This window comes from Schistocerca cancellata, chromosome 2 (assembly GCF_023864275.1).
Source record: "Schistocerca cancellata isolate TAMUIC-IGC-003103 chromosome 2, iqSchCanc2.1, whole genome shotgun sequence".
NCBI lineage: Eukaryota > Metazoa > Arthropoda > Insecta > Orthoptera > Acrididae > Schistocerca > Schistocerca cancellata.
In genome coordinates this window covers 841,918,600-843,072,032 of record NC_064627.1, presented here as the reverse complement: position 1 = coordinate 843,072,032, position 1,153,433 = coordinate 841,918,600, and the positions used below count along the sequence as shown (strand labels likewise).

Below are 1,153,433 nucleotides of genomic sequence, written 5' to 3'. Positions count from 1 at the left end.
CGGCCCGGTCATGTTAAAAGGCCTTCAGTTGCTGCGACAGGTTTCCATTCGCAGACGAGATCCTGGTTACACATCTTAAAATATTCATAAGACAGTATACGTAATTATCGAATAAAGAAAAGTGCTGCTGAGAGCTATGGCTCCTCCTATCATTGAAGTGTCTAACTGTCAGCTTCGAGTGCTTTCGGAGTAATGAATGAGGCGCTTTGATAATTTGCGGCTTTAGTCCAAGCGTACTCCAAACAAGATACTGCTGATGAAATATTGCATACGAAGGTTACACGTTGTCAGAATCCGATGCTCGTATCTAACGAGAACGACGGTTTTATCGCTTGTGAAGACGTAATGAGGAACTATATATACGTGTACTTCGAAAAAAGTAATGATGAGCAAAATGTATTTAAATAAAGCATTGAGCGAAACTGAATACTCACAGTTGTGATGGGCATGGAAAAGTGTTTGTAAGAAACTGTCCTAATGACTTACTCTGTCAATGTGATCATGATACGTCAGGGCCAAAATTTGATTGGGAATAAAGTTTTTTATATTTTTCGATGTTATGGAAATCATCACGACTTTAGTGACCAGGAAAATACTCCAGTACCTCTGAAAGTAATGTGAGATACTTTACATACCTGATAGAGTTTAGAAAGCTAGAGGCGGATATGTCTACTAATACGTGTGGTCATTATTTAGTTCATTTGCTCCTAACAATGGTATGGATGTTCATATCTACTCTCATGGTATAAACATAGAAAAGTAAATAAATAAAATCTGGAAACGAGGATGAATTACCCAAGCGCTATTAAAGCACACTGGTATTACATTTAGCTGACAACGTCTACTGGACGACAATTTTCTAGAAACTAAACCTTTCGAAAACGATGCATTTTGAATAGGTTTGTAGTGCACCAGTCCTTTGGAAAAGAGTACTTTCATTCAGCTTCAGTTATAGCACAAATACCACAAAACACGACCCTCTTGCTTCAGAATGATACAATCCACCATGACATTCACGCTGATTGGAAAGCTTACTCGTTCCTGCAGCTACAAAGAAACGAGTAATTCTAAGTGGTGAGAAATTTGTCTCGTCTTTCTGAAGCTTACATTTAATAGTTCCTAAGTGATAGGTTGGCGTGTAGTTAAGTAAACATGTTACAGACAAATCTAACGAAAAACTCTGCCTTACAAATGCTCAAACGCTCAAGGCACCTGAAAGACACCAGCTTCAATACAGATAGAGAAAGAGCGAAAACTGTAATGGTTCCTGATCGACCAGTTTCCAATGAAGACTAAAGATCTTTTGTGACATGCATTACAATAAAGTAAAAGGTGAAAATATTACTGAGACTTACGGCGGGCTCGAAACCCGGTATGCATAGCCAAATTTTATGCTACAAGGGCAAATCTGTATGCTCGGGCGAATTGTGTTAGTTGTGGATAATGAAAACGCAAGAGCGAATGTATGTCACAAAAAATACATTCAATTTTCCTAAGAAGCATGAAATGCTCGGAAAGTGGGAGAAACGGTGTGCCCTCAACCGAATAGTCATAATCTGAGAGAATATTAGAAACTGTACATCACAGAGAAATACTCCATTGACAGAAGTCTGGAAGCATAAATGTTTTCATACGATCGAGTTAGCAGTAAAAACATTAATTAAATTTTTTAGATTTCAATTGATGAACACGATTTTGAACGAGTCTCTTTAAGTGAATTAATGGTGCCTGACCAATGATCAAGACTTAGGTTGTCTCTCGCCGTGTATGTGGAGCAGAAGTTACATGAGTTGGTAATTACATTTATTAAGATGCGTGTGAGTGAGTTATGCGTGTAACTCACTCGAAAAGCCACTCTCGATTGAAAGTTTCATAAGAATAAATAATAAAAGTTGATAAAATTGGTGAACGACCGTCTTACCTCCAGTATCGCCGCAAGCAGTGTAAATTGTTTTCGGATGACAAAACTATTTCTTGCTTATTACATCTCTTTCCGCCTTCGAATATCAGCTAAAACATAGCGAAACAAAATCGTATCGCGAATCGACAGACAGAGCTAGTTCGTACATTTTCCAAAATAGGCGCCACTACTGCATTGTACACTTCAAATGTATTGTATAAACCTCAAAGTTTTTTATCGACTACAATTTACGGGCAGCTGACGCATTTAACATTTTCTTACAGCAAATACAGATAATCAGTTTTACTACGTTGTACGAAATTCCGAGTTATTGGTGATTCGAGTTTGAAATAATCCGCGGAAAAGCTGGACGACTCCAAAAGTTGCCTGCATGATTGCGTTTGCTTTCGCCTTGTCGACAGAAGACGTTCTATGACAAGCGCGAGTCTGATTTATGTTCTTTGAAGGAACGCACGGAGTACGAATCTCTGTGGACTGAAAATTCAGATAACGAGTAAAGAATTTTTGTCACTAATATGTATTGACTCGAAGCCTCACCAACCTATGGTGAGGCTAGGGTTTGTCGGTAAACACTCTGCGAATTCTGAACGTTATTACATCGCTAGTATAGACACATGCCGTTCAAAGGTGTCCTGTTTTTTGTAGATTGTTCGCAGGCGAGTGGCACCATTGCGAAATTACTTCCTAGTACGCCAAAGTGGAATTGCCCTGAACAACATTTAATATGCACCTGTTACGTGGGAAAAATTTTGAGTCATGCTTGACCTTTATAAATATCGATGTTTCTTTATTCACTTTTCTCTTAATAAGAGGTAAGTCAAGAATAATATTTTCCATTTTACTGTATTTATCTGGAGCATGTTATGTACAAATATCCAGTACGTTCCAGAACAATTATTAGTTGAAAATAAGTGGAGATGAATAAATATACGAAAAATCCAACTAATTGTGTAAAGTCACAGGAGCACATGCGCATCTCCACAAACTTCATCCTATAAAAACACTCTTCTGTGAAGCGTTGGTATTTTTAGGGACGAAATTCATCCAGTTTTATTTCCTAGTACTATATTTCTAATTTTCTATGTACACATCAGTACTCCGCAGGCCATCTGGCGGTGTGTAGCGGAGGGTACTTATGGTAACACTAACTGATCCCCCCTTCCCTGTTCCACCCGCGAAAGGCTTATGGAAGAATGATTTTCGTTAACCCTTAGGCCAATTAAAGTGGTGATCACATGTAATGATTATCCACATTATAGGTACTAGTAGTAAGGACCTGTAGCTTCCTATTGCGACTATATTAAAACAACGAAAACGTTTTGGCAATTGGCGTAACGCGGCGGAAATGACTCACACTGCAGATGAACATTACTCGAAACTGGTATATATTCATCAAAATTGACTGGCGTCACGATATTTTTCTACACATACAGTGTCTCTCAGTATTGGGGTAACTATAATTAGATCTTTGTATTACCGAACAATGAAAAGCAACTTTTCATTCTTTGATGAATTTCGATTAGCATTCGTAGATGCCACAATTCGCACGACTGCTTTTTCTAAACAAATAAAAGTGTGAAAACAAGGTAAATACGAACAGTATTAAAATTTCTGTCTTAGCTCAAACTGTAAACAACATGGCTATTTCGGTTGAATGTTGGCGACATGCGTAGTGTGCTATTCTTAAATGGTTCAAATGGCTCTGAGCACTATGGGACTCAACTGCTGTGGTCATAAGTCCCCTAGAACTTAGAACTACTTAAACCTAGCTAACCTAAGGACATCACACACATCCATGCCCGAGGCAGGATTCGAACCTGCGACCGTAGCGGTGTGCGGTTCCAGACTGTAGCGCCTTTAACCGCTCGGCCACTTCGGCCGGCTGCTATTCTTACTGCGTAGACATTCCTACTCCGTGAAGGAAATGGATGACTTACTCTACAAATGGAATACGAAGCATTGACATTGTAGAATTACTATGAAAAGAGAGATTTAGCCTACAACAGTTGTTAAGATATTGGAAAATGTCTCTCTTCATGTAGTTCTAAAACAACAAATAACTAGCATTCGTTTCCTGTTTACGTTTGTCGTACACTTAAAAATGATACGGTAACCTATTGCGCCTATTTGAATTTATAATAATGTGAGGGAAACAATGAATGTATCAGAACTTTCAAGCCTTATTTCTGAATAACGTCTTTAACACGCAACAGTAAAATGGCACGACAATATATGAGACAGAAGAATTAAAACTATTGTAAACATATTCAGTCCGAATGTTGTCCTTAAACTCACGCCAGAAGTTTGCACGAGGTGTAGAGAGTTTCTTAAGATATGTTTTACTTTCATGGCTTGTTCTGTATTTTCTCACATTATATACACGTTCGCTTAGGCTACAACAATGACTTATATACTCAACACTGCCTCACTTACATAAGTGTTTGTAGTATTTTATATTATCAAAAGAACTGGCGGATGTTAAAAAGGTAAATTCAAGAAATGAGATCTATTTGTGAGTCAGATAATACTACCGACATACAATATAACGGATATTAAATTTTACGAAAAGGCATAAAAATACTAGACTGCAACTTCTTTCATTACCGTTTCATCACTACTGAACTTTCCAGAAAAATAGTAGCGATGAAGCCTGATATTCATCGAAGAGAGAGAAATCTAAAATTGATAGCAGAGTGAAAAAGGAACTTTTGGTTTGCAATATCAGCATGACATTTTTAACCTGTACAGGTATCACAGAACGTTCAGACACAACCTGCTTTTATATTTTTCAGGAAATGGAACTTAAGATTTAGAGAATATTATATTTTGCACTGTACTGTTCTTATAATTCCCTGGTGGCAGCTAACCAGGATATATGACGCTGAAGAACATGTGGAAATGGCAGATAGTTTTCAGACGATGCAACCAAAGCTCATACACGGGTTAAACTCTGCCGCAACGAGTGTACAATACTTCTTAACAACACGTTTTCGCAGCAGCTGTATATAAATTCCAGTTGTTTCAAAGAAAATGCCTTTTTTGCATGCTGCACACCGAAATTTTTATTTTTATTTATGCACCCAGAAGCGTTTCGCCTTTTTTACTAGGCATCTTCAGTGGTGTCCTGAAATAACCTGGAAGGCGAACCAGAGTTTTCTCGAATATAACTGTGGGAGATTCGTGATTCTCTGGTTCAACAGAGTCCTAGATCATAGCTGTGAGCATTCAATAAACGCCGAGAGCTGTTAAAGAAAGTAAAAGAAACGGAGATAAAATCTGACAATGAACTGTTTCATATAAACATACGGAAGTTTATTGACCGATATGTGAGATCAAATTCCCACGCTACTTTTAATATACAATTGTAACGCCTCTTCAGATCTTTGTTGGTTTGCGATGAAACTTTGTGTGCGGTGCAAAATTCGATTTGTTGGTCAGTTCTGGCTTTCTGCAATACGAGTTTGACCTCATGAAGCACATCTGATCGAAAACATTTGGGATCTTCCAGTGCAAGTACGCGACCTGCAAACAGTGAAACCTGTGATTTTGCATCATGTTCGATGACAGGTGATGCGCAGTACTGCAATCATGAGTCTGCCTCTGATGGGACGCACCTGAATAAAACGGATGTCCCTTCGAGAGTTTTCAGGCGCATTTTCTATGGTGTTTTGGTGGATATTCGCGATTTTGTTATTGCGATGTGTAGCTGGAGTCAGCCCAAACAAACACTGCTTATCAAGCCTCCACGCGACGGCCCAAATCGACAGAAAGCGTCTGTTTGTTTTCCGTTACAAATAAAATGATTTTTAAAGCGGAATTTTACGTGCCCATTCGATAGAGCGGTCCACAATTAGTCGAGCGTGAGCTTCATTTTATCAGTATGTATTAACGGGGATAGTAAAACATGAAGAATAACCAGACGCCAGCGCTGTTTCGGGTATCACATACTTGAGCTTTTATACATTCATCTTTATATTTCAGCATCATTCATCATTTATCGTTTTTATTTTAACGACTCGATTGACGTTCACAAATTTTTGTTCCTTGCGGCATTTCCTTAATCTTGTAGATCTTCTAATCGCAGCTGATTTGCAATTCGTATGTGATGTGTACTGCGATGTTCATGAGGAAAGTGAATTGCTCATCTCTGTTGATCACTATTATAACGGGTCATCTTCATCAGAACCTTTTATCAACAAGTGTGCTGCACTTCCATTATAATATCAGTTTTAAATATGTATTAAGTATCTGAATTTTACATTCAAATGTAATGTCTGATAAGGTTTCCTGCTGATCCGTATCCTTCCTGTAGCTATCATCTGTTGCTTTCTCCTTCAGGATGTATTTCCGATGCTATTGCTGTTACTGATATTTTTTTACTCTGTAACCACATTATTTGAGGCAATGTTATGTGAGAATTATACTTTTCTGGAATCGTTCATGGAAGCACAGAATCCTTTCGTTCTTTTTCTGGCAGTCTGTTTTCTTTCCTCTGTCCATCCACTATTGTTTCTATTCATCATGGAACCTTTCGAAACTGTCGATCACTGACCTGTTCTTTGGCAGTCTGCGACACCTCCTCGTCTTAATCCATCCCGTCTCTTTCTTACCTCGCCTTTGTCGGAAACTTTAGATCTGCTGTCAATATGTCAACCGATTTTCGTCTGTTCTAAACAGATTGTAAATTTTAGTGTTCTTTTTCTAACTGACTCAACGGATCTTCCATTTTCCTGCTACGCTTCCTTTGTTCCTCGTAATTTATACTGTCGATCCCGCGCTGATTTCTCTTAGCCCCTACATTCCTGTCATTCAGAGACATTAATATTAGTTTTATTATTATGGTATCATAAATACGGTGCCTGGGAAAAAAGAGGAGCACCCAAAAGAGATGATTGGATGTCAATGTAACTTCTTACACTTACACACTGTCGGCTGGTATGTAATTTCTCTGTAACTGCTAGAACGGCCACCAGAGTGCATTAATGTGGTTCGTGTTTAATTTTATAACAAAGCCTGGTAGGGCGTATAAGGGGCGTGAGGACAGCCAGATGTACCCGTGTGAAACGCGTTATCACTGCCTGTCAGAGTGTGGTAGGGGCCATATTGTGGGTGTCCATTTGGGTGCTTGATGGAATCCTGAAAATATTCAAACTCATGAGGCATTCGTATGTGACACTGGCCCGTTGTTGCACTGCATTGCTACGTGAGGGCAAAGGTTCTCGTTGTCAAGCCTCCAGTCGACCATGTCTGACCATGACAGGGGACGAACGCCGTACTGTGCACCAAGTACATCATAATCTCTTCACATCTGCTTCCGAGACCAAGTAATGGACTCCCTTCAGCATGCTGTGTCACGCCACGCCATTGGTTGGAGACTTGCAGCAACTGTAGTAGGGAACTACCGTCCCATGCGTAGGCTGCCGCGAACACCACAACACGGACGGCTGCGTTTGGAGAGGTGCCGTGACGGGGAAGCCTGGGCTGTTGATGAATGACGTTGCATTGCGTTCACTGATAAACTGCGTTTCTACACTACCTCGAATGACCATAGTCGACGAGTACGGTGGCGATTTCGAGAGAGTGCTCACGCTCCCAGTGTCTTGGAGGGGTATGACATCTACATCTACATCTACATCTACATCCATACTCCGCAAGCCACCTGACGGTGTGTGGCGGAGGGTACCTTGAGTACCTCTATCGGTTCTCCCTTCTATTCCAGTCTCGTATTGTTCGTGGAAAGAAGGATTGTCGGTATGCCTCTGTGTGGGCTCTAATCTCTCTGATTTTATCCTCATGGTCTCTTCGCGAGATATACGTAGGAGGGAGCAATATACTGCTTGACTCTTCGGTGAAGGTATGTTCTCGAAACTTTGACAAAAGCCCGTACCGAGCTACTGTGTGTCTCTCCTGCAGAGTCTTCCACTGGAGTTTATCTATCATCTCCGTAACGCTTTCGCGATTACTTAATTGATCCTGTAACGAAGCGCGCTGCTCTCCGTTGGATCTTCTCTATATCTTCTATCAACCCTATCTGGTACGGATCCCACACTGCTGAGCAGTATTCAAGCAGTGGGCGAACAAGCGTACTGTAACCTACTTCCTTTGTTTTCGGATTGCATTTCCTTAGGATTGTTCGAATGAATCTCAGTCTGGCATCTGCTTTACCGACGAACAACGTTATATGATCATTCCATTTTAAATCACTCCTAATGCGTACTCCCAGATAATTTATGGTATTAACTGCTTCCAGTTGCTGACCTGCTATTTTGTAGCTAAATGATAAAGGATCTATCTTTCTGTGTATTCGCAGCACATTACACTTGTCTACATTGAGATTCAATTGCCATTCCCTGCACCATGCGTCAATTCGCTGCAGATCCTCCTGCATTTCAGTACAATTTTCCATTGTTACAACCTCTCGATACACCACAGCATCATCTGCAAAAAGCCTCAGTGAACTTCCGATGTCATCCACAAGGTCATTTATGTATATTGTGAATAGCAACGGTCCTATGACACTCCCCTGCGGCACACCTGAAATCACTCTTACTTCGGAAGACTTCTCTCCATTGAGAATGACATGCTGCGTCCTGTTATCTAGGAACTCCTCAATCCAATCACACAGTTGGTCTGATAGACGGTGTTACTCCAGGCGTCACGGTGTTGGGAGCCATCGGCTATGACTTCAGGTCTTACCTAATGGTGGTTTAGGAAACTTTGACGGCACAACAGTACGTCACGGAAATCCTACGCACTCGTGTGTTAACCCTCACCCGACAGTATTGTGGTACCAAGTTTCAACACTACAATACTCATTGCAACTTTGTCATACGATGCCATGGTTGGAGACCGTGGCTGTTATTTGAAAACAGATGTTGATGATGTTGAAACAGCAGCCAGCCACAAATTTATTTTAAGTTCCTTTATTCAAAAGGAACCATTACTGGTTTCGAATCATTACAATTCATCGTCAGACGGGTTTCATGCTTTTATTAGCACATGTGGTGAGTTTTTTTTTATTGATTAGTGTTCGTGAAATGTCGGTATGGAGTACTTGTATTTTTTTCCATAGTTTTCATCCAACAAATGATGTTCGTATTCCTCACTACATTCTTATCGTTGCACACATAAGTTTGTATCACTGATCACGTTATATTTGTCACAGAATACATTTCTAACATGCATCGCATGTTTTGATAGATACAACGTACACGTACACGTTATATTTGTCACAGAATACATTTCTAACATGCATCACATGTTTTGATAGATACAACGTACACGTATCTATCAAAACATGCGATGCATGTTAGAAATGTATTCTGTGACAAATCTAAAGTGCTCAGTGATACGAATGTGTGTGCAACGATAAGAATGTGGTGAAAATGTGTTCTGTCACAAATCTAACGTGCTCAATGATACAAATTTATGTGTGCAACGATAAGAATGTAGTGAAAACTACCAACATCATTTTGTAATGACACATTCCGACGCAGAGACATACAACGCCTTAAAAGCTGCGCCAAAGATTAAATTGAGAGGCATGTAGATTATAATCTTTGTAATGTTCACATTGGATTCTCTTTTGTTTCATACTCCAAGAAGGAGCTAAGAGACACCTTTCAATTGTTGCCTTGTGGAGGATGGACGTGATTTTCGGAGTGTGCGGAAAGGCAGCCATATAGTTAGTAATTATGGTTTGTGAAACGGGCAGAGCAAATCTTATTGTGTTGTGAATAAAAAATAGTGAGAAGTATCTAAGTTTTACGAGAATTATTTAAAGTGACGTAGCATTGTATTTCCTTGTGTTCCACCGTCTTCGTGAAGTGAACCGATGCCGAATCAGGAAGAACACCGATGGCGACTAATGAATTAATACTGTGGCAGAAAGACGAATTTTACGTCTAAGGTGAGAACTTTGAATAAATCAACAATGGCGTAGAATTCAAAAATGTAATTAATCGGAATGGTAAATTATATTACAGGCATATTTCACGCAGCACTGAATTTGTCCGCATTCAAGCCGGTCAATACAGTCCGTAAAAAAGCCCTTAAAAATTTCTAACGTTACAGTTCCATGTCCATAATTGTTCCTCTTTTCTAAAAATCAATAAATTTAATTTTTTTATTTATTTCGCCACAATTTGTTAGACGAAAACTATGAAAACAAGTACTCCAGAACGACGTTTCACGACACCTAACCAATAAAAAATGCACCATATGTTCTAATGAAAGCCGTCTGACGATGAATTGTAATGATTCTAAACCGATAATGGTACCTTTTGAATAAAGGAACTTAAAATAAATTTGTGACTGGTTGCTGTCTCAACACCATCAATAATGCTCATTCATAAACGGAAATTGTCTTTATGAACTTGTAAGTAGGCTGTTTAGGTTTTCTTATTGGTAACGCCACGTAGCGCTTTGTATGAAAATCACTGGCTGTGCTGTGTGCAGTCTGTGGCTGGTTTGTATTGTTGTTGGCTATTGTAGTGTTGGGCAGTTAGATGTGAACAGCGCGTAGCGTTGCGCAGTTGGAGGTGAGTCGCCAGCAGTGGTGGATGTGGGGGGAGAGATGGCGGAATTTTGAGAGCGAACGATCTGGACGTGTGTCCATCAGAAAGAGTAAATTTGTAATATTGGATGTCATGGACTGGCAACGGCCTTGCCGCAGTGGATACACCGATTCCTGTGAGATCGCCGAAGTTAAGCGCTGTCGGGCATGGCCGGCACTTCGATGGGTGACCATCCAGCCGCCATGTGCTGTTGCCATTTTTCGGGGTGCACTCAACCTCGTGATGCCAATTGAGGAGCTACTCGACCGAATAGTAGCGGCTCCGGTCAAAGAAAACCACCATAACGACCAGGAGAGCGGTCGCCCCTCCTATCTGCATCCTCATCTGAGGATGACACGACGGTCGGATGGTCCCGATGGGCCACTTGTGGCCTGAAGACGAAGTTCTTTATATCATGGACTGATATATATATATATATATATATATATATATATATATGTAATGACTTTTGAACACTATTAAGGTAAATACATTGTTTGTTCTCTATCAAAATCTTTCATTTGCTAACTATGCCTATCAGTACTTAGTGCCTTCAGTAGTTTGAATCTTTTATTTAGCTGTCAGTAGTGGCGCTCGCTGTATTGAAGTAGTTCGAGTAACGAAGATTTTTGTGAGGTAAGTCATTTGTGAAACGTATAGGCTAATGTCAGTCAGGGCCATTCTCTTATACAGATTATTGAAAGTCAGATTGCGTTGCGCTAAAACATATCGTGTGTCAGTTTAATGTTGATCAGAATAAGTACAGAGAGAAATGTCTGAGTATGTTCAGTTCTGCTCAGCTGTTTGAAAATCAAATAATGTAAGAGATTTATCAGCACAGTAATTCATTAATTTTTTTCAAAGGGGACGTTTCAAACTATACGCTGATGCTGAGAAACTCACGAGGCCAGCAAGATTCATAGAATACTCCGCGATGGAATACGTGTAGGGCTAGTTCGGACAACTTCGTCCCGTAGCTAGTATCCAAGATATCAACGACCAGTTACAACAACTGTGAGACAGCTTCGCTCAGGAAAGGCTATAAAGGCTTCATTAGTGCCTGCATTCAGACCAGAGGGGTTCCAACGTCATAATGATCGCTCAATTTTGCGATCAAATTTGGTGTCAGGTAGCAGTCCCTGATGAAAAATCTTTTCATATCTTTAACATTGTTTAAGAACTACGCGAAAAGTGTTAGGGAATCCAAAAATGTATGATTGTTGGAAGGACTAACTCAGCATACAGAAAATTCGAAACAACATTTGGTGAAATTAGAAGCAATAACGGTAACATTAAGAGAGCAATTAGAGCTTCACTGTTAAATGCAGAGGAGAGAATACGTTGAAGGCTTCTATTAGAGGGGGGACATTTCTGATGACCTGATAGAAGAAGAAACAGTAGTCCATAGGCAAGAGATAATGGTCCAGTACAAGAACTAAAATTTCGTAGAACTTTGGAAGACTTAAAATCAAATAAGACAGAAGGCATAGAAAACATTCCATCGGAATTTCTAAAATCATTGGAGGCAGTAGCAACAGAACGATTATTCACTTTGGTGTGCAGAAAGTGTGAGACTGACGATATATCATCGCACTTCCGAAAAAACGGCATCGATACACTTCCGAAGAATATAACAACCGACGAGTGCGAGAATTATCGGAGAGTCAGCTTAACAGCTCATGCATCCAATTTGGTGAAAAGAACAATACAAAGAAGAATAGAAAAGAAAACTGAGGATTTGTTGATGAGGATGAGTTTGGTTTTAGGAAAGGTAAAGACACCAGAGGGACAATTCCGAGGTTTCGGTTGATAATGGAAGCAAAACTAAAGAAAACTATGGAGCTGTCGAAGTGGAAATAGCGTTCAGCAATGTCTAATGGTGCAAGATGTTCGAAATCCCGAGAAAAGTATGCGTAAGCTGCAGGGAAAGACGGGTAACACACAACATGTACAGAAACCGAGAGGGAACAAAAGGCTGGAAGACAAAGAACGAAGTGCAAGGATTAAAAGGGGTGTAAGCGATTTAGTGTTTCCCCCCTGCTGTTCAGTATATACGTCGAAGAAGCAATGACGAAAATAAAAGAAAGGTCCAAGAGTGCGATTAGAATTGAAGGTGATAGGTTATCAATGATGAAATACGCTGATGACATTGCTATGCTCAGTGAAAGTGAAGAAGACCTACAGTATCTGCTAAATGGAATTAACAATCTAATGAGTACAGAATATGGATTGAAACGAAATCGAAGAAAGACGAAAGTAATGAGAAGTAGCAGAAATGAGAACAGCAAGAAGCTTAACGTCAGGATAGATGGTCACGAAGTAGATGAGGTTAAGGAGTTCTACTTTCTAGACTGCAAAACATCCGTGATGGATGGAGCAAGCAGGACATCACAAGCAGACTAGCACTGGCAAGAAGAGCATTCATGGCCTAGAGAAGCTTACTAATATCAAAGAAAGATTCTCTTTTCTGAGAATGTGCGTTTGGTGGGCAGCACTGTATGGTAATGAAATATGGAATGTGTGAAAACGGGAACAGGAGAGAATACAAGCATTTGAGATGTAGGGTCACCGAAGGATACTGAAAATTACACTACTGGCCGTTAAAATTGCTACAACAAAAAGAAATGCAGATGATAAACGGATATTCATTGGACAAATATATTATACTAGAACTGACATGTGATTACATTTTCACACAATTTGGGTGCATAGATCCTGAGAAATCAGAGGCCACCTCCTGCCCGCCCTGCCCTGCCCATGCAGCTTCAACACGATACCACAGTTCATCAAGAGTAGTGACTGGCGTATTGTGACGAGCCAGTTGCTCGGCCACCATTGACCAGACGTCTTCAATTGGTGAGAGATCTGGAGAATGTGCTGGCCAGGGCAGCATTCGAACATTTTCTGTTTCCAGAAAGGCCCGCACAGGACCTGCAACATGCGTCGTGCATTATCCTGCGGAAATGTAGGGTTTCGCATGGATCGAATGAAGGGTAGAGCCACGGGTCGTAACACATCTGAAATGTAACGTCCACTGTTCAGAGTGCCGTCAATGCGAACAAGAGGTGACCGAGACGTGTAACCAGTGGCACCCAATACTATCACGCCGGGTAATACGCCAATATGGCGATGACGAATACACACTTCCAATGTGCGTTCACCGCGATGTCGCCAAATACGGATGCGACCATCATGATGCTGTAAACACAACATGACGTTTTGCCATAAGTGCACCCAGGTTCGTCGTTGAGTACACCATCGTAGGCGCTCCTGTCTGTGATGCAGCGTCAAGGGTAACCGCAGCCATGGTCTCCCAGCAGATGGTCCATGCTGCTGCCAACGGCGTCGAACTGTTCGTGCAGATGGTTGTTGTCTTGCAAACGTTCCCCATCTGCTGACTCAGGGATCGAGACGTGGCTGCACGATTCGTTATAGCCATGCGGATAAGATGCCTGTCATCTCGACTGCTAGTGATACGAGGCCGTTGGGATCCAGCACGGAATTCCGTATTACCCTCCTGAACCCACCGATTCGATATTCTGCCAACAGGCATTGGATCTCGACCAACGCGAGCAGCAATGTCGCGATACGATAAACCGCAATCGCGTTAGGCTACAATACGAGCTTTATCAAAGACGGAAACGTGATGGTGCACATTTCTCCTCCTTACACGAGGCATCACAACAACGTTTCACCAGGCAACGCCGCGGTGGTCTAGTGGTTCTAGGCGCGCAGTCCGGAACCGCAGGACTGCTACGGTCGCAGGTTCGAATCCTGCCTCGGGCATGGATGTGTGTGATGTCCTTAGGTTAGTTAGGTTTAAGTAGTTCTAAGTTCTAGGGGACTGATGACCGCAGAAGTTAAGTCCCATAGGGCTCAGAGCCATAGCCGGGCAACGCCGGTCAACTGCTGTTTGTGTATGAGAAATCGGTTGGACACTTTCCTCATGTCAGCACGTTGTAGGTGTCGCCACTGGCGCCAACCTTGTGTGAGTGCTCTGAAAAGCTAATCATTTGCATATCACAGCATCTTCTTCCTGTCGGTTAAATTTCGCGTCTGTAGGACGTCATCTTCGTGGTGTAGCAATTTTAATGGCCAGTGGTGTACAAACGTGCGTACGGTAGACCGTTCTAGCTGAGGACTTTGACGGACAGGGATCCGCCGTTCTTCGGGCCGTTGGCCGGCGCGGAGTGTCCCAGGGTGGGCGCAGTGGCGGCCGTGACCGCGGCTCGAGGCCGTCTTCTGCTCGCCCTGCTCTGCTGGGACGTCCCGCCTCGGCCCAGCGCCGCGCCGCGCCGTCCCAGGCCGTACCACGGCGCCGCGCGCTGCTCACATTCGGCGAAAAAGAGCGTGACGCGCGAAAAAAGGCCCCGCTGCTCCTGGTCTGCAAACACGGGCGTGACCACTACCCAGTCGCCCGCTCTGGCCTTGGATTTGGTCGCGCTCTCGGCCGTTTCCCGTTGGCCGAGCGCCGCCATTCTTGCGTATGTTTCGCTAGAGTTGGTTACTGAGTTACGTCAACCCGGCCACTGGAAAAAAAACCGCGTTACTTAATTTCGTTATGTAAGAAATTGGTTCGCTCGACGGCCACTTTATTCATTGGCCATGAAATTCGTCTTCCTTTTCTTCGTTCTTCTCCGATTCGTCCACACTAAATTACTTTTACAATAGCAGTCGTTTGATCGAAGTCATTGTGTATCACAATTTAGAGGTCTTACGCCTCCTCGGTCACCCCTTCACCCACCTAATGAAATTACGTTTAATTTGCTCAGCTGTCATTGTCACTTACACAGTGATTTTTCCTTTCTATTCTTTCTTCTGAATTGATTACTCAATATTGTGGCCATATCTTGTCTTTTCAATGGAAGGAAAAATTTGCTTCAAACCCGGCTGAAGCCTGGCAGTTACATCCATTTTTCTAATTACGAACAAGTGTCTGAAATATTAAATGCCACCTATAAGAGAAAATACAATGAAAAAATTAGCAGTCAACAAAAACATTCAAGATTCTTTTCACTGTTGCTGACAATGTAAAGTCGATTTTCTTTTACCACGACATCACTGGGAAACAACTTTTGTAGGAGACAGGATGTTTACTGAGTTCCCTGTCGATGCTAAGCGTCTTTTACATTTGGTTATGCCCCTGAGGAACAGCAGGACATAGGCACTCTGCAGCGCTCGAATACAATGCGTCATCTGGTCCGTCTGAAAGGGCGTAGGCCGAGCCTCTAAAACAGGGGCGGCCACGGCGCACTGAACTTCACGTGGACCGAGTGTGCAGGCCTGGCCGGGTGAGGGCCAGCGCTCCGTCTGTCTCGACTTCGCTCGTTTCATTCCGGAAGTGCTCAGCACAGCCCGACATTTCATACAGTATTGCGATTCTTGAATTCGACGAACTCTTGGTGTGAGCGCTGTTTACCCTTTGCTGTTTGTTTGTTGTACACTGAAGAGCTAAAGAAAACGGTACAACTGCCGAATATCGTGTAGGGCACCCGCGAGCACGCAGAAGTGCTGCAACATCACGTGTCATGGACTCGACTAATGTCTGAAGTACTGTTGGAGGGAACTGAAACCATGAATCCTGCAGGGTTGTCCATAAATCCGTAAGGGTACGAGGGGGTGGAGATCTGTTCTGAACAACACGTTGCAAGGTTACAACACATCCCAGATATAGTCAGTAATGTTCAGGTCTGGGGAGTTTGGTGGCCAGCGGAATGTTTTAAGACGAAAGTGTGTTCCTGGTGCCACTCTTTAGCAATTCTGGACGTATGGGATGTCGCATTGTCCTGCTGGAACTGCCCAAGTCCGTCGAAATGCACCATGGACATGAATGGATGCAGATGATGAGCAGGATGCTTACGTACGTGTCACCTGTCAGACCCGTATTTAGATGTATGAGGGGTCCCACATCACTCCAACTGCACACGCCTCACACTATTACAGAGCCTCCACCAGCTTGAACAGTCCCTACTGACATACAGGGTCCATTATTCCCGAGTTTGCCTCGATACCAGTACACATCCGCTCGATGCAAGTTTAAACGACACTCCTCCGACCAGGCAAAATGATTCCAGTCATCAACAGTCCAATGTTGGTCATGACGGGCCGAGGCGAGGCGTAAAGCTTTGAGTCGTGCAGTTTCAAGGATACACAAGTGGGCCTTCGGCTCAGAAAGCCAATAGCGATGATGTTTCGTTGAATGGTTGGCACACTGATACTTGTTGATGGCCCAGCGTTGAAATGGCAGAAATTTGCGCAAGGGATGCACTTGTGTCACGTTTAACGATTCTCTTCAGCCGTCATTGTTCCTGTTCTTGCAAAATCTTTCTTCGGCTGCAGCTTAGTGGGAAAGTTGATGTTTTACTGGATTCCTGATATTCACGATACACTCGTAAAATGGTCGCACGGTAAAATTCCCACTTTATCGCTACCTCGGACTTGCTGTGTCCCATCTCTCATGCGGCGACTAGAACATCGCGTTCAGACTCATTCAAATCTTGATAACATGCCACTGTAGCAACAGTAACCGACCTGATAACTGCGCCAGACACTTTCTGTCTTATACAGGCGTTGCTGAGCGAGCGCCGTATTCTGCCTGTTTGCATATCATTGTATTTGTATACACATCGTCGGGCAGGGTAGCCGCGTGGTCTAGGGGGGCCTTGTCACGGTTCGCGCGGCTCCTCCCGTTGGAGGTTCGAGTCCTCCCTCGGGTTTGTGTGTGTGTGTGTGTGTGTGTGTGTGTTGTCCTTAGCGTAAGTTAATTTAAGTTAGATTAAGTATGGGTAAGCTTAGGGACCGATGACCTCAGCAGTTTGGTCCCATAGTACTGGCCACAAATTTCCAAAAAAATACATATGCCTGTACCAGTTTCTTGGGCGCATTAGTGTGTTTATTTATCTACCTGACAAGCGGCAGGATGTAGACACTCTAACGATCGAATGCAACGTGTCATCTGCTCCGTATGAGAAGGTGTAGACCGAGCCTCTAAAACGGGACTGACCATGGCGTGCCAAACTTCATGTGGACCGGGTGTGCGGGCCCTATACGGGCCAACGCCCTGCTTGTCTCGGCTTTGCTCGTGTCTTCCCGGAAGTACTCAGCGCAGTACGACGCTTCAGGCAGTATTGCGGTGCGGCATTTGTCGGTCGGCGGCACTCTCTTCAATTTGGCAGAATCGTGGCGTCAGTGCTGTTTACCCTTTGCTATTTGCTTGTTGTACAAAGAACGCTCACAGGTCCTGTGACTGTTTACACAAAATGAGGCAGTCCAGTGATCGGTCGTCAGAAACCTTTATAAATGAATGGGAATGACTGAAGAGAGACACCAGAATTCTCGGTATATATTATGCAGTCGCATAAGTGATGGGTACTTAAAATTTGTTGTGAAACGATATTGCAATACCATGCAGAAAGATTTGAAAGATTTAGTCGATTATGAAATAGAAAAAAATGCGACGATCGAAGATCTAGATTAATTGTTCTGTACATCATGATGTATTTTGAGCCTAATTTGCGGGCATGCAGCAGCTGGCGAAATTGGTGGTATGAGTCACACGCTTTATTCCAACGTCAGTTGCAACAGTTTTCGATGGAACTGAACGAACAGTATGTGTACTTCATATGTAACTGCTAAGTATGTTAGTTAAGTAAAGAAACATGCATGGAACAGTATGTGTACTTATATGTTACTGCTAAGTACGTTAGTTAAGTAAAGAAACGTGCATGGAACGACTTTCCGACTAAAAACCCGCCTTTGTGGTATTTATGAAGGAAAAAGGAGTGCAGGGACGAAAATGTGAAGCTATGGAATGGATTGCTGACCTAGCGTTTTAAGCGGGCTTGATTGCACACTGCCAATGGTAAGACACTGCAAAGAAAGAAACAACTTATTTCTATTTTAATGTAGCTGCATTTAAGAAGAAAATCACATTTTGGAAAGGACGAATCACGACCAAAAAAAAAACCTGCAATTTCCCAAAGCTTACTAGCATCAAAGAAAACACGAGATTTCAAGAATTCTTTGAAGCTTAGAAACAATTGCAAAGATAATATCCTAAACGTCTTGAGGATACTGCCAGTCTTAAGTACATCCATTTTAGAAATTTTTTCGAGACCAATTGCCGTGTAAGTTGAAAGCGCCGTTGTGCATATCAAGATGTGACTGAATGATCTGTAATGTAGTTCCCGCTTTAATGACAGTTCCTTTCATGTTAAAAGTGTCCAGAACGTCGACATTGATTTCCTCATATAGAGTTTCTACGTCTCAATAGTGAGGTTGCAAAAGTGTGCAAATTTCAATCGGCATATTTGTGTGAAAGACCTTTTTCGGTCATGAAACTATTTAATTCACGATTAAGTGGAAACCTGAGTTCGAAAATCTGCGAAACTGCGTCTGCACATATACTGAAATTTTGCACCAGATGAAAATTATATTATGTCTTAAGCGCACCGAAAATTATTATATAATAGTGAAAATTTGTTTTGTTTGTGAGCTATATTGTTGCAAAATGTGGAATATAAAACTAAGTCGTACGCAGTGTGGCAACACTGCTGTTTAATTGCGGCACGTTCATGGTTTCACCTCTTCCCCGTCCACATGCCTAGCATGTTAGTGGGAGAAATGTGGAGCTAGTCTTAGTGCTATGGCACTCCTTCCCAGGTACGAGTCGTGAGCCGAATTCTTGGCCGACCCTGCTCTGAAATAGCTTTCTCCACGTAGATACATACATTCTTATGATTTTATTGTTGAACATCTCTCTATCAATGTACCGAGATGGGTAGTATGCAGGAACCTGATTAGTATCACATCACCGTTGTAGTTCGGTGACATCTGTTTGTCCCACGGCCGGCAAATTCAACAAGAATCGCCTGGAGGCGTCACCGAACATTTTGTCTCAAACAAAAATTGTTCCCCATGACGTAAGCTATGGGTCGTACATGTTTGATGCAAAGAATTTGAGTCATCTGTACACAAGTCTGTGTAATATTTACATGGAGCAGAAAGACGATTTGTAGCCTGTGGACCTTGAAAATCTGTAAATCCCTGTGTGGACTGTCACTTCGATAGAGCTCAACCAACAATACGCTACAACACGACTAGAAAATGAAGAGATACAGAGAGTCAAATCTTATTAAAATCTTCTTCCGATCATCCTAGTTTAAGGTTTCCGTGGTTTCCCTAGGGTACTCGAAGCTAATGCCAAAAACCGTTCCTTAAACTGGGTCACGAATGATTTCCTTCATTATCCAATCTAGGATTGTTTTGGAACGTCCTCGGTGTCGATGAAACAAACACAAACGTCTCTTTCTTTTGGATCACATTTAGGAGCACACAAGGCGATTGATGCACTTTCAGGACCTACGTAGGGGAAGAGAGACAAAGAGAAGATAATTGCCCTTGATCGGCTTGAAGTCGCGCTATTACAAGCATTAAGATTACTCCATGATGCTATCTTAGCCGCCATGAAGGGATATGTATTGGCTGACTAAATGCGACCAAGAAAATCATAGCAGCAGTAAATAAGGTACAACGTTGTGTACTTTCAAGTTTGGCGGCGATATATCGCACTGTATCTGTGAAATCTCATCATACACGATATACTGTGCATAACACGATTTACCTGGATGATTGAAACCGACTAGGAACCTAGTGAATGTTGATGAGAGGAGGAGGCTACTATGAAGTGCAGGAGCTCTTAATACCTAAACATGTGAGTAAGACGAAAGTATATTCTTTGATTTGGAAAAAAAGTCTTGAATGATTTCGAAACATGGAAAAGAACTTACGAATTCATTCCAATTATAGGTTAAGGAAATGCAGACTCTTTCCTCTGCTCCATCCACCTAAGAGCAGAGCATACTTTCTTACAGGGCGTGGTCTCTTAGCTACGTATTAAAGACCAAATGAGGTGCTCCAGAACCAGGAAAGCAACTGTGGAGTGCGAAGAAACTCCAAATTACAGCCTTTGGACATACCACCTGTGTGGAGGCGTGGTTTAGTGGTTTTATAGGATCTGAGTCTATGGACTGTAAATATAGGTATTCTCCAGTGCGGTAACATGTTGTTCCATGAACCATGTTGAGCCCGAGTATCAGCTATGGCTTGGCAGACAGTCACTTTACAAGTTCACAAGGCTCGTACAACTGGAGGCTACGAATGGATTGGAAGAAGATAGCAGAGCAGAATTCTGTGCTGGACTATGGGAGGAGACGAATCTTTTAGTGAAGCGACCTTCCTGTGTGATGTGGGAATAGCCTCCTAGTTTATTTAGCACGTCTCTTATCGAAACTTTCTGGCAGATTAAAACTGTGTGCCGGACCTAGACTCGAACTCGGGACCTTTGCCTTTCGCGTGTAAGTACTCTACCATCTGAGCTACCCAAGTACGACTCACGCCCTGTCCTCACAGCTCTAATTCTACCAGTACCTCGTCTCCTACCTTCCAAACTTTACAGAAGCTCTCCTGCGAACTTTGCAGAACTAGTACTCCTGAAAGAAAGGATATTGTGGAGACATGGCTTAGCCACAGCTTAGGGTATGTGTCCAGAATGAGATTTTCATTCGGCAGCGCTGATATCAAACTCACGGGGCGTGAGTCTTGCTTGGGTAGCTCAGATGGTAGAGCACTTGCCCGGGAAAGGCAAAGGTACCGAGAGCGAGTCTCGGTCCGGCACACAGTTTTAATCTGCCAGGAAGTTTCGAAAAGAGACCTGCTAAATAAGCTCGTATGCTATTCCCACATCACATAGGAAGGTCGCTTCACTAAAAGATTCTTGGGTTGTGGAGTAAGATCTGAAGAAGTTCAACGCTTGGTGCAAAGTCTTTGAGATCATTATCAAAGCCTGCAAATGCACTGTAATACGCATAAATAACCTAAAGGATTCTATGTTCTTTGAGTAAACAATCGGCGATCAACCAGTGAAATGAGTTACTAGTGTCAAATACAGGAGTTGGACAAAGACATGAAAACACTGCGAGAAACGCTTCCTAAAACATAAATGCAGATGGTACCCAAAATTGCAGGTTCCGCTGTAATTTTTAACTACGAGTGGCACCCGTGCAAAGTCCTCACAGTATTGCAAGTGTCAGTCGTGGTCAAAACAGTGTGTTGTGTAGTTGTGAAAGCATTGTGCCGGAGCTAACTGACCTCGAACGTGCGCAAACTGTCAGCGTACACACGCTGGGTGCTTCCGTAACCAAGGTACCCGAATTGTTTGGTGTTTCAAGAGGAACCAATCGAAGATGTAGACCACATACAGGGAAAACGGAAAAACATCAGCCGCTGAGTCACAACGCGGGTGGAAGAGTGTGTGGGTGATTGTGACAGACGATCACTAAAGAGGATTCCGACGAAAGATAAGAGGACAACAACTGAAAGAACACTGCAGAAATGAATGTCGCACTCGTGAAACCTGTCAGCACCAAAACAACACGAAGGGACCTCCAGAAGCTGGGACTTGCAGGCGTGTTGGAATCTCAAAACCATTCACAAACGATGCGGAAGCCCGTAACAGGAAAATGTCGTACAGAAGCAATAAAACCTGGACTAAGGGGCAAAGAAAGAATGTCATTTGGTTGGATGAATCTTGCTTCACATTGTTTCGAACTTCCTGCCGAGTTTACGTGCCAAGAGTGAAATGTAGCGGTTGTTTGATGATGGTCTTGGCAGCTACACTCCTGGAAATTGAAATAAGAACACCGTTAATTCATTGTCCCAGGAAGGGGAAACTTTATTGACACATTCCTGGGGTCAGATACATCACATGATCACACTGACAGAACCACAGGCACATAGACACAGGCAACAAAGCAAGCACAATGTCGGCACTAGTACAGTGTATATCCACCTTTCGCAGCAATGCAGGCTGCTATTCTCCCATGGAGACGATCGTAGAGATGCTGGATGTAGTCCCGTGGAACGGCTTGCCATGCCATTTCCACCTGGCGCCTCAGTTGGACCAGCGTTCGTGCTGGACGTGCAGACCGCGTGAGACGACGCTTCATCCAGTCCCAAACATGCTCAATGGGGGACAGATCCGGAGATCTTGCTGGCCAGGGTAGTTGACTTACACCTTCTAGAGCACGTTGGGTGGCACGGGATACATGCGGACGTGCATTGTCCTGTTGGAACAGCAAGTTCCTTTGCCGGTCTAGGAATGGTAGAACGATGGGTTCGATGACGGTTTGGATGTACCGTGCACTATTCAGTGTCCCCTCGACGATCACCAGTGGTGTACGGCCAGTGTAGGAGATCGCTCCCCACACCATGATGCCGGGTGTTGGCCCTGTGTGCCTCGGTCGTATGCAGTCCTGATTGTGGCGCTCACCTGCACGGCGCCAAACACGCATACGACCATCATTGGCACCAAGGCAGAAGCGACTCTCATCGCTGAAGACGACACGTCTCCATTAGTCCCTCCATTCACGCCTGTCGCGACACCACTGGAGGCGGGCTGCACGATGTTGGGGCGTGAGCGGAAGACGGCCTAACGGTGTGCGGGACCGTAGCCCAGCTTCATGGAGACGGTTGCGAATGGTCCTCGCCGATACCCCAGGAGCAACAGTGTCCCTAATTTGCTGGGAAGTGGCGGTGCGGTCCCCTACGGCACTGCGTAGGATCCTACGGTCTTGGCGTGCATCCGTGCGTCGCTGCGGTCCGGTCCCAGGTCGACGGGCACGTGCACCTTCCGCCGACCACTGGCGACAACATCGATGTACTGTGGAGACCTCACGCCCCACGTGTTGAGCAATTCGGCGGTACGTCCACCCGGCCTCCCGCATGCCCACTATACGCCCTCGCTCAAAGTCCGTCAACTACACATACGGTTCACGTCCACGCTGTCGCGGCATGCTACCAGTGTTAAAGACTGCGATGGAGCTCCGTATGCCACGGCAAACTGGCTGACACTGACGGCGGCGGTGCACAAATGCTGCGCAGCTAGCGCCATTCGACGGCCAACACCGCGGTTCCTGGTGTGTCCGCTGTGCCGTGCGTGTGATCATTGCTTGTACAGCCCTCTCGCAGTGTCCGGAGCAAGTATGGTGGGTCTGACACACCGGTGTCAATGTGTTCTTTTTTCCATTTCCAGGAGTGTATATTGTGATATTTCGGAGGTCCCATGGTTTTTCTGCACGGCCGCATTACTGACAAGGCTCTGTGATCGTTTTGGATGATTAAGTGTATCCCATTGTACAATCTTTGTTCTCTAATGGCGACGCTGTGTTCCAAGTCGACAGGGCCCTTCTTCACACATTTCGCATCACGCAGGAATGGTTTTGTGAGTACACTGATGAATTGTTGCATTTCTTCTCGCCGCCACAGTTATCAGATCTCAATATTAATTAGGTTTTGTGGTCTACTTTGGAGAGAAGTGTCTGCTCCGTCGATCTGTCACGCCAAGGGGCCCGGGTTCGATTCCCGACTGGGTCGAGATTTTCTCCGCTCAGAGACTGGGTGTTGTGTTGTCCTCACTATTATTTCATCATCATCAGTGGAAGGCAACGGGAAGCCACCACTGGAATCACTTCCCTAGATGCTCATGCGGTGGACCTCTCTGACGAAGCTTCTCCCATGATCACACCTGCCGTAAGGCAGAACACAAAGTTAATTTGAAGAGAAGTGTGCGTGATCGCTATCTACTTCCATCATCGGCCGGCCGGTGTCGCTGAGCGGTTCTAGGCGCTACAGTCTGGAACCGCGCGACCGCTACGGTCGCAGGCTCGAATCCTGCCTCGGGCATGGGTGTGTGTGATGTCCTTAGGTTAGTTAGGTTTAAGGAGTTCTAAGTTCTAGGGGACTGATGACCTCAGATGTTAAGTCCCATAGTGCTCAGAGCCATTTGAACCATTTTACTTCCACCATCGTTACCCGAACTTGCTACAATTTTGTTGGAATAATGTGTATAAGATTCCCTTGAAATCCGTACAGAATCTATATTTATCCACTACGAGACGACTGGAAGCCAATCTGAATGCCAACGGTTCTCGTGCACTGTATCGGGCATGGTAAAGTGTATGCGGTGTTTCCATGGTCTTGTCCGTCCCCTGCACAGCGACCAGGCGTTCTGCTGGCCGCCGCTGTGGACACGGGAGACGAGCAGTGCGCGCCGCGCAGATCCGTGCCTTGACCTGGGGCTGCAGCTAACCAGGCCGCCGGCCCACATCGGGCTGCGACCAGCGGCCCCACACCACGGAGGAGCGCCGGCGTCGGGCCGACGCAGCGACGTCTCTACACTCTGCTCAAAGTTGTTTTCGGGTTTACATTTTGGCCAGAGCACGCGGAGGCGCGGAGCAGATGCCACATTCCGTTCGAAACGTACGTGTATTCCTACGTTTCATTCACTTGCTTAAAACTGGCAACGCTGGTGTCTAGCATGTTGAAAAATCGTTATTTCCGAGTCTGCTTCAATGACAAAACGAGCAATTTACATACAATCAGGAATAGTCTGCCATAAGGGTCTGTTCGGGCCCCTCTGTCGTTCAACATACACAGGGTGTTCGGAAATTTCCATTACAATTTTTAGGATTGTAGAGGCGAGTGAGTACATAATATTTTGAACATGAACTCATATCCAAAAACTTATCGTTTCAGTTCAGGTTTTTAACTCATCCACTTCTGTCTGAAGTATCGAATTAAGCGTGACCCAGTACATTTGTTAGCTAACAATTCGAAAGGGCGATTATTACTTATCACTTAGGCACATGTGTTTGTACTGAGACTGAAACATCACGTGTTTACATTCATCCAGAACGATGAAGAGCCCATCATACTGTACGTATAGAACGGTACTGATGCATTACAGTCCGCAGCTCGTGGTCGTGCGGTAGCGTTCTCGCTTCCCGCCGCCCGGGTTCCCGGGTTCGATTCCCGGCGGGGTCAGGGATTTTCTCTGCCTCGTGATGACTGGGTGTTGTGTGATGTCCTTAGGTTAGTTAGGTTTAAGTAGTTCTAAGTTCTAGGGGACTGATGACCATAGATGTTAAGTCCCATAGTGCTCAGAGCCATTTGAAACATTTTTTTTTATGCATTACAACAGCTGCTCGATGTGGCAACCACTAACGTAACGATAGACATTGTATCTACGAAGTATGTCCTGGTACACACTCTCCATCCCACAAGCTGTCTCTTCAATTCCTAGAGCAACGGCCAGAACTCGTGCCAGTAGATCTTCCTGTCCCTCTTAAATTAAACTTTACATACGACCCTACAACAGGTAATCCATAGGAGTCAAATCCGGCGATCTCGCGAATAATACGGGTCAATAATATACCAGTTCGCTGTCAGCCGGGGGCCAAATATCTCAGGATAACCGTGGACGAACGTTGGAACTTTGCCTTCCACATCGACGACTTAGCAAAACGAGCACTCAGCTTTCTAATTAAACTAATAAATATCAGGTAAAACAGGTTTCACTTATCACCGGATATTGTCGCGTTATATCACAATGTGTTATATCGCAATCGATTGTAGGATACGGCTCTGTTGGTTGGAGTCACGTGGGTGAGGCCTGTCATGGCCATGCGGAGAGTGCAGAGATGTGTACTGTTAAGTTGAACCGTTGCTTATCGCCCTTCTCATACGAGTGCGCTACTGACGATTACGGTACTTTGTCCACTGCATTTGTTCATTAGACAGCAAGCGGCGCTCTACTGGCTACGGAAACAGAATTACGAAATAATTCAGAGTATACAGGGTGCGCACGCACATGGCTAATTAAGGAAAGAAGGATGGACCTATGGCGGAAATGTTGGGATAATGAAGAGACCGGTAGACGGGTATATAGCTGGCTCCCCAATATAAGAGACAGATCTAAAATTAAACATCTAAAACAAGGGGACTTACGCACTTTCTGACCGGTCGTGGGCCTATCCGTCATATCGTTGGAGGACGGGGAAAAAGGCCACGCCGGCGTGAGGATATGGAGAAATGCACGTCGTGCTCGACTGTTTGTATAAAGCGTTTATTTTGCATTTTGTTTACGACCTTCCACTAAGGAAGGGATTCTATTTGTGTTTATCTGCTCTGCATAGTAACTAACAGTTCTTGATAAAACTTTACGTAGTTTTCGTGTTAGATTTCTTAGTGTTTTCTTGATCGTTTAGAACAGAAAGCGCCCTAAAACCGTCTTTGTTTGTTTCGCGGCCGTTAGCCACTAGTCACTTGAATCAGTAGTTGTCTTGTGACAGCCAGAGCGAGAGCACCAGCAGCAGCGAGTACTGTTTGTATAAAGCGTTTTTGTACTTATTTGCTGCGCTTAGCTTTTAAATAGTTTTTCTGGGAAAACCTAGCGTAGTTTTCGCGTCTCGTGTTTCAGTGAGTGTTTCTTGATTATCAGAGTAGCTCATCAGAAGATTATCTTGGGAATTTGTCACCGTATAGGGTAGGGTAAACATAGTCATGTGTAGGGACTGTGGTTGTTGTGAGCGGACGCAAGGAGAATTGGCCACTCTTCGGGGGCAGGTGGAGGCTTTGTCTGTTAGGCTCATCGAGCTCGAGGCGCAGGCGTCGGCTCGTAGTGGCGTTGGGGCAACTGGGGTGAGACCTATGCCTACTTCGGTGGCCTTGGAATCACATGGAACCCCTGATGTCGCTGCGTCTTCCGGCAGTGAGCATCTTACCGGTCAGCCATCACTCCAGGGTGAATGGCGGACAGTGGTGGGCTCGCGCGTGCCTGGCCGAAAGGCGAAGGTGGGATCTGGCCGCGTGGCAGCTGCCTTACCCCTTTCCAACAGGTACGAGGTGCTTCCTAGTGGTGATGACATCGTTTCCGAGCCACCACAGGATGCCTCGCCTGTTGGGCCAGTGGCCGATTCTCCAGCAAGGTCCCGACAGTCACAGAGGGCGGGCCTATTAGTTATAGGGAGCTCCAACGTTAGGCGGGTTATGGAGCCCCTCAGGAAAATAGCGGGTAGGTCGGGGAAGAATGCCAGTGTGCACTCGGTGTGCTTGCCGGGGGGTCTCGTCCGTAATGTGGAGGAGGCTCTTCCGGCAGCTATTGAACGCACTGGGTGTGACCGGCTGCAGATAGTAGCACATGTCGGAACGAATGACGCCTGCCGCTTGGGTTCTGAGGCCATCCTTGGTTCCTTCCGGCGGCTGGCTGATTTGGTGAAGACAAGCAGCATCGCACGCGGAGTGCAAGCTGAGCTTAATATCTGCAGCATAGTGCCCAGAGTCGATCGCGGTCCTCTGGTTTGGAGCCGTGTGGAGGGTCTAAACCAGAGGCTCAGACGACTCTGCGACTATAATGGTTGCAAATTCATCGACCTCCGTTATTGGGTGGAGAACTGTAGGGCCCCCCTAGACAGGTCAGGCGTGCACTACACACCGGAAGCAGCTACTAGGGTAGCAGAGTACGTGTGGCGTGCACACGGGGTTTTTTTAGGTTAGAGGGACCCCCCTTGGGCGAAACGATAAAATACCTGACGGCTTACCAGAGAGGACATTATCATCGTTGATAAAGAACGTCCGTCCTCAGAGACCAAAAACAGGAAAAGTTAACGTAATATTGGTAAACTGCAGGAGTATCCAGGGCAAGGTTCCTGAATTAGTATCTCTTATTGAAGGAAATAGTGCGCATATAGTATTAGGAACGGAAAGTTGGTTAAAACCGGAAGTGAACAGTAACGAAATCCTAGACACAGAATGGAATATATACCGCAAGGATAGGATAAACGCCAATGGTGGAGGAGTATTTATAGCAGTAAAGAATTCAATAATATCCAGTGAAGTTATTAGCGAATGCGAATGTGAAACAATCTGGGTTAAGCTAAGTATCAAAGGTGGGTCAGATATGATAGTCGGATGCTTCTATAGACCACCTGCATCAGCAACCGTAGTAGTTGAGCGCCTCAGAGAGAACCTGCAGAACGTCGTGAAGAAGTTTCGTGATCATACTATTGTAATAGGGGGAGACTTCAATCTACCAGGTATAGAATGGGATAGTCACACAATCAGAACTGGAGCCAGGGACAGAGACTCTTGTGACATTATCCTGACTGCCTTGTCCGAGAATTACTTCGAGCAGATAGTTAGAGAACCAACTCGTGAAGCTAACGTTTTAGACCTCATAGCAACAAATAGACCGGAACTTTTCGACTCCGTGAATGTAGAAGAGGGTATCAGTGATCATAAGTCAGTGGTTGCATCAAGTACAAGTGTAATAAGAAATGCCAAGAAAGGAAGGAAAATATATTTGCTTAACAAGAGTGATAGGGCACAAATCGCAGAATATCTGAGTGACCACCATCAAACGTTCATTTCTGAGGAAGAGGATGTGGAACAAAAATGGAAAAAATTCAGAAACATCGTCCAGTACGCCTTAGATAAGTTCGTACCGACCAAGGTCCAAAGCGAGGGGAAAGATCCACCGTGGTATAACAATCATGTACGAAAGGTACTACGGAAACAAAGAAAGCTTCATCATAGGTTTAAGAGTAGTCGAATCATAGCTGATAAGGAAAAGCTGAACGAAGCGAAAAAGAGCGTAAAGAGAGCAATGAGAGAAGCATTCAACGAATTCGAACATAAAACATTGGCAAACAATCTAAACAAGAACCCTAAAAAGTTTTGGTCATATGTAAAATCGGTAAGCGGATCTAAATCCCCTATTCAGTCACTCGTTGACCACGATGGCACCGAAACAGAGGACGACCGAAGAAAGGCAGAAATACTGAATTCAGTGTTCCGAAACTGTTTCACTGCGGAAAATCGTAACACGGCCCCTGACTTCAGCCGTCGCACGGACGCCAAAATGGAAAATATTGAAATAAACGATATCGGAATTGAAAAACAACTGCTATCACTTAGTAGCGGAAAAGCATCCGGACCAGACGAGATACCCTTAAGATTCTACAGTGATTATGCTAAAGAACTTGCCCCCTTTCTATCAGCAATTTATCGTAGATCGCTGGAAGAACGTAAAGTACCTAGCGACTGGAAGAAAGCGCAGGTCGTTCCCATTTTCAAGAAGGGTCATAAATCAGATGCGAATAATTATAGGCCTATTTCGCTTACGTCAATCTGTTGTAGAATAATGGAACATGTTTTGTGTTCTCGTATTATGACGTTCTTAGATAATACAAATCTCCTTCATCATAACCAACATGGATTCCGCAAACAGAGATCATGTGAAACTCAGCTCGCCCTATTTGCCCAAGAAATTCACAGTGCCGTAGACACTGGCGAGCAGATTGATGCCGTATTCCTGGACTTCAGGAAGGCATTTGATACGGTTCCGCACTTACGTTTAGTGAAAAAATACGAGCTTACGGAATATCGGACCAGGTTTGTGATTGGATTCAGGATTTCCTAGAAGAAAGAACACAACATGTCATTCTTAACGGTGCAAAATCTGCAGATGTAGAGGTAATTTCGGGAGTACCGCAAGGAAGCGTGATAGGACCTTTATTGTTTACAATGACTTAGTTGACAACATCGGTAGCTCCGTGAGGCTATTTGCAGATGACACGGTTGTCTACAAGAAAGTAGCAACATCAGAAGACTCGTACGTACTCCAGGAAGACCTGCAGAGGATTAATGCATGGTGCGACAGCTGGCAGCTTTCCCTAAACGTAGATAAATGTAATATAATGCGCATACATAGGGGCAGAAATCCATTCCAGTACGATTATGCCATAGGTGGTAAATCATTGGAAGCGGTAACGACCGTAAAATACTTAGGAGTTACTATCCGGAGCGATCTGAAGTGGAATGATCACATAAAACAAATAGTGGGAAAAGCAGGCGCCAGGTTGAGATTCATAGGAAGAATTCTAAGAAAATGTAACTCATCGACGAAAGAAGTAGCTTACAAAACGCTTGTTCGTCCGATTCTTGAGTATTGCTCATCAGTATGGGACCCTTACCAGGTTGGATTAATAGAAGAGATAGACATGATCCAGCGAAAAGCAGCGCGATTCGTCATGGGGACATTTAGTCAGCGCGAGAGCGTTACGGAGATGCTGAACAAGCTCCAGTGGCGGACACTTCAAGAAAGGCGTTACGCAATACGGAGAGGTTTATTATCGAAATTACGAGAGAGCATATTCCGGGAAGAGATGGGCAACATATTACTACCGCCCACATATATCTCGCGTAATGATCACAACGAAAAGATCCGAGAAATTAGAGCAAATACGGAGACTTACAAGCAGTCGTTCTTCCCACGCACAATTCGTGAATGGAACAGGGAAGGGGGGATCAGATAGTGGTACAATAAGTACCCTCCGCCACACACCGTAAGGTGGCTCGCGGAGTATAGATGTAGATGTAGTAGATGTATATATTTAGAAACGGCTGCAGAAATGAGGCAGGCACATACATCTAGGGATGTAAGTGTGCTACTTATAATCCAGGGTCAGTTCAAGATTTTGAACAGCCTATTCAATGTCATTTCAGTAAAAGCTTAGAATTACTTCATTAATAGCTGAAACGGCGTATCTCGCGGTTTTCGTCTCGCGTGGGGCTCGGTCGTCTTAATGCTCGGTGCTACCAACCCGCGGAACAGGGTGAGGTGCGTAATGCAACAATACAGTACAACGAAGACCCGATTACAGAAATGTAGCTATGGTATCGATTTTTAGTGGTAGTAATAGATGTAGTTGTAGTCAAAGGAGGAGGGTGTGAGAGAAAAAGAAGAACAAATGCTGTGTCTTCTAGATAGTAGCAGGGCACCGCTCCAAGTGTCAAGGACGGAAACTCGCCGAGACTAGCCCGGCGAGGCTCAGTGTCCTTCAGATAGATTGAACATCGTAAACAGAGTAGGGTGGTAGCTTTGTAGAGCAAGAATAAATGGCTCAACCAGTAAAAAATACGTAAAATTATAAAACAGAAAATGTTGTAAGGTAGTTAACACTGTAGATGTAGCAAGTAGCAATTGTAATTACAGCTGTTAGCTCGTTTACGTGTTAGGAAACGGGCTATATTTGTAAATGAAAGCATGGAAAAAAATCTCATGAACTATTATCGCTGCGGCCACGCGGTTGGACCAGTTCGCTCTACCCATCTTTCACCATATCGTCTGTCGAAACATGCTGAAACCAAATTTTCTGACGGACATTCAGTGACACAGCTTCCTACAACAGGTCCAATACGTTTTGCTGGAAGATGGAGTATGCAAGGCCAGTAAGCTTGAGTGGGAGGAGGTATGGCCCAATAACATGACTGTCCAGAATACCTGCCCACACGTTAGTACCAAACCGGTCCTGAAATCCCTGAACATGCATGGCGCATGGGTGTGCGGCTGCCCAGACATGGCCGTTTCGCGAATTCAGAACATGGTGCCTAATGAACTTACATTGAGGAGTGAACAGAACTTGACGTGAATCTTCCTGGCGGATTAAAACTGTGTGCCGGACCGAGACTCGAACTCGGAACATTTGTCAATCGCGGGCAAGTGCTCTACCAAATGAGCTACCCAAGCACGACTCACGACCCGGCCTCACAGCTTCAATTATGCCAGTAGCTCGTCTCATACCTTCCAAACTTCACAGGAGCTTCTGAGAAGTTTGGAAGGTAGGAGACGAGGTACTGTCAGATTTGAAGCTGTGAGGACGGGGCGTGAGTCGTGCTTGGGTAGCTCAGATGGTAGAGCACTTGCACCCGAAAGGCAAAGGTCCCGAGTTCGAGTCTCGGTCCAGCACACAGTTTTAACAGGAAGTTTCGTACCACCGCACACTCCGCTACAGAGTGATGATCTCATTCTGAGAACTTGACGTAGAAACAGGGGTGTGTCGATGCCGCGGTACAGTAACCACCTGCAGTAGGCAACGCATTGTGAAAAATCGTTTGGACACGTAGCGTATTCCCTTTGTATGTGGTACGGATGTAATTGTTGCTCATGCAGAACGTCCCAGACGATATTGTGACTGACACCCACTGCACGCGCAGTTGTTCGAGTACTCGTTGATGGGTTCAATTCAACGCGATGGAATACACATGCTTCAAATTTGGGCGTGCGGTGTTGCCATGGAGCACCGCAGTCCACTTTCCTTACGATGACGGTACCCGTTTCTCAGAGCAACTGCGCAACTTGGGCAAAATGTTTGTGCAATGGCTTGCTACTTTACGGAAAACGCTCGTTTTACAGCCGAATAGCAGCACTTCTGTTACCTCGAGCTTTGCCTTACACAAGGAGCATATCTGTGTATTCCGAAAAATTGTACCAAACCATGTTTACTGTACCGGGGACGCACAGGCATTGAATAAGTCTCGCAAAGGCAAACGTTAAATTACATCAGACGACCGTCTGGCGTAGTACACGTCATCCTGTCTGCCCTATTCCAAACCAGAAGAAGCAAATCTGAGACTTTTCTCTTTCCTCAGCAGACACTGACGCGTTGCACTTCCGAATTGAAAACGCTGGAAAATTGTGGTAAGGTCTTATGGGACCAAACTGCTGAGGGCATCGCTCCCTAAGCCTACACACTACTTAATCTAACTTAAACTAACTTACGCTGTGGACATCACACACACCCGTGCCGGAGGGAGGACTCGAACCTCCGACCTGGGGAGCCGCACGGACCATGACCAGGCGCCCTAGACCGCCCGGCTGCCCCGCGTGAAACAGTCGCAGAACGGAAATGGTACGTCTCCGGACATGGGTTACTGTCTACTCCTTGTAGTCACTCCCCTCTACAAGTCGTAAGTGTTTGTAACGGGCATTTCCGAACACCCTGTATAACTCTGACACTCCATACACTGTACTCAGGAAGTTCTGCTACGCAGGTGATACTGTCATTACATTTCAAAGCAAACAGCTAGAGGAGGGAGAAAATGTGCCCACACAAGACCTGAGACTACTTAGTGATTACTGAAATTGAGATTATGACCTAACCCTACAAAAACTGAAGTGACAGCTTTCCATCCCAACAATAGCTTAGCAAACCAGTCACTAAAAGTCACTTTATGTTATGGAACTTCTTTGGGGCCTCAAGGTGACACTCCCCGTACAACGGCCTTGTCTCTTGCATATTCTGTGGCTGAATATTGCGCACCAGCATGTTGCAAGAGTGTTCATGTCAGTAAGCTGGCTTTTCATTTGGAGAATCGTAATGGGCACCTTGAGATCAACTCCTGCACCTTGACTGTCGGCTCTCAGTAACATCGCTCCACCACATTTTGACGACAGGAAGCAGTGAATCGTGAATGGGAATAGGCTACCTGTCCAGGAAATTGCGCTCAGTTCACCAGCACGCGTCTCAACTCATGGAAACCGTTCCGGACAACTCGTTACATCCAGTCACTCAAGCTTTAAGATATATGGAAGGAGAGGTGGATAAACAACACCAGCATACGTCGTTATGGGTTCGAAGATCCCAAACGTATAACACGCTTGCAACAACACGTTGACGAACATGGTGTCAACTGAACAGAATCCGGACACGGAAGAACTAAGTCCTCCATATACAAATGGGGACCTCAGACTCCCAGTTGTGTGACTGTGAAGATTCACAGCAGACCATTGACCACAGCACAGAGCAGTTTCCCAACAGATGTTTCAGTGGAGACTGGAAGGATACGAACAATGCATCTCCAACAACACTGGAATGGATAGACTCTCTTCACATCATTGCGTAAGGCCAACTGAGACCAGAGTTTTTCCATATTTCTTGTGTACATTATTGTTTAAATATTGCTGTAAATTGTAGAGTATATGCATCCTAGTGATAAATAATAATTCAGTTCGTTAAGACTCTCAAACTGCAAAGTTGTACGTTGAAAAGCACTTTAATTTCACTAGCCGTTTTGTTTTTTTAGGTTTCGAAATATTCCTGCTATACATTTCACAAAGATATCCTGTAATCGGTTTTGGGCCACGGCACTGTCCATCATCTATGATATTTAAAAAATGGCTGAATGAATGTCTCATCGATTAAATTTGAACAATGTTATGCGAGATTCTCCGAATCTGATGAAGACAAAAAGACGAAGAAACAGATTGACAGAAAAAAAGACAGCGCAGATGGCTGACATGCAGAGGATCCGTGTTCGATTCCTGGTACAGCCAAGGATTTTTACTTGGTGCAATGACACGTTCGCAGTGCACTCAGCCATACGATCCCAATTGGAAAGCTACTTGAATGATAAGTAGCGGCTCGAAGGTCCAGAGCCGGCCGGAGTGGCCGTGCGGTTCTAGGCGCTACAGTCTGGAGCCGAGCGACAGCTACGTTCGCAGGTTCGAATCCTGCCTCGGGCATGGATGTGTGTGATGTCCTTAGGTTAGTTAGGTTTAATTAGTTCTAAGTTCTCGGCGACTGATGACCTCAGAAGTTAAGTTCAAAATGATTCAAATGGCTCTGAGCACTAAGGGACTCAACATCTTAGGTCATAAGTCCCCTAGAACTTAGAACTACTTAAACCTAACTAACCTAAGGACATCACACACACCCATGCCCGAGGCAGGATTCGAAACTGCGACCGTAGCAGTCCCGCGGTTCCGGACTGCAGCGCCAGAACCGCACGGCCACCGCGGCCGGCGAAGTTAAGTCGCATAGTGCTCAGAGACATTTGAAGTTCCGGAAAGTCAGAAAAACGGTCTGGAGAGCTGATCCCGTGCCTCTCCATACCGCATTCGCCTGATGCCGAATGACAAATGACATGGCGGCCGGTCGACATATCTCCAGGTCCTGGACGAGAGGTTGGGTTTTTGATGTGCATATTACGTTACAGAATTTTCTACATGCGGTAACCTTTCTTCTCGGTATTGAATTTAGGGGATCACAACATATGAAGAACATGTCTTCACCCCACACGGTATCTTAGGATATATTTCTGGAGGTGCTTCTGAGACCACAATCAATTTCTTCGTCCCCTCCCCTACCCCTCCCTCCGCCCATTTCCCAGTTTCACCATTCGTCAGTGGTTCGTGGGAAGGACGGCTGTTGGCCGTGAGTTGTAATGTATGTGGTGTTATCGTCGTGATCATTTCGCTGAACGTATACAGGTAGAAGTAATATGTTGGACCACTCACACTGGAACGCACTCTCTCGAAACTTCAACACTGCCATCGTTGTAGCGGTGCCAGTTGAATGACGAAACGGGCCGTTCTTCGTTGGATCTTCTCCATTTCGTCTATTAATTTAACCCGGTAAGAGAACCAGAGAAAGCGAACGTTTTGTGAAGCATTTTCTTAGCATATGAATTACGTTCCCTGAATTACGCTCTTCCTGTGAACCTCAAACTGTCATGTACTCTTACTAAAATTTGATTTATGCGTTCATTCCACTTTAAATCGACTCAGCCGGTTTCTTCTAAATATTTTGCGGTTGTTGCTCTTTATTATCAACAGTATAGTCGAACTCGCAACGCATCTCTCCCACTATTTACGCGTAATACGTTACATTTGTTAGTGTCCAAGATCAACTGACAGTCGATTCAACAATCTTCAATCATTTGCAGGCCTTCTTGCTATTCGCTACAATGGTATGGCGTTGCAATCTTTCTGCAGACGAAAAGCGACACATGTGTTTATCAGGAGTAAGACTGGTTGCACTTTGAGACATTTATAATAAGCCAATTTACAATGATTTGTATCTATAGGCTGATAGTTGTTACTGTGGTGTCACCGCCAAACACCACACTTGCTAGCTGGTAGCCTTTAAATCGGCCGCGGTCCGTTAGTATACGTCGGACCCGCGTGTCGCCACTATCAGTGATTGCAGACCGAGCGCCGCCACACGGCAGGTCTAGTCTAAAGAGACTCCCTAGCACTTGCCCCAGTTGTACAGCCGACTTTGCTAGCGATGGTTCACTGTCTACATACGCTCTCATTTGCAGAGACGACAGTTTAGCATATCCTTCAGCTGCGTCATTTGCTACGACCTAGCAAGGCGCTATATTCAGTTACTATAATATCTTCAAGATTGTATTCTGAACAGATAATATTGTGAATCATGTACCGTCAAGAGCGACGTTCATCATTAATGGATTAAAGTTAAGTATCAAACTAATTACGTCCGCTTTCTGAACTCTCATTCCTTGTCATGTTCCAGACCTCACGTCAGTATAGTTCTTCCCTCCTCACGCCAGCCTGCGTGAGCTAAAACGCGTGCATTTCGGCCTCCACTCGTAACACGGTGTTGGCTCTTCAGCTAACACAAAAGTTACAATCCGGCTCAGCGTGAATGGGTAGCCTGCTTTGTACCTTGGTTCACAGGGCCCACCTTGAAAGTTTGTCAGTTGAATTAAAACCATCTCGAGGTCACCTTTCGTTGGATTGGTTGTAGTGGAAGACAAATCAGACGTGCGTTGCGTTATCCGTCAGCCGTGAGTGACAATCATGCAGAGGTGGCACCTTTTGTCTTTTTTTGTCATCAGTCTACTGAGTGGTTTGATGCGGCCCGCCACGAATTCCTTTCCTGTGCTAACCTCTTCATTTCAGAGTAGCACTTGCAACCTACGTCCTCAATTATTTGCTTGACGTATTCCAAACTCTGTCTTCCTCTACAGTTTTGCCCTCTACAGCTCCCTCTAGTACCATGGAAGTCATTCCCTCATGTCTTAGCAGATGTCCTATCATCCTGTCCCATCTCCTTATCAGTGTTTTCCACATATTCCTTTCCTCTCCGGTTCTGCGTAGAACCTCCTCATTCCTTACCTTATCAGTCCACCTAATTTTCAACATTCGTCTATAGCACCACATCTCAAATGCTTCGATTCTCTTCTGTTCCGGTCTTCCCACAGTTCAAATCCAGACGTACATCCTCAGAAATTTCTTCCTCAAATTAAGGCCGGTATTTGATATTAGTAGACTTCTTTTGGCCAGAAATGCCTTTTTTGCCATAGCGAGTCTGCTTTTGATGTCCTCCTTGCTCCGTCCGTCATTGGTTATTTTACTGCCTAGGTAGCAGAATTCCTTAACTTCATTGACATCGTGACCATCAATCCTGATGTTAAGTTTCTCGCTGTTCTCATTTCTACTACTTCTCATTACCTTCGTCTTTCTCCGATTTACTCTCAAACCATACTGTGTACTCATTAGACTGTTCATTCCGTTCAGCAGATCATTTAATTCTTCTTCACTTTCACTCAGGATAGCAATGTCATCAGCGAATCGTATCATTGATATCCTTTCACCTTGTATTTTAATTCCACTCCTGAACCTTTCTTTTATTTCCATCATTGCTTCCTCGATGTACTGATTGAAGAGTAGTGGCGAAAGGCTACAGCCTTGTCTTACACCCTTCTTAATACGAGCACTTCGTTCTTGATCGTCCACTCTTATTATTCCCTCTTGGTTGTTGTACATACTGTATATGACCCGTCTCTCCCTATAGCTTACCCCTACTTTTTTCAGAATCTCGAACAGCTTGCACCATTTTATATTGTCGAACGCTTTTTCCAGGTCGACAAATCCTATGAAAGTGTCTTGATTTTTCTTTAGCCTTGCTTCCATTATTAGCCGTAACGTCAGAATTGCCTCTCTCGTCCCTTTACTTTTCCTAAAGCCAAACTGATCGTCACCTAGCGCATTCTCAATTTTCTTTTCCATTCTTCTGTATATTATTCTTGCAAGCAGCTTCGATGCATGAGCTGTTAAGCTGATTGTGCGATAATTCTCGCACTTGTCAGCTCTTGCCATCTTCGGAATTCTGTGGATGATGCTTTTCCGAAAGTCAGATGGTATATCGCCAGACTCATATATTCTACACACCAACGTGAACAGTCGTTTTGTTGCCACTTACCCCAATGATTTTAGAAATTTTGATGGAATGTTATCTATCCCTTCTGCGTTATTTGACCGTAAGTCCTCCAAAGCTCTTTTAAATTCCGATTCTAATACTGGATCCCCTATCTCTTGTAAATCGACTCCTGTTTCTTCTTCTATCACATCAGACAAATCTTCACCCTCATAGAGGCTTTCAATGTATTCTTTCCACCTATCTGCTCTCTCCTCTGCATTTAACAGTGGAATTTTCGTTGCACTCTTAATGTTACCACCGTTGTTTTTAATGTCACCAAAGGTTGTTTTGACTTTCCTGTATGCTGGGTCTGTCCTTCCGACAATCATATCTTTTTCGATGTCTTCATATTTTTCCTGCAGCCATTTCGTCTTAGCTTCCCTGCACTTCCTATTTATTTCATTCCTCAGCGCCTTGTATTTCTGTATTCCTGATTTTCCCGGAACATTTTTGTACTTCCTCCTTTCATCAATCAACTGAAGTATTTCTTCTGTTACCCATGGTTTCTTCGCAGCTACCTTCTCTCTACCTATGTTTTCCTTCCCAACTTCTGTGATGGCCCTTTTTAGAGATGTCCATTCCTCTTCAACTGTACTGCCTACTGCGTTATTCCTTATTGCTGTATCTATAGCGTTAGAGAACTTCAAACGTATCTCGTCATTCCTTAGTACTTCCGTATCCCACTTCTTTGAGTATTGATTCTTCCTGACTAATGTCTTGAACTTCAGCCTACTCTTCATCACTACTATATTGTGATCTGAGTCTATATCTGCTCCTGGTTACGCCTTACAATCTGATCTTACAATCTGATCTTACAATCTTGCCTTACAATCTTATCTGATTTCGGAATCTCTGTCTGACCATGATGTAATCTAATTGAAATCTTCCTGTATCTCCCGGCCTTTTCCAAGTATACCTCCTCCTCTTGTGATTCTTGAACAGGGTATTCGCTATTACAAGCTGAAACTTGTTACAGAACTCAATCAGTCTTTCTTCTCTTTCATTCCTTGTCCCAAGCCCATATTCTCCTGTAACCTTTTCTTCTACTCCTTCCCCTACAACTGCATTCCAGTCGCCCATGACTATTAGATTTTCGTCCCCCTTTACATACTGCATTACCCTTTCAATATCCTCATACACTTTCTCTATCTGTTCATCTTCAGATTGCGACGTCGGCATGTATACCTGAACTATCGTTGTCGGTGTTGGTCTGCTGTCGATTCTGATTAGAACAACCCGGTCATTGAACTGTTCACAGTAACACACCCTCTGCTCTACCTTCCTATTCATAACGAATCCTACACCTGTTGTACCATTTTCTGCTGCTGTTGATATTACCCGACACTCGTCTGACCAGAAATCCTTGTCTTCCTTCCACTTCACTTCACTGACCCCTACTATATCTAGATTGAGCCTTTGCATTTCCCTTTTCAGATTTTCTAGTTTCCCTACCACGTTCAAGCTTCTGATATTCCACGCCCCGACTCGTAGAACGTTATCCTTTCGTTGATAATTCAATCTTTTTTCTCATGGTAACCTCGCCCTTGGCAGTCCCCTCCCGGAGATCCGAATGGGGACTATTCCGGAATCTTTTGCCAATGGAGAGATCATCATGACACTTCTTCAATTACAGGCCACATGTCCTGTGGATACACGTTACGTGTCTTTAATGCAGTGGTTTCCATTGCCTTCTGCATCCTCATGTCGTTGATCATTGCTGATTCTTCCACCTTTAGGGGCAATTTCCCACCCCTAGGACAAGAGAATGCCCTGAACCTCTATCCGCTCCTCCGCCCTCTTTGACAAAGCCGTTGGCAGAATGAGGCTGACTAATTATGGCGGAAGTCTTCGGCCCCCAATGCTGATTATTTATCAAAATTTAGGCAGTGGCGGGGATCGAACCCAGTACCGAAGACGTTTTGGTTATGAATCAAAGACGCTACCCCTTTTTTTCTTTTTTTTTAAATCTCATTTTGTTCGTTTTCGTTTGTTGAATATGCTCGGGGCGGACGTCGTAAGACATCCGTTTAAGTTCGTTGTTGATCGATTAACTCAGTTTTTTTTTATTACAGAGGGCTGCTAACCCTCTGACCGAACACGCTGAGCTACCGTGCCGGCTATCACGAGAACTAAGTATTTCACGTCGGCATTCTCTGGAGACTGCCCGACTACTCATGCTACAAGCAGCGTGCTGTTGTTGAATTTTTGAGTGCAGAGAAGAAACCACGGTGAACATCCATAATCGTTTCTGTTCAGTGTATGGCGATGCTGCAGTTGATAGGCGTACAGTTTGGGGATGGGTAAATAAAGTTACTGCCGCAGGAAATGCAGAAACAGAGCTCCATGATGAGCCACGCTCCGGACGACTTGTCATAGTTACTGCTCCAGACATGCTGAATAGTGCGGATGCTATTATTCATGCCGACCGGCGCATCGCAACTCAGCAATTGGCTCTAAAGTTGTCGGTCAGCATTGGAAGTGCGTCTGCAGTGATCGAGACTCTCGGATATTCAAAGAGGTGCTCACGATGGGTTCCACGAATGCTCACAGCGGACCACAAGATTCAAACAAAGGCCATTTCATCTGAATTGTTGGAGGTTGAAGATTCTCTACGGGGATCACGCTTTGAAGATGACGAGAGTGCCAGTCATGCAGTGAAAATATGTCTACGGCTATAGGACAAGAGCTTTTACCACCAGGGAATACGTGCTCTTCCACACTGTTGGCGTACGGCCATAGAAAATGATGGAGACTGCGTAGTAAAACAGGACATGGACAAGACTTGTTGATGCATATTGTCACCAACTTCTGACTCTTAGCAATGAATATGTTCTGAGAAATAAATGTGGGGCATTACGTATTGAGCGACCCTCCTAATGTTCATGCCGAGGTTTTAAATTATCTTGCACACCACGTCCTTGCTTCCTTTGTGCCTTGAAACGACTGATGCTAATATTAATTTTTTAGTTTATGGTATCTTTTCATTAATAATGAATATACCATGTGTACAACAAATTACTAAATTCTTATCCATGCAGCATTTCACTAAATTTTACGAGGAGGGAACCAAAAATAACCGGACTGAGAGGACGTTGCCATTCGTAGAGGTAGTACAGAGTTTTCTTGCAAGACGGGGTTAGTAGAGACTTTCACGAAACAACTGTGCAGACGGCGACAGTATGCAGGTGAACATGTGAGCGTAGTATTGTATTACTCTGAATGTTGGCGCGTTCCGGTTGCGAAGTTGTTATGGACACTCCAAAAGAAGAAAGATTGTGTGTGAAATCTTGTTTCCCGCTAAAAATATCGGCAACAAAGACTCACCAAAAGCTTCAAGATGTTTTCCAGGAGGATGGAAGAGCCGCATACAAGTTTTAGACTGGTTTGGACGCTTTCAATGTGGTGAGATGAGCGCTAAAGACCAACCTCGTTCTGGACGCCCTGCAACATCGTAAAACAAGAAAAACATTGAAAAAATACCGCCAAAAAAATCAACTGAGGTCGTCGTTTCACGATCGAACAAATTTCAACAGAGACAGCAGTGAGTTGGAGCTCTTGGCAGCGGATTTTGGGTGAGAATTTGCACGAGAGACATGTTGCCGCTAAATTTTTTCCACGACTTCTCGTACAAGAGCAAAAAACCATGCTTATGAGTGTGTGTCTGGACTTGAAAACAGACTGAAAGTGTGAAAGTGATCCAGATTTTTTTGAACAAAGTCATTTACACGTTATGGGAGTTGGTGTTACAGGCGTGCCCCAGAAACCTAGCAAGAGTCAAGCAAGTATAAGACTCCCAACTTTCCTAGAAAATAAAAAATAGCAAGTGAGGTCGAATGTGAAGACCATAATCATTGTCTTTACTGATTTTCACCGAAATGTGTTCGGGAATTTAAACCTCCAACTCTGTCGTTCCCCACTCTCTGTATCTGTCACACATAGCCCCAGGCAACTTTTTTCTACTGCCACGAATGAAAAAAGAAACGCTAAAAGGAAAGCGTAATGATCATGTGGATGTGGTACAAACAACTTCGCAAAGGGCATTGGACGATATCAAAGTTGAAGGGTTCCAGACATGCTTCAAACACTGGGAAAGAAGACTTGACAAGCGCATCGTATCTAATGGAGAGTACTTTGAAGATTACTGAAGGAATTTTGTGAAAAGGTTCATGAATAAATTTTTTATAACAAAAATCCTTTTTTCTGGGTCCCACGTCATATTATTCACTGCACAATTAACAATTTGCTGATGATAATAGTGTAAATAATTGATGCGGAAATATTTTATTTAAAGGAAGGTTCAAACTTTGCTATACCTGTAAACTATATGCTCATCAGATTCTCAGCCCGCTAAAAATTGTTCCTTTCTATTTGGCACAGCTTATTTGAAAGCCCTCATTCTCCTCTTTCAAAGTAACGTTTTACTTTCTCTAAAAATTTAAAATCTTAAAAGTTTTTATTATTGCATATTTTTGATGTACAGAATGTTCCAATCTTAAAATGTAATTCTTTCCAAAATCCAGTGCTACAATTTTGTGACACTGATTTTTCTGTGTCCAAAAGATGTATATTTTTTCTGAAATAATAGTTTCTTAATTATTCCAGTTAGAATAGTTCACTATAAAGAAAATTATTTTCGAACTTTGGCAATCCCGCGGACGTTGCAACCACTTTCCCATGCAATAGTACCTATTATTTTACCATTTCCTAACTATACAGCTCTTCCTTAAACAAGTACTTGATTGGCTGTTTATTTTTATTATTTCTATCTTCTGTGTCAATATCCAAAATATAGCGCCGACGTATTTCATCGTTACATAATTTCTGCCACACGCACGGCTATAAATAGGTGTCGAGCACAAGGGCGCAGTCAGTCGACGGTTGGTTGTTAAATAGTGATGACACGTCAATCAGTCAAACTTCTATGTTAATTCTGTGTGAACATTTTGTCAAACCACCTGTAGGGTGTCGAACTTATTGGTCTGTGTTGTGCTCGAGGTGGTCCCACAGATTATCGATTGGGTTTAAATCCGTGGAGTTTGGTGCTCTTCGAACCACCGATGTACACTGCGAGCTGTGTTACACGTTGCATTGTCCTGCTGGTAGATGCCATTCTGCCGAGGAAAAACAAACAGCATTTAGTGGTGGCACGAAGGACAGACGCATACTTGTGTTGATCCATGGTGCCTTCCAGAATGACGAGATCACCAAAGGAATGCCACGAAAACTTTCTATAGACCATAACGCTCCTTCTTCCGCCCTGGACCGTTCCGATGATTGTTTCAGGGTGTTTGCTTTCAGGCATTTCAAATCTGGTGAAGCATAAAACGTGTTTCGTCTGAAAAAGCCACCTGTCGCCACTCAGCGGACGCCCAGTTACGGTACTGGCGTGCAAATTTCAGCTTCCTTCGCCACAGAACAGCGGTCAGAACGGTGCATGAACTAGGCGCGATCTGCGGAGACCAACATGCAGCAACGTTCGCTGAACAATCGTTGAGGAGACACTGCTGTCCCTTGGTTCATCTGGGCGGTCAGTTGTTTAACTGTTGCACATACATTCGGCCGTACACATCTCTGCAGCCATCTTTCGACCCTGTCATCTATAGCCCGTGTTTTCAGCAGCGGTCCTGGATAGCGCCATTGTGTCACGCACTGTATACTTTAACCACGGCGGCACGCCAACATTTTACAAACTTTGCCGTTTCGGAAATGCCTCCACACGTGGCCCAAAAGCCAATGGTCATGTCCTTCTAGACGTCAGATAAATCGTTCCGTTTCCGCCTTACGACAACGACTGCATTGTTTTCTGTGCCCTCCTCCCCCCTCCCTTCCTCAGCATCGCCACACCAGCAAGCTTTACATAGCCTTCACTACTAGTGCTTTCACCTGCTATCTGCGAATGATGATTATTGGACGCAGACATCGAACATACGGGGTGGCCACATTAGTGTGACTGGACCGTGTACGTACACTGCTCTGCAAAACTTAAGGGCGCGATTAATAAATTATCATATCATATTAACAAATCAGTGGAAGTGAATGGAAGTGCGCGAGCGTGTTGCCAGTTGTCTCCCAGTCGCGCACAGTTGGTGGACGTCACACTGCGTGAGTGTATCGTGACTAGAGCGCCAAACGTGCGTGGGTCCTCAAGACGAGGCAGCGGAAGGAACGCGAGAAGACAGTGTCAATCAGCGAGCAGTTACGTACACTGCCATGGTCATCTATCTGTATCAGAGCATGGACCGGGCACGACCTGTGGGTGACTCACACGGAGAAGAATAATCGGGAAACTGGAAGAAGGCCGGCCGGTGTGGTCGAGCGGTTCTAGGCGCTTCGGTCTGGAACCGCACGACCGCTACGGTCGCATGTTCGAATCCTGCCTCGGGCATGGATGTGTGTGATGTCCTTATGTTAGTTAGGTTGAAGTAGTTCTAAGTTCTAGAGGACTGATGACCTGAGATGTTAAGTCCCATAGTGTTCAGAGCCATTTTTGAACTGGAAGAAGGACGAACTTTGACGAGTGCAGCCCTGGAATTTGGTATTGCTCACAGCATTGTTTCGCGTGCGTGGGGAGGGTTCCGAACCACAGACACTGCTGGGCGAAGGACGGGAGGTGGACCACCACGGTCAACTACAGCAGCAGATGACACTGCGCTACAGCCAAGAAGTGTCCGCCACGATAATTCCGGCACGGTAGCTCAGCGTGTTCTGTCAGACGGTTTAGCTAACCTCTGTAATAAGAAACTGAGTTAACTGATCAACGAACAACCTGAACGAGTGTCATCGGACGTCCGCCACGAACGAAGTCACCGAACAATGAAAAACAAAATGAGATTAAAAAAAACCATAAAAAAAGATAGCTGAATAGTCAGCGTGCCGGACTGCCCTCCTCAGGGGCCCGGGTTCGATTCGTGGTTGGGTCGGGGATTTTTTCCGCTCAGGGACTGGGTGTTGTGTTGTCTTCATCATCATTTGATCCCCATCCGGCCCGCAGGTCTCAATGTTGCGTCGAATGCAATACGACCTACACCAAGGCGGCCGGCCCTGCCCCGTAAGGGGCCTCCAGGCCAATGACGCCAAACGCTGATTTCCATTTTTTTCCACAGGCAAGAAGTGACCCACATGAGCGGGTGCAATTGCAACCACATTTAACAGGACTGCAAGGCACAGAATCTCACGATCCACAGTGCCACTGCCACTGTATGGGGACAGTCTTTTTGTCCGACGACCAGTACGTTGTATTCCGTTGACACCGGCACATCTGGGGTACCGGCTGCGACGGTGGAAAAAACAAAGCCTCTGGATCAACGAGGAGTGTGATGGCGTGCTCTTTTCCGATGAGAGCACAGCCTGACAAGGCGAGATGTTGGGAACGCGTAAGGCACCCATGAACATAAGCGAACATGCTCGTTTGGTAATCCAAGTGTTATGATGTGGCGCGGCTTAATTTTGCCAGGGCACATTGACCTCCGTATCTTTGAACACGGTTCACCCACCGGCTAACTTTATTGTGGTACTCTATCCCTTCCGCAAGTGCATTTTTGGGAGTGGATTCGTCACTGACTTCATTTTTATGGACGACAGTGTGCGACCACATCGCACAGCGCAGTTGTAGAAGCTCAATGAACGAGAGAAAATTCGGCGAATGGAATGGCTTGCTCGTTCTCTCGACTAAAAATCCCACCGAACACGGGTGGGATGCGGTGGGAGTTGTATTACAGCACGTCCACATACGCCAACGACTGTCCACCAGTTGTCAAGCGCATAGGTGGGGAAATGAGACGCCCTGCCACACAATAAGACCTCATCAACCTTGCGCCAAGCGTTGGCGCACGATGCAGAGCATGTATTGCTGTCCGTGGTGATTACACACCCTATTAAGATCTGTGTTCCGCCTTTAATGTACAAGGGACCATCATAAATAGCAGCGAATTCAATCTATTTATTGTTTTTGAATACGTCACTTCCGTTCGCTTCACTGCGCATTTCTTTCAGTTACCTTCTCTACTATAGTGTAACAGCTCTATGTAGGGTTCAAGTTTCATCGAGATATGTCACGCAGTGACACACCATGTGAATGTCACTTTCGACTTTAAGTTTTGCACACCACTGTACTCTCCTATCCCCCTCGTATACTATGAAGTAAAATCTCCGTCTACAATATACGTACCAGTAATTTCCGAGGTTAAAATACTAATACAAATAGAGGACGGTGCTAACGCTGGAAAATACTGTGACTGCCTCGTGTGCGGAAAACGTATTGTGGATTACTTACAACACGGACCAACAGGTTACTTAGTTATCTTACTTTTGGCTCCTGTTACAGCCTCCAGTCATTATTTATATGGAAGTACGTCTCAACATAAAAATTGTTGTTACAGATTCTAGTGTACTTAGAATGGCTGAGTGTTTACTGTTCACATTGCAAAACTTTATAAGTTTGTTTTCTTTGAAATATTTGACGATCAGCTGGTGCATCATAGCTCTAAAAATCACACGTCCCGGGTCCGAGGTTGATCCCCATTAGCCATGAACTGGGTACTTCGCCAACACCGATGCAGCAATTAAAAAATATCATTGATTTAACAGTAACTCTTTTCTGTGTCATCACTGAAGTTAGTAAAACTGTATTTTGACATTGAGTCATTATTAGCTCTGAGCACTATGGGACTTAACATTTGACGTCATCAGTCCCCTAGAACATAGAACTACTTAAACCTAACTAACCTAGGGACATCACACACATCCATGCCCAAGGCAGGATTCGAACCTGCGACCTTAGCAGCACCGCCAGTCCGGACTGAAGCGCCTAGAAACGCTAGGACACAACGGCTGGCTTTGAGTTATTAATACATGTATTAAGAATAACGAGTTAACACAAAAAATAACTGCAGATGACTTAGTCCGTGATCTACTATACGAAATGGATAAAATTACAGCGTAAATAACGCTCTAATGTTCAAAAACTTGTATTTATGAAACATAATCATTTGATAATACCAGTTTTATGTGTTGCAAGTACAATAAGTAAATTTCTCAACGATAGCTCCATGCATTGCAGCTGCAACTTACTTACTACTAGCAACCGCCAAAGCCTTACAAAAAAAGGAAAACGTGTCCAATTAGCACCTTATCGCGAACAGTAAGAGCGAAGAACTTCTATGGAAATTTAAATACAAGCAAGAGTAAGTTGCTAGTAAAACCTGACAGCAATACATACTTGTCTAACGTGTAACGTTAAACTGCCAGTCCCGTATTTTTTGCACTGACGTCGTGGTAACAAATTGCAGACGCCAACATTCTCGTGTGGCGAATCAGAAATTACTTTTTGAGCAACTTCACTGTAGTGTTACAAGAACCAGTACTATAAGGACAATTACCATGGGAGCGCCTAAGCTATTAGCTAGATAAATCTAGAATAACGAGCTGTAAGTTACATCGTTAGATCGTGTCCAAGGCTGTCTACTGTGAGTACGGCATCTAATACTAAAGAACACCATAATAATAGTTCTTCCTCCACACAGTCATATCTCAACACCCTTAAAAAAGAGTTATTCGAATCACTCTTTATGACAAGTGAAATGGATGATGGGGAACGAAAACTGTAAGCCAGAAACAGCAACATAAACATCACTGCGGATGAGCCAAAACAGCACGAAATTCGTCTTGTGCAGGCAAAACAGCTAATATGACGGAAAGTGATATCTGGCGATCCCCAAAGAAGTGTTATAGGATATCTGCTGATACTAATCTGTATGATTCAGGAGACAATATAAGCAGCCTTCTTAGACTGTTTGCCGATGAGGCTATAATTTACCGTATAGTTATCAGAAGATCAAAACCATTAGGAAAATGGTTTAGATAAGATACCTGTATTGTGTGAAAAGTAGCCACTGTCTCTAAATAATGAAAAGTTTGAGGTCATCCACGTGAGTACTAAAAGGAGTCTGTTAAATTTCAGTTACACAACAAATCACAACTCTAAAGGCTGCCAATTCAATTAAATGCCTAGGAATAACAATTACGTGCATCTCAAACTGGAACTATCACGTAGATAACGTTGTGGGCAGGGCGAACCAAAGACTGGGTTTGTTGAAAGAACACTTAATAGATTCAAGAAAACCACGAAAGACACTACTACGTATGTCCGTCCTCTGCTGGAGGACATCGAAATAATCCAAAGAAGGGCAGCTCGTTTTGTACTGCCGCAAAATAGAGGAAGACTGTTTCGAATATGAATATGCGAATTGATGTGGCAGTCATTAAAACAAAGGCATTTTACTTGGGGTAAGATCTTTTCAAAAATTTCTGTCTCTATCTTTCTCTTCCGAGTGCGAAACATTTATTTTGTTGACGCCCACCTTCATAGGATAATTAATCATCATAATAAAATAAGAGCAATCGGAGATCGGACGGAAAGGTTTAAGATTTCATTTCTCCCTACTGTTCGAGAGTGGAATGGAAGAAAAATAGCTTGAAGGTGGTTCACTGAACCCTCTGCCAGGCGGTTAAGTGTGAGTTACAGAATAGTATCATAGATGAGATGCAGATGTAGAAGAAGGAAAATGTTCAGGGCTTTCAACGAAAGACATTTGCATGCACAAAGGCGTTTATTTGATACAGTCCTCTTTCAGATGAATGCTCTTTGTGCACCTAAAGTGCTATTCTGAAACGGCCGCAGAACACCCATTTACGGCTAACATGACAGCTAAGGACTTGAAGAAAGGGAAACGTACGTTTATTGCTTTTGTAGACGTAGAAAAAGCTTTTATGACGTTGTCTGGAACACATTCTTCGAAATTCTGAAGGTAGCGGGATAAAATACTGGGAGACGAAGGCTATCCACAACTTGTAAAGAAACCGCACTGCAGTTATGAGTGGAAGGGCCTGAAAGGAAGTCGCTAGGTAAGAAGGGAGTGGGACAGGGTTGTAGCATACCATCGACGTTACGGAGTCTGTACACTGAGCAAGCTGTGAATTAAACTAAGGAGGTCTTTCGAAAGGGAATTAATGGTCAGGGAGAATCAACAAAAACTTTTGGATTATTTATTCCGTTTCCCGTCTTTCCTTAGCTGCCTTAAAATTCATGGAGATATGTTTCGTCTTTGCAAATGAATGAATGGCAATTTGTTTTTCGCCATATGCGTTTCTCTTGTTTTATTTATGAAGCATAGTTATATAATAGTAACGAGTTATCTTATTATGTTACCTTTTTTCCTGTTTATCTCTTGTTTTTCCGCTTAGAAACAACGATCGCAGCACAACTTTCATGAGGTTAAACCATCGTTTGGTGTTACGATTTTCAATGTTGCTAGTCCATATGTGTGGCCCTGGAAAAATGTTTACTTGGTCCCCATACTCCAGATGGCCGATTCCCGGAGTTTTTCACCTACATTTATTGCATTTGACTTGCGCTTTTCATTATTTATTGAAAATGTTTGTGTTTATAGAATGTCAATATCTTGCGTCTTTTTTGTGTTGTGTGTTGTTTGACATTTGTTTAGTGTTTACTTGTGTGTGTGTGTGTGTGTGTGTGTGTGTGTGTGTGTGTGTGTGTGTCTGTGCGTGTGTGTTTATGTATGTGTGTGTGTTTTGATATGTGTGAATATGTTATTCTTTGTGTGAGTGGATTTTTCCAAATTTTTATGTGTGTGTGTGTGTGTGTGTGAGAGAGAGAGAGAGAGAGAGAGAGAGAGGGGGGGGGGAGTGAGGGAGGAATGGAGGGAGAGAAGGATTTAATTAATTATTTATTCTAATGTCTAATATGACGAGTTGTAGCTTTGAGGATCTAGTCATTAAATTACTTTCGTTTTCAGTGCAAGAGCTCTCCCTATATGAAAATGTTTCTGTAATGTCAGGAGCTTTATGCTGTAATTGTTCACCCTAATAATTTTCGCGTCATGTTCTAATTGGATAGTTCATGTCAGTGTTTTATCAGATGTTCAGCTGAGGTAGAGTGGCTATTTGTTTAGTTCCAGCTTCTTATATAAAGGAAGCGGAACGAGTATGGCAAAAAATTAACTATCTTTCATTTACGTACATATGCCGACGACGTAATTCTGTCACAGACGGGAAAGGAATTGGAAAAGCATTTGACCGAAAGGGGTAGTGTCTTGAAAAGAAAACGTGGATACTGAAATGCAGTAGAATTAAGTCATACGATGGTGATTGAGTAAGACTAGGTAATGAAATACTAAAAGTGTTAGATTAGCTGTGTTATTTGGGCAGCGAAATAAGCAACGATGGCTGAAATAGAGGGGATATTAAGTACAGATTGTCAATAGAAAGAAAATAATTTCTGAAAAAAGAGAAATTTATTAACATTTAAACCAAAGGCCGTTCGACTCATTTAATTATAGTCTGGTTGCTGTACAAGTTGTGAACAACAATCAGCAACCTGTATTTGATCTTTACTATGGTCTACCTTCAGAATTAAAAAAAGAGTGCATTCAGTCAACATTGTTAAAAGCTTTTCTCTAAATCTACAAATGTCATAAACATAGGCTTATCTTTCCTGAAACTATCTTCTAAGATAAGTCGTGGAGAATGTGTTGCCTCACGAGTTCCTACATTTCTCCGGAACCCAAACCGATCTTCTAGCCTCACTATTTTGCAAATACGATTATTGTAAGGAAAGCTCGGAAACTTAGCACATGTCAGCGCTTGATTTCTTAGGAACTAACCATATACGCAGTTTCTAGATCTATAACTGCATCTGTACTCTACAGGCCACCCGACGGTGTGTGGCGGAGGGTACATCTGACTAACTGATGCCCCTTTTCCCGTTCAATTTGCAAATGCCGCGTAGGGAGAACGGTTGTCAGTAAATCTCCGTATTAGCTCTAATTTCACGGATTTTCTAGTCGTGGTTACTTCGCGAGACATTTGGGAGAGGAAGTAGTATAATACCTACTCTTCCAAGAACGTACTCCCTCGGAATTTCAGTAGTAGACGTTACCGTGATGAACAACGCTTTTCCTGTAGCGTCTGCCACTGGAGTTTCTTGAGTACTTCAGTAATGCTCTCACTCCGACTAAACCATCCCTGACGTCATCACACAATGTGTGTCTCTTCTATTAATCCAACCTGGGAAGGGTCCCAGACTGATAACCAGTACTCAGGAATCCGTCAAACGAGCGCCTTGTAAGCCACTTCCATCGTGAATGAGTTACATTTCTTCAGGATTCTTCTTATGGATCTGTCTGCAATCTGCTGTTTCTGCTACTTGTTTTATGTGGTCATTACAGTTACGCTCGTTGCGGATGGCTACTCCTGGACATTGTACGGTGTTTATTGTTTCCAGCAATTTGTCACCAGTAGTGCAGTTGTACAGTAATAGATCTCTTCGCCTAATTATGGGCAGAATGTCACATTTACACTGAAAACTCAAAGGAACTGGTACACCTGCCTAATGTGGTGTAGGTCCCTCGCGAATAGGCAGAAGTGCCGCAACGCGACGTGGCATGCACTCGACTAATGTCTAAAGTAGCGCTGGAGGGAGTTGACACCATGAATCTTGCGGGGCTGTCCATAAATCCGGAACAGTACGAGGGGCTAGAGATCTCTTCTGAACAGTACGTTGCTAGGAATGTAAGGTACGTCGGCCGGTGTGGCCGAGCGGTTCTAGGCGCTTCAGTCTGGAACCGCGCTGCTGCTACGGTCGCAGGTTCGAATCCTGCCTCGGGCATAGATGTGTGTGGTGTCCTTAGGTTAGTTAGGTTTAAGTAGTTCTAAGTCTAGGGGACTGATGACCTCAGATGCTAAGTCCCATAGTTAGAGTCATCTGAGCCATCCCAGGTACGCTCAATAATTTTCATGTCTGGGGAGGCTGGTGGTCAGCGGAAGTGCTTAAACTCAGAAGAGTGTTCCTGGAGCTATTCAGTAGCAATTATAGGCTTGTGGGGTGCCCCATTGTCCTACTGGAATTGTCCAAGTCAGTCGGAATGCACAATGGACATGAATGGACGCAGGTAATCAGACAGGATGCTTACGTACGTGTCACCTTTCAGAGTCGTATCCAGACGTATCAGGGGTACTATATCACTCCAACTGAACACGCCCCACACCACTACAGAGCCTTCCCAGCTTGAGCAGTCCCCTGCCGACATGCAGGGTCCATGGAATCATGATGATGTCTCAATACCCGTACACTTCCATCCACTCGATACAATCGGAACGAGACTTGTCCGACCAGGCAACATGTTCCCAGTCATCAACAGTCCAATGTCGGTGTTGACGGATCCAGGCGAGGCGTAAAGCTTCATGTCATGCAGTCGATCAATGGTACACGAGTGGTCCTTCGGCTCCGAAAGCCCATATCGGTGATGTTTCGTTGAATGGTTCGCACGTTGAAACTTGTTGATGGTCCAGCATTGAAATCTGCAGCAACTTGCGGGAGGGTTGCACTTCTGTCAACTGAACGTTTCTCTTCAATCGTCGTTGGTTCGTTCTTGCAGGATCTTTTTCCGGCCACAGCGATGTCGGATATTTGATGTTATACCGGATTCTTGATATTCACGGTATACTCGTGAATTGGTCGTACGGGAAAATCTCCACTTCATCGCTACCTCGGAGATGTTGTGTCCCATCGCTCGTGCGCCGACTGTAACACCACGTTCAAGCTCACTTAAATCTTGGCCGGCCGGAGTGGCCGTGCGGTTCTAGGCGCTACAGTCTGGAACCAAGCGACCGCTACGATCGCAGGTTCGAATCCTGCCTCGGGCATGGATGTGTGTGATGTCCTTAGGTTAGTTATGTTTAATTAGTTCTAAGTTCTAGGCGACTGATGACCTCAGAAGTTAAGTCGCATAGTGCTCAGCGCCATTTGAACCATTTTGAACTTAAATCTTGATAACCTGCCAGTGTAGCAGCAGTAACAGATCTAACAACTGCGCCAGACCCTTGTTGTCTTATATAGGGGTTGCCGATCCCAGGGCCGTATTCTGCATGTTTACATGTCTCTGTATTTGAATCCCAGTTGCTTTGGCGCTGCAGTATATTTATGTTCAGGGTCAACTGCCAGTCCCTGTACCATCAATCAACCCTCTGCAGGTCCTCCTGCAGTTGTTACTCCGTTATAGGCAACTGTATCATTTGCAAGCAGCCTCATGGGGCTTTCGAGGTTATCCACCAAATCATTTATTTGTACTGTAAGCAGTAACGGTCCTTAATTGAGAGCTGCAAAAATGATGAATTGCTCACTAAATGAAGCGCCACTGGCTAAAAAACCAACAAAGTTACAGTTTAGTAGCGGTCCTGTCACACTTCCTTGGGGATCCTGATGTTAACTGCACACCTGTCGATTTTGTTATGTTAGGAGTGACGTGTTGAGTTCTATCTGTAAAGAAGAATTGAATCCAGCCACAAATCAGATCGGATACTTGCTGAGCTTATATGTCTTTCACTGATGTCGAGGAAGACAGCATCAATCTAAGCGCCGTTGTGTGCAGCGCTATGGATCTTATGGAAGAATGAAGCAAGCTGAGTTTCGCAAGAGCTTTGTTTGTCAAATCCTTGTTGATTTTCATAGCAGAGATTTTCGTTCTCCAAAATCCTCATTATACGTGAGAATAAAGCACACCTCATAATTCTAAAACAGAGTGACGCCAACGATGTAGGATGTTTTGCAACCCGCCTTGGGGAGGGGGGGTTGACCTCATACTTTTTTTAGTCGCCAGATATGCTTCATTGCTCCAGCGACCTACGATTTACTGCTTTAGAAGGAGAACAAGTTCTTTCGTATAATCACTGTAGCAACTTGCAGGTATCTCATCCGGGCCTGCTGCCTTTCCACTACCAAGCGATTGTATTTGCTTTTCCATTCTGCGATCACTTATCTCAGTATCCGTCGTTACGACGTTCGTGCTGTGATTGAAAAGAGGAACCGTACTACAGTCTTCCACGGTGAAAGAGTTTCGGATGACTGAAATCAGTATTTCAGCCTTCTCTCTGTCACTTTCAGTTTCAGTCCAATTATGGTTACTGAGTGACTGAATAGACGATTTCGAACCTCTTACTGATTTTACGTAAGATCAATATCTCTTAGGGCTTTTAGTCAGATAGGTTGACAAAATTTTACTTGCAACGATATTGAACGCTTAACACATTGCTCTCCAGTCCGCCCTGATAGCTGAATGGTCAGCGTGACGAACTGCTGTCATAACGGGCCCAGGTTCGATTCCCGGCTGGGTGTTGTGTTGTCTTCATCATCATTTCATCCCCATCCGGCGCGCAGGTCGCCCAATGTGGCGTAGCGTATAATAAGACTTGCACCAAGGCAGCTGGACGTGCCCCGTAGGGGGCCTCCCGGCCAATGACGCCGAACGTTCATTTCCATTTCCACATTGCTCTCCTTACATTTAGTTTTGCTTCGCTCAGTTTTTGCTTGTCAGCGAGATTTTGACTTATCCGTGTTTACATAGGGGAGACTTGCACAGTACCGGGCACGGCCCAGTACCGGACAGAACATGTTTCTCAAAAACTCTGATAGATGACAAGCAGATGCACTTTTGTACGTGAAGCTCTTTGTCACTGAAGGTCACAGTACGGTTCTCACCAGTTTCGCGTCAGTGTTGTCTGAGCAGTGAGTGGGAGATGTGTTTGTGTTGGAACGGCTGCTTCACGTTGTGAGGTTTCCCGCTGTATTAAACGAGAGTGGGTGAGTAAAATGTGTTCAGCTATTTTCTATGGTAACACCACCTTCATTGGCAGTAGACAGAGGTAATTGAATTTCGGTTTAAAACGCTAGTTCACGATGTTTAATTTGTGTTCTTCCTGCACCTCATCTACTCGTTACGGGACAGACATAACTCGCTCAGTACCGGACTCCTAAACTACAGTATTAGTACGAATGTAAAGTGCAGTAATACCATTTTTCCCTTTCCAGGCACATTCCACCCCTTGGATAAAGAGAAACAAAAAAGGGGGGCTTTCGTCCGAGGATAACATGAAGACAGCTATTGAGCGAGTTCTGTCCGACGACATGGGAATAAAAGAGGCTTAGATTCATTTTTCTGTACCAAAAAGCACTTTGGCAGATAGAATAAAGCTTTTAAAACGTGGTGTGTATGTTGAAATGAAGCCACAGATTGCAAACTTTTTCAGAAGAATTATAGTTAAGCTTAGTTGAGCATATGGTAGATCTAGATAACAGATGATGCCAAGGGATAAAATTTTTTAAAGATTTGTATTTAAAATGGCTGAGAATTTTAAAATTCCGCACCAGTTCAATAACCCGAAGGTAATGGTTCAGTGTGAGTTGAGCAGACGTGCAGGATGCCTCATAAATGTATGAGCGAACCGTACCGTCAAATCAGTAAGTTTGAAAGAGGACTCATTACTGGCATGAGAGAATGTGATGGATCCACCCGGGAAATTGCCTCTCCTGGGGGACGAAGCGTTTGAGCAGTGCAACAGGTGTGTGCAGAATGGTCCACGGAAGGTTATAGAACACAACAAGATGGGTCAGGTCGCACCGCCCAGACCAACGCCCGAGAAGATCGATAGCTCACCCGAATGACGTTGCAGGACAGATCTGCATCATCCTCATCGGCTTTGGCGCCACAGTGAAACAGTGCAACCCATCGTACACCGTCAGGGATACAGTCCGTCGCCGTTTATTACGGCATGGGTTACTTGCATGTCGTCCACTTCTCTGCCTACCTTTGACGAGTATGCAGAAACATGCTTGATAGCAGTGATGTCTAGAACGACGCCACTAAGGAAAGGAATAGCATCAGATAGTGTTTTCGAACGAATCCAGGTTCGTTTGTTTGAAAATGATGGCCGCATTTCGGTGCGCCGCATACAGGGGGAACGGCTCACAGAGACTGCAGTCACACAAGACGAACATTGCCAACTCAGTCTTATGGTCTGGGGTGCTACTGGGTACAACCACAAATCACAGTTGGTGTGTGTCCAGGACACACTTACCAGCGTGACCTACGTTAACGACATCCTGCAACCTGTAGCCATACCCTTTATGCACGACATCCCTGTTTCTTTGAATGACGATCCGTTCCAATTTTTGAAAGGTGACTCAATTTCTTTCTTTAAATAGTGACCCCATCCGTTACGTTAAACAGTGGCCTATTCCAAGATGGAAATATCTTTGAACTTGACACAATTTTAATGGATCACTTTAATACTACACTGATTAAATTCAGAGGTATGTAGCTGCACGCAAATATCAATAACTTTCACAGAAATAATGCAGAACTTCCACATTGTTGCTTAGTCAAGGCTAGGTAACATTTTACTGCTTATCTTTGAACTAGATGCCATTTTTACACAATTCAGTGCCTCATTTTAACACTTCACGGAGATTGGCTTGAAAGAGGAGGGAGGGAATGGTACAGGGTACAATCCATAACTGGGATAGTTCCACAACGTAGATTTTTTAAAAGTTTACTACATTTATTTCTTGAAACTGTATTCTGACTGGCTGCCTCATTTTAATACTACAATCCGACTGTCTGCAGAAATAGAGGAGGGGAGAGGGGAAGGGAGAGCCATGATTACGTCATGTGGTCGAGGTGAAGGTCAAGGCCAAGGTCAAAGACCAAAGGTCACTGCCCAATCCTGGCAAGTAAGAAACAGAAAAGCCAAAGTTCAAAGGTCATTTCTGGTTCAAAATCCTTATTACCATCCTAGGCGCTCTCTTTTTTTTGTTTAAAATCGGGGGATTAACACCAGATGGATTTGTGTCCTCATGCACTGCTGCGATGTCTTTCTAAAGATCTTGTCACACTGAGTGTAACTTCCAATGTGTACTGGAACATACAATGTACATAAGCGAGTTGAGCCCTTGTATGCACATTGTATGTTCTTCTTGAGACAGTAGTTAAAATCATTGTATTATGTAACTACCACAGCTCGGTTTTATGGATCTGAAGATGGCAATTTATAATGCCAAAACTAGTAATTCACTAACGTGTTAACATAGCGGTCTTGGGAAACGAATAAAAGTTTTCAGAAGAAGACTACTGCACCAACTTATCGTGTCAGGCTATGATGGTTGGAGAAGAGTGGGATGGAGTTACATAGGACAAGTGGGTTAGTTTTGTCATTTTTAAATATTTTTAAATATATTTTACTTATTTATTTATTGAAACTACATTCCAACTGACAGCCTCATTACAGTACTTCACTGTGGTTGTCTGATGAAGAGGGAGGAATGTGAGAGGAAGGGGAAAGGAGGAGAGAGGAATTGTTATGCAGTGTGTTCAAGGCCAAGGTCAAGGTCAAGGTCAAAGCCAAGGCCTAGGTCAAGGGCAAAGGTAAAGGCTAATTTCTGGTCCAGAATCCTCATTTCCATCTTACTAGGGCGTTATCGTAAGGATGAAAATTACACGTGCACCCCATAATATAAGAAGTTGTAGTCATGCAGTTAAATTCGTCACATTTATTATGACCTTTGCATGGATTTGCGGTCTTGTCTAGTCGGTAGTAGCTGTCTGTCTGTTGTGTGTCGGTATCCAGCCATACATTTGTTTGCTAGCGACCTTTCGAGCTATAATATTCCCTACTACAACACCGAGTTCACGAAATGGAACAGTATGCACATTTGAGAACGACAGCACATGTAGATGACACATCACTTAAGGTGTATCCACAATGCAGTAGTTGAATAGCAAAATCCACAGTGATTACATTATTCAGATCTTTGTCATGAGAGATCCCTTTCTGCACTGTTTTAATCTACTGATGGGAACTCCACATTTGTACTCTGATGACAGATAAAGGAAGAACTTATAACAACGCAGGAACGTCTATTTTGGAAAATATGATTCCGTAACTACTGCATATGTCAACATGTATTATTTCAACAAGGTGTTCAGCTTTTGGCAAATAATACTTCACGTATGATTCTTGTGAATCTGCTGGTGTCCTGTTGTGCACAATTGTTTCATCAGTGCCTGTGTTTCTCTAGCCTTCAGATTCATTTACCTTCAAGAGTAGTTTGTACAGAAATGCAGAGTTTTAGAGAAACATGACCATGATCGGTGGTTGAACAGATTCATCTTCGTATTTTACAGTCATCTTAATTCTGTTTTAGCCGTAAGAAATGGCGTACTTCTCATGTAAGTAAAATTTACCCTTTACTCATAAAACGAACCAGTTGCCATAGTACCTGAATAGCTATTGTTTTGATATTGTTCGGCACGATGAAAGAGGTTTGTTAAAATTGCAGTTTTCAAGACATTCATTCTTAAGCGAATACTGAATCGGAAGTCTGTTACAATGACGACTGTAGCGGATGGATGTCGATTGCGTAATGTATCACGGTCTTTGACTATTGGAGTGAAGGCATGTCTGCTAAGTCTGTACCGGGTTCCCGGGTTCGATTCCCGGCGGGGTCAGGGATTTTCTCTGCCTCGTGATGACTGGGTGTTATGTGATGTCCTTAGGTTAGTTAGGTTTAAGTAGTTCTAAGTTCTAGGGGACTGATGACCATAGATGTTAAGTCCCATAGTGCTCAGAGCCATTTTTTTGCTAAGTCTGTACTTTGGAGCAGTAGGTACGATACAATCACAGGTCTGTGCCGGTTGTGCCGCATGTCCCATTGAACGGTGGACAGTTCTCAGGCTACGAACTACGAGAAGTATGGTGAGATAGCGGCAAGCATTTTCCAGATTAGCGTAATTCTGTATGCAACATTTCAGATCTTTAAATGCGCCTTCATTTATGTCGAACCGTAATTGGCATTGTTCAACGAGGTAGATCATGATCCATGCTAGTGGTACAGGATCGGTATTTACTCCTTCTTCCGCACGGCAGGCGTATTTCCTACATCACGTTTTCGTTAATTTAAATGTGTTTGTGATTCTTTAAGGTATCTAGGGTTCTGTTTTTTATATGTCCTGGAACGGTATATCATATTGACCATTAGAGATTCAGTGTAATTCTTTGTTCTTTAGTGATTTTGAATTGAGTCATAACGAACCGATCATAAATTTAATCAAACATCTACATTTTATTTCCATTAAGGAGTCATTCATGAAATCCTTTTTCCAATCAGTTCTTAACTCGTATACAAACTTTACTCAGAAATCAACTTTCAGCAAGAATATTAGTCAACGTGGATCCTTAACGGCAGTCAACAGAGGCTTTCAGAACTGAAATTGGAAGAAACAGTTTTTAGTTCTTTGACTGCCTTACAACTCAGAAGGTAGGTGGTTCTGTCGAGGCTCCGAGACTGACTTCTGCTTATCACGCCATGCTTGGCTTGAGTGACGGACAAACTCGCGAAGTTTTGTTAATGTGTGTTCCAGGTTGTCGTTAGTGAAGCATTAGGAGAACGATTCAAGAAAAGGCTCAGTGTGTGGAATGGTTTATTCAGACAAAATATGACAGACTGAGTACAGGAATTTTATGCAGAATGGAAGCATTGGTGTGAAGTATTATACTGGACGACCTGAAAGAATTAAAACCGACACAGAACAGATACGGTTGGTTTTTCAACGTTCACCGCTGAAGTTTGTTTCGAGGTCGTTACAGGAACTGCAAATACATACGAGCATACGGAAACCGAGCAGTAGGTCCTTCAGGGACGTATACACATGCAACTGCTACACGCACTGAAACCAGACGAGAAGCCACAGCGCTCCGGACGTTCTTCGCCCTTTAAAGGAGAGTGTAAATTTTCTAACGAACCCATTTTCTGACGAAGCAACATGTGGTAAGGTAAACACACCGAATGTTGGATCCTGGGGCACAATCAGTCGGCATACTGTAACGGTAGATGTACGTGACAGCCCGAAAGTGGAAGTGTGGTGCGTTTGATGGTTGATTTCACTGTGGAACTATAACAGATAACTCTAACAGTTACCTTGATACATTGTAACTGTTTGCCGTACCACGGCTGGCTGACCACCAAGAAAAAAATGGGTCTAAGCACTATGGGACTTAACATGTGCGGTCATCAGTCCCCTAGACTTAGAACTACTTAAACCTAACTAACCTAAGGACATCACACACATCCATGCCCGAGGCAGGATTCGAACCTGCGGCCGTCGTAGCCGCGTAGTTTCGGACTGAAGCGCCTAGAACCGATTGGCCACAGCGGACGGCCTGACCGCCAAGACAAACTCATTTTTCTACAAGATGGACCCAGAGATGATGGCTGGATTGGCAGGAATGATCCAGTTCCCTGCTGTCCTAGGTCGCCTGACAGGACTCCGATGGACTTCTTTCTATGGGGTTATGCCAAGGACAGAGTCTATCAACAGTGACTAAAAGAACTGAATAGTTGCTGCCGTTGCCCCAACTGATGTGGATACGTTGCGCCGTATGTGGACGGAGTCTGAACGCAGACTGGGTTTGTGCGTGCCACCAACTGTGCACATGTTCAAACTGATCGAATAGCATAAAAACTTTGTGAGATAGTGTGTAGCATAAGCCATACACCATGTGAATATCTTAATTAATTTGAATCAAACAAGGCATTAAATTGACACCATACCACATTTGTGTGGGTAAGTCTTTGGCTATCAGACTGAGGCATGCATCCTCACTGGCGCTTCGTCTCCCTACAAGGAAGGTCAACTACTCTTCCTCCGAACCAGGTTCTGAAATTTCTAGACGTAACTCGGATCTTAAATTTACTCAAATGTTCATTCATGCTCTCATTTCTAACCTTCATCTACATCTACATCTACACCTACATTTATACTCCGCAAGCCACCCAACGGTGTGTGGCGGAGGACACTTTACGTGCCACTGTCATTACTTCCCTTTCCGGTTCCAGTCGCGTATGGTTCGCGGGAAGAACGACTGCCGGAAAGCCTCCGTGCGCGCTCGAATCACTCTAATTTTACATTCGTGATCTCCTCTGGAGGTATAAGTAGGGGGAAGCAATATATTCGATACCTCATCCAGAAACGCACCCTCTCGAAACTTAGACAGCAAGCTACACTGCGATGCAGAGCGCCTCTCTTGCAGAGCCTGCCACTGGAGTTTGCTAAACATCTCCGTAACGCTATCACGCTTACCAAATAACCCTGTGACGAAACGCGCCGCTCTTCTTTGGATCTTCTCTATCTCCTCCGTCAACCCGACCTGGTACGGATCCCACTCTGATGAGCAATACTCAAGTATAGGTCGAACAAGTGTTTTGTAAGCCACCTCCTTTGTTGATGGACTACATTTTCTAAGGACTTTCCCAATGAATCTCAACTTGGTACCCGCCTTACCAAGAATTAATTTTATATGCTCATTCCACTTCAAATCGATCCGCACTCATACTCCCAGATATTTTAGAGAAGCAACTGTCACCAGTGTTTGTTCCGCTATCATATAATCATACAATAAAGGATCCTTCTTCCTATGTATTCGCAATACGTTACATTTGTCTATGTTAAGGGTCAGTTGCCACTCCCTGCACCAAGTGCCTATCCGCTGCATATCTTCCTGCATTTCGCTACAATTTTCTAATGCTGCCACTTCTCTGTATACTACAGCATCATCCGCGAAAAGCCGCATGGAACTTCCGACACTACCTACTAGGTCATTTATATATATTGTGGAGAGCAATGGTCCCATAAAACTACCCTGTGGCACGCCTTGCCCTGTGTAAGCGTCCCCTCCTCTAGAATACAATTTGAAACCGTCGTGAGGTTAAATTAAAAAAAAAAAAAAATGTGTAGTTGGCTTATAACGGTGAGGGGCTGATTTAAACTTACGCGTATGCCGACAGCCTAACATTCTAATGCTAAGACGGTTTTCTGCAGTAAGTAGCAAGCCAGTTCTTTTCTCCCTGGCCTTCAATCTTATTGCTGGCTTGAGTGGCCGAGCGGGTCTAGGCGCTACAGTCTGGAGCCGCGCGACCGCTCCGGTCGCAGGTTCGAATCCTGCCTCGGGCACGGACGTGTGTGATATCCTTAAGTTATTTAGGTTTAAGTAGTTCTAAGTTCAAGGGGACTGATGACCTCAGAAGTTAAGTCCCATAGAGCTCGGAGCCATCTTCAATCTTTTGTCAAAAAGCGAGCTAGTACTGCGATCTCGGTGGTCCTGTTGTTTCCAGTTCCGATAATGTACGCCCTAAGGAGGAAGTAAACAAGACGTGGATAAGAGCAGCAGAGCGTGACGAGAACGAGGCGCTGCTGGTATCCCCGCAGGTTCCGCACCGTCCGTCCTACGCTCGCACGAGCCGGGCAGGCGAGCAACTGGCACAAGGATGTCAGCTGGCGCCACGGTAGGCCAGGCCCTCCTCAGCTGTCGAGGCTGCGATAAGCGGGCGCCAGTACCGCCTGGTGTCCATCACCGGAAGAGCGGCTTGCTCCTTCAGCATGACACTGACAGGCCACACACGAGCGCTGCGACATTTGCGGCTAATGTGGAGTGCTGGAAGCACTTGTTACCATGCATCTTGCAGGGCTGTTTATAAATCCGTAGAGTACGAGGGAGTGGAGTTCTCTTCCGAACAGAACGTCGCAAAATCATCCCAGATATGCTCAATAATGTTCATGTCTGGGGAGTTTGGTAACCAGCGGAAGTGTTTAAACACAGAAGGGTGTTGCTGGAACCACTCTGTAGCAATTACGGACGTGTGGGGTGTCGCATTGTCCTGCCGGATTTGCTCAAGTCCGTCGGAATTCAATACAGACTTGAATGGATGCATGTGATCAGACAGGATGCTTACGTATGTGTCACCTGTCAGAGTCATATCTAGACGTATCAAGGGTATCCATCTGCAAAGGATCCACACATTTACAGAGCCTCCATCAGCTTTAACAGTGCCCTATGATATGCAGGGTCCATGGGTTCATGAGGTTTTCTCCATAGCTGTTTATGGCCATCCGCTCTATACAATTTGAAACGAGACTCGTCCGACCAGGCAAACTTTTTCCACTCATCATCAGTCGAATGTCCATGCTGACGGGCCTAGGCGAGGCGTAAGGCTTTGTATCGTGCAAACATCAAGTGTACACGAGTCGGCCTTCGGCACCGAAAGCCCATATCGATGATGTTTCGTTGCATGGTTCTCACGCTTACGCTTGTTGATGGCTCAGCACTGAAATCTGCAGCAATTTGTCACATTGAACGATTCTCTTCAGTCGTCGTTGGTTCGTTCCTGCAGGATCTTTTTCCGGCCGCAGCGATGTCGGACATTTGATGTTTTACCGGATCCCTGATATTCACAGTACACTCATAGAAAGGTTGTTCGAAAAATCCCCACTTCATCGCTACCTCGGAGATGCTGTGTCCCATCGCTCGTCTGTCGACAATAACACCGCGTTCAAATTCACTCACATCTTGATAACCTGCCATTGCAGCAGCAGTAACGGATCTAACAACTGCGCCGGACACTTGTAAAATATACGCGTTGCCGACCGCAGGGCCGTATTATGCCTGTTTACATATCTCTGTATTTGAATACGCATGCCTGTACCAGTTTCTTCGGCGTTTCAGTGCATATGACTTTGAGACTCATATCAGAATACTCTTAATCATTTTATAACGGCAGTAAGTGTAGTAATGCACGTTCAAGACGGGCAATCGAACAAGATTGTGTCTTTTAATTTGCCTCTAATATGATTTTCTCACAGAACAATATAAATCGCACCTTCTCTGGGCAGACTGCACATCTGGAATTACTGATCGAGAATGAACAGAGGACCGGCCGCGGTGGTCGTGCGGTTCTAGGCGCTCCAGTCCGGAGCCGGGCTGCTGCTACGGTCGCAGGTTCAAATCCTGCCTCGGGCATGGATGTGTGTGATGTCCTTAGGTTAGTTAGGTTTAATTAGTTCTAGGTTCTAGGGGACTGATGACCACAGCAGTTGAGTCCCATAGTGCTCAGAGCCATTTGAACAATTTGAATGAACAGAATGAGTCCAATCGGAAATCTGCCATCTATGCTCTCTGGGGGACAATACTACCTCGCCAGCCACACAACGTGACCACCTGTCAGCAGCCTGAATAAACACCTTTTGTAGCGCGGACCGTTGCGAGACCTGACGTTCTGGGACATACCGACATGGATGTGGAACCATGACACTCTAGTGCTGTTGCCAGATGCGCTGCATTTCTCATCGACGGCCCATGGCGGAAACCGTGCTAGGGCTGGTACCACAGATTCTCAACTTGATTTAAATTCGGATACTTTGGTGGCTAGGGAGTACGCTAAATTCATTCTCGTGATATACGAACGATGTACGTGCACTGCGAGGTACTTGACACTCTCCATTGTCCTGCCGTTAGATGCCGTCGTGCCGAGGACAAACAACCTGCATCTAGGAGTGGACATAGTGCCCCAAGGACAGAAGCATACTTGTGTTGATCCATAGTGCCTTCCTCCTTCAGCCTGGACCCCTCTGACGATTGTTGCAGGGTGCATGCTTTCAGACGTTTCACGCCGATGGAGCATAAAACGTGGTTTACCTGAAAAGGCCACCTGTTGTCACTCAGTCGACGTCCAATCTCGGTACTGGCCTGCTATTTCCAGCCTTCATCGCCAACGAATAGCAGTGAACATGGGCGCGTGAAGTAGACGCCGGCTGCGGAGGCCCATACGCAGCAACGTTTGGTTAACGGTCGTTGAGGAGATACTGTTGATAGCTCCTGGTCAATCTGGGAGATCAGTTGCGGTCAGTTGTATGTCTGCTGTCCTATACACATCTCCGCAGTCTTCGTTCCACCCTGTCATCTATGGGCCGTGGGTTGCCACATTTGCTTCGACGCCTGTTTCGGATAGCACCATTTTGCCATTCACGATATACTTTAACCACGGCGGTAGTCAGATAAGTGGCTTCGTTTCCGCAATACGACGCCAACTGCATTGTTTTCCACGTCCCCCCCTCCCTCTCCCGTGACATGTTTTATGTACCCTGCGCTGCTAGTGCTGTCACCTGCCACTTATGAGTGGTTGTTGCACGTTGACGTCGAACGTTGGCGGTGGTCACACTAACGTGACATTTCACATATTATTGTAGACTATGGGAATATTCTTTAGCCCACAGATCATTCCCGCTGGAAGCGTTACGTATAAGTGAAATAACAACAGCTCGAACAGACCCATATAAAAATGTAGTTAATCACACCGGAGTAGAACGAGAACTCAACATATGGTACCGCAAAAAGTACCGTACCTCATTCTGACGATAAGGTTAATACGTAATAAAGGTCCTGTATCCTGCACGAGCATACCTACAGCTGTGGCAAAACTGTTCCACGTGGTGCTGCGATTCACGGAAAAGGGTCAGCAGGCAGCAGTGACAGCGTGGAGTCCCCGGTCACATGGACAGCCCAGACTGCGGCGCTTTGTGGCTCCACTGACAAAGCCGCCTGCGGTCTCACGTGGCAGCTGCAGTTTCATCACACCGATGGCTGCGTAGTGACAACATTGCTACATCTGGGGTACCACTGATGTGAACCGAGCTAAATGAGAGGTCGCGTCAGGCAATTACTCCGTACGCCCTGCAAAACAATGATTTACGATGACGCTCTGTAAATCCCAGTCTCTTATGACATCGCATTTTGAGATACACTGCATCCTGGATGCTGTTGTTAGTTATTTCCCAAACTGAGCACAAATAAACTCTGACTAGTATTTCCAAAAATAATGAACTATATCTCTTTCATTTTATGACTTTTCTGTCGTTATTAGTCGCCAAACTGGTTATTAGCAGGGAGAAGAAAAAATCGTTTTATTTTATGGCCAAATTCGTGACTTTTTTTGCCAATTTTGGTGTTATTTTTTCCCTTTTCCGTGTTATTTTTGTCCAGTTTCGGAGCTATTTTTGTCTAATTTCGGAGCTATTTTTTGTCTAATTTCGGAGCTATTTTTTGTCTAATTTCGGTGCTATTTTTTGGCCAATTTCGGTTTCTTGGTCAAGTTCGGTGCTATTTTTGTCAATTTTGGTGCTATACTTTGACAGTTTCGGTGCTATTTTTGACGTCACGTCACCTACATCCACATCAATACCCCGCTGACGATGTTTGACAGAGGGCACTTCTGGTACCACTAACTGAGCCCTCCAATCCTGATCCACTCGCAAGTAGCGCATGGAAAGAATGATTATCGGTAACCCAATATATTATCTCTAATTTCGCGAATTTTCTCGTCGTGGTTATTTTGTTAGACGTGTATGGGAGGAAGTAATATGCTGTCCGGCTCTTCCCGGAAAATACTCTTATGAAATTTCAATAGTAAGCCTTTCAGTGATACTCAATACTTCTCTTGTACCGTCTGTAGAGTTCGTTCAGCATTCCTGAAACTCTCTCGCGCCGACCAAACGATGCCGTGGCGAAACGCGACTCTCTTCGTTGGATCCTATCTATCAGTCCTACTTGGTAAGGGCCCCATATTGATAAACAATACTTAAAAATCGGCCGAACACGCTCCTTGTAAGCCACTTCTTTCGTAGATGAGTTACGTTTCTTTAAGGCTGTTCCCATCAATCTCTCTGGCATATGCCTTTGCTATTATTTGTTTTATGTGCTCATGCCGCTTATGGTCGCTCTCGCTGTTACTCCCAGGTTGTTCATTACGTGGAAAACGAACTATAATTTTAAGATTGTACATGAACTTCAGCCCTGAGGAGAAAAGAAGGCAAAATACAGTTTCAGATTTATAACACTTTTTTTATGATAAAAGGACAAATCCCACTATATTTCGGTAACATCGCCGATTTTGCGTTATTTCTCAAAAACCGACAATTTCGCGCTAATTTTCACATTATCGTCTCCGCGAAATCTTCCTGTCCCTTGTTATTTATAACTACTTAGTGTATAAATTCCGTCTCTGCGACTAAATAAAAGGCTGCTTGTTTGGTCGCCAGATACGTTTCGTATTTTTTATTTGCGAAACATTTTCATCGGTGGTTTCGTTTCGTATTTTAAACATGTTTTTAAAGCACACTGGTGAAGGCACGAAGTAAACGTGTAAAATATGCACGCAGATGTCAAGAATGGCAATGCCGGACTGCGTAGAGTAACCAAACACAGTTCTGTCGTACCACATATGTAGAAGGGACCACATCTACATCTACATCCACATGGACACTCCGCAGATCACAATTAAGGGCCTGGCAGAGGGTTCATCGAACCACCTTCTCAATAATTCTCTATTATTCCACTCTCGAACATGGCGCAGAAAAAAAAGAACACCTATATCTCTCCGTACGAGTTCTGATTACTCTAACTTTATTATGGTGATCGTTTTTCCCTATATAGGTCAGCGGCAACAAAACATTTTGGCATTCGGAGGAGAAAGTTGATGATTGAAATTTCGCGAAAAGATTCCACCTTTATTTTAATGGTGTCTATCCCAAAACGTGTATCATGTCCATGACACTCTCTCCTCTAATTCGCGATAGTACAAAATTTTATGCTTTTCTTTGAACTTTCTCGATGTACTCCGTTAACCTTTTCTCGTAAGGATGTAAGGATCCCAGACTGTGCAGCAGTACTCCAAAAAAGGACGGACAGGCCTAGTGTAGGCAGTCTCTTTAGTAGCTCAGTTACATTTTCTAAGTGTCCTGTCAATAAAGCGCAGTCTTTGTTTTGCGCTTCCCACAACATTTTGTATATTTTCTTTCCAATTCAAATTGTTCGTAATCGTCGTTCCTAGGTATTTAGTTGAATTTACGGCCTTTAAATTAGACTGATTTACCGTCTAACCAAAGTTTAACTGATTCCTTTTGGCATTCATATGAATGAACTCACATTTTTCATTATTTAGGGTCAATTGACCATTTTCGCACCATTCATATATCTTTTCTAAATCTTTTTGCAATTTGTTTTGATCTTCTGATGACTTTACTAGACGATAAACGACAGCATCATCTGCAAACAGCCTAAGACGGTTCCTCAGATTGTCTTCTAAATCGTTTATACAGATAAGGAATAGCAAAGGCCCTGTAACTATACATTGGGGAACACCAGAAATCACTTCTCTTTTACTTGATGATTTTCCGTCAATAACTATGAACAGTGACTTCTCTGGCAGAAAATCACGAATCTAGACACATAACTGAGCACGCAATTTCACTACAAGCCGCTTGTATGGTACAGTGTTGAAAGTCTTTGGATATCAAGAAACACATAATCAGTTCTAAATCCCCTGTCAGTAGCACTCAACACTTCGTGTGTGTAAAGAAATGGTTCAAATGGCTCTAACCACTATGGGACTTAACATCTGAGGTCGTCAGTCCCCTAGACTTAAAACTACTTAAACCTAACTAACCTAAGGACATCACACACATCCATGCCCGAGGCAGGATTCGAAGCTGCGATCGTAGCAGCAGCACTATTCCGGATTGAAGCACCTAGAACCGCTCGACCACAGCGGCCAGGGTGTGTAAAGAGCTAGTTGTGTTTCACAAGAACTATGTTTTCTAAATCCGTGTTGACTGTGCGTCAATAGACCTCTCTCTTCGAGGTAATTCATAATCTTCGAACACAATATACGTTCCAACAACGTTAATGATATGGGTCAGTAATTTAGTGAATTACTCCTACTACCTTTCTTGAATATTGGTGTGACCTATGCAACTTTCCGGTCTTTGGGTACGGATCTTCTGTCGAGCGAGCGGTTGTATACGATTGTTAAGTATGGACCTATTCCATCAGCATACTCTGAAAGGAACCTAACTGGTATACAGTCTCGACCGGTAGACTTGCTTTTATTAAGTGATTTAATTTGCTTCATTACTCCGAGGATATCGCCTTCTAAGTTACTCGTGTTGTTAGTTGTTCTTGATTTGAATTCTGGAATATTTACTTCATCTTCTTTGGTGAAGGAAAAGCTTCGAAAATTAAACTAGCGGATACACTGGCGACCAGACAGCATTTTACGTCTCACTAAATGCATTCTGTATATACTGCCGTATCATCTCACAAAATACTTAACCAAGTAAAATGCACCGTCGTTTCGACCGAGCTGCAGAGACCTTCATCAGGCCAGTGTTTGCCTTATACTGTATAAAAAAACGCTTTTAATCAGGCTGACACCGGTCGCGGAAGCCTAAGCATCCTCTTACATCTAAATTTACTATAATATTTACTTATTTTGTCGTCTTCGTAGCCGAACGATTAGTGACACTGCCTTTCGTGTGGAAGGACCCGGGTTCGATCCCGATATCTCCTCGGATTTATCCAAGGCATGAAGGTCTGGTACATCGTCGTCGTGACATTTACCTACTAGCGATAACAGCTGGAGGGATCGCCGACGTGCTGATTACGTATCCCACGACCGTGGATCGTTCCTCGTACTCTCATTCAGGCAACAGTCGACTTGTCGGAACAGATCTAACGCCTAAGTGGTGTTTACCTTTGCGTTTAGTCGGAAAAGCGGAATGGATTGATTAAGAAGATACTAATAACTTTCTACTTTTGGAGACTTGCGTGGGTAGTTCAGTGGAAAAAACAGAGAAGGTTTGAAGATCGCCATCTGACCATTGCATCACTATGTTCAGGGTGTATCATAAGTAATGGCGTGAACGAATACAGTTGAATGTACATAATATTAGAAGCAAATAAGTCTCAGTAAACAAGGTCCTTAAACTTATAGCTCAAGAGTTATGAGCACTTCTCCGCATTCGTCTCTGTGAAACAAATCTCTCCTGTTATAAATGTGCTGGTAGCTTTTAACCCTTTATTTACTGGCAGGATTTGGGCATCACTGGACATTCTGCGCGGAATAATATAAATCAAAAGCCCTTTAGACCTGTATGTTTATATGTGAACTGAGGTGAGTGATAATTTGTACACAGTTACCTTTATACGTACTAATGTTAATTTGGATGAAATGTTAATATAGTGCCCTTGTAATATTTAATTATAACGAAAATGTGACAGACATAGCAGTCACGTCAAGACCAGGGCAATGACTTTACAAGCTGGGGCTACATTGACTTTTGAATACTTTGCTTTTATTTTTATAGCTTTTTCTGCTTGCAGGGCTTCTGTAAATAAAAACTTAACCTTTCTGAGGAGAATATGGCATTTCATTTTATAAAAAACAATATAAATAATGCACGATGTGTAAAACATTAGTGAACTTAGTAAGATTTTTTGTTTTTTGTTCCAGGCTTCGGCTACCTATTACACCAGAGGTCTTACCGATGAAGAAATTCATACTAAGTTAGAAAATTTTTCAGATTATATTGACAAACATCTGAATGTCGTGATGACAGTGAACTTGTAATGATGTGTAGCACTCCACGACATAATAATGTAAAAACTCTTCAGCGTGCGCTAGTACTTCACAAAATATTAGAGAATCTGAAATAACTACTAATGAGGAAGAGGGAGGCAATGAAGAAAATATTCGAAAGGTATCTCTTCATCTATGTGCTAGTGCTTCACAGAATGTGGTTGAACAATCGTGCATTTCACTTTTTTTTAAGTATGCATTGTGTCTAGAACCCAGACAGGTGGAACAAAGATTTAAGTGGGGCACTGACAGTTATACAGGAATATAATGAACACACGGGTAACATGGATAAACCTGACATGGTGAGGTTTTCTTATGAAATAGACAGAAAGTAAGAAATATTCATACAGACTGTTTTGTGAAACGGTGCAAATGACCCTTGTGAATTCCTATATTCCATGCAGTGAAGCAAAAGGAAACTTCAACTGATTGATTTCAAACATGGAATTACGCCTGTCCGACTCACAATTGCAAAGAAAATTTCCAAAAGACGTGGATGGCCCAAAAAGGATGAAAATTCTCCTCTTACAACTCCAAGGAGAAGAAAGACAGCATTTACATTTTAAGAATACAGGATCTTAATGATCAAAATTTGTCGGTTCAAGGGGCAGATGTGAATTTTGCTCATCTACAAAGGTGGAATCCAGATCCCATTAAAGTGTTGAGAGCGAAATTTTTTTGTGTGTGTTAATGAGAAAAGAAATGCCTTTATAAGTATCACCAGAAGCAATAATCCTAGCTGTATGATTCTTTTGGGACTTTTCAGTCCTTTAATGTACTTCGCCTGTATAATCCTATCGGGTCTTACAGTTGCTCTGAATATTTTATGCACTTTAATGATTTTGTGTCATTTCTGAAATAAAGTAATTTGCTATTAATTCAGTAACAGTTAATCAAGTATATTGAAGTAAAAGATTTGACCACTTTCGAGTCCATATTTACAGGGCTTTTCTTTCTTGTGCTGGTAGATACTACCTGTTCCGAAAATATGGAAAGCAAGGAGCTTACAGTAGAAGCGATTTGTTTCACAGTATCGAAGATGAAGCAGTGTTCACAGCTCTTAAGAAATGCGTTTTAGATTCCATGTTTACTGGGACTTTTTCCTTCTTGTATGGTGTACTTTCAACCATATGAAATTACGCCATGAACTGCGATACACCCTGTGTACTGGTTCAAATGGCTCTGAGCACTATGAGACTTAACATCTGAGGTCATCAGTTCCCTAGAACTGAGAACTACTTAAACGTAACTAACCTAAGGACATCACACACATCCATGCCCGAGGCAGGATTCGAACCTGCGACCGTAGCGGTCGCGTGGTTCCAGACTGAAGCGCCTAGAACCGCACGGCCACACTGGCCGGCTGTATACTGGTGCCATTTAAAATCACCACACCATGGAGGACAGCATATAACCGAATTTTATGTATTTTGCGTATACAGTGTAGTGGGAAGAATACTATGCTCCTCTTCCTCCTCCTCCTCGTCCTCCTCCTACTACTACTACTACTTCTACTCTTTCCCCATAGACTCTGAAGCCCAGACAGCCTTGTGATCCTCAGTCTATGGCGACACTGTATGCGGATTTAGAGGGGCGTGAGGTCACCACACCACTCTCCCGGTCGTCGTCAACTTTCCTGACCGAAGTCGCTACTGCTCAGTCAGGTAGCTACTCAATTAGCCTCACAAGGGTTGAGAGCTTCCCTCGTGCCAACAGCGTTTGGCAGACCCTGACGGTCACCCACTGAAGTGCTAGCTAAGCCCGACAGCGCTTGACTTCGTTGCTCGAACGGGAACCGATGTTACCATAGCGGCAAGGCTCTTGGCAGCAGGAAAAATTTATAAATAAATGCATAGGTGACGCGGCGGTATACAGTATGCGTCACCTATGGTAGCAGCACTGGCTGTAAACCGGCTGGGAATCGAGTCGAACTGAGCTACGATGACACATATGGGTCCGTCGCTCCATGCTGATTCAACTCTATCAGTCGTAATGTCTAGCAAGTGGAGACATGCCAGTCTTTGGCAGCCCATGAATAGCTATTTTCAGTAGGTGAGAGACTTGTAGAACGTGGTGCCCAAGGCAACAGTCGAATATCCCTGTATCTAAGTAGGCCAGGACACCAAAGGAAACATGAAGTCTTGCGTTATCCTGCCGTACGATAACGCCAAAGAGACCTGGATCGTACGGCACAGTCACCGGCTTAACACGACAGAAATGAGATGGCTACTGTCAAAGTTACCAGGTATGCGAATCGAGGTGATGGTGCTGTGCACCCAGTAGCACCCCATACCATCATTCCAGATTCTGGACCCCTACTAAAATGACGAAAGTAATGTGCCAATATTCGTTTCCCTTGGAAACAGAACCGAGAATCGTCTACGAGGGTCACGAGGGTCACTCCAAAAGAAATGCACACTATTTCTTTTTTAAATCCATGTTTTATTCTACATGTTTGAAAGTTTTACAGTGTGTAGATACATCCTTTAGGAACAATATCTTCATTTCTACACATAATTTCCATCCCTTTCAACTGACTTACGCCATCTTGGAACCAGAGCCTGTATACCCGCACGGTAAAATTCTGGACCAATCTGTTGGAGCCACTGTTTGGAAGCGTGCACAAGGGAGTCATCATCTTCAAACCTTGTTCCACGAAGAGAGTCTTTAAGTTTCCCAAAGAGATCATAGTCACATGGATCCAGGTCAGGAATGTAAGGCGGGTGTTTCAGTGTTGTCCATCCTAGTTTTGTGATACCTTCCATGGTTTTTTGACTGACATGTGGCCGTGCATTGTCGTGCAACAGCAAAACATCCTGCTTTTACCGATGTGGTCGGACACGACTCAGTCGAGCTTGAAGTTTCTTCAGATTCGTCACATATGTATCAGAATTTATGGTGGTTCCACTTGGCATGATGTCCATAAGCAAGATTCCCTCGGAATCGAAAAACATCATAGCCATAACTTTTCCAGCAGAAGGTGTGGTTTTGAATTTTTTTCTTGGGTGAATTTGCATCATGCCACTCCATTGATTGCCTCTTCGTCTCTGGTGAAAAATGATGGAGCCATGTTTCATCACCTGTCACAATTCTGCCAAGAAATTCATCTCCACCATTCTCGTACTGTTCCAGAAGTTCGCTGCATACCTTTTTTCTTGTTTCTGTGTGAGCCACTGTCAACATCCTGGGAACTCACCTGGCACAAACCTTTTTTTAACGCCAACACTTTCAGTATTCTGCAAACACTTCCTTCCCATATCCCAACGTAGCGTGACAATTCGTTCACTGTGATGCGTCTGTCAGCAGTCACCAATTCGTTAACTCTCTGCACATTGTCTGGAGTGTGTGCAGTACGAGGCCTGCCGCTGCGAGGACAATCCTCAATATTGCCGTGCGCGCTTTCATCACGTAACCTGCTTGCCCACCGACTAACTGTACTGCGATCTACAGCAGCATCTCCATACACCTTTTTCAACCTCTTGTGGATGTTTCCCACTGTCTCGTTTTCACAGCACAGGAATTCTATGACAGCACGTTGCTTCTGACGAACGTCAAGTGTAGCAGCCATCTTGAAGACACGCTGTGACGGCGCCACTCACGGTAACAGGTTGAACTAAGTTTGAAAACAAGCGGGAAGGATGTATGTACATATTGTAAAACGTTCACACACGCAGAATGAAAACTGTATTTTTACAAAAGTAGTGTGCATTTCTTTTGGAGTGACCCTCGTATAAAGACGACGTGGTACCACTCAAGTGCTCAGTGTTGTCGTTGGGCGTACCACTGCCTGCGCACCTGTCACTGCTGCCACATTAAGGAAAGCCACTACAGTGGTCACCTAGCTGACAGCCAGTAGTGCTCACTAAATCATCGCAGTGACAGTGTGGATACCTGACTTTCTGGAAACGAACTTATTTGTAAGATAAGCGACATGATAGCACGAACCTCCAAGTCGTGCGAACAACACGCCCCTACTCGCGAGACCGAGCGAGGTGGCGCAGTGGTTAGCACACTGGTCTCGGATTCGGGAGGACGACGGTTCAAACCCGCGTCAGGCCATCCTGATTTCGCTTTCCCATGATTTCCCTAAATCACTTCAGGCAAATGCCAGGATGGGCCCTTCGAAAGGGCACGGCCGATTTCCTTCCCATTCCTTCCCTAATCTGACCGATGGCCTCGCTGTTTGGTCCCCTTCCCAGAATCAACCAATCAACCTACCCGCGGGCACTTGTCGCGTGGGGCCGTTGAGAACATTTATGGCATTTCGCGTGATCCTCCTGAACCCACCGATTCCCCGTTAAAATGACAGTTTTGCCATACCGAGCGAGTATAGCGAGCAGCAATATAGTGGAACGATTAATCACATTATTGATACGTCTCGATCCTGCCGCTGTCAGATTCCGATACATGCTGGAACACATGTTTCCTTCTTACACGAGGCATAACACGACCTTCTGACAAACTATCAACATTCAGATGGTATTTCTAAATGAGAAATCCCTCGCATAATCTATCCTTGTGAGCAGAGTGTAGATGGAATTAGTCCTAATTACTTTGTGCGTTTGCGCTGGAAAGTTAATCATTTGCATATTGTAAAGCATGCAGAACCTTCAAAAATGGTTCAAATGGCTCTGAGCACTATGGGACTTAACTTCTGAGGTCATCAGTCCCTTAGAACTTAGAACTACTGAAACCTAACTAATGTAAGGACATCACACACAACCATGCCCGAGGCAGGATTCGAACCTGCGACCGTAGCAGTCGCGAGGTTCGAGACTGTAGCGCCTAGAACCACTCGGCCCCCCCGGCCGCCGCAGAACCTTCCATACCAGTCTTACGTTTGTTGCATACCGCCATGATGGTCCTGATGTTTTAATTGCTAGCAATGTACAATGACCTATGTTAACTACATAAAATTAAACCCAGTCAAGATGACATATTATGTGATGGGCATAGCACCTCGAGGTATAAAACAAGAAACAGTAGCTAAGGCTGAGAAGAAACATGACGCTGTTCCACAGATTTTCATTTTTTGATTTGTACAGAAAGGAAAAGTAGCCGTGCTTTATAGATCCGGTTGCGATGAACACGAATATCAAGGTTAAACTTGTGTCCTATCTCATGGTTACAAGTAAATGAGGTTTCCACGCTTCGCAGTCAATCTTATTGGACGTAATAAGAGTTACGTGCAAAGGCATTGTGGCAAGTGTTCCTCTGCCTTGTGATTGAGTTGGAAGCTTCTAGTACAATTTGGCAACACTGCTCTACACCATGGCTCAGGTGGACATCATCCAGTCATGTGAGCATTGTCAAATGTGGAAACCAGACGCGATTTTAACTGTCGTTTGACATAACTATGTGCTCCTGTGCTACTTTAGTTCACTTGTTACGGGAAGTGGTGTTGTGGCAGTTGGCAGTGAATGTAATGTGAGGTGAAGTGTTGAAACTGAAGAACCGTGTTACTGTGCGTGTGTGAGCTTTTACAAAAATGCCCTGCACCTGCAGGAACAAATCTGATAATTTGAAATGTTATTTGTGGTTCAGGAAGATGACCATTGACTAAATCGGTAAAACAGGTAGAAGCCTTGTATGTGAAGTGTCGACTTGGGACTAAGATAAATCGTGGGCTCCACACGTGTGTTGCACCTCGTCTTCATCTACAATGAATGCTTAGATGCGTGGTAAAAACGTCTGAATGAAGTTCGGTGTGCCTGATATTTGATGAGAATCCACTTATCATGCATGAGGATTTTTGTATGGTACCTCTCTTGAGGAAAGGAGTCAATACTGTGAGGAAGAGCAATATTCAGTACCGTGACGTCCCATCTGCCATTCGTCCTATGGCTCATAGCGAAGGATTTCCTGTTCCCCCACATGTATCACCATCAAGTCATAGCGATGCTACTGAACCGACACATACAGCTGAAAAACTGCAATTATCCGCCAGTGACACTGATCCTGCACTTGCACCAACATAGTCATGTGCAGAAACACACAAAATCACACCGTGTGAATTCAGTGATCTGATCAGTGATTTACATCTTCCAAAGCGATAAGGGAAACTCTCGACCTCACGAATGCAACAGTGGAATCTCTTCGCTGACACAGTACGTGGGTCAGTGTTTCGGGGGCGTCAGAAAGAACTTGAGTATTGTGTAAGTATTGAAAGCGCGGTGACATCGACTATTTGTTGGAAGACCAAACCATACAAGTGGAGACTCTTTACAGACGGCTTAGAAACAAACCTGAAGGTAGTACTGTTACACAATACTCATGAAAGGCCATCCACCCCCCAACAAGCAGAAATGGCTGGGATGTTGAGATTTGAAAGTCATCGCGATGCTGTTGTATTTGCAAGGGACTACACTAAGTATTACTGCTACCTGTTTGAGTGAGTCACACAACAGGAAAACACCACACACTTAGGGAATGGCCTCTAGAGACAGCTGTGGTGTATGGGTCATAAAATATTGCCTAATAATCTCTAGTGAATCCGAAGAAAATTCCTCTCCCACCATTGCACATCAAGTTGGGATTCGTGACAGCATTTTTTAAGGCTGTGAACAGGAATTGAGCAGCATTTGAGTATTTGTGTAAGAGGTTTCCATGATTCAGCACAGAGAAGAGATCACAAAGGGTATATTCATTGGTCCTCAGTTACGTCAGTCGTGGGGGCATACACTTTTTGAGTCCAGTCTAACACCTGACCAGCTGCATGCATGGGATTGTTTTCGCAACTTGACAACATTATTCTGGCGAAGCAGGAGAGTCACAAATTACAGGGACGTTGTGGACGAAATCATTCATACATTCGAGGTCACTGGCTACAATATGATCCTGAAGATGAACTTCCTCTACTCCGACTTCGATGTGTTCCTAGAGAGCTGTGGTGCATTCAGTGATGAGCAAGGGGAGTGGCTCCACCAGGACATATCTCTTACAGGACATCAGCAGACAGGATGGTGGACTGCTGACATGTTGGCTGATTTCCCTTGGATGCTTCACAGAGATACCCCTGACGCAACCCACAAGAGGAAGGCAAAGAAACGTCACAAATAAACAAGGTAAGTTCATTTAATGTATCTAGCGTACTGATAATGGTAGCAGCATACGTGAAACGTAAAGTCTCAACCTACTTGTAGCCCTGAGCTAGGAGACAATTTTAATGGTAAATCACACCTTCATAGGCTGAGATCAAGTAGCAATCTCGTGTGGATAACGGAGCCTACTCAAAAGTGTAATGTGATGCGACAATTGCGTCTTGCCTCGGGTTAAATCCTAGGGTACAATTGAAGAAATTGCAGGTCACAACTTGTACGTTTTATGGAAAAGCGAGCGCAAATGGAGAACAGCCGTTCCAAGGAGCAAGGGGAACTTAAAGCAATGCGAATACGTCACACGTGAGCGGTTTTGCAATTCGAATCGAGTAACGGACTGGGGAAAACGAATATTGCGAATTTCTGATCTCTTGAGTAAAAACTAGACAGGTAATGAGAGAGGGGGAGAAAGAGAAAGACAGAGAGAGAGAGAGAAAGAGAAATGAGTGCTTTGAAATGAGAAACCAGAAGTCTGAAGCGAAACGCAATCAGATGTAAGGAATGTTTCCAGAAACACAGACGAACGCAACCCACAAAACCAGATACGATGGCTTTGTTTGTACACTGAGGCAGTCGGGTAAGCTCCATATAATGCAGCTGCATGAAAACGGACTGCTGTGCGGAGCGAAATTTGCAAACATGAATATTTCGAACTAACTGACTTCAGTTGCTAGAGACCTGCACGAGAGAGAAATAATTAGGCCTCCATAAAGCTCAATGTTTGCATAAGACAGTAAGATAATTTTGTTCATGATGCAGAATAAATCAGTGGTTTTATTGTTTGCCTAAAGGGCAGCAGTTTTCCATTTATCACGAAAAGCATCTCAGCGTACGTAACTACGATAGTGTCTCTAACAATGCCACCCGACCACCCACAAAAGACAGCTCTGCACCCAATGGAAACAGATCCGGCCTTTGGTTTCTGCACGCCTCCGTCATCAGTCTCTTATTGAACAGATTGATTATGGACCTACGATGCATAAGCACTTCATTCTGCTTCTATCAAACAGAGCTGCTACTACATCGTCCACTTCAAAGAATCGTTAAAGCCAAGACGAAAGGAAGTGACGTGGTTCAGTGCCAACAGAAATTCGTTTATTTTTGAAATTCGTGTGCTCCAAAGCTAGCAATCTATGTTTTTCGTAGCAGAAAGCTGTACAACAAACAAAAAGGGAAAGCATCATTGACTGTTTCCGAAGCATTCAGCCAAGGACTTTACATCTAACGCACCGTGGGACGAAAACTACTTGTTTGTGACTGCCGATGTTGTCGTGAATATGCCATGAAATTCGTCTAGACAATAACACACTCATTAACTAGGACTTACATGGATGAGCATAAACCTGTGTGGTGGTATTACGATACTGCCACAGAGACGTGTGTCCTTTATAGACCATTGCCGACTGTCGTAACTTCCAGGAGGCATGGTCATCAAAACAACAGCGCAACACAGGTTCTGCTTTTGCTTCCCAACTTAAGCGATTAACTGGCAGTTAATGTTACGCGGACTGTTGAAATTTCCTGGTTGCGTAACACATCACTAAATTTTTATACGTTAACGTTTTATACAATTTTCTGACGGAAGGTGCATTTATTTGATGTGAGTAAATGTTTCGAAACAAGAATCGTCACTACTCTGAGGCGCGTTTGAAGTAGTTTGGCCATTGTAGGAACCTGACAAGGAACCGATACACAATTTTAGTGGCATAGTTATCTGGGGATCTACTAGATAGCATTTTTGACTAGTAATCAAAGTATTCTGGGTCATAGGTTCGAACCCGGCCACTGCTTAAATTTTGAATAAGAAATATCAGCAATGAAGGTCTTATACTTACGGTATAAAGAGTCACTCTCGTTCTGTCAACAGGCTTGTCAAAGAGAGCGGAGGAGTGGACAGTGTTTAATGGCACTCTCTTGCCACTGGTGTGGTAAACTGCCCCTATAAGAATGAAGAATCACGAATGACCAACAGCTTGAAGATGCAGAAGGCAATGACAGCCATTGCATTAAAGACACACAATGCGTATCGAGAGGACATGTGGCCTGTAACTGAAAAATATACCATGACGATCTCTCCATTGACAAGATTCGGGATTAGGTCTCCGGAATGGGACTGTCAAAGGGGAGGTGCCCACTAGAAAAAGACTGAATAACCAATGGAAAATTAGCAGTCTACGAGTGGACGCGTGAAATGTCAGAAATCTGAACGTGATAGTAAAGCTAATAAAGAGAAATCCAAAGGAAAATTGAAATTTACAGCATTTGCCACACGAGGTTGCCATGAAATACCTGTCTACTGTGTGAGCCCCGATATTCTCTAAGTTTCGAATGGCTATCCTATTTTCATCGAACGAGGTAATAAAGGCACTGATTTGGATTAGGGAAAAGCGGAGTTTCAAACGCCGCCCTGCCATCTAGATTAAGATTTGTTGTTCTTTCGCTAAATCACCTAAGGTAATATGTCTACGACATCCTTTGGGAAATGTTACTGCCGTTCTCCTGTTACCTTCTTTCACCAATATTATGATATCGTCCTCGACTATAAAAAATACGATCATCTATATTTCTTTCGAAGGAGAATTTTATTTGGAGATCAGATCTGATGAAGCATCTGGTGTGGAAAGTAATGTTCCATAGCTACACAGCTACAATGTTCCTCAAAAGTGGGTCACAACCCCGAAACTAGTAGCAAGAGTGAAAGCTGAATAAATAAAATAAAAATACTGTTACCGTGGCAAGTTTACCTCCGAAAAAAAAAAAAAAATCTTCCTTCCTTTCCAGGTGCCGGTCCTACCCTGAAGTTAGTCTTTCGGCGTTCACGAATTAGTTTATTTTTAGAATTACTAATGCGTGCAATTGTCCTTTACCGTTCTGTCAGCTATTTTGTTTCTCATAGCTTGTTGAAAGACTTTGAACTTGATTGTACTTCGGTATGAATGTCATCTCTTATTTATTTCAGCAGTTTCTCTGCAGTCCACACATGAAACATAATACGTTTCCTGGGAAGTGAACTGGCAATATTGTCGACAGACAGCTACACTAAACACGAAATGAGGATTAGCCAGTAGTTGAAGAATTGGTCTGAACATAGTTAATTCAGTATTTTCTCCGGTCTCCTATTCCTGCCTGAAAATAGCTGACGATTTTGATACCATATTAGATACTGAATAAAAATACAGAGACTGCGTGTTTTTCCCTAGATACGTCAATGTGTGTGTAGTTCATGAAAAAAGAATTTTGGAAATCAGCACTGATTGGCAATGCGTTCTACTATGAATGAAACTATTTCTTTCAGATGAATTGCTTGAATATAACTAGCAATGAGTTAGGATATCGCTACAGACAATGATTCAATAAATCTTTCCTGTACATAGTGCTTATCATGCAGACTACGGTGGCCTTGAAGCCTTCCCTGATGCAAACATTTTGGATTGGAAGACTTTGAGTATAGCGGAGAGTACAGGTCTACTAGCCAAGGTTCACTATGGTACATTGGTTCCAGACAAACGTTTTAATTTGTCTACAAGAAGAAAGAATAAGCTGAATGCAGACGAGTATCTGTTTATATGGGCCAAAGTAGGCAATAAAAATTGTAAAACAAAGATTACTATTTAAGTGAGACACAGAAATCAGGATGTTAGATTCGAACCAATGTAGTCCTCTGCTAGAAAGCAAACGATGTCATGTAGAGCTCTAACAAACCGTCAGTTACATTGACATCACAGGAAATGCTTGTATAAGGCATTCGTAGTTGACAAAAAACGAAATTCCTTCTGTAAATACGGGAGGTCGTTATTGGAACCTTAACTATAGCTCAAACACGAATGTGGCACTCTACAACACATACTTTCAATACACTTCTCTAAGAGCGTGAAGGCTGTCAGAGACAGACTTTTCTTTTGCAAAGTTCTAAATAAAAACTGGCGATCCATCTAACTGAAATGAATGCAAAAGTTGGAAACTATTGTTCTTTTACATGTTTTAACATCACTTTTTGAAATAAAGGAAGATAATTTAGGGTCCAAAGTCCAGTCAAAACTCAAATCTTTAAAAATGGGGCGCAACCAGAGTTTGAACTACAATGGGACTGAAAGGAAGCATCCTGTCGTTCATCTGAAGTTATTTAGGAGGGCGGCGAAAAATCTAAATCTGTGTAACTGGGCAGGGACTGCAAACGTGTTCACACGGAATGGTCGTTTAGTTGGGTTGGGTTGTTTTGGGGACGTAGACCAGACAGCGAGGTCATCGGTCGGTCGTTTAGTGGCGCCACCATTGCAATACCATATTCATGCTTTCAATACCTGTCACTCACTGAAATTAATTGGGAGTTTTGTAGCCACTAAAAGCCAATGCGAGGTCATTGTTGTGTTCCCTTAGGCCAATTTGACTTATTATATGACCGCCGTTCTTTGATGCGCTAACGATTGTGGAGACAGTCTTCAAAAATGGTTCAAATGGCTCTAAGCGCTATGGGACTTAACATCTGAGGTCATCAGTCCCCTAGACTTAGAACTACCTAACCTAAGGACATCACACACATCCATGCCCGAGGCGGTATTCGAACCTGCGACCGTAGCAGCAACGCGGTTCCGGACTGAAGCCCCTAGAACCGCTCGACCACAGAGACCGGCAGACAGTCTTCAGTATCGATCAATCTTCGTGCGTCTGCCTGTGAATCACTTTCATTGAGACTTGCAATCGTCTTCCGAGTTTCAGACGTCTGCTCCAACAGTCTTCAAGAAAACTTTATACCTTCTAGTTTCGACAGAGATTCTTTTAACAATTCTGTTATTTCTTGTTCTCTTGTCAGATTTTTGTCTCAGAAAGGTCATTAGTGTAAAAATTCCGTCACATTCACACGTCCTACTCTTTTCAAGACGGCTCCCTCTGCCGAGTTGTCAACATGTTAGCTCATGTCGTTGTGTTCCATTTCCAAGGGTGCGTCGGTGTGGTGTTTGTACGCTTCTCCAAATCGTATCATCTTCATATTATCTAAGGTCTCTTCACTTCCTCATTTACTCTGTTCATTTGGCGTAGTGACAGAATACACATTTTACAATCAGTACAGAACCTGTCTGAATGTCATAGGTTTCGGTATTTACTCTACCTGACAAGGAAACTGAAGCACCCAGCTGATATGGTCGGATGTCTACATAGCTTCGTACACGTATACAGTGTCATGACGAGAGCTGCAATCCTTTGTGACAGGAAGAACGGGAACCAGAGTGCGTTCGTGTTGTCCATGTTCAGTGTTGTTACCAGACGTGGTAAGGTATATAAAAGCCGTGAATAGCGTTAGATGTTGGATGATCACTGTGAAGAACACAGAGATGCATACGCGTGTGAGGCAGCGGTATCAGCACCTGGAAGGGGCCCCATTGTAGGTCTCCATTTGACCGCTCGGTCGAGTCATGCAGTATCCAGATATGTGGAGCATTCGGAAAAGACAGTGATCCCATGTTGGACAACATGGGGACGTGAGGGTTTACTACACGTGACCATCGTAAGGGAAGATCGCCAGTTGTACACCAAGCAAATTTGGACCCCTTCACATCAGTGTCCGCCATCCGAGAATTAGTAATGAGCTCCGTGTAACAATCTATCTCATCCTGTGCCAATGGTCGGAAATTAGCTGTAGCCAGACAAGGAGAATTACCGTTCAATGCTACCGTTAACACCACAAAGAAAGGAAAAAGGACTGAATGATTCTTTCATTGATTCCTTCGAATCCACTAGCTACAATTGTGTACATTAATGGTTGCTGCATTCTAGCTGCAACAGAAATATTTTTCATCAGTGGAAACCTCATGTACACAGTTGTTAATGTTCAATATTTTCACCATGCACAAGTGCTGCCACTTGTTGGGCATAACTATAAAAAAATCGAGAAGTGAATGTAGTAGTAAGCAGCAGCTTGTGACCGCCAGAATACACGGAAGTGGTTGGTTAGTTATATTCCATTGTATAATTGAATATCATTATTGTTATTTTGCATAGTAATTACTTAATGATGAGAATTAATTATTTTATTCCATAAAAAGAAGCCAAATGTACAAAGTAACTTTTGAAAAACTGCATCCAAAATCATTAAGAAATCACCTAAGAGCACTAGAGGACTCCTTCCTTCAGAAAAAAATCAGGCATGAAAGGGTTAATAGTAAAAAGACATAGGGAACGCTTTGTCACCAGTAGTAAAGATACTTAGTGAGAGCATGCGTTACAAACAATTCTTAATCAAATACTGAAAATAACTTTAAAATATGCTTCAACAAAAAATATCTGTAGCTATTGTCTTAGCAGTTTAAGAATCTTTCGAATGATCTTGCCAACCCACTTTAAACAACTGTATGAGAAAGGGTGAAGTGATCGTGTTGTGTCTGTTCTTTTACTTTTCGAGGCATATAAGGATATATTCTCATTATATGTAAATGAGAATACTTTTAGATTGTTTTAATATTACAACATACATAATGGTGCAGATTGACATATATTAATCTTTCTGGGCAGAGGCAACGTTATTTTGCAGCCTAATCTCAGTGGTATAACCAGAAAAAAATTCAATGCCTCTTCACATAAGACGGTAACATAACAATTGGTGTATAAACATCATTTAAGATTACAGCAAATATTTCTTTTATACGTAGCAAAATTATAGCGGTCTTAGTATTGATACTTGAGAGAAGGTTGAAGTTATGTCCCTCTGCTGCGTCTATTTCGTTCCATTCCTGTAAGATATAATCCAAATCTTTTCTGGTTCGTGAGACGCAACTAAGATCTTTATCCTAGAAATGTCGTTTTGACCTGACAGTTACGATAGCTCTACTGCATATTTAGTTACTTTAGATACTGTGGTACAATTTTTCATAGTGCTAACGTTTAGTGTGTGTGATAACATCTTTCTGAACATGTCTGACTACATACAACGAATCCATGATTGTGCGTAAACGTATCCACAGTAGTATAATGAGCGCAGGAAGGAAAGCCACTGGAGACCGTTGTCAGAGCAGGCGAAGGCGAGATGGACCAGCCGCACCCGCAAGGCCAACACAACGCTTACGCTGTCCCTCTCTCTCTCACACACACACCCTCCCCCCCTCCCCCATGTCTCTCTTTCTCTTTTTCAGTTTGGGTCATATAGCATGGTTTATGCAGACCAGCCGGCTGACTACCAGTAAATTCGAGGATATGCATCTCGACTCTCCAGTATAAACCTGTAAGTGCATAGGTTACTATTCACAGGAGTAGAAAGATTTCTGTCTTTCAAGAAAGATGAAGCACAGTCCTAGGCGGATACCAGCGTCAACCAAAGAACCGGTGGTCAGCAGTGTTCGTTTTATTACGAATGTTTATGGGAACATGAAATAGGAACCGTGATGTCTGATGCACTTACCAACATCGTGTCACAATTCCTCACTCAACGAGAAGCTGCGGTTTGAGATTCAGCACAAGGCAATGGCGCACATTATGGTGATCACGAATTGTATGCGAACATCTTTTTTCCTTGCAGATAGAATTTTGCTGATACAGTATTCATCCCACCACTAGATCTCGAACCGTCTACCTCTGTCAGGTGCCGTCGCACTTGCATGTGTAGGAGGATAAACAGATGATACACCCATTGGCGATTTTTGTAGCAGTTACAATTAATATTCAGAGCACAAGATCATCCAGAAATTTTCTCTAGATTTCAAAACTGATAAATCATTTTCTTTTGCTAAAATATGTAACTACTTGTCTGCTCCATTTTCACTTTGTTGTGTGTTGGCGATAAGAAGAGAATATTAGAGGTCAAATGGAAACTGACTAATATCTTCAGTGTAAATGATACTAGCCTGTCAAACGAGTCATTAGAAACTGTCTATAAGAGCTACCTTCATTCCTTTTTCTCGTTTCCACAAAACTAAACGGTTCTTCACAAGAAATTCTGTAGTATCTGCTGCTCGCAGCCTGTTGTAATGAATCAGTACTTGCTATTAGGTGCGAAATTCAGGGGAAAAACGAAGAATCTTCTTTCTGAAACACTGATATATCCTTGCAAATGAAATTAAAAGGCTCCTTAGGGGTAGATGCGAGAAGAGTCGGTTAGTACCAACCCGAGATAATACAATGAATCAGTGATTTAAGTCAACTTTTCCTTCCGTTGCAAGACGAATTGTGGATACAGGTTCGAAAGTAAGTATGGTAACAGCTTTCTGTCATTCCGTAATGATCTCTGGTGTTATTTATCTTAACTGACTATGACAAACATTTTTTCAAAAATCTGCAAACTGATGATGGACAGTTCTCAAATGGGGTGAAAGCGGAGCAGAGTTCTGTCAAAAGCTTAATGGAGAAATAACAGCCCCTGAAAGGAAAGTCGGCTAAAATTTAACGTCCCATAGGCATCTACTTGTATCAAAAGTAGGCCATAATTTGAGGAAGGAGTTGCTGAAAATATATGACTGGTAGCATAGCCTTGTATGGTAGTGAAACATGAGCTGTGGAGAAACTGTAATGAAAGAGAATCCAAGCATTTCAGATGTGGCGCTGTAGAAGAATAGTGAAAATTAGATGGACTGATAAGGTAAGCAACGAAGAGATTCTTCGCAATATCGGCGAGGAATGAAATATACGGAAAACAATGACAAGAAGAAGGGACAGGATGACAGGACATCTGTTAAAACATCAATAACTTCCTGGTACTAGAGGGAGCTGTAGAGGGTAAAAACTGTAGAGGAAGACAGAGACTAACATACATCCTACAAATAACTGAGGACGTAGATTGCAAGTGCTGCTCTGAGGTGAGGAGGTTGGCACAGGAGAGGAATTGCAAGGTGGCACAGTGGTTAGGGCACTAGACTTGCATTCATGAGGACGACGGTTCAGATCCCTGTCCAAGAATCTAAATATAGGTTTTCCATGATTTCCCTAAGTACCGGGATGGTTCATTAGAAAGGCCATCGATTTCCTTCTCTATCTATGACGCAGTTCAAGCTTGTGCCTCATCTCTGATGACCTCGTTGTCGACGGGAACTTAAATTCTTCCTTCCAAATTCGTTAGTCGGAGCACTGGTTTTGAATGGGCAAGGGTTGGCAGCTTTTCAAGGAACCATCTTGACATCGATTTTACTTACCCGCCGTCTAAACTTCAACTCCGGTCCCCACGGCTAGTGAGATCTGTTAGAAAAAACATATTTTAAAAAAAGACATTCACGTCTCTTGAACGTTGAATTCACGACAAAAGAGTTTTACGATCTATGATGTGCAACAGCTTATATACTTCAATATCACGCGTTAAAAACGTCTCATATTATAAAATAAAAGTCACTTTAGCAAACAACTACGTGCATTTAACTTGTAGAAGATGTGAGAGGTAATATTGAAGCTAATCAGAACAAGCTGTCTCCGTGGCTTTTCTTCTCACCATAATTCAGTACTTCCGTGTAGTACGCAGTGCATAATTTTTCATATTTTTATTGCTAATTCTAAGGTCAACATCATAATTGGACTGGATACTCACTGTTTCCATTACCTGTTCCGTTAAGGTCTCAGTTCTAAAAATGACCGCGGTGTCTCTAATTAACTCAAGGTAGTGCGTCCCGGAAATGCTTACCGCGAAAAGTGAGAGCAGGGAAGCAGAGTAAGTCTTCTATAATATCAGATCTGTTCTTGAGCTCGATACGCTGCAACGTTTATGCTCTGCAGTAACGATATCGTAAGGTCATCTTGCTTTCCTCGTGGAAAAAGCTAAGGTCGGTTCTTAACGTGTCATTGGCAGCTCGCTTTCCACGATCATTGGCACAAGAAGAAGCAGTCAGCTCTAATCCTTCATAACAAAGGACAATGTAACTCGTATGCAGACATGATTGTTAGTCATTGGTCATAACTTATTGCACAACTACTTGTTTCCATTTCTTTTGAATTTTCTCAGACGTGGACTGTGTGAAGCAGTCTTCGGACTGATTCCTCGTGCAATTCTGAGAGAGGACACAGAAGCCAGTCATTTGCTACGGCAGTCATATGTAGGTGACATCAAAGGTTGCACAAAGTTTGGAAGACACGTAAACAACTTGTTTTCACTTTAATTTTAAAATCAAAATTTTTGAAGTAAGACACGTGCCACTAGGTGCTGTTAAACACCTAAAATACTTATTCTAGTGTTTACTGGCGGTTACGTTCTTTTTCAGCTGTAAAACGATAAACAAGGAAGAGGGAGACACAGACAAAGAAAGAATACGTAAGGTATCTCTTCAGCTTATTACACGTTTCGCTACTAGGTGGTTCGGAGTATTAACCTTCCTTCCACTTTATGCAAAACGTCTTTGATCCTATAACAGTGTTATGGTCCCATTTCGTTACATTAATCAGAAGGTTCGGACCAGGAAATTTGAAGGACGAAATCTTACTGTGTTTTCTAACTATTCCAATTAAATCTCCGCAATGCGTTTAGTACAATATTGCAAGATTCTTGGTCACAGATACATCAGATAAACGCTCTCATCTTCTACATCTACATCTACACCTATACTCCGCAAACCACCTTGTGGAGAGTGGCGGTGGGTACTTTGTGTACCACTTTCACTTCTCCCTTTCCCATTCCAATCACGAATAGTTCGCGGGAAGAACGATTGCCGGTAAGCGTCGTTGTAGGCACGAGTCTCTCCAGTTTTATCTTCATGGTCTCTTCGCGAGATATACGTACGAGGAAGCGATATACAGAGTGGCCCAAAAGTCCGAGTCTGTGAGCTCGTGAAACGGCTTCTGGTGCAGTACACCTGTCACTATTACACAACTACGCCCCACGGTCAGGTAACAGAATAGGAGAAACGAAAGTTCTAATACTCTCCAACAAATTAGTAAAGAAGTCACACAAATGAGTTAAAAAGGTTTAGTTATGTCTGTCACTTGTTGAATGGATAAGTCTGCAACACTGCGTGTAATATAACACAAAAAAGGTCCTCAATGGCTAAGTGCAAATAATGGCTATACTTCTCAGTATATAGCAAATGCAGATTACGACAACTGATGTTCACTTTCAATAATTTACTAAACGACGTTCCCTGTGTAAGTCAGCCCTGGACGACGATCTGTAACCAAGTGGGCGAGAGCAGCTCTTCTGTCTTCCGAGTAGGCTTCCGTCCGTTGTCATCCGGTCATTGACGGGTTGTACTCGACCGGTAATTGGTCGAGGCGAAGTCGATACCTTCACTCTCAGCGCCGCCCGTGGCTCTGGTGGAACTCGGGCAAGTGGCAAGTCTCTAAGGCACCGGCACCACCTCGCAGCTTTGAGCCTGTGGTGCTTTTGCCCTGGCTGTGTCTTCTTCGAACGACACAGTAATGCTGAAGGACAACATCCGACGGCAATTTCTCACAATCCCTACTGACATGCTGTGCCACGCTGTTCACAACATTGACCCTCTGCTATAGGTTTTATTCATGAATGACAGCCGATATGGTGACCATTTGTTATAAAGAGCATCGCGTTTGCTAAAAATCAATTGTTATGATAATTATTGCTTTTGTATCATATGAACCTTCATATGTTGGTCATTTTGTGAATCTTTCAATAAAACCGTATCTTATTTCCGGCATGTGTGTCAATTTTTATCTCCTTACGTACATTATTCCGTGAAGTATTGAATTTTTAATGTTGAAGGACTTTGGGTCATCCTGTATTTGTTGACTGTTCTAAGAACGTGCGCTCTAGATACTTTTAACGACAAAGCATACCGTGACCCACAACGCCTCTCTTGCAGCATCTGCCACCTGAGTTATCTGATCATCTTTTTGATGCTTTCGTACTTATGAATGAACCTGTTATGAAACGCAGTGTTTTTCTCTGGATCTTCTTTATTTCGTCTACCAGTCTTATCTGTTGCTGGTAATCTGTATCACTATTACTATGATCGAGAAATTAACTAGGACACTCACAAAGCTTTCTCTGAAATATTCAGCACTTAGGTGCTCCACGATAATATCAAACAGAAAAAGCGGGTAACCATTTTGTACTCCCCTTTCACATCCAACATCACGCAGATTCTTTCGCATTCGGAATTTGAGTCTGCCCACAACACGTGGGCAACGTTGATAAGCATACTACCACATCTGTTGTCTAGGCCATATGCCCGATGCACGCTCCATTTGGAATTACAGATTTCTTTGTCACTTCTTTCTACTCCAAGCAGCTTTCTGTTGAATCTTTTCGTAGGCGTCACTACTAAGAATAAATGAGAGTAATTCTGAAGGATTACTCAGGATACTAACGTAGTTCAGTATCAATTTTACATTCACTGTCTCTTAACCTACATGAATGTGGATTCTCCTCCATAATTAACACAGGGGAAATAACCGACTCCCTTTAGCTACAGTACTTTAGACACTGCGCAAGTAACCGCTTTTTTCAGTGTAGCGTACGGACGAGGTATGGGGGGGGGGGGGGGTAGGGGGAGAGACAGTAGTCTACTGTTCTCCACTCTCTTTCATATTCTTCATCGAGCGAGGTGGCGTACTCGTTAGCACCCTGGACTCGCCTTCGCGGGGATGACGGTTCAAACCCGCGTCCGGACACTCTAATTTAGGTGCAAATGCTGGCATGAGTCCTTTGAAAGGGCGCGGATGATTTCCTTCCCATGTTTCCCTAATCCGAGCTTCTGCTCCGTCTCTAATGACCTCATTGTCAAAGGAACGTTAAACATTTATCTCCTCCTCCTCTCTTTTCATATTCTTCAGATTGGGAGGAAAGGCTCTGAAATACTTGCGTAGCGATGTGAATCAGTTGTTAAGGAACTAAATTTACATTCGGGAAAAGTGTGCTTAAAGTACCGGTGTGAATACTCAAATTTACATTTTTCGTTGTTTCTCTTCTTTCAATGCGGTCGTGGCCGATTTACTTCCCCATCCTTATTTAAGCGAGCTGTCGCTAACCCTCAAATAATTTCTAAATCCCCAGGACATCAGACTCATATATTTCTATCTTTCCCTTCTATTTCTCAACTCAGTTATGTTATCTCTTGGTTACTGATTTCATTGTTAAAGTCTGACCTATCTTCACTAAGTAGTGCGATGATTTCTTTTCGAAAGTTGTATCTACAGCTCCGTCTAGTCGACAAGAGCCCTCGGTCTTCTGAGAACCGTGAACCGGAATGAAATAATGTCACAGACTGACTTTCAAGAGGAAACGTCCGCCGACAAACCTCCTGCGCCGTTTCGGAGAATGTCGTCATTGATGTAATTATTGGCAAAGTAACATTAAACAAGTGATTAAAAGAATCATGACAAATGTTGCAGCATGAAACGTCCCTTAACAGCTGAGGGCAAGCGTTGTCATATTTTCTGAAGTAAATTGTTAAGTTCTTATTTACAATAGAACAATGCGTAACAGCGCTCCGACAAGCAATAGGTCATAAGATCTTGACACACTGAGTGAGTTTTTTCCTTTTATGTAGGTTGCACCAAATAACATAAAGAAGTGACCATAGATACATATCATCCGTAGCTGCACCTAGAAGTTTCAACCTGCTAATGATAAAGATTAAATTAAAAGCGCTAAATTTACAGCGTTGTTGTTCTTTTGTTACTCCTAGTTAGCTTCATTTTTCTTGTTTATAGACCTAAAGATGACTAGAGATTAGAAAAGTGAAGGGGGAAAGGAATATTAGGGCTTAACGTCCCGTCGGCATCGAGGTCATTAGAGACGAAGGACAGGGTCGGAATGTTTGAAGGATGGAAGAGGAGACCGGCCGTGCTCTTTCAAAGGACTCGTCCCGCCATTTGCCTGGAGAGATTTAGGGAAATCACGGAAGCCTAAATCAGGATGGCCGGACGCGGGTTTGCACAGTCGTCCTTCCGAGTTGCGAGTCCATTGTGCTAACCGTTGCGCTACTTCGCTTGGTATATGTAAAAACTCTTATATGAGTCAAGAGGCGTCCAGCAGCGCAGTGGAGGTTATCTGTAGTTGCGTTCTCCATGTATGTTGATGTGCCAGTTGCGTGATTGCACTTCGTGATGTCAGTTTGTTCGGTATCGCTGTGCGTTTGTGTCACGGAAATAAGAGATATGGAGAAAGCGAAACCCGGTGCTTTCACGTGGCCTGATCGTCTCGTATAGCACTCATAGTGCCACCGAGGGAAACGTGTCCGTCTGACAGACGGTTCACGATCAACAGTATTAGATCAATACACTCAACGTGGCGCTACAGAGAGGTTTGCTATCCAGCCTTGGCCAGTGATGTACTGTCTGGTGATTAGAAGCTGTACACAAAGATCTGCCCACCCCATTTAGGTCAAATTCGAGCTATGAAAAATTTTTTCATCTTTCCAATCAGCTACTTTAGACCAGTCTCACCGCACTAACGTTCGACAGTGAGGTCAGTTGCGAAGTTAGATGTGTCGTAGAGTTACAGCGTTATTCTGTCACTTTCCAAGATTGCGATTTGTTTCTTATAGAAGTTCATCCAACAAGCGGAATAGAATTTTCAGGTCTGTTAACGTCATGCGTATGGGATCTTCAGCTTCCAATTTCAAAGCAACGTAATTAACTTCCTCAAGGAAATTCTTCAGCTTTCTGTCATGATATCGGTTTCCCACTGTTAGCTCTTGTTAAAAAGTCAACTAAGTTTAGTCAGCCATCCGGCTCAGCCGAGTCTGAAACCAGAATGCCTACTTGTAAGGACGTCACAGTCGACTGGAAGGACATCCTAGTACCTCGCCTCATCGCTTCCGTCATCAGCCAGCCGCCCTGGAGTCGAGCTGCTTCCTGTTAGCCCGGCCGCGTGAACGGTTTGTCGCCCGTGACGAAACACTCGTATTTAGCCAGAAATGCATTCATGGGATCTTAAGGATTTTTGATCTATATTCACCGTCTTCGACACATAGAAACAAGAAGCATTATTATTACTATAAAGTTTTTTCCAGTTTCTCACAGCAATTGTGCGGCTTAGCCCAAAACAATGAATGTTGTTTTACGCTTCTTTGTCTACAAAAAAATTCTACTCTCTTAAAAATCTGTAATCGAAAATGTCTTTTTTCTTGTCAAAGCTTATTACAGATCGTCTACAGCCAACGTAGCTTCATCATCAGTTTACGCCCGGCCGATATGCATACTGTGTGGCTGCCATTCTTAAGTGATCACTTCGTTAACGTCCCTAACCTTCTATCCGTGTCAATATACATCTGAGTCATCTCAGTGGTCAGTAGATCAACTGCATTAAAGACTTTTTCCATCGCACAGGGGCGGAGTAATTTTCAGAGTACGAATAATGACAATTTTCTGAGAATTTACACCACTTACTCCAGGCCAAAAATCTATTCGTACAGTTATTAAAGCGAGAGAAACACATCTACTATTTTTTTGTCTATTGTACATGTCCACAGCTTTTATGAATTGCGAGAAAATAATAATTCCAACAGAGCTGCGTTTTAGAAAAATAATGAGTGTTGTTTCACATAATTGCTGAAATACTTCAGCCTGCAGGTCGGAACGAACATTGTCATAATGAAAAAAAAAAAAAACCCTCTCGAAATCGACAGTTGTTTTCTCTTTAGCTACTCTCTAACCACTTATATTCTTAAGCAGTGTTTGTAAGAAATTCCACTGTTGGAAATATACAAACTAAGCTAAGATTACAGTTTTTCGGTTATATTCTAAGGTTACAAAAGGTAACTGAGAACTTCAAAACATTATGAAAAACAAACTAACTAAAAAATTTATGCCCTACACAGATCACACACACGTGCACACACACACACACACACACACACACACACACACACACACACACACACACACACGAAGCCATTATTACATACCAAACAGAACAGATCGATATTCACTAGAGATTAAATCGATGAAATTATCGACGAGACTAAAGATTATATTTGTGATAACTGATAGCTTCTTAAATTAGCAGCAAGGGAGCTGTATGCACATGAATGCAAGAAAGCTTATGCAAGTAAGCTAATACCACTAAGCAAACAATGTAATAAGTTTATTTCAATGAATGGTCACGCAAACTGTTTAATGGCTATGTAATTTTCCACTGAATAGCCCCAGGCAGTCCTCTAGCAAAAGCCTTGTGTAAACGTTGATCCCTAGCATGCTCTGATGGGTCAAATGGCTCTGAGCACTATGGGACTTAACATCTATGGTCATCAGTCCCCTAGAACTTAGAACTACTTAAACCTAATTAACCTAAGGACATCACACACATCCATGCCCGAGGCAGGATTCGAACCTGCGACCGTAGCAGTCGCGCAGCTCCGGACTGAGCGCCTAGAACCGCTAGACCACCGCGGCCGGCAGCATGCTCTGACAAAGTCGTCAGCCAATTACTATCTATGGTATTACTTGTAAATATTTGTAGTGAAGTTACGTATTTATTTGGCTTATTGACGTGATAATGGTAGACGTCTACCTGTATGCTGCTTCTTATACTCGTATACTGTTTCTTATTTCTTTGCCTCGGGAAACATTTTTTACCCAGTCTACTGCTGCCATCCAGATTGTGAATACACAGAAATCGATAGCGCTACGTATCATTTAAGAAAATAACCTGAAGTATTATTTTGAATAGTACGACGATATGAACCGAAGAAACAGATACAATCCATTGTTTTGTGAATATTATGATGCTCAAAGAGCTCTAATCACATTCCATGTTCATTTCTGTAATTAACGAGTGCAGACTGCCTCTCAAATACGGTTGATTGTGAAAACGCGTTTTCCACAATTGGTCTGGTTTAGTAAATCAGATGGCATCCCATTGTGATGTAATCAAGCCTGACACATATTCTGAACTCTTAGATAACGACGGGTATCGTCAATTTCATTTTATAAATCAAGAAGTCCGTATAAAATTACACACACTGAAATTCACTTTTTTCGTACACAACTATTTAGATCTTATGCTTTAGTACAAATTTTGGAAGTTTTAATATGAAATAAATCTGACAGCATATGAAGATTTCTGGAGTTCCTACTCCATGGATCCGTCTCCATACATCAGCTTTGAAGTACGGTCTGAATATGGTCCGTCTTTGGACTGAAACCGATCACCAATAAATGTGGTTTGTGCGATCTAGACTGTTTATCTGAGTACAGTTGAACATAAAAATATGCAAATTTAAATCTACGAAGCTTTGCTAAGTATTTATCGGCTAATGCATTTGATGACGATGTAAACTTCTTTGCACCAAATGCTGTCCTTGTCTTTCCACACTTAGCAGGAAGTTGTGGAGTAATGGAAGCAAATTATGATTATGATGAGGTAGGAAGCAGACATTGTAGTTGGAACTGATAGCTCGAGGATGCAAATGAATGCTACATTCTGATTTTCGATGTTGAAGAGTTAAAGTACTCAAAAGTACAAAGTACAGAGTACAGATACTCAAAAGCGCAGATATTTATTTCAGTTTACAGTTAGGGATCCACCAATCCTTCAGAATCCTAGAATAATTAGATGTTACTCGTACAAACGAGACCTGCGGACATTATCATACCGCGTTAAAAAGACAATGATGACAGTTTCAACACAATCAGTTATGTAAAAATATATATTTTAGTGAAGTGAATGTACCCTTCAATACTATTCCATTCAGAATAACGACAAACACCCGTTCCACGGAGAAGTCTTACTGAATAGGTATATTATACCATGTATCGAGACGTTATTGTAGCATTGTGGTAATATACCCGAAAGCCACTCCGAAACTTACTGTCTTTAAATCGTGTATCGGGAGACACGGAAATTCACTGGGGACATCGCAACAGTTTCAGAAGATATGAGGTAATGAAGCCTCCACCTGAACATCTATGGAAGAATGAAGTGCAGTTTGCTGGACTTTACCTTTGCGGATCATTCAACGTAGCCCCCACATGAACTTTCCGCAAGGTACAACTTACGCGATTAGTGTGTCCGCCGTAGTAATGCATCAAGGCTAGAAGTTAAGAGGGGAAATGGTACACTAGCAACACGTGAAACCGACGGATCGAATGGCAGTCCTCCTGGGTATAGGAGTCGTGGGTTTGGAGCGGCGAAGCTGTTTCGATAGCGTTATTGACTTCTGAATTTGGAATTAGTTCTCCACCATGATCCACATACCTGGTAAGACAAACAGAGGTGATGAAGCCTTTCACTACCGGGTGTCATAGTTGTTGACGAGTCTTCCGGGTTGTAGGGTAGTGACTGAAGAACTTTTCGGTTCCGGATGTTTGGTCCAGAGCTGTGCTGGACATCTTCGGAGGTGCTTCTGGCGATGCTGACTCTTGCCGACTGACGAGTCGGACGTTTGAGAGTGACATAAATACTGTGTAAAGTGGGCGTGGTCGAGTTTACACGTGATTGACAGAGGTAATGGAGATGGAAACAGACAAGGCAATATTCTTCTTGGACTTTTAGTTACGAGGGGCGTTTGAAAAGTTCGTGCAAAGCCCGAGAGTGGCAACACCGGCGCGTATCGAGGTCATGCTTAGTTAGTAGCATCTCTGTAAAGAATGCACAGCAAGTTTAAGCAATATTAGTCTATTTCTTTGTGTTTGGCATTCTTATGGATCAAGGAAGTCGAATGATTGTCAAAAAATGGACGAAAAAGAATTTCGTGTGGTGATTAAAGAGAAGCTTAATAAACATTACGGTGACTCTGCACCTTCGATTAGAACAGTTTATAAGTGGTTTCAAAATTTTCGGAGTGGCCATATGGGCACAAGTGATGCTGAACGTTCTGGACCCCCTGTGGACGTTAGGACTCCAAAAATGGTTCAAATGGCTCTGAGCACTATGGGACTTAACATCTGTGGTCATCAGTCCCCTAGAACTTAGAAATACTTAAACCTAACTAACCTAAGGACATCACACACATCCATGCCCGAGGCAGGATTCGAACCTGCGACCGTAGCAGTCGCGCGGTTCCGGACTGAGCGCCTAGAACCGCGAGACCAACGCGACCGGCTGTTAGGACTCCAGAAATCATTGATAAAATCCATGATATGGAGATGGATGACAGAAGAGTTAAGGTGCGTGAGATTGCTAGTGCTGTGGGCATCTCGAATGAATGGGCACATAATATTTTGCATAAACATTTGGACATGAGAAAGCTATCCGCAAGATGGGTTCCGCGATTGCTCACGCTTGACCAAAAACTAAATCGTGTGAAGTGTTGCAAGGATGGTTTCCAAGTGTTCAGGTAGAATCCGCAGGACTTTAAGCGTCGTTTCGCCACTGTGGATGAAACACGGATGGATACATTACTATACTCCTGAGACCAAACAGCAATCTAAACAATGGGTTACCAAGGTAGAATCTGCACCAAAAAAGATGAAGACCATTCCTTCAGCCGGAAAGGTTATCGTGACTGTCTTTTGGGATTCGCAAGGGCTAATCCTCATCGAATATCTCGAAAATGGTAAAACTAATACAGGTGCATATTATTCATCGTTATTGGACCGTTTGAAAACCGACTTGCAAGAAAAAGGCCGGCGATTGGATCGCAAAAAAGTCCTTTTCCATCAGAATAATGCACCAGCACACACCTCAGCAGTTGCGGTCGCAAAATTATTGAAAATAGGATTCCAACTCGTTTCACATCCCCCCTGTTCTCCAGACTTAGCTCCGTCCGACTACTATTTGTTACCCAATTAGAAGAAATGGCTGGCGGTACAAAGAGCCTATTCAAACGAGGAGGTGATTGCAGCAACTAATAGCTACTTTGCAGACTTGGACAATTCCTGTTATTCAGAAGGGATCAACAAATTAGAACAGCGTTGGACGAAGTGTACGAGCCTAAAAGGAGATTATGCCGAAAAATAAAAAAAGGTTTTCCGCAAACACGTTAGTAGTTTTTATTTTTGCACAGACTTTTCAAACGCCCCTCGTATAAGACAGACTGATGGAAGGTTTTTCGGAAAGTCACACATACCAAAAAAGAAAAAAAAAAAGAAAAACGGTTCAAATGGCTCTGAGCACTATGGGACTTAACATCTGAGGTCGTCAGTCCCCTAGAACTTAGAACTACTTAAACGTAACTAACCTATGGACATCACACACATCCATGCCCGAGGCAGGATTGGAAGCTGCGACTGTAGCAGTCGCGCGGTTCCGGACTTCGCGACTACAACCGCTCGGCCACCGCGGCCGGCGCCGTCTAAGGAAAAATCAACTATAGCAAAGCATGCTCTTTAGTCAGGTAATCATGAAGTGAAATTTTCCGAAACTAAAATTTAATCTACTACGACATACTATTATCCACTACTATACAGTGAAGCCATCACAATATACAGGGTGAACGTTAATAAAACCGAGGAATTGCAGAGACGATTTCCTGACTGAAAATGGAGGAAAAAAGTTTCATGAACATATTTATAGAAATGGACTGCGTGCCTGCAACGACAATAAATCGTCTCGGAACCCCAGATAGAGCTGCATCACATCCACTCACAACAAACGAGATGCAATGCACACGTTCACACGTCGCATCATGGATTGTCGCACTGTTAAGCAGGTTCCGCCCTATCTCCGAATGTCACAGGCATCGGGAACATGCTGATGAAGGGTCTGCGCATCAGCAGCTGCTTCCGAATACACAAAGCCTTTCAGATGCCTCGAAGGATAAAAATAGGGGGGCTTAAGCCCGGTGATCTAGCAGGCCGTGCTACAGGGCCTCCACGTCCTATCCAACGTCTGGGATGGATGTTGATGAGTTGTCCGCCAGTTGTGATGCGGATGTTGTATGGTGGTCCTTCATGCAGAAACCACATAACCTGTCTTATTGCCAAAGGCAGATTGCGAACCAACCTAGGCAGATAATTTCGCAGGAAGTCCAAGTACTTTCCTCCGTCGAGGCGTTGTGGAGTGATAACTGGTCCAGGTTTGTGGTCGACAAGAATCCCTGCCCACACATTGACGCAGAACCGATGATGATGGGACCCCTAATCTTTCCGTGAGGATTACCTGTAAACCTCAGGTGACGATTATGCAAACTGCTGATACCAGTTCTGGTAAAGGTTCCTTTGTCTATGAAGAGAACTGATGAGAGATATCTCATAATTCTGATGGTCTGCAAAAACCATCGACAAAATCCTTGACCGTAGAGAGAAATCCGCTGCTGGTTATTCTTGCGCTCCATGCTGGCGACAGGGATGGTAGCGGTTGTCATGCAGGATACACATACCCTTACTTTGCCTTACACCATGTTGGCGACCCACCTGCCTGGAACTTGTACCAGGGTTCGTTTCAATATCCTGTAGAAACTGGTCCTCCCAGTCTGGTGCACGTACAGTCCGCCGCCTCCCTGCACGTTCGTCTGTCTGAAAGGATCCATGATCACACAAATGTCCAACAGGGGCTTGAAACGTTGTGTGATATGGTTGGTGTCTGTGAGGGTACTTGTTTTGGTATAGGCGTGCTGCCTCTCGACCCTTTCCATCTTCTTGGCCGTGTACAAACACCATCCCGGCTTATTCCTGACATGATTAGCGGACTATTCTGTTGCTTACGGTACGCTGCGTCAACCACACAGCACAAAACATACATGGCACGTGTGCAGAGGAACTTGCATTCGTTAGTGCTATCTACCGTGGCAATGATGCATTTCCAGATACATTTTCATAGCACCTTCTTTCCTCTATTTCCAGTTAGGAATCCGTCCCTACAGTTCGGCGGTTTTATTAATGCTCACCCCATGTAAGCATAGTGATAATTCTAACGGTAAAGAAGAATCCATGAAACTCAGCGATATATGGACAGTGGTTCTCGAGAACACAGTATGTACGTCGCCCTCCGACTTCGGACTCGTCGGTTGGCAAGACGGCATCGCCAGTGGCTCTTCCGAAGAAGTCCACTGCAGCTCTGACCGAAACTCCTGGAACCGAGAAGTTTCTTTGACCATAGCCATACAGCCCCGAAGACTCATATGCGAATAGGAATGAGTTCGTGGGATAAAGAGGCCCAACGACGAGGTTATTACCCCCTAAAAACAAATTAATATGGCGGTTTCTTTGTTATAAAATATAAGGAGCTGTCAAAAACTCTCCATTTGGGGACGTTGCTGCAGCGTATATGTAGTCCAGACCGACTCTGATGCGGGTATATAATCACCGACATGTAAGCAAGGGATTAGTGTGGCCTACTTCCTGAGAGTCACAGTCTTCTGTTAGTGACAAAGTGTTGCATATGGGCAGATGAACATTTTTGTTTTTTAAATTTTTTAAGTTCCACTCTTCTGTCACCCTGTTCAGATGCTGGAGTGTTTCCGTCACCTTCAGCCACGAGTCAAAGGAACTAGTCCTTATTTGTACGCATTGGATGTCCACGGATAGGTGTTCTACGTATTTGGGCGTTGCAGTAAAAGCGTCATTTTTTTTAAGCAGTCTGTTTCGTAGATTGATTTCCCGGTACCCACCACGAATCTAAACCTGAAGTTTGCATTACCTTCAGCGGGGCCTGTGTGACCCTTTCACTCCATATTCCTAGACACTGTTTCTCTACAATGATTGTACGATATTACTTACTCCAGTTGTGGATTCGGTGACACCCAAGTCGAATTCATTAATCAATACTGACAGATATGCAGTTAACTTCAGCGTATTTTCATTACCTACTGTTAACTCAAAATCCTCCAACCCATGCCTTGATTGTGCACTCATCAGCGAGAACAATATAACCTTATCAGGAAGAAACATTCCCATTACGAGCTTCCTAGAAATGAAATTCTTCGGCCACACAAAGAGAATGGAACCAAGGCAAGTGACTCTGTTCCGTTTCCGCGTTGCTCAAGAACGAAGACAGGTTGGGAGTATCGGGTTATGATAATATCAACAAACGCGTGCATGGCACCCCCGGGGGACGCATCGTTAACGGATGTGTTTACCGGCAAAGTGGCGCCTGAGTTGGCTGTACTATTGGGAAATGGCTCTCGCCCTTGGACTACCAGCGGGAAGGAAGTGGTCGTTGGTGCTGTATGTCCTGTTCGTGATGAATCGTCCAAGTCCACCAGCTTCGTTCTCAGCTGAAGATCCTCGTTATACCGGGAAGCAGTTGTTAGCGAACGGGCGCACGGGACCCAATAAAATTAAGTTTCAATGCTCCACCTTTCTTACGGATCCGCACTGTGAAACAGAGCTGGCGAACTTAGGAGGAAAAGTGTTCATTCATCATGCTATTCTTTTACATCTGTATGTAACATTCGTCACCTGTTACGATACTATAGAAGGTTTCCGCCACGTATGTTTGTATAAAAGACCTTTCGTGAAATCTCTGACGATGTTTCAAAATGCAGAATAAAAATTTATAGGTTAGAGAGGTGAGATATCATTTAGGGACTTGTAATCAATGTTTGTATCGGCTAAAGCTATTCCGTAAATTCTGTGGGAAAGTGCTTATATTTAATCACAATATAATTCCTGCATATGCGTATAAGTAGTCATCATATTGTGATTAATTTTACCCTCCTCCCTGTAATTCTCTCTTTTCCACTGATTGCCGGCCGCTGGGGCCGAGAGGTACTAGACGCTTCACTCCAGAACCGCGCTGCTGCTACGGTCGCAGGTTCGAATCCTGCCTCGGGCATGGATGTGTGTGATGTCCTTAGGTTAGTTAGGTTTAAGTAGTTCTAAATCTAGGGGACTCATGACCTCAGATGTTAAGTCCCATAGTGCTTAGAGCCCTTTGACCATCTTTTCCACTGATTTTGTTGATGGTGACTGTAATAAAACTGATATTTAGATCACACACGTTTCGCTTTATTTCAAAGCATCTGCAGTGGTTACCGTAACGATGTGATTTTTTTCATAAATCTGTTTCTTACGATCGTAAAAAGTTCCCACGTTTTACATTTATGTCGTTAAAATACTCAATTACAATTAAAACTCACGAGTTTTTGTTTCTTTGTTACCACAAAAACACCCTTCACACACACACACACACACACACACACACACACACACACACACACACACACTCTCTCTCACACACACAGACACACACACACACAAGCACGAAAATGAGTAGAAAAAATATAAACAGAAACATAGCGGAATAGCAGGCTCTTCCACAGCGAGGATAACGAAACAAAAGACGACCGCCTATCGCAACGTCAAAACAACGTACACTCTGGGTCCGCCTTGATAGCTGCGAGGTCTGCGTGCTAGAACACTGATCGAAGCGTCCCCGGTGCGTTTCCGGTTGTATCGGGGATTTTCTCCACTCTGAGACTGGGTGTTGTGTTGACTGCATCTTCATACCGTCATATCTGACACGAAAATCACCTGCATGGTGTCAGATGATACGTGTAAGCTTTTAAAATTTCGTACGAGGATACTGCTTGACCCTAAAGAATGTCTGAATTGTCGTAACACACTGTCATATAGTCTTGTTGTGACGATCGTAATGGCACGTCTCGAAAGTCAATATTAAAAAAAAAGTACACGAGGTGTAAGTGCACCTAAACAACATGAAAATGAAAATATACCCAGTGTCAATGAAGTGCAGTGTTCTAATAATCGAGCAACAGTCCCTGGAAGAATATTAGGAATGAACTGAGTAGGAAGCAAAAAGTAGCAATAATTGTAATTTTATACTAGTTCGGTAGTGCTAACGTAAAATACGAGAACTGTTTACGATCTTCGCAAACAGATTTGTAAGAGAAACCCATTTTAAGTCGCCATTGAAGATGCTTCAGAAATAAAGCGAAACGCGTGTGGTCTAAATAAGACTCATCGTCGTTGAAGACGGTATACACCCCATATTACTTGTATAACTGTGACTGCGGAAAAAAGGTCTAAAACAAAAAAGACAACATTTGCTGAAGATTATAGCCACAGGAAGGCTAGGGTATACCTTCACATCGACAGCGAGATCATCAGAAGAGAAAAATGGGTAAGGACAGAGAATGAAACCAGCCATTCCATTTCCAAGGATCCATTCCGGCATTTAACGATGTAGAGCAGTGGTTTCTAACCTTTCTGAGACCAAGATCCCTAAGTTCAATCAGATATACGTTAGTAATCTCCCCTATCTGCACCCACATCCCCACACCTTCATCACCCTAAGGCCTAAATAAACTTTAGAATAAAAACCCAATTTGTTTGAACACTTCCGTTTTTAAAATGTTGAAAGGGAAATGACTTTCTTTTTTTCGACTGTGAACTATTGATCAATGAGACAACTGTAACTGTTTATTTCTAAAATTTTTTTTTGTTATTATAATACGAAGTGCATCGTGAGTGCTACCAGTAACTCCTGTTCGGAAAAGGAAGGTAACAATCCACATTGAGGGTAGACACATGTAACAAAATATGAGTCCTCTGTACCATTCTTCTCCTTACTGACATTTGCTACAGCCACACCCCTCATACCCGTTTAAAATAAACTAAATTAAAATTTATTCACTACATTAGTCGTTTGTAAATCACTTAATTGCAGAAGTCCTTACTTCTGAACTAACAGAAATTGGAAGTCTTCAAGCTGAGAATGCTTTGTATCTTACCACTGCCACTGACATTAATAACAATAATAATAATAATAATAATAATAATAATAATAATAATAACGTGTAGGCGCTACTGCAGTGTAGTAGCAATTACATACACTGGGGTGCCAGGGAACATGAACTCCATGGATGACTGAAAATGGTCTCAAAGCAGCCGAACATAAACATTTCCAGAATGAGATTTTCACTCTGCAGCGGAGTGTGCGCTGATATGAAACTTCCTGGCAGATTAAAACTGTGTGCCGGACCGAGGCCCGAACTCGGGACCTTTGCCTTTCGTGGGCAAGTGCTCTACCATCTGAGCTACCCAGGCACGACTCACGGCCCGTCCTCACAGACTTACTTCTACCAGCACCTCGTCTCCTACCTCCAAAACTTTACATAATTCTGTGAAGTTTGGAATGTGGGAGAGGAGGTGCTGGTAGAAGTAAGTCTGTGAGGATGGGCCGTGAGTCATGCTTGGATAGCTCAGATGGTAGAGCAGTTGCCCACGAGAGGCAAAGGTCCCGAGTTCGAGTCTCGTTCCGGCACACAGTTTTAATCTGCCAGAAAGTTTCATAACCATTTCCAGTTAATGGTCGGTTCAGCTGGACCAGAGAAACCAGTTTATTCCTTGTGAGCGCAGGCCACACCATCATTGAGTCACCACCAGCTTGCACAGTGCCTTGTTGACAACTTGAGTCCATGGCTTTGAGGGAACTGCGCCACACTCGAATCCTATCATCAGCTCTTACCAACTGAAGTCAGGGCCCATCTGACCAGGCCATCGTTATGGCAACGAGCCTAGGAGAGGCGCTGCAAGGCGATATCGCGCTGTTAGCAAAAGCACTCACGTTGGTTGTCTGCTGCCATAGCACATTAACGCCAAATATCGCCACACTGTCCTAACGGATACGTTCTTCGTATTTGTCCCACATTGATTTAACGCAGTGTTGCTACTCTGTTAGCACTGACAAACTATACGCAAACGCCTCTACTCTCGACCGTTAAACGTAAGCCGTCAGACACTGCATTGTCCGTGGTGAGAGGTAATGCCTGAAATTTGGCATTCTCGTCACACTATTGACACTGTGGATCTTAGAGTACTGAATTCCGTAACGATTTCCGAAACTGAATAACCCATGCGTCTAGCACTGACTACCATTCCATGTTCGAAGTCTATTAATTCCCATCGTGCGGCCAAACTCTTGTCGGAAACTTCCACATGAATTACCTGTGTACAAATGACAGCTAGGTCAATGCCCTGCTCTTGTATCCCTCTGTATGTGAGACTACCGCCATCTGTATATGTGCATATCACCATCCCCTGACTTTCGTCAACTCAATATATATCAGATATTAACATATTAAAAGAGAGACTCGAAAGCCTCAGCTGGTCAAAATCCAGTAATCAGCCAACAGACGCTTGTTGTCGGGTACCTTGGTGGCTAAGAAATCACTGCGGAAGGTGGGGTACACCGGCCTCGTGGGGCAAATTCGTCACCATTGAGTTATGTTACTTGTTTCTCTCAAGCTTTTGACGTCACCCGTCAGTTCTGTTGACTGGCGTTTTTCATAGCTCCCCATGTGTGTGGTGACAAGTTCCGTTTTCGTAATGGCCTCTCGACCTTCATAGCAGCCTCATCCCGTCCCACAGACGGAAGTCTTATTCACGGAAGCAGTTTGACTTGAAATTGGCAGGCTGTAAAAGGCATACATGGAAAATGCAGTGTAAAGCAGTATCACTTCAAATGTTCAGAGGCGACCTTGAGTCACACATGTAGAGTTGGAGTATATTTGGAGTGGAATTTCAGATGCACAGTACAGAAGTTTTCTTGCAAATAACGTTGCTCCAAAAGTCACTTGACTGCGGTAAGATTAGTTCGAAAGCGCTCTGCAGATATCAGATGACATTACATCGCTAGTACAGAGAGACCCAGCTCAAAAATGCTGCCAACATTGTACACGGGTTTCATAGGCATCTTAATAACTGGAATTCGGTATATGGAATGAACTTCGCTTAAAGCTTTGAAATGGATGAATGAAAGAGAATTTCGCTTTGTCAACTTTCACAGCTCGTATGTCGGCTAATTGTTTTGTTATAAGGAGTATATAGACCACTGCTTTAGGCTTTTTACTGTGCTTGTGTTAACGAGTGCGCATATTGATAAAGTATGCTCCAATGGCATTACGAATTGGCATTCTAGTAAAGTGAGAGAGTTCCGAATTTGGAGCAAAGGCACGCAGCATACAAGCGATTTATCGCCCTTTGAAATATTTTTGGAGACGAGTTTCATCCGCTCTTACTTTCTGGTGGCATACGTTTAATCTTAGTTCTTATGGAAACTACAGTATTTATCGCACTCACTTATTCTCCACGTTGTAGGCGCTAGTACTACAGATATCTATTCTAAGAAGTTTAAAATAAGGACAAAAATTTGAAGATATTTATATTCTGCACATAATGAAACAGATTTTCATACAAAAATCGTATCTGCAAGTGAAATGTGGATACATTCAACGGATTGACTGGTACAACCTTCTGTCACCATCAAATCTATGTTTCACTTGTCGTAAATACATAGCCATACCGTCATACATATTAACTCTACCATTTTTTGCTTTCATCACACTTGCTGTCGTTACTAGTCTACACCTAAATTGCCTCTTACTAGCATGATAAGTGTCAATAGACCTCTGCAGTACTGGCCTATGAAAAGCAGCGCTTTCCACTTTGACGAATTTCGATTTGCATCTGTAGCAGCAACAATCGAGCACCACTACTAATACACACTTGTATGAAAAAGGGAAAATAAGCTTATTGTGAGATTTCAGTCTTAGCGCAAAGTGTAAACAACAATGTCATACAAACGTCACGTGATTATTTAAATTTGATGTTGGTGACATGCGCAGCTCCCTATGATGAGAGAAAAACATTTGTATTCGTAATTCGTTGGCTGGTGAAATACCAGTTTATCTTAATGCTCGGTATTATATGTGCGATAACCGAGAGAAAATATATGAACAAGAAACTAGAGAGCAATATTTGATAATTAAAGCAGTTTTCAAAATGCTGCACAGTTTCATTCTCACTTTTCGTCATTTTCTTTCGTTAAATAAACATTACTTCCTGAAAGCCTTACTAGTAACATGAAGCTTACAGCAATTGTTCTGGTTTGGGTATTCACCCTATTTCTAACCTGTTATCCTTATTACAGTGAATATGTGCAGCGATTTCCCAATGGTTCCTAATGTTTTCGTTAGTCTGATTTCAGAATTATTCTTCGCTATTTCTGCTACGATATCGCCTCCAAAATTAATCAACAACAGCTATTAGAAATGAGATACGTGACTAAATTTTAGGAATATTTCGTGGTCTTTGCTTGATCGGCAACAACATGATTGTCACACGTGCTAGATGAGATAACTGTGAGTGGTAATTCAATAGTGATCTGTTTTGACCTCAGACTGGTTACCAGAGGGAGACGAGTAAAATTTTGTCTTCAATCGAGCTCCCATGTGACACAAAGGACGCTGTCAGATCAGTGGAATTCTTATACAAACAACAACTAGTTATGTAATTTTTTCTGTTATAAATTACGCATTCTGTAAAATGCAAAACACTCTTCTTTGTTTTGGTCACTAAACCATGTTCCAACACCCGTGGTTAACTTCTATGGGCGTCTGCCTATTTCAGAAAATATATAACACAGTTTTATATGGTCTGAGTATTAACAAGGTCTATAGTAGTATTTGTATACCTATTTCTGTTGTTATGCTCACCATATTGAATTCTGTCTCCGCTTTTTACACTTGTTAAGGAAAAAAGATCTCCTTTACAAAGTAATTACGAACCAGTTGACTTTTTTGATGAAATAAACATTTTTTCGCCTCAGATTTTTGTGGCGGTATCATTTGTTCTGTAGTTTCTTCTAATAATGTACTCCCATGCTGTACTGAGTGAGATATCATTCGCGGACGGTATTTTCAGAATCTTATTCAAGACATTGTTGTACTGATCTCATTAATATACACCAAGAAACGACCGAATGTCTGAACGGACCGGGAAAGTATCAAAACTCCTAATGTGAGTATTAGTACCGCAGCTATACATTCATGTAAGAGTAATATTATTGTTTTCCAGTTCTGTGTCATATAGTTCAAGGCACCAAGATAAAGTTATATGATTCACTACGCCCGCCCCGTTGGCCGCGCGGTCTAACGCACGGCTTTCCGAGCGGGAAGGAGCGCCTGGTCCCAAGCACGAATCCGCCCAGCGGATTTGTGTCGAGGTCCGGTGAATCGGCCAGTTTGTGGATGGTTTTTAGGCGGTTTTCCATCTGCCTCGGCGATTGCGGGCTGGTTCCCCTTATTCCGCCTCAGTTACACTATGTCGGCGATTGCTGCGCAAACAAGTTCTCCACGTACGCGAACACCACCATTACACTACCACGCAAACATAGGGCTTACACTCGTCTGGTGTGAGACGTTCCCTGGGGGGTCCACCGGGGACCGAACCGCACAATAACCCTGGGTTCGGTGTTAGGTGGCAGAGGGGTGAAGTGGACTGCGGTAGTCGTCGTGGGGTTGTGGACCATTGCGGCTGCGGCGGGGACGGAGCCTCTCCATCGGTTCTAGGTCCCCGGTTAACATACAATTCAATACAATATATGATTCACTAGTAGACGAGAATTTGTGAGTTATTCTATGCAAGCAATTAAAATAAATTTGGAGTAATAAGGACAAATCACCTCGTGGGGTGGAGGGCGAAGGAGAGAAGAAAAGTGAAGTCCCTGTGCACGTGCAAATTGTGATTAAGTGTTGAGCAACATGAGAAATGATAAAAAGGAAATAAAAAAGAAGAAAGCTAACGTCTGTTGCCAGACAGGAGGAGAGCAAATGACTTATCCTTATAGAATGGGTTTGTCTGAAATGCGCACCCGAAATATTGAAAATAATTTTTTGCCGTCATCTCTTCCATGTCACTTAGCGCTACATATTAAAGATATTCGCATAAGAAATTTAATATCAACAGATCACCCCGTAAGACTTTTCAAAAAAGAAATTGTGTCCAATGAATTGATCTTTATAAAAGGTGTACTCTTTGGCAAAGTACGCCTGTAAAAGTTTGGAAACGGATTTTGCTTGGGCAGCCTGTGAGTACGATGAAGGATGTAAGATCACAAAACATCTGTTTCGTCAAAGCAGTCAGACAAGCTTTTGATAAACCCTCATCAGCCTTCGGATCAATTTGCTCGTTGATATGAAGGAAAAAAGTTTACGATCATTGTACCCTACCCATGTTGGCCTGTGGCGATATGACTGGAAGATTAGCTCAGAACAGTCTAAAGATATATGGGAAGGTCTGTGTTTTACATTAAAAATAGGAAGAGGTCGAGTGGCACTAGATCCGTTACAGAGTTGTTCAACATTCAGAGCTGAAAAGATGCCTTTGAATAGCACTATTCTAAATATATTCACTGAATCAAATATAGGAAATGTGCATAACTGGCGTTGCATTAATGCCACGGAAACTAGCGAAGATCCCGGGAAAGGCTCAAATGGATCTGTGCACTATGGGACTTAACATCTATGGTCATCAGTCCCCTAGAACTTAGAACTACTTAAACCTAACTAACCTAAGGACATCACACAACACCCAGTCATCACGACACGGGAAAGGCCTCCCGTCTTATGAGACACGGATACTCTGAAAATCTCTTGAATTGTCTGTCAGAACAGCCCGAGATCATATTGTCTGAAGAAGACATACAAAAGGAGCCTCATTTACAATAAAGTTATCGAACTTCCTATAGATGTCTCAGTCATCATCTTTAAAACAGAAGTACTGACTACCGAGACTAGCTAGCTTATATGAATTAACGCGTCCAGGAAATAAAGCTCTGTCATCCCTCTCCTTCTCGACGAAAATATAATACTGAGATAGACGTCATCTTGTGACACACGAACCGGTGCGGTGCTCGTTCACAGTGAGACCAAATCAGGAAAGAATCGTCAACGTACCGGAAGAACGAAGTTGTGCTAAGTTGTGAATCTAGTCCTCAGATTGTCACAAATACGCCACAGCTGGAGACACTAGGAATCCCATTTCCATGCTAGTAATAGCGATACAGGAAGTATGTTGTGGTTAGTGCGTATTCGAACAGTTTGGCGAAACTAGATTGAAACTGTTACGGCAAAGGATCCTACACATACCCGTAGCGCGCACTTCATTGTACGGTAAAAATCGCTGCTGGACAAGAAGATGGTCATATTTGGGTCTAAAACTAACAAATTTTGATCTTGCAATAATATTTGAAGGAGAACTAGCGAATCTGAAATTAGATGTCATTTCAAACGTTTTGAAGATTTCCAGACCGTTTGCGAATAAATTACGCACAGCCTTCGTGACAGCAGGCACGCCGAGATCCGGGCCGACGTTTGGGAGCCGTGTGGCTGCTGTCGTGAGAAATGAGCGACTGCCTCCTGCAACAGCCTTGCATCATTCTTCCAGCTCCATTGTTTCTGGCGGTGCTCTCCAGTTTCACAAGTGCAGAGTAACGCAGGGTTATTTACGGTGCGGCTTCACCTGACGCCGGTGTCAGCGTGAAGAGCCAGACGAGACGTCAGCACATAAATGGTCAACAAAAGCCGCGTAAATACTAGCTCACTTCTGGGAGTTTGTCCTGTGGGATGCGACCGTGATCAGCAATAGTTTGTCTTCCACGATTTTCCGAAGGTAATATTTGGGAGCCGAGTGAAATGAACATCATGTACCTCGTGTGCCAACCGTATCATCATTAATTGTGGGCCGGCCGCGGTGGCCGAGCGGTTCTAGGCGCTTCAGTCGGGAACCGCGCGACCGCTACGGTCACAGGTTCGAATCCTGCCTCGGGCATGTATGTGTGTGATGTCCTTAGGTTAGTTAGGTTTGAGAATTCTAAGTTCTAGGGGACTGATGACCTCAAATGTTAAGTCCCATAGTACTCAGAGACATTTGTACCATTAACTGTGGTCTCGGTGAATATGTGGAACATGTTAGTCATTGATAGGTCAAATGAAGAGCAATAGAAAGCGTTAGATAACTGCAAATACATATGATTTCATCTGTCCAAGGGAAATGGCACTTTATGAAGCTTTTAAGACCCTCTCTTCTCGATGATATGTCGCTAATATTCCTATTTTAAATAAAAAGCGATATCATCCCGCTACATTTTGCTTTTATTGCAAAAGGACGTGGGGAGAGCTTGTCACACAACTTTAGTTTTGGAACCTACCTCTTCTTTGAAGCAACCAGTACTAATGTACGATTTATATGTCCGCCTTTGCCGCGCGGAATTACCCGGGCGGTCTAGGGAGCTGCAGTCATGGACTGTGCGACTGGTCCCGGCGGAGGTTCGAGTCCTCCCTCGTGAATGGGTGTGTGTGTGTTTGTCCTTAGGATAATTTAGGTAAAGTAGTGTGTAAGCTTAGGGACTGATGACCTTAGCAGTTAAGTCCCATAAGCTTTCACACACATTCGAACATTTTGTCCGCCTTTACGAAGAATGTATCTGTTTGTTCTTTATCTAAATATGTTTCAGATAAGTTTCCTCGTCGTCATTGTATACTTTAATCATTTACTAGCTCAAGTAGACTTCGAATGACAGCGTAATATGTTAATAAATTAGTTCTGTCACTTTAAATTTAGAGCTAGTGTTAAAGAAGACGAAAACCTTGGCCTCATAATCAAATATTTTAAATCACTTTTATGAGGTATAGCCTTGACATATTACCTAATTACCAAGTTTATGCTACTGTGAAAGCGGTTTCACTAATAGGCAGTGTCTATTTTTCAGTTGCCAGAGTCAGAGGAGTATCTTTCATGTTTTGAATCAAGGCATACGTTCGAAATCTAAATTGTTTTTTTTACAGACACAGACCAATCAACAAAAGAAGAAACGGTATGTAATATTCTATCATACCTATATTTCGACTGATAACTTTCAGCCATTCTCACGATGAGTCACTTGCAAGTTTTTAAATCACTTTACACAATGTAGAGTAAATGCGAATGCGTCAGAGACAATACCGCTAGTAACAAGAGAGTCAGTTATAGATTAAACTTGATGAGTCTAAGACTAAAACAGAACAAGCGCAGAATCTGCGAATCGACAATGCTTGCGGAGTATGTTGTTAATAATTATGAATGGCATGAAGACTTAGATTATTTTCTTTGTGAGCGCAGATGTAAAATGAGAAGTTTACATGAGTTGTCGAACTTGCAACCATAATCTCGGTTGAGCAGGTTGCAGATACTTTGGTGAACTAGGAAACGGCGTCAAAGCTGACCAATGAATCGGAGCTGTTGAGTTTCAAAGTTTTTAACTACTGATAAAATCGGATGAATTACGAGTATGATATTCACATTTACCTAAAAAAGGTCTCAACAAAGAATCTAAATCATGGGCCATCCAATAAATACATGAAATGTATTCGCAGTTGCGCATATGAACAACTATCAGCTGTATAATGGAATGACGACAGTGAAAATTTGTGCCGGACCGGTACTCGAAACGAATTTCCCGCTTATCGCGAGCGATCGCGTTACCATTTTTTTATCTTATTTTGTTCTATATTGTTCATTGAATTTGTTCGGGACGGACGTCCGATGACACCCTTTCAAGTTCTTCGTTGATTCGTTCACTCAGTTTTTATTGCAGAGGGTAGCTAACCCTCTGACCGAACACGCTGAGCTACCGTGCCGGCGCCATTAGGTTAACCGTATACGCTTCACGGCCACACCTATACTTCCGTACGTTATCAGCCATGTGTCTACAACCAACATTGATACGTCCATTATGAAAATCGTTTTCCCGGTGTCGGCGGATAAATGTGATACTGCGGTACCTGTGTTCTCTGAACTCTGCATTGTACTCCTGAACAGCTCAGGTACTGCAGCATTACAACCAATAAGTAGGTGCGTCAATGTTGTATTGTATTGTTGTTAATCAGGGACCGAGAAACGACGGAGAGGCTCCGTCCCCGCCCCAGCCGCAGTGGTCCACAACCCCACGACGACTACCGCAGTCCACTTCACCCCTCTGCCACCCCACATCGAATTGTGCGGCTCGGTCCCCGGTGGACCCCCCAGGGAACGTCTCACACCAGACGAATGTAACCCCCGTGTTTGTGTGGTAGAGTAATGGTTGTGTACGCGTACGTGGAGAACTTGTTTGCACAGGAATCGTCGACATAGTGCAATGAGGCGGAGTAAGGGGAACCAGCCCGCATTCGCCGAGGCCGATGGAAAACCGCCTAAAAGCCATCTACAGACTGGCCGGTTCACCGGACCTCGACACAAATCCGAAGGGCGGATTCGTGCCGGGGACCTGGCGCTCCTTCCCGCCCGAAAGCCATGCGTAGACCGCACGACCAACCGGGCGGACGCGTCAGTGTTACTCACTATTTGTCTGAACGTCAGTGTTCCTTTTTTTATCTACTCCAAGCGTGGTTTATGACTTCCATCTTCCTCTGAACAACTTTTATGCTTCTGTATTACTTTGTGGATCTTGGGATGGCACTATAATCTTGGTGGCACAGAGCTGCGTCCCTTTACTTTGTTGATTACTTCCTTAGATAGAGAGCTAGAACTCCGAAGAAAGTGTGTAATGTTTACCGGAAATACGGGCAGAAATCCCTGTAGTATTGTAAATGTTTTAGAGTTCTGGATGCTGAATATAAATGAAGTTTTGTTATTCAGTTACGAGAATGCCGCTGCTATGGTCGTTTGCGACCTTTTTGTTAATATGTTACAGTGACACAGTGGTCGATATGAAGTTGGATACGCAGTATGGTGACGTATGAAATCAAAGGTCATGTATGGCCCCTTGAGAAAAATACTGAACAGCTTTTACCAAATACTTAATAACGTTTCGCTGTAGACCGTCTTACCATAAAGTTTGTTGTTGCTGATTCACTCTTTCGACTAGTTTCGTAATATTGTTCGTATCTCGATACCTTGTGCTAACCTTTCCATCTTTAATACCATGTGCCGTCTAATGCGCTTCAGTCATGGCCTGTGCGGCTGGTCCCGGCGGAGGTTCGAGTCCTCCCTTGGACATGAGTGTGTGTTTGCTCTTAGGATAATTTAGGTTAAGTAGTGTGTAAGCCTAGGGACTGATGACCTTAGCAGTTAAGTCCCATAAGATTTCACATAAATTTAAACATTTTTGATTTAATACCAGGTCCATCCAGAGTCTTCGATACTTTTTACGTGCCCCTATAAACTGTCCTCTCTGCTGTTGCGTCTGGTGTCAAATTGGCTATTTTAGAAGGCCGTAACACACGTTTCAGTAACTTATTTCTTCTGTTGACTGTGCTTCACCGCACTAGTTGGCAACAAATGATGTCATTCAGCACTGATTACTGGTACGTGACGCGTTCTAGCACCATAGGTCTCTCGGGAAGAATAGCCATTAGCACTTACCGAAGAGCACTCGTCAAGTTCCTCATTTACTATTACAATATTTTGTTCGTTTGTAGACATTAGTCCGACAAGTGGTCTGATGTCGTCCTCTCACTCTTGCTGTCATTCACTAGTCATTTCATTACGACGTGCTATACGCGCACTTGAAGAATTCTTTGGGCGAGGTGACATATGGCTGTGGCTGATTCGAGGGAAGTCGAATGACATCGACCGGTTTGGGCTGCTTAGGAGACGCTCCAACATTAGCTACCACGCAGCATTGCATTGCGTTTTGTGCACATGCATCTACCAAAGCAGAAGCGACAGACGAACTTAATGGTGGCTAAAATGCTTCGGTTGGTAGAGACTGAAATGATATTAGACGTATTAAATGATTTATTCCAAAACCGTGCTTAGATGGCTGAGTCACTAAGAACAAGAAAGTGTCGGAAGTTCTCGGTTAGTGACCGTGTCTGCCACACACTTTTAGTCTCTACGAAGTTTCATATACTGTGTGGTCTGTATGATGGTGGTGATTAGAAAGTATTCGTTACTGCTCAGCGTATTTAGATATATGTGTACTGGGATACTCCTATCTTCCATATCGCCTAGAGTATTTTCTGCACATATATTACTTTCTCAATCCAGGGTCCTTCAAAAATTTATTTTCATGTTGTAAATTTTGTCTGTCAGTATAACGTATTCTGGGCTACTGCTGTTTGTGGTGTTAACTACGAGGGGACGTCAAAGAGCAAGTTACACATTACTATGACAGACCAACTAACTTCTATTGAATGCTGCAGTGCATTTCAAAGCGACAGTATTTTTCAACATAACCAGTAAGTCTCTTCAAACAACGGTCGGAAAGTTCCATCAGTTGTTCGCTTCCTTGACTACAGAAGACCACTTCTTGACCACTGGGTCACTCGACGATCACTGCGAGAACGCCATCATCGTTGGAAAAACTCTTGTTCCCAGAGGTTCTTTCAAAGTGCCGAAAAGATGGGAATCGCATGGAGCAAGGTCTGGACTCACCATTCAGCATCATCTACGTCTGTGCAGTCTTTGTCAAATTGTTGGCACCGTTTCACTACGGCTAGACGCGATATTGCGTTTTGTCCTTATATCGTCAGAATTTCACTGTGACTCTGTGTGAACTTTAGACATTTTGCCACAAGAATCGTACTATACCGCGGACGTCAACTTTGGAGTAAGTTACGAGTTGCCGCACCATTTCAATCGCACACTGTGATGCACATGTTATTCAACCGCAGCAGAACTGTACCTGCAAGAAATCCTGAACATGTTCTCTCTTGTGACAATGCACCACTCGAGTTACTCAATGATCATAGCGTGGGACGATATGTGTAACTTTCTTTCTGATGTCTCCGCTTTTTTTTGGGGGGGGGGGGGGGGGTGGCGTGTGGAGCCCAACTAACACGTATTTTCCATAGGCTTCATTTTTCACCCCTTCTTGATACTGCCTCTTCATTTCGTACCTAATCTGTTCACTTAACTCCTAACACCTTCCTAACATCACGTTTCAAGTACTTCCTCTTCTAGAAAAGTATAGTTTACACACAGTATCGATTCACTTCCATACAGCTTCACATGTTCAATTTCAAATATAGTCAACGTTCAGCTTCATACTTCCACACATATTAAAACAATTAACTGTGTCAGTCACTTTCACACTCGTCCACAACTCGTTTCGAGGGCTTACATCCTCATCTAGAGGTAGATCCGTGGATTACACTAGATTCTTTATTCTGGATGTAGCATGTTGTATCTCTTGACCTTAATTTCGAACATGGAAAAAAAAGAACACTGATGGTCTCTAATAAATACACATTTGTATCACTGAGTTAGTAGAAAGGACATAGCATCGAGACCGGCTGTATCACGAAAAGAATTCTGAAAAAGATGATTTTGTTAACACGTAACATAAACTCATGTGTTAGGAATTCTTTTCTTAAGTTATCTGGAGTGTAGCCTAGAAACGTGGACTATAAGTAGTTCAGACAAGAAGAGGACAGTAGGTGGAGAAGAATATGGTGCTATAGAAGAAAGGTGAACCTTAGATGGTAGAACGAGTAGGTACTGAATCGGAAGGGGGAAAAAAAGATATTTACGACACCACTTGAGTACAAGGAGTGATTGTTTGATAGGACACGTCCTGAGACATGAAGGACTCATCAGTTCAAAAATGGAGGGAGGTGTTGTGGCTCAAATTGTAGATAGACACCAAAGAATGAACATAGTAAGCTTTTTCAAATGGATACAGACTGCAGTAGTTATTCAGAGATGAAGAGACTTTCACAGGACAAAGTAGCGTGAAGATCTGATCCAAACCAGTTTTGGGACTGACGATCCCAACATCATCCCTAATACACAATCACTTGACATAAATGTCCATGTATAACGACCACTAGCGTTAGTATTGCTGCATTTATTTGGCAAAAGGTGCAACAAATCTACTAAAGAGACTGCCTAAACTACGTTTGTCCGTCCTCTACTGGAGTAATGCTGAAAGGTATGACCTTCTTAGAATACAGAAGTTGCAAAGGATAACAAACAAATTCTAAGAAGAGCAGCTCGTATTATAGGCCTGTTATCGCGGAAAAGGGGAGAGAATATCACGGGCATCATAAGCAAGTTGGTGTGGAAATAATTAAAACAAAAGAGGTTTTCGTTATGGCGACATCTATTCACGAAAGTACAGTCACTGTCTTCCATCTCCACCTAAATACTATGATGTCTCCTATCAGCACAGGAAGAAATGACAATAGTGATGAAGTAAGGGAAATCAGTGTTCGCACGGAAGTGTCGGGGGACCAAATAGCTAAGATGGAGGTAATGGCAAGTGGAATCCTCTCCTGAATCCAACGATGTTGTGTAGATAACAAAAATAATCTTAAGCGGCAAAGTGTCATTACATAAGAATCTTTAGTTAAATTAGGAAACATGGTCATCACCAGACCGTCACACAATAGCTTTGTAAGTATGATTACAAAGTGTCTCGGACCGACTTTTCTGGCTCATCAGTCTTTTTCAAATGGTTCAAATGGCTCTGAGCACTATGGGACTTAACTTGTGAGATCATCAGCCCCTTAGAACTTAGAACTACTTCAACGTAACTAACCTAAGGACATCACACACATCCATGCCCGAGGTAGGACTCGAACCTGCGACCGTAGCGGTCGCGGGATTCCAGATTGTAGCGCCTAGAACCGCTCGGCCACCCCGGTCGGCTCAGTCTTTTTAGTGACTGGCTGTGACTTGCTAAGAAATTCTCTACTGTGGCAACTTCTTCACTTCAGAGTAGCGCATACAGTACATACGCTCAACGTCCTCAATTATTTTACTGTTAATATTCCAGTTTCTGTCACCCCTCATATTTTTTGCCTTCTATGCGTCCTCTAGAACCAGGGAAGCGATTCGTTGATGTTTACTGACGGAATCTGTTATTCCGTGAACACTTTGATCTAATGATACCAAGTTGATATTGAAATATTTTCACGTCTGTCTTGTTTGTTCATTGAGACTTTTCCATGCTGTGTTCTAGAGCTGAATGGCAGAGAAATGGTCTGAAAGGGGTTCCACATACCGTCTGCCAGTGTGAATTGCAGAGTATTCATCGGGACGTTATGATTTAAGAGCAGCTACTCACCGACGTCTGCCGGCCGGAGTGGCCGAGCGGTTCTAGGCGCTACAGTCTGGAACCGCACGACCGCTACGGTCGCAGGTTCGAATCATGCCTCGGGCATGGATGTGTGTGATGTCCTTAGGTTAGTTAGGTTTAAGTAGTTCTAAGTTCTAGGGGACTTATGACCACAGCAGTTGAGTCCTATAGTGCTCAGAGCCATTTGAACAATTTCACCGACGTCTCGGCTGTAATAATCGTATGGGAGCAAAAGTTGGTACATACGCTAATGCTTTAATGAACAACGCTGGAAAAAAAAATTACAGTTTTAGCCACCAGGTGCAAACCTGGTGCCGTACAGTACGACATGTCCGGTGCTGCCACTGAACAAATTGTGTAAGCACTGGTTAATAATGAAATGAACATTATACCTTTCTCACAAGTTCGGCCTTTTCTGCCTACGTCCCGTTCGTAATCCATTGCGTTTGGGAACATTTCTTTATTGTATTCGCAGCACCAGATTTACAGCTGGTGGTCAAGATTGGAGCTAAGTTTTTCCACCGTAAATCGTTCCGCATAATGCATTAAAATATTCACCAAGTTTCGCACCCACACGATAATTACAGCTGAAAATAGACCTCTGTGAGCAGCTGCACTTGAATTATGCCGGCCGTGTGGCCGAGCGGTTCTAGACGCTTCAGTCCGGAACTGCGCTGCTGCTACGGACGCAGGTTCGAATCCTGCCTCGGGCATGGATGTGTGTGATGTCGTTAGGTTAGTTAGGTTTAAGTAGTTCTAAGTCTAGGGGACTGATGACCTAGATGTTACGTCGCATAGTGCTCAGAGCCATTTTTAAACTTGAGTTATAAACACGCACTAGGTGTAAATATAGGTGAGTGGCTCAAATGGCTCTGAGCACTATGGGACTTAACTTCTGAGGTCATCAGTCCCGTAGAACGTAGAACTAGTTAAACTAACCTAAGGACATCACACACATGTATGCCCGAGGCAGGATTCGACTGCCAGACTGTAGCGCCTAGAACCGCTCGGCCACTCCGGCCGGCAAATATAGGTGATGGTTAGCTGTTTACATCCATAAAAAGAGATTCTAATACATTCCACTTATTCACCTGCAAGTGAGGGTGTAAGCCCTCGAACCGCGATATGAAAGAAAATGAGTGACTGACACAGATAACTTGTAATTTCTGTCGTCACAGTCCACCGTCTTCGTTATATAGTTCGTACTCCCAACTCCATCGGCACTGTTCTTTCAACGAGATAAACGTCCAAGCCAGACGCCTAGCGCACAGTAAGACGCGCAGTCCAGTGGATGGTGTGGAGCGGCGCAGCTGGCGGGTCGCGCCGCTGCAGACTTACCGGCGCAGCTCGGCGGGCGGTGTCCGCTGCAAGCGGGGCGAGGCGTGGCGAGGCTAGTTGAGGCCGAGCGAGGCGTCGGCGAGATGCAGCGAGCGGCGAGCGGCGAGTGTGGAGTGTGTCGGCGCTGCACTGGCGGGGCTGCGACTGGCGGCCGCCGAGATCTCTCGTGGCTGAGCAACTCGGCAGGTGGCCGAGAGAGCGCGCGCTGCGGCAATGCGGCCCGCCCGCCGGCCCGCCCTCGCCTTTTATACACCTAAGGGTGGCCGCGGCGGCGGCGGCGGCGTCCCCGCGTGGGTGGCCGCCACTGCACGGGGGCCTCGTGCCGGGCCCCCGAGGACGCCGACGCTGCCTCCGCCGCGGTCACGGCTGCCGGAGCGCCGCCCTCGCCGCAGCCACTGGCAGCCCGCCCAGACCGCCGACCGAGGCCGCAACCAGCAACACCGCTTGTGGCGCGCCTTCCTCCGGCGCTCCCCTAACCCGGCTCTGCCTACCTGGCGTCGCAAACACTATCTGACTTAACTTTGCGGTTTTTGTTATGTTCCCTCTTCTCTGCCAACTGCTAGATAAATTGACATCGCCGCAGCATTCGACATTTTATGGTTGCTCTTGTTTCCATAGCTGCGATAACTACAGGTGCACAAGTGTCTACAGTTCGTCTCAAAATCATGTGGGTGAAACTGAAAGTCGGCTGCGGTGGCCGTGCAGTTCTAGGCGCTACAGTCCGGAAACGCGGGACTGCTACGGTAGCAGGTTCGAATCCTGCCTCGGGCATGGATGTGTGTCATGTCCTTAGGTTAGTTAGGTTAAAGTAGTTCTAAGTTCTAGGGGACTGATGACCTAAGATGTTAAGTCCCATAGCGCTCAGAGCCATTTTCTTAACTGAATAACAAAACTTTTTTTTTTTTTTTTTTTTTTTTTTTTTGCATTGCTGAGACAGTAATATCCCTGTTATGGTGTGTCGTGGTTTAAGGTACGCGTGCACATGCAGTGTGCGAGACGTTCCCCCACCAAGTCTATATAGTAATTTCTCTCTTTACTCGGCGGACATCCGTTGCATTGCAGAATGGCACCACCCCCTAGTCTCGAAATATTTTCATGAAGTGACGTAGCAATGAAGTGCAATGCTTCATTTGCTTTTCAAGATTAATGATCTGTCTCCCATTTCTATAAAATAATGAAAGAGGAAGGAAATTATGGTAAGAGTAATAAACTTTACAATATTCATTCATAATATACAATGAGGTGACAAAAGAAATGGGATACCTTTTAATATCGTGTTGGACCACCTTTTACCCTTTTTACTGAAACAGCTGAAAATGGGTCCAAAACCGATTACACAGGGTAAATATTAATAGAACCAACAAACTGTAGTGACGCATGTCAGACTGGAAATGGAGGAAAGAAGACCCCTCCGGAAATGAGTCGTTGCCACGGAAGATGGCGCTGACGAATTACAGTTCCCCTGACCACGTGCCATGTATTCCTGTGTTCCAATGGTTCAAATGGCTCTGAACACTATGGGACTTAACTTCTGAGGTCATCAGTCCCCTAGAAAAATGGTTCAAATGGCTCTGAGCTCTATGGGACCTACCTGCTGTGGTTATCAGCCCCCTAGAACTTAGAACTACTTAAACTTAACTAACCTAAGGACATCACACACATCCATGCCCGAGGCAGGGTTCGAACCTGCGACTGTAGCGGTCGCGCGGTTCCAGACTGTAGCGCCTAGAACCGCTTGGCCACTCCGGCCGGCTCAGTCACTTAGAACTTAGAACTACTTAAACCTAACTAACCTAAGGACATCGCACACGTCCATGCCCGAGACAGGATTCGAACCTGCGACCATAGCGGTCGCGCGGTACCTAAAATCGTTCGGCCTCCCCGCCCGGCTATTCCTGTGTATTGCAGGATGCGTGATCGGCGCAGCGTTCTGTAAGCTGCAGAATGGTCCAGTACTCATGTCGGGAACAACCCGAGATGGTCTTTATGTACGACCAGACAGGTGGAAATGGTCGAGAGGCAGCACAGCTATACTAAAACAAGTACCCTCACAGACACCAACCACATCACACGACTTTTCACGTCCTTGATTGGACGTCTGCGTGATCATGGGTCCTTTCAGACAGACGAACCTGCAGGGAGGCGACGCACTGTGCGTATCTCAGACTAGGGGGACCAGGTTCTGCAGGATACTGAGACGAATCCTATTACAAGCTCCAGACAAGTGGCCCGACAAATCGTGTGAGCCAAAGTACGATTACAGGTACCCTGTATGATAACCGCTACTATTCCTATCACATGCAATCCCATGGATGCCACTTTGAACATCTGTTGCGATATGGATGCGATGCATATTTTTACTGTGTTTCAGGATGATTTGTCGTCGTTGCATGCGCACAGTCCACTTCCATATACACGTTCACAGGACCCTTTTCCTCCGTCTCCAGTCACGAATCCGTCCCTGCAGGTTTTGTTAATGTTTACTCAGAATTGAGATAGGAAACCACTCGTCAGAAATGGATATTTATTGTGTTACGGACATACACAGCTACACTGGTTAATAACAACGTGGCTCATAGTAATTTTTGAAGCTGAAAACCACCAGTCTCAATGCGTGCACGGCAATGACGCATGAAGTTCTGCAGGACTCTCCAAAACATCCATAGTGTCTGTTGTACAAGGAGACAGGCAGCTTGGATCCTGTCACGCAAGTCTTTATTCGTTTCTATGTGGGTTTCAGACACCAACGTCTTGACGTAACCCCAGAGGAGCCCAGGAGAGATATGGCAATCGCGCTGGCCATTGGACAGGGTCTCCCAGTCCAAATGATGAGGGTACAGGTGCTCCAGGACAATAACATCGAAATTGGCTGGTGCACCATCGTGTTGAAACCACGTCCTTCCCCGAATAACAAGGCTTACAGTCCCAAAGAACTGTGGCAGCAGATCTCGCAGGAGCACCAGGTAACGTGGGCCAGTCAAACGGGGGGGGGGGGGGCAGCAAATAAGGCCCTATTAGATGATCTTGGACAATGCCTGCCAATACGTTGACAGAATCGTTGCTGATGGCCTCCGGTACGGGTGGCGAGGGGAGTCTCCCTACTCCACATATGCAATACATGGACTGAGACTGACGGTCGTCACTTTCAACAATTACTACGAGCTACATTGTTGAAACTTCCTGGCAGATTAAAACTGTGTGCCCGACCGAGACTCGAACTCGGGACCTTTGCCTTTCGCGGGCAAGTGCTCTACCAACTGAGCTACCGAAGCACGACTCACGTCCGGTACTCACAGCTTTACTTCTGCCAGTACCTCGTCTCCTACCTTCCTAAAGCTGTGAGTACCGGACGTGAGTCGTGCTTCGGTAGCTCAGTTGGTAGAGCACTTGCCCGCGAAAGGCAAAGGTCCCGAGTTCGAGTCTCGGTCGGGCACACAGTTTTAATCTGCCAGGAAGTTTCATATCAGCGCACACTCCGCTGCAGAGTGAAAATCTCATTCTGGAAGCTACATTGTTGTTAATCGGTTTACGATGTGTATGTCCACTCCACAGTAAATATGCATTTCCAAGCACTGGTTCCCTACTGCAATATAATCGCTTGTGGGCCCACTAGTATTTGTTTCAGTTTGACCCAAAAGATTTGAAGCATCCTACATACTACATATTTACCGACTACTGTAGGGGTAGAGCTGCAGACCTGTCAGATGGTACACAATAATTAATGGATACAATTATTAAGGGGTGCGCACTCAGATCGATTTGCTGGTCAATATTTTGGGATTTAGCAATTAAAACTTTCTTAGTCCAGTAAGGTGAAGATGAGCTCGTCTACGACGTATGCCGACTATATCTAGCAATGGTGTGTAGGTTAAAAATTAACCACAGCCCTAAAGAAAACTACATAAATACCCTTAAGAGGCAAACTTTCATTGGACAAGTGTTCTCTAGTTAGATTAGAAAACATCTCCACCACCAGACAATCAGCCATAGAATACGTACGTAAGTATTTTGCAGCTCATGAATCTTTTAGTGATTAGATGCAGCCTGCTAAGTTCTCTACTTTGCCAACCTCTTCGTCTCAGAGAAGCACATACGCCCAGCGTCCTCAATTATTTGTTGGATATATTATAGTTCTTGTCTTTCCCCACATTTTATGTGCTCTACGCCTTCCCTTGAACGATCGAAGTGATTCCCTGACGTACAACTGCCGGAAAAGAAAAGTGGTAGACCGTGAAAACTTAAACCGAACGGTACCAAACCGATACTCCAGTATTTCCACCCTTTGGGATATGTTGATTAACAGCTCATCATTAAGCGAGCTTATTTTCGGCGCAGAAAATAGCCATTCCTACAAATAAGAACGTTGTAGGTACCTGATGGCTATTGGTTGTGTCTAACGTCACGGGAGCTTTTCAGGTGGAGACCCCAACACAACGTGACCAGAATATGCCTGTATCCACTTTATCACCTTCTTTCAGACTTAGAGAAATTAAAAATTAATGCCCTCAGAAGTACGATAGCATCATACTGATATATTGCACAAACAGCTGGCTGCAGTGCTATGACAGCAAAACAGTTGCTGACGAGAGAAACTCTGGGCCACAGTGCTGCAAGAAGGGAAGCCACGGGTTCTTCATGGACTCCATCACGAGAGCATCGGAGGAATTGTCAGAGCCAGTCAAGCTGATGGGTTATAACATCTGAAACCTGAGGAGAGCTTGCATGCAGGGTCTTACCACGAACCGTCGGGAACAGATTACTGGAAACTGAATTGAGATCTAGAGCTGCCAGACAGTCGTCTGGGACTAGTCTGTGGTGGAATGTATCACTGTTGGTTGTCGTAGGTGGAGTGTTACTCATTAAGGCACAAGCGCATTTAATGTATGATGCAAAAGGATGTAACTCCCGAAAAGCAAAATGAATATGGACAAAAAAGTTTTGCAGTGGATGTCATTGTAATCAGAGGAAATTTTGTCGCCATGGATCGAAACTTAAGAGAAACTGGGTCGTTTGGCTGACGAAGAGGTAGTCTAAGTTCTGAACAACGAATTATTGTCGCACTAGTATTTCATATCATATGGTAGAAGATTCATCAATAACCTCTCATTTCTTTTGTATATTGTTATTTCATCCCCCTCACTCCACACCGGCAGAAGGGGTGGGCTGCCAGGAGTTACAAGTCGCCGCTCAGCTGCCAAAGGATTTTAAAAATGTAAAACATGTTACAATTTTTACGTGACGTTAAAATGAATGATGTCACAAAATAGAGATGGTGAGGTACGTCGCTTAAAAGATAAAAAGCTTACTTGTTGATTGTTTAAAATATTTACACAGATGACTCAAGTGACAAATTTACGTAGACTGGCAGGAGTAAAGTTATGGAACTTTTAGGTTTTTGATTGGTGTGCACTATGGATTTCATGTTGGTTGGTGGATGGTTGAGGAATTATCTGAAGGGAATAAGAATAGAATATGGATGGATGGGAACCTTCAGGACTAGAGGCCTGACAATAATTCTGTTAGACATGGCAGGATGAATATTTATCTGGGTGCATTTCATGGTTAGGTAAGGGAAGGTGATTCAAGTTTTGTTGGAGAGGATGTGCAGTGTGTGTAAGTGTAGTGTTAACGGATCCGGTGGTTCAAAATGATTCAAATGGCTCTGAGCACTATGCGACTTAATTTCTGAGGTCATCAGTCGCCTAGAACTTAGAACTAATTAAACCTAACTAACCTAAGGCCATCACATACATCCATGCCCGAGGCAAGACTCGAACCCGCGACCGCAGCGGATCCAGTGGTATAGGCGCAGCGGGGTACTAGGACTGGAGAGCAGGAGGGCAACTTAAGAGTATGGTTAGTGATAATTTCACGGGTAAAGCAGTATACTCGGGGGCATTAAGTATGGGAAAGAAGGTTGGGGAATTTTATAAGTTGATACAGGACTCGCGGAGGGGAGGGAAAGTGTCTCCGAAAGTCTAAGCGGAGCTTGTTGTATTCTAGAATCTGTAGGGCATGACAGAAATTTGGAGAAACGGAAATCCATGCTACTTTTGTACAGCAGAGGATAGGTTGGATCAGGGATTTATATATGTGGAGGATTTTGGAAAGGTGTAACCGCCTCTACTGACAGTTGGTAACCTTATTTTACTGTGGAATTCTCGTTGAACGGTTAGTAAGTGGGATTTCGATGTTTACTGGCAATCAGCGTTAATCTGAGGTATTTTATTGTAATAGTTAACTGGACAGGACGGTCGTAAATGGTAAGGTAAAACTTGTGGAGGTAAAAGCTGCAGATGGTTCGTAGTGTCATTATTACCTTGATTAGGGAAGGGTTTAGTTTAAGGAGCCACTGGTGGCACCACAAGATGAACTGATTCAGATTTATCTGGATTAAAGGTTGGCATTTGTGGAGGGTACGGTAGAGGACTTGAAACCGATATCATCAGCTACTGGAGGAGATGTACAGGACGAGGTGGCTTAGGAATATCGGCTGTGTGCAGAGCATAGATCAGTGGAATGGAAGATAAGGTACTTGGTGCTGTTGATAGTGACAGAGGATGTGAGGTTGGATAGAAAGTACGCAAGAAGGTGGGCATAATTAATTAGAAATGGATAGCTCTGGAGCTTAAAGAGGAGATTGGAATGTCATGGATGGTCATAAGCTTTTTCGATATCAAGAGATGCACAAATGGTGGACTTGCTTTCGTTGATTCAGTAGGATAGGAAATCTATACGGCACAGGATATGGTCATTATAAGAGAAATGGGGACGGAAGCCAGTTGGCTCACAGGGATGGGTAGGTATTTATGGGCATATTGGAAAAACATGGACTCGAAGAGCTTGCTAAACACTGAGGCAAGGCTGATGGAACGCTAGGATAAGGTGTCACCGGTAGGTTTGTTAGGTTTGAGGAAAATAGGATTCCAGAGGTTTTCCATGGCTCAGCATAGAAACGTTTTTGAAAGATTGCCTTGTAAAGAGTAGCTAGGATTTGGAGAAAGGAGATGGAACATTATCTGTAAGTACTACAGTCTTGACAAGAAGTGCTGATGCATTTTTTGTGTAGTATCTACTAAATACCTTATGGTGTAACTGAAGTGAAAGCTCTGTCTGTGTTGTTTCCTCTCCGTACTGGAAAATAGAAGCAAGAGGTGGTAGGGAGGTATATGTGCAGCCTTGGACTGTTGGGAATAAGGAGTGATCAAAGTGGGGGGTCATCAGGGATTGTGAAGACGTCAGATAGGAAGCAGAGTGGTTGGCTTTTATTATGTTGTCGGTTTAGTGATGATTATTATGCAGGACAGAGTAGGAGGGAGCAGGGTTGTTGTCAGTAAGATGGTTAAAGGCTTCACAGCGACTGTAACACTTTGTGGGTAGTACGGTGTTGAGGGAGGTGCATGATTGGCGCCAAACCAGGCTTTTTTTGTGGTTAGCAGATTTCTGATATGTCTGTCAAATTTCCATTGTCGTGTATGTCTCTGTTACAGGTCTACAGGATAGATCGATAAAAGCGATGAGATTCACAGGTGAGCTGAAGAGCCCATGGATGGAGTGTGGTTTGGCGGGGACAGATGGTTTTGTTTGACAAGGCCCCTGGGAGGAAGATGGCCACGTGGTGGATGTCATTGGGGGGTTGGAAGCATAGCTGGGATGGGAAAAGTCCATTATGGTTTGGGATAAGAATTAGGAGTGAGTGCATGGGTGGCATGTGCTGTGCAAGAGGCTCTGAGTAGGCCAGGTAGGTGATCAGTTCCAACTGCATCGAGGACTTCTGCAGTAATGAGCCAAAAGTGGTTAGGATGGACGCGGATGACATCTGGAGTGGAATTACTTTCAGGGGGCGACGGTCACCGTGGAGAGAGTCAGCAAACCATTGCCACCATTGAAGTTTTGCAAGGCATCGGGTGTATATGTTTAACGTCAAAAAAAGTAATACCATCGAAAAGGTGTGGTGTTTACAGGTAAAGAAATCGTAAACTATGAAATGATGGAATCAGATATATATAGTGACACAGGTAATAGCTATGTTTTTGAGGAAGGGAGTAAGAATGAGGTGTTTAGTAGGAGTATTGTAAAGGAGGTTGTCACTGTACATAGATGTTCTTGTGGTGACCAACTGCACTTCTTGCCATATGGATTGTGTAGGATGTACGGCTAAGTTGATAGGGTTGTATAAAGATTTTATTGAGGACGAAAGTATCTATATAGGATAGCGGGAGAATGTACACGGTTAAGGTTTTGTTGGATGATAAGGAGTATATATTGTGAAAGAGGATATGGTACTGCTGCCGTGCCATGCTTTAAAGAATGAAATGGTTTGATGTGGTTCGTGTCTGGGGTGTATTTAAACCAAGGAGTCGAGGTGGAAGGAAACAGAGTGGCCTTAGTTTTGGGAATAGGTGGACTGTGTATTTAGATGAAAGATAGAGCGGGCACCGAAAGAAATTTGGTTTAAAGTGTGTAAGTTTTGGAATGGATGGACGTTTTGAAGGACTGTGGTCATGAATGTGGTGATGTCTTCAGCTGTGGAAGGCAGGCAGAAGTAGTTGCAAGGATGGTGTGGGTTAGCGGTGGGTTTTATGGGAACTATTAACTCTGGTTTGGATGGGGGGGGGGGGGAGGGTTGGGCCGCGAGGAATATGTGGGATGGAGCAAGTTACAGGTATTTCATGTGGAAGGAGAAGTGAGATTTAGGTATTGCTTTAGAGAATGTTTGGATTTACATTGCAATAGGTGGGAGGTTTCTATAGCTGGTGGTCAGGTTGTTCATAAGATGTCTTTGATAGTGACGATGGTTTTATGGATATTGAGGATAGGATTTCGAATGTTGGACGTTGTGTCTGAGTTTTTATATGAATCCGTTGTCGAGAATGTGGTCGGTCTTGCATGGGGATTCAGTAAATACACGAACTTTGTTGCTTGGATTACAGTCATCATATACACTAGTGAGCAAAACTCAAGGATGAAAATGACTTCCCTGTGATGAGTCACTACCGAGTAAAATAATTCACTGGGACTTGGACCATATTTGGAAAGAAATGATACAGTTCAGTACAATACAGAAGGTAACTGAAAGAAATACTCAATTTGACGAACAAAAATGACACTTTTATTTAAAGGCAATAATTACACAGAATAACCACGATTTATGACGGTCCCCCGACGCTACAAATTGGGAAATTGTTCTTAATAGGGTGTGTTATCATCACAGTAGGCAGTGCATGCTCAGCAACATGGTCCCATGCTGCATACAAGGTTGGTAAGAAGTTCGTGAGGTAGTCAGTTCCATTCTGATTCCAACGCGGTTGACAAGAGCTGGATGTTCATTGGCGTATGTGCGCAATAGGTCTCCTCAACGCATTCCGCACTTGGTCGATGTAATAAATAGGTGGGAAAAAAAGGTCAGAACCGAATGCACCACTGAAAAGACGCATATGGGGAAGTAATACAGTGTCACAATAAAGTTGACTCGTGAGAGTACCCTCTTCAAAGATTTGTAGGTCAGTATGGACATGCAACATTATGCCTTCCTACACCAGAAATCTGAATCACCAAAAGGATCATGTTGGACAATGCTGGAGGTACCCTCATACGGCGAGAGATGAGAACACGTAATGCACTCAATAATATTGTTGAACATGAGTGTTTTAGTGGTCCAGTTGTAACTGTGTGGGGAGGCTTAATACTACATGGGATTACTGACCTCCAGTTCTTTGAACGCGATACACTCAGTCGTCAACGTTATTGTCACACAGTACTCCTTTGCAATGACCATCTTTTCAGGGGTGCATTCAACATTGACTTTATTTTTATGAATGACAATTGGCGACCGCATCGAACAGCGTAGGTGGAGGAGCTCTTGGAAAATGAATTGACCTGCCAGCCCCTCCGATGTAAGCCCCATCGATCACGTATGGAACACTTTGCGGAGACATATCGCAGCACGTCCACATGCACCGACGACCATACAGCAGGTGTCAAACGCGCAGAGGAGAAATGGAACGCCCCACCACACAAGAAACCCTCAACAAACTTGCAGCCATCATGGGAGCACGTTGCAGAGCATACATCGATGTCTGTGGTGATAACAGATCCTATTAAGATCCGAATTCCTTATTTAGTAATGTCCACGTGAGCATAAAAAATTCTGTCTTTGAATAAAAGTTTTATTTCTGTTCGTCCAACTGCGGATTTATTTCACTTAGCTTCTGTACTGTTCTATACTGTAGCCTGTTTTCTACGTATGCTCCAAATTTCATCAAGCTGTGTTACTTCGGAGTGACACATAATGCGAAAGGTACTTCATCCTTAAGTTTTTCACACCAGTGCATATGGAAAGCTTTCCTGGCGTTGAGATCGGGGTGAAAATTGAGAGTCGACTTCAACTACTGGTGGCGAGGGTAGAAAGATGGCGATGGAATTGGGGTTACTTGGCGCGAGGGGCTCTGGGAGACGTTGTGAAGTTTGCATGCGGGCCAAAAGTGACATGGGACGTTTGGAGTGGAAGGTGGGGTCTGGGGATCTTATCAGGACGAGATTAGCTGCTGAATGAGTAAAGAATGGACGTATTTGCTGAGTTCAAGTAGGAAGCTTTTGTGAGACAATAGAGGTCTGGCTGGAATAGGAGGGACGTATGAGATTCTGGTGATGTGAGTTCTGGTGGGCTGGTCTGGTACTTATGTACTCTGCCAAAATATGGGGCCTTCTTGGGTTTAGGGATCGAAGTCAGTGTCAGTACTGAAGCTTTTTGTGGTCTTTTTTTATGGGCGTTGGTAAGGATATAGTTTTACGTATAATTGAGGGTAGCTATAGATGGGTTTCATGAGAGCTGTTGCAGTTTTTTGACGTAGAGGTTACCACAGTCTAGAGTGCTGAATCATCTGATGGTCTTGGTGGTGCTAGCGTAGATGGTTCCGTCTAACGCGGCAATTTGGTTTCAGATGCTGTTCGTGATGATGCTGGTTCTGGTGCTGAATGTAAGCACCGACCAATTTGTCCTTGAAATAAACACTGCGAAGAATACAGAGGGAGAGTGCTTGTGGAGCTGGAATTACATCCCCATCATAAACAGCGTGTGCTAAGAATAGGGTCAAATAACCTAAAAATCAGGGATCAGTTCTTTCGATAAATTAATCAGCCCTTTACTTGAAACATATCTATAAACTGTATTAATACGCACAGAACTTGCACTAAGACGCACAGAATAATAAAAGGACGTGCGGGATGAGAAACTCAGGCGTCGTGTGCCCTATCTCTGGTTAGCATGGCACTGTTGTTACACTCTACACGCTAATTACCGCCGTGAGGCAAAGGCACTGGTAGCAATGACACACATTAATATGAAACTGCTTGGCAGATTAAAACTGTGTGCCGGACCAAGACTCAAGCTCGGGACCTTAGCCTTTCGCGGGCAAGTGCTCTACCAACTGAGCTACTCAAGCACAAATCACAGCCCGTCCTCACAGCTTTACTTCTGCCAGTACCTCGTCCCCTACCTTTCAAACTTTACAGAACCTTGTAGAACTAGCACTCCTTAAAGAAAGGATATAGCGGAGACATGGCTTAGCCACAGCCTGGGGGATTTTTCCAGAATGAGATATTCACTCTGCAGTGGAGTGTGCGCTGATATGAAACTTCCTGCCAGTTTAAAACTGTGTGCTGGACCGAGACTCGAACTCGGGACCTTTGCCTTTCGCGGGTAAGTACTGTACCAACTGAGCTACCCAAGCACGACTCACGCCCCGTTCTCACAGCTTCACTTCTGCCAGCACCTCGTCTCCTACATCAGCAAGGTTCGGAGGAGAGCTTCTGTAAGGTTGGAAGGTAGGAGACAAGGTACTGGCAGAAGTAAAGCTGTGAGGACGCAGCCTGAGTCGTGCATTGGTAGCTCAGTTGGTAGAGCACTTGCCCCCAAAATTCAGAGGTCCCGAGTTCGAGTCCCAGTTCGGCACACAGTTTTAATGTGCCAGGAAGTTTCATATCAGCGCACACTCCGCTGCAGAGTGAAAATCTCATTCTGGAAACATCCCGCATTCTGTGGCTAAGCCATGTCTCCGCTATATCCTTTCTTTAAGGAGTGCTAGTTCTGCAAGGGTCGCAGGAGAGCTTCTGTAAAGTTTGGAAGGTAGGAGAAGAGGTAGTGGCAAAAGTAAAGCTGTGTGGACGGGGCGTGAGTTGTGCTTGGGTAACTGAGTTGGTAGAGCACTTACACGCGAAAGCCAAAGGTCCCGAGTTCAAGTCTCGGTCTGGCGCACAGTTTTAATGTACCAGGAAGTTTCATATCAGCGCACACTCCGCTGCAGAGTGAAAATCTCATTCTGGACGCATTGATCTTTTGGTAAAGGAATACCAAAAACTCAGTTTTACCTTTTAAGGCATTTAAAAGTTGTTTTTGATTTAATCAAATGGAAGTGTACGGTTTCAGAGACCATTTTAAGTCACAAACGTCTTTGATATATTGATGCTGGCTGATGCGATGAATGAAAATTCGTACGACGACTGGGATTCAGATCCAAGTCTCCTGCTCACCAGGCAGACACGCTAACTACTACGCTATCCTAGGACACTGCCTTTGCACAGCTGCACTAAGTACCCTAGCACGGCTTCCTTTACGATCCAAATTCCCATTCACGCCTCAACCTACTTGGCATTCCCCTAAACTCGAACAGCATTGCAGAGGCTCTCTAAATGTATTGACGTAGCACCTCAGCATCAAAAGAAACATTTTCAAGTCTCAAACATCTACGATGTGTATATGCAGACTGAAGAGACGAATGATAATTTGTACCAGTGCCAGGATTCGAAGCTGACGTGTGAATGAGAATTTGGGTTGAGGAGGGAGGCGTACTAGGGTAGTGCCTGCAATTGTGCAGAGCCACTCTGCCGACGCGGCGTAGCGGTTAGCGCAACTGCTAAGTGAACGGGAGACTTGGGTTCGAATCCTAGCTTCAGTACAATTTTTCGTACATCACTTCAGTTTGCATATGTATATCGCAGACGTTGTTGATTTGTAAATAAATATAATGTGATTTTATTTATAACAAAATATTTTGTAATTACGCATATTGTGTGAGAGAGGACTTTTGTGAAGAAGCATAGACAGAATGTTCCTTACTGTCTACATTAGGAAGCGACCATTCTGGGCACCGAAACCATATCCACTTGCAGGCTGTGTAACTAACGACTTACAGGGGAAACAAAAATTTGATTTCCAGCATTTTATAAAAAGGTTGCCGACTTCAAAAATTTGATATAAGACAAGTATTACAGTTAAAAAGTAGAGGAAGCGTAACTCACCGCACATACGTACCATGAATATATTCGTCTAGTATTTGCGATAGATAACATTTACTGAGTTGCAAAACCCTTCACACGTAATTTCAAACTTTTACTAATCTGTTTCGTGCTGACACAGCCTACAAAACGACGAAAGAAGTTTATCGCTTGCTATATTTTCAGTGTTCATGCACTAGAACTGACACATCAGATGTCGTTTTAATTTATTTCTTCTTTACTTCTACCTGCATCCGCAACACATTTTGCAGACAGTGTCCACATATAGCGCTCAGTGTACCTACAAAATTATGTCATTGTACGACACATGGTGAAGGATATATGACGTCACAAACACTGAGCTTTTGCATAAAAAGGAGACCAAATTATCCAGAGTTTATTAATCCACTGTTTGATAATGAGAGCACTTAGCGACTTAGACCTTTTCTATACTTTTCTCGCTCACACGCATAACGTCAAATGCTTAACACAATAACTCATTGTAATCAGAAGTTTGAAGCTGTTTTATGGTTGGGAATTCGATTCCTTACAGAGTGATGGCTTTATTTATAATTATCTAGACCAATGAAATAATAGAGGCAGCAGAGGACCAAGTAGGCAAAGAGACAAGGGCTAGTAGAAATCCTTGGGTAACAGAAGAGATATAGAATTTAATTGATGAAAGGAGAAAATACAAAAATGCGGTAAATGAAGCAGGCAAAAAGGAAGACAAACGTCTCAAAAACGAGATCAAGAGGAAGTGCAAAATTGATAAGCAGGGATGGTTACAGGACAAATGTACGGATGTAGAGGCATATATCACTAGGGGTAAGACAGATACTGCCTACAGGGAAATTAAAGAGATCTTTAGAGAGAAGAGAACCTCTTGTATGAATATCAAGAGCTCAGATGGAAAACGAGTTGTAAGGAAAGATGGGAAGGCAGAAAGGTGGGAGGAGTATATAGAGGGTCTACAAAATGAGGGCAATGTTATGGAAATGGAAGGGGACGTAATGAAGACGAAATGGGAGATGGGATACTGCGTGAGGAGTTTGACAGAGCACTGAAAGACCTAAGTCGAAACAAGGGCCCGGGAGTAGACAACTTTCCATTAGGACTACTGATAGCCTTGGAAGAGCCAGCCTTGAAAAAACTCTACCATCTCGTGAGCAAGATGTATGAGACGGGCGAAATTCAGACTTCAAGAAGAATATAATAATTCCAACCCAAAAAGTAAGTGTTGACAGGTGTGAAAATTACCGAACTATCAGTTTCATAATTAACGGCCGCAAAATACTAACACGAATTCTTTATAGACGAATGGAAAAACTGGTAGAAGCCGACCTCGGGGAAGATCAGTTTGGATTCAGTAGAAATGTTGGAACACATGAAGCAATACTGACGCTACGACTTATCTTAGAAGAAAGATTAAGGAAAGATAAACCTACGTTTCTAGCATTTGTAGTCTTAAAGAAAGCTTTTAACAATGTCGACTGGAATACTCTCTTTAAAATTATGAAGGTGGTAGGTGTGAAATACAGGGAGCGAAAGGCTAATTACAAAATGGGTCAAATGGCTCTGAGCACTATGGGACTTAACTTCTGTAATCATCAGTCCCCTAGAACTTAGAACTACTTAAACCTAATTAACGTAAGGACATCACACACATCCATGCCCGAGGCAGGATTCGAACCTGCGACCGTAGCGGTCGTGCGGCTCCAGACTGTAGCGCCTAGAACCGCTCGGCCACTCCGGCCGGCGGCCAATTACAATTTGTACAGAAACCAGATGACAGTAATAGAAGTCAAGGAGTACGAAGGAGAAGCATTGGTTGGGAAGGGAATGAGACAAGGTTGTAGCCTATCTCCGAAGTTATTCAATCTGTATATTGAGCAAGCAGTAAAGGAAACAAAAGAAAAATTCGGAGTTGGAATTAAAATCCATGGAGAAGAAATAAAAACATTGAGGTTGGCCGATGACATTGCAACTCTGAGACAGCAAAGGGCCTGGAAGAGCAGTTGAACGGAATGGACAGAGTTTTGAAAGGAGGATATAAGATGAACATCAACAAAAGCGAAACGAGAATGATGGAATGAAGTCGAATTAAATCAGGTGATGCTGAGGGAATTAGATTAGGAAATGAGACACTTAAAGTAGTAGATAAGTTTTACTATTTGGGGAGCAAAGTAACTGATGATGATCAAAGTAGAGAGGATATAAAATATAATCTGGCAATGGCTAGGAAAGGCCTTTTGAAGAAGAGAAATTTTGATCATCGAGTATAACAAATCTTTTCTGAAAGTATTTGTATGGAATGTAGCCGTGTATGGAAGTGAAACACGGACGATAAATAGTTTAGACAAGAAGAGAATAGAAGCTTTCGAAGTGTGGTGCTACAGAAGAATGCTGAAGATGAGATGGGTAGATCACGTAAACAATGATGAAGTACTGAATACAATTGGGGGGAAGAGGAATTTGTGGCACAACTTGACTAGAAGAAGGGATCGGCTGGAAGGACACGTTCTGAGGTATCAAGGGATCATGAATTTAGTACTGGAGGGAAGTGCAGAGGGTAAAAACCGTACTGGGAGACCAAGGCATGAATACACTAAACAGATTCAGAAGGATGTAGGTTGTAGTAATTACTCGGAGATGAAGAAGGTTCGCAGGAGAGCTTCTGTAAAGTTTGGAAGGTAGGAGACGAGGAACTGGTAGAAGTACCGCTGTGAGGACGGGGCGTGAGTCGTGCTTGGGTAGCTCAGTTGGTGGAGCACTTGCCCGCGAAAGGCAAAGGTCCCGAGTTCGAGTCTCGGTCCGGCAAACAGTTTTAATCTGTCAGGAAGTTTCATATCTGCGCACACTCCGCTGCAGAGTGAAAATCTTATTCTGGACGTTATTCAGTGTTTTGGTAGGTTTTGCAAGAGTTACAACTTAACAATGTTTTCCGGACCAGTCCCATTATAGTTCTGTAGAGGTTCTGCTGAGGGCGTTTGTGTTTTGCGTCTTAGAGTAAATTTTAGTCTCACTATCCTCCTCCTGAGCGAGACTGGACTGATGTTCTGCGAAATGATAAGTTCTGAGTCGCTGATAGAAAACGAAATGATTAGAGTGACTTTACCTTACTCCATTGGTGCTCTGACCAATGAAAATATCTGATAGGAAACGAAATGATTAGCAAAATATTTGGAAATTTGTGGTAAGTTCTTATGGGACCAAACTGCTGAGGTCATCGGTCCCTAAGCTTACACACTACTTAATCTAACTTAAACTGGCTTACGCTAAGGACAACACACGCACCCATGCCCGAGGGAGGACTCGAGCCTCCGACGTGGGGAGCAGAAATGATTAGAGCGACTTTACTTTACTCCAGCGCAGTCAAAAATCGCCAAATCCAACGAATGGGTTACGGAACTCATGCGGCAGAAAAACTGAAGATATGGGCTTTCTTTAAAACTGATGTGGTCATTGTCATGTTTATGAATCTGTATGGCCTACCTTTACATTGCTGTGTAATTATGGCTTGAAAAACTTTAGTTTTGGAGAGTACTACTGGTCGTTCGTCTAAATAAAAATTTGTAAAGTTCCCACAGTAATTTATAGATTTGAGGGCAGTTTGAACAGCAAATACTAAAGAATGTAAGATAGTTTGGCAGCCTTGGTGTTAAATAAGGTAAACAGTGTAAGTTTATTCGCGAAAGGGGGGTCGATCCCAATATTTTGTGTACTCTGTCCGTCTAGATGACGACTTTAATGTTCTCCAAGAGATTACACTGTTTTCACAACGGAACTATATGCACGACTGACGTTTTAGGAGCACGTGATTACTCGAAACAAAACATTTTCAGTACGTTAGGAAATTTTGACCTACATTTACGGTGACTGCTCACTTCAGTCTATTGACTTTCCTCATTTTTCGGTTGTGCTTAATTTTCGTACAGTAGTTACGAAAGGAATTGTTTCATGGCAAAATGTTTTCAAACCGGGTCCTGAAATGAATTTCGAAATGGGATTCACAAATAGTTGCACAGGAAAGTCATATCAGAGTTTAGTGAACGTATTCCTGTGCGACTGTTGAAGTTACTGACAGTTTACAATTTGTCGATGCAGCGACTTTCAGTTGATTTTCCTTGTCTTGCCCTCCACAGTTCATAATCTTTGTTCATTTGGAAGCAAAATACTTATTACTTGCCATTTAGATTTATGTATTTGTCTAAACCTTCGTTTTGAACACTGGCCCTGTTATCGCATCGACTTTTCTTCCTGACTGAGTGAGTCTGCGACACTATTTAAAAGGCAAAGTGTTTCTCAGCAAGATCTTCCTTCGCCTTCAGTAACAGGTAACGAGTATACGGTTTTCTACAAACCGCCATTTCCTTCTGTACATTCTCGTTAGGTTCTGAGTATCATGAAAATCCGTTCGCCCGGCATTAAACATTAAATATCACCTTCTTTATATGACTGTGTCAATAGCACTTCGCTATTGGTAGTACCAAGTCTGCGGTTAATGCCACAGAGTGCAGCATTTTCAGCTTTGAAAAAGCATATCACGCTTCGTACTTCACAGTCAGCGGGACTTGCAATCGCCACATTTATTGTCACGCCCTTTTCTATACATCACGGCTATTGATATGCGGTAATAACTGTACTAGGAAATTATCTGCGCTATTTTAGCTCGAGACAACGAATGGTCGGCTGCCAAGAAACGGCTGCACCGGGTCTGCGCGCCAACGATCTTTGCTTTCCAAAGATCATAGTTTGCTTCTGTCTAAAACGTTTAGTTTGAGGACCCCACAGTTAGCATGTGATATGTTCCCCTACGGAGGAGTGAAATTTTATTTCAGATTATAACTTATTTTTGCTTCGGGATTAAATAGCAACATGACAACACGACGGATAGCTAGGAATTCTGGGCAGTCAGATATTTTAAGGATAAGTTTTTTTTTTATATTGAAATAATATCTGACTATAATATCAGCAGTTTAGGTATTTGAGAAAGAAATCCAACGACAGTACAACCTTTACTACACGTGAAGTTATATCATCATTTTCTCCTTCTGTTTGAGCTGTTTAACTGTTCGCTTAAGAAGGAGTAGCCATCATCATCATCATCTTTCTGTTTATATATTTTTCGAGGGACGCATTATTGAAGCAGCCTATTTTTCTTTTCTCAGTGTCAAGTTTCTGTGGATCATATCATTTTTTTCTGAAAGGAGAGTTTGGTTGATGTGTTTATGGTCTCGTTTAGCATCATTTGCCCTTTATCACACCAACTAGAAATTTTGTCTAAGTCATCTCATATCCTCCTACAGTCGCTCAACGACGACGCCTTCCCTTACACCAAAGTATCATCCACAAACAGCTGCAGACTGTTGCTCATCCTGTCCACCAGATCATTTATGTGTACAGAAAATAACAGCGGTCCTATGACACTTCCCTGGGGCACACCTGACGATACCTTTTCCTCTAATGATGATTCGCCTTCGAGGACAACGTATTGGGTTCTGTTACTTAAGACGTCTACAAGTCACTCACATAACTGGGAACATATTCCGTATGCTCGTACCTTCGTTAACAGTCTACAGTGGAGCACCATGTCAAATGCTTTCCGGAAATCTAGGAAGACGGAATCTGCCTATTGCTCTTTATCCATAGTTCACTGGTTATGATGTGATAAGAGGGAAAGCTGAGAGTCGCACGAGCGATGCTTTTTAAACTGTGCTGATTCATGAACAGAAGCTTGTTGGTCTGTAGGAAATTTACTATACTCGAACTCACAATATGTTCATGAATTTTGTAGCATGTGATTTTGGTGTTTGGTTTTCTTCCGACGTCGTCCGACCGCCGCTCACATCTTCTCGGGAGCGTTACTGATCAACTACAAGTGTAGTCTTAATAGGAAAAGCTAAAGTAATAATAAGAATAACAAACGCAAAGCACCATGTGGTAAAGCAGGTGATGTACTTTGAAGATTAGCTAATGTAAAGCAAAGACACAACAGTGGCAAGTGGCAGAACTTTGTTAGATTTTCGCTGTCCTGCTTCATATCAGAATCCAGCTTGCAGACGCAGTGGTGGTAAAGCAATGCACCAGTCTTTTAGCAACAAAAACTGTTTTGTAAATAAAACTGTCTAGATCGTTTAGTAAAATACTTTTATTTATTACGCCGTTACAGCTACTGATGTCATCAAATATTAGATGAGTTTAGAACTTGCAAAGAAATATTTTGTGTCAGTGTAAGCCAAAGGTTTTTAATACTAACGTTAGATACTGTTCTTTTAAGCTTTTTGACACATGATGATGGCAGCAGCTGAAACGACATAATACTTTAACTTCATTAAGCGTTCTAGACGGTTTTATTCACGAAATGTCCACAACTGTCGCGGACTTATACAGGAAATTCACAAAAACTGTATTTCTGTGCAACTAAGTTCGTGTATAAACGATTACAATGGGACATTTGAATGCTTAGCTCTTCCACACATACACCATGACTAAAAGCATTAGGCAGTACATTACCTAAGTCAGAGTGTTGCCTGGCAAGATTAATGTCCTGCCATTTGCCCATTTGCAAACTTTACTCATACCTTCCAGGTATGCAGTTACGTCCCTGTCCATTCTCGTCATTACGTTCGATGTAGTAACTTAGTACAAAGACGCAACACTACACATTTGGAGCCCTCAGGAAGAGAGCAGTGGATGCATTACCTGTCGGTCGATCGGTCGGTCTTTCGGTCAGTCAACTTTGTAGTCTCATCGTGTTCCACAAGTCGCATGGATCCAGCTAGGTAATGTCATGTGTACAAGTTTGTTTCTTATTAATTGAACTGTAAGCTCTGAATCCGCGAATTGTGATTCATTACCATCCGTATGGATTATAACAGGCAGTCCATAAAATTCCTGTAAATCGGGCAGTTAATTATTAAGTTGTGAAGACATTGTACACACACTTAAATGTTCCAATCTGTGGCAATATGTAGAGGCTGAAAGTTAAATTCGTGTTCGTAACTGTCAAGTTGGTGTCTAAGAAATGTGTAAAACTTATTTTGAAATCGAAATATTTAAATCTCCGTGATGGGCAACATAACTATGTGAAAATTTATGCTGGCCGCTGTGGCCGAACGGTTATAGGCGCTTCAGTCCGGAACCGCGCTGCTGCTACTGTCGCAGGTTCGAATCCTGCCTCGGGCATGGATGTGTGTGATGTTCTTAGGTTATGAGGTTTAAGTAGTTCTAAGTCTAGGGGACTGATGACCTCAGATGTTACGTACCATAGTGCTCAGAGCCATTTGAACCATTTATTATCAATATCACCGACGTCGCTGGTCCACGTAGAGGTCATTTAGCAGACAACACGTCGCTACGTGGAGGGTAAAGTTCAAATTCCGTCTGGTATGTGTTCATCGAACTATGATTTCGTTGGGTACGGCTAGATATGTTTGAGAGCTTACTTCAGGTAAGCCAGTACCACACACAACATGCTCAGATATGGGGGTTGCTCTTTTAAAGGATTACCACAGTTATTGGTCCACAGTCACTCTGTGTGCTTGCTAGCCACCTATTGAGAAGTAATCTCGACGCCGTGCTACGCATTTAGTCTTGTGTGATTATGGACTTCCTACATCAATAATGTTAGAATACCTTACAGTATCAGAAGGCATATCTACCTGTATATAATATCTAGAAGAAATGAATCTCAAAATTTAAACATGAGTGACTACTAGACTGACAGCGTATGTTGTTCCTCGTTGCTGTTGTGGCCTTCAGTCCGGAGACTGGTTTGATGCAGCACTCGATGCTACTCTACCCTGTGCAAGCTTCTTTATCTCCCAGTATCTACTGCAACCTACATCCTTCTAAATCTGCTTAGTCCATTCATCTCTTGGTCTCCCTCTACGATTTTTATCCTCCACGCTGCCCTCCAATACTAAATTGGTGATCCCTTGATGCCCAGAACATGTCCTACCAACTGATCCCTTCTTCTAGTAAAGTTGTGCAACAAATTCTTCTTCTCCCCAATTCTATTCAGTGCTTCCTCGTTAGTTACGTGATCTACCCATCTAATCTTCAGCATTCTTCTGTTGCATCACCTTTCGAAAGCTTCTATTCTCTTCTTGTCTATACTATTTATCGTCCATGTTTCACTTCCATACATGGCTACACTCCACACAAAAACTTTCAGAAACGACTTCCTGGCACTTAAAATCTATACTCGATGTTAACAAATTCCTCTTCTTCAGAAAAGCTTTCCTTGCCATTGCCAGTCTACAATTCATATCCTCTCTACTTCGACCATCATCAGTTATTTTGCTGCCAACCTAGCAAAACTCATCTACTAGTGTGTCTCATTTCTTAATCTAATTCCCTCAGCATCACCACGTTTAATTCGACTACATTCCATTATCCTCGTTTTGCTTTTGTTGATGTTCATCTTATATCCTCCTTTCAAGACACTGCTCATCCCGTTCAACTGCTCTTCCAGGTCCTTTGCTGTCTTTGACGGAATTACGATGTCATCGGCAAACTTCAAAATTTTTATTTCTTCTCCATGGATTTTAATTCCTACTCAGAGTTTTTCTTTTGTTCCTCATATGATCTGAAATGTGTTACAAGAATTCCTATCTATAGAGTTTCTGGTAACACATTTTTCGCCGACGTTCCATTTCCCGACGTTTTTGTACAATAAATAAACCGTCAATTAATTAGGGATTTTTAATGAGTCATTACATCAAGACGTATTTTCTTAGCACTCAAATTGAAATACGAAAAATCATCAAAAACTGTACTGTCGCTTTGTAAACATTCAATCAAATATTTTGTAAAAAGAACTCAGGTGCTTTAAAAACGGAAAGGAACAGTTTAGTAATGTTCACACTCGAGGATTGCTCTGGCCAAGGAAAACATATGTTTTCCTTGCGCTCAGCAATCGTAATCTTGAGTGTTTCCAGTCCTGTTATTGGGCAATTATTATCTGATGGATTCAGTAGCACTACATTGACTGAACATTGTCAGTTCCCGGTGTTTTTGTAGAATCTATTATTTCTTTGAGCATGACAACAGGTTCTCCTAGAATCAGAGTATGACAGCCTAAACGGTGGCAGAAATTTATCTTTGCCACACAATTGTGAGGAAACTGCCAGGACTGCACGTTTCACCAGCGATCGCAATACGTAAACTCACCATGCGATAGGGAACAGTGTAAAAGCCGCCACGTTTGACCGTGTTACATGTTTAGAGTTAGGGGGGTGCTCTGTCATGGATGTTCATTCCAGCGTTTTTTTCACTTCTCGGCGACATCAGAACGTCTGTTACCCAAAGATCAACCCAAGGTGGTTTTCGTGACTTCAGGCGTATAGATGGTTGATTTTGTGCAACGCTAATTATAAAGCAGTTCTTATGCCACTCTATCTTTTTGAGAGTTTGCACCTTGCCAGATTTCCTTCTGAGATCCGGAGGAGTTATACTGGACAAACAGAGAATCACTGAATGGGAATAGATCTGATAATGTCAGTAGCGGTCCTCATGATGTCATTCAGACATAGACCTATCACAGGTGTAGGCCTATATATGTGTGCAGTTTTTCTGTGCATGGGAAAATATTCAGCAGCTAATCACACAAGTGAAACTGCAGCATTTAGCAGCTTTTCTACATCATCTCCCAATCTGTTCCCGGGTATTTTGTGCAAACTTCTTTGACTGTTTCGTCCAGTGCTTGTTAAATACCTGCGTCCAATCGACGATGACATCTAGATTTTTAGAGGTAAATTTGTGGGGAACTTCGACTCCACTACTTAAACATAACTAACCTAAGGACAGCACACAACACCCAGTCATCACGAGGCAGAGAAAATCCCTGACCCCGCCGGGAATCGAACCCGGGAACCCGGGCGTGGGAAGCGAGAACGCTACCGCACAACCACGAGCTGCGGACGAGAATGCTTTTGTAAAAGTACTTGTTGAGTATGATTAGGCAGCCTGATACTTTCTCAATGATTGATAACAGTGCTTGATATATTTATTCTGCGGTATTAATGCCAGGTCATCTGCATACTTGATTTTCTGGAAGCTAGAAGCTAGAATGTCGTCGACATCCGATTTGAACAGAATGGGCACCAGGATTGAGTCTTGAGGTAAGCCACTGTTACGGGTTCTTCAGCTAGACTGATAGAAACTGACGGTAGTCACAAATGTCCCCGAACGCAATGAGACGGGAATGGCATAGGTTGAGTGCTGACTTGCTTTCCAAACGAGCCCAGTCTCAGCTCCCCCTGCAGTACGATTTAGAGAATGAGCTTCCTCTTATCCTTCATGCGTCTCTCCCTCCCCTTTCCCCCTCACTCAAGCCAAAATCACAAAACATGTGACGAGAAAAACACTAGCCTCGAGAACGAAAGGCGTCACTGCTTCCCTCGCCTGCACGGTCGTCTGACCTGTCCCTGCTGAACACTATTTTGGTACGAGCCTCCAAAAGCTCTACTGATGCTCTGTGGACTGTTTTTCGGCCGCGTAAAAGGATATCCAGGCCACCTTTGATTCTATTCCACCACGTATAAAAGTTCTGATTACATAATGTTGGGCATCCACATATTACTAAATTCTGTGACTTCAGGCAGCTCTTTGATTCTCGTTATTTCTTGAACGCGCACCTGAGTAATTTGCGAGAGAGGTATGTAAGTCAAACGCGGGTCGAATCCATCTGCCGGGGAAACGACTGTTGGTTCGGTACCCTGGCCAAAGCGTTTTTTGGCGGTTTTCCACTCTCATATAGACAAATTCTGGGCTGGTACTCAATCTCCACCTTGCAAAATACGTGTGCAAACAACGAAAATATCGCAACACACAGAACAAAGCTGACACGATTCGGCTCAATATGGTGCACACAACTTCTGTCCTTTCCGTTAGCTGCCGGTGGAACAACAAAAAGGACATCTGACCACAGACTGAACATCAATTTGTCAAATTATAAAAACAGCGGTACGTGTACGATGGGACGAACGCATGGAAAGTTAATTCAGTCTCACGCATCATTCTTGGTGCTCCAGCTTTGACAAATGTTAGCTTACATTCCTCATTTGTACAGACTGAGTATACAGCGTAGTACCAAATGACACAAATGAGAAGACGAGATGAAGACAAGAGAGAAACCAGCCGACGGAGCAGCATTAATTACGACAGGTGATGCAAAGCTTGGTAATAATTTGCGCAGGCCTTCCTGCTTGATGCATAGAAGTGTACAGCACGGTTTCTGAGTAGGAAGCTACGCCAATGAGGAAGTTGGGGACCTGTTCGACTCTGTCTGTTGCAACAGCGATTGCTAACCTCTGGGCAAATACAGAGAAGTATGTTGCAATTGGGAGAATTCAGGCGCCATCCCACAAAGCATGTGGTATGCCAGTACAAGGTTAGAGTGACTAAGTATGCCCAGGTAGCTTAAAGTTGCTCTAAACGTTATGATTTACGAGGAAAATGAAAGAAAATACAGAAATATTGATAATATAGAAAGTTATCTCGGGCAAATTCTGGAGGTAAACTATTTTGAAATGAGTGTGTAGTAAATATGAAAAGGGTTACATCGGTAGTTTTTACACGCACTACCACACACACACACACACACACACACACACACACACACTACTCAAATTTTTGACCTTCTTTTTTAAAATTAGAACTATAATAAAACTTTCTTTAGAGGTGCTGTATGAATCATAGGCTCAGCAGTTCCGTATATTACGTCTGACAGATTTAGAGTCCCTGATAGCCTTTGGTGTCTGTCATTCTTTGCTCGGTGTGTCCAGTCTTAAATGTGCAAGTGATCTGATATCTGAAGTGGAATATTCCATGAGTGTTTACTGCATAAACGAAATAAGGGAGAAGCTACAGATACCACCCAGTCAAAATTATCCCGTCATCTGCTTTTCAGATTTTTTACCGAAGATGTTTTAAGGACTAAAGAAGAGCTTCCGTCGTCACAGGAGCATGTATAACGCTCAGTAACTTAAGAAGAGGGACAATATCCATGCTTTAGAGGTGCTGTAGGAATCACAGGCCCAGTAGTTCCCTATATTACGTCTGACAGATTTAGCGTCCCTGATAGCCTTTGCTCGGTTGTCCAGTCTTAAATGTACAAGTGATCTTTATAAATGTCTTGCAATTACTGTGGGCAGAGATCAGTGGCGCAGCGTGGTTGAAAAGGATGGGGAGACTCTGCAGTGATTATAGGGAGACAAAATGGTGCAATAAACAATAACTTAACAAATGAAACAAAATGTATCAAATAAAACAACAGCAACTACTACTACTACTACTACCACTACCACCGCCCCTAATAATAATAATAACTTGTTCAAGAAACGATGACAAATTTGTAGATCTCCAGCAGCAAAGAGAAGAAGCACTTATATTTTCTTGTGCACAAGTGCAACGCGCCTGACTTTTCTTTCCACGAATAAGTCTATAACTCGGTCTACAAAGATCTGACCACTGGATAGCTCTCCAAATAGTATATTTTCTATTGCTAACGTGCTCAATCACGACATCCGAATGCTGGACATTGAATTCCTTAAATAATTCTTCACTCGTTTAAGAGTACTCATGCTTCGTTCACTGCTTGCTGTAGTTGCCGGTAGGGTCAAAACCAAACGCAGGAACTTCGTTGTTACTTCATAAACGGAGTCCAAATCACTGTCGACAATGTGCTTTAAGAGGATTATTGGAGATAGTGTTTTTTCTCATCAGCGTATATGTTCCACAATTCATTTTCAAGTTGTTCTTGTTTGAAAAAAGGGTACTGTTCTAATAACTGAAGCAGTTTCAACTTTAGGAATTCTTTTTGATAGTTCGGGAAACACTTTTCGTTCAGAAGTTCAACAAACTGAATTTGGGGAAAGTCTTGAAACCTTCTTTCTATCTGAACAAAACTGCAAAACCAGTATCTCGTAAGCTAGTGTCCTGAGAGATATCTTGACTGTCACAGAATGATAAGTTGCCATTCAAACACAAGCTGCATTTAATGCATTCATCAACGATCTTAACTGTCGTAAGTTTCACAAAACAATTCTTATTTCGTCTTGGCAAGCAGTTATACTGACAGATTTTGACTGAAGAACATTAAAGAGTTGATGAACATAAACAAAGCACCCTCGGTAGGAGCAAAGCAAGTAGACAAACGTAGGATCATCCATCCGTCGTTTCATTCCCACACCACAGCTCAAAGATTCTGGGTCCCACTGAGAGTCTGTATCATCAAATATATAATTAAAAACACTATATAGCCCTGAGAAATGACTAGATGTTGTTGAAACTGCCCTGGAACGAATGTTCCAGCGAGTGTTGCTCGCATGTGGCAGTTTAAATCCTTCCTCAGTTAGCAATACATTTCGTTTTGATGATTTGCTGAAAACCGAATGGAATGCAGTAAGATCACTTACAAACATGCGTACTTGTATGATTTTGGAGGAATGTAACAGTACCAAATTCAGTTGGTGTGCGTAACAATGAATAAACAATGAAATTGTAGTTCTGAATTTGAGATTTTATTTTATCATTAACTGCCAGAGTTATCATTTCTATTACATCATTCTGTATATCTGGAGAAGTTCCTTTAAAGGTTGAAGATGATGACAGATGGCCTCGGATTAACTACTCTCCTTGAGCTAGTTAATCCAACAATTCCAGATAGTTACCTTTGTTGCTGGAGGATTCGTCTTCTCGATGGCCGTGAAAGGCTAGTTCTTCTTTACAAAGAAATACAATTGCCTGAATAAGAGGAGCCAATACTTTCCTGATGGATGCAACTTGTTTGTTGTATTTTATTGCAGTCAAACGAGCTGCTTCAGATAGGGCGTGCTCAATTCTACTTTGCCCAATAACTGAAATGATTCTTTGTTCTGCAGGTGACGTTTTGATATCTGATGAATTTGTGCTTTCCTGTCAAAGTTCTTTATTGTACAAATGCCCTCATTGCATCATTCCTTTTCACCACCAAACAGAAGACATATATAAGAATATAATATGTTATTGACTGCATTCGCAGTCAGCCAAGCATACTTTTCGTATCAGGCTGCCTGAAAAGTGCGTTTTTGTTTGGCTTCACTTAAAACTACACTGAGTATAGGAGTAGGTCGTTTGTCCTTCAATTCTCACTTTTTTTCGTACGTTAATGTAAAAAAATGCGTTTTTAATAAAAATTATATAAGGTGTTCAGTTGCTGGCTCATTCATGTTGGCGACACAACGAAAATATGCACTAAAATCACACAATAATGATTATGAACACAAACCGCGTGACTTCACTTCCGCGTTAAAAGCCAGCATAGAAGCGGCAGAGACTAGTCTCGATACCTGCTAGTAAGTGCAGGGCACCGGCCTTCGTGGAAGAGGGAAGTGGAGGGGGCGCAGGCGCACACAGCCAGGTAAGGGAAGGGAGGCAGGGACTGAGAGCAGTCGAGTCTCAAGCAGGCAGGTACACCAATACTCAGGGTGCGGCGGCGCGGGCTACAAAGCTGGTGTCTTCGTACATTTAGTGCTCTCAGTAGAAATTTGTTTATATTTTTGTTATGAATTACTATTGCATCTTTTTTTAAGCACAAATACAGGGGAGACTAAGTCTCAAAGTCTCCCCTCACGCTACGCCACTGGCAGAGATACGGTAGTCTGTCGGGTGGGATCTCAATCGCGAACCTCATCTGGGCAATCTATACGACTCACTCAAAGCAGTAACAGCGTGTGATGATGACTTTGTGCCACTAGACAAACGTAACAGCAGGCTGCAACTGGACACGAACGTTCTGGATCCGGTTCATGAATGGCATAACCTGCGGTGCAAGTGCAGCGCACATTTTTACTGCTTTGCTGACGTGCATTTGATGATACAATAACTTACACTTTGAAAGTTGTATTTGGAAGCCTACTTCTTTATGGGAGTATCAGAGAAAGACCAACCACATACTGGATGAAGAAAGGCAAGTCTCTTAAACAAATGAAATACTTGGGACTCTGACTCTAGTATCCCAATCAGAGATACTGGGTTTATGGAAGGAGAGACAGCATTCCTTTCTCACTGTAAGATGAACATAAACTGGCTGACAAAAAGAGTGAAACACTCGGATTAAATGGTCAGATTTCAATGCAATTTTGGACATGTACACGAAATCGGTCGGTATGTAAGTGGTTGGAGTAGCAATGATCTGTGACACGTAGAATGATCACAAGAGCCCATTAGTGTTGTTCGTGTTTAGTGCTGTTACCAGGCCTGCTTGGATATGTAAGGGCGTGAACAGCATCAGATGTTGACAGATTGCTGTGAACGTCACGGAGATGCCATGTACTCGTGTGAGACAGCGTCTCCAGCACCTGAGGGGGTTTTAAATGGGCCACGTTGATGGTCTCCAGTTGGGTGGTTTGACCAATTGTGCAATATCCAGATTTGTAGGATGTGACACTGGCCCTATATTGGGCTGCATGGAAACATGAGAGCAAGGTTCTGGGCAATCACATCTGGCCAGCTGAAAGGATAATGGCCTATAGTGCAGTAAGAACGTCGCATCCTTTCATATATCGACTCCCTGCAACATTCTGCGTCATCACTGCACCAATGGTCAGAGACTAGCAGTAGTCGGACTCGGGAATTATCGTCAAGTGCGTAGGCTGACGTTAACACCGCAGCACAAACTGCTGAGTTTGGAGTGGCGCTGTGACCAGTAAGCACGGACTGCTGCTGAATGGTGTCGCCTTGTCTTCAGCGGTGTGTCGTGGTTCTGCACTAATCCGGATGACCATCGTCGGCCTTCCTGTTCTTCCAATGTTTTGAAGAGGCACATCGGATTTACTGTGTGGGGAGTTATCGGGTATGATTCAAATGGCTCCAAGCACTATGGGACTTAACATCTGAGGTCATCAGTCCCCTAGACTTAGAACTACTTAAACCTAACTAACCTAAGGACATCACACACATCCATGCCCAAGGCAGGATTCGAACCTGCGACCGTAGCAGCAGCGCGGTTCCGGTCTGAAGCGCCTACAACCGCTCGGTCACAGCGGCCGGCTATCGGGTATGACTTCGAGTCACGGGTGGTAGTGATTCAGGGAACAATGACAGCACAACAATATGTCATGGACACCCTGCTACCTCGTGTGCTGTCTTTCATATGATGGTATCATGGTGCCATTTTTCAACAGGATAATTCTCTTTCTCATATGGCACGTGTCTCTATGAACACTGTGCGTGATGTTGAGGTACACCCATGGGCACCAAGATCCCAAAGTCTGTCGCAGATGGAACGTATGTCCCTGTGCCATTATCGAGGATATCAACGACCAGTTACAACGCTTGTGGGCCAGGTCGCTTGAGAAGAGGATACAAAAACTGTATGACACCCTTTCCAACCGAAGCAGTGCATTCACTCAGCTAGAACAAGGGCACGGCAGTAATGAGAAATGGGCTCTTATTCACAAGTCGTTTGTAAATTTGACTCGATATTGCAATCACTGAAATAGCAACTGGGTGCTTCACTCCTTTTGTCAGACAGTGTATTTACTATAACATGGACAAATTCAAAACAGTTCTTTTTTAATTAACTGCTGGGGTAGTTTATTATTTAACAGGACATGATCACTACCGAGAGTATCTAAATGCTTAAAAACTCTTTTGAGCAACTCTTACAACTTGAATAGTTTTTTTTTTGTTGAAAACCTCTTTTTGTCAATACCTGTCAATACCGTTTTGTGAATAGGAAATCATCACATACATCCACCTACGTAATGGTTCCAAAAGTAAACTTTCCTGATGAGTGCAGATTAGTAGAACACGCTGTGTCGCCAGTCGTGAGCGGGACAATGTAGCTGTACCATAATGGTAGTCTCTCAGAAGCCCTCGAATGGTCATTTGGAGCTTACGCCGTGCTAACTTCGTCACTTTACAGCAATAAGGCTTAACGGCATATGTAGGTGCTTGCCGAATAGGCTTAACATCATGAAAACCGCTATCGTGAAGTAACAGATCTTGAATGTCTGCCTCATAGTGGTAGTTTGCGGTCAGTAACACCAGCTGATGATTGCCACCTTTATATTAGGGCTCGTTGGTACGCCCTAGACCTAAACACCTTCACAAACTGCGGTCTGAACTCTCCTTTGGGCTGTCGCTGCGTTTCACGCTTTGCATCATTTGAAGTGAGGCGAAATCGCTACTCATGCGAACGCAATACACGCTTCCCGTAAGCTGCTGTCCAGTTGCTGGGTGTTTGTCCCATTGAAGACAAGCAGCTCTGTGTGCAGCTGTGGAAAATGGGCTTTTGCGAGTTACGTGTTTTAAACAGAAATTCTTCTATAGAATAGACAGAGTTCTCCATTGGGCAAATGACCAAACACTTTATTGCTGTTTACTGGCCCCCCGTCTGGCAGCTTTAATACTGGGCAGTAAAAGTCATTTTTTCGTGTATTGTTGTAGGAATGGATATCACTATTCTTCTCAAACTATGATTGATTATGTGTAAGGCCGCGAGGAGTGGCCGCGCGGTTTGATGCGCCATGTAACGGGCTGCGAGGCCCCTCCCGCCGGAGGTTCGAGTCCTCCCTCGGGTATGGGTGTGTGTGTTGTTCTTGGCATATGTTAGTTTAAGTTAGTCTAAGTAGTGTGTGTCTAGCGACCGATGATCTAATCAGTTTGGTCCCTTAGGAATTCAAACATTTGAATACTTTTTTTGATTATGTGTGACGAGGTTCATTAAAGAATATACGTATTGCGACGGTGCAGTGATTTGAAGGGGTACTGCAGATGAAGAACACATATTATTTGTATTGCTCGCTTTTGTGTAATCAATACTTCCTTTCTGAGTTGTGGGTTACCACAGAAAATAATTCCATAAGACTTTATGAGTGGAAATACGCGATATATGTCTGGAGGTCAATTAGTTTGTTTCCAAGACTAGTAAGTGTACGAAGAACAACAGTAGCTAAACTTGCTTGAGGTGCTCAGGAATACCCCTCTTCCAGTTCAGATTTTCTTCAGATTTTCATCAACATGTATACCCAAAATTTTGAAGCATTCTACCCTATTAATGAGTCCTGTTCATGTGCTACATCACTTGTTGGTACATCTCTGTTTGTTGTATAGAAATGAAAATAGTGGTTTTTTGCAATTTAAAGAGAGAGTCCGTTTTCAGAGAAACACTTCATAATTCTTTGAAAAACATGATTAACAATCTCTTCTGTTACTTTATCTCTGAGGGATTTATTATTAAACTAGTATCGTCTGCAAAAAGTACCAATCTGCTAACTGAATGTTAAGTGGAAGGTCATTCATAAATACAACGAATAGGAGTGGACTAAAAATTACACTCCTTGAGACTGCCTATGTGATTTCTTCACACCCACTAAGATTTTCTACACCTCGAACATTGTTTGAGTTATTCTGCACAGCCTTTTGCATTTCGTTTGTTAAGTACAGCTGTGTGTGAACGCAGTTCCATAAAACTTGAGTCTTTTTAAGGGTTGAATGTGACCTACACCATTAAATACCTTTGAAAGATCACAGAATTACGAACTGGCGGTATTTTATTATTTAAGACTTCCCATATTTGATTAGTGAATGTGCAACCCTTCCTGCATCTGAGCTTTGTTATGATAAGTGGCACTATTCTTGAGTGCATTACTTTTTCGAATATTTTGGAAAGAGATGACAGTAAGGAAAGATGACAGTAATTATTGAAGTCTACCTTGTCACAATTGTTAAGAAGAGGTTGAAATACTACATATTTTAATCTGACTGCAAAAATTCTCTATCAGTGACGCACTACTTATATTACTAAGGACATCAAATAATAACTTAAAACATTTCAGTACTTTGTTTTAAATTCATTCAATACCATATGAGTTTTGTATTTTAGAGTTTTTATGTTTCCGTTAATTTCAGTGAAGAATGATGGTGCTAATTTTGTTGCTTAAACTTCTGTGTAATGACATTTTTTTTAATTGAACTCTTTATTCCTATTTTTGCTGCTACATTTGGAAAGTGAGTATTAAAAGTATTCGCAACCTATGAATGTTCTCAGTTATGATATCGTCATTTAGTTCAATTGTTATGGCATCTTGCACAGTGACTGGGTATCATGTTTCCTATTTAACATTATCCCGTATAGCTTTATTCTTATTATCTGCATTATTAATTTCCTTCAGTCTTGACATTTTAACGACTTTCCTCAAAATGTTATAGTATGTTTTTGTAGTATGCAAGTAATTTTGGATCTTAACCTGTTATATCCTTTACGTAAATTTCACTCTTCCACTGACACGTCGACACCTGACAAGGAAGTCTTTTCGGCTGTTGAGAAGGGTGCCCCCCCTCTGGTCCTACGCTCCCATGTGTTTGTTTGGCGTGTGTATGTGACCACTCACGAGTGACTTGCCTGATTGCCACACATTCTTGTTTCCATAATTTTATTTTGTGTCATCTGGAGATGAACCTTCGGGCTTAGAGACGGCAGTGCCATAAAAAAATATTATTGGCAACTGAAGCGCATTTTTATCCTATCAATAATTGTGTTCCTCAGTTGCGGATGTTCACCTGATCAAATATTTGGTAACGTGATCCTAACCTAAAACATGTGCCGCTCTGACTCCAGTAATAATAGGGATGTTGTCTTGTGTGCTTGTGGCCCCCTTGCACTTTCTGCAAGTTTCTCAGCTGATCTCTCCTTCCCCCTCTGGTTCAGGTGCAGGCAGTGTGTATCCGCACCTCCGCTTTGTAAGAAGGCGTAAGAACAGCGGTCGTAAGGAGATCCTAGCCGACACCTAACGGAGAAGGCGTAAGAACAGCGGTCGTAAGGAGATCCTAGCCGACACCTAACGGAGGCGATTGTCATGCCTTGTCAGTGACAATAGGTTTCAAACCCGACATGAATTGCTGCTGTCAGTGAATGCTGATCAACCTCAACCAGTTACATGCGAATATTGCAAAGGGAGCTGAGTGCTATGACATTTGGTGTTATGTAACTCGCAGAAGGTCATTTCTTACAGCGGCACACGGAGTTTCGCGTACTCAGTGAGACAAACAATCCAACAACTGGACTGTAGCTGACTAGAGGCGAGTAGGCTGAGAAAAAAGGAAAAAAAAACTCTTTGTTTTTAAGTGTAGTTTCATGTGTAGGGCTATTAAATGATGTGTTCATTAATGTATTAATGTTAACAGCAACATGTACACTGATAAGCCAAAACATTATGACTGCTGCCCACTTCGGCCTTGGATGCCGCCTGATGTCGTTGCAGGCACGTGCCGCAGTAACAAAAGATTGTAAGCGGAGCAGGAACGGACGGGGGATCACTTTAGCGAAGATATGGGCTGCAAATTTGGTAATCCATTGAGATACGGCACTTTGACAAAGGGCAGATTATTATGACGCAGAGTTTGAACGAATCGGCGAATCTCGTCGAATGTTCACGTGCTACTGTCGTGAGCATCTACGGAAAGAGGTAGAAAGACAGTGAAACTACCACTAGGCGCTAAATGGTTGGACGTCCACGACTCTTCACAGACCATGAGGTTCGGAGGCTTGTGTGTTCTGTAAAGTAGGATAGACGGTGATGTGTGGCATCTCTGTCGAGATAGCACAATGCTGGTACACGCACAAATGTTTCTGAGCACACCATTCATCGTACGTTGTTGAACATGGAGCTCCGCAGCAGACCACCCCTACGTGTTGAAATGTTGGCCCAACGACATCGTCAATTATGATTGCAGTGGGCACGAGGCCATTGGGATTTGACCGTCGATCAGTACAAACGTGCCGGCTCTTTGGATGAATTACATTTTTGCTACACTATGTCTATGGTCGTCTCCACAAACGCCGTCATCTAGGTGAACGGCAGCTTGAAACGCGCAGCGCGCCGCGGACGAAGGCTGGTGAGAGCAGTATTGTGCTATGGGAGACATTCTGCTGCGTTTGTATGGCACCTGTAGTAGTTATCGAAGACACGCCGACAGCAGTGAACCGCCGGCGGCACTTCATGCTTGATGTCTTCAGCACAATAAGGTCAACGTCTCGGAGACAGAATCGTGCTACAGTTTGTTTGAGGAGCATTATTGCTATGCCTCGTTGATGCCTCGGAGACCAAATTCACCTGCGTAAATTCTATGGAAGCAATGTGGGTCGCTATCGAGCGCCATCACGGCGTACGTCTGTTATTTACGCGAATTACATAACCTGTGCGTAGACATCTAACGCCACATTAATCCATAAACCTACCAACAAACTGCCGGATTCCTGATTCGCAGAATCAGTGATGTATTTCGTTACAAAGACGGACAAACAAGCTATTAAGCAGGTGCTCGTCAGTGAATAAATCTTGCAAACTCACTCGTTCCACTCATTTCGATAAAAGAATCGTCCAAATTGTAAGTAGGCTGTTTAGGTTTTTATGTTGGTAACGTCATGTAGCGCTCTATATGAAAATCACTGTCTGTGCTGTGTGAAGGCTGTGGTTGGTTTGCATTGTTGGAGTAATATTCGCCATTGTAGTGTTGGGCAGTTGGCTGTTAACGGCGCGTAGCGTTGCGCAGTTGGAGGTGAGCCGCCAGCAGTGGTGGATGTGGGAAAGTGAGATGGCGGATTTTTGAGAGCGGATAATCTGGAGGTGTGTCCATCAGAAACAGTACATTTGTAAGAATGGATGCCATGAACTGTTATATATATTATGACTATTAAGGTAAATACATTGTTTGTTCTCTATTAAAATGTTTCATTTGCTAACTATGCCTATCAGTAGTTAGTGCCTTCTGTAGTTTGAATCTTTTATTTAGCTGGCAGTAGTGGCGCTCGCTGTATTGCAGTAGTTCGAGTAACGAAGATTTTTGTGAGGTAAGTGATTTGTGAAAGGTATAGGTTAATGTTAGTCAGGGCCATTGTTTTGTAGGGATTATTGAAAGTCAGATTGCGTTGCGCTAAAAATATTGTGTGTCAGTTTAAGCACAGTCATTTATAATTTTTCTAAGGGGACGTTTCAAAATGATCTACGTAACTTGTAACTATCTAACTAGGCGGCCGGGGTGGCCGAGCGGTTCTAGTCGCTACAGTCTGGAACCGCGCGACCGCTACGATCGCAGGTTCGAATCCTGCCACGGGCATGGATGTGTGTGATGTCCTTAGGTTAGTTAGGTTTAAGTAGTTCTAAGTTCTAGGGGACTGATGACCTTAGAAGTTAAGTCCCATAGTGCTCAGAGCCATTTGAGCCAACTATCTTCCGTGTAGATAAGTTGGTCAGGTGTCGTTGATACACCTATGATCCGCGAAATTTTATTCACGGTGTGGTCATGCACACGTTCGAACACGACAGCTGATTTCTGCGTCTGTCACGCCTCCATGCATAGCCGTCTGTGCTAACTCATACAAGCATCTGGCGCATACGCCTCGCTTCACAGTCATGACTTACGTGAGCGGTGGATGATTGCATGACTGGTAGCCGTTCAACACCATCCACGGTGCTTCAAAGTGAATATTGTACTCTTTTAAGGAGGCAGCCAATGTTGTACGGTGCTTACTGACAGTACTCATGGCTTAATGCGTTACGCTAAACGGTTTTTGTGTTACCCTTTATAATTCTCAGTAATATAACTCACATATTTCGTACCATAAGGCTTACATCTATTAGTTCCAAAACGTTGATTCCGCCGTTTTGCAATAGACGGCAGTAACGGCAGATGGGGTTCGGGTGGTTCGTCATAGGTGTAATACAATAAGCTTAGGCATCTGTAAACAAAATGCCATAAAAATATTAGTCGATTTTTTTGTATGCCTCCTGGGTCTGCTCTTGTAAACTGAAGGGAAGGTCGAATGTAGGGAGCTAGGAGGAGCACGTGAGGTAGAACTCTCGGTACTGCAATTGAAGTAAAAGTGGTTTTACTATGTCTCAACACAATCATATACGTGAATACATAACTTTGTACTGAGGAGCACGTAGGTGCGAAGCCGGATGTACGAGTATCAAAGCTAACACAGGCAAAATCAGTAGTGGCTCGCCCACTATGAAAATGAAACAATGTTGCTAGGTCGTCTGCTCGTGATCAAATGTACTGAATCTGGAGTGGCGCTCATAAAGGTGCACAGCGCTGGGTAGAGGGCGCTGTGGTGGGCGGAGATCTTCCGCTCTCGTAGTGCCAACCTTAGAAAGGGCACCTACGCTGTGGCATCGTGGTTATCGCTATCGCAGATTTGTGATTGCATCATAAGGTTATTCTCGATTAAGTACGTCAACTTACGTACCCATTTCTCGACATTTGCGGGAATTTTCTGCTTTAAAATGAAGAAATCTGTGGCTGTTGCTCTTAAAATGCTGGGTAAGAGCAAATGGTGAAGGAACAATGAGTGGAAGAGCGCCCAGAGAATGTTTTCAACGATTTAAGAACGGTGATTTTGATGTCGAAGACCGGCATGGTGGTGGAAGACAGAACGTTTTCGTAGCTACTGAAACAGACGAAGACAGTCGCAGGACATCATTATCGAAAGCTATTGATGCGTTCGAGTCCAACACTGAAACATAAACGGCCAAAATACAGCGACAGACACGTAAAGGTAATTTTGCAGCAGGTCAGTGCTCGACCCCGTCTCGAACCCGTCAAAATATACGTGGAAACACTGAAATGAGAAGTCCTATCCCTCCCGCCGCTTTCTCCATACGTTGCTCTTTCTGACTACCACGTTTTTCGGTCAGTGGCATACAGTCTGGCTGACCAGCTCTTCCGATCATATGAACAAGTGCAAAATTGAATCGATTCATGGATCCCCAAAAAAGACGCCCAGTTCTTCCACCACGGGATTCGTATCCTATCCGAAAGATGGGAGAATGTAGTGGATGGCGTTGGGCAATATTATGAATCATAATTTTTTTGTAAGTTTTTCACAATAAAGCCCCGAACTTCCAGAAAAAACGGTGGAAGCAAAGTTGTAGACCTAGCAGAAGTGCATTTTAATTTAATCCTTTGGCCATGCATAATTATTTACAGTCTTCAGTAATGTGCCTCCAGCTGCAAAGAAACCTTTTTGGGTACAGGTAGATAACGATATTCAGGTGTGTCTAGAAAGACTGTCAGTTACTTTTAAAACATAATCGCGTCTATTCAGCGCTTTGTATTAGGCTGTGTATACATTCGTAGCGTTTTTGTTTTGCATTTTGTTATTTCGGTTTCCACGGGTTCATTTATCAATTGTCAATTTTTATTCGTAATTCACTCTTGCTATTTGAGTTTACGCATCGTCATTTTTTCATTTGGAGATAGTGTGTGCAGCTGTGGGCACTAGTAAACGGAGAACTAAGTGGGGAAATCGGAACATTTCTGACATATTCTTGTGTTCGAGTTCAGTAGAGGGGTGACAGCAGTGGAGGTAGCCAGAAACATTTGTGCCGTGTATGGGGATATCGCCACTGGCAGACAACGGCAACAAAATGGTTTTCTCGTTTTAAGGAGGAGCGTTTTGACATTGGTGATTCTATACGATCCGGAAGAGCTTAGTGGTTTGATGAAGATCGCTTAAATGCATTAATCCACAATGATTCACATTAGTATACGCGTAAAATGGCAAATATGATGAACTGTGATCATTACAGCATCGTGCGACATTCGCTAGCAATTGGGAATGTTCAAAAATCGGGCGTATGGTTACCGCATGCTCTAAGCCAAAATCATAAAAATCAGCGGGTGTATCTCTACTTGCTCGTGATCAAATGGTCGTGAACAACACCGAACATTCATATGCTGTATCGTTACTGACGACGAGAAGTGGTGTGTTTGGTTGAGCCCAAACAAAGCAGCAGCTCTGCCTACAAAGACCGGCGCTCATTCACTAAAGATAATGTTATGCATCCAGTGGAATAGCGACGGGGAGGTGTACTGCGAAATGCTTCCCCGAGGTGTAACAATCTCTGTTAACCTTCAGGGACAACAAATAAGACGTCTTGCAGACGCAATTCAAGTACAACGACCAGTAAGACTGCGTGTAGCGATGATACTCCACAATAACGCTCTCCCGCATTCTGATACACTGACAACAAGACTGTTCAGAAGATGGTTTCACCTGCTCTTTCGCCCTCATATTTTCAACTTTTCTGCTCTGTATCGAACGACCTAGAACGAAATTCCTTTCCGGATTAAAATGTGCTCTGATCATGGCTCGACGAGTTCTTCGCCTCAATATCACGTGATTTCCACAGTCACTAAATCGAAAATTACTCCAGCGTTGACAGACTTGTGAGTAGAGAAGTAGAATATGTTATTGATGACTACAATCACAGTTATGTGTTTCTGTTGTGTGTATTAAACTTATGGAAGAACGCTATGAATTTACGCACCAACCCAATATACAGGGTGTTACAAAAAGGTACGGCCAAACTTTCAGGAAACATTCCTCACACACAAAGAAAGAAAATATGTTATGTGGACATGTGTCCGGAAACGCTTACTTTCCACGTTAGAGCTCATTTTATTACTTCTCTTCAAATCACATTAATCATGGAATGGAAACACAGCAAGAGAACGTACCAGCGTGACTTCAAACACTTTGTTACAGGAAATGTTCAAAATGTCCTCCGTTAGCGAGGATACATGCATCCACCCTCCGTCGCCTGGAATCCCTGATGCGCTGATGCAGCCCTGGAGAATGGCATATTGTATCACAGCCATCCACAATACGAGCACGAAGAGTCTCTACGTTTGGTACCAGGGTTGCGTAGACAAGAGCTTTCAAATGCCCCTCTAAATGAAAGTCAAGAGGGTTGAGGTCAGGAGAGCGTGGAGGCCATGGAATTGGTCCGCCTCTATCAATCCATCGGTCATCGAATCCGTTATTGAGAAGCATACGAACACTTCGACTGAAATGTGCAGGGGCTCCATCGTGCATGAACCACATGTTGTGTCGTACTTGTAAAGGCACATGTTCTAGCAGCACAGGTAGAGTATCCCGTATGAAATCATGATAACGTGCTCCATTGAGCGTAGGTGGAAGAACATGGGGCCCAATCAAGACATCATCAACAATGCCTGCCCAAACGTTCACAGAAAATCTGTGTTGATGACGTGATTGCACAATTGCGTGCGGATTCTCGTCAGCCCACACATGTTGATTGTGAAAATTTACAATTTGATCACGTTGGAATGAAGCCACATCCGTAAAGAGAACATTTGCACTGAAATGAGAATTGACACATTGTCGGATGAACCATTCGCAGAAGTGTACCCGTGGAGGCCAATCAGCTGCTGATAGTGACTGCACACGCTGTACATGGTACGGAAACAACTGGTTCTCCCGTAGCACTCTCCATACAGTGACGTGGTCAACGTTACCTTGTACAGCAGCAACTTCTCTGACGCTGACATTAGGGCTATCGTCAACTGCACGAAGAATTACCTCGTCCATTGCAGGTGTCCTCGTCGTTCTAGGTCTTCCGCAGTCGCGAGTCATAGGCTGGAATGTTCCGTGCTTCCTAAGACCCGGATCAATTGCTTCGAACGTCTTCCTGTCGGGACACCTTCGTTCTGGAAATCTGTCTTGATACAAACGTACTGCGCCACGGCTATTGCCCCGTGCTAATCCATACATCAAATGGGCATCTGCCAACTCCGCATTTGTAAACATTGCACTGACTGCAAAACCACGTTCGTGATGAACACTAACCTGTTGATGCTACGTACTGATGTGCTTGATGCTAGTACTGTAGAGCAATGAGTCGCATGTCAACACAATCACCGAAGTCAACATTACCTTCCTTCAATTGGGCCAACTGGTGGTGAATCGAGGAAGTACAGTACATACTGACGAAACTAAAATGAGCTCTAACATGGAAATTAAGCGTTTCCGGACACATGTCCACATAACATGTTTTCTTTATTTGTGTGTGAGGAATGTTTCCTGAAAGTTTGGCCGTACCTTTTTGTAACACCCTGTATACAAGCAATTCGTAAACCAGCAATGACTAAAGTGTGGTTACTTATCTTTTGACGCTAGAGCCTGCTCGTCGATTAGCATACATACTGATCAAATCACAGTATATTTCTTTGGCAACAGTTTCTCTTAACACTCTTCTAGAATTCGCATTTTTTGCAAACATTTCAATAAATATTGATGCAACTCTGTATTCACTCGCACGCAAACTTTCCCGAAAACTCTTATGTGCTGCAAAATAAATAGTATGCGTAAGTAGAACAAGCCTAGGTGGTCCTCTGGAATCGAACCTAGCACTTCCGCAGAAATAGACAGTGACACTGCGGATAGTACACAGGGACTGCTTTGGTTGTCTCTATATGGCCGCATAATTGTTCGTATTCTGTTATTACTGGTAGATGTAGGGAGGGTGTTAAAGGAGAAAGTATTTAAATTGCTTTAATAGTTATCTTAGTAGGTGTTTTTGGTTGGAGGAAATTTGTATTTTGAATTAGGAAGCAACTTTTTGGTAACTGCTACTAAATGAACGAAATTGGACAGGTAGCTTCAAAGACATGTTGTCCGAACGTCCTGGCCAGTCATGTGAGATACGAAAGGTATCAGTCACTCAGCGCCACTAAGAAATTGCGCCACCCTTTATTCTTATACTCAGTACATCCTGTGCCTTTATTAAGTGAGCACCCATCAATGCTCGGCGTTAGTGGCTTACCGTGACTGGAGTAATTGTCCACCTGACATAAATCGCCTGTAGCTAAGACTCAACTCACTATTCCGCTTGACCGAGCGGTTCCAACGCGCTTCAGCCCGTAACCGCGCTGCTGCTACGATTGCAGGTTCGAATCCTGCCTGGGGCATGGAAGTGTATGATACCCTTAGGTTAGTTAGGTTTAAATAGTTCTATGTCTAGAGGACTGATGACCTCAGATGTTAAGCCCTATAGTGCTTAGAGCCATTTGAACCATTTGAACAATTCCGCTACAGATTTCATATTTCCTATTAAGAGTTACGACAAGCATGCAACATGTAGGCTGGAAAGTTTTTACCAAAACAGCACTAAACAGAAAGACCTTCATGTTGTTTCCTTGATTCAGAAACGAGGTGCGATATGGTTGTAGTGATTAGAATAGAGTCAAATTTACAAAGACCTTGGCAGTACGAGCCTATCTATCAGTCTGATGTTGCAACCATTGTGACCTGGACGCAGGCACTAATTGAGTTCGCAAGTGTGTAATGAAGGCGTTGTATCCTCTCCTGAGGTAAACTAGCCGATAACGTTTGTGCAAGGGGCAGTAAAATGAAAACGAAACAGATGCAAAAAAAGTGAGTTCATAGAAAAACGTTTGCAGTTGCCTAAGGAAGCATGATTGCACCCAGGCGTGCTCTACATTTGGATGGATCCACATGTTCCCAAGGTTGTTTCGAGTACACTGCAGAAGTTTCGCAGGGGAGCCCTTATACACTCTCCATACAGTCCCGATCACCTCCCATGCCATAGCCATATTTTTTGGAGATCTGAAGAAAGAGATTCGTGGCCATCAATTTGATTTGTCTGGGTACAATCGTGGTTCCGTAAACAAGAGCAAACGTTTTTCCATGATGGCACTGACAATCGTGTCTCACAGCGGGATGGATGTATTAACAGTTATTGCAATTACTTTTGAATTAATAAACAGTCAACTTAATTTTTTCCCATCTGCTTCGTTTTCATTTGATGGCCTCTTTTGTGACTCGTCCTTGATATCCTGGATACTGGAGCTGGGATGTGTGCTGGCATAAGCTGCCGCCAGCACACTGGTCGGCAAAGAGGTTGCAAGACTATCGATAATAGACGCTAACACAAGCGCGCCCGTCAGGAGAGAGGCCAAAGACAGACTTGCAAGCAATGCACTGCAACGCCATCTGGACGGGCAGTATTTAGATCGCTGCCGCGGACCGGTGGGCCCGTCCGTCACAGACAGTCTGCCCAGTCGCAAACAGAGTACAGTTGCAGTCACAGTCAGTTCAGTTTCAAACTCAGTCACTATTCTAGTTGGCATCTATCAGTTTACATTATCGGCTACGAGAGTTAAGTGTTTATAGCGGGACTTGTACTTCACCAGCAGTGAGGCTAATGTGCGCTATTACGGAAGAGCTTGTACCGCAACAACTTGCTTAAAGATAAGTAGGTTCTTTTTCTTGTTAAGAAAGAAACTTGTTAATACATGCGTGCAGTTCTGTTGCAGAAAGAGGATACTGTCCACCAAACAACATCCTCTCCCTTGCTTGCCCCGTACAAGACTCTACAGTGTCAACGACGACACAAAAGGACGGAGTTGATCTCTGAGCTGGTACTACGCACGTTCTATTGGGCAGATACGAGGATTTTTCTGGGCGTGAGAGTAGTTCGACAGTATGCAAACAGTTCATAGAAACTTGTGGCCATGTATGGACAAGTATTTTCATGTTGAAAAATCGCACCAGCATATTGTCACATGAGAGGTAGCACATGAGGAAGCATGTTGTCTGTGACGTACCGTTTTGCCGGCAGAGTTCCCACAATCACTACTAGCCGTTACCGGAAGTTATACCCGATGACTCCTCACGCCATGGCAACAGGTGTAACACTGCTACGCCTCTCCGAAATACTAGAATAGGACCTCACCAAGTCGCCGCCATACTCGCCGACGGAGTGATGCAGAACCGCGATTCATTGATGAACACAATGTGAGGACATTCGTCAGCAGTCGATGCATCCCGGTGACGGCATCAGTCCACACGTAGCCTTTTGTGCTGTTGCGTTAATGGCAGGCTACGGGGACGGTAATTCACTGATCCTGTTGCTGGTAGTCTCCGATTTGCTAAATGTCCGTTGTGTAGCACTATACGAGCCAGCTTAAGTGACATCTGTCGATGCGTCCGCAGCTAGTGGTCTCGCGGTCGCGTTCTCGCTGCCCGAGCACGGGGTCCCGGGTTCGAGTCCCGGCGGGGTCAGGGATTTTTCACCTGCCTCGAGATGACTCGGTGTTCGTGTTGTCCTCATCATTTCATCATTATTCATGACAGTGGCGAGATTGGACTGAGCAAAGGTTTGGAATTTGTACGGGCGCTGATAACCGCGCAGTTGAGCGCCCAACAAACCTAACTTCATCATCATCACCTGTCGATGCGCAGGCTTACATAGAATGTAATGAGTCCATCACTTGTTGGATGGCAGGCACAGTTGTTATAGTTGGAGGTGGTCAACCGGAACCTTGACAAGTATGTTTGCACTCACCTTCCCACGCAGTCCAGCACCGGATTATATCACGTCTGGATGCCCCATAAATTGAACGATTCATCTAGCCAGCGAAATGGAGGCCCTTTCAAAATCTGTCAGGTGGTGTCAACTCTGTCCCACACGAGTATGCGTCAGCGCTGTTCACGCCCCTTATATATCCTAGCAGGCCTGGTAACAATACTAAACACGGACAACGCTAATTAGCTCTGGTGTCAGTTCTAGCTGTCACAGGGAATTCCATCTCTAATCAGTTATGTACGAACCGATGATGTGCACCTATACAAAGTTACATTGACTTCCGACCATGGCTTCCGTATGCTTCTATTTTTTTTCTGGACAGGGTAGTTGATAAATACCTGTTGTTTGGAGCTATACGACGTAGCTTTAGTGACATCTGTCGCCATTTAAGAAGACAGGTGTACTATGTTTTAACGTTCCATCGATGACGAGTTTGGTAGGCCAGCCGCTGTGGTCGAGCGGTTCTAGGCGTTTCACTCCGGAACCACGCGGCTGCTACGGTCTCAGGTTCGAATCCTGCCTTGGGCATGGATGTGTGTGATGTCCTTAGGTTAGTTAGGTTTAAGTAGTTCTAAGTTCTAGGGGACTGATGACCTCAGATATTAAGCCCATAGTGCTTGGAGCCATTCGAACCATTTCGAGTTTGGTAGGTACTGAGGACATTTTCGAGTTGAGGAAAGACGTGTCTCTTTCGAAGCATCCGTTTGGCATTTGCCGTATGCAGTTCAGAGAAACCACGGAAAAGCTAAGTTTGGATGTCCAGGCGGAGTCCAGCAGCCCGCGTCTCACACATCCAAAGGTGCCTCGGCAGTAGACACTGCGCGCCGTGCTCCTAGCTCACTGCTAACACCCCGCAGCTGGCTGGAAGTGGAGATGGTGCCTTCAGCTCTTCAAGTAGCAGGGCCAGCTCCTACTACGTACAGTCCATCCACCGTTATGCTAAATTACTGACTACAAAGACGAAAAAAAACGTAAAAGCAAAAAACCTTCTTTATGTACGTCTGCAGGCTTTTGTGCCCGTTATTACCAGGGTCAGTTTCTACTAAGTACAGTCCACCCATCTTTGTACTAAAGTGCTGACTGCAAAGATGGAAAAAGAAGCGAAAAAGCAAAACCTCGATTATGTACATCTGCAGGTTTTCGTGTCCATTGTCGCTGAATGTAAAATGTTCTGGATATTTAGGCCGCATCATATTTCTTCTTTCCGATCGACGTTTCGACACTTCTGCTGGAACCATCTTCAGGATATCGTCGTTCACGGTTGACTGAACACTGACCGAGATCATTGTCTCGTTCTCTGATAAAAAGGGGAAGTTTTCCTGCACTTATGTTGAAGTGGGACTATTGGGTAATATTCCTGTGGCTACCATTGGTGGCCCAACATTAATGGATGGTAGTGAAGTATTCCCGGAGAAATGCTGAGAAAGTAGGGTTATTTGCCAACATTCTTGTGGCTGCAATTGATGAGCCGTTATCGTTCCGCATAAAGAAATTTTTCCGGCACTTATGCTGGAGAAGAGTTATTGTCTAAAATTCTTCCTGCTGCTATTCATCGGTCACCGTCATTATCATACTGGCAAGCTACAACTCGTCGGCTATTATGGTTGATGGACTCTTGCCTAGAGTTGAAGCAACATTTATTGATGTATCCGTACTTGTCATCCAGACTTCGCTCAATTTGATACCCAGCTGGATTAGAGCCATTGTCGCTGTCAGTGATGGCAGCTGAGTGTTCATATTTTCGCATCCTTTTATAACCAAATCACCTACAAATGTAATCCCTTATTCTTCGCACTATACAGTACAAGTTTCATTATTTGCAGTACTTCCTTCTATTGCAAATTTCTTGGCCAGAAGTGCATTTTGCACATGTATAATGCTCGAGTCGGAATCGCAACCAAATTTTGCTTTTTTTCCGAAAATAACTGGTTTCTCTGGAACAGTAGTTCAAATTTTTATTCTTACCCTGTTTCGTACTCCGTACTTTCTATAATTTTCATACCAGTAAAAAATGAACGGTGAGATAAGATCTAGTAGAGCACTTTATGCTGTCCAGAGGCCCTGTCATCATAGGACAAGGGCGCCACGAGATGTGATGCGGAATGGCACAAGGCCACTTCGGCTGTTGTAAGCTTACCGAACCTTGCAGTTGCTTCTTTTCTTCAAGTAGCTCCCCAGTTGGACTCACTAAGCTAATTGCTCCTTTCAGTCACCACACCAAATAATAACTGCAGGAGGCATCGGGAATCGAACCCGGATCCACCGCAAGGCAGACACGCTGAGCTCTCTCTAACAGCGGGAGACTTTCCATATAATTCAACACACAGATATCTGAGGTTCCCTTTTGTTTGTTGATTTTCAACGAATGGAACTGGTGTAGGTTTGCACCATCACCGCTTCGTCTTGAAGTTTCAAAGATGCCTGTTCATTTGCACTTTTCTTTTTTGCCCATAATATTTTTGCTTTTTTTTTTTTTAAATCGCGAATTACGTTTCTTTGTTTCGTAATGATCGTCGATTAGTCACAACATGCGCTTCTAGCGATTTCCACGTCTCCCCATTGAAACACTTCATATCTTTGGTGGCGTTTTGGGCCATCAGTCAACGGCAAACTTTTACGCGTGGCGATATAGTTTCGAATGAGTTCCCGCCACTCTGTATCCGAATTCTGTTCCTCGTCTTCGACTTCGAAGGAAGTCTGGTCTGCTCTGCTTCTTGCTTTGCCTGGTGTCGATGTGAGTTGGTTCGTAGCTTCTACAATGACGAAGAATATGGGTGAGATATTTTCAGTTACTTGCCGCGGTATCTAACTGGAGATGTTTAAATTATCTCAGTGGTGCATTCCGAAGTATTAGGACAGTTATCGTGCGATCATCCCGCGTGTAAAACTTGCAGTGGTATTCTTCCGCGAGCGAAACGAAGGTTTATAGTTTGTTCACTTTTCGTGAAATGAAAATTGATTTTAGGCTCGAGTAATATCTTTTCAATCCGTCTCGTTGTAGATACGAACTTACCGTCCACTCTTCCATTTTAAATGGTTTATTCCCTTTGTAGAAGTCGTGTATTTCGAATATGTAAATTCGCTATAGCCAACATATTCATCGCGAGATAACAGCAACTGTATTGATATTTAACAGTTCTAATATATCATTTACTTTTCAGTCCCAGTTGCTATTTTTTTAGAATATGACTAGTTTAGATTTCCCTGGATTATTCTGAAATGTAGGTTATCCGTCATGTCTGCATGAGAACCACACATCAGACCCTGATGAGTGGTTCTGAAACTGACAGGGCGGGTTGCTGGCACAACAGCTGGCGTAGAACAGAAAAATGAACTATACATTAGAACTGTTTTAAATAGTTTGTAAATTCGTTACTCTGTTCGAGAAAACTTATACTGTGTCAGCTACACTGAGAACCCATGTGGAGATTTTGTTCATAAACTATGATCTGGAGTACGTGGTTTAATGAAGTGTTTCAATAAATGTTCTTTTCAAGTCTAAATTCAGTGACTTGAGATACGAGGGATTATCCTGTTTGCACGTACCCAAGATTCTTCTGTAAAGACAGGGTGTTGTCACTCCTGCCGCTGGTGCAGCAGACGTCACCCTCTGCATTACGACAGTTGCACTTGTCTGGTTGAGAACAGGCACATTTCCTGTTCCAACTTAAGTGACCCTTCACGACGGGTGAACATTATGCCTTTCCCCTTGGCATGCCGTTCAGTACGGTATTTTTGTACCCATAATTCCATGTCTTCCTCATTAAACATTTATGGTCAGATGGTGTTTCTAATGAGTTTGCTGCGGCATAAACATTATTTCAATTACAATACAAATTAATAATACAGGGCTTTACTCAAATGCTCATGGAAGTATTTCATTTTTAGAGCTGCGTACCTTAATCAGCGTTTCTGAAGAAGAGAAATTTGTTAACATCGAGTATAGATTTAAGTGTCAGGAAGTCGTTTCTGAAAGTATTTGTATGGAGTGTATCCGTGTATGGAAGTGAAACATGGACGATAAATAGTTTGGACAAGAAAAGAATAGAAGCTTTCGAAATATGGTGCTACAGAAGAATGCTGAAGATTCGATGGGTAGATCACATAACTAATGAGGAGGTATTGAATAGAATTGGGGAGATGAGAAATTTGCGGCACAACTTGACTATAAGAAGCAATCGGTTGGTAGGAAATGTTCTGAGGCATCAAGGAATCAGCAGTTTAATATTGGAGGGCAGCGTGGAGGGTAAAAATCGTAGAGGGAGACCAAGAAATGAATAAACTAAGCAGATTCAGAAGGATGTAGGTTGCATTAGGTACTGGGAGATGAAGTAGGTTGCACAGGATAGAGTAGCATGGAGAGCTGCATCAAACCAGTCTCTGGACTGAATACCACAAGAACACCAACATTAATCAGTAAAAATGGAACCCTTAGAGGATCACTTTGTTGTCCGTCTGTCTGTCCCTTCTGGGTCGAGGTATCATGTTGAAATCTGTGACAAATAATAAGGGCTACGGTCCTTTTGCGGTGTAAAAAAAAATTAAGGTTCAAATACAGTACAGCGAAGACATCGGCGATGTATGTCACGTAATTTTATACTCACAAACTAGGTCACCAAAACCTGTAAGGACAGTTACCCTCAGCGCGCGAGTCCTGCTCGCTCTTGCCCGGTACTTTTATTAGACAACACACACCTTACAAGTTGTTAGTAGCCGGCCGGTGTGGGCGAGCGGTTCTAGGCGCTTGAGTCTGGAACCACGTGACCGCTACGGTTGCAGGTTCGAATCCTGCCTCGGGCATGGATGCGTGCGATGTCCTTAGGTTAGTTAGGTTTAAGTAGTTCTAAGTTCTAGGGGACTGCTGACCACCAATGTTAAGTCCCATAGTGCTCAGAGCCATTTTTGTGACAAGGTAAGACACAGTCCTCCACCAACTTGGTTCCTCCTATGGAACACACGCTACAGATCAGAGGCGCCTCGTGAACGTTGCGTGCATCCGTCTGCCACACGATGTTGATGAAACATTATTTCCGAGAATACAGTGCAACAATGAGCTGACAAGGATGCGAGGGAGCATGCCGAGGAGCGACACGATGGATTGCACAATGGCTTTGTGTGTGTGTGTGTGTGTGTGTGTGTGTGTGTGTGTGAGCGCCATCCATCAAGGGCCGGGCAGCAGACACGTGCTGGTGACTGCCGACAGCGCCTGCACGAGAGCGTGCGCTGCCGCGGGCCGGACCGTTGCGGATCGTGATGCTGCTCCGCAGGGATGAGGTACTGCTAGCAGCGTCCCCCAAGGTCGGCTCTCCAGTTACAGTAGCGTCCCGTATGCAAAACACTCAGCTGGAAGAGACGGACACGCAGGCAGTTAGCGCCGTCTGCTGCTGACTGACAACTTGGTACAAATGGCACTGAGCACTATGGGACTTAACATCTGAGGTCATCAGTCCCCTAGACTTAGAACTACTTAAACCTAACTAACCTAAGGACATCACACACATCCATGCCCGAGGCAGGATTCGAACCTGCGACCGTAGCGGTGGTTCCAGACTCAAGCGCCTAGAACCGCTCGCCCACACCGGCCGGCTACTAACAACTTGTAAGGTGTGTGTTGTCTAATAAAAGTACCGGGCAAGAGCGAGCAGGACTCGCGCGCTGAGGGTAACTGTTCTTACAGGTTTTGGTGACCTAGTTTGTGCGTATAAAATTACGTGACATACATCGCCGTATGTCTGAAGCGCCTGGAACCGCACGGCCACATCGGCCGGCCTTACCTTGTCACAACGGCTACGAAGTTTGCTCTAAAAGAAACGGGAATTTTGAAATTCTACCGTGGTATATTGGGTAGGGATGGCAGTTATAGCTGAAACAACCCGTTTTCAGTCATATTGTTTTTTTCCCACTCCAGTTGAACCTGACTGTTGAAAGCGTGCAAAGTAATCGGTTTCTAAAACAGTCAATATTCAAGTTTTAGTCCTATTATTTACTGTAGTAAAGGTAGAAATCGAACAAAGAGCGAAAAACTTTGACCCTCTCAATTTCAAGATACATTAAATTAAATAGGAAAACGAAAGGAAACTTAGTCTGTCCACCGTTCACCGCTTTTCTCAAAAGAATAAGTGGTCCAATACTACAAAAGATCGCCAATGCTCTCCTATTGATTTTAGTTTTTTGAGACTCTGCTCAAAAATCATGTCGTAATGAGAGATCATCACACTGTTTGAGAATCACGAGTAATCTGTGCTAGGCCGCGCACGATTAGCCGAGCGGCCTTAGGCGCTGCTGTCATGGACTGTTCGGCTGGTCCCGGCGGAGCTTCGAGTCCTCCCTCGGGCATGGGTGTGTGTGTTTGCCCTTAAGATAATTTAGGTTAAGTAATGTGTAAGCTTAGGGACTGATGACCTTAACAGTTAACTCCCATAAGATTTCACACTCATTTCATTTTCAATCTGTGCTAGAGGTGAAAGCTGACGTTTATGATCTCTAGTTTTCGTGTTAATTTGTCCGTTTCAGAGGCTACAAGCAAATAAAAGCACATTATGCAAACACAGCCAGCAGATCAGCTACTTTCTAGCTTTATTATACACTTAGCTGACAAAAGTCATGGAATAGCGGTATGCATATATACAGACGGCGTTACTATAGCGTATACACAGTATAAGAGGGCAGTGCATTGCCGAAGCTGTCATCTGTGTCCCCTTTGATTCACGTAAAAAGATTTCCAATGTGATTACGAGCCCACGATGGCAATTAACAGACTTTGAACGCGGAATGGTAGTTGGAGATGGACGCATGGAACAATCCATTTCTGAAATTGTTAGACAATTCAGTATTCCAAGAGCCACAGTGTCAATAGTGTGTCGAGAATACCAAATTTAGGCATTACAGACATCGCAGTGGACGACGGCCTTTAATTAGCGAACGAGAGCAGCGCCGTTTACGTAGAGTTGTCAGTGCTAACAGACAAGCTAATCTACGTGAAATAGCTCCACAAATCAATGTGGGACGTGCGACGAATGTGTCCACTATGACAGTACGGTGAAATTTGGCGTTAATGAGCTATGGCAGACAGACGACTGACGCGAGTGCCTTTGGTAACAGCATGACATCGCTTGCAGCGCCTCTCCTGGGCACGTGACCATATCGGTTGGACCATCGACGACTGGAAAAGCGTGACTTGGTCATATGAGTCTCGATTTCAGTGATTCAAAAATGGTTCAAATGGCTCTGAGCACTATGGGTCTTAACATCTGAGGTCATCAGTCGCCTAGACTTAGAACTACTTAAATCTAATTAACCTAAGGACATCACACACATCCATGCCCGAGGCAGGATTCGAACCTGCGACTGAAGCAGCAACGCGGTTCCGGACTGAAGCGCCTAGAACCGTACGTCCACAGCGGCCGGCCGATTTCAGTGGTAATGTTCAAGTGTGGCGCAGACCTCCGAAGCCTGGGAACCACGTTGTCAACAAGGCACTGTGCAAGCTAGTGCTGGCTCCATAAAGGTGCGGGCTTTCTTCACATGCAATGGACTGGGTCCTCCGGATGTTGGGCTACTTGGAGATCATTTGCAGGCATTCATGGACGTCATAATTCCAAACAACGTCCACCTGCTTTGCTGGGTGGTAAAGTGCTCGCGTCCCATTCAAGCGGGCCCTCGTTCGATTCCCTGCCGGGTTCGAGATTTTCTCCGCTCGGGGACTGGGTGTTGTGTTTTCCTCATCACTTCGTCCTCATCAACGGCGCGCAAATCGCCCATTGTGGCGTCGACTGAAATAAGACTTGCACTCGGCGGTCGAACTTCCCCGGATGGTGTCTCCCGGCCAACGATGCCATACGCTCATTCCAAACAACGGTGGAATTTTTATGTATGACAATTTGCCATGTTACCGGGCCGCAATAATGTAGTTCTCTATTATTCTGAAGACCATTCTTGACGACTGGAGCGAAGGTTTGGCAACCCAGATCACCGGACATGAATCCCACCGAACATTTATGGGGCATAATCAAGGGGTCAATTCGTGTACAGAATCCTGCACCGGAAACTATTACGATTGTGGACGGTTAATAGAGGCAGCACGGTTCAGTATTTCTGCAGGGGACTTCCCAGGACTTTTTGAGCCTATGTCACTTCGAGCTCTGCACCACGCCGGGTAAAATGTGGTCTGACACGGTATTAAGAGGTATCCCATAACTTTGTTCACCTCATTGTATATTATGAATGCATGTCTGCGTTAATTACTTTTACCATAATTTCCTTCCCCTTTCATTATTTTATAGAAATGGCAGACAGATCTTTAATCCTGTAAAGCAAACGAAGCATTGTACTTCATTGTTACGTCACTTCATGAAAATATTTCCAGACTAGGGATGCTGCCATTCTACAATGCAACAGATGTCTGCCGAGGAAAGAGAGAAATTACTGTGTAGACTTGGTGGGGGAACGTCTCGCACACCGCATGTGCGCGCGTTCCTTAAGCCACGCCACACCACAACAGGGACATTATTGTCTCGGTAATGCAGCGCCAATTCTTACACCATGTGTTTCTTGTTCGTTTCTGCCGACATTGTTATTAAAATGGCACTGATCACTTTTCCCATTTTCTATAATAAAGTAATATGTCAAACCAATCCATATTTTACGAATAAAATTATTCGTTTCTTAAAAAAAAGGTTCATTTAAAAATTTAAAAAAATTGGAGCTTCTACATTTTGCTACAGGTAAATGATATTTCGGATACGTAGGGTTAAAATACCAGCATCTGTTTTAATTGGTCGGTTGTTCCCACTCCTAGTATTATCCCGATTCAGAAGATAACTTCATTGTGTTGTAACAGGACCTGTTCGGGAACACTTTTCCACACAAGCGAGTTATTACTTATGCCCCACTTCTCACTCGTACACTTTCGCCTGAGTCAGTTGTCGCTACTGCTTATGATACACTCTGCGTTAAACAATTTTCGCTACTAATCATCATACGCACAGTGTACTAACATGAACGTGGGTGCCCCTGGTGCAACCTCCCCCTCACCCCTCCCGCGGCGCCACTCCCCCCTCCCCGCTTGGCATCCCATACGGCGGCTTGCGTCGATTGTGCCTTAAACTGGCCCTTGTCAGTAAATATGTCTGCAGGGAATGTGTGAGGTTAGCCATATCGGATATTATATACGCTGTCAGCGGTGAAAAAGGTTACACGTGGTTTGGTAGTAGATGAAGTGCGGATGTTATGTAATACCATTTATTTGTATAGTTATATCTGCGAACTGAACTCATTCTTAGCTCCGAAATATACTTTACCACACACCTCAACTATATGCCTATAACTATTTGAGTTCCTCTTAAAAAATTAAAAAAACTTACCACCGAATTTTGTTTTAGAAGAAGTTGCACTTGAGGGCTAATACGAATTATTGGGAAAATGTGGGATAGAGTAGAAACAAAACAAAACAGATATCTTGTAAATCTGGGATAAAACATATTTTATGTACAAAAAATAAACTTCTGAGATTGCTCTCAAATTAAAATCTGAAAACAAATACTTATCCGTAACAGAAAAATAATCTGATTAAAAAACAAATCTGTTAAGTTTATTGACTTGAAAACATATCTCTTAAACAAATATTTATGTAGTAGAGGTGAATCGTTTTACATTCATCTTTTTGCATAAGTCACAAATCCGCTCTTTCCACCTAACCAGCAAAGGGGGGTTTTTGGGAATACCAAGAATTCCATGTTGTCCGGCACGCCATCTTTGACTTCACAACATCACGACAAGAGTAACTGTATCCACAGCCAAAAATCGAGCAACACGTAACGATCTCCTACTCTTTAATCTAATGAAGTATATAGTACTCATCGTTAGTGTACATTTTAAATAATTATTCGATGTCTTTGTCTTAGGAATAAAATTCTAATATGTTTATCTCAATAAGGAGCACGTAAGTGATATGAAATACTAATTTTAGTTGTTGTGTGTACCACAGCTAATCCACAGTTCTCAAATGGAAAAAAGCAAAACTGAGAACAAGTGACCCAGTTACTGGCGAGTACATAATCTATTTTGATCGTTACACCTTTGTTCTGGCTGCTCTGGGGACGTGGGATTGGGAGCACGAGCTCCGTGACGGCCAGGATGGAACGAGGACTGCTACTCGGAAATTCCGGCTGTAATAACACACTCTGCTCCCATCCGCTTCTGAGCGACTTTGCTTAATGTTTTGTTTGAGTGTCTGATGATGTGGTAACTTAGGACTCTAATGTCAAGGCCACATAAACTCGAGCAAGCATTAGAAACGGAAATTGCGGAACTTTGTTGTCACGATTTCACGGAACGGTGGTCTTTTATGTACAACCACAAAGAGAGAGAGACAGAGAGAGAGAGGGGGGGGTGGGGGAAAGGATTGGTGACACAAGAGTGAGGAAAAAGTGAAACAAGGCAAACAAAACAAAAACAATATTTATCTTATCCATGATGGATCTCGTTGAACTTCGCAGCTGTTGTTGAATTAACAGTTGATGAAGGAGACCTTCAGCAGCCAAAATTCGTTTAAAGAGGGGCGATTTTTCACTGACATTACCAGTCTTGGCTATTATGCCCTCTGTCAGATGGCTGCATTTGTTCTATTACACTGTCAGTAAAATTGCCGACGACACTGGCAATGTAATGTAACACGCGTGACCATTTGACAGATGGGCGCAATGGACGTAAAGTGCTCAGTGTAGTGAATTAAAACTGTTAGAAAGATGAATACATACGAATGATTTTAGCGTTGAAGGTAACCCTCAATAACACGCTGATGGCCGTTACAATTGCAACACCATACTGATGGAAAACAACAAACATCAAATTTAATAATTCACGTCATTTACCGGCAACCAGTTTCAATCTGCGCTGCAAATCAGCTTCAGGTCCGACGCCGCAAAGTGCAGGTTGCCAACTTTGTGTGAAACTATCTAGTTAGATAGTATCACACAACGTTGGCTAACTGAACTGTATAACACGTCTGCAGCGCAAATTGAAACCGGTTGTCAGTAAATAAAAAGTTGAGATCCAGACGGTGTTTGCTGTTTCTTTATTAGAACGTAAATCTGACATGAAGTGTACTGCGGGCTTGGGTATGCAGTTGATTATCATTTCGGCTAAGCCACAGAAAACACATGGGTGTAGCGCCAATTACATTCTGTATGTAGAGCCGTCGCGCACGGACTATGCATTCGAACGTCAACGTTGACTAAGCTGAGTTTCCGACGTCATAGCGAGGAGAAACCACTTTGAGGAGTCTTTTAGAACGTGCAGAGCAATATCTAGCATGTCAGATAATCTAAGCGTGCGTCTGAACGTAAATGAATGAGATGAACGCCACCTATGTCACATAACGCCAGCTCTCTTGAGAACAGAGTCCCGAGACGCCCTACTGGCTTTCTGTTGAAGCCGATGTGTATATATGCTATATCTAAGCACCAGAAAATTGAGGATCTCTTGAAAATCCGGCGTTAATTGTGCGGTTCGTTGCAATAAAATGACGGAAACGTCATATTGGTGAAAAGAATTATCGTAACTTGCTTATTGTCAAAGCATGCCGTTTCGAGGCAACGACGCTTTGAGGAGCCAACAAAAAACGGATTGTTCTTCGTAAAATTTCTTGTAATTGAACATCCGTTAATAACATATCTACGACTAAAGCATTCAGGAGATGGTAAGATTTGAAGTATGGCATTATTTCATTCGTGGTAGTGAGGCGGTTAAGCGGGAGATGTCTCTCAGAGCTGGATAGTGGCAGATGGTGCCACGAGACTGGATGCGCACGTAGTTTATGTATCAGCCAATAGAGGGCAGTATTGAATAGGGGACTGTGATTTAGTTTCGATTGTGCCCACTAGAATGCACTAAAGTAATATAATGTTTTTCATAAACTGTTCTAGTATTTTCGTAAAGTGTTTGTCTTTTTGTGCATGTAAAATGTTATAAATGTGTTTTAGCAGAATGAATGCTGCGTGAGTGTATTTTAAGGTTAATAAGAAGATAATTGTTTAACGAGTTATGTAGTGGGATTTAGTGTGGGAATATTTCGAAGAAGTATGGAAGTGGACAAAGGGGATTTAGTAGAATAGATTTGTAAAGTAAGTTTATGGTAAAGGGAAAGTTAATTAAGGTATAAATAACAATAGTAAATAACTTTATGCATAAACAAAACATCAGCATATTAGATAATTACGTCGGTAAAAAGTGAAGTCGTTAGGTTTACTATTTTGCGATTGGTTATTGATGAAAAGCGCGGACTGACCCGGGAGAATGTTGTTTTGCTATTGGCTGTAGAGTAAACTGACCAATGGTAAAGCAATATTCTCGCGCGCCTTTCTCTGCTGGTAGAGGAGACTTAGAGTATTCTAGAGAGCCGAGAGGAGTCGGAGCATAGCCATGAAACAGTTCGGACGTGTGTTGTAGTAGTTCCGATGGAAATGAGAAGTTGCCGGATCTAGCAGCGTTTCATACATCAAAAGAGTTGTAAAGTGACGACATAATTATTCCGATGAGTGTGTAGAAATTTTGGAATTTTTAAGAAATTTTGTGACGAGAAAATACATAAATTCCGCGTGGCGTACTGAGCAGGTCGGTGGCTAAAAACTGTGACTGAATTTGGTACCGACAGACTTAATATTTGTCGAGTATTCTCAATCAAAAACAATCAGTATTTTTGTAGCTATTACGTTTTCGGGAAATGCAACACCATAAACTTGATAACGTGGGTGAAAGGGATTGTGAGTGACTGTGTTATGGCTAGCACGGGCAGTGATACTTATTCACCTAAGTTTCAGAATATACATATTAATTAAGGACAAAATTTCCAATTTTCCATTTAGTGTGAAAACTTTCTCCCGAAACGTACATTAGTGACTCTAATTGCAGCCTGGTTCACGTCGAAGTACAGTAGGTTTCTCTCGGTTTCACTGCTGATGATCTGCTGAGACAATGTTAACAGGCAGGTGCAGGTACGTCGTAAAGGGACGGAAGGAAACGCGCCGCCGCAGTAGGTGTAGTACAATGAGTAGAGACCGAGAAGTCTAAGATAACAGGTGATGGGTTGCTGGTTAGTGTCTGTCTGGACGCAAATATTTTTACCAACTTCCCAGTTTTTTGATACTTTCTGATACTTTTTTATTTGTTTAATAGAAGTGTATTCTATATAATTCGATGTTATGTGAATATAAGTGCACTCTTTCTCAGAGTAAGTTCGCTCGAATGGCTTTATCTACAAGACAGTTTGCACTACTTGCAGTAAGATATTATACACTTTGTTGTTTCTAGACTGATATTTCATATGTTGCTGAAGATTCTGCTACTGAACAGGAACAATTGTCAAATAAGAATAATCTTAGGGTTTTACTAAACAGTGATGAAATAGTTTGTATGTTGTGGATAACTGACGTTAATTTGTATCGCGCTATTTGTAATTGAACTTGTATATGTCGATGTCCTTACTGACTGGACAAGGTACTTTGATTTGTAACATATTCATGGATTTTGAAGTTTTTATTTGTGTATAGTACAGACCAACCGCGGCTCCTGATATCCATGCGGGAGAAGGCTGCGAAATTTATTGATTGGAACTAACATTCGAATCAGTCTCTCACTATAACCTATATTTAAGGGAAGGGGGGGGGGAGGGAGTGCAATATCTCACCATAGATAAAGGTTTACATAATCTATAATGAACTACTAAATAATATAAAAAGCAGCTTACTCCAAGATAAAATCTATAGATAGCTTAATCCTCCTCCAATGGCACATTTCCCGACAATTTAACGTATCCAATCGTATTAAAAGACGCGCTCTGGAGAGATCTTTAATGTGGTGTGTGTTGGCTTCGCTGCATGCTTAATGTTCTTATCATTTTCATTTCTAAGTTTTATAGATAGAAATCGCGGCGTTTATGATTTCGCTTGACGAAACAGCGATGTAGCCATAACGTCATGGAAAACACTATCAGAACAATAATATTAAACGTCGATTAATGACATATCAAAGCATAATAGAGACATACAGAGACAGTGATTCGATAGCGAAGTTTCACCAACTCTGTTCATTTCCTATAGATGTAAGCAGTGGAACGTGAAAATTGTGTGCAGGTTGGTAGGACACCCTGAGGCTAAAACGCCCACGCCCACGCCCCAAACCGCCGCTACCCAGAGGTAAGCGGCGTTTCAAGGGGCAAGCGTAAGACTAGCTACTACTTGTTCGAAAAACATCGTTTGGTATATCAACAGATCCAAAAACGTTGACTTGCATTATTTAAATGCATGTGGAAAATAACGCGAAATGCGTTCTGATAATTTGAATTCTTAGTACGTTTCTGAGAAATTTATTTTAATTCATATTTTGGAGCGGCGCCAGCTACAGACAGAACAACGTGACTAGGATACGGAAAAGAGATAAAACGTGCGTTTTACTGGAGCTAACGTAGAAATTTTAGGCTCATCCATTCCGTAAACAGTTGATTTTCGAGCGAGATGCAACCGACAACTACCGCTGGAGTGTTCTGCGATCGCATATTCCACGTTCAGGCACACATACCGAATGCACAAATCGCATCGTTTCTGCGCGTTCAGCAGCACACTGAATTCGGCACATCCAACATTAACATCGAAAGCACGGTCTGTGGGCCGACAGCTTCAGGACAGATTGCGCAACGGGTTTCTCATTCAAAAATCGCATTTGAATGTTGTTTGTTTGTGAGAAGATCATGTTATGCCTTGTGTAAGTAGAAAAAACGCCTACTAGCGTATATTGGAATTTGACAGCGGCAGGATGGTGATCAGTAGAGACAGTGATTTATAGTTCCGTGACGCTGCTGCCCACGTTGGTGGGGATCCCAAGACTGTCATGCGAATAGGGAATCGGTGGGCTGAGGAGCGCGGTACGCAACACCACTCAGGATCCATACCCTCGAGGCCGTGCAAGATCTTACAACCACGTCGCACGTTGCGCTTGGCTGCAGCAAGTAAAGATAAGTATCTGACGCGTGGCACTGAGAGAGAGATGCTCCACTAATTGTTGCCTGGTTGGTTGATCGGGGGAGGGGACCAAAGAGCGAGATCATCGGTCCCATCAGATTAGGGACGGACGTCGGCCGTGCCCTGTCACAGGAACCATCCCGGCCTTGCGCTGAATTCAAATGTTGAAATTTGTATGAATTCCTAAGGGACCAAACTGCTGAGGTCATCGGTCCCTAGACTTACACACTACTTAAACTAACTTATGCTAAGAACAACACACACACCCATGCCCGAGGGAGGACTCGAACCTTCGGCGGAAGGGCCGCGCAATACGTGACAGAGCGCCTCAAACCGCTCGGCCAACTATGGTGCTTCGAGCAGAGGGAGGCACAAATTTAAGACTCCAAATGACAACACTGAACACAACAGTGGGCAACACGTCATCTTTTCAGACAAGTATCGATTCTGCGTACTTCATCGGGATGGGTCTGTACCTGTGTTGAGACTTGGAGGAAAAGGAACATTGCCAAATTGCAGTCGTCATCCTCATAAGGGTCTAGGACCTGGTGAGATGCCATGCGGTGTCTTTAGGTACACAATATGAACACCTTTAGGTCTCATAGTCGGTTTCGACACTAATTTGTGTTTCTGACGTGTTAGGATTGGCGACTAGGCACTATCTTTGCGGGCTCCACGACGTTTCGTTTTCGCAAGTGTGCCGATTTGTTGGTCCGCCGCGGCGATTGGAACTCCGGCCACGTTGCCTTTTCAGCGCACTGTGCTGGAAGCACTAGACATCGCCGGTGCTGGCGACGTGCGACAAGCGGACCGACGATAGACGAAGAGTGTACAAAAAAATGTTCAACTCTGCGTGAAATCTTATGGGAGTTAACTGCTAAGGTCATCAGTCCCTAAGCCTAGACCGCTCGGCTAAACTAGCGCGGCATTGGAAGAGGGAAGAGTGCTCGGTTGCTTGCGGACAGGGCAGTTCTGGCGGCAGGACAGGCACAGGGCCTGTGTTGATACCCGGTGCGTTGTGGACTTTGATTTCTGAGTGGCAAGGAGATTTGTTGCTGTGACTCGGACTGTTCACCAACTTTGCCTAGTTTTGGTAGCTCATTGCAGAATTGTCTGCTGTGTAATGTGCCTTCTGTTACTGCACGTGCTGACCAGTTACGGTAGTTTTGATAGTTCGTTGTGGAATGATGTCTGCTGTATTGTGAATGTTCCGTTACTACGAGCTGCGGTCAGCCAAGGTAGTTTTCATAGTTCATTGCGAAACTTGTGACTGCTCTATTGTGGGTGTTCTGTTATTATAAGTGAGTTCGCTTAAGTTGTGTGGCTGCCGGTAACTCGTTACTGCGGGTTGTGGTCAGTAAACGTGATTTTCTTGTGTTTGGTTTGTGGCATCGAACAGTGCGGAGCTTACTGGAAGCACTGGCCGCTGGTATTCGGATGATGTGTATTGTTGCCCGGTTCATGTAAGACGAGAGGTCGTTGGGGGCAGACTATCCATCACGCCCTTGGCTATAACTGGATGTGCTTGGTTTGTTGACTCCGGATGTTGGTGGTATCGTTTCGTATGTTAGTAATGTACACTCCCGAGCAACTCATGACACTGCAGGAAAACAGAACTCTACTCCTTGTAGCGTCGCGGGTTAATCCGTGGCCGCCGTTTTTGCAGTAAGTTTTGTTACGTTATGACAAACTGTATTGGAAGCCTGCAGTATAGTAGCATCCAGCGGAGGCCGAATTGTGGTCTGCCAATTGTGCCATCAGCCACCTACCCTTCTGGCCGAGAGTGGGAATGCTTTTGTGTGCCACGTATAGAGTCCACTTATTCACCTCACCTAAGAAATTAAATAACTATGTTAAATATTATTTGTTTTATTACAAATGTAGTATAGGACCTTTTGTTATTCAGACGAACAGTGTGTCAAGATTTGATACTGGTACCTATAATAGTTTCGGAGATATGAAAAACACAATAAAAATGTACTTGGCTGAAACTTAAGAAAGTAAATTCAGATAGGAACCATAACTGTTTATATTTCTTTTGTTATCTGAAAACAGTAATAGCACACTCAGTGTGCCGTTTTATAAAGATTTCCAGTTCTAAACTTTCGATAATTTTTCTTTCGTAATTAAAATAACAGTTTAAAAAATAATATTTATATTTTGTGTTAGGGTGAGAGTAAATGAGAGTGAATGTGAGTGCGTATGGGAGACATACGTCAAATTTCAAATTAATATGGTAATACACCTTACGTTACTACCAAGTCTTACGCCAGCAGGGTGTCATGGAAATTGTAAATCCCCCTAACTGGCGGATGACGTATGTCTATGAGTGTTTGCTTATGTAATAAAGCAGCCAGAAAGTCGGTAACGATATAATCAGTTTTCTAAAGTTATCGCAAGATTAATTTTCGTTTATTTTCAATTAATAAACATTATAGTAACAATTTGCTTGTCGAAGTGACGCCAATGAATCTGATGTAGTGATTGGCTCAGAACAGTTTTGGCGCAAGTAAGATCTAGAAGGTGTGGTCGGATTGGCTGGCCTTTTCGAATAGCCAATCGGAAGTCAGTATGGTTCCCTCGCACTGCGAGATACTTAGGTTGCATCATTAGCTGGAGGGGAGGAGTCGTGGACTACCTTTTCAGGCGCGAAGGTCATGTTAAATGTGTCCGACCGTAAAATTTTTAAGATGATGAAATGTTTGCGTTCAGATGGATATGATATGGTAGCTTTTGTTGCTACGAACACTTTGTAAAAGTTTGAGAGTCGTGGGATATTTTGGAGATATATGCGTGTGACTTGTTGGACTTAGAAAATTGCGCGTGGCGATGTTCTGTGTTCTACTACAGAATATATTCGGCGAGCAATCTTTTTGAAAGAAATCCACTGAAAGACTTGGGTAAGAAATCAACGTTATGTGTAGAAAGTGACTGTATATATATATGATTATTTTCGGAATGGACTTAGGAAAATTCTGGCTGTTTTGCGTGTGACATATAGCTGTTTTGCATATTAAATGTAGGTTGGTGGCACATGTTTCAGCAAAGAAAATAAAACTTACTTTTTCCGAACTTTCAATGAAGATCAGGACACCGTTTTTCCACCCGAAAATTTATTATTAATATTTGCAGGAACAACCGTAACGAGATTTACGCGGCCTCAGTAATTGTAGATACTAGGTGCTGTTTTCATTAACGCTGCTTTTTCATCACCTTGTAAGTATCTACGTTGCAGACTGAAGGGACACAGAGCAGAAGTCGGTCTGAGGTAGCTGAATATCAATTTGCAGCTTGCTTCAGTGACAGTGGACTAAGAGACAGTTTCCGTCGCATCCTGCGTGAGTGCTTCCTCGTTAACTCTTTGTTGCTAGTTAAAAATACGCTTGTTCGCTGTGTGTCTGAAGATGGTGAATCCACAATTTGTGATTGTTGGCTTAATACCATGTTCTGCCAGTGTTTCTTTGAGCCTGGAGTGGTTGAGGAGGACAGTATTCGGTCAGACAGTCAAACGACGGCAAGTGAAATCATTCACCGAAAGGACAGAATACGTAAGTCTTTTCCGTTATTATTTTAAGTGGTTGGTTCACTGAAGTTGCGAAAGACTGGCGGTTGACACCAAGCGCACCACGTAACGTTACAATGTCCTGGGGTGAAACTCTCTCTGTTGTATTGGCTGATGACGTGAGGTATGACTGTTCAGAATCCGAGCGAGCTTCTAGAGGCACTGTCAACTGTATTAACTGCTGTTTCATCATGTATTACTTGATTGGTTTTGAAAGCACGCGCTGTCGGAGTGCCCAGTGATATCGTTGTCGGTTTGTGCTGTTGTGGCTTTGTTTTTCAGTGTGAATGACTGAGGGACAGAAAGTCTTGGTACCTCAGTTGGCTTTAGGGTTTTCTGTACTCAGTCATAACTGCGTGAGTGGAACGCTGCAGTTGAGTGTTCCTGTTGTTATGTCTGCTAACGTGTGATAACGGTTGTTAATCAACCTGTGGGGCGTGTGTCTTAGTGACGGATTATTAGACAGGGAAGAATTAGCCTTGCTTTTATGCATATATGCAGATTATCGCTTTAAGTACCGGTTAACGCGTGTTAACTGGGCTAGTGCCTACCTAGTGATAAGGAGCTAAACCCCGCCAAGCATTAAGATGTAAATTAAGCTACGGCTAGCGCCGGTACCAATAAATGGTTAGTCACTCTAGTTGTAAATTATAAGAAATAAGTGAGCTTAATGTCTTGCTTTAAGTAGGCCTAAAATTATAGTTTTAAGGCTAATCAGTTGTGAGAGATCTCTAGGTAGGAAGTACTTTGGGTACAGACAAATCAATGACCCTTAGACGTGGGTACTTATAATTTATTGTCCCTAACTGGAGGTTTGGTGGTATATGTTCTGTGTGGAACTGACTTAAGAACCTTCTACGTGGAGTGTGTGTCAATCTCTATCAGGCAGCAAACTATGTAATAAATAAAATGCTAGTCCTGTGAAATGTGACACCCTCGTACAGTGAAGCGTACTTTGGTGTTCACGTATTGAAAGATGTTTTTGAACATGGCGCCACATGATAGTGAAGTTTAAGTGGGTTTTATGATAATTATTAAAAGAACCTCGTTTTAGCATTATATTTTTAGTTGTGGCTTTTAAGAGAGATTTATAATATTAAGTAACTTAGGGTTAGAGTTTACTCGATCCATTTTTTATTCACTCCATTTTTAAGTCTGGTTATTTTATGGTTCAAAAATGGTTCAAATGGCTCTGAGCACTATGGGACTTAACATCTGAGGTCATCAGTCCCCTAGAACTTAGAACTACTTAAACCTAACTAACCTAAGGACAGTACACACATCCATGCCCGAGGCAGGATTCGAACCTGCGGCCGTAGCGGTCGTGCGGTTCCAGACTGAAGCGCCTAGAACCGCACGACCACAACGGCCGGCAGTTATTTTATGGTTTTACCGTTGTACTCCGTTAAAGGGCTCAAATCTGATGGCTAAATGCACAAATTGATGGTTCGTGATTAGTTACTTAGGTTCCAGTTACAGCGCGAGGTTCTGTCCCCCCATAGGGACCCTCACAAAATACGCTGTTCCACGCACCGACGTCGTGTGCTCCAGCGGTGTGGAACTACTGTGCCTGGTGTTTGGTCTCCTTCATTATCACATCGCTAGGCCTAGATGCAAGCCTCGGAGTTCTGTAGAACTGGAAAGCATTAAAATAAAAGAGCTACATTAACAAAAGAAATTTGAATTAACACGAATTATCCTCGATTAAAAACCCAGCACTCCACTCCTCAATTTCCTTGGTATTAGGTGGTGGCACGCAAGATAATGCAAGACCACATGTTGCTGATGTTGTCCCGACCCGTCTCGATACAAAGGGTGTTCGACTGTTTCCCCATTAGCGCACCCTGCAGATCTCTCACCGACTGAAGACATCCGGTCATTAGTTACTCAGAGACAGGCATGCCACCACATGCCAGACACTACGAGTAATGAGCTCTTGTGTAGAGTTGAAGCAGCATGGAATGACGTACCCGCCATTGTCATCCGGGTTCATTTCCACGTAGATGCGTTAGAGAGGTTGTTTCTGCCAGAGGGTGTCAGCTCTGTGATCCAAATTTCGCATCCTTTGGGGGCCAAATAACCTACAAAATTAATCATGTATTCCTTCCACTTTACTACTGTTCATGCACAAGCAAAGATTCGTTATTGGTTTCCATTATTAGTGTTGCAGTTTTAATCGACAGCATGCTAACATTCCTTAAAGATCAGAAAATTGTAGTATCAGTGTTGTTACTTTTGCGAAAGGGCTCGCGAATAACGTATTCCGGCAGAATGCAAGAATATGTCTGTAGTAAACTGCTCGTCTACTGCCACTCATTTGATCGGTTTTCATATAATTTGAAGAGTATAATGAACCAGTTCAGGGCTGAAGAAAGGTCACACGTTAACAGACTGCAACAAGTTATTTAGTGACACAGACAGTCTTTTCTTTTGGTGGTCTCATCAGGTTTGATGTCCCATTCTAAAACCAACACGACTCGATATTTCAGTGATCCATTTGTCTGCCATCTTCAGAAGACCGTTGCTGCTGCTGAGCCCCGCTAAAAACTGATGACAAGGCTGCGGGTTGTCGTCCTGTATAGGCCTCCGTACCGAACACGTCGCATGCGCCACCCACCACAATTGCTGCTCCTACTAAAATACCAACGAGGACGATGTATCGCTCCCAAAAACTTTGTCTTTACTCATTACATTATCTGTCAACCAAATTTCATTTTCCTCCTTGTAAACACTGTTCCAAATCCGGAAGTACTGACAACTATCAGAGTTTTCTCACATTTAAACGACGTTCGGCTACTTCGATTTTGCCGGCCGGAGTGGCCGAGCGGTTCTAGGCGCTACAGTCGCAGGTTCGAATCCTGCCTCGGGCATGGATGTATGTGATGTCCTTAGGTTAGTTAGGTTTAAGTAGTTCTAAGTTCTAGGGGACTGGTGACCTCAGAAGTTAAGTCTCATAGTGCTCAGAGCCATTTGAACCAACTTCGATTTGTCAGCCTGTTGTAGTCAGCACTACACGAAGAACACGAATCTATGTTCCTCTTCATGCACCTACAGAAATGGTCCAAATTCCATAACCCGACGAATCTGCTTGTCACAATATCCATTTTCGTTAAACGCAGCCGTCCTTGGCTAAAATGTCAGCGTCGGAAATAGCATAAGCTCTGCGTGCCAGAATCTAAAGGATGCCATTTTCTTGGTGCCGTGGAAGGTAGCTCTTAGCATGGAGATACATATCTTTCATACAGCTGTTATGCAGACAATGTACAAATGTGTTTGAATGACAAACCAGAAAGCAAAGTCGTATATTTAAACAGTCTTATCAGCTTCTTCCAAGCTGTTTGTGGCTGCGAATGCCTTTCACTCAATAAAAAACTAATGCATGAATCGTTTTTGTTTCAGACCTTTAGAGATCATTGTATAATACTGGATGACAGGTTAACCAGTAATAAGAGAATTATTTCTGCGTGTTGTAAGATGGATATGTCACTTCATGTCTTGCCTAACGCTATAATTTTTTCCACCAACACAAATAAAAGGTTTAGGGCTCTGTGCATCCAGTTTTAAATTTCTATGACGTCGTATAGGGACAACTTCTTACTCCACAATGTTTCACAACATTCGTTATGTGATGTACCCAAATGATACCCCATTTTATCAAGAAATTGTTGCTTCTTGCAGACAACTACCCTGATTATATATATAGCTGTATCTCGTGATTGTTACAAACGTTCTTCGCTCCTTGGACTCAAAAGTAACCACAACCTCTCATATCCATCCAACCTGAATTCCCACATCAACAACTCTCACCAGAAACTTGAACCTTACATTGTAAATCGTTTTCAAAACCACCCCGAACCCTTCCTCATTCAGACATACTAAAAGTGCTTGCATGAAGTAAACTATTACAAACATTCAACTAAGGGATAACCTGCGGTGGCAAAGAATAAATATTTTTCCCTAATGGGCATAATATTCTTCAAATCAATAAATACCTTGTACTACGCACTTTGTAAAGTAGCCTATGTTCATACACAGGGTTCAAGCAGTCTCATCTCAAAAATGCATCGAAATCGATTCAGCGGCGAAGTCGTGAAAACGTAAGAAACAGATTAGCTTTTACATTTATAATATTAGTATGGAAGTACGGATTACTTTGGACTAAACACTTTGAGCATTGTATAAGCGTTGTATTCTGTCACCTGTAGCTGCGCTTGCATATCAGCTATAATTACTATGTAAGTAATTCTGAATTTGCTTACAGTCGTCTAACAACGCAGTTGTTCTGTAAGGAGACAGCATCATCAACGAAGAGCCTATCACATAAATCTTTTATATATATAATGAGAACATCAACGGTCCTATTACATGTACCCACAGGCCGTTACTTTCTGCTAAACATTCACCGCCCCTACAGCGCACTGTATTCCACAAGGTGAAAATTTTTCGTGGCTTTCGTATATCTGAGATTTATTTGTAATGTTGCATCTTTGTTACCAGTAGTCAACGAAAAGTATCAGACGTATTTTGAGAAGTTAGCGAAATGAAGTTATCTTATTACATGAATGTACGAGTGAACTTCAAAAAATAAGCTATACACACTGAAAAATGACACAGATACATAACACTATTTTTCAACATAATCACTACGTCTCTGTAAACAACTGTCCGAAAGTTCTGTCAATTGTTCAGCTCTTCGTCGGTAGTAATCCGCTCCTTGGGGCGGAACCATTCGAGAATCGCTGAGTGAATGTCCTCATCGTCGGAAAATCTGCTAGTGCTACGTGTCAGTTGATCGACTGACTGGCCATTGACGTCTTTGGTCGGTGTCGATGGCCGTCCTAACCTATAAGCATCACCGACGTCTATGTAGTCTTGGTCAAATTGCTGGCACCACTTCATCACAGCTGGAGCCCATATTGCATTTGGTGCGTATATCGCCAGAATTTCGCGGTGAATGTTTGTGCAATTATACGTTTTGTCTACAAGAATCGTACTATCCCGAGCGCTTGATCTTTAGAGTACGTTTCTATTTGGTGCGTCAGTTCACTCGCATACTGTGATGCACCTGTTATCCGTGCCTTAGCTGAATAACGTCTGCAGGAAGCCTGGGACACGTACTGTCTTCTGAAAATGTACCATGCATGTTGCGCTACAGTCTTAGCTTGTGTGATTTATTTTCTTAAGTCTGCTAGTACTTGAAAGGTGGCGACCCTTTGGGCACGCAATTTTTCATGCCTTATTAGTTACGTAGTCCCTGCAGAGGAATTGCAGCCATCTCAACTATGAGTAATGACAGGGAATGACAAAGTTTGTTTGCCGCTAGCAGTAATAGTTGTGGCACTAGATTAAGTCTGTGTCGGCGAGGACAGCGAGAGACGTGACCAGCAAAGCATCCGAGATTCTACAAAAGCGTGCTCACTTTGCTTGTGGGCGCAGGCGGTGGCATGTCACTCTCCACGAGGAGGGCTCGGTCTTCAGCAGGATAATGGCCAACGGCCTGCATGCCAGAGGTGTTTTCTCCACCTCGGGTGTGCGACCGACAGAGCCTTATAGGTATGATTGCTATGGGATGGAGAGCATTGTCTCCCAGAAGAATAGAATTGACGCGCGTTTCTGTGGCGCCAAGTTTAGCTGGGGAGAGCACAGATTTTGGCGGTAAACTTTCCCATTGGAGGATTTCCGGTATGTCGTTTCTAGGCGAGAGTGCTGGGACAGTGTTAGAAGTAAACCACTGGCGCAATTTGCTCGAGCAGTTTCACCGTTGGAGGGGGCAGTTTTTGGTGACTCCAGGAGGCTTTGGTGTCGAGGAAGAAGAAGAAGAAGAAGAAGAAGAGACGAAGGAGATTTTCAAAGCATTCGGTGAGTTTTCATTGTAGAGGTCGGTCTGGGCAGTTCGGCCGAAGTACGTTGTACGCTCGGCAAATAGGTGGCAAGCCGCCACAGAAGACAGCGTTTGTTCTTTCGGCTCACCACTCTAATTCTCTGCACATCTCGGAGCGAGGGTATGCCGGTTGCAGCGTTGACAGCTGCGCACCTTCGGCCAGTCTCCACATCATCCGTTGGGCAGTTCAGTGCTGAGCATATTGGCAGCCTGGGCCAGTTACCGATCTTCATCTGAGGGGTTAGTCTTCACTACAGCGACACCGTTTGGCCTGCAGGCCTGTATTTCAGCCAACGTACTGACGTTCAGCTACCGATTCACAATCTTGGTAAAAACGTCACATATAGTCAGTGAGCGTTGTTGCTATTGACTTGAGGGAGGCATAGTTTTAGCTAGACCCCCTTTCCCCTTTAATAGCTTTGCCAGCCGTCATCTATCAGTGAGTATTTTGCTTCGTGTTTTTTTATTTTTATTTTTTGTAATTTGAACTATATGTTAATTCTGGGAATACACAAGGTCGTTTTGTAACAAAGTAAGTCTTAAAAGAGCAATATTTCATTTCAGAATCCTATTTATCGTGACCGTTTGAATTATAATAAATTTTTGTGAGCTGAGAATACGTAATAAGGGTAGGAAACATTAAATCCTATCTAAAAGCTATAGTGTGTGAGTAAAGTAATATGAAACAGTGCTGGTTGATTCTTGGTTGTTCTCTTCCTCCAACAACGTCGTAATGTTTGAGATTAGAGCAAGACCTGCTATCCTGCAAAAGGCGGATATTCAAGAAATGGCCTTTAATTTTGATAGTTGTTTACCCCTAATCTGTACGTAAACAGTGGTGACACGCGCTCTTTTCCAGTCACGTGCTCTAGAAACGTTTGCAGCGCAAGAGAATTTAAATAAAACATGAATTGCGCCAGGTTCTAACCCCACCGCGCGTTCATCATACAAGCTAATAAGAATTAAGTGCAGCACGGTTTCTTGTAATAAATGAACAAATACCGACTGGACCACCACTTTTTATATTCCGACAACCGTCTGCGTTACACATCATCTTCAGGTCTCGTTTGGCACGGAAAGGCAATAACAGTAATGATTTTAAAGACGTGTGATATTAAGGACACATGTCTCATGGATAGTAGAAGTAACAATAAAATATTATGTACTCACACATGCTTGGTGCTATAAAGTGCAATTTTCAACGTTGTGTGAAACTAGCATAAAAAATAAGAATGTGCCGGTGAAAATTTTTTCGTTTAGTCGCTTGACATGTGCGAAGTCACAATGAGTACATTACAGCACTGTGAAACTATTTTTCTATATATAATTAAACAAATAATTTTAAAAAATTCAGACCGGAAGGACAAGTTAATGTAGTACATTTCAGCATCAATTATTTCGGAGAACTTCTCTGTGCGATATTTGTTCATCCCAACATCTAGATTTATTAATAAAACGTTCGAAATATTTTCTTAAGCTACCCTTTTCTGGTTGTAATATTCAGCACTATATTCCTCTTGACATAATTTTCGTTGTTTACTCGTTGAGCAAAATTTGACTATAAACATTGTTTCGAATACTTCGTACGTTCTACAATGCTCTGCTTCTAGTCCAAAAAGCTGCCTCTCCGGTTATGTGGGATACAATAACTCGTATTTTAATGTGTTCATTCAACAATCTAGGAAAAATATTCCTAAAGCTATCAATGGATATTATGGGATGTGGAATGCCCTTTTTGGACGAATAAGTTTGAAATTGTCTTTCTTTTTATTATAATCTGCAATACCCTGCTCCAATTTTTATAACGAAAACTACGAAACATTGTTTCGCATATCGTCGACTGGATCAGAATAGGTCCTAAACACGCTTTATTCATTCCCGTATCAGATGTCTGATTTAGATACCGGAGAATAACTTTCATTTATTTAAACCTACGGGGAAACGTGTCCTACTTGATCTTATTTTCAACCGGGCTTTGTTTCGTTTGATTCTGACTTAGTCTACTTCGCATTGCCATTTAAAAGAATCTCCAAAACAACTTCGTCTTTGATTTGTTAAAACTCATCTTTAAACCCTTCTATGATATCATGTGTATCAAATCCAGATTTCTTGTTAACGCTTTGCGCTTCTGACGTTATTTAGAAGTCACGTGCGTATTTATTACAGTTTTTTTGTCTTTATCCACTCGAACTTATTGTTCTTTCACTTTTTGGATTGCTTCATTAAATCTGTTTCTTTTTTCTATTTCCATATTTTCCATTTCTGAGTTAGAGATTCTACTGTGTTTTCAGTTTTACTTTGCAACGCTTCAAAATCTTTTAACTTCATTCTTTAATTGATTTACATGCTCAGGTAGGCTTTCATATTGTCTGTTTGCTTCAGATAATTTATGGCGAATCTGTTCTAAATCAGCAAATATTTTTCGGTCTCTTTCAGCTAATTTCCTATCTCGTTCTGCTTCGAGTTCGGCTGATGTTCAATCCCGTGCGGCTTCAAGCTCAGCTTGATTCCTGTGTATTTCCTTATCCCTTTCGTCCAATTTCATTAAGAAGGTGGTAAGTGGATCGGAAGCTCTATATCAAATCGGTAAATTATCTGATTTTTTGGCAATTCCCTCAGTTTCTTCGGGTAATTTACACAAAGTACACTCTGATCCAGCATCGCTACGCTCTATAGTCGATGCAAAGTCATCATTTTCACTGACAGTTACTTTATTTCATACAGGCGTCGGTATATTTTCAATTTAAAGTTCGTCCAAATCTGCCAAATTCTATTCTGATACTAGATCGATTGATCTAAACTCCTGGAAATGGAAAAAGGAACACATTGACACCGGTGTGTCAGACCCACCATACTTGCTCCGGATACTGCGAGAGGGCTGTACAAGCAATGATCACACGCACGGCACAGCGGACACACCAGGAACCGCGGTGTTGGCCGTCGAATGGCGCTAGCTGCGCAGCATTTGTGCACCGCCGCCGTCAGTGTCAGCCAGTTTGCCGTGGCATACGGAGCTCCATCGCAGTCTTTAACACTGGTAGCATGCCGCGACAGCGTGGACGTGAACCGTATGTGCAGTTGACGGACTTTGAGCGAGGGCGTATAGTGGGCATGCGGGAGGCCGGGTGGACGTACCGCCGAATTGCTCAACACGCGGGGCGTGAGATCTCCACAGTACATCGATGTTGTCGCCAGTGGTCGACGGAAGGTGCACGTGCCCGTCGACCTGGGACCGGACCGCAGCGACGCACGGATGCACGCCAAGACCGTAGGATCCTACGCAGTGCCGTAGGGGACCGCACCGTCACTTCCCAGCAAATTAGGGACACTGTTGCTCCTGGGGTATCGGCGAGGACCATTCGCAACCGTCTCCATGAAGCTGGGCTACGGTCCCGCACATCGTTAGGCCGTCTTCCGCTCACGCCCCAACATCGTGCAGCCCGCCTCCAGTGGTGTCGCGACAGGCGTGGATGGAGGGACGAATGGAGACGTGTCGTCTTCAGCGATGAGAGTCGCTTCTGCCTTGGTGCCAGTGATGGTCGTATGCGTGTTTGGCGCCGTGCAGGTGAGCGCCACAATCAGGACTGCATACGACCGAGACACACAGGGCCAACACCCGACATCATGGTGTGGGGAGCGATCTCCTACACTGGCCGTACACCACTGGTGATCGTCGAGGGGACACTGAATAGTGCACGGTACATCCAAACCGTCATCGAACCCATCGTTCTACCATTCCTAGACCGGCAAGGGAACTTGCCGTTACAACAGGACAATGCACGTCCGCATGTATCCCGTGCCACCCAACGTGCTCTAGAAGGTGTAAGTCAACTACCCAGGCCAGCAAGATCTCCGGATCTGTCCCCCATTGAGCATGTTTGGGACGGGATGAAGCGTCGTCTCACGCGGTCTGCACGTCCAGCACGAACGCTGGTCCAACTGAGGCGCCAGATGGAAATGGCATGGCAAGCCGTTCCACAGGACTACATCCAGCATCTCTACGATCGTCTCCATGGGAGAATAGCAGCCTGCATTGCTGCGAAAGGTGGATATACACTGTACTAGTGCCGACATTGTGCATGCTCTGTTGCCTGTGTCTATGTGCCTGTGGTTCTGTCAGTGTGATCATGTGATGTATCTGACCCCAGGAATGTGTAAATAAAGTTTCCCCTTCCTGGGACAATGAATTCACGGTGTTCTTATTTCAATTTCCAGGAGTGTATCAAACTCCACTTTCCCTTTCCTTGTTTTTATCATTTCAAAAGTAAAAGTTATTCTTATAATTACATACGCTGTTACTAGCAATCACAAAATTAAAAAAACCACTTAGAGAATCTCCCTCACGAAGTCCGTATCACAGAATCCAACACAACACACCTAACAAATGAGTGCAGCACAGCCTAATTACAACTAAAATGATTAATTACTGTGTTGCGTTGTTTAACACAAACTATTCTACATTGCTTGATAACTGATCATGTTAAAGCGCGGCAAAAGGCAAGCTGCCCGAATACCAACGCTTTTACTTTTGCTAGACGTGGCTAGATCATCTCAGCTGCACGTCAGTATTCACATGCTTTTCAATAAGGTAATTCCTTATAGTGAGACTCGTTTTCTCCAATAATCAAATGTAGATAGTACATGGAACAGATGAAACTGCAGATTATTGGCATGGATATATACATTTATATACAGTCTAATAAGAACATTTACGTAAATATTTCTCAGTCATTCACAGTCCACAAATCGTTTTAACTTACGGTATTTACCGTAATTCTTCTTTCTTGGTTCATGCCCCACTCTGGCAGCCAGTTGTGGCTTCTCCTCCGGTGCTGCCTGTGCTTAATCCCACTCAAGTCTTGTTTTCTTGACCTTGACCAGGGACGTGTAGGTTATTGGTTAGTCTTGCACAGGAGATGACACAATAATCAACTAATAACTAACTGTATCGACATGTGAGAGTCAATGCCATGACAAAATCACTGATATCAATATAGTCACTTCCAGCTATGAAACATATTTAAAAAGAGTTTTAGTTTATTTTTCAAGTTTCACTGTCGTGGAAACCAACGCTGGCGAGAGGTATCACAAGAACGCGAGAATCGGCAATCTAATGAGACAAGTGAACGGTGCCTACACATTGTATCGTAAATTTGGCAGTTAATAATACTGAATATTGTCTTGTGACAGCCAGAGCGAGAGCACCAGCAGCAGCGAGTACTGTTTGTATAAAGCGTTTATTTTGCATTTTGTTTACGACCTTCCACTAAGGAAGGGATTCTATTTGTGTTTATCTGCTCTGCATAGTAACTAACAGTTCTTGATAAAACTTTACGTAGTTTTCGTGTTAGATTTCTTAGTGTTTTCTTGATCGTTTAGAACAGAAAGCGCCCTAAAACCGTCTTTGTTTGTTTCGCGGCCGTTAGCCACTAGTCACTTGAATCAGCAGTGTCTTGTGACAGCCAGAGCGAGAGCACCAGCAGCAGCGAGTACTGTTTGTATAAAGCGTTTTTGTACTTATTTGCTGCGCTTAGCTTTTAAATAGTTTTTCTGGGAAAACCTAGCGTAGTTTTCGCGTCTCGTATTTCAGTGAGTGTTTCTTGATTATCAGAGTAGCTCATCAGAAGATTATCTTGGGAATTTGTCACCGTATAGGGTAGGGTAAACATAGTCATGTGTAGGGACTGTGGTTGTTGTGAGCGGACGCAAGGAGAATTGGCCACTCTTCGGGGGCAGGTGGAGGCTTTGTCTGTTAGGCTCATCGAGCTCGAGGCGCAGGCGTCGGCTCGTAGTGGCGTTGGGGCAACTGTGGTGAGACCTATGCCTACTTCGGTGGCCTTGGAATCACATGGAACCCCTGATGTCGCTGCGTCTTCCGGCAGTGAGCATCTTACCGGTCAGCCATCACTCCAGGGTGAATGGCGGACAGTGGTGGGCTCGCGCGTGCCTGGCCGAAAGGCGAAGGTGGGATCTGGCCGCGTGGCAGCTGCCTTACCCCTTTCCAACAGGTACGGGGTGCTTCCTAGTGGTGATGACATCGTTTCCGAGCCACCACAGGATGCCTCGCCTGTTGGGCCAGTGGCCGATTCTCCGGCAAGGTCCCGACAGTCACAGAGGGCGGGCCTATTAGTTATAGGGAGCTCCAACGTTAGGCGGGTTATGGAGCCCCTCAGGAAAATAGCGGGTAGGTCGGGGAAGAATGCCAGTGTGCACTCGGTGTGCTTGCCGGGGGGTCTCGTCCGTAATGTGGAGGAGGCCCTTCCGGCAGCTATTGAACGCACTGGGTGTGACCGGCTGCAGATAGTAGCACATGTCGGAACGAATGACGCCTGCCGCTTGGGTTCTGAGGCCATCCTTGGTTCCTTCCGGCGGCTGGCTGATTTGGTGAAGACAACCAGCATCGCACGCGGAGTGCAAGCTGAGCTTAATATCTGCAGCATAGTGCCCAGAGTCGATCGCGGTCCTCTGGTTTGGAGCCGTGTGGAGGGTCTAAACCAGAGGCTCAGACGACTCTGCGACTATAATGGTTGCAAATTCATCGACCTCCGTTATTGGGTGGAGAACTGTAGGGCCCCCCTAGACATGTCAGGCGTGCACTACACACCGGAAGCAGCTACTAGGGTAGCAGAGTACGTGTGGCGTGCACACGGGGGTTTTTTAGGTTAGAGGGACCCCCCCTTGGGCGAAACGATAAAATACCTGACGGCTTACCAGAGAGGACATTATCATCGTTGATAAAGAACGTCCGTCCTCAGAGACCAAAAACAGGAAAAGTTAACGTAATATTGGTAAACTGCAGGAGTATCCAGGGCAAGGTTCCTGAATTAGTATCTCTTATTGAAGGAAATAGTGCGCATATAGTATTAGGAACGGAAAGTTGGTTAAAACCGGAAGTGAACAGTAACGAAATCCTAGACACAGAATGGAATATATACCGCAAGGATAGGATAAACGCCAATGGTGGAGGAGTATTTATAGCAGTAAAGAATTCAATAATATCCAGTGAAGTTATTAGCGAATGCGAATGTGAAATAATCTGGGTTAAGCTAAGTATCAAAGGTGGGTCAGATATGATAGTCGGATGCTTCTATAGACCACCTGCATCAGCAACCGTAGTAGTTGAGCGCCTCAGAGAGAACCTGCAGAACGTCGTGAAGAAGTTTCGTGATCATACTATTGTAATAGGGGGAGACTTCAATCTACCGGGTATAGAATGGGATAGTCACACAATCAGAACTGGAGCCAGGGACAGAGACTCTTGTGACATTATCCTGACTGCCTTGTCCGAGAATTACTTCGAGCAGATAGTTAGAGAACCAACTCGTGAAGCTAACGTTTTAGACCTCATAGCAACAAATAGACCGGAACTTTTCGACTCCGTGAATGTAGAAGAGGGTATCAGTGATCATAAGTCAGTGGTTGCATCAATGACTACAAGTGTAATAAGAAATGCCAAGAAAGGAAGGAAAATAGATTTGCTTAACAAGAGTGATAGGGCACAAATCGCAGAATATCTGAGCGACCACCATCAAACGTTCATTTCTGAGGAAGAGGATGTGGAACAAAAATGGAAAAAATTCAGAAACATCGTCCAGTACGCCTTAGATAAGTTCGTACCGACTAAGGTCCAAAGCGAGGGGAAAGATCCACCGTGGTATAACAATCATGTACGAAAGGTACTACGGAAACAAAGAAAGCTTCATCATAGGTTTAAGAGTAGTCGAATCATAGCTGATAAGGAAAAGCTGAACGAAGCGAAAAAGAGCGTAAAGAGAGCAATGAGAGAAGCATTCAACGAATTCGAACATAAAACATTGGCAAACAATCTAAACAAGAACCCTAAAAAGTTTTGGTCATATGTAAAATCGGTAAGCGGATCTAAATCCCCTATTCAGTCACTCGTTGACCACGATGGCACCGAAACAGAGGACGACCGAAGAAAGGCAGAAATACTGAATTCAGTGTTCCGAAACTGTTTCACTGCGGAAAATCGTAACACGGTCCCTGACTTCAGCCGTCGCACGGACGCCAAAATGGAAAATATTGAAATAAACGATATCGGAATTGAAAAACAACTGCTATCACTTAGTAGCGGAAAAGCATCCGGACCAGACGAGATACCCTTAAGATTCTACAGTGATTATGCCAAAGAACTTGCCCCCTTTCTATCAGCAATTTATCGTAGATCGCTGGAAGAACGTAAAGTACCTAGCGAGTGGAAGAAAGCGCAGGTCGTTCCCATTTTCAAGAAGGGTCATAAATCAGATGCGAATAATTATAGGCCTATTTCGCTTACGTCAATCTGTTGTAGAATAATGGAACATGTTTTGTGTTCTCGTATTATGACGTTCTTAGATAATACAAATCTCCTTCATCATAACCAACATGGATTCCGCAAACAGAGATCATGTGAAACTCAGCTCGCCCTATTTGCCCAAGAAATTCACAGTGCCGTAGACACTGGCGAGCAGATTGATGCCGTATTCCTGGACTTCAGGAAGGCATTTGATACGGTTCCGCACTTACGTTTAGTGAAAAAAATACGAGCTTACGGAATATCGGACCAGGTTTGTGACTGGATTCAGGATTTCCTAGAAGAAAGAACACAACATGTCATTCTTAACAGTTCAAAATCTGCAGATGTAGAGGTAATTTCGGGAGTACCGCAAGGAAGCGTGATAGGACCTTTATTGTTTACAATATACATAAATGACTTAGTTGACAACATCGGTAGCTCCGTGAGGCTATTTGCAGATGACACGGTTGTCTACAAGAAAGTAGCAACATCAGAAGACTCGTACGTACTCCAGGAAGACCTGCAGAGGATTAATGCATGGTGCGACAGCTGGCAGCTTTCCCTAAACGTAGATAAATGTAATATAATGCGCATACATAGGGGCAGAAATCCATTCTAGTACGATTATGCCATAGGTGGTAAATCATTGGAAGCGGTAACGACCGTAAAATACTTAGGAGTTACTATCCGGAGCGATCTGAAGTGGAATGATCACATAAAACAAATAGTGGGAAAAGCAGGCGCCAGGTTGAGATTCATAGGAAGAATTCTAAGAAAATGTGACTCATCGACGAAAGAAGTAGCTTACAAAACGCTTGTTCGTCCGATTCTTGAGTATTGCTCATCAGTATGGGACCCTTACCAGGTTGGATTAATAGAAGAGATAGACATGATCCAGCGAAAAGTAGCGCGATTCGTCATGGGGACATTTAGTCAGCGCGAGAGCGTTACGGAGATGCTGAACAAGCTCCAGTGGCGGACACTTCAAGAAAGGCGATACGCAATACGGAGAAGTTTATTATCGAAATTACGAGAGAGCACATACCGGGAAGAGATGGGCAACATATTACTACCGCCCACATATATCTCGCGTAATGATCACAACGAAAAGATCCGAGAAATTAGAGCAAATACGGAGACTTACAAGCAGTCGTTCTTCCCACGCACAATTCGTGAATGGAACAGGGAAGGGGGGATCAGATAGTGGTACAATAAGTACCCTCCGCCACATACCGTAAGGTGGCTCGCGGAGTATAGATGTAGATGTAGATGTAGATATTTTCAGTTAATAAAGTCATTGCCTGTAAATGTCCACAACACTGTTACAAATTAATTGTTTCCTCTTTTTAACTAAATCACTTCCAGTAAGACTTGAAAATATTAATTATATCTCCAGTTATGTTCACAGGATTTCGGAAGTTGAAGCTTTCACAAACAAAATCCGATACTTTCTCCCTTTTCAATATGTTTCCACAGATCAGAAGCTTTCCAGTACGATAATAGACATCAGTGTTCCCCTGAGCGATTCACAAGCACACAAGAAACAAGACACAGAGAGAGAGAAACAATGTGCGACATGTTCAGCTTCTGTAGGCTATAAGATTTAGCAATGTAATTATTCCAATATTTATACTATATGTTAATTTTATTTAAAAGTATATGAACTACTTATTTTTATCGTCAAAAAATCTTAAGTTACGACTTAGGGCCATAATAGAGTGGTTATAAGAACAAACAATAAAATATTACGAACTCAAACGTACCTGGCGACGTAAAGAGCAGTTTGCAACGTGAAGTTAACATAAAAAACAAGAATGTAGAGGAGAAAATTTCTTCTTATAGTCACGTGACATGTGTGAAGTCACAGACGAGTACATTACAGCTCTGTAAAACTATTTCTCCATATGTAATTAAATAAATAATTTTAAAACTTCAGACCGAAAGGACAAGTTAATGTAATACAAATCAGCACGAATTATGCGTTACTCACTAGTAGATAAAAACGATATTGCACTGCCTGTGTTATTGCAAATTACGAAGCAAAGTTCCTTCGGATATGCATTCAACTGCACGGCTGGCCACGGTGCGTGATGGAAATTAGTATGTTAATATGATTTGGTTTAGCGGCGAAGCCCACTTTGATTTGGACAGGTTCGTAAATAAGCGAAATTGGCGCATTTGGGGGACTGAGAGTCCGCATTTCGCGATCGAGAATGCCTTCTGTCTCAGCAGGTGACTGTGTTGTGTGCAATATGCAGTCACGAATAATCGGTGAGATATTCCTTGATGGCACGGTGACTACCGAACGTACGTGAAGGTTTTGGAAGATGATTTCATCCAAGTTAAACAAAGTGACCCTGATTTCGACAAGATGTTGTTCATTCAAGACGGAGTTCGATCCCATCGAAGCAGGAGAGCGTTTGATGCGGAGGAGCACTTTGGGGACCGCCTTCTGGCTATGGGTTACCCAGAGGCCACTGTTATGGGCCTCGATTGGCCGCCATATTTTACGGATCTGAACACATGTGACTCATTTTTGTGGGGCTATACTAAAGACAAGATGTAGAGCATAAACTCCAAAACCATTGCTGAGCTGGAAACAGCCATTCAAGATATCATTGACTGCATCGATGTTTCGACACTTCAGCGGGTCATTCGTTATTTGTCTGCGTCACACATCGCCAATGGTGGCAGGCATATCGAACATGTCATACGTTAAATACGAATAAGTGTACCTACGTTCAGATGTTGAATAAAGTTTGTGCACGCCGTAGATTGTAACTAATTTACGTTTTTTTTCATATAGTTCAATAATTTTCACCCTTTATGTAAGGTTGGGTGTGGGTGTAAGTCGTGCTCGGATAGCCAAATGGTAAGGCGGCCGCTCGCGATAAGCAGGAAATCCGGGTTCGAATCCCGGTCCAGCCCAAATTTTGACTATCGACATTCCATCACACAGCTGACGGTCGTCCACATTCGGAGCTGCGAATAGATTTCGAATAATAGATAAAAAACAAATGTGGTAAAAATGCTGACAGCACGCTGTGCATTTTATGTATGAATACGAAACCTAACGATGAATATTCAATATTCCTCATCATATCAGTAACGCATTTACCGGCTTGGATGGCCGCGCGCCTTAGCACACCGCCTCTGGGGTTCGGGGAAACGCGCTGTCCATCGATCGACTCCGCCCGACGAATTAAGCCGGCCAAACTGATTCTGGTTTTTGGGCGGTTTCGCACATCCCACTAGATGAATACCAGGCTAATATTCACGTCCCGCCTCAGTTACATGATACACAAACATTTCGAAAAACGTATTCAGGCTTTCACATTGGGATAATACAGGGTTAGCCAGTGAAACGGGCAGATTGGAGATGGCCTTGACAGCTGGAATGTGAGTGGTGGGGGTAATGGTGGCCGGCTCCGTTCTACCTCCATGTCCCGCAATTTAGTTGCGATGGATCGTTGGACGGGTGAACATCGCGGCTACGCGGTTAAAGCGTGTTATACGAATGGTGAGAGTTTGGTGAAAACGCGGCGTGCTTTTCGACGCCATTTCAACATACCGCGCAACAGGCCTGTTCCCTCGGATAACGCAATTCGTTCGTGGATAAACAACTCGAACAAACTGGATCAACGTCTAAAAAACGAGGTGGGTGAGCAAAAACCGTTCGAACCCCTCAAAACATCGCTGCTGTTCAACAGGCAATTCTCAGAAGTCCACGACGATATGCAAAACAACATGCTCTACGTCTTGGAATAAGTAACATTTCGGTGAGAAGGATTCTTCGTCAATATTTACATTTTCGCCCATACAAAATACAATCTCTCAAACCAAGTGACTATCAGAAACGATTACAATTTTGTGAGGAAATGGCCAGAAGAAGAAAATGACGACCAAGTAAACCACTTGTGGATGAGCGACGAGGCGCATTTCCACCTCCCTGGTTCTGTTAATATACAAAACTTCAGATACTGGTCGGAGGAAAACCCTGGCGCACTTCATGAAACGCCTCTTCATGCTCAAAAAGTGACGGTGTGGTGCGCAATGTCGGCAAGAGAAATGATAGGCCCATTTTTCTTCGAGGATATCAATGGAAGTGCTGTGACTTAACTCTGTGCGTTACGTTGCAATGATCCAGAACTTTCTTAGGCCAGAACTCGCCCGTTTTCCAGTGAATGAACATCCAATGTTCCATCAAGATGGGGCAACAAGCCACACTGCGAGAGTTGCCATGAATGCTGTGGATGCTTTGTTTCCAGGCGGCGTCATTTCCCGAAACGGGGATATGCCTTGGCCCCCTCGCTCTCCAGATTTGATAACCGGCGACTTTTTTCTATGGGGTTACTTAAAAACGAGAGTTTTTCAGAACTATCCACCTAGAACTATCCCAACCCTAAAACAACGAATTCGGGACGAAATTGAAGGAATACCAGTCAATATGCTGCAAAATGTCATGGGCAACTTCCAGGCCTGGCTGCAGAAGTACCGGGTGATAAAAAAGTCAGTATAAATTTGAAAACTGTGTAAATCACGGAATAATGTAGATAGAGAGGTTCAAATTGACACACGTGCTTGGAATAACATGGGGTTTTATTAGAACCAACAAAATACCAAAGTTCAAAAAATGTCCGACAGATGGCGCTTCATCCGATCAGAATAGCAATAATTAGCATAACAAAGTAAGACAAAGCAAAGATGATGTTCTTTACAGGAAATGCTCAATATGTCCACCATCATTCCTCAACAATAGCTGTAGTCGAGGAGTAATGTTGTGAACAGCACTGTAAAGCATGTCCGGAGTTATGGTGAGGCATTGGCGTCGGATGTTGTCTTTCAGCATCCCTAGAGATGTCGGTCGATAACTATACACTTGCGACTTCAGGTAACCGCAAAGCCAATAATCGCACGGACTGAGGTCTGGGGACCTGAGAGGCCAAGCATGACGAAAGTGACGGCTGAGCACACGATCATCAGCAAACGACGCGCATCTAATGGACATTTTGTGAACTTTTTCTTTTTTTTGTTCTCATAAAATCCCATGTCATTCCAAGCATGTGTGTCAATTTTTACCTCTCTATCTACGTTATTCCGTGGTTTATTAAGTTTTCAAATTTATAGTGACTTTTTGATCACCCAGTACATAGATTCCAATGGAGGACATTTGGCAGATGTTATATTCAAAATATAATTTTTTCACTTATTGTACAGTAAATGGCTACCTTTGTACTTTATAACCATTAAATTAAAAAATAAATTTTCTTAAAGACTTAGTTACTTATTTAAATCTTCCTGTTTCACTGGCTAACCATGTAGTAGACGCAGGAAGATTGGGTACACAAATTTCCGTCCCGGGAGAGTGGTGGGGCAGGGGTGCAGGGGGTTCTGGAGGTGAAGGCGTGGCGACAGTCCCCCCTCTATCACAATAACAAGGCGACACTGTATAAGGTCAAGAAAAAGAGGACAACTAATGCGTTCTTTGTCAATGAAATATCGAGGTCGTTACTAGCGCAAATAGAGAATGGATTACGCCATTGCAATTGGCGATCGCACACTTGTGAGAGACGTACGAAAGAGCGTACGCGTTAAGCCGGGTTCACACACGCAACGAAAGTATCGCCACAAGGCAAGTCATTCTGAAATGGTGTTGTGAGCTACCGTTCACACAGGACGCCACAAATTCTTCGTAATTGCACAGTTCGCAAAATGGCGTTACCTGTCTCAGCTGATTAAACGGCTGTACATATTACTAAATAAGATGTTTTGGAAACTTAATAAATGTAAAATATTACTCACCAAAGTGTTTCTCGTCTCTCTTTTCTCGACTACATGTTTTAAGAACCGGTCTGCAGCTTCAAACCAAATACCGTCTGTAGACGCACCACACTTAACTGATTTCAGTACTTTTTTATGTTCATTCATGTAGGCATTTCGAATGCTTCGAATTTTTAATTTTGTTGTAGCTACATCAATTCCAGGTACTTATTCACGCACACTGTTTACTATTTCAATTAATGCAGCATCTCTCAAACTTCTGTCTTTGTATGATTCGCTTTTGTGGTTCCAAAGGCATTCTCGTTCTTGATACACCTCCAACAATCTCATAATTGTCGCTGTTGACCACTTTTTCGGCATATTAATAGCAAACGCACAAACAAAAGCACTATCTGCGAACGAGTACGCACTAGAAAGGTTTGAATCCAGTAGCGAGGTATCAATCGAATGACGTTATTCGATTGTGGAGAAGGCAAAATGGCGCAACAAAGTAGAACCAAGTTCAATTTTTTGTGGCGTGACAAAAGTTGCGCTTCTTAAATGGCGCCACCGAAAACTAGGAGTTGACACATGCAACTACAAAGCAACTCCAGTTCGCCATTAGGAGTGGCGATACTTTTGTTGCCTGTGTGAACCCGGCTTTAGAGAGACGAAGAAGTGAAGGAGCGCAGCACGTGGTGCGCTGGACCCGGACCCGGCTGGACGGGCGGGCCGCGTCCGGCGATGCAACGCCGGAAGTGACGGACACGTCTGTCAGCGCATTTCCGGAGCCGCTCCGCTCACTGCGGTGGCGCCGCGCAGCGTTGCCCAACGCGGCCCGGCCTTCTGGCGCAGCGGGCCCACGGCGAGGGCGGCTTCCGCGTGAGGCGGCGGCGTACGGAAACTAGAGATGGGCAAACTCGTTCATCCTTGGGAACTAGTCCACTGCTGATCGTTCTTTTTTGGGAACCGTTCATTTTTTACTCGTCCACCGTTCATTTGTGCTTGGTATATGGTTGTTATGAAACACTGAAAACTAGTAGTGTAGGTGACTGAAGGATGGAGGGCACCAAGAGGGGGTACTTGCCTCCCCCCTCTAGTATAGAGTTTTTATTTATTACAGAATTCTTCCACACTTTTAGACTGATCGCAGGGAAATAATATAGGGTGGCGCACGGAAAACCGGGCCAGAATACAGACTGCTCGCCAATTACGGACGATGTGTTGCCCGTTACGAGCAGATACAACAAACAGACAAACATGTAATAATTAGGCAATGAAGAAATAACAATCTAATGCAAGCAACGATGTGTAGAGAGCTGGAGAAGAGAACATGAAAATCTCACGTGACGCGAATGGGCTATAGCTCATGTAGTCTTGTAAATCTGTTGGTGGCTGTTTCCCAACTTAGTTGACCACTAGTGTCTTGTATAAAATTCTTCGTTTCGGCTTCCACTACACAACTATGCTACGCTGTAAATAATAATCGTTTTCACCCTATATATACTTCGCGTTGTCTCTGAGTTCGTAGGCGAAGTAGAGACTTCATGGAAGCATAAAATAAAATGTAGTTTTCTCGTACTTGCATCAAACGCGTGGTAAAAATTAAGTTTTTATGTTGCATCATTAAAGTTAATGCAGCAATAATAATAATTATTATTAAATTTGCAGTAATAAAGTTTTTGGTTTCAAAGTTCCTTCTGAACAAATGTTTATGAGATAATAAGTAAATACGATTTTATGGCAATCTAAGTCTTTTCAAATGGAGAGGCACCGCTTTTCCTACTGACCCAAAATGACCCACAACCCACTTTTTTTTTTTCAAAGAAGCTAACTAGCAGGTAATGCAAATTGGAAACAACCAAACTTAAAAATAATTAGAGCTTTCCTAAATGTAATGTTTTGTATATAAAAGATACACGAAAATCGTTTTATACGAATTATCTTACACTAAAAATTAAGCATATTATTGAAAGTTAGCTGCTAAATCAATTCGATGAAACCAAAAAATATATGAATAACAAAAAAAAAAAGTTGCCTTGTTATGTCTTCTGCTGTTCATCGGTATAATGAAGTGAGCTGATATGCCCTTTTGTTACCTGAAAAGGCGTACCTATTAGATACAACATAATCTTTATGTAATTCACGTAGCTATAAAATCCTTTCCGATTACCGGTCGTGGACGCTGAATAACCAGAACAAAGTGCAAGAACAGTTTGGAACACATGTAAAATGGGCGGGCGCAGTGAACCAAGCGAACAACTGGATACCGAACTACCTAGGAGCAGTCGGCAGTGGAACTGAGACAGGTGGTCATGCGAAGAACGACGAGTGTAGTCGAGGGAGACCGAGACTGAGACGAGCACACGACCGAGGCTGGAACGAGAACTGCCCAAGTGATCGCCGCGACCGAAGTGAACTAGTGAACTATGGACCGATCGTTCCTCGTTCCCGGGAACTAGAAGTACACCGCCGCGACCGAAGTGAACTATGAAGCGATCGTTCCTCGTTCCCGGGAACTGTAAGTAGACCGCCGCGACCGAAGTGAACTATGAACCGAACGTTCCTTGGAATTCGTTCCTCGGTCCTTTCGTTCATCTTCGTGAACCGTTCCTTTGCACCCGTTCGTTCGCGAACTACCCATCTCTAACGGAAACGGGCAGGTTACAGGCACGAGTGGAAACCCAGAAAGCAACTGGCACTCTTCAGCTTCCCGATTTGTGTTTCCCAATACCTTTACGCAACGATGTCACCTAGCTAGTGGTGTCACTTGGATGTAGTACACTTCCTCATTCATTGATAGAAACAGTTTTCAAAACCCCCATGAACCATTCTACGTGGTGCTACCAGCAAGTTTTCTTTCACGTCTCCAGAAAGATGTGTCCCTTTCACTTATCTTCCCATGCTATGGAAAAAGGAAAACGTTGAAGGAGCACAGATCCGACAAGTAGGGTGATTTCGAAGCTCTTGCCGTCTTGCATGAAACAAACATAGAGCTGTTTTAGTGTAGGAGCCAGTCCTGATGTGGTACCGAAGCGTCTACGGAGATTGTGCGAAAGAACCTGCTTCTCTTCTAGTAGCAGTTTATCTGAAGTTGCTGGAGCAACGAAGGGCAGCAATCGATTGGAAATAAGAGCCGGTCATACCCTTTTTCGAGAAGGGCCGCCGGAGGTTCGTCGGTCAGAGGGTCTCTATTAGAGGTGCCAGTGTGCTGTTAAAACGTTTTGGAGAGCGAAAATCTCCTCTGCGCAAATCAACATATACAAGACTCGTCCATCCATGAGACTCAGAGTGCCGTTGAAAATGTCCCCAAGTTTTGTAGTGTTTTTTGTATTTTGTTCACTAGGCAACAGTGACGAACTGTACCGATTGCCTACGAAATACTGTAACTGCACTCAGAAGCTCCTAGCAGACGGAACTGAACACATCGTCCTTAAAGGGACGAAGTCCACAGATGTGAAGATAATTTCGGGAGAACACAAACGGAGCACTCTAGAAGTTTTGCTGTTTCAAATACATATAAATTATCTAGCGGATAACGTTGGAAGGTCCGTGAGACTTACAAAACACTAATAACGATTATTGTGTAGTGCTCGTCAGTCGGGGGTCCTTACTGGGTTGGATTGTAGACAAGACCCAAAAACGAACGGCGCGTTTCGCAACGTTTGTTAAGCGCGACAGCATTACCGTGACGCTCCACAACTCCAGTGGCAGAGGCTACAAAAGTAGCGTTGTGCGCCATGGAGAGTTTTGCCATCGGTACTGCGAGAGCGTATTTTCCAAAAAGAGTTAGGCAACATGTTAAGTCTTCCGACATGCTTCTGGGAAAGCAAATGAAGGACACTGAAACTAACACATAGGCTTACAGTTGTTCCTCCTTAAGCAACGGATGTAACGTGGAAGACGGTCAATGACAAAGATTCTAAAAGCCACCACAGCCACATACTGCGATGTTTTTTTGTGGAATACAGTTGTAGGTGTGCATGTCTCCTCTGATCACCACAGTGCACGTCATTTTTCCTCCATGTATCGCGCAGTCGTTTATACACTTAAGTAAATATTTCAGGTTCAGTCTTGACTTCATCCCTCTGAACCAACTTAAAATAATGAAAATTAATATAAATTCTTAATCGATATCACGATTCTCCCTTCCCGTCTAGGTTTGTTAGTCTTTCCTACTGGAAAAACGCAGGTGTGTACCCATGTGCTACCACCCTTCAAAGTCATCGAATGACCGAAAGCCATAGATTGTGATGCAGCTACTCGTGCTGGCCTTCCTGTACCTATTTTTATCTGAGTTGAGGAAAACCAGAGATGCAATACGACACTTGCCTGAAATATGATCATCGCGGCCTTTGGGAATTACAGCGTACTTCTCGCACAGTAAACATACTGTACGTAGGAGCAGTGACGCGAGAGGATGCAATTTCGCAAGCGCCTACGAGTTTCTTTGACATTGCCTGAAAGACAATAACGTCGCAAGACTTCACTTCTACGAGAAACCACCAACGACAGTAGGTGGTTCGCGTTACCAGTAATAGCTTTCGAAATGTATTTTAAATTTGATGATGCAAGTGCAAGTTGCATCTTCATTCTCGAACCACAAATGGTCACTTTATTGCGTTATCAATACTACGAGGGCTGTCCACAAAGTACATTACGTTTTTGAATTAAAAATAAATAAAGCATTGGAAATTTCTTTTATTATATATAGATGAAAGCCACACTTAAATACTACTTTTCTACATAGTTGCCATTTAAATTAAGGCACTTATCGTAGCGATGGACGAGCTTGGAAATTCCTTCGGCATAAAATTCGGCCGCCTGCGCCTTCAACCACGTGGTTACCTCTTTTGGGACAGAAAAGGTGTGATTTTTGTGAATTTCCTGGAAAGAGGCACTAGAATAAACTCTCAAAGGTATTGCCAAACTCTGCACAACCTCAGAAGAGCAATACAAAACAAGCGCAGGGGAAAGTGGGGCTCAAAGATCTGGCTGATTCATGACAACGCCCGGGCTCACACAGCAAATGCCACTCGTGAAGTTCTCGAATCTTTTAAGCGGGAGTTGTTTCCTCATCCGCCGTACAGTCCCGTCCTGGCACCGGGCGACTTCCACTTATTCCCAGCAATGAAGAAGTGGTTGGCTATGCAGCGTTTTGATGACGACGCACAGCTTCAAGAAGACGTAACCACGTGGTTGAAGGCGCAGGCGGCCGAATTTTACGACGAAGGAATTTCCAGGCTCGTCCATCGCCACGATAAGTGCCTTAATTTAAATGACAACTATGTAGAAAAGTAGTATTTAAGTGTGGCTTTCATCTGTATATAATAAAAAAAATTCCAATACTTTATTTATTTTTAATTCAAAAACGTAATGTACTTTGTGGATAGCCCTCGTACATTGTACTACTGAAATTAATGATTTTTTGTAACCATCATTGGAAGAAAAGCCATCTCCGTGCAATATTTTTTTCAAAGTTAAAAATTTAATCAGTCTTGATCGCATAAAACATTTATTACAACGGTCGGCGGTTTCAGTCAATTTTTAGACTGTCTTCAAGCTATTCTCCAATGGTGGCAGGTGGAAGTGGTGAACGGAGCAAGTACCTCCTGCTCAGCAGCCGACATTCGTCTCTCAGCAGTCGGTACCTGTTCCGTCCACCAACTTCGCTTGCAGCCACTGGAGAATGGTCTGAAGATGGTGTAGAAATAGACTGAGACCACTCACCGTTTCAATAAAGGTTTTTATGAGATTAAGACTGTTTTAATTCTCAACCTCTGAAACCTACTGAAAATCATGTACTCGGCATACTTTCGACTAACTTAAAACATGAATTAAATAAGAGACAACAATATTTTTAAACATATTATTTATAGAAATATTCTCATGTTGCATCTTCAGTCTTTTTTTAGACTTTTATAGTTGTGATGAAGATAACGTACGTACAAGGAAGTTACCGTATTAGGTACAAAATGAATACAAAAACGGAAATTTTTCCTACTATCCCCCATCATCCGTTTCTTGACAGGACTAAAGGCTGAATTCACACTTAATCCTTACATAACACAACGCAAAGCGTCATATAGTGATTTGTTAGGAAAATAAGTCGTCTGCCGACAATTGGAAGATAGGGAAGTTAGTTAACAACTGTTCTCTGCTTAATCGGGATTGCGCAGATGATCATCCAAACAGTAGAAGAACTTGAACAAGCGTGATAAATACGTCTTCGGATCGTCTTCAGTCTATACGATGTACTTAGTTGGTCTCGAAATGCGTACTACGTACAGTTAGCGGGGTAAATGTGAGTGAAAATATTTGTCCAGGATTTTCTTTTCTAAAACAAACCATTGGTACTAAATAGTGTTCCTGTTAACTGATAGTGCCTAGGAACGTAACAAAGTCGATTCTGAGGTTTGCAAAAAACACGTGAAAGTAACTTAGTCACGTAGCATACACTATGTGATCAAAAGTATCCGGACACCTGGCTGAAATTGACTTAAAGTTCGTGACACACTCCATCGATAATGCTGGAATTCAGTGTAGTGTTGGCCCATCCTTAGCCTTGATGACAGCTTCCACTCTCGCAGGCATACGTTCAATCAGGTGCTGGAAGGTTTCTTGGGGAATGGCAGCCCATTCTTCACGGAGTGCTGCACTGACGAGAGGTATCGACGTCGGTTGGTGAGGACTGGCACGGAGTTCCGAAACATCCCAATGTATAGGACTCAGGTCCGGACTCTGTGGAGTCCAGTCCATTACAGGGATGTTATTGTCGCGTAACCACTCCGCCACAAGCCGTGCATTGTGAACAAGTGCTCGATCATGTTGGATGATGCAATCGCCATCCCCGAACTGCTCTTCAACAGTGGGAAGCAAGAAGGTGTTTAAAACATCAAAGTAGGCCTGTGCTGTGATAGTGCCACGGAAAAAAACAACTGATGCAAGCCCGCTTCATGAAATACACGCCATAACACTACCGCCTCCGAATGTTACTGTTGACAATACACAAGCTGTCAGATGACGTTCACGGTTCGCCATACCCACACCCTGCCATCGGTTCGCCCCATTGTGTACCGTGATTCGTCACTGCACACGTTTTTACACTGTTCAGTCGTCAAATGTGTTCGCTCCTTACACCAAGCAAGGCGTCGTTTGGTATTTACCGGCGTGATGTGTGGCTTATGAGTAGCCGCTCGACAATGAAATCCTCTCCCTAACTGTCATAGTACTTGCTGTGTCTCCTGATGCAGTTTGGAATTCCTGTGTGGTGGTTTGGATAGATGTCTGCCTATTACACATTACGACCCTCTTCAACTGTCGCCGGTCTCTGTCGGTCAACAGACGAGGTCAGCCTGTACGTACGTGTCCCTTCACGTTTCCACTTCACTATCACATCGGAAACAGTGGACCTAGGGATGTTTAGGAGTGGGGAAATCTCGCATACAGAAGTATGACAAAAGTGACCCCCAATCACCTGACCACGTTCGAAGTCCGTGAGTTCCGCGGAGCTCCCCATTCTGTTCTCTCACGATGTCTAACGATTACTGAGGTCGCAGATATGGAGTTCCTAACAGTAGGTGGGAGCACAATGCACATATTATGAAAAACGTATGATTTTGGGGGTGTCCAGACACTTTTGATCACACAGTGTATGTGCACAATGTTTGTCGGATTTTGCTGCGGAAGTGAAATAAAGCATGATACGGGGTACGATCACACTTTTACCTCCTTTTCCAATATCAGAGAAATTATAGCCATTGATCCAACTATGGCTCCCATCTCAAAGACTTTTTTGTACATTGAAAGTATTTGGAATCGATTGTCACAACGACGAAGAAATCTGCTCAAAATAGTGAACAACGTGTTTTCGTAACCGAAATATGATAGTTAACGTTTATTTATTTTGAAATTAATTTATGGTTAACTACAGCATAAGAACAGAAGTTATTATTGAGAATTAATGAATGAGTTAATTGCTTCGTAGGCCTAATACTGAATTACGAATTATCCTGCATTTAAACCAGGACCAAATCTTTTCGTCTTACTTCGGTTGATTGGGTCGGTACCGAGAATTTCGTGCCAGTCTCAGTAGAATGAGATAAATATATTTGATCACTTATTCTTGTGGCATATGGACAACGCTGCCGTAGTGCAGTTACAGGGGTTGGACAAAAATATGGAAACATAGCTAGAAATGCACGCTTGAACACAAATGCAGATGCTAGACAAGCCTGCAGGTTGTGCCGTTATGTTTGACCACGAACGTAAGCAGTGCAATGTCCTCAATAGCGCTCTTTGTATTTGTGAGCGAATTATATCGGATATAAGTGAATTTGAACTTAGGTAAATTGTTGGTGCTTGTATGATACGTGCTTGCTAACCAAGGGAGCCGAAAATGTGGTGTTTCGAGGAGCACCGTATCGATGTCTTATACTGCACACAAGGAAAGCAGGAAAATGTCATCCGCTAAGTCACAACGGGGCCGGAAGTGAGCGTCGAGTGATAGTGACAGACAGCCATTGAAGACGACTGTGACGAAAAATCGGAGGACCACAGCCGCAAAAAGTCACTGCAGAACTGAATGTCACACTCGCTAATCCTGTAGCACCAAAACAACAGGAAGTGAGCTCCATAAGCAGGGAACTGCAGGACGAGCTGATCAAATCTCCGTAAACAGGAATGCGTGGGGGAGAAGCCATAAAATCTGGAATATGGAACAATGGAAGGAAGTAATTTGATCCGATATGTCTTATTACACACTGCTCCAACTTTCGACCGAGTTTACGTCCAAAAAATGAGACATGGAGGGCTTTTTGTGATGATTTGGCAGCCATATCGTGGTATTCCATGGATCCCGCATAGACGACATAGTAATAAGCACCCCTGGAATTGAGAAATAACTGAAAGATTTTAGAGTAAATAAATCACTATGTCCGGATGGAACCCCAGTTCGATTTTGCAAAGAGTACTCTACGGCACTGGCCCCTTACCTACCTCGCATTCATCGTGAATCTCTCACTCAGCACAAAATCCCAAGCGACTGGAAAAAGGCGTAGGTGACTCCACTAAATAAAAAGGGCTAAAGAACGGAAAACTACAGACCAATATCTTTAACTTCTCTCGGCTGCAGGATCCTTGAACGTACTCTGTTAGAATATAATAAATTTTCTTGAGACTGAGAAGTTTATGTCCACGAATCAGAATGGTTTTAGAAAACATCGCTCTTGTAAAACTCAGCTTGCCCTTTTGTCATATGGTATAGTGGGAACTATGACTGAAGGGCAACAGGAAGAGTCCATATTTCTATATTTCCGGAAAGCATTTGACACGGTGCCCCATGGCAGGCTGTTAACGAACGTACGAGGATATGGAATCACTTCGCTGATATGTGAGTGGCTAAAAGACTTCTTAAATAATAGAACCCAGTATGTTGTCCTCGACGGCGAGTGTTCATCAGAGACAAGTGTATCGTCAGAAGTGCCCCAGGGAAGTGTGATAGGACTGCTGTTTTTCTCTATATACATAAATGATTTGACGGTCAGCGTGGCAGGAATCTGCGGTTGTTTGCTAATGATGTCGTGTTGTGTGACTGTAGGAAGATAGCTGGCCGGAGTGGCCGAATTGTTCTACGCGCTACAGTCTGGCACCGCGCGACCGCTACGGTCGCAGGTTCGAATGCTGCCTCGGGCATGGAAGTGTGTGACGTCCTTAGATTAGTTAGGTTTAAGTAGTTCTAAGTTCTAGGGGACTGATGACTTCAGCAGTTAAGTCCCATAGTGCTCAGAGCCATTTGGACTATTTTTGTAGGAAGATCCAAGACGACTTCGACAAAATTTCCAGCCGCGCGGAGTGGCCACGCGGTTAGAGGCGCCATGTCACTAATCCTGCAGCTCCTCCCGCCGGAAGTTCGAGCCCTCCCTCGGGCATGGGTGTGTGTGTTGTTCTTACCATAGTATAAGTTAGTTTAAGTAGTGTGTAAGTTTACGGACTGATGACCTCAGCAATTTGGTCCCTTAACAATTCACACACACACACACACACACACACACACACAAAATCTCCACTTGGTGTGATGGACGGCAGCTAGCCCTAAATGTGTAACAATGTAAGTTAATGCAGATGAGTAGGAAAAACAAGCCTGTAATGTTCGGGCGTAGTATTACTAATGTCCTGCTTGACAAAGTCAAGTCGTTTAAATATCTGGGCGTAACGTTGCAGAGCGATATGAGATGGAACGAGCATGTGAGAACTCTGGTAGGGAAGGCGGATGGTCTACTTCGGTTTACTGGGAGAATTTTAGGGAAGAGTGGTTCAGCTGTAAAGGAGACCGCAAATTGGACGCTGTTGTGACCTATTCTTGAGTACTGTTCGAACGTTTGGGATCCGTTCCAGGTCGCTTCTAAGGTAGAAATCGAAGCAATTCAGAGGCGCGCTGCTACTTTTGTTACCGGTAGGTTCGAACGAGACATAAGTGTTACGAAGATGCTTCAGGAACTCAAATGGGAATCCCTGGAGCTAAGCTTTTCGAGAAGCTCTTTTGAGGAAATTTAGAGAACTGGCTGCCGAATAATTCTACGGCTGCCAACATACATTGCGTGTAAGGGCCGTGAAGATAAGATTCGAGAAATGAGGGCTCATGCGGAGGCATATATACACTCGTTTTCCCCCAGCTCTATTTGCGAGTGGAACACTAAGGGAAATGGTTAGTAGTGGCACAGGGTAGCCTCCACCACGCACCGTACGGTGGCTTGCGGCATATTTATGTAGATGTAGATGTACTCTGCGGATGTCGCACTACTGCCGAGGTTTATGTAACCATTTTAGCTGATCAGGTTCATCCCATTGTACAATGTTGGTGCCCCTACGGTGATGCTATGTTCACACAACTTTTATCGTCCAGGACTGGCCTTATGAGCACGAGGGTTCCTACCCTTTCCACCTGGAAAAGTGGTGGGAAATGCTCAGTCCATGCTGAGCTGTTGCATGGGAAGGTGGAAATATTACCCTGCCTACCAACTACAAGTCCTATTTAAGTAATTACACTGCTGCAGATCGAAGGTGTTGTCTTGTTGGAAAATTTCCGTGTGTGTGTTAACATTGAACTGCAGTGATCAACTGAGTTAGTGCACAATGCCACTGCCACAGGATGTCCGACTCATCCCCCCACCCCATCACCCATCGCCACCATCCTTCCCACCCATCCCAGAAAACATTGTCAGAAAAAATCGCTCAATCTGTGCTGAGCTGATAGACTGGAACGATCCCATGACAGGAAATTCAATTACATTGCAGATGTCATACTAATATTTTGCTTGTTTATAAAATTCATTTTGCATATCAACTGACAGGTGCTGGATCTCCTTATATGGCGCAGAAAAGTCACCATTCTCTGCAGTGTATTTAATTTTGGAAGATGCAAGTCTTGCAAAATACATAAAAAAGTAATTTAATATGTAAATAGTTCGCTTTTTTTCCGATCATGCAAGGAACACTGTCATGAAATTGATGTCAACATAAAACACTCACCACACACAATTACACCGTTGCAGCAGATCTCGGGTTTCTTTGATATTTTATATCAGACTGTTTTGCTTCCAAACAGACACTTTCCACACCACATCGCTGGAAATAGCTGGTCTATGTGCCCGCGCTGCTCTGCAGATACTGACTGAGTTAGTTCACAATACCATGAGTAGAGGACACCTCAAATGCCCCGCCCCCTCCACACTCAACCCTCTGGTTATTTCCTGTCAGACAAATGATCAGATGGTGGCAACTCTTTGGTACTAATACCTGCGAAATTCCTGTTAAACAGATGCTCTCTCTCTCTCTCTCTCTCTCTCTCTCTCTCTCTCTCTCTCTATCTGATGGTTACTTCCTGATCAGCGAACATCTGTCGCATGCCACCAGAAAGCACAATAAACCCTCTTTTGTCCTGAACAAAGCAGCGAACATCTGAAAAACCCCACTCCTCACCAAAATCCTTTTTTTGATCTTGGATGTATTGGAAATAGCCCATTTGCAATGTCCTTACTCAATCAAATTGATTGACTAATGAATCAAGTTGACATCCTATGTGAGGGACAGCTTTACCTTGCTTGGTGTTGGTGGATACTAGGACTGGCATATTTGGCTCGAAATTCTGGAGATATCCAGCATTTGATCCTGCAGCCACCCTGTTTCCAAATCCTACTCGTCCCTATTCTGCATTTTTACTTTCCCTCTATTAATGGATACTGGCATAATTTGCTCGTTTGGCAGGATATTCACTACGTTGTGGGTAGATGAAAGTGGTAACGAGAATTTCGAATTTCAGATCAATTGTGCTATGTTCTTAAACAATTTGCAGGAGACAGGGCAGGGTTTGAATGGCGTGTTCTCGTAATACCACTGTCAGAAACTATAAACTGATCAGTCGGGAATTTAACGTCACAATTGAAAGCGGCGCTGTATAAAATGATAGTTGTAATTTCAGATTCTAGTGGGAATTCATACCGTCACAGTTGTGTAATTCCCAACGAATTTTTTTTGTTTATGGAATAATTTACCAACAGCTGTATGTGAAACTGCCGCTAAACCCGCTGGGCGGACACAGGTAATACGATTGTGGAAGGGGCCAAGGGTTGCAGTCAGTTTCTGCTTCTAATTGTCATTTACTGCAATTTAGCAACTCTTTCACGGCTGAAGGCCTCCAACAAGAAATCTTAACAAGATAAAAATCCAGTTAAGATAGCAATAAAATAATTCAAAAAACAACATACGCAAAGTGCAATACAAATGGCTGAGGGCCACAATCAAACTTTAAAATTTCAAAATATATTACCACAATCTTTAAAGGCAGAAGGCCGCAGTGTTTAAGCTTCAAAGATAAATTTGAAAATTAATTTGCAAAATTTTAAGAAACAAACAATAACCATAAGCCTAAAATTTAAAATAGCTGACAACAGATCATTAAAAAAATGGCTCTGAGCACTATGGGACTCAACATCTTAGGTCATAAGTCCCCTAGAACTTAGAACTACTTAAACCTAACTAACCTAAGGACATCACACACACCCATGCCCGAGGCAGGATTCGAACCTGCGACCGTAGCAGTCCCGCGGTTCCGGACTGCAGCGCCAGAACCGCTAGACCACCGCGGCCGGCAGATCATTAAACACCGGTGGCACTCAGAAGACCTCCAGGGAGGTCGGTCTGCCCTCGTTCACTTAGATGAGACAGGTGGTGAGCCCAACTATAGGAACCCAACCAGGGGACAGCCACAGACCGACCGACACAACGACGTGCTTCCCGTCAATCAGTACATGAGAACTGAAACCGGCAATGCTACAAACGTGATAACCCACAATGGAGTATGTATTAGCTGTCAAAATTACACACCATGTTGGACAGCGACAACAGGTGAGGAAAGGACGCTGCTTGAAATTACGTTAGTGGCCAGGGCAGGTAACAGGAACACTAACGGCCACAAGACAGAAAATTCCACTAGTGCACTCAAATCGTAGTCGACTAAAATAGTTCAAAAAATGGCTCTGAGCACTATGGGACTTAACTTCTGAGGTCATCAGTCCCCTAGTACTTAGAATAACTTAAACCTAACTAAGGACATCACACACACCCATGCCCGAGACAGGATTCGAACCTGCGACCGTAGCGGTCGCGCGGCTCCAGACTGTAGCGACTAAAATAGTTAATTGCACCACATGGCGGCTAACTCTCAGCAGTAGAACCACTCAGTGCTGCTCACGGGAAAAGCTCCCCAACAGCAAACCACCGAAGCGAATCACCACAGCATGAATAGACATGGCTTAGGTAGTTGAAACCACTACTCAACTTTGACGTCCTGAGTCGGCGAACCACGAATCTCGTAATGATCGGACAGCTCCACACACGCTCCGAGACTGCGCCGGGACTGCCTGCGGCCCCAGCCAACTGCACCGCACGGAGAACTTCCCTCGTCCGCAACAACCGACCGACTCCCCTCAGAATGCCGACATCTAAAATCGTCGTCAGTAGACATAACGGCAAGTACATACAACCTGAGAAACACTCGCACGAAGAGATGAACGATACACAGCAGTAACTAAGCATGCACGAAGACAAATCGAGAGTCGATGCGCGCACACACACAAACACACACAGACACACACACACACACACACACACACACACACACATACAGCCGTCTCATGAACGATCGGCGAGCCAAAACGTCTCGTTCGGTCTGACGACCGACTGACGATCCACCAAGGCAGTGGCCCGGCTCAAGTGAGGCGTGGCGGCAACTGTCGGACGAGTCATGTCGATACCTGCGTCACTGCTCCAACCCGACTGCACTAGTGCCGCATTGCAACTCCCCGACTGGCAGGTCGGGGAGTTGCACAGACTGTGTCGCCTGGCCACCAAGAGCTGTTGCATAACGATTTGATTGACGGATCCAGTTATATGGCTCCTTCCGTGTGTAGCGTTTTTACGATTATGACGTCTGGGGCCTGGAGACTGCATCAATGTAATGCCGAAACTGGTAGCACATAAGAAGCTCATAAAATAAATTTCTACAATACATACGGCTGTTGGTAAATTTTTTTTTTGAGTCATCAGTCTTTTGACTGGTTTGATGTGGCTCGCCACGAATTCCTCTCCTGAGCCTATAACTTCATACCAGAGTAGCAGGTGGCCGAGCGGTTCTAGGCGCTATAGTCTGGAGCCGCGCGACCGCTACGGTCGCAGGTTCGAATCCTGCCTCGGGCATGGATGTCTGTGATGTCCTTAGGTTAGTTAGGTTTAAGAAGTTCTAAGTTCTAGGGGACTGATGAACTCAGAAGGTAAGTCCCATAGTGCTCAGAGCCATTTGAACCAACCAGAGTAGCAGTTACAACCTGCATTCTCAATTATATGCTGGCTGTATTCCAGTCTCTGACTTCCTTTACAGTTTTTGCACTCTAAAGTTCTCTCTAGTACCATGGAATTCATTCCCTGATATCTGAACAGGTGTCCTATCATCCTGTCCCTTCTTCTTGTCAGTGTTTTCCACATATTCCTTTCCTCTCCGATTCTGCGCAGAACCTCCTCATTCCTTTCCTTGTCAGTCCACCTAATTTTCGACATTCGTCTGTAGCGCCACATCTCAAATGCTTCGATTCTCTTCTGTTTCGGTTTTCCCATATTCGATTTTTCACTACCAAACAATGCTGTGCTGCAACGTACATTATCAGGGATATCTTCCTCAAATTAAGTCCCAGTTTTGCTACTGGCAGACTTCTCTTGTCGAGGAATGCTCTTTTTGCCAGTGCTAGTCTGTTTTTGATGTCCTCCTTGCTCCATCCGATCATTAGTTATTTTGCTGCCTAGGTAGTGGAATTCCTTGACTTCATCCACTTTGTGATCGTCAATCCTGATGTAAAATATCTCGCTGTTGACCTACCTTTTACTTCTCGTTACCTTCTTCCTTCTCCGATTTACTCTCAGTCCATATTCTGTACTCATTAGGAAGTTCATTCCATTCAGCAGATCCTATAATTCGTCTTCATTTTCACACGGGATAGCAACATCAACAGCGAATCATACTACTGATACCCTTCCACCTTGAATTTTAATCCCATTCCTGAACTTTTCTTTTATTTCCTCTATTGCTTCTTAGATGTATAGATTGAACAGTAGGGGCGAAAGACTACATCTTTGCCTTACATCCTTTCTAATCAGAGCACTTGTTTGTCGTTCACTCTTATTATTCGCTCTTGTCTCTTGTATATGTGTTATATTACCCGTCTCTCCCTGTAGCTTATCTCTAGTTTTCTCAGAATTTCGAACGTCTTGCATCGTTTTACATTGTCGAATGTTTTTCCAGGTCGACAAATCCTATGAAAGTGTCTCGATTTTTCTTTAGTCTCGCTTCCATTATTAACTGCAGTGTCAGAATTGCCTCCCTTGCACGTTTATCTTTTCTAAAGCCAAACTGATCGTCATCTAGCAAACCCTCACTTTTCGTTTCCATTCTTTTTTGTATTATTCTTGTATGCAACTTGGATGCATGAGCTGTTGAGCTGACTGTGCGATAATTCTCGTACTTGTCAGCTCTTGTAGTCTTTGGTATTGTGTGGATAATGTTTTTCCGAAAGTCGTTTGCTGTGTCGCCAGTGTCATACATTCTACACTTCTACATATCGACCTGAATAGTTGTTCTGTTGCTACTTCTTCCAATGATTTTTAGAAATGGTTCAAATGGCTCTGAGCACTATGCGACTTAACTTCTGAGGTCATCAGTCGCCTAGAACTTAGAAATAATGAAAGCTAACTAACCTAAGGACATCACACACATCCATGTTCGAGGCAGGATTCGAACCTGCGACCCAAGCGGTCGCTCGGTTCCACACTGTAGCGCCTAGAACCTCACGGACACTCCGGCCGGCGATTTTTAGAAATTCTGACGGGTTGTTATCTATCCCTTCTGCCTTATTTGATCTTAAGTACTCTTAAGCTTTCTTAAATTCTAATTCTAATACTGGATCCCCTATCTCTTCTAAATCGGACCCTGTTTCTTCTTCTACCATATGAGGCAAATCTTCGACCTCGTAGAGACCTTCAATGTACTCATTCCACCCATCCGCCCTCCCCTCTGCATTTAATATTGGAATTTCCTTTTCGCTCTTAATATTACCACCCATCGTTTTAATTTCACCGAAGTTTGTTTTGCCTTTCCTACATGCTGAGTCAGTCCTTCCAACAAACATTTTCTTATTCGATCCCTTCACATTTGTCGTGCAGCCATTTCGTCTTAACTTCCCTACATTTCCTCTTTATTTCCTTTCTCAGTGACTTGTATTTCTGTATTCCTGAATGTCCCTGAACCTTTCTGTACTTCCTTGTTTCATTGATCAGCTGAAGTATTTCTTCTGTTTCCCATTGTTTCTTTGCTGTTATCTCCTTTGTTCCACCGTCCGTGGTTGCCCTTTTCAGAGATGCACATTCCTTTTCAACTGTACTGCCTACTGAGCTATTCAATATTGCTGTATCTATAGCATATCTCGTCATTCCTTTGTGCTTCTGTATTCCACTTCTTTGCGTATTGATTCTTCCTGACGAATCTTTTGGACTTCTGCCTACTCTTCACCACTAATACATTGTGATCTGAGTCTACAGGTTTGTGAAGCGTATTTTTTGAAGCACTATAGAATTCCCTGCTACACGGGAAGAAGGAAGAGAAAGGATCAACCGTGTGATAGGATAGTAACAACAACAAATCCAACTTTATTTAAACAAATACCATTCCTATATTGGAACAAATAAGCCCTCGGTCACAAATATTAAGTCAAAATTGACCTGGTTTCGACGCTACTATGAGCGTCGTCTTCAGAATTAGACTAAGTGTTCTAAAATATATTAGATATATAGTACATTAATAAAATTAAAGTTTGCACTGACTGGAAAAGATGCAGTACTTACAAGTCACATATTAAAAAACATCCGAGCCGGAAAGGCAACGTCTCGTTGCAACCCTTGTTCACAGTACGAGCAGCCCTTAGCGGCTCGCCACCTCACAACTATTCATGACGTCTCCTTTCCGGCTCAGATCTTTTTTAATATGTGACTTGTAAGTATTGCATCTTTTCCAGTCAGTACAAACTTTAATTTTATTATTGTACTATATACCTAATATGTTTCAGGACAGTTAGTCTAATTCTGAAGACGGCGCTCATAGTAGCTTCGAAACCAGGTAAATTTTGACTTAATATTTGTGACCGAGGGCTTATTTGTTCCAATATAATTCTGACACGGTCACTGAACTTTAGTAGCTATGTTCAAAGGTTTAAATACCATCCCTCCTTTCCGCTGCAAGACAGAGTACACTGGTATGTACTGAGAACCACTCAGCGTCACACACGGCAGCCGTCACTAAACGCACTTGGCACTTTGTAAACATATGCACTTAAACCGCTATCCACTGTGTAGAAGCTTAGTAGCTGTCGTGGATGGATTCTGGAGACAGCGGAAGCTTGTGCAGGGCACCCTTGCACCACTGCCGCGTGTTGGCCGTGCCGGCAGCTGCACGTCTATGTCCTGGCTTCTACACCTTGGCCGTACTGGACACTCAGAGCTCGGAGACCCTGCCGGTATGATCGCCCAGACGTCAGCCGGTCAGGAGGAGGGCAATTATCATACTGTACACACTCGCCGTACTGAATCCTCTCAAATTTCCATGTAAAAATCGGAGATCATTAGTAATTCAGGCGATCAAGGAGGCTGCCCAGTACGTACTATTAGTTCACTGTTCATCTGCCCAGAGAGAGATACGGTTAGGTCAAGTGCATCCTCGTACCTCACCTAACCAATTCTGGAGGGTCAACAATGGCTCGTGCCTTAAGCCAGAGAAGTCCATTTGCTCTATGTAAAATCTTTCATAAATGTATTTTTGAAACTGCAATTTACCAAATCAAATGTATGCCCTCCTTATGATTGGGCATAGTTCCACCCACATCTATTTCTTTGCACATTTCGGATCACTGACCACAGTAACTTTACAACCCAGCACACACACATATCAGATTAGCAGTATGATTATCGTTTATGTGCATACAGTGTCCGAAAAATTGTGGTATATCCACACACACACCACCTAGGAGTCTCGATTCTCCTCAGTTCTAGGAAATTATTTAACATTTAGGTCTTCCAGCCAATCACATTAGGGTACAGATTGTAGGTATTTTCCAGCAGTGTTTCCGGAAGGTGCTGCTTTACCCCAAAACTCTCTCAATGTTGTGTGGTAAAGCACAGGCGTCCGGCATTATGTGATGATCAACAGCGCTCCGATGGCTGAAAGGGTTGGAAAGGTTGCACCGATATGGATTGGTGTACTTTAATAAGCATCGAAGTCGTTTGTGTAAGAAAGAACATGCGAGAATCTCCTTATGGGGAAGGATGTTCTGCGTATCCATGATGTTCCAGACGTATTGTCTGCCTGTTTGTACTTTATAGGAGATCCAGTTGAGCCCTTGGTATATTGTGCAGGCGTTTACGAAATGAATCTATCACCCCTTACGGTAGGATATAATCACAATTTGCCACGACAAATATATCTTCCCCTTACCCACTAGACATACGTAATACACTCCTGGAAATGGAAAAAAGAACACATTGACACCGGTGTGTCAGACCCACCATACTTGCTCCGGACACTGCGAGAGGGCTGTACAAGCAATGATCACACGCACGGCACAGCGGACACACCAGGAACCGCGGTGTTGGCCGTCGAATGGCGCTAGCTGCGCAGCATTTGTGCACCGCCGCCGTCAGTGTCAGCCAGTTTGCCGTGGCATACGGAGCTCCATCGCAGTCTTTAACACTGGTAGCATGCCGCGACAGCGTGGACGTGAACCGTATGTGCAGTTGACGGACTTTGAGCGAGGGCGTATAGTGGGCATGCGGGAGGCCGGGTGGACGTACCGCCGAATTGCTCAACACGTGGGGCGTGAGGTCTCCACAGTACATCGATGTTGTCGCCAGTGGTCGGCGGAAGGTGCACGTGCCCGTCGACCTGGGACCGGACCGCAGCGACGCACGGATGCACGCCAAGACCGTAGGATCCTAGGCAGTGCCGTAGGGGACCGCACCGCCACTTCCCAGCAAATTAGGGACACTGTTGCTCCTGGGGTATCGGCGAGGACCATTCGCAACCGTCTCCATGAAGCTGGGCTACGGTCCCGCACACCGTTAGGCCGTCTTCCGCTCACGCCCCAACATCGTGCAGCCCGCCTCCAGTGGTGTCGCGACAGGCGTGAATGGAGGGACGAATGGAGACGTGTCGTCTTCAGCGGTGAGAGTCGCTTCTGCCTTGGTGCCAATGATGGTCGTATGCGTGTTTGGCGCCGTGCAGGTGAGCGCCACAATCAGGACTGCACACGACCGAGGCACACAGGGCCAACACCCGGCATCATGGTGTGGGGAGCGATCTCCTACACTGGCCGTACACCACTGGTGATCGTCGAGGGGACACTGAATAGTGCACGGTACATCCAAACCGTCATCGAACCCATCGTTCTACCATTCCTAGACCGGCAAGGGAACTTGTTGTTCCAACAGGACAATGCACGTCCGCATGTATCCCGTGCCACCCAACGTGCTCTAGAAGGTGTAAGTCAACTACCCTGGCCAGCAAGATCTCCGGATCTGTCCCCCGTTGAGCATGTTTGGGACTGGATGAAGCGTCGTCTCACGCGGTCTGCACGTCCAGCACGAACGCTGGTCCAACTGAGGCGCCAGGTGGAAATGGCATGGCAAGCCGTTCAACAGGACTACATCCAGCATCTCTACGATCGTCTCCATGGGAGAATAGCAGCCTGCATTGCTGCGAAAGGTGGATATACACTGTACTAGTGCCGACATTGTGCATGCTCTGTTGCCTGTGTCTATGTGCCTGTGGTTCTGTCAGTGTGATCATGTGATGTATCTGACCCCAGGAATGTGTCAATAAAGTTTACCCTTCCTGGGACAATGAATTCACGGTGTTCTTATTTCAATTTCCAGGAGTGTATTTTACACCTTTAGTACTCTGCTCACTTCAAAAACACGTCTGGTGATATGTTGGAAACCTAACCACAGTAACGTTATGTTCCAACAGCATATCACTCCCGACAAGTAGCGTGATTATCATTTATAAGTGTATAGCAAGCAAAAAATGGTATGTCCACTCTCAACCAGCTGGATGTCATTTCGCACGGCCTACCGTAGCTCCCCAGTACCAAAACCGTACTGCCAAACTGTCGTTATCACATATTTGACTAGAAGTAAAAAGAGTAACTACAGTCAACAAGTCCTTGTGTCTTTTACTTATGTTAGTACGTTCTTGCATGATAACTGGCGTATCCCATGGAGGAGGAAGTGACACACTCAACGAAGGAAGAATAACTTAGAATGGTCTAGCTAATTTCCACGGAAACATCACCTCAGCCCCCCAGACATCTCGTCGCCTCGAGATGTCTCAATTACGTTACTTTCAGGAAATGAAAAATTGCATAGTTGCGCAAGGTGTTGATAATTTGATTTTAGAAGCGGTCAGAAGTGAGATCATAATCACATGAGCAGAAGTTACATAAAATCGGTAAAATTTCGAAAATTGACGAAAAATACGTCTAAACTGAGGGAAAATACGCGAAAATGCGGGAAAATTAAAGGAGAATGAAGGATTATTTAGATGTCTGCTTGGTGCAGGAAATTCTTGCACATGGAAACGACTCTGTGGTGGCAAGAGGAATACGAGGAAAAGCTGAAATGGAAGCATTGGGGACCAGGGAAACAGTAATTGTTTTGTGGACCGCGATAAGACGTCTGGAATAGATTGTTTGACGTGGATGACCACCAAATGTAACAAATTTATGTATGTCGGATCACAAGCCCAGGTGTGACCCCAGAGTTATCGGCAACCACCGTATAGATTTTTATACAGTGTCTGGACGCGTAACTGCGCTAAAGTTTACGTCCTCCTCAACTGAAGAGCATCGTATTACCAGCTTGGGAATTGCAATATACAACTACACAATGGATCGCGTGTTTGACCCTGTGCAAGACTCTTTTCAGTGTTTTAAACTCTAACAACCTGTACTTACGGCGTCTAGACATGTGACTACGATATACTTTACGTCCTCCTTAGGTAAACAGAACTGCATTACTAGCTTGAGAACTGCAGTATACAACCACCGAATAGATCGAGTGTTTGACCTTGTGCAAGACTGTGTAACTGTTTTAAACTCTCACAAACAGTATTTACAATGTGCTTCCCTGTACTCTCCACCAACAACAAGCATGCACCGTCAGCTAACAAATACCTTATAGAACAGTTGCTGCATTGTTTTTAACAACATTCTACCGTATGTTTACTGATGTAATACCAATACGTGCAAGTTGACTACTGTCTTCTATTATTCCCTAGAAAAGAGAACCATCTGCCTCTAAATTAACATGGATCTATGATAAAGGATGATAGAAGGCAGATGGAAAAATCGGTTGAAAGGGGTTGTAGAGAGGTAGACTAATGATGCAATCTATGTTGTGATACGTCATTTATCACACATTTAATCATTTTTTCATTGTTCAAATGGTTCAAATGGCTCTGAGCACTATGGGACTTAACTGCTGAGGTCATTAGTCCCCTAGAACTTAGAACTACTGAAACCTAACTAACCTAAGGACAACACACACATCAATACCCGAGTCAGGATTCGAACCTGCGACCGTAGCGGTCGCGCGGCTCCAGACTGTAACGCCTAGAACCGCTCGGCCAAGGCAGGATTCGAACCTGCGACCGTAGCTGTCGCGCGGCTCCAGACTGTAACGCCTAGAACCGCTCGGCCACTTCGGCCGGCTTTTCATTGTTCTCTCTGGCTGTATCAGCTGTGAGGTATAACCTGTGTTCGACTTGTATACAACTGTATGTTCTGCGTGTGACTTACCTGCATTCGTTAACAGAAAACCTCTCCATACTACAGTCAGAAGAAATTTCCAATGCATATGTGATGAATCACGTCCACCAAACCGACGGAAAACATATTTCAATAACCTCCTGTAGACGAGCGAAGATGTATACGAAGTACTCAATTTCCCTGCCACACCTTGCACATAAGTCGAGTTTGTTGTTTCATGGCTACAGTGATTCTAAGTCAGTGACATGGGTTTGTGAGGTACTGCAATTCCTAAGTGCACATCTGCTTGACACATGGTATTTGTGAAGGAGACGCTTGTCTGTTTATGGAGTTAGTGCCGCATGGCGTATAATTTCACATGCCAAACACAGCTGCTATTCACTTGTCTATTTCTTCATAAGATGTCGTTATTCCATACTTTTCCTTTGCTGACGATCATTTTATAGGACTGATGCGAGCATAGCATTGTTTTTGGAACTGTAATCGAACTTGAACAGTGTATGCTATACACCTGATGAAAGCTATACAATGCATGCATCACAAATAATCTATGCTTTTTCATTTTGTGAAGAAGGTAGTTGTTTTATCACTTTAAAGTTTCTCACCATTGTGAGTGGGACAGAAAACTTTCAGGGTGAATGTATGCCCAGTGTTATAATTATATTTCCTACATTTGCGTATTAACAGCGTTGCAATCCACACTACTAATATACGGGAATCCGTACTGCTTTAGCATTATAGCTTGTTTAGGTGCACAACCGTGTATCCTTAGGACTGTGTGTTTATGTTCTACAATACTTTCCCTCTTTCCAGCAGCTTCTTGGTACGGAATCCAAACTCTACAACAATTCTACAGCTCAAGTGGTTTACGTAAAATGTCTCAAACTACTGCCGTCTGGACCGTCACAGCAACACTCTCAAATGTATCAGGCTTGAGTATGCCATACACCAATAAGGAGTGCTAAACTTCTCATCAGGCTTGCATCTAGAGAGATCATGTGTAACTGGACGGGTGACATGAGTAAGACTGGTATGGAATAGTCTTCGCAGAACTGCAGTTACAATACTGGAATGAGAATACCGGACTAAAACACTAGCGTCGGTCGGTTGTACAAGTTTGGAAAACGTGCTATACTCTTTACGAAAGCAAAATATCGAAATGTATTGATTATATTGAACTCAGCTCATACTGTTCCTCCACGAGACGTCAAACGTAGAGGGTATAGTACTCTCTTATTCCTGGTCAGTTCAAAAGTAAATTGGAGACAGAGTTGCAGGGATGGTTGGTTAAAGACCGAGGAAGAGTTACGAGATGCATAAAGAGAGACCATCTAGAGTTTTGCTCAGAATTTTTATCCGATAGGTTTAACAAGGGAGCAGCTCATTTCCAAATAGAGTGCTGCTATGGATATTACTCCTTTGTTGGGGTGATAATCATCAAAGTTGTTGGTGGCGTCATTCAACCTCCGGCGTTATCCTACAAATGCGAGAATACTTTGCGACCCCTATCCACATAGGGTACATGGTCAATCGTAATAAAATCTTACGGAATTTATAAAGCGTTTCAGCAAATCAACGTAGTTTTAGCAGCTTCTCTCTGTTGCTGATTTTTTCCCGCACTACAAAACAGCAGTTGCGCCATGTGGTACAAGCAGTTAACGGGGTTCAAGATGTGTTAACATGTGTATAGCAATCGCAAAGTAATGGAAGTGTTGATGATACGGAAATTGAGAACTATACTGCAATGTTATTGGCAGACAGCATCGCGAGATCGACGAAACAAGACGTTTTGTTGACACGAGAGTCGTCGAGACCAGTGGCTTTGAACTTGAGATTTTTTTTTTTTTTTGTCATCAGTCTACTGACTGGTTTGATGCGGCCCGCCACGAATTCCTTTCCTGTGCTAACCTCTTCGTCTCAGAGTAGCACTTGCAACCTACGTCCTCAATTATTTGCTTGACGTATTCCAATCTCTGTCTTCCTCTACAGTTTTTGCCCTCTACAGCTCCCTCTAGTACCATGGAAGTCATTCCCTCATGTCTTAGCAGATATCCTATCATCCTGTCCCTTCTCCTTATCAGTGTTTTCCACATATTCCTTTTCTCTCCGATTCAGCGTAGAACCTCCTCATTCCTTACCTTATCAGTCCACCTAATTTTCAACATTCGTCTATAGCACCACATCTCAAATGCTTCGATTCTCTTCTGTTCCGGTTTTCCCACAACCCATGTTTCACTACCTACAACGCTGTACCCCAGACGTACATCCTCAGAAATTTCTTCCTCAAATTAAGGCCTGTATTTAATGTTAGTAGACTTCTCTTGGCCAGAAATGCCTTTTTTGCCATAGCGAGTCTGCTTTTGATGTCCTCCTTGCTCCGTCCGTCATTGGTTATTTTACTGCCTAGGTAGCAGAATTCCTTAACTTCATTGACTTCGTGACCATCAATCGTGATGTTAAGTTTCTCGCTGTTCTCATTTCTACTACTTCTCATTACCTTCGTCTTTCTCCGATTTACTCTCAAACCATACTGTGTACTCGTTAGACTGTTCATTCCGTTCAGCAGATCATTTCATTCTTCTTCACTTTCACTCAGGATAGCAATGTCATCAGCGAATCGTATCATTGATATCCTTTCACCTTGTATTTTAATTCTACTCCTGAACCTTTCTTTTATTTCCATCATTGCTTCCTCGATGTACAGATTGAAGAGTAGGGGCGAAAGGCTGCAGCCTTGTCTTACACCCTTCTTAATACGAGCACTCCGTTCTTGATCGTCCACTCTTATTATACCCTCTTGGTTGTTGTACATATTGTATATGACCCGTCTCTTCCTATAGCTTACCCCTACTTTTTTCAGAATCTCGAACAGCTTGCACCATTTTATATTGTCGAACGCTTTTTCCAGGTCGACAAATCCTATGAAAGTGTCTTGATTTTTCTTTAGCTTTTCTTCCATTATTAGCCGTAACGTCAGAATTGCCTCTCTCGTCCCTATACTTTTCCTAAAGCCAAACTTATCGTCACCTAGCGCATTCTCAATTTTCTTTTCCATTCTTCTGTATATTATTCTTGTAAGCAGTTTCGATGCATGAGCTGTTAAGCTGATTGTCCGATGATTCTCGCACTTGTCAGCTCTTGCCGTCTTCGGAATTGTGTGGATGATGCTTTTCCGAAAGTCAGATGGTATATCGCCAGACTCATATATTCTACACACCAACGTGAATAGTCGTTTTGTTGCCACTTCCCCCAATGATTTTAGAAATTCTGATGGAATGTTGTCTATCCCTTCTGCCTTATTTGACCGTAAGTCCTCCAAAGCTCTTTTAAATTCCGATTCTAATACTGGATCCCCTATCTCTTGTAAATCGACTCCTGTTTCTTCTTCTATCACATCAGACAAATCTTCACCCTCATAGAGGCTTTCAATGTATTCTTTCCACCTATCTGCTCTCTCCTCTGCATTTAACAGTGAAATTCCCGTTGCACTCTTAATGTTACTACCTTTGCTTTTAATGTCACCAAAGTTTGTTCTGACTTCCCTGTACGCTGAGTCTGTCCTTCCGACAATCATATCTTTTTCGATGTCTTCACATTTTTCCTGCAGCCATTTCGTCTTAGCTTCCCTGCACTTCCTTTTTATTTCATTCCTCAGCGACTTGTATTTCTGTATTCCTGATTTTCCCGGAACATGTTTGTACTTCCTCCTTTCATCAATCAACTGAAGTATTTCTTCTGTTACCCATGGTTTCTTCGCAGCTACCTTCTTTGTACCTATGTTTTCCTTCCCAACTTCTGTGATGGCCCTTTTTAGAGATGTCCATTCCTCTTCAACTGTACTGCCTACTGCGCTATTCCTTATTGCTGTATCTATAGCGTTAGAGAACTTCAAACGTATCTCGTCATTCCTTAGTACTTCCGTATCCCACTTCTTTGCGTATTGATTCTTCCTGACTAATGTCTTGAACTTCAGCCTACTCTTCATCACTACTGTATTGTGATCTGAGTCTATATCTGCTCCTGGGTACGCCTTACAATCCAGTATCTGATTTCGGAATCTCTGTCTGACCATGATGTAATCTAATTGAAATCTTCCCGTATCTCCCGGCCTTTTCCAAGTATACCTCCTCCTCTTGTGATTCTTGAACAGAGTATTCGCTATTACTAGCTGAAACTTGTTACATAACTCAATTAGTCTTTCTCCTCTTTCTTTCCTTGTCCCAAGCCCATATTCTCCTGTAACCTTTTCTTCTACTCCTTCCCCTACAACTGCATTCCAGTCGCCCTTGCCTATTAGATTTTCGTCCCCCTTTACATACTGCATTACCCTTTCAATATCCTCATACACTTTCTCTATCTGTTCATCTTCAGCTTGCGACGTCAGCATGTATACCTAAACTATCGTTGTCGGTGTTGGTCTGCTGTCGATTCTGATTAGAACAACCCGGTCACTAAAGTGTTCACAGTAACACACCCTCTGCCCTACCTTCCTATTCATAACGAATCCTACACCTGTTATACCATTTTCTGCTGCTGTTGATATTACCCGATACTCATCTGACCAGAAATCCTTGTCTTCCTTCCACTTCACTTCACTGACCCCTACTATATCTAGATTGAGCCTTTGCATTTCCCTTTTCAGATTTTCTAGTTTCCCTACGACGTTCAAGCTTCTAACATTCCACGCCCCGACTCGTAGAACGTTATCCTTTCGTAGATTATTCAATCTTTTTCTCATGGTAACCTCCCCCTTGGCAGTCCCCTCCCGGAGATCTGAATGGGGGATTATTCCGGAATCTTTTGCCAATGGAGAGATCATCATGACACTTTTTCAATTACAGGCCACATGTCCTGTGGGTACACGTTACGTGTATTGGGTAAAATGCATTGAATTCATGGAAAGGGCGAGGAAAATTGCGAACCTGATGGAAGATACATAAAATTGAGAAAAAAATGCGGCAAAGACGATTTTCACAGAAACGCCGACTTCGGCAGCTTGCTGATCTGTCATCGACAGTATTATTGTAGACCAAGTTCGCAGTTTTAATGGACTCCAACATAAGCGTCGTCCTTTGAACCGTGGACCATTCCGCCGATACCCCAAGGACAGAGTGTGGATGTGAAAACACCAATACGCACTAACCGTTGCATCAATATGTGATGATGCAGCACTCACGGTGAACTCTGGAGACCGATCCATTTACTTACGACATCCCAAGAATAGAATACCTACAGTCTGTTCTCGACTCTGATGGCTGGAAGACATGCATGTTAAATCATTCAGTCGAAGCGATGACATCGAGATATCGCGTGGGGATGAGACACCTGTCGGGGTTGAGGTGATGTTTTCATTGAAGATAGCTGGAAACTTCCAAGTTACTCTTTCTGCATTAAGTGTGTCACTTCCTCCTGCTTCTGCATATGCCGACTATCGTGCAAGAACGTATGTAACATAAATAAAAGACGTGAGGGCTTTTTAATTGTAATTACACCCTTTATTCCCCAACGAATATGTGATAAAGACGATGTGGCTTCAGGGTCTTGGCGCTGAGAAACTATGGGAGGCCGTGCAGAACGACACCCAGCTGGTGTGAGTATGGACATAAGATTTTTCCGACACTACACACTTATAAACGTTAATCATGCTGCTTGTCTGGAATGTTATGCTTGTTGGAACGTAAAGTTATTCTGGTTAGCGTTTCGACATATAGCCAGATGTGTGTGGGTAGTGATCAGACTACTATTCTTCTAAAAAAAGAAGTACGTTTAGCCATAAGATGAGGATAGATTTGTCGTGGGAAACCGTGATTTCAACACATTCTCGAACATACGCAATGTACTGTCCTCAGCAGAAATGCTACAAAAACTTGAAAGTGGTATTTGAAAAAAAAAAAAAGAAAAAAAAATTACTGTTGGATTACGCGTGAACATTAACCGCTCAGGCTATATGTAATTTTCTCTCATATGTATTGTTATTATTATCATATAAAATTTTGTGCGTCATTTTCGAGTGCAAAGAATAAAAAAGATGAATTCTGACAACAATGGACCACGTAGATGGAAAAGGAACCATCTTTTGTCGTCTTTTATCCGCTATCACTCTCTCTCTCTCTCTTGTCTTCGATGCGAGTAGTCGGACATCTTGGCGAGTGCTGTTGAATGTAAGCATTATTGCACATGTAATCACATAATATATTAGTTTCATGCTATAATTCACTTTTAATTGTAAGAGGCGAGCCCTATCTCATGTCAGCTTCCTTTGAATATCAGTAATTAAAGTTATTTTCAGCGCAACAATCGCAGCCGCCATTGCAGCCAAAGACGCCATCCCGTGGCAGTTTTAGTTTATGAAATCAGCGGAAGCGAATTATTCGCCCGCATCAGTTGTAATACACATTTTTCCCACAGCCGCCAGCTTCTGCAACGGAAGTCATAGCTTTAAGAGTTTTGTTTTCAGTTTAACAGCCGAGATCCAAAGCCACGACTCAGGCTACAACGCAACACGAAAGAAAATGGTAAGAAATTATTCTCTCGCGCGTGTGTGGGCAAATGTTTAGACGAGGCAAGAGCCTAAAAAAGTTTATTTCATTTTTCAACTTATATTAACGTGTTACAAGATCAGTGTGTCTTAGAATTAATAACGTGATTAATGATTTTACTAAGGATTAACTTTCATTGAACAAACCGTTTTACAAAAAGCAATTTACTTCAAATCAAAGAAAAAATCAAAATTAAACTAATAACCAAATTAGCAATTAATTTTGAGAAAAGCCCACCGCGTAATAACGACATTCATATTAGAAGAAAGAGAAGAATATTTTATATTATCATAAATCACGCGAGATTGGCGGCGCAACATGGAGCCCGAATAATGTACTGATGTGAGATTGGCAAATTGTGTATTCTTATGTAGAATGTAATTATGTATGCACGTAATTATGGCAATATATTAATGCTTTTGTGAAATTTTTTACATGTACAACAAAACCACACACTGAGGATATCCAGAGAAGAAAATGAATATAAGGGAAACCGCAATTTCTCGAAAGAGAAACAAAAAAGGTAAGGCCTATTTTGCAAGTATCCTAAATAGTTCTGTGCGGAAATATCCAAGCCAGACGCACATGAGATACCTTTTGTTGTAAAACAGTAAGTAGAGTGCAAGGTGATGTGTATGTATTTGTGTATTTATATGTTTATTTTGAAGGGATAATTGTTTGTGTGTGTTAATGTTAGGATTTGTCATTGTGTTAAATTGAATTGACTATGGGTAAGATAAGACAACCTAAAGCTTCCATATCGGACGACCAAAATTTTGTGAACATGGAAAGTGAGGACCATATACAAAACGTAAACGAATCCCATACCACCGCCTCGGAAAACATAATTTCCGGAGCGGTGGGCGAGGATCTGTGGACGCCAAACGACGTTTCACAGTAGAGTGGGAATGGAATAACAACAACTCCATTGCATGTGCAGGTGGGTCAATCGAGTGCTAGGTTAGGTGGGCACCTGTATGCTCGCCTATAGCAGATCCTTTTACAGAATTTCTGCGTGGGCTCGAGGAAAGAGATAGGGAAAGAGATTAAAAAAAAAAAAAAACTAGCTCAAATGCTCCATGAGCGTGAGCAGGAAGAGAGGGAAAGAGATCAAAGACTAGAAGCAAGAAGTAGTATCCAAGGTGAACTGACCGAGATGCGAGATGTTTGTAAAGAAATACCCGATCTTGTGCAAGGCTTGCCTAACGAAGTACAAAAATTGCAGATATCGCAGGCTAGGCTTCAAGATAATGTCCAAACCTTAAAAAACACACTCGTTGATAATGTACAGCTAGAAGCACGAAGAGGAGGAGGGATTAGTGTTTAACGTCCCGTTGACAACAAGGTCATTAGAGACGGAGCGCAAGCTAGGGTGAGGGAAGGAAATCGGCCGTGCCCTTTCAAAGGAACCATCGCGGCATTTGCCTGAAGCGATTTAGGGAAATCACAGAAAACCTAAATCAGGATGGCCGGAGACGGGATTGAACCGTCGTCCTCCCGAATGCTAGTCCAGTGTGCTAACCACTGCGCCACCTCGCTCGGTCGCACGAAGAAATATTGATGAGTATTTGGAAGTGCAAGCTCAGAAGGTGGACAAAGATTTACTGAGTGGTTAGAGCTCTGAGCACTATGGGACTTAACATCTATGGTCGTCAGTCCCCTAGAACTTAGAACTACTTAAACCTAACTAACCTAAGGACATCACACACATCCATGCCCGAGGCAGGATTCGAACCTGCGACTGTAGCAGTCGCGCGGCTCCGGACTGAGCGCCTAGAACCGCTAGACCACCGCGGCCGGCTAGTTAATCAATAAATGCGATTAACGTTAGGCCCAGTTAAGACGTAATGCCATCTGCTATGGCAGAGATTTTCACGAATTTATCGTGAACTGAATGTCATAATCGTAACATCAATCGAGGAACTTGCATGCTAAGCCTAGATTGTAAAGTGACTAAATAATGCTAGAGGCAATGTTTTTGCGAAGTTGAGCCTGGCTCTGGAGGGTAAGTGCGCGATGTGTGGGCAGACATGACATGGGACTTACCTCAGATCAGACGAAAATATAATTTTATTTTCAAAAATCTGAATGAAGGTACATATGATAAATAAAAATCGGAACTACGTATTTGTTTGCCTGACAGGAAGTAACCAGAGGGCTGAGGGGGAATGGGAGGAGGGAACTGAAGGGAGGAGGGTGGGGAGGTTGTGTTTACCAGTGTCCTCCGCTAGTGGTATTGTAAACTAACTCTGTCAATATCCGCACAATATGGACGGGGGGGGGGGGGGGGGGCACATAGTAACGTCCAATGGACCCACAACCAATCTTTTTCGGACAGCCTGTATTTTCATTGAATATAACAGTATGAGTTTGGAATGTGATGGGCGGACTGTTGCAGAAACAGCAACCGCAGAAGCAACGTATGTTTTGTGCTAAACTCGTCTGTGGGCGCTTAACAGTGCCTGCTAGTGCAGCGAAAACATTAAGTGATCTTAGCAAAGCCAAAACAGGCGTATAACGAAAACTGTGTCGCATCTAAACGGTATTCTAGGAAAAAGATCCATGTCATGTTGTTCTGCAAGACAGTGCTAGCCTGACCCTCAGAAACTGGTGAAAGCTTCACAACAACGGCCGCACGAATAAACTCTCCCGCTAGCCCCAACAGCTGCAGTGGGAAGGAAATATTACACTGTATGTGTGTGTGTTTCATGTACAACGCCGGAGATGCATAGCTGAGCTGAATCCTGTCGACGAGCGCGGGGGTTTGGTCCTCATCCCACTGCGTCACGCCCGACCGCAGACAGAGGCGCATCGTCAGCTGCGCGGCCCATCAGCTGATTCTGACGTTCCACACTGGCGGGAGCCACGCCTATGCGAAGCGGGCGTTGACCTCTCCGTCGCCGCAGCAGATATTGATTTAATTAATTAGTTAAGCAATTTGACTGAAGGGGGATAGCGCAAATGTACTACTTCCAAAACATCCAAAGCCCTGAATTTTGCCGAGGATGGGTACTTACCAGGTATCCGCTATTTTGTTCAGGACAAAAGAGGGTTTAGTGTGGTTTCCAGAGGCTCGTGAGAGGCACACGCTGCTCATGAAGTAACCATTTGAGAGAGAGAGAGAGAGAGAGAGAGAGAGAGAGAGAGTGAGAGGGAGACAATGTGTTTCAACAGGAATTTCCCAGGTATCAGTATCTAAAAGCTTGTCTGACAGGAAGTAACCAGAGGGCCGAGGGGGAGTGGGAGGAGGGAATTGGAAGGAGGAGGGTGGGGAGGTTGTTTTTACCAGTGTCCTCCGCTAGTGGGCTAGTGGTATTGTAAACTAACTCTGTCAGTATCCGCACAATAGGGGGGGGGAGAGGGGGAGACATAGTGCAGCTGCTTGGGGTGAAGATGTGTGTTTGGTAGCAAAACAGCAAATAGGTCCGGTATCAAATTTCGGAGGAAGCAGACATCAAGTATCACGCATTACTCTGCAGGCAACCATCGCTTCCCAGCTCAACACACAGGACTCAGAGGGCTGCCAGCAGTCTGGCACACGTGAAGAGCTGATCTGTATGGTTTTTGGCCAGATATGTTTAACGCGATATGTAACAGCGTAATTACATGCAATGAGGTTTTTATGTTAACGTCGATGTCATAACGGTACTCCTTGTATGACTGCATCATGCAACACTAAACAAACAGCAAAGAATGATAAGTCTTTCCCACTAAATAAACAGATACAGCCTTTGTGAATTGATATGCAAAGTGAATTTTATGCGTAAACGTTATATTATTATGCCCTCTGCAATGTAGTTCAATTTCCTGTCTTGGGATCCTTCCGGAACACCAGCTCAACGCAGACTAAACGAATTTTCCCGACAATTTTTTCTGGGAGAGGTAAGGGGCATGGTGTAAGGGGGTGAGACATCCTCTGGTGATGCCATTGTGCACTAGATCAGTCGATCCCTACATGTGAAGGCGGGCACACGCAAAGAAAAATTTTCCAGCAACAAAACACCTTCAATCTACAGCAGTGTAATTAGGACATGTAGTTGCTGGACAGGGCAATATTGCACCTTCCACTCCAACAGCTTTGCATGGACTGAGTGTTTCGCGACATTTTTCTAGGTGGGGGAGAGGAGAGGAGGAGCCTTGTCCTCCACAAACTGAATAAATAAAGAATATGCAAACTGAATTGAACACTATATTAATATGACAGCTGATCTGAATTTCACATCATGAGATTCTTCCTCTCCAGCACAGATTCAGTGTTTTTCCTACTTATTTTCAAATGATAGTGGGGGGAGGAGATTGGGGGAGGGGAGGGGAAGGCTGAGGAATTTTTCATGATGCAGAGGTTGTAATTAATTGAGCAAGTTAATTAATTAGTCAATTAATTTGATATCAAAAGCAAGATGGACAGGGGGTTGGAGATTGTCCAAGGGGTAGTTAAGGAGGAGGGTTGGGGGGTTCCTCAGAAGCATGGATTGTCCCCAGGTGGTCATAAATCAACCTTCAGGAGTTCATAAATAATTAGCACAACAGTTTTTTAAGGAGAGGGGGATAATTTGCCCCTGAATGCGTGCTTGACCTTGAATGTATGCAACCCACACAAAAAAATGCACCAGAACAGTTTTACACCAATACTGAGATATGTTATAATGTTCCTGTTGGTATTTCGAAGTTTAAATTTGCATTAAACAGTGAGTGGTAAATATTATCCTGCTTGACTTTGGTGAACTGAAGATACAAAAAGCTTAGGCATATCCCCCGAATCATGCAGTGAGGGAGAAGATATTACTTGAGAATAATATGACATTATCTTGATTAAAATAAGGCGATGTTTCGTAGATACATACGCCATATATTTATCCATTTCAACACAAGAATCTTCTTATAAGTATTCGATTAGTCAAGACAATTACAGTAACTTTTTGAATCAGAATGGTGATGTGAAAGTTAACTTGACATTTCTGACTGATAGCTCCAGGTGCTAAAAACAACATAATCTTCATTTGTGTTCCAAAGTCGACCACACTATTGTTTGGCTTTGGCTTTTACTCATGTGCCGATGCGTTACTCCAACCTGCGCTAGCGATCCACGGAGCAAGCACAGATGTCAGCGCAGGTGCATGGTATGGATAAAAACATGTAACTACCACGATACAACATATTACCAACCCTAATACGGCGTAGAAAAACAGTTGGCATGGAAACCAACTTCCGGTCGTCTCGGAACGGATAAATACAGGTCGCGTTGGTTTTAAAGGCAATCTCAAACTATTGGTCCCGCAAAATAGTAGCAAGTTCAGGTAACGACGATGGAGGTGGACAGCGATCATTGTCATTTCTTTCTAAGGTAGACTACAAAGTTTCAGTTATATTGAAACTTAGTGTCTGGTGGCCAGGGGAGGTGCTTACAAAACCAGTCCTGGATGATGGGAATTGTGTGAACAGCGGCCTTGTGGTCTTGCGATACAGCATCACCTTTGGGGAACAATGATTGTACCATGGGATAGACCTGATCAGCCAAACTGATTGCATAATCCGTGGCAGTAATGCGATGCTGTAGAGTAGCCATGGGGTCCACCAAAAACACGATCTGGCTACCCAGAGTATCACTGAAGCAGATGCAGAGAGTAAGTAATTTAGCACAGAGTAGACCAGCATGCTGCATTAAATCAGCCTTTGTACTGAAGACCGAAACGCCAGCAATGTAGCCTTTCTGTGAATTCCTTCCATCTTGCAGCCGCCTCTTCTTTGACTGGTACTCATTTGCCATCTGAGCTCTTGTTTTCATACAGCAGCTTCTCTTTTCCCCGAAGTTTTCTTTAATTTTTGTATGCTTAGCGTCTTTCTTTCTTATGGTCGTACAAGCCTTTACAACTTCACCTGCTTCAACTTCCCATTTTGGATCTTCTGTCCGAATTTTTTTTTTTTTTTGCACGCTTCAGTTGCGCTTTTTCTATTTCTGTTCCTTGCGTTATTCTAGGACAAAATACTTGCATTCAAAATATCTGAACAGGTATGCGATTGCGTTAAAGACTTCCTACCTAACAGAACACATATGTACATCTAAATGGGGAGGAACCAAACTAGTGTCCGATCTGCTTTGAGTGTGACAGATCCTTTAGTATTCACGAAATGCAAAAACAGTCCATCAGAAAACATTCTTATCTCCCTAATACGGTTCGCTGACAAAGGAGTTGTAAACAGATAAGGCAGATTGCAAGAGAATTCGTCGGCGCTCAGTACATAGATTAGCAGTTGATGCTCAATACAAATAAATGTAATGTAATGTGAGTGAATAAATGTAAATCTCACATCTCTTAACTATAGTGTAGTCAGTCAGAATCATGATCGATGCAATTGTATTGGTCCAGTGATATTTAAGGTGGAACAAACACATATATACTGTAGTGAGAAAGACAGATGTCTTGCTGAGTTTTCATCAGGAAAGTCTGAAGAAAATGTCTTTCACTTACGAACGACATCGTTTGCAAAAACCAAGCTCTACTAGTTTTCAGGATTACTGTTCGTCGAGTAGGGTCGTTTACCAAGTAAGATTTGCGGTAGGGAAGATTCAAACGAGAGCTGCGCGTTTCGTCACGGGTTTGGTCAAACAACGCCAAAGCGTCACGGAAGTGCTCAACAAACTTCAATGGGAGACGTCACAAGAGAGTCGGTGTGTATTTTGTAACACTAACTCTCTAAATTCCGAGAGTCCAAACCAGTAAACGTAGTACCATCTCCGACAAAAGTCTTGAGTTATGACCACTATGAGAGCATTAGAAAAACTCTAGCATATCTAGAGCGCTATGAATAGGTTCTCTTCTCGTGCTCATCTGAGAGTGGTACAGGAAGTGAAAAGACGGTTCTAGAATACGATTTACCCTTCACCACAAAGTGAACGATTGTTTCCGTAGCGCAGAAAGGTACCCGCTCGGTATCTGAATAGGAGAAATTATCATTGCTTCTTTTGTTGAGTTTTTCGCTATTTTATTTATTGAGATTTTCCTCTAAACAAACATTTTTCTCCAACATAACATATACCCGAAAATTATTACATATTACACAAGATCTTAATTTATCACCTCATTATATCCCTCCAAGTGTTTCGATCTTGTATATCTTCTTCCTCTGCGCCATGTCTTCTCATTGTTAATTGTACATTTTGGAGCCAGGTGGTTATAGGGTGTCCTCGTCTCTTACTTCCCTTCGGTCCCAATTCCAGCACCATTTTCTGTATTCTGGCTTCCTCAATTCTTCTTACATGCCCATACCACTGTAACTTCCTTCTATGCGCCTCTTTTCGAGACATTCTTGCTGATCATCTCCAAAAGTCCGTTTCTACTGCTTGCAGGTTTTTCATGTGTTTCAGATTAGTAGTCCATTTCTCCACTCCATACATAACTATGCTCTCTATTATCGATTTATATATGATTCTTTTGTTACAGTTTATTACATTTCTGCTCCATAAGATTTAGCTGAGCATTCCAGTTCTAATTCTGTTATTAATTTCTGCCTCTGATTTTCCCTTCAACTTTATAACGGATCACAAGTCAAAAGGAATTGACCTTCTTAATTCTCTTTCCCTCTATGTATAAGTGATCTGGATCATTAGTGAGGTGGGTGTTCCGTTTTCTGATAATTAATCTTCAATCCCCAGTTTCTGTATTCCATTGCTAACTGATTACATATATAATTTGCATCCTCCCCGTCTCGTGCTATAACTACTTGATCATCAGGAAATAGTAGATCATGTAAGTAGATTCCATCTTTAATATCTAGCCCCATCCCACTGCATTTACAAGACGATGTCTTAAGACTAATGCCTGTATAGATTTTCAATAACGTTGGTGACATGGGCAGCCTTGTTACAGACCCTTGCTTGTCCTATATTTCTGTGAAAGTGTATTTCCAATTTTCACTTGTCATATGTTGCCTTTAAATATTTCTTGTATTATTTTAATTAAAAGATCATTTATGTTCGCAATATGTAATGCTTTCCAAAGTAGGTTTCTCGGGACAGGATCGTATACGTTTTCTAAATCAATGAAAATTAATTCTATGTTCTTTGCATTTTCCCTATGTTTCTCTAAGACCTGACGTAGTGTGAAAATATGGTCTACGCATGATCTACCAGCTATGAAGCAATGTTGTTCTTTCTGGGTTTTAAAATTTATTTTCAGCTTGTTTTTAATTATTTTCCTAAAATTTCTCATTAATGTGTTTATAACACAAATTTGTCGACAGTTTGAGCAGCTTTTGCGATCCCTTTCCGTAAATACTGTATTAATATATCCCAGCTTCATTTCCTTGGGTATTGTATTGAATAACCGTGTTATTAGTTTCACAATTTTGTCACCACCATATTTTAAGAACTCCAGATTGGTACTGCCTGGTCCAAATGATTTACCATTCTTCCCTGTTCTTAATTACTTACTCGCCTCGCTTTCTAAAATTTGGATCTCCTCTTTCTATTCGTTTGCTTCCATTGTTCCTTCCTCCAGATATTCTTCTCTATCACCATTTAACAATTTCCGTAAATATTCTCCCCATTCCTCTGGTGTTATTAGTTAAAGACTGGTTTCGGCTTTCGTCTCTTGTCAAAACCCTTTCAGTACTGATGATGCTTCATTCGCTGTCCCAAATCCTGGATTCCTATTGTCGGCGGCACATGTTCTTTCCCATCTTTCATTCTGTGCTATCCTTATTTTTTTGCATCACTCCATTCTTCTTTACCTTGTAGATTGTTCTTGTTGCCTCCGATTTATCGTTCAACCACTGAGTGAATGCGTTTATCTTTCCTTTAACTGACACCTCTGTTTCCTCCGACCTCCATTCTGCTGTACGGGTGTGGTTGTTTCCCCTTACGTCCAGCATCTCTGTTGCTATATTTATAACACAGATTTTTATGTGTTCACGTGTTTCCACTGTATTTCTTCAAATGATTCTTCCAATGTCCTTCCAATTCTGGCAGCAAAGAATGTTCGTGTACTTCCATCTTGTAGGCTGTCAGTTGGTTTGGTAGGGGGGTTGTTCAATGGGTCAGATCCTCGCTCGTGTGAAAAAGTTGAAAAGATAAAAAATCTAATAATATGTCTAGGAAAAAGTGGAATCTGGGACGACTAAAATAACTGGCGAACAAAACAGGAAAATATCATTTGGATGATGGAATGTGCAAAGTATCTACACAAAATTGAATATATTACGAATAGAACCTCACAATTTCAAAACGAATGTTGTCGTACTCTCTGAGACCAACAGCGAAAGAATAGCAGAAGAGGACCTTGGCAATTACGTGCGTAGTTGGAGTGGGGTCTCCAAAGCTTTAAGAGCGAAAGCAGGACTCTCCAACACGATAAAGAAACCATGGAAAAAGAGAATCTCAAATTTGAAATTTATTAATGAACATGAATGACTCTGTGTTTCAGGAAAGTTGCAAATATTGGAGTAAATACACTCACGAATTATAGAAGAGGCCAGGATAAATATACATTCTGGACAATCCTCAGAGAAACCACAGAAAAAAATCCAAAGGAGAAAGGAGTTGTTTATCACGGGAGATACGAACGGAAGAGTAGAAACTAGTGAATCATGTACGATAGTGGGAAAATAGAATGTAATAACGATGGAGAACGACTGACTGAAATTTTTGAATCGTTTGATCTGAAAATTACCAACATATTTTTTAAACACAAGGATATTCAGAAATATACTTGGCAACAGAATGTTAGGGAACGTCGTTCTATATTATATTATCATTAGACTGACAAGTAGTTCCAAGGCATCAGATTTTAGATCATATAGAAGAGCCCAATGTGGATCAGACCATTATCTAGTAAAAATGAAGAATTTTTGGCCACGGAAGAAAGCAAAGAACGAAACTAACAACACTAAAACGAATTTTCTGAGAAAGCTCAAAATTTACGCTTCATATTGTGTTTTTCATAATTCTGCCTTATTAGGGAATGAATACTACAATCGCCATGTATAGTACAAAAGTGAGTGACGACGTATGCATCAACTGAGCGTGGGGAGTTGCTCAAAGGCCATAGCTCAAAAATGCTGACACGTGTGTGACGAATAGTGTGGTGACAGTGACAGCTACTGCTCCCATATGTGGAGGCAAAGCAATTGCGACGACAGCGGACTGAAAACTGGTCGTTAGTCTGAAGGCAGACGCTGGCGCGCCGTCACGGAACCCAGTGGGGTGATCTGTCGACTTCTCTTTCCTTATTTACGGTCAATTAATGGTGGGTAAATGCGCTACTATCAGTAAAAATGTATATTTGCACACATTGTGATACAATCGTGCCTAATACTCTTTAGGAATTCTCTGATATCGATGGTTATCGGTACTTTCAGTTGGAAGATAGGAAGTTCATACAAACTTATACATACCAAAAGTCCGTATTCCACACTTTGCTGTCTGCGTTGTAGGTGATGACTCATACATACCAAAATTCTGTATTTCACACTTTGCTGTTTGTATTTTAGGTGATTAGGGTAGTTTTTAAGTTTCAGCACGAAAATGAGTAAGTCTAATTAGCACTAAGGTTTGTTAAGTATACAGTGGCGGAAAAAATAACAACAGCAAGAAGGAGTTGTACTACACGAACGCCAATAGGTAGGTGGGTTTCCACATCTGCAAGATGTCTGTTCAAATTTCGGCCCAGTCGCTTTAGAGTGGTGTTACCAGCGCTGCTATCAGAATGCTAATGAGGTTTCCTTCAAATACATGCTGTAACGTTCGTGAGTGTTAGTTACCTTTCAGATTGGAGGTGACGAGCTGAATTTAGTCAAAAGTGCCTTTAAGACGACAAAACGCCACTATCAACACCTCACTCAGGGTTACCAGAATCGGGATGTTCCTTCTGTGATACTGCAGAAACACTTGGCAGGAATGTAGCCATTGTACATGATTGCTATCAACGGTTGTTAGGAAAAGTACTGTCGAAAGAAGACCGAGCTCCGGACGACCACGTGCCACTACCGAGAGGGAAGTTCATCTTGTTCAGCGTGTGGCTCTCGCGCTTCATGCTCCATCTGCAGCAGCAATCTGAGCAGCAGCCGGCACCACAGCGACACAACTAACTGTTACAATACGGTTACTTCAAGCGCAGCTCCGAGCCAGATGACCTATAGCGCGGTTCCAGACTAGCGCCTAGAAGCTCTCGGCCACACCGGCCGGCCTAGGCAAATGTATTCGCGAAATTATTTTTTGGTGATAAATGATTTGAACTCTTTGCCCAAAAATGTAATCTTAGATCTTTCGCCGCGCGGGATTAGCCGAGCGGTCTTAGGCGCTGCAGTCATGGACTGTGCGGCTGATCCCGGCGGAGTTTCGAGTCCTCCCTCGGGCATGGGTGTGTGTCCTTAGGATAATTTAGGTTAAGTAGTGTGTAAGTTTAGGGACTGATGAAAAAAATGTGTGTGAAGTCTTATGGGACTTAACTGCTAAGGTCATCAGTCCCTAAGCTTACACGCTAATTAACCTAAATTATCCTATGGACAAACACACACACCCATGCCCGAGCGAGGACTCGAACCTCTGCCGGGACCAGCCGCACAGTCCATGACTGCAGCGCCTTAGACTAGGGACTGATGACTTTAGCAGTTAAGTCCCATAAGATTTCACACACATTTGAACATTTCTTTAGATCTTTCATTCACACTTGGCGGGAAGACTTATAACAAGAAGTCACGTTTTAGTTGTTGTGAAAATTAGTTATATTTTAGTTGCTGTGTACGGCAGATGGGTTTTAGCCATGAAGAGTGGACATGTTTGCGTTTAGTTGGAGTTTCTAGCACATGAGAGCAGATAGACGTTAATTTTGTCAAACAGTGAAGTGTTTCAAAATACAGAAGTTACAAGTGTAAAAATTTTTCATTCTGTAGTTAGCAGTTCAACAATCATTTACTATCCTGACAAATTACACCCCTGAGCAGGCAGTGTGGCTAGCAAAAGAATCAGCTTGCAAGGGGAGGCCACGACGTTCGGAACACGGATTTACCTCAGATTTTGCACTATTTTAGTAGTCGACCAGGACAACATAGTTTGCAAGTAGTAAGGCGTACTACTTTACGAGAAAATAGCAAGAGATGTTCTACGCGTCGATGACGTACCGATGTGCTGCGACCAGGACCATGGCATGGCGCCAGTCATGGGGTGAACCTCCAAACTCCATAGTTGGGGGATCGCTGGATCGTGTCCCGCTCATGTTTTTATTTACATTTCTTTCAACACTAGTTATTTTATTTCATACACATTACATTTGAAAGATAATATAATGGAGATACAAGTGTCTTTGCATAAAATTTTATTGAACTGCCAATGTTATTTGATTTTTTGCTAATTTTACAATCACAACAAATATGTTTATAACCATTGACAAGTAAACAGGCAAACACATAAAATTTTCCTGGGAATGTATGCCTGTCGTGATTTCCCAAATCCCTTATATCTGTAGTGGGCTAAGGTACCGAGAACTGCTTTGCAGTCGCGCGGAGTGGACGCGCGGGTTGAGGCGCCAAGTCACGGTTTGCGGGGCCCCTTCCGCCGGAGGCTCGAGTCCTCCCTCGGGCATGGATGTGTGTGTGTTGTTATTAACATAAATTAGTTTAAGTAGTGTGTAAGTCTAGAGACCGATGACCTCAGAAATTTGGTCCCTTAAAAAATCACACACTTCTTTTTCCTCTTTTTTTTAAACTGATTTGCACCTTGCACCTGCCCACTTTGATTTGCAGGCGCAAGTTTAAAGGACGAGGGACAGCCTAGGAAAGTCAAACATCGATAAATAAAGGTGTAAATAACTTTATTCAGTAATACGAAGAGTTACTATATGCCAGAATATTAGGGAAATGTACGACTGTTCGTCGTATTTGTTTACGCCATTGTAAGTTGCAGAATGATATTTTCACAAATACATGGAAAATCTAGATTAAAAGAGCACCTACTACATCGTATAATGCAATGTTCCCGCATGCACAAGAAATCTTCAGTGTTTCTAAGGAAAAACATAGCTCTTTTACAGTTTGAAAAATTTCCCTTTTTCCGACTGTTTGGATGCAATCTCTAGAAGCAATTTCTTACTCGTTGTCAATGAAATATAAATAAGTCTGAAGGCATTTGATAAAGTTTGTAAGTTGGTTATAGAAATACAAGTAGCATAATGTTTATTGTAATAATAAAAATTAGTTGACAGCCAAATATATATGGAAATTCGATAAAACTGCGAACGCTCATCATGAGGAGTTTTTTTTTAAATTTGTGGTAAGTTCCTATGGGACCAAACTGCTGAGGTCATCGGTCCTTAGGCTTACGCATTACTTAATATAACTTAACGACAACACATTCACACACCCATGCCCGAGGGAGGACTCTAACCTCCGACGGGGGTAGCCGCGCGATCTCTGGCAAGGCGCCCTTGACCGCGTGGCTGACCCGGGCGGCGCACTATGTTTTCACACACACTTTTACCCAGCACTGAAGTCTGATGCTAGTTCCGCCACAGCAGTTCGTCACCTGTTACGTTTTACCAGTCTGTCCAGCCTATGATATCCGACATGTGTAATGAGGGGTGGCCACCCAACCCCATGACATGTGAACGTGGTTTCGTCACGTACTGAAGACACTCACCACAGCCCTCCTCGAACTCCCGACAAGTCGTGCAGTTCCTGAAATGCTCGTACCGCGCCTCCGGGCCAGTACAGTCTGCCCTCGGTCAAACGTAGATAGATCGCACTCTTGATCACACTGCACACGGACAGCACGCTCACTGATACTACATGCACAGTGCGTGCGTCCGACTAGCAGTCATTCCTCGGCAGGTGACGCTGCCATCGCGTGGATGGGTTTATATCGATAGTAGATCGGTCGTCATAATGTTCTGGCTGATCAGTGTATATAGCATCACCTAATCATACCAAAAATATACCTTATAACACAAACACACACACACACACACACACACACACACACACACACCAAATAGATCAAAGATATCACAATAAGACATTGAGTAGTTGACAACATCATTTGATCTTTGGCAACATTCAACAGTTCGTAACACCCACCAAAACACAAAACTGAAACAAGTGTTCAGTTCCCAGTGCTGTGAAGTCTGAAAAACAAAGTTAAAAATGACAGTTATAACAAGAAGAACTGATCACAAAATGGAACAAAAATACATATAGAAGAACATCCATGAATCCTGTAAGTAGAACTTTAGATTATTACTACATCATAAAAAAGCTAATTGCCAGAACTGTTTAAACCCCATATACGAATCGTCCCAAACGTAAATTAAATGGTATAAACAAAAATATGTACATATTCCAAGCCACTAAAGATGCATTGTACAGAACAAAGGCGAAACGCATGCGGCACCAAAACTGTGTTTCATTCAGGTTTAATTAACCGGTTCAAAAGTAAAAAATTCTTAACATACCGTAATATTTAGGCAAGTAAGGACGACCGGACTACAAAAGTTGAAAACATAACGCATTTTTCTACAGTTCATTTTTTATTCTACTGCATATTGAAAATATTGAAAATATTGAAATAAACGATATCGGAATTGAAAAACAACTGCTATCACTTAGTAGCGGAAAAGCATCCGGACCAGACGAGATACCCTTAAGATTCTACAGTGATTATGCTAAAGAACTTGCCCCCTTTCTATCAGCAATCGTAGATCGCTGGAAGAACGTAAAGTACCTAGCGACTGGAAGAAAGCGCAGGTCGTTCCCATTTTCAAGAAGGGTCATAAATCAGATGCGAATAATTATAGGCCTATTTCGCTTACGTCAATCTGTTGTAGAATAATGGAACATGTTTTGTGTTCTCGTATTATGACGTTCTTAGATAATACAAATCTCCTTCATCATAACCAACATGGATTCCGCAAACAGAGATCATGTGAAACTCAGCTCGCCCTATTTGCCCATTCACAGTGCCGTAGACACTGGCGAGCAGATTGATGCCGTATTCCTGGACTTCAGGAAGGCATTTGATACGGTTCCGCACTTACGTTTAGTGAAAAAAATACGAGCTTACGGAATATCGAACCAGGTTTGTGATTGGATTCAGGATTTCCTAGAAGAAAGAACACAACATGTCATTCTTAACGGTTCAAAATCTGCAGATGTAGAGGTAATTTCGGGAGTACCGCAAGGAAGCGTGATAGGACCTTTATTGTTTACAATATACATAAATGACTTAGTTGACAACATCGGTAGCTCCGTGAGGCTATTTGCAGATGACACGGTTGTCTACAAGAAAGTAGCAACATCAGAAGACTCGTACGTACTCCAGGAAGACCTGCAGAGGATTAATGCATGGTGCGACAGCTGGCAGCTTTCCCTAAACGTAGATAAATGTAATATAATGCGCATATATAGGGGCAGAAATCCATTCCAGTACGATTATGCCATAGGTGGTAAATCATTGGAAGCGGTAACGACCGTAAAATACTTAGGAGTTACTATCCGGAGCGATCTGAAGTGGAATGATCACATAAAACAAATAGTGGGAAAAGCAGGCGCCAGGTTGAGATTCATAGGAAGAATTCTAAGAAAATGTGACTCATCGACGAAAGAAGTAGCTTACAAAACGCTTGTTCGTCCGATTCTTGAGTATTGCTCATCAGTATGGGACCCTTACCAGGTTGGATTAATAGAAGAGATAGACATGATCCAGCGAAAAGCAGCGCGATTCGTCATGGGGACATTTAGTCAGCGCGAGAGCGTTACGGAGATGCTGAACAAGCTCCAGTGGCGGACACTTCAAGAAAGGCGTTACGCAATACGGAGAGGTTTATTATCGAAATTACGAGAGAGCACATTCCGGGAAGAGATGGGCAACATATTACTACCGCCCACATATATCTCGCGTAATGATCACAACGAAAAGATCCGAGAAATTAGAGCAAATACGGAGACTTACAAGCAGTCGTTCTTCCCACGCACAATTCGTGAATGGAACAGGGAAGGGGGGATCAGATAGTGGTACAATAAGTACCCTCCGCCACACACCGTAAGGTGGCTCGCGGAGTATAGATGTAGATGTTAATGATACAATGGGATGGCAATATTAGCAGTAAGCAAACCTCCATCACAGGCTGGAGAATGAAATGAGCTACAAAACAGAAGTTATCGGAAAGTGACAGAATACTGCTGCAACTCAGCTAATGAACAGAATGTTTCTATGGATGGCGAATGTTAAGTAAGGGATCGAACTTTACGAACTATTACTGTCAGGAAAAAGAATAAAAAAGAATCACATCTTGGACGGTGAGACTGGAGTAAAGCAATTAGCACTGGTACATTGCATTACACATTAGACTGCGTTAATAAATGGGTTATCTAATGCATATTTGCCGACGTAGTCGACAGTGATGAACGACACTACCTACATTGCAGCTTATGTGATTAAAGCTAAGCCGAAGCACAGTGTTCGTTACTCATTGATGAACCGAGCCCAGATGGTTTTCGTCTATGGTAAAACACGTGGACGCAGTCGAGAGGCCACATGGATTTACCGAAACATTCAGATTTAAACAGCACTAATCACGTCACAGAATTTTGCATTCATTTTGAGGTGTTTGTGTGACGATGTATCCTTTCAGGGTGATGAACAACTTTGACGGCCTCAAGATGTTCGTACACCAACTCTATAATAACAGGTGCTAAACGATACTGAAAATGATTCCAGTAGAAGCACCAGACACCTGGCCCGTGAGCATCAGGTAGCCCAGAGGACGGTGTTGTGTATGCTGGCTAAAAACCAGTACTATCCTTATCACCTGCAACGTGTACAGATATTATCAGTAGCGGATATCCCTCCAGGATGAGGTTTTGTTGGTGCCTGTTGCAGGAGACCACTATCACATCGGATTTATGTCGGCAGCGCTCTTCACCGATGGGTTTAACTGCACAACAGAAAATCCTCGGCGAATGGTTGCTTATTCGTCGCACCAGCTACTGATTAACATCAGTATTTGTGAAGGGACTATTGGCGACCACCTACCTAATTTATTTTCCCGTGAAGCATTAATAGACATAAGTATGTTGACTTACTACAGGTCTCTCCGCAATTTTTATTGGAGAATGTGCCTTTAATAGTTTGACAGTAACGTGAAGGATGCCTGGGGTCACCAGCCCCTTTCCATATCGTTCTTCGTCAGCGCCTCAGCTACATCTACTCCAGTAAAGTACGAAGAAACGAAGAGCCAGTGAATCCTTTTACAAAGAGTCACCTCAATTACTCAACTTAACCACCTTGACTTTTACTTGTGGGAACATCTGGAAAGTCTTGCGTATGCTGAATCGGTTGCTGATGTGCAGACCAAGTACTCCATAAATTACCTATACACCTGTCGATTTCATTCCATTAACAATCACTTATTAGTTCTGTTTCTCAGGAAGTTCTGAATATAGTCAAAAATCCGATTCGGTAGTCGACAAGCTGATATTTTACTCAAAAAACGACAGTGTGGGACTGTATCGATGATATTTGTGTTGTGGAGTGCTCAATTGGGCTGTCATCAGCGAACGTACGAAGTTCTAATTTTTACACAGCTCAGTTTTTACACAGTCCAATCTAGCCACTGTCACAAATGATGATGTTGATGAAATGATGAGGACAACACAAACACCCAGTCCCAGGGCAGAGAAAATTCCCAACCCGCCAAGGAATCGAACCCGGGACCCCGTGATCAAGAGGCAGCAACGCTAGTGACTGTATCGAATGCTTTTTGGAAATCAATAAACACTGCATTAACCTGGGGCCCCCATTCGTCGGCTCTCTGGATTTCATGGACGCACAGAGTAAGCTGTGTAGCTCAGGAACTCTGTTTATGGAATCCATGCTCGTTTTTAGAGAGGCGAGTTCCGTTCTCCAGAAATGTCATAATGAGTGAGCACAAAACGTATTCCACAGTTCTCCAACAGAGTGACGTGCATCAGTTCGACTACACTTTTTGGAAACTGGAATGATCTGTGTTTTTTTCTCATCGCTAGGTACCCTTCGTTGTTCTAGCGACCTCCTGCTAGAAGACGGGTAAGTTCTTCGCATAAACTGTGTCCTTTTCACAATTGAGCCACCTTAGTTGATTTTACATTCCACAATCACTTATCTCAGTATCTGCCGTGTCTGCGTTTGTGCGATGATTGTGAGGAGGAAATGCATCACGACCATCCGCCGTGGAACAATATAAACGTTTTTATTTTGTTTCTTGCCAGTGATCACCTCTTGAAGTTTGTCCCCCTATCTGCATGTTTTCGTTGGAAAAATGCTAAGTTTGAATTAAATAAGAGTGTAGATGGGTTGCATTACCTAAACTGGCGCAACGTTTTTACGACGAGTTGTGGTAGGTAAAAATGCTACCCGTTCTTACGTACGTCACGCTGTGGTACGATATGTGAGGAATGTGACATTGCCGGCCAAAGCTGCACCGATAAACACGCGCCAGGGCCACGCGTGCGTCCTAGGCGCCGCTCGCTGTCTTGAGCTGAGGTAACAGACAGGCCTACCTCAACCTGAGAGTAATAGGCGGGCAAAGCTGACGCGAGGCTGCTGTCCGCTGCGCAACTTCACTCGTGTTTATGAGCAGAACCCGGATTTTTGTGTCACGTCAACAAGAAATACGCACAAAGAAATCGGTAAAATATATAAGAAAATATGTAATGTCATGAATATACACTGCGTGAACAAAAGTATCTAGACACCCTAAAAAACGCAGGTTTCTCATATTGGGTGCATTGTGCTGCCACCTACTGCCAGGTACTCAATATCAGCGACCTCAGTAGTCATTAGACATCGTGAGAGAGCAGAATGGGGTGCTCCGCCGAATTCACGGACTTCGAACGTGGTCAGGTGAGTGGGTGTCACTTGTGTCATACGTCGGTACGCCAGATTTGCACCCTCCTAAACATCCCTAGGTCCACTGTTTCCGATATGATAATGAAGTGGACACATGAATGGACCCGTACAGCACAAAAGCATACAGGCCGACCTCGTCTGTTGACGGACAGAGACTCGTAGGCGGTGGTGTTATGGTACGATCGTGTTTTTCATGGATGGGACTTGCACTCCTTGTTTTTTTTTGCGTGGCTCTATCACAGCACGGGCCTACATTGGTGCTTTAGGGACCTTCTTGCTTCCCACTTTTGAAGAGCAATTCGGGGATGGCGATTGCATCTTTCAACACGGTCGAGCACCTGTTAATAATACACGGTCTGTGGCGGAGTGGTTACACGACAATAACATCCCTGTAATGGACTGGCCTGCACACAGTCCTGACCTGAATCCTATAGAACATCTTTGAGATGTTTTGGAACGCCGACTTCGTGCCAGGCCTAACCGACCGACGTCAATAGCTCTCCTCAGTGCAGTACTCCGTGAAGAATGGGCTACCATTTCCGAAGAAACCTTCCAGCACCTGATTGAACGTATGCCTCCGAGAGTGGAAGCTGTCATCAAGGCTAAGGGTGAGTCAACACCATATTGAATTCCAGCATTACCGATGGAGGGCGCCATATATTATTAAGCATTTAACACAGAACAACTGAAACTAACTTCTGAATCACTCCATAGCCTACAATACAACTTTAACATGCACTCAGACGTAGCAGAAACACGAGAAGAATATTAAGGCGCGACATTCAAGAATAAGAAGCACTATTTAAAAGATGCACGAAATCCACAGTTTTGAAAAATGGTAATGGAATTTTGTACCATGCTTTACCTGAAATTAACACATTCACTGTTAATTTGCTTGGAATTTATATATTTAACGTTTACTATGAAATTTAAAAATTTTGTTTTAAAAAAATAATATATGTGGTTTTTTCCTCAGCAACTGTTCTCTATTTAATCCCATTGCATAAGGAAACTTCTCTCATGAGTTTTTTTTGAATATATCGAATAGGAGAATTTTAATACTTTTAATTATAATTCTGGAAGTAGAGTATAAAAGTCATGCAAAATTCCAAGCACTTCGCACCATATCGCAGCTTATACTCAAAATTTCAAAATTTGCTCTTGAGACAGCATTTTCTAAGTTTGGAGAAATAATTGTACAAAATTTCTTAATTCTAGCCCTCATAGATCCTGAGAAAAGTCTTGTCATCGATAACCTTTCACCCTACATTTTCATCCCGTTCTTGAACCTTTCTTTTATTTCTGTCATTTCATCTTCACTGTACAGACTGAACAGCAATGTACGAAAGAGAGCTATTCGTTCTTGGTTTTCCAATCTCATTTTTTTCCTCTTGGTTCTTGTGTCTGTCTTTCCCTTTAGCTTATTCCTATGTTTGTCAGAATTTCGAACATCTTGCAAAATTTTGTATGCAAGGCTACACTGGACTTGCGGTATGTTTTGGAAGGCGGAGGTGTCTGTGTGTTACCGTCCTGACAGCAGTCACTTTAACTAGTAAACCTTTCCTGCCCCTTGCATCTGTTAAATTGATTTTGCTCCTTGGTTGTGTTTGTTGTTGATAGCCGTTATCAGATTTATCAGAATCTAAACGAACTTGAGTGCAGCCGGCCGTGGTGGCCGAGCGGTTTTAGGCGCTTCAGTCTGGATCCGCGCGACTGCTACGGTCGCAGGTTCGAATCCTGCCTCGAGCATGGGTGTGTATGATGTCCTTAGGTTAGCTAGGTTTAAGTAGTTCTAAGTTCTGGGGGACTGATGACCTCAGTAGTTGAGTCCCATAGTGCTCAGAGCCATTTGAACCAGCCATTTGAAGTTGAGTGCCAAAATAATGTTAATGAAATGGTGCTCCGTCATTAATTTAGTCAGTTGTTGATGAGTGATTAATGTGGTATCGATAGCTACGATGCCACAGCAGACACCGACGACAGCGCACTCTACCCGGAGCGGGAGAGCTCTACGAGCTCCGCTCCAGATTCTGCCCATTTGATCAAGAGCAGACGGCCGGGACATTTCGCTTGGTATTGAGACTATGTACTACTTACGACGGGTCTAAGACTTTGCACTTCATTGCAAAGTTATGTAACCATGTATTAACTTGTTTTTTGCCTACAGTAAACATCTATAAGTTGAAACGCAGTACCGACGTGTCTTACCTTTTTCCTGCTCCTACTCGCTTCCTACATTCGGCCAACCTTTCAGTTTTCGGGAGCAGACCGACGCGCCGTCTTCCAGGTGGGATACAAAAATTAATATATCAACACAGGATTGATCTTTGATAAAATTTATGGCACAAGTTTATTGATTATAGAATAGGACAAAATATACATGCTAAGCGAGATGACAAAAACATGATCTGATGGTAGCACAAATATGCAAGCACCAGTTCACTCTGCCTTGGGTCGCAGCTGGCTGGCAAAGACTTGTTTGTTTGATTGACATGGATAACGTGACCTGATATTATCTAAAACTGAAACGACTTTGATGGATTCCCTCTACACAGAAGTTATACTACTTGGGTGCAGCTGAGAACAAGTGGTAAGATTCTGATCCCGTTTGTCCTAACAAGCCGAAACAGCAATACACCTTTTCTCGATATGTGGCGCTCTCCCAGGTGATGGTCACGTTTCAAGCGTCTGCAGAGCAGCAATGTGCGGCTGCTGTAATGCTCTACTGCGGGCATGAAACATGCAAAGTCACAGCTGGCGATAAGTTAGACGTATTGCACTTACTCTATAATAGAGACCTGAAATCTTGGTAGATTACCACGTGTGAGACTCTCATTCAGCGGTCATACCATGGACCAATTTGATTCACTTATGCGGCCGTGTACACACGGAGATCAAATGTCAAAGCAACAGACCTGTCACAAATAAGGTTCCCCTCGGCACAGCGAGTTGTCTGAGATGACTGAGGTCTAAACTGTCGGTACAGCTAGATCCTCACCAGACGCTCCTCAGACAAGGCCAGAGTTAGTGCGAAGTCACGCTCAGGATTAGTGTCCCAATACAACTTACTCATAGCAAACGTCAAGACCAGAATCCTCTCCAGACCGGAGTCTGAATCAGAAGACCCACTCCAGACTGGAGTGTGAATCGGGAAACCCAGCTTCACTTCCACTCACTATCCATTGAAACCTCGGTAAACTCCACCAAAGCACTCCCATAACTGCCCCCCCCCCCCGAAAGGTTTTGTGCTAATCACAGGATTCCATGAGTTCCACGTCTCCCCTCTAACTCGTCTGCTCTACTCATCAGCCAGTCCTCATCAAAGTCGACAATATTCTTCTCTTTTCAGGAGAAGACCCAATCCCAGACTCACAAATTACTGTGCAGAGAGGAGGAGGCATCGTGCTCATAACTTTTTTCCATGGCCACTTTAGGCACCATGTTATTTTGAGTTTCTGTACAGCTCTAGAGTGAACAACAAATTTTACATGGCGAACATTATCTGGACTAGTTCTTAAAATTATTTTCAGCCATAATGGCTATGTTTGTGAACCGCGACTGTGTGGCATTATTATTTATTTCAAGTTTCTGCTACCAGTCACTTTTTATTTTATGTTTAATCTAACATAATGCAACGTGTTTCGAACATGTTCTATTCATCTTCAGGCGTTTATACATACATACATACTTACATGCATAGAGAAATGTTACTTAAAAATAAACAGTATTAAACTAGATTAATCTAGAACACTTTGTCCATTGGTTTTTACTGTAGCTGCTGGTGTGGCATTTGGGGGGGAAGGATGGGGGCAGTGTATATCTAGAAATCGAAATCATTGATGTCTTCTGCTGGTTTTCTTCTTTGTTGTTGACTATGTATATCACAGCCTGTGTCGGATGCAGATAGATTTGTATCAGTTATGTGTTACGAAAATAGTGTGAAAGGCTTTTATATGACAGATGACCACTTACAATTTCATCATCTTGCTGCTTCACTTGCATCACTGGTGTAATGGCGGAGCTGTTGATTGACATTACACTATGCACATTATATTTTGTCACTGATTGCCAACGTAATTCACTGCACAATTGACATTACACTATGCACATTATATTTTGTCACTGATTGCCAACGTAATTCACTGCACAAATTGCTTCGATGTTATACACACAACACAAGATGGTGGACTGTAGCATGTGAGTCTGTATCGATTATCTAGGTTTTGTATCGATATTCTTTGTTCTAGTTAATTATTTACATTGACATTTCTTGAATCTATTAAGTTAGAACTGGCTTAAGACTGCTGAAGAATTTTGAGTTTTTGAATTCGGTTATTTCGTTAAGAATGTTATCTCCATGCATTGTGTTATGTATGAAAATTTCCATTTCTTCCGTGATATCCGTTCTTTTACTTTTTCCTATTTTGTGTAAAATTTCGAGGTTGTCTTCGACTTTCAAAGGATTGCCTGTGTCTTTACTGTGAGTTGCTACTGCTGATTTGTTACATTCATGAAGCCTGTAGCAGTCTAAATGTTCTTTGAATCGCGTTCTGAAATTTCTGCCTGTTTGGCCGATGTAATATTTGTTACCATGTCCATTATAATTATTTGGGCTGTTATGCCGTGGTCGGTTGATGAATTCTGTGGTGATTCCCAACGTTTCGTCTCCGACTGCGGGAGACATCTTCAAGGGGGTCTGTAGCTCGATGCAAGGTCCAACACACGGCCGTGAAAGTCTACATTTTAGTATCAATATTTATTACATTGGCTGCAGGTAATTTTGTAAATGCCAGATGCATCAAGACTTGTATCTGGTGGTTTTATATTGTGAATAAGCTTCCTACTTATGTTGTTGTTGGTGCTGAAGCTAATTTTTACTTCTGTGTTTTTGAACAGTCTTGCTAATTTGTCAGCTACTGTTCCAAGATATGGCATTTTTACATATTTGACTGCTGGGGCACTGTCAGTTGCGAGTGTAGTTTGATGTTGTTTGTTCAGTTGACTTTTTATCTGTTGTGACATGGTATTATTTAGAGAAGGGTCATATCCATTGTTTATTGCAGTGTATGTTATTTTTTCTATTTCTTGTTGGAGTTCAGTACGTTGAAGTGAAAACTTGTGTGCTCTATATAGCAGCTTTTTTGTGGGAGGAGGGATGTGTTGAGGAGTTTGGTATAGTGGTGTCAGTGCCAGTAGGTTTTCTGTAAACATTGAAACCTAACTTTGGATTCTGTTTTGATATTTTTATGTCAAGAAAAGGTATGGTGTTGTCTTCTTCCTGTTCAAGGGTTAATTGAATATTTTTATGTAGGCTGTTGAATTTGTTATAAAGGTTTGTCACTTCATCCTCTGTGCCATCAAATAGAATGAGGGTGTCATCTACATATCTCTTACAGAATTTAACTTTGCTTCTGATGTTATCATTTAGTGTTAGAATTTTATTTTCTATATGGTTGATAAATATTTCAGCTAACAGGCCACTGAGAGTGCTTCCCATTGCTAGTCCTTGGTCCTGCTTGTAAATTTCATTGTTAAAAGAGAAGTGATTATGTGAGAGCACTAGATTAAGTACATCTACAAGTTTTATGATTTCTGATTTGCTCATTGTCTTGTTTCTCAATATGTTCATTCTTATTATCTCAACTGTTTCATCTACAGGTATACTGCTGTAAAGGTTAACAATATCTAGGGATAGAAGCTTGGCTTGAGGTGGTACTGTCGAATCTTTCAAACTGTTAATAAGTTCATAGCTGTTCTTTATGGAATATGATTTTTCAAATGTGTATTTTCTACAAGTATGTCACTTAGTTCTCTCATTAATTTGTAGGCTGGGCTATTAATTGAGTTCACAATAGGCTTGATAGGTGTGTTAGTTTTATGGACTTTTGGTTGTGCTCTGAGTTTGGGGGCTGTTGGGTTCATCATAGTAAGGTCTCGTACTTCATTCTTAGTGAAAAGGAAGTTACTGTTGTTGAGGCATTTTCTTATTTTAGCTTGAAACTTTTGTGTGGGGTCAACTTGGACTTGCGGTATGTGGTTGTTTGCAAAGAATTCAAGTGTTTTGTGTATATAATCATCCTTAAACATAATAACTGTTGTGGAACCTTTATCAGATTTTACTGCCAGGGCATTATGGTTTTGTAGTTTCTTATTGATTGAATGCAGTACATTTCTTTCAAAGTTGTTTGTTTTTGTTGCTTTTGTGGTTATGTGCTTCTGTATAATTTTGTTAGCCTTGTGGCCTATTACTGTCTGTTCAGTGTCATTAAGTTTTGCAAAGTCACTGGCTATCTTTAGTGAGCATACAGTGTCTTTTATGTTTTTGTGATTGATGCTTGGATTTATATTATGCTTCAAACCCTTATTTAGTAGTGACACTACACTCAAATAGCATATAATAACCTACTCCATCATGATGATGGTGCAATGTCACTGTTATTGTCTTCACAAGACATCGTAACTTCATTGAAGCATTGTTTCCCAGAACTGCCCAACAGTCAAATGTGTAACCTCCCCTCACTTATCGACCTCAATGACAGTGAAAAATTAAACCGCGTGTACCTAATGGAAATTTGGGAAAAGCAATCGTCACCTAAGTTAATCTGTCGGTAAAGAGGGAGGAAAGGGTTACATCTAAATGAAAGGAAAAATGCAGATGAAATTGGTGGAAATTAATTTTGAAAACGGGTAAAGTTAATAAAGAAAGCAAACGTGCAGTCGTTACATTAACAATTAACTGGCGTTAATTAGATATTTCAGGTTTGGGGAAAATTACAGTCGCAAGTCCTATGGACAACTACTATAATAACTGAAAAAGAAAGGTTGTTGCACATATAATTAGCACTAAAAGCGTGGCAACTGAAGGTTGACACGTGTTGTGTGAAAACTGAATGTTTGTCAGAAGTAATAAATTTCGCTACACTCTGACAATTTAGCAAAAGAATTAATAAAACCGGAAAATTGAAAGTTAATTTAGTGACTGAAATTAATAGTGAGCTTTGTTTCTGAAGCACTACGAAATTCAGCAAAATAAGGTTAGTCTTGGGCTACCTCAACAATCACCTGAAAAGCTAATTGAATCTACGCAATTTAGAAATAAGAAATTTAACTTTGAATTTGAATTAAATGATTTTGAACAATTAACAACAGTAAAATTTAGTACGTACCAAGCTGAGCTGCAGTCACAGGTAAGCTAAAATATGGTATCAAAACTCACACTCTTAATTTGTGCTTGTGTAATCTAAATATTGTAGCCTGCTATGAATACTTTAACTGAACTTTGAAATTAAAGCAGTGAAATGGAATTATATTACTTTAATGCTGGCGTTTGAATATCAATGACACACGGGTTCATTTCAGAAAAGGAAGGGACCCTGCTTGGTAATGCAATTGGGACCATGAGCAACAAAGTTTCATGCTAAGTTGCTATATTTTAGTGATGCAAATAGAACAGTTTGAAAAGCTGAGGTCTGCCATACAGTTCTAAAACTTTACGTACTTTCAGTCTTCCTTGTTGGTTGATTGAAGGTTTGAAGTCGTCGATCGAGGAGGTGGCGACAGTCACTCATTGTCGGCCGTCGCTGTTGCAGAAGCTGGAAGTTGGCGCGCCTTCTTCTCGACACGGTCACCAGGCGAAACGGGCTCTCGATGTGCGCCAGCTAATGCTTCCCGTCCGCGACACCGTGTCAGAAACTATCATAGCAAGTCGAGCGCAATGACACGCTGCCAAACCCCGAAAGCGCGGCAACTCGCGGGAGCGTCACACAACACACCTGCTCCACCGCCCTACTCCAGCCAGAGTTAACACTACCAAAGATCCTAAACACATTGGTTCTCCACACGACCTATCGATGTAGTCGTTCGGTAGCATAGTTTTCCCTAGGCAAGAACCAGTATAAAAATACAAGTAACATTTACAAAACAAACCAATTATACATCGACATAAATGTGTAATATATATATATATATATATATATATATATATATATATATATATATATATATATAGCAAAACAATTACAATATATAAAGACAAAGAAATGTCGTATCTTCAGGTAACAAAATAAGGAAAAACTTTATAGTACAATAGTTGTAAATAGGAGGATATACATTTCCGGCGTTACAAGTGCATTTCAGACATCGTGTTGGTCAAAGATGTGATGTTAACTGTGGGTTATTACTAGACCGCGGATTTTAGGTAAAAACCTATTTTGTTCCTGAGTTCCTATTTGCATAAAAATTTGTACTTACGCGTTTCATGACTATTTACACTTCATAGCGTTAATTCTATCGGACCTAAAAAAGGCTATTTCGAAGTTAGTGCCTATTTTTGTCTATTTCGGCTTTAATATCCTAAAAAGTGTCTATTTCATCATATAAGACAGTGGCTCCAAGTTTTTCCACACTGTACGACAGATGGGAAAAAATATTTTCTGCCCAGCGAGCAGCAGGGTGGCTAGTTAATATGCACTCGTGCTTCGTATTTGCCTAACACTTTGGTCTTTTTAATTTTTTTATATCGCTATCCCTGTTAATACCATATACTCTTTATAGGTGTTTTATTATTCATATGTAAAAAATAGATCACGGATCTTTAGGTTAAAACCTATTTTTTTTCCTAAGCTCCAATCTGCATATAAGTTGGTACTGATGCGTTTCATGACTAACTAAACTGAATACCGTTAGTTCTAGAGGACCTAAAATTGTGTATTTCGACGTTGACGCCTAATTTTGCCTATTTCGGCATCAAAATCCTAAAAAGGACCTATTTCGTTAATCTGACATAGAGTTCTTGTGTTTTCAAAGATTAGAAAAACGAAGTAAACTTAGGGCTTTACGTCTCGTCGAAGGTGAAGGTCGTTAGAGACTGTTTCCAATTCCTTTGCTTGCCTTACTACCAACAGCACTCGGCACGGTTGAATGGTCATCCATCCAAGCACGCGCCGAGCGCGACAGTGCTTAACTTCCGTGGCGAATGGGAACCGGTCAAAGATTTGAGTTACACGTTAGAATCGAACGTGGGAGTACTAAATGTTAAATTTGAAAATATTTCGTTCGTAGGATTCTGGCCAGCTGTGTATTTTCGCAAAGAAACGGTTTCATAGGCCTTAAGCTGAGCACGGATTAAAAAATCACAATGTTAATCGCAGACGCCCTCTATAGCTAAATTACTGCCCTTTTTTTTCTTTTTTTTCTTTTTTTTTGAACCAAGGACCTCTTTTTTTTAATTCAGTTATTTAATTTTAATTTTTTTTAAATTTTAATTTTTTTTATTTTTTTATTTTTTATTTTTTATTTTTTTGTATTTTTTTAACAGTAAGGAACTGAAAACTAGTAAGTGCACTCGTTGGGCCGAGTTGGGGACGCACATAACTAAAACCATGCTAATAGTTGTAGAAAAAGGCATAAAGAAAGAGAGCAAAGTGCGGGGCGAAGGAAACCATGAAACAAAACTGAAGGGTGGAATCCTTACCACCATTAACCAGTGCTACATCTTGCACTGGATGGAAAAACAAAAACTGCGAAGACCTTTTCGCACTGGGGACCAAAAGAGGAAATGGGGCAAATACTGCTACAGAGTGTGAGGGTTCACAACGAACCTCTCCATCTGCTGTATCATCCAGGTATGACTTCTCGTAATGATGAAAGTAGATCCCACGTTGTACCGTGTAGTGTTCTATCATCGTCTTGTAATCTTAACTTCTCTTACCCGTGATGTTCCAGCTACGTGGAGGGTCGTGGAACGCACTCCACAAAAAATTGGAAAAATATTGTCGATACTTTGGGTTACGGAGGATCTTGCAATGTCGTTCCTGCAAATAATTCCAAAAGTCTAAAGTGTCCTTAGTGCCGTCTTGAAACAAATAATGCACTGCATGTCCACGAAGCCACGTCATAGCATTAGTTTTAGTGCGTGGGTAATACATGTCATCCGGGAATAGGATAGTCTTGGGGTCGATATGATTCGGCGTTACCCGAAGGAAGTATGCTGACATTTGCCTCACTAAGTGCCACACTGCCGTAGACTCGCCACAGCTAAGACGGTGTTCATCGTTGTCTTGAACGCCGCAGCTCGTGCACGTGGGTGAGTCGACCATGTGGATCGCATGTAGCCTTGATTTGGTCACCTGCTTACAGTTGACAGTGATATACCACATCGCCGTGACGTCAGTGTCCAGTGTTACGTGGTGAATTGTCCTCCACACTACTCGCCAGTTGACGTTCGGGTGCTTCCTCTCCACGACGTTATCAGGTCGTCCACGTTGCAGGACCCTATAAACCACCTTTGCCGTCGCCAGGTGAGTCGCTGGTAAGGCAAGCCGAACGTAACTGAGTTCGAGGTAAAAGACACCGATGTAGAAGAGCGAGGAGGGGACGTGGTGTATCGGCACAGGCGGCAACAGTGAGGGCGGTGCTAGTTCTTCTATTAACAAACTGGTCAAACTGTCCGGACGGCGGTGCCATAGTTTGACTAATGTGCTCACAAATAGGGCGACCGCTCTGTCATGAACGTGATAAAGGCCAAGCCCTCCCCGATCCGGGGGAAGGGTGAGAGTCTCATATTTGATCTTGAAAAGCATTCCTGAACTCACGAAGGGCCCAAAAGCCGCAAGTATACGGCGAGCTAACATCACCGGTATAGGTAATATCTGGGCGATGTGCGGAATGCGTGACGCTAAATGTGTGTTAACATACTGGGTCCTTTGGACGATGTCCAGGGCTCGTAGGCGGTTGTTGGCAATTCCAGTCCGAACATTTCGTAAAAGCCGTCGATTGTTATGAGCAGCGGTCCGTCGTATATCGTCTGTAAAATCAATGCCGAGACATTTCAAACTATCTCTGAGCTGGAAAGGGGTGACAGTGTTCGCAGACAATCCGGCCCCGATGTTCATAGCCACCGATTTTGCGACGTTGATACGACTACCAGTGGCCATGCCATATTTCTCTATCCAATTCAGTGCGCTAGCGGTGTCGTCACCGTTGCGGATGACAATCACCAGGTCGTCAGCGTACGCTTTACATCGGAAAGTGTGGCCTCGTAACGTCATACCCGTTAGTCGTTGGCGCAGGCCGCAGAGGAGAGGTTCCATGGCCACAGCGTAAAGTAAAGTGGACAGAGGGCAGCCTTGGCGTATCGATCGAGAAATGGTGAGGGGCTGCGAAGGTCGGCCGTTGACGATTACCTTCGATGTCGCGCCACGGAGTAGTCGCATGACGACAGTGACGAATGGCTGTGGGTACCGCATATGTTGGAGGACCGCTTCCAAATAGTCGTGGTCCACTCGGTCGAAAGCTTGACTAAAATCGATTGCCGCCAGTGCACCCTTCAGACGACATGCCCTCGCCAGTGAGATCAAGTCACGATATTCACTGAGTGCTGTTTGAATATTATTGTCGCCTCCTAATGACGTTTGATCGGGTGAGATAACATTTCGTAAGGTCTGGCGTATCCGCGCCGCCAACAGTCGAGAAAAGATCTTAAAGTCGCAGTTCAATAGCGTCAACGGGCGGTAGTCCTGCAGACGTGAGCCACCGGACGGTTTGTGAATAGGAATTATCATCCCTTCCACAAGGGCCGCAGGGAGCGGCACGTCCGGGGATAGTAGTTCGCGACAGATGTCCGTCCATCGGGAGGCTAATAAATATTGAAAAGTCCGGTAAAATTCCAAGGGGAGGCCATCAGGACCCGGTGACTTGTTGACAGCTCCTTTTCTAATGGCGTCGATCACTTCTTCTTCTGTAATTTCGTCCATCAAGGCCTCTTCCATTACCGGGGTGACGGTGCCGTAAATCGTCTGAGAGACGTCCTCCAGTGCTGTCAGATCAGGGGTCTGAGCGGAATAGAGTTGGGAATAATGATTGTAGAACGCTGTGTTTATGTCTTGTTGCGTGGTGAGGCGACGACCGTCCTCCGTGTCGATGAAGCGTATCAGCGCTCGTTGGCGTCGTTTACGTTCACGAAGGACGTGGAACATTGACGGGCGTTCGCTCGGTATCCGATCCTGCGTCCTCGAGCGGATGACTACCCCCTCTAGGTGGCGTCGCATATGAGCGAGGATCTGAGCCTTAGCACGGTGGACCGCCGTTTGTCGTTCCGGAGACGGCGCCATAGCATCGCAGTCGCGCAGGACCCGGAAGTAAAAGTCGAGTGTATGTCTTCGCCAAGTAGCGTGGTCGCGACCGTAGGTTATCAACGTTCGCCGCAGTGCCGGTTTGGCGCAGTCCAACCACCAGCGGATCGTTGTGGGATATGCACGGAGGCGATTTTCACACGAATGCCACGTATCCTCAACGGCTTGGCGGCAATCCGGGTACGACAGGTGAGCGATGTTTAATTTCCACGGGCTGCGGCTTCTCCACACTTGTTGCCGCCGCAGGGTGACTGCACAAATGTAAGCTGTGTGGTCCGAGAATGCTGCAGGCCACAGTTCCGCATCCTGTGTTCCAGCGGCGAGAGAGCGTGAGACATAAATCCGATCGATACGACTGGAAGAGTGACTCGTGAAGTGCGTGAATCCCGGTCGATGGCCGTGAAGATGTTCCCAAGTGTCCACCATCTGCAGTTCTCGAATTAGCGTCTCGAGTTCCGGGCACGGATTATGTCGTGGGAGTTGGTCTCTGGGCGCCAGTACGCAATTGTAGTCACCTCCAAACACCAGATGGTCGTGGCGGCCTTGGAAGAGCGGGGCGACGTCTTCCGCAAAGAATCGTGAACGTTCGCGACGTTTGTCCGTCCCGGAAGGTGCGTAGATGTTGATAAGGCGGACACCCAGTACTGTGAGTGCCATTCCTCTTGCCCCAGGCAGAAACAGGATATCGTCCGCCACTATCCCTTCCCGAAGAAGTACAGCGACACCGCTGCCTGTTGGGGAAGCTGGAGAGACGCAAGCATCGTAACCGTACATGCCTGGGAAGTGTCGACGTACACTTCCTGGAGAAGGGCTATGTCGATGGAAGCAGAGTTCAACATATCCTGAAGCAAGGATAACTTAGCGTGCGTCCGTATAATGTTGATGTTTATAGTTGCAACGCGATAAGTTTGAGGTCTATCCATAGCATCCGTGTTGGCCATCAATACCCTTGTTAGGCTGCCTCGTCACTGTAAATGATGGCGGGAAAGGATCAACATTGGTGGGGTAAAGTTCCCCCCGTGTCGTCCGACACGATGGGCAAGGAGTGTTCCTCACAGTCGTCCGCCCAGTCGCCATGAAATACCATCGGCTGTTGGTGGCTGTTAGTGGCTGCTGCGGCACTCGGCGCTGAATCCATCGGCTCTGCTGGCTGGGAATCGGCAGCGGCTGTCTGCTTGTGATCCTGTTGTTCTGTGGGGTCGGAGGGGCTGGAGCCATCACCACGGCGATCTGTTGAGTTTGATGTTACAGCGGCCTCTGTACCGTCGGTACCGTCGTCGGAATTTCCACAGTCCATGTCAGACGATCGCTGCAAACAATCGTCCGATGGAGCACGCCGCCGTCTCTTGTGTTTTCGCGGGGAACGCTGTTTACGGACGTGTGTTTCAGAATCTGAATGTGGGTGATTTTCTTCAGCTGCTCCGGTGTCTGGAAGAAAAGCCGCTGTCGGCACAACCCGTGGGTCAATGTCCATCCTAGCATCCACGCCTTCTTGCAAGGTCGGTCGGTGATTATCTTCAGGTGGGGGCGCCGTTGTAGAGGCCGGATCCTGTACTGCAGAAGCCATCACGGTCTCGCTATCGGGGGCGGCTATCGGACTAACGTGGGCAGCATCAGAAAGGGTTGCTGCCCGTGTAACTTCTGCGTAATTGAGAGGAAGTGTCGTCACCGTAGAAGGAGTCATAGATTCACCTGTCGGGATTTGAGTAAGCCGTCGTCGGAGACAATCCGACCGGACGTGCCCTTCTTGGCCACAACCAGAGCAAGTGCGTGGCTGACCGTCATACATAATGATCGCCCTACATCCGCCGATGACAAGATATGACGGAACATGTTTGGTCAGTTCAATTTTTATCTGTCGCACCCCGTTAAGAACGGGGTACGTTGTAAAGGTGGTCCATTTTTCGGCTATATGGCTGATCACTCTGCCGTAGGGCTGGAAAGCCGCGGTGACTACGTCCGGTGGTACTTCGAAAGGGAGTTCGAAGACGCGTATCGTACGGAGGCCAAGCCCCGCGTGATCGATAGAGACCGCCCCAATATGGCCATCAGAGTGTTTGAATTTAAGATCGTTCGCATGTGCGCGCACGATTCTGTTGCACACCTCGTCACTTACTAGCTTGACGTAGACAACACTGCTCGTGATAGAGAGATGGATACCAATTATGTCTCGCGGTTCAATTTTAACGTCGTCACGTAGAAAACGTTCCACTTCAAAAGCTCGCGGTCGTGCATGATCGGGTTGAAAACTGATCTTGATGGTGGTTTGTCTGTATGAATGTGCCATGTTGCGTCGGTAGTGATGGACTCTAAACTAGCGACAACGCAGTAGTAAACAACGACGAGCACTCGCGACCGCGCGGACGGGACGTAAACAAGACGTCCTCGCCGCAGCGCTGCGGAAAGCAGACTGCGCCCTTCGCGCATTTTCTCGCTGCTGTCTACAGGCAGTCCGATCAAACTACTCTGTTTCGTGAAAGGTATTATAGCCGGCCGCGGTGGTCTAGCGGTTCTGGCGCTGCAGTCCGGAACCGCGGGACTGCTACGGTCGCAGGTTCGAATCCTGCCTCGGGCATGGGTGTGTGTGATGTCCTTAGGTTAATTAGGTTTAAGTAGTTCTAAGTTCTAGGGGACTTATGACCAAAGATGTTGAGTCCCATAGTGCTCAGAGCCATTTGAACCATTTTTGAAAGGTATTATACGTGAATTTTTTTCCGGTTCGAAAAAATAATTTGCCAGTAGTGAGATGTTTTCATCTGAAGCACCGGTAGATTCCATTCGCTTGTTCAGAAGGGGCGGCCATCTGTCAGGTGCCATATGTCCAGCAACGAGTACGGTACTTCCCCTACCGCTCCCATGCACCGCAGTAAAAGGAAAAAAAGAAAACAGGTCATCGTTCACTTTTTCCCAGCGAAAACAAATCAGTACATTGTGTAGCGACCGACGTGTTAAGTGTTACTGAGGCTCTAAGTGCAAAATAAATTCTAGTTTCTGTGTGAGAATAATACGCCATGCCGAAAACAGCTAGTGCAAAGTCTACTCATATAAGGCAGTGAGGCAGTGGCTGCAAGATTTTCCGCATTATACAACAGATGGGAAAATTATTTTCTGCCAAGCATGCAACATGGAGGTTAGTTGATGTTTTTCTTAGACTTCTTATTTTCCTGTCACTTAGGATTCTTTTTTTTCGCTATTCTGCAGTAATACGAAATACTCTTTATATGCGATTCTAAACTGCATTTCCTTTTCTCTCGTATTAGGTTTCGAGCGTTAAGAAATCCCACTTAATTCAGCATGCAGATGGAATCGTACATAAAGCTAATGTTGAAACGAAAGTCAAAATTGAAGCAAACTCTTTTAACCAATAAATCTGGTGAATCCTCCGAAAAAAACAAGTTCTGCAGTGATTTGTGTCATGCACTTGTGGCAGCAAACATCCCCTTTCGGAAACTAGAAGACCCTATTTTCAGAGGTTTTCTTGAGAAGTACTGCCACCAGTCTATTCCTGCAGAGTCAACTTTACGTAAGAATTATGTGGATTCAGCTTACAATGCTGCATTGCACAGAATCCGAGAAGGTGTTGGAGAATCTTGTATATGGATTTCTGTGGATGAAACTACTTACAGTCTTGGCCGTTACATTGCAAACCTGATTATTGGCAAGTAAGATCCAGATGCTCCATCCAGGGCTCATTTGATTTACTCAAAACAGCTTACAAAAACTAACCAACAAACAATAGCGCAGTTTGTGAACAATGGGTTTGAGGTGCTATACCCAAACGGAGTGGATGAGAATAAGGTGCTTCTGGCCATCACTGATGCTGCTGCATATATGATAGCAGCGTTTCAACTATTAAAAGTATTCTACCCATTGATGCTGCACATAACTTGTGTAGTGCATGGGATCAACCGCATAGCTGAGCAAGTAAGGCTACAATTTCCTAAAGTAAATAAAGTAACATCCTTGGTGAAGAAAATTTTTGTTAAAGCACCATCAAGAATACAGGTATTCAAAGAACAGCTTCCAGATGTCCCATTGCCGCCAGAGCCTGTTGTCACCTGCTGGGGCACGTGGCTGATAGCAGCAGAATAGTACGCATCTCTCAGCTGTCCAGAAGGTGGTTGAAAATATACCGGAGGATGCTGCATCCGTAACTGCAGCAATGGAATTACTCAAAGATTCTTCTTTAAAACGGGGCTTACCTACACATTTATGGCAAGAATAATTTCACAATTAGAAGGCTCAGGGAGACCTATCTACGACAATGTTTCTTTGCTTGAAGAAGTCAAAATGAAAATTAATGAAGCGCCAGGTGAAGTAGGGGAAAAAGTACGGGCAAAAATGCAAACGGTTTTGCAGAAGAACTCTGACCTGAAGGAGTTGTGTGCAGCTGTCGACATACTTAGTGGAAAATCCAGCACTCCTGACTGCAGCATTCCTGTCCAACATGTGCCAAACATGAAGTACGCCCCTGTCACATCTGTTGATGTAGAACGTTCGTTTTCAGCGTATAAATTGATTCTGACTGACAAGCGCCACAGTTTTTCACTAGAAAACCTAGAAAAGATTTTGGTTATTTATTGTGAAGCCAACTATGGTCAGAATACGTGAAACTACGAATGTATTAATTAAACCATTGCCACATCTTCTTTACGGAGATCTTTATCTTGCAGGAACTCAAAAATATTTGGAGTTCTGTTCAACATTAATGTTGTAGATTGCTGAGCTCTGTAACTGTGTAAATATTCATTCTCCTTGTTTTAATGACTAATAAGTTGTTCATACTGTCAACACTGTGTATTTTAATTTATTTTTATTTTCTCTGCATCATTTTTATTAGAGCCTATTTTAGGTTTTATATAGCGTAAGTGGCCTACTGAAGGAGCCTATTTTAGGTGCCTAAAACACACTTTTTACGACCTAAAAATCCGTGGTCTAGTTATTACAACGAGTGACGAGCTGAGCGAAACTGTGACCACAGGAGAAGGTGGTTGTCTTGTCCTACGCAGGCACAAGAATGTACTCCTAGACACAACATGATTTTGAGCCAGCAACAACAACAACAACATGATAATCAAGTTCTTCTTTTGTAATCTTACTCCTCTTGACGTTTTCAATATTTGTGCAAAGAATGAGAACTTTAATGGTTATGTGTTTGAGGGCCACGCCAGAAATTTACCACATTCTCTTAATGAGCCGCAAAAACATACATTCCACGGGCGCGACTGTCTGGGACGCTCAACAACCTTCTTTTAGAAACTGGAAATGGTCGTCCCAGAAAAATTAGAGCACTCCGTAAATGAGGGGCTGTGGTCCCTTCTAGGTAGATGTTGTCTGCCAAAACATGGCTATGTTTACCGTGACAACGACACTTTCCTAGCCTAAAGTCTTCTTTTTTCATACAAGAGAGATCTGGAGGTGCTGATTGGTTCCTCTCAGTATATGCAAAGGAGAGGCTTGCCCCTCATGTGGGGACCCGGATGCTGTATCTGGACTGGCTACCAGGCCAACAGTACAGTCAACAGTGGAGATCCAATGTGAAGAATACAGTCTCATTATTTTGTACAGTGTGGGGGCCGTTTCGTTTTGCTAATTCAGCTTCCGTACCAAGACTTGGTGGCAAGTGGTTGTGCTTATTCGATGGACTTCGTCTACTGGTCCTCCCCTGGTGGAGAACTTCAGTTCTTTCTCTAGTGGCTGAAACTTGTGGTCTGTGTCTTATGGTGAACTACAAGCCTGTGGCAGTTTCCAACTGTACCGACGGCGGAGCTGCATATCACCTCGGACATACCATGTGTCATGAGGGTGAAGTTATTCATCCTGAGTCGGCCATCTGACGTTTGACAATTCCAACACGTACCGTCGTGCCTGTGAGACAAATTGATTTGGCCAGACCAGCGAACGGATGCACTCACACTGAAATCTGCCAGGATTTCAGGACTCTGATAGGGAAGTTTCCCGCGTTTTGATAATCAGACCGCCAGACCGTATGGTTTGCAAATTTTCGTGGTCGCGTCAGGCCATTACAACTGCCGCAGCATACTGCTCTTCGCCCACAGCGCGCCGTTTTCTGCTGCCTCCTGAATAAAAATGAAAGGATAAGATACTGCTGCACCAGCGTAGGGTTGTTAAATGATATTCATAGCGCCCTGTTGTCAGGTCAACCATTGTTTGTGGTATAGTTGCTGGTAGTTTATTCCATTTGAACAATAGTTGGGCTTCACAGTGGATTCATGTAAACAATGGCAAACTGCGTTGTAAAAGGAATTAATTCAAGGGAGATTTGTACAGCTTCATCCTCAATGTATGCTTTGCTTATCAAAGACCTTTCCTTAATTGATTTCTGTTTGATTATTTTGTGTAAGATTTATCAGCTGCTTCTCCAGCAAATTGTAGTTACTAAGGTTGAATAAAACTTGCCATTATTTTCTAAACTTAAATACATCGCTCTTATCATTCATACTCCCTGTACTACTCACTGTTTTATTTTATTACGGTGGTACATGAGCACACCAGCAGTTTAAGTTTCAATCTTATTCAAAAATTCTAATGGCTCTGAGCACTATGGGACTTAACTTCTTTGGTCATCAGTCCCCTAGAACTTAGAACTACTTCAGCCTAACTAACCAAAGGACATCACACACATCCATGCCTGAGGCATTCAGTATTATTAAATTAGTTAATTTGATTATTAATTTGACTTCTGAAAATGATTAAATGATTATGGCAACAGAAATGTCCTGATTAAATTCAGGAATCCGTGTAGAAGTCTCATGTGTGTCTGAGGATGTTCGTGTAACCTAAACAGACTCAGAAAATGTCCCAAAAAGGAAAAAAAAAACCAGCGGAAATGCATATGCTCAAAATATCAAGAAAATTTTGCATTAGGCTAATTAACCATAAACCAATTTTAAGACCATGATAATTGAGTGGAGACACTCCTAACCTTATTCCAGTCTGTCATCTTACACAAAAGAAAACAGGTTGACAACATATTAAAATTCATAGAAAACATAGAAAGTGGTTCAACTATTCTAAATCAGCAAAATTCCTAACAGTATCAAGAAATGGAATACTATTTACAAAATTAATCAGAGTACATGGTCATAAAAAACAGGTATATCAAAATACGTAAATTAATATTTAATTACATAGAATACACATTTATATACAACCTTTTCATAATTAATATTCTAGTTATGAGAGTCCACTTAACGCTAAACAAGAAAATAATATACAGCAGATCGAAAAAAAATATTGACAGCAGAATTCTTTCACATCAGCAGTCTGGGAAGAAAAACAACTCTGTCTTCCGTACCCTCAAGTACAAAGAATGCCGAGAGCGGCACAAGAGCCGAAAGCGGCTCCGCCTCGCCAGTATTGTTGCACCCGCCTGTGCGGCACGCTTGATCTCACTCGCCTGTGTAACGGCATTTCCAGAACGTCCGTTTCACTGAATTCTTTCGGGAAGAACTCACTCCCGAGTAATCTCAAGGAGTGCATTAATACTATCACAGTGGATAACTGAACACTGTCCATCATCACACGCATGTACTAGCCTGAAACTTAAAACAGCGCCTAAGTACATCGGCAATGACTAGTAAAACGCATATTCATGAAATCTTACAGCTAGTTACAAAATCATATTTACATTCCTTAATCTACTGTGACTCAGCTGGAAACAAACTAGCAGCTTGGATTTTTCAATTGATTAATAATCAGTTACTCTTAAATCATTTAATAAAAATTAATTACTTATTAATCACAACTTCTTTCATGATCTGTTGGTCAGGCAAAAGCGTGGCAACATGGCAAATCCTTAAATCTTACACTCTATATTTACATACTGTACAAATTACCCATTCTGTGGTATTAATCAATCCTTGGTTGGTACAATTTCAAGTCTACAATGTTCTCTATACCTAATAGTTTTCCAGAGCTTGGATACTCTAAGCAATAAGCATTTGTGTGAGGTATACCAATGACTTTATATGGTCCATTATAAACAAACTTAAATTTAGAGATTTCATTGTCTATCTCGCTCGATTTTTCATGAGATTTTACAAGTACTAAGTCTCCAATTGCAAACTTAGCAAATCGCGCTTTAGCGTCATGACGACGTATGCGAGCATCGGCTTTTAGCTTCATTATTTCTCGCAAACGATCTTTTTTCACACCTATACTAATGTCAATCCGTGGAGTGAATTTGATTATCTCTTCCATTAAACTTTTACTTCTGTCATCTAACAGGATTTCCTCTGGAGAAAATCCCGTAGACTCATGTCTCAAGGTGTTCATAATTCTCTCAAATTCTGCTACGTATTTGCCCCATGCCCTATGGTTGTGGTGGCAATAGGTACGGCAAAGTCGGCCTGGCTCGCGCATATACCTCTCAGCGGGATTTCTAGCCGGACAGTAAGCTGAAATATGGAAAACGTCGACCCCATTACTTGCCATGCCTTCATTCCACAACTTAGAAGTAAATTGTGCCCCATTGTCTGATAGAATCGCCTTGGGCTTACCAATATGAACAAAATAATCGCTCACAAGCTTGCTTTAGACCGTTTTCGCTGTAGCTTTCCTAATCGTGTATAGTTTGATGAACTTGGAAAAAGCTTCTAGCACTACTAAAATGTTGGCAAAGTTTCCTGATGACTTGGGCAAAGGTCCGTACAAGTCCACGCACAGTAATTCAATGGTGTCGTTAGGCCTTATACTTTGCATAGGACCACGACTCGTACGGTTGGTAACCTTCACCTTATGACAAATCGCTAGTTTTCAGTCCGTCAGTCACGTGATTTAACATGTTGTTAAAATGCACTACTTCACTTAGCTTTTCTGTACATTTCTTTGGTCCACAGTGACCATACGCCAAATGGTAGTAGTCTATTATTTCCGTGACGTATTTGGTGGGCCAGCATACCTGCCAAATATTACTATCTTCACCCTTACATATGTACAACATATAATCGTATATCTTGTAATACTTCCTTAATTTCTCTCCTTCTGAACTCCTTTCCTCATATCGGGTTTTCACCATATTTAAACAACCGTCCTCGTTCTGATGACGACGTAGATTCTTACAGATGTTCACTATTAATTTACGTCTCTCAACTTCTTTAAAATAGTATAATTTGACCACTCCATCTAACTCATCTTTCAGTACATCTTGATTAGACTCGGGCAACCGCGATAGCGCATCCGCTACGCAATTCTCGGTCCCTTTTACCTATCAGATGTCATAGTTAAATTGCTGTAAATACAGCGACCACCTAGTCAGTCTTTCTTTGTGTAAAGACAACAACATTTAGCTTCACTCAGTCATATATTTATGATTAAAGTAAGCGACAGCTTACACAAGATGTTTAGAATCTATGTGCCCGTATTGTGCAAGGTTGTGAAACAATAGACAGTGCTTCAGGAAAACATCAGCGCCTAAGGGATTCAGTATGACGGCGGGTTGAGAAATCTCTACCCGGTAAAGAAGGGCAAGAACATTTCCAACAGGAAAGTGTTTCATACTGTACTGATACGTTCCTTCCCATGATTAATGTGATTATGAAGACAGTAGAAAGTGAGCCCTTACATGGAAATAAAGCGTTTCGGACCAATGTCTATATAACATATTTTCTTCCTCTACCCGTAAGGAATGTTTCCTGGAAGTTTGGTCATACCTTTTTGTTACACCCTGTACATTGCACGTGTTCGTCACATGCCATCTAGTACTTTGCCTCGATATTTTTTGTGAAAACGTATATTTCACCTCAACATTAAGACGTTATTTTGGCAAGAGAATCAGAAGTAGAATATCCAGAAACGCAAAAACTTAGGAACTACGTCATTAGGACCAAGTTACTTCATTACACAATCATTTGTTGCAAGATGTAAGAGTTTATCATTTCCCTTTGCATTTTTTGTCCCGGTGTTAAGAGAGCTACGAACAAGATTAGAGATAAGAGGTAAATTGTTCACTAACTCCACATGGGTACTAGGTCGTATCACAAATGGTTTGATACAGAACAGTAGAACAGGTTGTACAAGTTGTCTTCATGTAGTCAGAATGGTTATCCTGTGTGCGCTTTTTGTTAAAGAATAGTAATTTAGTTCCGTTGCGAGCTATGATTTGCATTTTAGTGGGATTACTGATGCACGTGGATAAAATTGTTGTATGTTCTACTTAAATGATCAATATCAGCCACAAACATTTCAACACACAAAACAGAAAACTTTCGTCGGATATTGGTCAGAGCAATATTCAAGTCTTACACATTTGTGTCATCAGAATTCTAGGAGCGGTCAGTAGGTCTCAACAGTCAGGTGAGATTTGGCAGCATATCGCTCCGCAAACGTTTATTTCACATTGACAATAGGGTCAGTACAAGTGCCTGTTTACTGCTCCAACTTCCCACTACCTGCACATGTTTAAAGTCCAAGGCAAAGAGAAAATCGTATTTTTAATCTCCATCAGGTTATGTCTGTGTCGTTAGTACCCCTAACTTTGAATCCGTATACACACCTGCCGTGATGTAGATAATTTAAGTGATTAAATAAAGAACAACAATTGCCCCTGGATTAATTAAAAATCATTGGTTCGCATGTTATTGTGCTTAGTTTGTTGTTTTCGTAGAATCGATCTCCTTAAGACGGATACTTCTTGCCAACTGGAAACTAATATAATGCCGGAAAAAAGCATTACCCTCAGGGACAAGGGCATTTTATTGATAAGGGGGGGTAACAGCTAGTTCGTCGTTATAGGAGTGAAAGATAAATTCAGACCAAATGAAATATACATATCACTGTAAAGGGTGCCCAAACCATCACATCAATACAGAATGTATCCCCCTCTGGAGGCATCGCAGGCGTGCACCCTCATATACAAACGACCACAAGGGTCTGCGATACATTGTCACAAGCATCTTGCTCCATTTGTTGCAATTCGGCAACTGTTCTTGCAGACCATGGGGAAAGAGTAAGTTTCTGCTACACCATGTCCCATATGTGTTCAGTTGGCGAGAGATCTGGTGATCTTGCTGCCGAGGGCAGTTGTTGTGCACCACGAAGAACACTTTGCGTCGCATCAGCCTTAAGTGAACGTTCATTTTCCGGTGAGAAAGCACATCACCTTCCAGTCGAAGAAATGGCAGCACCACGGAGATGTCTGTGCAGTGTGGCGGGCACTGGTTGCTTTATGCTGCAGAAATACCAGATGTGGCCGCGAGTTGTATCTGATGGCTCACAGCACAATGAAGCATGGGATGGTACCTGCGTGTGGTGGGCGAACGCGCTCTGGAATAGGCACTCATCAAGTCTGCCCATACGTATATCCATCACATGCGTATAGAGAGAACCTACTCTCATCACTGACGATAACACAGCGCCACTCTATTTTCTAGTCGACTCTTTCACGACACCAGAGTAGCTCCGCCTTGCGATGTCAATGGCCAGAGGCAATGCGATTTAATCCTGCTACACGTAGGCTGTTTCCGACGATCCCTGATGACGCGACAGGTGAATCATGTGCCCGGATTCCGTCCCCAGATAATCGGTTGGCCACTGCTGCTCGCACAATGCGTCGACCTAAACTCGTATCTGTAAATATAGACGTCCAGAAGCTGGTCTGCTGGTGTGGGAATGTTCCACAGACCACTCTCGAAAGCAGCGACACACCATTGGTACATTGCGCCCAATATGTGCACCCGTCTGTCCACACATCCATCCAGCTTCCTGCAGTCCCACAATGCGACCCCGTTCAAATGGCTGAAGCTGTTCAACAGGAGTACTTATTCGTCACTGGGGCGTGGTTGTATCCTAGAATGAATGTTGCAAACACTTTTCGCCTCTAAATACAGCACAGTTACTGCCTGCTGCGACGGGGCGGTAAAAAAGTGCGCGTTCTCACGAATGTGCATATACAAATGTTCGTTAAAAAATGTTAGTGCAAATTTTGGCTCTCACGTCTCAGGGGATGATTTTCACACTTGGTGCATTACTACACTGTTCCACACCCACGCATTAGTTATAGTTTTTGAATCAATATTCATGAGTGCAATTTATGCTAGGGAACAAAAATTAGGTGATTATTATAGGAAAATCAGTTTTTCACGACACAGTTCAATCACTATTTATTGGCGTAGTCCTTTTCTTTCACAGAATTAAATTAGCACTGGTGAGACGGTTTACAATTTTACTTTAATAATAATTTGACTCCAAGCCCCCAATAGCAGTAATGTAGGCTGCTATAAACGAAAATTACTCACTGAGTTCTAACAGAACCACAAGTCCCAGTGTCCTCTTTGTTCTAGCAGTATTGGCGCGAAATCACAGATCGCCACATGTTCACTTACGCCGATGTATACCTCGTAATTCGTACGCACACAAATAATAGTAGCACTTCCAGTTCACGAAATATATGCATGCACACTTGCACTATTAAACAACACTCTCCGTCGAAATAAATCGGGGCGAAAAAAAAATTCTTACTCAAATGACCACATTGGCCACCAAAAAGTGGGGCTTGCTCGCCACCCACCAGCTCCCCGACTGCGGAACGACTGACCAACGACTAACCCCTGGCCAAGATGGCCGCTCGCTTATATAGGCTCGGACGTCTACCCCCCTGTTATGCAAGTACCAATCTCACCAGTTAAGGTTACAAATTTTGATACATACATCCCTCTACAGAAATAAGTACACCATCGGAACCGCGCTAAAAAGTATATCTCATCTACTATGTTACATCAACTTGTAGGAAGATTCTATCGCCCGTAAATCAAGTTTTAATTTTTGCAAAATTTCCCCACTTAGAGCAAATTGTTTGTTTACATCTGTGCTGCAAAGTTTCAACATAGAACTGCATATAGCACCGTTTTTAGACGTAATCTATAGCGATCTACACATTGCGCTGCTCAAAATCTTCCTATCTACAATAATTAATTAATTATGGGCGATAAATGTTAATAATAATTTGCGAACAATGAAAACTATTGCACGTCAGGTGTATAGTATAACTTAAGTAGTTTAAAATACGCGTGATGCCACCCAAAATATTATTTAGTGCCGTTCTTCACGTCATGAATTTTCTATTGAATTTTATAAACAATATTCCATCAAACTTTGTTTATTGCTGTTTATAGGCTTAAATATTTATGAATCTTAACATATGACTACAGCACTCGATCCGCTATGATGAAACGTTTTTAACGAGTGCTCGCTCATCCCTGTAAGTTATTTACTATTTTTATTACTCTTTCAGTATTCGTGATATTAACCGATTTTGAGGTTACTATAACTTTTGCATCTCGTGGCTTGAAATAAAGATCGATCTTTCAGAAGGTGCATATTGCTGACCACAAACCACTGCCACATCGCTCTTCACCGGAAGTTACACAGTTTTCACGTACTGCGCGAAAAACCAAACAATGCCCCAGGCTGCGGGCCACGTGGCCGCCCGGCGGCGGAGACATCACACCGACCGTTGCGAATCTCGTGCAATTCGCGAATCGCGCACCATGTCACGCGCTCGCTCTCCACAAAGCAGTCCTTGCATACTAGACCTATTCATGTAGTAACGGGGGTTTGTACCGTCACACTGCACAGTCAAGACACAGGGTGTAACGACAGGCCTCCTGGGTGCTATCTGATGGGCGATGACCGTGACAAATGAATCATTAACAATACAACCAATAAGTATTCACATGTTATATTTTGATGCCACTGAATACAGTTCCGGAGTGCTGTATTTTGTTCCTGTAGCTTTACAAAGAAAATTTTTTTTCCTATGTTTCATTAAAGTGTTTAACTTTCCATTTGTTTGTTCGAGAGAAAGATCTTCAGAAATTAAACAAGTCAATAACTTTTTGATTCATCTCTGGTCCACAAGCAAGCAGTTATTCGGCTTGGCATTGGTTGATAAGATTCTTGGATATACTTTTGAAAGATTTTATGCCAAATTCTGTCTGATTCGAGCGTTACATCGTCAAAATCCCGAGCTGGCTGGAGAGCCCTGACCATAATGCTCAAACCGTTCTCAATCTGGGAGATGTCTGACGACCTTTCTGGCCAAGGTAGGATTAGGCAAGCAAAGATAAACAGTGTAAACTTTCGCCATGTGTGGGAGGGCATTATTTTGCTGAAATAGCCTGCGATGGAGGGAAACAAAACGGGGCATAGAATGTCGTCGATGTACTGTTGCGCTGTAAGGAGGCCGCGAATGGCAGCCATAAGGATCCTGATACGAAAAGTTTTTAGTTATTGGGCCGTATGGCGGGCGTAGGTAACGTTGGTATCCCACCACTGTCCTTGTGTCTTCAGACAGGTCTTCACTGGTTATTAGGCCTCTATTCGAAGTGGGACTCATCACTGAAGATAACCCCACTTCCTTCAATGAGATTCCAGGCCGAATACACTCGACAACAGCGCAAACGAGTTATTTGGTGTACTGCGGTCAACGGTAGTGCCACAGGGAGCGCCGTGAGCTCAGTCCCCCTTCTGTGAGCCGCCTATTCAACAGTCGTGGTGGTCACTGATGTACCAGTTGCACGCAGATCGATCATAATGTCGAATCCGGGGCTCTGAGTGTCCCTCTGACGACTGCTCGCTCCCCACGTTCTGTCGTCTCTCTAGCTCCACCGTTTCTTTCTTGATTTGGTTCACCAATTCCTGCATGGCTCGTATTCAAATATTGAGCGATTCGCAGATTATTTCAGTCGGCTTCTTTGTGCCCAACTACGTGTCATGTCTCAAATGCTGGCGTCTGCATATATTGTTTACGCGTCTTACTGCTAGGTGTAGCTGCTGTCCAACTGAGCGCACCAAATGAAACTGGCAAGGACTTTATGCCCTAGCACCGACATTCGCCCTGTTTACTTTTCTTGTCAGCTTCACGTTGAAAGTGCGCTCAGTGTCACACGTACATCCATCGGCCGCCAGTATTCACAATTTTGCATTTTCCGTCGGTACCTATATGAATATCACTCTCGAATATAACTCATTCGTGGTCCGTTTATTTATTTATTTATTTTTGTTGTTTTAGAATGAACGTTTGAACTTTTCTTTCTTTTGTATGCTCTGTTTCTATGTATCTTAGTAATCGTCATAGACATTTATCTAATTTTTAGGCAGAATTCTGTTTCCTGAAATGACAGCTGTCTATCCCTCAGCATCCTTGTTTGGGGCAGCTGTTACAATAAGACTTTTCCAAGGTGGATAACTCACGTACTGTCGAGTCCCACACATAAGAGTTTAAATTACACAATAATTATGTTTCCAACAAAATGTATCAGCCAATTTATTCACTAATGTAAATTTTACCCAACCATCTAAAGCCACTGTTGGGTTATGTAGGCAGAGGGCCATTTAATGATGGAGGCAGAATATCTTTCGTACCCGCTGCTCAATAAAATTTAAAAAATAAACACATATCACGGAAAAAATTAGTCAATTTCAGGACCGTTACGCTTAAGCCGCAGACACGCCGCTCCGACCCTCGCTCATTGACCTGGCGCCACACCAGGTTACCCAACTTAATATCGGATGGTCGGGCCGCCCCGACAGTCGGAAGTAGTTTGAACTCTCTTCACCGTCGCCCCTGGTAAAGCTGGCTATGGGGAATTTTCTTCTTTGGATCAGCCGCAGTACTGTGGTGCGTCTGAGTCTACCCTCTCTGAGCCTCATTTGGTTGCATATCTTATATGGTACCACTTGGTTACTGATTGTGGTGGGGAAGCTACCGTTCTGGTACAGAGGGTGTCTCACATCCTTTGGATGAGACAGGTGATAATAGGTCCACAACTGATTATATTAAGACAGGGAATCAATGATCAGAAATGCATATTTATTGTGTTATGAACATCCACAGCATACACTGCATAGCAACAACGTAGCTCATAATAATCGTTCAAAGTGACGACCGCCAGCCTTAGTGCATTCGTGGCGACACTACATGAAGTTCTGCGGCGCTCTCTCAAAGAACCCTGTTGTCTGTTGTACCACAGCAGACAGGCAGCTGGGACCCTAGCAAACAGGTCTTCATCGTTTCTACAGCGATTCATGCGCCCACGTTTTGACGTAACCCCAGAGGAAAAAGTTTAGAGGTGTGAGATCTAGCGATCTCACTGGCCATGAGACGGAACCTCCCCTTCCGATCCAACGATGAGGTTATGTGTAGTTCAGGCGCTCTCGGACGTTAATATCGAAGAGGGCTGGTGCACCGTCGCATTGAAACCACATCCTTTCGCTGACAATAAGAGGTATAGTCTCCAAGAACTTCCGCAGCACCTCTCGCAAGAACACCAGGTAACGTTGGAAGGCAGAAGATAAGACTCTATTAGGTGATTTTGGACAATGTCCGCCTATACGTTCACTGACAATCGTTGCTGGTGGTGACCGATATGTGTGGCGTGGGGATTGTCCTGACTCCAGATATGGCTTTGCGTCTGTTGAAAACATCATATCTGGTGAATGAGGCCTCTTCCGTGAACAATACAAACTGTACGAAGTTCGACACTACAGCACTGTGGTGGATAATCCATTGACAGAAGTGAACATGGGGCTAAAAATCTGTTGGTCCTAGTGCTTACACACATTCTTTACGATAGGGGTCTAAATAGCTGTTTCACCAGTACTCTCCATACTGTATTGTCCGAAGTGTGCGTTTCACGCGCAAGTTGACGGGTACTTATTGCTGGGTGGTCGCCCACACGATACAACAGTATCTCTTCGAAGTCTGGTATTCGGACAAGTTTTTGGCCGGTTCTCTGTGTGTGAACCACTCCGTCTCTCGGTAGTTGGTATCCATGGATATAAACTTTTCCCTACTAAAATGACGCCTATTCGGAAGCGTTCTCTGTACATTTTTGCTATTTTACGGGCACAACATCTGACGCACTGTACATTAAATGCATGTCTGCCAACTATCGTGACGAGTGACGTTCTATCTTGACTACGCGTCATGCACTGCACACAGTAACACGGCTCACCTTGGGCACATCACAAGCTGTCTGATGCGATGGACAATGACACTAGGAATATTGGTGTGCATGCGGCGCAGGTTAATGCACCGGTGCGATGCATGTAGTTGTTACCCGACGCACAGCCTTGAGTTAAGTCGTGTTCGTGGTCATGTGCATACGCTCTTTACCAACCGACACCCGAGATATTTGCGAGAGTGCGGCAGAACTGCTGTCGTTGCTGCAATACATGCATTGAGACTGTTGGTCGTCACTTTGAACAGTTATTATGACCTACGTTGTTGTAATGCGGTGTACGCTGCGTAAGTCCATAACGCAATAAATATGAATTTCCAACCATTGGTTTCCTATAATCGGTTGGAGACTCACTATCACCTCTTTCAGTTTGTTGGAAATTTATGGTAAGGTCTTATGGGACGAAACCGCTGAGGTCATCGATCCCTAAGCTTCAGATGGTTCAAATGGCTCTAAGCACTATGCACATCCGAGGTCATTAGTGCCCTAGACTTAGAACTACTTAAACCTAACTAATCTAAGGACATCACACACATCCATGCCCGAGGCAGGATTAGAACCTTCGACAGTAGCAGCAGCGCGGTTCCGGACTGAATCGCCTAGAACCACTCGGTCACAGCGGCCGGCGCCCAAAAGTTACGCACTACGTAATCTAGCTTAAACTTACTCTTAATCTAGCTTAAACTTACTAATGCTAAGGACAACACACACACACCCACGCCCGGAGGACTCGAACCTCCGACTGGGAGAGCCGCGCGGACCGTGACAAGGTGTCTTAGACCACGCGGCTACCCCGCGCGGCTTCAATTTGATCCAAAAGGTTTGACACACCCTGTATGTAGGGCAATGCCGCTGAATTTTTCGGCCACTACACTTATGGATGTGATTCGCGGACAAGTACGGCCCATGCCTCATCTTGGGGGTTGTTTGTCAATAGAAGAGTCACTGAGCTGTTTATCATCAGTCTCCTGCAGGCACAACAGCGTCTGGGCCTCGATACGTGGAGTACAGGTCGCAGGAACGTATTCGCTTCCACGCGGCGTCGTGTCCACGTGCCACCGCGCATGTAGTCTTCTGCCTCACCGCCCCTCATGAGCCAGATAATCTCCAGGCTCCGGCCGACCATCAGTCGCCACGACTCTCTGATACGGAACCAACTCCTACTGCTGCCCACCAAGCAGTGTTCTCGGCCTCGCTGTGAGCCAAAGGCTCCCGTGCTCTTTGTTTCGCTGGATATGCGTCTATACTGCCCACGAGCTACCGCCTCTTGGACCGTGTCATTACGGCAGCTTGCTGCTCATCGGTTAACTGCCCACAAGCCTTCAGCCACATGGAGCCGTGTCGTTGCTTATCCTCACTGTTCGTCGCCACTCCGTCATCCATGGACCTAGTCCTATTAGGCATCGTCAACAGTAGACATTTCAGTTGTTATCAAGTCGTGTGAATTTCCTGCGCGGAAGCTGTGCTTACTTTTGTGCATGTTAATAAATAAACACATGTTATTGCAAATGTTGTATCTCAATACTCTCTGTTGCACCACTCGGGTAAGGACAATATAGAACGTTCGTGGCTGATTTAGTCGTTTTTATCACGGTAATAGGCGGCTTGCACTGCGAACAGCCTGCACCACGGTTTCTTCAGTGCCGACGTTATAAGATTTGTCAATGTGCCCTGTTTTTGCGATCGCATCTATTAACTCCTCACGGGTAAACAATTTCGTTCCTCTTACTTACCTCCAAAAGTCCATCTCAATACTCCGAATACCATTCTCTAGGTACTGGGTAAGTTATCATCTGTGTTTTGTGCTTTATCCACGAATTTGTCTTTTCCTAGAGCAAGACAACTGCGTGCCAATTAATACATAATGTTGTGTTTATTTCGTTTCAGTTATGTACCAAGACAACCTCTCGTTTATTCTGTTTCAGACGAACAATATAATGTGATTTTTTAAAATTGCTCTCCGTTACTTGTCTGTACCTTTCCTCCTATCCATTTCTTTATACAATTAATTGTGGAAGTCGACAGGCTTGCTGTATGAGAAGAGATCTGATGTCTCTTCGGGCAGTTGGCAGAAGATTGGCGGGTGAGAATTTTTTTATCTGCTAGCAAATGGTAACGAGCAGAATATCTGATTGGCAGAATGAGAATTTCACTCTGCAGCGCAGTGTGCGGTGTTTCATATCAGCGCACACTCCGCTGCAGAGTGAAAATCTCATTCCGAGAAACATCCCCCAGGCTGTGGCTAAGCCATGTCTCCGCAGAATGCTTCCTTCCAGGAGTGATAGATCTGCATGGTAGAGCACTTGCCCGCGAAAGGCAAAGGTCCCGAGTTCGAGTCTCAGTCCGGCACACAGTTTTAATCTGCCAGGTAGTTTCAGAACAGCTGATTCTTTCAATCACTCTCCCAAAACCATTTTCGACAACATACCGATCTACAAGTTCATTCAATTTTTTGTAGAACATTCTTCTCCCCAGAGCAAAATGATGCACATCAGCTCGAGTAGCTACTAGCATCAATCCCATGCGAAGGTTAAAGACAGGCTTACCAGGTATACCATTTCGTACACGATAAACATAGCGATATTAATGCCCATCTAAAGCTTATCGTGCGGTACTTATTACATACCTTAAAATAAATAATTGAAGGCAGCAGTGGTTATTGCTGTCTGGATTCGTGGCTTTTATTTGCAATATTCCTTTTTCTAGTGACTAATTTATAAATCTTGATTCTTTTGTTTGGAAATTTTAATAAATATTTCTGCATGGGATCTAAGTCCACGCCAGATCATTTCGGGTGCAAACAATTGCCGATGAAGGTTACAAATGTTCATGATCAGAGAAAGACAGTAAGAAATCGTATCCACTCTCACTTTAGCTGTTAGGTCACTGAGTGCAATAGTTGACGTAAGCATAATTGCGCATTTTTACTGGTGCCGGTAGATTTCCAAGCTTTTTCGCTTTCCTTGCATGACATGTGAGTGATTTATTTCAGCATGAAGCACTAACAAGCAGGTGTGAAGTCATTGAGTGGGCTGAAACGACGTGGGAGCTTCATCCTGCCTGCCTGTTACCTCAGCTGTTAAGTGGTTTGCGAGAACCAACTGGCTTCGTCGCTTTGCCTTGACTTCGCGTTATCGGCCCCGGCGATGTGCCGTCGTTACGCGAAGGCACATTTCTCACACCTCAGTTACTCACCGTCGAGTAAATCACGTGGTTTCTGCGTTAAATGGGTTATCTGGATATTGCGGAATATGATTTTGGTGTTTTTACCATTTTCTATTGTTTCTCATGCGCCATTTTATAAAAGACACTAAACAATGAGACGGCGTCGGGTCTCTGGTTACTTAGTTGGACCATTTGCACGATAAATCGTAAAGAGATGGAGCGACTCATTTTATATGCACAGCACAAATTAATTTGTAAATATGGTTACATGCGGAACATTCATGAGTTTTTTTTGTTTTATTTTAGTGTAAATTTACAGTTGCGAATTTAACAATCAGAACTGAGCGCAAGACGATATTGTAGACAAAACACACTCCAAGAAATTGAAATAAGAACACCGTGAATTCATTGTCCCAGGAAGGGGAAACTTTATTGACACATTCCTGGGGTCAGATACATCACATGATCACACTGACAGAACCACAGGCACATAGACACAGGCAACAGAGCATGCACTATGTCGGCACCAGTACAGTGTATATCCACCTTTCGCAGCAATGCAGGCTGCTATTCTCCCATGGAGACGATCGTAGAGATGCTGGATGTAGTCCTGTGTAACGGCTTGCCATGCCATTTCCACCCGGCGCCTCAGTTGGACCAGCGTTCGTGCTGGACGTGCAGACCGCGTGAGACGACGCTTCATCCAGTCCCAAACATGCTCAATGGGGGACAGATCCGGAGATCTTGCTGGCCAGGGTAGTTGACTTACACCTTCTAGAGCACGTTGGGTGGCACGGGATACATGCGTACGTGCATTGTCCTGTAGGAACAGCAAGTTCCCTTGCCGGTCTAGGAATGGTAGAACGATGGGTTCGATGACGGTTTGGATGCACCGTGCACTATTCAGTGTCCCCTCGACGATCACCAGTGGTGTACGGCCAGTGTAGGAGATCGCTCCCCACACCGTGATGCCGGGTGTTGGCCCTGTGTGCCTCGGTCGTATGCAGTCCTGATTGTGGCGCTCACCTGCACGGCGCCAAACACGCATACGACCATCATTGGCACCAAGGCAGAAGCGACTCTCATCGCTGAAGACGACACGTCTCCATTCGTCCCTCCATTCACGCCTGTCGCGACACCACTGGAGGCGGGCTGCACGATGTTGAGGCGTGAGCGGAAGACGGCCTAACGGTGTGCGGGACCGTAGCCCAGCTTCATGGTGACGGTTGCGAATGGTCCTCGCCGATACCCCAGGAGCAACGGTGTCTCTAATTTGCTGGGAAGTGGCGGTGCGGTCCGCTACGGCACTGCGTAGGATCCTACGGTCTTGGCGTGCATCCGTGCGTCGCTGCGGTCCGGTCCCAGGTCGACGGGAACGTGCACCTTCCGCTGACCACTGGCGACAACATCGATGTACTGTGGAGACCTCACGCCCCACGTGTTGAGCAATTCGGCGGTACGTCCACCCGGCCTCCCGCATGCCCACTATACGCCCTCGCTCAAAGTCCGTCAACTGCACATACGGTTCACGTCCACGCTGTCGCGGCATGCTACCAGTGTTAAAGACTGCGATGGAGCTCCGTATGCCACGGCAAACTGGCTGACACTGACGGCGGCGGTGCACAAATGCTGCGCAGCTAGCGCCATTCGACGGCCAACACCGCGGTTCCTGGTGTGTCCGCTGTGCCGTGCGTGTGATCATTGCTTGTACAGCCCTCTCGCAGTGTCCGGAGCAAGTATGGTGGGTCTGACACACCGGTGTCAATGTGTTCTTTTTTCCATTTCCAGGAGTGTAGTTAAACACCAAGGATAGACTAACACTAATACCCAAAAGTTAATCATAGTAGGAAATATGAAAATGGAGAGAGAATATCACTTTCGATGATGATAATAACAGTAACCCTCTACTTCGCTTAGGACCTGTCAACAGTGTAAGTGATAAAAAGAGCGCAACGAGCACTTAAAAGTATTGTGAGGTATGAATGTTGAGGTAAGAGACTAAGTGACCTTCGAGTAGATTGGTCATCCCTTGTTTTCTGGCCGGCCGTGGTGACCGAGCGGTTCTAGATGCTTCAATCTGGCACCGCGCGACTGCTAGAGTCGCAGGTTCGTATCCTGCCTAGGGTATGGATATGTGTGATGTGCTTCGTTTAGTTAGGTTTAAGTAGTTCTAAGTTCTAGGGGACTGATGATCTCAGATGTTAAGTCCCATAGTGCTCAGAGCCATTTGAACCATTTGAACCTTGTTTCTGTTTAAGTAGGCAGCCATTCATACAACAAGCGGTATCCCATTAAGCTGTTTTTCCCAACGATTAGAGGGTTTTAACACATAAAAACCCACGTATTTGAGTCAACATAGCAGAAATTATGAAGAAATTTGCTAATGTTTCTTCCTGAGGAATCTTCACAGCAAATTCGCTCTTGAGAATAGGCACTGTTCAAGCAACAGATGAATAATGTTGATATCTAGTAAGGGCGTCGATGACAGTGTTGTTGACTACTCTAAATCCATCACCATCATAATCGAGTATGAGAAACCACTGTAAATGACGATTAGGATTTCGTTGGCTATCGAAATAGCGTTGCATATTTAACAACAAAATACACCCAGTTCGGAACAGGTGCATTTCTCACAGAAAACGAAAAGCAGTGCTTTTCACTTACCGAGCTGCAAATCTCACTACGTACAAAAATTTGAAATTCGAGGTTTTATTGACTTCTCATAGATACTAGTGCTCTCTTTCCATATTAATGAACCTACTAATTATCAGAGTAAAGCCCGTTCGGAAACGAAGTGCAGAATAATCCCTACAGCTTTTTATGTTCCAGAAGTGCCTAATATCGGACTCTCTAAGTCTCAAAGACGACATCTCATAAGATTAAATCCATATAATTGCATATTTTTTAAAGTATTATGTTATTTCGCAGGAGAGCTTCCGTGAAACTGTGAAGATAGGAGACGAGGTACTGGCAGAAGAAAGCACCGTTGGGTAGCTCAGACGGTAGAGCACTTACCCGCGAAAAGCAACGGTTCCGAGTTCGAATGTCGGTCTAGTACGTAGTTTTAATCTGCCAAGAAGTTTCATATCAGCGCACACTGTTGCAGAGTGAAAAATCTCATTCTGGAAGCATACCCCAGGCCGTGGCTAAGCCAAATCTCCGCAATATCCTTTCTCCCAGGAGTACTAGTTCTGCAAGGTTCGCAGGAGAGCTTCTGTGAAGTTTGGAAGGTAGGAGGCGAGGTACTGGCAGATGTAGAGCTGTGAGGACGGGCGTGACTTGTACTTGGGTAGCTTAGACAAAGTCGCCTTACGGCACGTTAGCGGCACGGACATCTTGTTTGCGTCCTCGCCACGCAGCTCGCTCGCGTAGTTGTTTACTTGATTCGGCTGTCTTAGCGCACTGTATTTCCTTCGACAGGGAATGGCTTATGCCCACGGAAAATCGACACTGAAGATTAGCTTTGCACCTGAATATGCCCGACCAAAAGCACTGGAAATCGAACAGTTTATCAGAGATGAAGTCAAGATTGATTGCAACGATCTTGTTGGCATCCACATGTCTATAGTGAGCCATGTGGTGTACGTGAAATTGTTAACGAAGAGATATGTGACAAAATTCTAAGTACAACTCAAAGTGGTCTTAAGTTTCGTCACTCTGATGGACACATCGGTGACGTAACTGTGGAACATGCGGGACTTGTACTGCGGACGATACGTGTATTTGAACTCCCTTTTCCAGGTGCCTTCAGAGGTAGTGGTATCTGCATTCCGCCCATATTGAAAGGAGATTAGTTACACAGTTGAAAAGTGGGTTCAGGTCACTACATACCCGGTTCTTAATGGGGTACGACCGATTTCTCTGTCATATTGTATCCTCCTACAGTCACTCAACTTCGACACCTTACCATACACCACAGCATCAACAGCAAATAACCACAATATTGTTGCCTACCCTGTGAGCCAAATCATTTAGGCCTATGCATACAGTGAACAACAGCCGTCCTATCACACTTCTCTGAGACACTTCTGACAATACCCTTGTCTCGAACACTCGCTGTTGAGGACAACATCCTGGGTTCTACAACTTGAGAAGTCTCCGAGCCAAACACATGTCTATGAGCCTGTTCCATATGCTCGTACCTTCTTTAACAGCCTTCAGTGAGGCTCCGGAAATCTAGAAATATGGAATCTGCCTGTTGACCTTCATCTAAAGTTCTCAATATATCATGCCATAAAGGGGCAAGCTGCATTTAGCACGAGAAATGCTTTCTAAGACCACACTGATTCGTGGACGTAAGCTTCTCGGTCTCAAGAAAATTTGTTATATTCGAACTGAGAACATGTTCAAGGATTCTGCAGTAAACCGATGTTAGGGATATTGGGGTGTAATTTTGCACTTTCGTTCTTTGCGCTTGTTAGGTCCTTGAGACACCTGCGCTTTTTCCCAGTCGCTTGTGACAGCGCGGGGCGAGAGATTCGCGATAAACGCAGGCTGGGGAGAGGGCCAATGCCGTATAATACTCTTTGGAAACCCGAACTGGGATTCCATCTGGAATTGGTGACTTATTTATTCCAACTCTTTCAGTTGTTTCTCTATGCCAGGAATGCTTATTACTTTGTCCTCGGTACTGGAGTCTGTTCGATAGTCAAACGACGGCATGTTTGTTCGATTTTCCTGCTTGAACTACTTCTTGAATGTGAAATTTGAAACTTTGGGTTTCGTTTGCTACCATCAACTAGTAGTTGATGGTTGGAGATACAACACCGTTGTTACAGACAGTCGCGAAAACCAGTTCATAGTTGGCGCAACTAACAACAATGGAATATGGATCAAGAAACCTACAGAGGAACTATTCAAACATACAGAGACAATCACAGAAAAGATTAGAAAGCGCATACTACAATTCTATGGACACCTATAAAGAATGCCAACACACAGACTGACCAAACAGATCTTTGACTGGGTAATCACTAGAAATAACAAATGGGTGGCAGAGGTAAAAAAACGACCTGAACCAAGTCAACATAACAGCAGACACAACAAACGACAGAATAAAATTCAGAAACATCATTAAGAGCACCGGCCGCGGTGGTCTAGCGGTTCTGGCGCTGCAGTCCGGAACCGTGGGACTGCTACGGTCGGAGGTTCGAATCCTGCCTCGGGCATGGGTGTGTGTGATGTCCTTAGGTTAGTTAGGTTTAAGTAGTTCTAAGTTCTAGGGGACTTATGACCTAAGATGTTGAAGATGTTGAGTCCCATAGTGCTCAGAGCCCTTTTGAACCATCATTAAGAAAAGTAAACTACATGAGATACACTGTGACAAACGAATAGTCGTAAAATGGACCGAAGAACGCAAACAAGATCACAGCCGGAAGATGAAAGAAATACGGGCAACCAAAAAGGCAATCAAGATGAAGCCGAAGACACAAAGCCGACAAGAAGCATGGACAGAGGACCGGAAACAGAAACACAGTGAGCGAATGAGGGAAGTTTTGGCAGCAAGGAAGGCAGCAAAAGGAACTGGCCATGTAGTTTAGTCCAACCGCGCTCTTTAAGGGCAAAACACCAATAATATATATATACAGGGTGAGTCACCTAACGTTACCGTTGGATATATTTCGTAAACCACATCAAATACTGACGAACCGATTCCACAGACCGAACGTGAGGAGAGGGGCTACTGTAATTGTTTAATACAAACCATACAAAAATGCACGGAAGTATGTTTTTTAACACAAACCTACGTTTTTGTAAATGGAACCACGTTAGTTTTGTTAGCACATCTGAAAATATAAACAAATACGTAATCAGTGACGTTTGTTGCATTGTAAAATGTTAATTACATCCGGAGATATTGTAACCTAAATTTGACGCTTGAAACCTCCGACTTTCAGTTGCGTGTTGTAACAAACAAGGGTCACGGTCGGCGAGCAGCATCTGCAGGGACATGTTTCCGATGACGACCGTGTTTACGAGTGTGGCTGTAGTGCACTGTTGTGGTTTGGTCTAGCTGTCGCAGTGTCCGCATGTAGCGCTTGCTGCTATTGTTATTCTGCATTCGTCTCCGCACGCAGACCAACTGTAGTACACCGTGTTACCAGATGTCTGTGATAGTGTAGTGTTGTAGGAACTGTGACCATGGTGTATTCGAACTCTGAAAAGGCGGAGATGATCCTCAACTATGGCGAGTGTCGACGAAATGCAGCTGAAACCTGCAGGGTGTATGCAGAACGGTACCCGGACAGAGAGCATCCAACGTGCCGCACATTGCAAAACATCTACCGCCAACTGTATGCAACAGGTATGGTCGTTGCACGCAAACGGGTCCGTAACAGGCCCGTCACAGGAGAAGCGGGTGTAGTTGGTGTGTTAGCTGCTGTTGCCATGAACCCACACATGAGTACACGGGACATTGCGAGAGCCGGTCGACTGAGTCAAAGTAGTGTCATGCGCATACTGCATCGTCACCGCTTTCATCCGTTTCATGTGTCGCTACATCAGCAATTATATGGTGATGACTTTAATCATCGAGTGCAATTCTGTCAATGGGCATTAGCAGAAAATGCGTTGCAGTTCTACCTGTTTACCGATGAAGCGGGTTTCACAAAGCACGGTGCAGTGAATCTACGTAACATGCATTACTGGTCCTTGGACAATCCTCGCTGGCTCATACAGGTAGAGCGACAGCGACGGTGGGCTGTAAATGTATGGTGCGGAATCATTGGCGACCACCTCATTGGTCCTCACTTCATTGCAGGGGCCCAAACAGCTGCAACATACATCGCGTTTCTACAGAATGATCTGCCAACGTTGCTCGAAAATGTCCCACTGGAAACGCGTCGACGTATGTGGTATTAGCTTGATGGTGCACCTGCACATTCCGCAATTAACACTAGGCTGACCCTTGACAGGATGTTCGACGGGCGTTTCATAGGACGTGGAGGACGCATAAATTGGCCAGCCCTTTCTCCTAATCTTACACCTCTGGACTTCTTTCTGTGGGATACGTTAAAGGAGAATGTGTACCGTGATGTGCCTACAACCCCAGAGGATATGAAACAACGTATTGTGGCAGCCTGCGGCGACATTACACCAGGTGTACTGCGGAGTGTACGACATTCATTACGCCAGAGGTTGCAATTGTGTGCAGCAAATGATGGCCACCACATTGAACATCTATAGGCCTGACATGTCGGGACACACTCTATTCCACTCCGTAATTGAAAACGGAAACCACGTGTGTACGTGTACCTCACCCTTCATGGTAATGTACATGTGCGTCAGTGAAAAAGACCAATAAAAAGGTGTTAGCATGTGGACGTAATGTGCTGTTCCAGTCTCTTCTGTACCTAAGGTCCATCACCGTTCCCTTTGGATCCCTACGTAATTCGGTGCTCTCCGATACACACGATCGAACAGCGGAGGAGTGTTACTCAAGCGTCAACTTTAGGTTACAATATCTCCGGATGTAATTAACATTTTACAATACAACAAACGGCACTGATTACGTATTTGTTTATATGTTCAGATGTGCTAACAAAATTAAAGGGGTTCCATTTAAAAAAACGTAGGTTTGTGTTAAAAAACATACCTCCGTGCATTTTTTTATGGTTTGTATTAACCAATTACACTAGCCCCTCTCCTCACGTTCGGTCTGTGGAATCGATTCGTCAGTATTTGATGTTGCTTACGAAATATATCCAGCGGTAATGTTAGGTGACTCACCATATATATATATATAAAATCGTAAGGGCGACTCGGTATTCCATTTTATTACATAAATCAGCGGTCGAAGTCTCTCAAATCTCTAACCAGAGGGATGGACATAAAACGTTTTCAGAAAACCCTGTCAAAAGCACTTCGCACGACTCTCTGCCTGTACCCATCGCAATGAATCCACAGATACCCCAGTCCATATTCGGTAGGTTAAAGTCGCCTCCGACTAGTATTTCCGGATCAGGGTATTTACGCATTACTGACAATAGACTTTCTTTAAATGAGTCTCTGAGTCTTACAGCAGAATCGGATGGCATCTGAAAACATCCAACAATTGACCTGGATTCACCTAGATCTATTTTTAAGCGACCAGATAACTTCACTGTCACACTCAACTTCGGCAGCAATAGAGGTTATACATTTGTCAACTGCCTTGACACTCCATCTCCTGTGGCCTCCAATCTGCCTTTTCGATATGCGTTCCATGACTCGCTAAATATCTCAGAGCTTTCCACGTCGGGTTTTCGGCCAGCCCTCAGTCCCGAGAATAGTTTGAGCGCGAGAACTTTCCTGTAGCACAATACGTTCGGGAAATTTGGTACGAATACTTCGACAATAAACTGATAAAATTTTGGCAATCGAAGTTTCTTTATTCTGAACTCGATCTGACTTCCCTTGCTGCCTATCAACAGGTGAGTGTTCGTCAGAGTACCTCACACTACCGAGTAGCCTAAAAAAACTCTCCTGTGCAATCCGCAAGTCCTCTGCTACTCGAGTGCCTGATTCCTTGTGTAGTGCACCTATCACGTATGAAAGCGAGTGCTACAAATCCCCAACCGACAACGCAGATCTAGAAATCTGCAGCCAAGACCGTCACAGAGTCGACGAATCCTTTGGCTGAGGCCCTCCACTGCGCCCTAAAACCAAAGGACCCTGATCAACTCTGGGAATAACTCTGCAAACTGCAAGCTCTGCTTGCACCCCCGCATGAGGCCAGCAGCCTTCACCACTTCCGCCAACCACCTGTGTGGCTTCGTGACTTAGCATCGCCTCGTCGTTGGTAACTACGTGAGCTACAACTTGCAGATGACTGCAGCCCCCCCCCCCCCCCCCCGTCAGAACCGAGTGCATATTATCTTTCTTTCCATAATGCACCTAATGTTGGAGCTCCCGAGAACTAGTTAAACCCTTCCCCACGTGTGCCTGCTCAGACCCTGCTGAGCGGTCAAAAATACACTTGTATCTATACACATATTCGACATTTACATCTAAATATATAATCCACAATGTGTACTAATATTATCGATTTTCTGTGTTATTCGAGTCATGTGTGGATCGAGAGAAATATGTCTACGTGTCTCTGTAGGTTCCTTAATCTCTCTTTGTTTATTTCGATGATTTTTACAGCGGCTGTTATATGATTATAGTAAAACGCCTCCACAGTATTTCGAGAATACAGATTATCTAAATCTACCCAATAGGATTTCGGGAGAAATATGCCGACGTTTTTGCAAGGATTCCCGAGCACCTCTGTTAATTTTCATTAGGACTACGCCAACTTCTTCAAACCCTAGCAGCGCATCTTTGAATTCATACGATGTCTGTTGTCGTACCTACATGACAAAGACTCAAAACGCTGGAACAATTCTCTAAAAGTGGTCATGCTAACGTCATGTTTGCATTTTTCTTGACAGATACTCTAAAATTTTCCAGAACTGTTCCAATAAATCTGGTCCTCCATTCACCTTCTCCTTTACTAATTCTACATGATCGTCTCGTTTCACACCACATATTATTAAACAAGTACTGATATTATGTTCAACTCTATGATGACCACCATGTTCACCACTGATCTTGTAATCAGTATTGTTAGAGTCTTCCTCATTGTTGTAGACATCGTCTTGCATTTATTCACATGTATGGTCAGGTACCATCCATTACACTTAGTTGACCTAGACGATATTCCCAACAGACACCAGCATCGTCAACGAACAGTCTTATAATGGTGCTGATTATCCATACCAATTATAAAATCGATTTAAATATATATGTAGCTTTGTTTGTTCCACATCTCCTCCTATACCCATTAGGCCGATTTGAACCAATCTTGGTACACATATCACTTACTGTACAGAAAGAACTGCTGGTAAGAAGCTCCTACCTATCGAAGGGGTGAGGGTGAGAGTGCAAAAGCAGGGCAGCCCGCGATGCTCGAACTTTCATTCTTTTAGTCGTACAGTATTTGAGAATGAGGCTGATTTGTGATTGGAAGCAAACTTTACACATAATTGCAAACCTGTACGAAACTGACAACCCCCTTCCACCCTTCCCCCCTCCCCCACAAAATGATGAAAGGAAAAAAAAGTTTATCGCTTACTTCATTTTCGTTTTAATTTATCACTTCTTTAGAACTAAATTTGTTCGCTACACATTTTACAGACAGCATTTACATATAACACAGAATGTACTAGGAACATCATATCATTGTACGACAGGATGTGTTACGTCATAAACACTGAGATGCATGGAAAACTGCCGCATCACGCACGACGTATAAATTTATTACTTCTTTACTTCATGTTCTATTCGCAACAATTTTCGCATACAGTTGCCATGTATACCACTGGATGTACCTGCAACATTGTATCATTGTACAGCTCATAGCTCAGGAGATACGACGTTGCAAACATTGGACTGCAAGAAAGTGAAAATGCATGGTGAAATTCGCTAGAGATACAGGTAAAATGTGTGTGAAAATCCATGTGAAATGTTTTAAAGTATGTGAAAGATATTTGACATGTATGTACGTCCACAAAGCCACGGTTAAAAGCTCTTCCTAAATTCCTAGAACGATTTCAACGAAATTCGGTACGCTTCTTACAGTAGTTAAGATCTTGAAAGATATCTGTGGTGGTAAGGACCACCAACCTCCTATTGGGTTTAACGTGATCACGTGGAGAATGGAGAAGGCAGGAGTGGATGGACAGACTGCGAGGGGGAAGGAGGAGATAGTCACTGATAGGGAGGAGGGGGAAATGGGCAGAGACAGAGGATAGGAGAAGATGTACAGAGAAAGGACAGTGGAGAAAATGGACAGAGACAAGGAGATGAAAAGGTAGAGAGAGAGGGGGGGGAGGAGGAGACGAAAAGTGAGGGGGGGGGAGGAAATGGACAAGAAAAGGGAAGAGAAGGGGGTTGAGAGAGAGGAGAAGATGGACAGGAGGAGGAGATGGACAAAGAGAGGGGGAGGAAGAGATGGAATTAGAGGGGATGAGGAGATGGACAGAGAGAGGGGTAGGAGTAGGTGGACAGCCTGAGGGGTTGGAGGAGATTGACAGAGACGAGATGGAGGAGTGGACAGGGAGGGGTTGAAGGAGGAAATGAACAGAGCGAGGGAGAAAGAGGAGATGGACTAATAGGAAACTGGAATAAATACGTAACATATCCGGGCGATGCCAAGTACTCAGATAGTATCTGATAAATCGTTTATGTATACTGAGCACAGTAGAAGTCCTACTACGTATCCTTACGATGAACTACTAATTTATCACATTTGATGCGGCCACATGCCAAGGATTTTACTGAAATGTACTGAGTCTCGTGAGTCAAATATTCATCGATCAGTCACATATCCGTGGTGACACTCTGATTGTATCTTACCGGTCGTCGATGTGATAAAGGTCGAACTGCTTCCGGAATTCCAAGAAGATGCAATCTACCTGATCTCATGCTTCTGCTGTTTGGAGCCACGAGAGTTGTTTTTGCTAATCTATGCTGATATACTATATACTATATAGTATACTATAAAATATGGACGTCAGTGATACTGATTCGTAATTCTGCATATTTTTTAAACACGCGTCATCTCCATCGTTTTCCAGTCACACAACACTTTTCGTGGGTCACGCGATTCCCGATAAATATGTCCTGCGTACTGAAATTCCATCAGAGTCTCGTTCCTTGATCGCTTTGTTATTAAATACCTAAGGAGTTTATGTCAGTATCGAGTCTTTTCGGCTCTCAAAAATTGATAGTATTCTCAAGCGTAGATATGTTTCTACATATTGTATTTAATATTTCTGCTTCCGTTTCCTGTCCTCAGTTTCAACATCAGACGATCTACGAGGCATTGAATGAAAAGTATCAAAAGGACAAAGATAGATCAGGGGTTAACATCCCGTCGATATCGAGGTCATTAGGGACGGGGCATAAGCTCAAATTAGGAAAGGACAGTGAAGGAAATCTAACTTTCACTTTCGAAGGAACCATCCCGGCATTTGTCAGGAGTGACTTAGGGAAATCACTGGAAACGTAAATCTGGATGGTGAAAGGTATCAAACAGTTAATCAGTTCACTGTAATTACCAGTGACCAGAAGTCTACAGGAATTTCTGACATATCTTTCGCAGGATCCGACTGAAACTTTGTGTTGGCTTCACCCATAGCCTCTCTTATGGACGCTCTAATTACTGTCAAGTTTTCTCTTTCAGTTTCTCTGCTTTCTCTTTTGTAGCGAGAGACTGGTACTCCCTTTTTTCGAAATATTCCCCGAATAGTAACATTAAACGAAGGTGGGTCTTTGCCGTCTTTTATTGCATTTGTTGCTAAGTACTTACCTAGACGGGGGTTTATATTGGCTTTGAGGTTTAGCAACAATTTTTTCCCTTTGTCGAATTTGAACTAAACGTATTCAGTCCGTCTTTTGAGTGACTGACCATCAGTTAGACGAAAAACAAATGATCTTTTAGCTTTCTTCGTTACCTTTTTGGTTTTGGTGATCATTGCTTCCGTAATAGAATCACGATTGCTAAACTCACTGATTGCTAACTGACTGTTAATTGCATTGACGACACTCAGGAAAGAACGGATCTTGCTTTCCTGTTGTGTTTTATTCTAGTACGTGAAGTTCCATTTCAAATGGAAAGTTATAAGCACTGTCACTCAGTACCACTCGCTTTTACGATAAATGTAGAGAAGGTAAAAATATCCAAGGTAAGGGAAGTTTATAAGTTGTACAGCATACAGGCGGGAAAAGGTAGCTGGCTGTGCGAAATGAGGTTGTGTTATTGGAGTATTTAAAGGATATGATAAATACTAGAGGAGTGGTAGTCCATGCGACATTTCTGTAGGATGTACACGGAGCTGAAGAGGGTATTCCGTTTATCAATAATGGTCACGAGATGTATTCCCTACGTTTTGCAAGTTAGTTTTTATAGTAACTTTCTGTGACCTTCTTTTGGAGGATCTGTGGACAGGGTTTCCAATGTTCTTTTAGAGCAAGTGTTAATCCAAGGAATTTTAACGATTTTGTTAGGTGTATGGGAATACGAGTAGTGGTTCGTACAATTATTGGCTGGGCGTTTTGATGTTTGGTAGGAGGTATCGCTGCTAACACGTGAAAATGGTCTGCAGAGTCAAAATTGGAAGGAATATAGGGAAGGTTGGAGCGTGGAAAGATAGCAAGCAGGGCTATGTGGTAAGCGACAGAGTGTTGGAAACTATAAGAAAATTGGAAAACTTACTGAAAAAAAGAAAACAGAAAATGAAAGCCACTGTAGGAGGGATACGCAATAGTCGTTACTGGTTGATATTGTGATTTTGTTCTTGTGCATTCTGTTGAAGGTACCTTTTCTGTAGAATAGTTGTAGTTTGATGTAGTGGTCGAAACAGTGCAGAGTGGGCTCACACCGTTCGTGTAGTTGGCGGCGACGATGACGACCATGGTGATGGCAACGGCGTCGGAGACGCAGGACTCTGCTCTCGTCAACAATGGACAACCACGCAATCTGTTAGAACACGAAGAAACAACCTCGATTAGGAGATTTCCCACAACAGTAAAGAGGTATTGCGCATATTCACAATGGTTATTGACCAGTGTGGGGCCTACTTTCATTTCGAGAAACGAAACTCATTGCTGTTATAATCTTTGTAGCAGAGTAGGATTGAGAACAACAGCTGTTCCTCCTCCCCTTAACTCTTGCCATAGGTTCCAGTGGGGTAAGCGGGTAGCACCCAGCCCTAGGACAGTAGTAATGGACTTCAAAACTTAAGTTACTGCTTCTGCTTAAAGTAGGGTGTCAGTTGCTCTTAATACTGGTGGTCTGTGACCCAGTCCTCCCAGAACGGAAAAATGCTTTTTGATACCACCGTTTCAGTCACCTATAATGACGAACGCTCATCTAGGAACTCAACAGACAACTGTGCTAGGAAAAAAAAAATATCGTAGCGTCACATCCTTGTCAGCACGATCACTGATAGAGTATTAGCTCATCTGCAGGACAGATTATGGCCCAGACCAGTTACACAAACATAATAAGCAGCGATAAGTACTCTACATTGGTTAAAATAGCAGGTGGTGCAGTATCAAACATTAGAAGATTTCCTTAAAAGTTTAACAGTTCAATAGTTGAAACAGAAACACAGACAATAATTTAAATAACAACATTCCGGAAACAATATCACACGGGGTTTGTAAAGCCATTCTAGGTCCGAAAAGAGTTCTATCCTTGCAATGAGGAGTAATGTAACACACTTTTTACAACAGATCTGCCGCGCGGGATTAGCTGAGCGGTCTAGGGCGCTGCAGTCACGGACTGTACGGCTGGTCCCGGGGGGGGGGGGGGGGGTTCGAGTCCTCCCTCGGGCATGGGTGTGTGTGTTTGTCCTTAGGATAATTTAGGTTAAGTAGTGTGTAAGCTTAGGGACTGATGACCTTAGCAGTTAAGTCCCATAAGATTTCACACACATTTGAACATCTGAACAACAAAAAATGGTTCAAATGGCTCTGAGCACTATGGGACTCAACTTCTGAGGTCATTAGTCCCCTAGAACTTAGAACTAGTTAAACCTAACTAACCTAAGGACATCACAAACATCCATGCCCGAGGCAGGATTCGAACCTGCGACCGTAGCGGTCTTGCGGTTCCAGACTACAGCGCCTTTAACCGCACGGCCACTTTGGCCGGCCATCTGAACAACGGAACTGTTTATTACAGCAACTGAACCAAGTTCACTTCAGAGAGAGAACATCTTCACAACTTGATAACTGCAAACGGTCTATCCTGGAATATATATGGAGGAGCAGGAAGGAGAGTTCGGCACGGTCCTGCGCGATGAGGAGCTCGTAGGCAGCCACTGGTAACCACAGCGAAGAGCTGGAGGCACAGCAGCGGATGTGGCTCACAGCGAAGACGGCACAACTTGGCGGACAGTGGGAGCGGCAGCGGTCACGGCTGCGGGGTCCGCAGCTGAAGCGGCTCTTGATCCGTCAGAGTCCGTGACGTGTCTGGTCTCCTGTGGGCGTAGCGCGGTCCTTTGTGCTGTAGCTACCTGTGGAGGATACGGCGCTGTGCCGCACGAGCACGTGAATGCGTGTACGCAAAGTAGTGCCCTCCGATTGCAGCGCTACTTGCTGCGGCTCACACGCTACACAGTAGCGAAGCTGGCGCCCACGGACGCTGTGGCAGCTGCTGCCGACTCGACTGTATACACTTCCTTGTCTCGTCTGTTTACCAGCAGCCTGGTAGGTGAGTCAGGGACCGTACCTGGCCCGTTAAACGTAGATGAAAGTGCGGTGGTCGAACTACGCAGGGGGCAGCATACACTATCAAGGAAGGACAAGTGCCTGGAGATGCCAATGTTTCTGTGGGAATGGATAAACCTGGAGGTCAAGTTAAACTCCGAAATTATTTTTAGATTATCGACAGAAGAAACCATTACCAACGGAAACTGGAATAGTCTGCAACTAATCTACCTCACGAAAAAGCTGCCTGTTATGTAAACTGTGGATAGAAAGGGGGGAGGGGGGAAGGAAAGGTAAGGAAAAATACTGATGATACTGTATCAGTACTTTATGCGGAATCAGCGGTGACGAGTGAAAATTAGGCCAGACTGGGAGTCGAACCCAATAGCTTCTGCTTACGAGGCAGTAGCGTTAGCCACTGCTCCACTCAGACACGGTGTTTATCGTACTTTAAAGGACCATCTCGACACACTCCTCGGCCGAGTCTCGCTTCCACCTATGGCCATCCGTGCTCGCTAATTTCGGATTCCCTCTGGGGGCGAACCTAAATCTGCATCAGCACCGATGGATGTGGACTCACGGCCCAACGAGGCATATCAGTTATACGACTGCGTGGTGTTTATTTTTCAGACATGTCCCAAAGATCAAAATGGAAATGAGCGTTTGGCGTCATTGGCCGGAAGGCCCCTTACGGGACAGGTCCGGCCGCCTTGCTGCAGGTCATATTACATTCGACGCCAGATCGAGCGACCTGCTCAACGGATGGGGATGAAACGATGATTAAGACAACACAACACCCAGTTCCTGAGCGGAGAAAATCCCCTGACCCAACCGGGAATCGAACTCGGGCTCCTGAGGATGGCTGTCTGTCACGCTGACCATTTTTGTTGTTGTTTAAGGAACGAATAATTGCCAGCGTTTGGTTTTGAACTGGCGACTTATAACGCCGTAGCCAGGGTGCTAAGCATTTTTTTTTTCATCCTCTGACGATTTTTTGTGTTAGGAAAAAGACGGCTTTCAGTTACGACATGCAAAATTAGAGTTTATATCCATAGCAATAACAAAAAAAGAGTACCTTCAAAACTATGAGATAGAATTTGAAACTAATAGTATAATGATAGACAATAGAGAAAGAAATGTAAGCAAATCTTGCACGCCATTCCATGTGCGTGGTCCATCTGCATACAAATTCCATGTTTCAAGTTGATAAACATTTCGCAACTTGTGGAGCATCATGGCGGCGGTCATCCTCTGCCCGGTACTCTCCAACTGTGAGAGGGGTTATCGAAGTCACTGCGCAAATAGTTCGCAAATAGCTGTCGGTATCGGGGTGTACGCTCAAGTGTGCTATGACTTACCTGGAGAAATTGCCAGTAATCAAGGACCATCTTCTCATCATCTCGAAAGAGGTAGTATATGGACATGCCTTTAAACCATTAAGAGCGTGTGTCTTCGCAGGCGGGATATAAGTATCCTCCGGACAACGGAGGAGCCGTGGCTCAATTGTGCGAGGCGCGATACGTAGGTAGCAGGCGAGGATCTTTTGCACTAGCAGCCATACCTCTAACGCCGATCCACATATTAAACGGTGTTCGTCAGTATCCACGAGGTCGCAACATGGGCAAAGGGGGAAATCCGTCATCCCAATAGCATGCAGCCTTTGTCGTGTTACAACTTTCCCGTTCACAACGTGGTACCACGTGGCTCGTACCCGCATGGGGAGGAACGGCTTCTGGACCGCTCTCCACACTGCAGGCAATAGGGTGGTCGGGCTTTTCCTCTCAATCACGTTGCGTGGGAAGGACCTTAGCAGCAACCTGGAAATATCGCTCGCCTTGGGAGTGCGAGTGTTGGGAAGGTCTGGGTGTACGTAACTATACTCAAGAATAAATGCCGAGAGGTGCGAGTATGAGGGAGTAATGTGTGCAATCGTGACAGGTGGCAGAACAGACGCCGGCAACAATTCCTCTAACAGACGTCCCGTAAGGGAAGCATCTTGATGGGTCCACAATTTCTGCATTGAGCAACAAGTATAAAGCTGTAGCTCTCGCTCGTACATTTATAAGTCCCAGTCCACCTTCACAAGGAGGGAGGGTGAGTGTTTCGTAGCGGACTTTGAATAGGATTCCAGCGGTAAGGTAATGTCCAAACGCTGCTTGCAGTCTGTGTGCCATCGCTTTCGATATTGGTAGAACCTGAGCAATGTGGATCATCTTAGTCGCCACGTGAAGGCTGAGGTATTCCACACGCTGTAGAAGGTCCATCCATCGAAGTAGGTTCCGGCGAACTTCTGCGCGTATCGCCTGTAGTAATCGTTTATACTGTAGTTAATGGCAGCTGTGCGGCGCACATCCTGTGTAAATGTTAAGCCCAAGAAACGGATCTTGTTAACTAGTGGGAGTGGGGCTAAAGCTTCCTCCTGTAGACCTCTCCCAATAGGCATCGCCGCCGACTTGGCCACATTCATGGGGCTGCCCGCTGCCAATCCGTATCGATTGATCCATTGTATACCGAGCGTACCTCCTCACCAGATCGGACAAGTAATAGAAGGTCATCAGCATATATCCTGCAGTGAAAGGTGTGATCCCTCAATTACATGCCCGAGAGCCTGTTTTTCAACCCTCCGACAAGTGGTTCTAGTGCGATCGCGTAAAGGATCATGGAGAGTGGGCATCCTTGGCGAACTGACCGTCGGATCGACAAAGGACCCGCAATCTGTCCATTCACCAGTACACGGGATGCAGCTCCACGGAAAAGGCGCTGAAAGATATCAAGAAAGTCAGGCGGGAAGCCCATGCGGGCCATAACTGACAGAAGTAACTTGTGGTGAACTCTATCGAAGGCGTGGTCGAAGTCAATGGAGATCAGAGCAGTTCGAAGGTGACAGGACGTGGCGATGGCTATTAAATCCCTGCATTCACTGTTGGTCACTCCGCCCTGTGTCGTTTGCTCGAGGGATAGGAGTAGTGGCAGAACTTTCTTTATGCGGCCGGCGAGTAGTCGGGCGAAGATTTTCTAGTCTGAGCAATGTAATTGGCCTGTAGTCCTCAACCCTCCGACCTCTGGAACGCTTGTGTATCGGTATGAGGAGACCTTCGACGAATCCAGGTGGCACGTGGAAACCGGGAGTCATTAGTTCCTGGTAAATGGTGATTCATCGGGGGATCATTAGATCGCAGAAATTTCGATAAAACTCGGGCGGCAGTCGGTCTGGCCCGGGCAACTTGTTGAGTGCTCCCTTGTTAAGCGCGTCCTCGATGTCGTCCCGTGTAAGTCCAGTTAAAAGCGACGCCGCTGCTGCGTTGTCGAATGTGTGCGACACGTGCTTCAGTATGTCGTGATCGTCCACTTCCTCCGTAGTCACCTCGTCGTAAAACCGGCGATAGTGATCTGAAAAGGCTTCTGCAACCGCCACCTGAGTCATTACGACCCTACCATCGGGCAAAATGAGGTCTGTGATCAGCTGCTGGCGGCATCGGCGGCTGTCGAGCACGATATGATGCATAGACGGGTTTTCTCCTCCCGCTCAGTCTTGACGTCTCGACAGCACGACGACCCTCTCCAAACGGTGCCTCGTAAGAGACAGTATTTTACCTTTAATTCGGCGGCTTTCCATTTGTCGGTCTGGTGACGGTGGATGGGTGGCGAGTTCGCGGAGCATTGTGTAATAAGTGTGACGATGCCACGCTGCAATGTCTTTTCCATATTGTGTTAGCAATGCTTGTTTTGCACATTCCATCCACCTTACTAGAGTCGAAGGATATCGGGGAAGACGACGTTCGCAATCTATCCATGTGCTGGCGATAATCCGATGGCATTCCGGGTCTTGAAGGTGTGCCACATTCAGCTTCCAAGGTCCACTGCTGCGCCACATCCGCTGCTGCTGTAGAGTGAGTGTGCATATGAAAGCGCTATGATCGGAGAAGGCAAGCAGCCAACGTTCGGCGTCCAACACTCCCGGCGCTAGAGCTCGTGAGACATAAATGCGGTCTAGGCGACTGGCTGAGCACTAGTAAGGTACGTGGGTCCGGGACAGTCACCATGCATTTTCTCCCAAGTGTCGGTAAGAAGCAGATCTCGAACCATTAGCCGAAGTTCTTGACAAGTCGAGAAATGTGGGACTTGGTCTTTGGGGTGGAGCACACAGTTAAAGTCGCCGCCGAAGGTATATTGATCGAAGCGACTGATAAAGAGGGGGGGCGATATCCTCAGAGTACAACTGCAATCGCTCGCGGCGTTGGTCAGTTGCTAATGGAGCGTAAATGTTAATACTGCGCGTGCGCAGCGCAGTGATCGCCAGCCCCCTGCCTGACGGAAGGTAAGTCACTTTTTCGATGGCAATTTCGTCGCGCACTAGTATTGCCGTACCGCTGCCATTTCGGACCGCCGGTGACATATGTCACATAACAGTAGAAGACTTGGAGAGCCGCTATATACACTTCTTGCAACAGAGCAATGTCAGCATCCGAAGAACGAAGCATCTCACGCAGCAACTGGATCTTCACTGCCGTTCTTATCGTATTGAGATTAATTGTGGCGAACGATACGCTTGTTGTCGAACGGCGGGTGCTAAGTTATCCATTAAGATTGGAATTGTCTATGGAGCTTCCGATTGTATCGGCACCTCCGCCTCACCCGAAACCTCACCTGCAGTCGTTTCTAGGGAGGCGGCGCCAATGACGTGGGCCCCGTTGGTGTAACTAATCGAACTCGGGCCCCTGAGGACGGCAGTTTGTTACGCTGACCATTCAGCTATCGGGGCGGACTCCCAAAGAACAGAAACCACGTATTCGCATAACTGCACAAAATAAATAGTCTGCGCTAGATGGTGCACAACGTTTGACACGAAACACAGTAAAGAGCAAGCTTGTTTTGGCTGAGCCTGCGCACCGCAGCGCACGAGCACCAGGTAGCCTGCACGAGATGGCTGCGGTCGGCGCTTCTGAGGTTCGGACGTGACGTCTCGACGACGGTTGAACTTAGCACAATAGGTGGCCAACAGCTGTACACGTTTGCACACGAGATCGGTAAACCACAAATCTTACAGCAGAGTACGACACACCAACTTTAAGAGCTGACCGATATGATTCGTCTGATATATACACTGATCGCCAACGCAGCACCAATGAGTTGTGTGAGGTAAACGGAAGTTGCTAGGCGTGTTTCTGCATCTGGAAGATGATGTCTGTTCAAATTTCGCCATAGTCGCATAATACTGGCCCTAGTATGCGCTACTATAAGGATGCACATAATGTTTGTTTTTAAATACGCTCTGTAACGGTCGTGAGCGTTAGTTGCCGTTGAAACTGTACACTGTGTGTTGATGTCCGTCAAGAGTGCCTTTAAGACGACAAAGACGCCGAAGCGCCGTTTTCAACAGCTAACTGAATTTGAACGAGGTCGTGTAACAGGACTACGAGAAGCTCAATGTTCCTTCCATGATTCTGCAGAAGGACTTGTCAGCAACATAGCCACTGTACATCACTACTGGCAGCGCTGGTCACGAGAATGTACGTCTTCAATCGAGCACGAATGGGACATCATCGGACGATAGCTCCAGAGTCATCCACAACTAGCATTAAGCGTCTCTGTGTTGATCGACGATGTGCAATAGGCATGGATCTCCATCCCACAAACTGACATCCGGCGCTTGTAAGACACAATGTAAGCACGTGTGGATGCTTGCATTCAACATTTTTGTGGTTACATCAGTCATCAGTATACCAGTATTTCACATTTGCAATGGATTTTCTCTCGCTAACATTAACTTTTGATCTTGCGACATTAATCACTTAAGTTTGTCACCTAGACAAATGTATTCCGAAAATTTCATTACTCTTCGTAAATTATCTATTGGTGTTGGGATTATTTCCGTAGGTGTACAGTGACTGTGCAAATAATTTACTTAGTTATTGAGCGAAGAATTAATCTGTAAAAACTTTTTACACTATCTTTAATCACCATTATAATAATTTAATCACAGAGAAGTAGATTTTCCACATGAAAGCGCTCATAAAGACGAGTTGGGTAAGCCGTTTACATATTTATTTATGTACTTGATCAACCAATGACAGGCATTTAAATCAAATATTTATTTACATTCAGCAAAATTAATTGCACAAGGCAGCTATAATAATTGATCTGCAGTATGTAGTAGATAATAAGCATACTTAATGAACAACTTTAAATCGTAAGTTTTCTATGTTAAAAATACTTAATTCGTTAATTAGAATTTTCCACAGTTTTGCCCATTTTCAAAATTCTTTCACTGGTACATAAATTTAGACAGCAGCAGTGGGCAGAGCTGGTCTTTTTTCTGCGGGACTGATACGCCATTTGCGTGTGTATTATAATGGTCAAGGCACAATTAACAAAAACAAAATATTGTTCCAATCACATGCAATGTGCAGTGAATTTAATTAAGATTGTGAGCGAACTACTCAAACAGAACTTGTTATAAAATATCATTTCACCACGCGTTTCAGCGCCCTTCTTCTGACAGCTCGAGCTTAAATATACAGTATGTACGAATAAAAAGTTGTATTTTGGGCTTAGAACATTTCGGATCTAATGTAACGCCAAACACAGAACAATATTATCGGGTGTCGGTTGCACTTAAGTTCTCAGGAGCAGTGCTGGCCTGGACTTAGAAAATTATGTGATTCTGAACGCTTATACTAGGAATAATATTGCCATCAATAAAATCTGTTCTATTTTCAGTCCGCGCCATGTCGAATAAAGCACTTGATCTTTCGACAGCTGTCCCCTCCGTCGCCCTCAGGAGCTGAAATCAATGACAACTGGGACTGGCACGGTGCTCTGCTTTTATAGATGTAACGGAGGGTCTCTTACCTTCCAGAGAGTGCCAGAGTGGCGCAAGTGTGGAACGCAAGTTGGGCAGCTTCTACATGCTCCATCCTGTTAGCGAAACTAGTAGGGAGCTGGCGGCGTCAGCACACTTTCAATATCAAATTGATATGCAAATTAATTAAATTGATCAATTAATTATCCCCGCCCCGACCGCCAACGCCCCCTACCATGCAAATCACCGTTCCCGACAACGCCCACACCTGTCCCTGGATGACGTCACGTGTTTTTCTCAGCCTGCACATGGCTCCCAGCCCCCTCCCCCCTCTCCACCCTCATCCATCCACAGATTACACTACTGGTGGGAATTTCGAATACTGGCAGGAATTTTGAATTCTGGCGGGAATTTCTTTGGCTCAGGGCTGTGCTGATGTCTCATCCCGATCCCCCCAGCAACTGGCGGGAAATTAAAATTGGCGGTACGCTTTCCACAACTCGAACCCTGGTGCTCCTGGATGGAAAGCCCAACTGCACCCCCTAATACATTAAACCACCAGAGGCGCTTAGAATTGACGGGAAATTAAAAATGGCGGCGCCCTTTCCCATACTCGAACCCTGATGCTACTGGATGGAAAGTCCAATTGCACCACGCCGGCCCCCCCCCCCCCCCCCCCAAACACATGGAAACTGTCCAGATGTGGGAGAAGAAGGTTAGGTTAGTGCACTTTATTTATTTTGGTTAGGAAACTGACGCAAAGATCGATCCTATTTACATAATTAATCACAAAGATCGAGCCTGAATACACAACTATATGTATAGCGCTACACAAGGACGGTATAAAAGCGCAATACAACTCGAAAAGTGATAGTACCATACAACTCGTGTTAACGTGCTGGGAAAAAATTTCACAATACCACTCGAAACTAGTGACAGACACACTCTAACACTACCCATCACCTACAAACTGGAAGGAAAAACGCAAGGGTGTATAATACTATCTTTATTCTTTTTGGCGGAAAATACTTTCATCTGAAGAGATGCTCATGTTGGGCGGAGAGGAGTTTAAAAATTGTATTACCTGTAAGCATACAGTATCTATCGCTGTTTGACGTCAGAGTTCGCAACAGACGCCTGCTCAGAAACCATCCTGCAGCCCAGGTAATCGAAACCAATACATGCTTTCTCAACTGATGGAGAAAAAAGCGTCATTTTTCTAATTGCACTTCGAAATTGTCGTGAAAAAACCAGCACTCATAATGAATGGGTCATACTACATCACATGTTCTGGGGAAAATTGTCGTCTTAACACGGCAGAGGGGTCGGCAGTTGAACGTGCATTCTCCTCGATAGCCTTCCACAAACTGCCAAAAATCGAGACTCTCTTACAACTTCCCTCCAGCCCCCCTCCTTCCATCCACCTATCGGGTGAGGACACAGGCTTCTTCAAACGGCCAACTGTTCCGCCGAGCGTCTCCTAGTTTTTCTGCGCTCTTGTTTCCCACCCTTTGCTCCCACCACTTTGCGAAAATTTTTCCAGCATGATAACACAACTAGCATGGTACTATCATTTTTTGAGTTTTATTGCGCGTTTATATCGTCTGCGTGTAGCGCTATGCATGTAGTTGTGTAATTAGGCCCGAACTTTGTGATTAATTACGGGATTAGGATCGATCTTTGAGTCAGTTTCCCGACCAAAATAAATATAGTACACTAATCTAACCTTCCTCTCCCGCAGCTGGACATTTTCCATGTGTTGGGGGGGGGGGGTGTACTTGGGCTTTCCATCCAGTAGAATCAGGGTATAAGTCCCAGAAAGGGTACCGCCAATTTTAATTTACTGCCAGTCCCAGGGTGGGCATGAGATGGGACGTCAGCACAGCCCTGAGTCAAAGAAATTCCTATCAAAATTCGTAATTTCAACCAAAATTCGTAATTCCCACTAATAGGATAGGTTATCGATGTGGGAAGGTGGAGAGGGGGGAAGGGGCTGGGTCCACGTACAGGCTGAGAAAAAAATCTTCCGAGGATGGCGGTGGGCGTGGTCATGGGAGGGGGTGGACGTGGTAGGGGGCTAGGGTGTTCGGTGGTGGGTGATGAGTAATTGATCAATTTTTATTAATTCACATATCAATTTGATATCATGAGTGTGCTGATGCCACGAACTCCCTACAACTACCAAATTGAATTTAAATTTACAGTGAGTTTCTAACTCCTGTATGGCCAATTACAGATGTGAGTAGCTTCAGAAAGTAGGTTCTCATCAGTCTGCTCTATATTATGCGAAAATAATGAATAAATACTGAATAATTCTGAACTTTAAACTCTTTCTTGGAAAATATTATTTACTGGAGCACTTACGTATTATCCAACGTAACAAACGCAGTAGTCTGACCGTGTGTATCAAGGATAAATTAATTTAAATTTTTGTTTTGAGAAAGCGACAGATACAACCATAAATGGTATGAGGTAGAGACGAGCCAAAGACGCAAACAATAGTTTTTTACTGTATCGTAGCAGCACGTTCAGTAAAATTACCACTGATGATGGACGTTGATGAAGCCAAGGAACAAGCTGTACAATTTGTGAACGAAACAACGTGATGAAATAATGAGCCATATTACCATTTTGCCTGAGATTAATAGAAAAAATACATATAAATTAATAACTGAGTCACACAACCAGTTAATGATATTTTCTTTGTACAGTACTCATTATAGTTCAAGATAACTACTGGATGGAGACAAATGAGATAGGATAAACAAAATGGAGGTATTGGCTTTTGTTAACTAAATGATGTTTACAAAACTAAGATTCAGATGTGCTAGAAATGGAAAGTTTAGGATTGGTACGTGTCAAGAATTTTGACATATGGGAGTGAACATGGATTTTCGACAGGGAAACCATTGAAAATCTGATAGCGGGCATGGGAGGAATGTAGATATTCATACTGGGATTTATGGGGAGTGACGAGAAACACACTACAGTGAATTACATTACAACTGTATTAAAATGAATTGGAGGTGAGCAGGACAAGCTACCAGGCGAGTGTATGACCACTGGACAAAAGAGTGCATCTCTAGAGATAGTGTGTAGATGGCAACAGTCAGGAGTGGCATACATGTGTGTAGCTGAAGACTGTAAGTGCTATAGAAGCATGGAGGGGGACTCTGTTTAGCAATGGATGTCATATGATTGACACTGATTGTTATTATCAGTCGAGTAGCATCTCTTACAGTTCAGCAGCTCGTCAGAGTAGTGTGAATTGACACAGCTTCTCATAAGAAGAGCCTAAATTTAATTTCCGTCAGTGTTCATGAGCTTCAAAGCTTATTTCTCGTGTGTGTCTGTATTTATCAGGCTGTCTTTAAAATGGATAGGAGCTGTGACTGTTGTGTTCAGATGCAAGCCGAGTTGGTGACCTCTCTGTCACAATTCCGGGCGGTGTTGCTTTGGTCAGGCAGCTTGAGGCTGTTGACATTGGACATCACTGTAGGGCGCAGGACGGGGCGACCCGAGGGACATCCAACGCAGATCACGTGTCCCCCGATCAGTCCACTACTGTGGCTGCCCCGCGTACTGTCCACACTGAGGTTGACCACTCATCCGAGGTCGAGTGGGAGGTCGTTCCAAGGTGAGCAGCGAAAGACTTTCCGAGGAGCTGATCAGAGGAACCCACCGCTTCGTCTGACGAACGGGTTTCGCGCGATATCTGTGGTTGACCAAGTCCCTGAGCCAGATGAAGTCAGTCGTCCCGTTCCAGAGGAATGCTCTCGGCCTGCAAGGTCTGGGCATTCACAGAAGGGGGAGTTCCAACGTTAGGCGTGTAATGGGGTCCCTTAGGAATATGGCTGCGAAGGAGAGAAGTAATGCAGTGTGCACTCTGTGCGCTTATTGGGAGGAGTCAAGGCAGATGTGGAACGGGCACATTCGGATACCCTGAACACCACAGAGTGCAGCTAACTGCCGTAGCTGGCTCATGTCAGAACTAATGATGTGTGTCACTTTTATAGGAAGACATTTTGTCTGGTTTCGGGTGCCTAGCTGAAGTAAAAGCTGCCAGTCTTGCTTGCGATATGAAGGTGGAGTTTACCATTCCTAGCGTCAACGACAGAACCGACTATGGTCGTTTGGTACAGAAGAAAGTGGAGAGCCTGAATCAGAGGCTCAGACGGTCCTGCGACCGTGCAGACTCCAGGTTTCTCGACTTGCACCATAGGCTGGTGGGTTTTCGAGTTCTGTTTAATAGGTAGGTGTCCACTACATGAGTATTTGGGGCTATGTGGAAGGAACTGGGCGGTTTTTTCTGGTTAGAAGGTCTTGGGAAACTGCATAAAGGGAGTCAAGACGAACATAGGAAGGTAGACCTTGAAATAAGCGGTATTGCAGTTGTAACTGTGTTGGAAAAGAAACAGGGCTCCAGGCGCTAATAGAAAGCAGTGTAGCTCAAATCGTTATATGTGTGGAAAGCTGGCTATAGTCGGAAATAATTTCAGCCGTAATTTTTATAAAGGACCTAACCGTGCTCAGAAAGGATAGGTTAAATACCGTAGGTGGTGGAGCATTTATTGCTGTCATAAGTAGCTTACCTTGTAGCGAAATTGAAGTAGATAGCTCCAGTGAGTTAATTTGGGTAGAGGTCAGTTTGACAACAGGAATAAACTAATAATTGGTTACTTTACCCACGCCCTGACCCAGATGATACAGTTGATGAAAAGATAAAAAAGGACTAGAGTGTCATTAAAGTAGGTACCTCACTCATACAATTATAGTTGATGGTGACTTCAATCTACCCTCAATATGTTGGCTAAAATATATGTTGAGAGTCGGGGAAGACATAAAATTCGTCCGAAGTCGCACTGAATGCCTTCTCAAAAACTTATTTTGAAACATTTGGTCAGCAGCCCACTCTAAGTGTAAATGTTTGCGAAAGCATGCTTGACCTCTTAACGACAAATAATCCTGACTAGATAGAAAGCATCATGACAGATACAGGGATTAGTGACCACAAGGTTGTCGTAGCTATTCTGAATATCGAAACACCCAAACCCACCGAATGTTAACGCCAAACAAATCTATTTAAAAAAGCAAATAAAAATTCGCTTGACACCTTCCTAAGAGACAGTCTCCACACTTTTCACTCTGACTTTGTAAGCGGAGATCAGATGAGGTATAAATTCAAAGAAGTAGTATCTACGGCAATTGAGAGACATATACCACATAAATTAGTAAGAGATGGTACTGATCCCCCGTAGTACACAAAACAGGTCAGAACATTATTGCAGAAGCAACGTAGAAAGCACGCCAAATTTAAAAGAACGCGAAATCCAACAGATCTGCGAAGTTTTACAGAAGTTCAAAATTTAGCGCGAACTTCAATGTGAGATGCTTTTGGTAGTTACCAAAACGAAAATCTGTCTCAAAATCTGGCAGAAAACCCAAAGAAATTCTGGTCGTATATAAAGTGTACCAGACGTAATCAGTACCTTCACTGCGCGATATCACTGGTGAGGTTATTGATAGTGACACTACAGCAGAGTTACTAAATACGGTTTTCCGAAATTCCTTCACATAACAGGACGAAGTAAATATTCCAACAACTGCAAAGGACCTAACCGTCCTTCACAGAACAACTGCAAAAGCGAGTAGCTTAGAAGTAAATATTCTCCGTGTAGCGAAGCAGTTTGAAACACTTAACAAAGGTAGGGCTTCCACTCCAGATTGTATACCAACCAGGTTCCTTTCAGAGTATGCTGATACAATAGCTCCATACTTAGAAGTCATATACAACCGCTAGCTCGTAAGAAGATCTGTATCCAAAGGCTAGAAAGCTGCACAAGTCACAATATTATCCAAGAAATAAAATAAGGGTAATCTGCTTAATTACAGACATATGTCAGTAATGTCGATCTGCAGTAGGATTTTGGGACATATACTATGCTCTAAGCTTAGGAATTGCCTCGAAGAAAACGATTTATTGACAAATAGCCTACATGGATTCAGAGAATATCGTTCTTGTGAAACTTGACCAGCTCTGTATTCTCACAAAGTAAAGAGTGCTATCGACAGAGGACGTCAAATTAATTCCATATGTTTGGATATGCAGAAGGCTTTTAACACCGTTCCTCACAAGCGACTTCTAATTAAACTGCGTGCATGTGGAGTATCACCTCAGTTTGTAACATCATTATCGATTGTAAATAGTTTATACAATGTAATCATGTGTATGTAACTATGAAGTAGTTGTTCTTTACTGATTAATGTCTTTGAATTGCCAGAGGGAAGTGGAAGTTTGTGAAGGATATTTTGAAAAAACTTAACAGTGTGTTTAAATAATGAAACTTTATACAATATGCCTGTCTATAAAAGAGAAGTTGTATGTAGAAAACAAATATGCCTGTTTATAAAAGAGAAGTTGCATGTAAAACTGGTTCATACTTAGGGAAATTGTACGATGTAACTTCAAAGACGTAGGGAACCCTCTCCGCTACGGAAGGGACTTGGTACGTGCGAAAAGGTGGATCTGGCAGTCAATCTGGGCAGCAAGAGAGAGAGCACATTACGCAGTCAGTGACCAACAGTTATACAGTCAACATGGCGGGTGCCAAGTGAGGCATTCAGAAACCGATATATGATGGACTGCCATCGGATGTGGTTTAGGCTGAACAATGGTGCTGTCGCAGTTTTGAATGGCTCTAAAATGTTTAATAAATCGCCAAGAAGATTTGATTAGAGCATTAAACCGCTAGAGATGAGACCAGATAGCCGCCACGTGCTTGCCACCACTATCGCGCCACTGCTTCACCAACTTTGGAAATCAGATATGTATACCAGTATGAACCAGTATGCTTGCGTGTAAGTGTTTTTCAATAATAATTTCAATGATAAAAATTCGTATTTCAGCTTTGAAGCTTTCCTGTTCATGAAACCAAGCAGGGTCCTATCCTAAATGTGCTAAAGACCGGGTACCTTTTTATGAAGAACCACTAATTTGTTTATATTGGAATGTGCCTAAGTTTCAGTGTTAAAGCATATAAATGTTGTTAGTTACATTACTTATTTCACAGCTAAAGAGAGAGGCACATAATTTGGAACTTACAAAAAAAAAAATTATTTTGCTTTGAATTGTATCTACTTTGAATGTGCCAAAGTTTTAGCGCGAAAGTGCACAAATATTGTTAGTTAAAATGACTTTCTTCACAACTAATGAAAGAGGCAAGCAATTTTGAACCTACTTGAAACTTAACTTTACCCTGAACTTATTTCTGATGTTAATTAAGAATATTGTTAGTTTAAATTGCTATGAAGCATTGAAAGACAAATAATCTCAAGTGGGATTTGGAAATCAGTATTAGTGTGACGCAAATTGCTTATGAAATGTGTGCATAGTTTGCTTATAAAGGAAGTAACTGTTTATGGGTCCCCACTTTAATCTTTTCTAGTATGAGAATGTAATTTAAATAGTAGTTTTGCTAATGAAATATGAATATAAAAAGTGTATGTACAGTGTCATTTAATTGCATTTGTGCTGTTTGGGTGTTAGTTAAATCAGGACTCTGTTCACGCTCAGATTTGGTCTTGTGATGCCTTTGATAACATTTGGTACTAAATCGGTTAACGGTTGAGATGACAATTATTATTAATAGATGTATAGGGCCATTTGTCTTTCTGTAATTGCCAATTACGCGAATGATAACTACTGCTATCTGCTGTTCAGTTCGTCTGGTAATTGTGTTTGTTCATTACACTTTACAAAGAAAGATGTAACGAAAGTTACCTTTCGTAAAATTACAGTTAAATTCTTTGAACCTAATATTCTAAATTATTGTGCCTGATTATGCTGGCGACCGTATATTCATTGTTTTAAGTGAATTTAATTACTTTCGTAACTTCCAAAAATAAAATCCTTCAGTTTTCTACTAATTGCAATTTGTACGAAATCATATTTCGAGACCCTTTGTCCACTAGGTCAACACGGTCAAACTATGTAAAATTCCTCCCAGAGTTGCAATGAAGTGTGATATTTAAGGTTATACACGACTTGCATTTGCGTTAAAGGTTGTGCGACTGGATTCGTGATTTCCTGTTAGGAAGTTCACAGTTTGTAATGACTGAGGAAAAGTCATGGCGAAGTAGTATCTGCGTTTCACCAAGGAGGTATTGTAGGCCTTCTGTTGTTCCTGATTTACATAAACCAGTGACCTTCTTAGACTGTTTGCTGATGATACTGTTACTTACCGTTTAGTAAAGTCATCAGCGGATCAAAACGATTTGCAAAATAATTTACACAGGATAACTGTATGGTGCAAAAAGTGACAGTTGATTCTAAATAATGAAAGGTGTAAGTCATATACATGAGTTCTAAAAGGATTCCGCTAAACGTCAGTTACACGATAAAACACACAGACGTTCTTGATCAACCTAAACGATTTACGAGACAATATGAGCAGTCCTCTTAGACTTTTTGCAGATGACTCTGTTCTTGACCGTCACGTACATCCATCAGACGATCAAAACGAACTAAAAAACCTATTTAAACAATATATCTGTATGGTGCAAAAAGTGGCAATTGACTCTGATCCATGAAAAGTGTGAAATCATCCACATGAGTGCTAAAAGGAATCAGCAGAATTTCTTTTATAGCATAAAACACAGAAATCTGAAAGCTGTAAATTTAGCTAAATAGTAGGGATTACAATTAGGGATAATTTAAATTAGAACATATAGATAATGTTGTTTGGAAAGCAAATCAACGACTGTGATTTATTGACAGAACACATAGAAAATGCAACAGGTCTACTAAAGAGACTGCTCACACTAGACTTGTCTGCACTATTCTGGAGTATTGCTGTGCGGTGTGGGATTCACATTAGATAGAACTGACGGAGGCTATCGGAAAAGTTCAAAGAAGGGCTGCTCGTTTTGTGTTATCGCGAAATAGGAGAGAGAATGCCACGGATATAATATGCGAATTGAGGTGGCAGTCATTAAAACCAAGGCGTTTTTCATTGGGGTAGGATATTATCATGAAATTTCAACCAGAAACTTTGTCCTCAGAGTGTTTTGTTGCCACCCACCTGCATAGGGAAGAATCATCATCGTAATAAAATAAGAGAAATCAGAGCTCGCACGGAAAAATTTAAGTGTTACATTTTCTCGCTCGCTGTTCGAGAGTGCAACGGTAGAGAAATAGCTTGAAGGTGGTTCGATGAACCTTCTGCCAGGCACTTAATATTCAATTGCAGAGTAATCATGTAGATGTAGATGAAACTGAATATGGTTTACAAAACGAAGATTCCAATTGGTATCCGTTACCAATTTTGATTTGAGGGAGTGGTCGTGGATTTTCGATGGAGAAACCATTGAATATATGATAGTTGGTCAGGGAGGAATGTACAGATGAGTATTGGGAATTAAGAGAAGAGACAGGAAATACACTGGATGGAAAGACATTATTATGACTAATGAAAATGAACTGGATATGAGCGGGACATGTTGCGAGGCGACTGGATGGCCCTTGGACAAAAGAGTACACTGTTAGAGAAAGTGTATAGATGGCAACAGTCAGGAGTGGCGTAAGTTCGTGTAACTGAAGACTGTAATGGCTAGACGAAAATGGAGGAGGACTCTGTTTTGCAATGGATGTCAAATGGTCTACGCTGATTACGATGACTATTGCAAAGCACATATTGACTTAAAATGTAAAAATGGGATTCGTGAGATAAAAAAAAATTAGTTTCGTTAGATTCGAAACTGATTTCTCTGGGATGTTCTATGCTTCAAACCGAGCGAAGTGACGCAGTGGTTCGCACACTAGATTCGCATTTGGGAGGATGACGGTTCACATCACCGCCCTACCTTCCAGATCTAGAATTTCCATAATTTCCCTACATCGTTCCATGCAAATGCTGGGATGGTTCCTTTGAAGGGAATGACTGATTTCTTTTCACATCCTTTTCGTAAACCGAATTTGTGCTCCGTCTCTAATGAACTCGTTGTCGACGGGACGTTAAACGACAATCTTCTTTCTTCTTTCCTTCGTTCCTTCCTCCCTTCCTGTGTTTCAGTCTGCACCCTCTAGGAAAAGATTAAGATTTTCATCCTGGAAAAATTGTTTTGTTGATCTCAGAACAAATGTCTACCTCTTAAATAAGCTTGTTTGCTGGAGAATCTCGTTATGGCTATTGCGCCCCAGTGCTGTGAAAATGGACTAGTAAAACCGTTTATTCAGTGATTGGAACTAGTAACGATGTAGGATTATCCTTATGGAACAGTTATTTTACTACTCGGAGAAACAAGTAGGGCGAGGAATGAAGAAGCGGTACATTTGGCAGACATCATAGCAGTATGCCCCGACATCTTCCTCAAATCTGCCCTTAAGCTGGTGACAGTTAAAATATCTAGCCTGTGAGGTGTCAGGCACGGAATGTTTTATAGAATATTTGCAATTAAAAAAACTGGGTAACAAATGGTTTTATTTATTGAGACATGTGAGTGATGATGCTAGAAGGGCGATGGCTAAGTCGCTAGTTTTCCCAATACTGATGGTGGTTTCGAGGGCGATTCATCGATAGTACCAACAGTCTTGTTTGTAGGGCACTTGGGCAAGCCATTTCATGAGATCCAGTCACGAAGTACGGCGAGATACGGAGATAAAAAGCTAGTTCTGGAAACGAGCCACGTGCGCTTCCATGCAGCGCCGTCCCGTTATGACATCATGTTCAAAGTATCATGAGCTTTATCAAAAAGAATACTTCTTAGTTTCACTTTTTTCTTTCTCGTGGTAGTGTGTTCACCATTTGCTTGATTTCATACAAAATCCGTGAGGCAAGCAGGACACGTCACAGCTAAGTACTTACTTCTCATTTCCGTTTTGAGTAATTATGTCTCAAACTTTATTGAGATCTGAAATCATAATAGAGCACGCTCATTAGCAAATAACCACCGAAGAAAATAAAATTTGTGTTTATTCTAAAGCATAAATACAGGGTGTTACAAAAAGGTACGGCCAAACTTTCAGGAAAGATTCCTCACACACAAAGAAAGAAAATATGTTATGTGAACATGTGTCCGGAAACGCTTACTTTCCATGTTAGAGCTCATTTTATTACTTCTCTTCAAATCACATTGATCATGGTACGGAAACACACAGCAACAGAACGTACCAGCGTGACTTGAAACACAGGAAATGTTCAAAATGTCCTCCGTTAGCGAGGATACATGCATCCACCCTCCGTCGCATTGAATACCTGATGCGCTGATGCAGCCCTGGAGAATGGCGTATTGTATCACAGCCGTCCACAATACGAGCACGAAGAGTCTCTACATTTGGTACCGGGGTTGCGTAGACAAGAGCTTTCAAATGCCCCCATAAATGAAAGTCAAGAGGGTTGAGGTCTGGAGAGCGTGGAGGCCATGGAATTGGTCTGCGTTTACCAATCCATCGGTCACCGAATCTGGTGTTGAGAAGCGTACGAACACTTCGACTGAAATGTGCAGGAGCTCCATCGTGCATGAACCACATGTTGTGTCGTACTTGTAAAGGCACATGTTCTAGCAGCACAGGTAGAGTATCCCGTATGAAATCATGATAATGTGCTCCATTGAGCGTAGGTGGACGAAACTAAAATGAGCTCTAACACGGAAATTAAGCGTTTCAGGACACATGTCTACATAACATCTTTTCTTTATTTGTGTGTGAGGAATGTTTCCTGAAAGTTTGGCAGTACCTTTTTGCAACACCCTGTATATTACTTTATGTACTGCATTTATCTGCAAGTACATATCACAAAATCAAACGAATTGTATGTGCAAGTATTTATTTCTGTCACTGATAACAACACTTCGTAAACATAAAACACATCAGTAAATTCCTTGGTGCATTCAAGGAATATGATTAGAACATATTACTGAAATACATAAAACAACATCCATAAGTACGTATATGTATATATTTGTACGTATACTGTTGGCAAACGGACTACACTCAGCACTTGTGATGGCAATTGAGGAGCTACGTGACTGAGGAGTGGCGCCACTGGTCACGGAAACTGACAACGGCCGGGAGAGCGGTGTGCTGCTGACCACTTGCCCCTCCGCATCCGTTTTAGGTGACGCCTAAGGGCTGAGGATGACACGGAGGCCCCTCCGTACCACTGCGCCCGCCTTCAACGCCTGTACGGACGGTGTTCGTTTCACATCTCCTTCTAAATTACTGGACCCATATCAACCAAACTTGGTACACAATATCACTTACTGTCTGTAAAGAATCGCTATGGGGGTAACAATCACCTGCCTATCAAAGACGTGGGGGTGGGGATGAAAGAGCAGTGTAGCCCATGAGGCGCAAATACTTCATTCATCCAGTATCTGAGAATGAGAGCACTCTGTGACTCGCAACAAACTTCAGTCACAATCTCGAATCTTTATGAACCTTTTTCTCTCTGACAACTTCCACAAAATGATAGAAGGAAAAATATTTGTCACTTGCTGCAGTTTCTCTGTTCATGCCGCGAAACTGTGGCATGAAGTATGACATTTTAATTTATTACTTCTTTACTACTAACTGAATTCGCGACACATTTTGCAGACACTATTCTCTTATTCCATTGAATACAGCAGCAAAATTATATCATTGTGTACGACAGATAGTTCAGAAGATTTGTCGTGAAATACTGATTTGCGTAAAAAGCTAAAGCATCATTCATGCCCTTTAAATTAATTTATTCTTTGCCACTAATAATGATCGTAACAAATTTCGCAAACAGTAGCCACATTTACCATTCTATGTACCTGCACAGGGGTATCGTTGTACGACACATCGTTCAGAATATTGAGATTCGTGAAAATGAAAGTGCAGGGCGAAATTCGCTAGAAATACACGTGAAATATGTGTACATATACATGTGAAATACGTTAAATATGTATCACAAGTGCGTATGTGGGCAGACCAACGAGTAAAAAGCTCATCCTAAACCAATGGAACGATGTCAGTCAAATTAGGTACTCAAATTAGTAAGGATCTGGAAAGAAATACTGTGGGGATAAGAACCACCAGCCTCCTATTGGAGTAGGGTGATAATGTGAAGAGAGCACGGAGAGGAGGAGCTGGAGAGACAGAAAAGGAGAACGAGAAGATGGACATAGAAAGGGTGGAGGAGATCGATAGAGAGAGAGAGGAGAGGAGGAGGCGATCATAGGAAGGAAAGAGGACGAAATGGATGGAGAAAGAGGGGAAGAAGAGATGAGCAGATGAGTAGGGAGAGGGGATGAGGATACGGCCACACACACACACACACACACACACACACACACACACACACACAGAGAGAGAGAGAGAGAGAGAGAGAGAGAGAGAGAGAGACGGGGGGGGGGGATGAGGAACTGGACAGAGAAAGGGAAGCAGGACAGCAGAGGAGCAAGGAGGAAATGAACAGAGAGAGGGAGAAAGAGGAGAAGGGCAGGGGGAAGACGAGAAAGAGGAGGAGGAGATGGACAGGGACTGGGGGGAGGAAGGGATGAGTAGATTAGCATAAGGGGGGGAGGAGGATATAGACAGAGAGAGAGAGAGATTTGGGGAAATGGACAGAGAAAGGGTAGAGAAGGAGATGGAAGAGGAGGAGCAAGAAGGAAATGAACAGTGAGAGGGAGAAAGAGAATGACAGAGAGGAGGAGGAGATGGACAGAGAGAGAGAGAGGGATGAGGAAATGGATAGAGACAGAGAAGAGATGGAGATAAACAGGGGAGGAGCAAGGAGGAAAGAAAGTGGAGAAGGACAGAGAGAGGAGGAGGAGATCGACAGAGACAGGGGGGAGGAAGAGGTGAGCATATGAGCAGAGAGAGGAGAGGAGGAAATGGACAGAGAGAAAGAGAGAGAGGTATGAGGAAATGGACATTAAGAGGGAAGAGAAAGAGATGGATGGGGAGGAGCAAGGAGGAAATGAACAGCGAGGGGGAGAAAGAAGAGAAAGACAGGGAGAGGAGGAGGAGGAGATGGACGGAAACATGGTGGAGGAAGAGATGAGCAGATGAGCAGAGAGGAGGAGGATAGAGACAAAGAGAGTACGAAACCTATCAGGGCAACATCACCTAGTAACAGTAAATTGTAGAAACAAATAAAATATTTCAAACTATAACAATCACTGCTAAGATATAGTTCATTAATTTCATTTTTCTGTAACTATTCATTCCGCTTACTTGACATAACTTTCATTCCTAGATAGACCGAATAACACCAAATTAAAACACTCACAAGATTCGGAATTTGGAATGATAGTTTCTTTAAACACAAAAATCTGCATACGAGAATCTACTGTGGCTAGTGTAATGTGTTAAAAACAGGACCTGTGTGAAATTTTAGACATGAGAATTGTTTGTGATCTCGTTAAACCGATTTGTAAACATAGAATACTTTGCTGCCGAGTGACCGCTGATATGAAACTTGGTAGTAGATTAAAACTTTGTGCAGGAACAGGGCTCGAAATCGGACCATTTGCTGTGCTACTCAACCACGAGACACTACCTGATCTCACAGCACCATTTGCTGCTTTAAATGAAGCGAAACGTGTTTCTTTCAAATAAACCTTCATACAGTCACACAGGACGGAATAACTCTCACATTAGTAATAAATATAATGTATTACACATAATAAAGTCGGAAAGGATCATCACTGTTAGATTGCACATTGGTGATAAGTCATTAAAACCTGTAAGAAACGTGAAGTACTACAAATAGCTGTCCGACGTGACCTATAGTGGAATGAGTGCGTAGAACATTTTTCCTCTGGGCTCCTCTTCAAGAGAAAGAGTAGTATCATGTTCCACTGCAGCTCATTTGATTAACAAAAATAGTCATTTTTATGTTTTCTTTGCCTTATTCTCCGTTTCAGCAAATTTATTTTAAAAGAATTTTACGCAAACAGAAACCGAAACTATATGAATTATTATAACGAAAATACGGAATAATTAGTTTACCTTTATTTAATTTTCATTTATTCAAAAACTGTGAAATGAACAATATTTGCATTTTAGCAAACAAGGTTTAAAAGGCGCTAAATATTTAAATTTCAGTGCGATGGATGTCCTTACTTCTGAGAAGAATTTTTTTGAAAGCGTACTGTAATTGCAGAAATAGCTACTCGAAGTTTTTTGCTTACATTTGCTTTTGAACGGGAATTAGGTTTCATAACTCCCAAAACTGCAAAGCCAGTCTCTCCAAAATGTGTTGTTGCAAAAAGAATTAGGATTTTCGTTGCATTTTGGTTCAGTGATGTCAATTTCTTGACAATATATATCGAAAACTCCAACAGAGACACTTCATTTAATTTACTCTTCAGTGGAGTATCACAAGTGAGATCAATAATTTGTTATTACTTTTTTTGCATTTAGAAATGATGGTACAGGAGCATTTCTGAATGGATTTATTATGTAAGTAATGTTGTGAATATAGCCGCTGAAATACTTTTCGAAGTGAACTTTTAGTACTGGAAAAGAATGAAAAAGGCAAGCTTTTATCTTCGTTGAAAGTATCGGATTATTTTTGTCCTTTAACAGTGACTCTAGAGAGAACATATCTAGCATTCAAGTACTCATTAGGTTTGGCCACAGCTCTGATTTCTTTATTTACATCCCCACTTTTTCATTTCCAGGTAGTACAGTTACCTCGTTACCATATAGTAAAGTGTTAAGAATGTCTAGGTTCTTAAAAATGTCAGTGAGGTAAGGCATTTTCCGCAGAAAACCTCCGTTACTGAAGCAGCCTGCCACAGAGGGAGTTCTCTCCTTTAAAAACGAGAGTACTTCATTCCTCACTTCAAACATTCTTTTTGTACATTACCCCTTGAAAGCTATCGAGCATTGCTAAAAAAGACCAACTGAGTGTCTTCAGGACCCATCTCCTCACATTGCACGTTAAAAAGCCTTGACTTTATAGATTTTTCCCTTAATAATATTAACTGTTTCTATAACCATTTGCAGCACTTCATGAGGAGGTGGATAAAGTTCTTTAGCGGGAAGAGCCTCCAGATATACTATGCAATGAGTCCATAAAGGCATCAGGAGCTATAACTTTAACTGCAGTATGCCACCCACCACTCATTCCAGGCATTGCAGAGACAGATGCATCTATTTCATGATATGTCGTTCTGAGTTTTTTTTAAAAAAAGTATTGATCATTACAATAAGACTTTGAGCTGCAGCTTTTTTCAATATTGGCTTACAGAAAAGCAATTCCTCTCCAATAAACACATCAACGAAACGAACTTAAGCAATTACATGAGCGTCTTTGCGAATATCAGACACTTCGTCAAATGCAAATTAGTTTTTACGCAGTTTGATAAACTGCCTAAGTAAATCGTCGGAAATGTCTAAAATTCTTTTACGCACTTTGCCGTTAGTGATAGTAATACTTTTCAACTGTTCAGCAAATCAGACACCAAAGATTGTTCAAATGGTTCAAATGGCTCTGAGCACTATGGGACTCAACATCTTAGGTCACAAGTCCCCTAGAACTTAGAACTACTTAAACCTAACAAACCTAAGGACATCACACACACCCATGCCCGAGGCAGGATTCGAACCTGCGACCGTAGTAGTCCCGCGGTTCCGGACTGCAGCGCCAGAACCGCTAGACCACCGCGGCCAGCCCAAAGATTGTTGATACTGTCTCAACCGGTGCTGGTAAAACCAGGTTTTCTACAACCGTTTGTTTTCTTGCATTTAGCAATTCTATGCCAAACATGGTAAGAGGTTAAAAGAATCTTATAAGTCACATTCGTCTTTTTTGCAAAGATCTTCTCGGCAGACAATAAAAAATTAGTTTCCTGACAAACTATTCTTTCGGTTTTTCCCATTAATGAGGATGTTTAGTTTCAAGAAATCTCTTTAACCTGTTAAGCGTGAGGCTATCAGCACCTAAAATGGTTAAACAAATTACACACTGAGGACGGTCTTCACCGTTGGCCATTGGCTATGATTTAAGTGAAGTTTAGCTACACACAGTTTTCGTCATACCTTCTCATATTCGCCTTAGGAATATTTCCGTCCCGTACTTCAGTTAATGGCCCACTGGTGTCTTACGTTTGTCATTAACCGGGAATCGCTTCATACTGCAGTCAAGTCTTCCTGTCGAAATCTGAAGGGCTGTAAGGAGGCGTCGATATATACGAGCCGCGACAGTTACGGATACAGTGCAGCCATCAATGGGCGATTCCACCGACGGCCGATGTCGACCAGATCGCCCGATCATTTCAAACAATTCTAAAAAGAATACCGTGGGTTCAGCGTCACCGTGCCTAGTTAACACCGAAGTCGGGCGCAGTTCAATCCAAATCAACGAAATCTGCTTTGTTCGAAGAAAAAGATAAACGTAATTGCTTGTTACTAAGATTCTCTTAATATTGCATATACCACGCCCCCTCTTGTACGCCGCTAGCGTCAAGAGTTGTGTCAAACCAGTCTTTGGACTGCAGACCAGAACAACGACAACGATACGCATATTCAAAGCTGAGATTCATTGGAAGAGTATTAAGAAAATGTAGTTCATCCACGAAAGAAGGGCCTTACAGAACACTCGTTCCACCGATTCATGAGTGTTGATCGTGGGTTTAGTAGAAGAGTGAACTGAAATGCGAAAGACGTGTTGAAGATAATATTGTATGCTGTGACAGTGGCATATATATAAATTTCTAATGTTGTTGTTGTTGTGGTCTTCAGTCCTGAGACTGGTTTGATGCAGCTCTCCATGCTACTCTATCCTGTGCAAGCTTCTTCATCTCCCAGTACCTACTGCAACCTACATCCTTCTGAATCTGCTTAGTGTATTCATCTCTTGGTCTCCCCCTACGATTTTTACCCTCCACGCTGCCATCCAATACTAAATTGGTGATCCCTTGATGCCTCAGAACATGTCCTACTAACCGATCCCTTCTTCTGGTCAAGTTGTGCCACAAACTTCTCTTCTCCCCAATCCTATTCAATACTTCCTCATTAGTTATGTGATCTACCCATCTAATCTTCAGCATTCTTCTGTAGCACCACATTTCGAAGGCTTCTATTCTCTTCTTGTCCAAACTATTTACCGTCCATGTTTCACTTCCATACACTCCATACAAATACTTTCAGAAATGACTTCCTGACACTTAAATCTATACTCGATGTTAACAAATTTCTCTTCTTCAGAAACGCTTTCCTTGCCATTGCCAGTCTACATTTTATATCCTCTCTACTTCGACCATCATCAGTTATTTTGCTTCCCAAATAGCAAAACTCCTTTACTACTTTAAGTGTCTCATTTCCTAATCTAATTCCCTCAACATCACCCGACTTAATTCGACTACATTCCATTATCCTCGTTTTGCTTTTGTTGATATTCATCTTATATCCTCCTTTCAAGACACTGTCCATTCCGTTCAACTGCACTTCCAGGTCCTTTGCTGTCTCTGACAGAATTACAATGTCATCGGCAAACCTCAAGGTTTTTATTTCTTCTCCATGGATTTTAATACCTACTCCGAATTTTTCTTTTGTTTCCTTTACTGCTTGCTCGATATACAGATTGAATAACATCGGGGAGAGGCTACAACCCTGTCTTACTCCCTTCCCAACCACTGCTTCCCTTTCATGTCCCTCGACTCTTATAACTGCCATCTGGTTTCTGTACAAATTGCAAATAGCCTTTCGCTCCCTGTATTTTACCCCTGCCACCTTTAGAATTTGAAAGAGAGTATTCCAGTCAACATTGTCAAAAGCTTTCTCTAAGTCTACAAATGCTAGAAATGTAGGTTTGCCTTTCCTTAATCTTTCTTCTAAGATAAGTCGTAAGGTCAGTATTGCCTCACGTGTTCCAGTATTTCTACGGAATCCAAACTGATCTTCCCCGAGGTCGGCTTCTACTAGTTTTTCCATTCGTCTGTAAAGAATTCGTGTTAGTATTTTGCATCTGTGACTTATTAAACTGATTGTTCGGTAATTTTCACATCTGTCAACACCTGCTTTCTTTGGGATTGGAATTATTATATTCTTCTTGAAGTCTGAGGGTATTTCGCCTGTTTCATACATCTTGCTCACCAGATGGTAGAGTTTTGTCAGGACTGGCTCTCCCAAGGCCGTCAGTAGTTCCAATGGAATGTTGTCTACTCCGGGGGCCTTGTTTCGACTCAGGTCTTTCAGTGCTCTGTCAAACTCTTCACGCAGTATCGTATCTCCCATTTCATCTTCATCTACATCCTCTTCCATTTCCATAATATTGTCCTCAAGTACATCGCCCTTGTATAGACCCTCTATATACTCCTTCCACCTTTCTGCTTTCCCTTCTTTGCTTAGAACTGGGTTTCCATCTGAGCTCTTGATGTTCATACAAGTGGTTCTCTTATCTCCAAAGGTCTCTTTAATTTTCCTGTAGGCAGCATCTATCTTACCCCTAGTGAAATAAGCCTCTACATCCTTACATTTATCCTCTAGCCATCCCTGCTTAGCCATTTTGCACTTCCTGTCCATCTCATTTTTGAGACGTTTGTATTCCTTTTTGCCTGCTTCATTAACTGCATTTTTATATTTTCTCCTTTCATCAATTAAATTCAATATTTCTTCTGTTACCCAAGGATTTCTAAGAGCCCTGGTCTTTTTACCTAATTGATCCTCTGCTGCCTTCACTACTTCATCCCTCAAAGCTACCCATTCTTCTTCTACTGTATTTCTTTCCCCCATTCCTGTCAATTGTTCCCTTATGCGCTCCCTAAAACTCTGTACAACCTCTGGTTCTTTCAGTTTATCCAGGTCCCATCTCCTTAAATTTCCACCTTTTTGCAGTTTCTTCAGTTTTAATCTACAGGTCATAACCAACAGATTGTGGTCAGAGTCCACATCTGCCCCTGGAAATGTCTTACAATTTAAAACCTGGTTCCTAAATCTCTGTCTTACCATTATATAATCTATCTGATACCTTTTAGTATCTCCAGGGTTCTTCCATGTATACAACCTTCTATCATGGTTCTTAAACCAAGTGTTAGCTATAATTAAGTTGTGCTCTGTGCAAAATTCTACCAGGCGGCTTCCTCTTGTTTCTTAGCCCCAATCCATATTCACCTACTACGTTTCCTTCTCTCCCTTTTCCTACACTCGAATTCCAGTCACCCATGACTATCAAATTTTCGTCTCCCTTCAGTATCTGAATAATTTCTTTTATATCATCATGCATTTCTTCAATTTCTTCGTCATCTGCAGAGCTAGTTGGCATATAAACTTGTGCTACTGTAGTAGGCCTGGGCTTCGTGTCTATCTTGGCCACAATAATGCGTTCACTATGCTGTTTGTAGTAGCTTACCCGCTTTCCTATTTTCCTATTCATTATTAAACCTACTCCTGCATTGCCCCTATTTGACTTTGTGTTTATAACCCTGTAGTCACCTGACCAGAAGTCTTGTTCCTCCTGCCACCGAACTTCACTAATTCCCACTATATCTAACTTTAACCTATCCATTTCCCTTTTTAAATTTTCTAACCTACCTGCCCGATTAAGGGATCTGACATTCCACGCTCCGATCCGTAGGACGCCAGTTTTCTTTCTCCTGATAACGACATCCTCTTGAGTAGTCCCCGCCCGGAGATCCGAATGGGGGACTATTTTACCTCCGGAATATTTTACCCAAGAGGACGCCATCATCATTTAATCATACAGTAAAGCTGCATGCCCTCGGGAAAAATTACGGCCGTAGTTTCCCCTTGCTTTCAGCCGTTCGCAGTACCAGCACAGCAATGCCGTTTTGGTTATTGTTACAAGGCCAGATCAGTCAATCATCCAGACTGTTGCCCTTGCAACTACTGAAAAGGCTGCTGCCCCTCTTCAGGAACCACACGTTTGTCTGGCCTCTCAACAGATACCCCTCCGTTGTGGTTGTACCTACGGTACGGCCATCTGTATCGCTGAGGCACGCAAGCCTCCCCACCAACGGCAAGGTCCATGGTTCATGGGGGGGGGGGGGGGAAATAATTTCTAATATGTACTGTAAATAACTTTCAGTTACTATTCCAAAGAAACGTTTCGTCAGAGAGCAGGCAACTAAGTAGCTGTGTAGATTTCTCGTACGGTATCGTTTGAACATAATGTGCAGTTCAGCTAGTTAAAACGTGTCTCTCTTTGAAATTTTGGTAAGCTGAAAGCGAGAAGCACTTGAAACATTTTCTGGATTATAGTACGAAAATAAATTTACAGTGTAGCTGGCGTTTTCAGTTAATTGTCTCCATGTACACACGTCACTTATATTGATGAATTCCGGTAATGACTCTGTACTCTCAAATAACAGCCACATAACTGTGTTTTTGTCATCTCTGACTAAACCATTTATCGACACTACGCTATGAAAGTTGCCTGTATAGCTAAAAGTTGTATGCTGAAACTGTATGTAACTAAATTGTACTGTGACCATCTGAAAATTACTTTTCAGGAATGGGATTTTAATTAGTCTGAAATGCATCTGACTGTAAATTAGACTGCACGAAAGAATATTCACTAGAATACTCAGAATGACTAGCATTTACGTAATTTAAATATGCTCTAATACTGAAGAAGTCGTCGGTTGAATTTTCATGAAATTTCACTGGTTTAAAAAGGTTCGTAGTATTCTGTCAAAATGTTCCTTTACATCCTTTAACAAATTCTTAGCTGGAAACGGTTAACTTGTCTCTGCTTTTGCTGGACTGAAAATAATGACCTGAAATAGATCACTGTACTGCAGTCTGACGTCTTATTCTTTTTTCTTTTAAGTTGATGTTTTAGCAATCTAGTTTTTGAGTCTCTTTCCAAAATTAATAGGCCTAGCTACTGTTCACGCAAAAGTACAAGGCGAGACAATGCAAATTTTACCGAACAAAAGTGGGGATATGCCTTGTGTGAAACGTTAGTAAATGACAGAAGTACGTTGAAAATTTTTTATTGACACAAAAGTGGACTCCAACTAAAACGAATAAATAGCATTCTCTCCCTTCCCCCCCCCCCCTCTCTCTCTATCTCTATCTCTCTCCCTCTCTAGTATTTAAAAATTATTTAACAAACAAAGCTATAGATGTTAGTGTATCTCCGTTTAAATAAAAGATACATGAAACTGCGATTCTAAGAGCTACCAAGATAAAATACTAAGTATTGCAATTCGAAACATGCTGCTACGGTCGCAGGTTCGAATCCTGCCTCGGGCATGGATGTGTGTGATGTCGTTAGGTTAGTTAGGTTTAATTAGTTCTAAGTTCTAGGGGACTGATGACCACAGCAGTTGAGTCCCATAGTGCTCAGAGCCATTTGAACCATAATTCGAAACAGTAATATACGAAACAAAGCTAATAAACCTAAACAATGTTAATGTCATTCGGACAGCATAGTAGTAATGTCACATGAACAGCAAATTATTTATGTCACCAAGGTACTAAACTAAATTATTTAGAACTGTTAACATTACGTTGACAGAAAAGAGTTAAAATTTCTTTAGCAACAAGTGAGCTGTCTTTTTCTATTGACATACTTGTGGAACAATGTCATGAACTTGATGATGAAAATGTTTCACTAAAGACAAATGTCACAATCAGCACGCTTTGTTTTGACAGGGACACACTATTTGGTTCCCAAATTCACGTTTACAAAAGGGAGTAAGTGGTAATATTTGAAACCAACTGTGAATCAGTACTATTTAGTTTGGTGATTTGGTGTATAAATTTTTGAACTTTCCTCATGGGTATCACAATCAGGACGCACATAATAAGAAGCTCATTTCATAAAAAGATTAGGGGTTCAGATTTCAGATGACACTCGTATACTTACATATGACAGAAATGTTTATCTTTACCAAAAAGCAAGACAGTGAACACACTGAATCCCCCACCCCCCACAAACACACAAACACGAGAATTCTACATAGAGGATCACCGCTTGGAGGGAGCATGATGATTTTGGCATTCCCCATTTATTTAGTAGAGAAAACGCCCAAGATGGAAAAAATCTAACTTCGTTTCCTGGCCGTTTTACTCAAAGTCACACTCCAGTACTTCGTTGTGGAAGAGTTGTAGCCGTGAGATAACTGCAGTTAGAACAAACATGACGTAACGTAGTGACTTTGTCAGGCACATAATGGACTTGGAGAGGCCACAGCGCCTGTCCACACCAGCCCCCACAACAAAGGATGAGAGAGTAATAAAATTAATCCTTTAGTTCTGATCACAGATTCGAACTCCCAAAACATTTCCGAGTAAAGTGATACCGAACTCGTTCGTATCTGTTAATTAATCAACAAGTCTTCAATCTTACTTACTTAATTAGAAATACTAAACTAATTTTCGTAGGCCCGCAGACACTACCGAGGTATTGTCTAAATAAATGATCATCTGTTGGAGGGAGCATGATAATTTTTGCATTCCTCACTTATCTGATTAGATCCATTATAAATGGTTTTTGAAAGCCTGCGACTGTAGATATAATAGGTTTGTTTATAAATAAATAATCTGCTACCAGTCACGATTTTTCTTTATTTTATTATTCGCACGACGCGTTTCGAGAAATAATTCCCATTTTCAAGTGCGTTTTTTATGTGTGTTAAGCCATTTCTTTTGATGTTGTCGGTGTGTGTGAGTCTGCTTCATTTTTTTGACTTTTACTGTAATACATAAGAAACGCGATTTTTAGTTGGGTATCAATTCTTTCTGTGAGGTTAGTGGCTAAAGTTTGAGAACAATTTGTACTTACAGTTTCCTAATGGTCCATTTGTGTAGAGTCTCACACACACTTAACATCTTACACAACTTGTACACTTTACACATCGAAAATATCTACGTAACTGTTTTGTTTATATAAGTTCTCGGGAGTCCTCGAGAATTTTCCCAGGTGCCCCACCCCAGTTACGCCCTGCTATTACTCCTACTTCGTTTCCTTAATTATGCGTAGGTTATTTTTCGCATGTCTTCTAATAATAAACGACAAATCGCGACGTGAAGATGTTCTCAACAATACGCGGGTTCCTGCATCAGACCATGCCGTTGCTGAGCAACAGCTTGAGACGAGGCGACTGCCGAGCAAGAGGAATGTGTTGTCTCTCTCCAGCTAGCAGTATCTGAAACAAACAGCGAAATGCAAAAACAGCCAGGAGCAATGACATCAGTTGTGAAGTTACTTATAATTGCGGTATGTAAATTTTTCTTCTTCTTTTTATTTTGTTTCATTCACTCTGTACATGTGTCTGTGATGGTTTAGAATCTGTTTTCTTTTCTTATATACGGTGAAATGTGATTATGCTTTGCTTTATTTACACTGATCAACCCGAACATGGGGAATGACTACTAGTCAGACACACCCACAATGCATGTAGTATCAATGAGCGTGCTGTCCGTGTCGAGTATGGGAAAGCATTGCGATCTATCTATGTTTGACCGAGGGCAGATTGTGATGGCCCGGAGACTGGGGACGAACATTCCGGAAACTGCACGACTTGACGGGTTTTCCGGGAGTGCTGTGGTGAGTTTCGTCAACACGCAGCGAAACCAACGTGAAACCACGTCCAGACGTCGTGTGGTTGGGCAGCCACCTGTCATTACAGATGTCGGACGTCGTGGTTTGGAAAAACTGATAAAACAGACAATTATTGAGGGTATTTTCATTCTGTCGTCGAAACTACAAAAAATATGTGTTTTTTTTCACCAGGTGCGTTCCGCTTTATTGAGGTAAATCATCATAATTGATTTGTAATTAAGTTACTTACATGATTTTCTTTAAGATCGAAAAACGGCCATCAAATGAAGAGTCTAAGAGACTGCTACTACGTGAAACGTCTGAGGCCTCTTATCGATTTGAGAGTCGCTGCTCTTAAGTGTGAAAGCTGTGTGACTGGTCTGGCCATCGCAAAAGTGTAAACACTGCCGAGGTCCTGTCCTTGTCAAGCTGTTTTAGCACGTCTGCTGAGAAACCGCATGGCCGTTTCCTGCATCAGTGCCCCATTCATTCGGATTCAGGAACAAGCAGCCATTCGTGACACAGCGTTCTCCACACGTTGTACATATAAAAAGCGAAGTGTACGTCAGACCTTCTGTGAAACACTTTGGACCATGCTATAGACAATTAGATGTGTAAGGAAAATCAAACCACGTTGCGAATGTCTCACCAGTTAGAAGTCTGCTCGATAAGAGCGAGTTGAACATTCCGCTAGCAGCCACCAGTTTGATACGTTTTCACGTGATGGTTATGTATTACGACTTTCGGATGGAAATAACAGATTAATAGAATTCTTGGAAAGAAACGAAGACATGCCGAAACCAAAGTAAACGATTATGTCACACGAAATTCTAGACACAGTAAATGTACGTCTACATACGTACCCCGTAAGCCACTGTACGGTGCACAGCAATGCGCACTTTGTATCTCTGTTAGCCACTATTCACCGTAGTTGAGTAATTGAGAGAGAAACGGAACAAACGCTCGCCCATATGCTTCTACAAGTGGCGTAGCCTCCTCCATTTTGGACTTATACTGTTGACGCGAGTAATGCAGGAGACAGGAAATTACCCAGGTTTCCTTGAACTCCAGCTCTCCAAATTATGCATCAGGGTTCCAAGAGAAAGACGTCACATTTTTCCATAAGATTACAATTAAATATTCTAATGATCTTAGTTATAATTGTGTGTCTACATCTCACTCCAGAAGCCACCGTTTCTGTGAGCCATAGGGTAACACTAACTGATGCTTCCCCCCCCCCCCCCTCCCGCCGCTTCCCAGCTTCCTGTTCCAATCGCGAATGGCGCGTGAAGGACAGTTCTGTCAGTAAGCCTCTTTAATTTCTCGAATTTTCTCATTATGATCATTTCGATGTATGTGGGAGGAAGTAACACGTTGTCAGACTCTTCCTGGAAAGCGCTCTCTCGAAATTTCGATAGCAAACCTCATCGTGGTGCACAATCCCTGAGCTTCTCTGTAACACTCTAGCACCGACTAACCGATGACGTGACGAGACTGGCCGCTCTTCATCGGGTCTGCCCTGTCTGTTCTACCAGTCCTGATGACTCCAGACTGATGAACCACACTCAAGAATCGGTCGAAGAAGTGGCCCGTGAACTACTTCCTTCATGGATGAGTTACATTTTCTTAAGATACTTCTTATGAATGTCAATATGGCATATGCTTTTTTTACTGTTTGTTTTGTATGGTCTTTCCACTTAAAGTCGTTCCGGATAGTTAATCTTACATATATTATGGTGTATACTGTTTGCAGCAGTTTGTCGTCAACAATACAGCTGTAAAGTGGCGGATTTCTTTTCCTACGTATGCACAGTATCTTACGTTTACTTATGTTCAGCGTCAAATGTCAGAGCCTGCACTGTTCATCAATCCTCTGCGTGCCGTTCTGCAAATCGTTACTGTCTTGCTTGCGTTGCTACTTTTTTTTTCTAGGCAACCGCATCATCTGCGAACGGTGTTAAGGGGCTTCCGACGCTTTCTACTAGATCATTTATACTGAGGTGCCAAAAGTCGTGGGACAGCGATATGCAGTTATAGAGGTGGCGGTAGTGTCGCGAACAGAAGGTATAAAAGGGCAGTGCATTGGCGGAGCTGCCATTTGTTCACAGGTGATGCATGTGAAAAGGTTTGCGACGTGATTATGGTCGTACGACGTGAATTAAAAGACTTTCGATGTCGAATGGTAGTTGGAGCTAGAGGCATGGGACATTTTAATTCCGAAAGTCGTTGTGGAATTCAACATTCCGAGACCCAAAATGTCAAGGGTGTGCCGAGAATACCAAATTTCAGGCAGCATCTCTTAGGACGGACACTGTATTCACCGACGGCCTTCACTTGTCGACTGAGAGCAGCGGCGTTTGAGTTAAGTTGTCAGTGCTCACAGACAGGCAACACTATGTGAAATATTCGCAGAAATCAATGTGGGACGCACGACGAACGTATCCGTTAGGACAGTGCAGCGAAATGTGGCGTTACTGGGCTGTAGCAGAAGACGACCGACGACAGCGTCATTGCTAACAGCACGACACTGTCTGCAGCGGCTCTTCTGGACACGTGACGATATGAGTTGGACCCCAGACGACTGTAAAACAGTGGCCGCGTCAGTGAAGTCCGGATTTCAGTTGTTAAGAGCTGATAGTAGGGTTCAAGTGTGGCGCAGACCCCACGAAGCCATGTACGTAAGTTGTCAGAAGGCACTGTGCAAGCAGGTGGTGGCTCTACAATGGTGTGTGTTTATGTGGAATGGACTGGGTCTTCTGGTCCAATTGAACCGATCGCTGACAGGAAAAGTTAATGTTCAGCTACTTGGAGACCATATACCGCCATTCATGGACTTCATGTTAAAAAAATGGCCACAATTGTTTGCGATTGGTTTGAAGAACATTCTGGATAATTCGAGCGAATGATTTATCCACCCACATCGCCCGACATGAATCGCATCGAACATTTATGAGACATAATCGAGAGGTCAGTTGGTGGACAAAACCCTTCACTGGCAAAACTTTTGTCGACGCCCCACCCCTTGTTCCTTCGTCGTTGTTCTAAGGCTGCTCTGGATCTACACTGCACTTCCAGGTACCTAGCTGGCTACAGCTAGGATTGTGATGCGGCGTGGCGTCTCGTATATTCTTGTAAACGATTTTTTTTCCCATGTACTTTCCTTCTCTCATAACTGAAAAAAACGTTTTTAATACATTATTCTAGTTTAACATCTTGGATTAATACTTTGCTAGGGACTAAAATTCCGAATGTAATCGGATCGTTGGAAAGTGATGAGCAGGTACAACAGGAGAAGCGACCAGTCAGCAAACGTGACTGAAATAACGAATAGCCCAGGTATTGTACAAAAAAGGAAAGTTCTAAGGAGCAGGTTGGATATTAAATCAGGGGTGCAATATTCACTTCGTTGGCTTTGAGACTGAACATATTTTAGCAGGTAAATTGGGAAGCTTCCCCCCGCCAAGAAAAAGAAAGTGTTTAATATATTACGCACTGAAATTTAAATAGTACCAATCTTCCATGGTGGGTTGTCTCAATGGAGTAGGGTACCATGCTTGAATAGGCAGTGTCTATTCGCAGGCGCTCTGGGTACGACTTCAGCGAGTGCTGGGTTTCGCTGATAGTAGCACGTAGTCCTTCGTATCCAGGGACTTGCCCTTCAGCTGAAGAAGTGCCCTGTGACTCAATTGCTTGGTCACGACCTATGAGAGGTACGCGAAGACCTCACCGAGTGCTGGGTTTCACCGATAGTAACATATTGTCTTTCGTATACAGGGACTTGTCCTTCAGCTGATGAACTGCCCTGCGCCTCAACTGCGAGGTCACGACCTGTGAAAGGTTCGCGAAGTGTGCCACAGTGCACTCATTCTAGTCTCATTTAGCAGCAGCATCACATAGCGTGTCTGTCCTGGTCTCTAGAAGAACGATACTTACGTACCCCAAATTCGTGGGCTTTTGTCTGAACTATGAGTGACAAAAATTCTGTCGCTAATACGCCGTTCGTAAGAATCAACTTGGCAAGGAATGGGATGAAGCGTTTAGCAGGCGGAGGTTTTCAGGTATTTTTGTGGCATGATTGGTAGCGTACTACTCGTCAGAGGCAGTCACTCATATTCAAGACGTGGTCCCACGTACAACTCTAGGTCGCCAAACATAAACAGTGCAGTGCAAGATAGCGTTGGGAAATGAGAGCGCATACCTCGATACTCAAGAAATTCTCTATTTGTCGTAAAACACGCTTCACAAGGTTCTCGGGAGTGTAAACACGGTTCTGAAGTCACGACTCTGTGGCACTGTAATACTCTGGGGAGAGTAGTGAGCTCGGACTCTTGCGAAATGAGTCAGTAGGCTGAGTCAAAATACAGGTGCGGCCTTCTATTCACAGTGAATAGCATTCGTGTAACTGGTAGGACTGCGACGACGAGTAACACTCGAGGGAAGTTAAGTAAAGGGAAAGAGCTACACTAAACACATTATTTCTATTTAACGTGGATGGCAAATAAATTGTAGGTTTGAGAATATTTCACGGCTATGGCAGAAAATAAAGTATAGTGGCGTATTTTTTCAAGGCTTATAAATTTCAATAGCCGAAATACTACTCGGCAATCATCAACTGGTAGCTCTTCTTCTTTGTATGTTATTCGTGTTATGTGGCTAATGCCAATAACATGTTACTCATTTTAAGACGTACTGCGGCGACGCGGTATATTTTGCTCATTACTCACTGTCCTCAGTGAATTCCACAGACGAACTACCTGATCTAGGGCTATCAATAACATAACTTACTTAGTCAACAATAGCTATGAAAAGCTGAATACATTGGATATGTCTCAAGCATTCTAGTGACTATTAATCTGCAGTAAATTTATTCTGCACAAGTTTTCTAGCTAAAGAGGTAGCTATTCGAAACATAACTGTGCTGTCTTTTCGCACAAAACACTCACCAGTACTTTCATAAACCCAATACTAAACAAGTACATGGTTTTAACACACGACTATTGGTAATGTTTATTAATTTCTTCTTCTTCTTCTTCGTATGAGTGCACTCGAAGAGCTCAGTCACACCTCCAGAGTTATTATCGAACCAACAACTTTCCACCTAGAAACTGCAGCTAAAATCAATCTGTCTAGAGCCAGAAAGTCCAGAAGGTATAAAATGATCAGATTTGCTCTAAAATATTACTCAGTTTTTTCTTCGCAGCGAAGTGACGCCTCCAAGAAAAAACTGTATAATACGCCACGCGGTATTACGACTAGTAGGAAGAAATGTAATTTTCGATTTGATTAATAAAAATTCTCAATCAAATCATCGAACTCGCACTTAGATCATTACATCCGCTTTATACTGTCCCTAGTTAAACCCGTGATTGAACACTTCACCAAAATTTTCAGAGAAGTGGAAGAAACAGTGTGGTTCATAATTAAACTTTCGCTACTTGGGAAACGAGTGCCGTAGGACAATGAAACTTTGAGAAAACATTTGTAAGGACATACGGAAGAGACATAATGAATGAACCATTGAAAAACAAATTATAATTTCCACATGAGATTGTAACGTTTGTTAATTGTGAATAATGTTTATCCTTCCACTTTAAACGTTACTGCATGATAGCCAAGAACCTTGCTAAAGACACCATTTCACAATTGTTGCAACACATTTCGAAGGGTGGATCATGGAATATTCAGCTGTTGTGACACAGCTCATACACTACTTGAAGATACCACAGTGCGTCCAGCATTCTCTGCCACGGCAACATTAAATTCTTCAACAATTTGTGGCTAATGGTCGTCGGTATCTTCCAGGAGAAATACCCGAATCGGCAGTTAATTCAAACTTCCGAATCATATTTCTCAACCTCGGTGTGGAAAGAATGTGTCGATACTTGCGAAGAGCAGCAGAGCTATTGCTTTGTTTTGTTGAGAACAGCCTTACTGGTAAATGCTCAGGTTGTCGAGAACCATGTTGACTGTCTGCAACTGTAATGCACACTGATGCTTGTGTTTCAGCCTTACGTCGCCTGGAGCCTTGGGCTTTAACGTTGTCGTACCAGTAACTGCGTCTAGCGGTAAGTGATGACACTAACACTACTAACAATGCAAATCTTCAGCCCACAATCTCAGCATAATTCCTATGTTGGGTAACCATGCAGTAGATAGTTTTCTATCTACACTTGCTCAAGTAGTGAAAGTGTAATTATACTCGTATCTACCCTCTACATCTTTCCTATATGAAAACTAGATCGCTACTCCCCGGCGTTTAATCTATTTATTCAGTCTACAGTATCCAAAACAAAATACCGCGGTCTTTTCTGATTGGCTGAGACAAACTGTAACCAATGACCATTGGCGCGGGGTAGCCGCTCTGTCCCAGGCGCCTTGCCATAGTTCGCGCGGCTCGCCCCATCGGAGGTTCGAGTCGTCCGTCGGGCATGGGTACGTGTGATGTCCTTAGTGTAATTTAGTTTGAGTTAGATTAAGTGGTGTGTAAGCACCTCTCCCCATGCACCATGGACCTTGCCGTTGGTGGGGAGGCTTGCGTGCCTCAGCAATACAGACAGCCGTACTGTAGGTGCAACCACAACGGAGGGATATCTGTTGAGAGACCAGACAAACGCGTAGTTCCTTAAAGAGACCTTTGGTGAAAAGAGAACCACTGGCATGAATATCAAGAGCTCAGATGGAAACCCAGTTCTAAGCAGAGAAGGGAAAGTAGACAGGTGGAAGGAGTATATAGAGGGTCTGTACAAGGGCGATGTACTGGAGGACAATGTAATGGAAATGGAAGAGGATGTAGATGAAGGTGAAATGGGAGATATGATACTGCGTGAAGAGTTTGACAGAGCACTGAAAGACCTAAGTCTAAACAAGGCCGTTGGAGTAGACAACATTCCATTAGAACTACTGACAGCCTGGGGAGAGCCAGCCCTGACAAAACTCAACCATTTGATGAGCAACATGTATGAGACACGCGAAATACCCTTGGACTTTAAGAAGAATATAATAATTCCAACCCCAAATAAAGCAGGTATTGAAATATGTGAAAATTACCGAACTACCAGTTTAATAAGTCACGGCTGCAAAATAATAACGCGAATTCTTTACAGACGAATGGAAAAACTAGTAGAAGCCGACCTCGGCGAAGATCAGTTTGGATTCTTCTGAAATATAGGAACACGTGAGGCAATACTGACCCTATGACTTATCTTAGAAGAAAGATTAAGGAAAGGCAAACCTACGTTTCTAGCATTTGTAGACTTAGAGAAAGCTTTTGATAATGTTGACTGGAATACTCTCTTTCAAATTCTGAAGGTGACTGGGGTAACATGCAGGGAGCGAAAGGCTATTTACAGTTTGTACAGAAACCAGATGGAAATTATACGGGGCAAGGGGCATGAACATGGAAGCAGTGGTTGGGAAGGGACTGAGGCAGGCTTACAGCCTATCTCCGATGTTATTCAGTCTGTAAATTGAGCAAGCAATAAAGGAAGCGAAAGAAAAATTCGGAATAGTTATTAAAATCCAGGGAGAAGAAACAAAAACTTTGAGGTTCGCCGATGACATTGTAATTCTGTCAGAAACAGCAAAAGACTTGGAAGAGCAGTTGAACGGAATGAACAATGTCTTGAAAGGAGGATATAAAATGAACATCAACAAAAGCAAAGCGAGGATAAGGGAATTTAGGCGAATTAAGTTGGGTGACACTGAGGGAATTAGATTAGGAAATGAGACACTTAAAGTTGTAAATAAGTTCTGCTATTTTGGGAGCAAAATAACTGATGATGGTCGAAGTAGAGAGGATATAAAATGTAGACTGGCAATATCAAGGAAAGCGTTTCTTAAGAAGAGAAATTTGTTAACATCGAGTATTGATTTAAGTGTCAGGAAGTCGTTTCTGAAAGGATTTGTATGGAGTGTAGCCATGTATGGAAGTGAAACGTAGACGATAAATAGTTTAGACATGAAGAGAATAGAAGCTTTCGAAATGTGGTGCTACAGAAGAATGCTGAAAATTAGATTTGTAGATCACATAGCTAATGAGGAGGTATTGAATAGAATTTGGAAGGTGAGAAATTTGTGGCACAACTTATCTAGAAGAAGGGATCGGTTGGTAGGACATGTTATGAGGCGTGAAGGGATCACCAGTTTAGTACTGGATGGCAGCGTGGAGGGTAAAAATCGTAGTGGGAGACCAAGAGATGAATACACTAAGCAGATTCAGAAGGATGTAGGTTGCAGTAGGTACTGGGAGGCGAAGAAGCTTGCACAGGACAGAGTAGCATGGAGAGCTGCATCAAACTAGTGTCTCGAGTGAAGACCTTAACAACAATAGCAACTTCACAATGCATTCATTTAATTAGTAAACAACACGAAGAAGATGTATCATCTACACAGCTGAAATCAACTGGAAATCAAGAAACAGTAATCAAAACATAAGCTCATTTAAACGTAATATCAGTTAACACGTAATAGATTTGACATTTAGCGCAATAATCAACAATTGTGTAAAATAACTTGTTAAATACAATGATCATAATCTCAAAAAGTTCAGATGCTTGTGGGATGTTAAGTAATTATGAAACTGCCAGATATGCCCCGACATTTGCACTGTGGCCTCCCTATAAGCAAATACCGAATAAATACTGACCATCCCATATACCGTTTACTGCCGAATACGTTGATCAAACTGGCAATAGCATTCGGTTTCCTTATTCTAATTCGATCAGTCATCCATCTCTAACAAAGTCAAGGCAGGTTAACGTATTGATGCCAGTCTGAAAATAAACTAGTATTAATACCATGCACTGGTAATATAAATTTGTTGACGGTGACCTGTAGTCTACACAAATGATGTCTCCTGTATACATAAACATTTAAACTACCATGAACTTTTCAGTTAAACCCTATTTAACACGACATCTCACAAACTACAATACTAACCACCTCTACTTATGACTGCCCTGGAGAGGTTTTTTAACACAGCTGGTTAAACAACCAGTACACCCACACACTGTTAATGCCACACAGCTGTTCACAACGTGATTAAGGACAAATTCTTTGGTTCACTTGGGGAAATCATAATAAAATTCCAGTCAGAACACGCTGTGTAAAATAACAACTATGCACAAATCACTCCTGTGACTTACGACATGACACAAACAGGAAACCAAAAATCACCGAATAACAGGCCGTAGCAGATAGCAAGCGAATAACGGGCTATAGCGGACACTAGGTCTCTAAATTACCTCACTACCGGTGACATGCATAAATCAAACTGCTGACGGCTGCAGCCAACATCCGTTATTCGGAATAGGATTCAAGACACTGATCCCACTTAAAGTGAGTAGAATACACTGCTGGAAAAAAATAGTACACACTTTTAGAGATTTCCAATTTACTCAAGATTCATTGTTGCAACAGTGCATATGGAGTACATGAAATGTTTGCACTTATAGCTCAATAGCACAAACGGTTCTGATGTACCAGGTATCGACCCAAGCTGAAACACCCATATTAGTAAGTGGCGTAGTCTACTCGGGCGGCCGTGCAAGGACTGACTCTGGCATTCCTTAAGTCGTACATATGACGAATAACATTCTGGTATGTATTATTCCACGCCTGCTCGACCTGTTCACGTAGTTCTGTAAGAGTCGTTGGATGACGAGTGGAACGAATCACTTCCATAAGTCCTGGAGTGGCGCCAGTGTGTCTCGGACAAATACACTCTACGAGACAGCGGTCACCTGGTCTACGTCGTAGGCGCAAACGACCATCACTGGCATGCAGGCAGAATTTCCTTCATCACTGCCGCCCGGAGTGGCCGCGCGGTTTGAGGCGCCCTGTCACGGACTGCGCGGCCCCTCCCGCGGGAGGTTCGAGTCCTCCCTCGGGTATGGGTGTGTGTGTTGTTCTTAACATAAGTTAGTTTAAGTACAGTGTAAGTCTAGGAACCGATGACCTCAGCAGTTTGGTTCCTTAGGAAATCACACACATTTGAACATTTCCTTCATCACTGAAGATCTCGCCACGCCATTCGATATTCCAAGTGATACTCTGACGGCACCAGTCGAACTGTGCACGTAATTGCTGTGACGTGAGTGGAAGACACGCTGGAAATGTGCGTGCCCGTAGTCCCACTATTGATAACCGGTTCACAATAGTTAGTGTTGAAACGTCTGGGTTCAAAAGCCCTCTTTCTGTGCCATGGTAGCTGCACGATCTGCCACTGCTGCCCTTAAAATATGGCGATACCGGCGGGCGTCTGTGTTCCGTGGACGTGCAGAGCCTTGACTACAGGTGTGAGAATGTTCACGTGACCACTGATACCAGCATAGGTGCACAACTGACGCAGCACGTCCAACTTGTGTAGCGGTTCTCCGCATGGACCATCCCGCCACTCGGAGGACCACAATTTGACCGCTTTCGGAGTCGCTCAGTTGACCGTAGGAAACACGAGTGCGTCTCCTCGACACGGTCGTGTGCTTGCTTTACATCCACTTGGCTGTGAGCATTCCCTATTAACAGGTAGTCACATATGGCGTTCTGGTAGCTATGCAGATACGCTACCTGTTGGCGTACAACGTTAAAACCATTATCGGTATATCTACTATCCCCCAAGTGGTGTGTGCTATCATCGGATCAAAATCGACTTCGTCTTTCCAGATGTACAAATTTTTTTCCGACAGCGTAATTTGTAGATGCAGACGCAGAACATGCCCCATATTCCATAAGCCGACAATCACAATAAGTACAGGCATCCACAATGTCATGCTCCGGCTCCGAATGCAATAGGTCATCCAGTCAACGCAATACGACCAAGAAGCCTCTTCTTTCCATATACTGGCCACTCTCGTCATCTTCAGTATGGACATTGATTATTGTCACGCGACACTTCAATTGCCACCCTGAAAACAAAATTGTATAGTGGCCTGCAGTAACACTGCCTCTTTTCAAAAAACCTATATCCACTGCCTCCAGTCCACAGGACACTGGCCGAGTTCCGTTAATGCCGCTGCAAACGGGCAAACGTGTTTGTCAAACGCGTTCTTGTGTAGCTGCGGATTTGTCAAGCATGCCCGTACAGGTACAAACAAAGTTTGGTAGTGTAACCTCACTTTAAAGGAGTCGCTGTTCATATTCGTGAGTATTTCGACAGTAGTGAGAATGACCAATAATGTAGGCGAAACAGTCCTGGCACTGACTTTGTCACTGCGTTTAAAGAAGAAAAAGAAGACCAAGAAGTAGGAAATGGCTTAAAATTGGAGAGAAGTAGATACAAATGCAGAAAAAGCATTTCTAATATTGACTCTGGCACTGTGTTGAAAGAAGAACGAAAAGAAGGAAACAAGACGCTTGGCCAGGGAATTGTTTGGAATGAGAGTGAAATATATACTTGAATACCTGTTAATGGAAATGTTACACTCTGAACTTGATGATTACAACTTCCTGCGGATCGACAGTGAAACATTTAATAACTTATTTAGAGTTACTTTGCTCTCACACTGGAAAAGAAGACGCAAGTATGTGAAAATTTATTCTCATCCCCTTTGTCCTCTAAAGACAGTTCATCAAAATATCGCAATATGGGAGCATATAGCCCACATCTTCCGTAAGAAGACCGGAGAACTTCGATTTCTTTTATTTCATTTTACTCCCGCTTGTATGTCATGCATAAAATATTGATTTTGTTCATAACCTCTTCGGCGTAATGCATGGCTGGGAAAGACGTGATACCTCTACCATTTTGATTAGAGCACTATTTTGTTGTCCTTGATCTTAGTTTCCATAGCTGTAGAAACTCATCATACAGTGAAATAAATTTTAATAAAACAATTTTTAACTATACATATGCGGCGGAACATCGGCACAACGTCCGCCATCTTGTCAAACTCTCTGTCAATGAAAATTTCTTGCAAACACGACAAACGCGATCTGTGCTTGACAAACACGCCATATAATTGGAAAGCACTGTTACGTTTGACGAAATATTTGATCGTTTACGGGGACGCTCCCACGTGCGTCCTTCGTGTACCGCCCGTTCTTCATAGACTGTGCAGTACGCGAGTCCATCCTTCTATAGAATTATCAGCAGATTCGAAATTCACGGGCAAGCGGCAGATACCTAAACAGCTCACCTATATCACCCGTCAATGTGATACTCTTATTCACCAAATTTCTACGGAATCCAAACTGATCTTCCCCCAGGTCGGCTCCTACCAGTTTTTCTATTCATCTGTAAATAATTCGTGTCAGTATTTTGCAGCCGTGACTTATTACTGACTTCTTTGGGATTCGAATTATTATATTCTTCTTGAAGCCTTTCTCATACATCTTGCTCACCAGACGGTAGAGTTCTGTCAGGGCTGGCTCTCCCAGGGCTATCAGTACCCCTAATGGAATGTTGTCTACTCCCGGGGCCTTGTTTCGACATAGGCCTTTCAGTGCTCTGTCAGATTCTTCACGCAGTATCGAATATCCCATTTCATCTTCACCTACGTCCTCACCCACTTCCATAATACTGCCGTCAAGTACATCGCCCTTGTATAGACCCTCTACATACATCTTCCACCTTTCTGCTTTCCCTTCTTTGCTTAGATGTGGTTTTTCATCTGAGCTCTTGATATTCATACAAGTGGTTCACTTTTCTCCAAAGGTCTCTTTAATTTTCCTGTAGGCCGTATCTATCTTACCCATAGATACACATGCCTCTACATCCTTACATTTATCCTCTAGCCACCCCTGCTTAGCCATTTTGCACTTCCTGTCAATCTCATTTTTGAGAAGCTTGTATTCCTTTTTGCCTGCTTCATTTACTGCATTTTTATATTTTCTCCTTTCATCAATTAAATTCAATATCTCTTCTGTTACCCAGGGATTTCTAATCGCCGTCGTCTTTTTACCTAATTGATCCTCTGCTGCCTTCACTATTTCACCTCTCAAATGTACCCGTTCTTTTTCTGCTGCATTTATTTCCCATGTTCTTTTCAATCGTTCCCTAATGCTCTCTCTGAAACACTCTACAACGTCTGGTTCTTTCAGTGTATCCAGGTTTCATCTCCTTAAATTACCACCGTTTTGTAGTTTCTTCGGTTTTAATCTACAGTTCATAACTAACTAACTGTGATCACAATCCACATCTTCCCCTGGAAATGTCTTACAATTTGATACCTGGATCCTAAATCTCTGTCTTACCATTATATAATCTATCTGAAACCATCCATTGTCTCCAGCCCTCTACCACGTATACAACCTTCTTTCATGATTCTTAAACCACGTGTTAGCTATGATTAAGTTATGTTCTGTGCAAAATTCTACCAGGCGGCTTCCTCTTTCATTCCTTACCCCCATTCCATATTCACCCACTACTTTTCATTCTCTTCATTTTCCTACTATCGAATTCCGTTCCCCCATGACTATTACATTTTCGTTTCCCTTCACCATCTGAATAATTTCTTTTATATCCTCATACATTTCCGCAATCTCTTCGTCGTCTGTGAAGCTAGTTGGCATATAAACTAGTGTCACGCTGGGTTGCCGCGTAGTCTCAGGCGTCTTGCCACGGTCCGAGTGGCTTCCCCCGTCGGAGGTTCGAGTCCTCCTTCGGGCATGGGGGTATGTGTTGCCCTTAGCATAAATTAGTTTATGTCAGATTAAGTAGTATGTAAGCCTAGGGACCTATGACCTTAGCAGTTTGGCAGATTTCGCTTCCCAGTAAGAAGAAACGGTGAACTAGTGTAGACTGTATTTGATATTTTTTATGACTCTGGCTGTAATTATATAGCCTTTGCTTTTCGTTTTAATAAGAGTGACTACTCATCCACCAGCACCACGAACTTCAAAAAAGGCACTGATGACCGCGCTTTTTAGCACCCAACAATTTTAGATCCATTCATTTTGGGAAGCTACTGGGCACGAGCCCTGCATCGACAAATCACCAGGCCGTAGTTTACCGTACCCGCGGGACCTGTCAGTAGACACCTGCGACATTCTGATAATTCCGGAAAGCTACCAAGGACTTGTCGAATAGTACCATGCAGAACTGCTGAAATATCGCACTCCAAAGATTGACCACCACGCTATTAAACAGCTGATCATAATGTTTCTGTTCACCGCTGTAAGTAATGATTTGCACTGTTATTCATATGTACCAAGCTGACATACCTATATTACGAACAGTTAACTTAGTATTAAATTTTCTTCGAAAAATTTGTTACTCTTATTATATGTTACATCCAAGCGTACCAGGTGATGAAGAACTGCTCGAAAACAGTTGCAGCAAAATAGGACGGCCGTTCAATAAGAATGTAGCACATTTTTTTCTCGGACAATTTCAGTTGAAAAAATAGAATTTGTTGCGGAACATCGTGGAATATTTCCGCTTCAGGCCCTGTTGTTTTCATGAAGTTCCGATGGGTGGCGCCGTTATAAATATCCTTCAAATTGGCGCCGGTCGTAACAAGCAGAGAGCTGTCATTGTGTTTCTTTTGGGGAAAAACCGGAGCATTGTAGACATTCAGGCATGCTTGAAGAAAGTCTATGAAGATCTGTCAGTGAACAAAAGCATGATGAATCGTTGGGCGAGGCATCTGTCATTATCAAAAGACTGTCGCGCAAACCTGTCCGATCTCGCGCGTGCTGGCCGGCCGCACGCAATTATGACTCCTGCAAGGCTGGAACGTGCGGACACTCTCGTTCGCGGTGATCCACGGATCACAACCAAACACCTCGCTGGCCAACTGGAGGTCACTGCTGGTAGTACGGACAAGCCCGTCCACTAGAAGGGCTACTCAAAGTTGGGTCCCCTGTGGGTTTGTCGTCACCAACCCGTACACCATATAAAGAGCGACGAGGGACCATCTGTGAGTAATTGGTTGAGAGTTACGAGGCTGATAGTCACAATTTTTTCTTACAAACATCGTCAGAGGCGATGAAAAATGGATTCAGCGCTCCGAGTGGGAAACAAAGTTGCAGTCCGTGGTGTGGCGCCACACCACCTCACCTCCGATGTGCTGGTAAAGCCGTAAGCTGCGGTCTTCTGGGACCTGGGAGGGGTGATTCTGTTTGATGTCCTTCCTCAGGATGCAACCATCAACTATGAAGTGGATTGTGCTGCTATCAGGAAATTGAAGAAACGACTTCAACGTTTTTGCAACCACAAAAATGAAAACGAATTTCTCCTCCACAACTCGATCTCTCACACACGTCTGCTCACAAAACTTCAGTGGACTGTTCTCCCTCATCCTCCCAATAGCCCGGAGCTTGCATTTGACGACTTCCATCTATATGGCCCAGTAAAGGATGCACTCTACGGAAAGCAGTACATGGATGATCTGGAGGTTATTAATGCCGCAAGACGTAGGCTCCGATGTCGATCAGTAGAGTAGTACCATGAGACCATAGAAGCTCTCCCAGTAAGGGGACGTAAGGCCGTGGCATTGATCGGAGATAATGTTAAAAATAGGGTTCTGAAGCCAAGAAAGTGGGGAATAATGTGGTTTATTGGAGTCCAAAATAAAACGAAGCTGCTTTCAGAAAAAAAAATGATTTGCGTTACTTATCGAACGACCCTCCTAATTGTATAGCAGCTTTTGGTGGTATATACACTAACGTCTTTTATCAAAGATGTGGAGCACAATTTAATGAAGCTGGTATGGTTTTAGAATTTATCGGTCCAAACATTTCAGCCATCTGAATGCGCAAAACAGGATTTTTTTCAAATATTGAATGTACTTCCCAAGCAGCCAGAGCGAGATGTTTTAGATATCAGCTCACTGCCGAGCTGTGGTGTTTGGGACCAGATCCCAGAGAGTTGGAACTGGGACAGGAGCCTCTTCAGTTGAAAATGTTTGAGGAGAATTTCCAGTTTCTACATTCGGTTTACAACCAAGGAAAGTCTTTCGAAAACCTTAATTTGCTCCAGAGATATAAAGCTGTTCAGCTTTTTGCTGGGTTCCGGGGCATGTCGGCATTGCTGGGAATGAAAGGGCAGATCTCGCAGCCAAGGAGGCGTGTCTCGATCCACAAGTATCTCAGTGTGCTATCCCCTTGCACGCACTCACCTCGCTGCTGAGCTCACGGGTCATGCGTCGGTGGGAGGATGAGTGGCTGGAAGTGACTGACAATAAGCTCCGTATAGTCAAGCCCACAACGCGTGTGTGGTGTACTTCCTTTCAGCCCCATCGACGGGACGAGGTTCTCCTCACTCGGCTTCGAATAGGCCACAGCCCTATGACGCATGGCTTCCTTCTCCGGCGAGAGGACCCTCCAATGTGTGGTGCTTGTGGCGTCCAGGTCACTGTGCGCCACGTTTTATTGGATTGCGTTTTATTTTCTGACCAGCGGATCGCGGCTGACTTGCCAGCGGACCTGCCACCTCTTTTAGGCAACACTCGGACGAATGTGGTTAAAGTTTTAAAGTTCTGTGCCCTGTCAAATGTTTTTACAAAGATTTTAGGGAGAGGATTTTAATTTGCTCACTGTGTGACAAGCTCGCCCATATTTTATGTAAGTGGCCAACCAATAACAATTTCCTGTGACATTCTTGTTGCTATGTTTCCCCTTTCCTTAGGTTTTACTTTCTTATGTAGCATTTTCCTTCTTTTCCTGCTTTCTTTGAGTGTGTGCTTTAGTTTTCTTAGGTCTGTCCACATTCGTTCCTTTTAATGTGTGTCAGGGCGCTGATGACCTCGATGTTGAGCGCCCATAAGCCCCAACACACCACCACCACCACCACCTTTTTTTTAATTTTTTATTGGTTCAATACTGCCTCGGTAGTGTACATGTATCCGTTTACGTGATTCCAAAAGGAAATGCTTGGCAAGCACTATCATCTGTCTGTTGAATCGTGAATAAATATTCATTCTGCTCAGAATGACTCGTCATGGATTAATTCCGTTAGACAGTGTTCCAGGAATGACTTACTTAGGTGCTGCGCTATGTTCCGCTTTCTTCAATAGAGAGGATGACAAGTGAATCACGAGGACACTTTCCGCTTGATGGCCGAGATGTACTTCTGTTGTTACCCGGATATTTCCGTCAGAAACCCACTGCTGCTGACGCAAGTGAATGAGTTTTCACTCTTGGGGTGCTGAGTAAGGCACTGTGAATTTCCCTTCTATAGCCACTAGCACGGCTTACAAATCACTGGCACCTGCTGCATTCGAATAAGGGCGAAGGTTACGACGTTTATAAATGGCAGGATGAGACTTATTTTGATTCAAATTTTGGGCCTATTCCGTGACTTAACGTAACAGAAGAGGACGATACTGTTGGGTCGTGTATCAATCTCCGGGTTAACGAAATGGTCTACAGTTTCTGATCGTGGAGAGAACAAAGACTACATTGACGTATATCTCCCTCCGGTAGCCATAGTCCATTACACATTACGTTCTGCTTAAATTCGATCATGGTATCGGAAGGCATGATTGTCGGATGCAGGTGGTACATCTCATTTGTACTGAAGTATTTTTTCAATTAGTGCTACATTGACTAGTAGAATGGGCTTTTTCCTGTTTGTGCTACATTTTGTAGTACAATGAATGGTCTGATTAATGGGGCTGTTATGAGAAACGGCGCTTTAATTATTAAATATGATGAATCTGGCACTCCGTAATATACTTAATTTACTCTGTTAGTTGCAGCCCAGCTTATAGTTACCACACAACAGAATATGTTTAGTTTGCAGAATTAAACATTCAACAATAAAATATAGAGACTTTTCCGTTGTTGCATACAGCAGAAAACATATTGCTGACGGGATAGTGCCTACTTTCATTATAGTATTATAACATCGTTTCGTGTTTCCCGAATATTCCACAAATATAGCGAAATACGACACTCGCTGCTGATAGGAAGATAATCCAAGCGCTGATTCCAAGTTAGTGGCATTATGACTAAATGTGTGATGTTTGATCCATATCGGACACATAGTACAAAAAATGTACACGAGTAGTAAAGATTTACGACACTAGGTCAAATGTTGACCCTTGAGTACGTGTTCCGGTAAAACCTAATTTTTAGTCTGAATTTCTTAATTTTCTCTCTCTCTTTCACTCCCTCTCCCTCACTGTTTGTTTCGTTCTTTTCTTTGTTGCATAATGGTACTCTGAAGATGGTTGATGAGGGAAAGAGGCTGTAGTCCATACATGTTTTAAAACTGTATTTGGCTGTGTGTGTGTGCGTGCGTGCGTGCGCGCGCGCGTTTGTGTAAGTGTGTGTGTGTGTGTGTGTGTGTGTGTGTGTGTGAGAGAGAGAGAGAGAGAGAGAGAGAGAGAGAGAGAGAGAGAGGGAAAGAGAAAGAGAGACTGATTTTCTCTCAGGTTTCTCGATGTTCTGCACTTAAACAGATACTCTTTCTTGTAATTAGATGGCGCATGCCGCATGGACATGTAAGAGCAAAGCCTAGAACTGAGCGTAAATGTTAGTGGAAAGAGAGAAACATGAATGTGGAAACAGTGAACCGTATTACCAATACAGTCTCAAACCGAAAGGGTTTACAGAATAGCATGTGGTACTTTAAGCCTTTCTTGCAAACAGAAACAAGATAGCCGTAAAAAGGGCAAAAACGCAAAGAAAATAGTGCAATCGAATACAACGTGTATTGTGACAATGAAAGTGTAATACATTATGCAACTGATTTTGTATACACTTACACAAAGTGAAAAATATTATGAATATGATTATAAGTTAAGGTTGCTGACGACTGGAGAAGCACTGCATGTGATTTACGATCCGTGTAACTGTTTTGCGTATCAAATGTTACATCTGTGTCTATGCATGACAAGTAATTGCTAGAATAATATTTACACTTACATGTAGCTCAGTAGTACTCCATATACGTATATGATTTAAGAGTTCTCTTGTTAAACAGTGTTTTCTTGTGATTTTTAGATTCTCATTTCCAACATGCCTACAGTATGTACAGTGATTTAGCTTGAGCTTTAGATGAGTAGGAGAGAGCGGATCACATCTAGGCCAATTTCTTTTCGGAATTTTTTAAACTTTTTGATTAGCATTAGGATATTTAAAATAATATGTCAATTATATATATATATATATATATATATATATATATATATATATATATATATATATATATATATATGTTTTCGAATATAATAGTCACAGCAATGAATAAACAAAACTGTATTTTGTTGGCGGTGAGCCAAAGTAAAGTCTTAAGGCAGTTAGCATGGTAAACCAGAACAATTTTGCTGGTCTTTTTTTTTTTTTAAATTCGACCTGTTAGCGCAATATGACCTACACAGAAGTGTTTGAATGTTAATTGAGAGCCTATTCATCACCACTGTCCGAGCTCCTCATCCGGGCAGATTACGAGAGAAAGAAAAAAGAACTAAATGGAATATTCTTCGAGATAGGAGTGTATACCAGCAGTAGCTTTGAAAAGACTGTTTTTGAGAGGAGATTGGGAGGGAGGAGCAAGCGGAAATTACGCAGACCTGAAGAGGATGGGAGAAGATAAGAAAGAATGGAGAGTTACCATGTGAAAACCTGCCTCTGGGCAGAACACTAATGATGATATCAGAAGTGGGCCCATCCATATTTTCCCTTGATCTTGCTTTGAGCAATTTCTTGCCGTTATCAGTCCTTGCGCTCATGACGTTAATTCCTTCTGATTGGGACTCATTAGGTTCAATGGTGGTTTCAGCAATTTCTACCTCTTATTCTCCTGTGCCTCCATTTTTTTAATATTACAGTTTCTTTGAATAAGGCATCAGTTACGATGGCAATACAAAATAGTGCGTAAACATGCCCCAGCAGAACTGCGTAAATGTGTTGAAACTGCAGAATAACTTTCAAGTTATACAAAGGTACCTTCTAAAGTAGAATAACCTCCTATAAACGAGCTTATATTTGTCTACTCTCATTTCTTAAAGGTATGCTCTCTAGGAGGTTTGGTACTTGAGTAACAGAATTTACTCACCTTGTGCAAAAACACAGTAAGTTATTTGCGCTGAGACGTTCATTTAACTGGTACCGTAAAGTTTGTGAGAGCTCTTAATGAATGGCATTACTTATCTTTCATTGTCGGTAATGCTCTAGCAAGAATGTTTCCCAAAAAAATTATTCTGCATAAACGTACCCCGGTGTCCCCTTATAGGATTGTGATTCAGGTATCAATTATTTCCTTTCCTTGTTTATGGGCGTCTGCAGCTAGTTTTGCTTTGCTCGTGCCGTGTCAATGTGTAACAAATTACACAGTGAATCTGAGAGCAGTTCCGTTCCCGTCATTCTCACTTCAACTACTCCATTTTGAAATACTGTATGGAGTGTGGATCTCCTATACTTTCTTATACTCAACTCTCTAAATTTGTCATAAACGAAGCGACTATAAAATGTTCTTGTGTCAATATCTTCCAATGATTTTTCTGAATTTTACGACTGTTCAACATTTCCCTGGTTTCTTGGTGAATTAACAATTTCGAGGTGTCCAGGTGTGTGTGGGGATTCATATTTCACGTAATATTGAGATGAATGTCCCAGTCATTTTCTTCAGGTACTTCGAGTAATAATTTCTGGCGTTTTCGCAGTTACTAGACTGAATATTATTTTATAGGCACTGTTGTTGATAGAATTATTCCCAATCTGGATCCTCTCTGCTTCATATCAAGTCTTCAAGTTGTGTCTCGAAAGCACAGTCGCTCCGTAATGGATCGGATCTAGAACAGTCCACTCTACTATTTGGAGTACGAAACGAAAGTGTGTACATAGCGTGAACCGAAGTGATTTTTTTTTCAGGTTTGTTCGATTTGATGGTTAAAATCCTGGCAGCGAACTTTCCTAAATCTTTGCTCTCAGATGTCGAAAAATGAGAGTAAGAAGGTCTTCGAAATATTCTGCGAAAATTGAATTCGATGTGAAATAGCAGTAGTAGTAATAGTAGCAGTTTCATTCTGCCGTAGATCACGTTGCAGTAGTAGCAAAAGTAGTAGTTTTATTCTGCCATAGACCACTTTTGCGTGGATATTGGACATGTCAAAACATTAGAATTTAAGAACAAAAAAAAAAAAAAAAAAGAAACGTAATTTATGCCTACAGGCGTTTAGGTACTTACAGGTCTAGTTTGACAGGTATGGGATACGCATAACTGTCATTCACATATCGTCTATTAGACTCAAATTACCGTGGTATCGAAAGCTAGGGAGAGTACGAAGAGGTAATTGGTGCGAAGGAGTTGTTAAAATTCTAGGGAATGCAAGATATTCGAATTCAAATGCACACCTTTCTTAACACCTTGAATGACTAGAGGTACGACGTTCGTATGTGCAGGTCATGTACATTAGAATGTTCTGCAGAACGTGTCAGCCCGCGGGTTCAAGGTCAACATCGATATCGCTGCGCAGCACTACTTACCAGTAAAATGATCCTGCAGCTCTCATTGTCACTATAAACCGAAGGTAATGGATCTGTGTGACTTGAGCAGACGTGCACATGCCTCACAGACATATGCGTGAACCCTACAGTTAAAGCAGTTAGTTTGAAAGAGGGCACATTATTGGTATGAGAGAACGTGATACATCCGTCTGTAAACTTGCTGCTCATGCAATTGTTTCGGCAGTGCAACGGGTGTGTGCAGAATGGTTCACAGAAGGCCGTAGAACACGACGACGTGGTCACGCCGCATCACCCAGACCACTCCCCGAGTAGGTCGACACCTCAGCCGAATGGCATGGCAAGACAGATCAGCATCGTCCTCGGCTCTGACGCAACGGTGCAACAGTGTACCACATCGTACACTATCAGGGTGATAGTTCGTCGCTGCTTATTACGGCGTCGATTACGTGACCACTTCTCCGCCTTTGACGAGTATGCATAATCATACTAGACGGCAATGATGTATGGAACGACATCACGAAGGAAAGGAATGGCATCAGATAGTGTTTTCGGACGAATCAAGGTTCTGTTTGTTTGAAAATCATGACAACATTTTCGTTCACCGCAGACAGGGTACGCGGAATCACAGTGACTGCAATCGCATAAGACATACAGCGCCAGCTCGAGGGCTTAAGGTGTGGCGTGCTATTGGGTACAAACACAAATGACAGTTGCTGCGTGTCCAGGGCAATCTGACCAGTGTGCTCTACATGAATGAAATCCTGCAACCCGAAGCCATACCATTTCTGCTCAACATCCCAGACACCATTCTTCAGCAAGACAATGTACCACTACATATCGTTGCACGAACACATGCCTTCTTTCCAGAATGAAATTTTCACCCTGCAGCGGAGTGTACGCTGATATGAAACTTCCTGGCAGATTAAAACTGTGTACGGCACACAGTTTTAGTCTTCCAGGAATTTTCACATGTCTTCTTGGTGTCAAAGGGTGTCAACCGTTTGCCCTGGCCCGCCACACCACCAGACTTGTCGCCAATCGAAAATGTGTGTGATATGGTGAAACGGTAGTTGCAGCGCTCTGACCCAACTCAACCACCACAGAAGAATTCTGCAATCAGGTGAATGCAGTATGGATGGCTATACCGCAGGACGCTATTCGTGCCTTGGGCGCGACGAAGCCATCATTCATGAAACAAGTTATCAGGGGAACAGGACACATGCTGAACCGAGGTGATTGAAATGATAATCATCTCTGCAGAACATACTAAGGTACACGTCCTGCAAATATGAACGTCCTATCTCTAGTCTTTTAAAGTGTTCTGTTTTTTTTCTGAACATGAGAGTATTTGGAACTTGTGCTACGCTAGTTCCGGGTGGATAAAACAGAAGTATGAAGTTGCTTGCATTTCTCATCTAGCTGGTAGTTATTAGAGCACTTCTCGGACCGTGTATTCATTCCCGTTCGATAGCTCAAGATTAAAATGTGACATTTGTGGCTGATACGTGCTTCGCAAAACATAAAAGTCTGTTGGACATTGACTCAGTAAATGGCTCCTGCACTGAATGTAGATGATTTTTTGCAGCACAGCGCTCCTCTCCAAAGAAACCGTAAGGCCGGGAGCCCGTTTGAGAAACGCAAGTGACATGAGATAGATGCATTGTGACTCGTGATTGTGACGCGAAATCTCCTCAGTGTCCCAGTAAGCAGCTGGATTTACTGTTGTTAGATAGGTGGCACCTTTCTAGTAAATGAAATGTAAACTGTAATGGACGCAGAGGACAAAGGTAATCACCGTGTCGGTAACAACGCGTTTCATCTGGCTTCAGTTATTTTGTGTACTGTACTAACGTCGTATGCTGGACATCGAAGCAAATACTTCGTCCAGTAACAATAGTTGTATTTATAATTACTGATTTTAAAAAAATCGTTTATAATACACGGTTGATTAATAGAAAGTACACAAACCTCTATGAAAAAAATAAACAAAAAAATAAAGATTAAACGTGCCCGGAAAGTGGAGTTATGGAGGAGTAAGTATTAAAAACTTGATGCAAGGCGATGCAGACGCAGATAAAGGAGAACATAAAGAGGACGAAGTGGCAGAAGAGAGCTGCCTTATCTTAACAAGAAAGCTGCACGATTCTAGACACCACACTGTCAAGGAAAGAGATGAAGAAAGATTACAAGGTACTGAGCTGATGATATAGCTGTGTATGGGAGCATGGCGAATTGAATAAAATCTACATCGAAAATGTGGAATGTCAGTGATCTCCGACTGGGAACTCACCAACCAACGGCACCTACTCTGCAGAAACTACGTCACAGTAATGGACGTTATGTGCATTAACCTACAGCCACATCGTATTCCATACACATACCAACACGTTTGTAAGTGTGTTGTCAAAATGACTGTCGAACTTTATATACACATATGTTGTTGTTGTTGTTGTTGTGCTCTTCAGTCCTGACACTGCTTTGATGCAGCTCTCCATGCTACTCTATCCTGTGCAAGCTTCTTCATCTCCCAGTACTTACAGCACCCTACTTCCTTCTGAATCTGCTTAGTGTATTCATCTCTTGGTCTCCCTCTACGATTTTTACCCTCCACGCTGCCCTCCAATGCTAAATTTGTGATCCCTTGATGCCTCACAACATGCCCTGCCAACCGGTCCCTTCTTCTTGTCAAGTTGTGCCACAAACTCCTCTTCTCCCCCATTCTATTCAGACCCTCCTCATTAGTTAGGTGATCTACCCATCTAATCTTCAGCATTCTTCCGTAGCACCACATTTCGAAAGCTTCTATTCTCTTCTTGTCCAAACTATTTATTGTCCATGTTTCACTTCCATTCATTGCTACAGTCCATACAAATACTTTCAGAAACGACTTCCTGACACTTAAATCTATATTCGATGTTAACAAATTCCTCTTCTTCAGAAGCGCTTTCCTTGCCATTGCCGGTCTACATTTCATATCGTCTCTACTTCGACCATCATCAGTTACTTTGCTCCCCAAATAGCAAAACTCCTTTACTACTTTAAGTGTCTCATTTCCTAACCTTATTCCCTCAGCATCACCCGACTTAATTCGACTACATTCCATTATCCTTGTTTTGCTTTTGTTGATGTTCATCTTATATCCTCCTTTCAAGACACTGTCCATTCCGTTCAACTGCTCTTCCAAGTCCTTTGCTGCTTCTGACAGAATTACAATGTCATCGGCGAACCTCAAAGTTTTTATTTCTTCTCCATGGATTTTAATACTTACTCTAAATTTTTCTTTTGTTTCCTTTACTGGTTGCTCAATATACAGATTGAATAACATCGGGGATAGGCTACAACCCTGTCTCACTCCCTTCCCAACCATTGCTTCCCTTTCATGCCGCTCGACTGTTATAACTGCCATCTGGTTTCTGTACAAATTGTAACTAGCCTCTCGCTTCCTGTATTTTACCCCTGCCACCTTCAGAATTTGAAAGAGAGTATTCCAGTCAACATTATCAAAAGCTTTCCCTAAGTCTACAAATGCTAGAAACGTAGGTTTGCCTTCTCTTAATCTTTCTTCTAAGATAAGGCGTAAGGTCAGTATTGCATCACGTGTTCCAACATTTCTACGGAATCCAAACTGATCTTCCCCAAGGTTGACTTCTACCAGTTTTTCCATTCGTCTGTAAAGAATTCGTGTTAGTATTTTGCAGCTGTGACTTATTAAACTGATAGTTCGGTAATTTTCACATCTGTCAGCACCTGCTTTCTTTGGGATTGGAATTATTATATTCTTCTTGAAGTCTGAGGGTATTTCGCCTGTCTCATGAATCTTGATCACCAGATGGTAGAGTTCTGTCATGACTGGCTCTCCCAAGGCCGTCAGTAGTTCCAATGGGATGGGCCTTGTTTCGACTCAGGTCTTTCAGTGCTCTGTCAAACTCTTCACGCAGTATCGTATCTCCCATTCCATCTTCATCTACATCCTCTTCCATTTCCATAATATTGTCCTCAAGTACATCGCCGTTGTATAGACCCTCTATATACTCCTTCAACCTTTCTGCTTTCCCTTCTTTGCTTAGAACTGGGTTTCCATCTGAGCTCTTGATATTCATACAAGTGCTTCTCTTATCTCCAAAGGTCTCTTTAATTTTTCTGTAGACTGTATCTATCTTACCCCTAGTGAGATAAGCCTCTACATCCTTACATTTGCCCTCTAGCCATCCCTGCTTAGCAGTTTTGCACTTCCTGTCGATCTCATTTTTGAGACATTTGTATTATTTTTTGCCTACTTCATTTACTGCATTTTTTATTTTCTCCTTTCATCAATTAAATTCAATATTTCCTCTGTTACCCAAGGATTTCTACCAGCCGTCGTGTTGTTGCCTACTTGATCGGCTGCTGCTTTCACTACTTCATCCCTCAAAGCTACCCATTCTTCTTCTACTGTATTTCTTTCAGCCATTCCTGTCAATTGTTCCCCTATGCTCTCCCTGAAACTCTGTACAACCTCTGGTTTATTCAGTTTATCCAGGTCCCATCTCCTTAAATTCCTACCTTTTTGCAATTTCTTCAGTTTTAATCAACAGTTCATAACCAATAGATTGTGATCAGAGTCCACATCTGCCACTGAAATGTCTTACAATTTAAAACCTGGTTCCTAAATCTCTGTCTTACCATTATATAATCTATCTGATACCTTTTAGTATCTCCAGGGTTCTTCCACGTATAAAACCTTCTTTCATGATTCTTGAACCAAGTGTTACCTATGATTAATTTAGGCTCCGTGCAAAATTTTACCAGGTGGCTTCCTCTTTCATTTCTTACCGCCAATCCATATTCACCTACTATGTTTCCTTCTCTCCCTTTTCCTACTCTCGAATTCCAGTCACCCATGACTATCAAATTTTCGTCTTCCTTCACTACCTGAATAATTTCTTTTATCTCTTCATACATTTCATAAATTTCTTCATCATCTGCAGAGCTAGTTGGCATATAAATTTGTACTATTGTAGTAGGCGTGGGCTTCGTATCTATCTTGGCCACAATAATGCGTTCACTATGCTGTTTGTAGTAGCTTACCCGCACTCCTATTTTTTTATTCATTATTAAACCTACTCCTGCATTACCCCTATTTGATTTTGTATTTAGAACCCTGTAGTCACCTGACCAAAACTCTTGTTTCTCCTGCCACCAAACTTCACTTATTCCCACTATATCTAACTTTAACCTATCCATTTCCCTTTTAAATTTTCTAACCTACCTGCCCGATTAAGGGATCTGACATTCCACGCTCCGATCCGTAGAACGCCAGTTTTCTTTCTCATGATAACGACGTCCTCCTGAGTAGACTCCGCCCGGAGATCCGAATGGGGGACTATTTTACCTCCGGAATATTTTACCGAAGAGGACGCCATCATCATTTAATCATACAGTAAAGCTGCATGCCCTCGGAAAAAATTACGGCTGTAGTTTCCCCTTGCTTTCAGCCGTTCGCAGTACCAGCACAGGAAGGTCGTTTTGGTTAGTGTTACAAGGCCAGATCAGTCAATCATCCAGACTGCTGCCCCTGCAACTACTGAAATGGCTGCTGCCCCTCTTCAGGAACCAAATGTTTGTCTTGCCTCTCAACAGATACCCCTCCTTTGTGGTTGCACCTACGGTATGGCCATCTGTATCGCTGAGGCACGCAAGCCTTACCACCAACGGTAAGGTCCATGGTTCATGGGGGGATATATACATATAAAGAGCTTAAAACATCTTCAAAATTGGTCCTAATGGTTCAACACTCATATTGCCTTACTTTGTAAATTGCAAAGGAAGACCTTCATGTTAAGTTAGACAAAATATAGCAGCCATACCATCAACAGGTATTTGAAAGTAAAACGACAAACGAAATACTACAGTACTTTGAATGCTGCTATTAGAGAAGCTGAGTCAGAAAAGAAGGAATATTAAGAAATCGTAGTTGTTTTGACCATTATTTCACGATAAAGCTATTCAGCTACCAGCAGAAGAAAACTGGATAAATTTGAAACTATACTTGATATTGGTGGTATGCTGTTGTCTTCCTCCGAACAACTGAATAGAAGTACTTAGTCAATTATAGTGAAACTACAGCTTAATGTGGAATGCGAACCCCAGTCCCTTTAGTACAGGGATTCCCAAAGTGGTCGATATCGACCCCTTGGCGTCGATATCGGTTTCCTAGGTGTCGACATAAACGAAAAATGATTTTGGGGGTCGACGAGGTCTAAAAATCGACCCCTATTAAATTAACACAAGTTCTTATTTAAGACTTTCAATATAGGTAGGTACTGTATTGTCTATGTTGTGCTACGTGTACTAAGAATAATTAATATTTTTGTAGGAAATAGCATTGTTGTAGTAATGTAAAGTCTTAAGTTCGTACAAGATGAAAAACTCGGCAAGTCTGTTGAAAATCAACGAACGTGGAGATTTAAGGCTGCAACTCACCAATATTGAACCGGATGTAGCTAGATTGGTAGATAGTCACCAGGTTCATCCATCACACTGAATGTTTTATTTTCTCTTTGCGAATTAATACTTTTTTAAATATAATTTCCTACCTACTTAAGGTTCTTTAAGTACTTAATTTGTAATAACCATTATAAATTGAACTTGATATTTACTGAATTGTATGTCTTTTTATTTTGTTAAATTTTGATGAGAAAATGAAGTCAACTTTACTCACTTAACCAAGTGCAAAGTTTTCCAAATGGTATCTTAGTACTTAGGTATTTTGTATCAATAGGAAAAAACTGAAGATAGGCCACCTTACTCATAATAGTCTGCTAACTTAAAGCATTGCTAATTCTCTCTCTGTCTTCTTCTATTGACCTAAGTCAGAATGAAAAATAACACTCTGTAGCAGCTGTTTTAAGTTAGCGGACCATTATGAATAGGGGGTTGATCTTAAAAGTAGGTAATTTGGCCATGGGGGTCTGCGGTAACAGTTCATTTTGGAAAAGGGGTCACTTGTCCAAAATAGTTTGGGGATCCCTGCTTTAGGATTTTGCACTCAAACAAATAATTGTCACAGGTGAAAGAAATGTGAAATAGAAATAATCGTAGTGTTGACCGAGGACTGAACTCTGCACCTGAGCAAGTCATTAACGCATTAGTCCACCTCTGGCCCTATGCAAGCAGTTATTGGGCTTGTGATTTATTGATCGAGTTGTTGGATGTCCTTCCGAGGGACATTGTACCAAATTCAGTCCAAATGGCGCTTTAGGTCGCCAAAATCCTGAAATGGTTGGAGAGCCCTGCCTATAATGCTCCACACTCAACTGGGGAGAAATCCGGCGACCTTGCTGGTCACGATAGGGTTTGGCAAGCACGAAGATACGCGGTAGAAACTCTCGCCGTGTCGGGCAGGCATTATCTTGCTGAAATGTGAGCCCAGGATGGCAAGCAAAGGAGTCCTCCTATGAAAGTAAATAGCACAAGAGACCATCACTCCTGGCTGTCAAGCTGCATTGCGTGCGACAGTAAGATGGTATCCCACTACTGTCTGGGACGTCTCCAGATACGTCTTTGTTGGTCATCGAGACTCATTTAGGAAAGGGGCCTATCCCTAAAGACAATTCTACTCCAGTCAATGAGATTTCATGCCGAAGTCCGTTGTTACAACAGCAATAAAGTTCTTCGGTGGAAGACTCTTTAGCCATGAAGTGTCCAGCTCGATATCCTGAGCTGGATCCCATGAAGTACAGTGACTACAGTCAGACGTCACCGACTGAGGTGGCACCATGTAAATTATCGATACCAGCACTATCGCCAATATTAAGACCTTATCACATTGGCAAGATGTGTATGCCCCTATACCCAGCAACTGCCTCCCCATCCAACAGCCGAAGATATGAATCTATCGTCATAATGCTGTGAATCATCCGCTCTTCACGGCTGCTCGATCTACTTGCCATTCAAATGTACCAGTAGCAATCAGCTACTCGCACAGCTAAACCACTCTGCCGTTAATCGCTTGTCAACCTTAGACTAATATATGAATTTCTTTATACTGTTTCCTAAATCTCACTATTATGTGACAGTAAAGCAACAACAGCTCCGTAAGTATCGATAAGGCCTGATTCACTGATACCCTGATACAGCAGAACATACAAACATTAATCATAAATTAATCCTTTCTTCAATCAAGTCTTACAACATCTTTGCCATATCTCCCATAATCTTCAACAACGGGACAATTTCTAGAGGTGGAACTACATTTGTATACAGGGTGGTCCATTTTTAGTGACCGGACCAAATATCTCACGAAATAAGCATCAAACGAAAAAACTACAAAGAACGAAACTCGTCTAGCTTGACAGCCAGCGCGTGAGCACCAGCAGCAGCGAGTACTGTTATAAAGCGTTTATTTTGCGTTTTGTTTACGACCTTCCACTAAGGAAGGGATTCTATTTGTGTTTATCTGCTCTGCATAGTAACCAACAGTTCTTGATAAAACTTTACGTAGTTTTCGTGTTAGATTTCTTAGTGTTTTCTTGATCGTTTAGAACAGAAAGCGCCCTAAAACCGTCTTTTGTTTGTTTCGCGGCCGTTAGCCACTAGTCACTTGAATCAGCAGTTGTCTTGTGACAGCCAGCGCGTGAGCACCAGCAGCAGCGAGTACTGTTTGTATAAAGCGTTTATTTTGCGTTTTGTTTACGACCTTCCACTAAGGAAGGGATTCTATTTGTGTTTATCTGCTCTGCATAGTAACCAACAGTTCTTGATAAAACTTTACGTAGTTTTCGTGTTAGATTTCTTAGTGTTTTCTTGATCGTTTAGAACAGAAAGCGCCCTAAAACCGTCTTTTGTTTGTTTCGCGGCCATTAGCCACTAGTCACTTGAATCAGCAGTTGTCTTGTGACAGCCAGAGCGAGAGCACCAGCAGCAGCGAGTACTGTTTGTATAAAGCGTTTTTGTACTTATTTGCTGCGCTTAGCTTTTAAATAGTTTTTCTGGGAAAACCTAGCGTAGTTTTCGCGTCTCGTATTTCAGTGAGTGTTTCTTGATTATCAGAGTAGCTCATCAGAAGATTATCTTGGGAATTTGTCACCGTATAGGGTAGGGTAAACATAGTCATGTGTAGGGACTGTGGTTGTTGTGAGCGGACGCAAGGAGAATTGGCCACTCTTCGGGGGCAGGTGGATGCTTTGTCTGTTAGGCTCATCGAGCTCGAGGCGCAGGCGTCGGCTCGTAGTGGCGTTGGGGCAACTGTGGTGAGACCTATGCCTACTTCGGTGGCCTTGGAATCACATGGAACCCCTGATGTCGCTGCGTCTTCCGGCAGTGAGCATCTTACCGGTCAGCCATCACTCCAGGGTGAATGGCGGACAGTGGTGGGCTCGCGCGTGCCTGGCCGAAAGGCGAAGGTGGGATCTGGCCGCGTGGCAGCTGCCTTACCCCTTTCCAACAGGTACGGGGTGCTTCCTAGTGGTGATGACATCGTTTCCGAGCCACCACAGGATGCCTCGCCTGTTGGGCCAGTGGCCGATTCTCCGGCAAGGTCCCGACAGTCACAGAGGGCGGGCCTATTAGTTATAGGGAGCTCCAACGTTAGGCGGGTGATGGAGCCCCTCAGGAAAATAGCGGGTAGGTCGGGGAAGAATGCCAGTGTGCACTCGGTGTGCTTGCCGGGGGGTCTCGTCCGTAATGTGGAGGAGGCCCTTCCGGCAGCTATTGAACGCACTGGGTGTGACCGGCTGCAGATAGTAGCACATGTCGGAACGAATGACGCCTGCCGCTTGGGTTCTGAGGCCATCCTTGGTTCCTTCCGGCGGCTGGCTGATTTGGTGAAGACAACCAGCATCGCACGCGGAGTGCAAGCTGAGCTTAATATCTGCAGCATAGTGCCCAGAGTCGATCGCGGTCCTCTGGTTTGGAGCCGTGTGGAGGGTCTAAACCAGAGGCTCAGACGACTCTGCGACTATAATGGTTGCAAATTCATCGACCTCCGTTATTGGGTGGAGAACTGTAGGGCCCCCCTAGACAGGTCAGGCGTGCACTACACACCGGAAGCAGCTACTAGGGTAGCAGAGTACGTGTGGCGTGCACACGGGGGTTTTTTAGGTTAGAGGGACCCCCCCTTGGGCGAAACGATAAAATACCTGACGGCTTACCAGAGAGGACATTATCATCATTGATAAAGAACGTCCGTCCTCAGAGACCAAAAACAGGAAAAGTTAACGTAATATTGGTAAACTGCAGGAGTATCCAGGGCAAGGTTCCTGAATTAGTATCTCTTATTGAAGGAAATAGTGCGCATATAGTATTAGGAACGGAAAGTTGGTTAAAACCGGAAGTGAACAGTAACGAAATCCTAGACACAGAATGGAATATATACCGCAAGGATAGGATAAACGCCAATGGTGGAGGAGTATTTATAGCAGTAAAGAATTCAATAATATCCAGTGAAGTTATTAGCGAATGCGAATGTGAAATAATCTGGGTTAAGCTAAGTATCAAAGGTGGGTCAGATATGATAGTCGGATGCTTCTATAGACCACCTGCATCAGCAACCGTAGTAGTTGAGCGCCTCAGAGAGAACCTGCAGAACGTCGTGAAGAAGTTTCGTGATCATACTATTGTAATAGGGGGAGACTTCAATCTACCAGGTATAGAATGGGATAGTCACACAATCAGAACTGGAGCCAGGGACAGAGACTCTTGTGACATTATCCTGACTGCCTTGTCCGAGAATTACTTCGAGCAGATAGTTAGAGAACCAACTCGTGAAGCTAACGTTTTAGACCTCATAGCAACAAATAGACCGGAACTTTTCGACTCCGTGAATGTAGAAGAGGGTATCAGTGATCATAAGTCAGTGGTTGCATCAATGACTACAAGTGTAATAAGAAATGCCAAGAAAGGAAGGAAAATATATTTGCTTAACAAGAGTGATAGGGCACAAATCGCAGAATATCTGAGTGACCACCATCAAACGTTCATTTCTGAGGAAGAGGATGTGGAACAAAAATGGAAAAAATTCAGAAACATCGTCCAGTACGCCTTAGATAAGTTCGTACCGACTAAGGTCCAAAGCGAGGGGAAAGATCCACCGTGGTATAACAATCATGTACGAAAGGTACTACGGAAACAAAGAAAGCTTCATCATAGGTTTAAGAGTAGTCGAATCATAGCTGATAAGGAAAAGCTGAACGAAGCGAAAAAGAGCGTAAAGAGAGCAATGAGAGAAGCATTCAACGAATTCGAACATAAAACATTGGCAAACAATCTAAACAAGAACCCTAAAAAGTTTTGGTCATATGTAAAATCGGTAAGCGGATCTAAATCCCCTATTCAGTCACTCGTTGACCACGATGGCACCGAAACAGAAGACGACCGAAGAAAGGCAGAAATACTGAATTCAGTGTTCCGAAACTGTTTCACTGCGGAAAATCGTAACACGGTCCCTGACTTCAGCCGTCGCACGGACGCCAAAATGGAAAATATTGAAGTAAACGATATCGGAATTGAAAAACAACTGCTATCACTTAGTAGCGGAAAAGCATCCGGACCAGACGAGATACCCTTAAGATTCTACAGTGATTATGCTAAAGAACTTGCCCCCTTTCTATCAGCAATTTATCGTAGATCGCTGGAAGAACGTAAAGTACCTAGCGACTGGAAGAAAGCGCAGGTCGTTCCCATTTTCAAGAAGGGTCATAAATCAGATGCGAATAATTATAGGCCTATTTCGCTTACGTCAATCTGTTGTAGAATAATGGAACATGTTTTGTGTTCTCGTATTATGACGTTCTTAGATAATACAAATCTCCTTCATCATAACCAACATGGATTCCGCAAACAGAGATCATGTGAAACTCAGCTCGCCCTATTTGCCCAAGAAATTCACAGTGCCGTAGACACTGGCGAGCAGATTGATGCCGTATTCCTGGACTTCAGGAAGGCATTTGATACGGTTCCGCACTTACGTTTAGTGAAAAAAATACGAGCTTACGGAATATCGGACCAGGTTTGTGATTGGATTCAGGATTTCCTAGAAGAAAGAACACAACATGTCATTCTTAACGGTTCAAAATCTGCAGATGTAGAGGTAATTTCGGGAGTACCGCAAGGAAGCGTGATAGGACCTTTATTGTTTACAATATACATAAATGACTTAGTTGACAACATCGGTAGCTCCGTGAGGCTATTTGCAGATGACACGGTTGTCTACAAGAAAGTAGCAACATCAGAAGACTCGTACGTACTCCAGGAAGACCTGCAGAGGATTAATGCATGGTGCGACAGCTGGCAGCTTTCCCTAAACGTAGATAAATGTAATATAATGCGCATACATAGGGGCAGAAATCCATTCCAGTACGATTATGCCATAGGTGGTAAATCATTGGAAGCGGTAACGACCGTAAAATACTTAGGAGTTACTATCCGGAGCGATCTGAAGTGGAATGATCACATAAAACAAATAGTGGGAAAAGCAGGCGCCAGGTTGAGATTCATAGGAAGAATTCTAAGAAAATGTGACTCATCGACGAAAGAAGTAGCTTACAAAACGCTTGTTCGTCCGATTCTTGAGTATTGCTCATCAGTATGGGACCCTTACCAGGTTGGATTAATAGAAGAGATAGACATGATCCAGCGAAAAGCAGCGCGATTCGTCATGGGGACATTTAGTCAGCGCGAGAGCGTTACGGAGATGCTGAACAAGCTCCAGTGGCGGACACTTCAAGAAAGGCGTTACGCAATACGGAGAGGTTTATTATCGAAATTACGAGAGAGCACATTCCGGGAAGAGATGGGCAACATATTACTACCGCCCACATATATCTCGCGTAATGATCACAACGAAAAGATCCGAGAAATTAGAGCAAATACGGAGACTTACAAGCAGTCGTTCTTCCCACGCACAATTCGTGAATGGAACAGGGAAGGGGGGATCAGATAGTGGTACAATAAGTACCCTCCGCCACACACCGTAAGGTGGCTCGCGGAGTATAGATGTAGATGTAGATGTAGATGTAGATGGCGCTATAGCTGGCCCTCTACATGGCGCTGCCATAGGTCAAACGGATATCAACTGCGTTTTTTTTTTTTAAATAGAACCCCTTTTTTATTACATATTAGTGTAGTACGTAAAGAAATATGAATGTTTTAGATGGACCACTTTTTTCGCTTTGTGACAGATGGCACTGTAATAGTCACAAACGTGTAAGTACGTGGTATCATGTAACATTTCGTCTGTGCGGACGATATTTTCTTCGTGACACATTACCCGTGTTAAAATTGAACGTTTACCAGTTGTGGGAAAGGTCGATATCGTGTTAATGTGTGACTGTTGTGATCAAATGGCCAACGGGCGTGTGCTATGTATACTGCTCGTTATCCTGGACGACATCATCCAAGTGTCCGGACCGTTCGACGGATAGTTACGTTATTTAAGGAAACAAGAAGTGTTCAGCCACATGTGAAACGTCAACCACGACCTGCAACAAACGACGATACCCAAGTAGATGTTTTAGCTGCTGTCGCGGCTAATTCGCACATCAGTTGCTGACAAATTGCGCGAGAATCGGGAATCTCAAAAACGTCGGTGTTGAGAATGCTACATTAACATCGATTGCACCCATACTATGTTTCTATGCACCAGGAATTGCATGGCGATGACTTTGAACGGCGTGCATAGTTCTGCCACTGTGCACAAGAGAAATTACTAAACGATGACAGATTTTTTGCACGCGTTCTATTTAGCGACGAAGCGTCATTCACCAACAGCGGTAACGTAAACCGGCATAATATGCGCTACTGGGCAATGGAAAATCCACGATGGCTGCGACAAGTGGAACATCAACGACCTTGCCGGGTTAATGTATGGTGCGGCATTATGGGAGGAAGGATATTTGGCCCCCATTTTATCGATGGCAATCTAAATGGTGCAATGTATGCTGATTACCTACGTAATGTTCTACCGATGTTACTACAAGATGTTTCACTGCATGAAAGAATGGCGATTCACTTCCAACATGATGGATGTCCGGACATAGCTCGCGTGTGATTGAAGCGGTATTGAATAACATATTTCATGACAGGTGGATTGGTCGTCGAAGCACCATACCATGGCTCGAACGTTCACCGGATCTGACGTCCCCGGATTTCTTTCTGTGGGAAAAGTTGAAGGATATTTGCTAACGTGATCCATCAACAACGCGTGGCAACATGCGTCAGCGCATTGTCAGTGCATGTGCGAACATTACGGGAGGCGAACTACTCGCTGTTGAGAGGAATGTCGTTACACGTTTTGCCAATTGCACTGTGGTTGACGGACATCATTTTGAGCATTTATTGCATTAATGTGATATTTACAGGTAATCACGCTGTAACAGCATGCGTTCTCAGAAATGATAAGTTCACAAAGGTACATGTATCACATTGGAACAACCAAAATAAAATGTTCAAACGTACCTACGTTCTTATTTTAATTTAAAAACCTACCTGTTACTAAATGTTCGTCTAAAATTGTGAGCCATATGTTTGTGAATATTACAGCGCCATCTACCACAAAGCGAAAAAAGTGGTCCAACTAAAACATTCATATTTCTTTACGTACTAAACGAATTTATCTAAAAAAAAAGACGCATTTGATATCTGTTTGACCTATGGCAGCGCCATCTAGCTGGCCAACCATAGCGGGACAACCACAGCGCCATCTGGTTTCCTCCTTCAAGCTAGGCAAATTTCGTTCTTTGTACTTTTTTCGTTTGACGCTTATTTCGTGAGAAATTAGTCCCGGTCACGATCAATGGACCACCGTGTATACGACGAATATCCTTGTTTGGCCAGAGCCTTTTTTAGTTTATTCAAACACTCTATCCTTACCACATACTTAACTATATAACAAGCCCCAATCATAGCCCCAATCATCCCTTACGATCTACACTTGTAATATTGCTGCCGATATCCATACGTATCGCCATTACAAAGCCAAGGTCAGTAGGAAAGGTCAATTTATTATATTCCTCTCAGAAGACCTAGTTTATCTTCCACATCACAACCATTTTCCATCGATGATGTAACCATAGCATCAATCAATCTGCTTGGGCACATACATGTAGAGATCCATGATGTGATTAGAAGCAGTCACCACCATGTATCAGCTAACATTCGTTAAATCAAAAAAACACATTTTTTATGTTTCTTTGGTGGTTGTTTGTTGATATATGGAAATCAGTGATCAGTAAAAAAATGGTTCAAATGGCTCTGAGCACTATGAGACTTAACATCTACAGTCATCAGTCCCCTGGAACTTAGAACTACTTAAACCTAACTAAGGTAAGGACATCACACAACACCCAGTGATCACGAGGCAGAGAAAATCCCTGACCCCGCCGGGAATCGAACCCGGGAAACCGGGCGTGGGGAGCGAGAACGCTACCGCATGACCACGAGCTGCGGACAGTGATCAGTGAAGCTCCGTGTGGGCGCATATTTGAAAATCTGACAACATTTGTTATACACCGAGGTCACAAAAGTCATGGTATAGTGATATGCTCAGAGATGACGGTAATATAGCGTACATACGGTATAAAAACGCAGTGTGTTGGTGGAACTGTATTGTACTGAGGCGATTAAAGTGAAACGGTTTCCTACTTGATCATGGCCGCACGACAGGAATTACCAGACTTTGAGTGCAGAATGGTGCGTGGTGATAGACGCATGGAACATTTAGTTTCAGAAATTGTTAGGCAATTCAATATTCCGAGATCTATAGTGTCAAGAGCGTGCCGAGAATATCCAATTTCAGGCATTACATTTGAAACGTCCCCTTAGAACAATTATACATGACTGTGCTTAGACTGACACACAATATTTTTTAGCGCAACGCAGTCTGACTTTTAATAATCCCTACAAAAGAATGGCCCTGACTAACATTAACCTATACCTTTCACAAATCACTTACCTCACAAAAATCTTCGTTACTCGAACTACTGCAATACGGCGAGCGCCACTACTGCCAGCTAAATAAAAGATTCAAACTACGGAAGCCACTAACTACTGATAGGCATAGTTAGCAAATGAAAGATTTTAATAGAGAACAAACACTGTATTTACCTTAATAGTCATAATATATATAGCAGTTCATGACATCCATTCGTTCAAATGTACTATTTCTGATGGACACACTTCCAGATTATCCATTCTCAAAAATCCGCCATCTCACTTCCTCACATCCACCACTGCCGGCGGCCCGCCTCCAACTGCGCAACGCTACGCGCTGTTAACATCCAACTGCCGAACACTATAATGGCAGACAACAATGCAAACTAGCCACAGACTGCACACAGCACAGCCAGTGATTTTCATTCAGAGCGCTACGTGGCATTACCAATATAAAAATCTAAACAGCCTACGTACACCTTTCACCACAGACAACGCAGTGGCCGACGACTTTCACTTAATGACCGACAGCAGCGGCGTTTACGTAGAATTGACAGTCCCAACAAGCAAGCGACACTGGGTGAAATAATCGTAGAAATCAATTTGAGGATTAGCCGAGCGGTCTAAGGCGCTGCAGTCATGGACTGTGCGGCTGATCCCAGCGGAGGTTCGAGTCCTCCTTCCGGCATGGGTGTCCTTAGGATAATTTAGGTTAAGTAGTGTGTAGGCTTACGGACTGATGACCTTAGCAGTTAAGTCCCATAAGATTTCACACACACACACACAATGAATGTGAGATATACGACGAAAGTATCCGTTGGGACAGTTCGGCGAAATTCGGCGTTAACGGGCTACGGTGACAGACGACCGACGCGACTGCCTTTGCTAACAGCACGCTGTCACCTGCAGCGGCTCTCCTGGGCTCGTGACCATATCAATTGGACCCTAGACCAGTGGCCTGGTCATATGAGTGCCGATTTCAGTTGTTAAAAGCTGATGGTAGGATTTGAGAGGAGCGCAGACTGCACGAAGCCATGGACCCGGGTTTCAACAAGGCTCTGTGCACGGTGTTGGCCGCGTTTAAATTGAATGGACTCGGTCGTAGGTTATGTTCGGCTTCTTGGAGATCATTTGCAGCCATTTATGAAACAACGATGGAATTTTTATGGATGACAGTGCGCCATGTCATCCGTGCCACAGTGGTTCGCGACTAGTTTGAAGAACATTGTAGACAAATCGGTCGAATGATTTGGTTACCCAGATCGCCCATCGAACGTTTATGGTGAGTAATAGAGAGATCAGTTCATGCAAAAAATCTTTCGCCGGAAACACTTTCGCAATTATGAACGTCTATATATAGGCAGCGTGGCTCAATGTTTCTGCAGGGTTCTTTCAACGAATTGAGTCAATGCCACAACGGCTCTACGTTGGGCAAAAGAAGGGCCAATACGATATTAGGAGTTATCTGATCACTTTAGCCATCCCAGTGTATTCTTCTACTTCACTCAACGGATACAGAATTAAATGTATGGAACATCAATGTTTCAAGTCACATGCTCAGTGCAGGTGTTTCAGGCTGACGTTTACAGCCTAGCCACCAAGTGGTGTGTGGCGGAGGGCACAATTCGCGCCAAAGTCATATTTCCTCCTTTCTGTCCCACTCGCGGATCGCGCGAGGGAAAAACGAGTGTCTGAACGCCTCAGTACGAGCTCCTATTTCCCCTATCTTTGAGTGGTGATCATTGGGCGATTTGAAGGTTGGTGGTAAATAATATATGCTCTACATCCTCCGTGAAGATGGGATTTCGGAATTTAGTGAGCAGCCCCTTCTGTTTTGCGCACCATCTATCTGCAAGTGTGTCCCACTTCAAACTTTCTATAAGATTTGTAACGCTCCCTCGATGGCTAAACGTACCAGTCACGAATCTTGCCCCTCTTCTTTGGACCGTCTCAATCTCTTGAATCAGACCCAACTGGTAAGGGTCCCATACAGACAAACAGTACTCTAAGACTGGACGAACTAACGTATTGTAAGCTATTTCCTTTGTTGAAGGTCTGCATCGCTACCAATAAACCGCAATCTAGAGTTCGCCTTACCCGTTACTTGTGTAATCTGATCATTCCATTTGCGATCATTTCTAATATGTGATTTGAGACTTTCTCGGCGTATTCCATTCGTGAAATCTTCTCGGGTGATCAGCCGAGTAAAGGCCTTTACTCGGCTGATCACCCGAGAAGATTTCACGAATCATTTCTAATAGTCACACCCAGATACTTGACAGACGTTACCACTTCCAAAGACTGGGCATTTATTTTGTACTCTTATATTAGTGGGGATTTTCGCCTTGTTATACGCAGTAGGTTACACTTACTAATATTGAGAGATAACTGCCAGTCATTACACCACGCATTTATTTTCTGCAAATCCTCATTGATTTGTTCACAACTTACGTGTGATGCTACTTTCCTGTAGACTACAGCATCATCGGCAAACAGTCTCATTTCGCTGTCATTACCATCAACCACATCGTTTACGTAAATTGTAAAAATCAGACGACCTATTACGCTGCCCTAGGGAACACCTGAAGTTACGCTTGTTTCTGTTGAAGTCTCCCCGTTCAGGACGACATACTGCTCCCTGTCTGTTAGAAAACATTCTATCCAACCGCATATGTCATCGGATAGACCGTAAGCGCGTACTTTTTGTAGCAAGCGACAGTGCGGAACTGAGTCGAACGCCTTTCGAAAGTCGAGAAATATGGCATCAACCTGCGAGCGATGTGCGTATAAGTACAGCAATCAGTAATTTTCATATCCAGATTAAGGCGTCTGTACGTTTCGCAGGTCCGACCATTAGCTTTCAATTGTGGTGGAATAACCAGTCCGACTGACGCAAGCGACTCGTGGAAGCGCTTCGTACGAGGCAGGTGTCGGCGGCCCCTTTCCCTGATCGTCACGGTGGTTCCCCGTAGACGGCCGAGGGAGCGCAGACCTGGCAGTGACCACAGGTGTTATTAATAGCGGAATGCGTGCGAAAGCCGCCGAGACCGCACGAGGAAGTGGTGGAGGAAGACAGCGGGTCGGCTTTGCAGTCGCGCGTGATTCGGTTCTAGCCGCTGCTACAGCCGACGGTCAGACGGCACGCTACCTGAGGCTAGGCACAAAGGCGGCAGCTGCGCGTCTCGTTGCGACACCAGGTCACGTGCGGCGTGCGCACGTGCGTTTCCCAGAAAGACCCACCGCGATTTGGCCTTCCTCAAAACTGCTCTTCAAGGCGACGCCGACCAGTATTGACACGCAGGCGGATCAGTCACACCAGATCTCGCCAAGTGCGACAACCCGTCTCAATTCATAAAACTCAAGAGAAGTTTTTTCTGTCTACTGCCCTACGGTCCCCGGGGTTAACCGACACATCTCTAATCGAGGAGGAACACGATCCCTTCATTACAGACCGAGAATTTACATTTGTTTCATGCCGTACGAGAATTACTGCAGTCTGTAACAGTAATCTATGTCTTTTCTCTGACTGTGTTTCGGAAAGTAACATTCATCTTTAGGTCACACAAAGGAAGCACGTATAATGTATACAGGGTTATTACAAATGATTGAAGCGATTTCACAGCTCTACAGTAACTTTATTATTTTAGATATTTTCACAATGCTTTGCACACACATACAAAAACTCAAAAAGTTTTTTTAGGCATTCACAAATGTTCGATATGTGCCCCTTTAGTGATTCGGCAGACATCAAGCCGATAATCAAGTTCCTCCCACACTCGGCGCAGCATGTCCCCATCAATGAGTTCGAAAGCATCGTTGTTGCGAGCTCGCACTTCTGGCACGTTTCTTGGTAGAGGAGGTTTAAACACTGAATCTTTCACATAACCCCACAGAAAGAAATCGCATGGGGTTAAGTCGGGAGAGCGTGGAGGCCATGACATGAATTGCTGATCATGATCTCCACCACGACCGATCCATCGGTTTTCCAATCTCCTCTTTAAGAAATGCCGAACATCATGATGGAAGTGCGGTGGAGCACCATCCTGTTGAAAGATGAAGTCGGCGCTGTCGATCTCCAGTTGTGGCATGAGCCAATTTTCCAGCATGTCCAGATACACGTGTCCTGTAACGTTTTTTTCGCAGAAGAAAAACGGGCTGTAAACTTTAAACCGTGAGATTGCACAAAACACGTTAACTTTTGGTGAATTGCGAATTTGCTGCACGAATGCGTGAGGATTCTCTACCGCCCAGATTCGCACATTGTGTCTGTTTACTTCACCATTAAGAAAAAATGTTGCTTCATCACTGAAAACAAGTTTCGCACTGAACGCATCCTCTTCCATGAGCTGTTGCAACCGCGCTGAAAATTCAAAGCGTTTGACTTTGTCATCGGGTGTCAGGGCTTGTAGCAATTGTAAACGGTAAGGCTTCTGCTTTAGCCTTTTCCGTAAGATTTTCCAAACCGTCGGCTGTGGTACGTTTAGCTCCCTGCTTGCTTTATTCGTCGACTTCCGCAGGCTACGCGTGGTCATAAGTCCCCTAGAACTTAGAACTACTTAAACCTAACTAGCCTAAGGACATCACACACATCCATGCCCAAGGCAGGATTCGAACCTGCGACTGTAGCGCCTTTAACCGCTCGGCCACTCCGGCCGGCACTTGGAAAATAGCTTTCCGCATAAGCTAATGAGAAAGGTTACCAAGCAGTCACGCAAACACACACACACACACACACACACACACACACACACACACACACACACACACGTGATAATTTTATCATCCGTGCAGAGTCTCCCATTGGGCGCCTCTCCAGGTGGCAGATATGGGCATGCTCACGAGATATGGCGCTCATCATGTGTGGACAAAAACTAGCACAACGGCAGGACAGATCTGAAGACGTGGAGAAGGCAATCTGCCTAGAACAGATCAAGTCTGAAATAAAGTCAGCTGGGACGGAAGCTTAAGAGGTGGCAGCCCCACCATTGTGCTCACCCTGAGCAGGGTTTACGGTGCAGCCAGGGGAGATTAAAATTTCTAAAAATCCTAAGCAAATTTCACGCCGGACAGATGATTATACGCCGACCTATGAAAGAAATAAGGTAAAGATTAAGGACAATTCATATATATTCAGAAAATTTTAAACCAGCATCATGGAATGTTAGTGGTCTGACACACAAAGAAACAGAACTGGAAGAAGAACTAAACAATACTCAAATCGATATTGCGGTCATAGCTTTAACAAGAAAGAAATTACGGGGAACTATCGAATTTCATGACTATTTGCCGATCTATTGCGGATTTCAGCATGAACAAAGAACGGCTGCTGAAGTCTCCTTGTGGATGCGAAAAGCGTTAAAGAACAGAATACATTCGTACAAATTTATGAACAAAAAAATACTATTGCTACGTCTTAAAGTTGAGAAAGGATACGTCTCTGTATGGTCTTTGTATGCACCAGAAGAAGGAAGTACTCAAAATTTTATTGAATTTTATTGCCTATTACAGAACAATATAGGAAAAAAAGCACAGAAAGCACTCTGTCTTCAGGCCACAAGCCTCGCATGCGGACCATCCGACCGCCGTGTCATCCTCAGCTGAGGATGGGGATAGCAAGGGCGTGTGGTCAACACACAGCTCTCCCGGTCGTTATGATGGTTTTCTGTGACCGGAGCCGCTACTATTCGGGCGAGTAGCTCCTCGATTGGCATCAGGGGGCTGAGTGCACCCAAAAAAATGGTAACAGCGCATGGCGGCCAGGATGGTCACCCATTCTAGTGCCGGCCACTCCCGACAGCGCTTAACTTCGGTGATCTGACGAGAACCAGTGTATCCACTACGGCAAGGCCGTTATAAGAAAAATAAGAAAAAAATATTATATACATCTCCTGAGTCATGACGGCCTTAAACACCTGAGAGGGTAAGAGACCCATTATGGAAATAGTATGTACAGAGGGTGAAAATACACTGAATAACAATGGAAAGAAGCTAGCAGAGTTCGCCGCAAGCCATCAACGAGTAACAAACGCCTGTTTTAAACACTGTGACATCCATAAATTTACTCGTGACGACGCTGATGGTGCAAATGTTCAAATGGCTCTGAGCGCTATGGGACATCAGTCCCCTAGAACTTAGAACTACTTAAAACTAACTAACCTAAGGACAGCACACACATCCATGCCCGAGGCAGGATTCGAACCTGCTCCCGTAGCAGTCGCGCGGTTCCGGAGTGAAGCGCCTAGAACCGCTCGGCGGTGCAAATGCCAGGGATGAAGATCATGTAGATGACTATGATGCTAGTGCTGATGGTGGAAATGGCTTTGCAATCGGTGCTGCGTGTAGCGATGACCTTGATGCTGAAAATGGTACTGGTGATGAATTAGGTGGAACTTAACGTCCACACGGAACGTGATCACATGAAACGTTGTTAACTGAAGCAATACGAATTAGGTATACCGTGGTATGAATCGGAAAGAAGACGGCAATACCGAACTGCGACCCACACCACAGCAAAGTAATTATAGACAAAGATACAGGAGTGTCCAAACATAAATGGTGAAAGAAAAAATTTAGTTTGCATTTGGTGCAACTTCGAAGAAGTGTAAGGGATATGATTCGAAACGATCCATCAAGGAATTTAGCTTCGCTTCTTTCAGTAACAAGTATAGACGTTTCAGTTCCTGCGTGGCATAGCCTCTTTTATTTCACCCAATAGTGAGACAATTACGAGCAGAATAGTAGTTCATATAGACAAAAGAGAAAGAGTAAATTACTAAATTAGAAGCGTATCTTACCTCTTCACGAAGAATGGTTTAGTCACTTTTAGTTATTCATGTTTGTATGGGGTGACTTTATGGAATCATAGCAAAGCTCATTATCAGTATTTCACTTTCATGAGACCTAATTTCTTTGTATGCTTCGTAGTAATAGCTTTTTAACAGTTCCGTTCTGGTGAACATTAAGGGAGAAGCATCAAGGCCGGCATGGAAACTGCACTCTCATTTTGTAAAGCGCTCACTACTTACCTTTGTCTCGTACGGGGAATTTTACACGTCGTGCGGTGCAAAAGCTCTGTAGTTGGCGTAACGACTCACGTACATCGCAAGGGTACCTGTGACGATAGATGGGATTCTCCAAGGACACAGTGTGTGGAATTTTACTAGCATGCTTAAGGTGACAGGTAGTCCGTTGGTCAGATTGGCTTGAATGAAATCTCATCACAATTTCACTGTTCGGGAGGGACGATGTGATATACTACTCCTTTCTGTTAGTACTATTATTCTCAAAATGAAACCTATTTGCAAGATGAAATATTTATAGAATGATCTTGCGATAATGGCTGGCTCTCAGCACTATGGGACTTAACATCTATGGTCATCAGTCCCCTAGAACTAAGAACTACTTAAACCTAACTAACCTAAAGACATCACACACATCCATGCCCGAGGCAGGATTCGAACCTGCGACCGTAGCGGTCACGCGGCTCCAGACTGAAGCGTCTAGAACCGCACGGCCACAATGGCCGGCTTGCGATAATGCACCCATTGCTGACTGCTATAGTGATCTGCGTCGTGGAGGGATTCAGGTCGTTGCCAACACTTCTTTAGGTAATTAAAGAAGTGTTCCTCATTTCCACCCATGACTCCAAAACGAAACAAATAGGAAAACACAGACGACAGAAGCTGCACAATTTGCAGACCGGTGGTCTCTCGAATTCCCCCAGAACAAGTACTATGGTGATTTTGTGACGACATGGAAGGAATGCTTGCACACAAAACGTCAGATCTAAGGTGAACCAATGCTTCATCACACGGAAATCCATAAAGATGGAGAGAGAGAGACGGAGACAGAGAGAGAGAGAGAGAGAGAGAGAGAGAGAGAGAGAGAGAGAGAGTTGGTGCTTTTACTGAAATGTTGCTTGTATGATACTCGAACTTTTGATCTCTTTGAGTTTTTATTCGTTTGTCTTTGTCTTTGACTTAAGACTTCTCTTTATTCAGTCTGGATTATAGCCAAAGCGCTCAGGAAATACTCCTATTTTGTCAAACCATGTCTGAAGTAAACGGTTACTGAAGGTTTTTCTGAATAATTAGAAACAGGCCTCCTTTGCCAACTATCGTCTCGTGAACTTTTAAGTGATATGCACAAGGTTTTTATTTTATTGTTTTACTTTATCCGTCTAGAGTCAGCGTCAAGGTCAAATGTGAAGGAGATATGCCCAAGATCAGTTGAAATTAGCGGTCCTTAGTTAATAAATACGTAACAACTCCTCTATTGGTCTCCCAAGGAATTTTAATGTCGCAAAATATTTTTTAATTTTTCTGGAGTTTTTGCTGAATGATATTGTACAACGAATCCACAATCTTCAGTAGCCATTTAGCGAGTATTTTTTGTTTACGTGTTATACAGGCCTTATCTCTGATTCGTCACAGGAATTTGGAGGTCAGAAGTCACTGTCATTATATTCTGTACTTTGTATGTGTTGGAGCAAAATAATCGAAATTTGCAAAACCATGTTAATGAGTAACGTAATAATCTACTTCGCTCATGTGGTGCCCTGCAGATAGCATTTGAAAAACGTCAAACTCCTACAGCCGAAACAACTGGTTTTCATCGTCAGGTATCCTATATTCACAGCCTCAAGACGGAAATGTGGAAACCGATTGAAATACGTGCACGAAAAATAACAAATGACGCTGGATAGTTGCTACGATATTTGGTGCCCGTTTTAATATCGTCATGTAAGCTGTTGTAAATAAAGTTTCATGTCGAGAGTGGCTCTACACGAAAATCTGGAACAAGATAATAATATTGCATGCAGACATAAATTAACACGACACAGGACGACTTTTAGGTTATTTGACACCACAGGTTTAATATTATCACGCAAGCTCCCGTAGTTCGAAACTGCTTGTGAATTAAAGGCATCTATTGACAGCTGAAATACGACGTTTATCTAAAGCAGCAGCAGTAACAAAAAACACGTACACGCTTGTTACAGTAGCGTTGCATATCTGTTTTGTTACGGTTGAGATCTGTTTCCTAAAAACGTCGGCCGCTATGATCACGATATCTTATAAATGGAACATCGTGGACATCTGTGCAGTGTCTAGCAGCCTGACTCACAGAATATCAGTAGCTGAGACAATCTTAGCTGAACGTATCGACTACAGGACTGATTTCACGTAACCTCATGATATCACACGAGTCACATCTGATGCGACATCTACATCTATAATCTGCAAGCCACGTACGATGTTTTCCGGAGGGTACTTACAACAGTACGATCACTTCTCTATTTTTCTGTTCCAGTCGCATTGGCGGGAAGAACGATTGTTGGTAAACATCCGTGTAAGCTCGAACCTCTGGTCTGTTCGCGAGATGCATGTATAAGCAAGCAATACATTGATTGACTCTTCCAGGAACATATGCTCTCGGAACTTTAACAGTAAACCACACAATGATGCAATTCGCCTCTCTTGCAGCATCTGCCTGTGGAGTTGGCTGAGGCTGTCCGTGACGCTTTCGCTCTTACTGTACGAGGCTTTGACAAAACGCGCAGCTCTTGTTTGGATCTTCTCTAGCTCCTCTGTCAATCCTATCCCAGACAGACGATCAGTACTGAAGTACTGGTCGAATGAGGTTTAGTGAGCTACCTCTTTGTGCGAGGACTACAATTCCTGAGGATTCTTCCAATGAATCTCACAATCAGACTGGTATCTGCCTTACGCGCGATTCGTTTTTGTAGTCGTTTCATTTTAAGTCGCTCCTTATGTATGCTCCTGAACATTTAATGTATGTACCTGCTTCCAGTGATTGTTCTACACTCGTATAATCATGTAGTATTGGGTCTTTCTGCCTCATTACGTGCAGTACGTTACATTGTTTATATTGAGGGGAAGTTTCTAATTCCTGAACAAAGCGTAGATTCTCACCACATCTTGACATCATCAGGTGTGGTAGACAAGCGATCTGATCTTTCTCTAAAACTTTCATAAAGCGATTTTTATAAAAAAAAATTAGTTATCTTGATCGCAATAACATATTACTTAACACGCGAATATACTAGTCCCGGCTGTTAGACGACAATCTTCTGATCTGTGCAAACAACAGTAAACAGAAACTGACCTTCAGCTTAACACGAATTTTATAATATTTAGGAACACAGACCCATATCATTAACGTTGATATGCAACAGGATTTTGGAACATACATTGTGTTCGAAGAAAACGGTCCATTGACACACAGTCAACATGGATTTAGAAAACATCGTTCTTGTGAAACACAACTAGCTCTTTATTCGCATGAAATGTTGAGTGCTATTGAAAAGGGATTTAAGATTGGTTCCGTATTTATAGATTTCCGGAAGGCTTTTGACATTGTACCACACAAGCGACTTGTAGTGGAATTGCGTTCTTGTGGAAAATGGTTCAAATGGCTCTGAGCACTATGGGACTCAACATCTATGGTCATCAGTCCCCTAGAATATCTGGCGTTCCCCAAGGTAGTTTTATAGGCCATTCTCTCTTCCTTATCTGTGTAAAAGATTTGGGAGACAATCTGAGCAGCCTTCTTAGGTTGTTTGCAGATGACGTTGCCGTCTATCGACTGATAAAGTCATCAGAAGATCAAAACAAATTACAAAACGATTTACAAAAGATATCTGTATAGTGCAAAAATTGGCAGTTGACCTTAAATAACGAAAAGTGTGAGGTCATCCGCATGAGTGGGTGGCAGGGGTAACTTTGAAATCTTCAATGGGAACCCTCATTTTTTATTGCAGATTGCGGCTCTGCTGCAGAATATACATATGTTTGTCTGGAGATTTTGTTTGTTTCACCACAGCTGACTCTGCAACCAGGCGAACAGAAATAGGTACACAATCGTAATCTACGACATGCTACTGAATGGCCCGCTGCAGCTCATGAACTAGTGGCTAGCGTTGCTGCCACTTGACCACGGGGTAGCGGGTTCGTTTCCTGGCGGATCGTGGATTTTCTCCGCCCGGAAACTGGGTGTTTGTATCGTCCTTATCATTTCATCATCATTCGGGAAAAGTGGCGTGAATGTACTGTGAAAAGACTGGGAATTTGTACGGACGCTGATAACCACGCAGTAGAGCACCGTACAAACCGCGTATCATCATCATCATCATCATCAATGGCCCTTGAATATCCAATGGAATGTGTGACCTCACCTACATACTGCTAGGGTAGGACAGGCCAGTATTTCGTAACTTCTAACTGGAACCACATTCGCAACGTTGTATTCCCCTGACATATCGAACAGATGACTACCCGACGCGTCACTGTAACCGTGGTTTGAGGCGAAAGCTACTCTACTTTTAGAATCAGAATTCAAACGTAGTATCGCCTTTTTCAATACACTCAGTGGTCACCTGACCGTACACGACAGAAGCATATCTGCGGGACTGTAAGTGCAGACGTTTCTGATGTGGTTGACCACGTTTTCGCGACCTGTTGACTCTTGCTGTGTTACACCTTATCTTTTAAATATCCCCACAGAAAGATATCCGGCGATGTCAGATCCAGTGACCCAGCGTGGCAATCAATAGGGCCACATCTGCCGGTCCACAGACCAGTGTAAACACGGTCTAGCACTTCCCGTGCTTCGATTGCGTAGTGCGCTGCGCAGCCGTCATGCTGACGTACGATGTCAAACGTAGAGGGCTACATCCTGCAGTGGTACCGGTGGTTTCTGTTCCAAAAACTTTCGATATGTCGGTCCATTCAACGTCCCGTGGATAAAATACGGACCAATGGGTTTGCTTTACATGACGTCACACCATTTGTTAACTTGCCGTAACCAGTGGAGATTGTCTACAGTCCATTAATGCGTGATATGCTAATTACGCTGCCATGGTATGTGAAAGTACACTCATCTACTCTACCTCGGCGAAGAACGTGCGGGTCGTTTGCATTTGTTGAAGTGCCATTTCACAAAACACTACCCGGTTATGGAAATCAGCACCATGAAGTTCTTGATGCAGTGACACTCGGTATGGATGACACTTACGACCATGTAATATTTTGACAACACTACCTACCGTCATGCCGGAATCGCGGTGTAATTGCCGAACGCGTATCCGGAGATTGTGACACACTGCCGTTAGTACAGCTATGTCATTAGCTTCTCCTGTAAACGTTTGCGTAGTTTCTTTTTATTGGTCTTACGCTGAAATGAGACATGGAGGCGTTCACAGCCTTGTCAAAGAACAAACGAGAGCGAGCTTTCTCTGGAAAACGTTCGGCATGCAAGGCAACAGCAGCCTCAACATTTCTCCTACATTCTCCGTAAATGTGGATTATTTCAAGTTTATCGTCTCTAATTGGAACATTCGTCGTCAACCTGCACGTCTGTTCTCCAAATATAGGCATGTGTGCTGAAAACATACACTGCGCAATTACTGTAATGTCTAGAGCCGCCATCTGTCCTACGTCTGCACGATACGTGAGCTCCGGTCACAGTCTACTGCCTGTTATGATACGTCGTAGTTCAATATAAGGGTACGGTGGGCCGTCGAGTAGTCCCCTGTACGATATGTCGGAGGAATACATCGTGATACATGTGATTCTGATTAAAAGTTATGAAACACTCGCCTGTCGTACCCTCGCATCATGGAGGTGGCATCCCACGTACCGTTGGATATTCAAGGATCATTGAGTAGCGTGTCGTAAATTACGATTATGTACCCATTTCTATCTCTCCTGTTACAGCGACGTCTGTGGTGAAATGAAGAAAATGCTTCAAACTAAACGTTCGTAGGTTTTGCCGTAGAATCGTAAGCTGCAATAAAAAACGAAAGTTCCCGTGGAAGATTTCAAAGTTGCCCCGCGCCACCCGTGCACAGTGTGTGGAATGGGGATCGAAAGAGGTAATATTAGATTTCACACTACGAAACAATCGTAACTTTTTCTTTTGATCCAATGTATAGTTTTCGAGATATTTCAATGTCTTCAGTTCGAATGAACACTCTCTACAGAGGCGCGCATGCGCAGGTAGAGCTCTTTGGCGACAGTGGTCTTAGAGCGGTAACATGTGGTGGTAGATCCTTGGGTCTGCAGGTAGTGTGAGTGCGGTGTTATCGCCAAGAATGCTCAGCTGTGTTTTTTTTTTTTTTTTTTGGATTCAGCCTAGTCGAGGAGAGGGCAGTACAGTAGGCAGTGCAGTTGACAGTTGGCAATAGGTGACAGAGCCTGCTGGCTTTCAAATAAAATGATGGAATGGTATGATGACCCTCAACTACGTACCCTCAGACTAAAAGTTGAAACATTAAAAGTTTTGGTTGGTTTCGTTGTCTAGCGGCTGGAATACCCAGTTGCCACATTACAAGCCAATTACTGCTGAGTCCACAGTATACAATATAAATATACACATGAATCGAATGGTCATAGGTGACGGTCGGCAGTCGCGAATGTAACGTAGAAATTTATAAATGAAAGACTGCAGTTAAATAAAATCTGCAGATACCATGTTAAAGACTTTAAATGATGAGTACGATAGTAAAAGCACTTTTGAGAATGCGTTATACTTCTGCAAGCACTTACTCGTGTCGACGGCCAGCCATTAAATAAAATACAAGTTGAATGACAGGCAAAGAATAGATTCCTACTGCTCGTAATTAGTTATGAACAACAACATAGCTCGCGAGATATTCACTTCTACACGCACTTCTACACACACATACTACATTTTCACTGTAGAAGCCACGGAAATCTCACAAGTGCACAAGTCTGCACTCTGAAGTATTTCTATCTGCTGCGCAAACCGCTCTAAACTCTCGAAGTCCTGGCTGGCCGGAGTGGCCGAACGGTTATAGGCGCTTCTGTCTGGAACCGCGCGACTGCTACGGACGTAGGTTCGAATCCTGCCTCGGGCATGAATGTGTGTGATGTCCTTAGGTTAGTTAGGCTTAAGTAGTTCTACGTTCTAGGGGACTGATGACCTCAGATGTTAAGTCCCATACTTCTCAGAGCCATTTGAACCATTTTCTCCAAGTCCCTGCCACAGCCGTGCGTCTGTGGCGCCGTTCTGTGCCGGATTCTCACGTGTCCACTCCCGTACTGCGCCCGACTGTCTCTCGCGCCGCTCTCTTCCGAACTGCCTCGTGTCCACTCTCGTACCCTCTCACATCCATACAGTCTCTCCATGTGTCCTTTTTGGAACGATCGCTGAGACTGGCTAGAGCGCTCCCAGCCTGTCTTCAAGCCAACGTACACACACAAACATATTGAAACACATTCGAACTACTGGATTTACATTTAAATAACTTGAAATTAAATAAATATTCCTACGGCTGAACCATAAACACGCTGTAACGCACATTATTAAGTACACAAACAAATTAAAATAACATATATCAAAGGAATACCAAGCAAAAGTACGCCAGTATTCTGATGTCTCTGTGCTTTATAAAACACAGTAAATATTTGAACAATTTCTTCGTGAATAGTGAATATGTGATATAAACAAAGACATAAACGAATAAATATACTTATAAGCATGCTGCTACCGTTTTTTCGCGTAACTGCGGAGTATTTATGGCCCGACGCCATCGACAGTAATCGGCCACTTTGATCTCCAATAACACATGTTCTATTGAAGTTAGATGCTTGTAATTTATACCAGTTTAGGTTTACACTAATAGATTTCTAAAGACATGTCGATCGACAAAATCGGATGAACCATTTAGAGTTTGGAAATTCGTTGCTGGATGTTACTTGTATAATTTATCATCAGATACTAAACTTTAAACTAATTAAGATATTCAAAACCTGATTACACCATCAGAATCATCATACAAACAATGGTAATGTACATGTATCATGATTCATCTGGCTACTCTTAATTTCTATACGAACTGTGAAATGTCTGCCATGATGGTTTCACAAAGGCCGCCATCTTTGGCACTCTCGGCATACAAACCTCTTTCATCGCCACAGCGTCACCAGCCACACGGCCGACGGACCAAGCGCTGGGGCTACACCTCATGCTCAGCTGACGTTCGACACCTCGTGGCTCCTGCCGGGCCGCGGGCCGGCAAGAGTGGCCGAGCGGTTCTAGGCGCTTCAGACTGGAACCGCGCGACCGCTACGGTCGCAGGTTCGAATCCTGCCTCGGGCATGGAGGTGTGTGATGTCCTTAGGTTAGTTAGGTTTAAGTAGCTCTAAGTTCTAGGGGACTCATGACCTCAGATGTTAAGTCCCATAGTGTTAAGAGCCATTTGAACCGGGCCACGGACCACCTAGAGGCCCCCCGCGCGGCCACGCCAACTCCGAACTTAAGAATATTTCCAGGGCGCCACAACTCGCCTGTATCCTCACAGGCTCCATCTCCCGTCAAGACGCTTGAATTTTCCGCAAGAGTTCGCTAGCCAGGGATACAGCAGACGGATTTACCTCTACAGTGGTGTGCCTCGAGAGGAGCCATTGCGGCGACAACACGATAGTTGGCCTGCGTGTTCAAATCAGATACGCTGTGGTTCCTACAACTACACTCCTGGAAATTGAAATAAGAACACCGTGAATTCATTGTCCCAGGAAGGGGAAACTTTATTGACACATTCCTGGCGTCAGATACATCACATGATCACACTGACAGAACCACAGGCACATAGACACAGGCAACAGAGCATGCACAATGTCGCCACTAGTACAGTGTATATCCACCTTTCGCAGCAATGCAGGCTGCTATTCTCCCATGGAGACGATCGTAGAGATGCTGGATGTAGTCCTGTGGAACGGCTTGCCATGCCATTTCCACCTGGCGCCTCAGTTGGACCAGCGTTCGTGCTGGACGTGCAGACCGCGTGAGACGACGCTTCATCCAGTCCCAAACATGCTCAATGGGGGACAGATCTGGAGATGTTGCTGGCCAGGGTAGTTGACTTAGACCTTCTAGAGCACGTTGGGTGGCACGGGATACATGCGGACGTGCATTGTCCTGTTGGAACAGCAAGCTCCCTTGCCGGTCTAGGAATGGTAGAACGATGGGTTCGATGACGGTTTGGATGTACCGTGCACTATTCAGTGTCCCCTCGACGATCACCAGTGGTGTACGGCCAGTGTAGGAGATCGCTCCCCACACCATGATGCCGGGTGTTGGCCCTGTGTGCCTCGGCCGTATGCAGTCCTGATTCTGGCACTCACCTGCACGGCGCCAAATACGCATACGACCATCATTGGCATCAAGGCAGAAGCGACTCTCATCGCTGAAGACGACACGTCTCCATTCGTCCCTCCATTCACGCCTGTCGCGACACCACTGGAGGCGGGCTGCACGATGTTGGGGCGTGAGCGGAAGACGGCCTAACGGTGTGCGGGACCGTAGCCCAGCTTCGTGGAGACGGTTGCGAATGGTCCTCGCCGATACCCCAGGAGCAACAGTGTCCCTAATTTGCTGGGAAGTGGCGGTGCGGTCCCCCACGGCACTGCGTAGGATCCTACGGTCTTGGCGTGCATCCGTGCGTCGCTGCGGTCCGGTCCCAGGTCGACGGGCACGTGCACCTTCCGCCGACCACTGGCGACAACATCGATGTACTGTGGAGACCTCACGCCCCACGTGTTGAGCAATTCGGCGGTACGTCCACCCGGCCTCCCGCATGCCCACTATACGCCCTCGCTCAAAGTCCGTCAACTGCACATACGGTTCACGTCCACGCTGTCGCGGCATGCTACCAGTGTTAAAGACTGCGATGGAGCTCCGTATGCCACGGCAAACTGGCTGACACTGACGGCGGCGGTGCACAAATGCTGCACAGCTAGCGCCATTCGACGGCCAACACCGCGGTTCCTGGTGTGTCCGCTGTGCCGTGCGTGTGATCATTGCTTGTACAGCCCTCTCGCAGTGTCCGGAGCAAGTATGGTGGGTCTGACACACCGGTGTCAATGTGTTCTTTTTTCCATTTCCAGGAGTGTATATTAAACCAACTTGCTTCGAGCACACTGCGTCTGTATTAGAATGGCCAGCAACTGCCTTTGCTAAGTTCTTCCAGTAAGTTATCTACTTCGTTATATGGAGCCTACTCTCTATATCCTCCTAGTTTCCAATCTGTCGTATCATGGCTTATTAATGGGTCACTGAGAGTGCAGCTCAATCTAAGATGTAGTTAGAATAAAGTATAACATCAAGATATGTGTGTTCCGCTGCCTTGCAAATAAGAAAGTGTTGCCATTTGCCAAAAGTTGCTGTGTAATTCTGACCCAAGTTACGGGTGAGTGCTGTTGTGATAGAGTTACAGTACGGTTAATGAGTACTTCTTTGCATCTGGCCTGTAAATTCCCTCAGCGTTAGAAAATTATTTTGAGTAAACTACTTCAAAGTTTCGTTGCTCATTCAGCTGTGATCGTGTGTAAGAATTTAAAGACTGTCTGCAAGTTTTAAGTACTCTCGACTGTTGAAGTTAGGAGGGGTTACTTTATTGTATGTTTGTGATGTGTTACAGGTAGCTTATTTATTGTATTGTAAAATCCTTAAAACTAAAAGCCATGGCGTTCGCTGTGGTAAACAGAGACGGTTTCTTGCGAACTCATTGCAACTGGGGCCTACTCTTTTTTTACAGCTGACCTTGCATGTTCGCTGGTTGAGGAAATTACAGTACTAAATATTGTATTTGTTATCTTCAAAGAACATCTTTCAAATATGTAAGTCTGCAGACTTTAGAGGCCGTTGTCACTGAAGTTAAAATCTTCTGGGTTATTAGGCCGCGTCATGATGTTTCTTCTAAAATGTTCGACGTTTCGACCCCTCTGCTGGGATCTTCCTAGTGGACACCAAAAGATCCTAAGGAAGATCCCAGCAGAGGGGTCGAAACGTCGAACACTTTAGAACAAACATGACGCGCCCTAATAACCCAGAAGATTTTAACTTCATCTTTAAATACTGATAGTTTATTGTTTTGAAGTTCACGCACCATCATTGAGTTTTACAAGTTTAATTGGCTGATGACTTAACTGAAATGACTTAAAGTTTTTAACTGTGTGTTTAATAATTGTATTTCGTTGGATTTGTTTTAAATTAAATTCATTATGATCAGAACTATTATTTCCTATTGTCCATTGCAGACATGTTGTTATTGTAAAAGAAAAGGTTAGCGTGGTCCCCAAACTCTGGGTTTTTTGAATATTTAAATAAATTCCTTTAAAGTATTGTAGTTTTTATCAGAGTATAGCACTTACCATTCCAGCAGTTAGCTCCCTACCATTTGAATGATAGCCGAAACTTTTTACGATCCACGGACCTCCGGGGTATGGGCTCAACACCATTCCACTATAGAACTGTAGGTCGTTACGCGTACACTAACGACTTGTTACTTCCAGTACACGCCAACAGTCGAGGCTCGGAATAAAAAAAAATTCTTGCGATTTCCTTGAAATCCCGCTCGAAGCTGCGACTCAAGGCAGGAGCACAAAAACTGACATATATGCTACTTAAACAGATTTTTATAAGCGACTCATCAATTAAACTAAATCAGTCGATAGTTCAAAGTCATTATGTCAAATGTTACTTAGGCATGTACCTGGACGAACACTAGACGTTGCAGGCTCTAATAGAATATGTAGTAGCAAGGAAAGGTAGTTGCATCATGCATATAATTATTAATAGGGGCAAAGCAATTTTCTTTCACCCCGGAATGTAATTAGAGTTCAACATGAGTCCATATTTACTGCAGTTGTGGGATATAATTCTAATGTTTGGATGCTCAGGTTATGGCTGGTCAAGCTCGCTGATGTGGAAGAAAAGGGAGAAATGTGCATGATAATAAAATAAGAGAAATCGCAGCTCCCACGGAAAGATTTAAGTGTTCGTTTTCACCGAGCGCTGTTCTAGAGTGGAACGGAAGAGAAGGTAGTTCGATGAACCCTCTGCCAGGCATTTAATTGTGAGTTGCAGTGTAACGATGTAGATGTTGATGTAAAATTCTGCTACGCTGTAATGGAGCCTTAAGTACCACATCCACAACCGTCTAGACTACATTAATGGGTATTTAAAACTTTTGGAAGGTGACCAACAGCCGTCAAGTAATGTATAAATTGCATGTTTGACCATCGGCTGCTTTTATTTTAAACCCAAATATCAACCGGTTTCAGTCTCATGGATAAGGATTACAATAGTTTAACCCGACACATTACATTTGTCGTTACTTAAATAACTGTGCAGCATGTCATGAACGACACAGGACCTTTAGAAACAAACATAACGAATACTAAATGTATACGGATCAGTACATGTTAATGCCCTTTTGATCCTGGAACCTAAAATGACGAAAAAGTGGTTCAAATGGCTCTGAGCACTATGGGACTTAACATCTGAGGTCATCAGTCCCTAGAACTTAGAACTACTTAAACCTAACTAACCTAAGGACATCACACACATCCATGCCTGAGACAGGATTTGAACCTACGACCGTAGCGGTCACGCGGTTCCAGACTGAAGTGCCTAGAACCGCACGGCCACACCGGCCGGCAAAATGACGAAAAGCACTGTCAGGTATCAGATAAAGAAAAACAGAGAAAATATACAAAATTATTGAGTAAAAAACAAAAACTCACTAGTGAAACAGTAATTTAGTGTTTACAGAATGGCAGCAGGGGCAGAATTCCTCTGCCACAGGAAGGAGAACATTTAAGTTCATTACCGGAGTGTAGCCGATAGATTTCAGTTTGCACATTTTCACTCTAGGTACGGGAATGCTCTATTACAGGGTCCACATACTACACAGAGGGACAGAACCAGCGTGACTGTAACGAAATTGGCACACCAGATTATTAATACAAAGAAAAACTAGCCAAAGTTGCAGTTTTCACTTTTTTTATTTAGTCGATGGTTGTTGTGAGCGGACGCAAGGAGAATTGGCCACTCTTCGGGGGCAGGTGGAGGCTTTGTCTGTTAGGCTCATCGAGCTCGAGGCGCAGGCGTCGGCTCGTAGTGGCGTTGGGGCAACTGTGGTGAGACCTATGCCTACTTCGGTGGCCTTGGAATCACATGGAGCCCCTGATGTCGCTGCGTCTTCCGGCAGTGAGCATCTTACCGGTCAGCCATCACTCCAGGGTGAATGGCGGACAGTGGTGGGCTCGCGCGTGCCTGGCCGAAAGGCGAAGGTGGGATCTGGCCGCGTGGCAGCTGCCTTACCCCTTTCCAACAGGTACGGGGTGCTTCCTAGTGGTGATGACATCGTTTCCGAGCCACCACAGGATGCCTCGCCTGTTGGGCCAGTGGCCGATTCTCCGGCAAGGTCCCGACAGTCACCGAGGGCGGGCCTATTAGTTATAGGGAGCTCCAACGTTAGGCGGGTTATGAAGCCCCTCAGGAAAATAGCGGGTAGGTCGGGGAAGAATGCCAGTGTGCACTCGGTGTGCTTGCCGGGGGGTCTCGTCCGTAATGTGGAGGAGGCCCTTCCGGCAGCTATTGAACGCACTGGGTGTGACCGGCTGCAGATAGTAGCACATGTCGGAACGAATGACGCCTGCCGCTTGGGTTCTGAGGCCATCCTTGGTTCCTTCCGGCGGCTGGCTGATTTGGTGAAGACAACCAGCATCGCACGCGGAGTGCAAGCTGAGCTTAATATCTGCAGCATAGTGCCCAGAGTCGATCGCGGTCCTCTGGTTTGGAGCCGTGTGGAGGGTCTAAACCAGAGGCTCAGACGACTCTGCGACTATAATGGTTGCAAATTCATCGACCTCCGTTATTGGGTGGAGAACTGTAGGGCCCCCCTAGACAGGTCAGGCGTGCACTACACACCGGAAGCAGCTACTAGGGTAGCAGAGTACGTGTGGCGTGCACACGGGGGTTTTTTGGGTTGGAGGGACCCCCCCCTTGGGCGAAACGATAAAATACCTGACGGCTTACCAGAGAGGACATTATCATCGTTGATAAAGAACGTCCGTCCTCAGAGACCAAAAACAGGAAAAGTTAACGTAATATTGGTAAACTGCAGGAGTATCCAGGGCAAGGTTCCTGAATTAGTATCTCTTATTGAAGGAAATAGTGCGCATATAGTATTAGGAACGGAAAGTTGGTTAAAACCGGAAGTGAACAGTAACGAAATCCTAGACACAGAATGGAATATATACCGCAAGGATAGGATAAACGCCAATGGTGGAGGAGTATTTATAGCAGTAAGGAATTCAATAATATCTAGTGAAGTTATTAGCGAATGCGAATGTGAAATAATCTGGGTTAAGCTAAGTATCAAAGGTGGGTCAGATATGATAGTCGGAAGCTTCTATAGACCACCTGCATCAGCAACCGCAGTAGTTGAGCGCCTCAGAGAGAACCTGCAGAACGTCGTGAAGAAGTTTCGTGATCATACTATTGTAATAGGGGGAGACTTCAATCTACCAGGTAAGGAATGGGATAGTCACACAATCAGAACTGGAGCCAGGGACAGAGACTCTTGTGACATTATCCTGACTGCCTTGCCTGAGAATTACTTCGAGCAGATAGTTAGAGAACCAACTCGTGAAGCTAACGTTTTAGACCTCATAGCAACAAATAGACCGGAACTTTTCGACTCCGTGAATGTAGAAGAGGGTATCAGTGATCATAAGTCAGTGGTTGCATCAATGACTACAAGTGTAATAAGAAATGCCAAGAAAGGAAGGAAAATATATTTGCTTAACAAGAGTGATAGGGCACAAATCGCAGAATATCTGAGTGACCACCATCAAACGTTCATTTCTGAGGAAGAGGATGTGGAACAAAAATGGAAAAAATTCAGAAACATCGTCCAGTACGCCTTAGATAAGTTCGTACCGACTAAGGTCCAAAGCGAGGGGAAAGATCCACCGTGGTATAACAATCATGTACGAAAGGTACTACGGAAACAAAGAAAGCTTCATCATAGGTTTAAGAGTAGTCGAATCATAGCTGATAAGGAAAAGCTGAACGAAGCGAAAAAGAGCGTAAAGAGAGCAATGAGAGAAGCATTCAACGAATTCGAACATAAAACATTGGCAAACAATCTAAACAAGAACCCTAAAAAGTTTTGGTCATATGTAAAATCGGTAAGCGGATCTAAATCCCCTATTCAGTCACTCGTTGACCACGATGGCACCGAAACAGAGGACGACCGAAGAAAGGCAGAAATACTGAATTCAGTGTTCCGAAACTGTTTCACTGCGGAAAATCGTAACACGGTCCCTGACTTCAGCCGTCGCACGGACGCCAAAATGGAAAATATTGAAATAAACGATATCGGAATTGAAAAACAACTGCTATCACTTAGTAGCGGAAAAGCATCCAGACCAGACGAGATACCCTTAAGATTCTACAGTGATTATGCTAAAGAACTTGCCCCCTTTCTATCAGCAATTTATCGTAGATCGCTGGAAGAACGTAAAGTACCTAGCGACTGGAAGAAAGCGCAGGTCGTTCCCATTTTCAAGAAGGGTCATAAATCAGATGCGAATAATTATAGGCCTATTTCGCTTACGTCAATCTGTTGTAGAATAATGGAACATGTTTTGTGTTCTCGTATTATGACGTTCTTAGATAATACAAATCTCCTTCATCATAACCAACATGGATTCCGCAAACAGAGATCATGTGAAACTCAGCTCGCCCTATTTGCCCAAGAAATTCACAGTGCCGTAGACACTGGCGAGCAGATTGATGCCGTATTCCTGGACTTCAGGAAGGCATTTGATACGGTTCCGCACTTAGGTTTAGTGAAAAAAATACGAGCTTACGGAATATCGGACCAGGTTTGTGATTGGATTCAGGATTTCCTAGAAGAAAGAACACAACATGTCATTCTTAACGGTTCAAAATCTGCAGATGTAGAGGTAATTTCGGGAGTACCGCAAGGAAGCGTGATAGGACCTTTATTGTTTACAATATACATAAATGACTTAGTTGACAACATCGGTAGCTCCGTGAGGCTATTTGCAGATGACACGGTTGTCTACAAGAAAGTAGCAACATCAGAAGACTCGTACGTACTCCAGGAAGACCTGCAGAGGATTAATGCATGGTGCGACAGCTGGCAGCTTTCCCTAAACGTAGATAAATGTAATATAATGCGCATACATAGGGGCAGAAATCCATTCCAGTACGATTATGCCATAGGTGGTAAATCATTGGAAGCGGTAACGACCGTAAAATACTTAGGAGTTACTATCCGGAGCGATCTGAAGTGGAATGATCACATAAAACAAATAGTGGGAAAAGCAGGCGCCAGGTTGAGATTCATAGGAAGAATTCTAAGAAAATGTGACTCATCGACGAAAGAAGTAGCTTACAAAACGCTTGTTCGTCCGATTCTTGAGTATTGCTCATCAGTATGGGACCCTTACCAGGTTGGATTAATAGAAGAGATAGACATGATCCAGCGAAAAGCAGCGCGATTCGTCATGGGGACATTTAGTCAGCGCGAGAGCGTTACGGAGATGCTGAACAAGCTCCAGTGGCGGACACTTCAAGAAAGGCGTTACGCAATACGGAGAGGTTTATTATCGAAATTACGAGAGAGCACATTCCGGGAAGAGATGGGCAACATATTACTACCGCCCACATATATATCGCGTAATGATCACAACGAAAAGATCCGAGAAATTAGAGCAAATACGGAGACTTACAAGCAGTCGTTCTTCCCACGCACAATTCGTGAATGGAACAGGGAAGGGGGGATCAGATAGTGGTACAATAAGTACCCTCCGCCACACACCGTAAGGTGGCTCGCGGAGTATAGATGTAGATGTAGATGTAGATGACGAATTTCGGGCCCGGACCCATTTTCAGATCATCGTGCCAGATAGTAAAAACGATATTTCCAAAGATACAAAACCCTATCAAAAATATATTTGTTTTATGAAGTGCAAATGAACAGTTACAGAGCATGAACTGTATGAGCTGCACCTGTTCATTTGAACTTCAAAATACGTATATATTTTTGACACGGTTTTGTTCTGGGAACTCCATTTTGCCTGTCTCGCACGATGATTTGAAATTGGGTCAACGCCCGAAACTAGTCATTAATTAAGTAAAAAAAAGTGTAATTTGCACCACTGGTTGGTTTTTCGTTGTATTGATTAATAGAAGTTGCTCACCTGCAATTATTCCAGCATGTTGGAAGTTCATATACACCAGATTATATCCTATGGGAATGTCTTCTAGTTGAAGGACCGCCGGGTGGGTTTATAAGAGGTAAAACTGGGTATGGCATGGAGTAACAGTGTGTCTAAATCTTCTAGTTGATGCTCTCGGAAAAAGCAAGGCATACCTACAGTCAACAGACGCCACAGCAAAATCGAGAAAGACTACTAGTAAAGGTGCCTAGGGAAAGAGAACGAAGTCCGATTACTCCTATGGTCGCTTGGCCCTGCAAAGGATAATGAAGGTGGGTGACCATAAGGGCACTTGAGAACATCGAGAAGAATCAGTAGTTATCAGCGAAAGATGAATTGTGCAATTCGATGTGACATCTTGTGGCTCCTGCTGGACCCGTAACCATGGTCGATCTGGTTCAGAGCCTACAGAGATATCAGAATTATTAGTTGCAATTAATAAACATAAATAGTGTGTTTCCATCTGAGACTACAACGCAAATAAATCATAATTGTTGTAATAACACTAAACAGTAAGTAATAAAAAATAGTAGAATTAGATAAAATAGACTGAAAATAAGGGAAACCTACTTGTATGTTGAATAGCGTCAACATAGCCATCGACGTTTCAGGTTGATAACAGCAGAAATAAAGAAAAAATTTTATGGTAATTACTACACTATTTCCATAATGATTCCGATAAATCTAATCTAACCTGTAACGGTACATTGGTGTTATCAGGGACGTGGACTAGAAATTCCTGGACGAAATAGTGATCTTCTGCAGATCTTTAAGGAACTCTGCCATGCTGCGAAAATCCTGGGTACAACAGCATCACCCGTGAACTGTCTTACAGAATTTCCGACGTTATCCACCAGATGATTTCTGTGTGTTGTGAACAGTAACACAACACTTAAACTCCTTCGGACTGCCCTACGTTTCTTTTGTGTATGATTATTGCGCTCCATAAACACTACATGCCTAGTTCTAAACACTAAGAAGTCCTGAACCCATCACACATTTCGTTCCACATTCCGAGATAACTCATGTTGCTCACTGTGTGACAGAACAGAACTGCATCTAGCGCGTTTAGGGTGTCAAGGAACGCGGCATAAAGCTGCGCGTTGTCAGCTATCAGCTTTTGAATCTCATGGACGAAAAGAGCTAGCTCAGTTACCACAAGATCCCTGCAGAGAATATTTTATCTAGAAAGCACGCATAAAACGTGTTTCATCATTCTGCAACAGATAGACATAAGCGATTTAGGTCTACAATTGTGTGTATTTTCCGATCACCCTTCTTGAAAAGGAATGTGACTTCAGCCTCTCGTCAGCTGCTTATAACATTCATGGCTCCAGTGAACTATAGTAGTGAACTGCTATTAGAAAGGGAGGAAGTTCTTTTAGTATAATTTACATAGATACTTAAATAAATCTAACAAGATAATGAACAGCAAAGAAATAAATCAAATAATCAAAAACTTCAAGCCATCTGCTACCACAAAAACCAGAGCATCTGAATAAAATATCACTGAAAACTAGGGCGAAAATAAACAACGCAATGCTAAAATCACACAAAAAGAAAAGGGCAGCGTATAATGAAAGAAAAAGAGAACCGGAATAGGTAAGCTAATTTCTGCAAGAAAGCACCATCACAAAGCTGACTAGTGATTCAACTTCATGTTATCAGAGAAATATTCAGAAACCATTTAACAATAGTAAAGGGATTTCACCAAAGACCAGACAAGAGGAATTACACAGAAAAACCCAAAGGCACCCACTACAAACCCTTTTACCAAAGTTCAAAAATTTACATTGCTCAAAGACCAGTCATTAGTTTTAGAAATGACCTGGTCTCCAATTTCGCCGAATGTATGATATTACTACAGGAAAGATACATTTATGAAAACAGGAGGCACATACAAAACTCAGCAAGGTAAAATATATGACCAAGAACAAAAAAATACTATACTTGGACAGCCTTAGTCGTTTGTGTCACCTCAGTTTACAACGTAGATGAAATAGTCATATTTATAATAAAAGACTGCAATAATGGAGTGAGAGAAAGAAAAGGAATATCAAATGTACTCAAAGAAGCAAGTGTACAAAATTGCTTCTCATTCAGCAAACAGTTTTATTCTTGACATGACGGGCTTCCATTGGGACCAACAGTTAGTGAAGTTTTAACCAATATATCCATGAATAATCTTAAACGACATCGTTTATTACATAAAGAACTAAATAGAATACAACCAAAAATTTATTTCGGAATAGTACAGAACAGAAATAATAAGTTACAATTTTTGGATCTTATTACATAAACACGCAAATGAATTTACAACATACAAGAAGCACATAACCACAAACACCACCGCAGAAAAGGAACAACAACAACATTGGAGAATGTATACAACATATACATGGCAGACAAACTCAGCCGTAATGTATACAACCATACAAGGAAAGAATACATCGCAAACACACACACACACACAGGACTCTACGAACATCACATAAGAACCCGAAACACAGATAACAACGTAATAGAGGATGGAGAAAAAGGGGCAGAGACACACAAAATAAAGTGGCATGTACTAACCAAAAACAGTAAAATAGTTCAGAAGAAGAGATCTAAGTTTGGATACCGAACAGATATATATTGCAAAGAAAATTGATAATGTATGACATATATCTTGACATATTCAACTTTCATGTGTCTCTTGTCAATCTGTAGATATACCACAGTCGTGTTGAAACTTTAATATGTGTTGGTCAGAACGCATCTGAATTGCAAATGCATTTAATAATTGCTTCTGACTACTAATTTTACCACAACCACTAACACGCAAAATTAGAATTACAAATAATCAAATCCAGGCACTCCCTACACAGAGAATTTACCACTGAAGAAAACATCCACGTAATGACAGAAGCAGAAGAAGGATTTTAAATAAATACACAAAAGTATGAAATGACAGACTATTAAACTCACTGAATGAATTATATAGCAAAGACAACACAAACAACACAAATAGAGAAAATAATACACACACACACACACACACACACACACACAAACACACACACACACACACACACACACATACACAGAGGGAGAGAGAGAGACAGAGAGAGAGAAAGAGAGAGATGTACTTGTTTATTTTCTGCCATTTAACTGTGGCCCCATTAATAGCTACCCTTATCCACAACTCCCGCAGCTATACTGCACTTATCTTAGTTCATACCGTTTCGTGTCCATTGCTTTATTTGATGTATCATGTGATACTGAGATTTTAATGATAAACTGAAAGCTTGCAGCATTTTTCTTTATTCTTAATTTGCAACACCAACAGAAACACATACACAGATTGCTCCTGTGTGCATGCAATCATTGCAAACAACTACACCGTTATTCAAAACTGAAACACAATGGTACTTGAAGTGAAACACTGGTTGTCAAATGAACCACTACGTGTCGCTGCTCGTCTCAACCAAAACTCTGTCCACCTCAAGCGGCTTCTTTTGTAATGATGGTTTGTGACCTCATTCTTATGGCTTCAAAAAAGGCGTATCTAAAAATTATAACATGTCTTTTTATCAAATTCACTTATATATAATGTTGAATTAGCTAAAGGCTAATTTCACCCAAGATCAGTGTCTTACGATAGAAATAGGACTCCCTCAAAGACTACCAGTTCTGATGGCATGTTTGAAATAAAGTAACGGGGTCGACATGAGAGCAGAACAGTAAAAATCACTGCAAAAATGCCGGAACGGAAACTGAAAGGAATTTTGCTGTTGTTATGTACATCAAATATTTGCTTTTTGATTAGGAGGCTACAAACCTAAAATCGAATTTTCTCAAGGCAACGTATTTTGAAGGTAGTATACACTAATAGTAATTAAATAGTCGACTTTTAGACGGAACTAGATATCTAACTCGCGGTACGTTGACCTTGTGGGTCGACTAAGGTACCTCGACTACTCGATTGCTTCAAAAATATGATATAATTGCACAGTAAGTTTATTTATGAAAACCTGGACGGTTTGTGGATAAACCATATATCTACAGTCGACGTGAAGTTGTACAAAACTAAAGACGAATACATACAGGTATCTTGGTACATGTATTCAGCAAACTGCCGAATATGCAAAACCTAGATGATCTTGTATGTACGTTAAGTAAATCATGCTGTAGTAGAACCAATGTAGAAATAGGCTTATTTCAAAATACGGTCAAGTGTTAGTAAATAAAATATTGGTGCAGTTACATGGTGTTTGTGGAAATGAGACCACTCAAATAGTATTTTTGACAGCAAGACATGGTGCTCAGAAAAAATCTTAAACCTACGACATTTATTAAGAACGCCTCCATCCATAGAAAACTAGTGGTTATCAACAAACTACAACAAGCTGTTATGGACGAAGAAGGATTAGCTACTCCGACCACGAACCAATACAATAGTATAACGTCGTAACTCCCAGGGAACGGATGTTCTTGTTATATACAGTCTAGGAGTAGATAATAACATCAAGAAAAGGTCTTCTCCAAAGTGTACATAATTTATATAGCATTCCAGAGGTACAAATTCTACAACGCATAAATCGAAATGAAATCCTCACACAGCGCAAGCTGCTACTGCAATTGAAGACGTGCACGGAAAAAAAGGCTAACTCCAAATGTAAAAGCTTAGAGGTAAGTGTTGTCATCTGTTGCTGGGTACGGGAACTATCAAGAGTGACATTGGCCCCACCCCTAAATATCACTGATGTTCTTTCACATACTGCTAACAGCTGAACATATGAACCTAAAACGTATCCACTCCAGCTTCATATTCAGTCGGAATAAATACATTTACGGGCATAACGTAGTAAAGTACTACATTGACTCTTGACTTTGCACAGTCTTTCATTAAACCGTGGAAATGCCAGGACAAACTCCGAGACATTAAGAATCCAACGCACAGTTGTTCCTGAGCATTGTACTGCCCAGAACGATAATTATTATGCCCTCTAATATCCCATTCCATATCTGGCAATAGCCTCGACAATGCTGTACATTACTGCAGCTTGTTCCTAGGTGATAACTTCTGTGCTCCAATTTTTTGTAGATGTTTCATATCCATTTGCTCTAAACCATGTTTATCTTCAAAAGAAAGTCGGCATTCGTTTTTCTATCAATTACAAAAATAACTTCTTTTCATTTAAGGTGGTGATAGTTTAGAGCTTTTAAATATTTATGAAAAACTATGATTCGGCACAATAGCGGCTTGATACATTATTAAATGTAAGGGAAGTACTACCATAATGGACACCTAAGTCCGGCGACTTTTTTCTTTTTTTTTGGTAAGATGCTATCGATCAAGGTACTCTTCAGTCACAGGGCGTACAGTCAGATTTTATCCCCCTACTCGCCTGAGTTTTTTTTGTTCGACGAAAGTTAGCACCTAAATAATCAATAATCTGAAAAATACCCGATTGACCACTGTGCTCGACATGATAGGGTGAAATGGCTTATTTACGGTACAAATTACATGTTGAGAGCAAAAACTTAACTACATGACTTAATAATTATTTTTTTCAACAAAAAATACGTTATTGTTATCCATAAAAGCTAAAGTGGTTCAAAAAATTTTAGGTACAGTTTTTGCACAAAAAGTTATTTTCGTCATCACCAATAGCCGCACACTGTTCGTGAACCCACCTTCCGTATTCTGGGCTCTTGAACCCAAACTCAGTGTTCGAACTCTTTCCGGAAACCAGCAATCCACCCACCCCTTTCAACGATTCTGGTCTCCTTATTGAAATCACTTCCTTTCGGACGGTTAAAATGCTACACATCCCAAATCCTTTACTGCCACGTCGAAACGTCTTGTTCCCCACCGTAAATTTATATTTTATTGTTTTGAAATGAGAAGACTGAAACTGTCCTAATACCTTCTATTGTAAGCAGCAGATAGATTTTTTCTGCAAAACACTCTTCTTCAACGTACGCTTTAGAATCCAATGGGTTGTTGTTGTGTTGTTGTGGTCTTCAGTCCTGAGACTGATTTGATGCAGCTCTCCATGCTACTCTATCCTGTGCAAGCTTCCTCAACTCCCAGTACCTACTGCAGCCTACATCGTTCTGAATCTGCTTAGTGTATTCATCTCTTGGTCTCCCTCTACGATTTTTACCCTCCACGCTGCCATCCAATACTAAATTTGTGATCCCTTGATTCCTCACAACATGCCCTACCAACCGGTGCCTTCTTCTTGTCAAGCTGTGCCACAAACTCCTCTTCTCCCCTATTCTATTCAATACTTCCTCATTAGTTACGTGATCTACCCATCTAATCTTCACCATTCTTCTGTAGCACCACGTTTCGAAAGCTTCTATTCTCTTCTTGTCCAAACTATTTATTGTCCATGTTTCACTTACATACATGGCTACACTCCATACAAATACTTTCAGAAACGACTTCCTGACACTTAAATCTATACTCGATGTTAACAAAATTCTCTTCTTCAGAAACACTTTCCTTGCCATTGCCAGTCTACATTTTATATCCTCTCTACTTCGACCATCATCAGTTATTTTGCTCCCCAAATAGCAAAACTTCTTTACTACTTTAAGTGTCTCATTTCCTAATCTAATTCCCTCAGCGTCACCCGACTTAATTCGACTACATTCACTTACCTCGCTTTGCTTTTGTTGATGTTAATTTTATATCCTCCTTTCAAGACACTGTCCATTCCGTTCAACTGCTCTTCCAAGTCCTTTGCTGTTTCTGACAGAATTACAATGTTATCGGCGAACCTCAAAGTTTATGTTTCTTCTCCCTGGATTTTAATAACTACTCCGAATTTTTCTTTCCCTTCCTTCACTGCTTGTTCAATTTATAGATTGAATAACATCGGAGATAGGCTATAAGCCTGCCTCACTCCCTTCCCAACCACTGCTTCCCTTTCATACCCCTTGACTCTTATAACTGCCATCTGCTTTCTGTACAAATTGTAAATAGCCTTTCGCTCCCTGTATTTTGCCCCTGAAACCTTCAGAATATGAAAGAGTGTGTTCCAATCAACATTGTCAAAAGCTTTCTCTAAGTCTACAAATTCTAGAAACAATGGGTAGGCGCAGCAGTATGAAAGCTACGCCTTTCGCCACTACCTGTACTGATATCCTTATCACATGAATCCTATGATTGTCTCCTTTGCACTTATATGTTTACAACATCGCATAATGTAAAAGTATATTAGTTTTATTATTTAATATAATAACTTTTAGTTTTATTATTTAATATAATAGCTTTTGACATTATTGGGTAATTATTATGTTCAGTTAGTGATGTTATAATTATTTCTTGTAACTCATTGTGTGTGTTGGTTGTATTCAGTATGTCTTCGCATACAGAACAGTAAAAACAGAATGGAAAGTTTTGGCCATTAGTTGGCTGTTGCAACCACCTACACGCCATACTACAAAAGTTGTTAGCCGGTCGGTGTGACCGAGCGATTCTGGGCACTTCAGTCCGGAACCGCGGTGCTGCTGCGGTCACAGGGTTGGGCATGGATGTGTGTGATGTCCTTAGGTTAGTTAGGTTTAAGTAGTTCTAAGTCTAGGGGACTGATGACCTCAGATGTTAAGTCTCACAGTGCTCAGAGCCATTTGAACAAAAGTTGTTAGTTGGCGACTCCCTCCGATAAGCAACCGTCAATATGGGAATCTGCAGCAAAATAACCACTCCTTGAACACAATGATGTCCGTAAAACCATAGCTGTACAAACTTGTAACAATTACATGAATTGAGAGTATTTCTTATATCAGAAGGTATCGAAGCGATACAAAGCGCGACCACTGCACCCTGGCCCCTTCAAATGATTATGAGTAATTGAGGGGGTTTCGAGTGACACCTTCATGCAGTTTCCACACGAATGCAGCTCTGCACGCACTCACAAATTCAAATGGCCGTTATGCTCACACAGGACATTCTGCCAGCCCTTCACCTGCCAATTTTGGTCAAAAAACAGACCGTACGGAAGCACAAAAATGGTCGTGGTTTTTAGTGCCTGGACATGGTCTGTTGTATGACAAAAACTGCTATGTCCAGGACTGTGACATGTAGCTGTTGTGCCAAATCATATTTCCAAGACGTTTTCCTTCTGGTGCAGAAGTGTAGCCGTACAATAAATCCTCCCTCCACGGAGGGCCAGTCTTTCTTTTCACGATAAGTCACCTGAGTAAGATGGCTTCACTATGCAAACAGCGTATCTCCTTGTTCCCTCTGCCCCATTCCCCGTATCCAATGATTTACGCTCTATAATATGAAATTTCATGGTGACTAAATTTCGACGTCCGCTATTTAACGTTTACCTCTAAAATATATTACACCGGACCAGTATCGGGACACAGAGCCCATCTTCAGCTGCATATGCAACGGTGTCACTGAGGCTCGATAGCGATTCGGCGTAATAAATTTTAAAAATAATTCCTACTCACTAGAAGCTAATTCTTGGTCACCAAAGGTTCTTGAGATTCGTGTGAGCTGCAGAGCACTGTATGTGTAAAACTTCCATCTATGGACTACAGTCAGTCTTTTAGGCTCCAAAGCTAAGGTCAGTCTAGAAGTGATAGTCAGTATGATAGCCGTCAGCCTCTTAAATCCACGAGCCTTTAAAGTTTCCTGCCATAAGGCAGCATCCTGGGAGAGATGATGTAGGCATTCCTCGGTGTCCATGAATCATTCATCATCAAAATAGCCCCAGACAAAGGCGCCTCAGAACCTAAATCAAAAAGAGAACCAATTTTTCTCATAAAGACACTCTCAAAAATACAAGAACAACTGCTTTGCAGAAGACTAAATGCACATAACACACTACAAGGACTAACGCCACATCAATTCGGATTTCGGGAAGGGAAATCAATTGATGATGCAATAAACAGAGCACTACAAATAGTACACAATACACTTGCCAAATACACATTGGCTATCATGATAGACATCTCAGGCGCGTTCGATAACTTAAGGTGGCTGGCTTTGTTTAAGAGGCTTAACACATACAGGTACCGGAGTCTCTGTACAACAACTTTGTGGACTACTGCAGAGACAGAACAGTAGTTTGGCACATGGACAACCAAAAAGTAATCAAGCGCCTTACAAAAGGCTGTCCACAGGGATCGATCTTTAGCCTCATCTCCTGGGTCATAATGATAGAACCCCTCCTACAGTTACTAGAGGAGCATAATTTGACAGATGGGGTTGTCGCCTATGCTGATGACTTGCTAGTGGCAGTGGCAGCAAATAACCGTGCCCAGCTAGAAGACAGAGCCAATGGAACGCTACGAACAATTACCCTATGGTGCACAAACAACAAACCCAAGGTAGCCGAAAACAAAACAACTTACATATTGCTGAAGGGAATCCTGCACAGGAACCCAATAATCAAAATAGGGGACACAAGCATCAAAAGACCAGTAGTTGCACGCTACCTTGGAGTACACATAAACGAATGATTGAAACACATACGAATATGCCCAGACAAAGCAGAAAAGATACTTCATAAACGGACAAGGTTAAACTCGGAACAATTCAGGCTGCCCCTGTCAGTCACACGAACATACCATTGCGCTGTCTTCGAGTCGGTACTTTGCTTTGCTGCCAGCACATGGGCCCACAGACTTAGTCTTTCTGTCAACAGAACCGTCGTACGTCGTGTGCAAAGTAGCGTCCTGCTTCAGTTAACGGGGGCTTTCAACGCAACGTCGGTCGACGCACTATGCTTTGTGATGGGAATCTTCCCGATAGATATAACCGTCAGATACCGTGCGGCAATGTACTGGCTTAGGAATGGGAGACTAGACCAGGTTCGGCAGATCACTGGTGTACGGCATGGGATAACACGCCAACCCAACGCATGGCGAGTGGATACCTGGCAGAGCGAGTGGGACAATAGGGATAAGTTAGAATTATATATTAATACCTTCAGCTGCTGACTGGCGTTGATATATATCATCGGGGACTGGTGAAAATTTGTTCCCCGACCGGGACTCGAACCCGGGACCTCCTGCTTACATGGCAGACGCTCTGTCCATCTGAGCCAGCGAGGGCACAGAGGATAGTGCGACTGCAGGGACTATCTCGCACACGCCTCCCGCGCAACCCACATTCTCACCTTACATGTTCACACACTACATTCGTAGTGTCCCTACCCAACACACTCATTACTCGTGGAAGACATTCTTACCAAGTCCCGTAAGAGTTCGGGTAATATGTGTGCATCCGCACAGAAGAGGAAGGTCATGGCCGGTACTGCCAAAACTACACACTTATGTGGATATGGTGTCTGTTCTTTCGGACATGTCGGAAAGAACAGACACCATATCCATGTAAGTAAATAGTGATAAGGGCCGCCAAGCTCACAACTTCTTCCATGATATCAGGGAAGACTAAAACTAAAGCATATCGATCCCAGCCGCGGTACGGTACACTTCATCACTGGTCATGGCCCTTATCCCACGCACTTGAGACGCGTGAATCTCACAGACTACTAGGTGCACATGCGGGGAGGAAGGTTTCCGAGAACACATCGTCTTTTTCTGCGGACAGAGCACAAACATAAGACGTAACCACCTGGACATACATCATACACTGTACGCTGTACTGCGCGACCCTGACCAGTTGACTGAACTAAACACACTGACCGACGAAACCTCCAAGATCCTGCACACGGAATACACACGAAACAGATCCTACAGAAGGCAATTCGGTACACAAAGACAGCAGAGTGCCCAATGAGATGAATGATAGTGCTGAAACAACCAGCCAAGAAGACACGGACACCGACCTTGGCGACGGAACAGATCTTGAGGCGTCTCCATAGTGGCACCCCGCATAACAGTAGAACAACTGGTCCAGAAAAGCCGAAACGAGGAGCATACGATCCAACACGTTAAAAACAAACAGCACCATAACCGTATATATGTAAATAATAAATTACACTTCCATGTCCCAAGAGTGAGATGGTCTCACCAGGTCACTAGCAATTGATAAGAAGCTTAAAGTTAGGTAACTTTTCAAGGGACCTACGCCTCCTGGTGAGCGGCGACGTACAGCCTGGAAGGAAGGATTTTAATTGTGGTCCCTCTTAGCTGAGCCCAACCAGACGGATACGTCAATGTATAGCGAGGAAAACCACTGTTGAGGCACCAGACTGTAGACTGGAATGAGTGAATTGGGCTGAACATGGAGTGCCTGTTTTTGTTCTTGTTTTAGTTTAAGGGTAGTAGACATAGAAAAGGAATCGTCAGTGGCGGTCAGCGGCTTGAAGTTCATTCCAAGACCCTGGCCGCCACCCTCAACCAGGTAGTGGGAATCTTTCACACTGTAGTCTTTCCTATCTTCTTTTTAAATCCTTCTTAACTGCCGTATTTTTTGTATTTCATCTTCCTATTTCCATTATATAAATTCAATGGTTTTTAAAGTGCTCGACACGAAACAACAATATCGAAATCAAAAATAAATAGAGCCTGCCTCCACGTGGCCGGACACGGGCAACGGTGTGAGTGAGACGGGATCCAGGGTGATACTCCCAGCCATCTCGGACCCCGAACGCAGTCACAGCGGCCAAGCGACATATACAGACCCCCCATAAGAAATAAGAGGGTGGGTCATTAAAAACAAGCAGCAAGTGAAAGAAAAGTGTCCATGAATCACTCCATACGAATTTCAGTTTGGTTCCGTAATAAAGCTACATTCTGTGCCTTTCTTCCTTCCGTTATCTACAGCCATTTCCTACTCGGCATGCAAATGGGCTCCGACTTTTCACCAGTTCAGAACACGCCTGATATAAATTTTCACCTAAAACACGCTCATGATTCTCAACAGCAGTCATCCATTTACCAGCAGGCTTGTGTCTAGTTCATTCGTTTGTAAAACAGCAGATTTTGCATGAAGCCTTTGACATACCTTGGTCGAATTATACGGATAACAAAGTCACTACCGCAGGTTATGATCAGCAGGAATATGAACATTTAAGCGCCTGTCTCCTGAATAATCGTTTTTTATTTTAACATTTTGAGTACACATAGATTTTTTACTTATTCATCGAATTTATCGTTCTATGAGAGAAAGATAGCTCAGTGTAAGAAGGTTAGGGGGATTTCTTTGCATTATTCTTAACAAAGAAACCATCCATAGTTTTACCTGAAGTCGTGTGTGGAAACCACAAAAGAACGATGTCAGGATGGCTGGATGGCTACTTGAAATTCACCCCTCCCCATTTTCGAGTCCATTGCTTTAAACACAAACAAACTAATGTCGACAGCAGGATTGGAGGCAGTTCGAAGAGAACCCTTGAAAGGAAGGTAGTAATCGAAAGATTACAGATTATGAATGGTTTCGAGACAGATCAATGACATTTCATTAACGTCTTGGAATTTCCTCATCCGCGTGCGACGAATTTTTCATTTTTCTCGGTGTCGGTTCTTCCCATGCTCCAAACGAGGGGAATAACTGCGAGGATGTTGCGACCTCAGCCGCGGTCGATATGTACTCCTCCCCCTCCTCCAACTCCTTCCTTCCTTGTGACGTGGCACTTGTAACGACATACCTCATAAGAGTGTGGGTGCGGCACGGATCGCGTAAGCCGCAACAATAAGGTGACTTGCGGCGGCCTGCAAAGAGAGTCGGGTGACTTACACTGGCCGACCTTCCCGATCCCGTGGGGGAATACCGGCGAATCGGAAACTGAGGTGACGTTTCATTACAACTGCGACCGCGAAACTCCTGTTGCTTGCACAAATCTTAGTACCGTGTGGTAACAGTAGTCAGAGTGCATTTTCTTCAGGAAATACGGGGTGGCTGTGAGTGTAGAAGTGAACCGCTTTTGAGTCATGCGGCTTATTGCTCGGAAGAATGACTGATGTAGTGAGCTCTTCATGTATGGACGTAATGTTTAAGTTAGAGTGTTACGGCAGCGGATGACTTTTAGTTATTGGTTCAGTTCAGCCACCGAAATGAAAAGCACTTTTCGTTATTTCTTCAATTTGACAACTCTCCTTTACGATAAACAATAAAGTTGTAACGCACCCTCTCTCTGTTATTGTTTTTGTTTCCAATTGTTATTGTTTTTTGTTATTGTAGTTGTAGAGATATGAAATTATTGTTGCGGCTTGCTTAGTCAGCCGTACTTCGGAATTTTTTTGACATTAAATGGAGCCTGAAACTTGCGTAATAAATACTTCGCGTGAAGTGCGATTTGCGGCATAAACAAAAATTAATTGCAGAGATGCAATCCACAGAATATTAACAGAAAAATTTGAGAACAATGCACACGACTGACTAGACACATTCAGAGGGTACGTACATTCGCATACGACTGGTTGCGATGTGATGAGAAAGATCTTATCTTAATTTTTTTGTGTAAAATAATTACGTCGTAACACACTCGGAGATTGCGAACGTACAATCAGGGTAGACAGAGGCACGTACTTTCTATCATTCCCCGTGGTCTGGGAAAAAGAATTGCAATTATTTAAATTTAAGAATATCTCTTTTTCAATCGGACTCCTATTTTTATACGTAAAGGAAGATTGCAGGTTCTGAATGTCTCGGCAAAAACACATCGAAATTAATCTTAGTGGCCGCCAAAGGAAAGTAGTGAGCACAATCACGTACCTCTATTGTTGAGCAGCGCCGTCGTAAAGATCGTCGCCTCCATCTAAAATTCGCCTTCTCGAATTAACAGAATAATTTGTACTCCGTTGGTATGGGATTTAGGCTTGATCCTGACAGAAATTATAAAACACATTTTTCATCATTTAACACCTTCAATTAACACACACATAGACATGAGACTATACAGTACGTCTCTACGCCAGCACTTCAGAACAAAAAGGGTAGTTAATACTCAAAGTAATAAAAGATCTGGAAATTAGTCCTTTGTCTCTCAATGATAAAAAAGTTTTTTAGAGTATTCCTCTGGTATGACAGTCGAACATTTTTTAGTTCCTTTTCAAAGTGTACCTGCTGAAGCATAAACTCCACGCGCAAACTTTAGAAGGCTGTTCAGCGATATTTTCTTGGTATTTTGGTATCAGAGACGAGTGGTCTTTGGTGATTCGTTACAGAGGAAGAGTGTAATCGTGATTTAGTCAGTGTCTTATATCAATCAACAATTTTTCAGTCAAAATGTCGTCACAAAACGAGAAAAAACTGTAATGTGCAACCACCAAATTATACATACAGAACAAAAATGCATATGCACGGATTCAAAAGTCCTGCCGCCGTAGAGGGAACAGGTCAACATCGATGCGTCGCGCCACTCTTGCACTGCACTCAGTAAACCCCAACACGACGTAAGTTAATGTTGCTGAAGTCGCCCCCTTTAAGGGAGATTTACTGTGTCTGGTAGGATAATTTAAATAACACAATTTGTTTTGCATACACCGAATCTTTACTTTTTAAGCTATGAAGCACGTTCCACACAAATATAAAAACCTCTCCGCAAAATAGGTTTTCAACTTTTTACAAATCTGTGGCTTCGGTGCAATTAAGACGCCTGGTTTCCAAATCCGTAACTCGTGCAGCCCAAGTCGTACTTAGGATAAGTCAGCGACGACACAATAAATCCATGGAATAGTGTAACAAAACGTCACAATAATAAACTACAAACATAGCGTCACTTCCATAGTTACACGCAATGACATTACACGTAGGAAACAAACTGTAAATTCTTGACAAATTAAGTTGCTGAAACTGATATATCCAAAATCAGCTGATTTTAACACAAATTTACAGAAATATTTCTTGGTTTTGCTTTTCACGCCAACACTTAGGTCATGTACCCAACTTTTACATATCGTACACTGAATCATGTCTTCTTCTCAATCTTCCCTACACTGTTGACGTACCCAAATCACTCGGTACTAAATTATTTTCATTCTTGTTAATGCTTTCATTTATCTGTATTTTTTATCGGTTTGTGCATGGGTTTCTTCTTTTTATTTGCCTTTTCTTTGGCTTCTATTTCATTTCTGTAAGGAATTGATGTTAATTTCATTGTTGATTTAGGTCGTTCAGTGTTTGTATTGTAACTGTTGATACACACAAATAGGAGATAAGGTATTCAAGTAAGGCTTCGCTTGTGGACTGTAAATTTTGGCAACTTCTGCAATATTGTTTTCAGGTCCACATTCTTGAAACATTGTGGAAAGTCCGGACTGCTCATTGAGTTATGTTGCAAAGTTAGGCTGCCTTTCACATCTTCAAGTTGTTGCTTCAGTTCCACCAACCGATTCTCGGTCTGACTGCTCAACAACATGTGCAGTAGTAGCTATAAAATCCTCTTGTTTCACGATATTTCTATAACATGGCGACAGGCCTGTCGCCTTAAAAAGGTTTGGTTCAATTTCCCTACAAATTGATTGGGATATGCATTACCAAGGAGATCTGAAATGTTGGCTTGTTTTATGACTATGCCAGGATTTGAACGTAGCCACGAAGACGTTGCTTCATTGTAGCTGTCCTTAGTGTTGTAAAGAACGGTCTATCCAACGGGTATAGACGATGAGTCGTTTGAGCTATAAATGATTGCGTGATTAGATCTTAATCAAGAACCAGCTGAACAGCCGCCAAATTTTTGGTGTATGCGATATGTCCATCGGATAGATAGTTCTGATGTTATACATCCATTTGTCGAGCATCAAAATACTGCATTTGGTTGAACTCGTTTTTCTAGAGATTATTCATTCCGCTGCGTTTAAATATTAACATCAGAGGTATGAATTCGCTTGTTGTATTCAATGCACATACAAATGTTTCTGTAAGACTCCTTTCTCCGCTTGTGATTGCGCCCAATTAGTGTGTTCTTTTTTGGGTAATTACTTGCTAATTACGAATTGTGGATAATGCGGCTTCATCCACATTATATAAATGGCCAGCAGTAAAATTATGTCCATTTAGTATTTCTTCACATTTATTAAAAAACTCATTGCATGCTCTTTATTATACCACTTACTTTGTGCCAACAATACTGCTTCTGTAACTTGCAAGGTCAAAGAGGGACGATCTTTCATAGACTTGTAACATTATTTTTTATCGGCTATCATTTTTCGTTATTGGAGTTATATGGTAGGAGACGTTTCTCAGCAAATTGATAGACAAGTTCCCTTAATTCTGTAGTAATTACTCCGAAGAAAACAGACTCTAAATTAACTATATGCTGAGATAACTTATCTTGCATGTCTGCTATCATATCATTAGGTCTTCCAAATTCTGATGTTTTATTTAAACCGTTCAAATATCAACGCGGAGTAGGCTTTGGTATATTCTGTCTTCTACATCTTCATTAAATTCAATATTACCATACCGACGTTTCAGTAAAGCTTCGTCCATATCATCCTTCTTCCACTTACTGTACTCTCCCTTCGTCATATTGATCAGCTGAAATAAACAATTTTTTGCTGGTAAGTAATTTCTATCAAAGTTCTAGTGGTATAGCTACGATTAGCGAACTCTCCACAGGCACCAGTTAGGCAGTGAGGACTCTACTATTTAAAGCCAGAAATACAGACATAACCTCAACGTTTTCAGCTGTCTAATTGTGTTAGAATGAATGTGAGAGTATCATGAAAATATACATAATACGTAACAATTACTTTATCACCATATTCTTCTCTCAAACTGCTTACAAGTGAGTGAGTGACCTTAATAAAAACAACTAAGTAAACTTACTTGTCAATTATTTTTCTGTCATGAAAGTCAGCCGTCCGCTCACTTGTTTTAGCTTACTCACAAGACTGTGTTGTTCAGTTTCACACCACGTGATGTCGCATTTCATAAACGTGGGATCGGATATTAGTCGAGTACGAATTAGGCTGTGGTACGACTAACGCAACTTTACCCTACACATCTCCCAACTCCTTGTGCTGCTGTGCATTATCGTCAACTTACAACTAACTCAGCTGAAAAGACAAGTTATAGATATAACCGAGCAGTAATGAATACAACCTTAAGGGCTAAAAGTAGAGTGATCATTACTGTCATTAACAATAATTCCCCTGAATGAATGGAACAAATTTGTTTACAAGCAAGACATACAGCACGTTGTTGTTGTTGTGGTCTTTGGTCCAGAGACTGGTTTTATGCAACTCTCCATGCTACTCTAGTCTCTGCAAGCTTCTTCATCTCCAAGTGCCTACTGCTACCAACATCCTTCTGAATCTTCTTAGTGTATTCACCTCTTGGTCTCCCTCTACGATTTTTACCATCCACTCTGCCCTCCAATACTAAATTGCTGATCCCTTGATGACTCAGAACTTGTCCTGTCAAGCGATACCTTCTTCTAGTCAAGTTGTGCCACAAAATTCTTTTCTCCCCAATTCTATTCAGTACCCACTCATAAGTTTCGTGATCTACCCATCTCATCTGCAGCATTGTTCTGTAGCACCACATTTTTAAAGCTTCTATTCTCTTCTCGTTGAAACTATTTATTGTCCATGTTTCACTTCCATACAGGGCTACCCTCCATACAAATACTTTCAGAAAAGAATTCCTCACACATAAATCTATACGCGATATTAACAAATTTCTCTTCTTCAGAAACGCTTTCCTTGCAATTGCCAGTCTACATTCTATATCTTCTCCACTTCCACCATCCTCAGTTATTTTTCTCCGCAAATAGCAAAACTCATCTACTACATTAAGTGTCTCATTTCCTAATCTAATTCCAAGAGCACCACCTGATTTACTTAGAGTACATTCCATTATCCTCGTTTTGCTTTTGTTGTTGTTCATCTTACAGCCTCCTTTCAAGACACTGTCAATTCCGTTCAACTGTTCTTCCAAATCCTTGCTGTCTCCGACAGAATTACAATTTCATCCCCAAACCTCAAAGTTTTTCTTTCTTTTCCATGGATTTTAATGCCTACTCCAAATTTTTCCTTTGTCTTCTCTACTACTTGCTCAATAACAGATTGAATAACATCGGGGTAGGCTACAACCCTGTCTCACTCCCTTCCCAACCACTACTTCTCTTTCATGCCCTCGACTCGTATAACTGCCATCTGGTTTCTGTACAAGTTGTAAATAGCCTTACGCTTCCTGTATTTCATCCCTGCCATCATCAGAATTTGAAAGAGAGTATTCCAGTCAACATTGTCAAAAGCTTTATCTAAGTCTACAAAATGCTAGAAACGTAGGTTTGCCTTTCCTTAATCTATCTTCTAAGATAAGTCGAAGGGTCAGTATTGGCTCACGTGTTCCAACATTTCTACGGAATACAAACTGATCTTCCCCGAATTCGGCTTCTACCAGTTTTTCCATTCGTCTGTAAAGAATTCGTGTTAGTATTTTGCAGCCATTACTTATTAAATTGATAATTCGTTAATTTTCACACCTGATTTCTTTAGTTTTGGGGTTATTATATTCTTCTTGAAATCTGATGGTATTTCGCCTGCCATCTTGCTCAACAGATGGAAGAGTTTTATTATGAATGGCTCTCTCAATGCTTCAGTAACTCAAATGGAATGTTGTCTACGCCAGGAGCCTTCTTTTGACTTAGACCTTTCAGTGGTCTGTGAAACTCTTCACGTAATATCATATTTCCCATTTCATCTTCATCTACGTCCTCTTCCATTTCCATAATATTGCTCTCAAGTACATCGCCCTTGTATAAATCCTCTATATATTCCTTCCACGTTTCTGCTTTGCCTTCTTTGCTTAGAAGTGATTTTTCATCTGAGCTCTTGATATTCTCAAACGTGGTTCTCTTTTCTCCAAACGACTCTTTAATTTTCATGTAGGCTGTATCCATCTTACCCCTAGTGATACACGCCTCTACATCCTTACATTTGTCCTCTAGCCATCCCTGATTCGGCATTTTGAACTTCCTGTCGATCTCATTTTTGAGACATTTGTATTCCTTTTTGCCTGCTTCATTTACTGCACTTTTATATTTTCTACTTTCATCAATTAAATTCAATATCTCTTCTGTTACCCAAGAATTTCTACTAGCCCTCATCTTTTTACCTACTTGATCCTCTGCTGACTTCACTATTTCATCTCTCAAATCGACCCGTTCTTCTTCTACTGTATTTATTTCCCATGTTCTTGTCAATCGTTCACTAATGCTCTGAAACTCTCTACAACCTCTGGTTCTTTCAGTTTCTCCAGGTCACATCTCCTTAAATTACCACTTTTTTGCAGTTTCTTCAGTTTTAATCTACAGTTCATAACCAATAGATTGTGATCAGAATCCACATCTTCCCCTGGAAATGTCTTACAATTTAAAACATAGTTCCTAAATCTCTGTCTTATCATTATATAATTTATCTGAAACCTTCCATTGCCTCCAGCCCTCTTCCACATGTACAACCTTCATTCATGATTCTTAAACCAAGCGTTAGCTATGATTAATTTATACTCTGTGCAAAATTTTACCAGGCCGCTTCCTTTCTCATTCCTTACCCCTACTCTATATTCACCCACTACTTGTCCTTCACTCCCTTTTCCTACTATCGAATTTCGGTCTCCAATGACTATTAAATTTTCGTCTCCCTTCAGCATCTGAATAATTTATTTTATCTCATCGTACATTTCTACAATCTCTTCGTCATCTGCGGAGCTAGTTGGCATTTAAACTTTCACTACTGTGTTATCTGTATCGGTGAGGCAAGCAAGCCTCCCCACCAGCGGCAAAGCTCATGGTTCATGGGGGGACACAGCACGTAGCGTCGACATTTGTACAGTTGTGTAGGTATTGGCAATGCAATACAGATACAAAGACAAATATTGGTAAGAAATGAAACGAAATGCTATTACTGTGTAGCTGAACTACCAGACAGCACAGGTACTTCATCTTATAATATTCAGAAAACATCACTGAACAACGTTCGAAATTTTATCACAGAATGCAAGCTTCGACCGCCGGTATTTGAATAATTGCTGACATTTGTTTTACGGGCGTAAGACCATGTTCAAGGGCACAATTTCACTGTTTAACGTTTCGTCTTCCAGTATTGGAGACACCTCAGAGGCTATAACGAACTCTGAAGGCAGTTACAAAATTGGAACAAGCTCAGCAAGAAGAAATGTTTGTATGTATCCACGCAATGGTCGGTTGGAGACTTCATCAGCAGTATATAATAAGAAGCTTTAACACCCGGCTGAAGGAACACAAGAGCAATTGTCACGTGGGCAAGATGGATAAGTCAGCAGTAGTAGGTCGTGCACTTGGACCAGGAAATCACCAGATTCGTTTTCTGAAATTACAGTTTTAGCAAGTTACAATAAATACTAACTTTAGGATGTGCAGAGAGGCAGTCGAAAATCAAAACTGCAAAATCAGTTTTAACAAGAAAGAAGAAGCATTGAATTTAAGAAAGTTGTGATCCTCATTGTTAAATAAAACAATTAGCGCCAAATCTTCCTCGCTAGAAGCTCCATAGCTACGTCGTCTTGACTTTGCGATGTTTGACAGCGGCATGATGATATCACGAACCGACCTCTGCGGGGATACTTATAAACAGTTCGGCTTACTTAGCTTGTTCGAGTCTGTAACTGCTTTCTGAGCCTCTGATGATATCTCCAGCATTGGAAGACGAAACGTTAGGCAGAGAATTATGCCTTGGGCCACTGCCTTACGCTCATAAAACAAAGATCAGCAATTATTCAAAATTCTGTCGGTGGAGTTCGCATTTCACCCTATAAGTATTGTTGACATTGCGGAACAATTACTCTGTAGAATATTTTATACATGTCAATGAGTATTGAATGAGAGAGGAAAGCTACACTCTTATACATATGCTACTCACTTGAAAACTACCTAATTATTCAGCGAAGCGGCGCGAATGCGTCAATTAAAAAAGTCGGATTGAGTGCTGTTCGAATCGCTATCCAGTCATGGTGATTTACGTCTCGCTGTGCTCCGACAGCTAAGGTGGGCTAACTGGGACCGACCGACTCCGTGTGATCCATGGCCAAAGGCGGCATTTGGATGCGGTATGGAGGGGTTTAGGGTCAACACACCACCCTCCTCGCCGTTGTCGGATTTGGAGCCGCTACTTTTGACTCAAGTAGCTCCACAATTGGCTGCAGGAGGATGAGTGCATCGCATTACAGTCCTCTTACATAGGAAAAATCCCTTACTATATCAGGCATCGAACCCAGGTCTCCGAAAACTGGCCAGACACGCTGACCACTGCTATGGAGACGCCACTTTTAATCATGGTTTCTCTTTATGACCTGAAGACAATGCTGCGATGTTTCCTCGAATGAGGACAGTTGCGATTTGTTTTCTTATCTACGTCTCATTCAACTAACGCTTCAGCTTCAATGACACATGAATCTAAATTACTTTAGCCGTACCTTCCTTCCAGTCATTAATTCATCCTGCCCTAAACGTGTAGGTTTCATCGGCATTCCGTAATCTCATCGCACTAGATTCCACGAGGAGGCTGACCTTACGAATTATACAGTTACGAATGAGGAAGTACTATCTCAAAAATATTGTCAATTACAACTTAAGCCACATTGTTGTTGTTGTTGTGGTCTTCAGTCCTGAGACTGGTTTGATGCAGCTCTCCATGCTACTCTATCCTGTGCAAGCTTCTTCATCTCCCAGTACCTACTGCAACCTACATCCTTCTGAATCTGCTTAGTGTATTCATCTCTTTGTCTCCCCCTACGATTTTTACCCTCCACGCTGCCCTCCAGCCCCCAGGGGCTCAGCATTCATTTGCTGGGTACGGGCTTGGCGACCTCGGGGTTCCTGAGCTGGGGACTGGTAAGCGCCACCAGTCCCCCGTCACCGTAAGCTCTGAGCATACTTCAGCGACCATCGTGCGGCGCGGCGGTGGAACTTTGTGTGTCTCAGGGAATGGGGATCTTGGCTTGACCGCCCGGATCGCGAGGATGGAATAAACCTCTATAAAAAAACCCTCAATCTCAAGGTGTGCTGCGCGCTGATGAGATGCATGGCTGTTGAGGTGGAACAGTCGATAGCGGGCAACCTCTGGGGAACCTGCCGCACCTCAGTTGTATAAGGCTTACCTAGGCACGCGGGGCTCTGTCTAGGTGGACTTCTAGTTCCCTAGCTGCTCGTGGGACCGAGATGGATCCTTCGAAATCCTCTTTTCTTCCTCCCAGCGGAAAGGGTGGGCCACTGGAAGGTTCTAACACCCAGTCTCTTAAGAGGGCCCGTGCAGTCAGTCCCCCTGACTCCAGCGCTTCTTTGAACAGTCCAGTCTTAGGTAACAGAATGCATTCTGGTAATCCGAATGTGTTTCTCATTGTGAAACGGAAGGAGGGTAGTTTCGAGAAGGTTTCGCCCTTCTATATACAAAAGGGATTGGAGGGAATCTGTGGCTCCTTAAAATCGGTGAAGCGCTTACTTGGGACCTTGCTAGTGGAAACTTCCACTTCCCAGCAAGCAACTAACCTCCAATCTGCTAAAAGCCTTGGAGAGTATGCCATAGACACTGAACTGCACAGCACCTTGAACTACAGCAAAGGTGTTGTGACATGCCGGGATCTAGTTGACATTCCCAAGGAAGAACTGCAACGTGAGTGGGCTCCAGAAGGTATTGTTGATGTCCAACACATAATGAAGAGGGTTGATGGCACTCTTGCCAAATCCGACTCCTTTATTCTGACCTTCAGTAGCACAAAGCTTCCTGAACATGTTAAAGCTGGCTTCCTTCGCCTTAGTGTGAGGCCTTATTTCCCGACCCCAATGCGCTGTTTCAAATGCCAACGTTTTGGTCATACCACCTTAGGCTGTAAAGGCGAAGCGACTTGTGGAAACTGTGGTCAGGCTGCTCATGAAGGAGTTGGTTGCTCGTCTCCGGCTAAATGTATTAACTGCTCTGGGAACCACCCTGTTTGGAGTAGGGACTGCCGAATATTTTTAGAGGAACGCAAGGTCCAGGAAATAAAAACAACCAAGCGTATCCCCTATGGTGAGGCCAAGAAGATCTATAAGTCGATGCAACCTCCCACATTTGCTACATCTTTTGCATCCCTGGTTCAGAAGCCTACTCCAAAAGTCGATGCCTCAACGCAGACTGAGGTGGTGAGTGTTGGCACTAACACCTGCAGCTGTCAGTGCACTTGCAACGCAGCCAGTGTTTCAGAGTCAGTAGCCCCTACTCGAACGGCAGACAAAGGTACAGTGGCGAACTTGGGCCAGGCCCTGGCGCCTCCAACAGCTGAGGCTGTTCCCAAGCCCAGTGCGCCAATTACCACACCCACATCGGCTCCCCCAAAATCCACCAAACCACAGAAAGCTATTGTACAGCAGCAACAGCGCGTCAAATCCCGTGGTAAACCATCTGACCATGCGGATGTTGTTTTAGGTGAGGCTTCATCTGACTCTTCCCCAGAGTTGATGGAGTACGATGTAAGTGTGGGGCAATCATCTCGTCCCACGCCTGCCCCTCCACCTGCTGCGGTCTCCCCGCCCCGTCGGAGAGACAGGATGAAGGTGCTACCCCCAACATAGATGGCTTCCATACTCCAGTGGAACTTGCAAGGGTTCAGGACGCATGTGGAGGAACTTCGTCTACTCTCTCAGGGTAGACCACTGTGTCTCTGTCTCCAGGAGACGTATTTCCATCCATCATACTCCCCTGAGATGCGAGGCTACACACTCCACAAAAAGGACGACCTGCGTGGAGAGAGAGCTAGAGGAGGCGTAGGTATTTTCGTCAGGACGGACTACCACTCCTCGCCTCTCTCACTTACGACGACTTTACAGGCCGTCGCTGTGTCCATGCACGTGTGTCATCCATTGACTGTATGTTCACTTTACTTGCCCCCAAATGATGCTCTTGATGAAGCGGCCCTCACTGACCTTCTTACCCAGCTCCTCCAGCCATTCATTATTTGTGGTGATTTTAATGCCCACAATGTGCTTTGGGGCTCTGCAATTACCTGCCCCAGGGGTAGAGCAATTGAGAGGCTTCTCCTGTCATCCTGTGCCTACTTGCTTAATGGAGGACAGAGTACTCATTTCTCCACAGCGACTGGGTCATTCTCTGCCATTGATCTCTCGCTTTGCTCTCCAGCTCTTGCCGCCAGTGCTCACTGGGAAGTGGTCGCTGACTTGCACGGCAGTGATCATTTCCCAATCTGGATTCACCTGCCAGATGGCGTGGGCCCCGAAAGGAGACCACCACGATGGGTGCTCAGTGGAGCTGACTGGACACTTTATAGCCAATTGGCCCAATTCGAACACTGTGCGAATGTTGAGGTGTGGGTGGATCACATCACCAAAATGGTCCACCACGCCGCTGCAGCATCCATTCCACAGTCCACAGGCCACCGGAAGAGGCCACCTGTGCCTTGGTGGAGTGCCAAATGCCGCTCTGCAATCAGGACGAGGCGTGCAGCTCTGCGTCGGTTCAAGTGTCGGCCGACTGCTGAGAATCTTGCAGCCTTTCGGGTGGCGAGGGCAAGATGTCGTCGCGTTATTCGTGAGAGCAAGAAGAGGTCATGGCAACAGTTCCTGAACACCATTAATCGTTCCACCAAAAGTTCCATTGTGTGGGACACCATCAGGAGAATTTCTGGCAGAGGAGGGAGGTGTCCCATAGCTGCTGTAATGAATAATGGCACTCTCCATACGGATCCGCGAGACATTGCCCAGACTATGGCAGCGTATTTCGCCACAGTTACTGCAACAACCAGTCAGGATCCAGGTTTCCAGCGCCATAGAGCCGTTGCTGAGAGATGTAGTCTGGACTTCCATTCCACCTCTCATGAAGTTTACAACTGCAAATTTTCTATGTGGGAGCTGGATTCTGCGTTGTCTGGAGCTCGTGACACATCCCCTGGACACAACAGGATCCATTACAGTATGCTATGGCACCTCACATTGCGCAACAAAGAAATCCTCCTCGCACTTTTTAATGCCATTTGGGCGTCGGGTCACTTTCCTGACGCGTGGCGTGAGGCAGTTTTAATCCCTTTTTTAAAACCTGGGAAAGACCGCACAAGCCCAAGTAGCTACCGTAGTATTGCCCTCACTAGTTGCATAGGGATACCTTGGAGCGGATGGTCAACCGCCGCCTTGTCTGGATGTTAGAATCCCGGCAACTCCTTAGTCGCTTTCAGTGTGGGTTCAGGAGGTTTCGTTCCACCTTCGATAACCTTGCCCTCCTGGAGGCGGCTATACAACAGGCTTTCCTACGCCGTCACCACCTTCTAGGTGTATTTTTCGACATCGAGAAGGCCTACGATACTACTTGGAGGCGTCTCATCCTGGAGCAGCTTCACGAATGGGGTTTTCGTGGTTGTCTTCCTCTTTTTATTCAGTGTTTCCTCTCGCCACGATATTTTAGATACCGGATTGGTGACGTCCTGTCTGATCGCTTTGAGCAGGAGAACGGTGTCCCTCAGGGTAGCGTTTTAAGTGTGACTCTCTTTGCCATCGCTATTAATAGCATTACGTCCATAGTGAAAAGTCCTGTCCAATGTTCTTTGTTTGTGGACGATTTCTCTTTGTTTTGCTCTTCTTCAAGCCTTGCAACGACAACTCGTCAGTTGCAACTTACGGTTAGGCGTTTGGATGACTGGGCGCAGAAGAGTGGTTTTAAGTTTTCCACCGAGAAGTCTGTATGTGTTCTTTTTAACCGTTCTCGTTCGATTTTAACCTTTCCTGAGTTGAAGATGAGGGACACTATACTTACTTTTAAAGACACGGTGAGATTTCTGGGGCTCATTTTTGACTCGAAGCTCACGTGGTTACCTCATCTTAAAGACCTGAAACGGCGGTCACTTAAGGCTGTAAGTATTTTAAAATGTCTTAGCCACAGTACATGGGGAGCTGACAGGACTTGTCTGCTCCAGTTTTACAGGGCGTTTGTGCGATCTCGGCTCGATTATGGGTGCACGGTGTATGGGTCTGCGAGGCCTTCTTACTTAAAGTTGTTGGATGTTGTGCACCATGAAGGGCTTCGGTTGGCCACTGGGGCATTCCGAACTAGCCCCATACCAAGCCTCTGTGCAGAGGCTGGTGAACCGCCACTTCATATGCGGCGACGGCTACTTACAATGCGCCAGGCGTATAAAACTTTGTCCACACCATACACCCCTGCATACCATACCGTTGCTCAGCCTCCTCTGGCACGATTGTTTCATAACCGGCAACGTGCGACGCAGCCCTATGAGATTCGCGCACAGGATTGCCTCGGTGCGATGTCTATGGCTGGTCTTCGTGTTTTACGTCGCGGTTGGAGCAGATCTCCACCTTGGCTCCTCCGGAGACCCAAACTTATTTTAGATTTGACTAATTTTAAGAAAGCTGGCACACCAAATTTTACGTTCCAATATCTGTTTTTTAACATTTTAGATGTGCATCATGGTTTCACTGTCGTTTATACTGATGGCTCCAAACAGGAGACTTTCCTTGGCTGTTCTGTGGTGTTCCCTGATCATGTTACCCGGATTCGCCTCCCTGCTGAATATACCGTTTTCGCAGCGGAGCTCCACGCGATCCTGACGGCACTGGAGCAGATGCATCGTGTTCGGGGCGATCGATTTCTTCTCTGCTCCGATTCTCTTAGTGCCTTACAGTCGCTGCAGAACCTGTACCCGACTGAAGAGATGGTCCAGCTGATACATGACCAACTGTACTTGCTCCAACGGCGGGGTAAAGAGGTATCCTTCTGCTGGGTGCCTGGTCATGTCGGCATATGGGGCAATGAACAGGCTGATCGGGCTGCCAAGGAGGCCTGCAGAGAGCAGGATGTGGTCCAGTGTCCCATCCCCTTGCAGTCAGTCATCGCTGCACTCCACAGGTTGTGGGAGGACGAATGGCTGGCGATGACGGCCAATAAACTGCGGTTGGTAAAGTCAACCACTCGGCCGTGGCGTTCCTCCTGCCGGATGCTCAGGCGGGAAGAGGTGGCGCTCACACGTCTTCGGATCGGGCACTGTCCTCTGACACATAGCTATTTATTACGGCGGGAGGATCCTCCGTTTGTGATGCTTGTGGTGTGCACATCTCTGTCCGGCACATTTTAACAGACTGCATTTTATACCGTGATGCAAGGGCAGAAGCACAAGTTGATGGGGATCTGCCCTATGTTTTAGCTAACGATGAGACGTGTGTGTCTAGGGTTTTTAAGTTTTGTGATGTGTCTGGACTCTGGCCTAAACTTTTAGGCTGGAGGTGTTAGTGTATTGCAGAGTGGCTGACTCCTCCCTTTTTTTCCTTGCGGTCAGCCAGCCACTTCCATCTGCTACATTGTTTTAGCACCTTTCTCTACCTTTTCCTTCCTGTGTTGTCCATGTTTTACTGCTGACGCCCTGCTTCATCCCACGCTTCGGTGTGGGTGAGCACATATTTTTCAATGATTGTTCCCCGTGTTTTCTGTTCCGTTATATGTAAATGTTCTGATTTTTTTTCTTGACACCCGTCTCACTATGATACTGAACGGGCGCTGAAGACCTTGCTGTCGTGCGCCCACACAACCCTTCTACTACTACTACTACTACTACTACTGCCCTCCAATACTAAATTGGTGATCCCTTGATGCCTCAGAACATGTCCTACCAACCGATCCCTTCTTCTGGTCAAGTTGTGCCACAAACTTCTCTTCTCCCCAATCCTATTCAATACTTCCTCATTAGTTACGTGATCTACCCATCTAATCTTCAGCATTCTTCTGTAGCACCACATTTCAAAAGCTTCTATTCTCTTGTCCAAACTATTTACCGTCCATGTTTCACTTCCATACATGGCTACACTCCATACAAATACTTTCAGAAATGACTTCCTGACACTTAAATCTATACTCGATGTTAACAAATTTCTCTTCTTCAGAAACGCTTTCCTTGCCATTGCCAGTCTACATTTAATATCCTCTCTACTTCGACCATCATCAGTTATTTTGCTCCCCAAATAGCAAAAATCCTTTACTACTTTAAGTGTCTCATTTTCTAATCTAATTCCCTCAGCATCACCCGACTTAATTCGACTACATTCCATTATCCTCGTTTTGCTTTTGTTGATGTTCATCTTATATCCTCCCTTCAAGACACCATCCATTCCGTTCAACTGCTCTTCCAAGTCCTTTGCTGTCTCTGACAGAATTACAATGTCATCGGCGAACCTCAAAGTTTTTATTTCTTCTCCCAGGATTTTAATACCTACTCCAAATTTTTCTTTTGTTTCCTTTACTGCTTGCTCAATATACAGATTGAATAACATCGGGGAGAGGCTACAACCCTGTCTTACTCCCTTCCCAACCACTGCTTCCCTTTCATGTCCCTCAACTCTTATAACTGCCATCTGGTTTCTGTACAAATTGTAAATAGCCTCTCGCTTCCTGTATTTTACCCCTGCCACCTTCAGAATTTGAAAGAGAGTATTCCAGTCAACATTGTCAAAAGCTTTCTCTAAGTCTACAAATGCTAGAAATGTAGGTTTGCCTTTCCTTAATCTTTCTTCTAAGATTAGTCGTAAGGTCAGCATTGCCTCACGTGTTCCAGTATTCCTACGGAATCCAAACTGATCTTCCCCGAGGTCGGCTTCTACAAGTTTTTCCATTCGTCTGTAAAGAATTCGTGTTAGTACTTTGCAGCTGTGGCTTATTAAGCTGATTGTCCGGTAATTTTCACATCTGTCAACACCTGCTTTCTTTGGGATTGGAATTATTATATTTTTCTTGAAGTTTGAGGGTATTTCGCCTGTTTCATACATCTTGCTCACCAGATGGTAGAGTTTTGTCAGGACTGGCTATCCCAAGGCCGTCAGTAGTTCCAATGGTATGTTGTCAACTCCGGGGGCCTTGTTTCGACTCAGGTCTTTCAGTGCTCTGTCAAACTCTTCACGCAGTATCGTATCTCCCATTTCATCTTCATCTACATCCTCTTCCATTTCCATAATATTGTACTCAAGTGCATCGCCCTTGTATAGACCCTCTATATACTCCTTCCACCTTCCTGCTTTCCCTTCTTTGCTTAGAACTGGGTTTCCATCTGAGCTGTTGATGTTCATACAAGTGGTTCTCTTATCTCCAAAGGTCTCTTTAATTTTCCTGTAGGCAGTATCTATCTTACCCCTAGTGAGATAAGCCTCTACATCCTTACATTTGTCCTCTAGCCATCCCTGCTTAGCCATTTTGCACTTCCTGTCGATCTCATTTTTGAGACATTTGTATTCTTTTTTGCCTGCTTCATTTACTGCATTTTTATATTTTCTCCTTTCATCAATTAAATTCAATATTTCTTCTGTTACCCAAGGATTTCTACTAGCCCTCGTCTTTTTACCTACTTGATCCTCTGCTGCCATCATTACTTCATCCCTCAAAGCTACCCATTCTTCTTCTACTGTATTTCTTTTCCCCATTCCTGTCAATTGTTCCCTTATGCTCTCCCTGAAACTCTGTACAACCTCTGGTTCTTTCAGTTTATCCAGGTCCCATCTCCTTAAATTCCCACCGTTTTGCAGTTTCTTCAGTTTTAATCTACAGGTCATAACCAATAGATTGTGGTCAGAGTCCACATCTGCCCCTGGAAATGTTTTACAATTTATAACCTGGTTCCTAAATCTCTGTCTTACCATTATATAATCTATCTGATACCTTTTAGTATCTCCAGGGTTCTTCCATGTATACAACCTTCTATCATGATTCTTAAACCAAGTGTTAGCTATGATTAAGTTGTGCTCTGTGCAAAATTCTACCAGGCGGCTTCCTCTTGTTTCTTAGCCCCAATCCATATTCACCTACTACGTTTCCTTCTCTCCCTTTTCCTACACTCGAATTCCAGTCACCAATGACTATTAAATTTTCGTCTCCCTTCACTATCTGAATAATATCTTTTATTTCATCATACATTTCTTCAATTTCTTCGTCATCTGCAGAGCTAGTTGGCATATAAACTTGTACTACTGTAGTAGGTGTGGGCTTCGTATCTATCTTGGCCACAATAATGCGTTCACTATGCTGTTTGTAGTAGCTTACCCACATTCCTATTTTCCTATTCATTATTAAACCTACTCCTGCATTACCCCTATTTGACTTTGTGTTTATAACCCTGTAGTCACCTGACCAGAAGTCTTGTTCCTCCTGCCACCGAACTTCACTAATTCCCACTATATCTAACTTTAACCTATCCATTTCCCTTTTTAAATTTTCTAACCTACCTGCCCGATTAAGGGATCTGACATTCCACGCTCCGATCCGTAGAATGCCAGTTTTCTTTCTCCTGATAACGACATCCTCTTGAGTAGTCCCCGCCCGGAGATCCGAATGGGGGACTATTTTACCTCCGGAATATTTTACCCAAGAGGACGCCATCATCATTTAATCATACAGTAAAGCTGCATGCCCTCGGGAAAAATTACGGCCGTAGTTTCCCCTTGCTTTCAGCCGTTCGCAGTACCAGCACAGCAAGCCCGTTTTGGTTATTTTTACAAGGCCAGATCAGTCAATCATCCAGACTGTTGCCCTTGCAACTACTGAAAAGGCTGCTGCCCCTCTTCAGGAACCACACGTTTGTCTGGCCTTTCAACAGATACCCATCCGTTGTGGTTGTACCTACGGTACGGCTATCTGTATCGCTGAGGCACGCAAGCCTCCCCACCAACGGCAAGGTCCATGGTTCATGGGGAGGGAGCCACATAATATTTTCGTTTATTGACAGAAATTACTGTCGACCTCAGTTGCAATATTGCTGACACAATATTAACCTAGAACAATTCTCTGTTTAAGTGTGGAATAAGAGCTATATGTCGAGTCATAAATCGCATCATGCTGAAGTATTATTGTTTCAATTTAGTTTATGATAGTTAAGATAATTTCACAAACTATATAAATTAGAATAATAGATATAAATTTCTTTTCCATCGTTGGTGACAAGGACGTAAAAGGTGTTTATATTTTCATCTATAATCTGCAGACTACCTTGCTCCATACGGTGGAGTGCACTTCAGTCCCACTCTGTTCCGTTTCATTCGCTATTTGTACACGGTAGTAACGACTGCCAGTTGATCTGCAGTATCATAATAGGAGCAAGCAGTATGTTGTTTGCCTCACTCTTCATGTAACTTATGCTTTCAGAATATTAGCAGTAAACCCCTTTGTCTCCTACCTAATAATGGTCCCAGATTAACACAAGGTTATTACAAATGATTGGAGCGATTTCACAGATTTGCTGTAGTTATATTATTTGAAATATTGTCACAGGACATTGCTCATACGTAGAAAAACTTTCTCCCTTTCTTTTCTTTTTACTTACAAGTGTTCCATATATGCACCCTACTTATTCTGAAGATATCAAGGCCGTACCATGATCGGCAGAGCATATCCCCATCAATCTATTCTAAAGCATTGTTGATGCGAGTTCACAGTTCTGCTAGGAATAAACAGTGGATTTCCACACAAAAAAATCTCATAGGGCTAGGTCGGGAGAGCGTGAAGGCCATGACATGAATTGCGAATCATCAACCTCACCACGACCGATGCAACTGTTTCTCGGTTCCCTCTTAAGAACTCATAAATACACGACCGATCCATGTGTTTCTCAATGCCCTTTTAAGAATCTATAAATACCATCATGGAAGTGTAGTGGAGAGCCATCCTGTTGGTTTATAAATCCTCACTGTCAGTCTCAAGTTGTAGCACGAGCCAAGTTTCCAGCACGTCCAGATACACGTGTTCTGCAACGGTCTTTTCGTAGAAGAAGAAGAAGGAACTGTACATATTAAATCATGAGGCTGCTCAGAACACTTCAACTTTTGGTGAACCTCGAGTGCGCTACACAATAGTGTGGGATTCTCTGTCACCCAGATTCGCATATTGTTCCTGTTAACTGTGCCATTCACAAAAATCAACAATGAAGATGAATTTTTCACAAAATCCATCGTCTTCCATAAGCTGTTGCAACTGCGTCAAAAATTCAAAGAGTCTGACTTAGACATCGGGAGTCGCAGCATATAGCAATTGCAAGCGGCAAGACTTCAGTTTCAATCGTTTCCTGAAGGTCTTCCAAACGGTCGGTTGTGGTATTTTCGGCTCTGTACTTCTGTGTGTTACGTGTGAAACTCGCCAACACGCAGTCAATTGTTTCTTCACTCACTGCAGGCCATCCCGTTGATTTCCCTTGGCAGAGACATCCTGATGCTTTAAGTTGCGAATATCATCGCCGAATGGGGTTGGCAGCCGGTGGATCATTGTGAACTTCATTATGAAATGTCGTTACAGTGTTGCTGCAGACTGATGTGAATGCATTTTGAACACAACATACGCTTTCTCGGGGACTGTCGCCATCTTTCCTAACTGCTCACTGCTAGCTGTGCTCTCGTGGCGGGAATCTGAACTGCCGCTGCAGCAGTACAAAAGTTTTTGAGTTTTTCGGCATGAATTTTCACTCTTGTGACGGTATATCAATTAATGTAGCTACAGGGAATTTATGAAATCGTTTCAATCTTTTACAATAACATTTAGAGAAACAGTGAAATGAGGTCTTTGCAAGCTATGTCCTTTGTGGGTCAATTTCATTTCCTTCGGATTTTTCCCAGAAATCTCAGTCTGGTATTTATCTTTCTTACTTTTAGTTTTGTATTCTTGTTCCACTTTAGTTCACTCTAGGATACTTTAGAAAATTGCTGTTTCTAGTGGGTGAGAGCCAACAGCGTAATCGATCAATTATTATTAATATTTCCGCATATATATGTGCAACAGATTACATTCATCTTTCCTTCCCTGCATCGAACGTCACTCCGCTCGATGTCTGCCTGTATTTTGCTAGAAATTCCTGACTTTCGGCCTCTCTAAGCAGGAAGATGTCATCTGCCAAAGACACAAAATCATAAGCAATGATTCGATCGTAGTGATAGAAAGAAATGATGGGTCGAAGACGGGGCAGAATTTTACAAAGAACACAGTGGTTTGGATAATTTTAATCTTTATTAAACGTACAGTGTTATCCATAATTATCTCTGGAGTTTCTGAAATAAATACGTATCAGTGTATACAACATGACTCAAAGTTCTTAACTCACATTACAGGTGCTCAATATGGGCACAATTTGTGTTGCGAAAAACGTCAAAACGTGCGTGCGTGCGCAAGGACAGGCGCCCACTATGGAAATCTGTTCAGTAGGTTGCCTAACTGCAGGGGCGAACTAATTCGATGTGACAGTAAGGAGCGGATGAATTGTCTGCATGTTCTGGGGCACTTGCTCGCTAGTGGTGATCTTTGACAGTGTGCCTCAGCAAGTATTACGAATTGAAAATGTCGAGAGAAGTTCTACCCACTGACATGTTTCATTTTCCTGTATGTCGTGTAGTTTCCGCACAGTTGTCTTTTGAAACCCCAGATATTTTAATGAGAAATGCTGTATCCCTACAAATGTTTGCGTGTTGTGTCCCTCTAAAACAAATAGCGCAAAACTGAATAAAAGCAAGAATAAGACATGGATAACTTCTGGAATTAAAGTATCTTCTCCTAGGAAGAGAAAGCTCTAAACAATTCAGAGTACATGCTGCACTCAATGTTTGAAACTCCATTACCACCATCACTGCTGAATCCTCACCGTTGTCATTAAAAAACAAAACTTATGCACTACGATCAAAAACTTAAGAACTCCAACAATAAGGTAAAAACTACTTCACACATTATTAAAGAAGAAACAAACAAATCATTAAAGTTAAATTCAGTCTCCAGAAGATAGCTCTTGCAGGAATGATAACAGTTTCAAACCATTGACCATCATATTCAATGATTACTACTTCACAATGAATGCAAACACTGTAACAAGTTATGAACATCCAAACACCGACGCTGTAGATCTACTTGTGCAGGCACTGCGTGCACCATTAGCACAAAAAAATTCAATACCTAAGGAGATTAGAGACGTGAACATGCCGCTAAAAAGAAGTAATTCTACTGACTATAATAGTGTTTCGAGCAGAATAATAAAATCTTGTGCTGATTCGATAGGGTTAACTTTAAGCTATCTTTGCATGTAGTCAGGGACTAGGAGCATGTTTCCCTACATACCTAAATATGCCTCAGTAACAACGATATACAAAACTGGAGGTAAGCAGACCATCTTTATATACGAGTCTATATCACTCCTTCCAGTCCTTTAGCCCATTAAACCTATTTTCGCCGCACTGTCCTAACGGATACGTTCGTCGTACGTCCCACAATGATTTCTGCGATTATTTCACGCAGTGCTCCTCATCTGATAGCATACGCCACTGCTATCGGTCATTAAGTGAAGGCCGTCGGCCACTGCATTGTCTGTGAAGGTAATGCCTGAAATTTAGTATTCTCGGTACAGGCAATAATACCACCATCTGTAAATGTACATATTGCTATCCCATGACTTCTACGTCTACATCTATATATATACTCTGCAAACCACCACGAGGTACATGGCAGAGGATAAGTCCCATTATATCAATTATTAGGGGTTCTTCCTGTTCCATTCACATATAGACTGCGGAAAGAATGGTTGTTTGAATGCCTCTGCGCGTGCAGCAAATATTCTGAACTTATTCACACGATCCCTATGTGAGCGATACGTAGGGCTGTAGTATATTCGTAGAGTAATCATTCAAACCCGGTTCTTGAAACTTTGTCGATAGACTTTCTCGGAATAGTTTAGGTCTATCTTCAAGAGCCTCCCAGTTAAGTTCATTCAGTATCTCTGTGACACTCTCCCATGGATTAAACAAACCTGTGACTATTCGTGTTGCACTTTTCTGTATACGTTCAATATCTCCTGTTAGTCGTATTTGGCACGGGCTCCACACACTTGAGCAATATTCTAGAACCGGCCGCAGGAGTGATTTGTAGGCTATCTCCTTTGTATATTGATTTCCCTTCCCCATTATTCTACCAATAAGCCGAAATCTACCATCTTCTTTACCTACGACTGAACCTATGTGATCATTCCGTTTCATATTCCTACAAAGTGTTAACCTAGGTATTTGTATGAGGTGGCCGATTCCAACAGTGACTTACTGATATTATAGTCATAGGATACTACATTTCTTCGTTTTGTGAAGTGCACAGTTTTACATTTCTAAATGTTTAGAGCCAATCTCCGCACCGCATTGGAACCTTAACAAGAACTGACTGAATACTTATGGAGCATCTTTCAGACCGTGCTTCATTACAGATAACTGCACCATCTGCAAAAAGCCTGATTTTACTATTGATATTGTCTGCAAGGTCATTAATATACAACATGAACTGCAAAGGTCCTAATACGCTTCCATGGGTCACACTCGAAGATTCTGACTGTGAAGATTCTAACTGTGAATCACCATCTAAGATAACGTGCTGCGTCCTCTCTACCAAAATGTCCTCAATACAATCATAAATTTCACTTGATGCCCCATATGATCGTACTTTTTGCATTAAGATTAGGTTTGGTACGGAGTCAAATGCTTTTCGGAAATCAAGAAATACTGCATCTACGTGACTGCCTTGATCCAAAGCTTCCTGTATGTCATAAGAGAAAAGTGCGAGATGTGTTCCACATGACCAGTGTTTTCGAAATCAGTTGATCATTCTGTTCAAGATGTCTCATTACGTTTCAGCTCAGAATATGTTCTAACATTATACAACAAATGTTATGTCAAGTATATTGGACGGTACTTTTATGTATCACTTTACTACCCTTGTTGTAGATGGGTGTGACCTGTGCCTCTTCCCAAGAACTGCGTATGATTTTTTTCCTTGCTATCTACGATAGATTATAGATAGAAGAGGGGCTAACTCAGCAGCAAATTCTGTATAGAATCTGACAGGTATTTCATCGGGCGCTGGAGCTTTGTTCAATTTTAACGATTTCAGATGTTTCTCAACACCACTGGCACTAATACTTATTTCATTCATCTTTTCGGTGGGACGAGGATTAAATTGTGGCAATTCACCTGCGTTTTCCTTTGTAAAGTAACATTTGAAAACAGAGTTAAGCATTTCAGTTTTTGCTTTGCTATCCGAAATTTAAGTTCCCGTCTCACTCACTAGGCACTGGGCACTAACTTTGGTGCCACTAACAGCCTTTACGTACGACCAGAATTTCTTTGGTTTCTGTGAAAGATCACTTGACAATATTGTGCTTCGATAGTCACTGAAAGCATCATGCATTGTTTTCTTGACCGCTAAATGCGTTTGATTCAGCACCTTTTTCTCCATAGCCCTACGCTATCTTTTACACCTGTTATGCAGTAATCTCAGTTGCGTTAGAAGTTTCTTTGCCGTGACTGTATACCATAGAGATTCCCTCCCTTTATCAACTGTTCTACTTGGTACATATCAATCCAGTGCATTGTCAACTATTCTTTTAAACTTGAGTCAGAGTTCCTCTACATGTTCCAACCCTGTGCTGAAAGTTTCAAGTTCCTCACTGAGATGCGACACTACTGATTTTTTTATCTAGTTTACTGAAGATAGATATCTTTCTGCTAGTTTTAGTTGGTAATCATTGTTGCGACAACCGCGTCGTAGTCACTGATACCAGTTTCGATGTGGACATCCTCAAAGAAGTCAGGCCTGTTTGTTGCCCTTGGATCCAACATATTTCCATCACGAGCGGGGTTCCCAACTATCTGTTCTGGGTGGTTTTCAGAGAAGGCATATAGTAAAGTTTCACAGGATGTCTAATCACGCCTACCACTAACAAAACTGTAATTTTCCCGACTAATTGTTGGATGATTAATGTCTCCACCGATGATTACAGTGTGATTGGAGAACTTACGTACAAATGAACTGTTTTCGGTTAGGTCAGGAGATGAGTCTGGTGGCCGATAGAAGCACCCAATTACCATTTCTTTCGTTCTTACACAGGTACTTCTGGGTTTCCTACAGCTACCACTGGATTGGATGGAGAGTTGCCTAATCTAAAAAACCCTTGTGTGCACCCCACATGTACTCAGATTCCTGAGTAGCTGCCTCTGGTGTGTAGCGCACACCTGGTCCGTTTAGAGGGACACTACAGTTCTCAACTCTATGGCGCAAGTCCAGGAAGTCTCAGCTTAGCTTGCCACAGAACTTTCAAAGTCTCTGGTTCAGTCCTTCCACTCGATTCAGAATCAAAGCGCCACGATCGGTTCTGGGGACAATGCTCCAAATTATGAGCTTCGTTAGAACTTCTTGCGCAACGATTTTGTCAGCTCAGTTTATTTCACATTATGTTCTTAAGATTATCAGAATTACGTCTAAATTAATAAACCCTTCTGGCATTCATAGGAGATATACTTTAACTGCACTGCAGTGAGAATCGTTAACTCGCAATATAAATGATTTGAACTGCCAGCAGCATAATTGTGTAGGTTTTTGTGACTAAGTCAGTTGACAGACATGCTTACAGAGTATGGCACTGCGGCATAATGTAAAAAACGATATTGGAGAAACAAACATTTCAGCCACGGTATCGTGGCGCGATACCGTCTCGGGAAACATTTGCGTCAGCTGACGTCAGCATATGTAAAAGAATGCAACTAAAGTCGTCATCCCTGCTCTTCTACTATAATCTTTTCCTCTCTCGAATTGAAAAAAAAGAGCAAGCGTGTCACCATTAACTATTAATTCAGAAGAGAGATTCGGCAGTAATGCCTCTGTTTACACGTGTTTTATATCATTCTCCGATTGTTGGATCCAATACGCCAGAGATCTCTGTTGCATATCAGCGTCCCTCTACGTCATGTCCCTATACCCTCTTCCATCTTTCTCTTCACCATCTTACCAGAGGTACACAGTTCTCCGTTCTTACAGATCACATTTTTTTTCTGCATCCTTCTTCGATATCCATACCATAGCAGCATATATCACTGAATTCCAACCCCAACTTTTGCCGTCATTCTACTACTGCGATACTTTGTGTCTCTTTTTCATTGCTTTCATATGCAGACTTTTTCCTCTCTTGGTTTTTTTAGCATACCCCATGAGTGGTTGGCCTCTATGGTGTGTTATGGAACTGGTGGCGGGGTATCGGTAAAGCGCGAGTGGACCCCTGGCTCTGTTCTGATGTTCTGTCAGGAAACTTTCCTTTATTGTTCAGCAATTTACAACAGACGCGATGCTGCTCGGAGAAGCCAAAACCCCAGAGTATAAGCTGGTAAGTTTTCGGTGAAATGGTGTTGCGATCAACGACTGGCTTATAGTCTCTGGCCGTCCGTGTGTCGCTCGACTAGTGAAGTGCTGAGGACAGCGACGCTGCAAGAAAGCTGACTACAGCATCGGTCGGCAGCCCACGACGGTGGTCATACAGGCTACAGGAATTCACGCGATTCGCGGCAGGACACAGCGAGGCGCACACAATCACGTTGTGGACACAATTTAGAGGAGCTGACTCTCAGTAATAATGCCTGCCCACGCAAGCTGAGGTAGACAGCAAGGAGTTTGCCTGCACAGGCTTTCACGACAGAGCGCCTGCACAGCCCTGGCCTTCAACTTTAGACCACCAGCGTAGGAGGCCAGCAGTGGCTGAAGTAGGATGGCAGGTGGCCCAAAAGTTGAAGAGCGTTAAGACAGCAGCACTGGGTTCAGTGCGCAGCCTCAGAGTCCCGGGATGGTGGCTAGTTGATCCATGAAGACTCGTAAAATGGTGTAGATCTCTCTTCAGAACTACTGGCTGTCAGATTGCATGCTTTTGTCTAGAAATTAGTATTTATATCGGATCGTCACATCCTTGTCATGCCGAGGAATCGATTTCTGTCATGCAAGTTACAATAGAGGAACAACTCTGATGTGATGCAATCGTATCAACCACGTCACTGCAGCTCTGTCTTTCTGCTGTGTCGATGATATTAGGACTCTGCTATCTCTACTGGGCCAGACTATGTTGTAATTGTCTATAAAGTTCTTCTGGGTTTGGGACCGCATTGTTAACTATAAAATTCCGACGGTTCAACGACTATTGCAAGACACCTTCAAAATGGTTCAAATGGCTATAAGTATTATGGGACTTAACATCTCAGGTTATCAGTCCCCTAGAACTTAGAACTACTTAAATCTAACCAACCTAAGGACATCACACACATCCATTGCCGAGGCAGGATTCGAACCTGCGACCGTAGCAGTAGCGCCGTTCCGGACTGAAGCGCCTAGAACCACTCCGTCACAGCGGCAGGCTCGGGCGGGTTTAGTGACATCTCCGAACAGTCGAAGGGACTGTGTCTGTGATACAATATCCACAGTCAACGTCTGTCTTTAGGAGTTCTTGGAACCGGGATGACGCGAACCTTTTTTTGATGTGTGAAATTATATGAAAGTGTTTATATACGTAAAATTTCATTCTGTTACATTAAGCTTGCATAAACCAGTTACCACCGAGCCTTACTCTAAATGGTACGAAGTCTGAAAAGTCGACATGCACACACCATTCATAACAGTATCCAGTTTGTGGTAATTACTAGTTATCCTTCACAGGAAGCTTAGAAAAGGATTGTTTATTGTAGAAAAGTTCGGCCAAATGTAACTGTAATCAGTCTCACGTAACAAATTGTTCACTTTCGCTAGTGAGGAACACGCCACGTCGAATTTATTTGTTTGAAATGTCATTAAAAGTTCTGAATTTCACGCCGTGCTATCTAACTCTCTTCCACTCACTTTATAGCACTTCTCAAACATTTTGGTACTGAAATACCACAATATTAATAATTTTCATCGGAGCAGCTGTTAACAAGTCTGATCACTTTGATATCCAAGCCCCGACCCCACTCATCTCTCTACACTAAAGAATTTTTTCCCAAAATACGTGCGGCATCATACCTGCTCAGTCCGGTGCATAGATACAAACCAATCAAGATTTGTTATTGAATCAGAACAGTAAAGTAACAAACAAATTCCGAAACCCGAAAATATAAGATTAACTACCTCTTAACAAAACTACTTTACGGAAATCCTGATCTCATTCCAGCAGCACTGTGAAAGTGTGGCGGTGGAACTTTAAGTTCCGTGCCAGCCTCCGACGGTGGAAGTATAGAGGATGGAGGCAGAAATGCGCCAAATCTGTACTGAAAGAAAAAAGTGGTTGGACGCGAATAGTCCACTGCTAGTGACTGTACGAAACGGACAGAAAGACGTGGTCGTATTGTGCTGAATTGGCGCTAGTTTGATTACTTATATACTATGGAGGAGTGCTGCCATTGGATATGAGGATGAGGAGGAAGGGTATTAGGTGTTCTTTTATTGGTCTTTGCATTACGTGTTGTCATTGGCGGAAATATGCGTTTTCCATTGGAGTTTCCTTTATCGCTTGCCATTGGTGGAAATCGGCGAATAGCGTAATGAGCAGCTACTGCAGCGTAGCGCTGTTTACTAACTGCCTGGAGTCGACTAGGGCGCGCCAGTGGTCTGTATACCCTCCGCGAAAGCTTCCTTCCGCAAAGCTGTCACTGCTGGCAGCCAAGACGCTGGGAGTCGGTGCCCGTCTTCTCTATTCATGTTATCGCGTCGCTTGGCTATTTCTATAGCTTCTCTCATCTTCCTCCTCAAGCTAAGTGACTGCTTAGCCAGTACGCGGGCCTCTCGAAATTCGAGCTTCATCTTGCACTGTCCCTGGTGCTCGCTACCGCTGATTTGTTGTATTATTTGAGACGGATATATCTCTCGTTTTCAGATAACCTTGTGCTTATTTTGCGTAGCAACAACAAAATAAAAGGCGTTCTGGGCTCGACGAAAGATACAACTCACAAGTTTCATGCCGCCGGAGTTTATGAAATCGGGTGCGAATGTCGGCTGGTATATGTAGGCGAGACTGGGCGTCCAATAAGCACAAGGTTATCTTATCTCGTCATTCTGGAAGGCACAGTGGATGCATCTACCACTGAGGAAAATTTCCACCCCTACGTGTATTATATTTCTCATCGCTACGATGGCATAGAACCACCAGGCCAATGCAACGTATTACACAGACCTCACTGTAAGTGAGTGGTTCGATGAATACCATGAACATCTTACTCCCCTGACCACCAAACTCCACATCCTTGTAGGTGCCTTAAGAAAATCATTGACTCTCTTCCTGCACCCGTCGCGGCGATCCACGCTGCGTAAGATGGTTATTTGGGATTCTGACAGATGGTCACATCAATGTTACTTAACACTGTACATACCTTCATGTCGTCTTTATAAATTTGCTCAACCATACACCAATTAGAAGTTGTACGGCCTTTAGTTGCTGGTTAATTCTCAGTTATATTACCCTGTGGCAACCTAGATGCTTATCAGAGACTCATCTAAGAAATTTGAATTCTTGAGAAGCCTTTACAATGTCAGCAGGTTTAGCGTTGTTCACGTGTATAACCAAACATTTCGCCACTGTCACGGCTTCTGTTAGACTTTACCTAGACAGTGCGAATTCATGATGTGTGATGCAAGGAGATTCTGCTACTAAATCAGAATCTGGCCGAAGGAATTTAGAGAGCGATATAATTTTGTAAGGAGTGATCAAAGCGTTTCCTTTGAGGGCGTTGCTGCAGCGTATACGCAACGTTACGCCAATCCAACGCTGGTATAAAAGCACCGACGTATAGGGAAGGGATTAGCGTAGCATTCATATCTTTCCGACGTGTGTGCTGTAAATGCGGAAACGTGGAGTACCAATATGCTGTTCTTTTTTTGGCTGTCAAAGGGCAGACACCGGTAGACATCCATCGTAGAATGAAGAATGCATAAGGGGCAGCAAACCACCTTCGTGGAATGGTGCGCCAAGTTCCGTGCTGGTCGCAGTTCGACACATGACCCCGGTCGATCTGGGAGCCCAAATACCGTAACACAGAAGTTGCATGAAGCAGGAGACAATAGAACACCTGGCCTACAGTCTTGCTCTTTCCCCATGCGATAATCATGTCGGTCTGGAGTCCAACACCACCAGAGGATGCTGTTGGCGCTCCTCCCTCCCCTCTCATGACGTAATCCAGGATGGCGGACCGGGGAAAAATTTGCTTAGTCTGTGGTGAGCTGCCCAAGAGGAGGGACGTAATTTTTACTGTATGCTATGTGTTCAATGGATGACATTTCTGTGCTGGGGAAGGAGGCGTTTAATGGGTATATTAGCTATAATCATGGATCTGATGATTGTGTCGATAGCCACCTGCGCGACGCTTTGAAAGCAATCATGTTTGGTGAATGTATGAAGGAGATGAATACGCTTCATCAAATGATGAAGATGAAGCTGGATGAGGATAAATTACACTTCACAACTCATTCTGATAAATGCGTCTGCTGTCACTGTAGATCTTCGATATAAGCCCAGTCTCTCTTCTGAAGCACGAAAGGCAACATGTTCATCCACTCCAGCGCAAGCACCCATGTGTACAATTGATGTAATGCTGGTGATGATCAGGGATAAGTTTAATAAGTGTACTACACGCAAGCACACACCTGAGGACTGTATCCGTAGCGTCCTACACAATGACTGCAAAGAAAAGATAGTGGATACGCGTATGGTGAATACTTTTCGACAGATAACGGCAATGAGGCGGGATGGCCAAGCGCCGGGCTCCCGTTGTAATGGACATACCCGCAGCCTTCCTCCTCTAAACCCTGCGGCATTACATGTGTGAAGTGTACAACAAGTTGTGTGTGATGTTAAGTGTGTGTGAGACTCTGTACAAATGGACCATTAGAAAACTTAAAAGTCAACTAAATGAAGCAGACTCACCACACACTGACAACATCAAAAGAAATGGCTTAATACACACAAAAAACGCACTTGAAAATGGGAATTATTTCTCGAAACGCGTCGTGCGAAAAGCAAAATAAAGAAAAATCATGACTGGTAGCAGAAGATTTATTTATTTATAAGCAAACCTATTGTTTCTACAGTCGCAGGCTTTCAAAAACATTTATAATGGATCAAATCAGATGGTAAAGGAATGTTTAAAGCTCTTCCTTTTATATTCATCGTCTTATTTGTAAACGTCAAGGGAAACATGATTGATAGACGTCCGAAAAAGTGTGTACTAAAGTCCTGATACCGCCGAAAATTGTAGAACAAATGTAGAACACATACCGTTATAATTCTTCTGGCGGTTGAAGGTCACCAAATGAGTCGAAATAGTAGATGGTATTTGCAGTATTCATAACATATGACACCCAGTCGGTGCCAGGACATCCAGTAACAAAAATGGCTCTGAGCACTATGGGACTCAACATCTGCGATCATCAGTCCCCTAGAGCTTAGAACTACTTAAACCTAACTAACCTAAGGACATCACACACATCAATGCCCGAGGCAGGATTCGAACCTGCGACCGTAGCGGTCACGCGGTTCCAGACTGACGTGCCTAGAACCGCTCGGCCACACCAGCCGGCTACCCAGTAACATCTAAACTCACAATATACCTACGAAAAGCAATTTCATCATTCATTTTGACAGTGACTGGAAAGGAGGTGTTTGAGGTGGTTGTCTGCTGCTGTTTGATTATAGGTGCAGAACTGAAAATAATGATATTAAGAAAGTAGTACTTGAGCATAATGAGAGAGGCATGAAATAACACACAAACACGGTTTGAGATTATATATACACACTATCTGTTTAGAAATCCTACATCGAATGCAGTATTTCAACAAAATCATCAGATTCTTTCTTCATCTTCTTTGCACCTGTACGATATTGTCCAAATGAAACTTCTTGATATGCATTATATTCCGACCATATCTCGTTCAGACTGATGGGCGCCTCACAATACTCTGGTTGCTCACGTGGACATTTAACTGTTTCTCTTTTGGCTCTGCATTCATGCACAAATAAAGTTACTTTACCCAGTGCACTTGTAGAAAGTTTACAGTATCATTGTATGCAGAGTCTGTGCTTAGCAACCAACGACTCACTCTCTCGAATCCAGGGTGTAGCACAGTATCCACATCATATACGTTCGTAACTGAGGCATGGCATAGATAAACACACTTGTCACCTGATTGCATACATAGTGCAGAGTCATCATACACTGTTGTAATAGACAGTGCTACACTACTAAGGGAATGTCAGGAGGCGTACGAGTTGAATAATACTGTGTGGTCATCTTCTCATTGATGTAGCGCTCTGCACAACGTATTTCATCCCAGTCGAACTCAGAAATAGGCACTTGAACACCCTTCGATTCATTTTCAATTTCTATCCACACATGCAAACCCCAGTCACGATATGCTTCTATACCCACATTTACAAATTTCGTTCCACTAGAAGTTAAATTGTATGTAGTGTGTATTGTATCGTAGTGTGCATGGGCACACTTGATACTGCCTTATCCACAGCATCTGCACTCTGTCCCTCCACTAGCATAGGGATATTCCGCTGGAATGGATCGTATGTTGATGACTTAATACTGTCCTCCATATTGCTGTTGTTTAGGACCAACAGCAGCATTCGAGGCATTGGCTGCAGACTGCTGATCCTCACCACATGAACTGATGAGTGGATCATACAATGACAGCTCCGTGCCCTGCTCTAGCAAGCGGATTACGTGTGGAACCTTCCTATCCACAGCATCTGTGCTCCATCCCTGCACTACCACAGGGCTGTTCTGATAGGTTGAGTCTTGTGTCGATGACCAGTACCGACCTCCATCCTGTGGTTGTTTAGGACCCCCAGCAGCATTCAAAACATTATGAGCAGACCAGCCATCCTCACCGCCCATATCAGTGGGTGGGATACCCAATCACAGCTTCTTGTCCTGCTACAGCAAGTGGGCTACATGCGCTACAGGATGTCATGTGGTCGCTACAGGTTTGGACATGCTGGAGGTTGTTATGCTGCAGGTCCATAGGTTGGTGCAGGTCTCGACAAGATGGAAGCTGAGGTTTCTGCAGGTACGGATGTGGCAGAGGTTGCCATGTTGGTGCTCACTCCCACAGGCCCCGACATGTTAAAGGCTGCATCTGAACAAGGGGGAGGAAGCGTTACATACAGACCAAGACACGAAAAAACCAATAATAATAATAATAATGCTAACCACAGACAAAGATGTGATGTGGGATACTTACTTTTCCATTTCTTCCTGTTTTTCAGGGCTGTGCTGGATCTCGAATGCAGCTGCTGATGCTTCATGGTTCTTCTTCTTCTTCTTCTTCTTCTTCTTCTGCTGCTGCTGCTGCTGGATGACTGTGGGAGACTAGGGCAATGGAGCTACTGAGCCCACCCTTTATCTCCTCTGACGACATCACAAGATACTGCCATTCTATGGGCTGAAGCATTCGTATTGCTTACCCTTTCTTTTCTGGACTGTAGTACAGGGAGTTGGGGAAGGGCTGACAGTGCCCTCTTGTGGGAATGTTGTTAACTAGGCCAATTGTTCTCAAATCTCAAGGTAAATACCTGTGGTTCATTGTGAAAATGGGCAAAGTTGATTTGGAGTGTTAGGCGATTTCAAAAAAAGTGGGCAGTTCCACCACAAGCATCTATCTGTGTGAGTTCTGAAGTGCATCTTCACTTCATCCCTCTAAATTTCCATTATTTCTCGAAATGTATTCACCATACGCTCATCCATCATCTTGTCTTTCCACTTAGAGTATAGGAGGCTACAGATACAGTCCTCAGCTGTGTGCTTGCACGTAGTACGCTTATTAAATTCATCCCTGCTATTTACCAGAATTTACTCAATTGTACATAAGGGTGCTTGCATCGGAGTGGGCTAACATCTGGCCAGTTGCACTTTGGAAGACTGACTGGACTTTCATCAAATAATCTAAAGTTACAGCATATGCATTTATCAGCATGAGCTGCAAAGTGTAATTTAGCCCCATTCTGCTGCATCTTCACTATTTGATTAAGTGTATTCATCATCTTCACACATTCACCAATGCTTTCTAAGCATCATGCAGGTGGCTATCGACACAGTCCTCAACTGCATGATTGCAGCTAATATACCTGTTAAAGCCCTCCTCCTCCAGCACAGACATTTCATCGACTGAACATATAGTACACAGTAAACAATTATGTCTGACCTCTTGGGAAGCTCACCACAGACTGAGCAAATTTCCTCCTATTTTTCCCCAGGCTGCCGTCTTAGATTATTGTACAGGAGAGAAGAGGGTGAGGAGGATGAGGGCCAACAGTGCCCTCTGGTGGTGGTGTTGTGAACTACAACAGTTGGGCTATGGACCTCAATGTGAACACACTGGATGGAGCTACTGTCTATGGCAACTCAAATTGTTTAAATAACGAATACACTACAATGCATACAAAATTAAGACTTATGTCTGTCCTCTCCAGCAGCCCAGCACAGACTGAGTCCTTTTTCTGACAATTTCCATTTGGGAGAGCTGGCAGGTGAGAGGAGAGCGGGGAGGGGAGAGGTGAGGGGATGGGGTGGAGGGGTGTGGAGATACTTAATTAGAGATAGCTTAATTAACCTATTTTCTCGCTAAGTTTTGAATTTCCTGCCATGAAACCAGTGCGACATTGCCACATCTATGGTCACCATATTGGATTCATCGTCTGAACAAATTTGAAACAATTCAGATTGGGGTGACACTGTCTTTGTCCTACAACTCACCTTCAGGCAAAATACGGTGATTTTTATGCTTCCCATTAGTAGAGTAAGTTTCAAAATCAGTTGGAAAATCAAAAAGAGCAAGCCTAAAATAATATAAGTAACATATTGAAAAGAAAAAAGAGTCAGATCCAAATGTTTTGTACGTAGTGAAATTAAAGAAAACAACTCGATGGAGAGCAATACAAATATGGGCTGGAGTGAATTTGGTAAATTAAACAGGGTTTTCAAAATTAAATGTGTGTGTGAAAGGAGCGATTCCAAGCAGAGGTTAATATAAGATTTAAATTACGGTCGTGAGATACGAATTTTATATGCGAAAACTGTTTAGAACCGCTCAGTAAGAACTAAGAGAGACATATGAAATGCTTGTTTCCAAAACCTACTATTTTAGTTATTAATAATTTTATAACAGGGGCAAAAATCCGTCATTTAGCTTCAGTAAAATGTAAATGATAGATTATTTTCACCATTATTATCATCTACTACTGTCTACCTGACGTATTTGTGCAGTTCTGTATGTACACATTGTGCTTCAGTATTCTTTTAGTTTTTGCAGTACCACTTGGTAATGGCTCACAGGCCGAAAATGAAACTGTGAAATAAATAATTTCCACAGTCAACGGCGAATATGACGTCCTTTAAAAAATCCTGATATTTTTTAGTTTTTCACTTTCTGTATCGGGACGTTACTTCATTGAAGCTCAAGATTTTCCTGGTGTATGAATTACCATCCCAAATGTGTAATACCATATGCTCTTTGGTAAAGGCTGATTTTGCATGATATCAAAATTGATGCTTAAGGTTTATTCAGGCGGCAGGTTCAGTTCTTCATCAGAAAAGCACTTTGTTGGAGTGTTGGGGATAAGGTATGAAACAATGAGCTCCTTCTTTTCTTGTGGGTTTGTCCCTGCTTTTCACAAGGTTGTTAACTCAGTACAAGTGCAGGTATCAGTTCTTAAGGAGCTAAAACCTAAATTATAGGCTGAATGAGAAACGAAATATTTCAACGAACACCGACATTCGTCTGATGTTTTGTTAGTAACCTTTAAAAACTTTTCATGCATTTTGTTTGCAGGTAAATGAACTGGTAAATATTTTTTTCCACCATAGTGACTCTAACGACATCTGAATTCTCTAATACGATCCTTTATTTCCTCTATAAGCAAGTTCATATTTTCAGTCACTTGAGAACCACCTCTTCTCTCTTTTATCCCTGCATTTTCTTCCATAATCATTTTAGCAGCGTACTTAACTTAGGACTTTCCTATATTTAAAGTTCCATGAAAAGCTTTTTTACACACACTCATTAGGCCCTTTTGTATTTGAACAGATTGGATGGTAATATATAATCAGTTTCTTTGTGGATTTACTGAATAATGTGTGTTTATCGTGGATATTGGAATATTACGCTGAAAGTATTGTCTTTCTTTAATGGCATGTTACAAAATACAGAACTTACTGTGAAACACTTCAGTGTCATTCCTAGAAGTTTCCTTAACTTTACAAAACTAAGTACTTTTATGATTCTATAGATTTTACATCCTTTGTTATGTTCGACCTGTTTTCCAGTTTTCGCTTTGGTGTTTTCCATCCTTCTTTGTCAATGCCTCGTTTTCAACTCTTGTCCTTTTCTACTTATTCTACAATGTCATCAAAATCTTTAGTTTCAAACATATTTCAACCAGTTTTAGTAAGTACTGTTTAAACAAGCAACCCACAAGCTTAATGCTCTTTGCATTACAGTGTTACTACTAATAGAGGAATAACAGCATTGTTACAGTGCTGCAGTGAACACAAGTTTGCCATCCAATACCAGACTCTTCAAAGTGCTTTAAGTCTCAAAGTTATCTTTTTTTTTGGAGTTAACGCTTTCTGAGCATTTCCTTCAAAACATAAACAGCAAGTTTTGTAAACTAATGTTTTATTGCTCTACATTTAGTATATAAAACAGTGGATTATGACACAAAAAGTAAATGGCATGGTAAGGAAACAAAATTACGTTTGAGACAGCTAAAAACAGAAAGTTTAGGAAAAATCCTTGAATTTTGGAGAATAGTGTTACAGTATATAGTAATAATTGGCCACGATTCTCAAGGTGAAAATGCACATTTATAACCAAAAATCTACAATCTGCAAAAATAAAAGGTTTTGGAAAGTAGCTACTTACATATTGATAATTACTGGGAAATTGTAATGGAAGTCCAGTCGGTGGCGAATATGACGTCATTTAAACTAATAACTTTTTTTTTTGGTCATCAGTCTACTGACTGGTTTGATGCGGCCCGCCACGAACAGAGTAGCACTTGCAACCTACGTCCTCAATTATTTGCTTGACGTATTCCAATCTCTGTCTTCCTCTACAGTTTTTGCCCTCTACAGCTCCCTCTAGTACCATGGAAGTCATTCCCTCATGTCTTAGCAGATGTCCTATCATCCTGTCCCTTCTCCTTATCAGTGTTTTCCACATATTCCTTTCCTCCCCGATTCTGCGTAGAACTTCCTCATTCCTTACCTTATCAGTCCACCTAATTTTCAACATTCGTCTATAGCACCACATCTCAAATGCTTCGATTCTCTTCTGTTCCGGTTTTCCCACAGTCCATGTTTCACTACGATACAATGCTGTACTCCAGACGTACATCCTCAGAAATTTCTTCCTCAAATTAAGGCCGGTATTTGATATTAGTAGACTTCTCTTGACCAGAAATGCCTTTTTTGCCATAGCGAGTCTGCTTTTGATGTCCTCCTTGCTCCGTCCGTCATTGGTTATTTTACTTCCTAGGTAGCAGAATTCCTTAACTTCATTCACTTCGTGACCATTAATCCTGATGTTAAGTTTCTCGCTGTTCCCATTTCTACTACTTCTCATTACCTTCGTCTTTCTCCGATTTACTCTCAAACCATACTGTGTACTCATTAGACTGTTCATACCGTTCAGCAGATCATTTAATTCTTCTTCACTTTCACTCAGGATAGCAATGTCATCAGTGAACCGTATCATTGATATCCTTTCACCTTGTATTTTAATTCCACTCCTGAACCTTTCTTTTATTTCCATCACTGCTTCCTCGATGTACAGATTGAAGAGTAGAAGCGAAAGGCTACAGCCTTGTCTTACACCCTTCTTAATACGAGCACTTCATTCTTGATCGTCCACTCTTATTATTCCCTCTTGGTTGTTGTACATATTGCATATGACCCGTCTCTCACTATAGCTTACCCCTACGTTTTTCGGAATCTCGAACAGCTTGCACCATTTTATATTGTCGAACGCTTTTTCCAGGTCGACAAATCCTATGAAGGTGTCCTGATTTTTCTTTAGCCTTGCTTCCATTATTAGCCGTAACGTCAGAATTGCCTCTCTCGTCCCTTTACTTTTCCTAAAGCCAAACTGATCGTCACCTAGCGCATTCTCAATTTTCTTTTCCATTCTTCTGTATATTATTCTTGTAAGCAGCTTCGATGCATGAGCTGTTAAGCTGATTGTGCGATAATTCTCGCACTTGTCAGCTCTTGCCGTCTTCGAAATTGTGTGAATGATGCTTTTCCGAAAGTCAGATGGTATATCGCGAGACTCATATATTCTACACACCAACGTGAATAGTCGTTTTGTTGCCACTTCCCCCAATGATTTTAGAAATTCTGATGGAATGTTATCTATCCCTTCTGCCTTATTTGACCGTAAGTCCTCCAAGGCTCTTTTAAATTCCGATTTTAATACTGGATCCCCTATCTCTTCTAAATCGACTCCTGTTTCTTCTTCTATCACATCAGACAAATCTTCACCCTCATAGAGGCTTTCAATGTATTCTTTCCACCTATCTGCTCTCTCCTCTGCATTTAACAGTGGAATTCCCGTTGCACTCTTAATGTTACCACCGTTGCTTTTAATGTCACCAAAGGTAGTTTTGACTTTCCTGCATGCTGAGTCTGTCCTTCCGACAATCATATCTTTTTCGATGTCTTCACATTTTTCCTGCAGCCATTTCGTCTTAGCTTCCCTGCACTTCCTATTTATTTCATTCCTCAGCGACTTGTATTTCCGTGTTCTTGATTTTCCCGGAACATGTTTGTACTTCCTCCTTTCATCAATCAACTGAAGTATTTCTTCTGTTACCCATGGTTTCTTCGCAGCTACCTTCTTTGTACCTATGTTTTCCTTCCCAACTTCTGTGATGGCCCTTTTTAGAGATGTCCATTTCTCTTCAACTGTACTGCCTACTGCGCTATTCCTTATTGCTGTATGTATAGTGTTAGAGAACTTCAAACGTATCTCGTCATTCCTTAGTACTTCGTTATCCCACTTCTTTGCGTATTGATCTTCCTGACTAATGTCTTGAACTTCAGCCTACTCTTCATCACTACTATATTGTGATCTGAGTCTATATCTGCTCCTGGGTAGGCCTTACAATCCAGTATCTGATTTTGGAATCTCTGTCTGACCATGATGTAATCTAATGGAAATCTTCCCGTATCTCCCGGTCTTTTCCAAGTATACCTCCCCCTCTTGTTATTCTTGAACAGGGTATTCGCCATTAGTAGCTGAAACTTGTTACAGAACTCAATTAGTCTTTCTCCTCTTTCATTCCTTGTCCCAAGCCCATATTCTCTTGTAACCTTTTCTTCTACTCCTTCCATTACAACTGCATTCCAGTCGCCCATGACTATTAGATTTTCGTCCCCCTTTACATACTGCATTACCCTTTCAATATCCTCATACACTTTCTCCATCTGTTCATCTTCAGCCTGCGACGTCGGCATGTATACCTGAACTATCGTTGTCGGTGTTGGTCTGCTGTCGACTCTGATTAGAACAACCCGGTCACTGAACTGTTCACAGTAACACACCCTCTGCCCTACCTTCCTATTTATAACGAATCCTACACCTGTTATACCATTTTCTGCTGCTGTTGATATTACCCGATACTCATCTGACCTGAAATCCTTGTCTTCCTTCCACTTCACTTCACTGACCCCTACTATATCTAGATTGAGCCTTTGCATCTCCCTTTTCAGATTTTCTAGTTTCCCTACCACGTTCAAGCTTCTGACATTCCACGCCCCGACTCGTAGAACGTTATCCTTTCGTTGATTATTCAATCTTTTTCTCATGGTAACCTCCTCCTTGGCAGTCTCCTCCCAGAGATCCGAATGGGGGACTATTCCGGAATCTTTTGCCAATGGAGAGATCATCATGACACTTCTTCAATTACAGGCCACATGTCCTGTGGATACACGTTACGTGTCTTTAATACAGTGGTTTCCATTGCCTTCTGCATCCTCATGTCTTTGATCATTGCTGATTCTTCCGCCTTTAGGGGCAATTTCCCACCCCTAGGACAAGAGAGAGCCCTGAACCTCCATCCGCTCCTCCGCCCTCTTTGACAAGGCCGTTGGCAGAATGAGGCTGACTTCTTATGCCGGAAGTCTTCGGCTGATTATTTATCAAAATTTAGGCAGTGGCGGGGATCGAACACGTTTTGATTATGAATCAAAGACGCTACCCCTAGACCACTATGAGTGCAATAAAATTGTAATGGAGGTGAGCGAGACATATATGCAGTGAATGCATTATAATGGACAAAGGAAGTCCTTTGGTGGATTCCAGTTGATAAGAAAAGACAGAGACGACGACCCTATGGAACGCATATGGATGTCGTTAGAAAAATGCAAGAGGAAGATGGACTGGTGAAACTGAAGACTACAATAAATGAAAAAGTTTGTAGGACGCCCATATTCAGTGCTAAGTACCAAATGGTCGAAGAAGACGATGATGATGATGAAGTGCCAGTTCCATTAACGTGCTTCGTTTACTATAGTTCAAGTATTTTAGATGTCAATGACATATGGTATGCAACAGCGTATTGTAATGAAATATCTCTCGACGCTTTTAGACCAAACAGAGTGTTAACCATATAGTATTTGAAGTTCAGCTCGAGTTACACGAAAATATAGTGCCTCGACTGGTTTCGACAATAGAAATACTGTACATTACAATATTTAGACTCTGATTCATCAATGATCTCTACAAAAATGCTCATTAGTGTCTAGAACTGTTCCTCAAGAATCTATTCTTGTGAGTGCATTGCTGAATTTGTGATTCAATACCACAGATATAAGTCTCATTGTGTTAGTACACTCAAGATTAAGGAGACATTCTAACTGGCGATGAAACTTGTGTAGCATCTCACACCAATGAAAATAGGCTAAAATCAATGGAATGGGCCAACACGCAACTTCAATCGCCTAAATTGTTCAAAACTTTAACTTAACGGGGATTAATAATGCCAAGGATCCCTTTTCCGTGGAAAACAGGACACGACAGTTCATGCCTGTTCTTAAAAGCAAACAAAGGAGAATTCTTTCACATGCTTTGTAGAACTAAGATCTTCTACACAATGTGCGTAGCACAGAGGTTACGGTTAGTTGCAAACTGGATGGGACTTTTCTATGCATTTATTGAAAATTATAGATCTCAGATCAGCAGAAGTACCTTTTTCCCAAGACTTAGAAGAGTACCTGGCTTTTGCTGGCGAAGATTAACTGCATGGCGCAGTGGTAAAGGGACTGGCAATCCTGTATTAACCTGATATATGTTACAAATATAAAATACGTTAGGGAAGTATGTTCAAGGCAGTCTCAGCATGGGCATGAGGGATCTGATTCGCAGTATCTGGGATGAACACGAACAGTTCGTAAAATTAAAGCAATGGCAACCCTCGGTCGCAAAAAGAAGTCTTCTTTTTGCGTCCGAGGGTAGCCATCGCTTTAATTTTACTTTGCAATCGGTCGCTGACAATGCAGCTGTGTTTAAAACTTTACGAACAGTTCGCATGCTAACCACTTGCCAACATAACACACACATTTCCAGTGATTACCATCATCCGGCACTCAGTCCTTTCGTGGTGATACCTTTGGACGAAAAATTATGATTCTTTAACTCAATGTGCTGTCTGCAGTGTGGATTGATGTTCACGTCATCCATAAACCAATCCTCCAGGACCGTTTATATTATGATTACTAATAGCTGCACGACGTGCCCGCCTGGAATTCACATGGGGCTACATCGGTTGGATTCTTTCAAATGGTTCAAATGGCTCTAAGCACTATGGGACTTAACATCTGAGGTCATCAGTCCCCTAGACTTAGAACTACTTTAACCTAACTAACCTAAGGACATCACACACACCCATGCTCGAGGCAGGATTCGAACCTGCGACCGTAGCAGCAGCGCGGTTAAGGACGGAAGCGCATAGAACCGCTCGGCCACAGCGGCCGGCTGTGAATTCTTTAAGTCTCATTAAATTGCAACTAGGGACTCTCTCTCTAGTTGTTCATAGATTTCCTTTCGTAGCCTCTCACTTTAATATTTGGCCATCAGAATATATAAAACCGAAAAAAAACGAGCACCACGAAGAAATCATCTAAATAGGACGGAAATCGCTAGATGTGAAGTACAGCACAAACAAACAAATGACTACAATTTCAGAAAAATTGGAGATTTATTCAAGAGAAAGAACTTCACAAATTGAGCAATTCAATAACTTGTTGGTCCACCTCTGGCCCTTATGCAGGCAGTTATTCGTCTTGGCATTGATTAACAGAGCTGGTGAAGGTCTTCATGAGGGATATCGTGCCAAATCCTGTCCAATTGGCGCTTTAGATCGTAAAAATCGTGAGCTGGTTGGGGAGCGATGCGCTGACCTTACTGGCCAAGATCGGATTTGGCAGGCACCAAGACGAGCAGTAGAAGCTCTCGCCTTGTACTGGCGGACTTTATCTTGCTGAAATGTAAGCCCAGGACGGCTTACCATGAAGGACAATAGAACGGTTCGTAAAATATCGTCGACGTACCGCTGTGTTGTACGGGTAGCGTGGATAGCAACCAAATCGGTCCCGTTATGAAATTAAATGGTACTCCAGGGCATCACTCATGGTTGTCGGCCCATTTGGCGGGCGACATTGGCGTTGGTATCCCACCGATATCCAAGGCGTCTGCAGACTCGTCTTCGCTGGTCATCGAGGCTCAATTAGAAGCAGGACTCGTCACTGGAGACAACGCTACTCCGCTCAATGAGATTTCAGCTCGAAGATGTGTGTGAAGATACCCCGGACAGCGGTGGGATACTGACCTGATTGTCGTCTTCCATACGGCCCTACAGCCAAGAGTGATGGTCTGGTGTGCCATTTCATTTCGTAGCAACACCAATCTGGTTGTCATCCGCGGCGCCCTTACAGCACAACGGTACATCGATGATATTCTGCTGCCCGTTTTGTTGCTCTTCATGACAAGCGAGCCTGTGCTTACATTTCAGCAAGATAATGCCCATCCGCACACTGCTTCTCGTCGTGCTTGTCAAACGCTGCCTTGGCCAGCAAGGTCGCCGGGTCTCTCTCCCAATTTGAGCACGTTGGAGCATTATGGACAGGGCTCTCCAACCAGCTCGAGATTTTGACAATCTAACGTGCCAACTGGACAGAATTTGGCATGATATTCCTCAGGAGGGTATTCAACAACACTATCATTCAATGCCAAGCCGAATAGCTGCTTGCCTATGGGCCAGTGAAGGACAGATGCTAATCAGTTTGTAAAGCTCTTTCTCTTGAATAAATCATCATTTTTTTCTGACGTTGTGTGAACATATACATCACACCTACCAATTTCCGTTCGGATAATTCGTCCGTGGTGCGTAGTTTTCTTGGTCTTAGATTATACATAGACGTTAATAGTACGTTGTTATGACGTAAAAAGAACTCGGGCATTTTAAGTACTCGGAATTGTGTCATTATGCATGCCGATAGCTGCTGGGCGTATAGTTGGAGTGTAGCATGCTAAAGACACTGTTAAGGTTGTTCTTATTCTGCATGAGTACTTCGCATAAGTCTGGACTGACGCGGGAGAAGAAAGCAAATCATCTGAGGGTCGTCCGCCCAGTGTCATTGGTAAAGAATATGAGTTTTCCCCCAGGGGCCTCATTTTAGACACAATATGTGACTATGCAACGTACTTACCGAGAAGCTAATGCGTCATTATGATTTTCATATAACGTTGTTAAGAGAAATTCCGTTGACAAGTGGAAAAATCGTTGTTTTTTTTTGCATACAACCGTTTTCACGGTCTAAAGCCGCATCATCAGGTGTAACGATGTTAAATGATCATAGGCGTAACCATCGCTCCATATATTATTCAGCCTACATTATCTACATTATGTTGGCGACAATATTCACTGAATAATATCTTCTCTAGGAGGGATGGGCACACCTACGAATTTTTCTTAACATCGTGTCCAGAATATAAAATACTTTGTTGTCTTCACATTCTGTCGGATTTCAGTGGTTCTCAGATTATTGGTTTTGCCCCTCATTTTACCAGGTGAAAAGTCGCCGCAGTCCCCTACTGTCTTTTACTGTCTCTTATCTGCATCATATGTTTGTAAGCATGTCGCTGTGAAACAATAATATCGGAACTGTGAGTCCGCCTTGGTGCAAAACACCTTGTTATTTGTTTACTTATTTATTTCCCTAACTAGTTTCGGCGACAGATATCACCATCATCAATGGGTCTTTAATATGTGCAGAAAATAGCATAGTTATGCAAACACAGTATTACATGAAACTTCCTGGCAGATTAAAAATGTGTGCCGGACCGAGACTCGAGACCTTTGCCTTTCGCGGGCAAGCGCTCTACCAACTGACCTACCCAAGCACGACTCACGCCTCGTCCTCACAGTTTTACTTCCGCCAGTACCTCGCCTCCTACCTTCCAAACTTTACTGAAGCTCTCCTGCGAACCTTGCAGAACTAACACTCCTGAAAGAAAGGATAGACCGATGACCGTAGCAGTCTGGTCCCTTTAATCCCACACAAACCAAACCACAAAGAAAGGATATTGCGGAGACATGGCTTTGCCACAGCCTGGCGGATGTTTCCAGAATTAGATTTTCACTCTGCAGCGGAGTGTGCGCTAATATGAAACTTCCTGCCAGATTAAAACTGTGTGCCGGGCGGAGACTCGAACTCGGGACCTTTGCCTTTCACGAGCAACTCAGCTACCCAAGCACCACTGACGCCCGCTCCTCACAACATATTGGAAGGTAGGAGACGAGGTACTGGCGGAAGTAAAGCTGTGAGGACGGAACGTGAGTCGTGCTTGGGTAGCTCAGTTGGTAGAGCAATTGCCCGCGAAAGGCGAAAGTCCCGAGTTCGAGTTTCGGTTCTTCAATTTATGTACGATCTGTAGCACATATAAAAAAAAATTTCTTCCACTTCTGCTCCATCTATGATGCTGATGTTTTTCGTCATATTATCCCACCTAACAGTGCAAACTAGAGGAAGAGATCAAACCAGAATACACAATGTGAACGTGGCATCACAAAGGCATGACACACAGAAATTTGAACTCAAAATCAATGTGTCGATGCTACATATAAATTATTATGCCTGTCTTGCAATGCTTTACCAAAACAAAAAAGACGACAAATGGCCATATAAAAGGGTTCAAGGACAACAATAAGAGAAAAACGAAAAGAATATACACTCCTGGAAATGGAAAAAAGAACACATTGACACCGGTGTGTCAGACCCACCATACTTGCTCCGGACACTGCGAGAGGGCTGTACAAGCAATGATCACACGCACGGCACAGCGGACACACCAGGAACCGCGGTGTTGGCCGTCGAATGGCGCTAGCTGCGCAGCATTTGTGCACCGCCGCCGTCAGTGTCAGCCAGTTTGCCGTGGCATACGGAGCTCCATCGCAGTCTTTAACACTGGTAGCATGCCGCGACAGCGTGGACGTGAACCGTATGTGCAGTTGACGGACTTTGAGCGAGGGCGTATAGTGGGCATGCGGGAGGCCGGGTGGACGTACCGCCGAATTGCTCAACACGTGGGGCGTGAGGTCTCCACAGTACATCGATGTTGTCGTCAGTGGTCGGCGGAAGGTGCACGTGCCCGTCGACCTGGGACCGGACCGCAGCCACGCACGGATGCACGCCAAGACCGTAGGATCCTACGCAGTGCCGTAGGGGACCGCACTGCCACTTCCCAGCAAATTAGGGGCACTGTTGCTCCTGGGGTATCGGCGAGGACCATTCGCAACCGTCTCCATGAAGCTGGGCTACGGTCCCGCACACCGTTAGGCCGTCTTCCGCTCACGCCCCAACATCGTGCAGCCCGCCTCCAGTGGTGTCGCGACAGACGTGAATGGAGGGACGAATGGAGACGTGTCGTCTTCAGCGATGAGAGTCGCTTCTGCCTTGGTGCCAATGATGGTCGTATGCGTGTTTGGCGCCGTGCAGGTGAGCGCCACAATCAGGACTGCATACGACCGAGGCACACAGGGCCAACACCCGGCATCATGGTGTGGGGAGCGATCTCCTACACTGGCCGTACACCACTGGTGATCGTCGAGGGGACACTGAATAGTGCACGGTACATCCAAACCGTCATCGAACCCATCGTTCTACCATTCCTAGACCGGCAAGGGAACTTGCTGTTCCAACAGGACAACGCACGTCCGCATGTATCCCGTGCCACCCAACGTGCTCTAGAAGGTGTAAGTCAACTAACCTGGCCAGCAAGATCTCCGGATCTGTCCCCCATTGAGCATGTTTGGGACTGGATGAAGCGTCGTCTCACGCGGTCTGCACGTCCAGCACGAACGCTGGTCCAACTGAGGCGCCAGGTGGAAATGGCATGGCAAGCCGTTCCACAGGACTACATCCAGCATCTCTACGATCGTCTCCATGGGAGAATAGCAGCCTGCATTGCTGCGAAAGGTGGATATACACTGTACTAGTGCCGACATTGTGCATGCTCTGTTGCCTGTGTCTATGTGCCTGTGGTTCTGTCAGTGTGATCGTGTGATGTATCTGACCCCAGGAATGTGTCAATAAAGTTTCCCCTTCCTGGGACAATGAATTCACGGTGTTCTTATTTCAATTTCCAGGAGTGTACAAACGAAAAGAATACACAAACGAAAACCTATAAAATGACAGTAATGTTAACCAACTCTAGAAATAGGATAACAGAATGAAATGTTTCTTTATTTAAATGTATCGTTTGTTAATAAATTTAAACAAATATATATGGTTACAAAAAAAGGTCCGGCACACAGTTTTAATCTGCCAGGAAGTTTCATATCAGCGTACACTCCGCTGCAGAGTGAAAATCTCATTCTGGAAACAGTAACACATTACATTTTTACTGTTCGTCTTTTGAAATACGATGTTCTATGGATACTTTCTTACTACCTTATTTATTGTATGGTATGGCGTGATTTTAAAACATATTGTCGCTGTGTTGCGACATATTTTCTGTGCTTTTTACTGCACAGCAGTCAACGAACAGAACAAGCCACAACCGGCCATTTGGAAGATCTTAAGGAAATGACAGAGGAAGCCTACCTCTTGCAGTTGCTACCCCTCTCCCAGTGACAAAATCAGGCGCTTTGAAATTTCTCCACAGTTGCAACAGCTTGTGGAAGAGGATGGGTTTTGTGAGAAATTTCATCTTCAGTGACGAAGCAACATATTTGTGAATGACACAGTGATCAGGAGCAGTGGGCGAATCTGGGAGATAGATAATACCCAGGCTACCGTGCAGCGTATTAAAAAAAATGGTTCAAATGGCTCTGAGCACTATGGGACTCAACATCTTAGGTCATAAGTCCCCTACAACTTAGAACTACTTAAACCTAACTAACCTAAGGACATCACACACACCCATGCCCGAGGCAGGATTCGAACCTGCGACCGTAGCAGTCCCGCGGTTCCGGACTGCAGCGCCAGAACCGCTAGACCACCGCGGCCGGCGCAGCGTATTCGAGATTCACCAAAAGGTAATGTATCCTGTACTGTCACACAGTTTAAAGCTTAAGACCCTGTTTCTTCCGCGAGACTACCCTTACGGGGCACATGTATATGAACATGCTGGAATACTGGTTATGCCGCAATTGGATGCCAACAGTGTGGACTTCAACTAGAAGCAGGATGATGCTCCACCCTACTCCCAAAATGATGTTTGTGAATTCTTAAACAGGGAATTTAGAAACGGGTGGATCGGTTGTAGTGGGCTTGATGATCAGCAGTCCATATCATGGCCTCCACGCTCTGCTGAAGTAACCCTATGCAATTTTTTTTGGTGTGTGGTTACCTGAAAGATTCGGTGTTTACGCCTCCTCTACCAACAACTTATTATAACTGTGAGCTCACATCAACAGCGCTTTTGAACGGATTGATAAGGACACGAACCTAGGAAGAATTCTATCATCGACTTGATATCTGCAGAATCGGTAGCAAGGGGGAGGGGGAGGGGGGGCGGGAGAAGTCGTATGGAGCACTTTAAATATGTCAAAAACTTTTTGAGTTTCTCTATGTGTTTGCAAACCCTCCGGCGATACGTCAAACAATATAACTCAGCAAAGCTATGAAATCGCTTCAGTCATTTATAATAACCATGTATTTTTATGTTGTGTATTTCAGCCTTATGTCTCACAGTTTCTATATTATGATATCACAAACTACGTTAACATTGGCTTTCACGCCCTGTCCAAAGACAGCAGAACGGACTGCTCAAAAATATTTTAAAAATACTATCGAATAAGGTTCGAAACTTTTTATTTTCTTCTGATGTTTATGTAAATGGGACCAGGTATGTCACATAAAAACCTCTGGTCGTGAGTTCAGAGTTACCAATAATTATCAAAAACTTATGTAGCCTACTGAAACATAATACAAACCCAAGGAACACATAAATATGTATGATTATATTGAAATTGGATGAAACATCCAATTCGCTAATCAAAATAGCTTGTGTGCTAAGGACAGTCACTGATCGTGATGAATAAATTTCACTTTCTAATGCTGGGAAAAAATCGAACGCGGAATATCGGAATCAGATTCGGCGAAAAAAATTGTCTCACTCTTAAGACTGTAGAGAGAAACTTCATTGTGAAGAGTATGAGCTAGTAAGTAGGGCAATACATATTCCTGTTTTTCACTTTGGTGAGTCTCCAACAAACGCACATGTCTCATGACGTCCATTGCCTTTTTCCGCTCAATACATGTTTGATTGTTTGTCTACGACCTTATATAAACTGTAGAGACGGTGATTTCCTGCTTAAATTCTGTTCGAAATACTGCTCACGCCCGGATCAAACAACAGAGGAACAGAAACAATGCTACTTGCTCACCCGTTTTAGTTAATCTTTCACTGGAGATAACGTCTGACGTTGGTTATCTCTGGTTGTTCGGTGGCACTAGGTGTTTACGGTAGGTTTTGTGTTTCTGCATATGCAGTCTTTCCGGTTCTTTGCTGACGTAGCCACTCTCACAGAGATTTCAGATACCATGCACACCAAAATCTCATTAGATTTATGCCTTGAGAATAAACCAAATGTTCAGTGCTGAGCATGTTACGCCACCAATTGTCTAATATGTGATATTTTTAGCAGGACGTGTTTCGGGACTACGTTATCCCATTATCAAATGTTACAAAACAAGGAGACTAACTAATAAATCGTAATACTACACATACTGACGACCATAAAATATATTTACATTTTCCTGCAATAAAACATACCTTAAAGCTTCTATGCCATTAGGCATCGGCAAAATAAAAAATCTAGAGAACACAGAAATATTCAAGTGGAACTCTTAAGCCCTATTTTCGTTTGCAAGCAGCCACCACCTTAAGCGAAACAACATGTTTAGGTTTTATGTTTTTTTGTTAGCCATTCTACACTCAGGGAAACAATCGCACCACCAAAAAATAAGTAATGTATAATTTTGAAAATTTCGGGATTACATATGTCTAGGTAACAGATTTGCGTAAGTGGTTAACCTTGGCAAGATCACAAATTAATGTGCGCGCGAGATAAACCATTGCAAATGTAAAATGCTGATACTTTAATAACCAGTGTAACCGCCAGAATGTTGAATGCAAGAATACAGACGTGGATGGTTTGTGTTGTACAGGTGCCGAATGCAACATGCCAATATACTGTAGAGCATGTTCGGTTACAACAGCCGTATGTGCGTGAGCGTTACCAAGTTGGAAAACAGATCTGGGATTGCTAATCACGAATGGCAGCAAAACAGGTTGAATCATCAGATTCACATACAGGTTTGCAGTCAGTGTGCGTGTGATAACCACGGGAGTATTCCTGCTGTTATACGAAATCGCTCCAGGTGAAGGTCCAGTGTGCCTAGCACACAGACAGGTTGGTAGCAGTCCCTGATCTGGCTTCCTACTAATCAACACACGGCCATCACTGCACCAAAGTAGAACCACCTTTCATCACGAAACACAACAAAAAAATGGTTCAAATGGCTCTGAGCACTATGGGACTTAACTTCTTAGGTCATCAGTCCCCTAGAACTTAGAACTACTTAAACCTAACTAACCTAAGGACATCACACACATCCATGCCCGAGGCAGGATTCGAACCTGCGACCGTAGCGGTAGCGCGGTTCCAGACTGTAGCGCCTAGAAACGCTCGGCCACGCCGGCCGGCTCGAAACACAACAGACCTCCATCTTGCCCTCCAAGGAGCTCTCACTTGCGACACCACAGAAGCTGCGAATGACGGTGGTTTGGGGTCGGTGGAATGCACGCTACAGGGCGTCTGGCTCTGCTCTGTCCTTGAAGTAACCGATTTGTATCAGTTCATTGTGTCACTGTGGTTCCAACGGCTGTTCAGATCGCTGCTGCAGATGCAGTACAATGTGCCGAAACCATGTGCCGAGCACGATGGTCTTCCCTCTTGCTACTGCTACGTGGCCGTCCGGAGTCCGATACTCATGCGACCGTACATTCCGGTGACCCCCGCTGCCAACAGTCATGTACCGTGGCTGTATTCATGCCAAGCCTTTCTGCAGTATCGCAAACGGAACATCCAGCTTCTCATAGCCCTGTTGCAATAACTTGCTGATACTCAGTGCAGTGTTAATAATGGCGTCTTTGTCGCCTTAAAGGCATTCTTAACTTACATCGACTCCCCACATGCAACCTCAAAGGTAACTAACGATCACGACTGTTACAGCGTGTATTAAAAGCAAACCTGAAATGCATTCACATAGTGGCGTTAGTAGCACCACTCTGATGCAACTAGTGTCAAATCTGAAAATACATTGTCTTTAAGATGTAGAAACACGCCTACCAATTTTCGTTTATGTCGTAAAACTGCTTTTGGTGTTGCAATTTTTTACGTCAGTGTATATGGAAGTACACGTCGCAATGTAGGTGTATTACTGTTTGTTAGAATTAGCTAGTATTTGACATAAAATTCATAGACTTTGTAATAGACAGTAACTCGTTGGGGGCTGTGACATATTCATTGAATGAATGTACTATCTGTGGTAGGTGAAAGCGACAGCCTTTAGTTTATAACTACGCGTTGACAGTGAGGCGTGCCAACACGAGTTGTTCTAAGACGAGTATTATATTTGACAATGCATAGAGCCGGCCACTGTGACCGAGCGGTTCTAGGCGATTTAGTCCGGAACAGCGCTGGTGCTACGGTAGCAGGTTCGAATCCTGCCTCGGGCATGGATATGTGTGATGTCCTTAGTCCCATAGTACTAGAGCCATTTGAACCATTTTTGAATGGCATCGAAGCGTTGAAGTATATTCTACTACAGGGCAATTTATACATGTCAGTATGTGTAGTATTGTGGTTTGATTAGTTTCCTTCTTTGATATCATTTGACACTGGGATAACGCATTACCGAAACACGTTGTGCTAAAAGTTTGAGAAATGTCGCTGTCACATTCTCAGTACCGACACATGAGACAGTTGTGTGGTGGTTTCGCAACAGTCGACCAAGTGTTCATTTCTCGAAATATCGACGGTTGTTGTGGATGTTACCCGGTTGCATTACGGTAAGTTATTTGAATGTCCGACACGCTGAAAGAAACTTGAGTTTCAATCTGTTTTTCTGTTTACATAGACAACAGTTCCACCTCTCGCAGTATAAGAAGTACAATTTTTTTGTTATCTAAACTAAATTAGCACCAAAGGGTGATTTACCATAATAAGTAGTGTGTTCTATTTTGGTCATTACCGATATACTTGGAAATAATCATCGGACCCTATCCTTATTTACCAGAGTCTGGTAACAGAAATATGTTCCTTGACTGGGATTAGCACCGACAACCTCCAAGCAGACGGTCTTGGCTTCATGTGAGATTGCAATTAAATTGAAGAAAGAGTAATTGGAAACAGATTTCGGAGTAGGTTTCCATACTCTCCAACTACTGTTATGGGCAGTCGCTCTGTAGGACACCCAAGACGGGCAGAAGATCTGTGGATACAGTTACGATGCGTATTGTCATAAATTATCTATTGTCTTAATACGATCGTACTGACCATACATTGCTTTTACTTTCGTCACATCCAAGAAGAAGTGTCTTTCAAAATTAATCATGCATCATGATGTGTGGGCCTAGGATTTGAGACACAAGTGTGCGGTTTCGCTTGCCTGTTGAGAAATTCTGTGATTCAGCTCGAATCGAAAGGTGGTTCCCCTCGCTTGTGGGAGATGCTACCTATGTGGTGGCAGACCCGTCTGTGGTTTCCGGCCCTTTTCCTGTATCGCAATGGAGTATATAAGTGCTAAGTCAGACCTGGCACAGGGCCCATCTGCCCTCATTTCTTGGAAGGCATCCTTGCACCGAGATAGTGAGTAGACCCCCACGTAACTGGCAGAGTGAGTCACTTCTTTGGCTAGATGAAGGCAAGGACATACCAACAGCAACAGGAACATACCTAACAAGCGCAGTATACAAACAACCTTTGGCTGAAAACAGTTTTACTTACCTTCGTTTATGGAACAAGATCGCCTTCAAAAATTAGAATTTAATAGGCTGCTAGAGCTGATAAAACTCAATACAACAAATACATTTCACTACTCAAGAGGAATAAAAACCTGTGTAAGTGTGCACAGCAGGCTTTAGGAAGAAAATGAGGGAAAGACAAATAATTTCAGTGCCACAACAATCATTTTTGTGTGACTTACTTTTGACTTCTTAACCTGGAAACATCGATTCCAGACATCCAGACCTCTGCTTAGCATGTATTTGACACTAGTGGGTGCTACCTTCATGTCCGCGTTGCCATAGACTTAAATGTTTCAGCATTTGAAGCTGATTGGAAAGCAATTCGACGAACAATTCGCGTAAGGACCACAAAGACAAGATCAGAGAAATTAGGGATCGTATGGACGCATATAGATAGTCGTTTTTCTCTCGCTTCATTTTCGAATGGAATAGGAAATAGAATGACTAGTCCCGGTACACGGAATCCTCCACTATACACCATACGGTGGCTCGAGGAGTATTTATGTTGATGTACATGTAGAAACGCTGTCTGATGTTTGTCCATTAACCGAAGGTGATAACAACGTTAATATTAAATAAACGTGAGTTTGACTGTTTTTCACAACCAAGACACAGTGCACTAGCCCTTTTTGTTCCATCAGTTGTTGTGCTGTTGAACTGATTACTGTTTATTAATGTTAGACCTAGAGAGAACTGCCCGCAAAACATATTATTTATGTGCACGGTCTATGGCAGAGAGATAGGTGGATTGTGATGGCATTATTCGATGAACTTGTGATTCCATCAAGAGTGAATGAATGGGCTCTCTGTTCTTTTAGACTACGATGAGAACGGTTGCATGTACTTTTATGTAATAACGAGCATTGCAGTAATTGCCATTAAAGAAACTAATTTAAATGCAAAAGTTACGTCCGTATGCGGACGAGAATTAAACTGCGATTAACATACAGATATAGGGAAAGATGTAATGCTTCTTGGAGAATACAAATGAAGTGCTGAGAACCATAAGGGCCTAAAGCAAATCATCGGCTATTGTGAGACAGTAGTATTTATTCATGTTTCTGATATCTGTTGATCATACGGTGAGTCACGTTTATTTGTGCTGTAGGTCCACATTAGATATACGAACATCGCGAAAACTGTCTCATTGATTTCTCTGATATTTACTTAAATGTGGGCTCGGCGACGATGTGCTTAATGTCCTGATAGTTCTCAGTACCTCATATATTTTTTACAGGTACGTTAGTGGTCTGTCTTGTAATAATTTTGTTCCATTGATGTGATTAAGTATTCTTGTCGGCAGTTTATGGACCATAGGTATAGAAACAGGGTGGCTCTGTAGTTCCAGCCTGCATCAATGTCGTTGGCCTACTTGGAGAATTTATTATTTCAACGAATTTCAATTTCTATAGAGTACGATACGTACCATCAGCCTTCCACTACAACACGTGTTCACTCCCCTGCTACCCACAAACTTGGGAACGATTCATAGAGCAAATTTTCTAGTTCAGCATAGTAATGCTGTGAACCTATGTCATTTTAAATACTTCTCCGAAACCAAGCTGGAGTTACAAAAGTCCTTCCACTCCATTCTCAAACTCTGTGGCACTGGTACAGCAACCATGGTAATGTTACAGAGAGAATTCAGTCGTGGTTGCAATAAAGATGGTTTTGTTAGTTCTTCATTTGCGACGCGTATTTGAAGGCATCTTCAGACAGTCGAATTAAGGGTAAATAATCATTTCATGAGATGATTATTTACCCACAGTTCGATGGTCTGAAGATGCCTTTAAATACAGGCGAAAAGCGTCGGAAATAAAGAACTAATAAAATGATCTTTATTGCAACCACGACTGAATTCTGTCTGTAAGCTGGCTTTACGTAGTATCTAAACTAATAAGAGATATGAAATGTTACCCTTTAGCGTTTAGATCTACTTCTGGTAATTCCTTTTGTGCAAATATTTTAAATTAGAATATCAGAAAGTTTCAAACAAAATTAGAGAGATATTCTACAATAGAGAATCGGTGTAGTTCCATAGGCTCCATGTATAAAATTATTTACGACACAAGTTCACACATTCTGTCAGATTAAACGAAAGTATTTCTCATTTCTGATGCTCACAACTCGGAAGAATCCAATAACCCAACGTTGCTGCTTTTAAAAAACGTTTATCGCACTTGTTACACTTATCCATGCTTCGGCATTTTTCTCAAAATTTTAATTGTATAACAGGGTGCTCTTCTTGTCGCCAAAGGCAGTAGTCACGCTGAGAAATGGACGTCGTCTGCGATTCGTTTAATCTTAGTATATATATATCAGTTTACAGGACATGTACACATAATTTGTGTTAACATTAATGAACATAAGGGTTTTAGTCGTACTCATGCAAGTACAGTTCAAAAGTAGATTTTATTAGAGGCTTCCACTTTTTAAATGAAGCTTCGTTCATGTGATAGTGAGACGGAAATGGTAATCAGCGCATATTTTGTACAAACAAGTTTTTAGATTCACCTATGAAGCGCACTCACGACGTCTCATGTGCCAGACTTGGAATCTTTATTGTAGCTCTACGGAAATATTACGCTGGATGGCACAACGCAATACGTTTTTAGTACCGTGACCACATCATTTGTTCACGAAAAGTTGACGCCGGAAGTGACGACCATTCAACGTTTTTGCAATATTTGGTGTATGATCACTATATTGAAACCACGTTAGCAAACCTTATGGGGAGTGAGAGCTGAGGTCATAACTTTCCCAAATGGTAAATGAGTCAGGCAGGTGAGAACTTCCAGTCATGAATTGCACACTCGCTGACGAGTTGCTGCAATACTGTTCACATGTCGCAAATATCACGTTGGCCGCTGCTCATAGTTCCCTGATCACGTGATGAGCTCATGCAGTGACCAAGGTCACGTGAGCTTGCGGCTTCTAGCTCCGCACGCGGGAGTGTTGGCATTAGGCGAGATCGATATGCATCTCGGACTTTGTTTTCAAGGCGGCTTCCCCCCGTACCGTGTCATTTTGCGTCATTATTAAAGCTGTCCGGCTAATGAAGATGGACTGTGACATCAGACACTATCAGATCTAGCAGCAGCAACAGTATTAACACTTGAAGAATTACTCTCAAATAGATTGTTTATTAGGAAAGGAGATTAACTGACATCATCAAATGGAGTCCTCGTTTTGTTAGAGAATAGGAGATGTAAGGTATCGTTCTTGGTAACTGCTCTAGAGGGCATGCATTGTTTAGCCGGGGTTTTATTCTCACAGAATGTGTACCACGTTAGTGTTCGCCGCTCCTGAGGAATTTTCTGGAGGGCTACGCAGTGCGCATCCATTTGGCGTCGAGCGTCAAGCATTTGTGGAAGAAACGCCGGAGAACTTACTGTCTTCAGGACTGAAATGACGCTATATTCACAACGAGGAAAGGCTGATTTCTTAATACTGGCTGCACCGGAGCGTTAACGATTTCGCGTGAATATGTTGTTCAAGTGTAACATTTCCTCGTCACATCTCGAAGTAAAAATTTTATCTTGGCCACTCCGATCCCCGTAATCATTATTATCAGCCAGTGGCAGTAGTTAGTTAGTTAGTTACCTGTTAAATAGAACGTATGAATGATTCTTCTGTCGAAAGGATACGGAACGACTCAGGTTATAGGAAATGAATACATCATAAGTACAAAACTTAGCTTTTCACAGGTTACTAGTTTTTAAACAAAAAGTTCTCCACGAAGTAGGCATTGTCCAGGAGAAACTATTTTAGGTTAGTTTTAAAACTTACTTTGCTGCCTGTCTGACAGTTTACGTTATTGAACAACTGATGGTTCAAATGGCTCTGAGCACTATGGGACTCAACTGCTTTGGTCATAAGTCCCCTAGAACTTAGAACTACTTAAACCTAACTAACCTAAGGACAGCACACAACACCCAGCCATCACGAGGCAGAGAAAATCCCTGACCCCGCCGGGAATAGAACCCGGGAACCCGGGCGTGGGAAGCGAGAACGCTACCGCACGACCACGAGATGCGGGCTGAACAACTGATCAAAAACTTTTGTGGCTATTGTTGTCTCCTTTCTGGGCACTGACAGTTCCAGTAATTCATAATAATATTATAAACGTGAAAGTGGATTTGTCAGTTACTCTTTAACGACTAAACCGCTGATCTGATTTTTATGAAATCCGATACAGAGATATTTTGAATCCAGAGCTTACTTTACTTTTGAAAGTAAAAGAAAAAATCGACCTCGAAGAGTGTGCAGTAGAGAATCGAACATCTTGTTCTATATCAGTGAACACAAACCATGGTTGTTGTTGTTGTTGTTGTGACTTCAGTCCTGAGACTGGTTTGATGCAGCTCTCCATGCTACTCTATCCTGTGCAAGCTTCTTCATCTCCCAGTACTTACTGCAACCTACATCATTCCGAATCTGCTTAGTGTATTCATCTCTTGGTCTCCCTCTACGGTTTTTACCCTCCACGCCGCCCTCCAACGCTAAATTTGTGATCCCCTGATACCTCAGAACATGTCCTACCAATCGATCCCTTCTTCTAGTCAAATTGTGCCACAAACTCCTCTTCTCCCCAATTCTATTCAATACCTCCTCATTAGTTACGTGATCTATCCATCTAATCTTCAATATTCTTCTGCAGCGCCACATTTCGAAAACTACTATTCTCTTCTTGTCCAAACTATTTATCGTCCATGTTTCACTTCCATACATGGCTACAGTCCATACAAATACTTTCAGAAACGACTTCCTGACGCTTAAACCTATACTCGCTGTTAACAAATTTCTCTTCTTCAGAAACGCTTTCCTTGCCATTGCTAGTCTACATTTTATATCCTCTCTACTTCGACCATCATCAGTTATTTTGCTCCCCAAGTAGCAAAACTCCTTTACTACTTTAAGAATCTCATTTCCTAATCTAATTCCCTCAACATCACCCGTCTTAATTCGACTACATTCCATTATCCTCGTTTTGCTTTTGTTAATGTTCATCTTATATCCTCCTTTCAAGACACTGTCCATTCCGTTCAACTGTTCTTCCAAGTCCTTTGCTGTCTCTGTCAGAATTACAATGTCATCGGTGAACCTTAAAGTTTTTACTTCTTCTCCATGGATTTTAATTCCTACTCTTAATTTTTCTTTTGTTTTCTTTACTACTCGCTCAATATAATATCCGGGAAAGGCTACAATCCTGTCTCACTCCCTTCCCAACTACTGCTTCCCTTTCGTGCCCCTCGACTTATAACTGCCAACTGGTTTCTGTACAAATTGTAAATAGCCTTTCGCTCCCTGTGTTTTACTTCTGCCACCTTCCAGTCAACATTGTCAAAAGCTTTCTCTAAGTCTACAAATGCTAGAAAGTAGGTTTGCCTTTTCCTAATCTTTCTTCTAAGATAAGTCACGTGTGCAACATTTCTACGGAATCCAAACTGATCTTCCCCGAGGTCGGCTTCTACCAGTTTTTCCATTGGTCTGTAAAGAATTCGCGTTAGTAGTTTGCAACTGTGACTTATTGAACTGATAGTGTCTCATACATCTTGCTCACCAGATGGTAGAGTTTTGTCAGAACTGGCAAACCCAAGGCCGTCAGTAGTTCTAATGGAATGTTGTCTACTCCTGGGGCCTTGTTTAGACTCAGGTCTTTAGTGCTCTGTCAAACTCTTCACGCAGTATCGTATCTCCCATTTCATCTTCATCTACATCTTCTTCCATTTCCATAAAATTGTCCTCAAGTACATCGCCCTCGTATACACCCTCTATATACTCCTTCCACCTTTCTGCTTTCCCTTCTTTGCTTAGAACTGGGTTTCCATCCGAGCTCTTGATATTCATGCAAGTTGATCTCTTTTCTTCAAAGGTCTCTTTAATTTTCCTGTAGGCAGTATCTATCTTATCCCCAGTGATATGCGCCTCTACATCCTTACATTTGTCCTCGAGCCATCCCTTCTTAGCCATTTTGCACTTCCTGTCGATCTCATTTTAGTGACATTTGTATTCCTTTTTGCCTGCTTCATGTACTGCATTTTTATATTTTCTCCTTTCATCAATTAAATTCAATATTTCTTGTGTTACCGAAGGATATCTACTAGCCCTCGTCTTTTTATCTTCTGCCGTCACTACTTAATCCCTCAGAACTACCCATTCTTCTTATACTGTATTTCTTTTTCCTATTCATGTCAATTGTTTCCTTATGCTCTCCCTGAAACTCTGTACAACCTCTGGATTAGTCAGTTTATCCAGGTCCCATATCCTTAAATTCTCACCTTTTTGCAGTTTCTTCAGTTTTAATCTACAGTTAATTACCAATAGATTGTGGTCAGAGTCCACATCTGCCCCTGGAAATGTCTTACAGTTTAAAACCTGGTTCCTAAATCTCTGTCTTACCATTATATAATCTGTCTGATACCTTCTAGTATCTCCAGGATTCTTCCATGTATACAACCTTCTTTTATGATTTTGAACCAATTGTTAACTATGATTAAGTTATGCTCTATGCAAAATTCTACCAGACGGCTTCCTCTTTCATTTCTTACCCCCAATCCATATTCACCTACTATGTTTCCTTCTCTTCCTTTTCCTGCTCTCGAATTCCAGTTGCCTATGACTATTAAATTTTCGTCTCCCTTCACTACCTGAATAATTTCTTTTATCTCATCATACATTTCATCAATTTCTGCATCATCTGCAGAACTAGTTGGCATATAAACTTGTACTACTGTAGTAGGCATGGGCTTCGTGTCTATCTTGGCCACAATAATGCGTTCACTATGCTGTTTGTAGTAGCTTACCCGCAATCCTACTTTTTATTCATTATTAAACGTACTCCTGCAGTACCCCTATTTGATATTGTATTTATAACCCTGTATTCACCAGCCCAAAAGTCTTGTTCCTCCTGCCACCGAACTTCACTAATTCCCCCTATATCTAAATTTAACCTACCCATTTCCCTTTTTAAATTTTCTAACGTACCTGCCCGATTAAGGGATCTGACATTCCACGCTCCGATCCGTAGAACGCCAGTTTTCTTTCTCCTGATAACGACGTCCTCTTGAGTAGACCCCGTCCGGAGATCCGAATGGAGGACTATTTTACCTCGAGAATATTTTACCCAAGAGGACGCCATCATTTAACCATACAGTAAAGCTCCATGCCCTCGGGAAAAATTACGGCTGTAGTTTCCCCTTGCTTTCAGCCGTTCGCAGTACCAGCACAGCAAGGCTGTTTTCGTTAGTGTTACAAGGCCAGATCAGTCAATCTTCCAGACTGTTGCCCCTGCAACTACTGAAAGGGCTGCTGCCCCTCTTCAGGAACCACACGTTTGTCTGGCCTCTCAACAGATACCCCTCCGTTGTGGTTGCACCTACTGTACGACACGCAAGCCTCCCCACCAATGGCAATGTCCATGGTTCATGGCAAAAATTATTAAATTTTTTGCGTAACGTACATTTTATATAATGTACTGCTACTTCAATATTATTATACATACATGCTGACTCCTGGCACGTTTCTCCATACCCACCGCTCTGCAGTAATGCTGCATCGTGCGTTGAGGCAGCTGTTCGTGGAAGGGGCTGGGGGAGGGCACATCACGAGCTATGCTTACCCAAAAATGCAGTTACGTGAGGGATGCTTACGCTATTGCACGTACAACAGCGCATGTGAGCGAGACTGTGGGTAGCAGATAGTGGATAATAACGGTCATTTTTTCTGCCACTGTTATAGGTATGGGCATCAACGTTCTTCTGAAATTATGATGAATTATTTATGACAAATTCCATTACAGATTATATTGTATTGTGGTGGTGTATTTAAAAAGCGTATCTTGTGGAACAAGTCCCCACATGACGACTGTGGGTGGGCATATCGTATTATTCTTACTGCTAGCCTTTATGCGATCAATACTTTCTTTCTAAGTGACGAGTTATCTAAGAAAATTATTCCGTAAGACATTTTCGAATGAAAATATGAAAATATTCCTGGAGGTTGATTCCTTAGTCCCCAGGACTAGTAAGTATAACAAGAACAAAAGTGGGTAAACTTCACTGTTTGAACACCTCAGCAATACGCTTCTTCTAGTTCAAATTTTCATCAGCATGCACACCCAAAAATTTGGAGCGTTTCAAACTGTTTTCTGATTTCTGTTCATGTGCTACACATTTGTTGGCACGACTGTTTCTTGTATTGAAATAACTATGGTATGTTTTCTCAAAATTTAGGGAAAGTCCAATTTTAGAGAACCGCTTAACTCTTTGAATAATATCACTGACAATCTCTTCTGTTGATTTGTCTCTAATGCGATGTATTACAACACTAGTATTGTGTGCAAAAACTACCAGTTATTCTTAATGAATGGTAATTTAATATTTCTCTCCTGTTAACATTGCTTGAATTACTGAACACAACTTTTGGGTTCTGATTTTGAAGCATGATTCAAACTAGTTGTGTGTAAGAACTATCAATTCCATAAAACTTAATTTTTTCTAAGAGAGGGCATCGTCTTTGGAATCAAAAGTCTTCGAAAGTTCACAGATAATAGCAACTGGCGATATATTATTATCTAAGGCTTGTAATATTTGGTGAGTGAATTTATAGCATTCTCAGTCGAGTAACCCTTCTATCATTTGACAGCTTAATGAAGTTTTCCTCAGTATACTTCTATGCATTAAGGTCTTGAGCTACAATCCATTTTTTGCGTATTTTTAACATCAACCCCTATCCTTCCAGTAAGTCATCTTCTGGGTCTTTTCGTGTCATTTTTACTCCGGTAAAAAAGCTTCCTTGGTCCACCTCCCACCCATTCATCTGGTTTCATGTGCCTCCCATGTACATTTCTTTTTCTTTACTGACCTCTCCACTCTGGTCCTCTTCAATTTATCTGTTATACTCCCTCGCCTAGTAATTTCTGATATACATTTCTCCATTGCTAGCTGAAGAGTCGTCTGTTTTTGATTGAATATCTCATCAAAAGTCCGTGTCTCTCTGCCATAAGTCAGAACTAGTTATACACATTCAGAAACATAACATTGAGAACCGTATTTAGCTTACCAATAACACTAAGTAATTTTTGAACTTATTTTTATTTTTCTGTCCCGTCATTGTCTTGAACTCCCCTGAGTATAAAAATTCATCCACTGACTATGATTTATGTGCTAGTCTGTACTATTTTCTTTTAGATGTTGTGGTTATACATTACTTTAGTCCATTTGTATTAGTTATTTAAATCTAAATTCAATTTTTCCCAGTAAGTTATTCTACTATTAGTCGAACTTCATCTGCGCTAGATGTATGCTGTATCGTACAATATTATCATGAAAACGAACGTGGTTCAAATATATGTGATTAACATGACTTCGTCTTTCGTTTTCCAGGACGTGAAAACGTCCTCTACGTTTGAGGAGGCAGTTTTAACAGCACTGAATGTCCATGGATAACTTTTCTATCAACTCTAAATTCCGCCATGTGCTGACGAAGTGTAATAGTAACTATATTATCAACGTGAATGTCCTTCCGTACAAATATGAGGAAGTTCACTGTAGTATAGTAAATCAGAAGACTGAATTGGTGCTATGAGTGTGAGATGTTTCGCTTTAGCGAAGAGGAAAAATTGAAACTTAACTAAAATATCAGAAAACTTTTCCGTTTACATTTTCACTACCTATCCGCTGTATTAGGAATGATATAGGATAAACAATGAAATAATACCCTGTAGATCAAGCCCCTAAAAGAAACTATGGTGAGTAATAAGCATAAATGTTTTGGCCACGTTAAAAGAATGGGGCCAGAAAGACTTCCGAGGACAGTCTTAGAATGGACAGAATCCAGACGAAAGCCAATTGGAAGATCGCGGACGAGACAGAGACATGAAGTGAAGGATGATGTGAACCGACGAGGACTACAATAGGAGGGGCCGCTAAGTGATAGACTGTCGGAGAAAGAGGAGCTTGGAACGTTTAAGAAAGAAGAAGATGCGCCGTATTAGGCAATAAACGGTTGACTTATACCAGAATGGAGAACGCACTACAGATTTCGCTGAACGTAATTCATTTAGAGTGGTTGGACTTCGATTACGACTTCTCCAAGACGTCCTTTCGACTGTACCACCCGCTCAGCTCTGCTTTTATTATATTACGTCCACTGTTAACCAACTACAATTTATCATAAGAATTGATAATTAGAAATTTTAGACTACAAATCCAAAGTTTCGCGATTATAGCCTTCCTTTATCGAAGCATTGTTTCTGTTACTTACAGACACTGTTAATTTTGATCGGGCTTTGTATATGTGACCATACACACACCATTTCGAATTCCACGTTAAGCTGTAAGTACTCCGTAAATCATTTCCGAGGGCAGAGAATGATTCCCAGTGAAAGACCATGTGGCTCAAACAGATCTTCATGCTAATAAAATCTGTGCTATTAACTCCAGTTCTGTGACTACTGACGTGGCATAGTGTAAAATACTGGGCTCGTGTTTGTTAGGGGGGGGGAGGGGGGCAGGGGGATGTTCAAATCTTCTTCTGGCACTCTGGTGTCTAATAACACTTCAGGCGAATGACAGGATTTGTTTTCTCATTTGTCGCATGATTTGTCGCATAATTTCCCTCTGTCCCAATCAACTGCGAGCTAGTGCTTTCTGTTAAGTGATTCAGATGCTGACTGGATTTGCATTTTCCTTTCTTGTATCGCTTGAAATATGTAATGCAGTAAATTACAAACTTAATACGTGGAAGTTGTTTCACTGCTACGAATCTAATTAAAGCAAGTAATTATTACCAAAACCTTGGCAAGAAACAACATGGCGTATAAGTGGATGAAGGTATTCCTGTTTTGATGGAAAATTTGATTGAAATCGTTGCACATATGCAGAAGAGGGACAACTATATGGAAACACTTTCGAAACAAAACATTACGATGCTTTATACGGTGCAGAAAACGTGTTGGCAATTTAAACAGTTTCCAGTCGTCTCAGCGGGGATACATTACGGTACTGTAGAGATTCAAGGGAATCTTATTCTATTCCTCCTGCAAAAGTTCAGGTAACTATGAGGGACTTGGATATCGATCACGCACCCTCCTCTGGAAAGTGGACCACTGAGATCTGGTGGGCAGGGGAGATTCACCAGTTCATCCTGTTTCTCACAGAACCATTTCTGGATGATGCGAGCTGTATGAAGAAGCCGCATGTCATCTTGGAACGCAGTATCACCATTGGGGAACAAACATTGTACCTTGGGGTGGATCTAATCACCTAAAATGGTAATATAATCTAAGGCAGTAATGTTACTTTCTATGGGGCCCATAGAATACCACGATATGGCTGCCCAAATCACCACCGAACCCCCGCCATGTTTCAGTCTTGGAACGTGCACTCGGACAGAAGTCGGAAACCGAAAAGACTCATCCGCCCAAACGAATTTCTTCCATTGCTGCGTAGTACAGGTGTTATGGCTTCGGCACCGCGTTTTCTCGTTATGGGAATTTGCCTCACTGACAAATTGTTTGGAATTCCAGCTGGCCCAGCAGTTCCCTACTTATGGAGCTTCCTTCGCGATTTTTGGTACTGAGAGGGTTCTCGAGTGCGACAATCAGTTCTTCAGTGACTTATGCAACTGTCGTTCCCTCCTATTTCGTCACGATCATCTCCAATGAACTTCTGTCACAATCGCCCAACACACGCTTTCATCAGCGTTGCGGCTCAGCGGATGATTCTTTTCCGCTTTCCCTCAATGCAAAATAAATCTTGAAATACCAAACACTTCGGCAACCTTAGTTACGGAAGAACCCACCATACGAGCACCAACAATGTGTCCACCTTATAACTCACTTACCTCCTACATAATGCGCTCACGACTAGACAACGCTGTGTTCCCAACGACTATCACTTGCAACGTTTTCAGGATACTGCACATGTTCTATTAGTGGCCAAATACAACAGAGCAACGTGGAGACTTTGCAAGCCTCTGCATTTATGTTCAAGCATGCATTTATCTCGATGTTCCCACAGTTTTGCTCCCTCTGTGTATACAGATTAAGTAAAAATTAATAATAGCAGAAACTACACTCTTTGACGAAAACAACAGTTGGTGGTGATTATCTTCTAGCTGCTTAGTTACGGACTTTTGTCGTGCTCACAATAGCAGTTGTTTGTTTTTTGAACAATTAGCTGGAACGATATCGTCAGTTGTATGTTGTAGCATGGTTCGGTACGGTAAGCTGTTACCGTTTCGGTAGGCAAAATGTAGAATGTATAAACATATTACTCAAATATAAGAAAAGTGGAAAGCTCAGACATAACGTTTCAATGGATCTTCTTTTCTGATATTGTCAAAATTGGTTAGTAACACACTGAATGTGTTCGCCGTTGCTACCTGCCTTATACTGAAGCTTTTGTCTTCCTCGGAAACACTGTCTTTCCCCTCTTGGATGAACGCTATTGCTGATGTGAAAGTGGGTTGTTTTCTACGTATTAGACACATTTAACGAGGAAGTATCCCTGTTTAACACCATCACCTATATGAGCTATATAATGTACGAGGGTCATTCAATAAGTAATGTAAGTAATGCAACGCATTTTTTTTCTGAAAGCAAGTGTTTTTTTCAGGATTCCAGTACATCATATTATTCCCCACTCTTTTAAGTAAAAAACCATTTTTGGAACATATTCCCCGTTCAATGCGACGCCTTACTCCACTTTACTGGTGAACCGTAAATTTACTTTCAAAATCTTTTCTTAAAGAATTTATTTACTAGCGATTCATCAACAGTATTAACACATTTAATCACACTAGGTGAGCGTGGAAGTTGTTGCCAGGTAGCAACTCATGGAAAATGAAATTACTTTTAACAAATGTGAATTTAATTCCTAAAAGCTTTTTCAAAAACAGATTTAAAATTATAAGTAGAAAAGCACCCTCGAAATATCAAGTTACAATTTTATTTGGAGGCACAAAGAATAATATTAACAGTATGAACCTTCGGGCTGACAAGCTTGCCTGCTCCCTTTCAACACGGCCGTAGTCATGACCGCTCACAACAACCTCCGAAAGAGTACACTGGTGCAAATCTGCAACACACCAGATTACTTTAAACTAAAAAAAATTTTTAACAACTCACACAAACACATAAACTATGCACCCCGTAAGAGGGATGGAAATGGTACAACACTCAAACTATTTGCCACCGAAAGAGCAATTTGTTGCTCTCTTTTTTTAAGGACTCTTACGGTGGAACGGTGGCAACCTTATAACCTAAAATGACTATTTACATAAAACCCATAAAATGCTGACTTACATAAAATGTACAACATGCTCTACATTACACATATACTACCTCGCAAGATGATAGGCAAGATAAAAACATATAACACCGAATCCGACAAACATGACAGAGGCAGCTACTAACGTATGGCTGACCGACAGACAGGCAGACAGACACTAACTGCCTAACAAATGCGGACGAGAGACAGCCGAGCGAGCTGGGGACGAGAGAGTGACCAAGAAAACAAGTAAAATTTAACAAGTAAATGAAACAACATATCACAAATCACTTAACTTCTAATAAACTGCGATGTCTGGCGAAGACCCAGCGCAGCACCCCCAAAGCGCTCTCCCGAACCATCGGCTGCCAGCCGCTTCAACGGACGCAGGAAGGCGCGCCGATCTCCCGTCTCACGGCGTCGCAGTTCGCGCCGGCCAGACCGATGTCGTGGGTTGACTCCTGTTGCTCTCGTGTCGGCCGCGAAGCCACTACTCCTCGCTATACGGCGCGGCCCACTGGACTGACGTGGTGACCTCACATGCACCGACGCTCAAGACGGACCAGTCATCTTGTGTCCCAGTGAGCTACCGACCATCCGATGGATCCCACCTTCCAACGTCCGTTGCCTGAGCAACTCGAACAGACTGGCGGCCTAACACATACTAGCACTCCGGACGACAGACAGACGCTGACTGCCCCACACTGGCCCTGCTGGCCAACTGCCTAGACTCCCGAGACTGACCGACTCAGACTGACCCCCTGCCGAGCTGATAGCGCCCCGTAAATGCACGTGAACAGGCAACATTTCCGCTTTCCCACCAGAGGGAGCCACCAAAGCTGCGATTACCACAGCGGCGCCATCGCCAGAATCGGAAAGCGACTGCTTCACACAACGCGCTGCGGCACGCTCTTCAAAACAGCAATTTTTTTACCACGGCTCAACTGGGAGGACCTGTATGTCCGCGTGGTACCACTATATTGGTCGACGACGCAGCCAACGGCTTCCTGCATCAAGAATGTCCCCATCATCCACGTACTGCTTTCTGCGGAGTACGTCTTCCATTGGGGCAAACAGCTGGAAGATGGAAGGTGCCAGATCCGATATCTAGGGTGGATGTGGAAGAACAGTCCAGTTAAGTTTTGTGAGCTGCTCACGGATGCGCAGATTTGCCTGAGGCTTTGCGTTGTCTCGGAAAAGAAGTTCGTTTGAATTTTTGTGGCGTCGAAGACAATGAAGTCGTTATCTGTTTCCCGAGGGTAACACAACACAAATCGGAATGGACACCAAACAGAATAACCCGTTCAGAGTCCCAGAAAGACGTCGGCGTGACTTATACGGCTGAAGGTGCGACTTTGAACTTTTCATTTGGAGGAGAGGTTGTGTGGCGCCACTCCTTGGTTTGTCGTTTCGTTTTCGTTTCGAAGAGAACCCATATTTCACCGCCTGTGACGACGTTCGACAAATAATTTTCACGATCAGCCTCGTATCGCGCAAGCAATGACACACAGATGGTCCTCCATTGCTCTTTATAATCTTCTGTCAGGCGACTAGAAACTCAGTGAGCACACACCTCTGAGTACCCCAGCTGGTGGACGAGTGTGTCGGCACTACCAACAGAGTCGTCCAGTTGTGCAGGGAGTTGTTTTATTGCAAGCCGTCGATATATCGAATGAGAGTGTCCGCACGTTCCAACCTTGTAGGAGTCACAGCTGTATGCGACCCACCGGCACGCGGGATGTCGGACAGGTCTGCGTGACATTGTTGCGATGATGACAGACGCCTCGTTCAACGACTTACCGTGCTTTAATTCACTGCCAGGTCTCCGTAGACGTTCTACAAGCGCCTATGAGTATCTGTGATGCCCTGGTTTTAAGCCAAAAGAAATTCAGTGACAGTTCTCTGTCTGGACCGCACTTGCGTTACAGACGCCATTTTGGAGGCTACGTATAGATCCACCAGCTATCGGAACGAAATGAAATTATAGGGGCTGAAGCAGGAATATTCGACGATGCCCCACAACCAATTCCGCATTTTTGGAACCGAAACTGGCCAAGAAAATAAAGCGTTGCATTACTTATTGAACGCTCGTCATAATTGCAGTGATGGTGTATGTTATACGTTTCGTCGATCTCATCATTTTCATTTTTGTCACACTTAGAAACGTGCCCAGTCCATTTCCTCCTGAGAGTACCATTGCCTTCACAGCTGCATAGCCACACGTTAGTTCTGTGTATATGGAGATCTTGTGTGACCCAGTATACACCTCTCTCGGTTTTGTCAGTGCCTGCCACTGGTGATAAATCGGTAACAGCTTGTTTCTCAAATGGAGCAAAGTTCCCGGACGTGGCGGCGCTCGCAGCAAGCACCAAACACAATTTCGAAACAGCGGCACTCGTGTGCGCCGCTGTCTCCGGTTCGGGCTCCGGCGCGACAGTGGGACGGCGCCAGGTGGGCGTGTCTGCGCTGAGTTACGCGGGTACCCCTGACCCGTATACTCCCTGTCACTCGCGGATACGCTGCCAGCAACGCCGTTCTGCTGGCAGCTGGGCTGAAGTCCAGTGTACGAAGTGACCACTGTCTGTTACCATATTACATCTAGTCGCAAGAGCAGATGTTCTACAAACTATAGTGCAGGTTAACTGGCTGTAAGACAGGACCCTTGAATCTTTTAGTTTCTTATTTGCTACAAGACATACCACAACACTACACAGCTGCGCATAGTTTGTGCCAAATGCGCATTGCATTACTTGGTTTCAAGTAGCATTTCTTTTTCTTTTTTTTTTAATTTACAGTCGACAGGAACACTTATGAATGTAATCCCACAGATAACCGAGCCTGTCAACGCGCCGTTTCCTAGATAAGGAGAGGCTAGCCTGCTCCGGATCAAGTACGCCGCGCGAGTTAACAGCAAGACATGATGAGCCACCGAGCGAGGTGGCGCAGTGGTAAGACACTGGACTCGCATTCGGAAGGACGACGGTTCAATCCCGCGTCCGGCCATTCTGATTTAGGTTTTCCGTGATTTCCCTAAATCACTCCAGGCAAATGCCGGGATGGTTCCTATTAAAGGGCACGGCCGACTTCCTTCCCCATCCTTCCCTAATCCGATGAGACCGATGACCACGCTGTCTGGTCTCCTTCCCCAAACCAATCAACCAACCAACATGATGAGCTGTCCAACCTGGATGTGGCTTTTAGGCGCTTTCCCACATTCAGATAGGCGAGTACAGGTCTACGACCCATGTCTCACCACAGATACAAGTTATGCAAACTTTTAGAAAACTTTCTCAGACTTGAATATAGATTTTTATACACGCAGACAGATAGGGTACACAAGATTCCGTTCCGGGGAGGGGGTGAGTAGGAGGAGGAGAAGAAGAGGGGGGATGGCATCAGTAAGACCATCCGGCCACCACCTGAAGTGTCGGCAGAATTGCCAACACTGTTTTTAGAGGAGGCCGAAATGCACGCTATAAGCTCACGCAGGCTGGCGTGAGGTCTGAAACAGGATACGTAAGGAATGCTATAAAGAAAAGTACGTAGCTTCTGGAATACTTAACTTTAATCCACATTTGTAGAACATTGCTCTTGATGATACAGAAGTATTATAGCAATTGAATACGGCGCCTTGCTAGGTCGTAGCAAATGTAGCTGAAGGCCATGCTAACTATCGTCTCGGCAAATGAGAGCGTAATTCTCAGTGAACCATTGCTCGCTAAGTCGGCTATACAACTGGGGCGAGTGCTAGTACGTCTGACTAGACCTGCCGTGTGGTGGCGCTCGGTCTGCAATTACTGACAGTGGCGACACGCGGGTCCGACCTATACTAATGGACCGCGGGCGATTTAAAAGCTACCACCTAGCAAGTGTGGTGTCTGGCGGTGACACCACACCACCCACCACCTACACTGCATCAACCCGTACAATGATGCCATCGCCGCCGGTTAACATTCTGGAAAAAAGAAAAGGAGAAGAAGAAGAAGAAGAAGGTACATTTATGAATGTAGGGCTTCCAGTCGTATTTCGTGCTTTTCTTCTCGATATACAGCGATAAAGATATAAAAAATCTATGTTTCATGTTATAATAACCAACCAGCATCTTTACTTCATCTTAGGTCTGTGCAAGGACGTGATTTTACTGGACCCACAAGGACGCAGGAATGTAATAGGTACTCCCGTCATACTTCAGCTGACTTTATTGTCACTTAACCGTGGTATACTGGATTATATAAATACTGGCAGTTTGTATCCTACGATGTACACTGAGGCGGCAAAAGTCGTGGGATACCTCCCAATATCGTGCCGGACCTCTTCTTCTCGGCATAGTGCAGCAACTCGGCGTGGCGAGGACCCAGTAAGTCGTTGGAAGTCCCCAGCAGAAATATTGAGCCATGCTGTCTCTATAATCATCCATAAATGCGAAAGTGTTGCCGATGCAAGATTTCGTGTACGAACTGACCTCTCGATTGTGTCCCATAAATGTTCGATGGAATTCATGTCGTACGATACGCATGACCAAATCATTCGCTCGAATTGTTCAGAATGTTCTTCGAACCAATCACGAGCAACTGTGGCCTGGTGACATTCCTATATCTTTCACAGGGTGATGCTTCATAAGAAATAATAAGACACAGGTAAACAAGAACGAGGATTTATTGCGACCGCAGTAGAGAGATATAATAAAGGAAAACTCTCAACAAAAAAATAGTATAACTTCTCAGACACCAACAGGCATACGCCCGGAACACACAGCGAATAAACGTAGTGGGACGTGAAGATTATGCCACAGATAATCTCCAACACCGGAGATTGGCCGACAAATACGTCTCGGAATATTGCTGGGAAGTCGTAGATCTTGTTGCGGTGGCTTCCGAACGGGCTTTGACTGATGGGCTGCTAAGAGCCGGCGTATAAATTGGCCCTGAGCTGCGGTGGAGAGAACTGCCGACGTACTGGCTTGCGCCACCCTATGTAGCCGAGACGCGGAGGAATTCGGGTCAATCCAGTTCCGCACATGTGACACGGTGGAGGGAATAGGTTCCTGGAACGGAGCACCTCTGGTGGGGCTTCTCGTGCCGTCTCTTGTGATCGAAGCAGTCCGGGGAGACAACGCCTTGTGCATATGCAAACCCGTGATGCTTCGGTGTCTGTGGGGTTGCCATTCCTTTAAAGCGAACGGCGGGTATATGACGAGTTCTCATCCTAAAAAACCCTATCATTGTTTGGAAACATGAAGTCCATAAATGGCTGCGAATGGTCTAAAAGTAGCTCAGCATAACCATTTCCAGTCAATGATGGACTCATTTGGGCCAGAGGACTCACTCCGTTCCATGTAAATACATCCCACACCGTTAAGGAGCCACCATCAGCTTGCACAGTGCCTTCATGACAACTTAGCTCCATGACTTCGTGGCGTCAGTGCCACACTCAAGCCCTGCCACTCGCTCTTACCAACTGAAATTGGGACTCATATGAGCAGTGCATGGTGGTTCTATCGTCTATGGTTCAACCTATATGGTCCCTAACACAGCAGAGGCGCTGCAGACAATGTCGTGCTGTTACCAAATGTACTCGCACCGGTTTCTGCTGCCATAGCCCGTAAGCGCCAAATTTCGTCGAACTGTCCTAAGGGATATGTTCGTCGTACTGCTCTTTCGTATATTGTGTACGCCACACTAGCCGTCTGTATGTACGCATAACATTGTCCCGTGACATCTGTCACCTCATTGTATCTAATGTTATGTATAACAAAATTCTACCTTCCGAAGTGTTAGTGTATTTACACACTGGAGTGAAGTATTGACGAGAAACTAAATTAAATTTTAGTTTGAAAGTTCCCGGCCGATTAAAACAGTGTGCCGGTCCAACACTCGAACACGGAGCCTTGTTTTTGTTGGCGGCGGCCTCACCGAAAGAGCTATCCAGAATCGAATCACTACGCGGCATTGTAGCTTCACTCTCTAACAGGACCACCCTTCTACTTTTCATATTTCACCCGAAATTCTCCTGAATGCTGTTTTGGAAGAATCGATATTTAGAAGAAATGGTTTAGCCGCAGACTAAAACATAAATTTCACGAACTGTTCAACATGGGAAGAATCATTTTGATACTTATCGATATTGTAACAATACATTCCTTCCGACATTTCTATACCGCAGGAAACACATACAACAATTAATGCCGGGAATTCGATCATCCATCTATATAACTGCCATAAATTCCTCCCGAATGGACGTACACCAAGGATCACATGCTACTTAGATAAGGAATGTAGGCAATATCAATTAGACCTTCTTTTTCGCACTAAATGAGAAGCACATATTTCACAAAGCAAAAGCATACTATGGAGTAAGCGGCGGCGTCCATAAGCGGCTTCGTTGAATCTCGTAAACACAACGCGTTATGTAATTATAGCGAAAAAGAGAAGAAGACGGGAAGGGGGGTGGGGGGGGGGGGACACAAGACAGAGGCAAAATGGAGGCAGGTGTAGCAAAATACACTCCTGGAAATTGAAATAAGAACACCGTGAATTCATTGTCCCAGGAAGGGGAAACTTTATTGACACATTCCTGGGGTCAGATACATCACATGATCACACTGGCAGAACCACAGGCACATAGACACAGGCAACAGAGCATGCACAATGTCGGCACTAGTACAGTGTATATCCACCTTTCGCAGCAATGCAGGCTGCTATTCTCCCATGGAGACGATCGTAGAGATGCTGGATGTAGTCCTGTGGAACGGCTTCCCATGCCATTTCCACCTGGCGCCTCAGTTGGACCAGCGTTCGTGCTGGACGTGCAGACCGCGTGAGACGACGCTTCATCCAGTCCCAAACATGCTCAGTGGAGGACAGATCCGGAGTTCTTGCTGGCCAGGGTAGTTGACTTACACCTTCTAGAGCACGTTGGGTGGCACGGGATACATGCGGACGTGCATTGTCCTGTTGGAACAGCAGGTCCCCTTGCCGGTCTAGGAATGGTAGAACGATGGGTTCGATGACAGTTTGGATGTACCGTGCACTATTCAGTGTCCCCTCGACGATCACCAGTGGTGTACGGCCAGTGTAGGAGATCGCTCCCCACACCATGATGCCGGGTGTTGGCCCTGTGTGCCTCGGTCGTATGCAGTCCTGATTGTGACGCTCACCTGCACGGCGCCAAACACGCATACGACCATCATTGGCACCAAGGCAGAAGCGACTCTCATCGCTGAAGACGACACGTCTCCATTCATCCCTCCATTCACGCCTGTCGCGACACCACTGGAGGCGGGCTGCACGATGTTGGGACGTGAGCGGAAGACGGCCTAACGGTGTGCGGGACCGTAGCCCAGCTTCATGGAGACGGTTGCGAATGGTCCTCGCCGATACCCCAGGAGCAACAGTGTCCCTAATTTGCTGGGAAGTGGTGGTGCGGTCCCCTACGGCACTGCGTAGGATCCTACGGTCTTGGCGTGCATCCGTGCGTCGCTGCGGTCCGGTCCCAGGTCGACGGGCACGTGCACCGTCCGCCGACCACTGGCGACAACATCGATGTACTGTGGAGACCTCATGCCCCACGTGTTGAGCAATTCGGCGGTACGTCCACCCGGCCTCCCGCATGCCCACTATACGCCCTCGCTCAAAGTCCGTCAACTGCACATACGGTTCACGTCCACACTGTCGCGGCATGCTACCAGTGTTAAAGACTGCGGTGGAGCTCCGTATGCCAAGGAAAACTGGCTGACACTGACGGCGGTGGTGCACAAATGCTGCGCAGCTAGCGCCATTCGACGACCAACGCCGCGGTTCCTGGTGTGTCCGCTGTGCCGTGCGTGTGATCATTGCTTGTACAGCCCTCTCGCAGTGTCCAGAGCAAGTATGGTGGGTCTGACACACCGGTGTCAATGTGTTCTTTTTTCCATTTCCAGGAGTGTAGATAAGCAGATTAAGATATACCAACTCCCTTTCTCTTCTCCTTTCTCACACACGCACACACAAACACACATCACGAGCGTCTTGTACGGAAAGATAAATATGTGACTACAAACATCCAGGCAATAACAAATATTTCATACATCAGCGACAAGGGAAATAAATAATCCTAAGTGAGTATAAGTGCGGCAACATGGTAGCAAGCAATGTTGATGGTGTGAGTGGCGAGTTATGAAAAAGGCAGCATAACAATGACTATATTATCGAACGCGAGACATCTCGCGCATGCAAGGCACGGCGACACGAACTCTGCGGTAGCTGCAGGAACTCTATATGCAAGCAGTTAACAAGATAACGTCAATAGGACGTGGAGACGTCCTTTAAAGGTCGCTGTGAATGAAGACTTTGAGACGTCTGTGGTACAAACGTGGAAGTCAGAGACACGTGACGACGTTTTCACGTCTACATCAAAATATGCATATATGCTGGTTTCTTCTTGGTTAATACTAGTTGATATATCCCGTATTTTGATTTGATATTCATGACTCTCCTTATCCCACTGACTATTACGTGTATTTCCCAGTCATCTCGTAACCAGTAGAGTATCTTTTCTTCACCCCGATGTATATGAGAAAAATCACCATTTCATAAATTACGTCCAGTTCAGAAACTGATTAGTTATGAAAATGTATAAAATTAGTTGATTTCACGAAGATTTATTGTCTTTGAGGATGTTCACGTCGTGAATAGTATCAGCGATCAAGGTGAGGTTGTGATAACAATGTTTTGTGGAAAAATACAGAAGCAAACGGATTTGTTTCGTGTTATTTTACTGGATATGGCCATATCCACATAATTTTTTACACAGGAACAGGAGTCACCTAATTGTGGCAAATAACATCGTAATGAATGACTGCTCAATCTCAGCCAAAATCGTTATTATTACTACTAAATATGTTCTTAGTAGATTGATCAAAGATGGCAGGAATTATCCATAATAGACACACGGCACTGACGGCGAAAAATCGCAGCACCAAGGAGTTGTGCGATATAAGTGGATGTTGGTAGGCGTGTTTGTACTTCTGGAAGATGGGGACAATTCAGATTTCGCACCAGTCGCGTAAGAGTGGCGCTAGTAGCGCCACTATGAGGATGAAAATCAGGTTTGGTTTAAATAGACACTGTAACAGTCGTGAGCGTTAGTTATCTTTGAGTATGGACGTAGTGAGATGATGTTAGTCGAGAGTGCCTTTAAGGCGACGAAGCCGGCATTGTCGACACCTTACTAAGTTTGAACGAGATCGTGTAACAGCCCTACGAGAAGCTAAGAGTTTCGTCTGCAATATTGCGCAAAGATTTGCCAGGAATGTAGCCACTGTACATGTTTGCTGGTAGTGTGGTCACGGCAATGTACGGTTGCAAGAAGACCGGGTTCTTGACATCCATGTGACACTACCCAGATGGAACACCGTAGTGTCCGGCGTATGGTTTTGGCACATCCTTCTGCATCTGCAGCAGCAATGTGAGCAGTAGCTGTCATCACAGTGACACAACGAACTTATAAAAATTTGTTACTTCAAGGACAGCTCCGAGCCAGACACCCTGTAGCGTGCATTCAGCTGACCTCAAATCACAGCCATTTTCGACTTCAGTGGTGCCAAGTGAGAGCTCATTGGAGGGCGGGGTAGAGATCTGTTGCGTTTTCTGATTAAAGCTGATTCTGCCTAGGAGCCAGTAATGGCAAAGTGTTGGTTATAAGGGGGACGGTTGAGGACCTGCAACCAACATGTCTGTGTGCTAAACGCACAGGACCTACACCTGGAGCGGTGCGATTTCACATGGCAGCAGGAGCACTCCTGCGGTTATCCCACGCACCCTGCCTGAAAATTTGTACCTCAGTCTGGTGATTTGAACTTTTTTGTTACCATTCATGAGCAGCATTCCATGGGGTGTTTTTCAGAAGGATAACGCCCGCCCACGTACCACTGTTATTGCCCAACACTCTTTACAAGGTGTCGGCATGTTGCCTGGTCTGCTCGATCACCGCATCTGTCTCAAATCGAGCACATATGGGACATCATTGGACGGCAACTCTAGCGTCATCCACAACCAGCATTGACAGTCCCTGCACTGACCGACCAAATGCAACGGTCATAAAGGCATGGCACACACTTATATCTGGTATATGTACAGCACAATGCACGTGCTTTTGCATGCTAACATTCTACATTCTGGGGGTTTGACTGGTGTTCAACGTTCCAGCGTTTCACATTTGCGATGGCTTATCTCGCGCTTACATTAATCTGTGATCTTGCAATGATAATTACTTAAATCTGTTACGTAGACAAATGTATTTCCGAAATTTAATTATTCTACCTTGATTATTTTTTGGTGTTGCTATTTTTTCCGTCAATGTGTTTCAGAAGAAATAGCGCCTGCTGCCCAATAGGTACAAGGCCATACAAAACCTCCCGACAAATATTAACACATATGCTCTGTTACTACTTGAGCTATGCTCAAAACTTTCAGTAACTACTATAGCAAAAAAATATTTCAAGATTCTTCCCGAATTTATGTCAGTTGTACTGATTAGCGCCAAGATACTTGCCGGTGACACATGGCCGATATACCTCGCCACTCCAAAAGTTTCGAGACCGAATTAGTAAAAAATAGGGAAAAGTTAAGATGGTGGTTTTAAAACCATGTTTCTCCCCATTCGAGTACATTGTACAGAACGTTCACACAACCGTGTGAAAATCATAAATGTCCTTCTCGGGGATGTTGTTCAACACACACCACGCATTTGCCTTGAATGTCTATTATGTCGTCAAAACGTTGAGACTGTATGTGAATTTTTCCATTTTGTCTTTTGTGGTAGATTTCTACTGACATTGGAAAATATCACGAACAATTGATGTAGGGATGTCTCTCCACTGCTATACGTGACACAGCAACGTCGACAGACAACGGCCGCACGTCCACTACTTAATGCTGCCTGCTCGCAGCTGATTGGTCGAAGGCACATCTGTGGTCTACAGTTGGTAGTTCAGGCGATGACGTTTGTATTGCTTTCAACTCTTCCTCTATAAGGGTGAAAGAAAAGATGTTAATGCTGTAGAGGTTGAAAATACAGTAAGCACTCCTAAAACTAACAAAGTTTCTAAATTCACACAGTTGAAGACTAGGCTGAAACAAGAGAAGAAATGAAAGATGAAGTGCTTCTGCAGGTATGAAATGAAGAATGAATCCGTTTGTTACACTGAGGTGACAAAAGTCGTGCATCTGTCAGAGGATCTATGCGTGAAGCATACGACACTAGCACCATCACTTCTTGGCAAAAGATCTGGCACAGAACTCGAAAAAATTCCGGTTCTATGTAAAACCGTTAAGGGGTCTAGAGCTTCCATTCAGTCCCTCGTTGCTCAGTCTTGTGTGACAGTTGAAGACAGCAAAACGAGAGATGAAGTTTTAAATTTCACGTTCAAGAAATCGTTCACACAGGGGAATCGGGCAAACATACCATCATTTGAGAATCGGACAGTCTCCCGTATGGACGGCATAGAAATAAGCATCACAACAACTGAAGGATTTGAAAGCAAATAAATTACCAGGTACGGAAGCAATCCCAATTCGGTTTTACAATGCGTACTCCACGGCATTGGCCGCTTACGTAGATTGCATCTATCGTGAATCTCTCGCCCAGCAAAAAGTCGCAAGTGACTGGAAAAAAGCGCAGGCGACTCCAGTATAAAACCTGTAATGATCGGTTACAGTCTTGCTACTGTCCCACTGGACACAGTCGAGCAGTTTAATTATAAGGGCCCAACGTTGCGAAACAATATGAAATGGAACGAGCAATTGAGAACTGTGGTAGGGAAGGCGAAAGGTCGACTGTAAAGGAGACCGCATATCGGACGCTGATGCTATCTATTCTTGAGTACTGCTCCAGTGTTTGGGATCCGTATCAGGTCGGACTGAAGGAAGTCATCAAAGTAATTCAGAGGCGGCCTGCTAGATTTGATAGCTGTTGGTTCTAACAACACGTAATTGTTACAAAGATGCTTCGGCACCTCAAATAGGAATCCCTGGAGGGAGGGCGACGGTCTTCTCGAGAAACACTATAGAGGAAATTTAGAGACCCGGCATATAAAGCTGAGTGACTGCTGCCAACATACACTGTACGTTAGGACTACGACGAGAAAATAACAGAAATTAGGACCCATATAGACAGTCGTTTTTTCTCGCTGTGTCTGCGCGTGGAACACGAAAGGAAACGACTAGTAGTGGTACAGGGTACCTCCGCCACGTACCGTACGGACTATCTACGTAGATGCAGATGTAGATTGCGGTAGTATCGCGTACACAAGGCATAAAAGGGCAGTGCATTGGCAGATTCGCCATTTGCACTCACGTAATTCATGTGAAAAGATTCATGAGATGATTATGGTCGCACGACGAATTAACAGAATTTGCACGCGTATTGGTAGCAGGAGCTAGACGCTCAAACAATACCACAACTTGCAAAGCAGGTTAGAAATCAGATTAATAATGTTGCTCACGCAGCATATGTTCGCTTTATCGCGCAACAACAAAGTTATTGACTGAGGATGGTATCGTCAGAATGGAAATAATGAAGTCACTGTAAAAAAAAGTCATTAATTTTGGCACTTATCTTGCATGGATTCGCACGTAGATTTCGTCGAAGTTGTTATGGCTCATCTTGTTTATTCTAATGTGGTTCCACTTTGACTGCTAGAAGGTCCAGATCTGTATTTTAGCAATATTTGAAGACCTAACAAATGCGTTTTTCAGGAAACTCTTAATGATCAAACAATCCCAGATCAGAACAATGGTATGGTAGAAATAATTTTTGACTTGGTGTTCACGATTCACATTTTTATTAAACTTCTTGTAAATTCACATATACTTCTTCTTAATTGTCACATCACCAAGAAAACAGTTTTGTATCAATCTTCATATATGTAATTTCACCTTTAACCAAACACAAGACTTGACTGTTCGTTTACAAAGCGAAATAACAACTTAACTTCTGCAAAGTGAAACAAAGACTGCTCTGTGCACATTCGCGCCAAAACGGTTACAAGTAAGTCAAAGATTATGACAGTCTCACAGAAATGAATACACACAAGAACCATATCACTGTAATATATCGATACATCGGAGTACCTATACATTAATAAAACCAAGTGTGAATATTGTCACAAAAATATGTCTGTTACTTCGCAGAAGAGTAGTACGATATTACTGGCATCGAGAACTGGGGTTGGAGTGCCGTAACGGTCACGTAAATAAAGAACCATTACAACGCATGGAACATTCTGTTTCGGAAATCGTTAGGGAATTCAATATCCAGAAATCCAGAGTGTCAAGAGTGTGCCGTGAATACCACATTTCAGGTCTTACCTCTCATTATGGACAACGGAGTCACAGACGGTCTTCACTTAACGACCGAGAACAGCGGCGTTTGCGTAGAGTTGTCAGTGCTAACACACAAGCAACACTGCGTGAAACGACCGCAGAAGTCAGTGAGGGACGTACAACGAACATATCCCTTAGGACGATACGGCGAAATTTGGCGTTAGTGGGCTACGGCAGCAGACGACCAGCGCGAGTGCCTTTGGTAACAGCACGACATCGCCTGCAGCGCCTCCCCTGGGCTCGTGACCATATCTGTTCGACACTAGACTGGTGGAAAACCGTGGCCTAGTCAGATGAGTCCAGATGTCAGTTGGTAAGAGCTGATGATAGTGTTCGAGTTTGGCGTGGACCCCACGAAGTCATCGACCCAAATCGTCAACAAGGCACTGTGCCACATAGTGATGGCTCCATAATGATGTTGCCTGTGTTTACATGGAATGGACTGGGTCCTCTGGTCCAACTGAGCCGATCGTTGATTGTAAATGGTTATATTCGGCTACTTGGAGGCCATTTTCAGTCATTCATGGACTTCATGTTCCCAAACTACTATTGAATTTTCATGGATGACTATGAGGCATGTCACTGGGCGACAATTGTTTGCGAGTGGTTGAAGAATATTCTGGACAGTTCGAGCGAATGGTTTGGCCACCCAGGTCTCCCGACATGAACCTCATCGAACATTTATGGGACATAATCGAGAGACCAGTTCGTGCACAAAATTCTGCACCGGCAATACTTTCGGAATTTTGGACCACTGTAAAGGCAACATGCCTCTGTATTTTTGCGAGGGGCTTTCAACGACTTGTTGAGCCCATGCCACGTGACACTGCTGTTCTACGACGCACAAAAGGATGCCCGACACGGTATTGGAAGGTATTACTCAATAAATAATTCTGAAAAAAATAAACAATTCCCAGGTTTTTTTGCTGGTAAACCTTACGGGGTATGAGGTCGTGGTTCACGAAACGCTTCTGTTCCTAACGTTTCGTCGAGAACCGCGCTGGACATCTTCAGAGGCGTCGCTCCGCCGTTGAGTCTTCCGGCGAGCCAATCCTTTTGGCTCTATCGGTAAGACTTTTATTGACACCAGGGTTTTGTTGTGTATGGTGAGTGTGTGTTACTTTTTGAAATACGTTATGTTCCAAACTTCTATCGACCTGTCTCATAACAAAACAATTCAAGAAAGGTATTTTGTTGTCATTTTCTATTTCTACTGCGAGCTGAATTTTTTGCATTTATACTACTTAGAAAGCCAAAGAATTCGTCGAAAGCTTCTTTACCACGTGGCCAAACCACAAATGTGTCATCCACAAACTGATACAAGCGAAATGGTTTATCATCTGCTTTTTCTAATGCTGACTGTTTGAATTTCTCCATATAGAAAGTAGATATAGTGGGAACTAATGGGTTACGCATTGATAAATCATCAAGTTGTTCATAAAATTCATCATCTCACTGGAATGGACTGGAAGTATGGGCGATGTCTGCAAAGAGCAGACAAATCTCGAGAAAAATCTCAAGGAAAAATTTCTTATATGAATGTCATAAAGTCGTTGACTATGAGGCGTAGCCGTGCAGGATAGGCGGCGTCAGATGCTCGAATTACAATGTACTTTCTATTCTATCTGGTAGAGGTCACTAGCTGACGGACGCTGTTTGAGCTGCCGTCAAAATAATATCCATTTTATTTGCAGTTCTGTTTGTTGAATCTTCAAATAATTTATTAACCACTGTTATAATTGTGCTTAGTTATGAGAGTGAAAAAAAAAATGGCTCTGAGCACTATGGGACTGAACATCTGAGGTCATCACTCCCATAGAACTTAGAACTACTTAAACCTAAGTAACCTAAGGACATCACACACATCCATGCCCGAGGCAGGATTCGAACCCGCGACCGTAGCGGTCGCGCGGTTCCAGACTGAGGCGCCTAGAACCGCTCGGACACAACGGCCGGCCAGAGTGAATGAAGGTGTGAATGTGACATAATGTTTCTTGTAAAGTTTTTATATTGTACATTGCAGTAGCTGGTCTCGTGAGGGATGTTGGAGAACGACGTGTGTGTTAGTCATTCGTACCAGGAAATTTGTTATAAACTATTTCGTCAATTTATGCTACTGGTGAAATGAGATCATGATTTCGTTAAAGTAGTTCTGTTAAGAAGTAGTTAATTTTACATTTGTGGGTTTTCAGAATTTGTTTATGTTAATTTATTTTTCCGATTTAGTAACAAATTTTGATTGGTTCTGTATCTATTCACCGGACTGAGCAGGTTTGATGGTGCAGTACGATTAGTTGTGATGTTTCTCTGCCAATCAGAAATTAACATACTCGTACGTATTTTGGGAAAAAAATCTTTAATGTAGAGAGATGAGTGGAGTCGAGGCTTGGATATCATAGTGATCAGACTTGTTAACAACTGCTGCGATGAAAATTATTAATATTGTGGTATTTCGGTACCAAAATGTTTGAGAAGTGCTGTAAAATGACTGGAAGAGAGTTAGATCGCACGGCGTGAAATTCAGAACTTTTGGTAACATTTCAAACAAATAAGTTCAACGTGGTGTGTTCCTCACTACCGAAAGTGAACAATTTGTTACGTGAGACTGATTACAGTTACATTTGGGCGAACTTCTTACAAGAAACAATCCGTTTCTAAGCTTCCTGTGAAGAATAACTAATAATTACCATAAACTGGTTACTGTTATGAATGGTGTGTGCGTGTCGCCTTTTCAGACTTTGTTCTACTTAGAGTAAGGCTTTGTGGTAACTCGTCTATGCAAGCTTACCTTAATAGAGTGAAATTTTACGTACATGAACTCTTTCATTTAATTTCACACATCAAAAAAAGTTTCGCATCATCCCGGTTCCCAGAACTCCTGAAGACAGACGTTGACTGTGGATAATATATCACAGACACAGTCCCTTCGACTGTTCGGAGGTGTCACTAAACCCACCCGAGCCTGCTGCTGTGACCGAGCGGTTCCAGGCGCTTCAGTCCGGAACCGCGCTGCTGCTACGGTCGCAGGTTCGAATCCTGCCTCGGGCATGGATGAGTGTGATATCTTTATGTTAGTTAGGTTTAAGTAGTTTTAAGTCTAGGGGCTGATGACCTGAAATGTTAAGTCCCATAGTACTTGGAGCAATTTGAAACATGTAGCCAAACAACCATGCATGAGCAACGCCTATTAGACGATGGGGTTGCGACACCCGATCAGTTCCAGTCGTTCCACCAGAAAGGAGGTTCACGGCGCATGTTGTACGCAGTTCAACCATGCCTAGACGGTCAATACCGCGGTTCGATCGCGTCCGCATTATTACTTTGTACAAGGAAGGGTTCTCGACAAGGGAAGCGTCCAGGTGTCTCGGAGTGAACCAAAGCGATATTGTTCCGACATGGAGAAGATACAGAGTGACAGGAAGTGTTGATGACATGCCTCGCTCAGGCCGCCCAAGGGCTACTACTGCAGTAGATGACCACTACCTACGTATTATGGCTCGGAGGAACCCTGACACCAACGCCACCATGTTGAATATGCTTTTCGTGCAGCCACAGGACGTCGTGTTACGACTCAAACTGTGCGCAATAGGCTGCATGATGCGCAACTTCACTCCCGACGTCCATGGTGAGGTCCATCTTTGCAACCACGACACCATGCATCGCGTTACATATGGCCCAACAACATGCCGAATGGACCGCTCAGGATTGGCATCGCGTTCTCTTCACCGATGAGTGTCGCATATGCGTTCAACAAGACAATCGCCGGAGACGTGTTTGGAGGCAACCCGTTCAGACTGAACGCCTTAGACACACTGTCCAGCGAGTGCAGCAATGTGGAGGTTCCGTGCTGTTTTGGGTGGCAGTATGTGTGGCTGACGTACGCCGCTGGTGGTTATGGAAGGCGCCGTAACGGCTGTACGATACGTGAATGCCATCCTCCGACCGATACTCCAACCATATCGGCAGCATATTAGGGTAGGCATTCGTCTTCATGGGCGACAATTCGCGCCCCCATCGTGTGAATGACTTCCTTCAGGATAATGACACCGCTCGACTAAAGTGGAAAGCATGTTCTCCAGACATGGGGCCAGTCGAACGTGCCTGGGATAGATTGATAAGGGTTGTTTATGTACGACGTGACCGCACCAACCACTCTGAGGGATCTATGCCGAATAGCCGTTGAGGAGTGGGACAGTCTGGACCAACAATGCCTCGATGAATTTGTGGATAGTATGCCACGACGAATACAGGCGTGCATCAATGCAAGAGGATGTGATACTGCGTATCAGAGGTACCGGTGTGTACAGCAATCTGGACTACCACCTCTGAAGGTCTCGCCGTATGGTGGTACAACATGCAATGTGTGATTTTATGAGCAATGAAGAGGTCGGAAATGATGTTTATGTTGATCTCTATTCCAATTTTTTGTACATTTTCCAGAACTCTCGGAACCGAGGTGAGGCAAAACTTTTTTATGTTTGTATTATTAACCTTCCACCGACAAAACAAACTTTAGTGCGACTTAATGACTTAATCATAAGGTATGCAGCTGTTTCTTTCTATAAATTTTTCCGTCTGAGAGCTGCATTTTAGTAACTTCCAGCAGGCGTGCGTGTGAGAAGAGACTCACCATAAGGTGAGTGGACCTTTATACGCAGCAGTGACGCGCAGCGCTGACGTATATCTGTATAAGAATTCTAAGCACCATCCACAACAGAAGAGAGTTGTCATTAAAAGTCTTGCCGATAGAGCCAAAAGGATTTGCACAGCGGAATACCTGGACGCCGAATTGGAAGATCTAAAGAAGGCTTTCGAGAAAAATTGCTACTCGGGAAAAGAAGTATAAAGAATTCTACTGCCAAATATCGATAGGCCAAAGGTCAAGCATGGAAAAAAAGATGGAAAAATAGTTTGTCTCCCTTTTGTTAAAAAAGTAATAAATCAGATCGGAAAGACGTTACAGAAGAATGATATTAGACCGATTTTTGGACCAACAAAGAATATAGGTCAGGCACTCCGATCTCTGAAGGATAAACGCCCTCCGCTGTCAGCATGTGTCATAGTACTCCGTGTACGTGTGGTAAAGTTTGTATTGGAACAACCAAGGGAAGAGTGAACATACGGCTAAAGTAACACAGAAGTCTTTGCCGACTACGGAAAATAGAAAAATCAGCTGTAGCAGAGCATACTCTTCAGACTGGAAATTCGAAGTGAAACTATTATCCACGTCCATGTAGAGAAGCCATTGAAATATATAAATATGGGATAATTTTAACAGGATAGTAGAGACCATGAAACTAAGCGGCATGTGGACAGTAGGTATGCAGAATCGCCAAACCGTTTTTCATCTTTGACAAGACAATCGATATTTAAATTTTATGTTTGGCAAGGTACATCTGTGTTTATTACGTTTATCTCCGGCCACGCCCCCGTTTTCTATAGTATATATGTCACTCTCAGACGTCCGACCCGTCAGTCGGGAAGACTCAGTGCAGGGGTAACGTCTCTGAAGATATCCAGCGCAATTCTGGATGAAACGCTAGGAACAGAAGAGTTTCGTGGACCACGATCTTACACCTTGAAGGGTTTACCAGCAGCAGTGTCATTCGGTCATGAAAGACTTCATTTATCAATTTCCAGGTTTATTTATAGCAGACTTAATTATTGAATAGTAGCAACAATCTTCTCCCAATGTAATGATTAACTTATTTTGATAGAATCGCAGACTTGCTGAGCAATTTCAGAAGAGAAACTGTTCCAGATTTACGAGGGATGGCACACGTCTGACCACTCTGCCGGATGCTAACCTGTACCAGACGCCTCTGGTAGTATACTTTTACAACAACACTTTGTGCTTTTGGTATTTGGTACGCTACCATGAAGTGTAGAGCTGTATAGCTGAGCAGAATTAATTGAGTACCCATGACTATTATAAAAAATGTGTTCTTTCCTACGACAGAATATTTTTAATATCAGTGATCTAAGCACCATTATTTAGCTCTAAAACTAAAACATCTGCGCCACAACACGCTTAATTCTTTCTTGGCAATAAAGTAATAGTCTTTAAGTGTTACGAGGCTGCTAAATGATATACAAGAACTAATTATGTTTGATAACTGTAGGTTGTTCACTTGGTGGGATACTGTAAAAATAGTGAGACACTGTAAAAATAATGTGATAAGACGTTAAAAGGTTTGTGTGTTAATATTTGTAGGAATTTTTCTTTTTTTCTATGTCTGAAATCTCGCTCGCAAGGTCTGAATTGCTGAGACATGTGCGCGCAGGCTCGATAGAGAGGAGAGGAGACAGTTGAGTTTTGGTGTTAGATGTGAACAGCCGAATTTTAGTTTAGCATCAGTAAGAGCAAACAACTGATATTTTTGGAATTGTATTACGGTTTAGTGGAAGACATATTCCGGAGAGAAAAAGAACTGATTTTCACATTGGTAAGACTATGTTTGTGAAGAATGGGTTACAGTAAGTATTCTGTTTTATTTATGGCAGTGGTTTGATAATGCAATATTCTTGGTTCGTCAGACATCTAAATCAAAAATACATTTGCTTTTAACTTTTTGTTAGGATTAATCGATTGTTGGCAGAGAAATGCATTTAAGAATAGTATTTGGGAATTTTGTTTAAGAAGAGATTATAAATGTGAGGGTCAATTTTTGTAATTCTTGGACTATTGTTGCCTAATTTAACAGAAAGCTTAACAGTTTTTGAAATTTCAATAAATGTTATTAACTCAAAGGAAATGGAATTGGAACTTATTTCATTTAAATCAGAGTCATTGTCCACATCCCAAGAGTCAATTTTCAGTTCCTTTAAAAACCAGTATCAAAAAAATATGAACCAGGAAAGATGGCAATGTTTTAAGAGTACGCATTGTACCGCTGTGTATCTCTGCTGTTAGATTTTGCAGCTCTGTAATCGAGACACGTTGCACCTACGAAAGTAGTTTGGACCCATGTCAGACAAACAGTGTAGGGAACAGATTCTTCCTTTAACTACATTTCACAGGGACCAACTGTACTTTCACAACAATCAGTTTTCTTTTATCAGTGTTCATAGTCAAAATTTGCAGTTACAATAAATTTCATACCAGGCATGATTTCCTTAAGATTCCCGCAGTTAGATTTTTTTATACAATCTCTCATTGAAATTTTGTCACCAGTGGTTAGCAATAATCTACCTACCGACGTAGATTCGCCTTGAGATCAACTTTCACTCACAAACACAAAGCGGAAGTTGTAACTGTCACTTGGTCACATTCCTTATAGGTTTGGGAGTGGGAGAATTTTCTGAGATTTTTTTCAAGCTGTCAGATCATATGCACTGCTCTCGATCGCTTTTTACTTGTAGTTTTGTTTTGCTCCTGTGCTATACAGGGTGGTCCATTGATCGTGACCGGGCGAAATATCTCACGAAATAAGCGTCAAATGAAAAAACTACAAAGAACGAAACTTGTATAGCTTAAAGGGGGAAACCAGATGGCGCTATGGTTGGCCCGCTAGATGGCGCTGCCATAGTACAAACGGATATCAACTGCTTTTTTTTATAAAGGAACCCTTATTATATATTCGTGTAGTACGTAAGGAAATATGAATGTTTTAGTTGGACCACTTTTTTCGCTTTGTGAGAGATGGTGCTGTAATAGTCACAATTTAAGACGAACAGTTGGTAACAGGTAGGTTTTTTAAATTAAAATACAGAACGTAGGTACGTTTGAACATTTTATTTCGGTTGTTCCAATGTGATACATGTACCTTTGTGCACTTATCATTTCTGAGAACGCATACTGTTACAGAGTGATTACATGTAAATACGACATTAATGCAATAAATGCTCTAAATGATGTCCGTCATCCTCAATGCATTTGGCAATACTTATAACGACATTCCTCTCAACAGCGAATAGTTCGCTTCCTTCATGTTCGTACATGCATTGACAATGCGCTGACGCATGTTGTCAAGCGTTGTCGGTGGATCACGATAGCAAATATCCTTCAACTTTCTCCACAGAACGAAATCCGGGAACGTCAGATCCGGTGAATGTGCGGGCCACGGTATGGTGCGTCGACGACCAATCCACCTGTCATGAAATATGCTATTCAATACCGATTCAACCGCACGCGAGCTATGTGTCGGACATCCATCATGCTGGAAGTACATCACCGTTCTGTCATGCAGTGAAACATCTTGTAGTAACATAGGTAGAATATTACGTAGAAGTCAGCATACATTGCACCATTAAGATTGCCATAGATAAAATGGGGGCCAATTATCCTTCCTCCCATAATGCCGCACCATACATTAACCCGCCAAGGTCGTTGATGTTCCACTTGTCGCAGCCATCGTAGATTTTCCGTAGCCCACTAGTGCATATTCTGCCGGTTAACGTTACCGCTGTTGGTGAATGACGCTTCGTCGCTAAACACAAGGCGCGCAAAAAATCTGTCATCGTCCCGTAATTTCTCTTGTGCCCATTGGCGGAACTGTACATGACGTTCAAAGTTGTCGCCATGCAATTCCTAGTGCATAGAAATATGGTACGGGTGCAATCGAAGTTGATGTAGCATTCTCAACACCGACGTTTTTGAGATTCCCGATTCTCGCGTAATTTGTCTGCTACTGGTGTGCGGATTAGCCGCGACAGCAGGTAAAACACCTATTTGGGCATCATCATTTGTTGCAGGTTGTGATTGACGTTTCACATGTGGCTGAACATTTCCTGTTTCCTTAAATGACGTAACTATCCGGCGGACGGTCCGGACATTTGGATGATGTCGTCCAGGATACCGAGCAGCATACATAGCACACTCCCGTTGGGCATTTTGATCACAATAGCCATACATCAACACGATATCGACCGTTTCCGCAATTGGTAAACGGTCCATTTTAACGCGGGTAATGTATCACGAAGCAAATACCGTCCGCACTGGAGGAATGTTACGTGATACCACATACTTATACGTTTGTGACTATTACAGCTCCATCTGACACAAAGCGGAAAAAGTGGTCCAACTAAAACATTCATATTTCTTTACGTACTACACGAATATGTAATAAGAAATGGGGGTTCCAATTTGAAAAAAACGCAGTTGATATCCGTTTGACCTATGGTAGAGTCATCTAGTGGGCCAACCGTAGCGTCATCTGGTTTCCCCCTTCAAGCTAGACGAGTTTCCTTATTTGTAGTTTTTTCGTTTGATGCTTATTTCGTGAGATATTTGGCCCGGTACTATCAGTGGATCACCCTGTATGCTAATCATTTATGTTTCTTAGAGCTCATTGGCGTAATCTCTGTAAATTTCTTCCCTCTTTTCTTATTTTAATATTTTTCTTTGCTATTAAATTACCATGCCAAGCAACACAGTGACTAGCAAGTCTCGTAAAAATCATTCTCAGACAGTCAACATGCAAAATTCATGTGATATCAGTACCTTAACTTCTGACGAGTCACTTATTAATGCTACAGAGACGTGTTCAGACACAGAAAGGGTTGAGATACATGCTTCACTACTAGACAGTCATTTTACGAGAGATATGGATACTACACACATTTCAGATGGCAACATTCTTGCGAACTTAAATATCCCTTTCGATGAGGAGACGCGACATTCGAGGTTAAAAGTTTAGATTCCGCTCAATCTGACGGTACCACTGCACAGGAGCAATATTTTTTTCGGAAAATGCATCAGTGAATCAAAACACACGCAAACAGTGAGTTCATCACACAACATTAGCGCGAATTCTTCGTAGAAACACGAACTTGCACTTATACCTTAGCACTTATTACAAGAAAGTAAAAATACTGCAACAAACCATTTATCAAGTCACCTTGTAACAAAATTGCAAGAAAACAACAAAATACTTCAAACAAAACAGAAAGAAAGCAATGCTTCTGTCGTAAAGAATGTAACGACAGGCATGAAAATAGAACTAAACAAAATCTCTACAAGAATCGAATGGACCAACTTTCACTTTCAATGACAAAAACAAATCGAGACAGATAACTTTCAACGTACATAAACTCTCTATCTTTACGTACATGAGGATGTAGTATCTTTCAACAAACAAAAAAAACCATTATATCAAACACTGAAGTTATGTGGGAGGTCTTTTGTCGTGTACTGTTACTCTTAGTGTTTGTACTGAATGTTTGTACACCAAATGTTAAACAATGTGCATCTAAGCGTTATGTGTCCACACTGGTGTTCGATGAATTCTTTCAATGCACCATCCTGAGAACCATCTCTATTAGATAATTAGATTCAAGTTCCATGAATCATTTGTACAGTAAATCGTAATGTTGTCGAATGAGTCAGTTGACATGCACATTACACATTCACAGAGAAACTATACTCATGTGAATATAATTTTAATTAGCAGCAGCCTGCTCATATCCATGTTCATACGGATCGCAGCATCGGTAACAAATCGCTGATCATGGTTATATAGGACTTCCCACCCAACTCACACTTACGTATGTAGTTGCTACTCCTGCTTCATCTAGGCCACCCAAATCCTGTAACTGATGTCTTTAACGAGGCTGTTTCCTGTTCGATCTACTAAGGTCGCCTGATCCTCTTAGTCAAACTCTTCACATAAATTCTCTATCACCTGGATAAGACTAGCCCTTGGTTTCACAATGCCTGTGACCTGGTATGCTGTTCCTAATACGTCTTTTAACATCTGACCTTTACCCTTGCCTCGGCTGCTATCTAGCAGTAATACTCTTTCTTCCCTAGCCTCCTATTATACCGATATAAACTTAGTTTCTTTCCTAGAAATTTGCTGAACCCTAAGGTGACTTACAGCTAGATCAGACTCTTACCTTCCACTTCAGCTAACAAGTCAAACTTATTGCGTATTATAAATTCAAATGTAGATGAAGAAGTTGAAGAAATGTTCCACTTTCGCCCATTACTTGCTACCTGTCCTCATTTCTCACGGTCTTTTTCTCCCCTTAAGCCTATATAGGTTAAATTTCGCGTAATCTAATTCAGACTGGAGAACACAAACCATTGCTCTCTCTTAAGCGATTCTCTCGTCTTTCTTGCAGAGCTTACAATTGCGTGGGAGAATATCTTTGAGTTCCACATGCAAATCGTTACGGCAATCGCTCCAATGTGTGTGACTCCAACACACAACCTCCATCTGTGACTACCATACGGCAACTACTACACGTATCACGCAGATTGAACACTTACAAACAGAACTAAATCTCTTAACACGTTCTATACTACACGAATTTTCGTTATTTACGAGCCGCAAAAATATTAGTCTACATGTTAGCTCTCCAGCTGTATGATGTAACGTAAACAAATAGTTATTTCCGATTAAAACATGAACTTGGTGCTCACCCAAGTACAGTATCTGTTAAATAACTTACTAACAGTAAAATGTAACTTAATAATTTTTTTACTATCGACAAAATACGACCCACTACGCGTGATGCAGTTTTACGTGATACTTTTAAATACAAACCTCAGACGCGAAGATAACCAAGTAACAACGCTATCTTTTGTTTCTGTACGCTATTGTCTCAAATGGCTCTGAGCACTATGGGACTTAACTGCTGAGGTCATCAGTTCCCTAGAACTTACAACTACTTAAACCTAACTAACCTAAGGACATCACACACATCCATGCCCGAGGCAGGATTCGAACCTGCGACCGTAGCGGACGCGCGGTTCCAGACTGTAGCGCCTGGAACCGCTCGGCCACTCCGGCCGGCTGTACGCTATTCTTTACAACCTAAATTCAGATATTTCATCAGCACTAAGATGCAATTAACTAACTGCACATGACATACAATGTAAATTTTTTGTAAATATCCACTACCTGACAATGAGTCTACAGTGACTCGGTAGCTTGCCAATAGAAGAATAAAAAATTTAAAAATGTTGTAATGCAACACGTCGCCGTTCTAGATAAATTTTTCGCTACTTAACTAAAATAACGGTGTTATGTGTCCAGAATGGATGAGATACATTTCCGTGCGTCAGTATTATTTCCGGAATATAAAGAACCAGTTGCGCCTGGAATAATCTGTAATGTTTCTAAAAGACTTAACGTTGACAAATGACGATCGTGGAAAGTAGTGTGGTCACAGGCTACGTTATTTATGGACAAAATTCCCTGCGTTAACAATGTGACATCTGACAATATTTGCTAAGTCTGAAGTTCACAGCCAAGGACGTAACGTTCCCGTATCGGAATGCATTGTCCTTGCATCGGAACATGATGATCTCGCCCCGCAGCGTAACGTTCATACTCAGCACCTTACATTGTCGCCTTAGTACGGACTTTGGAAAGTAAGTTATGCATGTCGTCACACGGTAAGATCATTGTGCAACAGTGACTCATTGTCCGAACAGAGTGATGTTCCAGGTTCCCTGCTCACACCTTTATGTTCCAGTGCAGATAACAGGTGAAGCACAACGTGCGACTGAAATGGCGTGGAACAGAAACGTACTCTAAAGTTGAATTACGCTGGACAATAGGATTCTTGTGGGTAAAACGTCTAAACTGCACACAGATTCACCGCGAAATTCTGACGGTATATGGACCATATGTAGTATTGCGTCCAGCCATAGTGAAATAGTGCCAACGATTTGACCAGAGCCGCACACCCATGGCTGATGCTGATCGGGAATCTAGATTTTCCACCGTGTGATTTACGTCTTTTCGGCAAGCTGAAAGAACGAAAGTGGTTTCCCTACAATGAGGTCATTCAAGCAACTTCTCGAAGAGTCACTACGTGACCAAGTATAGAATTTCTGTCGCTGAGGAGTTGAACAATTGGTAGAACTTGGTGATTATGTTGAAAAATAATGTCATGTGTCCGTTATATTTTGAAGTGTAGTGCAGGATTCCACAAATGTTTAGTCTAGCAAATTACTGTCGATGTCCCCTTTTGTACCACGACAATGCACTGAAACTTTGTTATGTAGCGCAGGAATGTTAAGTACAAGCCTTCGAATATTAGGATCGTGCAATGGAAATTAGTCACCATCGAATGCGGGAAGGTCTCGCTCTTTCCGACAGTGCTATGATCTGCGCCACGGACACATTACGTGCTGAGAACTCAAAGTTCAGTAGAAAAAATGAAAGATCTGTGCCAAGAACACTACGCTTAAAACCAAAAATGGAAAATTACGAGTCTAAATGCAACAATCCTAACAAGAATGCAATTTTCCCAGGCGATTAAACAACAGTCTGAGTCGAGAACGAGACGTTCCTAGAGTACGAAGTAACATTCCAAGGGCATAACGCATCGACCTTTGCTGAGAATGCAACCGTCGAAGCCGAGTACGTATAATCCCAAGCCTAAACAATTATCATTGTGTGGAAGGTAGTATACTGACCTATGAACGAAAGGTTCTTTGCCGAGAATGCGATATTCCGAGCTGAAATTACAGCATTTCGAGAGCAAAACTGAATGTCCCAATTACAGAATGCAAAGTTCCATACCGAGAACGCAGTGTATCGGTAACAAATCTAACAGTGCACTAGTGAGTTACTTCGATGATTTTCTAGTCGACATGATGAGGATCCCAAACATTCGGGGTGTTCTCAGGAATGGATACTTCCACAATAAACTGCAACCGGTCATTTCCCTTGTCTAGAATTGTGCCCGTTCCGTTTCATTGCACGTCATGCGGCACGTTTAGCTATTGATATATAATCGGCAAGACTGACTCAAGTTGCGTATCATTAATAATGTATTCTAACAATTACAAGAATGTTTTTTTTTATGATAGCCATCCACTTTAACTTACATTCACTGCCACATTCCGCCAGAATTGTACAACAGAGATTTTAGAAACACTTCACGGATGGGGGATGCTTGTGTACCCCAAGGCACCTAAACTTTATAGCACTGAACACATATGAGACATGAAAGAGATAGGCGTACACTTCTTGGACGCAGCTCCAACCAATTTTAAAGATTTATATTGGGCTGTTGCATGTAGTCCAGTGTCATCAGGTCTAAATGGGGTGCTACGTGATTGTAGATATCCTTCTGCAGTTCAGCTGCTCATGAACTAAAGTACAAGTAATGAAGCTGTGGCTGTTGTGATGTTGCTTCTGGCTACCACATGGCGGGTGCTTGAGTGTATGATGCGTTGCTTTCTGAAGTATGCGTAGTTATGAGTGTGTGTGTTAAAGGAGAGAGAGAGAAAGAGAGAGAGAGAGAGAGAGAGAGAGAGAGGGAGAGAGAGAGAGAAGAATGGATGCTGAGCATTCAAAAATATGTGGGCTTGATGTGGGAGCTACTGCAAAGAGAAAAGGCTGGGCTGTGTTAATAGGAGATTGGGTGGAATGCTGTAGTCTGGATTGGAGGAAGGGATAGTTCTCTCGGTCTGTAACTGGCAAAATATTTTCAGAAGGTGGTGCCCCACAGTTCAAGACCTTTTCTCATTTTTCTTTCTTCTTTACATCATTAGTATTCGGACTAGTTTCTTAGCACCACTTGCTATTTCTTCAGCTGTCCCATTTTCTTTATACCAGAATAACCCATTATCCACGTCTTCAATTATTCGCTGTTCACGTTCTAGTCTCTATCTTCCTCCTACAGTTTGCTCTCTACAGCTCCTTTTAAAATCATGGAGTTATTTTGCCATGCCTTGGTACATGTGCCATCATTCTGTCCCTTCTCCTAGCTAAGGTTTTCGAAATGCTTTTATCCTCGCCGATTTTTCAAAGTACCTTCACATCTCCTATCAGTACATTTGATTTTTAACATCCTGCTGGTGCATTACATACAAACGCTTCGATTCTCTTTACTGGACTTTCGAAATCCATGGTTCACTTCCATTAAATGCTGTGCACATTTTCAGGTATTTACTTACTAAATTAAGGCCTAAATTGATACCAGTAGATTTATTTTATCGCAGAATGTCCTCTTTGGCACTACTAACCTGCCATTCACGTCTTACCTGCTTTTTGTTTTAGGTATTATCATGCTTCGTATATTATGTGGAGATGTTAAATTTGTCGCCATTCATGTTTCTGCTTATCCTCGATATTTCTGTCTTTGGAAAATGCCCTGTTAGCGACTTAAGCTGCAAACAAAATTTCTTGCTTACACAATCAGTTTTGGACGACTGATCATCATCAGGTTCATAAAACAATTCACAGCATCATGTTAGGCGAAATATAAAACCATTAACTTCAGATGATAAAACCATCAGTTACAAACTGTTATCATATCTATATATGTATCTGTTCTATAAGAATAATGAAACTGAAAGACCGTCGTGCCTGTCTGTTTGTACGCGCTAATCTCCGAAAGTACTAGACAAATTTTCGTAAGGCTTTGACAGGTAACTTGAAAGTAGCTTTATTTCATGAAAACCGGATCACGGGAAAAAAAGTCGTATTTTAAAGTTTTATCTAAAATCGTCTACTTAGTTTAGTTCAAATGGTTCAAATGGCTCTGAGCACTATGGGACTTAACATCTAAGGTCAGTAGTCCCCTAGAACTTAGAACTACTTAAACCTAACTAACCTAAGGGCACACACACAAATCCACGCCCGAGGCAGGATTCGAATCTGTGACCGTAGCGGTCGCGTGGTTCCATACTGAAGCGCCTAGAACCGCTCGGCTACAACGGCCGGATTAGCTTAGTAGTCCGGATGTTATTCATCACGGCGTAGTACACCAAAGAACCAAAAATTGTTCTGTTAGTTTCGTAGGACACCAAAGAACCAATAGATAGCGATGTTAGTTTTCTTTACCAGGTTTCAAATATATTTTCGAAGGCTTAAGTCAGCGACACAATTAAGAGCCGTAATCTTATCTTTACTAATACACAAACTAACAGCGAATTTACTTGCCTAGGATATACGGATATACCGATACTGCTTTGTCCTTTCTCCTTTCGATAGGTTGTATTTATTGTTGGCCTCTTTCCTAGCAAAGTTTTTGCACCTCGGTGACAGAAGTATTTTCGGAAATTTACGAGGGCGGTTCAGAAAGTAACATCCGATCGGTCACAGTGCGGGTGGTGGGGGGAGTAGCGACGTCATCTGTTCGTTCACGCACTCAACAGGTCAGTCGGCATCAAGTTGTGGTCGAGTGAACGTCGTACCTGCGCTAGTTTAGTTTTTGTGGCAGTTTGAAATGTGTGCTGCAATAGAAAACCCCGCCAAATGTGAAGTACGTGCTGTCATAAGGTTTTTTACAGCCAAAGGATATTCTGCAGCAGCTATTCATCGTGAGCTTTGTGCCGTGTACGGACCAAGAGTTATGAGTGAAGGAGTTGTCCGTGAATGAGTACGTTTATTTAAAAGTGGACGAGAAAACGTTCATGATGAAGAGAGGAGTGGTAGACCATCATTGGTGACTGACGAACTCGTTCAGACAGTTGATGCAAAAGTTCGTGAAAATCGACGTTTCTCAATGTCGGAGTTGTCTACTGGTTTTCCACAGATTTCTAAGACTCTCTTGTACGAGATAGTGACAGCAAGATTGGGTTACCGTAAGTTCTGTGCACGATGGGTGCCCAAAATTCATACCGACCACCACAAAACTCAAAGAATGGCCTCTGCATTAGACTTTCTGTCACGTTATGAGGACGAAGGAGAACCATTGTTAAACAGAATCGTGACCGGTGACGTGAACCCTGAGACAAAAGAACAATCAAAGATGTGGGCACATTCAAATTCGCCTACCAAACCAAGAAAAGCCTAGCAAGATTTTTCTGCCAGAAAACTGATGGCAACGGTGTTTTGGGATGCCAAAGGGGTGTTGTTGGTTGAATTCATGGAACGTGGTACGACCATTAATCAAGACGTGTACTGTGAAACAATAAAAAAGTTACGACGGGCTATACAGAACAAACGCCGTGGTATGCTGACTTCCGGTACCGTTTTTTTGCACGATAACGCCCGTCCTCACTCTGCTCGCAGAACGACGGGCCTTCTTGAGTCCTTCAAGTGGGACGTTATCAACCATCCACCTTACAGCCCAGATCTGGCGCCAACTGATTATCACCTCTTCATGCATTTGAAGAAATGGCTCGGGTCACACCGATTTGATGACGACGAAGAGCTCAAAGATGCGGTCACAGGCTGGCTCCAGGCACAAGCGGGTGATTTTTATGCAGAAGGAATTTCAAAGCTTGTGAAGAGATACGATAATTGCCTCAATTGCTATGGAGACTATGTAGAAAAATAGTGCAAAGATGTAGTTGTAAGATGTATATATTAAAATATTTTTATTTAACTTGGTGTATTTTTTTAAATCAACTGGAGGTTACTTTCTGAACGGCCCTCGTACGTTGCTGACAGAATTGATTCAAATGGCTCTGAGCACTATGGGACTTAACATCTGAGGTCATCAGTTCCCTAGAACTTAGAACTACTTAAACCTAACTAACCTAAGGATATCAGACACATCCATGCCCGAGGCAGGATTCGAACCTGCGACCGTAGCGGTCGCGCGGTTCCAGACTGAAGGGCCTAGAACCGTTCGGGCTGACAGAATTAAGCTCCATAGTCATATCTTTACGAAAACAAACTAACATTAAATTTACTTGGCTTGGATATAAGGGGTTACTGATGTCGCTTTGTGAATTAAAAATTTAGTGACATTTATTTGCTCCTTTCAATAGGTTTTGTTTATATTCTTTACTAGGAAAAACGATTTTATGAATTTACTTTGTGATTTGATTTCCCACTCAGTACATTTGGATTTCGTTTTTTTTACGAATAAAATGCCTAGAAAATTGTTGAGTCTTTCTGAATACACCAAGACGGCTAAAAGACTGAGAACTATGAAGTTTACATCAGTGACAGAATTAAATGCCACTATCTTATCTTTATGAATGCAAACTAACATTGGATTTACTGGGCTAAGATATAACTGATGTCGATTTGTGTACTATCAGCTTAAAGATATTGCTTTTGATATTTCTACAAGGTATATTTATATTCTTTGCTAGGAAAAACGAGTTTATTAATTTTGTTTTATGATTTAGATGCCTACTCATTACATCTGGGTTTCGTTTTGTTTACGAGTAAAAGTTACTAGAAAACTGTAACTGTCGAGTCTTTCTGAACATAACTGATCGGCTAAAAGACTAAGAGCTATACGGTCTCAAGAATCTAATGAAGATCGTAAGAGGAGACTTGCGGCAGCTGTAGAATATCAGGCTTTAACTTGCCCTTTGGAAATTCCTTCTGAAAGCGAGGAGCGATGTACCTCTGATCAAGAGTGTCGTACATTACCTCGCTCCTCAGAACCCTTCGCTCACGGAGGCTTCAAGTTACACCTTTACAACGTAACATCATAGAAGCGGAAATATTCATGGCAAGCGACTCAGACGATCGAGCATTTGGACCCCAGATCCCGCTTACTCATAACAATTTAACACTTCATTTTAAACGTGTGCACTTCCTGGTGAGCTTATGTTATTCCAGTACCATAAATAAAGCATAAAGCTAGACGCGGGCATGAACCTGAGTGTCAGTTGCTTTCCGCACTTCCAGTTCCACGTGGTTTCTGCCATGTTAGTGAAGCAAATTAGATCTTCAGCCATGTCTCCTATGACACTATTTCAAACGTTGTATACAAAGAAGCTGCCTAAGTCAAAAATAAATTTCACTTATACTAAATATCGGGCATAGCTATAAGTAAATACATGGGAAATGCCAGGTTTCTCATCTAGTCAAAATGGTTCAAATGGCTCTGAGCACTATGGGACTTAACATCTATGGTCATCAGTCCCCTAGAACTTAGAGCTACTTAAACCTAACTAACCTAAGGACAGCACACAACACCCAGCCATCACGAGGCAGAGACAATCCCTAACCCCGCCGGGAACCCAACCCGGGAACCCGGGCGTGGGAAGCGAGAACGCTACCGCACGACCACGAGATGCGGGCTCTCATCTAGTCCTAATATGTATCAAATCGCCATTCTTCAAAAACTGTGCTAGGTGGTGCACTCATTATTGTTACAACTGGAATCGGCGTTAACGAGTTAACATTTTTCGAATATTTACGAACAGTGGGGCAGCACCTCCTGAAAATATTTCTGTCTTTGATTTACTCTGTTCTCAGTAAACCATTCCATTCAACACGTTCTGCAATTCTCCATTACTTTCAGAGAAGATAAAAATGTTATCAGCGATTCACGTAATCGATACGCATCCATGTCAATTTTAAACTGCCTTCTTAATGTTTCACATTTATTCCATTGCTTTTTCGATGTACAGGTACAAAGTAGAAGAGATATACTGTATCCTTGCCTTACATAATTTTTAATACTAGATCCTTCTACTTGTTATTCCGTTATTGTTCCCGCTTGCTTGTTGTGAGTATTGTATATTACATGTCTTTTCCTTTAATAAATACCTACACTCCATGCAATTTCAAACATCAACTAGGAGCAATGTTTATTTTAGATTAACAAATGAAGATAGTGTATTTTTCTAAAACCATTCTTCCCGAGCCTTATGTAGTGCATCTCGGGTAATTTACCTTTCCTAAAGCCTGACTGACTTCATAAAATATATCCTAAAGTTAATTTTCCATTCTTGTGTGTATCATTCTTGTCAAAAGGCTGGTTCAGCGAGTATTCAACCTCACTGATTGATAGTTCTCGCATTTATCTGTTCTTAATGTGTTCGTGATCATGTCTATGAAATTTTCCCAAAGTGTAATGGTTCAATAAAAAAAAGGATGAAATGTGTATCCGGCATATTTGGCCGGGACTCCCTTTCTGAGGAATTCGGCTGGCAAGTGCAAGTCTCTTTACCTGACGCCATTTCTATGATGATGAGAAGATGACGAGGAGAATCCCCGACGCTCCCGAGAATCGAACCTGGGGCTCCGTGATCGATAGGCAGGAATTCTACTGACAAATAATACAATGGAGCCCTTCGCGACTGACTGTCGGGCCGGCCGGAATGACCGAGCGGTTCTAGGCGCTTCAGTCTGGAACCGTGCGACCGCTACGGTAGCAAGTTCGAATCGTGCCTCGGCCATGGATGTGTGTGATGTCCTTAGGTTAGTTAGGTTTAAGTAGTTCTAAGTTCTAGGGGACTGATGACCTCAGATGTTAAGTCCCATAGCGCTCAGAGCCGTTTGAACCATTTTGAACCGACTGTCGCCAAGACTCAGAGTCGCCACGAGCACCTGCTAAGATGTCCAGCGCAGCTACGGATGAAAAGTCAGAAAACGAAAAGTTTCTTCGACCACGGCCATACAGCCCGGAAGACTCATCATCAACTACTGACAGATGGTTCAGTAGATTCCACACGACAACTTGGATAGTAGTTTGGTAGAAACGTAAATGATTTTACAAATTCCAAAGGAATGGTATCTATCTCTTCTGCCCTGATTGGCCCCCAGTCTCCAAAACCTCGGTCGAACCACTCTGTCTTCCAAATCAACATCTCGTAATTTCTTTCACGTTCTACGACGTGGTCAGATTTCCTTCCTTTCACAGAGCCCCTAAATATATTCTCTCCATCTAACAGTTTTTCCTTTAAAAGTCTTAAAATGTTATTTTAACTATTCTGTAAGTTTAATTTGTACAACCGACGACTGTTTTATTTAAATTTTGTCCCATTTTTCCGTAAACCCTTTCGTTTTAGCTCAGTGGCATTTCCTATTAATTTTTAAGTGTCGTGTACTGTTGTTTTCGTTTCTTTTCCGGAACATTATTGTATTTCCTGCTGTCGTCAGTCATTTGCATTATTTTTTCGGCGGTCACAGTTTCTTCACAGCAACTCTCCACCATCCCAGCAGCCTGTGTTTACACCGCCAGTGACGACACGGCATGCAGTGCCCCGCCAGACCCACTACCACAACAACGGAGGACAGCTTCGGCGGCAGCCGACGATACGTATTGAGCACCACGGAACAACAACAAACGTAACATTTGGTCTAGCCGGCTAATTACTACCCTGCAACACGTATAGAAGCAAATCCACAACCTCCTCGACTCACTAAGAGTGAACAAACGATAAACCTCGTAGTTAATTGTCTCCATACCCTCACTCTTAATACTCCGCAACAACTTGCTACATCCCTACCTGTGAATGCTAATGATTTAGCAGAGAATAATCTTAGTGTTACTGATCTGCTCTCTTCATATCCTTCAAATGATGTGCGAATGTTGTCAATAGCATGCTACTTTGGAATGCGATATTACTTAAATCCAATAAAGAAAATCTCATCTACTACAACAAAAGACACAGATTCTCAGTTCGTACCTTGTCTGAAACATGGTTCATGCCGATGGAGGATTTCCCCTTCCCTGGCAATGATCTAATTAGAAGCGACAGAGGCTATAGCTATACTTGGGAAAGAAAATATTTTTTAAATATTCCTGAAATTAACTGCTTCAACCAAGACATGCAAGCCGCTACAATATCTACACTAACCTCATAATCGACTTCAGTATACAGACTATCTACATCTACATCTATATGGATACTCTGCAAATCACATCTAAGCGCCTAGCAGAGGGTTCATCGAACCACCTTCACAATTCTCTATTGTGACAGTCTCGTATGGCGCGAGGAAAGAAACACCTGTATCATTCCGTACGAGCTCTGAGTTCCCTCATTTTATCATGGTGATCGTTTCTCCCTATGTAGGTCGGTGTCAAAACAACATTTTCGCATTCGGAAAAGAAAGTTGGTGATTGCAATTTCATGAGAAGGTATCGTCGCAATGAAAAACGCTTTTCTTTTAATGACGTCCAGCCAAAATCCTGTATCATTTCAGTGACACTCTTCCCTTATTTCGCCATAATACAAATGTGCTGCCCTTCTTTGAACTTTTTCGATTTACTCCGTCAGTCCTGTCTGGTAAGGATTCCTCACCGCGCAGCAGTATTCTAAAATAGGACGAACAAGCGTAGTGTAGGAATTCTCCTTAGTAGATCTGTTGCATTTTCTACGTGTCCTGCTAATAAAACGCAGTCTTTGGTTAGCCCTCCACACAACATTTTCTATATATTACTTCCAATTTAAGTTTTTCGTAATTAGAATTGCTAGGTATTTAGCTGAATCTGTGGCTTTTAGATTTGACTGATTTGTACTGTAACCGTAGTTTGACGAATTCCTTTTAGCACTCATGTGGATGACCTCACACTTTTCGTTATTTAGGGTCAACTGCCAATTTTTGCACCATTCAGATATCTTTTCTAAATCGTTTTGCAACTTATTTCGATTTTCTGATGACTTTATTAGCAGATAATCGACAGTGTCATCTGCAAACAACCTAAGACGGCTGCGCAGATTTTCTCCCATATCGTTTATAGAGGTAAGGAACAGCAAAGTGCCTGTAACACTACCTTGGGGAACGTCAGAAATCACTTCTGTTTTACTCGATGACTTTCCGTCAATTACTACGAACTGTGACCTCTCTGACAGGAAATCACAAATCTAGTCATATAACGGAGACGATATTCCATAAGCACGCAATTTCACTACAAGCCGCTTCTGTGGTACAGTGTCAAAAGCCTTCCGGAAATCCAGAAATGCGGAATAGATCTGAAATTCCTTGTCAATAGCACTCAACACTTGGTAAATTGGAAATCTGTAGTAAGGTCTTATGGGATCATCGGTCCTTAAGCTTACCCACTACTTAACCTAACTTAAACTAACTTACGCTAAGGGCAACACACGCACCCGTGGCCTAGGGAGGACTCTAACCTCCGACGTGGGGAGCCGCGCGGACCGTGACGAGGCGCCCAAGACAGCGCGGCTGTCCCTTGCGGCTCAATAGCACTCAACACTTCATGTGAATAAACAGCTAGTTGTGTTTCACAAGAAAGAAATTTTCTAAACCCATGCTCACTGTGTGTCAATAGACCGTTATCTTCGAGACAATTCATAATGCTCGAACACAATATATGTTCCAGAATCGAGCTGCATATCGGCGTTAATAATATGGGCCTGTAAATTAATTGGGTTACTCCGACTACCTTCCCTGAATATTGGTGTGACCTGTGCAACTTTACAGTCTTTGGGTACGGATCTTTCGTCGAGCCAACGGTTGTATATGATTGCTAAGTGTGGAGCTAATGCATCAGTATACTCTAGAAGGAACGTAACTGGTATACAGTCAGAACCAGAAGACTTGCTTTTATTAAGTGATTTAAGTTGCTTCACTACTCCGAGGATATTTACTTCTACGTTACTCATGTTGGCAGCTGTTTTTCATTCGATTTCTGGAATATTTACTTCGTCTTCCTTTGTGAAGGCATTTCGGAAGGCTGTGTTTAGTAACTCTACATTGGCAGCACTGTCTTAGATAGTATCTCCATTGCTGTCGCGCAGAGAAGGTATTGATTGTTTCTTGCCGCTAACATACTTCACATACCACCAGAATTACTCTGAATTTTCTGCCAGGTTACGAGACGGTTTCATTGTGTAAACTGTTATAAGTATCTCGCATTGAAATCCGCGCTGAGTTTCGAGTTTCTGTAAAAGATCGCCAATCTTGGGGATTTTGCGTCTGTTTAAATTTGGCATGTCTGTTTCGTTGTTTATGCAACAGTTTTCTGACCCGTTTTGTGTACCAAGGAGGATCAGCCCCGACGTTTGTTAATTTATGTGGTATAAATCTCTCAGTTGCTGCTGATACTTTTGGTGTACGCTTATATTATCAATTTGGAAGGAATGCAGATTGTCTCTCGGGAAGGCGTCAAGTGAATTTTTATCTGCTTTTTTGAATAGGTATATTTTTCACTTAATTTTTGGAGGATTTGTATGTTACAATATTCAATTTTGCTGCGACAACCCAGTGTTCACTAATCCCTGTATGCGTTTTGATGCTCGTTAGTAACTTAGCATTATTTGTTGCTAAGGGGTAAAGTGTGTCTTCACAACTGTTTACTATTCGCATGAGTTCATGAATTACTTGCTCGAAATAATTTTCAGTGAACTGCGTTTAGCACAATTTCGGATGAAGTTTTATGCGTACCTCCGGAATGAAACATGTATTTTCGCCAACATATCGAGGGTAAATTAAAGTCACCACCAACTATGATCGTATGAGTCGGTCACGTGTTTGAAATCAAACTCAAGTTTTCCTTGAACCTTTCAGCAACTGTATAATCTGAATTGGGAGGTCGGTAAAAGGCTCCAGTTACCATTTTATTCCGGTTGTCAACAACGACCTCTGCCCATACTAACTCACAGGAACTATCTACTCCATTTCGCGACAAGTTAAACTACTTCTAACAGCAACAAACATGCCACTGCCAACCGTGTGTAGCCTATCCTTTCGGAACACCGTTAAGTTCTTCGGAAAAATTTCGGCTGAGCTTATGTCCAGCTTTAGCCAGCTTTCGGTGCCTATAACGAGCTCTGGTGCTTTCTTGCCACAGCTACGACAATTTACAACTGTTATACCGATGGTTCCTGTACCTAAGTTCTTCCTGTGTACGGCCTGCACCCTCTGTGACTGAAGCCCTTTCTGTGTTTCCCCGAGACCCTCCAACCTAAAAAGCCGCGTAGCCCACGGCACACAGCCCCTGCTACCCGTGTAGCCGCCTCCTACGTATAGTAGACACCTGATCTATTCAGCGGAACACGAAACCCAACCACCCTTTGGCGCAAGTCGAGGAATCTGCAGCCTACACGGTCACAGAACTGTCTGAGCCCCTGATTCAGACCCTCCACTCAACTCTGTACCAGTGGTCCACAATCGGCCCTGTCGACTGTGCTGCAAATGGTCAGCGCTGCTTTCATCTTGCAAGCAAGACTGGCAGTCTTTACCACTTCTGTCAGCCGCTCGTAATCAGAGAGAATCTCTTCTGATCCAAAGTGACTCACATCATTGGTACCGACGTGAGCAACCACCTGCAGTTGGCTACACCCTGTGCTCTACATGGTATTCGGGAGGACCCTTTCCACATCTGGAATTACTCTACCCGCTGCACATTAATTTTCTTTCCCTTCTTGGTAGTCATGCCCCTAAGGGGCCCCATAACGCGCCTAACGTTGGAACTCCCAACTATTAGTAATCGCACCCACTGTGATTGCGTGGATCTTGCAGGCTGAGAGGTTTCCTTTGAAGCAGAACAGGCGGCGGCATCTGGCTCAGCGACAGTGTCAGCCAAGGACAGCACCTGGGAAGTCTTTCGCCGCCTGCTACACCCTGGGGTGACCTCCCATTCAACCACAGGCGAGGGGTCAACCTCAGTGTGAGCAATAACGGGGCTGGCCACCGGTGAGGACCGATCGGAAGTCTCGGACGTGCTGAACGTCCGTTTGATCCCCACGGCCGGCCCACAGCAGCGGTGCCCACTCACTGCAGCCTCAAGCTGTGTAACGGAAGCCATCACAGCCTGAAGCTGACAGCGAAGTGTCACCAACTCGGCTCGCATCCGCACACAACAATCGCAGTCCCTGTACATACTAAAGATGGTGGAAAACTGAACAATGCAGATGAACGGACTGTCGGCACGTGTTGCGCAACTCTACTGTAGACCCTGACGAAAACGCAGGAACTGTGTCTAATAAATTAGATTAATACGTTGGGATCCAAAAACCTAACTACCGGAGCCATCAGGTGAAACTAAATAATTCGCCCCTGAGTAGGAACTTGTCTTTGTCACAAAATCGTTTCACTTTCCGACACAAACAAAAACGCGAGAACTGTGGCTTTTAGATATTAAATAAACACGCAGGAACTAAACTATTAAAGCACACAGATGATATTATAAAATTCGTTCCTGGTTAGAATCTCGTAAAAGTCACGAAATCGGTTACATCGCTGTTGCTGCGTTTGTTTTGGCCAGCGGCTGCTGCCTGACTCTATAGCTCTTCCTACACACTCTTGTCAGGCGCTCATGTTACATCTCTGTTACAATAATGTTTCTGTTGACAAGCAGTGGATAGCTTAAGCGTCCACCACATGTCATCGGGATGGGAGTCCGAAGATTTCATTGGTGATCTACTAATGACAACCGTTGTAGACAAAAACCTAGTGCTGGTGAATGAAATATCCACCACAAGAATAACCCCACCGTTACAGACAAGATCACCAATAGACCTCAACTTCGCATCGCCCCATGTAACAACACTAACCAGGAAGTAGAAGTAGATCCTTTCGGCTTCGATTACCTCCCAATTGTTCTGACTTTTCCAGGCACAGGAAAAGAACTATCGATGTTCTACCCTACACAGAGACAGAAAATCAGGGAAGCTGACTGGAATAAATATGTTGGCAATTTGAAAGTGAGCCTCCTACAATTAGAAACTACCGAATATTTACGTTCCGACTATTCAAAACTAAGATATTCCGTTACTAAGGCAGCCACATGGTTCCTCAACATAAGCCGTTTTGCATTACAAACAGCCAAATGTGTGGTGGTATACAGTAAGTCAGACAGCTGTCAACTACCGTAAGGAACAACTAAGCAAGTATAGGAGACATAATATTTACAAACATTTACATCAGATAATATGCACTACAATTGGTCGTGATTTCTGTAATGAAAAAAAAATGCATGGTCTGGATACTTTTGTATATTCCCTATTAATCAGGCGATTTTTCGCAAAGGGAAAGGTAAGAAGAACTTACGATATGACTACGAGCCTAGAGCATGTGTTTGGCACAGGGATCTATTTCGGCATCTCTTCTGTTTAATATCTAGACCCTACACCATTGACCTACTCCGGGAGAAGGTGAAAGTTTCTCAAAAAGTAGACGATATATGAATCTACGTGGAAATTACTTCCTAGAAGACTGTAAGTGGCTGACAAGGAACGGTCTGGATACATCGAAAGGTTTATCAAATGCGCTATAGTTCTCGAGGCACAGAGAGAATTTGGTAGTGAATGGGAGATGGTTGTAGGCATCATCAAAACTTGAACGTCGTCACAACGCTCTTTACCGTAAGATGGTTTGTCCATTAACTGATTACGGGAATGATAGTCGTGGATCAGCACCTGAAAGATACCTGAACAGAATAAATAAATGCCAATATAAAGCGCTAAGAAATAGCGATCCACCCCTACTAATGTGCTCTATGTTGAGGCAGATGAACCTCAAATCCATCTACTCCTTCCGTATCTCTGTGCCAGATTTCTTTTTGAAAATAATCAACATGAATCCATCAACTTCAAATCGATCGCCTCAAACCTAACCATGCAGTTCTTAAGTAGACGACTCTGCATCACCAGAACTCTTTTCTCCTGTAGTCCAAGCGTATTTGCTGAGGAGATTTCAAGGAACATCATTAAAGGATGAATACTAAAAAATTTTCGCATCAGTTCCCACTGAGACTGTCTAAAGTGAACTTAAAAACTGGCGTTACCTTTGACCATGAGCTCAAATTAACAATAAAACTTTGGTTCCGTTCTTAAGACAGTATCCGAAGGCGATATATATCATTACTGACGGCTCCAAACTCGGTGACTCTCTCGGAAGCGTGTACTACCCACCATGTTTGTAGTAGTCTGTGAAACACAAATTACTACCAGCAGAAAGTAGCATGACCGATATTAGAACCACTTCATTTCTGCTCTCGGATGACAGGACTTCAATTTTTTCTGTTGAGTGATCCTTTCTTTGGTTTAACAGTAGTAGGTCCGACACAGTTTATCCGATGTTGATAATCTCTCAGCCGAGAATGTTCAAGAAAAGGTCCGATTCTTGTGGTTTTCTGTTACCTTGGAACACCAATCTGATATAATGTAGATCGAGCATTCAGTAATTTTTTAAAATTTTACATGTCTTGTGTCGTGGTTGTTTGAGCTGAATAATTAGTGCCGTCTTGTATGAGCGTGGTACATTGGGAGAACTGCGAGAGAGGGTTGTACTGGGGAGACCAGCAACTAGAGTTAGAAATGATTTAATTTGTTAACATTACTTTCATGTGTGGGATGTAATGAGACGTTGAGAGACAACAAATTGGAACGACCACTGCGGCTCTGAACTTTCAGGTCACGGAGGGCGAGGTTGTAAACAAGATCTTAGAAAGGATACGACGTGTTAACCGTTCGCGAATGTTATTTTCTGAGAAATCTGTAACCTTTGCTGATATACACAAAGCAGTCGCCAGCATAAAATGTATCAGATTTTATGGTGAAAGACTTAATTATAGCAATCCGTCGGGCAAGGTTGAGCGTGCGAGTAGAGCAGTTTGTTACCGCTGTGACGGGACTGGGCATTTTGCACGTGATTAGCGTTCGGGACGAAACAAGCTGATGAGCAGCTGACGACAGGGGAAAACGTGGCAGTGTCGATTTGAATTCCTACCGAGAGAGAGGTTGTAATAACGTGAAGATGGGGACAACACGTAGACTTCCGTTTGCGTGCGCGCTGCTCTTCCGAGAACCTATTTGTGCCTTAGGGTATTCTGGGATCAGCGTTTCTCTTTTCGATCATACATGATATTTGAGGAATCATGGCATGTGCAGGTCTTCTTCACTGCGACACGTGATACAGGATTGTCACGCCATGAACGGTCAGTTATTAGCATTATTTGGTTGGGTACGAGCCTATTGTAAAACTGAGGGCTTGGCACTGTCAGTGAAATTATTTGTGGCTAATGGACTAAGCACAGAACTGTTGCTGGACTGTGATTTCATTCAGGGTACTGTATTGTTTTTAGAGTATGCTGATGGTAAATTTTACTTTAAATTCCGGTTCGAGAAGTTGTATAAGATGTGTGAATATATTGCTGTTCAAGACATGTAAAACGTGTCCTGTGAATTTACCGAATTTCAACTTGTCTTCTTACGTCCGGGTGAGGTGTAGCCCTTACTTCAAGTTCCCAATGTATTGGCTGGTAAGCCAGAGGTAAAGAACAAAATAAAGTATAGGATACATCTGCAATTCTTCCACGCACCTTGGAACAGCTTACGTAGTTCCTCTGCCACCAACACTGCTCTATGCAGAAGATATAATCTTGGTTGCTGACACAACAGAAAGACTTCAACAGGCCGTAGTGGAACGGTATGAAGAACTGAAGAAAAGGGGCCACGATTGTAAAAAGCTAAACAAGTGTCTGTCAGTACACTGGACGAGGGAGACTCCGCATCAAATGGGGGGACAGGATAGAGAAACTGAGACAGAGGCGTGGAAAAACAATCGCGAAAATGAGGAGATTGTGCGAGAATAGAGTGGAATTGGAGAAATGGATGGAGTGAGCTACCCCAAAGCTTGAAAGCATAAGTAAATTAAAGAAGCAGGAAAAAAATACAGCTATCGAATTAGGCACCACTGCGCCAAGCCGCTTAACGGCATCAGTTGATTTATGGGTGGATTAGACCAGTGAGGGGAAAACGACTGTGTATATGCCTCCATATGAGCCCTAATATCTCGTATCTTATCTTCGTGGTCCTTACGCTCAATGTACACATACCAAATAGGTTTTGCCTCCCCCCGATTCCCAGAACTCCTGGAGATAGACGTTGACTGTGGATATTGTACCACAGACACAGTCCCTTTGGCTGTTCAGAGATGTCACTAAACCCGCCCAAAGATGTAAACAACCATGCATGAGCAGCGCCTATTAGACGGAGGGGGTCCGACAGCCTATCAGTTCCAGTCATTCCACCAGGAAGGAGGTGCACGGCTCGTGTTGTCCGTAGTTCAACCATGCTTACGCGGTAATACTACGGTTCGATCGCGTGCGCATTGTTACTTTGTGCCACGAAGGGCTCTCAACAAGGGAAGTGTCCAGTTGTCTAGAACGGAAACAAAGCGTTGTTGTTCGGGCATGGAGGAGATACAGAGAGAATGGAACTGACGATGACATGCCTCGCTCAGGCCGCCCAAGGGCTACTACTGCAGTGGATGACCGATACCCACGGATTATGGCTCGGAGGAAACCTGACAACGACGCCACCATGTTGAACAAAGGTTTTCGTGCAGCCACAGGATGTCGTGTTACGACTCAAACTGTGTGGTAGGGGAACGCCCCCACTCTTGGTGATACGAGCGTAGCTAGAGGTAGCTGGAGACACAGGGACTGAACAATGGAATGGCCTGGGGAGTGTTGACGTGATCGGACGTGCGTAACTGTGCTCACGCAAAAGTGATTGTGCAACAGCGAAGAGGCGAATATCGTCGCCGTTTTTGGAGTAAAACGCGACAAATGGTTGTCGAAGCCGCCTCTATGCCACTGGGGCTGATTGTAAGAGTTCCTGCGCCCAGAATTTATGGCGGACGTGCAGTAGCTTATACGAGTGCTACAGCTCGTAGTTCCAGCCGCCATTAAGGGCATGAGGCGTGAAGAGCTGCGTTAGCCACGTGCATCTCACCACCAGCACCGACACGTCTACCCAAGGCAAGACTGCTTGCAATTGTTAAGTCGAACTTTGTATACATGTAAAAGGAGAATACCAGTTTTCTTTTATGCAAGTGCAGAGGACAGAATATAGTAATGAGTAAAATTACGACGCATGTTGTTCATTGTAAAGTGTAGTAACCTCAAACATAGTATAGTGAAATCAAACTGAGGCTACCATCGCCTCTTTCATTTACAATTCTTTTGGTTGTAGAATACTTTAGCGTATAAGAATGTTGAAAAGAGCAATGGTCACACCAGAATGAGTCGCCTATTTACAGTTACTTAAATTTTTCTGAGCAACCTTTCAAGTAAAGTCACCTAACTAATTCTGTATCAATGGTCCAAAGAGTAATATCCAAAATCATTAAAAAAGTTGAAGGATAGAATTTTGTTAACCGAAGTGGCATAAACTGTCTTGGTAGTAATTACCAAGCCATCTCACAGAAATTGAGAGAGTATTTGCTTTGTAGAATCATCTAGAATGATCAGAAATAGTAATATTCAGAATTAAGTTTAAATTCAACTCAAGCCATTTCACTTTGAAACGAGCCCAAAAATTGATTTATTCTTTTGCTCCTTCAGAGCTGGCGACCGTAGTTATAAGTATTTTCAGGAGGATTCGACGGTAAGTCTGCTGCTCTCGTCGTGCTGATAGGATTATCCACTGCTGCCAGCAGTGGTGATTGGATACATAAGCTCACTACCAAGTTAAGTGGTTCAGGTAGGCAGTGTTACCGTGTGAACTGTAGGGCACTGTAGGCCGTGGATCGAACCCATTCAATCATCACAGCTCTTAGGGAAATAGTCCGGTTAGGAGTGTACTAATCATTAGGTAAATACTGGCGAGTAACGGTCAAAAATGTATACGCAAGTGAATTTAGCAAGGTCCACGTAGCACCTAGTTAATGTGGTGCAATGGCGAGGGTAGGAGTGGAGTAAAAGTGAGCTGAGCTTGTGGCAGCTGTGCTGGATTCAAATATTAACTATGTGAATTCACTACTGCCTCTTACCATTGGGACTGAGCTATTTACAGTTAAAATACGTAGCAGTAAGCGCAAAGGCGTGACAGCTACAAGTCCGTATTGATTTTATACATACGGAATTGGGAAGTGGGTCATTCCGTCAGTGGAGGGGGTTAAAACAACCGAGTCAGTGGAGAACATACCCCATTTACTGATGGAAAGATTCAGCGGTTCGGTCGCATGTGGCGACCGTGACAGGACTAACCAAGTTTGTAGAATAATGGCTGCAATAAAAGTGTTTTATATAAACTTGTAGTTTCAAGAAAATTTTAAATTTAAAATTCTTTTGTAGACAAATATACCACAATTGGTAAGTTCAAGACGACAACCTGCAAAGCAGCAAAAGAAAGTCCAATAGGAGGAGTTAAACAAGTAATACTTGGTTTAATAAACATTTCTATTAGGCACGAAATACAGCAGCATAAGATGGAGTCGAATAGTAACAAGCAAGACGAAAACATTACAATGTCAGACCCAGAATTAGGGACCATAGATACTGTTGTAGGGTTGGAAAATCTTATAGATGAATCCACACCCATAAGACAGGAGGAACGGGAAGTGAAACCAAAGGTAGTGAAAAGTGAACCCAATGTATCTGTGGATGCAAGTCACAAGAGAGAGGATATGGAATTAACAAGTTTGTTAAATAGGATGATGGCGCAAATTCAAGAAGGGAATGCTAGTTTGAAAGCAGAAATGGCTAGTCATATATCCCAATTGGATGAAAACCTATCTGGTAAAATAAAAGCCAATTTAGATATTTTGAATACGCAAAGCCAACGTATCACAGAGGTAAACAAATCAGTAAATAGCATTAGGGCTGAAATAACAAATGTTCAGAGAAAAGTCACAGAAATAGAGAAAAGATTTGATACCGAAATTCAGAGAATAGAGAAATCAGTGGAACCTTTGGTTAGTGAAAAATTAGAACCGATAATTGAAAGTAAATTACAGGTGATAGTACCAGTTCTAAAGAAAGAGATTGTTAAAGAAACGGCAGCTGATATTGAAACACTGCGCAATACCATGTTGAGTTTTGATGCATGTGTGCAGGAGCAGGAAAATACACTGCGTAATGAGATAAAATTATTAAGTCAGCAAGTTCAGAATCAGACGTTTCTTAACTGTAGTGGTATCCCATTGGTAATGCAAAAATCGGAAATACTGAGTAGGGAGGAAAAATACGATCCTCAAAAGAAACAAGGTGGATGGCATCCAATGGATTTTATAAAAAATTGTGAACGTGTCTTACAAACAGACATGTCGGATAAAGAAAAAATTAATTTAGTAATAGACGCTTTAGCAGGTCATGCTAAATGCTGGGGATTGAATTTGGATATCGACAATTTGAAGTTTACAGACTTCAAAGAAAAGTTCCTTGAGGAATTCTGGAGCACACAACAGAGAGATAGGTTGTGGAGAGATTTCGTTGTCGCCAGAATGCCAGAACATGGGCGTGGGCTCATGAAAGAATGCTGTGAAGGATGGTTCAAGCGTTTGGAGTATCTTAAAGATCGTAGATCAAAATCGGAGATAGTATGGGAGTTGTGGAAAAAGCTACCTGACGATTCAAAGCGTTACGTAGGAGGCACTCATCGAACATTCGATGAATTTTTAGAAAAAATCTAGAATGAAGATAGGTGGCGTGAAACTAGAGAGTTTCGAGGTTTCAGAAATCAGAATGGAATAGTAAAAGGTGGTAGGAATGAACCGCAAATTAACATGATGAGAGGAAGAAGTCAAGAAGGTAACTCTCAGCGAGGGAGAGGACACTATCAGGGAAACAGGATGCATTATCAAAATCAGGAAAACTAAATACCGCGCAGGTCAAGGGCCTAACGCGCGCGGAAAGAAAGAAATGGCCCAAATATAGGGAAGATCGGAGTAGGCAGTACTATAGTAGGATAGTGCGTCGTTCGCCTGAAGAGCAGTTACATAAACGAAACTTTGCGAAGTATAATGCAGGGATACAAACAGAGGAGAGAGAGCAGGGAGGAATTATTAAGGGAAATGAAGTAGGAAAAGAATATCGGTCGGATGTGAAGGCTCACGTGAATGAAATAAGTACAATTCGCGGTCAGAGTGACGAATTGATGAAGGAAGAGTCAGAGAAGGCGTTGTTTGTCGGTAGGGATGGCAACTGTGCAGAGAGGCAGGGGCAAGGGAGGAGTGATGTGACTGATGGTAAAAGGTTCGTACGAATAGTCGACGAATCGCATCGAGAAGTAATTAAAGAGGAAAGGGTGGATAAGAAAAAGGGGCATAGTGCAGAGACGCATGCCGTTTCAGAAATTGCCTCGTATGCAGAATATATACATCAGCTCAAAAGCCAGTCAGCACAATTAGAAAGATCTTCCACTCAAGTGATTAATTTGGACCCGAATATGACAGTGTTAGAGAGCCATACCGATTATGATGTGTACCTAGTGACAGCAAGAGTACATGACTGTGATGAAGATTCTTTTAAAGAAATTAGAGAAAGTGTATCTAACCAAGAGAAAGAGTGTTGTGATCCCTGTAGTACTGAAGCAAATGAGTTGAGTGAGACTGGAATTCCATTAGTAGGGGAAAATAATGAAAGTAAGAGTGGCGAATGCACTATCCAACAAAGGGAAAGTATTGAAATGGATTATAATTTGCGAGAATTATTTGAACCCGAAGAAGATCATATTTCTAAGGAGGAGGAATTATCGTCAGAATCATCAGAAAGCATCCAGGGAGAAAAAGAAATAGAGGAAGTTTCCGATTCCGCAACCGAGAGTTCAGGCATGACAGATTCGAATGAGAACGCGATGGCATTAAAGAGCCTAGACGAAGGACTATTGGAAAAAGTGGTGAAAGAATTTAGGATGAAAAGGAGAAAGAAACCTCCGGATGGAATTGTCAGTATAAAAACCGGAAAAATAATATGGCAAGACTTGGCGGTGGAAAAGGATTTATTATGGGAAGATAAAGAAAGTATGAAAGAGGACAATAGGATGCAAACAATCCTACCTATTAATGTATGTGGGTACGATTTATATGTATTGTTGGATACGGGTGCTCAAATAAGTGCTATTTCGCACGCATTTTTTGAGATGATCAAAGAGCAACGAGGAGTAGTCATGATGCCAGTAACAGGTGTTAAAGTGATAGGGGCGACAGGGAAATGTAGTAAACCTGTTAAACATCAAGTGATGATGGAATTTAAGATAAAAAACAAGCTATTTTCTAATGCAATTTTAGTAGTTCCAGAGCTCAGTGCCGAGATAATTTTAGGCATTGACTGGTTAATAAAACAAAAAGTAATTATAGATTGTGACAAAGGGATAATAGTTTGTAAAGTTGATAGCGCGGTATTAGAAATACCATTTGAATCATCTAGAGTAATGGAAGAGAACCAGCTGAGATGGGTAGAATTTAGAGATGATCATGATTCAGGAATAGCTCAAAAATTCGATTGGTTTCTGGTGAGGCAGATAGTTGAAGATGGAAATAAGGAGACACTCCTTCGAAACGTAGTGGATAAAACGGAAGGACTATCTGATGCCCAAAGGGAGGATCTATGGCAAATTCTGAAAGAAAATCAGGAGGTATTTTCGGACAAACCGGGACGAGTGATAAATTATGAGTACTGCATGGAGGTAGAGGAGCATGAACCTTTCTTTAAACCACCATATAATGTACCCTTGTCTAAGAAAGAAGCAGTGCAAAAAGAAATAGATAAAATGGTTTCATGTGGGGTCATTGAACGGAGTTCTAGCCCATATAATAACCCATTGGTGATAGTAGGTAAGAAGGATGGAAGTGTACGAATAGTGATAGATGCTCGTACTCTGAATAAAGTAGTGAAGAGGGAGTTGGATCGTCCAGAGAACATAGATAATTTATTGCAGAAGTTTAATGGTGTAAAGTACATGACTAGTTTAGACCTAATGGCAGGATACTGGCAAATCCCATTAAGTGAGGAGTCTAGGAAGTACACGGTAATTTTATTCAATGGCAAATGCTACCATTACACAGTGGTACCATTTGGCCTAAATACTTCCGTTTCAGTGTTCATTCGGGCTTTAGACAAAATTTTAGGGAGTGAACTTAGTTCGCTAATCACGGTTTATGTAGATGATTTGTTAATTGCTACAAGGACATGGGAAGAGCACATGGAGTTATGCGACAGGGTGTTCAAAGCTTTAATTAAAGGAGGAATGACCCTGAACCTGAAAAAATGCGAGTTTGTGAAGAAAGAAATAAAGTTTTTAGGTCACATAGTAACACCAGAGGGAATTGAAAAGGATCCCAACAAAGTCAAAGCAATAAGAAATTGTCCGGCTCCCAAGAATAAAAAACAACTAAAGTCGTTTATAGGACTTTGTTCCTTTTATCGTAAGTATGTGGATGATCAAGTGTTCAATAGCCCACATCTGAACAACCTACTGAAGAAGAACAGTGTGTATATATGGACTGCGGAATGTGAAACAGCATTCAACCGGCTAAAAGACAATTTGGCTAAAAACATAAAGTTATGGCACCCTGACCTGTGTGAACCATTCCACATGGCAACAGATAGTTCAGTTTATGGATTGGGAGTATCCATATTTCAGGAGGTAATGATAGATGGGGAAAAAACTCATAGACAAATAGCATTTGCGAGTAGAACCATGTCTAAGTACGAAAGAAACTATACAGTTTCAGAGAAGGAGGCTTTAGCTATAGTATGGGGTTTTAGGAAATTTCAACTTTTCTTATGGAGACATAAGACTGTGGTCCATACAGACCACAAAGCTTTAATATTTTTGAAGGACTGCAGATTGTTACATAACAGGTTGACCAGATGGGCGCTGTTTTTACAACAATTTGATATAGAGATCAAGTATGTTAAAGGGAAAGAACATGCAGTACCGGATGCTTTGTCGAGATTACCGGAAGGATGTGAGACACTAGAAAATGTAAAGAATAGGGAAGATGTTTTTGAGGTGAATTACTTCAAAAAAGCAGAAGGAAGAGAAAAAATTAGGGAAATATGTCGGAATATGCGAAGATATCAAAGTGATGATGATGCACTCAAGTCGGTAAAGGTCAAGTTTGACAATCCGGACGCAACTAACATAAGGGCTTCATATAAAATACATAAAGGTGTACTGTATCTTCAAAGATTAAATAATCCAGGGAAGTGGAGAGTATGTTGGCCGGAACAACACACTGAAGTGCTGATAGATTATGTTCACTTGGCATATGGCCATTGTGGTGCACGGAAGTGTACCGATAAGTTAGATGAATGTATTACCTTTAACAACATGGCACGAAGGGTAGCACAGAGGATAAGATCTTGTGATCTATGCCAAAAGGCGAAAGTAACAAATGCAACTAATCAAGGGCCCATGCAATTAATAAAACCTGATGAAGTATTAGAAATAGTAGCAGTAGATATCTTTGGACCATTACCGAAAACCATGGGGGGTTTTGTGTACATATTTGTAGCAGTTGAACTTTTCTCAAAGTATATAAAGCTTTATCCCTTGAGAAAAGCTACTGCCAGAGCTGTGTATGATAAAATGGTGTGTGATTATTTTGTGAAAGTAGGGAAGCCAAAGAGAATACTATCAGATAATGGTGTTCAGTTTTGCTCAAAAATGTGGAAGGATGGGATAACTGAGAAACAGGTAGAAGTGGTACATATCTCAGCTTATCACCCATCAAGCAATCCAGCAGAAAGATATATGCGTGAGATAGGTCGGTTATTTAGGACGTACTGCCATAGTAACCACAAGAAGTGGGGCATGTATGTGGGTGAATTCGAAGAAATCATGAATTCATTAACAAACGAGAGCACTGGATTTACTCCAGAAGAAATCCTGAAATAGACAAGAAGTAAAAGTCTAGTAGAAGACCTACTAGAATTTCCAAATAGAGTTGAATTAGATTATGATAGTAAAAAGAACTTAGTAAAAGACAAGATGAGAAAACAAGCAGATGCGAGAGTTCGTCGTCACGACGAAAAAGTAAGGAATCCCAAATTCAAAATAGGTGATCTCGTTCTTGTAAAAACACATGAAAAGTCAAGTGAAATTAATAACGAGATCAGCATATTTAAATATATATATAATGGACCATTTAAAATAGTGTCCATACCCAATGTGAATGCTTATTATTTAGAGTACCCATTAACAGGCAAACGCCTGGGAGTAAGAAACATAGTGGATCTCAAAAGGTATGAACCACGAATTCTACCAGATTGAAAATAAATATATAAATAAATATTAAAGTAAACCAATATGTAAATAGTTGTGTTTCTTTTGTTCTATGTGAAAGGTAAATGCTCACTAAAATATATTGCAGTATTCTAATGAAACTTCTAGTTTAAGTAGAGACTAAACAGACTGGAAAAGACTGAGCTTCTAAGAAAGCCTTAATAGATGTGTAAATAAGTGTTGTGGAAGAGGTAGAAAAGTGAGGAGGTAAAGTGAAAAGGACGGGCTACAAAGTAATAGGCGCATAACGTGTGTTTTACTTGCCTGAGATAAAAGAAGTTTATTTAAAACTTTGTAAAAAAAAAAAAGATGTTTAAAGTGTACTGTGTTTAGAAGTAAGAAAATTGGAAAGAATATATGTAAATCATTTATGTAATATTTAGCAGGAAAGAGAGAAAGAATTGGTGTTTAATTTTAAATATGTAATATAAGTATCGAGGTGTATCAGTAAGAAAGGGAAAACCCTTAGTAAAAAGCTTATCGAACATTTCAGATTCATTATAGGAGAGACTTCTTATTGAATTATCACTGTAAGATACTTCAGTAAGAAGTGGGGCATGTGTAACGGAACTGAAATGATGGTGGGCTGACAGTAATTTGGAGCCCGCGCGTCGGAAACGGGCGCGCTTGTGTGAGACTGCCAGGGAGTGCACCCTGGTGCCATCTATTGGCGAAACTGGGAATAGCGCTGCCTGTCAGACAATGCACTAAGCTCTCAGAGTCAAATGTATTCTTTTTCTTGGTAATTATAAGTTATTACTGTATAATTTAATGTTGTAAAGCGCTAGTAGTAAATTATTATGACTGGTATGGACTCCAGGGTAGTAAATATAAATATTCTTAAATACTAAATGATTTCGGTAAAAAGGTGGTAGGGGAACGCCCCCACTCTTGGTGATACGAGCGTAGCTAGAGGTAGCTGGAGACACAGGGACTGAACAATGGAATGGCCTGGGGAGTGTTGACGTGATCGGACGTGCGTAACTGTGCTCACGCAAAAGTGATTGTGCAACAGTGAAGAGGCGAATATCGTCGCCGTTTTTGGAGTAAAACGCGACGAATGGTTGTCGAAGCCGCCTCTATGCCACTGGGGCTGATTGTAAGAGTTCCTGCGCCCAGAATTTATGGCGGACGTGCAGTAGCTTATACGAGTGCTACAGCTCGTAGTTCCAGCCGCCATTAAGGGCATGAGGCGTGAAGAGCTGCGTTAGCCACGTGCATCTCACCACCAGCACCGACACGTCTACCCAAGGCAAGACTGCTTGCAATTGTTAAGTCGAACTTTGTATACATGTAAAAGGAGAATACCAGTTTTCTTTTATGCAAGTGCAGAGGACAGAATATAGTAATGAGTAAAATTATGACGCATGTTGTTCATTGTAAAGTGTAGTAACCTCAAACATAGTATAGTGAAATCAAACTGAGGCCACCATCGCCTCTTTCATTTACAATTCTTTTGGTTGTAGAATACTTTAGCGTATAAGAATGTTGAAAAGAGCAATGGTCACACCAGAATGAGTCGCCTATTTACAGTTACTTAAATTTTTCTGAGCAATCTTTCAAGTAAAGTCACCTAACTAATTCTGTATCAATGGTCCAAAGAGTAATATCCAAAATCATTAAAAAAGTTGAAGGATAGAATTTTGTTAACCGAAGTGGCATAAACTGTCTTGGTAGTAATTACCAAGCCATCTCACAGAAATTGAGAGAGTATTTGCTTTGTAGAATCATCTAGAATGATCAGAAATAGTAATATTCAGAATTAAGTTTAAATTCAACTCAAGCCATTTCACTTTGAAACGAGCCCAAAAATTGATTTATTCTTTTGCTCCTTCAGAGCTGGCGACCGTAGTTATAAGTATTTTCAGGAGGATTCGACGGTAAGTCTGCTGCTCTCGTCGTGCTGATAGGATTATCCACTGCTGCCAGCAGTGGTGATTGGATACATAAGCTCACTACCAAGTTAAGTGGGTCAGGTAGGCAGTGTTACCGTGTGAACTGTAGGGCACTGTAGGCCGTGGATCGAACCCATTCAATCATCACAGCTCTTAGGGAAATAGTCCGGTTAGGAGTGTACTAATCATTAGGTAAATACTGGCGAGTAACGGTCAAAAATGTATACGCAAGTGAATTTAGCAAGGTCCACGTAGCACCTAGTTAATGTGGTGCAATGGCGAGGGTAGGAGTGGAGTAAAAGTGAGCTGAGCTTGTGGCAGCTGTGCTGGATTCAAATATTAACTATGTGAATTCACTACTGCCTCTTACCATTGGGACTGAGCTATTTACAGTTAAAATACGTAGCAGTAAGCGCAAAGGCGTGACAGCTACAAGTCCGTATTGATTTTATACATACGGAATTGGGAAGTGGGTCATTCCGTCAGTGGAGGGGGTTAAAACAACCGAGTCAGTGGAGAACATACCCCATTTACTGATGGAAAGATTCAGCGATTCGGTCGCATGTTCTTAAGTAGACGACTCTGCATCACCAGAACTCTTTTCTCCAGTAGTCCAAGCGTATTTGCTGAGGAGATTTCAAGGAACATCATTAAAGGATGAATACTAAAAAATTTTCGCATCAGTTCCCACTGAGACTGTCTAAAGTGAACTTAAAAACTGGCGTTACCTTTGACCATGAGCTCAAATTAACAATAAAACTTTGGCTCCGTTCTTAAGACAGTATCCGAAGGCGATATATATCATTACTGACGGCTCCAAACTCGGCGACTCTCTCGGAAGCGTGTACTACCCACCATGTTTGTAGTAGTCTGTGAAACACAAATTACTACCAGCAGAAAGTAGCATGACCGATACTAGAACCACTTCATTTCTGCTCTCGGATGACAGGACTTCAATTTTTTCTGTTGAGTGATCCTTTCTTTGGTTTAACAGTAGTAGGTCCGACACAGTTTATCCGATGTTGATAATCTCTCAGCCGAGAATGTTCAAGAAAAGGTCCGATTCTTGTGGTTTTCTGTTACCTTGGAACACCAATCTGATATAATGTAGATCGAGCATTCAGTAATTTTTTAAAATTTTACATGTCTTGTGTCGTGGTTGTTTGAGCTGAATAATTAGTGCCGTCTTGTATGAGCGTGGTACATTGGGAGAACTGCGAGAGAGGGTTGTACTGGGGAGACCAGCAACTAGAGTTAGAAATGATTTAATTTGTTAACATTACTTTCATGTGTGGGATGTAATGAGACGTTGAGAGACAACAAATTGGAACGACCACTGCGGCTCTGAACTTTCAGGTCACGGAGGGCGAGGTTGTAAACAAGATCTTAGAAAGGATACGACGTGTTAACCGTTCGCGAATGTTATTTTCTGAGAAATCTGTAACCTTTGCTGATATACACAAAGCAGTCGCCAGCATAAAATGTATCAGATTTTATGGTGAAAGACTTAATTATAGCAATCCGTCGGGCAAGGTTGAGCGTGCGAGTAGAGCAGTTTGTTACCGCTGTGACGGGACTGGGCATTTTGCACGTGATTAGCGTTCGGGACGAAACAAGCTGATGAGCAGCTGACGACAGGGGAAAACGTGGCAGTGTCGATTTGAATTCCTACCGAGAGAGAGGTTGTAATAACGTGAAGATGGGGACAACACGTAGACTTCCGTTTGCGTGCGCGCTGCTCTTCCGAGAACCTATTTGTGCCTTAGGGTATTCTGGGATCAGCGTTTCTCTTTTCGATCATACATGATATTTGAGGAATCATGGCATGTGCAGGTCTTCTTCACTGCAGCCTCAAGCTGTGTAACGGAAGCCATCACAGCCTGAAGCTGACAGCGAAGTGTCACCAACTCGGCTCGCATCCGCACACAACAATCGCAGTCCCTGTACATACTAAAGATGGTGGAAAACTGAACAATGCAGATGAACGGACTGTCGGCACGTGTTGCGCAACTCTACTGTAGACCCTGACGAAAACGCAGGAACTGTGTCTAATAAATTAGATTAATACGTTGGGATCCAAAAACCTAACTACCGGAGCCATCAGGTGAAACTAAATAATTCGCCCCTGAGTAGGAACTTGTCTTTGTCACAAAATCGTTTCACTTTCCGACACAAACAAAAACGCGAGAACTGTGGCTTTTAGATATTAAATAAACACGCAGGAACTAAACTATTAAAGCACACAGATGATATTATAAAATTCGTTCCTGGTTAGAATCTCGTAAAAGTCACGAAATCGGTTACATCGCTGTTGCTGCGTTTGTTTTGGCCAGCGGCTGCTGCCTGACTCTATAGCTCTTCCTACACACTCTTGTCAGGCGCTCATGTTACATCTCTGTTACAATAATGTTTCTGTTGACAAGCAGTGGATAGCTTAAGCGTCCACCACATGTCATCGGGATGGGAGTCCGAAGATTTCATTGGTGATCTACTAATGACAACCGTTGTAGACAAAAACCTAGTGCTGGTGAATGAAATATCCACCACAAGAATAACCCCACCGTTACAGACAAGATCACCAATAGACCTCAACTTCGCATCGCCCCATGTAACAACACTAACCAGGAAGTAGAAGTAGATCCTTTCGGCTTCGATTACCTCCCAATTGTTCTGACTTTTCCAGGCACAGGAAAAGAACTATCGATGTTCTACCCTACACAGAGACAGAAAATCAGGGAAGCTGACTGGAATAAATATGTTGGCAATTTGAAAGTGAGCCTCCTACAATTAGAAACTACCGAATATTTACGTTCCGACTATTCAAAACTAAGATATTCCGTTACTAAGGCAGCCACATGGTTCCTCAACATAAGCCGTTTTGCATTACAAACAGCCAAATGTGTGGTGGTATACAGTAAGTCAGACAGCTGTCAACTACCGTAAGGAACAACTAAGCAAGTATAGGAGACATAATATTTACAAACATTTACATCAGATAATATGCACTACAATTGGTCGTGATTTCTGTAATGAAAAAAAAATGCATGGTCTGGATACTTTTGTATATTCCCTATTAATCAGGCGATTTTTCGCAAAGGGAAAGGTAAGAAGAACTTACGATATGACTACGAGCCTAGAGCATGTGTTTGGCACAGGGATCTATTTCGGCATCTCTTCTGTTTAATATCTAGACCCTACACCATTGACCTACTCCGGGAGAAGGTGAAAGTTTCTCAAAAAGTAGACGATATATGAATCTACGTGGAAATTACTTCCTAGAAGACTGTAAGTGGCTGACAAGGAACGGTCTGGATACATCGAAAGGTTTATCAAATGCGCTATAGTTCTCGAGGCACAGAGAGAATTTGGTAGTGAATGGGAGATGGTTGTAGGCATCATCAAAACTTGAACGTCGTCACAACGCTCTTTACCGTAAGATGGTTTGTCCATTAACTGATTACGGGAATGATAGTCGTGGATCAGCACCTGAAAGATACCTGAACAGAATAAATAAATGCCAATATAAAGCGCTAAGAAATAGCGATCCACCCCTACTAATGTGCTCTATGTTGAGGCAGATGAACCTCAAATCCATCTACTCCTTCCGTATCTCTGTGCCAGATTTCTTTTTGAAAATAATCAACATGAATCCATCAACTTCAAATCGATCGCCTCAAACCTAACCATGCAGTTCTTAAGTAGACGACTCTGCATCACCAGAACTCTTTTCTCCTGTAGTCCAAGCGTATTTGCTGAGGAGATTTCAAGGAACATCATTAAAGGATGAATACTAAAAAATTTTCGCATCAGTTCCCACTGAGACTGTCTAAAGTGAACTTAAAAACTGGCGTTACCTTTGACCATGAGCTCAAATTAACAATAAAACTTTGGTTCCGTTCTTAAGACAGTATCCGAAGGCGATATATATCATTACTGACGGCTCCAAACTCGGTGACTCTCTCGGAAGCGTGTACTACCCACCATGTTTGTAGTAGTCTGTGAAACACAAATTACTACCAGCAGAAAGTAGCATGACCGATATTAGAACCACTTCATTTCTGCTCTCGGATGACAGGACTTCAATTTTTTCTGTTGAGTGATCCTTTCTTTGGTTTAACAGTAGTAGGTCCGACACAGTTTATCCGATGTTGATAATCTCTCAGCCGAGAATGTTCAAGAAAAGGTCCGATTCTTGTGGTTTTCTGTTACCTTGGAACACCAATCTGATATAATGTAGATCGAGCATTCAGTAATTTTTTAAAATTTTACATGTCTTGTGTCGTGGTTGTTTGAGCTGAATAATTAGTACCGTCTTGTATGAGCGTGGTACATTGGGAGAACTGCGAGAGAGGGTTGTACTGGGGAGACCAGCAACTAGAGTTAGAAATGATTTAATTTGTTAACATTACTTTCATGTGTGGGATGTAATGAGACGTTGAGAGACAACAAATTGGAACGACCACTGCGGCTCTGAACTTTCAGGTCACGGAGGGCGAGGTTGTAAACAAGATCTTAGAAAGGATACGACGTGTTAACCGTTCGCGAATGTTATTTTCTGAGAAATCTGTAACCTTTGCTGATATACACAAAGCAGTCGCCAGCATAAAATGTATCAGATTTTATGGTGAAAGACTTAATTATAGCAATCCGTCGGGCAAGGTTGAGCGTGCGAGTAGAGCAGCTTGTTACCGCTGTGACGGGACTGGGCATTTTGCACGTGATTAGCGTTCGGGACGAAACAAGCTGATGAGCAGCTGACGACAGGGGAAAACGTGGCAGTGTCGATTTGAATTCCTACCGAGAGAGAGGTTGTAATAACGTGAAGATGGGGACAACACGTAGACTTCCGTTTGCGTGCGCGCTGCTCTTCCGAGAACCTATTTGTGCCTTAGGGTATTCTGGGATCAGCGTTTCTCTTTTCGATCATACATGATATTTGAGGAATCATGGCATGTGCAGGTCTTCTTCACTGCGACACGTGATACAGGATTGTCACGCCATGAACGGTCAGTTATTAGCATTATTTGGTTGGGTACGAGCCTATTGTAAAACTGAGGGCTTGGCACTGTCAGTGAAATTATTTGTGGCTAATGGACTAAGCACAGAACTGTTGCTGGACTGTGATTTCATTCAGGGTACTGTATTGTTTTTAGAGTATGCTGATGGTAAATTTTACTTTAAATTCCGGTTCGAGAAGTTGTATAAGATGTGTGAATATATTGCTGTTCAAGACATGTAAAACGTGTCCTGTGAATTTACCGAATTTCAACTTGTCTTCTTACGTCCGGGTGAGGTGTAGCCCTTACTTCAAGTTCCCAATGTATTGGCTGGTAAGCCAGAGGTAAAGAACAAAATAAAGTATAGGATACATCTGCAATTCTTCCACGCACCTTGGAACAGCTTACGTAGTTCCTCTGCCACCAACACTGCTCTATGCAGAAGATATAATCTTGGTTGCTGACACAACAGAAAGACTTCAACAGGCCGTAGTGGAACGGTATGAAGAACTGAAGAAAAGGGGCCACGATTGTAAAAAGCTAAACAAGTGTCTGTCAGTACACTGGACGAGGGAGACTCCGCATCAAATGGGGGGACAGGATAGAGAAACTGAGACAGAGGCGTGGAAAAACAATCGCGAAAATGAGGAGATTGTGCGAGAATAGAGTGGAATTGGAGAAATGGATGGAGTGAGCTACCCCAAAGCTTGAAAGCATAAGTAAATTAAAGAAGCAGGAAAAAAATACAGCTATCGAATTAGGCACCACTGCGCCAAGCCGCTTAACGGCATCAGTTGATTTATGGGTGGATTAGACCAGTGAGGGGAAAACGACTGTGTATATGCCTCCATATGAGCCCTAATATCTCGTATCTTATCTTCGTGGTCCTTACGCTCAATGTACACATACCAAATAGGTTTTGCCTCCCCCCGATTCCCAGAACTCCTGGAGATAGACGTTGACTGTGGATATTGTACCACAGACACAGTCCCTTTGGCTGTTCAGAGATGTCACTAAACCCGCCCAAAGATGTAAACAACCATGCATGAGCAGCGCCTATTAGACGGAGGGGGTCCGACAGCCTATCAGTTCCAGTCATTCCACCAGGAAGGAGGTGCACGGCTCGTGTTGTCCGTAGTTCAACCATGCTTACGCGGTAATACTACGGTTCGATCGCGTGCGCATTGTTACTTTGTGCCACGAAGGGCTCTCAACAAGGGAAGTGTCCAGTTGTCTAGAACGGAAACAAAGCGTTGTTGTTCGGGCATGGAGGAGATACAGAGAGAATGGAACTGACGATGACATGCCTCGCTCAGGCCGCCCAAGGGCTACTACTGCAGTGGATGACCGATACCCACGGATTATGGCTCGGAGGAAACCTGACAACGACGCCACCATGTTGAAAAAAGGTTTTCGTGCAGCCACAGGATGTCGTGTTACGACTCAAACTGTGTGCAAGAGGCTGCAAGATGCGCAGCTTCACTCCCGACATTCAAGACGAGATCCATCATTGCAACCGTGACACCATGCACCGCGGTACAGATGGGCCCAACAATATGCCGAATAGACTGCTCAGGATTGGCATCACGTCCTATTCACCGATGAGTGTCGCATATGCTTTCAACAGAGAATCGTCGGAGACGTGTTTGGAAGCAACCCGGTCAGGCTGAATGCCTTAGACACAATGCCCAGTGAGTGCAGCAAGATGAAGGTTCCCTATTGTTTTGGGGTGGCATTATGTGGGGTTGACGTATGCCGTTGATGGTCATAGAAGGCTCCGTAACGGTTGTACGATACGTGAATGCCATCCTCCGACCTATAGTGCAACAGTATCGGCAGCATATTGGCGAGGCATTGGTCTACATGGATAAGAATTAAGGGCCCCATCGTGCACGTCATATGAATGACTTCTTTCAGGATAACGACATCGCCCGACTAGAGCTTCCAGCATGTCCTCCAGACATGAACCCTATCAAACAAGCCTGGGATCGATTGAAAAGGGCTGTTTATGGACGACGTGACCCACCAACCACTCTGAGGCCTCTACGCCGAATAGCCGTTGAGGAGTGGGATAATCTGGACCAACAATGCCTTGATGAACTTTTGGATAGTACGCCACGACGAATACAGGCGTGCATCAGTGCAAGATGACGCGCTAGTGGATGTTAGAGGTACCAGTGTGTACAGCTATGTGGTCCACCACCTCTGAAGGTCTCGCTGTATGCAGCGTGTGATTTTCATGAGCAATAAAAAGGGGGGATATGATGTTTATGTTGATCTCTGTTCCAATATTCTGTACAGGTTCCGGAACTCTCGGAACCAAGGCGATGTAAAATATTTTTTTAATCTTTTGTGCGTTTGCGGCAGTAGTATCATCCGGCAGTTAGCTTCAAATGCTAGTTCCCTAAATTTTCTCAATAGCGCTCTTCGAAAAGAAAGTGGTTTTTCCCCCGGGGTTCTCGTTTGAGTTCCCAAAGCATCTCCGTTAAAAGACATATGTTGTTTTAACTGACCGGGACAAAATCTAGCATCCCGCCTCTGAATTTCTCGTTCTATGCATCGCGAATTTTCCTGTTCCCCAAGGCTAATCGCGCGGCTTATAAACCAGTTGTGTACTATAGAACCCTGAATCAGAAGGTTGCTTTGGAATGTGTTCCCTTCCCCGATTTACTCATCTGCTTCACTTGGTTTGCTGGGGCGCGGTACTTCACCGTTACAGGCCTCAGCTAAGCTTACAACCAAATTCTCTTGGCTGAGGGTTTAAAGTCTTTTACCCTTTTCTAAGTTTCAATATTTTGTGGTTTACTTATTCTAGGATTGAAGACAACTGTGTAAGTTGAAATGACATGTTTAATGTCGCATTATTAGCACTAAAATACACGCTTTTACACAGTTTTCAATATGATAACAAAAAAGAAGCAGTTGTCAGCATAACGCATCTCATCAACATCAAAAAGTGAAATAGTCCTAAACACAACAATATTAAATATTAACTCTCAGAAGGTAGCTCGAATTAACAGTGGACACAAGCTGGTGAACCAACAAGTTTATACACCTCTGCACGCGTTATTTACATTAAGCTGCGATGTGCAGTCGTCTGCTAGGCCACTCTCTCCTGCTGAAATTCATATAAAACTAAATACACCTTTGCTGAATTTTCCAGCAGAAACTTTCCCTATGTTGCTCGTTAGGCGAGAGAACATGTTCTCATCCCTAGTCTTTGAAAGTGGCGATATGCACGTGCATGCTTGGAGCAGCACGCATAGCATATTATAATGTCCTCTCAGTTCTCACAAGAACAATTAACTAGTTGACTGGTTCGTTTTTCCACAGTTGGAGCTAAACGATGCTACAGCTAATGTCTAGCTATATATCAGCCGCTGTGAACGCAGTGTTCACACAAATTACTCCTCTGCATCGTATAGAGCTTTATGAGCTCCATTCTGCACTTGACGCCAGTTCAGAGAAGAGTCCTCGAAAATCACCGTCTTGTCTTACTCATAGCCAAACTGTCTCCCCACCTGGGTTCTTTTGTTCTTCATGTCATGGTTTTTTTCAACCAATAGGAACGTTCCTCTTATTTTGTAGAAACTCTCTCTACCAATCACAAGGTCCCTACCGTTAAACTGCATCGAAACTTTGGCTCTTTTCTCCTTCCTATCACGTTTCCTCCAATCGGACGTTTTTTGCCCGTTCCAGGTGCCTAAATGCGTACAGTGACTCTCTCATGTATGTAGCACTCGCTGGACACTTGATCAAAAATGCGTCAATGGTCTTTTTTCGTACCGATTTGTAATTCTGAAACACAGTTTTCTAAAAGCTTTCTTTCCTGTCCTCCCTCAGATGGGCCATTACAATCGCCCTCCACATCGGAGTCACCTGGTCGGTCGTTGACTTTCCGCCTGTGACACCCCTTTAAGTAGTTTGCACTGAAATTTAAATTTGTTCATAATTGTCTGAACGATGTTGTGAAATGTAGTGGCATATTTTCTGAGCATGTCAAGCATGTCCGCCAAGTATTGGTGTGCCATTTAGTGTCGTCCAGTGGGGTTAAAGTAGGAGTGACTAAGGCGATCCAGAAGTTTCAACCACCTAAAAAATAAGAAGAGGATTGCCCAAATCTTAGGGATAGTGAATTTTTTTAGGAAGTTTGTATCTGCGAGGTGTGATCAAAAAATTCAGTGAGTAATTTTATTAGAAACAAAGTAATAAGCTTATATGGAATTTCATTTAATCTCCGTTAAGGTACTGTCCTAGGCTGGGAATTCATTGATCCCAACGTTGACTCCATGACTGGAAGCATATGTGGAAGTCTTCTTTTGGATGGGCGTTCAGCTGCTCTGGCGTCGCCGTCTTAGTGTCGCGAATGGTGTCAAATGTTATGGCCCAGTTTTACAGAAAGCCTGATGGTAAACTGCCCCATAGAGTATACAGGAAGCCAACCAGTACTGACAGGTACCTACATGCCTCCTCTCATCATCACCCTTCGCAGAAGAAATCTGCTCTGCTCACTTTAACTAAGAGGGCTTACAGGATCAACGATAAGGAACGTCTAAAGGATGAACAACAAAACCTCAAGTCCATTTTTAGTGGCAATGGTTATTGGATGAAACTAACAGAAAAAAATATGGCGACAAAGAATGAAGACAATAGAGGAGAATAGAAGGAAGCACAAAACATCGCTCTGTTACCATATGTTCAAGGTTTCAATGAAAGGGTGGGCAAAATTCTCCGGCGAGCTGGTATCAGGCCAATTTACAGAAGCAGCCACAGAATAAAAATATTGTTTGCACAACGAAAGATGCAGTTGACAAATTAAATGCCATCGGAGTTTACGAAATCAGGTGCGAATGTGGATTAGTGTATGTAGGCGAGACGGGACGATCAATCAGCACACGGATATCTGAACACGAAATATATATCCGACTAAAACAACACACCAAGTCAGCGGTGGCAGAACACCGGGATGAGTGCGGCAAACAGATCGATTCTGGTGAAGTTCGCTTACTGGCGAAACAGCCTCTTACTTTCTGGAGGAAGATGAGAGAGGCAATAGGAATAGCCAAGCGACCCGCTAACATGAACAGAGAAGACGGGTACCGACTAGCGACGTCTTGGCTGCCAGCAGTAACAGCGTTACGGGACGACGGCTCACGTGAAGCAATACACACGGGCGCGCGGTAGACTGCAGCAGCCGCAGGTACATACAGCACTGGCGCACCTCAGCCGGCGCTAGAAAGCCGGAAAACAACGCCACGTCACAACTGACGTCTGGTATTACATGTGCCGATCACAAGCAGTAATGCAAACTCCAATGAAAACGTCGTGTTTCCACCAGTGAGAAGAAATAATAAAAACACCAGTAAAGAACTTCTAACATCCCTCTCCTCCATCCTTAACAGCCTATAAGAATTAGATATCAGCCACGTCTGCAAGTACATAAGAAACAAAGTTTTCCCATTCAGCAGTAAACAAAAACACCCTGAAGAACGTCACTTGCAACTGTGACCGAAACATCGGTGGTTTTACATACTGAGAATATTTTATTGGCTGTAACACACAGTTTTTCTTCCGTTCATCATTCAGAAGTCTGGTAACAAATTTTGCACTCACTTGTCTCATTTGCAAATCATCGGTTCAAATGCTTTGTACAGAACTGTACGAGGTGCTAAGTTCTTCGGTAGGTTCTGCAACAGTTATTTGACTAATAATGAACTAAGGATAGGTCCGCCTTTTTGGAAGTACACAAGTCATTGTTTCATCACCCATATGTGTTTCACCAGAGTGGTGACATCCTCAGCGTTTTTCTTTTATTATTTTCCTTTTCTTTTACATAGTTTGTCCATTGGCTGCCAAGCAAAATCAGCCACAGGACACACACAAAGGCCGTACTGCCTGTTGGACTGTCTGTATTTCAAAATTCCCTTTCCCTGTCAAACAGATGAGAGGCCAGAACAAACCAGTGCTGATGCTCCAAGCTGCATGATTGAACAGGATGTCGCGGATCTTGGCAATCCTGAAGATACTGAGAGCCGTGCTTGGATTTCCTCTGTATTATCTGAGATGCCAAATGGTTCAAATGGCTCTGAGCACTATGGGACTTAACTTCTAAGGCTTAGAACTTAGAACTACTTAAACCTAACTAACCTAAGGACATCACACACATCCATGCCCGAGGCAGGACTCGAACCTGCGACCGCAGCGGTCACGCGGTTCCAGACTGTAGCGCCTAGAACCGCTCGGCCACCCCCGCCGGCAGCTGAGATGTCCTCTCTATTTGGAGATCTCAGGGAAATACAAGAACAAGATCTAACCTTCAGGGGGTCAAATGAAGACTTGTCGCTGTAGAGGATGTGTCTGGTTACAATTTACAAAAGGGTTTGCCCTGCTATCTTACTTGTGAGGATAACAGGTTGAAAATCTGTCTTCCGCAGGAGTTAGTGCCAGCAGTTTTGAAATACTTCCCTGAGTACGTTCTCTGCGGCCACCTGGGAATATGTAAGACCGTTTAGAAAGTTAAGGAATATCTCACTTGACCATCCCTAAACAAAGACGAGGAGGTTGTTGAATCAGCGTGAGGGCTATAAGTTTGCCAAGCCGAATTCTAACATGTGCAACGGGTTTCTTCATCCCATGAGGTCTGAGAGACCGCGGTGATTATTGGTTATTTAGGGCCGTTACCTGGTACGCAGAAAGGTAATAAATATGTATTCATTGTGATTGATGCCTTTTAGTATTTCTTATGGATGGCCCCTAGTGGGGAGTAACAGTTGAACAATTAGGCGTCTTACCAGAATCTTTTCCATATTTGGGTCACGTAAGTGCATTGCGAGTGACAATTCTGTATCCCATATGACGACCATTACTTATTACAACCAGCCTTAATTTGATGAGATGGTGAATCGTATTTTGAAGTCTGCTCTAGTAGTATTCCAGTCTCGAGCTCAGACAAAATGGGACAAGTCTACTCCTTGACTGAACCTAGCATTTAACATTGCTACTCACTAGGCCCCTAAGAGGACCCCAGTGACTTTAATGTTTGCCTCTTCTTTCAATTCTCCCTTATCGAATATTTTGTCAGTGAACGACCTCCTCTCACACCAGTAAGTAATTCAGGATAATTGGAGCCATGCAAATATTCATATTGACCATATACGTTAGATGGAGGTGGAGCGATGCAGCCAGGGTAGGCACTCAGCCAAACTGAATATGAGTCATAGTTTTTATGAAGAATTTCGGTGCCCAAGGGAAGAGTGATAAGAAAATCTCAGATACGCTGTTTTACCATGCTTGGACTTTGCAAGAATCCGGCTCCCTACAAGGTATGCTTGGCTAATTAAGAGCCTTTTACAGGCGTTCAGAACAGATGGAGAAGAGGTTCTGTTTAGGGGTCAAGAAAGAAGATTCCAACTGTCAATAGGAGTGTAGCGTTCATTCTGAGCGGACAAGCTGAGTAACACGCACCGAGTACACCTAAGCAGTGTTAAGACTGGTCCTGGTACTTAAAATTTTGTAAACCCCAGCTCCGGGGGAAACACTGAGCCAATCTGGCTCTTATCGATGACACACGCGAATACACTCTTTGGCTGGTACTCAAGCAACGGCGTCACACCCGGCTCCCGACAGGGTATGCCTGGCGAATTCAGAGCCCTTTACAGACGTTCTGAACTGATGGAGAAGAGATTCTGTTTAGGGGTCAAGAAGGAAGAATTCAGATGGCAACAGGAGTATAGCGTCCATTCTTAGCGGACAAGCTGAATGGGTGCCTCCAGAGAAATACGTCGCCGAGTGTAAGAGGCCGACGGGGTGGCTATGCGAGCGCGCGAACGGGAGGCGAAGTGGGTGGCTGTACACCGGGCGAAGGAATCGTCGAGTCGCAGGGCGCGGCCACAGGAAGACTGGTGTAGCAGCTACCACTTGCAACAATCCATGATCAGCCAAAAAGAACTGATCAGCCAAAAAGAACTGAACTTGGTGAGCACATTTAGAACATTTCCAGTGGCTATGCGCCCACGCTGCAGGCCCGACTTCAACACCAACAATCCAGCCCGGTTCAGTGCTGTATGTCCAAAATTCGCTCCCTACTGGTATGCAGTCAGTTTCTTAGCTGGTGTTTGTTACTGGCACCCACAGACCATTTATTATTGGGTGTTAAGTTGCTTCCACCCGTTAATTTGCTCTTATTATCGAGGGTCAGAATTAAATGTTATTTGTCCCAGGTTTTGAATTGGATCATTTAATTGTTTGATTTGAGTAGTATAGCTGGTCTTAGATTGCATAGAGAGTGCATCCAGTTTTAAGATTTTTATTACGTGAGTATCGTAACTTGTCGTAGCCAATGCCGTACCTTTTATTTTATTCTTTTCGGTTAGGCTTCCGTTAGATGTAAGTATGTTTCTTGCGAGTTTCAAACTACACGTATGATTTCACTTCATACATCCTTGCTAGACTGGACGTTAGCACAACCGCCAATATATATATATATTGGCGGTATATATATATATATATATATATATATATATATATATATATATATATATATATATATATATATACAGGGTGAGTCACCTAACGTTACCGCTGGATATTTTTCGTAAACCACATCAAATACTGACGAACCGATTCCACAGACCGAACGTGAGGAGAGGGCTAGTGTAATTGTTTAATACAAACCATACAAAAGTGCATGGAAGTATGTTTTTTAACACAAACCTACGTTTTTTTTAAATGGAACCACGTTAGTTTTGTTAGCACATCTGAACATATAAACAAATACGTAATCAGTGCCGTTTGTTGCATTGTAAAATGTTAATTACATCCGGAGATATTGTAACCTAAAGTTCACACTTGAAACCTCCGACGTTCAGTTGCGTGTTGTAACAAACACGGGCCACGGTCGGCGAGCAGCATCTGCAGGGACATGTCTATGATGACGACCGTGTTTAGGAGTGTGGCTGTAGAGCACTGTTGTGGTTTGGTCTAGCTGTCGCAGAGTCCGCATGTAGCGCTTGCTGCTATTGTTATTCTGCATTCGTCTCCGCAGTACACCGTGTTACCAGACGTCTGTGATAGTGTAGTGTTGTAGAAACTGTGACCATGGTGTATTCGAACTCTGAAAAGGCGGAGATGATACTCATCTATGGCGAGTGTCGACGAAATGCAGCTGAAGTCTGCAGGGTGTATGCAGAACGGTACCCGGACAGAGAACATGCAACGTGCCGCACATTGTAAAACATCTACCGCCAACTGTATGCAACAGGTATGGTCGTAGCACTCAAACGGGTCTGTAACAGGCCCGTCACAGGAGAAGCGGGTGCAGTTGGTGTGTTAGCTGCTGTTGCCATGAACCCACACATGAGTACACGGGACATTGCGAGAGCGGGTGGACTGAGTCACAGTAGTGTCATGCGCATACTGCATCGTCACCGCTTTCACCCGTTTCATGTGTCGCTACACCAGCAATTACATGGTGATGTCTTTAATCATCGAGTGCAATTCTGTCAATGAGCATTAACAGAGAATGCGTTGCAGTTCTACCTGTTTACCGATGAAGCGGGTTTCACAAACCACGGGGCGGTGAATCGACGGAACATGCATTACTGGTCCGTGGACAATCCTCGCTGGCTCAGACAGGTAGAGCGACAGTGACCGTGGACTGTAAATGTATGGTGCGGAATCATTGGCGACCACCTCATTGGTCCTCACTTCATTGCAGGGGCCCAAACAGCTGCAACATACATCGCGTTTCTACAGAATGATCTGCCAACGTTGCTCGAAAATGTCCCACTGGAAACGCGTCGACGTATGTGGTATCAGCATGATGGTGCACATGCACATTCCGCAATTAACACTAGGCTGACCCTTGACAGGATGTTCGACGGGCGTTTCATAGGACGTGGAGGACGCATAAATTGGCCAGCCCGTTCTCCTGATCTTGCACCTCTGGACTTCTTTCTGTGGGGTACGTTAAAGGAGAATGTGTACCGTGATGTGCCTACAACCCCAGAGGATATGAAACAACGTATTGTGGCAGCCTGCGGCGACATTACACCAGATGTACTGCGGCGTGTACGACATTCATTACGTCAGAGATTGCAATTGTGTGCAGCAAATGATGGCCACCACGTTGAACATCTATTGGCCTGACATGTCGGGACACACTCTATTCCACTCCGTAATTGAAAACGGAAACCACGTGTGTACGTGTACCTCACCCCTCATGGTAATGTACATGTGCGTCAGTGAAAAAGACCAATAAAAAGGTGTTAGCATGTGGACGTAATGTGCTGTTCCAGTCTCTTCTGTACCTAAGGTCCATCACCGTTCCCTTTGGATCCCTACGTAATTCGGTGCTCTCCGATACACACGATCGAACAGCGGAGGAGTGGTACTCAAGCGTCAAATTTAGGTTACAATATCTCCGGATGTAATTAACATTTTACAATGCAACAAACGGCACTGATTACGTATTTGTTTATATGTTCAGATGTGCTAACAAAACTAACGGGGTTCCATTTAAAAAAACGTAGGTTTGTGTTAAAAACATACTTCCGTTCATTTTTTAATTGTTTGTATTAACCACTTACACTAGCCCCTCTCCTCATGTTCGGTCTGTGGAATCGATTCGTCAGTATTTATGTGGTTTACGAAATATATCCATCGCTAATGTTAGGTGACTCACCCTATATATATATATATATATATATATATATATATATATATATATATATATAACCAAAAATAAATAAATCGACAGCTGTATTTTCATCTCTGATTTATTCCAGATGCAAGTAGTTTCGATATTCCATTATGCCATCATCCGGACCTCTATGGTAACGTAGTGGCAGAGCTTATATTGCCAGATGAAATAGCATGCAAAAGCAAACCTGTATCATAACAACAAATGTAACACGGCTATACACTCATAAATAATCTGATCGCAATTTCTAACCGAGACAAGTAGCATGACCGATAGTGGAAGCACTTCATGTCACTGTAATTGTTTGTGAGTGTACTGCCGTGTTACATACGCTGATGCTGATACTGGTTCGCTTTTGCATGATGTTTTATCGGGAAGTGTAAGCTATCCCACTATGTTGCCATAGAGGGCCTGATGATGCCATAAGGAACTGCCAAAACCGGTTGCTTCTAGAATAAATCATAAAAACAGCTTTTGGTTTATTTATTGTTGGTGATAGCTCTATTATATTTGTACCAGGTTTTCCAGGACATTTTGTGGTTGGTTTATTATCCAAGAGTTAAAAGGTATTGGTGTTGGATACAAACACGGTGGTTTTAACTTATTCTAATTTGTGGTGTTTAAATTACTTATAAATTTTGTAAAAGATTATTTTAAATATATTTCTGGAAACGGGCAATGCATTGTTATCCTGTGAGATTTTGAAGAGCCCGCGATTTTATGAGATGGTTGTTGTGCGTCTGTTAAATGTATTCTATATATAGATATTTTTAGAAGTACCAGCGATTGCGCTATCTGGCCAGCGTCCTGTAGAACTGCTCGTCTCGTCTGTGAACTGATACAGGGTTTGAGCCCTAAAAAAATGGTTCAAATGGTTCTGAGCACTATGGGACTTAACATCTTAGGTCATCAGTCCCCTAGAACTTACAACTATTTAAACCTAACTAACAGAAGGACATCACACACACCCATGCCCGAGGCAGCATTCGAACCTGCGACCGTAGCAGTCCCGCGGTTCCGGACTGCAGCGCCTAGAACCGCACGGCCACCAAGGCCGGCGTTTGAGCCCTGCCCACATTCGGTTGACTGTAAAAGGAAGCTAACTGGATACCTGCTGGCAGTTATAACAGCTTTGTAAACTTTCTGGAAACCATTTGTATCTCGTTACTTCATGTATTCAGTTCTGTTTTATTCTAACAAATTTGTTATTTTGCGAACGACGTTTATTGGACTGCCTAGCCGTACCAATCCCCAAGCACCTAGCTCACCGACCATTTTAAACACTTAAAAATTTTAGCATTTGTCTGACGGAAAACCCCACAGTGAACAGGATTATCGAAATGGTGGCATCGACGCGTGAAGACAGCCATTCTGCAAATTCCGCTTGGGTGAAATCCCACGGTAAATAGACTGTTTATGTGTTAATATGTTGGCAGCGGTATGTAGCGCTCTGCATTAATAACTCTGACAGCGCTGTGCGCACTCTGTAAGAGACTCTGTGGCTGGTCGGACTAGCAGTTGGAAGTTAACAGTCAGCGGTGGTGGAAGTTGAGGGTGAGTAGCCAGCAGTAATGCAGGTTAGAGGTTAATAATTAGCAGTATTGGAGGTTTGCAGTATTAGCACCAGCGGACGGTCTGATTGTGTATCTGTCACGGAGATTTATTACTGATGATTATATATATTTTTTGAACTGGTTGTCACTTGATTAAGGTGAAATTTCGTAAATACATTGTTTGCTCTGCAACAAAATCTTTCCTTTGCTAACCACATGCCTATTATTAGTTAGAGCCTACAGTAGTCACAATTTTTTATTTAGCTGGCTGTATTGGCACTTGCTGTACTGCAGTAGTTCGTGTAATGAAGATTTTTGTGAGGTAAGTGACTTATGATATGTATGGGTTATTGTTAGGATTTCTTGTTATTCAGGGCATTCTTTTGAGTTAATTTGAAAGCAGTCAGATCGCGTTACCGTTGAATAATGGTTCAAATGGCTCTGAGCACTATGAGACTTAACATCTGTGGTCATCAGTCCCCTAGAACTTAGAACTACTTAAACCTAACTAACCTAAGGACAGCACACATATCCATGCCCGAGGCAGGATTCGAACCTGCGACCGTAGCGGTCACGCCGTTCCGGACTGAAGCGCCTAGAACCGCACGGCCACACCGGCCGGCACCGTTGAATATTGTGGGTAATTAATGTATACGAAAAGTTTGATTTCTGTTAGTCAGGGCAAATTCAGTAGGTCAGTTTTGAGATGATAAAGACACGCAAAGAGAAAATAGGTTCAGTACGTTTAATTTCCCTCAGCAGTTTCAGAATTAAAAGAAGAAGTTTCACCTTCTCAGTGATTTCTGTCTAAGTATAAAATTTATTATTAAGTTTCACCACTAAGTGGTTACTGGAAATGAAGCTGTCGACCCCTTAGCCAAAGAAGCTCCTGTGACACAACATGGGCCGCAATTCCAAGTACAGATTGCCAGTATGTCGTACGCAGACGTATGGTGGAAGGCACGTAATGGGAACCGAGGAGAAAACAAGGCACTATGGCAGGAAGTTTGCGAAAATTCAGTTGTCAGTCCCCTATTCCATGAAATTGCAAACAAATTCAATTTCCACTCACCTAGGCCACTCCTAAACAGATTTAAACTTAACCAGCGATTTTTCTGTAAATATCTTGCCGCAGGTGTCGTCATCTAAGGCCTACACATCACTGACAATGGCCTACAGAAACGCGTTCTGTAACAAGTGGTCTGTAACTGTGTATATTCTGTCTACAACGTGTGGTGTGTGCGTGTGCGTCTGTGTGTGTGTGTGTGTGTGTGTGTGTGTGTGTGTGTGTGTGAGTGTGTGAGTAGGTGAATATGTGCTTCGCACGCACGCGTACAAACAAACAAATATTCTAACGCTGTTTTTTTTTAATGAATACCTGTATAATTTTTGTAGGTATGAGCTTGTTGTATGGTGTAAGCTAAAGGGCAACAAACTCACTCTTTAAAAAAGGCCACCTGTCTTTCTTTATCCCAATTCTGTGATTACCCTTATCAGAAACATTAATTCATCCTCAAATGAACTACTTACTCAGATTTTCATTATCGTAATACTTAAAGCCTTAGAGGACTTCGAACACACACCACATCGTACCTCAGTACTTCGGCATCCCATTTCCGTGTACGCTCGCTCTTACTGAAGTACATCTTAAAATTTGACGTAACCTTAATGGATATTGAATCATCTAAGTCTATATGTGCTCCTGGCTACGCCTTACAAAGTAATATATGATCTCTGTCTGTGCACGACGTAACGCAGCTGGCGCCTTCTTTTGTCTCCTCATTTCATCTCTTCCTCTTCTGTTTGTTTTCTGAGCAGTTTTTTTTGCTATTACTAGCTGAAATTTATTGAAGAATTCAAATAGATTCCCTTCTATCTCATCTTTATTGGTGAGCCGGTATTTTTTCGTATCTCTACTTCCATTCCTTTCCATACTGTCGCTTTCCAGCCAGCTATGATTATGTAATGTTCATCTCCATTCACACAGTGAGTTACCTGCTCATTTCCCTCATATGCTTTCTCTTCGAATGGGAGACTAGCCCCGCATCTTTTTACCGTTGGGTAGAACAATCGCATTTCCTATGGATAGATATAAATGCAATGATTTACATTGCCTTCTGCATCCTCACGCCATTGATCATTGCTGATTCTACAACATTTAGGGGCAGTTTCTCCGTCCAACGGGAAGAGTTTGTGTGAGCTTCCATTCACTCTTCTGCCTTCCTTTGGCAAGCAGTCAGGCTGAAGCTAGGTCCTTGTATTGGAAGTCTTCAGCCGCTATGGCTGATGACTGTTGTCGAGAATTTAAGCAGAGGCTAGGCATGAACCCGGACTGCAGGACTCTTCGATTACTATTCGAAGATGCTACTCTTGGCGCATCGAGTCCGCTGTTTTCTTAAAGTATTAATCGAGGAAACTATTTCACGGCTGGATGCTACAATTAGCTGTTGGCCGTGTGGGAAAACTGTAGTAGGGAATGCACGAAGCGCGTCCAGCTCCTGCAACTTTGTCAGATACACGTCAGGTTCGTCCGATCAGCAGTATAGCCTTTATTTGCCGCAGCTCACGCTTCTGGACTTCGATCCTGCCTGTCCTAAATGAAGTTCCTTGACCTCTGATTTTTTTTGCGATCTTGCTAATCTATTTTAATAACAAGTAGTATTATTCTTCGTGTATTTATCGTTATATGTTTCAAAAGATTTTCGATCTAAATTTGTTCTCTGGGGCCATTTAAAGATGCATTACCAGTTAACTAAATATTTGTCCAAACCAAATATACAAAAAAGAATTGCTATTTGTTATTTTTTTTTTTTTTTTGGTAAGCACATTGCTGGCAGCGTTGTGTTCCACGAATATGCATAACATTTGTCACCTAACACACAATACATGAAATACGAAGGTTGGAACTTAAATAGTAGTGGCAACTATTTATTCACAACCGATACAAAAGAGTTACATGTTTCCACCTGTTACTGTCCTTCAAATTAGTCACCAGCATTGTGTAGAACCCGTTGCCAGCGATGTGGGAGGCGTAGTATACCGTTAGCAAACGCTGTTCTGTTGATGGTGCGAATGGAGCGGTCTACTGCCTGTCGAATCTCTGGAACAATTCTGAAGCGAGTGCCATGAAGTGGTTCATTCATCTTTGGAATCAAATCAAAGTCACAAGGACTTAAGTCCGGGGAGTATGGTGGATGGTACAGTACTTCCCAGTCCCATCGACCGAACGGATTAGCCGCAGCTTGTGCTGTATGCGCCCGAGCGCTGTCGCGCAAAATGATGGGTGGGTTCCGCAGAAAATGTCGCTGCTTCTTTCGCAAAGCTGGTCGCAGGTGATGCTCCAAAAACGAACAGTAATAATGTGCATTGACGGTCTGCCGTGGTGGAACGTAATGCGTTAGCATAACACCATCACCGTCGTACATGATAATCATCATAACTTTCACCATACTGGGGCTCTGGCGCTTTTTCGACTTTCGCGGCGACCCATAATGACGCCATTCGTTGGATTGGCGTTTCAGTTTTGGCTTCGTGCCATTCGCTTCAGAACTGTTCCAGAGATTCGACAGGCAGTAGACCGCTCCATTCGTACTGTCAACAGAACAGGCTCTGCTAACGGTATGCTGCGCCTTCCACATCGCTGGTAACGGGTTCTACACAACGCTGGTAACTACTTTGAAGGACAGTAACAGGTGCAAACATGTAGCTCTTTTGTAACGGTTGTGAATAAATAGTTGCCACTATTTATGTCCCAACCCTCGTATTAGCCCTTACCACATTTTTAAGTTGTTGAATTTTATCCTGCAATTTCTTCGTGCTGTGCAAAATTTAAGGACGAAAACTTTCGCATGACATGTCACTCACCAGTAATTTAATTCGATGAAACTTGGCCCATACATAGAAAGAACTGCTACAGCGCATTACAGTACAGCAAAGAAGGTTAATAAAAGTACTACGCAATGAGACGAACAGAAATAATACTTTCAGTCAAAGACAATAATTAGGCTTCGGTCACCGCGATTTATGATGGTTCCTAAGACATGACAAAAGGCGGTGCATGGTTCTTAGCAGAGTATTTGGTCACCATGGATGGAAATCCATACTTTTCAATGTGTTCCAATGCTGACGGAAAGGTTGGTAAAGCGTTCTTGCGACAGAGCTTTCCATTACTGCTCCACTGCTGTGTGATCTTTGGTGCACGTGAACGTAATGCGTTACGTATCCTTGCCACATCCCACGCGTGCTCGATGGGATTTAAGTCGGAGGGGAAGAGGGGAGGGGGTGGGGGAGAGGCTAGTCCATTCTCCAAATACCCACTGGTTCGAAGAATCCTTCCGCCTGCGGTGTTCGAAGCGGTCGCACATTGTCATCTGCAAAAATAACGTCAGAACCAAATACTGCCCTGAGAAAATGCTCATGAGGAAGGAGTACAGTGAAGCAGTAACGTTGACGTGTGAGTGTATCGTGTTCAAAGGTTTGGATGTTAGTATCCCCATGAACATTGTCCCTCTCCATTTTGTCACATGTGTACCACCAAAACCATAATGTTCGGCAGTGTTACTGGTGCATTACCTAATCTCATATGGCGAGAGGTGAAAAAACGTAATGCATTCAGACAGACTGTCAGACATGATCGTTTTAGTTGTCCAAATGTTATGGTATGGGAAGGCGTGACGTATGTGTGTGCTGACCTTCAGTTCTTTTAACACTGTGCGTGCAGTGATCGTCATTGTGGTAGTGTACTCCTTCCCCACGTGTGTCTTTTTAGGTGCACATTCCGCCTGTTTTCATTTGTACGGATGACGAAGCGCCATCGTATCGAGCAGCACAAATAGAGGAACTCTTGAAACGAGAAGATATTCGATGAATGGACTGGCCTGCCCATTCCCCAGACTTAAATCCCATAAAGCACATGTGGGATGCGTTGCCTTTCGTGGTGGTCACTCACTTTATTAAGAACCATGTCCTGCTTTTTTTAATGTCCAAGGGACCATCATAAATCACGGTGACTTGAGAGAGAAACTGAGCTTCACCTTTTATATTAAAGTGCACTTCCCTTATAACAAGGCTTTTGGGCAGCTAAAAACTTACTGTGCACAAACAGCGTGCTTAAAATTATTCCCCCTAGTGTTCCATGAATTTTAATTTATTTTTAGCCCTAGTTTATATCCTAATGAGAACACTGCGAAACGAAATTTTAATAATTAAACACTCGAAACAACCATCAAGGAACACACTTTACTGAAATTATTAATTAATTTTCTCTCACGGAGTAACGAAGGTTAAAGATTACAGAACGAGGGAAAACGTGCGGATATGGACATTGAGGAGAAGTTTAACGAACTAAGTATCTGCATTAGTAACATTTATTTGTCAGACTGAGCGCACTCCTGAGACTGCATTTAGATGGAAAGCACATAAAAATAATCTTCTGGTTCCATAAAAGCAATCATTTGCCTCCTAAGGATTGGATGGGTTAAGGAAGCGCAACATTGACATGCAGTTATTCACTCACAAAGATTACAAAGCGAAGTTTCAGTCAAAATGAAGGATCATCTGTGTTTGGCACAGGTGGTTATATGTGCAAGTTATGCTGACTATCAGCTGTAACTACTGTGAGAATAACTATACACAAATCCAGGTTCCCAGTGTGATCTGCACCATGAGCACGGAAAATACGGGTAATTGCACGCAGAGAAAGGATGCTCCACCGAACTAGATAAGGCAAGACCACCAAAACTATATGAAAGGCGTACTGATCGACACCTTTAAAGTGTAATTTTGGCTTAGAATAAAAGTGTCTGTTTTTATGTACCTTCTGCACTAGTAGCAATTATTTCTATGCGTGGTCCAAGTTTCAAAGATTCATGTTACTTGACCATCACACATCCTACGAAATTTTTCCACAACACTGTATACTGTATATGAGATCAGGTGCTACCATCCTCTGTCAGAGATATGTCTCGTTTTAGTAACGTGTGCCGGCGTAAGATGAACATCATATTTCTTGTACATATAAATAGTTATACAGCCGTATATAATTATCAAATTGCTCTGTTTTCAAGTTCTTGCAGGGAATGTTTATTGTTAGCGTCCAGTTAGTTTTGCGATTTGTGCTACGGCGTAAGATAAAAGCATCGGAAAATTCTTTACTTTTCGTTGATATACTGTCGTCCAGAGATAGTTTTATTCTGCACTGCTCTGCTTGGAGGTGTACGTCGCTAGAGCGTCAACTAAAGAAGACCTCCTTTTCAATCGGTGCCTGAGATACTATTCAACTTTGACGTCCGTTAACATGATTCTATAATTTTTATATATTCAGAACGTGTCTAGTATTTATGGCTTTCTTTTAATCTAAATTAATTTTTTGATAATTATCAATTCTTGTATGCGTTAAATCTTTCCTTATTAATGGTACAACAGTATATTGTCTGTAACTGCTTCGATTCTCGTAACTATTCTCTATAACTATGTAACTATACTTCATTTCATTCATCAGTCTTAAAAGGTTCCAGTAAGATATGAAATTTTTTGAAATATACTTTTCAGACTGGAGGGCGTTTTTTTCACACTCCGACAATAAAATATTTGTTTCCACTCTTTATAACAATAGAAAACCTCAGTTAATAAAAGCGTTCCTATCTTATAGCTATTATGCATTATTCCGTAATTTACCAGGAAGACAACCATCTTTTACTGGAAATAAGAGACAGACTGAGCATTAAAAGATTCTATTCATACATCTTTTTCATATAATTTGTTTTATAGTCACATTAACAATGGTCAAAGTGAATGAGAACAAAAACGACGATATCTTCTCGCAATCACTGGGTGTCGGCTAAAGACGTCGCTTTGATCATGTCGGCATTGGTCCGTTGACAATGAAGTAGGTATACGCGGCCGTGTTGGTCCCATCCCACTCGCTCAACATAAAACATTAACGTTCTGGTAAATATTTCACAAAATCATAATTGGTATAAACTCCTTAATTATATTTAGAAGTAATATTTTCCTTACGTCGGTCAGGCGGCAAAGATAGCAGTGCGATCCAAATACGGTCGCATTATACCTCGTAATTTAAAATACCAATGACACAGAGCAGAAAAATTTAATCGACTAAATGTTGCGTATTCTGATTTTCTCATTTCGGAACTTCGAGCCAAACACTTGGAAATAAAGTAATCAAAAGAGCCACCGTATCTGCAATGGAAACTCTAACAGTAACCAATATGTACTGAATTCCTGTTATAGACAATCGAAAGAGTTTTTTTCTGTACTGTTAATGTATTTTATGTATTTATCTTATCTGGATTAATGTAGGCATTCACTTCTGAGAGAATGACTATTTCTTATCCGATTTTATTCTTTATTCTTGAATTAGCTGCACAAATAAGATACTCCATCATCCCTCATTGTAAAATCAGCGAAGCACTGAGGGTTACCACAGATATCTTTGAAAAGATTGTGAAACACCTCTACGTAGAGACTGTACCGCGACATACTGCCTGTTTCAGTTGCTCCAAAGACTTCTTGTTTCTCAATTTCGTCACATTGCTTCCTTTCAGCCTTAAATTTAGTACTTAAAAATACTTGTGGAGAAATGTTGTTTCAGAATCACTGCTTACGTCTCTCAGAACTGGATAGTGTAAAAGTTCCTTATGTATCGGCACGCACATTCAGTGGAAACAAGTGGGACTAACATTCTCAGCCAACAAATGACTAGCGTGGGAAAGTCTCCTACACCGCTTGCAAACCACACGCCGCAGAACGGAGCTAGCATGCGATTTTTCTTCGAAAATTTCGTAAGTTGTTGTCAAGAACTTTAAAAACGTTAAGACCCATCTAACTCTTCACGTAAGGCGTGTGCTTGTAAACAAACAAAAAATTAAGTTATTTATTTGGAGGCAATAAACTCTGACACGCCATGTTGCACTGTCCAGTCAATTAATGTGACTATCCGTCAAAAGTCTGAATAACCCCATTTTGCAGCGTACACTACTGCGGTTCTGGAAGGTACAGACAAGGATGTGAAGGCATGCTGATTCCAATACTACAGCCAGCTGTGCTCGGATGAGCATCCATCCCGATGTAAGTAGTCCCATAGGTTCTCGACTGGGTTTAAATCCTGGGCGCTTGGTGGCCAGAGGAGTACGATAAACTCATCCTTGTGCTCTTAGAACCACGCACGTACACTGGCAGCTGTGTGACACGTTGCACTGTCTGGTTGACAGATGTCATCTTTCTGAGGAAAAACAAACTTCATGTAGTGCTGGACGTGGTCCCCAAAGACAGACACTTACTTTTGTTGATCCTCGATGACGAGATCACACAGGGAACGCCGCTACGCCACGAAAACATTCCCCAAGGCATATCACTCCCTCCTCTGGCCTGCACCCTTCCGACAATTTTTGAAGGGTATTTGTTTTCAGACGTTTTACATCGTACACGCCAACTGTCACATCTCATCTGAAAAGGCCACCTGTCTCCACTCATTGATGCCCGGTTCCGATACTAGCGAGCAGATTGCTGCCTCTGTCACCGAAGAAACAGCAGTCAGTATGGATGCATTAGCCTAGACGCCTGCTGCGGATGCCCATACAGAGCGACATTCGCTAAACTGTCACTGACGAGACTCTGTTCGTAGCCTCTTGGTTCATCTGGGCCGTGAGTTGCTCAACAGTGGCACCTCTATTCGCCCGTGCACATTTCATTAGCCATCGCTCATCTCTGTCATCTATGGCACGTGATGCACCACAGTTTCCTCGGTGCGCTTTAGGATAGCGTCGTTTTTTCATGCAAGGTGTACTGTAGCCACGGCGGCATACGAACAGTTTAAAAACTTAGCCGTTTCGTAAATGCTTCCACTCTTGCCCAAAAACCAATTACCATGCCCTTCTAGACGTCAGATAAATCGCTCCGTTTCCACTGTCCAATTGTCCGCGTCGCCCCCCGACACACTTTATAATGTACCCTCCACCGCTAGTGCTGTCAGCCGCCTTCTGAGAGTGGTTACCGCACGTTGACGTCAAACACAGGCGGCCTCACATTAATGTGACTGGACCCTGCACACTGATAAGCCAAAACATCATAATCACTGCCCATCGCGACGTTAGATGCACCCTGGTGGTGTTGGGGGCAAAAATGGGGAAATCCATTGAGTTGAGATAAGAGACATTGGCAAAGGGCAGGTTATAATTACGCAGAGCCTGTGAACGAGTATCTCGAAAACGACGAAGCCGGTTGAACATTCTCGTGCTATTGTGGTGAGCATCCACGGAAAGAGGTAGAGAGACACTAAAACTACCACTACGAGCTAAGTAGTTGTACGTCCACAACTCTTCACAGAATGTGGGGTTCGGAGGCTTGTCTGCTGTGTAAAGTAGGATAGATGATGATATGTGGCGTCTCCGCCGAAATAGCACAGTGCTGGAGACGGACAAGTGTGTCGGAGCACATCGTTCATAGTACATTGTTGAACATTGGGCTCCGCAGCAGACCACTCCTACGTTTTCAAATGTTGCCCCAACGACGTCGTCAATTATGATTGCAATGGACACGGGACCATCGGGATTCGACCGTCGGTCAATGAAAACGGCTCGGCTCTTCGGGTGAGTCACATTTTTGCTACACTGGGTCAAAGGGAGCGGCGTTTCGAAACGTGCAGCGCGCCATGGCCGCAGGCTGTTCGGAGTTGTATTATGATATGGGAGACATTCTGCTGCGCTTGCGTGACGGGTAGTAATAGAAGAAACGCTGACAGCTGCAAGCCACATGCATCTCTTCATGCTTGGTGTCTTCCCCAACGGCCATATCATGTTTCAGCAGTATAACTGTCCGTGTCTCCGAAGTTCGAGGAGCATCATAGTGAACTCACGTTGATCTCTCGGCGACTAAATTCGACTGATGTAAATCCTAAGGAAGCCATCTGGGTCGCTATCGGGTGCCATCACCACGTATGCAAATCAGTGGCTCCTAATTTTCGCGAATTACGTGACCTGCGTGTAGAAATCTAATGCCACAGACCTCCACATACACCCACAAACCTACCAACAAACTGTCGGATCTCTTATATTCAGAATTATTGGCGTATTTCGTTCCAAAGCGGACAAACAAGCTAAGCAAGTGGACAAATGTTTTGTCTCATCAGTGCATATTAGTATAGAGACTTGTACATTGTCACAGGACGCTTAAACACTGAAAATTGTGGAGTGATACCTGCACCGAACGAACACAATCGAGTTTATTAGTTACTATTACATGGCTATAGTATCTTCCCCTTCATGTTTTGTAGTTACTTTGGATGCTTGGTTGTAAATTATTGACTTCCAGCCACCAATACAATGGTGTTTACCAATCTATTTCACAGTTTTATTGATGCTTAAACTTCGTGCAATTGGCCTGCAAGAACTGACATGAAAGCTCTCTTTTTCTTGATTCAGCAAGGGAATAAAGATTTGTGTGACCTATGTCACCAGTAGACTGCAACAGGCGTAATGTCTCTACTGGTAAATGTGCGACCATTGGACAAGAAATGATATCTATCTCGAAGAGTGGTGTCTGAGGGTTGCTCAACTGCCAGTTAAGCTCTCTCATGGCAATGGGGGTTCGTAGAAATGGATCCACAACATTTATTTCCTTTCAAGAGATAAAAACTGGTGTGCATTCCTTTTTTCTATATAATAAATTACGTAGGTACCACGAAACGTGACCAAATAATATATATGCCACAAATTTTCGTTAACCACGAGTGAAATAAAATTGTATTTGCCTCTAAAGAGGAAACCTTTCCAAAATGTTAACCAGCGCAACGGAACAATAGATAGCGAAAGCCATCAACCAGTATTCTAGATTGAGAAAGGTCAGGGTATTGACGGCTCCCAAGCATGTCTCCACGGAACGTGATCTGTTATGCTAATGCTTCCCTTCTCTTCGACCTTCAACGTAAACAATGTTCTTGGCAGAGAGAAAACGTATTATCTGTTAGGGGCGACGTACGAAGGCACGAGGTTGGAAACGCGCCTAGTTTTGCTATTTGTTTAATGACTCAACAGCCTGGCAGCAGTGTTGTGTAATGAGACCGATTTGCATTCTACGTCTTTCCCGTTTCCTGGAAGAGTTTCTTAGTCAAAGACTTTGTCCTTTCTTTTTCGCGACAAAGGAGCGCCGTTGCTGCTCCGTTCGCGGTTGACTGCGAAACAAAGTCAGCACTTCTAGTGAACGGGCGTATCTAAGTTACCCTATAACGTAACTAGTTGCACTGTGTTCACTGGAAACAGATAACACCTGGGAGTGCTACTGAGAACTGATGGAGACTACGATAAATGATTTTCCTGTCCCGTACAGCACACGTTTCTCGAAGTCAAACAATACTCGTACGGTGGTAATAGTGAAACTGAGATTCCCGCATGCTTTCCACTAACTAAGTGTTAAATTCTGTAATGTCCTCATAGCAAATACCCTCTACCACGCACCAATTAATAATTTTCAATCAAACCATCCATATTCATTCACTTTTGAAAAGTTATCTGATCTGATTTTCTCGTAATATATGCGGCGACAGCTCGTCGACGCCAAAGTATTTTCTAGTGCGATTATTCTTTGAAATAACAGAGATTCATATATGTATTCTCGATGGTTGTTAGAGTGGTAACTAGGACAGCTTCTGGAGTATCTGTAGAGGGATTGACGTGTTTCTGAGAGATACATATTCTGCTTTTCTTCTCGTTGAAGCGGGCCAATTAACATTTGTGCCGTTGGCGGTTTGTTTTGAAGAGAAAGAGATTGTAAAAGGAAAATAATTAAGGCATGGAATCAGCGGAGATCTGTACATGTAATTGAGATGGATTTAGTACCCGATTTCCTCCATAAATAAGGTTTGTGACTTTTTTGTTCTGGAGTGAATGAACGAATGAGTTTTTTTCTGTATCATTTGTTGATCACGTTGTCCCTGTAGTTAGTGGGGAAGTTTCAGCTGTGTCGAAGAGAGCCTGCAATCACTGAGTCTGTGTTAAATCGTCCAAAAAGGCTTGGTACACATCTGGAATTAGCAATCTTTCGTTAAAGGAACAAACAGCCCAAACGATTGATTCTCCCGACTGACTGCAGTGTTTAACAGTAATAATAAATGTAAAGATCTCTTACAGCAAGCCAGCCGCTGATTACCAAGACGAAGGACTCCTCCAAAGATTCTATTTGGCTGATTCTTTTCATCACGTAATGAAATCTTACATTAAAAACTATACATAGATAAAGGAGAGAAAGAGAAAGAGCGGATGAAAATAGAGATAATACTAATAATCCTCCATTAGTCTAATTTTTCGCCTGTCTTATCACGGATCAGCCAAGAACTTGGAGGGCCTTACTTTACTGTATAGACTTATGTGTGAAGGTGAAGGGATCTTAAAGACAACAGATACACGTCTATACAGACAAGACATTACACAGAGATAGCGGCTAGCAGCATTGATCATCTATTCTTAGATTAAAGAGACGGCAATTTAATATCCGAACATTTAAAAATGTTAAAATGGCCAATCCGTGACAGGACACGTTTTTAGACATTGCTAAAATAATTTTGTTCTCTGTTTCATGTCAACTACGACGAGCTAACCTAACTGACGCTTGGAAAAGAGAGGAAAGACACGCAGGTGATATAATTGGATCCATAAATAAAGCCGAATGACAGCACGCTGGGCGCAGAGAACAGGACGGTCTATGTATTCAAGATGGGCTAACTGAAACAATAACTGTTTCGAAACAAGCGAAACATCATAAAGTAATGTTTCGGTACGCTGTTTCGAAACAGTTCGTAATCTTTTATACCTACGCATTTTATCATCTTGAATGTTACTGTATAAGTATGCCCATATAAACAGATATGAGGTGCGAGAGCGCTACAGTTGGGCGTCTTGGCAGTTTCGTATTTCCTGCAGCAAATGCACCGCTTTCGTGTTGTGTGACTTTCGTACTTTTCAATTGGCTGAGGACAGCCATAGCTGAAGACAGAACAACCACCACGAACGGAACTGGAGATGGGAACAAACTGCAGAAACAACGGATATGCTGCTGGGATTCCCACATTCCGCTAGTATGGGTAATATACCCATCCTGCTAATTTACATGCACACAAAGCGAATCATTGTGGATAATAGGCACAGTGACTATAGACTCGCAAATAATTCGAATAAATAACAAAATATAACAGAAAAAATTTTGTCTTTCAAGGTGTTTCGAACCGTTACTATAAATTCACCATGCTTCCCGTTCACCATTACACTATCAGTGATATGTCAAACAGATTGCTTGCAATTATACCTACATCAAATTTATGCATATGTCTAGTAACTGTCACTCTGCGCCTTTTTTTATTCAAAATGTTGTAGGCTTACTTGCGTTTCTTAATATGATTACTGTAGATGAAAAGAGAACCGTATGTTATAAAAAAAAGTGTAATTTAATCGAACGATTTTCACATATTTATTATTTTGAATGTGAACAGTATGCGTTGTTTTATTGTTTGGTTAGTGTTTATAAAGCAGATATTACGCCATTTCGTAATAGGACAGTCAGCTAGAAACGAAGTTTTATTTTCGGATATCTTTTTTTTTTGGTCATCAGTGTACTGACTGGTTTGATGCGGCCCGCCACGAATTCCTTTCCTGTGCTAACCTCTTCATCTCAGAGTAGCACTTGCAACCTACGTCCTCAATTATTTGCTTGACGTATTCCAATCTCTGTCTTCCTCTACAGTTTTTGCCCTCTACAGCTCCCTCTAGTACCATGGAAGTCATTCCCTCATATCTTAGCAGATGTCCTATCATCCTTCTCCTTATCAGTGTTTTCCACATATTCCTTTCCTCTCCGATTCTGCGTAGAACCTCCTCATTCCTTACCTTATCAGTCCACCTAAATTTTAACATTCGTCTATAGCACCACATCTGAAATGCTTTGATTCTCTTCTGTTCCGGTTTTCCCACAGTCCATGTTTCACTACCATACAATGCTGTACTCCAGACGTACATCCTCAGAAATTTCTTCCTCAAGTTAAGGCCGGTATTTGATATTAGTAGACTTCTCTTGGCCAGAAATGCCTTTTTTGCCATAGCGAGTCTGCTTTTGATGTCCTCCTTGCTCCGTCCGTCATTGGTTATTTTACTGCCTAGGTAGCAGAATTCCTTAACTTCATTGACTTCGTGACCATCAATCCAGATGTTAAGTTTCTCGCTGTTCTCATTTCTACTACTTCTCATTACCTTCGTCTTTCTTCGATTTACTCTCAACCCATACTGTGTACTCATTAGACTGTTCATTCCGTTCAGCAGATCATTTAATTCTTCTTCACTTTCACTCAGGATAGCAATGTCATCAGCGAATCGTATCATTGATATCCTTTCATCTTGTATTTTAATTCCACTCCTGAACCTTTCTTTTATTTCCATCATTGCTTCCTCGATGTACAGATTGAAGAGAAGGGGCGAAAGGCTACAGCCTTGTCTTACACACTTCTTAATACGAGCACTTCGTTCTTGATCGTCCACTCTTATTATTCCCTCTTGGTTGTTGTACATATTGTATATGACCCGTCTCTCCCTATAGCTTACCCCTACTTTTTTCAGAATCTCGAACAGCTTGCACCATTTCATATTGTCGAACGCTTTTTCCAGGTCGACAAATCCTATGAAAGTGTCTTGATTTTTCTTTAGCCTTGCTTCCATTATTAGTCGTAACGTCAGAATTGCCTCTCTCGTCCCTTTACTTTTCCTAAAGCCAAACTGATCGTCACCTAGCGCATTCTCAATTTCCTTTTCCATTCTTCTGTATATTATTCTTGTAAGCAGCTTCGATGCATGAGCTGTTAAGCTGATTGTGCGATAATTCTCGCACTTGTCAGCTCTTGCCGCCTTCGGAATTGTGTGGATGATGCTTTTCCGAAAGTCAGACGGTATATCGCCAGACTCATATATTCTACACACCAACGTGAATAGTCGTTTTGTTGCCACTTCCCCCAATGATTTTAGAAATTCTGATGGAATGTTATCTATCCCTTTTGCCTTATTTGACCGTAAGTCCTCCAAAGCTCTTTTAAATTCCGATTCTAATACTAGATCCCCTATCTCTTCTATATCGACTCCTGTTCCTTCTTCTATCACATCAGACAAATCTTCACCGTCATAGAGGGTTTCAATGTATTCTTTCCACCTATCTGCTCTCTCTTCTGCATTTAACAGTGGAATTCCCGTTGCACTCTTAATGTTACTACCTTTGCTTTTAATGTCACCAAAGTTTGTTCTGACTTCCCTGTATGCTGAGTCTGTCCTTCCGACAATCATATCTTTTTCGATGTCTTCACATTTTTCCTGCAGCCATTTCGTCTTAGCTTCCTTGCACTTCCTATTTATTTCATTCCTCAGCGACTTGTATTTCTGTATTCCTGATTTTCCCGGAACATGTTTGTACTTCTTCCTTTCATCAATGAACTGAAGTATTTCTTCTGTTACCCATGGTTTCTTCGCAGCTACCTTCTTTGTACCTATGTTTTCCTTCCCAACTTCTGTGATGGCCCTTTTTAGAGATGTCCATTCCTCTTCAACTGTACTGCCTACTGCGCTATTCCTTATTGCTGTATCTATAGCGTTAGAGAACTTCAAACGTATCTCGTTATTCCTTAGTACTTCCGTATCCCACTTCTTTGCGTATTGATTCTTCCTGACTAATGTCTTGAACTTCAGCCTACTCTTCATCACTACTGTATTGTGATCTGAGTCTATATCTGCTCCTGGGTACGCCTTACAATCCAGTATCTGATTTCGGAATCTCTGTCTGACCATGATGTAATCTAATTGAAATCTTCCCGTATCTCCCGGCCTTTTCCAAGTATACCTCCTCCTTTTGTGATTCTCGAACAGGGTATTCGCTATTACTAGCTGAAACTTGTTACAGAACTCAACTAGTCTTTCTCCCCTTTCATTCCTTGTCCCAAGCCCATATTCTCCTGTAACCTTTTCTTCTACTCCTTCCCCTACAACTGCATTCCAGTCGCCCATGACTATTAGATTTTCGTCCCTCTTTAGATACTGCATTACCCTTTCAATATCCTCATACATTTTCTCTATCTGCTCATCTTCGGCTTGCGACGTCGGCATGTATACCTGAACTATCGTTGTCGGTGTTGGTCTGCTGTCGATTCTGATTATAACAACCCAGTCACTGAACTGTTCACAGTAACACACCCTCTGCCCTACCTTCCTATTCATAACGAATCCTACACCTGTTATACCATTTTCTGCTTCTGTTGATATTACCCGATACTCATCTGACCAGAAATCCTTGTCTTCCTTCCACTTCACTTCACTGACCCCTACTATATTTAGATTGAGCCTTTGCATTTCCCTTTTCAAATTTTCTAGTTTCCCTACCACGTTCAAGCTTCTAACATTCCACGCCCCGACTCGTAGAACGTTATCCTTTCGTAGATTATTCAATCTTTTTCTCATGGTAACCTCCCCCTTGGCAGTCCCCTCCCGGAGATCCGAATGGGGGACTATTCCGGAATCTTTTGCCAATGGAGGGATCATCATGACACTTATTCAATTACAGGCCACATGTCCTGTGGATACACGTTACGTGTCTTTAATGCAGTGGTTTCCATTGCCTTCTGCGTCCTCATGTCGTTGATCATTGCTGATTCTTCCACCTTTAGGGGCAATTTCCCACCCCTAGGACAAGAGAGTGCCCTGAACCTCTATCCGCTCCTCCGCCCTCTTTGACAAGGCCGTTTGCAGAATGAGGCTGACTTCTTATGCCGGAAGTCTTCGGTCGCCAATGCTGATTATTTATCAAAATTTAGGCAGTGGCGGTGATAGAACCCGGGACCGAAGTCGTTTTGGTTATGAATCAAAGACGCTACCCCCTTTTTTTTTTGCATTTTGTTCGTTATTGATCGTTGTGTTTGGTCGTTGCGGACGTCGCTAGACATCCTGTTCAAGTTCGGTGGTTGATCCTTCCATTTTTTATTACAGAGGTCAACCGGCTCTCTGACCGAACACGCTGAACTACCGTGCCGGCTACCCCTAGACCACGGCTTCATGCTATTGCTTGTCAAAATGATTTCGACACTCTTGAAAGTGTTTCATGAAGTGTTATGTTGTGTTTCAGTACCTGTGCCGAGCCTGAATCTCGTCCGACACAGAGCGGAATGAAATATCACTTTTTCGATACAATTAGTCCGCTCCAAGCACAGGTGGACTGAAACAGCCTTATGTTGAAACAACGATGCAGTTTCTGTGTCTGGCTCGAGTTCGAATCTGGTGCGGTTATCCGAGACAGGGGCGGAATGAAACACCACTGTTTCGAAACAGTGAACCACAGCCGTTCCGAAACACTGAAACAGTTCCACCTATCGATACACTGTATCGAAGCATAGAAACAGTGGCCAAGTCTAATTTTTATTATTAAAGCTTGCTAGCACAGTTGAAGTATACGCTTTTCTGTTTAGTGTTATTTGATATTTGAATATTGATTATTTGTGTTCATGTTAAATATAGGAAGTGTTTTGATTGACCTGTCCCAGTTGCATTTATCTGTATATGTACATTAAGAAATTAGACACAGAAGTACTCTTGTGTGACAGTAGAACATTTATATCGTTTTAACTAGGGCAATGTTTAGGATGAGTCAAGCAGAGCAAAGCAGCACGCATCAGCCTTCAGCTGTTAGCACTGATCATAATGAAGCAGTAAGAAGTATTGTAGGACCGATGGCTACAGATAGCGCAACAGAACGCCCTGTAGACACAGCTGCGGGTGTAACAGCGAGTACACAGCAGGGATTAGATCCATTGGTAATTATCATGAGACAGATGCAGATGATAACCGAGACCATGAATACTTTTAAAGCCGACATTAATGCGAAATTTGCCTCAGTTACTGAAGGGCAAAATGATTTGAATACGAAATTAGCCTCAGTTTCTGAAGGGCAGGAAAATCTGAAAGCCGATATTAAAACACAATTAGTGAGAATCACTCAAACTCAAGAAGAGATGAAATTAGTCCAGACTGAGATTAAGCAGCAGTTACAAGACAGTTTTTCCGAATTAGAGCAGCGGATAGAGGCGAAGACCAAGGAACTCAAAGATCAGGCGGAAGAGACGGAACGAAAATTAATTGCACAAATAGAATTGGTGAAAACACAATGTGAGGAATCTACTCAGCGCGCACGTGTCGAAATGAAGGAGCATGTGGCTATTAAGATAGATACCGTACGGGAACAAGTGGAAATGTTTCCACAATTAGTACAAAAGCAAGACGCCATGGCATGTGCAATTGCGCAACTTCCTGAATTGGCACGTACACAGACTAACCTAAAGGAAAGCGTTGAACATCTGACAGAGCGTCAAGACGTTATAGACTACCAAATTAACGTATTAACGGGTAAATTATCCGAAATCACATTAGAAAACAAAAGGCTAATGTGTGAAAACGTTGAGCAAAATGTTAAGGCAGCATTCCAGAATTTATCTGGCAAACAGGAAGAGAATTTGTTTGCGAAAGGACTTGAAGAGGTGCGACAGCAGTTAGGTACTGATTTTGAGCATTGGAAACAAACGATAGAAGAGTCGATGCGCGCTTCACACCAAAGCTCAGAACAAATGAATACAGGGCAGCAGCAGAAGTTGGCAACGACTATAGCCAGTTACTGCCCATTCGCACACAATACCGACTTGTGCAAGTAATTCAAACATTAAATTGCCACAAGCTGGTTGTTCGCGTGAATTGTTATCTACCGGAGATTACGAAAGCCTTTGGCATGCCGAAGAAAAAATGATAAAGCATCGGCAATTCCAGATTTTTAACCCTGACAAAAGGGGGATCCATCCAATTGTTTTTATTCGAAGTTTCAGAGGAGTGCTACCCAGAAGTTGGTCGGAGTGGCAGAAGATCAGTTTTGTTACAGGATATATACAAGGTTCGGGGGCGATCTGGGCCTCGGACACGACTTCTGTTTGCCCGACATATGACGATTTTGAGAAGGCGTTTTTAGCAAAGTTCTGGTCAGAAGGGGTACAGGAACGCCTAAGGCAGGAGGTGCTCTACCAAGAGCCTTTCTCCTTTTCGAAAGGAAGCCTTAGAAGGTATTTCGAAAAACATATAAATAAAACGAGATACTGGGACAGACCTATGCCCTTGCCAGACATAATAAACATACTTAGGGCAAGACTACCAACTAGCATCCGGAATCAATGGATTTACGGCAACGACAAAGACTTGGAGTCGTTCCAAAAAAAATGGTTCAAATGGCTCTGAGCACTATGGGACTCAACTGCTGTGGTCATAAGTCCCCTAGAACTTAGAACTACTTAAACCTAACTAACCTAAGGACAGCACACAACACCCAGCCATCACGAGGCAGAGAAAATCCCTGACCCCGCCGGGAATTGAACCCGGGAGTCGTTTCTCACGACGTTAGACCATATAGATATTATCGAAGAGAACAACCAGAAAGCCCGTAATAACAGATTCCAATATAGGGCGATAGAACATCCGCCAAACGGTAGGCAAGGTGGAAGTATGGGTTATACCAATGGCGATCAATCGACACTTAGAAGGAATGAACAGAGATCGTTAAATAATGGAGGAACCCCTCAAAATCTCAATAGTAATCCCGGCAATGGTCTTGCGAGGGGCTATTCAAGGAACAACAGGAACGGGAAAAGATACAACCCCGTGTGGGGGAACGAAAGAAATTTCAGACCCCAAGCCTGGAATAATAACAATAATAGAAATTGGAATCAACCGGGAGGAATGAATTCAAATAGCCAACATCAGTGGGGACGGACATCTCCGATTCAACCGGTAATTACCTAAGTGACGGATGATGTCAACCAGCAGACAAATCAAAATCCAACAAACTCGTAAGGACCCACTCGTGCCCGGAGGAGCGGTCAACAATTGGTTGAGGGGCAACAGGATATGTGTACCCATGCTAACGTATAATGATGGACGATTACTGGCAGATGAACTGACCGAGGACTTAGAACCACAAGATGAGGATAAGGAACAGGTGGCAGTAGCCGAAGTGCAAGTCATTACGGAGACCGTACCTATAGTGGTGGTTTTAGACACAGCTGCAACCACAAATGTTGTTTCGGAGGCACTATTCAACAGGATCAGGAATATAAGACGAGTACCAGACTTTCCAGTTCAAAATTGCTGAATAATAGGCGCCGTTGGGGCTCGATCGGCTAATGTAAAGGTGCAGTCACTAATTGGTGTGGAATCCGGAAATGTAGCAATATTAAGCACATTCCTTGTTGTGAAAAATTTGGTGGTAGATTGCATTATCGGAGTCGACAGCCTACGTCAATATGGACGCAGAATAGATTTCAAAACAGGAAAAATTTGGTTGAATGTCAATAAACAAGAAATTGAGTTGGAGTTGTTGAAAAAAAAAGCCTTACGAGAAAATATAATTGTGGGATCAGTGTGCAAGTAATCAGGACAGCGCAAAATTCTAAACAGCACGTAATTAATGAGTTCCAAGTCAAAGAAGATTTCGGTCAATTAGTGTTTGAAAAGTTAAATGAATCCGAATGCATTATCGAAGATCAGAAGAAGCAGCCCAATGAGTTATTATTAACGTATGAAAACGTTTCTGATGAAAGGCCAGGAGTTATTAAGGGAGACATATGCCATCTCTACGTTAAGCCGCATGAAACGTATTGTAGAACTTTCTATCCTGTTCTCTGGAGGTTAAAGGCTCAAATTCAAAAGGAAATAGATCGCATGTTGAAATGGGGTTTGATCGAACCCTCTACAAGCCCGTACTGCTCCCCATTGTTAGTCGTGCCAAAAGCAAATGGGACTCTTAGACTGGTACTCGACGCCAGGGAAATAAATAAAATCATAATTCCAGTGAGAACACATCCGGAAAACAAAGACGAACTTATATAACGGTTCCAGGATGTCAAATATTTGATGAGCATTGATTTGCGGAGCTCTTATTGGCAAGTCAAGCTGGATGAGTCATCAAGGAAGTATACGGCTTTCATTTATTTCGGAAGAAGTTACCAATTCACCGTAGTTCCTTTCGGACTCAAAATTAGTGCTGGAATCTTTATAGCAGCTCTAGATTATGCACTAGGCCCAGAACTCAGAAGCAGGATAACAGTGTTTGTTGATGATTTGCTTATTGCATCGAAAACTTGGGAGGAGCATATTACCTTACTGAACCGAGTGTTGGACGTGTTCAAAACCACGGGAATAACTACTAACCTACAGAAATCCCATTTTGCTGTGAACAGAATCAAGTTCCTGGGGCATATAGTTGACGCAAAGGGAATTTTACCAACCAAGGACAAGCCAATAGCAATTAGTAAGTTTCCAACACCCAGGAATAGGAGGCAATTAAAAGGGTTTATGGGCTTTGCCTCATTTTTTAGAAGATTCATAACAAATCAGGCGATGAACGCAGCAGCTCTAAATAGTCTGTTGAAGAAGGATGTGCCGTGGCTCTGGACATTAGAGTGTCAAGAAGCATTCGAAGAGATAAAGAAGCAATTAGTAAATGCACCGCTTTTGTACCATCCGGACATGCAAGACGAATTTTACTTGTCAACAGATTCTTCGAATGTGGGTATTGGAGCGTGCCTTTTCCAAGTACGCAAGATAAACGGACAACTCGCCTTCTGTCCTATTGCGTTTGCTAGTCGTGTTTTGTCCAACTGTGAACGATCTGACACGGCGACAGAATTAGAGGCTCTTGCGGTCATCTGGGGATTTAAAAAATTTCATTATTTTCTATATGGGTCAAAGACTGTCGTATATTGCGATCATCAATCATTAACGTTTTTACAAATGTGTAAACTGTTACACCCCAGACTGGCTAGATGGACTCTCGCTCTGCAACAATACCAATTTAAGATCGTGCATGACTCACGACAGCAAAACATTATTGCTGACGCTCTATCAAGGTCACCACAGGGTTTGACTAAAGAGATTGAAGTAAATAATAACTCAGAATTCCCTGTATTGCTGCTGCAGGAAAATCCATATAAGACGTACTACGTCAATTTGTGTGCGCATATGGCACAGTCACAGAAAAGAGATGCTCAATGGGGAAGTGTCATTCAAAGGTTACAACAGCAACCTTCGGATTAGATGGCAAATTATTACAAGCTGGTAAATGGCGTATTATTTTTCCACTGTGGAAGGCCAAACAAAGTACGTTGGTGTGTTTGTATACATGAGGCGCAAATAGAGAAACTCGTATGGTTCACCCATTTAACCTGGGGACATTTCTGTGCGACAAAATGTGCAGACAAGGTAAGTGTGTACTGTTATTTTCCCAACATAAAGCGCAGAGTGCATGAGGTCTTGAAGAAATGTATAATCTGTCAAAAAGCAAAGCCGGATTCAAAAGCACCCATTATGCTCTATATTTGTCCGAGAACCAAAAGAATGCGATCTGTGTGGACCGTTACCTACTTCAAGAGGAGGTGTTAGATATGTGTTGGCATTTCTTGATGTGTGTACGAAATACGTAAAGCTATACCCGATAAAGGCGGCTACAGCCAAAGTACTTGTAATAAGATTGACAAGGGATTATCTTCCACATGTTGGTATACCTAAGGCGATAATAACAGACAATGCTAAGATATTCACGGGTCTCCGATGGAAACAGGCTTTGTCTCAACATACATCATTTTACCACCCACAAGGCAATTTGGTTGAGAGAATTTTTAGAGAGTTCCATCGCTTTATGAGGACCTATTGCCATAATAAGCAGACTGCGTGGGCAAATTATGTGGAAGAATTTGAGCAGATATACAACATGCCCCACTCCTCCACTGGTTATATACCTCATGAATTGATGTTCGCGGCAAAAGAAGAAAACTTCTGGACTGAACATACGCCCAAAACTCAAGAAACTGAGATGCCTTGGGAAGAAAAAATAAGACAAGCCATCATAAATATGACGCAAAAGGCTGATCAGAGAAAACAACAATATGACAAATTAATCAAGAGGGTACAGGCGTACCACGTCGGAGAGAAGGTACTAGTCAAAAGACATACCAAATCATCCTTAATAAAGAAGAGTATAAAGAAATGGGAGTTATTATATACTGGCTCATACATCAACTACAAATTCCGAACTCTGGGGCTTATCTGTTAGCATACCCGGGATCTAACAAAATTAAAGGGTTATTTTCCCATAACGACTTGAAAAAATTTAATGAAGATTAGAAGATAGGGATGAATGGTGTTGCGAGTGACAGAGATGAACACTCGTAAAAACATAACAATAAACTGTGTGTGTTTAGTGTTAGAAAACTTTAAACTGAAATAATTAATCAGTGACACAGATTGTAGAAATAGTGACTAACTATAACTATCGAGTACTGCAAAGAAGATCGTGGAGATAGGCTTCACCTGTGTTTGGCTAAACATAGAACTTTTAGCATTGCTAATGTCATCAAGAAGTATAAAGGATCTGAATGACCTTCAAGAAGAAAGAAATATTTCCCGAAGATGACGCTGCATAATCAAAAGAGGTTCCCAGGGAATGTTCATATATAATTTCAAGTGCACGCTTAGATATGTAAACGTGTGAAGTTCTGCGGTTAAGTAGTGAATTATGAGTGACGGTTAACGCCACAAAGATAATTTCCTGCGCAAAACAATTGACGTCGGCGCGAGAGTTAGAATCGATATAGACGACACAGATATGCTTTGTAAGAGACTCGATTCAAACGCGAGGGGAAACTGATTGATGTTAAACTTCAAAAAAGTGTCATAATTAGAGGTTAAGAGTTCTTGATTTATTGTTGAATGTCAAAAGAAATTAATATTCATAGAATTAGTAGTTATTTAATGGGTCTTGTTCACTTTGGAGTTTTGTTTGAAAATCTATTTGCATATATGTACATGTATGAATGCCGGATGAATCAGAGAATAAATGAAAGAAGTGAATCCACATTCCTCACTAATAATAACTTTTACATTACAGCAATCAAGCGGAGAAATATATGTACTTAAGATAAAATTTTTATGAGTATAGATAAATGATATGACTTTTCAAGGAAATGATGGGTTATGTCTTTGTATAAAATGAACCACACTTTCCATTATTCGATGATTTGAATCCAAAATCTACTGCAAGTTGCATGAATCCTTTAAATTACGAAGAATAAATCATTGACACAAAATGTGTCAGAATTTTTGGACTTATGAGCACAAGTGGTGATGCGAAGTCCAAAAGACAATTCAAACTAGAGTAAATATTATGATGTTTTCGGCAACAGCATTAGTCAATGGATAAATGGAAACCTTAAGTCAATGGCTAAATTCCTAGAAAAAGGATGCATGAAGCCATAGGGATTTTGTTTTCAAAAAGGAGAATCTTGGAATGTGCAACCCAACCAGTTCTTTTGCAGGAAGAGTTTCCCTTTCGGTCATTGCTAATTCTTTTGGAATGAATGTTGCATCTAAAATCTGGTATCCCTGTCCCTTACTCTTCCCATTGTGGGCCGCGTAGAAGACCGACTACAATTGTGGACGTCGGGGACATGCAAGATCCGGGGGAGTTTCAGCACCGCAAGCTATTGTCCAGGGAACAAGATTGTAAAAAAAAAAAAAAAAAATAAATAAACAACTCGAGTTATTGTTTTTTTTTTTTTTTTTTTTTTTTTTTTTTTTTGCGGGAGGCACAAATCACTCTTCTCCAAATCGTTATATAAATCTATCCCTATCTTTCCTTTAGAGATCAATTTCAAGATTATTTTTTTTCTTCTGTAGGCTTTCCTATCTTCTATGTACCGTAGGCTGGGGGGTCTAGGCTTAAGAGGTTTTCCAAGGTTTCCCTGTTCCCTGCTTAAGAAAGTTCCCGAATGGGTAGACCCTTATAATAGTTTCATGAAAGATCATCTTCCTTGGTTGTGCACAGCAGACATAACACCTTGATGCACGTAAAAGCAATACAGCCGCGGTACCTGTCTCTTCATTTCTTTTGTTTTCAATGTTTCTTTTCTTCGTCTGTCTTAAACATAATTATTTTTTTCCAGTCGGAGGACTGACACTCATCACTTCCGGGTTACCCACACTAACAGATAGCTCGCGAAGTGTGTTCGGTAAATCAAAATTAGGCTCACAAACTTCGCTCGCTGTAATGTCCCCACAGCAAATACCCTCTACCACGCACCAATTAATAATTTTCAATCCAACCATCCACATTCATTCACTTTTGAAAAGTTATCTGATCTGATTTTCTCGTAATATATGCGGCGACAGCTCGTCGACGCCAAAGTATTTTCTAGTGCGGTTATTCTTTGAAATAACAGAGATGCATATATGCATTCTCAATGGTTGTTAGAGTGGTAACTAGGACAGCTTCTGAAGTATCTGTAGAGGGATTAACGTGTTTCTGAGAGATACATATTCTGCTTTTCCTCTCGCTAAAGCGAGCAATTGACATTTGTGCCGTTGGCGGTTTGTTTTGAAGAGAAAGAGATTGTAAAAGGAAAATAATTAAGGCGTGGAATCAGCGGAGATCTGGACATGTAATGGAGATGGATTTAGTACCCGATATCCTCCATAAATAAGGTTTGTGGCGTTTTTGTTCTGGAGTGAATGAACGAATTAGTTTTTTTCTGAATCATTTGTTGATCACGTTGTCCCTGTAGTTAGTGGGGAAGTTTCAGCTGTGTCGAAGAGAGCCTGCAATCACTGAGTCTGTGTTAAATCGTCCAAAAAGGCTTGGTACACATCTGGAATTCGCAATCTTTCGTAAAAGGAACAAACAGTCCAAACGATTGATTCTCCCGACTGACTGCAGTGTTTAACAGTAATAATAAATGTAAAGATCTCTTACAGCAAGCCAGCCGCTGATTACCAAGACGAAGGACTCCACCAAAGATTCTATTTGGCTGATTCTTTTTATCACGTAATGAAATCTTATATTAAAAACTATTCATAGATAAAGGAGAGAAAGAGAAAGAGCGAATGAAAATAGAGATAATACTAGTAATCCTCCATTAGTCTAATTTTTCGCCTGTCTCATCACGGATCAGCCAAGAACTGGGAGGGCCTTACTTTACTGTATAGACGTATGTGTGAAGGTGAAGGGATCTTAAAGACAACAGATAGACGTCTATACAGACAAGACATTACACAGAGATAGCGGCTAACTGCATTGATCATCTATTTTTAGATTAAAGAGACGGCAACTTATTATCCGAACATAAAAAAGTTAAAAGTCCTTGGAAAACTTATCATTGAGTAAAATGTACTTAAGGTTTATTCAAGTTGTAATAGGACTGAAATTTCCTGGCAGAGTAAAACTGTGTGCCAGTCGGAGATTCGAACTCTGGACACTTTGCCTTTTGCGTGTAAGTGCTCTACCAAAATTTCACTCTGGGAACATTCCCCAGGCTGTGGTTAAGCCATGTCTCTGCAATATTCGTTCTTCCAGGTTTGCTAGTCCCACAAGTTTCTCAGGAGAACTTCTGTGAAGTCTGGTAGGTAGGAGACGAGATACTGTCGGAAGTAAAGCTATGAGGAGAGATGGTGTGTCGTGTTTGGGTAGTTGAGTTGGCTGTCAAGCTTCGGCAGGGGAACGGCGTGGATGTCTGGTTTGCGTCTTCGCCGAGCAACTCGCGCATGGAGTTGTTTGCACGTTTCTGCAGTTTTATCGCGCTATATATATTTTTTTTTAGACAAGGGATGGAACATGTCCACAGAAAATCGACACTGAAGATCAGCTCCCTTCGACTAAATATGCTAGACAGAAGACACTTGAAATCGAACAGTTTCTCAGAGATAAACTGAAGATTGTACTGATCTTGTTGGCATCCACCTGTTCACAGTGAGCAGTCTGGTGTACATGGAACTGATTAACGAAGAATTGTGTGATAGAATTCACGTTCAATTAAAAGTGGTCTTAAATTCCGTCACTCCGATAGATACATTACTGGAGTAACTGTGGAACGTGCGGGACACGGACTGCAGATGATCCATGTATCTGAAATCCCTTCTGAGGCCCCTTCAGAGGTGTGGTATCTGCGTTCTTCCCACTAGGGAAGGTGACTAGCGATACAGCGGAAAAGTGGGTTCAATTCACCATACACTTGGTTCTCAACAGGGTGTGACATACCCGCATAGCGTTTACCAAACATGAGTCGTCCAACTTATGTGTTGGCGAATGCCACGTCATTATAATTTATGATGGTCAAGCGAATACGTGTTCGGGACGTGCCCAAGAATCACACAACTGCTACCTGGAGACGGGCGAGTCGCGACCACCCTGATGATGCTCCCGCTGATGTATGTCGAGGTTCTTCGAAATGACCTCCAACTGCAGTCTGTGCTCACTCATGCTAATGAGCCATCGCTTTCTCTCGTAGTACCTGCCACGCGGAGTGGCCGAGCGGTTTGAGGCGTCATGTGACGGATTGCGCGGCCCCTCCCGCCAGAGGTTCGAGTCCTCCCTCTGGCATGGGTGTGTGTGTTATTCTTAGCATAGGCTAGTTTAAGTTACTTTAAGTAGTGTGCAAGTCTAGGGACCGATGACCTAAGCAGTTTGGTCCCTTAGGAATTCACACACTCGTAGTACCTCAGAGTACCTCAGGGTGTTGTGGACGTAGCGACACTTATCCCCTTGCTCCCTCCTACAGAAGCCTGTGCCGTGGCGAGAGATCTCTGGCGTAGACTCCACTGTTGTCCGTTTATCTTAATAATTTGATATTTTGGTGATGATCACAATAATGTATGACACCTGTTGTATGTTTTCCACTATACATTCCTTTTTGTAATAATAAGGAAAGTAAAATAAAGTTTATTGTAAAAAAAAGATTAAGGCCACCGCTTGCGTAAATAAGCTCTGTAATTAATTACAAAAGTCCTCGTCATGTTCCTATCGTTATTTTTTGCCGGCCGCTGTGGCCGAGAGGTTCTAGGTGCTTCAGTCTGGAACCGCGCTGCTGCTACGGTCGCAGGTTCGAATCCTGCCTCGGACATGGATGTGTGTGATGTCCTTAGGTTAGTTAGGTTCAAGTAGTTCTAAGTCTAGGGGACTGATGAGCGCAGATGATAAGTCCCATAGTGCTTAGAACCATTTTTTTGTTACTTTTTGCCCGGAAAAGACGAAGGTCCCGAGTTCGAGGCTCGATCTGACACACGGTTTCAACGAGCGAGGAAATTTCATATCAGCGCACATTCCGCTGCAGATTAAAAATTTCATTCTGTAATACAGTTATTTAGATCTATGTTGGGATTATGTCTTCGTTCTTGGTCATGAAAACAGTTTTTCAATTGGCTACGTGGTAAATATTTATTATGTGTTACTTATTCTTCGCCGGCCGGAGTGGCTGAGCGGTTCTAGGCGCTTCAGTCTGGAAGCTAGCGACCGCTAATGTCGCAGGTTCGAATCCTGCCTCGGGCATGGATGTGTGTGATGTCCTTATGTTAGTTAGGTTTGAGTAGTTCCTAGTTCTAGGGGACTGATGACCTCAGAAGTTAAGTCCCATAGTGCTCAGAGCCAATTGAACTTATTCTTCTTCTTTCAATTCCACCTTCTTACATGGGTCTTCATCTCCGTTCTCAGCTGTTTTAATCAGTGGTGCAATATCTGAGATTATGTAGCGCCCGCGGGGATTCTGTGACCATGTAATCCTTCTCTGACCACGTACACTTTTTCCTATCTTTCCTTCCCGGCAGTTTCGTGAACTACACTTCTCGTTACGGTAGCTGAAACCAAGCTGCGCTGTATTCCTGCGTTTTATCGTTGATATGACCAAGACTTTTATCTGTTCCATAAAGTCCTTCGTCCTTAGTCAGATGATCTAACAATGGGATCTTTAGAATGCAGCAGTACATTCAGCCTGTCAATGGATGAGGTCTTCAGTGCTTCCAAGATACCACTCCATACTGCATTAACAATAAGACATAACTTTGAACAATTTGGCAGTGTGTGGTAAACTGAATATGATGATTAAATATAAGATATTTGAATTTTTTGAAATCTGCACTGCAGTTCCAATACTAGTTTTTCCCTAAATACCACTGTCCCTGTTAACTAGCATCTTAAGTTTTAGTTTTTCTGCCTCTGTCAAGGGTATTCCGAATCAAGTTTGTTATTCAACAATGTACTCTAGTTTTGTCAATGATCATAACTGTTGTTTGTTGATGCTAATTCTGTTTGGAAGTTGATGAAGATAGGTTACGTTACCAGTGAGTGTCATCTACTTTTCTTTGTAAGTGAGAGCAAGGAATCTCGGATCAGAATGGTTTCTGTCAGCCAACGACCAGTTCGTTACTAAGCTTGCTCTCACTGTGCACTGGATGTATCTACTTTAGAAAGCAAAAAATTGACAAGGGGTGCTTCAGGTGAAGACACTCTGAAAATAAATTACCAGTAGAAATCAAAATAAAGTTTAAGTGTCAAAGATGCCAGCATTTTGAAGTGCAGCAAATGATGACTAACATCACTACAAATCTATCATTATGAGTGAATGCTTGTTTCAGTTAGCTGATGACTGATATGTCATTTGAACTAAATAATTAATTTTGCATGTATATGTCGAAGGCTGAGAATGATCAAGAAGTAATGGCGGCTCTTTGTGACTGGACTCTCTAAAAGGTTGCAATTCCGTGTCACGTATCGGCACGTTCGTAGTCTTTATTGATCGGAAAGCCACGTTTCTAGCCTTCGGTCATCGGTTATTGTATGACATACATAAATGAATATTTAGGAAGAGTAGTGAGCCTCAGTAGAATGACTTCAAAGAGATAAGCATATTACGTGATGAATTAATATTTATGGTGCCTATTTCACCTGCTGTCCTAACTACTGCTTCTTGCTCAACCTCGAGATGGAAATGAGCGTTTGGCGCCACTAGCCCGGAGGCCTCTTACAGGGCGGGTCCGGCCGCCTTGGTGCAGGTCTTGTTACATTCGACGTCACATTAGGCGACCTGCGCGCCGGATGGGGATGAAATGATCATGAAGAGAACACAACACCCAGTCCCTGATCGGATAAAAATCCCCAACCCAGCTGGGAATATAAACCGGGCCCATTAGGATGGCAGTCCGCCACGCTGACCATTCACCTATCGAGGCGAACTTACCTCGAGTTAAATAATAGCTTACCTAACGATGTTCTCTCTACTCGACAATAGCAGTATCATACATCGAATTAGAGCAAATATTTCAGCAAGAAAATGTTGTAGAATAAGGAACAGGGCCACAAGCAAAGCGACAATTGCATCATTGTAATTGTCAGGCCTTCTGACTACGAAACTACAATGCTTGTAAGGGCTAAGTTTTGATCGAACTCGCAACATAATTAATTTTAGCATAACGTTTGAAAAGCCGTTTCCCTTTCGTTGCTCTCACGGTCACGTTCAAATGAATCATGTTAAGTAGTAGGAAGGCGACAATTGCATCATTGTATTCATCAGGCCTTCTGACTACGAAACTACTATGCTTATAAGGGCTAAGTTTGGATCGAACTGTGAACCTAATTAATTTTAGCATAACGTTTGAAAAGCCGTTTCCCTTTCGTTGCTCTCACGGTCACGTTCAAATGAATCATGTTAAGTAGTAGGAAGGCGACAATTGCATCATTGTATTCGTCAGGCCTTCTGACTACGAAACTACTATGCTTATAAGGGCTAAGTTTGGATCGAACTGTCAACATAATTAATATTAGCATAACGTTTCGGAAGCCGTTTCCCTTTCGTTGCTCTCACGGTCACGTTCAAATTAATCATGTTAACTAGCAGGAAGGCGACAATTGCATCATTGTATTCGTCAGGCCTACTTTCTACGAAAGTTTGGAAGGAACTGGCAACCTAATTAATTATACGATATGCTAAAATTAATTAGGTTACTAGTTCCATCCAATCTTTCGTAGTCAGAAGGCCTGATGAATACAATGATGCAGTTGTCGCCCTTTCCCTTTCGATTCTCTCACGGTCACATTCAAATTAATCATGTTAACTAACAGGAAGGCAACAATTGCATCATAGTATTTGTCAGGCCTTCTGACTACGAACCTTCTATGCTCGTAAGGGCTAAGTTTGGATCGAACTGTCAACCGAATTAATTTTAGCATAACGTTTGAGAAGCCGTTTCCCTTTCGTTGCTCTCACTGTCACGTTTAAATTAATCATGTTAACGAAATAGCCGACTACGATGGTGGCGTAATAGCTCAATCAATGTTGTTGTTATTCTGGTCTTCAGTCCTGAGACTGGTTTGATGCAGCTCTCCATGCTACTCCATCCTGTGCAAGCTTCTTCATATCGCAGTACCTACTGCAGCCTACATCCTTCTGAATCTGCTTAGTGTATTCATCTCTTGGTCTCCCTCTACGATTTTTACCCTCCACGCTGCCCTCCAGTACTATATTGGTGATCCGTTGATGCCTCAGAATATGCCCTACCGACCGATCGCTTCTTCTAGTCAAGTTGTGCCACAAACCCCTCTTCTGCCCAATTCTATTAAATACCTTCTTATTAGTTATGTGATCTGCCCATCTAATCTGCAGCATTCTTCTGTAGTACCACATTTCGAAAGCTTGTATTTTCTTATTTTCTAAACTATTTATCGTCCATTTTTCACTTCCATACATGGCTACACTCCATACAAATACTTTCAGAAACGACTTCCTGACACTTAAATCAATACTCGATGTTAACAAATTACTCTTCTTCAGAAACGCTTTCCTTGCCATTGCCAGTCTACATGTTATATCCTCTCTACTTTGACCATTAGTTATTTTTCTCCCCAAATAGCAAAACTCCGTTACTACTTTGAGTGTCTCATTTCCTAATCTAATTCCCTCAGCATTACCCGACTTAATTCGACTACATTTCATTATCCTCGTTTTGCTTTTGTTGATGTTCATCTTATACCCTCCTTTCAAGACACTGTCCATTCCGTTCAACTGCTCTTCCAAGTCCTTTGCTGTCCCTGACAGAATTACAATGTCACCGGCGAACCTCAAAGTTTTTATTTCTTCTCCATGGATTTTAATACCTACTCCGAATTTTTCTTTTGTTTCCTTCACTGCTTGCTCAATATACAGATTGAATAAAATCGGGGATAGGCTACAGCCCTGTCTCACTCCCTTCCCAACCACTGCTTTCCTTTCATGCCCCTCGACCATCTGCTTTCTGTACAAATTGTAAATAGCCTTTCGCTCCCTGTATTTCACCCCTGCCACCTTCACAATCAATAGAGACCATAAAAAAATCTAATATCGGGAGTAGTTCTTGTGGTTGCTAGTAGTCATAATCAGTTACGCTTCGATTCAATACGCGTGTAATGTTTTAAATTCCTGTGACGAACAGCTCCCATGAGTTCAAAAAATTTCTCTCGTAGCTGCCGAAACGCCATACTCTGGTGTAAGTAAAAAATCGAATAAATCATAATTGGAATATGTGACGATTCACAGGAGACCACGAGTCCCTTATACCAAATATTCAGAATACACTGAGGTACCAGGAGGAGGAGGAGGAGGAGGAGGGGAAGGGGAAGGAGGAGCAGGAGGCGTAGTTTGGTATTCAACGCACCGTCGATAACGACGTCGTTAGAGACGGAGCACAAGCTCAGGTCAAGGAAGGATAGGGAAGGAAATCGGCCGTGCCCTTTCAAAGGAACCATCCCGGGGTCTGCCTGAAGCGGCTTAGGGAAATCACGGGGAAAACTAAATCAGGATGGCCGGACGAGGGTTTGAACCGTCATCCTTCCAAATGCAAGTCCGATATGCTAAACACTGCCCCATCTCGCTCAGTCTGAGATGAGAGAAGTGATGGTGTAGCGATATACACATTTACAGATGGCGGTAGTATCGCGTACACAAGGTATAAAAGGACAGTGCATTGGGGGAGCTGTCATTTGCATTCAGGTGACTGATGTGAAAAGGTTTCCTACGTGTTTATGGTTGCACGACGGGAAACGAGCGTGGAATGGTAGTCGGAGCTAGACGCATGGGACATTCAACTTACTATATCATTAATGAATTCAATATTCCGATATCAACAGTGTCCAGCGTGCGCCGAGAATACCAAATTTTAGGCATTGCCTCTTACTACGAACAACGCAGTGGACGATGGCCTTCATTTAACGACCGAGAGCAGCGGCGTTTACATAGAGTAGCCAGTGCTAGCAGAGAAGCAACCACAGAAATCAATGTGGGACGTACGGCAAACGTATCCGTTAGGACAGTGCAGCGAAATTTGGCGTTAATGGCTATGGCCGCAGACAACCGACGCGTCTTTCATAGCAGCACGACATCATCTGGACCCGTGACCATATCGATTGAACTCTAGTCGTCTGGAAATACGTGACCTGGTCAGATGAATCCCAGTTTCAGTTTATAAGAGCTGATGGTAGGGTTCCAGTGTGGCGACGACCTCACGAAGCCAAGTTGTCAACAAGGCACTGTGAAAGCTGTTAGCGGCTCCTCAACGGCGTGAGCAGTGTTCACATGGAACTAACTGGTCCTGAGGTTCAACTGAACCAATCATTGACTAGAAATGGTTACGTCCTGCTACCTGAAGACCATTTTCAACCATTCATGAACTTCATACTCCCAAACAACGATGGGATTACCATTAGGCCACAACTCTTCGCGACTAGTTTGAAAAACATTCCGGACAAATCGAGCAAATGATTTGGCCACCCAGATCGCCTTACATGAATCCCATCGAACATCTATGCGACATAACCAAGTGGTCAGTTCATGCCCATAATCCTGCACTGGCAATACTTTCGCTATCATGTACGGTTATAGGGGCAGCATGGTTCAATATTTCTGCAGGTGACTTCCAAGGAGTTGTTGAGTCCATGCCCTCTGGAGCTGCTGCAATACCATGACTTTTGTCACCTCAGTCTATGTTCCTCAACAGTCTCCGAATTTTGTCGGTGGAACTTGGGTTCCCCCCATATTGCCTGTTAGATGCCAATATAGTCCATCCAGAGAACTTGTAAATCACTCCATGTTTCACAAGCAAATGGAAAGGTTTTAGCGACAGTTTGCTCCAGACCTTCCAAAGAAACAGTACTGAATTAGCGAATTGATATAAGAGCCAAAGAAAGACACATACAGGAGAGAAAATCAACAAATCCAGTGACAGAAATCACAGTCTTTTCTCCACCATTTCTGGAGTCGTCACCTCATTTGGTCGACCACTGCGATACTCGTCTTCGCAGCCCGTACGGCCTCGTTTAAACTCGACTACCCAATATTTTACTGTTGTCAACGAAGGAGTAGACTCTCACAAGGTAGAATATACCTCAGCTTAGCTTTAACATTGGGTGCGCTGAGGCCTTTTAAAAAAATATATTGTACCACATAACGATGACCAGTTTTCTCCATTTTCACAAGTTCACTCACAACGTTCATTATTGATGGCTACCAAACAAATACTTAACAACGTAGCGTCTTCAAACTTGAAACATATGCTTCATAGATCGTATACTTTCCAAGCCATAGATACACTCCTGGAAATTGAAATAAGAACACCGTGAATTCATAGTCCCAGGAAGGGGAAACTTTATTGACATATTCCTGGGGTCTGATACATCACATGATCACACTGACAGAACCACAGGCACATAGACACAGGCAACAGAGCATGCACAATGTCGGCACTAGTACAGAGTATATCCACCTTTCGCAGCAATGCAGGCTGCTATTCTCCCATGGAGACGATCGTGGAGATGCTGGATGTAGTCCTGTGGAACGGATTGCCATGCCATTTCCACCTGGCGCCTCAGTTGGACCAGCGTTCGTGCTGGACGTGCAGACCGCGTGAGACGACGTTTCATCCAGTCCCAAACATGCTCAATGGGGGACAGATCCGGAGATCTTGCTGGCCAGGGTAGTTGACTTACACCTTCTAGAGCACGTTGGGTGGCACGGGATACATGCGGACGTGCTTTGTCCTGTTGGAACAGCAAGTTCCCTTGCCGGTCTAGGAATGGTAGAACGATGGGTTCGATGACGGTTTGGATGTACCGTGCACTATTCAGTGTCCCCTCGACGATCACCAGTGGTGTACGGCCAGTGTAGGAGATCGCTCCCCACACCATGATGCCGGGTGTTGGCCCTGTGTGCCTCGGTCGTATGCAGTCCTGATTGTGGCGCTCACCTGCACGGCGCCAAACACGCATACGACCATCATTGGCACCAAGGCAGAAGCGACTCTCATCGCTGAAGACGACACGTCTACATTCGTCCCTCCATTCACGCCTGTCGCGACACCACTGGAGGCGGGCTGCACGATGTTGGGGTGTGAGCGGAAGACGGCCTAACGGTGTGCGGGACCGTAGCCCAGCTTCATGGAGACGGTTGCGAATGGTCCTCGCCGATACCCCAGGAGCAACAGTGTCCCTAATTTGCTGGGAGGTGGCGGTGCGGTCCCCTACGGCACTGTGTAGGATCCTACGGTCTTGGCGTGCATCCGTGCGTCGCTGCGGTCCGGTCCCAGGTCGACGGGCACGTGCACCTTCCGCCGACCACTGGCGACAACATCGATGTACTGTGGAGACCTCACGCCCCACGTGTTGAGCAATTCGGCGGTACGTCCACCCGGCCTCCCGCATGCCCACTATACGCCCTCGCTCAAAGTCCGTCAACTGCACATACGGTTCACGTCCACGCTGTCGCGACATGCTACCAGTGTTAAAGACTGCGATGGAGCTCCGTATGCCACGGCAAACTGGCTGACACTGACGGCGGCGGTGCACAAATGCTGCGCAGCTAGCGCCATTCGACGGCCAACACCGCGGTTCCTGGTGTGTCCGCTGTGCCGTGCGTGTGATCATTGCTTGTACAGCCCTCTCGCAGTGTCCGGAGCAAGTATGGTGGGTCTGACACACCGGTGTCAATGTGTTCTTTTTTCCATTTCCAGGAGTGTATTTTCAACAACGACTGCCATCTCTCGGTCAGGTCGGGTACTTATGGGACCACCCTTGTAGATGTAGATCGAGGAAATAGTACAAGCCTCGTATTGGACGATGAGGCAGCGTTAACTTTTCCCGCAGGAAGAGAAACAAAAATGTGCTGTAGGGATGTTTGTTGTGGCTGGACCACACCGCCGTGTGCTAAGCAGTGTGGCAGAGGACGCAGAGACGTCATGTCCGGTGCTGACACTGTCAACCGGCAGCCCGCAGCTACCTGGACGGCCAACTGTTCTCCAGGGAATGTCGGCGGCGGTGAGCGGAAACGCGTCGCCTTACAGGCTCCCACTGCGCCGCGCTGAGCTGAGCTGCGACCTAGGATAAGGTTCCCCGCGTCGCGTGCACACCGCGCGCCGCATTCCGCGCGCCAGGCGCCGGCTGCAGCAGCGGCGACAGGCTGCCGCGTTGGCACAGGCGCCAGGCGTTTACTGGACGCAGCTGGAACGCTGCTGCACTCGGCCTTTAAAAGTGGTTACTCCGCACGCTCTCTGACGCATACCTCCCTGAGGAGATACAGCAGTGAGGAATGTAAGAAACTGCAAAGAGAAAACGAAACTAAAATACATCAAACTAGATGATACCACTCAATGAAAATAATATCAAACGCTTTTATTTATTTATTTATTCATGCATTTATTTTACCTGGCAAGTAGGGCCTTCAGGCCTTCTCTTACACCTAACCAGGCATACTCAGATTGAACGAATTTCAGTTTGTACAGAACATTATGGACATACCACGCGTTACACAGTATTAATGTTAAAGAAAAAAATAGAGATTATAACAGTAGTACAAGGATAATTATAACAATCAAAAAATATTTATGACAAGAATAATAATAATAATAATAATAGTAATGACTATGTACACTCCTGGAAATGGAAAAAAGGAACACATTGACACCGGTGTGTCAGACCCACCATACTTGCTCCGGACACTGCGAGAGGGCTGTACAAGCAATGATCACACGCACGGCACAGCGGACACACCAGGAACCGCGGTGTTGGCCGTCGAATGGCGCTAGCTGCGCAGCATTTGTGCACCGCCGCCGTCAGTGTCAGCCAGTTTGCCGTGGCATACGGAGCTCCATCGCAGTCTTTAACACTGGTAGCATGCCGCGACAGCGTGGGCGTGAACCGTAGGTGCAGTTGACGGACTTTGAGCGAGGGCGTATAGTGGGCATGCGGGAGGCCGGGTGGACGTACCGCCGAATTGCTCAACACGTGGGGCGTGAGGTCTCCACAGTACATCGATGTTGTCGCCAGTGGTCGGCGGAAGGTGCACGTGCCCGTCGACCTGGGACCGGACTGCAGCGACGCACGGATGCACGCCAAGACCGTAGGATCCTACGCAGTGCCGTAGGGGACCGCACCGCCACTTCCCAGCAAATTAGGGACACTGTTGCTCCTGGGGTATCGGCGAGGACCATTCGCAACCGTCTCCATGAAGCTGGGCTACGGTCCCGCACACCGTTAGGCCGTCTTCCGCTCACGCCCCAACATCGTGCAGCCCGCCTCCAGTGGTGTCGCGACAGGCGTGAATGGAGGGACGAATGGAGACGTGTCGTCTTCAGCGATGAGAGTCGCTTCTGCCTTGGTGCCAATGATGGTCGTATGCGTGTTTGGCGCCGTGCAGGTGAGCGCCACAATCAGGACTGCATACGACCGAGGCACACAGGGCCAACACCCGGCATCATGGTGTGGGGAGCGATCTCCTACACTGGCCGTACACCACTGGTGATCGTCGAGGGGACACTGAATAGTGCACGGTACATCCAAACCGTCATCGAACCCATCGTTCTACCATTCCTAGACCGGCAAGGGAACTTGCTGTTCCAACAGGACAATGCACGTCCGCATGTATCCCGTGCCACCCAACGTGCTCTAGAAGGTGTAAGTCAACTACCCTGGCCAGCAAGATCTCCGGATCTGTCCCCCATTGAGCATGTTTGGGACTGGATGAAGCGTCGTCTCACGCGGTCTGCACGTCCAGCACGAACGCTGGTCCAACTGAGGCGCCAGGTGGAAATGGCATGGCAAACCGTTCCACAGGACTACATCCAGCATCTCTACGATCGTCTCCATGGGAGAATAGCAGCCTGCATTGCTGCGAAAGGTGGATATACACTGTACTAGTGCCGACATTGTGCATGCTCTGTTGCCTGTGTCTATGTGCCTGTGGTTCTGTTAGTGTGATTATGTGATGTATCTGACCCCAGGAATGTGTCAATAAAGTTTCCCCTTCCTGGGACAATGAATTCACGGTGTTCTTATTTCAATTTCCAGGAGTGTATATGAAAGTAAACATATTTTTCTTTTGTGAATGTCAGTCCTATTGCTAGCTGGGAATTTTCTAATTATGTTCTTGCAGCTTGTGAGTTATTCACATCGAGCAGAAACATAAGACGATAGAATGGGGTGAAAGAGGTATAGATGAGGTAGTTTGGTTAGAGGAAGAAAAATAGAATGTTAAAATTCGAAGCTATGATCGAGAGGAGAAAGAAAGAGATGAGAGGAGCACAACAATGGTGGCTATACCGTCCCTAATATGTAAGTTTTGAGTTCCCTCTTGAATGTTGAGTGGTTCTGGATAAGAAGCAGAGTACAGGGGAGCTCGTTCCATAGTCGTATGGCTGAGATGGAGAGTGACACGGAGAAAGATTTTTTGTTATGTAAAGGTACAGCCAAGATGCTAGACGTATCCGATCTGGTATTGCGGTTGTGGGATGATGATAGGCGTTTAATGTAAATTCGTGTTATCATCATACGCTGCTCCTAGTGAATAACGTTTTATTGACGAATAGTTTCTATAGAAAGTACCATTTAACGTCGACGTATAAAACAAAAACAATTTCACAAGGAACGTTGACAGAGGACAATTGCTTTAAATACATTACAATAATAAAAGTGATGTTTAGAAAGTTGCATACAGGTGCTCACGTAAAAGAAACTGCGAGAAACATCGTGTAAAAATTTCTTTTGAGAGCCCAGCGTAGGTTTCTGTCGATCTGACTGATTCTTACTTCAATGCGTGAAAACGGAGTTAATTTTGTTCTGTCTTCTATCCTTATATACATAAAGAGGAGCTACCGTTTCTTTGTTGCTTTGTAATTCATATAAATCTACAATTTTAGGCCGCTCCTGATGAAATTTTGCACACTTTACCTTCAAGTCAAGAGGGAGATCACTCTCTATATAAGTTTTCGTAATCTGACTTGAAACGCATGCCTAGGATATATAAAACTGGAAGGTTGTTTTATAAAATCTCTTAAAGTTCTTGGCTCATTTACTACAAAATTTCTACCCGATATCCTAATGAACATTTGGGTGGACATAGGCTACATATATCTTTGATATATATATATATATAAAGAAGAAACGTTGTCATAAAACATATCGAAAAGTACTTGACCGATTTACTTCAAAGTTGAAACTTCCTGGCAGATTAAAACTGTGTCCCGGACCGAGACTCGAACTCGGGACCTTTGCCTTTCGCAGGCAAGTGCTCTACTCCGCTGTAGAGTGAAAATTTCATTCTAGAAACAACCCCCAGGCTGTGGCTAAGCCATGTCTCCGCAATATCCTTTCTTTCAGGAGTGCTAGTTCTGCAAGGTTCGCAGGAGAGCTTCTGTAAAGTTTGGAAGGTAGGAGACGAGGTACTGGCAGAAGTAAAGCTGTGAGGATGGGGCGTGAGTCATGCTCGGGTAGCTCAGTTGGTAGAGCACTTGCCCGCGAAAGGCAAAGGTCCCGAGTTCGAGTCTCGGTCCGGCACACAGTTTTAATCTGCCAGGAAGTTTCATATCAGCGCACACTCCGCTGTAGAGTGAAAATTTCGTTCTACTTCAAAGTTCTTGGTGATTTACTTCAAATTTCTACACCCACATGAAACAGTGAAGCAAATCAATGAGAAATTAAATGCCTAACAAACGAAATCTATCGTGGTAAACTTGCAAATAAACATATCCAGGAAATGTCTTGCAGTAACTCTCTCACCTTTACCTCCAGTGACTCAGTGCTGGATCCACAACACAACTAGTTTTTAAAAGCTCATGAGCCTCCAGGATTATCACCACACAAGCTCATTTATTTTTTAAAAAAGGACCCCATTTATATTACTACGCAGTATTGACACGCCTTCGCTGTGCAACGGAACAAGGCTCGCTGTGAAGGAACGTAAGAGACCACAATCGTCACAGGATGTGCCACGGGGAAAGACATATTCGTCGCACTGGTTTGGTTCCCAATGATTCAAATACTCCCTTATACTTAAAGCGATTGCAGTTTCCTACGCTCCTTGCATTCGCTATATCAACAAGACGCACGATCAATCACTTTGTGTGACACATATTACACGTGCCGGGAAACGACGGGCACCACATCTAGTACATTTTACAACAAAATTGTTTCATTATAACGACAAACTGTAAGACAAAGTATTTGTAACATTCACTCGTGCTTGCTGCAAGCCATTTTGTCACGACCGAATAATTACTTGCAGTTATTTTAAGATATCTGGTCTTAATCAGGAAGTACGTTTCAGTGAGTTGTTACACGTATTCATTCACCCACTACAAGCAAGTTACTGTGATAAACCGTTACACGTTGGCAGAAGCCATGTCACAAATGATAAGCAGTATCCTCTTTGAAATACACATGTTTCTACGCCCCTGTTGTCACACTTGACAGCAAAAGTGCCATTTGCAAAAAAATGTTACCCTTTCGATATACGACATACAACAGTGACAGTTCTGTATTGTTATGTGACGTGGATAGCACTGCAGCACTATGGAAGGTATGTTATTATATTGTATAAATGCATTGTGTCTAACAAGTAATATTTTTTAGATGTACACTCCTGGAAATTGAAATAAGAACACCGTGAATTCATTGTCCCAGGAAGGGGAAACTTTATTGACACATTCCTGGGGTTAGATACATCACATGATCACACTGACAGAACCACAGGCACATAGACACAGGCAACAGAGCATGCACAATGTCGGCACTAGTACAGTGTATATCCACCTTTCGCAGCAATGCAGGCTGCTATTCTCCCATGGAGACGATCGTAGAGATGCTGGATGTAGTCCTGTGGAACGGCTTGCCATGCCATTTCCACCTGGCGCCTCAGTTGGACCAGCGTTCGTGCTGGACGTGCAGACCGCGTGAGACGACGCTTCATCCAGTCCCAAACATGCTCAATGGGGGACAGATCCGGAGATCTTGCTGGCCAGGGTAGTTGACTTACACCTTCTAGAGCACGTTGGGTGGCACGGAATACATGCGGACGTGCATTGTCCTGTTGGAACAGCAAGTTCCCTTGCCGGTCTAGGAATGGTAGAACGATGGGTTCGATGACGGTTTGGATGTACCGTGCACTATTCAGTGTCCCCTCGACGATCACCAGTGGTGTACGGCCAGTGTAGGAGATCGCTCCCCACACCATGATGCCGGGTGTTGGCCCTGTGTGCCTCGGTCGTATGCAGTCCTGATTGTGGCGCTCACCTGCACGGCGCCAAACACGCATACGACCATCATTGGCACCAAGGCAGAAGCGACTCTCATCGCTGAAGACGACACGTCTCCATTCGTCCCTCCATTCACGCCTGTCGCGACACCACTGGAGGCGGGCTGCACGATGTTGGGGCGTGAGCGGAAGACGGCCTAACGGTGTGCGGGACCGTAGCCCAGCTTCATGGAGACGGTTGCGAATGGTCCTCGCCGATACCCCAGGAGCAACAGTGTCCCTAATTTGCTGGGAAGTGGCGGTGCGGTCCCCTACGGCACTGCGTAGGATCCTACGGTCTTGGCGTGCATCCGTGCGTCGCTGCGGTCCGGTCCCAGGTCGACGGGCACGTGCACCTTCCGCCGACCACTGGCGACAACATCGATGTACTGTGGAGACCTCACGCCCCACGTGTTGAGCAATTCGGCGGTACGTCCACCCGGCCTCCCGCATGCCCACTATACGCCCTCGCTCAAAGTCCGTCAACTGCACATACGGTTCACGTCCACGCTGTCGCGGCATGCTACCAGTGTTAAAGAATGCGATGGAGCTCCGTATGCCACGGCAAACTGGCTGACACTGACGGCAGCGGTGCACAAATGCTGCGCAGCTAGCGCCATTCGACGGCCAACACCGCGGTTCCTGGTGTGTCCGCTGTGCCGTGCGTGTGATCATTGCTTGTACAGCCCTCTCGCAGTGTCCGGAGCAAGTATGGTGGGTCTGACACACCGGTGTCAATGTGTTCTTTTTTCCATTTCCAGGAGTGTATATTTCATTTATTACCGGTATGGAGTGTAACGCACTAGCCGATAGACTTAATTTAATTTAGACATGCTGACCTCCGATCGATGTGTTCTTTCAGGTTCTTGTGTAAGTTTTCTTGACCAAGACAACTGTTGACTTGTTATGATGTGCTGCATGTTAATCTGCCGGTCCAAGAGGTTTTTATTTTAATTCATTTTTTACATGAATACGTATATAGTTTTCTTCACATTACTATTTATATAAAAATGATTCTGCACTTCCATAATTACCTGTGGTATTTTATCGTGACCTAATTAAGGAAACTAATTAACATTCTAGACTGTTTTGATAGCTTTAATTTTTTTTAAATTGTTAATTGCTAAATTTTATTCATGTTTTAATATTGTCTGTAATATTCCAAAATGTTCCAGAAACACAACAGCACACTCAGTACCTATCTGACTTGATGCTACCATATGTGTGTGTAAGACAATGTTCTGACTGACTGATCCATACCGCCCAGCCCACCCAGCTAAGGATAGAAACTTGGAAAGAGTGTTGCCCTTACACTGTAGGTGTCGATTAGAAACGGATTTTTCGAAATTCAGCCCCTCATGGAGATGAAATAGGGAATAAAAGGATTTTTGAAAACATGTTGCTTTTAAGGCATATTTGAAGCTAGATCTATGAAATTTGGTTTCTTGGTGAGAAATATAGAAATACATATTCCAGCAATTTTGGAAATTCAGCTACTAAGGGGGCAAAAAGTGGCTGAAAGTCTTTTTGAAAACTAATCATTATAGGAGAACTATAAAAGCATTTTTGAATGTACATCTATGAAAATTGGAATTTGACTTTTTGGTTAAAGTAAAAGCTTTTTTTTTCTTTTTTTTTTTTGGAAATTCAGTGTGGTTCATGGTGTGGGTTCCTTTAGTCATGTCCTAGTTCATGAAACACGGGAAACGTATGAGTGGCCAAGTAAGTGGTCCCGACAGTCGGGATACCAGTTACTTTGGAATAAGGCTGGGCATCTCTTACATATTCTGAGTCGTGGTCACCTTTGTGCTCACACGGCAAAGACTACCAAATCCACCGGTTAGTCCCTCAGGCGTTAGGGGTAAAACCCAATGGGACTCGGGGCAAGTAAGGCTAGCAACCTGCTTCCCTGGTACTTTAAATATGATGCTGGCAACAATCAGAGCAAAATGCCTCGGACCTTTGGAGGTGACGGAGTCCCACCTCTAACTGACAAACCAGGGACTTCTAAGATACGACTTGGCAAACAAATGGTAATGAGATGGGGAGCTATTAATATCAATGGGGGCTACTCTGGGAAGAAGGTAGAGCTGGCAGAGGCTGCAAGTAAGATGGGGCTGGACGTTTTAGCTGTTAGTGACATTCGGGTAAGGGGTGAGAAAGAAGAGGAAGTGGGAGAATACAAGGTCTACCTGTCAGGAGTCAAAGCAGGAATAGCACAATGCGGTGTAGGGCTTTACATAAGGAAGAAATGGAACCCAGCGTAGTTGCAATAAGGTATGTAAACGAACGACTGATGTGGATAGATTTGACAGTGTCTAGCAAGAAAATTAGGATTGTGTCAGTATATTCGCATTGTGAAGGGACAAATCAAGATAAGATGGATAGTTTTTATGAGGCACTCAGTGATGTAGTTGTTAGAGTAAAGGACAAGGACAGTGTTCTGCTCATGGGTGATTTTAACGCCAGGACTGGAAATCGAACAGAAGGGTATGAAAAGGTTATGGGTAAATTTGGAGAGGATATGGAGGCCAACAGCAACGGGAAACAACTCTTGGATTTCTGTGCCAGTATGGGCTTAGTAATCACAAACTCCTTTTTTAAACATAAGAACATTCACGGTATACTTGGGAAGGCAGGGGAACCAGATCTGTCATTGACTATATAATAACAGATCAGGAATTCAGGAAGGCTGTGAGGGACACACGTGTATTCAGGGGATTCTTTGATGACACTGATCATTATTTAATCTGCAGTGAAATTGGGATTGTGAGGCCGAAAGTGCAGGAGGTCAGGTCCATATGTAGGAGGATAAGAGTGGAGAAACTTCAGGATAAGGAAATCAGGCACAAGTACACAACAGCGATCTCAGAAAGGTACCAGTTAGTTGAATGTAGTTAATTACAGTCATTGGAAAAGGAATGGACAAGGTACAGGGACACAGTACTAGAAGTGGCGAAAGAATGTCTTGGAACAGTAGTGTGTAAAAGTAGGATGAAGCAAACAGCTTGGTGGAATGATACAGTCAAGGCAGCCTGTAAAAGGAAAAAGAAGGCATATCAAAAATGGCTATATACCAGAACCCAGGTAGACAGAGAAAGTTATGTTGAAGAAAGAAACAAAGCTAAACAGATAATTGCAGCATCGAAGAAGAAATCGTGGGAAGACTTTGGAAACAGGTTAGAGACTATGGGTCAAGCTGCTGGAAAACCATTCTGGAGTGTAATTAGCAGTCTTCGAAAGGGAGGTAAGAAGGAAATGACAGTATTTTGGACAGGTCAGGAAAACTGCTGGTGAATCCTGTGGATGCCTTGGGCAGATGGAGGGAATATTTTGAAGAGTTGCTCAATGTAGGTGAAAATGCGATCAGTAATGTTTCAGATTTCGAGGTAGAATGGGATAGGAATGATGATGGAAATAGGATCACATTTGAGGAAGTGGAAGAAATGGTCAATAGATTGCAGTGCAATAAAGCAGCTGGGGTGGATGAAATTAAGTCGGAACTCATCAAATACAGTGGAATGTCAGGTCTTAAATGGCTACACAGGATAATTGAAATGGCCTGGGAGTCGGGACAGGTTCCATCAGACTGGACAAAAGCAGTAATCACACCAATCTTTAAACATCGAAACAGAAAAGATTGTAACAACTACAGAAGTATCTCTTTAATCAGCGTTGTGGGTAAAATCTTCTCAGGTATTGTTGAAAGGAAAGTGCGAGTATTAGTTGAGGACCAGTTGGATGAAAATCAGTGTGGGTTTAGGCCTCTTAGAGGTTGTCAGGACCAGATCTTTAGCTTACGGCAAATGATGGAGAAGTGTTGTGAGTGGAACAGGGAATTGTATCTTTGCTTTATAGATCTAGAAAAGGCATATGACCGGGTTCCTAGGAGGAAATTATTGTCTGTTCTACAAGATTATGGAATAGGAGGCAAACTTTTGCAAGCAATTAAAGGTCTTTACATGGATAGTCAGGCAGCAGTTAGAGTTGACGGTAAATTGAGTTCATGGTTCAGAGTAGTTTCAGGGGTAAGACAAGGCTGCAACCTGTCTCCACTGTTGTTCATATTATTTATGGATCATATGTTGAAAACAATAGACTGGCTGGGTGAGATTAAGATATGTGAACACAAAATAAGCAGTCTTGCATATGCGGATGACTTAGTTGTGATGGCAGATTCGATTGAAAGTTTGCAAAGTAATATTTCAGAGCTAGATCAGAAATGTAAGGACTATGGTATGAAGATTAGCATCTCCAAAACGAAAGTAATGTCAGTGGGAAAGAAATATAAACGGATTGAGTGCCAAATAGGAGGAACAAAGTTAGAACAGGTGGACGGTTTCAAGTACTTAGGATACATATTCTCACAGGATGGCAACATAGTGAAAGAACTGGAAGCGAGGTGTAGCAAAGCTAATGCAGTGAGCGCTCAGCTACGATCTACTCTCTTCTGCAAGAAGGAAGTCAGTACCAAGACTAAGTTATCTGTGCACCGTTCAATCTTTCGACCAACTTTGTTGTATGGGAGCGAAAGCTGGGTGGATTCAGGTTACCTTATCAACAAGGTTGAGGTTACGGATATGAAAGTAGCTAGGATGATTGCAGGTACTAGTAGATGGGAACAATGGCAGGAGGGTGTTCACAATGAGGAAATCAAAGAAAAACTGGGAATGAACTCTATAGATGTAGCAGTCAGGGCGAACAGGCTTAGATTGTGGGGTCATGTTACACGCATGGGAGAAGCAAGGTTACCCAAGAGACTCATGGATTCAGCAGTAGAGGGTAGGAGGAATCGGGGAAGACCGAGGAGAAGGTACCTGGATTCGGTTAAGAATGATTTTGAAGTAATAGGTTTAACATCAGAAGAGGCACCAATGTTAGCACTGAATAGGGGATCATGGAGGAACTGTATAAGGGGGGCTATGCTCCAGACTGAACGCTGAAAGGCATAATCAGTCTTAAATGATGATGATGATGATGATGATGATGATGATTCAACCCACTAAGAGAATGAAATAAGGGCTGAAACGTTTTATGAAATTATTTTATTATGAAAGCATTTTCAGAGATAAATCTATCAAAATTTGTATCTGGCTTCTCTCTCAGAAACTAAAAAGTACATGTTTCACTGTTTTTGAAAATTCATATCCTAAGAGGGTGAAACACGGGATGAAAATTTATAAGGAAATATTTCTTTATAACACAAAAATTTTAAAGTTAAGTCTGCGAAAACTGGTACGTCACTTTTAAGTTAGATATAAAGTAATACGTGGTAGGGGATTAAAGTTTCTGTGGAAGTATCTAGGTAACAAAATCGCTTTTTGATCATTAGTATGTTCGGAAAAGACCACGGTTCTATGGCCTTAATTGACGCGAAAAGTTTAGAAGATGTTGCAATTTGTGAACAGCATGAAAACTCCATTAAAGAAAACCGATAAATAATCTGCCTAGATCATATAGTCTACGCGAGCGAAGCAACGGTTGCTAATCTAGTATTGTATATAACCACGAAGCACTTTTGTCTCTTCCTAGCTGTAACGACGCAAATTGCTTGTAGTAACAGACTTGTACTTCAGTTATCCTGGTAGTTTTACGTTTTAATGTTTTGTATACTATGTTATATATGGTTTAGACGAGTGGGAATAGCTAATGTTTTTATTTCTCTTTAAATGAGTGTTAAATCTGAAGATGACCTAACTCCGCCGAAACCCTTCATAACAGATAATTAAACGTGATCTACATGGTTTTGTTAACAAACCAAGTAAGCTGGTATAGATTTATGACAAGAGTGAAAGGCGACATACGCAGAATACGCGAGTTTTATACAACTTTATTAAATACCTGAACGAAAAAAAAGAAAGTGTTAAAAAAGTTGTCATACGTACAGATGACTATCTACACTTCGAAACAAAATTACGGCTAAGAGAAGGAAATGGAGAAACTGAAGATCCGTTGTAAGAAACATAACATGAAACGGAAGGAAGATCAGTAGGTTACAGCTAAAATGAGCCACAGCAGACAGTGGAACAGATGGAAACTAAGAAGCTCGAAGAAGTAACTAAACACAAAAATAACTAAGTATGCCTCTCCTGAAATAAAAATAAGACGATTAAAGCTATTTAAGAAGCAAATTGATAGAGGGAATCTCTAAGCTACTTCGTCTAAATGTTATTGGTGTTGTGGTCTTAAGTCCAAAGACTGGTTTGATGCAGCTCTCCATGCTACTCTATCCTGTGCAAGCCTCTTCATCTTTGAGTTACAACTGCAACTTAATCCTTCTTAAGCTGCTTAATGTATTCATCCCTTGGTCTACTTCTACAATTTTTACCCTCCACGCTGCCCTCCGATACTAAATTGGTGATCCCTTGATGCCTCAGAACGTGTCCTACAAACCAATCCCTTCTTCTAGTCAAGTTCTTCCACAAATTCCACTTCTTATCAATTCTATTCAGTACCATCTCATTAGTTACGTGAATTAACCATCTAATTTTACCTTTCTTCTGCAGCACCATATTTCAAAAGCTTCTAGTCTCTTCTTGTCTACAGTGTTTATCCTCCATGTTTCTCATCCATACATGACTACACTTCATACAAACACTTTCGGAAAATAATTTCTGACACTTAGATCTGTACTCGATGCTAACAAATTTCTCTTCTTCAGAAACGCTTTCCTTGCCATCCTTAGTTATTTTGCTGCCCAAACAGCAAAACTCACCTACTGCTTTAAGTGTCTAATTTCCTAATCTAATTCCCTCAGCATCGCCTGATTTAATTCGATTAGGTTCCATTATCCTCGTTTTGCTTTTGTTGATGTTCACCTCGTAGCCTTCTTTCCAGACACTGTCCATTCCGTTCAACTATTCTTCCAAATCCTTTGCTGTATCCGTCAGAATTACAATGTCATCGGCAAACCTCAAGGTTTTTATTTCGTCTCCCTGGATTTTAATTCCTACTACAAATTTTTCTTTGGTTTCCTTTACTGGTTATTCAGTGTACAGATTGACTAACATCAAGTATAGGCTACAGCCCTGTCTCACACCCTTCTCAATCACTGCTTCGCTTTCATGCCCCTCGACTGTTATAACCGCCTCCTGTTTTCTACACAAATTATAAACAGCCTTCAGAATTTGAAAGAGAGCATTCCAGTCAACATTGTCGAGATCTCTCTCTGAGTCTACAAATGCTATAAATGTAATTTTGCCTTTCATTAGCCTAACTTCTAGTCCGTAGCTCGTGGTCGTGCGGTGGCGTTCTCGCTTCCCGCGCCCGGGTTCCCGGGTTCGATTCCCGGCGGGGTCAGGGATTTTCTCTGCGTCGTGATGACTGGGTGTTGTGTGATGTCCTTAGGTTAGTTAGGTTTAAGTAGTTCCAAGTTCTAGGGGACTGATGGCCATAGATGTTAAGTCCCATAGTGCTCAGAGCCATTTTAACCCTTTTTTGAACCTAGCTTCTAAGCTAAGTCGTATTGTCAGTATTTCCTCGTGTGTTCCTGCATTTCCACGAAATCCAAACTAATCTTCCCCGAGATCAGCTTCTACCAGTATCTCGATTCGTCTGAAAAGAATTCGTGTTAATATTTTGCAACCGTGATTTATTAAACTGATAGTTCGGTAATTTTCACACCTTTCAGCACCTGCTTTCTTTGGAATTTTAATTATTATATTATCCTTGAAGTCTGAGGCTATTTCGCCTGTCTCATACATCCTGCCCAACAGACGGAAGAATTTGGTCATGGCTGGCTCTCCCAAGGCTATCAGTAGATCTAAACGGAATGTCGTCCATTCCCAGGGCTTTGTTTCTACCTAGCTCTTTCAGTGCTCTTTCAAATTCTTCATACAATATGCTATCTTCCACCTTATCTTCATCTACGTTCTCTTCCATTTACCTAATACTGCCCTCAAGCCCTGTCTCCTTATATTCCTACCTTTTTGCAGTTTCTTCAGTTTTAATGTACAGTTCATAAGCAATAAATAGTGGTCAGAATCCACATTTGTCCCTGGAAATGTCTTACAATTTAAAACCTGCTTCCTAAATCTCTGTCTTACCATTACACGAGTATAATCAGTCTGAAACCTTCCAGTGTCTCCAGATCTCTTCCACGTATACTACCTTCTTTCATGATTCTTAAACCAAGTATTAGCAATGATTAAGTTATGCTCCGTGGAAAATTCTACGACGCGGCTTCGTCTTTCACCCCTTACCCCAATCCATATTCACCTACTTTTTCTTGTCTTCCTGTTCATACTATCGTAGTCCAGTCCCCCATGACTATAAAATTTTCGTCTCCCTTAACTATTTGATTAATTTCTTTTATCTCATCATACATTTCTTCAATCTCTTCATCATCTGGATAGGTAGTTGGCATACGAACTTGTACTACTTAGTAGCCGTGGGCTTCGAGTCTAACTTGGCCACAACAATGCCTTCACTATACTGTTCATAGTAGTTTATACGCTTTCCTATTTTTTTATTTATTATTAAACCTCCTCCTGCATTACCCCTATTTGATTTTGTATTTATATCCCTGTATTCACCTGACGGGAAGTCCTGTTCCTCCTGCCACCGAACTTCACTAATTCCCACTGTATCTAATTTTAACCTATCCATTTCCCTTTTTAAATTTTCTAACCTACCTGCTCGATTAAGGGATCTGACATTCCACGCTCCGATCCGTAGAACGCCAGTTTTCTTTCTCCTGATAAAAACGTCCTCCTGAGTAGTCTCCGCCCGGAGATCCGAATGAGGGACTATTTTACCCCCGGAATATTTTACCCAAGAGCACGTCATCTTCAGGATCACATACCCCTCCGTTGTGATTGCACCTACGGTAGCGCTATCTCTGTCGTTGAGGTACGCAGGACTAAATGTAGCTACTTTAATTTGAGTTTATAATATCTGTGACTGGGTATCTTCTCGCACTCACAACATAAAACTTGACTGACACTTGACGTGTTGCTTAAAATTTGCTTTTAGTGCAGCCACAACCAACGTGCATCGTCAACCACTGTATTTAATGCCGCAGATTGGACGTCATACGAATCTTAGCTCCACACGTAGCAGTTATGTTGCTTTCAATATCTCTAATTATAAGTTCTTAACATTTCGTAATTATGCAACTTCTGTTCCTTCCTTACTTTTCGCACTGATGCAGGAAGAAAATTTTCAATATGATTTCAATAATCGTCGTAATCTCAACTGTTTATTGACGTTGTCCTAACAGCCACAGACAATGTTTGCCACAGATTTTCAAGACTCTTTGTGCAGAGTTAATCTGTGTTTTAACTGCTTCATTTCATGTAAATTTTTCTCGTTATCATCGGATTAGGGAAGGACGGGGAAGGAAGTTCGACGTGCCCTTTCAAAGGAACCATCGCGGCATTTGCCTGGAGCGATTTAGATAAATCACGGAAAGCCTAAATCAGGATGGCTGGCCGCGTGATTGAACCGTCGTCCTCCGGGATGTAAGTCCAGTGTGCTAGCCACAGCACCACCTCGCTCGGCAGTAAATTTTTCTCATCAAACATTTAATCAGAGTAGTTACAAATTATTTATATATATATTTTTTAGAATATGCGATAATATCTTTTCTTCTGAGAAACCTACTCTATGTTTTAGTTAATTCATGTCGCCATAACATTTTTGGACCAAGGATGTATATACTATTTCCAATAACTTTCAATTGTGTTAAATTCTCGCCAGCATACTCAAGCTAATATCATTCCCATATTAATCACAGGAAATAAAACTTGTTATTCCAGGGATGGGTATGAAATGCCACTCATAAACCAGTTAATCAGTTTTCAATGAAACAAGGTAACAGTATTTTTCTCTATACTCTGTACTTGTATTTGGCCTAATAATAAAATGCAATTAATTGTGAACTATTAAACAACCAAGAATAGATTTGGAATATATCTGTACTGTACAAGACTCGCAATGAGACTGAATACAGTTTTAAGGACATACATCGTGTTCAACAGTATTTCAGTTTTCATGCCATGGCACAGTGGCTGCAGCATACACGAAACGAACTACACTAGCACTATGAAACACACATTAAACAAATAACAGTAGGACCATCAAAAACCGAAAATATTAGTAATACGAGTATGCTGTACCATAGGTCGTGAAGGTGGATAAATCGTCTGTGATAAGATTCAGGACCGTTATCATTGTAAAATATAGTTTTTACGTTTTTTTGATCGAATACTAATATTCTTTCGTTTTTCATGAATGTAAATCTGCCAATAAATAATGATTTTTTATTCATTGAGGACAAAATAATCATAACTCAAATGGTTCAAATGGCTCTGAGCACTATGGGACTTAACATATGAGGTCATAAGTCCCCTAGAACTTAGAACTGCTTAAACCTAACTAACCAAAGGACATCACACACATAAATGACCGCGGTAGGATTGGAGCCTGCGACCGTAGCAGTCGCGCGGTTCCAGACTGTAGCACCTAGAACCGCTCGGCCACCTCGGCCGGCTAATCATAACTGACAGGTAATAATCCTTACAGATATCCGCTCATGAATTGCACCAGATAACTAAAAAAATAATCTTAGCATCTCGACTGACAAGGCGAAGGACATGGTTTTTAAAGGTCTTGAATTTATTTCACGTATGATATCAATCCCCCCCATGAACCATGGACCTTGCCGTTGGGGGGGAGGCTTGCGTGCCTCAACGATCCAGAGAGCCGAACCGTAGGTGCAACCACAACGGAGGGGTATATGTTGAGAGGCCAGACAAACGTGTGGTTCCTGAAGAGGGGCAGCAGCCCTTTCAGTAGTTGCAGGGGCAATAGTCTGGATGATTGACTGATCTGGCCTTGTAACGTTAACCAAAACGGCCTTGCTGTTTTGGTACTGCGAACGGCTGAAAGCAAGGGGAAACTACAGCCGTAATTTTTCCGAGGGCATGCAGCTTTACTGTATGATTAAATGATGATGGCGTCCTCTTGGGTAAAATATTCCGGAGGTAAAATAGTCCCCCATTCGGATCTCCGGGCGGGGACTACTCAAGAGGACGTCGTTATCAGGAGAACGAAAACTGGCATTCTACGGATCGGAGCGTGTAATGTCAGATCCCTTAATCGGGCAGGTAGGTTAGAAAAATTAAAAAGGGAAATGGATAGGTTAAAGTTAGATATAGTGGGAATTAGTGAAGATCGGTGGCAGGAGGAACAAGACTTTTGGTCAGGTGAATACAGTGTTATAAATACAAAATCAAATAGGGCTAATGCAGGAGTAGGTTTAATAATGAATAAAAAAAATAGGAGTGCGGGTAAGCTACTACCAACAGCATAGTGAAAGCATTACTGTGGCCAAGATAGACACGAAGCCCAAGCCTACTACAGTAGTACAAGTTTATATGCCAACTAGCTCTGCAGATAATAAAGAAATTGATTAAACGTATGATGAGATAAAAGAAATTATACAGGTAGTGAGGGGAGACGAAAATTTAATAGTCATGGGTGACTGGAATTCGACAATAGCAAAAGGAAGAGAAGGAAACGTAGTAGGTGAATATGGATTGGGGCTACGAAATAAAAGAGGAAGCCGCCTGGTAGAATTTTGCACAGAGCATAACTTAATCATAGCTAACACTTGGTTCAAGAATCATGAAAGAAGGTTGTATACATGGAAAAATCCTGGAGATACTAGAAGGTATCAGATAGATTATATAATGGTAAGACAGAGATCTAGGAACCAGGTTTTAAATTGTAAGACATTTCCAGGGGCAGATGTGGACTCTGACCACAATCTATTGGTTATGAACTGTAGATTAAAACTGAAGAAACTGCAAAAAGGTGGGAACTTAAAGAGATGGGAACTGGATAAACTGAAAGAACCAGTGGTTGTACAGAGTTTCAGGGAGAGCATTAGGGAACAATCGACAGGAATGGGGGAAAGAAATACAGAAGTAGAAGAATGGTTAACTTTGAGGAATGAAATAGTGAAGGCAGCAGAGGATCAAGTAGGTAAAAAGACGAGGGCTAGTAGAAATCCTTGGGTAACAGAAGAGATACTGAATTTAATTGATGAAAGGAGGAAACATAAAAACGCAGTAAATGAAGCAGGCAAAAAGGAATACAAACGTCTCAAAAATGAGATCGACAGGAAGTGCAAAATGTCTAAGCAGAGATGGCTAGAGGAAAAATGTAAGGATGTAGAGGCTTATCTCACGAGGGGTAAGATAGATACTGCCTCCAGGAAAATTAAAGAGACCTTTGGAGAAAAGAGAACCACTTGCATGAATATCAATAGCTCAGATGGAAACCCAATTCTAAGCAACGAAGGGAAAGCAGAAAGGTGGAAGGAGTATATAGACGGTCTATACAGGGGCGATGTTCGTGAGGACAATACTATGGAAAAAGAAGAGGAGGTAGATGAAGATGAAATGGGAGATATGATACTGCGTGAAACATGTCCCCGGGAGTAGACAACATTCCATTAGAACTACTGACAGCCTTGGGAGAGCCAGTCCTGGCAAAACTCTACCATCTGGTGAGCAAGATGTATGAGACAGGCAAAATTCCCTCAGACTTTACGAAGAATATAATAATTCCAATCCCAAAGAAAGAAGGTGTTCTCAGATGTGAAAATTACCGAACTATCAGTTTAATAAGTCATAGATGCAAAATACTAACGCGAATTCTTTACAGACGAATGGAAAAACTGGTAGAAGCCGACCTCGGGATTCCGTAGAAATGTTGGAACACGTGAAGCAATACCAACCCTCCGACATATCTTAGAAGAAAGATTAAGGAAAGGCAAACCTACGTTTCTAGCATTTGTAAACTTAGAGAAAGCCTTTGGCAATGTTGACTGGAATACTCTCTTTCAAATTCTGAAGGTGGCAGGGGTAAAATACAGGGAGCGAAAGGCTATTTACAATTTGTACAGAAAGCAGATGGCAGTTATAAGAGTCGAGGGACATGAAAGGGAAGCAGTGGTTGGGAAGGGAGTGAGACAGTGTTGTAGCCTCTCCCCGATGCTATTCAATCTGTGTATTGAGCAAGCAGTAAAGGAAACAAAAGAAAAGTTCGGAGTAGGTATTAAAATCCAGGGAGAAGAAATAAAAACTTTGAGGTTCGCCGATGACATTGTAATTCTGTCAGAGACAGCAAACGACTTGGAAGAGCAGTTGAACGGAATGGACAGTGTCTTGAAAGGTGGGTGTAAGATGAACATCAACAAAAGCAAAACGAGGATAATGGATAGTGGTCGAATTAAATCGGGTGATGGTGAGGGAATTAGATTAGGAAATGAGACACTTAAAGTAGTACAGGAGTTTTGCTATTTGGGGAGCAAAATAACTGATGACGGTCGAAGTAAAGAGGATATAAAATGTAGACTGGCAATTGCAAGGAAAGCGTTTCAGAAGAAGAGAAATTTGTTAACATCGAGTATTGATTTAAGTGTCAGTAAGTCGTTTCTGAAAGTATTGTATGGAGTGTAGCCATGTATGGAAGTGAAACATGGACGATAAATAGTTTGGACAAGAAGAGAGTAGAAGATTTCGAAATGTGGTGCTACAGAAAAATGCTGAAGATTAGATGGGTAGATCACATAACTAATGAGTAGGTATTGAATAGAATTAGGGAGGAGTTTGTGGCACAACTTGACTAGAAGAAGGGATCGATTGGTAGGACATGTTCTGAGGCATCAAGGGATCTCCAATTTAGTACTGGAGGGTAGCGTGGAGGTGAAAAATCGTAGAGGGGGACGAAGAGATGAATACACTAAGCAGATTCAGAAGGATTTAGGTTGCAGTAGGTACTGGGAGATAAAGAGGCTTGCACAGGATAGAGTAGCATGGAGAGCTGCATCTAACCAGTCTCAGGATTGTAGACCACAACAACAACAACATGATATTAATTGAAAATGTGCCAACAGCGTGATTACATTAACTTCCTATGATGTTCCCTAGCTTTTAAGGTATAAAAGTATGTTATAAGTAAAATAGGAGGATTTACGTATATCAGCGGCACGTTACGCATATATTTAAAAAGTAAAGTCAGAAGAGAGTCTGATAACGTGTATACAACTACAGCTATTCCTATTTTGTTATATGAGAGTGAATTACGGACTGTAGGAAGATGAAGATATTTTATAGACGATAAACGTAAGATGAACGGCATGTTATTCGAGAGGAGAGAGGTGAGAAATAAGATAGGAACTTCAAATGGGAAGTGTAAGAGGAAAAATACGAGCAGACATCCACAACAGGCTGTATTGAGCAATAGGCCTACAGTCAAATGGCTGTGTGTTCATTTAAAAATTATTGTATGGCTGTTGCTCAGCAACATCAGAAACTGTGTCATTGTGACACCTACATGCTTCGGACTGTCAGTCAAGTCCGAATAGTTCACAATATCTGTGACAGGCTGATCCTTGACCCGAATTCTGTTTTGAAAAAGTTATTTCTTTCAGTCAAAGACTTTAGAGTGAGTGACAGACGCTACACTTGATGATTTTCCCTCAGAAGTGTAGGGTACTGTATATCATAATTATTAGTATAAAATCAATTTGAAACTTTGAACCTGACCGAAAACGAATAATACCGAATATGGTTCACAATGCAAGACGTTTTACATACATCTGATTGCTGTCAATGCATTAATGCTCTAGCCTTATTACTCAATTCTCCAGTTTTTGGTGTTACAGATGGTGAAGGTCCATCTTCTTTAATAACCAAAGACGTAACAAGTTTCCATGCCCCCGGCGATATCTCTTACATTTTTCCTACATATTTGCTATTTTCTCTAATCTGCGACGCTTAATTGCTTACTATCGTCAGAGCAGATATTGATCCCATGAAGATATATCCAAACAATTGACAACAACTTGGACAACACTGCTGAAGCATATTGGTTATTCACAATAGATGGTGCAAAATTAAACATATCGTTCATCGGAGTGATGTGCTTGACCTGCAGTAGTTCATGCTAATAGACAAACTTCACGTCTGTTTAGTTCCGGCTGTTCTGTCTTGTCGCTGAGTATCAATAGGAATAATATAACCAGTCACTGTAGTAATTCACCGTTTAGGGCCTCCTTCGTAGTAATACTAAGGAATTCGTCAGTTGTGTAACTTGATCATGTACTTATTTTTTCAGGCTCGTACGCTTATATTCAACATACAGCGAACCAAGTTAGCCTTTTATTGAGCCATTACTTTTGCCAAATCCTCCTGAAACATGCTTGTCACCCATTTAAGATTAAATATCTTTATTTCACGTAACCTGAACAGTTTCAAGTGTGAACTGTAATAACTTACGAGTAGCGCTGTTGGACAACATTCACGCCAGGAACGTGAAACAATACAGCCATTCCTAGAAAAGAGACCGAGTAACAGCACAATACCACACGACACAAGCAAAAGTCACTAAAACGCGTATGTTAACCATTCCACGTACTTGTTTGCAGCGGGACAAAACAGTTGCTTTCAGCGGCTGGTTTAACCGTAACAGGCTCTTCCATGGTACTTGTAAATCCCCGCGCAGTCATAGAAGAAGATTACGCAAGTGTTCCGCTGCCACAACCGGTTAAAGTAATGGGTTTCTTTCAAAACTAATGCACGTGGAACAAAATTTACAAGGTAGAGTATCATAACACCCTCGTTGTATGCCTCTGGATTTGTTCACGTTACTTTGTGAGTTGTAACCTACTGTCGCTCTTTTCTCTCTGCTCACTGCTATCCGCTGTTCAGCGACACTTGTAACTGGCTACATAACAAACCGGCTCGTGTATTACAACAAAATTTGACGAGTTTTGAAGCCTGTTGTTGTATGCAGACGATGCACTCAGCGTATCTTAATTAGTATCTAGCTTGACAAAAATGTTACTGTATTCAATTCTCTGGCATGCTGTTATGAGTACGCAAATTACTTCAACACATTTGGTGTTGAATGTCAAACTACGTCAGGCAAAGACTCACAGTTCGCAAATACTAACAGACTCACCCCAGGTGCTCTTACATTCTAATTCTGTCTCTAGCATCTCGGTGTACGTGTTACGGTTCAGGCAAGAAATGTGTGATTTACCTCTAGTGCAAGTTACAAAAGTAATACTATAATTTCTGCAGCACACTATATCGAATTTATTATGAAAGCAGTAGATACATGCAAGACATAAACAACCGTGACGAAATTACATAGTTTCGTTCCTAACACAAAATGAGGCGTTTGCAGTTCCTGAATGAAAACAAGTATAAAGCCGCTCACTGTCCGGCTGTGTAATTGCACTGTTAATACTTTGTCCAACCTCTATTCTTCCTAATTACCTCAAAAATTCTCTCCTGCATTGATTTTGTTAGAGTTTTGTAGTTCTTGCAGTGAAATTGTCGCTCACTCTTCTCATATTGGACTTTTCATCTCACATAGAACCTCAAATTGCCTTCCATTGTGATAAACATGCCTTGCAGTTATACACCAAAGGTTTCCACAGGGACTGTATCCAGGCTACGTGCAGCCCAGGGCAAGACATTGACATCTTTGACTTCAAACCACTTTTTGGATGTAGCAAAAATTTGCACAGTTGCGTTATCTTGTTGAAACATTAGACTTTTGCTTCCTAGGTCCTCATACATCCTAATTCTGTCTCTAGCATCTGCGGGCGCAAGATCAGTTTAATCAAGTGGACGCGGAATGACTCCTGTATAGAGTGTTTTGTCTGTGTAGCAGAATGCGGGCGGGCGTTATCGCGAATGAGCATCATTTCAAGCAGTCTTCCTGATCGTTGCTCTTGGCCTGCGTCTGCAAGACTTCTCAGTTGTTGACAATAAATGTCAGCGGTGACGTTTACATCTCGCAGAAGCAGTTCGTACTAAACCACATGGTCGCTAAAACTTCCTGGCAGATTAAAACTGTGTGCCGGACCGAGACTCGAACTCGGGGCCTTTGCCTTTCGCGGGCAAGTGCTCTACCAACTGAGCTACCCAAGCACGACTCACGCCCCGTCATCACAGCTTTACTTCTGCCAGTACCTTGTCTCCTACCTTCCAAACTTTGCAGACGTTCTCCTGCGAACCTTGCAGAATTAGCACTCCTGAAAGGTTTGCAGGAGAACTTCTGTCAAGTTTGGAAGGTAGGAGACGAGGTACTGGCAGAAGTAAAGCTGTGAGGACGGGGCGTGAGTCGTGCTTGGGTAGCTCAGTTGGTGCCGGCACGGTAGCTCAGCGTGTTCAGTCAGAGAGCCGGTTGGCCTCTGTAATAAAAAACTGAGTGGAAGGATCAACCACCGAACTGGAATAGGATGTCTTGCGGCGTCCGCAACGACCAGACACAACGATCAATAACGAACAAAATGCCAACAAAAAAAAAAGTTGGTAGAGCACTTTCCCGCGAAAGGTAAAGGTCCCGAGTTCGAGTCTCGGTCCGGTACACAGTTTTAACCTGCCAGGAAGTTTCATATCAGCGCACACTCCGCTGCAGAGTGAAAATCTCATTCTGGACACATGGTCGCTGTTCCACCAGATGCGTAACAGTATCTTTTGTGGTCATCCGCAGGTCTTTGTACGGGGAGTTGTTGCTTTGTTTGGGCTCAACCATTCCATCCTTTTCCTTATGCTAGCATGAAGACACCATTTCTAGTCACCAGAACCGATAGAGGATAGGAATGGTCGGTGTTTTACACGAGCCAGTAGATGAAGAACAAGCAGAGACGATTTTTGTCATTTTTGCTTAGAGCTTGCGTTACGCATACACCCGAGTTTTGGAACCTTCTTTATTGCAAGCAAATCTCGCACGATGGTGGAGTGGTTACACTTGATCACATTCGCCAGTTATCGAGTACAATGACTTGGATCATTTTAGATTACTGCGTTTGAATGATCTTTATCAAACCCAGAAGGTCTTTCTGAATGTGGAGAGGCACCAATGTCAAAACAATCCGCCTTAAAACGAGAAAACCACTTTTTTGCCGTGTCTGTCTAATGACATACCTATACACGGTGCACATATGTATTTCTGGCTGCCTCCTCTACTGTCACTCCTCTGTGGAACAAACAAAAGAATATGTTGATAATGTTCCGATTTCTCCACTTGGCATTCCATTTTATGACGTCAACAGCACCAATCACTACCTCCAAAAGACAAAGTAACAACTTCTAAACTCAACTAAAAATAGTGAACTACAAACGAAGAACAGTATATAAACCTGCCCATAACAACAGGAATACCAACAAATAGGCCACGAACTTTTGCACCAATGTAATAGAAACACAGCGCTGCTGACGGCTGGCACGAAAACTATTTTTACAGAACGAAGTTTATAAACACACGCATCACAACACGCACGCACCACGCAGCGCTAACAGCGGCAGTTGCTACAGCAGCCCCTTCGGTGGAAGCGGAGCGCCATCCAGGCGACGCGCCGGTAAATGGACGCGTCGATTAGGCCTCACGGTACGTTGGTCTCCTGGTGATGACGCTGTGGCTGGTGTTTGGTGTAGCAGCTGCTGTTGCTGGAGTGGACACTGGGTGAGGTTGTATCCATGTAGTCTCAGCTGGAGGTGGCCCACTGAAAACATATATCGGTTTCACTCTGTCGATAGAGACTGTCGTGTGCTTCCCCTTGACTGAAAAGTCTAATGTATAGTTTCCTCTCTTCAGAACTAGGTGCGGTCAAGTGTATTGTGGTTGAAGGGCTGGTCTGACGTCTTCAGTACACAGCGTAACGTGTTAAAATGTGCTCATGTTGCTAAGAACGAAAGTGAAATTTGACCAAGTGACGAAACACAGGAGAAACAGCATTAAATCTCACTGCCGAACAAACTGCTGTTGTATCTGAACAAATGTGTGATAAGAGTTCTCGTCCAGCACGTGGGGATGTACAACATTTTTGTTGATTTTTAAGTTAATAGTCAAAGACTATAATGTTCTTATTCAAAAAATGTTGCTTGACTCGGAGCCGAACACAATATTTTATTTGGTTATTACAGAGCGTAAGCATTTACCAAGTGCATTTTTAATGGGAATTTCGATTGTTGTTCATGTATCAGCATAACGCTTGAAAATGTCACCACCTAATCAGCTTGAAAACCAAAAGTCAGATGAAACAAGAAATAAACTTAATCAGGAATGAAATGTCTAAGAAACGAAATAAATCACAATTGGCCGTTTGTAACTACGACCGTAAAAGTACATTACAATAGTAATACACGTCGTGGAGGTAGTGCTACAGAAGTCACTCTATCACGGGAGAATCGAAAGTTCGACAATGGGACTCCATTGTGTTATCGATCTTTTATTTATGTATTAGTTCGGTAGAAAATATTGCAGTCCACATTTCGCAGTTACTTTTATTATTAAAATAATAACGCTACAACACGTAGAGGGGATAGTACCTATAAAAGTTACTAGAGCGCCGGGTGACCGGTAGATCGAGCAGAAACCGAAATTTCTCGACCTGTACCGTAAATTTATCTAGCCGTTCGAGTCGTGCTGAAGCACAGCACCTGTGATAACTCGGCCAGCGGCATACGGCAAACTGTTAGTAATTGTTTGTTCGAAGTAGTTAAAATTATACAATTGCTGACGTGGTAAGGAAGACAAAACCGGTCAATATCCACTTGAAGATTCTGAGGAGAGGGGACAGGATTTAGTGCAGAATGTGAATGCTGCCACCTTCCATGTAAGATTAATCTCCATGTCTTTGGCTTCAAACCACGAAAACTAGTTTACTATGCTTATCTACTCTCTGTTATCTCTTATGGTATCACTATTTCGGGCTACTTTGTTAATTTGCAACGAATATTCCTAGCTCAGAAAAGCGTGGAGAGAGTGACACATTTCGCAAGATCTAAAAGTAAAGTCGAAAAGAAGCAACAGGAAAAAATCTCATTGCATTTCGACAACACTTCGTTATCATTTGTACGGAAAAGTGTTTACCATTCTGCTGATTTCATTTTCAGTATGCTTCGAGAGGAAAAGAAAATTTTAAACTCAAAATAGTCAAATTTAAGTTGAAAAGCTACGCTGGTGCTAACTGATTTTTTCTCTATTCAGTAGTTCCTCGCAGAGGCGTGAACGCACCTCTCTAATGAGTTCACTGCTATCATCAGCGTCGTCATCATCATCATCGTCGTCATTATCATTAACCACTGGACACCCATTGCTGATAAACGCCTCCTCGAAACTTCGGCTGCCCTGCCTGATCAAAAGTATCCGGACACACCCCTATGTAATGCGGAACTAATCAAAAGATGTCAGGAGAGCCATACACATAAGTATAAAAGAGCTGGAGAGTGTTGTGTTGTCAGCAGAGAAGCAGTTAACAGCAGAATGGTTCGGTCAGGCGAGCTGAGCGACTTCTAACGTGGTCTGGACATTGGATGTCACCTGAGTAAGAAAATCCGTCAGGGAGATTCCAAGCCATCAGAAAGGCGAAAGGTGGACACAACCCCATGTTAATGTTCTCTAATACGTGTCGCTATACTTGTGACTAGATAGTGTACACCCATCCACGTTGATACTGCAGATATTCTAATGTTATCCACCCACATCCCATTTGGTCGTCGTCTCAATCTATCATTAGGTCTTGGAATCCAGTAAAGAACTTTCTCGGTCCATAAACCTAGCTATGAGGGCTATTTACTAAAGAATGATAATTTTTTACATCCATAATGTCTCACGATAGAATTTAATCTTAACTTGATCCACATATGGGGCAACCTCTCCTTCACGGCAACGCCAAATCACACACGAGCAACGGCGTTTTCTGCAACAAGCCCACGTCCTGGGCTCATTGTCATCGATCATTCTCCACACGACTGTATGGAGGATGAAGTGTTGACCCATCCGACTTTCATCTGTTCCTACAACATAAAGACTTTGGAGGACGTCACTTTGATAGTTACGAAGCGGTAAAGGCGGAGGTGAGGTTGTGGCTGCGTCAAAAAAGTCAAACCTCTACAGCGACAAACAGGTCTCTCGTTTGGAAAAATGTGTTCTTTGCCAGGGTGACTGTGTTGAGAAATACATATGTCGACCTGAAGAATAAATATGTAGAATATTAAAAAAGTTTGTTTAATTAAAAAGTTTTAAGAGTTTTCAGTTAAAAATTCGAATGATATCTTTTCAACACGCCCCCCGTAATAAATGGAGATAAATGTCAGTACGTAATGGCCTAACAGTTGCTATACAGGAACTTTACCCACAGCAGTATCACTGAGATAAACACTTTGTAATAAATAAACAAATAACAAGTAAAACATGCACTGTAACCCTTTTACTTCAAATTTCACTCGCTGGTGCCCCATACTGGTTCTGGTCTTAAAGACATATTCACATCAACAAGATATTTGAGTAAGTGTGATATATCATGGACTTTTGTAAAAACAACTGAACGCAAGGAGTGATGAAGGGATGGGGAGGGGGGGAGGAGGGAAAGTTTTGCATGGTTTAGTAGAATCCCTGGAGCCATCTTTGCCCACAGGTTGGTGGCGGAAAGTTTACACATGAGATGTGTCCCTGCACAGTGGGTTCCAGTAGTACTGATTCCCGACAAAAGGTCATTTGTGTGCAGGTCTGAACGCCGTTGATTTAGGGGAAGACCAGGAGTTTCTTTCGTATGTATTCACTGCTGATGAAAGGTGGCTGCATCATTTTGACCTAAGGGCTGAGTGTGAAAATCTCCCACATCAACAACCCCCAAGAAAGCAAAAGTGGTTGCTTCTGCTGGGAAAGTTTTGGGTGTCTCTTTTTTAATTTCATGGAATGGTTTCGTGGATGAATTTTTCACCCTGCTGCGGAGTGCGCGCTGATATGAAACTTCCTGGTGGATTAAAACTGTGTGCCGGACCGGGACACGAAATGGGGACATCTGCCTTTTGTGGGCAAGCTTTCCATCGATCGAGCTATACATGCACAACTCTCCACCTGTCCTCACAGCTTCAGAGTGAAAATTTATTCTGGATGTAATCTGCCGGGCTGTGGCTAAGACATGTATCCGCAATATCCTTTCTTCCACTCCTTCGAGTTACGTAGGAGAACTCCTGTGAAGTTTGGAACGTAGGAGATGGGTCCACATCAGGCGCAAAATATCACATATCTGTGAAGCAGGGTGAATACGGCCCCACGATAATGCGTGGCTACATATTGCAAATGTTGGTAATGAATCACTTACAAAAATCTATGTGACGTGCATGCCTTACCCTCCCTATCGTCTGGAATCAGCTACGTGTGACTTCTGTCTATTTCCAAGCACGAAGAAACATTTCCTTGCGAGGTATTTTCCGCCATCAGATGCAGCAGTGCAGGCTACTAAGATGATTATTCAGAAGGACCTTCCAGAAATGTTTTTCTGCATCTTTTTATAAACTTGCAGAAATGCTAGGACAAGTGCATCGCATCTAGAAGATACTATTTTAAGAAGGATCATCAGAATTATGAGAATGAGTGAAGGTATGTTGCCAAAAAAATTATAATTATTCCTTATTGAACAGCCCTCGTACATTTTCGCTAGTTACAATTTCTACACCCTCTCTGCTGTGATCACTGGTCAGTTTGAGTTCTCCCCCGTGTCCCCAATAATTCCCAGTATGTATCCCTTCAATGTTCGCTGAGATACTCTTCACTATCTGAGGTTTATTTGTGTTATATGCACGTCACCCAAAGAATGATTAGTTTTATAATAGCAACCAAAGCCAATTTTATTCTTCTGCTTATCTCCTCTTGTCCTTCAGTATAAGAACACGTCAACTGTTTCTATAATCTGATATCAATTTTTTAGATACAATTTTCTTTTCAACGTCTTGGTTATTTTATTATAGTAGCCCTATTTGAATTGTTTTTAGGGCTACTTGTGGTCTTCGTCTGTTATATCTGACATTAGTGATTGAAGTATTGGCACAATGAAGTGTAATGTGTGTCAGTGTAACTTGAAAGTTCTTGAGCTGGTTGGTGTTTGCACACAACATGCAGCAACAACACCCTTTTACTGCTTTAAGGAGAGACTGCACTGAAACATTCAAGTTTTCTTTCTACTTTGTCAATTTAAACCAAACCTTGAAATTATCTCTATCATGCAAAGCTTAACAATAAACAAGTTCTGAAGTCCAGAATTGCATTGGTTTCTGGGTTTTAGTTTTTATTATGGTTCTGAATGGTATTCTAGAAAACACACTTTTGGTACTCAGAGCTCAGAGTTTCACATTCCAGATTTTAGGTCAATTCACAAGACATTGTTCAAGAGTTCTTTCTATGCATTAATTTTATGTGAAATGCTGTTAATTTAATTTCTGAAATTTTTTCAGATGTTGGACTTACAAGACACATAACAAAATTCGTCAGCGTCATGCGTTTTCGCTTCCTGCTCCTGTAAGACTTCTTCTTCTTCTTGAGATTTCAAGACCACGACAGCCTTTTTCTAGGAATTTTCTGTTCCGGAGAGCACCTTGTGGACTGCTTCGTTGATGTTTAGATAAGCACGGTTGCTTCTAGGAGGGTGATAAAGGAGTTCTGGGACTCTTGCTCCCTTCAATCTTCAAATATCCCATATTGACCAGAGAAACGGTTTCCACAAGACTAAAAAGTATCTTCTGTTCAGTTGAAAAAATTTGTTCAAGGAACTTGGAACTGCACAAATTTTCATTTGGAATTTGTGCCTTGCAATCAGTGCATATAGCCAGTAATGCATCAGACGTAAGTTTGATGACCGTGACATCCATATTAAAAGGAGTATGAATGTTATCTCTGTGAGGTCTTGGTACTTCTTCTAGTACTTGCAATTCGAATGAAAATTTTTTTTGGCATGTAACAGTAAACACTCCAAACGTGTGAAATTGCAATTAAAATTTTTTTGAAAAAGAAATGAATTTAGTATAGAGTCTCCCCTTGCGATAACTGACACACACACACACACACACACACACACACACACACACACACACACACAGACCTGAGTGCACAACAGAAGTTAGCAGAATTTTCCCTACAGCCGAGAATACCAAATTTCTGGATTACTTCTTACCACACACAATCCAGTGGCCGACGGCATTCACTTAACGACTGAGAGCAGCAGCGTTTGCGCAGAGATGTCAGTGCTAACCGACAAGGAACACAGCGTAAAAATAACCTTAGAAACTAATGTGGAACATACAACGAACATATCCGTCAGGTCTCTGCAGCGAAATTTGGCGTTCATGTGCTGGCAGCAGACGACCGACGCGGGTGCCTTTGCTAACAGCACGACATCGTCAGCAGCGCCTCTTCTGGGTTCGTGACCATATCAGTTGGACCCTACACAACTGTAAAACTGTGGCCTGGTCAGATGGGTCCCGATTTCTGATGGTGAGAGTAGATGATTGGGTTTGAGTGTAGTTGTCAACAAGGCACTGTGCAAACTGGTGGTGGCTCCATGACGGTGCGAGCTGTGTTTACATGGAATGGAATAGGTCCTCTGGTCAAACTGAGCCGATAATTGACTGGAAATGGTTCTCTTCTGCTATTTGGAGTCCATCTGCAGCAATTCATAGACTTCAAGTTTCCAAACAATGACGGAATTTTTATGGATGACAATGTCCCATATCAATGGGCCACTGTTGTTCGCGATTAGTTTGAAGAGCATTCTGGACAATTCGAAAAAATGATATGGCCTCCCATGTAGCCCGACATGAATCTCAGAGGCCATTTATGAGACATAATCGACAGATCAGTTCACGCACAAATCCCTGCATCGCCAACACTTCCGCAACTGCGGACGCTACAGTGACAGCATTGCTCAGTATTTCTGCAGGGGACCTCCAACAGCTAGTTAGTGTCACGTCGAGTTGCTACACTTTCCCACACGAAAGGAGGTCTAACATATATTGGGAGGTATCCCACGACTTGTGTCATTTCAATGTAAAAGAGTATGCCGGCGTCCGTTTCTTTGATTACATCATTAAACTGGAGATCTGTTCGTTTAGGAAGCCATTTACTGCGTATGAGATTGTCATACTTATGCAAAAGTACACAACTGGCCCCACATCCCATCTTCTCCTTTAGTCTATGAGGCCCAATCATATATGTCCTATCATAGGTATTTCGGTTGTGATTATGAGAGATAATAAATGCAGTGGACTATCAGTCTTCATCGTCATCATTATATTGAACAGTTTCCAGTCTCAAGCTGGGTCTGTTTGGAACACATACCTCGGCATCTACTCCTGTTCACCTACCATTTTTCTGTGTTCAGTCTGGTCTAGTGTTCACCTCTTGTTTTTAACACACTCCTCCACAACTTTCAGCCATCTATCCCTTGGTCTTCCTCTTGCTCGTTTCCTTCGCATCTCCACTTCATGTATCTTTTGCGAATCCTTTTGTTTTCTATTCTATTTAAGAGCTCATACCATGTTAGTCTTGATGTTTCCATCCTGCTCTGCAAGGGTTTCTCTTTCACTGTTCCCTTTCCCTTCATCCTATCTCTCCTTGTTACTCCTATCCTCCTTCTGATTTGTTTACATCTCTTTTCTTCATTACCCTCGTTTTAGATGCATAGGTCAATATTAGGATATAGTAACTTTTATATATTACATCTTTGCTCTTTTGTGGGATCTCTTTATTCTAAGCAGGGCCCCTAACACTTCACAGGACTGCTTCTGTCACATTCACCGATCTCTGTTTCATTTCTCCCATTTTCCTATATCACACTTCCAAAGTACCTGACACTTTCTACCTTCTTTAGTAGTTCACTTCCAACCCTTATTTCGCTAGCTAGTCTATCTTCCATTCTAGTTGTAACCAGGTTCTCACTTTTTTTACATTAAATATCATTTCATACTGTCTCACAGTTTCTTCCCAAACATCCAGCTGTTCCTGAATATCCTCCTTCCTGTTTCCCAGATCAGCAAGTCATCTGCAAACACCACTGCTTTCATCTTGTCATCTCCAGTTTTTTGTGCCACCTTAGTCATTACCTCATTCAAGACCACAATGGAGAGGAGACGTGACAATGCACCGCCCTGTTTACACAACTTGTTTCGTCCTTCCATTTCTGAGTTTTACACAACTCGGACTTCCACAGCACATCTCTTCCACTCTGCTTGTTGTCTCGTTTTCGACTCCATTCTTTTCTAGTGCTTCCCTTTCTTCCAAAGACGCTATCAAATGTGTTTTCTATATCGATAGAGACCATCACAAGATCCTCTCTATATTTATTTTGATACTCCTGGAGCTGCCTCATTTCAAATATAAGATCATCAGTTGACCCCCCAAGTGTCAAGGCATGCTGTTCCTCTCTCAATTTGTTCTCGACCCTTGTTCGGATTCAGCTCTCCAGGGCTCCCCTGTAATTTTTACAATCCTTCCTACTCCCTTTCCTGAATATAGTGACAACTGGTACACTCTGTAAATCTTATAGAGTCTTCTTCTCATTCCAAACCACCCTCATCGCACGACATCTACTGCTCCCCTGTAATTTTTACAATCCTTCCTACTCCCTTTCTTGAATATAGTGACAACTGGTACACTCTGTAAATCTTATAGAGTCTTCTTCTTATTCCAAACCACCCTCATCGCACGACATTTACTGTTTCCCAACCTCCCCTGCTGCTTTCGCTATTGCAGCATCGTCAGTACCTGGTGCCTTTTCTCTTTTTACCTTGTCCACTGCCGTTTACATTTCTTTCCATTTCAGGTCATTTGCCCATCAGAATTTATTTCTACCACCTTCAGTCTATTATCCTTATCTCCACGTCTGTTCAGAGTACTCCTCCCAAACTTTAGCGTCTCTTCGTTTCTAACCTTTCTTATTTCCTCTACCTCAGTAAAACGTGTTAATGAGTTAAAGGAGGCTACCGATCGATGGTATATCACTTCCCTCTCCATGCCACGATGAGAGCCGCGTGCTTCAGTACGGGTAGCGTTGCGAAAATTTGAACGAGTGCCTTAGTGGATTGTGTGTGTGTTTTCTGGTGGAATTCGCACGTCGCTCTTCCTTGGGCACTGACATGCCGCACACACAGACGCACTCACGCACACGTACGCCGGCAGACAGGGTGCCGCCAGCTCGCAGCTGTGCTGACACTCGGTCGGTGGTCGCACCTGGCGCTAGGCAGTCTTGACTGACAGCGCAAAGGCGGGGGAGGCCCGCATGTCACCCTACACCCTGCACTGCACGCACGCTTTCCTACACCTGCCGCAACTGCGTCACTGCGAGGCGTACACCGCGGAATGCGAGGAACTCCGCACGTGTAAATAACAAGGGCAGGGCCGTGCCAACACGTGGCCGCTCTCCTTTCATGCCTTCCATTACCTCGATCGCTGCTCTGCAGTCTCAGATGGCAAATGGACCTTTGTTCATCGTTCAGGACATTCCTTGCAGTTTCCCTCCTCCCCCACCCCTCCCCCCTCCCTCTCCTCTCTCTCTGTCTGTCTCTCTTGTTTCGCAAAATGCCTTATACACGCGACCCAAATAGCGATCTCCCAGGGACTGCCGTCTTACTTCACATCGTAACGTCACACCTTTACCCCTCAAGTATGGTTTTTAATTTATTTAGTGATATAACCATTTTACGAAGTTGTAAGGAAAGAAGACGTCAACTGACAGTTTCAGACACTAGACTAGTTACGGGTATTCCATATTAAAAAAGTGAGAGAAAGGAAAACAGTGAAGAAGGGAAAGGAGAAGAGAAGGAAATGGTGTTGAAATAGGGGAGGCTGAAGTGGCCTGTGAGCTAGGACCTTGGGGAACGGTAATGTCAAGCCCTTGACTAAACATCACTCGCAAAATAACAATTTTGTTACAATAAGCCCTCACTTAGCTCATAAGTAATAAAAAGATTGCCCAGAGCTTCACAATGTAATCATAATTGCCAGGAGATGTCCATTTAGCTCCTTTTTATAATCAACCGAATGTGGGCAGGACACAATCAAGGCTCCATTTCACAGTGCTGGTCGCACCGTTCCACAGAAGCTGGCCAAATTGCGCAGTTTACTGGAGTTAAAAAATATATATATATAAATAGAATGCATTTAAAAGTCAGTAATCAGTTCACAAAAGTGGGGGAGGGGCTCTTCAAAGTTCCCGAAATTACACGTCGAATTGCTCGTGCCCAGAAATATAGTTAAAGTTATGAGCTTAATAAATATTTTAAACACCAAAGATAAGGATACGATTGAGTTAAAATAATAGTACTTACATCTGACAGCAACAGCTATTAATTCTTCAATAATAAATCAACAATAACAATGCCTGGTAGACCTAGTACAAGAGTGATACAGCAAGCTTGAAACATGCAAGAAACGGTGCTGATGACGGAAGTCTGATTAGAACATACTAGGAGGGGTCTCAAGCGGTTGAACTGATTTTTTGAGGTTGTCTGTGTGATGATGTAGGATAATGTTCCAGGTACCACACCCTGCAACAACTCACAATGGTGGGCTCTCGTTTGCGACTAACCGACGAAAGAAAATTTCGGAATTCTGCAGTTATCAAAGCATTAATACGTAGACAGATTGCTTAATGTTACGGTTTAGGTACAGTCTTCATGTGCAAAATGTTTTCGTTTCGAATCTTGTCAAGTACTGTAGAACATTTTATTTTTAAATCTAAAAGCCGTAAATTCAACTAAATGCCTAGGTATTACAATTACGAACAAATTAAATTAGAAGGAACACATGGAAAATGTTATGGGAAAGGCTAACCAAAGACTGCGTTTTTTGGCAGGACACTTAGAAAATGTAACAGACCTACTAAGGAGATTGCCTACACTACGGTTGTCCGTCCTCTTTTAGAATACTGCTGCGTTCCTTACCAGATAGGAGTGACGGAGTACATCGAAAAATTTCAAAGAAAGGCAGCACTTTTTGTATTATCGCGAAATATGTGAGAGAGTGTCACAGAAATGATACAGGATTTGGGCTGGACATCATAAAAAGAAAGGCGTTTTTCGTTGCGGCGGAATCTTCTCACGAAATTCCAATCACCAATTTTCTCCTCCAATTTTATTGACACCGACCTACATAGGGAGGAACGATCACCAAGATAAAATAAGGGAAATCAGAGCTCGTACGGAAAGATACAGGTGTTCGCTCTTTCTGCGCGCTATACGAAATTGGAATAACAGAGAATTGTGAAGGTGGTTCGATGAACTCTCTGCCAGGCACTCAAATGTTATTTGGAGAGTATCCATATAGATGTAGATGTAGACGTAGATGAAATGACACTGATCCTTAATTTTATTCAATTAGTTGGTTTAAATGTAATTTTTCTATTTCTGTTCGCTTATCACATCATTTTAATCATCGTATTAACTTTTTAAATTTATCTCGTTTTTTTCTTCCTGTCATTCTGTATCTACTTGGAATCCTTGTGCATGTTAATTTTTTTCGTTTGCCGATAATATTTAACCATTTGAAATCGTTTATCAATCGGTTAGAAAGCATAAGAAGTCAGGAGCAACTGAGTGTCCTCAATGCTGCTGTGGTGGCCCTTTGTAGCCCACGGACGGCTGCTGATTGGTCGGCTTGTGATTGGTCGGCAATTAAGTACTGCTGTCGCAGACGGTGTGAATGTGTGCTCTGGTGGCGCCACCGTTTCCCTTGGAACGTAAACTTTGGAAGGAATGTCTCTCCTGCTTCCCTGCATCGAGCGCTCGTTTCCATGCACCGCTCGGATAGTATCCGCTATCACGTCTCAGACCATTCGTACCGTTCCCGACCACTGTGCAGAATACCAACGGCATATTAAAAAGAGAGAACTGGAGAAATCGGCAATTGTGGAGCTTAGCCTCATGAACAAACATAAAGTATTGTTCGATGAAACAAAAATTCTGTGCCATGCCTCCACATACTGGGATTCTGTCATTAAAGAGGCTGTTGAAATAAGAATGAGCGAGAACTTTAAACATGATAGCGATCAGCCCTAACCAAATGGAGCCGTACCTGGGAACGGAGCTTGCATGTATGATTTTCGTGTACGGACCAGTCAATGAAAGAAGTAGAGAGTCGGAAAGGATGTACAAGATCCACGTAGAAGAGATACAGCGCAGACCATGTTTACAAGACTGTTCCAACGATTAAGAGAAAGAGGGCAATTGGTACCACAGTACAGAGAGCCAGGAGGACGGCGAACTACACGGACTCTAGACTTAGAAGATGCAGTGCTCGCTCGAGTGGATAATGGACTTGCAATCAACACAGAGATCAGTTGCACGTGAAATGAATATTTCACAGGACATTGTGTGGCGAGTATTACAGGAAATGCAGATAAACTGTTACGATACACAGAAAATGCCTGCTTTGACACCTGCTGACTTCGGACTGTCGCAGATGGACTGATGAGAATCCTCACTTCGCAGTTGTGAAGAGCCATCGACACCTACTCAGTCGAGGTGTCTGCAGGCATAGTCAGTGATTTCGTACTAGCCCCGTTTCTTCTTCCTCCTCGCTTAAATGTATCAGTATACGGAGCGTTTATCATACTACCCAGGTTCCTGGAACATATCCTACTTGTTGTTCGTAGCGCCGGCCATAGTGGCCGTGCGGGTCTAGGCGCTGCAGTCTGGAACGGTGAGACCGCTACGGTCGCAGGTTCGAATCCTGCCTCGGGCATGGATGTGTGTGATGTCCTTAGGTTAGTTAGGTTTAACTAGTTCTAAGTTCTAGGGGACTAATGACCTCAGAAGTTGAGTCCTATAGTGCTCAGAGCCATTTTTGTTGTTCGTCAACGAATATTGTTCCGACGTGACGGAAGCCCCACCTCACATTGTACTGAGTGTTCTTGAACACCTGGATCAGACATTCTCTGAATAATGGATACGCAGAGGAGGTCCTGTTCCGCGGACAGCACGTTCACCTCATCTCATCCCACTTCATTCCTTCTTGTGGAACCATGTGAAAAGTATTGTGTACGCAACACTACGACTGTAGAGAACATTTACTACTGTGTGGGTGCTCTTCTTGAACAGCAGTTCATACCAGCAAACCAGATGTTTCTTCAGCTGTGGTTTCTCTCACATTAAGTACTTGGGCTCTGCATGGCTCTATTTAAAAAGAATAGTTCGATGTAGTCATACGGTCGAGCACGTTTGCTTTCATGCCCCGCCACTCATGCTCACAAATTAAGGATAATTGCAGAATATGGTGCCACACAACGTGGCACAACACAAAACTGGCGCTAATAGCATAGGTACATAGGGAACACCCACAACACAGATCTATAAGTGCACGGTATTGGTGATTAGTTGAGAAAACCGTCCCAAAACACATGTGCTACAAAACACCACTGTTTCCTGCCCATGTACCCCAACATCAGTACGAAATGCACACGTACACAAGCCGCACAAAGGGGTTGGCATACTCTGGATCAGGTGGTCGAGCAGCTACTGCGGTATAGCCTCCCATTCTTGCACCAGTGCCTGCCGGAGCTCCTGAAGTGTCGTAGGGGTTTCAGGATGTGCAGCGATACGTCGACCGAGAGCATCCCAGACGTGCTCGATGGGGTTTAGACCTGGAGAACAGGTAGGCCACTCCATTCGCCTGATGTCTTCTGTTTCAAGGTACTCCTCCACGATGGCAGCTCGGTGGGGAAGTGCGTTATCATCCATCAGGAGGAAGGTGGGACCCACTGCACCCCTGAAACTGCGGACATACTTGTACAAAATGGCTTCCCGATACACCTGACCTGTTACAGTTCCTCTGTCAAAGACATGCAGGGGTGTATGTGCACCAATCATAATCCCACCCCACACCATCAAACCACGACCTCCATACAGGTCCCTTTCAACGACATTAAGAGGTTGGTATCTGGTTCCTGGTTCACGCCAGATGAAAACCCGGCGAGAAGCACTGTTTAGACTATACCTGTACTCGTCCGTGAACATAACCTGGGACCACTGTTCCAATGACCATGTACTGTGTTCTTGACATCAGGCTTTACGGGCTCTCCAGTGACCAGGGGTCAGTGGTATGCACCTTTCAGGTCTCCAGGCAAATAAACCATGTCTGTTCAGTCGTCTGTGTGTCTGGAGACAACTGTTCCAGTGGCTGCGGTAAGGTCTTGAGCAAGGCTCCCTGCAGTATTCCGTGGCCGTCTGCAGGCACTGATGGTGATATATCGGTCTTCTTGTGGTGTTGTACACTATGGACGTCCCGTAGTGTAGCGCCTGGACACGTTTCCTGTCTGCTGGAATCGTTGCCATAATCGTGAAATCACACTTTGTGACACACTGAGGGCCCGTGCTACCACCTGCTGTGTTTGACCAGCCTCCAGTCGCCCTAGTATTCTACCCCTCATAACGTCATCAATATGTGTTCTTTGAGCCATTTTCAACACACATTCACCATTAGCACGTCTGAAAACGTCTGCACACTTACTCGCTGCACCGTACTCTGACACGCACCAACACACCTCTGCGTATGTGGACTGCTGCCAGCGCCACCGTGCGACGACCGCTGGTCAAATGCACCGCATGGTCATACCCCGAGGTGATGTAAACCCGCAAACCACCCACCAGAGAGTTGTTTCACAATGTATCAGCATTATCCTTAATTTATGAGCGTGAGTGTAATTCGCGGCAATAATGAACTGTAGCTATGATCCTGCAGTCAAATAGTCTATGTGTTGGCTAAAACTGCGAACTAATAAAATACACAGAAATACGAAATAAGAGATAAATGAATAATTTAATAAAAATGGCTCTGTTCTGATGTCTGTGACTGACGTAGCCGACAGAGAATTATGATCAATAATTTTTATTAAAGAAAGCACATCTCAAATAAACGGGAAGTGGTCTTATGATATTCAGTTAGAATGAAGACAGGAAAAATCCTTATCAAATGCATTTCGAGTTACGTCGAGAGCGACACGAGAATGGTAGCAAAATCAGCAACTAAACAGTCATCGAAGATACGTTATAACCAAGTCCATTTCGTAATAACAATATACGAAATATTAACCAGCTCAAAACAGTTCAGAATTCAATTTGACGATTCACAAACTGACACACATGATACAAAGCACAGTAACTCAGACTCTGTCTCTTCTGATTTCCGTAAATGGAGCCGCAAATGTTAGAGTCGTATTCTGGAACACATTCAGATGTCTCGAAATAATAAGTCCCCTCAGAAGCTAAGGTATGGTAGAGACCGTTCAACCCAGAATCAATCACCTATACCTGAATCACGCACACAACTCACGGCAGGTCTGCCTGCTTGAGGAACTGGCCACATAGTGTTCACAATCGTTCCTTTGAGCTCTTTTCTCGTAAATATCCAAGTCTCCACTTGACTTCAGCAGTGTTCCGCTGTTATCCAACTCTCACTGTCTGAACGCCGTCACCACCAAAAATGCATGCTTCTCAAGCTCTACAGGTATGATGCGATTTAAGTTGACCACTACCCGGACTAAACTAATATCTTATAACAATATTTAAATACAGAATGTCATAAACATTCTGTTACACTCAGAGCGATTACAATAAATAGAAGTACTAGCTGGTTTTTAAATAAATAAGCCAGTACGTTAAATTACAGCAGGTTTTCACTACGTTTATGTTTAAACAATTATTCATGCCCCCTTGAACAGAAGCGCCTTTTGGACTCGTTACAAAAGTTTCTGACACTCCGTCATTTCCTGGAGCATCGTCTGCACAAAGTACGCGCGAGTAACAGCCATCCAAATTTCCAGCTTCGGGATTTTCCCCGCATCCGGTCCTTTGTTAACGCTCGTGGCTCGCCTGCAGCGGCCGTGGCGGACCGCCGGACCGCGTCGTTCTATCAGCCATGGGGCCCCACAGCTTCGTAAATAAATTCACTTTACTTTCTACAGATTCTAGACGGCCGACTAGCTAACGTCCATACGCGTAACGTTACAACGCTTTCCCAAACAAAGATGCTCTCCTAGGAAGAACTCTCGCTGCCTACGACACTGTGCAAACAACAGCGAAGACATTACACTCAAGCTCCAAAGAAACTGATATAGGCATGCGTATTCAAATACAGAGGTATGTAAACAGGAAGAATACGGCGCTGCGGTCGGCAACGACTATATAAGACAAGTGTCTCGCGGAGTTGTTACACCGGTTACTGCTGCTACAATGACAGGTTATCAAGAACTTAGTGAGTTTCAACGTGGTGTTGAAGTCGGCACACGAGCGATGCGATACAGCAACTCCTAGGTAGCGATGAAGTGGGGATTTTCCAGTACGACCATTTCACGAGTGTACCGTGAATATCAGGAATCCGGTAAAACATCAAACGTCCGACATTGCTGCGTTCAGAAAAAGATCCTGCAAGAACGGGACCAACGACGACTGAAAAGAATCGTTCATCGTGACAGAAGTGCAACTCTTCCGAAAAGTGTTGCAGATTTCAGTGCGTGGCTATGAACAGGTGTCAGTGTGCAAGCCATTCAAAGAAAAATAATCAATATTAGCTTTCAGAGCCGAAGGCTCACTCGTGTACCCTTGATGACTGCACGACACAAAGGTTTACGCCTCGCCTGGGCCCGTCTACGCCGACACAGGGCTGTTGATGACTGGAAACATATTATCTGGTCGTCGGAGTCTCGTTTCAAATTCTATGGACAACCTCATGAATCCATAGACCTTGACTCTGCATGTCAGGAGGGGACTGTTGAAGCTGCTCGAGGCTCTACAATGGTGTGAGACTTGTACAGTTCGAGTGGTATGGGACCCCTGATACGTCTACATACGACTCTGGCAGGTGACACGTACGTAAGCATCTTATCTGATCACTTGCATCCGTGCATGCATTCCGACGGACTTGGGCAATTCCAGCAGGACGATGCGACACCCCACACGTCCAGAATAGATACAGAACGGCTCCAGGAACACTCTTCTGAATTTAAACATTTCCGCTGCCCACCAATCTCCCCTAACATGAATATTATTGAAAATATCTGGGATGCGTTGTAATGTGCTGTTTAGAAGAGATCTCCACCTCCTCGTAGTCTTACGGTTTTATGGACAGTCCTGCAGGATTAATGGTGTCAGTTCCCTCCAACACTACTTCAGACATGAATCGAGTCCATGCTACGTCGTGTTGCTTACACAATATTAGGCAGGTGTATCAGTTCGTTTGGGTCTGCAGTGTATATTTTTTTGTGGTTTTTGGTGGTTCACTACTTTGTCTGGAAAGGACTTGCGGATTAGATATAGAACGATTTTTCATCAGTATCTAATTGTATCATTACTGATTATGCATAAAGACCTGAAGATTATGTACCGCGTCACCGACACTAGTTGTAACACAATAAGACCTATACGCTAGCTGCAGGTGTTTCATTCTATTACGCCCTTTGCATTTGTCGCACCGGCACGTCCAAGCATGGTGGAAGAACACAGACAGGATCTTCTGTGGCGCAGGAGTCCCCTGCCGCAAAACAGTTAAAGCTCCAGAGAAAGGAAGGAGGAGAAATGTTTTAGCTAAAGGCACTATCGTGCATAAGAGTGGAAAACTGAGTCCTTCTATGTAAAAGTGCCGTCTGCCACAGTCCGATACCTCGGAAAGTCGAATGGGGACCCGCAGTTTTGGGCTTATGAAAGCGTGAGATGCTGCTGGAGGTGTTGACTTAACAAAAAATATAGTTTACTGGATATCTGGACAGAGAAGTTCGGCTGTGCTGATGATGACCGCTTCATTGGTGAAAGAGACAGACGGAGAAAGAGTGAGACACCTCTTTTCTGTATAAAATATTAGAAAGCGTGTTACTGGTTAACGAAAGAGAGCGAACGGGACTAGCATGTTCTAAGGAGCAATTTAATCTATCGTTGCTAAGAAGACCCAAAGTCCAGCCAATGCCAGTCCAGTAAGAGATACAAAATGCGGCAACGTGAGGTTTGCTTGCAGAAAACATTCGATCAAAAATTACTTCTTCAGAGACTACTTCATCTTCTCCAGCAATGTCTGCAACTTCAGCTGGCGAGAGGCGTTGCTGGCCTCCCACCGTCAGGGTGATGTAGGGAAAATTCTCGCTGATTTGCATTTTGCGGTTAGCGAGGGTTGTTGGTATCGCCAATGATTTATTGTATAGCCACCTCAGCTGACACCGACAGCACTACGATGGGATCGAGCCGCAACCGTGAGATGACGTGTAGGGAAACTAAATTCATTTTACAGCATTTCATCCCCTTCAAGTTTCATTCTGAAGACTTACTTGTTTAATTCAGTGAAGAGTTTCGTATCTGCTTTGACTACAGGCGCGACATATTCGATTCTCTAGTAATATTTGCCTTTCAATCAACACCACGACACTTGACGATGCACTTCGCAGCTGCAGTTAATTCACTTGCGGAATTACGAGCACTATAGCAACAGGCAAAAGGGACATTTTTAGTTACTTTTGAAAACATTTGCTATTTAAAAAAAAAGAATTATATATTTTATCATTACAACACATCAAATAAAGAGGAAAATTTTACTGTACACATTTCAGATGGGTAATGTATTTTCGAAGTCTTATTTTTATTTTTATTTTTTTTAACAACATTTTCTGTGTGAGCTGCGAAACATGTTTTTATCTTTTGCCATTTAACCAAGAACACTGTCTGAAATTTGTTTTCGTCATATGTAATATACCAGTTTATTCAAATGTCACAGTGACATTCACTGTATGAGAGCGCAAAAATTTTGTTACTTTTTTTCCTGCCGCGCAGGATTAGCCGAGCGGTCTCGCGCGCTGCAGTCATGGACTGTGTGGCAAGTCCCGGCGGAGGTCCGAGTCCTCCCTCGGGCATGGGTGTGTGTTTGTCCTTAAGATACTTTAGGTTAAGTAATGTGTAAGTTTAGGGACTGATGACCTTAGCGGTTAAGTCCCATAAGATTTCACACAGATTTGAACATTTGAACATATTTTCCTCGTAATGGACGATAACAACAGCATTATAGTGTCACCTTCTAGTCCTCCGATATGTAATTAATTACACCACTGCTGCTGTGTATCTCCAGCTACGGCTGGAGCCACGCCTTGGGAAGCAGTCATTGGCGCATCACTATCTGACTCGTTCTAAACATGCTGCGTGGTGTCTGTTTGTTCTATATCGTGTCTCCCTACCACTTTTGCGCGACGACGCTCTGAGCGTGTTTTTTAGGGAATTGACTAGTTTTAACCTGGGACCTGTTGCTGGTAAGGAGATGTCAGACCACACATGACTTGTAGAATTCAGAAGAGTTCAGTGAGACTAGCGATGATATAACCAAATACTTAATGATTTCAGCGTCAGCTCCACTGCACTCCCTGTAAAAGAATCTTAATACTAACTAAATTTAGTGGAAGGGGTTCAAGGCTTTCCTATTTTTAGTTAGCTGGTAAAATAACGTCGAAAAAGCAATTAAATTTACCATTGGAAGTTTTATTCTACTCACAAAACATTGTTTATAAATTGCACTATTGATAAAACGAAATGTTTTAATACAGGATGGTAAAAACCGACTGCGGTCAACAAATATGTGAACTAATATTCCCTGAATGTGTTTCCAAGTTCTAAAATGGATTGAAGGATGACCTATGCCATATCACACCTATAATCTAGGTTTAAATTAAGTTTCACAAAAGAGAAAACTATCAAAATGGTCTACAGTGACCCTCAATTGTCTTCAATTACTTATCTAACTTGTCGTAAATTACAGTGGCTGATGTAGCTTCTCAATAACTATGTAACAGAAAAATCATCGCGTTTCAGACTTTTACTTCAAGTGGCAAATGTGAACACCATGAGCTTTAATTGACGATCGACACTAGTATTACGCAAAAAGGGGATGTAACAGATGAGACTTCTGCAGTTCTGAGTGAAGCCTTATGCACTCACAAATGCTGCATCACGTGCGTTCATTACCTTGTCAGTGTTCGTCAGGGGGCGGCGACCAGCACAGCTCCGCTCACCTCGCCGTCTCCGAAGCAACTCTCTCCTAACTTCTCCTTACTACAATTTACCGAAGTTGGTTTCAAAAAAAACTATCTGGCTGTGTTTTCATCTGACCAATCAGGGTCTCAATGTTAACCTTAAGCTCCGCCTACAAAAATTCTGTCCATCCAATGAGAAACGTTATACTTTTCGTGGTGGGGCAATGTTTTTTAAAGTTTGCAATGTAACAGAGACACGAAAAAGTCTCACGCTAAATCTTGCAGCTGGTGTGGTCCTTTAGTGTTATTGTAAGATCTATACTGTGCTTCTGGAGGGCTCTAGCTTTTACCGTGGGCTGGGGGGTGGTCCTAACGTAACAGAGACGCAAACAAGTCTCACGCTAAAAACTTGCGGATGGTGCAGTCGTAGCGGTTAGCTGGCGACGTGGGAGTCCGTCACTTATCGTAGGGCCTTCTCGCTTAACACAGTTCTGCTCTCGGCTTCTGTTCTCGTTTCTCCCCTCAGAAATGCGTCTGTCTCACGGTGGGAAGGTATGCCATGCATTTATGCATTCTTGTGTTAGTCTGTGGTATTCCATTTGCTCACTCGTTACTCGTATTACTTTGGTTAATTTAATGTCATGATTTATTCGGAGCTATGTGACATACTACTGGATTTGCTTATCATGTCAGGGTTTTCATGGAAGGTGTTGGATTTGCCTGACACCTTACGTATCACCACCCTTCGAACTTAATTTTTGTACTGAAGTTAGGCAATGATTGTATCGTTGTCTAAGTCAGTCAAAAATTATTTCTTTATCTAAATTTTCTTGCCAACTGTTCAGCCATGTTATTCTGTTCTATGCTAGTTTGTATTACTAATTTATATTTTTATATTCTTCCACATTATTATCAAAATATGACAAGAGAAGAATATTCTTATGCTATTATTAATTTTTAATTATTTTCTTCCTTTATTTAAGTGTGAAGTTTGTTTTTTAAGAAGTTTGTTTTCGAAAGTGAGGAGTCTTTCACATCGATTTTCTTAGAAATATTGTTTTTATAAATGTAGTAATTAAGTAAAATCTATTCCTAACACATTTTCTAACTATCATGTACAAGTAAAATGTTTTTGTTTCTAGACACTCATTTCAACATTGTTACACTAACAAATAAGAATTATTTCTGAGAATTGCTTTGACAAAGAAATATACATGCACAAGTATTTAGATATTATCCTAACAAATGGTAAAAATGTTAAAAAAAAGGGAAAACATCCAATAAGATAATTTTTCATTCTTTGTTTTTATAAGGAGAAAATAAGTAAAATATAGTTATTCTTTTATTTTTATGAGGAGAAAATAAGTGGCATATAGTTTTAGTGTTTATTATGCCTTACTTTTGTTCTTAAGATACTGTCCATTTGAGAACTAATGACTTATTTTTGTCTATGGTCTATTTTTTACTTAAGTCCATAGTCAATGACTGTTATTTTGTGGTTTATTAGCTGTCTGGTTACCTTAACTTATTTAGTTTATCTCACGTTTCTTTTGCACATTTCCTACATCACATAATTTGATTTCACACATTCACACAATCCTATAAATGTTTAAGCATGAGGTTGGCGAATGTTTTTGCACGGAGGTGGTGGACTTGAGCGAGATGGATGTGGGCAAGTATTTGATGTACAGCTTCGTTCGTCGTTCCTTGTTGGCTTTGCAAGTGTGTATTGCTGTTGTGGAGGTCCCATAATGGAATGGAGCTGTGAGTGCAGAATCTCGTGGTTTACTGGCTTTGTATGCGTAAAAGTCATCGTTATGTGTCGCTGAAAGTGGTCGTTTTTCCTTGTAATATTTCGCAGATGACTAGTTTACAGTAGGATAGGGATTTGGGAAGGTATGTCGTCTATTCTTTACCCATCTTCTTTCTTGGTCTCAATCTTGCGAATCTTCAACTTCTTTTCTTCCTGCTTTTTCTCTGCTTCTTACTTGATTCTTGGTTCTTCTCTGGGTAGGATATGGAAATATTTATTGATAACTAGTTGCTCCTAGTAACAGTTTGATAAATTGTTTGGGCGTGTCATTTTTACTTTGTGGACGTTTTCTTCAGTTTCGTGCATCAGCATGCTGTTTAATAGCGGTAGTGTGACTTTTACACATATTTTTTTGTCAGTGGTGGCTTGCGCAAACGGTCTTCTCGTCGGGACGTTTTTTGCTCGCTCTGGCGAGTGGGGGCGCTCAGAGACCCTTCCGGCATTCAGAATTCAGCGTCCCATCTCTGCAGGGTGATCCGTCCCAGCAGGGTTCCGCCTAGAGTTCAAATTTATTGCCCGCTTCACTTACAAGGGCCTTGTGTTGGTCTCGCTGTCCTTTCCTTTCTCTCGATGCTTCTGCCTTGTAGGAATCGTATCTTGCTAATTACGTCCTTTTCTTTCTTGATACTTCTCACGTTGCAACTTGTGGGTCATTACATGTCGTCCTTGCTGGAGTTTTTACAATGGTTCTTTCAAAAAGTTTTACTTATATTCATCTAACATATGTCTAGTACCTACATTATTTTGCGCCTTTTTAAAAGCTTTACAAATTTTGGCGTCCTTTCCATGTTACAATTCTAAGATATTTTGAATCTTAACTTCTACAAAAATCCTCAAATTCGTTTTATTTTTATTTTTTGTGTAGTGTCATGGTGTATAGCATTTTAGTATTTCATACTGTTAGACTAACTACACTTTATCCCTTCACCTTAATCTATGGTACTTTTGGTGTTATTTTTGTTTTTGTTTTTATTGAAACTACTTTCTTTTTCCCACCTTCCTCTCTCTTCATTCTTCTTTCTCCTGACGATCTTATCTGCAACATAATCTTGAAATATTGTGCTGATTATTTACCAGTAATAAAATTAATCTTCAAACTTGTACTGAAAGTGTTTAATACTGCCAGTCTTAGGTAAAAATACCTCTTATTTATCTCGTAAAATACCCTCTAATTCTCTTTTACTGTGTTCGGTAGTACCCTGAACTTTTTGCAATTTTTCGTCGATTTCTTTATGGACTTCTAACATGAGTTGAGGCGATTCCCCCTTTTGTGCATACCATTCTAATTCTTCATCCTCTTTATCTCGCATCATTCTTAATTGTTTGTTTATGACTGGTATTTCTTCTAATTTTAGCTTTTGCTCAAAGAGAAGTGTGACATTCCCGAATGTTACGCTACCTTTCCCCATATCTATTTTCGCTCGTCTCTTATTTAAAAAATTTGCACCTATAATCAAATCTACAGTTAGTTTAGGTATAATCATGAAGTTGGCTTCGATCTTTTGACCTTGGCACGAAAGAGTTAACCTTGTTTGTCTCGTAACTTCCGCAGCATTGTTTCTAATAGGACCTCTTACTTTAATCTTACGTGTTTTCAGAACTGGCAATTCCTCATTGACATTACACTGCATGAATAAATTTTCTGAGATCGCAGTCAGTTCACTTCCGATAACAATTACAATATTGACTGGGATATGCTTTGCCATGGCCTTCACAATTGGTTGAATTTGAAAGGGTTGGCTCTGTTCTTCTTCTTCTTGCATCAACGAATCCTCCACTGAATCATACATGAGTCTTTTTAGGAATTTCCCTTGTGAATTCGAACTTTCTGTAGGATAAGCTTAGACTGCTACTTCTCTCTCTTTTATTTCCTCTTCTCTATTTCTTACTTCATTTACGCTTTCTTCAACATCCTCTACTTTTTCCTCATCCTCGTCTATCTTCTCCTTCTTCATCGCTAATTCCACATAACCGCATCTAAATGCTCTAATTATCGCTTCATAACTTCCTTCATTATATACGTTGGGTTGTGTGCCCACTAGTAACTTATTTTCAACTTCTGTCGACTGTGCATTATCCTCATTGAATTCGCTTTCCCTGGTTTCCATCTCAAATAGCTCTGCAATACTCATTACTTCGTCCTTTTCTCCTACATTCGTTGTGTATGCCTCTGGTAATTCATCTTCCTCGTCAGTATTTTCCCAATTAATTTCGTCCCAACACGATGTTGTTATTTTCTTGTCTTCGTTTTCATCTGGTCCCTGCAGATTTGTTTCTTCCTTCTTCTCTTCTCGTGATAAGATTTTTACTTCTCTGTTCAAGGTGCTGCAATTGTCCTGGGTCGGTGCGTCATTCTCTTTGGCATGGGCGCTTAGCTGTCAGTTCGAACGTTTAATGGGGTTTGGTGGTCTTACCTCCATCTCTTCTATCTTTATTCTCTTTTCTTGTTCAGCTTGTTGATAGTGGTTTCTTTGTAGATTTTTGTCGGTCTATTGGTTCTCCAGTACCCGTTCCGGTTGTCGTTATTCCCTCTGTAATAGTTGTTGCCGTTCCTGGGTGAATTATAGTTATTGCCATATTCTTTTCTAAATCCATTACCGGTTCTTTGTTGAAATCTATTGTCGTTTCTTGGTGCGAAGTTATCACATGGTAAGTAATTATAGTTTCTTCGTACTGTGTCTTGTGGATTCCACTGATTTTTGCTTTCGTTTTCACGTGCGCTTCGTCTTTTTCTTGCGTCATCTTACGAAAATATGAACTCTAGTTCCCTTAGAATATCTTTAAATGCTTCGACGTCATTGCCTCCGCGACCTACTAATGATTGCTGGTATTTCAATGGTAGCTTCATCGCGCATAATTTAATCAACTCTCCGTCACTGTATGGTACATCTAAGCATTGATTTTTCTTTGCCATTAATTCGAAAAATTTCACGGGACTATTCTCTCCTGAATTTTAAAAATATCGGTTCTGTAATAATTAGTACTTCACTCTGTTCTGTGCTTCGCTGGACCAATATCGTGAGAGAAACTTCTCTCTGAAATCTTCGTACGATCGGCATGTCGCTACAACATTCTGCATGGTTTCTGCGACTGTTCCTGACATGTGTGCACATATAAAGTCTAATTTGTGTGCTAGCGTCCAGTGTTCTGGTATTCCTACTCGGAATTGATCAATAAAAGTTCGTGGATGTAATGAGTTTCCTTCTCGAAAGTGTTGAAATTTTCTGACTGTGAGGAAATGATCGTTGTCGTACTTCGTCATAGTTCCATATGAAATTCGCGATTCTTCGCCACTTTTGTTTCTGATCATTTCTCCCGTCGTTCTTTCCGGTTGTGGTAGATCCATTGGATATTGTCCACTGTAACTTTCGCCTACCCTTGCGTAGTATCGTTGGAGTGGTACGCAATAATTTTCTTCCATCGGTTGTGAACGTGTAGCTGAATGCATTGCACTGTACTCTTCGCGACCTGGCTTTCCACTATCACGTATGTTACTTTCCGCCTGTGATTGGAATCGCAAATGCATAACTTCGTTAATTGCTTGTTTTTCCGGTGCTGTTACAGATACGGATGTGTTTGCAGACTCTGTGCTTGTTCGATACTGTTCACTACGCTCTTCAATGGTTTGCAACAACTCTGTTCGCAATTTCTGAAATTGTCGCTTAGTTTGCGCTTCTATTTTGACTATGCGGTTATCATATCTTTTCAGCACTGCTTTTGTGATACGTTTGTGTAACACACTGTTTTCAGCAACTTCACGCGCTGTACCTGCTGCTTGTCTAGTAATTTCGTTTATCTGTTTCTCTAGTTTCTTGACTTCTCTCTGGGCGTTTTTACGTAATGTTTTGATCTCGTCCTGAGTGTCAAAAAAATGGCTCTGAGCAGTATGGGACTTAACATCTATGGTCATCAGTCCCCTAGAACTTAGACCTACTTAAACCTAACTAACCTAAGGACATCACACAACACCCAGCCATCTCCTGAGTGTCATTACGCAATGTTTGTACGTCCGCTTGTACCTTGTCAATGTCTGTTCTCAATTGATTGTAACCTGTTATTAAGTTTCCTATCCCTTCTCGAGATTCTTTTGCCTCGTCTTCAATATGACTTAGGTGTAACTGAATTTTTTTGTTTTGTTCTTTAATCTCACGCATTTGTCTCGTGATTTCTGCATTTTAGTTCGTAGTTTCTGCATTCTGAATTTTAATTTGGTTCGCAATTTCTTTATTTTGTCTTGTCATGGTTTCCGTCATTAGTTGTAATAATTCTGCCAGATTGGTGGGTCCTATTGCGTTTTCTTCAGACGTCCTAAGCTCTGTGTTTTCGCCCAAGTGTTGGTTCGCAACCGATTGCATTGAACTGTGCTGTGACACGTTTCTGATCGCATTCCTTGTACTCTGTGGTGAGGGAGCTCTGATTACTTGTACTATGGGTTCTACGTATTCAAGACGCAAGTTACAATCCTCATCGACTGTCTCTCTACTTTCCTGCTCCTCTGTCGTATGCTGACTTACGGTTTCTATGCCTTGACGTACATTATCCTCGTTATGGTGCGTTATATGTCCTATTTCTCGCGATACTGCATCGCCTGTTGTACTGTCCTCTAATCTCTGTCCATTTCCATGGTGTGTCTCTACCTCAATTCGGTCAAGGTCTCGATCTGCCATTGCTAATCTTTCCGAATCCCTTATTTTCTGTTTTAAAAGCAATTCACGCGCCCCACTTCGAGTCAACATGCGCTCATACGATCTCACGCGTTTCATAAACTTTTTGTTCACACGACTTGACACTATCAAGACCGACAATCCATTCACTTACTTGTTGGGTCAGAACCAACTTGTCAACGATGTATCCGCCACCTATGCGCTGGCATTGAGGAGACAACGTAATTCTAACAGTATTAAAATTCACAACTTAATTATGCTATTGACTCTGACACTTTCTTACTATCTATCGCTGCAGCTACTGTTGTCGACTATGTATAACTTTAAGAAAAAAAATTTTTACTACGAAAATTTTCAACAGGATATTTTTCTGACCTAGTTAGGCATGTGGTCGCCCTTCAATCATGGTATTTTACCATCCTGGCAGGGTCGCCATTTTCTAAACATGCTGCGTGGTGTCTGTTTGTTCTATATCGTGTCTCCCTACCACTTTCGCGCAACGATGCTCTGAGCATGTTTTTTAGGGAATTGACTAGTTTGAACCTGGGACCTGTTGCTGGTAAGGAGATGTCAGACCACACATGACATGTAGAATTCAGAAGAGTTCAGTGAGACTAGCGATGATATAACCAAATACTTAATGGTTTCAGCGTCAGCTCCACTACACTCCCTGTAAAAGAATCTTAATACTAACTAAATTTAGTGGAAGGGGTTCAAGGCTTTCCTATTTTTAGTTAGCTAGTAAAATAACGTCGAAAAAGCAGTTAAGTTTACCATTGGAAATTTTATTCTACTCACAAAACATTGTTTATAAATTGCACTATTGATAAAACGAAATGTTTTAATACAGGATGGTAAAAACCGACTGCATTCAACAAATATGTGAACGAATATTCCCTGAATGGGTTTCCAAGTTCTACAATGGATTGAAGGATGACCTATGCCATGTCACACCTATAATCTAGGTTTAAATTAAGTTTCACAAAAGGGAAAACTATCAAAATGGTCTACAGTGACCATCAATTATCTTTAATTACTTATCTAACTTGTCGTAAGTTACAGTGGCTGATGTGGCTTCTCAATAACTATATAACAGAAAAATCATCGCGTTTCAGATTTTTACTTCAAGTGGCAAATGTGAACACCTTGAGCTTTAATTGACGATCGACACTAGCATTACGCAAAAAGGGGATGTAACAGATGAGACTTCTGCAGTTCTGAGTGAAGCCTTATGCACTCAAAAATGCGGCATCGCATGCGTTCATTACCTTGTCGGTGTTCGTCAGGGGGCGGCAGCCGGCGCAGCTCCATGCATCTCGCCGTCTCCGAAGCAACTCTCTTATAACTTCTCCTTACTACAATTTACCGAAGTTGGTTTAAAAAAAAAACTATCTGGCTGTGTTTTCATCTGACCAATCAGGGTCTCAATGTTAACCTTAAGCTCCGCCTACAAAAATTCTGTCTATCCAATGAGAAACGTTATACTTTTCGTGGTGGGGCAATGTTTTTTAAAGTTTGCAACGTAACAGAGACTCGAAAAAGTCTCACGCTAAAACTTGCGGGTGGTGTAGCTCTTTTTGTGTTATCGTAAGATCTATACTGTTCTTCTGGAGGGCTCTAGCTTTTACCGTGGGCTGGGGGGTGGTCCTAACGTAACAGAGACGCGAAAAAGTCTCACGCTAAAAACTTGCGGGTGGTGTAGTCGTAGCGGTTAGCTGGCGACGTGGGTGTCCGTCCCTTATCGTAGGGCCTTCTCGCTTAACACGGTTCTGCTCTCGGCTTCTGTTCTCGTTTCTCCCCTCGGAAATGCGTCTGTCTCACGGTGGGAAGGTATGACATGCATTTAGGCATTCTTGTGTTAGTCTGTGGTATTCCATTTGCTCGCTCGTTACTCGTATTACTTTGGTTAATTTAATGTCATGATTTATTCGGAGCTATGTGACATACTACTGGATTTGCTTATCATGTCAGGGTTGTCATGGAAGGTGTTGGATTTGCCTGGCACCTTACATCGTCACTGCATATCCGAACGACAACAATCATCACGGCCCATCCGACACCATCGAACACAAGACTGCACACTAGAAATAAAGTCTTACGTATAATCCGGCAAGGGAACTGGGTATAAAAATTGTGGCAATTTGACATTCCAAGGTAAGTGGTTTCCAAGGTAGATTTATTTCTGACAGCGATAAGGATTAAAACTTATTTTTTCCCCAAAGATGAGTTATGTTGTTGCTAGAATGAGATAGGAAGAGTAAATGACAGCTCGTAACACATCAAGGGATAGAGAATGAAAGCGACAGGAAGGAATATAGAGAGAGAAAGAGTAGGAGAGAAAGAGAGTGCGTTAGAAGTAGGCAGTGAGACATAGATAGAGACAGAGAGAGAGAAAGCTCAAAATATGAAACAAAAAGAGGACTGACAAATCAGAATTTTACATGAAATAGCCAACAGCAGGCAATAAAACAAGACTGGATCAAAAGCATAGCAGTCCTCCCATAAACGTGGGAAGTAATGGCTAGATCATCAGAAAAGTTGTACAGTAACACAACGTACACACAAAAAAACGTTGTATATACAAAGAGACAAGAATTTCGAATTGAATTTGAGGAACATGTTCATTGTTTGATTTTTAAAGTTGTAACAGCAGCCCTGTTTGCAGGACAAATTATGGGAACTGTGTTCGGCCTGTTTATGCACACCACATACTTTTTATATTAATATTCCCCTTCGAGCCTGTTTAGGCACTTTTGTGCCATCAGCAGTGAAGCCATATGTCACTGAAGTCTTAATTGATATATGATTAAATCTTGCAGGACGTTCAGTAATTTATCCAGAAAGTTTGTCGTTATCCTCCTATATACAAAAGGGAGACATAAAGTTTTAATTACCACCTAGGAAAAATTAGGTTACGTGAGTAACCTATTGAAAATCCTTGTCAGATTCAAACTAATTACCCGACCACGAGTCGAACTCGCAAACTTGCCTTGAAATCCCTTACCACAATTCCGCAACACACCGCTAGAGCACCCAAAACGAAATGGCGCAATCCATCTCCATTTCTCCATGTGTGCTTTGACAGCAGACATGTATCTGCATCAAAACAAAAATCAAATAAGATTCTCTTTTCCCAAATCGAGTCACGGAAACACTGTTCATGTTATTTTTAGGAGCAGTTTTCACATGTTTACCCAGTGAACGTCGACATGCAATTATACCTCAACCCGCTACCGAAGGTGGGACCATCATAATAGTGTCAACAGCAAATAAAAACAGGTATGATACAGTTTACGGACTGTCTGCGTCCCGATCTCTTTTTGGTCGGATCTTTCACCGCGAAAGCAAGATGAATATTATGTATAATGGGCTATCTCTTATCAGTTATACAGGCATTCATTGGTGGCAAATGTTTCAGAACGTCCACTGAAGTTGTTTCTTATATGAAAGGCGAAAAATGACAGCAATTAAAAATAAAAATAGCTACCGAGTGCTGTGGCGCAATGCTTAAGACGCTGGACTTACAAAATACCCACATTGCAGCAAAGAATTTCAGTAATCTGTTTTTGACACACACAACGACATGTCCTCTAATAATAACATGCTTTGTGCTCTGCTGAAAGACTAAATATTCCATTCTATTCTATTAAGTACAGACTAAAGCTTGTGTAAAGTACTTCAGTGAAACAAAGAGTACATAAACCTAGAAAAATCTACTGTTACCCATCGCAGTCCAACGAGTAAGAATATAATCTTGCTGGAGCAGACACAGATTCTATCCCAAACTTCTAATTACTGGGATTCAGTAATTAGAGGTTCTGGAAATTAGAGTGTATGTGAACGACTTTAACAGAGATATGCGATTCCACGTCAACAGTGTGTGAGGGCGCTGATGCAGGCCGCTCGAGTGTGATTGTTAAGTTTATGTAAAAATATGAAAGTAGGACCTGTCTCTGACATACACTTATTAATCACCCTCCAAAATAATGAATACGGAGTCCTATCACTCCTAAAGGAGAAAATAAGTGCAATTATTGTGATTTATCCTGATAAAGTTATTCACAAACATGGCAATATTAATATAAATTCCTTGACACATCTGGGGGTAAAGGTGCTAGTAATTGCGCAAGTGAATTAACCGCAGTTACGAAATGCACCGTGTCCGTCATGGTGTTAATTGAAAGGCAAATAGTACTACAGAATGGAATACGTCGTATCTACGATCAGAGCTGGAAGCAGACTGTTCACTGAATTAAAGAAGCAAGTCTTCAAAGCAAACTTTAAGGGGACGAAATGTTATAAAATGAAAGAAATTGGGGTTCCCAAAAGCTGAAAATACCGAAGGTTCAAAATACAACTAACTTGTTTCAACTTCAACCTCTGAAGATAATGACTTCAGAACAAATAAAAAAAAGCTATAAACTTTGTAAGTAAATTAAACACCAAACTCATAAAGAAAACCTGTTTTTAATCGATGTATAGAACAGTGTAGATTTTTTTTTGAGTCATCAGTCTTCTGCCAACCTTTTAATCTCAGAGTAGCACTTGCAACTAACGTGTTCAGTGATATGCTGGATGTATAGCATCCTGTCATCCTCTCAAATACAGCCTCACCAAAAGCGCCCTACATTCCACGACGTGTAAGGGTATGACGTCTCTCTGTTTGTCGTACAACCTGCAGATTATGCTGTCGTTGAGAGTTTTCAAGCGTCTCGGAAGCCGTAAGAGACACGTGACGTGAGCGTCTAAAATGCGTCGGCCGTGTGACTCTTCTATTATCTCTGTAACTCTTAAGGCCGGCTGACGCACTGTATTCAAGTTCTAATGGATCTGAGACTGCTTCAAGGTTTTCTGGATGCGGGTAACGTTCGCAGCTTGAGCGCTCTTAGAACTGTTCGCTAAATTAGACTTACTTATACGTCAGCGAGACTTATCATATTAATTTTCAATACGGCTGCTATGCTTGCCCTCGGTTTTTATTGTCGTATCCCTACAAAAACTCTCCAGCAACAGTATGTGATCAAAAGTATCCGGACACCTGGCTGAAAATGACTTACAAGTTCGTGGCGCCGTCCATCGGTAATGCTAGAATTGAATATGGTGTGGGCCCACCCTCAGCCTTGATGACAGCTTCCACTCTCGCAGGCATACGTTCAGTCAGGTGCTCGAAGGTTTCTTGGGGAATAGCAGCCTATTCTTCACGGAGTGCTGCGCTGGGGAGAGGTATTGATGTCGGTCGGTGAGGCCTGGCACGAAGACGGCGTTCCAAAACATCCCAAACGTGTTCTGTAGGATTCAGGTCAGGACTCTGTACAGGCCAGTCCATTACAGGGATGTTATTGTGTAACCACTCTGCCACAGGCCGTGCATGATGAACAGGTGCTCGATCATGTTGAAAGATGCAATCGCCGTCCCCGAATTGCTCTTCAACACAGGGAAGCAAGAAGGTGCTTGAGACATCAGTGTAGGCCTGGTCTGTGATAGTGCCACGCAAGATAACAAAGGGTGCAAGCCCCCTCCACGAAAAATACGACCACGCCATAACACCACCGCCTCCGAATTTTACTGTTGGCACTACACACGCTAGCAGATGATGTTCACCGGGCATTCGCCATACCCACACCCTGCCTTCGGATCGCCACATTGTGTACCGTGATTCGTCACTCCACACAACGTTTCCCCTCTGTTCAGTCGTCCAATGTTTACGCTCCTTACACCAAGCGAGGCGTCGTTTGGTATTTACCGGTGTGATGTGTGGCTTATGAATAGTCGATCGACCATGAAATCCAAGTTTTCTCACCTCCCACCACCTAACTGTCATAGTGCGTGCAGTTGATCCCGATGCAGTCTGGAATTCCTGTGTGATGGTCTGCATAGATGTTTGCCTATTACACATTACGACCCTCTTCAACTGTCGGCTATCTCTTGTCAGTCAACAGACGAGGTCGACCTGTACGCTTTTGTGCTGAACGTGTCCCTTTACGTATCTAGTTCACTATCACAACGGAAACAGTGGGTGTAGGGTTGTTTAGGAATGTGGAAATATCGCATACAGACATATGACACAAGTGACACCCAGTCACCTTACCACGTTCGGAGTCCTTGAGTTCCGCGGAGCGCCCCATTCTGCTCTCTCACGATGTCTAACAACTAGTGAGGTCGCTTACATGGAGTACCTGACAGTAGGAGGCAGCACAATGCAACTAATATGAAACACGTATTTTTTGAGGGTGTCCAGATACTTTTGATCACATAGTGTATGTCGTGTGGTGCAGCAACTCTGTATAATAAACAGCGTGCACAATAAGACAGGATTTCCACTGTCATGGAGTAGCATAACCTATAAACTCGACCATCGCGTCAGCATCCCACTCACGTATGCCATATTTCAAAATGTTAGATAACTTCCTCGGGATTCAAGCTATCTCCGTTCCAAATTTAATTGGAATCGGTTCAGCGGTTGAGTCAGGAAAACATAACAAACATAAATATTTTCGAGCTTAATAATATTGGTATTGGTATGAAAGTATGAATTAATCACTTGTGAATTGAATCAGCATTGTATTGATTACGCTGGACCATATTATGTAGAATATATCAGACAAAAAAGCGTTTTTACAAATATTATAAAATTCAAAAGTGAAAGAGTATATAGTTTTTTGGAAGAGCAAATATATTTCCTTAATTCGTGTAATATTCTTCAAATTAAACTTTGTAAAGTAGCCCATGTTCTCCCTCATGGTTCATAAGCCACTTTATACCATTTTCATGGATATCGGTTCAACGGCGTAGTCGTGAAAACGTAACAAACAGAATTACTTTCGCATTGTGGAAGGCCGCGACTCCACGATCGACAGTCAGTGATACTCACAACATGCCGACGAGCTGTTCACGCAAATCGAGACGTTTCTTAGTAGTTATAATAGACGCGTGACGCTCGGCGGCTACAGTGCGATGGGCTTGTGACTCACATTAGTATTGAAATGTGGATTAGACACGTAGAGGAGTCTAAAAGTATTGTATTCATTTCGTTGAAGCGTGTTACGTAGAAAATATAAAACAACAGAAGCGTTTACAAAAATATGATGAAGTTCAAAAGACAATGAGTAAATAGCTTTTCCAAACAATATTTATTATTCCGAGTTATATTCTTCTAATCAATAAATGTTTTGTACTAGTCACTTTATAAAGTAGTCTTGCTCAACATCCAAGCTATCTTCACACCAAATTTCATCAAAATCTCTTAAGCGGTTTAGTCGTAAAAGCGTTACAGACAGAGTTGTAATATTAGTATGGATTACCCGTCTCTCTCTATAGTTTACCCCTATTTTTCTCAGAATTTCGAACATCTTGCACCATTTTACATTGTCGAACGCCTTTTCATGTCAACAAATTCTATCAACGTGTCTCCGTTTTCCCTCAGTCTTGCATCCATTATCTACTGGACTGTCGGAACTGCCTCTCTGGTGCCTTACCTTTCCTAAAGCCAATCTGTTCGCCATCTAACACACCATCGATTTTCTTTAGCTTTCTCGTGTAGGTTATTCTTGTCAGCAACTTGGATGCATGAATTGTTAAGCTGACTGTGAGACAACTCTCGCACTTCTCGGCTCTTGCTTTCTTCGCAGTTATGTGCATGATGTTTATCCGAAAGTCTGATCGTACGAGTATATAGCCAGCCTCATGCATTCCACACATCACTGCGAATAGTCGTTTTGTTTGCACTTTCCCCGATGATCTTAGATATTATTTTCCAAAGCTCTTTTAAATTCTGACTCTAATACTGACACTGAAACTGTTAAAATCTACGACTGACGAGGAGAGCGCGCTATTCATCGATGACACGCATCTACCTCACCGACTGGCTGCCAAGAAGCTGCCGAATACGCTGCGTACGAATACCTACTCGAACTCGTTTTTGCTCCGATGGGTCATCCTTTCCGACCGCCAACTATTTTTTACAATGGAACTAAAAATATCATCGTCATAGGAATAATAGCACCAAAAATTGTTGCACTTTTATTAGCCGATTAAAAGGCCATAAAAGCGGTATTTCAAGTTTCATTAAAACATACATAAGACAAAACTTAGAGACTATGTCACAAACGTCAACTCGACAACAACTTCAAGCTGATCAGCAGTAGACCATAATTGGTCGCACTAGCTTCTTGTAAGGAAGAATCAAGTAGAACATGATTTAATTTCCCATCAACGACGAATTAATTACAATCGGATTATGTATGCACTTTTCCTTATTCTGTATCCAGAAAGACCTGCAACATGCGGTCGTGCGTTATCCTGCTGAAAAGTAGTGTTTCGTAGGGATAGAATTAGGGGTAGAGCCACGGGTCGTAACACATCTGAAATGTAACGTCCACTGTTCAAAGTGCCGTCAATGCGACCAAGACGTGACTGAGAAGTGTAACCAATGGCACCCCATGCCATCACGCCGGGTGATACGCCAGTATGGCGATGACGGATACACGCTTCCAATGTGCGTTCACCGCGATGTCGCCAAACACGGATGCGACCATCATGATGCTGTAAACAGAACCTGGATTCATCCGAAAAAATGACGTTTCGCCATTCGTGCACCCAGGTTCGTCGTTGAGTACACCATCGCAGGCGCACCTGTCTGTGATGCAGCGTCAAGGGCAACCGCAGCCATGGTCTCCGAGCTGATAGTCCATGCTGCTGAAAACGTCGTCGAACTGTTCGTGCAGATGGTTGTTGTCTTTCAAACGTCCCCATCTGTTGACTCAGGGATCGAGACGTTGCTGCACGATCGGTTACAGCCATGCGGATAAGATGCCTCTCATCTCGGCTGCTAGTGATACGAGTCCGTTGGGATCCAGCACGGCGTTCCGTATTACCCTCCTGAACCCACCGATTCCATATTCTGCTAACAGTCATTGGATCTCGACCAATGCGAGCAGCAATGTCGCGATACGATAAACCGCAATCGCGATGGGCTACAATCCGACCTTTATCAAAGTCGGAAACGTGATGGTACGCATTCCTGCTCCTGACACGAGGCATCACAACAACGTTTCACCAGGCAACGCCGGTCAACTGCTGTTTGTGTATGAGAAATCGGTTGGAAACTTCCCTCATGTCAGCACGTTGTAGGTGTCGCCACCGGCGCCAACCTTGTGTGAATGCCCTGAAAAGCTAATCATTTACATATCACAGCATCTTCTTCCTGTCGGTTAAATTTCACGTCTGTAGCACGTCATCTTCGTGGTGTAGCATTTCTTAATGGGCAGTAGTGTAGATAGCATTCAGTAAACAGGAGTGTAATTGGTCTCCGAATAATTCTGCGTTTACGTACGATAGTCCATCGCGGACGCTGACGAAAGTCCGTATCGTCCGCTAACCAAATGTGTAATGGTGGCCCTGTCAGACAAATCGTTTATGCGTAGTTACCAATGTTGGTATAACTGTCAAGGAAAATCTCATCTGGGAAGAGGAACTGAAACTGGGTTAAAAAGTGTATTGGCTGAGGCTGACTAGGTTGCAGTGAAGGAAGGAAACGATGTAAATTAAGGTTTATATATGTATGTATATAAACACTCGCCAGGGTAGCCGAGAGCGCTAACGCGCTGCTTCCTGGACTCGGGTAGGCACGCAAGCCCCAGATCGAATCAATCTGGCGGGTTAACGGCGACAGCCGGTGTGCCGGCCAGCCTCGATGTTGTTTTTAGGCGGTTTTCCACATCCTCCTAGGTGAATACCAGGCTGGTCCCCACGTCCCACCTCAGTTACACAAGTCGCAGACATCTGAAACACATTAACACTATTTCACGATTTACACTAGACGCAGACAGCTGGGGTACACTAATTCCATCCCAGGGGGTACGGGGTCGCGGCAGGAAGGGCATCCGGCCACCTATTACACTTAACCATGCCAAATCCGTACTTAACCCTGCCGACCCTACGCGCAATGTGGGATAAAGGCGGTAGCAAAAGAAGAAGAAAGAAAGATATGTATGTATATAAACCTCCGATTTCCTAAAGAATCGAAGTCCCATGTAGAAAATAACTTCGAACGTTGGATTACAAATACATTGGTGAGTTAAATACGATAAGTACGTAAGCGAAAAAAAAATTAGCAAAGACTTGAAATTATGTTTGAAGTTCGTTGGATGTTGCTAAGTGCTCTCATCACCAAACACTAGATAAATGTAGTCGAGCTAGCTTTTCACCCATCTCAATGCTTGTGACGTCGTATATCCTGAACTGTAAGTTCTACAATGATGTAACTTTACAGGTATATTCAGTAGCGTATATGGATTCTGGCTGCAAAATGTATTGCGAATAGAATTAGTGTTAAAGAAGTGATAAATTAAAATGTCGTGTCTGATGCTGAATATTTACTGCATGAAGAGTGAAAATGTAGTAAGAAATAAACGTTTTTCCTTCCATCAGGTTTTGTGGGATGTCAGCGATAAAAAGTTTCGTAAAGGTTTGAAATTGTTTAAATAGTACGTTGGAAGTCGCTAAGTGATACCCTTGTCAAATACTGGGTGGTGGCGGCGGACTTGTAATTCACACGGACGGCACACTAATATTTACTTTGGCGAATTCTAAGCGATCCAAGACAGTATACATCCCACGCGAGTTCACTACCCGTTTTTTACCGCAAAATACGCGCTTTGACACAGTTCGGCTCTGACGTCATCCGAGACAGAGTGCGATCCGACGTTTAAGAAACGTGGATCTTACAGTAGCTGAATGCGATGTGACCCTTACTATTGCCTCTCGGGCTGTATTTATATAGGTGCCGGAGCAGACGGCCGAGGGAGCATGTTATCAACGGCTCTCTGCCTACTGCAGCAGCCTCCGAACGACCGGTTTCTCGGGCACATAAACTTTAATAATATAGTTACAAATTGTTTCAGAAACTTTTAATTTTTATTTGTATTCAGTTAAGTTGTTTGAAATCACCGAAAACGTTTCATCTCGCTAGAATGAAAACCTTGCCTTCTAGAATTTTTATAGTGGAACTAACGGTAGATCGTTACCTCTGAACCGTATGTTTCCTAGAGCATATGTCAGTAGTTATTAATACTACAACTTTCAAATTTAGTATAGACCACTTGGTATGTTTTATCATCCACTTTAACCAAAATTCTCTATCATTAAAATCATAGGTACTTAATCTACAACACTTGGGTACGCTTTAGTTACAAAATTGGTTTTTTACTTAATTACTCAAAAACTATAAGAGGTAGTTTAACGTGGTCTTTTAGTTGTTATTTTTGGGGTGAACTGAAGCATAAAACAATTTTTCATGTTTCTAAGACCATTATTTAGCGCCTCTGATTTTTCCTAAAATCGTGGATTCCGGTGTTAATTTTTGTTATATGGTTTTCGAAACCTGCACCACTTTTTTATGACCTCTAACTGCACCTTCTGATCAAATTCTGTCTTTCTAGCTTCATTATTTAGCGCCACTTATTTTTCCCTTAAAACGGCATTTTTACGTAAACTTTTAAGTCTAGAACATAAAGACTTGGTATTTGGAATATTATAGCACTGCACTATATTTTAACAAAACTTTAAACATAAATTTTGATTTTTAATACTTAATTGTGGTGCAATAGTTGCGCGATACGCACAGACGCGTTAAGGTGACATGGCGCTACTAGCAGTGAACTGTGGTAAGTCCCGGCGCACTGGCTCGCCTCTCTATCTCCCACATGATACAGCGCTTGGCTTGCTTCAACTGGATAATTTTCTTTCCAGTTATACTACCTGAAGTCATACTTTCTAGCGGCAACAGCTGACTTATTGTGTTAAACCCTGTACGTAAGCGAATACCTCTTAATGAGTGGAAAGATTTTTAAATTCGTCAATAACTGCGTTGGTTTTTTTTTTTTGTTTTTTTTGCCCCTAGAAGCTGATAGATGGGAAACCTGCAACTGGGACGGGTGACGATGGACCGGGTTAGCCTTTCAGTAATTTCAAGAAACCTTTTTTCATCACAGTCACAGTCTTCCTCATCCATAATGGATAGAACTTTTGTAGATAAGTTTGTTTTGTAGTTAAACTCTGTAACAGTGTTCCATTTATACCCAAATTTAATACCGATCTGTTACATTAAAAGTAATATCCTTGATCTGCCATTGTGACTACATAGTTTGCGTTTTCCTCGCTACAATTGCTCACCATTTTACTTGAAAGTAATTGCAAATTAGAGCCAAGTTGCTTAGTTCATTACAAGTAAATGTATTTGCGATTTAAATCCGGTGGCTCCGAGCGAGGTGGCGCAGTGGCTGGCACACTGGTTACGCTTTAGGGAGGACGGCGGTTCACATCCGCGTCCGACCATTCAGGTTTAGGTTTACCGTAATTTCTCTAAATCACTCCAGGCGAACGCTAGGTATGGTTTATATAGAAGAGCATGCGCGATTTCCCTCGCCATTCTTTCGTAATCCGAGACTGTGCTCCGTCTCTGACGACGTCGATGTCGAGGGGACGATAAACACTGGACATCCTTCCTTCCTTTTTAACCCTGCTGACAGCGGGCTATAATTTCAGTGTCATTTCTTTCCAAATCCTTTGGTTTTATTCGCTTACGCCATTTTCCTCTATCAGTTCTTAACCGCTGTTTAAGACAGACAGAAGCATTCAGGATGGTATGTATTATTTTGCCTCGTGTTCGACAACTAGTCATTGGACATTCCGCTCCGTTTCAACAGCTTGTTTTAGCTAATCCGAGAAGCATCGAAACCTACTGCTTAAAACAACCTAAATTTTGCTCTTCCGTGAAGGGTGTCTATTACTGGAAATGCAGGTCGGTGTCCTACTGTGTACTACTCTCCTAGCTGCAGGTCACCACGCCGCAGACCAGCCTTCAGGCGGCAACAACGAGACATACGCAGGACGTGAGCTGCTTGTAGCTTACGCGGACGTGCAGTCGTTAACAGCCCACTTTGACAAGTTTAACGACCTATTTTGTCATCTTAATTTGCAAGCAATTCTTCTGTTGGACACGTGGCTCAAACGACCTCCTCGCACTCCGTTCAGCTCTCAGGCTGTACGGTTCTATAGAGGGTGCATATGTTCGATGCGATTTAAAATCGGAGATATTTAGTATGTCAGCTAGTAACGGTGAAAGAGGAGAGCACTTGTTTCTTACAACGCTCCATTGCGTCAAATAAAAATATTTACTCGAAGAAGTCCAGTAACCACACAAAAATGACCCGATGTCAGCGTTAATTTAATCTTTGCTTCGATATCAGGATGTTGACATTATGGATGAAATAAATATAGACTTGCCGCTAAAATCTCGCTCCGCTGAAAAGTTAAAGCAACTGTTGCGCTCTGGTCATGAATATTTCAACACTAAAAAGGAAGGGTGGAAGGTTAGAATTTGACGTCCGGTCGACAACTAGGTCGTTAGAGACGGAGCACAAGCTCGGAATATTTCAAGGATGGGGACGGAAATCGGCCGTGACTTATCAAATGAACTACACCTGCCTTTGTCTGGAGCGATTTAGTGAAACGGAAAACGTCAATCTGCGTGGCTGGAGGCGTATTTGAGCCGTCAACCTCTCGAATGCGAATCCAGTTTGCTAACCAATGCCCGATCTCGCTCGGTACAGCAGTATGAAGTTAGCAAGCAACAATCGTGAAACTGGCATTAAGTGCCCTACATGCTTGCCTAAGCAAATTCTTAGCATTTCAGTGCAGCCGCACATAGTAGGTAGCAAAAAAATGGCTCTGAGCACTATGGGACTGAACTTCTGAGGTTATCAGTCCGCTAGAACTTAGAACTTCTTAAACGTAACTAACCTAAGGACATCACACACATCCATGCCGGAAGCAGGATTCGAACCTGCGACTGTAGCGGTCACGCGGTTCCAGACTGTAGCGCCTAGAACCGCTCAGCCACCCCGGCCGGCATAGTAGGTAGCAGTAATGCCATGTACATTCTGTATGTAAGAAAAGATGACGAAGCGGGTCTCTTTATAAAGAAAATGCGTTATGGAGTTTGAATTCTGCAGCGACAGGATCGTGACCTATCAAGACCGCAGTTTGTCGTTCAGCGACACTATCATAAGTAGACAATCAAACGTAAGCGTAGACTACAGTAGTTTTCCTAGAAGCTTTGCTCAGTTAAGGTCGTACTCGCATTACCTGTATGTTAGATGTGTTGCATACCTATCGGGCATTACCACATAACGATCGCTTTCCTTACGAATGCTATCATTGTCTTACTAGATTCCTCTAAAAACCGGAGATGAACCGTCTAGAAAGTGAGGGAAGATTTACAAAGGGATGCATGACCTTCGAAATATTTTTGTTACGTAACCATAAACAGTATTTATAGCAAAACTGCAATTGCCAATGTTTAATTAAGGTTATATTAATTTACATCGTGAAACAGAGGGATGTTGTAAATATAAAGGAAACAATAGATTTATCGTATAGCGCTAAAAACCGCGATTTAATAAGCAAAAAGTCAAAATAAAAAAACTCAGAATACAAAAATATATCAAATATCGCTTCAATACTTCGTCGAACTTACGTGATACATGTTCCTGTTATTTATAAAAAAAATCGCATTTATCAATAATGACAGGAAGCTCTTGCCTTTTGATCATGATGAATGTTCAAATACATACAAAATTACAACTGTAACTATATATATTATGCAAATTAAAGGTGGAGGGGGGAGAAAGCAAAGGAAAGGGAAGGAACTATAGACAACTGTGTCGGAACTTTATGCGGAATAAGAGGCGACGAGTGAAAATGCAAAAGAATAGACACCACGCATTCATATAATTACACATACCTTTCATGTTTGTGTTTTTAAACTGTACTCCGATCAAAATTCATTGCTTGGGTTGCACATAAGCGCAGAAATTACGTGGTCAACTTATTTTTATTACCTATACAAAGCGATATATATGTTCTGTAGGAATATAAAATACGGAATTACCTAACATCGAAAGATTTGAGGCTCTTATTATGCTCAAAACAACCAATCAGACAAAAAAAGAAAGGAAACCGAATAGAAGTCGACGGCTCTCGTTTTCTCTCTTACACCTTCATTTATGTTTCTTTTCCTACGAATACTAACTGTACTAGAGGTAATCCTGCAATTTACTACGTGATTTATATAGTGTACCAAAACTACCGAACCATAGTTTTGTTAGAGCTCAACTCTGTCGATGCTTCTTCTGATTTTGGTAGCTATCTCTTCATTACCGTGGGTGCACGAGTGACACGGTGAACAACACGCAACGTCTCGACGGTCTCACGCTACTAACGCCGGAGATAACAAACAAACTTTTCGCTCAAACGTGCAGCACTGTACAGCCATGTAACCTACTTTGAATCACGAAATGAGCTTGTTAGCAGCAGGACAAGTATGCACAGGGACAGCGCAGCAATGTCTCGAGCAGCACAGATTGTCATCGAGGCGGTCACGGTTGTAGTTTCCCTCGACGTGGCATCAGAGAGAGACGCACCGAAAATGATATCCAATGACTCACTGGACACAGAAGTCCTTTGAGACTAGTAGCGGTTCTGGGTACAGCACCACGATTGACGTAACAACGTGTGAGCTTACCAGGAGAACCAACGCTGGATTCATAGTCATACCGGCCCAGCACCGGGATTGACAGTACAACGCGCTGTTGAGTACACTACACAATCAGGTTTGTTTAACATAGCGGGGTAATTTAGACAATAGGCGATACATTTATGACATGATTTTTAACAGTATGACTCAAGATCACATTCTACCCATGCTTTCGTCATCTACTCCGATACCCAGAGTTCTCAACTGTTGCCTTGGCCAGCAAGTAGTCAGATTTCTCACCCACTGAAAACATTTGCTTTTGGGTTGCTGAGAGAGTGACAAGACACCACTCGCCACGCGTTACAAGTAGTGAACTCCGGGACAGAGTTGATGCAGTGTGGAATGACCGTATGTGTTATCTAAGCCGGGCTACAGCCAATGTTGCTGCCAGAGGCGTCAACTCTACACACTAAATTTCCCACCCAGCCTTCTCCCCAATCAGAAATAAATCTGACAGTGTATTCTTCCTCCTGTACTGAATTCACGCTATATGTAAAATTTCGTTCCGTGCTATCTGTCCTGGCGTCGCAATTTAAGTGGCCATAAATTAAACCTCCAGATCAGGGTCACTCAAACTGTATTCCGCGGAACACTGGTCTTCAGCACTAAGTGGATAGGTACTTAGCGAAAAGCTATTAATAATATGGCGGTTTTTTGCGACATTTTGACAATATTACTAATTTTTTAAAATTTTATTATGATTTCTGTATTGTTCGTTACGATTTAAAATTAAAGTAATGACCAACTCAAACACGTTTTTCTCATTTTCTAAGTGTTACTAGCCTTCAAAAGAAACAAGGTGTTCCATCAAATTACCAGGATTCTCGAAGCGTTTCGTCAGAGAAAAAGTTTAGGAACCCTCGTTCTAGATCCAACTCGTCATACGCCACACAGCCTTAAGTAATATAGGCATATGCCACACGGCCTTAAGTAATATAGGACAGTCACACTTCTGCTGATTGCCCATCTGCCGATGATGCGATGTTCTTAATGTCTGAAAAAGGCGTCACCTAACAACTAAGAGAAACACAAAACTGATCAATTATGACGTCCCACCAAAAGGACTGATAATATACACTGTGGCAGCATACATCTACTGCTGTACTCCACAAGCCACTCTGCGGTGTGTGACGAAGAATCCATGATGTACCACTGTTATTTCTCCCCCTTTCCTGTTCCAGTCGCGGAAAGTTCGCGGGAAGAACGATTGCCGATAAGCCTCTGCGTGGGATCGAATCACTCCAATTTTATCTTCGTGGTATTTTTGCTATATACAGCTAGGTGGCAGCAACTTATTTCTTGATTCTTATAGGAACGTACGCTCTCGGCACTTTAAGGAAACCACACTGTGACGCAGAACGCCTCTCTTGCAGCGTCTGTCTGGTATTGTTTGACATCTCCTTGACCCTTCCGTGATTACTAAATGAACCTGTAACGAAACGCACTACTCTTCTCTGTACCTTCTCTATTTTCTCTGTCAATGTGCCGGAGGCAGACGGCGAAGTCCTAGTGTGCACTCGCAGGTTCACTGAACTTCATGAGCAACATGCCACTCAACATCATGACTATGGGCCTACTCCCGGTAATGAATAAAAGAGGTTGTCAATATGAAACATTTAAATGAAATCTAGCACCTATACATTACGAATTACACAGAAAACTGCGGAACAAAGTCAAAAATCTCACTCAAAAGTAAACAGAGCAATTTAAGGAATGAGACCTCTACAGTCAACACTCATTCAGTCACACAATGATTCAGACAATGAAGCAGACATTTCTAAATTGGTCATGGCGCTATAGGTAATCCATCCTCGAATATGAGACGTATTTTTAAAACAAATTAACGACCAGCGAATATAACGAGTGATTAAATGAATCAGAGTAGAGTTTCAAAACTGATAAATAGCATAAGAATGAGTTATCCTGTACGTTGATCGAAATTCACTACTTTTTTTTTTTTTATAAGTCGCCATCTTACGGGCTCTGTACCATTTGCCGTAATCTAAGTCAGATTCAACTTCATAAAAAATAAATTCCAATTCTGAGCTAGTGATATGACAATAATCTGTATTGTAATGTAAAGTGGGCTAATGGTTACTGTAAGATTGCCCAATGACAGTTCCGTTCGTCTTGGGTGTCAAATAACTTTTTGTTTTCAGGTAGTGAATGAGAATATCCTGTATTTTAAAATAAAGTTTCCTCATGAGTTCCTGTGGGCAGATTATTCTTATTACGAACAGCTCATCGTCGGAGTTTTCACCGTCGTCCCTAACGGTGTCCTCTGGTGTATGTTTGTTTCTGCACATTGTAAAGCTCTCCTCTACACGGTTTTGACTCGCAGAAATGGAAGATAAAGCACGAGGAGAGATAAGCTTCCAACTTTCGTTTCACGTGCAGCTGTCAGGTAGGTGATATCTTCACTTCAGCTGCTTTTAGTTTACGTTAGTAACGAAGCAAACAAATTTTCTCGTATGCACATGTCTCTGGCTCTGTTGCTACTGACGTCAACTTGCTATCGTCACTATTCCTGACTCTGTCGATCTGTTTCACATTGCTTATTGAAGTGATTTTCTGTCATCAAACTGCTTAGTTTTAATATTATGTAGTCATGTGGAAAATCTTGTCTTCCACATTTATTCCTATCTCAAACGTATGCTGTAGAATCGGTTTTATGATGAAATTGTACACTTTTCAATCTTTAAGAATGATAAATGTCTCTGTGTGAGAATCTAGAGAGTTTAAAAATATTCCAGATTCAGTGGCTTTATTTGCTTGCTGTTTGGATTGTGGGTGACGTTACTTCAGTTATTAACAGTTCCTTGGATCACATTTGTGGCACATCACTGTATTATGGTACGTGTCGACACGTTTACAAATTATCTTTCAAGGAAACCCTCGAGTGCGAGGTCACAAGTTCAATCTTTAATAACGCTCATTTGAATGTGTTGTGTTAACAACTACGACATGAAAAATTTTAGCTGCTAATGACTCACCATGTGTATCAGGAGAGCGACAGAAAATGAATGTCCGGGTGATGGAGAGCTCAACCTTCTATGGGGTGGCTGTATTATACTGCATAAAATAGACATCATCGACATTAAAGAAATGTTCAAAATAAACCATTAACTCGCATCACGGACACCGAATGAAAACAGGCGCACCGCAGTGATCACAAAGGTTCGCACCATCAAGATCGAAGGCGAACTCCTTGGAAGTTATAAATCGTGCAGAACATTCAGGTAGGAATCCACTCTCAAAAATAGTTCAGATGGCTCTTAGCACTATGGGACTTAACATCTGAGGTCATCAGTCCCCTAGACTTAGAACTACTTAAACATAACTAACATAAGGACATCACACACATCCACGTCCGAGGGAGGATTCGAACCTGCGACCACAGCAGGACTGAAGCGCCTAGAACTGCTCGGCCACAGCGGCCGGAAATCCGCTCTCAAAGAATGTCTATAGAATCATGTTGATGTAACAGGGTGATGAGATCTCATGGAATGTGACGGCATGCACCGAATGCGAAAACCTCTGTCGTGGAGCTAATCCTAGAACTGGCTATCCTATAAGACGTATCTGCAGATAGTGCGGTAATGTTTTATAGGCACAGAGAAAACAAACATCCAGAAGCTGAATTTGTCCATTGGTTCTAAGTAGTACGAACTGCAATGTCACACCCTCTTCAGGAGGGATATTTTCCTGTAAAGGATTATTGTTTTTGTACGCAGAGCAGGTATCAAGCAAAAGCAAGTTATTTCAAAAAGGTATTGGCCAAAAGCAGTACTCCTACCATAGTTGAAGTCCTCTTACGCCCAATTTCCCACTCTTGCTTGCTGTGACATGACTATTCCCTACTGCCCTTGGAAGATCACACACTGACACACACACACACACACACACACACACACACACACACACACACATACACACAAAGGAAACTCGAAGGGGGCAGAGGACTTTCAATTTCTCGCAGCACAATAAACAACTTTCCAGCCAATTTACCATCCAGGTTAACAGTCGGCATAATTGTATAAGAATGCGCTAAGATATTGGTGTTTGTCGATCTTGATACAACTATCTTGGTATCTCTGATTTCTAGGGTTCCTTTCACATGCATTTCCTCTTCAAATGCCGATTGGTTGGAGCTGAAAGCAAATTCCTGACTGAACGATGGGATAAGTTAGTTCATCTTATCTACATATTTTAAGGCCGATTCCGCAGTTTGCTGTACATCGTCAAGTGAACGCTTTCTTGTATCTTCCAATTTTGTAGCACTGTTTGAAGTTCTACAACCAATACACTGCTTCCCTTGAAATCACTATAATCTACACTCCTGGAAATTGAAATAAGAACACCGTGAATTCATTGTCCCAGGAAGGGGAAACTTTATTGACACATTCCTGGGGTCAGATACATCACATGATCACACTGACTGAACCACAGGCACATAGACACAGGCAACAGAGCATGCACAATGTCGCCACTAGTACAGTGTATATCCACCTTTCGCAGCAATGCAGGCTGCTATTCTCCCATGGAGATGATCGTAGAGGTGCTGGATGTAGTCCTGTGGAACGGCTTGCCATGCCATTTCCACCTGGCGCCTCAGTTGGACCAGCGTTCGTGCTGGACGTGCAGACCGCGTGAGACGACGCTTCATCCAGTCCCAAACATGCTCAATGGGGGACAGATCCGGAGATCTTGCTGGCCAGGGTAGTTGACTTACACCTTCTAGAGCACGTTGGGTGGCACGGGATACATGCGGACGTGCATTGTCCTGTTGGAACAGCAAGTTCCCTTGCCGGTCTAGGAATGGTAGAACGATGGGTTCGATGACGGTTTGGATGTACCGTGCACTATTCAGTGTCCCCTCGACGATCACCAGTGGTGTACGGCCAGTGTAGGAGATCGCTCCCCACACCATGATGCCGGGTGTTGGCCCTGTGTGCCTCGGTCGTATGCAGTCCTGATTGTGGCGCTCACCTGCACGGCGCCAAACACGCATACGACCATCATTGGCACCAAGGCAGAAGCGACTCTCATCGCTGAAGACGACACGTCTCCATTCGTCCCTCCATTCACGCCTGTCGCGACATCACTGGAGGCGGGCTGCACGATGTTGGGGCGTGAGCGGAAGACAGCCTAACGGAGTGCGGGACCGTAGCCCAGCTTCATGGAGACGGTTGCGAATGGTCCTCGCCGATACCCCAGGAGCAACAGTGTCCCTAATTTGCTGGGAAGTGGCGGTGCGGTCCCCTACGGCACTGCGTAGGATCCTACGGTCTTGGCGTGCATCCGTGCGTCGATGCGGTCCGGTCCCAGGTCGACGGGCACGTGCACCTTCCGCCGACCACTGGCGACAACATCGATGTACTGTGGAGACCTCACGCCCCACGTGTTGAGCAATTCGGCGGTACGTCCACCCGGCCTCTCGCATGCCCACTATACGCCCTCGCTCAAAGTCCGTCAACTTCACATACGGTTCAGGTCCACGCTGTCGCGGCATGCTACCAGTGTTAAAGACTGCGATGGAGCTCCGTATGCCACGGCAAACTGGCTGACACTGACGGCGGCGGTGCACAAATGCTGCGCAGCTAGCGCCATTCGACGGCCAACACCGCGGTTCCTGGTGTGTCCGCTGTGCCGTGCGTGTGATCATTGCTTGTACAGCCCTCTCGCAGTGTCCGGAGCAAGCATGGTGGGTCTGACACACCGGTGTCAATGTGTTCTTTTTTCCATTTCCAGGAGTGTATGTCGCAAGCGATTTGATGTGCATAACGTACTAGGTCACTATCTTGCACATCCTGTAAGCTACATCGAGCATCCTAGAAACGCGCAAATACCAGTTTTTGTAACAACTGTTGTAAGGAGTGTGTCAGAACTCTCCATAACATAAAACAATACGCCCAACTTAATGCTATTCTTCGCATTGTGTAAGCACTCAGTTATCAGTAGTAACAATATGAGGGCGAAACATGGGAGCACGATTCTAAGCATTGTTATGAGACGAGGTCTGTCTGCGAGAGTGGAAGTACAGTATTAGTGTCGGTCGAGAGCTCTGAGACAGAAGACGTTTCGCGCTGCCCTCACGTCGGTGATGCCAGATCTTACGGCACTCATGGCCTGATTTCATATATATAGCCAGGTGAGATTTAGATGGCTTAACTACACTTGAAGATGGAATTCAAGATAAAATTCGCAAATATAGCGCAAAGCCAATTGTAGGTTTAGCCTCGTGATTTTTAGTCTGAGTTTGCGATAATCCCATGTTTTGCTTGTCAGTGAAAGAAGCCTCCTTATCCTCCAAATAATAATAATTATTCTCCGCATCTGAATAATATGCTGTGGTTACTAAATCTTAATACAGTTTTGAAATTGAAATAATTTGTTAATCTGGCACTGAGCCATTATTATGTGATATGTCATTGTCATTATTAATATTTGTTAATGATGATTCTGAAGTTTTAAAGGAAGTTAATTAATCAAATCCCATCTTAAATGTTATTTAGTAGTTAAGAGGACCCAAACAAACTCCTTTTTATTAAATTCATTCTTAGTAACAACAAGCTTTAGCCGCTGCTGCTGCTGCTGCTGCGCATTGCTATAAACCACATGGAAAAAGGCAGTCACCTACAGAGGTGAGTGCAAAATTTAGAGCCAAAACAGAGAGACTAACACTCCACAACATACTATGTACTCTAGTCCTGTAAATTCCGTCGCATAAGTCAGATTCTGTATCACTTGAAAATACTTGTTCAAAAATGCAGTCAGATAGATTATCCAAATGTTAGTTTTACGTTTTTCATGCAACGATCCGTTGATAGCGTAAATGACAGTGAATCTGAAACTCATACAACACATACACAGTGTTATTCAGGTTAGATTTAGCCGCTGCTGCAGCATATATGTAGCATAAACGTTACAAAGGAAAACAAGGAATTTCGTAGAGTGAGAAGTAAGTGTCAGATGAAATATTAGAGTTTCTGCAAGATGTGTCAGTGGAAGGTGTGGTGTCGTATCCATTGTCCAAGCACCGGATACTAAACGTGATTACGTACTTGGAAGATCACTTGTAGCATAATTTAAAAAAAGGCCCAAATATGGACAGAATTCGAATAAATCCGATGACCATGTACAGCATAATAAAAACTACAGGTATTCAAGGGAGGAAACGGCACACTGTAACGTGTTGTTGTTGTTGTGGTCTTCAGTCCTGAGACTGGTTTGATGCAGCTCTCCATGCTACCCTATCCTGTGCGAGTTTCTTCATCTCCCAGTACCTACTGCAACCTACATCCTTCTGAATCTGCTGAGTGTATTCTTCTCTTGGTCTCCCTCTACGATTTTTACCCTCCACGCTGCCCTCCAACGCTAAATTTGTGATCCCTTGATGCTTCAGAACATGTCCTACCAACTGGTCCCTTCCTCTCGTCAAGTTGTGCCACAAACTCCTCTTCTCCCCCATTCTATTCAATACCTCCTCATTAGTTATGTGATCTACCCATCTAATCTTCAGCATTCTTCTGTAGCATCACATTTCGAAAGCTTCTATTCTATTCTTGTCTAAACTATTTATCGTCCATGATTCACTTCCATACATGGCTACACTCCATACAAATACTTTCGGAAACGACTTCCTGACACTTAAATCTATACTCGTTGTTACCAAATTTCTCTTCTTCAGAAGCGCTTTCCTTGCCATTGCCAGTCTACATTTTATATCCTCTCTACTTCGACCATCAACAGTTATTTTGCTCCCCAAATAGCAAAACTCCTTTACTACTTTAAGTGTCTCATTTCCTAATCTAATACCCTCAGCATCACCCGACTTAATTCGACTACATTCCATTATCCTCGTTTTGCTTTTGTTGCTGTTAATCTTATATCCTCCTTTCAAGACATTGTCCATTCCGTTCAACTGCTCTTCCAAGTCCTTTGCTGTCACTGGCAGAATTACAATGTCATTGGCGAACCTCAAAGCTTTTATTTCTTCTCCATGGATTTTAATACCTACTCCGAACTTTCCTTTTGTTTCCTTTACTGCTTGCTCAATACACAGATTGAATAACATCGGAGATAGGCTACAACCCTGTCTCACTCCCTTCCCAACCACTGCTTCCCTTTCATGTCCCTCGACTCTTATAACTGCCGTCTGGTTTTTGTACAAATTGTAAGTAGCCTTTCGCTCCCTGTATTTTATCCCTGCCACCTTTAGAATTTGAAACAGAGTATTCCAGTCAACATTGTCAAAAGCTTTCTCTAAGTCTACAAACGCTAGAAATGTAGGTTTGCCTTTCCTTAATCTTTCTTCTAAGGTAAGTCGTAAGGTCAGTATTGCCTCACGTGTTCCAATATTTCTACGGAATCCAAACTGATCTTCCCCGAGGTCCGCTTCTACCAGTTTTTCCATTCGTCTGTAAAGAATCCGCTTTAGTATTTTGCAGCTGTGACTTATTGAACTGATAGTTCGGTAATTTTCACATCTGTCAACACATGCTTTCTTTGGGATTGGAATTATTATATTCTTCTTGAAGTCTGAGGGTACTTCGCCTGTCTCATACATATTACTCACCAGATGGTAGAGTTATGTCAGGACTGGCTCTTCCAAGGCCGTCAGTAGTTCTAATGGAATGTTGTCTACTCCCGGGGCGTTGTTTCGGCTAAGGTCTTTCAGTGCTCTGTCAAACTCTTCACGCAGTGTCGTATCTCCCATTTCATCTTCATCTACTTTCTCTTCCATTTCTATAATATTGTCCTCAAGTACATCGCCCTTTTATAGACCCTCTATATACTCATTCCACCTTTCTGCTTTCCCTTCTTTGGTTAGGACTGGGTTTCCTTCTGAGCTCTTGATATTCATACAAGTGTTTCTCTTTTCTCCAAAGGTCTCTTTAATTTTCCTCTAGGCAGTATCTATCTTACCCCTAGTGAGATAAGCCTCTACATCCTTACCTTTGTCCTCTAGCCATCCCTGCTTAGCCATTTTGCACTTTCTGTCGATCTTATTTTTGAGACGTTTGTATTCCTTTTCGTCTGCTTCATTTACTGCGTTTCCTCCTTTCATCAATTAAATACAATATTTTTTTCTGTTACCCAAGGATTTCTACTAGCCCTCGTCTTTTTACCTACTTGATCCTCTGCTGCCTTCACTACTTCATCCCTCAGAGCTACCCATCCTTTTCCACTGTATTTCTTTCCCCCACTGCTGTCAATTGTTCCCTTATGCTCTCCCTGAAACTCTGCACAACCTCTGGTTTAGTCAGTTTATCCAGGTCCCATCTCCTTAAATTCCCACGTCTTTGTAGTTTCTTAAATTTTAATCTGCAGTTGATAACCAATAGATTGTGGTCAGAGTCCACATCTGCCCCTGGAAATGTCTTACAATTTTAACCTGGTTCCTAAATCTCTGTCTTACCATTATATAATCTATATGATACCTTTTAGTATCTCTGGGATTCTTCCATGTATATAACCTTCTTTTACGATTCTTGAACCAAGTGTTAGGTATGATTAAGTTATGCTCTGTGCAAAATTCTAACAGACGACTTCCTCTTTCATTTCTTTCCCCCAATCCATATTCACCTACTATGTTTCCTTCTCACCCTTTTTCTACACTCGAATTCCAGTCACGCATGTCTATTAAATTTTCCTCTCCCTTCACTATCTGAATAATTTCTTTTATCTCATCATACATTTCATAAATTTCTTCATCATCTGCAGAGCTAGTTGGCATATAAATTTGTACTATTGTAGTAGGCGTGGGCTTCGTGTCTATCTTGGCCACAATAATGCGTTCACTATGCTGTTTGTAGTAGCTTACCCGCACTCCTATTTTTTATTCATTATTAAACCTACTCCTGCATTACCCCTATTTGATTTTGTATTTATAACCCTGTATTCACCTGACCAAAAGTCTTGTTCCTCCTGCCACCGAACTTCACTAATTCCCGCTAAATCTAACTTTAACCTATCCATTTCCATTTTTAAATTTTCTAACCTACCTGCTCGTTTAAGGGATCTGACATTCCACGCTCCGATCCGTAGAACGCCAGTTTTCTTTCTCCTGATAACAACGTCCTCTTGAGTAGTCCCCGCCCGGAGATCCGAATGGGGGACTATTTTATCTCCGGAATATGTTACCCAAGAGTACGCCATCATCATTTAACTATACAGTAAAGCTCGGGAAAAATTACGGCTGCATTTTCCCCTTGCTTTCAGCCGTTCGCAGTATGAGCACAGCAAGGCCGTTTTGGTTATTGTTACAAGGCCAGATCAGTCAATCATCCAGATTGTTGCCCCTGCAACTACTGAGAAGGCTGCTGCCCCTCTTCAGGAACCATACGTTTGTCTGGCCTCTCAACAGATACCCCTCCGTTGTGGTTGCACCTACGGTACGGCCATCTGTATCGCTGAGGCACGCAAGCCTCCCCACCAGCGGCAAGGTCCATGGTTCATGGGGGGGGGGGGGGGGGGGGGGGGGGCACTGTAACGTATATGCTAAGTATTTGCAGCAGCTGCAGCGGCTAAATATAACCTGAATAACACTGAGTGTGTGTTGTATGAGTGTCAGTTTCACTGTCATTTAAGCCCTCAACAGATCGTTACATGAAAAACGTAAAACTAACATTTGGATAATCTATCTGACTGCGTTTTTGAACAAGTATTTTCAAGTGATATAGAATCTGACTTACGCAACGGAATTTACGGGACTAGAGTACATGACTTGTTGTGGAGTGTCAGTGTCTCTGTTTTGGCCCTAAATTTTGCTCTCACCTCTTTAGCTGACTGCCTTTTTCCATGTGGTTTACAGCAATGCGCAGCTGTAGCAGCAGCGGCTAAAGCTTGTTGTTACTAAGAATGAATTTAATAAAAAGGAGTTTGTTTGGGTCCTCTTAACTACTAAATAACATTTGAGATGGGATTTGATTAATTAACTTCCTTTAAAACTTCAGAATCATCATGAACAAATATTAATAATGACAATGACATATCACATAATAATGGCTCAGTGCCACATTAATATATTATTTCAATTTCAAAACTGTATTAAGATTTAGTAACCACAGCATATTATTTATATGTGGAGAATAATTATTATTATTTGGAGGATAAGGAGGCTTCTTTCACTGACAAGCAAAACATGGGATTATCGCAAACTCAGACTAAAAATCACGAGGCTAAACCTACAATTGGCTTTGCGCTATATTTGCGAATTTTACCTTGAATTCCATCTTCAAGTGTAGTTAAGCCATCTAAGTCTCTCCTGGCTATATATATATATATATATATATATATATATATATATATATATATATATATATATATATATGAAATCAGGCCATGAGTGCCGTAAGATCTGGCATCACCGACGTGAGGGCAGCGTGAAACGTCTTCTGTCTCAGAGCTCTCGACCGACACTACTACTGTACTTCCACTCTCGCAGACAGACCTCGTCTCACAACAATGCTTAGAATCGTGCTCCCATGTTTCGCCCTCAGATTGTTACTACTGATAACTGAGTGCTTACACAATGCGAAGAATAGCATTAAGTTGGACGTTTTGTTTAATGTTATGGAGAGTTCTGACACACTTCTTACACCTTTCTGACAAAATGTCATCTTCGACAACTGCTGTTGTAGATAGAATGCAATGTTTGATTTTATCGTTGCCATTGTTCAGTGTTGTATCAATAATGTTAACTACAACAACACTGTTGTGAATTATTCTTCGACTTAGCACCTTAATTACGGTCTGTAGCCTCATGCTGTTCTCATCACTGATACGTCCAGCCCCCCCCCCCCCCTCCCTGTTGCAATTAGCAGCCAATATTGTGATCGCATGGTAGACAATATGTGCGGCGTCGAGTGCCGTAAACATCATTGACCGTTTTCGATCTAGTACTCAAGGGGTTCCTTGTTAGAGAAGATATAACTTCATGGTAGGTATTCGTAGTTGGATTTGTAGGTAAATCTTAATATGTAACACTTTAATAACTGCAACACAACACCCCCCTCCCCCCTCACACACACACACATACTGTCTGCTCAGTAATTCTATGGAGTACAAGGAGCTGACAGACAGAAATGTCTCCTTTTCCTTTTTATCAATTTTTTAAATGTTTCGATTACTTCGTAGCAAGTTTAATTTGGAAGGGATAGAATTAAATATTTTTATAGTTGTATATATTGCTCTCTCTGTGCAAGAATGAGGAAGAGTTATAAACTGTCGAGGTTATTAAAGACTGTTAACTACGAGAACATTTGCGAGTAGCTGACCGAAGAATGTCACGTAATCTAATATGTGCATTCATGATATAAAATTGTCCACTGATTTCGACATTCGTATCGTACGGAGCAATTTAGCGAGAATGCTCCAAACCTCTATAATTCGGTTCATTGTGAATTTCAATGTACAAGTGAAATGGTAGCTTTGTAAACTGTTACAGATGCTATGTTTCTTGTAATTTCTCTAAATTGTTCCGGAGGATCCGCAAGAATTGTTCGGTTTTAGTGTTTGCCGGTCGAACGCAAGGAATGGTTCAAATGGCTCTGAGCACTATGGGACTTAACTTCTGAGGTCGTCAGTCCCCTAGAACTTAGAACTACTTAAATCTAACTAACCTAAGTACATCACACACATGCGCGAAGGAGGATTCGAACCTGCGCCGTAGCGGTTGCGCGGTTCCAGATTGTAGCGAATAGAACCGCTCGGATACTCCGGCCGGCCGCAAGGAATGACGAGATTATTTTCTTTTGTTTTGGAATAAGGCTTTCTACAGCTATACTGATCTCATTTTATTTGTTCATCATTCCTTTATCGGTACTAATTTCGGGAACGTAACCCCGTTTTCAAGTAATTTTTCTTGCCATCAACCAGACAAGTAATAGCATAGGCACTGGTCACATCCAAAGTTGGCTATGACCAGAGGTGACACCGGATCACAGCCTGATGGTGACGTTTATGACAAGAATGATTGCTTCAAAACTAGGCTATGTCCCCGAAACTAGTAGCGATGAGCTATCGGTAAGTAAATAAAATAAAAACAGTGTAGTTGTGGAACGTCTACGTCCAAAACAGTTCTTCTATCAGCTACGGAGCAGTCAGTAAGAATCCTGCTTGAAAAGTGATGTGGAAGATCATGGGGTTATTCTCCACGACAGGGTACACGCGAATATTAACTGCGGTGAACGGAAACATCAACCTATGCAATGTTTAGTAAATTGGACTTATCGTTAATATTAGAGACTTTCAGATTTTTTTTGATTCGGGAAGTGGGGTAATCTCAAGAGAAGTTAGAAAAAATATAGATTCTGTACAATGGCACAACCATTTCGTTTTGTCTCGTGCTGTAGTGGGAGGTAATTTAGGCCGTGAGTGAGCAGATAGTTACCGCTCATCACATCCGCTTGGTACCCACCTTCATCATCAACATCACCTTCTTTTTCTTCTTCTTCTTCCTCGGCTTCTTTGTGGAATCTACATCTTCATCTGCATACATACTAAGCAAGCCACCATACGTTGCGTGGCGGAGGGTACCCTGTTCTTCCACCTAGCATTTGGTTTCCTGTTCCACTCGCAAACGGACCGAGGAAAAAAAGGCTATCTATATGCCTCTGTAGGAGCTCTGATTTATCTCATTTCACCTTCGTGGTCCTTACGAAAAAAGTACTTTTGCGGTTCTAGAATATTTTGCAGTCAGCTTCAAATGCGGGTTCTCTGATTTTCTCAGTGTTCCTCGAAATGAACGCAGTCTTCCCTCGTTGAACTCCCATCTGAGTTCTCGAAATATCTCCGTAATACTTGCGAGTTGTTTGAACCTACCGGTAATAAATCTAGCAATCCGTCTTCGATGTTTTCCTTTAACCCCGTGGTGGGGATCCCAAACACTCGAGCAGTACTCAAGACTAGGTCGCACATGTGTTCTACATGCGGTCTCCTTTAAAGATGAATCTCAATTTTCTAAGGTTCTCCCAATAAAACAGTCCTTACACGCTCTTTCTATTTCACGTGGCTTTACACCGTTACGCCCAGACGCTCACACGACTTGACTGTGTCAAGCAGCACACAACTAACGCTGTATACGAACATTACGGATTTTTTTTTTTTCGTATTCCTCTGAATTAACCTCAGTTTTCCTACATTTAGAGCTAACTGCCATTCATTACACGAGCTACCAAAGTTGAACCCTCTACCGTCATCTAACGATGACACCTTCCCGTACAGCACAGCATCACCAACAAACGGCCGCAGACTGCTGTCCACCCCACCCGCCAGATCATATATATATATATATATATATATATATATATATATATATATATATATATAGGGTAGGGAAAAACAGCGCTCTTATCACTCTTCCATGGCGCACCCCTGACGCTACCCTTGTCTCTGATGAATATTCGCTGTCGAGGACGACATACTCTATTCTATTGCTTAAGAAATCTTCGAGCCATTCACATACACGGGGACCTCTCAACATTGTTACGAGCAATGTTGGCAATGTTGGTGTCTGATGGTGGCCCATACGTCCTTCCTTACGACCCTCATCCTCCATCCCACTCTAACGGAATTTGTGTGCCACATCCATCTGCATCGTGGCCGTGGCGGTCTACTTCATGGAGCAATAATAAACTCCGGCCCTAGAAGTCGCGGTTTGCGTCGCGGATAGCGGCGGGGACTTTTTCTGGTCCTAGACCCTCCAGGATGAAACTAGCTCAATTCAGTCTACTGTTAAAGTTAGTGACAGGCCTCTTCCCCAGGGAGAAAAGCGACTGGGTCGAGGAACCCTCCCTCTGATAGTGCCACGACAAATGGAAAACCGTCGTTCTATCTACAGTCGACCCTATTGTCTGGTCACAGAATCTACATTTTTTCTTTCTGATTACAGAGTAAATCTCCTGTTCAAGAATGACAACATTTTCAACGTGTTTGTGCGCCTAGAAACGACGTGTCGCCTGGCCAGCTCATCTGCCTTGGCTTAACCCTCGCGGCGGATTAGATCCGACGCTGGCCAGCCTCCCTCAGCCCCAGAAGCAGAGCAAACGCGCTCGGCTATTCATGCGGGTCGCTTGGTGCCTACATACGAGAGCTGATTCCACCAGCTCGACTCTTTGTTGGAATTCTGTTAACACAATCGTGTTTAAAAAGTGACAATGAAATGCATTTTGAATGTTATATCTATACTGGTGATACCAGGAATTGCACGAATGTAGCTTAACTTCTTTTCCTGTCCACTGCCCCGGTGGCGAGTACGACAACAGAGGAATGCCGCTGCCCAGCAAACCGATCGATAGCGGTGTGTTGTAGCGGCAGTGGGTAGTTAGCCTTCGGACATGCTGGCGGTGCGGGTTTCATTTCGAGCGGGCCAGAAACAAAGAAACCAGGTACACGGACAGAGTAATGCTCCCAACATACATTGTGCATAAGGACTATTAAGATGCGAGAAATTAGGGCTCATACACAGGCATGTAGACAGTTGTTCTACCTTCGTTCTACACACATCAAAAAAGTTTTGCATCATCCAGGTTCCCAGTACTCCTGATGATAGACGTTGACTGTGTATTGACTGTTTAGAGAAGTCACTAAACCCGGCCAAAGATGTAAACAAACATGCATGAGCAGCGCCTATTAGACGGAGGGGTTCCGACAGTTTATCAGTTCCAGTCATTCCACCAGGAAAGAGGAACACGGCTCGTGTTGTCTGTAGTTCAGCCATGCCTAGACGGTCAATATCGCAGTTCGATCGCTTCCTCATTGTTACTTTGTTCCAGGAAGGGCTCTCAACAAAGGAAGTGTCCAGGCGTCTTCGAGTGAACGAAAGTGAAGCTGTTCGGACATGGAGGAGATACAGAGAGACAGGAACTGTCGATGACATGCCTCACTCAGGCCGCTCAAAAGGTCTACTACTGTAGTGGATGACCGCTCGGGGGAACCCTAACAGCAACGCCACCATGTTGAATAATACTCTTCGTGCAGCCACAGGACGTCGTGTTACGACTTAAACTGTGCGCAATAGGCTGCATGATACACAACTTCACTCCCGACGTCCATGGCGAAGTCCATCTTTGCAACCACGACACCATGCAGCGCGGTACAGATGGGCCCAACAACACGACGAATGGACCGCTCAGGATTGGCATAACGTTCTCTTCACCGATGAGTGTCGCATATGTCTTCAACCAGACAATCGTCAGAGGCGTCTTTGGAGGCAACCGGATCAGGCTGAACGCCTTAGACACACTGTCCGGCGAGTGCAGGAAGGCGAAGGTTCCCTGATGTTATGGGGTGGCTTCATGTGTGGCCAACGTACGCCACTGGTGGTCGTGGAAGGCGCCGTAACGGCTGTACGATACGTGAATGCCATCCTCCGACCGATAGTGCAACCATATCGGCAGCATATTGGCGAGACATTCGTCTTCATGGACGACTATTCGCGCCCCCATCGTGCACATCTTGTGAATGACTTCCTTCAGGAAACGATATCGCTCGACTAAACTGGCCAGCATGTTCTCCAGAATCCTATCGAACATGCCTGGATTAGACTGAAAAGGGCTGTCTATGGACTACGTAACCCACCAACCACTCTGAGGGATCCACGCCGAATCGCCGTTGAGGAGCGGGACAATCTGGAGCAACAGTATCTTGATGAACTTGTGGACAGTATGCCACGACGAATACAGGTATGCATCAATGAAAGAGCACGTGCTACTGAGTATTAGAGTTACCGGTGTGTAGAGCAATATGGACCACCACCTCTGAAACTCTCGCTGTGTGGTGGTACAACATGCAATGTTCTGTATAGGTTCCGGAACTCACGAAAGCGAGGTGCTGCAAAACATTTTTGATGTGTATATTTGCGAGTGGAACAGGAAAGGAAATGAGTGGTAGTAGTAGTACCGGGTACTCCCTGCCATGCGCCGTGAGGTGGATTGCGGAATACCGATGTAGATGCAGATACAGATGTAGGTGTAGATGACAGCGCAATTCGGCGGTGTCCATAGATGGTTTGGTGAGAGGAAACGGTGTGCGGTGACGACTATGAGTAGCGATGACTTCAGGCTTTATGTTGATGATGAAAAGAAAGGCTAATATGAGGGTATACAAAAATTTAAACCCATAAGATCGAGAGCTGTAACAGATGAAATAAAAGATAGAAACACTTGCTTACTTGGAAAATAGGATCACAAGAAAAGAATGAGTCACATGCATTGTTCTCTGGGTCACCTCAAGAAGTTATTCATTTGCGTAATCGGAAAGGATTTTCTTCGTCGACACACAGTGCGAACTTTCTGCACAGTGCTTGAGAATTCTGCCTCACTCATATCTAGTTGAGTGTACGTGACAGTAATGGGCGTCTGTATAATGTGCGCGCACGTTTGCGTTGTATGTTAATGAGAGAAGGGCGAAGGCGAAAAACGACATCTGCACTTAGCGTACTTCTATCGAAGAGCAACAAGGGGATCGCTTGTCTTAACGCACCGTTCGTAAGACGCATCGTCACAGTGTCACACGCTATCACTTTATGAGTTGCTGCGGAAACGTTTGGAATTTGTCCCAGGACATTCATGCAAAGTCTGTTGAGCAGCAACTTTACTCCATCAGCTCCTCTCCTGTAGCCTGGGAAATATTGGTGGGGAATATAACTTCGATCACCAATATTCTAGGTGGCGTCAGCTCACGGCAGTGTGTTAGCGTCCTCATAATAGGAGGCGTGACCCCCAGTTTAAAAATGGACACCACTGGGACTGCGAGGAAACAGAGGAACTCTGACAGTGCACTTCTTTTGTGGTGTTTAAAGACGCGTAAATATCGGACATTAGGAGATGACAGCTGAATTATATCATGATGAGACATGTGACGAAATCGAATACTGGAATGTGAGGTGTACCAAGGAGCAGATATAGAGTCATATCACAAAGAGTTAATGATGAATAGTCTAGTAGGCAGCAACGCCGCAGCAACGAAAGGTATCAAGCGACTGGAAAGAAGGCGCCGATAATTTCCGTCCTCTTGAAGGGGTGTATGACATATGCACATAATTATGGGCTGTAAGCTTATATCCCCCCCCCCCCCATGAACCATGGACCTTGCCATTGGTGGGGAGGCTTGCGTATCTCAGCGATACAGATAGCCCTACCTTAGGTGCAACCACAACGGAAGGGTATCTGTTGAGAGGCCAGACAAACGTATGGGCGTACGGCTCCTGAAGAGGGGCAGCAGCCTTTTCAGTAGTTTGAGGGGCAACAGTCTGGATGATTGACTGATCTGGAATTGTAACACTATCCAAAACGGCCTTTCTCTGCTGGTACTACGAACGGCTGAAAGTAAGGGGAACTACAGCCGTAATTTTTCCCAAGAACAGCTTTACTGATGGCGTCCTGTTGGGGGCAAAATATTCCGGAGGTAAAATAGTCCACCCTTCGGATTTCCGGGCGGGGACTACTCAGGAGGACGTTGTTATCAGGAGAAAGAAAACTGGCGTTCTAAGGATCGGAGGGTGGAATGTCGGATCCCTTAATCGGACACGTATGATAGAAAATTTAAAAAGGGAAATGGATAAATTAAAGTTGGATATAGCGGGAGTTAGTGAAGTTCTGTGACAGGAGGAACAAGACTTCTGGTCAGATGAATACAGGGTTATCAAATAGGGATAATGCTGGAGTATGCTTAATAATGAACAAAAAATAGGGATAATGCAGGTGTAGGCTTAATAATGAATAAAAAAATAGGAATGCGGGTAAGCTACTACAAACAGCATAGTGAACGCATTATTGTAGCCAAGATAGATACGAAAACCCACGCCTACCACAGTAATACAAGTTAATATGCCAACTAGCTCCGCAGATGACGAAGAGGTTGATGTAATGTATGATGAGGTAAAAGAAATTATTCACACAGTGAAGGGAGACGAAAATTTAATAGTCGTGGGTGACTTGAATTCGGTAGTAGGGAAATGAAGAGAAAGAAACGAGTAGGTAAATATGGAATGGGGGTAAGAAATGAACGAGGAAGCCGCCTGGTACAATTATACACAGAGCATAACGTAATTACAGCTAATACGTGCTTCAAGAATCATGAAAGAAAATTGTATACATGGAAGAGGCGTGGAGATACTCGAAGGTTTCAAATAGATTATATAATGGTAAGACAGAGATTTAGGAACCAGATTTTAAATTGTATGACATTTCCAGGGGCATATGTTGACTCTGATCACAATCTATTGGTTATTAACTGCAGATTAAAACTGAAGGAACTGCAAAAAGGTGGGAATTTAAGGAGATGCGACATGGATAAACTGACAGAAGCAGAGGTTGTAGCGAGTTTCAGAGAGAGCATTAAGGAACGATTGACAAGAATGGGGGCAAGAAATACAGTAGAAGAAGAATGTGTGGCTTTGAGAGATGAAATAGTGAAGGCAGCAGAGGATCAAGTAGGTAAAAAGATGAGGGCTTGTAGAAATCCTTGGGAAACAGAAGATATATTGAATTTAATTGATGAAAGGAGAAAATATAAAAATGCAGTAAATGAAGCAGACAAAAAGGAATACAAACGTCTCAAAAATTAGATCGACAGGAAGTGCAAAATGGTTAAGTAGGGATGGCTAGAGGACAAATGTAAGCATGTAGAGGCATATATCACTAGGGGTAAGATAGATAATGTCTACAGGACAATGAAAGAGACCTTTGGAGAAAAGAGAAACACTTGTATGAATATCAAGAGCTCAGATGGAAACCAAGTTCTAAGAAAATAAGGGAAAGCAGAAAGGTGGAAGGAGAATATAGAGGGTCTATACAAGGGTGATGTACTTGAGGACAATGTTATGGAAATGGAAGAGGATGTAGATGAAGATGAAATGGAGATACGATACTGCGTGAAGAATTTGACATAGCACCGAGAGACCTAAATTGAAACAAGGCCCCGGGAGTAGACAACATTCCATTAGAACTACTCATAGCCTTGGGAGAGCCAGTCCTGACAAAACTCTACCACCTGGTGAGCAAGATGTATGAGACAGGCGAAATACCCTCAGACTTCAAGAAGAATATAATAATTCCAATCCCAAAGAAAGCAGGTGTTGACAGAAGTGAAAATTACCGAACTACCAGTTTAATAAGCCACGGCTGCAAAATACTAACACGATTTCTTTACAGATGAATGGAAAAACTGGTAGAAGCCGCCCTCGGGGAAGATCAGTTTGGATTCCGTAGAAATGTTAGAACACGTGATACTATACTGACCCTACGACTTATCTTAGACGATAGATTAAGGAAAGGCAAACCTGCGTTCCTAGCATTTGTAGACTTAGAGAAAGCTTTCGACAATGTTGACTGGAATGCTCTCTTTCAAATTCTGAAGGTGGGAGGGGTAAAATAAGGGAGCGAGAGACTATTTACAATTTGTACAGGAACCAGACAGCAGTTGTAAGAGTCGAGTGGAATGAAAGGGAAGCAGTGGTTGGGAAGGGAGTGAGACAAGTTTGTAGCCTATCCATGATGTTGTTCAACCTGTATATTGTCCAAGCAGTAAAGGAAACAAAAGAAAAATTTGGAGCAGGAATTAAAATCCATGGAGAAGAAATAAAATCTTTGAGGTTTGCCGATGACATTGTAATTCAGTCAAAGGCAGCAAAGGCCCTTGAAGAGCAATTGAATGGAATGGACAGTGTCTTGTAAGGAGGATAGAAGATGAACATCAACAAAAGCTAAACGAGGATAATGGAATGTAGTCGAGTTAATTCGGTGATGCTGAGGGAATTGGATTAGGAAATGAGTCACTTAAAGTAGTAAGCGAGTTTTGCTATTCGGAGAGCAAAATAACTAATGATGGTCGAAGTAGAGAGGATGTAAAATGTAGACTGGCAATGGCAGTTTAGCATTGGAGGGCAGCGTGGAGGGTAAAAATCGTAGAGGGAGACCAAGAGATAAATACACTAAGCAGATTCAGAAGGATGTAGGTTGTAGTAGGTGCTGGGAGATGAAGAAACTTGCACAGGATAGAGCTGCATGGAGAGCTGCATCAAACCTGTCTCTGGACTGAGGACCACAGCAACAACAAGTTTATATGTACCCCGTTGTCGAGGGGTAGGGTAACGTCTTTGATTTGTAATCAAAATGTCCTCGGTCCCTGGTTAGAAACATGGCACCTCTTAAGTTTTGATTAATAATCAGAATTTGCGGCCGTGGACTTCCGGAATAAGAAGCCAACCTCATTCTGCCAACGGCCTTGTCAAAGAGGGCGGAAGAGCGGACAGAGGTTCAGGGCACTCTCTTGTCCTAGGGGTGGGAAACTGCCCCTAAAGGCGGAAGAATCAGCAATGGTCAACGGCATGAGATGCAGAAGGCAATGGAAACCGATGCATAAATACATAACTTGTATCCATAGAACATGTAGACTATAACTGAAAAAGTGTCATGATGATCTCATCATTGGCAAAAGATTTCGCAATAGTCCCCCATTCCAACGAAAGAATAACGTTCTAAGAGTCGGGGTGTAGAATGTCAGACGTTTGAACGTGGTAGGGAAGGTACAAAATCTGAAAGGGGGAAGGCAAAGGATCAATCTAGATATAGTAGGGGTCAGTGAAGTGAAATGGGAGGATGACAAGGATTTCTTGTCAGATGAGGGTAGAGTAATATAAACAGCAGCAGAACATGGCATAACGAGTGTTACTGCGAACAGTTCAGTGATATGATTGTACTTATCGAAATCGACAGGTTGATGCCGTGTTCAGGAAGGCATTTGAAACAATCTCACACTGCCGTTTAGTGAAAAAATATGAGGCTATCTAGTATCGGATTAGATTTGTGGCTGGATTCTGGACTTCCTTGCAGAGAGAATTCTACATCTCATTCTTAACGGAACAAAATAGGAAGGTGTTAAGTCGTAATTTCAGGAGTACCCGAAGAAAACGTGATAGGACCGTTACTATTTGTAGTGTATATAAATGAATAGTGGATAACAACAAAATGTCCACAAGATTGTTCGCAGATGATGCGAATGTCTATAAGAAGTTAGCAATGTCAGAAAACTGTACCGAACTGCAGGAAGACCTGGAGGGACTGTCAGTCGACACTGAAGGTATATAAATGTAACATTTTTCGCACACACGGCAGCAGAAATCCACTACTTTACAACTACACTACTGGTGAGAATTTGCTGGAAACAATAGCTACAATAAAATATCTAGGAGTAACCACCCGAATCGAACTTAAGTAGAACGATCACATAATTCAAATGGTAGGAAATGCAGATATCAGACTGCGATTCATAGGAAGAATCCTAAGGAAATGTATAAGAAGCATTCAAATGAAACCTGGGCACTAGCGTAAAGTAACGGTAACGATTTTACTAACTCAAAAATGGAGTTATACACAGTACACATACTCAAAAATGGTCTCCAAAACTGTTGGCACATTTATCCCATTGCGACACTAGCCAGACGATTCCATCATTGAAGAAGCTAGCAGGCTGCTGTCGGATCCAGGCCTGTACCAAGTCACATACTTCATCGTCCGTTGCGAATCGATGACCGCGAATACCCTGTTTTAGAGGTCCAAACACATGAAAGTCACACGGTGAAAGGTCGGAAATGTACAGCGTATGTTCCAGCGTTTCCCACCGAAACTGCTGCAATGTCGTCTTCACCGCATTGGCCGCGTGTGGGCGGGCATTATCACGCAGGAGAATAACGCCATTGGGGAACGTGCCTCGGCGTTTCAACTTGATGGCTCGTCTAAGGTTCTGTAAAGTGGCTTCATAACGCTGGGCATTGATGGTGGTTCCCCGTTCCAGGAACTTGACAAGCAGTGGGCTCTTGTAGTCAAAAAAGACATTATGACCTCACCAGAAATGGTGTGCACAGCTATTGATTTCATTGGAGGTAGTGAAGTTGCACATTTCCACTCTTTGCTCTCACGCTTGCTTTGTGGTTCAAAATGGTGACAATATGTTTCGTCACCTGGGACAATACGTGACGGAAAGCCGTATTCCTCCTCATAATAACGTTGGAGATGACTGAAAGATAGCGCCATTTGAGTATTGCGCTGTTCGACAGCAAGTTGGAGGGGAACCCACTGTACATAGATTTTTCGAAAGTTCAAGTGTTGATAGATTATGGTGTGGGTTGTGCCCACGCTAATACCCTGTAACCGATGGAGCTCGTCCACGATGATTCTGCGGTTTTCCAAGACTAAAGAATTCACTTCCGCAACCGTTTCCGGTGTGATGACACGATGACCCTGTCCATGACGAGCATCGTTTTCCAGTGACTCGCGCCCCTCAAGGAATCGTTCTCGCCACTCCACAACACCTGAACGACTCAGACTGTACTCACCGTACACAGCCTTCATCCGTCGATACGTTTCACGGCCTCCAACTCCCTCCGCTTACTCGCCTACATGATCAGTAGTGGACGATAACTTGTTTGTGTGACCACCTTCTCTTCCGCGTGAAACCACACTGGCGCTATGCAACATCAAGCGGTGCGCACGCGTCACTCTCTCTATCAATAGACGGCGCCACCATACCCTCAGTTACGTGGTGCCACCTTACGTGTAAGGCAAAAGTAGACGCGCTGACCAGGTTTCATTTGAATGAACCTCATAGTTCATCCACGAATAAACTGGCTTACAAAACACTTGTTCCACCGAGTCCTGAGTATTGTTCATTAGTGTGGGACACTTAGTACGTTAGGTTAATGGAAGGGATAGACAAGATCCAAAGAACAGCGGCGCGTTTCGCCACAGGATCGTTTAGTTGGTGTGAAAGCGTTACTGAAATGCTCAACAAACTCCAGTGGCAGTTGTAACGCCGGAAATGCATATCCTCCTATTTCCATCTATTGTACTATAAATTTGTGTTCCTTATTTTTGTTACCTGAATATATGACATTTCTGTGTCTTTGCATATTGTAATTGTTTTACTATATATATATATATATATATATATATATATATATATATATATATATGCATTTATGTCGATGTATAATTGGTTTGTTTCTTAAATATTATTTGTATTTTTATGCTGGGTCCTGCCTAGGGAAGACTGCTATCGAACGATTACATCGATAGGTCGTGTGAAGAATCAAAGTGTGTAGGATCTTTGGTAGTGTTAACTCTGCTGCGTGGAGCGCGGGCTGAGCAGAGGGAGTCTGGCTGGGGTGGTGCAGTGGAGCAGGTGTGTTGTGTGAAGCTTCCGCGAGTTGCCGCGCTTTCAGGGTTTGGCAGCATGTAATTGTGCTCGACTTGCGATGATAGTTTCTGACATAGTGTCGCGGACGGGAAGCATTAGCTGGCGCACATCAAGAGCTCGTTTCGTCTGGTGACCGTGTCGAGAAGAAGGCGCGCCAACATACAGCTTTTGCAACAGCGACGGCCGACAATGAGTGACTGTCGCCATCTGCTCGATCGACGGCTTCAAACCTTCAATCAACCAACAAGGAAGACTGGAAGCACATATTTTTTAGAACTTATGGCAGACCTCAGCTTTTCAAACTTTTAAAATTGTTGCATCACAAAATTACAGCAACTTAGCATGAACCTTTGTTGCTCTTTGTCCCAATTGCATTACCAAGCAGGGTCCCTTCCTTTTCCGGAATGAACCCGAGTGACGTAGAAATTCAAACGCCAGCATCATTCGATTTCACGGCTTTAATTTCAAAGTTCAGTTAAGGTATTCATAGCTGGCTACAATATTTAGATTGCACAAGCACAAATTAAGAGTGCGAGTTTTGTTACCGTATTTTAGCTTACCTGTGACTGCAGCTCACCTTGGTACGTACTAAATTTTGCTATTGTTAATTGTTCAGAATCATTTAATTCAAGTTCAAAGTTAAATCTCTTATTTCCAAACTGCATAGATTCAAGTAGCTTTTGAAATGATTGTTGAGGTAGTCCAAGACTAACCGTATTTTACTGAATTTCGAAGTGCTTCAGAAAGAAAGCTCACTATTATCTTCAGTCACTAAATTAACTTTCGATTTTCCGGTTTTATTAATTCTTTTGCTAAATTAAGTCAGAGTGTAGCGAAATTTATTACTTCTGACAAACTTTCAGTTTTCACACTACACTTGTCAACCTTCAGTTGCCACGCTTCTAGTGCTAATTATATGTGTAATAATCTTTCTTTTTCAGTTACTATAGTAACTGTCCTTAGAACTGGCGACCGTAATTTCCCCCAAATCTCAAATATCTAATTACCGCTAGTTAATTGTTAATGTAACGGCCGCACATTTACTTTCTTTATTAACTTTACCCCTTTTAAAAATTAATTTCCACCAGTTTCATTTAGATGTAACCCTTTCCTCCCTCTTTACCGACAGTTTAACTTCGGTGACTATTGCTTTTCCCAAATTTCCATTAGGTACACGCGGTTTAATTTTTCACTGTCATTAAGGTCGATAAGTGAGGGGGAGGTTACACATTGGGAACAAGAAAAGCGTTGTGAGTCACGGAGAGATTCACTATTGAAATTCCAAGATAATACATTCCGGGAAAAGTCGGACCACATATTACTCCCTCCCACATACACGAACGGACAAAACTTTTTATCGCCTATTGTGAGAACTACGTACTTTCTTTCAATGTACAAACACATCGTGTTAACTACATAGACCAACAAAATAACTATTTTCTCTTTATCATTAAGTACAATACAATACGGTTTGGATTTTATCATCTTCGAAGCACGCACACTTTGCTCTCAGAACAGCTTGTAACAATATACCTCAACAGAACAAATAGTACTGCCACGATAAAAGCCACGTATATCATCATTCTTCGGGGATTGTGCATGTATTATACACGGCGTATAATATTACCCCTTTTACTGGATGTGACCGTGATGTATGACTACTGGATGTGGAAATCATACTAAAACTAAACTAAACTAAACTCCTCCCGAACAGGCCATGAAGGCCCAACAGAACGGAGCGCCCGCCGTGTCATCCCTAGCTCATAGGCGTCACTGGATGCGCATGTGGAGGGGCATCTGGTCAGCACACCGCTCTCCCGCACGGATGTCAGTTTACGAGGCCGGAGCCGCTACTTCTCAGTCAAGTAGCTCCTCAGTTTGCTTCACGAGGCTGAGTGCACCCCCACAGCGCTTGGCAGACCGGATGGTCACCCATCGAAGTGCAAGCTCAGCCCGACAGCGCTTAACTTCGATGATCTGGTAGAAACCGGTGTTACCACTGCGGCAAGGCCGCTGGTGGAAATCATACTATTAGTTCCTTTTCCTAGGAGTTTTTTAGCCATTAGAAAGAAACGCAGAACGTAGTAAAATGGGATCACGCTGAATCTAGGATCTTTCCGTATCAAGTTCATTAAGTGGTTTTATTTAATGGATTTACGGTCGCCAGCCTATTTAGGCAAAGAAATCGTTTAAGTTTCACAAAAGCAGAAGAAGTACTGTTGGCCTACTTATCTGCTTTTCCCTACCATAACTTCACTAATAAATATAACTTTTCACGATATGGTTCTGAGAAAGATACAGGAAACTTGTAGCTACTACATCCACTACATATAAAGTTTTTATCTGGAAAGGCCACAAATTTTTAATCATCACTATGTGCTAAGAAAATTTGTCCAGGGGTCGACTTCTATGTTTGCATTTCGTGTAACCAACAAATTAAATACTTAAATATTCTAATAGCACAATACGCACTCTATATCGTCATTCAGTAGTTTTATGCAAGCCTACTTCAGTGTTACTGACCCACATAAGCATTTTTCTTTTTATAAGTATTCGAATAAGTTTGTAAGTTACTGAATTTCTTTTATAACAGAAAGGGTTTTATCTTTACTTCACTCAAAACCTATTTACTCACTTTCATTTCTCTTATTGCCACAAAGGGAGTAAGAATATTAAAATCGTTAAATTTGTCAGAAAAAATCTCGTTCAGTACTAAGGCAAAATTTCACTTCGGCAGTTCTACTACGTAAAGCATACAGTATTTTACTTTCACTTTAAAAGTTAGTCCACAACAATTATTTTCAGACATTTATTACAAGATGAGAATAAGTGCTTGTGAGTACTTAATGAAACAGTTCGAATGTTTTTATGACACGTGTACTCGGAATAATAAAAAAACCAGGAAAGGATCATATATGGGCGAATTATTAGGAATAAAATAACGGGGTGAACCAAATATTATGTTTAACCCAATAATTTTGAATTAATGGTTCATTCTTCTACAATTCTAATTATACAGCTCGTAACATGTTGGCTGTAGTCGTTGGCTGTGGCGGATAGTAATGGCGGCTACACTACGCATGGTATGGTGTCCACATTTCTTGAAGTATGGACTAATTAATTCTTCTTGGCGTCGTTTTAATGTCCATAACATAGCCCAGAAACTTGTACTAAAGCCGTAATAATCGAGCAGTCGTCATCCGAGGCTATAGTGAAACAATTTCCAGGCAAGGTATCGCTTGCTCCTACAGAGTGTTGCCTCTTTCACTGCTGCCTTCAGACCATGTCCTCTCGTTCCTGCTCGCTCTACAGGTAGCGCGCCAAAAATCCAAGCCAGCTGTTACGCTTCCCACAATAACTTCCACACAGTACAAAAGTACTCCATCTTCTACATAACACATAACCTACATATTGTCCCTAACCGTGTACCATTTTATACAAATGACAACTCGCACAATTATAAAAGATTACATAAACCAACAAATCCATTTCGTTAATTCATGACAAAAAATTATTTAATAAATCATACGTTTCACATATTTCTTTACATAAGTTAGAAACATATGTTATCAAAGCATTCTAACGTCTCATGTATCACAATTTCTACATAGTATTTGCAAATCACAGTTATATAAAAACAAACTTTAAATGCAAGGAAACAAAATTATAAATTAGATGACTGTTTGAATAATAGTGTTATAAGCTGCACAAACTACTGGCGATCTGGAGATTAGGTTTTGTAGTATATTTTCGGATATTCCAGTCCAACATGTCTGTAAATTATGTCACAGATCTTCAACTTTACAAATCGTGACCTCAGTTTTTAGTATTTCCTGTCAAGTTCTACAGGTAAGTGTTCAATGGGCTTTAAGTCAGCTAGGTGACTTTGATATATCATATTTTCAGCTCCCAAAATTGTTCTTTCCTGTTGATGTACCCTGTGCACAAGTCATAAGCATGTTTGGGATACTTTTCCTGCTGCATAACAAACCCACAACCAATAAGTCTCTTGCCAGATTGAACTGCATTGTTGATCAGTATCCTGTGATGACCTGCCTTCTTTAATGTTCCATTAATTCTCACTAGATCACCGAGTTTCTCTCCTTCAAAACTTCCCTACATCATAACCGACCTCCCACGAAGCCTCATCGTCGACATCACACACTGACTCTTCATACGTTCTCCTCGAAGTCGACGAATACACAGTCAACGAGGACTTCCAAATACTTCCAGGTTAGATTCGTCCGTGAATAGGATTTTGGACCATTCACATACACGCCAGTTTTTATGCTGCAGTACCCACTGCAATCTTTTCACCTTACTTCGTTTGCGCAATAAAGAGCTTTTCGCCGCTATGCAATCCTGTGAACCCTCTTCACGAAGACGGCGTTGCGCTGTTGAGGCAGAGATTAGAGAAGCTCGCATACTATTTAGTTTCTCGCGAATTTGAGGAGCAGTGCGAGTCCTGAGATGTTTACTCTGTACACATACGAACTGATCTGCACTGTATGATATTACTCGGACTCTTACAGATCGCAAAACACTTCCGTTGGCACCAGTTTGCTTAAACCGCTGCGATGTATATATCACAGTAGACTGCTGTTGTATTGCTAGAATAGCCTTAATGACACAGAGCTAGAATTACAATATATTTTTCAGTTCCAGTCTCCTACTTCCGTCCCATTAGCAGGTAATATGGTATGAAACTGGTCAGTTGTAGAAACACACTGATAGATGAGTAAAATGTTCTGTGATCTGAAGCAGACTGTTTGCTACACAGACAGCTGAAGGAATGGCGCCTCTTCAAATGAGGCCGTCTAAGGTATTGTCGTGGATACTCATTAGCGATCCTATATGCGAACAACCACTCAACACTACAACAGAAGACTTAGTCTTCACAAGTTTATATTTGTTTTATTATCAGAACGGTGATGTGACAGAACATTTAAAACGAAATCCCTGTTTGGCCACAAATCCATAGTTCTCATAGGGGCACGAAATCTTTTGTTCGGAAGTGTACGTCTCACGAGATGACCTCAACGAGCAAATTCGAGAAATTACTGCTAATACGAAGGACTTCTTCCCGCGCACCATTCACTAATGGAAGACGCAAAGGGGAGAGGGGGAGGGTCAGATAGTGCTACCAGAAGTACCCTCTGCCACATACTGTTGGTTGGTTGGATGATTTGGGGGAGCGGACCAAAGAGCGAGGTCATCGGTCTCATCGGATTGGGGAAGGATGGGGAAGGAAATCGTCAGTGGCCTGTCAAAGGAACGAACCCGACGTTTGCCTGAAGCGATTTAGGGAAATCACGGAAAACCTAAATCAGGATGGCCGGACGCGGGTTTGAACCGTCGTCATCCAGAATGTGAGTCCACAAACTGCCAGGTACCTTGTGGAACGTAGACGTAAACATAAATGAAGTATAAGAGAATCGTCGGGAAAAGTCAGTGAGCAAAGAAGTGGGGTACTGGAGTACTGAAGAATGATTAAGGGAATTTGAAGTTCTCTAGGGCTCTAAATAATGCAATGAAGAGCACAACAGTATGCAGTTCAAACGAAGATGAACGGACGTTCCTGAAAGAGCAATCACAGGTAATGTACAGACAAATATGGGTATAAGGCCAACTGTAAAGAAAGCTTGGGTAACAGAAGAAATAATTCAGTCCATTATAAGAACTACAGGAAAGTTAAAACCGAAATTATTGCGGGAAAAATGTGAAGATGTAAAATAAAGCAAATGTCATCGGAACCTCAGATTCAACGTGTAGGAAAGTAAAAATAATTTTCGGTGAAATTAAAAGATCGCCAATTTTAAGAGTGCAAAAGGAATTCCAGTGTTAAACGCGCATGTGAGAGCTGAGAGGTGGAAAGAAAACCTTGAGGGCTTCCACGAAGGGTGACAGAAAAAGAAATGAACGTCGATCTGGAAGACAAACTGTATATAGTATCAGACTGAGAGTTTGACAGTACTCTGGAAGATTTGTGATGAAACAAAGCAGAAGGTGTACGTAACATCACTTTGGACTGTCTAAAGCAGGTGGAGGAAATGGTAGCTAAACGATTATTGAAGTTAGTGTGTACGATCTATGAGATTGGAGATACACCATCGGATAGTGTAAAATATCAATCACATAATTCTCAAGATAGCATAGGTCGATAAATGAAATCTCACACAATTATCTTAACAAGAGGTGGATCGAAATTGAGGGCAAGAATAATCTACAGAAGTCGAAAATAAAATATGAGATCTGCAGCATGATGATAACTTTGGCCCCAGAGGAGGAAAGGCAGCAGGGAGTCAGTTCAGACATAATGGAAGCAAATCAGGTACTTTTAAAAGATTTCTCGGTTTGGAAAGAGCGTGCGACACAGTGACACAAGATGTTCGAAATTCTCATAAAACAGGTATAAACTACAATGGAGTACGGATCTTACACAATGTGTACAAGAATCAAGATGGAGCAATAAGAATGGAAGACCATAGACAGAGTATAACGTAGTCTATCGACGGTACTTTTCAATCAGTACACCGAAAATCAATGATGAAAATTAAAGAAAGTGTCAGGAGTGGGACCAAAACTGAGGGTGAAATAATATCAGTCGTAATATTCGCTCATGACATTGCTATCCTTGGTGAAAGTGGGAATGACAGGACTTGTTAATTGGAATAAAGTCTACTGAGCATAGTATGGCGTCTGAGATTAATCTCTGGAAGCTGGAAGCTATTGCGAGTAGGTGAAACGAATTCTGCTACCTCGGAAGCAAAATAACGCATATCGATCGACGCAAGGAGGACGTATGAAGGAGACACGTTGAGGCAAAATCAACATTCTTTGCTAAAAGGAGTCTACAAGTATCAAACATAACCTTAAATACGTACTTCCGATGTACAATATTGATGAAAGTGAATCATGGAATGTGTAAAAAACGGAAAAGAAAAGAAGCGAAACGTTTGCGACGTCGTGATACAGAAGGGCGTTGAAAATTAAGTGGACTGACAACATATGACATGGAGTTTCTCGCAGAGTTGGCGAGCAAAGGAGTACATGGGGAACATTGATTATAAGGAAGGAAAGTATGATAGGACGCATGTTAAGAGATCAGGGAACCACTTCCGTGTTATCAGACGGAGCAGCACGGTTCAGAAACTGTAAGGGCAGATTTATCCAACAAATATTCGGAACTCGAATGTAAGTACTGCACTGAGATGGTGCATTTGGCACAGGAGAAGAAGTCGTGCGGGCCGCAGTAAACTTCTCAGAAGATTGATGACCAAACAGAATATATATATCTGATATTAGCTGAGCCCGATAAACAAAGACAGCGGATTCCGACTTGGGATCTTATTCTTGGCTTCTAAGAGCAGAGCTTGAAACTGGATGTGATGGCGTGACCGTTGCTGAACCTATAGAACACGGCTCTTATTCCCTCAAAAATGGCGCAAGCAGTCTCTGTATGAGGATGCCGACAATAATACACTGAAGGAAAAATTCGCAACACCAAAAAGTAATTAATGTAGAGTAATGAAATTTCGAGAATACGTTTGTGTAGGTAACGTTTTAGTTATTAACATTGCAGGATCCTAGGTTAATGTAAGAGCAAGACAAACTGGCACATCAGTAACCTGCAGACGTGCACGCATTGTGTTGTACAGTTGCCAGATGTCAATTTGCGGTCTGGCGTTCCATGCTTGTTGCACTTGGCCGGTCAATACCGGGAGGCTTAACACTGGTTGTGGATGTCGCTGGTGTTGTCATCCGATGGTGTCCCAAATGCGCTAGACGGGAGACAAATCTGGTGATCGAGCAGGCCAAGGCAAAATGTCGACACTCCCTAGAGCATGTTGGCTTACAATATCGGAATGTGCACGAGCGTTATCATGTTGGAAAACACCCCCTGCAGTGTTGTTCATGAACACGAGACAACAGGTCCAATTACCACATTGACGTCAAGATTTGCAGCCAGGATGTCAGCAGTCATGTACAGTGGCTACTTTCTTGCCAGGTCCTTCTACAGTATCGCAGAAGAAACATCCATCTCCTCGTAGCCCATTACACGACCTCGAGGTGTTGATAATGACGACTTTGTCGCCTTAGAGGCGTTCTTCACTGACATCAAGTCAACATTTCCAATTTCAAAGGTAACTAACCCTCATGACCATTACAACGTGTATCTAAAGCAAACCTGATTTGTATCCTCATAGTGGCACTACTAGCACCACTATTATGCGACTGGCGCGGAATTTGAATGGTAGAAAAACGCCTCCAGCTCCTTCTTGATGTTGCTATCTTTTTTCCGTCAGTGTCATTATAAAAGTAGCGCAGCTCATCATGGCGGGAGTGGTATAAATGGGCAGCTCCAGCTAGACAGCCTACCATTCTTCAGTGGTCACCTGAAAACAATAGAAGGTTTCGAATAATCGAGTAGAACCACTGATTCAATCCTGCATACCTCCCGAGACCAATTCGCATTCTTCCATCATTGTTGGATGGATGGTATACATCTATATCTACATCTACATCTACGTGGTTACTCTGCAATTCACACTAAGTACCTGGCAGAGGGTTCATCGAACCATTTTCATACTACTTCTCTGCCATTCCACACTCCAATTTCGCGTGGGAAAAAGGAACACCTAAATCTTTCCGTTCGATCTCTGACTTCTCTTATTTTATTATGATGACCATTTTTCCCTACGTAGGTGGGTGTCAACAAAATATTTTCGCACTCGGGAGAGAAAGTTGTGATTGTATAACTAGCTCTCGCGACAAAGAAAACCGCCTTTGTTTCAGTGACTGCCACCCCAGCTCGCGTATCATGTCAGTGACACTCTCACCCCTATTGCGCGATAACACGAAACGGGCTGCCCTTCTTTGCACTTTTTCGATGCCCTCCGTCAATCCTATCTGGTGAGGATCCCACACCGCGCAGCAGTATTCCAGCAGACAACGGACAAATGTAATGTAGGCTGTCTTCTTAGTGGGTTCGTCGCATCTTCTAAGTGTTCTGCCAACAAAGCGCAGTCTTTGTTTCACCCTCCCCACAATATTGTCTATGTGGTCTTTCCAATTTAAGTTGCTCGTAATTGTAATTCCTTGGTATTTAGATTTGTGCGATTTATCGTATACCCAAAATTTATCGTATTTCTTTTAGTCCGCATGTGGATGACCTCGCACTTTTCTTTGTTTAGTGCCAATTCCCACTTTTCGCACCATACAGAAATTCTCTCTAGATCATTTTGTAATTGGAACTGATCGTCTGATGATTTTACTAGACGGCAAATTACAGTATCATCTGCAAACGGTCTAAGGGGGCTGCTCAGATTATCACTTGGATCATTTATGTAAATCAGGAACAGCAGAGGTCCTATGACACTACCTTGCGGAACGGCAGATATCACTTCTGTTCTACTCGATGATTTACCGTCTATCACTACGAACTATGACCTCTATGAGAGGAAATCATGAATCCAGTCACACAACTGAGACGATACTCTATATGCACGCAATTTGATTAATAGTCGCTTGCGAGGAACGGTATCAAAAGCCTTCTGGAAATCTAGGAATATGGAATCGATCTGAGATCCCCTGTTGACAGCACTCATTAATTCATGGGAATAAATGTGTTGCACAAGAACAATATTTTCTGAATCTGTGTTGGTTATGTATCAATAAGTCATTTTCTTCAAGGTGATTCATAATGTTCGAGAACAGTATATGATACAAAATCCTACTGCAAATTGAGTCAGTGATATGGCTCTCTAATACAATAGGTTACTCCTATTTCCTTTCTTGAATATTGGCGTGACCTGTGCTACTTTCCAGTTTTTAGGAACAAACCTTTCGTCAAGTGAGCTGTTCTACATCTACATCTACATTCATACTCCGCAAGCCACCTGACGGTGTGTGGCGGAGGGTAACCTGAGTACCTCTATCGGTTCTCCCTTCTATTCCAGTCTCGTATTGTTCGTGGAAAGAAGGATTGTCAGTATGCTTCTGTGTGGGCTCTAATCTCTCTGATTTTATCCTCATGGTCTCTTCGCGAGATATACGTAGGAGGGAGCAATATACTGCTTGACTCGTAGGTGAAGGTATGTTCTCGAAACTTTAACAAAAGCCCGTACCGAGCTACTGAACGTCTCTCCTGCAGAGTCTTCCACTGGAGTTTATTTGTCATCTCCGTAACGCTTTCACGATTACTAAATGATCCTGTAACGAAGCGCGCTGCTCTCCGTTGGATCTTCTCTATCTCTTCTATCAACCCCATCTGGTACGGATCCCACACTGCTGAGCAGTATTCAAGCAGTGGGCGAACAAGCGTACTATAACCTACTTCCTTCGTTTTCGGATTGCAATTCCTTAAGATTCATCCAATGAATCACAGTCTGGCATCTGCTTTACTGACGATCAACTTTATATGATCATTCCATTTTAAATCACTCCTAACGCGTACTCCCAGATAATTTATGGAATTAACTGCTTCCAGTTACTGACCTGCTATTTTCTAGCTAAATGATATGGGATCTATCTTTCTATGTATTCGCAGCACATTACACTTGTCTACATTGAGATTCAATTGCCATTCTCTGCACCATGCGTCAATTCGCTGCAGATCCTCCTGCATTTCAGTATAATCCTCCATCGTTACAACCCCTCGACACACCACAGCATCATCCGCAAAAAGCCTTAGTGAACTTCCGATGTCATCCACCAGGTCATTTATGTATATTGTGAATAGTAACGGTCCTATGACACCCCCCTGCGGCAAACCTGAAATCACTCTTACTTCAGAAGACTTCTCTCCATTGAGAATGACATGCTGCGTTCTGTTATCTAGGAACTCCTCAATCCAATCACACAATTGGTCTGAAAGGCCATATGCTCTTACTTTGTTCATTAAACGACTGTGGGGAACTATATCGAACGCCTTGCGGAAGTCAAGAAACACGGCATCTACCTAGGAACCCGTGTCTATGGCCCTCTGAGTCTCGTGGACGAATAGCGCGGGCTGGGTTTCACACGACCGTCTTTTTCAAAACTCATGCTGATTCGTACAGAGTAGATTTCTAGTCTCCAGAAAAGTCATTATACTCGAATATAATACGTGTTCCAAAATTCTACAACTGATCGACGTTAGAGATATAGGTCTATAGTTCTGCACATCTGTTCGACGTCCCTTCTTGAAAACGGGGATGACTTGTGCCCTTTTCCAATCTTTTGGAACGCTACGCTCTTCTAGAGACCTACGGTACACCGCTGCAAGAAGGGGGGCAAGTTCCTTCGCGTACTCTGTGTAAAATCGAACTGGTATCCCATCAGGTCCAGCGGCCTTTCCTCTTTTGAGCGATTGTAATTGTTTCTCTATCCCTCTGTCATCTATTTCGATATTTACCATTTTGTCATCTGTGCGACAATCTAGAGAAGGAACTACAGTGCAGTCTTCCTCTGTGAAACAGCTTTGGAAAAATACATTTAGTATTTCGGCCTTTGGTCTGTCATCCTCTGTTTCAGTATCATTTTGGTCACAGAGTGTCTGGACATTTTGTTTTTATCCACCTACCGCTTTGACATAAGACCAAAATTTCTTAGTATTTTCTGCCATGGAGGTACATAGAACTTTACTTTCCAATTCATTGAACGCCTCTCGCATAGCCCTCCTCACACTACTCTTCGCTTCGCGTAATTTTTGTTTGTCTGCAAGGCTTTGACTATGTTTATGTTTGCTGTGAAGTTCCCTTTGCTTCCGCAGCAGTTTTCTAACTCGGTTGTTGTACTATGGTGGCTCTTTTCCATCTCTTACGATCTTGCTTGGCACATACTCATCTTGTTGTATATGGTTTCTAAGAAAGGCGCTATTGTGTCTGCATACTCTGAAAGGAACCTGGTTGGTATACCATATGGACCGGAAGACTTGCCTTTCTTAAGTTATTTGAGTTGTTTCGCAACACCTAAGATATCTTCTATATCTTCTTCTATGTCACTCATGCTAACAGCTATTCTGGTTTCGAACTGGAATATTTACTTTATCTTCTTTCGTGAAGGAATTACGGAAAACAGCAATTAGTAATTCCGCCTCAGTGGCACCATCATCGGCAACATTTCCATCGCCATCGCGCAGTGACGGTATTGACTGTTTTTTGCCACTGGTGTACTTTACATACGACCAGAATCTCTTTGGGTTTTCTACCATATTTTGAGACAATGTTTCATTGTGGAAACTATTAAAAGCATCTCGCATTGACGTCCGCACTAAATTTCGAGCTTCCTTGAAACTTAGCGAGTCTTGGAGACTTTGCGATCTTCTGAATTTGGCATGCTTTTTTTCATTGCTTCTGCAACAGTGTTCTGACGTGTTTTGTGTACTATGGTGGATCAGTCCCGTCTCTTATTAACTTATACGTAATGAATCTATCTATTGCTGTCGATACTGTATGTTTGAATTTGGGCCATATCTGGTCTACACTTACATAATTAGCTTGGAAGGAATGGAGACACTCTTTGGAAGGCACAAACGAATTTTTATCTGCTGTTTTAAATAGATCTATTTTGTGTTTATTTTTAGTGGTTTTGGTTGATATGGTTTTGAGCCTCCCCACAATAATTTTGTGTTCACTTTTATTATCATGTTCTTCTATTACACGTTGTCTAAAAATCGCCTCACCCCTTAACCTTCTACCGCTCCCTTCGCAACACAAAGAATAGAGTATTGCAAGTCTTTCAAACTAGCGTGTAGCATATCTGTACAGGTTTCAGGTTTTGAAGGCACAGACTGATTCTGGAAGTAGTAGCTTGTTGCTCGTACGCTGCACGTAACCAGTGAACTGCTGACCTTCCTTCGCAGGAACCCTACCTTCCAACAGCGCCGCGGGGATTCACTGTGGGGGGGAGAGGGGAGAGCGAGAGGGCTTTGCAGCCGCCTGGTAACTACGTCACTCGGCGTTCTGTCTTCTAATTATCGCTCCTGTGATGTGTGGCTAAACCGTTACAGGATTTTTAAGTAAGCGTGTGAAGGCGTTAGATCAGATATCAGAGGCAGAATTCTGCTCGCTTTTTTTTTGGAAGTGCCAGTCAAAATGAAGTCCCAAATCGTAGAGGTTTTTTATTACTTTTTATTTTCTTACTTCGAAACGAATGCAAATACCTGGCACAGGTAATGATGCGGACAGAAAAGTTGTGATCTCTTCTAAAATTAACATATTTAGGAAGGAACTGGAAACCAGCAGAGAACAGCTTCCACAGCAATCTATGGCTGGCTTTCTGATGTCGTGTGTTACCCTGATTCGCTTAATGAACCAATATGTACATTTCAGTAATTAGCTCTTCGTCTTTCATACCGGTGCGCACTTCTTGTTGCAGAAGCAATTACAAATCGGTATACATGTTACTCTTTGAAATATGTTTACATGATTACTATAAGCTCGCATTTTCTAATAGAACAATGGAAGTTAGTCTTTCTTCTGTGCATCGGTCATTCTCAAATGCAGCTATTCATGCTTCTTTCCGAACGTGGATCCTGTTATCTCAAACGCCTGTATGAGTTGATTTACAGATGATTGAGTGGTTGGGTTGTAGCTGAATATGTTGAATAAAGCACAGAACTTTTCGTCGCTTGCCCCTTGAGTAACACATAGTAATAATGAATAAGATTTCTTTGAACGTTGGCGTAGTTCAAGTGATGAATCGGAGAAACAAAGAGTTAATAATGAAACTATGACATCCTAGAAGTACTGACAGATATCATTCGAGTTATAAAGAACGGAAACACGCCTTTAGATGACGACATATCAAGAGAAACGGTTAACGATGGAAGCAAAGTACTACAAAAAATTATTAACGGAATGTGTGAAGGGGAAGACAGTACCGCAAAACTTAATTAATGCTGTGGTGATTCTACTTTATACATAATGAGGGAAAAATTTAAAAAGCTACATACCACTCAGCCTTTTCTACATAATACGCAAGATATTCACTTACGCTATCAACAAATTACTGACCTGGGAATGAGTATGAAAAACCCACATCATTTGGGATCACTAGATTTTGAGAACGTTTTAGACGCATTTTCAACTAAATTTATACTAACAGACCTTAACAGACAAGGTTATGTTTTACTCTAAGTGCACTGAAAAATATTTATGATAATTTCACAGTTTCCATTAAATAAGCTTCAAAACGGTGAAAATTAATAGTTGAAATAGAACACAGGTAAGGAGACTTAATATTAACAAAGAATATTCTCAGCAGCCATAGGATTTGTTTTCAGAGTATTAAAGTGAAAAAAATGTAGGAGATGTAGAATGGAGATGGAACATGTCTCAAACACCTTTAATTTGCGGATGTCGTCGTACTGTTTGCCTCTGGTGCAGACAGTCTTCAACTGCAACTTGAGGAACTTACTGCAGTATATTTGGCAGTCGGGCAGCAGTTAAATTAAGGCTAAAATAATTTGCAATTGACACGTCGAGAGTTAAATTCTACAAAATAACAATGAAGTCATATAACCAGTTGACGAATTTATGGATTAGGGAGGCCGAAGCAACAACTAGGTTGCCGCAAAAACAAATAAATATAAAAGTAAAAATGGCCTGATAGGAAGTAAGGACTATTAGGGTTCACATTCCGTCGACAACGAGGGCATTAGAAACAGAGCACTATTTAATGTCTTCCTGAATGGAGGCAAGTTTCTCTTACCATTCTAACACCTCGTTGCGTAAATGGCCTGAAATGATTTTGGTGAGCCGATATAATTTTTAAGCCTCAGTTTAGAATGTGCCAGAAAAATCGCTGAGTCTTGCAGTTTCTACTTATGGATGCACTGCTTTTTAAAATGAAAATTATTCAAGACCTCAGACTCGTTCGCTGTGAAATGAGCGGATGCTTGTTTGGAATTACTAGTAGATACAGGAAAGCAAACAGATGAATTGTGGAATAGAGTGGAGTTGAAGATTCAATATATTGAGTGGAATTAAAAGTAAATGAGGAAAGACGAGACATAGATTGGGTGGTAGCAGGATCATGGTAGTTCTTCGTTGGATTAAAATATATAAGAAACAACAAAGACAATAACTTACTGAAAGGTAAGTAGACGATAGCAGAAAAAATCTTGGGGCAAGAGGGATGCATATAGCCGTTTTACTGCAGTGCATGGGAAAGTCTGGAGACGGCCTCTATCCAACAGTCTATCTCAGCTAGGTGATGACGACTGTGATGAATGTCTTAGACTCCTTCGTTTACTGCAGTTAACGTGTTTTTAGTGGTCAGCTTTATTTCGGTTGTTGTCTCCGTATCTGTTCCGCATCTAATTCATTTAAGATTCAAAGGTCACTGTACATACCTCTCGATATGGTTTATATTGGTGCTACCCACTGTGCTCTGCTAGTGAACCGTAGCCGCGTGACTGCCTTATTAAAGCTCATTTGCGTTTTCGCAATGTGTGGGTGTCCAGTGGGAAGGGGAGTTGTGGGGTTAGAAGCTTCTGTCATGACTGAGTTGCTCTTTTGATGTATCTTTTCCTCTTTCTATTTTTTTACATTGTTTGCTCCAACAGTTGTGTGGAAACTCTTGAATTTCTGACAGGGGCCCCTGACCGCAGCTCGCTCTGGTGGGCTGCCCACGTACTCCGCTGGGACCTGTGGCGGAGTACGCAGCCACTGCTTAACGCAGGCGGAGACACGTCGGCTGCGGCTGATGGTATCTCCGGTCCGGCCTTGGCGGCGAGCAGTCGTGTTAGCTCGGGGCATCCAGCTGCCACTGGTTCAGTCCCACGCTTACCGTACGCGAATTTTTTGTTTTCTCTGTCTTCGCTGCTACTCCTCCTACAAGGTCACGTGAGCCGACGTGTGTCTTTGTTAATCAACTCCCGTCACATGGGGTCCTCCGAGCAACATGAAGCAATGGGACTTAACATTTGTTGTCCAGCATTGTCGATCTCCTCCCTGCAATATCAGCGTTACATGCACGCCTCCGTAGCGAGACATGGCGTTCTACAGTTGCACGTACTATTTAGTCCACTTATCTCACAAGGGGAGGCCACGACGTTTGGAACGCGGATTTACTATAAACTTCGTGCACTCGTAGTACTCCACGAGGACAACAAAATGTGTAGGAAGTAGCACGTACTTCTCAAGCGTTACCGAGAAAATAGCAAGATAATTTCGGTCGTCGAATATATATCTGTGCGTGGCCATTTTAACCATGAAGCGGCTGTAACCGAGCGGTGCCGGCACGGTAGCTCATCGTGTTCGGTCAGAGCGTTAGTTTCCCTTTCTAATAAAAAACTGAGCGGACGGATGAACGAACAAGCTGAACAGGTGTCATCGGACGTCCGCCCTGATCAAATTCAGTGAACAATATAGAACAAAATGTATTTTTTTAAGTAGTTGGCGTTCAAGCCGCTGGATCGCTGGAGTGAGTTCCGTTCGTCAGGTACTTTTTATTTTCGGCACAGTCATTTTCTTTGCTATTTATATTACAGTTGATATAATGGGAAAAATACGTGTAATCGGATGAACTTTTATCAAATTTACAATTTTATTTGGCAGTCTACTAATTTTTATTATCACAAATAATGTAATATTCATAACTACCGACTAGTAAACGACCAAACGCATAAAGTCATACTGAAAATGTATGCTTGTCCGTGTCGTCAAAACTGTTCCTATTTAATCGAAAGAGAACGAGAAACTGCGTCTCGGAAGACGCTATTAAAATACACTCGATACTGCATAACCAATTATCAGTGCCGATTTTTAAGGAAATACTGCGTTATGCATGGTTTGCTTCGAAACTAACGTCTGAAAGAGAGGTTTTTGAAAATGTTAACGAGGTTTGTTTTTCCACGGAAAACGTCAAAAGACCTTGCGTGTGCGAAAACAGCATTTATTCAATGCAGCTGGTGCCGTTTAACTTCATGTTTTCCATGTTTTTACGAAAAATACCATCCTGCAACTTGTACTCGTAATGTCGAAAGTGACGATTAATTGTGCGCCTTTCTAAAGGCGTCTGTGCCTGTCAAAACTTGTAGGTAACAGGTCGTTTCGGGCTCCTTCCAGGTATAAGGGATTTCTCAAATCACGGACAAGCAAACATTTTCAGTTTGACTTTATGCGTTTTTTCGTTTACTAGTCGATAGTTATGAATATTACATTATTTGTGATAATAAAAATTATTAGACTGCCAAATAACATTGTCTATTTCCCTATTATATCAATTGCAATATAAATAATAAAGAAAATGACTGTGTTGAAAATAAAGAAAAACTGACGAACGGAACTTGATCACACGATCCAGCAGCTTGAACGCCAAACACTTAAAAAAAAAAAAAAAACATTTTGTTCTACATTGTAAATTGAATTTGTTCCGGGTGGACGTTCGATGATCTGTTCGCTCAGTTTTTTTATTATGAAGAGTAGCTAACGCTCTGACCGAACACGCTGAACTACCGTGCAGGTACCACTCGTCTGCAACCGTTTCATGGTTAAAATGGCCACGCACAGATGTGTATTCGACGACCGAAATTATCTTGCGATTTTCTCAAACGCCGGCCGGTGTGGCCAAGCGGTTAAGGGCGCTACAGTCTGGAACCGCGTGACCGCTACGGTTGCAGGTTCGAATCCTGCCTCGGGCATGGATGTGTGTGATGTCCTTAGGTTAGTTAGGTTTAAGTAGTTCTAAGTTCTAGGGGACTGATGACCTTAGAAGTTAAGTCCCATAGTGCTCAGAGCCATTTTTTGATTTTCTCAATAACGCTTGAGAAGTACGCGCTACTGCTTACACATTTTGTTGTCCTCATGGAGTACTACGACTGTACGAAGTTTGCAGTAAATCCACGCCCCAAACGTCGTGGCCTCCCCATGTCAGTAAAACTCGAAATGCAATCAAACTTTCAGATGATCGGCATCTGGTGCGCAGATTGGTAGATGAACCTGAACAGAAAATCAGTGTGTTATATAAGGAATTGTTCCATATTTTGAGAGCTGTTAGTGTGGATCAAAATTTTTGTAAAGGCTCGTCGGCAGTTTTGTAAAGGCTTCGTCGCTACTGTCGTGGAGGCCGAATTGCCACTGTAGTTACGCTAGGCCGAACTTGCGGGTTCGTAAAACGGTTTCTGGTGCAATACACCGCTAAGACAATTTCCCCCTGCCACTATTATACAGCTGTGCCCCAGGGTCAGGTAACAGGATAGGAGAACGTAGGTTCTACAACACTCCAACAAATTAGTAACAAAGTCACACAAATGAGTTAAAAAGATATGCTTACTTTCGTGACTTGTTGAATGATTAAGTCTGCAACACTGCATATAATATAACACAAAAAAGTCCCTCAATGGCTAAGTGCAAATAATCGTAGGTAAACTTCACAGTTCATAGCAATTGCAATTTACAACAACTGTCTGTTCGCTCCTAAGACTTCACTAACCACGTTCCTGCCAAATTCAGCCCTGAACGATGATCTGTAACCAAGTTGGCGGGAGCTGCTCTTTTGTCTCCCGAGTAGGCTACTGTCCGTTGTCGCCCGGTCTTTCACGGATTGTACTCGGCCGGCAACTGTCCGTGGCGAAGTCGATAACTTCATCGTCAGCGCCACCCATGGCGCTAGAGCAGCACGCACAAGTGGCGAGTCTCTAAGGCACTGGCACCAGCTCGCATCTTTGCGCCTGTAGTGCTTTTGCCCTGACTGTGTCTTGTTCGGACGACACAGCAGAAACAATAAAAAAGTCCAGTAACCGCGGGCTCTAAATGTCATAAGGTAAGACCTACATGCACTTGTTCATTTTTGTTACTCTGAAGTACATCTCGTCTACTGCAAGCACTTTGCTACTGCCGGCCGTAGTGGCCGAGCGGTTCTAGGCGCTACAGTCTGGAACCGCGCGACCGCTACGGTCGCAGATTCGAATCCTGCCTCGGGCATGGATGTGTGTGATGTCCTTAGGTTAGTTAGGTTTAAGTAGTTCTAAGTCCTCGGGGACTGATGACCTCATAAGTTAAGTCCCATAGTGCTCAGAGCCATTTGAACCATTTGACCTTTGCTATTACGAACGATCTGTAGAAAGTATTAAACAAATGAGAACAAATTATTCTCTTATTGTGAAATACCGGAGCTTCTAATGCATCGGTTGTCAAACTGCGGCACACGGGCTGCATGTGGCCCGAATCAAGAGTTCGCGCGGCTCGTGGTTCTCACGTATTTTATAGCAACTAACAACAAAATTCAGAAACGTCAATTTACGTTAAGAGCTTCTTAAAAGTGTTGCTTTCCTGCTCAGTAACTAACAAAAACAGTTACAGAGACAATAATATTTTAGGATCTGCTTAATTTTAATTGACGTTGGTGAATTCGGGAGTGAAATTAGTAAAGTTGCCCGCTTATCTAAGGGGCAGAGGGGTAAGTAGCGCAGCCACTGTGGGGTTAATAGAAGTGAGAGTAGGAATATTTTGTTGTTCTTCTTCCATTACCGACGGCTCAGGAGCGTGAGCAACTACAGCGTCGATCAACTGCTCTCGTATAACAGTCAAGCGGACTTAGCATGGGTTCGTGAATCTACATTACAGAGGCGATCATCTGTAATGTGGTATATGCTTGTAGCAAGTAATATGAAATCAAAATAAGGCTACGGGAATAAAATGCAATTAGCAAAAGAAAAATGACATTCTAAACATTTATTAAACAAGTGTGATCATGTAGTGAAATTGCTGTTATTGATTAATATAACATACTAATTTGGTAGGTTACCGGTTAATAGTAAGATAGGCGATGAAAGATGTAGTACAGTAGTCAGGATGAGAAGCGTTGCCATTGGATACTTTTGGCTCTGAACAGCGCTGTTGCCTTGCGAGAAGACGTCAGTGTGTCCAAGTTCGATTAGGACTGTGACTGTAAAAAATAAAAATCCCCGTGTATTATGTTCACAAATTCACTGCATTTGTTCAAAATGATCTCCCCCTGAATCAATACACAGCTGAAATCGCTTTATAAATGTTCTGAAATAGTCACCGTAGTCCTTTTTTGCAATTACATTCACTACTGCAATACACTTTTCTTGGGTATCCTTCATTAAACCGTGACGGCGTTCTTTCATTGTCAGCTTCAGATAGGGGAACAATCGGAAGTCGGCTGGGGCCAGATCCGGTCAATACCGCGGGTGATCCAGGATTGCGATCCATTTGCTGGCCAAAATCGCTCGCACTGTAGGCTGGGGTCTTGCCGTGGAGGAGCGACCAGGAACCTGGCTCTCGGTATTCGGGTGGAATTCGACGAATTGTCGTCGCCAGACATAAAACTTAACACTGAACTTAATGTTGTCTCGCTGCCCCACCACCATTTCCGGCCAAGTGTCAGACTCGTACTGTTACATTTGCAGCCAGGACGCCGGCTGCAACGAAGATACCGCTTTGACTTTCTACACTGTTGTTGTCCAGACTTCAAGGATCGTAACCCCATAACTCACCACGAGATAGCATAACAATTTAATATTTCAAACAAGAAGTCCTAACGAAACTAAGACACACTGTGTATGCCCACTACGACTACAGTTTCCACTTTTAATGCAGCCAGATAACTAACAGAAACGTATGCAGTTTCTGTGATTTGAGGCCTCCTTGTAAGGTACGTTAACAAATGCATGAGAAGAGGAGTGAGGTAACGTTAATGTTAATTTGTGATGTTGTCTCATGACTCATGACTCCTTCAATTTTCCTAAGTCAGTCTCTTAACTGGTTTAATGCTAGTCGACACCATATCTTGTTCTGTATCAATCTCTGCGATTCGGAGTAGCACTTCCACTCAAAATTTGATAGCCTATTGAGCTGGTATGAGTGACCGTGTTCCGTGCTGAGGCTTTGTTATGAAAGAAAAACACTCCCTCATACAGCTTCCCGTGCGACTTAAGGTCGCCACACAAGTGACAGACACGTTCGGGCAAGCGTGCCTGAGCCAGCATGCACAAATTCCTGGTGCCTCTATACTGTTCAAGCATGCTTGTACAAGCATTAGTTTGTTTACCAGAAAATGTAGAGCTCAGACGACGATGCGCTGGTCTTAGTAGCCTTTTTACTTCTGTTAAGAAATGAACAAAAACGAAAAGGTGATATGTGGAGTAAAGAGTGTTAAATAAACGAAAATATTATTCCATATTAACTATTGGCGGTAAACACGCTATGGAAATTGTCACGCAGTCCTATTGATTTTTTTCTCTCTTTCTCTATTTATATTGAATTCTGTGAAATGACCTACATTCCAGTACAACCTTCGCACAGAATGTAGCTTAACAGAATCAAATAAAAATTACATCAAATCAGGTCATTGACAAATATTTCCACAAGGCTCCCTATTCTTGGTGCACACGCTCAATCATACACACGCTTGAACGCTTGCACAAGCATGCATAATCGAAATTCGATCAAGCACCAAGTTGCTTGTACAGTCCTGACGCTTATCCAGTCCTCAGGCATGCTTGGGCAGGCACGCTTGGTCAAGTCTTTAGATTCAATAGTCTCCCTAACTTCGTCAGGAGATTTCGACAGTGTCCTACTGTTATGGTTTGTCCCTAACAGCATAACATCATGGCAGTCCCATAAACATTGTAGTATTGCCCGATTATGCTAGGATACTCACCCTTCCCGGCGATGGTGAATCGACATGTTTCCACTGGCTGTTTCGCTCGTTTTGTCTCAGGGTAGTTGTAACACACCAAATAAGTCATCTGCATTTACTTAACACAGCTGCAATACTTCCGCTACTGCTTTGGTGCAGCAGGCTTTCTGAGCGTGTGAGCAGCCACGAAACCCAGCGGGAGGAAACGCCTGTCGTTGACAAAATTTGGCGCAAGGTGTTGAACTCTGTTCCATAACCGATTTTCATTTCTTGCAATACCACCGAGCTTGTGATAAACCTAACTACAAGCACGGTGACCTCCTCTTCTCTTCTGATTCCCTATAGTTTGGTCTTCCCGTTCGTTCTGCGTCGTTTAGACATATCTCACTTTTCTCTTAGCGTCTGCGCCACTTAACCGGTGTCATGCTATAGTGCATTGTTCCGCACACTTGTGCCAAAATCGTGGGAGTAAGCGAGGTGGGGCAGTGGTTAGCACATTGGATTTGCGTTCAGGAGGACGATGGTTGTAACTCGCGTCCAGCGATCCAGATTTAGGTTTTCCGTGATTTCTCTAAATCGCCCCTGGCAAATCCTGGGATGGGTCCTTTTAAAGGGTACTGCTAGAGTTTTGGAACTACTACAAACTACCGTAGACTATCAGAAGTAAGCGTAGACTCCGGTAGTTCTTCTAGTAGCTTAGATCAGTTAAGATCGTAATCGCATTATCTATATGTTATGTGTGTTGCGTACCTATCGGGCGTTACCTAATTTAAATTGCTTTGTTTGGGTAAGCGGTCAGTACCTACTTGATTCCTATAGGAACTGAAAGTAGTGAAGCATCACCAAACTGAGTGAGGATATATAAAGAATCGGGTGCCCTTGAGAATATTTTTGTTCTACGCAGTTATCCTTCTATCTGTTACTTAAAAATAAACAATATTTTGAAATTGTCTATACATAACTGAGATTTTATTCGAAAACTTTTGAATTGTAACACGAAATAGAGGAATTTTATACTCAAAATAAACAACAAAACAGATTTATCATGTTGTGCTAGAAAATGCATTTTCCTCACATAGGTAAAATTTTAAGTAACGCAAAACAAAAATGTATCAAACATCGTTTCAGTACTTCTTTGAGCTTATATAAAACATGTTTCTGTTATTCATAAAACAACTTTTCACTTATCAGTAGCGACAGGCAAGCATCGCTTTTGAACATGATAACAAGTGAGAACAAAATAACAACAATGTATATATGTTTTTGTTTGTGCATGTAAACTGTACTTGCATGAAAAGTGACTTCTTTGATAACATCAAAGCACAGAAGTTGCACGATCAACTAATTTTTATTACTTATATTTTGTAACGATATACAATACACAATGGACGAACGATGTTAGATTCTGATGCTGTGGAAAACAAACAAAAAACAAAGAGGAGCCGTCGGCTCCAAATTTCTCTCTCACACATTCATTTATGTTTTTACCCTCAGCAATGTTAACAATACTACCAGTGATCCTACCATTTACTACGTCATTTATGTATTGTACGAAAACGACCAAACCATAGTTTTGGCGGGGTGGCCGAGAGGTTCTAGGCGCTACAGTCTGGAACCGCACGACCGCTACGGTCGCAGGTTCTAATCCTGCCTCGAGCATGGATGTGTGTGACGTCCTTAGGTTAGTTAGGTTTAAGTAGTTCTACGTTCTAGGGGACTGATGACCTCAGAAGTTAAGTTCCGCAGTGCTCAGAGCCATTTTAGCCATAGTTTTGGAAGAGCGCAACTGTAGCCACGACCGATTCCCTTCCTCACACTTAAAACGTTCGTAGCGTGTGATACATCACTAATGATCTTGATTTCGACGGAACGTTAAACCCTAATCTTCTTTCCCCCTCATACTATCGACAGACTGTGTCAATTTCTTTTGCTGCCGTGCAGCTGAGCGGAGATAACGACGTGTACAGATCTGCAGACATGTACCTGAAACAAAAGAAAAAGGCCTAGTCTAGTGTAACTTCGTTTCTTCGGCGTGATATTTTAAACTTCATGTACAGATTCAGTCTTCCAGACACGACTGTTCCATATATACCATCACACACACTCCTTCCGCCTCTCTCTGTATTTGTCTCTCTCTCTCTCTCTCTCTCTCTCCCTCCCTCTCTCTCTCTCTCTCTCTCACACACACACACACTTATATATATATATATATATATATATATATATATATATATATATATATATATATATATATATATATAGGGTGGTCCATTGATAGTGACCGGACCAAACATCTCACGAAATAAGCATCAAACGAAAAAACTACAAAGAACGAAACTCGTCTAGCTTGGAGGGGGAAGCCAGATGGCGCTATGGTTGGCCAGCTAGATGGCGCTGCCATAGGTGAAACGGATATCAACTGCGTTTTTTTTTTTTTAATAGGAACCCCCATTTTCATTACATTCGTGTAGTACGTAAAGAAATATGAATGCTTTATTTGGACCACTTTTTTCGCTTTGTGATAGATGGCGCTTTAATTGTCACAAATGTATAAGTACGTGCTATCACGTAACATTCCGCCAGTGCCGACGGTATTTGCTCCGTGATACATTACCCGTATTAAACTGGACCGTTTACTAATTGCGGAGAAGGTCGATATCGTGTTGATGTATAGCTATTGTGATCAAAATGCCGAACGGGCGCGTGCCATGTACGCTGCTCGGTATCCTGGACGACATCATTCCAAGTGTCCGGACCGTTCGCCGGACAGTTACGTTATTTAAGGAAACAGGAAGTGTTCAGCCACATGTGAAACGTCAACCACGTCCTGCAACAGATGATGATGCCCAAGTAGGTGTTTTAGCTGCTGTCGCGGCTAACTCGCACATCAGTAGCAGAGAAATTGCATGATTATCGGCAATATTAAAAACGTCGGTGTTCAGAATGCTACATCAACATCGATTGCACCCGTACCATATTTCTATGCTCCAGGAATTGCATGGCGACGACTTTGAACGTCATGTACAGTTCTGCCACTGGGAACAAGAGAAATTACGGGACGATGACAGATATTTTGCACGCGTTCTATTTAGCGACGAAGCGTCATTCACCAACAGCGGTAACGTTAACCGGCAGAATATGCTACGGAAAATCCACGATGGCTGCGACAAGTGGAACATCAGCGACCTTGGCGGGTTAATGTATAGTGCGGCATTATGGGAGGAAGGATAATTGGCCCCCATTTTATCGATGGCAATCTAAATGATGCAATGTATGCTGATGCTGCAATGAAAAATGGCAAAGCGGTAGGTATAGATACAATACCGAGAGAAATACTAAAATGCTTGAACCAAGATGGAATAAGAGAAATACTGAGGTTATGTAATAAAATATATGACAGTGGTGAATGGCCTGAGGACTTTCTGACAATAGTAATGATTCCATTACCGAAAAAACAAGGAACCAAGGAAAGCAGCGAGCACAGGACAATCAGCCTCATTTCACATGTAGCCAAAGTGATGTTAAGAATAATTAATAAAAGACTTCAAAATGTAATGGAGGAGAATCTTGGCGAGGAGCAGTTTGGCTTTAGACGGAATACGGGCACCAGAGATGCAATAGGGCTCCTACGAACCTTGGGAGAAAAAATGGCTCTGAGCACTATGGGACTCAACTGCTGAGGTCATAAGTCCCCTAGAACTTAGAACTACTTAAACCTAACTAACCTATGGACATCACAAACATCCATGCCCAAGGCAGGATTCGAACCTGCGACCGTAGCGGTCGCGCGGTTCCAGACTGTAGCGCCTAGAACCGCTCGGCCACCACGGCCGGCTTGTTGGGAGAAAGGTTTATTGACAAAGGAAGGGACCTATATATGTGCTTCATCGATCTAGAAAAGGCTTTTGACAATGTGGTTTGGGACAAGCTGGCGACTATAATGAGGGAAAAGAGAGTGGACTGGAAAATCAGAAGACTTATAAACTCATTATATCTTAATCAAAAAGTTTCAGTTAAAGTGAGAGGAGAAAGTACAAACTGGATCAGGCTAGGAAAAGGAGTAAGACAAGGATGCTGCCTATCACCTACTCTTTTCAACCTCTACTTGGAAAATATGATTGACCAATGCTCATTAGATGACAAAGGAGTAGAAACTGGAGGAAGAAGATTAGGGTGTGTGAGGTCTGCTGATGACATGGTCCTTTTAGACACAGGGGAAAAAGAATTACAGGATTTGGCGGACGCCATTGCAACTAACGGAAAAAATATGGAATGAAAATTAACACAAATAAAACAAAAGTATTGGCACTAGGAGGAAATAAGGAAATAAAAATTATGCTGAATGGAGAAATACTAAAACAGGCGCAAAATTTTAAGTATCTTGGAAGCAGGATAGACACCGACTGGAAGTGCACCACAGAAATTAAAACAAGGATAGCAATGGCAAAAGAGGCGTTTTATAAGAAAAGGAGAATTTTCTGCAGCGGTCTGGACAGAGAACACAGAAAGAGACTCATAAAATGTCTTGTATGGAGTGTTCTTCTATATGGCGCTGAAACATGGACTATGAGGAAAAAAGACAGAGAAAGGCTGGAGGCTTTTGAGATTTAGACATGGCGGAGAATGGAAAGAATAAGTTGGATGGACAGAGTAAAAAATGAAGAGGTACTCAGAAGACTGGGAGAAAAAAGACAGTTACTAGATGTAATACAGAGAAGAAAAAGAAACTGGATTGGGCATATATTAAGAAAGAATGACGGGCTGATAAAAACAGTTTTAGAAGGTTATGTAGAAGGGAAAAGGAAGCGAGGAAGCGAGGAAGCGAGGAAGCGAGGAAGGAAGAGATCCCAGATACTGGATGACATGATACACGGTACTACATACAGCAGCCTTAAGAAGGAAGCAATGGATCCCAGAAAATGGAGAGGCAAAGGACCTGCTAATATAGCAGATAACTGACGACGTTGATGAGGCTGATTTCCTACGTAATGTTCTACCGATTTTACTACAAGATGTTTCCCTCCATGACATAATGGCGATGTCGTTGCAACATGATGGATATCCGGCGCATAGCTCGCGTGCGGTTGAGGCGGTATTGGATAGCATATTTCATGACAGGCGGATTGGTCGTCGAAGCACCATACCATGGCCCGCACGTTCACCGGATCTGGCGTCCCCGGATTTCTTTCTGTGGGGAAAGTTGAAGGATATTTGCTATTGTGATCCACCGACAACGCCTGACAACATGCGTCAGCGCATTGTCAATGCATGTGTGAACATTACGGAAGGCGAACTACTCGCTGCTGAGAGGAATGTCGTTACACGCACTGCCAAACGCATGGAGGTTGACGGACATCATTTTGAGCATTCATTTCATTAATGTGGTATTTACAGGTAATCACACTGTAACAGCATGCGTTCTAGAAATGATAAGTTCACAATGGTACATGTATCGCAATGGAACAACCGAAATAAAATGTTCAAACGTACCTACGTTCTGTATTTTAATTTAAAAAACCTACCTATTACCAGCTGTTCGTCTAAAATTGTGAGCCATATGTTTGTGACTATTACAGCGCCATCTATCACAAAGCGAAAAATGTGATTCAACTAAAACATTCATATTTCTTTACGTACTACACGAATATGTAATAAAAATGGAGGTTTCTATTTTAAAAAACGCAGTTGATATCCGTTTGACCTATGGCAGCGCCATCTAGCGGGCCAACCATAGCGCCATCTGGTTTCCCAATACATTATTCTCTGGCATTGAGAGAAATATCTGAACAACTACGATGTTCTGCGAACCACGCGTTATCACAAACCGAAAATCTTACTCAAGAACAAGGAAGCGCGTATATCTGTAAAAACTACGTCATAGTGACGCCAAAATGAAGTTATCTACCTGTAAGTGCGCTTGCATATTCATAGAACGCATATCTTATCAGGAAAACTTGTCACCTGGCTTAAATGCTGTATGATAAGTAACACCAAGTACACTCCTGGAAATGGAAAAAAGAACACATTGACACCGGTGTGTCAGACCCATCATACTTGCTCCGGACACTGCGAGAGGGCTGTACAAGCAATGATCACACGCACGGCACAGCGGACACACCAGGAACCGCGGTGTTGGCCGTCGAATGGCGCCAGCTGCGCAGCATTTGTGCACCGCCGCCGTCAGTGTCAGCCAGTTTGCCGTGGGATACGGAGCTCCATCGCAGTCTTTAACACTGGTAGCATGACGCGACAGCGTGGACGTGAACCGTATGTGCAGTTGACGGACTTTGAGCGAGGGCGTATAGTGGGCATGCGGGAGGCCTGGTGGACTTACCGCCGAATTACTCAACACGTGGGGCGTGAGGTCTCCACAGTACATCGATGTTGTCGCCAGTGGTCGGCGGAAGGTGCACGTGCCCGTCGATCTGGGACCGGACCGCAGCGACGCACGGATGCACGCCAAGACCGTAGGATCCTACGCAGTGCCATAGGGGACCGCACCGCCACTTCCCAGCAAATTAGGGACACTGTTGCTCCTGGGGTATCGGCGAGGACCATTCGCAACCGTCTCCATGAAGCTGGGCTACGGTCCCGCACACCGTTAGGCCGTCTTCCGCTCACGCCCCAACATCGTGCAGCCCGCCTCCAGTGGTGTCGCGACAGGCGTGAATGGAGGGACGAATGGAGACGTGTCGTCTTCAGCGATGAGAGTCGCTTCTGCCTTGGTGCCAATGATGGTCGTATGCATGTTTGGCGCCGTGCAGGTGAGCGCCACAATCAGGACTGCATAGAACCGAGGCACACAGGGCCAACACCCGGCATCATGGTGTGGGGAGCGATCTCCTACACTGGCCGTACACCACTGGTGATCGTCGAGGGGACACTGAATAGTGCACGGTACATCCAAACCGTCATCGAACCCATCGTTCTACCATTCCTAGACCGGCAAGGGAACTTGCTGTTCCAACAGGACAATGCACATCCGCATGTATCCCGTGCCACCCAACGTGCTCTAGAAGGTGTAAGTCAACTACCCTGGCCAGCAAGATCTCCGGATCTGTCCCCCATTGAGCATATTTGGGACTGGATGAAGCGTCGTCTCACGCGGTCTGCACGTCCAGCACGAACGCTGGTCCAACTGAGGCGCCTGGTGGAAATGGCATGGCAAGCCGTTCCACAGGACTACATCCAGCATCTCTACGATCGTCTCCATGGGAGAATAGCAGCCTGCATTGCTGCGAAAGGTGGATATACACTGTACTAGTGCCGACATTGTGCATGCTCTGTTGCCTGTGTCTATGTGCCTGTGGTTCTGTCAGTGTGATCATGTGATGTATCTGACCCCAGGAATGTGTCAATAAAGTTTCCCCTTCCTGGGACAATGAATTCACGGTGTTCTTATTTCAATTTCCAGGAGTGTATTTCCTTGTTGTTGTTGCTTGCCGTCTGCACTAACTGTGCTGTTTACTGGAACTGTTTCTCCGCCATTATGCGTTCTCTTCCAGTAAAGGAGGGAGTGTGTTTACGATTTGACGTCCCGTTGACATCGATGTCGCCGGCCGGTGTGGCCGAGCGGTTCTAGGCGCGTCAGTCTGGAACCGCGTGACCGCTACGGTCGCAGGTTCGAATACTTCCTCGGGCATGGATGCGTGTGATGTCCTTAGGTTAGTTAGGTTTAAGTAGTTCTAAGTTCTAGGGGACTAATGACCTCAGATGTTAAGTCCCATGGTGCTCAGAGCAATTTGAACCGTTTTTGACATCGATGTCACCAGGGGCGGAGGTGACAGTTTCGGGAAGGATAGGGAAGGAAATCAATTGCATCCTTTTTTAATGGAACCATGGAGGCCTTTGTCACAACGCAGTTGACCGGACATGGACTTGTGCTACCCTCCTTCTTATCATTATTGCATTGTCTTATCAATGGCCATTTCAATTGGTGTCTCTCGCTGGGCATTTGTCTGAAATTCGCAATTAGTTTATAGACATTTTAAGCTTATTTTCCCCTCAGACTTCTTTGTAGGTCTTGTCTATTATCATTTTCTCGGGACTAACGTAAACAAAATTCATCAAAACATTAAATTTACCATGGAGGTTGAGAACACCTACTTCCCGTTTGTAGATTCCACGTGCAGAACACATCTAATGGTATTTTGGGTCGAGGAGTTTACAGGAAACCCTTCCACAAGGACCTGTATCTTCCAGCTAGTAGCTGCCACGATCCAGGACAGCGACACTCCTTATGCACAGAGTGAAGAACATATGTTATGACTGCAACTGAATGTTGGAGCTGGACCGCCTAAGAACGACTTTTGCTTGATCGGCTACCGAGATGATGAAATTAGGAAGGCGCTGGAAGCACACAGATTTAACGATAATGCAAGAGAAGGAGGAAACAATCAAAGCGAACAGAAGATTGTTGTGCTCCGGAACGGTGGTTCATCTTCCGCAAGAATCGACAGAGCTCTGATAGAACCTCTTACATCGGAAAAAAGCAGCACATTTTCTCCCTACGCAGCCTAAGACTCCGGTGGGAGAATAAACACTCTGGTCGAGAACAGCCTCACGGCAAAGCTCATGTTTGATTTAGAAAAGACGTTTATCATCTGCTCACCTGAAATGCCCACTGGATACAGTGTTTAATTTCTAAAGTTTTGCGTTCCGGAATGCCTCTCTTCAATGACAGAGAATTAAACAAAACGAATTGTTTCCAAGTGAACAGTGGGCCGTTGCTACTTTGAAAATAATTTTGAAGAAAATCTTCGAGATTTACAGTGATTCTTCGTTAACGTAAAGGCAGAATTTTGTAACTAAGTCAAAGATAAATTTTGGTCCCAGTTTTTATGTATATCGTCATCACAACGCAAGTGAATAGCACGAAGTATTATTTTACGCCCGATTATAACAGTATTTATTAAACCACGAACAAATAAAGAATGCAAAACCTCAGCTTCCGTGTCGCGGTGGTAAATTTAGAGCCTCAGACGAAGACTGTCAATAAAAAGAAAATTTGTAAGAATATAAATATTGTACAAAACTCGTAAATTTTCGTTGAATAACAATGTACATGTCCTATGTTTCATGTGTTCAACTCTGAATGTGACCAAAAATCCAAACCAACCGAGAGAAAGACAAAAGAAGAGAATTATTAAAATGATCAGAATCGAGAAACAGCAGCGATTATCAATCGGAACCTCAAAGGTAAGTAAACCGCTTTTCTTGAACAAATGTGCAACAGTCGATAATCATGGCCGCTTCCTCATTTTTAATTTTTTAATTGTGTGAAAAAAGCATGTAAAGGTATTTGTAAGAATTTTCGTTAATATCATACACTATAAAATGGCAGCTATAAAACAGTACTAATGCATCATGTCCACTAGATTGTTTTTTCGTTAAAGGTGTTACTTGTAGAAAATATTAATTCTTGTATGATAGAATTCATAATACAATCAGTAACAATTTCAGATTTGACCATAAAATTCCAATTAACGAAAATGCCAAAGATCGGAAACATGAATCTGAATACGGAAAATAACGATGAACACTATCGGGAATATAGAGCTGAACATCAGCGGCTTACTGATCGCGAAGTAGAAATTACGAAATCCGAACGAATAGTGAAGAAAAACCGGTCGAACAAGAGGAAATGGCTGAATTGCCTTCTCTCTCACCACGTCAATTTCGCTGATTTGTTTAAATATTTAGCCACTGTGGTGAAGCACAATTTTTTACGACTGGGGAGTGGGCAAACGGCATACAAGCGAATAAAAATTTTGAATATTTCGTTAATGAACCAAAATCTTGACCGTGTTGATAATGAGCAAAATGTGGGCATTAACGAAAATTTTGAGCTCTTAGGTAGTGAGCAAATAGTGCCCATAAAAGAGAATTTTGAACGGTTGGCGAGTGAGTTATCCGCTCAGCTCATTAAATTAAACTCGCAGTCACAACAGAATTAGTTATTTTGAAACTTTCATATAAAGGCTTTCCCGAATCGTTAGCCTGAATACAATCAGAGGTATTGGAATCAAAAGACATTCAAAGTGAGCTACAAAATACACTATAATATTGAACGTCACAGAGTATACACGCAAATGACAAGTATGACTTGATAATCACGTTACTGAAGCTTTAACTGACCAGAGTAATAAGACTAAGAAAGAATCCGTTGCTTGGTTACACCAAAAGGACCGTAAGTGAACGAATGTTTGAGAAATGAGTTACAAGATGTAGTCTAAAATGTGAGTGCAAAGGTGACAGAAAACCATTTGGACGTGAATAATGAAGTGAGCGGCGCGTAATAAAGTAAGCCAGATTCCGGCTGTAGCAGGTGGCAGCAGCAATCAGTTACTTGCTTCGCTACAAGCCTACACATCGCGATGAAAGGAATAGTATTAGCCCAAATACAAATTATTCAACTTGCGAAACAGAAGGTACGAATGCTTTATCATCAGCACTAATTCAAGAAAGACTATTAAAATGCCGACAGTGTCAGGTTATTGTTTCTGATCAGAAAGGAGGACCTCACTCATTTGTGTTTATAAAACATTTTCGTGGTGTTTTGCCCAAATTATGGACAGACACACGAAAGATATTATTCGTCGTATCACAAATACAGCCCTATGGGCATCGGAAATAATTAATGGTTGTGATTCTTACGAACGATGTGAGAGAGCTTTTCTGATGCAGTATTGGTCTACGTGCAATTATGAACGCTTGCAAAAAGAAGTATGTAGACCAGAACAAACAAAGAGCGCTATGTAGATATTTTGAGAAATATCTGGGGTGGCCGGATTTCAACTAAAGATGTTACAGGAATTCTGAAGATAATATTGCCAACGCACTTGAGGGAAAAGCTGTTACATGCCTCAGAATCTGACATGCAGCAGTTCATATCAGTTGTAGATTCGATAGTTCTATTGCATGAGGATGTGAAATCGTACGAGTGTAATCATGGCAGTGGGAGTAATTCCTATAAAGAGAAAAAAACTGTATAATAACTATAATAGTCTTCATAACTGTAACTATAATGGCAATGGTAAGGTAGATCATTACATCAACATAATGATTTTAGGCAAAGAATGCGAAAGTTGGTAATAATAGACCCCCGCTTAATAAGAAGAGGAAGTATGCCAATAGTTAGAGTTTAGAAGATAATGATAACAGTAGCAACAGAATAGAGTATTCGCATGACCAGTGACAGCCTCACTGGTAGCAGACTCTCATGTTACAGAATATGAATCAACAAAATACTGACCATGGTCAAGGTGCTAACCATAGTAATTCTCAAAACTAGAGATCACCAAACAAGCCGGTTCGATTAACTGAAGTACTTGAAAGCAACCCACCAACCAGAATACATTCGACAAATCACATCAAGCCCTTAGACTGTGGTCAGGGAAGGTGTCAGGTACAATATATTAAAACATATTAATTTAATAAGGTGCAAATACGGAATTTATGTACTTGATGAAACAAAAAAATGGTTCAAATGGCTCTGAGCACTATGGGACTCAACTTATGAGGTCATCAGTCCCCTAGAACTTAGAACTACTTAAACCTAACTAACATAAGGACATCACACACATCCATGCCCGAGGCAGGATTCGAACCTGCGACCGTAGCGGTCTCGCGGTTCCAAACTGTAGCGTCTAGAACCGCACGGCCACTCCTGCCGGCACTTGATGAAACACTAGCAAATTAAAACCCTTTTCTTGAAAAGACCAATACAGTAGTTCAAGCTGCCTTTGCTCCAACAGTAAGTAAAAAACATACTGGAATGAGACTTTCACTCTGCAGCGGAATGTGCGCTGATATGAAACTTCCTGGCAAATTAAAACTGTGTGCCCGACCGAGACTCGAACACGGGACCTTTGCTTTTCGCGGGCAAAGTAATGGTAGAGCACTTGCCCGCGAAAAGCAAAGGTCCCGTGTTCGAGTCTCGGTCAGGCACACAGTTTTAATCTGCCAGGAAGTTTCAAAAAACATACTGTTGTAATTATTGACACAGCTGCTTTGGTGAACGTTGTTTTATTGTATTTATACACACATAAAAAAAAGTTTTGCAGCACCCCGGTTCCGAGAGTTACAGAACCTGTACAGGAAATTGGAATAGATATCAACATAAACATCATTTCCGCCCTTTTTATTGCTAATGTAAACCACACATTGTATGGTGTACCACCATACAGCGAGACCTTCCAAGGTAGTGGTCCAGACTCTGTACACACCGGTATCTCTAATACCCAGTAGCACGTCTTCTTGCATTGATGCATGCCTGTATTCGTCGTGGCATACGATCCACAAGTTCATCAGGGCAATGTTGGTCCAGATTCTCCCCCTCGTCAACGGCGATTCAGCGTAGATCCCGCAGAGTGGTTGATGGGTCACGTAGTCCATAAACAGCCCTTTTCAATCCATCCCAGGCATGTTCGACAGGGTTCATGTCTGGAGAACATGCTGGCCACTCTAGTCGGGCGATGTCGTTAACCTGAAGGAAGTCATTCACAAGATGGGCACGATGGGGGGGGGGGGGGGGGGCGAATTGTCATCCATGAAGACGAATGCCTCTGCTGCCGTAATGGTTACACTATCGGTTGGAGGATTTAGATGAAGATGAAATGGGAGATGTGATGCTGCGTGAAGAGTTTCACAGAGCACTGAAAGATCTGAGTCGAAACGAGGCCCCCTGTGAAGGCATTGCTAATTACACATATAAAATTTTTTTCTCTTGATTTTCTTTAGATTTCTATTCTTTTCCTTTTGTTCATATGGGCATTTCTAATTGTGATTATGTAACATTCTACTGTGGTTTTTAAATGTAAGGATGTAATTGTGATTATTTCGTTTGCCAATGGATAAATATGTTTCTTGCTTTGTACCTGTGGTAAAGTTTGTAAAGTTCTCTTTTGGAATATTATTAACTGTGAAAAATGCAGTCAATAACATTTATAAAGGTTTATGTAATTTACGATAACGATATAACATCTATAGACAGGGGACAGCGAGAGTGATATCGAGAGTCGAAAGGTTGTTGCGTTGTAGAGGGGATGGTGGATGGCGTGTCTGCGAAGCGTGCGCGGGAAAAATAGTACTGTGTTTCATGAAAAGCGTACGTAATTATATGGACAGTGATACCGAACTATCAGATTGTTAATTCTCTTTATCACTGCGGTATGTAATGCCATCGCCAGCGAACTTTAAGAGCAAATAAACCGGACTGTGAAAGTGCCGCTAACGTTACTTTGTTGTGGCCGACACGAACCGTGCTTTTATGCGAATTAACTTTGATAGTATTGGTTTTGGGTGGTGGAACTGTTGTATATCACATTATATCAAGCCGTGCAAGTGAAGACTAATTAACTGTGCAATATAAATGGCTTTCAGTGACGTTGTCGAAGTTTGAAATGCGAGAACAGAGTGGACATTGTTTACGGTGTGCTTCACACACAAGAACAATTCTATGAACTGTGTATTTGTGGCTAAGACTATATGAATGTGACGAACCGTGTAATTATGGACGATAGCATCACGGACAGTGCATAAAGTGTAAAAAGGAGCGATGTCTATGTCATGTACTTTGAAAGAGATGACATCTCAACAACGTTCGTATACTGGAGTCTTGTGGTTTGTTAATCACCACGGGGTTAATGATACAGCTGTGCTGGAACTTTATTTGCGTTTCGCCGGAGAAGATTAACCAGCGGAACTGTCTGTATCCTGCTCTCATCATCGTAACCCGCCGACATCGTGCTGCCTAACGCAACGCTTCGTATGCAACAAACAGTTAAGGGATTTCGCCGAACGCTATCCCTGAACTAGAAACTTTCTTTCTCTATTAAAAGTATAAGAATTACAGACTATTTAATTAAATTCTTTGTTTAGTTTGTTTGCTTTCTGCTAACGGAAATAAAATTACAATCAGTGAATTAAAAGTTGCCTGGTAGTCATTGTTGAAACACCAGTAAATATAAACTTCTTCCTCTCATTAGGACTAATTCTCCTTGCATGTCAAAATTATTGTAGTTATTTTATGTAGTTTTATGTATTGTTATGAGACTAGATCTATGACAGTGACTAATAAGAGTATTTTGTCGCGAAATATGGATTCGCGCGAAAATTACGGCGACCGCCATAATTGCTTGCCTTCTGACCAATAACGTAAAAGCTGCTATTCCCGTATTGGTGCTTTTCCTGACGTGAGCGGTAATTATAAATGTCAGCTGTCAAATCACGTAGTGACTGTTTACCCAGCAATAAAAGTTTTTGATATTGTATTGTTACGAGTCGTAGTATTAAGAGACACTGGTTATACTCAAAAGTGGGTAGATGTGTGATGAAACCCCCAGTGTTCATGAGATTGATAACAGTATTGTGTGTGATTCACGAAATTTTGTCACTTTTTCTAATTCCTTTCAGATATTGACTCAGATGCCTTTGAAGTTTCAGAGAATATATGCACAATTTCGTCGGTTCAGGTTACTTTCAGAGCAGTTTCTCGTGAATATTAGAGTTTTCAGTTCATAAACAAAGTGGGATCGTGACCAATTGAGAAGTATAACAAAGAGTGTGGTTTTCCAACTAGAATTTTGGATGACTTCACAGTTCAGATTTTGATAATTATTTTTCCTGTGGGTTGAGGTCATCACACCCCGGAGGCAACAATCCATTAGAACTGCTGACAGCCTTGGGAGAGCCAGTCCTGATAAAACTCTACCATCTGGTGAGCAAGATGTGTGAGACAGGCGAAATACCCTTAGACTTCAAGAAGAATATAATAAATCCAATCCCAAAGAAAGCAAGTGTTGACAGATGTGAAAATTACCGAACTATCAGTTTATTAAGTCACGGTTGCAAAATACTAACGCGAATTCTTTACAGACGAATGGAAAAATTGATTGAAGCCGACCTCGGGGAAGATCAGTTTGGATTCCGTAGAAATGTTGGAACACGTGAGGCAATACTGACCCTATGACTTATCTTAGAAGAAAGATTAAGGAAAGGCAAACCTACGTTTCTGGCATTTCTAGACTTAGAGAAAGCTTTTGACAATGTTGACTGGAATACTCTCTTTCAAATTCTGAAGGTGGCAGGGGTAAAATACAGGGAGCGAAAGGCTATTTACAATTTGTACAGTAACCAGATGGCAGTTATAAGAGTCGAGGGGTATGAAAGGGAAGCAGTGGTTGGGAAGGGAGTGCGACAGGGTTTTAGCCTATCCCCGATGTTATTCATTCTGTATATTGAGCAAGCAGTAAAGGAAACAAAAGAAAACTTCGGAGTAGGTATTAAAATCCATGGAGAAGAAATAAAAACTTTGAGGTTCGCCGATGACATTGTAGTTCTGTCAGAGACAGCAAAGGACTTGGAAGAGCAGTTGAACGGAATGGATAGTGCCTTGAAAGGAGGGTATAAGATGAATATCAACAAAAGTAAAACGAGGATAATGGAATGTAGTCGAATTAAGTCGGGTGATGCTGAGGGAATTAGATTAGGAAATGAGACACTTATAGTAGTAAAGGAGTTTTGCTATTTGGGGAGCAAAATAACTGATGATGGTCGAAGTAGAGAGGATATAAAATGTAGCCTGACAATGGCGAGGAAAGCATTTCTGAAGAAGAAAAATTTGTTAACATCGAATATAGATTTAAATGTCAGGAAGTCGTTTCTGAAAGTATTTGTATGGAATGTAACCATGTATGGAAGTGAAACGTGGACGATAAATAGTTTAGACAAGAAGAGAATAGAAGCTTTCGAAATGTGGTGCTACAGAAGAATGCTGAAGATTAGATGGGTAGATCACACAACTAATGAGGAGGTTATTGAATAGAATCGGGGAGAAGTGGAGCTTGTGGCACAAATTGACTAGAAGAAGGGATCGGTTGGTAGGACATGTTCTGAGACATCGGGGGATCACCAATTTAGTATTGGAGGGCAGCGTGGAGGGTAAAAATCGTAGAGATGAATACACTAAGCACATTCAGAAGGATGTAGGCTGCAGTAGGTACTGGGAGATGAAGAAGCTTGCACAGGATAGACTAGCATGGAGAGCTGCATCAAACCAGTCTCAGGACTGAAGACCACAACAACAACATTGGTTGGAGGATGGCATTCACGTATCGTACAGCCCTTACGGCGGCTTCCATGACCACCAGCGACGTAAGTCGGCCCCACATAATGCCACCCCAAAACAGCAGTTAACCTCCACCTTGCTTCACTCGCTGGATAGTGTGTCAAAGGCGTTCAGCCTGACCGGGTTGCCTCCAAACACGTCTTCTACGTTTGTCTGGTTGAAGGCATATGCGACACCCATCGGTGAAGAGAACGTGATGCCAATCCTGAGCAGTCCCTTTGGCATGTTGTTGGGCCCATCCGTACCGCGCTGCATGGTGTCGTGGTTGAAAGCTGGACCTCGCCATGGACGTCGGGAGTGAAGTTGCGCATCATGCAACCTATTGCGCACAGTTTGAGTCGTAACACGACGTCCTGTGGCTGCACGAAAACCATTATTCAACATGATGTCATTGCTGTCAGGTTTCCTCCGAGCCGTAGTCCATAGGCAGCGGTCATACACATCCTTGGGCGGCCTGAGCGAGGCATGTCAGACAGTTCCTGTCTCTCTGTATCTCCTCCATGTTCGAACAACATCGCTTTGGTTCACTCCGAGAGGCCTGGACACTTCTCTTGTTGAGAGCCCTTCCTGGCAAAAAGCAACAATGCGGTGCAATCGAACCGCGATATTGACCGTCTAGGCATAGTTGAACTACAGACAACAGGAGCCGTGTACCTCCTTCCTGGTGGAACGACTGTAACTGATCGACGGTATGACCGCCTCCGTCTAATAGGCCTGCTCATCCAGGACTGTTTACATCTTTGGGCGGGTTTAGTGATACCTCTGGTCAAAAGGACTGTTTCTGTGATACAATATCCACTCCCAACGTCAATCTTCAAGAGTTCTGGGAACCAGGCTAATGCAAAACGTTTTTTTTTATGTGTGTAGAAGCAAATGCGTGTGAAGGAAAGACTTCCCAAATTACCGGTTCTAAATTGTCGTGTAGTGGGTGCTGTTGATTCTAAATCCAAGCATGTTAGCTGGCTGACGCAAATCGAGATTGCGAAAGGTATGCAACATTTAAAACTATTTTCCTCCTACTAGATAATTTGTCAACCAATTTTATTTTGGGGCTCGGCTTTTTGCAAGAGAGGAACACAAGAATCGACCATTCTGCATGGAAATGTTTTGTGAAGGTAGGTGGGAACAAACAGGTATTAGATTTGATTGCAACAGAAAGAAAAAAATGTCAAATGAAGTCAGAAAGTGGAAATTAGCTTTGCAGTTATTGCGGTGCACACACAGTTTGCGTAGTGTTTAACCCAGATGAAGATGCCTAGTTCTTAGGGAACAGAATTGACATTCAAGAATTAGAAACTGCATTGTAAGGTGAATACCTTAGTCTGAGTGTCTAACAGAGGGTCAACGAAACGAACTCAGTAGCTTGTTATGTATGTACATAGCAGTATTCACTGAGAAGCCTGGTATAATAAAAGGATACATATTATAAGCGACTGAAATCACATGAAACATATTGTTGATCCATCTGCTCCATTTCCTGGATCGAAAAAGAGGTCGTAAATAAGGAAATGAAGAAGATGCTTGACTGTGGAATGATATAGACATCTATCTCTATATATAGTAGCCGACTACCGCTCATCGCGAAAGAAGGACGTAGTGTACACTTAGAACCAGACTAGAAGGAAATAAATAAGACTATATTACCAGTCCGCACAAGACCAGAAAACTTAAAGGAACAAATCCAGAAGTTTTATGGTATACGGTCTTTGTCTTCAGTCGATTTGAGGACTTAACATTGGCAGATATTAATGTCGGAAGTATCTCGCCAAAATATTTCCTTTATTTTTAACGGTGGAAATTATCATTTTCGTGTCGTACCAGCCTTAGAAACAATTTTGTGTCCTGAGGTCCTGGACTGTTACGTTTATCGTTACCACAACACAAGTGAAAACTACAAAATAATATTTTTTGTGCCAAATGATAACTGGATATGTTTAAAAACGAATAAGGAATGTGGCGACGATAAGCCTGAGTGGATGCGTAAACACGGAGTACGAAGTCGCACGGTTTCGCGTGTGACATTATCGCGCGACAACACGGCGCCCTTGAAGTGCAGTCGGTCTTTTGGCTGGTGAGGTTCTCGTGTCTTTCTCCGATTTCCTTTTTATGTTATGCGGTAGACGTCCCAGTCATGCTAAACAAAGACAGAAGCAAGAATAAATGAACGATATACTACGCAAAAGAAGGTTTCATAGAGGATCTGCTCATATAACGACCTGAAAGAGAATTGAAGAGCACATTTTCGTCAACTTATAATAATATATCTTTGGATACCTACTAACCCATACTCAAGTTCGCTTGAAGAAATATGGAAATTTCAAAGACAACGTCATAATCAGTTACTTTAAGGTAAATACTTTATTCAGTGCAATCTACTTATACAAAAGTTTCAAGTAAATTCTTCACAAAAGAAGTCGTTAAAAAGTAATGTAAAACTGAATTAGTAGAAACGATACTTCTAGTGAATGTTAAATTCACAGTAGCACAAGCTTGTAGTGCTGTTTTCGTCTGTAATAGTGTATCCAGGAGATATGAAGGTTTCGGTTGCCGACTTTGTGACACTACATATAGATTTGTACGTAAAAGTTTTGCCAATTTTGCATATTGTAAATATGATATGTTTGTTTCCTACGTAAAACTCAAGATGATATTTGTAAATTAGAAATGGAATATGTTTTGTAACCTGTACAAATTATTTCTGTAATATAACGTAATACACTACTGGCCGTTAAAATTGCTACACCAAGAAGAAAAGCAGATGATAAACGGGTATTCATTGGGCAAATATATTATACTAGGACTGACATGTCATTCCAAAAAAAAAAAAAAAAAAGGTTCAAATGGCTCTGAACACTATGGGACTTAACATCTCAGGTCATCAGTCCCCTAGAACTTAGAACTACTTAAGCCTAACTAACCTACGGACATCACACACATCCATGCCCGAGGCAGGATTCGAACCTGCGACCGTAGCGGTCGCGCGGTTCCAGACTGAAGCGCCTAGAACCGTTCGGCCACCAGCAGCCGGCCATGTCATTACATTTTCACGCAATTTGGGTGCACACATTCTGAGAAATTAGTACCCAGAACAACCACCTCTGGCCGTAATAGCGGCCTTCATACGCCTGGGCATTGAGTCAAACAGAGCTTGGATGGCGTGTACAGGTACAGCTGCCCATGCAGCTTGAACACGATACCATAGTTCATCAAGAGTAGTGACTGGCGCATTGTGACGATCAAGTTGCTCGGCCACCATTGACCAGACGTTTTCAATTGGTGAGAGATCTGGAGAATGTGCTGGCCACAGCAGCAGTCGAACATTTTCTGTATCCAGAAAGGCCCGTACAGGACCTGCAACATGCGGTGGTGCATTATCCTGCTGAAATGTAGGGTTTCACAGGGATCTAATGAAGGGTAGAGCCACGGGTCGTAACACATCTGGAATGTAACGTCCACTGTTCAAAGTGACGTCAATGCGAACAAGAGGTGACCGAGACGTGTGGCCAATGGCGACTCATACCATCATGGTGGGTGATACGCCAGTATGGCGATGACGAATACCCGCTTCCAATGTGCGTTCACCGCGATGTCGCCAAACACGGATGCGACCATCATTATGCTGTAAACAGAACCTGCACTCATCCGAAAAAAATAACGTTTTGCCATTCGTGCACCCAGGTTAGTCGTTTAGTACACCATCGCAGGCGCTCCTGTCTGTGATGCAACGTCAAGGGTAACCGCAGTCATGGTCTCCGAGCTGATAGTCCATGCTGCTGCAAACGTCGAACTGTTCGTGCAGATGGATGTTGTCTTGCAAACGTCCCCATGTGTTCACTCAGGGATCGAGACGTGGCTGCACGATCCGTTACAGCCATGCGGATAAGATGCCTCTCATCTCGACTGCTAGTGATACGAGTCCGTTGGGATCCAGCACGGCGTTCCGTATTACCCTCCTGAACCCACCGATTCCATATTCTGCTAACAGTCATTGGATCTCGACCAATGCGAGCAGCAATGTCGCGATACGATAAACCGCAATCGCGATCGGCTACAATCCGACCTTTATCAAAGTCGGAAACGTGATTTCTGCTCCTTACACGAGGCATCACAACAACTTTCTCCAGGCAATGCCGAACAACTGCTGTTTGTGTATGAGAAATCTCCTCATGTCAGCACGTTGTAGGTGTCGCCACCGGCGCCAACCTTGTGTGAATGCCCTGAAAAGCTAATCATTTGGATATCACAGCATCTTCTTCCTGTCGGTTAAATTTCACGTCTGTAGCACGTCATCTTCGTGGTGTAGCAATATTAATGGCCAGTAGTGTATTACTAGGTTAATGCCGTTAGGAGTAGTTAGGGAAATGCAGTATCTTTTGGCAGAGAGTACTCTAGTGAAGGTAGCACTTTCTCTGGACGCTAGGATATCGTCAGAGCAAGCGCCTGTGAGAAGTACTGGATGGTGAGACGCGAGAGTGCTCGCGGGAGTAGTTTGTATAGTGCAAAGCTCGGCCTGTGTGAGGCAGAGTTATTAACTGTGTAGTACGAAGAGCATGACGAGTGTGGGAAAATGCATTAGGCTCCAGCAACATCAAGATCCTGCCCCATGATAGGTTATTGCTAATCAAAGTGTGCTCGCAAAATTTACGCTGGCGGAAAAAATCGCAAAGTCAAAAAATAATTAATTTAGAGTAATGAATTTTCGGGAATACATTTGTCTAGGTAACATATTGAAGTGATTAATATTTCAGGATCACATGTTAATGCAAGCAAGAGATAAGCCTTTGCAAATGTGAAATGCTGGTACATTAATGACCAGTATAACCGCTAGAATGTTGAACGCAGACATGCAGACGTGCATGCGCTGTGTTATACAAGTGCCGGAAGTAAGTTTGTACAATGGAGTTCCATGCCTGTTGCACTTGGTCACTCAATACGAGACGGTTAATGTTGATTTTGGATGACACTGGAGTTGTCGCCCGATGATGTCCCACATGTGCTCGATTAGAGACAGATATGGTCATCGAGCAAACCGAGGCAACATGCCGACACGCTGCAGAGGATGTTCGGTTATAATAGCTGTTACGTCTGCCACAGACGGCCACTGCCAGGCAGACTACACTCAAGACACCCCTGTGTACGATATAACGAACACTAGCACTTGCAGGAGCAACCAAGAGGAAAACAATTCTTCAAAACAAATAGAACTTGCTAGAGACTAATGCGAACCTTTTTCTGCAGAGGTCGCCTCACAGACACAGGGAAAGTTGGAATACTCCGCCGACCTCCGCCGGCTTTATAAGGCCAGCGCAGCAGTTCCTCGCCGAGCTAGGACCAGCTTCGACGGACCTCACCGACGCTCTTGATGAATAGTCGTCTGCAAGTTATTTGTTTTCTTTGTATGCATGTAGTAATTGTTCGAGAAGTGTCATTCAGTTTCAATAAACGACATTATACTGAGTGTTCTACAATACTGAGTATTCTTCAATACCGGTATGTGGGCATGCGTTATTTTGTTGGAAAAAAACTTCTGGAAAACTGTTCATGCATGGCAACACAACAGGTCAAATCACCAGATTGACGTACAAATTTTCGGACAGGGTGTATGGGATAATCATGGGAATACTCCTGCTCTCATACAAAATCACACCCCAGACCATAACTACAAGTGTAGGTCCAGTGTGTCTAGCGGCAGACATGTTGGTTGCAGGATCTCGACTGGCCTCCTTCTAACCAACACAAGGTCATCACTGGCACCGAGACAGAACCAGCTTTAATCAGAAAAACAATCCAATCTACCCTCCAATGAGCTCTCGCTTGACACCACAGAAGTCGAAAATGGCAGTGGTTTGATGTATGTGGAATGCTCGCTAGAGAGCGTCTGGCTCGGAACTGTTCTTGGAGTAACCCATTTCTAACAGTTCGTTGTATCTCTGTGTACCACCTGCTGTTCAAATTGCTGCTGCAGATGCAGTACGATGCATCAGAGCCATACACCGTTCATAATCGTCTTCCCTCTTGCTAGTGCCACTAAGAGAATTTCACTGGATAATGACTCACAATACGTCAAAACGCAAACAAAAATAAAATGACCTTACAGTTCGATCTTCCTCCGGCCGTACATTCTCGTGACCACAGCTACCAACCAACATGAACAGTGACTACATTCCTGCAAAGTCTTTCCGCAATATCGCAGGCGAAGCATTAAGCTTCTCGTAGCCTTGTTACATGACCTCTTTCAAGCTGAGTAAGGCGTTGGTAACAGCGTCTTTGTCGCCTTAAGGCATTCTCGACAAACATCATACCTAGACAAACATCATTGCCTTCATTCTCGAAGGTAACTAGCGCTCACGACCATTACACCGCGTATTTAAGGCAAACCTGACTGGCCACTGTGACCGAGCGGTTCTAGGAGCTTCAGTCCGGAACCGAGGTGCTGCTACTGTCGCAGGTTCGAATCCTGCCTCGGGCATGGATATGTGTGATCTCCTTAGGTTAGTAGGTTTAAATAGTTCTAAGTCTAGGGGACTTTTGACCTCAGATGTTAAGTCCCCTAGTGCTTAGTTCCATTTGAACCCGTTTTCTTCTTATATTGTCTTCTGCTCGCAAGTAAATTTACTTCTCGGTGTAAGGAATTTTCTTGCATGAGTCAGACTCTGGGACAGTGGTTGTTCCATTTCGTTTCAAATGGCCTGGCCGTCTCATACACTCTCTCGCTTACTTGCGATGGTCTTTTTTCTTATATACCTACATCTTAGTGCCCAGAAAGTACTCACGTCTACGAACCGCTGTTTAAATTACACCACCAGAAATTTATTTCCCTGGAGATTTTTTTTCCTTATCCATTTCACAATTCTGTTGTGTGCTCTCTCTTCCCTATACACTCCCTTTTATTATTGTATTAAAATTATATTCACGGTTTGACGATTGCGATCGTGTGTCCCTTATATGACCGGGTACGACGTCAACCGTGGTTTTTTCGAGCAACACGCTGGTGCCGACGCTGTTAAAGGATTTATTATCTTTTCTACGCAATCATTACAGTTTTTTAATTTCCAGTTAGATTCATGTTCGCCTGTACTTCTGACAAACTGCTTTTTTATATGATTAAATCTTATATTTACCAGTTAAATGCATTTAGTGACGTAGTTAATATTTCCCATTTTTATATATATTGTGTGGCCTGGTACTTCTGCCACAAAAATAGAAGAGATCTCTCTGACAAACTCATGTTCTTTATTGTGTGTTTCCTTCATGCAAAGCAGTCAAATTTTATCAAGGATCCTAAGCGTTTCATGGGGTACTCTACCATTCTTCGCTCATTTGGGGTGATAATCTGCAGTTAAACTTATATTTGCTTACCCAAGGGTTACTGATAGACAGATGTGCATGCTAGTCCTTGCATACCCGTCATCTGACATCGTAGATTGCAAATTCCAGAAACCCTGTGAATTTAAATAAACGTTGCTCTGACGTTATTTGAGTTATTGCTGTAACAAAAGGTTATCCCCAGTTAATCATTTTCTATAACGAGTTTTGATACTTATTCCAAATTACCATGTTGGACTTTATTAAAGATACTGAATAATTCCTCTCATTTCTCATTATTTTTTCATAAAGTGTTGTGTTATTGGAAATGTGTGGTTGGTTGGTTGGTTGGTTTGGGGAAGGAGACCGGACAGCATGTTCATCGGTCTCATCGGATTAGGGAAGGATGGGAAGGAAGTCGGCCGTGCCCTTTCAGAGGAACCATCCCGGCATTTGCCTGGAGTGATTTAGGGAAATCACGGAAAACCGAAATCAGGATGGCCGGACGCGGGATTGAACCGTCGTCCTCCCGAATGCGAGTCTAGTGTCTAACCACTGCGCCACCCCGCTCGGTGGAAATGTGTGGTCAGCCTTCTGTTACCACACATGCAGTCACACAGACACGTACTCATTTCGGTTCACATTATAGTTTGTATACTGAACAGACAGTTACAATTGGGCTGGCGGCTGTATTAATTAATTTCTGAGTTATATCACTTGAGTTTGCTTGGATTGTTTCAGTTACATGGCCTCTTTTCTTTTTGTACTTTAAGTGCACGATGGCACTATTTTAAGTTCGTTAGTGAAAATTCGAATAAGTAGAGAGCAGAGTAAGTGGAATGAGCCGATTATTAGGATCACTTGTACATTTTTCCGTACTACCTGGCGCTTTTTTTTTTTTCGGAAGCGATTGTGTCGACCAAAACTATTTTCTTTAAGCATACACGATTGAGGTCAAAATTTCGCTTTATCTGATTAGTAAGGGGGGGGGGGAGATCTCGTGTTTCAATTCCCTTATAAGGACGTTTATTAGTTCTGCACGAATGCCCAATCTGTTATAAGGAGTAACTTCACGCAGGAATTGCAACATACTCATCGAAACCTGATAATTACTAGCTTCAGTCTGTGCAGCCTGATTAAAAAAAAAAGAAAGGTTCTTTTTTTTCAATTTCAAGTAGCTTGTCATCTTAATTTATCTTATATTTGCATAAACGCGTGAAACTTTTGTCTTGCACTATTGGCGTTGCCTGGGTTTCAGATTGTGATCCTTGTCCCTGATGCCATACATATTACAAAAATGGATTTCCGTATCTGTCTATGAGTGTATGTTCCACATCTCCTCCTGAACAACAGGACCACTATCAACCACAGCTGCTACAGATATCCCTTACTGTCAAGCCAAAATGTCTTTGGGGGTAGGAACCACCTACCTACCATAGGTCAAGAGATATGACATCAGAAACAATGAGATGCGTGATAAATTGCCGCATCATGTATGACTTATAAGTTTATTACTTCGGTACTACTATTTCTATTCGCAATAAGTTTCGCAGACAGCATCCACATGTACCGCTAAATGCACCTGCAAAAATGTGTCTTTTGGTACCACGCATAGTTCAGGCATGTGACGTCATAAACTTTGAGATGCGTGAAAAACTCCCCTCACACATCATGCATGACGTTTAGATTTATTACTTGTTTGCCACTAGTTTTTTTCGCAACATATTTCGCAGACAGTATCCACATCTGCCGCTGAACGTCCCTACAAAAATATATCATTGTACGACGCATAGTTCAAGAGATATATCATAAACACATAGATGCTTGAAAAAACGCCACATCATGCATGAAGCTTTACTACATTTATTCTTTACTACTAAGATCTCTTACATCGTGTCAGCTGAAGAAGCCTTGAGTGAGCCTTGAGCAGCCGCTGGTGAAGTATCAGTGCAGCAGCAGTGCAGTAGCGAGTCGCATATTTAGCTTTCATATTTGTTTTGTAGTTTGATTCTTACTTTCTTTCCGAGTGTTTGTGCGCTTGCATATTTTATTACATAAAATCCTTGCGTATTCTCGTATTTGAGAGGATTAATATTGCTTATTGATAGCCGTAGAGTGTAAATTCGCGGAGTCGTTAGCTATTAGCAGTAGGATGGATAGGGTGTGTGCGTGCTGTGTGCGGGCGCAGGAGGAACTGGCCGCGGTTCGCAAGCAGCTGAGCATGCTGTTGACCACGGTCAGCCGCCTCCAGGCTGCTGCCTCGAGATGCAGCGACGGCGGAGGGTCTGGCGCGTCGCTTGAGACACCCTAGGTGTCGCTTGCTGCGTCCGCTGACCCAGCCGCCGAGGCACCTTCTAGTGTACCCGGCGCGTTGGCGCCGCCCTCACCTCAGGGTGAGTGGCGGACTGCAACGCGTTCGCGTCGCTCGAAGCGGAGGGCCAATGTGGAGGCTGGCCGGCTGGCCTCGCCCGTTCATCCTGTCAGTGGGCAGGTGGCCGCTCCTTCAGCAGGGCCCGAGCAGGCACACGGGGGCAAAGGCTTGCTGGTTATTGGGAGCTCCAACGTTATACGGGTGATAGAGCCCCTTAGGGAAATAGCGTACGGGGCTGGAAAGAAATCCACCGTGCACTCGGTTTGTCTGCCGGGGGGCCTCATCCAAGATGTGGAGGCGGTCTTGCCTGCGGCTATCGAGCGTACCGGGTGCAGTCGTCTGCAAGTAGTTGCTCACGTCGGCACCAATGATGCCTGTCGCTTGGGTTCTGAGGCGATCCTCGGTTCCTACAGGCGGATGGCGGATTTGGTGAAGACCACTGACCTCGCACGCGGGGTGCAAGCAGAGCTCTCTATTTGCAGCATCGTTCTCAGAGTGGATCGGGGTCCTTTGGTTCGGAGCCGAGTGGAGGGTCTCAACCAGAGACTTCGTCGACTCTGTGACGGTCTTGACTGCAGATTTCTAGAATTGCGCTACTGGGTGGGGAATTGTAGGACGCCCCTAGAGAGGTCAGGGGTGCACTACACAAAGGAAGCGGCTACTCGGGTAGCAGAGTACTTGTGGCGTGCACATGGGGGTTTTTTAGGCTAGGCAGTAGTGCGAGGTGTCCTGATGAACACTCACCAGTCGACGTGCAGGCAGGGAAATCAGGACGCGCTCAGTATAAAGACACTTCAGCTATCAAGATATGAGCAGTAAATTTTATGTGTGTTCGGAATAAAGTTCCTGAATTTACTGCCCTCCAGGAAGCGTGTGGTGCGTAAATTATTCTCGGGACTGAGACCTGGCTGAACCCTGACATAGGGAGTTCTGAAATATTTTGTGAGGGTTGGAACGTGTATCGGAAAGACAGATTAGACACCGTAGGAGGTGTTGTCTTCATTGCAGTTGACAAAAATATTGTGTCTACTGAGGTCTGTAGTAAATTTGGTTTTTTGGTAGGTAGTTTATTTTTTTAAAGTTTAGGGGGATAGGAACTCGTGAATGAGACTACCCCTGATTTTCGATCCGAAGTAAAATTGCCAAAAGAAAATTTATTTCTATGTGAACAAATTTCTATTAAAGTTTTCTAAGTCGCCAAAAGAAAGTGTTTTTAATGCAGTATTGTGAATGTAACTTTTCACGACCGTATCGGACAGTGTGGGTCAATTTACTACAGAAATATCAACCTTGGATAATTTTTGAGATTTAACACAGTGAATTTGCTTTTAGAATCCCTTTTTACCTAATTTTACAGTAGGTTGTGTAGATCTTCGTTTTCTCTTGATAGCTGCTGGTCAGGCTATTGTCTCCGTTGATTTTCTCCCTCCGATTCTTGAAGTAATGATTTTTTTTTCTAACTCTTGATCTTGCTGTTTTTCATATTCATTTATTGCTTGTACTTATTTACGACCATACGAAACTGAGTTGCAATGAATTCTGACATTATCGAATCTTCAAACTGGTCAATATCATTTACAAGAATACATCAGTCACTTGCACTGTTCCTACGAACTGCTCTACGTGTTATCACAGTAAGAGATCTTAATTGCAACTGCTGCCGCTCTCGACTGGCGGACGTCTATCAACGCTACCACACCTCTTTGGTCAGAGATAGCAATGCCTTGTCTTCGCTGCTTCCGACCAAAGAGCACGTTCACAAGAAAATTTATTTATTTATTTTAATATTAATTTACAAAAATGACAATTTAAATTATTAATTGCGTAATTTCATTTGAAAAAGAAATAAACATTTTCCTTTTTCGTCATTTGCGTCAGTGGGGAGGGGTCTGTTCCACTACAGGTCGAAGTAGAGTATGATTGTGAAGTTATCTGGACACGTTTAACAGGGCTAGGGGAAATAAAGTTAATTGTGGGGTGTTATTACCGGCCACCAGATTCCACCATGACAGTTCTAGAATCATTCAAAGGGAGTCTACATTCTGTTTCGCAGAAGTAGCCGGATCATGCTATATTAGTCGGAGGCGACTTCAACCTACCTAGTATAGACTGGGATGTCTATGGATTCATTACAGGTGGTACAGACCAGTCGTCGTGTGAATTACTTTTGAACACATGATCCGAAAACTGTCTTGAGCAGCTAAAACGACAGCCAACGCGTAATGGAAATATTTTAGATCTGGTAGCCACGAACAGACCAGACCTCATCCACGGTGTCTGTGTTTAGACAGGGATTAGTGATCATGATGTTATCATTACGACTATGGTTACGAAAGTTAAAAAGTCGGTCAAGAAGGCTAGGAGAATATTCTTACTAGAAAGAGCAGATAAGCAGTTGTTAGCATCCCACTTAGTAAATGAATAGACTTCATTTACTTCCGGTACGATGGACGTGGAAGAGTTATGGACAAATTTTAAACACATTGTAAATCACGCATTGGACAAGTATGTGCCGAAAAAGTGGGTTACGGAGGGAAAAGACCCACTGTGGCTTAACAGCGCAATACGGAGAATGCTCAGGAAGCAAAGGCAGTTGCACTCGCGGTACAAGAAGGATCTGGAGAATGAGGACAGTCAAAAGTTAGTAGAGATTCGTGCTGCTGTAAAAAGAGCGATGCGCGAAGCATTCAACCACTACCACCGTCATACCTTAGCAAAAGATCTTGCTGAAAACCCAAGGAAATTCTGGTCTTACGTAAAATCGGTAAGCGGGTAGAAGGCTTCCATCCACTCACTCACTGATCATTCTGGCCTGGCAACGGAAGACAGCAAAACGAAAGCTGAAATTTTAAATTTAGCATTTGAGAAATCTTTCACGCAGGGGGATCGTACAAACATACCGACGTTTGATTCTCGTACAGATTCCCGTATGGAAGACATAGTGATAGACATCCCTGTGGTTGTGAAGCAGCTGAATGGGTTGAAAATAAATACATCGCCAGGTCCTGATGGGATTCCATTTCGGTTTTACAGAGAGTACTCTACTGCACTGGCTCCGTACTTAGCTTGCATTTATCGCGTATCTCTCGCCCAATGTAAAGTCCCGAGCGACTGGAAAAAAGCGCAGGTGACGCCTGTATATAAGAAGGGTAGAAGGAAGGATCCTCAAAATTAGAGACCAACATCCTTAACATCGGTTTGTTGCAGAATTCTCGAACATATTCTCAGTTCGAATATAATGAATTTCCTTGAGACAGAGAAGTTGCTGTCCATGCATCAGCACGGCTTTAGAAAGCATCGCTCCAGCGAAACGCAGCTCGCCCTTTTTTCACATGATATCTTGCGAACCATGTATGAAGAGTATCTGACGGGTGCCATATTCCGTGACTTCCGGAAAGCATTTGACTCGGTGCCCCACTGCAGACTCCTAACCTGGGTACGAGCATATGGGATTGGTTCCCAAGTATGTGAGTGGCTCGAAGACTTCTTAAGTAATAGAACCCAGTACGTTGTCCTCGATGGTGAGTGTTCATCGGAGGTGAGGGTATCATCTGGAGTGCCCCAGGGAAGTGTGGTAGGTCCGCTGTTGTTTCCTATCAACATAAAAGGTCTTTTGGATAGGGTGGATAGCAATGTGCGGCTGTTTGCTGATGATAATGTGATGTACGGGAAGTTGTCGTCGTTGAGGGACTGTAGGATACAAGGTGACTTGGACAGGATTTGTGATTGGTGTTAAGAATGGCAGCTAACTCTAAATATAGATAAATGTAAATTAATGCAGATGAATAGGAAAAAGAATCCTGTAATGTTTGAATACTCCATTAGTAATGTAGCGCTTGACACAGTCACGTCGATTAAATAATTGGGCGTAACATTGCAGAGCGATATGAAGTGGGACAAGTATTTACTGGCAGTTGTGGGGAAGGCGGATAGTCGTCTTCGGTTCATTGGCAGAATTTTGGGAAGATGTGGTTCATCTGTAAAGGAGACCGCTTATAAAACACTAATACGACCTATTTTTGAGTACTGCTCGAGCATTTGGGACCCCTGTGAGATCGGATTGAGGGAGGACATAGAAGCAATTCAGAGGCGGGCTGCTAGATTTGTTACTGGTAGGTTTGATCATCACGCGAGTGTTAAGGAAATGCTTCAATAACTCGGGTGGGAGTCTCTAGAGGAAAGGATGCGTTCTTTTCGTGAATCGCTACCGAGGAAATTTAGAGAACCAGCATTTGGGGCTGACTGCAGTGCAATTTTACTGCCGCCAACTTTTTCGTGGAAAGGCCACAAAGATAAGATAAGAGAGATTAGGGCTCGTACAGAGGCATACAGGCAGTCATTTTTCCCTCGTTCTGTTTGGGAGTGGAACAGGGAGAGAAGATGCTAGTTGTGGTACGAGGTACCCTCCGCCACGCACCGTATGATGGATTGCGGAGTATGCATGTTTATGTAGATGTAGATGTAGATGAAATCGGTGACACCTGGCAACGCTTTTGACAGCTTTCAATTGCGAAGCGCAATCGGCCTAAGCGAAACCAGTTGCCATGTTTAGGTTGCCATGTTTATACCTATACGAAGAGGCATTGCCACAGAGACGTTCACAAAATCGCGCTGTAGAATGCGAAGCAGCTGCACCCAGCGTACGGCAAGTGCCCGCGGTATTGTAGTTATACATTTCTACATTATGTGTATTTCTTCATACGACCGTTTCATAATTTCAAAAATGTTTTTGCGAATACAGGGAAATGAATTTTTTCGATATTACGCTACAAATTCAGTTCGTCTTTTTTTTTTTTTTTGTTTTCGTTTCAGTCAGAAAATTCTGTTTCAGTTTCTGATAGAGAATTGGTAAAATAAATACCCGAGCAATGTCACGTTTGTCAGCTAGTAACTTATAAATGACCTCCATTATTGGTAAAATACTCTTTTTTGCGACAGGCTTTATTCTACTCAGCCTCAATGTCCCTTCTTCGTCATCAGAAGAAGTGCTTTGTGCTTCATTGATAATGGTGCTTTGAATGTTGTTTGGATTGATAGTGTCAGTCAGGTTCAAATGGCTCTGAGCACTATGCGACTCAATTTCTGAGGTCATCAGTCGCCTAGAACTTAGAACTACGTAAGCCTAACTAACCTAAGGACATCACACACATCCATGCCCGAGGCAAGATTCGAACCTGCGGCCGTAGCGGTCGCTCGCTTCCAGACTGTAGTGCCTAGAACCGCACGGCCACTCCGGCCGGCGTGTCAGTCAGGAAGATCGTCTGAATGAAGAAGGACACTCTTTAGATGAATTACCTCCTATGCCAGATGTATTTTAAACAATTGGCATAAACCATTTCCATCATCAGTACAAGAAGTGGAATGCATAGAGGAAAATTTTGGGACAAATGGAAGTTCCCCAACTGTGTGTGTTGCATCAACGGCAAACATACTAAGAGTCAAGTGCACGAAGCATTCTGGAAGTGTTTACTACAATTACAAGAAGTTTTTCTCAGTTACGTTGCAGGCAATCGTGTGAGTTGACTACAAGTTAATTAGAGTCGATGTTGGTGCCTACGGCAAACAGAGTGACAATAGAGTTTTCTAATACTATAAGTTACGGAAACTCGAACATGGAGCTCTGGAATTTAGCAGTGAAAAACATCTTCCTGGAAGTCAAGAAACATTTCCAAATACCTCATGTGGCCGTATCCTGTCACAAATTTGACACATCATCGCTATTAAACAGACGATTGCCACATGCAAGACAAGTGGAGGTATGCGCTTTGGGATTTACGTTAGATAAATGTCGTCTACTACTTAAAGAAACTGAAGTTGGCCCTGACGAAGCAGAGAAAACAACTTAAAATGTATTACTTTGTTACTTAATATCGTAATAGACAAATTATGCCCTACAGACTGAAACAAGTAATCCGTACAGGCATTTCTCACGTCGCAGATCGCATAACAGAAGTACTGCCGTGGCATCAAATATGAGGAACGAGTTTACATTTTGTGTGTGTAGTCGTATATAAGGAATAATGGAAATTAATGCTCTCAAGTATCAGGAACTTGATTGTGTGCTGTGTTATTAAATAATTCTCTCATCATTCACATATGTTATATTGTACTGTAAAGTGAAACTTATTTGTCGATATTTGACAGAAGGTCCCAGTTCAGCTGAAACAAGGTTACAAATTTCAGAAAAGATAGACTCCAAGGAAATATACATTTCTTCTAGAAAACGGCGAATAAAAAACTTACTAGTTACTACGCGGAATTTCTGCGTGAGAAGAAAAAAATGATTCATCAGACGACACTTTTAGATTTTCTGTAGCCTTCTACATCACAATAATTTCGGTTCACATTTTTTTAATGTGCAACAGTATACTGTAATATAATTTGTTGTACCATTGAACATTTTATTAAACATTTTTCTTCTAAATAACACTGATTTCCTTACTCTCTGGTCCCCACTGAACATAATTTGTATGTATTTATACGCAAAATTGGACCCCGACTAAAACGAATTCGACTTACACGGTTATTGCTCGGTCCCACTTATCGCGTAAGTCAGCTTGCATGATATCGTGCTCTGCAAGGCTTCTGCGAAAATACAAGCAAAAGTGAAGTTATTTTTGAGATTTCGCACAATGAGGCTCAAATTTCCTTAATGCCTAAGGGCTAATGCCTAGCGGCTATGGCCGGACGGCTAACGCCTATTGACTATAACGCCTAATGCCTAAGAACTAATACCCAATGGCTCACAGCTCATAATGCATAAGGCCTACTGTCTTAAGCTGTGAGGGGTGGCTTAAATTGAGACATTTTATTTCAAACGGTTCATTTGTGATTCAGTACTACACTTATCAACATGTTTCTCAATTCCATTGGACTGAAGATTAGTCTTAAAAATCGGATTTTAGTACATAATTCAAAGAAAATTGCCTAAGAACAGATTGCAGACAGTGCTACCATGTCATTAAGTTACATTTATTTATTTATTTACACGTCAAGTTCCGTAGGACCAAATTGAGGAGCAAATCTCCAAGGTCATGGAACGTGTCAGCACATGCACTTACAACATAAAAGTAACAACACACAAAAATGAATGTTCATGAACCTGAAAAAAGTCTGTCCATAAGTTTAAGTAAACGCTATCAGCATTACAAAAGAATCAGCTTAATTTTTCAAGGAACTCCTCGACAGACTAGAAGGAGAGACCCATGAGGAAACTCTTGAGTTTTGATTTGAAAGCACTTGGATTACTGCTAAGATTTTTGAATTCGAGTGGCAGCTTATGGAAAATGGCTGCAGCAGTATACTGCACATCTCTTTGCACTAGAGTTAAGGAAGTCCGAACCAAATGGAGCTTTGATTTCTGCCTATTATTAACCGAGTGAAAGCTGCTTATTCTTGGGAATAAGCTAATATTGGTAACAAGAAACGACAATAAGGAATATACAGACAGAGGCCAATGTCAAAATACCCAGACTCGTGAACAGAGGTCAACAAGAGGTTCGTGAACTCACACCACTTATTGCCCGAACCGCCCGTTTCTGAGCCAAAAATATCCTTCTAGAATGGGGAGAGGTACCCCAAAACAGAATATCATACGACATAAGTGAATCAAAATAAGGAAAGTAAACTAATTTACGTGTCGAAGTATCACTCACTTTTGAAACCGTTCGAATAGTAAAAATGACAGTATTAAGTCTTTGAACAAGATCCTGAACGTGGGCTTTTCACGACAGCTTACTATCTATCTGAACACCTAAAAATTTGAACTGTTCAGTTGCACTAATCATATGCCCATTCTGTGAGATTAAAACGTCAGGTTTTGTTGAATTGTGTGTTGGAAACTGTAAAAACTGATTTAACGTTAGTTTATTTTCTACAAGCCATGAACTGAAGTCATGTACTGGACTATTTGAAAGCGAGTCAATGTTGCACACAACGTTCTTTACTACCATGCTAGTGTCATCAGCAAACAGAAATATTTTAGAGTTACCCATAATACTAGAGGGCATATCATTTATATAAATAAGGAACAGGAGCGATCCCAACACTGATCCCTGGGGCACCCCCCACTTGACAGTACCCCAGTCAGATCCCACATCACAGCCGTTATCAATATTGTGAATAATGACCTTTTGTTGCCTGTTGCTAAGGTAGGAGGTGAACCAATTGTGAGTTACTCCCCTTAGTCCGTAATGGTCCAACTTCTGGAGCAATATTGTGAGATCAACAGAGTCAAATGCCTTAGTTAAATCAAAGAATACGCCAAGCGTTCGAAACTTTTTGTTTAGCCCCTCCAGTACCTCACAGAGAAAAGAGAATATAGCATTTTCAGTTGTTAAACGACTTCTAAAGCCGAACTGTACATTTGATAGCAAATCGTGTTATATAAAATGATCAATTAACCTTACATAACAGCCTTTTCGGTAACTTTTGCAAACACTGATGGCATAGAAATAGGTCTAAAATTATCTACATTATCCCTTTCTTCCTTTTTATAAAGCGGCTTTACTACTGAGTACTTTAATCGCTCAGGAAACTGACCATTCCTAAAGGAAAAATTACAAATATGGCTAAATACGGGGCTGACATGTGCAGCTCATTACTTTAATATTCTGCTAGACACTCCATCATAACTATGAGAGTCCTTAGTCTTCAGTGATTTAATTATTGACTCAATCTCCCTCTTGTCTGTATCACAGAGGAGTATTTCAGACATCAATCTCTGAATGGCATTTGCTAAGAAATTTACATGATTTCCTGTAGAAACTAAATTTTTATTTAATTCACCAGCAATGCTCAGAAAATGAATGTTAAATACTGTACATATATCTGATTTACCAGTAACAGAAGTATTATTACTGCGAACTGACTTTATATCATCGACCTTGTGCTGCTGACCAGACACTTCCTTCACAACTGACCATATGGCTTTAATTTTATCCTATTTGCATACCACAAATTCTTTGCCTTGCTAATAACATTTTTAAGCACCTTACAATACTGTTTGTAATGGACTACTGTAGCTTGATTGTGACTACTTCTAACATTTTGATATAATTACCGCTTTGTTCTACAAGATATCCTTATCCTACTAGTCAGCCAACCAGGCTGTCCATAACTGTTAGTACCCAGTTTAGAATGTTGTAATTGAAAGCAACTCTCAAAGAGCATGAAAAATGTGTTATGGAAAGAATTATATTTATCATCTATATTATGGGCACTATAAACATCTTGCCACTCTTGTTCCTTGACAAGTTTTAAAAAACTCTCTATTGCTGTTGGATTATATTTCCTATTTAGTTTGTAATTAGATATGACACTGGTTTGAGTACAAAAGCCTTTTAGTGTTAAAATTTGTGCATCATGGTCTGAAAGGCCATTCACCCTTTTACTACCAGAATGCCCATCTAGTAATGTAGAATGAATAAAAATATTGTCTATGACTGTGCTACTGTTCCCCTGCACCCTAGTTGGAAAAAACAGTCTGCATCAGATCATATGAATTTAGGAGATTTACCAACTTCCTTTTTCTTGCACAATCATACACAAAATTAATATTGAAGTCACCACATATAACTAATTTCTATTACTTCCTATAAAGTGAATCAAGAACCCCCTCTAACGTAAGCAAAAATGCTCTGAAGTCGGGGTTAGGGGACCTATAAACAACAATAATTAGAAGTTTAGTTTCACTAAATTCAACTAATGCTGCACAACTTTCAAATATCCGTTCAGTGCAGTGTTGTGATACGTCTATGGACTCAAATGAAATACTGTTTTTTACGTACAGAGCCACTCCCCCACCCCGCAAGGAATTCCTTGAGAACCAGCCAGCTAATCTGTAGCCTGGCAAAGGAAGTCTCTGATTATCAAATTATTTAAGTGGTGTTCTGATAAACCAATTATTTCAGAATTAACATCTATTAGCAGTTCATTAACTTTATCTCTAATACCTCTTATATTTTGACGAAATATGCTAATTCCTTCTCTACTTGGAAACATTACATCCTCTGAAGGTGAGCCCTTAGTTAGAGGGACTTCCTTTAAGCAGGTATACCTATCAGCTGACTTCAATCTAAAAAAAGGTGCAGCTCTAACACCAACTACTACAGGAATTTTTCCACGAGAGACACCATTACCACCACCCACTACACTGTCACGTATAAGCTTAGCCAGCCTCCCCTTCCCATACCTACTGAGGTGCAGGCCATGCCTAGTGAAACCCCATCTACTGCTAGACCCAACTGGCACCACTGAGATGTGATCCAAGCCCTCCGCCATCAGTGCCCTCCCCAGCCCCACATTAACGTGCCTAACAGTCGCATTATACTGTCAAAGTATCATACCTCGCCTTTTTTTTTTTTAACTTCACTTCTTACCACAGCACCTGATCACCTCACTACAGAGCACAGTCCTCGAATGGAGAGTACTAAATTAATTATGGGTCTCAGCAGCGCATGACGACATTGACACAACGTGACGTCGGTCTGAGGCTGGCTTAACGCCGCTATTATGGCAGCGTATACACCGCTTTTAGTCCACATACCCCACGTATACGCCAGCGCGCAGCCATAAAATCCTTCAGATACTTTGGGCACAGGTCCTCTGACTGGTTGCAATTTATTTTGTTTGATACGCAGTTCGCTTTTTACTTTTACGATCCTGTAATTTTCATAGTCATTCTTACAAACCATAAATACGAATTTGTAGCCAACAATTTTAATCTTATTTATTAGTCACATTTTAACCAGAAAGTGGATTCAGGTACTGCAATAATTATGAACTTCAAAAATTTAAATTATATGTAAGGTGCACCTGTCAAGGGACTTTGTGCTGCCCTTACTGCAAGAAGAAGGTAGGTGAGTGAAGCCGATTTTTGCCCTGAGTTCCGACGCTGCACTTTTGGGCGATATATTTTACGTGCTTTTAGTTTTTTTTTGGTACGATCTCATTGTGTTTCGTGATGTGTCTACGTTAGAAATTTGGAAAGTAGGGGAAAGTGTTTTAATTGTATCAGTGTTGTACTATGCCGAAGTTCTCGCACGCTCATGAATTTGGTCGAGAGAAGATCACTGAAAGCGATAGGGAGGAAGATAATACATCTGTAACTGCAAACTGTGAATTTGGTATGGATATCGATCAAGAACTCACAGGGTGCTGACGTTAGAGAAAGTGACAATAGCATTTTGTAAGGGTCAGTAGCGACGGATAGTGATTCAGATGGTATGTAGTTTAATAGGGAACAGTCCAAAGATGTGCCTTTGGAAGAGAAGAATGTGATGATGTCACAGGCCAGAGAAAACTCCGTAGGTGCTGGACACGAGGAAGTGACACACAGTGTTACCAATCACGCACCCTCGCCTTCACTGCGACCTTTTGTTCAGCAGTTACTCTCAATTGCGATGGCAATGGGCAATAAGAAACAGCAGGATAGGATGGCCAAGAGCTTGGAAGAGCAACAGAATGTGGCTGAGTGACATAATATGAAGATGGAAGAGATCTTCAGAAATACAGAAGAGCAGCGTAAGAGGGTGATGATGATGTTTGGTTTGTGGGGCGCTCAACTGCGTGGTTATCAGCGCCCGCGCGTAAGAGGGTGGCAGGGCATTACAAAATGGTGTATGGTTGTAACAAAAAGACGGAAGAATTTTTCAGGAAAACACAAGATAATTCTGCGGCAGTCACGTTAATCAACAAATAGCAAGATGAAAGGAACGAGTCGTGATTCAGAAGCATAAAAGAATAGTTTAAGGAACTTATAGAACATTTTGAAAATATGGATGTAGGGGTAGCGTCTTTGATTACTAATCGAAACGTCCTCGGTCCCGGGTTATAAACCCACCACTTCTTAAACTTTGATTAATAATCAGCATTGGCGGCCGAACTCTTCCGGCATAACAAGTCACCCTCATTCTGCCAACGGCCTTGTAAAAGAGGGAGGAGGTGTGGACAGAGGTTCAGGGCACTCCCTTGTCCTAGGAGTGGGAAACTGCCCCTAAAAGGCGGAAGACTCAGCAATGATCAACGGCAAAAGGATGCAGAAAGCAATGGAAGTCACTGAATCAAAGACACGTAACGTTTATCCACAGGACATGCGGCCTGCATTTGGAAACGTGTCATGATGATCTCTCCATTGGCAAATGATTCTGGAATAGTCCCCCATTCGGATCTCCGGGAGGGGATTGCCAAGGGGGAGGTGACCATGAGAAAAAGATTGAATAATCAACGAAAGCATAAGGTTCCTCGAGTCAGGACGTGTAATATAAGAATCCTGATCGAAGTAGGGTAACTAGAAAATATGAAAAGGGAAATGCAAAGGCTCTATCTAGATATAGTTGCGATCAGTGAAGTGAAATGGCAAGAAGATAACGATTTCTGGTCAGATAATTATAGGGTAATATCAACAGCAGCAGAAAATGGTATAGCGGGAGTAAGATTACTTATGACTAGGAGAGTATGGCAGAGAGTATGTTACTGTGAACAGTTCAGTAATAGGGTTACTCTTATCAGAATCGACAGCAAACCAACGACGAGAACGATAGTTCAGGTATACACGCCGACGTCGCAAGCTCAAGATGAAGAGACTGGGAGAGTGTATGAGGTATGGAAAGGGTAATACAGTACGTAAAGGGAGAAAAAAATCAATTAGTCACAAAGGAATGGAATGAAGTTGTAGAGGAAGGAGTAGAAGAAAAGGTTGCAGTAGAATATGGGCATGGAACAAGGAATGAGAAAGGAGAAAGACTAACTGAGTTCTGTAATAAATCTCAGCTAGTAATAGCGAATACTCTGTTCAAGAATCGCAAGAGGAGGAGGTATACTTGGAAAAGGCCGGCTGATACGGGAAAATTTCAGTTGGATTACATCATGGCCAGACAGAGATTCCGAAATCAGATACTGCGTTTTAAGACGTACCCAGGAGCAGATACAGACACAGATCACAATATAGTAGTGGTGCAGAATAGGCTGGGGTTTAAGACATTAGTCAGAAAAAATCAAAACGCAAAGAACTGGGATACAGAAGTACTAAGGAATGATGAGATACGCTTGAAGTTCTCTAGGGCAATAGATACAGCAATAAGGAATATCTCAGTAGGCAGTACAGCTGAAGAGGAATGGACATCTCTAAAAACGGCCATCACAGAACTTGGAAAGGAAAACATAGGCATAAAGATGACAACTGCGAAGAATCCATGGGTAACAGAAGAAATACTTCAATTGATCGATGAAAGGAGGAAGTACAAAAATGTTGCAGGAAACTCAGGAGTACAGAAATACAAGTTGCTGAGGAATGAAATAAATAGGAAGTGCAGGGAAGCTAAGACGGAATGGCTGCGTGAAAAATGTGAAGAAATAAAAAAAGAAATGATTGACGGAAGGACAGGCTAAGCATACACGAAAGTCTAAGCAAGCTTCGGTGACATTATAAGCAAGGGTTGTAACATCAAGAGTGCAACGGGAATTCCACTGTTAAATGCAGAGGAGAGAACGAATAGGTGGAAGGAATACACTGAAAGCTTCTACGAGGGAGAAGATTTGTCTGATGTGATAGAAAAACAAACAGGAGACGATTTAGAAGAGATAGGGGTTCCAGTACTAGAATCAAGAATCCAGTACTAGAATAAGGCAGAAGGAATAGATAACATCCCATCAGAATTTCTAAAATCATTGCCGGCCGGAGTGACCGAGCGGTTCTAGGCGCTACAGTCTGGAACTGCGCGACCGCTACGGTCGCAGGTTCGAATCCTGCCTCGGGCATGGATGTGTGTGATGTCCTTAGCTTAGTTAGGTTTCAGTAGGGACTTATGACCTCAGCAGTTGAGTCCCATAGTGCTCAGAGCCATTTTTCTAAAATCATTGGTGGAAGTGACAACAAAACGACTACTCACGTTGGCGTGTAGAATGTATGAGTCTGACGACATACCCTCTGACTTTCGGAAAAACGTCATCCACATAATTCCGAAGACTTCAAGAGCTGACAATAGCGAAAATCATTTCACAAACAGCTTATCAGCTTATGCATCCAAGCTGCTGACATGAATAATATACAGAAGAATGGAAAAGAAAATTGAGAATGTGGTAGATGACAATCAGTTTCCGACGTTGCGGTTGATAATGGAAGCAAGTTGAAATCAAAACACGGTCATAGGATTTGTAGACCTGGAAAAAGTGTTCGACAACGTAAAATGGTGCAAGATGTTCGAAAAACTCAGAAAAATGGGAGTAAGCTACAATCAGTGAAGTACAAGAGCCAAGAGGGAATAGCAAGAACGTACGACCAATAACGAAGTCGTCGGATTAAAAAGGGTGTAAGACATGGATGTGGTATTCCTCCCCTGCTGTTCAATGTGCACATCGAAGAAGCAATGATGGAAATAAAAGAAAGGTTTCGAGTGTAATTAAAATTCAAGGTGAAAGGATATCAATGATACGTTTCGGTGAAGACATTGCAATCCTGAGCGAAAGTGAAGAAGAGTTACATGACCTGTTGAACGGAATGAACAATCTAACGAGTACAGAATATGGACTGGGACTAAATCGAAGAAAGACGAAAGTAATGAGAAGTAGCAGAAATGAGAACAGTGAGAAAGTTAACATCAGGATGATGATCACGTAGTAGATGAAGTTAAGGAATTCTGCTACCCGGGCAGCAAAATAACCAATGACGGACGGAGCAAGGAGGACATCAAAAGTAGACAAGTACACAAAAAGGGCACTCCAGGTCAAGAGAAGTCTAGACCTTAATTTGAGGAAGAAATTTCTGAGAATGTCGTTTGGAGCACATTATTGTATGGTAGTGAAACATGGACTGTGAGAAAACCGGAACAAAAGAGAATCGAAGCATTTGAGATGTGGTGCTACAGACGAATGATGAAAATTAGGTGGACTGGTAAGGTAAAGGATGAAGAGGTTCTGCGCAGAATCGGAGAGGTAAGGTATATGTAGAAAACACTGAGAAGTACAAGCGACAGGATGATAGGACATCTGTTAAGACATGAAGGAAAGACTTCCATAGTACTAGAGGGAGCTGTAGAGGGCAAAAACTTTACAGGAAAACAGATATTGGAATACATCCAGCAAATAACTGAGGTCAGGTAGCAAGTGCTACTCTGAGATGAAGAGGTTGGCGCAGGAGATGATTTCGTGGCAGGCAGCAACAAACCAGTCAAAAAACCGGTGACTCAAAAAAAGAAAGAGCACCAATTAATGGGACACATACAGGTGTATGAAACTAAGAGGGTACAAATAGACAAAAGACTTCGGGCGGAAATGAAGAAATCTGAAGACTACACTAAACAAATAACAAAAGAATGAGTGACTGTTTGTGGCAATAAGTTAGGCCGTATATCTCAGTAAGTGAAGGACAAGGCTGATGATTAGCGCAAGGACGTCGAAGTCATTAAAGAATGAAAGGACGAGGTAACGGAAGACGTGACACAATTCAAGAAACAAATAGAGCAATTGTCAATACGTAGTGACGTGGGTTCGGATATGGCAGTTCCCATCAACTTGAAACGTCAGGAAGAAAAACGTGTGTTGTTCCAATTTAAGGAAATATTTGCAGACATAAACTGGTGTTACAATTATTTAAGGAGGGAGAGCGTAATTGTGGTTCAGGGAATAGTAGGAGAATCGGGCAGACATTAATTAGTGAGGAAAGTAGGCAAAAGGACGAAGAAGAGTTACGTCAGTTAACCAACAGACGCTGTCGCATACGTGGTGGTTCTTTAAAACCGTCGGCGAATGTGCACTGATTGGTACCAATATGAATACGATAACAGGGAGTCGAAAAGGACGAAATTCGAAAACATTTTGTTTCAGTACAGAAGTACGCACTGTCCCAAGACAGATCGCACAGTTTACATCAAAATATTTTGTATCAAACAAGTCCAAGATGGACTTCCAAGATCATAGTTTGCCAGATACAAAATCAATTTCGTATGCGCTTATCTTCAGGGAGAGGCAGCCACCACGGTGAGAGTAGGACTTACGAGGAATTTAAGTAGGCTTTTTTGCACGAGGTTTGGACGCGAGAGAAGCAGGAGACCGTGAAAATAGTAATTTTTATGATGGTGCTTTATCCAGAATCAGAATTTCATGGTCCAATTAGTACTTCAAGGAAATGATGAAAAGAAAATGTTCTTGGGTGCACTGATTGAGCAGAAACAGTTAATAAATAAATAGGAAACAGAAGTAACCGAAGAGAATTCAGAATAATATTACACCGAAAGGCTTATGAATGAATAATGTAGGTGCGTCCTTAAATTTATTAGATGAGCTTCAATATGATCATAAAGTTAACGTTAAAGAGCCAGTAAACTTTATACAAACCCACTACGAGCCACCAATTGCAAACTGTCCAGAGAGGCATCACCGCACAAAAATGGAAACAAATGGCATAGAAATAGTCCTAGTGGATCATGGGCGCCACCATGTCGGGCAGACGAGACACGGAATTACGGAAGACGACTTGACTAACGCATAGAGGGTGCAGAAATTAAAGAGGTACACGGTTCAGATCCATGAAGGAATCAGCGAGGAAACGGCGGAGAGAGAAATGACGATAGACGAGCTTGACTGGCATCCTCCGCTCTGTAAATCATTGTCCAAAATGCAAGGGAAATAAAGATGATGTACACTGATCAGCAAGGACCTTATGACCACCGACCTACTATCGACATAAACCCGTCCAGGCGACAGCAGCGTCACCTGGCGAAAAATGGCTGCTAGTCAGACAAACGTGCGGCGCATGTAGTACAGTGACCGTGCTGTCCGTGAGTAAACAGGGGAAGGTGCGCGATCTATCTGAATTTGACCGAGTGCAGATTTTGATGTCCCGGAGGCTCGATTCGAGTTTATCGCAAACTGCACGAATCGTCGGGTGTTCGAAGAGTGCTCTACTGAGCATCTCCAACATGTGGTGCAGCCAAGATGAAACCACGTCCGGATGTCGTGAGATTGGACGGCCACACATTACAGATGTAGGACGTCGTAGGCTGGGCAGACTGGTCAAACAGGACAGGCGGCGAACCGTGGAGGAACTAACATCAGTCTTTAGCGCTAGCCACAATACAATTGTGTCTGAGCACTCCTTAAGATGGGTCTTCGCAGCCGACGATTCATACAACCATTGCTGAAACGGGCAAGTAATCATCGGCACTGGACTTTGGCGCCGTGGCAGAGAGTTGCATGGTCTAATGAATCCCGATACCTTCTTCATTATGCCGATGGGAGAGTGTGAATCCGTCGCCTTCCACAGAAACAGCTCCTTGACACCTGTACTGCGGGACGGAGAAAGTTGGGGGCGGTTCTGTTATGCTCTGGGGAACATTCAGGTGGGCATTCATGCTTTCAGTAGAGCTCGTGTAAAAGCGTGTAAAGCACCATGACGGCCAAGAAGTATCATACTCTGATTCCAGACCACGTACACCCCTTCACGACGATAATGTTTCCCGACAGCAGCGCCATTTTTCAACAAATTAATGCGCCATGTCACAAGGCCAGGAGTGTGGTGGAGTTATTCGAGGCACACAGTGGTGAGTTCCAATTGATGTGTTGGACCCCCGATTCACCAGATCTGAACCCGTGTAACCTCCCCACAAAAGTATTATATGAATAAAAATGAACCAAGTGTAACCTCCCCTCGGAAATAAGAATTAAATGAATTTTAAATATTATAACCTCTGAACAAAATTGGTTCCAATTTATAATCTCCGTGCAGAAATGCATTCACATTTAATGTACCCACAAAATTCTATTCTCATTTAATGTTAAGTTCGAAACAGAAAAATTCCTAAACACCAAAATAATAAAAAAATTCAATAACCTGGTAAATTTTATGACGACAGCAGCGCTGTCCTACCTCAATAAAAACTGCGAATATATCTGCTCTTACATAAAAAATTTTCGGCGCAGCTCCGTGCAATGCTGGCCTATGCTTTGTGATTCATGAAAGGAAAGATAATCCATTGAATAAAATCTTTAAATTGTAATGAATGCTTTTTTAAAAAAAATTATATTATAAAAATTATTATTGGGGCATTTTTTTAAAAAAAGAAATTGGATGACAGTTAACATACATTACTAGATATGCGCAGGGCTGCTTCTTTACCTTCTACAATAATACTCATCCTCCAGAGTCCCGACCAGAGCAGACTAAAGACTCACGCAGTCTACTGTCGACTACTGCCGACTCACGTAGACTACACAAGACTACTGAAGACTAATGCCGACTAGCGACAAGCAACAACTAACTACAAACTGCTCTGGTGAGAGACTCTCCTAAGTCTTGCCTGTTGCAGGCAGCGCATACATCGCATACCTCTTACACCCGATCGACCACCTATGGGATGTGATCGGACGTGACGTCAGAGCTCATCGCCCCCTCCACCGAATTTACGGAAATTAGGTGACTTGTGTCTGCAGATATGGTGCCAACTCCCCAGTGACCTATCAATGCCTCACTACTTCCATGACACGACGTGTCGCAGCTGTTATCCGTGTCAAAGGTGGACATACTTCTCGCTGATCAGTGTATGTAGCTCTCCAGAAGTCTCGACAAACTTTGTTAGGGGAGGATGAAGATGAAATTAGCCTTAGTTACATCTATAGTTAATGTAGTAATAGGAAAATTATAACATATTTTGAACACTGTAACCCAGATATCAATATTACAAAGCGCGTGTATGATGCCTGTGGCAGGGAACGGCATTGGCCGGTTTTAAAGGTGAAAGATACGAAGATCCATGGAGTGAAACTGCTGAAATGGAACAACACGTTGAACCGTTTTGATGAGAGGAATGGGTATTAATTTTCAAGGTTGAATTGAATGAAATATCTTTAATTCTTTATACACTTGCACATAATAAAAAGACCAATCTCTCCAGAAAGGCCGGCGCCCGACAGTGGTTTGATGATGTGAAGATGGAAGGCGCCCTCTCGGTCCTGCTGGCGGAATTCTGAAACTCGGTCGAATCTCAGGGAGGCATTACTTAGGACCGGCTGGTGAGCCTTGTCCTTTGCCGAAACTGCAACACGCTGCGGCAGGACCCCTGAGACTACCATCTCAATTACTACTTTCTCCCCAAGTGACAGACTACGAGGTGCATTCAAGTTCTAAGACCTCCGATTTTTTTTCTAATTAACTACTCACCCAATATCGATGAAACTGGCGTTACTTCTCGGCGTAATCGCCCTGCAGACGTACACATTTTTCACAACGGTGACGCCATGATTCCATGGCAGCAACGAAGGCTTCTTTAGGAGTCTGTTTTGACCACTGGAAAATCGCTGAGGCAATAGCAGCACGGCTGGTGAATGTGCGGCCACGGAGAGTGTCTTTCATTGTTGGAAAAAGCCAAAAGTCACTAGGAGCCAGGTCAGGTGAGTAGGGAGCATGAGGAATCACTTCAAAGTTGTTATCACCAAGAAACTGTTGCGTAACGTTAGCTAGATGTGCGGGTGCGTTGTCTTGGTGAAACAGCACACGCGCAGCCCTTCCCGGACGTTTTTGTTGCAGTGCAGGAAGGAATTTGTTCTTCAAAACATTTTCGTAGGATGCACCTGTTACCGTAGCGCCCTTTGAAACGCAATGGGTAAGGGTTACGCCCTCGCTGTCCCAGAACATGGACACCATCATTTTTTCAGCACTGGCGGTTACCTGAAATTTTTTTGGTGGCGGTGAATCTGTGTGCTTCCATTGAGCTGACTGGCCCTTTGTTTCTGGATTGAAAAATAGCATCCACGTCCCATCCATTGTCACAACCGACTAAAAGAAAGTCCCATTCATGCTGTCGTTGCGCGTCAACATTGCTTGGCAACATGCCACACGGGCAGCCGTGTGGTCGTCCGTCAGCATTCGTGGCACCCACCTGGATGACACTTTTCGCATTTTCAGGTCGTCATGCAGGATTGCGTGCACAGAACCCACAGAAATGCTAACTCTGGAGGCGATCTGTTCAACAGTAATTCGGCGATCCCCAAAAACAATTCTCTCCACTTTCTCGATCATGTCGTCAGACCGGCTTGTGTGAGCCCGAGGTTGTTTCGGTTTGTTGTCACACGATGTTCTGCCTTCATTAAACTGTCGCACCCACGGACGCACTTTCGACACATCCATAACTCCATCACCACATGTCTCCTTCAACTGTCGATGAATTTCAATTGATTTCACAGCTCGCAAATTCAGAAAACGAATGATTGCACGCTGTTCAAGTTAGGAAAACGTCGCCATTTTAAGTATTTAAAACAGTTCTCATTCTCGCCGCTGGCGGTAAAATTTCATCTGCCGTACGGTGCTGTCATCTGTGGGACGTATTGACAATGAACGCGGCCTCGTTTTAAAACAATGCGCATGTTACTATCTCTTTCCAGTCCGGAGAAAAAAAATCGGAGGCCTTAGAACTTGAATGCACCTCGTAAATACCTGGCGCCAACAACGGCGAAAACAATAACAAAAGTTAAAGATTTATTAAATAAACATAATGGTATTAAGTTCAGTAAAAAGGTAAATAATATTCAACCTGCCTTCCTTTAAATGCTACGAGTATGCCCCTTAAGGCCTCTGATGTCCGATGACAACGTCAAGGACTCAACAACTTAACAGTGTTGTATGTTTTTGTATCACAGAAGAGCGGCAGGCAGCTTAAATATCAGGGCTTAGTTCCATCAATCAACCAACTTAAATGGCATTAGAAGCAGGGCTAAACCTTTAACAACAAAACTTCATAAAAGGCTTCAGGCTGGTCAATCACATAATCATCCTGCTCAAATACAAAGAAGGTATTGTCACACAGGCTGTCCAGTACGCCCACAGAATCACAATACCAGATAAAGATGCCGATAAACTTAACCATTACTGGACGTGGCCACGTAATCAAGGGCAAACACCGCACAGGCTTTAGCACAACTGACCTTAGGGTGCTGTGCAAAACAGTGTAATAAGGCAGTGCGACCGTTCCCGGGTCAGTATGTACCGTTAAGCACCCTTATGTAGAATAACCAACTACTCTGGTGCACCACTTGGCTATTCTGCACAAGCGAAGCGCCCTACTTCACACAAACGTGCTCCGCAATAACAGTCGCCACAGAAGGCGAGAAAACAACATTATAAAAACCTTTAAAATCAACTCAACTAAACCAGTACCAATTACAAACAGGACAACTAATCCCACAATACGCCGCACTGTTGGGAAAAGTCTGAGCATGCGACAGCACACCACAGGGACGCGTCAACGTTCCACACTCCAAGTCCCACAGTTTTGGAAACTATACCAAGGCGATAGCCAACCAGTTCCTCCATCTTTGATTAATTCGATAACAACAACAAGGCAGAGAGGTGACCACTAACTTAGTAATGGTCGTTTCCGTCACTTAAAGACGGGAGGTACGCGTCGTAATAGTCTTTGGCAAATAATCGACTTAAACAACCAACGTTGTGGCAGTATCCAGTCCTTAAAGTAATCCACAGTGGCAGCAACAAACGACTCTTGGTTACAAATTAAGCAAGCCTGTACCTTGACTGTGGCCAATGCAATAACCAAAAACAGCGAGCAACAAAGTTATGACTTTAAATACAATGACGTCTTTAATAACAGATCGCAGCCGAACTATCTAAACCCACAAACCCGGCTAACATCAACTCTGCCTCGTTGAAGTAGTGGCCCTGAGTCGAGGCGGTTTCCGTGAGGGCGCGACCCTGATCTTACTGGCGTCACTTGCACGCGCGTTCCATCTACTCTGGCCCTCGTCGTATCATCCTTGCTCGGTTGTTTGTTTCCTCTGGGGCTGTGTGGTGGCGAGTGGTGTGTCGGACACGGAGCTGGACGGATGAGCAGGAGTACTCGGTGTCCTGGCGATTGCGGGGAGTTAACACCGTTATCCGTTGGGCTCTGGGGACTCGCATTTTCCCTGAGCGTTGACCGTTGCTATCGGCAAGTTCAGTGGGCAGGGAGCGGCTCTCGTCGCGCTCAACCTGGTTACTGTGTGCATCAGTCAATTGTGGCGTGCTAAACACGCTGAGATGTATTGAATAACTTGTTAGCAGCTACGAACAGCAGGGCAGTGTTATTCAGTGCAAGTATTATGCCTCCTTGGAGATTGCTTGAAATTATCTATGAAGACTGTTCAGTAAGTACTGCATCAGCCCGCCCGGCTAACCGCGCGGTCTAACGCGCTGCTTTCCGAGCGGGAAGGCATGACGGTCCCCGGCACGAATCCATTCGGCGGATCACTGTCGAGGTCCGGTGTGCCGGCCAGCCTGTGGATGGTTTTTAAGGCGGTTTTCCATCTACCTCGGCGAATGCGGGCTGGTTCCCCGCCCCCACACCCCCAGTTTCACTATGTCGGCGATTGCTGTGCAAACACTGTCTCCACGTATGCGTCCACCATAATTACTCTGCCAAGCAAAAATTTATGGTTACACTCGTCTGTTATGAGACGTTCCTGGGGAGAGGGGGGTGTCCACTAGGGGTCGAACCGCACAATAACCCACCGGGTTCGGTGTGGGGTGGCGGTGAGAGATAATTGCATGTGCACGCACTTTGTACACTGTCCAGTCACATTAATGTGACCAACTGTCAGATACCTGGATACCCACCTCTCGCCTTGCGGACTGCGGCAAAACATGCAAGAAGAGAGTTAGTAAGTCTCTGGTAGGTACTGACAGACATGTGGAGCCACGTCGACTCCTGTACCATGAGCCGTTTCAATAGGTTTCTCAGTTGAGGATCCATGGCCCAAACAGCCTGATCGAAGTGATCTCGCCGGAGAGTTTGCTGACCGGCGGAGTATTGTAAATTCATCCTGGTGCTCTCCGAACTGCCGGAATACGCTGTAAACTGAGTGACTCCTTGCGTTGTCTAGCTGGTAGAGGCCATCGTGCCGAGGAGAAACATATTCCATTTAGGGGTGGACGTGGACCCCAGGCATACTTGCATTGATGTGTTAAGCTTTCCTGAATGACGAGATCACCCAGGAAATGCCACTAAAATGTTCCCCAGACCGTAACGCTTTCTCCTTACTTTGTTTCAGATACACTCCTGGAAATGGAAAAAAGAACACATTGACACCGGTGTGTCAGACCCACCATACTTGCTCCGGACACTGCGAGAGGGCTGTACAAGCAATGATCACACGCACGGCACAGCGGACACACCAGGAACCGCGGTGTTGGCCGTCGAATGGCGCTAGCTGCGCAGCATTTGTGCACCGCCGCCGTCAGTGTCAGCCAGTTTGCCGTGGCATACGGAGCTCCATCGCAGTCTTTAACACTGGTAGCATGCCGCGACAGCGTGGACGTGAATCATATGTGCAGTTGACGGACTTTGAGCGAGGGCGTATAGTGGGCATGCGGGAGGCCGGGTGGACGTACCGCCGAATTGCTCAACACGTGGGGCGTGAGGTCTCCACAGTACATCGATGTTGTCGCCAGTGGTCGGCGGAAGGTGCACGTGCCCGTCGACCTGGGACCGGACCGCAGCGACGCACGGATGCACGCCAAGACCGTAGGATCCTACGCAGTGCCGTAGGGGACCGCACCGCCACTTCCCAGCAAATTAGGGACACTGTTGCTCCTGGGGTATCGGCGAGGACCATTCGCAACCGTCTCCATGAAGCTGGGCTACGGTCCCGCACACCGTTAGGCAGTCTTCCGCTCACGCCCCAACATCGTGCAGCCCGCCTCCAGTGGTGTCGCGACAGGCGTGAATGGAGGGACGAATGGAGACGTGTCGTCTTCAGCGATGAGAGTCGCTTCTGCCTTGGTGCCAATGATGGTCGTATGCGTGTTTGGCGCCGTGCAGGTGAGAGCCACAATCAGGACTGCATACGACCGAGGCACACAGGGCCAACACCCGGCATCATGGTGTGGGGAGCGATCTCCTACACTGGCCGTGCACCACTGGTGATCGTCGAGGGGACACTGAATAGTGCACGGTACACCCAAACCGTCATCGAACCCATCGTTCTACCATTCCTAGACCGGCAAGGGAACTTGCTGTTCCAACAGGACAATGCACGTCCGCATGTATCCCGTGCCACCCAACGTGCTCTAGAAGGTGTAAGTCAACTACCCTGGCCAGCAAGATCTCCGGATCTGTCCTCCATTGAGCATGTTTGGGACTGGATGAAGCGTCGTCTCACGCGGTCTGCACGTCCAGCACGAACGCTGGTCCAACTGAGGCGCCAGGTGGAAATGGCATGGCAAGCCGTTCCACAGGACTACATCCAGCATCTCTACGATCGTCTCCATGGGAGAATAGCAGCCTGCATTGCTGCAAAAGGTGGATATACACTGTACTAGTGCCGACATTGTGCATGCTCTGTTGCCTGTGTCTATGTGCCTGTGGTTCTGTCAGTGTGATCATGTGATGTATCTGACCCCAGGAATGTGTCAATAAAGTTTCCCCTTCCTGGGACAATGAATTCACGGTGTTCTTATTTCAATTTCCAGGAGTGTATTTCATACCATACACGCAAAGGTCACCTGTCTCATTGAGCATAAAACGTGCTTCATCTGAAAAGGCTATCTGACGCACAATCGAAGTAGTGTGTGCAAAGTCCAGCAGTCGTCATCTATGAAAAGCTGTCAGCATTGGTGCAGGAAGCAGGCGCCTGATGTGGAGGTCGATACGCAGCAGCGTTCGCTAAGGAGACGCTGTTGGTAGCCCCATGGTTCATTTGGGCGGTCAGTTGATCAACAGCTGCGCATCTATTCACCGATAACCATCTCTGCAGCCGTCGTTCACCACTGTCATCAATGACCCACGGTGTATCACAGTTACCCAGGCCCCGGATTTGGATAACGCCATTCTGTCATGCACGGTATACTTTAACCACAGGGGCAAGCAAACACTTTACAAACTTACTTATTTTGGAAATGCTTCCATACTTATCCTGAAAGCTAGTAATCACGGCCTTCTGGACGTCAGATAAATCGCTACGATCCCGCATTACAACGACTGCACTGTTTATCATGACTCCTGACACACTTTCTATACCCTCCATTGCTGATGCTGCCATCTGCCGTCTGCGTTATTGATGTAGGCGCCGGACATAGGCGATGGTCACATTAATGTGATTGGACCATGAATTAACTGCGTGTCCACTACCTGAAAACAGCAAGCTAAATAAAATTCGTCTTCCAATCAGGCTATAGTAGAAAGTTCAAAATATAATTTGTACCACATTGTTCAACAGTTAAAGTCATGTTTGAGTATTAATTATTAATTTAATCGTTCATTTTCAAAACGGCTAGGCGTTACAGTCATTGTTTACTTTAAGCGGCCATGGAGCCAAGATATAACATGATATGTTCGTTAATGATTAGCAGCTTTTAAAGGCCAAGAAGCCATGATATCCATTTCTTCAAATTTGAGAGGCCAAGAAGACGCATTGATAATCCATTGTTTACAGCCTGTTACTTCATTAGAGTAGGACATTGACTGTAATGGTAATTATGTAAATTTTATTATTGTATGGCTAATGTACCTGTGTAACACTGGTTGAGGCCAAAACATTCGACACAGCCGATGATACACGTTCGAAAAGGCTTGATGGGACACTTGACCATGGAGGCAGCTGTCTGGAGGCAGACGGTCACACCTGCACCACAAGGGGACCGGTTTTCACTCTCGACTGACAGGCAGTCATTCACAGAGTGTGCCACTTCAAGAAATTATAGTATGCTCATTCAGTTTAGGGGAACCTCGCATATGGCAGATGGTCTAGTCAAGAAACGACGCTGCAGAGATAAGCAAATCCGCACGATTCATGTTAATTATCAGGCAGGTAGTAAATGGACCTGAGATATTAGCAATTATGTGTGTGGGGACTGCAGGAGGAACTGCTTATGAACGTATTGTTGTGTTGCGCACACAAGGTCTTGCTATACGTATGAACAATATTCATCTGACACTTGATTTGAACTCTTACCTGGTTACACATTTAAATTATGAGATAACTGAGACAGATGTATGCACATTAAATTTGCAGACGTGGTCGTATTTCTTCATTACAGTGCCTGAGAATGAACATTATTATGCCGCTAATCTCAGTATTAGTTTATTTGTGAGGCAAGGACACAAACTTTTACTGTTGCTCACTAAAGCTGTTATAATACTGAACAGAGATTTGAGCAGTAACTTGACAACTTAATGATGATAGACACTGCGCAGTATGAGAGTGATCCAACTGTTGTTTGCAAACAGGCTCTGGAGATGAACAATTATGTTATCTAATCCATTAATTATTATCGATGTGTGCCATCTTTAAGCAAACGAGCTCCTAACTTCATCTAATAAACGTGTCATGATCCCGCGAGAAGAACTATTAAACTATAAACATTAATCCTTCTGCTTACGTGCCACTTTGTGTTTCAAGTTATTAGCCAGAACAAAATGTCTGATGAACGGTGTGTTTTCTCGATAACTGTGAAGTGTATTAATTTGCCTTTCGTCATTTTTTTTTTTTTTTTTTTTTTTTGTAAATTTCCTATTTCCTGTGGCATGATGACAGGTTCTGTTGTTTTTAGAGTCTCACCACTTAAAAGGACTGATTCATAAAATGAATGTAGCGTGCATCATCTTGCTTGTTTTTTTTAACTTTATGCTATTTTCTTGATTAGAATCATTAATTATTAAAATGATCTTGAAGCGTACCATCAGCCATGTTGCAAATTGTACATATTTGTAATCTTACAGTACTTTATTGTGAATGATGTAATGCAATAATGATTTTATTTGTATTGGAGTGTCGATGTTTGATTTCACAATTACCACGCCGATCTACGTCAGTCTCTTTAGACAGTGACAAATATGCTTTTATACGAGTATTATGTTTTAATGTTCAACATGTCATCCTTCTGTGTACATATTAGAATGTACTCTACTATTGCGATACAGTAAGTGTGAATGTGATAAGTAACTGTCAAATTGATTTCTAATATGTGTATAGTTGAACAAAACATCCACATGCGTGTGATATCACCACCGCACTTACTAGGTCTGCTGCAATTGGCTGGCGAGATACTGGTGCTGGCAAAACCAGTTGATGTCGGAGAGTAAAGTTTGGACACACATAGGGACACTGCAGACGACACTTGTTCCATGGCTTGAGGCAGAGCTGCGAAGGCAGATGTCTCCAACGTAGAGCGGATTACAGAGGGTGAGCTGAACCTAGAATTTTGAGCCATTACTGCATCCGTGTTCCGACCTCGCACAGCTTGTACCTCGTAAGCATGCGCCGTCAATTCCAGCGATCGGTACGAGGGGAATACAAAGTCAGCTAATGTGCATGAGGGTTTCATTTTGCAGATGTAATTTTCGCCGCCAGCTCGCTGAAGCCATCGTAGAAGTCATCGCTGAAGCCGTTCAGTCGGTAAATCATTTTGTCTGATGTCTTACAGCATTTAATCGAATTTCTACAGTGACCACTAGTTTCCTTTCGCAGCTTGATGGCTCCCTTATTAATACGTCTCTCTGAGGTGCGGTTCCCATACTTTTCGTGCTTAATTGGGCTGCCCCATAGTAAATTCCATTTAGTTAGACGTTATCCGTTTTGTGACCTTGTTTGCCTTCAAACTGCATCTTTTTATGGGGAGCTTCCAATCCCCGTATGTCAGCGGGGATCGTACCTATGGCATCGTAGAGGAAGTTTGACTGACGAACTTAGTTACAAGGGAGCTAACGGCGAAGAAAGCATGGGTAACATAAGAAACACTTCAACTGATTGACGAAAAAAAGCAGCATAAAATATTCAGGGAAAGACAAGAACACAGCAAGTTAAGTCACTTAGCACTGAAGTTAAAAGAAGGTGGAGGGAAACCGAGATGAAATGACTGCGAGAAGAATGTAAGGTTCGAATGGTTCAAATGGCTCTGAGCACTATGGGACTTAATATCTGAGGTGATCAGTCCCCTAGAACTTGAACAACTTAAAGCTAACTAACCTAAGGGCATCACACATATCCATGCCCGAGGCAGGATTCGAACCTGCTACCGTACCTCAAATGGTTCTGAGCACTATGGGACTTAACTTCTAAGGTCATCAGTCCCCCACAACTTAGAACTACTTAACCCTAACCAACCTAAGGACATCACACACATCCATGCCCGAGGCAGGATTCGTACCTGCGATCGTAGCGGTCGCGCGGTTCCAGACTGAAGCGCCTAGAACCGCTTGGACACAGCGGCCGGCTAGAATGTAAGGAAATCGAAAAAGGAATTGTCGTCGGGAGGACTGATTCTGCATACAGCAAAGCCGAAAAACCTCCGAAATTAAAAGCAAGGACGCAAGCATTAAGAGTGTAATGGAAATTCCACTGATAAACACCGATAAGGGAGGAGATAGATGTAAAAAATACAGTGAAGGCCTTTACGATGGAGTGTGGGAGGGGGGGGGTGCAGTAGTTGGGGGTGCCTCACAGCCTTAAGCTACTTAGTCTGAGTTGCATCATCCCACCACCCCAATATTCATTCAAATGGGCCGAACGTCCGACCTTCTGGAAACTTACACGTTGCATTAGGGTACTCCGACAAATCTGCTGAAACTTTGTTGTGGCAGAAACCGAACAGCCCGGCGGGGTACCCAAACAGTGTTAGCTATCAGCAGCGGTATGCTCAGACGAGGACTAATAGCTTTTAATTTTCGGATTCTGGCACGAATGCGACCCCTTCTCATGCCCAGGACTGGTAGCTTTTAACTTTAGATGTCTGGCATGAACGCGACTCGTTCTCATGTCCATCACGAGCTAGCAGGAACGTCAAGTCAGTATAATAACCTGGTATTCAATAAGTCTTTCTGTGCATTGCAATGCATTTAAGAGTGAAACAGCGGTGATCACAGAACAGTTTCTTCTGAAGGCGCAGGTTTTGCGCCATTTCAATCAGTCTCCATCTTCTTCCGGAGTCCCGTATGTAGGTTTTAGGGCACCTGTTTCACTTTAGATTTTATAACACTAAAATATATTTGATCTACTTACGCTATGAAGAGTAGTCACAATGCTCTCACAAAATAACGACCAGGGTTAAACACAACTTTATTAACCACCAATATGCAGGTATCAATTTCTTATGGAATAACACGATCTTTTTGGTTCTAGAATAGTAGTTCTCGATGGGTTATGCTCCTCTCTATTTATTTGGTGAAGTTCTCGACAATTTGATGAAGTATCATCCAATTCCTTAGTAATAAAAAACATTGTAGAACTGAAAAGCGTTCATAAATTAACGACTGTTCGACAGTGTAAATATTTTACGTACGGGGTGACTGTCCGACGTGCACGGAAAATCAGACATACAAAATAAACGTAAATGTCGTGTAACTAGGGCCTCCCGTCAGGTAGACGTCCGCCGGGTGCAGGTCTTTCGATTTGACGCCACTTCGGCGACTTGCCCGTCGATGGGGATGAAATGATGATGATTAGGACAACACCTAGTCACTGAGTGGAGAAAATCTCCGACCCAGCCTGGAATCGAACCCGGGCCCTTAAGATTGACATTTTGTCGCGCTGACAACTCAGCTACCGGGGGCGGACATCAGATATACAGATAATGCTGAAAGAAATTGGAAAGTTACATACCTTTTTTCGCCCACGCGTGAGAACATATCACTATTTATCTGTAGGTCTCGAACAACCTGTGAACAGAATATAATACTGACTAATTCATGAATAAAACGTTCACATTACAAAGATGCCATAGGGCTTGTTCCTCTAAAAAAAACCGTTCGTTAGAAAATGCTGGAAAAGTTCCAGCTGAGAACCAAATGTCAACGCTACTTGGCAAGTACAATCGATCAAATGTGACGTACTTTTCCTTATGCGTATATGTTCAATACGTACACTACCTGATCAAAGTATCCTCACCACCCCCATTTAAAGCGGAATAGACCTCTAGATAAAAGCAGGTTGGGGTATCGTGTTGTCAGTCTACCGCAAGCTGAATTACTTTGTTAGCCACCTTCAAAGACACCTGGACAAGAGCACCCAGTAGTGTACTGTTTGGAACGTGAAGACTATTCCTAACCAAACTCAAGCTATTTAGTTGACTGCAAAGGTCAAGTCTCCGTTAACGTTTGGTGGCGTGTGCTTACTTGGCGTGATTTACTCAACTACCTCGGGCTTACGCTAGATAAGCGGTTCACTTGGCGGTCGTACACTGCCATTGTGGCCAATAAAGATTACGGCTGACTATGTCAACTTTATTCGCCTCTACGCAGTGACGTAGTTACTGGTGACACAAAACTTACTACCTGGAGCGGCGTCATACTCCCTACTGTCTTATATGGCTCGGAGGTGTGGTCGATGGCTGCCGATAAATATTTTCGACGCTTACAGGTGCTATAAAATACGAGAGCTGTTCAATAAGAATGATCATAATTTTTAATGGTCATAATTTCTCGTGATAATATAGAATCTTATGATATTCCGTTAGCTTAATGTGCAACAAACACACAGTAGTAGTTTCATCGGTGGGATTCCTGATTCCCGCCTGTGAGAAACAAGCAAGGTCAGACATGTTCAGTATCGCCCACCGCTGCAGTGAAGATAACACGCGAGAAACAATATCCGAGTTTGAAATTCTGATTTCTTCTCAATTAATCTTCAGCTGAGGCCTATACAGTGTTATGGGATGACTATGGAGAATCTGTTCTTCCCTACAGCACAGCTCAGAGGTGGTTTAAAGTGTTTGAAGAGGAGAGACAATGAACTTGAAAGGAAGGTGGACGCCGTGCTTTAGTTACCTCTCTTACGGAAGAAAACATCAACACTGCTGCTGTCATTGTAAAAGAGGATCGATGAATTACCTTCAGATCACTTTCTGAAATACTAAACATTTTATTGGGTGCCACCTGCACGTTGGTAACAGAAAAATTACACATGAGACGTGTTTGTGCGCGATGGGTTCCAAGAGTGTTGATACCCGAACAAAAGGACATTCGCGTGCAGGTCGGCATGCAATTAAAGTAGATGTTAGAGGAATATCCGAAATTTCTTTCAAATGTAGTCACTGCTGATGAAACTTGACTACATCATTTAGATCCTGAGAGCAAACAGCAAAGCTCAGTGTGGAAACCTCCTTCGTCACCGACCCCCAAAAAAGCAAAAGTGGTTGCTTCTGCTATGAAAGTTATGCTCATCTCATTCTTTGATATTCATGGAATGGTTTAGCAGCACGTTGTACCTGCACACTCATCAGTAACTGGGCAATACGACAGGGATGTCCTGAAAACATTGCAAGTGCATATCAGGCGCAAAATACCACATTTTTGTGAAGCAGGCTGGATGCTCCACCATGATAATGCGCGGCCGCATATTCCCAATGTTATTGCTGAATATCTTGCAAAAAAACAACGTGAAGTGCATCCCTCACCCTCCCTATAGTCCGGATTTAGCCCCATGTGACTTTCTTCTATTGCCTAGCATGAAGAAACACCTTCGTGGGAGGCATTATCAATCATCAAGAGCAGTGGTGACGGCTACGGAAGAGATTCTGAAGGACCTCTCGAAAATTGGTTTCCAGCATGTATTTGAAGACTGGCAGAAACGCTGGGACAAGTGCATCGCATTCATGGGACACTACTTTTAGAAGGACCATCAAAATTATGAGGATGAGTAATGGGATGTTGTCAAAAAAATGATTATGATCATTCTTCATTGAACAGCCCTCGTATTATCTTTCAGTGAGCAAGAGCGCTGCTCGAGCGTCTCGTCACACAGATATTAGACAACTGTACATCACTCAAATCATTTAAAAGAAGTCCATCACGCATTATTGGAAGTTTTCTCTCTCACCTCATCACTTTACTCACTCCTTATGCCACTAAAAAACGACTAAGTGTTACATTGATAGGACACTTTAGGGACTGACGCACATTTTCAGATATCACAAACAATTACACCCTACACAGTTATACCACCTCATTTTTTTTTTTCATCTCTGTCAGGTCGGAACTTTTGCGTCCCCTCGCAGCGCTCACTCCACCATCACCAACTTTAGCGCCTAACTAAACTTTAGAATGAAAAAAATACTTTCTTCAAACGCTTTTACTTTCCAAATGGTAAAACATTAAAGATATTGTATTCTGTGGGTGTTTTATTAAGCCATAACTAATGAGTCAATAGCACAATTGCTTTGCTTATGTCAAGCAAAACTTATTCTACATTTAAATTGTTCTCAGTCACTGCACATCGGCATCATAAATCAATCTCCATATCCATTCAGTTCATTTCCCTTGTTTTAATTTTTATTGCCATCATACTCAAAAATCTACTATCACATCTATAAATCTAGAATGCCGCATATCTTTTCTTTTCCATGTGTCGGGCATGCACGCTAGCTATTTACAGTGAGGGTAAACATTTGTTACAAGATATGCTTCCGCTGCAGTATTCGTCTCTCCAACGGCACTTATTCCACGTGTAGCCTGCAGTTCCATTAAAAATCAACCAAGTTAAATTGTGTACACTACACTTGCTGTTTGTAAACCACTTTATTACTGGACTCGCTACTTCTGAACAACCAGACAATAGACTTCAGACTATTAATGCTTTGTGTCTGATCACTCTAATAATGATAATACTACGTGCAGCACCATAGTAGTCGCTATGTAGTTACTGCTATGTCGTGCTGTCGGTTTGTTCATTTACCTGTTTTGACGTGAGGAACCAAGCAGTTTCTGGTTTATTGCAGGAACTATCTTCAGCTTCCAAAAGAGATATTTAGCGTTTATTATGTATATGTCTCACTTTTAATATCATCGATGTTTGGTGAAAAGCTCAAAGTATGTGTATTCTGTATGAAGAATCTGTAACCTACACCTCACAGTGTCACTCATTAGCGCTTTAATTCAGGTAAAAGTAAGTATTGATGTTATACAATCAGTATTAGAGTCTTGCGAAATTCTGATAACAATACTGACGTTTCAAAGGTAATTTAATTTCATGGCTGAAACACAGTCACATATTTTTGGTTTTGACCCCTAGGACAATTTAATTTAACCAATCAGGGGCTAATTACCCCCAGATTGGGAACCACTGGACTACTCGGATGTCGCCTGACTAACAAATCTATCAGGATTACTTCAGCCCTTCTTAAGCTGCACAAGTCGACTGTTGGTAACGTGAACGTGAAGTGTAAACGCAAAGGAATGATCACAGCTAGACCAAAACCAACCTGACCTCATATACTGAAGGACAGCAAGCGTCGAGTATTGAGTTGTGTGGTTGAAAATAACCGCATGAAATCAGCGGAAGGAATCACTCACAAGGTGTGAAATGCTACCAGAAATCCAGCTAGCAAAGTGACTGTACGTAGAGAGTTAAGAAGAATGGCGTAAAATGGTCGAGCAACTCCTCATAGAACATGAAAGAGATTCACCCAAACTGAATGCTTTTTGTGCCGTTCCTATTCAAAACGTTTATAGATCTTTCTTCTTTGCTGAGGAAATCGTGACTGGAATTCATATCTAGACGTGATGCGAAATTAGTTGTTTCCTCAACTTCACGATGATTCCAATGATTTCATTTTTGTGCATGACGGTGCCCCGCCTCACTTTCAGTTTGAAGTGTGGCGTTACCCTAACAACACCATCACACAACGTTGGATTGGAAGAGATGGACAACAAGATCTTGTTCGTTGTTGTTGGCCTTACAGGTCGCCAGACCTCACACCTTCCGATATTTTTTTTTTGTGGGGATGTGCAAAAGACAGTTTTTGTCCCACCTATGCCAGCTACTCCTCAAGATCTCAGAAATCTGCAACTGTCAGTTCAAAAAATAGGGACCTGTTGACTCTTGTGTGGAATGAAATAGACTACCGTTTCGATGTTTCTCGAGCAACTGATGGTGTTCATATTGAGTGTATGGTATAGTGTCTGTGCTAATACAGAATTCACAATTTTTCTGTAATAAGCAAGGGAAATCTAGTCTTTCTTTTCGAATCAGCCTGTGCATCAGTTCCAAGGATAATATTCTTCAAATTAATAAACATTTCGCATGGCCTGTAGATCATGAAATCAATTATCACATTTACACATTGCCACTAATATATTCATGAAATAGAAGTACTCTGTTGGAACGAACTTCAACATATACTCTTAAATTCAACATACGGTTACTGCGAGTAGGAATTGTCTAGCTTTCTTCTAAACATTTCCATTTGTATTAACATGAAGGTCATTCTAATAAACTGCTCAGGCGCTGCTACACGGTCCATTACATTAATGTGACCACCGCCTAAGTTCTACGTCAATGTAGAATAGCCACCCACAGATAAAAATACGAAAGTTAAAAATCTCCTACTTTTATTATCAATGGCACTTGCTATATTCTTTTGTGGTTAATTGTCTTTCAATTTGATTTCGTTTTGTTCCTATTAGATTTTAGTTCTGTAAGTAGGCTGTTTATATTTTCTTATTGGCAACTTTGTAAGTAGGCTGTTTATATTTTCTTATTGGCAACGTTACGTAGCGCTCTGTATGAAAATCACTGGCTGTGCTGTGTGCAGTCTGTGGCTAGTTTGCATTGTTGTCTGCCATTGTAGTGTTGGGCAGCGGCAGCTGGATGTGAACAGCGCGTAGCGTTGCGCAGTTGGAGGTGAGCCGCCAGCAGTGGTGGATGTGGGGAGAGAGATGGCGGAGTTTTGTAATTTGTCATGAACTGCTATATATATATTATGACTTTTGATGATATTAAGGTAAATATATTGTTTGTTCTCTATTAATATCTTTCATTTGCTAACTATCCCTATCAGTAGTTAGTGCCTTCCATAGTTTGAATCTTTTATTTAGCTGGCAGTAGTGGCGCTTGCTGTATTGCAGTAGTTCGAGTAACCAAGATTTTTGTGAGGTAAGCGATTTGTGAAACGCATAGGTTAATGTTAGTCAGGGCCATTTTTTGTAGGGATTTTTGAAAGTCAGATTGCGTTGCGCTAAAAATATTGTGTGTCAGTTTAAGCACAGTCATGTATAATTTGTTCTAAGGGGACGTTTCAGTTCCTCATCCATCTCAATGCGGGTTCATTTACAGTTGTGACGATTTGATGTATACACGTTTATTGCAAACATGATGGTACACATCGCCACGCCGAAGGTAATTATATATAGTCTGAAGATATTCAACATTAATAGTCATATATTTTTGACATTTGTCTTTTAGTATTCAGTTATTCTATTACCCACACTCTTTGATTTCACTACAATTACGACTCAAGGGCATGTGTTCATCTTTTATATACCAAAGTAAACCTCCCGCTATTATTTACTGATATTTTTACAAGATGATGATTTTACGTCTGGCATTTCGTGGGGAGCGAATACTTTTCTTAATTTATATTCAGTTTTGAACCTGCAATATATGTTAATGACATAAACTGTAAGTATATATTTCATAATTATGCACTAATTTACATTCATTGTTTAGCACATTTTACATCTTTTGCAGTTTTATGTGGTCTTACTGTAAGCAATTTTTGCTTTTACCAATTACTTGAAAATGGCATAAAAGGCCGAAACCTGGGTTGTAATTAAGTAAACTACAGTGCAGTCAAATAACGGTGTGTTCATTTAAAACTTATTGTACAACTGCTGCTCACCAACATCAAAAACTATTTATCTAGAAGTATTCAAAAATATTTATCCGTTATCAATAAAGAGCCCAGAAACATGGTTTTTGGGTACCAAAATCGAGTGGAGGTTTGCAAGACAGCTATGCACATTAAATGGCTAAAAATTTTACAATATTTTCCTAAGATCTCGATCTCGAAGAACCTTGAAAATTGTATTGTTTTCTTTATTCGTTTCCTAGATTCATAGTTACCGTTCTTGTACGTGTAAAGTAAGCATTTAAAATCCGTTGTGAGTCGCAGACATCATTTATATTGTGACGTAGAAGGAGAAATGTACTTTTAAAGTGTCTCCGTAATCATCAGAAGACTACTGGGAAGCCCATACTGTTGTACTGAAGGACATGCTAAATCTTTGTGCAGGTAAAATCCGATCTAAGGTGTAAAAAAAATTTTGCATTACTTCAATTTCACATAATTAAAAAATTAAAATTTTACTGGCCCAAAACGTCTATTCATATAAGGACATGCACTTCTGTAGCAGGTGAAAGAAAGGACGCAGCGAAAAAATGCTCCCATCGGGTCACAAAAAGGCGATTATGCTCCTGTTTAAACGAGTGACTGCTAAGTTGGGAGCCAACCGTCTCAGCACCTTTAAAAATTTTGGCATACAAACATATTCGCTATTTTTTCTGCTGAGAGAGAAAAAGACAGAGGCAGTGGGAAAGATATGGAAAGGTAATAAATACTTTTGGATAGTAGACAGTGATTGGGGTATCGAAAAAGCGAAAGAGATAATGGTATGATCATAGTTGTCAGTGACAGAACAGCGCCAGGAAAAAGAATGAAGAAGAAATAAATAGAAATAAAGAGAAGAGGAAAGTGGAGTCGGTGAGGGCCTGTGATAATAAGAGGCAGAGTCAACAACAACGAGGAAGAGAGACATATCGACAGTGGGAAAAGACAGCAGTAGGGGAAAGGAATGAATGAGACAACAGCAGTAAGACAGAGCAAGAGGGAGACAGTGGCAGTTAAAGCAGACAGTAGTACACTACTGTCCATTAAAACTGCTGCACCAAGAAGAAATGCAGATGATAAACGGGTATTCCTCGGACAAATATATTATATTAGAACTGACATGTGATTACATTTTCACGCAATTTAGGTGCATAGATCCAGAGAAATCAGCACCCAGAACAACCACCTCTGGCCTTAATAACGGCCTTGATACGCCTGGGCATTGAGTCAAAGAGAACTTCAACATGATACCACAGTTAATCAAGAGTAGTGACTGGCGTATTGTGATGAGCCAGTTGCTCGGTCACCATTGACCAGACGTTTTCAATTGGTGAGACATCTGGAGAATGTGCTGGCCAGGGCAGCAGTCGAACATTTTCTGTATCCAGAAAGGCCCGTACAGCACCTGCAACATGCGGTCGTGCATTATCCTTCTGAAATGCAGGGTTTCGCAGGGATCTAATGAAGGGTAGAGCCACGGGTCGTAACACATCTGAAATATAACGTCCACTGTTCAGAGTGCCATCAATACGAACAAGAGGTGACAGAGACGTGTAACCAATGGCACCCCATACCGTCACGCCAGGTGATACGCCAGTATGGCGATGACGAATACACGCCTCCAATGTCCGTTCACTGCGATGTCGCTAAACACGGACGCGACCATCATGATGCTGTAAACAGAACCTGGATTCGTCCGAAAAAATGACGTTTTGCCATTCGTGCACCCAGGTTCGTCGTTTAGTGCACCATCGCAGGCGCTCCTGTGTGTGATGCAGCGTCAAGGGTAACCGCAGCCATGGTCTCCGAGATGATAGTCTGACAGTCCGTGCTGCTGCAAACGTCGTCGAACTGTTCGTGCAGATGGTTGTTGTCTTGCAAACATCCCCATCTGTTGACTCAGGGATCGAGACGTGGCTGCACGATCCGTTACAGCCATGCGGATAAGATTCCTGTCATCTCGACTGCTAGTGATACGAGGCCGTTGGTATCCAGCATGGCGTTCCGTATTATCCTCCTGAACCCACCGATTCCATATTCTGATTATAGTCATTGGATCTCGACCAACGCGAGCAATGTCGCGACACGATAAACCGCAATCTCGATAGGCTATAATCCGACCTTTAGCAAAGCCAGAAACGTGATGGTACGTATTTCTCCTCCTTACACGAGGCATGACAACAACGTTTCACCAGGCAACGCCGGTCAACCGCTGTTTGTGTATGACAAATCGGTTGGAAACTTTCTTCATGTCAGCACGTTGTAGGTGTCACCATCGGCGCCAACCTTGTGTGAATGCTCTGAAAAGTTAATCATTTGCGTATCACAGCATCTTCTTCCTGTCGGTTAAATTTCGCGTCTGTAGCACGTCATCTACGTGGTGTAGCAATTGTAATGGCCAGTAGTGTAGTAACGGGACAGAACTAAGGAGACTGTGACTGTGAAACATGAGACAATGACAGTCAGTCAGACACATAGAGATTACGAGTTGGGCTGAAAGATAGTGTGAGAATGAGCAAGTGGCAGTAGATGGCTATCGGCGATGGACTACTGGGTGTGAGCGAGTTACAGTCAAGGCAGCTTGTGAATTGAACGGTGAGTTGCATGTTAAAGACAGCGCTAGTGTGTCCGCTTGCCAACATTTTTGGGCAATGTTCTGAAGCTGTTGAGGAAAGTACAATGAGCCCCAATTTTCAGTCGTAGTCTTTTAAACAGGAACATTTTTTTGCTGCGATAATTGCTTTTTTTTTTGTCAGGATATATCAAGTGCATGGATATAGTGTAGCATCAGTCTGAGAAGCGTCGGTCAAGGTGTTCGCGGTGGAACACTTTCCGTTTCGGACAGTGTATGTCTGCAGCAGCGGCCTCGCTCGCCTGTGTCGGGCCACGCCGCTGCACTGCTCGCCGCCCGAGGCCAGCACGCCCGGCCACTCGGCCGCGGAACTTCCTGCAACCCGAGCTGTCCGCCCGTGGTCGGCCCACAGAGCAGCCTCGCAGCCGCACCTTGACTCATAAAGCACCGACCAATGGCGATGGACATGGAACAAACACTCCTTATAAGTAGACCCAAAATCTCCGAGCAAGACACTGTTACACGTAAAACCTAAGTTTTAAAGACAGAATGCTTGTGACGCTGAGATTTACAGAATCAGGTAAGTTCATTCTTTTTAATACATGGTAAAGTAACGATTACGATAAAATAACATTACGCTCGATTTCATCTTGATACTCTTTCGAAAGCCCGACAGTGCCAGTATCTGATAAATGAAGCATTTTCGCACGTTAGAATCCTGCCTCGGGCATGGATGTGTGTGATGTCCTTAGGTTAGTTAGGTTTAAGTAGTTCTAAGTTCTAGGAGACTGATGGCCTCAGATGTTAAGCCCCATAGTGCTTAGAGCCATTTGAACCATTTTTGAAGCATTTTCGGACGTACATTTATTTCCAAGTTTATACTTGAATTGATTTAAGGGACCACTCGTAAATTCCTGAAGACCTGTTCTTCAACGCAATATATGAGGGGCGTTCAGTAAGTAATCCAACGCACATTTTTTTCTGAAAGCATGTTGATTTCATTCGGGATTAGTTTGATTTTATTCAGGATTCCAATACGTTTTATTATTCGCCACTCTTTTGGCTACGAAACCCTATTTTTCAACAATTTCCGTTCATTTCCATTGCCTTGCGCCACCTTGCTGGTAGGGCATGTCACCACTCTACTAGCCGACGTAGGAGCCAACGTCATGCTCTGACAACAACCTCCCCAACACCCTCGTACCGCGTCCCGCTCAGTGCATCATTCATTGGGCCCAACAGACGGAAGTCGGAAGGTGTCTAAACCTGGGCTGTAAGGTGTATGAGGAAGAATAGTCCAATGAAGTTTTGAGAGCTCTTCTCGGATGAGCGGACTTGTGTGAGGCCTTGCGTTATCATGGAGAAGAAGTTCGTTTGGGTTTCTTAGGTACTAACAAACTACAGGAGTCATAGCTATGTGCGGTTGGCGGCACTCGGGAGATCGGACAGGTTTCCGCGACCTTGTTGCGGTGATGACAGACGCCTCGCCCAACGACTCAGCGTGCTTTTCTTCATTGCCAGATCTTGGTAGACATTCTGCAAGCACCTATGAATATTTGCGATGCTGTAGTTTTTCGCCAAAAGAAATTCAGTGACAGCTCTCTGCTTGGAACGTACCTCCGCTATAGGCGCCATTTTAGAGGCTACACATAGAGCCGCCACCTGTCATGAAACTACAGGGGCTGAAGCGGGAATATTTAACAGTGTCCCACAACAAATTCTGCATTCTTTTCAATCTAAATTGGCCGTGAAAAGAAATGGCTCCTTTGCTTATTGAACCCACCTCGTTATACTATAATTAATAAACAGCACGTCATGAATAATTTTAGATACAGTTGTATTACTTGAAGTTAAGTGGCGGTTTTCCAAGATCCATAACAATTACCGGTACTTTCAAACATAACCTCACTTGTTTCTCCACGTTGATTTATCTTTATTATAAAACTACTTTTCTTGATTGCTTAAATTGTGGATTTCTGGCAAATTTCTTGGCAAATTTCTTTTGTGTGGTGTTAAAAACTGTAGCGATTTCAGCCAACAAACGTTCTGCCTTATGTGATGACACATTACGACGCAGAGAGATACAATACTTTAAATTCTGCGCCAAAGCTTAAATTGAGAGGAATGTAGAAAATAATCTCTGTAATGTCCATATTTGATTCACTTTTGTTTCATATTCCAAGAAGGAAGTAAAAACTCTCGCTTGTTATCTTGTATGTGACGGACGCGTTTTTTTTAAAGTGTGCGCTGCAAGGCAGCCATGTTGTCAGTATTAATGATTTTAATGATTTATGCGACGAGCGTAAGAAAAGTCTTATTGCCTCGTGAATAAAATTTTCCAGTCTTACGAGAATTATTTCAATCGACGTAGCATTGTAGTACTTTGTTCCACCGTCTTCGCTAAAGAAGCCGCCTTAGGAAGATACTCACGGTCAGCAAGGAGAAGAACATTTATGGCGACCAATGAATTAATATTGTGGCAGAAGAACTAATTCCACGTTTAAGGTGAGAACTCTGAATAAATCAAGAACGTAAAATTCCAAAATATTGTTAATCGGAAATGTACATTATATTTCAGGCAAAATTAAATCAGCACTGAATTTGTCCTCATTCAGAGCCAGTCATTACAGTCCTTAAAGCCTTTCAAAAATTCTAAAGTTAACGTTCCATATCCATATTTTTTTCTTTTAAAAAAATCAATAAATTTCAATTTTTTATCTATTTCGCCACACTTATCTCGGTATCCGCAGTCAATTAACTGAGTATTCCAGAAGCTGGCCTCTTCAGGTACAAACTAATTAAATGCACAGCTTCGTCCTGAGTCCACTTCCTCACAGCTTTCTTTGTCACTCTCTTTTGCCTACAAATCGTTGACAATCTCTTCACTGTGCGCATCCGTCGAGACAGTTGTCTCAGCTGACCCGACAATGGCGGTAGACGTTTGTTGAGCACGTGTTCATTGTCTGTCTAGCCCAACGTACAACGTGCTAGTTTCATATTAATGTAGGTTCGAGTCTCATCAGAGAAAAACGATGTAGTAGCGTAAAAACTGTGAAATTCGGCACAGATGCTGGATGCAATGTGACCACTCAGCACCCACTGAGTGCTCTCAGCTCTCCCGAGAATGCCAGTATAGCTTTTCTTGTTTGAGAGCAAAGGCTAACAGCTCTCAAGAGATAGCGCGATTGTCTGAGATCTTGCCGCACTCGTGGACACTGTTGTTCAGCACACTTTCTGCGCTGTTTACACTTACTCACAACAGCTGGCCGAGAGTGAAAATCTCTCACGTGTAAACACGGCTTAAAAGTAATACACCATCGTTCGGGCCAAGAAAGAACTGCTCACGTAGGAGCAGAGCACGGAGTCGATATGCAAAGTGGAGAGGGGATGTTACCGGAAATTCCTATCCCCTCACCCGCGATGGTAATGCGAGAGATATCGCTCGACCTACAGAGCAACGAATAAATTACAGCGACATTCAAGTACTCGGCAATGTCGGTCATACAGAGATTTTATCTCAGTACTTGAACCAATTCGTAGCATAAACTTGGCGAACGGCAGTGATTTACGTGAAGGTGAAGATCTCAACCGCTCAAGGTCTGCTCTGCTGCACACTGAGGAAATGTTCTCTTCGTTATTTTGTGGCTGCACCTGACTGCATCCGCTCTGAGCTGAAGGACGCTGGATGATCACCGTCACTTCTGGCATTAATTCACAGCGCTCGTGATACCGCGAGGATTTCTCTCACTCGTGTGGTTGTAACGTGTTAGCGAATCGTATATAACACTGGAGAGAATGTTGTCATCAATGTACGTAAAGGAACATTGCACATCAATCAGCAGTAAAGTTATCCTTGAATTACGACGGTTTTCCGAAGAGATACACCTACGCACCCATTAAATGTCGCATTATACCGACTTAGAACTCAAGCCGACGAAAATGCTGTACATATTCGACACAAAACATTCACTAACTATAGCAAGAAACATTCAGTTCGAGGGATTACTTTATTATTTTTATAGATCCCTGAGAAGGTCTCTTATACTGTGCGGCCAGAAACAGTTCGAAAAGCCTGTAAGGACGTTGCACAGTAGACTGTGCTTCGAAATAATCGATAACAAAAAAATTCGATACGTTGCACTGTTTCCTAGTTCATTAGAAATGAAATTAACCAATCAGGCCGTTGCGCATGCAAATTTAAACGGCCCGCCAGAGACGGTGTCGCCAAACATGATCTCCGTTTGGTTACCTAGAATCGAACAAGAGACCGACACAAGTATTGGACATGGGATGGTAGTAAGGATCGAACCCGAGACAAGAGTAGAGCATTCTCGTTCCTACTGTCTACGTTACGAGACCAACTGACATTAATTCTATCTAGCGGGCCGCTTGAATTTGAGCACGCAATGGCCTGATTGGCTATCTTCAACGCTAATTAACTCAGAAACAGTGCAACATATCGAAATTTTTCTTAAGCACAGTCTACTCTGCAACACCCTTACAGCCTTTTCAGAGTTTTTCTTAACAGTCTATATACAATGATTTTCTGAAAAGTTATGGCTCTGAGCACTCTGGGACTTAACTGCTGTGGTCATCAGTCCTCTAGAACTTAGAACTACTTAAACCTAACTAACCTAAGGACATCACACACATCCATGCGCCAGGCAGGATTCGAACCTGCGACCGTAGCGGTCACGCGGTTCCAGACTGAAGCGCCTAGAACCGCACGGCCACACCGGCCGGCAAAAAGTTATGCCTCAGATTTACATACATGAAAAACCTTAAGGCTTCTTAAATGAAAAGAACCCTATTTTAACACTCTACATCTTTATTCTTCATTTCTACATATTTATTTATCAACATAGAAGTCCTGACGATGAACACATTCTTCCCTACGAGTGACCAGTTTGATGATAGTGTTTCACTTTATTGATGGAGCCACAACTTAACCTCTGCTTGCACCACTTCATCAATACCAGTGGAAGTACCAGATCGACTTCATATTATATATAAAAGCCACCGTTATAGACTCCCAAAAAAAGCTGCTACATGTTGTAGTCGATGATCAGTTATGGTGTGCCTCTGCAGAACGTATTTTCAGTGCATCCAGCGACCCATTCAGCTAACGAATTAGACTTCAGAAGTGTAAAGAATGACTCGTTGTTGGTTTCAGGTGGAAAGAATGTTGAGAGATTGCAGGGCACTCTCACTACTGATTCGGTGTGATGTCGCTTAATGTTCTTAGGGAAGATGATCTTTAATACTTGGTTGCTATACCTCGACACGACCTCACTTCATGCATCACGATGAAATGGTGGGTGGTAGTTAATGCTCTTGCCTGTGTGCTCTAGTGAAGGAATAGCGGTAAGCTTTACCTGCATTCGAAGGAATAGGCTGCCGATATCAACGACTGCAGTAAAAGTGTGAGGGCCAAGGAGAGCGTTTTTTTTTTTAAACTACCGAGTTCCGTTTTCTCATTGTGCAGACACGTTGGATAGCGCCGGTCGGTCGGCGGCTGCGTCCAGGTAGGGTGACTAGCGCTAAGGAGCCGCCGCTGCAATGGGCAGCGCATTAAAGACTGGCAGTAAAGCAGAGGATTGGCCCTTGTTCGGCAGAAACTCTATGAGACGACTGTGAGCTTTCTGCGATTTGCCATGGGACAGGTCAATGGTGCCCAGACGTCCAGTCTCTGTTACAAAACATACATATTTGTTAAGGCATGAGGCTTTTAGCAAGTTTATGGCCGTTCTTTGCAAAGTTCGAAATGGACGTAACGGGGGAGATAATTATTTTTTTATGGAGGGCACTGGTTCCATCCAGGGCATGTTGTTAGCAAAAGACATGGCGCAAACGTGTTGGAAAGAGGCCGCGAAGCTGAATCTTTTTTCCTTTTCTCTCAATTAACTTTTAAGTCTCTGATTGGTCAAATCTGTGTATGCAGAGCAAGGGGCAGTCTCCTATCTTCGAATGTGGCGCTCCAGCTAGTGATTAGCTTGTGCTAAAGTGGGAGGTCTAAGATGTAAATGTGCTTTGCTACCGAGCTGGCGAGGAAAGTGGAGAGAAAGAGGCGACTATTGTACGTGTGCTTCGCTAGTAAAGAGCTGCAGGTCTCCAAATTAGCCGAACACGAGACCGCGTAGTTGCATTTTTCGAGCTCGCGCCATTAATAATAGATTGCTGCCGTTCATGACTTCAGTCGCCAAACGCATCGTGGTGTGCCGCCCTGACCAGCAAAAGGTTAAAGTATTCACTGCTACGGCGTATTGCTCCAATATATGTTTCTCAGCACCCTGTTCTTTCTAACCATATTTTTCTTTTTGGGATAGTAGAGTATAGATGCTTGATTGTGGCGTAGTTTTGTACAATACCCCGGATTCACGTGCATGAAGTCGGATAAAGCGATTACTGTCCACCATAGACCCCATATTAGTGAAAGCGTTTGTCAAATAAAAATGAATGTGTGACGTTTCTATAGCCAATTTTTTTGTCTTGTGATGTTAAGAATGAATAAATCTATTGTTATTTAGATCACAACTCCTTCCTGTGTTCTGTTAACAGTACCTTGCCATTTTTATTAATGTCGTGATTACAAATGAAAGTAGGAGGCTTGCAGTTGGCGAACCGCTGCCAGGATCTAGGTCCTTGCACTTCTGTGACGATGTCATCTAGCGTCCTTACCAAATAGGTCCACATTATTACGAAAAAAAGTAAATAAAACTATGGTACATTAGTATGTTGTAGATACTAAATGCTCTGTGTTGGTTATGTGTTTATTTGTTTCATTTACAATGTATTTGTGTCAGTGACTTCTGTGTCACATTTCGACCGTTTTTCCGTCGTTTCTAACGGCATTGTGGAATTATTTTTGTGGTGTTTACTATTGTATTTGTTTTGTATTTGGTTGTTTTTGATTCTGAATCTAGTGTACTATTCATAGTCTCGTACTGCACCCTGGTTTGCAATTTTTTTTTTGACGTAATTGTATTGTATTGCGTATATCTTGTGAGTTAGTTAATACGGTTGTCCACGTGTTACAAGGATAATTATAGTTTGTTGTGGATGGAGAATTTGAATGACAATGAGAAGTATGGCACGGAGACAAGTAGAATGGGAACGGGAAAATAATGCATACGTCTTGGAGGAAGAGTGCACAGTTTGAATGCAGGGAGACGTTGCTGTTGAACGGTGTTAGCAACAACGATGTCGGGCATCAAGGAAATCAGGGAGACGAAAGCGATATGGCTTTTCTTAAGGTGGGAGACAGTGTCACATCGCGTGTGATAGAAGATGTGAGCATACCACAACATATCGAAGTAGAGGTGCTTATAAGAAATCCGGACAGAGAAGACAGGGCGGTATTAGAACGCAATGATGCGGATCAACACCACAGAAATCATGTATGAGTTCAGTCGACCATTATACTAAGGAAAAGGAAGAGGACATCAGTCTGGTGGCGTTTTCAATGGGAATGGAGAAGAAACTTGATAGACTGAAGGGAATGGAGGCTGGACTAAAAGGAATGGAGAAGAAAATTAATGAGACGAGGAAGGACGTAAAAAGTATCGGTGCTCAGGTAAATCAGATGCGAGAGGAACACAAGTCATGGGCAAATAAACTCCAGGAAAACCTAAGGAAAGTAAACACCAACGCAATGAAAGATTTGAAGATTGCACATGATGCTAAGAAGACGGCAGAGAGAGCGAAGACAGTAGCAAGTTTCGCAAGACGAGTAGCAGCTGGAGCATCGAAAAGGATTAAAAGCATAGGATTACAAGGACGAGAGGCGGTGATCAGTTTGTACAAGAAGGTCAAAAGCGTAGAAATGCGGCAAAACGACGCGTACCAGCGAATCGACACGAAAATACGTGAAACCACGGATCTTCATGCGACTGCGGCCATGGACAAATTAGACTCTGAGCTGCGCTTCCCACGCCCGGGTTCCCGGGTTCGATTCCCGGCGGGGTAAGGGGTTTTCTCTGCCTCGTGATGGCTGGGTGTTGTGTGATGTCCTTATATTAGTTAGGTTTAAGTAGTTCTAAGTTCTAGGGGACTGATGACCTAAGATGTTAAGTCCCATAGTGCTCAGAGCCAGAGAGAGAGCTGCCCAAATTAGGAACTGGATCGGGCGTGACAACTGCAACTCCAGTGAGCGAGACTGAAGAGGTCCGGACTCTCCTTTCGTTCAAATCTCAACAGGAAGCCATCAACACTCGTATGGAGAAGAAATTGGAGGAGGCGCTAAGCAAACAATTCCAGATGGGCCAAGCGCGAACGCAACGGAACCAGAAACAAATTCGGACGGGACGGATAACTGCATACCGTTAGCGGTGAATAGAGGACGTGGTGAGATGAACGTCGCATTTTCTCGAAGCTGAGGAGGGAGCACAAATGAGGGGACGTCGAACGAGGACATCCAAGGGACTGATATTTTCATTAGGATGGAAGTCGTCGATGAAACGCCATTTGATTTTCAACACTTCTTACAAGTATGAAACTTCGAAATTTTCCGAGATGAGGGTAATTTTACTTACCCACGCACTTGTGTATCATAATTTCACCTCTCTTTACCTCCAAATCAGCCTTTAAAATGCACATTAGACTTCATTTGCGGACACTTGGCAAGGGTCAGTTCCGGAAAAAATCCGCGGAATATCAGAGACCTGTAGAAGCAACCAGGAGTTCAAGGACAGCTTCCTAAGTATCTACTGGTCCAAGGAGACGCAAGAGCGCATAACATACGACATGATTGTTGGCAAAGATTTCGAGAGTTCAGGCTACAAAATCCCAGTCAAGTTCCTTGATGTAATGATTGACAAGAACCAGTGTCTTGACGTACCATGCTCTACCGGTGAGATCATACATCACTGTTCCACCAAACTTCCGTCGGCATATCAACAAGTATTGGCTAGTAGGTGTAATGTGGAGGTCAGTACTTTCCGTAACACTCTTTACGAATTAGAGCACGCAATCGGAGCAGAGAATATCAGAGAACACAGAAGAAAGTCTGACAGATACGTCGCAGGCCCTATGTTGCGTCCACAATATAACCATTACAAACATAGGAACGGAAATGTACGGAATGGAACGCCTTACGGAAACCATTCACAGTCGGTAAATTTTGGATGCAATGAAGTTGAACAATGAAGTGACTGGAATGGGAACCGCTATAATTATGTACTGAGGCTAGAATGGAAGGAGGAATGAAGGCTACGGACCACAAAACCCCGAATGGCGAAACCATGGCTCCAGTTTCAACGATAATGGAAGAGGTGCGCTAATGAACAATGGAGGAGACGGAAATGGAGCTCAGGTCGAGGCAATAGAGATTCGGGGACTGAACCCAGGTCGAATGGTGGTAGGAAACGACAACCAACGCCAGCGACTAATTGAATATGCAGAAGAGGCACAAAACGCATCTGCAACTTAACTGAGACCTAGCCTCATCAATGGTATTACGCGTTGATACGACGATCTTGAAGAAACGTTACTGGAAGTCAAAGATAGTTTAATGGTCGGTAACAGCTGAGCATAAGTTTTGTTTAGATATAATAGTGTTACAGATAACAATCATTTTTTAGATTTTTTTTAGTGATTCACCATGGTAATTAGCATGGAACTTGTCCCATTATTGCTAGTCGTAAGAGTTAAATATTATTAGAATTTCGCTTTACAAGTATTTCTTCGCAACATGTATCAAGTTTTTGATGTACAGTTGGTCATCCCAGAGCTGACTAATCACAATTGTTGAGAGTAGAAATGTGCCGATTTCACGACGGAAACTTCGTTGTTTATTTGAGTGCTGTTTCACGCGAGTTAAAATGTTCTCATAGCAGCTTTGGAATTTACTCGGCACGACAGAATCAGTTGTCACAACAACGATAGAATTTTATGTTTTCGAGTTCGAAACAAGTGCACGAGTATTAGGGATGGAATTCTTCTCATAACGTCTTGGGGTTCAGCTACAATCAAATTTCTTCTGTTTCTTGTGTGTGCATTGCAGTAAACTCCCTTGGACGATCCAGTATATAGTTCGTAGTATAGTGTGGCAGAGGGGCGTTGTTGAGATTAGTTTTGCGAGAGCCGTGGAGGTATTTCGCAGGATGGTCGTGTATTGTCCACGCGAGAGGCGTGTTGACTTTCTTGTGTATTTCGCCGTGGTTTGTGACCATTGCCCAGTGCAATGTCTCTTCGCTGTGGGCGATATATTTGTGGTGTAGTTTTTGTCTATGGACGTCGCCTTTAGTGCGGTGTTTCTCCTGAATGGGATATTTTATTCGAGTGTGGTTACACAGATGAGCTATCTCGTCTTATGCGATTTTTGTTCACTGTGATCATTCGCTTGTGGTTTTCACATGTGGTTTGCCACACTATTGTGCGATGGTATTCGTGTGGGCTTTAGCGAGTCGGCCGCGAGTGCCTGAGTGGTGGATCTCAGGCGATAGTTTGTAATTTGTGGTGTGAGCACAGAACGTGCGAGCCACTTGGGTATGTTTTTGCAGAGTGAGCGAGGCACACTGTCAGTTTGTGAGAAAGAGAAGAAAGGAAGAAATGTAGCTTTGCAGTCAAATGTCGATAATACCCTGTGCTTTTTTTATGTTTGTTTCAGGAGCTCGAGTGAAAAATTTGTATACCCACCTGAGAAATTTTTGTGTCAGCTTCAGCAAAAAGAGAATTTCGCAGAAGAATTATTTTTCCCACATACGACAGCGAGCAGACTGGTGACGTCGGCGCTCATCGCGATCCACGTCATACACCAGAGATAGTGCCACAATAACGAAAAAAAAAAAAAAATTCGGAAGTGTGGTAGTTTGTTTATCTTTTACAGTAGTTGGGTTGCGTGAATAAGTAGTAGACTTTGATGTAATGAGAATGATAAAAGTGAATATATAGTCTAAACTGGCTTAGTACTTTGAGTGCATGAAAGGATGTGGGAAATTAACACTACACTATCATACAGTACAACATCTCACCACTACTTAAGATTATAAAGATTCAGACACAGAAGATAAATCGTTTAAAATTATTGCTGTGGAATATAATACGTTTACATTTTTGACGAAATAAATCTCGGATGAACAGCCTGGTATGAGTGTGCATAGGACACACTCATACCAGGCTGTTCACCCGAGATTTATTTCGTCATAAAATATGCCTGGAGAAATTGAAGAATCAGATTACATTTTTGTCATAAGAGCTCTGTAAACCATTTTATTTTTTTGTTGTTGAAGTAATCATGTAAAGCAATTCTTTACAATTTCATTATAATACTATTTATGGTGTAAACATAGTTGTAAAAATACTGCACTAAGTCTATATTAAGCATTGTGGAGACTATGGGTGCTGAGTTGATGGCGATAGAGCAGGCAGTTGGAGAGATCGCTGACGCCGGAGTGGCTATACCACCTGGGCAGGGCGGTCATAAAGCAGACAGGGTGCTCAAGGTCATCTGCAAGCCCTGTGAGCCAGGGGTGATGCAGGAGGCGGAGGTGCCCCCCTTAGCAACCACAGGGCAGCTGGTCGTCATGATGTCAGTGGGCTACGTGAATGGAGGCAGGTGCTAACGAGCCCCTTCGCGGCACGAGCTGCCAACAAAGATCTGGTGCCCTGTCAACACTCGAGGACTTTCTCCGCCGCTTCTGGCTGCAAGATTCTGAGGGACCTACCACTCAATGGAAGGGTGTGCATGCGCCACAGGGGGCTCTCTACGGAATGCTGAATGGTGGTACTCACGTGTCTGGAGACGTGTATCGACATAGGCGGTGATGGCGGGAGGTGATTCACCTCAAATCTGTGTCCATATGCTGCTCGGGTTATCCCATGATGATCTTCGACAGCGGCAGCGCATTGCCGGCTACCACGTCATCCAAGACAATCAGCAGTTGAGACGCCACTGTTTCCTGCCCACAGACAAGGTCCTGCCACACTGAGAGTGCTGCCTGTACCATACATGCTGAGAAAAAGGGGTAACCCACCTTGGCAAACTCATCCCACATGGCTGCCACATCTAACCTGTTACATGACATGTGTAGTGCGGTGTTTATTTGTGTGGCAATTGTAAATTTAAAAATCGGGTTTCCTAAAGACCTTTGAGAAGGGAGTGGTAGGAAATGTTTGTTGTTGTCATTAATTTATTTTATGTATTTTTGTTTTACATATGTTTTATATATGCTTTATATGCACCTTACTGTTTTCATTTTTACAAGATTACATGCATTTTCTATGTTTTCTTATCAAGTTTTATTTTCTCTTAATGAACTCGTGTATTATTTTTCATTTTGCGTAAAGATTCACTTGTTTTATGACAATCGTATGTTGTTTTATTGTATTGACGCTTATATCTTTGTACTTAATGAACAGACTGACACATTTTAAAGAAATAAGCTGAACATACGGTACATGCAAAATGAAAACTAGGAATCTTTATATTGGGTGAATGTGAGAGTGTTTGTGATCGATGTTCTATGTTGTGGTTGTTACGGTCTTCAGTCCTGAGACTGGTTTGATGCATCTCTCCATGCTACTTTATCCTGTGCAAGCTTCTTCATCTCCCAGTACCTACTGCAACCTAAATCCTTCTGAATCTGCTTGGTGTATTCATCTCTTGGTCTCCCTCTACGATTTTTACCCTCCACTCTGCCCTCCAATACTAAATTGGTGATCCCATGATGCCTCAGAACATGTCCTACCAACGGATCTCTTCTTCTAGTCAAGTTGTGCCACAAACTTCTCTTCTCCCCAATCCTCTTCAACACCTCCTCATTAGTTATGTGATCTACCCATCTAATCTTCAGCATTCTTCTGTAGCACCACATTTCGAAAGCTTCTATTCTCTTCTTGTGTAAACTATTTATCGTCCATGTTTCACTTCCATACATGGCTACGCTCCATACAAATACTTTCAGAAACGACTTCGTGACACTTAAATCTATACTCGATGTTAACAAATTTCTCTTCTTCAGAAACGCTTTCCTTGCCATTGCCAGTCTACATTTTATATCCTCTCTACTTCGACCATCATCAGTTATTTTGCTCCCCAAATAGTAAAACTACTTTACTACTTTAAGTGTCTCATTTCCTAATCTAATTCCCTCAGCATCACCCGACTTAATTCGACTACATTCCATTATCCTCGTTTTGCTTTTGTTGATGTTCATCTTATATCCTCCTTTCAAGACACTATCCATTCCATTCAACTGCTCTTCCAAGTCCTTTGGTGTCTCTGACAGAATTACAATGTCATCGGCGAACCTCAAAGTTTTTATTTCTTCTCCATGGATTTTAATACCTACTCCTAATTTTTCTTTTGTTTCCTTCACTGCTTGCTCAATATACAGATTGAATAACATCGGGGATAGGCTACAACCCTGCCTCACTCCCTTCCCAACCACTGCTTCCCTTTCATGCCCCTCAACTCTTATAACTGCCATTTGGTTACTATACAAATTGTAGATAGCCTTTCGCTCCCTATATTTTATCCCTGCCACCTTCAGAATTTGAAAGAGAGTATTCCAGTCAAAATTGTCAAAAGCTTTCTCTATGTCTACAAATGCTAGAAACGTAGGTTTTCCTTTCCTTAATCAAGCTTCTAAGATAAGTATTAGGGTCAGTATTGCCTCACGTGTTCCAATATTTCTACGGAATCCAAACTGATCTTCCCCTAGGTCGGCTTCTACTAGTGTTTCCATTCGTCTGTAAATAATTCGCGTTAGTATTTTGCAGCTGTGGCTTATTAAACTTATTGTTCGGTAGTTTTCACATCTGTCGACACCTGCTTTCTTTGGGATTGGAATTATTATATTCTTCTTGAAGTCTGAGGGTATTTCGCCTGTCTCATACATCTTGCTCACCAGATGGTAGAGTTTTGTCAGGACCGGATCTCCCAACGCCGTCAGTAGTTCTATTGGAATGTTGTATACTCCCGGGGCCTTGTTTCGACTCATGTTTTTCAGTCCTCTGTCAAACTCCTCACGCAGTATCATATCTCCCATTTCATCTTCATCTACATCCTCTTCCATTTCCATAATACTGTCCTTAAGTACATCGCCCTTGTATAGACCCTCTATATACTCCTTCCACCTTTCTGCTTTCCCTTCTTTGCTTAGAACTGGGTTTCCATCTGAGCTCTTAATATTCATACAAGGAGTTCTCTTTTCTCCAAAGGTCTCTTTAATTTTCCTGTTGGCAGTATCTACACTCCTGGAAATTGAAATAAGAACACCGTGAACTCATTGTCCCAGGAAGGGGAAACTTTATTGACACATTCCTGGGGTCAGATACATCACATGATCACACTGACAGAACCACAGGCACATACACACAGGCAACAGAGCATGCACAATGTCGGCACTAGTACAGTGTATATCCACCTTTCGCAGCAATGCAGGCTGCTATTCTCCCATGGAGACGATCGTAGAGATGCTGGATGTAGTCCTGTGGAACGGCTTGCCATGCCATTTCCACCTGGCGCCTCAGTTGGACCAGCGTTCGTGCTGGACGTGCAGACCGCGTGAGACGACGCTTCATCCAGTCCCAAACATGCTCAATGGGGGACAGATCCGGAGATCTTGCTGGCCAGGGTAGTTGACTTACACCTTCTAGAGTACGTTGGGTGGCACGGGATACATGCGGACGTGCATTGTCCTGTTGGAACAGCAAGTTCTCTTGCCGGTCTATGAATGGTAGAACGATGGGTTCGATGACGATTTGGATGTACCGTGCACTATTCAGTGTCCCCTCGACGATCACCAGTGGTGTATGGCCAGTGTAGGAGATCGCTCCCCACACCATGATGCCGGGTATTGGCCCTGTGTGCCTCGGTCGTATGCAGTCCTGATTGTGGCGCTCACCTGCACGGCGCCAAACACGCATACGACCATCATTGGCACCAAGGCAGAAGCGACTCTCATCGCTGAAGACGACACGTCTCCATTCGTCCCTCCATTCACGCCTGTCGCGACACCACTGGAGGCGGGCTGCACGATGTTGGGGCGTGAGCGGAAGACGGCCTAACGGTGTGCGGGACCGTAGCCCAGCTTCATGGAGACGGTTGCGAATGGTCCTCGCCGATACCCCAGGAGCAACAGTGTCCCTAATTTGCTGGGAAGTGGCGGTGCGGTCCCCTACGGCACTGCGTAGGATCCTACGGTCTTGGCGTGCATCCGTGCGCCGCTGCGGTCCGGTCCCAGGTCGACGGGCACGTGCACCTTCCGCCGACCACTGGCGACAACATCGATGTACTGTGGAGACCTCACGCCCCACGTGTTGAGCAATTCGGCGGTACGTCCACCCGGCCTCCCGCATGCCCACTGTACGCCCTCGCTCAAAGTCCGTCAACTGCACATACGGTTCACGTCCACGCTGTCGCGGCATGCTACCAGTGTTAAAGACTGCGATGGAGCTCCGTATGCCACGGCAAACTGGCTGACACTGACGGCGGCGGTGCACAAATGCTGCGCAGCTAGCGCCATTCGACGGCCAACACCGCGGTTCCTGGTGTGTCCGCTGTGCCGTGCGTGTGATCATTGCTTGTACAGCCCTCTCGCAGTGTCCGGAGCAAGTATGGTGGGTCTGACACACCGGTGTCAATGTGTTCTTTTTTCCATTTCCAGGAGTGTATGTTCACTGCTAGCAACGTCCCCTGTGATGTATTTCTATGAATGCAGAGGGGTTTTTTCGTGGCAGTTATTTTTTTAGAGTTCGATAGTCGTCTCCTCTGCTGAAAACTGCTTATCTTATGTACAATTCCCGGATTCACATTCCGCCTTGCTCACTTTCCACGAGTATTTTTCACTTTTAAGACACTTTATAGGTTGCACATATTCGTAGGGAGCGATCTGTCACAGATGAACAGGAGAATCTCCTGCAGACAAGATCGCTTGGTAGTTTCATTTTATTTTGGACAGAACCTTGCTGTCATCATAGGATCTTTGTAATATTCTTAGTAACGTGCATAGATGCCACATAACAATGAGTGCTTCCCAGTCATAGGAAACGACGCCACGTTGGCTGGTAAAACACGTAAAAATAGCATATACGTTATCCATTGCACCAACTGTGTGCCTACGAGTGGAGGTGTACGTAAAGAAAGTGTTTTTCTGGCCCAAGCGCATTACGTTTTACCAAGATAATGCTCGAACGTCCAGTGGTGACAGTTTCTACTGCTTGTCTTGACGAACCCTATCTTGGCCAGCGAGGTACCCAGATCTCTCACCAGTTGAGAATGTTTGGAGCATTATGGGCAGGTCCCTTCGACCAACTCGGGATTTTGACAATCTAACGAGCCAGATAGACACAATATGGCACGATATCTCTCAGGAGAACATCGAACAACGCTGTCTATCAGTGCGAAGCGGAGCAACTTCCTGCATAAGTGTCAGAGGTGGGGTAACACATTACTGGCTTGCCCAATTTGGGAAGCTCTTTCTCTTCAATAAATTATCCAACTTTGTCTGAAATTTTAATCATTTGTTTGTCTGTTCATGAACATCACATCTACCGATTTTCATCCCATTTGGAGAATTCCTTTGTGGTGCGCCATTTTTTATATATACACTCCTGGAAATGGAAAAAAGAACACATTGACACCGGTGTGTCAGACCCACCATACTTGCTCCGGACACTGCGAGAGGGCTGTACAAGCAATGATCACACGCACGGCACAGCGGACACACCAGGAACCGCGGTGTTGGCCGTCGAATGGCGCTAGCTGCGCAGCATTTGTGCACCGCCGCCGTCAGTGTCAGCCAGTTTGCCGTGGCATACGGAGCTCCATCGCAGTCTTTAACACTGGTAGCATGCCGCGACAGCGTGGACGTGAACCGTATGTGCAGTTGACGGACTTTGAGCGAGGGCGTACAGTGGGCATGCGGGAGGCCGGGTGGACGTACCGCCGAATTGCTCAACACGTGGGGCGTGAGGTCTCCACAGTACATCGATGTTGTCGCCAGTGGTCGGCGGAAGGTGCACGTGCCCGTCGACCTGGGACCGGACCGCAGCGACGCACGGATGCACGCCAAGACCGTAGGATCCTACGCAGTGCCGTAGGGGACCGCACCGCCACTTCCCAGCAAATTAGGGACACTGTTGCTCCTGGGGTATCGGCGAGGACCATTCGCAACCGTCTCCATGAAGCTGGGCTACGGTCCCGCACACCGTTAGGCCGTCTTCCGCTCACGCCCCAACATCGTGCAGCCCGCCTCCAGTGGTGTCGCGACGGGCGTGAATGGAGGGACGAATGGAGACGTGTCGTCTTCAGCGATGAGAGTCGCTTCTGCCTTGGTGCCAATGATGGTCGTATGCGTGTTTGGCGCCGTGCAGGTGAGCGCCACAATCAGGACTGCATACGATCGAGGCTCACAGGGCCAGCACCCGGCATCATGGTGTGGGGAGCGATCGCCTACACTGGCCGTACACCACTGGTGATCGTCGAGGGGATACTGAATAGTGCACGGTACATCCAAACCGTCATCGAACCCATCGTTCTACCATTCCTAGACCGGCAAGGTAACTTGCTGTTCCAACAGGACAATGCACGTCCACATGTATCCCGTGCCACCCAACGTGCTCTAGAAGGTGTAAGTCAACTACCCTGGCCAGCAAGATCTCCGGATCTGTCCCCCATTGAGCATGTTTGGGACTGGATGAAGCGTCGTCTCACGCGGTCTGCACGTCCAGCACGAACGCTGGTCCAACTGAGGCGCCAGGTGGAAATGGCATGGCAAGCCGTTCCACAGGACTACATCCAGCATCTCTACGATCGTCTCCATGGGAGAATAGCAGCCTGCATTGCTGCGAAAGGTGGATATACACTGTACTAGTGCCGACATTGTGCATGCTCTGTTGCCTGTGTGTATGTGCCTGTGGTTCTGTCAGTGTGATCATGTGATGTATCTGACCCCAGGAATGTGTCAATAAAGTTTCCCCTTCCTGGGACAATGAATTCACGGTGTTCTTATTTCAATTTCCAGGAGTGTATTTTTTTCTTACTGCGTCTCTTGCCAGTAATGATACCAGACGGCATTACATCTGACCTCGGGCAGTGTTCATAATTGTTTGGTTCCTCAGTGCATATAGGGCTCAAAAGAAAATAGCTTTCTTCTGCAATAGAGCTCTAACTGATATCACGTACTGTATAGAACCCAAGAAGTTCCTGAAAGAATACATATGGAGCACAGTTGCACACTGCCTAAAAAAAGAAATGAAGCACCTAGAAGACATTTTCGGATGTCAATGCAACTTCATACTCATATACTTAATCAGCAGGTGTGTGAATGACTCGAGCTATAGCTCTGACTGGTAGAATGGCAAGCAGATTGCATTAGTATGTGTTCATGTTTAATGTTATTATCCGGCTTGTCAAGGTTGTATAACAGTGTCAGATGATGAGTGATCACTGTGAGGGACACTGAGACGCCGAATCATCAGCACCTTACAGAGTTTGAAAGGGGCCTCATTGTGGATCTCCATTTGGCTGAGTGATCGAATCGCACAATACACATGTTTGTTGTGTATTCAGACGTGATAGTGACCTGATATTGCAATTCATGGGAATGGAAGATGAGACACACTCGTCATCAATATTCCAGTCACCCAGGTTTGACCATCACAATGGAGGATCACCATATTGTACCCCAAACACTTCGCAACCCCTTTACATCTGTTCCTGCCATCCAAGAATAGGTAACAGACTTCTTGCAACATTCTGTTTCATTCTGCAACACTGGTCAGAGACCAACTGTTCGCCTGACAGTCGATTCCTCCTCACATCAGACAGGCCGTGCGGGCAGCAGCACCACTAGGAGGACCTGAGTAAACAGCTTTCATAAACACCGGGTAATTTTCCTTGTATGGCCTGAGCTGTTTACCACTGAGTTACAGGTCGCCTCCACAGCGTGTGGAAATGTCAACCGTGGTTGGTTTGTGGGATTAAAGGGACCAGAATGCTACGGTCATGGGTCCCAATGTCAACCTTGTTGACAGGCAGTATACATGTCGCACAAGGGAGCGCTGTCAGCAGGGCACTATCTCGCTACTCCAGATCACATGCCCTTGCAGAACAACCTGGACATTCATCTACTCCCGACTATTTAGCACACCGCTGGACTGTGTGAAGTGAAGTTACGCCCTATTCTCAAGTCAGCAGGACCAGTAGTTCCGCCCAACCACATAATCAGTTCAGTCCCAACGCTAGAAATAGTAGGCAGCACCAGCAGTGTCGTCTCAGTGCTCGAAGCCGGCACAGCGGGCCCAGTTCGTCGTGGCCTCACTAGAAGTACTTCAGCCATCATGCGCCGACAGCGCCCTCTCAGTAACGTCCTAAGCCCTCACGTCACCACGATCCGTGGTTTGTCACGTAGGGACATCACAGACACCATAGGAAAGATTTTTCTGTTGTATGTAGTTGTGTGGATATTCATTCAAGGTCATTATAATTGAGTTTCGTTTTGTTAATAAACTTATGATTTTAAAAATGTCTTCAACTGCTCCTCAGTACAAAGATATTTCACTAGCAGCAGCTGGACTAGGGAATTACGACCCCAAACAAAGGCTACTGGTAACATCAAATCATAGACAGCTGCGTTTGGAATCATGCCATGACTAGAAAGCGTGCACTGTTGATGAATAGTGCCGCATTGTGTCCAGCGATGAATTGTGGCTCTGCACTATACCGGCTAACCATTGCTGGTGAGTATGGTGGTGATATGTGGAGAGGGGGTGGGGGACGCACAGTGGTGTTACTCTTAGCGTCATGGTGTGGATAGTCATCGAGTATGACTTCAGGTCACTGCTTGCAGAGATTCTTTGAACACTGATGGCACAACAACATCTCATAGATATTCTGCGTCGTCTCATGTGACAGTAACTTGGTGCCATTTTTCAGCAGGACAATGCTTGTCCACAGACAGCTTGTGACTCTAACACCTGTCGGCGTGATGTTTGAGGTACTACTATCGCCGGTGAGATCCCCGGATCTGTCCCAGATAGACATGTGTGAAACCAGCTAGGACATTAACTCAGTCCCAGTGTTGATGTATAGTACCATCTACAGTAGCTGTCAGCCAGATTCTCAGGGAAGGATACAATAACACCCTCGCCGGCCGAAGTGGCCGTGCGGTTCAAGGCGCTGCAGTCTGGAACCGCAAGACCGCTACGGTCGCAGGTTCGAATCCTGCCTCGGGCATGGATGTTTGTGATGTCCTTAGGTTAGTTAGGTATAACTAGTTCTAAGTTCTAGGGGACTAATGACCTCAGCAGTTGAGTCCCATAGTGCTCAGAGCCATTTGAACCATTTTTTATAACACCCTCCCCGACTGAATCACTGAATGCATCCAGGCCAGTGGAGGTGCAGCGCCATACTGACAGGTGGGCTCACACTGCCACGTTCCTATAAATTTGGATCGATTTTGTTATCTCTGAAATAACGCAACATACCATCTCAACGCGTGAAGTTTACTTTCCTCCTCCTCATTGGGGTGCCTCACTCTTTTTAGTGAAGCAGCGTATGTGGAAGTGAAATATGGACCATCCGAAATCTTGAGAAGAAGAAATATGAACCATTTCTGATGCGTTTCTATCGAAGATTGTAAAAAATTAAGTCGGCAGACGGAGTACGAAAAAAGGAAGTACTGAAATCAACAGCTGTGGACAGAAGTTCACGGAAGATCTTTACCAGAAGATGAAGCAGGTTAGTCGCAATACGGTACAGTATCCAGGGCTAGTTAATCTGGCGCTGGAAGAAGCAGAAAAATAATAGAAGCACATCGAGAGTAGAAAATGCGAAACAGATTACAGAGGATGTTTGGCTCTGAGCACGATGGGACTTAACTTCTCAGGTCATCAGTCCCCTAGAACTTAGAACTACTTAAACCTAACTAACCTAAGGACATCACGCACATCCATGCCCGAGGCAGGATTCGAACCTGCGACCGTAGAGGTCGTGCGGTTCCAGAATGTAGCGACTAGAACCGCTCGGCCACCGCGGCCGGCACGGAGGATGTTTGCTGTAACTGTTTAGTGTAGATGAAAAAATTGAGACAAGGAAGAAACACAGAGAACATGGCATCCAACCAGTGGAAATACTGATTCTTTTAAAAGATCAACAATATAACTGAATATTTCCTAGAAACTTCTTGGGGATATGCAAGTACTCCGTTCCACAGATGAATTATTTTGTGCGATACATTGCTGCAACACTTTCTTCCAAAGAGCATGGCCGGTGACTGATATCCTTCTTTTTTTGTGTGCGTAACCATGCTTCATACATACAATTTCGTAGCTGTGAGCTATTGTTAATGACCAGTTTCCAGTTTCTCAAAGACAACATGGCTACCTTTAAACAAGCTCTTCTGTTTAATCCTGGCCTTAAAATAAATTTGATAAGGAATTATTCTTGGCGAATATTTTTTAGATACTTCATACATATAGCAGTATACATCTTACTTTGAGATGAGAAATATGTACTCATCTGAGATAAGTACTTTACTCTCATTCATTCTAACAAGGTCGTTTTGCGATCTGGGGTGGGAGAGAGGTGGGGTCTGCTAAAGACAAACCCGAAAGAAAAGACTGTTAGCTTCTAACAGCCATTCGCCAAAGAGACGTTTGGAGACGGAGCTGAAAGGAGGACAAAGAAAGGAAGGAGAACTGAATCATCCGCGTTAGTTTGAAGAAAACTATGGCGGTATTTGTCTCAGCTAACGAAGAACTTTGTGGTGTCGCTACCCAGTCTTTTAGCAAAAATACACTCCTGGAAATTGAAATAAGAACACCGTGAATTCATTGTCCCAGGAAGGGGAAACTTTATTGACACATTCCTGGGGTCAGATACATCACATGATCACACTGACAGAACCACAGGCACATAGACACAGGCAACAGAGCATGCACAATGTCGGCACTAGTACAGTGTATATCCACCTTTCGCAGCAATGCAGGCTGCTATTCTCCCATGGAGACGATCGTAGAGATGCTGGATGTAGTCCTGTGGAACGGCTTGCCATGCCATTTCCACCTGGCGCCTCAGTTGGACCAGCGTTCGTGCTGGACGTGCAGACCGCGTGAGACGACGCTTCATCCAGTCCCAAACATGCTCAATGGGGGACAGATCCGGAGATCTTGCTGGCCAGGCTAGTTGACTTACACCTTCTAGAGCACGTTGGGTGGCACGGGATACATGCGGACGTGCATTGTCCTGTTGGAACAGCAAGTTCCCTTGCCGGTCTAGGAATGGTAGAACGATGGGTTCGATGACGGTTTGGATGTACCGTGCACTATTCAGTGTCCCCTCGACGATCACCAGTGGTGTACGGCCAGTGTAGGAGATCGCTCCCCACACCATGATGCCGGGTGTTGGCCCTGTGTGCCTCGGTCGTATGCAGTCCTGATTGTGGCGCTCACCTGCACGGCGCCAAACACGCATACGACCATCATTGGCACCAAGGCAGAAGCGACTCTCATCGCTGAAGACGACACGTCTCCATTCGTCCCTCCATTCACGCCTGTCGCGACACCACTGGAGGCGGGCTGCACGATGTTGGGGCGTGAGCGGAAGACGGCCTAACGGTGTGCGGGACCGTAGCCCAGCTTCATGGAGACGGTTGCGAATGGTCCTCGCCGATACCCCAGGAGCAACAGTGTCCCTAATTTGCTGGGAAGTGGCGGTGCGGTCCCCTACGGCACTGCGTAGGATCCTACGGTCTTGGCGTGCATCCGTGCGCCGCTGCGGTCCGGTCCCAGGTCGACGGGCACGTGCACCTTCCGCCGACCACTGGCGACAACATCGATGTACTGTGGAGACCTCACGCCCCACGTGTTGAGCAATTCGGCGGTACGTCCACCCGGCCTCCCGCATGCCCACTATACGCCCTCGCTCAAAGTCCGTCAACTGCACATACGGTTCACGTCCACGCTGTCGCGGCATGCTACCAGTGTTAAAGACTGCGATGGAGCTCCGTATGCCACGGCAAACTGGCTGACACTGACGGCGGCGGTGCACAAATGCTGCGCAGCTAGCGCCATTCGACGGCCAACACCGCGGTTCCTGGTGTGTCCGCTGTGCCGTGCGTGTGATCATTGCTTGTACAGCCCTCTCGCAGTGTCCGGAGCAAGTATGGTGGGTCTGACACACCGGTGTCAATGTGTTCTTTTTTCCATTTCCAGGAGTGTAGAAGTAGTAAAAAGCCACTGGGAAGTACTGCATTAGTAGCTGCAGGCTAGTGGCCGCAATGTGGCGACATATGGATCAGGATAAGATGTATGTAAGGGTACTGCGAGAAGACGCTAGCCATATTCAGCGAAAAACTGCACTGCTCAGCAATAGCAACCATAGCAGGCAGGTCGATGTCACCACACCAGGGCAAGCCTGTTGTTATGGGCGATGTGATTGGGTGCCAGGTCTTAATGAAAGAAATGCGCCTCGGAGCAATATAAATATGCTTGAATTTCAGGTGGAGGCACTTTTCACCAGAGTCCAGCGTCAGCACCACCATGCCGGAGCCACGCCAGACATCGAGATGACTATAGCCAGCAGCAGCCATCAGTTCGAGAGCGGGCTACCCTTGTCATCGCCAGAACTGAGTTCCCCTTGGACTTACCTGTTAGTGCCTCAGCACCAGCCACAGCTCGACTCCTGCCAAAGCATAGTGTGTTGAATCCAGCATACAACAGTTCCCACGCGCCGCCACAGTGAACATCGGTGGAGCCGAGGGCCCGTTCCAGGCGATATCGCGAACAGAGAAGTGTCACGCAGCTGATGTTAGCCACGGCCTAAGAGGCTTCCAGCCATCCAGGGTGCAAACCAGCACGCCAGACGTTGCCCATACGTCAGCGCCGGCCAGGGTCAACATAGTGAGTACTGTTTTGCTTCGCTGAGCCACGACGAAGTGCGTCCCGAAGTTTTTAAAAAACGTCCATTACTGTCAACAGTGTTTCCAATGGGCCCTCTGGCCCATTACCACCACCACTCACCGAACTGAGTCCAACTGAACTTTTCAAAACAATGGAATCTCTGAATCAGTATGAATGCATGGACTTTCAGTCCCATTCCTCCCAAATTTGAGTCCAAATCCTACACCAACACGTCAGATAGCATTAGTTGTTATTCGAAACGCGTTTGACTCAGTACCATGCCAAAGCTTATTCAAGAGTCGACCACGGTGGCCAAGCGGTTCTAGGCGTTTCAGTCTCGAACCACGCGGCTACTACGGTCGCAGGTTCCAATCCTGCCTCGGGCATGGATGTGTGTGATGTCTTTAGGTTAGTGAGGTTTAAGTAGTTCCATGTTTACGGGACTAATGGCCTCAGAAGTTAAATCTCATAGTGCTTAGAGCCATTTGAACCATTTTTTGAGCTTATTGAAGAAAAGTAAGGATATGGGGTATCAAAAGAAATATGCTACTGACTATTTCTTGGAAGTAAGGACACAGCACAATCTAACTTCAGGCATATCCCAGGGAAGAATGGTGGGATCCTTGCTGTCGCTGCTCTACATATATGGCCTGCCAGACAATAAGAACAGCAACCTCGGACTTTTGCAGTTATTGCAGCCATTTATAATGAAGTTTTAACTGAACAAAGCTGCAGAAATATCCATTCAGATCTCGAAAAGAGTTCAAAAGGGTACAAAGAGTGTCAATTTATTTTAAATTTTCATAAACGTAAAATGTAGCACTTCACGCAAAGGAGATGCTGCCATCATCAATTCATGAGTGTAGGGGACTAAGGTACAAAGATGTAGACAATGTGACATGGAAGTTGGGGGTCAGGCCGGGAGGTATGCATGGATAGCCGAAGTGGTAAAGTCAAAAGCTCGCCATAAGCGGTAAATCCGGGTTCGAGTGCCGGTCCGGCACAAATTTTTATCTGGCATTAATACGCAGTATATCTATGCATAATACAGCCAAGATATTTGCATTCGTATGGCTATCGATTATAAGTAATGCCTGTTCTTTCAGAGGCGCAAGTAAGTATTACATGCCAAGGCAAGCAAGAGACGATATCATCGTGTACGATGCGTCATTGTCTCAGTCTCACTAGTGCGGGAATCCAGCGTAAAGCTACGAGCATCAAGTCATGAATGTAGTGGACTACGGTATCCAAGGATGTAGAAAGTATAGCTGGCCGCTGTGGCCGAGCGGTTCTATGCGCTTCAGTCCGTAACTGCGCTGATGCTACGGTCGCAGGTTCGAATCCTACCTCAGGCATGGGTGTGTGTGATGTCCTTAGTTAGTTTTAAGTACTTCTAAGCCTAGGAAACTGATAACCTCAGATGTTAAGTCCCATAGTGCTTAGAGCCATTTGAACCACTTGTAGAAAGTGTGACACATGCAGGAGGCGTGGATGGATAGCCCAAGTGGTTAAGGCGACTGCTAGCGACAAGTAGGAAATCTGTGTTCGAGTCACGGTCATTATAGTCGGAGTCATGAACGATGGCGGTAGAGTTTAGGCTTTTTATACGCACCTACGTCAGCATTTTCCGATAGTCAATGAGCGTCCGGTAGTGCTCTGAGCCCTCTGCCCTGAATGCCGTAGCTAATGCGAGCATTAAATGTGATTCTAGCCAGTTGTTTAGTGAATTTATATTCCATTCGTTATGAGTTATGTGGACTGGCAATGGCAAGGAGAGCGTTTCTGAAGAAGAGAAATTTGTTAACATCGAGTATTGATTTAAGTGTCACGAAGTCGTTTCTGAAAGTATTTGTATGGAATGTAGCCATGTACGGAAGTGAAACATGGACGATAAATAGTTTAGACAAGAAGAGAATAGAAGCTTTCGAAATGTCGTGCTAAAGAAGAATGCTGAAGATTAGATGGGTAGATCACATAACTAATGAGGAGGTATTGAATAGAATTGGGGAGAAGAGGAGTTTGTGGCACAACTTGACTAGAAGAAGTGATCGATTGGTAGGACATGTTCTGAGGCATCAAGGGATCACCAATTTAGTACTGGAGGGCAGCGTGGAGGGTAAAAATCGTAGAGGGAGACCAAGAGATGAAAACACCAAGCAGATTCAGAAGGATGTAGGTTGCAGTAGGTACTGGGAGATGAAGAAGCTTGCACAAGACAGAGTAGCATGGAGAGATGCATCAAACCAGTCTCAGGACTGAAGACCACAACAGCAACATGAGTTGTCATCGCTGATGGTGGTGTTAAGTGAAACACTCCGAATAAGCAATGGAAAGTTTCAGTATATACGCATTCTTCAAGCGGAAAGCACGTGCACGCGTTTACGACAACTGTCAAATGGTTCAAATGGCTCTGAGCATTATGGGACTTAACTACTGAGGTCATCAGTCCCGTAGAACTTAGAACTACTGAAACCTAACTAACCTAAGGACATCACAGACATCCATGCCCGAGGCAGGATTCGAACCTGCGGCCGTAGCGGTCACGCGATTCCAAACTGACGTGCTTAGAACCGCAAGGCCACACCGGCCGGCCGACTACTGTCACTTGGAATCGTCAACAATGCAATCCTCGTCCTTGCCTCGACATGCGCGAACCGCCATCGTTCGTGGATCGGACTATAATAGGTGAAACCTCTATGGTTCGAATTTCTTTCGAACGTAAGTTTTCTCTAAAGTTTTTCGGTTAAATCGAAGGTATTCAGTAGAATGATCGAATTGTAAGTTTATCCCCATCCATCATATTGAGTCTTCCCCAAACAGTCTCCCATACAGCTTCAACTGCTGTATCGATCAATCTGAGTATCTTGCCTACTCCGACAAATTCACAATCTGAATTTGCCATTGGCCTATCCTTTAGAAAATAATACACTTTTGGTATCTCTGGTGCACGACTCTTGGCAATTATCATTCGCCGAAGCTTCGAATTTTTTGACAGCAGTCAAGGCAGTTTCCAGGTGTTTACGAACTCATTCCTCTTTCGAGAACAGCACCCACAGTGGGGCTGTATTGTGGCTGGTGCAGTGTTTTACAGTAAACAAATATCTTTCAAATAATGTTGCTGATTCTCCTCCAAATTCTGGATACGTTAAGCAAACAGTATTAGCAATTAAAACATCCTGGCAGATTAAAACTGTTTGCCTGACCGAGACTCGAACTCTGGACCTTTGCCTACCAACTGAACTACCCAAGCACGACTTACGACTCGCCCTCACAGCTCTACTTCCGCCAGTACCTCGTCTCCTACCTTCCAAACTTCACGGACGCTCTTCTGCGAATGTTGCAGAACTAGCAGTCCTAGAAGAAAGGATATGCAGAGACATGGGTTATCCACAGTCTGGGAGATGTTCCCAGAATGAGATTTTCACTGTGCAGCGGAGTGTTCGCTGATACGGAACTTCCAGGCATATTAAAACTGTGTGCTCAGTTGGCAGAGCACTTGCCCGCGAAAGGCAAAGGTTCCGAGTTCGAGTCTCGATCTGGCACACAGTTTTATTCTGCCAGGAAGTTTCATATCAGTGCACACTCCACTGCAGGGTGAAAAATCTCATTCCAGTGTTAGCAATTCCCTTTAACGTCTGAAGCATTTAGTGCACAGAACGAAATTTCTAGTAAGATGATGGAAAAATTTGGGATAAAAGTTACAATTTCCTGGAACTGTTTGGAAGGAATAGTCACTAACAGAGTCAAAACCAACATTGATCTACGCTCAATGTAGATAATATACATTCCTGTTGAAAGGGAAAACCAAATGTAACACGGTATGTTACTTATAATAGGTGCTACAAACTATGTTATCCACAACATGCCTGTCTTCCGAAAATCTTAGAAAATATACGTTAATTCACATAGATGTTCCTTGAAATTGCGGGTGAAGGAATTTTTTGAATGTGAATACTCTTGATAGATTTGTTTAGAGGTACAAATGTTGATTATGACTGATGCAGTAGCACAAAATTCCTTTTTGCGGCACTCATTGTGCAAAATACACAATATACCACACCTCACGCAAAAGACTTCGAGGTGAATTTATCTGACACACGTGATTTTGTTTGGAGACAGAGGAAATACCGGAAGTAGGCATCTATACGTAAATAAGCATGCTAATTCCACGAATTTCTCGCTTAGCTGCTTTTGTAATACGTTTCACGTGGCATACCAAAGGCAAACACCGTTTCGTCACCGTAGCGTCAAAAACAATGTCAATTGTAGAGCACAACAAAGCAAGCTTTGTGTGGCAAACAATGCAACCATTATTACAATATTAACTTACCATAATTACTTGTGTGATCTATCCTAGAATGTTGCTCAAGTGTTTGGGACTCTTATCAAAGGAGGAACAGGGCATACTGAATGTTTGCAAAGAACAGCAGCAAAGGAGTCCATGTCCAGGGTCAATGGGGCGCGTAAGCCCCTGTTCCCCCTCCGACCCACATTTCCTCCCACCTAAAGGAAAATGTATGGTGCCGACAGGTGCTTTTCTTTAAATAAAATGATTTGATAGTCGATATTACATTGATTTCTAACTGGGTCGTAACCGGAACTTACTATGGTTACCTCCAAGTAGCAGTTCGATTTCGAAAATATTAAAAATGCTCCATATCTGCAGATCTAGCTCCCCGCCCCCTATAAACTTTCGTGTGGTCCTTTGAGCAGCTCGTATGTTCGCATTTTTGTTTCACTAACGGGAGGGCGTCTTGTAAATGCTGAAAATCCCGAACTGACAGACGAGTAACGATAGACACCAACTATCCTATGAGAGCTTATTTTGAAAATGTCAGGAAGGATATTAAAGTATGGATATATTACGACGAGACAAATTTAATTATTGCCTACACAGAGGCATTTAAGCAGTCATTCTTGCTGCTCTCAACATGTGGATGGAACGGGAAACTTCCTTCCCTGTAGTCGAACAGCAATCCCACACGTGGGTGTGATGCCATTTTAGTAACAAACCAGTAACGTAAAACAGTCGACGTTTAGTTCACACCAAAACACCGCGCTGGTAATGTGGTACTTTTGGTACTTTCGCTAACTGCTATGTTGTATACGACTGAATATCGAATTAACGACTTGTAACGTTTTCACTCTTCTGCCAAGTCCTTACACCTTCTCGTTGTCCAATCTCAGCGCAGTGATGGAGAGAGGGGGAACTACTGTGGAGTGTGCGTTTTCCGGCGTGTCCTTGACCTTGTACTTCTGGCGACTCAGGAGACCATCACGTGAGGCCCTGCGGCAGCAGCGGCGTTTAGGAAAATGGCTGCGGCCCCGAGGCTCTGGGAAAAACTGGCTCTTATTTCGCACCAACAGCCGGTATAAACCGCTCTGGGATGCCTCTGCTGCTCCGGGAAGTTCGTGGCACATGCCCCAGTCCAACCCCGTTGTGAATCACTTCGGATGAATCACATTTGTTAACTCTCAGCACATGCGTTACAATGCTGTGGTCGAAGTAGGGGTAAACGTACCACTCATCGCGTAGGTGGACGGTAATCCTATCTTAAGCGTAATACAGTTTCTACAGATGAGACTGGAAGTGGAATCTTTCAATGAGATCAGAAAACTCCGAGAACGCAACTCTTCAAACGAGATCAGAAAACTCTCAGCTGTTAAAGTACTTAAGTCTAGTAAACTTTAAATGCTTTAGTGTTTACTCAGTGCGTTTTAAACTAAAATAATTAGTGCCATGTTTGTCTGAATATGACCGATTGTGTGTGTTCCTTCACCCTAGAAGGGTTTCACTGTTCGTGTATCGGTTAAACGTTTCGTACTGTTAGTGCAGTATCGTTCGTATTACACCTTAAAATGTCTTGCGAATAGCTAACTCATTTTAGGAATACTAAAGGAAGAAATAAAGGCAACTGGTAGGGAGTGCTGTGAGCACCATTTGCTCATCAGGAGTTCTGTAGGTATACAGATTAGGTTCATGCTAATTCTATCACCATAGATGAAATAAAATTACAGATTATCGTCATGTAGTTATTAGGGTGCTTGAAAAACTAACTGCCGCACACACTGGAAACGTTATTTCATAAGGTCCTGACTTCATCAGGGGCTTCGGCTACTACTTTTGGTTTGGAGGAACTGGGCGTTTCAGTTGAATAATTTACTTTAATGGTTGTTAAATGATATAGTTTGTTGCGGGGAATATGGGACTTATTGAAAGAATATAATATTTACTCAAAACACCATAATATCGAGATTACAAGCAACCTGGGAATGAATTTTATATAAATGGAATGACACAGTGAACGGGGAAATGAATAGCTACTAGGGCTGCCACCAGCACGATGCTGGACATTTACGTTAGAGATGGTGCCCAGGCCCATAAAGCATACGACATACGTTTTCAACAGAAATTGTAAAATTGTGTAATCATGTAACAAAGAAGAGTATGAATCCGAGCAGAGCACGTAACAGATCAGTATGTAAGGGAAGGAAAGGAAGAATCATCACCAGGCAGGCGAAGTCCAATGAATCAACTTAATAGCGAAACGGAAGATGTGTGGTTACAGAGAAAGGTTCCCTTTGTAACAGGACCTACATTGCGGAAGATATGCGTACTAGTGCGTGAAGTGCATAGATAAAATTATGAAAACAGGAAGTGGAAAAACATGAATGAAGTTCCTCTTTCTTTATCGCAGTGACCGAAGACGAGAGCGCGCGCTGCTTATCAGGCCGTACGGTGACTACGGTTGGGATGGCTGCAGACAGATCGCCATGCGCCGTACTGCAGTGGCTCTTAACCGTTGTTGACATGGGCCGATGTACTATGATTGTGGATCTTCCTGATTATCGAACGAAAAACTGAATAGAATGCCTCTCAAAATTTTGATTACCTTCCTTCATACCTCGGAAAGGTGCCTGGCACAATCTTTCTAGGCAGTAAAAGATATGTTTATGAGATTTGTGTTTATGGAAACGAGAAATGAGTGTCGCCCCTCTCCCACTGTCAGACTTGTTTGTCGGAATTTCTGGAAATTTTGTGCAGCTTTGCAGAGCGTTCCCACGGGTGGGGCAGAGTTTGGAAATTTCGCAGACCCACGTGGGACCATATGCATAGCTTGTGGAAATGGTGTCGATCAAAACACTGCGGGTTGACGGCAAGCGGACAGCTGGGACCCCATCGAAAGTCCGCCGACGAGTGATATTCTCACCCCTTCTACCACATATAGAGGATATCAGTGGACCGTTTCATCGTCCATTGTTCGAGGCACCTGCAGAACAATCCCTGAAAGGCTTGGTCGTCTGCCCATGCAGTCTGCTAGCGTGAAACCTGCACTTTTAGTGACAGGGAGCTGCTCAAGAGCATGCGAAATGATCCACTTGTTTCTGGCCACAGTGAAAAGCAGTTGCCTTCAACAGGATCAGATAAATTAAAGATAGAAACCAGTACAATTATGAAATGTTACTTTAGGTACAGAAAAGATGAGTTATTTTGCTACAAGCTATGTATGCCCTAACCACACATGACATCAGTGTCAAATAAGTGAGACATCAACAAATAAAAACCAAATCGGAGGACAAATGAAACAAAAGATTCTTGCATGGAAATTCAGTATGCAAATATGATAAAAAAATGTGTGTGAAATCTTATGGGACTTAACTACTAAAGTCATCAGTCCCTAAGCTTACACACTACTTAACCTAAATTATCCTAAGCACAAACACTCACACCCATGCCCGAGGGAGGACTCGAAACTCCGCCGGGACCAGCCGCACAGTCCATAACTGCAGCGCCTGAGACCGCTCGGCTAATCCCGCGCGCAAATAGGATAAAATATGAGGAGAAAGACTGAAACATGGCGCCGCCTCACATCATTCCGAATTCTCATCATAAATTGTTGCTGCGAAAGTTTTCATTCAGAAAAATGATGAGGCCTTACCCAAACGATTACCCTCAACCCGCCTGTCAATAAGAAAAGAACAGAAATGAGGAAAATTGCTTAAAAATCAGTAAGAAAAGGAAAGAAACATAGAGGGAGCATCTGTTGTCTCCTCAAAATTTTCTATTCATTCAAATTACATATTTCTGCACACAAGAACTCTGAAGTCTTATATGATAATGATACAAACGAAACACAAAAATTGCTTCAGATTACCTCACGTTCATGCTAATGGTGTAACGTTGCCAATAAGAAAACATAAACAGCCTACTTACAATGGCTATCAACTAACTCAGAGCTGTGTCTATGTAACATCAAAAATTTCTCGCATGTAATATGAAACAGCAATAATGAAATACACTACTATATACAAAATCTTACTACCTATCAACAGTGTCATTACGACAAAAGGGTGCTTGTAAGTAACATGTGTGTATTGTGTCAAACAAAATATGGACATTATGAATAAATGGTGCCCTCAACCACTGGCGTGCATGTTAAAAACCAAATGAAATGCATAAAACATGAAAAAACTTAAATAACGTACAAAAATTGTGAGACATATGAATCTCATCACATTTACAATTAGCAAGCCTGAACACTTGATGTAAAGTTTGTTACTGTAAATAATATTGGTTTGTGAACGTATGTGACATACATGAGGGAACAAAACAATGTACCAAGTTATTTGAGTTGTATGTGAACATATATTTAGAAAAATTTGAAACCATGTGGAAAAAAACAAATAATACTGTCAATAAAAGTATTACATGCTTTTGTGCATCTACACTTAGGTGTCAACTAAAGGTAAACAAAGTGACACAACTAGTAAACAAGAAAAAAATATAGAACACATGAAACTCAGAGCCGGCCAGGGTGGCCGAGCGGTTCTAGGCGCTACAGTCTGTAACCGCGCGACCGCTACCGTCGCAGGTTCGAATCCTGCCTCGGGAATGGATGTGTGTGATGTCCTTAGGTTCGTTAGGTTTAAGTAGTTCTAAGTTCTAGGGGACTGATGACCTTAGAAGTTAAGTCCCATAGTGCACAGAGCCATTTGAACCATTTTTTTTAAACTCAGAAACGTAAAAATAATAAAAGGAAAACACAAGAATACAAAATGTACAGAGAAAATTTGTAGCACATGGATGTTTCTAAAATCAAGGTCCAATATTTGAATACTCAGCGGAAGTTCCAGGAATTGCTCACATTGCGGTCCAGTATTGAGCTTTAAAACCTACATAGATGTCTACATAGAGGTACACGATTTATTGACTCCACCAGCACTATAGGCGCGCAGTTCACTGATTTCGACCTTGTAGTGAACGTTCTGGTCACTGTACGTGGGATCATGCGAGTAGCTGGGGACATATGAAAGGAAACGTCTGACAGCGTCAACTGGAACACTCAGACATCTCTTCTTCTGTTGAAGATATTAGTGTGGCAGCTCAGATATAAGGACGATTGTGTGGTATGGTAATTTTGTATCATGGGGTAGAAGATGCACGTTTGATATCAGGCTGTCAGTTGTCAACCTAGTGCATGATCGTGAATCACTACACATAATTACTGCTTTGAAATCTGTCTAGGAGATACAACATGGAGTGCACTTCTATTATTTTAGCAAAACCATACATCAAGGAGTAGTTCTGTTGTGAGAACAACATGATCTAAGTTTGTTACGTGCTCCCCCATTGTATATGACGAGTAATACAGACTGTGGTCTCAATCAGGAGGGAAGAAGGATTCTTATTTGGCGTGGTAAGCCAACCTCAGTTGATTTACTGATGTTATCATTTCACACGTCTTGTGGAATCGTTGGGAGTACTGAATGGCTGCAGTTAAATGTTCTGCCAATAGGTCCACAAGTCCTTGGTCCATTTTCACACACCCCTGTTGGCTGCGTGCATCACTACTGAATGTGCATCACCACTGTGGTGACATGACACGCCCATTGTGAATGCATGTGCCGCTGAGCCTGCTACCTGGGCTGTGAAGGCCTAACTGACTACTTCTCAGTGCCCTGCTAGAGACATGCATTTCCTCCTCCCATTAAGCCGGATGCCTCGCCTCAGGTTGTGTCATCACCTTTGCCTGTATGTGCCTCCTTTCTCTATCAGTACATACTTACACAAACTAATTATCCGTCATGCCACTGATGGCTTACAAAAAACAACATAACATCAGTACTTTACGCGATAGTCATCCTACTTGTGAACTGTGCATGCAAGAAAATTCAACCAGTTGACATTTATGATTACTGTCATACTGGTAAGCTTTAAAGAAAAAAATCTAAAGTAAATAAACTTTACAATCTCTGTGGCATACTCTTTAACTTTCACAAAGAAAGTTAAATTTACAACAAAACTGACCTTTAGAAACAAGCGAAGTGTTTGGTGCCACCACTGGTGTCATCATTAACAAACGTGACATAGAGTTTTGCTGCATACTCTGAATTAAAAAAGGACTTGATAATATTTACAAACATAACACCACGAGCAGAAAAAAAATTCCAACTTAAACAAAAAGATACAGTGCAGAGAAAGAGAAGGAACAAAAAGGAAGCATTTTGAGATCAAATCATTCACATCTATTCATCTGTACATCCATCCACATGGTTAGTTCTGTAGTGTAGAATTTGTTTTATTAATCAAATGGTTCAAATGGCTCTGAGCACTATGGGACTTAACATCTAAGGTCATCAGTCCCCTAGAACTTAGAACTACTTAAACCTAACTAACCTAAGGACATCACACAACACCCAGTCATCACGAGGCAGATTTTGTTAATCGAATGTGCTAGAAGTATCACATTGTTCATGTCTTTGATTCTAAATTAGTTACGCCATGAATGAAGAATACATGCGTCAAAACTACCTACTACTTATCTTAAAGGAAACATGCTATTTACAACAGTGCTCATGAATGTCGCTATTAAACAAGCACCAGAAGAAAAAAAAACCTTCAAAAGTTTACCCCTTTGATGTATCTTTTCAAACTCGTTGCCTTATTTATTTCTCTTCAACTATTGCACTAAACTGACGGACAAACTTCCGTTAGCCCGCATCTCGTGGTCGTGCGGTAGCGTTCTCGCTTCCCACGCCCGGGTTCCCGGGTTCGATTCCCGGCGGGGTCAGGGATTTTCTCTGCCTCGTGATGGCTGGGTGTTGTGTGCTGTCCTTAGGTTAGTTAGGTTTAAGTAGTTCTAAGTTCTAGGGGACTTATGACCACAGCAGTTGAGTCCCATAGTGCTCAGAGCCATTTGAACCATTTGAAACTTCCGTTACAGGTACAACTTCTTCTCATACTATTGTCTACATAAGCAACCTTGCCCGTAATAATACATCTTAACGTTCTCCTCCTCACCTGGAGCAAAACTTGAACAAGCATGAATGTACAACTGCATAGTGTCCACGATGACAAAACTTGACTGGTGCAATTGTCACACGCATAATTACCTGAAAAAATGATTAACATGTTCATCAATATTACACAATATGTTCATTCAGAGACCTTGAAAGGCTGGATAAATTCTGGAAAAAGTTCTGTATCATTTAAATCCTACTCCATTGTCACGTAGTTGCTCACTTTTTTCTCCTTGTAACTAATATATCCTCATATACCTCCAAGACTAAGGTCATGGCTTTGCTGGAGACTTTCTTCCTATCACCTGTGATCATCCCTAGTAACATGGATCTGCATATCGCCCTCTACTGAACTTCTAAAGACATAACTGCAAAACAATACATTAATAAAAACGCTTAGTTGAGCTATCAGTAATTTTATCATCCAATTATTATTATACCTTACGGCTAGATGTTGTGTATAATGTCTGAAGCAGACAGCAGTAATGGATTCTCATCATTTCGCCTGTGCAGTAGTATCAGTAAAGCACTGAATGAACACCAGATCCTGTAATGCGTCCCTAAACTTCTTAAAACTAATGGCAGTCCCAATGCACTTCAGCGTACATAGCACAAAAACTTCAATGTGCCAGGCGTACCAAACATGGACAAGAATCACACTTGGGACACCTAATGGTCGTCAGTGCGTCCTTCACTGCGCACGCGAAGTTGGACTTCCTTACACATCATCTGCAACTATGGCCTTCTTCCCCTACTATACGCTAGAAACAAGGCAAAGGGAATGTGGTACGGCTGGGATAGATTCAGGGAAAAAATCTTTCACCCATTAGTTTCCACACTTTATTTAAACAAGACACAATATTTTTCAATAAAAAATATCCCAGTGTTTTAAGAAATATAATTTAAATAAAAACACGTAGGATCCCGCACAACCCAACCCAAGTGCTTGAGGAAGGTTCACAGATACCCAATTCTAACAGAAATGTTAACACTCAAAATTTAATATCAGTTAAAAATGTTTTAACCATTTAAACAAAACAACCATTTAAGAGATCCCGCTAACATATACCTTCAGGAATGAATGATTGCTTTAAACTATTAAACTGTACGTGATTCCACCATATTTAATAAAATCTTACAATTTCTTTCAGTTAGGAAACAATAATAAAACATTTGAAGTATCAATCATTTGAGAAAAAGAAATTGACATCCCCCACCCGAGGAACACCTTCAAGGCAAGGCTTCCATTATGTACACTTGCTTCATGTAACTCTTGATTCCGCTTAGCCGCCATCCCACGTTTGTCAAAGGTCCGGGTGTCCTTCCACCCTGTCAGACCGGCGTCGTCTTCTACAAGGCGTGGCCCTCATGCCAGTAAAACTAGAACACACCCTGGCACGTGGTAGCGGCCGGTTCCATACCACTAATCGAGAAGTATTTTCTATAAACACACACAGGGGAGAAATACATATCTGGTGCGAGGTAAGTCAATGCGTTTGTGAAACCATAATCAATATGGAAACGCCGAGCTACCAGGAGCCCAGAAGGCAATGGGCAGAAACCAAGGCCCGCAACTCAATGGAGCTGTATCGAACGAAAATACCAGAGAGATGTCAGCAGATCCTGAACAACTCAAGAGATGGCCGACAGATGCAAAAGTTAAAGAAAATAGCTTCCCAGCTTACGTCAACTTGGAGGAGGTAGCAACTTGCATAGTTAACGGTCGAAGTTAATGATACACACCCATTACCCCAAAGACGTCAGAAGTATACGTAATAGAAAACCGGTTGGACCTTCATGTTAACTGGATAAACATAACACAACCGCCAGCAAGGCGACACACTCCAGACTCATTCTTTCAGGAGTTTAGGTAAGTAGTCAGCAAAGCCATAGGTCAGAGTTTGTAACTAGCATCAAAATTCGTGTCTGCGATCATAGCACTATGGCCACTCCACCTGATAAAGAGACTTAAGTAGCAGAAAAACGAGCAGGGCGGGCGATGATTCTCTTCAACTACACGCAAACACCTGTGGCCCTCTCACTCTGAAAAATGATGGAGCCGTCTCCTGTCTGTTCCGGTGGTTGCATCCTAAATCCTGCTGCCACTTCTGACAGGAACAGCCACTCCACTTGGCTGCCCATCATGAATCGCTCCATCCATCATGCTGCCGATCGCTCTCTCTCTCGGCCACTGGGATAGAATGCTGCATTCCTGTTGGTTCCCTGGATGAAATGATGGGTGAGGGGGTACAGGTTACAGAAACCCTTGTCATGATGCAATCACTCGGAATTACCAGGTAAGCATATATTTAATTTCATAGCATGACCGAGCGGTCTAGGGCGCTACAGTCATGGACTGTGCGGCTGGTCCCGGCGGAGGTTCGAGTCCTCCCTCGGGCATGGGTGTGTGTATTTGTCCTTAGGATAATTTAGGTTAAGTAGCGTGTAAGCTTAGGGACTGATGACCCTCGCAGTTAAGTCCCATAATATTTCACACAAATTTGAACGTTTTTTCATAGCATGAGTTCGGATCTCGCAGTGCATATTTTCGCACAAAGTTTCGCAGTATCAAGTTTAGATTTCGAAGTCCATTTTCGTAGAAAAGTTTCGTACTATGAAATAATTATGCGTTCAGATTTCGAAGTTAAAAAAGGTTTCGGAGCACGTCTGTTCAGTTTTAGATGTCAATTTATTTCTTGTTGTTTCAGCATACATCCGCCAAATCATGGAAGAGTTGGAGGCAGAGGTCCAACAGCGCCAGCAGCAGCAGCAATATCATGGTAAATTGTATATACATTTTTTTATAGAATACGTAATATGATGTTGTTGTCGTAGACGATTTCTAGGGACTAAAATCGACAAATGTTATCCTTCGCTAAGAATTTTATATTGTTTTCTTATATGTTGTGTATAATTAGTTTCGTTCCAAAAGATTTCATCGTTTACGCTGTGTGTCGACGTTGCTGTAGATGATTTCGAGGATCAAAATCGATGAAAGTTACCTTTTTTTTCATTTCACAAGGAATTTCATATTGTTTGAGTATATATATATATAAACCGAGCGAGGTGGCGCAGTGGTTAGCACACTGGACACGCATTCGGGAGGACGACGGTTCAATCCCGTCTCGAGCCATCCTGATTTAGGTTTTCCGTGATTTCCCTAAATCATTTCAGGCAAATGCCGGGATGGTTCCTTTGAAAGGGCGCGGCCAATTTCCTTCCCTAACCCGAGCTTGCGCTCCGTCTCTAATGACCTCGTTGTCGACGGGACGTTAAACACTAACCACCGCCACCATCTATATTTCTACTCCACAGCAGGCCTACTGAGTATATGTAATTAAATTTCATGGTATATGTAATATGATGTATATTCATTGTTTCTGTTCAAAAACGTTCAAATGCGTGTGCATTCCTAAGGGGCCAAACTGCTGAGGTCATCGGTCCGTAGGCTTACACACTACTTAAACTAACTTATGCTAAGAACAACACACACACCCATGCCCGCGATAGGACCCGAACCTCCGGCGGGAGAGGCCGCGCAATCCGTGACATGGCGCCTCAAGCCGCACGGCCGTTTTGCGCGGCCATTGTTTTTGTAAATGGTTTCCTGGCAGACGAAGAAGAGGGAAGGGTATGTGCTGGAGATAAGCAGGAGCGGTCGCAGATCTCATGTGAGTGTATATTCTAAAAAAAAAATTCTTGTTTACCACAGTTCCTGTGGATAATGTTTTTTTTATTATTAGATCATTATTGTCGTAAGTAATAATGGGGAACTGGGCAGATGGATCTTCCTAGGACGAAATACGACAGGCAGTGCAGGAGATGGAGGAAGACCTTCGTCATCGTGAGGAGATGAGGGAGATACCAAGGAGCCAGAGCGAAATTGGTAATACATACTCACTCTGCTTACAAGTAATCAGTATTCTTTATTTCCTTGCAGCAGCACAGCAGCAGGCGATGTCTAGAACGCTGTACTTTTTTTTTCGTCGTTCTGTTGTTCTACAGCGGCTGCGTCAGGCGAATAATACGCCGTGGCTGGGATACCAGAGTTGGCGCAGCCTATAATATAGACATGGGGCCCTATGCGACATGCTTCTTCAGCAAGGGCGCCGTTAGTCGCCACGCGGGAAGCCGCCGCAGCCGGTGCCACTCCCGCCACCGACACCCCCGCCTCCGCCGTCGCTGCCACCCCAGCAGTACTCGAGCACCCATCGACCACCCTCCCTCAGGCTATCAGGTCAGCACTGCCAGCAACCAGGCTTCTCGTGCCGGCCCAATTCCACAGCATCTTCTCCTCCTCCTCAGCCACTATGTCCTCGTCGATCACGTGAGATGCAGCACGTACCCCTCAACACATCACCGCAAACATCTTCGTCGCCTAGTTGTAGTTATAGTTTTAGTAACAGAGATGATCCTTTTGCTAGTGGCAGCTCCCCCTCCCGTCCTTTTAGTGAAGGATATCAAGTTAGTGACACCATGCTGCAGTTAGAATACTTGGTGATTGCAGACGCCTTTGAGGAGCGAATCTCCTTCATAAGGATCAAGAATAGGGCAGGAGGGTACCGCGACCCTGTTGAGTTTCGAAGGACGTGCCTTCCTTCATTGGAAACAGAGCTCCTCAGTCAATGACCCATGGTGTCCAACCATTAAATGCAGTGCGGTGCTATGCGTCGAACAATCGTAACCCCACCCCTCCCCCCAAAGTTGTCTCTGGAGTTTATTATCTTTAGGGGGAAAATGGCGTCATAACGCGGAGCACATTAATCGCTGAGTGGTTGCGTAAATCCACCTTGATTGCTATACTGGCCCGTTTCTCCGAGATGGAAGCGAGAGGCTCACCTAAGGCACTCAGTCAAATACTACACCTGGACATCCATACACATGTGTATGATCTGGGAAATGGAGAGTCTCGCTATATCAAGTTCCCAAAGGATATATCTAATAAGCAGGCACGCATTAACATCATAAATGAAAAGTATCAGACTTGTTCTGTATGGTCAATCCTGGCTTGCGAGAGAAATATTAAAGAGAAACCAGAGTGCACATATTGACTGGGTAGGTACCTTGACATTCGTAAGTGTTATAGCTTTGATGGTATCGAGTTCCTCGTCAAGATTCAGGACAAACCTAAATATGAGGCAGAGAATATCGGAATATAGGTTTATGTTTACGTCCCAGAGAAGAAAAGCAAGCCAGGTGAACATTACAAGCATGTAGTCCTCGGTCCGTCCCACTTCTCAAAAATTTTCGGTGAGCGTAAGATGCATGTAAAAATGCTACTCTTCTCTGAAGGTGATAATTATCACTATGTTTGGATCAAAAACACATCCCACCTTCTCGCCGCTCAAATGAGTAAACATTAGAGTAAACAACATATTTACTTAAGGTGTCAGAATTATTTTTCCTCAGACAAGTTACTAGCGACGCGTCTTGTATATTGCGCTTCCAAGGACCAACTGGGTGTTATGATGCCTGCTGAGGAAAACTAATTTGTAAACTTTAAAAATGCTCACCAGCAGGAGCGATGCTCGTTTGTAGTGTACGCCGACTTTAAATGACTCTTCGTCCCTATGACCCACTGTGAAGGTGACCCCACGACCTCACATACCACCTTATAGAAAGACACGCACCATATGCGGCAGTGTACCAAATTGTCGTAATCGCTACGAATTTTATTTCGAGGATAATCCTCCGGTTTGGCTGCTCACGGAGCTCGAAAAACTTTCGTAGGAGGTTGATAAGCTTAACACCAACAACGTTCCCGTGACCAAATCAAAGGAAAGTGAAGATTTGTACAATAACGCTGTTGACTGTCATATTTGCGGGCTGCCATTAGATAGAAAAGTGCATACTGCTCGTAGGGACCATTGTCATCTTACGAGGAATTTCTGTGGTGGAGCTCACAATACGTACAATTTGAAATACCAGCTACCAAGGCACATACTCATCTTCTTCCATAATTTACCAGGTATGACACTCAGTTTCTTGTTGGGCATTTGGCTGATTTCGGCGTGGAGAAAGTTCACGCCAGCGTCCTACCTCAGGGCGCTGAGCAATACATTTTACTCTCCAAACGAATGACGCAGAGGATTACGCTTTGCTTCCTTGACACGCTACGTTTTATGCAGGAATCGCTGCAGAAATGCGTTGAAACTCTGCCGCAGGAGCACATGCATGTCACTCGGGGCGGCATTTCCCGACGAACAAAAGTTTCAACTTGGGATTACGAAGGGAGCTTTTCCATACGAGTATGTGGGTAGTGTGGCAAAACCCAACGAAACCAGGCCATCCGACATAACTGAATTCTTCAACAAACTTACAGGCGATGCCAAAACAGATGCTGAGTTTGAGCATGCCGTGAATGTCTGTCGGGAATTCAACGTCTCCACTTTAGGAGAATAACACGCCTTTACATGAACACAGACGTGCGCTCCTTGCGGATGTTTCCGAGAAATTCCGGAGTCAATGCATGACCGCATATTCTCTGGACCCCGCCTTTTATTACATAGCACCTGGGGTGTCTTGGGACGCTATGCTCAATAAAACGAAGTGCAGTATCGAATTATTGACTGATGCCGAGATGCTACCTTTCTTTGAGCGAGGGACCTGTGGGGGACTTTGTTAAAGAGTCCATTGGCAAGCGAAGGCAAATAACCCAAGGCGTGGATGGTTCACAGATCAACGCATCCCTTGATTCGAGTTACATAATATACATGGATGTGAATAACTTACACGGGCGCGCCACTCAACAACCACTGCCTACTGGTCAGTTTCGATGTGTGGCAAGGAATTGGCTGGAAATATCATGGTTGTGGGGGAGGGGGGGGGGAGTATGGCGGGTGATTCTGGTGGTAGGGTATATGGTGGAGGCAGAACTCACGTACCCTAGGAACTAGTTCCTCGAGGAGGCTCCACCCCCAAACTAAAGACAACGCTGGGGAATGAGCGGAGATACGTCATTCATTATCATAATCTCTATCAGTGTCTCAGCTTGACGATGGAGCTGATTAGAATCACCCAGGCTATCTTCTTCAAGCAGCCTCCCTGATTGAAGGAGTATATTGATCTGAATACGAGACAGAGCTTGCGCGGCGTGTGACTTTGAAAAAGTTTTTTATAAATTAATGAATAATTCAATTTTCGGCAATACAATCAAAAATTTGATAGAAGGACGGGAAACTTTGATTAGAGACGAATGGGATGGGCGTTATGGCGTAAGAAAATTCTTTGCCAGACCAAATTTTAAGCGGGTCACAATGTTCAATAAGAACATTGTTGCTATGGATATGGCGAAGACTGCAATAGAGTTGACGATACCTATTTATATGGGGATGTGCATCTTAGACCCATCCAAATTCCACATATACCGCTTTCATAATGCGTTTACGAAAGCTCATTTCGCGGAGCCTAAACTATTGTATATGGATACAGATAGCTACATCTACTGGGCGAAGAAATGCGATTCATATGAAGTAATGAAGTACCACGGTAATGAATTTGACACGTCCTCATACACGGCCAATAATCCTTATGGTATTGTTCCACAGAGCAAGAAGGTTATTGGCCTTACGGAAGACGAGTCGAATGGATAGCCAATTGTGGAGTTTGTAGGTCTGCGATCAAAAACGTTTGCGTATCGCACATTGGAAGGTACCTCACAGAGGCGGGTAAGGGTGAACATTGTATGGCACCGAGTCCTCCCACTATCGAAGACTATTTGCGGTGCCTGTACAGCGGTGTTCGCGGTGCTACAAAGCAGACGCTGCATTTGGTACGACGAACTAGTATTAATTCGAGAGGACACGAGGTGTACATTGTGTTTCAGTCTGAAATCGGCCTGTCACCTCAGAGCGATAAAAAAGTCATTCGTGATGATAGTTTGAAGCTGCCCCGTATTCACACGGCATACTTGTAGCGAGAGGTGTTGGGTGACTCAGAGGGAAACAATGAGTGTGTGTGTGAGAGAGAGAGACAGTGTGCAGAGTAGTAGTTTGACCCTTTTATCATGGTGTAAGTAATTCTCTCTCTCTGTGTGTGTGTGTGTGTGTGTGTGTTTGGTACAAATAATTGTTTATGTGTAATATGTACACATGTAAATACACACACAACATGTCTGGAAAAAAAGATAAAATAACAAGGGAAAATGTATATATGTATGCATACCTTGTGTCTGAAAAAAGTTTATAAAAAATCACAAACAGAAAAATACACTCCTGGAAATTGAAATAAGAACACCGTGAATTCATTGTCCCAGGAAGGGGAAACTTTATTGACACATTCCTGGGGTCAGATACATCACATGATCACACTGACAGAACCACAGGCACATAGACACAGGCAACAGAGCATGCACAATGTCGGCACTAGTACAGTGTATATCCACCTTTCGCAGCAATGCAGGCTGCTATTCTCCCATGGAGACGATCGTAGAGATGCTGGATGTAGTCCTGTGGAACGGCTTGCCATGCCATTTCCACCTGGCGCCTCAGTTGGACCAGCGTTCATGCTGAACGTGCAGACCGCGTGAGACGACGCTTCATCCAGTCCCAAACATGCTCAATGGGGGACAGATCCGGAGATCTTGCTGGCCAGGGTAGTTGACTTACACCTTCTAGAGCACGTTGGGTGGCACGGGATACATGCGGACGTGCATTGTCCTGTTGGAACAGCAAGTTCCCTTGCCGGTCTAGGAATGGTAGAACGATGGGTTCGATGACGGTTTGGATGTACCGTGCACTATTCAGTGTCCCCTCGACGATCACCAGTGGTGTACGGCCAGTGTAGGAGATCGCTCCCCACACCATGATGCCGGGTGTTGGCCCTGTGTGCCTCGGCCGTATGCAGTCCTGATTGTGGCGCTCACCTGCACGGCGCCAAACACGCATACGACCATCATTGGCACCAAGGCAGAAGCGACTCTCATCGCTGAAGACGACACGTCTCCATTCGTCCCTCCATTCACGCCTGTCGCGACACCACTGGAGGCGGGCTGCACGATGTTGTGGCGTGAGCGGAAGACGGCCTAACGGTGTGCGGGACCGTAGCCCAGCTTCATGGAGACGGTTGCGAATGGTCCTCGCCGATACCCCAGGAGCAACATATAAAATAAATTAAAAATAATAATATATTAATTATTCTATCTGTATGATGGTGTTTGTAATTGTAATTGATATTTGCTTATCTGGAACGTGGACGTTTAATTATTCGGTATCAGACGCTTGACAATGGCTTTTTCGTAAAGGCAATGTTACTCGTAGTTGACTGTGAAATAAAACTGAAATAATCGGACTTCGTAAATAAATCGTTTCCAAAGACTGCTGCGGTAGGTGCGGACTCAAATCTAAATCTCAATATTAGAATAATTTGGCAGCCATGTCAATACGTCGTACAGAGGTGTTTGTCTACTAAACATAAAAAAGTTACACAGTTAGTTAAATCAGATATATTCAATGAATAAGCCTACAGTTCATAATCCTACTTACTTTTATAAATATAAATTCTTTACAGAATCGAGTGCCTAGTCTGGTTGCAACTCGCAGTATTCTTCTCTAACATGAAATATGGCGGTGTGCCAGACAATAAAATAAAATACGTGCTTCTCGCACCACTTCAACCAGAGCTCTCCCTGTTTCTTAATTAAACATAAGAGTAACGTAATTGTGCTTTTGTTTTATCAGCGACACAGCGCTGCAGTTGTGTGCCATAGGCTTTATTTATTTGTCACTGATTATTTATTTAATTAATATTTCGCGTTTCCGCGGAAACTCACGCTCGGCATGTAAATGTGCCTTTATATTGCCCCCTGAATTGCGAGGCGAAAGGACACACCTGCAGGCGAGCAATTCACCTAAAGGCACAAGAAAATCTAAGTTATCTACAACTATTTACATGACCTACATTATACACATTATACACAAAATTTGAATGACGCGGGTGCGCCGTAAAAGTTCTTATGTTGGCAGATAGAGTGCGCGCATGCGCAGAAGCGTCTGTGTGACTGCCGTTATGTCGTACAGTTAGATCACGCGGCACAGTATTGCAGTTCATATTGTTCGTGTGCGCATTTCTCAGTCGTTGCACAGAGAAAATATTCAACCAAGATTACATATGAAGACTACATTCTATGACAGGTAACTTAGTTTTAAATTTACAATATTTGTTATAACACAATACAACTTAGATTGTTGAATGTTCTTAGTTACATAGTATTGTTTTGAAATACTTCAAAGAAAAATGTCCGTATGTTTCAGGTGCGTTGACCTATACACATCGTGTCGTTATTACAGTTCATATTCATCCACTGCTCAATAATTTTTTACAGGTTAGTATCGTCGTGGTAAAGTTTTTTGATCACAGTAACATCGTTGTATAACAACGTGATTAATACATAAGCGTGTCCATTTCTCATCTCCATTATAGTCGTTGTGATGCAGTTCGTTGTGACTAAAAGCATTGCTTATTACAGATCAGATGTGACCCGTCGAGTAATTGGTCCACGTGCAGTTCGTTTTTTACATTCCGTGGAAGCTTGGTTGCAGAACCTCGGACGGCACATAGCTGGCGTCGATCCTTGGACAATCCAGGTAAGAGTGTCCGTCACATTTCGAGAACATTTCATTCCCTGAAGTTCCAACCAAAATTCTTCCACCCGTCGTGTTGTTTTCTGGACAGGCACTATGTGTCCATTTAATCCAGTTAACATCTTGAAGTTAGGTACTGTAGTAATGTCACTAGACGATGCACGAATTATGCACTTCACATTTTCAGTTTTTCGCTGAATATAGTTCACCTAAATGTTCGTAGTTATTAATCAAAGAAATCATTCATCGCGTTTACATAGATACGCTGCATAATGAATGGCATTAACCGTTTCTTTCACATAGGTTTCTGCGTAGTTGCAGAGTTAGTAATGTTCGTTAATGTCCGTGAACAGAGGTTCACTATGCAATGTCTTTTTGGCACTCGTTTTGTTCAAATTTTTTACATAGTACAGTTACATGATACATCAGTTAAAAAAAATAAGTAATTATACATACACTCGTCACATATTTTCTTAGCATAAACATAATACAGTTGCACATAAACATGTTTGCATCATCATTACATAGCTATAGGTTATTACATTGTGTCACGTTTGATTACATGAATTGTCGATATTTACATCCTCTTTAGCGGTTTTGCTGGGATATTATCGATGTTTTTTGTGATGTCATCTGAAATTAAGATTGGTTAGACACAACATTCATTACATCAGTAGACAAGACCAGGCGTTTTCACTACTCAATAATATTCAAAATAGTAAGAGAGAGAAAATGTTCGATTCCTCGCGTTTTGTGCGTGTGTGTAGAGTGTCTGTGTGGCCTTGACTACTGATAGATGCTTTTCGTGTTGAGAGATGTGCGTCTAATCTATTTCTCAAAGTAAAAGATCGCTTCACAGGTGACGTCTGTCAGTTCGTCAGGTGTCACACCAAGTCAGTGGTACCTTCAGTAACAAATGTTCCGTGAAAAATTAATATGTCATCCACTGCTACGTAATCATAAATTTTACTTTAATATTCCGTCCTTCAGGTGGTGCCGTGCGTTGAAAGAAGAGTTCTTCTGTCTTCAACTGCGTCACTGGAACCGCTGAAATGAAAATTTCTATACTACTTATTATCTGTGCTGTAACAACAGAGTTTTTCGAGTTGCTTAGCAATATTTTGATGGGTATGACCTTGACATTATTCAGCATGAAATGCTCTAAGATCTCGGTGTGCGTATAGCCCAATAATTTTGTTAGTTCTAGGATGTTGTAACAGATACGCACCAGGATGCGGTATGTTAACAATTGTATAAGGTCCTTCATATAGCAGGCGCCACTTAGCGTTGCGTCGTTTGAGTGCTACAGATTTATGATGAGTACGAAGTAGTACAAGCATTCCTACCTCGAATTTTTGTTTTCTTTTTATTATGTTTCTCTGATGTTTGTTTCGTATTTGTGCGTGATGTGTCAATGTAGTCAATACTTCTTTTATTTTCTGTTCAGGTGTGATTTCCTTGTCTGACAACTTAGGTAATGGTTCTATCCACTGATCGTTCTGTTTGCAATTGAACATGATCTCGTTAGGTGTGTAATTTGTATCGTAAATATTTAAGTTATTGTGTACGTCTTCGAAAAGACTTAGGTAGGACACCCAATTAGTATGTTTTGACGAAATATAGGTCCTCACGAATCGGTTTAGTTCTCGGAAAAGTCTCTCAGTCGCGTTACATTGTGGACTAAACCTCGAAATAAATATACTTTTAATGTTATTGTCCTTCAAGAAATTTCTCCATTTGTACCCAGAGTAGTATGTTGCATTATCTGACAGAATTGCTTTAGGTTTTCCCACGTGCGTCAGGTAATCACTTGAGAATCTTCGTATTATAGTACTTGCAGTGGCGGATTTTAAAGCATAAAGTTTGACATGTTTAGAAAATATATCGTAAAAAGCTAAGATATATTTGACGCCTCCAGAGCTTGCTGGATGCGGACCACTGATGTCAGTACACAGAATTTCCAGGGGTTTACTAGGTAAAATAGAATGTAAATCTGTTTTTGTGGATAAATTCGGAGGTTTTGATTTTTGACATATGACACATGTTTTCAGTTCCCTGTAAATTTTTCTTCTCATATTGCTAAAATAACAGTATGTGCTGAGCTTCGCTAAACACTTTTTTGTCCCATAATGTCCCCAAACTAAGTGTGTGTGCCAAATTAAATTACGTTCAGACTCTTTGGGAATGCATACACACCAGTTAGTAGCATTAGGATGTCGTCGATAAAATAGCACATCATTGTGTAACTTGTAATACTTAGTCAAAGGATGATTGTGTTTTTCTACCAGTAATGTTATTATCTTATACCAGTGACGATCAGATTTTTGTAATTCAGCCATGTTTCTGCACATATCAATATAATATTGGTGATACTGCTTGTCTTGCATTAAGAGAATCCTGTAGTCATTTATATTTTCTAAGTCACTGTTGGTATCATTCATACCTTGTGGAAGTCTAGACAAAGTGTCTGCAATGGTGTTGTCCTTACCTCTTATGTACTTAATTTCAAAAGAGTAGTTCTGAAGTGTAACTGCCCATCGTGATAGTCTAGGATGTACAAGTTTACAAGTTAACAAAAATGTCAGGGCCTGGTGATCGGTGTAAATTACTGTATGTTTTCCAAATAAATAATAATTGAATTTCTTGAATGCCCATGCTATGGAAAGTGTTTCTAACTCAGTAGTGGAGTATGTACGCTCACATTCAGTTAAAGTACGACTTGCAAACCCAATAATTCTTATCTGTTCCTTTTCTTTATTCTTTACAACTTGAAATAAGCAACATCCCAAGCCAGTTCGTGAAGCGTCACAAGTCATACAAAAATCTAAATTGAAATCTGGATGGCTCAATAAGTTTGCATCCACTAAAGCATGTTTAATTGTATTAAAGTCATTCTGGCACTGTTCCGACCAGATCCAAACTTGATTCTTTCTGAGTAGATTTAGCAGATGTTTACTGTTCAAAAGTGGTTGTGGCAAAAAACGTCTAAAAAATGAACATAGCCCAAGGAACGATTTTAACTGCTTTTTAGTTCGAGGGCTAGGAAAGTTTCTGATAGCATCTAATTTACTGGGATCAGGACGTATGCCCTGTGAATTAATGATATGTCCTAAATATTTTATCTCACTGCAACCAAATTTTGATTTTCTTAGGTTGGCTGTGACTCCAGCTTGTGCAAATTTTTCTAAAATTCTTTGAAGTGTGTCAACGTGTTCATTCCAAGACTGTGTAGCTATCAGTATATCATCTACATAGTGTGTGACTGTCTCAACTAAATCGTCGCCAAGCACGGTATCCAGGGCTGTAATGAATACCCCAGAGCTGACATTCAGTCCGAAGGGTAGAACACAAAACTGATAGGTTCGCCCCCCGAACATAAATGCAGTATATTTCCGTGAATCAGGAGTGATACCCACCTGCCAAAACGAATTAGCGAGATCTATTGTGGAAAAATATTTTGCATCTAGAAATTTCTGTAATTGCTCTTCTAAATTTTCGGGTTTTGTGTGAACCGGTAAAATTATTTCATTAATTGCTCGTGCGTCCAACACTAACCTAATGCTTCCATTAGATTTTTTGACAACAAGTAGAGGACTACAATAAGGTGAGGTGGATGGTTCAATGACCTTCCAGTCTAACATTTGTTTTAATTCTTGCCACACAGCAGGTCGTTGAGATAACGGTACGTTATATGTCTTATGGTAGAAGATCTTGTGAGGCTTAACTTCAATCTTGTACACATACGTGTTGATAACACCCAATCGTTTGGTAAAAACTTGTAAATATTTGGATAACACTTCCTGTAGTTTTATACGTTCATGTACACTGAGAGCTGTAGCTTCACTTATCTTATGATCAAGCAATGTTTTCAAGTCCATTAGCTCTGTGTCAGATGAGTGTGTTTGCATGTCTTGAATGTCTTTGTCAAGTACTAACTGAACCTTGTACCCTGTACAGTGTTTGTCATGCTTTAGAGTTCTCCTGTCCAAATCAATAATAATTACCCTGCTTTTATCATTTAAAATACATTTACCTTTGGAGAAGTCTATGATGCAGTCCTTCTCGCTCATAATATCTATTCCTAATATGCAATTTGTCACAAGGTTTTGTACAACCAGGAATGGCCATTGTACGGTTCCATTACCTATTTTAACGTTTACAAAAACTTGCTTCGTAACCCTACATGACTTATTACCTAGTGCAGTAGTTATTTTACAGTTTTGGGCAGGAAACTCAGGCACAGGTTCCAATTCACACATCTTTTTATAGAAATTAAAAGACAAAACGCTCACAGCTGCACCTGTATCTAGGATAATAGTAGTTGGAATCCCACCTACTACACCAGTAGTAGATGCTAAAACAATTTCATTTGTGTTTGAACGACATTGTGTACTGTCTTGCAAAAGTTCATCTGATATATTCTCATTGTGGTTGTATCTTATAAATAAAACAGGTAATTTTTGTTTAGAATTATTCGGCATATCATTATTCTGTTGTTCAAGTGTGGTGTCAAATAACTGATTAACATTGAAGTCGCCCCCCAAGAATTCTTCAGCCACGACCTGGGGCATAGTAGTGACTGTTTCTAGTTTGTTGGATTAGCATTTGTACTAGGTACTGACACAGATTGAGGTTGTGCATCAGGTGTCATTTCTATTATATTCACATTCGGATATTGCCTATTATGATCTCCAAACTTTTGCGGTTGTTGTTGCTGTTGCGCATTATAACTTACCTGTCGGTCGTAAGGTATGCTCCAATTTTGTCCTGGTGTCTGCTGTGATAAAGCAGAGTTTGAATGAAAGTACTGATCGTTACGAGTCCAACCTTGATGCTGTCTTGGCTCGTAGTTGTTATTATTTCTATTTCTGTTTGTGTTTTTGTTGTTGCCTTTGTATCCGTTGTTACCGTTGTAGTTATTACCGCGGTGCCTTTTGTATGGATTGCCGCATGAAGTGTTATTACTGTTGTAACTATTGTTTGTATTGGAATACGCGTGTTGATTTTGATTTCGGTACTGAGACGGCATGTGAGTTTGCTGTTTTTGTTGTACCGCGTATCCAACTGTGGACGCGCCAGAATTGTGTTGGCAAGCCTGCATGTTTTGCATACCACTAGTGTAAACATTGTGGCTGCTGTTTTGCCGCGCGAAGCGCTGGTCTTCAAGTAACATGTCAACCGAATCTAAAGCTGTTAAAAAATAATCTGAATCGTCATCCGGGATATGTAGGAGTTTTTCTTTAATGTTGAAAGGCAATTTGGCCTTCAACGCACGGAGTATATCACGCGTTGCGACTGGTTCGTCTAAAAAGTGTCCCATGTTCAAGTATTTTTCAAAATATCTGCGTAAGTTACCATTTTTACTGTTAAAAGTTTCAGGTTCTAAAATTTGTCTTCTGAGTCGCTCCTGGACGGATTGCGACCAGAATTTGTTCAGAAAAGCACGCTCAAACTCACTGTACGTGGTACATACGTCAGCTTGACTGTATGCCCAGACAGCTGCATCGCCTTGGATGTAACCGACAATATATGAAATCTTTTTCAGGTCACTCCAAGTGCGTGGAAATGCGTTACTAAAGGATTTAAGAAAAATCACCGGATGAATGGTTCGTTTTTCTGGGATAAAAATCTGAAATTGCCTGTGTTTCATTAAGCTTTCTTCTTCCTTCGCATTGTGATATGGATTTATTCCACTGTAATTACTGGTATGTTCAGCTGGCGAGTAATTACGATAATGTTGCTGAGGTTTACCATGATAATAGCTTGTGTTTGTGTTTGCACATCGTGGTATGTGTTGTAGTCGTGGTGTGTTTTGTTCTTGTGTGTTTGTCGTGTGCGGTATGTGTGTGTCATACTCGAATGTATATTGGTTCCTGAACTGTGCATTTTGACTGATATTTTCGTTACATTCAGACTGTGGTCGATCGGTGAATTGTCTCATGGGTGCAGTGACGGATTGTACAGCGTCACTGATCAGCTGTTTGTTATTAGTAATGTATTGCGCTACGGAGTCGTGCACAATTGTTGGTAAATTTTCACGTAAGCATGTATCAAAATGTTTGTCTTTGTTCACTACCCAATCATTAAATTCCTTATTAATATTTTGAAAATGAGCTGTGGCATCAGATTGTAAGATGTCAGTCAGGTGTTGTTCAACATTGTCAAATTTATTCTGTACGTCAGTAATTCGTTTTTCAAGGTTGTCATGTACTGAAGGATATGTTTGAATTTGTTCAGTAAGAATTTCACACGTGACATTAAGGTTTTTTACTTGTGTCTGTAAAAGTGCTACGTCAGTTGTAGTCTTTTCTTTTCTCGTATTAAGCTGGGAAAATTTAGTACTGAGTTCAGTCATCTGTTTGGTCAGTGTGGCGTCTATAAGTTCCACACGTTTACATAAAGTGTCATTACCTGTCTTGAGTGCTATGAGGTCAGATTTAATTGCGTCATTTTGTGTCTTTAACTGTTCATTTTGTGTCTTTAAGGTTGCCATGTTTTCCGCGTTCTGTTTCCTTATGGTTGCCATATTTTCTGCGTTTTGTTTCATTAGCATTTGTAACAAGTCGGCAATGTTTACCGTTTGCAAGGTCTCTGCCCCCGCCGCGTCATTAGACGTGACGTCATGCATTAACATGGGCTCTGATTGAGACTTTGAAATTTTTGTGGTGGACGGCCTATTGTCAAAATTTTCGTCAACACTTGCGTCAATGTTTGATGAATCGTCACTACCGGTTGCTGTCGTAAAGTCATTTTCTAACACTTGTCTCACGTCCGAGTCGGATTGCGTCTGAATAGTACGTCCTTGCTGTTCCATTTTTGCGTATTGATTTCTAGTTATTACCATGCCACACGTGATATATGTTTCAAGAAAATTTTTGACACTGATTTTAAAATAAAATGTAGTTGAGCATGAATCGCTCGTAGCAACAATGGCTGTCTGTTAATTTAAAAATATAAACTGAATTTGAGATTATTGGTAATGGCTGCTGGCCATGTTACATGATATCGTACAGAAGTCGGCCATATTGTACACTCGTGTATTGGTATTGTTGCATACGTTATTGTTTAGGGAAAAGTACTGAGAACGAAATTTATCACTGAAACTGTTATGCGGAAAAGAAACACTACAGAATTTACTGAAAAGCTAATACACTGAATTATACGTCTGGTCAAGCCTGCTAATGCAAAGATGCTGCGTCTTACCTTATTTTGCTGGAAGCTTCTTTGCGTCTTCCGGCAAAATTTCAGAATTTGAAAATATCTTCCAATTTTGTTATCTCTCATACATTGACGTCCAGGTCCAGAAAGTTGATTTTTTACATGAAACAAAGAGAACAATGTAACAAATGACAAACTGAACAACGTCCTGTCACGGTCGCCAATATAAAATAAATTAAAAATAATAATATATTAATTATTCTATCTGTATGATGGTGTTTGTAATTGTAATTGATATTTGCTTATCTGGAACGTGGACGTTTAATTATTCGTGAAATAAAACTGAAATAATCGGACTTCGTAAATAAATCGTTTCCAAAGACTGCTGCGGTAGGTGCGGACTCAAATCTAAATCTCAATATTAGAATAATTTGCCAGCCATGTCAATACGTCGTACAGAGGTGTCTGTCTACTAAACATAAAAAAGTTACACAGTTAGTTAAATCAGATATATTCAATGAATAAGCCTACAGTTCATAATCCTACTTACTTTTATAAATATAAATTCTTTACAGAATCGAGTGCCTAGTCTGGTTGCAACTCGCAGTATTCTTCTCTAACATGAAATATGGCGGTGTGCCAGACAATAAAATAAAATACGTGCTTCTCGCACCACTTCAACCAGAGCTCTCCCTGTTTCTTAATTAAACATAAGAGTAACGTAATTGTGCTTTTGTTTTATCAGCGACACAGCGCTGCAGTTGTGTGCCATAGGCTTTATTTATTTGTCACTGATTATTTATTTAATTAATATTTCGCGTTTCCGCGGAAACTCACGCTCGGCATGCAAATGTGCCTTTATAAACATTGTCCCTAATTTGCTGGGAAGTGGCGGTGCGGTCCCCTACGGCACTGCGTAGGATCCTACGGTCTTGGCGTGCATCCGTGCGTCGCTGCGGTCCGGTCCCAGGTCGACGGGCACGTGCACCTTCCGCCGACAACTGGCGACAACATCGATGTACTGTGGAGACCTCACGCCCCACGTGTTGAGCAATTCGGCGGTACGTCCACCCGGCCTCCCGCATGCCCACTATACGCCCTCGCTCAAAGTCCGTCAACTGCACATACGGTTCACGTCCACGCTGTCGCGGCATGCTACCAGTGTTAAAGACTGCGATGGAGCTCCGTATGCCACGGCATACTGGCTGACACTGACGGCGGCGGTGCACAAATGCTGCAGTTGTGTGCCATAGGCTTTATTTATTTGTCACTGATTATTTATTTAATTAATATTTCGCGTTTCCGCGGAAACTCACGCTCGGCATGCAAATGTGCCTTTATAAACATTGTCCCTAATTTGCTGGGAAGTGGCGGTGCGGTCCCCTACGGCACTGCGTAGGATCCTACGGTCTTGGCGTGCATCCGTGCGTCGCTGCGGTCCGGTCCCAGGTCGACGGGCACGTGCACCTTCCGCCGACAACTGGCGACAACATCGATGTACTGTGGAGACCTCACGCCCCACGTGTTGAGCAATTCGGCGGTACGTCCACCCGGCCTCCCGCATGCCCACTATACGCCCTCGCTCAAAGTCCGTCAACTGCACATACGGTTCACGTCCACGCTGTCGCGGCATGCTACCAGTGTTAAAGACTGCGATGGAGCTCCGTATGCCACGGCATACTGGCTGACACTGACGGCGGCGGTGCACAAATGCTGCGCAGCTAGCGCCATTCGACGGCCAACACCGCGGTTCCTGGTGTGTCCGCTGTGCCGTGCGTGTGATCATTGCTTGTACAGCCCTCTCGCAGTGTCCGGAGCAAGTATGGTGGGTCTGACACACCGGTGTCAGTGTGTTCTTTTTTCCATTTCCAGGAGTGTATATCTTTATATTTATTAAAAGAAACATAAACAGAAAATATATTTGTATGTTTATTATTCATATGCAACACAACATGTGCGTCTTGTAAATAGAATAGTTTTTAAATTTTCACCTGCCACTAGCCAACCTACTCAGATTAGTTTTTAAGTGTATGTATATCAATATAGCTCACAGCCCATCAGAATTATTGTTATTGTAAAACCCTCTGCTATTAGTGATGTTGAAGTTAGTTTCTAAGCGTACACACTCCATCAGAACTATTGTAAAAGCTATGCTACTGGGACAGTGGAATTTAGTTGTAATAATAAAAACAAAGAGTGTATCCGCATTAGTTTTTGGTGTAGATTTATGTGTCTGGAAAAATTGCAAGCATTCTTATCTAGTGCTTCTGGAAAAAAACTGAAAAAATTATTCTCGACCAATATTATTGTTGCAGCGAGTCAGTTAAAAGTATCTCTGAATTGAAATTTCTGAGTCAAATTCTACCTCAAGAACTACGCTGTACTTCAAGAACTAAATTGTAATCTCAACAACTACATTTTATCTGTGTGAACTGAATAAATGAAAAAGTTCATTACGTATACGTCTTTGTTGTTGTTGTTGTTGTTGTTATTTATTAAAAATCTATCCCATACTGCATTATGTATATACATATATGTGAGAAAAAGAAATTAGTTTTTTGAAGATGAGTGCTATTAAGGAGGTTAAGTTTAAGATGGAAAATAACAAAATGTGTAGAATGGTTGCATGGGATTACGCCTATCGTGCAGCACGAATTGCTTTATGGGAGCAGGACGCATGTGACCGTATCTGCTTCCAGACATATATTGCAAATATGTCTAAAATTACATCTAAGAAAACCACAGATATAGGATCTGGGTAAAACTGTATACTATCAAAGGCGGAATATGGTGGGTAAAAAAGTACGCAGAAATTATGAGGTAGAAGTTCATTCATTTCTCATCCAACTTACATCTTCATAAGGAGACACAGTAACACTATTTTCACACACCTTCTTCCTGAGTCGATGTAGAGCAGGATACCAATAGAATTCCGGGTCTTGAACAGAACATTCAATGCATTCATGAGGTCTTCTCCTTCCCCTTTACGTCGATTATAGTAACTGTGTGGTCAAATAATCGAAACGAAGTCACCATATCTTTATAGGGTATGTCACGATCATCCCAGTGAATTCCATGGTAGAAATAGGTTAACCATTTTGTACTCTTCCGTGTTTTATCGCACTGCGCATCCTCTAACGACCTCAGTGATGCAATGGTTGCTGAGAATGTCTCTATCATTCGGGCATCTGTGTACACTACGACTGCAACGTCTTTAAATGCGAACAGTCTAAGTTCATCATCAAAAAAATCCTGAGCGTCTGCAGTGATGTTTACACCTTGAGATACCATTGTAGAACGCTCTGAGTATGGCGCAACTTGTGCTCATTTATACAGCTCATTGCACAACACAAGTGAGCAGGCAGTAGTTGATCACATGGTCATGTTGAACTGGAGCACACACTGCATTGTGTTTGTCGAAGACTCAAATTCAGTTTGTATATATATATGTCCAGACTTAATTATCTCGTTCTGTTTTGAGCAGTCTATTACGATGGTTGGTGCCAGCTCCACGAATTTGTATGGAGGTAGTAGACACCCTCCACATTCATCTGCAGCACTTTCATATTAAGAACCACGAAACCTCACATACATGTCATGTGCTAGACTATATACATTTTCATCCCACTGAAGGTATAAAATGCCATATGCGTATAATTCTGAATTCAGGTAGACTGTGGCGTTAGTTAACTTGCGGTTTTCGAATACAGTGCAGTCATCTGCTATATTCCCTCTTATGCCAGTCTGAAACACCAGTATGATGAATCTAGGCAACTCTAGCTGCGAAGAGGTTTTAATATCCCATGTTTGTCCTGCACTGCGTACTGGAAAACCTCCCAAGAGCGGAATGTTAGTGACGGATTTGTATCGGAATTAAGAATTGTTAAAAGCTTCAAACGCTCCTCGTCTGAAATACTGATGTGGGGTGTTTCCCATATCATCTTGCTGCTTGTGATCATATTCTCCTCTTGAGCGACATGAATGTGAGTTATTATCCGTGGCACTCTGTACCAGAATGTTTTCCTGTTTAGCATTTATAACAATCCGCCTCATGTCCTCAAAGTAGATTGTAAGCACTTTTAGAGGTATGCATGCAGTAAATAGTTTGTACTCTGCAACTGTTCTATCCGCCGGATCATCTACGAACCATCCCGCATTTTCCAAACAATTCAAGTCCCTGGGTGATTCAGAGACATGTGTTTTAAGGATTGATGTTACAGGGACACTGCGTGTACGGTCGATCTCAGACCCACAGAGTTCATAGGCTACCTCTTGGAACAGGAATACTAAAGCGTTACGTCTAAGCTTGGATCCCACTGTAGCGCTGCCGTCAGTTTTCTTGAATGATCGCTCCAAATATATGAAACTCTTGAATGGAAACATCAGCGCGTCTTGGTGCTGGATGACAATCCTAATTGCATAATTCTTGTTAAATGTGACTGAAGAATAAGGATTATGCGAGTAGTATTCCTGACGTATAATGCGCTCCTCATACTACATTGGACTGGTTATAGTGAGTGAGACGTCATTGAAAGGTTTCAAGCCAACTGCTTTAAAAAACCATAGTTTTCACGTGTTTTCACTTTTGCGGTTCGGCAGCTGTGACGTGCTGTGGATTCCGTGAACTGGTTTTATACCTTACAACCATCGTGCCTTAGATTTAATCTTACAATGATTTCCTCACCACTATAGTCAACAAGTTGATTGTTGTGGCCCACAATAGGCAACTCCATATAGTCTAATGTCTGAACTGTCACTGGAAGGTGTATTGCATTTGTAGGAGTCTCAACAATCTTATACCCGGTCGCAACTAAGGGAATAAATCGTAAATAGTATGAACCAGACTGTTGTTGCACTGTTCACTGTCGTTGAGATAGGAGTTCTTCGCAATGCTACACTCGACTTGGACTATGCTGACTGGCAGTATGTCCACAGTTTGACTTGTAAAATTTACTACGATTCTTCTTCAAAACCTGTCATTTTGTGAAACCTAGTAGGCGTTCTATTGAAATTTTCTGGTTAAAGTCAGTCGTTGCATTCATAGTCATTTCACGTTTAAGCGCACTGATGGTTGCACTAACTTGAATACCTTTCCCAGTCTGTTTTAAGACTTCATTTAAGTCATCGATATCGTATGCAGCAGGTTCTATTTCCACAATGTCTTTTTCACCATTAATATCCAGATGCAGTTTGTTGTTAGGCTCAGTGATATTTGAGATGCTGTTGTACGTCTCCAGTCCAAACAGCGCAATACTCCATCCACCAATGCTCAAATCAATTGGTGGGACGTAAGTTGCACGTAATCTTGATGATCGTTATTTTAAAATCAGAGCATACGACATTTCATCTGAACAATACGTTTGACTCTGAATGTATACTTGCCCCTGAATGTAGACAATCCGCACTACCAAAACGCCCTCGTGCCCGCTTTTCCTTCCATCATTGTCAGTTTGGGTGGTTTTGCGGCTGTTCGCACTATGGGTAGAGTGCTATCACCTTCACAATCTGGGCAGCTTGCTCTTTCATCCCTGAGGTCGTAGTTATTGTTATTACTGTGATCATTCTCTCAATTTCATCTGTCGTGATGATTACTTTAGTATGGCTGTCTCACCTGTGAGAGGAGTCTATCATTCCTACATTCATTATAGTGACATTGCAGTCTTGCAATATGTTGATTTTTGCTGTGTTTTGGATTGTTATTCTCGTTGTTTCTATTAATGTACTGAAGCCATCGTAATAGGGTCTTGATTGCCTCTTCGTTGTTCCACAACGTCCTGCTAATGTCTGCTGATAACAATGTGGCAGCTTCCAATAGCAGAGCAGCTTCAAATCAGTTGATGCTAGAGGACTGCTAAGAAACTGGTTCTTTTGCCACATTTTCGCCAAAAATTTAATGGGGCTGCCTACACCCAAGTTGTGAAATTTCCTCCCAAGATTATCTCATATCTGACACACACATAATCCCTCTCTGACCAATAGGTTCTGAGAAACTTCTCCCAAAACCTTTGGTAAGATTGACATTACAGTGCCACTGTTTGCATTTCTGTTGCAGCTTCGCCGCGCGGAGTGACCTCTTGGTTTGAGGCGCAATGTCACGGAATGCGCAGCCTCTCCCGCCAGAGTTTCGAATCCTCCCTTGGGCATGGGTGTGTTGTGTTCTTAGCATAAGTTACTTTAAACAGTGTGTAAGTCCAAGGATCGATAACCTCAGCAGTTTGGTCCCTTAGGACATCACACACATTCGTACATTTTGTTGCAGCTTCGCCTTTGAGGAAACTACATAGAAAACCTAGTTGGAAGCAAACAGGCCGCAATGGTGGGACTGAATAATCAAACAGTCATATCCAAGCTTTGAGTTGAATGCTAGAAGTATTTTCCCAAGCAATTGAAATTTGCGAACTTTCAGGAACGAGTTAAGACTGAAAACTTTCACTGCCACTAAACTGACTGAATGCTGAATGTGGTTCACAACATGTGTCACGCAGTGTTCGTGATGTTACGTACCCTCCTGTTAATGATGAGTAATCGGATCTTATCCCTACCCACCGTAACATCAAGAACAGGTGGGATGCTACACAGGTCTGCACTGGTGCCAACCTCCGTGACTAATGCTTGCAAGGATGTAGTCAGGTTTTTGACAAAGGGGGGGGGGGGGTCGAATTTGTTGATGGGGACTCTAAAAAGTCTCATGTTTTCATCTTTTTCTCAAAATTTCGATAACGAATGATAAACAATTTTACTCGACAATGATCTCGGAGTTTTCACCAAGCGGAAATATAATCTCTTCACTTAGAAGTGGCGTATTTTGGCGACTCACTAAGAAGAAATAACACTTTTTCTCTTCACGCTACAACGTCATTTTACGGTTTTCCTCTTTCAGTTTGTATTTGAGCTGAGGATGTGATCAGGAACGGAGAGAGCAAACTTTTTTGGACAACGTGATGATCACTGACAGGGATTTTGGTATTAAGTGATCTCTCTTCATGACAGAAGATAGAACAATTTTTGGTGGTGAAAGTGCAAAGGATCTGGAATCATACAACCTCACACATTCTCAAATTTCCTTGTTTAACTATCCATCTGTTAGTTCTTGCAACGTAACAAAGATCGTTCTCAAAATTAAAGAATGTCCCGCCAGACAATTGCATGAACCTAAATGAGGAGAATTTGAATCTCTCATATGGCTTTTAGTGCTGGGAGTCTCCTAAGGGATGCTCGGCTCGTCTTTGATGCAGCTCTCTTCATTTAAGCAGAGGCTAGATCTTTAAGGGAACTGTAATGTTTTTGGAAAGAAAGGAACATGGAAGAAACTGGCTGTGGCTTACAGTAACGAACTGTCCCCAGAATTTGCCTAACTGAAAATGGAAAACCACACGAAACCATTTTCAAGGCTGCCAGTAGATGGTTTCTAACCACGTCGCCTCCCGAATTCAGTGACTGCTAGCTCAGTGGCTCAGCATGCAAGGCTACCCAAAGTCGATGGAGAATTTGGAAAAACTGGTTATTTACTTTTTTTAAAACAAAATAAAATGCATCACAACAAAAGATTGACTACTGACATTACACGTTTTTCCTTTAATTATGCATCTTTAGTCATTTGATAGTGCATGAATAATGCATATTTTAAGATTTAATCGTGCATGGAATTGCTAGCATCAGTTTTTATACTCTGACGTAACACAAGTCATGGGATACCTTCTGGATGGTGTAGGGTATCCCCTTGGCAGGCGTAGAGTAGCAACTCGACGTACCATGGACTGAACAAGTCTTTGGAAGTCCCCAGCAGAAATATTGAGCCATTTTGTCTCAATATCCGTCCGTAAGCGCAAAAGTGTTGCCGGTGCTGGTTATTGTGCACAAACTGACCTTTAGATTATGTCCCGCACATTGTTCTATGGGATACATGTTGGGCCGTCTGGGAGGCCAGATCACTTTACTCGAACTGTCCAGGACGTTCTTCAAACCACTTGTGAACAACTGTGACCAGGTGACATAACATCATTGTTTCGGAACATGAAGTCTGTTAATGGCTGCGAGTGGTCTCCAAACAGCGGAACATAGAAATTTTCAATCAATGATCGGTTCAAATGGACCAGAGAGACGAGTCTACTCCATGTAAACATAGCCGACATCATCATGAAGCCACCATCAGCTTGCACAGTATGTTGACAACAATTTGGGTTCATGACTTCGTCAGGTCTGCGCCACACTTGGACCCTACTGTATGCGATTACCGACTGAAATCGGGAGTCATCTAACCAGGCCGTAGTCCTTCATTTCTGTAGTGGTCACCTGTGGTATGAGGGTAGCGCCTTTGATTTTTAATCAAAACCTCTTAAGTCCTGGGTTCGAAACCCAACACCGTTTATATTTTGAATAAAGAGCATCAGCATCGGCGTCCGAACTCTTCGGCAAAAGAAAACATTCTCATTCTGCCAAGGGCCTTGTCAAAGATGGTGGAGGAGCCGATATACGTTCAGGGCACTCTCTTTCCGTTGAGGTCGGAAACTGCCCCTAAAGAATCAGATTGATCAACATCATAAGGATGCAGAAACAATGGAAACCAATGAACTGAAGACACGTAACGTGTATCTACTGGACATGTGGCCTGTAATTGTAATATTGTCGTGAAGGTCTCACCATTGGCAAAAGATTCCGGAATAGTTGCCCACTCGGATCTCCAGGAGGGGCTGCCATGGGGGAGATGACCATGAGAAAAATACTGAATAACCAAAGAATGGATAACGTTCTACCAGTCTGGGCGTGGAATGTCACAAATTTGAACGCGGTAGGGAAGCTAGAAAGTTTGAAAATGGAAATGCTAAAGCACAATCTTATTTAATTTCAATCTACTTATAGTGGGGGTCAGTGAAGTGAAATTGAAAGAAGACAGGTTTTATGGTTAGAGTAATAACAACAGCAGCAGAAAATGGTATAAAGGGAGTAGGATTCGCTATGAGTAGGAAGGTTGGACAAACAGTTTGTTACTGTGAACAGTTCAGTGTTAGGGTTGTTCTCATCAAAACCGACAGCAAACCAACACCGACAATGATAGTTCAGGTATACATGCTGACATCGCAGGCTGAAGATGAAAAGATAGAGAATGTATATGAGGATATAGAATTGGTAATACAGTACATTAAGGGAAATGAAAATCTAACAACTATGGGGGACTGGAATGCAGTAGTAGGAAAAGGAGTAGAAGAAAAGGTTACCGGAGAATATGGGCTTGGCACTAGCAATAGGGGAGGAATAAGACTAATTAAGCTTTGCAATAAATTTAGACTCTGTTCAAGAATCACAAGAGTAGGAAGTATACTTGGAAGTATACTTGGAAGGTAGGAGACGAGGTACTGGCAGAAGTAAGGCTGTGAGGACGGGCCGTGAGTCGTGCTTGGATAGCTCAGTTGGTAGAGCACTTGCCCGCGAAAGGCAAAGTTCCCTAGTTCGAGTCTCGGACCGGCACACCGTTTTAATCTGCCAGGAAGTTTCATATCAGCGCACACTCCGCTGCAGAGTGAAAATCTCATTCTGGAAATGCTTGGAAAAGGTTGGGAGATACTGGAAAATTCCAGTTACATGAAATCATGGTCAGACAGAGATTCCGAAATCAGATTGTGAGGCATACTCAGGAGCAAATATAGACTCAGATATATAGTAGTGAGGAAGAGTTGGCTGAAGATATTAGTCAGGAAGAATTAACACGCAAAGAAGTGGGATACGGAAGTGCTAATGAATGAAAAAGTACACTTGAAGTTCTCTAAGACTATAGATAATGCGATATGGAATAGCTCAGTAAGCTGTTCAGTTGAAGAGGAATGATCATCTCTAACAAGGACAGAAGTTGGAAAGAAAAACATAAGTACAATGAAGATAGCTGCCAAGAAACCGTGGATAATAGAAGCAATACTTCAGCTGATCGACTGGAGAAGGAAATACAAAAATGTTTAGGAAAATTCAGGAATACTGAAATACAAGTCCCTTAGGAACGAAATAAATAGGAAGTGTAGGTAAGTTAAGACAAAATGGATGTATGAAAAATGTGAAGAAATCGGAAAAGAAATGATTGTCGGGAAGACTGACTCAGCATACAGAAAAGTCAAAACAGCCTTCGGTGAAATTAAAAGCAAGGGTGGTAACATTAAGGGTTCATTGGGAATTCCACAGACACAGAGGAAAGAGGGGATAGGTGGAAAGGAGACACTGAAGGCCTCTGTGAGGGGGGGGGGGGGGGAAGACTTGTCTGATGCGACTGATGAAGGAACAGGAGACGATATAGAAAGGATAGGGGATCCAGTAATAGAATCGGAATTTAAAAGAGCTTTGAAAGACTTAATACAAAATAATGCGGAATTAAAATTCCATCATAATTTCTAAAATCTTTGGACGAAGTGGCAGTACAACGACTATTGTGTGTCTTGCTATATGCCATCTGACTTTCGGAAAATTATCATCCACACAATTCCCAAGAGTACAAGAGCTGAGAAGTGCGAGAATTATCGCACAATGAGCTTAACAGCTCATGGATCGAAGTCGCTGACAAGAATAACGTACAGAAGAATGGAAAAGATGACGATCAGTTAGACTTTAGAAAAGATAAAGAACCGGAGAGGCAGCCTAGACGTTGATGTTGATAAAGGAAGAAAGAGTGAAGAAAAACCAAGATACGTTCATAGGATTTGTCGACTGGGTAAGCTGTACGGAGAGAGGGGTAATATACTACATGTTCAATAAACAAGACTGAATAATAAGAGTAGAAGACCAAGAATGAAGTGCTCGGATGAAAAAAGGTGTAGGACGGGGATGTAGTCTTTTGCACCTACTATTCAATCTATACATCGAAGAAGCAATGATGGAAATAAAAGCACGGTTCGAGAATGGAATTAGAATTCGGCGTGAAAGGATATCGATGATAAGATTCGTTGATGACATTGCTATCCTTAGTGAAAGGGAAGAAGAATTATAGGATCTGTGAATGTGCAGTCTAATGGTTACAGAATATGGATTGTGAGTAAATCGAAGAAAGGCGAAAGCACCGAGAAGCATTAGAAATGAAAACAGCGAAAAACTTGACATCAGTACTGGTGGTCAGATGGTATAAGAAGTTAAGGAATTCTGCTACTTAGGTAGTAAAGTAACCCATGACGGACGGAGCAAAGGGGAAATAAAAAGCAGAATGGCCCTGACAGAAAGTGCATTTCTGGCTAAGAGAAGTCCACTAGCATTAAATATAGGTCTTAATTCGAGGAAGAAGTTTCTGAGAATGTACGTTTGGAGTACAAAACTGTACATCAGAGAAACATGGATTGTGGGAAAACGGCAACAGAAAAGAATCGAAGCATTTGTGATGTGGTGCTACAGATGAATGTTGAAAATTAGACGGACTTATAAAGTAAGGACTGAGGTTCTCCGGAGAACTGGCGAGGAAAGGAAAAGGAATATATGGAAAACACTGACAAGCAGAAGGGACAGGATGGTAGGAAATATGTTAAGAGATCAGGAAATGACTTCCGTAGTATTAGAGGGAGCTGTAGCGGATAGAAACAGTAGAGGAAGATAGACATGGGAATACGTCCAGCAGCCAAGGGAGGATGTAGGTTGCAAGTAGAACCCTGAGGTGAATAGTTTGACACAGGAGAGGAACTCGTGACGGGAGTCAGAAAACTAAAGACCCATAGAGAAAAAGAGTCTGAAAGCAGGTGACAGATTTCCAGTCGTCTGGGTCCAACTGGTATGGTCACGAGCCCAGATGAGGCGCTGTAGGCGATGTCGTGCTGTTAGCAAAGGCACTCGTGTAGGTCGTCGGTTGCCACAGCCCATTAACTCCAAATTTCGCCGTACTGTCCTAATGGGTACGTTCGTACTACGCCCTCCATTGATCCATGCTGATCTTTCAAGCAGTGTTGCTTGTCTGTTAGCACTGACAACTCTTCGCAAACGCCGCTGGTTTCGGTCGTTCCGTGAAGGCCGTCTGCCACTGCGTTGTCGCTGTCGATTACGCAATATCCGATTCTCTAACGATTTCTGAAATGGATTGTCACACGCCTCTAGCTTCGATTGCCAATCCGCGTTCAGAGTCTTTTAATTCTAGTCATGCGTTCATAAGCTTTGACATGAATCACCTGAGCACAAAGGACAGCTCCGCCAATGCACTGCCCTTTTATACCTTGTGTACGCGATTCTACCGCCATCTGTATACGTGCATATCGCTGTCCGATGACTTTTGTCATCTCACTGTAGTATTACACGAGCGTAAATAGGTTTTGGACGAAAGGGGAATGGCGGATGCAGGGCGCAGTTGGCTGTGATGGATACAAATAGACCGCTGAAACAAATCTTTAAGAAACGAACGATCAATGGAATGTGCTCTTATCGCATACCCCTTCCGCTCTCCACAAACCCCTCCCCATTGTTAAGTATCGGAACTGGTTTTCATAACTGAGTACCACCCTGGTGTCCAGATATGGTGATAGTTGGCCATTTGAGCTAATTATGATAAATATTGAGAATCTTTTTTTAAAGAAATCCAATCATCGCCATGTGGGCGATATTTTTGTTGATCAACTTCATTTGTAGGTGACACAATCACATCCAACACTATTTTTGTGCACTGATTTTAGATTAATGTTGTTCGTAATTACATTTATCGCTCCGCTGGATATGAAATACTCAAATTTTGTAATTCCAAATTTCTACCAGCCGCCAAATACCGACTCCTATACTAACAGTCCCTTTAGTCAGCCTTAGTGACAGCAGTGCTAGTGTTGTCATAACTGCCGTATGCTTCATATCTGCTGTACAGTGAGCTACGTAAATTTAAGTATTAACTATGTTTTTCTTACTTGCCACTTCTTTTTCCGTGTGTTTTTGATTGTAGGAAGCTGTAATTTTCGAGTACTAGTAATAGTGTTCCATAGATTTCGTGTTTGTTTAGAATACAGTCCACAGACAGGTAGTGCTTATTTTCATTGTTTCCAACAAGAAGTGTCTAGTAACCACAGTTTAGTCAGCTATCAGCCGCCTTTAGTGTATTAGCAGTCTAGTTAAAAGTTGATTAACTCTCTACAGTAAATTGTTCACTTCTTAGTACGGATAGGATGTGTGACTGTTGTGTAAGGACGCAGGAGGAGCTGGCCACTGATCGCGAACAGCTGAGCGTGTTGATGCCCACGGTCAGCCGTCTTCAGGCTGCTGCCTCGGAATGTAGCGGCAATGGGGAGTTTGGTGCATCGCATGGTGCACCCCAGGTTTTACATGCCTCACCCACGGTCCCTGCTGTGGAGACATCTCCGCGGGTACCGGGCGCGGTTGGGCCAACGTCTCCCCAAGGGGAGTGGCGGGTTCAGCGGCGTTCGCGTCGCACGTGGCGGAGCGTCAATGTGGAGGTTGACCGTGTGGCATGGTCCACTCTGCCTGTGAGTGGACATGTGGCCGCTCCTTCAGCCAAGTCCGAGCAGGCACACGGGGGGAGGGGTTTATTAGTGATTGGGAGCTCCAATGTTATGCGGGTGATGGAGCCCCTTAGGGAAATAACGGAAAGGTCGGGGAAGAAGGCCAGTGTTCACTCTGTCTGCTTGCCAGGGGCTCTTATCCGAGATGTGGAGGAGGCCCTGCCGGCGGCGATAGAGAGCACTGGGTGCACCCCACTACAAATTGTTGCTCATGTCAGCACCAACGACTCCTACCGTCTGGGTTCAGAGGTCATCTTCAGTTCATACAGGCGGTTGGCGGAGTTGGTGAAGGCGGAAAGCCTCGCTCGCGGGGTGGAATCTGAGCTAACTATTTATAGTATCGTTCCCAGAACCGATCTCGGTCCCCTGGTTTGGAGCCGACTGGAAGGCTTAAACGATTCTGCGGAGATCTGGGGTGCAAATTTCTCGAACTCCGCTATCGGGTGGAGAAATGTAGGGTCCCCCTGAATAGATCAGGCGTGCACTACACGCAGGAATCGGCTACAAGGGTAGCGGAGTGCGTGTCGAGTAAACATGTGGGATTTTTAGGTTAGAGAATTCCGTCCCTAGGCCCGACAAGACGCCTCCTGAGACGCGACAAGGTAGTAGTAGGCAAAACGCAACAGGGAATAACAATATTAATGTGGTAATAGTAAACTGCAGGAGCGTCTATAGAAAGGTCCCAGAACTGCTCTGATTAATAAATGGTCACATTGCCCACATAGTACTAGGGACAGAAAGTTGGCTGAAATCAGATGTGAACAGTAATGAAATTCTAAACTCAGATTGGAATGTATGCCGCAGAGACAGGCTGGACAGTGAAGGGGGAGGCGTGTTTATAGCGATTATAAGTGCAATAGTATCGAAGGAAATTGACGGAGATCCGAAATGTGAAATAATTTGGGTGAAGGTCAAGGTTAAAGCACGCTCAAACATGGTAATTGGTTGTCTCTATAGGCCCCTTGGCTCAGCAGCTGTTGTGACAGAGCACCTGAAGGAAAATTTGGAAAATATTTCGAGTAGATTTCCCGACCATATTATAGTTCTGGGTGATTTAATTTGCCACATATAGACTGGGAGACTCAAACGTTTGTAACGGGTGGCAGGCACAAAGAATCCAGTGAATTTTTTAAGTGCTTTATCTGAAAACTACCTTGAGCAGTTAAACAGAGAACCGACTCGTGGCTATAACATATTAGACCCTCTGGTGAAAAAAACAGACCCGAACTATTTGAAACAGTTAACGCAGAACGGGATATCAGCGATCATAGGGCGGTTGCTGCATCGATGATTTCAGCAGTAAATAGAAATATTACAACACATAGGAAGATTTTTCTGTTTAGCAAAAGGGACAAAAAGCAGATTTCAGAGTACTTGAAGCCTCAACACAATAGTTTTGTCTCAAGTACAGACAGTGTTGAGGATCAGTGGACAAAGTTCAAAACCATCGTACAATATGCGTTAGATGAGTACGTTCCAAGCAAGATCGTAAGAGCTGGAAAAGAGCCACCGTGGTACAACAACTAAGTTAGGGACTGCTGCGGAAGCAAAGGGAACTTCACAGCAAACATAAACATAGCCAAAGCCTTGCAGACAAACAAAAATTACGCGAAGCGAAATGTGGTGTGAGGAGGGCTATGCGAGAGGCGTTCAATGAATTCGAAAGTAAAGTTCTATGTACCGACTTGGCAGAAAATCCTAAGAAATTTTGGTCTTATGTCAAAGCGGTAGGTGGATCAAAACAAAATGTCCAGACCCTCTGTGACCAAAATGGTACTGAAATAGAGGATGACAGACTAAAGGCCGAAATACTAAATGTCTTTTTCCAAAGCTGTTTCACAGAGGAAGACTGCACTGTAGTTCCTTCTCTATATTGTCGCTCAGATGACAAAATGGTTGATATCCGAATACATGACAGAGGGATAGAAAAACAATTAAAATCGCACTAGAGGAAAGGCCGCTGGACCTGATGGGATACCAGTTCGATTTTACACAGAGTACGCGAAGGAACTTGCCCACCTTCTTGTAGCCGTGTACTGTAGGTCTCTAGAAGAGCGCAGCGTTCCATAGGATTGGAAAATGGCACAGGTCATCCCCGTTTTCACGAAGGGACGAGGAACGAATGTGCAGAGCTATAGACCTATATCTCTAACATCGATCAGTTTTAGAATTTTGGAACATGTATTATATTCGAATAGAATTACATTTCTGGAGACTAGAAATCTACTCTGTAGGAATCACCCTAGGTTTCGAAAAAGACGATCGTGTGAAAACCAGCTCGCGCTATTCGTCCACGAGACTCAGAGAGCCATAGACACGGGTTCCAGGTAGATGCCGTGTTTCGTGACTTCCGCAAGGCGTTTGATACAGTTCCCCACAGTCGTTTAATGAACAAATTAAGAGCATATGGTCTATCAGACCAATTGCGTGGTTGGATTGAAGAGTTCCTAGATAACAGAACACAGCATGTCATTCTAAATGGGGAGAAGCCTTCCGAAGTAAGAATGATTTCAGGTGTGCCGCAGGGGAGTGTCGTAGGACCGTTGCTATTCACAATATACATAAATGACCTTGTGAATAACATCGGAAGTTCACTGGGGCTTTTTGCGGGTGATGCTGTAGTATATCGAGAGGTTGTAACAATGGAAAACTGTACTGAAATGCAGGAGGATCTGCAATAAATTGACGCATGGTGCATGGAATGACAATTGAATCTCAATGTAGACAAGTGTAATGTGCTGCGAATACATAGAAAGAAAGATCCTTTATCGTATAGCTACAATATAGCAGGTCAGCAACTGGAAGCAGTTAATTCCATAAATTATCTGGGAGTAGACATTAAGAGTGATTTAAAATGGAATGACCATATAGAATTAATCGTCGGTAAAGCAGATGCCATACTGAGATTCATTGGAAGAATACTAAGGAAATGCAGCACCAAGGAAGTAGGTTACAGTACACTTGTTCGCCCACTGCTTGAATACTGCTCTCCGGTGTGGAATCCGTACCAGATAGGGTTGATAGAAGAGATAGAGAAGATCCAACGGAGAGCAGTGCGCTTCGTTGCAGAATCATTTAGTAATCGCGAAAGCGTTACGGAGATGATAGATAAACTCCAGTGGAAGACTCTGCAAGAGAGACGCTCAGTAGCTCCGTACAGGCTTTTGTTGAAGATTTGTGAACATACCCTCTCCGTGGAGTCAAGCAGTATATTGTTCCCCCCTACGTATGTCTCATGATGAGACCATGTGGATAAAATTAGAGAGATTAGAGCCCACACAGAGTCATGCCAAAAATCTTTCTTTGCACGAACAATACGAGACTGGAATAGAAGGGAGAACCGATAGAGGTACTTAAGGTACCCTCCGCAACGCACCGTCGGGTGGCTTGCGGAGTGTGGATGTAGATGTAGAACAGTGAACTGCCATAGGTGGATAATTAGCCATTATGGTAGTGCATTAGGAACTAAACTGATTAACAAAACAACTGATATAAAGCAAGGTCAGCAAATTGGTTTTGGCTGAAATGGTAATGGGCGATAGCCAATAGTGCTATGGATGTACAGATAGCTTAAAAGTATCGTTGGCCTTGCTGACTATCGATAGTGGGTTCTCCTTTTTCAGCGTATGATTGCAAATCAAAATATCTTTCAGTTTCACCACACGCCAAGATTGCTCTCCTCCAGATTCTTCGTTTCGCTAAGCAATTCATCCTGACTTTCATCAGCTGCATCGTCCATCTTGTCACTATTATCATTCACTGTGATGCCTGATCCTGGTCTGTAGCCAATAGGCTATTTTCCGCATTCATTCTGAAATTGATCCCCATCTGTGGTCATACCTACTGTATCGTCTGCTTCCGTGCCAAGAAGGCTGCGACAGTTTCCATCTTTCCTAGTTGTTTGGTCTGGCTTATAGTACTCATTCAGCAAATGCTTCGAGGCACCTTCCATGCTTCGAGGCACCTGCCTATTCCTATGACGTGCAGTGCGCAGAAACATTACGCCCTTAATTGCTAACAATTTAGAAAGTACAAAAAAATTGTGGTCAGAACCCACAGGCTGCATGAAAAATTTACATATTTACGAAAAACGTTGCGCTGAGATGTACCATAAAATTTTCTACCAGAAATTTAAGAATAACTAAAATATAATGAACTGTTTTGTATATAATACAATACAAGACCATTTCTAGCTCTTAGGCAATGCAAAACACAAATAAGCAAGTTTTGGAGAAACACAGACAGACGCTTCTTACATCACCATTTTTTTTAACATCTATTAATGAGAATGGAATACGGATGTGCTAAAAATATACATTCTGCAGGTCCATTTCCACAAAACACATGGTGGCAGATGGCGAAATAGCGTTTACATCTGCGCATTCAGTTGAAGTGCAGCTAAGTCGCCCCCGCATAAACAGCTGCTTTCTATAGTCTTCGTACTCTTTTTCGAGAGACATTTGTATCGCAACTGTCGCCTGCACGACAAGAAAAAGAAAGAGCTACAAAGAGCAACTTTACGAGCTACGCCCACGCGCAGAAGGTCAAATACAGAATTATATCCATGCCGCAGACAATGAGCTCCGACGATGAGCTAGTCATTAATTGCGGCGTCGCCCATTCATGTTTCACTCGCTGTAATTACCGTCTGGAATCTGATTGTTACTCTCAAAATAATTCAGTGTTGGTCGCGAATGACTTGAAACTGACAGAGGTGAAAAATCCCTAGTATGGCAAAATTAAGCAACTCTAAAAACATTCCCAATTAAGCGAAATGAAGATCATACACTGCCGTATACGGGCCAATGAATTCTGTCTGAGGCTTTTGAATTTAGTAGTTATCAATAAGGAACTTTTGTCTAGTAGCTTTTAAAGTTAGAAATTAGTAATAGAATATGAAGCCGTTTTCAGGCAATAGCATTTATTGTAACTCGTTGATCTATAAACGTTTGGTGCTTATCTCCAGAACAAAAGAACAAACTCTACAGAGATGCAGGGAGCATCGTCTTGTAAATTTGTGATTAATTACAACTGCATAGCATTAAGTACAATTCATTGTTAATGCTTGAAGTTTGAAGCAGGACACGCTCCTTTTGTTCAGTAGGTGTGCTCATACTTAGTAATAAATTTGGAATGGTGGTAGTTAACCGTCGAGCAGATTTGGACACAAGAATCTTCGAGCCTTTTATTCAACATTTATTTTGCCAAATACCCAGGCTAAAAATTTTGTATGGATTCATAGCCAAACAAACAATTTCATTCGGAGGTTAATATTTTCAAACAAATCCTGCGACAGGGCAATGGGCTTTGGTACTCAAACAATTAATAATGTAAACATTTACAAAAGTTTTCAGACAGATCTTAAGAAGAAGCAACGAGCTTTGGCCCTTAAAACAATCAGTAAAAGAATTGTTTTTATATAAGAATTATACACATCTATTCCAATTCTGCTATAAGCCAACTCTTTGAGGAATTAAGTCAAGCTTCAACTATCTAAGTGGAACATCGAGTGGCACTGATTTACCCAAAATTTTCATACCGAAAAACTCTACTTATCATGCCTCTCCGTAAGGAGCTCAGTACTATAATGCACGGCTTGCAGGCAGAGTGTGCTTTACACTTTCTGATCGGGTTTTACTATTTTTTTTAATATTAAGCCAAACTCTTAGTACGAGAGGCGTTAAATAGGAGTGCAACACTTTTTTCTGAGTGAGTTTCTGTTGAAAAAAAATGTAGATTTGTCGTGGGACTTTGAGGAATATTCCTGCTTCAGCCTCTATGGTTTCATGAAGTTCCGACAGGTGGCAGCGGTATTCGTAGCTTTCAAAATGGCATCTCTAGCGGAGCACGGTGATTTGTTGGGTGAGAGGTCTGTCATTATCGTAACGAGGTCGTGCAAACCTGTCCTATCTCCCGCGTGCCGGACGGCCGCACAGGACTGTGACTACGCGGTGTTGAACATGTGGACACTCTCACTCGAAGTGATCGACAGATCACAATCAAACAGCTCGCTGTTCAGCTGGACGCCTCTGTTGGTAGTGCCGGCACACCTGTACACCAGTTGAGGTACCTGAGAGTGTGTGCCCACAGGGTGCCTACCACCAAACAGAAGAACATAAAGAGCAACGAAGGACCATCTGCGTGGAATTGCTTGCGCGTTACGAGGCTGAGCGTGATAATTTTTTGTCGAATATCGTCACAGGCGATGAAACATGGGTTCATCACTTCGAACCGGTAACAAAACGGCAGGCCATGGAGTGGCACCACACCACCTCTTATCCCGGTAAAGTCATGGCGACGGCGTTCTGGGGTTCTGAAGGGGTTATTCTGTTTGATGTCCTTCCTCATGTTGCAACGATCAACTTTAAACTGCCCCCAGGAAATTGAAGAAACGTCTTCAGCTAGTTCGTCATCACAAAGATCACAAATGACCTTCTTCGTCTTAATGGAAATGAGCGTTTGGCGTCATTAGCAGGTCAGAACGCCTTGGTGCAGGTCATGATGAAGCCAACACAACACCCAGTCCCTGAGAGGAGAAAATCTCCGACCCAGCCGGGAATCGAACCCGGGCCAGTAGGACGGCAATCCATCATGCTGACCACTTTTTTTCATTTTGTTCGTTGTTAATCGTTGTGTTTGGTCATTGCGGACGTCAGGTGACATTCGTTCAAGTTCTTTGTTGATCCTTTCACTCAGTTTTTTTTTTATTGCAGAGGCCTACCAGCTCTCTGACCGAACACACTGATCTACAGTGCCGGCGCACAGCTATCGGGGCGGACTTCTTCTTAATGACAACGCAAGGCCTCACACAAGGCTGCGGACGCGAGAAGAGGGTACAAAATTTCCTTGGACTGTTCTGCCATACCTACCATACAGCTCGGATCTTGCACCTTCCGACTTCCATCTGTTTGGGGCAATGAACAGGAATCAGCACGTGGATGATGGGGTGGTTATTGATATAGCCTAGACGTTGGCTCCGACACTGACCAGCACAGTGGTACATGCGGGCATACGGTTCCTCCAAGTAAGTGGTGTAAGGCCATCGCACTGAACGGAGATAATGTTGAAAAATAGTCTTGTATCGAAAAGAGTGGGGAATAATATGGTGTATTGTGATCCTGAATAAAACCCATCTGCTTCCAGAAAAAAAGTGTTTCATTGCTTACTGAACGGCTCTCGTAATTAACAACGCTACGATTTGATGATTTTAAATCTGACGCCACTTTTTACCCAGCTGTACAGAAAACGCTACAGTCTGGAACGCAGCGACCGCTACGGTCGCAGATTCGAATCCTGCCTCGGGCATGGATGTGTGTGATGTCCTTAGGTTAGTTAGGTTTAATTAGTTCTAATTTCTAGGCGACTGATGACCTCAGAAGTTAAGTCGCATAGTGCTCCGAGCCATTTGTACAGAAAACGGTTCAGCGGAATGCGTTCAGGAAAATGCTGTCTGGTCTGTCACACCAGGCTGAAGTAAAAAACATTCTCAGACAGCCATATATGTAGAATCCCCCTGTGTGGCCACGCCCCATGAAAGATTACCGTAACGCATAAAATTACAACTTCTCACATATTGTGCATTACTATGACCAACAGAAATGTGTGCAGTGAAATGAATGCTTACAAGTTACTTAATTTGATGAACTGGTGTCAATTACAATATTATAACATGAGAATACAATTACAAAGGTACAAAATACATCATTAAAGAACATAACAATACAGATAACATTTGTAGTACAGGCTTTACAAAAGAATAGAAATAACATATACATCAGTGTTACAGGAATTATGACATTAGTACATACATAAAAGATCAGAGTAACTTTCGAAACATCAACTTCACACATGAGCATTAAAATAAAACAGAATAAATAATGTCTAAACATCTTTACAAAGTAAATAACATAGTATTAGAAAAATTCTACAACATAATTCTCATCAGCTTAACACAGAAGGACAGGAAAAACACAAATAAACAAGGATACACAAACACATAGCAGAATAACACAGGAGGAAAGGACAGGGTTCGAGCGCTACGTAACGTTGCCGATAAGAAAACATAAACAGCCTAGTTACACACTTAACCAGTGTACGCTCCGCTCTCTTCTCAAAAATCAAAACAAGACCATATCCGCTTTTTTTTTCTTATTGTTGAAGCCCCATTGCTTCTTTAGCGATCTCCGCTTCTCGGTGACAGGGTAAGGTCTTGTTCTCACCACTTCATTTATTGAGCTTGGGGAAGTAAGGGACACAGAAGCGTAAGTCCCTTCTCCGAGGATTTGTTTCTTTATTTACAGTGTCTCATTTCTAACTTCGTATTCAGCTAACGCCTTGTTGACTCTCTACCGACGCCAGGGCTCTGCTCTGATCGTACCTACTTACCCGATGTGACGTGTGACATGTCTGAGACGATATAATTTCTCAAGAATTTTTGTGGACCTGAGTTGGATCGTTTCTACTATACTTTCCATAAGGAGCTCCTGATGCGGTGTCTGGATGAACGTGTATCGTGAAGCCCTAAGTATCTACCGAATGACTTTATTTTGTAATAAATAAGTGTTCTGTATTTGGGCCTTGCTAGCGTGGCCCCATGGTGTGCTCCCATACAGGATTTTTGTAGAGTCTAACTTTTGCTAAGATGTTGATCTCTCTAATGCGGAGTAGTGAAATCAGTTCTCCCGCCACGCCAGAGGCTTTAAGAGATAGGTCTTGCACGTGTCTATGAAATAATAGGCGCCGATCTAGTGTGACTCCCAGATACGTGACAGTTGAGCTCCGTGTTACATTTTGCCCTGGGATAGTTAGGTTTCTGTCTAGCTGTGGACGTTTTTTGCTAAAGTATATTGCCGTTGTGTTGGCCGGGTTGTTCAGTTGTGTCTGTAGTCTTCTGATGTTGGCGGGCACTCACAAATTATGTAGTGTCATCAGCTCGTTCAGCGCCTGCGCGACGCTTAAACTATCCCAAAACATGGAGCGCACTCTCTCGTTAGAAGTAGGATGTAGCCGAGTTGCGGTTAGAAATTAATACGTACGTTCCAATATTATTCTCTTCTGTTCTTGTAACACTTTTAATGCTACATATGCCCAGCTCATGCAGCTACTTGTACTTTAACATGCAGAAGCATTGCCTCTAGTTAGAAATTTTCGCATTAAAATTAATAAATCCTGCACTATTAAAATTACTTCACTGACGATACTAAGAGATATTTGTAACGGCCACTGGTAGTAATTTACAAGATGTACGGGATTTTCCATATACACTCCTGGAAATGGAAAAAAGAACACATTGACACCGGTGTGTCAGACCCACCATACTTGCTCCGGACACTGCGAGAGGGCTGTACAAGCAATGATCACACGCACGGCACAGCGGACACACCAGGAACCGCGGTGTTGGCCGTCGAATGGCGCTAGCTGCGCAGCATTTGTGCACCGCCGCCGTCAGTGTCAGCCAGTTTGCCGTGGCATACGGAGCTCCATCGCAGTCTTTAACACTGGTAGCATGCCGCGACAGCGTGGACGTGAACCGTATGTGCAGTTGACGGACTTTGAGCGAGGGCGTATAGTGGGCATGCGGAAGGCCGGGTGGACGTACCGCCGAATTGCTCAACACGTGGGGCGTGAGGTCTCCACAGTACATCGATGTTGTCGCCAGTGGTCGGCGGAAGGTGCACGTGCCCGTCGACCTGGGACCGGACCGCAGCGACGCACGGATGCACGCCAAGACCGTAGGATCCTACGCAGTGCCGTAGGGGACCGCACCGCCACTTCCCAGCAAATTAGGGACACTGTTGCTCCTGGGGTATCGGCGAGGACCATTCGCAACCGTCTCCATGAAGCTGGGCTACGGTCCCGCACCCCGTTAGGCCGTCTTCCGCTCACGCCCCAACATCGTGCAGCCCGCCTCCAGTGGTGTCGCGACAGGCGTGAATGGAGGGACGAATGGAGACGTGTCGTCTTCAGCGATGAGAGTCGCTTCTGCCTTGGTGCCAATGATGGTCGTATGCGTGTTTGGCGCCGTGCAGGTGAGCGCCACAATCAGGACTGCATACGACCGAGGCACATACGACCCGGCATCATGGTGTGGGGAGCGATCTCCTACACTGGCCGTACACCACTGGTGATCGTCGAGGGGACACTGAATAGTGCACGGTACATCCAAACCGTCATCGAACCTATCGTTCTACCATTCCTAGACCGGCAAGGGAACTTGCTGTTCCAACAGGACAATGCATGTCCGCATGTATCCCGTGCCACCCAACGTGCTCTAGAAGGTGTAAGTCAACTACCCTCTCAGATCTCCGGATCTGTCCCCCATTGAGCATGTTTGGGACTGGATGAAGCGTCGTCTCACGCGGTCTGCACGTCCAGCACGAACGCTGGTCCAACTGAGGCGCCAGGTGGAAATGGCATGGCAAGCCGTTCCACAGGACTACATCCAGCATCTCTACGATCGTCTCCATGGGAGAATAGCAGCCTGCATTGCTGCGAAAGGTGGATATACACTGTACTAGTGCCGACATTGTGCAAGCTCTGTTGCCTGTGTCTATGTGCCTGTGGTTCTGTCAGTGTGATCATGTGATGTATCTGACCCCAGGAATGTGTCAATAAAGTTTCCCCTTCCTGGGACAATGAATTCACGGTGTTCTTATTTCAATTTCCAGGAGTGTATTTAGGATCAACATTAAACAGTAGAAGATCTTCTATTGAGTATTTCGAGGTAAAGAAGCGATATTCGGCAATCAGTACTTCAGCTGAGACCAGCGCTTCAATGAGCAATGCGTCGGAGGTACTCTTGTGTACGCTGCTTGTGCTTCGTGGCTACTAGTTAAAACTGCCTGCAGTATAGACGTTGGCAGAGCTTCCTTATAAAATAACTCAGTCGTCTCTAGTGTTATCACAGTTTACTGTTCATGGTTGGCTGTCGAAGAAGGGTATTACCCGTTCCGGTAACTTACGCACATGCTATCAATGTACACTACTGGTCAAAAGTATCCGGCCATCTATTAGTGGATATGAATATGGGGTGTCCCCATCCTAATCCTTTATGACGGCTTGAACTTTGCTAGAGACACTTTCAGTGAGGTTCCTGTGGAGGAATGGCATTCTTCCTCAAGAGCAGAAATCAAAGAATGTAGTGTGTTGGACCCTAGGGGCTGAAGCGAAGTCCACGCTCTAACTTATCCAAAAGGTGTTCCATTGTGTTGACGTGTGGAACTGAGAAAGGCAGGTCAATTTCAGGAATGTTATTGTCCACAAACCTTTTGCCTCATCCATGCTGTTTTACGACAAGCTGTTCTATTACGGTGATAGAAACAATCAACGTCTCCGAGCTCTACCTGTACTTTACGCAGCACACGACGCTGCAAAACGTGTTTCTATCCTTCTACATTTAATGTTTCCTTCGGTGCAGTAAGGGGACCACACCCGAACCGCGAAAAACACCACCATACTGCAACACCACCTCCTCAACCTTCACATATGGTGGAGGTTAGTTCTCCAGGCATTCGCCAAACCGAGGTCCTTCCATAGGACAGCCACAGGGCACAGCGTGAGTCGTCATCCAGTCGTCCAGTGTTCAGTGACGCCGTTCTTTACAGTCCCTCAAGCGTCGCTTAGCACTGACTACAGAAATTGCGGCTCATAAGGAGCAGCTAGACCCCTGTACGTTTTCCTTTTTAACTCCCTACACTCAATTAGTGTGCTAGCAGGAGTGGTTCCTTCCGTCGATCTCATTCGTTTTCTTTACAACCATTCTCCGCAGTTCTCGACGGTCCCGTTAGTACGTGGGGTGCGCCTAGTGTTGATTTAGCTGCTGCCGTTCCTTCACGTTTCCACTTCGGAATCACAACAGCAAAACTCAACCTGGGCAGCTTTAAAAGAGTTAAAATGTCTCTGACGTATTTGTTTCTCAGGTGACATCCAGCGACAAGTGTCCGTTGGCAGTCACTCAGCTTTCTTGACAGACTGATTCTACTGTTACTGCTTCTCTATTAACACCGCGGTACTACCCGCTCCTTCTATATTTGTGGGCCCGCTTCTCGTGGTATCTGGTGGTCAGATTCGCATTACACAGGGCTGTCAGGATACTTTGATTACATAGCTGATCATGGATGACGATGAAGTGCTTGGAAATCCACAGTACTGTACAGTCGTGCTCAAAGGTATCCGAACGACCTGAATTGCATTTCGCCAGATTTGCATACAACCCTCATAGCACAGCTGTCTAGCAGGTCCTCTAATCGCTCCTCGGTACAGTCGTTTGACTATTGAAAATGGTTCCAACAAATCACCACTAGAAAACACTGCTCTGTATCGCAATAACTCAAGATGTAAAGTAATACCACGATACTACAAATATCAGGGAACTTCTCATCACAGCTAAGACTGTCCTTAAGGCTTGCAATCGAACATCTATTACAATAAATGACATACCTGAAATGTTACCACTCTCATTATTACGTCAGATGGGTAATGCACGTAGTAAGTTCGTCGTATTCGTGATTTCCTCTTCAAAGTAAGATACCATACTTATTATTTAACACAAAATGACATTAAAAATTTAAGTTATTCACGAGCTGCTCGTTTAGAATGTGTATGAACTTCAAATGACACGACGAACCGTCTCGTTCTGCATATGGATTCAAACCCAGGTCATGCAGATTAAGCAAAGATTTCGTGACTGACGGAAACTAACAGTCATTCCTGACTCGTCATACAGAGAGTGATATACATCGATTTTTGATAGTATCAATAAGGAAATATCAACTTTACATAACGTAAACATTTTTAACGGACGCGAATTCCTACCCAGCATCTATTGTCCCCGTTAACGAACTACGAGAGATGTTAAATATTGCTTCTTGACAAGTAACTTACTTGAAATGTCGTGAGGTAAGGCTTTGTGTTGGACAGGGATTCGAATCCAGAACCCAATCGGATTGTTATCGAAGCACAATCAACTGTGACATATCGGATTTTCTCGGCAGTAGCAAATGGTTTTAACTGAAATGACGAGACGAAACATTAATTTTTCCTTCACAGGACTCCAACGCGGCACCTGTCGCTGTTTTATTCTAGAGAAACGAACGTTAGATATGGGTTTGTTACACCAGCAGCGACATGTGAGCATGTTTGAACTAGAAATAATATGACGAAGAGTTCAGTGCTGACTGGTAATCGAACCCTACACATATCGTTGTCGACTACACACAAAGAGACGTCAGCTACCGAATTTTTCTCGACCAGCAGCTCGGAATAACATCCTTGAACTTAAAGTGATTTCGCAAATAGTTCTGTGTCTCACTGGGAGTCAAAAACGTCAGATATCGTTAGTGTTGACAACAAATGAAAATACATTAAAAAACAAAATTATTATCCACCAGCAGACAGGCGTTCTCATGCTAGAGCTTGATAATACATAATGAAAACTTTAGTGCAGGGCCAGGATTCAAACCCACTCACGCGCAATATGTGGAGATGTTGAGGAATCCGCAGTTTTGAACAAACAATAATTGTAGTCGAACTGTATTGTCACGATGGGATCAAATTCCGCGTTAAGGGCGGTCTGAGTTGCATTCCCAGTTCAGAACAAATTTTATCGACGTACAGAAGCTCAAATAAAAGATGAAATAAGTGTCCTGTGACCATGCATAGTGTTTGCTTCGTCACTAGAACTAAATAACTAGTATAAGAAAGGTTACTGGTGATAGAGAGAGTTTCTACATGTCGCCACTCCTGACTTTATTGTGGTTCAACCTAACGTCTTCTTGGTAAAGAAAGAATATTATGTTTAACATGAATGTCTGACCACAATGCCATTATATGTTCCTCACTTGGTGTAGCCAGAAGAGAACAGAATGTGTCTCTCCTTATCAAAAATCATCAGGAGAATTTGGAATCGAACCCAGACCGTAAGTATATGAACCTAGCATCAATCCAATAGACCACCAAATTCTCTTACCTATCGTTCATTTTTCTATCATATCAATGTTGCGCCACACTGGATGAGACTTCTGACACACCGGCTCCCTGTAGTGGTTTGCAGCATGTTCAGTACATTCATTTACTTGGTTGACCGAATCGCCATGAACTAGCTGCCTCGGATACCAAGTGCATACATTCGACTCTATTTTGTAATCACCGAAATAAAATCACGTAACTGCCACCTACCCAGAACTGCCAACTGTGTAGTATACAGAAATTTAAATAGGAAGTGTTCCTTTCCACTTGAGCTGCTCTATTACGCTATCTGTTTGTTGAAAACGTCGTGCAGTGCAAAAGAAAAGCCGTAACTGTCTGTCTCTCAGAGGTCTACATCCGGCATTATACATTATCTCACAACACTGTGGAATGCGGAAGTTTTGGAGGAATTGTCATTGACTTCTGGAGCTGCTGTAGCTATGATTCAGCTAGTAGCGTAACGGTAAGTGTTGTGCACTGTAAACAAAACGTCGCGAGTTTAAATACATTCATTGCAACGTTTTTAAAATGCAATTCTGCTGTCTACTGAAGTTATCAATCTAAACGGAAGTTTGAACAAACCAAAATAGTCGCATGTGGGAAAAAGGGCCATCTACTGCGACATTTTGATCTTTTCAGGTTTAATAGACGGCCAGGCAGCACATGCATCTCGAAACTTTTGTATTATGTATGGGGAGAGCGCATCGTGCCAAAATACGTCATAAAAGTATTTTCTACATTAGCTGTCGTGTGGAAGTGGCATTTTATTCTTCTTCAAACCTTGTTTGACAGCTTTAACTCAGAACATGCATGTAATAAATAAATTGCATGTGCATTGTCAGACTGTTATAAATAACATCAGAGAATTCTCATATATCGTTGATGATTAATTTCTCTCTCGTGTCTACTATTGTTTAAACAACACTAAACGAAATCCTACGAAAATTGTGCACTGTATTATAAGAAATGAAATAAAACTACCAATGATAACCTTACGACGAAAGTCTGTTTTAATAATGCCGAGTATCTGTACACAAGCGCGCCTCCATCGGACCGAATTAGTAAAATACTACTCACTTTGATATCGATTGGGTCTGTGCTTAATTGGTATGCTGTGTAATATCCAAGAGGTATGAAAATGTAGCATTTTATAAATAAAGTTATGTATTCCCAGAAACCAGATATTTGCTTGTCAGCAACAGAAAGAGGCATTACCGGTTGTGCAGCATTGTAAGTTTATCACCATTGCACTATGAGCCGAAAGCATTCTCTTGCGTTTTCCTTATCGATGTTTGATCTGACTGCTTGTAGCTCTTTCACAGAAGGGATAAAACCGTTGCACTCAGCGAGACTGGAATCACGAACCAGAACCGCCTCTTTTCTTACAGGATAGGACGTTACCACATAGCGCAGAGTTATGTGCCTCGGGTTCCTATAACGAGGCTTATAATGGCTAGAACTCGTAAATCGCTATTTAAAGGACAAGATTAGTTGCGATTTCCACGTGCAACGACTTTTCTAGGCTGTAAAACGTAAATTTACAATCTTTTGTTTCACCTCAAGCGATAATAACTCAGATTAATCAGTGGAAATGACAGAAAACATGTGGCTTAATTGCATGCACGCCAGGAAGTAACTCGTCGATCACAGAGTTGCCAAACATACCTTGCCTTGTTGCCAAATCTCAGCAGGAAGAAGACGAACGGATGTGTTCCTACAGAGGGCTGGGAAGTGACCATAGCAGGCATCTCAAAGATGCGGCTGGCACATCCTGGAATACGTAATGCTTATGATTCGCATTTCTGTAACTAGGTTTAGGAACTGGAGCGTAGTTACTAATAATACTCAGAACCGTAAACTAAGCATCATAAATCAGTAACTCTCATAGTTGTTTTTATATTTATTTCGTAAGTATACTCAAAACTAAGAAACTCATTCATGGACATTTTCGTGCCTGGCCGATAGTTGAGCACAACGAACAAATATAAATAAAAAACAATGCTTGTGTATGTGTGTGTGTGTGTGTGTGTGTGTGTGTGTGTGTGTGTGTGTGTTTGAGAGAGAGAAAGAGAGAGAGAGAGAGAGAGAGAAAGAGAGATAGATAGAGATAAATATAAAAAAGAATGAGAGAGAGAGTAAATCATAGTCGTAAACAAATTGCGTCATGGTATGTAAAGAAATGTTTCATTAAAATGACACGTTCCACATCATTAAGAAATGTTATATTCATGATATAGGGAACAAATATTAATCGAATCAAATCTAATCTTATCTAATCATATTGCTGACTAGCCATGAAGAGTCATGCATCACCGAAATTTTCGTCAATATCAGTAACCAAATCTAAACTTGAATATGTTGGTATCGGTTTTTCTTACCATTTGCTAGGAGTTTGAATCTTAAATAAGAATACAAATTTTTGTCCCTGAGTGACATTCGAACCACAAACCTACCGTCCTTCTTTATCATCCACGAATAAAGCTTAAGTATCAATTGGTTACTCACCAACAGTAAGATGTGTGCGTGTTTGACCAGAAATAACGACACCTATTGCGAATGTTGGCAACACATGAACAGACATTACAAATACATGTTAATTTTCACTAGCAGGCTGATGTGAACATGATAGGGGTTGAAATGAAATTATGTGTATTTTTGTACTGGATCAGTATTCAGACCTACATAGTTACCTCTGGAGGAGATCTACAGAAGATTGTAGTCTTGGGAAAAGGAACGAAATGATTGGACTATACTGTTTCGAGAGATTCAGATCCTCGAGAGAGAAGATACTAATTCTAATCAGAGTCCAGCACCAAATTCTTCATCATCTGTAGTTAAACCAAGTACAAGTAAAATAAGAGTCCTGTTCCTTCAAATGGCTATCGGTTCATCAAATAAAATAAAATTTTCTAATATAAGTTACTGGCGACAGTATTTCCGTTTACCATGACTTCTGCCTATGTCATTTCCCAACGTAAACCGGCTCTGCCCAGTTGGTAATGAAGGAACGTGATGTTAAATGCGGATTCTGAATTATAATGTCTTTCTCTTGAGGTTACCAGAGGTAAAGTAATTCTGTGTGTGGCTCTTAAAAGTAAATGCCTGAACCCACACATTGCACCTGTGATAGTTCGTTTCACCAGACCATTGTGGCCCCGTTTCCCAGCCCCAGGAATGTGCTGTAACGGATTATATGCTTAGCTTACAGAATTAGTCACGGTGGAAAAAATACGAGTCTATTAAATGGTTAAGTAGAAGCAAGATTCTGACGTAGAGATTATGCTGTTCTCATGTCAGCAGGATGTAAAGACTTTTCTATGCCTCTATGTAAAGCCATTTTGAAATTTTCACTAATTCAGCAAATTTCTTATTTCCGGAAATCCACTGTGAAGTGTGAAGTTATCGGATAATTCGATTATTGCCGTCATTATTGTTATTATTTTCTTCATAGCGCTGCTCGAAAACATGTGCTTGAAGATTATTTAATGCCTTTTGGTCATTATAGAGGTTGTCCAAGATCAGGTTCTTTCCCTGTCTACGGAATTCTTTTCATGTTAACATCAAACATCAGCAATTATTCATAGTTTTCATTAAAACTAAAGTAATTGATGAAGACGTCACTTGATCACAAAAATGCGCTGTCTTTCTTCATTTACTTGCCCCTAGAAATGGCTGTCGAATACTGCCAAACCAAAAGCCAAGGGATCTTACTGCCTTCCGATATACATCGCTGTAATTTCTTCCATATGATTTGGTAGACGTGACCTGTTTCAAGTTGTGTGTGACAGAGAATGTTTTAGAAAATCAATTGTTTTCCTTTGCAATAAAAAGAAAGATTTTCATTCTAAGGTATCAAAGTTCAAAATTTTTGCAATAGTAGTTCAAATTTAATATTCGCTTCTGCGATGTGGGAAAGTATTTCACAGTTGCAAAACCCGCATCCGACCCATTGACCTCACACTTAGTCGCTGACCATAAATTCTAGCTCAGAGTGACACCATTTTAAGTAACCTAATGTAGCGAAGACTGTTTGCCTGTGCTCTTTCTTACTGGAAAATACACAGTTAACCCATTGGGCTCCATAAGTACACTGTAACAGTAATTTCTGTGTATGTAATGCATACGGATTGTAGAATTTAGTGGTGCTCTCTTCCACTTCTGTATACAATATGTCTGATCTAAACGGGCCCTTTATCATTGCAGGCCCTGGGCAGTGCAACATCATACTGACAACAGTAATGTGCATTTACTGACAACCTCACTGTTCGTTTTACATGATTTTGTGATCATTTAAATAAAACAACATGACATTCCAGTGGGAGACATTTCGTCCCCCTTTTCCTTCTGTGAAATTTGTCAGTAAGCCTTTTACCTTCCAACCAGCGAAATACGGCAGAGTATGGCTAGTAAACGATTCACAAACCAAGATTTAGTGCCGTTAAGACGATTTCTTTAAACATTGTCGTAGCTGAAGGAATTCTTCTTAAATCGTCTTATGCAGCAGCGTTCACAGATATCTCAAATATGGAAAGCTCTTTATCCAGGTACGAAGGTTGTAAAACAAACTTCCCACAGTTTGTGTCAGGTTGATCTCTTCGCCTGATAGCACTGTGTAAGAATTTTGTCTAAGAGGCATCACAAGTAGTGTTCCTGTAGCTGTGGGAATCATTGGTTGAAAACGAGTTTAACACCAACGGGTAGAGTACTGCTAAATATTCAAAATGATTATCAATCCAAGTCTGATTTCATTCACAAACTGAGGCGTATTTATAACATTGAAGCTAGACTGTATCCTTGTCTTCCTTGAGCGGGCATTGGAAGGTGTTTACACACACATATAGAATACTATGAATACTTTGAATGTTATAGTTAACGTTGCTCTCATAAACTAATTCTGTTTTTTTTTAATTCTTCTGGGTCTTCAGCGTGCTATATGTGTTGTAGACACAGTATTAGACAAAAAAATTGACTATCAAGTGGTTCAGGTAAGGTGGACAATAGAGTCGTGCTCCCCTCAGAATTCTGTGTCCGGCTATATGCTCGATCTGGCAACATTGTAGACATGGCACTTCCCGGAGAAAGTCTTGACTGCGTTCTGAGTACATAGTCTTGACTGCGACCATAGTCTTGAGGTAAAACACAAGAGTAGCTAATACGACATCTGGCAACAGAAAGCACACGTCGACAAAACTTTTGTCACGCCTTTCCTCTCAGTGCTGAAGCTATGAGTGCAATTCAAGTGAATCTACAATATATTTCGCTTTCTGTCACATTGGTACTAACACTTTGGTTCAACACTATTTTAGGGAGAGATTTCTTGGCCGGCCATCTGCTTCTGAACACAGCTGGCATCTGAGTTCTCTGGGACCCTGTTTATTGGCCACCAGCGGGGGCTGAGGCACTGCGCTGCCTCGCCTTCTGCCGACAACGTCTGCTCCACTCTTCACTCTCAACGGTGTAACATGCTTTTATGTTGTTGAGTGGTGACCCATAAAATCTGTCTACGATTTGTTTAACTCTTGACAGCAATGGAGGCGCAAAACTGTTTTTATCTGATGAGTATTTTATTACACTAGTATGCAATACATCAATGTGGCACAGAGGTAATTTCATTGTTCCTGATCCAGTGTTCTATAATTAAAGCGTCACATCCTGTTCTTTTTCCTTTCACAGTAGGTTCTTCAAACAATTTATTTTTGTCATGGATTCATATGAGTTAGTCAAGGCACAGAGAGTAAATGCAATGTAATGTGTTTGGTTTCATCCTTTGATTCCCTGTGGTAAATGGATGCGAAACATTGTGTCAATACCTTTCAGAACCTATAGCTACTCAGGCAAATTGCTTGTTTTGAGGTCCATGCAAAAAAAAAAAAAAAAAATGGTTCAAATGGCTCTGAGCACTATGGGACTTAGCATGTGAGGTCATCAGTCCCCTAGAACTTAGAACTACTTAAACCTAACTAACCTAAGGACATCACACACATCCATGCCCGATGCAAGATTCGAACCTGCGACCGTAGCAGTCGCGCGGTTCTGGCCTGAAGCGCCTAGAACCGCTTGGCCACAACGACTGGCGGTCCATACATTAATTAATGGAGAAGCGAGCGCTGTTCAAAAGTGATATTTAAAATGTTCAATTGAATTTAAGGCAATAAAATTGCCCATATTTGACGCTACCCAGAGAAAAAGAAAGTTGCTAGAGCTGCTGTTAGCAAATGTCTGGAGAGAGTTCCTAATCGCTACTGTGGAAATTTAGCATAGTGGCCCTATAGTAATCAAGAGGTTCATTTCCTTCATGGTTATCACCCTGGCATGTGACTCTTTAAGTGAAGAACAATATTGAAATTTGTATCGTTGATGGTCGATTCGAATTTCTTCAGAGGCGCTTGTGTTGTGAAACAGCTTGGCAGTCAGAAAGCCAAGCTCGATGACCATTAACACAACTTGTTGTGTCGAACTACCAAGAGGATTTGATGTGCCGTTGCAACATGAGATGTGGGCGGGGGCACAGGGCTACACACACACTGCTGCCAGCACGCCAGTCTCATCATGGTATTCATGGTATTCATCATGGTATTCGTCACTCAGCCTCATAACGCATCATGAACGATAATAGAAGTTGTCACTTACGTGAAGAATAGCATTTCTTTAGCCAAAAAACTGAATTTTCTGTCTCAGTTTTTATGGGTTACATAGCACGAGTCATTCAGATGGAAAGGGAATACCAAGTGAATTCAGCGAGTCAATTCAGTGTCATACGTGGAAGAGACTGCATTGTTACAGGGTTGCCAAATTTTTGTGATGATGTTGCCAGTTCTCATTTGTGTTAGGAACAGCTCCGTAGCGGTATGCGAGGAGAATCCCGTGCTCGTGAAATAGGAGGATATGGAAGGGATGCGCAGGGTTTGGTTAGTATGCAGCATATTCTCCTACCAGTTGTGTCAAACATTCAGGTGTATAAACTTCCATCACGGTTACAGTTTCCCACAAAATAAATACGAATAAAACACTTACCCTGTTACTTTGTGACAAAAGATTATTTCAGTACAATAAAAAGTCTTTGGAAATCAACTTTTCCTACCTGTCACGAAAAGTAAGATGATAAAAACTTTGCATCTCGAAATCGATTGCATCTATGTGCAGTCTTGTGATCATACAAGTAGAATTTCACGAATTGCACGAGAATGTAGAAAATGTTGGTGGGAATGGAAGCTATAAGAAACACAGTTAACTAATTATTCTGTGCCACGTAATAATCAATTGATTTGAAAATTCAGAACAGAAGAAACTAAAAATTATGCCCATTAAAACAGAAACTAAAGTGCAGATTCGGGCATTGTGCAGATCTGCGCTTTTTCATCTTCTGATCTATACAAATAATGTATACCAACCAGCGTATTCATTGCTTTCGTAATGTTTCCCTCTTGTTTAGTCTTCTAATGATGAACTGGATCCACACCCATGAGTCTGATTGTTTCTTTGTATCCTTCCATCTACCACCTTCATATGATATTACTCGGTGTTGAAACAGCCTGCTCCCACTAGGTATTAGAACGAGGTCGCAAGAAGGTTATCGAAGTATAATCAAAATACATTGAGACGCCAATTTGTCTGTCGTCATTGTGTTAAATCGACAGAAATAGTTGGGTATTATTGCCTGCATCACCGACATCCCATTGTTGTCTTCTGTTACTGAGATTTTCATATTACCCTGAACACAAAACGCCGACATAAATGTGCATATTCTCCGTGACGAAATATGCCACATTCCATTCATCCTGGTCCATTCGTTACATGCATCGGCAGCAATGAGTGATAGGAGAGCTGTTGTGAGGTGCCGAATGACAATAACAAAGACAATAACAACAAATCAGTAATCAAGGATATTTACTGAATTACAGACAATTGTTAACGACTAACAAAATAACCAAGAAAGGCTGAGTGTTTAATTAGCGCACTGCATAGGTCTTCTTACCACTTCGTTACTGAATTCTGTTCTGGTTGTTTGCAGAGGGAAAAGAAAGAACCCTGTAGCCATACATATCGCTAGTACAACGATATGTTAGCTATCAACTATCCTTGCTTTACATCACGAGACGAACATGGTGGCACCGAGCTCATATTTAAAATACATTCCTGTTTTCTCTCTATCTCTCTCTCTCTTTTTCTTTTTATTTTTATTTTTTGAGGAAAGCATCGAGAAGCGCGAGTAATAAGCAAGTAGGCATATAATCTATTTACAGTTCCTTTCATCGGGTTATATAATGGAAAACACAACTTTTAAGTGTATTATTGCGTAATTACAATTACTAATAGTCTATTCGTGAGCTTGCGTGCATTCAGTGGGGTGAAACCTATCACAGAAGCAAGCAAAACACATATTTCTTGCACCATGCGCAACACACAAACGAAATTCGCTGCACTGACATGTTGTATGATACATTTCTCGGAAAATATATCTGATTCATGTTGCTAAATACAGTTCTATCAGATATCAATGTGAATGCATACCAAGCGTATAAAAGTATATCTTTAAATATGCAGAAAGGCACATATAGGTTTTCGACTGAAACATAGCCAAGATCAAGATTGTAACTGGGGTCGAGAGCATCGTCGTCTACCACCTTGACAACTCGAACGGTGACAGTGCTCGGTCGGCTACTTACGTTTACTGGTATCAAAGCTACAGCATGAAAACACAAAAACGTTAATAACCTGAAGATAATTAACTCTAGAACCCATAGTAAAGTAAAGCAGTCATCAGTTAGAAGATTGGTTTGAACACCGCAGTGCTTTAATAGGCACGGTCCTGTTGGAGGTGGTATGCCGTTGCTTTCCTCCGAACTTTGAGTTGACTTGCCTAGACAGTTAATAGGGGAACCTACAGTTTAACGTGGCTTTCGGAACTCAACTCGGCATTTTTCACATCAACCAACACTGCCCGAGGGAAAATAAGTGTAAAATGGGATATAAAATTCGTGGGACTCGCCAGGGATCGAACTCGCAGTCTTGCTCTTTACCTCTCTGCCGCTATGTAGCCACCACTGTAGTTTCTGTTGGCATTAAAATGAAGAATCTTTTGTTTGTGCCTGCGTTGGCACTTGCGCGTCCCTGCACCAAAGTAAAGAGAACTGAATTGAATGTGCCTTCAGGTTGGCATAAACAGAAAAAGAGAAAACTTAAACAACATAAATGGTCTCTCTTTGATGCCTCAATCTTCATTGCCATTATGCGTCTTATGAGAAAAAACAGACTCTTTATTCAAATAAAGATCTTCGTCTTGTTATGCAAATATTTGCGATGGATTTTACATTAAAATTTTACCAACAAAATTAAAATAGACACAGTACCGCGTCCAGTTTCTGTCCTCTTCTACAACTGCATTTACTCGCCAGGGAACAGAGGCAACAAGCTTTCAGTTGAATCTGTCACTCTGTGACTTCTCTTCTCACGCAGCGTGAACTGCTTCCGACAACGCTGCCTTGGATGTTGGCGCAGGTCTTTTGCCCCTAATAATTTGTTCCATCTCTGCCCACACGTGCTCTATGGGATTGAGGTCAGCAGCTTTTGGAGGCCAGTCCAACAGCTCACTGTCTCCTTTCATCTGAAACCAGTGTCTTACATGATTGGATGTATGGATTGGGAACAGTCATGTTGGAATGTGATTCTACCTCCAGGAAATCGCTGACGAACAGAAGGAAGCATGATTTCTTCCAGTATTTTGCAGTAATAAGCACTACAAAGCGGACGCTCAAGTTGCCACAGCATGCAGCAACCATATGCTGATATCCAGCCCCAAACTGTGACAGACGCCCGGCCACACTTTTGGCTCTGCTGGACATATTTACGGTCGTATCTGGTTCCACGTGGTCGATACACAGGGACAGAGCTATTTGGAGCAGTTTAAAATAACTTCTCGTCGGTAAATATAACTCGGTCCCAGTACGGAAGTGGCATACTTCTCTAGGCCAATGCGAAATTTAACCTGGCAGCCCTATGTTGCTCTTTCAGCATTTTCTTAACAGCCGATTTCCGTCCATACTTTCCTTTCTCTTTGAGCCGACGATTTGTGGTCGACCTGCTTACTGTTAATTGCAGGATATTTTTAATTTCTCTGCTGCTCCTGAAAGGGTTCTCATCACTGCAGTGTACTGTTGTCTTCATCCTCTGTGGTAGTCCGTGGGCGTCCAGAGTGACGACGACGGTTTCGTGGCCTTCATCTCCCATCCTCTTCACACAGAGGTGGATAGTGGATTTGCTCTATCCCAGAACACGGAAAAAGGCACTGATACAGTACCCGGCCCGGCTTCATAAAGCACTAGGTTACGACCTTTATCAAACTCACTGAGCTGTGATATGTCGCTTTGACAGAAGCAAGAACCGCCGGCCGCGGTGGTCTAGCGGTTCTGGCGCTACAGTGCGGAACCGCGGGACTGCTACGGTCGCAGGTTCGAATCCTGCCTCGGGCATGGGTGTGTGTGATGTCCTTAGGTTTTAGGTTTAAGTAGTTCTAAGTTCTAGGGGACTTATGACCTAAGATGTTGAGTCCCCTAGTGCTCAAAAAAAAAAAAAAAGCAAGAACCGGCTCACAAGGCAACAGGAAACGAAGTGCCACACAGGACGCAGAGCACTAGCACGAGCAGCGAAGTCAAATCCATTCAGAATTTCAAGCTTTTAGTATTGTGACACATACATTATATTCACGATTTCACTGGAACGTTCAGAGCAATATCATTAAATCAATGCTGTTTCAGACGATCCAATTATAACAGATAGGTGGGTTCAGTGTATGGGTATATCTGCCAAAAACAATAGTCTTAAATACGCAGCTGTTGATTTTACCACATATGTCTTAAGAAACAAGAGCTTGAACCATGATAGAACTATTTTAAGTATCTGTGTTAGATGACAATTTACATCCGTTTAGCATAATTAAGGTTAAACAGAAAAAAATTTTAGTTGTAACTATTACTTCGAGGAAATGAACATGTTTTAGCAAGGAAGACGTTATAATTCAGAATCCGCATTAAACATCACGTTCCTTCATTACCAACTGGTCAGAGCCGGTTTTGCGTTGGGAAATGACATACGCAGAAGTCATGGTAAACAGAAATATTGTCGCCAGTAACTTACTTACATCAGAAAATTTTATTTTATTTGATGAACCGATAGCCATTTAAAGGAACAGGACTCGTATTTTACTTGTACTTCATTTAACTACAGACGTTGAAAAATTTGGTGCTAGACTGTGGTTAGTATCTCCTCTCTCGAGGATCTGAATCTCTCGGAACAGAATAGTTCAATAATTTCGTTCCTTTTCCCAACACTGCAATCTTCTGTAGGTCTCCTCCAAAGGTGGGTCTGAATACTGATCCAGTACAAAAATATTCATAATTTCATTTCAAGCCATATCATGTTTACATCAGCCTGCTAGTGAAGATTAACATGCATTGGTAATATCTGTTCATGTGTTTCCAACTTTCGCAATAGGAGTCGTTATTACTCGTCAAACACGCACACATCTTACTGTTCGTGAGTGACCAATTGATACTTAAGCTATATTCGTGGATGATAAAGAAGGACGGTAGGTATACGGTTCGATTGTCGCTCAGGCAGAAAAATTTGTATCCTTATTTTAGATTAAAACACCTAGCAGCTGGTAAGAAAAAACCGATACAAACATCTGAATTTACTTAGTTAACAATCCAATTACATGTTGGGTTCGTATCTGCGTCACAGAACTTCTCATCATGCACACTTTGTTACTTCTAAATGGGGGTATATCATACATCTTCGTGGTTACTTAACAGGGACGAGAGGGTCTTGATAGGAGTTCCAGTTTCTTACAAAAACTGTGGTCTTTTTTTTTTTCAAGTTTAGTTTTGGTTACTGATATTGGCGAAAATTTCGGTAATTCATGACTCTTCATGGCTAGTAAGCAATATGATTAGATTAGATTAATATTTGTTCCATATATCATGAATATGACATTTCTTAATGATGTGGAACGTGTCATTTTAATGAAACATTTCTTTACATACCATGATGCAATTTCTTTACAACTATTATTTACTCTCTCTCTCATTCTTTTTTATAATTATCTCTATCTCTCTCTCTCTCTCTTCTCACACAGACGTACACAAGCACTGTTTTTTTTATTTTTATTTGTTTGTTGTGCTCAACTATCGGCCAGGCACGAAAATGTCCATGAATGAGTTTCTTAGTTTTGAGTATACTTACGAAATAAATTTAAAAACAACTGTGAAAGTTACTGATTTATGATGCTTAGTTTACAGTTCTGAGTATTACTAGTAACTACGCTCCAGCCCCGAAACCTAGTTACAGAAATGCGAATCATAAGCATTACGTATTCCAGGATGTGCCAGCCGCATCTTTGAGATGCCTGCTATGGTCACTTCCCAGCCCTCTGTAGGGACACATCCGTTCGTCTTCTTCCTGCTGAGATTTGGCAACAAGACAAGGTATGTTTTGGCAACTCTGTGACCAACGAGTTACTTCCTGGTGTGCACGGAATTAAGCCACAAATTTCACTTGATGTTTTCTGTCATTTCCATTGAATAATCTGAGTTATTATCGCTTGAGGTGAAACAAAAGGTTGTAAATTTACGGTTTACAGCCCAGGAAAGTCGTTGCACGTGGAAATCGCAACAAATCTTTTCCTTTAAATAGCGATTTACGAGTTCTAGGCATTATAAGCCTCGTTATAGGAACCCCAGGCACGTAACTCTGCGCTATGTTGTAACGTCCTATCCTGTAAGAAAAGCGGCGGTTCTGGTCCGTGATTCCAGTCTCGCTGAGTGCAACGTTTTTATCCCTTCTGTGAAAGAGCTACAAGCAGTCAGATCAAACATCGATAAGGAAAACGCAAGACAATGCTTTCGGCTCATAGTGCAATGGTGATAAACTTACAATGCAGCACAACCGGTAATGCCTCTTTCTGTTAATGACAAGAAAATTTCGGGTTTCTGGGAATACATAACTTTATTTATGAAATGCTACATTTGCATACCTCTTGAATATTAGACAGCATACCAATTAAGCACAGACCCAACCGAAATCAAAGTGAGTAGTATTTTACTAATTCGGTCCGATGGAGGCACGCTTGTGTACAGATACTCGGCATTATTAAAACAGACTTTCGTCGTAAGGTTATCATGGGTAGTTTTATTTCATTTCTTATAATACAGTGCACAATTTTCGTAGGATTTCTTTTAGTGTTGTTTAAACAATAGTAGACATGAGAGAGAAATGAATCATCAATGATTTATGAGAATTCTCTGATGTTATCTATAACAGTCTGACAACGCACATGCAGTTTATTGGTTGGTTGGTTGGTTTTGGGGGAAGAGACCAAACAGCGAGGTCATCGGTCTCATCGGATTATGGAAGGACAGGGAAGGAAGTCGGCCGTGCCCTTTCAGAACAACCATCCCGGCATTTTCCTGGAGCGATTTAGGGAAATTACGGAAAACCTAAATCAGGATGGCCGGATGCGGGATTGAACCGTCGTCCTCCCGAACGCGAGTCCAGTGTGCGTTTATTGATTACATGCATGTAGATAACTTGTTCTGAGTTAAAGCTGTCAAACAAGGTTTGAAGAAGAATAAAATGCCCTTCCACACGACAGCTAATGTAGAAAATACTTTTCTGACGTATTTTGGCACGATGCGCTCTCCCCATACATAATACAAAAGTTTCGAGATGCATTTGCTGCCTGGCTGTCTATTAAACCCGAAAAGAACAAAATGTCGCAGTAGATGGCCCTTTTCCCACATGCGACTATTTTGGGTTGAGAAGTGAAGGGAATTATGTTCAAACTTCCGTTTAGATTGATAACTTCAGTAAACAGCAGAATTGCATTTTAAAAAACGTAGCAGTGAATGTATTTAAACTCGCGACGTTTTGTCTACGGTGCACTACACGTACTGTTACACTACTAGCTGAATCATAGCTACAGCAGTTCCAGAAGTCAATTAAAACTCCTCCAGAACTTCCGCATTCCACAGTGTTGTGAGATAATGCATAATGCCGGATATAGACCTCTGAGAGACAGACAGTTACGGCTTTTCTTTTGCACTGCACGACGTTTTCAACAAACAGATAGCGCAATAGAGTAGCTCAAGTGGAAAGAAACACTTCCTGTTCAAATTTCTGCATACTACACTGTTGGCAGTTCTGGGTAGGTGGCAGTTACGTGATTTTATTTCGGTGATTACAAAATAGAGTCGAATGTATGCACTGGGTAGCCGAGGCAGCTAGTTCATGGCGATTCGGTCAACCAAGAAAATGAATGTACTGAAAATGCTGCAAACCACTACAGGGAGCCGGTGTGTCAGAAGTCTCATCCAGTGTGGCGCAACATTGATATGACAGAAAAATGAACGATAGATAAGAGAATTTGGTGGTCTATTGGATTGATGTTAGGTTCATATACTTATGGTCTGGGTTCGATTCCAAATTCTCCTGATGATTTTTGATAAGGAGAGACACATTCTGTTCTCTTCTGGCTACACCAAGTGAAGAACATACAGTATAATGGCATTGTGGTCAGGCATTCATGTCAAACTGACTGTCCTCATCTGAGCCGACAAGTTAACAGTAATGTATGAGCACCGTGGAGGATGCAAAGCAGTCAGTACGGTGAATTCCCCAGGGATCCACCTCCTGTAATAACATGCATCTGCGGTGTAATGAATCTGAGGTATCCCACGGCTGGACAGACTAGCATGTAGGCTGCCCGAAATCGTAATTGCGAAATAAATTGTCAAAAATTAAATAAAACACAAAAATTTAAACACTAAAAACGATGAAGTGTTAACAGTAGTAGGCGTTTCAAAAGATCGTACAACAGACGTGCGATCCTAATGATGGATCGTATGTTAGTGCACCAGTTAAATTATCGAACATGTTCCATCCAGATTTTACAGTTGGCAACGCTACGTTGTATTAAAATTATTTCGTTAGAATCCACCCTTACTGTGGTTTTCAGGCCTGCTTGGAAATAAACTGGAGTCTCGACACGTAATGGGAGTCGGCTTTTTAAAGAAATAGCAGCTATAACCGGAACTGCGAATTCGGAATCAGGTGGCGGAAAGCAACGTCACAGAACTGGGCGTTCTTGTCCGTTGGGCAGCCGCCCTTCCGGCTCAGGTGACCGTGGAAAGGATTGGTTCGGTGAGTAACACCTTTGAGAGCTGCGCCGCTTTTCTGTCCGATAAGGAGAAAAATATCGCCTCGTTAGAAGGTAGTTTCCCCTCCCGATCCCAAATAAACCGATTGCAGTATCAAATGACCAATTTTTTAACCGTGTGGTAGGGCGTGTAGCCCCTGAGCTTAAAACATTGGCTAAGGTTAATGAATTAAGAAACTTAACTCACGCTGCTGGAGATCAAAGTGAGTGCCTTAGAATGGGGCCGGGAGAGAGGCGATAGTATGCAAGATATTACACCGTTATTGCAAATTTCACCAGATTACTTCAGTGCAGAAAAATCTAGTGCAGATAGTCACATCATTTTGTGAAATTGCCTAATACCCTTTTGAGTAAATTGAGTGGTGTACAATACCTTACTATTTATGAAATAATTGGTTGATTTCGGTAAATTTAGTGGGGCAGGTTAATTTGTTTAGATATCCATAGAGGAAGGGAAATAACATTTCAAATTTAATACCCACTGTGCCGGAGGTAATCCAAAAATGGCTATAATCACTATGGGACTTAACATCTGAGGTCATCAGTCCCCTAGACCTAGAACTACTTAAACCTAACTAACCTAAGGACATCATACACATTCATGCCCGAAGCAGAGTTCGAACCTGCGACCCTAGCAGCAGCGCGGTTCCGACTGAAGAGCCTAAAACCACTCGACCACAGCGGCCGTCTTCGGAGTTCATCGGTCAATATGGTTAGTGTTGTGCTGCATGAGCAGGGGAGTGTGTAGGATTCCGAAGGATAAGTTGACATCTAGGAGCAAGAATGACTTGGGAAATTGTTGTTTATTCCGTGTTCCATGTCGTGGGGAGCTGTTTATGGAATACATACGAGAAATTAGGATCGCCGCTTTTGGATTGGGCGTTCAGCTGTCGGAGTCGGAAGTAGTGGCCACTATCGCGCAGGGAATGAAGCTGGAGGACCATTCTTCTGTTCTATTCGCAGAGAAGTCATCCACCTGTAACGAGTTAAATCATTTGTCAGCAGTATAGAAGGAACAATGCAAGCTGACATGAGGCGACGATAAGAAGATAAAACTGTTAAGCCGAGTGATGATTCTGTTCCCAAGGGTGATCCCTTTTGCAGTCTCAGCCATATTATGGGATGTTGTTATCACAGTGAACAGCCAGGCCACCTTGCTCACGACTGTCAGGTTTGGCGGAAGAAATAGTCGAACGGCTGACAAGAGGCCTGCAGGGGGTTTCCGTGTCGCGGATTGCCTGTAATAAAATTAGGGGGATTAGTACTAACTCGTTACCCTTTGTGTGTGCTTATCTCAGTCATGAAACAGTGCCCATATTACTAGATTCAGGGAGTACTGAAGCACAGACAGTACGTTAGGTACCGATCAATTTGTAAATTTCCGTCATGTGGACTTGCATTGTTGCTAACGGTTAAAAGTTAGTTCTAACAGGGTCCTTGCACACCTCTTGTAGAACTGGATAATTTTCCTGGCCGTTGGAGGTGTTAGTACTGAACGATTTAACTACTGATTTTTGTTAGGCTGCGATTTTGTGAAAAACACTCGGTTAATTCTGGATTATTCGCGATTCGTGTTTTTTTTCTTTTAAGTTTTATCGTCTGATAAAATTTCATTTATGTCGGAAATATGTTTTTCCGGATGTTTATTCTGTGTTAGGTGATCATGGTGGCTTTGTTGTGGACTGCGTAGTCCGGGGAGGAAGCTAAAGAATTACTCAAGTTGTTGCAACAATGTCCTGTGGTTTTGACGGATAAATCAGGTGCCACCAGTAAAATAGAATATTGTGTCCGCTTGTTGGATGAGGTGTCTGTTAGACAATCGCCATAGAGGTTGTCACTCCTTTTGCTTCTGTTTTTACTTCCCCTTATGGCTCTCCTGTATTTTTTGTGGCAAACAATAATGGAGGCGGGTTCAGGCCAATAGTTGATTATAAGGCTTTTGATTCGTGAGGGAGTTTCGGAATCAGTACATTTGCATGACTTAAATCATTGTTTTACTTGGTTCGTTGCAGCTCGGTATTTTACCTTGCTGGAACTGAAACAAGCTTTTTACCATATCCACCTGGCGGAGGAATCCAAGGCATACACGGCATTTACCACGGATTGGAACTTGTAAAAGTTTAACAGGATGCTTTTTGTGTTGTCAACCGGAGCAGCCCTTTTATCAAGGCTTCTCGATTCAGTGTTTGGTGATATTAAGTTTCATTTCGTGTACAAATACCTGGAAGATGTAGTTTACAGGGTTATTACAAATGATTGAAGCGATTTCACAGCTCTACAATAACTTTATTATTTGAGATATTTCCACAATGCTTTGCACACACGTACAAAAACTCAAAAAGTTTTTTTAGGCATTCACAAATGTTCGATATGTGCCCCTTTAGTGATTCGTCAGACAACAAGCCGATAATCAAGTTCCTCCCACACTCGGCGCAGCATGTCCCCATCAATGAGTTCGAAAGCATCGTTGATGCGAGCTCGCAGTTCTGGCACGTTTCTTGGTAGAGGAGGTTTAAACACTGAATCTTTCACATAACCCCACAGAAAGAAATCGCATGGGGTTAAGTCGGGAGAGCGTGGAGGCCATGACATGAATTGCTGATCATGATCTCCACCACGACCGATCCATCGGTTTTCCAAACTCCTGTTTAAGAAATGCCTAACATTATGATGGAAGTGTGGTGGAGCACCATCCTGTTGAAAGATGAAGTCGGCGCTGTTGGTCTCCAGTTGTGGCATGAGCCAGGCCGTAAACTTTAAACCGTGAGATTGCACAAAACACGTTAACTTTTGGTGAATTGCGAATTTGCTGCACGAATGCGTGAGTATTCTCTACCGCCCAGATTCGCATATTGTGTCTGTTCACTTCACCATTAAGAATAAATGTTGCTTCATCACTGAAAACAAGTTTCGCACTGAACGCATCCTCTTCCATGAGCTGTTGCAACCACGCCGAAAATTCAAAGCGTTTCACTTTGTCATTGGGTGTCAGGGCTTGTAGTAATTGTAAACGGCCGACCCGTTGATTTCCCCTTACAGAGGCATCCAGAAGCTTTAAATTGCGCATACCATCGCCGAATGGAGTTAGCAGTTGGTGGATCTTTGTTGAACTTCGTCCTGAAGTGTCGTTGCACTGTTATGACTTATTGATGTGAGTGCGTTTCAAGCACGACATACGCTTTCTCGGCTCCTGTCGCCATTTTGTCTCACTGCGCTCTCGAGCGCTCTGGTGGCAGAAACCTGAAGTGCGGCTTCAGCCGAACAAAACTTTATTAGTTTTTCTACGTATCTGTAGTGTGTCGTGACCATATGTCAATGAATGGAGCTACAGTCAATTTATGAAATCGCTTCAATCATTTGTAATAGCCCTGTATATTAAGTCTTCCGCTGAAAATCTGGAATACCTTCGTGAGGTTCTGTCACGGTTAGGGGAGGCGGGATTCATAGTGAAACCTTCCAAGGTTAACCTGGCGCGTCAAGATATTTCATTTATGGGGCATTTAGTCTTCGTCAATGGGACGAGGACTGATCATTCTCGAACTCGGGCTATACGAAGTTTCTGACTATGTGAGACCAGGAAATGAGTAACCGATGAGCATGACAAATTTGTTCCGTGAGTTCATTCATAGGTCTACGGAACTTGTAAAAATAAACTCCGCCCGATCAGGCCATGAAGGCCCAACGGTACCGACCGGCCGCCGTGTTATCCTCAGCTCACAGGCGTCAGCTAGATGCGAATATGGAAGGGCATGTGGTCAGCACACTTCTCTCCCGGCCGTATGTCAGTTTACGAGACCGGACGCGCTACTTCTCAGTCAAGTAGCTCCTCAGTTTGCCTCACAAGGGCTGAGTGCACCCCGCTTGCCAACAGCGCTCAGCAGACCGGATGGTCACCCATCCAAGCACCTTTTAAACGAACTGAGAGCCACTAAGCAGCCTTTGATGGTCTTACGACCGCGTTAAGTAACGCTCCTGTGTTGGCCACCTCATATTTTGACCACTCTTTTATTGTCCAGACGGATACTTCTAACTTTTCGGTCAAAGCTGTGTTGTTGCGAGAGAAGAACGGAGAGCGTCGACCCGTCGGCTATGCCTAGCGATCGTTAACTCTTAATGAAAGCAGGTATTCCACCTATGAGCTAGAGGCCCTTTGTGTGTTGTTCTCCATGGGCAAATTGAAATTCTATCTTGTGCATCGTGATTTTACCCTCGAAACTGACAACCAAGCCCTTACTTAGGTGCTGGCGCATCCTCTAAAAACGGGGCGTATCGCCCCACTGGGCAGTCCGAATCTTGGCGTTCAAGTTCTCTGTCCATATCAGAGGACTGGACAGTGTAGTGGTGGACGTCCTCAGTCGAATGTTCGAGAAGAAAGAGTTCTCTTCCATGAGTACCAAGGCAGGGGAGAGGTAGTTTGTGCAGTGGTTTCCGGTCGCAGTGGCCGTGCGGTTCTAGGCGCTACAGCCTGGAGCCGAGCGACCGCTACGGTCGCAAGTTCGAATCCTGCCTCGGGCATGGATGTGTGTGATGTCCTCAGCTTAGTTAGATTTAATTAGTTCTAGGTTCTAGGCGATTGATGACCTCAGGAGTTAAGTCGCACAGTGCTCAGAGGCATTCGCAGTGCTCGCCGAGGTACCGAGGCTGATCACTGACTTAGAACAGTATCTTGAGCTCTGGCTGATTAAAGATCTCCCGAAGTCTGTTGAGGCTGTACCAGGATATTCTTTGTAAGCGTACTAAAAAGGAAGGATAGCTAATAATTTTCCTGCCAAGGCCGCTGGTCCTAGCCATATCCCCGTACTATCATGAGCCGGTTTCAGGAGGACCCTTAGGAATTTATAAAACAGTCAGGGGATCGTTGAAGTTGCCATTTCTTCATAAGGACGTGCGGAAAATGGTGGGCCAGTGCTGGGGTTGTTAGATTTCTAAACTGAATTCTGACCAGCAAAGAGGCCAGCTACAGTCTACCCGAAATGAGTGGCCAGTGGAGCGTTTATTTATCAATTATGAAGAGCTACTGTCTCGCACCCACGAAGTCCACAGGTACATCTTTGTGGCGATGGATGCCTTTTACCTATTAGTGTGGTTACTGTTGAGTAGAGGTGTGCTGGCAGATGTCAGTATTGAGCAACTTGGGAACATATTTTCGCTGTTTGGTCTACCTAAAGTTCTAGTGAGCGATAACGCTCCAGCGCTTACTTCTAGGGAGTTGCGAGACAGCGGATTAGTTCCAGTCATCCTTTGCGGAAAGGTTTAACAGAAATCTCAGGATAAGGCTGATTATATATTACAAGGAAGTAGCTCCTTGCCATGGCTTAATCTGGCGTTCAATACTGCAAGACACGAAACTCATGAAGCAACCCTAGCGTCGCCAATGTTCGCCTATCCTGTGCATTCCACTTTATCCAACCGTTTGTCACTTTCAGACTTGTGCCTGGGAAAGGTATCTCCAGAGACTATCAACGATAGCTGGTGCATGGGTAAGAATAACATAGGAAAGGCCCATAAAAGAGAAGCGGTTCAGTACAACCGTGATCGGTTACCTAGAAGGATCTAAGGTGGGAGAAGCAATTTTCATCAGAAATTTTGGGGGACGAGACATTGGAAACAAGGCTATAGGAAAGTTGGCGCCTCGTTTTACAGGTCCATGGAGCGTTTCAGAGGTGCCAACCCACAGCATTCTCAGAGACAGGAATGTGGAGTCAGGTCGTTGCCCCTCAGCCAGGTGAAGGTGGGTGATAATGATTAGTTTTGGTTTTGTGCATTTTCTAAACCCTACCTGTGGGTTGAATTTATGGGGAGATTGGAGTGGGGGGGGGGAGGCTGAACCGTGTCATTAAACAATCTAACACGCCTGGCTTTTGTGCACGCTTATCTTTGGCTACAGGGCGTTCACGTGCGGCTTCTATGAGGTCCTTGGCGAGATCACTCTCTCGCAGACAGTCCCCCGAGGAGGCAGGTGTAGCCTAATAGGAAGGCTCGTGAGGCACGCGGAGCACCTGCTGGGAGTCCCAGGTTGACGGCTGTGACTTTGACGACGGGTGCATGCCACGCGTTCCGCTGGTGGTATAGCGGGAAGAGGGGTCTTCACCAGCGCGGCTTGAGGACTGGCGCCGCAAACCACCGCCTGTGTCAGAGTTCTACTGTACGTGCCGCCATGCGTCCGCGTTCAGCATGTTTACGAAACTCCATTATTATCTGGTGAGAAGCTATTGAAGTGACTATTTACATTCAGCAGTGCAGCAGCGCTGTTCTCACTGCAAAGTAGACACATTATACCAGTCGAGTGTCTTGCATGGTGCTCCAACTTACCTGATGCTCGTTATCTGTGGACCTCTGAGAGAACCTGATATCCTCTAATTATCATCCCGCTATTTAAGTCACTTGATTTTTTTGACAAGGCTCAGCCTCCCGTTGTAAAGCTTCCTACTAATTAAGCTTGCTGTTTATTGCGTTGGTTGTTTGGTGAGTGAAGTGAAAACGTCATACGACTTTATATACAGTAATTTTTGTCCTTGTGAACGACGTAGTGTTTCGATGTGACTTTTAATGCTCCACCTGGGTTTTTATGAGTGCTCCTTACGAAGTTGACTCATCCTGTGCTCCCTAAGCAATTAATTGGATTGTTTTATTAAGAGTAGTGTGAATTTTACAACCAACAATTTTCTGCTTCTTACAAATGAAGCAGAATTATTTTAATTTACAGTAGTTCCCTGTTATATCATCTGGTATCAATAATTTTTACTTGTCCTTTTTACTGTAAAACGGAGTAGTACTGAAGGAAGGGGGGGCAGCTCTTTCCCAAATCTAATCGCCAGAGTATGAGATTGAGCTGCTAGTTGTCACGCTACACAGTGAGGTGACGAAGGCCATGGGATACCGCCTAACATCGTGTCGGATCTCCTTCTGCCTGGCGTGGAGCAGCAGCTCGACGGAGCAGAGACTCAACAAGTCGTGGGGAGCTCAGAACAAAAGTACTGAGCCTTGCTACATCTGTAGCCGTCCATAATTGCGAAAGTGTTGCCAGTGCAGAATTTTGTGCATAAACTCATCTTTCAATTGTCTCCCATAGATGTTCGATGGGATTCAGGTCACGCGATCTAGGTGGCAAAATCATTCACTCCAACTGTCCAGGACGTTTTTCAAATCAATCGCGAACAATTGTGTCCTGGTGACATAGCGCACTGTAATCCATAAAAACTCCTTTTCATTTTTCTGATTTGGGTGAATTATGTCAATGTCTTTGATCTGAATAAATTTTAGTTGAAATGTGATCTAACGAACGATGTTCAGACCTTTCTTGGCCTTCCTGCTAGAGGCCTTTCGTGCTGTCTCAGTACTAGCCCTCCTCAACGGCGTTTACGGATTACTGATGACGCAGTGCGTAGAGATGGACGGGGAATGTTTATTTTCCTTTACTGCCTGGGATGTAGATATGAGCTACTTCGAATACTAACGCAAGAATCGCATGTGGACACAACGTACACAGTTCTCGGCACACTCTTCTACACCGCTAGTGCGGGTATTGTTTCATAGTAACCCTGCCCGCGCAACCATTGTTTTCTCTCGGAAAAGAAAACTTCCCCCACAAGGAGTGCTGCACTTCTTCAGATTACAGGATTACAGCATTTTCTGTCCAATTTTCTTATCTAAGGAAATAAAATTTCCCTGACCTTACGTTAATATAGTGGAGTTGTTTTTAGTTTATTAAATAAGTACAGTGCTATTACAAATGATTGAAGCGATTTCATAAATTCACTGTAGCTCCATTCATTGACATATGGTCACGACACACTACAGATACTTAGAAAAACTCATAAAGTTTTGTTCGGCTGAAGCCACACTTCAGGTTTCTGCCGCCAGAGCGCTCGAGAGCACAGTGAGACAAAATGGCGACAGGAGCCGAGAAAGCGTATGTCGTGCTTGAAATGCACTCACATCAGTCAGTCATAACAGTGCAACGACACTTCAGGACCAAGTTCAACAAAGATCCACCAACTGCCAACTCCATTCGGCGATGGTATGTGCAGTTTAAAGCTTCTGGATGCCTCTGTAAGGGGAAATCAACGGGTCGGCCTGCAGTGAGCGAAGAAACGGTTGAACGCGTGCGGGCAAGTTTCACGCGTAGCCCGCGGAAGTCGACGAATAAAGCAAGCAGGGAGCTAAGCGTACCACAACCGACGGTTTGGAAAATCTTACGGAAAAGGCTAAGGCAGAAGCCTTACCGTTTACAATTGCTACAAGACCTGACACCCGATGACAAAGTCAAACGCTTTGAATTTTCGGCGCGGTTGCAACAGCTCATGGAAGAGGATGCGTTCAGTGCGAAACTTGTTTTCAGTGATGAAGCAACATTTTTTCTTAATGGTGAAGTGAACAGACACAATGTGCGAATCTGGGCGGTAGAGAATACTCACGCATTCGTGCAGAAAATTCGCAATTCACCAAAAGTTAACGTGTTTTGTGCAATCTCACGGTTTAAAGTTTACGGCCCCTTTTTCTTCTGCGAAAAAAACGTTACAGGACACGTGTATCTGGACATGCTGGAAAATTGGCTGATGCCACAACTGGAGACCGACAGAGCCGTCTTCATCTTTGAACAGGATGGTGCTCCACCGCACTTGCATCATGATGTTTGGCATTTCTTAAACAGGAGGTTGGAAAACCGATGGATCGGTCGTGGTCGAGATCATGATCAGCAATTCATGTCAGGGCCTCCACGCTCTCCCGACTTAACCCCATGCGATTTCTTTCTGTGGGGTTATGTGAAAGATTCAGTGTTTAAACCTCCTCTACCAAGAAACGTGCCAGAACTGCGAACTCGCATCAACGATGCTTTCGAACTCATTGATGGGGACATGCTGCGCCGAGTGTGGGAGGAACTTGACTATCGGCTTGATGTCTGCCGAATCACTAACATTTGTGAATGCCTAAAAAAACTTTTTGAGTTTTTGTATGTGTATGCAAAGCATTGTGAAAATATCTCAAATAATAAAATTTATTGTAGGGCTGTGAAATCGCTTCAATCATTTGTAATAACCCTGTACTTATTTTCAACTGTCAAACGAGTTTTTACGTAAGAAAATTCTACAGCTGGAGCTGTCACCTCTCACCTGTCACCTGAATACCTATCACAGCATGAGGGATATCAAGCCTCACCTCTCCCAACATCTGAAACCGCCTAAAAGTTTAAATTGTCTACCTCTGCAACAGGTCTCTCGGAAGTTATGGTACTTGAGATATTTCAACATCAGTCAGGAAATGCATTATAGCAGATTACTACTCTAAACCTGAACATGATCAATCCCATTCCATCAGACATGTTCACACCCATCTTTAAGATACACTGCGCCTATGAGTTAAGGTGGCTCCGCTCAGTGCAGTTCACTACACAAATGCCAGCAGTTACTAAACACAAGGGATTTATGCAGCCTACCAGTAACGCAGTTAATAGTGAGAGAAGTGCACTAACTTTCTGATCATCGATTAATCCACCACCAAATGACTACAACACAATTAAGTGGTTCAAATGGCTCTGAGCACTATGCGACTCAACTTCTGAGGTTATCAGTCGCCTAGAACTTAGAACTAATTAAACCTAACTAACCTAAGGACATCACACACATCCATGCCCGAGGCAGGATTCGAACCTGCGACCGTAGCAACACAATTACACCGCTATACAATACGCTCTGTAACTTCCCCTCACTTATCGACCTTAAAGACAGTGAAAAATTAAACCGCATGTACCTAATGGAAATTTCGGAAAAGCAATCGTCACCGAAGTTAATTTGTCGGTAACGAGGGAGGAAAGGGTTACATCTAAATGAAAGGAAAAATGCAAATGAAATTGGAGGAAATTAATTTTGAGAAAAGGGTAAAATTAATAAAGAAAGTTAATGTTCTGTCATTACGTTAACAATTAATTGGCGTTAATTAGATATTTGAGATTTGGGGAAAATTACGGTTGCCAGTCCCATGGACAACTACTATAATAACTGAAAATGAAAGATTAATGCACATATATTTAGCACTAAAAGTCTGGCAACTGAAGGTTGACATGTGTTGTGTGAAAACTGAATGTTTGTCAGAAGTAATAAATTTCGCCACACTCTGACTTAATTTAGCAAAAGAATTAATAAAACGGGAAAACTGAAAGTTAATTTAGTGACTGAAATTAATAGTGAGCTTTGTTTCTGAAGCACTACAAAATTCAATAAAATAAGGTTAGTCTTGGGCTACCTCAACAATCATTTCAAAAGCTACTTGAATCTAAGCAATTTAGAAATAAGAGCTGAGGTCTGCCATACAGTTCTAGAACTTTACGGGCTTTTAGTCTTCCTTGTTGGTTGATTGAAGATTTGAAATCGTCGATCGAGGAGGTGGCGACAGTCACTCATTGTCGGCCGTCGCTGTTGCAGAAGCTGGATGTTGGGGCGCCTTCTTCTCGACACGGTCTCCATCCGAAACGGGCTCTTGCTGTGTGCCAGCTAACGCTTCCCATCTGCGACACCATGTCAGAAACTAACATAGCAAGTCGAGCGCAACTACATGCTGCCAAACCTCGAAAGCGCGACAACTCGCGGGAGCTTCACACAACACACCTGCTCCACTCGCTACTCCAGCCAGACTCCCTCTGCCCTGCCCGCGCTCCACGCAGCAGAGTTAACACTACCAAAGATCCTAAACACTTTGGTTCTCCACACGACCTATCGATGTAATCGTTCGATAGCATAGTTTTCCCTTGGCAAGACCCAGCGTAAAAATACAAATAGTTTTTACAAAACAAACCAATTATACATCGACATATATATATATATATATATATATATATATATATATATATATATATATATATATATATATATATATATATACAGAAATGTCATATCTTCAGGTAACAAATAAGGAAAAAAATTTATAGTACCATAGATGGAAATAGGAGGATATGCATTTCCAGTGTTACAGCTGTCAGTGTCAGACAGCAGCAACGTCCCACGTTTACCAATCGAATCCCTTTCCCACCAACACTACAAACCCATTGAAAACACCACACTCAAAAATTAAGCACTTCTCAGCAACTGCTTATAGGGGCACATTTTGTATGAAAGCTCGCCAAAAAGTTGCAAAGACGCACTGTAAAAAGCTCCACTGCATAAACAAGAGTTCCGTGTAGTTATTTTGTCAGCTCACATAATACAAATGGACAGCAGTTGCTTGGAAGGGTATAGTCTGTCTGTAAACTGGAAAGCGACAGAAATATAGGTGCCGTACAGGATGACTAAGAATCAATTTCACTCTAGTGGTGTAGAATGGTGTGCAGAAATTTGCGTAGATCCTGTGTATATGCGTTTCTTGTGTTAGTATTTTTAGTAACTCGTATAGTGTTAAAGCATTCTGTGGAAAATAAACACCCCGCGCACGTCTCTGCGTAGCGACGTCAGTGATTCATAAGCTCACTGTTGTAGGTCAGTAAAACTTTATGAACGCCTTATAGTTGCTTCTTGTGACGTAGTAGGGTAAACAGAGCGGGGAAGCATCTGTTCGCTCTTCAGTTTACAGACCTATACTAGGGATTGCATGACCAGGGTTCGGTAATCTACTTTACCTCGCGCTTCGGCCCTCAACGTGCACTCCCTCCACCTTATTACACCCCCAGAACACAAATTATCGCTTACCACGATTCTAGTGCAATTAGATGTAGTACTCACATTTAATACGTGTTCTTAACCCAGTTAGATCCCCTAATTGAACAGTAGACCGTAATTTTATACCATTAAAATACTATTTTAATAATTTGAGATTTTTCCACCCCCTGTAAGGCGGAAACTGTGAGACCTGGAGAAAAAGAAATACTGCTTTGTTTGTAGGAAATTTAATGTAGTTCAATTTTGTACTGGGGAATAGTTCTGCTAGAAGTCGCGTCTTCATTTTATTAATGAACAACTTAGAAAGGCGACCTTTTAATGCCCCCACCCCCATCTCATACCCCATGTAGCGGGAACGGGGAATTAAGCCCTGTAGAAACACTAATTGTGATCGCGAGCGGTAAATGATGCCTCGCCACACAGTCTGGGATGGGACCTACACTATATGATCAAAAGTATCCGGACACCCCAGAAAACAAACGTTTTTCATATTAGGTGCATTGTGCTGCCACCTACGGCCAGGTACTCCACATCAGCGACCTCGTTAGTCATTAGCCATCACGAGAGAGCACCTGTACATAATGCACGGCCTGTGACGAAGTGGTTACACGACAATAACATCCCTGTAATGGACTGGACTGCACAGAGTCCTGACCTTAATCCTATAGATGACCTTTGGAATGTTTCGTAACTCCGACTTCGTGCCAGGCCTCACCAATCGACATCGATGCCTCTCCTCAGTACAGCATTCCCGAAGAAACCATTTGGCACCTGACTGAACGTATGCCTGCGAGAGTAGAAGCTGTTATAAAGGCTACGGGTGGGCCAACACCATACTGAATTCCAGCATTACCGATCGAGGGCACCACGAACTAGTAAGTAATTTTCAGCCAGGTGTCCGGATACTTTTGATCACGTAGTGTATGTGTCGTGGACGAATACACTCTGGAATAAGCAGCTCATCAGGGTAACGCCCAAAAAGTGACGTCCGTCACTCACATGCATATAGAACTTGCTCTCATCTCTGAAAACAGAGCGCCATTTCACAGTCCAGTCAACTCTTACACGACACAAGAGCACCCATACTTGGCAGTGTCTTGGTGTCAGTGGCAGACTTTCCAGAGGCACAAAAAATCTTAGCTGAGTTGCAAGCAGACAGTTCCCAATGTGTTCCTACTGACACAGCACGTGCCCGGATTTCGTCCCTGGATAATGCTGGGTCAGCCACCGCTGCTCGCACAATACGTCGATCTTGAATGCGTCTTTACTACCCACACGTCCAGAACCTGGTTTATAGGTGTGGCGATGTTCCACAGACCACTGTTGAAAGCAGCGAGACTCCGGTGTGCAACAACATGTAATACGTCCATACGTTTCTGTATGAAACTTAGCTCAAAATTGACTCCCACTCTATTAAAATCTACATCTTAACAGAACTATGTACCCACAAAGTGTTATCCCATTTAAAGTCGTATGCCAACCTTTGACTCAAAGGAACCTAATGTGAATTGAACTGTAACTGGTCTGATACAGCTTGTCTTTATATTAAATGACAACTGAAGTAAAACAATTACCAGGCCCTAATTATAATTTCCACAGCTGGCAGCGACTAAGCTGTATTTCTACTTATAAATAAAATTTCGAAACAATATTCAAACTGTTGCATACCATATGGTGCACTGAGGTAATGCCTCGAGATAAACTTTCCTATATCAGTGGGATGGGGAGCGTAACTATTCCTGTGCAATGATATTCCAAGACAACGATTTTCGAATGAAGTACATATTCAGAGAGACAGAGTAAAGCTTTGCGTGATCTTCATCACATTGGTCTGAACGCTACTACGGTTAACTAAGTGAATAATGATTTGAAAAGGGTACAATGTTAACAGAGAATTTCTATAAAAAATCAAACACCTTAATCAGTTGAAATCTTAATGCATGATTGCGGGAAGTGGGGCGGTCTTTCTCTCTGCTCTGAGCAAGTTAACTACCTGACAATAACCGTTCGGACAAACCAACTGCGAATTGCTGAAGTCTTACCTCCAACTTCTTTTGTTCAACAAATAACATTATTCCTTTCGCATTCGAATATATAAGAGTATGTCATATTCTTCCTTACTGTCTTTTATAATAATCTTTTTTCATCCAACAGATTCAATCAAAATTCAACATAGCATTACTAAAGACGTACTGAATACATCCATCACCTACTACACTTAACTAAGAATGTGTGAGACAGCACAGAGAAAAAGACTGTGCCGCAACAAGACCAAAGATTGTTTAACAGTAACATAATCCGTCTATCTCTCTGATGTGTACGTCCATAACTTACAAAAGTCAAAATGACATTCCCACCTTACAAACTTCCCACAGGCCCAAATGGCTCAAATGGCTCTAAGCACTACGGGACTTAACATCTGAGGTCATCAGTCCCCTAGACTAAGAACTACTTAAACCTAACTAACGTAACGACATCACATACATCATGCCCGAGGCAGGATTAGAACCTGCGACCGTAGCAGCAGTGATGTCCTGAACTGAAGCGCCTAGAACCTCACGGCCACAACGGCCGGCCCCACAGGCCCACAAGGTGACGACCCATTTCGAAAGGGAAAAGCGCAGCCTTTGAGAGTGTTAACATGTTGCCCGTGAGATATACTATGTTGACGTGAAGTGGTGCAAACAGGCTCGTCTTTAAATGACTAACTCAAATTACAGAATTAGAAAGTTCTTACATGTCCATGAGCAAAGTACCATTCAACTATTAGTATCACTGTCAGCTGTAAACAGTGAGACATTTCTCGAAAACTGAGAGAGAAATCTACGTCTGAATGTGCAGTCTAACGTGTTCATTTTTACTATTATTGACCGCAAATAACTTACTCGGTTTTGACTTCTGCACTACTTATCTGTTAGAAGTTGAACAGCCACTGAATCAATAAGGCTGCCTCCCGAGAAGTGCATGCTTAGCCGAGAGTATCTTCTACAGAAGGTGCGTACCGTAGGGCATGTAGAGCGTCAGATGTTCTCGGTCCATCGAAACTTGTTAGATGGAAATATTCTATCTTGTAAATGAAAAAAATATTAGAAAACGCAAATAATTCTGAATATTGCTTCGGTGGACTTTATAGACTGATAATTCGTAAAACCTTTTGAGACTCCTTTGTTAGGGAATGTAATGTGCTGAGTTGATATACATACACAGCTTGTAAACATAACAATGGACTTCCACGTAACGATGTATTTGAGCGGTGCTGTGTTACTTTATTAACGTTTGCTGTCAAGCTCAGAGCGTGTTTCGGTTCTCATTTTACTACCTTTTAACATTAATTCATAAATTCGTTACAGTCCCTTCTATAACACGAAAGATCGACAAAAATCGCTTTCAACTGTCTTCTGCATCGATCTATTGCTGAATTATAAGTCCTTGAAATATTGTCTCTTTTCTCTTCTTTTTCGTCTGTCTTCCTTCCTCAGTTATATAATTTTGAAAAATTGTGGTCTCCTCTTCAATTTTGTAATTTTACTGCAACAATGCTGCTGTGATAACTGGATAGCTACTACTTCGTTTCACTCGTTTCGATACTCTAAAACTGCTTTCACTATCTCTGTTTCGTCACTTGTTTCTCCACGCCGGTTTGAACCGTAGTCCTCCCGATGCGGGTCCAGGGTGCTGACCACTGCGTTGCCCCGATCGGTGGCGGCCATGGCCACATAACGCTCAACGTACGGGGAGTAACGGATATAAGTGCAGATACTTCTGTTGGTGTCCGAGGACGATGTACTGAACAACATTACATCAGTATTTACTTTATTTGCAGACTAGGAGTGGTATGTTTTTAGGTTATTTTGTACTTCCAAGTACAAGATCATGGCATTAACGCTTATTTTTCTCTGGGCAGCAGATCAGGTGTTGTAGTATGGATGTGCAGACAAAAATGATTAGTACATCCTGGCAGACGTAGTCTGTTTAGAGGTGCAGTTACAACTGCACAGAAAACATTAGGTAGCAAATTATGTGACGTGTTTGCAGAAAGACTGTTAGACGGAGAGAAAAAACAACTAACACACAGAAGTTGGTACACGTTAAGGTACCAATGATCACAATGTTTGAACTTATACCCCTAACACCCTATATATCAGAAACAGTTCTCGTGGAAATAAACAAATGTAAATGTCTAGTTTTTCGTTGCGGTCTTCAGTCAGAAAACTGGTTCGATGCAGCTCTCCACACTAGTCTACACGGCGCACGCCTCTTCATCTCAGCATAGCTACCTCAGTCCACATCCGTCTGGACCTGTTTACTGTACTCGATCCTTGGTCTCCCTCTACAATTTATGCCTCCCACAGTTCCCTCTGTTTACTATACTGACGATTCCTTGACGCCTTAGGATGTATCCTGTCAGACGATCCCGTCCTTTGCTCAAGTTGGGTCATAAATTTCTTTTCATCCAAATGCGACTGAGAGCGTCTTCTTTAGTTATCCAGTCTTCCCAATTAATGTTAGGCCTAACTTTTAGCACCAAATTACAAAAGCTTCTTTTCTCTCTTTGTCTCAATTGCTTATCGTACACGTTTCACTTCTGCACAAACCTACACTCAAGATATTAACAAATTTCTCTTTCTCACAAATATTTCTCATACTATTGCCAGTCTGCGTTTGATTTCCTCTTCGAAGAGGTCATCTTCAGTTATTTTGCTTCCCAAACAGCAAACCTCATCTGCTACATTTATTGTCCTTCCTCCTCGTCTAATTCCCTCATCATCGTCTGATTTAATTTACTGTTACATAAAAACTATTCAATTTCATGCATTAGTGTTACTTGCTTGTCTGTTTACAAATTTTCAGCACTAAAATGAAATTCTTACGCCTTGACTTTAAATAAACGGTAGGATAAACTGAAGTGAATACTATTTTTAGTGCGTTAGTTGGGCAAGGCCACGAGGAACGCAATCTACTCCCTGGATAATGGGACCACTAAACGTTGAACTATTTATACGAGACAATGTATGCACCATACCTTCCCTGGTCAGTAGATTGCTCATGGCGTAATACATCGTGTTATGAACCAGCCCAAGAACGCCATGTTCCGTGACGAGTGCGTTGGCGGCCAGAAACAAAGGATGAGTCATGAAGTAGTTCATGAATATTAAATCAGGTGACAGATTCTGTATCTTTTAATGAGGATCCTACGGATGTTCTATCCATAATTTGCTTATAAATTTTATTTCCATTAATATAGGAGTCCAGCTATGAATTGGAGCATCAAAATAATAACAGAAAGGAAATAAATCTTATAATAATAATAATAATAATTCCCTATGTACAGAGGAATCGAAATCTGTAAACAGATTTCGGCTCCCTTCCTGTGGAAAAGACTTAATAATTTGTTCAATCTGTCGGCGACCCTTAAAAAGATTCTAGTTTAAAAGGAGCATCTTCTTGGTCTTGAGGCGCGCATGAATACAGAAAAACCCTCTGCTCCAGCGGCCAAGTCTGCTCTAGGTTGGGTCTCTGGCGCAAAGGCGAAGCGGCTTGTTGTATGGCCCAGCAGGTGACAACTAGCCGCTTGACCACCGACAAGTCGGTACCAGAACTACTTTTCTCAGCCGCAGGCACACTAGTGTGAGCTGCTGCTCTGAGCATCGCCGCCCCAGGACATCCTGCAGCTGCCATCTCGCCCTCGACCGTGTCTTGGTAGTAGGTACGCTGCAGTAACGTTTAACGATTCGTTACTTCGAGCACATTCTAGTAATGATGTTCGGATTTGGTCGCCGTTTCGCTCGTTTGGCGGTCTTTAGTATTTCGCGGTACTACGGTAGAGAACCATGTGCGATTGACTGAAGCCTGCACCCCCGCCCCCCTCCCCAACTCTTTGTTGCCTAATCCTATTTCTCGTGGTTTAGTATTCTCCCTCCGACCTATTCTAGAGCTAAATTTGTATAGTTATACGTCAACGTCCTGTTTGTTCAAATGGTTCAAATGGCTCTAAGCACTATGGGACTGAACATCTTTGGTCATAAGTCCCCTAGAACTTGTAACTACTTAACCGTAACTAACCTAAGGACATCACACACATCCATGCCCGAGGCAGAATTCGAACCTGCGACCGTAGCGGTCACGCGGTTCCAGACTCAAGCGCCTAGAACCGCACGGCCACACCGGACGGCAACGCCCTGTATGTCTTTCTGGGAATATTTTTGTGTCAGTGGAGGCCGCCCTCGGTTAAGAGTAAATTGTTCCGTATTGATTTCGGAATTAGTTGAGAATTTATCTTCTCAATATTTTATTGATTAGTGTTGCAGCTTCTGCCTCCTTTTCCCAGAGTCCATTCAAAGCAGTTGCTCCATGTGAGGTCGTAGCCCCCACCCCCCACCCCGCCTCCCCGAGGTCTGATACTGCGTAGAATATTAATGAGATACCTACCGTCTATCGATATTTATCTCCCCCGCTAGCTGGGAAAGCTCGTTTCATTTCGGCTGTCTGAGATACGAGAACTGTGACTGTCAATTTAGGTGAGGTAGCCCCAAGACTACGCAACACTTTCTCCTGAGAGTACAAAAGTGGTTGAGTTGATGGTGAACATTTTCATCATTTATTGTGAACCGTTGAAAACTGGTTCTGATTATAAGGGCATTTTTGTAAATTCGTAACCTGACACATAAATAAAATAAAAATCAGAATGAATTAGTATAGCTGTGGAAAGCTGTCTTGAGTCGTGATTGAGTAGCGTATTTAGTAGAGCATTTGCGCGCGAAAGACAAAGTGCCGAGTTCGAGTCTTGGTCCAGTACACAGATTTAATCTGCCAGGAAGTTTCAAAAATAAAAACAGTAAATTCTTAATGATGACAGACGTTTACAAATATTTACATCGCGAACTACTCGAAATGAAATCATGTCTTTATAAATTTGCGGCATCAGATAACTATTTGACTCACCTCCTGGAATACTGACATTTTCTTCTGAAAATCCTATGTGTATTCTCAACGTGATTGTACAGTGAAAGCAGCTCAACACGCACAAGATTTCTCTGTGTAACTTATTCTTTTATTTCCTACACCATATCTTCAGTATTCTACTTTACCGCATCATATAGATGCTTAGTTGTCGATTTTACGTCATTAAAAATTGTAGTACATTGAGAGACGTACTTACCCAGAGTTACCTCAGTGTTCCTGGTCGTTTTCAAGACAATGAAGTGCCTCGTAATGTTGTCCAAGCAGAGCTTGCAGGAAATCTTCAGAATTCAAGAATATTTTGTTCACACACAATAAGCTTCATCTGGAAGAGCCTGAGAAAATGACTTACGTAACGTTAATACGTAGTCGTAATGAGAAGTATGCACAAACATTGGAGTGTTGCAAACACTGACTTCGGAATGTGCTGACAACATGCACTTCACAATAACTGCACGAGCTCTTCTATAGCAACATAACTTCAGTCGTTTCTACGTTTTATGCTAGTGTATAATTATGATTTTAGTTACTAGTACCTGGTACTGACTGTTCTTGTATCGTTTTCACTTTTATAGAGATTTTTTTATTTGTTTTCCGTTTAACACGTACTAACTAAACTATTCTCTAATGGAATAATTAGATTTCACATTTCAAAGTCACCTCTATCCTATCATTATGTAATATTGTTCGGTAAACTGGCCTGCTTACATATCCCTCACTGCTACTATTCAGCACTAACTCCCATTCGGGAGTACCGACATTCGGCTTCAGTCCATGCAGATTTACTCTTTCCGTGGCTTGCCTAAATCGATAAGTCGAATCGGAGATGCTTTTGAGACCACACGGCAGATTTTCTGCTATCTCGTATGGCCTAGTCGCTCTTCTTTCTTCCTTTTCTTATTGATGGAGTCTCTGTCCTTTTCTATTTCTTTATATACATGCTTCAGATGTAAACGACATCCTAAACCGTACTTTTTCCGTTGTTCTTCATCCTTACCGTTTTATATAAGGCCGTTATGTATCTGAGCTAAAGCCCTTAAAATAATTTTATTGGAGATGTATGTACTGAGGAACATAAGTCTTCAGAATGCACCAATTTGATAGGTGCGACGGCTTTTTCCAGTCTTTTCCTGGACTCCGATAGTTACGAGGAAGTGTAGGCAACCTGTCGAAGCGGAATCGACTGCCTCAACCGTCTCAAAACGATGTCCTTCACGCTTCTTGTATGTCTCACGAGAAAAATCAAAAGTCTATCTAGTAGATTCGTGAAGCTTAACACGGATTTGTTAGTGCAAAACTGCTTTTTCGTTACCTGTATCTATACAACACGCTTTTAAGGCATGATCTACACACCCTAATAAGTCGTGCCTCCTACCTCAAGTGGGTATGGAGACCACCGCCCTTCACCCTTTTCTGTCGGCTGTGAAGTTAGTTACACTTATTGGACATAACACACTTGTGATCTTGAAATTGCAACACCAGCGTATATAGCAAATGGCGAAATTTTACTTACTGTATGGCACACAAATAGTATAGTAGCAATAATACATTATTAAATTTGTAGGTGATCTGGGTACGCCGGCCGAAGTGGCCGAGTGGTTCTAGGCGCTACAGTCTGGAACCGCGCGTCCGCTAGGGTCGCAGGTTCGAATCCTGCCTAGGGCATGGATGTGTCTGATGTCCTTAGGTTAGTTAGGTTTAAGTAGTTCTAAGTTCTAGGGGACTGATGACCTTAGAAGTTAAGTCACATAGTGCTCAGAGCCATTTGAACTTTTTTTTTTTTGATCTGGCTACATGCACGGTATGAAATTTAGTACATAGAGCTGTAAACTCTGTCAGTATCAGAGGCTGACTGAATATCAAGTCGAACTCAGTTTGGATGACTGTTACACGCGCCCTCCTTCACGTATATGCCTCAGTTCATGAATTTTAGGAACTCATGAGTGATGGTGTGGCAGTCCCTCGGTACCCCTAATCAGATGTTTTCAACTTGTGAGAGATCCGGAGATTCGGAGACTGTCCTGGTTAGGACAACAGTCGAACACCCTCTGTATCGAGCTAGGTTAGGATTGCACAGGTAACGTACCATCTTGTGTTATCTCGGTGGAAAATAACGTCATGAAGACCTCGACAATCGGCTGCGGCCACACACCACATCACGTCAGACATTTAACGCCTCCTGTCCAAATTATCTGCTATGTGAATCAGAACTGATCACGTACAGCACACTATGGCAGCCCACAACACCAAGCTAGTGGGATATCAAAGCCGATTCTGGCTGAGATAAGGATCTTATCACATGTGATATGAGGCTACTCACCCAGTTACAGGTTACACACTTGGGTTCCTTATATTCAAGATCCCACTCCCAACTCTCCTCCCCCTCTCTCATCTGCTCCCCTCCAATCTCCTCTGAACCAATGGATTGAAGAACCCCTTCTCATCTTCGTCTTTTAATAATCGAAGTATATACGTCCTCGCACACAAATGAGACTGAGAATTGATTAGAAGTTAACTCATTCGTAGAAATAATGACATCATAACAAATTCTACAAGCACTATTGGTCTCCAACTGAAGATACGATACACCTATGTATAAGAAATAACACACTGTGTTAGATACACCACTTGCTAAGCCATTACCACATTACTAGTGTATATGACACCACTACAAGATTCTCATGCTTCCAACAAAAGGTACTGTCTGTGTAGCACAGCGCTACAAAATATGCACCTGGTCATAGAACTGACCAGTATCTTCGAGCACCCAAGCGAAAAGAATGTTTACTGTTATGCTAGACCCTCTCCTCTAATGCTGAAGTGTGGTGTATAGCCGTGAACATTGTATGAACACAGCAATGACCATGAAGTTGCGTTATTATAAGTGTAATCCCCTCTGGCCTTGTTCCTAGCACAAAACACATTGGTGCTACAGCTACAAAATACGCTACAGACAGAGCTGACCAGTATCTGCACCACCGAATAGTATGTCATCTGTTGGAGTAAAACCCACCCCTCTTATGCATCCAGAGATAGAGCACTTCTCCAACCCGGCAATGGCCGAGAAATTTGTGTTATCACAGATGTAATCTTCTCTAACCTGGTTGCTAGTACAAAAGATACCGCTCCTATATTAGGGATCTGCTGAGAAATCTCCACCTCTTGGCCACAAGGACAAACAGATCCCTGCGCATAGATGGAAATGTCAAAGACACTCGTGGCTTATGAGGAAGTACCGATCCCCCCCCCCCCCCCCCCATTCGCCAGATAATGAGAATTGTAAGCGTTAACTCAGATCTCGGTAGTGTACTTAACTCCTCTAGCAGTAGTAGCCACTTCTAATCCCTGGCCGTGAATGATGGTCTTTCATTTCTGCCCAAAATTGCGCCAGATCATCTTCCCAGGAACGGTAGAGAAATTTGCATTATTTAAGCATTATATCTGTGTATCAGGCTCGACACAACGCAACCAACCTGCTGGCTGGCGCAGAAGACGCTGTACGAAAACTGGCACGCCTTCACAGTAAACCAGTCGTAACTCACACTCACCCATATGGTCACTTGCAGAAATCTGTGGGAAAACTTTGCGGATAAGCGTTACTGACAGTTCAAGTGCCAAACACTCCCCTACCCTCCCCCTTTTCTCTCTGGACCAGTCCCAACTCTGCTTTCAAAACTAGGATCACGCACAGATGGTGTTAGTCTCGCTCAGCCACAGCTTCCAAGTGGAATTAAGGCTCATAACACGCTTCATTATTAGAGAGAGTGTGACATTGGTAGAGGACCAATCTCATATGGCCATCACATTCAAAAGGTTAGTCTGGAGTTTCCTCAAACGTGGGCAGAAGTGTCGCAATGTGACGAAGCCGCTGTATTACCCCTCACAGGTGAACTATACTGAGCATATCAGTGACAAAATTTAATCCTACAAGCACACTGACTGAACAAGGTACGCCAGGGCTCCCAGGTAGAATAAAAAGTCATGTAACTCCTGCAATATTAGTGTGTGACGTCACTGTAAATTTCTTAAGTACGTGTGGAAATAAACGGAAGTATATACGTCCTCGCCACACACAAATGAGACTGAGAAATGGTTACAAAGCAGCAAAACTCAACTATTGCTACATACTGGGCCAGAGACTTACAGTGATCACAGCACCTCTCTCGCTATATGATAGAAAGGGACCTCAGACAGCTGCAGAGCTCGAGCACCTGTCGATAAACATGTCCTCCAAAGAATCAATTACAGTTAACATACCACCAACTGGATTCAAGTTCCAAAGGACACATGCACGATGAATATGGCACATACCTGATAATAGTAAAATCACCACTACTTCTTCTCGGTTCCTGCTATCACCACAAGGCTGCAAGTAGTTAGGGGTGTCATCGCAGGGGCACTATTTACATAAATGAAACTCCTAGTTCCAGGGAAGAGCAACAATAGCCTCGAATTGTAGGCACTGACTGATTGCAAACGCTGGAAATGTCCTACGCAAACTGATAAATGTGTGGGGAGAGAGTGTGGGGAGATATCACCAACCTGTGCTTTCTTTCGCCTGTGATTGTGACGTCCACAATACTAAGGCCAACCTGTGGCCATTAAAGAAATAGGATTTGAGGTGAGCCCAGAAACCGTGTGATATCTCTAATTACAAGATGACGACGGTTCAGACCCATTTCCAGCCATTCATAGTCAGGTTTTCCATGATTTCCGTAAATCGCTTTAGGAAACTGCCAGGATGGTTCTCAGAGGACATAGCCGATTTCCTTCCCCACCTATGAGACCACCTGAGCTTGTGCTCCTTCCCTAATGCTCTCGATGTTGACAGAACGTTTAATCCAATCTCCCAGGCTTTGGCGTAAATTTACATCTTTGCATTGGTTTCTTGGACGTTGGGTAGCCTCACCAAGATTATCGTTGGTAGCTCGTTACACTGTCACTAGTCCGAGTTACTATCTTGTGATCTGAATGCAACTCTTGGCTGCCTTTCTCTTCGCTAGCGCCGGCCGTGGTGGCCGAGCGGTTCTAGGCACTTCAGTCCGGAACCGCGAGACTACTACGGTCGCAAGTTCGAATCCTGCCTCGGGCATGAATGTGTGTCATGTCCTTAGGTTGGTTAGGTTTCAGTAGTTCTAAGTTTTAGGGGACTGATGACCTCAGATGTTAAGTCTCACAGTGCACAAAGCCATTTGAACCAACTTCGCTCGCGAAAGTGTTTTTGGTGTGACCTACTCAGAGATCGATTCCTGGAGCACCGTCTGTCACGGGCCTTTGTGTTTTATTTTGTTATTGTATTATTAAGTTACCATCATTTGTCTCACCTGTTTGGTGATCTATTGTTGTTTTTTAACTAACTTTTGCTATGCCATTCGCCGTTTGACAGTATATTTGTTAATTTTTTTATATTTTGCCATTTATCGCGTAAAGGCCTTCACCCGTGGTTGTGGTTACGTGCCTTAGAAGTCTGATTGCGACGTCATTGGCTTTTTTTCAAAAAATATTTATTAAAATTTCTGAGTGAAATCGTGAAGCAAACCATTAGTAATTGATTTGGGCCCCGTCCTCAATTGAAACCAAATCCTGCCTTCCTTAATTACCAGGTTTCCTTCTAACTGCAAATAGGTGGTGCTTGATAAGGTTTGTAGTGTGTTACCTATCAGAAGTGCTCTCCAGCCAGAGGACTCTGTACGAATAAAAACGCTCTAAATACTGGGAATAGTACCTGCGATGAGAAATAAGGGCAACTTATGGTAGCAGAGTTTACCTGCAAAAAAATGAGAATTTGTTGACTGTACTAAGAAAAAATGGTCTGAGGAAAACATGCAATAACTTCTGTCATATTTACTATGGTGATGGGCCCATCAAATATGCATTTCAGCTATGTATGCAGTAGTAAATTAAGATCTATGCATTGCAAGACAGACTCACACACTGTTTCCTAAGAATAAGCAGAAAAGAGTTATGATCAACCCATGTATTTTATGAGGTTGCTGGCCACTCTTCATAGGTCTTCGTTGATTGCGGATACACCGTAACACACATCTAAGTAGAAGACTTCCTCAAAACCAGTCATGTAATGCTGGACTTGCCACCAGTAGGTGCATTCAACAGAGAGTATTGAGAACTGACACAAGCAGCCAGTATAAGACAAAAATTAGGACTCATGGAGTTACAATCTGTCTGTGTTCTGGAAGATTTAGGAAGAGACACCATGATCATGTGATCCTCTTATAAGCAGTAAATTACAAGCGTTAACAAACACTATGAATCACTGTACGTGAAAATGTTGCACGGGTTCAGAATGAAGCCTATCGACTCAAGTGCCTCAATTATAAAAGACGAAGATGGAAAGGGATGCTTTAGCCTCATAGCTCCAGGGGGATGGGAGGGAGGGTTACAGGCAGAGGAGGGGAAGGGTTTGGGGTTCCCCTGGGTGACCTTGCGCAGTTCCTCATTGTGCCTAGGGGTGAGGGGAATGGGGGTGACCTAGTATATAAGGAGCCCAAGTGGGTAACTTGACACTGGATATTACCTTACAGGGATGTGATAAGATAGTTCTCAGCCGGAATTGGCTTTGGTATCCTACTCACGCCAGGTCCTGGGCCATTATGAAAGTCAGAGATGCAGTCTTGTAACGTTCGTTCTCCTCCGACTCTCCACACACTGATACCACCGTGTTACGGTACACGCCATCACAGCCACTTCCGTGTCTGGTCTTCTCTTTGAACACACCATTGTCATTGCACCTCCCTATTCTGCGTGTCAAGGGAAGCTGCAATGATGGGCACCATGCGCTGTCATTATGGATACCGGTACTTTTCCACTGCGTGTCTCGGGCTGTAAATGGATGTACAGTCCTGCAGGAGAGATCGAACATTTTGACTGTCCCAACAGACACTACTGGCATGGCTTCGTTGAGATCCAGCATGCCACTGAGTACGATACTCCTGAACCCATCGATTCCATCTCTGCAGGCTGTCGTGGGAACCTGACCAACGAGAGCACCAATACTACAGAACAAGAAACCTTAGTCTGTAAAGATCACGATCCTGCGTCAGTCAAATTGCAACACGAGCTGTTAGACGCCTGTACTACTTACATGAGACAAAACAAGATCTTTTCACAACCAACCAACTGTCGAGTGCGATATCCGTATGAGAAACCTGCTCTGTAACATGTCCTTGCATCCAGAATATAGACAGCGTGACTCCTATCTACACTTCACTCTTTCCCTGCAATGCTAATCGTTTATGTATTCAAGCACACAGCCCACTTCATGCCAATTAGACGTTTGTGTATGCTGCCTTCTTGGTCCCCCGATTTTAGCAGCGAGGAGTGTTGGTCGATAAAACAGAACTGATACTGACGACTTTAGTAGTGAACTAGTTGTCACTTCGTGTTCTTTTTATTCTTATTCTCGACCCTGAACCATGTCATACTGTGACACGTTTCGTAAAGAACTGTCCAGGTGCGAGTGGGACTGGCACACTGATGGTTCTGTAGCAAACTTAATTATGCATATGGACAGTTCATCCATTTCGGGAATCGACAATCATGACCACTTTTGGCTCTTATTCACACTGATACTTATAAAGGCACATTTGCATGCCGAGCGTGGGTTTCCTCGGAAACGCGAAATATTAATTAAATAAATAATCAGTGACAAATAAATAAAGCCTATGGCACACAACTGCAGCGCTGTGTCGCTGATAAAACAAAAGCACAATTACGTTACTCTTATGTTTGATTAAGAAAATAGAGAGCTCTGGTAGAAGTGGTGCGAGAAGCACGTATTTTATTCTATTGTCTGGCACACCGCCATATTTCATGTTATAGAAGAATACTGCGAGTTGCAACCAGACTAGGCACTCGATTCTGTAAAGAATTTATATTTATAAAAGTAAGTAGGATTATGAACTGTAGGCTTATTCATTGAATATATCTGATTTAACTAACTGTGTAACTTTTTTATGTTTAGTAGACAATCACCTCTGTACGACGTATTGGCATGGCTGGCAAATTATTGAAATATTGAGATTTAGATTATGAGTCCGCACCTACCGCAGCAGTCTTTGGAAACGATTTATTTACGAAGTCCGATTATTTCAGTTTTATTTCACGGTCAACTACGAGTAACATTGCCTTTACGAGAAAGCCATTGTCAAGCGTCTGATACCGAATAATTAAGCGTCCACGTTCCAGATAAGCAAATATTAATTACAATTACAATCACAATCACCATCATACAGATAGAATAATTAATATTTAAATAATATTTTTTATTTTATTTATTTTATATTGGCGACTGCGTGTCGGACTTGTTATTTTGTCATTTGTTACATTGTTCTCTTTGTTTCATGTGAAAAATCAACTTTCTGGACCTGGACGTGAATGTATGAGAGATAACAAAAAATCTGAAGATATTTTCCAATTCTAAAATTTTGCGGGAAGACGCAATGAAACTTCCAGCAAAATAAGGTAAGACGCAGCATCCTTGCATTAGCAGGCTTGACCAGACGTATAATTCAGTGTATTAGCTTTTCAGTAGATTCTGTAGTGTTTCTTTCGTGCATAACAGTTTTCAGTGATAAATTTCATTCTCAGTACTTTTCCTTAAACAATAACGTATGCAACAATACCAATACACGAGTGTACAATATGGCCGACTTCTGTACGATACGTAGCAACATGGACAGCAGCCATTACCAATAATCTCAAATTCAGTTTATATTTTTAAATTAACAGACAGCCATTGTTGCTACGAGCGATTCATGCTCAACTGCATTTTATTTTAAAATCAGTGTCAAATATTTTCTTGAAACATATATCACGTGTGGCATGGTAATAACTAGAAATCAATACGCAAAAATGGAACAGCAAAGACGTACTATTCAGACGCAATCCGACTCGGACGAGAGACAAATGTTAGAAAATGACTTTACGACAGCAACCGGTAGTGACGATTTATCAAACATTGACGCAAGTGTTGACGGAAATTTTGGCAATAGGCCGTCCACTACAAAAATTTCAAAGTCTCAGTCAGAGCCCATGTTGATGCATGACGTCACGTCTAATGACGCGACGGGGGCACAGACCTTGCAAACAGTAAACATTGCCGACATGTTACAAATGCTAATGAAACATAACGCCGAAAACATGGCAACCTTACAGACACAAAATGACGCAATTAAATCTGACCTCATAGCACTCAAGACAGGTAATGACACTTTATGTAAACGTGTGAAACTTATAGAGGCCACACTGACCAAACAGATGACTGAACTCAGTACTAAATTTTCCCAGCTTAATACGAGACAAGAAAAGACTACAAGTGACGTAGCACTTTTACAGACACAAGTAAAAAACCTTAATGTCACGTGTGAAGTTCTTACTGAACAAATTCAAACATATCCTTCAGTACATGACAACCTTGAAAAACGAATTACTGACGTACAGAATAAATTTGACAATGTTGAACAACACCTGACTGACATCTTACAGTCTGATGCCACAGCTCATTTTCAAAATATTAATAAAGAATTTCATGATTGGGTAGTGAACAAAGACAAACATTTTGATAGATGCTTACGTGAAAATTTACCAACAATTGTGCACGACTCCGTAGCGCAATACATTACTAATAACAAACAGCTGATCAGTGACGCAGTACAATCCGTCACTGCACCCATGAGACAATTCACCGATCGACCACAGTCTGAATGTAACGAAAATATCAGTCAAAATGCACAGTTCAGGAACCAATATACATTCGAGTATGACACACACATACCGCACACGACAAACACACAAGAACAAAACACACCACGACTACAACACATACCACGATGTGCAAACACAAACACAAGCTATTATCATGGTAAACCACAGCAACATTATCGTAATTACTCGCCAGCTGAACATACCAGTAATTACAGTGGAATAAATCCATATCACAATGCGAAGGAAGAAGAAAGCTTAATGAAACACAGGCAATTTCAGATTTTTATCCCAGAAAATCGAACCATTCATCCGGTGATTTTTCTTAAATCTTTTAGTAACGCATTTCCACGCACTTGGAGTGACCGGAAAAAGATTTCATATATTGTCGGTTACATCCAAGGCGATGCAGCTGTCTGGGCATACAGTCAAGCTGACGTATGTACCACGTACAGTGAGTTTGAGCGTGCTTTTCTGAACAAATTCTGGTCGCAATCCGTCCAGGAGCGACTCAGAAGACAAATTTTAGAACCTGAAACTTTTAACAGTAAAAATGGCAACTTACGCAGATATTTTGAAAAATACTTGAACATGGGACACTTTTTAGACGAACCAGTCGCAACGCGTGATATACTCCGTGCGTTGAAGGCCAAATTGCCTTTCAACATTAAAGAAAAACTCCTACATATCCCGGATGACGATTCAGATTATTTTTTAACAGCCTTAGATTCGGTTGACATGTTACTTGAAGATCAGCGCTTCGCGCGGCAAAACAGCAGCCACAATGTTTACACTAGTGGTATGCAAAACATGCAGGCTTGCCAACTCAATTCTGGCGCGCCCACAGTTGGATACGCGGTACAGCAAAAACAGCAAACTCACATGCCGTTTCAATACGAAAATCAAAATCAACACGCGTATTCCAATACAAACAATAGTTACAACAGTAATAACACTTCATGCGGCAATCCATACAAAAGGCACCGCGGTAATAACTACAACGGTAACAACGGATACAAAGGCAACAACAAAAACACAAACAGAAATAGAAATAATAATAACTACGAGCCAAGACAGCATCAAGGTTGGACTCGTAACGATCAGTACTTCCATTCAAACTCTGCTTTACCACAGCATCCACCAGGACAAAATTGGAGCATACCTTACGACCGACAGGTAAGTTATAATGCGCAACAGCAACAACAACCGCAAAAGTTTGGAGATCATAATAGGCAATATCCGAATGTGAATATAATAGAAATGACACCTGATGCACAACATCAATCTGTGTCAGTACCTAGTACAAATGCTAATCCAACAAACTAGAAACAGTCACTTCTATGCCCCAGGTCGTGGCTGAAGAATTCTTGCGGGGCGACTGCAATGTTAATCAGTTATTTGACACCACACTTGAACAACAGAATAATGATATGCCGAATAATTCTAAACAAAAATTACCTGTTTTATTTATAAGATACAACCACAATAACAATATATCAGATGAACTTTTACAAGACAGTACACAATGTCGTTCAAACACAAATGAAATTGTTTTAGCATCTACTACTGGTGTAGTAGGTGGGATTCCAACTACTATTATCCTAGATACAGGTGCAGCTGTGAGCGTTTTGTCTTTTAATTTCTATAAAAAGATGTGTGAATTGGAACCTGTGCCTGAGTTTCCTGCCCAAAACTGTAAAATAACTACTGCACTAGGAAATAAGTCATGTAGGGTTACGAAGCAAGTTTTTGTAAACATTAAAATAGGTAATGGAACCGTACAATGGCAATTCCTGGTTGTACAAAACCTTGCGACAAATTGCATATTAGGAATAGATATTACGAGCGAGAAGGACTCTATTATAGACTTCTCCAAAGGTAAATGTATTTTAAATGATAAAGGCAGTGTAATTATTATTGATTTGGACAGGAGAACTCTAAAGCATGACAAACACTGTACAGGGTACAAGGTTCAGTTAGTACTTGACAATGACATTCAAGATATGCAAACACACTCATCTGACACAGAGCTAATGGACTTGAAAACATTGCTTGATCATAAGATAAGTGAAGCTACAGCTCTCAGTGTACATGAACGTATAAAACTACAGGAAGTGTTATCCAAATATTTACAAGTTTTTACCAAACGATTAGGTGTTATCAACACGTATGTATACAAGATTGAAGTTAAGCCTCACAAGATCTTCTACCACAAGACATATAACGTACCGTTATCTCAACGACCTGCTGTGTGGCAAGAATTAAAACAATTGTTAGACTGGAAGGTCATTGAACCATCCACCTCACCTTATTGTAGTCCTCTACTTGTTGTCAAAAAATCAAATGGAAGCATTAGGTTAGTGTTAGACGCACGAGCAATTAATGAAATAATTTTACCGGTTCACACAAAACCCGAAAATTTAGAAGAGCAATTACAGAAATTTCTAGATGCAAAATATTTTTCCACAATAGATCTCGCTAATTCGTTTTGGCAGGTGGGTATCACTCCTGATTCACGGAAATATACTGCATTTATGTTCGGGGGGCGAACCTATCAGTTTTGTGTTCTACCTTTCGGACTGAATGTCAGCTCTGGGGTATTCATTACAGCCCTGGATACCGTGCTTGGCGACGATTTAGTTGAGACAGTCACACACTATGAAGATGATATACTGATAGCTACACAGTCTTGGAACGAACACGTTGACACACTTCAAAGAATTTTAGAAAAATACGCACACCGAGATCTTAGAGCATTTCATGCTGAATAATGTCAAAGTCATACCCATCAAAAAAATTGCTAAGCAACTCGAAAAACACTGTTGTTACAACACAGATAATAAGTAGTGTAGAAATTTTCATTTCAGCGGTTCCAGAGTCGCAGTTGAAGGCAGAAGAACTCTTCTTTCAGCGCGCGCCACCACCTGGAAGACGGAATATCAAAATAAAATTTATGATTACGTAGCAGTGAATGATATATTAATTTTTCACGGAACATTTGTTATTGTAGGTACCACTGACTTGGTATGACACCTGACGAACCGACAGACGTCATCTGTGAAGCGATCTTTTACTTTGAGAAATAGATTAGACGCACATCTCTCAACACGAAAAGCATCTATCAGTAGTCAAGGCCACACAGACACTCTACACACACGCACAAAACGCGAGGAATCGAACATTTTTTCTCTCTTACTATTTTGAATATTTATTGAGTAGTGAAAACGCCTGGTCTTGCCTACTGATGTAATGAATGTTGTGTCTAACCTATCTTAATTTCAGATGACATCACGTGACACAATGTAATAACCTATAGCTATGTAATGATGATGCAAACATGTTTATGTGCAACTGTATTATGTTTATGCTAAGAAAATATGTGACGTGTGTATGTATAATTACTTATTTTTTTAACTTATGTATCATGTAACTGTTACTATGTAAAAAAATTTGAACAAAACGAGTGCCAAAAAGACATTGCATAGTGAACCTCTGTTCACGGACATTAACGAACATTACTAACTCTGCAACTACGCAGAAACCTATGTGAAAGAAACGGTTAATGCCATTCATTATGCAGCGTATCTATGTAAACGCGATGAATGATTTCTTTGATTAATAACTACGAACATTTAGGTGAGCTATATTCAAAAAAAAAAAACTGAAAATGTAAAGTGCATAATTCCTGCATCGTCTAGTGACATTACTACAGTACCTAACTTCAAGATTTTAACTGGATTAAATGGACACAAAGTGCCTGTCCAGAAAACAACACAACGGGTGGAAGAATTTTGGTTGGAACTTCAGGGAATGAAATGTTCTCGAAATGTGACGGACACTCTTACCTGGACTGTCCAAGGATCGACGCCAGCTATGTGCCGTCCGAGGTTCTGCAACCAAGCTTCCACGGAATGTAAAAAAAAAACGAACTGCACATGGACCAATTACTCGACGGGTAACGTCTGATCTGTAATGAGCAATGCCTTTAGTCACAACGAACTGCATCACAACGACTATAATGGAAATGGGAAATGGACACGCTTATGTATTAATCACGTTGTTATACAACGATGTTACTGTGATCAAAAAAAACTTTACCACGACGATACTAACCTGTAAAAAAAAAAAAAATTATTGTGCAGCAGATGAATATGAACTGTAATAACGACACGATGTGTATAGGACAACGCACCTGAAACATACGGACATTTTTCTTTGAAGTATTTCAAAACAATACTATGTAACTAAGAACATTCAACAATCTAAGTTGTATTGTGTGATAACAAATATTGTAAATTTAAAACTAAGTTACCTGTCATAGAATGTAGTCTTCATATGTAATCTTGGTTGAATATTTTCTTTGTGCAACGACTGAAAAACGCGCGCACACGAACAATATGAACTGCAATACTGTGCCGCGTGATCTAACTGTACGATATAACGGCAGTGCCGGAGTCACACAGACGCTTCTGCGCATGCGCGCACTCTATCTGCCAACATAAGAACTTTTACGGCGCACCCGCGTCATTCAAATTTTGTATATAATGTGTATAATGTAAGTCATGTAAATAGTTGTAGATAACTTAGATTTTCTTGTGCCTTTAGGTGAATTGCTCGCCTGCAGGTGTGTCCTTTCGCCTCGCAATTCAGGGGGCAATATAAAGGCACATTTGCATGCCGAGCGTGGGTTTCCTCGGAAACGCGAAATATTAATTAAATAAATAATCAGTGACAAATAAATAAAGCCTATGGCACACAACTGCAGCGCTGTGTCGCTGATAAAACAAAAGCACAATTACGTTACTCTTATGTTTGATTAAGAAAATAGAGAGCTCTGGTAGAAGTGGTGCGAGAAGCACGTATTTTATTCTATTGTCTGGCACACCGCCATATTTCATGTTATAGAAGAATACTGCGAGTTGCAACCAGACTAGGCACTCGATTCTGTAAAGAATTTATATTTATAAAAGTAAGTAGGATTATGAACTGTAGGCTTATTCATTGAATATATCTGATTTAACTAACTGTGTAACTTTTTTATGTTTAGTAGACAATCACCTCTGTACGACGTATTGGCATGGCTGGCAAATTATTGAAATATTGAGATTTAGATTATGAGTCCGCACCTACCGCAGCAGTCTTTGGAAACGATTTATTTACGAAGACGGATTATTTCAGTTTTATTTCACGGTCAACTACGAGTAACATTGCCTTTACGAGAAAGCCATTGTCAAGCGTCTGATACCGAATAATTAAACGTCCACGTTCCAGATAAGCAAATATTAATTACAATTACAATCACAATCACCATCATACAGATAGAATAATTAATATTTAAATAATATTTTTTATTTTATTTATTTTATATACTGACAAGATATTGTTTCCAGGGATTCCAAGATTTTCGAGAATGTTTTAATTTCAATAATGTAAATATCACGAAGTCATGCAGGGGGCAGGCGACCATTGACAAAATAAATATTTTTTTTCATGTGACAATTACGGACTAACAATTTTCGGATTTTTCCCTTTACTTGTACTGTAAATCCTCACTTCTCAGCAAATTTCATCATTGTAGATCAACGGGAGTCCCTGTAGGTTTTGATGAGTGAGTTTGCGAGTATTGAAATATGTGACATACATGGTCGTATCTTTTGATTGCGTTGACGTAGAAGCTTAAATGTTTTTACTCCGCCAAGGAACCGTAAGCATTCATACGTGACATCATTTTCAACTTGATACGTCTACAGGTTTTTGAAAAAACGGTCTTAACATTTGTACAGACAGACAAACAGACAACGAAGTGATTTTATAAGAGTTCCGTTTTTACTGATTGACGCACGGTGCTTCTCCCAAAAGCGATGAAGTTAGTCGCTGTGGACGAACAAATTACCACAGTCGTTTCAGCAAAAAGTACCCTCATGGCAAATTGAAAGTTATCTTAATAAATGAAAAAGATAAATAAGATTATATAAATGTGCACCTGTTTGCTTTACTTCTGGATTGCCTCATTCTGAATGTATAGTTTTTTTATGAACGTAAGCTTTTGTATACCAAAAACGTTCCAGTCATATGTGCAAAAGCTAACCTCAAGTTTACAGTTACGAACTAAATCTGTCTGCGAGAATGAGATGCAAAATGACTGCCAGATGAAATATGCCCTGTCTGAACTAACATTTACTGTTAAAAAAACTGCCTCTGGACTTTAATGAGAACAATTAAACTCAGCGCTGTCAGTTGACCCCTTGAAATCGAAAACTTGCATCTCCTGTATTTGGCTTATCTGTCTCGCGAAGCAAAACGGCATACAACTGCTCTCGCAGAGAAAAGAAGAAAAGGCGCGTCTCAATTTCTAATTACTAACAACAGAGCATCGCGATAGTACGTTGCGATCTCTTAAATACATGCAATGCAAATTTGTTCTTATAAAATTTATCTATTATAAAAAGAATGTTCATCAGGTAAGGACAGCTGGATAATAATGTAGGATGATTTGAGTTCCTCTAGACAAAAATCCTTTGCAAGGAACAGTGTTAAACAAAATTCATCTCAAAAAATTTCCTAGACACTATTCCATTTATAAAATTTCACCATTGACTGTTTTTCAAGCAATAAGAAAATATTTCATTAAAAATTGCAATTACATTAGATCAACACTGGGCAAATACATAAATTTAATTCAACATGAAACTTTATTCTAACATAGAAGTCCTCATACTAACGGTTAAGCCGGCCGTTGTGGCCAAGCGGTTCTAGGCGCTTCAGTCCGGGACCGTGCTGCTGCTACGGTCGCAGGTTCGAAATGTTCAAATGTGTGTGAAATCTTATGGGACTTAACTGCTAAGGCCATCAGTCTCTAAGCTTACACACTACTTTAACCTAAATTATCCTAAGGACAAACACACACACACCCATGCCCGAGGAAGGACTCGAACCTCCACCGGGATCAGCCGCACAGTCCATGACTGCAGCGCCCAGACCACTCGGCTAATCCCGCGCGGCCGTAGGTTCGAATCCTCCCTCGGACATGGATTTGTGTGATGTCCTTAGGTTAGTTAGGTTTAATTCGTTCTAAGTCTAGGGGAATGATGACCTCAGAAGTCTCATAGTGCTTAGAGCCATTTGAACCATTTTTGAACTAACGATTAAATTCCTATGTTTTGAAGTTCATTAACATTGACTAAGAGAAAACTTCATGTTAATAGTAGGAAATTTTTGATTTGGACGTCTGTGTTGAATCAAGAATGCGTAACTAAACGCTGCTGGAATAAGGTAAATATGTTCGTTCTTTACCATAAATTCCAGCCTTCTCAAAATAGTATCTGTCTTAGTGAATCTATCTCATTCAGAGCGTAATGATAACAATCCTTTTGAAATAATTGTTCTTCCTCGAGTTCAATAAAATAATCCTTAAGAGGACCACGGTCTGCGTCCTTCCTGTACAAGCTAACCGCCACGACAGCCAGCTATAACTCACTGTCTCCTGTCCTCGCAATTAATCCTCAACACCCGCGCATTCTCGCTGAATAAATATGGCCTAACCAGTCTCGGGGCAGCCCAGCGTCTCTGACGAGGCTGCTAATTAAACGGTACAAAACGATACAAATATTACACGTGTGTTCTAAGACAGTCAAAAACAAGAAAATTACCTATAAAATTATGTACACACACCTATCAAAATGCTTGACAGAAAGGTTTCGCGCAGTGGGAAGAGCGAACGCAGAAGCATGTGGACTCCGAAAGGCTGCCGTTTCGTGACAATTGCACATATTCTGAAAGTACATGAATGTGCCGTGTCAACCGGCTAGAATAACGCACTGCGAAGTGCGGTACCTTGTGGTATGCACAGCTGAGCAACAGCACCCCTTGTCTCGCACCATCCCACAGCGGTGGTTTTCGATAGACCTTCACTATTCGATGGATGTCTACTGGCTTTCGTCCTTCAACAGCCAGAAGAATACTGCACGTTATTTCTGTTTGGAAGCATTTGCCAATAAAGCCCCCATAGTTCTTGTTTCTACGTACATTAACCCGCAAGCGCGACGGATAAACACTAATGCCGCACTAATTCGTTGTCTGCATGTCTGCATCGGAGTCGTGCTACGTTGCACATACGCTGCAGTAACACCCTCAAATGGAAACTTTTGGATCTGTCGTTATACTAAACACCTCAGGTTCTAGTATTTTCTCATCATTCTTTCTATTGTAGTGCTCGACGGTACGTCTGCGTGTCTGCCTCGATTAGAATTTGAATAAAGTTCTCGCTTAATACAGGTTACAATGTTGCCGTATTACTCGAACAAGTAATATACATTGATTTATGCTACGCAAATCTTCCGTAAAAGATTAGCTTTGGGATTCACATCTTCTTTTGTCGATCCTTTTCACAGTATGTATCATGATTTGTTGTTTCCGCCGTGAACCATGCACCTTGCCGTAGCTTTGGGATTCACATCTTCTTTTGTCGATCCTTTTCACAGTATGTACCATGATTTGTTGTTCCCGCCGTGAACCATGGACCTTGCCGTAGCTTTGGGATTCACATCTTCTTTTGTCGATCCTTTTCACAGTATGTACCATGATTTGTTGTTCCCGCCGTGAATCATGGACCTTGCCGTAGCTTTGGGATTCACATCTTCTTTTTTCGATCCTTTTCACAGTATGTACCATGATTTGTTGCCGCCGTGAACCATGGACCTTGCCGTCAATGACGTGGCTTGCAAAGCTCAGCGATACAAATAGCCGCACCTTACGTGCAACCACAACGGAGGGGTATCTGTTGAGAGGCCAGACAAACGTGTGGTTCCTGAAGAGGGGCAGCAGCCTTTTCAGTAGTTGCAGGGCCGACAGTCTGAATGATTAATTGATCTGGTCTTGTAACATTAACCAAAACGGACTTGCTGTGCTGGTACAGCAAACTCCTGAAAGCAAGGGGAAACTACAGGCGTAATTTTTCTCGAGGGCATGTAACTCTACAGTATGGTTAAATGATGGCGTCCTCTTGGGTAAAATATTCAGGAAGTAAAATAGCCCCCATTCCCTGGGTGGGGGTATTCAGCAGGATATCGTCATCGGAAGAAACAATACTGAAATTCTACGGGTCGGAGCGTGGAGTGTTAGGCCTCTTAAACGGGCAGGTGGGTTAGAAAATTTAATAAGGGAAATAGAAAGGTTGAAGTTACATACGAGTATAATAGGAAACAGCGATGTTCGACGGCAGGACGATCAGGACTTCTTGTCAGGTGAATACAGGGCGATAAATACAAAGTCAAATAGGGGTAATGAAGGAGCTGGTTTAATAATGAGTAAGTAAACAGTAATGCGGGTAAGCTACTATTAACAGCATAGCGAACGAATTATAGTAGCGAAGATAGACACGAAGCCCACACCTAACACAGTCGTACAAGTTTACATGGCGACTAGCTCTGCCGATGATGAAGAAATTGAAGAAATGTATGATAAGATAAAAGAAATTATTTAGATAGTTAAAGAAGACGAAAATTTAATTGTGACGGGGGACTGGAATTCTATAGTAGGAACAGGGAAAGAAAGCAACATAGTAGATGAATACGGACGGGGGAAAGGAATGAAAAAGGAAGTAGTCTGGCTTGCACAGAGCATTATTTAATCATCGCTAACATTTGGTTTAAGAATTATGAAACAAGGTTGTATCCGTTGAAGAGACCTGGAGACAAAGGAAGGTGTCGGACAGATCATACAATGGTAAGACAGAGCCTTAGGAACCAGATTTTAAATTGTAAGACATTTCCAGATGGACTGACCACAGTTTATTGGCTTTGGGCTGTTAATTGCAGCCAACGAAGTTGGAAAAAGGTAGGAAATTAAGGAGATGGGACCAGAGGTCGTTGAGAGTTTTAGATGGAGTATTACGCAATAGCTGACTAGAACACAAGATAGGAATACTGAAGAAGACGAATGGGTAGCTTTACGAGATGAAATAGTGAAGGTAGCAGAGGATAAAATAAGTAAAAAGACGACATTTACTAGAAATTCCTGAATAACACGAGAAATATTGAATTTAACTGATGAAAGGAGAAAATTTAAAAATGCAGCAAATGAAGCAGGTGAAAGGGAATGGAACCTTTAAAAAATGAGATTGAAAGGAAGTGGAAAATGGCTAGGCAGGAATGGCTAGGGAACAAATGTAAGGGTTTAGAAGCATATTTCACTAGGGGAAAGAAAGATACTACCTAGAGGAAATTTACAGAGGCCTTTTGGGGAAAGAGAAGCAGTTTTATGAATATCAGGTGCTCAGATGGGAAACCAGCCCTAAGCAACGAAGGGAAAGCTGAAAGATGGAAAGAGTATGTAAAGTGTCTACATAGGAGAGATAAATTTAAAGGCAATGTTGTTGAAAGGGAAGTGGACGTAGATGAAGATGAGATGGGGGATATGACACTGCGAGAAGAATTTGACACAGTTATGAAAGATCTAAGTGTAAACAAGTCTGCACAAAATGGTTCAAATGGCTCTCAGCACTATGCGACTTAGCTTCTGAGGTCATCAGTCGCCTAGAACTTAGAAATAATTAAACCTAGCTAACCTAAGGACATCACACACATCCATGCCCGAAGCAGGATTCGAACCTGCGACCGTATCGGTCGCTCGGCTCCAGACTGTAGCGCCTAGAACCGCACGGTAACTCCGGCTGGCTAAGACTGCACAGGTGGACGATATTCTGTCAGAACTACTGATTGCCTTGGGAGAGCCAGCCACGACAAAACACTTCCACCTGGTGTGCAAGATGTATGAGACAAACGAAATACCTTCAGACTTCAAGAAGAATGTAGTAATTCCAATGCCAAAAAAGCAGTTGCTGGCAGGTGTGAAAATTAACGTACTAATATTTTAATAAGTCACGATTCCAAAATACTAACACGGATTCTCTACAGAAGAATGGAAAGACTGGTGAAAGCCCACATCAGGGAAGATCAATTTGGATTCCGGAGAAATTTATGAACACTCGAAGCTATACTGACCGTACAACTTATCTTAGTAGATAGTTTAAGGAAAGACAAACCATTGATTACAGCATTTGTAGACTTAGAGAAAGGTTTTGACAATGTTAACAGAAATAATCTTTCAATTTCTAAAGGTGGCAGGATCAAAATACAGGGAGCGAACGGCTATTTAGAATTTGTTCAGAAACCAGATGGACGTTAAGAGTCGGGGGGCATGACAAAGAAGCAGTTGTTGAGAAGACAGTTAGACACTTTTGTCACATATCCCCGATGTTATTCAATTTGTATAGTGAGCAAGCAGTAAAAGAAACCAAAGAAAAGTAGGAATTATACTTCATAGAGAAGAAATAAAAACTTTGTTTGCCGATGACATTGTAATTCTGTCAGAGACATCAAAGAACTTGGATGAGCTGCTGAACGGAATGGACAGTGTTTTGAAAGAAAAATGTAAGATGAACATCAACAAAAGCAAAATGAGGATAATGGAATGTAATCGAAGTAAATTAGTGGATGCCAAGGGAATCAGATTAGGAAACGAAACACTTGAAGTAGTAGGTGAGTTTTACTATTTGGGTAGCAAAATATCTGATGATAGTCGAAGTAGAAAGGTTTATAATGTGTAGACTGGCAGCGGAAATAAAAACATTTCTGAAGATGAGAAATTTGTTAACATAGAATATAGATTTAAGTGTGGGAAGTCTTTTCTAAAGGTATTTGTATGGAACTTTGCCCTGTATGGGTGTGAAACATGGACGAAAAACAATGTAGAAAAAATGAGAATAGAAGCTTTCGAAATGTGGTGCTACAGAAGAATGTTGAAGATTAGGGGCCGATCACGTAACTATTGAGGATACCTCCTCAATAGTTACGGAACTGAGGAGACAAGAAATTTCTGGCACAACTGGGCAAAACAAGGGATCGGTTGATAGAACACTTTGAGACATCAAGGGATCAGCAACTTAGTATTGGAGGGAATCTTGGGGGGTATAAAACGTAGAGGGAGGCCAAGAGATGAATACAGCAGTCAGTTTAAGAAGGATGTAGGTTGCAGTAGTCATTCGGAGACGAAGAGGCTCGCACAAGATAGAGTAGCATGGACAGCTCCGTCAAACCAGTTTTCGAACTGAAGACCACAATAACAACACAACAGCTGTAATTTGTTAATTGTTTCCTTCCTGAAACTAGTATGTGTGCACATGCCGAGAAACCTAACAACACGAGACATTCACTGGCCGAAGTTGAAGGACCTGGGAATTTACGCTGTTGAGCAGGTCAAAGAACGAAGCCGCTATTTCTAATTAATTTTTTTGTGTGAAGCGCTCTGAATGGATGGATAGTGATTTGATATCTGTCAGCCACCTATTGTCCTGAGTGAAGTACTGGCGCACAATGGAGCAATCAGCTTCTGGACATAGTGGAGCTTGTTGCAACGTCACGACCGAAGTGTATACGTGAATGCCAGCAGCTTATAACCAAACAAGCCGAACGTTGCTCTCGTACGCCTAAGAAACAGTCCCATAGATATGTGTACCTAAACCCATAAAAGATGCTCGTGTCACTCAGTGCGAAAAAGTACAACCAATTCCGTTATTCACCGCGGGGTAACAGAAAGTAAGTTCACATGTCTACATTATAACGTCAAACAATCTTCGCCAGAAGACGATGAGTGTGGCACTCGTCGAAACGTTGCGGCACTTCGACAGCGCCACCCGGCTTTTTAACTAGAAAGTTCATAGCCACTGAGGACCCTAGGAGACTGCGAGGATGATGTTGATGATAATGGATGCTGCTTTGGGACCCGTACGGTCTTAGCGAAACATTCCTGAATTTTTGAAGACAGTTAACAAATAAAGGACAAAATAAAGAAGAGGAAGCTGTATTTTAACACAAAGTGTTTTATGGAAACGACAGAAAACTTAAATAATGATGATGTCCCCATCTGTGAGCCATGTTTCCAAGGGGCAAAAAATAAAGGAATACTCCCTCATAGTGTAGAGTCGTGTAACAGGCAGAATCAGGGAATAATGCTCCAGCTTTAGATATTTATTAGTTCAAAATGCAAAACAGAACAATAAATAGAGCTAAACAATTACAAAAATACTTTACGTCACTAAAAATTAATAATCTTCCAAAATAAAGGAGCTATTAATTTAAACTTACACAGTGTCGTAATTTCCAGTGTTTTATGCGTGTAGACAAATAAGGTGACAAGCACTCGCGCTATGCAAAGTAATCATCGGTGCATTTGGTATAATTTTAAGTTCATTGTAACAAGTTGTTCATAGGAACTTTCAACCCCTACTGCAACGGGCAGCTAGCTTCGTCAGAACGCCTATGTGTGCGGGGTCTGGAAAAAGAGGTTCAGTTAACCGAAGGAGGAGGTGGAGGAGATTGTGCCGACAACCAAGTCATTAGAGAGGGTTAAATTAACCTTAGATCTCGCTGATGCCGTGCGTTGCAGGCGAATTGAAGTCACTTGCGATGACGTTACCAGGCAACAACGACAAAAACCCTGTCTGTGGAGCTTTTCAGAATCACAGTCTACTTTCGGAGATAATGTTAGTAAGTCAGTCATTGAATGACTGAAGTTAATACGCTGATACAGACCATCGGAGAACAAAAATGCATGCACAGCAGTGCAGCCGGCCGTGATGGCCGATCGGTTCTAGGCGCTACAGTCTGGAACCGCGCGACCGCTACGGTCGCAGGTTCGAATCCTGGCTGGAGCATGGATGTGTGTGATGTCCTTAGGTTAGTTAGGTTTAAGTAGTTCTATGTTCTAGGGGACTGATGCCCTCAGAAGTTAAGTCCCATAGTGCTCAGAGCCATCTGAACCATTCTGAACCACACCAGCGCAATCAGGGAGTAAACGTTATGAACTTTTTAGTGTGCGCAATCTGTTTGCATTCTCCAGACAGCCCTTCTTGACACATTGTGAAACAGCAGTGTTTTCGAGTATCGTGCCAGTGATCAGAAGTTATCTACTTTCCCGAAAATGAGCGAGGCCATTATTATCAGCTTAAGTTACTTACTTCCTTTTATTAGCAATTATATGACAAAGGCAATGCTACAGTTGTTGTCTCCCATAAGGACTACACTGCTAAGATGCAGAGCCTGCTAAATGACGATTCCTACCGGAAGATCAGCGTTGACCCTACAAAGGAGGTGGAGAACAAGACGAGGGCGCTTCTCAAGGACGCAGATTTACCGGAGGGTGACGCTAAGAAATTGTTACCCCAAGGTCCGGTACCGCCTAGACTATAGGACTCCCGAAGGTTCACAAAGAGGGGGTACCATTACGCCCCATTGTCAGCAACATCAGGGCACCCACATATTTGTTGGCCAAATACCTGACGGGAATATTAAGTCCTTATGTGGGTAAATGCCCTCATCACATCCGTAATTCCGTGGATTTTGTTAAACGCCTTGATAGCTTCAGGTTGGATGAGTCAGATATCATGGTGAGTTTTGACGTCGTTTCCTTGTTTACGAGGGTACCCCTTCGAGAGTCACTAGAATTGATTAGTCAGAAGTTTGACGAGAAGACCACTGAACTTTTTAGGCGTGTCTTGACTTCCACGTATTTTCTTTTTAATGGAGAATACTGTGAACAAACGGAGGAAGTCGCCATGGGTAGCCCACTCTCACCAGTGGTAGCGAATTTGTACATGGAGAACTTCGAGGAGGAAGCCCTGTCGTCATCCGCATGGAAACCTACTTGATTTTTCCGTTACGTGGACGACACGTTCGTCATCTGGCCACATGGTATGGATAAACTCCTTGTCTTCCTTACACATCTAAATTCCATACACCCCAACATCAAATTCACTATGGAGACTGAAACGGAGGGTAAATTACCTTTCCTTGACGTCTTGGTCAAGAGAAAGGCTGACGGCACCCTAGGTCATGGGGTGTATCGGAAGACAACGCACACTGATCTGCATTTGCACGCAGACAGCTGCCACCACCCTTCACAGAGGAACGGGGTACTTAAAACTCTAGTACATAGGGCGCACACTATCTCTGACGCAGAGAGTCTACCCCAGGAATTGGAACACCTGAGAACTGTATTTCGAAAAAATGGGTACTCAGAGTGGCAGATTCAACGTGCTCTCCGCCCAACCACTGCAGCACAACCTGTTGAGATGGATGAAGTCACGAGGGAGGAGGTAGGCACTGCATTTATTCCATACACAGGCGCACTCTCGGGGAAAATCGCCCGCATTCTGAAGAAACACCAGGTCGGAACTGTGTTTTGTCCTCCAAATAAAACTCGTGCACTGGTGGGGAGCGCCAAAGATGACCTCGGTTTGAGGAAGGCCGGCGTGTACCAGATTCCGTGTCAATGTGGCAAGTCGTATATTGGTCAGACGATGCGTACCGTCGAGGATCGATGCCGTGAACACCAGAGGCACACTCGACTGAAGTATCCGAGCAAGTCGGCGGTCGCTGAACATTGTTTGTCGAAAAATCACGCCATGGAGTATGACTGCACGAGGATTCTGGTACAGACGTCGAGATACTGGGACAGCGTTGTTAGAGAGGCCATCGAAATTCGCACCAATGACGACCTCATAAACCGTGACTGTGGCTATAATCTTAACAAGGCTTGGGAACCAGCGATTGGGTTAATCAAGAGTAAATCGAGCAAACATATAGTTATGATTACCACGGTGGACAGAGCCATCACACCGACGTCATCTCAGACGCCGTCGCAATCTGTTCCACCGCGCGACCGTGGCGCGGGGCGCGGACGGCGGAGGGAGCGCGCCGCGGGCGGAGGGTATTTAAATCGGCCGCCGCCGCGACCGAACCCAGTTCCCTCTGAGCAGCCATAGCGTACGGATCTCCGTGCCGGCACGTTCACAGGAGCTCAGTCCGTCAGTTCACCTGATGATGGCGACATGTATGATCGCCGAAATATTGTGCCCATTTGACACTATAGACCGGCAGCACACCCGTGGATATTTTGATAATTATATTCCCCTTCCAGAGATCATTAAACTACTCCTTCATATCTAAGAGACCATCCTAGGTATTATCCTGGATGGTTTCCATTAGTTCCCAAGAGTAGTATAAGACAACAAAACACTGCAGCGGGCATACGGTGGTACTCTGCAATTCAAAGCGTCTGGTATTACTTGCACGTTAAGTATTAATGGTGGTGGGCGAGGAATGCAGCAGACGTCGTGATCACTTCGTAAAAAAATAAACGTCTGCAGAAAACAATTTCAACTGCATTGGTGGGCAAAACTTAAGGAAGGAAGCAACTTCAGCATGATATGTCACTACCAAATAAAATAGCTCGTTGAAACTTGGTCCACACATAGGAGGAACGGCTAAAGAATAGGACAGAAGGCAACTGAAGCCGGCCGCGGTGGTCTAGCGGTTCTGGCGCTGCAGTCCAGAACCGCGGGACTGCTACGGTCGCAGGTTCGAATCCTGCCTAGGGCATGGGTGTGTGTGATGTCCTTAGGTTAGGTTATTTATGACCTAATATGTTGAGTCCCATAGTTCTCAGAGCCATTTGAACCATTCGAAGGTAACTGAACAGAACAGGAAATGAGGCCAAAAGATATGACACTTTTATTCACAGACAATAATTGCACTGAAATCAGCGCAGGATTTATGATGATTCCCTGGACATTACAGAAGGCGAGACATGGTCCTTAATAGACCGAAAAGGGTTGCGCAGTGGTTAGCACACTGGACTCGCATTCAGGAGGGCGATAGTTCAAAGCCGCATCCGACCACCCTGATTTAGGTTTTCCGTGATTTCCTTAAATCGCAGGCAAATGCTGGGATGGTCTGTTTGAAAGGGCACGGCCGACTTCCTTCCCCATATTTCCCTAATCCAATGGGACCGATAGCCTCGCTGTTTGGTCCCTTCCCCCAAAACGACTATCATGGTCCTTAATATGGAGTGTGAAGTGTGAACACCACGGACAGCAATACGTGCTGTGCAAAGTGCTCCTATGGTGGCCACAAGATTGGTAATGAGTTCTCGTGGAAGAGCCGTCGAATCCACCAGCGCAGTTGACAGTTGTCGGATGACTGTTGGTGCATACTGTTGCACAGCAACCCTGTTCCCGTGTGCATTAATAAATTTTCGAAGCTATTGCTATACACAGAAGGTAAAAGAACCAAGTCCGACTCAGACCGTGTGCTACAGTCATAATCTAGGGTACTCGAATAGTGCCAGTACTGCAAAAGCAGGGCAACAGTATAACTCGCTTCCACACTGCGAACAGAACCATAGCAAGGAACGAAAAAGGTGCAGTATGAGAGCAAGCCAAACGTCGTCCTGCAAACTCTACAATACAGGGTAATGTGATGCAACATCTGAGCTCCGTTGCTCCAAGGTGTTCTATTACTAATGAGAAATGATGAGGCAGGGTAACTGAGACACCAAGGTGCCACATTGACGTGGTGTCTGGCCCTAAGTACCCGTGTCACGGACATCTCGTTCTCAATGTCTGATCTTTCTGCCTGTATCACTAATCCCGCCAGAATGACAGTCTTGCTACTTACAGGTTAACTTTTCTGGCGAACGATGATGTGGTACTTCGTACCTGTTCGAAGACTTCAACTAAGAGACTACAGCTTTTTGGCTGTAGTTGGACTTCATTGCTACACACTACCGCTACCGAAGGGTCACAGCCGTGAGTGATACGAAAAGACAACCTACGGGACCTTCCTCTGGTGGAGAACCTATCCGAATGATTACAGACTGCCACCTTCTGTTTGCTGGGTGGGCACATGAGTGACACTTCCCAGGCTGTATGTGCACTGCCCTCCTGGCTGTACGCCGCGTGTGCTGAGAGAGCACTGGGCTTCAGCCTTCACGACAACCACCATCCGGAAGATGCTGCGGGTGCAGATCTTCTAAGTGCGCATCCATCTCTGACGGGGCTGAGGCCCCTCGTATCCACAGAGACGCGTGGTGATGGCTCCTTGGCTGGGATCCGCAACCGCACGCCGCGCCTCTTCGCCGTCACCCTGGGTGCATAACCTGCCGCAAGCTGCACGAGCTGCTGCAGCGCTGTGTGTAGCATTGGTTGCCGATGCCTCAACGAGCAGCCCAGCCCCTTTCCTGCACCCCGAAAAAAACAATATTCATTGTAGTAATCACAAGAATAATACACTGCTGACCATTAAAATTGCTGCACCACGAAGATGACGTGCTAACCGACAGGAAGAAGATGCTGTGATATGCAAATGATTAGCTTTTCAGAGCATCCACGAAAGGTTGGCGCCGGTGGTGACACCTACAACGTGCCTGGTGAAACGTCGTTGCGATGTCTCTTGTAAGGAGGATAAATGCGTACCATCACGTTTCCGACATTGATAAAGGTCGGATTGTAGCCTATCGCGATTGCGGTTTATCGTATCGCGACATTACAGCACGCGTTGGTCGAGATCCAATGACTGTTAGCAGAATATGGAATCGGTGGGTTCAGGAGGGTAATACGGAACGCCGTGCTGGATCCCAACGTCCTCGTATCACTAGCAGACGAGATGACAGGCATCTCATCCGCATGGCTGTAACGGATCGTGTAGCCACGTCTCGATCCCTGAGTCAACAGATGGGGGCGTTTGCAAGACAACAACCATCTGCACGAACAGTTCGACGAAGTTTGCAGCAGGATGGACTATCATCCCGGAGACCGTGGCTGCGGTTACCCTTGATGCTGCATCACAGACAGGAGCACCTGCGATGGTGTACTCAACGACGAACCTGGGTGCACGAATGACAAAACCTCATTTTTTCGGATGAATCCAGGTTCTGTTTACAGCATCATGATGATCGCATCCGTGTTTGGCGACATCGCGGTGAACGCACATTGGAAGCGTGTATTCGTCATCGCCGTACCGGCGTGTCACCCGGCGTGATGGAATGGGGTGCACTGGTTACACGTCTTCGTCACCTCTTGTTCGCATTGACGGCGCTTTAAACTGTGGACGCTACATTTCGGATGTGTTACGACCTGTGGCTCTACCGTTCATTCGATCCCTGCGAAACCTACATTTCATCAGGATAATGCACGACCGCATGTTGCAGGTCCTGTACGGGCCTTTGTGGACACAGAAAATGTTCGACTGCTGCCCTGGCCAGCACATTCTCCAGATCTCTCGCCAATTGAAAACATCTGGTCAATGGTGGCCGAGGAACTGGCTCGTCACCATACTCCAGTCACTACTTTTGATAAACTGTGGTATCGTGTTGAAGCTGCATGGGCCGGTGTACCTGTACACCCCATCCAAGCTCTGTTTGATTCAATGCCCAGGCGTATCAAGGCTGTTATTACGGCCAGAGATGGTTGTTCTGGGTACTGATTTCTCAGAATCTATACACCTAAATTGCGTGAAAATGTCATCACACGTCAGTTCTAGTATAATATATTTCTCCAGAGAATACCCATTTATCATCTGCATTTCTTCTTGGCGTAGCAATTTTAATGGCCAGTAGTGTATGTTATAACAGTTACCGCTGTTTCACTGACGCCATCGGGTGTAATACTGGCACACTCAACAGCCCTTGGAGGTTGGCCTCCAACACTCGACATCGCGCCGCCTCACCTATCAAACCTCAACGCCCACTGGTCTCCTGACCGGAGGGATGACGGATACAAAAAGCACGTGCTGCAGTTTTTCTCTGCAGCGCATCCCACACATGCTCACGAGATTTAAGTCGGGAGAAAAGGCATGTCAGTCCATTCGCCGAGTAACCTCTCGTTGCTCCTTCACCTGCGCTGATCGATGAGGTGAAGCATTGCCATCCATAAAACTGAAGTCAGAGCTGAATGCACCCCTGTAAAGACGCACAGGGGGAAGAAGTACAGAGTCGCAATAACGTTCATCAGTGAGGCTGCCGTCGCCAATGATTTGTATTATTATGGCTTCGCAAACCTCAATACGTGGCCCATCAAAACGATCATGTTAGACAATGTTCCTGGGTGCTTTACATACACTCATATTGCGAGAGTTAGGGATGCTGTTTTATTGTTGTGTGCTGTTTGAAACGTATTTGGAACGTCTCATTGGCTTACGTAAGCATTTGGACAGTTCCCTCATTTCGTTCTATACACGCCTGTTGCTGTGATATTCGAGTATTTCTTATTCACTCAGTACTTCCATTTGAAGTGAAGAACGTCATTATCTTCAAACCGTATGCAGAGGCTTGTATTACGAAACTGTCTAGCAATTACTTCTGACATTCGTCCATGGGCCTGTACACGATTTTCTTATCTTCCGCTTCTCTATTACTGTAATGTCATTGATTTTAAGTTGTTGTTCCCCTTTTCATTGCAAGTTTATTACTGTTAAAACCAGGTATCCATTGTTTACTCGAACTTGATTTATAACTTGGATAGTTTTCTTCCTTTCTTGCTAGTTTAATGGCAGTTTCAATAACGTATTTACCATAGATCAAAAATATGCCAGCTTGAGTCTACCAGGGTCTCAAGACTTTGAATCAGTAATAATTGCTTCACAAGTAGGTTTTCCCTACACGCTTAAATGGTCTTTGCAGGCCCTTCTTGTAACCATAATATCGAGGTAACTGATAGATTCTTCATTTTCGCGCTCAGCTGTAAACCTTATCTCTGAATGAACAGTACTCATTCTCTCCGCTATTTCAGTAACATTGCTTTGATCTCCTTTGATTAACAAAATGGCATCATCAACAATGCTGTAACAGCACAAAATTTTGTTGGCTACTTCAGAATAGTTTGTGAAAAATTTGTGTTCCAAATGATGAAGGAAAATGTCATAATTTCCCCTTGGGAATATCCTAGCCCTTTGGATTGGTGATATACCTTGGCATTAAAAATGAAACTGTTGCAGGACAACGCCATTTCTGTAAGTTTCATTTATTCCACTATTTATCCTGTAATGTTTTTGTGCTTTATAATGTTGTTTTTAGATACTTCCAATGTGTCATGGTAAGGCACGGTAGCGTATACATTCATCACATCTAGGGAAGCAGAGAAGTGAGATGATGTGACTGTACCCATAACTTTGTTAGCCAACGGATACGTATTTTTTAGCCTACACATCTCATGAAACATGTTTAACTGCTCATGACACATGTTTACCGTTTTCAACGACTGTGCTAGAGTAGCATTTATCTGAGCAATACAACTCGCTGTCTATATAGTGGAAATGCAGAATAGCTAAAACAGTGTTTACGAGTAACAAGGTCATTGCCTAAGATTCACGTAACAGTTATTGAAACCCACAACGAACACAGCAAGATCTTACTAATGAAAGGCCAATACTAATGTTTCCAGAAGAAAGCAAATCTAAATGACAGTAGGCTAAGCCGATGCTTATGATTCAGGTAACAATAATTAAAATCCACAGTGAATTAATAAAAGCTTACGAGTAAAAGCTGAATACTAATGATACCAAGAACAGTAGAATTAAATATCGTAGACTATAGAATAAACGGAAATCTAACTCTAGTTTGACGTGCTGAAAACCCCTCAGAGACAAAATTAAAGAACTTCATAATATTTGTTTCGTTAATAAAAAATGCCTTCTCTTGCTGCAGTGTATTTTAATCTCCCAGTTGCGTTTTGCCTTTTTGCATCGTCAGTGGACTAGTTCGCGTTTTCAGTTGGCGACGGCGCTTCCTCTCATCTGATCACATGGAGGTCGCACTACCGCTCTATTTACGAAACATAGCAATGTTTTTGTTCAAATGACTCTGAGCACTATGGGACTTAACTGCTGAGGTCATCAGTCCCCTACAACTTAGAACTACTTAAACCTAACTAACCTTAGGACATCACAGACATCCATGTCCGAGGCAGGATTCGAACCTGCGACCGTAGCGGTCGCGCGGTTCCAGACTGTAGCACCATGTTTTCTGTTTCGAGCGTTTTTCTTCCCACTTTTCATTTCCTTTGCCCTTGTTTTCGTGATCCACTATCAGTCTTCTGTCACTAACATAGACATGACACTGGTATAAACGTAACTGCTTTGGTTTTACTGTGTATCTCATCCTGTTTGGTTTGTTCCTGTTAACACAAACAAACCAAATAAATTTATGTTTCTTTCTCTTTTAGTTGGTTTTTAATACCGTAGTACTGCAGTGTAGCAGACAGAAACCTTCGCAAAGAGAATAATTCTCTTGTATTAAATTATTCTGCGATTTGTCAGCCAAATAGCCACAGCTCAAAGTTATAATGTAGATTCCGGTTCTGCTCCCTGATCTCAATGAATTACATTATTTTTATGTAAATTTTATTGTTTTCGCTTCCTGTGGGGTGAATACAAATTATTGCCAACTTCAGGTTGCAAACAGAAAATTATCTTTAATTAAAAGGCGTGCAGTTCACAGTTATATTCAATAAACTATTCTCGTAACATACGTTACGAAATTTTCGATACAAGTGTGACTGATTTCCACTAGTCAGCGTTAATATAACGTTTCTATCTGTATACTGTGACGGTCATAGAAACACTACTTGGTTTATAGAGCTTCATTACAATGGTCGTTCTTTCAGTACTTTCTTTTCTCATACAATAAACAAAGAAGGTGTTGACGATACGGCTGCCATATTCTCTTGGTCGTTGACTTGATATTCACTACAAGAGCACGGAAGATTGGGCAACTTATGAAAACTGCATTGGATCAACGCTTCATTATTGCTCGTCCTTCTATGGAAGTCAGCAGGTCGAGTTAAAGAAGATAGAGCTAGCTGAAAGAAAAGCTGCACGTGTCTTGCGTAGGGATGTTTAGTAATCGTGAGAATATTACAGCGATGCCTAACAATCTCCATCAGCAGAGACTACAAAATAGGCGTTGAGCATCGTAAAGAGCTCTGTAGTAAAATATCAGGAGCCTTAAAGTGAAATAACAAAATAATTTCTACGAAATATTTATCTCATTAAATTACCAGGACGATGAGGTCGGCTTACTGACAGTATTTCTTCCCATTCATAATTTTCCAATAATTGGGAGGTGGGAAAAACTATTGTGGTGCACCATTTTCCCTCCGCTTCTTCTTCTTCTTACGATGCCATCTCTGGAGGTTGGATATCATTACGGCTAATCTCGATTTTGACTTTGCGGATGTAACCAGTTCTAGTGAAGTGTATCTGACCATCCCCTCAGACTCTGGAGCCATGATGATAGTTTCCTCCCTATTGATCTTTTCCTCTCATTATATGACCATAATACTCTAGTCTTAAGGTTTTGATTGATTTCCCAATTAGTTATCCTTATTGATTCGCATCCGAACGTCTTGCAAGGTTTTTAGCTTGTATTTGGTAAAGCGTCGTTTTCATTCGGTGCGTCACGTTTCATATGTGTATACTGGATATTTTTTAAATAAGGTTTTCGATAGTCAATAATGTTTCGCCACAGAGGTTGTGAATACAAACACTGTGATCTTAAGTTATCAGTAGCTTTGCCGTTGCAGTAAGCATTCTAAAGGTGCGTTTACACCTGTGCACCTTGCGGCAGTCGCCGTGCGGGTGTGCTTGCCCCATACAGAAGTAGAGGCACCCAGTGTGAATGGGATCACTCGTGCGCAGTTGTTGAGGAAGAGGCGTGCCTCTACTTGCGTTTGAGGCAAGTACAGTCGCAAGGCGCGCAAATGTAAACGCGCCTTAAGGGAAGGTAATGAGAGAGTCGGGTGTTGTCTATAGTACTGAGGGGATGGAAATAGCTTGAAGAGCACAGAAACAAAGATACAGAGAAGGACTAATCGTGGATTACGATTTGGTGAAGATTAATTGTACATGCGCAGATCATGAGGTAATGTTGTTGTTGCACAGCTTTGTAGCGCTTGGTGTGATGTATTTGAATCACGCAGGGTTTCAATGCGATTTTTCTTTATTAGTTTTGTTGGTTAGTTCATTGCTCGGACCAGAATATGTTAACATTTCACATAGCTTGCAGTCAGAAGTTAGATTCACCGCTTTCACCTTTCAGTAATTTTATAGCAGACAAATTTTTGTTACAAAGGATAAATTCCGTAAAGATAATTGTGATTGTGACCCTTAGTTTCTGATGTACGGTATATATAGGTCAAGTTTCCTTTACTCATTTAGTGAGTTCATATTCCACCACCGTCTTCTCTCGAAGGAATTTCATATTATTTAAGTGTGTCTCCGCATGGTACTCTGCGGAACCCAATGGCTAAAACTGAGACATGATCTCTTTAAAAAAGTTGCACGTCCTTGCATTGCGCTCGCACAAGGTTTTCCTTCCTCCTGCTGCTGCTTTGCTGCGTATTTTGAAGTTCATCACTCCGAGAAGTACCGATTACCGTTGCCACAGACAAGCCACAAGAATTTGTTAGGGACAGTCACAGTACAGTCAGAACATAATAAGATTATTCGGTGTTACGTGTTACTTTCCAAAATTCATTCTCAGGTCAGTTTAAGCAAAGTTCAGTTAGGATTACATTTATTTTCAGACAGCTATTCTCACTGTGCCGTGTTACCTTCGCGAGAGTACTATTCAGTTGTTAGAAATTTGTCAGTCACTTCTGCATACGTAAATTTACAAGGCATTTTTATTGGATCAATTCGGTTATTCACTCTTTAAAAATTCGATTGCACCTTATGCTACATTTTTATTGTGCTTGCCTGTCTCAACAGCAAGTCACGTATTGTCACGTCACACTTAGTAGCCCTGATCTCTGTACTGCATAACAGACTTTCAAAGATCAACTTATTTAATATACAGTTACATTTTTAATTACTTTGCTAAAGTTAAGTAAAAATACAGTTACACATTTCTGACAGTTTTGGCGACTCATTTTATCAGATAGCGTTTTCGTATCTACACCAGTTGCACTATTTAGCATTGCAAAATAAACAACAAGTTATAAAGAACAGCAGTTCACTTTATTCCAGTTTCAGTTCACAATAAATAAAGAACTTTATTTAGAAAAGTCTTCACTGGTAATTCTTTGTCTCTAGTATACTTTAAACCTTCACCGATACAGCCAGGTTTCGAATATCTATCCTCTTAATTGCTTCCTTACTAATTAGTCACGCCTGCATCCCATAAAAGAGTACTGGGATTACCTAATATTTCATGATTCGGAGTCTCAGCTGCAAGTTTCAATTCGATTTCGCTTTGAAGAAATGGCAGCTCTAGCCTAAATTCTCTTATCGATTTCCTGGGTCTGATCTTGTTTAGTATTGATCCAAGAACTGAAATATTTGTATTTTGATATCCTTCCAAAGTGTATGATGTTAACAGTAATAGCTGACGATGTATTTGGAGTTTTGCTAATAACCATGTATTTCGTTTTGCCTAAATTCACTTTGAGGCCAAAATTGTTTCTGACTATTAATTTCGTCAAATGGTGTCTGTATTTGTTAATCAGCATAGTGTACATAATTAATCACTTTCCCATTGACTTTTATACCCGTTTCTGTTTGATACAGTTAGCCTGAGGACTGCCAACGAATAATAGTTAAACAGGAGACGGGGACAGAATACAGCCTTGTATAACTCCTCGCATTATCGTAATACCTTATGATGTTTCTCCGTCATAACTGGTAACAGTGGTCTGTTGCAATGTTTTAATTATCCTAATATACAGCCGGCCGATTTCACTTTCTTCCAATAGGCTCATCAGTTACTCACTACACACCGCATAAAGTCTCACAGAAAGCAAACGTAGATGATATCAACATTAAACGTCTAGTGCCGCAGCACTCCTGAGACGTAGGCTACCCTTCCTACTTCTCTCTCTGCAGAGATGATTGCATCTTCACGCAGGCGAGATTTGTACATGATTACTCATTTCCGTTGATAAATCCACAACTAGCAACCATGTATATATGTATTCTAGGTGGCTGATTGCCAGAATAAACTTTCTACCAAAATTGGTCGGCTCGCTTTACAAATACAAAAGAGGAGCAGTTTAAAGAGAGATTTTGGAATTTTTAGTGCCGATGTGTAAACAATGAGTGTAGCATCCTGTTCTCGATGAAAACAGACACACATTATTTCTATGTGAAGTTAAATATGTAGTTTTGCATTTTAGTGTAATGAATGAACATATCATAGAACGCTGTGACTATCATGGGATGAGTCGTAAAAATACCTAACAGTTGGATTCTAGCTTTCGTACACTCAAAAATTATTGACACTGAGAAACGGAAGCAGAGTAGCAAAGAAAAATTTTTAACCGTAAATAACAGTTCATAACGTGAAGAGGGCGTGCTTTGGGCGAGGTAAATATACATAACGAGGTTGAGTGGCCATCGATAGAACAACAGTAGCCCTCTGCATATACGAAAATTAATGGTGAGTTGTATCTGTTGGCTGAAACATGAAAGCATGAAATTGATACTGTCGGTATTGCTGCTGCACAGGCATTGTAACACTCTTACAATTTGAGTGCCATCACTTCACTATGCACGGCTGCCTTGGACAGTTACACTTAACTATCAGTGGGACTTAACAAGGCCAGCAGCATATTACTAGTTACATTTAGAAAAATTAGCGTCAGTGTTCAAGATTGACGCTAGAGAATCATACAGAGTGATATCAGTGGGAGGCCCATTTGTGGATTTAGTTAGCCGTGAAAAGGTCTCAGGATATTATGGTACTCTTTGGATGGTACCAGTAGCGAAATTAAAACGTTTGTGTTTGCATTGAATTCACATATATATCTGGCTTACTGTAAGGCCTTTGTATACATCACCAAAAGCTCCTTTCTAGAATACTATTTTATTCAGTATTTCATATTTTGTCTTAAGTGCTTCAATCCCATTATGTTCTAACCTACACAGAGATACTGCATGGTCGACAGTCACATGTCTTTGTTAAGCCAATGAAAATACTTATTGTCCTCACCCTATTGTTTAGCCTCACATATAAAACAAATTGTATTTTCTGTGGTTACCGTTTTCCTGAAGCTGAACTGCGAGTCTGATAGCAAATTATGTGTACTGAAAAGCGTCATACTCTCCTATACACTGCTTTCTCAAAAACGTTTGAAAAACCAGGTAGCAAAATGTGTAACACTACCGGATTAACTAAATTAGCAATACGCCAATAATGTTGCTCCAGTGAAAGGATACTTATTTGACAGTGATCGTACGTAATGGAAAGGTATCTGATTATTTTTATTTACTGTAATTACGTGAAAGGAACGGTCGCCAACCCTATCAGGTGAAGTTGTACCAAGTACTGGTATGGTTCATAAAGATAGTTAACTATTGGGAATTGACTTTACCTTATACTGAAATTCTGTTTCGCTGATAAGATACAAGACAGTAACGTAATGTAACAAGTAATGTACCAGTGATTTGACGTGAACTATACAGGAGCAGTATTAATATGTTTAGGCAACAAATGCCTCTCAATAACAGCATCTGTACATTACGGTAGGAAGCTAACGATGAATATATTATTGATCGTTATTACTAAAGATGGAGCACTGCTAACCTGAACAAGTGGTTCTTTTCTCAGTTTATTTATTGGAATTTACTAGCATTGAAATGATTATCAAGTAGTTGTATCTTTTGTAGTGATTATTATTTGCATTCTCAGGGAACGTTCACTAACTTATACTATGTAGCTCAGGTAAGACATGTGATACCTGAATCTAGTGTAGCTTGAATAGTTTTATCTATTTGCTTGTAAGTTATAAGAATGAAAGTAGTGCTTTAAATCTGGCTCAACTATCAGTAGGGGGACCCAAGAACTAGTTTATCAGTAGACTAGAATCAAGGCTGAACATTTTACTAACATCACAATGTTAGAAACAATGTTAACTACATAAAACGTGAAAATACAAACACTGTTATTTCAATAAGAAAATTCTTTAAACTGAATACTTTAAATCTTTCTTTAGCAACTGTACTTTGATGAAACTTGAACTAGTTTATGAAAATTACGTGGAGTATTTCAACACTTACGATCACTAAGGAATTATGCAGTTTATAAGCTCCACAGGATTTATTAACTTTCGTTATGGGATGTAATTGCTTTACAGTTCAATGAAACAGGATATTCGGAAATATCCTAGGACTTCGGATAGGACCCTGTCTAGGGAAACGACTAAGGATAAAATACGGGACTAGACACAAAGCACACGAATTTATTACTGAAAAGAAATCACGTAGGAGAGAACTCAACTGATAATTTGAGGTGAAGGAGGTGGCAGTGTCAGCCTTTAATTTTGGATCTGAGTGCTTTCTATTATCGTGGCGTAGTAAATTATTTTAGCTTGATTCCTCAGCACATTGCAGGATTTAAAGTGGAACAACCACATAAACTTAATCGCAAGAAAGGTTGATGCCAGACTGAGATTCATTGGAAGAATCCTCAGGAAATGCACTCCGTTAGCAAATAGAGTAGCTTGAAACCCTCGTTGGACCAATACTTGAATATTACTCGCCAGTAGTGCATATGTACCGAATAGGATTGATAAACAAAACAGAGAAAATTACAGGTTCATCTCGTAAGCATGAAAGCGCCATGGAGATTATCAACCACCACCAGTGACAGAAGCTGCAAGAAATGCTTTCTGCATCACTATTCAATTTATTGTTAAAGTTCCAAGAGCGTTCGCTCCTAGAAGAGTCAACAACTGTATTGCTTCCTCCTAGGTATATCTCCGGTAAAGAGCACGAAGATAAAATTAGAGAAATTCGAGCGCACACGGAGGGTTACCGCAAATCGTTCTTCCTGCGAACAGGAAAGGGGAAGAAGTGCCGGTGGTACACCAAGTGCCCTCAGTCTCACGCCGCAAGGTGGCTTGCGGAGTATAGATGTAGATGTAGTGGAATTCTGTTACCGGCTTTTGACTGCCTTTCATATTATGACACATATGATATTCGAACGCCGTTATTGATCGAGATCGGTTTCTTATTAGTACTGCATAGCTTCCTGCCACTTTTATTGGGGAACTGTGAAATAAAGTGATAAAGGTTTGAAGAAATGTACAACATTTGTCGTTTCAGTTGTCCGTATCTCAGGCTCTTGCGATGTTTGCCCTTCGATAGTGATCTTACGGGGGGTAGGACGTCAAACAGGCCGACTTGGAGCAGGAGAGGCAACACAGGACATTTTAATTTCCACTGTCTATACTTTTACAAGTAAATTCATAAAACGTTGTCAGCATGACCAGGAAGGGTTCAGGATTCACATTCGTAGCAGCGGAAGTTCAAAAACATAACAAAATAATTTTTTTACATGTGAAATTTCATCATTTTTTCACTTACTATTGGGTGCATTTGTCGCTATAGGTACACTTTTCTTCATAAGTAAGAGAGACTGTTCGATGAATTTTGCACAGCTTACAAACCATATTTACAGGTGTCTGAAACCCTAGAATCTAAAAAATGAATGAGCTGATACGTTTTAAACTTTATGTTTAGAAAAAAATCAAATTTTGTAGTTAATTATCTCAATTTTTACCATAGTTTTTAATAGATTTGGAAAATTCTAGGGTTTCATACACCTGTAAGTATGGTTTGTATGCTGTGCAAAATTCATCAAAGAATCTCTGTTACTTGTGAAGAAAAATGTACCTATAGCAACAAATGCAGCCAATAGTAAGCGAAAAAATCATGAAATTTCACATGTAAAAAAATTTATTCTGTTATGTTTTTGAACTTCCACCGCTATGAGTGTGAATCCAGAGTCCTTCCTGGTCATGCTGACAAAGGTTTATGAATTTATTTGTAAAAGTATAGACAGTAGAAAATAAAATATCCTGTGATGCCTCTCCTGCTCCAAGTCACCCCGTTTCACGTCCTACCCCCCTTAAATTTTTGCGTTGCACGTGGACTCATATCTCTAAATCTTTAATTTACTGCTTTGGGATATGGCCCTATCTTGATTTCTTTCGGTATTAATACCTGTGGTTCATGATTTAAAGGTCATTACTAATTTTTCGCACACTGTGACCAACTAGAGAAGATTTTATGGAGACATTGTCTATGATCATACTGACGTTTCACTATCTCTAGTATGAAAAGTTACTATCTGTACCAGGTTGTAAGATTCAAGTAAATTTAACTGTCTTATCCCTGGAGAATCAGTCAGAAAGTTGCATGTAGTGCTCAACAGAGCATTCCTCATCATGATCAAAGGCAAGTGTTTCCTGTTGATAACGGGGAAAGCTGTTTACGAATAACAGAAATAGGTTTTTTGTAAATTCAACTACTTATTGAACCGATGTTGGATGGATTTTTCATTTGCGTTTCTTTTTATTTTACCTCTTTGTTACGAATCAACAATTTTCGAATAAAACCTGGATTATACACTGACATTTTCAGTTCTGCTATAAACAACAAGAGGGTAACTATGGAAAACAAAAATGTTCTGTAGTTTTATACATCCTCACTCAGTTTCTAAGCGGTCCACCGTTTCCGAATGTTAGGGGAAGCGTATAACACTAACGTGTCGTGAAACACGGTAATGTTACCATCTGAAAGGATTTCGAAGTTCAACCACGCGTGAGTCTAATGGACAAGGATATCGGACTATAATTTCGAATTTGGTGAAATTAACAGAAAAATCAAACGGGCTTTAATCTTGGGAGTTAATGAAAGTGGTAAAATCAAAAATGAATGAAAAATATGAACGGTCTCCAGCCCAATTAGGCACATTAATTTGGAAATATATATTTGAGAAAATTGAATATTAGATATTGAAGTTATTTTTGTTGAAATTTCCTTTCGAATAGCAAAGAGGATACAAACTAACACAGTGCACTCTGTACTGTATGTAGCAGCAGTTACCAATAACATACACACCAGTAAATTCTGGGGAGTAAATTTGCACAGAACTCATACTAATGACAGCCAAACTCATGAGCATTACTTAATCATATTCTGAAATGTCACTGCATGAAGTGCAGAAATAAATTTGGACATGAGGGGCTTCTATCTTGACTGACATGAAAAACCGATGAATATCATCACAAATACACTGTTTAAGCTCCTCTACTTATAACAGTTTTTCTTAGTAACAGAAGTAGTTCAATATTTTTCTTAATGGTTGGATAATATGATGAGGACCCTTAAACTAGTATAGTTTCACTAGTCAATGCTCTTTAATTATTACAGTAGTAAAGACTGACTCTAAAAGCTAATCATTCACTTAAATTAATTTGCAAAACAGTAAAATGCACCACTAGGCTCAGTTAACTTCAAAATAGAAACCTTTCCTGATGGATACTAAAACTACATTAATTGAAAATAAGCATAATTTTACTTCTAACAGCACTAACGTAAGTCTGTTCATTAAAGATTTATATGTAGTTGAACTCTGTCTGTGAAGCAGGTATTCTTTGCAATAATATTTACACAATCTTGCACTGTAATCCTACAAAACTATATTTCATAATATGCTAAGGATACTTTAGCAAAAGCCTATCCAACTTCACTTTCCTATTAATTGATATTTGAATCTTTGTACTTAAACTTCCTACCTTAACAATTTCACTTGGAGTAGTTCATTAACAAAGCATCCAAATGTTACTCTTAGTTTGACTTTTACTACTACTTTTAATTTAAACAAAAAATCACTTTCAAACACATGAAAGCAAGAACTGTTCGCCGGCCAAAGTGGCCGTGCGGTTCCAGGCGCTACAGTCTGGAACCGAGCGACCGCTACGTTTGCAGGTTCGAATCCTGCCTCGGGCATGGATATGTGTGATGTCCTTAAGTTAGTTAGGTTTAATTAGTTCTAAGTTCTGGGCGACTGATGGTCTCAGAAGTTAAGTCGCATTGTGCTCAGAGCAATTTGAGCCAAGAACTGTTCATTTATTTCAAGATACTCGGTTTTTAGGTGAGGACCTGCGTAGGTTCGTGATCAGGACTGAAAATATGGTTCCGGACACAAATTTATGGTTTATGTGATTATTATTCAAACAATACACAAATTAACTGGTCCATGAGGATATACATTACTTAACTCAGTGTATGAAGTTTGTGAAGCAGTGGCGAAGATTGGTGGCCAGCGCAATGGCGGCTAACTGTACTCACGGCTCTGTAAATGCTGTTCTTGGCGTCGGATTTTCAACGTATTAGAGCAATTATATTATTCCGTGAATATCAAATAATAGCCAGACCCACATCCAAGGCATATTCCTTCTAATGCAACTTCGAGTTGCCTCTCTTAGCATCGTCGAAGTGTACCGTGCTAAGGCTAGCCACATACTGCTTGTCGATCACACAAAGGAGCCGCTCAGTTCAACGGCCAAACCCACCTTTTACATCGCGCCATGCCACTTTCGTTGCGGATGGACTTCCCTGCATCGTTTACATGTTACAAATACAGGTGCCCTAAGCATGAAACCAGCTTTTAACAAAGATACTCTTTTTTATAAATATGTTCATATTACAGATATGCAAAATTTCATCATATTCTTTTGATTTCTTCATGTATACGTTACGAAACTCTGATTTCCTTACCATGCATCAAGGAGTTTAAACAACATAGAATACACACTTCATAAATTGCTAATACACAGTTACATAAAACAAACCTACTCCTAACCGCTATAAGTAGTGTTACAAGCTATTAAGACATTGACTGTATATGTAAAGTAAACGGTAGTTATGAGGTAATGCCCAACGTACAGGTAACACGGGTATGGCTTTAAGTGACCAAAGCTACTTATGGCAGTCTACCGTAGTCTACGGTAGTAGCACAAGTCTATTCGCTCTGTACTGTCTCACCAAATTTCAATGAACTGCGCATACTTGCTGACGTTTGTCACATGACGAACAGTACTCGCATTGAACATGCGTAATGCGAGTTAAAAACTTGGAGATCCGCTGATTTATGTCTAATCTCTGTATGCGAGAGAGGATAACATCATACAATAAAAAATTTTTTTTACGCTACCTGACTTTAAGATAAACATCATAACACCAAATGTTTCTTGAAAAGCTGTAACGTAACTTGCCACCTCCAGGTACGACATCATATATACCTAGGTGAAGCAACATCTCATGGCCATCTCATCGGAGATTAAACTAAGCGGCAAAAAATGCTTTATGTGTTATAGAAATTCAAATAACTTTCGTTCATCCATAAAAGTGACACAGAAAATGAATAAATGGCAGAAAGGAATAGAAAGATTATTATTTATATATTCTGTGTGCAGGTATCACGGCAAGGTCAAATTTATATTTCTCTTAACATATAAATAACTGGCGGTGTCCTAAATACAAGTTGTTATAATAGTACTGAAATGGAAGGACATTAATGTGACAATATGTCCTACTAAATACTGTAATACAGTCCATCCCCGGTAGCCAAGTGGTCAGCGTGACAGAAGGCAATCTAAAGGCTCGGGTTCGATCCCCGGCTGGGTCGGAAATTTTCTCCGCTCAGGGACTCAGTGTTGTGTTGTCCCAATCATCATCATTTCATCCCCATCGACGCGCAAGTTGCCGAAATGGCGTCAAATCGAAAGACTTGCACCCGGCGCACGGTCTACCTTACGGGAGGCCATAGTCACCCGACATTTTCATTTACTGTAAGACAAACCCATGCCTTCTTCAGACTGGCAGCAAGGAACATTCCAAGGATTTGGTACGGAAAAAATGGAAATGTCGTGTGGTTAGGGCCTCCCATCGGGTAGACCGGTCGCCTGGTGCAAGTCGTTTTAGGTAAAGCCACTTCGGCGACTAGCGTGTCGATGGGGATGAGATGATAATGACACCACAACACTCAGTCTCTGAGCAGGGAAAATCTCCGACCCAGCAGGGGATCGAATCCGAGCTCCTTGGTAGGACAGTTCGTCACGCTGACAACATTTTTTTGGTTGCTCTTTTTTTGTCCGGTATTGTTCGTTGCGTTTGGCCTTAGCTGACGTCACATGACATCCGTTGAATTTGATCGTTGATTCCTTTACTCAGTTTTTTATTACAGAGGTCCACCGGATCTCTGACCGAACAAGCTCTCAGCTATCGGGGAGGACCCAAAGATTTGGTGAGCGGTAATAATTAAATGTAACACATTTTCTTGACTCCTTTTTCACGTTGTGTATTACAACAGACACAAGACTAGTTTAGGAGACAAATACAGTATTCCCCCTACTGCCTCATTACCAACAACAAGCCTGATAGAATCTCCGCATAAAACAAAAAGAGAGAAAGATAAAATGTTTGGGTTTCTGTTCTTATACGAATAAGGTGTCTTGTTATTTGCATGAATTCATGGATTCAGAAAGACTAGGTGACAGTCTAATTAAAAATCAGTCCATTATAATAAAATATGGACCTATTCACATACGTAATTATTTATCATCCTCCTCAAAACCAACATAAAGTAAGATTAAAAGAAGATAAAATGCCGGCCGCGGTGGTCTAGCGGTTCTAGGCGCTGCAGTCCGGAACCGCGCGACCGCTACGGTCGCAGGTTCGAATCCTGCCTCGGGCATGGATGTGTGTGATGTCCTTAGGTTAGTTAGGTTTAAGTAGTTCTAAGTTCTAGGGGACTGATGACCACAGATGTTAAGTCCCATAGTGCTCAGAGCCATTTGAACCATTTTGAAGATAAAATGTAGGGGCCTGCGTGCAAATACGAATCATGCACCTAACTGGTTGATTGTAATAACGATTATTGTAATATTATTTTAATTGTATTCTGTCGATTAAACAACTAATGGTTGTATTATATTTGTAGAATCTTACATCTAGTATATATTTCACACATTTGAAAGCAGCTGCACAAGCGATATCGAATTAGTGCAAAAGACAAAAATAAAGGACAAAAAACAAGTTACGACATTAAGTGTTGCAGGTGGTCATTCCAGAATTTTATTTTGGCTGTGTACCTCATTGCAACTACAATATTTAGAGAGATGTCGAACGTTTCTCTCTTCTCGCCAGAGAGCGATTCCATCATGTTGAAACAGAAATTGCAGAATAAGGTATGAGGCCAGAGCACATCTAACTAAGGAAAAAAATTTGGTGCAAGTTTAAGAGAATCCTCCGGACGAATCAGCGTACTATGTTATGTGGTACTGAAGTACTGAGAAATGTTTATGAGCATTCGAGGCTGTGAGACTAAACATACTACAGTAATGAAAAAAACAATTCGTAGTTCAGACACCTCTAAAAAGAGTAACCAAAGAAATTGAACAGAAAAGCATAGATACAAGAAAAACAAATGCAACGAAAGGAGAAAATACAACAGCATTCACGAAAAGAAAATTATATAGAAATATAAATCACTTGAACGTGAAATCAGTAGGAACTGCAAGGAAGCGAAAGCGAAATGCCTGCTGGAAAAATGTGAAGAAATTGGACAGGAAATGGTTGTCAGAATGACAGACTCAGCAAACAGAAAACTTGGAACAACTTCCGGAGAATTTAAAAGCAAAGGCGTAAATGTCAAGACAGCATTAGCACTTCCTCTGTTGAACGTTGTTTGGAGATCGGAAAGTTCGAAATGGTAAACTGAGAGTCCCTATAACGAAGAAAAACTCTCTGAAAGTATAACAGAAAAAGAAACTGGTGTAGATCCGGAGGACGTAGGGGCCCTATATTAGAGTCAGAGGTTCAGAGACCTTTGGAAGACTTGCGATCGAACAAGGCAGAAAAGATATACAGCATTCCTTTGGCCTTTCTAAGACCGTTGAGACAAGAGGTGAAACATGTGAAAATGGCTGTAAATGGCATCTCCCTTGATACCGTGCCTCCATGACCTTCAGATCTTGGTGGAATCTCTCACCCTGCTCATCACTGACTGCAAGATTTTCCGGAAAGTCAGCAAGGTGGCCACGTACAAAATGCAGTTTGAAGCTCATTTTGGAACCACGCATTTTGAAACTCTCCAACAATTTCTGATAAATTTCAGTGTAATCCTGTACTCTTGTATTTCCAAAAAATTCTTTCACAATGTTTTTAAAAGAAAACCAAGCATTCTTTTCAAGTTATGTTAGAATAAAATGTTCATCCTTAACGAGCTGCCGAATCTGCGCACCATAAAACACACATATGAAAAATTATTTTTTCGTATGAGGTTCTTGAAACAGTCACCTTCAATTGACAAAACGTTAACAAACCACTTCATATGACCCAGTTTTACATGTAGAGGCGAAAATGTAATTTTCTTTCTATCGACAAGCGCAGTATGTTTGGATCAACAGGTTTCAGGTCAGATCTTGGTGGACAGTTCAAACGCACCCAATGCTTCTCATGAATATTGCTGTACCACATAGACAAATATCAGGCTTGCTTGGTATATCCGTGTTGTAGGCTAAGGAGGAAGCAGACCATTTTCAGATCAACATAGATGATCCATTGGTACATGGATATTACAACAAATTAATTACTCCCTTTATGTCTTCATATTCTTCAAGAAAAGAAACTGAATGGCCTATTGGGACTCCACCGAATAAATTTTCATTACGGAGGTGGACACACTTTAAGCTCCGATTCAAGTTGTCAATGAAAAATCGCCATTCAGTTACGTTATAGGCTGAAACTTCCAACTCTCTCGTCAAACAGTGTACTTTACGCAATATACAAAGCTATCATCATTTCGAACGTTTTACTGAAACGCACTTTCTCTTCAAGCAACTTTTTCTCGCAGACTTAATGCTAACGCTTGTGAATATTTATTTGGATAGCATGACATCTAGTGCCTGATCTTTCATTTCAAGCTGCTCGAATCCATTACGAACGGAATCATCTTCAGTGGGAAAATCTTCGTTGTTAGGATCACTTCAACACTGATCAGACTTATATACCTGTACCCTAAAGAGGGTAGTTCTTCGAAAACTGGAACTCGGATCTGAGCTGAATGTGGCACCGGGAATGTAGCTGTTAGTAAACTAGGATACTCTACTTAATATTTCTTTTTCTTGTTATATCCTGAAGTTTTCCCTGTCCAAAGGAACAGTCGCTTGAGTTATCTCCAGGCTCTCACCGAATCATAGGTGTACCACATGGAAGTTTTTGAGGGATCATGATTTATCTTGAACACCAATTTTCACTTTCAGATGGGCACAATAGGTTTGCGTAACGTATCTACTGAAGTTTATCCTTTGACAGGGAACGGTAAAACTGCCGCATATATAACAGAGCGAATAGGAGCTAATTAAGCATCAACGACGCGAACTAGCAGAGGGAGACATATGGAAAGGTTTCAGTTCATATACAAATAAAACCTTAACACGGCTAAACTTGTATACAAAACAAGAACTCTGACCCCACGTCGGAATGCGGTTCACTATACCACAGCGTCACACAACGTCTCATTGCAGTATCTCAGGAGTAAATGAATTGGTCTAGACAATATGAATCTGTCGCCGGTCTACTAAGGTGTCATTAATCCCTCCCTTCACCGGCCAAGAAGGTTTATGTCAGCCAACAGGAGAGCAATAGTGCTTACTGTGCTCCAGGTTCGATCCCGCAGAGAAAACTAACAACAGTTTTGAAATCAGCGCCTCTATTTAACTTTAAAACAGGACAAATATCGAACTCAACAAACACTGGGTTACAAATTATTGCACGGTGTTCAAGCTGAATTTAACATAACATTGTGGCTGTGTTGGAAGACGCTCGATGTGACAATTTCATTGGATGTGTTCGTCTAGAAATGTAAATTGGTGAAATCCTTAGAAAATAAGTATGGACTGTAGCAAATGGTTAGTAATACACAATGAGACAGGTGTGTAGTCCTTGCCCGTTACTGTTCAACATGTATATCTAAGAACCATTGAAGTATACAACCTAAGGGTCAGCAGTGAGATTAAAATTCATGTGAGGGTGTACTCATATTAAGATTCGATGAATACGTTGCTATGCTCTGTCAACGTGAGGAAGATACACAATATCTGATAAACTGAATTGACAGTGTATCGAGCAAAGAGGATTAAGAGAACTCAAAATATTGAGGCATTACATAAATTAGATTAGCGACGAACATAACATAAAAATTTGAGCCCATATAGTACGGCATGCTGGATGGCACAAAAAGGTCTTAGAAGCAGACTAGCACAGACAGAGAGATCATTCCGTCCTAAAAAAATTACTGCTTTTACACATAGGTGAAAATTGAATACTAGATCGCCGAGAATGAACGTCTTAAATGCGGCATGCGTGGAAGTAATTTCATAGACCATGAGTAAACTGGAAAATAAGGGAAGAGTTTGACATATTTTGTAACAGAACCATGTTAGAAATTACGCTGATTAATAGGACATCAGAATATTATCCGCCGAAATTTATAGGAGAAGAATATTAGCAGAACACTAATTACAAGGCATCAGGTAATATTGTCCATGTCTCTAGGGGCTGTAAAGGACAAAAACTGGAACACAATACCAAAAGTGTATACCAAGTTTGTATACCTGCCAGTAACGCAAATGTCCGATACGCATCTGAGTGGAGGATGCATGTTCGATTCCCGGTACTGGTACGGACTTTTCGTCAGTGGGACGCCTGGAGCGGGTGCACTCAGCCCCTGAGGCCAACTGATGAGCTATTTGGCCAATAGGTACTGACTCCAGGTCCGAACCGACGGTGTGGAGAGCAACGTGCTGAACCCAAGCCTCTCCAAACCGCATTCAATGACGCCACTGGAAAGGATGACGTGGCGGTCGGTCGCTATCAATGGACCCGCCATGGCCTGTGATTGGAGATAACACGGTATCAAGAATAACTGCTGATGAAAGCTAGCCCACGTGTGCCAGTAACAAGGATCCCACAGTAAATGTGCGAAGGAAATCAAAGATCCATTTGGCAGTGGCAGGGTCTTAGGATGGCGGTGATGTGCCGCCGAAATTAGTCGTGTGATAGAATAAAGGCATTTTCGAGATACAGCTGCGATGGTACCTTTCTCATACGTACAGAAAAGTTTCCATATGTAATGACTTAGGAGCGGCACGTGGACAGAATAGGTCAAACATGTGAGAAAGGCATAAAGTTGATTTTATTATTAACCGCGGTTTACACAATTTTTTCAATATAAGCAACGGAGACATCAACGGAATAGTGCATTCGAAAAACATTATAAACAGTTGCTCGAAGCAGTTCCTGTGAAATCTGAGCAACATGTTCCTGTGTACTGGTCTTGAGATCAGTTAAAGGCCGAATGTGTCGCTGTAAAAAGAGATCTTTTAGGTACACCCCCCCCCCCCCCCCCGAGCCAAAGCCAGATGGATTCAGATCAGGTGACCTTGTAGAGCATGCATCTGGGAAACCTCTGGGGATGAAACGTCGGGGGAAAGTAGCAATAAGCAGATCTTTCACCGGGTGAGCGACATGAGGTGTTGCACCATCTTGCATCAGTGGTTTCCACACAGCTGCGCTGTTCCAAAGCAGGAATCACATGCTGCACAAAGGAGGTCACGACAACGAGCAGACCTGATGGGATACCAGTTCGATTTTACACAGAGTACGCGAAGGAACTTGCCCCCCTTCTTGCAGCGGTTGCAGCGGTGTACCGTGGGTCTCTAAAAGAGCGCAGCGTTCCAAAAGATTGGAAAAGGGCACAGGTCATCCACGTTTTCAACAAGGGACGTCGAACAGATGTGCAGAACTATAGACCTATATCTCCAACGTCGATCAGTTGTAGAATTTTGGAACACGTATTGTTCGAGCATAATGACTTTTCTGGAGACTAGAAATCTACTCAGTAGGAATCAGCGTGGGTTTCCAAAAAGACGATCGTGTAAAACCTAGCTCGCACTATTCGTCCACGAGACTCAGAGGGCCATAGACACGGGTTCACAGGTAGATGCCGTGTTTCTTGACTTCCGCAAGGCGTTTGGTACAGTTCCCCACAGTCGTTTAATGAACACAGTAAGAGCATATGGACTATCAGCCAAATTGTGTGATTGGATTGAAGAGTTCCTAGATAACAGAAAGCAGCATGTCATTCTCAATGGAGAGAAGTCTGGAGAGAAGCCTTCCGAAGTAAGAGTGATTTCAGGTTTGCCACAGGGGAGTGTCGTAGGACCGTTGCTATTCTCAATATATATAAATGACCTTGTCGATAACATCGGAAGTTCACTGAGGTTTTTGCGGATGAAGCTGTAGTATATCGAGATGTTGTAACAATGGAAAATTGTACTGAAATGCAGGAGGATCTGCAACGAATTGACGCATGGTGCAGGGAATGGCAATTCAATCTCAATGTAGACAAGTGTAGCGTGCTGCGAATACATAGAAAGAAAGATACTTTATCATTTAGCTACAAAATAGCAGGTCAGCAATTGGAAGCAGTTAATTCCATAAATTATTGGGAGTAGGCATTAGGAGTGATTTAAAATGGAATGACCACATAAAATTAATCGTCGGTAAAGCAGATGCCAGACTGAGATTCATTGAAAGAATCCTAAGGAAATGCAGTCCGAAAACAAAGGAAGTGTGTTACAGTACACTTGTTCGCCCACTGCTTGAATACTGCTCACCGGTGTGGGATCCGTACCAGATAGGGTTGATAGAAGAGAGAGAGAAGATCCAACGGAGAGCAGCGCGCTTCGTTACAGGATCATTTAGCAATCGCGAAAGCGTTACGGAAATGATAGATAAACTACAGTGGAAGACTCTGCAAGAGAGACGCTCAGTAGCTCGGTACGGGCTTATGTTGAAGTTGAGAGAACGTACCTTCACCGAGGAGTCAAGCAGTATATTGCTCCCTCCTTCGTATATCTCGCGAAGGGAACACGAGGACAAAATCAGAGAGATTAGAGCTCACACGGAGGCATACCGACAATCTTTCTTTCCACGAACAATACGCGACCGCTAGAGGTGCTCAGGGTGCCGTCCGCCACACACCGTCGGGTGGCTTGCGGAGTAGGGATGTAGATGTAGATGTAGATATAGACATCATGGTACACTTAACAGGCCCTGTGGATGAATCCTCTTCAAAGAAGAACGGACCGAGAATATAGGTGCTCGTGAATCCACACCAAACAGTTACATACTGCGAGGGCAATGGTTAAGCAGTATCCAAAATTCGGCAGTTCTGTGTATTCACTGCGCCCTGTAGTGTAAAATGTACCTCGTCACTTCACAGAATATTATCCGGCCACAAGTCATCAACTCCTATCCGTGCCTGAAACCGAAGAGCAAATTGAGAACATTGCTGTGAATTGTGAGGTTTCAGTTGCTGGACCGTCCGGATCTTGTGCGGTGCCATTGTATAATAGACAGCAAAACTTTCCGTAGTGTTGACCATGGGATGGACAATTCTCGTGACACTGCACGAGCACTATACCGGGCAGGTGCTGCACGTTCAGTTACTGCAACGGTAACCTCTTCAGTAACTTCCATCGGGACAGAACGCATTCCTCTTCAAGGTGAAACACAAAGCTTACTAGTGTTTTCGAATTTTACTATCGTCTTCTTTAAAAAATTTATTGGCATCGTGCCCCTTCTCAGACCTTCCAATCGGTGATACCCTCTCATTGCAGCACTTTAATTGCGCTCGTTCGCATACAACAGTCACACTAACAGTGCACGGTCTCTTTTCTGCATAGCCATACTGTTCATTCACATTATGGAATGTCAAATTACAGCGTGTATGTCATACCGTCATACAAACAGTGTATAGCGACAGATTTGCACCTCGTGGCCACAACTGGAACTAATTTGTTTTCCAGTGTAAATCGGTCCACCAAGTTTCGCTGCCATATGACTATTGGAGCCCACACTGGACCTCCGTCGGTAGCTGCACTTTAATTACAACCACCCGGTACACTGCTTGGTATCGCACCCGCAGGCCAGTATCTTACCGTGAGGTTGCAGCACATAATGCAAAAACACTTGAGAGTACGAAAGAGTTAGATGTTGAACGATTCATATATTAATTTTCCTGCGAGCTGTCCAAGAGTGGAATGATAGATGTGGCTGACTGACATTGGTCTTCAGTAAGATGTTGCGTATATGTCCTGCCATGTGTCTAGTGTACGTGTGCGAACTTGTTGCTTGTAGGGTGTTGTGTGATCTGATCTGAAATACCTGGACACTTATTAGAGGGCTGGTCGAAACGCACACCATTTTTAAAAAGAAAATCTTGGCAGGCAGTGGAAGAAAATGTTATAACAAAGATAAAAAGTCAATCGTCAGCTGCAGAAGAAAAATTTATTTGGTTCACTTTACCTGTTTCAAAGCTTGAACTCTCATCTTCTGTAGTGATTTAGATTCAAATCATTGGTAAGTCTATTTCACTTCTGAAGATGACAGTTTAAACTGTTGAAATCGGTAAAGCGGTAAAGTGAAAAGAAGGACTCTTGTGCAGCTGACAACTGACTTTTTATCTTTGTTGAAATATTCTGCAGCTGCTGAACGATAGCTACGAACAAAATCATAAAAAATGTTACTTTATAAACGGATCCAATATTTACACGAGCGGGAGTTGCGACCATTTATCAGTTCCACAGTTCAGACTCACAGCTGTTTGGGTGGCTTCTAATGACCACATATGTAATTACTGGACTAGATTTTCGTATCTGCATCAAACATTTCGTTTCGAGAAAGTGTACCGTAAGATTCTCAGTGATTGTCCCGTAGTACTATGTACTGCCATGCGGAAAAGTATCCGAACGACCTGAATTGTGATCCGCCTGATTTGCATGCAACCAACATAACGTAGCTGTCTAGCGGTTCCTCTAATCGCTTTGGGGTACAGTCGTTCGACTATACAAAATGGACACCATGAGAGACCACTAGACAACAGTGTTCTTTAAGGTAATCAGTGCGATGTAACATCGCACCATGATACTGCAAAAACTAGAAAAACACGTGATTAGAGATGAGTTAGTCCCTAACGCTTGTACAGGTTACAATGATTTTCGAGAGCGTTACCATCTCATTACAATCTGAAACAACTAACTATGGTACATAAACTATGCAGCAATCCTTAAACAAGGTAAATATTTGCATGAACAAGGTATTCTGAGACAATGTGTGGACTAATAAAGGCCTATGACAGTTCGAAGTATTTATCCTCTGTGTAAGGTTTTCCCTCACCTGCTGAATGTCCCAGTGACGATTGGTTTTTGCATCAACTGGTCGCTAAAGGAACTAGTTAAAGAAAACGCGATAAACAGTGGTAAACGCTCTATGGAAACGGCAATATTAATGGAGTATAATCAGAGGAATTTGTTAACATCGAGTATAGATTTAAGTGTCAGGAAGTCATTTCTGAAAGTATTTGTATGGAGTGTAGCCATGTATGGAAGTGAAACATGGACGATAACCAGTTTGGACAAGAAGAGAATAGAAGCTTTCGAAATGTGGTGCTACAGAAGAATGCTGAAGATAAAGTGGGTAGATCACGTAACTAATGAGGGGGTATTGAATAGGATTGGGGAGAAAAGAAGTTTGTGGCACAACTTGACTAGAAGAAGGGATCGGTTGGTAGGACATGTTTTGAGGCATCAAGGGATCACAAATTTAGCATTAGAGGGCAGTGTGGAGGGTAAAAATCGTAGAGGGAGACCAAGAGATGAATACACTAAGCAGATTCAGAAGGATGTAGGTTGCAGTAGATACTGGGAGATGAACAAGCTTGCACAGAATAGAGTAGCATGGAGAGCTGCATCAAACCAGTCTCAGGACTGAAAACCACAACAACAACAACAATCAGTAACGTCACTGTACTAATTATTCATGAAGAATTATTTACCCACATGTTTGAACTATAAATGACATGACGAAATTTTTTATTCTGGATCTGGAGAGAAACCCAGCAGACGTAGCCACTACTAACTAAAATACACTTTCGCACCTGCCCGGGACTTGATCAAGGCAACGATCATCAATGCTGACTAGCCGTAAAGAGACATGAAATATAAAGGTTTTCTCAAGTATTAGTTAAAACATCTCAACTTGAAACGAAATGACGAAATTATTTGTACTACATCAAAACCATTATCGCCCTGTTAACTAACCCGAAAGACGTTTAATATACTTTCCTTCACAAGAAACCAAGTACGCATGTGCTGAAAATTGGAATGTTATGATTTAAAACGTTGTGACGGGATTTTCTACCCAGCACGTTATCGGATTGTTAACTAAGTAAAATCAAATGTTACAAATCGAATTTATTTACCAGCAGCGAGCTGTATCGATATGAGATGAGGGTACAATTTGTTTTGCTTGCTCGGTAATCGAACCCCTCGCCTATTGTTGCTGCTTCCCATCCATAAATAGATGTTAAGTACCAACTGTTTGCTGACTATAAATAACGGTACCTATCGCTACTGTTGACTATTCATGAACAGACATTGAATACGCAAATTATTTTTCGGTGGTAGGTCAGTGTGAACATGCTAGGGCGTAAAATGAAATTATGAATATGTTTGTGCTGGACCAGAATTGTAACCGAGATACGTTCCATTCCTAGACATCCGAATTCGAATTCCAGTCGAGGACCAACGTCTCAAGTTCAAATTAAATATAAATACTGTGAACGATATAACCATTTCTAAATTAAATAAAATAAACTTTTTAGTGCTAGTTTACTGGCGGCAGAGTTTGTGCCTTCGGCCGCTGCTGCCTATGTTATGGCGCCATTTAAACAGGCTCTGACGCTGTTGGTAGTGAAAGGGATATAGTGTTTAATGCGGATTCTGAACCACTGTGAGATCTAACATTCTGGACTTGGTGTTGAACGATAACGCCCACCCCCAAACTTCCAGTCAGATGAAGGCTACGCTTCAGCGACTTGGTTGGGAAACTCTGCGACATCCTTCATAAAGCCCGGATCTTTCACATTGTGAATTTCACATCTTTGGCGAAGATATGCATGGACGTCGGTTTCAGTTGGACGACGAACTGAAAGAATGTGTGCTGTCGTAGATCCTCAGCGACCGACAGCGTTCTACTGAACAGGAATTGATCGTCGTATCTCCCAGTGGGACGAATGTCTTAAAGCATGTGGTGATTACTTTTGAATGAAACCATACCATGGTCTTTTGTGGAGATTGTTCGATTTCCATTTGACTGTCCCTTTTAACACACACTTATCAATAATTAGGAACTAAATAAATGTGCGAAAGGAGTAGCGCTTGCATCGAGGTTCACTGTCACTCGTATGTGTCTCTCCCCAGGAATCGTTGTGTAAGTGGTGAAGTGTGCCCCCAGACGATGTAATCGTTACAAAACGTATACTGTGTGGAGTTTTGAGTCATATATCCGTGTTCTGGATAATAGACAGCAGTTTTAAAAAAAATGTGTATTGTAGAATGCCCTTTCCTTACAAGAATCGAAATAAAATAAGCCTATTTTATTAATTAACGACCTCTGCCATACTGGTGCTGATTCCCTTGCTTATGAAAGCAGTAATGATTCAGCTTTTTAAAAGGAAGAGATTGACGCTGACGTATTTTTTTAAAAAATAATCAAGCGTCTAATATGGCTATGTAGTCCGTATGTAAAAAAGAATCGTGGCTAGTAGTAGAAGAAAGTTATTTTAAAACAAACCAATTATTTAAATTTTGCTCCGAATACGGAACTCCTGTTACCTGCATTATTTAACTTCCATCCTTGTTCTATACTCGAATGAAATGTGGAAAGAATCGTTGTTGGTAAACCTCCGTAGTAACTGTAGTTCCTGCAATTTTCCAGTGTAGTCATTCCGAGAGACATATCTGGGAGGAAAAAATGTGTTATGCAGCTCTTCGCGGAACATGCTCTACTTTTTTATACTGTAAACATCTCCGTGATGCACGACGCCTTTCTTACAGTATCTGGCATTTCTTAGCACCTTTGCAACGCTCTCGTGCTCGCTGAACCACTGCATGAGTCCTGTCGGCGCAGAATCGTGTCTGCCTCTTCTATTAATATGACGTAGTACGCGTCTGAGACTGACGATCAGTACTCAGAAAGCTATCGAACAAGTAAGAGTATTTTGTAAGCCGGTTTTTTACATGTCTCTTTTCCTGCATTTCGTTTTGTTTGCATTCCACTTCAGGTAGTTCCGGTTGGTTACATCCACGTACTCAAAAAAATGGTTCAAATGGCTCTAAGCACTATGGAACTTTACATCTGAGGTCATCAGTCCCATAGACTTAGAACTACTTAAACCTAACTAACCTAAGGACATCACACACATCCGTCCCCGAGGCAGGATTCGAACCTGCGAGCGTAGCAGCAGCGCGGTTTCGGACTGAAGCGTTTAGAACCGCTCGGCCACAGCAGGTGGTTTATAATTTGTCATCAACATCCTAATTGTACATTACTGAACCTTTCGGCTCATTTACAAGAACTGCACTACATTCACTTAGGTTCGTTGTCAACTCTTAGTCCCAGTACCAATAATCGAACCTCTACAGGCCTTTCTGAAATTCGTTACAGTCGATTGGATCGTTTATATTCGTGCGGAAATAAAAGGAAGCTTCAAGAGTGGTATTAAAGTTCTAGGTGAAGGATGTGTGTGATAAGATTCTCTGATGATATTGCTATGCTCCAAGAAAGAGAAGAAAAATTACAGGACCTGTTAAACGGAATGAAAGTCTAATGGACTGAGAGTAAACTGGAAAAAGATGAAAGTTATTAGAAGATCCAAAAACGAGATTAGCGAGAAACTTTAGACCAAAATTTGTCACGAAGTAGACAAAGCGATGGAAGCTATGTAAGCAAGGAGGGCGTATAAAAAGCAGACTAGCACAGACATCCCGGGCCGACAGAAGTCTACTTAAGGTGAAGAAGAAAATTCTGAGAATATACGTCTCCAGCACAGCATTGTATGTTAGTGAATCTTGAACAGTGCGAAAACCGGTGCGACGCATCAGGTGAATTGACAGGGAAGGAGGAGGTTCAGTGAGGAAAGAAACATGTGGAAAACAGTGACAAGAGTGGAAGGCAAGATGATAGAATGTGTGTCAAGGCATCAGGGGATAAGCTCCATGGAGTTGGAGGGAGCAGTAGAGGGTAAAGTTTGCAAGTGCTAGTCTGAGATCAAGGGGTTGGCGTAGGAGAGGAATTAGTGGCAGACATCCAAAAGACGGGTTGAAAAGAAAAAGGGGGACAGTTGAGAGAATGGCACGCTACGACTATCAGTAAGACAATGAGAAAATATTTTAGTGACATCGGGTGAAACGATCATCAACAAAGAATAAGAGAAACCAGAGATTACACAGAAAGATTTAGGTGTCCTTTTTAACCATCTACAAACAGTTTTAAATTAAGGCAGGCGCAGCAAGAGAGCCTTAATTTTGGCCAGGTTTTAGAAAAAAAATATCGAGTCTAGTTGCACCCCATAACTGATACCAGTTTATATGATGGTACTTTCTACCTATAAGATTCTGACCCGATGAGAAAGATTTTTAAAGAATAATTATACATATCAGTATAATTATACAGATTAATAATTTGTTGCTATTAAGTTCTGTTGTATAGGTTTACAGAACATGAAAGAGGAAATTTTTAATGTCATTTATTTATGAGAATACAAATATGTGGTATCATCCTTCTTCTATATTGTAGGGAAATCTTATTTGACAGCTGGTGTTTAGAACGGTCACTCAGTCTTTGCAGTTAGAGTGTTTCATCATTCCTCTTTTATAGCATAGATATGTGATGTCGTCTCCCTCCGGTACTGTAGACTAATGTTTATTTGGGAGCATGTGCTTACACAATTTATTTGACCAATACGCTTATATATTACAAGGGAACATTTTTATGTGTCAATAGACGATCTTGATAAACTTGGCGGGTGTAAAAAGGGGAAAAATAGGGCAATATATATTTTTTTTAGTTTGCACTCATTTTCAGTTTAAAGGATAAATCACATCCCATAAAGTAATCTCGTGTATTACGCTTGGAAGGAATATCTTTGAAATGATGATATATAAAAATGTCTCTCATATAAAAGTTGCTATGTAATTAGGGTCATTAAAAATTGTATCATCAAATCTCGTACTAATTTGAAATTTTGCAAAGTACTCCACAGTCACTAATTAATTGTGAAATTGAAAACTTTTATTACAACATAAATTAAAGGAGCTTTCAACCTACGTACATCCATGTGTAATAAGGCTGGGTTCTGATACTATTTTTGGAAAATGAGCTGTACGCAACGTGCTTTCAGAGTGTTTTCACATAACTAATTAAAATATTTAAAATTGTTGTTAGCCTCACTTTAACAAAACCGCTATAACCTTTGTGTGTATAAATTATACACCATTTTGCTAACTCTGCTGTAGGACCTGTGACAGTGTACCACTAATGTAAACTATACAGAATATTCACATCGCATATTTTAGTCTTCTGTGACTCTCACGTCCGAAGTATCATGTAAAGTAATGTGCATTACTAAACATCACAGCCGTATCACATTTTATTATTGGAACTCGTAGAAGATGTAACATGACTGCGTAACTGCACTTGCTAGTAACCAAGAGTATTTGGGGATTTTAATTCTGGCTTTTACTTCCTGCATTTTTTTTTATGCAGATCCAAGGGAGAATAGTTTCCTCTTATCCTCTAATTTAGTGAATGCCCTCGAACACTTCATTTTCGACAAGTATGCCTACATGTGATCACTCTTCCTTAGTATTTGCAATAACTGTTGATATTTTGCACAACCCATTCACATCCATATTTTTTCCTATACACCGTGTTTAAAATAATTTGTAATCCTCGCTTGCACATCGGCAACGGCAGTTCATAAGTTTCCTTCATGGCAATTCATTTGGCCGAATATTCCACTTTTCGTTCCTCTTTATTTTTTTAATTTAATTTAATTTTGGGTTATATCTCGATCGCTTCCATTACCATTTTTCAACGTTAGCTGTACTTCAAGGAGTAATTTCATTAATTGGGAAAAGCTTAATTGTGTTCAGTACATTGTACCAGTAGAATAACATTATTTGTGGAACCAGTAGCCTGAAGAATCCGTGGTTCTATCGATTTCGATTCAAAATCGTCTCGATTTATACAAACGCGCTTTTCCGCTACACCACGAGGCCGAACATTTGTATATGTAGTACATCTGTCGGTGATGTTGCGAGACTTTATGAGTACCAAAATACGTGACATAAATGGATGTATCTTTTGACTGTATTGACCAAGAAGCTTAAATAATTTGCACCACCAACGGACCATAGAACTTAGTATTTGAGATAAATATCAGCTTGATACCTATGCCCGTTGCTGAGAAAAAGGGATCTTAACAGATGGAAAGACAGACAGACAGCCGGCCAACGTAACGATCCTATAAGGGTTCCGGTTTTACCGATTGAGGTAAAGAACCCTTAAAAAAAAAAGAAACAAAATCAGCTGAAATAAAAACGAATTTAGTCCTTTTCCTGAACTGTATGTTTAATGAACTGAACATTTACACAAAGTGGAGATTGACTAAGCAGAAATGGTTAGGGAACAAACACAAGGCTCTAGCAGCACGTATAACTAGACGAAAAATAAGTACCGCGTATATGAAGATTAAAGTGAGCTTTCGAGGAAAGAGAAGCAGCTGCATGAATATTAAGAGCTCAGACGGCAGATTGTAATCAAAGAAGGCAAAGATGAAGGATGAATGGAATATATAAAGATGAACTTGAATATACAAGGTCCCTGGAGTAGACGACATTCCAGAATGATTGAGATCATTGGGAGAGACAGCCATGGCAAAACTCTTCCATATGGTGTGCAAGGTATATGAGACAGGCGAAATATTCTCAGACTTCATGAATTCCAATTGCAACGATGGCAGGTACTGACAGGTACGTTCATACACATGAATGTTACCGAACCATCAGTTTAGTAAATTATGGTTAAAAATACTGATGTGAATTATTTACACAACAATGGAAAAACTGATAGAGCCTGCCCCCGGAGAAAATCAGTTTGGATTCAGGAGGGATGTAGAAACTTGCGAGGCGATACTGACCCTACGACCAGGCTCAGAAGGTAAGTTAAAGAAAGGCAAACCTAAGTTTATAGCACTTGTAGACCTGGAGACAGCTTTTGACTATGTTGACTGGACTACAGTCTTCGTAATTCTAAAGACAGCCGAGTTAATATACCTACAGCAAATGGTTATTTACAATTTGTCCAGAAACCATGTAGGAGTCGTCAGAGTCTGAGGGCATGAAAGGGAAGCAATAACTGAGAAGGGAATGAGACAAGGTTATAGCCTGTCCCCATTGTTGTTTAATCTGTATATTGAGCAATCAGTAAGGAAAACCAAAGAAAAAAATTAGAGAATGAATTAAAGTTCAGGTTTGTGATAACATTCTAATTTTGTCAAAATCAGCAAAGAACATGAATGAGTCGCTGAATGGAACGGATAGTATCTTGAAAAGATATTATAAGACAAGTATCAAGGATAATGGACTGTCATCGAATCAAATGGGGTATTGTTCAGGGAATTGGGTTAAAAAGTGAGACACTGAAAGATGTAGATGAGCTTTGCTATTAGGTCAGTAAATTGACTGATGGTGGCTAAAGAATAGAGGATATAAAATGCAGACTGGCTGTAGCAAGCAAAGAATGTTTGGAACGGAGGAATATCTTAACATTTAAAAAAAATTAAGCGTTAGGGGGTGTTCTTTGATGGTATTTGCCCGGAGCGTACCCTTGTAAGGAAGTGAAATGCGATCGATGAGCACTTCAGACCAGAAGAGAACAAAAACCTTTTGAAAAGTTGTGCTGTAGAAGACTACTACCGATTAGGTATGTACATCGCAAAACTAATGAGGAAGTACCGAATCGAACTGGGGACAGAATAAATATACGACTTAACTTGATTAAAAGAACGGGTCGGTTGATAAGATGCGTTATGAGGCATTAAGGAATTGTGGAATTGTTACTGGAGGAAAGTGGGGGGCTAAAAATGCTAAATGGAGATCAAGGTATGATCACAGTAAAAGGTTCAAATGGACGTAGATTGCAGTATTTAGTCAAAGATGAAAAACCTTCCATTTTGTAGATGAACATGGACAGCTGCATCAGACCAGCCTTCGCACTCAAGACCGCAACAACAACAACCACAATCGAGGATAAGGAGAGAACCGAAGAACTGTTAACAGAGTTAAAAATGTAGTAAATATTGAAACCATGGAACTATAGCAGAGACGATAGAAAGAACACAGAAATCAACTAGGAAAACCGAGAATACCTAAAACAGTAAATTAATATCCACCAATTGGAAAACAATCCTTTGGAAAACATCAAAAAAGATTTGGCAAGACCATTTATGAAAACAAGGAAAGAGTGAAAGGGCTAGGCCCTGACGTAGATGATGATGATGATGATGATAGTGACAAAAAAATTATGCTGATGATGATTATGATACTGCTGGTGGTGGTATTTTAATACTGCACGACACACGTCTACAGAAAGAGTAATTATCAACTTATAATAATATGTAATATGGCGCTGGTAGCTTTTAATTTGTTTTTCTCTCTAAGACTGCAAAATAAAAACGCTCAGGAATTACATAACGTAAGTGCCTACTCTATATATAATACTGTTCACCAAAAAATACCGAAGTTCGTGCGTCCTAATAATCTATACCCTCAGTCAACAGCCTTCTGCGAAATGAGAGTGTAGCGGTTCGGGTGTAGCCTTAGATTGGTTTCGCTCGTGAATCAGTTGTGGCGGTAATTGAGACGGATCTGGGCGGTCCCTTTGCCGGATACAGTGGCGGCACCTGGTTGGCGGCTGTGGGACGCGCGTGCTCCAGTGTGACGCCGCTAGGGTAGGTTCTGGAAGCGTCAGCTGGTCGCCGGCAGGTGCGCATGTACGACGACCTCGCCACAGAAGACTCTGGAACACCGGAGCTCCACACCCGGCGAGTTTGTGCAAGCGCCAGTAGCCGGAAGTAGAAGTCTGTAGGCCTCTTCACTTACATCTTTACGTGTGCGGGGAAAATGAGAAACTGAATCCCGTCAGAATTTTCAGATACTGGCTGTCATGTTGTTGAGGCTGGAGTGAATGAGGGAACTAATTGAGGAGTTTGATGATTGGGAAATATCTATGGTTATAATTCTTCAATTAGTCTAAGCACTGTAGAGTTCATCGGAAAAACAAGTTCCCGTTGGATGAACTACTTTGAGCGTAGCGTTTCTTTTAACAAATTTGAGAAAACGATTAAACACCGGTTCTATTCTTTACATATTTACTTTTAGCTTGCAGAAGACGTATGTTCTGATCATTTCTTGGGGATACCTCAAATAGGTATGTACACTAGATGGCGGAAGAACAAAAAGTTGACAGAAGAAAACATGAAGGAAGAAATCTACAACGTGTATATACTAATTAAACATAGCGTACGAGACCTGTAACGGAGGAAGCTTAACACGTAAGAGAGCAGAAAGAAAGAGCGGAAGAAATAGAGAAGAAATGGAGAAGTATAGAATCTGCAGTTAATAAAGCAGCTGAAGAAACCATGGGAAAAGAAGGATCAGATAAGAAGAAAGAAAGTGATAAAATTTAGAAATCAGAATTAGATTAAGTTCTAAGGAAAAACAGGACGCTTTTCTATGAACCAGTGGAGAAGAATCATCCAGTTTACAAGCAAGAGAGAAATGCACAAAATCGAGCAGTGAAACGAGCTTGTCAAGAATCTTGGTGTAGGTTTATAAACTTAATAGAAGACGATATTCACGAAGGCGAATGGTAACTTACAAAATAAAGGAAATGCCTAATCAAACAGAAAAAGGAATTGCTGAGACAAATGATATCCAGCAAGCAAAATGAATGGAATGTTACAAGGACTTGTGGTATGAAGAAACATGCTCCGCAGGAAATATAGAGAAGGTGATTAAAATAGGATCTGTAGAGATTAATGTATGGGTGAATTAAGAGAAGCCCTCACCTCTACGAAGAATAGAAAAACTACCGGTATGGATGACATACGTGCTGAACTGCTAAAATATGAAGGCACCCTACTGCAAAACAGATTGAAACATGATTTAATATGTGCTGTAGATATGAAGCTATTCCAGAAGTATGGTCACAGACAAAAGTAATACCACTATTTAAAAAAGGTGACCGCAAGAACTGAGAGAACTATAGGGGAATCAGCTTACTGGACATTACATAGAAAGTTTATGCAAGAATAGTGAACAAGACATTAAAGGTTATAGCGGACAGTTTACTAGGCCAAGAACAAATGGGATTTCAGAGGGGCAGCTCGATAACAGGTACAGCATTTATAATTAAACAAATAATCGAGAAACAGAGTATAATAGGAAGCCCATTTTGCATAAATTTATTTTACTGATACATTCGAAAGTATTGATAGAAAGAAACTGTGGAGAATTATGAGGAAAAGAGGATATTCACACCACCTAATAAAAATTTTAAAAACTCTTTACAAACACACAACCATACTGCAGATGTAAATGTTACTCTAACACAGACCATAGCCAGAACAAAAGGAGACAGACAAGGATGCAACATGTCTCCCACACTTTTTAACAGTTATTTTGATGATGCAATTCGGGAATGACAAATGTTTTTAATGGGGAAACTAAGCCTAACAGAAACCCTCACTTAACTGCCCTTTATATGCAGACTATGTCACAATGCTGGCAGAGAATGGAGGTGACCTACATTTACTGGATAAGATTTACAGTACCAGTTGACGATTTCAAGAAAGAAGACAAAATCATTAGCTTTTAAAGGAAAACATCATGTACGAACAAAAATTGTGATTAACAATAGAGTAAGTCAAACATTTTAACACTTTAGGTTGTGACATCACATATTAGTACTATGCGGACATATGAAAGAGAGTAGCAAATTTTGGGACTATTTGTGGAAAAATTAAGATATTTCTAAAAAGTAAATCAGTAAACGAAACAAGTTTGAAATTTGATAAGACAATGGCAGTTTCATGGTTATGTACAGAAGTGAGTCATGGGTTACAGGTAAACGTCAAGGAAGTCCCAAACAAATAAGAAAGATGAAGTTTCTACAATCCATAAATGGAAATACAAGAGCAGGCAGATTTCTAAATTTGCAAATTAGTTAAGAACTGAATATAATTACAGTGTCTTTATCCATGTGGGTACAAATTCACTTCTAACAACAGAAATTATAAACCACACTAAGAACCTTATGCGAATGGCTAGAATACTACATGAATTCCAGGATAACAATCAGTGGCATTGTGTACAGGAGATCGGTGAGCGACAGTTATGTGCAAAGAATAAATAGCAATATTAAAGAACAGTGCAACAAACTAGGAGTCGTTTTTATTGATGCCAACAAATTTCTAAGCGCAAAGTATCTTGACAAATATGGTGTACATCTGAATGGGTGGGCTCAAAAGTATTCAGTAAGATGTTCATAGATACTAGCCAGGTCAAAACAAATAAGGAAAACTGATAAGTAGTGATAGGATTGGAAAAAACTTGTTTAGCATTAAGAAAGACAAAACCAAACCATTATCTGGCAAGAAATGTGCTAAAGCCTATAAGTAATAGTCAAAGTAGATATGTTACCCACTGGAATATAAATGGTTTAAACACTGATGTTTCGCACAATAAAAGCTCCAAAATAGACGAATTGGAAATATTTATGTCAGAATGTGCAAATAATAGAGTTCTTTGCTTAAATGAGCACTGGTTTGCTGAGGACACAATGAAAATTTTAAACAAAATAGGGAATTTCAGATCAGCAAGTAGCTTTTTCAGAAGAAACAAATCATGAGGAGGCTCATGTATACTTCGACTTAGTGATGTAAATTATGAGACCAGAAATTGTTTTAATTATTTAAATGAAGAATGTGTATTTGACAGCTGTTGTGTAGAAATATTTGAGTCACTAGCAAACATTATAATAATCTCAATAAACAAAATTCCAGGGACATCAACAACAGAACTACTTTTATCCAAGCATCAAATTATGCTAGAAGATCTTTGTAGAGAAAAAAAGAAAAAATTGTAATAACTGCTGATTTTAGTATTGGTATCACATGTGACAGCAGTTACACTTAAAGATTCACTGACTTAGTATGGAAATATGTTTCCAAATTGAATTTCTTTGAATCTACCAGAGACAATGGCCAATCAGCAACCTGTATTGACAATGTTCTAACTAATTATGTACATAAAGATGTGTATAAATTTTGTCTGGATTGGGCATTGTTCATTGAGCTACCACAAACACAGGAACTTCAGCAATTTGATCATTGTAACTCAAGTGATAAAACTTTGAGAAATTCCTAAATAGTTTTCTTGGTGCCTTTAATGGAACATTTCCACCTAGACTCTGTAGCAATAATGTGAGAAATAAATTAAAGTGGAAAAGGCAACTTTGTTGATGGAGCAAAACAATTGGCAAATAAGATTAATTTTAAATCGTAAAATAAGACAAAGGCTGTGTGGTCAGTCATTAAATCTGCGTTGGGCATTAAAGCCTGTAACCATGAAATTTTAAAAATTGACATTGAAGGTAATACTTTCATAAATCCAACTCAAATACCAGAGTAGATCAATGAAGTCTTTATAAAAGTAGCAAAGTCTAATGATGTAGATGTAACAGATCATCAAAACAAAGTAAATGGCTTTGGTCTAAGTGAAAACTGAAAACTTTATGAAATTTTTAAAAGTTTCTGTGTAGGCCTAGAAAATATTATTCTAACATTAAGAGCAGTTATTAAAGTGGTACACAATAAAATTGCACACACACTATCTCAAACAATAACCTTATGTTTTGAAGAGGGCTGTTTCCCAGAGAACTGAAATATGCTGAAGTCAAAACAGTCTTTAAGAAGGGATCATGAGAGGTCATGGGAAATTATCGTGCTATCTCCATTTACCAAGTCATATTTAAAATACCTCAAAAACTTGCTGTTGCCCAAATTGCAAAATATTCTGTTATTCTAAACAATCGATTTGGTTTCCAGCAGGGGAAAAACACCATAGATGCAGTGAACAGTTCCATTGAGAAAATAAGTACATCATTAGACAAAAGAAATAAGGTGGCAGGAATTTTCTGCAACGTCACAAAGGCATTTGATTCTGAAAACCATGCATTGCTTATTTACAAACTTGAAAAGTATGACATTAGCGGCAGTGCCCTATAATGGCTTAAATCCTACTTATCAAACAGAAAGCAAAGAGTTAGCATCTCTTTAAATGGCGGATATTATTTTTCTGATTGGAAAAAATATCTCAGAGTGTTCCACAAGGCTCCATGTTAGGCCCAGTCTTATTTATTTTCTATACTAACGTCTTACCATTAGATATCGGCTCCCCATAAATTGTGTTCGTAGATGATACTTCTGTCTTAGTTGAAGGTCAGGATTCAGAAAAAGTTCCCAAATCTATGATCTGCTCAGTACCTTAGAAACTTGGTTTCAGCTAAATCAGTTGAGTCTAAACATATCTAAGACTTTCACAACGCAATTCCAAACCAAACAGTCAAAATGTGAGCAGATTAGGATTGTTCACAACAACCAAGATATAGATGGAGCTAACTGGGCCAAATTCTTAGGTTTAAATATAGATAAAAATTTGAGCTGGTAGGCACGCATGGAATACAAATATTAGCAACTGCAGCTGACATGGGCACACGAAAAGTAGCATATACAAGCTACTTTGAATCTGTTATTAGGTACAGTATTGTTTTTTGGTGTAACTCAACAAATATAGTGCCGGTACTAAAAATACAGAAACATCATTCAAAACATGAACACTGCAAATCATAAAGAACCATGTCATCCATCATTTAGAAAATTTGAAATATTAACTCTGCCTCCCGTATACATGTGTGAGATTATTATATTTTCGTACACCAGACATGAATTATTTGAGTGAAACCATTTCATTCATTCACATGATACTAGAAACAAAGAAATTTTAATACTCCCCACTCACCACCTCAGACTGTATCCCAGGGAGCCCAATACATGGGAATGAAAATTTGTAATAAAGTAAAAGGGAACAAGTTCATGCAGATGAACTTAGGTGTACTTAAAAAAGCTATATGTTGGTCTGATACTGAAATGTTATTAATCTGTGGACGAGCTGGATACCATGTGTTACATATTCCAAGAAATTTCCGTATAGTGTTATTATTTATTGTAGTGTTATAATTTATTAGTGGAAAAATCGTTGTAACTGTATTATAAATGTTTGACATGTCTCCTGTACACAAACAAAATAGATTGCAAATATACATCATGAGGTTAATAAAACACAATTCACACAATTCACAATTCATTCTCAGGAAAATATAAGAAGGTAGGAGGAACTGGAATGAGTATCTTGAAAGAATGAATGGAGAAAGATTACCCCTCCTGATAAAAAGATTGAAGCCAGTTGATAGAAATAGTAAAGGAAGACCAAGGATATGATAGGTACAGTACCAAGCAAAACAAAAACAGTCAGTTGAACTGAAGATAGTGATGATGGGAGAAATATCACCTATGTGTATAAAACATGATCCTTCTGTACAGTTTAAATCAAATAACATTCTCTCCTCCAAGCAGTCTTTAGATATCAAATATGACAAAGCAATTAATGGCATTAATTGCCAGTGGGTTCTGACTTAAATCAATGGGAAAGTAGAAAATTTGTGCTGGACTGAGATTCAAGCCCGGATCTCCTGTGTACTACCAGATGCACTGATCACTGCACCACCCCAACACAGTAGTCTTCGCAACTGCATGGACTACTCTAGCTCATCCCCAATTAGATACAAATTCCAACTAGGATCCTTAAATCCTCAACGACAGCCATTGATAACATTTTTATAGACAAATCAAAGGAACAAAATCATATCATAAAACCTGTAATAAATGGACTATCAGATCATAACATGTAGCTCCTTGTTTTATATGTAAATTCTAAGCAGATTATCAAGACTGCTAAATATGAGTACATGAGAGTAGTCAATCAATCAAAAATTGAGTGTTTTAGAAAACTGCTCAAAGATATGAACTAAAAAGATGTTTATAGTGATCATGACATGAATGAAAAATATAATAAATTCATGAACAATGACAGTACCATGTTTGAAAACTGGTTTTCTCTAAAAGTTACTCAAATTAAACAGAAGCTGATCAGGAGACCTCACTACACGTGAGGCCATTTTCTAGGATGGCCTTCGGCTGTGCGTCTGAGGTAGACTTGTGAGGTTTTTACTTATTGAGGCTCTAATAATAATTACAACAATGGCCTATAAAGTCCCTGTCTAAAATCAAAGTACCTATTAGCACATGTTATACCATTGGGCATGAAAACAAACTCTCTGTATGAGTCCATAAAGATTCATGCGTTGGCGTATCCAACACCTCAGGAGTGCAGTGCGAACTCTGCGGTACATCCTCATCCGACAATATACAGACAACCCCTTGCGGGGCTTCCATATCTGACGTATCAGACGACTCCACTTCCGTCTTCAAAGAACGACAATGCAAAATGTGACAATCAGCATGTACTACATTCAAATGCGAACGTCCTCGCCTGCGGGTGACCTTGAAGAGGTTACTCAATCCCTACAACGCCATGGATTACACAAAGAATAGAGTTTTCCTGTAAGACAAAAAGGAAAATATATCTGTCGACCAAGAATAGCTCCAATGCTGATGATTTAGCTAAATACAAGGAATACTGTAAAATATTTAAAAAATTAATTCAGAGATCCAAACAAATGCACTATGAGAAGAAGATAGCAATGTCAGGGAACAAAATAAAAACAATATGGGATATAGAGGAGACTGGTAGAACCAGAAAGGAACAGAAGGAAATAGCACTAAGGGTAGATGACACATTAGTAACCGATGGGCATAGTGTGGCAAATCTATTTAACAAGTACTTTATATCCGTTACTGATAGAATGGGATTGTCAGGATCCATAAATAATGCCCTTGAATATCTGAAACTAGCCTTTACAAATAATTCAGGTACATGAATATGTCACTTACTTCACCAAAAGAAATAACTTCCATAATAAAATTTTTAAAAACAAAGCATTCTAGTGGTTAACATGAAATACCGACAAAGTAAATTAAGGTATGTTCTTGTGAATTTAGTACAATTCTAAGGTACTTGTGTAACCAGTCAATTATAACTGGGACATTTCCTGACTGGCTAAAATATGCAGATGTTAAGCCTCTATTCAAGAAAGAGGATAAAGAGATGCCATCAAACTACAGACCGATTTTACTTTTGCCAACATTCTGAAAAAAATTTAGAAAAAGTAATGTAGAGGCAGCTTCTCAACCATCTGACCACAAGTAACATATTATCAAGAACACAGTTTGGATTTCTAAAGGGTTCTGATATCGAGAAGGCTATTTACACCTACAGTGAAAATGTACTTAATTCATTAAATAACAAGTTACAAGCAGCAGGTATTTTCTGTGATTTGTCAATGGCATTCGATTGTGTGAACCACAACATCCTTTAAAATAAATTAGAATTCTATAGTGTCAAGGGCAGTGCTGCAAAATGGTTCAAGTCACACCTAGCTAACAGGAAACAAAGGGTGTCAGTGCAAGGGACTAGTGAATTAAGTCATCAGTCATCATCAGAATGGGAAGAAATTACATGTAGTGTCCCACAAGGATCCATCTTAGGGCCATTGCTTTTTCTTGTGTACATTAATGATCTCTCATTAGTTACACTGCCAGAAACAGAGTTCGTTTTGTTTGTAGATGACACAAGTATTGCAATAAATAGTATGTCGAGTGTACTTCTAGAAAGCTCTGCTAATGATATTTTCATGGATATTAGTAAATGGTTTAAAGCCAACTCACTGACAGTAAACTTCAAAAAGACTCACTATATTCAATTCAGCACCTGTAAGAGTTTTCCACCCAGCATATGCATAAAGTATGAAGAAGAGCAAATAGAAGAGGTTGAGTGTCTTAAATTCCTGGATTACAACTTCATAATAAATTCAGAACTGCAGAAACGCCTTAAGAAATCTATATTTGCAATTCGAGTGTTAGCACACATAGGCGACATAAAAATGAAAAAGCTTGCATACTTTGCCTACTTTCATTCCATAATGCCATATGGTATAAAATTTTTGGGTTATTCTTCATGTCAAACAAAAGTTTTCAGAGTCCAAAAGCGTGTAATACGTATTATTTGTGGAGTAAATTCATTGATGTCCTGTAGAAACCTCTTCAAAGAACTGGGTATACTAACTACTGCCTCTCAGTATATTTACTCCTTAATGAAATTTGTCCTAAATAATATATCTCTCTTTCCAACAAACAGCTCAGTTCATACATATAGTACCAGGAACAAAAATGATCTGCACAAGGACTTAAAAGCACTTACTTTAGTTCAAAAAGAGGTCCACTACTCAGGAACACTCATCTTCAATCATTTGCCAGCAAACATAAAAAATTTAGTTAGAAATAAAGATCAGTTTAAAAGGAGCCTGAAAGACTTACTAATGGTCAACTCCTTCTCCTGCATTGACGAATTTTTTAATAGAAACAAATGATGTATTGTATATATATTTATACTATTAGTATTGTTATTTGAGCATAAAAATAAAAATGACATGTTCCACATCCATGAGGATCTCCTCAGCACGGATCTATGGAACGAAAAACTAATCTAATCTAATGTAATCTAATCTCCCAACTTATTCGCACACTACTACTGTTGAGCCCACATATATAGTCTTTACATACTTGTAGTTTAAATTATGGTAGTGGAACAAGGTATAATGGTATGTTCGTGTTGATTTACCCTTTCACCTTTAATCTATTAAAACAAATAATGAAAATAAATCTGATCTCCTGCAACTGATTAGTTCAACAGTTATAGCATGCTTACGAAACACCTACTGGTACTGGGGAATAGTGTAAATTTGTAACTATATTTGAGAATCACTTGTTGTGAGACATAAATTGTATATAAGGTAAGTTTAAAACTGATTATTTAGAATTTGAAAGTGATTTAGAAATTCTGGCAAACAGTGTAGAACAAGTTCAAAACAAATATAAAACTTACACAAACAGCACAATAAGCAGAATTACAACTCTCCTTTTTAAGAAACAGCTATAATAATTAAATGCCTCATCAGCATTCAACCGCAAGCTTAGGAAAAGTGGATAAATTCGAAAACACTGAACAGATCATCAAGCCTAATGAAGAGGAAAAAGAAGCTGCCAGAACAAGATTACAAAATATATCATTCTAATAGATGAAAATGTTTGTTGATTTTGTAAATAACAATCATTGTTAGTCGTCTTTTTATACTGAAATAAACTTGTGTTTTAATCAAATACCTTACATTTCAGGCATTCTCAGCTATCTACAAAAATAATTATTATAATGATCATTTGAAAAAATTTAACTTTTTGCTTTGATTTGTTTGGGTGTAGACATGTAATTATCATTTCATCCATTTTATCGTCTCTTTTCATTTATTATAAATTGGCATTTACTATTTTCACTTTTATCAGTCCTACAGTTTTATGTTTGTACTTTGAGTTTTACAATTACACTTTAGGAAGAAACGGCCCTGTATAAACGTTGTCACTGAACTACATTTCACTACACCACTTTTACTGTTCTTGACAATACTTAGTGATCCTGTGTGTGTATGTGTGTGTGTGTGTGTGTTTTCATTTTTTTTAGATGATTATATATATTTCTTTTTTATTTTACAGAAATTTGTCTATCAGCAGGAATATTGTTCCTCCGTCATTTCTTTTCTATAGTCAATGTGCGTATTTTCTTTTTCTCTATGGCCTTCTTTGTACTCTTTCTGTAAATATTTATTTCTTCTGTTACGTTTACAACAGATTGCGATGTCTGATTTTATACCAGTGTGGTGCCGGTTTTCTGTATAGCTGTTCTCGCAAATGCATCAGCACAGTGAAACACAGTATACAAGGAGGCTTGAACACCGAAGGGTGACTGGGTGAAAGGTAAGAGACATAAATATGAGTTCTCCGTCTACATACTCTACTTATAAAGAAATGTAAATAATGAGTTAACCGGCAAGTGGTTGTAACAACTCTACACATCCAAATTCAAGTAACTCAAAACAATATTTATATTTAAGCTAATAAATATTATAATAACCATTTCCTTTACAGACCACTACATACGCATCAAGTAATTATGTGAAGCATGTATGAATGAAAACAAAAATTAAATTCAACTATAAAGATATGTAAATGTTATTCTTATCCGTAAGATAAACAGCATTGAGCTAGCAACTCAATCAGAATAGCTGCAAATATGAATATTGTCATTGTAAGACATGTAAAAGATGTTTGCAACAAGAGAGATCTCTAAAATGGGAAAAAATCAGTACAACATGCTATTTAGACCTTAATACATATATGCTTCAGTTATATAGTCTTAGGACCAAGAAAGTGAAAAAAATTAACTAAGGAAAAGTTAAACTATGTGACCATCACCGAGTATTAATGTTTCATAACTGGAGTGCCGATCATACATGCCAGCGCCTGTACTGAAACACTGACGGCAGTAACATTCGTCTTACGCTCCATAACTAGTAGTTATGCAAACTGCACTCCTTAGAGAATAATGGAATATCTTTTAAAGAGAGTAAGAAGGTTTACTAACAATAGTAACGCATTTGACTATTGACGCTATACTGCATTTTATATTAATGAAAGTTAAAGAGATTTTTACATTTTTATTTGACATCACATTAAGAATATTGCCATACAGACTGCCGTCAATAATTTACGATACCTGGAATGATGGAAACCACTAGTTAATAAATACTTATTTGATCATTTTCTCTTTGGAGTGTGACCCTTTCTTTTTGAAATATCCACAAGCCACTGTGTGGCACTAGATCGACAAAATACACTGGTGGAAAAATATCGCAGCACCGAGAAAGAGTTGTGTGCCAAAAAAAGAAAGTTGGTAGGAGTATTTCTAGATCTGAAAGATGAGGCCTATTAAAATTTTGCGAAGGTCACATAAAGAGTGGCGCTAGTAGCGCCACTATTAGGATGCAACTCAGGTTTGCTTTAAATACACGACGTGAGGATCGTGAGAGTTAGTTATCTTTCAGATTGGACATGATGATGTTAGTCAAGGATGCCTTTAGGCGACAAATACGTCATTATCAACACCTCAGTGCGTTTGAACGACGTCGTTTAATAGGGCTATGTGAAGTTGGATGTTCCTACTGTGATATTACAAAAAGACTTGCAGGAATGGATTCACTGTACATGACTGTGGCCACAACAATGTTCGACCACAGGAAGACAAGGGCAAGTACGACAGCAGAGATTTTAGAAGGAGTCTATCTTTTATGTTACACTTCAGCATATGCATCTGCGTAATTGCTTTTGTGTCCTGTAACAGTTGCAGTTACACGATACAGATTAAGACATTAAGGAATGCCGGCCGGTGTGGCCGAGCGGTTCTAGGCGCTACAGTCTGGAATCGCGCGACCGCTACGGTCGCAGGTTCGAATCCTGCCTCGGGCATGGACGTGTGTGGTGTCCTTAGGTTATTTAGGTTTAAGTAGTTCTGATGACCTCAGAAATTAAGTCCCATAGTGCTCAGAGCCATTTGAACCATTTTGAACATTAAGGAATCGTAATCACCAGTTTTTGTCAGAACACCGCAGCTTGCTCCTATGGCGGCCTTTGTCGCTGAGAAAAGACAGCAGCTTCTTGTGAAATGTTTATGGTGGCCAGGCAAGGAGAGGTAATGTCGGTCAGCAATCTCGCACCCTTTATATCCACGACCAACAACGACAGTCAGTTAGCGCTGCTGAGATGGCGCTGCCTGTTTGTAACCGTTGACAGACGGCATCCCGGTTCAGTCTCCCTGTAGATTTCACATCATTTGCGGATATTCTTGGTACTGATGCAGTTAAAACAAATAAAAATGTGAAAAGACATGCATGAGAATGATACTCTTGATTAACGGAAGAGCACTAAAAAGCAATGACGCCTATCCAGACTTTCAGAGTATTCACGATTACACAATGCCAACAACATGCCGTTGCAGATAACGGTCCTCTGAACTAATTATATTTAAGTACTCCGTCGTAAGTTTTAGTATATTACGTCAAAAAAGCTCACAAGACATCCCGAAAGTCATGGATCAAGACAGTCAAGTAGATGCGGTATTTCTTGACATCCGAAAAGCTTTTGTCTCATTACCATACCTATGCCAAACATCGAAAGGGATATCAGGCGAAATTTGTGACTGAACTGAGGCTTTCTATGGGGACGGAACAGCATATTATCTTGACTTGAGAGTCGTCGACAGATCTGGAAGTTACTTCAGGTCTGCCATAGGGATGCAAGTTGGGATTCTTGCTCTCCATCCTGTACATCAGTGACCTTGCAGAAGCTGTAACCTTAGACTTTTTGCAGTTGATGCACATTCGTGTAATGAAGTGTAAAAAGGTTGCACAGAAATCTCGATAATATTTCAAAGCTGTACAAATGGCAACTCGATTACATGTTCAGAAATATAAAACTGTACAGTTCGCGAAGGTAGGAAAATGTAGTGTACACTGAGGTGACAAAAATCATTGGATGACGACATGCGCCTACACTGATGGCGACAATATCGTGTACACAAGGTAGAGAAATGCAGCCCATTGGCGGTAGTATCATTTGTACACAGGTGACTCGTGTGAAATGGTTTCCGAAGTGATTATGGCCCCACGGCAAGAACTAACAGACTTTGAACGCGGAATGGTACTTGGAACTAGAAGCATGGGACACTCCATTTCGCATGTCGTTAGGGAATATTCCGAGATCCGCAGGGTACCGAAAAAACCACATTTCAGGCATTACTTCTCACAAAGGACGACGCAGTGGCCGCTGGCCTGCAGTTAAAGACCGAGAGCAGCGACGTTTGCGTGAAGTTGTCAGTGCTAACAGACAAGCAACACTGTGTGAAATAATTGCAGAAATCAATGTGGGACGTACGACGAACGTATCGGCTGTGCGGCGAAATTGGGCGTTTTGGGCTGTGGCAGTAGACGACCGACGCGAGTGCCTCTGCTTACAGCACGACACCTGCTGCAGCGCCTCTGTTCGGCTCGTGACCACATCAGCTGGGCTCTAGACGACTTTAAAACTGCGGCCTGGTCAGATGAGTCCCAATTTCAGTCGGTAAGAGCTGATGGTAGGGTTCGAGTGTGGCGGAGACCCCAGACACCATGGACACAAGTTGCCAACAAGGCACTGTGCAAACTCATGGTGCCTCTGTAATGGTGTGACCTGTATTTTCATGGAATGGACTGTCTCCTCCGGTCAACTGAACCGATAACTGACTGGGAATGGCTGTTTTCAGCTACTTGGGGACAATTAGCAGCCATTCATGGACTACATGTTGCCAAACGTCGATGGAATTTTTATAGAGGACAAAGCGCTATGTCAACGAACCATAATTGTTGGCATGGCGGATGGTTTGGCTTCTAACCGAATGTGTATGAGCCTTAATCGAGAGGTCAGTTCATGCACAGAATCTGGCGCCGGCAACACTTTCCCAATTATGGACAGCTATAGAGGCAGCATGGCTCAATATTTTTACAGGGGCTTTCCAACAATTTGTTTAGTCCATGCCACCTCGAGTTGCTTCACTGACTTGGAGAAAAGGAGGTCCGACACATTGTTAGGATGTACCCCATTACTTTTGTCACTTCAGTTAACTATGGCAATAGAAACAAACAGCACAGTAGCAGTCGGTCAATTCATAGAAATGTCTGGGTGTAATTATTTGTAGAGATATGAAATGATACAATTACATAGAGTCTGTTGCATGTAATGCAACAGGCTGTTAACAAAAAACTCGAGCGATCCATCCTAGAACATTGCTCAAGTGTGTGGGAGCTGCATCAGGTAGGACTAACAGCTGATGGACAGGACGAATGGTCGCAGGTGTGTTCGACCTCCGGAGAGATTCTCATGGAGAAGCTGAAACCGAATTGACAGACGCTTGAAGTTGCACATAAATTATCCCGACAAGAACTACTTAAAAAGTTTCAAGACCCCGTTTTAAGTAATGAATCTAAGAATATACTACAACTCCTTACGAGTGGCTCCCATAGGGAACATGAAGATAAGATATGAATAGTTACAGCGCCCACAGATGCCGTTTAAGTAGTCTTTCTTCCCGTTACATACAAAAATGGAACAGGAAGACACTCTAACAACTGGTACAATGGGAAGTACCCTCTGCCATGTACTTTTCAGTGTTTTTTTTTTTTCAAATTATGAATGTACATGTAAAAATGTGTTTATAGAGCAAAACTCCAACTGCTTTATTCCTACTCATGAATTGCTATTGTAAAGGTGAGTAGATTAAAAAAAGCAGAATAAGAAACGAACATAAAATGGAAACGTAGACGCCAATGAAATGCTGCACAGGGTAACCCAAAAGTCCGTTAACGTCTGAAAATGCTCTAATTCGTGGAATAAGGTAGGTAGAGTAATAACACTTGTCTCATATGCCTGAAGTGATATGGGGTTCTTTAGAAACCAAAAACGAGTGCAAAACCTAGTCAACAAATGGCGCTCGAAAGCAACACGTCACTGACGCGCATGAGAATCCTGTACAAAACTGCAAAATGTTGTCTACCGAAAATTCTAGAACCGTCGTGAAACCCCTATGCACGACAAGAAAATCACCATGTGATATGGACTGACCACATCAATCGCGATTGTACCCTTTCTCTTCGAGGAAATGCAGGGTGCTGCTTTTCAGACTGTCAGCGTGACGAGTGGGGGGTACACCAGTACGTTACAGAAGCAATCATCCCCAGCCCTCTCTGATAAACACCTACTAGAAGGTACGACTTTCATGCAGGATGGCGCTCTACCCCATTTTGCATCTCTTGAGGATTCCGTGCTGACCCGTCACTTCCGTCATGCTTTGTCTACCGTATCCCCTGACCTTAATCCGTCTCATAATTGGTTGTGGGGATATCTGAAGTCGCAAATCTACCACGATCGACCGACCTCACTATGGATGCTAAATGATGACATCAGATGATAGTTTCTCACCATACCTACTGATACGCTGTGTGGTGCAGTTCACAAGATTGTCCTTCGACTACAGGTATCGTTGATGAATGACGGACGACAGGTTGAGCATTTGTTACAAAGAACATCGTCTTTGCTAAAAGTCAGTTGTTATGCTAATTATTGCTTTTGTATCATGTGAAGCGCCATCAGTTGATCATTTTGTGCACTTTTTCCGGTTTCAATGAAACCCCATGTCAGTTCAAGTACGTGTGTCACTTTTTACCTCTCTTCCTACATTGTACCGCAAAGTATTGAATTTTCTGATGTTGAAGGACTTTTGAGTTTATACGTTGGGCAACATAAGTGAGTGAGCGTTTGCAGTTACCCCTAGATTGACAAGAGTCATCAGAAAAACGTATTATTTGTATTTGTGTAGACTTCGTTTCTGTGTAGTCAATTGTAATCACCGCGTCCAAAGTTTCTGTTATTTCTAGACGGATGATGTCGGGCACCAAGCAAAAACTGTTACATTTTTTTATTTTTATTTTTTTTTTTTTTTTGCAATCAGTTGACCGTGATGTAATGTCGCAAACAAGCAAGAGTTCAGGAAAGTGATGGTCAAGTGCCACGGTGGATTAACTTTTTTGCTTCAGGACGCTACTGTCCGCATAAATGGTCTTACTCGTTTTCTTGCAAACGCGAGAAAGGTACTGCCAGGCACAACCTTGACAAACAATCGGAAGGACAACGATAAATTTTTTCGCCGAACTGGTTTCTAGCAGCAGGACAAAAGGCGGAACTAAAACGAGTTACAGACGAGTTTTGACCTTGCAGTCAACAGTCTCATATCTTCAGCAATTATGCAAATAACGAAGGAAAACCATGTGCTGCAATTCAGCGTACGTTGAGGTAATGTACAGTACCAGGGCACTTAAACACCTGGGTGGCCGAAATGGATAGGTCATCGTGACAAGGAGGCGCGCGCGACAGGGCTAATCGGTTTGAGTCATTTGGCACGTGGCTGGATGTGATGAGTTGCGGCACGCTTTAAATTCCGTTGTTTCTTGTGGGATAACTCACCAGCAGTGTCTAAGGATCGTTTTTGTACGATTTAATAAACTAATGTGTTACAATGACGAAAATGAAAAGTGCTAAACAGCAGAACGTTAGGCAAATTTTTATCAAACTTTATGGAGAGTACCGAGAACAACGTTTACTTAATGATTAACCTTCCACTCCATCTGAACTTCTATTTATTATCTGTATAAGCATAAGGTTGCCCTGTCTCCGGCAAAATATAAACATTACCGCCGTGCCTGGCTTTTGCCATGCCTTAGCGATAAAGAACAGAAAGCACAACTAAAGCCGTTCCAAGTTAACGATGCAAGCGCGAGGAATAACTACAACGAGGAATAAGAATTTACCACCAGAAGGTAAGACTTAAAGGTCTTATATCCTGGTTGTAAATCTCCTTTTTCTTCACGCTTGGAGTAACAGAGAAAATCGAAGCCCAAAAGGCAGCCTGCCCGACAGCTGGGATAAGGAACTGAAGGGGCATCAACGGGCAGAGGACAGCAGGAGTCTGGGAGGCATGGAAACAGCGATTGCAGTTGTATTTGTTACCTTAAGGTTAACGAGGCTATATTTTGTAAACGATGAATTAGTTGAATAATAAACAAATAAATGAACCATCAGGATATATTGATATTCATTCCTATGTCTGTGTCCCACATTTTAAGTAAGTCTGGTTGAAATTACTCAAGATAGTAAATATATTCTTGTTTTTCGTCCATGGAGAACAGATAATCTTTTCTTTTTGTGTAATGGAGAACTTTTATTTTATTTTGACATAAGATTATCTTAGGAACAGGATAAGCGATTAAGAAATTGCCAAATTATAAGGCTCTTTACTGATTTTTCGTTTTTTGTTTTTAGTTTAAGCACGTTCAAGGTTGAACTCGCAAAAACCTGAATGTAGCTGATTATTAGCAAACGACTGAAAATATGCAGGTGGCTTTATTTCCTATTAAAATAAGTAGTCCGGCTATTGTGACAAAAGGTCCGGCTAAATACATCGTCGAGTCAGCTTTTTTTATTTTTGGTCCTAGCAACTTTACCCCCGCGGGAATTTGTATTGACACTTAGACAGAGAGCCTCCGAATGTCAGCTTGAGGAGTTTCTTGAGATGCCTCAAACACGTACTGTGTCCGTTCATTAAATTTATTTGCTGGTGGCTGGTATAAAAGTGCCCGTGTTTGAATCGCATCCCAGGTAGGTTCTGTGGGTAACAAATCGGGACCTGGGCTGACCATTCAAGGGTCTGTACTTTCCTCAAGGTGCTTGTCGTGCGAACTGCAGTGTGGTCTTGCGTTATCCTGCTGGAATATGGCATTTTGCGCTCTGGTCATGAATGCTACAGCAAGAGACATTACCATTCTTGCTACATGCTGTCGAGCATTCAGCCTCCTTTCAGAAACTACCTAATCAGTCTTTTTGCCATATTCATTGGTTCCAGAAGTTTCACAGGTAAGGGTCTCAGATGAACTGCTTTCCGCGACCCTTCACCTACAGACTCGAGGTGTCGATCTGACCTCAAACGGAGCGGAAGCGAGACTCATCCCTGAACATCACACAATGCCAGTCAACGCACATTTGACTCTAGCTCTGTATCATCAAAGTCTCTGTTGTCTTTGGTATGGTGTCAGGGTACATTACACACGACAACTCGAGACCTCAGGCCAGCTTAGAGTAATGTTCCTGGTGGTTCGTGGAAATACTTTATCTGTAACTTACACCTGCATTTTAGCCGTTGTCATACATCCTATGAAGTTCTTGGGGTGTAGTCCTTCTTTAAAGACGTGTGCTTTCTGTCCAGGTCATCACGACTCTGCCTGAAATCATTGCATTGCACCCAAGCTTTATGTGCAATCAGTCAGATGAGTAAGGGGTTCCCATATACCTGATAACAATGACTGGATCTTTTTTGAAGTCTGACAAATGGCGGTAATCTGCACGTCTACGTTGCCCACCTTAAAATTTCCAGACTCGTTAGACACATCCAGTAGCCATCACGTACACACGCCATTCTTTATCTCAAAGAATGCTTTTTTTCTCAGTACTGAAAGTGAACGTATCCCGAGTGAATGATAATACCGGAGTGACGGTTTCGTAGGGTTCTGTAAAAATGTTCAAGGCGTAGCACACCCAATTTTCTAACGTTGCGCGGGTGGAAAATCCGAGTTACATGCAGTGCAGAACATGAGGCAGCCCGTTTCGTAGCCAGTTCCTTCACCTGCTCTGATTCCACTTGATTTCTTCTTCTGGGATCACATCAGGCTTGTGTACTAGACACCTGTATAGACTGGAGGATTTCTTCTCGCCAGAATTTTCGCATTGCTGTGACGTTATCCGAACCAGGATTTGAATCTTTCTAGCAAACTAAAATTGCCTCTTATTTTTCGTGTACAGGTCTGGCACATACTTTTTATCTCCCATGAAGTTTCAAATCAGCGCACACTCCGCTCCACAGTGAAAGATTAATTCTGGGAACACTAGGGTTCTTCAAGTGCGTGTGGCAGGACAGTGTGACATGATTTCAAGCCTGCATAGTTGACACACCACTTCGAACAACTGCTGTGAATGTGGCACCTTGTATGGGTCGAGCGGATAAATAGCTGATAAAATATCGTTTTATCACACTCGAAAATAGTGTTAAATTTTAATTTTCGCATCTACAACTCTAACTTCCCACTCAGCTGCCTGTAGCACTTGGTTCCCATTTAAAGTTGACACATTTGCCCTGTCCATTATCCCTGAAACTGGTAACATCCTGGAATTGCACGTTCAGCATTTACCACTCAAACTGTTGGATTCAAAGTGAATGAGCTGGAGAGTTGAAGAGAAAAACCTGTGGAATATCTCCAGTTTCTCCCAGTAGCATTTAACTTTCGGCAGTTGAGACGTCAGTGATGCACGGTAATTCTCCTTTAGCCGCTTGTTTATGCTTCCCAGAGCAGAACTTGACAAAATGCTGGTTTGCGAACACACGATGGACTGGTATTGATGGACACCAGGTGGTCGGCAACCTGTAGCCATATTCTCTCTTGGGGGTTTATCTATGTGGCCTGTTACATTGCTACGGCGCCAATGGCTGACGAGCACAGGTGCTTCTTGATAATGGAGGGGTTTTTCACAAACCAGTCGTTACAAAATTGCTGAATCTCTCGTTGCCACTTACCGGCTTGTCTCTTGATCTTCGGCCGACATGATTTTCCTGACGTTCCATCAGCATGAGTGGCTGGAATAGTCGCCCTCCATTTCTGGGGGCGAACAGGAGTCGAGCACGTGGACTATCGCGCTGACATCTGAGGTTTCTTCCCTGGTCATTACTACTCAGCTTTTTCCCTTGCTACCTGTAACGGTCGTTTGCTGCAGCCCGGGAATCCAGGATCCGTTTACACTGAGGCTTTCTTCTTTCTTGTTGAAATTATTGTCCTGCAAGAACTTTGGCCGGCGTTGCACACTCTGCGCTAGCTGATTTTTCCACCTGTCCCAACCTGCGATTTTGATTCTGGCAATGATGGATGATCTGGTCATTCCAACATAGACTTTTTATATCTACAAGGAATGCGGTATATTCTCGACGTTGGGGAAGAGTCATTATTATCTTCTGATGACCTGAAACACTCTTCAGTCTTCTGGAGCAGTTTATAAATATAGTCTTTACGCGCTATTTGCGCAACAGACAGCCGATTCTGTCCGTCACTCTCGGGATGTATGAATATTATCTCCAGAATATTTTACGAAAGAGGATGCCATTTCATTTAACAATATAGTAGAGCTGTATTTTTTTTCCAGAAAAGCAATCGCAGTATTTCCCCTTGCTTTCAGTCGTTTGCAGTGTCATCACAGCAAGGCTATGTTGGCTGATGTCAGAAGGCCAGATCAATCAATAAACTAGACTGTTGTCCCTGCAAATAATGAAAAGGCTCCTGCCCCTCTTTAGGAACCACGTGTTTGCCTGGCCTTTCCAGAGATATCCGTGTATTAAGCTTGCACCTATAGTATGGCTATGTCTCGTTGAGGCACACAAGACACCCCTCCGCCCCCCCCCCCCCCGTCAGTGTCAGCGGTTCATACGACACACTATAGCATCTGTTTATTTAGGTGCCTGATGGGACTGAAACACACTGTTGTCATGGTCCCTTAACGGGTTGCAGATATAAAATGCAGCCTCTGTTTGGAGATTACATAGACCCATTATATTATCTGTTTACTCAGGTGGTCAGCAGGGTTGCACCACACCGCCTCAGGTCAGGAACACGGCTGATCCATACACAGACGGAAAAAAAGTCTAAACACCAAGAATGAGTTGTGCGACGTAATCGAAAGTTCATAGGTGTGTTTCTACGCCTACGAGATATGTGTATTCAAGTTTCGCACCGGTCGCATAAGAGTGATGCTAGTAGCTCCACCATTGTTTTTTGTTGTGGTCTTCAGTCCTGAGACTGGTTTGATGCATCTCTCCATGCTACTCTATCCTGTGCAAGCTGCTTCATCTCCCAGCACCTACTGCAGCCTACATCCTTCTGAATCTGCTTAGTGTATTCATCTCTTGGTCTCCCTCTACGATTTTTACCCTCCACGCTGCCCTCCAATACTAAATTGATGATCCCTCGATGTCTCAGAACATGTCCTACCAACCGATCCCTTCTTCTAGTCAAGATGTGCCACAAGCTCCTCTTCTCCCCAATTCTATTCAATACCTCCTCATTCGTTATGTGATCTACCCATCTAATCTTCAGCATTCTTCTGTAGCACGACATTTCGAAAGCTTCTATTCTCTTCTTGTCTAAACTATTTATTGTCCACGTTTCACTTCCATACATGGCTACACTCCATACGAATACTTTCAGGAACATTTAAATCTATACTCAAAGTTAACAAATTTTTCTTCTTCAGAAACGCTTTCCTTACCATTGCCAGTCTACATTTTATATCCTCTCTACTTCGACCATCATCAGTTATTTTGCTCCCCAAATAGCAAAACTCCTTTACTGCTTTAAGTGTCTCATTTCCTAATCTAATTCCCTCAGCATCAGCCGATTTAATTCGACTACTCCATTATCCTCGTTTTGCTTTTGTTTATGCTCATCTTATATCCTCCTTTCAAGACACTGTCCATTCCGTTCAACTGCTCTTCTAAGTCCCTTGCTGTCTCTGACAGAATTACAGTGTCATCGGCGAACCTCAAAGTCTTTATTTCTTCTCCATGGATTTTAATACCTACTCCGAACTTTTCTTTTGTTTCCTTTATTGCTTGCTCAATATAGAGAATGAATAACATCGGGGATAGGCTACAACCCTGTCTCACTCCCTTCCCAACCACTGCTTCCCTTTCATACCCCTCGACTCTTATAACTGCCATCTGGTTTCTGTACAAATTGTAAATAGCCTTTCGCTCCCTGTATTTTACCCCTGCCACCTGCAGAATTTGAAAGAGAGTATTCCAATCAACATTGTCTAAAGCTTTCTCTATGTCTACAAATGCTAGAAATGTAGGTTTGCCTTTCCTTAATCTTTCTTCTAAGATAAGTCGTAGGGTCAGTATTGCCTCACGTGTTCCAACATTTCTACGGAATCCAAACTGATCTTCCCCGAGGTCGGCTTCTACCAGTTTTTTTCCATTCGTCTGCTCCACCATAAGGAATGTAAATCACGTTTTCTTTAAGTACACGCTGTAACGGTCGTAAACGTTAGTTACCTTTGAGATTGGACGTGGTGAGCTGATGTTAGTCGAGAATGCCTTTAAGGCGACAAAGACATCATTATCAAAAAATGGTTCAAATGGCTCTAAGGACTTTGGGACTTAACATCTAAGGTCATCAGTCCCCTAGACTCAGAACTACTTAAACATAATTGAACTAAGGACATCACACACATCCATGCCCGAGGCAAGATTCGAACCTGCGACCGTAGCAGCAGCGCGGTTCCGGACTGAAGCGCCTAGAACCGCTCGAACACAGCGTCCGGCTACCATTACCAGAATGTCACTGAGTTTGAAAGAGGTCGTGTAATACGGCTACGAGAAGGTAGTTGTTCCATCTGCTGTATCACAGAAAGCCTTGGTAACAACGTAACCAGTGTACAAGATTACAGGCAGTGGTGTTCATGGGAGTGAACGGTCGGAAGAAGACCAGGCTCTGGACAGCCACATGCCACCACGGACAGAGAAGACCATCGTGTTCGGCGATATGGCTCTGGCGCATCGTACTCCAGCTGCAGCTGCAATTTGAGAAGCAGTTGGCACTGCAGTGACAAAACGGACTGTTACAAATCGTTTACTTCAAGGACATATCCGAACCAGACATCCTGTAGCGTGCGTTCCACTGTCCCCAAACAATCACCATTTGCATCTTTAGTGTCAGGCTAGAGCTCATTGGAGAGCAAGGCGGAGGTCTGTTGTGTTTTCCATTGAAAACTCGTTCCACCTTGGTGCCAACGATGGCCGTGTGTTGGTCAGGTGAGGACCTGCAACTAACCTGTCTATGTGCTAGACACACTCGACCTACACCTGAAGTTATGGTCTGGAGTGCGATTTCGTATGACAACAGGAGCGTCATTAGCCCACGCACCCTGACTGCAAATTTTTAAGTCAATCCTGTTGTTCGACCAGTTTTGTTGCCAGTCATGAACAGCAGAACAGGGGCTGTTTTCCATCAGGATAACGCTTGCCCACATACTGCTGTAGTAACCCAATATCCTTTATACACTCCTGGAAATGGAAAAAAGAACACATTGACACCGGTGTGTCAGACCCACCATACTTACTCCGGACACTGCGAGAGGGCTGTACAAGCAATGATCACACGCACGGCACAGCGGACACACCAGGAACCGCGGTGTTGGCCGTCGAATGGCGCTAGCTGCGCAGCATTTGTGCACCGCCGCCGTCAGTGTCAGCCAGTTTGCCGTGGCATACGGAGCTCCATCGCAGTCTTTAACACTGGTAGCATGCCGCGACAGCGTGGACGTGAACCGTATGTGCAGTTGACGGACTTTGAGCGAGGGCGTATAGTGGGCATTCGGGAGGCTGAGTGGACGTACCGCCGAATTGCTCAACACGTGGGGCGTGAGGTCTCCACAGTACATCGATGTTGTCGCCAGTGGTCGGCGGAAGGTGCACATGCCCGTCGACCTGGGACCGGACCGCAGCGACGCACGGATGCACGCCAAGACCGTAGGATCCTACGCAGTGCCGTAGGGGACCGCACCGCCACTTCCCAGCAAATTAGGGACACTGTTGCTCCTGGGGTATCGGCGAGGACCATTCGCAACCGTCTCCATGAAGCTGGGCTACGGTCCCGCACACCGTTAGGCCGTCTTCCGCTCACGCCCCAACATCGTGCAGCCCGCCTCCAGTGGTGTCGCGACAGGCGTGAATGGAGGGACGAATGGAGACGTGTCGTCTTCAGCGATGAGAGTCGCTTCTGCCTTGGTGCCAATGATGGTCGTATGCGTGTTTGGCGCCGTGCAGGTGAGCGCCACAATCAGGACTGCATACGACCGAGGCACACAGGGCCAACACCCGGCATCATGGTGTGGGGAGCGATCTCCTACACTGACCGTACACCACTGGTGATCGTCGAGGGGACACTGAATAGTGCACGGTACATCCAAACCGTCATCGAACCCATCGTTCTACCATTCCTAGACCGGCAAGGGAACTTGCTGTTCCAACAGAACAATGCACGTCCGCATGTATCCCGTGCCACCCAACGTGCTCTAGAAGGTGTAAGTCAACTACCCTGGCCAGCAAGATCTCCGGATGTGTCCCCCATTGAGCATGTTTGGGACTGGATGAAGCGTCGTCTCACGCGGTCTGCACGTCCAGCACGAACGCTGGTCCAACTGAGGCGCCAGGTGGAAATGGCATGGCAAGCCGTTCCACAGGACTACATCCAGCATCTCTACGATCGTCTCCATGGGAGAATAGCAGCCTGCATTGCTGCGAAAGGTGGATATACACTGTACTAGTGCCGACATTGTGCATGCTCTGTTGCCTGTGTCTATGTGCCTGTGGTTCTGTCAGTGTGATCATGTGATGTATCTGGCCCAGGAATGTGTCAATAAAGTTTCCCCTTCCTAGGACAATGAATTCACGGTGTTCTTATTTCAATTTCCAGGAGTGTATGAAGGTAGTATCTGTTCCCGAAAGAACAGATACCATTGATGACAGTGCAGCTTCTCTAGAATGAAATGCTAATTAAATCGACATCCTAGCTGGGCAAATATCTATTAGGCGCACTACGAATGTAGTGGTGTTGACATGTTGGGAATGTGGGTCTCACGGGGAGCGTGCAAGGAATAAGTCCCTGCAGGCCTTGGTGGCTCAGATGGATAGAGCGTCTGCCATGTAAGTAGGAGATCCCAGGTTTTCAACATGTCCCGAATGATGTATATCAACGCCTGTTTGCAGCTAGGGTGTCGATTTAATTATCATTCCAACATGTTCTATTAAGTGTCTACATGTTTTCGTCGGCGTGCACAATCACCGAATTACTCTCAAATCAAGCAGATGTGGATCATCATCGGACGAGAACTCCAGCGTCATCCACAACCAGAATTAACCGTCCACGTATTGACCGACCAAGTGGCAGGGACCTCCATCCCGCAAACTGATATCCTGCACCTGTACAACACAATACATGGACCTTTGTATGCTTGCATTCAACATTCTAGCAGTTACGTCGTTTATTAATGTTCCAGCATTTCATATATGCAGTACCTTGTCTTGCATTACCTAGACAAATGTATTCCCGAAATTTCTTTACTCTATATTAATTATTCTTTGGTGTTCCGACATTGCATATGCTTAGATAAGTAATTATGAGCGCACTGTGAGTAAGGTTATACAGCTGACGCGACTTCAGGGCAGGAACTGATAAGTTGGCAACCGTAGCCGCCCACCTCCCATCTGTGTGGCTGACCAATGAGCCGCAAGCTTAATCTGTTTAATTAGGTGTACTGCCAGTGCGTGTGATCCGCACGGTCTAAAACGGGTAGATAAGACAAGGATTTCTGGTCAGATGAGTATCGGGTAATATCAACAGCAGCAGAAAATGGTATAACAGGTGTAGGATTCGTTATGAATAGGAAGGTAGGGCAGAGGGTGTGTTACTGTGAACAGTTCAGTGACCGGGTTGTTCTAATCAGAATCGACAGCAGACCAACACCGACAACGATAGTTCAGGTATACATGCCGACGTCGCAATCTGAAGATGAACAGAGAGAGAAAGTGTATGAGAATATTGAAAGGGTAATACAGTATGTAAAGGGGGACGAAAATCTAATAGTCATGGGCGACTGGAATGCAGTTGTAGGGGAAGGAGTAGAAGAAAAGGTTACAGGAGAATGTGGGCTTGGGACAAGGAATGAAAGAGGAGAAAGACTAATTGAGTTCTGTAACTAGTTTCAGCAAGTAATAGCGAATACCCTGTTCAAGAATCACAAGAGGAGGAGGTATACTTGGAAAAGGCCGGGAGATACGGGAAGATTTCAATTAGATTACATCATGGTCAGACAGAGATTCCGAAATCAGATACTGGATTGTAAGGCGTACCCAGGAGCAGATATAGACTCAGATTACAATATAGTAGTGATGAAGAGTAGGCTCAAGTTCGAGACGTTAGTCAGGAAGAATCAATACGCAAAGAAGTGGGATACGGAAGTACTAAGGAATGACGAGATACGTTTGAAGTTCTCTAACGCTATAGATACAGCAATAAGGAATAGCGCAGTAGGCAGTACAGTTGAAGAGGAATGGACATCTCTAAAAAGGGTCATCACAGAAGTTGGGAAGGAAAACATAAGTACAAAGAAGGTAGCTGCGAAGAAACCATGGATAACAGAAGAAATACTTCAGTTGATTGATGAAAGGGGGAAGTACAAACATGTTCCGGGAAAATCAGGAATACAGAAATACAAGTCGCTGAGGAATGAAATAAATAGGAAGTGCAGGGAAGCTAAGACGAAATGGCTGCAGGAAAAATGTGAAGACATCGAAAAAGATATGATTGTCGGAAGAACAGACTCAGCATACAGGAAAGTCAAAATAACCTTTGGTGACATTAAAAGCAACGGTGGTAACATTAAGAGTGCAACGAGAATTCCACTGTTAAATGCAGAAGAGAGAGCAGATAGGTGGAAAGAATACATTGAAAGTCTCTATGAGGGTGAAGATTTGTCTGATGTGACAGAAGAAACAGGTGTCGATATAGAAGAGATAGGGGATCCAGTGTTAGAATCGGAATTTAAAAGAGCTTTGGAGGACTTACGGTCCAATAAGGCAGAAGGGATAGAGGACATTCCATCAGAATTTCTAAAATCATTGGGGGAAGTGGCAACAAAACGACTATTCACGTTGGTGTGTAGAATATATGAGTCTGGCGATATACCATCTAACTTTCGGAAAAGCATCATCCACACAATTCCGAAGACGGCAAGAGCTGACAAGTGCGAGAATTATCGCACAATCAGCTTAACAGCTCATGCATCGAAGCTGCTTACAAGAATAATATACAAAAGAATGGAAAAGAAAATCGAGAATGCGCTAGGTGACGATCAGTTTGGCTTTAGGAAAAGTAAAGGGACGAGAGAGGCAATTCTGACGTTACGGCTAATAATGGAAGCAAGGCTAAAGAAAAATCGAGACACTTTCATAAGATTTGTCGACCTGGAAAAAGCGTTCGACAATATAAAATGGTACAAGCTGTTCGAGATTCTGAAAAAACTAGGGGTAAACTATAGGGAGAGACGAGTCATATACAATATGTACAACAACCAACAGGGAATAAAAAGAGTGGACGATCAAGAACGAAATGCTCGTATTAAGAAGGGTGTAAGACAAGGCTGTAGCCTTTCGCCCCTACTCTTCAATCTGTACATCGAGGAAGCAATGATGGAAATAAAAGAAAGGTTCAGGTGTGGAATTAAAATACAAGGTGAAAGGATATCAATGATACGATTCGCTGATGACATTGCTATCCTGAGTGAAAATGAAGCAGAATTAAATGATCTGCTGAACGGAATGAACAGTCGTGATAATGTTGGCTGATGCAAGCACAATCGATTGATGAGTGCCTTACAGCTCCCACTTTTTTTATGTAAGAGGTTTCTTCTTCTTGTTTAAGTATACCTAAAGAAATGATGTTCTAAATGACGCACTAAAATACATCAGTAATAGTTTTTAACAAGCAAACTGCCTTCCATTTCTTAAAATTTACTGTCGTATATTTTAGACGCCAACAGCCTTGCTGCAGTGGTAACATCGGTTCCCTTCATCTCACCGAATTTAAGTGCTTTTGGGCTTATATGGGTGACGAACCGAATCTGCTGAGTGCTGTTGGCAAGCAGAGTGCACCAGCCCTTGTGAGGCCAATTGAGGAACTACTTGACTGAGACGTAGCGGTTCTGGTCACGAAACTGATAACGCCAGGAAAGCACTGTGCTGTCCACTTGCCCTTCATATCTGCATCCGGCGTGCCTATCAGCCAAGGACGACACAGCGGTCGGTCGGCACCGTTGGGCCTTCTGAAGCCTGTTCGGACAAAGTTTATACTTATCGCATTGCTGGTGATGTCTCGTGTGAGCTACAGCCTGTTTTTCGATGTAATACTACAACATACATGTCTGGAAGTATCCAGAAAAGTTCTTGATTAACAGACCTTGCAATATGCAAGCTACCTCACTGGGATTGTGAGCTTGGTTGGACTTTTACAACATTTTTTGAGTCAGGCATCTTGGTGACCTTTGGACCTTCTGTCATATTGGACTTCCATGTTTGATTGTGACTGTCATATGGAGCTATAACTTACGGCTGTAAAGACCCTAAATAAATATCAACAGTCTGTCCAATTGGATAATAAATTATAGCAAATAGGATAATAAACTGGGTGATAAATTAGATCCTAAACAAAGATCAACATCTGCCCTCAGGCCAATAGCTTAACACTTTGGACAATAAATTAGACCCTAATTAAACACCAGATAACAGAATAAGTCACTTATACTGGTGGGGGAGGTGGAGGAGGGATGCGCAGAGGGGATATAATGTTGATAGGTCATCAATGACTGTGCAAGAACAGACATACTCCCACTACTCACAACACTGATGAAGTCTTTCGAGATAGGGTTGATGTTTCCTGTTGTACTATAGAGTGATAGACACATTTTTCTTTGCACAAAACCAAATGGCTCAAATGGCTCTGAGCACTATGGGACTTAACTTCTGAGATCATCAGTCCCCTAGAACTTAGAACTACTTAAACCTAACTAAACTAAGGACATCACACACATCCATGACAGAGGTAGGATTCGAACCGGTGACCGTAGCAGTCGCGCGCTTCCAGAATGTAGCGCCTAGAACCGCTCGGCCACCTCGGCCGGCGCAAAAAAAACACAAGGGGAAATGTTTACCTGGACATCTTCGAACAGTTTCTTCCAGCTTCCAGCTTGTCCCTTAAAACAGTTTCGAGACTGATTAATAAAAAAAAATACAGAAAAGATGGTGGTTTTAAAACCTCACGTGTTATATGTAGTTCCCCCCCCCCCCTCCAGCCCCCATATGAGTGCTATGCATAGAACGTTAATACAACTATGTGAAACTGTCAGAAAAGTCTTTCTTTATCATCTTATTCAACTGACACATCACATAAGCTTGAATATCGGTTATATCGTCAGTGTGCTGCCCCTTTATCAGATTTCCTGAATTTAGTCGTTTTGTGGTAGCTTCGTATTGATAACACCAAGTCTCGTCATCCGTGACGATTTTCTCCCGAAATAAATATTCTTTGTACTGCGTTTCAATTTAGTCGCGACTGGCGTCTTCAAAACATTCTGCACAGAATGTTTTGAATACTTACTTTAGAGACGTTGCTCTATTACGATTTGCGACACACTACATCCACACGTCCAGTACGACCAGCCCTTTCTCACAACTAACAGGTCGAAAGCACGTCTGTTGTTTATAGTTATTAGACACAGTAGTAACTGCGCCGGCGTCTTTTATGTAACAGGAATAAAATCAGGCTGGGACCTCTTGCACGGACGATGTGGGTAATATACCTGTCAGAGGTATTGAGAGTCTCTGTTAATATTTGCCAACAGGTACACATAACAACAAAACAAAATGAAAAGTGAAGCGTTCCTGGTAACAAACTCTTGCTCCTCCAGGATACGAGCCAAGTCTATCGCCCTCATACACCATCTGCTCGGTATATAACAACGCGCGTCCTAAATCGGGATCGGCTATTCCTGGCCACCAATAACCGAGGAATGCAGCTTCCTCGCACGTCTTGTGGAAGCCAGCTTACTGGTAGACCTTCACGATTTGCATCTTAATTAAGTAATTCTCCTCTCGGTATAGCAGCGCTGAGAAATTCTGCGAACATATTCGGCAAGCAAAACAGTCGATTACGGCGTCCATCTGCGGCCTGCATAACCTGCGTTACGCCACTTGCCCGCCAGGAATGCACAGCCAGAGTCGCTCGCTGCCCGTTACGTAAGCCGACGCTGTGTTACCTGCGCACTCCGCAAGTCGCTCCGGTCTGCAATGCGGGCGTGTGACTGGTCAGCGCCGAGGCTGGGTTATTTCCACTCATGCACAAATCAATGGCGCGGCCGGACAGTACGAGAAACCTGTAAAGACACCTGGATACCAGCTCAGCGCTTGTTCCCACATATTTCAGATAATGTCAGCAGATCCCTACTATTTTTGGAGGACGTAAATTCCAAAGAAAGCACAGGTTGATAAATGTGAATATTAATTGTCAACTTTATACAATACTGACGATTATTTTACAAGAGAATGGAAAAACTGGTAGATGCCGACCTCAGGAAAGATCATTTTGGGTTTCGAAGAAATATAGCAAAACGAGAGGCAATAATGATCCTACGTATTATTTTAGAATATGGGTTCATGAAAGGCAAAACCTATGTTAGGTGGGATAAAATACAGGAAAAGAAAGGCTGTATACAGCTTGCACAGAAACCACGCGGCAGTTATAACTGTCGAAAGACGTGAAAGGGAAGCAGTAGTTGAGAAAGGAGTGAGGCAGCGTTGTCGCCTATCCCCGACGTAATTCAGTCTGTACATAGAGGAAGAAGTAAGGAAAACAGAAATAAATTTGGAAATCAAATTCATGGAGAAAAAAACAGAAACTTTAAGGTTTGCCGATGACAGCGTTGCGGAGATGATAGATAAACTCCAGTGGAAGACTCTGCAAGAGAGACACTCAGTAGCTCGGCACGGGCTTTTGTTGAAGTTCCGAGGACATACCTTCACCGAGGAGTCAAGCAGTATATGGCTCCCTCATACGTATATCTCGCGAAGAGACCATGAGGATAAAACCAGAGAGATTAGAGCCCACACAGAGGCATACCGACAATCTTTCTTTCCACGAACAATAAGAGACTGGAACAGAAGGGAGAACCAATAGAGGTTCTCAAAGTACCCCCCGCCACACACCCTGAGGTGGCTTGCGGAGTATGGCTGTAAATGTAGATGTAGAAAGGATTTGGAAGAGCAGTTGAAGTGAATGGTTATAAGATGAGCATCAACAAAAGTAAAGCAAGCATAATGGAATGTAATCTAATTAACTCTGGCGTTGCTGCGGTGATTAGATTAAGAAAACGGACACTAAAAGTAGTAGATGAATTTTGCTATTTAGGTACCAAAGTAATTAATTATGCCCGAAGAACAGAGGTTATAAAACGCAGATAGGCAATAGCAAGGAAAGCATTTCTGAAAAAGAGGTATATAAACTGAATATAAACTGAAGCGGCACACAATGAATTGTGGAAGGTCTTGGTCGGAAACTAATTTAGTGATGCGTTTCGATACATCGTCATCAGATATACAACAAAATATACAATTTTCATGCAAACGATAGCGGTTAAAAATTACAAAACAAGAGGAATTATTAGATGAAACGTAAACTCCTTTAAGCGACACTGGTCAGTACCTATACCACTGGTAAACAACCGGTATTTCCATGTACAATTGATTTTCTCGTGATCATTGGTATGAATATTTACCATTCTACACAATATGGTAGACCTAAAAATATCTAATAAACTGAGCAGTTTTATTTATTGCGACTCCCAAAGAGTACACACTGACATGTATTTTTTTATGCTGAAAACAAACATTTTGTCACTTAAAGGATTAAGACAAAATCAAGATGTAAATCCATGAACGTTATAACTCAGTTTGATAAGCGATTACAGTTGGGTATGGAATATGACACAGTTACATAAGCAGTTGCCATATAGGCATTGGTAACATTTCATTGGCCAAGGATATACAACAGTAAAAAGGAAATCAACTCTATACACATCATAAAAACATGTCACACATCAAAGCTAAAATGTAAAACAACAGATAACAAACTAAAACATAGCTTTTTAAAAACTCACAGACAAGTTACGATAAAAAAAGAAAATGTGAAGCTATGCTGATCCCAATATGCGTAATAGGAAGTATCAATGTCAAGTATAGTTAGTAAAATCATCCTGCCTTAAAATTAGATGAATATCTTGTCATCCATAAAAACAAAAAGAACGTAACAAAAACACAACATGACAGTAATTATTGATTAATCGTAATACAGTGTCAAAACAGAAATTAAATGTTATATGAGCCCTTCAGAAGTAAAAGTTGAGATATCATAGGAACTAAGCCTCCATGACAACACACATACAGCGCAAAACCAACTGAAGGTCTAACGCTAGTCCACAGAGGATCATAAGAGGTTGCAGTGTCAAACTGCGACAAGAAATTACCCCTTTGGAAGGTAGGAGACGAGATACTGGCAGAAGTAAAGCTGTGAGACCGGCCGTGAGTCGTGCTTCGGTAGCTCAGATGGTAGAGCACTTGCCCGCGAAAGGCAAAGGTCCCGAGTTCGAGTCTCGGTCGGGCACACAGTTTTAATCTGCCAGGAAGTTTCACCCTTCACCATAAGTTACAACTCTCTGCAATGTCACAATAAAACAACGGTTAACATCAAGTCAAACTAACAACATTTGTGTCAATAAAGAGAAGGTGCAGGGGGAAGGAGTAAGGAGGGGAGGAGAAGAAGAGACATTAAGGTAAGACACAAGAGAAATAGTAATATTAAAAGTCAACAGAATTTGCAACATGTATCACACAGCGCATCTGCAAAATGGGAGAGAAAGGTGAGCAGAAAAAATAGTAGTACTGAAAGACATGGAATGTGTGACATGTATCACATAGCATATACAATAACCAAATGATGATCTGGCTGTCCACCTCCAAGGCAAGTGGCAGTGACAAACAAAAAATTAGGAAACCATGTAGACATAATCAACACTTTCAGCGCTCATTTGTATACATGTACTTGGCATTGACAGACAGCAGTTTCTGTTGTGCGTATTATGTTCAGCACAACTTCAAATTCACGTTTTTTTCATCATAGCTTGTTTTTAAATTTTTAACAATTTGCGATATCTGTTTATTGTCTGTTATATTACGTTTTGATGTTGGTACGTCACGTGGGTTTGTAATGTACATATATTCGTTTTTCTTTTTACTATCGTCTATCTTAGAGTAAAAAAAAAAAAATTGTTTTACCAATGCCTATACTGTAATTGCTTATACAACTATGTCATATTACATGCTACATTCTAACAGTTTATGAAGCTATGTCACAATGTTACTGCATGTATATCTAGCAGTTTGTTTAAATTTACGCTCCATTTAATAATTCCTCTCGTCTTGTAATCTTCAACAGGTAAGATCATTATATAACTCTTGTTTTTATAGGTTTGCACTTACGTTGTTTCCCCATGGCTTTCAAGTTCATACAGGGCATAAAAGATATGTTCTCTATATGCGTTACTAGTGGATATGCTTCTTGTGGTTGCTAACGCTACCCTTTAGGCTCTGAGCACTATGGGACTTAACATCTGAGGTCATCAGTCCCCTTGAACTTAGAACTGCTTAAACCTAACTAACTTAAGGACGTCACACACATCCATGCCCGAGGCAGGATTCGAACCTACGACCGTAGCGGCCGCGCGGTTCCAGACTGAAGCGCCTAGAACCGCTCGGCCACACTGGCCGGCCCTACCTTTTAGGGACAACTGTTTTTCTTACCACTACGTTCTAGACGTACGGTCAGTTTTGCACATGGCTTCACATATATGACAGCTATATTTTCCATACCTTACGTATCCACTTTTATGTGGCTTGTTTTTGTATTTCATTGTAATTATTGGTGGGAACTGGTGTCCACAGTGTTTATATTTCCCTGAGGCATCTTCTTTATGTTGCATTGGTTTATTTTTACCACATCTATGTCTGACGATGACGAATGGAAACCCATCAATGACTTAATTAGCGTCCAACACCTTTCTTAATCAATTGTGTGCCAATTCCGAATGGTCACCTGCCACAAAAACGGAAGCATTGCTCTATCAAGTGAAGATAAATGTAACTGTTAGGAAGTCTGTTTTAATGGTATTTGTCTCGAGTGTAGCTTTGTACGTGAACGATAAACAGTTCAGACAAGAACAGAACGCTACAATTTGAAATGTGGTGCTGTAGATGAATTCTGAAGATTGAATGGATTGATCTCGTAGCTAATGAGAATGTGTTGAATCGAAATGGGGAGAAAAGAAATTTATGGCAGAACTTAACTAAATGAAGGTATCTCTAAGCATGAAACGTTCTGGGGAATCAGGGAATTCTCAAATTTGGTAGTAGAGTTGAGTGCGGGGGACAAAAATTGGAGAGAGAGGGATGAATACAGTAAGCAGGTTCAAATGCTTGTAGGTTGTAGAAGTCATTATGACATGAAGAAGTAGGAACAGGATAGAGAGGTGTGGAAAGGTACACCGAACCAATCTTCGCAGTAAAGCTCACAACAACAACAAAAAGAGTTACGATCGAAATATTTTTGGGAAACGTTCAAATCGCATCTACAGAGAGCCTTTCTTCGTGCTCTAATTTTCCTACAAACACAACATCCGCAGGCCCGTTACTTGCAGCATTGCTCCGAGAGATTGCCTTAAGTATCATATGTAAGTTGTGTCAACAGCTATAAAAGGCGAACAAATGAATAATGCGATGGATCTCTTTCCGGATCACGCCTTACTTATCTGATGTAACCAGTGGTTCCATTAACAATAAGGGCGCATGCCGTCGTACGAACGCTCGTATTGCAGAAGAAACTTTTATAACTCTCCGAGATGCTGCGATTTGTATTAGAATTCATCACGTGTCGTATCGAGGAGATCTTAAGCCGAAGCGTGGAGCATGCCATGAATGTGTCTTGTGCGTGCAGTGTGACCAAGAGTAAATTCACATTACAACCTCTTTCGACTCATTCGATGAACAGGATCTAATAGTAATAAGAAGACACCAACAGAATACAATAATAACACTAAACTTACAGTGGGGAAAATGGGACAAGTGTATAATTAAGGATTTCAAACACTGTTTGGAAAATCATGGTTTCCGCACAGCTTGTCATTTTATTAGAACACCCAGTGTCGGTCATAAATAACATAATGTGACATCATTAATCAGCTGCAACGCAAAACATAGGTTAACAAACTACGTATTACTTGAGGTTGGTCCGTTTCTGACCGATACTGGTTGCTTTAATAAAGTGGCAATACAGGTGTGTGCAAACCCTGGTTTTCTAAAAATTTCTAAAAGCCTCCCCAAACAAATTTCAAGTTAAACCCTTCCGAATCCAGGAAAAGTAAACTGAACAGGTCTACTACTTATAAGCGAACAGCTGGAATCATAACTTTGCGAAAACTAATTTTCTTCACCTTCAAACAAATAGACGTGATCTACGGGTATCCAAAACACAGATTAATGGCCTTATGGCAAATGACATTACGTACAAAATTTTTTCTATGTCACCTTAAATAAGAACGTAAAACTGAGTTTTCAATTTGTCAAACTCACCAACAAGCTTACTCTGTCACATTTTTCACGCAGAAGTGACTTTTATTTTGTTGCCTTGAAGTCAACAATACCAGCTTAGTTTGTAATACCTATTCTACGAAATTGTATGGTGAGGTATTTACGCGAAAAACTCAAGCAATAACGATGTTTACTGGAATGGAAATGGAAATGAGCGTTTGGCGTCGCTGGCCGTGAGGCCCCTTGCGGGGCAGGTCCAGCCGGCATGGTGCAGGGCTTATTACATTCGACGCCACATTGCGCGGCCTGCGCGCCGGATGGGGATGAAATGATGACAAAGACAGCACAACACCCAGTCCCTGAGAGGAGAAAATCCCCGATCCAGCTGGGAATCGAACCCGGGCCTGTAGGACGGTAGGACGGCAATCCGTCACGCCGACCACTCACCTATCGGGGCGGACATTTACTGGAATGGAACAGAGGCTCAATCAAAAGTCTGGAAACTCTCATGTCCGCTCTCCAACGCACTTAGTCCATACTTGTACGTGCATCTAGAAATGAAAATTTATTTCAGATAAACTACGACCTACACAACCATAATACAAGCCAAAAGTAAGTTTCATGTACCCTGTGTCTCGTTGGATAGGGTTCAGACAGGAGATAATTAGTCTGCTTAGAATTTCTAGACCAGAAATTTCAGATCACTGCAAATTTAAAACAAAAACATTTATGCTAGTAAATACTGCTTCCACAAGTTATCTGTTCATTGTGAGTAGGTCTCCATTCGTAAAACCTTCAGTTAACTATAATCAACTGAAAGTAGTCAGCGCTACCCCATAAATATTAACCAAACAGTCGTGGATAAAGGGCTTGTGCATAGTGTGGCAGTACAGACACTATCTTTCTCTCTGTTAATTCGATTACGTTAATTTATGTCTTCTAACCACGGGTTGCATTATGCCCTACACAACAAAACTAAAGGATAATTTTCTTAGATACCCAGTAATTCCCACTAGTTCCAAGGCTTAAGTTAGAAATTTGACTCAAAGGCGCGTACAACCTTCCTCTGTATTGATGGAAAAGCATGGCGCCCTGCGACATCACTTTCGCGTTCAACGACAGTTCCAATAGCAAGGTGTCGACACTTGCGTTATAAAGGCCACAGCTCACGAGTTTATTTGACATATAAGGCCAGTTAATGATATCACATTGTCACCAAATCTCAAAATTCTGACCAGTGCCACTATGGACATGTCACACGATCGGAAGGTCGCCACACCTCCTCTTACCCACATTTACCTCTTCTTTTGACGCCTCTACGATGGAGGTCGGAATCACGACGCACAGTGGTGAAACCGCGAGAGTACCGGGCCCGTGTAGGTAGACTACTCGGCTGCTCTTTTGCCGCTACAACGCATGACAGTAGTCCACCCGGAATCCAAGTATGTCAAACGGGTTGCCAGTCTTCAGGCGCTCGGACGTCGTCGCGGTTTCTGCCTGTAGAGGTGCATTTTTAAAATTATCATTAAAGGTGAACGGGTGCCTCCGAGGATTTTGCCAAACTGGGGTGTCTCAGAGGGACCCTTTGTCGTTTTATTCGCGCATGTGTCAATGACGCATCCTCCAGTGGTCACTCCACAGGACGACACAAAACAGGAGCTTTGGAAAAGATCACGTTCAAATTTCGCGGAATGGTTTTCAGCAGTCTGTGGTGGTGCCATCCTGTACACGAGAGGTTTATTGCGGTCGCGCTGCGCTCCAAACGGGTGCGATCACTTCAATGGAGATGCAGACCCACAACGTCATTTGAGAAGGGTTGAAACCCACGAGGTTGTCTTCAGTGTCAAATATTCTGAAGAACGTCTTCCTGTTCCTCATTCCACTGCGAACCGTCGCTCTCGATGCGAAATGCGTGGGAATCAATGCCCCATGTAAACGGGTGCTTTCATTGACGCCCTTTACACTACCCCCTGCAATCTGGAGTGTTTTCCTCGGCCACTCATAAGAAAACCGCGTGATTGCAACGCTGGGCGTCCTGGTTCTGGCCTCCATCGCTGAGACGTCGAAAAAAGGGGCTGAAATGTGGGTAGGAGGGGGCGAGGCGACGTTCTGATCGTGTGATACGTCCACGTGGCACTGGGCAGAAGTTTAGTGAATTTTTTTGCCAACGTGACATCATTTACACACCTAACACCTCACATGAACTTGTGAGTTGTGGCCTTTTTATCGAAAGTTTCGACACTTCGCTGTTTAAAGTGTCGCCGGACCCGAGGGTGTCGTCGCAGGACGCCACGCTTTTCCGCTATTGCAGAGGAAAGTGTGCACACCTTTGAGCCATTCTTCAAACTTAAGTGTTCCAATGGATGGGTTTCGGAGAAGTGATCCTTAAATTCGGTTGTGCAGAGTGTTAATGGGGGTTAATACAACCCGAAAAGTGCTTCTTAGCAGAGACTTCTTTGCACTAGTTTATATGCAGTTGTGATAGAAATCCGTGAAATTCTTCCCAGTGGTGGGACCCGAATATAATGTAAGCAGACTGGAAAAATCTTAGACACCTCCAGGATAACCATGTCAACATCTCCTATGGCCTCGATAATGGTCTCTATACGCCGCAGAACAGAGTCCACAAATTTCTTCAGGTATGCCATATCCAGCTCAGGCCATTAAGATTCTTCAGTTAGAACATTACGACATTGTGGTGATGTTAGCAGCTATGCTTCATCCCATGTTCCAAACTGTACCAAACATTTCCCAGTGGATTAAGACCAGGTGATTTCACCGGGCCAGTCGAAGTGCAGTCGAAGAATACGAGGAGTGAAGAGTGAATAAATTTAACTGGTAAGAGCTGTAAGACAAGGTTGTTGTTTATCACCAACACTGTTCAATATCTAGCTGGAGGAAATTATTAATGAAAGTTTTGATGGAATGAGAAGAGTTTGTATAGGGGGTCGGAGAGTGGAGTTTACAAGATTTGTAGACGACATGGTTGTGATGGCAGAGAGTACAAAAGAGATGGAACCAATGTTAGATGATCTAAACACAAAATTAGAAGAATATGGAAAGAAGATTAACAAGAAGAAAATGAAAAGCATGGTAATTGGAACAAACGCGAGAAAATGCCTTATGAAAACAGAGGGTAAGGAAATAGAGCAAGTGAATAACTTCAATAACTTGGGAAGTGTAATAATGGATGATATGTATTGCTCAACAGAAATTAGGAAAATAATTGCAGTGGCAAAAGGAGGATTCAAGAGGAAACAGAAACTACTTTGCAGACCACTAAACAAAGATCTGAGGAAAAGACTTGACAAATGTGGCATCTGGAGCGTTTCACTGTATGGTGCGGAGACCTGGTCATTGACGAATGAAGATGAAAGAAGATTGGAGGCACTAGAGATGTGGATACGAAGAAGAATGGAAAAAGTGAAATGGGAAGACCGAGTAAGGAATGAAGAAGTATTAAGAAGAGTTGGAGAGGACAGAAACATGCTGAAAGTCATCGGAAAGAGAAAACGGAATTGGATTGGACATTGTTTGAGGAGAGACTGTTTATTGAAGGAAGGCGTATCAGGGATGGTGGAGGGAAAAAGGGGAAGAGGAAAAAGAAGGTATCAAATGCTGGACAATATCGAGACAAATATTCAGAAATGAAAAGACTGGCTATGGACAGAAAAAAGTGGAAGGGGCTTAACCCATGACAAGACCTGCCGTAAGGTAGAATACCGTACAACTACTAGACAAAGTGCGTCAGGCTATGTGAGTGTTCGTCAAATCGGGAATGTATGCGAGAGGTCTTATGAACATGGCTGGTGTCATGTTGGCACTCTCATCAGGTAGATGGAGAAGAAGGAGAAACACATGGTCTCCAAAAATAATGAAGTAGACATATTAGTTCATGAAACTTCATGGCAGATTAAAATGGTGTGCTGGAGTGGAGTTAGAACACGGGACGTTTTCCTTTCATGTACAGGTGCTCTACCGACAAAGCCATCCAAGTACGACTCACGAACGTCCTCATAGCCTTACTTCCGCCAGTACCTCTTCTCCTACCTTTCAGACTTCACAGAAGTTCTCCGACATACCTTGCAGGATTAGTACTCCTGGAAGGAAAGATATTGACAAGACACGGCTTAGTCACAAGCTATGGGATTATTATTAGAATAAATTTTCACTCTGCACAGTGGAATGTGCGCCGAGAGATTAAAACTGTGTGCCGAAACAGCACTCGAACCTGGGATCTTCGCGTTACATGGGCAAGTGCTCAGCTGACTGAACTATCCGACAACGGCGTACCGCCATCCCTCACAAATTCACATCCGCAAGTAGCCCATCTCCTACCTTTCAAATATCACAGAAATTCTCCTCCGAAACTTGCAGGACTAGCACACCTGAAAGAAAATATTTGCGGAGATCACAGTGTAGCACACTCCACTGCAGACTGAAAATTCATTCTCGAAACAATCCTCTAGGATGATGGGGGTGTGCAACCCGAAAAGCAAGTATAAATGCAGCCCAAGAAGTTTTCTTTAACGTTGTCAGATGCCATCATCACGTACTGTATATCAGGTTATGCATTTTAATAGATGTTCACTGAGAAGTTTGTCCAGTGTATGAACAAATACACATGTAGCTTAAAGTGAATCATTCGATGTGGATGGCACCACACTTCACATAGGAACTCGGTGTATTGTCTGCATTCTTGGTCCAATAACATGTAATGATACCCTGAAGGTAGGTCCAGACTCGTTAACACTTCAACGCCGTTAAGCTTCTGCAGAAACTCTTCGAAGTTTTTCCGTCAGTCTCCCTTAGGTCCCAAAGCGTGGGCGTGCGTTATCCTGTAGGAAAACACCTCCTGGAATGCTGTTCATGAATGGCAGAACAACAGGTCGAATCACTAGACTGAAGTGCACATTCGCAGTTAGGGTGAGTGGGATAACCACGCGAGTGCTCCTCCTGTCATACGACTTCGCACCCCAGACCACAGCTCCAAGTGCAGGTCCAAAGTGCCTAGCACACAGACACATTGGTTGCAGGCCCTCAATTGGCCTCCTTATAGCCAAGACACGGCAATTACTGGCACAGAGGGACAGCCAGCTTTCATCAAAAGACACAACAGACCTCCACCCTGTTCTTCAGTGAGCTCTCGCTTGACACCACTGAAGTCGCAAATGGCGGTGGTTTGGGGCCAGTAGAATGCAATCTACACGGCGTCTGGTTATGAGATGTCACTGAAGTAACCGATTAGTAACAGTTCACCGTTTCAGTGTGGTGCCAATTGCTGCTCAAAGTGCTGCTTTTCTGCAACATCGCAGAAGGAACATGCGGCTTCTCGTAGCCATATTACACGACCTGGCTCGTGAGGTGCTGATAATCGAATCTTTGTCGTATTAAAGGCATTCTTCACTAAAATCACCTCATAGGTTGTTATGGTACTTACATCGAAAATTCCACTTAACCTCACATATTTGTTTACTCTGTGTTTCGTCGTCTGGAGGTTAGTTATGTTCGCATAGGGCGCTTCTAACACTGTTTTCTACCGTAGGGCACCAGCACACCAAGAATATTTCGCCACAGTGGAAGAATAAAAATCTAAAACTGACGATTACGTAAAGTGCATCTTGTGAACAGCCGTCTGATGATGAACATGTCAGTTCGAAAACGGTTACGGCTCTATTTACTTAAATAAATAGCAGTATTAATAGTGGCTGATTGGTATCTTCTTCTTTGAAAGAATCAATCTACATTAATTGTACACAGCCAAGGTCTCACCATATCAGTTTTAGACAAAATAGCAAACCTGATTTGCATCCTCATATTGACACTACTAGCGCCACTCTTATGTGGCTGGCGCGAAATTGGAATAGAGATCATATTTCAGTTATAGAAATACGTCTACGAACTTAAGTTTATGTCGCACATCTCCTGTTTGTTGTTGTGACTTTTTTTCCGTCAGTTTATAACTAAGAAAAGCCTTTGATATTCGCTACGCCCACGTTCTGTTACCGATGTCTTCTGTTCTTTTCCACTGCGGCATCTTTTGCTTGCGGAATCTGATATGGAGGAGGGAAATGCAGCATAGGTGGTTGCTGTATTTTTATTTTGTAAGACGTTCCATTTATTAAACTTGACTTGTGCTTATAATTTAACAATAAGTTGGCTCCGCTATTGCGTTTTCTGGTAATTCTCCTAATGCTGCCACTTTAATTTTGCCCTTGGTGGGTCTGCTGCACTTTCTCCCTGTGAAATATAAGTTACTTCTCATTCATTAGCGTTAATTCCATTCTGCTCTTCGTTTCCTTCTTCAACTGCTGCGTAATACACACACTGCTACTCTCTTTTTTCATGTCTCATTTTCATTTCGTTTCTGTTGTAGTCTTTTATTTCCCCTTTTTCTGTGTACGTCTGACAAGACAGAGTAAACCGTGAACAGAGCAAGGGTCGGCCACTCTGTGCACTGAATATATTCCAACAGTGAAAACCAGTCAATCCAAAACAAAAGAACAGTCGTTGTATGCATGGCGATATAACGTGATACTGAGTGCTTCATCCAACACGGAATGCCCGTCGCTGCAGACAACGCATGTCTTTCCTCGGAGCTTAGACCCAAGACCAGAAATCGATCAAAAGATTTGTGGTCGGTAAACTAATGGAATTTGCTCTCGGTCAATTACACATAAAAATACTTTACTCAGTAAATTTTTGCTAAAGGCTATTTCTCGACTCGGAAATAGTTTAATTCCGCGATTGTTTTGGAGGCGTAGGCGATTGGTCTTTCAGGGCCGTCCAAAAATTTATGGGAAAAAGCCGCCAAAACTTCCTACTGCGAAGCATCCATCGCGAGCGTCAACCGCAGGCCGTGTTTATACGGCATCAGGCATTGTGCTGTTTTAAGACAATCCTTAAGGCGTTGAAAAGTCTGTTTGGCAGGAAGCCGACCACACAAACGTGACTCAGTTTTTGCGCAGCTGAAGGGTGTGTGCGCGATTTGCGCTGCTTTGGGAACAAACTGTGCGTAGTAACCGACCTTGCCGAGAAAAGACTGTAATTGTTTGAGGTTAGCGGGCTCCGGCCTTGAGACCGCCACAATTGCGTAAAGATCTATTAAGTTCTTTAATGACACCCATAGGACTCGCTCTTTGGTTGCTGAGACGGATGAAATGACACCTAGTTCCTGAAGCCAAGCGCGCACGGCTTGAACAGGATCTGAAACAGCAAACGGTAGCCAGTAAGCTCTACTAAATTTTCTTACTACTGATGATATCGTAGAGGTGTTTGCAGCAAAATTGTCTTTTTGCACGTATCTTGAAAGAAGCGCATGACTAAAATTTCCGTACCACAAAATGCGTACATAACAATGAACTGAATTAATTTTACCTGGTAAGAAATGACTTCTGACAGAATTCAAATGAAATTCTTTATTCAAATAATGGTTTAAAAATCAGCTGAATGTTCACAGTAGTATTTACATAACATGACTTTAAGAAATAACTTTAAGCAAGGGGACTCATCTTCCTATTAGATCGATCTATATAACAATTATACCATCTGAGCTTCGTTACTACAATCTCGAAAACACAAAACAATGATGCGCACTTGTGTGCCTACCTCAATGTTTCAACAGTCCAGAAAAGCTCACAAATAATCTCCTTAGCTCCTCTCCATAATTGCATCAAAAACATTTATACACCAGTTCCACCAATCTCATATCACACTTATAAAGGAAATTTCCTGGCCATACTTCAAAATACGTCTGCTACTCAACACTGCTTAACTTAGAGTGGGTCTAACTTCGCTAGCGCTCCCAGGCAGAGACGGTGTAACAACACAAAGATATTGTGGCAGTAGTCAAAGATTACTCAGATACATTCTTTCGCTCTGTGTGAGCTATGCAAAATGATATTTAGGTAAAAACAGAGTTTAGAGACTGACCAAAATATGCATACCTCATACCTGTAACAGCCGCACAAGCCCGAAAGACGCACTGCAGGGGGATCATTGGTCATAGGCTGGAATTTCCGAAGCTCTCTTATTGGATCTGTGCCAAAAAAAAAAAAAAAAAAAAACAATCCTGTTAATTCTAAGAAAATGGTGAAGTGGTGAAACAATTTTCTGCACCCACAAAAATCGAGATAAAACCGTACGCCTAAAATTGACTTTTGTGTTATTGCAAAACGGCTACGTGCGGTCATAGAGAATTCAGTTTAGGATTCCAGTATCAAATTCCGATCAAATTCGTATGTAACGTTCTCAAGTTGTTTCCCGCCAATCTGAAAAACGTAGTTTCGAGAAAAACGCTTTTGAAATACTGGGTTTCATTTTTTGCGGTTAAGTCAAACATATCTCTAGTTAGCGACCCTGAATTATACAGCAGTCCTTCCAGATCCAAGAGGAGGTCCCTCACCATCGTCCTCATAGCCATGGTGGTCCTGCGGGCCTCTTTGGCAGCTGCTGTCATCCGCTGCTTTGCTCGCACGATGCGCTTTTCGTCCGCTTTTGTGTAGACTTTGTAACAGCTTGGTCGGATCTCAGGTTCGAGCACGTTTATAATTTCTCTAACGCCTGTTAGGCCATCGCTGAAATGGCCAAATTGGCCGCGATGTCACCTATTTCATTCCTACTGTGAATAGTTTTCTGAGACACTTTTTCACAAATTGCCTTGTAGCTCGATAACGGAGTTCATGGCGAACTTTGGATGAACGTTGCAATAAAGAATACGAGCCACGGAATAAACGTAAGGAAATGCGGAACAGCCGGCCAATTAATGGTTACACGAAAACAGTCCAGGCAGAAATAAACTCTGTGCCAAGTGCGTGTAATTCAGTCAGACGATATTCAATTATAGGAAAATTATGTTGCACTTGATTTAAAGACATTACTCAAGTCAATGAATTTACCCTTGCATGGTATGAATGGTAAATGTTTCAAACAAAAACAGGCCAGCTAGATACTTAGTCTAGTTTACTGTCACTAGGCCTTTTAAACGAACTGGCTGACATTTAAATCTAGCATTTGCTGCACGACCTAATCATAAGTACAAGGCAGTGTCGAGAAACATATAATCACTTCAGGCTCAACAGGAATGGCCAACAAGGAACCAAATATTCATACTATTGGCCCAAAATTCCATCGCCAGAAAACTACCGCCAATGCGCAAAGTCCGCAGCTCGTGGTCGCGCGGTAGCGTTCTCGCTTCCCGCGCCCGGGTTCCCGGGTTCGATTCCCGGCGGGGTCAGGGATTTTCTCTGCCTCGTGATGACTGGGTGTTGTGTGATGTCCTTAGGTTAGTTAGGTTTAAGTAGTTCTAAGTTCTAGGGGACTGAGGACCGTAGATGTTAAGTCCCATAGTGCTCAGAGCCATTTGAACCATTTGAACCAACGCGCAAAAAATCCACTGCGTTACACTGAACAAAACTCTGCAACCCTAAATATAGCACTCATTTGACAGAACCAGGGTCCAGAAATTCTGAGGGAGCCGAAACTACCTTGTTCCAGCAGACCATTCAAACCGCCCGCTGAAAACACATGCGGTTCGTCCCACTGAAGAAATGCTAAAGAACTGGTCGCACAACAGCCTTCCGATCGCCGAGCAGCGGGGAAGGTAAATACCAGGATGCACCCAGAAGAAAGCGAGGTCTGCTCTTGGCTGTTATCAGTTTTGAACTTCCCTCCCCAGCTCCGAGACACACACCTGCTGCACGAAAAGGCCGGCAGACAGCAGTGCAGACCCACCAAAGTGCGCAATGGAGAGATAGAATGAAGCTGAATTGATACATCACGGGTGAGTCACACGACGCAACCAGGAGTCTGAAACTCCGTAAGCAACAAAGTTTCCTTTCCTAGCCGTGTTCTTGAGTTGTAAGTCTCATCGTCCATCTGATTCACAACATTATCGATTTTGGTCATGTCATTCCACACTTCTGGTAGTAGACCTCAGAAACTGCATGTGAAAGTAACTCTTCATCAACGAGGTTATTTGTCCGGTACAAAAAGCCTATAAAGCTCTTCAAAGTACGTCTCTGACTGATGGCATCGAATTCGAATTTTCTTGGCGAGTGCTGTTGTTTAATTATAACATGGTCTCAGATTACATCAAGGAAACCGTTCTGAAGGAGAGTTCTGCACATCAATCAGAGCAAGTGCAGGACAAGCTCGACTGATGGATCTGAGCAGGTAAATATACCTAATTCATGTCCTTGATGATGAAGTTCCTTCTGACTAGCTGTCTGTGAAGGTCCACGATAGTCAACACTACAAAGGATTCCAGGCATAGATCCAGGGAGGGGGGGAGACAAACCGGGGTATATGCACCTGGCGGCAATTTCAGAGGGCCGCAAAATCGTATTCTTGAAGAAAAAAAACCTTGTTTCATGAAGCGCATAGCATCCAGTGCACGTTGTTCTATCGATTATGCATATGATTTTGGAACACATCCCTGTTGGTTTTTGGATATTTTTGAACACATTCCAGTTTGATTTCTGAATAATGAATCATAAGTCGATTTTTGAATGCGTGCATAGCAAATGGTTCAAATGGTTCAAATGGCTCTGAGCACTATGGGACTTAACATCTGTGGTCATCAGTCCCCTAGAACTTAGAACTACTTAAACCTAACTAACCTAAGGACATCACACACATCTATGCCCGAGGCAGGATTCGAACCTGCGACCGTAGCAGTCGCGCGGTTCCGGACTGTGCGCCTAGAACCGCTAGACCACCGCGGCCGGCGCGTGCATAGCGTAGGTGATTTCTCTGCTAGGGGAATCCCCGTCACACGTAGAAATAAAAAACACTTTCCTGCAGACAAAAGGGGATGGTGCTATACGAACTGAGCCGAATAAATCCGAACGGGTGAATGCTAAAGCATGTATGTTTATGTGGTTGATTCAGTGTGCAAATGGTAAGCGTGGTTATAATTATTAGCGAAATCCATAGATTCAGACTACCAGAGTGACAAACGACGAACAGGAATAACAGGTAAGGAAGATTACATGTTATCCATATTATCTTCTCAGTGTATCCAAGAAAATGAAATTTTGACAGAAAATTTTTCCCAGTACGCTACACTACGAAGGGCTAGTTGTACAGTCCCAAGTTAGCAGCCGCTTTACTTCTGATCTCGGAATAGCGCGTAAAACGTGTTGTACGAACACGTAATAACACCTAACCGGAATACAAATGCGGCATAACTGGGCCTGTGATTCTGGGCGTGTTAGCGAAGTTAACAGAGAATAAGTTTTGACAATGACTGAAACAGTTACAGAATTAGTAACGTCAAGATTGTTTGTTAGAACATCACATCAGGGGACATCACACAAACTACGGGGCGTTCAAAACGTCAAATGATAATTAAATCGACACCCTAGCTGCAAATAGGCGTTGATATACGTAATTGGTGGCATGTTGGAAATGTGTGCCCCGACCGGGACCAGAACACGGGATCTCCTGCTTACCTGGGAGACGCTCTATCCATCTGAGCCGCCGAGGGCACAGAGGATATTGCGGCTGAAGGGACTTATCCCTTGCACGCTCCCCGTGAGACTCTCTCAGGAACAGATACTACTTTGCTATACAGTTAAAATATGGCTACCCAGCCATTGACCTTCTTATGCGAACGCACACGCTGTGCCCCAACTCGTACGGGACTTGGTAGATTAATCTTCCACTAGTAATAAGCGCGATGGGCAAACATCTATTAGGCTCACTACGAATGTAGTGGTGTGGGCATTTTGGGAATGTGGTTGTCAGGGGGGAGCGTGCACAGGATAAGTCCCTGCAGGCGCACTGTACTCTGTGCCTTCGGTGGCTCAGGTGGATAGAATGTCTGCCATGTAAGCAGGAGATTCAGGGTTCGAGTCCCGGTCGTAGCACACATTTTCAGCATGCTACCAATGATGTATATTAACGCCTATTTGTAGATAGGGTGTCGATTTAATTATCATTTCATTCTACAGAAGCTGCACGGTCATCACTGGTGTCGGTTCTTTCGGGAACAGATACTACCTTCATATAACGTTCAGAAAGTCTCTCCACAGTACCGTAGATTGTTAGCAGCGCGTGCCGTATGCCGCAGTGAATATACCGAAATAAAACTCACTGCAGTATCGTTGTGCGTTTATTGTTTCCTTGAAAAATATGGGACCCACAATCCGACGTCTATAAATTGCTATCCAAACTCCTATTGTCACAGAATGAAGTGGTTCCTCATGAATACGCAATGGGTTTGCGGTACTCCACATACGAGAATTTGTACCCAGATAAATGAAACCACGCCTCGTCACTGAAAAACGTTTCGTTCAGAATATCCCTTCCATTTTGTTGAATGAAATTTTTGAACCATTGACAATAATGCAGTTCCCTGCCATGATCAGTATTTTTCAGATCTTACACGACTGTCACTTTGTATGGGAAAAGTTCTAATTTTTTCCTTACAGCTGTGTAGGCCGTCCCGACACTAACATCGATTTCCTGGGTGAGTTTTCTTCTGACTTGTTCGGACTCGTGGACATTTTATCGAAAATATCGAGTAGTTTATCCTCAGACAAAAAGCTAGGACAACCACTTCTCGGTGCATCTGTCACTGAACCCGTACTTGGAAATTTGTTAGTCAAATCTCGCACGGTGTCGCGATGTGGGAGTGTTGTCTCAGGGAAAACTGAATTAAATGTTTGGCGAACTGAAACTTGTATTTACCGCCAGCTTTGAACACTTGTTCGACTAAAAACACAAGTTCTTCAATGGTTAGCATTTTAACGCTGACAAAAACGAAACAAACGAACAAAGGAACTAAATCTAAACGTTCACGTCAACACGTAATGACAAATACCAACAATACTCCTGACGCTGGCTGAGATAAACGAAGCAGTGGAATATTGGGAGAGTCCACCTGAAGGGAAGTAACACAGGCAGGCGAACAATCATTCGGCACGCGCGGCCAACAATCAAACGACACTGCGGAGAGACTTTTTGAACACCCCGTATATGGAAGAATATGTCGAGTCCAGATTTGCATAAAAATTCCGTACTACTACTACTAGTTTTAAATCTCAGGCTTGAGAAACTGGAGCGTATGAATAAAATGTGAAACTGTTTCCTAACAAAACTTTTTGCTTGTAATACTCCTGATCGACATTTGATATTGGTACTTCGTGAATTATACTCTGTCGTGTTCATTACGTACATGATGTAGGTAAAAATGATCATTTGTGCCAAAACAGTCACGCTTATTTGGCCTGTGCTGCAATATTAAAAAGGACTATTTCGTTTTATTTAGCAGACAGTGACAAAATAGACGCAATCAAATTGAGAAACCACACCAGCCTTGTATACTATTCGCATTAACAGCTTATTCATTATTAGGCAACGACCTTTTGCTTCTTCATATAGCAAAACGTTTGACAAACTTCGATCAGGTAATAGATTCATTCGCAGAAAGGAAAACACGTCGTCTAAGGAAAAAAATGCTGGGACCTTAGGATTGAAGAAATGTGTATTGTCTTGCTTCTCTTGTCTTTGACGGTTCTATGTTTCCTATATTTAATTTTATGTCACACAAAAGAGAACGTTATTAGCCAATAGGCAATAAAGAGTGCAAATTTTCTGAAGAGTTCTCGTTCTCCTAGCCACAAATAACCTCACCCAAGTATTGGAGTTTTTTTAAGAGGGGTAGGATGTCAAACCGGGCGTCTGGGAGCAAGAGCAGCACCACAGGAAATTTTAACCTCCGCTGTCCTGAATATCGGTTTGGTAGCTTCCACTAGAAAATACACACGTTTGAATTCCACGGTGCGAAACACACTAACATTCGATAGAAGAATGCTGTGTGAAGAGGCGTGGCACTGCACTTTGGCACACCGTGTGGGCTGCAGATTCCTCGACTTGTGCCATAGGGTGGTGGGGTTTCGGGCTCCGCTGGATAGTTCAGGAGTCCACTACACGCAGCAAGCGGCTACACGGGTAGCAGGCGTTGTGTGGCGTGGACTGGGCGGTTTTTTAGGTTAGATGGCCTCGGGCAAGTACAGAAAGTGCAGCAGCCTCAAAGGGTGAGGGGCAAAGTCAGGGCATGCGGGGGCCAAGCAGCAATCGGTATTGTAATTGTAAACTGTCGAAGCTGCATTGGTAAAGTACCGGAACTTCAAGCGCTGATAGAAAGCACCGAAGTTGAAATCGTTATAGGTACAGAAAGCTGGCTGAAGCCAGAGATAAATTCTGCCGAAATTTTTACAAAGGCACAGACGCTGTTTAGAAAGGATAGATTGCATGCAACCGGTGGTGGAGTGTTTGTCGCTATTAGTAGTAGTTTATCCTGTAGTGAAGTAGAAGTGGATAGTTCCTGTGAATTATTATAGGTGGAGGTTACACTCAACAACCGAGCTAGGTTAATAGTTGGCTCCTTTTACCGACCTCCCGACTCAGCAGCATTAGTGGCAGAACAACTGAGAGAAATTTGGAATACATTTCACATAAATTTTCTCAGCATGTTATAGTCTTAGGTGGCGATTTCAATTTACCAGATATAGACTGGGACACTCAGATGTTTAGGACGGGTGGTAGGGACAGAGCATCGAGTGACATTATACTGAGTGCACTATCCGAAAATTACCTCGAGCAATTAAACAGAGAACCGACTCGTGGAGGTAACATCTTGGACCTACTGATAACAAACAGACCCGAACTTTTTGATTAAGTGCAGAACAGGGAATCAGTGATCATAAGGCCGTTGCAGCATCCCTGAATATGGAAGTTAATTTTTTCTTTTTTTTTTGTCATCAGTCTACTGACTGGTTTGATGCGGCCCGCCACGAATTCCTTTCCTGTGCTAACCTCTTCATTTCAGAGTAGCACTTGCAACCTACGTTCTCAATTATTTGCTTGACGTATTCCAATCTCTGTCTTCCTCTACAGTTTTTGCCCTCTACAGCTCCCTCTAGTACCATGGAAGTCATTCCCTCATGTCTTAGCAGATATCCTATCATCCTGTCCCCTCTCCTTATCAGTTTTTTCCACATATTCCTTTCCTCTCCGATTCTGCGTAGAACCTCCTCATTCCTTACCTTATCAGTCCACCTAATTTTCAACATTCGTCTATAGCACCGCATCTCAAATGCTTCGATACTCTTCTGTTCCGGTTTTCCCACAGTCCATGTTTCACTACCATACAATGCTGTACTCCAGACGTACATCCTCAGAAATTTCTTCCTCAAATTAAGGGCGGTATTTGATATTAGTAGACTTCTCTTGGACAGAAATGCCTTTTTTGCCATAGCGAGTCTGCTTTTCATGTCGTCCTTGCTCCGTCCGTCATTGGTTATTATACTGCCTAGGTAGCAGAATTCCTTAACTTCATTGACTTCGTGACCATCAATCCTGATGTTAAGTTTCTCGCTGCTCTCATTTCTACTACTTCTCATTACCTTCGTCTTTCTCCGATTTACTCTCAAACCATACTGTTCATTAATTCTTCTTCACTTTCACTCAGGATAGCAATGTCATCAGCGAATCGTATCATTGATATCCTTTCACCTTGTATTTTAATTCCACTCCTGAACCTTTCTTTTATTTCCTTCATTGCTTCCTCGATGTACTGATTGAAGAGTAGGGGCGAAAGGCTACAGCCTTGTCTTACACCCTTCTTAATACGAGCACTTCGTTCTTGATCGTCCATTCTTTTTATTCCCTCTTGGTTGTTGTACATATTGTATATGACCCGTCTCTCCCTATAGCTTACCCCTACTTTTATCAGAATCTCGAACAGCTTGCACCATTTTATATTGTCGAACGCTTTTTCCAGGTCGACAAATCCTATGAAAGTGTCTTGATTATTCTTTAGCCTTGCTTCCATTATTAGCCGTAACGTCAGAATTGCCTCTCTCGTCCCTTTACTTTTCCTAAAGCCAAACTGATCGTCACCTAGCGCATTCTCGATTTTCTTTTCCATTCTTCTTTATATTATTCTTGTAAGCAGCTTCGATGCATGAGCTGTTAAGCTGATTGTGCGATAATTCTCGCACTTGTCAGCTCTTGCCGTCTTCGGAATTGTGTGGATGATGCTTTTCCGAAAGTCAGATGGTATATCGCCAGACTCATATATTCTACACACCAGCGTGAATAGTCGTTTTGTTGCCACTTCCCCCAATGATTTTAGAAATTCTGATGGAATGTCCTCTATCCCTTCTGCCTTATTTGACCGTAAGTCCTCCAAAGCTCTTTTAAATTCCGATTCTAATACTGGATCCCCTACCTCTTCTAAATCGATTCCTGTTTCTTCTTCTATCACATCAGACAAATCTTCACCCTCATAGAGGCTTTCAATGTATTCTTTCCACCTATCTGCTCTCTCCTCTGCATTTAACAGTGGAATTCCCGTTGCACTCTTAACCTTACCACCGTTGCTTTTAATGTCACCAAAGCTTGTTTTGACTTTCCTGTATGCTGAGTCTGTCCTTCCGACAGTCATATCTTTTTCGATGTCTTCTCATTTTTCCTGCAGCCATTTCGTCTTAGCCACAGTTAATAGGAATATAAAAAAAGGGAGGAAGGTTTATCTGTTTAGCAAGAGTAATAGAAGGCAGATTTCAGACTACCTAACAGATCAAAACGAAAATTTCTGTTCCGACACTGACAATGTTGAGTGTTTATGGAAAAAGTTCAAGGCAATCGTAAAATGCGTTTTAGACAGGTACGTGCCGAGTAAAACTGTGAGGGACGGGAAAAACCCACCGTGGTTCAACAACAAAGTTAGGAAACTACTGCGAAAGCAAAGAGAGCTTCACTCCAAGTGTAATCGCAGCCAAAACCTCTCAGACAAACAGAAGCTAAACGATGTCAAAGTTAGCGTAAGGAGGGCTATGCGTGAAGCGTTCAGTGAATTCGAAAGTAAAATTCTATGTACCGAGTTGACAGAAAATCCTAGGAAGTTCTGGTAGTAGGTTAAATCAGTAAGTGGCTCGAAACAGCATATCCAGACACTCCGGGATGATGATGGCATTGAAACAGAGGATGACACGCGTAAAGCTGAAATGCTAAACACCTTTTTCCAAAGCTGTTTCACAGAGGAAGACCGCACTGCAGTTCCTTCTCCAAATCCTCGCACAAACGAAAAAATGGCTGACATCGAAATAAGTGTCCAAGGAATAGAAAAGCAACTGGAATCACTCAACAGAGGAAAGTCCACTGGACCTGACAGGATACCAATTCGATTCTACACAGAGTACGCGAAAGAACTTGCCCCCCTTCTAACAGCCGTGTACCGCAAGTCTCTAGAGGAACGGAAGGTTCCAAATGATTGGAAAAGAGCACAGGTAGTCCCAGTCTTCAAGAAGGGCCGTCGAGCAGATGCGCAAAACTATAGACCTATATCTCTGACATCGATCTGTTGTAGAATTTTAGAACATGTTTTTTGCTCGCGTATCATGTCGTTTTTGGAAACCCAGAATCTACTATGTAGGAATCAACATGGATTCCGGAAACAGCGATCGTGTGAAACCAAACTCGCTTTATTTGTTCATGAGACCCAGAAAATATTAGATACAGGCTCCCAGGTAGATGCTATTTTCCTTGACTTCCGGAAGGCGTTCGATGCAGTTCCGCACTGTCGCCTGATAAACAAGTAAGAGCCTATGGAATATCAGACAAGCTGTGTGGCTGGATTGATGAGTTTTTAGCAAACAGAACACAGCATGTTGTTATCAAAGGAAAGACGTCTACAGACGTTAAAGTAACCTCTGGCGTGCCACAGGGGAGTGTTATGGGACCCTTGCTTTTCACAATATATATAAATGACCTAGTAGATAGTGTCGGAAGTTACCATGCGGCTTTTCGCGGATGATGCTGTAGTATACAGAGAAGTTACAGCATTAGAAAATTGTAACGAAATGCAGGAAGATCCGCAGCGGATAGGCACTTGGTGCAGGGAGTGGCAACTGACCCTTAACATAGACAAATGTAATGTATTGCGAATACATAGAAAGAAGGATCCTTTATTGTATGATTATATGATAGCGGAACAAACACTGGTAGCAGTTACTTCTGTAAAATATCTGGGAGTATGCGTGCGGAACGATTTGAACTGGAATGATCATATAAAATTAATTGTTGGTAAGGCGGGTGCCAGGTTGAGATTCATTGGGAGAGTCCTTAGAAAATGTAGTCCATCAACAAAGGAGGTGGCTTACAAAACACTCGTTCCATCTATACTTGAGTATTGCTCATCAGTGTGGGATCCGTACCAGATCGGGTTGACGGAGGAGGTAGAGAAGATCCAAAGAAGAGCGGCGCGTTTCGTCACAGGGTTATTTGGTAACCGAGATAGCGTTACGGAGATGTTTAGCAAACTCAAGTGGCAGACTCTGCAAGAGAGGCGCTCTGCATCGCGGTGTAGCTTTCTGTCCAGGTTTCGAGAGGTGCGTTTCTGGATGAGGTATCGAATATATTGCTTCCCCCACTTATACCTCCCGAGGAGATCACGAATGTAAAATTAGAGAGATTCGAGCGCGCACGGAGGCTTTCAGACAGTCGTTCTTCCCGCGAACCATACGCAACTGGAAGAGAAAAGGGAGGTAATGACAGTGGCACGTAAAGTGCCCTCCGCCACACACCGGTGGGTGGCTTGCGGAGTATAAATGTAGATATAGATGTAGACTTAAGACCAAATAACATGTCTTACATTTCGTCGTACATATATGTTTCGTACACTGAAACGCCATAGAAACTGGTATATGCATGCGTATTCAAATACAGAGATACGTAAACAGGCAGAATACGGCGCTGCGGTCAGCAACGCCTATTTAAGACAACATGTGTCTGGAGCAATTGTTAGATTAGTTACTGCCGCTACAATGGCAGGTGAACAACATTTAAGTGATTTTCAACGAGGTCTTATAGTCGGCGCATGAGCGATGGAACACAGCAACTCTGAAGTAGCGATGAAGTGGGGATTTTCGCGTACGAGCTTTTCACGACTGTACCGTGAATATCAGGAAACCAGTAAAACATCAAATTTCCGGCATTGCTGCGACCGGAGAGAGATCCCGCTAGAACGGGACCAACGACGACTGGAGAGAATCGTTCAACGTGACAGAAGTGCAACCCTTCCACCAAATGCTGGAATTTCAATGCTGGGCCATCAACAACTGCCAACGTGCGAAACATTGAACGAAACATCATCGGTGTGGGCTTTCGGAGCCGAAGGCCCACTCGTGAACCCTTGGTGGTTGCACGATGCAAAGTTTTACGCCTCGCCTGAGTCCGTCAACACCGACATTGGACTGATGATGACTGGAAATATGTTGCCCGGTCGGACGAGTCACGATTCAAATTGAATGGTTCAAATGGCTCTAAGCACTATGGGGGCTTAACATCCGAGTTCATCAGTCCCCTAGACTTAGAACCACTGAAACCTAACTAACCTAAGGACATCACACACGTGCATGCCCGAGGCAGAATTCGAACCGGCGACCGTAGCAGATGCGTGGTTCCGACCTAAAGCGCCTAGAACCGCACGGCCACAGTGGCCGGCTTCAAATTGTATCGAGCGGATGGATGTGTACAGGTATGGAGACAACCTCATAAATCCATTGACCCTGGAGATCAGCAGGGGACTCTTCAAGCTGGTGGAAGCTCTGTAATGGTAGGGGGCGTGTGCAGTTGGAGTGGTATGGGACCCCTGTTACGTCTAGATACGACTCTGACAGGTAACACGTACGTAAGCATCCTGTCTGATCACCTGTGTCCTTTCACACCCATTGAGCGTTTCGACGGACTTGGACAATTCCAGCACGACAGTGCTACACCCCACACATTCAGAATTGCTACATAGTGGCTTCAGGAACACTCTTCAGAATTTAAACACTTCCGCTGGCCCCTACCTCCCAAGAAATGAACATTATTGAGCATACCTGGGGTGCCTTGCAACGTGCTGTTCAGAAAAGACCTCCAGCCCCTGGTACTCTTACGGATTTATGGACAGCCCTGTAATATTGATGGTGTCAATTCGTTCCATCACTACTTCAGACATTAGTCGAGTCATGCCACGTCGTTTCGCGGGACTACTGCGTGCTCGCTGGAGCCCTACTTGATTCTATTAAAAATTGATACAGGACGTCGTCGCCTTAATATTTCTACGTAAAATAAATGCGCAATTAAGTGTTTTAAATAAACAAGGACGACAACAACACATAATTGATGAGGGCTAAAATACGTATTTCTTCATGAGAATATTTGTACCGTGTAGTTAAGGTGAATAATGACATCAAGGAGAAAAAAAATAACATCGTTAAAGAAAAGGAAGAGAGACACAGCGAGGAAGTAAAACTATCTGACGGGAACCGGGGTTACCAGAACACTCGGTTTACCTAGATTCCACCTGGTTTTTTAATGCGCTATTTCAACCCCCAGTTGCAAATTATGAAAAACAAAATTTGGACTTCGATGTCATGTTGTCCTGTGATGTCAAGTGTTATCTAGCTGTCAGAAAGTGGAACTGGGCACAAATTGGGAGGGATAAAATCAGGTTGGCAACACTTCAGACGGTCGTCGACTGTCATGGCATGGCGGCTTGATGCTCAGCTTCACTCCTCCACCGTACTCTGCCGCTCATCTAGTCGGCCGTTGTGATCATGATTGATGTTAGGTGTTGTATTTGCAGAGAACATTTCGAATAGGCCTAAAGATTGATGAAGTACGCAGACTAAAACTTTTTCTAAGAGAACAGCTGCTATCGGAAACCAGATCAGCACCTGATAGATAGTGTGATTTCATGGAGAATTGTTCTGGAGATGAATATTCAGAACTTTTGAAATTAGTGCCATACTTTTTGCAACCCTTGCCCACAATGCAGCTGTGGAAAGGAGATTTTCCTGATTAAATATACAGTGGACTGATGAAAAAAAAAGACTTGTGCACATTGTGTAAAAAAATGTATTGATAGTCAGTTATAACTAAAAAGACATCACTTGTTCCCAATACTATGATAACGTCATGTCCAAGAAGGAGATAAGAAAGTCCGAGGAAGGGAGAAATGCTTTCAAAAAGGCCATTGTGATTGACATAAAGAGTGTGGTTTTTTTCATTTGGAAATGTGCAACCCTAATTACAATTTAAGTATAACGTAAACGTGTTGAAGGTGAGCTGTAGAGACGTGAAAGATTAATACGGGCGCATCCTGTTGTGCACAGTCCTTGCTGACTGGAGAGCGCGGCTGCTGCCTTCCTGTGTGGTATCAACATCCGGCAGTAGGAACGAACCCGTGACCTTGGCTCGGGCTGCTCCGCTCGGCTCGGCGCCAAAGCAGCGCATGACGTAACAGCAGGCGCGTGTGTCGTGAGCCACCTGTGTGTGATGTCACTGCGCAGTGCCGGCTTCCGTAACACCGTCAGGGCCAGCTCAGGCATCAGCTAACCACTGTGGGGTGGTGGCGCTCGTCACTGCGAGCCGACATCACAGACACCTACACTGGCGTTTGCAGCTCCATATTGCGCGTCTAAGCATCCGCATCGTCTAACGGTCCCATTTATATTGTAGCCGTAACGTCGAAAGGACACCAGTAACAAGCCAAGATATAAATTGTATCATTTACGGACTGCCGGCGTGGATTGGGGACAGGCGCAAGCGGGACTCTTGTGGAACCACCGTGCTTCTCCAGTCGGCCTCGCTCCGTGATTCGGGCCCAGCAGGACGGCATTCTGCGAAGAACACATCGTTTGGCATCACGTACTCGACTGATTCGTCGCAGCGGTGACTACTTTTGCTTGAAACTGGATTCCCCAGAGCCCAGAGCCAATCTTTGGAAATTTATGTGCGCTGGTGTGACACGCCACAAAAGAAACGGAAACCACCGCCAAATTGTATCAGAGGCAGCGGAACGTAGCAACAACAAACAGCTGGCAATATCATGTGGTTTTACCAAATATGGAATCAGTCCCTAACCAAATGAAACTCCGTCTTCGCCAACCAGAAGACGAAATCCGAAAAATCGACTTAAGCTGTCCGGTGAAAAGTATGCGGACACATACAGACTTCACCACTAGATGTCACGAGTCTATTGGTGTGATGTCATGTTGCACTGCTGTTGAAATTGCTCATCCATATTTTATGAAGTTTTAGTCTTCAGTTACTTATTTTAAAGTTTATTTGTTGTAATATTTGCTGTAAAAGAGACTTATTAGTGGATTTTCATTCATCTGTCTTTCTTCCTGTGTTGTTGACTCGTGTGGTCTATTATTCGTGAGCGTGCTTACGCCGTTCGTCCAAGACTCACGCCTCAGTAGTGTGTTTACATTTTGCGGCGTGCAGTTGCAGCTGTAGAGGTTATAAAGCTAAGTAATGACAAATTCATTTGTGCACTGTTATACAGTTATTACATTTAATAGATTTCAGTGGTGTTTCGTGCTGTTTGTGGCGAATTGACGATTTAATAAACTTTTGTAAACGTTCACTCGCAGTGTTTTTTACAGTTTTCTGTGCGTTGAAGTCGTTCAGGAAATTTCGTGCTTTAGTTTTCAGATGACGTTTCTTATTGTTTCTAGTGAAATATTTCAGTAAAATTTTCATTCGGTGTTTTAACTTCGTTGAGTGTTTCAGTGGCCGCTTGAATTTTTGGTTTTAGTTAATAATTTGTGAAGTTTTGTTGGTGTCGGTATTAGTTGTGTTTCAGTAGTATTAATACAAGTAGTTGCTTTCTTAGTAGAGAGAGAATTTCGAGACCGCTATTATTAGGGAAATACAGAAGCGTCCGATCCCACCCGTCTGCTTTGACCCATGACGTCACAAATATGGCGGAAACGACCATAAACCACGATTCCAATATGGCGCATATAAAGTCGTTACGTACACATTATAAACACGAAAACACATCGAAAAACAAACACGCACACGTTCCACAAAAAGCTTAATGAAACTAACGGGACAAGCGCGGGAAATTGGGGGTTTTTGGGTGAGGACAAACTAAACATAAACAAATTTAGATACCCACCCCCATACAAAACCACGCAAAACGATGAAAAAACCGACAACACAAAACGCCGCAAATTCCACTAAACACAATATCATCTGGAATCGGACACTTCCCTTGACCTATATAGCTCAACAGCAGCTCCCGATCCCATAAATTGGGATCAAAAACTTCCCCTGGCCTACATAGCTCAACAGCAGCTCCTGATCCCATAAATTGGGATCGAATACTTCCCAAACAGCTATAAAAACTTTATCAGCTTCAACGCGGTATTTCTCATCATTTCTCGCAGACGCGCGCTATTAATTTTATCCTTCATATTCATTCCTGAATAAAAACAACAACCGATTAATTTACTCAAATTACCACATGACCTACAGCGAACAACACTAAATCTCCACTCAAAACCACTAAACCGTTAACTCACTGAAACGAATTCCACTACAAACACAGCCAGCACTCTAACAATACTGTACAGTATAATGAGCAAGACCAAACTGAGCCCATTACACCACACTAACAAAAGCCCTGACATACTATCAGAGGGCACAACAAACCACAAGACGACGACATATACAAACACGCCACACTCACAAATCAATCTCCGCGCCGTCATGACGTCACGCACCGCAACACCCTTACGTCACGGGTCAAAGACGACGGGTGGGATCGGACACTTCTGTCGACCCATTGTGAGTTCTATAAATAGTTTTAATGGTGTAACTGAACATATGTAACGTAGAGGTATAGTTTTTCCAGTAATTGTAAAATTTTACCATGAGTGAGAAGTGTAGGCTCTGTCGTAGGTTTGTGAGTAGTGGGTTTTTTCAACGTATTTTCATTGGGGGGAATGCAATGGGGAAACCAGTGGGCATTCTAGCGAGATCCTCTCCTGAGAATGCAGAATCTATAGTAAAAATAAGTTGATAGAGGAGCAGGAGCCTAAGATCTGTGCCCTTCAGGTGCAGTTACAACACGCAAAGGAGGAACTAGATAGGTTGACGAGGGTGAGGGGTGCTGGGGAATGGGAACTGGCAGTTGGCAAGAAGGCGGCTAGGAGGAGGAGGTATTCAGACAGTTATACTTTGCGTATAGGCAATAGACTTGACCAACTGTCAGAGTCGAGTGGAGAGGAGCCTCTTTTAGGTGTAGGGAACATGCAGCAGTCCTCAGCAGTTAGGAGGCCTAGGTCAGTTGCGAAGTCTAACAGAAACAAGAAGGGTCTGCTGCTAGGTAGTTCAGATGGTAGAGGTGTGGGCCAGCAGTTGTAGGAAGTGTTGCGGAGTGAGTACCAGGTCACCAGCATTGTGAAGCCTAATGCAAGGTTGGCTCACGTGATTGACAGTGTAGGGAAGTTATGTAGGAATTTTACGAAGTAGCATCAGATAGTGATAGTGGGTGGAGCAGGGAACATTCTTGATAGGGACGAGGAATATGATGTAGGTGGTGACCTGGTAAAGATAGCTACTCAAACTGGTGGCACTAATGTCCATTTCGTGCAACTGTTTCAGCGTCATTATCTGCCTCAACTTAATGCGGCTGTTAGGTGCATTGACATGGGGCTGGAGAAGGCACTGATGCCAGAGGACATGGGTCACATTTCAATGGTGCCAGTTGAGTCTATCAGTAGATCGGATTTCACTAGGTATGGCCTGCACCTCAATAGATTTGGGAAGGGGAGGCTGGCAAAGCTTTCAGGTGACAATGTTGTGAGCGGTAGTGGGATCACTTGTGGAAAAATTCCTGTGGTAGTTGATGTTACAGCTGCACCTTTTTTAGCCCGACGTCAGCTGCTAGGTATACCTGCTTAAAGGAAGTCCCTCTAACTAAGGGCTCACCTACAGAGAACGTCATGTTTCTTCATCAGAATATAAGAGGTATTAGAAATAAAGTTATTGAAACTATTGTTATATCGGAGCAGCACTTAAATAATTTAACAATTCAGAGGCTTCCTTTACCAGGATACAGATTACATGGCTTTTTTCAAGGAGTTTCTTGCGGGGTGGGGGAGTGGCCATGTACGTAAAAGACAGTATTCCATTTGAGTCCATAGATGTATCACGCTACTACACTGAACAAATATTTGAATACTGTGCAGCGGCAGTTGAATTTAGTGAAACTTAACTTCTAGTTGTTGTAGTTTATAGGTCACCTAACTCTGACTTCAGAGCATTTCTGCTCAAGTTAGAGGGAGTTCTTGATTCACTTTGTAGGAAGTAACAGAAATTAATTATATGTGGTGACCTCAATATAAATTTTGCATATGATGGTGCAAGAAAAAGGATGTTGGTAGATCTCCTAAATTAATATGACCTGATGCAGACTATTTTTTCCAACTAGGGTGCAAGGGAACAGTAGCACCGCAATAGACAATATTTTTATTTATTCTTCATTACTAGATGGGCATTATGTTAGTAAAAGTCTGAATGGCCTTTCAGGACATGATGCACAAATTTTAACACTAAAAGGCTTTTGTACTCAAAGAAATGAGACTTATAATTACAAACTAAGTAGGAAAGTTAATCCAACAGCAATAGATAGTTTTTTAAACCTCATCAAGGAATAAGAGTGGCAGGATGTTCATAGTGCCAACTATATAGATGACAAATATAGTGCTTTGCTTAACACATTTCTCATGCTCTTTGAGAGTTGCTTTCCATTAGAACGTTCTAAACAGGGTACTAGTAGTAAAGGGCAGCCTGGCTGGCGGCTGCTTGGATAAGGATATAATGTAGAACAAAGCGGGAATTATATCAAAATGTTAGAAGCAGTCGCAATCAAGCTACAGTTGCCCATTACAGATAGTATTGTAAGGTGCTTAAAAATGTTATTAGGAAGGCAAAGAGTATGTGGTACGCAAACTGCATAGCTAATTCACAGGATAAAATTAATCCCATATGATCAGCTGTGAAGGAAGTGTCTGGTCAGCAGCACATGTCGACGATATAAAGTCATTTCGTAGTAAAAATATTTGTTACTGATAAATCAGATGTATGTACAGTACTTAACAATCATTTTCTGAGCATTGCTGGTGAATTAAATAAGAATTCTACAGGTAACCATATAACTCTCTTGGCAAATGCCTTTCCGAGATTTATGTCTGAAATACTCCTCTGTGATACAGACAACGGGAGATTGAGTCAATAATTAAATCACAGAAGACTGACTCTCATGGATATGATGGAGTGCCTAGCAGAATATTAAAGTACTGTGCTGCACATGTAATCCCAATATTTAGCCATATTTGTAATTTTTCCTGTAGTATTGGTCACTTTCCTGAACATTTAAAGTACTCAGCAGTAAAGCCGCTATATAAAAAGGGGGAAAGGGATAATGTAAACAATTTTAGACCTATATCTATTCCACCAGTGTTCGCTAAAATTATTGCAAAGGCTGTGTATATAAGGATAATTGGTCATTTCATATCGCACGATTTGCAATCAAATTTACAGTTCGGCTTTAGAAGTCGTTTAACGACTGAAAATGCGATATTCTCTTTTCTCTGTGAGGTAGTGGATGGGTTAAACAAAAGTTTTGGAACACAAGGCATGTTATTTATTTAACTAAGGCGTTTGATTGTGTTGATCACAAAATATTGCTCCAGGAGTTGGACCATTATGGAATACGGGGAGAAGCTCACAATTGGTTCACCTCTTACTTTAGCAACAGACAGCAATAGGTCATTATTCACAGTGTTGAAAATGGCTTGATGTGGGGTCTGAGTGGGATACAGTGAAGTGGGAGGTGCCCCAGAGGTCAGTGTTGGGACCATTCCTCCTCCTTATTTGTATAAATGATATGACGTCTAGAATTACGGGTAATTCTAAAATATTTCTGTTTTCTGATGACCCTAGCTTGGTAGTAATGGATGTTGTGTGCAAAATTGGCTCTGTTTCAAATAGTGAAGTTTATGACACGAGCTCTTGGCTTGTAGAAAATGAACTAACACTAAATCACAGTATGACTCGGTTTTTACAAACACACAATTCAACAAAACCTCACGTTTTAATTTAACGGAATGGGCATATGATTAGTGGAACTGAACAGTTCAAATTTCTACATCTTCTGGTATAGCAAACTATCATGTCATTTCCGGACGCCCAGAATCTACTCTGTAGGAATCAACATGGATTCCGGAAACAGCGATCGTGTGAGACCCAACTCGCTTTATTTGTTCATGAGACCCTGAAAATATTAGATACAGGCTCCCAGGTAGATGCCATTTTCCTTGACTTCCAGAAGGCGTTCGATACAGTTCCGCACTGTCGCCTGATAAACAAAGTAAGAGCTTATGGAATATCAGACCAGCTGTGTGGCTGGATTGAAGAGTTTTTTTGCAAACAGAACACAGTATGTTGTTCTCAATGGAGAGACGTCTACAACGTTAAAGCAGCCTCTGGCGTGCCACAGGGGGGAGTGTTATGGGACCCTTGCTTTTCACAATATATATAAATGACCTAGTAGATAGTGTCGGAAGTTCCTTGCGGCTTTTCGCGGAAGATGCTTTAGTTTACAGAGAAGTTGGAGCATTAGTAAAATTGCACCGAAATGCAGGAAGATCTGCAGCGGATAGGTACTTAGTGCAGGGAGCGGCAACTGACCCTTAACATAGACAAATGTAACGTATTGCGAATACATAGAAAGAATAATCCTTTATTGTATGATTATATGATAGCGGAACAAACACTGGTAGCAGTTACTTCTGTAAAATATCTGGGAGTATGCGTGCGGAACGATTTGAAGTGGAATGATCATATAAAATTAATTGTTGGTAAGGCTGGTGCCAGGTTGAGGTTCATTGGGAGAGTCCTTAGAAAATTTAGTCCATCAACAAAGGAGGTGGCTTACAAAACACTCGTTCCATCTATACTTGAGTATTGCTCATCAGTGTGGGATCCGTACCAGGTCGGGTTGACAGAGGAGATAGAGAAGATCCAAAGAAGAGCGGCGCGTTTCGTCACAGGGGTATTTGGTAAGCGTGATAGCGTTACGGAGATGTTTAGCAAACTCAAGTGGCAGACGCTGCAAGAGAGGCGCTCTGCATCGCGGTGTAGCTTGCTGTCCAGGTTTCGAGAGGGTGCGTTTCTGGATGAGGTATCGAATATATTGCTTCCCCCTAATTATACCTCACGAGGAGATCAGAATCCTGCCTGGGGCATGGATGTGTGTGATGTCCTTAGGTTAGTTAGGTTTAACTAGTTCTAAGTTCTAGGGGACTAGTGACCTCAGCAGTTGAGTCCCATAGTGCTCAGAGCCATTTGAACCATTTTTGAGGAGATCAGGAACGTAAAATTAGATTGGAGCGCGCACGGAGGCTTTTCGGCCGCCGTTCTTCCCGCGAACCATACGCGACTGGAACAGGAAAGGGAGGTAATGACAGTGGCACGTAAAGTGCCTTCCGCCACACACCGGTGGGTGGCTTGCGGAGTATAAATGTAGATGTAGATGTAAAAAAGCCCACGTTCAGGATCTTGTTCAAAGACTTAATGTTGCCATTTTTACTATTCGAACGGTATCTGAAGTGAGTGATCGTTCGACACGAAAGTTATTTTACTTTGCTTATTTTCATTCGCTTATGTCGTATGGTATTATATTTTGGGGTAACTCATCTCATTATAAAAGGATATTTTTGGCTGAGAAACGGGCGGTTCGGGTAATAAGTGGTTTATCTTCACGAAACTCTTGTCGACCGCTGTTCACGAGTCTGGGTATTTTGACATTGGCCTCTCAATATATATACTCCTTACTGTCATTTCTTGTTACCAGTATTAGTTTATTTCCAAGAATTAGCAGCTTTCACTCAGTTAATACTTGGCAGAAATCAAACCTGCATTTGGATCTGACTTCCTTAACTCTTGAGCTGAAAGGTGTGCAGTCTAGTGCTGTATTTAGTTTCAATAAGCTACCACTAGAATTGAAAAATCTTAGCAATAATCCACGCCGTTTCAAATCGAAACTGAATTTCCTCATGGGTTACTTCTTCCGTTCTGTCGAAGAGTTCCTAAAAAAATTAAGCTGATTCTTGTTTTATTGTTGATTGCGTTCACTTAAACTTATGGCTTGACTTTTTTCGGGTTCATAAACATTTTATTTTTATCTGTTGTTACTTTTATGTTGTAATTTCAGGTACTGACACGCTCCATGACATTGGAGATTTGCTCCTCAATTTGGTCCTGCGGAACTTAGCGTGTAAATAAAATAAAATAAAATAAAGAGATGCGGACCCGCCAGTATGGAACGCGGGCGGAGAGTATTGAGCAGAGACGCAGTAGCAACAGAATGAGTCGGTCAGGATGGCTTAATGATTTCGAACGTATAGTAGTCACTGGATATCATCTAGGTAACAAATCCGTCTGGGACCATTTAACCCTTCTAAAACTGCCCAAATCGGTAGTTGGTGATGTGCGTGTGAAGTGTTAATGCGAAGAAACAACGTCAGCTAAACCAAGAGAAATTTTCGTTGTCGACATTCCATGCCATAGCTGATGGTTGTCCATATTCGCAATTATGAATACATTGGTGCATAGGGTATTCGTTTGGCGAATGCATGAGAACGTTATCTGCCACCATCTCTATTGTCAACAATGTAGGAGCTGATAATAGAGCATATGATTGTTTGTCGTTGTCAGGATGTGGTCCCCTTGTCACGCGATATTTAATAGCATTGTGTTCTGCGTGTAGCAGAGGAACGGTTCGGAGATGGACTGTATAAGAATGACAACGCACCCCCATCATAAAGCAACATCTGTGAGGCAACGGTTTGTGGACAGTAACATTCATGAAATGGAGTGGCCAGCACAGTGTCCCGACCTGAATCCACTCGAAGGCCGCAGACATGAGTGAGCAAGTCGATTTCTGTCTCCTGTGGTTTCGACTCTAGACGAAGAATACATGGCCTGTCATTTCTCGACAGACGTTCAGACACCTCACTGAGACCGTCCCCAGCAGAGTTAAGGCCGTCATAAAGGCGAAGGGCGAACAACCCCCGCCCCCACCTTATTGATGTCCACTAATACGTGTCCAGATACTTTTCATCAGATTTGGAAGGCTACTGACGAGATCTGGTAGTGAGGCGATACTATGTTCTGGTGAAGGGCGATTTCGACATTCTGTTGCGGGATGTGGAAGCAAAAGTTGGGCATTTTATTGTGGGACAATTGATCTGCTAATGACCTCCTACATTACAAGCCGCAAGGACTGCAAACTGGTGTGTATCTGGGATCTGAGGCAGTGGGAGAGACAAAAGCACACCAGCGGATGCGCTGCATTGCGTAAAAGAAAACGACATTGTACCGGCTAATTCTCTGCCCTGACCTGATAACCTCAATTGTATCACCCGTAAAGCAACCTCAGTGTACAAGTCTTGTCGGCCATTCAGTCACGTTTACTCAGTTGTTCAGCTTCATGAGAATTACACTTGCACTTGCATTACATTGGTAATTTCTGTGTGTTCTTTATGAATAAACTCATTAAGAGTAAATGATTTTTTAGTTCGAGAAACCCCAGGACCTTAGCCCACGATGTTTTTCCATACGGCATAAGCATGCAGCCGTCGCAACCACACTATATCTTTGGTTATTGTTTGAATGCATATACGTTTGTTTGTTTCCGGTAGACACTGTATGCTTGGGCAGTGAACCAACCTGGCGTATGATCGAAACGTATATTCACACTACTTATGAATCTAAATGGAATATTATGAAACGTTTTAGATTTGTTTCATACTGCATATATGGGCTTGGGCTGCTACTGCAACTGTGCTGTTAAAATCTCAGATCATTGGATACAATACTTTCCAAGACTTACAATCTCATTTGAAACACTAATTACAACATCAGTCATAGAAATTGCCGATCTAGAATATTCTTTGTTTAGCTACAGTTGCTTGCTGGCATTAAAGTAATTACTTCAAATTCTGTGTAATTAGGTTTTGTTGTGCATTAGTTTTGGAAAGAGTAAGAGTGTATGGAGGACATATCTGAAGTGTATGAAATGTGATGTTAACAGAATCTTCCGCCGGTTCTTGGTAGAACAACATTATAATAATAAATGAAAAGCACCTTTTCATTTATTATTAAAATGTGATGTTGTTGAAACCTATGTAAAAGAGTCCGGGGGAAATCCTTGTGCAATCGTGCGTCACGTGACGGCTGTCTTAGTGCATGCAGTTGTATAAAAGCAGCCACAATGAAGAACGGCGGTTAAATGAAGTAATATGTTATTTCTGGAGATAGTTCGGACTTCGTTTTATTTTAATTTCAATTAGCTTTCGTAAGTTTGGAAGACCTTTTATATTTACTTTCTGTGTTCTTGTTGGACGACTTAGGGATTACCGCAGGTATTTGAAAGAAGGAGCTTTCCTGATTGGCCATTCAGGTGATCAGCCAATGATAATTAACTATTTCTCTCGCTTAGAGTAGGGCTTTGGCTGTAATTCCTTGAATGAAGGGAGTCGCTCAGGAGCACACTAACTTCGGCAAAGATGAAGATAAACGTTCATTCTTTTGTGTCTCTTAACGTAAGTGGCAAGCGGCTACAGTTTTAATCCATCCAGTGAAAGGAGAGCTTTTCAACCGAATTTGTTTGGAAATTATTTGCCTATGCCTGGCCGACCAGTAAACCACTGAAGGACCAAATGTAGAACTAACGAATAGCTGTGGGTGTTTGATTGTTTAGACCGTGAAGTGTGCTCGGGATGGATTTGTAAATACTGGCTGCTTTAAGTGTGATGACTTCTAGTAAAGTAGTACATCTACATCTACATCGATACTCTGCAAATCACACTTAAGTGCCTGGCAGAGAGTTTATCGAACCACCTTCACAATAATTCTCAATTATTCAGCCCTCGAACAGCGAGCGGAAAAAACGAACACCTATGCCTTTCTGTGCAAGCTCTCATTTCCCTTATTTTATTATGATGATCATTTCTCCCTGCGTAAGTCGGCACCAAAAAAATATTTTCGCTTTCTGAGGAGAAAGTTGGTGATTGAAATTCCGCGAGAAGATTCCGCCTCAACGAAGAACGTTTTAATGGTGTTCATGCCAAACCATGTGTCATTCCCGTGACACTCTCTCTTCGATTTCGTGGTAATACAAAACGTGCGTCTCTTCTTTGAACTTTCTCTGTATACAACGTTAATCCTATCCGGTAATGATCCCAGACCACGCAGTAGTACTCCAAAAGAGGAAGGACAAGCTTAGTGTAGGCATTCTCTTTAGTAGATCTGTTACATTTTCTAAGTGTTTTGCCAATAAAACGCAGTCTTTGGTTTGCGTTAATCACAACATTTTCTACGTGAAAATAAATCAGAAACGAGTGAACTTTAAACGTTTTATGCAAGTAGGCAGAATCCTGAACGCTCTATCTTTCTTACGAACTTAGGAATGCTGTCTCCAAACTTGTGTTATGCGGCCTTTGTTTGGTACCTATTAGTCTGTGTTTGTTCAAAGCTGTTTTTCGTCGACTGAACCAGTATTTATTGTCACAGGGTGAAGGGGTGGATATCAGAAAGCTCGTCGCGGTAGGTGGACAGAATTTTCTACACCTAAACTAGAACACTGACTTTTTATCTCACGGTGATCGGAAATATGCGTAGGTGGACTAGGAAAGAAACCCATTCCGTCAGTCACATTAGCGATATTTGAGAGGAAAACAAGCTATGTGCCGGCAGCACGTTCCATCGTCTAACTTTTCTCTTTCATCGCCATGAACAACACAAAAGGTGATAGTGAAACTTTGCACGGACTCATCACAGTCACTTATACTGAACTGGTTCACGTATGTTACTATGCTCACATTTGCCGAATTCGCCATAGTGGTCAAGGAGGTGTTTGATAAACGTGCGTTTCTGTTATCCCGATTTGAGACTGCCAAAAGGACATCACTGAACTTACAGAGGTGGCACATGTATCAGAAATGGAAATGCCATGTAGCTAGGGCCTCCGATCGGGTAGACTATTCGCTTGGTGTAAGTCTTTCGAGTTGACGCCACTTCGGCGACTTGCGTGTCGATAGGGATGAAATGATTATGATAAGGACAACGTAACGCCCAGTCGCACTGACCACTCAGCTACCAGGGGCGGACACACGTATCAGAAGAAGAGTGGGAATAAACGTGGCTATGTAGGGGGCAACCTCCAATCCCCCACACTCCTAACACCATCCTCTCCACAGGTGGTACGATGTCCACCATAAGGGTATGCCGTAGAACACTCGATAAAAGATAACGTATTTGCCATGAAAATCTCATATCACAAAAAGAGAATAGCTTATGTGTTCCACACAAGGAGATCGCTAACAAACGTTGGCAGGTGAAGGATCAAAGCCTGTAATCAACTATGTATATTTCTCAAAGAGAAAACATCTATATAGATCAAAGAAATACATATTTTAAGAAAAAGTACGAGATATAGCGAAATGATGTATGAACTGTAATTGTTACAAGAAGATAATGAAGATCTTTTGCATTATATAAGTGTGCACAATATATCAAATAAGTACGAAGAGCAATAGTGGTTCAATGAGGATTCGTTAACATTAACTGCCGTAGACACAGAACAACGATTGGCAACTAAATCAAAGACACTTACCAACGTGAAACGATTATGAATGTGGGCTGAAGGCATATCTACCTCAGGAAAACAAAATAATCCCACTTATTCAAAGGAACAAAGAGAAAATCAGAATTCATAGGTAATAAAATCGAGGAGGAAGAAAATTTGTTGTTAAAGACAACAAAGAGTGAGATGAAGTATATTAATTACTGAGTACCCAGCGCTGCCTGGGTATTCTCCCACTCTTTGTCCATCTCCTTCTCCCTCCTCTCTGTCCATCGCCTTCTCCCCCTCTTCCTATCCACCTCCTCCACTCCCCACTCTCTTTCCATCTCCTCCTACCCCTAAGTGAGTCCATCTTCCCTGCTCCTTTATCTCCTCCCCACGCCCTTTATTCCCTCCTCTCCCTCTCTCTGTCCATCTCCTCCTCTATCCTTTTTTGCCTATCTCCTCTTCCCCGATCTCTCTATCTGTCTCCTCCTCTTCCCTTCCACTATCCATTTCCCTCTCCCCTTCACACTGTCCAGTTTCTTCTCCCCTCCATTTGTGTCCATGTCTTTCCACCCCATCTCTGCCTGTCCACCTTTTCCTCTCCCTTCTTTCATTATTACCCCCACCCCAACAGAAGGCTGCTGGTTCTTACCGCCACTGTATTTCCTTCCAGGTAGTAAGTAACATGTCTACTAAGTTTGAATGAAATCGATCACATAATTTTGATTAATCACACTCATGTTTGCATACGTATTTCACCTTCATCTATAGCTAATTTGCACCTGTAGTTTCATTTTAGCGCGGATCAGTCTCTATGACTGAATTATGTGTCGTAGAATGATATAATTTTGCAGGTACATCCGGTGGTACATCTGGATACTGTCTGCGAAAGATTGTGCGAATAGAGTTAGTAGTACAGAAGTAATAATTTAAAACATCATGGATAATGCGGCTATTTTTCACGCACCGCAATGTGCATGACGTTATATCTCCTGAACTATCTGTCGTACAATGATATATTTTTGCAGCTACGTTTAGCTATGTAGGTGATTCCTGAGTCGTGAATAAAATTAGTAGTAAAGAAGTAGTAAAGTAAAACGTCATGCAAGATGCTGCAGTTTTTCATACATCTTAGTGTTTATGGCGTCACATCTCCTGAACTGTGTGTGGTACAATGACGTGATTTTGTAGGTGCATTCAGCGACGTATGTGGATACTGTTTTGGAAATTTTTTGCCAGCCGCTGCGGCCGAGCGGTTCTAGGCGCTTAACTCCGAAACCGCGCTGCTGCTACGGTCGCGGTTCGAATCCTGCCGAATCCTGCCTCAGGAATGGATGTGTGTGATGTCCTTAGGTTTGTTAGGTTTGAGTAGTTCTAAGTCTAGGGAACTGATGACCTCAGATGTTAAGTCCCATAGTGCTTAGAGCCATTTGAACCATTTTTTAAAAATTTTTTGCGTATAGAATTAGTAGCACAGAAATAATGAATTTAAACATCACGCATGATGCGGCAGTTTTACAGTATAAACAGCGAAAAAGCGGTAAATTTTTTTTCCTTTCATTACGTTATGGATGATGTCAGCGAGTAAAGTTTCACAAAGGCATGAAAATATGTGTAAAGTTTGTTCGAAGTCACTAAGTGCTTTCTTCTCAAATACTGGATGAATAAATTCTGTTAATCCGCGCCTCTAGAGCTACGCTACTTTTTCACTACCACCCCGGCCCATAGAGAATTATAAGCTGCTTAGTCCCACAGCATTTCTTTCCATACTGTAAGTGATATGTGTACCAAGTTGGGCTGAAATCGGTGTAGCGGTTTAGGAGGAGATGTGGAACGTACATATATACACTGAGCTGACAAAGTTGAGGGGGGTCCGCCGCCGTGGTCTCGCGGTAGCGTTCTCGCTTCCCGAGCACGGGGTCCCGGGTTCGATTCCCGGCGGGGTAAGGGATTTTCACCTGCCTCGAGATGACTGGGTGTTTGTGTTGTCCTTATCATTTCATCATCATCCAGGAAAGTGGCGAAATTGGACTGAGCAAAGGTTGGGAAATTGTACGGGCGCTGATAACCACGCAGTTGAGCGCCCCACAAACCAATCATCATCTCAAAGTTGATGGGACACTTCCTAATATCGTGTCGGACGTGCTTTTGTCCCGCATAGTGCAACAAGTGCAACAAGTCCAACAAGTCGTTTCCTACAAGAACTGACCTCTAGATTATGTCCCATATATTTTCGGTGGGATTCTCGTCGGACGATCTGGGTGGCCAAATAGTTCGCTCGAATTGTCCAGACTGTTTTTCAAACCAGTCACGTACAACTGTGGCCCGGTCACATGACGCATTGTCACCCATAAGAATTCCACCGTTGTTTGGCTGCATATGGTCTCCCAGTAGACTAACATAATTTCCAGTCAACCATCAGTTCAGCTGGAACGGAGTACCCAGTCCATTCTACGTAAACACTGCGCAAACCATCACGTAACCACCACCATCTAGCACAGTGCCCTGTTGGCAACTTATGCCTCAGAACATGTCCTACCAACCGATCCCTTCTTCTGGTCAAGTTGTGCCACAAACTTCTCTTCTCCCCAATCCTATTCAATACTTCCTCATTAGTTATGTGATCTACCCATCTAATCTTCAGCATTCTTCCGTAGCACCACATTTCGAAAGCTTCTATTCTCTTCTTGTCCAAACTATTTACCGTCCATGTTTCACTTCCATACATGGCTACACTCCATACAAATACTTTCAGAAATGACTTCCTGACACTTAAATCTATACTCGATGTTAACAAATTTCTCTTCTTCAGAAACGCTTTCCTTGCCATTGCCAGTCTACATTTTATATCCTCTCTACTTCGACCATCATCAGTTATTTTGCTCCCCAAATAGCAAAACTCCTTTACTACTTTAAGTGTGTCATTTCCTAATCTAATACCCTCAGCATCACCCGACTTAATTCGACTACATTCCATTATCCTCGTTTTGCTTTTGTTGATGTTCATCTTATATCCTCCCTTCAAGACACCATCCATTCCGTTCAGCTGCTCTTCCAAATCCTTTGCTGTCTCTGACAGAATTACAATGTCATCGGCGAACCTCAAAGTTTTTATTTCTTCTCCATGGATTTTAATACCTACTCCGAATTTTTCTTTCGTTTCCCTTACTGCTTGCTCAATCTACAGATTGAATAACATTGGGGAGAGGCTACAACCCTGTCTCACTCCCTTCCCAACCGCTGCTTCCCTCTCATGCCCCTCGACTCTTATAACTGCCATCTGGTTTCTGTACAAATTGTAAATAGCCTTTCGCTCCCTGTATTTTACCCCTGCCACCTTTAGAATTTGAAAGAGAGTATTCCAGTCAACATTGTCAAAAGCTTTCTCTAAGTCTACAAATGCTAGAAACGTAGGTTTGTCTTTCCTTAATCTTTCTTCTAAGATAAGTCGTAAGGTCAGTATTGCCTCACGTGTTCCAGTATTTCTACGGAATCCAAACTGATCTTCCCCGAGGTCAGCTTCTACTAGTTTTTCCATTCGTCTGTAAAGAATTCGTGTTAGTATTTTGCAGCTGTGGCTTATTAAACTGATTGTTCGGTAATTTTCACAGTATGCTCGAGTAAAAAACAAAACCCGGTGATTTAAGTACGAAATACGAAACGGTCAACCAGCTTACACTGCAGAATTACTAGGGCGCGTCAAAACCCTCAAAAAGACAAAAGCCGTGAAAACATCACAGAGCAATAAATGAAATACTGTTTAGTGCCGTTCACGGAAACACTTGCTGTATTTTTTATCGTTTCTTGGTACTATGGAAGACAGAGAATGAATAATAGCCGAAGCATTTCTTAAAAATAATGGCCCAAAAGTGACGCAGCTAATTACAGGAGGATAAGCACGTTAAACCTGGCACGTAAATTTTATTTTGAATGTAAACTGCATCTAAGGTTATTAAGGGACAATGAAAACATACTTGATGCAAAACAAGAATAGTCTGGCAAAGAGCACTCATAATAAGAAAATAATTTAGCCATTAGTTAAGTAATGGGAAACGACATAGTGACTACCTGTAAGGCATTTATACTCTTCGAAAGACGTTAGACCAGATGAGCAGTACATTTCCCTGCCAGATCTTTGAGGAAATGGACTACAAAAATGCATTACAAATAGATAATTTGTAAACAGTACAATAGCAACTGAGCTGCAGAATTACGTAATAATTAACAACTAGCCATGGAGCAGGTTTACTAACAAAGATGAAGTTTCTGTCCAACGCCTTGCAAGATACGTGAAGAAAAAGAAGGAAGATTACTCTTTAACGTCGTGTCGACAACGAAGTCATTCGAGATGCAGGACAAGCTAAGATTAGCAAAGGATGAGGAAGGAAATCGGCCGTTCCTTTTGAAAGGAACCATCCCACCATTTGCCTTAAGCGATTTAGGAAAGTCTTGGGAAGCTTAGATATGTGTGATAGGTCTGATATTTGCACTATTGATGATGCGACATACAGTGGATGATCAAAAATGTGAACCACCAACAACACAACACATTACCATGCCTAATGCGCTGTAGGAAAGCCGTTGGCATTCAAAACAGATTCCACTAGTCTCGGAATGGATAAATACAGATCCCGTGTAGTTTTCAGTGGAATCTTCCTATAAAACAGTTGCAAGAGAAGCTAACAATGATGGAAGCGGATAGCAATCAAGCATCCATCTCTAAAAAGAAGAGCACAAAGGCTCAGTAATATTGAGATTTGGCGACTGTGCTGGCTAGAGGAGATGCGACACTTCATCCCGATGCCCACAAAACCAGCCCTTTGCGATGCGAGTTGTGCGAACAGCGGCCTTGTCGTCTTGGAGCACAGGATCAGAATTGGGAAACAAAGACCGTACCTTAGGATGGGCCTGCGCAGACAACATGGCCACGTAATCCTTGGCAGTAATACGACCCTGCAGAGTAACCAGGGATCCTACAGTACGTCACAGTATCAGTGCCCTAAATCATCACCAAAGGCCCGTCACCTTTCACTTTTGGAACGTACAATCGGTCAGCAGTTGGAAACAATGTGCAACAAAACTCATCCGACCACATGACACTCTTCCATTGTTCCATAGTCCAGATTTTACGGTTTCAGTTACGCAGTTCTTTTGTTATCCGCATTTGCATCACTTTTGAGTGTGTTTGGAATTTCAGTTCGCCCTGCTATTCCCTCCTTATGGAGCTCCATTCGTGTTGCTTTGGTACTCATCGGGTTCACGATTGCGACTTTCAGTTCTGCAGTGACTTTAGCAGCTGTCGTCCTCTAATTTTTCGCTATAATCCTGTTAAATGACCTTCTGTAAAGATCGCTCAACACACATTTTCTATCGCGATGTAATTTAGTGGATGACGTTTTTCCGCTTTGCCTGTATGTGGTATACATGTTCGATACGATGCCTCTTGAATGACTGAAGACTTCGACTCCCTTTCTTACGGGACGTCCTGTGACTGCACCCTGTGGCTGTCAGGGTTCCTCCGAGCCATAATCCGTAGGCAGCGGTCATTCAATGCACTAGTAGCCCTTGGCGGCCTGAGCGAGACATGTCATCGACAGTTCATGTCTCTCTGTATCTCCTCCATATCCGAACAACATCGCTTTGGTTCACTCGGAGATGCCTGGACACTTCCCTTATTGAGAGTCCCTCTAAGTGCAAAGTAACAATGCTGATGCGATCGATCCGCGGTATTGACCGTCTAGGCATGGTTGAAGTACAGACAACACGATCCGTGTACCTCCTTTCTGGTAGAATGAATGGAACTGATTGGCTTTCGGACCCCCTCCGTCTAATAGGCGCTGCTCATGCATGGTTGTTCACATCTCTGGGCGAGTTTAGTGACATCTCGGAACAGTCGAATGGACTGTGACTGTGATACAATACCCACAGTCAACGTCTATCTTCAGGAGTTCTAGGAACTGGGTTGATGCAAAACTTAGTTTGATGTGTGTATTATTTGTTTAACAACTGTTTGTAATATGGAAAGGAAAACGATAATGTGGACGAATTTCATATTTTGGGGAACTGTGGATTATAATTTTTAGTCAAAGTCTGTATGTGAAATAACCGTCGGAACATCTCGCAGTAGGTGAGAACGGTGCGAGCTGAAAAGATTCCTGGTTTTAGTTAATTCCCCACACACCCATTACCAATGTTCTGCTGTTATCTGTGAAATTTATTTACCACTTTTCCTTCCTTATTCCACATTTGTTTAATCTTAGTCTTAAGCGAGCATTGTAGCGAAGTGTGTTTACCTCATTTTCTTCATAGCTTGTCAGATTATGGTCTCATCTACAACAACTACTTCTATACAGGGTGTTACAAAAAGGTACGGCCAAACTTTCAGGAAACATTCCTCACACACGAATAAAGAAAAGATGTTATGTGGACATGTGTCCGGAAACGCTTAATTTCCATGTTAGAGCTCATTTTAGTTTGTTCTTCCACCTACGCTCAATGGAGCACGTTATCATGATTTCATACGGGATACTCTACCTGTGCTGCTAGAACATGTGCCTTTACAAGTACGACACAACATGTGGTTCATGCACGATGGAGCTCCTGCCCATTTCAGTCGAAGTGTTCGTACGCTTCTCAACAATAGATTCGGTGACCGATGGATTGGTAGAGGCGGACCAATTCCATGGCCTCCACGCTCTCCTGACCTCAACCCTCTTGACTTTCAGTTATGGGGGCATTTGAAAGCTCTTGTCTACGCAACCCCGGTACCAAATGTACAGACTCTTCGTGCTCGTATTGTGGACGGCTGTGATGCAATACGCCATTCTCCAGGGCTGCATCAGCGCATCAGGGATTCCATGCGACGGAGGGTGGATGCATGTATCGTCGCTAACGGAGGACATTTTGAACATTTCCTGTAACAAAGTGTTTGAAGTCACGCTGGTACGTTCTGTTGCTGTGTGTTTCCATTCCATGATTAATGTGATTTGAAGAGAAGCATTAAAATGAGCTCTAACATGGAAAGTAAGCGTTTCCGGACACATGTCCACATAACATATTTTCTTTCTTTGTGTGTGAGGAATGTTTCCTGAAAGTTTGGCCGTACCTTTTTGTAACACCCTGTATAAATGTCTTGCTTTGCCTTGCCTGTCAAGGTGCTACGTAACTGATTCTCTGCTGTACTTAAATAATGAATCGGGAAAGTAAGATCTGTTGCCAAATTATGGCAGACCTGTTTTGCAGCCGACAGCTTGTTCATTTAGCAAACAATGACTGTTCTTCGGTCAGGTAATAGAAAATATTTTAATGTTGTACGAATGATATCAGATATTTGTAAGACGCATAGATTGGAAAAAGCTACCAGCGGTTTAACCTCCAGTGTAATCCACTCGCCTCCAATATCAAGTAATGAATTTGTTAATTCTTGTCAGATCCTCTACCAGTTTATCATTATACGTATTTTTAGAACACAAGCGTTATTAGCGTAAGTTCTCAAGCTGCTTATGGTGATGATGATGATGTTTGGTTTGTGGGGCGCTCAACTGTGCTGTTACCAGCGGCCGTACAAATTGGTAACCTTTGCCCAGTCGCCAGTTTCATGAATGATGATGAAATGATGAGGACAACACAAACATCCAGTCATCTCGAGGCAGGTGAAAATCCCTGACCCCGCCGGGAATCGAACTCGGGACCTCGTGCTCGGGAAGCAAGAACGCGACCGCGTCAAGCTACTTATGGGTTACAGTCATCCATATTTTTAAAATCTAACCTGTACTCTACAACTTCACAGTGAAAGGAATGATTTTCTGCTGTTACTCTACGCTTTCCACTTGTCGATGAGAAAATAACTGATATTCAGCCTTCCTATTTTATATGATCCATTGTCTTGGTATCTAAATTTATCACTCAGTTTGCGTAATCCGTGAGATTGTTGCCGTCTCTTCGTGTTTCAGTCTTGTCATTCGAAACAGCGAGCTCTATATGGATAGTGTAAAATTATTTTAAATCGTTTTTCAGACTATTTGTATCGTGATTTCTCTGTACAATGTTCACAGTATGATTATACACCGAAGCAAAAAGAAAAGAAAAAACTAACCTTGCAGATAAAGTACTCCATTAAAATTCTTACTGCACTCAGCGAGGCTTTCTTAATTGAAGAAAGAAAACCACTAAGCAATGGGTTGCTGCCGTCTGGAAAAACGCAGTGCTTCATATTAAACTGAAAACAAATAAGAGCGATCTAAAAAGTCGATGTGAGACTTCCTTTCCCATACTTATTTGCTCTGGTTCCATTTCCATGACCTGTTCCAGGGTAATCCGCCCCTCGTCCTACACAGCGTTTTACTTGATGTAAAACACATGATACCGTCTGTTCTTAATTACATTGTTTCGAATCGCATCAGTTTACTGGACCACCTAATACTGTGGAAGCATACCACCCTTCTCAGAAACTGAAGAAAGATACAAAGAGCGAGGTAAGTCACGGGATCGATGTACAGGGTGAGGCAAATAAAAGTGGCCCCGAGAACAGAGTTCCAGGGTACAAAGAAACACAGCGGAGGGAATGAAATATAGCACTAACCTGACCATATCAGATCTTGAAAGTGACCACCATTCATCTCTTGGCACTTCCGGGTCCTGGTCAGCAAGTTGCTGAAGACAGATCGGAGCTGAGTTGCTGAAATTCCAGCAGTCTCATCCGAAATGGAACATCCGGCTTCTCGTAGCCATATTACACGGCCTATTAAAGGCGTTTTGACTAAAAGCAACTCACCACGTCCAATATCAAAGGTTACTAAGGCTCACGACTGTTGCAGAGTGTATTTAAAGCAATGTTGATTTGCACACTCAGAGGCACTACTAGCGCCATTCTTATGTGACTGTCTCGGAATTGGAACGGAGATCATCTTTCAGATGTAGAGACACGCCTACCAACTTTCGCTTACATCGCACAACTCCTACTTAGGGCTGCGATTTCTTTCCGTTATTGTATTTGCACGACATTTTGCGACCGCTCAATTTCGTGACTCTTCACACACATCCAAAAAGCAGCGGCAAAAATGTTGAAGCTCTGTCAAGCGAATCCAGATTAATTCTCTAGCCACATGATAACCATGCTGGATGTTCCTATGCCCCCTAGGCAAAGGAGAAAGGCAGCAGCGGAATCATGTGCCTGCATCGCTGTAATTGGCGGAACTCAACCATCACCAGCCAAGGTAGTGCTGAAGTTTCTTGTGACTGTAATGGTATGCCAGCAGATTATGCTCTTAAGGATAAAACCGTCAAAGGAATGTGCTACCAAAGTCTGCTGATGAAGATTGCGGTGTCAGGGACTGCGCGGCCCTACCGCCGGAGGTTCGAGTCCTCACTCGGGCACGGGTGTGTGTGTGTTGTTCTTAAGCACAGTAAGTCTGGAGACCAATGACCTCAGCAGTTTGCTCACTTAGGAATTCACACACATATGAACATTTTTGAAGGTTGGGGGGGAGAGTCAGTGTGAAGTGCCATGGGAAGTAGTCCAAGGTGGAGGTTTTGCGCCGTGTCAAATGTCCCAGCATAGTCAAGTGCTCCTTCTTTGAGCTATCATATGTTGCCCCGTACTCTCCTAAAGTCGCACCCATTGACTTCTTCTTCTTTCCTTGGATGAAGACACCATTGCGTGACAGCTACTTTTGCCCGTATCTCGTGGTCGTGCGGTAGCGTTCTCGCTTCCCACGCCCGGGTTCCCGGGTTCGATTCCCGGCGGGGTCAGGGATTTTCTCTGCCTCGTGATGGCTGGGTGTTGTGTGCTGTCCTTAGGTTAGTTAGGTTTAAGTAGTTCTAAGTTCTAGGGGACTGATGACCATAGATGTTAAGTCCCATAGTGCTCAGAGCCATTTGAACCATTTTTGACAGCTATTTTCAAATTGACAACGAGATTATTTCGAAGTAAAACGTTTCCAGAGCAGCGAAATGCAGACTTCTACAACCAAGTCACTCATGAGTGGGAACATGTGTAGGATAGAAGGCTGAAAATGTAGAGAAGGCTTGACATCATGCTTCATGAACACAGCTTCAATTTCCCGAGATAATAGTTAGATTTTTATGACTATCCATCGTATAGAAAATGTGTCTCTTTCCGATTAATGTGTTTTTCATTACAAACCATTTTTGGTGATTTCTGTAGTCGCCATGTCGGTGTACATTAAAGTGAAATAGGCTGCTTGAGAGGCATCAGCTCTGAGAGGATGGGTTGTATTACAAATGAACTGCAGTTAAGACCGTGTGTGGTCGGCTAGTTTACGAAGGACCTCGTTCAGCTTTTACTACGATTGGTCTGCCAAAATAGCGATGAAGTGATGCACTTTGATTCTCGCACCATCACTGTACACGTCACTTCTCAGAAGAAACACATGCTCTGTTAACATGAGAGTTGGCTTGAAATATAACACAACTCAAGAACACACTGTCAAAGTAGAACCTTTCTTTAATAAAGAGTACATCCCGAACTACTAACGGCTGTTTGTCGTTCCTTATTAGTGAGTGAGGTTTTTCGAACATCGAACAAACATATTAAACTGCCTCTTTACTCTGTGATAAGTTTCATCAAAAACTGTTTATTTCGTAAAGATTCCTCCCAGTTTCACAAAATTATATGATCAAAAGTGTCCGTACACCTGTCAGTGGACATTAATATGAAACGTTTCCTCCCTTCGCTTTGATGACGGCTTGAACACTGCTGGTGACACTTTCAGTAAGGACGTATGTGTGTTGAGGGATTGTAGCCAATTTTTCGTCAGGAGTCGAAATCAGACGAGCTACTTATGTTGGACCCTGAACTCTGGATTGAAGTGGACAGTCTAATCCACCCGAAAGGTGTTCAGTTGGAGTCAGGCCGGGATAATGTCAGTCATTCCATTTCAGGATTGCTATCACCTACGAACTATTGCCTCACTGATGCTGCTTTATTACAGAATACATTGTCCTGCTGATGTAAAAAATCATCGTCTCCGAACTGTTCCTCAACTGTCTGCTGTTTTCTTAAGCGCTGCGTAGGACCACACCCTAACCACGATAAAGTCCACCATACCGTAAGACTACCTCCTCCATAAAACGTCAAATGATCTGTACTACCCGGCAAAGTTCACTGTGGTTTATTGCATGAAAATATAAAAAAGTTATAATTAAATTTGTATCTATAGAATTTTCTGTTTGATGTTTTTATTGATGGTAATGTTGGCAAGAACAGCTTGTGTTTGCTCTTATTTTATCACTATACCAGCACTAATTTAATTTTAATAATTTTACTGTTTACCTAATCTATTTTTTCTGCATATGTAATTTAGCAGTCCAACCGCTTTTCTTAAGTACCACGGTTAACCAGCGCCATGCCGCATTATACAGGGTGTTACAAAAAGGTACGGCCAAACTTTCAGGAAACATTCCTCACGCACAAAGAAAGAAAATATGTTATGTGGACATGGGTCCGGAAATGCTTACTTTCCATGCTAGAGCTCATTTTATTACTTCTCTTCAAATCACATTAATCATGGAATGAAAACACACAGCAACAGAACGTACCAGCGTGACTTCAAACACTTTGTTACAGGAAACGTTCAAAATGTCCTCCGTTAGCGAGGATACATGTATCCACCCTCCGTCGCGTGGAATCCCTGATGCGCTGATGCAGCCCTGGAGAATGGCGTATTGTATCACAATCGTCCACAATACGAGCACGAAGAGAGTCTACATTTGGTACCGGGGTTGCGTAGACAAGAGCTTTCAAATGCCCCCATAAATGAAAGTCAAGAGGGTTGAGGTCAGGAGAGCGTGAAGGCCATGGAATTGGTATGCCTCTACCAATCCATCGGTCGCCGAATCTGTTGTTGAGAAGCCTACGAACACTTCGACTGAAATGTGCAGGAGCTGCATCGTGCATGAACCACATGTTGTGTCGTACTTGTAAAGGCACATGTTCTAGCAGCACAGGTAGAGTATCCCGTATGAAATCATGATAACGTGCTCCATTGAGCGTAGGTGGAAGAACAAATTAAAATGAGCTCTAACATGGAAATTAAGCGTTTCCGGACACATGTCCACATAACATCTTTTCTTTATTTGTGTGTGAGGAATGTTTCCTGAAAGTTTGGGCGTACCTTTTTGTAACACCCTGTATATACATTTCATCCACTGTACGCAACGGTCCATGCTGTACACGCAGGAACGTGGATGGCTCTGTATTATGTAAGATCTTTTAAATATTTTTCTTGGTTTGCCATAGTTCTTCTTTACAGTAGTATACTTAACATTTTATTCCCGATTTCAGATCCCTCATGCTTTTATTTGCGTTATGGCGGTAGGACTATTGTACGTTACAATTTTTATCCTAATGTCATATGCTTCCATTAAAGGACGGTTGACGTTTCACCACATTACTTCTTATTTAAGTTCACAGTTCTTGTTAGTTCTAGAGAAGGCTAATCAGCCTGGAACTTTGCCTCATACTATCCCTATCCTCCGTTTTTAATGTACCTATACCTCACAATGTTATTTTACACCTCTAGGTTAATCTGAAGACGCCCCCGCAAGAGCGAGACGTGTAATTGCCAATAAAGAGAAAGACTGTCTTATTTCAAAACATTTTATAGGTTTAAGAATGCAGGGATAATTATTTCAGATACGGTTCCAGATAAGTTTTCACTTGAGGAAACGATGTAGGTCACTACAATCTTAATCTACATCTACGTGGTTACTCTGTTATTCACAATAAAGTGCCTGGCGGAGGGTTCAGTGAACCATCTGCAGGCCGGCCGATTTGGCCGAGCGGTTCTAGGTGCTTCAGTCTGGAACCGCGCGACCGCTACGGTCGCAGGTTCGAATCCTGCCTCGGCCATGGATGCGTGTGATGTCCTTAGGTTAGTTAGGTTTAAGTAGTTCTAAGTTCTAGGGGACTGATGGCCTCAGATGTTATGTCCCATAGTGCTCAGAACCATTTGAACTATCTGCAAACTGTCTCTCTGCCGTTCCACTGTCGAAAGGCACGCAGGTAAAGCGAGCGCTTAAATTTTTCTGTGCGAGCCCTGATTTCTCTTATTTTATTGTGATGATCATTTCTCCCTATTTATGTGGGTGGCAAAAGAATTGTTTCGCAATCGGAGGAGAAAACTGGTGATTGAAATTTCATGAGAGGATCCCGTCGCAAAGAGAAACGGCTTTGTTTTAATGATTGCCACGCAATTCATGTATTATGGCTGTGGCACTATCTCCCCTATTTCGCGATAGTACAAAACGAGCTGCCCTTCTTTGCACTTTTTCAATGTCATCCATCAGTCCCACCTGATGCGGATCCGACACCGCACAGCAATACTCCAGAACAGGCTGGACAAGCGTGGTGTAAGCAGTCTCTTTAGAAGACCTGTTGCACCTCCTAAGTGTTCTGCCAATGGATCGCAGTCTTTGGTTTGCTCCACCCACAACATTATCTATGTGATCATTCCAAATTACGTTATTTGTATCTGTAATTCCTAAGTATTTAGTAGACTTTACAGCCTTCAGATTTCCGTGACTTACCGAGTAAGCGAAATTTACTGGATTATTTTTAGTACTCATGAGAATAAGTTCGCACTTTTCTTTATTCAGGGTCAATTGCCACTTTTTGCACCATACAGATATCTTATCTAAATCATTTTGCAATTCGTATATATCATATTATGACTTTACAAGACGGTAAATGACAGTATCATCCGCAAACAATCTAAGCCGGCTACTCAGATTGTCTCCTATGTCGTTAATATAGATCAGGAACAATAACACCTCCTTGGGGAACGCGGGATATTACTTCTGTTTTACTCGATGACTTTCTGTCTATTACTACTAACTGTGACCTTCCTGACAGGAAACCAAGAATCCAGTCGTGCAACTGGTGCGATATTCCATGGCCGCGCAGTTTGGGTAGAAGACGCTTGTGAGGAACGGTGTCGAAAGCCTTCTGGAAATCTAAAAATATGTAAACAATTTGACATCCCCTGTCAATAGCACTCATTACTTCATAAGTATAAAGAGCTAATTGTGTTTCACAAGAACGATATTTTCTGAATCTGTGCTGACTATGAGTCAATAAATCGTTTCCTTCGAGGTACTTCGTAATGTTCGAAAACAGTAAATGTTCCAAAACCTTACTACCAATCGACGTTAGTGATATGGGTCTGTAAGTCAACGGATTACTCCTACTTCCCTTTGTGGGTATTGGTGTGACTTGAGCAATTTTCCAGTGTTTCGGTACGCATCTTTCTGTGAGCGAGTGGCTGTATATAATTGCTAAATAGAAGCTGTTGTATCAGCATACTCTGAAAGGAACCTTACTAGTATACAATCTCGACCGGATGCCTTGCCTTTAATAAGTGATTTAAGCTGTTTTGCTACACCGATGATATCTACTTCTTGACAGTTGTTCTTGATTGGAATTCAGGAATATTTATTTCGCCTTATTTGTTGAAGGAGTTTCGGAAAACCGTGTTTAATTACTCTGCTTTAGTGGCACTGTCATCAGTGACTTCACCGTTGTTATCTCGCAGTGAAGGTATTGAATGCGTCTTCCCGCTGGTGCGCTTTATGTACACTATGTGATAAACAGTACCCGGACACCCCCAAAAACATATTTTTTCCATGTTTGGTGCATTGTGCTGCCACCTACAGGAGGTACTCCATATCAGCGACCTCAGTAGTCATTGGAGACCGAGAGAGAGCAGAATGGACCGCTCCGCGCAACTCGGGGAATTCGTTCAGGTGATTGGGTGTCACTTGTGTCATACGACGCGAGATTTCCACACTCCTAAAGACCCCTAGGTCCACTGTTTCCGATGTGATGGTGAAGTGGAAACGTGAAGGGACACGTACAGCAGAAAAGCGTACAGGCCGACCTCATCTGTTGGCTGACAGAGACCGCCTACAGCTGAAAAGGGTCGTAATATATAATAGGCAAACATCTATCTAGACCATCACACAGGAATTCCAAACCGAATCAGGATCCACTGCAAGTACTAAGACACTTAGGCGGGAGGTGAGAAAACTTGGATTTCGTGATCGAGCTGCCGCTCATAAGCCACACATAAAGCCGGTAAATGCCAAACGCCGTATTGAACGATTGAACAGTGGAAAAACTTTGTGTGGAGTAACGAATCACGGTACACAATGTAGCAATCCGATGGCAGAGTGTGGGTATGGTGAATGCCCGATGTACGTCAACTGCCAGCGTGTGTAGCGCCAACAGTAAAATTCGGAGGCAGGGGTGTTATGGTGCGGTCGTGTTTTCCGTGGAGGGGGCTTACACCCCTTGTTGTTTTGCGTGACACTATCACAGCACAGGCCTACACTGAGGTTTTAAACACCTTCTTGCTTCCCACTGTTGAAGAGCAATTCGGGGATGGCGACTGCATCATTCAACACGGTCGAGCACCTGTTCATAACGCACGGCCTGTAGCAGAGTGGTTACACGACAAAAACATCCCTGTAATGGACTGGCCTGCACAGAGTCCTGACCTGAATCCTATAGAACACCTTTCGGATGTTTTGGAACGCCGACTTCGCGCCAGGCCTCACCGACCGACATCGATACCTCTCCTCAGTGCAGCACTCCGTGAAGAATGGGCTTCCATTCCCCAAGAAACCTTCCAGCACCTGATTCAACGTATGCTTGCGAGAGTGGAAGCTGTCATCAAGTGTAAGGGTGGGCCAACACCGTATTGAATTCCAGCATTACCGATGGAGGGCGCCACGAACTTGTAAGTTATTTCCAGCCAAGTGTCCGGATACTTTTGATCACATAGTGTATGACCGGAATCTCTTTAGGTTTTCTGCCAGATTCAGAGACAGAGTTTCGTTGTGGAAATTATTAAAAGCATCTCGCACTGAAGTACGCACTATATTTCGAACTTCTGCTAAACCTTGACAATCTTGGGGGTTTTGCGTGCTTTTTTCGTTGCTGCAACACAAAACCAATAAAATCACACTGTTCATCTTTTGAGTTTGGAGTGAATCTATTAAGCCACAAAATCATCTCAAATAATTTCTTGAATATCGCTCATTACAGCCACGAAACCATATCGCATTCTCATCTACAGGGAATCAATAAACACACACGTTCACTTCCGGAACCAAGTTGTAAACAACGTTATACTTCCACCATAGTCTTCAGAAACTATTTTCCAACATAAAATAATCTTGGAACAACACCCACATGAGATCTAGCGCACAATTGTTCATCTCCCTGGGACAGCTAATTTCAGCTTCCTTAACGTGATTTATTTAATTTTGTTTTTATAGAACATGGACATATATGTTCTGCCTCAGGTGACAACTGCTTTAAAACAGCTCTCACAGTCCGCTGGTCGTGGTCGTGCGGTAGCGTTCTCGCTTCTCGCGTCGGGTTCCCGGGTTCGATTCCCGGCGGGGTCAGGGATTTTCTCTGCCTCGTGATGACTGGGTGCTGTGTGATGTCCTTAGGTTAGTTAGGTTTAAGTAGTTCTAAGTTCTAGGGGACTGATGACCATAGATGTTAAGTCCCATAGTGCTTCAGAGCCATTTGAACCATTTGAACAACTCTCACAACAAGTACACTGGTAGTAGAAGTGACAGACTCATGCAGACGGAGAGAGTAAGAAAACAAAACAGAAAATAAACATGAAATAGGCACTGTTGCAGCTGGAACATCTTGTGCTTTCTAAACGCAAGGCGTCAACAGAAGTTATGTAGCCTGAGGATTTCGACATTAATCTCATATCACATCACATTCACATTTATACTAACACTGATTAATACTGGGACAGATGAAACATTCTTCACATCACATGTACTTGTCACAAGAAATATCCAGTTGCCAAACCAAAATTCACTTACCAATACTCAACTTTATCTAATCAAATGGAGTGCCATCTACCCAGAACAGAAGGCTTGGACAATGTAAACCTTCCTAACACTTCAGTCCATGATTACACATCATTCACACTAAGTACTAAGCTTCAGTGCTTAGAAAATTTTCCACCTATGACCACATGTCAGTTCAAAACCCACAAACAAACAATATTATCATTCTACGTCTCCTCACCGCGTCATGTAAGATTCACAAACATCGAGTACAAATGCTTCAAATTTTTTGTTAAAACATATAAACAAACATGTGACAGCCGCCGTCAGTGTTGAGAGTTAATGCCTAAAATTTGGTATTCTCGGCGCACTTTTGACACTGTGGGTCTCGAAATTTTGAATTCCCTAACGATTTCCGAAATTAAATGTCCTATACCTCTACCTACAACTACTATTCCGAGTTCAAAGTATGTTAAGTCCCGTCGTGCGGCCACAATCACGTCGGAAACATTTTCTTATGCATCACCTGATCACAAATGATAGCACCGCCAGTTCACTGCCATTTTACACCTTGCGTACGCGATACTACCGTCATCTGTATATGTGTATATCGCTATCCCGTGACTTCGTCATCTCAGTGTAATGTTTCATGTTCCGAGCCTCAGAATACCATTTTTCTTTTTCCTGATGACGACAGCTCCATGACGAATCCTCGCTCGGATATCTGGACTGGAGACTATTTACTCCCGGAATATTGTACAAAAAAGGATGCAGTCATCACTTGGCAGTACAACAGAACTACATGCCCTCAGGAAATACAACGGCTGTAGTTTTTTCTCGTTTTCAGCCGATCGCAGTGCCATCATAGCAAGGCCATGCATGCTGCCTGATGTTACAGATGAGATCAGTGAAGCATACCCCCCGCAACTGCTAAGAGAGCTGCTGGCCCTGTACAGGAACCAAACGTTTGCTCCACACATATTCGTTGGTTGTGGTTTACCTACGATAGGATTATGTGTATCGCTGGGGCACACAAGGCACCCAACCTCGTCCAAAATAAGAAACAAAGAAAGGAAGATATGACTTAAGTATCTCGTCGATGATACGGCTATTATGGACGAATAACAAGGTAAGATTAGGCACAGGCCTTTGAAAGGAATTACTCTGGCCCTCATTTACATTGGTTTAGCGACGGCACGATAAAAACAAATCTGGTTAAGGAGACGGGGATTTGACCTCCGCTCTTCTAGAATGTGAGCCGAGTGCTTAAACCACCTTGCCCCGCGCTCGACAATAATAAGAACAGATAAGAAAGAATTAATTACACATTCTAATTGAGTTTTCCGTGTACTGACCGACCAAACGTGTCCGAGCATGAACATGGACAGTCATGATAGGGGCAGAAGTCTGAACAGTACGTGTATATAGATTACTCGCTCAGGAAAAATGAAAAAGCTAACAACTACAGAAACGTTTTGCCATCGGTATTATTTACTTTATCAGACCACGAATGGAAAATAATAAGGAAAAAAATTCTAGGCAAACTGTACTTGTAGCAACTAACAATCAAGCACAAAATCTTCTTTGAGCAAACACGGATTCTTCTCAATACTTAAACTACTGTATCATCACAATGGCAGTGGAAATTTAAAAGCGTGCGAACAACTTCGGTAGAGAAAAGGGCTACGTACTCAGCGATGAATGATAAGAGGGGGAGAGGGTTACTTGATATCAAAAGACTGCGTAGCAGCGTGTTCCGTGATGGAGACGATGACGCAACGAGTCGTTTCATCATTGGAAACAATGAAATCTCTGATCGTAATAATAGAGTAGTATCTATGGAGTGAGAATAACATTCTGGAATGTCGCCAGCGTCAAACCAAACTATACACGTGACGTTGGTATGAAGCTGTTGTTTACAGTTTTTGCTGACACTGAAACGTCAGTATTACACATATGTTTCTCAGTTTTCACTTTTATTTATTATTAACAGAACTGGTGGTGAATCGTTGCTGATACGGATAAAAATCGAAATTCGTCTGCGGAGGAGGAGTTACTTTTCATAGGTAAGTGCTAAAAAGGATAACGATAGTTATAATACCAATCAGAGGCACTTTACGTGTTGATTAATATCCAGATACAGTGAAATTTTGTCATAAAATCGGAGGGCTGATCTATTTCACTGTATAGCCATATATGTATGAGGCATGTTCTGGATACGTTCGGAAGAATGAGCGTGTGCTGCCAGTCAGTATGTTGAATAGATATACAATTTGACTCACGTTTTCCTGCAGATAAGTTTTATACATGATGATTTCTCAGTTTTCCAAACGATTATGGTTTTTTTTTTAAAATAGTCACTTAGCTCCTGTGACGTGATTATGTGCCATTAGTAATTTAGTTTACGTAAGGATGAACAGAAAGTAAAAGCGAAAGAATTTAGTACTGAAAAATATTTCAGAGTCTGACAAATCGCTATTTTGTACCATGAAATTTCTTCAAATTCGAAGTTTTCGGTACACTTTATGTTATCGTACTAGGAAGTCATTTCGCAATGGCACAGCACCACTGTTTGTTAAAACAGAGACTGGGCACTACAACACAGTGCAGCACAAAGTATATAAAATAGCAGTGGCTGTCCCTTCCTCTTCTACAGCAAAAAACCAGCCTTCTCTAAGCTGTGACGCCTGTCGCAAACAAGCGATATTCCCTTGTGTATATATCTTCAAAACTGTAAGCCAAGTTCATTCTAGATTCGGAATGCAATTTATTAAGATGCCCATGACACTCGTCTACAAACTCCGCGGTATATTTGAACAGGATTTGTTTGTACTTGGGCCGTAGTGACAAAAACTATAGTCACGTGAGTTTTTGAGTCAATGTATGGTGGCGACAAAAATTCTTTTCTGCCAATCTGAATGCTCACTCCACAGATATTGCTGCAGTTGCAATGGGCACTGCTACATCAGTTATATCTCTGCTATTTAGTTAACACTTGCACAATCAGATGCGTTTCTGACAATGACAGTAGTGGATATTGTCGAAAGCTCGGGTTTTCTTCGAGAAGTAACACGTCAAGTGCACCACGAACATTTAACAGAAGGAGTTCGTAGCGCAAGACTTCGAGGTTAAAGCATGTGAAGCCCTCAAGAAAGCTTGCAGTTGGTCAGTAAGCAATAAAGTTATAATGAACATAACGAAAACAAATTAGATGAATTTCAGTTTGAAGAGGGAAAGTGATGTTAAATTAAATGTAGATGGCAACGCTATAGACTGAAACAAATGCAAAATTTCTAGCAATGTGTATTGATTCCCAACTAAAGTGGTGTGAACACACAAAGATAATTGCAAACAGAATGTCCAGAATTTTTCCGGGTTGTATGGCCCTAGTCCATGAAACTCTTCAGCCCCTGACGTATCGTCCAAGGCTACGTTGGACATCTTCGGAGGTGCTCTTGGTTGTGCTGAGTCTTGCCGACTGACGAGTCGGACGTCGAAGAGCGGCCTAAATACTGTGGAATGTGGGCGTGGTCTGGATTTCACGTGATAGCAGAGATAAACCATGTCTGAGATAAAAATTTTTAACTATCGGTTATAGTACGTCAAAGATAAAAACTTCTCATCGATTCTGTAGCGCCACAGCAGCTGAAACATCCGGTCGTGAAAGCTTTCATTGTATGACTAAACAGAATGTCATCGGTAAAGTTAAGGCCTTGAAGTCCTGTCAGTAGTGCGTCACAGTCAGTGTCTTTTAGTTACATATTATTCAGATGTATACTCAGTTCTTAGCTACGGCATTCATTTCTGGCTATCAGTTGGAGACAATATTAACACAATTTTCAAATTGCAGGATAGGGTCGTAAGAACAATAGCCGAAAACAGAAGTTGAGCTCGTTGTAAAAATCTTTTCAAAACACTGAAGATTTTAACGGCACCCTTTGAGTATATTTACCAGTCAGCTGTAGACATCAAAAACAGGACTGATAAATGCTGCATAAACAGCCCTGTCCATAACCATGGACCAAGATTTAGACTTAGCTCACATTTACCAGGAAAGAACAAACAAAGCTCGAAAAAGCTTTTTCTACAAGGGAATAAAACTGTACAATGAATTTCCAAAGGAGATTAAAAGAACTGCTAGAACTAAGTTAAAGAGAACCTGTTAAGCAATACATTCTATACAATGGGGTATTACTTAGGTAACACGTAGTAAGTGGTTTGGTTAAAACTGTAACACAAATCAATAATAATGACAATAATAATACGCCTATTATTCTAAATATATATAACATTTTCACACTATATTCTCCTTTCTTCTTTCCTGGAAAATGTTACTCCCAAAGCTATACAGTGTATATTAATAACACCTTATCCTGTTTCTCGTTGTAGAGGGATGCTGACACAGTTTCTCGGCTCTAGCAATTGGGAAGCTGCAGTACACAAAATGATCCTAACGTCAGCTGATAGTGAGTGCGGTGTTTGCATGAAACAACGCGTGTATAGTGTGTGTAGTGAGCGCAGTAACTGTCAGTAAGAAATGAATGAACAGTGTAGCTCCAACCGTTTACATCATTAAATAACTTAGTTGTAAAACAGTGTTGTGCACTAGGAGTAAATTGGAAGAAGTAACATAAACCGGCAGAAGTAATACTGCTTTAAATACTATGGCCTTATAGTCGAGATGGTTGGAGGCCCGCCCGTCTTTATCCAGCCAAAATCATCTAGATTTTCTGTGGCTACCTTACATTATTTCAGGCAAATTCCGGAGTGTTTTATAGTATAAGGTCATCATTTTGTTTTATTTTTTTAAGTTATTTCAGGAAAATGTAAGGGTGGTTTCTAGTACAAATGCATCATCCCTATCCCATGATTGCGATAGTAAATCTGTAAGTACAGGCAGGGTGACAATTATTGAACTATACGAAATACGATCGTCATAACTTCTGAACGGTTTGCGTTAGGACGTGTAGACTCATGGTTGGCCGCGGGACATGATGGGAACTGGTACATTTTGGTTTAGTGACGACGCCCACTTTCATTTGTATGGGTTCATCAGTCAGCAAAATTGGCGCATTTGCGGGACTGAGAATCCGCATTCCGCGATCGAGAAGTCTCTTCACTCTCAGCGGGTGACAGCGTGGTGTGCAATGTACAGTCACGGAATAATCGTGATATTCCTCGGTGGCACGGTGACTACCGAACAATACGTGAAGGTTTTGGAAGATGATTTCATCCCCTTTATCCAAAGTGACCCTGTTTTCGAGAAGATGTGGTTCATTCAAGACGGAGCCCGATCCCATCGAAGCAGGACAGTGTTTGCTGTTCTGGAGGAGCACTTTGGGGATCACATTCTGGCACTGGGATACCCAGAGGCCACTGGCATGGGCCTCGACTGGCCGCCAAATCTCTGGATCTGAACAGAAGCAACTCCTTTTTGGGCGGCTATCTTAAAGACAACGTGTACAGCAATAATCCGAAAACAATTGTTGAGCCATTGAAGAGGTTATCGACAGCATCGATTTTCCTGTACTTGTCATGCAAAATTTCACTATTCGTCTGCGTCACACCATCGCCAATGATGGCAGGCGAATCGAACATTTCATAATCTAAATTCGAATATCTGTAGTGACGAAACTTCCTGGCAGATTAAAACTGTGTGCCGTACCGAGACTCGAAGTCGGGACCTTTGCCTTTCGCGGGCAAGTGCTCTGCCAACTGAACTACCCAAGCACGCCCCGTCCTCACAGCTTTACTTCTACCAGTACCTCGTCTCCTACCTTTCAGGCTGTGGCTAAGCCATGTCACCGCAATATCCTTTCTTTCAGGAGTGCTAGTTCTCCAAGGTTCGCGGGAGAGCTTCTGTAAATTTGGAAGGTAGGAGACGAGGTACTGGTAGAAGTAAAGCTGTGAGGACGGGCCGTGAGTCGTGCTTGGGTAGCTCAGTTGGCAGAGCGCATCCCCGCGAAAGGCAAAGGTCCCGACTTCAAGTCTCGGTCCGGCACACAGTTTTAATCTGCCAGGAAGTTTCATATCAGCGCACACTCCGCTGCAGAGTGAAAATCTCATTCTGGATCTGTAGTGACGTTTACTTGCTGAAAAAATTGTGTGCACGCCGTCGTTTAGTACTAATTTACGTATTTTCATACACTTCAATAATTGTCACCCTGTATAAGTCTGTATATGTGAATTACTTTATTTATGTTGTTGATCACTGTAATACTGTGACGTGGCCAATATCCTCGTAAAAGAGTTTTACTGCTGAATAAAACAAGTACTACTACTATTACTATAAACCAGAAACAGCACCGAAATGTGCAGCTGTGTTTCCTCCTGCCTTTAGGAAATCGGTGCAGTGGCTCGCAGCGAGCGTTATGTTTGCTCCGTTCGCGCCGTACTGGATCGTAAAGCTGCCCAGCCTTGCGTCGGCAAAGCGCCGTGGAGGTCGCGCTGCCCCAGTGAAAGGTCGGGACGCCGGTCTGGTGTCTCGGCGTTCTGAAAACCCGCCGCCGCTCTGCCCATAGCACACATGGTTGCGGGCGCGAGCCGTTCAAACCTACGTACTTTCCTGGAACACCATATGGCTCAAGGTGAATTTATAATTTTGTTTTGATTGTCGCCGCAACTACCGTTAAACGAACCTCGCGCAGACTTAAGTGCGTCCGTTTTTTGCTGAGATGATGATGTTTGGTTTGTGGGGCGCTCAACTGCGTGGTTATCAGCGCCCGTATAATTTCCCAACCTTTGCTCAGTCCAATTTCGCCACTTTCCTGGATGATGATGAAATGATGAGGACAACACAAACACCCAGTCATCTCGAGGCAGGTGAAAATCCCTGACCCCGCCGGGAATCGAACCCGGGACCCCGTGCTCGGGAAGCGAGAACGCTACCGCGAGACCACGCGCGGCGGACGCCGTTTTTTGCTGCCTTACTACTGGTCGGTAGAAACGCCATATCTTCTATTTATAGTGCATATATTTCTTTACCGATCCAACTAGATTTCGTTAACTTTGTCTTGTTCTCTCAGTGAATATAAAAAGCCGACGTTTATGAACGGCAAGTATACTGAAACACAAAAGAAACTGGTATAGGCATGCGTATTCGAATACAGAAATATGTAAGCGGTCGGCAAGACAACAAGTGTATGGTGCAGTTGTTAGATCGGTTACTGCTGCTACAATAGCAGGTTATCAAGATTTAAGTGAGTTTGAACGTTGTATTACAGTCGGAACACGAGCGATGGGACACAGCAGCTCCGAGGTAGCGGTGAAGTGGGGATTTTCCCGTAAGACCCTTTGACGAGTGTACTTGGAATTTCAGGAATGCGGTAAAACATCAAATCTCCGACATCGCCCGCGGCCGGAAAAAGATACCGCAAGGACATGACCAGCGATGACTGAAGAGAATCGTTCAACGAGAGAGAAGGGTAACCCTTCCGCAAATTGCTACAGATTCCACTGCTGGGCCATCAAAAAGTGTCAGCGTGCGAACCAATCAACAAAACATCATCGATATGACGTTTCGGAGCCGACGCCCACTCCAGTATCCTAGATGACTGCACAGCACAAAGCTTTACTCCTCGCCTGGGCCCGTCAACACCAATATTGGACTGTTTATGACTGGAAACAGGTTGCACGGTCGGACAAAACTCGTTTCATCGAGCGGATGGACGTGTATGGTTACGGAGACTACTTCATGTAACGATGCACCTGCATGTCAGCTGGGGACTGTTCAAGCTAGTGGAGGCTCTAAAATGCTGTAAAGGTTGGAGTGATATGGGACCCCTGATGCGTCTAGATACGACTCTGACAGGTGACACGTGCGTAAACTTCCTGTCTGATCACGTCCATTGCGCATTCAGACGGACATGGTCAGCTCCAGCAGGACAATGCGGCACCCCAACCGTCCAGAATTGATATACAGTGGCTCCAGGAACACTCTTATGAGTTTAAACACTTCCGCTGACTACCAGACTCCTTAGACATGATCATTATGCACATATTTGCGATGCCGTGGAACGTGCTGTTCAGAAGAGTTCTCCACCCCCTCGTACCCTTACGAAGTTATGGACAACCCTGCGAGTTTCATGGTGTCATTTCCCTCCAGCACTACTTCAGACACTAGTCGAGTCCATGCCACGTCGTGTTGCGGCACTTTTGCGTGCTTGCGGGCGCTCTACATGATATTAGGCAGGTGTACCAGTTTCTTTGGCTTTTCAGTGTAGATTCGCAATACGCTCTACATACGCTGAGGTAACACAAGTTACAAAATGCCTCCTAATATCGTGTCGGATCTCCTTTTGCCTGGATTAGTACAGCAACTCAATGCCTCATGTACTCAAAAGCCGCTGAAAGTTCCCTGCAGAAATATTGAGCCATGCTGCCTCTATATGGGTAAACAATTGCGAAAGTGTTGCCGGTGTCGCTCAAGCGTAAACTAACCTCTCGATTGTGGTTCATATGGCTCTGAGCACCATGGGACTTAATTTCTGAGGTCATCAGTCCCCTAGAACATAGAACTACTTAAACCTAACTAACCTAAGCACATCACACACATCCATGCCCGAGGCAGGATTCGAACCTGCGACCGTAGCGGTCGCGCGGTTCCAGACTGTGAAACGTCTCCTTAGAAAAATTATACAAGACCGTGCTTAAACTGACACACAATATTTTTGGCGCAACGCAATCTGACTATCAAAAAACCCTACAAAAGAATGGCCCTGACTAACATTAACCTATACCATTCACAAATCACTTACCTCACAAAAATCTTCGTTACTCGAACTACTGCAATACAGCGAGCGCCACTACTGCCAGCTAAATAGAAGATTCAAACTACTGAAGGCACTAACTACTGTTAGGCATAGTTAGCAAATGAAATATTTTGATAAAGAACAAACAATGTATTTACCTTAATAGTGTTGAAAAATCATAATATACATAGCAGTTCATGACATCCAGTCTTACAAATTTCAAAACTCCGCCATTTCTCTCCCCACATTCACCACTGCTGGCGGCTCACCTCCAACTGCACAACGCTACGCGCTGTTCACACCCATCTGCCCAACACTACAATGGCAGAAAACAATGCAAACTAGCCACAGACTGCACACAGCACAGCCAGTGATTTTTCATACAGAGCGCTACGTGGCGTTACCAATAAGAAAACCTTAACAGCCTACTTACATAGCCCCCATGCTCCCCACAAAAAATTTTACAAATTGTTTTGGGTAGTGGCCAATAATGATTTGATAAAATTTTTCATAATTACAACAACAGAGAAATCAAATGAGCATACTTATTGATACAATTTTGATCAAAAGCTAAAATTTTCTCACAGTCCATAAAGACAGTCCTGATCGTTCATCACAGCAAAATAGCAGTGTTTTTCTCAAAGTCTGAGCATTAAAAGAAAATGCACACAGAAGTAGTGTATTTCCATGCAGTCTTGAAGAAGTAGTGTTGTCCTTCCAACGGAAACACAGTGCTGACTCTTGACATGCAGACAGGTAATGGGCCACAACAGAGCAAACCCACAGCAGAGTCTGTCGCAGTTTTGAAGAATATTGCTAGATAGGTCATCACAGAGTAGCCCCACTGTAGTCCTGGTAGAGATTACGGTATTGGTGGGCCACCAGATGTGCAGACCCACTGTAGTCCTGGTAGAGATTGTGGTACTGGTGAGTCAGCAAAGGTGTAGACCCACTGTAGTCCTTGTAGAAATAATGGTATTGGTGAGTTATCAGAGATGCAGACCCACTTCAGTCCTTGTAGAGATGGCTAGTAGCCATCCGTTGCGACTGTGCAGGTGCACAATCACCATAGAAGAGTCTTGTGGACAATATAGCAAGTCCATGAACCACCACTTGTGCACTCACAAAAATTTTTTTTGAAATGTCCTTAGAACCAGCAATGCTGTTATCCAGTCTCTTGCTGAATTATTAACACACGTGCAAACACTATCAGTCCCTAATTCTCACATATTGTCCATATACTATGACCAACAGAAACGTGTGCAGTGAAATGTAACTTACAAGTTACTTAATTTGATGAACTGGTGTCAATTACAATTTTATAACATAAGAATACAATAACAAAGGTACAAAATACATCATTAAAAACATAACAATACAGATAACATTTGTAGTACAGGCTTTACAAAAGAATTGAACTAACATATACATCAGTGTTACAGGAATTATGACATAAGTAAATACATAAAAGATCAGAATAACTTTTGAAACATCAACTTTACACATGAGCATTAAAACAAAACAGAATAAATAATGTCTAAAGATCTTTACAAAGTAAATAACATATTATTAATGCAAATTATATTTGAGGATAACAGTATTCCTCATCATAGTGAATGTAGCTGAGTATTAGAAAAATTCTACAACATAAATCGTATCAGATAAACACATAAAGACAGGAAAAACACAAATGTACATAGTGTAATAACACAAAAATACAGGACAGGGTTTGTTTTCAGTGTGACATTTGGTACTGCAGTCCAACCCAAAACTTCATTCCATAGATCTTTCGTCTTATTTCAACATCTTTTTCCATCAAAAAAATCCTATCCAAGCATGCTTTCTGTATGTATATGTTCACATAATTCTTACTTTATTATTATTTTCAATTATCTTACCTCATCATTTATTTCCAAGAAAATCCTACCTAAAGCTGTTGATCCTAAACCATACTTTTTGTTCATATCCTCTTTCAAAATACTTTTTGGCTAAACCATTTTCTTATAGCTTCTCAATGCATTTCTTCCAATTCGTCACAACTCGTTCTCTTATATAGCCTACCCCATCTTAAGCTAACTTAAATCTACTGAGCTCAGATGCTAAACTAAGGAACGAGGCAATGCGGCAGCACAAAACGATCAACACAAACAGCAATGAAAAAAAATGCCAATTTGCAAAGCAAGTAGCAGTAAATCTAAATCAACAGATAAAATGCAACATTACAACTAATATGAGCCAATGTGCAGCAACAAGAAAAATAAATCAGTAGTAAAACTGGCTTAACAGAGTAATACAAAGTTAAATTCAGTAACATTATGCCTGGAAAACAGCAGCAGCAAATGCAATAACTTATATCTAAATATGACAAAGCTCAAGCAGAAAAAATATTACAGTAAAAATGGCCATGTTTAATAGCTATGTCACATCTTAACACTAGGGTGATGCATCACCTTAACTTACACCAGTAAATAAGTTACCAAGTCATTGACAAAAATTATGTATGCAATTCCTGTGAAGGGGTGGTTAGTGGTGTTTAACGTCCCATCGACAACGAGGTCATTAGAGACGGAGCGCAAGCTCGGGTTAGGGAAGGATGGGGAAGGAAATCGGCCGTGCCCTTTCAAAGGAACCATCCCGGCATTTGCCTGAAACGATTTAGGGAAATCACGGAAAACCTAAATCAGGATGGCTGGAGACGGGAGTGAACCGTCGTCCTCCCGAATGTGAGTCCAGTGTGCTAGCCACTGCGCCACCTCGCTCGGTGTTCCTGTGAAGGGAAATGTCCTTTTGTGCTCCCTCGGTTTTTTTTTTAAGTAGATTATAAAATGGTTATTTACTGGATCTGTAGGCATAAAATATCTATATTAGTACATCTATTAAATTTTATTTTAACCAATGCTGCAGTGCAGCTAGAAACTAGATATCAAACAAAATGAGCAATCTCTCAATTAGAAAGATAATAGATGTAAAATGTTTCTCATCATTTCATTAGGCATTTCAGTAAATATCAGAAATTAAGAGCTCCACAGTGTAATCATATATTTTCAAGTTTGAGCGTGTCGTATTTGTGATGCTTTCTACAAAGAAATGTCAATAGCGAGGATAATGGCCTCCTTTTTTCTCCACCTGTGCCACTGAAAGGCACACACTAATGGCTTTTTTCCAGGCGACTGTCGCGCAGCTGCCCACGTAATGCATCGTGCCCACGACACATTACGTGAAGGTCACTTAACTTTCTTACCGAAATATTTATAACACCAGTTTGCACTACAGTGGCAGTCTCATATACAAAATTTCACGGGTCGAGAATTTGCGTTGCAAATGTGTAGAAACAAAATCCTATGAATATAACAATGTGCAAAAAATTTTCGCCTGCATTGTGATACATTCATGCATATACACACATTTCATAACTCTTAAAGTACGATTCTTGGTTTCCAACAACCTTTTTCACAAGTCAGAGTCCCTACCCACTACTTATTATTCCTTACCTTATTACACATATACATATTCGTCGACACTTCTTCAATATTTCATCTTAATAAATACATAGCATAATCAAATTCCTCATATAACATCAGCTTATTGATTATAAACATACCTCAACAGCATAATACACATCGTCGTCGTAAAAATAACATCATAACACCTCAGTCAAATCTCAAAATCGTCGTAGCTTTCTGCAGTAATGTCAAAACCTAAAAAAAAATTCTCTGCTCATTTCAAGAGTGTCATCTACCTCAAACGTACTTTAAAATCATGCTCTCTTACCAAATACATCATTCAAAGCTCTCCTAGTATCACAATGGTTCCGAAAAAATATGAACAGTTCACAAAGTACAGACAAAATACAATTTCATGAGTGTGAAGTTATCCAACTGTGTAATTTTTATAACATGTGTCACTGATGTAGTAAAAAAATGTTTGTCTCTCTCAGTTAAATGATCAGATAGCTGTGTAATTCTGTTTTAGAGGAATATGGTACCAATGTGTAAAGCTGTATAAGCAAATACCATATTAACTAGGGCTCCTTGTGCTTGCCAAACACATGGTACACAAAGTAAGCGTGTACCCCCCTGAGGATTAATGTAATTATACCCTCACGTGTTACAGATTACAGTAATGGAATGAAATGTATCACAGAAAACCTTTGTACCATTGTACTTCAAATATCTTTAAAAATAAATGTTTTAAGTACAAAATTAATCACTGAAATACGTTTACTGTAGCGCTAAACTGTGCGTCTTGTTGTAAGATAATCTCTGTGGAAGTGTCGTAGTTATCGTCCTCCGAAAGCTAAGTTCTGCAGAAGTCAATGTACTTACCTCAAGATAAACAAAAGTGAAATGCTTTGCGTATAGATATCTTAGTTATTACGCTTATTGCCGTGAGGAAGAAAGTACTGTGCTGTAACGTATTGTTGTGCTATGGAAAAGGCTGTGTCATTGTAGCTATACCACAAAAGTTACTACTAAAACATGTTTTACTTTCCAGAATAATACAGAAAAACTGTGCAGATATAAAACAGAAACACTGCAAAAGCCACATTGTAAATTGTCATTCATTAGTAGTGTCGTGATAAAATCGTGTAGCTGTCACATAAACTAACCACTGTGTCATCTGGTATCTCACAGCAAGTACTTTAAATCCAGAATGTATTTTCAAGTAAACCAAAATGTTGCATTAAAATCTCATTAGCAGTACCGGTACATGTTCTTAGTATGTCAGCCTTATAGTCGTTACGTAATCGTGCAACTAACAAGCAAGAATGTACACACACAATTACACTGTGTCGTCTGTTCACTATAACAATGCACTCGTAAATACTGTCTAAATATGTTCCCTGGATTCTAGACTGGATAGTTAACTTCAAAACATTGTTGCATGTTAGCAGTTTCTCAGTGTGACAAATTGTACTAGTAGCGTGAAGTGAAAAATTTTATGGCAAAGACTAAGTTAAAAAGCAGATTATCTCTCAATAAACGGTTTTACATGTGAACTGTGGTGTAAACCTTCACTCTTCCTAGTACGCAGAGTTTCAACTTCAACGCAGTTATCATGTGGTATACGTCGGTAAGGAATGCTAAAATTTTTCTCAAGGTTAGCGTCTACGTTATTTTTCTCGGAGCCAGCTGGCGCACATGTCTGCCTGCGGTGCGAGTCATTGTCTGTCTCTTTGTTTCCGCGCATCGTTACTGGGATTTGGAGGTCTAACTTCTACGAATTCACCTTGTCGAGAGGGCCCTGCCCTGTTTGAAACCCTCCAGTTCTGATTAAATTCTGGTCTGTTGTTACGATTATATCGTCTGTCGTCATAATGGTAGATTCCGTAATTTCCTTCTTGTTGGTCACATGGTCTAGAATGTCTCCCTGAATCGTAACTGCGCTCTGAACTGTTGCGTCTGAAGTTATTCTGTCTCCCATGACAATAATTGTTTTGGTTACCATATTGTCTGTTTCTGTGGTTATCTATGTAATATTCATTACTACAGAAATGCGATCTTTCGCTGTAATTATTACTACCCTGCCAACGGTTGTCATACGGATGGTGTCTGTTTTGGTCACGATTTGTGTTGTGAGAATAGCCTTGTCGTGTGCAGTTATTATTTCTTTCATAGCGGAATTGCGACGGATGCGACCTGTACTTGTTGTGTTCCTGTTTCCGCGTTCTGTGATTGTCAGTGTCGATTTCCAGTTCTTGTAACAGTCCCTGAAAAGCTTCAATGTCATCTTTGCAACGTCCTGGCCAAGTAATATGTCGTAAATGTTCAGGCAGTTTGATTAAGCAAATGTGGATGAGTTCTGAGTGGCTGTATGGGTTTGACAGGTACTGATTCTTGTGCAACATGTCTTCAAAATATTTCACAAGACTGGAAAATTCAGATTGCTCGAAATGTTTCGTCATTATGATGCTATGCTTTACTCGGTCTTGTGTAGCTTGAGACCAATATGCTGAGAGGAAGGCATGATAAAATTCTCCTTCACTGTGACAATCATGAATGACCGATCGCATTCTTACTGCTGGTTCATTCTCTATGTAGCCACACATAACTTCTAATCTGTGCTGCAATGACCAGTTGGGAGGAAAACAATGAGAGAATTGATGAAGCCACGCTTGTGGATGAATGTCGTTGCCAGAATTTCTAAATGTTTTGAATTTGCGTGTAGTAATGAACAGCTTATAGTCAAAATCATCGTGTCGGCAAGTCGCATGTCGGTCATTGTTACGTCGTTTCGGCGGTTCCATTTCAAAATTAGGTGCACCTTGCCAATTTCTTTCATAATTTCCGAAGTGTCCTGTGTTATTATTTTGTGGTTGTTCCGTATTTCTATGTCCCTCTTCCCGTATTGGAGCGCGAGTGTCCTCTGAAATATGTAATATTTGTATTACTTGTGCCAACTGATCTTGTACTTCCCGGATTTCTCTTTTGTACTGTGTTTTGATTTGATTTTAATTTTGTTTGAATTTTCTAATTTCTTCATACTCTTCAGTGTCCGTGAAGGCTACAGGTCTTGTGTCATTCAGATCATCATCTACCTTTGTAAATAAGTTAGTGAACTGATCTGAAAGTTCGGCTACTTTATCCGATAGTGAAATTATTTCCTCTGTGTTTTTTTCTGAACCAAGTTTCAGAGTGTCCATTTGTGTTGAAATCGTATCTACTGTGTCCTTTAAGTTTTCCTGAGTTTTTGCAAGTTGCGTAACTGAATCGGTAGACGCAAGTGAGTCAATTTTAGCTTGCAAGGTTTGGTGATTTTCATGAACAATAGTTTGCAGTTCTTTTATGGCTGCTTCGTGATTCTGTAATGCATTTTCATGACGCGAAAAAATAGGTTGGAAATGCTCACAAATTTGTGTTTTTACGCCATTACAGACTTTTTGACATTTCGATTCGATTTTAAGTAACTGAGCAGTTAAACCTTCACGTGTTTGTTCAAGTGTGGTATCTAACTTTCGAAGATTTTATTCCATCATGTCTAACTTTTGAAGATTTTGTTCCATTTTGTCTAACTTTTTAATATTTTTTTCCACTGTGTCTAACTTTTGCTGTGTTTGTCTCTGATTTTGTTTCATTTGTTGCATTAATTGCAACAATAATGTATTTGTGTCTGGAATATGTTCCTCTATGCCTTTCGGCAGTGAATTTGCACCGGTAACATTCACATTTTGACAAGCGGAAAATGTGTCTTGACTCATTTGAGAAAACGGTGAGAACCCAAAACCTGAGTCTACAGTATTTGCAATATTGTGTTCTGTCATTCCCGATTCCTGAGGCAAGCTGTTGCCGACCGATCGATCGATAATGCTTCCCTGTTCACCACCTGTTTCACTGTCTACACCATTATTTGACGCCCGCTCCATTTCCTTATGCACAGATACCAAATTACTACTTTGAATGTCTGTTAATTCATTACACAGTGGTGCTGGTAAGCTACGCTCATCGTCACTATTATTTCTCAGTTTACTTTGGAGCCTATTGTTACGCTTTTCACACGCCATTATTGTCACAATATTTCACACGATAACACAGAAAAGCACAATTTGAAGAGCAAAAGTAAGAGAACACATTAACATAGCGCTGAAAATAATATCTAGTTAATTGCAAGCGCAGCTGCGAAATACTTGGTGCAAATCTACATGCATGCCACAACTGTTTTACTGTACAACAATGAAAGACTGCAACCACAAAGGAGATTCTCTCTACAATTACGTGCTAGCAATAAACAAAATCTACACTAATTACACAAACTACACTCGGCTAAGGGTCGACATATGAAACGTCCCCTTAGAAAAATTATACAAGACTGTGCTTAAACTGACACCCAACATTTTTGGCGCAACGCAATCTGACTTTCAAAAATCCCTACAAAAGAATGGCCCTGACTAACATTAACCTATACCATTCACAAATCACTTACCTCACAAAAATCTTCGTTACTCGAACTACTGCAATACAGCGAGCGCCACTACTGCCAGCTAAATAAAAGATTCAAACAACTGAAGGCACTAACTACTGTTAGGCATAGTTAGCAAATGAAATATTTTGATGAAAAACAAACAATGTATTTACCTTAATAGTGTTGAAAAATCATAATATACATAGCAGTTCATGACATCCAGTCTTACAAATTTCAAAACTCCGCCATTTCTCTCCCCACATCCACCACTGCTGGCGGCTCACCTCCAACTGCGCAACGCTACGCGCTGTTCACACCCATCTGCCCAACACTACAATGGCAGACAACAATGCAAACTAGCCACAGACTGCACACAGCACAGCCAGTGATTTTTCATACAGAGCGCTACGTGGCGTTACCAATAAGAAAACCTTAACAGCCTACTTACAACTGTAGCGCCTAGAACCGCTCGGCCACTATGGCCGGCTCTCGATAATGTCCCATAAATGTTCGATGGGATTCACATCGGATTATATGGGTGGCCGAATCATTCGCTTGAATTATCCAGAAGATTCTTCAACCAATTGCGAACAGTTGTGGCACTGCGACATGCCGCATTGTTACCCATAAAAATTCCATCGTTGTTTGGCCGGAAATGGTCTCCAAATTGCCAAGCATAACCATTTTCAATCAATGATTGGTTCATTTGGAACAGAGAATCCAGTCCATTCCGTGTAAATACTCCCCAAATCATTATGGAGTTACCACCAGCTTGCACAGTGCATTGCTGACAACTTGCGTAGGTCCATGTCTTCGTGGGGTTTGCGGCACCGTCGTACCCTACCATCAGCCCTTATCAACTGAAATCGGGACTCATCCGACCACACCATGGTTTTTCGGTCATCTGGGATCCAACAGATATGGTCGCGAGCCAAGAACAGGAGCTGCAGGCGATGTCGTGCTGTTGTCAAAGGCACTCGCGTCCGTCGTCTGCTGCCACAGCTCAGTAACGCCAAATTTCACCGCACTGTCCTAACAGGTACGTCCGTCTTACGTCGCATATTGATTTCAGTGGTTATTTCACACAGCGTTGTTTTTCTGTTAGCACTGACAACTCTACGCAAATGCAGCTGCTCTCGTTCGTTAAGTTAAGGTCGTTGGTCACTGCGTTGTCGGTGATGAGAGATAATGCCTGAAATTTGGTAATCTAGGCACACTCTTGACACTGTGGGCCTGGAAATACTGAATTCCCTAGCGATTTCCGAAATGGAATGTCCCATGCGTGTAGCTCCAACTACCAAACCGCTTTCAGGGTCTGTTACTTCCCATCGTGCAGCCACAATCACGTCGGTCACCTTCTCACATGAATCTCAATGGATACAAATGACAGCTCCACCAACGTACTGCCCTTTTACACCTCGTGTACGTGATACTACCGCCATTTGTGTGTATGGATACCGCTATCCCATGACTTTTGTCACCTCACTGTAGTCACATAGCCTGCTCGGCATTGTAATTGTACTTTAAAAGGGGTACCACAAAACCAAAATTTACGTGCCGTGCAGTATATTAGGAACAATACGTGACTAAATTTGTGGTTTTGGGGATTACGTGGTGTGAATTTGAGTGCTTACAAGAAAGCCAATTTAAACTCATGTTTTAAGGGGAGCCGGCCGCGATGGTCGTGCGGTTCTAGGCGCTTCAGTCCGGAACCGCGCGACTGCTACGGTCGCAGGTTCGAATCCTGCCTCGGGCATGGATGTGTGTGATGTCCTTAGGTTAGTTAGGTTTAAGTAGTTCTAAGTTCTAGGGGACTAATGACCTCAGATGTTAAGTCCCACAGTGCTCAGAGCCATTTTTTAAGGGAAAAAAACACACTTGCAAAGTAACAACCCCAGAAATCTATCCCACGCGATGATTTTGCTCATAATTCTGATTGTTCGCACAAGTTGTTTGTCACTCGCTCCGCCTGAAGCCCGTTGGCGAAGTTCTTTGCAGTGGAATGACAACGAGAGCATTTCTATTCGCAGTAAATTGAAGGACTGGGAAGAGGAGGGGTGAGGTTGAACATATGCCCCTAAGTATTATGATTCCTTGTTTGTGAACGCGTGTTATTTTATGTGAAAAATAGTAAGGAATAGGCCTATGAGTACGTAATATGTCAACCTCACGCATATATACGTCCAATATTATCTGAATAATTTTCTAGTATTGATATTCTGCCTCTAAATCAAAACCAATAAAGCTAAGAGACTGAACAATTATCGTGGAATAAAGTTAATGATTTCATATAATTGCGTAGGCTTCCACGGCCAGAGTCAGTCAACATAAAAGTTTTCTGACCCAGACCCAGACCCAGAAAAACGCCGCTGCAGTCGTGTCCCAAATATTGGTTTCTTCTCCAGCAGCAGTAGTTTTTACATTATGACGCGGTACCATACCCAGAAAACTTTTATGTTAATGATTTCAGTTCACAATTTAATCATGGCGATAATGCTGAAGAACAGCGCATTTCCTGCAAATATACTTCTTTTTAACAATGCCAGTTTTAAAATACAAATGAAATAACACATAACAGCGATGTTAATAATTATATAGTGATACGGTTCTTATGTAATGACACACTAATCAGTTTGACTGCATTTGCCAATTTACATCGAAATGTTTACAAGCAAAGAGATCTGTGGCAGCAGCTACTGGTTAATCATAATAAAATTGATGTGTGGCACACCAGCCTTGTGCAAGTCTTTCTATTGGACGCCACTTCGGCTATTTGTTTGTCCGTTACCCAACGGCGCCCGGATTTCCACGGACGGTCACCCATCCAAATACTTACCGCGCACAAAGTTATATCACTTGGGTGATCTGGCGGGAATCGGTGCTACCAACGTGACAAGGTCGCTGACTAGCAAAAGGTTAGAACCCGCGCACTGTGACACAATGAACAAAGCATTTTTACCAATGTCAAAGCAGTATTTCACAAATCTCTTAGTCACTCCACTGTACAGTACTTTGGGCTAGCGGAGTAGGCGTCTGCAGTGGCGCGGAGCGAGTGACAAACAATCGGTGCGCGTGAAAGTATAAAATCGGTGCATTCAGAAGGTCATAATTGCGTACTATCAAATTACGGCACAAATTTTCGAACAAGATCGATTACTGCGGCTGATGTCTCACAAGTAGGCGTTTTTCTGCTTAAAATATGAGGTCTAGACGTATCATCTCTTCCAGCAGCAATGTCCCTAACCTGCCTGAATATCGAGCCAAACTGAACTATGATAGCAGACGCAGGCACATTGTTCCATGCTGTTTCAATTTTGTGCCAGAGTTCATCAAATTTAGTGGTTGGCTGTTGGCCCATTTGCCTCACGAAAACCCTTAGCAAATGTTTTGAGTAGCGGAGAGATGTGGAGAACGTGCTGGCCAGAAAAAAAGCCGTCTGTATCGAAGTAGTTCAGAACTGGACCGGTAACACGTGGTCTTGCTTTATCTTGTTGAATGTTAAAATCATGGAAACCTCGGAGACAGAGCACAGCCGCTATGTAGTCGCCCGAAGAGCGCGGGGACAAAGCAAGTATTATACCTCGCAACGCAAATAAAAGACAATATAGGCGCTGCAAGCCTCTCTGACGTATAGGCGTAGCCACGACCAGCAACATTTGGCTACTCCACAGCAAAGGCCCGTCTACTTGCGTCCTAGCAGAATACCGCTAAGACCCAGTCGGCGCTCGTCGACTAACAATGAACCCCTCGGGTGCAAGGTCGCAAGTTCTTCAGCAACACTCATTTGAAAGTAGTGTGATAGCAACCCGACACGAAAAGTATTTGCTGCTAATGACTCTCCACGTGCGTCAGGAGGGCGACAGAAAACGAATGTGCGGGAGATGCAGAGATCAATCTTCTATGGGATGTATGTATTACAATAGACGTCGTCGACATTCAAGAAATATTCAAAACAAACCATTAACGAGCACAATGAACACGAAAAGAAAACGGCGCACCACAGCGATCAGCAAAGTTCGCACCATCAAGATCGAAGGCGAACTTTTTGCGAGTAACAAGCCGTGAGGATGTTCAGCTAGGCATCCGCTCTTGAAGAATGCTTGTAGAGTGGTATTGCTGTTACGGGATGATAACTGATGAAATATGATGGCATGCAACCGAATGCGAAACTTTCTGTCGGGGACCTTATCGTGAAACTGACTATCCATTAAAGCGCAGCTGCAGATAGTGCGAGTATATGTTTTATAGGCACGAAAGAAACAAACATATATAGGCTGAACTTGGCCAGTGTTTACAGGTGGTATGAACAGCAATGGCACACACTTCGCAGGAGGTATAGTTTACTCTAAAGGAGGATGCTTTTTATACGCTGACCAGGAATGAAGCTAAAACAAGTTATCTTGACCACGTATTTGCCAGAAGCAGTGCTCACACAACAATTGTAGTTCCCTTACGTCCATTTTCCCACCTTGATTTCTGTTATATAAACCTTCCCTACTGCCGTTCAATCTCAGGCACACAAGAAAGAATCGTAGGTGGCAGAGCACCTGCAACTTTTCGCCATACAATAAATAACCTTCCAACCAATTTATCATCCGTATTAACAGTCGGTGTAATTGTATACGAATGTGTTAAGCATTGATGTTAGTTGATCGTGATACGACGTCTAATTTCCAGAGTTACTTTCATATGCGTTCCCTCTTCGAATCCTGATTGGTTGGAGTTGAAAGTAAATTACTTACTGAACGGTGGGATAAATTTGTTTATCTCACCCACACATTTTCGGGTAATTCCGCAGTTTGCTGTGCATCGTCAAGTTGACGCTTTATTTGAAATTCCGTTATCTTACGTCTTTGAAGCAATGTTTGAAGTTATGCAACAATCTACTGTTTCTTTTGAAATCACTGTAACGTATGTCGCCCTATTTTTTATGGGCTGAACGTAGTAGGCCAGTAGGCCACTATCATGCACATGATCGAGCATCCTTCAAACGCGCAAACAGTAGTTTTGTTACAAGTGCACATTATCCTCCCTTGAATATCAGTAGTTTTTCTTATGCGCTACACGGTCATACTGCTGCAACTTATTCTAAATCTGTTCATCGTTTTCTTACTTTACTGTGGATGATCTTCCATGTACGTAATTATGTTTAGTACTCGCTTATTGAACAAGGATTGTCTTTTACTAAGTTTACTGGAGGCAAGATTTGTGCCTTCCTGACCATGGACAACATGGCTGGACACTTGTTTCAATATCACTTTCACTTGTTAAGCACAAATCGTCGTCATTATACTCTTCACGTACATTGTTCGCACAGTCGAGCGTATACGACACCACACATTCCACTGACTTATCTTGCAGAAACCATAATATTTCATATGGCACCTCTTCCTCACACTGCGAAATTCCTTGGGTTCCTTTTTCACGAAATGTCAACTTCGGCAGCTGTTGTTTTTGATATGATGCAATGTTTGCTTCGTTTATCGGTGCCATTGCTCTACTTTGTATCGACACCACTAGCACTGTAACAATGTTGTGAGTTACTGGTCGACTAAGTAGTTCAACTACACTCCTTAGCATCATGCTGTACTCACTGCTGGATGCGTTAAGTCCTGCCCTTTGTAGCCATTAACAGCCAATATTGTGGTTGTATGGTAGGCAGTACGTGGGGCATCGAATGTCGTAAACGTCATTGGATTTTTGCGACCTCGCACGCAAGGGGTTTCTTGTAAGACGACAGCATCATATCATCATATTCTAGTAGGCAAGCTATGTGATCAATGTACTTGGCCGAACACTGCGCGAATGTTATTGGTAAATGTACTATGAGTGAAAGGTTTCTAATATATTTGTATGAAGCGATACATTACTGTTCAGAGACAGCTGTAAATACGCATGACATTCCTGTAGAAACTGACTATTCAACGTTAAATATTCTTATCTATTGCTTAAGAAATTCAACTAATATTTTACGTGTTATAGTATCTACTTAGTGTTCTCCCTGAACAGACCAAAGAAAGCACCGTTGTCCTGACGAGTGTACTTACGTTCGGTTCAACAGCCACCAATTTTAATACATCAGAAATGGAACGAGAGCTGTCCCAGCTACCAGCCAAGCGTATCGGAGGTGTTCGTATTCTGCACACAATGACGCCAAAAACGATTACACTACGTGGTGGGTCTGTACGGTAGCGAATGCCAGCTGTTAACGTTCGTTCTTCTGTTAGTCTCCATACCTACATTTGTCCATCGAGATACAAAAAAATGGTTCAAATGGCTCTGAGCACTATGCGACTTAACTTCTGAGGTCATCAGTCGCCTAGAACTTAGAACTAATTAAACCTAACTAACCTAAGGACATCACACACATCCAGGCCCGATGCAGGATTCGAACCTGCGACCGTAGCGGTCGCTCGGTTCCAGACTGCAGCGCCTAGAACCGCACGGCCACTCCGGCCGGCCATCGAGATACAGTTCGCGGAACAGTTACTCTTCTGAAAAGACGTCACGGTGATGCTTCTGCGTCCAGCGTTGTTGCCAGGCACGTTGCTGTTGGTATGCTTCTCTCTGCTGACGTGTCAGGAAAGCCGCAAAAGCTGTAGCTGTGATACGTGATGGTTCGTGGCACTCCAGACGTCACCTAGCTGTGTGGATTCTTGCTTGTTACAAACGAACCCATTTGTTCTCTCGAAGTTTGTAAAGCGTCTATGATCCCACAGGATCGTTCTAATAATATGTGTGTCCTGTCGAAAGCAAGCCACGTTGGCCATTGAGATCATGGCTTTGAAGCCCTCCCTGCACTCACGTGACAATCGTGGTATCCCGACCAATGCGAGTAGCAGTGTTGTGCAACGATAAACCACACTGTCGATAGACACGATCGTACTGTTGTCGAACTGCGAAACGTGGTGATAGCCATTTCTCCCTCTTGCACAAGGCATAACGCAGTCTCACAAGCAACCAACAATTACCTGTGACGTATGTGATACCTCTGAGCAATCTTTCCTTTTGTAGAGAACATACATACACGGTGATTCAGGAGGAACGGTACATGCTGTGCACAGTGATAGTATTAGTGATTCTGAACTAAACACTTCGTATGGACATACACCCTATTCCAAATGATTTTCAAGATAATACACACTTAATGTACATAGTTATTTACTTTATATGTTATTCAAACATTGTCATTGTTTACGACATACCACAGTAGTGTAGAGGAAGTTGAGACGAACAATTTGATACAGGACATTTGTGGTCCGTCAAGTCGGGAAGTCATCAGCAATTGATCTACACACACTAGAAAAAATGAATACGGCCTTTTGAGAACTAGATTTAATGTGGTTTAATTTTGTGCTGCGACACGTTTTTGCTAGGGGGTACAGTTTTCGAGTCACTCATGAAAAACGTACAAAAGTATTTTAAGTGTGTTCTATCTAAGAAATCATTCAGAATAGGGCGTATGTACGTATGAAATTTTTCTTTCAGTATCACTAATACTATCACCCCTCAAAGCATGTACCTTTCCTCTACACATCATGACATTTTCATGGCTGTTGCATGATGCCTTCATGATGGTGGGTTTTTAACGGCCATCTGTGTATTTATGTTCTGAAAACGCTCGGATCTCCAACTTCCATACCAGCCTGTGTATTATTTTTTTATATAAGCCTAATGTACTGCTGGGCCGTAAAACGAAACCGGCAGATCAGAGACAAAAAAAATGGCTCTGAGCACTATGCGACTTAACTTCTGAGGTCATCAGTCGCCTAGAACTTAGAACTAATTAAACGTAACTAACCTAAGGACATCACACACATCCATGGCCGAGGCAGGATTCGAACCTGCGACCGCAGCGGTCACGCGGTTCCAGACTGAAGCGCCTTTAACCGCACGGCCACACCGGCCGGCCAGGAGATCAGAGACCGCATTTACTCTTAGTCTGAGTTGGATGCTAAGCTATCAAGGTTGGATTTATATTGTACTTATCCAAATGATGAGTCACGACTGCGATGCAATGTCATACTAACAGTTAGGGCCTTCAGTTCTCTTCCTTACTGACATACATATGGTTTGGGATGACATGGAAAGGCAATTGAAATACATCTTCTGCTCCAATACACTTAATCAGGCAATGCGTTAGTGATAGGTGGTTTAGTTATGAACTGTGCAATAATTATTTTGGTAAAATAATAAAAATTTTAATTTAATAATTTTTTTTTTCATTCGGTAATGAAACATCATTTACAGGTTACGCTAATAAACGCTTCGGTCTGAGTCGTAGACAGATTGTAAAAGGCGATTCACGATTACGCAATACTTCCAAGCTTCTTTGTTTGTGAGACATCTTGAGAGGTGGCTGTCCTTTCTGGGTAGCCACATCTCACCAGTAAGTAAAGATGAACTGGAGTAGCATGATCGTGACATGTAGAATGGGACAATTGCAGTTAGTATCGCAAGGACACTGAATGCAGGGTCAGTACTAACTTTGTGATTTTTCTTTCTCTGTTGGGCTTTCGTACCATGAGGTGTTGAAGCAGTGCTGTACCGTCCGGAACAGACAAAGGGGAGGCAGCGAGGGTACGCCACAGGGGCCGTTCTCTTGCGATGCCGGCAATAGTATCCTTTAATAAGATAGCCAGTAAACTAACGGCAGGGAGAAAGCGGAAGAAGGGTTTGTGCGAGAGGATGGACAGGCGCCGGCCCTCTGACCGCCCAAGCCTGGGACAAACGGTAGGATGCAGCTACAGTGCCAAAAATGGAACCTCCCCCACCTCCCAACGTTTCCCTCAGTCCAGCGTGCGGACAGTATAAAGAATTCACTGTAGGACGAGAAGAACTCGCTGGTGATGTGAGAGAATTCAGAGAAACGGTATTCTGCATGGAGGTACTATAAGGGGAGTTGTCATGACGATAGTAGCCTCCATACATTAGATTCTGATGTAAGTGTTTTAATAAAAAACGTCAGCTTGCATCATTTAAAGGTGAACTAGTCATTCTGATTACAGTATAAAACCTCAAGTAATCACATTTCATTTGTAAGTGAATTCATTCAAGCGACTTTTTTCTTTCAAATACGTGAATTTTAGCTGCACTGGCTACTTTTACTGTAATGGTTTTATTTCTGTAATTTGACTTTAGATTTCCAATCAGTACAACTCGAAAAGTGCTCTGGTTGAACGCTGGGAGGAGTAAATGTTGCAAACCTGTGGTGTCGCAACTAGTGCGCGATCGCCCATTTGTCTATTAAAAGATTTACTTCAGAATGTATGTGGGCTGCAATGTAAGCCAGTAGAGTATTATACGGTCAGTAACGGACGAGTTGTGTCCTGCAGACTGACGTCACGACCATCTGTTGCAGCTGCGCGTGTGAAAGCAGTGGAGTCGCGCTGGCAGGCCACTTACATTATACGAAACTAAAAATATTAATAACTAATAAAGGAATTACCTGAGGAACGTCATATTTGATGTACATCCTTCTGTTGTGAAAACAAACAATATGTCAAAGTCCAGACGTAGGAAAATATGTGCTCAGCATGTTCGGGAAGAGAACATAAATGGAACATTAGTTTCGTCATTCTGTATTAGGGAAAATGCTGGGTTACGAAAGCAGCCTTTTCACATAACATCCTTCGCTTCTTGGTTATGCGAAACGCGTAACGGAAACAGAGTTAGTTTAACGAAACCAAATGCATCGTATTACTCGATGAAATGCGTCTTTATGTTCGAACACAGTGACGCTCAGCCACTCTCTATGTAATCAACGATCGATTCTAATCATCGCTTAAGACGACATTATTGTCGTATATAGATACGGCTGTGTGGAACTGTGTGGAACTAGAACACTTATACTGAACATTACGTCATTTTTAAAGACAATTAGACTCTGGCGTCAAACTGTCATATTGTAATTAAGCGCCAAATGTTGCAGGTATCAGCTACAGCATCAGTTTCAAGTCATCTGTGTGACCACCACTTGTATTCAAGTTTTAATACATTCCTAATCATTTGTGTGAGTTTTGTAGTATCCTCTCTACCACCTCCTGAACTATACATGCTACAATGCACCTCAGAAGCGGACACAAATTGAGGAAAATAACCGATTGTAAACGGTAGTCTGCTAATGTTTAGGGGCTACTAACATGGGGCACCCCGCGGGACTGCTACGGTCGCAGTTTCGAATCCTGCCTCGGGCATGGATGTGTGTGATGTCCTTAGGTTAGTTAGGTTTAATTAGTTCTAAGTTCTAGGCGACTAATGACCTCAGAAGTTAAGTCGCATAGTGCTCAGAGCCATTTGAACCATGGGGCACCAGCCTCAATTGTGCAGCGTAATTCGGTAGCGTCACCGTCCCGTACAACACCTATATGCTCTTCTTGGCGTGCAGAACATGTCCTCTGGCCAAGCATACCAAAACACACCACCACTGTGACTGTTGCATGGCAGGTGGCCCTCCAAGCCAACATAGAGAGTAGGACATATTTTTTCCTCGCTTTCAGTTTTGCTGCGATAGCGAAATTTCGCGACTGGAAAAAAAAACAACATGCCCTGTCATTAACCTGTGATGTGAGTTCCACTTTTTGGGCTGTGAATGGCGGTAGAGTAGTTTTTGCGGAGCTGCTGGAGGGAGTATGAAAGACATTACAAAATTACGCCATTGGCCAGTGTTGGTGGCAAGCTAGGGCCCTGGCTAGCAAATTTCGAGCAGGCGAAAAATTATCGCCAGGCAGAGAGCAGTGCACGTTTTTACAAATCCGGTTTCTGTCTTTCGAGAGGGGAAATACGCGCTTCTGCTTTCGAGTAAGAACATTCGTTCACCCATGGAGTGAGAAAGATTCAGATATAAGGTGTGGCATTCGAATCAGACTTTGAGCATGGAGACTCGGATTCTCACAGACTCAGAGGAGAGCATGCCTGAGCAGCAGTGACGGAGGGCCCCTAGAGTTACTACGTTTCGATGTCGACCGTCAAGAGTCATGGTAAAATTACTTTGTAGCACCAGCGTGATAGGTACTGACAGGCAAAATAACTGGTTAATTTAGATGGAAACGATGACCTCTTTCGTGTAGGTTTTCACGGCCACCGCCTTCATGAGTTAAAACTTCCGGGTTGAGAGGAAGTGGTCAATTTGTAAGACTACTTCTTCCTGTCGTTTCGTTGCCAACTACGGGCGACATCTTCTGAGGTGAGTCAAAGACTGGCTGCCAGGCCTTTTTTTTTTTCCTTTATTGGATTTCGATTCTCCGCCGATGGGAGTGGACTGGCAGCAGCGTAGTACGCCGCTCTTCAGCTACAGAATTTTTAAAACATAAGATAAGACACTAAGAAACAATAAAAGCAGGGCGATAAAACGGTGACGTAAATTGTAAAACGGTGGAAAACTGTGGAAAGTTAAAACATAAAACAAATGGTGGGCGATGATAAAATACACAGGAAGCAGACAGGGAAAACAGTAGACAGACAATTAAAAAACATGGCGAAGGTCTGGATTCAGTTCGAAAGCGATATAAAAATCACACCCTGCGACATTATGATGTCCGTTCGCAACACTTCGGAAAAGACGCACAACACTTAACAATCACTGGAAACACCGCACTAAAAAGTCGGCACGAAGATGACACACCACAGGCAAGGAATTTTATACACACAAGGAGTTTCCAATGGGTGTCGTGCGTCTTTCGCCGATCTTAAACTCTCATTAACTTTCTTAGTAGGTCTAAAGATTGTTTCGACTTGAAACTTGGCCAGAAATTTCCCAATACGATCCGTAACATTGCGAATAAAAGAAATAAAAACTTTTGCAGCTGACATTGGTTGTTGCTGAGTGTTATCAGACACTTTTCTTCTGAGATGAAGTGCTCGATCTATCTCGTTGTCTGTTTATCCATTTTAGTTCATCTTGCAAATAAACTGGTTCACAGATCTTATTAGCTCTGTCCACCAATATTTTAATGTCACCTCTCTTCTGCCTGGGATGATGGTTGGAGTCCTTATGGAGGTAACGGTCGATGTGCGTATGTTTTATGTACACCTTACGCCCTAGACTCCCATCTGCTCGTTTAATTACTGATACAGCCAAAAAATGTAGTTTTCCATTGCTCTCTTCCTCCATAGTAACTATCTTTGGATTAATACTATTTATGTGCACCGAGAAACCACACAATTCCTCTTCGCAGTGATTCCATACCACAAGAGAGGCAGAAGAGAGGTGTCATTACCCGTTTTGATGCGGCATTCATGTCTGACGCTTCTGAGAGCAATGCTCAAAATAAAGTAGTTCTTGGTGTCCAGTCACCCATATTTAGTTTTTCTGTGGTTCACAAATCCATGTAAGGGAAACACTGCCGGTTGAATTCCCACCCAGTCGTTGTGCGATACCAACCTGTGCTTCAATGACTTTGTCGTTGATGGGAAGTTAAACACACTTTTTCCCTCTTTCCTTAGTCTAACAGAGCAGATAAATGTGTTCTACCACCCACCGCCTTCGGCAGAGCCGATTCGAGAACATTTTTCCACTCTAGTGGCTTTCCATTTGTCTTCCCTCCCCCCCCCCCTCAGCCCGTCCCATTGCCCTTTTCTCTAGCACACTGTCACCGTGTCAGTTTTCACGGCTAACTGTGCCCATCGCATTGTTTACAAATGCTGCATTTGAGCGGCCTTATCACCCTTCTTATCTTGGGGCCCTAAGCGACCGCTACTAAGTGTTTTACGCTCCGTATAGGAATGAAGCACGGCGTCTCTAGCGACACTCTCACCTTGGCGCCCCAAGCTCTAGCTTGTGTCGTTTCGGCCCTTAACTGTCACTAACCTCTGGATCCACCGATTCTTATGAAGCCCGAGGGACGTCAGCGGGGAAGCAGCTTATTGTAGAAGGATGTTGATACGTGTTACAAACCGGACACAATAGGAAGGGCAAGGCCCCTTTGCTTTTTTTCTTTTATCACTCTTTTATTAAATCAGAGAAATACACATTTTAAGACAAAATTTAACTACATGAAATATTGCTCCCAGTAAAGCTTAACATAAGCAGTGACAAAACTTAGTTCTCTTAAGGGTTTCTGCTAGCAACAAATTTTAAGGATGCAATGTAAGGTTTATATCAATTCAGCTCAAACACGTAGCTAGTGATTGAATCACGATACAGACACTTTAACAATTTCAGCAACAAATAGATAGCGTGAATTTGTACTCACAGTAACCAACTAATCAACAGCCTTGCCATTGAATAAGTAGTAGGCCATTTGGAACGAATTCGCAACACCCAGCAACTAGGTAGGTTAATACCAACAGTCTTTAAATGTCTTGCTCCCCATTAAATAAACAAACTTGCAGTAATTAAATGAATAACAAATCAAACATACTACGCTCCACTCAAACTCTTCAGTGGAAGCCAAGCCAAAATGAAGATTCTATTAACTGACTAGCACTGAAGTCACACTAAAGCTCGTCTCTGTGTTCCCAGACACACATGGGGCAAACTTATATAAGACAAGATTTTGAAGACAGCACATCAGAAAAACCGGTAGTGGAGCTAACTCGTGCCACTGAAAATTAAGGTACTAGACCGGGGCACAAGGTGGTGTACAATGAGGTTACCTTAGTGCTATACTGCGCTCCAAAATATTAATTCACATGGCCAATTCAAAATTAAGTACACATAAACCAGCATTAACTAACGAGAAGTGACACCAGGTCGCTCGAAGGGATGACAACACTTAATTGAAAAGATGAATTAAGTAGGCGGCAGTAGCATCAAACACCTTCTCCGAGTTTTAACCAGGAGTCACTTCCCGCTATACAAGTAAACATTTAACCAAGCACAAGGAAGGAACCCCAAAGAGAAAATTCAAATAAAACCCACAAAAGATTGTAAAGGACGGGGAACCCCAACTATTTAAATTTAAAAGAATTAGCTCTCCCCAAAGGAAGTGTAAACGCTAAGGCCACACTTAAGAGGCCACCAAAATTGGTTACAAAGTCAAGTCTTATACATTTGCTCCTTTTCTTTAAAAGAAACACAAGGCTGCTTAACTTCTGCTGGACGTCCGGTATGGCTCGTGTATCAACCCAAGCTAGGCGGTCGCAAGGCACAGCGAGCAAAATCAGGAGAGCACACAGGCAGGCAGCCAACACATATCCTCCATTCTAAACCGACAGACCGCGTACAACCAACTCCACATATACCTCGCGGCGTCTCAACAGGTAGCCCGAGCAAACGTCAACTGCCACTCTCCCCGCGAATCCGGAAAACAACAAGGCAAGCAAAGATAAGAAACATCGAAGGATCGATTATGGACATGCAAGAGACTGGCGCGCCAGTAACGAGCGCCACGGCTCAGATGTGTTTCAGCATTATCAACTTTCAATGAGAGCTGGTTTTTCACTGTTGTTTCAAAAACAACTACTCATTGTTCGTCACTTACAAGTACCGGATTACTAGTAAGGTCTTACGTCCATTGATGTGTAGGTCGTTAGTGCTGGGATTGGTATTGTGTGCACTGCGTGCACAGGCTATTGTGTTCGGTAAGCTTCATGTGAGCAATAAATGAGACTTGAGACTGTCACTTGAAGAGCGCAATCTAATTTACTCTGACACACTTTTATTCTGATTTTGTTGACTGCAAAAAAGAAAACAAACCGCTTTCAATCACATTTCGTGAGACTTGAGACTGTCACTTGAAGAGCGCGATCTAATTTACTCTGACACACTTTTATTCTGATTTTGTTGACTGCAAAAAAGAAAACAAACCGCTTTCAATCACATTTCGTGAGTTTATTTCAGTACGCGATGCATTTTGAGCCTTGGGAACTCATCAGCAGGTGCTTGATCGTATTTTGAAATTCGAGTTACTACTGGTCATGTTAAGAGAATATACACTCATGCTCATATATTAAGGATAATGCGGATACATGGTGAAACAACGCTCTGGTGGTCGGTTTGCGGGTTTAAATCACGTCGGGGTATGACCATGCGGTGAATTTGACCTGCGGTCGTCGCACGGTGGCGCTGGCAGCGGCCCACATACGCAGAGGTTTGTTGGTGCATGTCAGAGTACGGTGCAGCGAATAAGTGTGCAGACGTTTTCAGACGTTGTAATGGTGACTGTGTGTTGAAAATGTCTCAAGGAACACATATTGATGACGTTATGAGGGTAGAATACTAGGGTGACTGGAGGCTGGTCAAACACAGCAGGTCGTAGCACGGGCCCTCCGTGTGCCAAAAAGTGTGATCTCAAGATTACGGCAACGATTCCAGAAGACAGGAAACCTGTCCGAGCGCTACAGTACGCAACGTCCACAGTGTACAACACCACAACAAGACCGATACCTCACCATCAGTAACCGCAGACGGCCACGGAGTACTGGAGGCAGCCTTGCTCGGGACCTTACCGCAGCCACTAGAACAGTTATATCCAGACACACAGTCTACAGGTGCATTCCACTGACCCCTGGTCACAGGAGAGCCTGTAAAGCCTGGTGTCAAGAACACAGTACATGGTCATTGGAACAGTGCCCCAAAGTTATGTCCACAGATAAGGCCAGGTATAGTCTGAATAGTGATTCTAACCGTGTTTTCATCTGGCGTGAGCCAGGAACCAGATACCAACCCCTTAATGTCCTTGAGAGGGGTCCTCTAATCGCTCCTTGGTACAGTCGTTTGACTATTGAAAATGGTTCCAACAAGTCACCACTAGAAAACACTGCTCTGTATCGCAATAACTCAAGATGTAAAGTAATACCACGATGCTACAAATATCAGGGAACACCTTACCACAGATAATACTGTGCTTAAGGCTTGTAAGCTCACGTTTGTTACAATAAATGACATACCTGAAATGTTACCACTCTCATTATTACGTCAGATAGGTAATGCACGTAGTAAGTTCGTCGTATTCATGATTTCCTCTTCAAAGTAACATACCGTACTTACTATTTAACACAAAGACACTAAAAATTTAAGTTATTCACGAGCGGCTAGTTGAGAATATGTATGAACTTCAAACGACACGACGAACCGTCTCGTTCTGCATATGGATTCAAACCCAGGTCATGCAGATTAAGCAAAGATTTCGTGACTGACGAAAGCTAACAGTCATTCCTGATTAGGCATACAGAGAGTGATATACCGCGATTTTAGACAGTATCAGTTAGCAAATATCAACTTTAAATTACATAACACACAACATTTTTAACGGACGCGAATTCCTACCCAGCACCTATTGTCCCTGTTAATGAACTACGAGAGATGTCAAATATTGCTTCTTAACAAGTAACTTACTTGAAATGCTGTAAGTTATAGCTTTGTGTTGGACAGGGATTCGAACCCAGAACCTAATCGGATAGATATCGAAGCACAATCAACTGTGACATTTCGGATTTTCTCGGCTGCAGCAAGATGTTTTTACTGAAATGACGAGACGAAACATTAATTTTTTCCTTCTCACGACTCCAACCCGGCACCTATCGCTGTTATATTCTAGAGAAAACGAACGTTAAATATGGATTTGTTGCACCTGAAGCGACATATTAGCATGTATGGTTAGAAATAATATGACGAAGAGTTCAGTGCTGACTGAGAATAGAGCTCTACACATATCGTTGTCGACTACACACAAAGAGACGTCAGCTACCGAAGTTTCCTCCACCAGCACCTTGAACTTAGTGATCTCGCAAATAGTTCTGTGTCTCACTGGGAGACAAAAACGTCACATATCGTCAGTGTTGACAACGAATGAAAATACATTAAAAATCAAAATTATTGTCCACCAGCAGACAGGTGTTCTCATGCTAGAGCTTGATAATACATAATGAAATCTTTAGTGCCGGTCCAGGATTCGAATCCATTCACGCGCAATATGTGGAGATGTTGAGGAATCTGCTGTTTTGAACAAACAACAAATTGTAGCCGAGCTGTATTGTCACGAAGGGATCAAATTTCCCATTAAGGGCGGTCTGTGCTGCATTCCCAGTTCAGAACCAATTTTATCGACATACAGAAGCTCAGATAAAAGATGGAATAAGTGTCCTGTGAGCCCACATAGCGTTTGTTTCGTCACTAGAAATAAATAACTAGTATAAGAAAGGTTACTGGTGATAGAGTTTCTACATGTCGCCCCTCCAGACTTTATTGTGTTTCAACCTAACGTCTACTTGATACAGAAGGATTATCATTTTTAATGTGTATTTCAGACCACAATGCCATTATATCTTCTTCAATTGGTGTAGCCAGAAGAGAATAGAATCTGTTTCTGCCTGTCTAAAATCATTGACTGAAGTTGGAATCGAACCCAGACCATACATATATGAACCTATCATCAGCCCAACAGACCACCAAACCCTCTTTTCTGCGGATCTTTTTTCTGTCATAACGCCCTTGCGCTACGCTGGATGAGAATTATGACACACAGGTTCCCTGTAGTAATTTGCAGCATGTTCAGTACATTCATTTACTTCGTTGACCGAATCACCATGAACTAGCTGCCTAAGCTACCCAGTGCATACATTCGACTCTATTCTGTAATCACAGAAAAAAAATCACGTAACTGCTACCTAGATAGAACTGCCAACAGTGTAGGATGAAGAAATTTAAATAGTAAGCGTTCCTTTCCACTTGAGCTACTCTATTGCGCTATCTCTTTGTTGAAAACATCGTGCAGTGCAAAAGAAAAGGTGTAACTGGTTGACTCTTTTTGAGTTCTGTAGCTGTTGCAGCTACGTGTCAGCTGGTGTAAGTAGGCTGTTTATGCTTTCTTATTGGCAACGTTACGTAGCGCTCTGTATGAAAATCACTGGCTGTGCTGTGTGCAGTCTGTGGCTAGTTTGCATTGTTGTCTGCCATTGTACTGTTGGGCAGCTGGATGTGAACAGCGCGTAGCGTTGCGCAGTTGGAGGTGAGCCGCCAGCAGTGGTGGATGTGGGGAGAGAAATGGCAGAGTTTTGAAATTTGTAAGACTGAACTGCTATATATATTATGACTTTTGATGACAATTAAGGTAAATACATTGTTTGTTCTCCATTAAAATCTTTCATTTGCTAACTATGCCTATCAGTAGTTAGTGCCTTCTCTAGTTTGAATCTTTTATTTAGCTGGCAGTAGTGGCGCTTGCTGTATTGCAGTAATTCGAGTAACCAAGATTTTTGTGAGGTAAGTGATTTGTGAAACGTATAGGTTAATGTTAGTCAGGGCCATTCTTTTGTAGGGATGTTTGAAAGTCAGATTGCGTTGCGCTAAAAATATTGTATGTCAGTTTAAGCACAGTCATGTATAATTTTTCTAAGGGGACGTTTCATATGTCGACCCTTAGTCGAGGATACCTCACTGGAGTCTTCTGATTTTTTCTTGTAGTTTGTGTAATTAGTGTAGCTATTGTTTATTGCTAGCGCGCAATTGTAGAGAGAATCTCCTTTGTAGTTGCAGTCTTTCACTGTTGTACAGTAAAACTGTTGTGGCATGCATGTAGATTTGCACCAAGTATTTCGCAGCTGCGCTTGAAATTAACTAGATATTATTTTCAGTGCTATGTTATTGTGTTCTCTTATTTTTGCTCTTCAGATTGTGTTTTTCTGTGTTGTCGTGTGAAATATTGTGACAATAATGGCGTGTAAAAAACGTAATACTAGGCTCCAAAGTAAACTGAGAAATGACAGTGAAGAAGAAAGCAGTGTGTTTGCGCCACCATATAATGAATTAACTAATGTTCAAAGTAGTAATTTGGTAATTGTGCATAGGGAAATGGAACGGGTTGCAAATAATGGTGTAGGCAGTGAAACAATTAGTGAACAGGGAAGCATTATCGATCGATCGGTCTGCTCGTCTCAGGATTCCGAAATGGCAGGACACAATCTTGGAAATACTGTAGATTCAGGTTTCGCGTCCTCACCGTTTTCTCAAATAAGTCAAGACACATTTTCTGCTTTTCAAAATGCCAATATTGCCGGTTCAAATGCACTGCCGAATAGCACTGAGGAACATGTTTCAGACACCAGTGCACTGTTATTACAGTTAATGCAACAAAGGGACAAAGGCTACAAAAGTTAGACACACCGCTTGAACAAAATCAGAAACAAATGGGACAAAATCTTCAAAAGTTAGACGAAATGGAACAAAATCTTCAAAAGTTAGACACAATGGAACAACACCAGAGACAAACACAGCAACAGTTAGACACAATGGAACTAAATCAGAGACAAACACAGCAAAAGCTTCAAACGTTAGACACAACGGAACCAATTCTTCGGAAGTTAGACACCACACTTGAACAAACACGTGAAGATTTAACTACTGAGTTATATAACATTGAATCGAAATGTCAAAAAGTCTGTAATGACGTAAAAACACTAATTTGTGAGCATTTACAACCTATTTTTTCGCGTCATGAAAATGCATTACAGAATCACGAAGCAACCATAAAAGAACTGCAGACTATTGTTCATGAAAATCACCAAACCTTGCAAGCTAAAATTGACTCAGTTGCATCTACCGATTCGGTTACGCAACTTGCAAAAACTCAGGAAAACTTAAAGGACACAGTAGATACGATTTCAACACAAATGGACACTCTGAAACTTGGTTCAGAAAAACACACAGAGGAAATAATTTCACTATTGGATAAAGTAGCAGAACTTTCAGATCAGTTCACTAACTTATCTACAAAGGTAGATGATGATCTGAATGACACAAGACCTGTAGCCATCACTGACACAGAAGGGTATGAACAAATTAAGAAATTCAAACAAAATCAGAATCAAATTAATACGCAATACACAAGAGAAATCCGGGAAGTACAAGATCAGTTGATAAAAGTAATACAAAAATTACATATTTCAGAGGACACTCGCGCTCCAACATGGGAAGAGGAACTTAGAAATACGGAAAAGCCACAAAATAATAACACAGGGCATTTCGGAAATTATGAAAGAAATTAACGAAGTGCTCCGAATTTTGAGATGGCACCGCCGACACGACGTAACAATGACCGATATGCTACTCGCCGACGCGATGATTTTGACTATAATCTGTTCATTACTACACGTAAATTCAAAACATTTAGAAATTCTGGCAACGACATTCATCCACAAGCATGCCTCCATCAATTCTCTCATTGTTTTCCTCCCGACTGGTCATTAGAGCACAGATTAGAATTTATGTGTGGCTACTTAGAGAATGAACCAGCTGAAAGAATGTGATCGGTCATTCACGATTGTCACAGTGAAGGAGAATTTTTTATCATGCCTTCGTCTCAGCATATTGGTCTCAAGCTACACAAGACCAAGTAAAACAGAGCATCATAATGATGAAACATTTCAAACAATCTGAATTTTCCAGTCTTGTGAAATATTTTGAAGACTTGTTGCACAAGAATCAGTACCTGTCAAACCCATACAGCCCCTCAGAACTCATTCGCATTTGTTTAATCAAACTACCTGAACATTTACAACATATTATTTTGGCAGGACGTTGCAAAGATGACATTGAAGCTTTTCAGGGACTGTTACAAGAATTGGAAATTGACATTGACAAGTGCGGAACGCGAAAACAGGAACACAACAATTACAGATCACATCCGTCACAATTCTGACATGAAATAAATAATAACTTGACACGACAAGGCTATTCTTACAACGCAAATCGTGAACAAAACAGACACTACCCATATGACAACCACTGGCAGAGTAATAGTTACAGAGAAAGATCGCACTTCCGTAATTATGAATATGACAGAGATGACCATAGAAACAGACAATATGGAAACCAAAACAATTATTATCATGGGAGACAGAATAACTTCAGACCCAACAGTTCAGCGTGCAGTTACGATTCCGGGAGAAATTCTCCACCACATGACCGACAAACAAGAAACTATATAAACTACCGACAAAACGACAGACCTGAATTCCATCAGAACTAGCAGGATTCAAACAGAGCAGGGCACTCTCGACAAGGTGAATTTGTAGAAGTTAGATCTCCAAATCCCAATAACGACGTGCGCCAACAAAGAGACAGACAATGACTCGCACCGCAGGCAGCCACGTGCGCCGGCTGGCTCAGGGAAAAATTACATAGACGCTAACCTTGAGGAAAATTCCAGTATTCTTTACCGACGTATACCACATGATAATTGCATCGAAGTTGAAAACACTGAATACTAGGAAAAGTAAAGGTTTACACCACATTTCACATGTAAAACCGTTTATTGAGAGATAATCTGCTTTTTAACTTTGTCTTTGCCATAAAACTTTTCACTTCACATCTCTAGTATGCATTGTCAAACTTATAAACTGTTACCATGCAACAATGTTTGAAGAAATTACGAATGCATTGTTATAGTGAACAGACGTCACAGTGTTATTGTGTGTGTACATTCTTGCTTGTTAGTTGCACGATTACATAACGTCTATAAGGCTCACATACTGAGAACATTTACCAGTACTGCTAATGAGATTTTAATGCAACATTTTGGTTTACTTGAAAATATTTCTGGATTTAAAGTACTTTCTATGACTTACCAGATGACACAGTGGTTAGTTTATGTGACATCTACACGATTATATCACGACGTTACTAATGAGTGAAAACTTACAATGTTGCTTTTGCAGTGTTTCTGTTTTATATCTGCACAGTTTTTCTGAATTATTCTGGAAAGTAAAACATGTTTTAGTAGTAACTTTCGTGGTATAGCTACAAGGAGACAGCCTTTTCCGTAGCACAACAATATGTTACAGCACAGTACTTTCTTCATCACGGCAATAAGCATAATAACTAAGATATCTATACCCAAAGCATTTCACTATTGTTTATCATGAGGTAAGTACATTGGCGTCTGAAGAACTTAGCTTTTGGAGGACGATAACTACGACACTTCCACAGAGATTATCTTACAACAAGACGCACAGTTTAGCACTACAGTACACGTATTTGAGTGTTTAATTTTATACTTAAAACATTTATTTTTAAAGATATTTGAAGTACAATGGTACAAAGGTTTTCCGTGATACATTTCATTCCATTGTTGTAATCTGTAACACCTGAGGGTATAATTACATTACTCCTCAGGCAGGTACACGCTTACTTTTTGTACCATGTGTTTGGCAAGCACAAGGAGCCCTAGCTAATATGGTATTTGCTTATACAACTTTACACATCGGTACCATATTTCTCTAGCACAGAAATTACACAGCTATTTGATCATTTAACTGAGAGATAAACATTTTTTTACTACATCAGTGACACATGTTAAAAAAATTACACAGTTGGATAACTTCACACTCATGAAATTGTATTTTGTCTGTACTTTGTGAAGTGTTCATATTTTTTCGGAACCATTGTAATACTAGGAGAGCTTTGAATGATGTATTTGGTAAGGGAGCATGATTTTAAAGTACGTTTGAGGTAGATGACACTATTGAAATGAGCAGAGATTTTTTTTTAGGTTTTGACATTATTGCTGAAAGCTACGACGTTTTTGATATTTGACTGAGGTGTTATGATGTTATTTTTACAATGACGATTTGTATTATGCTGTTGAGGTATGTTTGTGATCAATAAGATGATGCTACCATATATGAGGAATTTGATTATGCTACATATTTAGTATGATGAAATATTGAAGAAGTGTCGACGAATATGTATATGAATAATGAGTAGTGGTTAGGGACTCTGATTTGTGGAAAAGGATGTTGGAAACCAAGAATCGTATTTTAAGAGTTATGAAATGCGTGTAAATGCGTGAATGTATCACAATGCTGACAAAAACTTTTTCAACACTGTTATATTCATATGATTTTGTTTCTACACATTTGCAATGCAAATTCTCGACCTGTGAAATTTTTTATATGAAACTGTCACTCTAATGCAAACTGGTGTCGTAAATATTTCAGTAAGAAAGTTAAATGACCACCTTCACGTAATGAGTCATGGGCACCCAGCTGCATGACAGTCGCCTGGAAAAAAGCCATTAGTGTGTGCCTTTCAGAGGCACAGGTGGAGAAAATAAAGGGGGCCATTGTCCTCACTATTGACATTCCTTTGTAGAAAGCGTGGCAAATACGACACGCTGAAACTTGAAAACATATGATAACACTGTGGAGCTCTTAATTTATGATATTTACTGAAATGCCTAATGAAATGACGAGAAATACTTTTATGTCTATACACCTGATTATGACTACTGTCTTTCTAGTTGAGAGATTTTTTACTACCTTATGAAATGCCATATGGCTAACGAATGATGTTTCATGCCTTCCTTTGTACATATTTGCTCATTTTCTTTAATATCTAGTTTCTAGCTGCACTGCAGCATTCGTTATTATAAAATTTAATAGATGTACTAATATCACTATTTTCTGTCTACAGACCCAGTAAGGAATACGTTTATGATATACTTTCTTAGAAAAGAGAGCACAAATAGACATTTCCCTTCACAGGAATTGCATAAATAATTTTTTTAATGACTTGGTAACTTTCTTGCAGAGTAAGTTTTTGTGATGCATCACTCTAGTGATAAGATGTGACATAGGTATTAGACATGGCCATTTTTAGTGTAATATTTTTTATGCTTTAGCTTTGTCATGTTTAGGTATAAGTTATTTCATTTGCTGCTGCTGTTTGCCAGGCATAGTGTTACTGAATTTGACTTTGTATTACTCTATTAAGCCAGTTTTACTACTGATTTATTTTTATTGTTTGCTGCACATTGCCTTATATTAGTTGTAATATTCCAATTGCTCTGCTAATTTATTTTAGGGCTGCTTGCTTTGCCAATTTGAATTTTTTTGTCATTGCTGTTTATGTTAATTTGTTATGTGCTGCTGCATTGCCTCGTCCCTTGGTATATATATCTGAGCTCAGTAGATTTAAGTTAGGTTAAGAGGGGGTAGACTATATAAGAAACTAACTATGATGAATTGGAAGAAATGCATTGAGAAGCTATAAGAAAATGGTTTGGCAAAAAAATTAGTGTACAGTGGAGAAAAACTATTTTTGAAAGAGGATGTGAACAAACTACAGAAAGCATGTTTGGATAGGACTTTTTGGAAATAATGAAGACCGAAGGGAGATCTCCAAGAAGTAAAGAAAGTTTTGTCTGCAAAATACTGCAGTAAAACAAACCCTGTCCTTTCCTTGTTATGTAAGTAGGCTGTTTATGTTTTCTTATTGGCAACATTACGTAGCGCTCTGTATGAAAATCACTGGTTGTGCTGTGTGCAGTCTGTGGCTAGTTTGCATTGTTGTCTGCCATTATACTGTTGGGCAGCTGGATGTGAACAGCGCGTAGCGTAGCACAGTTGGAGGTGAGCTGCCTGCAGTGCTGGATGTGGGGAGAGAAATGGCGGAGTTTTGAAATTTGTAAGAATGGATGTCATCAACTGCTATATATATTATGACTTTTGATGACTATTAAGGTAAATACATTGTTTGTTCTCTATTAAAATCTTTCATTTGCTATGCCTATCAGTAGTTAGTGCCTTCCGTAGTTTGAATCTTTTATTTAGCTGGCAGTAGTGGCGCTAGCTGTATTGCAGTAGTTCGAGTAACCAAGATTTTTGTGAGGTAACTGATTTGTGAAACGTATAGGTTAATGTAAGTCAGGGCCATTCTTTTGTAGGGATTTTTGATATTATTTTCTTTGTAAAGATGTTTAGACATTATTTATTCTGTTCTGTTTTAATGCTCACGTGTGAAGTTGATGTTCGAAAGTTATTCTGATCTTTTATGTATGTACTCATTATTTTATATATTTACTTAAGTCATAATTTTTGTAACACTGATCTGCATGTTTATTTCTATTCTTTTGTAAAGTTTGTGTTACTACAAATGTTATCTGTACTGTTACGTTCTTTAATGATGTATTTTGTACCTTTGTTTTTGTATTCTTATATTATAAAATTGGAATTGACACCAGTTCTTCATATTAAGTATCATTTCACTGCACACGTTTTGGTTGGTCATAGCATATGGACAATATGTGAGAAGTAGGGACTGATAGCGTTTGCTCGTGTGTTAGTAATTCAGCAAGGGACTGGATAACAGCATTGCTGGTTCTAAGGACAATTAAAAAAAAAACTTTTTGAGTACACAAGTGGTGGTTTATGGACTTGCTATATAGTACAGGACTCTTAGATGGTGATTGTGCACCTGCACAGTCGCAACATATGGTTGCTGGCCGTCTCTACATGGACTACAGTGGATTTGCATCTTTGATGGCCCACCAATACCATTATTTCTACAAGGACTGCAGTGGCTCTGCACCTCTGGTGGCCCACCAATACCATAATCTCTACCAGGACTGCAGTGGGTCTGCTCTGTGATGACCTACCTACCAGTATTCTTCAAAACTTCGAATGACCATGCTGTGGGTTTGCTCTGTTGTGGCCCATTACCTGCCTGCAAGTCAAGAGTCAGCACTGTCTTTCTGTTGGAAGGACAACACTACTTCTTCAAGACGGCAAGGAAATCCACTACTTCCATGTGCATTTTCTTTTACTTCTCAGACTTTGAGAAAAACACTGTGATAAATGATCAGGACTGTCTTTATGGACTGTGAGAAAATTTTAGCTGTTGACCAACATTGTATCAATAAGTGTGTGCGTTTGATATCTTTGTTATTGTAATTATGAAAAATTTTATCAAATCGTTATTGGCCACTGCCCAAAACAATTTGTAAAATTTTTGTGGGGAGCATGGGGGCTATGTAAGTAGGCTGTTTATGTTTTCTTATTGGCAACGTTACGCAGCGCTCTGTATGAAAATCACTGGCTGTGCTGTGTGCAGTCTGTGGCTAGTTTGCATTGTTGTCTGCCATTGTACTGTTGGGCAGCTGGATGTGAACAGCGCGTAGCGTTGCGCAGTTGGAGGTGAGCCGCCAGCAGTGGTGGATGTGGGGAGAGAAATGGCGGAGTTTTGAAATTTGTAAGACTGGATGTCATGAACTGCAATATATATTATGACTTTTGATGACTATTAAGGTAAATACATTGTTTGTTCTCTATTAAAATCTTTCATTTGCTATGCCTATCAGTAGTTAGTGCCTTCCGTAGTTTGAATCTTTTATTTAGCTGGCAGTAGTGGCGCTAGCTGTATTGCAGTAGTTCGAGTAACCAAGATTTTTGTGAGGTAAGTGATTTGTGAAACGTATAGGTTAATGTTAGTCACGGCCATTCTTTTGTAGGGATGTTTGAAAGTCAGATTGCGTTGCGCTAAAAATAATGTATGTCAGTTTAAGCACAGTCATTTATAATTTTTCTAAGAGGACGTTTCACTGGTAGCGTAATGGTAAATGTTGCGACCTGTAGGTAAGATATCGCGAGTTCGAGAACATACATTGCTACATTTTTTAAAACGCAGTTCTACTGTCTGCTGAAGTTATCAATGTAATGGAACTTGTGACATAATTGCCTTCACTTCTCAGCACAAAATAGTCGCATGTGGAAAAAGGGCTAATTTCTGCGACATTTTGTACTTTTCAGGTTTAATAGACCGCCCGGCAGCAGATGCAATTCGAAACTTTTGTATTATGTATGGGGAGAGCGCATCGTGCCAAAATACGTCGGAAAAGTATTATCTACATTAGCTGCCATCTGGAACTGGCATTTTATTCTTCTTCAAACCTTGTTTGACAGCTTTAACTCAGAACAAGTTTGCTATATGCATGTAATCAATAAACTGCATGTGCATTGTTAGACTGTTATAGATAACATCAGAGAATTTGCATATATCGTTGATTATTAATTTCTCTCTCATGTTTACTATTGTTTTAACAACAATAAAGGAAACCTTACGAAAATTGTGTACTGTATTATAAGAAATGAAATAAAACTACCCACAATAACCTTACGACGAAAGCCTGTTTTAATAAAATTGAGTATCTGTACTCAAGCGTGGCTCTCTCGACACGAATTAGTAAAATACTACTCACTTAGACTTTGATTGGGTTTGTGTTTAATTGGTATGCTGTGTCATACTCAAGATGTATGCAAATGTGGCATTTCATAAATAAAGTTATGTATTCCTAGAAACCCAAAATTTGCTTGTCAGCAGCGGAAACAGGTGTTACCTGTTGTACAGCATTGTAAGTTTTTCACCGTTGCACTATGAGCCGAAAGTATTTTCTTGTGGTATCCTTATCGATGTTGGATCTGACTGCTTGTAGCTCTTTCACGGAAGGGATAAAAATGGCACAGTCAGTGAGTCTGGAACTACGAACCATAACAGACTTTTTCTACAGGTAAGCACTTTACCACAAAGCTGGCGAAGAAGTATGTGTCTTAGCTTTCTCTTACGAGATCAATAGTGGCTAGAATTCGTAAACAGTTATTTAAAGGACGAGATTAGTTGCGATTTCCAGGTGCAACGACTTTTTTGGGCTGTATACGATGAATTTACAATATTTTGGTACACCTCAAGCGATAATAACTCAGATTATTCAATGGAAATGACAGGTAAAATCAAGTGAACTCCGAGGCTTAATTCTGTGCAAACCAGGAAGTAACTGGTCTATCACAGAGTTGCCAAACATACGTTGCCTTGTTGCCAAATCTCAGTTACAGTCCCGGCAGGAAGAAGACGAACCGATGTGATCCTATAGCAGGCTGGGAAGTGACCATAGATGGTGCCTCTAAGTCGCAGCTGCTACGGCCTGGAATACGTAATGCGTCTGATTCGCATTTCTGTAACTAGGTTTAGGGACTGGAGCATAGTTAATAATAATACACAGAACTGACGGCAAACTAAGCATCATAAATCAGTAACTCTCATAGTTGTTTTTATATTGACTGGCAATTCTATGGAGTGCTGTGTGCACAACGACCATATACGTTAAATTAGAAGGAAGGTCAGCGTTGGCCGTAATATTGATGTTTTATTGATAGCAGAATCGTTTTTCGATCACATTGTGATGATCTTCAGTGCTGTACAAATTGAACTCAGACACTGGTATCAAGTTATCAATAACCAAAACTGAGAAGCGATCACAGTAACAGTTATTGTTCTTCGCTTAAGAATCACATGCCAGGGAGATAAGTATGAAGGAAATGAACCTCTTGATTACTATAGGGCCTTTATGCTAAATTTCCACAGTACCAATTAGGAACTCCCTGCAAACATTTGCTAACAACGGCTCTAGCAACTTACTTTATCTCTGGGTAGCTTCAAATATGGGCTATTTTCTCGCCTTAAATCCAATATTTTAAATATCGCTTGTGAACAGCGTTCACTTCTCCATTAATTGATGTATGGACCTCAAAACAAGCAATTTGCCTGAGTAGCTATAGAGCATTTGCTTATAGGTATTGACACAATCTTTTCCGGGTGGACGTACCGCCGAATTGCTCAACACGTGGGGCGTGAGGTCTCCACAGTACACCGATGTTGTCGCCAGTGGTCGGCGGAAGGTGCACGTGCCCGTCGACCTGGGACCGGACCGCAGCGACGCACGGATGCACGCCAAGACCGTAGGATCCTACGCAGTGCCGTAGGGGACCGCACCGCCACTTCCCAGCAAATTAGGGACACTGTTGCTCCTGGGGTATCGGCGAGGACCATTCGCAACCGTCTCCATGAAGCTGGGCTACGGTCCCGCACACCGTTAGGCCGTCTTCCGCTCACGCCCCAACATCGTGCAGCCCGCCTCCAGTGGTGTCGCGACAGGCGTGAATGGAGGGACGAATGGAGACGTGTCGTCTTCAGCGATGAGAGTCGCTTCTGTCTTGGAGCCAATGATGGTCGTATGCGTGTTTGGCGCCGTGCAGGTGAGCGCCACAATCAGGACTGCATACGACCGAGGCACACAGGGCCAACACCCGGCATCATGGTGTGGGGAGCGATCTCCTACACTGGCCGTACACCACTGGTGATCGTCGAGGGGACACTGAATAGTGCACGGTACATCCAAACCGTCATCGAACCCATCGTTCTACCATTCCTAGACCGGCAAGGGAACTTGCTGTTCCAACAGGACAATGCACGTCCGCATGTATCCCGTGCCACCCAACGTGCTCTAGAAGGTGTAAGTCAACTACCCTGGCCAGCAAGATCTCCGGATCTGTCCCCCATTGAGCATGTTTGGGACTGGATGAAGCGTCGTCTCACGCGGTCTGCACGTCCAGCACGAACGCTGGTCCATCTGAGGCGCCAGGTGGAAATGGCATGGCAAGCCGTTCCACAGGACTACATCCAGCATCTCTACGATCGTCTCCATGGGAGAATAGCAGCCTGCATTGCTGCGAAAGGTGGATATACACTGTACTAGTGCCGACATTGTGCATGCTCTGTTGCCTGTGTCTATGTGCCTGTGGTTCTGTCAGTGTGATCATGTGATGTATCTGACCCCAGGAATGTGTCAATAAAGTTTCCCCTTCCTGGGACAATGAATTCACGGTGTTCTTATTTCAATTTCCAGGAGTGTATTTGCGAGATCTTTAAGTTCAAGGTGCTGGTGGAGGAAACTTCGGTAGCTGACGTCTCTTTGTGTGTAGTCGACAACGATATGTGTGGAGCTCTATTCCCAGTCAGCACTGAACTCTTCGTCATATTATTTCTAATTGAAACATGCTAATATGTCGCTTCAGGTGCAACAAATCTATATTTAACGTTCGTTTTCTCTAGAATATAACAGCGATAGGTGCCGGGTTGGAGTCGTGAGAAGGAAAAAATTAATGTTTTGTCTCGTCATTTCAGTAAAAACATCTTGCTGCAGCCGAGAAAATCCGAAATGTCACAGTTGATTGTGCTTCGATATCTATCCAATTAGGTTCTGGGTTCGAATCCCTGTCCAACACAAAGCTATAACTTACAGCATTTCAAGTAAGTTACTTGTTAAGAAGCAATATTTGACATCTCTCGTAGTTCATTAACAGGGACAATAGGTGCTGGGTAGGAATTCGCGTCCGTTAAAAATGTTGTGTGTTATGTAATTTAAAGTTGATATTTGCTAACTGATACTGTCTAAAATCGCGGTATATCACTCTCTGTATGCCTAATCAGGAATGACTGTTAGCTTTCGTCAGTCACGAAATCTTTGCTTAATCTGCATGACCTGGGTTTGAATCCATATGCAGAACGAGACGGTTCGTCGTGTCGTTTGAAGTTCATACATATTCTCAACTAGCCACTCGTGAATAACTTAAATTTTTAATGTCTTTGTGTTAAATAATAAGTACGGTATGTTACTTTGAAGAGGAAATCATGAATACGACGAACTTACTACGTGCATTACCTATCTGACGTAATAATGAGAGTGGTAACATTTCAGGTATGTCATTTATTGTAACAAATGTGAGCTTACAAGCCTTAAGGACAGTATTATCTGTGATAAGGTGTTCCCTGATATTTGTAGCATCGTGGTATTACTTTACATCTTGTGTTATTGCGATACAGAGCAGTGTTTTCTAGTGGTGGCTTCTTGGAACCATTTTCAATAGTCTAATGACTGTACCAAGGAGCGATTAGAGGACCTACTAGACCGCTGCGTTGTGTGGGTTGCATGCGAATCAGGCGAAATGCAATTCAGGTCGTTCGGATACTTTTGATCACGACTGTACACCCCTGCATGTCTTTGACAGAGGAACTGTAACACGTCAGGTGTATCGGGACGCCATTTTGCACCAGTATGTCAGCCTTTTCAGGGGTGCAGTGAGTCCAACCTTCCTCCTCATGGATGAAACGCACGGCCCCACCGAGCTGCCATCATGGAGGAATACCTTGAATCAGAAGATATCAGGCGAATGGAGTGGCCTGCCTGTTCTCCAGACCTAAACCCCATCGAGCACGTCTGGGATGCTCTCGGTCGACGTATCGCTGCACCTATTCAAACCCCTGGGACACTGAGCTCCGACAGGCACTGGTGGAAGAATGGGAGGCTGTACCCCAGAAGCTGCTCGGCCACCTGATCCCGAGAATGACAGAGTGTTGTGCGGCCTGTGTACGTGTGCATGGTGATCATATCGCATATTGATGTCAGGGTACATTCGCAGGAAACAGTTTTGTAGCACATGTGTTTCGGGACGGTTTTCTCAACATATCACCAATACCGTGGACTTACAGTTTTGTGTCGTGTGTGTTCCCTATGTGCCTATGCTATTAGCGCCAGTTTTGTGTAGTGCCACGTTGTGTGGCACCACATTCTGCAGTTATCCTTAATTTATGAGCATGAGTGTGCATATATTATATTTCTAAAATGATACAAAAATGTTTTTATTGTTTATATATACAGATGCGATTTACAAAACAATTATTTATGCTGTTATCAGACATGATCTTACATTATGAAACAGTTGCAACTACTAAATACCTGTTTCTTTAAGAAAAAAATACATTGCGGGGTGGCAACCCCACCGAACGTGATCTCACACCTTTATGTTATGGGGCAACAGCGATTTTTACTATGTCACTCAGTGTGGAACCACTAGTGACCATTCAAAACCATTCGACGAAATATGAACATGATCGGAAGCAATTAGGTGTTTTTATGTTTGTTCATCCATCCTTTTTCGCACCCTCCTGTGGGTTGATCAGGGGAGGTATCGACATTGGCACTTGGCCAAATGAAATGACGAAGTGTCCTAAGACTACCCAGTTTGGCAACACCCTCGGTGCCACCCAAGCACCTTCCTTCGGTACGTTAAAAATGTACCTATCAGACACATCAGCACCAACTCAGCCTTGCGTCTGAAGGAGGGCAAATTCCACCTAAGCCGTTGGAGGAGTTGCCTAGCCCTCAGGCGCTGGAGAATCGTCGCGGCTGAATTGGTGTCGAAGTTTCTGACAAGCATATTTTTAACGTGCTCAACAAAGGTACGTGGATAGCACCGATGTTATTGCCGAACTGGGTGGTCTTAGGAGGACACTTTGCCATTTTATTCACGCATGTGTCGATCTCGAACACTCTCGTGATCACACCACAGGAGGGCGTGAAAACGGAGGGATCAAAAAGCATAAAAATACGTTCTGCTTCGGAAGTTTCAGATTTCGTCGAATTGCTTTGAACTGTCCCACGTTGTTCCACCCTGTATGGCACATCAAAGGTTGTTGTCATGCTACGCTACAAAGGGGTGTAATTACGTCCAGTGTGGTTGCAGCTCCCCAATGTCCGTAGAGTAGGGTTTTATTGCCCAGAAAATGGCAGTGTGGAAATCAACGCACCAAGAGAAGAAGTTGCTTCGTTGACGCCCTTTATGCCATCTTCCCGTATTGATTCTGAGCGGCGGTGTGTCTGAAATATTTTAACTCGGCCACCCCTAAGGAAACAGCGTGATTTTAACGCTGCCTGTCGCGGTTCTTACCTCCGTCAGAGAGTCGTCAGAAAAAGAATGAAATGTGGCTAAAAGTGGGTGGGACTTCCATCCCGACGTGTAACACATCCATGGAGGCGCTGAGAAGAACTGGGTGAAAATTTGTTCTAATGTGACGTTATTAACCCACTTTATAGCGCACATGAAGTTCTGAGCTGCGACCTTTTTCGCATGTGTCGATACCTTGCTGTTTGAAGCGCCACCGAACCGGAGGGTGAAGTCACATAGCGCCATACATTACCAGTGTTACAGAGGAACGTTGTCGGTACCTTTGAGCCAAATTTCAAACGTATGCCTTGCAATAGGAGACAGTTAAGATGTTTCGAAAAACTGATCATTTAATTTCCTTGCGCAGTGTAGTTGGCTATCAAGAATTTACCGAAGAGCTTGAGTCTGGAACGATCAGTATTCTCTTTGTAGCGTGTATGGGAAGTACTTCCTGATATCTTCTGGCTCAAACTAAATTTCCAGAAATGACGAAATCTGTTCAGGCACCTGATGCTCAGTACCCTTGGCTCGTAATGTACTGAAATAAAATCACGAAAGCGGTTTGTCTCTGTGTAACAGTATTTCTAGTTGTTCTAGCAGATCAGGATTCCTACGATTATTTCCTGTGTGGAGTGCACTTTGGCTGTTGTGATTGTCATTTGGTGTCTGTACAGGTCCTTATGGTTAGATACTAAGGATTTATCAAAGTGCTGGAGCATGAGAACGTTAGTGTACTCTTTGTAGCGTGTGTGAAAGTTCTTTCTACTGTTTTCAGGTTCAACCTTAATTTAAAAATATGATGTAAAGTGATCAAGCACCTGTATTTCCTTTTTCTTTTTTCTTCGCGAAAGTAATACAGTCACGGAAACAACTCTGAAACACTGTAATTGGACAAGATTAAGTTATCTTGATGATGACAAAGGTGACCTGTTTCGTTTTCTAAGCACTGACCATCAGTATTCACCCCGAAATGTCTGAAGGTAACGTGTCACAGTCACCGTGTATCTATCTCGGTCTCATGTATCATTAAAATCAAAAGAAATTTTTTTTCGAAGTAATCGTTTGATCAAAAGGACTTCGTTAGCTTCAAATGTACAATACAGATATCTTAACGGGGAGGTAAGCTTAAAGAGAGCAGCGAATGCATGATTTTTTTATACGAAGAAATGTTATAGTTTGCGCAAACATGTAGAAACATAAAAGAAATAATGATTAAATATCATGTCAGCGAGATAGAATAGGTTTGGGAAACAACGGACAAAAAGGTTATCGCTATAAATACAGTGCGTAGTTTGAAAGCCGACGCAAATTGCTTGTGATCACGCGCAAACAGCAACACTACCTGCGAGGCGCGGTTTTGAGCTACAGTAACAGACATAGATATAGCGGCCGATGGTCACAGCAACATATGCTCAATACATGTGTTTAATTCGTTTCAGTGCTACGCATCCAGACAAGCAAGCAACACCTAGTCATACGGTAGCCACTACGTACTCCCGTGTGTATTTATTCGAATGTTCTTTGCTGCAACTAACGATGCATGCGGATCAGGTTTCCGATTAAGGGCAACAGCTTAAGCGAATAACTGTTGGTTTACGACCACGATCTGTTACCTAAGGTAGTGACAATAAATTGGAGTTGAGACAGTTATGTCTATTGGGTATCTATTTACTGAATAAGCTCTGCAACTAAAATATATCGATTTAAAAACGTCCAACTACACTTCACATAAGTTCTTCATCTTTCTGAATTCAATAAACTGAGACGAAAAGAAATGAAGGAGCTTTTTTCTACATTATTACCTCGTCTGTATTTGGTATGACAACTGCGATTAGGTGACTGCGTGAAGACACATTCGTAAGGTCAGTGTTCAACGTCGGCACATTCCAAATCGTTAGAGTTCCAGTTAACGTATCGCAAAGTATATCGCGAGAGAGAAGTGGCAGGACAAAATTGGGACATGATTAGAAAAGTGGAAACCGCAAAAGTTCTAAGCGTCAAATCTTGTATTTGTCAGGAGAAACAAAACACGATGTATCTCTTTTTTTACATAACATATTTGTGTACAAAAGAATTTAGGAGGTATTCCTGGACCACACAGTTATACTCCTCACCTCGTCACTGCAAAAAATAATGAGACAAGTTAAAAAGTAAATAATTTATTAAGAACTTTCCAAGTGCCTTGACAGAGAACTGACTGGTTCCAAGTACCAGTAAGACAGTTTTTTTTAGTGTCATTAATACTGAAGCAATAATTTTATTTATGATAAACAAGCTCAGAGACAAAGCAGTAATGTTTTAATTAATAGATCTGTAGTCAGCAAAAACTATTTCTTATATCTTAAAATTTTTGACAAGAGAGTAACGAAATTAAATTCGAGGAGAAATCTGTCACATATTGACTTTTGTTTCTTACACAACTCCATTCTTGCGATCAGATCTTCCAAAATTTCCCGTAGCATTTCCTGTGCTGGTAAGGGAAAGTCGCAACATCGCCAACTTCTTTCTGTTTTGCACCTGATAAATACAGCTGATACATCATCTAAAGTGCGCCATGGTACCAAGCAGCCACGGTCTTTCCTTTTTTGAAGAAATTGACATTTTCAATATTTCTGTGTCAGGAAAAGAATTTTACTAACTATTTGAGATCAATGAGTGTAAGACACTTTGATCATACTACACTTCGAGAACTTACAAAGCGTCGTTGACACCAGTGTTCCAACAATATCTTTAAAATCAAAGAATGCATTGGAATCGCATGGAGTGGGTTCATAGGTTTAGCTGATTCAACAATCTTGTGGAAATCTTGCGGAGCGAAGGCCTCGACTGCCTTTTTCCGTTTCTCCATAATTCTGGAATCTCTGCCGCAGCTCAAAAAGCTGTGCCTAGTCACCAGAAACTTGAGTGTTACATGTTCAAACTATCCCAGGGTAGAATGGAGGACAATTTGAGCCATACACCTGTAACTCCATTGGTGAGCACTGCTTGGCACAAACAACACGTGATACAAAGTAATAAACGTTTGAGATATTTTCCCCATTACTTGACACTTGAAACTAGCCTAGGAATGTGCCACAGAGTATAGAGGACACAAAAGCAATGGAAACGCGTTTTGCGAAAAATGGCACGTAGAACGTTTGAGATTTCCACACTTCATTGTATTTTGCCAAGTCGTTCAGAAAATATTCTGTGTTGGCTAAAATGGCCATCCAAGATCAGCACACATGTTTACTTTATAGGACTGGAAAACTCGATGATGTGTCAAAACCACTGGATCCTATCTGAAGGGCCTTCTGCAAAGATTGTTTCCGATGGAAAATCTTTCCAACTATTCACACATATTTTTTCTCGGTGAAATTACTAAAGAGGGCACCAATGAGCCATTAGCATTCACAAAAGCAACGATCGTTATAAAGGTCCCATGTTCTTCAGATGTCAAGGTAGCTATTCTTTTATTCTTAAAGCCAGTCATTTTTGCTACTGTAGGTTGTAACCGTTACGGTCGCAGGTTCGAATCCTGCCTCGGGAATGGATGTGTGTTGATGTCCTTAGGTTAGTTAGGTTTAAGAAGTTCTAAGTTCTAGGCGACTGATGACCTCAGAGGTTAAGTCGTATAGTGCTCAGAGCCATTTGAACCATTTGTATATTGTACCACAGTTGTCACTCTCGTCAACATAATAAACACTGTCATGTGTGACCTGACCATTCTCTTTCTGAAGTTTTGTTTTACGGCGTTAAAAAATATCTAACCTACTTTTATCCAGTAATTCCGTCTTTGAAAAGATATTCAGTGTTATTTCTGTCTTCGAAATGTACGACCATCCTTCCCAAGGCATTACGAGTAAGTCCAATGAAAGAAAATTTACTCCATTTTCTTTGGTCAGCCTTCTCCATTATCCTCTTGGAATCTTCAAATAAATTCCAAGAAAATAAAAGTTTTTACTAATATAAGCAGACTTTAAACACGAAGAAATAAGCGGTCCGGTTTAGGTAACACCGGGGCGTTCAGTTTGCAGTACTATAGCCTAAATTTTACTAACTCAATAAATTTTTACTCAAACATCTAAACGAATCGGTTTAATCACAAACATTAAACCTTAATAATGAAGGACACAAACAAATGGAAGGCTTACCTTCCAATATTGATGAGAAATATCGAAAAATATAGCACAGTGTAAAAACTGTTTTCATTGCAAGACATGTAATGGCGAAATGACAAGCGACTAATGAAGTAGGTGACGTCTGCGCTCCGCTACAAAGTGGTCGAAGCCTAAACCACTATAGAGTGAATTATTTGAGAAAATCACTTAAGTACTTGCTTGCTTGCTTGTTAACAACCGTATGTTTGATCCTCAATGAAAACAAACAAAATAGATTAAAAAACATTCCCTTTGGAGTCGGGATGACCATAAAAGTTTTCACATTGAAATATACGTGGGGTTACAGGACAATGAAACGAGCCGTATGTGGCTGGTGCCATGCAGCGACTGACGAAGTTGTTCTGCACGAAATAGGAATCCTCGGTAGGTAGCGTACCTGTTTTCCTGATTTTTAAATTAGTATCCATGTGTTTAGATGCAGCATTGACTACCTCAGCAGGCAAGAATTTAAAGTTTTGAACACAACTGCTCTTCAGCAAAGATGAATGTGAATGAATGATTTGAGAAATTCAGCCAACCAACAGATAGAAAGGATTATTAACAATCATTGACCATGGTTTCAACAACTGTGAAATTATCTTCTTCAGAATAAACCATGGTGAAGGGTTGTTAATAACCTTTATACCTGCAATTAGTTGGCTAGTTTTCTCAAATCATTAGCCATTCCTAAACAGCAACTACGTTAAAAAAATTACATTTAATCCCACTGGAATTCATGTGAATGGAGAGGCAAGAGACCAGGGTTCCACTTTAGTGGGGGGGGGGGGGGGGTGAGTCCAGTTTCGGGCATTTTCCTCTACTAAGTCGACAAATATGCGAGGGTACTTTCTTACATTGCTGTTACTGTGTCGAGTACTACACGGATGCCGCCTGCAAGACGGCATCCAGAGTAACAGGAGTGTATTGTTGGTTACATAAACATCAGGTACCCAAGGCTGTTTGCTAGTGTAAAACGCTGAGTTTCTTTTTTGTTAAATCAGAACTCATCTGCGTGCGTCAAGAGCTACGCTTATAAATGATTCTCACGCAATTCACTTTTGCTGCACTACAGGCCATTAACGAGATTTTCGTGTCAAAGGTAATGGAAATATTTGTATGTGTCCGCTTCTCAACTACGTGCATTAAATCAAATACACCGCATAAATATCATCAACTGAACGAATTAACGGAGGGGAGGTACCAAAGCTGACTTTTCCATTAGAACGTGAATGTTAAAACAAAGTGGTGAAGTTGAGCGACAGTTATTTAAATTTACACTCTGCGTAATTTACACTCTGCGTAATTTACACAAGCATAGGAAACTTTTGTTCGTCTGATAAATGACACAAGGAAAAGTAGTTTTTGAAGCAAACGTGCATTTCAGCTCCATCTTCTTAACTCTGTATTTTGCCTTAGAAATTTCGTTTTCCAAGTATCAGTTTTCCCCAAGAAAAAAGTTACAATAATTACGAATTTGTGAGTGCCTCATTTCATTAGCGTAATTACTTCTCAAAAAGAAATTATCACCTTAGATGAAAATCATAGCTTTTCGGTAGTTACTAAATTTCCCGATTCATTGGAGAATATTAGAACTGAAAAAGAAAAGAAATGGAAGATTTTATATGAGCTACATCGTTTGACAAATGAACCGCAATTTTTAAGTGGTATATTAAGTCAATTACTCCCTTTTTTGAGTTCAATAATATTAGTTAGCAAGTCATACTTTTTAGCCAGGCTTAGTGTTATCCTTCGATTTCCTTTTTCCTGTATCAATTTCTCTATGCCTACTGCGATATATGCCAACCTACGTCGTCCATATAATTTTTCGTATCTATGGTACCCTCAACTGCAACGTCATTGAGTCTTGGCCAGCTCAACATATGTTACCACATTTCCACACTTTCTAATGAAAATTTGTCCACAGACACCTGTTGTCAGTTATTTCGATATAGATGTGGAAAATTACAGAGCGGTACAACTTTTCCCCTCGTCGGATAGCTCAATGACACTTACCTATGAATATTTGACATTTGATCGCACAACAGTAACGTGTCTGGTAGAAATCGGTATGATGAGTTGAAAAAACGGTACGAGTATATTCTTATACTATGAATTGCTTGGACTCCTTTAAGAGGGATGTTTCGCCTCCTATTTGCAAGCTCTTTCAATTGAATACGACTTGTGCCCCTTTAACCCACCACTTTAATCCTACCGGGGAAAGGGCACTACAATTTGGCGTGGAATCCGAACCACATATCGATCCTGCCATATCTTCACGTCATTGAGAGGTTAAGGCAGGTAGAAATGTTTCCGTTGTCCGACCAGGATTCGATCCCGTGACCTCCCGTTTTCCACCCACGCGCGGCACCACTCGACCACCAAGCTAGACCACAGTGTAGAACTGAAACTGCAAGAGTAATGTCTAAAGTGGACCTGAAAGGAGTTTAATTATCATCTTCGGACCCAGCATAATTAAAACTAGGCTTTTGCTTAATTTTGTCAATTCTATATGTTTACTAGAGAACTATTTATCATCATTCAAAATAATTCTTCCAAATTATTGAAAGATTTTTTTTGTATTGAAATGTTCGCATATGACATATTGGGTCTTCTGGTGTAAATGATTGAATTGTTGCTTAAGTACGTAGCTTTAGACACTATTATTACGAGTATATTCTCCTTCATTATTTAAAACTGACTGCCAAAGCTGGGGCGACTTTTCAATTCAGCTGCTGTGAGAATCACGTGGTTTTGAGGCGAAGAACTCGTGCAGCCATGTTCGGAGTAGATTTTTATCCGAAAAGGAAGTTCCTTGAAGGTTGTTCGATAGAGAGCAGAAAAGGTGAAAATCTGAGAGTGCAAGATAAGGTGAATAAGGTGGACGCTGAATAACTTCCCAATCCAACCGCTGTACAGTATTTTTTGCCAGTCTGTCAGATCGTAGGCTGGCATTATCGTGGAATAGTATACTCCACGCATTCTTCCTGGTCATTGTTCTTGAATTGTATTGGCAAGCCGTCTCAGTTGTTGACAGTAAATGTCAGCAGCGATGGATTCTCCTTGGGGAAGCAATTCGCAGTATGCCATACCGTCGCTGTTCCAGGAGATGCATAACCTTATCTTATGTGGATGCGCGCATGTCTTCGTACGGGGAGTTACTGCTTTGTTTGGGTTCAATCATTCCTTTCTTTTACTTATTTTATTATAAAGACACCATTTCGCGTCACCAGTAACGATACAGGATGGGAATTATCGGTGTTGCTCACGAGCCAATTCATGACGAACAAGCTAGGATGCACACATGACCACCCGTCGACTTTTATGATTCTGCCTTAGAGCATGCGGTACCTTTACGCCACATTTTTGGACTTCCCCTGATACATGCAAATGTCGCAAGATAGCAGAATGATCGCAGTTGATCACATCTGCCAATTCTCTAGTACACTGACGTTGATGACTGTGGCTTAATGAATTTAAACAATCTTCATCATAGCCTGAAGGTCTTCTTGAACATGGAGAGTCACTAACGTCAAAATGATCCTCCTTAAAACGAGAAAACCATTTTCTTGCCGTGCTCTATCCAGTGGAATTATCTCCATAGATGGTGCAAATCTTTCTGGCTGCCTTCTCTGCTGTCATCCCTCTACTGAACTCAAACAGCACATCTCGGAAATTTTCCGATTTCTCCACTTGGACTCCATTTTCTAGTGTCCACAGCCCCACAACTACCTCCAAATGAGAAAATGACAATATTTAAACTCAAATAGCAACAGTGAACTACAAATTTTAAAAAAATCAATCGATAAATAAACATATAGCAACCGGATTACCAAGATGCAAAACAAAAACTCTACGAACATATGCACCAACCTAATACTGAAAAAAATAAGTGACAAATGTTAGCTACACTTTTTTATTTTCAATGTTATTTTTACCCACAAAATATATTTAAAAATAATTTATATTTCGTGATAAGTTTTAAAACAGTTTCTATTTGCTACTAAGCCCAGATTTACTTTGCAACTAGTGCAGGTGACCCTTGTCCTGACACTTTTGCAACCAGGTGTTCTGAACAGTGATTGTTTCCATCGCTTACTATATCAGGCCCTGTTGTTCTTATTCTGTTTAGATGGATGGGATTCTTATGGCTTGTTTTTCTTTTAGGGATTCAGGGCTTCGTCTTCTGATTCAAACACTACTTCTTCGTATTTTGGTCATGAAAACAGTAACCACGCGGAAATGTCTGTTTTGGACTGTCGATAGTCTGACTTATCATTTTTCCTCTTTTTTAGAGGAGTGCTTTCTTTCCTGAACTCTGTTCAGCTTGTGTCACATGAAAAATCAAAGAAATGCAATATCATTTTCAGTGTCTACGTTCTTGTTTTTGTTTGTTATTGGTAAGCTGCAGTAACTGTATCCAACAAATCAACCCCACACACATTTGCATTGTATTGTGATACAGTGTGTGGTAGCGTTACATTAATGCAAGAACAGTTCTTCCTCGACTATCTTTCACATTATGATGCGGGCGTTTGGCCATCTGCAGATTATACAAGGATGACAGGATTGTTGTCAACTAATCTGACAACAGTAAGTTGCCTATCGCCTTGTACAGACTGTTCAATAGCACGACGGTTCCCCGTTCTCATTTTTGCAGCTGCTAGGAGTCCACTTGTTTCTGAAAAAGGCTTATTTGTATCGTTCCTGTTCCTTGACAACATGCTTTTACATGAAGGACATCAGGTAACCCTTCTGAAGTACAATAACGGTCCATGCAAATATAGCATCCTTGAGGCAGTGATCTGTTAAGTCTCATTATCATTTTTCCACTAATATCGAGGTGATCATAGCTCTCCTACCATGATATCACCTTCTCCCTGATACACCAAAGATCAAAAGGCAGCCCACATGGAGAAGCACAAACTAAGTTTTTAAGACAACGTGGGTTTGGTTTACCTCTCACATCTTGCCTCAGTTTTTTTGTTCTCCAAAATGAGAGTCATTTGTTTGTCAATCGAAACACTTTCTCTCGTTGGATTCTGAAGACAGCCACCCATAGCAGCAGAGGACGAGTCTTCCAAAATTTATCTTTGCTTTTAGCTACTGCCGCCTCAGTTTCATCTACAATTACTGTTAGCGAGTTTATCATTTTTCGGCATATCTACGGCAAGTTTAAGTGGTTGTGCGCTTAAGGCATAAGGTAGTGTGGCCTATTCAGCCGATAACTAAGTTCAAAAAATTGTTCTCTATTGTTTGGAAAACTTAATGAAATTATATGTGTTTCATTGTAACTGACAGCCCCCTTTTGGCCCCTTTCCACATTCCGAACTACCTGCTCTGTCCTGCAGACTTATGCAGAGCGTTTCAATGCTCTTTCTTTGTACACAACCCACAAACGTAAAACTCTGCGCTTCACAAAACAAAACCACATAGTATCCTCTGAGTGCAGTGTCCATGATCCACAGTTGGAATCAGTCAACTCACAGAAATAATTGCATCTAACTCTTTGTACTGAAGCGTCTTGCTTCATTGACTTTCACGCTTGATACCTATTTTTACAATCATTTACAAGCATCGCTTATGTTTCGGTTATCCTATAAATTCAAACTGAGAGAAAGATAATTATCTGGGTGATATATCTCATAGCTATAGTGATATTTCAGTAATAAGTTACCATATCGGAATTTCATTTCATATCTAAATCATTTTCCGTATTAGCTGGATACACATTAAAAGCTTAATTTGAAAAGCAATCATCATATATCTGCATTATCTGTTGTATTCTCCTTAGCCGCTTTCATGTCGTCTCGTTGTCTTTGTAGAGCTGTCCCATATGAAGCAAGGAGAGGAGGTTCATTTGTGGCCGTTATCTTCGTTCTACAACACTAATTGCACCCAATTAATAACTGGGTTCTTTATTCATTAACAAAGAGCTACTTAAGTTTCCAAAAATGGCTGTGAGCACTACGGAACTTAACTTCTTAGGTTATCAGCCCCCTAGAACTTAGAACTACTTAAACCTAACTAACCTAAGGACATCACACACATCCATGGTCGAGGCAGGATTCGAACCTGCGACAGTAGCGATCACGCCGTTCCAGACTGTAGCGCCTAGAACCGCTCGGCCACTTCGGCCGGCTAAGTTTCCACGTGCTGTGGTACAAGCTCTCTCCCGTATAGTCCACGTAGCCGCAATGCTATTGAAGTAGAAGACCGCTATGTTCACTATAAGGTTTCTATGTGCTGCCTATCTCTGTGCTAGAAGCTAAGTCTGCGGCTCCGTCTCGGTGACAGGCTGAAACTCCACGGCGTACAGACGCGAACTAACTGACTTAACTTACTGGCTAAACTCGCCCTCCGCTCCGCAATGACGATCCAAAATACTGGCGTCTGAACGGACGTCGGTGGCCCATTTCCAGCGAGCCTTGTCGTTGGCCTCTATCGATACTCTCCAAACCTCTGTGCCGCATGGAGTGCTGACGACAGCGTAAGCCAGCACATTATCACCCTATGTTTTCCTTGTTCCATCCCTCGTTTGTCTGCTGGAGTTTCTGTATGTCTTTAGACTTCGGGTACGTTTCTTCGAATGTAGGGACAACTTAGTCAACTTTTTTTATAACAAAGGGGAATTCTTTTGCGTCAGAGAGAAACCAGCGAGTGACGATCCGTCGCGTTTCTTAAGGAGGCACACACAGAGAGTGTACATTGTCTGCACGCCGACTTCCAGTCCGCAGTAGGAACTGCGTCAGAGAGAAACCAGCGAGTGACGATCAGTCGCGTTTCTTAAGGTGGCACACACAGAGAGTGTACATTGTCTGTACGCCGACTTCCAGTCCGCAGTAGGAACTGCGTCAGAGAGAAACCAGCGAGTGACGATCCGTCGCGTTTCTTAAGGTGGCACACACAGAGAGTGTACATTGTCTGTACGGCGACTTCCAGTCCGCCGTAGGAACTGCGTCAGAGAGAAACCAGCGAGTGACGATCCGTCGCGTTTCTTAAGGTGGCACACACAGAGAGTGTACATTGTCTGTACGCCGACTTCCAGTCCGCAGTAGGAGCTGCGTCAGAGAGAAACCAGCGAGTGACGATCCGTCGCGTTTCTTAAGGTGGCACACACAGAGAGTGTACATTGTCTGTACGCCCAATTCCAGTCCGCAGTAGGAACTGCGTCAGAGAGAAACCAGCGAGTGACGATCCGTCACGTTTCTTAAGGTGGCACACACAGAGAGTGTATATTGTCTGTACGCCGACTTCCAGTCCACAGTAGGAACTGCGTCAGAGAGAAACCAGCGAGTGACGATCCGTCGCGTTTCTTAAGGTGGCACACACAGAGAGTGTACATTGTCTGTACGCCGACTTCCAGTCCGCCGTAGGAACTGCGTCAGAGAGAAACCAGCGAGTGACGATCCGTCGCGTTTCTTAAGGTGGCACACACAGAGAGTGTACATTGTCTGTACGCCGACTTCCAGTCCGCAGTAGGAACTGCGTCAGAGAGAAACCAGCGAGTGACGATCCGTCGCGTTTCTTAAGGTGGCACACACAGAGAGTGTACATTGTCTGTACGCCGACTTCCAGTCCGCAGTAGGAACTGCGTCAGAGAGAAACCAGCGAGTGACGATCCGTCGCGTTTCTTAAGGTGGCACACACAGAGAGTGTACATTGTCTGTACGGCGACTTCCAGTCCGCAGTAGGAACTGCGTCCAGTAGGAACTGCGTCAGAGAGAAACCAGCGAGTGACGATCCGTCGCGTTTCTTAAGGTGGCACACACAGAGAGTGTACATTGTCTGTACGCCGACTTCTAGTCCGCAGTAGGAACTGCGTCAGAGAGAAACCAGCGAGAGACGATACGTCGCGTTTCTTAAGGTGGCACACACAGAGAGTGTACATTGTCTGTACGCCGACTTCCAGTCCGCAGTAGCAACTGCGTCAGAGAGAAACCAGCGAGTGACGATCCGTCGCGTTTCTTAAGGTGGCACACACAGAGAGCGTACATTGTCTGTACGCCGACTTCCAGTCCGCCGTAGGAACTGCGTCAGAGAGAAACCAGCGAGTGACGATCCGTCGCGTTTCTTAATGTGGCACACACAGAGAGTGTACATTGTCTGTATGCCGACTTCCAGTCCGCCGTAGGAACTGCGTCAGAGAGAAGCCAGCGAGTGACGATCCGTCGCGTTTCTTAAGGTGGCACACACAGAGAGTGTACATTGTCTGTACGCCGACTTCCAGTCCGCAGTAGGAACTGCGTCAGAGAGAAACCAGCGAGTGACGATCCGTCGCGTTTCTTAAGGTGGCACACACAGAGAGTGTACATTTTCTGTACGCCGACTTCCAGTCCACAGTAGGAACTGCGTCAGAGAGAAACCAGCGAGTGACGATCCGTCGCGTTTCTTAAGGTGGCACACACAGAGAGTGTACATTGTCTGTACGCCGACTTCCAGTCCGCCGTAGGAACTGCGTCAGAGAGAAACCAGCGAGTGACGATCCGTCGCGTTTCTTAAGGTGGCACACACAGAGAGTCTACATTGTCTGTACGGCGACGTCCAGTCCGCCATAGGAACTGCGTCAGAGAGAAACCACCGAGTGACGATCCGTCGCGTTTCTTAAGGTGGCACACACAGAGAGTGTACATTGTCTGTACGCCGACTTCCAGTCCGCAGTAGGAACTGCGTCAGAGAGAAACCAGCGAGTGACGATCCGTCGCGTTTCTTAAGGTGGCACACACAGAGAGTGTACATTGTCTGTACGCCGACTTCCAGTCCGCCGTAAGAACTGCGTCAGAGAGAAACCAGCGAGTGACGATCCGTCGCGTTTCTTAAGGTGGCACACACAGAGAGTGTGTATTGTCTGTACGCTGACTTCCAGTCCGCAGTAGGAACTGCGTCAGAGAGAAACCAGCGAGTGACGATCCATCACGTTTCTTAAGGTGGCACACACAGAGAGTGTACATTGTCTGTACGCCGACTTCCAGTCCGCAGTAGGAACTGCGTCAGAGAGAAACCAGCGAGTGACGATCCGTCGTGTTTCTTAAGGTGGCACACACAGAGAGTGTACATTGTCTGTTCGCCGACTTCCAGTCCGCAGTAGGAACTGCGTCAGAGAGAAACCAGCGAGTGACGATCCGTCGCGTTTCTTAAGGTGGAACACACAGAGAGTGTACATTGTCTGTACGCTGACTTCCAGTCCGCAGTAGGAACTGCGTCAGAGAGAAACCAGCGAGTGACGATCCGTCGCGTTTCTTAAGGTGGCACACACAGAGAGTGTACATTGTCTGTATGCCGACTTTCAGTCCACAGTAGGAACTGCGTCAGAGAGAAACCAGCGAGTGACGATCCGTCCCGTTTCTTAAGGTGGCACACACAGAGAGTGTACATTGTCTGTACGCCGACTTCCAGTCCGCAGTAGGAACTGCATCAGAGAGAAACCAGCGAGTGACGATCCGTCGCGTTTCTTAAGGTGGCACACACAGAGAGTGTACATTGTCTGTACGCCGACTTCCAGTCCGCAGTAGGAACTGCGTCAGAGAGAAACCAGCGAGTGACGATCCGTCGCGTTTTTTAAGGTGGCACACACAGAGAGTGTACATTGTCTGTACGCCGACTTTCAGTCCGCAGTAGGAACTGCGTCAGAGAGAAACCAGCGAGTGATGATCCGTCGCGTTTCTTAAGGTGGCACACACAGAGAGTGTACATTGTCTGTACGCCGACTTCCATTCCGCAGTAGGAACTGCGTCAGAGAGAAACTGGCGTGTGACGATCCGTCGCGTTTCTTAAGGTGGCACACACAGAGAGTGTACATTGTCTGTACGGCGACTTCCAGTCCGCCGTAGGAACTGCGTCAGAGAGAAACCAGCGAGTGACGATCCGTCGCGTTTCTTAAGGTGGCACACACAGAGAGTGTACATTGTCTGTACGCCGACTTCCAGTCCGCAGTAGGAACTGTAAGTGAGTAGCGAGCAGCCTAACTGTGCTGGGAATCACCGAAGAGGTAACTTCTACACTACCGGCCATTAAAATTGCTACACCAAGAAGAAATGCAGATGACAAACGGGTATTCATTGGACAAATAAATAATACTAGAATTGACATGTGATTACATTTTCACGCAGTTTGGGTGCATATACCCTGAGAAATCAGTACCCAGCACAACCACCTCTGGCCGTAATATTTGCCTTGATACGCCTGGGCATTGAGTCAAACAGACCTTGGATGGCGTGTGCAGGTACAGCTACCCATGCAGCTTCAACAGTATACCACAGTTCATCAAGAGTAGTGACTGGCGTATCGTGTCGAGCCAGTTGCTCGGCCACCATTGACCAGATGTTTTCAGTTGGTGAGATAACTGAAGAATGTGCTGGCCAGGGCAGCAGTCGAACATTTTCTGTGTCCAGAAAGGCCCGTACAGGACCTGCAAGATGCGGTCGTGCAATAGCGTTTCGCAGGGATCGAATTAAAGGTAGACCCACGGGTCGTAACACATCTGAAATGTAACGTCCACTGTTCAAAGTGCCGTCAATGCGAGCAAGAGGTGACCGAGACGTGTAACCAATGGCACCCCATACCATCACGCCGTGTGATACGCCAGTATGGTGATGACGAATACACGCTTCCAATGTGCGTTCACCTTGATGTTGCCAAACACGGATGCGACCATCATGATTCTGTAAACAGAACCTGGATCCATCCGAGAAAATGACGTTTTGCCATTCGTCCACCCAGAATCGTCGTTGAGTACACCATCACAGGCGGTCCTGTCTGTGATGCAGCGTCAAGGGTAACCGCAGGCATGGTCTCCGAGCTGATAGTCCATGCTGCTGCAAACGTCGTCGAACTGTTCGTGCAGTGGTAGTTGTCTTGCAAACGTCACCATCTGTTGACTCAGGGATCGAGACGTGGCTGCACGATCCGTTACATTCAAGCGGATAAGACGCCTGTCATCTCGACTGCTAGTGATACGAGGCCGTTGGGATCCAGCACGGCGTTCCGTATTACCCTCCTGAACCCACCGATTCCATATTCTGCTAACAGTTATTGGATCTCGACCAACGCGAGCAGCAATGTCGTGGTACGATAAACCGCCATCGCGATAGGCTACAATCCGACCTTTATCACAATCCATCACAACAACGTTTCACCAGGCAACGCAAGTCAATTGCTGTTTGTGTATGAGAAATCGGTTGGAAACGTTCCTCATGTCAGCACGTTGTAGGTGTCGACAGCTGCGCCAACCTTGTGTGAATGCTCTGAAAAGCTAATCATTTGCTTATCACAGCGTCTTCTTCTTGTCGGTTAAATGTCACGTCTGTAGTACGTCATCTTCGTGGGGTAGGAATTTTAATGGCCAGTAGTGTAGTTTTCGTCCTTAGTGTTGTAATTTTGTTAATGTATAAGTTTCACCTTAACTGTCTCACTTCTTAGTTGGTTTCAGTTATTAGAGAATAACTCGGGATATCTTGCGTATACAGGAATTTAGAATAATTTCGCGATTTTTTTATGGCAGAGCTTTCTTTGTGCTCTCTTTGGGAGTGTGGGGAATGAGGCCACGTGGATCTCTGAGACTGACTAGGTTCCCGAATAAATCGTGTACTTGATTATGAGCTGTGCATATGGTTTTAACATTCGGTAGTCATATTAATAAGAGGCCACTGTGTTTTACGCAGATCTGAGAGAGTTTTCTTTGTGCATGGTTGGTAGCCGTTAGCACGTGCTTTGTTGGAGAGATTGTGCTTTAGTATACGGTGCCAGCAATTGAACCAATTTCCTTCCTTAAGTAAAGTCTCGAGTTTTATTGTTTCATTTCAATCCTTCTTGTTGTGATTTTGTGTTATATTTTATGGAATTTTCTTTGTGGTTGGTAGGCACATGGTTATTACTAATTTTTGATGCCCCCTACCTTTTGTAAAAATTCCTCACAAGACGTAGTTCCTATTATTGTCCTTAATTGCAATCTCGCATAATTTTTAATAAATTTGGGAATAAGTTCTGTTAAAGTATTATACCATCGAGGCTAGTCTCTCTCTAACCCAGTGCAGATCTTGTTCCACTTATTAAATTATTGAACGACTTCTTTCTCTGTTATGAATGGTAGTCTGAATGTGTGCCTGTGTAATCCATCTCTCCCACGGGACTCCCGATTTCCAATGATCATGTTACGCATGTACGCATTTCGGACCGCTTTACCAATATTCAGTACCAACACTCCAGGGTAGGTTATGGTTTTCTGTTAAATACACGTTTTCTCATGTGCTTCCCTTTTAAATATTTAATAATGTAATAATTATACACTAAAAGGCATTCCTCATATTCAATAATTCACACGCTATTTATCCAAGTTCCTATAGAGGCTCTTTCAGGCCTGCTTAATATATTTCAGAGCATTTCCCATGCTAATTCTTCTACAGAATTAATTAAGAATTACCGAGGTATAGAAAAACTGCATTAATTTTTCCTGAACTGAGGCCCATCCACTAATTGTTTTTCCTTTCCAGCCAACTATTCAGGGCAATTAAGTGGTAGGCAATTCAGGTGACGACCCGAGATTTTTTTACAGTAAATTCCCAACTTAATTTCACAAGATATTGTACCAGGCTACGTAACAGAATAATTTTCCGTCAGCCAACCTAACTATATAATGTAATAGATACATTACAATCTCGCCATTTGCAAAAGATTCGAGATTGGTTCCGCCATTCCTATCTAAGGGCGCGCGGTGGGCGGAAGGGAAGAGGGGACTGTATGTGGAGGTAACCATGAGTAAAAAACTGAATGACCAACTAACGGGTAAAATTCTACGAGTTGGGTCATGAACGTCAGAAGTTCGAACGTGATAGGTAAGTTAGGGAAATCTGAAAAGGGAAATACTAAGACAGTCTAAATGTAGTGGCTGTCAGTGAAACGAAATAAAAGGAAGTGCGGATTTCTATTCAGACAGATTTATGGTAACATCAGCATCAAACTAAAATTGTATTACTGCAGTAGCATTCGTTTTGAATAGGGAAGCAGGGCACGGAGTGATTTATTGTGAACAATGCAGTGATTGGGTGGTTCTCATCAGAATCGACAGCGAACAAAGACTGACAACAATAATACACATATATATGCCGACGTATATATGCCAGGTATATATGAGGAAGAAATTTCTGAGGATGTACGTCTGGAGTACAGCATTGTATGGTAGTGAAACATGGACTGTGGGAAAACCGGAACAGAAGAGAATCGAAGCATTTGAGATGTGGTGCTATAGACGAATGTTGAAAATTAGGTGGACTGATAAGGTAGGGAATGAGGAGGTTCCACGCAGAATCGGAGAGGAAAGGAATATGTGGAAAACACTGATAAGGACATCTGCTAAGACATGAGGGAATGACTTCCATGGTACTTGAGCTGTAGAGGGCAAAACTGTAGAGGAAGACAGAGATTGGAATACGTCAAGCAAATAATTGAGAACGTAGGTTGCAAGTGCTACTCTGAGATGAAGAGGTTAGCACAGGAAAGGAATTCGTGGCGGGCCGCATCAAACCAGTCAGTAGACTGATGAAAAAAAAAAAAAAAAAAAAAATGCCGACGTCACAAGCAGAAAATGAAGAGACAGAGAAAGTATACAAGGATAACGGGAAATTCAGTATGAAAAAGGGAGACATTAGCCTAATAGTCATGGAGGACTGGAATGCGGTTGTTCGAGAAGGAATATAACACAGGGTTTGGGAGGATTATGGGCTTGGAAGTGAGAATGAGAGAGGAAAAAGACTGACAGAGTCCTGCAATAAGTTTCAGCTACTAGCAGAAATATACCATTCAAAAATCATAATAGGAGCAGGTGTTCTTGGAGAAGGCCCAGAGACACAGGAAGACTCCAGCTGGATTATACCGTTGTCAGACAGAGATTCCGAAATTAGATATTGGCTTGTAAGGCGTAACAGGAGCAGATATAGACTCTGATCATAATTTAATAACGATGAAGAGCAGCCCTAAAGTTTATCATAATCGTCCGGAAGAATCAATGTGGTAATATATGAGATACTGAAGTAGTGAAGAACGATGAGATGAGTTTGAAGTTATATAAGGTTGTAGGTACTGGGTAAATGAGTCACAACGTAGGAGTTCAGTTGAAGAGGAACGGACACCTGAAAGAGGGCAGTCACAGAAACTGGACGCACAAGCGTAGGTACAAGGAAGGTAACAGCGAAGAAACCTTGCATAAAAGAAGAAATACTTCAGCTTATCGACTAAAGAAGGTAGTGCACAAATATTCAAAGGAAGGGCCACTTTGAAATGAAATAAACAGAATGCACCAGGAAGCCAAGGTGAAATGGCCTTAGGTAGAATGTGAAAAAATCGAAAGAGAAATGGACTTTGAAAGGAGTGATTCGGCGTAAAGAAAAATCAAAACAACCTCCGTTGAAATTAAAAGAAAGAAAGTAAATATTGAGAGTGAAATGGGAGTTCCACTGTTAATCGCAGAGGAGAGAGCGGGTAGGTGGAAGAAGTACATTGATGTCCTCTAGGAGGACGAAGAAGTGTCTGATAACATGACAGAAGAAATAAGAGTCGATATGGAAGACAAAGGGGATCTAGAATTAGTGTCGAACTTTAACAGAACTTTGGAAGACTGCCATCAAATAAGTCACACTGGATTTATAACAACCCTTCACAGTTTCTAAAATCACTAGGGGGAAGCGGCAACCAAACGACAGTTCAAAGTGATTAATAGAATCTGAGAGATGTGAGATATACCATCAGATTTTGGGACAAATATCATCCATATAATCGCGAAGATATCAAGGGCAAATAAGTGCGAGAAGTACTCCACATCAGCTTAACAGCTCTCGCATCGAAGTTGGTGACTGGAATAAAATACAGAAGTATTAAAAAAAAAAACAGAGGATCTGTTGGATGATAATCAGTTTAGCTTCAGAAAAGGTAGAGTCACCAGAGAAACAGTTCTGACGTTGCCCTTGGTGCTCGAAGCAAGATCTGAGAAAAATCAAGATACATTCATAGGATCTGTCAACCGAAAAAAACGTTCGACAATATAAAATGGTTCAAAATGTTCTCAACTCTGAAGGTTCAGATGGTTCAAATGGCTCTGAGCGCTACGGGACTTAGCATCTGAGGTCATCAGTCCCCTAGAACTTAGAACTACTTAAACCTAACTAACCTAAGGACATCACACACATCCATGCCCGAGGCAGGATTCGAACCTGCGACCGTAGTGGTCGGGCGGTTCCAGATTGATGCGTCTAGAACCGCTCGGCCACTCCGGCCTGCGAACTCTGAAGCACATAGGTGTTAGCTATGTGGAAGGACGGGTAATATATAATACGTACAGGAAGACCAAGAATGAACTGCTCGGACTGAGAAGGGTGCAAGGCAGGGAAGCAATTTTTCATCTCCATTATTCAGACTGTATATCGGAACACCAATGACGGAAATGAAAGAAATGTTCAAAATTGAGACTGACATTCAGGATGAAAGGATATCAATGATAAGATTCGCTGATGACATTGCTCCTCTAGGTGAAAGTGAAAAGTGATCACAGGGTATGTTGAATGGGATGAACAGTAAATAATAGAAAGATAAAAGTAATGATGCGCAGCAGAAATGAGATTATCGATAAACCCAACATCAGAATTGGTGACCACGACTTATACAAAATTACGCAATTCAACTACCTTGAAAGCAAAATAACATTTGTCAGCTGAAGCAAAGAGGACGTAAAAGCATACTAAAACAATCAAAGCGGTCATTCCTGGCCAAAAGAAGTAATTTGCAGAATCGAAACCCCTGCGTGATGCGTAATTGACCACTCAATGCAAGGACAGAGGGTCCCGCCAGTATACAAAGAGGCGAAGTGTTGTCATTAGAGAAGCAGTAACAGCAAAGGCGTCGATCAAGAGAGCATAATGGCCAAGAATGTGGTCGTTGGTTGTCTTACGAGTAAGAAATACATCAGAGACATTTGAACCCTTCCACAGTTGCCCAGGTCGACAGTTTCTGATGTGACTGTGAAGTGGAAACGGGAAGAAACAGTCACAGATAAACAAAGAACTGGCAACCCTGGACTGGGGCCGTCGAGCACTGCGGAGAGTGGTCGTAAGAACTCGCATAAAAGCAGTAGAAGGAATCACTCGTGAGCTACATAGAGCTACGAGCAGTCCATCTAGGACAATGTGCGTAGAGAGGTAATGAGGTACAGTGGCCGAGCAGTCCCTCATGCCTCACACATTTCTGTAGTCAGTGCTGAGCGCCGTTTGAGGTAATGTAAATAGGGATGCCACTGGACAGTGGATGATTTGGAGTGTTGAATTGCGCTGTACCATGTGGCATTCCGAGAGAGAGTGGTTTGGATTCACCGAATGCCTGCAGAACGTTACCTGCCATCAGAGTTGTGCCAGTAATGAAGTACACATGGGTTGGTGTTACGCTAGGGGGTGGTTTTAGTGGTTATTGTATGGGTCCCTTATTGCGCCTAAGAAAACGGGAAATGTGGAAGGATACAACCACATTGTTCAACATGATGTACTACACACAGTCTTGTGGGGGGTGGAGGGGGGAAGGGGGGGGGAGTGGATTGAAAGGGAAAATAGGAAGGTCTTGGTGAGGAGAAGGGGTCGTGAAAGGGGAAATGTGTATGTATTAATTTCTCTGTCGACAATGCCAACATAAAGGCGGTGGGTGCGCCTTGTACCGATCAGCCACTACAGTGTAAATACTGCATGAAAGTAAAGTGGATTCATTAAGACTCATTATTAGAGCCCTCATTTCCAGGGACCGATGACCTCTGCAGTTTGGTCCCTTTAATCCTTAAACCAACCAACCAACCCTCATTTCCATGCACTATCATATCTCAAACATGCGTGGCGTCACGAATTGCCACAAGACCAAAATTTCACAAAGACGTGAAAAACAATAAAGATACCCAGTATTAAAATTTAGTTTCAGTTTTATGTTTACATTTAAAAAATGGTTCAAATGGCTCTGAGCACTATGGGACTTAACATCTGAGGTCATCAGTCCCCTAGAACTTAGAACTACTTAAACGTATACATTTAAGAAGCCCTTGTAAGACGTTTCCAGGGGCACATGTGAACACTCACCAAAATCTGTTGGTTATGAAGTGTAGATTAAAACGGAAAAAACTGCAAAAAAAGTGGGAATTTAAGGAGATGCGACCTGGATAAACTGACTAAACCAGAGTTTGTACAGAGTTTCAGGGAGACCATAAGGGAACAATTGACAGGAATGGGGGAAAGAAATACGGTAGAAGAAGAATGGGTAGCTTTGAGCGATAAAGTATTTAAGGCAGCAGAGGATCAAGTAGGTAAAAAGACGAGGGCTCGTAGAAATCCTTGGGTGACAGAAGAAATATTGAATTTAATTGATGAAAGGAGAAAATATAAAAATGCAGTAAATGAAGCAGGCAAAAAGAATACAAACGTCTCAAAAATGAGGTTGATAGGAAGTGTAAAATGGCTAAGCAGAGATGGATAGAGGACAAATGTAAGGATGTACAGGTTTATCTCACTAGGGGTAAGATAGATACTGCCTACAGGAAAATTAAAGAGACCTTTGGAGAAAAGAGAGCCACTTGTATGAATATCAAGAGCTCAGATAGAAACCCAGTTCTAAGCAAAGAAGGGAAATCAGAAAGGTGGAAGGAGTATATAGAGGGTCTATACAAGGGCGAGGTACTTGAGGGCCTTATTATGGAAATGGAAGAGGATGTAGATGAAGATGAAATTGGAGATATGATACTGCGTGAAGACTTTGACAGAGCACTGAAAGACCTAAGACGAAATAAGGCCCCAGGTTGGATCAAATGGCTCTGAGCACTATGGGAATTAACTTCTGAGGTCATCAGTGCCCTAGAACGTAGAGCTACTTAAACCTAACTAACCTAAGGACATCACACACATCCATGCCCGAGGCAGGATTCGAACCTGCGACCGTAGAGATCGCGCGGTTCCAGACTGTAGCGCCTAGAACCGCTAGGTCACCCCGGCCGGCAAGGCCCCGGGAGTAGACAATATTCCATTAGAACTACTGGCAGCCTTGGGAGAGCCAGTCCTGACAAAACTCTCCCATCTGGTGAGCAAAATGTATGAGGCAGACGAAATATCCTCAGACTTCAAGAACGATATAATAATTCCAATCCCAAAGAAAACAGTTGTTGACAGATGTGAAAATTACCGAACTATCAGTTTATTAAGTCACGGTTACAAAATACTAACGCGAATTCTTTACAGACGAATGGAATAACTTTGAAGTTCGCTGATGACATTGTTAATTCTGTCAGAGACAGCAAAGGAGCTGCAAGAGCAGTTGAACGGAATGGACAGTGTCTTGAAAGGAGGCTGTAAGATGAACATCAACAAAAGCAAAGCGAGGATAATGGAATGTAGTTGAATTAAATCAGGTGACGCTGAGGGAATTAGATTAGGAAATGACACACTTAAAGTAGTAAATGAGTTTTGCTATTTGGGGAGCAAAATAACTGATGATGGTCGAAGTAGAGAGGATATAAAATTTAGACTGGCAATGGCAAGGAAAGCGTTTCTGAAGAAGAGAAATTTGTTAACATCGAACATAGAATTAAGTCGTTTCTGAAAGTATTTGTATGGAGTGTAGCCATATATGGAAATGAAACGTGGAAGATAAGTAGTTCAGACGAGAAGAGAATAGAAGCTTTCGAAATTTGGTGCTACAGAAGAATGCTGAAGATTAGATGGGTAAATCGCATAAGTAATGAGGAGATATTGAATAGAATTGGGGAGAAGAGAAATTTGTGGCACAACTTGACTAGAAGAAGGGATCGGTTGGTAGGACATGTTCTGAGGCATCAAGGGATCACCAATTTAGTACTGGAGGGCAGCGTGGAGGGTAAAAATCGTTGAGGGATACCAAGAGATGAATACACTAAGCAGATTCAGAAGGAAGTAGGCTGCAGTACGAACTGGGAGATGAAGCAGCTTGCACAGGATAGAGTAGCATGGAGAGCTGCATCAAACCAGTTTTAGGACTGACCACAAAACAACAACAATAACCTTAGGAATTCACAGGATTCGAACCTGCGATCGTATCGGTCACGCAGTTCCAGACTGAAGCGCCTAGAAGTGCTCGGCCACAGCGGGCGGCGTTTACATTTAATTCACTTTGGCGCTAGCTTCTATCTAAAACGTTGGCCGACGACCACCATTTCCGTTCCGTAGGAAGTGCACGCACGTAGAGGTTGGCAACACCAGTGTCGAGCTAAGACAGCATTCTCCCTCTCACGAACACGGCGACTAAACAATACTCCCTCTGCATCACGCACGACTTTGAGGTAAGCCGTTAACCAAAACTGCTTGTACAACAATCCCAATAACAATGTCCGTTCTCAAAAACTGTTTTCTCAGTTCATTTTGCGACGAGATCTTATCTTGCAATACTGTTAGGTGCGATGAGTACACTTCATAGTTCTACACACATTTATATTGTTGTTCACATGTTCATTGCATTATGGGCGGTAGAGTATTTGTTACAGTAAGAAAATTTGAAGTAAGTGTTTCACCTCAAGGGCGCGAAGGCGGAAGAGAGCGAGAGAGTACTATTGTCGATGCTGTGAGGGGTGATGTGAGAGGGGGAATGTTTATCTGCCTACGGTTCAGAGCTGCCAACCGACAAGTTCGTGCGCATCGTACTAAAAAGCAGCAGTGGTATAAATTAACACGGAAGAAACATAGATTCGAGATTGCGCATTATACAGATGGGCACTCATCTTCAAATGCGTTACGCACAAGTTCCAAGAAAAATGACATTGCTTTAAACGTATTGTAGCACTAAGCAAATACTAGAGAAAAACGACATTTCAAAAACGTATTGAGCATCGTGTCAGATAACTTGTATAAATACAGTTATTACTCCTAGTAATTAATCGTTCATTTTTTTATTAGTTAAATTGTCAACACAAGACAATACACTGTGACACAACACCACTTCACTCGCATCTCGAGTGCAATAAAAGTATGATTTTGACGATGGCGCCAATGGTGAAAAGACGTTTGTCGATACGAAATGTTCTTACTTTTTCTGACATGCCACGGGAAGAACAACTAAAAATGTGCATACTGTACTTCCCTCCGTCACTTTCCTTTTTTGGGGGTTGCAAGGAAAAGCTTTTGCTTTGTCAACTGACATCTTATGGGAAGAAAATGGTTTGTGCATATTGTATCGTATTGTACACACATTTCTATCAAACAAAGCCCTACAAAAATTGCCAAAATTTTTCAGTTTTAAAATTATAGTTAATTCAATCAAATTATTCAATTTGTTCGTAATTCACAGGAGAAAAGAGAGTACCTATTATAGCTGTGCAAGATATTGTTGTATCTCCATTGCAGCCAGGAAAATAATTTGTATCCCTTATAAATTTCTAAGTGCAAGATAGCAAAAAAAATTTTCGACATATACATTGATTCCCTATAGTGGTCAATACGCGCATTTGCATGGAAATTCGGGCTCTGTTCCTCACAGAGATGGCCACTTTCAAATACGACGCTTATTTGTAGCAAATGTTGTGAAGATAATAAAGTCTTTTGGAACACATCGCAATGAATAGAAAAAATATGGCGACTGACAACAGATCGGCAAGGCTGCCAGCAGTCTGAAGCAGATGACAGTTCACACAATGGGGGCGTGAATGGGGGCGTCAATGGCTGATCGAACCTTGGCCTGTCGCAAATATTCGCGCGGCTAAGGGTAATGAGACAAAAAATATTCGTAAACTTTATATTACAAAAAAATCATTGTAGACATATAGGATTTGCACATACATTTGGTAATAAAAAGCAAATAAATCAATGTGTTGGATGAGATAGCATATTTTCGAAAAAATTTTCAATTCTTGATTTAACAGAAGAAAGAGCACAACATAAATGACTAGCAATGTTGAGTTTGCCGGTGTGTTTCGTTCTCATTGCTACAACTGCCGAAAACTATCTTTCACACAAACCATTGCTTGAAAATGGTATTAGAGAGCTTGCTTTGCTATGGTGCGATAAACTTTCGAATATTTTACCCACAATAGTGATTTATCCATCTTCTCAAAGTCGTATTTGGCTATAGAACCGTCTTTAATTTCCAAAGCAGTGTTTCCGACAGCACATCTATCTCAAAGTGAAGAGAATCTGTTGTCTGTGTGTAAATGTTATTATCACACGAGCTAGAGAGGTAGCGTTTGAATTCGGCAGTTAGATGCTGCAAATGATTTGAAGTTTTATCCGTAGAATAAGTTTGCATAAAGTCCTTTCGGCTCAGAACCGTCTCACGCCCAATTCAATGTGAAAGTAGCGTAAACTGAAGCCAGTTTCAATGGCATTTTGTCTACAGTTTTTTAACTGATTTCTTCTGCGTATGGAAAGTTGATTTTTTGAACTCTACAGGGTGCTTTTCGATTCTATTTTTAAACAATTTTCTGTGGTCTGTGTGGCAAAAGTTACAATTAAATTGTAAATAGAATATTTACTAATTTCGAGACTGACATGGAGATGACAACCGTTTTGTCTTGGAGTTGGCAGTGTTCCGATCAAATGAACACATAAGCAAACGCACAGCACAGGAGAACGATACGCAAAGCCATGATTTTAGCAATATTATGTGCGCTGTGCAAACTTTCCATACGAAGCTACGTGCTGTTTTATGTTACTGGTGACATTATCATTTTATTTTACCGTCTGTATTTGTGATGATACGCGACTTTACCATTATGTGATTCTAAAAACTATTGGTATTTGTGTAATACGTTCCATCGATCACTGCTTGGATACTTTAGTTTTCGAATAAGTATGGCCTAATTTATGTATTTATACGTTTCGAAACTTAACATAATTTTTTTATCGCTTTGCGGACGAATCAGAAATTAGATGATGTTAGCAAATTTCGTCAAAACAACCGTAATTTCGCACTGGTAAAACCCTAGGACTGTGTTCATACATATCAGCCTCAACGATATTACCAAGTTGTTTGCAACATGTAGTTTATGTAAGTACCCTACATTGTAAATTCATAACCCAGACCAGTTGTTCAGATTCGAAAATACCAGGCTTGTAAATTTCGCAGTAGATTGTTAATGTTGCGCCCCTGGTTTCTTTGTTTCCCGATAAATGTTGGAAGGCTCACGGACAAAACCGTTAGAGTAGATCAAACTGAAGCGAGTCAGTTGTTTACCTGCAGCATATACACATAGATGAGAAATGAGCTTATGTCGTTACTGACTAAGACTTGTCATAGAGTACAAATAACAGTGATGTAAGAACGAAGTGGATGCACGGTATATGTAGATGTATAAGAGCCATAGACAGTAGTAACAGATCTCCCTTACATTAAATGAACTGTGGTCGTCAAAGAAATGACTGACATCTCATTAGGAAGCTCAACAGATATAATTCATTAAAAACTCGCCTTGTTTGTCTCTTCCAGCAATAATTTGTTATTCTAGTGACGATAACGACCGATAACGATAAGGAATAAGTACTGCAATTAATCACAAAGAGGACAGCCAGATGGACATAAGCAGTGAATATCGTTTCTCACATAAGCTCCAGTCACGACGGGATTTCCGCATAACTTGATTAGCGATCAGTGTCCACCTGAACCACCTGACGATCGACCATAATGTCTGAGATTATCTCGATGCTCGTAGTGAGGAGATTACTTGTTTAGTCTGTCTTTTCTCACAACAATATCCTGCTGCATGAACAACAATGTGTTTCATAACAGTTGATAGTACAAAAGATATTCCTGATCGGACGGTGAACATAGTTTAGAATTGACCCTCATGTCTTGATTAGATTCAAAACAGCTCAGATGTTCACAGATCGCAAGCACATACTATCTACAACGTCAGGTGCAGCGATGTATCTGCATTTTACCAATTGTCTCTTTAAAGATAATAGAGCGTGGAGGGGCAAATAACGATTCAGTGCACCCTTCGGCAGAGGAAACGGAAGACTTCCCTGAAGTCCCAAGAAAAAGCGTTGGTGAACGGCGAAGACTCGAAATAGACAACATAAACTAGTGCATTAAAGATATGAAGTACTTTGTATATCCACAGGACATGCATTCTTCTTAAACCCCTGGTGAATACGTCCTTTAGAAAAGGCAAAGAAAAGTTATTATTCAACAGAATTTTATGGTGGGGACTGCAGAAAGAGGGGATACATGCTAAGGCTGTGCGTTTAGAATGACCTTTGGTAATCTGAAAGTTGTAAGGAAACAGGAAAATCGGAACGAGGTGTAATGTATCCAGAATGAATTTTCACTCTTAGCGGAGTGTCCGCTAATTTGAAAATTGCTGGCAGATTAGAACTGTGTGCCGGACCGGGACTTGTACCTGGGAGCTCTGTATTTCGCGGACAAGTGCTCCATCGACTGAGCTATCGAAACACAACTCACAGCTCACCCTCACGGATCTAATCCCGCCAGTACCACAGCTCGTATCCCAGCGTCACAGAAATTCTCCTGCATGCCTTGCGGACTAGTACATCTGGGAAGAGGCATGGCTTAGCCATAGCCTGGGTGATTGTTACCAGAATGAATGCTTTGTTCTGTGAAGTTGAACAGGTAGAAGCAGAGCTGCGTGAGCGGATCGTGAGCCTGCTTGAATAGCTCAGACGATAGGGTGATTCCCTGTGAAAGGCAGAAGTTTCAACTTTGAGTTCCGGTCCCGCACACTGTTTTAATCTGCTAAGAAATTGCAAGGAGATATGCACTTTAATGATAAATGTTGCAGTGGCTAGTGAAGAAAATAGTTTGAAAATAATTTGTTGTCAGGTAGGTACGGGTAACAGTCATTTCTTCAAAGAATGTAGCGAGCAACTGTGAAAATAATATGAAACGAAAGGTGAGGCGCTGTGTCAGTTGTTGCCAGTGACACCATGATAGCAGCCTAGAACTATTTTTTTATGTTTTTTATGTCTCGTAATTAACTTAAAGAGAATTTCTAAGCAGACGTAATCACAATAGATAGGAAAGATTTATTACCTGAAGCTAGTTACATAGTTCAAAACAGAATATCGCTAAACAGAGCAAGTAACTGTACAACGAATTAACGATTAAATACCACTGGAAAGCTCGAGAGCGTTCTGAAAAATATTGCTTCGGAATTTTAAATGTGAAAACGTAAAGCTTTTTAAATAAAGCAAACGTTATTAATATTCTAAATCTTTATTCTTCATGTTTACCTGTTTGCAGCCCTCTTCCGCTAGGGGGCTCCGAATTGTAGTGCCTGCCATGGTGTTGTGTAACGTAACTATGTCGATGCGTGAGAAACAGCCAGCTGTATGCGAGTTTCGAATTCGAAGAGTCCGTCCTCACACGGAGCACCGTCTCCTTCAGCACGACAATGCCAGACCACACACGCCCTCTGCGCCGTCTGCAGCAATCCAACACATTGTGTTCATTGTTAGCGGTCAACCTCCATACAGTGCCGACTTGGCGTCATCCGGTTTTCATGTGTCTCCGAAACTCATAGAGCTTCTTCCAGGACTTCGCTTTGGGCGATGAAGCGCTGCAGACAGAGGTGAAATTGTGGCTCCGTTTAAAAAGTCACTCGTTATACAGACCGGTAACAACACACTGGTCTCTCGTTTGTCGCCATGGTTGAGAAAGTGTGACGTGAAGAATAAAGATGCAGAATGTTAATAAAGTTTGTTTTATTAAAAAGCTTTAAGAGTTTTCACATTTAAAATTCGAAGGCATTACTTTTCAGATGGCCCTCTTAAGTGAATGTACAATGTCATTTTACACGACACTAAATTTCAGTGTAACAAATACCGGAACATTATTTAAAAACAATATATTGTTTAAGCAATAAAATTACATTTGTCATGTTCCAGGTAATCTTTATGTCTTCTTCGTATTCATACGACATCTTACATCCAAAAATCACTTAATTGTTTGCCCTTTCACTTAAGAGGAAGTACAGGGCAGCATGCACTACGTGAATAACAACGAAGCTCCAAGCTTAAATGACCTACCAATTGAGCAAATAAAGAGATTCAGGCCAGGCACCAAACAATGGAATTTATAATGTCATTAACAACTGTGTCTCCAAGTAACAGATATCCTAAATCTGGCGTAAAGCTAGAGTGGTGGCCTTATTAAAACCTGGGAAAGATCCGACAGACCACAAGAATTTAAGACGAGTATCACTACTCTATCTTCTACAGAAACTGTTGGAAAGAATTATTCTGAACCGCACGTCGGGATATGTATACGAAAACCTTATTAAACAAGCAGGATTCTGCACGGGAAAAAACATTTTGTGGCCAGATCCTCAGGCTAAGTCAGCATGTAGGGAACCGGTACAGGAGAGGGCAGATTACAGGTGTAGCATTCGTGGGAAGACCGACGTATGACACCACTAAATAATAACAGACTCGCAAGGAAGATTTATTAAATCACCAAGGACTACCAATTAAAGCAATTCATCCAAAATCTACTATAAAACAGGCTGTTGTTTGTCACCGTGAATAACAAGAGAAGCCGATGGAAGAATCCAGACGTTATTTCAACATTTTCTCCTCAGTATTGCTCCCCTAAAACTTCTTATAAACACTACGGGATGAACATTTTTCTTGTCTGGGTTGTAGATCTGGAATTGACGTTATTTCAACATTTTCTCCTCAGTATTGCTTTTACAATTACAGTCATTATGACTACCCTCATAGTGTTGTGATTGATGTTGATTGCAAAAACGAACGTGTGCATTAATGTCCCTGTCTGTACTTGGTCGGGTAAATAATGGCCGATGGAAGAATCCAGACGAACGGGCTTCCCGAAGGCAGTGTGTTGGCGCTTTACGTATACAAGATCTTCGCTAGTGACCAACCTGTCGGAAAAAACACAAAAACTTTCATTTATGCCGACGTCGCAGCAGCCAGCAGTTGCAGCCCAAGGAAGAACGTTTGGGGAGGTACAAATGAAACTGACTGCAACCCTCGAAAATCTGTCAGAATACTACCTAAAACCTAACCCATCCAAAAGACAGGTTTGTGCGTTTCACTTGAGAAATGGACCAGCTAAAAAAATTAGAAGTAACGTGGAGGGAAAAGTAACCACAATACTGGGACACTCCAACATATCTCAGAGTAAAGCTCGATAGGATACTTACTTTCAAAACCATTTGCGAAAACATGAAGCTCAAAGTCTACAACCTAAAAGATATTACACGCAAGCTCTCTAACAGCACGCAGGGATATCATGTTCTAAGTACGTCTGCTCTGGTTATACGCTTCTCTATGGCAGAATATATAGCACTAGTCTATCGGAATTCCGCACGCACCAGACACGTTAACACCGTTCGTAACGAGACAGGCCGCATTATCACGATCAACTCCAGTTGACAAGATATTCCATCTTACAGGCATAATACTCCAGGATATTAGACGAAGAACAGCGACAGAGGTTGAGAAGAAGAAACAGGAAAATGATTCGAGGCATACGTTTGGAAGCGAAGCGTCATGTCCTAGGTTGAAGTCGAGAAAAGGCTTTCCCTGAACAAATGGAACAGTTACGTCATCACCTTCCTCCACCGAATAGAACTACGGCGAAACAAGGCAACTAGAAGTAATAAGTAAAACCTTAAAGAACAATCCACTGCTGGTTTCCAACTACCCTACTAGACGTGGAACACTTTGAACAAACTTCAGACTGAAGTTATGGGGTGCAAACAAAATTTGAAGCGGTGGGGTTACATTACTGGAGATGCAACCTGTTAACGTGAAGAAGTTCAAGACAGTGAACACCTCGTGGACTGCCCGAAGTTGCCTGCACTCTGGAGAACCTGATCCCAGCAAATGTTCCATCAATCAAGGCTCCCGAATTCTGGGCCTCAAAATCAGTTTGACATGTCAGTGTCTTGTGTATATGTTGTAGATATGTTTTGTGTTTGTAAATAGCTGTGCTGTACTGTCCTGGGTAGGAAAATAGTAACAATAATAATTCAAGTTAGTTGCAATATATTACATGTTCAACTGTTTTTCCATTAACTAATCCTTTAGTTCTCAGTCGATATTTTCGACAACTTGCAATTGACTTAGATTTACAAGAAGATATTTCCATATTATATTCTGAAGATATTTTATTTAATTCATCAATTCTTTTGTGTAAACTATTTTCTCGAAAAAAATTTCAGTGACACATCATTAGGATATATGAGTGGTTTTAGCTTTACCGAAATGTTTAGTTATACCCCAGAGTTTATCCTTAAATTCAATATGACCTGCATCGTCAACGTAAAAATTCAGTAGCGAAGAGAATAAGCAGCATTATCTTATCCCTCTACTTAATTGTATAGGTTTTATATATATACCGTCTATATTTGAGATTACTGATGTTTCTTTCTACATATTTTTGTAGCTGTTGGAGGCTGCACTCCAACGTTCTTCATAACTTTTCTCTAACCACATTATCCAAAGCCTTCTCAAAATCTATAAGAGCAATAAGGCCTATGTGTATTTCTTTTTTTTTTTTTTTTGTTCAACTCTCTACTTATCAGTAATCTATTCTTAAATTAGTACAATTTTTTCTATTATTTTCAGTCTTGGTTTAAAAATCCGTGCGCAAAGTTTACACGCTACGTCAAGATCACTGTGTAGTTTTCATTTTTTTTTCTTCATTCTTTTTTAAGGGGCAGTCAAATGAAAACCAGACAGATGGAAAAAAGTAAATAAACTGTTTATTTCTTTAAAAACGCCTTAACTCTTAATTCATTTGTACCACTGTGAGACAAGAAGGTCATTGCCTTCATGAAAACATGTTTGCGGTTGAAATTGGAACTATGATTCTACTCAGGCGTGCACGTCTTCGTCCGAAGCAAATCGACGACCATGAATGTCTTTCTTCAGGGCTCCAATAATATTTAAATTGTATGGGGAGAGATCAGGACTCTATGGAGGACGTGTAAGTGCTTCCTACAGATACTTCTGTAGTGAAGTCTAAACAACCTTAGCAACATGTGGGTATGCCCGTCTAGATCTCTCACCATGCAGTTTCCATATTTTTGGACCCTTGACGAAAGACATTCGTCGCCGTTGATTTGCTTTGGACGAAGAGCTGCACGCATGGGTACGATCACAGTTTCTCTGGCAATCGCAAATGTCTTTCCAGGAAAACAATGACTGTCTTGTCTTACAGTGGTATAAAAGTAGTAATAATTATTGCAATTACTTTTGCTATGATAAACAGTTTAATTCCTTTTTTCCATCTGTTTCGTTTTCATTTGACTGACCCTTAGATATTACTTTAGCTTTCTCCTAGTTTCTTGGTACATCTTTTTCCTTCCAGTACCCGTTAAACAAATGCTAAAATTCAAGTTTTAGTGATAATCAACCATATTTAATGAAGTCTGCATTAATTCCATCTAAACGTCTTGCACGTAGCTCTTTTGTGGTATTCAAAGTTGTTATGAGTTCTTTTATTGCTATGTCTTCTAGGCCTTTGCTTCTATTTCTAGATCCTTTTCTTTCTTCAGTTCCATATTAACAATATGCCAGAAGCTTTTAATAGTGTCTAATCCACTCTTCTTTCGTAATATTAATTAAAATAAATGTTTTCAAAACTTTGTATGTTATCTGCTGTCGGTCATGAATGCGATGTTCTATATTGTATTATCGTGAAATATGGGAGAGAGTGTCACAGAAATGATACAGCATTTGGGTTGGAAATCGTTAAAAGAAAGGCGTTTTTCGTTGCGACGGAATCTTCTCACGAAATTCCAGTCACCAACTTTCTCCTCCGAATGCAAAAATATTTTGTTGACACCGACCTACATAGGGAGGAACGATCACCACGATAAAATAAGGGGAATAAGAGCTCGTACGGAAAGATATAGGTGTTCATTCTTTCCGCGCGCTATACGAGATTGGAATAATAGAAAATTATGAAGGTGGTACGATGAACCCTCTGCCAGGCACTTAAATGTGATTTGCAGAGTATCCATGTAGATGTAGATGTAGATGTAGATTGCTAATGTACCAGCCTTGCTAGTGGACTCTCTTCACTATTCCTTTTGTGTAGTTCCTTTTCTGTTTATAGATTTATTTATTTCCCAGGCTAGGCTTTGAAAGATATTTTAAATGCTGTCTGTTTTTCTTACATTGCTTCCGCAGTTTCTGTTGGCCAAATTTTTAATCCATGTTTTCGGCGATAGTTCTTCTCCTTTCTTGACGCTTCATTTGCAGCTTTTTGTAGCTTTCTGAATATTTGTCCATTCTTCTTCAATCAGCTAATTTTCAGAAAATATACTTTATAAATCTCTTCACTTAGTGCTATGTAGTAAAAGATTTCTTCTTCCATTCAGCAAACGCGTCTGGTTGATAAGTTACGTGATAGTGATCAGTCCTAATGTCAAAACTTCTGTATAATTTTGTATGTTTTACTTGGCCTTCCTGTTTTCCGAGGCAAATTTTGGGAACTAAGAGTATTTAAAACGTTCTTGAATGGGTTAGCAGCTCAGAGCAGGTCAGACTGGTAATAGTCTTTGACTGGTAAGGTCGAAGATGGCAGCTCTATCTCTTCTTAAATGAGTAATAGTGCTGCATTTCCTCCGCACTCGAGCTTACAGGTATACATCTCATATTTATGACCAGAGTCTCATTGGCTTGGAAGGGTACGCCACGGGTGTGTGAGGTTGACATTTGAGTGAGAGATTCTGTATATATCCTTATTAGAATCCCACCCTCTTAATACACCATTATTTTTCTGATCTGTGAGACTTCAAAACCCCAACAACTGAGAGGTGTATTTTGCTTAATTTGGCAACTTTTCACAGCAGAAAATTATGTCTCTGAGATAAAAGGTAGCGAAATTCGAAAATGTAGCACGCACTGATTCATGTGGAAAGCTTTGTAGAACTTCAGCGTCAATTTGCGAGATACACAAGTCAAAAAACTGCACTCGTTTTGAGACATGCAGGAATTCTGTGGTTTTCCGTGCTTCCTCCAAAGGCATAAGTGCCTGCATAGTTTTTTTGAAAATGCCAGGCCTAGTTTTTGTCTCCAACCGTTACAAGTTTGAGAGTGTGCAGAATTTTTAATAACCCGATATCGACAGGAGGTTAAGCATTACTATTACATTACTATGTCTTAGAAAAAACATAGATCCGCTACTGTAGCTTCAGAAAGAACGTAAGCTGCCTCTGTTTCATAAATTCCGTGACGAAGATTTGTATAAACTTGACGACGACATTTTGTCGTGAGGTGTATCGTAATTGTGTATGTTTTAAGAAAACTTCATTTTTAGTCTCAGCTGCATGACATAACTGAAAAAGGATGAAGATTAGAATTTAACGTCTCGTCAACAATGAGGTCTTTATGGACGAAGCACAAACTCGATTTGACGACGGATGGCATGGAAATAAGGCGTGTTCTTTCAAAGGAACCATCGCGGCATTTTCTTTAAGCTATTTAGCGAAACGACGGAAACTATAAATGAGGATGGTTTACGGGGATTTGAACCGTCGTCGTCCCGTATGCAAGTCCAGTGTGCTAACCATTTCGCAACTTCATTCGGTGTAAATGACTGACGACTAGTTTCCATTATTTATGACGATATTTTTCAGACTAGAGTGTTCACAATTTGTGATGGGTCAAACTCTTTTAAGCAAAATGAGTTAGTCTGAAGTTAGACAGTAAGAAATTCTAACACATGAGCATCAAACACTTGGCAACCGTTTCTATCGGTAAGCAACAGATTTTTATGAGCAACATGTTGTGTGCAAGGAGAAATAGCTATGAAGGATTGGACGCAAATGTGTTGGAAGTTTAATGTGTAACTCCAGGCTGATTACTTGTATTTAAAAGACTGTAACCTATGACCATTAGGCGTTTTCCTGCGTTAAAAATGTGATTCGGATTGTTGTTATTCTGAGTATAGCATTTAAATAGCATTTACTGTCAGTATTCTCAAAAAATATGTTATTTTATGTACTTAAAGCTTGAAAGTCATTAAATATCAAGATCTGGCCACATGATCGAAAATGCTCTGTTATTGGCTGATGCTCTAGTGACGTCACAGACAAGGAGTAAGACGAAGCTATACGTATGTTATATGAGCGTTAGCCTAAGTCATGAGGTTTTTATGTACATTTTCTGCAAACATTTCAACTATTTCGTGATAGAAAACTCAATTACAACTTTTAAATAACAACAGAATTTTGTGAGCAGTGATAGAGGAAGTCTTACGAAAGTTGATGCATTTATGCTCCACCCATGTAGAGCGGCAACGGACATTCGTTTCCCTGCTCCCTGTTACATCATTAAACTCGCTCAAAACCAAGGAATTGTAGACCTTTTATAAATGGGTCAGTGTATTGTAAACAGATTGTCGACAATCAGTCATTAGTTGCGACTCAGAACACAATGAAATTATTCTTGGCGAAACTTAGTGCTAATTTCCTTTGCAGAAGATACTCAGCGGAGATACTGGTTGCACCAGATGTTCGGAGGCGCAACGGATAGCGCATTTGACAACCGACGAAGAGGTCACATGTTCAAATCTTGAATTGGTCACATAACTTTAAAGTTTTACACGAAATAAGAAAATAACATTAGCAATAATTGATTGTAGCAGTTGCTTCCAATCCAGAATGTATTATATTTAGTTTCAAATTACTCTTAATCTGAGAAATGGACAACAGAGAATAAATGTATTTACTTTGCGAACTAAAAACTCACCTTTTTGAAAAGCATTTCTACTATTGAAGACATCACCATACGCCCCACAGTACGACGAGGTGCAGGACGTTAGCGTCTGAAGCAAACTTACTTCATCTTTATGTAAGATGATGAAACTGCAAAAGTTTATATAAAAAGGATGCTAGTTGGACAGTACGAAAATAAAAACCTTGTTTCTAAAGAACTATAAGGTATGTGGTCACATTAACTAGAAAATATCTTTTATAACGTGACGTGCGTGAACTGTGATTGCAAGTATAAGTGTATGCAAACAGCAAGGAAAACACAATAATATTCTGTTTGCGATCAGTGCGGTAAAATTTTGTGATTGTGATTTGGTTTTCATTTGAGAGGATTGTCGAGTCATTTTCCAAATAAGTTCAAATGCTCTATCGGGTTAGAATCGAACGAGCGATCAGTGGACATCATCTTATAAAATTCGATGGTCTGCCTCTCTAAAAACTGAGCTGCCGAATAATACAGATGTAGTTGGGTAAAATGACAAATACTTTCGATCCTTCGTTGTAACAGGGGGAGAGCGTATCTCGAGGGGAAGTTAATACTTCACAGAAACAAACGTTTTTAATTAAGTTAGTGAAATTGTGTCTCGACGTGGTGGCAATTTGCCGGTACAGTGCAACCACGTTTTAGGCACATTCTCATTCGCTCAGAAACAAGTTTTAAGTAGTTTTTACAGACGTTTTTTCGCAGTGTGGTACCACATACCATGTGCAATCCATTTTCCGGAACGTAAATTCCTAAACAAGACATCACTGTGAAATAGCATAGCGACAGTAGGAGCAGCTAGCTAGCCAGTGACGTCATAGGCAGCACATGACTCTCGAATGGAGCGCTTTAGCGGGCTTTTAAATTATTTGAATTTCATTCCGTTTCTGTAAAGGAATACAGAAATTCAAGAGGGGAAAATATGCATGTTAGGAGCATAAAATGACATAATTAATCATTTAAGATAATTTCCAGAAAACAGTAAAATACGCTGTTGTGAACCTCAGATCAGAAGATGATCATCATATATGATCAAAACTAATAGTCAATCATTTATGTGCGGCAAATTGAAGCATTGAAAGAAACTTTTCTTCAAAAGCATATAAACATTTGTTTAACAAATATTTTGTTTTTCCAAATTCCAGTGGAGGTAGTCTTGTATGTATTAAGATGAATATTTTTTTCAACTCCAGGCCCTTGTTTTTCCTCAATGAAACAGCCACGCAACAGTTGTGTACTGTTCGTTATCCTGTAGAAATTTATGAATGGGTTTTGAGGTCTCCGAACAATTCACACAGGGGACAATAAATCACATTGCATTAGAACTGCAAGTAGGCGAGTTTGTAGTATTACCTCACGTAAATAACTTGTTTCCCTCTGAGGACTACCTTATCTCATTGCGTTTCATGCCGTATGTTGCACTAAAAGAAAATTACAAAATCATACAACCATTTTGTAATTATGGCCTCACACCATTTAAGACAGGACTTATTTTACGTTTATAAAAGCGACAATTATTTCATTTCGCATTGAAAATTGTCATTTGTTTTTCATTAAGTGTTACATTCTTATGAATGAACTTGCTGCTCTGAGGGAAATTTACTACGCTGATAATTTACCTCCTTACACTGGGACGGCAAGTAGGGATATCTGTTCTCTTACGTCGCATGAATATCTTGTTTTGCACTGTGGGACATGTTATTTCATCAGCCTGCAACACGGTGGAAAGAAAAACGATAGTCAAATATCATAGATGCTTCGTTAGCACACTAAAACGTCTCTCTCAGAGCGTATAACTCTGCCGACAGACGTTGATTCTCTTCCAATTTGAAGTGGATGTATCAGCTGCACATAATCTCTAATGGAGACCTAGGATTAGAATGACTACATCGAGCCTGCGGAACATCTTTATATTACCTTAACACCATTGCCATCTTATAAAAATATCTGCTACATCCACGTAAGTCATGCAGCATTCAAGGAAAGCGATACTGCAATTAAAGTTTTACATACTCCAGTAGTATATATAACTTGGTTTGAATACATCACAGCACTGTTGTGACTAACTCCCCACTACACTCACTTTGTATTGACTATACTGCCTGGTCCACAAACTTAGGATGTATTTGATAAAATATTCCGACACACAGGTGCTTTGTAAACCGAATAAGAGTCCTGTACGCTAGATATCGTTACAACAGGTGGAGCGTGTTGTATCCACCAATTGCAATAATAACAGAAACATAGTGAAAGCAAGTAATAGTTTAAATCCGTTATTAAATATAAGTACCTGGCATTTACTGCAGTATATAGACATGTAACTGGAACCGGACTTTAGGGCTTGTTAGCATGCCTCTTCCAGGATATATATATATATATATATATATATATATATATATATATATATATATATATATATATATATATATATATATATATATATATGCATTTGTGTCGATGTATAATTGGATTGTTTTGCAAATATTATTTGTATTTATACGCTGAGTCTAGCCTAGGAAAAACTATGCTATCGAACGATTACATTGATAGGTCGTGTGGAGAACCGAAGTGTTTAGGAGCTTTGGTAGTGTTAACTCTGCCGCATGCAGCGCTGGCAGAGGGAGTCTGGCTGGAGTAGGGCGGTGGAGCAGGTGTGTTGTGTGACGCTCCCGCGAGTTGCCGCGCTTTCGGGGTTTGGCAGCATGTAATTGCGCTCGACTTGCTATGATAGTTTCTTACACGGTGTCGCGGACGGGAAGCATTAGCTGGCGCACATCAAGAGCCCGTTTCGCCTGGTGACCGTATCGAGAAGAAGGCGCGCCAACATCCAGCTTCTGCAGCAGCGACGGCCGACAATGAGTGACTGTCGCCACCTCCCCGATTGACGACTGCAAACCTTCAATCAACCAACAAGGAAGACTAAAAGCACGTAAAGTTTTAGAACTGTATGGCAGACCTCAGCTTTTCAAACTGTTCCATTTTCATAACTAAATTACAGCAACGTAGCATGAACCTTTGTTGCTCATTGTCCCAATTGCATTACCAAGCAGGGTCCCTTCCTTTTCTGGAATGAACCTGAGTGTCGTTGAAATTCGTACGCCAGTATTAAAGTAATATCATTCCATTTCACTGCTTTAATTTCAAAGTTCAGTTGATGTATTCATAGCTGGCTACAATATTTAGACTACACAAGCAGAAATTAAGAGTGCGAGTTTTGTTACCATATTTTAGCTTACCTGTGACTGCAACTCAGCGTGGTACGGAATAAATTTTACTATTGTTAATTGTTCACAATCATTTAATTGAAGTCCAAATTTAAATCTCTTATTTCTAAATTACGTAGATTCAAGTAGCTTTCGAAATGATTGTTGAGGTAACTCAAGACTAACCTTATTTCACTGAATTTTGTAGTGCTTCAGAAACTAAGTTCACTATTAATTTCAGTCACTAAATTAACTTTCAATTTTCCGGTTTTATTAATTCTTTTGCTACATTAAATCACAGTGTAGCGAAATTTATTACTTCTGACAAACGTTGAGTTTTCACACAACACGTGTCACTCTTCAGTTGCCACGCTTTTAGTGCTAATTGTATGTGCATTAGTCTTTCATTTTCAGTTATTATAGTAGTTGTCCATAGGACTGGCGTCCGTAATTTTCCCCAAATCTCAAATATCCAATTAACGCCAATTAATTGTTAACGTGACGACCACACATTTACTTTCTTTATTAATTTTACCCTTTTCTCAAAATTAATTTCCACCAATTTCATTTGCATTTTTCCTTTCATTTAGATGTAACCCTTTCCTCCCTCTTTACCGACAAACTAACTTCGGTGACGATTGCTTTTCCCAAATTTCCATTAGGTGCACGCGGTTTAATTTTTCACTGTCGTTGAGGCCGATAAGTGAGGGGGAGGTTACAGGTTGTCAGGAGGAACGGCATCCGACCACCCTCTGCCACTAACATTGCCATACCTCATAGTGTAGATGACTTCGCACGGCACTGCTCAGCCTTTGGCTGGGGTTCGATCCTTACTACAGTTCCACGTACAATTTCTGTATAACTCTCTTGTTCAGTTTTAGGAAACCAAACGAAGAACACGTTTGGAGACACTTAGCGAAGGGTGAGACACGAATACTTACATATTATTGTAAAAAACTAAGTGATTTCCATTTTAGACATACCGCGAATTTTTATGTTGTCAAGGGAGTCAAATATAATTTATTTCCTTCGTTCTTAAGGTTCAAATGGTTCAAATGGCTTTGAGCACTATGGGACTTAACTTCTGAGGTCATCCGTCCCCTAGAACTTAGAACTGCTTAAACCTAACTAACCTAAGGACATCACACACATCCATGCCCGAGGCAGGATTCGAACCTGCCACCGTAGCGGACACGCGGTTCTAAACTGAAGCGCTTAGAACCGCACGGCCACACCGGCCGGCCCGTTCTTAAGGAAAAAGGTGCTTGTTTATTCGTTAGTCGTTTATTACATGATGAGAACTGTGTTATTTTCATGGAAATCAAATGTAATTTATTTACTCAGCTTTACGTATCTTAATTGTATTATCGCCTGTACCACTGTACGGGCTATGCCGCTAGGGTGAGAGAACTTGTAACATTGCATCTTTTGTGTACGGCTTGCTGTATGTGCTTTTTCCCTAAAATTTCGTGGATTAGCGGGAATGTTCTATGTTACGAGTTTTATTGCCTTTTTTATGTTTGTTCCACTTTGTAGCCGTTTCCTAAACTTTATTGTTGTTTTCGTTTGCCGCTAAAGGATCTACACGTTGTCAGACAACAAGAAGCTTCACATATTGTCAGAAAACAAAACAAGACTGTATTTCAGTTCAGTAATATGGTTCGTAGTCCACTCTGGACTTTCCGCTGTTTGAGTATTCCAGTTAAGTTTTATAACACCCGTTCTCTGCAGCAGTGCCAATAATGTGATTTCTACATCAGTATTTTCTATTACAATGTTATTAAACTATTTTTCTTCCAATAGGGATACGCTCAGTGTATGCAATGGTTATAACGGTCTTTTTTTTTTTTTTGGAAAGGGGGGGGGGGGGTGACAAAACATGCCCACTCCCCGAGTGCGTTGTGTGTGGTGATGCATTCAGTAACGCTGCTACGCTTACCAGTAAATTGAAACGACATTTCTCAACAAAACATTCCGGACTGTTAAGTAAATATGTGAATTATTTTCGTCGGTTGTTGGAACAAAATAAAAAGCAAGTGAAATTAATGACTACATCGGTATTTATTTCGCGAAAAGTACAGGAAGGTAGTTACAAGGTAGCTGAACTAATTGCTAAGGTTCAAAAAACCACACACAACAGCAGAAACGTTGTTACCGCCACCGCATAAAGAAATAGTGAAAAAAGTTCTTGGTTCAGAAACTGCAACTGAAATTTCAGAAATTCCTCTCTGCTGACACAATCATCCACCAAGTTAGTGACATGTCCAGTGACATCGAAGGCATTATGAAGGAGAAAATAAAGAGCAGTCTTAGGTTCTCACTTCAGATCCACGAGTCCACCGATATTGGAAGTCACGCACAATTCCTTTCCTACCTAAGGTATGTTTATGGTGATGTAAGGACAAACATTTCCTTTTCCAAATAACTACCAGAACAAGCAGCTGCTGAAGAAACATTTAGTGCCAAAACTGAATATTTGGTCCATGGTCTAGGGATAGCGTCATTGCCTCGTAACCAAAACGTCCTTGGTTCCGGATTCAATTCTCGGGACTTCTTAAATTTCAATTAAAATTATCGGCAATGGCGGCCGAAGGCTTCCAGCATATGAAATCACCCTCATTCAGCCAACAGCCTTGCCGATGAGGCGGAGGAGAGGACTAAGGATCACGGCACTCTCTTGTCCATGGGGTGGGAATTTTCCCCTAAAAGGAAGGCGAATCAGCAATGATCAACGGCATGAGGATGCATAAGGCAATGGAAACCATGGCACTAAAGACACATAATGCATATCTACAGGATATCTGGCCCGTATATGAAAACGTGTAATTATGAGCTCTTCATTGGAAAAAGATTCCAGACTAGTCCCCCACGTGGACCTATGGGAGGTAACCGAGAAGGTGGAGGTCACCATGAGAAAAAGACTGAATAACCAACGGAAGGGTACGTGCTTCGAGTCGGGGCGTCAGATGTCAAAAGTTTCAATGTGATAGAGAAGGTAGAAAATGTGAAAAAGGAAATGCTAATGCTCATTCTAGATATAGTGGGATTCGGTCAAGTGAAATGAAAAGAAGACAAGAATTTTTAGTCAGATGAATATAGAGCAATATCGACAGCAGCAGTAAATGATGTAACAGGAGTAGGATTCTTTATGAATAGGAGGGTAAGGCAAAGAGTGAGTTATCGTGAACAGTTCAATGATAAGGTTGTTTACGTCTTAATCGGCAGCGAACCTACACCGTCGAGAATAGTTCAGGTATACATGCCGAAGTTGCAATCAGGAGATGAAAAGATAAAGAAAGTATATGAGGATACTGAACGGATAATCCATACATAAAGGGAGATGAAAATCTAATATAAACTAGGGATTGAAATGCGGTTGTAGGGAAAGGAATAAAGAAACGGTTACGGGAGAGTACTGGCTTGGTAGTAGGAATGTGAGAGTGGAAAGACTGATTGAGTTCTGCAATAAATTTCAATTAGTAATAGCGAAAACTCTCTTCAAGAATTATAAGAGAAGGAGCAATACTTGGAAAAGGCCGAGAAATACGGGAAAATTCCAGTTAGATTACATCGCGGTGAGGCGGAGATTCTGAAATCGGATATTCGATTGTAAGGCCTACCCAGAAGCAGATATGCATTGCGATCACAAGTTGCAAATGATGAAAAGTAGACTAAACTTTAAGAGACTAGTCAGGAAGAATCAGTATGCAAAGAGGTGGTATACGGAAATATTAAGGAATAAAAAAAAAACACTCTTCACGTTCTCTGAGGCTATAGATAATGTGATAATGAACAGCTCAGTAGGTAGTTCAGTTGAAGAGAAACGGACAGCTCTAAAATCGGTAATCACAGAAGTTGGAAAGCAAATTTTAGATACAATTAAGCTAATTGCGAAGAAACCGTAGGTAACAGAAGAAATAATTCAGTTGATCAGTGAAAGAGGGAAGCACAAATATGTCCAGGGAAATTCAGGAATACAGAAATACAAGTAAGTTATGAATGAAATTAATAGGAAGTGCAGGGAAGCTAAGACAAAATAGCTGCATGAAAAAATGAAGAAATCGAAAAAGAAATGATTGTCGGAAGGACTGACATGGCGTCTAGAATAGGCAAACCCACCTTCGGTGAAATTAAGACCAACGGAAGAAATATTAAAAGTTCAATGGAAATTCTAATGTTAACTTCAGAGGAGAGAGCGAGTAGGTGGAAAGAATACATTGAAGTCATCTATAGGGGGAAGATTTGCCTGATGTGACATAAGAAGAAACAGGAGTCGATTTAGAAGAGATAGGGGATCCAGTATTAGGATCAGAATTTAAAAGAGCTTCAGGATTCTTAATATCGAATAAGACAGAAGGGATTGATAAGATTCCATCGGATTTTCTAAATTCAATGGGGGAAGTGGCAACAAAACAACTGTTCACATTGATGTGTAAAATGTGTGAGACTAGCGATATATAGTCAGTCTCTCAAGACACGTTCGTAAAATTTGTCGACCTGGAAAACGCGTTTGATTATATAAAATGGTGCAATATGTTCGAAATTCTGAAGAAACCATGGGTATGTTATAGAGAAAGACTGGTAATACACAATATGTGCAAGAACCAAGACAGAGCAATGCTAGTGGAGGACGAAGAACGAAGTGTTCAGATTATAAAGGGTGTAAGACAGGGTGCAGTCTTTCGCCCCTACTGTTTAATCTAGACAGTGAAGAAGTAATGACAGAAGTTAAAGTAAGATTCAAGAGTGGGATTAAAATTCAAGGTAAAAGGATGTTAATGATAAGATTCACAGATAAAATTTCTGTCCCCAGTCAAAGTGAAGAACAATTACAGGGTCTGTTGAATGGAATAACAGTCTAATGAGCATAGACTATTGTGAGAGTAAATCGAAGAAAGACGAAAGAGATAAGAAGTAGTATAAACTAGAATAGCGCGAAACGTAACATCATCATCGGTGTTCACGAGGCAAACCAAGGTAAGGAGCTCTGCTGCCTAGGCAGCAAAATAACCCTTGATGGGCGGAGCAAGGAGGGCATAAGAAATAGATTAGCACTGGGAAAAAGGACATTGCTGGCCAAGAGAATTTTACTGGTAGCAAATATAGGCCTTAATTTCAGGAAGAAATTTCTGAGAATAAACGTTTGAAGCACAGCATTGTATGATGGTGAAACATGGACTGTGGGAAAGCCTGAACAGAAGAGAATAGAAGCATTTGAGAGGTGGTGCTACAGAAGAATGTTGAAATTTATGTGAACTGATAAGGAATAAAGAATTAGCGAGGGAAGGTAGATATGAGAAACGCAATAAGATGGGGCAAGATGATACGGCATCTGTTAAGACAACAGGGAATAACTTTCGCGGTACTAGAGAGAGTTGTAGATGGTAAAAACTGTAGAAGAAGACAGAGATTGGGAAACATGCAGCGAAGTAATTGAGATCGTAGGCTGCAGTTGCTACACTGTGATGAGAAGGATGGCACAGGAGAGGTATTTGTGACGGGGTGCATCACACTACTTACAAAAGTGACGGCTGAACAAAATAACAACAGCAATGATAATGAATTAACGTGGAAGTATTCTATTAGTATTTGTACAGACAAAACTGTTCCTCCGACAGGCCGAGTGAAACGATTTGTGAGTAAAGCACGCGAAATAAATCCTAACTTACGAACTGACCATTATCTCATTCATCGCATAGAGATCTTGCTAAGTCTTTGCCACCTCCACTGAAAATTGTAATGGACGAAGTAGTAAGAGTCGTGAACTTCATCAAATAGCGAACCCTAAATATGTGGCTTTCTAACATCTTATGTCAAGAAATGGGATCGCAGCACACTACTGCTAAATACAAAAGTGCGGTGGCTACCTTGAGGTACCGCGAACTTAGAGATGATGTACGTGCGTTTTTGACCATTGAAGGGCATGAGTATGTGGAATTATTTACAGATGATAAATGGGTGTCTAAGTTGGCATATATTTCCGAGACTTTCGTACACTTAAATGACCTAAACAGAAAAAAGTAAGGTAGAAACAAAAACATTCTGACTATTACGAACAATATTCAAGGATTTACTAATAACTTAAATTTGTAGAGTCGGAAATGGATCGTGTGATAAGTTCCCAGCCGTTTGGCGCCTTACTGACGATAATACGGTCTTCATGGACTTAATTAAAGAACGTTCAGTATTCTCGCAGCAGAATTAAAAAAAAATGCAGAATGTTCAATATTTTGATTGAGTTCGTGATCCATTCGTAGACTGTGACGTTTTTCGAATAATTTACGTTTAGGTGCAACTGGGAGAGAATACTGAAGTCAGTTTTTTTCGAAGTGGTTTTGGATACATTTTGGTTGTCAACAAGAAGTGAAATCTTGGCTGTCTCTGAGATGGCAGTTAACGTATTCCTACTACGTGTTTGTGTGACATGGTGTCCCGACGTTCATTGAAATTAAAACATAAGAATGAAAGAAAGAGAGATTCAAATCCATTATTGAAGAAATGGGGCTTTCTATGTCAACGATTCCATCTCTAATCAGCCGTCTGTGTGCAGCTACGCAGGCTCAAGTATCACATTGATAGTGTGGACAGGATTATTTACATTAAAAGTCGTATTAGAAATATATTTTCCAAACAAAATTAAAATTAATAGGTTCTTAATAAATCCTCGAGTCTGTTTCTGTTTCATAATAACAATGACAATAATAATAGACTATGTTGCTGTAACCAATAAGAATATCAAAGAAATACTCAACGTACGAAGAAAAACTCAACGTACGAACAAGGAAGGAACTTTTTAGGCCCTCCGCCATTGGCTGCAAAGAAAAATTGGATTTCGAACCAACAGAAAAAAATCACAAATGAACAAAACATTGAGAATTTATCAGGAATATCTGAAACTCAACAAAAGTTAAATCCTTCAGGAAATTAGGCAATCAAACACAACGAACTGGAAGGAACTTGCAGAAGTATTAAAAAACGTTATGAGATTAGTCAAACCCACAAGAAAGAGAAAACACAGGTGGTGGAAGAGTGCATGTGATGAAGCAATAGAAGAGAGAACACAAGCATGGCAAACTTTCGGTAGCAACAAAACTTTAGAAAAATGGCAGGAATTTTTGAATGTTTATCTAAGGCGATACGAAGAGAAAAACGTATATGTGGTATAAACCGGCTTAAAAAAACTGAACAAGAGTTCATCAAGAACAACACCAAATACATCTACAATATTTTCAGAGAAAATCTGACAGGATATAAACTACTGGATCTGTGCATTCGCCGGCCTGACGGATCACTGGAATCCAACGCAAGAAAGAACTGTCAAATTGTAGCTAAATATTTTCACTCGCTTCTCAACTGCGAGCCTCCGAAAGAACAACTAGATTTTGAAAAACCCTCATCCAATCCTGATTCAAAACTACCATTTCTTAAATAAGTAAAGGAAATAATCAACTCTTTGACGAACAACAAGTCTCCCGGGGAAGACCGAATCATAGCAGAAATATGGAAAGTAAATGATAGGAATCTCACAAAAGTAACTCGCAGAATTATATGAAACATTTGGGAAACTGAACAAATATCTGCAGAGCGGAAATGTGCAGTAACTCATCCTCTCCATTAAAATGGAACGAAGATCTACCCAAATAATTAAAGGGGAATTTCACTGCTACTTATATTATACAGAGCAGTAGTATACCTCCAAAAAAATGGCTCTGAGCACTGTGGGACTTAACATCTTAGGTCATCAGTCCCCTAGAACTTAGAACTACTTAAACCTAACTAACCTAAGGACATCACACATATCCATGCCCGAGGCAGGATTCGAAACTGCGACCGTAGCAGTCCCGCGGTTCCGGACTGCAGCGCCTAGAACCGCGCGGCCACCGCGGCCGGCAGTACACCTCCAAATGTAAATTCATGGAACTAACGTCAGAAGCATTTCATATTCTTACTGGTGCTCGTCAAGGAAATGGCGCTCCCGCCTTCTATTTAACATGGATCTGGAAAACATTGTGAGGACATGGGAAAAGAAAATAAAGGGAACTCAACTTGCTATTAAAAAAGAGCGGAGAATCAATGTGAAGTGCCTGGCTTTCGAGAATGACCTAGCCATTCTGGCCAACAATAGGGAAGAAGCCAAACTTGCACTGGAGAATCTTCACGAAATCTCACAGAAAACTGGCCTACAAATCTCCTACGAGAAAACTCAATACAGTAAAAACAACGCTGCAGATAATATCCCCATTACAACTCAGTACGGGAAAGTGGCACGAGTTGTGGACTACGAATATCTAGGAGAGATACTCCAATTATCAGGACTGAAGTCCATAGGCAACGAAGAAAGAATTTCCAAAATACAGAAACCATATAGGCTCATTTGGAATCACTACAATAAGAAATCTGTTACTGTCAATGCAAAACTAAGGGATACAACACAGTGAACCTACCAGAAGCACTCTAAGCTGCGGAAACTACAGTGAATCACGGTCATACCAAAATTAGAGAGACTGAAACCCAAGAAAGAAAAATTCTGAGGAAATTATATGGACCAGTATTTCGTGAAGGAATCTGGCTAAAGAGGTCATCAAGAGAGATTGGTGATGGTGTGTACTGGAACATGGTACAGTGGTACCACATCAGTGTTGACGTCGGTGGTTGTCACATCGAGCCCTACTTGAAAGTGAAGCCAGACGACAAGCAGCAGGAGCTAGAGAGCAACGTGCGTTTTGGTATTTTGAGTGTAGCAGTAATATGGTACATTTCTGGACATGAGTTCCCATGCTAAACTTAACTGTCTTGATCCCCACTAGAAATCCTCAAAGCCTGTAAAGGGAATTTAGCAACACCCTGTATATAAAACTTCAAAGGGCAGTATGTAATGGTATAGATTCACAACACATTTACCAAGAATATTTTGCAGGTCACCTCAGTCCATCACACATCATTTTCGCCCAGCCACAACAACTGGAGATACTGGTACATTCGTAACTTTGAGATGACTGTGGTGCTCCACAGACATGTACTAAGATTTGTGGACAGTGTGTATGGAAGCATGCATCGAAGGTAAACCTTGTGTAAGAAACAGGTAAGTCTCTACGTGGAGAAACTCCTGTGGAGCGCAAAGGCTAAAGTCATTTTATCCACTGTGTGTGTACCGCGAAGTGGTGGATATGAAACTAATAATATGTACCTATTGTACATCCAAACGGTGAATATCCAAACATTGGTTTTTTATCAAAACTTTATTTACTAAGTTCACTGTACAACAACTAGAAACCTGTAATAGGAATTGTGAAGCGTTCTGTACATATAATTTGCATTTGATGATATGTATAATATTGACACTTGCTCTAACACAACGCGGAGTGGGTACAAGAAAAATTTAGTGAGATAAATTTAAGTTTGATCACCTCCACCCTCCTCCCGTGGCCTCGCAGAACCGCTGTGTGCACCTAGGAAGGTCAATTCCGTGTCAATTTATTGACGACAGGCTATCTCCAGGTAGGCGCTGGATTTCTGCTTTCTACAATAGCCATAAAAGTAATACTAACTTTGCGATTTTCCACTTGTTGTATTATCCTGCAGTGTATTTAGTTGTGCACCATTTTTTAGATAGTAAAAAGCCATTAAGTAACAAAAGTGTTTCAACGTGTATTTTTAATAAACTATTCTTTTGTGTTATGTAACAAAGAATAAATTGCTTTGTTAACTAAGGAGCTATTTATGAAACCAAATAGGAAATTTCTTAACAAGTTATCATTCTTGAAAAAAATTATAACTACACAAGTATTAAAAAACACAAAAAATAATGATATTGATCTGTAACTGCATGTTTCATCAACATACCTTTCTTTTATTTTTGTAGAGAGATTTCAGCACTGATTAATCAAACTTATTTGAAAAGAAGATCTCCGTGATAGTATATCCTATTTATGTAACTAAGTAGAGAATTAATGCAGGATACATCATAACTGTTAGGCAATGTAGTTTTGGCCAGACTAATTTGGGACTGAACTAGTGGCAAGTGAGATAGCTATGAATTTTAAAATGATTTTAGAGGCTAGAAGAGAACTTAATGGTAGTGGGCTGTGTATGATGCACCAGCTTGTATCTACTCCATTACTAAAGGCAACTGTGCAGAACTATTATTTCTGCAGCCATACCATCAGAAACAGGTGTAAGAGGTATAAAAGGTATGTGTACAGACATTAATATCAAATATAGAATGTGACACTAAATAAAGAGTAGTATGGAAAGATAGTAGAAGCCTAGGCATTTTGTACCTCTTTTATTATTTTACAACATTTTAAAACCACTCCTGTGAATACTGTACAGATTTTAAAGACTGCGAAAGAACATAATGGATGTTCAAATAACCTACGGGTTTGCTGCCGGGTCACGTCGTCGACCACCGCTGGTATTTCGACAGGAGTACACCTTGTCATTCTCAAGGCACAACTACAAGGAGGAAGCAATGTGGAAGGGAATTTAATACCTCGGTTCACTGAGGAGAAACAAGGAAGATACCACACACAGAACAAGTGACCGCAGAGCCAACACACAACCAAAGATAACCAACATCAGAAATATCGATAGTGACTATTACTCAACAGGTGAGGTAGCACTAATTCTGTCCCTCTGTTTTTTGATGAGAGACAGAACCGGATTCCAAGCAGCATTTAAATAAAATCCACCATCTCTGTTTGTAAGGTTGCTTGATAGTTTGAGTTGAACAGCTTCCTTAATAACACTATCCCAATAGTTGGACGTGCGAGTCAGAATCTCCGTGTTGATGTATTCCATAGGGTGACCGGTGTCAAGGCAATGTATTTCCATTAAGTGTTTTCCAATGATGCCTTGCCGATTTATCCCAATATTTCTCTTACTATCACATTGTCGTTCCCCTGCAGGAGAATGGTAGCTTTGTCTTGACGCTGTGTTTCACAGACCTGAACTTGGAGAACTTTCTACGTCGCTAATTATTAAATGACCCATACCTCTTTCTTTACCATTATAGTCGGTCACTTTACCAATTCTACGTGACGGTCGATTTGATCACAGATTTTAACCACAATAACGTTGTCAAAAAACGGATCTACATTGGCGTAAGCATATTGACTTTCCTCTTCTGTAGGATTGTACCATTTTCAGTCTAATTTATATTACAAATATGAATAACAAGGTCAGTCAGGTTCTTCAGTAGTAACCACAAAACAGAGTGTTTGTCAGCTATTTTCTTCTTCCTCCCTAACAGCTGAAGGACCTTAAGCATATTAGAGGAAATCATGTTGGCACTTTCCACTACCGCAGGAGACTTATCAGCTACAGTCGTCAAGCTGCTTTACATATTCTTAAGATACAAGACGGCGGTACTTCTAGCCAAGTGATCATCATCTCACTTCCATCGTGTCTTAGACACTGAAGAGTCAAAGAAACTGGTACACATGCCAAATATCATGTAGGGCACCCTCTAGCGCGCAGGAATGCCGCAACACGACGAGGCATGGACTCGACTAATGTACGTACTAGTGCTAGAGGGAATTGACACAATGAATCCTGCAAGGCTGTCAATAAATCCGTAAGAGTACGAGGGGGTGGAGATCTCTTCTGAACAGCACATTGCAAGGCATCCCAGATATGCTCAATAATGTTCATGTCTGGGGAGTTTGGCGGCCAGTGGAAGTGATTAAACTCAGAAGAGTGTTCCTGGAGCCACTCTGCAGCAATTCTGGACGTGTGGGGAGTCGCATTCTCCTGATGGAATTGCTCAAATCCGTCGGAATGCACAATGGAAATGAATGAATGAAGATGATCAGACAGGATGTTTACGTACGTGTCACGTGTCAGAGTCGTATCTAGACGTATCAGGGGTCCCACATCACTCCAACTACCCCTCACCATTACAGAACCTCCACCAGCTTGAACAGTCCCCTGCTGACATGCAGGGTCATGGATTCATGAGGTTGTCTCCATACCGGTACGCGTCCATCCGCTCGATACAATCGAAACGAGACTCGTCCGAATAGGTAACATGTTTCCAGTCATCAGCAGTCCAATGTCAATGGTAACAGGCACAGGCTAGGCATAAAGCTTTGTGTCGTGCAGTCATCAAGGGTACATGAAAGGGCCTTCGGCTCCGAAAGCTTTTGATGATGTCTCGTTGAATGGTTCGCATGCTGACACTTGTTGATGGCCCAGCATTGAAATCTGCATCAATTTGCGGAAGTGTTGCACCACGTCACGTTGAACGATTCTCTTCAGTCATAGTTGGTCCCATTCTTACAGGATCTTTTTCCGGGGGCAGCGACGTGGGACATTTGATGTGTTACCGGGTTTGTAATATTCACGGTACACTCGTGAAATGGTCGTATTGGAAAATCCCCACTTCATCGCTACTTCGGCGATGCTGTGTCCCATCGTTCGTGCGCCGACTATAACACCACATTCAAACTCGCTTAAATGTTGATAACCTGCCATTGTAGCAGCAGTAACCGATCTAACAACTGCGCTAGACACTTATTGTCTTATATAGGCGTTGACGACTGCAGCGCCGTATTCTGCCTATTTACGTAACTGTATTTGAATATGCATGCCTGTACCAGTTTCTTTGGCACATCAGTGTATATTTGATTGTACATACAGTTCAGTCATAAATTTCTGTCTCAGTTCACACTGTTGTGTCACATTAACGTACAGCGATGGATAATGGTGTTCTATTCCCACATCACATTCATTTGTTAACAGGTGATATGGAACCACAGTCCGATAAAGCGTTCCCCAGACAATGGTAATGTGGTCTGTACCTAAAATCGGATGACGTGATACAATATGTGGTATGGAGTACCTCCGTCATTTAACCCCTGTCCGTGGTTATTAACATCCACCATCTCCAACAAAGCAGTCAACATGTGCTAGGAAGTGCTAGACTACGGTGTGGAAGGCCTCAGTTTTCTGTCTTGCGTCAGTCAGTCATAGCATTTGTGTCCGTCAATTCTTCCTAGTACACACATATTAATTTTCTTTCTGTGTAGGATGAAGCACTGTAATTCCTTATCATAGCATAAGTATATCTTTTCCTTTAGTCAGGGCACTTCATATAATTCGGAAAGTTGGCTACCATATCACAGAATGGTGTTAGAGTCCTTGTGTAATCCCTTTCAATGTAGTTTAGCACTTAAGCAAAAAAAATTGATCATTAAATACATAATTATTCCGCAGGCATTTAAAAATATTCGGCAGCCTGCTTTCCAGTTACTAGATGTGTGTTAAGGCATTCTGGATGCATTGCAGAACATAGAACAAAATACTGCTTTTATTATGACAGATGCACAGCACCATCACTGTAAACTTATAAATCACACCTTAACATCACGCTCTTTAGTCAGGAATATGGGTGTCAGGGTATTTTGTAAGATTGTTACCTCATTGAAACTCACTCTCTGTATGTCTTTGGTGCCTGAAGTACCACGCAAACTAATGCATATCATGATATATCGCAGCAGTACCAGAACACTTAGATGTGCAAAATCTACTAAAAAAGAGACTGCATCCAGTACATTGCGATTGTATTCACAATATCATTTAATTTGGAGATCCCTTCAGATATTTAATGCTTGACTATTCTAACTCTATGCGCTTCGTTTCTTACATTTCTGCAATCCTGCTAATGATAACCAAGCACATTACTTTCTCTACATTGTGATTGGCGATACCACCTCCAGATGTGGCTCAAACGTCACATCCATAAGACTTACATCAATAGACGAGACACTTATGTTACCCCATACCCCGGTTACTATAGCTGAGCTCCACAATTAACCTGATGGCGGCAACCAAAGCCTTTGGCATTTTCTGTCCATACATTCCTCAACATGTCAGGTGGTAGTTGCCGTAACAAACCTTTTAATGCACTATGTCACACAGCCCGGAGAATAACCTTGTTTGCTTCTCCATTCTCCATCAGCCCATATATATTGGCATCAATTTCCTTATTCTGTCACCAAAATTTTCTACTGACTCGTTCTGCTCAGCGATATGCCACTCTATTGTTTATGAAAGAATCTGGAGCTATTCTGCTTCTTATGGCACTGTATGTGACTCTTTTAGTTACCCAAATGTAAGCACATTCTTAACCAATTGTGATACTTATGACTGCAATCCACAATCAGAGAAATCATATGAGTGTATTATGGTGAGCAACCTCCATTTGCTTTTTTGTGTGTATAGTGCTACTCTACACTTTCATAGAGAGAAAACTCAGAGGTGCATATTTAAGTACATGATGTTATCTACCTCTCATATATCTAGTGTATATATTAAAGCTTGACGAATAACGTGCAAATTTCGACTACATCCGCCTCCACATTCTGATTTTTGATAGTATATCTATATGTCACTGTAATGTTACCAAAGTGGGTATTGTATAGCATTCTGACATGTGTCTGTAGGTACTAATTATGATTGTAATATTATGGAGGGATTGTTTGATAACAGAATCGAATATTTTCCATGTAGCCTAGACCTGTTACTATGTTATTGAAGTTGCAAGTCACGTCTGTTGTGCTATTGCCACATGGCAAAGCGCTTTTTAATGGTTGGTACGGCACACCTTAAAAATAGTAATCTGCAGGAAATAAAATGATGTTTTAATACTGTGGAAGTCTGGTAGCATCGAAAAATGGTTATATTGTCTGTCTATTCTACTTAGTTTAAAGTAACCCTTGCTTACACAGCCTATGCTTTTTCGAATAGCAATTCATAGTTGTTATTCGTGGCAAAGTTTTCCAAATTAACTGCACAGAAAGACATAATTTATTTGATAGGGATCAGCCTTAGTCTATTCGATACACCAGTTGGAAGGTGGTTTGTTGCAATGTGGAACTGTTTAGTGTGCACAGGATCACTGAATGGTGTGGTGTCTGCTTAAATAAAGACATCACAATTACTACTATCCTATCCCAACAGTGCTGGCAGTTGTTTAAACATTAATATATGTATCACCAGTGCTGATATTGTTGTTTTACATGATCAGATGTTCCTTATGTTCTTAAAACCATTTCTGCTTTATTACTAACAAGTGAGTAGTTGAATGACCTGGAAAAGTAGCAAAAACTATATACCTGGAAGCATAGCAATCCTCATTTTTTACCTATATGAACATATCGTCACCAAAGAAAAAAATTATGTCAAAAAGAGTTATACAGTGTGACTCACTAACTATTGCAGCCAAGAATAGCTCCAGAAGTATGACAGGAGCTGAACAGTTTGTAGGACAAAAGTGGCATGGAACAAAGATGGCCATAATACGACGTTGGTTTGTTGTTGCTGGGTGGGGTCGTTTCAGAGATATGAAAGTCAACCATGTTTTTTCTTTTTTTTAATGAGATGCTATAGTTTGGTACTTACTTTCTGATAGCGGTTATCGAGACGAATCGAATGATGTGTAGCAGTAAGGTCTCTGTAAGGCAACAAAGGTCACAAAGGTCACATGAACGTCCATTTACAGCAGGTGTTAGAAATGATGACCATTGGTATCAAAGCAGTGCTGCAGTATTCTTACCATTAATTGAGTGGGAATCCTTACACATCGAATATTATTGAAGCACGTCCTCTGAGAATTCTCTCTCGCATATCTTCATGTGTAGTTACATTTTTCTTTTTTTGGTCATCAGTCTACTGACTGGTTTGATGCGGCCCGCCACGAATTCCTTTCCTGTGCTAACCTCTTCATCTCAGAGTAGCACTTGCAACCTACGTCCTCAATTATTTGCTTGACGTATTCCAATCTCTGTCTTCCTCTACAGTTTTTGCCCTCTACAGCTCCCTCTAGTACCATGGAAGTCATTCCCTCATGTCTTAGCAGATGTCCTATCATCCTGTCCCTTCTCCTTATATATTATTCCTTTATATATATTATTCCTTTATATATATTATTCCTTTCCTCTCCGATTCTGCGTGAAACCTCCTCATTCCTTACCTTATCAGTCCACCTAATTTTCAACATTCGTCTATAGCACCACATCTCAAATGCTTCGATTCTCTTCTGTTCCGGCTTCCCCACAGTCCATGTTTCACTACCATACAATGCTGTACTCAGGACGTACATCCTCAGAAATTTCTTCCTCAAATTAAGGCCGGTATTTGATATTAGTAGACTTCTTTTGGCCAGATATGCCTTTTTTGCCATAGCGAGTCTGCTTTTGATGTCCGCCTTGCTCCGTCCGTCATTGGTTATTTTACTGCCTAGGTAGCAGAATTCCTTAACTTCATTGACTTCGTGACCATCAACCCTGATGTTAAGTTTCTCGCTGTTCTCATTTCTACTACTTCTCATTACCTTCGTCTTTCTCCGATTGACTTTCAAACCATACTTTGTACTCATTAGACTGTTCATTCCGTTCAGCAGATCATTTAATTCTTCTTCACTTTCACTCAGGATAGCAATGTCAATAGCGAATCGTATCATTGATATCCTTTCACCTTGTATTTTAATTCCACTCCTGAACCTTTCTTTTATTTCCATCATTGCTTCCTCGATGTACAGATTGAAGAGTAGGGGCGAAAGGCTACAGCCTTGTCTTACACCCTTCTTAATACGAGCACTTCGTTCTTGATCGTCCACTCTTATCATTCCCTCTTGGTTGTTGTACATATTGTATATGATCCGTCTCTCCCTATAGCTTACCCCTACTTTTTTCAGAATCTCGAACAGATTGCAGCATTTGATATTGTCGAACGCTTTTTCCAGGTCGACAAATCCTATGAAAGTGTCTTGATTTTTCTTTAGCCTTGCTTCCATTATTAGCCGTAACGTCAGAATTGACTCTCTCGTCTCTTTACTTTTCCTAAAGCCAAACTGATCGTCACCTAGCGCATTCTCAATTTTCTTTTCCATTCTTCTGTATATTATTCTTGTAAGCAGCTTCGATGTATGAGCTGTTAAGCTGATTGTGCGATGATTCTCGCACTTGTCAGCTCTTGCCGCCTTCGGAATTGTGTGGATGATGCTTTTCCGAAAGTCAGATGGTACATCGCCAGACTCATATATTCTACACACCAACGTGAATAGTCGTTTTGTTGCCACTTCCCCCAATGATTTTAGAAATTCTGATGGAATGTTATCTATCCCTTCTGCCTTATTTGACCGTAAGTCCTCCAAAGCTCTTTTAAATTCCGATTCTAATACTGGATCCCCTATCTCTTCTAAATCGACTCCTGTTTCTTCTTCTATTACATCAGACAAATCTTCACCCTCATAGATGCTTTCAATGTATTCTTTCCACCTATCTGCTCTCTCCTCTCCATTTAACAGTGGAATTCCCGTTGCACTCTTAATGTTACCACCGTTGCTTTTAATGTCACCAAAGGTTGTTTTGACTTTCCTGTATGCTGAGTCTGTCCTTCCGACATTCATATCTTTTTCGATGTCTTCACATTTTTCCTGCAGCCATGTCGTCTTAGCTTCCCTGCACTTCCTATTTATTTCATTCCTCAGCGACTTGTATTTCTGTATTCCTGATTTTCCCGGAACATGTTTGTACTTCCTCCTTTCATCAATCAACTGAAGTATTTCTTCTGTTACTCATGGTTTCTTCGCAGCTACCTTCTTTGTACCTATGTTTTCCTTCCCAACTTCTGAGATGGCCCTTTTTAGAGATGTCCATTACTCTTCAACTGTACTGCCTACTGCGCTATTCCTTATTGCTGTATCTATAGCGTTAGAGAACTTCAAACGTATCTCGTCATTCCTTAGTACTTCCGTATCCCACTTCTTTGCGTATTGATTTTTCCTGACTAATGTCTTGAACTTCAGCCTACTCTTCATCACTACTATATTGTGATCTGAGTCTATATCTGCTCCTGGGTACGCCTTACAATACAGTATCTGATTTCTGAATCTTTGTCTGACCATGATGTAATCTAATTGAAATCTTCCCGTATCTCCCGGCCTTTTCCAAGTATACCTCCTCCTCTTGTGATTGTTGAACAGGGTATTCGCTATTACTAGCTGAAACTTGTTACAGAACTCAAGTAGTCTTTCTCCTCTTTCATTCCTTGTCCCATGCCCATATTCTCCTGTAACCTTTTCTTCTACTCCTTCCCCTACAACTGCATTCCAGTTGCCCATGACTATTAGATTTTCGTCCCCCTTTACATACTGCATTACCCTTTCAATATCCTCATACACTTTCTCTATCTGTTCATCTTCACCTTGCGACGTCGGCATGTATACCTGAACTATCGTTGTCGGTGTTGGTCTGCTGTCGATTCTGATTAGAACAACCCGGTCACTGAACTGTTCACAGTAACACACCCTCTGCCCTACCTTCCTATTCATAACGAATCCTACACCTGTTACACCATTTTCTGCTGCTGTTGATATTCCCGATACTCATCTGACCAGAAATCCTTGTCTTCCTTCCACTTCACTTCACTGACCCCTACTATATCTAGATTGAGCCTTTGCATTTCCCTTTTCAGATTTTCTCGTTTCCCTACCACGTTCAAGCTTCTGACATTCCACGCCCCGACTCGTAGAACATTATCCTTTCGTTGATTATTCAATCATTTTCTCATGGTAACCTCCCCCTTGGCAGTCCCCTCTCGGAGATCCGAATGGGGGACTATTCCCGAATCTTTTGCCAATGGAGAGATCATCATGACAGGCCACATGTCCTGTGGATACACGTTACGTGTCTTTAATGCAGTGGTTTCCATTGCCTTCTGCATCCTCATGTCGTTGATCATTGCTGATTCTTCCGCCTTTAGGGGCAGTTTCCCACCCCTAGGACAAGAGAGTGCCTTGAACCTCTATCCGCTCCTCCGCCCTCTTTGACAAGACCGTTGGCAGAATGAGGCTGACTTCTTATGCCGGAAGTCTTCGGCCGCCAATGCTGATTATTTATAAAAATTTAGGCAGTGACGGGGATCGAACCCGGGACCGAAGACGTTTTGATAGATTATGAATCAAAGACGCTACCCCTATACCCTTTTAGTTACATGGTCTTTATAAACAATGTCTTTTAGAAATCCCCACAAGAAAAAGTCCGGTGGCGTCAAGTCTGGCGAACGAGCCGGTCACGACACATCTCCTCCGCGTCCAGTCCAACGATATGGGAATTGTCTCTGGAACTCATTTCCAGCCATCAGCGAGATATGTGCCGGACACCCATCGCGTTGATACCACATTCTGGTCCTTGTCCCTAACGGTATTTCTTCCAATAACAGACCTAATGTTTCTTGCAGGAATGTGGTGTACTTCCTACCATTATGATTTCCTTCAGTGGAATAGGGGCTTATAATTCTGATCACCAGAATCCCACACCATACATTCACTGACCACGGTTTTTGGTGTGCAACTTGCCGCAGCCAACATGCATTTTCTGCAAATTAACATTTCCCTGGTTCGTGAATGTAGCCTCGTCAGTAAATAAAATCAAATTAATAAATGTGTCATCCCTTCTAATCTGAAGTTGAGCCCATCGGCAGAATTCAATGCGACGCATACGGTCCGTACCAGTTAATTCTTGGTGGAGACTGATATGGTAAGGATGATATTTATGGCGTTGCAAAACATGAATAACACTACTCTGACTCATGCCAGATTCCCTTGCGTTTTGACGGGAACTAACACAAGGATCTCGAACCCCAGGGGCAATTTCCGTTTCCTCGTTAGTAACTTTCCTTTGTGGGATATGTTTCCGATACGTTAAAGGTCCAGTTGTTCTCAATCCATCATCCACTTATTTAAATGTAGGATGTGTAGGGTGAGAGTATGTTGAGGATATCTTTCAGCTTATGAGACTCTAGCTCTCACTGAATTTCGTTGGCATTCTCCGTAAATGGAAAGCATATCGACTTGTTCTTCGCAGGAATACGTCATTCACATTTGCTTGATTCGACGATCCCAGTCTTACCGTTCCTATTAGTGTTGTATTGCGAAACCGTCGAATGATGTTTACATTTCAATGGCACTTTAGATGTATACGCCGTATCCGGCTAATATATAGTATTTCCACGATATACGAGAGAGAATTGTCAGAGCATGTGCTTCGATAAGTGTCGATGTGATAAGAAATATCACTCAATCCATAATAAGAAGATTGCAGTACTGCACTAACACCAATACTCATCACTTCGAATACCTTGTGTAAATGGACGTTCATGCCATCTTTGTGACCTTCTATGACTTTCAAAGACCTTGCTGTTACATATCATTCGATTCGTCTCGATAGCCGCTATGAGAAAATAAGTACCAAACTATAGCATCCCAATAAAAAAAAACGAAGTTGACCTTCATATCTCTGAAGCGACTCCACCTAGCAACAAAAAACCAACGTCATATTATGGCCCCCATTGTCCTGTGCAAACATTTGTTCCACAAACTTTTCAGCTACTTTCATGCTTTCGGAGTTATTCTAGGTGGCAATAGTTAGTGACTCACCCTGTATATTGCATCTCTAACATTGTTGCCAAGAAAACACTGCATAAAAAGAATTGCTATCTAAGAAAATACCATGCATAAATTAAGAAAGTTTTACGCTATTGCCGGCCGGAGTGGCCGTGCGGTTCTTGGCGCTACAGTCTGGAACTGAGCGACCGCTACGGTCGCAGATTCGAATCCTGCGTCGGGCATGGATGTGTGTGGTGTCCCTAGGTTAGTTAGGTTTAATTAGTTCTAAGTTCTAGGCGAATGATGACCTCAGAAGTTAAGTCGCATAGTGCTCAGAGCCATTTGAGCCATTTTACGCTATTTCCTTGTTATTATTTGCAAATCATACCTTACGGTTGGTAGGACATGTAGGACATGTTCTGAGGCATCAAGGGATCACCAATTTAGTATTGGAGGGCAACGTGGAGGGTAAAATCGTAGAGGGAAACCAAGAGATGAATACACGAAACAGATTCAGAAGGATGTAGGTTGCAGTAGGTACTGGGAGATGAAGAAGCTTGCACAGGATAGAGTAGCATGGAGAGCTGCACCAAACCAGTCTCTGGTCTGAAGACCACAACAACAACAACCTTACATCCTAAAGCCCATTCAATGTGACACATGAAAGTAAAAGGCAGTTCTGCTGCATGACAGAGTGCAGATAGGATAAGAGACAGAACACAAGTGAGGAGTCCGTCTGATGACAGGTTATGATGGACTCTTCACTGTGCTGATGAGAACAAAAATAAGTGAAGGGGTGGTACGGGAGATGGGAGGAAGAACACATTGACCATGCAAATATAGCATACGACTGTCTTACTAATGATGGTACTGACCCTGCATGTAAGGGCATCGACCTTTGACCCTGCTGGTAAAGGAAACAATAGTTACATTGATCCCATAGTGATACAGTTCCAGTACTTCCCCTTCTTACTATTAGAAAGTGGTATAAGAGCTATGTAAAATACATACACAAATGTTAATGTCCAATATAGAATGTTACAGTAAATAAAGGATACTCCTGAAAATTAGCGGAAGCAAACAAGTGCTGTGCTATGATGAGAGCGCATAAGAATAGACATAAATGCAGGCAGCGCCTGTCAAATACTTCTGCCACATGAGTCAGTGTATAGTAGCCACTTACATTAAGGATACAGAATGTGCTAAATTCAAAAGTTGCAGATAGCTCAAAGAGTACAAATTTAATTTCATTAATTACTTTAGAACCACTCAGGTACACTTTTTGATCAAACGTATCCACACTCTCATTAGTGGACAGTAATGTTGGGTGTGTTCACCTTTCAGCTTTATGACTGCTTGAATCCTGCTGGGGACACTTTCAACGAGGTGTTTGAATGTTTATGGCAGAATGGCAGCCCCTTTTTCCTCAAAAGCAGCACAGAATCGTAAAATATCCGATTCTCTACTTAAGACATTTAATTGGCAGGATTAGCAGAACATCTCAAATCTTGCTGTCCTACTTTTTAGGTGACTCATTGGACTTCACTGACCTACCAACTGATTCGATTTCCTTTGATATTTCTTTCAAAATGTTCATGTCCCTTTCTTCTGTTATTAATATACTCTTTAGAAAACGCATGTGTGAGAAAAATTCTGATCTATTCAGCCTCTAATGAGAAGAAATGATCCCTGAATATTCGACATATTTTTTGTAAATTCACTTCTTGTTCTTCTCCTTCTTCTTCTTCCTGGCGTTATCCTATGTGTCCTTGGGATCGGCGTGTTATTTCGAATCTGGAAATGTCAGTGGCAGTGAGTGGTCAGACGCACTTTGGGACACCACCACTTCGCGCCGGGAAGTACTGTAATTTTGTGTACCCTATCTGTGAGCATATAGTTTTATCTCACGTCCAAAACTGAGAACGTTTTCTAAACGTTTTCGAATTGTGAACTGAGGCGTAACGTGGGTACCAGCTCGGTATTTACGTAGTAGGATGTGAAAAACCGCCTAGAAACTATATACAGGCAGGCCAGCACATCGGCCATCGTCATTAGATGCGGGGCCGGCGCGCCTCCCCTTCCTGATTTTTGTTGTTGTTTTCTTTGTGGTTTTACATTTGTCGTTTCTTTCACGTCTGTCTATGATTTGCTAATGTCCGAGATGAGTTAAGCAAAGATTTACTCTTTTCGACTACTATGCTTGAAAGTTGTGAATCTTAATAGAAAATTTTCCGAATAATATACAGTGAATCTCTGCAAACATTCAGAGCATTTATCATCTACGCTTTGCGAACTACAGACACCTCCTGTTAGGGTTGGTCTTTAATGAAACAGATGAATGATTAGGCGCATAATTGTGAGATGATTTAATTTCTTTGGTATCAATGTATTCTCGATGTTGTTAATTCTTTCGTGTGCTAATAATAAAGGCTCAAGATAATTACTTGTGCAGTAACTTTATTTATTGATGAGAAACGAAACAGCATTTCGCTGTATTACTTATTTCCTATTTCGTTTGTCGGCAGTTTCTCTGTGGAAAGTATGTTGAACAAGAAGGGAAACATTTCTCCACTTCTACGTATCATCCAAATGTATAGATACTGAAGTCGCTGAACCTAAACAAATGTTCACTTCGGTATTTGTCAACATGGATTTTTGTAAAAACAAAATTGTTTGACGAATTAATGATGGCACCTTTCATTAGTATTCAACACATTGAAAAAAAAAATTAACCTGTGCCACATCAGAGGAAGTCCAACCAGCTCATGATGAGAGAGCGAAATGAATCGGTATGTTATTCTGTTTGTCGTTCATGCAAACACGCATGGCTTGCGCAACTAACCAGTATCTGAGGACAATCGTCTGCTACAAAGACCGGCTATAACTCACAGACAATAGCCTGTATCACTCAGATGCTAGTTCTGCATAGATCCTTTCAACGTTTCCGCTGTCCCACATCCTTCTCTCATTTTACTCTTCCCAGTTCTAGAACAAACCGAGGTAAATGATGACTCTATTCTCTCCGACGTGAAATGAAGTGATACGCGTTTATTTTTCCATTTGCGAAAGGAAATTGAATTTACCATTTCGGTTTTTATTTTACTATTATCGATGGCAGCAACAAAGTGCTGAAAGCCAATTATGTGACAGATCTTACCATCCGGAAAGTTTCGGCTTATAAGCCTGATACAGTCCCTAAGTCACAAATTACTTTATTGAGCCTTGCTGAATCCCGGTGCCCAAAACTTGTAATGAGGAGGCTCTGAGTTCAAATTCTATCCGACCAAACAAATTCACTTGAGACAAGTACCAGATCGGGTTGACGGAGGAGATAGTGAAGATCCAAAGAAGAGCGGGGCGTTTCGTCACAGGCTTATTTGGTAACCGTGATAGCGTTACGGAGATGTTTAGCAAACTCAAGTGGCAGACTCTGCAAGAGAGGCGCTCTGCATCGCAGTGTAGCTTGCTCGCCAGGTTTCGAGAGGGTGCCTTTCTGGTTGAGGTATCGAATATATTGCTTCCCCCTACTTATACCTCCCGAGGAGATCACGAATGTAAAATTAGAGAAATTCGAGCGCGTACGGAGGCTTTCCGACAGTCGTTCTTCCCGCGAACCATACGCGACTGGAACAGAAAAGGGAGGTAATGACAGTGGCACGTAAAGTACCCTCCGCCACACACCGTTGGGTGGCTTGCGGAGTATAAATGTAGATGTAGTTTCAAGAGGCTCTGAGGACTATGGGATTTAACTTCTGAGGTCATCAGTCCCCTAGAACTTAGAACTACTTAAACCTAACTAACCTAAGGACATCACACATATCCATGCCCGAGGCAGGATTCGAACCTGCGACCGCAGCGTTCGCGCGGTTCCACACACATCCACGCCCGAGGCAGGATTCGAACCTGCGAACGCAGCGTTCGCGCGGTTCCAGACTGTAGCGCCTAGAGCCGCTCGGCCACTCCGGCCGGCTCACTTGAGACAAACACCAGGATGTTTCCGTCAGTGGTACGGTGCAGACTGCTTTCTTCCTTTCCTCTCCAACTTAGTTAAAGCTTCGTCTCTAATGATCTGGATGTCAACGAAACGTTAATATTCAGCCTGCCTATCATGCTTACGCTTAAAACCCCTCCACAACTCACTATGGTGTAAACGTTTCCAAGGCATCAAAAGTACTCTCGATAGGTGATCCTGGGGCACAACCCCAGTAGCCTCATGAACGCTGCCTGTGCAGTGAACTACTCACACAATTTCGCAGCGATCGATAGTGTTGTTGACAGAACAGAGCAGATGAGAGTGGCCAAGTGATCTATCTTCAATAAAGCAAAGATACCGATACTGGCTAGCCACTTCAGGTATTTGTTCCACATTTGAGAATTCCACTGTGATGTGTAATTAGCACAGGGGCTCAAACACATCGGATGCTGTCGCATATCACCTTTTTTTTCGACAATTTGCGCGCTCCGTCCGCCCTTAAAATCTCGAGTTGTTCAAGCGTTTGTGTTGGCCTTTTTTTCCTAGCAGCAACGACTTTATTCGACTCCAAACACTTGAGGTGGAGCTCCTGAAACAAGAGCCAGAAGAGAAATAACAAAAATGCACATCGCTTTGTCCCGTGAAACTTTAGTCCGGATAATTTGTTTTCCGTTTGAAAATGCATCGTATTATAATTGCCCATCTATTTTGATAAACTCTAAGAAAACGTTGCGCAGATGGATCCTCAACATTTGTAAGCTTACTGTTGGTCATGAAAGCATAATTCCAGATTTTAATTTACCGACGGTTACTTTCCCTAATGTGGGATGCTTAACTGTTCGAAGTAGGGATCCTTCATGGTTACTGTCTGTATCCTCTTTATGAATAAGTTTAACTGTTGGTTACCATTAACTCTTCCCCCACACAAACCCTACTGCTTGACTTGTAATGACAACCAAGTTTCTACCGAAAGAGTAACTGTTGTAAACCACAGTTGTAGATTTCCGTTATTCTCACTATCCTGCTTAATTTTTGAACATATATTATGATGTAAAAGTTATCCGTGCACTTTTTACTGTTCCTTTCTAAGACAAAAACCAAATAACTAAAAGCGTATAACGCCTCTTTCTGTTACTGCTATTGCTCGTGGAGGGGGTTCGCTGAGTTCTGAAGGACGAACTTTTTCTATTTTGCGTGGAGAATGGAGGTACTTTTTGCTGGATTTTCGAGAGCATTGGCCTGTAACGCAGCCTATAACCATGTTCATCATAAAAATATCAAGTAATGCTCATGATGGAGCTTTGAGGTGGACGGACCAGCAAAATGACTGCATTTTCGATGTAGTGGTACTTGGTTGTAGACCCGGGTTCCTCTTCAACTTATCCAATGCGTCCCAGAGTTGACAGTTAACTATGATCTTGAGACATTTTTCCCATTTGGAGAGTGAATTGTCCCTTCCAAGATCCACTGATGCAGATCGCAGTCTGTATAGTGCCTTCGAAAAACGGTAGTCCATCTACAAGTTCTAGACATTGTAATTAGTTGGCAGGATTAACTATTGAATAGTTCTGTGATGATTTTCTTTAATCATTGCGGAGTGCAGAAAACTATTCCCGTATTTCAGATGACGACATTTTCAGTGGGTAGGTGATCTAATGAGTTGGAAAAGTACTACTTATCCTCCTTTGCAGCATATCCTCCTCAGATGTAATGGAATGTACTGTATTTGTTGAGGCTGGTTTCAGAAATTCTCTCTTAAATTCACATATCTCATTTCGGTCCAAAGGGTCTTTCCTAGCTGATTTATGCCCAATCTTGTCCATTACTGAAGCAGAAAATTGCGAAATCATGCTTTTATCTCAATATTACAGTAATGGTCTTGATATTCTAACGAGATTTCTGGCATATTTCGGATCACCTCCACTTCGCTTTTCAGTTTATATTCGTTTCATGCATTCTATTGCTCAGGCCAATCCAGCGACAGTGGATCATATCTAGAACATCGCTATCGACGTTAGACTGCCAACATGGAACAAAATGATCCAGAACTATTTGCTGTGGCCTTTCTAGAAATATGACACGAGCCACAGGGATGGATACAATTTAAACATTTTACCGGTGAACTACAGAATCTGCGGAAGTCAGAACGACAGTCACAGTATGAAGTAGTAACCCCGAACAGAATTTTGAACATCATCTGCAACCGTTTTCGTTTTGTTCCCCAGAACTAAACATTATAAGCTTCGTTTCTTTTCCTGTTTCCTCTTTGGAATGACTCCCACACGAGAACGGAAACTTCCATCTTTTCCATTAACACTCAGCAGCAGGCGTTACTCAGCAGAGCTGTGCAGCGTTGTGTGAATGAATGGAGTTGTGTAACACAGGGCAAGGAACGCCTGTGACAGCGTGATCCCTCCCTAAATACAAACACAGCACGAGAAACAAAGACTGAAAGACTACGTAGGTGTTTACGCAATAAACTGCGCGTGCTCAAGACAGGCTTCAGTTTCCGCTGGAAACGGTGCAATATTTTTATGTCCACGTACTTTGCTGTTTACAAGAAAACGAAACAAGGAAGACGTTTCTATTTTACCAGTAAATTCCCGATCCTTTAAGAATCCTTCAGGCGTCTGATTACTTTACAGACGAGTTAATGTGTTAAAAACGCTGTTCAGAAGAATTGGGGGAACATGATTTCGGGCGTCTACCGTACTCCATTGAGCAATAATTGAAGACTGCGTATGCTATCGAATTTTACCTTCATCTTTTACTAATTAAGCACACAACAAAACATCATTGTATCCTCGATCGTTTACATAAAAATACTTGAAATGTCCCACAGGTGTCGAAAACAAAGTGGAAACAAGCATCGATGCCGTCATCCTGGGTGCTTTTCAACTGACTTTGAGAGCTTCAGTAACGTGTATGCCTTAGGTAAGCGTTTATCACTGGCTGACACCCACGCAACATCCTCCGCATATCTACGGAGGTCACCCTATGGTATCCGTTCCCATTCTTCATTGAGAAGCCATGAGCGTTCTTGGAGAGTATGTGGTGGAACAGGACGACCACGAACACGTCTGTCAATCATGTCCCACGTTTGTACTATGGGGTTTCAGTCGTAACTCATCGCTCGCCATTACGTTACGTCAATGTCCAGGTTTTGCAAGACATCCCTGGTGACGCCCATCACATGGGCCCTGGCATTAGAAGGCATTCAGGGCCACCATCGTATTCAGCAGCCATCACATGGTCTCACAGGTTCTGTTAAATATACTGCCTGGCGCTAAAGCGACCATGGACAATGACATGATCCGTATGGCTGTCAGTACTGAAGCCTCCCCATAACATCGCAGAATCTTGGAAATCTGTCGATTTTCTAGAGGGCGTTTGGCAAGTACCACCCACCCACGGGTCTCCGTACACAAACACAGCCATCGCCTTGCGTCAAAGGATATCTGGGCTCGTCTGTGGAAAACACGTTTCGCCAGTGGCGAAGTTGCCAGTTGATATGGGAACGGCAGAACTGAAGGCAAGCTGCAAGGTGATGTCGTGTCTAGCGAGGTACTCTTAGCAGGACGTCTTCATCGTAAGTATCTTTCTTGTAACTTGTTCATTAAAGTCTGGTCAGACACAGCTATCCAGAAGCTCTAGTGAGATCGTCTTGCAGTGCTCTGGCGGTATCCGTACAACGGCGCAACATAGAGATGGCCAGATACTGGTATTCACGTGGGGTTGCAATGCGTCGGCGACCTCGTCGAACTCGCCTTGTATTTTGACCTGTCTTCATGTAGCGCGTCCACAATCTATGAATCACACATGTAGAGGCATTGTCAATCTGCAGCAATATCACAGAAGTCCGTCCGTTTTGGATAAAACAGACCGGGCTTACAACTTGTACTGCATTAAGATGTCGCATTGCATGTGCTTGGCTGAATACAACGTTCACAAATGTCAACTTCCATCTGTGTACTTCACTAGAAAACACTCGGACACCGATACTAACTTCCTTCTGAGGGGTCACCTGATACTGTAGTGTATAACACAGCCAGTAGGCGGCAAATTATGTTAATTTGTGCCTACAGTGAAAGCAAAGTCGTCGAGCGATGCAATAAGACAACAAGTACTACCTGTATCAAACTACATTCAACATGGCAGACGTTGGTACACATGTTCCCCTAATTCTTTTCAACTGTGTGTTTGACGTTAATCATGTAACCGAGAAGAAGTTTACAAAAGGTTTGAAATTATGTTTAAAGTCTTTCGCTATGTGCTCCCATCATCAAGCAATAGATGAGACTGTCCGGGTAATTTGCGCTCAGTTTTAAACAAAAGGTAGCTTTCGGCGCATCCCAATGTTTATTACGTAATATCTGCTGAACTATGAGTGGTACAATATTATAATTTTGCTGGTATTTTCAGTAGTCTATGAACATGCTGTCCGCAAAATGTGTTGCGAATAGAGGTAGCAGTAAAGGAGTAATAAATTGAAACGTCGTGTCTGACGCTGGAGGTTTATTGGATGAACAGCGAAAATGTAGTAATCAAAAAACTTCTTTCTTTTCGCCATTTTGTCGGCGGTATCAGCGAGAAGAAGTTTCATAAAGCTTTGAAATTATGTGTAAAGTCTGATGGAGGTCGTTGAGTGATCTCAGTCTCAAATTCTCGATGAACAGAGTCTGACGACTTTTGAGCGCCGTGAGTTAAGCTGCCTCAAGAGATACACATACTTTTGTTATACTTGTCTTAATGTGTTAAACCTTTAACGTGAGACCATACCTCTTAATGCGTAGATCATGACTGCATTTTGAATTTCGGAGACCTTGCAGTGAACAAAAATTTCGGTGATTCGCTAGGTGAGACGCCTGTCATCGTCGCAAGGTCGCGCAAACCGATCTCGCGCTTGCAGGCCGGCCGCACGCGGCTGTGAATCCTGCGGTGTGGGAATGTGCGGACACTCTCATTCGAGATGATCCGAGAAGGATCACAATCAAACACGTCGCTGCTCAGCTGGACGACTCCTTTGGTAGGCTGACACTGTGCCCATTGGTATCCCCGCCGCCTGACAGAGACCATAAACACCAACAAAGGGCCATCCGTGCCGAGTTGATTGAGTGTTACGAGGCTGAAAGTGAGCTTTGTTTTCGAACATTGTCACAGTCTATGTAACATGAGTTCATCACTTCGAACCGGAAACAAAACGGCAGTTCATGAAGTGACACCACACCACCCCTCCTCCGAAGAAAAATGTTCAAAGCCTCATACTCAGCAGGTAAAGTCGTTGCAACGGTGTTCTGAGACTGTGAAAGAATTACTCTGTTTAAAGTCTTCCCTCATGATGCAACGATCAACTCTGAAGTGTACTGTGCTGCCTACCATTTCAGAAGAGAACAGCTCGAGGTTGTACTCAGACCCTCTAACCTGAAATAGGTAGAAATAGGCTATTATCAACCAACAAGCTAGTTAGACTAGATTACACATCTAAATGTAGAATTCCCTCAGCATATTGCAACTTATTTCTACTACACTTACTGTATTACTTCTTTTTCTTTTTTAAGTTTACATCATATAAATTATAATCTCCTCAACTAGTCAAAAACAAATTATGTAGAACAACTTTAACAATTTGAAAACACTGTGTTCTCTGTAATCTTAGAGAAATTTTTATATATTATGTTATTTATATTATTTAAAATAAAATTAACCAGATTGTAACAATCTTGTTAATGTTGTAATTGTTGTGGCCCAGCGCCTTTGATCAGCGAAACTGGTAGGCTGTATTTGTGCTACTGTCTAACGTATCTACGGAAAGTGATTGGAGGACGGTGAAACCACGAACAGGCGGCATAGTGCTGGACGTCGAGGCCTCTTCACAGAACGTGGAGGTGGAAACTTGCTCGTTTTCTACAGCATGACAGGCGGCAATCAGTGGCAGATCCAGCGACGTAGGAGAAGCCTGTTGGCGGCATATGAGTTTCGCAGCGCACTGCTCAGCAATCGTTGTTGAACGTTACGCTCTGCAGCGGATGAATCCCACGTCTCCCCATGTTGGCCGAACGATGTTGTCAATTACGATTCCAGTGGACACAGCTTCATCGAGACTGGAAGGTGTATCAGTGGAAACGTGTTGTATTATCTTGTCGGATGAATCATGTTTCTCGTTACACCAGGTCCATGGTTGTTTCCGGATACGCCTGACACAGATGCAAGCTGGTGAGGACGGCGTTGCGGGGGAAACTTATCTGTACTTCCATGGAATCTGTGGCACTTTCTGGAATCACCATGACAGCTGTAGACTAAGTGAACGGTATTGTGGACCACCTGCATCCCTTCATGCTTGATATCTTCCGACGGTAACGTCATCTTGCACCAGCAGTTTGAGGAGCGTGATTGTGAAATCAGGTTGAAGTCTTGGCCACCAAATTCGTCTGATCACAAGCCTAAAGAATACACCTGGAATGTTATCGAGTGCCAGCTCCCCGCTCACAATCCATCGACCCGTAATTCACAGCTATTCATACCGCACCCCGGCAAGAACAGTGACACAACTCAAAAATGCAGCACTTCAGGAAAATCGACTTAAAGAACTGTATAAGATTTATATTGAAATAGTGTAAGTGTCCTTTAAATTTCAAGTAAGTAACTTTGGCAGTGAACTACATTATAGTCTCTACAACAATAACATGGACATGTACCTCTGTTACCGTCGAATTTGAAGTGTTATTAGGTAATTATTAATTAGTTCCCTGAGTTGCGTCCCCTTTTTTATTTTCTAAAAACTTTTTTGTTTTTTATGACCCTATGTTAGGCAAAATTAGTACTTAAGTTAAAATAAAAAACAAACACAAGTTCAAATTGTAGTGTTCGAAAAATACGAAAAGCAAAATTGTAATTTATGAAAATTATAAAATTTAAGGAGGAATATCAGTTAGGTACAATTTAACAAACACAATTTATGTAAACTTATGTTCCTAGATGGGCTTTTTTTACAGCAGAAATTTCTCCGTTCCCCCTTTTGTTGTTATTATTATTATTATTATTGTACGCTGCAACGCTCGAAATTTCGCAATATTTACAATTGTTGTAATCGCCAAAATATTATCTGTTCGTTCAAACATGCATACATGTCTGAAGGACATTGTACTGTAACATACAGACGCTGTATTAACACAGACATTATAATAATCAATGACATTAAAAACTGCTTTCCACTTACCTATACTTGTCTCGTCGTTTGACTTCCGCACATGTATATTGTATTAATAATATCAGTCAGAGTATTCTCTGTAAATTACATCCGTTTGTCAATACTTAACTAATACGTTGAGAATTATTTCATGTGATTTAGTATACGTATGGTGGGTATTCGAAATATCATCTTCTCTACTTTTTTGTTATTTCTCCACGCTATGACTGCAGATGATATTGGAAACTCAGTAAAGATTACAAGTACTGGAACACTCGTACTATCGAGACCATTTCCTGGTAGAAATTATTCAGTTAAGAATGGTCTCACACGCTGCGATTATGGTTCTGCATCAGCTGAAGATATTTCAGCACAAATGAAAATTTCTGTCATACCATGACTCGAACCCAGATTTTCCTCTTATCGCGAGCGATCGTCTTAACTACTTAGAGTAGCCGAGCACGCTTTCAGGAGGCCAATTTTCATTAGTTCCGAAATATTCTACAGACGATGCCAATATCGAAATTTACGAGTTCATTCTTTTCTGCCACACATTGTCTCAGACATTTCACTGCAGAAATTATTCAGACTAGTTTGAAAACATTCATTTGGAAATATTAGAAAGCTTGTATCTAATTCTGTCTTACCCTGTTCCTACTATCACCATTTAGGCGCATCTGTTATAGAACTTTTGAGTTCTGTACACATACAAATTGTAAAACCAAGGTTTTACTATGTGATAAATTTAAAGACCAACACGTGTATGCCATAATATTTTTATTGCAAACAAGTGAAATACGTTTGTCTTGTGTAAATACAGGAACTGTAATAAAATAAATGGTTCGCCGAAACAATGTATACACACTTTGCACTGTCATTCAATGTTTATTTTCCAACCTATAAGGTTAAATTTCTAGCACGAAGCAGCAGTATGTTTGCCTAACTGATGACAGTAGAACGCTCCGTCGAAGGAGATTAACGTTAAGTTGGCAGATGTACGATTGAAGGGTAAGTGCAAGTTGTTATGTGAAACTGGAAGTTTGAGAATTTTCCTGTGGTCGAGAAGCAGTGGAGCTGTCAGTTATGACTGATTCGCCTACAAGTTCTACAAGTATATATCTGCGAGACAAGTAATAGATCCCTCTAAGCGTTTGTGATATGCATAAATATCTGTTAGGCCAACCTTTTTAGACTACTAGTATGAAGCCTTGTATGAGGTCACTTAAATTGCTTTGTCCAGGCAAGAAACTTTGGTTACTCTACGTTTGACGTCCATACTGGATGCACGCAATAGCTGCCACGTCTTGTGCTTACAGGTGGTAATGCTAATGATGTTCGATGCGGTTACTTTTTGGAACACTTACGTACTTCTATGTTCAGGTTGAGTTGGAATGCCATAAGTATGATTGGTGATGAAAAAGTATTATTTCGAAATGAATATAACAGCTGAATGGATTATCAAATGACATTCTGTTAATCCAATCACTCGTTTCCCGTGACCTCAGGTACATCGCAGGCCCTGAGTCGGTGTGTGTAGACGTAAATTTTTACCATAGTACCCTCGAATGCAAGTCCATTGCACCGCTTTCCATCGTCTCGTTTAATGCTCATAGAGTAGATGTAACTGATATTCATTAATAGCATGAAAAGTAAAATACGTGTTAATACAAAGATTCGTAATCATTTATACGAATTGTCATCTTTTAATTGCCGTCCATAAAAGTATGGCCCTCATTTGCATAGGCAGTTAGGGGTATGGCACAAAAAACTTCAAAGTTCGGCTGTTCTGTTATCAAAATAAAAGCAGAGACATTTAATCTGTTAATTACCTTAACCAACAGTTATCATTCTGACGAGACGTCTGGTGAGATAAAGTTTCCACCAGTGAGGTGGAATTAACTATATCGTCATTGAGACAGTAGATATTCCCGATAATAATCTTCCGTAGGCCGATAGTCTTTGTGAATTTGACCGGGATTAAAAGAATATTAAGTTGAGCCTGATCTGATAGGTTACTGTTCGTCTGTACGGACACCTGGTCCTTCTTTAATTGTGGGTGATAAACTCAAAGTGGCTTTTATTGTTTTAAAGGCTACGGCGCAATAATGAACCCTAGAATTTTCTCAGAAGCAGTTGTCATGTCACTGATCTGGTTTCTGTAATATGAGGACACCACGAAGCAATCTGACTTCTTAGGGAGCGACATTCGTAATAGCGATGAATCTAAATGAATGAATAAATATTTTAAAGAGCATTTAAATGAAGAACCCTAGAACAAAACTCGGAGGTCGTTTGCGTCAGAACAAACACGCCAAAGGTGAGAGGCGAGGGAAATTATTTTCATGGTAAACGTATTTGAGAGGTAGTTGAAGTCATATAAAAACTATGTTAGCAAAAACAGTAAAATCTTGTGCTAATTAGATACTATAAAAGTTACTCGAATGCATTACACGCATGCACTAAAATGTCTAAAAGTTTGTTCCCTACATTAGAAATCAATAATCTGATTATTGGAACCAAATATAATAGAATCAGGAGACAGGTTAACAGGCTAGCGAACGACCAGTGATGCGAAGAAATATAAGAAATGCTAATTCATAGGTAGAAATTATTTTTAACAGTCACTTCTAAACTATAGCAGACAAAACACCTGAAGTAATTTTGCACACTACCTACGTGGTATAATCATTGTAACTTGAACATTCATCTATGGGTCCGTGTTTGTGTAAAAATTATATGGGATTGTGATTCCACCTTGATGCAAAACATTTATGTTTAATTTATTTCCCAAAGTCGTTTGAGTGAAAATATCGCCATCAGCAGCGAGTATTCTTTATACTAAAACACACAAATTATAATCGTTACAAAACATTAGAACAATGTTATTACATGTGTACCGTTTGGTTCCAGATACTGTATTGTGTGAACAGATTTATAATACCTTTTTTCTTTTGTGTCACTGCATGGTTTCAACGTTTGTTACCATCTTACGAACGTGGGTACATGACAAAGTGCCTGTCAAAATCCACAACACTACAGCAGTTCCCAATAATGCAGCCTAACGCTGACGTATGGGTGTTCATATTTTCATATTTACTAATTTTATTTAATCGTATGGCTAGGGCCTCCCGTCGGGCAGGTCGTTCGCCGGGTGCCGGTCTTCAATTTGCCGCCGCTTCGGCTACCTGCACTCGATGAGGATGATAGGATGATGACAAGGACAGCACAACATCCAGTCCGTGGGCGGAAAAAATTCTTCGACCCAGCCGGGAATCGAACCCGGGCCCGAAGGATTGACAATCCGTCACGCTGACCTTTTTTTTTTTAAGGGAATAGGGATGATGTTTTCATTTTATTTATTTTCAATAAAGATCTCTCTGTTAAAAGGAGTATATAGATCATTTCATGGTATTGTATGTGCATTACATATTGAGTGGTGAGAGAAGCGTGAGGTTCATTATCAGCTGTCAGATGCGCACGCCGACTGCACCCGGCACATCCCAACTACGTGGGCGGTCGAGAAAGACTGCCTGAAGATAGTTGGCAAAGGTTTTTCGATAGTGTGACCATCTATGAACCTCATTGTGGGCTTGCTGCAAGAAATACCAAAAGTCAAGTCGCGACTTGGCAGCATCCCCATAGAGATACGCGATCGTCCAACCTTTGACCCAGATGATCGACTGTGATTTAGTCGCCGGAAAGTAGTCACTCTCCGGATGTAAGAAGGAAGCAGGTGTAATATGTTGCGGGGTCACACGGAGGTAGCAAGCCACCATCTGTCTTCCTAGGAGCCAGACGTCCTCCACCAAGATGCAAGTTAAGCGGTGATGGTCGTCATCCACTTGGCGACATTTCGGGCATAGTGGGGTGTCCACTAGTCCAATTGCATGGAGCCGTTGGTTGGTGTTGAACTTGCCACAGGCGACAGAGGACCACGGTGCCAGAACGAAGGTAGGAAGGAATTTTTGGTGCACATGTCTCCAAATCTTCGGCCAATGCAACCTGGGGTGTTTGAGTTCAATGACATTAAGACTTATCCGTCGTAGCAGCCAAACATAAAAATCCTTCGCGCATGGCGGTCTCGTGCGCGGAAGCTCGTCTCTGATATAACTAAGTTCCACGATAAATAATACATGCGCAAAATGTGGCGTAATGTTGCCCACCGCCACCGGAGGTGTGAGGGACGCTGGAACCAGGAGATCCAGTAGGCGGGGTGTAAGGGAATCACGCCCGCTACGCCATTGCTTGTACATCGTGGCTAGAAAGAGCGCCGTCGCTTGGCAGTGAACATTCGTAAGTCAGAGTCCCCCATTGTCCGTAGGGAGCGTGAGCGTTGCGTATCGCACCTTGAGGGGCGATACATTCACCACAAAATAGCCTAGTGATGATTGAAGTCGACGTCCGAGCGTGAGTGGTAGGGGCAGGATCTGCGAAATATGCACCATTAGAGAAACCACGTAAGTGTTCAGATACTCGATTCGCTGCAAAGGATCAAGTCGCCGTAGGAGATGTTGTCGGACCATGGTACGTGTTGTCTGTAAAATACGTCGGTAGTTAACTGCCGCAGTATGTTTTACAGATGAGATAGCGGAATCGTTGCACATAAGGAAACGGACTGATTTCTTACGGCTTAAGGCCCCTTCCAACCGGCATTGCCGCCGATTTGTTCATGTTCACTGCACTACCCGGCGTCACACTGTGATCCAACAACAGTTCAAGGACCGTCTTCCTCAGAACGCACGAGCAGCAGGACGTCGTCCGCATAGGCACGACATTTGAAGGTGTAGCCCCGCAGTTCCATCCCAGAAAGAGAAGTTGTTAGCCTCCCAATTAATGGTTCCAACGCTATCGCGAACAGCAGCATCGAAAGAGGGCAGCCCTGGTGAATGGATCGTCGAATGTGAATGGGCCCTGCTGTACGCCCATTAACCTGTACCAAGGATTGTGCGCCCCCATAAATCCTTCTAATGAGACCAGTAAAACGGTCTGGAAATCCCATTTGTTCCAGTACAGCGTACAGATAGTTGTGGCACACCTTATCAAAAGCACTGTCAAAATCAACCGCCACCATCGCCGCTTTAAGCCGGCACTCCTCCGCCAGCGCTATCAAATCACGGCATTCGCCAGTAGCTGTTTGCACATTCACCGATCCACCCGGTGTCGTCTGTTCTGGAGAGAGAACGCTACGAATTAACATACGACATCGGGATGCTAGCAACCGTGCAAAGATCTTATAGTCGGCATTAAGCAGGGTGATGGAGCGATAATGTGTAACCGTAATTCCTGGCTTCGGTTTATGTACTGGCACCAAGAGCCGTTCCATAAAAGCCGGTGGAATAGGCGTATCGGAATTTATCATCTCGTTGTACATTTCCGTCCATCGCGGTGCCATTTCGTTGCGAAATTGTCGATAAAATTCAGCAGGAAGCCCATCAATGCCTGGGGACCGGTTCAACGCTCCTTGTGCGATCGCATCATGTACTTCCTCACAGTTGATGGCTTTCAGTAAGGTTCCCGCGGCTTCCACCGTCAGTGTACGGAAGACGTACGTGCCTATACGGTCGAGGTCATCGACAGTGGCTGCTTCTTCCCGATAGATGTGTTGGTAATGCGCGACGAATGCAGAGACAATGTCCGCTTGACGCGTCACTCTTCGGTCTTCGCGGGTAATTAATTCCCATACCAAAACGCGTCGTCGGTGCTTTCGTTCATTCACGACGTGGTGCATGGAAGGAATCTCGTGCAGTATCGTATCGTGACATCTGGCGCGCACCATGGTTCCCTGAAGATGTTTCCGAGCTAAAGCCACTAGTTTAGCTTTTATCCTTTTGCGTTCGAGCCAGACGTCCTGTCCTGGCGGACCATCGTCCAGGTCGCGCAGCGCTGCAAAATAAAAGTCGGTCGTACGGCGGCGCCATTCTGCCATCTCCCTGCTATATGAGATGAACGTACGGCGAAGCGCCGGTTTAGTACAAGTCAGCCACCAATCAATCATCGTCGCATACCTTCCAACCCTTCGCTCGCACATCGTCCATGTTTCAAGGATCCGTTGACGGCATTCAGAATCATGTAGATGTTGAATGTTTAGTTTCCACGGGGCCTTACTTTTCCACACCTCTCTACCGGGAAGAAGCACCGTACAGATGTAAGCGCTGTGGTCGGAAAATGCCAATGGCCAGCGTTCCGCGTCCTGGACATCATTTGCATGAGCGCGTGAGATATAAATGCGATCTAACCTGCTCGCCGAATGACTTGTCACATAGGTGTATCCCGGTGCATCTCCATGTCGTAATTCCCACGTGTCACTAAGTACAAGGTAGTTGACAACGATTCGCAGCACCTGGCTGATGTCTGCTTGCGGCCATTGGGCTTTCTGGCTGAGAACACAGTTGAAATCTCCACCAATTATTACACATTCATAACGTCCATGGAATAGTGGGGCAATGTCTTCTGCATAAAATCGCGCCCTTCCCCGCCGCCGATTATTTCCCGACGGTGCATAAAGATTTATGATGCGTGTCCCAAACGTCGTGAAAGCCATTCCCCTGGTCGACGGAAGATAACACACGTTTTCCACTGGGAAGCCATCTCGCACTTAAACTGCCACCCCACTCCCATTGTGATCTCCATGTGACGAATAGGATTGGTAGCCTGCGATGTATGGGAGTGCAGCTATGTGGACTTCCTGCAGCAAAGCAATATCCACATCAGATGCCCAAATCGTTTCCTTCAGTAGGTGTATTTTGGCCGGTGAACGCACGTCATTTATATTTAATGTCGCAATACGGTTCGCATGGCGTTGAATCCCACTCTGTCGAGGCGAGGGGCTGAGTGAGAAGACGTTCTCCCGCCCCTCTCCCTTGACCTTCAGCAATTATTAAGCCGTCTTCGTGAGTGCCGGCTGCCTCTGTACGACGTCCGGCGCCTCCTCAATATCGTCATACCACATCTTTGCAGGCAGTGATATATTCGTGTCCATAGCCACAGCATCTGCGTCTGGAGAGCCAACTGGCTGTGATTCCTCTTCAGCATCACCACGTCCCGGTACCGTCAATGTGACAGACCGCTGCGGGTCTGATCGAACAGTTTCCATTGCCTCATCCTGTTTCGTAGAGGCTGCTGTGTCGTCTTGGTCCACAGACGCATCGTCGTCGGGGCAAGGGGAGTCATCCCGAGGAGGTGCCGTGCGACGACGCCGTTTCCTCCTTTTCGGGGAACGTTGTTTGCGTGATCTTCCTTCCGTGTCCTCAGATTGTAGGGAATCACGGCTGCCCGTCAGAAAAGCATCCGTAGGAACTGGAAGTGTTTCGAGTCCCATCGTTGTACTTGGCGGGAGTCCGGTCGAAACTGATGTTGTCGTCACAGAGTGCGTTCCAGACGGAACAGCATCCGTAGTGGCTGGAACTGCTTCTTGTACTATCGTTGTGCTTGGTGGGAGTTTGGTCTCATCTGATGTTGTCGCCGTAGATTGTATGCTCGATGGAGCAGCATCCTCAGTCATCCCGACGTCTGCTACAAGGTTTCGGAGAGTGCCATCTTGATCTTCCACCGGGGCTGTGTCCTTTCGGTCATCAGCGGACGTAGTGAGGGCTTTGGCATAGTTGATCGGTAGTACTGTCATCGCCGACGACGGCTGCCGCACATCTGAAGGCAGTTGCGTAATCCGCCGTTGCATACAGTTCGACCTGAGGTGTCCCTCCTGGCCACAGCCAGAACGTGTACGTGGTTGGCCATCGTAAATCACCACCGCCAGACAACCACCAATTGTCAGATAGGACGGTACATGCTTCTGAAGATCAATAGTGATCTGTCCCACTCCGTTAAGAACACGGTACGTGGCGAATTGTGTCCAGCGTTCTACTGTGTGACCATGTACCGTGCCGTATGGCTTAAAAGCCTCGATAACCTCGTCAGCCGGGATCTCAAATGGCAGCTCAAAAACACGTATTGTCCGTACGCCCAGACCAGCATGTTCTACAGCTACCGTGCCGACATTCCCGTCACTATGGAAACTTGCTTTTGTCGCCTGTAGAATTCTCTCACACGCCGTGTCATTTGCCATCTTAACATACACCGTGGGACTAATGATGGACAGGTGAATTTCGACAATATCGTTTGGCGGTATCTTGACTTCCTCTCGAATGAATCGTTCCACTGCTAAATCCTTTGGTCGTTCGTAGTCTTTGCAGAAATTGAATCGTAATGTAGTTTTCCTGTACTTGTTCGCCATGATCGTTGTTACTAGCCCGCGCGCAGACTAAGTCCACAAGTAAACAAACACTCGCACACGCCGCGCAGGCGGAAGTATCGGACCTCTGCTTCGCACGGCCGCTAGCGCTGAGCTATCAATTCAGCTACCGGTGGCGGACATATTTGCTAATAACAGTCGCTCATACCGTTGCAGACGACATGCTGCCGAAAAAGGGCAACGAACATGAAATTCGTGCAGTCATTCGACATTAAAAAGATATTATAAAGTTATTCACACTGTACAGCATCTGGAACCAAACAATACGCACGTAATAATGTTGTTGTAAAATTTTAAAACGATGCTAATTTTGCTTGTTTTAGAATGAAGAACATCGCCTTAAGATGGCGGTCTTTTCGCTGAAACTAATTTTGGGAAGAATTAAATATACGTATTTTGCATCCACGCGAACTCACAACCCCATATTGCCGAGGTGGTATGTTGCAAAATATTTTCCTTGAAGTTTTGTCATCACAGGACTCAATCGTTTAATCTCTTGAAAATTAAAATTGTGAACACTCTCAAAAGAAACTGGCGGTTTTCCATAAAAATACTAAAATTAATTAGAAGAGCACACAGTCTCAGTATAATGATCAAAATTTTTCAAAAAGTCTAGGTGACTACCGTTATTACACTGTCCAGTCACATTAATGCGACCGCCTGTCGAAAGCCTGAGTAACCACACTTTGCACACGCGGACCTCTGCGACAAATGCAGGTACAGAGTCAGTGAGATTCTAGAAGGTACCGATAGGGATGTAAAGCCATGCCGACTGCTGTGCCGTGGCTGGCTGCCCTAGGTTTCTCAGTTGAGGAGCCACGGCGCGAACAGATTCTCGACTGATTTTAAATCAGGGGAATTTGGAGGCCAGCGGACAATGCTAAATTCATCCTGGAGCTTTTCAAACAACACACGTGCACTGCGAGCTTGGTGCACATTGGATTGTCCTGCTAGTAGATGCCATCGTGCCAATGAAGAACGAACGGCATGTACAGGTAGACCTGGTCCCCAAGGATAGCTGCATATTTGTGTTGATCCATTGTGTCTTCCAGAATGACGAGATCGCCCAGGGGATGCCACCAAAACATTCCCCAGACCACAACTCTCTTTCCTCTGGCCTGGACCCTTCCGACGATCCAATGGCCATCTGTCTGGTCGAGCATAAAACTTGACTCATCTGAGAAGACTGCTGTCGCCACTCAGTAGACGAGTTGCGGTAATGGCGTCCAAATTCCATCCTTCGTTGTCGATGAACGGCATGAGCATGAACTAGGCGCCTACTGCAGAGGCCCACACGCTGCAACGTTCGCTGAATGGTCGTTGAGGAGACCCTGTTGGTAGATCCTTCGCTCATCTGGGCGGTCAGTTGCTCGGCAGTTGCACGTCTGTTCGCTCGTACGCATGTCTGCAGCCGTCGTTCGCCCTAGTATGGACCGCGTTCGTCCCAATCATCTATGGACCGTTGTGCATCACAGTTACCTCGGTGCCGGGTTTGGAGAGCGTCATCTTGCCATGCACAACATACTGTAACAATGGCGGCACACCAGCAGGTCATAAACGTAGGAGTTTCGGAAATGCTTCATCTTTGATCCGAAAGCCAATTTTCGTGCCCTTTTGGACGTCAGATGAATCTGTCCGTTTCCGCATTACTACGACGACTACACTGTTTGCCGCTTCCCCCTGACACGCTTTTTATACCCTCCACTACCAGTGCTGCCAACTGTGAGTGGCTATTCCACGTTGATATCGAAAATAGGCGGTGGTCACATCAATGTGAGTGGACCGTGTATAAGACTTGTAATACCTACAGAGGTCTACGCACCTTAAAAAGTTTCATTTACAATACTAAAAAGTCGATTTCGTTAACAGATGTTATTTTTGTTTAACACGTAATGAATTACTAAGTGTCCTTTTCAGAAAGATTAAAACATATCACTGTTAAAATCATTTTAAAAAAACATCTGGAAGAAATGTTTAAAAGAAGTTTAAAAGAAGGAAACAAACGAAGTGATGGCCATTAAGATTGCACCAGGAGAAGAGCAAATAATGAAACCGAGTGCACACAGTACAGTAGAGTGAATACACGATAAAATGTATAGGCGATGTGGAGGCACACCGGGTTCAAAATGTAGTACACAGAGCCTCCACCTCCGGCAGCTACAACGGATCCACCCAGGTTGGGAATCGAGTCGAACCGAGATTAGTTCACAGATTCCATTCTCCTTCAACTTTGTGCCAGTGTTCATAAGTGGCAGCGTCTAGCATTTCGTGACATACCGTGATGATATATTTTATTGGGTCACATATCTGAAGAACGTACTGGCCAGAACGACAATCGAACACCTCTATCAAGATAGATCAGAACACCATCGGCAACATGCAGTCCTGCATTATCGTGCTGAAAGATAACGTCACGGAAACTATAAAGATACGGCACAACCGCCATCCTTAGCACGTCTGACGTGTAACGGCTGCTGTCCAAGATACCGGCGGTTATCGTGTTGTGTACGTAATGGCATCTCATGATATCACCTCAGGAGCCGAGCCCATACGATATAGTAATCTGACAACGTTCGTTCTCCTCGGAATCGACACACACAGCTACTTTCATCGCGGTTCTGTATGCAGAACCAGTACTCGTGTGACAAGAAGAAGTGTCGCCGCTCTTTTGTTCAACGTTGGCGTTAGGCGCACCGCTGTCTGGGCGATCGTTTATCTGCTGCCGCGTCAGGTGAAGACGCGAAAATGATCGCCGTGCTGACAATCTGTGGCCCTCCAGGCGTCGTCGTACAGACCCTGTTGAGGATTGTCTTTACGTAAGCAAGCCCATTTCCTAACCCAAGGAACGTCACACGGCTGTACGATCCTGCTCGTTGTGTCCTCTAGGATGTACTAGTAGGAGGAGAGGGGAGAGGGGAGGAAGAGAGAGTTGACATCCTGCAAAGCGTTTCGTGTGGCTCTTCTGTACCCATCGGTTCCATATTCGTATAGCAGTCGTGAAGTTCCGACCGACAAAAGTAGCAATATCGCGAAACAGTACGCCGCGATCCAACCGCTGTCGAATTACGACACGTCCTAACATATGTTTCTCCTTCCTACTGAAGGTGTGACGCAATCTGCTTACCAAATGCGAATTCTCAGTGAGAAATGCTTTGAAATCGCCTGTCTACTTTGTGTGGTTGTGGCGAAATGCAAATTATTTACATACTGCAGCCTGCTCACTTGACGTTTTGAAAGACGTCAACCGAGCTGGTTATGCCTTCTGGCAGCCGCAATGATGTGCATCGGTTTGACCTCCCGAAAGACAGTCGCTCCCCATGGACTAAATGTGTTAATGAAAACTGTCACGCGACGGAAAGAGTAGTGAAAAAGGTTGCTCCGACAAATGTCGTCTGGGTGTTGGTTCTTTCAAAAAACATTAACAATCACAGTGAAAAGGGCACCCATCTGTGTATCGGAATAATGGATCAGTCCAATTTGACACCCGCTTTTTTACAAAACTTCTTTGTTAAGTACATAAACATAACACAAATTTTCTGACAAAAGGATGAACACACAGAACAAATAAAACGACTAACCTACATGGATAATGAGTAATCTAAACACCGTGAGCAATAAGGAAGAAGGGAAAATTCGTTATCTTATAAATCACTGACAAAAGGAAACGATCGAGGTATCCACACGTTGATTACTCCGACCTTGCCACAGGGCACAGGGTGTCACATGCAACCACCATAACTACAGCGTCCTTAATGAGTCTTGGAACATCTAGTCAAACGTATCGCAATTCTGGAATATGATTTAATCAGAATTATGCGCCTACCAAACGACTGACAATTCTCACTCCCGGACGCCAGTACTACAGATTCTCGCGATGAATAAAGCTGCAGGATGCAGTAGTTTGGACGACTGTTGCGACGTTGTCCGCTGCATACCGTGTCCACCCCCTCCCCCCTCTCCAAGACGTAGCCCCTCTTAGTCCTGAGTCACGGAAGGAGATAAGGAGATGCAGAATCAATGTGCTCTCGCATAGGTGCGGAACACGTGTAATCTGATAGAGCTATTGAACCAGAATGCCATCGGCGCAACTATATCCCCTCTGCTCGCCCTGGAGTTCACACAAACTATATTTCGTCAATGACAAGACTCAGTTAAGTTTCGACCACCAAAATGGTTAGTTCCCACGCTAAACTCCTCTCCTACTACAGGTTTTATCAGCCAGCCAACAGCTTCAGTTTCCATGACACAGTTCCTACTACGCACAGAAATTTTCACTTCAGCCAGTACGCGGTTCTCCCATGTCTGTAGTTGTCAGACAGTGGCCTGGTATCTCCCTCTCTTTGGAAATTTTGTAAGTGCGGCCGATGGTGCCCTTTCCCGCTTTCTCTACGACGCGACAGGCTGTTCATCTTGGGCGGAGAAGGCGTCCGACTGACGGCGCCGGCCGTTGTGGCCGAGAGGTTCTAGGCGCTTCAGTCTGGAACCGCGAGACCGCTACGGTCGCAGTTTCGAATTCTGCCTCGGGCACGGATGTGTGTGATGTACTTAGGTTACTTAGGTTTAAATAGTTCTAAGTTCTAGGGGACTGATGACCTCCGATGGTAAGTCCCATAGTGCTCAGAGACTTTTTTTTTAACTATAAATAATGGCGTGTGACGAGGGCCTCCCGTCTGGTAGACCGCTCGCCTGCTGCAATTCTTTCGATTTGACGCCACCTCGGCGACTTGGCGGCGTGTTTTTTTTTTTTTTTTTTTTTTTTTTTTTTTTTTTTTTTTTTTTTTTTTTTTTTACTGACGGCATCTCATCTCCACGAAGGGAGAAAGACATTCCAAAACGAAGTCAAGTATTTATATTTCCACGAAAAAGACACAAATCTGCGAGCAGTGTCCCACTTGCCTGCGTTATAGAAAAGCCTTTAGCTGTGGCAAGCCAAATTCTATTGAACTATAGTCTGACTGAATAGGTTTGGCTTGAAAAAATCGGTAGTTCTCTGCACATGACCGAGTTTTCGTCACGCCCCATTATACTGACATTTTAAGGTGGTGTCAATGGCCTCTCATGCTGTGCTGAGCGAAAACGTCTGCGGCCGCTGGTGGTCAGGGGAGACGCTACATTCACCTCGGTAACACTTTTCCGTTACGTCACTACGACGTGTACATGCCCGGTTTCGAACGGGATTGTCTATCGACTTTCGTGGTCGTATCGAACCTGAGCTCGGTGAGCCTCCCGTGGAACAAAATGGTTCAAATGTCTCTGAGCACTATGGGACTTAACATCTGAGGTCATCAGTCCCATAGAACTTAGAACTACTTAAACCTAACTAACCTAAGGACATCACACACATCCATGCCCGAGTCAGGATTCGAACCTGCGACCGCAGCTGTCAGGTGGTTCCAGACTGAAGCGCCTAGAACCGCTCGGCCACTCCGGCCGGCTCCCGTGGAACAGTCATCTATTTTGTGTTTACGCAGAGGTATCACAGTGGTGAGCGCACAGTCTCAAGGTTTCACTTGGGAGTTGGCATCATCATCGTGTTGATACATCCACCACATAGGGAGCGTTTCTGTGATAGCAGTTTACCGATCTGAAATAATGTGACGGGTTGCTTTTTCAATACTAAATTATTTCCAAGCAAGAAAGTAATGTGTGGCTCACAAAGTTATGTTCTTTTAAGAAATGGTCTCCAAATACCCAGTCATTGTGTGTGCCTCATTAAAAAAATGGAAATGGACTTATTGGTTGCTCACCAGTGAATGACGCACATCTTTCCTCATCTTATTCCATTTGACCTGTTTATTGAGTTTATTTCAATGGAGCTAAAAAAATTGCTCTGAGTGCTATGGGACTTAACATCTGAGGTCATCAGTCCCCTAGAACTTAGAACTACTTAAACCTAACTAACCTAAGGACATCACACACATCCATGCCCGAGGCAGGATTCGAACCTTCGGCCGTAGTGGTCGCGCGGTTCCAGACTGAAGCGCCTAGAACCGCCCGGCCACACCGACCGGCTTTCAATGGAGCTGTTTGTTCAATTGAGGGCCATATGCTTAACGTAGTTTTGACTAGTTACATACACAAAATTATACGTGTTTTGAACACCAAATAAATACGTACTGTCGTGACCATGATAGCCATTCTTCCTCTCGAATTAAAGTGGGAGCTCATATCTTCAATTTGCACATTCACTGCAGTCCTGAAAACTATTGGTGCCTTTTCTTTCTTTGAAAGTGAGTATCTGCCAATTTCAAGTTTCCACAATGGTAAAAGTGAGCTGGTTGTGTGACGTAGACTGCAATCTAATTTGTGCTGAGCATGATAATCGAGAAAAATGAACTTCTTTTTTTGGATTTGAAAGTAACTGAAACAATGACAAAAAAATTGAAGCAGCTGCCCTCCTGTACCAATTCCTGAATGCATTTCGTCTGCATATGTATAAGATTATGTTGTTTGGAAATGAAGCCTCCTCAGCTTCATGGTTGAGACCAAGTTACCTTTCAGTTCTTTTTCAAATTTATCAGTCTTTTCTATGCTGTTTGAGCGGTACTTAGTTTGTTTTAATAGATGATAGATATATTTCGAACATTTACTGGCATTTTCGTGTAACGTGCTTAATTTGTAATTTCTGGACAATGACAATTCACTCCTGGGAGAGAGCCCTCTTACACGTACGTAACACTGGATGTTACACAACACACTTTCCTTACATTATCTAGCTGCACGTTGGTAAGGAAATACCAAATGAAAACAACCATGTTATGCATGTTTTAATTATTATAGCGGTGAAATTTTATATCTGACTGGTGCCTTTTGGCTGTATTTTAATGTACCTCTGCCACAAAATGTAATTCAGTTGTCAGTACTTTCATCTGAAGATGATGTTTTTATGAACATTGAAATCATGAAAAAGGGGTCTTAAGAAACCTTCCATTTTGCAACTGACTGGCTGTTTACTATTTCTACAGGAAGATTTCATCCTACAGTTGCTGCTCGAACCAAGTATATAATTTTAAAAAGCTATAAGAATGTCTCAGATTCGGAAATGAATTAAAGATAAGAAATTTTAATTATTTGCTTCAGTATAACACGTTTTTAGAACGGATTAAAAAGTACAAAATAATTTCTCTGATCCCCACGCCGATTCCTCACCACATGCGAATAGTCCGGAAAATTTGTTCCTGTGAATTTTTAATTGCTTTGAAAGTACTTGTAGAATTTAACAAGAAATCACATGCAATAGATAATAGTAAGGAGATAAACCATTTATGCATTAGTTGTACATTTCATGCACCCAATATTTTTAGTTTTAAATTCTACAAATATTTTCATAACTTTTAGAAGTTCACAAGTATATATTCTTAGGACTACGTGTATTAGGTTAGGAATCAGTATGGGGCTAGGACAAATTAATTTATACCTTCTAGTCCAATTTAAAAAAGTGTTGTATTAAAAGATTTTATTTAAATAAAAATTTTCTGATGTTTATTCTTGTGTGTGTCAAATTTTTCTATCGATTTCAAACATTTTGACAAGAATGCAGCAGAGACATTTGGTATATTCCAGGATTATTTCAATTTCTCTTCAGCTGAGTCAACCAATACATTGCTTTCTCCTACGATCATCTCATGAAAATACCTCGAAAGTAAAAATTAGAAAAACTTGAGCTCACAGGACTACTTTGTCAGCAACCACTCTTACCACGAAACACTCGTAAGTGGAAAAGCAAAAGAGGGTAATAGCAGTGGTACACAAAGTACCCTCCGCCACCCACCAGGCCGAAAAGGGGGCTAATATTGCGTTGTCACCGAGTTCTGAGATACATTGAGAACATCAAGTCTCTAGCTCATCGTCAAATGATAGTGATAAACGAAGTACGTATCTTCCGCCACACACCAGAAAACAAAGCGAGTTAATCTGTATATCAATATTGCTCATCGGGAAGTTGGTTGAAAATTAACTTCAATATTTGTAACAAACAATCAGACAAGAAAGCGATCTAATAAAAACGCGTAAAAAGTTAGACGAGTCAGTCAAGAACAGACTGATGCGTTTCAATTAATTTTTGCATACCATCGCATGGTATTCATTGTCGACGTCTTTTGTGAAAATAATGTTGATTGATGTAAAGCAATGTCCCGCCAGTGCAATAATAATGTACTTTGGAAATCTCCATATCGATTCTAGATTTGTTGATCAAAGCAGAATAAAATTTTACAATCATTAAGAAAAAAAAATTCAGGCTCAAGTCAGTATTTTTTGTTACGTATGTAAAACGGTTATCTGCAAATTTCACATGATTTGAAAAAGAAAGAAAAAGAAAAGAGAGAGACAGCATACTCATTTCTACTCATCAAATGTATCACTGTTGATAATTGACTAAAAGTTACTAACAAAGCGTTTTCTACAAAATTTATTGCTGTACCGTAGATGAAACTTAAATTAAAAAGATATGTTGAAACTCTTTCAGCAGTTCAGCCTAGGCACTTTTGTACTTTTTGTCAGTGTAATTCTCGTAAAGTATCTGCAACTATATCAGACATAACAGGCTTATTTACTCATCGGACCTTTTATAGATTGGAACATGATGTCTAAGTAACCTCATGTTTTGTAGCTGGCACAGTTCACTGTACGCCATGAAGATAGAGAGACACATGTAAACTAAGAAGACACGTATGTAAACGTACTCCGTCTTGTTATAGATCCGATTCACAAGTCCAAAATCTTGCTTTGTCGTTCATTACCGCTTTTTGTATTCGTATTCTGGCACTACTCCTAGATTTAAAAAAGTTTTCATCGCAGTAGGAAAAATAAGATAATGCTCAGACAAGATCATTTTTTGGGCACTTGTCTAATAATTTAGATGTTTTAGCCGCAATTTCTTTGACTATATTACGTCTCATGAAAATTTTCGCTAAAAGTATTACATTTCAGTGCGAACATTAGAGGATATTATTGTATCACTAGAGAAGAATAACTTTCATAATTTACTTTCGTCCAGCGAGAAATGTAACTGCCGCTACCAATCACTTTTATCACTGTATTGAGTGATAAACAATACTTGATATGTTTATGTAATCAGACGGGACAAGTTTTTCCCACGGCCTTAGATTAGAAGAAGACACCTGTCTTCATCTCTCTTTCCCTTAGACGTGTGGTCTGTCAACAGGTATTTGTACGCCAATGAAAGAAACATCCTACTACCTCCTATTATTCTTCACTGTCGTCGGAAGCCTTTACATTAAAGTAATTCGGTGTATTCCTTGTAATCCGACAGCAACCGTTTCCAATAATTCGTAAGTGTAAACACGTGCAGACTGTGACTGAGTAATGTGTATACGCAGGATGTCATTCTTTATCTCTTTACCTGAATTTGACGTGGAAAGTAAACCGAAGACTTTTTATCCGTGGTTTCCGTCGTGAAAGGCTTCTTAACCATATTCGTAGTCATATCAGTATAACAGAGTTTTTAACAGTCACCGTCCAGCGTAGAAAATACAGTTCTTTTTACTGAACTATGGGTTCATTTTTGAGGAAAGGGAGGAAAGAGGGAAGATTGGTATTTAGCGTCCCATCGACGACGACAAGTCCATAACAGGTAATAATAGAAAAGGAAATCGATCGTGCACTTTTCAAAGAGACGGTTCCCACATGTGCCTTAATCGTCACCGAGCGAGGTGGAGCAGTGGTTAGCACACTGAACTCGCATTCGGGAGGACGACGGTTCAAACCCACTTCCGGCCACCCTGATGTAGGTTTTCCGTGATTTCCGTAAATCTTCTTCTTCTTCTTCTGTAGTGGTCAACCCAAGGATTGGTTTGCAACAGCTACAATGGCAGCTTGTCTCCATTCTGTGCGTCTTTCAGCTTTTCTCTTCATTTCTTTATAGGTGTTACATCCCACATCTTTCACGATTTGATCCATGTACCTCAGTCGTGGTCTTCCTCTTGGTCTTTTTCCCTCGACATATCTCTCTATGATTGTGTTCAGGAGTCCTTTATGTCTTAATAGATGGCCTGTAAATTGCACTCTTCTTTTAACAATGAAACTCCAGAAGCTTCTCTTCTCACCTGCTCTTTCCAGAACCATTTCGTTTGTGACCTTGTCGATACATTTTGTTTTGAGCATGCGTCTATAGCACCACATTACAAAAGAATTTAGCTTCTGGTCTTCCTATGTCCCGAGAGTCCATGTTTCACACCCATAGCATGTCACACTCCACACATATGATTTCAAAAATCTTTTCCTGATTTCAAGGCAGATGCTCTTAGATGTTAAGATGTTTTTCTTCTGGTTAAAAGCAGCCTTTGCTTGAGCAATTCTACTTCTCACTTCCGCCTTGCTCCTTCCATCCCTGGTAATATTACTGCCCAGATAAGTAAATCACTTCAGGCAAATGCCGGGATGGTTCCTTTGAAAGGGCACAGCCGATTTCATCCCCCATCCTTCCATAATCCTCGGTTTTTGGTCCCCTCCCCCAAATCAACCAACCAACCAACCAACCTTAATCGTGTTTGGGAAACAATGAAAACCACTAACCTCAATAGCTGGTCGGTATTTTTTGTGAACCCTGCTCATATCAGATGACACGGCAATTTGCTAACCACCGCATTATCTCACTAGGTGTGTGCATTGAGTGTATATATCGCCCTATCTACAACAGGCGGGATTTTCCTTTTATAGAGTGCACACGTTGGACAAGATAGAACAAACATTCACCTGTATTGTGCATAGAAACGTATGTATACGAAACAGCCCGAAAACAACATATTTGGTCATAGTCGTTGTTATTTTTGCTGCTAGTGCTGTTGCTGTGGTGTTGAGTCTCTACGCTAGTCTGTCCGGTCCAAATCTCTTCAGATCCGCGTATATATTGCAAACTAGATTCACTTGAATCTTTCTGCTGCATTCAGCTCTTAGTCTCCCTCTAAAATTTTTTCTCCTCATAGTTCCGTCCATTAACTGTTTCACTATTCCTTGATACTTATCAATAGACCCCTTCTTTTAGTTCTGTCATATATTTCTACTCCATTATCCTCCACCCCCTCCCCGCCTCCCCCATTAGATTGAGTCCTATTCTTTAGTTACATGCTTTACCAATCTAGTCTTCTGTATCACCATATTTCAAAAGCTACGGTTCTCTTCTTGTCTGTGCTCTTTATCTTCCACGTTTCTGTTCTGGATAAGACTGCATAAGAAACAAATACCTTCAGAAAAGACTTTCTTAACACTTAATTTTATATTATTGCTATGCCCAGTCTACTCCATTTTATATTGTCTCTACTCCAGTCATCGTCAGTTGTTATGCTGCCTAAACAGCGAAACTCATCTACTTGTTTTAGTGCCTCATTTTCTAATATAACTCCCTCAGCGTCGCCTGATTTACTAAGACTACATTCCATAACGCCTGTTTTAATTTTGCGGGTGTTCATCTTATAACTTCTTCTCAAGATACTGTTCGTTCCGTTCAGTTGCTCTTCCAAGTCTTTTGCCGTCTGTGACAGAGTTACAGTGTCATCGGACAATCTTAATTTTATTTTATTTCTTCTCCCTTTCCAAATTTGCCCTTGGTTAGCTCCATAGATAGCTCAATGTTCAAACTGAATAACATCGGGGATAGCCTGCAATCCTGTCTACCTTCTTTCTCAACTAATATGTCCCTTTCACGTCCCTCGACTGTTACAACAACACTCTGCTCTCTATACAAGTTGTGAATAACCTATCGCTCCCTGAATTTTGTCCCTGCTGTCTTCAGAATTTCAAAGATTGTAGTCCAATCAACAATGTCGAAAGTTCCCTCTAAAGCTATAAATCCTGTAAAGGCAGGTTAGCCATTCTTCAGGCTGTCTTCAGAGGTAAGTCGTAGGGTCATACTGCATCACCTGATCCTACGTTTCTCGAGAGTCCAAATTGATTTTCGGAAACGTCAGCTTCTACCAGTTTTTACATTCTTCCGTAAATAATTCGTCTCAGTAACTTGTACCTATGACCTATTAAACTGATTGTTTGGTAACTGCTCCTGTCAGAACTGCTTTATTTGGAGCTGGAGTTATTACATTCTTCTGGAAGTTTGAGGGTTGGCTGACGCTTCCGAGATCCTCAATAATGTCTTCTACTTCAGAAGCCTTCTGTCGACTTACGTCTTTCAGAGCTCTGTCAAACAGTTCTCTCAATAACGTATTTCCTATCACTACTTACTTCCTTTTCTCTTTTCTTAAAATTATCTTCAAGTTTGTTTCCCTTGTATAGCCCTTCCACCGATCATTTCAGCTTCCCTTTCTTGCTTAGGTCTCGTTTTCTAATTGAGCTCTTGAAATTTACGCAGCTGCTTCTCTTTCCTCGAAAGACCTCTTTAATTATCCTGTAGGTGGTATCTGTTTTCCCCTAACTATATATGCTTTTCAATCCTTTCATCTGTCCTCAAGCCATTCCTACTTAGTCGTTTTGCATTTCCTGTCAATCACATTTTTTAGACGCTCGAATTCTCGTTCGCCTGCTTCATTTGTTGTGTGTTTATATTTTCTCCTTTTATCAATTAAATTAAATACTTCCTCTGCTATCCAAGGATTTTTACTAAGCCTTCTCTTCTTAGGCAACGTTCTTGCCGCAGTGGTAACACCGGTTCCCGTCAGCGCACCGAAGTTAAGCGCTGTGGGTCTTGGCTAACGCTTGGATTTGTAACGCTCTCGCGATGGCTAAATGTACCAGTCACGAATCTTACCGCACTTCTTTGGACCTTCTCAATCTCTTGAATCAGACCCAACTGGTAAGGGTCCCATACAGACGAACAGTACTCTAAGACTGGACGAACTAACTTATCGTAAGCAATTTCATTTGTTGAAGGACTGCATTGCTTCAAGATTCTACCAATAAACCGCATGTATTATCACGAGATCGTTTGCAAAGAGTAACCAGTTTATTGCTTCTTTCGATCTACCTAGCCTCGTGTAGTTATCAACTTTTTGTTTTCCATTCTTTTGTAACTTTTTCCAGCACACAGTTGAATAACAGTGGTCGCAAACTGTCTCCTTGTTTGACTCCTAATATACCTAATTTGGAAGGAGCTAAAAGTTGTTACAAAAAGTTGAACTTTAGATACTTTGTTTATAAGAATTTGTTTAGGTATTTCCAGAAATTTCCTGTCTACTGAAAGTTGCTTCGCGGTTTTGAGGAGAGAGACTTTGTCTATCAAATTAAAAGCCCACTTTTTTATTTTATTGGCGTTATTGTGCATACCATGCAGTGAACATCATATTACGTAAATAGTAGGCCTGCATCTGATGGTAAAAACAGCGCACATAGTAACTGGTAACAAGTCGTAATAGCACAGTACATAAATGGCAGGAATACCATTATTTTATATTACTCAGGAGAAAGTATGAGTAAAGAACAGTATAGATACACTACTTGTTTATAGTGTAATATTTCGTCAACGTATTTTGGTTACAGGATGACTCCCAAAAGAACAAAACACGTTTACATGACACTATCACCTGACAAATAGTTCGTACCATGCTTTAGAATATCTCCTTCATAACAGATAATTATGCAAGTATGTTCAACGTACACTCTGTTAGGAAAGTCAGTGATTGTTCTGTAAGTTATTACCTTATCTGACCCGAAGAATGTGATGATGTATTTTGTAGTGACATTTTGTATTTCCTGGGAGGTCCACGTGCTGTGTGTATTTTTGTTTTTTGTGGCCTTGACACGATGGAATATAGAAAAAACACCACTGCATCTCCACCATTGTCTGTATTATGTTCATCAGACGAATGTTGTCCAAATTTCAGGGGGGTTGAGAGCTGATGGTACATTTGGCGATTAAGATAAGATAAAATTGTTGTTGGTCGATTATTTTAGAGTCGTCATTAAAATGTATGGTACTCATACTCAAGCAATCCTTAACGAGTTTCGTCAGTTGATGGCTTCAGTTTCTAATAACGCTCTTGATTTGATTTTTATCATGCAGCAAAGTACTCGACGCTCCCTGTCCGTCGTTGATTCTGGCTATCCTGATTTACATTCGAGATTTAAACACACCTCTTATTTTGATATGGATGTGGAATTTGGACAGTAGTTAGCATATGAAGAGGTAAAAACGCTGAACATCGATAATAATTACGGTTCTTTAAGTCGACCGATGTTACCATAATTTTCGGTATAGAATGAAAAAGTTTTCGATAATTGATCAGGGTCTTACATAGACTCGTAAAATGTTTAAAACTGATGTATATGATAGGTCCGTTTACTTCGAGGAAAATGTCGACATCCACGGCAAGTTTATATTCGTAGGATCTGCGGTGTTAATCAGGCCGGGTAGGGCATAACAGTGCCAAACATGTACTCAATCGGGAATGAAGCAACGAGCAGCCAATCGGGTGGTACTTTACGTAACTAATCGAATCGTGTCATGAATGGTAGAGACCAAAGTAGCCTGTAGTTGCCTAATGTGCGGTCTGAATGAAAGTTTCCGTGATATGAAATTCATCAAAGGTATTAATGAGATCAAAAAATGATACAGTTTACATCAGCCAGACTGAGATATAATCCAGACTTGGCACTGCATTGCAGTAGCATGAATGACGCAGCAAGCTTAGAGTGAAGATATTCATCAACTTTTCGTGAAAGTTACAGACAAAGATCGTCTTCTGAACTATGGACCCTGCTGAGATGGTTTAGCTTGCGTGTCTCAACGGTACAGATAGCCGCAAAGTAGGTGCAAAAACAACGCCCTCTGTTGAGAGGCCTGAAGAGAAACAGTAGGCTTTTCAGTACTTGTGCGGGCAATAGCCTGAGTGACTGGCCTTGCAACATTAGCCAACATGGCCTTGCTAAGTTGGTGATGTGAAGGGCTGAAAGCAAGGGAAAACTACAGCTGTTACTTTTCGCGAGGGCGTGTAGCCCTACCGCATAGGTCATAATGATGTCATCCTCTTAGGTAAAATATCCCGGAGATAAAATTGCCCGCCATTCAAATATCCAGGTTGGGACTTCCCAGAAGAATGCTGTTATGAATAAAAATAAAAACGGGCGTTCTTCTGATAGGAGCATGGAGTGCTACATCAGTTAATAGGGTAGATTCTTTAGAGAATTAGAAAAAAGAAATGGATAGGTTAGATGTGGTAGTATTTAGGGAATTGCGGTGCCAGAATGAACAGGATTTCTGGTCAGACAAAATGAAATAGGAGTAATGCGGGAGTAGATCTAATAATGAATGAATGTGGGTAACCTTTTATGAAAAACATAATTAATGCATTATTGTCGCAAAGATAAACAAGAAGCAAACTGGAATTTATAAGCTTTGTAGCTAGATCATGAAGAGATTTAAAGAATCTATAATGAGTTAAAAGAAATTATTTACACAATTAAACGAAGCAAAACTTGAAATGTAATGGGGACTGGAGTTCATGAGTAGGAAAAGAAAGTGAAGGAAAAATAGTTGGATAACATGAACTGGATGAAAGGAATAATATATTAAGCCACTTGGTAAAGTATTTGACAGAACATCATTTAACCATTGCTAATACTGGTTTAAGAGTCACGAAGGGAATCTGTATACGAGGAAGAGACCTGTCGACATCGAAAGGCTTCAGATAGATTACATAATGGTAAGACAGAGATTTCGAAACTAGAATTAAAACTGCAAAACATTTCCAATGGAATATGTGCACTCTGAACACAATTTACTAGTTATGAACTGTGGATTAAAACTGAAGAAACTGCAAAAAGGTAGGAAATTAAGGAGGTGGCATCTGGATAAGCTGAAAGAACCAGAGATTGTTGAGTGTTTCAGAGGAAGCATTAGGCAACAACTGACTGAATCAGAGGAAAGGAATAAAGTAGAAAACGAATGAAATAGTGAAGGCAGCAGAGGATGAAGAGATAAAGAGACAAAACTCTAAACTAAACTCCGTCCGAAGAGGCCTCGGAAGGCCCAACGGTACCCATCGAGCGCCGTGTCATCCTACATCAAGAGGCGTCACTGGATGCGGATACAGAGGGGCACGTGCTCAGCACACCGCTCTCCCCGCCGTTCGCGGTTTTCGCGACCGGAGCTGCTTGATTGAGAAGTCTTCTGGAAGTTTGAGGGTTGGCTGACGCTTCCGAGATCCTCAATAATGTCTTCTACTTCAGAAGCCTTGTGTCGACTTACGTCTTTCAGAGCTCTGTCAAATCGCGCAATGATCACCATTCAAAGATAAGGGAAATTAGAGCTCGTACTGAGGCGTTCAGACAGTGGATTTTCCCTCGCTCGATCCGCGAGTGGAACAGAGGGGGGGTCGGGGGGGGGGGGAGGGGGGCACGAATTGTGCCCTCCGCCATACACCGCTTGGTGGCTAGCGGAGTATGTAAGTAGATGCGGATGTAGAAACCTCAGTGAATCCAAAGAAAATTAGAACTTCTGAGGAAAACAGCTGAAAATACAGGTATACAGCTATCGTTTGGAAAGACGAGCACATGACCAATGAAAGTGACTCCTAAGAATTTTGAAAACAGTGTCTGGAAACATCAAGAAAACAGACAGCTTTCAATATCTGGGTAAAAATATAAACATAAAAAGTGAAAAAGTAGCATTTAAAATCAAAACTGAAAAAATACAAAAAGGATACATAAGAGTGAGCTGTCTGTATAGTAATTTCTTTCTAAATATGTTGAAGGCACTGTAATACAGTTGTAAGAAAGAATAATCTTACAAAAAATATTATATCCAATCAAGGTGGGACCAAATAAAGAAATATACTCAATCTGACGTAGAGTAATTGATGAGGTCAGGAAAATACTTAATACACTCTGTGGACTTTTAGAAAGAATGAAGAAAGACAGATTAATAGAGAAGATCCACATATTGCTCTAAACCAGGAAAACAGACAAGGAAAATGGGTGGCGAGGCAAGACAAAAACGAACTTAGAAGAAATGCATGTTGACCAGGAGACCTTACTCAAAAGCGATAAATTCGGGCCAGAAGTCACAAAATTCAAAGGTTTACAGATAGATGAAACAAGCAGAAAAACAACTGGAGTCAAATAGTCAGATGAGAGAAAAGCGGAGCATCTGAAAAAAATATAAGTATTTTGGAGAACAATGAAGCAAAAGAGAAACAGACTGTTATCTTGACCTGGTCCTTAGTTGGCCTGAAACGAAATTAAAAAGAAATGATCCATTGAACAAGTTGCTAAATGCAAAAGTTTTCGAAAAAGTTCGCTGGTGAAATTAAGTGATCAGTTTCTGGTTTCTAGAAGACTGTAACACTATCATGCAGTATGATGCATCATGCCACGCAGATTGGTGTCCCGTTTAAGACAGCTGAGACGTGATACCAAAGTTGCTGCGTAACTGTTCAGCCGTCTTGATTTCAGTTATCTGCATTTTCCGTAAAACCCTTGTAGTGAATATCAGAATGGGCTTCAAATAAGTCACGGCCTATTTCGTACGACATCCTAGGTCAAGTATGCTATATTTTCGACTCTAATGGTGCCATGGGTACATTAAACTTTGACCTTCATCGCTCTCCTTCCTTATGACTCAAGCTACTTGTTGTGGTATCGGTGTACCCCTTCGGTAGTGGTCTCAGTTCATGTCCCCAGTAATACTGATTTGGTGGCTGAAAGCCTGCGCCGGTGCCAATATTCGTGTATGCATCTGCGGATATCTGAAGTAGTAATTAATATGTGGCTAAAAATTTAAGGACAACATCAGTATCACGTTTTTCTCTTTTTTGACAATAGAAGGGCTCCATCACAATAATTTTATTGTTTACATCTGTATTATTAAGCATTCTGGACGGAATGACGCTGTATT

At 42.6% G+C, this 1,153,433-nt stretch overlaps 2 non-coding genes across 2 annotated transcripts; one reads left to right on the top strand and one right to left on the bottom strand.

The window, feature by feature from the left end:
- Nucleotides 1-398,260: 398,260 nt before the first annotated feature.
- On the bottom strand, nt 398,261-398,334 carry Trnat-ugu (transfer RNA threonine (anticodon UGU)). The gene has a single exon. It is a non-coding gene; the product is annotated as a tRNA-Thr (tRNA).
- Nucleotides 398,335-575,497: 177,163 nt separating this feature from the next.
- On the top strand, nt 575,498-575,572 carry Trnas-cga (transfer RNA serine (anticodon CGA)). Its single transcript has one exon. It is a non-coding gene; the product is annotated as a tRNA-Ser (tRNA).
- Nucleotides 575,573-1,153,433: the final 577,861 nt, after the last annotated feature.